Source organism: Heloderma suspectum, chromosome 7 (genome assembly GCF_057233095.1).
Source record: "Heloderma suspectum isolate Gila_16-S chromosome 7, 16-S_ref, whole genome shotgun sequence".
In the NCBI taxonomy this organism is placed as follows: Eukaryota; Metazoa; Chordata; class Lepidosauria; order Squamata; family Helodermatidae; genus Heloderma; species Heloderma suspectum.
In genome coordinates this window covers 105,640,961-106,728,677 of record NC_139464.1, presented here as the reverse complement: position 1 = coordinate 106,728,677, position 1,087,717 = coordinate 105,640,961, and the positions used below count along the sequence as shown (strand labels likewise).

The following is a 1,087,717-nucleotide window of genomic DNA, read 5'->3' as shown; positions in this document are numbered from 1 at the left end:
CGCTCAGCCTCGCTGTTTTTGTTCTGAGGGCTCATAGTTCCGCCACGAGGCTCATGGTTTTAATTTAAGCACAGTCATGTCTCAGGACAAGCGATAACGTATAATGTGGGTTATTTTATTCCACAGTTGCCGACCGTGAACGTTTCATACAAGAAAAAAAAATAGGCCGCTATATGATATTGCTCTTTTTCATTTTTTTCCCCCAGTTGTGCTTCTATAAATAGGAATGGGATCTGGAAGCAACTTCTTAAGAACTGTGACTATAGAGTTGTTTTAACGCTGGAGCCGCAGTTCTTAAGTTGCGTCACAAGTGCATGTTACCGTTATAATGGGCATGTGCTACAGATTTTGACCATGCAGTTTGTAAGTTGGAAACATCAGGTTCATTTCACCCTGGCTCTGCAGGCAGGCAGCTGAGGCCAATCACAATAAAATAAAAACATATTTACATATTATACTGTACAAGTAGATACACACTGTACTATTTTGTTGTTGTTTATTCGGTCAGTCACTTCCGACTTCGTGACTTCATGGACCAGCCCACGCCAGAGCTTCCTGTCGGCCGTCGCCACCCCCAGCTCCCCCAAGATCGAGCCCATCACCTCCAGAATATCATCCCTCCACCTTGCCCTTGGTCGGCCCCCCTTCCTTTTGCCTTCCACTTTCCCTAGCATCAGCATCTTCTCCAGGGTATCCTGTCTTCTCATTATGTGGCCAAAGTACTTCAGTTTTGCCTTTAATATCCTTCCCTCAAGTGAGCAGTCTGGCTTTATTTCCTGGAGGATGGACTGGTTTGATCTTCTTGCAGGCCAAGGCCCTCTCCGAATTTTCCTCCAGCACCACAGTTCAAAAGCATCGATCTTCCTTCGCTCAGCCTTCCTTATGGTCCAGCTCTCGCAGCCATAGGTTACTATGGGGAATACCATCGCTTTAACTATGCGGACCTTTGTTGTCAGTGTGATGTCTCTGCTTTTCACTATTTTATCAAGATTTGTCATTGCTGTGCTCCCAAGAAGTAAACGTCTTCTGATTTCCTGGCTACAGTCAGCATCTGCAGTAATCTTTGTGCCTAGAAAGATAAAGTCTGTCACTGCCTCCACATTTTCTCCCTCTATTTGCCAGTTATCAATCAAGCTGGTTGCCATAATCTTGGGTTTTTTGAGGTTTAACTGCAACCCAGCTTTTGCACTTTCTTCTTTCACCTTCGTCATGAGGTTCCTCAGCTCCTCCTCGCTTTCAGCCATCAAAGTGGCATCATCTGCATATCGGAGATTGTTAATGTTTCTTCCAGCGATTTTAACTCCAGCCTTGGCTTCATCAAGCCCAGCACGTCGCATGATGTGTTCTGCATACAGGTTGAATAGGTAGGGTGAGAGTATACAACCCTGCCGTACTCCTTTCCCAATCTTAAACCAGTCCGTTGTTCCGTGGTCTGTTCTTACCGTTGCTACTTGGTCATTATACAGATTCCTCAGGAGGCAGACAAGATGATTTGGTATCCCCATACCACCAAGCACTTACCACAATTTGTTATGATCCACACAGTCAAAGGCTTTAGAATAGTCAATAAAACAGAAATAGATGTTTTTCTGAAACTCCCTGGCTTTCTCCATTATCCAGTGGATATTGGCAATTTGGTCTCTAGTTCCTCTGCTTTTTCAAAACCCAGCTTGTACATCTGACAATTCTCGTTCCATGAATTGCTGGAGTCTATCTTGCAAGATCTTGAGCATTACCTTACTGGCATGTGAAATAAGTGCCACTGTTCGATAGTTTGAACATTCTTTGGTGCTTCCCTTTTTTGGTATGGGGATATAAGTTGATTTTTTCCCAATCTGTTGGCCATTCTTCTGTATTCCAAATTTGCTGGCATATGGCATGAATCACCTTGACAGCATCATCTTGCAAGATTTTAAACTATTTACTTTCTAAGAATTGCAGCATGAGGCCCAATGTTCTCAGACTGCAAACGTATACACGTTTACTTGGGAGGAAGGCTTGGTCAACATATTAAACACTCATCCAGTGATGACTTGCTTTTTATCAATCTATTACAGATACAATACTTCAGATAGCATTTTCATATCTCCGTGCATCACCTTCAGTGAATATTTTTCAGCTGAGTCACTTCATATTCTTCTGCCAGTCATCAAAGGTTACACTGAATGTGCATTCACACTTGTATGTGCACTTGTTCAGATGGTTGTGAGAATACAGCCTTGTTCAGGCATTCACCAGAACACGTGAGGGTTTAAAGTGGGTAGAGTGATGAGGCTTTGCGCATTGGCCCCGTCCCATACATCTCCAGGCGTGCCACCCCCGCCCCATCAGTTTCGACACTGCTGTGTGAATTCATCAAGGTCTGAAAGGGAGTTCTACTTGTGTTCACAGACCCTGCCTTATCAGGGTTTCCAATCGCGGGAAGAGTTCTACTCACCTTCAAGCAAGCTCCCTTTCAGACCTTGCCAATTCAACACAGCAAGGTCTGAACTGAGGGGGGCAGGGCCAGTGTACCTGGAGACATAAGGGGCAGGGGCAGCGTGCACAGCCCGACGCTCTACCCACTTCAAGCCCTTGCACGTTCAGGCAAAAATGCCTGAACAGGTCTGTTGACTACATTTGTTTATACCTGATTTGTGCCCAAGTTCTAGAATCCAGAGCACAGATCATGAGTACAGCTGTAGCTGGGTTGAATGAGCACAGATATAATTGTCTGAACTGAGGAACGCAGGTGTTCTTTATCTGTGTAGGCTAAACATGTGAGACGGGAGAGCATGCTAACCCCGACACCCTCCTCGTGCATTTCCATCTCCCTCTACATTTGGAGAGAATGTACCGTGTATACATAGATTGTTGAGCATAATGTGTGAATAACTCTATGAGTGTACCGATTGTGCATACATGTGTACGGATTGTATGTGCGTTGAATATAATGTGTGAACACTCCACAAGTGGACAGTAATCAAGTGGACAGAAATTGGGTGTTGCACATAAGAAAAGCCATGCTAAATCAGACTAGCGGCCCGTCTAGTCCAGTGTTCTGTTTCCCACAACGGCCAGCCAGGAGCTTATGGGCAACCCATAAGAAGGATATGAGTGCAAAAGTACCCTCCTGCACATTTCACCCAGCAACTGGTATGGAGCTGTATACTGCCTCTGATATTGGAGGTAATATATAGCCAACACGACTAGCAGCCATTGATACCTTTATCCTCCATTAACAGAGCAATCCTAACCCTTATCTCAGAGAGCTCCCAAGTTGAAACCTCTGAGATATCCACATCTCTGCCAAGCTCATGCCAGCAGGGCAGAAGTGAGAAAGGAAAAACACTGTAGTTCCTGTTTTCCCTCCCCAGCCGGGGGTTTTCTATCTTTTAACCAATTCCATTCCATTGAAACTAATGGAGTTCTAGGGCTGGCATAGATTATGAGCCAGTTGGGGGCATGACTGGGAGCCAGGAGAGGATCCTTCAGCTCCACAGCCTCTCATGGATCTCCCCTCAACACCCCAGGCATGCCACTCCCCCCTCCCCATCAGAGTAGTAAAGAGTGTGGATGTTTCACCGGGGGGGGGGGATCCAAAGTCGGACCTCCTCCTCAGGCCTCAGTGGGGAAGAATTGATATATCCTATGGCCCCAGGGATGCCATCTTTTAAAGCTCCTCAAGTTAGTGGCCATCATTACTTCTTGTGGCAGTGAATTCCATAGTTTAACCACGCACTGTGTGAAAAAGTACTTCCTTTTATAAACAGCACCTACCAGTTAAAACCTACTGGTTTTAAGGAAGGAAGCCTGTCAGAATAAGAATGTATTTGACTACCCCTGGAAGGGCAACAAAGATGGAGCTAACCTGGCCCCCCTTGGTAGGGAATTCCAGACCCTGGGACCAACTACTAGGAAAGCCCTATCTTGCATTCCTGCCACACATGCATCTGAAGGACAGAGAGAAGGGCTTTTCTCAAGGATGTTAGAACCAAGCAGACTCATACAGGAGAATGCAGCGTTACAAACAGCCAAGTCCCAAGACGTAAAGAGCTTTATCGTTCACAACCAGCACTTGAATTGTGCCTGAAACCAGACCAGCAGCCTGTGAAGCTGTTGTAAGGAGTCACATGCTTCTTATAACCAGCCACTGTCAATAGTCTGGCTGCAGCATTCTGAACCAGCTGAAGTAATGCTTGCTTAAAGCGAGCCTCTTCTAGCGCTGAACAAAGTGAGTGCAGTCTTTCTCAGATCAAAGAACAAAATCAAAAGCTACTGGCTGCTAGGTTCTTTAAAATCTAGTTATTAACTGTGTGTTTTTAAGCCCTTGCTGCCCCTGGTTTTTTGTATTATATTCTTGTTTTACTTGGGGTTTCGTGGGAATTTGTGAAGAGTATGACAACTTCAGGGTGGATTGATTGTGGTTCTGTTGGCCTCTGTGTTTAGAGATGGCTGTGAGGGGAGGTTGCAGGCTGTATATTTAGATCTTCAAGGAGTTCCAGAGGAGAATGTGGTACTCCATTACTTCGTTGGACAGAACACTATAAATGTCGCTATGTATGTGATATCCGTTTTGTTTGACAGAGAGAGAGTGCTCCCTGGGAAAGCATGGACTTTTATGTTCAGTGTGGAAAAATAGTAATATATAGCACTTACATAATGCCAAGAACTACCGGAAATACAAGCTGGATTTCGAAGAGGCAGAGGAACTAGAGATCAAATCGCCAACATTTGCTGGATCATGGAGAAAGCTAGAGAATTCCAGAAAAACGTCTATTTCTGCTTCATTGACTATGCTAAAGCCTTTGATTGTGTGGATCACAACAAACTCTGGCAAATTCTTAAAGAGATGGGAGTACCAGACCACCTTACCTGTCTCCTGAGAAATCTGTACGAGGGTCAAGAAGCAACTGTAAGAACCAGACATGGAACAACCAATTGGTTCAAAATTGGGGAAGGAGTACAACAAGGCTGCATATTATCACCCTGCTTATTTAACTTATATGCAGAGTACATCATGAGAAACGCCGGGTTGGATGAATCAGAGGTCGGAATTAAGATTGCCAGGAGAATTATCAACAACCTCAGATACGCAGATGATACCACCCTAATGGCAGAAAGCGAAGAGGATCTCAAGAGCCTCTTGTTGAGGGTGAAAGTGGAGAGTGCAAAAGCTGGTTTGAAACTCAACATTAAGAAAACTAAGATCATGGCATCAGGCCCCATCACTTCCTGGCATATAGAAGGGGAAGAAATGGAAGCAGTGACAGATTTTACTTTCTTGGGCTCCAAGATCACCGCAGACGGTGACTATAGCCATGAAATTAAAAGACGCTTGCTCCTTGGGAGGAAAGCTATGGCAAACCTAGACAGCATAGTAAGAAGCAGAGACATCACCTTGCCGACAAAGGTCCATCTAATCAAAGCTATGGTTTTCCCAGTAGTAATGTATGGCTGTGAGAGCTGGACTATAAGGAAGGCTGAGCGCCGAAGAATTGATGCTTTCGAACTGTGGTGCTGGAGAAGACTCTTACGAGTCCCTTGGACTGCAAGGAGGTCAAATCAGTCCATCCTAAAGGAAATCAACCCTGACTGCTCATTGGAAGGACAGATACTGAAGCTGAAGCTCAAATACTTTGGCCACCTAATGCGAAGAGAAAAGTCATTGGAAAAGACCCTGATGCTGGGAAAGATTGAAGGCAAAAGGAGAAGGGGACAGCAGAGGATGGGATGGCTAGATAGCATAATCGATGCAATTAATATGAACTTGAGCACACTCCGGGAGAGAGCGCAGGACAGGGAGGCCTGGCGTGCTATGGTCCATGGGGTCACGAAGAGTCGGACACGACTTAACAACTGAAGAACAATGATAGGAGTGTTGGACTAGGACCAGGAAAATGGAGGTTCAAATCCCCCCTCAGCCATGAAACCTACTGGGTCAGTTGCTCACTTTCTCAGCCAAACTCTGGAGCCTCCATCACAGTGCCCATGCACACCAATGTGCCTTCAGACACTTCTCTTTGCACCTGCCAATCTTCCTGCCCCTCTTGTGTGTTTTTTAATTAAGAAAATAATTTAACTGGGAAGCAGGCATGTTGCAAAGCAAAGTGTCAGCTCCAACACCATCTTTATTTCCAAAAATGCCTTGGAACCCCACATGGGCCCCAGGGAAATTCTTAGAAAATAAAAATTGTGAGTGGTTGTAGCCCAGCACTTCATTTTGAAGTGTGTCCAGCCACCCAGAAAAGAGAAAAAGGTAAGCTGGGGGTGGTAGGAAATGTCATAGGTGGAGCTAGACAGGTTGGCAGGGAATGAGAGGAAGTGTTTTGCCTTAGCTGTGTCTGTGTGTTTTGCCTTTTGCGTTTTGTTTTGGCCTGCATGTTTGATGTGGTGTGTGCAAGCTTATTTATTTTGGTGTAGTATGTGTGGCTGGGTTTGTTTTCTGTGGTGTGCATTTTGTTTCAAGGGGGAGGGGTTACCTAGAGTTATTTTGTGTAATGTGTGTGTGTGATTTGCCTGGGGGTTATGTATTTATGTGTTTATGGGGGGGTAGGTGTTTTGTCTGAGTGTGTGAGCTCAGACCACGCTTCTGACTTGTATTAAGGTTCTTGGGCAAGTTAATCTTTTAGCCTCACCAGTTTGCCTTCTGGGAAAAGGGTGTTTTGTGACTGGCCACACCCACCATGGCAGCCATTTTGTGAATGGGCAAGCCAGACACACACCCATGGTAGCCCATGACACTCGCTCAAAATTCTGAATGTGCCCACTGGCCAAAAAAAGCTGGGACCCCTGGTGACCTAAGTTAACATTAAAATTCACCAGCCACAACTGACCAAATGTTTCTATACAAATGTAATCAGAATATATTAAGCAACATGTTATATATGTGTTACTTTATGTTGCTTGTATTGTGCAACCTGATCCCAGAGTTTGGAACTCTCGAATGTGCAATATTTGGGGCATGTTCTGCCAAGCTTCATGGATCACTGCCTTGTTGTGGCGAAGGAGCTTGCGTAACTCAGTGAAGCCATACGATACCACCCTAATGGCAGAAAGCGAAGAGGATCTCAAGAGCCTCTTGTTGAGGGTGAAAGTGGAGAGTGCAAAAGCTGGTTTGAAACTCAACATTAAAAAAACGAAGATCATGGCATCTGGCCCCATCACTTCCTGGCATATAGAAGGGGAAGAAATGGAAGCAGTGACAGATTTTATTTTCTTGGGCTCCAAGATCACCGCAGACGGTGACTGTAGCCATGAAATTAAAAGACGCTTGCTCCTTGGGAGGAAAGCTATGGCAAACCTAGACAGCATAGTAAGAAGCAGAGACATCACCTTGCCGACAAAGGTCCGTATAATCAAAGCTATGGTTTTCCCAGTAGTAATGTATGGCTGTGAGAGCTGGACTATAAGGAAGGCTGAGCGCAGAAGAATTGATGCTTTCAAACTGTGGTGCTGGAGAAGACTCTTACGAGTCCCCTGGACTGCAAGGAGGTCAAATCAGTCAACCCTAAAGGAAATCAACCCTGAGTGCTCATTGGACGGACAGATACTGAAGCTGAAGCTCAAATACTTTGGCCACCTAATGCGAAGAGAAAAGTCACTGGAAAAGACCCTGATGCTGGGAAAGATTGAAGGCAAAAGGAGAAGGGGACGGCAGAGGATGGGATGGCGAGATAGCATCACCGATGCAATGAATATGGACTTGACCACACTCCGGGAGAGAGCGGAGGACAGGAAGGCCTGGCATGCTATGGTCCATGAGGTCACGAAGAGTCGAACACGACTTAACAACTGAACAACTGCCAAGCTACGGCTTGATCCAATCCATACTTGGATTGTAAGTAAGTTCCACTGAATTCCATGAGATGTTTTTCCAAGGAAATGCATATAAGATTGTAGATATAATCTCTTATCAAACAAAACTGTGAAAAACTTTAGTCACAAAATGTATTGGTCAATATTTAGTTGGAAAAGAAATAGCCATGAATCCCTGACAGATTTTATCATCTCCAACATTTTGCCTGTTGTCACATGTAACAATATTACACAACACTCGCACAAGTAAATGGGTCTCCAGATTTCTTTGTCTGAAAACACAATAGCTCAGCTGTGTCACTGTGCCTATTTGGGAAGTGGAAGGAAGTACAGCCTAACTTCCAAAGAAACTGAGTGACATTATGGTATTGATAGCAAATTGTTTAATGTAAACAGGAAATGGAACCAGGATGTAAACTGGACAGCTCCCCTGTCCAGAAATTTCAATTAAAAATAAATATGTTGACTAAAAGGTTGGAATAGACTTCTGCGTGGAAACAAAGAAAATATTGTAATACAGCCTTATTGTTCTTGAATGTAAGCTACCAAATAATTCAAAGAAATCGGACTGTTGTGTAAAACAAAGTGCACTTAGAGAAAAATTACAAAATTAAATGGTAGGATGCAGTACTATGCTGGGGTAATGCTGGCAGAGGGACTTCAGAATTCGGCAGAAGCTCTGCTAGGCCAGTAAAACACCAGAAGTGCCACCACCACGACAGATACACTGGCAAAACTCTCTCAAAATGCTGGTGGAATATGTTACCAGCAAAGCCATTCTGCCAACAGATAAAGGTTCCTGGCCCAGGTACAGATGTCACCTGCACATACTTGAAGTGCAGAAATAGAGACAACAGTGCATCCCTGTAAAGAACAGAACATAGAGATGGGGCTTGTGCCATTCAGTTGTTAGTGTAATCAAGAGGCAAAGTACCTACATCTCTATCTTGTGCTTAGCACATTGAGTGATGTACTGTATGTCCATGACCAAGAGCAAGTTAATTGGACAGATGGCAACTAGTATAAATAACAGCTGCTGGTTCATCATGGTTCATGGTTCATCACAGTGTTATACCACCAACTACTCTTAGAACATTCATATATAAATACCAGTGGAAATTAAAATATTGAATGGTCAGAAGTGTTCTTCTAAAGCAGCCCTCCCCAACTTGCTGCCCTCCAAATGTTTTGGACTACATCTCCCAGCATTCCTGACCATTGGCCATACTGGCTGGCTATTGACAGTTGAAGTTCAAACACCTGGAGGGCACCAGGCTGAAGAAAGCTATACTAAAACATCACTTTAAAATATGGCTGCTAAATAGAACGCAGGTCTTCAGTGAAACCTCTGCTCAGGAAGTGATTTCAGAGTAGTTACTATTATAAAGATGTATTCCTCAGATCAATTAAAAGGCCATGCTTCTGACTCAGTAACGTGCACATTTAGTGAGAAATATGTTCGGTGGGACTTGCTCCCAAGGGTGCTCCTAGCACTACCAATCAAAAGGCATTGTGTAGCTTTTCTGTCTTTTCCTCCTTAACAGATGTGAAGCGACGGGAAAATATGGGAGGGTTACAAGTGGCGGATGATGTAATGTCGACCCTGTCCCCCACCCCCACAAATGTCCATGAATGAGGCAGGGCAATGACAAGCTAAAATGCCTCATCTGAAAGCAGCCCAAGTAAGTGTGCTGAGGATTGTACCCTAAATGTCCCAGGTGTGGGTGCTTCTGCTTTTAGGGAAGTGTGCAGCATTCATCACACCAACAGTCACAAGGGGCATTTGTCAACACCATCCTCAGTTCTATCAAACGCAGAGAATGTTGACTCCTGTCATTTGACATGAATGGAGTTACTGATTGGGCAGGGCTACGCTGGGAAGTGTTGCAGGATTGGGACTAGGATGTCGCTTACTTTGCAGGAGTCAAGATCCTGTATAGCTTTGCAAGAGATATAATTAGAAGGCTTGGAGTCAATTATCTTCTGAAGACACAGGGAAAACAAATGGAGACCAGAACAGGTTGGAGATTATATGGAAAAATTGTTATGCTGAAACAGCTTGCCTCAAAGTCAGTGTTGACATATCCCATTGTGGTGTATCCCTGTGAAAATGGGGAGCACAAGCAGAATGTAAGGGATCTGGTTTTAATGGAGATGTGCATTAAAATATGGTTTATACAGCTCCTGATCAAGTGCTTGTTGTTGTTGTTGTTGTTATTTAACATTTGTATGCCAAGTTTCCTCCAAGGATCTCAAGGCAGCATATACAGCCCCCCCCCCCATTTTATCCTCACAGCATCCTTGTAAGGTAGGTGAGGCTGAATGACTGGTCCATGGGGATTTGAACCTGGATCTCCCCAGTCAGAGTCAAACAGTCTAACCACTACATTGTACTAAAAGGTAAAGGTGTCCCCAGCCAGTGTCCGACTCTAGGGGGTGGTGCTCATCTCCATTTCTAAGCCGAAGAGCCAGCGCTGTCCGTGGTCATGTGGCCAGCATGACTAAACACTGAGGTGCACGGAATGCTGTTACCTTTCCCGCCAAAGCGGTACCTATTTATCTACTTGCAATTTCTTGCTTTCAAACTGCGAGGTTGGCAGGAGCTGGGACTGAAGACGGGAGCTCACTCTGTCACGCGGCACTTGAGTCTCAAACTGCTGTCCTGCCAACCTTCCGGTCTGCAGTTCAGCGTCTTAACCACTAAGCCACCATGGCCCCACCATGGTTCCATGCTAAACTTTAACTTTGGAATTTCTAGATTCCTTGACCACATGGAGATACCAGCCCTATTCAGGCATTCAGATTACTTGTGCAAAGACAGGGAGATTGGGGATAACCACGCTAGCTCCACCCCACCCCACCGTCCTCACCTTCCATGAGTAGGAGGCAAATAGTTGTAGCAGAGAGTAGAGGCTCCCTGTGCGATTTAGAACCCTGGAAAATCAGGATACTAAATCGGGGGGGGGGAGTCTACACAAGTAGAAAAGACTCTTCCTCCTCCCCGCCCCCGCAGATGTGTACCTTTAACTCATGGAGGGGGGAAGAGCTAGTGTCCTCATCTTCACCCTCCCTCATTGCATGAATCATTTGAACTCCTGAGTAGGGTTGTTCTGTAACTGAAATGACCATATGGAGTACCCATTGTGGGGGGTTTTCCCAATTTTTTATTGTGAATTTTAACAAAACAAAACAAAAACATAACAAAACCAAAAAAAAAATAGAACAAAATAAAATACAACATGTTCCAATATCCCCAGTTTCAAATATTACAATATTCAAGAAAGAAAGAAAGAAAGAAAGAAAAAGGGGGAGGGAATAGGTTACACATAGACTTCAGTAAAAGCAGACATAATATCCACATATAAGTCCATCTGCAAGTTACGCCTATATACCACTCTTTCAAATGTTGCTAGTGTTGTTAAGTCTTCAGTCCATTGCGTTATATGCAGTGAGCTTTTATCCTTCCAGTATCATAGTATTGGTCTCTTAGCAACCAGAACAGCATGAAAAATCCATTTACGCTGACAGTGTGTTACATTCCAAGAAGCAGGTAAGTAATTTAAAAGAACATTTACATCAATCAGTAAATATTAAAGAGCTTTCCAATACAAAATTTATCCGTATAATAACTTCCTCCCAAAAGGAGGCAACCATTGGGCATTTCCAAAACATATGAATAAGAGAAGCACTGACTGCATTACACCTCCAACAATTAGCCAAATTAGACAAGCCTTTATTAAAAAGACCTTGTAGTGTCCAATAGACCCGAAACAAAAGTTTTTGCTGAATAAGGCATAACCAAAGATCCATTGAAATGTCTGATACAGACGCCAAGACAGCAGTCCATTGATTAAAGAAAATAGGGTATTCCAATTCCCTGTTCCATTCCTGCTGTATACCAGTTGTATCATATTTATTCATTGATAATCAATATTTGTAAATATGGATCGTGTGTCAATATATCGGATCAGCTTCAGTAAGTATTTCCAATAGTGAAGGAGACTCCGAAGCATTAAAAGCAGAGGGCAGAGGCAGTCCAGTGAAAGGGAGATTTCTTGCCTTTAAGAAGGTCTGTGAGAGGTCAGTCTTGCGTAGCTGGGCAGGAACTTTCTGTAAAAATTGGCAAGACGCAGGAAACGTTGTAAGTCCTTCTTTCTGGCTGGACCCTGCCAGGAGAGGACAACTTGGACCTTTGCAGGATCCATCTTGATGCCTTCCGGTAAAATAATGTAACCTAGGTAGTTCAGGGATGTCAAGTCAAAAGCACATTTCTCCAGCTTGACAAAGAGACAGTGTTTCCGGAGGTGTTGTAGGACAACCTCCACAGACGTTGATGTGAGTGGGGGTCCGAAGAAAATTTAAGTAAATCATCTAAATAAATGATAAGAAAAGTGTCCAAATAGTCTCGGAAGATGACGTTCATAAAACGCAAAAAAGTGGATGGAGCAGACGCTAGGCCAAATGGCATGACTACGTATTCATATGATCCGTACCTCGTTGTGAAACAGGTCTTCCACTCATCCCCCTCCCGGATGCGAATCAGATTATAGGCACCAAGCTGGTCCAATTTAGTGAAAGTCTTGGCTCCTCCCAGGTGCTTGAGCATCTCAGGGATTAGGGGGAGGGGGTACTTGTCAGGGATAGTAATGGCATTGAGGATTCGGTAGTCATGGACAGGACGGAGCTCCCCCAATTTCTTCTTCACAAACATCGTAGGAACACTGGCGGGTAGGGATATACGAAAGGCACTTACCTTTCGCGGATTATGCTGATGGTGTGGGGGGGGAGGTCCTCTGTCCCTCCCCCCGGAATCCTGGATGGGGGGGAGGCGCTCCGTTCCCCCCCCCAGAATCCTGGCCGGCTGGCTGTGCTCCACAGGGATTCTGCGGAGGTGCCAGCCGGCTCCGCCAGCAGCCGGACATCTGGCTGCTGGCTAGCAGGGACGCAAATGGCAGTGGCCATAGCCGCCAATGTTTGCATACCTGCAGTCAGCTGTAATAGGCTACGTAAATGTTTACGTAACCTATCACAGCTGACTTTAAAAAAACAACAACGCGCGTATGCAAATGGCGGCGGCCATGGCCGCCGCCATTTGCATTCCTTATTTTAGCACATCTTGACGTAGACGAAGTCATGCCAAAATAAGGAATGCAAATGGCGGCAGCCGTGGCCGACGCCATTTGCATATGTGCATTGTTGTTGTTTTTAAGTCAGCTGTGATAGGCTACATAAAGATTTAGGTAGCCTATCACGTTTTTTTTTTAAACTTAGCCGTGATAGGCTACGTAAATCTTTACGTAGCCTATCACGTTTTGGTTTTTTTTTTAACTGGAAATGGCGGCGGAGGCATTCGGCCTCCCCGAGATCCGTGGCGGAATTCTCTGACATCCCTACTGGCGGGGGACGTGGAGGGGCAAATGACAGGTTAGTGTCCAAAAACTCAATTAGAGCTCGGAGTTCTGGCTCTGACATACAGTACAGCCAGCCAGCCGGGATAGTAGCTCCTGAGATCAGGTTAATGCTGCAATCGTGGGTGGGGGGCAGATGGTCAGCTTCTTTCTTGTTGAAAACATCCTGGAAAGCCGCATAGTTTTCTGGTAGGATCGCTGGAGCAGAAGAAATGCTTGGGGAAGATGAGGAGGGAGAGGAAAGGGTTAAGGCCTGAGCTGGGGCCATCTTTGCTTCCAGGAAGCAATGCTGTTGGCAGTAGGGGGATCAGAACTGCACTTGATGAAGCCCCCAAGAGATCTGAGGATTGTGTTTAGAGAGCCAGAATATGCCCAGCACAATTGGGTATTGGGGCACCTTGGCCAGGTGAAATTGAATCTGCTCAATGTGCCCCTGGGTATGTAGGGAGACTGGTGTTGTAATCCGAGTGACTGCTCCGGACGAGAGAGGACAGACGTCGATAGTCTCCACTTTCAAGAGGGTAGGGGGGAGCAGATCAGGAATGTTGCATTGCTGAGCAAACATTTTGTCCGTGAAACTAGTAGTAGCCCCAGAGTCCATAACATCCTCCCCCCACTCTGACTGAGAAGAATGGAGGTGCACAGGCAGCAGCAGATGGGATGGGGGGGAACGTGTGGAAGGCGGACCCCGGTTGTGGATGGTGCCTCATCACTGGAGACCCCCATCAGACTTGGGGGGTTTCCTAGTCAGGCTTGGGAGGCAGGAGGGGGGAGGGGGGGACCGTCAGTCGGGAAGGGCAGAATCTGGCAAAGTGACCCTTCTTTCCACACCTGAAGCACCGCCACTCCAGTTCTTCCAGCAATAGCATGGATCGGGTCGCTCCCAGTTGCATCGGGGTCTCTTCCGCCCCTGCAGCAGGGCTATGAGGGGGAGGAGGCAGCAGCCGCGGGGGGATGGGAGGAGGGATATCCCAGCTAACAGAGCCCTTCTTGGCTTGACAACGACCTTTCAGCCGACTGTCAATCTGCAGGCACAATTGGACGAGCTCCGCCAGCATCGGTGGATGTGTCGCCCACGCTAGCTCATCTAAGGTCATTCAAGCCGTCCATAAAGTGGGCCACCAGAGCCACATCACTCCATTGTAAATCCTGCATGAGCAAGCAAAAAGTGGTCACATAGCTGGAAACTGAGTCCTTGCCCTGCTTGAGGCGGCAGATATCCCAAGTCACCGTCTCCGCACGAAGGGGGTCACTAAAAAAAAAACCCATAGCATGAAGCCTGGGTAGTCCGCCAGCAGGGGGTCATTAGCGAGGAGAAGCGCTGAAGCCCATTTAGCCACCATACCTGAAAGCAGGTTAATGATAAGCCCCACACGAATCTGGTCCATCTGGAAATCCTCCGGCCGGAGGCGCATATACAGTTCCGATTGGGTGCGGAAAATTTGAAATAGTCCCTTGTCACCAGCAAACTTCTCAGGCAGCACCACCAGGCATTTTCGACAGGGAGGGATTGGGGGTGGAGGGGGCTGAGTGGCCACTTCTACGGCTTATACCACACCTGTCAATTGATTGACCTGATCGCAAAGAGCCTGGTTCTCCTGCATCAATGTGTTCAAAGCCTGTTCCATGGCGCTGTCCCAAGTGCGGTCAGTGAAAAAAGAAAAAATGATGAAGAGAGGAGAGAAGAAGAAAAAAGAGGATGGTGGGCAAACTGTCACATTTCCCTTTGCCCCTGCTGTAAAACTTCAAAAGCCTAATCAAAACACAGACAACAGACTTCAATTCCAAGGCTTTTAATCCACTTAATTCAATGGGTCATTCAAACGCTAATTGTCAGTGACCCACAGTCTACAAAGGAAATACCTTCAGGGAGTTCAAACGAAAACTACGAAAGTTGTTCATCGTCTGAGGAAAAGGTGAGCTTGCTGTCCTAACTTAAGGGGTGGGGGTGGGGATCTGCCTCTATCTTGTGAGGACTCTAAGCACAGCTGTTCCTTCTGGGCCAATTGGGCAGATTGCCTAAGCTCTGCCCCTGCCACTTCTCTCTTGTCTCTGCATCTAGTGTCTAAGAATTCAGGTTCTGCCAGCCCCCATTCTCCCTGTTCACTATCTCTCATAGGGATGGGAGAAGAGGGGCCCTCTCCATCCAGCTGTGCCTTTGAAGCTTGAGGAGTAGGCCTATCCATCTCTGTCCAGGCCTGGGAAATTTCCTCCCCCACGTTTTGCGGTTCCTCTTCAGACTCTGAGCTACTCTGCCAATCGCTGCACTCAGGGGCAACCCTGACAATGCCAACAAATCTTTCAGTTGCAAGTACTGCCATGGAGTACCCATCGTAACATGGAGTCCACGTGGGCATATCTCTGTTCTGACTTTGGGTGCTTCCAGATGGAAGGCTCCTAGCGCTAACAGTCAGAAGGTATTGTGCAGCTATTCCATCTTTTCTTCCTTAACAGATTGTCCATGGTAAGAGAAACAATGGAAGGTGCAGTGGGAAAAGTCAGGACAGTTATGAGAGGAAGATGCCATTGTCTGGACCACACAAACCTTCCCTTCCCCCAGCCCATAAAATTCCATGAATGAGGCATGGCAATGGTGTGATAAAAGCCTCATGTGGAAGCACCCTTTGTTATAAGGTCTCACAAGGATCTGTACATTAGGGCACAATGCATCATTATGTGAATTACATGAAAAATCGCACTCATATTGCTATGTCATAACTGGGCTTCTGATATTTGACAAAGTTCATCAGAGTGACAGAAGCTGAATCAGACACTGTAAATTCACCAGGACTTTGTTTTTCATGTCAGCACTTGGCCACAGAACATATAAAAAAGCAATAAAGAAAAAGAGTTCCTCTGGGTGCATACAGAGTATACTTCCCTCACCACTGAATAGCCACAGCCAGTTCCAAACCTACAGGATTGTAGGCAGGACAGGGCAGATGAGGAGATTGTGGATTCCAGGAAAAAACAAGCCCTGGTACCTCTTGTTTTCTAAATTACTGCTTGCCAATTATAACCATTTTCAGTCAAGGTTTTCCTAATACATTTTACTTCCTCAGCTGAAGGACAAGACAGCATCCTCCCCCATCCCCATTCCATGTACCAAAGTGACTAGTCTGGCAGCCCCAATCTGGGGCTGCTGGACCAAAGATACAGCACTTCCTTTCTTCACCACTGGTGGCGGGGGGTCCTGCGAGGGTGAAAACTCTCCTGAATAATAATAGGATAATAGGAACAACCCTGTATGCTTCCAGACACTAGGGGGCCATAGAGATTGTCCTGTAGCTTGATCAGTTCCTATTTCCTGCTCCCTCCTCTTCCTCCTTCCTCCTTTCCCTCTTGCCTCTGCAACATTCCATGTTGTCTCCCGAGAAAGGAAGCAAGTAATCATATCTCATGCCTATGTTTACTTGCACTCACACACCTGGGGTTAGGGGGCTTGTCATTAAACAGTGTCAGATGTGAATAAAAGCACTAATAAAGTAAGTTGATTTAAACTTCTTTTAAACTGGCTCTAGCCTGCATTTATTGCCTCTAATACTAAATGCTGTGTTGCCACGCTTTCTCTGTATAAATCAGCTCTGCTGGAAGTCACACCAGACTTTCCAACACTGAAGATCAGAAGGGAGGGTTGACCTTTCAGAGGGGGTTAAAGTTCAGATGAGGGGTACTTAGTACACTTACAGTTACTCTAAGGAGTTTGACATGTTTTTCTTTCTTTTTTCAGCTTTCTTAAAGCCAATACGTTGCTTCAAGCAACTAGGCAATCCACCTGCCATTACACACTTTGAAAATGGAGCTAGAATAGCCCCAGGAATGATACTATGTGATAATGTAATGTAGTTTCCAGGGGCATTTCTGGGACAAAAGGATGCTTGCCCCCATGAACGCTCTCGAATTTCTGCTCTGTACACTCACAGATGCACACACCTACATTAGGAAGAAAGGTCCAATGAAGGTGCAGTAGGAACCTTTGGCTGGCCCTAGCTGGCCCTTACTTCAACACTGGCAATAGAACAGCATCCTCTGCTACACCTGAGGACAGCAAGCTAGTTTAGAGGATGGAGGGCAGCCTGCATGGCACACACAGCTCTGTCCTTCAGTACCTTGCTGCTGCCCCCCACTAGGGGTGTTGGAGAAATCTATAACAGAATCTAAGAGTTCTGATTTCGATTAATCCAACCTCAGGATTCCACAGCAAACCGGCTTTGCCCAAATCGCACAGATTCTGCGGACTTGTGGACTGTTTTTTTTTACTTTCCAGAATTTTATGCATATTTAGTTGTAGAAAAATACATAAAATTAAAATAAAAAACACTGGCCAAAAATGTGCATTTTCCCCATAGCCTAAAGCATGAAAGCGTGCATTTGGGGGAGGGGGATTTGCGCAAGCGTGAATTTGCACAAATTTGGGAAACTGGGAAAAATCCAACTCCGTCAATGAGCCAGCGACAGAACAAGAAGCACTTGACAATCTGCGAAACTCACAGAACAGATTTTACAATATCCATACATCCCTACTCCCCACACATCCCAGCATCTGCTGCCTGAGGCAGCTATCTCAGTCTGCTTGATGGTAGCACCGTTCCTGTCGCAGCCCATGAAAACATCCACAATTGTCTTTAAGCCCCAGGCAAGATACAAGAAACTGTAGGTCAACACAGGAACACAGGAAGCTGCCTTATACCATGTCAGAGCCTTAGTCCATCTAGCCCAGTATTGTTGACACCGACTGGCAGCAGCTCTCTGGGGTTTCAGGCAGGATATTTCCTGCCCTATCTAGAAATGTTTGGGAATTGAACTCGGGACCTTCTGCGGACAAAGCATGTGCTCCACCACTGAGCTACATCCCTCAGTAGATAACCAATGGTTTGACTTGGGATATGGCAGTCTCCGATATTCCTAAAGTCAGAAAGATATGGTGGAGTGACACTATGGAGGGCTTTAATGGTTACGCTTTATATTCGGATGACTCAAGAAATCATGACAAGCCCCATCGTGAAGGGAGGCTGATTCTAACCTACCAGTCCCTGTGAAATTGAATTCCAAGAAAATATCTAAGGGTGCGATCCTATCAGGATGCCCATCAGCCTCCGAACTTGGAGGCTGACGGGCATCCTATGCAGAGCAGGAGGAGTGTGGAAGCGATTTGCCTCCACACTCCTCCCACTCTGCATTTTTGCTAGATGGGCTTTTTTGCCCATCTAGCTGGGGCTCTGCAGAATGAGAGGGAAGGAGGCTGGGGAGACCGGAGGATTCTTCGTAAGCCAGCCGACCCAGTCGCCTCTCCTCCTCACCCACAGAACTGCCCCCTGTCCCTCCTCTCCAAGGTTGCTTTTGCAACCTCAGAGATGCAGGCAGCACGGTTCTCTCTGTGCCAGCTGCAAGGGGGAGGGGAGCTCAGACTCCTCGCTCCAAGGTCGGAGTGCTGTCTCCAACCTCAGATCCAGGAATCCCAAAAATCCTATGTCCCCCCAGATGCTGTCTAGGGGCGATAGGATTGCTCCGTAAGAGTACAGTCGTATACATGCTCCCAAGGAAGTCCCAGTGCCACTGAACTCAGTGCAAATTACTTCCCAGTGAAGATGCATAGGGCTGAGCTATAAACTACCCAAATTCTAGGAGCTTATCATGGGATAATCTTTTTAGCAGGACCCAACCATGAAGATAATCCACTATTCAAATTAAGCACTATATAAACTATTGAGTGCAATGTCTATCTCTGTCTTTTGGTACAAATAACAAGTCAACCTTGATAATGTGCATGTTGAAACAGATATACTACAAGCAACCAAAGGATATGATTACAAACACAGCATATAGCATCCCTGTACACAGTTAAGATCTATTTTGAGATTAATTGCATCATTTTCCCTTACAACTGTCCTTGAGACAATATTCCAGAATTTCAGTTGCAGACCAGTTCTTTGTGTTTATTTACAGTGTTTACTTACAGTGCAATCCTAAACATGTTTACTCAGAAGTAAGTGTAACTGAGTTAAATGGGGTGCACTCCCTGGTAAATCGGTTTAGGATTGCAGCCTTAATCCCAAAAAAGAGGGCATAGGATTTCAACCATCAAGGTTTAAAAATTAATATTGTTTTCCCTCATGGAAATTTGTTCACACTGTGTTTACCTACACACACACACACACACACCACCCAAGTAATATATGTTCCTTTTGCTAACAATTAGATGGTTCCTATTCTGCTTGTTGCAGCCTAACTGTGGAATACAAAGGTCATGTTTCCTTTGCAAACACAGGCTAGGAGGCTTGCTGAGTGAAAAACAGAAGGGGAGGGGGATTTGCAAGGGAAAAGCAGCTTGTGTGGGAAGGGTTATCCCCTACCAGTTGCCTCTTGCATGCTAATCACCTCCTCCCAATGAGAGTTTGCACCCCAAATGCAATGGCCAAGGTTCGCAAATAAAATTTCGCTGGATAACATGCAGTTCTCAAACATATTTTCTCCAGGCCAGCCTTTCCCAACTGGCTGCCCTCCAGATGTGTTAGACTACAACCCCCAGCTGGGAATGATGGGGTTGTAATCCAACACATCTGGAAGGCACCCAGTACATTGAGTTCTTTAGTTCTTCCTCTTAACATGCATTCTACATTTCTCCAATTAAGTCCATTTGCTCTTGTTCCTGATGTATCTTTAGACATTGAAAACAAGACAGCCCCAGATTTTATATATATATATATATATATATAATGTGCACTGTATCGAGAAGGGATTTCATTTGCAGGTGTTATACAGCAAGGGAGGAAATAAAGCAGATCTCAGTCCACCAGCCAATATCCAGTGGACCATCCGCTGTTGGACGGATGAGGGATGATCTGGTTGGGGGGCAGGGTTCAACAATCCTATTGTCATGGTCAGATAATTTCCTTGTGAAGTTTGGTTTGGTGGTAGCAGATCTGCCCTGCAGGGGTGGGGGACCAATTAAGATGGTCCACCCCTGGAGACTTATGGAATCCGATGGATTCCTGAATGCTCTGGGGGATCTTCCGGCTGATAGGGCTGGCAATTTGGTCGAGGCCTTGATCTCACTATGGAATGGTGAGATGGGAAGGACCATCGATACAATCACTCCCAAGTGCCCACTCCGGTGCTGTAGAGCCCATAATTCACCTTGGTTTACAGAATTAAACAGGCAATTAAACAGCTTTACAGGCAATTAAGCAGGCTGGACGATGGCTAGAGTGCAGGTGGCGCAGGTCTCAGAGCGAGTACAATCAAAGATTAGCAAAGACTCTTCGTTGTGCCTATTATGCAGCAGTGAGGATGGCCAAAAAAATGTCGCACAGCAGAATTGATCCGAGTGGTGAAGAGCCTGTTGGGATCTTGCTCGGGCTCAGAGAAATTGGGATTGGAACCCTCGGTGATCTGCTGTGATAAATTTGCTAGGCACTTGGAGGAGAAAGTCACTCATATTCGCTCAGAACTTGATGCCACAGTTATCGCAGGGTCTGGGGAGGTGTCCAGTGTTCCATCTGGTTGTGTTTCCTGGGATCAGTTCCAGCTGTTGCAGCCTGATGTGGACAAGACGCTTGAATCGGTCCATCCCACCACATGTAAGCGTGACCCTTGCCCATCTTGGCTAATACGATCTAGCAGGGGTGGACTGGCTGGGTGGGTCCAGGGGGTGGTAAATGCTTCACTCTGTCAGTGGGTGGTGCCCACCGCCTTGAAAGAGGCTGCAGTGCACCCTCTCCTGAAGAGGACCTCCCTGGACCCAGAGGTATGTGAGAACTATCGCCCCATTGCTAATACTCCCTTTAAGGGCAAGGTGCTTGAGCGTGTGGTGGCTGGGCAGCTGCAGATGTTCTTGGAGGAAACTGATTATCTCAACCTGTTTCAGGCCAGGGCATGGCACTGAAACGGCCTTGGTTGCTCTGACTGATGACCTACTCCAGGTGAAAGACAGGGGGAGTGCTGCCCTGTTGATCTTCCTGGATCTCTCAGCAGCTTTCGATACCATTGATCATGGTATCTTACTGGATCAGCTCTGCAGGATGGGAGTTGGGGGCACTGTGCTACAGTGGTTCCGCTCCTACATGCAGGGCCAATTCCAGAAAGTGGTATTGGGGGATTCCTGTTCTACCCCATGGCTATTAAGCTGTGGGATGCCACAGGGTTCTTTCTATTCTATCGCCCATGCTGTTCAACATCTATATAAAGCCACTGGGTGAGGTCTTTAGGAGTTTTGGGGTGGGGTGCCACCAGTACGCTGATGATACTCAGCTCTATTTCTCCTTGTCGTTGGAGTCAGCTGGGGTGGTGAAGGTGCCGGACCAGCGCCTGGAGGCTGTAATAGGCTGGATGAGGGCCAATAAACTGAAGTTAAATCCTGACAAGACGGAAGCTCTATGGCTTGGTGGTTCCCAAGTCCAGGAATTGGGTAAACAACCTGTCCTGGGTGGGGTTGCACTTCCCCAGAAGGAGTAGATGTGTAGCTTGGGAGAAATCCTAGATCTATCCCTGTCACTGGAGCCCCAGATGGACTCTGTGGCCCGGAGTACTTGTGGCCAGCTTTGGCTGATCCGCCAGCTATGGCCTTTCCTGGACAGGGATAACCTAGCCACAGTAGTACATGTGCTGGTAACTTCCTGATTAGACTACCGCAATGCACTTTACATGGGGCTGCCCTTGAAGATGGCTTGGAAGTTGCAGCTAGTGCAAAATGCAGCAGCTAGACTGCTGACCAGAACATCTTATAAAAATCATACAACACCAGTTTTAAAGGAATTGCACTGGCTGCCAATACGCTTCCAGTTGGAATTCAAGGTTTTGGTGATGACATTTAAAGCCCTAAGCGGCTTGGGACCTCAATATCTGAGGGAGTGCCTCTCCCTATATATGCCTGCTCGAGGACCGAGATCTGTTGGAGGGGGCCCTCCTTTGTGTCCCACCAGTGCGAGACATACACTATGGTGGGAAGTGGGAGAGGGCCTTCTCTACTGTGGCACCCTGGTTGTGGAATGCCCTCCCCTTGGAGGACCAATTGGCACTGGTTTCATTTCAGCACCAAGTAAAAACCTGTTTTTTTACAAAAGCCTTTGAGGGCTAAATGCATCCCCTAAAGTAGCACACTGTTTTAACTGGGGGGGTTTGTTTTAAATTTTAATTGGTATTAAGTTGTTTAAGAGTTTAATATGTTTTCAGCTATTTACATTTATTGTTTTACATGGTTTAAACTGAGTTTATCTGTACACTGCCCTGAGGTCTTAATGATATAGGGCAGGATACAAATGTTTTAAATAAATAAATCTTGTATCTGCGGGTTGTTGGGATTCTTGCAAAGAAATGGCAGACAAGGTGGACCTTTATCATGTTGCAAGGGACTTCTTATGATATGATGCCAGAGTGCTCACTTTGAATGACTTAAGATAGGTTCGTTATGCTTTGGCTGTTACGAGATTCTGAGCATGCCCTCTTGCTTAGTCAGTTGAAATCACGTCAGCCTCATCCACAACCACACACATTTGTTCCAGTGCATGGCATGCAGCTGCCAATTGCATGCATGATGTTCTCCTGCCTTCCTCCAACAATCTCAGTGGACTACTGAGTATCTGTCCTGCCATCTGCCCCACCAGCCCCAATGAGCACCACCTGCCACTGTGGAGTTTGCATCCATAATGGAGATTTCCTCTGTGACAGCAGTACCAAACTGGTGGATTAAGGCCCATCAGGCATTTGTGCTCCCTCGTGCATAAAAATGTTCCACATTTACCCAGCTAGCCCCTCAGGAAATGGGTGATTCCTCTTCCGGACACATTTGTTTTGTATATGCAGGACATATACAAAAGCATTCATATATTGTGATAAGTAATACAGAAGTTATTTTTAGTTATATGTTGCTTGTCCGTATGTTTTATGTAAATGGTTTTTAAACTTTGCATCTTGTATTTTAATGTTTTAACTTTTGTAAACCGCCCAGAGAGCTTCAGCTATGGGGCAGTATAGAAATAGAAAGAGAAAGAGAAATAATAATTATAATACAGCCCAGCAGGCCCTGTATTTTTATTATTTGTTTATTACTAAGACTTAGATGTCGGTTAATATAATAAAAACTCCAAGCAGTTCACATATACATTTGAAAAAATCACATCCAAATACACCAAATTAAAAACAATTTCAAGGGAAGTAATACAAATCCCATTTAATATAACCATTAAAAATAATATAGATGAGTCAGCTGCCCCTGTAGCTCAGATCTTTATTGTTTTCAAACTCCTGGAATTTTGCTGGAATCAGCAAAACAACTTTGCTGATGTGTAGCGTTGGGGGCTTTTCTACAGGAGGCTGTTAATGCGGTGTATCTACTTTTGGTTTCGTCACAGAATTGAGTTCTGAGGACGACACGAAGCATGTTTCCTTTCCACTACATAGCTTCTAGGTGGTATATACTGTGGTATAGCAGAATAGCACAATTACACCAGTGGAAAAGGGTTTTCTTTTGCTTTCACAAATAATACCGCATATTCCCTGATTGAAACAACCTCACCGAAAGTGTTCTTTAGACAGAGAAGTGAAACTGGAGGTCACAGTGTTGTCTAAAGAACCCATAAACAACCATGAGTAGGGAATGATGAATGCACAATAAATGTCTCATGAGGAAAAGCTCTGGGACTGAAAGCAGTGTCTAAAATATGACTGAAATCGGCAAACTTCCTCCATGGTAAGGACAGAAATACCTCAAGGGAGCCTCAAGAAAGACAATCATGTGTTGCTTATCAGTGAACTTTCAGGTCATGGAGTACCTCTATTTCTACCACAACTGTAGAACAGGATATGCCATCACTGTATAAATAAAGCAATTTTTCAACATCTCACTAGCTTACATTGCGCTTAACTGGCAAGGACAACACAAGCTAAAACTGTAGTCCACATCTTCCACCAAATAAATAATTGATCTACCATTGTTTGCGGTCCATTGCATGAGGAATTATATTTAATTAATGTATCTTTATCATTTATTTAATACATTTATATTCTACCTTTCTCCGAGTCTGGAACTCCAATTTGCAGGAATAAATTTGCATGATATACTGCCAGTTGCACGATCAGTAGGCAACTCTCCTCCCTCCACACACACACACACACACACACATACCGCCCTTTCTGACTTTTTCACATCTGCCATCCAGTTCAAGAACCAACATGGAAACTCCATCGGTCAATGCCATCTGGGCACTTGATATTCTCCAGAGAGGTTTTTGCCTATAGATCAATGAACGAATTATTCTCATTCATAAATGGAGCTTGTCATCCACGGCAGAAAATACAGATAGTATTTCATTTCGTACATAAGCATAGCACAATGTCAACAGAGAGAAGGCACAGTAGCATATTCATTTTCTTTAACTGTTTCAGTAGACCGTTGTAGAGATGACCCAGTTGAAAGGAAATTATTCATGCAAAAGGAGACAGAGAGAGATAGCCTGCAGTGCATTGGTACAAGTTATCTCTCTCAAGGGGGTTGGAAAGTATGCAGCATGCTGTTCAGGGTGTGTGTGTGTTTTGTACAATGTCATGTGGCCTAAGATGAGTTATGCCTTTTGCTACACTTGAAATCACACCACATGTCGCAAAATGTTGCTTCCTTAACTGGAAGGAAATACTGAAACATGCACAAGCAAATCCAGATTGACTTATGTCTATTTTCTTGTACAGATATTAATCAGTACCAGAATTAGGGGATTGGAGGAGAGGGTTAAGTAAACATCACCTAAAGGTTATCCTGTCACCTCTTTAAAGATGTACGATAATGTAACATGCTTTTAATACAGAAAATAACCTCTGTAAATGGTTATTAATTCCCAACTGGAAAGGTATTCAGTGCGTTGGATATAATGCAGGGGTGTTGAACCTACACTGCCTTGCCTTGGCCACATTCCTTGTCGCCAACCACTGATTGTTTGGTGGTTCCCTTCTTTTCACTTTTTCCCCCATTCTGAAAGGTTTAAACGCTTCTCCTAAGGCTTAGTTACTGACAGGAAGAGCTTTATGCTAAAACATGCTGGTATTTTGTATTTTTGCTGCGCCCCCTTTTGCCTTTGGCCCCTCCCACCCGTTGAAAGTGGGCCCTGAGAACTTCTCTGAAATTGAATTCAGCCCTGGGACTGACAGGGGTTCAGCAGCCCTGATATAATGGTTTGGACCACAAAGCGTTCTGTGAATAGATGGCACTCTTGCCCCTACAGGTGGGGCAGAGGGAAGTCTGCCTCATGAGCAAATTTTGGGGACAGCAACAGAGCACAAAAAGATGAGGGCGTCAGGAAACCACAGATCGGGAATTAAGATCTGAGCAAGGGGACTTGTGTTAGTCATCAGCCAAGTCTGGATCCAACCATATGTGTTTACATTACTTATTGATACTAGAAAATGAAGGGCTCATTTTGATGTCACACTTACACCCTAATCATGGTGTTTTGAGATTTCCCAAACATCCAACAGAAATACCCACTTTTCCATTCTCCTTCCTGGCATCCGTTTTTTCCCTTTATTCCTTCTGCTTGAACAGTGACTGGTGTGGGCCAGTGTTTCTGCTGTATGGTAAGAAAGCCCATTTGCTAGTATTGCCAGTCCTCATTCCTTTCCTCCTTCTCAGGCCTTTTCATAACTTTCTCCCCCAACTGACACCACAGTCCCAAAAAGTATACCTCACCTGCCTGGTGCTTAATCTAGCAAAGCATGTTTTCTGTAATCTGCCCTCTTGAACTAAAGATGCTGTGTTGTTTTTTAAGTACACAGGCTTATTTTCTTTTATAATGTCCTCATAGTATCTGAGGCACAAATTATTGCATAAAAGCATCATTTATTGTTAATTCTGTCTGGTTATATGCAACGTCAGCCTGAAAATAATCACACTCATCTACTATATGACCTGTCCTACATACTGACCTGCTAGTGACCTCAGCTATTGCTCTCAGGGACCAGCCTTTGAAGGTTGAGTAAGTAATGTCTCTGCTAGCCTTTTCTAAGCATCTCCTGAGTATAAACCATCAATCATGGCAAATTATGCTAGCCCTTGATTGCTTCCTAAGTTGCTGGATGTACATTTCTTCCCATTACGAGGCAATCTATCCTATTCTCTTCTGAATTAGCATTGAATAAGAAATAAGCTGGAGCCCCGTTCTTAAAGGTCAGAGTATCTGTAGAAACCTATTTGATATGTTTTTCATCAATCCGTTTCAGAATAAAAACACTACAGATCTATTTCTATAACAAAAGTGCACCTGATAATCGCATTGTAAGAGATCACCAGAAATGTAATTTGAGATCTGGAAACTGACCTAGCTTTATGGGTTGGTTGGGGCAGGCAAACGACAAACAGCACTTGGACATCAAAATGCAGAATTTTGCATTTGCAGACACTACTGATGTTTATGATCAATAAACATTTACGTATTTATAAACATATATGGTCTAATACAAAATACTGAGACCTGTGTAAAAAATAATCTCAGATTGATCTGAGCTTAACTACTTTGATTACTTTGTAACATTCTGCTGATTTAAAATATCTGGGTACCCAAATCATTTCTGAGTACAGCCTGATAAAACCAGATTATGCTTACTGAAGTCAGTCCCAGTAATTTCAAAAGGTTTTATTCTCAAGTGTAATAGGATAGCTGTTGTCGTTGTTATTCAAGTTATTGATGGGTGTTTGTTTCAATTTTACACAGATTAAGAATCCCCTGGTCCCCCCTCCCCCTCCCTCTGCTTTACATGCAAACATCGTCATTATTAGGTCCAATCTTAAAAGTTAATTAGAAACTACATAATACATACATGCAACAGTATTTATAGCACAATCCTGTGGATGTTTACTTGGATGTAAGTCTCACTGCATTCATTTGGACTTACTTCCAAGTAAACAGGTTTAGAGAGCTTGCTCATACTTGTCCCTTATTTAAATTTGATACCACTCTACCAACTACACTTTACATCATACACATATTTCTCTCTCTCTTCCTTCTATTGAATTTTGTTGAAATTCTGTGGCATTCCAAGTATTTTAAAAACTGCTTCCTCATAGCATTTATTGGCCTCCTCGCTCGCTAACTTTAACATGCGTCCTTCCTCAGCTCTTCTTTTTCTTCTACTGTGGTTTGAGCGTGGGTGTGGAATGCAAAAAGCTATCTTTAAGTCCTGATTACAGTGCTCAAAATGAGCACCACAGAATATAACTCACAGCAACTCTGACCATGTCCTTATGGCAGGGCAGAATTTTAAATATATCCCTAGCATCTGGTACAATATAAAAGCTCTAAACTAACAGTGTTACTTTAATGTTAGTGTTATTCTTGGTGCAAGACAAATCTAAACAGATGATCTGTCTAGATGCAGTAACATCCTGGGCCTTGTGTATGGTGATTTTGTTTTGTTTTGTTTTGTTTTGAAAATACATTTCAAAGAGAATCTATTTTACAAGGGCAGGAATAATACAAGCGTATCTCAGACTGTATTTATGTACTGACATGGCTGGCTGCAGATTTAGCTTCTATTCCCTGTAACAATCTTAGACTTTACTAATGGATGTTTTTTGTTTCTTTGTTTTGTCAGTCCTTTTCCCTTTCAAAAGAAAGTGTAGTCAAGGCTCTATGGCTGCAGCCATTTTCCTAGAATTTAGATTTTAACACTCCAGTTCTGTTTATGCTGGCTGTGGTGATGGGAATTGTAATCCAACATATGTGCTGTTGGAAAGTCTGGCGTGACTTACAGCAGAGTTGCTTTATACAGAGAAAATATGGCAACACATCATTTAGTACAGGAGGCGATAAATGCAGGCTAGGGCCAGTTTAGGAAAAGTTCAAATCAACTTACTTCATTAGTGCTTTTATACACACCATTAGAGAAGGCTATATGACCCTTTAAAGCTGGGTGTGCGAGTGTAAAAGACACGAGACAGCCGCATGGCACATGCAGCTTGTTGCAGAGGAAGAAAGAAGAGGAAGGAGAGGGAGCAGGAAGCAAGGAACTGATCAAACAAGGACATTCTGCATCGCCCCCTAGTGTATCGCCCCAAGCATGCGGAGTTGTTCCTACTGTCCAACATCTGCAGAGCACCAGGTTGCAGAGGTAAGTCCAATGAGCCTTACTTCTGAGTACACATGCATAAGATTGCGCTGTAAGTATCTCTAGCCTTGAACTGCCTGCTCCAATGGGCAGCATGTCTCCGAGATCTCAGGTGAGAATCATTCCCAGCCCTGCTACCTGAGATCTTTTTAACTGGAGATGCTAGGAATGGAACCTGTGGTTTTAATTTAGTTATTTGTGCATTTCTAAAGTTTTCATGTCTTGTTTCGCTTTAAAAAAACAATCCGCCTTAACATGTCCTGCATCCCAGGCATGGAGGAGACAAAATTGAAATCATCACGATCATAATCTAGGGTTACCAACCAGAAGAAGGCCCCAAACTTTTTGGGGTCAGGGGGCACATTTGGAGTTTTGAGAGTGTGTTAGGGGTGCTCTCACAAAATGGCTGCCATGGGGGGCTTGCCCATTCATACAATGGCTACCATTGTAGGCATGGCTAGTCACAAAACACTCATTTCTCAGAAGGCAAACTGCTGAGACTAGAAGAAAAGTAACCTGCCCAAGAACCTAAGCACAAGGCAGAGGTGGGGTCTGAGCTCCAAAATGCAAAACCATTCTTTTGAACCCAAATACAGATGGCACTGGAGGGCAGCATTCGCTTTGCAGCACTCCGGCCTCCCGATCACAAAAGAAATTACAATTTAAAAAATCTTAAGAAATAAAATAAAAATCGGAAGGGGCACACTGCTCCTACCCAACTGACAGCAGCCTGACACAGCATCAGGTAAGCTTTTAAGTGTGGAGAGATAAGAATTCTCACTTGCAAATGCCTGCAGGTCAAGGTACCTGCAGATTCAAGACTAAAGGGCACGTTTAAAAGAGAAGAAAAGCTGGCAACCCTGTCATGGTCAAACAATGAGAATGTATTTTTGTGTGTGCTGAATACGTTGTAGAAATCACAAATCTGGCAGTCTTACGTTCTAGTCATCCACGCTATTTCTCCATCTCTATTGAGAATTTTAACTTCAGATCAAAAAATCAGGGCTTCATTTGAAGCCTGGATTCAAGGGAAGGGTACATCAGGGCTGAATGTAATAAACTGTTTTCAGTGCAAGGTACTGGCAAATATGGATATGTTAAAATGTACTTCTAAAATGTCCCTCTGCGGGAGTTCAAGGTAGACTTGAGACCCAACTTCTGCCATTTTAGCATCACCTGGGCACTCTTTAAGACACAATGGCCTGGTTCAGATGCAATGACATGGTTTACTGGACTGAGCCTGTGAAACTGAGCCAGGAAACTGTGGCTCAGCAAACCACTTTATCTTTCCTTGTCATGAAGGGAGGAGGGAAAGGGAAAAGCAAGGCAGGAACGTGTGGGCACATGGCTCATGCTTGGTCTGTTAAACCGTAGTTTGTCAGTCCAAAATCATTACACCTGAACCCAGCCAATAGTTACAAGGTTGATATGCCCACCTTTTGATTACACTGTAAAAAAAGTTACCTTGCAGAATTTAATCTGAGAGATAGAATTGTGCTGACCCTGTGTTCCTGCAGTACTTTGCAGTGTTTTTCTTTATGCCACAATAAAGCATGATCAGTGGGCTCTAATTGTGGTTGTTTTGCATGCAGGCCAGTGCTTGCATTTTACTCTCAGATCTGTGGTGCCTTGACCGATGACATTTGCAGACTGTTGTATGGAGACAACTGAATTCAGCTGCATATTAAGAAGCCTTGCTGCTTTGTATCTAATTTGCCTCCTGAGTATGTGGTTGAAGAAGCTATGTCATTTCTCCTCCTGTATTTTGACCTGCCTTGTCTTGTGCAGCATGATCCTGAACATGCTGACTGAGAAGTTCATGGAGTTCACGGGGCTGCTCCTTTTGTAAGTTTAGGACTGCAGCTGTAACCTCTAGCGTGCTGTTTTCTTCATGAAGAAGACAGACTCCTGATTTTTAAAAAAGAAACATTTATTAAATGGTAAAGATAACATTTACCACGCTACATGAAGCTGGCTTCTGTCTGCATATTCCAGATAGCTCGTGAGTGACTCTAAGGTGTCTCAGACAGTTCTCCTTAACATAAACAACGTACATGCATGTCTTAAAAAGACAATGATCTATTCCCACATGTTTCCCTGGGACTTTGGGGGAATTATTGCAGATCTTCTGGCCCCTGGCTTTAAAACCTCAAATAATTTGCTCTGAGTTTCAGACAAATCAATATTCAGTGCTTAAAAAAGGGAAGTGGTAGGACTGAGGACCACACTAGATGTGACGTTATCTATGTCTTTAGCTCAACTGTAGCTGTATATATATATATATATACACACACACACACACATCCTGTATTAATATATTAATTACTAATTAATGGAGTGGGGGAGAGAACCAGATCAGGCTTATGATGTCCGGGAAGGGGCTTTAATTCTTTGTCCCTACCAAGTCCTAGTCCAAACGGCACAAATAGACTCTTTCCTTCTACTGCAAATAGCAGGCACAGAAGCCCCCAGTTTGGATTGGAGCCATGGTGGGGGAAGAAGGCTAAAGTTCTCATCCCCCTGTTAATCCCACTTCCTGATACCATGGTTTTGATCAGGTTGAGCCCCCTCTTTCATGCCTGCTTTTTTTGTTTTTAAACAGCTGTGCAAGTGCTAAAGATGCAGTTAATGTCACATCTAGTTTCGCTGTTAGGCTTTTCTAGAGGTCCTATTGCTAAACCTTGAAAGTGGCTCATCGGTAGCAGAATTTAATCCTGATGGTATGCGCACTATGCTGTGTAGCTCATTTCTCATTGATTTCAGTGTACTCTGGATCAAAAATGAAGCTATGCCGGGCTTGCAACAAATTTTATAAGTGAGGTACTAATAATAATGTGTAAGAAAAAAATGTCCTTTCGGGGGGGGTGGTGTTTGTATTAAGTTAAAACACACACACACAAATCAGTATTTATAAAGGACTTCCATTGTTATGGGTTGTTAAGAACATAGGAAGAGCCATGCTGGATCAGACCAAGGGTTCCTCTAGTCCATATTCTGTTCACACAGTAGCCAACCAGCTGCCTGTGGGAAACCCACAAGCAGGAAATGAGTGCATCCAAATTGGTAGCCATCACTATGGGCATTTCTACACCAGCCTAAAATCCTGCATTTAAAACGGAGCTTTCTGCTTCCGTTTTAAACGCAGGATCACAACTGGCTCCCTTTACACACGCTTCCTTCCCCCCTCCTTCTCCTCATATCTGAGTCTTCCATTATCTTTCATTGATCTCGCTCCCCTTCTTGCAGCTTTAACTCTTTTCACAGAGGGAACTCAAGTGGAACACAGCGGGGTAATTGGATAGCTCATTATCTGCGATCTATTTAAAAACGGAACAAAGGGCATTTAGGGCAGGGAGGGTCACGGAGTCATGTAAACAGCCCCCAACTTCCGTGAAGGAGCAATCTCAATCGCAGGATAAAAGTTCCATGTGAAGGAGCCCCCAATCTTGTGGACGTGAATTCCATAATTTAACTGTGCACAGTGTGAAGAAGTTCTTGCTTTTATCTGTCCTGAATCTCCCACCAATCAGCTCCATGGGTAACCCCAAGTTCTAGTATTGTGAAGACGGAGAAAAATGTCTCCCTATCCACTTTCTCCACACCATGCAGAATTTTGTATACCTCATGTCTCCCCTCGCTCACCCTTTTTCTAAGCTAAACAATCCCACGTGTTGTGACCTTACTTCGTAGGGGAGTTGCTCCAGCCCCCTGATCATTTTAGTTGCCCTCCTCTGCACTTTTTCCAATTCTGCAATATCCCTTTTTTATTCATACTTGGAGAGCTCTGTGCATAATAGGTTTTCTATTTACTCCATATTTTGATGAAGAAAGAACTCTTTACAGGGTTGTTGTAAGGATCACTAAGATAATGTATACAGAGTGCATTGGATTTTCAGAAAGCGCTATATAAATACCAAGTATTATTATTAATTAAACCTTATGAACTGTCTTCAAAGGCAAGGGGGAAGGAATGTGTTTTGTATATAGTGAACCTACCATTTTTTGTTCCACTGTTGTTATTTATTATTTATTTACTGTACTTCTAAACCACCAAATAACCGAAGCTCTCTGGGTGGTGTACAACACATCAAAAATATAACACGCAAACATTAACAAAACACACACAAAACAGCCCAGAGAAAAAACAAAATAAAACCAGCAGCAAAGAATAAAACTACTTCAGCACATAAAACCAAAATATGCCCTACCCCCACATCTGGCTTGCCTGGCCGTGGGTGGGGGGCGTTGTGGGCGGGTGGGATGAGAAGACGTCTCGGGATGCCCAATTGGCGCCACTTTGTAGGGGTAGGGCCAGTGAAGCCTCTTTATGCCCCGTACCCCTCACAGAGCAGTCTCACGCTCGCGCAGCTTTGGAGCAGTCAGTGTGTGCTCCACCGGTGAGAGAGCGGGAAGCGTCAGCACAAGACCAGAGGCGTGTTCGCCTCTTTATCAGGGCGTGGTGCGCCTTCTGCCTCGGGAGGAGAGGCTGAGGCGGTAGCGCCTCGCCCCTCATGCAGGGGCAGAGGAGGTGGCAGTGGGCACCCGAATGGGCCCGCTTCTTCGACAAGCTCCGGCCGGCACCAGACAGGAGCAGCTGAGGCGGCGGCAGGCGCCTGACCGGGCCCTCTTTCTCACGGCTCATGCTGCACATGCGGTTGACGTGGCGGCGAGCTCCAGCTGGTGCTAAGAGGGTGGCTACGGCAGCGGCCCAATCGCCCACGCTCCGTGGCCTCATCAGCGGTGGCGCTTCTCCCTTCAGCCAGGATTGGCTGGGGGTTCCTGAGGCAGCTGCATGCTGCAATTCTGCCAGCGGCTTTCTGTGCTGCTGGTGCGGCCGGAGGAAGTGCGGCTAGCACGTGCTCCCCAGCCTGTGGAGGAGTGCCGCCGCCAGCGAGGGACTTATCGGTGGCATGGCAGCTGCACGTCCCGTCTCTGGCTGGGAGCGGCCGGGGTTTCCACCACTGCTGTGGCAGTTTGCTGCGAACGGCAGTGGATTTTGGGTGCTGGCGGGCGGCCCTTCCCCCCACCTGGAGCAGCGTCAGCATTGGCGGCTGCTCCTTCGCCAGCCTGTCTTCTGGGGCCATTTGGCCCAAGGTTTGGCTGCATGGACCCTAGGGAGGTGCGGGAGGTCGAGGCTGCTGCCTGTCAAGGGCTCCTTGGAGGCCTCTCTCAGTCTAATCCAGTAGCCAAGTCCAGACACAAACAAAGGGATTCTTTTCAAAGCTTTATTCCTCTTTTACAACTTAACAACTCTACTGTTAGCAACTAGATATGAGCAGGAGAGTACCTATGCCCTACGTTGGAACAGTTGGTCCCCGTTTGAACGGGAATTACTGGCAGACCCCTGAACTTAAGGACTAGGGAGAGTCCCTCCCCTTTTCCCTTGGATCCTCTGGGCGCAGCTGTTGTTTGCGCGCCAACCGGGCACTACGTCTCCTTTCTGCGCCCTCCATTTGGCGCTGCTCTCTGCGTCGGCGTCACGCATCCATCAAGTCTGCTTCCCACGCTCTGTCACTCCCAGGACTGCTATCTAAGCTAGGAATGCTGGTGGGAAGAATCTCCGTCAGCTGTTGGCCCTGGGAAAGAGGAGCACGCTCCTCTCCCAGGAGCAACTCCTCTTCCTCAGAATCAGAACTACTCTGGGATTCTATGGGCTCAGTGTCCACCCTGACACTGCCTTACTGAAGCTAAGCAGGGTCAGGTGAGGCCAATTCCCCCCTCCCGGGTGGCCTCGCCCCTGTGACTCTTCCCAGGGGGTGGGGGTGGACTGTTTGCTCCTTGGGCTTGGGTCACCCTTTTCCTCCCAGGCATCCCATGGGAGGGCCCCCCCTTGCTTATGTCAGACCGGGAACTTGGAGAACCTCTTATGCCCCTGTTTTGGGGGTTCCAGTGGCAAGGCCTGTACTGAGACACCCCCCTCCTTTCCTTTGTTTATATTTCACTACCTTTGTGAGGGGTGGGTTGTCCTATGTAGACCAATTCCCCTTCTTGTATAGGATGCCCCACTGGAAGGGGCAAGCAGGGGAGGGGCAATGCTCCCTGCCTGCTTGACAATGGGCATGGGAGAAGGCCTGATTCTTCCTCTGAAGCTGAGGCCTAGCCGGTCTCACCTTAAATCGTGTTAGATTGAAGGTGGTGGAAAACACTAAGGGATGGTGCTTGCCCCCTTTGTCCATTTTGAATGCGGTGGGGGCTCTTTGCCCAAAACAAACTTCGAGACAGACCCGGAGTTGCTTATTTCTTTTGTTGCAGCATGCTTGGTAACAATCAAGGCTTTCTCCAGCACAGCTCCACCACAGGTTATGTGCCCGTTCCTTCTGCGACTCTGGAAGGATCAAGCCATCTGGTGTCATCTGCGTGTCCAGATGCCTTCAAGCATCCTCCACCTCAGCTCCTGTTCTGAGTTTGTGATCTACACCTCTCACAGGATCAAGCCATCCCATGTCATTTGGTATAGTATGTGGTAGTGACATCTGAACCAGCCCGCAGCCCTCTATGCCAATTACGGACTCAGGGCAGCTTTGTCAGAAGCGCCCTAGTGGCCTCATTCAGTAGACTCCAATAGCCAACTCAAGACACAGATGAAAGGTTTCTTTTCAAGGCTTTAATCCTTTTACAACGTAATTACTCTTTCAGATGCTAATTACCAGTGACTAAGCAAGAAAACAGCAGAGTGGCCTTTGCGCCGAGTAGGCAGTTGATCCCCTTTTGAAGGAGAGTCACTTGAAAACCCTGAACTTATGGGCTAGGGAGAGATCCTACCTCTTTCCCTTGGGTCCACGGGAGGCGGCCGTTGCTTGTGCGCCAAACGGGCGCTACGCCTCCTTTCTGCGCCCTCCATCGCTCGTCGCTGTCTGCGTTGAGCATCTAGCAAGCCTCCTTCCCGCACTTTCTCACTGCTAGGATCACTATCTATCTCAGGAATGCCGGCAGGAGGAATCTCTGCCAGCTGCTGTGCCTGTGAGGGATGAGCGAGCTCCTCTCCCACGGAATGCTGATCCTCCTCAGAATCAGAACTGCTCTGGGGTTCCATCGGCTCAGTTTCCACCCTGACAAGCTTGGCATTATTAAATCTTCTATAGTTTTATTCCGCTTAGTGCCAGGTTTAACTTTAGTGTTAGCGTTTGACGATTAACCCCCTCCCTGAACCTACCCTCCCCTGGTGTCTGCAGTGGCAAAACCATTACAGGCTATTTTATACCTTCGCTATAGTAAATCTGGATGTAGGTGCGATGGGTCTTGTGTTTGCATGACCAGTGCTTGCTTGTACACATTACATGGGGCCGGGGTATAGATGGGGTGTACGTGCCCTTGCCTACTTGTACAATCCCATTCAACCTTAAGGAAGGAGATCCTGTTTGTTATGGTTGTAAAGGCAGAATTCTACGCTGCCTACAGCCAGTTAGCTATGAAGGTTCGGTAGGTGGAGTGGGTAGATGTTCTTCTCCCCCATCCGGTGAGGGGGAAGTACTGTAACATGGCCTTATGTCATTACGGGGACGGGACGGCTGGCATGGTGCAGTAGCCTCAGCCAAATGGGCCCTCCATAGTTGGACCGGGCACTTCCCATGTCTTTGTCGTGGTTCCGTACCGGCGGATACAGCGTGCTTCATCATCTGCATCTTAGAAAGGTTTAGGTTTCATTCCAGGGCTAGTGTCTGGCCTACTTTTCTGAAGCAGACATTTATCTACAGTAGGTATATTTGGTTACACTTATATTTAAGGATACAGTATGCAGGTTGTTAAGCCAGTACGTGGCCTTGTTTGTTCTTATTCTGTCGGCACCTTCAGATCGATAGCGCCTACAGGATGCTGGGGGGGGGGTGATGCCGGTTGACCTATACAGAGGATCTTGTGATGTCACACTTTATTTCACTGGCATAGCTTTTGCCCTGTGCCAGCCTTTGGCGGAGGCGGTGTTGTATCACAAATGTTAGGCTCCCTCACCATTGAGTTACCCCACCCCCGCAAGCGGATTCCGACGGGGTTTTTAATTTTGCGATTCCAGTGTTTTCCTTGCAGGAACACGGGTTCATCTTCAAGGTAGAGCTGCAGATGTATTACGACGCTCTAGTGGGCCTGGGTTTTAGGGCCAACTTATAGGATAATTGGGTGCGTAGCGCCGTGCCCATCGGTTGCCCTCTGATCTTTCGGGATCCCGTTATTCTAACTTATACATGGCATCGCCTAGGTGGGCCAATTCAAGGTTCTGTGTCCATTCCTCAGTTCCTTGTGTGTGAAGGGCAGGCCTCTATTCATGTAATTAAAACACAGTCTACCCGCAATCTGATCATTTACATGACATCGCCTATGTGGGCCGATTCAAGGCTCTATGTCCATTCTTCAATTCCTTGTGTGTGAAGGGCAGGCCTCCATTCATGTCATTAAAACACAGTCCTCCCGCAGTCCGATCATTATGGGTAGTAGCATTGAGTTTGCACCACCTCCTGAGTAATACCTGTGTCTCTTGAGGCATATAAACGACAGGTTGAACACCAGAGCCAAGTTTGTCTAATACCGGATGCCGGCACTCACAGAGACCATGCTAAGAGGCTTTCGTCATGTATCGGGTATTAAATAGGGTAAGCCATGCTGCAGTCATGGCTCCCAGGACAAGGGCCTCCCATACCTGGGTTCATAGGGAGCCCTGGGATTTGCTGTCACATTCGGCCGCAGCAGCTGCAGTCTTGTTCCCAGTAAGTTTATAGTCATGGGCTTGTGTCCATTCCTAGAGTGAGATTGCACTGATCAGCATCTCTTTCTTGTCTTTACTGTTATTTTCCTTTGGATCTAGGGAATGGATGTGAACCTGTGCGTGCGCGTGCTCATGTCTGGGCTCAGCATGGTGGTACGGGCTGGTTGGCAGGCTCATAGGTCAGGGTGTGGATCCCGGAGCAGATTGTTCCAGTGTGCAAGTGTTAGTGGCTTGACAGGCGCAGCATGTAGAGAGCACCTCCTTCCCACGCCATTCCATTGTGGGCTGGTGCATATTCCCCCGCAGGTTCTGGCGCTGCACCTAGGAGGGAACAACCTGTTGCCAAGGGCATGGACCTTTCCCAGGTCATACGGCACAGTTGGCCAGCGATAATGAGCATCAGTCCTGCCTGCTTCCTTCAATTAATTGGAGGAATGCGTGGAATCCGAGGGCCAAAGAAAGGGCCCACCGGAAAGTGAACCAGGAGATGGCATCCAGCTATATCAGAATAGCGATGGGATCATCTCTTTGGAAATTATTGGGATGCAGGTGGAGCCTTATAGAAAGGACCTGCCCAATTCGGTAACAACAAAGTGTTGTTTCATCAGCTAAGGGGTCGGCAAGAAGTCCTTTAGCACACAAGGGGGGAGTGCGTCTAAGCAGTAGGCTTGTCACTCCCAGTGGCCGTTAGGATACAGGTTTCTGTGCATGACATGCCATCCAGTGTAGGGCCAAGACGTCGACTGCATCTGCGGACACCTGGCATCCCCCTTCCCCAGATATCCATTATCATGCTGGAGGTTGGCGACATTAATCTGCACGACTGTTGGCATTGAGTACTCTCAGGTTAGGAAATCTGTTTTAGGACACATTCTTTTGCATTGGGGCTGCTCTACAGCCGCGTCTTTAAGTTTTGGCACCGGATCAAGTGAAAGCGATGGCCAGGGGGCACTCCAAGGCCACTCCCTTTTTGCCACTTACTGTTCTCCTTTATCTCCTTTAGATCAATGGAATGGACATGAACCTGTGCATGTGTACATGGGGTCACAGCATGGTGTTCAGGGATGGCCAGCGGTCTTATGTCAAGCTGTGGTTCCCAGCTCAGACTGTCCCAGCGTGCCCGTGTGCAGGGGCTTGGCAGACGTGGTTTGCAGTTATAGTGCTTCTCCACTTCATTCCATCAACATGACATGTGGGTTCCCCCACAGGCTTGGCGCTGCATCGAAGGGGGTATGACCTGGCTGTGTGAAGGCAAGGACCTCATTCTGCAGGCCTTGGGCCGAGCCTGAGTTATCCCGCACCATGTGCTGAGGATAACTACAATTGCTCCTGTGTGTTCACAAGAAGGAAGTGCGGAATGTTCTGACCAGGCTATGGAAGGGCTCGTCAGATGGTGGAACGGGAAATAGCCTTTGGGCTATACGAACATGGCGATGGGATCATCACTCGTTAGGACATCAAATGGGCAGCGAGGGAGCGTTACAGACAGGACGGCGTGCTCCTGTCTGATGCTGGGAACAACATGTTTTTGTCGGATCTGCAAAGGGGCCTGCGGGAAGTTCTTCTGCACAGGTGGGGGAGTTGACAAGCAATAGGCTTGTCACTCCTGGTGGCGGCTAGGATGGGCAAAGGAGAACGAGATTAGGGATGGTGAGCATGCAGAGGCACCTTATGGTGACAGGTGATGCCTGAGGCCTCCTGAATGGGTTCTGCGGCTCAACGGGGGGAAAAGGGTTGCCTGGGAGACCGACTCACCTCATTCACCCAGGTGTTTGGCAGCACCGGAAGGAGGTGACAGGGGAAAGTCTACCTCCCCCATAAGGGGCAGTCTGGAGGGACGGTGAGGTGGATACGCCACCCCTCAGGCTGGGTGCATTTTCGCCCATAAAAGTGCCAGCTAGCTGTTGGCACAGTCAGGGCCCATCCTAGGTTATCCTTTGCAGATATTTCAATAAATGTGGCCCAATTTCAATCCAAGCCTTTGTTGTCTGTCTCTTCATTACCCCATCTCCGCTCACAAAAAGCCCGCCGCAAAGAATAAAACTATGTCAGCATATAAAACCAAAATAAAACCAGCAGCGAAGAATAAAACTACCTCAGCACATAAAACCAAAATAAAACCAGCAGTGAAGAATAAAACTACCTCAGCACATAAAACCAAAATAAAGCCAGCAGTAGCAGCAGAAAATACTAAAAGCACTAAAAACAGTTCTTAAAATGCCTGGGAGAATAACAAGGTCTTTGCCTGGTGCTGGAAAGACCATGAGCTCCTTCACACTGAGCTTTTATCCTGCAATTGAGATGGCTCCTTCACGGAAGTTTGCAGGCTCTTTACATGACGCCATGATCATTCAAGGCGTCTCCTGCACTAAATGCCCTTTGTTCCATTTTTAAATAGATCACAGATAATGAGCTATCGAAGTACCCCGTTGTGTTCCGCTTCAGTTTCGTCCGTGAAAAGAGTACAAGCGGCAAGAAGAGGAGCGAAATCAATGAAAGATAATGGAAGACTCAGATACGGGGGGAAGGGGAGGGGGAAAAGGAAGCCTGTGAAAAAGGGAGTTGTTGTGATCCTGAATTTAAAATGGAAGCAGAAAGCCCCGTTTTAAATGCAGGATGTTAGGCTGGTGTAGAGATGCCCCATAACATAGGCACCGGGTGAGCCCCTTTAGAGAGAGTGTTCCACAAACGGGGTGCCACCACTGAAAAGGCCCTCTCCTTAGTAGCCACCCACCTTACCTCATTTGTCGGGGACACCCTCTACTCAATTGTTTGAAGAGGAGAGCCTCCTCTACTGTGGAGGTTGTCCACGCAAGCCAGAACACTGGAAAATCAGCATTCTGGCTTGTGTAAAGAGCCAGAATGTATCTGGATATCTAGAAGGTACAGAATCCCTGAATAGGGCTACAGTCTTTTCCAAGTCAATGTGTGATAAGATCCTATGTCCTTGGGGAAATTCTTTTTGTTGCGCTCTGAATGATTCGTTGCCCAGTTAAAATGTTCATATTCATTCGATGGTAGCAAGAATTCTTCCGGTCATCAAGCACTTCAAATGCTAAGCAGTTTTGTACTTTCATGACCCTGGCCATCTATAGTTCAGCTCCATAGCCCAAGTACAAAATGTACATATAGTGATACGTATGTTTGTCAATGTGCTTTTTAAAACACATTGTTCATGGTGTTGTCATTAACATGTAAAGCCCTAAACAACTTGGGGCCAGGTTACCTAAGGGACCACCTCACCCTTTGGGCATCTCTTGTTGCTGTTCAGTCATTCAGTCATGTCCGACTCTTCGTGACCCCATGGACCATAGCACGCCAGGCCTTCCTGTCCTCTGCTCTCTCCCGGAGTGTGCTCAAGTTCCTATTCATTGCATCGGTGATACTATCTAGCCATCTCATCCTCTGCCGTCCCCTTCTCCTTTTGCCTTCAATCTTTCCCAGCATCAGGGTCCTTTCCAGTGAGTTTTCTCTTCACATTAGGTAGCCAAAATATTTGAGCTTCAGCTTCAGTATCTGCCCTTCCAATGAGCAGCCAGGGTTGATTTCCTTTAGGGTTGACTGATTTGACCTCCTTGCAGTCCAGGGGACTCGTAAGAGTCTTCTCCAGCACCACAGTTTGAAAGCATCAATTCTTCTGCGCTCAGCCTTCCTTATAGTCCAGCTCTCACAGCTATACGTTACTCCTGGGAAAACCATAGCTTTGATTAGATGGACCTTTGTCGGCAAGGTGATGTCTCTGCTTCTTACTATGCTGTCTAGGTTTGCCATAGCTTTCCTCCCAAGGAGCAAGCGTCTTTTAATTTCATGGCTACAGTCACCGTCTGCGGTGATCTTGGAGCCCAAGAAAATAAAATCTGTCACTGCTTCCATTTCTTTTGGGCATCTCTACACCATCCTAAAATCCTGCATTTAAAACGGGGCTTTCTGCTTCAGTTTTAAATGCAGGATCACAATGGACTCGCTTCCTTCCCCCCTCCTTCTCCCCATATCTGAGTCTTCCATTATCTTTCACTGATTTCCTCCTCTTCTTGCTACTTTTCGTCTTTTCACAGAGGGAACTCAAGCGGAAAACAGCGGGGTAATTTGATAGCTCATTATCTGCGTTCTATTTAAAAACAGAACAAAGGGCATTTAGTGTAGGAGGCTCCCAGCAGGGTCACGGCAGGGTCACGACGTCATGCAAAGAGCCCGCAAACTTCTGTGAAGGAGCCATCTCAATTGCAGGATAAAAGCTCAGTGTTAAGGAGCCCTTTATGTCCCTGCCCGATCTCCATGATCATCAGAGGGAGCTCTTGTCAGGGGCCACATCCTCCTGACATTTGTTCGCCTCAGAAGCACTTGTGGTACATAATTTAGCATTGCAGGACTCGCCCTTTAGAACACTTTATCAACTGACATTAGACAGGCCCCCACAGTTCTGCCATTCAGACATCTTCATAAAACTCATCTCTTTACACAGGCTTTCCCTGAAGTATGACCCAGCCAGCTATAGTTTGTATTACACAGCACAATAAAATGACGGATCGTGTGGTTTTATTGCTGATGAATTGTGTTGTTTTTATTGTTATATTTATGGTTGGTTTTATGCCATTGTATTTATAGTCATTTTTATGCTACTGTATTTGATATGTTGGTGGAAAGTGGTATATAAATTTGAATAAGAAAGAAAGAATAAATAAAATTGTGTACATATAAAGAGTTTCAACTGTGGTTGTACTGTGCTTGACAAGACCCTTATTGCTTTTTATGACAGCATGCCAGCCTACTGAACAAGGTAAGAGACAATTCTTAAGTCAGATGTTAAGTATTAAGTTATTATGTTAAGTGTTAAGTAATTTTACTGTTGTTGTTGTTCAGTCGTTCAGTCGTGTCCGACTCTTCGTGACCCCATGGACCATAGCACGCCAGGCCTTCCTGTCCTGCGCTCTCTCCCGGAGCGTGCTCAAGTTCATATTCATTGCATCAGTGATGCTATCTAGCCATCTCATCCTCTGCTGTCCCCTTCTCCTTTTGCCTTCAATCTTTCCCAGCATCAGGGTCTTTTCCAGAGAGTTTTCTCTTCGCATTAGGTGGCCAAAATATTTGAGCTTCAGCTTCAGTATCTGCCCTTCCAATGAGCAGTCAGGGTTGATTTCCTTTAGGATGGCCTGATTTGACCTCCTTGCAGTCCAGGGGACTCGTAAGAGTCTTCTCCAGCACCACAGTTTGAAAGCATCAATTCTTCGTCGCTCAGCCTTCCTTGTAGTGCTTAAGTATTTTGAGAGAGCAATCCTATGGCTCCTAGACAGTAAGTGAGGTTGGGGATCCCATTGCCCACGGGCGCTGCAACCCATCAGGCCTAAAAAGCCACAGTGGGCTGCAGTGATCATGTGAATCAGATCTCTGCCTACTGTTGACCACGCTGCCCTCTCCTCCGCCAGTCCCAATAAGCACCAGCTGCCACTAAATCTTTGAAAGACTGTTGCCGTTTTGTGAATATCGAAAGCATTCTCCTCAATTAATTGAAAATCAAGGTCAACATTTGCAAGCAAAGCCGAAGAAATAACCACTGAATTCTAAAAGTTCTAAAGCACACTAACCGTGCATAATGGGGCTGCTTCTGGAAAAGTAAATGCAAGTAAGTATTCCCTTAAGCAGATATTCAGTTGGTATATATTCCAAGAGCTTTGAACAATCCCAGTGGGAGCTAGACTGAGAAAAGAACAAAGGGACCTAAGAAATGCAATGAGAATTGAAAGAAAAATACCAAATCTATCTCTATAGGTTTTGACTCCTGTCTTCCTTATTTCAGTTAGAAACTAGTAGCAACTCTCTCATTAGTAATTTGGAATGGGGAAATGGCAGGGAGGGGAAGGACTGAGTTACCCCCCCCCCAACACACACACAAAGAAATAATTTTTTTCTCTCTTTTAGAGAGCAGTCCTATGGCCCCTAAGCCACATCTTGTGGTGTGGGGGAGATAGGATATTTCGGATTCCTGGATCCAATGTCAGAGACAGCGCTCCGACCTGGATTCCTGCATTGAGCAGGGGGTTGGACTTGATGGTCTTATAGGCCCCTTCCAACCCTACTGTTCTATGATTCTGTGACCCCAGAGCCAGCAATCCATGCTCTGCTCCCCCTTCCCCTCATTGCTGGCATGGAAAGAACTGCGCTGGCTGCATCTCCAAGGTTAAAGGGGTGTTCCTGTGGGTTGGGAGGGGACTGGAGATGCTGCTTTTGCCTCCTTCCCTCCCTTTCCGCAGCACCCCAGCTAGATGGGCAAAAAAGCCCATCTAGCTAAAATGCAGAGCAGGAGGAACAGGGAGGCGAAGATTGCCTCTGCCGCTCCTCCCGTTCTGCATTGGATGGCCGGAAGTCTCCAAGTTCGGAAGTGTACAGCCATTCCGATAGGATTGTGCCTTTAGAGGCACTATCAGGTGACCTTGTCATTTGGATCTCAGTAGTTACAACTCACTACTACAGGGGACAAATTTACACACTAAGGGCGCAATCCTATGCACGTTTTGACAGAGAAAAGGCCTACAACTCCCAGCGTGCCCCTGCCAGCATGGCTGGCTGCGGCAGGTTGGGAGTTGCAGGCCTTTTCTCTGTCTAAACATGCATAGGATTGCGCCCTAAGATATGTTTACAGTTTATTTCCACAGTCAAGATGTAGATGTTTTTCCATACTTCTAGATGAAGGACTCCTAGCATTAATGCTCAAAGGCAGTGTGCAGCTATTCCATCTTTTTTTCCTTAATGGATGCGTGTGTGTGTGCGTGTGAAGAAAAAAAAGTGTTAGGAAAACATGGGAGGGGTACAAGCAGAAGAAGACAACATCTAGGCCTCCCATGAAATTCCATGAATGAGGCAGAGCAATTGCACAATGAAAACCTTGTCTGGGAGCATCTCTACACCAGCCTAACATCCCACATTTAAAAAGGGGCTTTCTGCTTCCGTTTTAAATGCAGGATCACAGCAGACTCCCTTTATACGTGCTTCCTTCCTTCCGCCCCTCTCCTTTCCCTCCTTCTCCCCCTTATCTGAGTCTTCCATGTGTTTCATTGGTCTAGCTCCTCTTCTTGCAGCTTTTCCTTTTCCACAGAAGGAACTCAAGCAGAACAGAAGCGGGGTAATTTGATAGCTCTTTATCTCCGATCTTTGAAAAAATGGAATAAAGTTCATTTAGTGCAGGAGATGCCCTGGAGATGAAAGGTCATCTAAAGGGCCTGCAAATTTCCTTGAGTGACCAATCTCAATAGCAGGATAAAAGTCCCATGAGAAGAAGCCCTGGAAGCATCCTTTATCTCATCGGTGTCATCTGAAGCCTGATATCCTGCTGACATGAACAAGGGGCTGATCCTCATGAGGTTTTCCTGACATCGTAAACCCTGGATCACGGTGCCCTTCTCCTCATGCTGTTACTGCCCTTAAAAACACTAGTATTAGAGCACAATCCTATGCATGTTTAGACAGAAAAAAGGCCTGCAACTCCCAGCACTACCCAGCCAGCCATGTGCAAGTATCATGCTGGCTAGGGAATGCTGGGAATCGCAGGACTTTCATTTCAAGTTGAGGAACACCACACAGTAGATCAACTCTGTCTATTTCCTTCTTGGAATAGAGCCACTGACCACAGCTACTCAATGAAGTTCAATTCCACTTAAAAGGGGCATAGCCAGGTTTGCAGCAAGATATTTTTCAGCCAGAGCTATAGGACACTCTCCCGTTACATGCTCATAAGCTGGGAAGAGTTGCCCTTGACTCTTACTCCAACACTGGCAACAGGCTAGAAGCCTCCATATACCTGCGGTCATAATGTTATAGTAAGTACCCAGATATATTGGTAGCATGTTAGGCAGTTCACCATCACTTGGTCCATGTTGCAGCACAGTTCCTTCCTCAGCTGCTTGCTGTTCCTCTTCCTGCTTCTCCTGCTCAACAAATCACTGTCAATGACTGAGGTGCATCATAGTTACTTGTGCTATTGCATTGCATTATATTTGGAGGAGGTACATCGCATGTGACCTTGCACGCACTACCCAGTTCTCACACAATGGCAACAATATGGTCCCGTGTATGGCGCTCACTTGTGGTACAAAACCCTCAAATATTCCACGGTTTCAGCTAGTGTCTGCCCAATGAGTAGCAACTGCGTGAGTGAAATATAGCTGCATGCACTGTGATGACTCCAAAGCGAGAGGGGGTCCAGTGTAGAACCTATCAAGGAATGCCCAAGTGCATCAGCAGCTCCCCCATTGTTGAAAACCTTTTGGTCATTCGGCTGTCATTGTCACCCATTTCATACATAATCCCAGCTTCCAGCTTTGTCATAGGCTCATGAGGTTGCAGAACCTCACTGATCTGCCATTTTGATGTTCAGGGACCTGTCACAAGTCAGACCTGTATATGATGCATTCTCACAATATATCTTTGTATGCAGGATGAAAAGTGGTCATTCCATGTTGGCAAAGAATCAAACAACAAATGAAAGGTGGCCTCGCCTTATTTATGTGTTTGTTGTTGTTGTTCAGTCGTTCAGTCGTGTCCGACTCTTTGTGACCCCATGGACCATAGCACGCCAGGCCTTCCTGTCCTGCACTCTCTCCCGGAGCGTGCTCAAGTTCATATTCATTGCATCGGTGATGCTATCTAGCCATCTCATCCTCTGCCATCCCCTTCTCCTTTTGCCTTCAGTCTTTCCTAGCATCAGGGTCTTTTCCAGAGAGTTTTCTCTTCACATTAGGTGGCCAAAATATTTGAGCTTCAGCTTCAGTATCTGTCCTTCCAATGAGCACTCAGGGTTGATTTCCTTTAGGATGGACTGATTTGACCTCCTTGCAGTCCAGGGGACTCGTAAGAGTCTTCTCCAGCACCACAGTTCGAAAGCATCAGTTCTTCGGCGCTCAGCCTTCCTTATCGTCCAGCTCTCACAGCCATACATTACTACTGGGAAAACCATAGCTTTGATTAGACGGACTTTTGTCGGCAAGGTGATGTCTCTGCTTCTTACTATGCTGTCTAGGTTTGCCATAGCTTTCCTCCCAAGGAGCAAGCGTCTTTTAATTTCATGGCTACAGTCACCGTCTGTGGTGATCTTGGAGCCCAAGAAAGTAAAATCTGTCACTGCTTCCATTTCTTCCCCTTCTATATGCCAGGAAGTGATAGGGCCAGATGCCATGATCTTAGTTTTCTTAATGTTGAGTTTCAAACCAGCTTTTGCACTCTCCTCTTTCACCCTCAACAAGAGGCTCTTGAGAACCTCTTCACTTTCTGCCATTAGGGTGGTATCGTCTGCATATTGGAGGTTGTTGATAATTCTCCCAGCAATCTTAATTCCGACCTCTGATTCATCCAACCCGGCATTTCTCATGATGTACTCTGCATATAAGTTAAATAAGCAGGGTGACAATACGCAGCCTTGTCGTACTCCTTTCCCAATTTTGAACCACTCAGTTGTTCCATGTCTGGTTCTTACTGTTGCTTCTTGACCCTCGTACAGGTTTCTCAGGAGACAGGTAAGGTGGTCTGGTTATTTATGTGTACTTGTCTTAAATTATTTAAGAAATGTATGCTGTCTGGCAATTTCCACAACAAACTGCTCCATCCTAACTGTCCAAAATAAATCTTCTGTTGGCAAGAAGCTAGAGAGAGCCTTCCCTTGTGTGAATAGTGCCCTTCAAATGAGCTATCATAATTGCCAGGCTGCCAAGATAGTAATGAATTGCCTAAGAATAATTTTCTGGCAGTGGCTATTCTGCCTAGTTGGCAACCTGACTATGCTCAGACCAATTTCTCCTGCATAACTCTTCCACAATTTTTTTTTCTGCAAGCTAACCTTTTTTTGCGCTGTCTAGTATGTTCTTCTTACTATTTCTTTGTAAATCCTTGCATTGGTTCTGCCTGTTTTACTCACATGTTAAAGCCCACTGGGACTTCATAGCTTTGGTACAAAGCTCTGCAGCTGTGTTCTGTGCAGAATCTAGCACTGAGATTTCATTTGCTGGGAGTTTTCAGACTGTCTTCTATGATGGGGGTGGGCAGAAGATAGATCATAATCTACTAGTAGATTGCTGGTGATTTTGTGGTAGATCACCAAGAGTTTCTGACTCACAATTGTTTAACAACTGCAACAACAAAAAGGCCTTTTCCCCCTTCTAAATTAGGCTGCAGAAATGGAAGGAAGCTTTAGGGAGGCAGGGCGAACAGGGAGTGGATTTTTTGTGTGACCAGACTGTGAGTTCAGTTCTGGTACTGAAAACAAGTTCCTGGGCTGAGCAGGTGCTCAGAAGCACCCTGTTCCTTAATTTTATGGCTGCAATCCTATACAATTTACCTGGGATTAAGGCCCATTGAACTGAATGGGTCTTACTTCTGAGCAGACACGCATTAGGATTGCACTGTTAGTGGATGTTCGCCCCCTGGCCTCAAACTGCTGTTTTGCACCTGGCTCCAGTTGATGGACCTTGGGGCTCTAGCGCTGTTGTTTTTTTTAAGTAGATTATGCAGTCGTGATGTTTGCCCACCCCTTCTTGAAAAGATGTGGTTGACCTCCTGCAATGGAATCTGCTATCTGTCTTTGCTGTAACATGTCAAGCAATTCTAGAAGTTTACTGACAGTTTCTGTTCTCACCTCCATGTGCCAATTGGACTCCCACTACTCTGGAATATGTAGCTCTGGAATCTGAAAACATTGTTCTCACCACACTGAGAAAAGCTGCCCAGACAGCCTGTGGATGGAGAGTGGCCTATACATCTTAATAATCAGGTGAAAGACATCCCTGGCCGCTTTGCGAATAGTAAAGTCTCTTCAACACCGAAGTGAGGGGCATGCTTCTCATGGTGGCTAAATTCACGTTAGCAATTGCAGGACAGGATCCAGGAAAGTTAATTAGCCTTTGGTAATGGTATAGCACATAGGAGGGTGAAAGAACTCCCAGCATATGCCTTGACAGATAAAATCTTTTTTTTTATCACACTTGTGTGAACAGGAAGGAAACCCACATGGCTCAGGTTTACTGCAAAGACAAGGTATTTAAGGGCACAATCCTATGGGCTGGGCCTCGTGAGACAGAAGCCTCCAAACACGTAGGCTTCCTTGTATCCAATATACTGCTGGGCTGATGCCAGCAGGGCGGGAAGAGCAGCGGAGGCAATCTTCACCTTCCCGTCCTCCAAGTGTTGCGTTTTTCACTGTAAGGTCTTTTTTGCCCATCTAGCCCCAGCACTTCAGAAGGGGAGGGAAGGAGGCTGGAAAGGGCTTAGGGTGACTCATATCCTGGTTTCTCTGGTCTCCCCCCTCCTCCCCGCCTACCAGAATGCTCCCTTTTCCCTCTCTCCAAGGCCGATTTTCCAATCTCAGAGGCCAGCCGGTGGTTCTTTCCATGCCAGATGCAAGGGGGAAGAGGGCAGGGGGACTCCTGACTTCTCCTTTCCAGGTTGGAGCACTGCTTCTGACCTCAGACAGGAGAATCCCCACTGTCCTATGGCCTCTCAAATAATGTCTAGGGGCAATAGGATTGCTCATGAAAAGGTGTTAAAGGCTACAATCCTATGCTTACTTACCTGGTAGTAAGTCCCTTTGCACTCAGTAGGACTTACTTCTGAGCAGGCATGCACAGGATTGCCTGTAAAACTCCAACCTGGAACATGGCTCCTTTTCTGTATTGCAGTACTTCAACAGCCATCATCTTACCAGTTAACTGCATGCAATTTTAAAGGAGCACAGTTTAGATATCGGCTTTCTTATAGCAATGGTATATTCAGCCCTGATCCTTTATATTGAAATAACATTGCAACTATATCAATTTCTTCTGAAGATATACCTTTTCCATGAGAAAACCTTCAAAGACTAGATGAATAAAGACAGTGATTAATTTTAGACAATAGTAAGAATTTTATCTATATAAGGATTGCGAACGGGCACAGTATCCTCATAATATGAGAAAATGCCTGTCTGCTGCTCACAGCTAATTGTTTCAGTGCCTTTGGCTTCCTGCGAGTGATATTGTTTACCACTTCCTTTTAACATTTTAGCCAAATTAGGTTCAGCGATAACTCACAGAGACAGGTCTGCTGGCTTCTCAGTGTTTAAAATAGTATTTAAATTGGGGATCTTATCTGAAGATATACAATGTGATACTTCATGTTTTAGAGAGCAGCTCATTCATCATTCATGTTTTCTTTCCTTTAAAGTTTCTTGTTACCACTACAAATTATTCAGGACCAAATATAGGCATAATCCTGTTTCTTCCTCTTATTCAAGACCTACAAACCAGACAGTCATTTTAAACGACTAGTCATGATGAGTTAATATTCTGTCACGTGTATCTCTTTTAAATTTAGGAGGGCAGGAGGCTTGATAATAGATGAATGTTGTTAGGCTGCTTAAAATAATTTTTCCAGTTAATCTGATTCTGAATCACAAATAATTTCAGTTTTGTTGAACACATAGAGGTACATTATCCTATGCCAGATTATTAGTCCCTCTAGCACAGTATTTTCTCTTATAAATTCTCAGGCAGAGGTAAGCCTTTTATATCTACCTGAAGGTCCAGGGGATTGAACATTTTGTAGCAGAATCCACTTGTAGATAACGTATTTCTATATATTTGAGAAGAAAAAAACCCAGATCTATATATCATGCTAATCGAGTGCAAAGAGCCCCAAGACAACCCATTTTGTAGGGTTCACATGTAGCCAATGCCTTTTTACTGGCTGAATTGAAGAAACACTCACCACCATGCCATTCCCCGCAGATAGATTGAGTCGTTGGTTTGTTTTAGAGGAACCACTGCTGGGAATCCCAGTTTGCATAAAGTACAGTGATGCAAACAGGATTTAAAATGTCAAAATCCCAGTTACAGCATTGGAATCCTCAAGCTTCTGCTTTGTCCAAAACCTATGCACAAGCCATTAGTAGACTAAGGGAGCAATCCTATGGCCCCTAGGCATTGTCTGAGGAGCCATAGCATTAGCATACTGGGGATTTCCTCCCCCGAAGTCAGAGATCCGCCCCCGCCTCCCCTGCCCTCTCACAGCCAGTGTGGAAAGAACTGCGCTGGCTGGCCTCCAAGGTCAGAAAACTGACCTCAGAGAGGGGGAATGGGAACATTCCAGTGGGTAGGGAGGGGAGGAGACCAGAGAGGCCAGGATACGAACTACCCTGAGACTCTTCCAGCCTCCTCCCCTTCCCTTCTGAAACACCACTGCTAGATGGGCAAAAAAAGCCTATCTAGCAAAAAATGCAGGGCAGGAGGATGGGGGGGGGCAAAGATTGCCTCCGCTGCTCCTCCCACCAGGCATTGGATAATCGGAAGAATCTGAGTTCAGGGGCTTCTGATCATCAAGGACACAACCCATAGGACTGCAATCTACACAAAGCAGACACAAAGGGTGCTTCCAGATGCGGGTCTCCTAGCACTACCAATCACAAGGCATTGTGTAGCAATTCCACCATTTTTACTTAACTGTAAGAAAAAAAGACAGAAGCAGCCGTGGGTAAACACAGGAGGCATAAAGGAAGATGTCCCCGTCTGCCCCCCCCCTAAAATTCTGTGAATGAGGCACGATGACGGTGCTATGAAAGCCTCGTCAGGAAGCACCCGAAAACACATTAGGCAGTTTTCCTACTGTATACTTTTTATGCTATCAGATTGATCTTCAGCCCACTGGGATTGAAGGGAGAAGAAACTGCTGCTGCTGAAACAAGGACTAGTGAGCCACTGTTTCATTACTCTCCAAAGTGGAGTCTGTTCATCTTTCTGGAAAATCAGGAAGTTCTGCTGAGTGAGAACCTGAGATGAAAGACAGGCCTTTGCTCAGTTGCTTGGCAGAAATTTGCACATGCTCAGTAGGCTTCTATTAGCAACTTGAGTATCGGGGGGCGGGGGGAGAGGAAAGGTGGGATATAAATCAAATAAACAAAGAAAGAATCTCTACTCACTGCACTACCTAAAATTAATCTCCAGCTTTGTTAATATAAAGCCTAATATGATTCTCTTCTGCTCTCTCCCTCACAAGAGACCTGTGTGCTAGAGACAGGAATGAGCAACCACCAGATTTGATTTTATTCTTTTAATGGGGGAACAACCATTAGTGTTTGTACCAGAAACCCTCAGTGCAAACTAAAATCTGTTTAGCATTAATTAGATTAGCAGAGGCTAATGTAATTAAAAGAAGAATCCCATGGTCCCTGAGGAGTGTCACAGGTACCATAGGAATGCTTGGAAGAATTCTTCCGAGGTCAGAGACAGTGGTGTGACCTTGGAAGAGGGGGTGCCAGAGACCCACCCCCTCACAACCAGCATGGAAAGAACAGCAGCGGCTGCCCTCTGAGGTCGGAAAATCAACCTCAGGGAAGGGGAAAACAGAGGAGGCGTTCTGGTGGGCAGGGAGGGGAAGAGAAAATGGAGAAATCCCAGGTGCCTATAGAAAAAGGTTTATTTTAGTTCTTTTTATATATTGGTTTGTGAAATTCATACAATTTTATAGTAATTATTTATTTTAGAAGTGTTTGAGATGTGTTTATATGTCCTGGAGTAACATGAAATAACTAAGATGATGTCTCTATATAGGCTTTCTTCACACGGAGCTTTTATCCTGCAATTGAGACTGCTCCTTCACGGAAGCTTGTGGGCTCTTTACATGACACCATGACCTTCCAAGGCATCTCCTGCACTAAATGCCCTTTGTTCCATTTTTAAATAGATCGCAGAAAATGAGCTATCAAATTACCCCGTTGTGTTCCGCATGAGTTCTCTTTGTGAAAAGAGGAAAAGCGGCAAGAAGAGGAGTGAGATCAATGAAAAATAATGGAAGACTCAGATGTGGGGAGAAGGGGAAGGGGGAAAGAAAGCAGGTGAAAAAGGGAGTTGTGATCCTGCATTTAACAGAAGGAGAAAGCCCCGTTTAAAATGCAGGATTTTAGGCTGCTATAGAGATGCCCATATTTTTATTGTAGCCCCTGAAGAAGGAAATCATTATTTCCAAAACGCGTCAGGCCAATATAAAAAAAGAACTATAATAAACCTTTTTGTATAGGCTCCTGGGATTTCTCCATGTTATTTTCTCCATTGTTTTTTCCTGCATACATGCCTCCCCTCCTCTTTTTATCCAGGGAGGGGAAGAGACCAGAGATGCTAGTATATGAGTTATCCTGAGCTTCCTCCAACTTCCTTTCCTCCCCTTCTAACGAGTGCCCTTGTTAGACAGGCTGAAAAGCCTATCTAACAAAAATGAGGAAAGACAGAGGACAGGTAAAAGCTCTCCCACCACTCCTCCCACCCAGCTGGCTTCAGCCCAGCAGGCCATAGGAAACTTGGAAGCCTCCAAGTTCAGAGCCTTCCAAGCAGCGAGGGCACAATCCTATCGATTGTGCCCTAAGGCTGCAATCTTATACCTATTTACCGGGAAGAAAGTCCAGCTGAACTCAGTGGGACTTCCTTCTATGCAGACATGTCTTGAGTAGACTGTAAATCTGCACAACTCCTCTAGCACTTCAGCTCAAGGCTGCAATCCTTTTTTCTTCTTCTTGTGCTTTCCCCTCCCTCTCAGGATAAACCTATATTGAGACCTCCGTGGAGGTTCATAGGTTGGGAAATGTTGTATAGGCCAGACATCCCCAACCTGGCGCTCTCCATGTGGGTTGGACTACAATTCTCATCATCCCCATCCAACATGCTGGAAGGCAATGGGTTGGGGGAGGCTGATATAGGCAGAAACATCGTAAACAAAGCCCTTGCTGTGTTTGTTTGCCTGATTGATCCATAAGCTGTCTTCTAGTACATTATTTTGTGATGGAAATTACATCTAGCACTATGCAAACACACACAAATACACCCGGGAAACCCTTGCAAGGTATTCCATGCTGATAAGGCATTATCCACACATAGCAGACACCGTTACACGTAACAACCCCTGCCGCTGCCCAAAAAGGATGTGCATGCAAAGTGAATGAATAAAATTTTATTGTCACAACCATTGGTTACAACAACCACCACAGAGGAAAAATAAAGAATACAATAAAAATACGATAGGACAACACATAAAAAACAACTGTTCATAATGGGTAAAGCTTACTTATCTTACAGAGAGTAAAAAATGGCTATAAGTTTAGTTGCTATAAAGTCCACCACTATCAATAAAACCACATTGTTATGAGATGTAAACAAACAAACAAATAAAAGGGTTTCCAAATCAGACCATCATCGGTGTTGTTAGACGAAGGCACACCTGGGCATGTGCCCAGATCTTCTGAGTTGTGCCCTAGATCTTTAGAGTTGCCCCTATTGCCATCATCTGGTTTAATATGCTCTGGTTTTTTCTCTCTGAGCTCAGTAACATTGCAGTTAGTAGGAGACGCTAGGACTCACTCCCTTAACAGACTAATAGGGAGTGTAGCATGAGAATTACAGCCTTTTAAACGAGAGGACAGACTTCCACCCTTCCTTGCACAGTCTGCTCATTGGTTTTGTTTTTTCTCTCTCTGTACTTTTCTACTCTTATATGCCCACTGCTGGGAGCTTACTTGCAATGAAATTTTGAAGAAGGAGAGGAAAGGGCAGGAAAAGCTCCCTGTGAAATATTGGCATGTGATTTTACTCCCCCAGACTGGAATCTTTGGCTTCTGCAGAAGATCAGTAGCTTTGGCACAGCAAAGGATTCAATCACTCTCCACAAACTTATTTCTCCCCTTCCACTTTAATTTCTCCCATTTAGCTGCAGGCAGCAGATTATACTAAAAAGAGGGTTAGGACTATGTGATGTCATGATCCAGGAAGTGCTGAGACTTTAAACAGGTTTAACAGTTTTAAAAAAGCAACAAAAAACCCTCAGCTACCCCACTTCATAAAGTTAATTTACATATGTGCAACCCTCACTCCCTCCTAAATTTCTCTGATGTGCTATCCCCTCTGAAAAGAGCCACTTGGCTCCGGAAATTCTCTCTCTCCCCTCCATTTCCAATCACCACTCTTTTCTTCTTCTCTCCCCTATCCTGGTCAGTGTTGACAATACTGGGCTAAGTGGACCATGGGTCTAACTCAGTATAAGGAAGCTTCCTGGGTTCCTATGAATGGGAAGCTTAAAAAAAAAAAAAGGAGTTAAATTTGGTGTTGACGGGTGGGGGGTGGGATAAATACTGCTCACTTCTACAATCCTATGAATGTCTACTCAGAAGTAAGTCCCATTATGTTCAGTGTGTAAAAAGGATTCCAGCACAAGTTACTTTTGAGAAGAGGTTTGCAGCCTAATCTTCTGCATACTGTTACTCAGAAATAAGTCCTGAATTGTGAGCGTGGCAAAAGGAGAAGGGGACGGCAGAGGATGAGATGGCTAGATAGCATCACTAATGCAATGAATATGGACTTGAGCACACTCCAGGAGAGAGCGCAGGACAGGAAGACCTGGCGTGCTATGGTCCATGGGGTCACGAAGAGTCGGACACGACTGAACAATTGAACAACAACAAAATTGCAGGCTTAATAAACTTCCCACCCAATTCCAATTCCAATTCACTGAATTGACTATAATTTCAGCCCAATTCTATGCATGTTTTGTTATTTGTGTTTTTTCTTTTTGCATGGACTCTAGCTTCAAAGGTGAGGGGAAAGTACGTAGTATATGCTCAGAGTTTCTCCATAACTTAGTTCTAATTTTGAAAACAGACTCCTTGGCTGAATCCTGGGGGAGTCTTCACACAAAATTAAGTTATGGGGAGGTAGGAGGCAATGTGACCTTGCGCGTAACAAGGAGGTGGTAGAGGAGAGTTACACAAAACAAAAAGCATCTGTTTTTATGGAGAGTTGCTGGAGGACTGAAGAATGAGGAGGGATTGTTGTGTGGAGGGGAACAGAATGGGGAGGGGGAGGCTCTAAGTGCTCAGTGGTGAGAGAAAAGTATTCTGTGTATGTTCAGAGGCACTCTTAATTTCACTGCTAACATTGGTGACATGTAAATAAATTGTAGTAATTCCAAATGTGCTACATTAGGGATGTGTGTTGAATTTGGACAATGTCTGAAGCCCAAGCAGAATTGTGCGGACTTTATGCTTTGAAATAATATATTTTGGTTTAGTTTCTCTAAATGCTGCAGAAGGGAAGGACTGTGGTTAAGTGACTGACAGGTCCACTTTCTAATCCTAGGGCATATTTTACCATGGGTTCCAGTCTCGTGTGGTGCAGAGTGGTAGGCGGCAGTATTGCAACTGAAACTCTCCCCACGACCTGAGTTCGATCCCAGCGGAAGCTGGGTCCCAGGTAGCCAGTTCAGGTGGACTCAGCCTTCCATCCTTCTGAAGTGGATAAAATTAGTACCCAGCTTGCTGGGAGAAAGGTAGTCACGACTGGGAAAGGCAATGGCAAACCACCCTGCTATAGTCTGCCATGAAAATGCCAGCGCAAGCGGCGTCCCTCTAGGGGTCAGCAATGATTCAGTGCTTGTACAGGAGGAACCTTTCCTTTTTTCCAGTCACTGTGCTTTGGGGTGGAGGGCAAAGATGGGAACATGAGATGGCCATTCTTCCAATGCCACAACGTTTCACTATAAAACCCTTAAATTGGATTGCAAGCATCATTATTCCCAAGCTCCTGCTCCTATCCTTCGGAAACTTTGCAAGTGACTTGCCCGGGGACACTTGACCTGTGCCATTTTCATACTAATTAACTAAAATACCAGGGGCAGGGGAGGAGAAGCAAATCATAGAATCATAGAATAGTAGGGTTGGAAGGGGCCTACAAGGCCATCGAGTCCAACCCCCTGCTCAATGTAAGAATCCAAGTCAGAGCATCCCTGACAGATGGCTGTCCAGCCTCATCTTGAACGCCTCCAGTGTGGGAGAGCCCACCACCTCCCTAGGTCATTGGTTCCATTCTCGTATTGCTCTAACAGTCAGGACATTTTTCCTGATGTTCAGCCGGAATCTGGCTTCCTGTCACTTGAGCCCATTATTCCGTGTCCTGCACTCTGGGATGATCAAGAAGAGATCCTGGCCTTCCTCTCTGTGACAACCTTTCAAGTACTTGAAGAGCGGTCTCATATCTCCCCTCAGTCTTCTCTTCTCAAGGCTAAACATGCCCAGTTCTTTCAGTCTCTCTTCATATGGCTTTGTTTCCAGTCCCCTGATCATCTTTGTTGCCCTCCTCTGAACCCTCTCCAGTTTGTCTGTATCCTTCTTAAAGTGTGGTGCCCAGAACTGGACACAGTACTCCAGATGAGGCCTAACCAGTGCTGAGTAGAGGGGAATTAGTACTTCCCAGGATTTGGAAGCTATGCTTCTATTAATGCAGCCCAAAATGGCATTTTTGCAGCCACATCACATTGTTGGCTCATATTCAGCTTGTGATCGACAACAATTCCAAGATCCTTCTCACTTGTCGTGTTGTTGAGCCACGTATCCCCCATCTTGTAACTGTGCATTTGGTTTCTTTTTCCTAGGTGCAGAACTTGGCATTTATCCCTATTAAATGTCATTCTGTTGTTTTCTGCCCAGCACTCCAGTCTATCCAGATCACTTTGAATTTTGTTTCTGTCTTCGAAAGTATTAGCTATCCTGCCTAATTTTGTGTCATCTGCAAATCTGATCAGCATTCCCTGCACAACCTCCTCCAAGTCATTAATAAAAATGTTGAAGAGCACTGGGCCCAGGACTGAGCCCTGTGGTACCCCACTCGTTACCTCTCCCCAGCTTGAGAAGGTCCCATTGATAAGCACTCTTTGAGTCCAATTCTGTAGCCAACTGTGGATCCACCTGATCGTTATTTCGTCTAGCCCACTTTGAGCTAGTTTGCTGATCAGGATATCATGGGGCACTTTGTCGAAAGCTTTGCTGAAGTCACGGTATATGATGTCTACAGCATTCCCACAGTCCACAAGGGAGGTTACTTGATCAAAAAATGAGATCAGATTCGTCTGGCAGGACTTGTTTTTGACAAATCCATGTTGGCTTTGAGTAATCACTGCATTGTTTTCAAGGTGCTTCCAGATGGATTGCTTTATCATCTGCTCCAGAATTCTCCCAGGGATTCATGTCAGACTGACTGGTCTGTAGTTCCCAGGTTCCTCCTTTTTACTCTTTTTGAAGATAGGGACAACATTAGCCCTCCTCCAGTCATCTGGCACTTCCCCCATCCTCCATGATTTCTCAAAGAGAATAGACAGCGGTTCTGAGAGTTCTTCTGCCAGTTCCTTTATTACTCTAGGATGCAGTTCATCTGGCCCAGGAGATCTGAACTCATTCAAAGTAATGAGGTGTTCCTTGACCATATGCCTATCGATCTCAAGCTGCAATCCTGCCCCTTCAGCCTGTACTTCACCTTTGCCAGGGCGCTCATAGACCCTCTTTTGGGAGAAGACTGAGCCAAAGTAGGAATTGAGCACCTCTGCCTCTTCTTTGTCATCTGTTATCGTTTTGCCATCCTTATTTGATAGCCGAACAACCATTTCTTTCCTCTGCCTTTCACTATGCACGTAGCTGAAGAAAGCCTTTTTGTTGTTTTTAGCATCCCTCGCTACCCTCAGCTCGTTCTCAGCTTTAGCCTTCCTGACACCATCCCTGCAATTCTGTGCTACCTGCCTGTACTCTTCCTTTGTTACTTGGCCTTCTTTCCACTTCCTATATGTGTCCTTTTTTGTTTTCAGGTCATCCCTAAGTTTTTTGTGAAGCCACATTGGCTTCTTCTGTTATCTTCCACCTTTTCTTCTTGTTGGAATTGTTTGTAATTGTGCCTTGAGAATTTCCTTTTTTAAAAGCTCCCATCCATCTTGGACTCCTTTTCTTGTTAGACTCGCTTGCCATGGGACCTTACTGACCATTGTTCTGAGTTTATTAAAATCAGCTTTCCTAAAATCCAGGGTACGCATTTGACTACACTCGGCTTTTGCTTCCCTTAGAACCAAGAACTCAAGTACAACATGGTCACTTTCCCCCAGAGTTCCTGTAACTGCTACTTTATCCACTAAGTCATCTCTGTTGGTTAGGATCAAGTCAAGGATAGCCGATCCTCTAGTTCCTTCCTCTACTTTCTGTAGGAGGAAGTTATCCGCCACACAAGTCAGGAATTTCCTGGAGGGGCCATGTTTTGCAGAATTTGTCTCCCAACAAATATTGGGGAAATTGAAGTCCCCCATTATTACTACATCATGTTTCCTTGAAACATTGGCTATTTGCTTTTCAAAAGTTTCATCCTCGTCTTCTCCTTGATTGGGTGGCCGGTAGTAGACTCTGACTACCAGGTTCCTTTTATTCTTTGCTCCATTTATTTTATCCCAGATGCTCTCAATGGGGCTACCAAGCTCATCCTCCTGTATTTCTGTGCAGAGATATGTATTTTTCACATACAGTGCAACCCCACCTCCCTTTCCGTTCCTCCTGTTCTTTTTGAACAAGTTATATCCTTCAATTGCTGTATTCCAGCCATGAGAGTCATCCCACCAAGTCTCAGTTATACCTATCAAGTCATAATTTCCCTCCTGTATTAAGAGTTCAAGTTCGTTCTGTTTGTTTCCCATACTCTGGGCATTAGTATATAGACATTGAAGACCATGTGCTTCATAGTCTGGCTTTCTTCCTACATGTGTCTGAAGACTATTGTTGGGAGCTATCACAGCTGTTCTCTCCATTGCAGTGCATGTGCCTACGTCCATTGTTACCCCCAACATTACATCTCCCTTCCCCGTAGGATTCAGTTTAAAGCCCTCCTGATGAAGTTCTTCATGCTGTGGCCAAACACATTCTTCCCATCCTTTGTGAGGTGCAACCCGTCCCTTGCCAACAGCCCATCTTCCAGGAAGTATAGCGCGTGGGCCCAGAATCCAAATCTCTCTCGTCGGCACCACCTTCATAGCCCCTCATTCACCCAGAGTATTTTTCTTTCCCTTTCTATCCCTCTTCTAACTACTGGAAGGATGGATGAGAAAATCACTTCATGAAATTGGAGAACTCTGCTTCCACATGAACTGCTGCACCTATCCTTCTGAAACTTTGCTGGTTTCTTATGTAGGGACACATCTAGGCTGACTGTAATTTTCAGAATGATAGTCCACAAGGAACATAGGGAAATAAGTATGTCCTCTTTGGAGACCCTCAAAAAGGAAAGGCTGCTCTTGCAAAAAAAAAAAAAAACCCTGTAGCCATCATTCTGAAATTTGACAGGTGTGATCTCTTCAGATAGGGCAACTAATCCTGAAATTTTCATCCAATTCTGCCAATAAATAAGTTATCGACAGTTCCCTTTAAAAGAAAATCAAAATAGAAAGGCACATAGCACAAAACCCCCTGCACATATTTTCTGACATTGGGCAGGCATAATCCCCTCCTAACTATCATCCAATTCTGGAAAAACTGAGATTTTCCCTCATAAAGACAAACAAGTTAGTGTTTTTTTTCAATTTCCCATGATAGTCAACAGGAAGCACAAAGCCTCAGTTTTCCAAACTTGGCTCAGGTTTGGTACCATGTTGAAGTGGACCAATTCCAGACTGGTCCAAACAGAAGCAGGATGTTTTCTGAAGCCTTGAATTGCGGTCTGAGCTTAGTGGGGTGGTCAGTGCATGCCTATATTAGAGGTGTGTGTACACACTTATCACCCTATGTTCCTTGTGGACCTTTATTCTGAAAATTACAGGCAGCCTAGAGGTGTCTCTAAGAAAGAAACTGCAGCACACATAACATATTGTGTTATGTGCCTGTTAGAAGATTAAGGGTGCAATCTTATGCAGGGTTAGACAGAAAAAAGTTCTACAACTCCCAGCATCCCGAATGCTGGGAGTTGTAGGACTTTTTTCTGTCTACCCCTGCATAGGATTGCACCCTAAAACTATCTTTTAAGAACCTAGCAATGCCCTGTGACCATGCAAAGTGGTTCTTCACATCACAACACTGTCCTCAATCCGCCCTTAGTGCAATGCAGCTGCAAAAACAAGGGGGAAAACAGTGTTCGCTGTTATGCTGCATTCCCAGCATGTGCACAAAAGCACCCCTGGATCCATTTAATGTCAACTTAATGGGATTTAAGTGAAGCATGACTAACTTAAGTCCCATTCCTTCCAATGTGTGTACTCTAAGTACAACTTATGTTGGGTTGTACCCTAAGGGTGCAATCCTAAGCGCGTTTAGACAGAAAAAAGTCCTACAACTCCAAGCACGTGGTAACTTGTAGGACTTTTCTCTGTGTAAACATGCATAGGATTGCACCCTTTAAGTAAAATCCAACGCAAGTCCTACTTAGAGTAGACCCATTGAAAGGAATGGGACTTACGTATGCCTCGACTTAATGGGATTTAAGGAAAGCGTGACTAACTTATGTCCCATTCCTTCCAATGGGTCTACTCCACGTAGGATTTACGTTAGATTTTACCCTTAAATGTTAGCCACTCGTCAACACAATTCTGGGTCGCTCGGCGCATCGCGAGCACGCTGCCTCCCGAGCACCAGTCGACGCCACCGCTGTCTTGCCTGAATCCGAGCAAGGGCGCACCCAGCGCTGCCTCCGCCCCGCGAGGGCAATTCGAAACGCGGTGCGCGCGAGAGAGAACTGCCCGGGGCGTAAACGCAAAAATTGGGCAATATGAGGTTTTTCCCTCTGCCGAAGTGGATGCCTAAGCTTGGCCTAACGCCAGCCCCTCCGAGGGTGGTGTGGCGGGGCGCCCGGCCACTCCGGGCTGCGCAAAGATGAGTGGCGCTCGGCGTATCCAATAGACAGCAGCCTTCCCGCCTCGGGTGGGTGGTTCCGCCCGGGGGAGCCGAGGCGCCGGGGGCAAAAGTGAAAGCAGCTGCCCGGGCGCGCGGCGCTCGCGTCCCTGGGGAGCGGGCGCGGGGCGCGGCGCGGCGCGGCGCGGCCTCGAGGCGGCTTCCTCGCGGGGCTGCCGCCTCGCCCTGGCTCCTCTCCGGCAGTGGGCAGGGGCGGCGGCGGCGGCTGGAGCCGAAGGGGCGATGCTGCTCCAGCGGAGCGCCCGGTTTGAGCCGCAGAGGGATGTGGCGCCCTGGCTTTCGGAGCAGACTGCGGCAGCCGCGCTGGGGGACGTGAGCGCCGGTGAGGGCTTGTTTTCTGTGGAAGGAGAAGGACAGAAGGCCGAGTGGCGTCCGAGCCCCTGCGCGCGCCCTGCACGATAGGCTTCGCCAGCCAGCTTCGCGCTGCGCTTAGCAGAGCAAGCTTCCGAGGGGAAAGTGCGCGGGCGCGCGGGCGCGCGGCTCTCCCCTTTAGTGCCTCGGTGGTCGCCTGTGCTTGGGTCTCAGAGCGGAAGGGGAACTCCCGCTGACCAAGTGCCTCCACTCCGGTGCCCGAGCGTCGAGGGAAACCGTGAAGTAGACCGGCGAGTTAAGCATCTCTGCCGGGAGCAGGCCCTCCTCGGCTAACCGGTTGGAGCAGGCTAGCTGGGAGTATACAAGAAGGTATACAAGAGATATTGCTACCTGTGTAGCTATATGAGCTCTTGCCTGCCTTGACATATTTGCAATACTTGAGATCATTTGCAAGTATACAAGAGATATTGCTACCTGTGTAGCTATATGAGCTCTTGCCTGCCTTGATATATTTGCAATACTTGAGATAATTTGCAAGTATACAAGAGATATTGCTACCTGTGTAGCTATATGAGCTCTTGCCTGCCTTGATATATTTGCAATACTTGAGATCATTTGCAAGTATACAAGAGATATTGCTACCTGTGTAGCTATATGAGCTCTTGCCTGCCTTGATATATTTGCAATACTTGAGATAATTTGCAAGTATACAAGAGATATTGCTACCTGTGTAGCTATATGAGCTCTTGCCTGCCTTGATATATTTGCAATACTTGAGATAATTTGCAATGAGATTTCATTGAGATAATTTTGTTGTTCAGTCGTGTCCGACTCTTCGTGACCCCATGGACCATGGCACGCCAGGCCTTCCTGTCCTGCGCTCTCTCCCGGAGCGTGCTCAAGTCCACATTCATTGCATCGGTGATGCTATCTAGCCATCTCATCCTCTGCCGTCCCCTTCTCCTTTGGCCTTCAGTCTTTCCCAGCATCAGGGTCTGTTCCAGAGAGTTTTCTCTTCGCATTAGGTGGCCAAAATATGTGAGCTTCAGCTTCAGTATCTGTCCTTCCAATGAGCACTCAGAACTTATGAGCTTAGAACTTAGCCCTATCCTATGTTAGTCTAGCTTAAGACGCATTTATTTCAGTATGTCTACTCTGAGTAGAACTAACATTGGATGCAATGTACTGTGTCCAATAGTGCTTACTCCTAGGGAACTGTGCCGGATTGCAGCCCAAACTCCTTATTTGAGATGCAGCAATGCTGTAGGGTTTAAAAAAAAAAAACTTTGCCTCTTGAATCATGTGATGGTTGCGTGATATGTGAACTACTGCCAGAATATACAAATACCTGGAAATACCTGTCTGCTGCACAGTGCTTCTTTGGCTCTTCAGAAATTATATTCAGGTTGTGTAGTAGTTATGAAAGTGTTCACGGTTAACATGTTTTGCAAAAAAAAAACCACAACTGTGTGGCGTTCTATCTACTTTATTTTTACAACATATCACCAGTCAGAAGTAATATTTGGAAATGGAATTCTGTAAATGGTACTGACAAAACTCTTGATAGTTTTAATGCTGTCAGGTATCTTAATGCAAACATTTGGAAAGTTAAGAAAAAGTCTGTAAGGTAACTCCTATGTGTCTGAAAGGTATATGGTGATTTCGCTTTACTTTGCTCAGTCTAGGCAAAATTTGCTCAATCTAGGCAAAATAAAACACATGCTTAAGTTGTTCCCCTTGAAATCAGTGAGACTTAAAAGTACTTAACTTCTGACTGGATCCTGCCCAGAGTTACTATAGAGAGTTGCATAATCGGAATGACAAGTTCCTTGTGTATATTTGCATATCTGATTGGAATGCAATGTCAAACAAAACCTTGAAAGCTCTGAATGCTAAGGTGCATGTAAAGTATTTGGTTGTTGTTGTTTTTTGTTTAAACTTCCTTGAACAGTGACATTTCTTTAGTGTAATAGTAGTGATTCACACAGAAGGCTTAAGAATACTAGAAGTGAAACACGAGAGCAGGAAATCCCTATTCAGCGTCCTACTACCACTCTTGTTATGTGTGTCACAACTTGTCTTTTACTCCCATTTTTCTCCTGTCAAAATGGTAAAAGCATTTATAGCACATCAATTCCTTGTCTTTAAACACCAAAGGTGTAGCAAGCAAATGCTAATTAGGCTTAGAAAGCTCACAAGTTATGGCATTTTGCAAGTTACTCCATGTGGTAAGGTAAAACAATAAATTAGGGCTGTTGTTCAATTAAAGAAATCTTACGGGCACAGCGCTATGAATGTTTAGACAGAAAAACGTCCACAATTCCAGCATTCCCCAGCAACCATAGAATAAGATTGCATCCTAAATTGTCTAATCATATAAGTTTTAGGATGTTACAGTGCTAACCTATGCATGCCGGCTGAGAAGTAAGTCCTCCTGAGTTCAAAAGGACTTACTCCCAGGTAAGTGGATATAGGGTTGCATCCTTAGTCTAGCAAATAAATGTGCATGTGGATGAAAACAATAGTTCTGAAACAAGAAGCATACTTTGTTTTTTGATGATGAATACATGTGCTTCAGCAAACTTTGTCTTAGTCAAGCTTTGTGTGTTTGAGAAAAGGGTGCTTCTTTTAAAATGGTTGCCATCTGCAATTTTTATTCTTTTTTTAAAAACTGCTCCATTAACAGGGAGCACCTTTTTTGTTGGCTAACTCTTAATGATTCAGTGTTGCAGTCCTACAATAAATATAGCGGTTTTGGGTATAACATGAGTTATGGTGAGCAATGAGGAAAGGCCATTGTCATTGCAAACTGTCATCACTCTGAGAAGAATGGGCAAGGATAAGCCTCTTGCCATGCTGGGCTGTTGCTGACCTGTCCTGATCCAGAGAAAAATATTTCCGCTTGTTTTCAGGGTTGTTTTTTGAACCACTTGCTTTCTGTTGCGTGAGCAGTGGGTCTCACTACTGCAGCAGAACGAGTGAGAGTGTAACAGTGGCAGTATTGAGTGGTTTCCCCCTTGTAGAGTCCTCCTTGTAGATCTTGATGCACTTGATGTTCAACATGGTCAACTGAAACACTAGCTGACATTTAAGTGCAGCCTTCCCCAACTGACTATATTGGCTGGGCATAATGGGCGTTGTAATCGAACATATCTGGTGGCACCAGGTCAGAGAAGGCTATATTTGGGACAATTGGGGATAAAGAATCACTGCATCTCTTTCAAGTGCTGGAGGTATGGGAAGAGTTCCCTTTTCTGCATCTTGACATCCGCTTGCAGGAGCACAACACCTTTAGCATTCTCCCTTTGCCTCTTATGCCATTGTGACCAGCTTCTAGATAAGTATAAGCTGTCCTGCTTCAGATAAGTTCATGTGATTTAAGTGTTCCGTCTTACAGATAAAATTTAACCTTGTGTTTCACTGTCCCAGAAGTTAACAGTATTCATGTGATATTGTGGTTCATCATATTATAAGACTGGAATTCTAAACAATGTCCCCATTCATGCTGGGGGAAAACCTACCCCTAATAAAGCCACTGAACAATAATTAAAAACACCAGTTATTCTTATCACATTACTAGTTACTGACATACCTTTCTTTGCAGATTCTTTTCAAACATGTGCTTGCAATTCGCCTGAGGGCATTTATGCTGTATTAATGCTTATTTTTTTAGATACTTCGGGGAACAATTTGGAAACACTGCACACAATAAATGTTGAAAGAAATGGAAATGTTGTTTATACCTGGAAGGTAAGCCTGATCTTTCTTGAGAGAGCAGCTAGGTTCACATGGCTTCTTCTAGGGTTTCATAGTGGTTTGCAAACCACCCCAGCCACCCACCTCACTAGGTTTGGACATCACGACAACCTGTGTCCGGCAAGGGTAATTATGCTAATTAGGTAGCTCGTGACCAGCATGCACAGGGAGGGCAAATAAGACACTGTGGCTTATTTTCCCTCCATGATCATGCGAACTCACCCATTGGCTGCAGGATCCAGTATTTGCATTAATGAAATACAACTCCAGAAAATGAGTGTGCAGAACCCCATGTGTTATAACAAACAATAAGTGTGTCCCTCTCTTCACTGAATTTCATTTTTTAAGTTTGGACTGAAAATAGAAGGTCACATTAATTAAAAATTGGGGGGGTATAATTTTGTTTACAGTTTATGTATCTGAATAATTTTTACCCTGCTCTTCAGCCACAAAAAGTCCCTAGGGTGACTTACAGATCAATACAAAGCTAATTATCTACTTTACCTTAATGTACAAAGCTGACTTAATCTTCTTCTTGCAATCCTTTTTTGGACTTGTCACAGTCAATAAGGTCCTTCTCTTTAGCATATTTTGTGCTGCAGTCTTACCTGGGAATAAGCCCCATTGTACACAGTGGGACTTACTTCTGCGTAAACATGCATAGTATCGTGCTGCGAGTATTTGAGTGCATGGTTATTTCAGCTGGCCTATCTGCCCTTCACCATCAAAATGCATTAGTATTGAAAGCTTTTGTAGAGGTGGGTGATTTGTAAACCTGACTAAAATCTACTGCTCTTTCTTCTCACCACCGCTGTTGTCTGGTCCAGAATGAGATGCAGGTGAACAAGCAGCTCGCAGTGTGAAGAGGCGTAATAGGTTTGGGGGCTTTTGTCAGTGACTCCCTGCTGGGGTGTGGGCACTTGGCAGACCCAACCTTGCCTACCTTTGATGCCAGCTCTGGAACCACTGTCCCTGGATTAGATGAAAAGGAAAAATATAGCTGGCTGTTGCTGGGCCCAGCAAGCAACACCGTTGGCCAGCTGCCAGTATCCCAGAGCCCATCACTGACTCCTTGCCTGGATTTCCCTTTAAAACTATTACTCTACACAGTGATGCGCAGCTGCCATTTTAGCTTTCCACAATGGCCCTGAAGTAGTGGCAATCCAGAGCATTGGGGGAAAGTAAAATGGCAGCTGCCCAGCACGGTTTCACACACCCTTTTTCAGGTAAGCCTGCTGGGAGCCTACCAGCATTGGAGCAGGTCCACCAGAGGGCACTTCGTTGAGGGTCCCTCAAAACTGGGTCTAGGCCTGGTTGGTTCTCATCAACACAGTGATGCCACAGCACTCCAAGCTACTGAACGTTTTCTCCCAGTGGTTACAAGCAGGGGCAGAAAAGCATGGGAGATGAGAAAACTTTTAAGTATTTCGCAGATCAAGTCTTTTGGGTTACAGTAGCGGTCACATGGTTCTGCCCTCTGGCATTGACCTGGCAGAGGGGAGGAGAACCACTGAAAGCAGTTCCCCCAACTCTCTTGGGTGGCGATTGCTGCTAGGAGCCTTCCCCAATTTGCTGTCCTTCACATAATTTGGGCCACAACTGGTTGGGACCAAACCAGGGATGATGGGAGTTGTAGTCCAACCCACCTTGAGGGCTCCAGGTTGGGGAAGGCTAATCTATAGTGTCAAAAGCCACTAGATCAGATTGGCAACCAGGACCGCTAAGGCAGTTTCATTGCCGAACATGGACTGGCCTGGAACCGTCCCACCAGTGACTGCCTTGCATCTCCTTTGTCTCATGCTGTGGTGTTTCCCATCAACTGCTACCTGAGAGCCTTCTTAACTGGAGATACTGGCATTGAACCTGGGACCTAAATACATACATACAGAGATGTTCTCTACCACTCTGCTCTAGTTTCCCCCCCCCCTCAAATCACTGGCCATGTGCTCAATAAATTGAGGCATGGCCACTCCCTACAGTGAGTGCACTTAAATGTACATGTTCATTTTTTTTTTAGCTAGGGCTCAGATGTGCTGATAAGGGATTGGATGTGCCAGTTAGTTACATGGCGACTGTGCACAACCTATGCTAGTTCTCCAAATAGTCTGCATGACAGGATTGCCAGTTTCTTATTGGCTCTCCACCTGTGCCCTCAACAGCGTCTTGATATGCAGCAATTAAACATGTCTTTTTTTCTTGGCATGGAGAAAAAACCCATCTGCTTAATTTCTGTATGCCAGGTGGCAATAAGGGTATAGGAGCAGGGTCTGTGTGTGTTTGTGTGCAGCTGAAGCTTTTCCTGTTGCTTTATTTCCATAGGCGGGTTTGGATGTAACGTTAAGCCATGGTGCCTTAATAAGCTACTCACAGTAGCTTATTTTTGAAAAAGTCCACCATGCCCCGCCAACGAGAGGGCTAATGAGCTACTCACAGTAGCTTTATTAAGCTGCTGTGCGTAAACTGAGTCATCCCCCACCCCCTGTCATGTTGCAGCCTTCCTGCCTGAGCAGTGGCACTGTTTCATTCATTGCCAACATCGCAGCAGCCTGTTTTAACCTTCCACAATATCCCAATGAGAAGGGAGAGAAATGGGGTGAAGTACAGTAGCTTAATTCAGCACTTCCAGCATCACCCTAACGGGTAGGGGGTGGCTCTAAAGAGCTGGAATTTTGCAGGATCGGGACCAAACATCATACACAGCCTCCCCTAATTGGGAGGCACCTGATGCCCCCTCAAAACCCTGCAACCCTTTTTTTTTCACCGATTCTTTGTGTTTTCCCCAGTGTCAGTAGTGCGCTTTGGAGCGTTGTTTCACTAAAGCGCTATAGTGCTTTTTCGCTAAAGCGTATTTCTTCCCATAGACATTGCTGGCTTAAACAATTTAAAGTGTTCCCAATTGAGTATTTCCCCCCATTGACACTACTGAAATAGCCCATGTAAGTTGTTTCCATTACAGAGAGAACACTCATGAGGAGCAGAGCAGCAGTGAACTGAACTGATCTTGCAGCACAACTCTAGGCAACCAAAATAACCCACGGTGCCCTCCAGATGACACAGACCATGGCTTATCGGAGTGGGTTATTTTGGCCAAATAAGCCATCGTGGGTTAAACAATTCCTGACAGGTGACAAGATAACCCATGGTAGGTTAAATAAACCATCATGGGTTATTTAACGCATCGTGAGTTATGTTGTCCAAACCCAGTGCGTGATAGTAAAAACATCACCTGCTAAATTTCCCTGTGTCAAGCTGTTAAAGACACAGGAACAGTAAACTGCTGGCAATCCTAGAGGGTTATATTATTATGGATGGTGAGAGAGTTAATGTTTTAAAAACTTTATGTACTCATGGCTAATTAATTTCCCTTACAGGAGAATCAAGGACACACCTATATTGGGTTGTACGATCCCAATAGCCAAAAAAACCAGGTAAGCCTAATTCGCCATATATGTATTGAGAAGGGAGTAAAAAACAGTTTGGCCATCTCTAAAGTCATACTACTAGAAAAAAGACTTGTCAAGACTTTTTACAAGGTAAAGGCTGCATTCGGATGTCATTTTAAGCCTGTGCCCATCACATGATCGGGCAAATAAGCTACTATGGGTAGCTTATTTTCCCGCCCCTCCCTCCCCCTCAGTCCTTCATCCCGCATCCCAAGGGACCTGGCAGCAGACCCAACTTAGCTGCAGACAAGTCTTTGGGTCCCCTTTTAAAAAATTTCCCCAGGGTAATTTTGGGTAAATAAAAAAAAATCTGGAAACCAGTGCACGCGCGTGCGCGCGCGCGTGTAAAATCCACACACACCTCGCCAAGGACTGTGGGGGCAACACAGTCCTTGGCGGGGGGTTGGATTTCTGCCCACCCCTGATTTTCGCAAGGAGGACTTTGAAAATCTAATGCAAGTAATGGAGCAATGAGCCCCGTTGGGTTGCATTATATTTTCAAAGTTCCCCTTGCAAAAGCCGAGCTCCAGAATAATTAGCTCCATAATTAGTAGATAATAATGGTGGTATAGGTTGATATAGTATAGTAAATAAGCTATCTTCTCTATGTTACTATAGCACAAAAAATGCATGATTCTGAAGGCATGTACTACAAAGAAACTAGTTTAGAAGGGGTAGGGATAGTTTTCCTTACTTTAACCGATTGTATGGAGGTTAACGTGCCTGAACAGAAAGAACATAGAGGAAGAGAAATATATATAGAGAGAGTTAACAGCTGTCTTTTGCTTGTTTATAGAATGTCCTCAGTATTTTAAAGTGCTGAAATATACCTTACATCAGGGGTCCCCAGCATTTTTGGACCCGTGGGCGCATTTGGGAATTTGAGATACTGCTGTGGGCACCGCTACAAAATGCCTAATCAGTGAATTGCCATTTTGGTATCTACCTGTTGGGTCTATGGATCTTAGGCTGCGTCTTATTCAGCAAAAAAAAATTGCTTTGTATCTATTGGACACTGCGACGTCTCTTTAATAAGGGATTGTCTAATTCAGCTAATTGGTGGCAGTGCAATACAGCTAATGCTTCTTTTAAACATATGTTTTGGCAGTGTCAAGTACTTGCTTCTTTTTGCAGGGAGGTTATTACACAGAAAAATGCTGTACTGGAATAGGCTTTAATATTCACTGATGTACACACTCTTTTAAATTCTTTATCTGGTTCATGGAAATTAACAAATGGTCAGCGTAAATGGATTCTCTGCACTATTCTGATAGCTAAAAGACTGATATTACAACATTGGAAGGATAAACGCTCACCTCTTATAATGCAATGGATTGAGGGCCTTGCAATGTTTTCAGTATTAGAAAGGGTGGCATATAGACGCCACCTTCAAATGGATACATTTACATATTTGGTCCACTTTTATGTATTTATTTATTACGTTTATATCCTGCTTTTTTTCCTCCTTAAGGAACCCAAGGCACTGTACATAATCTTCCTCCTCCCCATTTTATCCTCACAACAACCCTGTGAGGTAGGTTGGGCTGAGAGTCTGCAACTGGCCCAAAGTCACCCAGTGAGCTTCCATGGCCGAGGGGGGACTACAACCCAGATCTCCTGACTCCCAGTCTAACACTCTAGCCACTACACCACACTGACTGTTTTGTTGAAGCCCGTATATAATTGCAAAACGTTGTATGCATTTCATACAAATCCATGTGTGTATTTTTTTTTAATGGGGGGAAAATTGGGTACCCATGGGCATCATGTTGGAGATCCCTGCCTTAGATAATATACATTTTAACCAAAGTTTCTGTTTTCATTAGCACTTATATACTTTTGAAAAAGATCTACACGTGATCAGCTGCTCAGTCAACAATGAAAAGACATTGTTGGGTAAGCTCCCATGGCCGCTTCCCCATTAAAGTTTTTTTGTATAATTATGAAGATTGATTGGATCTCGATAATTGCATCATTATTCCTACAACTGTATCATTATATTGCCTAAATGCTGCTATTTTGAATGCAGACATTGTGTTTTTAAAACACGAATTGACCACTTCCCTATAGTTCTTTGTATTCAAAGTACTCTCTTAAGTATTGTTCAGTCTCTCAGTTGTGTCCGACTCTTCGTGACCCCATGGACCATAGCACGCCAGGCCTTCCTGTCCTGCGCTCTCTCCCGGAGTGTGCTCAAGTTCCTATTCATTGCATCGGTGATACTATCTAGCCATCTCATCCTCTGCCGTCCCCGTCTCCTTTTGCCTTCAGTCTTTCCCAGCATCAGGGTCTTTTCCAGAGAGTTTTCTCTTCGCATTAGGTGGCCAAAATATTTCATCTTCAGCTTCAGTATCTGTCCGTCCAATGAGCACTCAGGGTTGATTTCCTTTAGGATGGACTGATTTGACCTCCTTGCAGTCCAGGGGACACGTAACAGTCTTCTCCAGCACCACAGTTCGAAAGCATCAATTCTTCGGCGCTCAGCCTTCCTTATAGTCCAGCTCTCACAGCCATACATTACTACTGGGAAAACCATAGCTTTGATTAGACGAACCTTTGTCGGCAAGGTGATGTCTCTGCTTCTTACTATGCTGTCTAGGTTTGCCATAGCATTCCTCCCAAGGAGCAAGCGTCTTTTAATTTCATGGCTACATTCACCGTCTGTGGTGATCTTGGAGCCCAAGAAAGTAAAATCTGTCACTGCTTCCATTTCTTCCCCTTCTATATGCCAGGAAGTGATGGGGCCAGATGCCATGATCGTAGTTTTTTTAATGTTGAGTTTCAAACCAGCTTTTGCACTCCTCTTTCACCCTCAACAAGAGGCTCTTTAGATCCCCTTCACTTTCTGCCATTAGCGTGGTATCATCTGCATATCGGAGGTTGTTGATAATTCTCCCGGCAATCTTAATTCCGACCTGTGGTTCATCCAACCCGGCGTTTCTCATGATGTACTCTTCATATAAGTTAAATAAGCAGGGTGACAATATGCAGCCTTGTCGTACTCCTTTCCCAATTTTCAACCACTCGGTTGTTCCATGTCTGGTTCTTACTGTTGCTTCTTGACCCTCATACAGGTTTCTCAGGAGACAGGTAAAGTGGTCTGGTACTTGCATCTCTTTAAGAATTTGCCAGAGTTTGTTGTGATCCACACAATCAAAGGCTTTAGCATAGTCAATGAAGCAGAAATAGACGTTTTTCTGGAATTCTCTTGCTTTCTCCATGATCCAGCGAAAGTTGGCGATTTGATCTCTAGTTCCTCTGCCTCTTCGAAACCCAGCTTGTACTTCCGGTAGTTCTCGGTTCGCATACTGCTGAAGCCTAGCTTGTAGGATTTTGAGCATCACCTTGCTGGCATGTGAAATGAGCGCAATTGTGCGGTAGTCTGAACACTCTTTGGCATTGCCCTTCTTTGGAATTGGAATGTAAACTGACCTTTTCCAGTCTTGTGGCCACTGTTGAGTGTTCCAGATTTGTTGGCATATTGAGTGCAGCACTTCAACAGCATCATCTTTTAGGATTTTAAATAGCTCGGCTGGAAGACTGTCATCTCCGCTAGCTTTGTTGTTACTAATGCTTCCTAAGGCCCACTTGACTTCACTCTCTAGGATGTCCGGCTCAAGTTCAGTGACCGCACTATCATGGCTATCAGGGACATTCAGATCTTTCCTGTATAGTTCTTCTGTGTATTCTTGCCACCTCTTCTTAATCTCATCTGCTTCTGTTAAGTCCCTGCCTTCTTTGTCCTTTATCATGCCCGTCTTTGCACAGAACGTTCCCTTGAGATCTCCAATTTTCTTGAAGAGATCTCTAGTCTTTCCCATTCTGTTGTTTTCCTTGATTTCTTGGCATTGTTCATTTAAGAAGGCCTTCTTGTCTCTCCTTGCTATTCTCTGGAACTCTGCATTCAGTTGGATATATCTTCCCCTTTCTCCCTTGCTTTTCGCTTCCCTTCTTTTGTGAGCTACTTGTAAAGCCTCCTCAGACAGCCACTTTGCTTTCTTGCACTTCTTTTTCTTTGGGATGGATTTCGTTGCTACCTCCTGAACAATGTTACGGACCTCTGTCCATAGTTCCTCAGGCACTCTTGTCTATCAGGTCTAATCCCTGAAATCTATTCCTCACCTCCACTGTATATTCATAAGGGATATGATTGAGGTCATACCTGAATGGTTTAGTGGTTTTCCCAACGTTCTTCAATTTCAGCCGAAATTTTGCAACAAGAAGCTCATGATCTGAGCCACAGTCAGCTCCAGGTCTTTGTTTTTACTGACTGTATAGAGCTTCTCCATCTTTGGCTGCAAAGGACATAATCAATCTGATTTTGATATTGACCATCTGGTGATGTCCATGTGTAGAGTCGTCTCTTGTGCTGTTGGAAAAGAGTGTTTGCTATGATCAGCGTGTTCTCTTGGCAAAACTCTATTAGCTTTTGTCCTGCTTCATTTTGTACACCAAGGCCATGCCTGCCTGTTATCCCGGTGATTTCTTGACTTCCTACTTTAGCATTCCAATCCCCTACGATGAAGAGGACATCTTGTTTTGGTGTTAGTTCTAGAAGGTGTTGTAGGTCTTCATAGAACCGATCAACCTCAGCTTCTTCGGCATCAGTGGTTGGGGCATAGACTTGAATGACTGTGATGTTGAATGGTTTGCCTTGGATTCGTACTGAGATCATTCTATCATTTTTGAGATTGTACCCCAGTACTGTTTTTCCCACCCTTTTGTTGACTATGAGTGCTACTCCATTTCTTCTAAGGGATTCTTGCCCACAGTAGTAGATATGATGGTCACCTGAATTAAATTCGCCCATGCTTGTCCATTTTAGTTCGCTGATTCCCAAGATGTCGATGTTCAATCTTGCCATCTCATGTTTGACCACCTCCAGCTTACCTTGATTCATTGATCTGACATTCCAGGTTCCTAAACAATATTGTTCTTTACAGCATCGGATTTTCTTTTCACCGCCAGACACATCCACAGCTGAGTGTCCTTTCGGCTTTGGCCCAGCCGCTTCACTCTTTCTGGCGCTACTTGGAAATACCCTCTGCTCTTCCCCAGTAGTATATTGGACACCTTCCGACCTGAGGGTCTCACCTTCCGGCGTCATACCTTTTAGCCTTGTGATACGTTCCATGGGGTTTTCTTGGCAAGAATACTGGAGTGGGTTGCCATTTCCTTCTCCAGTGGACCATATTTTGTCAGAACTCTCTGCCATGACCTGTCTGTCTTGGGTGGCCCTGCACGGCATAGCTTATGGCTTCACTGAGTTACGCAAGCCCCTTCGCCACAACAAGGCAGTGATCCATGAAGGGGCTCTTAAGTATTACTTCTGGATAATCTTCCCCCAACCAATATTGTGTTTTTAAAACACGAATTGACCACTTCCCTATAGTTCTTTCCAGATTCCGGCTGAACATCAGGAAAAACTTCCTGACTGTTAGAGCAATACGACAGTGGAACCAATTACCTAGGGATGTAGCGGGCTCTCCCACACTGGAGGTGTTCAAGACGAGGCTGGACAGCCATCTGTCAGGGATGCTCTGACTTGGATTCCTGCATTGAGCCGGGGATTGGACTCAATGGTCTTGTAGGCCCCTTCCAACCCTACTATTCTATGATTCTCTGAATACTTATAGGATTCAATATTTAACACTTACAATTTCAATATTCCTTTTTCTTAAATTAGCAGTCACTTTTCTTCAGCCAACAAAGGAAGAAAGACTAAATCTTCTATTTCAACCAGGTACTTACAACTTTAGCACACTTTTATATGGATGTAGGACATAATTTACTAACAACATACTAATGTTGACTTGATTCTGCTTTTTTCCCAGTGTCTAAATGTCTGACCTTGCTAATTGAAATTCATCCAGTTAATAATGAGAAAGTTTTAAAGGCCGTGGATAGCTGCATTAGAGTGCAAGTAAGTGATTCCATTGATCCTTTCATATAGAACAATAATTTGGTATGTAGTAATAGCTGCCAGGTTTTCTGTTGCCTGTGCTAAAGTGAAATGAAGCCTGGTTTCTATCTTAAATATAGTTTGTGACTTAAAATAATGCTATCATTACATCAATTATACTATACAGTACACCATTAGCCAGCTGTCTAGCTGCCACAGCAAAGATTTCGTTCATCTGTTGTCTCTGAACAATTTCCTTTTACAGTTTCTATATCCAGTTGCAGAAACAAATACTTTTCCAGAAAGCTGTCTCTTACTCATTTCAGAAGATAAATGTAAGCATTTTACAAACATTTCAATTGCATGTACATTTTGATTGCAAGTTGAGTGGATGATCTATAGTGTTTTCTGTTTAATTAAAAGTGTTATGACCTAAATATGATATGTAAGTGATCTGGGGGGATTTGTGTATGTTTCTTTGCTCTTCTTTTCTTTTTAAACTATCCCTTTTAGGAAGAGGGAGAGAAGAAAAAGTTTGAAATATCAGTCCTAATAGGTGACGTTTTAGTGGTGTGTTTATACACAGATATCTCTGCTTGTGGGAGTTCATTGTTCAATTTCCTGTTCTTCCAAGAACCTCCTGTGGTATTTGAAAGAGCATCGAGTTTTGTGGATGAAACATGGCAATAGTTCTGTGTGGTTCAGCCATTGTTCTATCCTAATTGCTGTTTGCATAAAATTACATTAGGAATTCCCCTCCCCCACACACCCCTAATCTTGCTTTTTGCAATCACTTCTGTGTAGAATCATAAATTGCTGTGTGTGGCGATAAGGTATGACAGCCATACACCACATGTACAAGCATACGTGATGATTTATATCAAATTAAATAGGTGTAGGATAGTTGCAAATTCCCATCAAGATGCAGAAATTGTGCAGATAGCAAGCTGTCCTGTTAAACTGCTTTTAAAACTCCAGGATTTGTGAAGTTATTGTGGAGCTCTTTGGGCACAGGCAAATCCTTCTACAGTAATATCTAGGGAACACCTCAAGAACCCCTAGTGTGTTGTTGAAGAATAAAATGGAAAATTCTCAGACCAGGGGATTTCTGTCTTGGCCTAATGTGTTTTGTTTCAAACTGTTTTTACCAAAACCTTTATTTTCATCACCTCTTTCCAAAATACCATGTTATATTGATGTGCTGAACATTTTGCAACAGCACAGAGACTTAGAATGTGGTGCTAAATATACTATCCAAGTTTCACAAAAACTCAAGAATACAGCAGCATCGTGCCACTTCAGGACATTCTTGCATGCAAATATCCTGGCACAAATGTATGGAACCGAAGGGCTGATTGGTTAGAAGCAGAACAAACTTTTAATTGACTAACAGCTTGTTTGTGTATTATATAAAAAAGTCACAAAATGACATTGTTTTTGAATTTAAGATGTTGAAAAATTTAACATCAGAGTTGTCAGAGAAGGACACAAAGTGGTAAGAAGCTTAAACTTTTAATTAAATGCTTTTGTTCAAGTGGAGTTGGTTGGGTTGTGAGTTCAAAGCATACTTCTGAAAATTTGTTTTCTTTCCATAGTGATCTTTTCTAAGCAGTTTTTGATAATATTCTAAAATGATAATTATGTGGACAATGTACTGCAGATTAGATCAGTAACTAGTGGCCCAAAACCAACCCATTGCAGAGTACAAGTTGGCAACCTGGGGATGGCCAAGCGGCATGCAGAGGGACTGGTGAAGAACTTTCTCCCAATCTTATTTTCGGGGATTAGTAGAGGTCCTGGTTATGCTGATTAACTAGATACAAGATCATCCAATTCAGGTGTCTTTTCTACATGCTGAAGATAGTGGGGAAAGAAGCATGTGAATTTGAGACTGCTGTTGATCTCACTGCATGTCTAGAGCTTCTGGAAGGGAGTATGGTCTGAACAGGTCTGGAACTTACTTGGTTTGACACACGCTACGGTCCATGTTTTCCTAATTAGTGCTCATTTCCTTCTCTTTTAGATGATTGAAAATTCAAGCCAGCTTTCAAGAGAGAGAATCGCTGATGATTTCATTTGGGTCCAGTGGGACATGTTGGAACAAAGACTATTCTACATTGTCCCAGAGGTTGAACATATGGAATATTTTGTTCCCTTGATAACATACATAACATAATTGACCTTAAACTAGTTGCAATATTTTTAATTATAAGAGACAGAGAAGTATGAGAGATAGATAGAAATAAATAAAGGTATTAAAAAGCCCATCAAAATTAGAGTTTTAATGCTATCTGTCCTTAATGCTCTGGTATTTAATCCTAGGTGAGCAGGAGAAAGATATGGCTACACACTGGTGAGGGAAAGGCATTCTGTATTACTGAGCTGCAAATTCTGGGCTCTGGTATTGGGAACTGATTCTGTAGTTGAGCCCTGTAGCAAATTAAATGTAGATGCTGCAAAATTCTACAGAAGCCTCCTTTCTAGGAAAAAAAAGAAACATACCATTACCAGAAATCTACCCAATGCTATCATCACTGCCGTAATTGCAGATTGATAAGATTAGGGTGCCCAGCCATCTGACTCTGGCATCTATCTTAAAATTATACGGAGCCACTGATCAAGACCATGTTTAAGAAGGTTATACAGGAGAGGGCCTGTTCACACAATTGAGCAGCCCACCATGGCTTATTTAAGCCATGGTGGGCTGCAGTGCAGGCAGATGGCCATTTAAATGTTCAAGCCTCAAGTGCAGCTTGTTTTGTCATCCAAACTTGGCAGGGGTGGTTTGTGTGAGGGTTAAACAGCCCTTGCATAACCCTAAAACAGGCCATGGATTATGCGAAGGTTGTTCAACTCCCTGAACAAGTTGCGGCTTGAATATTCAAAAGCTGTCTGGCATGCACCACAACCACATTGTACTCTTGCTCGGAATTTTCCTGCCATAAGAATAGGGATGTACGAAAGTTCCGCCACGGATCTTGGGGAGACCGAATGCCAGTGCATTCGGCCCCCCAAAATCAGTGGCAGAACGCCCCCCCCCCCCCCCGGGACGGGACTTAGGCGGATTGTCCTGGCAGCTGCGGCGGCCGGTCTTCCAACCGGCTGCCACCGCTGCCATTTCCAGGTAAAACAAAAACAAACAAAAAATGTGATCGGCTGTGTAAAAGATTTACGTAGCCTATCATGGCTAGATTTTAAAAAAACACCATGATAGGCTACGTAAATGTTTACGTAGCCTATCATGGCTGATTAAAAAACAAAACCACATGCGTATGCAAATGGTGGCGCCCATGGGCGCCGCCATTTGCGTTCCTAATTTTGGCACGTCTTAGTCTACGTAAACATTTACGTAGACTAAGGTGGTGAAAATAAGGGGAATGCAAATAGCGTAGCGTCTATGCTATTTGCATTCCCCTTATTTTTGCCATCTTAGTCTACGTAAATGTTTACGTAGACTAAGATGTGCCAAAATAAAGAACGCAAATGGCAGCGCCCATGGGTGCCGCCATTTTCATATGCGTGTTTTTTGTTTTTTTTAAATCAGCCGTGATAGGCTACGTAAACATTTACGTAGCCTATCACGGCTGACTGCAGGGACGCAAACGGCGGCGGCTATGGCCGCCACCATTTGCATCCCTGCTAGCCAGTGGCCGGAGGCTCCGCAGAATCCCTGCGGAGCAGAGCCGGCCGGCCAGCCAGGATTCTGGGGGGGAGGAATGGAGTGCCTCCCCCCCCGGCCAGGATTCAGGGGGGAGGGACGGAACGCCTCCCCCCCAGCATCAGCATAATCCGCAGAAAGGTAAGTCACTTTCATACATCCGTACATAAGAACATAAGAAGAGCTATGCTGGATCACACCAAGGGTCCATCTAGTCTAGCATTCTGTTTACACAGTGGCCAACCAGCTGTCAACAGGAAACTCAAAAGCAGGACACAAGTGCAACAGCGCCCTCCTGCCCATGTTTCCCAGCAACTGGTGTACATAGGCATACTGCTTCTGATACTGATTTTATTACTGATACTGACAGACCTTCAGCTATGGGGCAGTATAGTAATAAAGTAAATGAAATGAAATTGCTGATTGAATCACTAGTCCCAATTGAAAAAATTATGCAGGCACAAAACTTAAAGCCCTATTGAAATCTCTTGCAAAATACAGAAATGGCTAGAAGACCATAACGTAAACACCAGAAACGGTGAGCTATTCTGAGTTTTCAAGAGACTCTGACCTAAGATAGAGTTTACAATTGATCTAAGATGTCTGTGCCAAAAAACCAGTGGGAAGCAGCTTTGACACCCGCAAAAAGGTTTCCTCTTGTGAAATGGAGAACAATGTTTTATGGTAAGCAAAACTATAAGCATTTACAGACAAAAGGTAGATAGTCTGGAGGCGGAAGGAAGGATGTAACAAAGCTGTGTTGTGGTGAGTTTTTATGCTTGCTTTGTCTATTGCTTCAGGGGATATATGTTCAAAGAAGGGTCAACTCTTACAATGAAGAGCTTCTAAGGTCAGCACTGGACATTACAAGGAGAAACCCGGAGATCCCAACCCTGTCCCTCCCTTGTGATGCTGATTCAGGGGCTTAGGGGAGGTTTTTGCAGAGGAGAACTGGTGGCTGGGAGGGAGGTGTTTAATTCTTCCTCTTTATGCAAATGCCTCCAAGTAGGTTTTTATAAGTTTCTCTCACAGCTGGACTCTGCTTCCAGAAATGAGCTTGGCTGGAAAGAAAACTGGTGTTGGGGAGTACATTTGCAGGAGACAGTTATGAGCACAAGAGCAGTTAAACTCTCTCCCATCCAATGATCCTCTCCACTATCATGTTTCCATTATCTTAGCCAAGGTGGTATTGGGCTATCAATTTGCCAAGACCCCAAGGGTCTAAATGTATGCTGATTAATGCTTTTCTTTGTTGTAGGAATCAAGGGACATATTACACTGTATCCAGTTTTATCCTGATAAAAACTTCAAACTAATAGTAAGTTTTCCTGCCAAGCTAGTTCAAATATATTGTCAAAATATATAATTTTTGCAGATTTAGGGCTGACTTGTGCACAGAGCTCTTTGCATCTTTAGACCCTGGTTCACACATGCACATGCTGTTTGATTACTTTGGCACATAATGACTTGCAGTTGAATTTTTGACCTGGCTCCATTGAAAAGTGCTGCATTCAAAGAAGCAAGAGTACCTATGTATTAATTGGTTATAATATTGGGTTATCTGAAGCAAAATGGATCAAAGGATGATGTCAAGCAGCAAAACTATTAATACCATGGAAATGGAAATCAAAGGGTTAATTTCATTTAATCAATGGTTAAATAAGTCCTGGTTGACAATAGTTTTATTAAAGTTTACTTCATGTAAAATACAGAGATACTGTATTTTATGTCAAAATGTATTGATTATTGTGAACCAATATCATGGACAGAATCAGTTTAGGTAGTCATTACCTAGCTTTTTTCTAGCATATAGTTATATTGAAGAATGCAATAATAAAATTTGTGTTGTGTTTATGGTGATAAGGATGTAACTGCCGTTGTAATGCATCAGTTGCTTTACTGCTCTGCTGCACCAAATTCTAACCCATAATTACTGCTGCTAAGTAAATCCCTAGACCTTTTAGAATGCCTGTGATGGATAGGAGCATTCCTAGGCAGGTAAAAGAATTGACTAAGGAAGAGGAATTAGAGTAGGAGGAGAGAGAGAAGGAGGATATAGAAAGAGACCTTTCAGTTGTTTCATATTCTAATGATTTACTGTTCTTAACATTTCACAGAGATTATTGGTAAATAACATCTTTTCGTTTAATTCCACCCCACCTCCTCCCACCACCACCTATAACTAGCTACAAGTGTCTGAAGTAGTATTGTTACACCAGCCTCTCTGCTGGGGTTGGATAGTCACAGCTGTATTTTGCCTTGTTTTTCAACAGCTTGAAGCACCTTTGGATATCTCCTTGGATAACATAGGATTAAAGTGAGTTTTTGTGAGGTGGTTTTCTACCTGCTTTTGTCCAGAGGTGTTGAAAATTGTATAGAGGAACATGTCTGTTTCATATGCTGCTATATCTACATCTTAGCTCCAAATCAATTGCAAAACGTCCTTGCCAGATATAATTCCCAGCCAGCATGGGCAAGGCTGTGATTCAGCACATCTGAAGGGCAGCAGGTTGGGTAAAGCTGCTGTCTGTGTTGCGTAGAAAGCTGGACGTGACCTAAGATGTACTTTTTAGGGGGCTGAGAGTGTGGCAGCAATGTCTGTGACTCAGATAAAGTACTCTGGCCTTGGAGCATTACATGTTTTTCTCTAGCTTGCCCATGGTTATGGCAAATCCCTTTTAAATGTTTGTCTGGAATTCCTTTTCAGAGAAATTATTCTCGAAGTCTTTACTAAAATAGCTCTTGTTTCCATACTGCGGTCATGAGGGACGAAAGCTCAAGCCCCCCTTTATGTGTTAAATGGATGAAGAAAGCGTCATGCGATGACTGGGGGCTTGCCACAGGCCCTGACGTCTGTGTCAATGTGTGCCACATGGCCCTGGTCATTGCTTGGAGCCCCCTTCACACTTTTATATGATGTATAATTTATCTGTTGGAGGGGCCCTCCTCTGCGTCTCTTCAGTAAGAGACATACACTATGGTGGGATATGGGAGAGGGCTTTCTCTGATGTGGCACCCTGGTTGTGGAATGCCCTTCCTTAGAGGCCCGATTGGTGCAGACATTGGTTTCATTTCAGCGCCAAGTAAAAACATGGCTTTTCACCAAAGCCTTTGAGGGCTAAATGCATTCCCTAAAGTAGCACACTCTTTTAACTGTTTTATTGTTTTATATCTTAATTGGTACTAGCTTGTTTAATGGTTTAATATGTTTTATACTGTTTAAATTGATTTTATCTGTGTGGTGCCCTGAGATTTTAATGATATAGGGGGGGAAATACATACACATGGAAATCACTATCCCTGAGTTGCACTCTCTTTCTTGCCTTCCAGCTGCAAACCCAGTACTATGATTTTATAGGCCACAAGCTTGGCTTCTAGTTAAAGTTGTCCTGCATCTTTATTTTAGATGCAGGACACTCCATTTTATTTGCATTAGCCTGTTCACTAGGGCAGCTGTGGGGAATGTCTGGCGTGTGGGCCTAATCCAGCATGTAAGGCCACTGGAATGTGCCCTTCCTAAGCCATGCCCCTCCTTACCTTTGGTTTGAGTTGATACCTGAAGGAGCTGCTCCTTGAGGTGTCTACTCAGAGGACTCTGCTCACTCTCCCCAACTGGGAATGCGGGCGTGAGTGTGCATGTGTATATGGGGGGGTGCATGTCAGCAATGGGGATGGCCCTGCCCACTGCCAGCATGCAGCCTGCAACCTGCTTGTCTGGAGTCAATTTGGCCCTTGGGCTAAAAAAGCTTCCTCATCCCTGCACTAGTGGCTGTGAGTGTATTAAAGCCAAAATGGCTACCGGTTGAACAATGGCTAGAGCAGAAATGTCATGTAAAGTTCTGCTGGGTTCTATTCCAAATAAAGAGGTGGTAACCTTGAGCCTGGGAGACAGCAATTGAGGTCTCCACTGTGTTTTTCTCATTTTTCTGCCTGGGTTCCCACTGATGGAAAATTGAATGCTAGAGGGGACCAGGTGTATAAAAATGGTTCTCCTTAAGCACTAGTGGCATACTAGACAATACTCAGCATGCCTTTTATATTTCTTGCTCCTGTTACTTTCATGTCTCTCTCCTCCAGTGTTCCATTCTTAACATAGGTCTTTGCCAAGTAGATAGTGATGAAAGATTAATGTTGTGCTATGTCCTTATTGGTATTTATGAACTGGTTTTCCATTCCAACAACATGCAAAGTAGCCACTGAATGTCCCATTTTCCCAGATACAGCAATAATATAGTTCTGTTCGAATGTATTATCTGCTTCCAGTTCACCAAAGATGTATGAGTTGGGGAAGATGACTCCCATCGCTTAAAGGTTCAGTTCAGACATAACAGCAAACAGTGATTTGTCATTATAAGAGAGAACCACAGTGAGCGTTGGGCTCATGTACTTCTCTGTGCACAAGGGGAGGAGATAAATAACGTCTGCTTCTAATTTGCAACAAACCATAGGCTGCCATTTTGTCAGAATGTGGAAAAACCACATCAAACCAGGTCTCCAGACAAGGTTCAAACTATATTTTGGGGTGGTGAACATAGTTAACACAAGCCATAGTTTGCCACATTCAGACAAAATGGCAAACTGTTTTGCTGCAAATCAGAAGCAGAAGATAACAATTCCTTTGTGTGTCAAGGCAAGGAGGGCTCAGCCTCCTAATAACAAGCCATAGTTTGTTGCATCTGAATACTGCCGTTCTAATTTAGCCTGCACATTGGTTATTTACATGACTTGTAAGGTGTCACGGTTTGGGGTAAAGAAGTAACTAACTCCTGGTTTTTCTTCCTAGACCTGTGAATTTGGATTACAATTATTATCAAGACCAAGAGATTATACCTAAACCTTTGAATATACAGGTTTTTACCAGTGAGACAGGTAATACATACATGAGAAACTACCTTATAGACCCAGTCTACTGGAATCTTTTGAGTTTTACCTGCAGCTTCGCTCTTTCTGTCCTTGTGCCATCATGTAGTGAACGTAGTCTTTTTAGGTATTCCTAGTACTTGGGAACAAATACAGAGTACGACCTAATGCACCTTGTAAATAACATACATGTTTAAATTGATGCTCTTCTACACTGAAGTGGAGGGAAATGTTCCTTTCTCTGTCACTGCTTCCATAGATCTTTCTGAGAAGAGCAGCACATTAAATGCACGTGTGCCATCGTAACTCATGTGAGGCATGACATATGTTCAGTTATATGTATCTCAATTCAAAAGTACTTTAAGTAGCAGCTTGTGTATTTCAAAGTGATGTGCCTTCGAATTGAAACACAAAAGGGTGTTTAATCGCTGTTCTACCTTAACACAGACTCATATAGCAAACCTTTCTCAAAGCTGTGATCATCCTGTCTTTCTCTGTGGAATGGGTTGCTGTTTAATCCACTTCCACTACTAACAGCATATTTTGCCAGAACTCACAAAATATTATACTAATACTCTAAGCTTGAGGATGAAATTATTTGATGGTACAGTGCTTTCACTACTGCACTAAATAGTGCAGTATGGATTAGCTGTAATCCACATCAGTGAAGGTGGACAACCGAGTTAATTTGCTACTCTAGTTTTTGAGTTCTTTTTTGTCTACACAGTGTGCTGGTGCCTTTAAAAATTGATTCATATTTTATAAACATACAATTACTTGTTAGATAAAGTATGGCTGAAGTGGTGGGGGTGGGGAGGATGAAATGTGGGTCCTTTAAAACACTGAAGAATGTACGTTTTGGGGCTCCCAGTTCAGCCACACTTCCCCAGTGCATGCACATGGGTGTTCAAGCGTGCACATCTGACTTTAAATGTGCAGCACTGGTACGCCACCCTGAGATTTTAATGATATAGGGCAGGATAGAAATGTTTTAAATAAATAAATATCTGCAGCAAATCTGATGGTTGCAGAAAGCAGCTTCTCTAAATCTGGACAGGAGGTGAGGCCAAGGTAGTTCCTACAAGGTGCTTCATATGAGAGATGGCTGCAACAGATCTTGTGAGTACAGGAAGATCTAGCATGTGTTCTGTTTCTGAACTGATCTAAGTAGGGGGTGGCTGGGAAAAATGGAAATGTAATATCCTGTGCAGCTTCCCATGTAATAAAGCTATACAACTGCAATTGTATACCCAGTAAGTCTCATTGAACTTGATGGGCCTTACTTCTGAGTAGACGTGTAGAGCAGCCTTCCTCAATCTGGTGCCTTCCAGAAGTTGTTGGATGACAACTCATGATCCCTGACGATTGGCCATGCTGGCTGGGGGTTGATGGGAGTTAGAGTTCAAAAGATCTGGAGGGCACCATCTTGCGGAAGGCTGATGTAGAGGCTTGCACTGAAAGTGACTAATACTTTTTCCGTATTTAATGAAGCTGCTGCTTTTAGGGAGGACTGAGACAAGGGGGCAAATAGTTGTGTTTCTCTTAAGAAACTCTGTTACTGGAGTGAACAAAAACATATACAGCTGTGTGATTAAGAGAGGGAAGATTAGAAACTTCATGCTTTTGAGTAAAAGGGCACTCTTTTGCTTGGGATTTCTGTTAACAAAGCTTGGACTTTGCTAAATGTTATGAATCTGTAGTTCCGGTATCTAGAAAGACTGTAGCTGACAGTTAACTATCTATAGCTGATTAATACACTTCAGACAAAGGATACACCGAAATTTGTTTTAGGTTGGATTCAGTTTTGTTTTCGTTCTAACATTAATTAGTAAAGGCAAAACGTCTGAGTTCATTTTTCCATTTTAATTGAAAAATATAAATTCTCAATAGAGCATAGCAAAACAAATATATTGAGAAAAATAAATATATTTCTTGCTATTATAAGGAGAGCATTGCTAAGGATTTTAAAATCTTAATAGTTTTAAGTGTTTCTTAAGCATTACTTGTTATCAAAGATTTCTAGTCTTAATAAAAGGAGAGCTTTCATCTAAATACCAAGTTTCCTATCCAGCTCTCAACAGGCCTGGTGAACATCTCGCTAGATGGTAAAGGAGCTACCTCATTCCGAAATTAGAGCATACTTAATACAGTTTCTGTGCAGAGATTACCTCATAGCTAATACTGTCTAGCAGTCCCACAAATTAGGCTCATAGTCTTAACTCCCAAAATATTTCCATAACATTAAAACATACAACAAAGGTTTAAATATATACTTTTCAGGCCAGATATAATTAATTTTAATTCTATCTTTGAGAAAAAGTACTCCTTACACAAAACTTCCTAATTAAATCTTAAGTATATAAATTCTTCTAGACATCTGTATATCAAGCTTTTTGATTATCTCATACAGTTTTCTTTTGCTCATTGATTGATCAGTGAAAACTGTGCATACACATTTGACCTTGAATAATACAGTAACAAAGTTTTACATTCCAAATCTCTTCAGCCTTGATGTTCGCTGTTGAATCTTAAAACCCTTCATCCTTCAAGTAATCACTTGACCTTGAGTGATGGGCTTTAACTCAGCATTCTCTTTACATACCATGTATGTAAAGAGGTCATCTTACCAATTAGTTTTCATAAGTTCAGAATTCATTGTGCACCTGTTTATGTCTTCCCCCGAATGCAATCATTACTGCTCTACTTATTTACATCTCCAAATGGTTAATTATGTCTTAAGCCTTTTCAGTTGCTCATCATTTGGTATTTTACAGCAAGACATCTTATATTCCTTTGAGGGAGGCTAGTTTGCAATTCATCGGTAATCTTCTAGCAATTCAGCTATTTTAAAATGCACAACATTTAGCTTTATTCTACAGGAGACAAACTGTTTGCTGATGCCCTACCAGAAAAGTGGCTTCTCCAATCATTAGATAGTTTTCTACCTGTTGCAGGCCTTGATATCAACTATATTGATGTCAGCAGTAAGAAGTATACAAATGACAGTTGTCTCATATAAAAATAATTTCAATACTTACTAATTTAATTTATAAAGGCATCTCTGTCTCTACTGTTGTCCCTAATAAGGGCTCCCAAGGTGATTCACAATTAAAACTTAACCATTAGGCAAAAAATACAGTAAAATAGAGAGAAATGTGTTTGGCAGCTTGAGACTAATGTGGCTTTCATATTGTACAAACATACAATAAAACATGAAGAGCATTAAAAAGATAAGATATCTAACAAAAGAGCATAAACTTAAAATGTATGATATGTAGTGTGTTATCTCAGGTCTCAGGATTTTCCGAAATTAGGCCCAGATCGGCAGGTGAAACAGAGAGAGCAACAGAACACACAAACTCATACACAGATGCAAAAAGATCAATAATCTTGGATAGAAAAACAAAAAGAAGGGCTGTCCAAGAGCAGTTCTGGAATGTTTGCAAATGTGATCTACGCTAAGAGCGTGTGCTTTACAAAACCACTTTTAAAAAAGATCTGTCAAATCACAGCTTCCAAGACTGAAAGAATCTGGAGAAGTGAAAAAATGGAATAGGCTCTAGGCCCAAACTTTTGAGAGATGTGTGCACATGCATGGCATCACTCTGTTTTCTTTTAAATCTGCGAAGGAAAGTGGCTCATATTGTTAATAAAACCATTACAGAAAGGTAACTTGGCCCTACAGTTGTGTGTGTAGGGAAGGAAGTGGCCCTCTTCTCTCTACTTTAATCACTTAATTTATTGAATATTTAAGTGGAAATCCTATCGTTGCAAGTTCTTAACACTATTTTTTTTTCTCTTAGGAAGTTTATGCATTTGTTGTAGTTTGGCTCCTGTTAGTCCTGGCGAAGTGGCATACTCTGTGTCCTTTCTACATAAAGGTATAATTACAGTGCAGTCCTATGCATGTCTACTCAGAAGTAAATCTGATTGATTTCAGAGGGATGTACTCCCAGGTAAGGGTATATAGGATTGCAGCCTTAATGTGTCTTACAAACTTCGCTATATGTATTCTAGAGAGCACCATTCATTCTGCAGGTTATAGGAGTGTAACTTTTTTTCATCTTTCCCCCCTCAAACCTCTTTATCTGTCTTCACATTTGTTTTAGTTTTGTAATTGTGATTTTTCCCAACTGTAATTTTTCAAACCACATTGAAATATAATTTTGTAAGGGATCAAGTACATCAGGAAAGCGCTAAAGGGAAAAGCACGATTTCATAAAACTTGCAAGAAAAATTCCTGAATTCACTGGCTTCTGAAATCAAATTCAAACCTACTGGACTACTCATGAAAGGAACTATCGTGTGTGTATATATGACTTACGCAATGGAGAGAGCAAACCCTATGCGGACCAACGGTCGCCTCTGACCCCGGGGGCGACCGCCTATCCACTGCAGAGCAGAAGTGGTGAGGAGTGCATCTCCTCCACGCTCCCACCACCCTGCTTTTGCGGCTAGACAAACCTACTGGCCTACTCTGGCTGTGGGACCACAGGGCACGGGGAGGGGCGGCTGGACAACACATAGGAAGTGTCGTACCGGCACGTCTGACCTTCCCGCCCCCAGGAATGCCCTGTGTCCCCTGCTCTGTGCTGCTCTTCTAAGCATGGAGCATGGGGCCAATCTGTGCTGCCTATGAGGCGGTGTGGGAGATGGTGGAGGTCGGTTCTCAGGGAACCAGCCTTGGAGAGCGGGCTCCGACGTAGTTTCCCAGGAACCAACCAATCCTATGGCCGTCTAGCCACTGACTAGCAGCCATAGGATTGTGCCCTGAGTATTTCACATTGTCAACACGTACATGGAATGTTTTTAGTGTGACACCAATAGTACAGTTTGCGACAGTTAATTAGAATTTGTCCACTTGAGGGTTATTGGTGATGTACGTTTACCAAGATACAGGAATATAAGTACAAGTCATATGACAACACAAAGACCAGTGGATTTCTTATGGCATAAGCTTTCATTTATTATTTGGTTTATAAATACCACAATAAATGTACTGAACATTAAGGTTCCACAAGACACCTTCATTGGTTTTCTGCTGTTGTTTCAAATAACGTATATAGGTAATAATATATAAATATAATTTCTAGTAACATATATAAATGAATAATACATACAGAGTGAGATCATAATATAATATCCATAAATACTACAAGACCATAATTGCATATATAAGATCTAGCTGTGTAATAGAACCATTGGTTTAAATGCTAAAATTTACCTTTTCTGTTCTTGCTTAGTTGAATATCATCCAAGGCCTGCTATTGAATCCCTTCAGTAATAGTATGGAATAATAGAAGTACTATGTAGTTCTGTGTTGCTGCTTCTCTGCAGACTACGTTGCCTGTGCATTAAGACCAGATCATACATATGAACCAGATTCCTATTGTACTTGATTACATAAAAATCTTCATTTGAAGAACAAATCAAGGTTGTTCAGTGAATGATAATTAGCGACACATTGCAACTCAAAGTTGATCTGTGCTCTGTGAGGCAGGTGGCAGGGGAAAAGTTGCTTCTAGCGACTTAAAGCTGTAGTCCTATACACCCTTACCTGAGAGAGTCCCAATGAACTGAAAAGGCCTTACTTCTGAGTAGCATGCATAGATTTGGGCTAAAAAGCATTTCATCCACTCTTTCCTCAGAGTCAAATTTCTCTTCTATGTAAGAAGCTTCTGTTGTGATACAGGATAATATAATGTTCACACATGGAACATATTAGCGCATATATACTTGAGGCCCTTCTTTTTCTTAATGGCCAGTTAAAAACACTTTGTGGCCAAATAAAGTTGATTGTTCAAAAAAGTACCTATAATTTAATAGGAGGTGCAATGACATGCCACTCTGATAGTAAGGCAGTACATGATTTCTGAAATAGAATGAGTAGTCCACATACCAAGTTCATTGAATTATATCCTTCTCATTTTTTCATCAGCACTTGTACAATACTGGGAGTAGTAGAGATGAATGCAAAAGCAAATTTTACACTTAAGGTCAAAATCTAGCTTAGATGGAGTTTTCTGATTTCCAGTTTTTGTATTATATTCATTTCCAGAAAACGTTGTTTAAAACAGGCTTTGTGTTTGTAGAACATCAAAACACCTGTCTCTTACACTTCTCAGGTTATAGTAAAACATATACTATTATGTTGGAAAGTATGGATACCCTGGAAGTGAAGGATCTGTCTTTTTTGAATCTTGGTAAGTTGATAAACTGAAGCTTCTCTCTTTCTTCTGCTGCTTTCTTAGGTAAGAGACCATTAAGATCTGAGCCACTTGAGTGGTAGTTCTATTCTGAATAGCAGAAATGGACATATTTTCCTATTTATGTGTCACATGGATTTGTCATGTTTTTCAAGCTGCTGGATTACTAAATAAGGAAAATTCTCTAAGCTGGCCTCCATCCTATTTGGCGGAACAAGTAGCTTCAGTTGTCTGTAGTCATGAGACTGTTGCATGCTTCTTTGGAAAACTTGCATGGCCAAGCAGCTTATTTCCTGTGGCAATATTATTGTCTTGTGTTTTGTGCCACTGAGATATAGGGGTGGTTTTTTTCTTGCAAAGGGAACTGAATTGAGACTCATGAAGCTAGCACATAGAGGGGATGCAAGTATTCTGGTTTTAATGAGATTATTCATGCGTACTATATTTCTATAAATATTTCTATACACTACAAATAGCTCTGCTGTGAATAACCCAGGTTTATCAAATAAACTGGAATTCTAAGGATAAATAAGTGCTCAAAACTGACATGTCTTTTTAAATTTCCTTTTTAATTTATTGTTGATGAAACAAAACACCCACCAACAATAGACTATTATGTGGCTGTCTATTTACCTGGACACTTTCTGCATCTTCTCAACACTCGGTATCCTGACTTGATGTGCTATAACTTCTTTCTAGCAGGTACAGTGGGACTCCTAATAATCAGTTCTGCAGAAGTTGTTCTTAATAAAAATTAATTCAGTGTCATTCAGATGCATGTACAGAAATAAAACATGCACGAATAGTGCAAAATAAAAAGAACAATGAGCTTTAAAAAAAAAACAGCACCCCCCCCACCCCAACAACCAAAGCATTAAACCTCAAGACATCCAATCAGTGTATAATGTGAGTCCTTTCATAATTTCCTGCTCCAACTCTCCAGTCGTGGTAGTTCAGGCAAGTTGGCAAGGATGCTGCTATTTCCAATCATAACTTCCAAACAGTGCATGGACAAGAGAGGATTCCTAAGGGCACAATTCACTGACACACTTTGTGTGCAAGTGCCACTGAATTAAATGGGAACTGTGCAATAGCACTAGTTCATTTCAGGGGAGCTTGTGTAGGAGAACACTGTATATTGTGCCTTGCATTTCACCCATGCTGTACAAAGCTTTATAAATAGCAGCATTCTTGAGCAGGTCCCATTAATTTCAAAAAGGAGATCTACTGAGACTTTCCAGTAGATTACTCCATGCTTTACAGAGCAATCCTATACATACCTACTCAGAAGTAAGGCCTATTGAGTTCAGTGGGGCTTAGTCCCAGGTAAGTGTATACAGTGGTAGTCTCAGTATTTTCCCCATTCTAAAAGGGTGAAATGCCTCTCCTAAGGCGTATTTACTGGCAGGAAGCGCTTTAAGGTAAGAAAATGCTTATATTTTTGGCCCTGCCCCTTCTGCATTTGGCCCCACTCCCTTTGCCTTCACTTACCACTGGAATGGGGTCCCCCGAAAGTTTCTGTGAAATGGAATTTGATCCTTGGGTGAAAGTCTGCATCGCTTGTTTACGTCGTGATTGTTCATAATTGAAGTGGACGTGTATGGTTTTTAAAATATATAAATAGATTTTTAAACGAAATGCTAAACACAATAAACAAATTGAGTACAAAGTGCTTGAATTCTAATGAGTCATTATTTATAGTACATACTATATATGAGATTCGGGAGTGCTGGAACAAATCTCTCCAAAATGATGACTGTGACATTGGGCAAAGATTCTGTCCCTCTGTTTTACATGTATGAGAGATTTCTATAAATTGATCCTACTTTGATAATTCTCTAACAAGCTTGTTGTGATGGGTTAACTTCTCAGTTAGTGCCAAATCTTAGCAAAACTGCCTTGGTGTAAGCTGTGCAGGTTGTCCATTGTTCAGGAATCTCCATGTGGGTGACTGTTAGAAGAAATAATATTATTTCATTGCAGACAATTGGTCTTGGGTGTTCTTAAAAATGGAAAGGCGCACCATTGTTGGGTCTGGCTAGATTTATTGTTGTATGATGTCTGAAATAACTCCCAAAACTTTTATCCACAAACCATTCACAAAGCGGCAACTCCATCAATTCTGGAAGAGAATCGCTAGTGTGCTTCCAGACAAAGGGGTACTAGAGCAAACAGCCAAAAGACATGGTGCTGCTATCCCGACTTGTTTTCTTTAACAGATTTTGCATGGTAAGAAAAAAAGAAGCAGCAGTGGAAGATGTAATCTGCCTCCCCCCGGCCCTCAATTATGTGAATGAGGCAGGGCAGTGGCATGATAAAGGCCTTGTTTGGAAGAACATTTATTATAATGTGTCCAGCACAAGGGGATTTATATATTTCAATGCATAATGTATTGGATCACACATGAACTACTTCTCTCCAATCCTGTGCTATTCAGGTGGGGATGCAAAAATTAGCAGTTTGCATGCTAGCACCATCCTTTCCCCTATCAAGTCAATGGTCTTGGATCGCAGCACAGGAGAAATTTTTACTATTGCAATGAACAAGCAAGCCTTGTTGGAATTCCTCTGGAACAGCAAGTTGGATAGCGACAGGCTAGCTGCACTGCACTGTTTGCTTCTACATGTCGGAAGAACAATGGAGTTGGAAACCCAGGTGGGATAATGATCTCTTTAATTATGCAACATAAAAGTGGGTGTTGATTCATCTTGCAAGAGAAATATAAAAGCAGTGTTCCTTTTATTAAGCAAATAGTTGCTAGAGTAACATACCCCATTCTGCACATCAAGTATGCAGTAACCAGAATGCAATCACCTATTCCAGATGTATTTACCCCATCCCATACAATATTTAGTTCCAAGAGATTTAATTGACTTGTTTTGTTTGAGCCTAGAATAGATCAAAACAAAGTCACAATTCTGATTGGGATAGGTGCGAAATTGGGAAAACCAGAAAATATTCCAGGGATATACTCTGTACTACTTGAATAAAATCCAGTGGAAGTCTTACTTGGAGTAGACCCATTGAAATGCCCCATTCAGTTTAGTGGGTCTACTCTAAGGAGGACATGTTGGATTTCACCCGTTATGTATGTAATACATTCAAATACAGTAGAATTCCCTAGGGATGGTGGAGAATTCCACCATGGACCCCAGTGAAGCCGTATTCCAAAGAATCTGGCCTCTGGAGTCAGTGGTGGAATGGGGCACTCACCTCCACCTCCCTCTGGCATCCATCCAGGCTGGCTGCATTTACAGCTGCATTTAGGTTAACCTAACAGCTTTACGGCCACAAATGGCGTAGTGGACGCCATTTACGTCTGGAGTTAGCCCAGTGATACGGCATGGCAATGGTGGCTGGCCGTATTGCCAGTGATGCAGACCCAGCGGCCGGCTCCACAGGATTGCCACGGAGCAGAGCTGGATTGGATGGATTCTGGGGGGAGGGACGGATCGCCTCCCCCCAAAGGTAGATTCCCACCCAGACCAGCAGGTAGGGAATCCGCCCATCCCTAGAATTCACCTAGATGGGTTGAAGGAAAGACCAGAAAGCTGAAAATGATTCAAGGAGCCTTAATGAGCTCTAAAAGCTAGCTGCGTTGACCAGTAGGCAATTGGAATTATGGGAGGAAAAAACTGCTTTGTTTGCAGTGCCTAGACTTGGTCAGTAGTAGATTGCAATGGTAGATGGCCATGGTCGCTGGGAATTATGGGAGTCCAGCACATCTAGAGAGCACCTGGCTGGGGAAGGCTTGATCTGAGGAAGCAATGAACAGGGCTTTCAAGTCCTCCTGTAGGTTTGATACTGATATTTTTGCTGTAGATCTTCAGAGCTCAAGCTATATTGACCATTTTGTTTTCTGACTTTTAACAGATTATCCAGTGGATTTCTGAAAACATGTCAACTTGTTTTACATTTGACCCGATACAGGAATTTATCATTGGTAGGTATTTCTAGAACTATTTCAGATTGGAAGTAAAGCGGGCATAGTTATTTGGAGCATGTATGTATGGATTTGTTTGCCTCTCAATTCAGGGGCGTGTCTGTTCTTGTGTCACACATAATTAAATGAGAAGCCCATTGAGAGCGGAATTAAAATGGGTCTGTCTTCTTCCACTATATGTAAATAGCTGCTATTAATAAGTTAGAGGTGCTGTCTCGCTTTCTTAGGCCTGCTTCTCTGCCATTACGTGTTTTACACCAGGGATAGGCACTGTTTTTCCCGAAGGGTCGCAAGTTGTGCTGGGTGGCAGCTCTGGGGTTATGCGCGCGCACACACATATAAGTGCAGACACATGCACACATAGACATGTGCATGTACATGCAAGCATGGCAGCCCTGGAAAAGCAGTCTTTTCCCCACAACCCAGCAGGGCTGCAAGGGAGAGTGGATGGGGCTCCCTGCGGCTTGGCTAGCTGCAGTGAAGGACTGTATGCCGGCCATGGGTTGCCCACCCCGTCTTACACCAAGGCTGTAGTTTTACACCTAGTTTACTGAGAGTAAGCCCCACTGAATTCAGTGGGATTTTTTTTTAATAGACATATATAGGGCCATGCTGTTAGTTTTCCTAATACAAAGGCTGCAGTTATAGGGGGGAAGGGCTATCTTTCCCAACCTTGCAATCAAGCGGGATTGAAACCTTGTTCTGTCATGTTTGTACCTCAGAACTTGAGCAGTGGTCATATATAGCCAGTAGAACTCTAGTGTAGCCATTCCATCTCCCACTTGTTTCCTCTGAGGGACCCAAGGAAAATCATGTTGATCCTTAACATTGGATATATTCTTTGGTCTTTGGGTATTTTCTTCTTCCTGATCTTGCTGTTAAAGGAGGACCTTCCTCTCCCCCCTATAAATGAATAGAGTTCTGGAATCAATGACAGGAAACATACAGTATTCTACTTGATGTAGTCAAAAGCCTTTATTCAATATTCTCTCTCTGTCAATGTACTCAGCTGCTTTATATTGGAGAATGTGCCTGGAGGCCATCAACCTGGATAAACTTTTACCATACACGGCACTGCTTTACTGGAATGAGGTAAGAGACATTCAAAATTGAAAATGGTGTTTCTGTTCTGAAATAAGCCACTAAGAATGCAATCCTATGCATGTTTCAACAGAAAAATGACCTACAACTCCCAGCATTCCCCAGCCAGCAGTAGGAATTATAGGACTTTTTTCTGTCTAAACATGGACAGGATTGCACCCTAAGCTACATTTTCATTTATATTTGAAACACGAACCTACAAGCAGGCCCTTTAACGTAGCTGTATGACTATGGCCATGCCCACTGTATATTGCCCTGGTATCTATAAGGATGGAGGGTGGTTTTTAAATACTTGTAACAACATTTTAAAAAGTAGCCTCTTATGGCATGCGTACGTTGTAACCTGCTTTTGTGTGTAACCTCCTATCCCAAGGTGTTTTTTTTTAAAAAAACTGTAGTCTCCAGGAAAAAACAACTGTTCCATATTTCTTTTGTATATTAAGATCTTGGCCTTCATACTCCCATGTTTTTAGGATGTCCCTGGAATTATATGCAGAACACACATTATCTCGTTACCTGTGTTAAAGGTAAGTTTTCGTAAGAGACAGTTGCCACCAGGATGGTGAGTTGCTTGTTTATGACCTATTCTTTTCTTTATAAAGATGTATTTAATTAATTTATATTCTGCCTTTCTGCCAAAATCTGGTGCTCAAGGCAGCTAACAATAAAATTCAGATTAAAACCAAAATCTTAATTAAACCATAACATAAAAACTAAAAACACAATAGTCAAGGAAACCAACAGTATCTAATCAGTTTAAACTCCCTTCAGCATCAGACCAGCCTATATGCCAAAGCCCTACCTGAATAAAAACGTCTTCGGCTACTGGCAAAGTATTTAAAATGACTTCAGTATTTGCTGTGCCAACTGACAAGTTTAAAGAAAGAGGACTAACAGGTGGAGTACCTTTCATAGCTGTTAAAATGCTTTTTATTCACAGTGCTTATACTGTGTTCTAAAGGTGATTCTTCTGATTAACTAGAAGTCACTAGTTCTAGTCATTGCCACTAGAGTTCGCTGCTGTTCTACATACTTTATCAGAAGCAAGTTGTCAAATAGCATACATGCTGCAAAAGGTATTACCTCCAAGTTCTGAAACATGCATGAAATGACTTGAGCATTTAGATTTAGTAATGCTTCCAACATTTACAGTTACTCTCCACAACCTGTTAAACATGAATCCCAAAACTTCATGGGGGTTTTTTGGGGTGATTTCTAAGCAGAAACAGGCAGGAACTGTGGTTTGACTTGATGATTCTTCCAAACCCATGTGGATGTTTTATTCACCATAATGGTTTTATAGGTATTTTGTCAAAGGTAACCTTCCGTGGGGGCGCGGAGGGAGAAAATACATACTGATGTGAAAACTCTCAGTATATGTTTAATTACTAAGATGACAAGCAGGGTCAACTGTCTAATATTTCCACATACAGCAGAATTATTGCAGTTATCTTAAGAGATACTAGATATACTCTCAAGGTTCCCCCACCTGACCTCAGAAGTAAAATGGCCATTGCATATACTTCATTTATACTTAGTTAACACATGTCAATTTTGAGGCTACACTAGAAAATCAGATACCTTAATATCTGAGGGGTGCAAAATCCCCCCCCCCCATTTTTGGCCATTTAAAAACTCCTCGCTTGCTAATCTTAAATCCTGCTTTTCCCATAACCTTGTTTTACACATGTTTTGTCATAAGAGGAAAAAAACTTGCATAAGAGTATGTTAAAAAAACACACACCTTGCTTCTCTCTCTCTCTCTCTCTCTCTCTCTCTCTCTCTCTCATTCGAGGTACGAAATGGCAAAGGCTTCTGGGAAAAGCTAAGTTTGAGCCTGGAATGTGTGAAATATGCTGAGCCACACTTGCGTTTCAACAGCAAGGTGCTTAAGAGGGAATGGGATAAGCTGCTTTCAGATGAGGTAATTTGTAGAATTAATGTTCTTAAAAATGTTATTGAAAATGTTCTGAAATGTTTAATGCCCTTAAAACTGTGTAGATGCATTTGCAAATTGATTAAGTCATACAGAACTGTTAAAGTGAACCTGTTGCTGGAGATCCCAGAAATAATAATAACAATAAATAATAAGGTAGCAAAACATTGGCGCATCTGTCAGGAAAACTACAGGACCAATATTTCCCTTAGTGCTTTGTGCTGATATGCAAATGCTGTACAAAGGAATAACAGATTTGTCCCGCTCTTTCCTTGATTTTTAGCTGAAAGGGAAAGTTTGACAGCATTACTATGGGCACCAAATTACTACCATTTTGATTGATAGGCTGTGTGTGTGTAAAAAGGCTTGCCTTCTAGAATAAAAATGATAGACAGCTATACCTTGATAACTCCTAAATCTCATTGAGAAATTCCTTATTTGGGGATTAGGAATTCTGTTTCAATACTCCTTTTATCTTCATTCCAGATGTGGGATAATTCATGACAGACTTCAAGAGACTAACGCAGACTGTGCATTTTGTTTGTACATCTAGCTTTTCGTAGTCAGTGCAAGGGCCAGTTCAGCCATCATGGGAAACCACGGTTTTCTGCTATGTGAATGAACCAGCATAAGTCTCAGGCTCATGCACTCACCCTTCTCCTGTTGCACATTCCCAAGGAAATCAGAACATCTACTTCTAAATGAACCACAGTTTACCATCGCAAACTTGCCGAACTGTGGCTTTTTAAAACTTGTTTGTTAGAACAAGCCAGGATCAGGCCATGGTTTCAGATCCTAGCCTGTTCTGAAATGACAGTTTAAATGAGGGGAGCGGAGAGGCTCATCACAGAGCAGAAAACCATGATTCCCCCATTGCATCCAAACTGGGAAGAAGAGGAAAAGCCTTTTTCCTGCGGTACTTCCACTATTTTCTGGTTGTCTGCTAGAGCTCTTAGCCAGCATCTGAATAATGCAGACTTTCTGAGGTTTTTGTTTCTGGGCTCCTCCATGTGGAGTTTTTCAGTACAATTATTCTTCGGTCATGGAGTTTCCTGTGCGCTTCACATGACGTTGTCCTGCAGCTGGTGTTCTGCTTCTTCCCCCAGTTTCCTCACATCATTTCTTAATGGGGAAAATGCAGTATTTTCTCAGGTAGCGCCATCAAACCACCACCCTCTGCCTGTGTGCTTCTGCTGTGGCACGGTGAGCCGCTTTTGTGTGGGCATTTGTTGGGGCCGCAGTTATGACGATGCCTGTGACGACGACGAGGTGGGAGCGTGCCTGTGCCCTTTTGCATCTTTGCCATTCTGCTGTTGCTGTCTGTCCTCCGTTTCTCCTCCTTGCCAGCTCCCACCACCACCCCAGCAGCAATGAGATTGGGGGATTGATCTGCAAGTGCTGCCCAGAAAACTTCTAACCCTTTCTATTCAGTCCCCATGTACACAGAAACGAGAGAAATGTAACTGCTTGCTTTGAGGTGCAGAGGGCAGAGCAGACTTCCAGCATTGTGAAAGTACTGTGGAATACAGTGGCCAAGGCAGGGACTGGAGGCAGTGGAAGTGAAGAGGGAAGGCAAGGAAGTTGAAATGAAAAAGGTCATGCCGAGGGCAGGGAGGGGTTATCCCAGAGGGAGTGGACAGCGGGCATACAATGCCGCTGACATCTGATAACATCCCGCCAGGCTCCACCCACCAGTGTAAATGGCAGGTAGCGTCATTCAGTAAAGAAAAACCAGCTGTGTAAAGAGCCGATTCAAAATTCTGCAAAGAATCTGGAAGAAGGATGAGCGGTACATTGCGGGATAAAAGCCTCATGTGGAGAAGCCCTCTATCTTGACTCCAATTCTATGTTGACTGCAGTTCTTATTAGAAGTTGATAGAATAAATTTGACTGTATCTTATTCTCAATTAAAATAATTTACATTTTGTTTTAGAGAACTGAAGAGAGAACAACATATATGAAAAATATATTTGAAAATGCAAAAAGGTAGGTTAACTTCTAAGATAATCTTCCTTGTTTTGAGGAGGGAAAAAGGTGGGATATAAATGTAATGATAAATAAATATTCCAAGGTCATTAGGTTCAAAATTATGAAGACGCATAGCTTTAAGTATTACCATTGGGTTAATGTGGATAAATTCCTGGCAGTAATCAATTCCTGGCGGTAATCAGCAAACATGCTCAAAAAATCCAGCATGGTTGAACATTCCCATCAAAAATGAGATTATGGACATATTTGACCACAACCATTCCACCAATATTGACTATAGATGGGATGAATTGGCTGGAGCTTTGCAGGGGTACCACCAGCTGAGAACTTTATATTGTGTTTCCTTTACATTAGTGTTGATGCATAAAGATGTGAACAAGTCCAGATACACCACCAATCATCTTCTTCCGAAAGATCTTCCTGAAAGATCTCCCATGCAGGATGGGTTGTCTTCTAGGAATGGCATTTGGAGGAAGTTACAAATAGATATCAGAGCTTTAGTCTAGTAACAGCAGCAAGTCCAGGTAACCACAGCTTCTGTAAAGGTTTCAAAAGAACTGAGTGGGCACTTGGCTGCCTGCTTGATATGAGTCTGGCTAAGGAAGTTACATAGCTTCAGGCACTGATAAAAAGGCAGTGTGGTTGGTTTGGCTTTTTCAAGACATCTACATAGGGGAGAGGTTTTCTTTATCGAATAAAGAAACAATTATGAACCTTTACTACTATCCAGGAGCTTTGTGGATAATACACAGCTCATTTTTCTCAAGGGTTTATTGCATTCCAAAAAGTATACTACTGTAATGTTATCAATATAGGTTAAATCCAATTCTTTGAGAGAGTGTTCCTCAAATTTACAGCATTTGGAGAGGGAGATGTAATATTCAGCATTGACTTTAGTACTGCTAAAGACAGGACATTACTGTTCACTCATTCAGACATTAGGGATAGCGCTGACCTTAAGCAATATTGTAGCTCATATAGGCCTTATATAGGATTCATGGTGCATCGTTTATCCCAGTGTAAGAGATTACATGTTCTAAATGTGTAAAGAAAATCTTAACCATCACATGGGTATGATCCTTCTGTCCCATGAATTGGCAAAGGACCTCCAAGATGCCCATTTAAGTACAATTACATGATCTCACTATGTATTGAACTCTGTTACCTTGCACTTGCAGCACCCAGTAGAACATACTCACTCACGGAGACTAAATGTGCTTCTCCTTCAGAGTCAATTTTTATTTCAAGGGTGACTAACCTTTTTCATTATGTAGCGTTGTTCCCATGGGGCAGTACATCCCAAATTACAACAAAATTGTTGCTGAGGACAGCCAACCTGCTGTTCGAAGCAGCTGCAAAGTCGCCCCATAAGAACATAAGAACAGCCATGCTGGATGAGACGAAGGGTCCATCTAGTCCAGCATTCAGTTCTCACAGTGGCCAACCAGCCGTCCACCAGGAACCCACAAGCAGGACATGAGCGTAACAGTTCCCTCCCACCTGTGTTCCCCAGCGTGTTTCTACTCCACATATTTCAGACAAAGAAACCCAAAACCTCTTGGTCATCCATCTTTAAAGGTTTGCCCCACACCCCAAGATTAATCCAATGCTCATAATGAGAAGCGCCAAAAGATTGTTACTACGATAAGTGGAGAAGGGACTTTACATATCAAGGGAGAAACGATTTTACATCAGAGAAACTACAGAACATCAAAGAAGCACAACAGCCAATAGCAATTTTAAGAGCGCATCAGAGAAGTGAAAGAGTGCTTTAGGGTGAGTTTCTAAAAATAACCTTTAACCCTTTCACTGCAGGGCAGTGAGATTTATTTCTTTGTTGTTGTTCAGTCGTGTCCGACTCTTTGTGACCCCATGGACCATAGCACGCCAGGCCTTCCTGTCCTGCGCTGTCTCCCGGAGTGTGCTCAAGTTCATATTCATTGCATCGGTGATGCTATCTAGCCATCTCATCCTCTGTCGTCCCCTTCTCCTTTTGCCTTCAGTCTTTCCCAGCATCAGGGTCTTTTCCAGAGAGTTTTCTCTTCGCATTAGGTGGCCAAAATATTGGAGCTTCAGCTTCAGTATCTGTCCTTCCAATGAGCACTCAGGGTTGATTTCCTTTAGGATTGACTGATTGGACCTCCTTGCAGTCCAGGGGACTCGTAAGAGTCTTCTCCAGCACCACAGTTCGAAAGCATCGATTCTTCGGCACTCAGCCTTCCTTATAGTCCAGCTCTCACAGCCATACATTACTACTGGGAAAACCATAGCTTTGATTAGACGGACCTTTGTCGGCAAGGTGATGTCTCTGCTTCTTACTATGCTGTCTAGGTTTGCCATAGCTTTCCTCCCAAGGAGCAAGCGTCTTTTAATTTCATGGCTACAGTCACCGTCTGCGGTGATCTTGGAGCAGAAGAAAATAAAATCTGTCACTGCTTCCATTTCTTCCCCTTCTATATGCCAGGAAGTGATGGGGCCAGATGCCATGATCTTCATTTTTTTAATGTTGTGTTTCAAACCAGCTTTTGCACTCTCCTCTTTCACCCTCAACAAGAGGCTCTTGAGATCCTCTTCACTTTCTGCCATTAAGGTGGTATCGTCTGCATATCGGAGGTTGTTGATAATTCTCCCGGCAATCTTAATTCCGACCTGTGGTTCATCCAACCTGGCGTTTCTCATGATGTACTCTGCATATAAGTTAAATAAGCAGGGTGACAATATGCAGCCTTGTCGTACTCCTTTCCCAATTTTGAACCAATTGGTTGTTCCATGTCTGGTTCTTACTGTTGCTTCTTGACCCTCGTACAGGTTTCTCAGGAGACAGATAAGGTGGTCTGGTACTCCCATCACTTTAAGAATTTGCCACAGTTTGTTGTGATCCACACAATCAAAGGCTTTAGCATAGTCAATGAAGCAGAAATAGACGTTTTTCTGGAATTCTCTTGCTTTCTCCATGATCCAGCGAACGCTGGCGATTTGATCTCTAGTTCCTCTGCCTCTTCGAAACCCAGCTTGTACTTCCGGTAGTTCTCGGTTCGCATACTGCTGAAGCCTAGCTTGTAGGATTTTGAGCATCACCTTGCTGGCATGTGAAATGAGCACAATTGTGCGGTAGTCTGAACACTCTTTGGTGTTGCCCTTCTTTGGAATTGGAATGTAAACTGACCTTTTCCAGTCTTGTGGCCACTGTTGAGTGTTCCAGATTTGTTGGCATATTGAATGCAGCACTTTAACAGCATCATCTTTTAGGATTTTAAATAGCTCAGCTGGAAGACTGTCATCTCCGCTAGCTTTATTGTTAGTAATGCTTCCTAAGGCCCACTTGACTTCACTCTCTAGGATGTCTGGCTCAAGTTCAGTGACTGCACTATCATGGCTATCAGGGACATTCAGATCTTTCCTGTATAGTTCTTCTGTGTATTCTTGCCACCTCTTCTTAATCTCATCTGCTTCTGTTAGGTCCCTGCCTTCTTTGTTCTTTATCATGCCTGTCTTTGCACAAAACGTTCCCTTGAGATCTCCGATTTTCTTGAAGAGATCTCTAGTCTTTCCCATTCTGTTGTTTTCCTCAATTTCTTTGCATTGTTCATTTAAGAAGGCCTTCTTGTCTCTCCTTGCTATTCTCTGGAACTCTGCATTCAGTTGGATATATCTTCCCCTTTCTCCCTTGCTTTTTGCTTCCATTCTTTCTTCAGCTACTTGTAAAGCCTCATCAGACAGCCACTTTGCTTTCTTGCATTTCTTTTTCTTTGGGATGGATTTCGTTGCTACCTCCTGAACAATGTTACAGACCTCCGTCCATAGTTCCTCAGGGACTCTGTCTGTCAGGTCTAATCCCTGAAATCTATTCCTCACCTCCACTGTATATTCATCAGGGATATGATTGAGGTCATACCTGAATGGTTTAGTGGTTTTCCCTACGTTCTTCAATTTAAGCCGAAATTTTGCAACAAGAAGCTCATGATCTGAGCCACAGTCAGCTCCAGGTCTTGTTTTGACTGACTGTATAGAGCTTCTCCATCTTTGGCTGCAAAGGACATAATCAGTCTGATTTCAATATTGACCATCTGGTGATGTCCATGTGTAGAGTCGTCTCTTGTGCTGTTGGAAAAGAGTGTTTGCTATGATCAGCATGTTCTCTTGGCAAAACTCTATTAGCTTTTGTCCTGCTTCATTTTGTACACCAAGGCCATGCCTGCCTGTTATCCTGGTGATTTCTTGACTTCCTACCTTAGCATTCCAATCCCCTATGATGAAGAGGACATCATTTTTTGGTGTTAGTTCTAGAACATGTTGTAGGTCTTCATAGAACCGATCAACCTCAGCTTCTTCGGCATCAGTGGTTGGGGCATAGACCTGAATTACTGTGATGTTGAATGGTTTGCCTTGGATTCGTACTGAGATCATTCTATCATTTTTGAGATTGTACGCCAGTACTGCTTTTCCCACCCTTTTGTTGACTATGAGTGCTACTCCATTTCTTGTAAGGGATTCTTGCCCACAATAGTAGATATGATGGTCACCTGAATTAAATTCGCCCATGCCTGTCCATTTGAGTTTGCTGATTCCCAAGATGTCGATGTTCAATCTTGCCATCTCATGTTTGACCACCTCCAGCTTACCTTGATTCATTGATCTGACATTCCAGGTTCCTAAACAATATTGTTCTTTACAGCATCGGATTTTCTTTTCACCACCAGACACATCCACAGCTGAGTGTCCTTTCGGCTTTGGCCCAGCCGCTTCACTCTTTCTGGCGCTACTTGGAAATACCCTCTGCTCTTCCCCAGTAGTATATTGGACCCCTTCCGACCTGAGGGGCTCATCTTCCGGCGTCATCTCTTTTAGCCTTGTGATACGTTCCATGGGGTTTTCTTGGCAAGGATACTGGAGTGGGTTGCCATTTCCTTCTCCAGTGGACCACATTTTGTCAGAACTCTCTGCCATGACCTGTCCGTCTTGGGTGGCCCTGCACGGCATAGCTTATGGCTTCACTGAGTTACGCAAGCCCCTTCGCCACAACAAGGCAGTGATCCATGAAGGGGGATTTATTTCTTACTTCTGAGTAAACATACACCAAAGGTGAGAGTATGACAAAGGTTAAAAGCAGGCTACCTAAGGTGATTGCTGCAGTAGTGGGGACATGCAATATGACAGGTCACTGCTGTGCTCCTGGGGATTTTCTCAATGGGAATGATAAAAACTACTTCCATTGGGGAAACAAAAGGGAATGGGGCATCCCACCCCCTTCACCACTGCCAGGTCACAGAGTCACACCCAGGGTTTAATGCAGGGGGACATGGCGCACTGTGGGAAAACCACCAGGGAGCTGCTTTCAGTAAAACAAAAAAAAGTCGGAGTAAAAGGAGTTTCAGAAAATACGGCTTTTCAAGAGGGAAGTGGCTGGTTGGCAGTGGATATGTGAGACGTCATCTGTCGCAAAGGAGCTCAAACTACTCTAACTTCGCACTAAATCGCTTGGGAAGACAGCCCCAAAGCCTTCAGTTTCTATTGTTACCCACTGCAAAAATTAATGGGAGTGATGTAGGTTGCTGTTGAATTGTTTGGTTTTTCTACATCTTTAGCAATGCTCCTTTTGAACCGCTTCAAAAACATTCATCTTTTCTCCTAGGGTAATTTCCAGCATCAGTACAGGTAAGATGAGCATTCCCTAATGCTGAATGGGCCCAAGTTGTTGTTGTTGTTGTTGTTGTTGTTGTTGTTGTTGATCAGTCGTTCAGTCGTGTCCGACTCTTCGTGACCCCATGGACCATAGCACGCCAGGCCTTCCTGTCCTCCGCTCTCTCCCGGAGCGTGCTCAAGTTCATATGGGCCCAAGTAGTGGTATTCTAATTTCGTATTGAAATTCTTTCCCACTGGTGACTGTAGACTGACATTTCAGACAATGTGAACCATTCAGGATTCTGTGTGTGTGTGTGTGTGTGTGTGTGTGTGTGTAAGGCATTAAACTAAAATACAGGAATGTTGCTCTGGATTTCTTGTGAGAGGCACTTGGATAATAGAAAAGACTGCTGTGTAAGTTGTAGGCAGACATATTTGCTTTGCTTATGCTTCAAATGGCATTAGAGCAGGAGAAATAAAACAAAAAGATCCAACCTCCTCAGTGTTTCGCTAGTGTTCCTATCGGAGGCAGAGGCATATTACCATTGACAGGCTTTTACCTAATGGGTACTCAGATTCTCAAGGCATTTTATGATGGAACTTCCAGTTACGTGTGTTCAGGATTTAGGTATCAATAGTCACAGTGGAACTAATTGGTGTCACTTGGAAATACCAAAGTTGTCAGATTTAAAAATGTTCTGTGGGTTAATTCCAGTCAAACTCAGTGGACACAAAGTATGGGCTATACTGCTCATTTTGCTTAAGTAAGCAAAGTGGCTAGTAAGAAGAGTTTTGCTTCAGATATAACAACTGCAAGGAGGTCAAATCAGTCAATCCTAAAAGAAATCAACCCTGACGGCTCATTGGAAGGACAGATACTGAAGCTGAAGCTCAAATATTTTGGCCACCTAACACGAAGAGAAAACTCACTGGAAAAGACCCTGATGCTGGGAAAGACTGAAGGCAAAAGGAGAAGGGGACGGCAGAGGATGAGATGGCTAGATAGCATCACCGATGCAATGAATATGAACTTGAGCACGCTCCGGGAGAGAGCGGAGGACAGGAAGGCCTGGCGTGCTATGGTCCATGGGGACACGAAGAGTCGGACACGACTTAATGGCTGAACAACAACAAATCCTACAGCATCATCATTAGTTCTACTCTTCAAGGGCTTTGTACATGCTGTGAGTTAGAAATGTCAGGTTCAGAACAAAAGGCACTTTGTATCATTCCTTGAGTACTCTGGATCTGCTGACTCTAAAGGGTTTGTGGTGAGAAGGGTTTCCTGGGTACTGTAGGCTTGTTCACTTGTTAGGTTTGTTAAGGCTAAAACCTAACTTTGTTTCTTTGTTTCTCAGGCTGGGTGGGAAGGTAATGCTCAACTGAGCTTGTCATACGCAGCTGTCCGCAGTTTCATTGTTATTAGTTGAATTTGCTTTCAGAGAAACTTGACCCTTTATACCAGCCTTCCCATGGCCATTCTAGCTGGGAATGATGGGAATTGTAGTCCCACACCACTGGAGGACACCAGGTTGAGGAAGGCTGCTTTATGCATATCAGGTTTGCCTAGATATTGATGGTGGCTGATATGGTGCATGTTGTCTTCTGGTGAGGAAGAGAATGTGGCTCCTCTCTCAAAACATCAAGGAGCTACCAGTTTTGAGGAAGCAAATACCAACAAATGTAATACGTGTAAAAGGGGAATGAGCTACGTTCAGCACACAGCTGCCACAGGATATGGAGAAGTTGAACTGACATACGTACTATAGAAAGTACCAGTTCTTGGTTCGTTTTGAAAGGAAGGACATCAGGTCATGTGGTTCAATACATCTTTTTTGTGGGAATTTTTGCAAGGCTTTGCAATTTAATGTCTTATTTCTTGCTCACTCACCCACATGGCTCGGGGCAGTCAACGTTTGAAATCTGTATGAAATTTCTGATCCCTGCTATGGCGTCCCTGGTCATCAAAACACAGCCAAAGTGCTGAAGTGTTATACTATTCCTAGAAGATTCTCTTTAATTTTTGGGTTTTTTTGTTTAATTTTTGTGAACCGCCCAGAGAGCTTCGGCTATTGGGCAGTATAGAAATAAATAAATAAAATAAATAAATTCTCAGACTTGGGGATCCTGTTTCCAAAAGGTCTCTGGTATGTAGCACGGACTCTGAATAATATCCTCTCTCCCTCTTCTGTTTAATTTCAGAAGAAAGGCTAGTTCCTCTTTTCCAAGATGATGATTACCAGCAACAGTTGCTGACGGGACTGGTACGTGTTGGTAGTGCTACTTAACAGGTTTTATCAGATTATGGGCATTTCTACACCAGCCTAAAATCCTGCATTTAAAACGGGACTTTCTGCTTCCGTTTTAAATGCAGGATCACCACTGACTCCCTTTACATGCGCTTCCTTCCCCCCCCCAATCTCCCCATATCTGAGTCTTCTTTCATTGATCTCTCTTCTCTTCTTGCCGCTTTAACTCTTTTCATGGAGGAAATTGAAGCAGAACACAGCGGGATAATTGGATAGCTCATTATCTGTGATCTATTTAAAAACGGAACAAAGGGCATTTAGTGCAGGAGGGTCACGGCAGGGTCACGCCATCATGTGAACAGCCTGCAAACTTCCGTGAAGGAGCCATCTCAATCACAGGATAAAAGCTCCATGTGATGAAGCCCTATGTAAATGGCAATTACTGCAGATTAACTTCTTTGTGAAGCTCTGCTTCCTTCTATCAGCAAAACAGCTATGCAGAAATGATCATAGATTGCTAGGTAGAAAATGCCTAGACTTGCTCATCATAAGCTGTCAGATCATATCCTGAACGTCTGGACATAATCATGATATTGAACATTTGCCTGTGGATGGCTGAGAAAATACTGAATCCTCCCTCACTGGCAACATCCAACTAAGATCCTCAGTGTGGAGACTTCTAGTCGTTCTGGAACTGACATTGTCATTTACATAATTTACATAATCAGTGAGGAAAAGGGTAACATCCCCCACGTGTCTGCTTGCTGTACAGAAAATTTCTTGTTTCGCTTGTTGCCTACTGATAGAAATAAGTAGTAGTGAGAAACCATATGAATTTACATCTCTATGCTTGCAGGTCTAAGAACATACACTTATGGGGGTGGGGAAACTTTTTTTACACATAAACTGGAACACCTGAATGAGCATTCACAGAGTATAGTATTGTAGGCCGTGTGACCTCAAGTGCTAAACCTGAATTCACCACAGGATGTCCTTGTTTTAGCATGATCCTACTGGATTTATTTTTTGTTTGTGCCAGGTTTTTTAGGACTACTTCTGAAAATTGAATGGGAATGATCTCAGTAATTTTCTTGTTAGAATATCTGTGGCTGTATAGAGTAATATGTACATTGTTGCAACAAATAAAATGTAATTATATTGGCTGTTACTGGTGTTCCCACATTGAGCTGTGTAAAACTGCTGTTGCTCTCATTACAGTCCCAGCACAATATTAATCTGCTGAACAAATTATTGTCTCTTATGTTTATATTTTCTGATTTCCAGACCTAGGTTGCAAATCTTTTGGTCATTTATCTAGGGGCAAGACCAACTGAACACAGGAGGACTTAACTCTGAGCAAGCATACATAGGATTGCACTGTTGTTTATGTGTTTGGCAACAATTTGTAATGATAGCCAGCATGCTTAATATTATGCTCTTCTGATAAAGGCATAGACAGTAACTGGTGTTTTGTTTTGTTTTTACAACTAGTCTTAATTGTTTAGGGTCCCTCCTGCTATCATTAACATTAGAATTTTAGTTATTGGTTTATTTTTACAGATGGTTGTACAGTTGAAAGATCATCTCATGAGGCACTTACAGTATGTTGACAAAAAGAAGATTGACCAAATAGCTGTGGATTATGTTTCAAAATTGGTTGGTGTTTTTTTTTTTAAGTTAACTGTTGCTTATTATTTTAGGAAAGAGTTAGTAATTAGAGGTGGGTGTTTGGATTTACATGTAACCAAGCAATCTCTGTCACTGGTGTTTAAATAAAAAGCATTTCTGCTTTTCAAAGCAAAAGCATTTTGGGATTTGGGAAATTATCCAGTGCATTAAATCGGGGCCATATGTGAGGGCAGATCACGCACCTAATCCCTTTTTAAACATCTATTTTAGGACATGCTGAACAATTTTCATTGAATGTGAGCATTTTGTGGGAACAGGAAAGTACCTAGAATGGTAGGGTCATTATTCTGGGGATGGGGGAGCGAGTAATCTCTGTCTATATCAGTGATGGAAAACTTTTATGCCTAACTGAATTATAATTTGGGGATGGTTTGCAGGGGGTGAGTTGCATTCCAGCAGTGGGTCTGCTTGGGAGTCAAAAGTAAGTTCCATTGAATTCAGTGAGGCTTACTCCAAAGTAAGTGTACATGGAATTGCTTCCATGCAGAACAATTCTAACTATATTTACTCAGAATTATGTCTCACTAAGTTCAGTGGGCTTCACTCCCCGGTAAGTGTGTTTAGGATTACAGCCTTAGAATCTGCTTAATTATACCGATGACCTATTTGCTGAATTAGTGGGATTCTCATATTTGAGAATAAAGGTGCTTCCAGGCAAGGCTTTTACTGCGTAATCACGCTGCCTTGTTCGCTGAATCCTACAGGGGGGCTGCTTCGTCATCTTCTACTTGGCATCCCTCCCACATTTCCCTACCACTTCTTTCATCTTTTCTGTACTGCAAAGAATCCAGTACGGAGGGAAAGGTGGAATAACTGCACGATGCCCTGTGATTGGTAACACTAGAAAAGCTGAGGGCCTTCTATGTAACAATTCAAATATACCATTTTTTCCCCTTCATACTTCTAGCTGGATCTAATCTGCTGGATAATGGAGAATGTTTGGAAGAAATACAGTCTTGGTTCCTGGACCTTCTCTCTGTAAGTAGTTGTTTAAAAAACAACAACTAACAGATAGGGACAAGAACAGAAAAAGTGCTTTGTTTTGCCTTTGACAGTGGAGAGACGGTCATAATTTCTTGGCTTCACTCTTTGGTGTATTTCTTAATGTTGATCATGGTCTTATGGCTTTTTATTACCTGTGATACAGATAAAATAAATGTATTTCTTCATTCATTCAACACCCCCAGTAATACATATGTTCTCTATATGAAACACATTAAAATGTAATGCCAGACCTATGCTGCAATAGCAGCTTCAAAGTTTTGAGGGCTATCTATTCTAGTCATACATTCAGTTTAGGAAGTGTCAGGTGACTTCTTATTCATACACACAGCAGAATGGCCAAGGCCTGAAGGGCTGCACAACTGGTTCTGTGCACCAAGGGAAGCTCTGAGCTTGTGTTTATTGAACACCAGGCCCCTCCCCATTTCCCATGGCAGACCAGTTTTGAAACTGAGAGGACGTCTCAAAGAAGTTAATGATATGGCGTGGAGAGGCCTGCTGTTCAGCCAGTGTTAGTATTAGTATTATTGGTGTTTTAATGGCATTGTTTAATCTTTACTCTTTTCCACATAGTTGTGCCCAAATTGGCCCACAACACAAGAACAGGAATATATATCAAAGCATCAGTACCGTAAACAGTCGAGTAATAATTCATTTCAGTACAAGCGTAGACACTGGGGAGCTGGAATTGTTCCCCTGGATGTATTTGGCGGCAAATATGTTTGCTTCTGCCCAGCGTATGTAATGGCTCTTATTTTACCTTCTGCTCTGTAATTGGGGTGTCCAATGACATATTTTCTTCCAAGCCCTTATTTTCTGAATATACAGTAAGATCAACTTTAATGAGGCATCCAAATAATAGTGTGATTGTTTTCCCAAGGACCCATCTGTCTATACTACATCTAGGTTGGAAATGATATTTTTCCATAGCCCTTTCTACAGTGCTGCCTCCAATTAACTGAGATCCCAGCCAGAGGGATGCCATGACTTTGCTGGACTTAATAGTTTGGGTTTGCTGATAGAAATCATATGATTTAAGGAATCCCTGGGCAATCATTCTTCTAGTCAGTTTGTGCCTGATGTTTTGAGTCTTAAGTACTCAACCCATATATCTACCTTGGTGTAGACTTTCACTAAGTAGTCTACACCAAGGGCATTTTGTGATGCTGCCTAGCATGCTGTTGCCTGTTAAAATAAATGTAACAGTAGCGCTGACTATGCTATTTGCAGCAGCTTGGTGTAGAAAGTTAACTCTGTGCTCAGAACTGTCATTTCCTATGAGATCTTGGTTTTTTCCTTGTCCTTAATGAACTTGTGCACTGCTTAAACCAAAAGGAGCTGATGCAGCTTGGTTGGCTTTTTGGTCAAGCCCAATATTTGTAAAAAGACATTTTGTTCCCAAATTTGTGTAGTGTAACTGAGGTGATAAGCAAGGCTGTAGTAGATTAAAAGGAGGAGGGCCTTTTCTGCTCCAGCCCCCTGGCTGTGGAATGAGCTCCCTAAATACTAACACAACATTCAGAAATAATACATGGTACAGCTGCATGAGAATACAGGTGTGGAACTGCACATTTGAAGAAGAAAATTCTGCATGTGGAAAGATAGTATGTTGTGGTAGGAGAAGATGTTCTAGCCTAGCGTTCTCCTTTCTGTGCAGGGTTTCTCCTTAATATGTGGCTTCCTCAAGCATCTTCCTCCTGCGTTCTGAAGTTGTACAGTCCCAGAAGGGCTGTACCATGTGAGGTTTTTTTAAATTTTTCATTCAGCTTTTGGTCATCACATAGGAGAAAAAAGTGTGCCATTAATAACATCCACTGCATGTGCATGAGAAATGTGGGACTTTCTATCTTTCTGGAAGCAAGAACATTGGATAGGAAGGCAGGATGGAGTTGTGTACAGGCATCCACAGTTTTTTAAGCAAGGGGATCAACAGGGTAAGAACGCATCCCTCCCTTAATGTACCTAACCGTACAGGAAAGCTAACTGTATCTCACCCAAAGTGCCATGTCCTGTAGAGTTTGTGAGTCAGAGATTCTCTGATCTCTGTGTTCCTCTGAGTTGAACTGCTAGCACTATTACTAACAGCAACAGACAGGTATTGGAGAAAGACAGTCTTGATGCAGCACTAACAGTACAGTGGACTGATAGGTAGATATGCCAATACAAACACCTAGATCAGGGGTGGGCAACTTCAACTCCTCCAGATGTTTTGGCGTACAGCTCCCATGTTCCCTTACCATTGGCTATGTTGGCTAGGGCAGACAGGAGCTGTAGTTCAAAACATTTGGGGGTCCACAAGTAGATGATATATGTTGGAATCCCAAGATGACGATTTAGAATGCATATACTTAAACAGCCAAAGGGTTGATGACTAGCTAACCATGGTGATTAGCTTACATGCGCCTTCCTCCCCCCGCCCTTTGTACTTTCGCATGTTGCTTTTGACACAGAGATCCTGGTTTGTTTAAACCAGAGTTCTCCATTTTGTCTGAAACAGAAGATTTTGGTTTAATGTAGGTTTACTAACAAGGATAGCAAGTTAGGATCTGATCCTGGTTTTTGAGAAAAAGGGGAACTCTGGTTAAAACCCCCAGGTATCTGGGTCAAAGCCGTAGCATGAGGGGAGTGGCAAGGAAGGCATGTGCATGCTCATATCTGGCTGTATAAACTATGGCTTATGAAGCCAAACTATGAATACTGAAGGGGCTTTAAGGAAATATAGTGCTTTGCTTATTACTATGCTGGTCTTGTTTTTCACACAGCAGACAGCAAGTAAAATCGAATGAGAGCGTTGTTTTCCACATAATGTGTCAGATTCTACAGGCTGCAAATGGAATGTGCATGCCCTTGCCTCCCGGTAAGCCCCAGGACAGTAGAGCTGTATGTTTCATTTACTTAGTATGGTGTAGTAGTAAGAGTGTTGGACTGGGAGTTCAGGTTCCCACTCCACTAGAGAGATCACTGGATGACTTTGAGCCAGTTTTTATGTCTCAGCATAACCTATTTCTTAGGGCTGTTGTGAGAGTAAATTATATTAGGACAATGTACATGGTTCTTTTCACTAAGCTCCTTGGAGGAGGGTAAAATATGCATGTAATAAATCATAGTCTTTCTTATGGAGGCTAGTTTTATTCTAAGTAATAATTCACCAAAGCTAAATTAACTTTAGTTCAGTCCCAAAATGGATCTATATATAAAACAGAGGTGAGGAACCTATGTCTCTCCAAATGTGGTTGGATTGCAGCTCCCATCATCCCTGACCATTGGCCATGTTGGATGGGGCTGCTGGGAACTGGGGCCCAAGAACATCTGGAGGGCCATAGGTTTCTCACCCTGTAAAGATATATAGATATAAAGAAAACCTTTGCCATACCGCTCATTAAAGTGAAAACTATGTAGACTTTTGACCGTTTATTATCCTTTCTGAAAGTGAACCATATATCATTTCAATCCATGTTGAGATCTTAAATCTAAATACATTTTAAAGCTGTCCCTCATGAATGCCTGTTCTACATTCTTGAGCCCCTAGACTAGATATTCATCTTATTCTGAGCCAGTGGTGCGTGGCCCAAACAGAGGGGCCATCCATGTACAGAGTAATTGTCCTTCTGATGTTGACTGCACTGTTAGCAGCAGGCAGATTTCTAAGAAGAAACTTTGGAGAAATGACCTCACAGCAACATGTATCCCATGTTGCTGCATAACTTGCCGAAGTGGCAAAGGGTTTATAATCGGATCTTTTAGATTTGGCCTAGTTTTAATTCAGTTGAGAATGTTCTTGCCGGAAAACTTGGCTAATCATCTTGTTAGTTGTGAGACCATGGTGAGTGGCTGCATAACCATGTGCTGGGGAAACAGGCTCATTTTTGTCTGAACAGAAACATTAATTTCTGATCTCCTTCACTGCTGTTTTTGGTGATGGGTGATGACAGATGAACATGACAGTGCCTTCTGTGCAAGACAGGTTCTGGGAGGGTTTTTCGAGGAGAGTTTTTTTAAATGCAAAGAATTGTATTTCATCTTTATTAATGAGATGATAGAGAACTACATACTGCCTACCTCATAACTGACTTGAAAGGTTCATGGTTTGATACTCGCTTGAATGAAAGGGTAATACATGCAAGAGTATGAAGCTGGTTTCCAATCCTGGTTTTAAGTGGGAAGGTTGGCCAGCCTTAATCATGGTGGGCTTTCGTGCTGATATGACCTAAGTGCTACTACACTAGTCTCAACAGTTAAAAAATGTTAACATTCTCTGGGTCCAAATCTAGGTATACATTTTTGTAGGTAGATGCTGCCATGTTGTAGAGGAAAGAGGTCATTACTTAGGTTCACAAAGACATTTTTTGTGTAAGTGATTAGAGTAGGTTAATGTTATGTTCTGACAAGCTTCCTATAAATGCGTGTTGTAGTGCCAGAACCCTGAATTTCTAAACAACTTCCTATCAGGAACCCCAAAGCTCATAATGGTATTTAGGGCGTGGTCCTATAGAGATAGACGGGTGCCTACAACCTCCCCTGAAGTCGGAGGTGACAGCCTCTCCAGTGCAGCGGGGAAGCAGCACGGAGGAGAGGATTCGGGGAGTGGGCAGGGACGGGGCTGGAGACCACACAGGGAGCTGTCTAAAACAGCTTCCGTGGTCTCCTCCCATCCCTGCCCCCAGAAACGCCCCGTTTTCACCCTTCTGTGCGCCATGTTATGATCACGGAGGCAGCGGTGCTCAGTTCTCTCCATCCTGGCAAGGAGAGGGCGGGGAGCATGGTTTCCTGGCTACAGGCTTGTAGCGCTGGGAAACCAAAAGGTCCTATCTCGTCTGGATGCTATCTAGGGGACATAGGATTGCTCTGTCTGGGGATAATTTTATATATGTTATCTTTGCAGCTAATAATTTACTACTGTGATTAGTTTCTTTTAAGACGTTTGCATTTCTGTTCCCATCATCAGATTTCTTTCTTTCAATGCAGGATTTCATACTCTGCATATGGGGCTGGGAATGCGATGTCTCCCTTTGCACACACTCTTGCATTACATTGACCATGGAGTGCTACATTTAACAGAAAAGTGTGTCATAAAACTTTTGAAAGGTAAGGTGAATTTTGCATGCCAGATAGCTCATTATCTGGCAGAAACTCTGAATGGAATACTTTTCAAGTAGCAAGTGTAATTTTGATATATAGTATTCCTTAATTATCTAATTTAACTGAATTCACACGGACAAACAAGAGTTAGAAAGAAAGGAGAAACGTTTTATTAGGTTGGCCATATTTTATTTCTATAAACTGATATAATCTGGATTTAAAATAAATACATTTCCAATAATTTGATGTACATTTTGTGTACGTGTATTTTCTTACTGTGTTGAACCATTTGATTATACCATGCTGAACTAGTACTTGCACTTGCTATGTTGAAATGTCCTGGGAGAAAAGGGACCATTTCCAAGAGAGCTCTCAGCGCTCCAGCTTTACAGTAACCTGCCCACAGCATTCCCCTCTAAGCTCATTTTACGTTGTAAATCTCTTCTCTTGTACTTTTGCTTGTATAGTTTGTTCAGTTCAGTTCAGTTCCCGTTAGCCCATCCAGGGAGCAAGGCAGCCTCTTACTAATGAAGCAACTAATTTGACTGAACTAATCTTCTGATCAGTCTTGAAAGTGGAGGTTTCTAAAATAAAAAGCCTGGCAGAGAAACTGATGTTGCGGGTTAGGTTTTTCTATATTTTATTTAGCAACATTAATTTTCTTCTGAACTAACCCGTTAAAGTTTGTGTTTTGTGGCAATAAGGGATGTCATGATTCCTAGAAACTGAGAATCTTCCGGTTAAGAGTTTAATATGTTACTTTACTATACTGAAGTTAATAATACTTAAATATCTGCACTAGACCAGAATGGTGATTTATAGCAACCCCATGTTGAGTTCTCTTTTAATTAGTTGTTAAGAAAGCATGTGGCACTGTCCGCCCTGCCCCCCGCATCATTATGGCCTGCTGCTGGAGAAATGTGTGGCACATTTCTGTAATGAGACATTACAAGGAGAGGAGAAGGAACCCCGTGTGGGATTGATGTTTTCTGTGTCAACCAGTGATGACTACCATATTTAGTTTGGCCTTATTTTTAAACATCTGTTTCAGTATACTCAAGACTTTTTACTTAATTTACCATCTCCTTGTAGCTGAGCTGAAGAAAAATTTGGCTCCAACAACTTACTCTAAAAAGTTTAGTTATGTGGTAACTGCTGATAAACCACAACAGTAATGCACAAATGGGTATTGCACAATCTGCACTCTTGAGTTCTTGCTAATATTTACTGCTGGCCATTTGATGCCAACTACATTTGATGCCATTTTTGCTCCATCTTATTCAGATGAGGAATTAAAGTTATTGGCATACTTAAATATTTTTATATGTTTCAAGCTGCTTTGAAGGGCTTTTTTGGTAGAAAAGCAGACTATATTGTATAGTCCGTCATATGTATCACAAATAAGAAAATGCTACGAAATGCAAAAATATTCTTGTTTTAATGTTTCTGCTAATTGATTAGTAATGGCTGCTTAATTTTCATGAAGGAAGATGAGAAGGAAAAATCATCTCAAGATAAATTAACCCCATGTATTAATTGCTGGAATTCTGGATCATATCTGTAATTTTCACATTTTTCATTCCATAAGTCCCATTCCATGGCAAATATATTTATGTATGTTGTATGTGCTTAGCAAGAGAAGTACAATTTAATTTACGATTGCAACAGAACTTAGCTGATAAAATTAAGCTGTGCTGTGGAGATGGGGGTTCCCCACTGTAAACATTGTTGCTCACCGCTCCAGGTTTTTGAATCTCCTTGTAAAAGAGGGAGGGAAACCTTCTTGTACTGTGGAGGATTTCAGGACACTGAAAGTCTGAGGTTGATATACACTAGAGTGTGAGTTGGATCCAGATTTTATCATACCTAGAGTAGACCCAGTGAAATCAATAGGACTTAAGTTAGTCATGACTGATTATTCTATTGATTTTAATGGGTCTACTCAAAGCATGACTAAATCTGGATCGAACCCTGTGTGTGTGCGCGCACATTGCAAGCATGCACGTGCAAAAAGGTGGCTGCCTTTTTTTCTGGCAGGGCTGCTATGTCTTTTAGCAGCTGTATGAAAGACAGAAATTCAACAGGTACAGATTTACCCATTGCTACATCTACATGCTTGGGGAAGCTTCACGTATTGAATTTCTGCACAGCGAGCAGTTGTTAAAGGCAAAGGACCTCTACCACCAAAAAGGGGAAAAGCCCTAGGCATGGTTGAAAGGTGGAGTCATTGGAAGGGATTTCCACTAAAGCTTTAATCAGCATGCCCCTGCCAAATGCCCTTCTTACCTTGGCCACTGGTTACTAGCTGCCATTGTATGTATGCCATTAACTGAAATATATTGTTTTGTATTCTAGGATTTATTAAGTTTACTACTGCCCGCCTGTTGGTATTAAACATATTAGAAATCGCCTGGGCATAGAACCTGACATGTGTGGTACACCTGTACACAGGAAATAGGATATGCTAAAATATTGCAAAGTTAATGCTGATCGGGGTAAATTAAGCTGAGCAAGGATTCAAAGTAATGTTTGTGTAGTCAGCACCTTTTCTTTTTTCTTTTCTTGTATCTTTATTTTATTTTATTTTATTGTAGAACTGGACAACACTGAAAAGAATGAAAAGCTCAAACTGAGTATCCTCACTAGGCTGCCGGAGGTAACGTGATTTTGGTGGCCGTGTGTGTGTGTGTGTGTGTGCGCGTGCGTGCGCGTATCTGGGATCTGTTTGCAGTGAACTTGCGTTTTTTGATACCGTGGATAAGCTCCGCCGATATATTTTATTCTCTTAGGTTAGACCCACAAAAATCTTAGAAATGGGGTTTATAGGGGATAAAGACAAATCCATTGGGCATTTGAAACGCTCCCCTACAATGAAGCTGTAATTGGAATGTGATTCTGCCTGAGGATGTAGTGAGGGGTCTCTGTGCATTGCCCGCTTTTGTCCCAGTTAACATTAACAGCCTGATTCTAAGCATATTTACTTAGAAGCAAGTCCCAGTGAGTTCAGTGGGGCTTATTCCTGCATCAGTATGCATAGCGTTGTAGCCTAAAATTTAGTTTTTCTCTCTAAGGGAAGGAATCTTTGTCTTGAATTTTTATGTTCTCCCTACTTGATGAACCCAGTCTTAAGAAGGTGTTCTGGATAACTATAAAAATGGCTACCCGCAGTAGTGTGTTGAAAATTCACTTATCCTTACCATTGTTTCGGTTGATCCTTATTGATATAAGTGGTGAGAATGTAATTGCCAATCTGGACTCAAGGTTAACTTTGCACAGGGGGCATATTTTAAAGTGAGCAAGGGCTGAAAAGGCAGCAACCTTTGCTCTCCCTCCTGATTCAGCCTCACAGGGGCAGTGAAACATTGGCCAAGGGCTCTTCGTCCTCCTCCTTCCCCTTGTGAAAAGCGCTGGAGCATTTGGTATTTATTGTGTGCTTCAGTCTCTCACAAACAGGCAAAGTCCTGTCTGTGCCCTTTAAATCCCCACACCAATCCCTGTGTAGTAGTTTTATTCATCCTCTTTTGGCTGTGCCTTGGCTTGTAGACAGAATTAGCAGCTGAAGCGAACAAGCCTGCCTTACTTCTGAGGGGGGCAGGAGAAGGGGTTCAAGAGGCCTTTAGCTGTGCCACAGTTTCCACAGGAAAAAGCAAATGGGTATAATGAGGAGTAGGGGGAGCCCTTGGGATTTGTTGTTCTGCTGACAAGTCAGTCATGCAATCTGTGGTGACAGAATGAGCCCCCAGGCTGCCTATCTCTAATGGTGCTTCCAGATGGACAGTCAAAAGGCATTATGCAGCTATTCAGTCTTTCCCTTAATGGGGGGAGGGGGAGGTTAGAAAAAAAGGACAGGAAAAGCAGTAGAAAAATACAAGGGGGGTTACAAATGGAGGAGGGTGGTGTTGGATACCTGCCCACCCCAATAAAATTCCATGCTTGAAGCAGGATGATTGCACAATAAAAGCCTCCTTTGGAAGCACTGCTAGAGTCTAGGTTACATGCTTTAACATTTATATCCAGCCTTTCCATGTTCTGGTGCTCAAGGTAACATACATAAAATCATAAAAAATGAATTAATGGAAAGATATAAAAACCAAAACTAACAGAGTCCAAACAAAATCAGAGTTATGAGCGGTGATTTTAAAAATAAGTGTTTCTCAGTGTTTTGAGAGCCTGCCAGGGTGTTTATCTATACTATTTGAGAGAAGACAGCTTGGGCTGTTATGGTTCCTGAGCATTTAGCAAGATGTTTAGCTGCCTTTTAAAGCTGCCTAAGTTTTGTTCCTTACAGAGCTGAAGTTTCTCCCACAGACTGAATGAAGTGCTTCGTCTTTTCCTAACCACAAAGAAATGAAAAGGAAATGTAACTAAACTTGCATGTGGTTCCTCTTCCACTCTCAAAGACTAAACAGAGTATTACCATTAGGGAAGCTGTTGGCTCAGATTTTACATTGCTAATAGCTCAGATGGCCTTTTTGGATTTAATGCACAAAGTATTATTGGTTGTCTGATATTCATCGCATAGCTTATTGGAGTTGGTCATATTAACTGTGCTATGGAATGTCATTGATTCTGAGCAGTTCTCCATCCACGTTGAGTGCTATCAGCATATAACAGAAATATGGAAGTGAGATTGTCAGCTGCATACAAGTGCCACACTGTCAAAATCCAGTAGTTTAAGAAACCCTGAACAATATCTAATCAAACAGTGGGACGTCAGTGCCTGCATAGTTCTTTGCCAGCTTCTCAAAGGTAGTAGAATAAGTATATATAAATATGAAGCGCTGGAATTCAGCTTTCTTGGTGAAAACTGATGATGTTTGGAATGTCCACAGACATACACATAAGTATGGCTATAATGATAGAGCTAGCTATGACACAGTACTTGTGATAAACGCTTGTTGTCAGCCAATCTTTTTGTCCACATCACCCAAAATAGCATGAGGATGAGACTTCTGTAGGTAATAAGTAGATTTGTGTTCAGTACTTTCCAGTCACGTATTGCTGCATGTTTGTTACTTTGTACCCTGTGAGTCTAGGGCTGTGCAGTGTACACAAACATACTGTGTTGTGTTATGAAGAGAGACACATACAATACATAGCTGGTGACAGATCAAAGTTCCTGTCCCTTGTACTTAAGTTTTAACGTGGATTTATCTCCTGTAATATGTATCTTCTATCAAGGGCTGAATGAGGCATGCTTAAGAATTGCTCCATGGTGCTTCTGTTGAGTCAAGCACATCTTTCTCTCTCAGTTGTTGTTGTTCAGTCGTTCAGTCGTGTCCGACTCTTCATGACCCCATGGACCATAGCACGCCAGGCCTTCCTGTCCTGCGCTCTCTCCCGGAGCGTGCTCAAGTTCATATTCATTGCATCCGTGATGCTATCTAGCCATCTCATCCTCTGCCGTCCCCTTCTCCTTTTGCCTTCAGTCTTTCCCAGCATCAGGGTCTTTTCCAGGGAGTTTTCTCTTCGCATTAGGTGGCCAAAATATTGGAGCTTCAGCTTCATTATCTGTCCTTCCAATGAGCAGTCAGGGTTGATTTCCTTTAGGATTGACTGATTTGACCTCCTTGCAGTCCAGGGGACTCGTAAGAGTCTTCTCCAGCACCACAGTTCGAAAGCATCGATTCTTCGGCGCTCAGCCTTCCTTATAGTCCAGCTCTCACAGCCATACATTACTACTGGGAAAACCATAGCTTTGATTAGACGGACCTTTGTCGGCAAGGTGATGTCTCTGCTTCTTACTATGCTGTCTAGGTTTGCCATAGCATTCCTCCCAAGGAGCAAGCGTCTTTTAATTTCATGGCTACAGTCACCATCTGCGGTGATCTTGGAGCCCAAGAAAGTAAAATCTGTCACTGCTTCCATTTCTTCCCCTACTATATGCCAGGAAGTGATAGGGCCAGATGACATGATCTTAGTTTTTTTAACGTTGAGTTTCAAACCAGCTTTTGCACTCTCCTCTTTCACCCTCAACAAGAGGCTCTTGAGATCCTCTTCGCTTTCTGCCATTAGGGTGGTATCGTCTGCATATCGGAGGTTGTTGATAATTCTCCCGGCAATCTTAATTCCGACCTCTGATTCATCCAATCCGGCATTTCTCATGATGTACTCTGCATATAAGTTAAATAAGCAGGGCGACAATATGCAGCCTTGTCGTACTCCTTTCCCAATTTTGAACCAATCGGTTGTTCCATGTCTGGTTCTTACTGTTGCTTCTTGACCCTCGTACAGGTTTCTCAGGAGACAGGTAAGGTGGTCTGGTACTCCCATCACTTTAAGAATTTGCCACAGTTTGTTGTGATCCACACAATCAAAGGCTTTAGCATAGTCGATGAAGCAGAAATAGACGTTTTTCTGGAATTCTCTTGCTTTCTCCATGATGCAGCGAATGTTGGCGATTTGATCTCTAGTTCCTCTGCCTCTTCGAAACCCAGCTTGTACTTCCGGTAGTTCTCGGTTCGCATACTGCTGAAGCCTAGCTTGTAGGATTTTGAGCATCACCTTGCTGGCATGTGAAATGAGCGCAATTGTGCGGTAGTTTGAACACTCTTTGGCGTTGCCCTTCTTTGGAATTGGAATGTAAACTGACCTTTTCCAGTCTTGTGGCCACTGTTGAGTGTTCCAGATTTGTTGGCATATTGAATGCAGCACTTTAACAGCATCATCTTTTAGGATTTTAAATAGCTCGGCTGGAAGACTGTCATCTCCGCTAGCTTTATTGTTAGTAATGCTTCCTAAGGCCCACTTGACTTCACTCTCTAGGATGTCCGGCTCAAGTTCAGTGACCACACTATCATGGCTATCAGGGACATTCAGATCTTTCCTGTATAGTTCTTCTGTGTATTCTTGCCACCTCTTCTTAATCTCATCTGCTTCTGTTAGGTCCCTGCCTTCTTTATCATGCCCGTCTTTGCACAAAACGTTCCCTTGAGATCTCCAATTTTCTTGAAGAGATCTCTAGTCTTTCCCATTCTGTTGTTTTCCTCGATTTCTTGGCATTGTTCATTTAAGAAGGCCTTCTTGTCTCTCCTTGCTATTCTCTGGAACTCTGCATTCAGTTGGGTATATCTTCCCCTTTCTCCCTTGCTTTTCGCTTCCCTTCTTTCGTGAGCTACTTGTAAAGCCTCATCAGACAGCCACTTGGCTTTCTTGCATTTCTTTTTCTTTGGGACGGATTTCGTTGCTGCCTCCTGAACAATGTTACGGACCTCCGTCCATAGTTCCTCAGGCACTCTGTCTATCAGGTCTAATCCCTGAAATCTATTCCTCACCTCCACTGTATATTCATAAGGGATATGATTTAGGTCATACCTGAACGGTTTAGTGGTTTTCCCGACGTTCTTCAATTTAAGCCGAAATTTTGCAAGAAGTAGCTCATGATCTGAGCCACAGTCAGCTCCAGGTCTTGTTTTTACTGACTGTATGGAGCTTCTCCATCTTTGGCTGCAAAGGACATAATCAATCTGATTTCGATATTGACCATCTGGTGACGTCCATGTGTAGAGTCGCCTCTTGTGCTGTTGGAAAAGAGTGTTTGCTATGATCAGCATGTTCTCTTGGCAAAACTCTATTAGCTTTTGTCCTGCTTCATTTTGTACACCAAGGCCATGCCTGCCTGTTATCCCGGTGATTTCTTGACTTCCTACTTTAGCATTCCAATCCCCTATGATGAAGAGGACATCTTTTTTTGGTGTTAGTTCTAGAAGGTGTTGTAGGTCTTCATAGAACCTATCAACCTCAGCTTCTTCGGCCTCAGTGGTTGGGGCATAGACCTGAATTACTGTGATGTTGAATGGTTTGCCTTGGATTCGTACTGAGATCATTCTATCATTTTTAAGATTGTACCCCAGTACTGCTTTTCCCACCCTTTTGTTGACTATGAGTGCTACTCCATTTCTTCTAAGGGATTCTTGCCCACAATAGTAGATATGATGGTCACCTGAATTAAATTCGCCCATGCCTGTCCATTTGAGTTTGCTGATTCCCAAGATGTCGATGTTCAATCTTGCCATCTCATGTTTGACCACCTCCAGCTTACCTTGATTCATTGATCTGACATTCCAGGTTCCTAAACAATATTGTTCTTTACAGCATCGGATTTTCTTTTCACCACCAGACACATCCACAGCTGAGTGTCCTTTCGGGTTTGGCCCAGCCGCTTCACTCTTTCTGGCGCTACTTGGAAATACCCTCTGCTCTTCCCCAGTAGTATATTGGACCCCTTCCGACCTGAGGGGCTCATCTTCCGGCGTCATCTCTTTTAGCCTTGTGATACGTTCCATGGGGTTTTCTTGGCAAGAATACTGGAGTGGGTTGCCATTTCCTTCTCCAGTGGACCACATTTTGTCAGAACTCTCTGCCATGACCTGTCCGTCTTGGGTGGCCCTGCACGGCATAGTTTATGGCTTCACTGAGTTACGCAAGCCCCTTCGCCACAACAGGGCAGTGATCCATGAAGGGGTTCTCTCTCAGTACATTATTTCTAAATTGCTTGTGTAAATAATAGACGGATGAAAAGAGCAAATGGTCTTCATGACCCTGCTAAACTTGGTTGTGTACCTTGCATTCCTTGCTATAGGCTGCCATTTCTATTTCAAGAAACAAAGACTAGTTGAACTTTCTTACAGAAAGGGCTTCTTTATTTGGCTGTATTGAAAAACAAAGCTGGCTCTGTCTTACTACATCTTTTTAAGGAGTCAGCCGTATGGCATTTCTTCAATGGCCGCAGCATTGCGTCTTAGGCCATTTGAAGCCTTGGGGTCAGAACTCTTCAATTACATTTTAATTTAGGTTCGGAGGCAAAACCAATATTATTTTGCTCCTTCCACTGTATGTGGTTTATTAAGAAAATTCAGCTTTTGTCCCTTTTTGACACATGTATCTTGCACCAACCAGCAAAAGATTGTCCTGATTCTTTCATTGGTGGATTAGAAGGAGCAAGCCATGCAAAGGGTAACAAGGAAAGGATGCAAGCACGTGGCATTCAACAGCACGGACTTTTGTCTGTGGGGCGGATAAAGCCAGTGCGGTGTACTAGTGGAACGCTGGAAGCACCCTTCTGGGCTGCATCTGGCTTCTGGAGTCTAAAGAGTGCAGCCACTGTTCTGTGTTGGCTGCAGCAGACTCTTGAGTGAAGGGGCTGACCAAAAAGCAAGGTAACAAACAGGCAAATGTTCAAGCACACAGGTTTCAGTCTGTTTGGGGGATCAGGCTAAGGCAAAGGTGGTCAAGATAGCAGGCAAAGGTCAAAACACAAGCAGTCATATATGTTACACACTGTACAAGCAGAAGTCCAAGGGTTGGTAGCACAGAGCATCAATCACAAGGCAAGGTCCAGGAGACAAGGTGGAAGGCACTGGAAATGAAAGAGTAGTGTTTCCAGCCCTGGCTGGCAGACACTGAAGGCTTTTATCACCAGAGCCTGAGCCCCACCCAGAGCTCAGCTGCAGTACATTAGCTCTCTGGCCAGAGCCCTACTCATGAGGAGTCCTTTTCACAGGAGCTCTACTGGTTTGTTGCTTGAAGTGATGACTGTCCTGGGGTAGGGGGTTTTCAGCCTCTGCCTCCAAGGCAGAGTCTCCTCCCCATGACAGGGATGGACCTGCAGCCATCTCCTTGGAGGGCCCAGGCTCCTCCTGGTCTGGAGGCAGTGTCTGATTTGGGGCACTCTCAGTTTCTGGGAGTTCTAATGCTTCCTCTGAGCGTGACAGCTGCATTGTACAAGCAGGGTTTTTGCTATGGCAGGGGAAAGCATGCCATTTGTTAATAGAGCTCCCCTTCCATTATTGACAAAGGAAATCCCGTCTACACGCATCCTATATCTGAAAAGGTTGTTCATGCCGTTACATAATTTGTTAATGATTATTTGGGCAGATAAAATTAATCCCAGAAGGAACTGATCCAGTATCAAAGCTTCACTTGCTACACACACTTTGGACGTCTAACCTTTTCTTTTGTTTTACAGGCAACTGGTCACAAGGTCTGTCAGCTGTGGAATCATCCTGTAAGCTCTAACATTGTTGCAAGGAACTATGTGAAACGCTTGCTTGAGAAATTCAGGAATAAACGGGTAAGAGCTTGACTTCAATCACATCTTTAGAATAAATCCCAAACTCTTTCCAGGCTATACGGATACCTGCAAACCTTCCTTTACTTGAATGGCATTGGAGCGTCCAGGTTATGAGCACACAGTGAAAAGGACGAGGGGCTGTGGAGGAATTGAGGCATAGATGTTAAAGGGCTGTACTTAATTCACAATAGAATATTTTAAATTCAGTACTTTAGCCTAAATATATATTTTCCTTTACAGCACAATACGGTAGTAGTGGACAGACTGTCTACCCGAATTGAATTTCTTCCGCTCAACTATTTGGTCAATATGTTAGCAGAGGTAGAGTGTCAAGGTAACTATGCTCCTACACTTCTCTGCTTGGTTCCTTTTTGATTTAAAAATATATCTCATCTTGCTAGTATCTTGTCCTTTTAGGCCAGACTTCCCCAACCTGGTGCCCTTCAGATGTGTTGGACTGCACCTTCCGTCTTTCCCAGCCAGCATGGCACTAGGTCAGGGAAGGCTGACTTAGGGTTATAAAAAGATCTAACTGGAATAGAGGATTGTTATGGTTGAAGAGTCAAGGCTAACAGCAGTTTTTATCACTTCTGTTGTACTTATTAAATGTGTTACAAAATACATCAATGTATTTGATGTATTTGATCTGCACCCACATCACGCTGGGTACATACGGAAACTCCATTAGGTCTGCCACTGTGAGAAGTAACCACAACAGCCATGATGATGTGATGGGAGTTGCCATATGCTATCAGTGTGACCTGAACTATATTACAGGAAAGTGGTTTTTCAGTACCTATGATTTCCTCAGCTACCCAACTAGGCTAGCCTGTGACCTCTGTTGCAGCTTGACTGATGAATGCATCCCCCATCTTGTATTGTACTTGGAAAGGCACATGACATGTAAAGAAAAGTCAGGAAGCCAATGTGACTGTAATGGTTTTCTCAGTATTTCTCGTTTCTGGTCAGAGGTTTACTGCTAACTAGGAGAAGTTTGTGTGTTTTACAGTTATTGTCTATGAATAAAAGTGAAACAAACTGTTGCACTTCTGATAATATCAGGAGCAAACAATGCAATCTGGGATTAGCAACTTTGGTCACATGAGTATCCACCAGTAGCAAAATTAATCCTGTCATATAAATATTCTGCATGGTCTTTCCTAGGATGGGCAGCTTCTGTGGAACAAGAGATCGTGAATGCAAGGTCTGTTGAAGAGTTGGCACTGAAGCACACAACTATGCTCTTAGGTCTTTAAGTATTGCTTACTGAAAACAAAATGGTTACCTCAGCAGCATCCCAGCTTTGCAGTGTCTATTAACAAGTGGGCAATTAAGTGCTAGAGAAAAGAGAATTTTGGATTTTAGTAGACTGGTGTGAAACTGCAATTATGATCGTTTTCAGGAGAAATACTAACACCTCTGCTTATGGAGAGTTTGGTATGATGACTCTTTGTTGTTAATGGGATATATTTTTGATGTTGCTTTGCCCCCAAACCAGTCACATTTGGGTAGCTACACGGTATTATAAATTTGTCTGTTGTACTCATTCTAATTCAGATTCTTTCATGTTAAAAACTATAAATATGGAGTGAGGAAGAAAGGAATAACTTCTTGGTGGAGCAATAAGAAACTGGCAGCTGTTGTACACTGATGTATAGATGGGATACATTCATGAGCTTAAGCAGCATGAAAAATCCAGGATGGCAAATAAAAATAGCTCATTGTAAATAATGGTCGTAATTGTATAGCTTTGGAAATGGGCATTAATGTCCTTGCTCAGTGTAACTAGCTGAGGACTTAATAGAATATCATCTTCCTTGAGTGTATTTCGCTCCTGTGAGTAACTACTGCAAAAGATAAATTTTTACTCTGATATATTTATTTCAATATTCTACCTTGTTAACTTCCACTGGGCATGATCCAGTTTTAAGTTAAGCACTATTAAATTCCATTGATTTTGGTGGGAGAGGTATGCATTTGGCTTAATTTCTTCCATTGAAATCAATAGGATTAAGCATGTTTAATTTAGATTGAATTGTTTGTACTGATTCTAGATCTAGATTGAGTGTCAATGTGAAAAGAAGTTACTATTTAGAAAATAGCCATATGCCTGGCGTTCATTTCTCACCTGTTTATACAGCACTAGGCTCCCTGTTTTGTTTTTTAGCTGTGGTTTCTAACAACAATAGAATAACTGGGAAAAGTTTTTTCAGTTTCCTGAATGCTGGCATACCATTAAACTGATGTAATTTTACTTGTATAATAGATTTTTTGGTAACTACACGTGTTTTGATTGTAGTAAACAAAAATGAAGAAGAAGCCTTTAAGTTAGATGTTGCATACTTAGGTATCCTGTTCCAATAGGACTGTTCCTTCAGAGTTTTGTATAGTAAGTCCTTTTTAATCAAAGCATCACTACACTATGAAAGCAAACACAATTTAGGGGAAAAAAAATGCCAGGTTCATTTTTGTCTATCTAGGTGCAGGAACCTTCCCTTTGAATCTGTGTAGTAAGACTTCCCTCACCTCTGTAATATAGATATTAAAAGTTACCAGGTTTTTTCTGCAAGAAACAGATGTAATCACTAATTTAAATAAGTGTCACAACCTCATTTTACTACAGAGTTCCTTTTATTTGTGCAATGAACGAGAGTGTCAAACATTTGTATGTAACAAGAAGCTACAGATTTCTAATGTTAATACATTATTGTATAAAGTGTGGGAGATAAAACCATTATACTACTTGGATTATTGCACAGTCTCCTTACATTTCAAAACATTGCCTTAAATGTTTGGATTCTAAATGCATAAAAGGAAAGGTATGGTACTGATGACTATCTCAGTGTATTTACTACTTGTAATTACTTATGGACATTTTTTTTTGCTGACACTAAAACATTTGATAAAAATGTTTGATTTCCCCCCCCCCCCCCCATTCAGCCATTTAAGGAATGCAGTTCACCAAGCCATACTGAACAACGCCATTTGTTTCATGAGGGCTTGCATGAAACAGGGGAGTGCTTTGGGTGGCAACAGCATTGCTCGGTCTATAAAGCTTCAATCCAGCCCTATTAACATCTGGGGGAATACTGCCATTGGTGCTGAACACAAAGTAGGCTCTGAATGATCAGTATTCTTATTTAACAACCATAAGTCCAGCCTTTTAGATCTCTATTGGCTTTACAATTGGTTTCCTTATGTGCCTCATATTTGCACTAGGCTCGCCTGGCTTGAAAGGAGCCAGTGCTCCGTAAGGCCGTGGCAGAGGGAGAACGTTTTCCTCATCTGGGATGTAGGCATTGGGCCGCTGCTCAGCAGTGGTGTATATGCTAGTTGGCAAGGCATGTTGTTCGTCTTCTACAGCACGCTGTAAAAACAGAATTTGTAACTGATTAAATACAGGCTATTGCACAAAATACTTCTTGGAAGTGCTACATTTTCAACAGAACCAGGCAGGACATTAGTTTGCACATGCTGTCTGCAATAGCAGTCAAAACAGTTGATACCCTGAATTACTCTTTAAAAAAAGGACATGATGCAAGGGATCCATCAAGTTGTTTTGTGTTTTTTTTTGGGGGGGGGGGATTGCTGTTGGGTGTTTTTCTTCAAAGCAGTTGTGTGAAGCTGCTAGTTGAACTGAGGGAGGATATATTTAATCTTTTTTCCTGCACCCTTTCCTCATCCTAATTTGCCCCTTTCTCCAAAGCACTGCAAGGGTTAAGTAACTGGCTTGATCACATATCTCCTATGTCACATTTTGTGTGTCACATCGAGTCTCAGTAAGGAGGTTTAGTACCATGGCTCCGATGTTTGGTTTTTACTAATAATAACATGGCTATCAAAACTGATGAGTTAAGCGCCACAACCTCGATCCAGTGCCAAGACACTTTAGGTAAAAGTCTCAATCCACATTTTATTTCTCAGATCCTTTGAATTGCCAGCTTGGACAGCATTTTGGGATCCCTCTTCACTGCTCTGTGCCTTTGTTACCTCTCATTAAAAGGATAATGAGTTGTAGATGTTATCAATAACAATTACTTTTAAAAACAAAAGTGAGCTACAGCAAAAGCACACACTCTCTTATGGCGTCTGAGCATTATGTCAGAGCTGAGTCACGTGTGTGTTGAAGGTGGATGTCTGAATTGCTTCCACTGAGAAGTGTGTGTTCTAGAGGTGAAATGAATGCTGTGGTGTTTGGTCTCTGGCTGTTAGACACATTTATTTATGTAACATTATTTTAAGGCTGTTTTTAAGGGTAGAACCCTTTCATGCAAGTCATCACCTATGAACACTGAGATCAAAGAAATGTGTTTCAAGGATCTTGCGAGTTCCTGCAGCTGATTACATGTAAATGGGAAGTTAAATTATATTTTATTCTGTGCCCTGTTTAGTGTGTACTTAAAATGAATACATTCTTTCAGAATGTGAGGAAGGGAGACAGAGGTTTTGAGCTACCATGGATTTCAAGGAAGATGCAAGTATAGGAGTTCCTACAGCATCACAGATGTTGTTTCCCTGGGTCAGTGCTAGAAGGCAACCATCTCTGTGGTCTGAAGAGCTCTCTGCTACCGAGGACCTGAAGCGCTACTAGATAGTAATTTTAATTAATTTTATTTCTCTACATAAACCAAAGCTCTCTGGGTAGCTCACAAAATAAATACTTAACACAGTAAAACAAAATTTGAAAAACTCATAAATTTAAAGCAGTAAGAACAAAGATAAAATCCGGCAACAGTCAAAAGAGCTAAAAACACACTAACACAATCTTTAAAACTGAAGGGCTAAAAAGCCTGGGAAAATAAGGTCTTGACCTGGTGCTGAAAAGACCACAATGAAGGCCCAGGCGAGCCTCTCTGAGGAGGGCATTCTGCAACTGGGGTGCCACCACCGAAAAGGCCCTCTCAGTAGCCACTTCACCTCATTTGGCAAGGGCATCTAGAGAAGGGCCTCTAAGAATAAGGGTCCGGGAAGGTGTACATGGAAGGAGATGGTCTTTCTGGTAACCTCGCCCCAAGCTATTTAAGGCTTTGTAGGTTAATAACAGCACTCTCAGTTGGGTCCCTGTGAATAATCTCGCTGCCCTATTTGAACCAGCTGAAATTTATGGACTTGTTTTCAAAGGGAGCCCCACATAACGTATTGTAGTAATCTAAATGAGAGGTTACCAGAGCATGGATAACTGTAGCTAGGCTATCTCTGTCCAGATAAGGATGGTATTTCAGCGTAAGATGATATAAGGTACGCAAGGCCACCTGTGCCTCTAATAATAGTGCTGGATCTAAGAGCACCCCCAAACTAGGAACCTAATCCTTTAGGGGAAGTGCAACTCCCTCCAGAATGGGTTGAGTATCAGGCTGAATGAACAGGCAGAAGAACAACCCACTGACAGTACCTCCAGCTTACCTGGATTAAGTCTCAGTTTACTGGGCCTCATCTAGTCCTTTACCACACCCAGACACGGATTCAGAACATTCCCTGCTTTATTTGGGTTGGATGAAAAGGAGAGATAGAACTGAGTGTCACCTGCCTGTTGGTGACACCTCAGTCTATATCTCTGGATAACCTCTCGCAGCAGTTCCATGCATATGTTGAACAGAATGGGGCACGCCAAGGCATAAGTGCCAAGAGACAGAGCAATAATTCCCAAGCACCATCTTCTGGAATTGGCCATCTGAAATACGGCTGGAAGAGCCTTGGCCCCTACTTAGAGCTCCACGTCACCAAGTTACGAGTTAACAAACCTCTTCATAAACCCATACTGGACAAAACACAAATGTCAGCATCGGAATCCCAACAGAAACTCACTTTTGCTTTGTCTTCTGCAGCAGCCTTATATACTTCTTCATCACGGAGCACCTTTAACCACTCCATCTCTACTTCCTTAGGAGGTGGGAGACCTTTCTCTAGCCTGGAGGTGATGCACATTAAAAACTGTTCTTTGTCCCTCATTTCTTGTTGCAGTTTAATGGCAAGGGCTTGGTTCATAGATAACTCTGCAATAAGAGCCATCATCTTTTGTGTTGTACTTTTTATTTTCTCTTGTAGTCCATTCATCTGGAATGAAGAGCAATAGCAAAATGATACCCAGTTTCCCTAAACTCCTCCACTCTCCCAAATAAGCAAAACCCCCTCCCATTTCATTGCCACATGGTGTCTCCATAGTTGAGCACTGTACAACTAACTCCAGCTGGAGGACGACTGTTCCAAAGACTTTGCAAACTATGTTCTACATTGTATATTTTGTAAAGGTTTGTATATCTTTACTTATACATATAATCTCTTTAGAACTGGCAGTTCTTTCTATTTACTGTTCTAATAGGAATTATTTCCTACATTTAGCCTTGCTTTATACTATATAATGGAACGTAAAAATATCAGGGAAAAATAATCATGGGCCAAATATAGAAGTGCTTGTAGAAAGCTTATGTGACATATCCTCACCTTTTTTGCCAGTGTTAATGTATCCTGTCTGCTGTTGTCTGCCTTCCTGTTGATTTTTTCTGTCAGCCGCGAAACTTGCTCATAAATAAAGTCCTTCTCAAGCAATTTCTCTTCCTTTTGTGCCAGCTGTATTTCCAACTGTAGTGACAGCAAATTTATAAATGTACGCAATTAATAATGGGAAATAAAACTGCCAAAACCAATGTTCCATTATCTTTTTATTTTGTTTTTTACAACACAGACTTGCCATCCCAGATTTTCTGGGTCTGGATGGCAAACAACAGTGTTTCAGGATTAAATTAGCATACAATACAGGGATGAGTCTGATGTAATAGTTTCTTCTGAAAGAATGCATTGGGCATTATTCTCACAGAGGTGTATGTGTCACATCAGAATTTGAAAGCGTACAACAATTGAAAGATAAAACATTTCAAAGAGAGATGCCATGAAGAAGATGAAGTAAGTTTGTGCTCTTTGATATCAATCCATTTTCCAGGCAGTATCAGGATTACATACTGGGCTGCATCTAAAGGGTTTTCTCTGACAGGAGCTTTCCTCCAATGGAAGGACAGTTTCTGTTGGAGGAAGAAAACCTTTGGATATACCCACTGAAACTGTCATACTACAACTGATGTGTAATTTGATTCATTTATTAATATAAAAGCAAGCCAGTTCAATAAAATTGTGAAGTGGCTGACAGCCCTAATTCAAGACCACCTCCCATTTGTCTTTTATTCCTTTCTTGATTTCTGTGAACTCAAGCATGTCTAACTCTGTTGTATTGTGGCCATTATGTTTTTATAATGGCTAGATTTAGTCAGAAATTCTGCCACTTGTAAGGCTTTAGACTGGCAGAAAGAGGCAGGAAAAACCCACATCTTGCAGTTCAACTTTGGAAATAGAAGGCCCATGAGCAATGTTTGTAGGATGTAAGAAATAACAGTGATTAATCACAATCAAAGGAAGGACTATAGTGTTACAAAAGATATGGGGCTGTCACTGAAGACAGTATCCTTCTGTGAGTTCTTCCCTAGCCCCTCCATAATATGTAGTATAACTTATTCCATGGTCTGACATAGTGATCTTGTACATGTCTCCATCCCTGTTCAACATCACTGGCTAGTGGGGTGGTGCAATGCACAACGTCAGGACAAAGGATGAGCGTTACTACATAGAGGGCATAGGGAGAATACTGAGCTGCCTTGGGAAGACTGTGTGGCTAAGAAAGGGATAAAATAAAGACACAGGGATGCAGTTTTTGCATTGTTTTGTTCTGCCTATTTTTCAATCCAGTTAGTAGTGAAACATGGCTGTTTACCGTGATGGCCTCTTCAAGCCATGAATAATATTACCTCCTCTATCTTTTTGAACAGCTCTGGTTGAGAGGGGTCCTTTCCTGGCAGTGTTCTTGTTCTTTTTTCTCCATTAGGGTCTGTAAACAATTTCTCCAGGCTTTTAATTCTGTCCTTGCATTGTGAATACTATCAAACAAGAGTGACGAATATATCATATACAATCAGCTTGTTAAGTTAGTATGCATTTTCCCCTTTCATAATGGTAAAAATACCTCCCTTTTTAACATTTGAACCCACTAACTACCCAACCTGAACTCAGTTCTACTTTTTGGTAATTTTAAGAAATCTATGAGATTTCAGGGAAATAAACAATTCTGGCTTTGGAAAGTAAAGTGGTGGCTGAACACAGTTCTGTTGCACTTGCATTTCTGAAGAAATGTAAATCCTGTGACAACAGCAACAAAATAACTATTTTGACAAAATGTACAGTGGTATTTCCTAATCTGGACTGGACAAAACAGGTGATTCATTCTGTGGACTTCTTTTTTCTTGCGAAGTCACACCATCCTGTCCTTCTTGTTCTCAGAAGTCAAGTTGCTTCACAGGAAAAGGTTTTTAACAATCCCCACCAGAGAATGTTTAAACAAGAGCTTGATGGCAGAAAACTAAGGTAAAGTTGCTGTTCCTCCCAATTACACTGGTTTAAAATTTGGACAGATTGTGATGTGCTGGTTCTCAGCTTCCTGGAACAACACCACAGTATGTGCAGCAATATGAAAGAAACGGAAAAAATGCATAAACGGAAAACTGAAACAAACCACAAAAGGATGTAGCTAGCCACAGTGTCAGTGAGCGCTCATACACGTGCTCAGCACTATGAATATAACCCTTTACACAATCCATCATCAGCCGCTGCTGTGCAACTGTCATTGACACAAGTGGTAGAATACAGCAGAAAAGTAGCCACAGAACTACCTGCCCTTAGTAAGTTAGCAGGTGCAGAAGTCTCCCCCTCTCCAGTATGCATCTATACAGTAGTGACATGTAAACATGTGGCAGTCGCTAGCTCACGTTAAAGGGGCCCGTGGGTCCTTGTTTCCAACTAATTTACCAGCAGTCCTGGTCTATGTGTGGACAAGCTACTGAGTCTCTCTACATTTATGGTAGCACTGGTCTGTGGGCCCCACATCACACCCATGATACAACCTTCAAAACTTGGGACTTGTAAGAGGCCTTTAACCTTTGTGTTTCCTTCATTTTCTAATGAGTGAACTTTCACAGCAAAGCCCACATGCTATGCTGCGCACACTCCCTCTGTCCCTCAAATGTCTATAAAAGTGATATGAACGATCCTTAGCTTTAAGTACCCTTGCCACGTTTGATTGTGATGTTATTAAATGCTAGTCACAATCCTGTGCTGGACTGTGGTAAGTAGGCTTTAGCATGAAGACTCAAAAAGACTCTCTTCCCCTCCTCCTTCAAATGCGCTGTACTTCAGGAGGCCTGAAATCCATTCCAGAACAAACTGCAGCGCAGCACAAGAAACCACAATGTATCTGTGCGATGGCCTCATCAAAATAGCATCTAACCCTGAGGATGTTTTCCAGTCTCAGTGCCACCCTATTTTTGTGCTAATTTTTTTTAACATAAGAAGCACACGGATGCATGTGCGCTCAGAAGCTGCTCCCACGAGGTACTATAGCAGCCATATCGGGGGTCAGACTAAGTAGCCTCATGCAGTCTCATGCTTCATGTTCTTGCTGAGCTCTTTCTCCCTTGAATATATTGTTGTAAGCTGACGAGACACAGGAATTCCTTATCTTGTCAAAGGTCATACAATTGTATATCTTGTTCTCTGCTGTTCTCTTCTGTTCTCTCCTTATCATGGCTACCCTATAACCCAGTTCTTGTATTATAAACAATGGTGCTGGGAAAAGAAATGTTGAGGACTGCAACCCCACGCGGGAGGGGGAGGAGGAGCCGTTTCATATGTGTCACAATGTCTATAAAAACAATGTGCTGATGTATTTCGGGGCTTCTGGCTCTTTGGAAATGATTCCAGCCTTAAGCCCGCGCGTTAAATAAAGAATCTCTTTTTCCTTCACTCCGTGGTCTCTCTGACTCTGGGTTCTGCAACACTACAGTGAGGTTTACCACTTCCTAGACAGCGTGTTTGGGGTTGTGGCCTTACTCTAGCTCCCTCATTAGCAATTATAAATGTAACTAGAAATTGCAGCCTAACACTAGATAGTTTTGAATCAGCATGTGAAATCCAGCCTTTCACCCTCTTCTGCCTCTCCTTACGAACACCACAGAACCTCTCCTGGCTCTGAACTATGTGAGAGATTTGCCTCCATTCCCCTCCTGCCTTCTTGACTGCCCTGCCAATTTGGTCCTTAAGCTATCCCACCGCCCTAAGCTGCCTGCAGTATGTAGCTGCTCCTGTTCCTGTTCCCACTGCCCCAATTCTATGACGAAACCTTCCCCACAAGCAGTTCAGAAGTTTGCAAACATCCTTCAGTAACCTAGCTCATATGTACAAGTGTATTTGATGTGATTTGGTGAATACAACTCTCACCCTTTTCCATTTAGTAATGCGTCATAGTACCTATCTTTAAACTATATTTTTCATTCAGATTTCTAGGGATGGACGGAAGTCACTTACCTGATCCCGAAGCTTGCTTCGCGGTGGGGGGGAGGCGCTCCGTTTCTCCCCGCCGAAATTCTGGCCGGGGGGGGAGCGCCCCACCTCTCCGGCTGCGAAAGTTCTGCTCCTGCCAGGACGCAAATGGCCGCGGCTGTAGCCGCCGCCGTTTGCGTCCCTGGCCTGCAGTCAGCCGTGATAGGCTACGTAAATGTTTACGTAGCCTATCACGGCTGACTTTGGGGGGAAAAAAAAAGCGTGTACGCAAATGGCGGCGCCCATGGGCACCGCCATTTGCGTTCCTTATTTTGGCACGGGTAGTCTACGTAAATATTTACGTAGACTACCCGTGCCAAAATAAGGAACGCAAATTTTGCGTTTTGGCCATGGGCGCCGCCATTTTGCCCATGGGCGCCGCCATTTGCATACGCGCTCCCCCCCCCCAAAGTCAGCCGTGATAGGCTACGTAAACATTTACGTAGGCTATCACGGTGTTTTTTGAAAATCTAGCCGTGATAGGCTACGTAAATCTTTACGTAGCCTATCATGTTTGTTGTTGTTGTTGTTGTTTTTTACTTGGAAATGGCGGCGGTGGCAGCCGGTCGGAAGACCGGCCGCCGCCACCGCCGAACCGCCGCCGGGAGCCGCCGCCGCCAGGGACATTCGCCGAAGGTAAGTCCCATCCCGGGGGGGGTGGCGGACCGTTTCTCCACCAATTTTGGGGGGCCAAATGCGTTGGCATTCGGCCTCCCGGAGATTCATGGAGAAATTCTCTGACATCCCTACAGATTTCTGATTACCCAGATTGTTTATGCATTCCCTAGGGGCTCTGGCAAAACCCTCTGCTTTATATACAGTTTCCCAAAACTAGTAGAGGTAATACTCCAGAGCTGCAAGTCAGCAATGCAGAGTTGCTCTTCTACAGAAATACCAGCAGGCCTGATATGTCAAAAGTTAGAATTCTATATAGGAATGATCAGAAACTGCATGGAAAAAATTACTGTTTGCTAATAAGGTCAAAGGTAAATACGCTTTTTCAGAAAGAAAGGAAAGAATGTCCCTAGCATTAGGGAGCTCCGTAGCGTTTCTTGACATCTTGTGACAATAACTAAAATTTTAACCATGTCCAACACATGGATTATTCATAGCAGGTAGGACAGCCTCTCTAGAATAGATTTAATGTATTGTTTTAGTGAATCGAACTACTATTTTACAGCAATAGGATTGAAAGTGCAATTATACTTACATTAATCCCATATATGTTCTTTTTAATTAGTCCTACCTAATAACAGTTACTTTGTATCCCAAGTACAAGCAAAATCTCAGGCAAAATTAAAACTTGAACTCCAGATTCTGAACATGTTTCCACAGGAGATCTATGTATGGAAGCAGGGTTCCTCCTTTGGGTTCACTTGCTGGATTGAGAACCCAGGCTTTAAATCTTGGTTGGGATCCAAACAGCCATGTTCAATCCACTACATATACATCGGCTTTTCCCCCGACCCTCCTTCCCCTTCCCAATGGCAGCCCCCAATTGTCACTCACAAAGTATGAGCAGGCCCTTCAGAGCCATACTCCATGGTGCACAAAAGCTGCTAGTGGAAAAGAAAATTGGCAGCTACCCTGCGCCTGTGAAAAACCTCCATACACACCCACAGGTGTTTGATTCCTAGCTCAAAGATAAGCATCCATCCTGCACAGAAGAGTAATCTAATATGGCATCTGAATCATACTGGGCCATGGAACTGGAAACAGATTCCCCGCTGATTTGCAATGTAGGTGGGAATGTGCGTTCCCAGGCAAGGGCTCCCTTGTTCATTTCAGTATACTTGCCAGTTGCTTTCTCCAGCACTGAACATAACAAGCATGCTACAATATGACTGTGCATATTTGAACCCCCAGGGAAATGTTGATTATAGCAACAGGGTGGAAGTTCCATTAATTTAAATGGAATTTACTGTCATTATGCATCATTCTTCCTGTGTGGCAAGACTGCCCATGAGGTAGGGCACTTGGTACAATTCTGCACCTGGTTTTAATGGTAATTAGATTTGAAATCTGGATAGTTCTGCATTATTTACCAAATATAGGATGCAACTAACAACCTCACACTTCCAGAGTTATGGCTTTATTTTGTTTACATTTTAAAATAAAAAAATCTGATTTGGAACAGATAATGTTTTTAACTGCACCTACCTGAATCTGAAGGACCACTAAATCAGCATCTAGACTTCTTTTCATGGGCAATGTTCTCAGTGATAATTCAATCTGCCTTTTTTTCTCAGTTAGCTTCAACTTTAGAAAGCGGATCTTTTCATCCATCACATTAACCTCCATATCGCCATTTCGAGTCATCATCTCCTGAATATTTATTTTTTCATAAAAAATGCATACTTCTTCTTCACGCTCTATGAGCTGAACTCCACTACAATGAAACCCCACAGTAAAGACTTAAAAACAGGTTCTAATGGATTTAATTCATTTTGAACTACAATTCAAGGAACATATTTTACAACACATACTTTCTGTATCTATAATCATGGGGCTTTCTTCATTAGAATATGTCTTTGTCTTTCTTCTTAATGTTCTGTTGACATGGGAACAAACCCTAGGACCTGCTAGGACTACAGGCTTTGTTCAAAAACAATTTACTATGGTCTGGGTAACATGTGCACGATCAGACTGATTAAATCAATAAAATATTATTTTTAATCTGCACTCGTGATCGTAAGAGAAACCTAAAGTTATTACTCAAGAATAAAACCCACAGATTGATACAGGAATCTGAGGTTTGTGGTAACTCAGGCAACAAGTTAATCTTGATTGCACTACACTGAGGATACAAACATGCATATGGCATGGTGAGTAATAGTGCAGTCCTATGTATCTTTACTTGGAAGCAAGTCCCTCTGTGTTTTGTTTAGGGTTGTTGTTTCTTAACAGCTGTCTTTGTCCACCTGTGATGAGCACCATAATGGCTATATAAGTAGTTTTAGCAATATATTCATGGGACATTTTCAAATGTTAACCCCCCTGCAAGCAAAATATAGCAGCAATATAAGAAGGCACATTACATAGGGCTAGGGGACTGAGAGACGATTTCCGCCAACACAGAGGCTAACATTCCAATGAAATACTGCAGAATCGTCTCCGCACCTTCTGGATTACCCTGGCCCCTACCTCTCGTTTCGGCGCTGAACAGCTCTTTCGTACTTTTTACGCAACTGCACCATTTCCTCCTCAATACGAGTGAGCGTGTTGGTGAGTCTTTCAACGTCCATCAGCTGCTGCTCTCGCTTTTCTTTCATCTCTTGGAGTGTTTGATAAACCTTGCAGACATCACACTGGATGCTATCTTTGATGGCAATATTATTTGAAAGCTTCAGCTGGTATTTTTGCAATTTTCTGAATAAAATAAAAACACTGTTTAAATAATGTTACATTTCTGGGTGGCCTTAGACAAGACACTTTTAGCCCTCCCCAATTTCTTAAAATGATTGCTGAGGTAATGTATGTGAACTGCTCAAACACATAAAAGCATGACACTGATATTAAATATTTTGACTTTTACTAGTATTACTTCCCTGATACATTTAAAAATGCATCTTCCCTGTCAAAAGTCAACTGTAGACATCTGTGGAAACACTGGTCAGTTATAGTTCTATATCCCACAGGACAGGAAAACAAGGATGTAACAATTACAGTAATGTAGAAAACCATTCGCCATCCAATGTGTAGTGTAGGTGTGGGTGTGGCAGGAGCCTGATGAACAACTGCAGACATATTGGCACCTAAGGGTCAAAAAGAAGCATCTGCACCTGAGAGTTAGATGAGAATATTGCTCCCCAAGGATTATACAATGGATAACACCCCTCCTTCCGCCCTTAAATCTCTCCTCCTTTTGCATCAATCCACAACATTTTACACCCCCAAATTCACTCTAAACTCCACCACCCATATTGCCCTAGAAACCACTCATTTGCAACACCTCCCAATCCTTTAATTGAATCAGAAATCTCAACCTCCTTTCTCCCCTCCTCCCCGTCCATATTTAGACAGACCCACCCATCCACCCACAGTAGGGAGCGATACTGCACATGCTTTGCTCTTCTGTTAACACTCCCACCTCATTTCACATGGACTTGCATCTATCATATTTTGGGGCTTTCTTTAACCCTGTAAATGCTTGATCTCACTTAAACGCCTTAAATCAACTGTTTAATTTTTTATGCTTGAATTATGATCAACAATTCGTGTTGCTCTTTCAAAAACCTTGTTTCTGCCTCCTTTATTCCTCTGATACTAAGTTGCCTATTTGCATTAGTGTTTGGTGACTGAGGTGGAAATGGCCACATGCGTGTCAGCCAGTACATCTTAACAAATGCCAGGATTTAATGTAGAGTTTACCGTATGTACAATGTTTATTATAGAGCTTAGTATTATGTATCCAATATGTCTCAGCTTTCTGGACATCTAAGGGATTAATTTAAATTGATATATTGCAGATATCTACTCTAATCTGAGCCAACCATCCTCCCTTAAGATCTGTCCATTGAAGTAGACATATTCACCAACTGAGTCGCGTCGTAACATGTTTTTAGTTCCACCAGGCACCAGCCCCTTTTGCTCTGAAGTCCTAATATTTGCCATCCCCCTCTACTCCCTAAGTGAATTCATCAGAGCTTCTGCCACTTTTGATTCCCTTTGGAGTGCTATGTGCTGCTATTGCACAACTTTCTCTTCTGTTTCAGGCATCCCACAACAATTTAACGGTATCTCCTTGGTATGTGCACTCATGCATTCTTAACATCCAGCCTTGCAGCACATTTCAAAGGTGAAAGAATCTTCTTTAGTGAGGACCCTTCCCATACACTTGCCAGAGAAGCCAATGTGCTCTTGGCAACGTCCTTGGAACAATGTGAGAAAGATGGTCAAGCTGAATGGGGCATTGTCATAGAATCATAGAATCATAGAATAGTAGGGTTGGAAGGGGCCTACAAGGCCATCGAGTCCAACCCCCTGCTCAATGCAGGAATCCAAGTCAGAGCATCCCTGACAAATGGCTGTCCAGCCTCGTCTTGAAGGCCTCCAGTGTGGGAGAGCCCACCACCTCCCCAGGTAATTGGTTCCATTGCCGTATTGCTCTGACACTCAGGAAGTTTTTCCTGATGTTCAGTCGGAATCTGGCTTCCTGTAACTTGAGCCCATTATTCCGTGTCCTGCACTCTGGGATAATCAAGAAGAGATCCTGGCCTTCTTCTCTGTGACAACCTTTCAAGTACTTGAAGAGCGCTATCATATCTCCCCTCAGTCTTCTCTTCTCAAGGCTAAACATGCCCAGTTCTTTCAGTCTCTCTTCATAGGGCTTTGTTTCCAGTCCCCTGATCATCTTTGTTGCCCTCCTTTGAACCCTCTCCAGCTTGTCTGCATCCTTCTTAAAGTGTGGTGCCCAGAACTGGACACAGTACTCCAGATGAGGCCTAACCAGTGCTGAGTAGAGGGGAACTAGTACTTCCCGGGATTTGGAAGCGATGCTTCTATGAATGCAGCCCAAAATAGCATTTGCCTTTTTTGCAGCCACATCACATTGTTGGCTCATATTCAGCTTGTGATCGACGACAATTCCAAGATCCTTCTCGCTCGTAGTGTGGTTGAGCCACGTATCCCCCATCTTGTAACTGTGCATTTGGTTTCTTTTTCCTAGGTGCAGAACTTGGCATTTGTCCCTATTAAATGCCATTCTGTTGTTTTCTGCCCAGCACTCCAGTCTATCCAGATCACTTTGAATTTTGTTTCTGTCTTCCAAAGTATTAGCTATCCCTCCCAATTTTGTGTCATCTGCAAATTTGATCAGCATTCCCTGCACCTCCTCCTCCAAGTCATTAATAAAAATATTGAAGAGCACTGGGCCCAGGACTGAGCCCTGCGGTACCCCACTCGTTACCTCTCCCCAGCTTGAGAAGGTCCCATTGATAAGCACTCTTTGAGTCCGATTCTGTAGCCAACTGTGGATCCACATGATCGTTGTTTCATCTAGCCCACTTCGAGCTAGTTTGCTCATCAGGATATCATGGGGCACTTTGTCGAAAGCTTTGCTGAAGTCGAGGTATATGATGTCTACAGCATTCCCACGGTCTACAAGGGAGGTGACTTGATCAAAAAATGAGATCAGATTTGTCTGGCAGGACTTGTTTTTGACAAATCCATGTTGGCTTCGAGTAATCACTGCATTGTTGTCAAGGTGCTTCCAGATGGATTGCTTTATGATCTGCTCCAGAATTTTCCCAGGGATTGATGTCAGACTGACTGGTCTGTAGTTCCCAGGTTCCTCCTTTTTACCCTTTTTGAAGATAGGGACAACGTTAGCCCTCCTCCAGTCATCTGGCACTTCCCCGGTCCTCCATGATTTCTCAAAGAGAATAGACAGCGGTTCTGAGAGCTCTTCTGCCAGTTCCTTTATGACTCTAGGATGCAGTTCATCTGGCCCTGGAGATTTGAACTCATTCAAAGTAATGAGGTGTTCCTTGACCATATGCCTGTCGATCTCAAGCTGCAATCCTGCCCCTTCAGCCTGTACTTCGCCTTTGCCAGGGGGGTCATAGACCCTCTTTTGGGAGAAGACTGAGCCAAAGTAGGAATTGAGCACCTCTGCCTTTTCTTTGTCATCTGTTATCATTTTGCCATCCTTATTTAATAGCTGAACAACCATTTCTTTCCTCTGCCTTTTACTATGCACGTAGCTGAAGAAAGCCTTTTTGTTGTTTTTAGCATCCCTCGCTAACCTCACCTCGTTCTCCGCTTTAGCCTTCCTGACGCCATCCCTGCAATTCTGTGCTACCTGCCTGTACTCTTCCTTTGTTACTTGGCCTTCTTTCCACTTCCTATATGTGTCCTTTTTTGAAAAGGACACATTTTTTGTCATTTATTTATTGAATTTTAAAGGAACTCAGAGCAGCATATGTAGATCTCCCATTTTATCCTCACAACAATCCTGTGAAGTAAGTTAGGATGAAAGACAGTGAATGGACAAAGATCACTCAGTAAGCTTTGTGGCTGAGCAGGGAGTGATTTGAACCCAAGTCTCCCTGGACTAAGTCCAGTCTAACCACTACACCATGCTGAATGCACATTGGAACCTGTCTCCCATTCAAAGCAGTCCAGTCCAGATAGACTGCACCTTCACTCAGTCCAGATAGACTGCACCTTATATGTGCATCTGAATGTGTGTTTGATTCATGCCTGCAGCTCTTAATCTACAAGCGTAGATTGCATAAACCTGTTTATACATGCAGATTCTTTTAACTGCATCAGGTTCAATGTGTAGTAAGAATGCAGTGAAGCAGAAAATATACAAACAGAAGAGATACCATTTGTCATATAATAAGAAAATAAAAACCTAGTTGCTAAACATAGCCAGGAATAATTATGTGGAATTATTTATCTGGATGCTCACCTCTCCTTAATTACATGATTGTGCCTTAATATTTCCATCTCATTGTCTAGCATTTTGACTTTCTCTTTAATTTCATTTGTCTTCTGGCGGGCACAATGCACAAGGTTTACCAGTTTGTTTCTCTCATGTCGCACAATGTCATACATTTTAGCAAATTCTTTCATCCTGAAAATCAAAAAAATAGGGAAAGATGTTAATCATTTTAAAGTATCTGCTGTCCCTTGCTGTAGAAGAAGTTACTTCATCAAATCCATTGTCAGGGTTTTCTTACTGTCTCTGAATTTCTCTTTGCTTCTTCTTATGTTCCCTTATTTCAAAGTCTTTTGTTTTTATTTCTGCAATAATGTTATTCAGCCGTACCTACAGCAGAAATAGCAGTGAATATTTTGGTAATTGTAAGAGTTGTGAAAACATTTCTAAAAAACGAGTAGATAATGATTACGCATAACAATGTCACTCATGCAGTCACTTCCCCCCACTCACAGAGGGGTTCATCACACGGAACTTTTATCCTGCTATTGAGATGGCTCCCTCTCAGAAGTTTGCGGGCTCTTTAGATGATGCTGTTACCCTCCAGGGTGTCTCCCGCCATTTCCTCCAGCCTATCTCATGTTTTCCCCAAATGTAAAAAAAATGGTATTTTTTCCAGCCCACGGGACAGGAGCGCCATGACTTCCCTGTGGTCCAATAGCGGAAAAAACTGCTGTGTCTGCCTGCTGTGGGTGTTTGTTTTCAGTTGTTGGGGGGGAGGTCACACTGAGATTTGACAGGAGCAAGGGCAAGAATTGCCTGCCAATTGCTTCTCCTGCCTCTGCATTTTTCGATTGGAGGGAGAAGAGGGTAAAATGCCTCCCTGAAATGAGGGGAGACACATCTGATCCCCCACCGCACCAAGTTCAGAAGCAACGTCCTCTGTTGTTTCAAAGTACCACATTAAGTTCAAAGGGGCTCACTCCCAAGTAAGTGTGCTGAGGGTTGCAGACTTACAGGGTGATCTTATGTCTACTCAGAAGTAAGTCCCATTGCGTTCAATGCAGCTTACTCCCACATAAGTGCGCCAAGGGTTGCAGACTTACAGCACAATCTTAGTCTACTCAGAAGTAAGTCAGAGGTTTACTGGGGACTGCAAAAAAACTCTACAGCAGAAGTTAAGCTGCGAGAACAAGACTCCCCCCTCCCCCTGTCCTTTGCACACATGCCAGGGAGGGAGGAAGGCACTCCCTCAGTTCAAACCACATGGTTGCCGTGTAAAGAAGCCCTTCCTAATCCCGCAAAGAAACTGAAAGCAGGACGCTTCGGAAAGGATGTGGGGTTTTGCGGGGCGGGTGCGTGTGCTTAATGTAGAAACACCCTAAGACGTACGCACACTTACTCATTCCTCCACCACTGAAAAAAAGAAAAACAATGCTCTAGGAACAGGCTCTATGGTTCCTGCTGTAGAAGCCTCATTCCTAAACCATCCCTGGAGTATCCTAAGCAGGCAGGAACCTTGGAGCCCTGTTTCCTAGGTTGCTCTAGGAACGAGACTTCTATGGCAGGTATCATAGAGTTCATTCCTAGAGCAGTTTTCCTCTTTTTTATTTTTTCAGCAGAAGCAAATGCTGGGGGTTGGGCGGGGGGCTGCGCCAGACAGAGCTCGGGGGCCCGTCTGATATAGGAACTATGTGTCTTGCTCCAATTGCCAGATGGGGAAAACGAACCACAAGAATGGTTAGGTACCACAGTTCCCAATGCAGCCGCTCAAAATCGTTATCCCTATAGGCTGAATAAGTGAGAAAAAGATGAATACTTTTAATTTTTTTAATTACAAAATATATTTTGTCTCATTCATCTAACGCATTTTGCCCAATACTGGATAATTTCCCAAGGGAATTCACACTACAAGTTTCCAGCACAATAGCACTGTGGGAATGGTGCAACCAGGGAATGCCATGCCAAAGATCCCAGGAATCAAAGCAGAACTGTTCACTTGTCTGCACCATTAGAACATCACATTCAGTAGTCAAGGTAACAAGAAAGCAATGCAGTCAAATTAATTTTCTAGACGACAAGATGAGAAATAACGTAAGAAATAACTATTTGAAGAAAGTGGAGAAAGTCCATAACTATCACCAGTATTTCCCCTGGGAATTCACGAATCTCAGCTAGTTGTCAATTCTTGTTCTGTTTCAACTCCAGTCAAGGAACTAGTGACATAAAATCTTCAGCAACGATCTTTAAGGCCCATTTCTTAACTCTGAGTTTTATATGGCCCAGTTGTTAGCTCTCAACCTACTTCACTTACTTCACAGGGTTGTTGTGAGGCTAAAATGTGTGGGGTGGGGACATGTACACCATTTTGAGGTCATTGGAGGGCAGGCAGAATATAAATATAACAAACAAACATTGCACAGATTTCAAGCAATCCCTAGAGACTGTTTAGAGAATTATGGTTGTAAATTATCTGAACCAGTGCTAGACAATCTAGCACACAGGGCGAATTCATACATCATAACATCAAGTTAATGGTTATGCACTCTATTATACTATTTGTTCTTTGTATAGTTATGCCCAAGCAACAAATATCTGTCTAGATGTTATTTGCACTTAATATTTAATTAGCTTCATAGTTATTCCTGCTTTTTTAATTCCAGTATAGATAGCTGTCAGGAACAGTAATAAACATTAGAACAGTTTGATTTCCAAGGGCTCTGGCCACTCAAAGATTAAACTCCTTTAATAAACACCCATTCAAACTAACAACATTTTGGTACAAAAAGCAGTGAATGAAATAATAAACTTACCCAGCTTCCTAATTCTTGTGATTTCCCATGGAATGTGGGTGCAGGAGAGGAAGAAAAATAATTTCATCACATATAAGTATAGTTTGCCAGTGGTTTGGGTGTGAAACCGGCCTTTGTGCAATTTGTCCAATTATTAAAATATACAAGCCAGAAGCTATGGAGAAGGCAAAAGTATACAAGCTCCTGGCAAGTCCAGGTAAGTACTAATATCTAATGTACCAAACTAGCCATTTGTTGAATTCTTCTTACCTGGGCTTTTAAAGAATCCTTTGATTTTTGTTCCCTCTCATCAGCCTTGAGCTGAGTCATACGTATCAAGTTGACTACTTCATCTCTGTAATGTTCCTGAGCTTTGAAAAGCTGGTCTTCTTCAGCGATACACTGCTCAAGCATTCGCCCTTCAACATCTGTTGATGTTTTCTAGATTGAAAATATCAGGGGAGAAGATTAGGAAATTGATAAATTAACACAGGATATCCATAGAGCAGAGGAACAATATCTAATACAGAAGATAAATGGATGTATAACTAGTGTGAGCTCCAGAGGTGGGGGGGGGGGCTCAGTAAGATGCCCTTAGTGGGACACCCCCCCACCTCCTGTTCACCTCTGTCACTGCTGCCCATTCTCTCTAGGCACAACTGCCTAGAGGGAGAGCAGAAGGGAAAGGTAGGCTGATGTTCCATCTCTTTACTCTTGTCACCACTTGTCAGATAAGGCAGGTGAACAGGCAGTGGAGCAGGGAGATTGAGGGTAAGAGAGTAAGGAGCCTCTGAAGATTGACAGTGGACCCCCTTCAGGAGTGTGGGCCTTGGCGGGTGCCCAATGATGCCTACCTCTGATGCTGGCCATGCATAATCTACTAACCCCTCAATAAATTCTTATTACAAATAAATGACATATGAAGGGAGACCATCACATCTCTCTAGGAGTTAGTGCAGAAAAGGAATGCTAAGCAATGATGTGAGTAGAAATCCTGCCAATGCAGATAACCTCCTTTTCCTCTTATTTATAAGCACTACATTCATGCCAACTCTGGCTGGTATCCCTTGCTTCTCTAAAGGGAAGTAATTTCCTTAGAGAAGGTGAAGAAATTGTACTGGTCCTAGTTGTCAACAAAGGAAGCTGTCACTGGAGCAGTGAGAAGTACAGAAATGACATGTGCTACAATTCTCAGGCTCCATGTTCATTAATGGTGCAATGCTCCTATCATTTTCTATTTATATCTTTGCTTGTAAGCATTTAACCTGTCCTGAGGCTTGATGATAAGGCAAGCTGGAAAATTTAATAAATAAGTGAGTTCTGCACTTATCCAAACTCGATACTATAAAAGTTCTTCAACTTGCACCACTCTGCAGGCCGGAAGCAGAGTGAGTGTGGGACTAAAACTGTAGGACTAGTGAGTGCAGGTTGTTGACTGGGTGGAGCCTTCATGAAATTTACTTAAGAAAGAATAGTCATTCTTTTCAACACATCCTTCCTCTATAATTTATCCTAACCAGGTCCCCCTACCCCAAAATAAAATAAATAAGGGCCTTGGAAACATTCAGGTAGACCTGACCTCAGCATGTGGCTGAAAAAACAGGGTGCTACGTTGCCAGATCTACAACTGTGCAAAACAGAATGACTTGACAAGATCCCCTTGACTGATTGCAATTTTTGCATGATGTGACCTCAGCTCTCTTTGTGCTAAAACCTACTGTCACAATGCCCTGTAACCTGGCAAAGCAGTCATTTTGGCTTTTCCTGTAAATAGCTGAGGCAGCAACGCCCATGTGATGCAACCCATCCTGTCACGTCTTTCCCCGGGGCTTTCAAATCCACAAACATGAAAGCCCTTTGTAAATAACCTGTCTGGCAGAGCTGGGCAAAGCATCCCTTTTTTTGGGGGGGGGGGTGTTTCTACATTAAGTAACCTCCCCTCCCAATCCACATCCATTCCGGAGCTTCCTGCTTGTGGTTTCTTTGTGGGAACCTGCTTTTGGTTTCTTTGTGGGATTAGGAAGGGCTCGTTTACAGGGCAGACACATGGTATGAACTGAGGGAGTGCCTCCCTCCCTCTCTGGCATGTGTGCAAAGGACGGGGTGGGGTGGGGAGGGGGATTCTTGTTTCTGTAGCTTAATTTCTGCTGTGCTGTTTTCTTGCAGCCCTCAGGAAACCTCTGACTTACTTCTGAGTAGACATAAAATGTAAGATTGTGCTGTAAATCTGCAATCCGTGGCACACTTATGTGGGTGTAAGCCACATTGAACTCAATGGGACTTCCTTCTGAGCAGACATAAGATCGCCCTGTAAGTCTGCAACCCACTTGGAGTAAGCCCCATTGAACTTAATGGGGTGCTCTGAATCAATAGAGGACGTTGTTGTTAGTATAGCCCACCTTTTCCCCCAATACTGGGACTCAAGGCGGCTTTACAACATTAAAACTTATACAGTTAAAAGCTATAAATAGAAATATAAATACAAGTGTACAAAAGTTAAAATATAATTAAATCATCAATATTAAAATTGTAAAAATATCAAAACATTAAAAGACATTGTTTCTGAGCTTGGTGGGGTGGGGGATCAGATGTGTTTCCCCTTCATTGCAGGGAGGCATTTTACCCTCTTCTCCCTCCAACTGAGAAATGTGCTCAAGCATTTACATGGCAGACACCTGGGAATCGAGGAAAGTCCTTTCTCAGCAAGACTGGAGCTGAGGCAGGAGTTGCAATGAACAGGCGATTCTTGCCCCAGTGCCTGTCAAATCTGCTCCTACAAGCCCTGCTCCCATCCTCAGTGCCTCTATCATCCTGACCATGCATGCCCCCAGCAACTGAAAACCAATGCCCACAGCAGGCAGGCAGAGAGCGGTTTCTCCTGCTATTGGATAATTTCACGGGGCGGTCATGGTGCCCCTGTTCTGTGGGCTGCAAAAAATTCCACATTTATTGCGTTTGGGGAAAACATGGGACAGACTGGGGAAAATTGCGGGAGACACCCTGGAGGGTAACAGCATCATCTAAACAGCCCGCAAACTTCCGTGACAGAGCCCTCTCAATAGCAGGATAAAAGTTTCATGTGATGAACCCCTTTAATTAACACCTTGCTAACTTCATCTCTCAGCCCAGCAAGGTGAGAACCAGCATCTTCCTGCCTATATGACTTGATGCAAATTGACTAATTCAATGGTGGCTGTCCATCAAAGCCATCTCTAGCTAAACCTAATAAAATGGACTAGTGTTCTTTGTTTCTTGGGCACTGGGGTCTGCCGTCACTCTGAAACCCAGGCACCCCTTTTAGGTAAGAAGGTGCTCAGCATATGTTCCAGTGTCCTCTATGAGCAAATAAGTTACTTCCAAGAGTTCAGTGTAGTTAGCTAGATTCCTTTGATGGTTTCATTTTCTTTTAAGTGTACATTGCTTCCCTTCTTGCCTCTTTTAATATTCTCTTTAATAAACATGCTCTCTTAGTTTGGGACTGGAGGTTTGGAATGTGAATTTTCTGACCAAGAACCAAGGGAGAGGGTTTTCTCCCCTGACATTAACTTGCCACTTAGCAATACTAACAGAGTATTTGGATTCATGCCCATGTGGTAGGATGTAGAGTAAGGGCTCGCATGGACAGGTACTCAATCAAGGAAGATAATCAGTTCGTACCTCTAAATTCTCCCAGTCCAGAATTAGAGGAAAACAGGAACAGTGGTGGCACAACCCTTCAGGGCAAAGTGGAAACAATTTACCCTGGCAGGGGAGATAGTAGCACAGATGTGTGCCTGTTACACCTGCCCACCTATTTCAAGCAACATTATATTAAGAGATTTAAAAAACAGTACTGAATTTCCCAGGATTAGATTTTTTTTAAAGCAAGCTATTCTGTACCTAAATATCTAATGAGCACCTATAACGTATTAAATCAAAGTTTGGCAAACATCCTTTTTATGTTGCAGAATGAAAACTAGCTAGAAAAGCATTAAATGAAGAACAGTAATCACTGTCCAGATTGGGCCCAGGCTCCCTGGTTTGGTTTCTGACTCCGATTCAGATTCGGAGGCGGCGCTAGAAGCCCAGCAGAGATGGGGAGCGGGGGAGGAAATGTCCCATGACCTTCTCAGGGACTTCTCGAGCAGGACGGCCAGGCTCAGAGACCATCTTGCCCCCTCCCTGTGGGAACCCAGCCTCTGTCAGAAGGGGAGGAAGCACCGGAATTGACAGATGCTAGAGCCTGCCGCCACATTAAGTAGGCAGAGCTGAAAGGATGTGGGAGGTGTTCTGCCAGTTCGGCTGCCCATCAGAAGTTGGGTCGGGAGGAGTCTGAAGGACGGAGCCCATGGGGAAACCTGTCCACTTCTTAACAAAAGCCCTATTTAGCTAATTAGGCCCAGAGGACAGCTCCCAGCCTTTGTGGATGCTACAGGTGCTATTCATCAAATAAAAGAGTTTGTGGAATTCACTGCCAGTCTCTGTTGTGTCACTACTCAGCGAGAGGGCTTGGAATCCCTGACAATCACCTACCTCCTGGGCCAGATTTCTCTTACTAATTTCAACTTCTCTCTGAAGCTCCCTTCGCCTTTCTAATAGCGTCCCATCATCTTTAGGAACAGCATCTATCTGTAAAAGGGAAACCAGGGACAGTTAGCATATACAAAAAAAGGAAATTGCAATATTTTAATATAACTGGTATTTTAAAGTGTCTTCCTTAAATGTTAATTGAGTTAAAAATAAGATTTAGTAATTTAGGTACAATTCCAGCTGTTTAGATCAATGCTTCTCAGCTTGCTACATAGGATGTTAAAGGGCAAAGTTGGAAAAACAACCAGCACAGTTCAAGTAGGTACTGCAGCTGTGGCTTGAAACTATATAGTCTGAAGAAGTCATATGAAGTTCAGTGGGATTCTATGGGCCAATAATATTGATCCCGCCCTAGAGCCAAGAGCAGCCTGATCCACAATAGCCACAGTGCTGACACGCCATGTTCTATAATGATGTAATGCTGCTGTTGCAAGCACACCTAGGCATGTATATGTGCGTTGGCATAGCTTGCCCTGTGGTGGCTGAAATGCCAATGGGGCCTTTTTGTTTCTTCCTTTAACTGTTGCACTTGGAGAGGGGGATTTCAGGAGGAAAGCAGCTGGGAAGGATTAAACCTCCCTTCTCCACATGGGGTCACCCCAATCCAGGTCAGGCCCTGGTGTGCTTACTTTAAGGTAAAGAAAAAGAAAGGAAGCTGAATGCTACATCTTTAAGATAATGTGTAGTTTGACTGTGAGGGGGAGACAGGGTAAGAGAAAATATGGAGCTCTTTGTAAGTTTTTAGAAGCTATTTCAACAACAAACAGTGAAGCACCAGTTTCTCTCCATTCTTCAATGGGAACTGATGATGATGCAATTGGTTCTTTTGGTTCAACTGCAGCAAGATCATATAGTCTATGTGGCATTTACTCACAAAACAAACTTTAGTGCTGTTGCCCTGTCTTTTGTTGGACTGTAGCTAGGAAAGCATAGGCATAAAGGAAGAAGGCACAACTGTACAGTAAGCAGTTTCACAAAGAAATTCAGCATTTGCGACTCTGCTGACATGAAATAACGTGCTTCCATCAGTTTCAGTTTCCTGATTCTGTGAATGCTTATTTGTGCACTTCCCAGACTGTTTAATGCCATAGGGTCGTGCTGGGAAACCAAACGCCCACAGCAGAGGGCAGAAAGACACTGCCAGCTGAAGCCAGTTCATAGTAGGGATGTACGAAAGTCACTTACCTGGTCTCGCAGCTTGCTTCGTGGTGGGGGGGAGGCGCTTCGCTTCTCCCCCCGAAGTTCAGGCCGGGGGGGTGAGGCTTCCTGCCTCGCCCGGCCGAAATTCAGGCCGGGGGGGAGGCTTCCCGCCTCGCCCGGCCGAAATTCAGGCTGGGGAGAAGCGCCCCGTCTCCCTGGCCACGAACTTCAAAAGAAAAAAAAAAACGCCCCGTGATAGGCTACGTAACTATTTATGTAGCCTTTCACGGCTAGATCTGCAAAGTCAGCCGTGATAGGCTACGTCAATCGTCACGTAGCCTATCACGGGTGACTTAAAAAAAAAAAAAAGCGCGTACGCAAATGGCGGCCCCCATAAGGAGCCGCCATTCGCGTTCCTTATTTGGTCCCTGTAGTCTACGTAAAGATTTACGTAGACTACGGCGAAAATAAGGGCAACGTTATTTGCGTTGCCCTTATTTTCGCCGTAGTCTACGTAAATCTTTACGTAGACTACAGGGACCAAATAAGGAACACGAATGGCGGCTCCCTATGGGGGCCGCCATTTGCGTACGTGCTTTTTTTTTTTTAAAGTCACCCGTGATAGGCTACGTGACGATTGACGTAGCCTATCACGGCTGACTTTGCAGATCTAGCCGTGATAGGCTACGTAAATCGTTACGTAGCCTATCACAGGGGTGTTTTTTTTTTTTTTACTTTTCTTGTAATGGTGGCGGCGGCAGCCGGTCGAAAGACCAGCTGCCGCCCCCGCCCCTGACGAAGACCTGCCAAACCGCCGCCGGGACTCACCGCCGGGAGCGACATTCGTGAAAAGTGAGTCCCATCCCGGGGGGGTGGTGGAGAATTTCTCCCCGAACCTTCGGAGGACCGAATGCGTTGGCACTCGGACCCCCGAAGTTTCGGGGAGAAATTCTCCCCCATCCCTAGTTCATAAGGGTTTGAGAAAAGGATCCATATCTATCACACCCTAGCAACAAAGAGATAACACATGTAGCACATGTAGCCTTTACTGAACAGCGTCCGGGATAGTGGAGATCCTGAAAAACCCACGTGTCGGGTTGCCAACCAGCATGGCAAGTCATTGCACAACATCAACCAAAGGAGTTTATGCAAGCACAAAAAATGTCTTACAGTGTGAAGTAACCTGGTAATATTACACTACAATATTACAGGAGAAAATCCATATGAAAGGAACCCAACCATTGATATTAAAGTAAGGGGGGGAAACTCAAAAGTAAAGTGGGTCTTGGCTTGGAAGAAAAGGACTGCAACTGCATTTACATTATTACTGAAACACCATATTTTTAATTAAATAACTAAATTACTTTTTAAATTCATCTGTTAAGAGAAAAGCATTGACACAACTTATTATTTTCTGAGTCAATTTACTTTAATTCAGGCATGTTGAATCTCAGGCCTGCGGGCCAAATCAGGCCCTCCGGGGTACCCCAAATGGCCATGCCCCCTTTCCTTGGCTCGCCCCCTTTCCCCCAACTGCCGATCATGTTGTGGTTTCCTGGCTTTTGCCATTATTTTCTATGCTAAAATATTAAAATGCCTCTCCTAAGGCTTCATTATTGGCAGCTTTAAGCTAAAACACCCTGGCATTTTTGGAATTTTGGGTCCCCGCCCCTCTTGTCTTTGGCCTCGCCCACCACTGCAATGCAGCCGTTGAGAGCTTCTCCAAAACTGAATTGGACCCTTGGGCTGAAAGAGGTGCAACACGCCTGACTGAAGATAAACTTATGTGGTCTGTATTCACCCATAACTTTTCCATAGATGACATGGTAAAATATAATATTCCACTAAGTACATTGCTGCAGTGGGGACACAGTACTGTTTCAGGAGGACACAGATAGCAATACATATTTTTAATGTTTTCAAGTTAAACATTTTCATTCCTGAAATGCTGAGGCAGTGTTGAGAACAGGGACAGCAACGGATCTAGGTAATTTTAGACTCTGGAGTTAATGGTCTTATGGTCTCCCTTCCTTTCAACAGGCGGATGTATCACTTCAGTTGTTCAGCACACAACAGTGTTCTTCTCTCCCCCTCCAACCTCCATTCCATGCTTTGCATGGGAGGGGAGGGGCTGCGGGACCCTGGACATCACCTCTGAAGTGCAGCCCTAGCTATATCACCGAACAGGGGTAGCCTTGTTGCTTTAAAACAAAACAAAACAAAACAAAACACTGGCTCAAGTTATTGCTGGGTAAGCAATATTGAAGATGTGTACAACTTCCAACTATCACTATCATCATTTGTGCTGCTGAAGACTTGATTGAATAGGTTCCTGTGACACTCATAAACCTATACTCTTTTCTCCGAGGGGGTGTCTCCACCAGAGATTTACTCCAAGCTGGCTGCATTTTGAGGTTGTTACGGATACATGACATCATGGCCATCCAGCAGCCACCCTGGAGCTCATCAGGGAAAAGCCGGATTTCCTGAGACGACTTAAAGTCCGATTATTTTCCTTAAGTTGAGTTATCTGCAGTATAGTTGTTGTGTGTTCCAATCCCCCATTTACTTCAGGTATGCTAGCCCTGCCCAGGAGTGTGACCCTAGTCAAGGAGTGTTTCCTGTCTCCCATCCCTGTGATTCCCAGCACAAGCTAATTAGTGTCTATTCAGAAGTAACACCCATCGGGCTTGTCCTCCAAACGCGCACATCGGAAGTAATTAATTCTCCCCTCCATTACAGCGATCAAGCACAGCAATGGTTTATAAAGTTTGGGACTCGTTACGGGGCTTGTCTCCCAAATGTGCACACCAGAAGTAATTCATTCGCCCCCTCAGTTACAGTGATTCAGCGCACCAACAGGCTATAAAGGGGGCTGATTACAAGGCTTGTCTCCTAATTGCACACAAGGGGAAGTAACTAATTTCACACCTTCATTACAGAGAAAGGGGGGACAGCCTGGACAGGGGGAAGCCTCTCTAAATGGTTGAGCAGCCCCTGCCACTCAGATGACGTTCACTCCACCCCCCCCCCCCAGAAGTATGTCACGTGAAGCGACTTACAATAGGGCGATGCACACCCTCGTGGAGCCCTGCCTGGATCAAAACCAGCTCCTAGAAAAATGCGGGTAAGCCACTCCTTCCTTCTCCTTCCGTTGACATGGAGACACGGCCCTAGGCATTAATGGCAGCTATTCACTCACATGGGGAAAGGTTGGAAATGTCTTACAATACTGAGCACGTTGAGAACAGAGAGTATTAGCTGAGTGAAGAATCACATTTCACCCTAAGAACATATGACTGACTCGTGGGAAAATGCGGTAGTACTATATATAAGTACCACACTGAGGGATCCTGTACAGCAAAAGTATAAAGTGTGCAGCTATTGTGGTATAAACCAATTGTCTGAAAAGGCCTTTACTCTGATTTTTGCTTCCCTTTCTTACCTGCTTCCCTTGAGTTTCCTATCACACATACCTATATCACTTCCGCTTTTCTCAGTTAGTTTAAGTTTAATTCCTTGCCTGCACGTGGAGTTTTGCAGAGCTCTGGTGTGTATCATTTTTGGGGAATCTGCCCTGCCACACATCCAGTTACTAGCATCCAACTGCACTATAATCAAGGTTGGGTGTAGTGTTGGAACAGCGTGAAACTGAAAAGCAGCATCTACATAGTATTTATAATGCGATGCACTATTTCCTTTGAACAGGAACATGTTCTCTCACTAAATACAGAGCTCAGTAACCTCCAGTGCAAACACTGCCAGATTCTCAGCCACCTTGGTTTCAGTTATCCCTGCCATACCTTTCTGATCAAAATCTTTTTGCTTTCTTGTTTTCTTCCTGCTGCAGTTTTTTTATACCTAACTTGCATTTTTTGGAATACAAGCACTTTGTTGTCGGGGCTGTCTTTGTTCTGGGATTCTGTGTAGCCTGGCAAAAACCTGTCATGTATAATAATTATAGTTTTTTAGACACTAACACTTTAATAATATGGCAGAATAGGAAAAATATATGATCCTATCTGTGGAAATATTTTCAAATTAATTTTTAACTTACTACCCAGAAACAGTATTGCTAATGAACTTATTCATACAGACCTCTAATTGCATTCTCTGGTAATGCGTTCTAACTTGCTCCAAGCTCTCCTGAGCTATTTTTAATTGCATCTCCATCTTTTTAAAGTTTCTGAAGTCTCGGTCTCTCTCTCTTTGCATCCGACTCAAAGTATCGTGCAGTTTTTGCTTCGCCACAGCATAGTTGCGGTAACCCATTTCTAAAATACCCCTAGATAAGTGCAGAGAAGCATTTTGTAAAAAAGAAAAGAAAAGGACGCCTGGGCATGGGATAGGTATAAACAAAAATAATCACTTCATTTGTGTTGTCTTTAATGTTTTTTTACTGTATAGTATTTTAAACCCTTGTGAGCTGAGTTAAGTATATCTTGATATATTAGGGTGGGAGATAAATTATAGAAATAAATACAATAAAAATAATATAATCAGGGTGAAAAACATTGCTGGGCACCAATCAAAATATGAAAGTGGCAATGAAAGAACCATAGTCTTCAAGAACAGCTATTCAACTATTTCACAGAGGTATCTGTATTGTTCTGTTGTAACAAAAACAAAGAGAGTCCTGTGGAACTAGACTAACAGTACAATCCTATGCATGTTTCGATAGAAAAAGTCCTACAACTCCCAGCATTCTCCAGCCAGCCATGAAGAGCTCTTGAGCAGCTTCTGAAGAACTCCCAGGTTCCCCAGAACAGTTTGAAACCCATTACAGAAATACGCTAGAACAACTGCATTGGCTCCCTATTAGTTTCTGGACACAACTAAAAGTACTGGCTGTCACTTTTAAAGCCCTATATCTGGGATGATATCCATAGAACCTCCAGTCCATAGGCCAATTTAGCTCACCAGACCAGGCCATCCTGCCCAGAGGGCCTCAGGCAAGGCCTCTTGTCAAGGGGATGGGACAGTGGCTGAGTGCTGAGTTACTTGGTTCTCAGCTGGCACTCTGAGGAGCTGGCTGAATCCCAAGGTCAGGGCTCACTTTGCTCCTGGAAGCGCCAGCTGAGCACACTTTGCCTGCCCCACACAGGACTCAGTCAGCTCCTGGAAGCACCAGCCAAGTGTGCTCTACTTGTCCTTTGCCTGCCCTGCTGTCAGGTTCCTGACCAACCCAAGCAAGACCTCTTCAGGGGAGGATTTGGTTTCCTCAGCAATCCCACTTCCACAGAAGCCATGCAGCAACCTGAGGAGTCCTGTTGCAGGGAGGCCTTGCCTGAGGTCCCAAACAACTCCTTCGACTGCATTCCAAGTTCCTAACTCTCCACCCTCATACCACAGCTCTTCGAAGCACTGGCAGCAACAGACAAGGTGGGATGCTCAGAGTCGACATCAGAGCGCCTGCCTAGCCCCAGAAGACCTTTTAGCATGCATTTTATTGAGGAAAAGCTCTACCTGGGAGCAAGGGTCTACTCATGAGGAGGAAGACCCAGCTTTCGCTTATGAAGAAGCAGACTCAGCTGCAATGGTGAATCAAGGGCAGCAAGTATATAAGCCCTCAGTCTTCTCCCAGATGTTTGCTATGTTAATAAGCTCTCATTGAACTACTTTGATCCAGCTCACATGTGTGAAGTCAAGGCTCAGCCAGCTCCTGGAAGCACCAGTTGCATGCACTTTGCTCATTGTTCAACCTTCCTCGTTTGGAGAAGGTGAAGGACAAGTGAAGCCAGCTCCCTGACTGACATGCCATCTGGAACAGCTCCAGCTGGTACCTTAGCCAGGGACCCAATAACATCAGGGACTTCCCCTGATGTTGCAGGCAGGTTCCCACTGTCTAATGTAATCTGGCCCACAGGGCGGGTCCAGGGGAATAATCTGGCCCCTAGACCCAATATGGTTCTCCACCCCTGCCTTATATGGTTTTAGGAGCCACCTTTGCCCATGATCTTCATGGGCATTAAGAGCACCCCACAGAGGCCCTTCTGATTGTTCCAAACCAATGTTTATTTGTAACAAGGCGAGGGCCGTTTCTGTTGTCCCACCCAGAATTTGGAACTCCCTGCCTATGGAGGTCCATCTTGCCCCCTCACCATTGGTGATGCTGGCTAGGGCTGATGGGAATTGTAGGCCAAAACATCTGGAGGGCTGCAAGTTGCCCACCCCTGATCTAGACTGTATAATGCTCCTTCCCTGATGGAGGCCCATATGATGGAGGCCCATCTTGCTTCCCTGATGGAGGCCCATATGATGGAGGCCCATCTTGCTGCTTGTTTTACAAGAAGCAGATAACATATGGCTTCTTAAGAAAGATTGATTGTTTTTAAATGTTATATTGTAAGCCTCCTTGAGGGCTTTCTACTGGAAAAGCAGGATATAAATATTTTAATAGTCAATAAATACATTTGACCCATGTATGCAAAACTCACCTTTCTGCTATGGCACTGCCTTCATTCTCTTTGTTCATCTCATGCATCTTTGTAAAAGTGATGAATTCTCGTTCTTTACTCTCCAGCAAAGCCTTTTTTCCATCCACTTCCTTCATTACGTCTTCCTTCTCTTCCATTACCTCAGCATTTTTAGCCTCTACTTTTTTACCGGTCTCAACTACTTCCTGCACTTCTTCCTGCAGTGCCATTTTCTTTTTCTCTACATCGCTTGAACAATGGCAGATTTTGATATTAATAAAAATGGAGCTCTTTGATCACTTCCTGTGTACCTTCTGTACTCTAAAAAAGAACTCAATTGAAAATTAAGAAGTAGACCCATCTTCGCATATCCAAACCATCACAAAAAAGCCATGAAAGGCCCACAGTGCATTTCCCATCCCACAAGATTTTCTGTATGACTTGATGCCACAGCTAGGTAGCGACTCAACTGTGGGCTGATATATTAAAGAGTAAAGTGGGAAACATTCTATAACAAAGGTCTGAGCAGCATTACATTTTCCACCTCAGTGTCAATGAAAATCTATGATTTAATTTAAATGATGATTTGTTCACTAGGAGAATGACCACCAAGTACAGGGGATGGGATAGGGAAAGGTAAAACATGTTTTAAATACATAATAAATAAAAGGACCCAGCTCCTTCTCCCCCCTGCCCCCGGAACACAGACAAAGGTTAGTATGATCAATAAATACTTCCATATTCTACAAAGAAAGATAATTTGGGTAGAATATTACCCTCTAGCCTTACTACATGGACTTTAGGAAAAATCCCACAGCCACAGAAGTGCTTGGGGCTTCACCCCTGACTACAAAGGAATCAGAATTTCAGCTTGTAAAATCCACACTTTGGGACAGGTGCTGTAAAAATATTGCTGCAAGTTGGTTGGCTTGCTCACTAAGTGGTGAGGGTTGAGGTAAAATAATTTCTTTTTTAAGGACTGTGAATGTTCTCTGAATGGGAAAGTCAGGGCTGGAGCAGAGCTCGGTGTCTGGTAGACAAGCATGTGAGAAATAGCAGCTTTGCTGTGGGAAAAGACAGAGAGCGTTTATAGCTAGAGTTAGCCAAAACTGGGTGTGCAGCCTTGGGAGCTGTCCACATTGTCCTGCAGTGGATATTCTGCCTGCAGTATAAGTACCTGTTTGCCTTGGCAAATAAAGAAAATATTACAAAGATGCCTTAAGTCACTAGTACTTTTTCATCCAAAAGAAACAAAAGCAGGTAGTGCTGCCTTTGGAATCTCTCACCAGCTTGGGGAAATGGAGAGTGCATAGTAATACGATTAGTCTGAAATGTGTTGTATAGTGGGAAGAACTTTGGATCAGAGGAGAATGACCTTTGCTTCTTTATACAAATCACTGTGCTTTACTGAGAGTGCAGAACATCCAGTCATGGGGAAAGTTTCCTCCCCAGGTTTCCAATGTTCTCTGTTGGATTTGTCATTATAACAGAATGATGTAGCCTTTTTGGCATGGGTTTAAATGTGCTTTCTGCTACATTACAGCATCACTGTAGATATTAACATTGACGCTCATGATAAAAAGACCTGGATATAGTAGTTAACCACATATGTTTAGATGGCAGAATCTGGCTATATGGGGACCAGAGGACTTTTTGTCAGCCTCAAGAGCAAACGTCAACAGCATACTAGCCCTTATGGCTTTAAAGAAAACCTGGAAATCATAATGGTAGTAAGTGACAAAGATACATCAGAAGTAATTTTAATTATGTTCCTGAAAGAGCAGGATTTCCAAGTCCTTCTTGTAGCTGTTAAAAATACAATTTGAAGTTGTCCACCATCTGACTGATCAATTCAATGGTAGTATTGGATAAAGCAAGCCATCCCTTCACAAAAGCTAACAAATGCCTTTGCATGGTAACTGGAACCAGCTCCCAAGTACAGGTGCCTGTGGGGAACATCCACATAATGTGTTATGAGTATGATGGAGAGTAATGTGTCCACCTGCTTTGTTACCCCAGAAAGAGGAACTTCAGCCTATCTTATGATAAGTGTCTGAACTGGGCCTGTGTCTCCTGGCTTCCAAAACACTAACAGCTCACTTCTAAGACTTTCTCCACTAGAGAAACCAATGCTAAGGATGGGGAGAACCTACCACTGTGCAACCACACTGTCACAAACCACGAAGTTATCCTACACCAGCAGATAGACCAGTACAAAAATTGAGGATCAGCAAGTAAAAGCCAGCTGGCTTGAATTCAAGTACTGCATTCCAGCACATGACAGCTGGCTTAACTGGATTGTTATAATACTGGGCTGCTAAGAATATGCATCACATTTGGCAAACAAAGAGCATTAAAAAACGTACTGCATTCTGCGGTTTAATTTCTCCATGTCCTTTCCGAGCTGAATAGGAATGGCTTGGAGACGGACTAGCTCATCCTAGTGATAAAAATATGAAAGTTAGTCTATATGGATCTAAGTTTGATGAAATGCTACAGAATTAACATTCAAGTTGTGTCACCGTAATGACTGAAGGCAGAGGGAGACAAAGGTACTGTACGAGTGTACAGAAAACAGCTACTTTTCTTGTAATTCTTTCTGGCTTCTCTATACACACATACAAAAGTGAGCATCAAAACAGAATATGGGAAATAGCCCTTTAAACAGGAGCACATGAATTATGTATTTAGTCTTGTGTTACTTTTATTTCTTCTTGCTTTCGAAGTATTTCTTCAAGTTCTTTCTGATCCTTAGTAAGATGCTTTTGCCTTGATGATAGATCTTCTTTCAGTGCTCTTATTTCTTGTCTCCTATGTGTTGTTTCTTTGCGGAGCTCTTCACAGCTTTCTCTCAGGGCTTTAATTTTCTTCTCCGCTTCCTTAAAAAGAGGAAGTTCAATTACTTCATGCTTGTATTGACTGAAAAGTATTCCACTGACTAGATAAACATTCAAATATGATTATTTTGGCATGTATGTTACATGAATTATTTTATGGACTTGCATGTTATTTGACCTTCAATTCTACTGGATAGAGGAGAGGAATGAAACGGAAAGGAATTAAATGGATGGGATTGGTAGGCTAGAGGTAGGATGTAGGATGAGAAGCATATGGAGCAGAACTCTTGTGAGCCAGAATTTAGGAAATTTAATAATGAAGAAGCCTGTGGCTGCTGCTGTTGTAGCACTTTGGCACTATAGGTCTGGATCTCTACACAAATGACCACTTAAGTAGTTTACTGTCAATATCAAATGTGTTTACCATACCATCACATGTTTAACACTGGAAAAAAACAGATACAAATGAAGAGAAGCAATGCAAGCTACTATAGCGCTGTTTTACATGACACATTTTCCATCAAGATTTTCGGTGCAATCCTATGCATGTCTATTCAGACATAAGTCCCATTAAGGTCAATGGGGTTCACTCCCAGGTAAGCGTGTATATCGTGCATATCATTACAGCATTAATTGTCACTTGCAAAGTGCAGTGAAAGGCCGCAAACCCTGGTTTCAACATGCTGCAAGAATTATGTGTTTGCCTTTTATATCTGTGTCTTTATAGATATACATCTGTGAACATCTTACTTACAGAAGCTTTGGGGATTCTGCGATACTCCTTTTCAAGAAGATTCTTATCTTCTAGTAAACTAGAGAAAAATAATTAGTGTAGAAGAAAATTCAGCTCATGATGCCAATAAGGTGATTAAGTATCAAGTATTTGAAAGCATGCATCCTTTAAAGACATAAATATATAAGCCATCCTTCCACAAACATTCATACATCATTGGGAAGGGTATTTTGCTACTACATTGATGAAGAAGATCACAGCAAGAAAGCCAGTTCTGAACTGCCTTGTCACTCCTAATATTTTTCAGCATTAGGCTTGACTTTTGATATTTTAATAATTGTCTATAGCTTTGACATTTTAATAATTTAATAATCACTTGTGATACACCACCTGCACAAAAACTAAAACTAAAGCAGTCAACTCACAGAAAATATAACTCACAGTCTAACTCACTTCAGTAGTATCTTACCATGAACATCAGAAACGGAAGATTACTGACATCACCAACTAACAAAGGCAATCCATCCATTGGTGATTGTCAACATTCAGCAAAAGTATATATAAAAAAACAATGCCATCAATATATACAATTTCTGACAGCAATATACACATAATACATGAACAAGGACTATCAGTAACCAAACTGTATGTAAAGTAATTTAAGATAGCATTAGGGTAGGTTAAGCCAAATCCAGTTCCCTGAGTGATGCCATCTGGTTGCCCATTTGCCAATCGCAGCGGTGAAAGACCATTGTGAGTTAGCAACATTGGGACAGCAGGAGGTCACTTGGGCCCCATCTACATAAGCCTTTTACTCCGGGGCAGCTGCAAGTTGAGGTCCCTCTGGACAGATGACACAGTCGCCACTTCATACCATCTGTGGTTTTCTCCTGGAAACTGCGGATTTCCAAGGCGGTGTTTTGTTGTGATTTTGGGGTTTGCTGTGGGCTGTCTGTCCCTTCCCTGAACCGACTTCGCATTTTGTAGCGGGCATGTTGTAGGCATGCGTAGTGCTTGCATCACTCTGTGATGCCCCTTTATTCCCCGTCCCTTCGCAGCTGCAGTTACAGGGGCACAAAGAGGCCTTTTCAGTTATGTAATCACACTTTTGCACATTTTTGCAGCTTCGTATGTTTGCAAGGGTGGCTTTTGTACTCGGTGCTCAAGAGCCAGGGGTGGGGCTGGGGCTTTGGGGAGGACTATCTTCGCTCCTGCTACCATTTTGGAATGATGGGAAGGCATGTACCACTTGCGCTTGTGAGTGCGAACCGTCGCAAGAGTCTCGGGCTTGGGAACTGTGAAACAGGTGGCGTGGAAATGAAGGAACACAGAACAACCAACTTTTAACTGACAAGGGAGGGAAAGACACAACAGAACCCCTAAAATACAAAACAGCCAATGAAGTGTTGCACCCCCACACTCATGGGACTGCACAGCTGCCCATTTAAGTATAATGGCCAAAAAAAAGTCATGGCGAGTCTGTTAGGAGCGCAGTAAATTGTGAGTGTATTGCAGGACATGCTAGTTTGAAGCTGCATTGCTGCGTGGTTGTGATGGGGTGGGGGGTGAAAGCGGTGCCATGTAGATGGGGCCTTGGAAAGGGAAGGGTGGAAGCTGGAGCTTTACCACCCGCCCCCATTTCCTTGTCAAAGTGTCACTCCAGCAAAAAACAGACACTGAGCAAAGCTTAGGGAGATGGAAGGAATACACTCACACCAGGTCTTCATGTGCTCCCCCCATTGTTTCACAGCTGCTTTCAGTTGTGCTATGAACTAATAATAAAACAGCCAATGATGCAGCCTCACTTCATCTGGCTGAGTTGTCTCAGGTATCCACCCTTCAGCTACAGATTCCAAAACCTCTTGGCTCCCTCCAGGCAGCTGAAGTTTCAGAGGCTTCAGCAATTCCACCCACAGTCACAGGGTTCCCCGTTCATCAATCAACCGGATCAGTGTAAACTTGGAGTGTGTACCAACCACAATAGTTGATTTAGACCCTGATTTGGCAATTTGGAAAGCAGCCTGATTCAACTCAGAGGCCATCCACATCAACTCAGGTCCAAATCTGAATCTTGATTCAATAATCCAAATCTTCATGCCTCCCATTGACTACCACTGGAAATCACCAAATGGCTATGACCTTTTCCCTCTTTGTCAGAACTGGATGAAATTTGCAGGCAGATTAGATCCTTATAAGGTGATGTCTGCCAAATTCTAGACAAATAGATGAAGGGGAATTTGTGCCACACACACATACATGCCAACACCAAAATTGGAATAAATTTGCAGACATAGTTGTCCCTTCTGAGAAGTTCAAGCATGACAAGTTTCAGGTGAATAGGTGCAGTGAGCTTTGTGGAAGAGAAACTTTACAGTATGGGGGTTTCCAAAAGAGAAGGCACTTATCCCCATATGATTTTGTGGACAACTGTTATAAAAAATATATACTGCATAGGGGTTTTCCAAGAAACCTGCAACATTTCAGAAGAATAGGTGCAGGGGCTAGGGAGTTATAATAAATGAAAAAAAAAGACTTTTTTTTGTTTTCTGCTCAATTGCCACCAAAGTCACAGAAAGTGCAATACGACGGGGTGGAGGATGGATGAGAAGGATACAGTGGCAGAGGTAGAAGAACTTGAACATCTGGCATTTTCCAAGCAAGTACCCAGTACCACACCCTCCCAAGTACCACAGACTGCACCAAACCCTTTTTAATGTTCCTGCTTCTGGGACTTAGTGAAGAGCACTGAACACTGGATCAGTTCTGTGATGTATTTCTTCAACATTCCTTCTCTAAAGCACTGGGATTGGAGACTCTTAGCAAAACTGTTTACCGTGATAAGAAGGTAGAGTTGCCAATCATAAAACTGCACCTCCTAATCTCCCTCCCCCCGATCCCCAACCTGTTTTCCTTACAGAAGGTAATGGGGATACATGTATTAATTTTTGGAAACACACTGTCTATGTCCCTCTGAATCCTGAATCTTCAGGAGTGTTGAGATTTGGGCTGCGTTTCCATGACAATGGAAGGAGAAGCGAATGGAGGAGTACCGGATTTTTTAAAAGGAATCACCTTTGCTGCACTTTGGTCCATGAAGGGCTCCAAGAGCAGGTTCTCCACACCAGTAAAAAGTGCTTCACAGAAATACCTCCTGGTGGGGGTAGGGGTTGGAGTGAATATCTTCTTATGAGCAGGGGCTGCTCAACCAATAAGAGCAGCTTCCCCCCTCCCTTCCCTCTGAAAGTCCAGATGCACTTGCATTTCAGGAGCAAGCCTCAGTGAGCACAATGGGAGTTACTGCCGAATAGACACACATATGCTTGTGCTGGGAAATGCAGGGAGGGACGGGACACAAAGACGGAAAACCAGCCCGCATTTTAACCCACAGGATCTCTGTATAACGAAGGGTCAAAGTACTTCCTAAGGCAATAAATCAAGCAAAGGAGAATCGGAGCCTCGAGATCGCCCTTTACCACACTTAGGGAATTGGGCTTTAAACTGTGCCATGTCAACTGAGGGGCATCTGCGTAAGTTCTGATGTGGGCATTCATAGGGCAAGCCTCATTCAGCACAATGGGAGTTACTGCTGAGGAGACACTAATTGGTTTTGTGCAGGAACAGGAAATACACAGGAAACACCCCTTGACCAGGGTCACAGTAAAAGGCACACCCCTGGGCAGGGCTAGCATACCTGAGGTCAATGCAGGGGTTGGAGCACCCAGCAACTATACCAAGGACAACCCGACTTAAGGAAAAGAATCGGACTTTAAGCAGTCTCAGGAAATCCAGTTTTTCCCTGATAAGTCCAGGGTGGCTGCTGGATGGCCACGACATCATGTATCCCTAACGACCTCAACAGGCAGGCAGCTCAGAGTAAAACGCTGGTGGAAACACCCCCTTGGATTCAGTCTGCTTTGGAGGAGCTCCATTGCTATTTGGGCATCTCTTGAATCTTTCTGAATCTGCCCAAATTTGATTCAGGATTTGGCCAAATCCAAAACACACTCCTAGTGTAAACCTAGCAATTTCCTGCCTTCCTCATCATCAGTAAGTAGGTGCCAAGCTTCTGTGCACCTACAGAAGCACCTACTGGGCATCTGTGTGTCTGGGATGGCACACCATCTAGATTGTAATGAAGATAATGACTCAAACATTATCTACCTGTTCAACTTGTACTGTATTTCAAACTCTCTATCTTGAACTGCATTATATTCATTAATGTATCTCAGGTATTGCTGTCTTAGTTTGGACAACTCTGAAGTGGATCCCTCTGGAAACTGTTCTGCTTTTTCTAGTTCTTGCTGCTGCTGCTCTATTTCAACAGTGAAACGTTTGGCATCCTGTAACAGCTGAATCTCTGATTCCTGTAAACTGGAGTAAAACAAACCATGTTGGGAACCACATATAGATACACGAAACATACGCAAACAACCCCACACTCTCTAATGAGGAATTTATTGAAAAAATAGTATATTTATAGCACCATATATATAGTCTGCAACCTAAGCAAACAAGATAGGTTCCTGCCCTGATCGGCTTAGGATCAAAATATTGACAGAGCGGGAAGACAATAAATAGAAGGAAAGGGGAATTTACTCCCCTTCTCTTCAACTGGACAAAAAAGGGGAATCAAATGTCCAGATAAATGTTTGCTTTGTACTTTCTCCTGTGTGTACATTTGATGAGATTGTATTTCTATTTAATTAATCCATACATGGAAGAAGCAGGAGAGTGTTGTCTATCTTTCTGTCTTTTAGTACATAGGAATACTTGGCTTTGATGCTAATAAGAAGAAAAAAATAAATATTCTACAACATGGAACAATTAAGTAAATATACAGATGGCATTTCTGTGAAAATTTGACAGTCACAATTTAATAGCTGAGCACAGCCACCACACAAAGTATTTTTCCCCTTTCCCAGAAGCCTCAAGGCATAGAAATATTGAATTTTGAATGGTTCCAGAAACATGAAATAATACTCTCTTTTAAATTTCATACAAATCTAAGATGCATACTCTGTGTCCCATTAAAAACTATTAATCTACATCAATTTATTTTTCTACATTGTTCTCCTATCTTTTAATCAGAACAACTGTTCTCAACCTGTTTTAAAGATATCTTTTACTGACATCCATATATTTAGCACAAATATTTAACCAGTTTTTAAAGTAACCTCTGAAGTAAGTATTCACATTACATACACAAAGGCCTAACAGCCTACCTTACTAGAGTTTCATGTAGAATGGTATACTTTGCCTTCAGTTCAGCCATTCTGGTTCCAGGGATATTTCCAGCATAAAACAACTACAAAATGGCAAGATAGACTATTATGAGTTAGTTACATCTTTATGCTTTGTGATAATTTTGGCAGCTTTTTAGCAAATCTGGCAACCTTTCACTATACTGCAATACCCATATATATTACATGACACAATTTGTGAAATAAAGGTGATAAAGGTAAAATATCAAAGGAAGTTCTTCACACTTTCAAAATCGAGCAAATCCCATCTTTATATTAAATGGGAATCCGTAAAATCATGACTACATATATGTTGTTGTTGTTGTTGTTCAGTCGTTCAGTCGTGTCCGACTCTTCGTGACCCCATGGACCATAGCACACCAGGCCTTCCTGTCCTGCGCTTTCTCCCGGAGCGTGCTCAAGTTCATATTCATTGCATCCGTGATGCTATCTAGCCATCTCATCCTCTGCCGTCCCCTTCTCCTTTTGCCTTCAGTCTTTCCCAGCATCAGGGTCTTTTCCAGGGAGTTTTCTCTTCGCATTAGGTGGCCAAAATATTGGAGCTTCAGCTTCATTATCTGTCCTTCCAATGAGCAGTCAGGGTTGATTTCCTTTAGGATGGACTGATTTGACCTCCTTGCAGTCCAGGGGACTCGTAAGAGTCTTCTCCAGCACCACAGTTCGAAAGCATCAATTCTTCAGCGCTCAGCCTTCCTTATAGTCCAGCTCTCACAGCCAAAATGAAGCAGGACAAAAGCTAATAGAGTTTTGCCAAGAGAACATGCTGATCATAGCAAACACTCTTTTCCAACAGCACAAGAGGCGACTCTACACATGGACGTCACCAGATGGTCAATATCGAAATCAGATTGATTATGTCCTTTGCAGCCAAAGATGGAGAAGCTCTATACAGTCAGTAAAAACAAGACCTGGAGCTGACTGTGGCTCAGATCATGAGCTGCTTCTTGCAAAATTTCGGCTTAAATTGAAGAACGTCGGGAAAACCACTAAACCGTTCAGGTATGACCTAAATCATATCCCTGATGAATATACAGTGGAGGTGAGGAATAGATTTCAGGGATTAGACCTGATAGACAGAGTGCCTGAGGAACTATGGACGGAGGTCCGTAACATTGTTCAGGAGGCAGCAACGAAATCCGTCCCAAAGAAAAAGAAATGCAAGAAAGCCAAGTGGCTGTCTGATGAGGCTTTACAAGTAGCTCACGAAAGAAGGGAAGCGAAAAGCAAAGGAGAAAGGGGAAGATATACCCAACTGAATGCAGAGTTCCAGAGAATAGCAAGGAGAGACAAGAAGGCCTTCTTAAATGAACAATGCCAAGAAATCGAGGAAAACAACAGAATGGGAAAGACTAGAGATCTCTTCAAGAAAATCGGAGATATCAAGGGAACGTTTTGTGCAAAGACGGGCATGATAAAGGACAAAGAAGGCAGGGACCTAACAGAAGCAGATGAGATTAAGAAGAGGTGGCAAGAATACACAGAAGAACTATACAGGAAAGATCTGAATGTCCCTGATAGCCATGATAGTGCGGTCACTGAACTTGAGCCGGACATCCTAGAGAGTGAAGTCAAGTGGGCCTTAGGAAGCATTAGTAACAACAAAGCTAGCGGAGATGACAGTATTCCAGCCGAGCTATTTAAAATCCTAAAAGATGATGCTGTTAAAGTGCTGCATTCAATATGCCAACAAATCTGGAACACTCAACAGTGGCCACAAGACTGGAAAAGGTCAGTTTACATTCCAATTCCAAAGAAGGGCAACGCCAAAGAGTGTTCAAACTACCGCACAATTGCGCTCATTTCACATGCCAGCAAGGTGATGCTCAAAATCCTACAAGCTAGGCTTCAGCAGTATGCGAACCGAGAACTACCGGAAGTACAAGCTGGGTTTCGAAGAGGCAGAGGAACTAGAGATCAAATCGCCAACATTCGCTGCATCATGGAGAAAGCAAGAGAATTCCAGAAAAACATCTATTTCTGCTTCATTGACTACGCTAAAGCCTTTGATTGTGTGGATCACAACAAACTGTGGCAAATTCTTAAAGAGATGGGAGTACCAGACCACCTTACCTGTCTCCTGAGAAACCTGTACGAGGGTCAAGAAGCAACAGTAAGAACCAGAGATGGAACAACCGATTGGTTCAAAATTGGGAAAGGAGTACGACAAGGCTGCATATTGTCACCCTGCTTATTTAACTTATATGCAGAGTACATCATGAGAAATGCCGGGTTGGATGAATCACAGGTCGGAATTAAGATTGCCGGGAGAATTATCAACAACCTCCGATATGCAGACGATACCACCCTAATGGCAGAAAGCGAAGAGGATCTCAAGAGCCTCTTGTTGAGGGTGAAAGAGGGGAGTGCAAAAGCTGGTTTGAAACTCAACATTAAAAAAACGAAGATCATGTCATCTGGCCCTATCACTTCCTGGCATATAGAAGGGGAAGAAATGGAAGCAGTGACAGATTTTACTTTCTTGGGCTCCAAGATCACCGCAGACGGTGACTGTAGCCATGAAATTAAAAGACGCTTGCTCCTTGGGAGGAAAGCTATGGCCAACCTAGACAGCATAGTAAGAAGCAGAGACATCACCTTGCCGACAAAGGTCCGTCTAATCAAAGCTATGGTTTTCCCATATATAATCCTTACAAATAACAGGTAACATTTTAATCGTTGCTCAAAAGGGTACAGCTACTATTTTCAAATACAAATGTTCAATTCTGTGGCGGTTTCACTGCAGCTATAGAAACTTGTGAAAGAACTTGCTCTCACATTTGTGGAATTTCCTTTCACGTCATCTGTTAAGGAGTGCTATAAAACTCGCCAACAACATGTTCTACTTGCCATAAAACAGTATGGCTTACCAATCTTCATTTGCACCAGCAGGTCACTTGGAGGAAAAGAGTGTGAGTGTTAGGCTGGAATCCGAAACACACATATATGACAGTAACCCTGCCCCATTTGACACAATGGGATTTACTTATGAGTAAACATGCATTGCACATAGGCTAAAATATTGCTGTTGCAGTTTCAATTAGGGATTAGAATTAGGTACAAAGATCCTGCAAATGGTTCAGACAGATGGTTACTTATTACGGTCAACTACACGTGACAGGGGAAATCCATGACCACCTCTCTGAATTTCTTTTGGGAAGTCTTTAGCTGTGCGTTCATAGCCAAGGTCCAGGAGGAGGGGTGCTGATTCCCCAAGGCAAATCACCAGCTTGGAGTTGGTACTTGCCGCTAACAGGAAAACATACAGTAGCAATATGAATGCCTGTATGCACTGGGTAACTGGCGCAGGGAGAAATTATTATGCTCCCACTCCCATGCTAAAGCCCTGATCAGCCTCACCCCACAGCTGCTTTTACCAAAAGAAAAAGATGTTCAGAGATCCAGTCACAGATCTCCTGTGTCATTTGTAGTTTGGCCTCAGATCGTTGGTGAACAAATAGGGTGTTTCACACACATGGCAACCCTTGGATCTTACCATTGGAACAACTGCGAGATGACAGGATGTGAAAAGGAATGTCTAAAAATGGACCTGGTGTTTCCAGCGTAAATCTGCACAGCTACTGATTAAACAGTCCAGGGCTCGCTCCTGTGGTTGGGGGGGGGGGCTGGGCAGGTTGCCCTCAGTGCCACCCTCACAGCACCAACCAGCCTGCTGCCACGGGCCCCCTGAGGACTTAGCTGCAGCTGTCAGCCACTCCATCCCAAGCATGATTACCCAGTGGCAGCAGCAGTGGCCTATTACAGGACTGTTGCCAGGAAGCCCACCCCCTCACAGACTTTTTGGGAGGGGGTGGAGCAGGTGCTCGTTCTCCCCTGGCGGCGGCAGCGCTGTAAAGGGCCACCATCACTCTGAAGTAGGCCTGTGGAGGGGGAGGCTGGCAGCTGCAGGAGGGTGGGGCAAGGGAAGGTATCAGCCAGCGTGAGCCCTGACAAATGCCCCAGCATGCTGAGCGCTGGTACTGGGCCTGAAACAGTTCATCTAAAGTTGGCACCAGACCAATTTCCCATCACTCCGTTTTCATACCCTTTAAATATTTAATGAATGACAAATAGGGACACCCCCTTGCTCCTCCCCCCAACCAGCCCTTTCCTGCAAATGTCACTTCCTGGTGGCTTTTATTCAACAGTCAGCCAGATTTTCTCCCTGTCCCCCACCTTCTTCTTGCCCCCATGTAGGGGTGACCCTGCCATGCAGCAGGGAGAAGCAATCTACTTCAGGCAGCACCATGAGTTTAAGGGGGGCATAGATGGAGGCAGGAATCGGGGTCTGAATGGTGCAGCAAGACATAGCAGAGGGTTGGGATTAGCACCATTTGGGCTTCACTTCAGCCAGATAAATGTCTGGAGCCAGCATCGTCTCTATTTCCTCCAGTCTCAGCGAACTAGGAGAAGCAACGACAACTAACAGTAAACAATCTAATTTTCATTTAGCACTGAGGTTTTGGGGATGAAAATTCAGAGCGGGGAAGGACAGCATTTTAATTTAAAAATACATTTCATGCCAGTTTCTTTCCTTGCTTCAGTGTGAAATTATAATGATAAAATCAACAATCATAGGTTTTAAGTCATCATCATAGGTTAAAGAAAGTAAAGAATACAGAGGTTTATATAATGTTTTCATAGTTCTATTATGATGCCTAGTCCCAGGACTTCAGTATATACATTTACCTGGGAATGAGCTCCAGTGAGCACAATACGACGTCCTTCTGAGTTAAACAGGCACAAGATTACGCTGTCACTTAACTCAGTTATGTGTAGTGTGAAAGAAAGAAAGAAAGAAAGAAAGAAAGAAAGAAAGAAAGAAAGAAAGATGTACCTTCAAAATTGGGACAACTGGAATGTGGGATTTCTCTCAAAACAGGGATCTGAAAAATGTGACTATCTTGGCTGAATTAAGACAACTGGAGGATTAACATTTTTGGTTGGACCTAGACTCCGTTAGTTGCACTTAAGTTGGATCCAGACTTAATCATTCTTAGAGTAGACACACTGAATTCTAAGCATGACTAAGTCTGGATCCAACCCTTAAATCCCACTGATTTCAGTGGAAACTAAGCCTTGACTAACTTGTCCCAATGATTTCATTGGACCAAAATACAACTAACAGTCAGGATGCAACTCTTTGTGCTTACAACATTGTGCAACCAAAAGACACTGCAGATATGACTCCACAAAACAATCAAAATGAAAGAATCAATTTAATTTCGCATTAAGTTATGACATGTATGTACTTCAAAGCCTCTATTACACCAAATGCGCTAACCTATTTGTCGAGATAGCAATAATTTTATGTCAAAATTCCTTCCCAACAATGAAAATACAAGAACCATAAATTGGGCATAAGGATATGCTGAAGCTTCACCCATCACAAATGTCTTTCTTAAACTGTTAATGATTTCTAACATTATACTATTCTTAATAAATATTGCAGGGCTTAGCAAATGACTTTTAAAAACCACTGAGAAGATTTAGCAAACAAAACAAATATTGAACCAAGAAATAAAACAGAAATATTTTCAATAAAACAACAAGTATCTGAATCTTCCAGCTCATGGAGAAAAATTCACTTGCAGTCTCTTCTGTTCAGTTCAGGTCCAAATTTAATTTTAACATTTTCTTTTTATGACTGCATTGGCAATAAATCCAGGGATCTAAGAAGGAAATCTGCTTCCACCCTTCCTTAAGGAATTGTATCTAAGGAAACCTGAAGTAAGGAGATCCTTAACCAAAGACTACAGGAAGAACTGAGTAGACAACTCCCATTTCTAGAAAGTCATGACGAGGCCTATAACTTTTCTGCTGTCAAAAGATGAAGAAACAGTTTCCTCTTTGTGAACAACACATGCTATAATAAGATTCTAGGACAAATCACTATTCTGAGAAGAAACAGTTGATCTGAGGCAAGGCGATTTCTAAAACAAAAGTAACAAATTTTGGAGGAGGATACACAATGTTCTCCAAGAAAGCTGTTAACATGAAAATTTTGGTTTCCTTTTTCTAGGAATAGGCATGGAGGGTGGAGAGAAAGCTGTAGTTTAGAATTTTCACAAGGGAGAATTCTGATATTTCTGAAATATTGCTTCCTATGAAAAAGTGAACAGTCTCCACAATGATGAAAACACACTAGGAAGAAGTCATAAGAAGAGCCATACTGGATCAGACTAAAAGCCTATCTGGTCCAGCACTCTGTTTGCAGGGTAGCCAACCATATGCCTATGGGAAGCCCACAACAGGACATGAATGCAATCACACTCTCCCACCTGTGTTCTCCAGCAACTGGTATTCAGAGGCATCATGACTAGAGGAATCTCTACACCAGCATAAAATTCTGCATTTAAAACGGGGCTTTCTGCTTCCGTTTTAAATGCAGGATCACGACTCCCTTTTTCATGTGCTTCCTTTCCCCCCACCCCCTTTCCCCTCCTTCTCCCCATATCTGAGTCTTCCATTATCTTTCATTGATCTCACTCCTCTTCTTGCCACTTTTACTCTGGAACACAACAGGGTAATTTGATAACTCATTATCTGCGATCTATTTAAAAATGGAACAAAGGGCATTTTTTGCAGGAGACGCCGTAAATGATCACGGCATTATGTAAAGAGCCCGCAAACTTCCGTGAAGGAGCAATCTCAATCGCAGGATAAGAGCTCAGTGTTAAGGAGCCCTAGCAATGATATACATATATCACTGGTAGCCTGAACCACCATGAATTTGTACAATCTCCTTTTAAAGTCATCCAAGTTGGTAGCCATCACTACATCTTGTGCTAGCTTTTTTCTTTAATGAAAGCTGGGAAATAATAATAATAATAATAATAATAATAATAATAATAATAATAATAATAATATACAGGGCGATGAAACTGCCCCCCTTGTCCCTTCCTGCAGATATCCATGCATGAAACTATGGGTTGTTTTTGAAGTACCAATGCAGAGGGAGGGAAAAATAAAAATAACTCTCAGACCACCTCATCTATTGCGGTAAATAACAACCCCCATCCAAAATTTATTTCATTTCTTCACCCCAAAATCTCCTCCCGCCCGCTTTGTAGGGCACAGAGGTCCAGAGAAGGTCAGGGACAAATTAGAAAACTCAAAAGGGACAGATTCCGTCACAGAGTCACTATGGGTGGCTATACCAGGCTCCAACATAATTTAGTACTAAGAGTACACACTTGGTTCATGTGGAGTGCTGCCTATGGGCTCCTTCATTTTACTATTGCCTCACATGAATCATAGAATAGTAGGGTTGGAAGGGGCCTACAAGACCATCAAGTCCAACCCCCTGCTCAATGCAGGAATCCAAGTCAAAGCATCCTTGACAGATGGCTGTCCAGCTTCATCTTGAATGCCCCCAGTTTGGGAGAGCCCATTACCTCCCTAGGTCTTTGGTTCCATTGTCATATTGCTCTAACAGTCAGGAAGTTTCTCCTGATGTTCAGCTGGAATCTGGCTTCCTGTAACTTGAGACCATGATTCCATGTCCTGCACTCTGGGATAATCAAGAAGAGATCCTGGCCTTCCTCTCTGTGACAACCTTTCAACTACTTGAAGAGCGCTATCATATCTCCCCTCAGTCTTCTCTTCTCAAGGCGAAACATGGCCAGTTCTTTCAGCCTCTCTTCATAGGGCTTTGTTTCCAGTCCCCTGATCATCTTTGTTGCCCTCCTCTGAACCCTCTCCAGCTTGTCTGCATCCTTCTTAAAGTGCAATGCCCAGAACTGGACACAGTACTCCAGATGAGGCCTAACCAGTGCTGAGTAGAGGGCAACTAGTACTTCCTGGGATTTGGAAGCTATGCTTCTGTTAATGCAGCCCAAAAGAGCATTTGCCTTTTTTGCAGCCACATCACATTGTTGGCTCTTATTCAGCTTGTGATCTAGCACAATTCCAAGATCCTTCTTGCTTGTAGTGTTGTTGAGCCAAGTATCGCCCATCTGGTAACTGTGCATTTGGTTTCTTTATCCTAGGTGCAGAACTTGGCATTTATCCCTATTAAATGTCATTCTGTTGTTTTCTGCCCAGCGCTCCAGTCTATCTAGATCACTTTGAATTTTGTTTCTGTCTTCCAAAGTATTAGCTATCCCGCCCAATTTTGTATCATCTGCAAATCTGATCAGCATTCCCTGCACCTCCTCCTCCAAGTCATTAATAAAAATGCTGAAGAGCACTGGGCCCACGACTGAGCCCTGCGATACCCCACTCGTTACCTCTCCCCAGTTGGAGAAGATCCCATTGATAAGCACTCTTTGAGTCTGATTCTGTAGCCAACTGTGGATCCACCTGATCATTGTTTCATCCAGCCCACTTTGAGCTAGTTTGCTCATCAAGGTATCATGGGGCACTTTGTCGAAAGCTTTGCTGAAGTCAAGGTATATGATGTCCACAGCATTCCCACAGTCCACAAGGGAGGTTACCTGATCCAAAAATGAGATCAGATTCATCTGGCAGGATTTGTTATTGACAAATCCATGTTGGCTTCGAGTAATCACTGCATTGTTTTCAGAGTGCTTACAGATGGATTACTTTATCTTTTGCTCCAGAATTTTCCAAGGGATTGATGTCAGACTGACTGGTCTGTAGTTCCTAGGTTCCTCCTTTTTACTCTTTTTGAAGATAGGAATGACATTAGCCCTCCTCCTGTCATCTGGCACTCCACCCGTCCTCCATGATTTCTCAAAGAGAATAGACAGCGGTTCTGAGAGTTCTTCTGCCAGTTCCTTTATTACTCAAGGGTGCAGTTCATCTGGCCCTGGAGATCTGAACTCATTCAAAGTAATTAGGTCTTCCTTGACCATATGCCTATCGATCTCAAGCTGCAATCCTGCCCCTTCAGCCTGTACTTCGCCTTTGCCAGGGGGGTCATAGACCTTCTTTTGGGAGAAGACTGAGCCAAAGTAGGAACTGAGCACTTCTGCCTTTTCTTTGTCATCTGTTATCATTTTGCCATCCTTATTTAATAGCTCACCCACCATTTCTTTCCTCTGTCTTTTAGTATGCACGTAGCTGAAGAAAGCCTTTTTGTTGCTTTTAGCATCCCTCGCTAACCGCAGCTCGTTCTCAGCTTTAGCTCTCATTGGGGCTACCAAGCTCATCCTCCTGTATTTCTGTGCAGAGATATGTATTTTTCACATATAATGCAACCCCACCTCCCTTTCTGTTCCTCCTGTTCTTTTTGAACAAGTTATATCCTTCAGTTGCTGTATTCTAGTCATGAGAGTCATCCCACCAAGTCTCAGTTACACCTATCAAGTCATAATTTCCCTCCTGTATTAAGAGTTCAAATTCGTTCTGTTTGTTTCCCATACTCTGGGCATTAGTATATAGATATCAAAGACCATGTGCTTCATGGTCTGGCTTCCTTCCTACATGCTTGTGAAGACTATTATTGGGCACTTTTAGAGCTGTTCTCTCTGTTATGGTGCATGAGCCTTCGTCCACTGTTACCCCCAACTTTACGTCTCCCTTCCCCGTAGCATTCAGTTTAAAGCCACCTTGATAAAATTCTTCATGCGGTGGCCAAACACATTCTTCCCAGCCTTTGTGAGGTGCAACCCATCCCTTCCCAACTGTTCGTATAGCCCGTGGTCCCAGAATCCAAATCTCTCTTGTCGGCACCACCTTCGTAGCCAGTCATTCACCCGGACTATTTTTCTTTCCCTTTCTATCCCTCTTCTGATTACTGGAAGGATGGATGAAAAAACTACCTGGGCCCCAAAGTTCGTGATTTCTTTATAGCTCCACTTGGTGGTATCATTTGTTCCCACATGGATGAGAAGGGATACCTGTCAGTGGGCTTTATGAGTGCAGGCAACTCTTCATTCACGTCTCTAATCCATCCTCCTGGGAGACAGCATACCTGGCAAGTCCACGGGTCTTCGTGACATACTTGGGTTTCGATCCCATGCAGCAAGGAGTCTCCCACTACTGCTACTCTTCTCTTCTTCTTGTTGTAGGCCTGGGTTTCATCACCTCTGCTTGACTGACCTTCAGCCTCTTGCTCGCTCTCATGCAGATTCCCCTGTAACTCTTCCTCTGCAGGCTGCCCTCCAGTCTCATCCTTCTAGTTCTTCTGCTCCTGTCACCCTTTTCCAAGGAGTATCCTCTACTGGATTTTTCCTCACCTCAGCATTTCCCTCTTCTGCCTGAGCTTGCTGTTGCTCTTCTAGCTTCTGTTCTTCACTTTGCTGCTGTAATTCCACTGTTCTGTCCAAGAACTCTTCGTATTCTCTTATTCCCCGGAGGGTCGACAGTCGCCACTCCAGTCCTCTTACTTTTTCTTCCAGCAGTGTGATCAACTTGCACTTGTTGCAAGTGTAGGCCATGTTGATGAACTCGGAGTCATCCTAGAATACATCACTCACCTGTGGCTGCATGTGGCAGGAGACAGTGACAGTGTACAAGCTGTCATTCAGGGAATTATGTTTGCCATTACAAGTCTTCTCACTGAGGAACTTCTGATGAACTCTCACGAAACCCCAAGGTTGCACAAAACATACTTCGTAAACACTGGCTCAAGTCTATCCAATTACGCATTAACATCAAACATAGACATTTTCAGTTTTGATTTTCAAATGAAAAGCATAGCAAAGCAAGCTCAAATAGTTTTTTAAAAATCATATTATCTGGGTCTATACATCTCTAGATATTTTTTGCTTATGTGGACAAGTGCTGAAAATAAGGTTTAAATAATGTGTAAGTTTGGTAATTTCCCCAGAGCTACTTCTTCTATTAATATCATTGCAGCCTGCTGTGATGCAAGACACTCCCACCCTTTTCTGAGAACAGTGCAGGCAGTCTGCAGACTGCAATAACTCACGGCAGCAGCTAGCTGCCCTTTATAAAAGTTGCTGAAGCTTTGCATACTTCCTCTCTGGGCTAACTTATCAGAAAAGATGAAGCTCGTTTACATGATTTTGTTCAAGGCAGCTGTTCTGCTTTTTATAAATGAGTCTGTTATGACAGATGATGGCACAGAAAGTGTCGAAGAAAGAAAGCTGATTGATGCTTGTTCTATAAAGCTTAAAACCAGTGGGAAATGTGATGGAGAGGAATGCCCATATCAGATCAGCTTGCCTCCAATGACTATCCAGCTACCCAAGCAGTTTCGACTGATTGAGAAAACCCTCAAAGAAGTGCAGAACCTTAAGGAAGCTGTAAACAAGATGAAGACGTCCTGTCAAGACTGCAAGCTGCAGGCAGATGACAATCAAGAAAAAAACAACAATGAATTCCTGCGACCCAGTACAGACGGTCTAACAGACAATAGCAAAATACAAGATAACAGAGTAAAAGAATTGCAGACCAAGGTTTCCAGGATGTCGGCCAGTCTGAAGAATGCAAAGAATCAGATCCATTCTCTGCAGGGGCAGCTGGAGCAAATGAACCTCATAAACATGAACAACGTGGAAACCTATGTTGACCGCAAAGTAGCCAACCTGACATTTGCTCTGGACAGCTTGGATAATAAATGCTCTTCCCAATGTCCAGCCACACAACCAAATCCAGGTAGGTCAACCTTTACCAATTTACAAGTGCTGCATGTACAGAAAGCATTTGAAAAGTACTGAACTAAGTACATTGATTTAAACATATTACAAACAAGGTTTTTTGCCACTTATATAAAAGAAAAATACATTAGGAGTTAATTGATCCACATTATATTGGATCTAGGGAATCTGTGGGTACTGGGGAAATCAGTAGATAAGTAGGATTCAATGCACTGACAGTGAGTTGTTCACATAAAATCCAGTATCTTCATCTTCCCTTTGGCTAAAGAGACTTATTAGTTCAGTTGAGAGTGAAGCTGTTGAAATGGATGAGAAACTGACATCATTCAACTTTTAGTTATGGTATTTTCTTTTGATGGGAAAGGATTTGAATTCCCCCACCTCAACAACTTTCCAATCTTGGAGATATTTGACGCAGCAGTTAGATGGGGCAGATTCATGGAGGCACACAGGAATATAGGAAGCTGCCTTATACTGAGTCAGACCATGGGTCCATCTAGGCCAGTATTGTCAACACTGACTGGCAGCAGCTCTCCATGATTTCAGGCAGGATTTTTTCCTAGACCTACCTGGAGATTGGGGGCGGGGGGATTGAACCAAGGGGCATCTGCATGCAATGCATGTGCTCTACCACCGAGTTATGGCACCATTTATTACTGTCCTTGTTCTTTTGCTCAATAAAAGGAAGTTAAAGCCTGGGAGAAGCTGACTACTTTCTCTGAATGGAACCATCCTCCCTGATACGTAGCTGGTGCATCACCATCTGCATTGCAATGTTCATCTGCACCGCATTGGATTGGCTGGAAACATCCTTTGATGTACATGGAGACGTCTGTTCCCATCAGGGGCTACCAGTCATTATGCACAACTTTTTTGTCAGTGGCTAGAGCTAGATCAGGGCTAGTGTCTTTTAGGATTTGGCCCCGCCAAATATTTAATCTGTATTTTGTCACTGCTGTCTTTTGTCAAACCACATACTCTATAGCAGAATTATTAACTGCCTCAGTTGTATATTAGTGTGATTTAAAGCTCACAGCCACATAAACATAAACTTTAACAAAGAACTTTAACTAAGAAATTAGCAAAATCCTCCTTGAAATATTATTTTGAATTACCCTATAAAATGTTAATGACTGATCCTGTTATATACATTTCGGAATACAGAGTAAGACAGCTATGCATGTGTGAGTCTAAGCAGCAGTAATACATCCCAAATGGATGGCACATGACATAATAAGAGTGGATTCTTGGTAAGATTTCTTATATAAACAATGTAAAATTAAATATTACTTTGGCAATTATTTCCCTCAAGCCATGTTCTTTTAGGAGTTGCACTTAAAACTAAACTATTATGTTGCAATTAATTTTGCAAGTAATGACTTGCCAGGAAAAAAGTTATCAGTACTTTGGCTTTTATGTAACTATAAACTTTTCCAAGTATTTTTTTTCCAGAAATAGCTTTTCTTTAAATTTTAAATAGATCACAGTAAAACAGCAGCTCAAATACACTGGACGTTTCTGATTATTGTCATACAGGAAAATTGTCACCTAACTACAAATTAAGCAACAAAATTGCTCAAACAAAAATGTTTATTGTTAAAGCACACTGTAAAGGCTAGTAAACTTCAGAGTTTATTCTGAAGAAAACCTGGAATGAGAAAATGTTGGTATACCTCCTAATAGTGTTAGAAAGTTTAGGAATATCATTGTTATCTCAATGGGCCGTTTTGTACAACATGATTACTGCAAGAGCCAAGCCAGATGACATGTTAATTGTGTGACTGCACTTAATGAGTCTAGTTTTTACATTTTAAAAGCAGCTGTGGGAATAAGGAGCATGGAGGGAGTATATGAAGAGACATGCTGGATCAGAAAAAGGGTCCATCTAGTCCAGCATTCTGTTCACAGCGACCAACCAGCTGTCAACAGGAAACCCACAAGCAGGACACAAGTGCAACACCACCCTCCCGCCCATATTCCCCAGCAACTGGTGTACATAGACATCCTCTCTCTGATACTGGAGGTAGCATATATCCATCTGGACATTGATAGCCTTCTCCTCCAAGAATAACCTTTCCCCACGAAGCCATGGTCCCAATGGGAATTGGCCATTAAGCTGTTATTCACCTTGGGAGAGAAACTTCCATTGGTGTTAACAGAAGCTTCCCTCCTGGGGTAAACACCAACTTCTGGGGGAAGGGGGAGACCACTGGGACCATGATGCATATTTTTGTGTAAGGGTTTAAAAAAAACACCCTGCATGTCATAGTCCTGAACGCCAACCCCCAGCAGCTGCTATTTCACATTTTAAAACTAGGCATGGTAATTGCAGTCACACAATTAATGTCACATCTAGTTTGGTCCCAAGTTAAATATGTAGATATTTCCCAGCTGAACCAGGATGCTGTACCTGATTCCAAAGGAGCTGGTACCTATGGCAGTCCCCCGCCCCCGCCGCCCGAACCGTTTGTGTATCATGTGAACAACTCAATACAGGTTTTTTTTTCTGGAATAACCTGGTGTTCCCAAACATATCCTGGAGTAAACAGGTGAAATCACACAGAAAGTTCCCAAGTAGTAATGTCTATTGCACATTTTATTTCTTCAGTCATGAACATACCTTACAAAAAGCAATAAGATTTTTCACAACCGGGGCATTACTAGGCACTTAAAAGATTCGGGGCACAATCTCATTGGACACAAATCCACATAAAATTTGCATAAATTCATATATATCTATATATGTGAATTTGGAAATAATAAGGATTTATTTAAATTTCACAGGCAGCAAACCAGCCAATTCATTTCCCATCTAAATCAGCTCAAATAAAAGAAATTATTCAATTAATTTACACCCTGCACCCAGATAATCTTAAATCAGTAGTTCGTCTTCAATTACAATTAATTTGTAATCGCTGTGAACAGGTGTGAAAATTTCACCCCAAAAAAGTGGCTGGTAGATTTATCTAAGAGTGGCAAACAGGGCTGGCTGGGTTCATCTGCCAGTATTAGGCGGTGGAGTGAGAAGAGTGGCAAATTGTGCCGCTGTCCCCCTGCCCCCGCCAGGAGAGCCCGCCACTGCCTCCCTGCCGCCTCCAGCCAGAGCCCAGCCAGCTGCTCTCCCACTGTGGCATTTGCCACAGGAAGAGAGCGGCTGACAGGGCTCTCTAGAGAAACCTGCTGGGTGCGCCACCGCTTCTCCTTACCATGACCACAGCCACAGGGGCTTGTACTACGGAGCTCTCGCGAGCCGTTGGCCAAATTATTGCGAGAGTTTACCTGACCTCTTGTGCGAGCTCAGCAGCTGGTAAGGTGGGCAGGCAGATGGGTGGGCGGAATCACAATGTTCCTCAGTATATCAACCACAATCCCCACTGAGCCCTGTGCTATGACCCCTCCGATCACTTAGATCCATCCACACTAGGCAGACCTGGATCACCAATACATCACAAAGCACACATGTTAATAGTTCAAATTATCTGCATATTCACTGTGCCTAAAACCAAGACTGTTACCAGATAACTGTTAACTGTTACCAGATAAGCAAAGCTTCCCATTTCAACTCTCTGCTTATAATTCTAGTCTAATTGTCCCAGAAAAACAATTCAATAGTGTGTGTTTTACTGCAGCAGAGGTGCCACTAGGTTTGCAGAGGGCAGCGGCAGGACAGGGAGGCTGCTTTCCCACCACCCCTGCTAGGCTTCCTTTTATTTTTTACTGGGGGTGGAGGTGCACTAGCGCTCCTTCTTTTCTCCTCCTCCTCCTCTTGTTGTTCAGTCGTTCAGTCGTGTCTGACTCTTCGTGACCCCATGGACCACGGCACGCCAGGCCTTCCTGTCCTGCGCTCTCTCCCGGAGTGTGCTCAAGTCCATATTCATTGCATCCGTGATGCTATCTAGCCATCTCATCCTCTGCCGTCCCCTTCTCCTTTGGCCTTCAGTCTTTCCCAGCATCAGGGTCTTTTCCAGGGAGTTTTCTCTTCGCATTTTTAATGTGCAGCTGTGCAGCCCCATGAACATCCTCCTCTTGACCCACTAATAAAAGCAAGCACAGTGGCAGCCAGCTGGTCAAAGCTGCAGCCCCACAGCACATGAGTTTAAAGGAAAGTTTAAAATGGTGTGGCAAAGGTCTTTTTGTCCTTCTCTCACTGGTGATATCCCTCCCCCACTCAAAGGCAGCATCTGACTGATTCAGCCCACTGCTACACAAACGTTAAAAAGAAAACCCCCTTTACTTTAAAGTGGCACGCCAGCCAGCTGCTGCAGCCCTTTCTTTTACGAATGAGTTGAAAGAGGGAGGAGGAGGAGCTGCTGCTGCCTGTCAGAGGGTCATTTGGGGGCCCTCCCTTGACCTCAGGACCCAGACTTGTGCCCTTGGTATGGCCCTGGCGGCACCTCTGTACTGCAGTTCTGGAAAGCAACAACAGGACAAATGAATAACATTATGTCATAATTATTTCATCATCTATTACATGAATTAGTACTATATATTAGATATATTTGTATTTTGGGGACTACAATAACCAGGTCTATTGAGAGGATTTGTGTGCCTCCTTAAAACAAACTTGAGTCTGCCCCCTTCCACTGTGAAATACTGCACCATTGTCTGAAAACCAGTACTAATTCCTGATTAACTGAACTGCAGACACACACACACACACACACACACACACGACTGGGCCTGTGTAACAGCACATTTTTCATTTCACTGCCACCCCCGTGGGGCCCAAAGGATGTTGGTAATAACCAAAGATGAAGGTTTTTAATTTACCATGAGAATCAACATAACTGAAAGAGAGTTCATTCCCTCATTCTCTAAGAGATAAATGTAAATTTAATTATTTAATACTGCTATATTAATCATTTTTGTATAGAAAAAATCTAAGAGGGTGTCAATAGTAAAGCTTGTGAGCCTATTATTATTACTAGCTAAGGAGACAGAATGTGTTATAAGCTTCAGGAAACACCTGGAAGAAATTTTGGGGGGGTAAAAAATGAAGTGTCATGTTCCTGCTTAATATGCTGTCCGAATTCATTTCCATTCCCCAAACCCAGAGGTTGGGCAATACCATTTTTACAGGAAACTACTATTGTGCTCTTAAATGACATGCTTCAGAGTGTCGTAATGTCGACTGTACGTAATTGTATGTGACAACAAGGAAAAATATTGATGTTCAGTATCTCTACAAAACAATAGGGAACAATAGCCAACTTAAGGCCAAACTTCTTGAAATAAAATTGTCCTGTTCTCTGTAAGAGGCCAGCAATTAACGTTGAAGGCAGACATTGACACATGACAAGTGGAGACTTGACCCTAGGACAAACTGCCAACTGATTTATACCAATTATGATGCAAAAATCATACAAACAGTTCTCTTGCAGTTCTACACAGAGGAAGCCACCTCATGTAGGAATCCAATGTGAACATTTAGTGCAAAAATTTACAGCTCCCACATATCTCAATGGTTCTGAGAGATTTAATTAAAAGGAACCAGCAACAGAGGTTTCCTTGTTTGGAGTCCACGTATTGGTGGAACAACCAACCAACCCAAGTTCTGGGGAGGAGCAGAAGATACAACAGATCATTGCCAAGTTTCTGTCCCCAGTTGCCCAAAAAGAAAAACGAAAAAAAAAGGGGGGGGGAGAGGAGGAGACAATTTACCTCTGGTTGCAGAAGTTCTCAAAAGTAATCAGATCTCGCTCTCTGCAGCTATATTACACCAGCCTCAGCAGATAGCCCTAGAAACTGGGTGAGTATTTCCCACATTACTGATCTCCTTTATTGAAATGATTTGCAAAAACACAGAAAAATGGCAATGTAGGGTAATGTTCTAAAAAAACTGGAATGAAACAGTCTCCCAGCTGAGCAACTTGTTTAATTTATTCTACATACATACACGTAACCCAGATTTTTAAAACACATTAATATTTCTTAAAATCTATATTCCGAATTGCTTTCTTTTGTACTATACTAGATAAATTAAAATAGGTTGTAAATCATGATAACTGCTGTCTTTTCTCCCCTCTGTCCAGTTATGCAGATTCTGCAAGTGGACTGTGCCAATTATTTTGCAGCAGGCAAACGGCAGAACGGAATCTACAGAATTAGTCCTGATCCCCAAAAGAAAAGCTTTGATGTTTACTGTGACATGGAATCCATGGGAGGGGGCTGGACAGTGTTCCAGGTGCGCCAGGATGGCAGCACTAACTTCAACAGAACGTGGAATGAATATAAGAATGGTTTTGGAAACCTCAGTAGGGAGTTCTGGCTAGGGAATGACAAAATTCACCTTCTGACCAAAAGCAAGGATATGCAGTTGAGGATTGAGCTTGAGGATTTCAATGGAAACAGAGAATATGCAAAATATGATCAATTTTATGTGGCTAATGAATTTCTCAAATACCGCCTAAGTATCGGCAGCTACAGTGGCACAGCTGGGGATGCCTTGCGCTTCAACAAATACTACAACCATGATCAAAGATTCTTTACCACCCCAGATAAAGACAACGACAGGTATCATACAGGCAACTGTGGTGCGTACTATAGCTCTGGGTGGTGGTTTGATGCATGTTTAGCTGCCAACCTAAATGGCAAATATTACCACAAAAAATATAAAGGTGTCCGCAATGGGATTTTCTGGGGCACTTGGCCTGGAGCTTCCAGTGACACTATGAATGGTTATAGACAACCTTTTAAAAAGGTTAAAATGATGATGAAACCGAAAGGCTTTGTGCCATGAATGAGTAAAAAAAGAATACTTTCCCCAGTATTGCATTGTTCTGTAGTATGCGTGCAATTACAAAAAATACTCTGCTATATTTCATTTTTGAATACGCTTTTTTTTTTTTTTTTAGAAAAATCCTCTTCCCAAAGCTCACTGATGTATTTTTTTGTAGAATTCTGAATATGCAGGGAACAATTTACATTTTTTGCAGCAAATAATGTTTCAGCCTGATCCATAAACTACTGTCAGGTGAGAACTTGGGTTTAAGTTTATTTTGCCCCATTTACTTCACTATTACTGTCTCATTAACAGTATCTGTACCGTGCACAGGACAAAAGCAAGTTTGTACAGCTGCAGAGCAGACAATTTCAGTGTCCCTAACTTGTATTGCTCCTTCAGCAGATTCCAGAAATATCTGTCAACTTGCTTCAAAGCCAATCAGCTAAACTGCCTCATCTTCAAGTATTCCAAGACAAGTGGTTGGCCTTATCTGCCTATTACTGATTCCCCCCCCCCCCAGATGATGGTAATGATCATTCATTACTGCTGCCAGCTATCAGTTTTCTTTACCATGAATTGGGCCTGAACAAAAACACATTTTAACCTGAATCCTATTAAATGTTAAGAAAGCATTTCTAATGAACTTGCTACTGTTATATATGAAACTGATCATCATAATACTCAACTTCTTAAAAATATTAATGAGCATAGTTGGTTGAATCCAGACTAAGCAGAACATAAGTTCCCACGGAATGAATGGGAAAAGTTAGTCATTGCATTACTTAACTCATACTGATTTCAGTGGGAACCAATTACAACTAACTTAGTCCGGATCCAAGCCAGAATTTTCAGACCCCACTAAAGTATGCTGTCTGTATTCAATAGATGAAGAACTGAAATAAAAATACATGATGTCTTAAAGATTACAGACTGAACACCATAACGTAGTCACGATCTGCTGCACACCAGTCAGCAAGGGCAACGGCTATAAAAACTAGAAACGAAGTAGCAACACCAACTGCTGTGTCCACAACTTCTTGAGGAACTACAATGCCGCACACCTTTCACACGGTTGCACCCCGAAGATGGTGATCGGAATTGCTAGGGCTGGCCCATGGGGTGCAGGACTGGGGCACTGGGGTTCAAGAGGGCCTCCAAATCATCCCCTGAAGGCAGCACCAGCTGCCATGGCTCCTCCTCCTCCTTGCCTGGCCCACTGGCAAAAGGAAGTGCTGCAGCAGCTGGCTGGGCGAGGCTGCAGGTCCCACAGCATGCAATTTTTGAACAATTATTTCCCCCTTAGGTTTTGAGTCGGAGCAATCTGAACCAATTAGATGCTGCCTTTGGGGAGGACAAGGCACAGCCAATGAGGTAACAGGAGCAATGTAAAGACCACCTCTTTGCCACTCCTGTGCCCTCATTGGCCATGTCCCCCCAAAGTCAGCATCTGGTTAGTTCAGATTGCTGTTACTCAAAAGGTAAGGGGGGAAGAGTTCTTTTAAAATGGTATGCCAGAGTGCCTGCAGCTTTGTCCAGTTGGCTGCTGTGGTGCTTCCTTTTGCCAGCAGTGCTAGGAGGAGGAGCCACAACCACGTAAAAAAGAGAGAGAGACACACACGGAGGGCTGACTTGCAGGGTGGCAGAGGCAGGAAAGCAACCAGGCCCCCTCAAGGTTAGCGGAACCTCTGAATACACCCTCACATTAGCACTGCATGGAAGGCGACGTTCAACATACTGTATGGTGATGGAAGGAATGTCAATCTATCCAGACCGTACTTTCTTCCATACGCAGAACACAAACAGAACTGTTGGAAATGGTCCACACAGTCTTCTTATTGGATGGATCCACAGGCTAGTGGGTAGGCAGGCAGGAACTGATATCTACAAGCATCACTTGGCCTCTTTCAGTGAAGGGTTTCAATCCGCTGACAGTCCAAACAGGGTTATAACTGTAAAGGGCAGCGGCCACTGGCAAAACAGTGGAAAGAGGGGAAAGAGGTGGTGCCTTCTGCTGGAACAAATGTGGTACTCAACCTCAGGCTCTGCCAGCTCAAGGAGATCTAGGAGTGATCCTATCTGAGCCCAGAAGGCATAATGTTGGCATAGGATTACAGTGTTAGTCAAAGACCAGTCAACCATTAGAGCCAAGAAGACACCTAGCCCAACCAATTAAAGCAGGGGTGGGCAACTTGTGGTCTTCCAGTTATGTTGTGCTACAGCTCCCATGATCCCTCACCATTGTCTGTGCTGGCTCAGGCTGATGGGAGTTGTAATCCAAAACATCTGCAGGGCCACAAGTTACCCACCCCCGAATTAAAGTGTCAGCTATAAACTGTAGATCAAATTGAAAATATGGGTCTTTCACCATTTGAGATTTCTGCACTGTAGCTAAGCATTTCCTTCCACCTTTTCATAAGGATGGACATCAGGCAACGGTAAGAACAAGGTAAAAAATATGGACTGATTTTCATTTGGTTTCATGTAATATTTTTACCCAGGGTTTTTGTCTGTGGACACACAAAGCAGTTTACAAGATTAAAAACAATAAGATATTAAAACATAAGTGATCTGACAGGGAGCCCTGAAGTCATAAAACCAGAGTGGTTCGGACTACTGCCTCTTAAATCTAGATTGTAAGTTCTTAAACTTTAGTTAAGAGTCCTCCTTCTGCCACTGAGACACTTGCTGCTTCCCACCAACAGATTTCTGGTTTTCCTGGAATTTTTAGACTTATCCTGCTGCATTAAAAAAAAAATTAAAAACCATTAAAAAAGAGCCAGTGTAGTGTAGTGGTGAGAGTGACGGACTGGGAGCCGGGAGATCCGGGTTCTAGTCCCCACTTGGCCATGGAAGCTCACTGGGTGACTTTGGGCCAGTCACAGACTCTCAGCCCAACCCACCTCACAGGGTTGTTGTTGTGAGGATACAACGGCGAGGAGGAGGATAATGTAAGCCGCCTTGAGTTCCTTGCGAGAGGGAGAAAGGCTGGGTATAAATGCAATAAATAAATAAATAAACATAAAATGTAAAAAAACAAACAAATTTAGGTCATTTTGAACTAACAGGACTAGCTTCCTCCATGGGAATTTTCAAAGATGAAGGCCCATATATGTATAATTATATATATGCACTTTGATTTTCTTATTTTATTTTCTTAAGAGTTGCCATTAATAGAATGAACTTATAGGAAAGGTATATTTATAATGCCATATAACTGTGAACAGTGAAGAGAGAAACTATTACATAAAGAGAACATAAAATTAATATTTAAAGCACAACATGATCTGCAAATGTCCACATTTAGAATTTTCATTGCATATTGTTGCCAATGACCTAAACTATATTGATATATATGTATATACGTATTATTAAAGGGGCTTTACTAGATGACATTATGTTTTATTGTCCTATGTGACTATTTTTTCCCATGTTAAACGTTTTTTACTAGGGAAAGAAACAAATTCTAAACAAAACTTTGCTTCAAAATGTCTTCTGATGTCACACATGATCATACTGCTAGTGAATTTACTAGATGAGAAAATCTTTTTTATAATGAATAATTGAATGCAATAGCTTGCTATGATGTGCACTAAAATACTTCCTCCAAATCATCCTGAAGTCAGTGGGATAAGTAGAAACTGTAATTTGGAATGTCCCTTACTACTGCATTTGTACAATGTAAGTGCTTAAAGTTCTTAGTCTTATCCTCCATATGATGTATGTGTTCCATAATGTATGATGAATATGCCTGAAGGAAAACAGTGTACCCTCTTGTGTCTTGGAATTATTTTCTTCTTCTTTTTGATGGAAAACATTATTATTGTCTATAAAATAAACATTAAAAAACAACAGACTTAATGTTGGTTTAATTCTGTAATACTGACAAACCCTATGTGCAAATGTCAAGAGCCACCTTACAAAAGCCTCCCCATCAGCTCTTCTGAAAGACCAGCCACATCAGGCTCCTCCTGGCCCGGAACTGTGTCCATTCCAGTTCAAGACAGGAACAACCACTTAAGTGTAAGAACTGGTGCCTACGTTTGCTTCCCCCACCCCCCACTTCCCTCCCTATTACTTCTTCTTTTGTGCCATGTCTCTTAGATTGTAGGTCTGTGGTCAGGGACTGTCTGATTTTCATTGATTTATGTAAGTCGCTCTGGGAGCATTTTCAGCTTAAGAGTGGGGTCAAAGCACTTAGAATCAATAAATAAGTCAGGGGTGGGGAACATATGGCCCTCCAGACATTGTGACTCAAATTCCCATCAGCCCAGCCCAGTATGGCCAATGGTCAGGGATGATGGGAACTGTAGTAGAACAATATCTAGAGGGCCATAGGTTCTATACCCCTCCTATAAGTAATTGAAAAGACACCTTAAATTCTTACTTAACACAACATAATTCGTTTGTGAACTCCAGTTTCGTAGTCTCCTGTTCTAATTTCCCTCTGAAGTGATTTGTTTAAATATAGCAACCCTGGGCTCCTTCACATGGGGCTTTTATCCTGCTATGGAGATTGCTTACTCTCAGAAGTTTGAGGGTCCTGTACAAGACACAGCCCTCCTCCAGGGAACCTCCCGCTCTTTGTGAGCTCTATTGCATCATTTTCCATGATGACAAAAGTCTGGCATTTTGCCTCCTCCCATCATGGAGTCAATATAAATGAGGGTATAGTGTTTAAGTTGCTTTTATTGCAAATAAAACAATACTGCCACCTAGTGGCTTTGTAATGCAACACATAGAGATTTAGGGGGTGTTGTTTGGTTTTAAATGAATTTGGAACACTGGGTGACCAGTTTCTCATGGGTTTTTTGTTTGGTTTTAAATGAATTTAGAACACTTACTATATTAATTAATTGATTATATTTCTATACCGCACAATAGTTGAAGCTCTCCGGGCAGTTCACAACAATTAAAACTACAAAATACATCATAAAAATACATAATAAAAACCACAAAATATATCTATGTGAGGCTGCCCTTAAGGCTGCTCCAGAAGCTGGAGCTAGTGCAGAACAAAGCAGCTTGGCTGTTATCAGGAGCTGCCCCTTTTCAGCATGCAACTCTTTTGCAGAGGAAACTGCACTGGCTGCCTATTTGCTACCAGGTCAGGTTTAACGTTTTGGTACTAGTGTACAAAGCCCTAAACAACTTGGGACCAGGATACTTGAGAGAATGCCTTCTCCCTTACCAACCTGCCCAGTCACTGAGGTCATCAGAGGGCATGCTCCTGGTGTTCCACATGGACCTTTGGCCCAACTGGAATCCACCTGGAGAAGAGCCTTCAGTGTGGTGGCTCCCTTCCTATAGAACTTCCTGCCTCTGGAGGTCAGGGAGGCGGCAACACTGTATTGTTTTTGGCACCTCCTGAAAACAGCTCTTTTCCAGGAAGCCTTCCTTGGTTGGCCAGCCATGGTTTGATTGGCACTGTGGTTTTTTTTTTTTTTTAAACAATGTTAATATAATGTTTATTCTTTTTATCTTTGTATCATTTTATCTCTTGTCATTCACTGCTCCAGAATCTGTTCAGATGTGGAGCGGTATACAATACAATGTTGTAAGTAAGTAAGTAAGTAAATAAATAAATAACAAAAAATAAAGCCTAGCAGCAATGCAGAGATTGCATTAAAATATATTGACAGATTTAAAGAACAGAGCTAAAGGACTGAATTGCCTGGGAAAATAAAGTGGTCTTCACCTGGTGCCGGAAAGAGCACAACATCGGCACCAGGCGAGCCTCTCTGGGAAGCTCGTTTCACAACCAGGATGCCACAGCAGAAAAGGCCCTCTATATGAGTAAGGAACACTCACAGGCATTCTGCACAGAAAACGATGTGTTCTTCCATTTTTGTTATATTAATAAATACATCTGAAACGAAATATCTCATTTTCTAGCAAAAAAGGCTTCGGTTTTTGACACGGTAGAGATGGGCATTATTTATAATCTCCAGTACAAGATTGGATCATATATCTGCATTTTGCCCAGGCTGTCACTCCTGGCCTAAAGATAACCTTGGCTGTGAAACTACCAACTCTATTACTCTAGAAGTGGACATTATGGTTTGAAACAATTACTGATACTGGTGTTATTTGCTAAATGCTTATAAGATGGAAACATCATATATTCTTTCCACGAAGGATGAGTAAGCATAGCTTTTCAGCTACAAATATATATCTTTCTTTTTGAACTAAAAGCTGTTGGTTTACAGAATGTTTACAAAGAAAGTCACAGCAGGTCTTCCTGCAAATCCCCAAGTGGCTTCTCACAGTACAGAATATAAGCTTGCCAGTTCAAAGTGCTCATCCAAGCACACCCTATTCTCCTGGCATGAGCTGAGCAAACAAAATGAAATTTTTAAAAACTGCTATGAGGAAAAAATCGGAGCCTCTGTGGCACAGGGAGGGAACCAGTGCTTGACCTGCAGCAGGGCACCCAGTTAAAGTCTTGGTGCTTGACAGCTGTTCAGTTTTGGCAATGGTCCATAGCTCAGTGCTGGAGAGCACATGTTTTGTACGTAAGAGGTCCCAGGCAAAATCCCTGGTATCTCCAGTTAAAAGGCTCTCTAGTAACAAGGATGGAAGACCTCTCTACCTGAGACCTGTGAAAAGTCAGAGAAGATCAGCCTTCCCCAACCTGGTGCCCTATGGATGTTTTGAACTTCAACCCCCTGCATTCTTGACCATCGGCCATGCTGGCTGAGGCTGATGGGAGCTGAAGTCCAAAACATCTGGAGTGCGCCAGATTGGGGAAGACCAGAGTAGACAGTCAGCTGTCAGCCACTATGGGATAGATGGACCAATAATCTAACTCTACAGCCCTTTTGAGGCATTCATAATGGACACTGGGGGGCAAGAAACTCAGCAGCAGGCTCCACTCCATCCATATATGTTCAATAGAACATCCAAAGAAGTGACCCCACACATTTAGCAATACTCACAGCGGATTCTCTCCACATTGTTGGGAACCCTGCCTTTTCTGTATTTCTGAACACATGGAGAGAGCCCTCCACGAGTATAGTTGTATACACAGGGGCTGTCTTTAGATGTTCTAATAATTGCATGTAGGTAGGGGGAAGAGACTGCCACCCCCCACCCATCTCCCATGTGCGTTCATTATCCCCAGTAAGGGGGGATAATAAAGACAATTACTTTGGACACTTGAACAAGCCTCATACAAGGCAGCTTCACTTGGTCAAAGCTGTATTAGTTTGGGATGGACAATACATTTTCCATTAACACACATCTTATGTCAATAGGCACACTATCATCAAAGACATTGGCTCCTCTTATCATTTCATAATAGTTCTCCTTATGATGTGAGGAGAAATGCAAAGCATTTCCTTTCTATTAGAAAGCATACCTTCTTATATAGAAAACAACGATTTGCATTTTTCCACCACAGCACAAAGGAAGTTAAGATGAGATCAAATGATTTGCAGTAAAGCCACACCTAAAACATGTTTTGGATTAATGGCTACAAATCTTTTTCTTTATAAAAAAGATTGGGTGAGTCTAATAAACATTATAATAGCATGTTTGGATCTATACGATGTCTGGATCTATTAACAAAAAAAGCGACATGTAAAAATTGAGAAAGAGTAAGCTTAAAAACCAATCTAAAAATAGGTTGAGAATTCAAAAGGAAAAATTAGAGACTGTATATATCAAGGACTTAATACACAGAACAGGATTCACCGAAGTGGTTTGTTTCACCCCAAAAAAGGTAGGAGAAGTTGGATATAAGGGACAGGGATAGTTTGGAGGTTATCCCAGCTGTGGATTCTTCCTACTGCACTAAAAACCTAGCTGAACATGTATGGAAGAGATGAATAAAAAATGGGAGAGAGGTGAAGAACTGGGGATCCAGGCAGAGGCCCAGACGAAATGGTAGTGTTCTTGGGTGGGGCTCTGTAGAGTTCTTTGCAAAAGGCAATTTCAGAGTCTTTGCGATAGAGTGCTTTACATATAAACACAGTCAGTGCCATACGATGTTCAGAATATGGAGCGAATTCCACTGACATCACTAATGTTCTGCATTTAACTGGTTTTACATGCCTGCTAAATCTTGAAATTCTAAAGGAGGATTTATTAAGCTCCCCGCTCACCATGAAGACATGATAGAGGTGTACAAAATTATGCATGATGTGGAGAAAGTGGATAGGGAAACATATTTCTCCTTCTCTCATAATACTGCAACCCAGGACAACCAAAAGTCCCATGGCAATCGGCGAATGGCAACGGGGGCAGGACTGTGAAATCCAGAAGCCCCTAGTCATGGACTGGAACATGGGCGGTGGATACAGATTCAGTTGTCCTGACTCAAGGACCGAGGCAGTTGAGTAGTTCGGCAGCTGTATCCACGACTGAGCAGTCCTATTTAGGATCCACTCTGCTCACTCTGCATGCTCCGGGAGAGAGCGGAGGACAGGAAGGCCTGGCGTGCTATGGTCCATGGCGTCACGAAGAGTCGGACACGACTTAACGACTGAACAACAACTGCTCACCCCGTATGGGGAGGCTGCTAGAAAAGGTGCCCTAAACATAGTCTGCCTCGCCTCTTCCCTGACTGGATTACTGCGTCCAGTGGGGTCACCATTTAGCGGTCGCAAACAAATGAATTTTGGAACATGGAATATATGTACACTGCTGGACAATACAGATAGTGAACGCCCTGAACGTAGGACTGCCATCATTGCAAGGGAGCTGAGACATTTTAACAGTGACATAGCAGCACTCCAAGAAACCCGAAGAGCAGGAGAGGGACAACTGAGGGAAGAAAAAGGAGGCTATACCTTCTTCTGAAAAGGACTGCCTGAACAAGAACGATGAATACATGGAGTAGGCTTTGCTATTAAAAATGATCTTATGAAGCTCTTGTCAGACGTTCCTACTGGCATTAACGAACGACTCTCAACCCTTCGAATAAAACTCACCCAAAACCAGCAGGCAACTATTTTAAGTGCTTATGCACCAACATTAGATGCTGATGAAGACATCAAAGAAAAATTTTACTCCCAGCTGGATACCATCTTATCAGAGATACCTAAGGAGGACAAAATTATCCTCCTGGGTGATTTCAATGCAAGAGTTGGGCGTGATTTTGATTTGTGGCCGGGGACCATTGGGAAAGAAGGAGTTGGCAATAGCAACCAGAATGGAATTCTACTTCTGACTAAATGTGCAGAGCATAATCTTGTTATTACCAAAACACTCTTTCGCCAGAAAAATAAATTTCAAACATCATGGAAGCACCCTCGGTTGAAGCACTGGCATCTCCTAGATTATGTAATTGTCCATGCCAGAGATCGCTGCGATGCACTCCTCCCCAGAGCCATGACGAGTGCTGACGACTCCTGGACAGACCACTGATTAATTCGTTCCACGACGGCCATTAAGACTGTCCCTCAACGTAGGCTCCAAGGAAGAAAACTAAGACATAAAATCAACACCCAAGCCCTTCAAGATCCTATTAAGCGAGGCTGCTTTCAAACAACTCTTAAGGAACACCTACCTATGGAAACCCCTGAAAATGTCGAGGAACACTGGAATAAACTGAAGACCTCCATTATCGCAGCCTGTGAACAAATTATCAGCTACCAAACTAAGAAACATCAGGATTGGTTCGTTGAGAATGATAGGGGAGATTGAACATATTATTGATAAGAAAAGGAAAGCCTTCCAAATATGGCAAGAAGACATCAACTGTGCCTCTAAGAAAAAAATCCATGCCAGTGCAAAGGTTGAGGTCCAAAGAAGAACTAGAGAACTTAAGAACACCTGGTGGAAAAAGAAAGCTCAAGAAATCCAGCATTTTGCAGATGCCCATGATGCACGGGGCTTTTTTAATGCCACAAAGGCCATCTATGGACCAACAAATCATGGTACAAACCCCCTACGCTCAATAGATGGTGCCAAACTCCTAAAGGACAAAGAGTCTATTGCACTGCGTTGGAAAGAGCATTACCACAACCTCCTTTACCATAACTCTATTGTGGCTGATGAGGTCTTCTTGCAAATCCCACAAAAACAAACCAGAGATGAGCTTGCAGTATCCCCTAGTTTGGAGGAAGTCAGTAAAGCCATCAACCAAATGAAAAATAACAAAGCTAGAGGACCCGATGGGATCCCTGTTGAAGTCTTTAAAGAAGGTAGGCCTGAAGCTACACGACAGCTTCACAAGCTCATCGAAAAAATCTGGATGAGAGAGGAGATCCTAGCAGACTTCAGGGATGCCATAATTATCACTCTCTTCAAAAAGGGTGATAGAACAGATTGTGGAAACTATCGAGGCATCTCCCTTTTAGCTACGGCAGGCAAAATCCTGGCAAGGATCCTCACAAACCGCCCTTTACCTATCTCAGAAGACGTCCTCCCTGAATCCCAAAATGGCTTCCACCCCTCCAGGGGGACAGTGGATATGATCTTCACCGCATGACAGCTCCAAAAAAAATGCAGGGAGCAAAACCAACCTCTGTACATGGCGTTTATTGATCTGACTAAGGCCTTCGGCACTGTAAACCAAACTGCTCTCTGGACCATCCTTTTGAAAACTGGATGCCCTAATAAATTTGTGAACATCTTGCGGCTCCTCCATGACGGCAACAATCTTGGATAACAATGGCTCTCAAAGTGATCAATTTAAAGTGGGATCAGGCGTTAAACAGGGATGCATCATTGCTCCAACTTTATTCGCTATCTTCATTGCTATGATTCTACACCTTGTTGAAGGGAAACTTCCCACTGGTGTAGAAATCATATATCGAACAGATGGAAAACTTTTTAATCTCAGTAGGCTGAAAGCAAAAAGTAAAGTAATCACAACCTCTGTCACAGAACTTCAATATGCTGATGATAACATAATCCGCGCACATTCAGAGGAAGATCTCCAAACTATCCTAGACATCTTCGCAGAAGCATATGAAAAGCTCGGCCTCTTGCTTAACATCAAAAAAACCAAAGTGCTTTACTAGCAAGCACAAACCAACCCCTCTGTAGTGCCATCAATCCAGCTTAATGGTGTGATGCTGGAAAATGTCGATCGCTTTTCTTATCTTGGCAGCCATCTCTCCACAAAAGCCAACATAGATGCTGAAATTCAGCATCGCCTGAGCTCTGCGGGTGTAGCGTTCTCCCGAATGAAGACTAGAGTGTTCGAGGATCGGGACATTCGCGGGGAGACCAAAATGCTTGTTTACAAAGCCATTGTACCACTGACCTTACTGTATGCCTGTGAAACATGGACCATCTATAAACACCACCTCCAACTTCTCGAAAGATTTCATCAACGCTGTCTCCGGAAAATTCTGCAAATTTCTTGGGAAGACAGACAGACTAATGTCAGCCAATTGGAAGAAGCAAAGACCACCAGCGTTGAAACAATGATTCTCCAACATCAACTTCGCTGGACCTGCCATTGTTCGAATGCCTGATCATCGTCTTCCAAAGAAGCTACTTTATTCCCAACTTATGAATGGAAAACAGAATATTGGTGGACACCAAAAGAGATTTAATGTTCTCAAAGCTAATCTAAAAAAATGTAACATAAGCATTGAGAACTGGAAAGCTCTAATCCATGAGCATTCCAACTGGAGGTCAGCCTATATTAAAGGAACTATGGACTTTGAAGAAGCACAAGTACAGGGCAAAAGGGAGAAACGAGCTCAGTGGAAGGTACGTCAAACAAATCCTCATCGCGGTCGCCTTCCACCTGGAAACCTATCTCCTCACTGTGGGAGGCTGTGTGGATCCAGAATTGGCCTTCACAGCCACCTACAGACCCACTGCTAAGACTCTACCCCTGGAAGACAGTCTTACTCAGTCACGAGTGATCGCCATGATGATGATGATGACAACCCGGGGTCATCACATGAAGCTGATTGGTGGGAGATTCAGGACAGATAAAAGGAGTACTTCTTCACACAGCACATAGTTAAACTATGGAATTCACATCCACAAGATATAGTGATGGCCATCGATTTGGATGGCTTTAAAAGGGGATTGGACAAATTCATGCAGGATAAGGCTAACAATGGCTATTAGTCGGGATGGCTATATGCTACCTCCAGTATCAGAGGCAGTATGCCCATGTGCACCAGTTGATTGGGAACATAGGCGGTTTGGGAACATGGGTGGGAGGATGCTGTTGCACTCATGTCCTGCTTGTGGGCTTTCCGTGGGCAGTTGATTGGCCACTGTGTGAACAGAGTGCTGGACTAGATAGACCCTTGGTCTGATCCAGCATGGCTCTTATGTTCTTAATGCAAATTACTCTCTCCAAATGGCCTGGTTAATATCCAGAATATTTGAAATCAGTAGAGTTGAGTGTTTGATTTTGACATTTGGTTCACATTCCTAGCTCTCAGAATAACCTACCTTACCAGACTGTTGAAAGGATAAACAAGGTAAGAACACTAAGCCCACTAAGTGGCCTTATTCAAATTATTAACGATAGTTATATAAACAGATTTGCTAGTTACATAGAACTCTTTATATGAAATAACATATATCGCACTATAGTTACAGTGATTTTAAATGAACAAGTGTTTTAGATAGGTTTACTACGAGATTGGTATTCCTCCTTGACCTTCACGGTACCATCATTTAAACTGCAAAATTATTGGGGTTGCAAACCATATTCTGGAGCTGTTCCATAGGCCTTATCTGGGCTACTTTCAAGGAAGGGAACCCATGTGCTGCAACCTCAGGACATTTGGTTAGGATGTTATTTTGCTCATTCATTTTTACATTTATAATAAGGAGCTCAAGGCAGCATACATCCTTCGCACACTTTATCCTCACAACAACCCTGATTAGGCTGAGAGATGGTGACTAGCCCAAGATCACCTCATGAATCTTGGAGCCGAAAGAGGATTTGAACCTGAGTCTCCCCAATCCTAGTCCAATGCTCTAACCACTACACTACAATGGATGTAACACTGTATATTGTATTTATTATATTCTCTTATTATATCTCATAATTATATCATATATCATATTTTGTAGTCATTTGTAAACATTTGCTCATTACCATTTTATTTGTGTGATGGTATTTGCTGTATGTATCAAGTTCATGTAACTTCTGTAATTCCAGTAACAACTATAAAATGTTCATCTGGCAACAGTTTTGAAAACATTTACAGGCAGTGGCTTATGCACACACAATGGCACATTCTAAATCTTATATGCTTGAAAGGCTTCTGGAACAACATTAAAGCCCTATAACTACATTGGCATAAAAAAGGAAAGACAGATGTTGCCTTCACTTCCACCCACGAGGATCTGAACAGCGATGAAGCACCTTCTATCCTGTCAAACTGGTCACTTGGGAAATCAGCACAGTGGTGATAATGGATGCCAATATTGATTACAGGGCTGCTAGCAGGTATTCAGCATGTGGAATCCATGATAAAATGAAAGTATATCTGCCAATATGAATATGGACATAGTCTAGTACTAAATGGAAGGTAATCCATATGCAGATTACTGGTGCAGCCCAGTATCAGAAGCACCAACTGAAGACTTTATTTCTAACGCATGTTATAAGGATTGCTATCCTTGCTGGCTGGTCACTTGAAGCTTCTGTAAGAAAATGAGCTGTAACTCAAAATTTGTGTTAAAACGTTTTACATTATTTTTTACAGTAAAGTAATAATCAACATGAGATAAAGGCCCACCAAACATCCAGAAATTATAGTTTACTTGTCAGAGCTGCATGAGAGAACTCCACTCTAGTTAAAAGAATTTGCTTGTAAAGGAAAGAGGAAATTGATCCTATTGTCTTAGACTTTGAAGTAGACATACCAAACTTGCCTCCAATACAGAAGACATTTGAAGTCCTTAGATGAAAATGTGACAGTTGACATAAACATACCTGCCAATTTGGCCACCTTGACTTTGCTTTGGGGCTTATCTCTTAAAATGTGAATTTCTAAATTTGCCTTTATAATGGTAATAATAACTTTATTATTTTTCCTTTTCTAAAGGTTGTATCCAACGGTGTCATTCCACTAGTGCAAATGATGTTATGCTAGCAGAAACCAAGTTTTGAACTATGTGAAACGGGAGAACTCAACTACAGTTCTGTTTGCACAACCAGTTGAACAACCGTTTGCAAATCTTAGGCTTACAAAGTGGTCCATCAGGCCTTGTGCAACCACTTGCTCAACTGGAAAAGGCAGTGGAGATCCACTAGAATAGCAAATTCTTTCACTAACAGATTTAGGCCTATGTTTCTTTAGTGTCCAAGAAAAGCACTTCACAAGATAACTTATCTTCATGCAAGGAAGGTAACTCGCACCCTAAGTAACACAACTAATTGGCTGGATATAGTGCCTTGGCAATACCCATTTTGTTAGGGTAATCCAATAAACTGCTCCAAAACGAGCAATTTCTGGGGGAAATCGATCCAGACCGTTAAAAAAACAAAACAAAAATGAGATTTATTTTTATACAGCTTCTAGGATGTTAGCAAAAAGGAGAGCCTTCATACCAAGGAACAGCAAGACTGTAATAAAATTCACATCAGATTGATAAATATTTCCAGTGCCTAAAGGAGTAACAAAAAATTGTCATGCCATTTTCACAGTATTATTCTTTTAAGCCTGAGCAGCTGGGAAATTAACGTCACACTTGTTTTTCACATTGTGTATCTGAGCACCATTGTTAATTTTGTATTTAATATGCAAATTTATTCAGGGAACTCTAGATCAACCAGTGCAGTTACTTTTCCCAGGCATAATTAACATAAAATCATGGGGCAACACGATGAGTGGGTGGGGGCAGGGGGCAATAGTCATGGCTGCTCAATTTCCCGTTCTGATTTCTTGTACCCTGAGGCCACTCTGCAGGATTCCATCTGGCTTTGGGGGCCAACTTCCTCACTAATGACATTCGAAAAGTTGGTGAAGGTTCTCCTTCTTAGGAAGGTCTTCCCAGGGTAATATACTTATCTTAATTAGTCTGCTTTTTAATATTTTTATTGTGGTGTGTGGCACTTTTCAGCTGCTGTTCCTGTGTTATGGAGGGATGTTTTTAATGGTTAAATATTTGTTGTGAGCTCCCTAAAACTCGTCAGAGAATAGGTGAAGTATAAATGTTTTAAAATAAGAAAGAAAGAAAGCCTCCATATATATCTCTTTCGATTCAAAGGGGAAAGGATAGTTTATGAAGAAATTGAGGTTGTATTGGTTTTGTTGTTGTTGGGTTTTTTTTAGCCCCCACACAGTGGGGCTAGATTTAGGGGGGGATAGCAGCAGAGTGGGAAGATTTAAATCTCCCTTACCTGAGCATGGTTGTCCCAATTCAGATTGGGGCCCATGCACTTACTTGGAGGTAGAAAAGGAAGTAAAGCTTGGATGCACACTATGTGCTTAAGCTAGCACGTAATTTAACCCTACTGTCTTAGTAAGTCTTATTAAGCATCCTTCAAAAGAACTAACTTATTACTGTTTTTGTGCCATAAAGATGTTTTATAAGCTTGACTGAGGGCAGAAACAATTGATCCTTTGGTGGGAAATAAGTCTGTATCTTCATAGATCTCAACAAATAGCTCTCAGCAATATGGGTAAGGATTATGTATGTATGTATCCAATATTCCATGCTTTTAACAAGCAGTTGTCCCTTTGGACAATTAAAATAGGAAGAGAATATCTTACAGAAAATATACTGCACTGTCCTTATCTTAATCAATTCAAACATGTTGTGTTGTAGTTTAATCTTATACCCTGACCCCGCATAACTTATAATTCTATAAACCTTTGTTACTAATTCCTCCTCAAACAGATGTTTATCCCATGTCATTTGTACAGTCACATGCATAAAAAATGTGGGGGGAAATGGAACAGAACTACATATTTTGCATTAATGATTATACTGCTGACAGCTTTACAGCAGTTAGGAAAACAACATCTTGCAAAATTACCTTTGTCAAAATTCCAACATGTCTGTGCCACCAAAAACCCCCACCAAGCATTAAAATTAGCTTCTGCAAAGTAAATTAACCATGAAATCCTGTCCTCAAGTTGCATCCACTGAAGAGGACTGGGAATGCGTCTACGTCATCCTTGCCCAGGTGGAACCTGCACTAGCAGGGCTCCCCACAAGAGATAGGCTTTGTAGCATGGATACCATGTGTACAGCTCCCTCATGGTAAGACGTACACCATGCCGCCTCTTTCCTAGCAAATTACGCTCTCTAATTGAGCTACTGGGCAGGTAGTTATCTACCATGAACATGCTGTTATACAGTGTAATCTTCCTTGTCTGTGTGGCCCCATCCTTCCTCCTTGCAAAAGGTATGTCTCCTTCCCAATACAAACATGTTGGATGCAGCATTTCCATCACTGCCTGTGTGAAGAGATTGGTTCCACAACGTATCTCAAGCCCTTCTCCTGAGAAAGCAGTCACCTATAGGTTCTACATGAAGGCTGCCAAACCACTTAGCTATAGAGTGGCTGGTTACTGAAACTAAAATGGCAGTCTTTCCTTCTCTGGAGTTTCCCCTGGCCCAGGTTGCTGTTTGGAGGCTGATGCGGACTGTTTCTGGGGTGCCAGAGGATTCAAGCCCCTGTCGGAGGGGATCCCTGGACTGGGTGACTGCATGCATCCATTGCTGCACTCTGTGTCACTTAGCCTAAGAATGCAGTGTAGGTTTTGCTGGCAGCCTGTCTGTGAATTGTGTGTTGAGGGGATCTGGACTGGGCCAGTCACAGCATCTTTGTGTTCCCACCATCGCCGCATGTTGATTATCAGTGCACAACAGTGGGTGGTAGCAGAGTTACCAGGGCTGCTGTGGGAGTAGCTGATAGCATTGCTATGTCAGCACTTATTTCTACATCTGTTCTTGAGCTGCCACCCTCGCTGCCGTGAATGCATAAGAAAACAGGTATGTTATGCTGTTTGTTAACCCTGGTTTATGACCATACATATAGAGAGACTAAGGCTTTCTTCACATGGAGCTTCTATCCTGCGATTGAGATTGCCCCTTCACAGGAGTTTGTGGGCTCTTTACATGACGCTGTGAACCTCCAAGGCGTCTCCGGCACTGAATGCCCTTTGTTCCATTTTTAAATAAATAGGAGATAATGAGCTATCAAATTACCCCGTTGTGTTCCACTTGAGTTCCCTCTGTGAAAAGAGGAAAAGTGACAAGAAGAGGAGTGAGATCAATGAAAGATAAGGGAAGACTCAGATACAGGGAAAAGGGAAGTGGGGAAAGGAAGCGGGTGAAAAAGGGAGTCGGGATCCAGCATTTAACAGAAGGAGAAAGCCTCATTTTAAATGCAGGATGTTAGGCTGGTGTAGAGATGCCCCATAAGATCAGCGTGGCCAGGCTGTAAGCAATACTATTTAAACAATATTTAGGAAATTCTGTGCAACAGATCCTGCCAATACATGCCATGCTGAACCTTAGTGTTATTAACAAATCAAAATACCACTGAGTTACAGAGTTGCTTGTATCGCAGTGACTGCCAGAATAATAAGGGCTTAGCATGCTGACTCATGACCCAACCACAAAACAATATGTGCAGGAAAAGGGAGGACTCTGCACCTTCCCTGACAAGGGCCAGTGCCTCCTGCAAGAATTCCCATTTCACCCGTTTAGAGTTCTAACTATATATGGCGATGCGCTGAGCCATGGCCTGATTGCTAAATAACACAGTGAAAAACTTACACTGCAGCTAAACAATCTTTTACAAAGAACTCACAGAATAATGCTGCCAACCTGAAGTACATTGTCAGAAAATCTGACACAAAATTGGAAAGACAATCATTTTATAGCACAATAAACAAGCAGGGTTTGTTATTGTCTAGAAAGGCTCTAAGAAGTCACATTGACCTCAGTGGAAATAGCCATGATTTGGGAGTTTCAGGATGGCAAGCTACAAAAACGCAGCCTCCTTTCTCAAATCTGATCAATAAAAACCATGAGATTTAAACAGACCACTATTAACAGGACAATTTTACTCCAACCAAGTAATTAAATTCATGAAACAGACTCCTTATAAATTGTAAAAAGTGACATGGAAATGGTTAGCGTGACTGAGGTCATCTTGGAAACAATGACATTCTGAAAAGGACTAAGTGATCCTTATTCATTCCTTCTATCAGTTTTTAAAGTTCCTAGCAGTTCCCTAAATAATGCTTGATTGTGTTAGAAAAATAAGGCACTTTGTATTGGGGAAGATTAGCTATAAATGTATTCTTTTCTTGTTAAAAGTCAGAAAGAGTTGAACTGTGATTTTCAAACATGCAATGTATCCCAAATCAAAATGTTAAATACTAATATAAATTCTTGCCAATATATTATTAACTACTGGGACCACAGCATAAATGACTAATTCAACAGGATTCTAACTTAAATTGTCAACACGGTTAGAAACAGAAATACTCAGTTCTGGCTTACATTTTGATTTTATGTCCTTGCTTCAGATTATAGATTTTATATTCTGTTTTGAGTACCGCATTGGGCAGTACTCAATTAATTGGAAAGATAGATAATAAAAAGTAAGTAAATAAGATAATAGCTCTATCATGTTACCTGTTATGCATGCAGGTACGCATCAGCTCACTTAAGAACATAAGAAAAGCCATGCTGGATTAGACCAAGGTCTATCTAGTCCAGCATTCTGTTCACACAGTGGTCAACCAGCTGCTCATGAAAAATCCACAAGCAGGACATGAATGCAACAGCACACTTCCATTAATTGGCCAGAGCATGTAAATGATGCATACAGAGTTGAACATGCACAAAACTGATTACCTATGATAATTAGCTAGTGAAATTCGGGAAGGGATAAGAATTGCAGGCTATCTGACTGTTCAACATTATGCCCAACATATGAGGATGACATGGGTATGACCCTGATGCTCCATCAGGCTTTCATTCTGTAGTGTTTGCCCAATGTGTGAATAAAGGTAATGCATGGAAGGAAAAAGCTTGCACATGTTTTCAGGAATTCCTGGGATGTGGGAAAATACCACTCCAGGATTGCCTATCATAAGAACGTAAGAAGAGCTGTGCTGGCCTACCTAGTCCAGCATTCTGTTCCTACAGTGGCCAACCATATGCCTATGGGAAGCTCACAGGAAGGACATTAGCACAAGAGCATCCTCCTGCTTGTGTTCCTTAGCAACTAGTATTCAGAGCCATACTGACTCTGATATGGGAGGAAATACATAGCCATAATGACAAGTAGCCATTGATAGCCATATCCTCCATGAAAGGCCTTACCAAGCAGCAACACATAGGTCATCTTCATGCCCTTAGGTCACACTGAAATAAAGGGGATTGAAGGCGCAATCCTATGGGTTACGTCCTGGGTACACATAAGCCTCCAAACTTGGAGGCTTACGTGTATCCAATACAGAGCAGAGGCACCTTGCACCTCCCACAATGCATTTAAACTAGACAGGTGATTTCATCCATCTAGCAGAGACTTTGGGGAGGGAAGGGGGCTGGGGCAGCAATAGGAAAAGGTGTGAGCCAGCTGCCGATCTCCTTCTCTCCCTGCCTGCAGGAATGCCCCCTTTCCGCAATCTCCGTGCTCCATTTACCAAGTGCAGAAAGGTAGCCAGCGCAGTTCATGCTGTACTGGCCACGAGGGGGCGGGGGAGGGGAGCATGGTTTTCTGGCTCCAAGCCCAGAGCCCTGACTTCAAGCTTGGATCCAGGAAACGGAAGAATCCTATGTACGCCAGACGCTTCTTAAGTAGGTCTAAATCTGTGTATTAATAGTGGTCACAAGCTACTGCCATCCCTGGGGCTCTGTATAACATGCATAGGACTCATGATTGCCCTTCTCTTTGTTCTTCTGGGGATTAATTGGAGCCATATGCTTATTCAGTCAGCAGCAGCTGTGAAAAGGGTAAGGAGTGCCCTAACCATCCTGCAAGGCTGGCTCAGGGGCTGAAAGGGCCCTGAGCAACTGCCATCTATTGGGCCCCAATGATGGGTCCAGACGGACTTACCTTGGTGGTGCTACTGCTTCTTGGCAGTGGCCATTTCTCCTTGACAACGCCCTGGAAGCTGAGTTGACTTCCAGGGCAGTGTCGAGAAGTGAGATGGTGGCCGCTGGGTGCTGGTAGGAGTGTTGTGTGTTGTTTTTTCAAGAGAACCAAGGGCGGGCCTCAGTGGTTGACCTTGCCACAATGCTGCTGTCCCAGCAGCTGCTTGAGGCTGCCAGGTGTTGCCAACTTGGTAAAATCCGAAGCGGAGGTTAGTTATCTAGTGGTAGCTGATTGGGGCTGGCCTGCACTAATCTCTCTGCTCCCATCAGCTTTGTAGACAGCTGCCGCCAGTGCTGAAAGAAAAATTACAAGTTTTCCTATGATTTGACAGGCTTGCTGTAGAGAGTTTACAAAAGCTTAGTATTAGCTAGTTCCAGTAACAGAGGCAACAAGGTAGCAAGTTTTGTATGCAACACCAGCCACACATTTCAGCATAAGGGGCTTCATACCGTGGAAGTGTATGTGGCAGGTCACATCCCAGGCTCCTGTTAGAAAGTTTTTATTCTGCCTCATGTTGTGTGTTTTAAGGACCACAGGTGCTAAGATTATTGCACTGTAACATTTTTCCCCCACCCCCACAAATGAAACATTAACAGTTTACACACCGTGTCTATTTTATCGAAAGGGTTTACTACTAAATCAAGAGCATGCCCTTACATTGTGTACCTGACTTGGGACACAAACTTAATAGAAGTGTCTGAGAATGTTGGCATGACTGAAATTTCCCACTGTGTCTTAGGAACAAAGCCAATTATGAACACAGGCCTCCTGACTTTTATCCCAGCACTACGGTTTAGTTCTTAATACACAGGCTTTACTTCCTGTGACTGTACCTTACCAGTTTTGATGTAAACTGGCTTCTATGCGGTGGAAGCTGATGGGGTGTTTCGATAATAGTGTCTTGTAGGTGTTTGATTTGTATAACATTCTCAATTAGTTCAGTTTCAACTTTCTCTAGATAGTGCTCTGTATTTTTATTTTCTTCTTTGGCTATTATATGGTATGTTTGAACAGAAAAAGGATTTAAAAATTTTCTAAATAAAATAATTTAAAGAACATAATAATTTTGCTTCAGTGTTTCTGTCAGACCAAATTAAAGGCCCAGAAACAAAAGTGCTGTACAAATTCAGAAAAGAAATAGAAGGAAAGTATCCAAAAGGAAAGGAAAAGACTAGGTTTATTTTTTTTAATAGCACAATGCTTTTCAAGCTTGCCACTCTTTTTCAAGGGCATTTTTCCTGCCCCCTGGCTCTTTACATAAAGAACAAGTTATCTTCATTTTACAAATTAAAATCACTAAGCAAATGTTTTAATGAGACATTTAAAACACTAAATATCCGCCAGAGCAGTTTAGTAAAATAACCAGTTCTCCAACTTCAATACAATAGAAGAACTCCAGAGTTAAATAATCCTTGAGATTGTCATGTTTTGTGTATGTTACAGGCCAATTCTCAAAGAAATTTCTGCAATAACTTGAGGAAAGCAGCAGCCAATACATCGGCTAAGGAATAAAACTGGTTAGTACATCAGCAGTAGTATTCAGTCTATGGTATATCAGCTGAGCAAAACATTCATTTTACTTCATTTCACTTCCCCACTCCTAAAGTTACATCCACAGCTCCTCCTCTGGATGGACCAATATAGGTATCAATCATATCTGATCCGAAAAAGCTGACCACATTCTATGCCATTCTATTTTGGGGGTTTGGGCTCTTTGTAATGCAAAACCTTGAAAGTGAGGAATTCTGTTTAAAATGCTTGTGGGAATGAGATTATGGAAAAATAAATGGGAAAGTTCTGCTCACATCAACAGCAAAACACCAGTCATATAAGATAGCGTGCTTGGATAGCAGTGCAGAGTTTTACTTCAGTTTGTATGCTCTTGGACAAGGTAGCTTCCTGCGTCTTGTTCTAAGTTGCAGTTATGATAAATCAATGCCATTTTCACAATGGATACTTAAATTGTTTCATTTTTAATTTCCTATAACTGTAAATCAAGTGAAAACAACAACATTGATTAGAATATACAATTGTTCTTAGAGTGGCTTCCTATTTCCCATGAACAATATTCACAAGGTCATATTATCTCTAGATAGCATCACCGATGCGATGAATATGAACTTGAGCACACTCCAGGAGAGAGAGGAGGACAGGAAGGCCTGGCGTGCTATGGTCCATGGGGCCACGAAGAATCGGACACGACTTAACGACTGAACAACAACATGTTATCTCCCATTAACAGTATTTCCATTTCAGGTAAAACACATGCTTAGTTTTGAGAAAATGGGGATTGGACTACATGGTCTCTTACAGTTCTCTTTCCTTACCGGAACTGTTCCCAAACCTTGTGAATACAGTTTAAAATGTCAAAAAATGTTCTTGCACTTTATAATAATAGCCATCCGGCTGACCAAGAGGAAGCTAAGAGAACACTACCTCATCGAGGCACTGAAACGCAGGACACGAATGCATGTCAATGGAACCTTCATCTTGAATATTAACTGTTGGAGCTATGGCATAAATAGGATCCTCAGGATTCTCTGGTTCTGATTCTGGTTCAGATATTGCTTCAGGCTCTGACTCAGTGGAAATAGGACTCTCTTCTTCCTCAGAATCACTCATTTTCCTTTTTCAAGATTCTGCAAAACAGTAAACATTCACATATCACACTGTTAATTGATGCTTTATGCAAAATAAATTAGACATTGAAGGGCAAGAACAAAACAAATTAGGGCTGAATGGCTAGATGAGATTATATATACCCATAATGGGAAACACCAAGAGAAAGGAGAAGGGGGGAAGTAACAAGAGGCAGGAAGGGATTGTGGTTATATGTACTGAAAGGCTCTGCATGGCTGGAATTTTTTAATGAATGAAAAATTGAAATACCTTAATTGTGCACCAGCAAAACTAAAACAAAACATGGTTAACAGAAAAAACAGGGGATCATCCTACTAAATATCTGCTTTTGAATACTGAGCAAAAGCTGTGAGCAATATAAAAGGCCACCATAGTTAAGTCACAAATCCATCACAAAAGTACCTTACTTCCCTATCTACAACTTCCAGCAGTATCAGTACAGCTACATACTACCCCCTACAACTGGGGTCTCCAATCTGGTGGCCATGGGCAACAATGCACCCATATACACCTCTCTTGGTGCCAACCAGGCTGCCTGCCCCTCCTGGTTTTAATTTTATTTTTAAACGTTTAAAAAAATTAACAGGGAGGTTGCCATGCTGCAAGTAAAGTGCTGCTCTCAAACACCATCATTATTTGAGTGTAACAGAGCGCTTTTGTGTTTTGGAGCTCAGAACACAAAACAAGAACCAGAGCTCTGCTTTGTACTTAGATTCTTGGACAAATTACTTTTCTTTTAGTTACACCAGTTTGCCTTCTGAGAGATGAGTATTTTGTGACTGGGCATGACCACCATGAGAGCTATTTTTTGTGAGAGTGCCCACAACACTCAAAACTTCAAATGTGCCCATCAACCCAAAAAGGTTGGGGAGCCCTGCCTAGAAACAACATCACTTGCAGTTTCCAGCAGTGATCCTATCAACGCAGATCTTGGACAAGCATGACCTTCCAGTTGTCAGGGGTCAGGACAAAGTTACGTTCTGTGGAATGTACTACTTGTCCCATTCAGAACTTAGGATAGCTGACAGCAAAGGCTTCGGAATTTCTATGTTTCAGAGCTTGCTGGAATCTTCTAGGTTAGGCAATCACTGGGACTGGAGAATCCTAAACTGGTCTGAAATTAAATTTAAAAAGTTACATCTTTTCAAAGTATATTTAAATTGGACCAGAGCATAATTGCAACAGCATAAACTAGTTTATTTGCAGAGCACACCACAGCAATTTAAGATATCAAGGATATAATATAGCTACATCTGTGTGTTTTTCTTTTTAAGGGGTGCCATAGTTTGTGGGTCAGCAAAATCTTTGAAGGCTACAAGTGCAAGTTGGCCTCTAGTACTGTTTGGATTTTCATCAAGGACATTCTGCTTTGCAGAGAGATTTCAGCAGCTGCATTTGCTTAGGAATTTAAAAAGAAAAAAAAAAATCTAACCCTGCTGATGCCTCCTAGAGAAATCAAAACATTATGTAATCAACTGCAAGCAGCATAAAGTTTATGTAATACATAAACACGGACATACGGTAATGAAAAGATAATTTGAATCCACATAGTGTTTATTTCAATTGCACCTATCCTGAAGTTTTGACAGTTCCAAAGACCCATGGAAAAGCCTGTGGCCAAAATAAAGCCCCTCTCATCACAAATGCCATTCTACATACATACAAATCAAGTGCAAATTTTGGGTTGCCAACCAGGGGATTGGGGTATGGTCGGACTGGTATTAGGGCATGGCCCCGTCAACACAGAATCAGGCTCGCACTTGCTTGTCTCTCTTGCTTTGCAGCTCCTCCAGAGCTAATTAGACAAAAGGGGAGAACCACAAGCCACTGGTTGTGAAAAGGCGATAATTTATCAGACTTATCGTAAAATCATAAACGCCCTTGCGTGTGCCCTGTCCATGTGCTGCTAAGGCTTGGAGGTGCCAAGATAATGATGAGCCAGATCCAGGTTTGCTTAGAAGGAGACTTTACTGAGTATTTACAGCACAGAGGCATACCCAATGGTTGGATCAGACAGCTTCTCTGAACACAGAGCCAAGGGGTACAATGGGTCTTATACCATACATGTTAGCAGTGAGGCGGCATGACAGAAGCAAGCGTTAATTAGCATTCATCTGCAACTTTCCCAGCATAGACTAACAGTGCTTCTTCAGAAGGAAAACAATCAGTGCTTTCCCAGCACAGACACTGGTAGCTTAGCATAAACGCCTCACTTCTCAGGCGCATCCTAGGCCCTGATAAGATTCAGAGCTCGTTAGCATCGAATGCGCTGAGGTGGCAATATCAACCTTTGACTCATCTTACTAGCCAAGAGGCCCACTAGCAAGAGAATTGCAGCCCATGAACCAAAGCCGAGAGCATTATGGATCTCTAGGCTCCTCTAAAACTACTGGTCACTTGGTTACAGACTTGAGGCCATTACACCATGAGACACAGATTTATGGCTTTTGTATCCTGCAATACTCTCTGGTCAAACTGTTGGGTTTTAAAAAAATCTTTTCATAGTGCTTCCAGTCAACTCTAGAAGGGCTGAAACTGGTCCCTAGGATCACTGCAGCAATAGACATGTGGTCACTTCAAGCCACTAACGGACGAATCCTATGGCCCTAGACAGCATCTGGGGTGTCATAGGATGCTGCAGTTCTCCTCTGCACCCATAGACAGAGCTACAAGCACAGAGAAGATCCGATCATGGATCTTCACCACCCAAACTTCTTCCGGCTGACATAAGAACATAAGAAGAGCCATGCTGGATCAGACCAAGGTCCATCTAGACTAGCATTCTGTTCACGCAGTTGCCAACCTTCTATCAGTGGGAAACCCACAAGAAGGATATGAGTATAACAGCACCCTCCTGCTCATGTTCCCCAGCAACTGGTGTACATAAGCATACTGCCTCTGATCCTGGAGGTAGCATATAGCCATCAGGATTAGTAGCCATTGATAGCCTTCTCCTCCAGGAATTTGTCTTTCTTTTAAAGCCATCCAAACTGGTGCCCATCACTACGTCTTGTGGTAGCAAATTCCATAGTTTATGCACTGTGTGAAGTACTTAAATCTCTGTCGTGGCTCCTCTTTCTGAGGTTGCAAGAGTGACCTCAGAAGAGGACAGGGAGAGAGGGAAGGGGAGGAAGCCAGGATCCACAGGATCCTAAAACCTCTCTGTTCTCAGCTCGGCCCCCAGGAAGGTGAGCAAGCTAGATAGGGTCAAAGGCCTATTTAGCTAAAAATACTTTTGAAGGAGGAATGGGAGGCAAAAATGTTGGTAGGGCTTAGGGTAGAGGGAGGGCTCTGATGTCATAGCTCTTCATCTACAGAGTGGCAATCCCACTCTACGGTGTTTAAATTTCTATAAAGGCATTTGTTTTTCTGCAAAAACCATGGTTAAGTAAAATTAAAAGACTTACTGAAGAATGATGTAGTTATCTCATATGGAACTATGCTGGCCAAAATTCCCCCATTAGATTTCTTTATTCCAATATTTTAAAGTTAGTTTACATATGAGTAAGTTAAGATGCCTTTGAAGAATAACTTGGAATTTGAAACTTACCATACTCCGTACAAAGAATCAAAAAGGCCTTGTGGGTAAAATAGGTTATTCTTGAAATTGGAAACTACACCTAATAATGATCAAAAAAGACGGAAAGGGCCTACCCAGATATATCTTGGTAAAGCATTTGGAGACACCCTGGCAAACCTTAAGGAAAATCATTGTAACATGCAATATTAATTGTATTCGTATTTGGCTTCATATACGTTAGGTAAAATTTACAGCATTATGTAAAAAGAGATTATATGTGTATTTTTTGACCTGTACTAAATAGAAATGTTTAATGTCATTCAAGAAATTATGAGTTAAGGTTCCTATTATAATACTTTTAGGGCACAATCCTATCAAGATAGGTGGCCGCCTCTGAACTCGGAGACAACCGCCTATCCTAAGCAAGGCAGGAGAGGCACGGGCGGGATCGTTCCCTCCACACCTCTTCTGCCTTGCTATTTTTCTCTAGACAGACGTTTTCGGATGCCTAGCAGCGGGGAGGCCAACCAGGAGAGGAAGCTGCCGTATAACACATTGGATATGTCGTATGTCGCAGCTCTGTTCTCCTCGCCCCAGAATGCCCCTTTTCAGTCGCTCCATGTTCCTCTTCTGGGTGCGGAGGATGGGGCTTCTCCGTGCTGCCTCGGAGGCAGCACGGACGAGGGAGGAAGTCAGTTTTCCGGGAACCAACCTCGGAGCACAGGATCCGAGGTCGGTTCCCGGAAATGAGCATAGCCAATGGCCCTCTAGACAGTGTCTAGTGGGCCATAGGATTGCTCCCTTAGTCAACCTTCAGGTGCAAGGCATATCGATTTGGAAATGGAAATTGCAGCGAAAGTGCAAATTGCTATATAATGGACAAAAGGCTGATCCACCACAATCCACCCGATACTTCAGTTTTCTGGATCTGGTACATTTCACATATACCTAAAGTAGGGATGTACGGAAGTCACTTACCTTTTCGATGGGGTGATTCATGGTGGGAGGGAGGTGATTCGCGGTGGGAGGGAGGCGCTCCGCACCTCCCCCTGAAATCCTAACCCGGCTGGCTCCGCTCTGCAGCATTCGCAGGTGCCGTCTGGAGCCCGCAGACGCAAATGGTGGCGGCTACGGCAGCCGCCATTTGTGTTCCCGTTTTTTGGCCGTGATAGGCTACGTAAATATTTACGTAACCTATCACGGCAAAAACCAACAACCAGGGGAGCAAATGGCATAGCAGCCGCCATTTGCATTCCCTTTTTTTTGCCGTGATAGGCTACGTAAATATTTACATAGCCTATCACAGCCCTCCGCAGGGATGCAAATGGCTATGTAAATACTTACATAGCCTATCACAGAAAAAATAGGGAAGCGAATGGAGGCCGCCATTCGCAAAGCAGCGCAAACAGCACCATGTGAGTGTCCTGTTTCGCACGCCTTTTGCAGGGGGGCGCACGGGGGGCTTCATTCCGCCACAGATTTCAGGAGGCCGAATGCACTGGCATTCGGCCTCACCGAGATCCGTGGCGGAATTCTCTGACATCCCTAACTAAACTGACTAAACTAATTTGGACCACAAGAATGAAGTCAAAAGTTTATTCTAAAGCAGATTTTATTTACTGAAAACAATGAGCCTTGTGGCACCTTAGAGACTAACAAAGGCACAAACTGCTGTGGACTAGAGTTCCAATTTAGGTAACTTCATGTATCTAATGAAGTGGACTCTAGTTCATGAAAGCTTATACCTTCTTCTTCTTCTTCTTCTTCAAGAGTGTAAGGTACAACAAGACTCTTGTTGTTTTTGAACCAAGAGATCTACATGGCTACCTCTCTGGATTTTATTTAATCCTTACTAGAACAATACATTTGATGAAAATCCATGTTTTCTTTCCCTTGCTCTTTGATCTTATTGTAAAAATGCCAGAACAAGATTGACTACTTTCAGTTAAACAAACTTTCTTTTATCTTACACTCCAATCCTCCCCCGCCATTATGTAAAAGGAAGTCCCATTACACTTTAATGAATTTAAGATCAGAATGCTAGTTACAGCTGGAGAGGTTTAGTATTCTACTTGTGATCTGAAAAAGACTGTTTTTAAACTCAACAGGCACACCTGTTTACACATTTTAGGGCACGATCCTAACTAGATAGGCGGCCGCCTCCGACCTCGGAGGCAACCACCTATCCAAAGCAAGGCAGGAGAGGCACGGGGGGATTGTTCCCTCTGCGCCCCGCCCCTTTTCAGTCGCTCTGCACTCCTCTTGTGAGCACAGAGGATGGGTTCCCCGCACTGCCTCCAAGGCAGCGCAGATGAGAGGGGTTCCAAGGTCGGTTTCCAGAAATGAGCATATCCTATGGCCTGCTAGGCAGTGCCTGGAGGGCCATAGGATTGCTCTCTTAGTCTATAACTGAGATTTAGAAATCTTTTATCATATTTCACAGAATAGTTATATTAGCAAATACTACCAGCTGGTGAAGTTGTGTATAAAAGCATGTCACCACAAGTTTATGTTTTAGCCAAAGTTCTAAAAGATATCTGCACGATTTCTAACATGTGGCTGCTACTAATAGCAATAAAAACAATACATGTGATGATAAACCACAAGCCACAAAAATAATGGCTCTAAAGAAAGAAAATATCTGAAGGCCAGCAATAGAAATAGAAAACTGAGAAGAAAAATCCTTCCCCTCTTCAAGGCCCATTATGGGGAAAAATTAACACTTTGGAAAAAATAGAAAACAATTCTTATCCAATAATACTGTTGATGGAGTATTAAGAGTTATTATTGCAAAGTTTGCCTAAATATCCAAATTTACTACTAGTCCTCAATACTGTGTTCTGTTAATTACATTACAGGAATAATCATGTCCTATGTTTTTCTTCTATGTATTATTTCTCACCACAAATAATAGTCTTACTTTTATTTTCCATAATGTTGATGGTTTTTATTTTCAACTTTGTTTTAGTTTTTCTGATTTCCCAAATGGCTTAGCTATCTTATCGCTTACAATTCCATATCTCACTCTGGATATATTTGCAATTATTGTTTGAATAAAACTTAAATAATCTGTACTTTTTATTTCATACATATACCAAACTGTAGTATTTTATATGCCAATTGCTAACAAAAGACGTACCCACTACAAACTTGTAATAGTTATTCCGTCTCCCCTGGAAACTCTTGAACTGTAGCTGTGTAATGGGGGCAAGGGATCTGTAATAGTTAAGTCTCAGCCTTTTTTCCTAAGTACCCATCTCAGTTAATGTTTGTGTAACACAAGCCTATATGTGTTTATTGAGAAGTAAGACCTGCTGAATTCAATGGCAATATTCCCAACTAAGTGTGCATAGGAGTCTAAGGCTGCAACCGTTTGCAATCTCGGAATAAGCTGCAGCGTGACTCGCTTGCTGAGTACGCATGTGTAGGATTGGGCTCTTAAAGCAGTAAGTAAAGTTTAGGATCAATAACTATTGGGGAGGGCAAAATTTCAGGAAGTGGGGGGAAAAAAACCATGGAACAAGACTGGCTTTATTAGAATATAGTTGTCCTGATGCAACAATGGCAATTTGTATGTGAAAAAAAAGTTTTGCAAGGAGATTCTCCTTCTGAACATGACCCCTAAAGGAAGCTGCATGGAGGGAAAAGCCTTGCATTTAGTAACTGGATTCATGTTAAAATCATCCTCCGTTCAGTGCCAAATAGTGCATACAGCAGTGCTTTGGCAATGTTGTTCACTAAAGAGGACTCAAATTATCCCCTCCACACACAAAAACACAGAAAGAATATTTTACAGGGAGAACTGGAAATGGAAAGTGGTGGTGACTGTTTCCCGCCTCCCAGCTGCTGTTTCCTGCCTCCCAGCAGAGCAGAGCAGAGCAGAGCAAGCTGCTCCAGCTGGTCTAGGGACAATAGAAGCAAGCAAGCTCCCAGAGAGCGAGCGAAAAGGGAGAGCAAACAGGCGTTGGCCAGGGGAGGCCCCTAACATTTTTTAAAAAACATTTTTTTACTTTATTTTTCTTGTAACACACACTTTCATACCAGTAGGACTCTGTTTTTAACCTTCAGTGAGTAGAGAACCAGGCACAGGCTACTCTAGAACAATGCACTGAGCAGGAGGTTGGACTCAGTGGCCTTGTAGGCCCCTTCCAACCCTACTATTCTATGATTCTATAATCAGAAAGCCAGACACAAAAAGGGAAAAGAGGCTATGGAAGGACAAGACTCTCCAGTGGTGGTGACCTGCAAGGTGTGTGCCATGTTTGTTTTCTTGCCTGAGAACACCTCAGAACACTTACACCTGCAACAAGTGCAAGTTGATCACGCTGTTGGAAGAGAAAGTAAGAGGACTGGAGTGGTGACTGTCAACCCTCCAGGGAATAAGAGAACACCAAGAGTTCTTGGACAGAACGGTGGAACTACAGCAGCAAAGTGAAGACCAGAAGCTTGAAGAGCAACAGCAAGCTGAGGCAGAAGAGGGAAATGCTGAGGTGAGGAAAATGCAGTAGAGGATACTCCTTGGAAAAGGGTGACAGTTAGGAGCAGAAGAACTAGAAGCCACTCTGCACCAGTGGAAGCAGTGGAGCTATGGAACCGTTTCGAGGTGCTTGAGGATGAGACTGGAGGACAGCCTGCAGAGGAAGAGTTACAGGAGAACCTGCATGAGAGCGAGCAAGAGGCTGAAGGTCAGTCAAGCAGAGGTGATGAAACCCAGGCCTACAAGAGGAGTAGTAGTAGTGGGAGACTCTTTGCTGTGTGGGATCAAAACCCAATTATGTTGTGAAGACCCGTGGGCTCGCCAGGTATGTTGTCTCATGGGAGGACAGATTAGAGACGTGAATGAAGGGTTGCCTGCACTCATAAAGCCCACTGACAGGTATCCCTTTCTTCTCATCCATGGGGGAACAAACGATACCACCAAGCAGAGCTACAAAGAAATCACATCAGACTTTGAAGCTTTGGGAAGGAAACTCAAGAACTTTGGGGCCCAGATAGTTTTCTCATCCATCCTTCCAGTAGTCAGAAGAGGGATAGAAAGGGAAAGAAAAATAGTCCAGGTGAATGACTGGCTATGAAGGTGGTGCCGACGAGAGAGATTTGGATTCTGGGACCACGGGCTATACGGACTGTTGGGAAGGGATGGATTGCACCTCACAAAGGCTGGGAAGAATGTGTTTGGCCACAGAATGAAGAACTTTATCAGGAGGACTTTAAACTGAATCCTACAGGGGAGAGAGATGTAAAGTCGGGGGTAACAATGGACGAGGACTCATGCACCGCTACCAAGTAAACAGCTCTAATTGCACCCAATAATAGTCTTCACAAACATGTAGGAAGGAAGCCAGACTATGAAGCACATGGTCTTCGATGTCTATATACTAATGCCCAGAGTATGGGAAACAAACAGAATGAACTTGAACTCTTAATACAGGAGGGAAATTATGACTTGATAGGTGTAACTGAGACTTGGTGGGATGACTCTCATGACTGGAATACAGCAACTGAAGGATATAACTTGTTCAAAAAGAACAGGAGGAACAGAAAGGGGGTGGGGTTGCACTATATGTTAAAAATATACATCTCTGCAAAGAAATACAGGGGATGAGCTTGGTAGCCCCACTGAGAGCATCTGGGTTAAAATAAATGGAGCAAAGAATAAAAGGAACATGGTGATCGGAGTCTACTACCGGCTACCCAATCAAAGAGAAGATGAGGATGAAACTTTTGAAAAGCAAATTGCCAATGTTTCAAGGAAGCATGATGTAGTAGTAATGGGGGACTTCAATTTGCCCGATATTTGTTGGGAGACAAATTCTTCAAAACATGGCCCCTCCAAGAAATTCCTGACTTGTGCGGCAGATAACTTCCTCCTACAGAAAGTAGAGGAAGGAACTAGAGCATTGGCTATCCTTGACTTTATCCTAACCAACGGAGATGACTTTGTGGATAAAGTAGCACTTACAGGAACACTGGGGGAAAGCAACTATGTTACACTTGAGTTCTTGGCTCTAAAGGAAGCAAAAGCCGAGTGTAGCCAAACCTGTACCCTGGATTTTAGGAAAGCCAATTTTAATACACTCAGAACAATGATCAGTAAGGTCCCATGACAAGCGACTCTAACAAGAAAAGGAGTCCAAGATGGGTGGGAGTTTTAAAAAAGGCAATTCTCAAGGCACAATTACAAACAATTCCAACACGAAAAAAAGGTGGAAGACAACAGAAGAAGCCAATGTGGCTTCACAGAAAGCTTAGAGATGACCTGGAAAAAAAGAAAAGAAAAAAGGACACATATAGGAAGTGGAAGGAAGGACAAGCAACAAAGGAAGAGTACAGGCAGGTAGCCCAGAATTGCAGGGATGGCGTCAGGAAGGCTAAAGCTGAGAACAAGCTGAGGTTAGCAAGGGAGGCTAAAAGCAACAAAAAGGCTTTCTTCAGATACGTGCATAGTAGAAGACAGAGGAAAGAAATGGTGGTTCAACTGCTAAATAAGGATGGCAAAATGATAACAGATGACAAAGAAAAGGCAGAAGTGCTCAATTCCTATTTTGGCTCAGTCTTCTCCCAAAAGAGGGTCTATGACCCCCCTGGCAAAGGCGAAGTACAGGCTGAAGGGGCAGGATTGCAGCTCGAGATTGATAGGCATATGGTCAAGGAACACCTCATTACTTTGAATGAGTTCAAATCTCCAGGGCCAGATGAACTGCACCCTTGAGTAATAAAGGAACTGGCAGAAGAACTCTCAGAACCACTGTCTATTCTCTTTGAGAAATCATGGAGAAATCATGGGAAGTGCCAGATGACAGGAGGAGGGCTAATGTTGTCCCTATCTTCAAAAAGGGTAAAAAGGAGGAACCTGGGAACTACAGACCAGTCAGTCTGACATCAATCCCTGGGAAAATTCTGGAGCAGATGATAAAGCAATCAGTCTGTAAGCATCTTGAAAACAATGCAGTGATTACTCAAAGCCAACATGGATTTGTCAAGAACAAATCCTGCCAGACAAATCTGATCTCATTTTTGGATCAGGTAACCTCCCTTGTGGACTGTGGGAATGCTGTGGACATCATATACCTCGACTTCAGCAAAGCTTTCAACAAAGTGCCCCATGATAGCCTGATGAGCAAACTAGCTCAAAGTGGGCTAGATGAAACAGTGATCAGGTGGATCCAGAGTCTGGCTACAGAATGGGACTCAAAGAGTGCTTATCAATGGGACCTTCTCAAACTGGGGGTAAGGAGTGGGGTACCGCAGGGCTTAGTCCTGGGCCCACTGCTCTTCCACATTTTTATTAATGACTTGGAGGAGGAGGTGCAGGGAATGCTGATCAGATCTGCAGATGATACAAAATTATATCATCTGCAGGATAGCTAATACCTTAGAAGAGAAAAACAAAATTCAAAGTGATCTTGACAGCCTGGAGCGCTGGGCAGAAAACAACAGAATTACATTTAATAGGGATAAATGCCAAGTTCTGCACCTAGGAAAAAGAAACCAAATGCACAGTTACCAGATGGGGGATACGTGGCTCAACAACACTACAGGCAAGAAGGATCTTGGAATTGTTGTTGATCACAAGCTGAATATGAGCCAACAATGTGATGTGGCTGCAAAAAAGGCAAATGCTCTTTTGGGCTGCATTAACAGAAGCATAGCTTCCAAATCCCAGGAAGTACTAGTTCCCCTCTACTCAGCACTGGTTAGGCCTCATCTGGAGTACTGTGTTCAATTCTGGGCACCGCATTTTAGGAAGGATGCAGACAAGCTGGAGAGGGTTCAGAGGAGGGCAACAAAGATGATCAGGGGACTGGAAACAAAGCCCTATGAAGAGAGACTGAAAGAAATGGGCATGTTTAGCCTTGAGAAGAGAAGACTGAGGGGATATAGGATAGCGCTCTTCAAGTACTTGAAAGGTTGTCACGGAGAGGAAGGCCAGGATCTTTTCTCGATCATCCCAGAATGCAGGACACGGAATCATGGGCTCAAGTTACAGGAAGCCAGATTCCAGCTAAACATCAGGAAAAACTTCCTGACTGTTAGAGCAATATGACAATAGAACCAATGACCTAGGGAAGTAGTGGTTTCTCCCACCCTGGAGCCATTCAAGATGAGGCTGGACAGCCATCTGTCAGGGATGCTCTGACTTCGATTCCTGCACTGAGTCCATTGGACTCAATGGTCTTATAGGCCCCCTTCCAACCCTACTGTTCTATGACTCTATGAACTTCATGGAGCCCAAGTAAATTTTCAAGCTTTATGTTTAGAAACTCAACCATGGAAAAATGCAAGCGGAGGCTAGTGCTTTTCCACACTATTAATAGCAAGCACTCATGTCCTTTCATCATCTTCAGCACTGTAAATGCTCAAGTTGGGCATGGCCTCTTTTTTAAAAGCCCCATAAACCCTCTGTGACTGGACTTTTCAGACAAGGTTGTCAAAGAATGTAAAAACACCTCAGGATCCTCTAAATATTTAATGCACTATCACTCTTATACTGAAATCAAAAGAATGTTAGATTCCAAACACTGTGCCATAAATTAAATAAATACGTATTTTTTTTCTTTCCTTTTTTCTGAGGAACTTAAGCTTCAATTGGAAACATGCCTCCAAGTTACTTAGACATGAAAAGAAAGGGAAATCTGGAGCCTAAACCTTAACGTGCTGATAAGCAGCTGTTTATAGTAGTGATGCTTCCAATTTGAAAGCATGCTCAAAATAATTGTGCAAGAACCAGTAATGACTGAATGTGAGAGAATGTAAAAAGAACCCTCCTTGTGTGGAATAGAAGTGTTTTCTACCATCTAGTACAGCTTATAAGTGGGCATGGAGACAACATTTGCTTGGGCCCAATGTCAAATCTTCATAGATAAACCACCCATGAAGACAGACGTTCCATTTAGGGTGCAATCCTATGCAGATAGGTGGTCACCTCCGAACTCGGAGGCAACCGCGTATCCGATGCAGGGCAAGAGAATTATGGAGGGGATTGTTCCCGCTGCGCTCCTCCTGCCCCACATTTTCAGCTAGACAGAGGGGCCAAGCAGGGGAGGAGGCTGCCGGACGACACATTGGATGTGTCATACAGGCATTTCCGCTCTCCCCGCCCCAGCATGCCCCATTTTGGCTGCTCCACACTCCTCTTGCATGGAAGGAAAGGTTGGTTCTCTGGGAACCAACCTCGGAGCGCGGGCTCCAAGGTCAGTTCCTGGAAAATAAGATATCCTATGGCTGTCTAGCCACTGACTGGTGGCCATAGGATTGCTCCCTCCGAGGCTTATAGGGGTGCAACATTTCCCTCCTACTGGCCTATCTATGCCTGCAGTATTGGAAAATGCACAGCATATATGCCTGCTTGGTGTGCTGCGACACTGTGGAGAAAAAAGATAGGAAGAAGTTGGGAAGCTAAAGTGTGCTTACCCCCAAAATAGAAACTGGACACAATTACATCAATGTAACAATAGTCCGAACAAATATGGAGACATGCAGCACAATCCTATACGCAATTACTCATTACTAAGTCTCATTATGTGCAACAGGACTTACTCTCAGGTAAGTGTGTACGGGATTGAAGCCTTAAAGACAATGAAAAAACTCAACTATCAGTAGCAGAAGGCAAATGGAATAGCTAAGAGTAGCACTTTCTTTACAACCTGAGATAATTTTTTTTCCTACTCGGACAACACTTCATATAAGCAGTGAGTGCCAATGAAGGTTTGAGAGACAAATTATTAAGCTATTTATACAGAGGGACATAATTATTAAGCTATTTATACAGAGGGACATAATTATTAAGCTATTTATGCAAAGGCATAACAAATGCTGCTTTCTGTTAGCTCCTCCTAAACTGTCAGCTGTAAGTCCAATATAAAATGCATGCTACGTTTTGTAGTGTGCTTAACTGGAACTGGTACCAATTTATTGTTGTTGTTGTTGTTCAGTCGTTCAGTCGTGTCCGACTCTTCGTGACCCCATGGACCATAGCACGCCAGGCCTTCCTGTCCTGCGCTCTCTCCCGGAGCGTGCTCAAGTTCATATTCATTGCATCCGTGATGCTATCTAGCCATCTCATCCTCTGCCGTCCCCTTCTCCTTTTGCCTTCAGTCTTTCCCAGCATCAGGGTCTTTTCCAGGGAGTTTTCTCTTCGCATTAGGTGGCCAAAATATTGGAGCTTCAGCTTCATTATCTGTCCTTCCAATGAGCACTCAGGGTTGATTTCCTTTAGGATGGACTGATTTGACCTCCTTGCAGTCCAGGGGACTCGTAAGAGTCTTCTCCAGCACCACAGTTCGAAAGCATCAATTCTTCGGCGCTCAGCCTTCCTTATAGTCCAGCTCTCACAGCCATACATTACTACTGGGAAAACCATAGCTTTGATTAGACGGACCTTTGTCGGCAAGGTGATGTCTCTGCTTCTTACTATGCTGTCTAGGTTGGCCATAGCTTTCCTCCCAAGGAGCAAGCGTCTTTTAATTTCATGGCTACAGTCACCGTCTGCGGTGATCTTGGAGCCCAAGAAAGTAAAATCTGTCACTGCTTCCATTTCTTCCCCTTCTATATGCCAGGAAGTGATAGGGCCAGATGACATGATCTTCGTTTTTTTAATGTTGAGTTTCAAACCAGCTTTTGCACTCTCCTCTTTCACCCTCAACAAGAGGCTCTTGAGATCCTCTTCGCTTTCTGCCATTAGGGTGGTATCGTCTGCATATCGGAGGTTGTTGATAATTCTCCCAGCAATCTTAATTCCGACCTCTGATTCATCCAACCCGGCATTTCTCATGATGTACTCTGCATATAAGTTAAATAAGCAGGGTGACAATATGCAGCCTTGTCGTACTCCTTTCCCAATTTTGAACCAATCGGTTGTTCCATGTCTGGTTCTTACTGTTGCTTCTTGACCCTCGTACAGGTTTCTCAGGAGACGGGTAAGGTGGTCTGGTACTCCCATCACCAATTTATACCTTTATAATAAATGTCAATAGTTAACAGATGGGATAGTTTGTAAACTTCCAGTATAGTAACCTCACCATTTTATTTATTGATATTATTGACACTTAATGAAAACGCAATAAAAAGGAAGTTGTTTTTAAAAAAGGTATATACAAAACAGAAGGGTGAAGGTGCCTCTGGTGGCCATCATACTGTAGACTGAAATAGGTAATGCTGGAATTAAGCGGGAAGATGCCATGCGCTCTGTAGTGTGGAGCAGAGAATACTCCTGCCATTCCGGGGCTAACTAAGGAGATATATCCATCTTCTAGATAACACAGGCTTCTTCATGATTCTCCAGTTACAACACGATAGTCAGAGGCTGTCATCTCCTCAGAATGGAGAATATGTCTTTTCAGAACTGGTAAGGCAGAAGGCATCACATTTCTGAATCACATTCAGCATGTATGTTTGCAGAATCATGCATCAGACATTCCTGAACATGTATAGGCTACATGGGTGGCATTTCTCTAAATGTCTGTTTGTGTATATGAACCCTGTAACTAGGGAGGTGCAGTGAAATGGATGTGTAGTTACTGCCATCTGATGGCAGAAATCTACATTACAGCAAAGACTGCACATAAAATGATCTGAGGCCTGAAGCTGACAGTGAAATGTGAATGAGCAAAGAAATTCTTTCACATTATGAAACATCACTGTGTTACATCACATTATGCAACAAACTATTTAACATCATTAAATAGTACTGAAGGCTTTTTAAGAACTGCCCTCAAGTATTATTTTTGAGAGCTAAGAATCTAAAAGGCGTGTTTTTTTTTAAATACAAAGAAAATGAACGAAAGTTATAAAAGTTTTTTTAATCAATATTTCTATATTCTTATACAGGTTTTGGAACACATATGTTGTAACAATAGCTGATAGTATCTTAACACCGACCTAAAAGTGAATTTATTTAAACGCTCCTCTCGATTTAAACATAGTGTTTCCAAGAGAACATTCTCCTAGGTCCATTTCCAGGACTTGGCGGAAATCTCTTGCCCTAGATCTCTTTCTTGTTTTTGTTGATATAAGTTACATTGTGTTGGGTCCAGGATCTGCCTTCCATGAGTGGAAGGGCTCCATTCATGGAAGGTTCTTCGGCCCAGTTTTGGGGGATCCCTCCCCCTAACCACAGCTCACCCCATTCAGCAGGGTCTCCTGACTCTCTGTGTAGCATTTTCAGGGGCTAGAGGGGCCCCTGTGGGAAAGAGAAAGTGGGAAGTTCACTTCCACTGGCACAATTGATACAATTGATTAAAGGTGCAATCCTACGCATGTTTAGACAGAAAAAAGTCCTACAACTCCCAGCATTCCCCAGCCAGCATAGCTTAAACTGGCTTAAGAGTTTGTTGTACAATTGCCCTGAAATCAGGGCAAGGTTTACTCTGTTAGGTATGCCATTCCCTGAAGGTGGGGTCATATGTGGTACGGTGGTGTCTGAAGTCTGGATTGCCTCTTTTTTGTTTTAAACCAACTGTACTGGCTTCACTGGAATATAATGGGAAATGTGTGTGGATCAGATGCCATTCTAAGTATTAGGGCTGCCAGTTCACCATAATTACTTTTATTCCAGTGCATTATAATTTCATAGCAGAGCTGGTGTGATGCAGAGTTAAACTATGACTGGGGAGTTCGAGGTTTAAATCCCCACTTAGTCCACAGTAAAGAGAGATGAGAGGGGAAGTAGGGCCATTCCATCAGCTCTGATGAAAGACCAGCTCCTTCAGGCTCCTCCTCTCCCTGAGCCGTTAAACTTTTAAGCTTTTATATTGTATTTTATCATCTGTATTTTATTTTCTTGTATTTTATGGTTTTAATTGTTGTGAACCACCCAGAGAGCTTCGGCTACTGGGCGTTATAAAAAGGTAATAAATAAACAAACGGTTCCCAGCTTGTCTTTATAGGAATAACTTTCAGAATGGATGCCTGCGTTTGCTGTTTTCCTCCCCTTCCTTTTACCTTTCGTGCTGTGTCTTTTAGGTTGTAATCCTGCGGGCAGGGGCTGTCTTGTTTTCATTGACTGCATGTAAGCCACTCTGTGCTGAAGACTGGGATAAAAATGCTTTAAATAAAACAATCATTAGGCTCACTAGGTGCCTTAGAGCCAATCGCTTCCTCTCGGCCTAGCCTACCTCACAGAGCTACTGTGAAGAGAAAGAAGGAAACAGCCACGTACAAGTCCTTGAAGGAAAGGCCTGGTTAAAATAAAAACAGGCCTGATTAAAATAAAAAACAGGCCTGATAAAAAACAAAAACATTAAAATAAAAAATATTAAAATATAAAATAAAAAATATTAAACCTTGCAGGCGCCTCTCGCTTGCTTTACGCCCGTGGCGCCGCCGGGGCTGCGGCTCCCGCCAGCCCTAGCCGCCACAGCCCGTGGCGAAGGATGATGGGGGCTGCGGCCCGGCGGCGCGCGTTGCCCACCCCTGCCTTGCGGCCGCGCTGCGTGGCAGTGGGCAGGTAGCCCCATATTACGGGTCGGGAGCCTGAGGCGAAGGCAGCAGGCCTTGCTCGAAAGCGCCGAGGCCCGTCCGACCTGGAAGGAGCCTGCGCTCCCGGGCCCTTCCATGCCCGTCCCGACACCGCCCTCCGCCACCCCAGCGCCCCTTTTCACCGGCGCCCGGAGCTCCCCGCGCGGAACCCAGCTCGGCCTACGCTGGTGCCTGCCGCAGCCTGGCCGGGGCACCTTACCCGCGTCACTGCACGGCGGGCCGGCCGGCCTGCCCGCCTTCCTCCGGGCCGCCCGGTCGCGGCCTGCGTCGCGTCCCGCCAGCGTCTCCAGTTCCCACGGCGACCAGCTCTCCCCTTCGGAGCCCGCCCCCTTCCTCCGGGCCGCGCGGCCCACCCTCCTCTGTTCTGATTGGGCAGCACGCGGTCCCGTCCCGTCCCATCCCGTCCTATCCCATCCCGCGCAAGCGGGAAAACGCCCGCCTCCCCCAGCCGCTCAGTGGCCGGCTGCGGGATGCTGGGAGGGGTAGGACGTATTTCCGCCATACGGGCATAGGATTGCGCCCCAAGTCCTTGTGCCGCGCTCCGCTTCCTGGGGCTTGTAGTTCGAGCCGCGAGGCTCGTTCCGGCGTTTGTGCGGCAGGAAACCACGGTTCCCAGCAGCCGTCGCTCCTGGGCGACGGGCCTACCCGGGCGGTGCCGCTGGAACTGTCAATCAGTGCTTGCGCAGCTCGCTTCTGTGCTTATGAAGTTTCCCTTTCCTTTTTTGCAACTTGCAGGATGGGCGTGTAAAGGGCGGGGGGCTAACGCAGCGAGCCCCCCGAATCTGGGGGGCGGGGGAGGGCCCCGTGGGCACTTGCTAGCCTGCAGAGCAATCTCTTCCCTCACTCTCCCTTTCCTTCTGGGGTGGGGGTCGGAGTGGCCTGGCACAGTGCCCCCCCGGCCTCTGCCCATAGAGGACCCAGAAGCCGCCTCAGGGGCTGAGGCCAAGGCGGAGCAAGATGCGACTCCCTCTGTTGCTGCCAAGATGGTGGCACCAGGCAGCGAAGACTGTGGCAGGGAGCAGGCGAGGGTTGTTGAAGTGTGGGGACGTTGTGGGGCGAGAGTCTCGGGGTGGCGGCTGCCAGCAGGTCAGCTCGTTCGTGACTGGCCCTGGTCGCCAAAGCAGGGCTCCAGCAGAGCCCGGAGTAAGCAGGCTGAAGAGTAACAAACCTCTCAAAGAGTGGACCCTGATTGTCAGCCCCTTTGGTCTGCTGAAGGTGAGGCTCCCTTGCCACGTCACCGTGTGCCCCCTGGACGCACACAACCACCCCGAGGCCGACAAGGTATTCGTTACAGTGAGGGGGACGAGCGCCGACCCCCATCACAGTCCAGATCCGGATACTTTGCATGTGAAATATGATGAGGCGCTAAAGGAGATGACAGTCATCTCAGATGACATGGACAGTGCCGCCACTGTGGATGTGAGGACCCCCATAAAATTTGGTATGTTCAGGCGCTGGGCGAAAAGGTGTCGTATGTTGATGAGACGGTGCTGTGGTGTCTTGCTACGTTGTTCCTATGTGCTGCACCTTTTACAATTTAAAATTGATTTTAGACTTGGATATCAAGACGTCAGGGAATGGCTGTGTGAAGATTGAGAAAATTGAATGCGATCGCTGCAGCATAGAAACAGATAAGGGAACTAGTGTCCTGCGGTCAATAAAGGTACCAGTACAGAGACATTCTCCCGCAAACTGCCTTTCTTTGTCCTCTTTTAAGACCTACAGTTTCTTAACTCCAATATCATACATTGTCTTTATGAGTGTGAATGTATTCTTGCATATGTAGTAGCTTATTTCAAACCCAATATACTGATTACCATGGAATGGGCAGGCTTTAGGCTTGTGGGATCTACTTTGTTTTTTACTAGAATACCGAGATCCACCAAGCAGAGCCTGGTGCAAAACCAATATACTTTGCTTCCAGATAAAGCTTTTGTCACACAATTGGTCTGCCTCATTCATGGAATATTACCCTCCTTTGTTTTCCCACCACTTATTCTTTTTCTTTTCACAAAAGATCCATTTAGAGAGCAATTCTGCGGCAGCTAGACAGTGTCTAGAAGGCCATAGGATTTTTCGGTTCCCAGAAACCGCACTTCCCGCTCCCTCCTCCGCTCCCTCATAGGCAGTGCAGTTCTTCCCCATTTCCGTGCTCATAACCGCAGTGCGAAGCAGGCGAAAAGGGGGAGTTTCCGGGGGAAGGGGACAGCAGAAGCATCGTTACGACACTTCCTATGCCTCGTGCCATCTAGCCTCTCCCCCACCCCGCTCCAACAACCCCAGCTAGATAGCCAAAATCGGCTTTCTTGCTGCAAATACAGGACAGTTGGAGTGCAGAGGAGAGGATCCCCCGTGCTCAGCCTGCCCTGCATTGGATAGTCGGACGCCTCTGAGTTCGGAGGTGGCCGACTGTCCTGATAGGATTGCGCCCTAAGGAGGAAAAGATAGAATAGTTGCACAATGTATTTTGACTTGTTAGTACTAGGAGCCCTCCATCTCGAAGCACACTTAGAATTAAGGAATTCTGAGCCCAGGGTTTTTTTTGCATTGAATACCAGAACTGAACGTAGTTCACAGTCCTTCCACACAAAAAACCACTCCTGGTTACCTTAAGGTTTCTTCATTTCAGCATCTGGAGCAGGGAGAGTCATTTTGTTGCTATTGTTAAATAATTTGCAGCCAGAAATCCTTGCCAATCTACTGCAAATCATCCAAAGACCGAACAGTAGATCTTCTGCCCACTTCTCAATTTCACTGTGCGAGTTGATAAACCAGTTTGCCTTGCGTTGCTTAGAAATCCGTTCTGTGTACAGTAGTGCTTGAAAACATGTCTTTTGTCAGCAAAAGAGACAACACTTTTTGATGTGATTAGAGAATCATTATACTTTAAGAGTCTTAAGTGCTTGGATATGTACACAGAATATTTAAATGTGGATGTTCTTATCCTTCAAAATAAATCACAGAAACCCAATAATCCTAATTTCCTCCGGAGGTTCTGATTACTTGTAGAGTGGGGGTGGGTAGAAGGCAGTTCTTCAGATGTTTTGAATGTTAACTCCCATAAGCTCCTGCCAGTATGGCCAATAGTCAGGAATGCTAGGAGTTGACGCCCAAAACATCTGGAGATCTACCTCCTGCCCACTCCTGTTGTGGAGGGGTTTTGCATCTGTTAGCATTCATTCCAGTGAACAGAACCGCTTGACAAAATGAAGCATCTCTTAGCTAGAGCTTCATTTCTTGCAGGTCCAACACAAGGTCGCTATATTAGACTACAATCCTGTACACGCTTACTTGGAGGCAAGTCCCACTGACCTCGATAGAGCTTACTTCTGAGTAGACATGTACTAGGTTGCCCTGCTAGTTGGATGAATTTCCTATTTATTAATAGTGTTGAAGACATAGAAAGCTGCCTTACTATAGCAGGTCAGAGCACTGGTCATTCTAACAGAGTATTATCTACGTTAATTGGCAGCAGCTCTCCAGAGTTTCAGACCAAGTTTTTCCTGGCCTTAAATCTTCTAGAAGATCCGGCAGAAAAAGGCAGTGCTTCTACCACTTTTTTTTCTGGGTGGACTCGCGTGCCTTTAACAGCTGCATGTTGTTCAGTCATTCAGTCGTGTCCGACTCTTCGTGACCCCATGGACCATAGCACACCAGGCCTTCCTGTCCTGCGCTCTCTCCCGGAGCGTGCTCAAGTTCATATTCATTGCATCCGTGATGCTATCTAGCCATCTCATCCTCTGCCGTCCCCTTCTCCTTTTGCCTTCAGTCTTTCCCAGCATCAGGGTCTTTTCCAGGGAGTTTTCTCTTCGCATTAGGTGGCCAAAATATTGGAGCTTCAGCTTCATTATCTGTCCTTCCAAAGAGCAGTCAGGGTTGATTTCCTTTAGGATGGACTGATTTGACCTCCTTGCAGTCCAGGGGACTCGTAAGAGTCTTCTCCAGCACCACAGTTCGAAAGCATCAATTCTTCGGCGCTCAGCCTTCCTTATAGTCCAGCTCTCACAGCCATACATTACTACTGGGAAAACCATAGCTTTGATTAGACGGACCTTTGTCGGCAAGGTGATGTCTCTGCTTCTTACTATGCTGTCTGGGTTGGCCATAGCTTTCCTCCCAAGGAGCAAGCGTCTTTTAATTTCATGGCTACAGTCACCGTCTGCGGTGCTCTTGGAGCCCAAGAAAGTAAAATCTGTCACTGCTTCCATTTCTTCCCCTTCTATATGCCAGGAAGTGATAGGGCCAGATGACATGATCTTCGTTTTTTTAATGTTGAGTTTCAAACCAGCTTTTGCACTCTCCTCTTTCACCCTCAACAAGAGGCTCTTGAGATCCTCTTCGCTTTCTGCCATTAGGGTGGTATCGTCTGCATATCGGAGGTTGTTGATAATTCTCCCGGCAATCTTAATTCCGATCTCTGATTCATCCAACCCGGCATTTCTCATTATGTACTCTGCATATAAGTTAAATAAGCAGGGTGACAATATGCAGCCTTGTCGTACTCCTTTCCCAATTTTGAACCAATCGGTTGTTCCATCTCTGGTTCTTACTGTTGCTTCTTGACCCTCGTACAGGTTTCTCAGGAGACAGGTAAGGTGGCCTGGGACTCCCATCACTTTAAGAATTTGCCACAGTTTGTTGTGATCCACACAATCAAAGGCTTTAGCGTAGTCAATGAAGCAGAAATAGACGTTTTTCTGGAATTCTCTTGCTTTCTCCATGATGCAGCGAATGTTGGCGATTTGATCTCTAGTTCCTCTGCCTCTTCTAAACCCAGCTTGTACTTCCGGTAGTTCTCGGTTCGCATACTGCTGAAGCCTAGCTTGTAGGATTTTGAGCATCACCTTGCTGGCATGTGAAATGAGCGCAATTGTGCGGTAGTTTGAACACTCTTTGGCGTTGCCCTTCTTTGGAATTGGAATGTAAACTGACCTTTTCCAGTCTTGTGGCCACTGTTGAGTGTTCCAGATTTGTTGGCATATTGAATGCAGCACTTTAACAGCATCATCTTTTAGGATTTTAAATAGCTCGGCTGGAATACTGTCATCTCCGCTAGCTTTGTTGTTACTAATGCTTCCTAAGGCCCACTTGACTTCACTGTCGAGGATGTCCGGCTCAAGTTCAGTGACCGCACTATTATGGCTATCAGGGACATTCAGATCTTTCCTGTATAGTTCTTCTGTGTATTCTTGCCACCTCTTCTTAATCTCATCTGCTTCTGTTAGGTCCCTGCCTTCTTTGTCCTTTATCATGCCCGTCTTTGCACAAAACGTTCCCTTGAGATCTCCAATTTTCTTGAAGAGATCTCTAGTCTTTCCCATTCTGTTGTTTTCCTCGATTTCTTGGCATTATTCATTTAAGAAGGCCTTCTTCTCTCTCCTTGCTATTCTCTGGAACTCTGCATTCAGTTGGGTATATCTTCCCCTTTCTCCCTTGCTTTTCGCTTCCCTTCTTTCGTGAGCTACTTGTAAAGCCTCATCAGACAGCCACTTGGCTTTCTTGCATTTCTTTTTCTTTGGGACGGATTTCGTTGCTGCCTCCTGAACAATGTTACGGACCTCCGTCCATAGTTCCTCAGGCACTCTGTCTATCAGGTCTAATCCCTGAAATCTATTCCTCACCTCCACTGTATATTCATCAGGGATATGATTTAGGTCATACCTGAAAGGTTTAGTGGCTTTCCCTACGTTCTTCAATTTAAGCCGAAATTTTGCAAGAAGCAGCTCATGATCTGAGCCACAGTCAGCTCCAGGTCTTGTTTTTACTGACTGTATGGAGCTTCTCCATCTTTGGCTGCAAAGGACATAATCAATCTGATTTCGATATTGACCATCTGGTGACGTCCATGTGTAGAGTCGCCTCTTGTGCTGTTGGAAAAGAGTGTTTGCTATGATCAGCATGTTCTCTTGGCAAAACTCTATTAGCTTTTGTCCTGCTTCATTTTGTACACCAAGGCCATGCCTGCCTGTTATCCCGGTGATTTCTTGACTTCCTACTTTAGCATTCCAATCCCCTATGATGAAGAGGACATCTTTTTTTGGTGTTAGTTCTAGAAGGTGTTGTAGGTCTTCATAGAACCGATCAACCTCAGCTTCTTCGGCCTCAGTGGTTGGGGCATAGACTTGAATTACTGTGATGTTGAATGGTTTGCCTTGGATTCGTACTGAGATCATTCTATCATTTTTAAGATTGTACCCCAGTACTGCTTTTCCCACCCTTTTGTTGACTATGAGTGCTACTCCATTTCTTCTAAGGGATTCTTGCCCACAATAGTAGATATGATGGTCACCTGAATTAAATTCGCCCATGCCTGTCCATTTGAGTTCGCTGACTCCCAAGATGTTGATGTTCAATCTTGCCATCTCATGTTTGACCACCTCCAGCTTACCTTGATTCATTGATCTGGCATTCCAGGTTCCTAAACAATATTGTTCTTTACAGCATCGGATTTTCTTTTCACCGCCAGACACATCCACAGCTGAGTGTCCTTTCGGGTTTGGCCCAGCCGCTTCACTCTTTCTGGCGCTACTTGGAAATACCCTCTGCTCTTCCCCAGTAGCATATTGGGCACCTTCTGACCTGAGGGGCTCATCTTCCGGCGTCATCTCTTTTAGCCTTGTGATACGTTCCATGGGGTTTTCTTGGCAAGAATACTGGAGTGGGTTGCCATTTCCTTCTCCAGTGGACCACATTTTGTCAGAACTCTCTGCCATGACCTGTCCGTCTTGGGTGGCCCTGCACGGCATAGCTTATGGCTTCACTGAGTTACGCAAGCCCCTTCGCCACAACAAGGCAGTGATCCATGAAGGGGCTTGTGTAACAAGCTGCATAACAAGTAGAAATTCAGCAGTGGAACTCTTTTAGGTGTGAAAGTGCAGCAGGGAGAAATCTGTACCAGCTGGATTTCTGCCTGCCATACAGGTGTTAATTGCCATGTCATTTTTCCAGAATGGAGGTTGAGAGATGCACATGAAATTGAATTCAAAAGTTAGGATCCATTGTGACTGAGAAACAAATCTTTGAAAAATAAGAAAGTGAACACTTTTCAACATATATACTATTGTGTTTCAGAGTCAGAAAATTGACATTCAGTCTAAAGGAGGGAAAGTTATCTGCCTGGGAACTCTTCAGGGAAACACTGATATTCATGTGTCACAAGAAAGTGTAAGCAAGTGTTTTTTTTTCCCTCTGAAGTATGGGCTGCAATCATGTGGAAGCTATAAGATAAATTGAATTACCTTACAAAAATAGCACTGTAGTGTTTTATCTCATACATGAGAGTAGTTCTTTTGTTTCTGAGTGTTTGTGTTTGTTTTTAATTTTTCATGTGGCTAGGATCGTTAACCATTTTTCCTGACAGAAGCTCTGTGTCATTAATAGCTGCGTGGCAGGCACTTACCTTGCAATGCATGTAATTATGCTACAAAGAAGGATAGTTAACATTAATTCTCTTTAGCATACTACAGTAATTGTGATTCCAGCCACTGAATTTGACCCGAACATGCTTCTATTATTTGCCTCTAAAATTGGATGCATATACTGCATTACTGCATAACTCAACATATATTTTTTTAAAAAACCAAATTACTCTCAGCCTCATATGTGGTGAGTGGAGACTAAACATTGTAGCAGCAAATCAACTTTTTTAAACATCTTAAATTTGGATTTAATGTCCAACATTAGGTAAGTTACTTTAAAAATGCTGGGCCACAATTTTTAACAGCATGCATGGGCAAGGTAGCATACAGTGGATTTTAATATCTCATTATTCCAAGGTAGCAATATTGTAAATGCAGGAGCATAAAATGCTGTGTGTAATGCATTTCTTCTGTGGAAATGGGGATCACTGTTGGAGTGAACTTGAGTTAAGCAGTTTAAAGTTGAAGTACTGGGTATTTTCCAGAAGGTGTCATCTTTGGTTTGTTTCCTTTCTCTTTGGGTAGTGAGAAGGTGGAAAATTTCTTGTCTCAATCCATTGTGTGACCCTGACTTTAGCAGCACCAAGGGGTAATATCTCACAGGTGGACTGCTGAGTATTTTCCCATCCATTCAAGATCAGCAAGAAGAGAATAATATGACAAGTGTGCCTAGTTTATTGCTGGCAAGAATATTTTTTCCAGAGTGTTCCATGGGAATAATTTAAAGTGAAATGGAAAGAACATAGGTCTGCAACTCCATTTGATATGCCTCAGCAAGGCTGGGATTGACCAAAGAGACTAAGGGCGCAATCCTAAGTAGATAGGCGGCCGCCTCCAACCTCAGAGGCAACTGCCTTTCCAAAGCAAGGCAGGAAAGCACGGGGGGATCGTTCCCTCCGCACCTCTCCTGCCTTGCTCTTTTTCTCTAGACAGCCGTTTTTGGCTGTCTAGCGGCGGGGGGCCGACCAGGAGAGGAAGCTGCTGTACGACACATAGTATGTGTCGTACGCACAGCTCTGCTCTCCCTGCCCCGGAATGCCCCCAGCCCCACCCCTTTTCAGTCACTCTGCACTCCTCTTCCAAGCGTGGAGGACGGGGCTTCTCTGCACTACCTCCAAGGCAGCATGGACAAGAGGGGTGGTTGGTTTTCTGGGAACCGACCTTGGAGCGCGGGCTCCGATGTTGGTTCCTGGAAATGAGCATATCCTGTGACCCGCTAGACAGTGCCTACAGGCCATAGGACTGCTCTCTAAGGAGATGTACTTCTCCTTCATCTTACTGTGTCTGTTTGGCTAACACTGAGTATACACTGGAAGAAGAGTTCCCCATTGTGAAATACTGATTTTTAAAAAACAAATTTGAAAGGAAAATTGCATTTCAAGAGCTATAATCTTGTCTCCTATAACAGTGGTCTCCAAACTTTTTTGATCACACACCCCTAGCAGTAAAAAAACAATTTGAGCACGCACCCCATTATATGTATATTTATTTATAAATGATATACATGTACTACTGTACTAATATATTATGTACATTATAAAACATACACAAAAAATAGAAATTAAAAAAGTATGAGATAAAAATGAAATAAACAATATTTTTAAAATAATGTATTTTATTTATGAATGGTATAAAAAACCCTTTTTGCTCTCACTAAAAATATTATTAAATAATAACATTTTTATTGAGAGTAATGTGATGGAATATGCTTCATTATTTTTGAAAATCTTGGTTTAACACTTTGAGATACAGCGATTCAAAGATCTGGTTCTAAGTTCAGTTTATTTCGTTACTTGGTTTTAATGGCTGTCATAGCTGAAAAAGACATCTCACAAAGATACTTAGATCCAAATGGAAAAAGTGCATCGTTGGCTGCACTTATTACATCATGATACTCATTTTTCAATCCCATCCACCAATTACGCAAAGTTTTTTTTTGAAATTCAGCTAGTAAACTTCCATCTTCCCTGATGTCAGTTCTTGCAAACTAATCAGAAGGTGTTACATTTTTGCATTTTTAACAAATGAGTTCAAAACCTGCTGAAAGTCTTTGTTTGGAAGATTTTTAAGAAGGTGAGAAAATTCCACTTCCAAGTTTTTATAGGTGACACACATCGTTTTTGGCAACAAAATCACATACGGATGGAAACATTTCCAAACATCCATTTTCAAAATGCTCCTTCCGTAGTATGAATGTCTTTCGAAAAGCAGTTACTTTCTCACTCATTGTTAAAACGTCACCTTTACCTTGAAGGGACAGATTTAGGGTGTTTATTTTTTCAAAGATATCTGCTAGGTAGCATATTACTCACAGCTGCTTGTCATCACAGGAACGGTCAGCAAATTTGGAGCAAATTTGCTCTCCTTCGGCAGGATGGCAGCTGCTCTGGTGCCACGGCCGAGCAAGCAACTGCACCTTCCTGTGCCGTGCCTGGCAGAGACTGGCGCAGTTGCTGTCGGTGGCCATGGCAGAGGCAAGATGGGGCTGGAGCCAAGAGAGAAATGCCCTGGACCTTCCCTCTCAGCTCCTATCCCATCTTGCTGCCTCTGCCGCCGCCATCATTGACAATGGCAGCTTGTCAGCAGCTCGTGCACCCCAATGGATTGTCTTGTGCACCCCACTTTGGAGACCGCTGTCCCATAAGATGAGGAACTTCAGAGGAATAAATAAGCAGGGTTATTGTGGGAACTGGAAGAATCTTAGGAAAATATACAACACACAATAGAGAGGAACAAAAACAGCTTAAAAAAGAAAAGAAAGAAACCCCCCAAAGTGTGTTGTGTTGGGAACCAATTCACTCGTGCATTTTGAGAGAATCAAGGGAATATTTTTTCCAATGCTTCTTGAAAACAACTCTTTAGAAGACGTCTCTTCCAGCTTGCCTAATACGCAGCCCCAGTTCATGCTGGCTGACTAGTGTGGCTGAGAGACACTGAAGCCAAGTATCAACCAGTAGTAAGGACATCGCTGTGTGTGGAGAGAATGAGACATTCTACATGTTGGTCTGTGAACTTTTGGAAACTAAAAATTGCAGATTATCTGAAGATAATTGCAACTTGAGGCTGCGACCTTCAATGTACTTACTCCCTAGTAAGCCCCTTTGACTTACTCCGTGCAACTTCCTTCTGAGCAAACCTGCTTCGGTGCATGTTGCCTAAATCCATGTTAGCATGTGAAATAGTCCTAGCAGTGTTCGTAAGAGGGCAATCCAGGTAGCTTCAGGGCTACATCAATTTGCATCAGGTCTTGGGTCAAAATCCAGCCTTCCCCAACCTGATGCCCTCCAGATGTATTGGATGACTATTCCTACCTTCCCCAGCTGGTGGATGATGGGAATTGTCATCTGACACATCTGGGAAGCACCAGGTTGGGGAAGGCTAGTTTAGGGCACAATTCTACAAGTATTTAGACATAAAAAAAGTCCTACAATGCCCGGCATTCCCCAGCCAGCATGGGAGTTGTAGGACTTTTTCTGACTAAACATGCATAGGATTGCACCCTTAGACATTTAGAGCCAGTGTAACATCATTTTCCCTTACCCCATCAGGTGTCTTCAACATATGCTACTGAGCATGCTCAAGTGCAATGGAGCATGCTCAGTACTACAAAATGAAGCCTGGCTCCCCTTTTCTGCCCGCATTTCCTATGGGATTTCGTTATTCTTTTTAAAAGTTGGACAAGAGAAATCTAAATTCTGTAAAAGAGGATTGGATTATCTTCCGTGCGCTACTGAACACTCAAAATGGTTGAAATACAGAGAGGGAAATACTACAGTTGTGTTTATTAAGGGAAATCTGCAGTGCTGTTAAAGTCCTGCAAAACTGGCCAGAAAAGAGCATGCTCAGTCTCTCCCTTTGTAATCAGTGTCCTTACCCTGCCCATAGTACTATCAGAAAAAGTTATCATTATCCTAGAACTGCAACAGAGGTTAGGTGATGTCATGCATACATTTGAACTCGCCTGAGGAGAGGAGAAGGAGACTTTTAACCTCCCTGTTTCAAGAGTGTGCTGTTGCTGAGGCTATGCCTGCAGTTGGGGGTGTAGAGGAGGCTTAATTATTCTTTGATTTGGAACTTCATATATACTGTAGTTGGAGGGACCATTGCTGTAGTAGGGGTTGGTACATAAATATGCCTTTCCCCATCAGAATTGTTTCGGTATGCTGAACCTCAAACCACATACGGGAAAGGGAAGTAATGAACGCTGAAAGATGCAGAAATTTGATGGCTGGGCCATTGGGAAACAATACCCCATCAGAATTATTTAGGTGTGCTTAGCCTAATGAATGTTGAGTCCCCCCAAAGGAAATTTTATGGGCTGAATATCAGAAAAGGTTACCGCAGTATTGAAATATGATAGCACATAGTTAAACTATGGAACTCGCTACCACAGGATGTGGTGATGGCCACCAATTTGGATGGCTTTAAAAGGGGGTTGGACAAATTCACAGAGGAAAAGGCTATCAATGGCTACTAGTCTTGATGGCTATGTGCTACCTCCAATACCAGAGGCAGTGAGCCTATGGACACCAGTTGCTGGGGAACATGGGCGGGAGGATGCTGTTGCGCTCATACCCTGCCTGTGGGTCCCTGCTCGACAGCTGGTTGGCCACTATGTGAACAGAATGCTGGACTAGATGGACCCTTGGTCTGATCCAGCATGGCTCTTCTTATGTTCTTATGTACGCATTCATGGACCACCTGGAAAAAATGCCACTAAGTAATTCTGATGGGGTAAGGGAACATGATGTTATGCTTGTCTCTCTATCCCCAGTATCTGCTTCTGCCACCACCACTGGTAATGTGTTAGTGCTTAGTGGGTGTACTGTCATTGCTCTTTAAACAGCTGCATGTACACAATATACCTGTCCAAGATTTTGGCAGTATATAGCAACGAAAGACTAGATATCAGAGGCAGTGGGGCAGCAGATGGGGCAGCGGAGGTATGTGGGTAGCGTTATGCAGGAGTAGGTCTACATTGCTTCTGCTTTGGTGCCCAGGTATCGGAACACTGAACTTTTGATATGGAGCTGCTGCCGAACATTTGTCCCCATAACATTTAGGCATGCTTACCCATGTTGTTTTCCCCACTACCACTAATGGCAGCCAGTTGTACTGGAGTAGAAAATGTACAATGTGATGAGATCATGATACAGTTAAGAGTGCCTCAACATTACAGGAGGAGGGGAAAGAACTTAACACATGACAGGCTGCCATTTTGGGCAGCAGCCCCATACTGAGCACAAAGTAGAGTTTCGCCCTTTGTTCACAGACCTGATTTGTATGGTAGTAATTATCTTCAAATGTTCTCTTGAAGGAATAGAAAAAATTGCAGATACACAACATGGAACATTTAACATAAATATCATAATTAATCTTACAATGACTCTTGGGCCACATAATGTTCTGTGTTACACACACGTGTGTGTAAACCATACCTAACTTCATTGAAATCAGTGGAATTATTACTGTGGATTTACAGCTGTAGAATTAGGCATCAAACTCGGCATATTAGAATACTTACCTTCCAAGCACAATAACAGAGCAGCCAACTTTTTGGGAGTGAGAAGATCAGCCTGAGTTCTCAAAGAGCAATTTCTGTTAGCAATCAGCCTACATTTATATCTGCCATGTGGGCTTGTATGACAAGTTTGTTCCATCAGCTACAACCATCATTATGTAGTTAAGGCTCTGTCAGCGTTTCCAGTGTAAACCAAGATTGTCAGAGGCTTATAGCTCTGGATTATAGTTCCCCTGGTGGTGAAACTGGACACTTTAGACTTCAGTCACTAGAGCAGGTTTCTGACAGAGAGAGAGAGAGAGAGATTGGGATGAGCATATTAGAAGCTCCTGATTCATTCAGATATTGTTCAAAGTACTTTAGATTTAAATTTAACAAATAAAATAGGGTGAAACCAAGCAGCAGCAGCTGTTCACTGGGCTTGCCTCTCCCCACCAAGGCAGGACAGCTTAAAGTGCCATTAATGGTGGTGATGCAATCCCCACCCCTACAAATTCGCATAATCACATTGTACCTGCTGATGTGTGCACACCAGCTACGAACTGATGGAAATGCTAAACTGCCTTTTACACATAGGTCATTACATGGTTTTCAGTGCCAATGCCTGAATCAATTATTTGGTATCCATACTGAGAGTAATGGGGCCAAATTGATACCAGGCTCTTGCCTCACAGTGGTTGATGGAAAGAATGTTGTGTTCTGCAGAGAAGTGTGATGTGCTGAGGAGCATCTGGTAGAGGCGAATGTTTGTGGGGCAATTTGTTCATTGTTTGTTTCTGAGGAACGGGCAGCTGTCTGATTATACTCTGAATTCCTTCATTTCATAAGGCGATGATAAGTGCTGAAATGCCAGAGCAGATTTCAAGCTGAATTAATGTAACGCTGTGAATCAGTTAGGCATGCTGGATGGTACCCTTGCAGATGAAAAGGATTGAATTGGAAAATTAAAAGCATACCGCGCATCTTATTACAGCATAAATCAAACGGAGCCAAGTAGAACACAGTTAAATTTATAAAAGACATACGTATCTGTTACAGTCTTTGTGCTGAAATAGTTCTTGATTGTAGAAACTGGTCATTTGGTGAACATCTTTTAGCGTTTTATTATTCTGGCTCTTGTCCTGTCCGCCTGCTGTGTTCTTTGACAATCTCTTAATTTATCAGCCGATTCTGTCCACATCTGTTTTGAGCCACGATTTCAACCTATCAAGAGACTTATCAAAATGGTTTTATTCTGTTGGCCATCTTCTCCACGCAGCCTTCCACAGAGAATAAGCTTTAGAGAAACCCTTACGTCACAGTCCTGAAATCATATGGCCATGATTTCCATTTTGGGAAGATATCCTTGTTCCTCTGCTTTCCCAGGTTTATCACACTTCTACAACAATTTGGCATAACATACATCATGATGTCGGGCACACTAGCAGAACATAGCTATGGGCCAGAGCCAAAGCAAATCCACATCAAGTTCCAACTGCCTTGTAGAATGATGTTTTGCCAGGAGTTCCTAGGACTAGCCAAGACCAGAATGCCAGACAGTTTCTTGGATACAGTCCTTGTTCTCTAGGACAGGCAAACAAACTGGGAAGCAGGTCAGGAAGACAAGCCAGGTTCCAGGGTACAGGCATGGACAGAGAGCCAGGCAAACAGCCTGGAGACCGAAACTGACAGCCCCACTACAAGGGCTACTGGGATTTCTGAAGTAAATTGTGCCTGGATTTCTCAATAGGCTTGTTAATTGATCCCAGTGGCAACTGGTTGGCAAGCAGTGAGTGGAGCTGAGATAATAGAATAAACAGAGCTAGCAATGTCTCTCCCCACCCACCCCCTCAATCCTGATGCCTGGTCTTAACTACTATCAAAGTTCCAGTCAAATGCTCTGGGTGGCATTGAGTTTTTCACTTGTTGGTATCAACATCATAGCCACCGGCATATGATTATTGATAGAATCCGAAAAAGGAGATGCTGTTGTACCTGCTTAATATCTAGCTTTGACTTTTGTCTCTTCATTTTAATGTGCTGGCCATTCATTTTTAATGCACCACATAGCTTTGGATGCTTGGCAATACTCCTTCGTAGATGTTATCATTGTACACAACAACAAAACTGTTTGCTTGTCCTGATATCAAGGGACTTCCTCAACCCATTATCTTAATGTTAATTGATTATTATGAAACTCCACTGATCATCAATACACCTGATTTCTGGTGTTATATCTTCTGGTTGCCATGTGAGGAGAGGTGAACAAACCAAGTGGAATGGCGCCAATATAACAGTCAGTCTCTTAACCATAGCTAGGGGTGCAATCCTATGCATTTTTAGACAGAAAAAAAGTCATAGAATCATAGAACAGTAGGGTTGGAAGGGGCCTAGAAGACCATCGAGTCCAACCCCCTGCTCAGTGCAGGAATCCAAGGCAGAGCATCCCTGACAGATGGCTGTCCAGCCTCATCTTGAATGCCTCCAGTGTGGGAGAGCCCACTACCTCCCTAGGTAATTGGTTCCATTGTCCTATTGCTCTAACAGTCAGGGTGTTTTTCCTGATGTCCTATAACTCTTGAGTGTTCTCCAGCCAGCTATGCTGGCTGGGGAATGCTGGGAGTTGTAGAAGTTTTTTCTGTCCAAACAGGCATAGGATTGAGCCCTAAGAGATTCAAAGAGCTCACAGAGTCTTGCACTCTCTTTTTATCCAGCCCCTCATCTTGGGTGCGAATTCCTCCTCTTCCCCTTTAACTGTGGAAAGGGTTTCATTGGCACTGACATTTATTGTGTTATGGCTAACTCTGGGATTTACTTGTATATTTTATGTTTGTTGTTCACTGCTTTATGCACTTTTGTGATGGAAAGGTGACATCAAAAATGACTCTGAACAACCTACTTTTGCTTCTCTGTACTTCAGTTTTGCTGCTTGGATAATACTTCCAACATTTTATGGATAATATATTCTATATCATCTTTGGATGAGTGTGCATGGTTTTTTCCAGTTTGTTCTGAAGTATCTAGCTCATACCTGACATTCTATGTGTATAGCATATCTGAATGTTTAACCTATAACTGCATGATTAGAGAGAACGGATGCTTTTTTATTGCCTGGAAATAATAATAAAGTCACAATATTACTTTATTGAATTTTTCTTTTCTTTTTTTACAGAGTGTGAATATAGAAAAGCTACAAGGCTCATCCATTAACATTTCTACCAAACATGGTTTATTAAAAACCAAATATCTTTATGCAGAATCTTCATTTCTGTCTTCAGCAGCTGGTGACGTTCTCCTGGGGAATGTTCATGGTAAGATAGCAAAAGACTTTTTTGTCTGCAATTAGAGCTACATTTATTTAGCAAATGCCTTTTTAAGGGAAAATATTCTTTTGTGTGCCTAGTACTGTGCCTGCCTGTGTTTATAAAGCTGAATATAGTATAACCATCTTTTTAAAACCCTTGAGAAACTGCCCAAGTCAAGTGAGTGTTAAAATAACAGCATCATATTGATTAATAAAGCTGTCTTTTGTAAGGTCTCTGGTCTTTTCTTGATGCCCAGAAGTGGGCTAGAAGCGAGGTGCAGTTCAGCAGGGCGATTAAGGCTGCAATCCTCCACACTGGATTAAGCTCTACTGAAGATTATGGGTCTTATTTCTGAATAAGCATGCATAGGTCTGCACTGTAAGTAAATGGTAATACAGGTACAGAATTGAAGGTGCATGCAAGAGTCACATATACTCTTTGAGATTAGTCTGGTTAGGAATGGGAGAATCAGGTAGTCATCACAATTTCAACATAATATGAGGAGGATGGATCATGATGCACCTGCTGAAAGAAAAAGGTTGAGATGCAAAAAGAATCTAAATAGAAATCCAGGGCCCTAGCCAGAAAGACAGAATTCTGGGACTAGCAAAGCACCTATGGCTGCAGCTAGAAAGCTACCTGTCAAGGCCTGCAGTAACTTCAGGAGTTAGAGGTGAAGTATGAATGCAGGGCAATAAAAAAGAGTTTGGGCTAGAAAATTGCCTTACTGCACAGAAAATTCCTGGGTAGAATCGAGGCGTGTGTAAGAGTCTGGAGCCAATGGACTACCAGTTAGCATGGATAATCAGGGTGTTTCTGAATGCAATTGTCTTGCTTCACAAATGCTACTTTAGAGCAATATTGTCGGGACACCTATGTATTTATCATTTGGGCCTTTCTTACATGGGGTTCCCAGGTGGTCTCCCATCCAGCCACTGACCAGATGTGGTTCAGCTTCAGCAAGATCACCTGCCCTCAGACCACATCTTGGGAATTAGAAACCTCCAGTGTTGTGAATCTTCACTACAGTCCTATTGCTAACTAATTTTTCTACAGTGCAATAGAGTGGTTCCCCTCATGTTCCAATTAAAAAATCAGCAACAAAACCAACCCATAAGAGTTAGGCTGATACCCTAATTTAGCCAATTCAAGACATAATATAGGAATAAACCATCCTCAGACTATAAACTATTATACTTCCAGTCACTGTAATAAGGTTACTATTAGAGTGGTGGTGGGCTCTCTGTCACTGGAGGTATTCATTCAAAGACTGGACAGCCATCTGTCAGGGGTGCTTTAAACTGGATTCCTGCACTGAGAAGGGGGTTGGACGCGATGGCCTAAACAGCCCCTTCCAGCTCTACGGTTCTTTATTTCTTTGATATGAAGCAAATAAAATGTATCCTTCTTTGGCTGTAAAACAGACAAAAAACGCTGTATTGCTAAACAGTCCCATTAAAATATATAAGCTGGTATCACAAGAGGAGAGCCTTGTAGCATCGCTATGAATATAATTCAACATTGCATAGAAAACTCAATAGTGAGAAGAAAGTCCAGTGGCATAACAACCTTTTCTTTGTAAACAGGGCCTATTCTTATGTTACCGTAGTGATGTTTGAAGCTGCTCCAGAGTGGCCTTTCCAGTAATGGCAAACAGTAGAAAAATGTGGGCGAGAAAAAGGATATGATTCTTTCTCATGCCGATATTGCCTTGACCATGGGGCCAGGCAATGCTGGTGTGGGAAGGAGGTTGGAACACTGTCATGTATTTGAATTGGGTCTAAATCTTTGCAAAAATCAGTGGGATTAATGATTCTTGGCATGAATTGGCATTGTGCTGACTTGTGGCCACACTCATTTTTTTGGAAACGTTTCTCTGCTGTTTGGGCTGGCACGGTGGAGTCCACCCAATCCACTGCCAAGTTCACTGTCATTCTTGGCCAAACATCCTCTAATGTTTTGGTCCAATGGTTCCCCTCTAGTCTTGGGAGGATGACTAATGTGAGTATCCTGTATGTTGGTTATCTTGGTGGTTGGAATGTGGGTGTGCAATCCCTCTAGTAATAATTTGCCAGTCTCCTGGTGTGCAGACTTTCCATGTGCTTGAGGTATTCTGTCATGGTGATTCAGAGCAGAAGTTTGGACTGAATGTGAAAACTACCCATCTTGACAAACCCTCACAAGTTCAGTATTATGGCACCAGGATAATAAACTATCATTTTTTTAGCAAGTTAGGACCTCGCTTGAGAAAATCTTAATCCCAACCTCCCACCTCCCCAGTCCCTGTATTTAAAACAGTCCCTGTATTTTTCTTTTATACTGAACTGAATGCTGACTTAAACTCCTGGCTGTCATCCCACCCTTTAGCATAGAGCCAGACTGACTGGGCACACATAGGCTTGAATAAATAAATACAATTTTATTTTTTAAATTATGGGAGTATGAGTATTTTTAGCAGCTATGTAGATCACTGCGGCCAATTTGCAGTGTCTCATTCAGAGTTTCCAACTGATAGGTTCTTAATGTGGATGGCTTTATGTTTATATATATGTTTGACTGTTCATAAAAGCCTACTTTGGATGTTTTAAGCTAAGCATAAAGAGCATGTGGGAACTATTTTCATACTTCCCCCTGTAAAAACATGTTGTATTTTTCAATCAGGGTACAGCAGAAAGGTAAATAGTGTTGTATCCTGTTTAAACAAGATAACTTCAACATTACTTTATGCCTGTTTTAAGAATACTGTTAATGAAATATTATTGGAACTCTCTACAGTTTTTAACAAGCATTCTTTCTATAAAATGTTGGTTTAGAAATATCAGAAACGGAATATATCTCTGAGGCTGCAATCCTGGGTGTAATCTCCATTGATCTCAATGGAACTCACTTCTGAGCAGATATATGCAGGATTACGCTGCTAATTTATATTGCATGAGAAATTAAAATTATGCAGAAAGAGCAAGAAGAAAATAAGTGGGTCTTGTTATATCCATGTACATAGATAAAGCTATATAAATAATATACAGTTATTCCCTCCAGCTGGTAGGTTGGGGCCTACCATTGGGCTACCACAAAGCCTTCTAGGTGAATTGACAGAGATGTGTGTTTGTTTGTGCACTTGTGTATATACGTGTATATATATATATACGTGTGTGTGTATGTGTGTGTCCTTTTGTAACCTAAATTATTGGATTTTTATTTATTTTTGTAAAATCATGATTGGAAACTCTTTGGTATATGTAGTTTAAGAAGTTAGTCTTGAACCATCATGTTCATCTGGCTTGGAGTAGTTCAGAAAATCCAGTTTAAGTGGCTTGCACTTCCATCCTAAATACATCTGTGTGGAAAGATGCCCAGTGATGTCAGTGGAACTTTCTTCCATGGAATGTCCATTAAGATGACAAACTATGTCCTTCATGTAGTATATGGCCTGCACTACATTTGATGATTTTAGACTAATCCAAGCTAGTGGGTCAGCAGCCTGTACATCAAGGGTTGGAACCTTTGCTCTCCAGATGTTCTTGCACTCCAACTCCCATCAGCCCCAGTCAGCATGGACAATGGGCAGGGATGATGGGAATTGCAGTCAAACAAGATATGAAGGGCCAAGGTCGTCGTCCCCACCAGCTGTACATAGTTGAGTTAATTTAACAACAAAACAGTGTAGAAGATGACATAGTAGCATCATTTTATGCTGGTTTTTAACTGGTTGCTTAAACATTTCAAGACGGAAGTAGACTACAGCAGCTTGGCATCCATGTGTAAAGACAGCTGTTCCCTGCTTCAAATGTCCTGTGGAATAAAATAAATAAATAAATCTGTAGGACTTTCAAAAGCATTTATAGCACTACTTTCTTTAATACCTCCAGTTCTGTCCTCGTAGGGCTTTATCCAGTTCTGTGACAGATGTAATACCCATGCATAGGAGGGTCCCAGGGCTGCAGAACCACAGGTTCAGAGCCAAATCCAGCCCTGTGGGGTTCTGTAGATAGCCACACCCCCTTCCCCCAACCACTAATTGTCTGGTGGTTTTCCAACGTTCTGTTCAGTCTTGTGCAATTTTTTCCCCATTCTAGAAGGCTGAAATGCTGCTCCTAAGGTTTAGTTCCTGGCAGGAAGAGATTTGAGCTGAACTATGCTGTTATGTTTAATATCTTGGCTCCCTCTCTTTTTGCCTTTGGCTCTGCTTCTTTGTCTTTAGCCCCACCCGCCACTGGAATGCTGCCCCCAAGAGCTTCCCGGAAATGGAATTCAGCCCTTGGGTTGAAAGAGGTTCTGCACGCCTGCAAGACAGACGTAATTGAGCCCTGTCCCACCCACCCCCTCCCCTGTGTATTATGCACAGTGCATGTGTAAGAAGCTCTTGGTGGCAGCGGGGACGGGATGGGATGGGGACGAGGACGAGAAGCCTCTGTAAGCCTCTCACATCCCCATGTGGCCTTCCTCAAGGTATGCAAAATCACGGCCTAGCTACATGTTATGTTAATATTGCAGCCACATCAGTTTCTTTTTTTAAAAAACTAGCTGTCAGAAGGGGTGCCTTCCACCAGGTCTGAAGCATGCAGGCAGAGGGAGTTCAACCCTTCTTTCTGCAGCCACAAACCCGATCCTATACATAGCAATTGATCAAGTGGTATGGGGAGGGCTGGTATGGGCCCCCTGTTCAGTTGGTCTACCTTCTCACCACCATAGTCACCAGCTGTTATTGTTCCTCTTCTCTCTCATCATTGCTACCGCTCGCTTGCTTGACAGGCAGAGAGCCAGTGAGTGAGTAGGCATCTACTCCTCCTCTCCTCACCACTGGGCCAGAGGGAGAGGCAGGTGAACAAGCAAGTGCAATGGTGAAGGAGGAGCAACTCCAGGGGACTCTTGTCAGTGGATCCTGCTCAGGTGTGGGGGCCCTCGGCAGTTGCCCAACTGTGCCTACCTGTAATGCTGGCCCTGTAAGGGAAGTACACACAGACCCAGGGGTGTCGGGGGGCTCTGTTATATTCTGTGGTATTTTCCCATATGTGGGTGCTGTGCTTGCAATAGAACTGGACTGAGCCTTAAGTATTTTTGGCCGTCTTGATTGTTGCTAATTACTCCTGTGTTTTTGGCTTCCCAGTTTAAGGCTAAAGGCCAGATGGATTACTGAGCTTTTCTCTCAGAGCCATCCCATGCACTTAATCCGATTTTTGTCAATGATCCCGGAGGAGTCAGAAACGTAAAGGGAGAGATGTAGTATTCATATTCCAGGACCAACATGACCTCAATTTGTTCACAAAGCTTAGGCTTGTAGCTTAATAGCCATAGATAAACAAAAGTTAGATGGACATGCATAAAAATGGTTCCGACTACTGTTCATAAAGAACAGAAAGTAAGGAAAGATTAAATTGCTTCTGTCAATAATATATTACTACTGCCCAAACTCCGTATTTGCTGGATGTCAGCACTAGTGCAAAATAAACAATTTGGGTAGAATTAAGACTTCCCCTCCCCCAGAGTATCTAGATTTAAGGGTTGGCTAGCATTAAAATTACAGGCTTCATTAAGTAGTGGTACTGATGGAACAATTATATGACCACACAATTCTTGGGGAAGGTCATCTTTCAAAGCAGCATACTGTAATTTGATTTGGGGAAACTTTTTTGACCTTAAAATGTTTACCATTTCTTAAGGAAATTTTTAGAAAGTCATAAACTAAGTATGAAGTAGTGAATCTTATTTGAGAAGATCTTAAATGCATTTCCATAAAATGCAGGTTTTGACCCCCCCCACTCCACCCTCCTCAAAGGCAAAGAATAGAATATATGCTGTTCTAAAGCAAACAGTCTTGCTTGGGACTATCAGGGCAGAGCTGTAGGCACCAGTCTAAGATGAGCCAGGAATTTGTGCCAGAAAGTACGAGTTGAAGAGCATTCCAGGAACTGGAACATAGCAATAAGCAGAAGCCAGAACCAAGGAGCAGTCAGGAACAAAGAGTAAGTCAGAACTGGAGGCCAGACCAGGAGGCAGGATGGGCAAAGACAACCAAAAGATACCCAGTAGTGCCCCAGAAGTCAGAAAGACTTTGATGCTCAGGCAAGGCTTAATAGAGACAGGAAACTCTTCCTGTACAGGAGGGTCTAACGGCCATCCTGCTGTGGGTAGCACCAGTGGGTATTCACTGCCTAGGCAGATGCTGCAGCGTGTAGTCCTATGGCTCGGCACGGGTTGGCTGCACGCAGATTGAAGGCCTCTGTTCTCTGAAGCTCCTGACTGGGGCACAGTCTGGATGGAGGCTTGTATGGAGGATTAGGGCTAGAACTGAAGGTTGGAGGCCATCTCAAATGTTACAGCCTACTGAAAACAGTTATGTAAATTGACTCTCCGTTGTATCTGCTTGTTGGGCTCAGAACCCTGATTGTGTAGAGTGTCTCCACACCAGTGCCAACAGCTGCCAGTAATGAGTGATGCTGACATGGAGGCTCTCCATATGAACAGAGCCAAACGTGTCATGGCCCCAGCAGTTACCAAGGCATGGATTTGGAAGGAGATGTCCAAAAGTCCTGGGGAGGTCTAGTAGTACAGGTAACACAGGTGCCAGGAAACGACCCTGATACCAGTCCAGGATCTAATCACCCATCCACCTGAGATAGAACCCCCTAAGATAAAACCCTGAAGCATCTCCAAGGACCTCAACAGTCTCCATCCCACGCCTGCTCATGGTGAAGACTGGTCATCTTGAAACATCTGGCGTCCTAGGAAATAAGAGGTGGCAAGGATGTTAGTGTAGCTAGCTGAGCAGCAACAGAATGCAGAATTCCAGGCACGGGGACCATTCCATCTGACCCAGAGGAGGCAGGACAAGCCCAGGGAGCCCAATAGGCTTATTTGGGCTCCAGACTTTGTTGGAGTGTTCAGTTTAGAACTGGCCAGTGTCTTGAGATTCTAGCCTGGCCCTACCCGCTACACTGGCTGGCTGATGTGGCCATCCTTTTGACCTTCTAAGGCTGGATCAGCCTCCTTGGACTTCTCACTGAATGTGCACATCGACCACGTCTGGACAATCATATGTCAGCTTAATAATCCAAGATATGAACGAGCACTTTCCTCACAGCCCCTTTGCACGCAGCCCCTTCACAAGAGCTGGCAAGCAAAGCAGAAGCCCTGGATTAACTACTTTCTTTTGGCTTTTTTCTTGACTGGGAAAGTCTGTTTTTGTTTTGTCTGAACTGGGAAACTTCAGACTGTGGTTTAATATCCTGGCTTGGTCCAAAGCAGTTAACTATATGATGAAACAGGTAACTATAGTCTGTTGAAGACGGTCTGGTTTGTTTGCTGGCTCACGTGAAGGGACAAGCAAAGGGGCAATGTGCACAGGCAAATGGCTCATTCAGAACTTGGCATCTTAGTAAGCTGAGATATCATGCAAACTCTTCCAAAAGTCTGCAGTCCACAGATGTGGCCCCATGCATGCAGCGATGTTTTGCACCAATTAGCCCGTTAACGTTGAACTGCCGAGTTCCAGTTCCACCTCTGTTTCCTAGGACCCCAGCTGTTTCAAGCTGTTTCAAGATGACCGGCCCTCACCATGAGTGGGAGCCCATGGGACAAAAGGGAGCATCCAAGCATGGTTGATGTGTATATTCAGTGAGAATTCTGTCTCCTGTTTCCCAAGAACCCCTTTATGTCCCAGGGCAGCTGTCAGGCAACAGTTTGAATTGTTCAAGCGTAAACAAGGATTAGGTCAGCTCATTTCGACAGATCCATTAACTCAGCTCCTGGTAAGACAAGATTCTAGGCAGTTACAGATGAGCTCTTTGTTTGCGTTCCGAACAATGGCATTTTTCAACTGCTCTTGCTGTTGTGCAGTATAAAATTTTGCCAGGATGCTGAAAATCGATGATTCATAGCCATCTCACCAGATATTTGATACTTTGTATGATTTGCCCATTATTTGCATACATTGCTACTGCGTGGAGTTAATAGGCATAACTCCCTTTCTCTTTCTCTCCCTCCCCCTCCCCGTCCCCAAGCATGTGAATTGCTCAAGAGCACAGTTGAGAGACCTAGGGGGGATGGTATGCAGATCTGCTTCGGCATAGTTTCATTCCAGGCTGCTTGCCTTTGTTGCTGTCGAACCTGCTGTGGTGTTTGGAGCTCCATACTGCAGAGGGCCTTTGCACCTCGGAAGTATTGTGGGGAAGTCAAGAGTAAGGGTGCATGGGCTGCCTCTTTGTTCTTCCCACCACTAGTCAAGAGTGCCAGAGCCAAATCCAACCCAGGATCTGCCAAGCAAGTAGCAGAACTGCAATTACTCTTCAGGCAGGCCATTACACAACAGTCAGTTCCGTAGAATAAAATGAAAGGGACACAGACCAGAAAAAAATATTGCTGTAATTCCACATGCTCGATCTGGAAAATATATTCAGCAGAAGTTGGAAGATGTATTTTTGTGATGTGTTTGTCCACTGTTGTGACACATGCACTTAGGAACCATCAGTGAAGTGTGCTGTGCATCAAAAAAGGGAGGTTGTGATTATGATGGCTTTAATCACTCTCATTTTTCCTCATGTCAACTTGTTGTATTTTGACCAAACAAAAAATAATTTCGTGACTGGTCCTTTGCCATATAATGTATTTGGATTTGTTTTGCTTTGCTTTAATTTATAGCCATGAAGAGTTTTATACAGCTTGCTTTCCATGTTTGCGTTGGGGAGGAAATATTATTATTGGTTATTTTCATGTACACAACCTCTGTAAATATTAAGCGATATAGCCCATAGATGGCATTTCATTCTGGTTGTGTGTGGATCAGTGCGTTGCAAAGAAGAAATACTTAGCTGTGCAATCCTGTACATGTATACTCAGAAGTAAGTCCCATTCAGCTCAGTGGAGCAGACTCTCGGGTAAGGAGATACACGGTTGCAGCCTAAGTCCATTTATAGTTAGTTTCAAGACCACTTGGTACCTGCTAATTCGCCATGCTATTTTATTGGGCTGTATGAAAACATGGTAATACATTAAGGTGCAAACTCCCTTTACAATTTTCTTGCAGGTGATACAACCATTCAGACTAAAACAGGAAACATCACAGTTGGTAAGTTGTTTTGTCTTTGCTTTGTTTTAACCAGGACAACATAACTGTGTTTGTACTGTAGCTGACAAGTGGGAACAGCTTCATCAGCCATTGGGCAACCTTTAAACACGTAGATCTCAACAGTGGCCTTTGCTGTGAATTTAGTTCCAAATATGTCTGTTTCGCCACAACTCCAACATTGATTGGTTGTAGGCCTTAATAAACTGCAATATATCAGCATTGAAGTTAAGCTAGTTGCCCAGAGTGTGTATCTGTTCCTTACAGGCAAAAACCTTGCTGGTCCTACTACTCAAGTAACTCTGTGATTCAGGTATTTGTAGGTAGGTGGCAAATGTGTTCTTTGAAGGCCACATCAAGTTAATTTGAAATAAGGACAATGAAGTCTAGCAAATGCACACATGGTTTATGTGTAATATGTTTTGCTGATGTACAGTCAACTTTCATGAGTCTCATTAAAGTGTTTGTGTGTGTGTGTATAAATAAAATACACACACACTATGTAAAAATAGTTCGAGGTGAAACCCTCTCAAGGCAGCATTATATGTGTGTGTGTGTGTGTGTGTGTATGTTCATTTACATAAATAGAGCAAGAGGCAAAGGGCTCCTTCACACTGAGCTGTTATCCTGCGATTGAGATGGCTCCTTCACGGATGTTTGTGAGCTCTTTACATGACGCCATGAACATCCAAGGCATCTCCTGCACTAAATGCCCTTTGTTCTGTTTTTAAATAGATCGCAGATAATGAGCTATCAAATTATCCCATTGTGTTCTGCTTCAGTTTCTTCCGTGAAAAGAGTTAAAGTGGCAAGAAGAGGAGCGAGATCAATAAAAGATAATGGAAGACTCGGATATGGGGAGAAGGAGGGGGGAAGGAAGCTCGTGTAAAGGGAGTCAGTGGTGATCCTGCATTTAAAACAGAAGCAGAAATCCCGTTTGAAATGCAGGATGTTAGGCTGGTGTAGAGATGGGAGCCTGCCCCTCCTCCCCAAAGCACTGCCTCATCACTGGAGGGAAGGAGGGAGGGTGCATGGGTGACTGAGTGCTCAACCACTTCCCAGTCACCTGGTGCTTCCAGTAGCTGGTGGGGTCCTGAGATCACACAGAGGGAGGAGCAAAGCCAGCTCCCTAGCTGGGGACCCAGTGACCTCAGGAGGCAAGGTCCCACCCCTGATATCATGGGCAGGGCCTGAAGCCATCCAGCCAAAGGGAGGCATTGAAACCAATGGCACTAACAAGGAGAGCTGAATGTTTAGGTTTCATTGACTATGGCTCCCTTCACTCTTTCTCTGTTGTGCCCATTGATGGTTTGCTCTGAAAGTGTGTGAAGTGTTTTGGAAGATGTGTACTGAAAGTGTTTTGGATAGATGAACAGAGAGATAATTTTTAATGGGGAAATGAGAAGCAGCATGAAAAGTCAGGCAATTCTAGATGTGCTTTACCTCACAAAAAGAGATGCCTTTGAAGACTTAAGAATATAGATTTTTCTCAAAATATAGCAACCCTATAGACATATAAAGAATGTTATCAACAGCTGGTATCTGGATATAAAACGGGAATGAAATGTATATGTGATTGTTTAATAGGAAGACAAAGCATAGCAACTCAGATCCAAAACAAATGAAAAATGATCCTTGCGTAATATACATTCCAGACATCTGATGTGTAACAAGATACTCAGCAATAATTCTGTCCAGATTGTTTAGGCTCTTACAGGCAATAATTTCCATTCAACCCGGCTATCAAACTTAATTTATAATGCTGCTCTGTTCTTGACGGCATGTATTTCATTCATCATCAATTTCTACTAATTTTGTTTGGGGCATCTAGTGAATAGGAACCCTGATTTCACATTCAGAACCCTGTGCATACAATATGTATATTGCTTTTCAGAGATTTGCCCTAAAATTTGATCCACTATTCTGTAAGACCTGTTTAAATATAAGGTAATTCCACTAGGGATGTCAGAGAATTCCGTGACGGATCTCGGTGAGGCCAAATGCAAGGGCTTTCGGCCCCCCGAAATGCATCGCGGAACGAAGCCCCCGCCTCCCCCAACCCACGAAAGTCAGGCGGCACGAAGCCCCCACCCCATGAAAATAGTGCGGAATGGAGTACTTACCTGCTCCCGTTGGCACCGACTTGCGAATGGCGGCTGCCCTGCAGCTGCCATTCGCTTCCTCTTTCATGCCGTGATAGGCTACGTAAATACATACGTAGCCTATCACAACTAACTCAGGGACGCCTTTTGCGTCCCTGCAGAGGCCGTGATAGGCTACGTAAGAATTTACGTAGCCTATCACGGCAGGCTAAAAAACAAACGTACGCAAATGGCGGTGGCTATGGTCGCTGCCATTTGCGTTCCTTATTTTTGGCTGGAACACAAATAGCGTAGCGGGCGCTATTTGGAACACAAATAGCGTAGCGGGCGCTATTTGCGTTCCCCTTTATTTTGGCCGTAATAGTCTACGTAAATATTTACATAGACTAAGATGGCCAAAAATAAGGAACGCAAATGGCGGCGGCCGTAGCCGCCGCCATTTGTGTACGCGGTTTTTTGTTTTTTGTTTTTTTACCCAGAGCCCTCCACGGCCGGAATCCGGCTGTGGACAGCTCTGGCCTGGGCCTGGCCGGCTGCTCCACAGAGCTGCAGCGGAGCACAGCCAGCCGGTCGAGGATCCCGGGGGGGAGGAACACAGCGCCTCACCCCCACCGCGGATGTCCCTGGACGAAACCAGGTAAGTGTTTCGTACATCCCTAAATTTCACTAGTATCAAGTCAGACTTGGGAGACTAAAATTCTATCATCTCCATTACCTTCATTTAAAAAAAAAATTGCTTCTTTTGTATGTAATATCTGTTCTATACCTAACAGTAGGGGTGTATGAAATCCTCACCCTGTTCCAGTTCGGGCAACCGTGGGGTGGGGGGAGGCGATCCGTCACTCCCCCCGGAATCCTCCCTGGCCGACTCCGCTCCACGGTGAGTCCGCGGAGCCGCCGGCCGGGCCCGTCCGCAGCCGGACGTCTGTCTGCTGCCAGGCTGTGGATGCAAATGGCGTCTGGCGTAGCTGACACCATTTGCGTCCCTGCTCTTTTCAGTGATAGGCTACGTAAATATTTACATAGGCTATCACTGAAAAGAGCAGGGATGCAAATGGCGTCAGCTATGCCGGACGCCATTTGCGTCAGCAGTCTGGGGCAGTGGACAGATGGCAGTGGATGGATGGCAGTGGACAGGGCAGCAGGTAGGGTCCGTCTGGGGAGAATTTCGGGGGGGGAGTAGTCCGTTTCGCCACGGACTTCGGGGGGCCGTATTCTAAAGAATCCGGCCTCATTGGCGTCCATGGTGGATTTCTCCGCCATCCCTACCTAACAGTCATGCAATATGCATTGGCAAACACCCATATGATGCTGAAGGGAGTCTGGCAAAATCACTGCGATAGTATTATTGCCATGTCTGTCCACTGGGAGCTCTCAGCCATTGTTGCTGGGACAATTTGTCTCAACCACTGCAATCTTAGGGCTTCACCACACCAGGCTTTTTATTCCACAATTTACTGGGGCTTCTGCTTCCAGTTTCTATGCGGGATTAAAGATTGGCTCCTTACATGGGCTGACACAGGCTACAAGTTCTCTACAGCCTCGGGGCAGAGAGCAAAGGAGCAATCTGCGAATCCGTGGGTCTCCTGACAGATCCAAATCTCTCTCTCACTCCCTCTCATTCTTTCTCTCCCTCTGCAAAACGGCACGGGGCTTCATTTGTTTACATGAGGGGTCGCTGTCTTCTTCTTCCTCCCCTGCGTTCCCTTTGAGCCTCTCCTAGCCCAGCCAAGAAAACTCTCCTCCCAGCCCAGGTCAACAGGCAGACATGCTGGAGGAGGGGCAGGGGGCAAAAAAGGGGTAGTTGTGATTTTCCTGCTCTGGCCCAATGGCTTCTTCTTCCCAGGCTGTGGTTATAGTGGAACAGTTGAATTGCACACTGCCAGTAAAGTGGATTTACATTTAAACAGTGCATTATCTCTGATCTTTTGAAAAGAGGGATAAAGTTCAAAAACCCCTGGATGTGCCCAGGAGGTTGACGACGTCATGAAAAGGATCTGCAAACTTCTGTGAGTGACCCACCATGAGTGCACAGTAAAAGCCTTGTGTGAAGCAGCCCTTAGTGTCACAGTCAGAGCTTCAGCTTTGGATGAAATTGGGGTCTATCCAACCATCCATACTTTAAGGGGTAGAGCCACTGTGGAAGTTCATTCATGGCATTTTGGTCACAGTTGCAATCTTTTCCCAACAACCAGGCTTGGGCAATAATTAGGTTTGGAAAAATAGGTTCTTTGGGGGGCAGAAGTACAATTTGTTGGCTGTGTACAATGGCCACCCTGCTTCCTTCCCTGTAAACGATTTTTCCACCTCTTTCAAAATTGTGTGTAAAGGCAAACGGAGCAAAAGTTAAGAGAAAAAGAAGGCAGATATCCTGCCTGAAGCACGGGGGGAGGTAAAAGACAGAAGACCCAATCACTGATAAGTACATCTTTCAGAAGCATTGTTAAGGCAGGAGGAAGCCAAGTGGGAGAAAAAAAACCCACATCAAGGCACTTTTTAAGGAATATCTGTCATGCTGTTTGTCAGGATTCCCTTTTGCCCCTGCTGTAAACTTCAGAACCCAAATCAAAACACAGACAAGAGGCTTCAGTTCTCGGCTTTTACTCCACTACTTCAGTGGGTCATACAGATGCAAATGGTCAGTGACTCACAGTCTACAAAAGAAATGCCTTCAGGGAGTTCAAAGGAAAGCTACGAAAGTTGCCCACTGTTTGAAGAAAAGACTGTCCTAACTTAAGGGTGGGGGTGGGGGATCTCCCTCTCTCTCATGAGGCCTCTAAGAGCCGCTGTTCGCGCCGGGCCAATCGGGCAGACCGTCTAAGCTCTGCCCTGCCATTTCTCTCTTGGCTCTGCGTATGTGCCTGGCATCTAAGAATGCCAGGCTCTCCAAGCCCCACCTCTCCCGGTTCGCTATCTCTCACAGGGGTGTGTGAAGAGAGGCCCTCTCCCTCCAGCTGGGCCTTTGAAACCTGAGAAGTCTGTGACTCTACCTCTGGACAAGCCTGGGAAATCTCCTCCTCCACCTTCTGCAATTCCTCTTCAGAATCTGAGCCCTGTTCTCAGAGGCAACCCTGACACTGTTCATTGTTGTGGCTTTTGTTACTTTGTTCTTGCCTCTGCTTCCTGTACTTACTGAGATCCATACGGCTCATCACTCTATAAAATATTTATTGATTCAACGGCATAGCTGAGATCGCATGTCACATTTGTCCACATGAGCGTGTACCCAAGGAATGCCAAGCGTCCTCGCATGGATAGAGAGTACATTGTATGAACCAGCTCAGATGTTTGTGAGCTCCGGTGTTTGGAGACACATTACCTAACTCTAGATTACTTGTGAATTTCCATGGCATTACACAGCAAAGATACGTTGACTGAAACAACAAACAAACCAGATTAGAGAGAAAGTTGGTATGTGAACCTCTTGCGAGGTATTTGTTTAACACAGGAGCCAGCCTGGTGATCTGTATTCATCCTGTTGAGTAACTATGATGTGATCTTTTAGGGGAGGCAGAAATAGAACAGGGTTTGAGGTGACTGATTAGTAGTGCATCTGTCGTATTACGTGTACAGAAAGAAGAACAAACATTCAGGTTTGTACTGTTACGTTGACTCCTAGCAGAGAGATAATTTCTTCACATGAGTGCAGAGCATACCACCATGTTCCCTCTTCTTTGGATATGTCATTGTATATAGAGATTTAGAAACAGAAAGTATTGTAGGCATTTGCCAAGAGTGATGCTTTCTATCTGACAGTTCTGTAGGACTTTGCACTGGAGCAATAGCAGTTGATGCTTTGGCATTTTCTCCTCAACCAACTTTGTCTCTTACATTCCATTGCATTTACTTCAATTCCACTAGGAGTTTTGATAATGACTATCAGGAACCAGATTGGGCAGTCCAACTCTTGGAAAAGCTAAATAATGTTTTTTTTTTCTGGAAATATTCTGTTTGAAAGGCCAGACACAATTTCTAGCAACAGTTTTGTACAGAAAAGCTGGATTTTAAAGGCAATTATTGATTGTCAAGACTGTATATCCCCTCCGGAGAGGCCAAATGTTCAAAATGCTCACACCAAGTTTCCGTCTGTGCTGACTTCATTGCTGTGGTTTCTATTCTGTACTTGTATCTGTTTCCAAGATTTACTGAAATTTATATGGCTCACTGCGCTATAAAATATTTGCCAAGAGAAATGATGTGATCCAGGGGTGCACTCCTGCCAGATCTGTGTTTCTTTTTCACTTTCAGCAATTCCCCACCCCCATGAACCTAAACATGCTTTTAAAATATGCCGTGAATTCAAAAGACATGGGGCTTGTCCTCGCAGTGGCTAGTACACAAAGAATACTAAGGAAGTCCAAAGTGTGTGTCTGTGTGTTTCTCTGTGAGTGTGTGTGTGTGGGGGGGCATCTACATGGCACCACTTTCACCCTTCACTCTGTTGCAACTGCGAAGCATTGCAGCTTTGAATTAGCATCTGCTGCGATACACTCGCGATTTACTGCGGGATTCCCCAACAGACACCTCCATGCCCTCTTTTTTTGCCATTATATGTTAATGCGTAGCTGAGGAAGCCCATGAGCGTGGGGGTACAATATTTTAGTGGCTGTTTTGTATTTTAGGGGTTCTGTTGTGTCTGTCCCTTGTTAGGCAAAATGTGGGTGATCTGTACTCCTTAATTTCCATGCCAACATTTTGGCAATTCCCCAGCCTGAGGCTATCGTGATGATTCGCACTCACTCAAGGTGTGAGAGGTACATGCCTACCTATCACTCCAAAATGGTGGCCGGAGTGAATTTGGTCCTCCCCCAAGACACCCCCCCCCCCCGGCCATTGGGCACTGAGTCCAAAAGCAACCATTGCGAAGATCCAAAGCTGCAAAAATGTGCGAAAGTGTGATTAAATAAATGAAAACGCCTCTCTGTGCCTCTGTAACTGCGCAGCTGCGAAGGGATGGGGGGATAAAGGGGCATCACAGAATGACGCAAGCACTACGCACGCGTACAACACATCCACCACAAAATGTGAAGTTGGTTTGGGGAAGGGACAGACAGCTCGCAACCACAGGAAAACCCTCAGCAAACCAAAAACATCGCAGCAAAACACCTCCTTGGAAATCCGCATTTTCTGGGAGAAAACCATGGATGGCTGTGAAGTGGCAACTGCGTTGTATGTCCCAAAGGACCTCGACATACAGCCACCCCAGAGTAAAAGGCTTGTGTAGATGGGGCCTGTGTGTGTGTTCTTTATCTACGAGTTATATTTGGATCCTGCCTGTCACAAAGAAAATATTTAGCCGATAGGTACACACACCTATCATCTTGCTGGATCACATACTACAATGCAGAGGGTCTGACATGAAGGTGTTGATGTTAGAAGCCCAGGTTCAAATCCCTGGTCAGTTTGGAAGCTTGCTGGATGTCCTTGGCCAAGTCACTATCTCTTGGCCTAATGTACCTCACTACTGTAAGGCTAAAATGCCACTTTCTGAGCTTCTTGGTGGGAGGATCTGGAAGTAACTCTTGAGAGAGAGTTGAGGCTTTCTCCATAGTATTACCCATTAGCAGTTTCCAGCATGGCTCGCTTCCCCAAGATGCCAGACTTCTTTGTTATCCTCTCTCTTCCCCACGTGTTAAACAGTGGTTTAGCACAAGCGATCCATGCTGGGGAAAGGGGGTGGCAGGGCAGAGGGTTACTACAAGGGAAATCAGAGGAGAAAGCCCAGGGCAAACGTGAAGCCCTGTTGTAGCTCTGTATTTCTGAAAAGTAGGCGTTCTCAGAGTAGCAACAGCTTTTCCATTTCCTAGTATTTTATAACCTCACAATATGATTCAGCAATTCCCAGTGCTTACTCTGACCGCTGATGGGCCCAGTTGCCAGAATTATTATTTTTTCTCTCCATCTGAATCAGAACAACAGCTGCAACTGTTGTTAAGAAAGGGGAGGGGAAACGTCTCTCGCCAAAGGTTTGCTAGATTATGCTGAGAACCTCTGGTCATACCAAACTGATTTGCTACACTTGATCTTCTCTTAATTCAACAGCTTTCAGTTCTCTGCCACACCTGCTATGTCTCACCAGGGCAAATGGGAAAACAGGAGAAACAGGAATAATTATAATAGATTTTGTCATTGGGGAAGAAGTTCTCTTTCTTATTATTCTAAGACTATCCAACTCTCTCCAGCATTCTTTGTCAGTTGTTGTTGTTGTTCAGTCGTTAAGTCGTGTCCGACTCTTCGTGACCCCATGGACCATAGCACGCCAGGCCTTCCTGTCCTCCACTCTCTCCCGGAGTGTGCTCAAGTTCATATTAATTGCATCGGTGATGCTATCTAGCCATCTCATCCTCTGCCGTCCCCTTCTCCTTTTGCCTTCAATCTTTCCCAGCATCAGGGTCTTTTCCAGAGAGTTTTCTCTTCACATTAGGTGGCCAAAATATTTGAGCTTCAGCTTCACTATCTGTCCTTCCAATGAGCACTCAGGGTTGATTTCCTTTAGGATTGACTGATTGGACCTCCTTGCAGTCCAGGGGACTCGTAAGAGTCTTCTCCAGCACCACAGTTCGAAAGCATCAATTCTTCGGCGCTCAGCCTTCCTAATAGTCCAGCTCTCACAGCCATACGTTGCTACTGGGAAAACCATAGCTCTGATTATACGAACCTTTGTCGGCAAGGTGATGTCTCTGCTTCTTACTATGCTGTCTAGGTGTGCCATAGCTTTCCTCCCAAGGAGCAAGCGTCTTTTAATTTCATGGCTACAGTCACCGTCTGCGGTGATCTTGGAGCCCAAGAAAATACAATCTGTCACTGCTTCCATTCCTTCCCCTTCTATATGCCAGGAAGTGATGGGGCCAGATGCCATGATCTTCGTTTTTTTAATGTTGAGTTTCAAACCAGCTTTTGCACTCTCCACTTTCACCCTCAACAAGAGGCTCTTGAGATCCTCTTCGCTTTCTGCCATTAGGGTGGTATCGTCTGTGTATCTGAGGTTGTTGATAATTCTCCCAGCAATCTTAATTCTAACCTGTGATTCATCCAAGCCGGCGTTTCTCATGATGTACTCTGCATATAAGTTAAATAAGCAGGGCAACAGTATGCAGCCTTGTCGTACTCCTTTCCCAATTTTGAACCAATCGGTTGTTCCATGTCCGGTTCTTACTGTTGCTTCTTGACCCTCATACAGGTTTCTCAGGAGACAAGTAAGGTGGTCTGGTACTCCCATCTCTTTAAGAATTTGCCAGAGTTTGTTGTGATCCACACAATCAAAGGCTTTAGCGTAGTCAATGAAGCAGAAATAGATGTTTTTCTGGAATTCTCTTGCTTTCTCCATGATCCAGCGAAATCGCATGTTGGCGATTTGATCTCTAGTTCCTCTGCCTCTTCTAAATCCAGCTTGTACTTCCGGTAGTTCTCGGTTCACATACTGCTGAAGCCTAGCTTGTAGGATTTTGAGCATCACCTTGCTGGCATGTGAAATGAGCGCAATTGCACAGTAGTTTGAACACTCTTTGGCATTGCCCTTCTTTGGAATTGGAATGTAAACTGACCTTTTCCAGTCTTGTGGCCAGTGTTGAGTGTTCCAAATTTGTTGGCATATTGAGTGCAGCACTTTAACAGCATCATCTTTTAGGATTTTAAACAGCTCAGCTGGAATACTGTCATCTCCACTAGCTTTGTTGTTAGTAATGCTTCCTAAGGCCCACTTGACTTCACTCTCGAGGATGTCCGGCTCAAGTTCAGTGACCGCACTATCATGGCTATCAGGGACATTCAGATCTTTCCTGTACAGTTCTTCTGTGTATTCTTTCCACCTCTTCTTAATCTCATCTGCTCCTGTTAGGTCCCTGCCTTCTTTGTCCTTTATCATGCCCGCCTTTGCACAAAACGTTCCCTTGAGATCTCCGATTTTCTTGAAAAGATCTCTAGTCTTTCCCATTCTGTAGTTTTCCTCGATTTCTTGGCATCGTTCATTTAAGAAGGCCTTCTTGTCTCTCCTTGCTGTCCTCTGGAACTCTGCATTCAATTGGATATATCTTCCCCTTTCTCCCTTGCTTTTCGCTTCCCTTCTTTCCTCAGCTACTTGTAAAGCCTCATCAGACAGCCACTTTGCTTTCTTGCATTTCAGTAGCTTTTAGTTTATTTCCATATTGAACCAGCCAGTTTAAGTTTGCTTCTGAGTGTAAGCATGTCGGTTTCTCTCTCTCTCCCTCAGATATTCAAACCCAATTTGCCATTGATCATATATTGCTAAGCTTCTTGAACCACTTAAATTTAAGTCATTTTAAGACTGTTGTGGTATAATTTAGTTCAAAAACAGCTGCTGGAAGAGGACTGCAAATTATTTTGTCTTTTATCCTATGTATCCCAGCTTCCTTAGTTATAGGGCATAAAACTGAACCGAAATGGGCCTTCTAATCAGATGCCTTTAGCCCCAGAAATCCATTTTTCATAAACTGAAACAAAACTATCAAAACTCTTTCTTCCACTTTGTCTTCTGCACTAGCCCAAACTAAGTTTGTTGATATATTTCAAGAGCACCACATCATTTATCACAGCCTTACATTCAAGGAAGATTCCTCTCTTTACATGCCCCTTGGACTGTCAGTCTACAGACTCACTGTGTAAACTGTTGAATTCAAGCTTGTCTCATTTTATTCCCAATGGACACACTCCAACTAAGATTAGTTGCGGTAAGTTCCACTGAAAAGGATGGAATGGGAGATGTAGCTAACTGAAGTCCCATGGATTTCTCTAGAGCACATAATTGTGCCTATTGCATGGTGGTGCGGGCAGCAAAGACGGCTTATTTTGCTGCCTCCATTGCATCTTCAAGTAGCCATCCAGCAGAGCTCTTCCGGGTGGTCTGGGAGCTGTTAACATCCTCCTAGCAAATGTGGCCCTGGCCCCCTCAAGGACCTGCTGTGACATTTTTGCATCAAACTTTGAGGACAAAATCTCTTGTCTCTGCAGCAAACTTGATACTGTTGTTAACGCAGTTCCAGCTGAGGTGTCTGATGCCCAATTTTGTGTAATCAGTTTCAGTTGCTGTGGCTTGATGACGTGGACAAGGTACTTGCAGCAATGCGACTGACCACATGCCTTCTCGATCCATGCCCCTCCTGGCTAATAAAAGATAACCAACAGGGTATGACCGGGGGGGTCCAGGGTGTGGTGAATGCTTCCTTACAGGAAAGAGTGGTTCCTGCTGTCCTTAAGGAGGCAGTAGTGTGACCGTTTCTGCAGAAGTCCACTCTGGACCCAACAGTATTAGACAACTACCGCCTAGTTGCAAATACCCCTTTCTTAGGGAAGGTACTGGAGAGGGTTGTGGTGGAACAAGTGCAGAGACTCTTGAAGGATTGTGATTATCTAGACCCATTCCGATCCAGGTTTCAACCTGGTTATGGGACTGAATCAGCCTTGGTCTCTCTGATGGATGACTTCTATCAAAAGAGGGACAGGAAGAATGTTAATTCTGCTCGATCTTTCATTGGCTTTTGATTGACCATGGTATATTCCTGGATCAACTCCATGGGATGGGCACTGGAGGCACTGTGTTACAGTGGTTCCAGCCCTACCCACAGGACCGATTTCAAAGGTTAACATTGGGTGACCATTCCTCAGCCCATTGACAATTGAGTTATGGGGTTCCACAGGGTACCGTTTTGTCTCCAAGGTTGTTTAACATCTATATGAAGCTGCTGGGAGTGGTCATTAGAGGATTTGGAGCCAAGTGCCATCAGTACACTGATGACACACAGCTCTGTCTCCCTGTGACTTCTGAATCAGGAGAGGCTATGCAAGTCCTGGATCAGTGCCTAAACTCAGTAACGTACCAATAGACTGAAACTGAATCCTGGCAAGATGGAAGCCCTGTGAGTGAATGGTTCTCAAGCCCTGGAGATAAGCGCATTGCCTGTTCTGGATGGGGTTGCACTCCCTCTGAAAGATCAGGTCTGTAGTTTGGGGGTACTGCTAGTTCCATCACTGTTGCTGGAGGCCATTCGGAGTGCCTTTTATCAGCTTTGGCTGGTTCGCCAGCTTCGGTCTCTCATGGACAGGAATAGCTTGGCCACAGTGGTACAGGCATTAGTAACCTCAAGACTGGATTACTGCAATGTGCTCTATGTAGGCTGCCCTTAAGGCTGCTCTGGAAGCTGGAGCTAATGCAGAATACACCAGCTTGGATGTTGTCAGGCACTGACTCTTTTCATCTGAGGGAACTGCACTAGCTGCCTATTCGCTATTAAGACAGGTTTAAAGTTTTGGTACTAGTGAACAAAGACCTAAACAACTTGGGACCGGGATGCCTTCTCCCTTACCAACCTGCCCAGTCACTGAGGTCATCAGAGGGCATGGGTGGTTCCACATGGACCTATGGTCTGATTAGAGTCCACCTGGAGAAGAGCTTTCAGTGTGGTGGCCCCCTTTCTGTGGAACTCCCTGCCTCTGGAGGTCAGGCCGGCGCCAACACTGTTTTGTTTCCGGCACCTCCTGAAAACAGCTCTATTCCAGGAAGCCTTCCTTGACTGACCAGCTACAGTGTTTACTGGCACTCTGTTTAAAAACAATAATTTCAATATGGTGTATTATTCTTTTTATCCTCTTAATTCTTTTATCTTTTATTGTTCACTGCTCTGGAGTCTCTTTAGAGGAGCGGTATACAAATGTTGTAAATTAAAAAAAAATTCAGTGGGAATTGACTTAATTGTAATTGCAAAGATTTTGCTCTATTATGCCCAGTGTCCTCTATTAGTGCCTATAAACTCATTGTTATTGAAATATAGTGAATCAAGTCCAATATAGAGTATGCGCAGTTGCTGTGTCTGCAGTTGCACAGCCCTTTTAAAAATAAAATCCCACCAATCAACTGTTTTGTGGGAAAGAAAGAGGGCACTTCTCCCCTTGAACAGCTGGTCAACAGGATTTTAGATTAAAAAAAACAAAAGGTTCCACATAGATGGTCCCACATGTGTTAATCTGACAGTGAAAAAGGTTTTAAAAATTTGCTAACAAGAGACTGAAGAGGCTACGTCAAACTGCAGATGGCTAATTTAATCTGCAATGGTTGAATGGTCTGAATGAGGGTTTTGGGGAGACCTACTAAAAGACCCCCTAAAAGACCCCAGTTGTATATTCCAGACCTCTGACCCATTAATTAATTAATAATTAACTCCATCTGATATGGCAGCTGCGCCCCTACCTTCCTGACCATCTGCTCCCGTCGGTAGTACATGCCCTGGTCTCCTCTTGTCTAGACTACTGTAATACGCTCTGCATGGGGTTACCCTTGAAGATGGTTCAGAAGCTGCAGCTGGTGCAGAACATGGCGGCTCACCTGATTAAAGACAGCCGCCGGTGTGATCACATCAGTCCGGTGCTGAAGGAGTTGCACTGGTTACCAGTTGTTTTCCGGGCAAAATTCGAAGTGTTGGTTTTGACCTTTAAAACTCTATATGGTTCCAGCCCAGCCTATCTTAAGGAGCACCTCCAGCAACACCAGACAGGCCGCTCAACAAGATCAGCCTCGGATGGCCTTCTCTCTTTCCCATCAGCCAGGACAGCTAGACTGGTGGGGAGGAGGGAGAGGGCCTTCTCTGTAGTGGCCCCCACTCTGTGGAACTCCCTCTCTAGGGAACTCCGCCATGCCCCCTCTTTAATGAGCTTCTGCCATGCAAAAAGTGGTTTTTCAGGCAGGCATTTGAGTTGGGTTAGGGTATTTTTATAACATGATGTTTTAATGTAGCAGTTTATTGTTTAAAACTGTATTGCTGTCCATTGCCCAGAGTGGCCAGGTGACCGGCCAGATGGGTGATTAAGAAATTTAATAAATGAATGAGTAAATGAATAAATTTCTATGCTGCCCAATAGCTGAAGCTGTCTGGGCAGTTCACAACGATTAAAACCACAAAATGCATCATACAATACAATATAAAATGTAAAATCTTAAAACTACAATATAAAACTACAAACCACAGTAAAACCTAGCAGCAATGCAGAAATTTAAATACAGTAACAGATTTTTTAAAAAACAGAGCTAAAAGACTAAATGCTTGGAAAAATAAAACGGTCTTCACCTGGTGCCAGAAAGAGCACAAAGTAGGTGCCAGGCTAGTCTCTCTGGGAAGTTCATTCTGCAGTTCGGGTGCCACAGCAGAAACGGCCCTCTTCTTGGTATCCACCTGCCTCACTTCCTTTGGTAGGGGCTCCTGAAGAAAGACCATGGAAGATGATCTTAGGGTCTGGGCAGGTACATATGGAAGGAGATGATCCTTCAGATAGTCTGGCCCCAAGCCATTTAGGGCTTTGAATGTTAATACCAGCACTTTGAATTGGGCCCAGAAATGGACTGGCAGCCATTTCTAAAGTACTGCCACGTTGGCCAGTCCCAGTTAATAGTCTCACAACCCTATTTTGGACCAGCTGAAGTTCCCGGACCATTTTTGAAGGCAGCCCCACATATCATGCATTGCAGTATAGAAGCCTCTGAAATTGTGATTTTATGCTAAATAATGTTATGACGTTATAATACCTCTCTTTAAAGAACTGGCTTTGAAAAGACAAGGAAAAATGTAGCTGCCTTCTGCAAACGGCTTTTGCAGAGCAATCGCAAGGTCACTGTGAGCTGCATTTGCAGAGCTGCTGATAATGAGTGGAGGGACAGGAGAACTGATGCAGGTTCAGATACCAGTTAGGGGGGGAAACCTTTTCCTGACTAGCTTGTGTTGTGCACCTGCACTGATAAGGAACACTGCAGAAGATCCTCATTCGACGCCTGTTGGTTTGAGGAGCCAGAACAACAAGCACGAGCAATGATTGGGAAGAGGCGTAGATGACCAGAAATGGCCGTAGGTTGGAAGAAGACGTACTAGGGAAAAAGACATCAATCAAAATAACTGCCCAGATGGTAGGCCTTCAGCACCGTTTTGTAGAAATCTCAGATTAATCCATTAATAATTCAGATTAATTAATAATTCAGATTAATTCATTAATGCCAGAGATGTCATAAAATGGTCACAAAATGTGAAATTGTTGGGGGATATGCACCTCGGTTCTGACTGGTAAATGGGTGGTCTTACCACCCATGCACCTCATTTTTGATTGGAAGATAGTTGCCTCATCGCTTGCCCCTTGCCAGAACAAGAGCTCAATTTCAGTTCTTCACTTCGTATTCTCACTGCTTTTCCTCTGTTCTTCATGGGACCATCTACCCAAGGATGTAGATGGTCCCATGATTAGATTAGACTCTTAGACTTTAGCTTTAATGCATTAACTTGCAAATAATTTTAACCCTTTACTTTCTAAAGTTAGGTCATAGAGTATTTTCTGAACTTGGACTTTGTCTTATTTCTGAAGCTGGTGTTGTTTTCCTGCTTGGACCTGGCTTGGTTTCCCACTGGGATGTCTCGAGCCCAATTGGTATAGGCTCTGAAGCTAAACAGGACTAAATGAACCACATGTATAGCCCCTAGTTGGACTGAGTTGAAACATCCTTGACCTTTCATATTTGCTGGCCTTTCCCCAACCTGGTCCCCTCCAGATGTTTTGGACTTCAACTCCCATCAGTCCCAGGTAGCATGGCCAATGGCCAGGAATGCTGGGAGTAGTAGTCCAAAATATCTGGAGGGCACCAGGTTGGAGGAGGCTGATATGCACATTGGAACTTCTGTGCCTGCAAGTGATCTCTGCAACCAGCCTTTGCAAGAAAAAAAAAATCAAAAAGCACATTTTCCATCCCTCTTTCCTCCTGAGTTCTCTTTCAACACCTGTGGGAAGCTGCATATCCCCGATGCTGATTTTGTTAATTTTAAAAAAATTATCTTTTGGAAATTTTGTTATGGAAAGGTCCTATTAGAGATCTTTTCCTAAGAATTTGCAGAGTTCCACATAGAAATACCCTAATAATTTGAGTCCTTGGAGCATAGAGTAATTTACTGATTATTTATTACATCCTGAGGATATTTCAATGTATTGTCCAGCAACAGTCTCCTTCATTCAGGTCTGGCCCTATCACTGGGACCTCTGGGAGCAGTTGCTTGGGTGGTGGGTTGGTGAGCTTTGGGGAGATGGTGAAGGCTATTGCTGGGTGTGCCAGCCTGCCCACCCTGCACTCCCTAATCTAGCCTGCTGTCCCTCAAGTATGGTGAAGGACACTGTCCCATCACCGGTGTTAAAGTAAGATGCAACTGCCAGTCCAGTCAGCCCCTGTACTTATAAGACATTTTGTTCTTCATCTTAGACAACAAAATGTCTTCAGCCTGCCCTCTCTTCAACAGCCTGGTTTGTTTGTTCTAAGTCTTCTCCACATACATATATTCTATATCTCAACATTCTGTGACTTCTACAGATACTAACAAAAAGTAACTTTAATTCAACCAATGAATCAGCCTGGCCATGTGCCAATCTCCCTCTTTCTCTCATAGAAAGACATCTCAAAGTCCCCTTTGGGGTAGTAGGGAGGAAGCCAGGTTTGGAGCCGGCTTTATCACTGGTCGTTCACCATTTGTGAAAGCCAAAAGATGCCGTCAGTTTCCCAGATGACATGAGCTGGCGCGGCCGTGCTTTTTCTTTGTCATATTTTCCTTTCAAGTTGATGTGTTTTACCAAACACAGCATATAATAGCGTATTCCGACTCTTTCTGTGCGCACAAGTGAGTTTGTGTGTTGGGAGAGAATCTGTCACATAAGTGGCCTGAGAGCTCAGTTAAAAGGAAAACTATAAACTAGTTCTGTAAAATTGTTATTGCTGCTCCACAAACCCTGGAAACTCTGCCTGAATCCAGCAAAGTTTAGTTTCTATTTGTTAAGAAACACAGGCCCTACAAATAACGCTTTCTAGTCCAGTTTCTGAGTTTTCTGTCCAGAAGCAGCTTTCTTACATGTGTTTGAAAGCTTCAAAGCTACCTGTTGTAGAGTGTGTGTGCGTGCGCGTGTGCCTACCTGCTGGTCTGTCTATGTGTCTCTGTCTTTATTTCCACAGGACTGAGAAGATTAAAAAGAAATAAATTTAAATGCACAACGATGAGAAAATCATAGAACTGTCATAACTTTTCCTGTTCCTTCCCAATAAATCCTTTGGATAAAATGAATGCATATTAGAAAATTGCTGGCAATTCAGCTGCTGTCTGCAAGGATTTTTAGTGCATTTCCTGTTGTTTATCTGGGTTTAGCTTCATATGTATTTTGAGTCACTCTTCAGATTTCATAATGTGTGGGTTTTGATTTTTTAAGGAAAACAACCAGCATTTTTTGTTCCCCAGAGTTTGTGCAAATGAACTTTTTGAACAATCTCAGAAGGCAAGCTTTTCTTGTAGGTGTTTGTGTGGGAGCTTATTTATTCAAAGTCAGGATAGCATGCACATTCAATTCGAGAACAATATTTTGTCTGTTACTTCTGTGTCCTTTCAAAATGCCCTCCTTTTAGAATCATCCATATATCCTTTTGCTTTTGTCTGGTCCTTTGTCTGAAAACAAATATATTCATGATTATCACTGAACATGCTGAGAAGAACTAAGCTGTGTTACCTTCTCTGAACAAATGCAGATGTTTTCTCTATTTGTAGATGGTCAGTGAGTCTCAAACTGTCTAGTAAAGTTTAAATATAGAGAGAACATTGTGTCCCTCCCTCTGCTGTTTCAGGACAAAAAATCCATGACACTTCTTTCCACCCACCAAGAACAAACAATTCTGAAACAGAGTATGTTAAAGTGAATCCCACAAAATTTACCAATTAATTCATTGTTGTTGTTCAGTCGTTCAGTCGTGTCCGACTCTTCGTGACCCCATGGACCATAGCATGCCAGGCCTTCCTGTCCTGCGCTCTCTCCCAGAGTGTGCTCAAGTCCATATTCATTGCATGGTATCCAGCCATCTCATCCTCTGCCATTCCCTTCTCCTTTTGCCTTCAATCTTTCCCAGCATCATACAGGTTTCTCAGGAGACAGGTAAGGTGATCTGGTACTCCCATCTCTTTAAGAATTTGCCACAATTTGTTGTGATCCACACAATCAAAGGCTTTAGCGTAGTCAATGAAGCAGAAATAGATGTTTTTCTGGAATTCTCTTGCTTTCTCCATGATCCAGCGAATGTTGGCGATTTGATCTCTTGTTCCTCTGCCTCTTCAAAACCCAGCTTGTACTTCTGGTAGTTCTCGGTTCACATACTGCTGAAGCCTAGCTTGTAGAATTTTGAGCATAACCTTGCTGGCATGTGAAATGAGCACAATAATTAATTCATTAGATCTGCATAAATCTTTGTTCTTTTATTTTTCAGATTCCTCAGAAGGATTCCTAAAAGCTTCTACATGTCAAGGGGAGATAGATGTTTACATTATTAGTCAAGTGGGGAAAGTAGATCTGAAATCTCAGAAAGGTTAGTGAGTAAGTATGTTTTAATACTTATTTCAGGATTTCTATGCTGCTGCCTTTAAGAACAAAAGCCCTCCTAAGGCATCTGACAATCAGAATAATAAAAACAATTAAAATATAAAACAGCTTGTAAAATTTAAACGCAGATAGCAGCATAAACACACCCTAGTCCAGCCCAGCAGTCCGGATAAAATAAATTCACAGTTTAATGTGATTCAAAACAGAGAATAGCAGGGAACTTTTACAGTTTCAGCGTGTGACTTACTCAGAAGTAAATTCTTCTGAGTTCAGTTGGGCTTAGGGCCAAGCTATGCGTGATGTTAATTGTGTTGAAGCAATCACTGTGCGTAGTTTTTTTAAACGTCAGTAGCCGCTGCGATTTCCATAATCAGGACCATGGTGTAGTGGAGGGAAGTAACTCTTCCCTCATGCCACAGTTTCATTGGAAATCCCCCTCTATTGTTAACCTGGGATAAAAGCTCCCATTGGTTTCAGTTAGAGCTTTCCTGCTTTACCTGACATCAGCTTTGGGGTGGGGAGAAAATTTTCATCAGCAACCTTGTCAGTGGGAAAGGTTAACGTTCCTCCAACCACAGCACAGTCCTGATCCTGCTTGCCTCCCCCACCCCCAGGGCTATTTAAATTTTTTAAAACTGCACATTTATTCCTTACACACAATTAGCACTGCATCTAGTTTTCCCCTACTCTCCAGTAAGTGTGTTTAAGATTACAGCCTTAGATTTAAATATGGAAACCAATATTAAAGTTATACACTGGCTTCAGTTATATTCAATTAATTTTTACTTGATTATTTTCTAATGTTTTTGTGAAACCCAAGATCACTAAAAATGCATGGTATTTATTGAACACAGTGGTCTGCCTGGGCCCAGTAAACAGCTGATTAGAACACTACATATAAGTCTATATGTCTTGACATAGGCTGCAAGGGCAATATTTGTGAGGACCTGTTTTTCTTCCTGATAAATATGATGGTAGGTACCATGTTGTCTGCTATGTTCTTTAGACAGCTGTGGTTCCACACAAGAGTGGAGAAAATTTAACAGGTTCATCATCCGAGACTTTTACAAGACTTGCTGGCTAGACAAATCTGACTTGGCTGCCACAGGTTCTCCAAAACAAAACTGGGGAGACGAGTGAAGCCAAGACTCTGGGCCTTACTTACAAAGTAGCACAAACGCTGTTTTTCATGCAAGAATGCTATATATGCTTGAAATTTGAAAAGTGTACATGAGGTGGGGTTGGGGAATGAAAAAGAAATCAATAAATTGGCCAGGTGGCGGAGGAGGAGTTTTTGCATTGCTGTTTATATTGGCTGGGATTCTGAGTTTGCTCACACTGGTGAGAATGTCCCCTGAACGCAGTTCTACTCATGGGTACTCCTCCCATCAGAAGTGGGGAAGCAACTCCCAGTGATTCCCCCTTCCCCTTGTGCTCTAGAGGGTTTTAGGGACCTCCTGGAACAATGGCGGAGGGTCTGCAAGGGAAGGGGAAATCAGCAAGAATTGCTCCCAAACGTCTGCCAGAGGGATACTCCATTGGATCTTAGTGCCATCTGTGAAGAGAAGAAGCCCTTCCATTTGTGGAAGCCTAGTTATGACCCAAGGCTATATTTTTATTAATTAATAATATAATCTTTATTATTAATGATAATAGTAATAAATGATATCTGGAGCTGCTGTGGAGCACCGGAAGGGACAAAATTAGCTTGCAAACAAGCTAATTTTGACCCTTTGGGCTCTCTCTACAAGCTCTGGGTGCCGTTTTATTTGCAAAAAAAGATAAACAAAATTAAAACAAAATTGTCCCCCGCAAATTTGGGGGGTTGGCAGGGGCCACACTGAAGGGCTGTGGGGATTGCTCACCCCTAACTTAGACAGACAAAAGATTCAACTTTTGATCTTGTTTTCAGTGTTTTGTTTTGTTTTGTTTTGACAATTGTGCTGAGCAAGTAACTTGAAGCTACTAGGATTTCATCATCTATGGCAGAAATGAAGTTAGGCTTCCTCCCAAATTGTAGATTTCAGTTTGAGGCTTCCTGATAAAATAGGGATCGATAAACCCTTTTTCACAAGAGAGAGAGAGAGAGAGAGAGAGATTAGCACAGGGATCCTCATCCTAGCAACCTTTTGGTGAAGTGCTCATTGAAATATGCAGACTTTGTGTGGATGGAATAACATGCAGTCCAAAGCTCTTTCTCCTCAGTGTATGAAAAGCAGCAAGCAGCCCTCCTCGGTTCATATTCCCTCATCAGTTGCTTCTCTGAGGCCAAGTGGTTCAAGCTGGTCGCCCTTACCTTCTCTGTTTAACATGAATCTTCTCGTTTTCATGTATAACAGGGCCCATCACTGTCAAGGTACCCACCACACTTCAAGCTCATCTGCAGTTATCTGGAAGCAAGGTTGAGGTGAGCCCAGAGATCCAGTTGCAGGATATCCAGAATGCATCCGGAGAGGGCCACGAAACTGTGACTGGTGAGGCCCGTCTTCCACTGTCACCCTAAGAGAACTGCGTTTTTACTGATGAATCTAATTTCTATATAATTAATATGCTTATCAATATTTGGTCAAGCCTGTAGCTCTTTCCTGGAATAAATTTAAGCGTGTCCAGATTTCTCTTATCGTTCCTAGCCTTATCTGCAATTAACACCAGTTCCTACGTCATGCTTAAATGCGGGTGAGGCAGGAGGAGGGAATTAGGGGCTTGGGCGTGGAGGAGCAATCACGCAGTCTGCTTCTGGGTACCACTAGGATGGCCATTTTTGCATCACCGATAAAGAGGATACAGAGGACACTGATTTACGTAACATATGCATATGCATATGCTATTGTATATGTATAAATGCAAACTTAGAAATAACTACTATGATTTAAATAGGATAAACATAACACCTCTCTCCATAGTAGGGAAGGCTGTGACCAGGTGACCTGTGTACCTGCTCAGCCCACTCTCCAGATGCTGTTCATGGGCAGCTTCAAGGACCCTGCGCTGCCATCTTATGGTTCTTTTTCTTTAAATGGGAGTTGGACCTGCCAGCCCTTCAAATAGAGGATGCTTTCAAACAGAGGACTGTCCTCTTTAAAATAGGACACATGGGGTTGTAGCCAATGTTAGTCTTATGTAGAGTAGACCCATTGAAATGAATGAGATGTAAGTTAGTCACAACTAACTTAAGTTGCATTCACTTCCATGGGTCTACTCTACGTAGGACTAGCACTGGATACTACCCATGGCCACCCTATTAACCACGGAGAAGAGATCAAGTGACAGTGTATCTGTGCCAGCTCAGTGCAATGAAGGAGGATAGTCATCACAAAGCTTCCAAGTGCAGAATATGTGCAGTCATGCTTGAACTGCACAAAAGTTTAAGAGCTTTGAAAAAACATATTTCTTTGCTAAATAGAAAATTCCCATGCCACAGAGCTCTACCCATTTTAGCTATTTTAGGCTTTTGAACCAAGAGGTTATTTCACAAATAACAAGCTTTTTAGAAAATGACTAAAATTATACATCTCTTGAGAGTGATCAGTTTTCTCTGATGGGAAGAAGGACAGAAATTGATTATGAAGACCTATTTTAGACTTGTCTAATGTAATTTGCTCTGTTCTTTAATATCCTTTGGGGATGAAGCACTCCAGAAACAATAGAGGTACTAGCATGAATCCAAGATCTGCCTTGTTTGCTAGAGGGAAAAAACACATAAGAAACACCGAGAGTTGGGGTTTGGGTTGGTTTTTTATAAATCTTAGTTTTCCAAGGAATCAAACACAAGAAAGTAATACTATAAATAAATAGCGTAATACAATAAAATAATAGACGTATCTGAAAAACTTTCAGTGCAGCTTTTATGTCTAGCACCAAACATCCCTTTGGTACTCTACAGTGCTGGTGTACACTGTTTCCTTTTGTGAACAGTCATAGAAGCCCAGTAACCTGTTCCCTGGCAAACAGTGGGATAGAGTGATTTCTTACCATCGAGTCAAGAATCCTAGTTACTATCTTGCATTCTCATATCTATATACCACATCAAGTATACAACATACTTTTTTGTATATCATGGGATTGACATGGATTCTACGTACACATGCAATCTAATTTTATTGTTGCCTCATTTAGGGCGCAGTCCTATCGGGGTGCCCATCAGCCTCCGAACTCGGAGGCTGGCAGGCATCCTCTGCAGAACAGGAAAAGCATGGAGGTGATCTTTGCTTCTGCGCTCCTTTCGCCCTGCATTTTCAATAGATGGGCATTTTCCCCTGTCTGCCCGAGGCATCGGAGAGGGGGAGGGAAGGAGGCTGGTGATAGCTCGGATCCCTGCTTCCCCAATCCGCCCCCTCCCCACCCACTGGTATGCCCCCTTTCCCTCCTCTCTGAAGTCGCCTTTGTGACCTCAGAGAGGCAGCCAGCACAGGGGGGCTATAGGATAGTTCGGGTTCCTCCATGCCAGCTGCGAGGGGGAGGGGAGCGCAGGCTCCTGGGTCCGAGCGTTGACTCCAGCCTCAGATCCAGGAACCCAAACTATCCTATAGCCCCCTAGACCCTATGGCCAGGGCAGGTCTTAAGTATCTGTTACTCGACTCTGCTATTTCCTACCCTTTATCTTATGTTTTCTAACAAAGCAGTTTTGTTTCCATATTAACAAAAAGCTCCTGCAAGATTCAAACTCCAATTGCATATGAAGGGTCATGGGTTGAGTTCTTCACTGATTGTAGGTTAACGTTCTGTTGTTTAACTGACGAATAACCCATAGTGTCCAGGTTTGCACATCACATGAGAGCCTCTGATAGGGCCAGTCGGAGGTTGATTATGCAAAGCAGGCTCGTGCACAGCATGCAACCTGGCAAATTGTGATGTTAATTAACATTGGTTTAATTGATGGTAATTGACCCATGATTTGCTGCCATTACGTATGAGCCGATTCACTGTTGGTGTTTCTAATGTGTCCCATTACTCTGCATGTTGTGTGATGGTTAAAATACCTTGACCCTTTTATGTCACTGCGAAGGAATGTCCCTCTTAAGAATGAGGGAGCAACTTGGGCTTCTCTTGTTTTTCTAAGGCTGGTCCTGAAGTGCAGCTAAATATTCTGTTGCCTTCATATCAACAAAGAGAAACACATTGCAGAGAAAATTTCTGGAAAATTAAGTTAGCAAACGTAAAAATAAACCACCAGCAGCAGCAGAGAATCCCCTTTACAATTTAGCATAGAGCCTTCTCAGATGCAACTGCAAGAAACTAACCAGACATGCTGCATTCTTTCTCCTAGAAGCGCGAGGGCAAAGATACTGTATATCACAGACTCCATATATCAATATGGAGACAGGCTATGTAAATTACACACTTGGCAGCTACATTTGGACAAGCAGAAAGAGCAAGGAAGCAATTTACAATCGTTTTTATGCTGCCTTATAAATCTCAGTACTGTCGTAATTGCAAATTAAAAAATGGATTCTCCCATCTATGTTTAGCATCCTGTTCATACACGCTCCAGAGAAATGGGAAGTTTAGCCAAGGCAGTTTCAAGGATGTATGCATCTCCTGCCTTTTATTTCTGTAGCTGATGTTGTTTTTATTGCATATCATATTATGATTATTATTATATTTTGTATACTGCCGTGATGTTGTAAGGGCAGTATAAAAATATTTTCATTTCATGATTTGAGATAAGAAGTTATTGGCTTCACAAGCATTAAAGCACTTTTTAAACAGCCAGAAATGTTTTCCTAAGAGGAAGAAGGGAAACATTTTATTGACCTTTTTGAAGTAACACCAGTTGCCAGGCAGCTGTAAGTATGGATACACTTTTAAGACTGTTAGAGCTCACTAAACATCTAGTCCCCAAAACAAGAAAGTTGTGGCAAAACACTCCAGCAATGCATTGAGGGACTTCAGAGCAACAGGTGAAGCAAAGCAGTCACAGAATATGACAAAGTCAGCCATGGTCCTCTGCACTGATGTACTTCACCACACTTTAGCACAGACTTAAGAAGCAGGCAAACTTTCCACACATTAACTACTTGAATGAGTTGGCTGTCAGTATTCACCCATCATATGGTGTTTGTACCAGACCTACCATGAAGTCTGGTGTTATGGAAAACAAAAACGTCAACAAAGACAGTGAAACATGGCAACTGTATGGTCACAGCACGGATGGGTCAGATTTTGCTTCTGACATACCTAGATCAGGGCTGGGGAACCAGTTTGAGGTGGGGGTGGGGGTGCTGAATTGCCCCCCATCAGGCCCTTCACAAACCGGATGACATTGGTGAGTGTGACCACACCCTCTGACATCATTGGCCCAGCCATCTTGCCTTTCTCCGTGCTGAAAGAGGCACAGAGTTCCATGCCGCTCTCAGCACAGGGAAAGGGACTCAGCTGGTCCTGGGAGGAGCAGCCGCCCCTTTCAGCGCTGGTTGAGTCTCTGGCTTTGCCTGCCCTGCGCCTTCCCCCACTGGTGATAATGCAACATGCTAAGTAAGGAAAATCCCCTTGTTATCTCCAATCACAACTTCCTCTCCCGAACTATTCCCCAAGCCCGTAGTAGCCTCCAGGCCAGGAGTCGGGGCTTGGAGGTGAGGAGTGGGTAGGACAACTTCCATGGGCCTGATGGGGAACCAGCACAGGCTGGAACCACCTAGATTCTAGAACCACCTAGATTCTAGTGCCATCAAATGGCAGTGGCACTTACAAATGCATTGATATTACATACACATTCATTCATTTAAAACATTTCTATCCCACCCTATATCATTAAGATCTCAGGCAGCGTACAGATAAAATCAATGTAGATAGTAGAAAACAATAAATAATTTGAACAGCTAAAATATATTAAACCATTAAGCAAGCTAATACCAATTTAAAATCTAAAACAATAACACGGTTAGCGTGCAATTTTAGGGAATTTAATTAGCCCTCAAAGGCTTTGGTGAAAAGCCATGTTTTAACTTGGCACCGAAATGAAACCAATGTCTGCGCCAGTCGGGCGTCCAAAGGGATGGCATTCCACAACCAGGGTGCCACAGCAAAAAAGCCCTCTCCCGCGCCCCACACATCTTGTTACACAGAACTGCAGCCCGTGTTTTTCAGAGGTCTCCCTTATACTAGATTATGTTTACATCTACACGCTCAGGGCATGATCCACCATATCAAGAGCGCTGCACTGACACTCAGACGGATTGACATAGGGTTCAGTGGATATCAGTTGCTCCCACCCCACTCAGCACACACGCATTGTAGCATCCAGGAAAGTTTTGGGATGATGACGTCTGTGCAGACTCTCCTGTCTTCATCCAGCCCTTCTAACCTGCGTGCAAATTAATCGAACTCTGAGCTTTGACGCCAACAGCGAAAGTGTGATGTTATTAACGTTAGAAAAACAAAGGCTTTTGTGAGTGCTTTAGGAAGGCGTCAGTCTTCACCAGTGCCTATTGCCTTTTCTTCTGCTTGACTAAATTCTTGGAATGACTCCAGTCCTTCATGGCAATACAGCATCTAATCACTCAAGTGTGGGGAAAAACATCTATAGCTAAAACGTGATTCCTCAGAAGGCCTTTCTGGATAGCATTTTTCATTTACTAAACAGCCAGGTCTTAAGTACATGACATTAAACTGAATTTTAAACGGGAGAAAGCCTTTCAGGTGTAAAAATAAAATGAGCAGATGTGAGCTTGATAAGTGTTCTTATCAAAAGGAAGTGCATTATAAGCCTCAGTCATTTGCACCTTGCTCTGTTCAGTGGCAGAGCAAATCTTAAATCCATAGAGAAAAAGAACATTATTCAAATATAGTCATTACTGCTACACTGTCCCTAGCTTTACATTTTGTGGATTAAATAAATAGTGTTGGCCATTTTGCCTGTGAGTGGTATGCTGGCTTTACCTCTTCCGAGGTCAATCCACTATCTAATTATTAGATTCTAGTAGTATACATTCATAGGGTATGAGTAATTTCAACAGAAAATTCCTGGGGCAGGAAAACATGCCGAAATGAAATGCTTTCCCCGTACATAATTTTAGTTCAAGCAAACACGCTAATCAGTTTTATAGAGATAATATCTTTCCAGCTTAGCTGTATTCATTTTGAAAAGCCTTGCTGGAGTCCAGTTGCAGTAACCTCTTGAACGCAGTTCTGTTTTGCTTAGCCCTTGTGCTCCAATTCCAGATGCTGGAAATAAATGTTTGGAGCATGGCTTTGAGACTAAGATGAAAACATAAAAGCCCTTAGATTCTAGATAGAGTGACCTTCAGTTTTTATTTCAGGAAGCAGATGCTCATGTCTTGTCGTCTTCACCTAACTCTTCATTGCTAGAGTGGTTTCGAAAAAAAATGTGGGGCGGGGGATCGCTCAACATGTGAGGCCATAAAAATGAACAAAATGTTAATATTCAGAAAAAAGGAGTAAAAATAATATTGTAGTACAGCTATGTAAATCCCTGGAGTACTTGGACATCAAGTAGATATGGGAAACGTATGCTGAATGGAAACAGAAGTTATTTGAGGCATGAAACGGGTCTCTGAGGGAAAATTAAACATTAGGAGTGGAAAAGGAAATGTATAAGTGGATATGCTCCAGCTGGACTGCCCCCTTCCCTGGCCACAAGGCCGCATAACACCAACTGCCCTGTGGGATTGAATCCAGGAGAAAGAGGGAAGCAGGCAGAGCCTGTTCCTCATGCGCTGGTTTGGTTTGGTTTCAAGTGTGTGGCTTTTTTTTAATGCATCCATTGCATTTTGTAAATCTTGTGAGCCACTTTGAGAACTTTGGTCAAAAGCAGGATATAAATCTGCCAAACAAATAATGAGAACTGTAACAGAACTATATAAAATAACTGCAAGAATCAAAGAAAGGACATTGGCCTCGATGAATAGTCCCACTGACCCTTAATATGCAAAACCATGACCGCCCGTGTGTATCCTCTTTCATTCCTTCTCAGTGTAATTACTATATAAATAAGGGGCATCCACAATTTAAAAGAAATCCTGCAAGGCAGGCGCATGTGTAGAAGCCGGGTTCTGTCCCGCAGCTGATGTGGGCGCAGATGCCCATATGTGTGTACATCTCCATCCACCCTGATGCCCATATGGACTGTCTAGATCAGTCTTCCCCAACCTGGTGCCCTCCAGATGTGTTGGACTACAACTCCCACAATCCTTAGCTGGTTGGCTGAGAATTATGGGAGTTGTAGTCCAACACATCTGGAGGGCATCAGGCTGGGGAAGGCTGATCTCAGGGCAGTTTTTGACACCAAGGACTATTAGGGATGGGAGAATCAGCTATGTTCAAGCTCACCAAGACTGTCTGAACTCCGCGCTGAAGCTCAGATACCTTCTTCCCATTTTCAGTTGAAATCTGTTTTACTTTTCATTCAAACAGGAAAAGTGCACATTTCAGTATGCATTTTTAAAAGTGCACACCCTAATGCACACTTTCCCCCATAGACTGACGCATGAAAATGCACGTTTTTAAAGTGGGCATTTTTATAAAGTACACATTTTGTGCATGCAAGCTCAGGAACATGTGAGCTTTCTCCAAAAACTTCTCCCATTCATTTTCGGGGTTGCGAACAGGGCAAATCTGAGTTAAAAACAAATCAAAATGAAATTCTCATACATCCCTAGGAAAGATGCACATGCCCGTACGGAGCTGGTAACTGTCGTACACAACTGGGCCCAATCTACGTGGGTGATATAGTGCAAGAGCACATCAGGGTTATTCATGACACGTGACATTGTTGCCACTCCACAGCTACCCTGCAGCTTTCCCTTGAAAATGGCGCATTTTCAGAAAGTCCTTTTATTGTATCTTTTCCCCTTAAATGCAACTCCCATGCAGTTCTGCTGCAGTGTGCCCATTCCCCTGAATTAAATCCTGCATGCTGGGCATGCCTAGGGGTGTGTCTGTGACCAGGCTGTGACCTGGTCAAGGGGTGGGGCCATCCCTTTTTTTCCCCCATTCCTTTTTTTTCTGCCATTGTAGCACACTTTTTGGACACAGGCTTAGGGTTCTTTGCCCACTGGTTAGCACTAATGTGCAGTAGCGCTACTTCACAATAGCACTCTTTCACCACTGGCACTCCCCTCTCCTTCTCTTCTGTTTGTTTTAAATTTTGCACTATATCGCAGTTGCACTATTTCGCAGTTGCGCATTTGCACTCTTTCACTACTGGCCCTCCCCTTTCTTTCTCCTCTGTTATCGCAGTAGTGCTATTTTGTAATTGCACTATTTCACAATAGCGCTGTTTCTCACTATTCCACAGTGGTGTGCTTTAGATATAGGGCATGTGGTGCTTTCTCCTGCAGCTCCCTTCTCAGCTGTTTATTTTTACTGTGTGCTGCTTCACAATAGCACTATTTTGTAATAGTGCTGTTTCACTCTCTCACTACTGGTGAGAGAGCCTGTAGTGAAAGAGTGAAGCACTGGTGTGCTTTTGATACAGGGAACTTTTCTGCTGTTTATTTTTACTTTGCACTGTGCAGTGCGCAGCTTCCTATCAATGTAACTATTCTAGAAGTGGAGCGCGCTTGTGAAGAGAATTGGCAGATGCGAGGAGAGAGGTGTGGGGTAAACTACAGGGACATAATTAATCTCTTCCATTAAAATTTCCTGAGCAGGAGAACATGGACAGGGGCGGGGAACAAGCCTCTCCCATACACTGAGCAGCGTCTATGCAGTTAATGACGTTCAGTTCTATTGGCAGGATTCCGCCCACCCAATCCCAAAGTAAGGCAGTTTCAAGTGCAGTTTGACCTGTTAAAGTGGGGTTTTCAGTAGTGTGTATTCAACTTTTCTTGCTTCATGTTCTGCTGATGGACCAAAGTGATTTCATTAAAATCCAGAAAGTGCTTCTCATATTGTTTCCATCCTGGTTGATTATCATGATAAAGTCTTTGATTCAAGTGCTGTTTTCAAATTTACATGGATACCCGTTGTTGTTGTTGTGGTTATATCCCACCCTTCCTCACAAGGAGTCCAATATAGCCACTGTGGTTTTTGTCCTGTTTTTAATCCGCATTTCATCTTAGAGAATAAAGAAGCCCTTTCTTACTTGAAAGGATGAATGTTTAACTCATAAAAGTGTAACCATTCTCATTAACACTGTTTCATCAACAAATCATGGGTTAAAGTATAAGAGAGTGACCCATATATGTAAGATTCAGAGCTCGCTAGATGGTACATGACATGGAAGACCCATGTTCAAGTTTGCGTCACTGTAGGGGGTGGCTTTTTAATCTAATTAAAGAAGGGCTATATATCAGGAGTGGATGCAAAGTCACTTTCATGCAATTGTCCCAATCAAAATCTCCATGTGCCCAGAGCTCCCCATTCCATTTTATAAGAGGAGAAAACTCTGCACATGTAGGCGTTTCTTGTTACATATATTAAAGGATTCCCTCTTGCAGAAGAGAGTTGGATGTGTGTAGTGCTCCAGATATGTACTGATTTGTATTCACTGGCCAGGCATCATAGAAGTGTGAGCGGAGATCTATATTTGCAATACAGCTGTTTTCATTTGCCAAGCATCCATAAGCCAATGTTCTATTCCAAGCTGCTTTTAAATGCACCCCCCCCCCCACTCTGTGCGTGTGTGTGTGTGTGTGTAATGAGACTGGATCATGACCAAGTTGTTTAGTGTCAGGGTTGAGGCTTTCAGTTAGTTTACGAGCTGCTTGGCAAAAGCTCCATGATCTGGCAGTGTTGTGGGAGGTTGCACAGAAAGACATACATTCCCTGTCTTGCAGAGGTACCGTTAAGACATGGAGTAATATCTCAGCATGAATCACCTATGGGATAAAAGGTGTGGCGTAACTGTATACCTCTCAAACAAAGATATTTTACTTCAGCTCTGAGTGGAGCATTCTGCTGTTCCAAGAGTACATCTTACACATTGTAAATGCTAAGCAAGCTCCCCGGTTCTGTAACCGCAGTCAGTTATGTCTGATACAATCCTTTACTTGCTACTACGCAGGTATGAAAGTGTGATAAACTGTCCTTTTACCATTCTTTTAATTATCCTGATTATGAGAATTAATGATTATGATTATGAATTCCCTCACTTTTGAGTGACTACAGAACAGTTACTGGTTAGCTAAGGCTAGTAAGGCAGCTATGATATTTCAGTGGTTTGCTGAAGACCATGAATAAATTCTGCATTAAGGTTAGAATATTGGTTATCCTCCTCGTTTTGTGAGGCCAGTCTTCGCTGAATCACGTGGGGATGTTCCCTCACTTGGAACAAGTAAGGTTAAACTTTGCAAGAAGACCGTCCCCAATATTGTGCACACTTATTTATGAAACTGTCATATTCCTTTTTAACCCATACTCCTAAAGCTGTATACAATTAAACTCATAAAAACATTAAAATCTAAGCAAAAACAACTTGAAACTTGACTACAAAGAAATATACAACATCCATGTATTATGCAAGTTTAAGACATTGCAACCTTTAAGGCAAAGGCTGTTGAATTTTTTAGTTTCTACCCAGGGAATAGGGGTACATATACCCAGGGAATAGGGGTACACTATGTGGCGGTACATAGTATGGTGATGACTCGAAGGTCTTATAGGCCCCTTCCAATCTTACTTTTCTATGATTCTATGACAGTACTAAGACATTTACAAGCATTGGGGATTGATGGCTAAGGGCCAAACTAGACAGTACATGGAGCTGCATGAAACATTACTCCAGTAAACTTTTTGTTTAATTAAGAGCAACTTTGGGAGAGTGTGTGTGTGTGGGGGGGATGCTTAACCCTTTCCCTGCTGGCCTTCTTCCCACTTCATAACACCCCAGTCCCACAAGTTTCAAACGTGTTTTTGCCCTCATAAGCACACACTTAAAACCTCACAGGAGGAAAAAAAACTGCTTGGGTAATTTGGAGTGAAAATGGCTGGCTAAGGGCATCTATATACCAGCCTAAAATCCTGCATTTAAAGCGGGTCTTTCCGCTTCCATTTTAAATGGAGGATTACAACAACTCCCTTTTTCACCTGCGTCGTTTTCACACTCCCTTTCCTCCTCCTTTTCCCCTCATATCTGAGTCTTCCATTATCTTTTATTGATCTCACTCCTCTTCTGGCCACTTTTTGGGGGGACCCCAAAAATGGGGGCATTCCAAAATGAACCAGGAAGTCCCTTCTGCAGATAAGTGGTTACTCTACACTTACTCTCTCTGGTCAAATGTTGATCAGCTGTGACTTCACTAGTTGTCTAACCACAGTGAGAAGTGGTAGTGGGCTTATTTCTCACAAAATGGTGGTCCATTTTTCACGGAGGGAACTCAGATGGAACACAATTTATTTATTTATTATTTATTTATTTCATTTCTATACCGTCCAATAGCCAAAGCTCTCTGGGCAGTTCACAAAAATTAAAACCAAACACACAATAAAACAATTTAAAATATATAGAACATTAAACCACAATATAACAATACAACCACAATAAAATCTAGCAGCAGTGCAGGAGTTTAAAATACAGATTTAAAACAGCAAAGATAAAAATTTAGAAAGCTCAAATGCCTGGGAAAATAGAAAGGTCTTCACCTGGCGCCGAAAGGAATACAATGTAGGCGCCAGGCGAACCTCACTAGGGAGCTCATTCCAGAGCCGGGGTGCCACAGCAGAAAAAGCCCTCCTTTTCACTTCCTTTGGCAGGGGCTCACGGAGAAGGGCTGCTGATGATGATCTTAAGGTCCGGGCAGGCACATATGGGAGGAGGCAATCCTTCAGGTAACCTGGCCCCAAGCTGTTAAGGGCTTTGAATGTTAATACCAGCACTTTGAATCGGGCCCGGAAATGGACTGGCAGCCAGTGCAGCTGGAAAAGTACTGGCGTAATATGAGCTCGCAGGCCAGTCCCTGTTAACAATCTTGCTGCCCTATTTTGGACCAGCTGAAGTTTCCGGACCGTTTTCAAAGAAAGCCCCACGTATAACGCATTGCAGTAATCCAGACGAGAAGTTATCAGAGCATGGATAACTGTAGCTAGGCTATCTCTGTCCAGATAAGGGCGTAGTTGGTATACCAGCCTAAGCTGATAAAAAGTGCTCCGTGCCACTGAGTTCACCTGTGCCTCAAGTGACAGTTCTGGATCCAAGAGCACCCCAAACTACAAACCTGATCCTTTAGGGGGAGTGCAACCCCCTCCAGAACAGGTTGAATATCACCTAGCCGGGCAGACGAACCACCCACTAACAGTACCTCCGTCTTGTCTGGATTGAATTTCAGTTTATTGGCCCTCATCCAGTCCATTACCGTGCCCAGGCACTGATTCAGAACAGCCACTGCCTCACCTGGTTTTGATGAAAAAGAGAGGTAGAGCTGGGTGTCATCTGCATATTGATGGCACCTCAGCCCACACCTCCGGATAACCTCCCCCAGCGGTTTCATGTAGATGTTAAACAGCATGGGGGATAAAATAGAGCCCTGTGGAACCCCATGGCACAATTGCCATGGCACAGAGCAATAATCCCCCAGCACCACCTTCTGGAATCGGCCATCCAAGTAGGAGCGGAACCACTGTAATGCAGTGCCTCCAACTCCTAACCCAGACAACCTATCCAGAAGGATACCATGATCGATGGTATCGAAAGCCGCTGAGAGGTCCAGGAGAATCAACAGGGTCGCACTCCCCCTGTCCCTCTCCCGGCAGAGGTCATCCAACAGGGCGACCATGGCAGTTTCCATTCCAAAACCAGGCCTGAAGCCCGATTGAAATGGATCTAGATAATCCGCTTCATTCAACAGTGCCTGGAGCTGTCCTACAACCACCTGCTCAAGCACCTTGTCCAGGAAGGGGATGTTGGCCACTGGCCTATAATTGTTAACATCCTCTGGGTCCAGGTTAGGCTTTTTCAGGAGTGGTCTAATTACTGCCTCTTTTAAAGCAGCAGGCACCACTCCCTCTCTCAAGGAGGAATTTACAACCTCCTGGACCCAGCCAGACAACCCTTCGTTTGATTTAATAAGCCATGAAGGGCAAGGGTCAAGCACACAAGTGGTCAATCGGACTTGGCCAAGCATCTTGTCCGCATCCTCAGACCTCAGTAACTGAAACTCATCCAATAAAACTGGACCAGACGGTGCTCTGAATGCCTCTACCAATGGAACTGCATTAATGGTGGTGTCCAGTTCATGACGAATCTGAGCGACTTTATCCTCAAAGTGCCGCGCAAACCTGTCACAGCGTGCTACCGAGGGTTCCACCGTCTCTCTCCCTGGCCCAGAATGTAACAGGCCGCGAACCACTCGGAAAAGCTCCACTGGACGACACTGAGAAGATGCAATGCTGGTGGAAAAGAACTGCCTCTTTGCCACCCTCACCGCCACAGAGTAGGCTCGATAGCGGCTCTTACCTGTATTCGGTCAGACTCAGCACGGGTTTTCCTCCACCTGCGTTCTAGCCATCTTCCCTCTTGCTTCATTGCCCTCAGCTCAGGTGTATACCAAGGAGCTGGCCGGGCTCTGCTCAGAGGGAGAGGGCGCTTGGGCGCGGTCGTGTCAACTGCCCGAGTCATCTCTGCATTCCACAGAGCGACCTGGGCTTCGACAGGAGCACCAGCCATACCAGCAGGAAAATCCCCCAGAGCCCTCTGGAATCCATCGGAATCCATTAATCTCCGGGGGCGGACCATTTTAATAGGTCCCCACCCTTGCAGAGGGGAAAGGCCGCCAGGAGTCTAAACCTCAGCAGGAAGTGATCTGACCATGACAAAGGGACAGATGTTAATTCCTCCACAACAGGGTAATTTGATAGCTCATTATCTGCGAATCTATTTAAAAATGGAACAAAGGGCATGTAGTGCAGGAGACGCCCTGGAGGGTCACGGCGTCATGTAAAGAGCCCACAAACGTCCATGAAGGAGCCATCTTAATTGCAGGATAAAAGCTCCATGGGAAGAAAGCCAAGGATGTGGGTGAGCATCTCCCACATCGCTCTTCACCTCTTCCCAAAGCTACTTTTGATTTGATTTTAACTCAGCCCTTCTCTGGCCTTTCCCAAGAAGGTGGTTCAGCTGTTCCCTGCTATCAGCAATAGAGACTACTCGAATCCCAAACTGGGTATGGTGACCAATTGAATTTAGGATTTAGCTTTCTGCTCCTACAGAGTTTGCATTAGGGAAAGTCCATGTTTCTATAATCACTGAATGTCAACAGCTTCAGTTAAAAACGTAATATTTAGCCATATTATTCTTCCCAAAATCTATCCTGCTGGCACTGTACTGAAACACGTCACAGTACAAAGATAAGGGAAAAAATACCCAAAGCAGGAAATACCTTTTTAAAACGTACTCATTATGGCCAATAAACTCCCCTTTTCATGAAAATTTTCGTGTAGGAAAAAGGCCCAGTAGCAATGTGTGAGATTAACTGAACATTTTTGTTTTTCAGGCCACATGAATCAAAAAGATGAAAAAGGAAAATGTATTAAAGCAGAGACTCAGCACGGCACAGTTTACCTCAAAAGTCAAACCTGGTTCCAGTCTGTGCAGCTGAAAGCTCCATGATGAGGAATAGTTCTTACTTACATAAATCAAGGAACCAGAAAGACAGATTACTGTGAAATTATGTTGGTACTACTTTGGAGTGAATGAATGGGATCTTACCCAATGTCTATATGTACAACGCACTGATGCATGCTTTAGTGTTTCTGCTTACTCTTTCTATGGGTTGAAAATTACTGCATTCTCAGGAGTCATGGAAAAAACGGTTTGATTCCTAATTTTTCTCTTGGTAATTCTGAATGGCTAAACTTTCAACAAATCCTGTAGATTAAAAGCATATAGAACCAAAATATATGTAAGCAGTTTTCATATTTAACTTTTCAGCCAGTGCACATTTTTCAGAATATCCTGTGGTTGAATTACTTCGTTTAGCAGGAAATGTACCTGTATGTTTTCCTAACAGGGCAGTAGCATCTTGGTGGAGTCATTTACAATGGGACAACAGGGGAGAAGAAGTCTTAGCCTTGCTTTCTCCAGTACCAAGATCCTGATTTTCTCTGGCTGCTTTCAGAAGAAATTTAAAGAGATAGGAGATCTGAACCCAGATCTCATCTAGTTTTTTCATGTAATGAAGTATGTATAATGTATAACATTCATGTAATGTGACATGTATAACAATAACAACTGCTCCTAACTTTGAGATTGAAAACGGGAATCTTATGTTGTGCTGCTGTAGCATATAGCAGCACGACTGTCCCAAATTGACAGTACTAATCAAATTGAAGGAAAAGAATTACAAAGAAAACACGTACTTTTACTCAAACATGTTTTTATGAGAGCTATGGAATATTATTTACTGTGACTGCAAGCTATGGAACTGAAATGTAAAGTCTGTTCCTATGGTTCACTGTTCTTTTAAGCTGTCAGTGACTGAAAATTTCTTATATATTAAATATTCTAGTTTTTTGCGTTTGGGGCTTTGCCTTATTTGTTTTGTATCTAATTGTCAGTGTCCTGATTTTCAGTAAATAAGAGGTCCATTATTTTGAAGAGAATTAAGAACTCAAAGTTGCATTAGCCCTTCTTAGACTATGCTTCAGACTGCAGGGGGGTGATATTATTGTTTTAATTCCCTGTAAATACAAAGCTAGTATCCCGAGAAGCAGGCTAGTCTAGAATGTCTAGATCCTTTCTGCTGGATACAGGACCAGCATCAAAGGTAGGCAGGATTGGGCACCTGCCCATGGCCCACACCCACACAGAGGTTCACTGACAGGAACCACCTGAAATTGCTCCTCCTCTTCGGTACTGCAACCTGGTTGTTCACCTGCCTCTCACTCTGGCCCAGACAACGATGGTGCTGAGAAGGAGGAACAGTGGATGCCTCTGCCTTCTTGCTCGCTGGTTCTCTGCCTGTCAAGCAAACAATCATCATTGGAAGCAATGATGAGAAAGAGGATGAGGAGTGACAGCAGCTGGTGACAATGCTGATGAGAAGGTAGACCCTCTGAGGGAGTCCATTGAGGGTGCCTTGCCCCAGGGACCTCAAAAACCTGGAGCTGGCACTGGACAGATGTATTAGTTGTTTACCAGTGGTGGCTAGTGCTCGTTTGGGCTCGTGGAGCACAGGACCAAGCAGTTAACTATAGGTAGAACTAAGAGGTCTGCTCCAGAGCAGGAAGCCACTGCACAGGAAGGGCAAACTGCGGCCACTCGGTCGAGACCCTGGTGGGTGGCTGGAGTGCCGCAATCACTGGGGCATTAGATCGGGTGGCTCCGAAACGCCCTCTCCCCCTGAACAGGGCTCGGACTGCACCATGGTTCAATCCGTGGTTACGAGCTCTGAAACAGGAGGTGAGACGGCTAGAGCGCCGGTGGCGGAAGTCTCGCTCCAAAGACGATCAGACACGGGCTAGAGCTGTATCTTCAGCCTCTCACGTGGCGGTGAAGGCAGCAAAAAAGGAATATTATGCTGCCGCCATCGCGTCTGCAGAGTGCTGTCCCAGGAGGCTGTTCCAAGTGGTCCGGAGCCTGGTCGGTCCTGTGGCTCCGGAATCACTGGAGCATTCTAAGGCCTCCTGTGAGGCCTTGGCAAGGCACTTTGCAGATAAAATTGATCAGATTAGGTGTGTTACTCTGCACGCTGTGGATACAGTTAGTGAGCAAGAGGTGGCCTGTGGCAAACCGGTTTTGTGGGATCGGTTCCAGCTTCTTCCTCCTGATGAAGTGGACAAGGTGCTTTCATCTGTACGGCCGACCACCTGCTTACTTGATCCTTGCCCATCTTGGCTCATTATGGGCTGCAGAGAGAGACTGGGTGAGGGGATCAGGGCAGTGGTGAACGCCTCCCTTGAGGAGGGAGTGATGCCATCAGCCCTCAAGGAGGCAGTGATAAGACCACTCTTAAAGAAGCCCTCCTTGGATCCTCAAGTTCTGAACAACTTTCGCCCAGTCTCAAATCTGCCATTTTGGGGCAAGGTGATTGAGCGGGTGGTGGCGGTGCAGTTGAAGGCACACTTGGAAGAAACTGATTATCTAGACCCATTTCAGTCGGGCTTCAGACGTGGGCATGGGACAGAAACGTTCTTGGTCGCCTTGGTAGATGATATGAGGAGGGCTCTGGATAGGGGTGAATGCTCCTTCCTTGTTCTCCTCGACCTCTCAGCGGCTTTTGATACCGTTGACCACGGTATCCTCCTGGACCGCCTGGAGGGGTTGGGCATTGGAGACACCGTATTGCGGTGGTTCCGGTCCTTCCTCTCCGGCAGGTACCAGAGGGTAGAACTGGGAGAGGAGGTTTCGGACCCGTGGCCACTTGTGGGGTGCCACAGGGTTCCATCCTCTCCCCGATGCTATTTAACATCTATGTGAAACCGCTGGGGGCTATCATCAGGAGGTTTAGGGTGCAGTGTCATCAATATGCGGATGACACGCAGCTCTACCTCTCATTCAAATCTTCACCAAGGTTGGCCGTAGAATCCCTGTCCAAATGTCTGGAGACGGTGAGTGGCTGGATGGGGAGGAATAAGCTGAAGCTGAACCCTGACAAGACCAAGGTACATTTGATGGGAAACAAGAGGAGGTTGGGGGAAGTTGACCTGGTGTTGAATGGGGTATGGCTACCCTTGAAAGACCAGTTTTTTTTTGTTTTTTTTATTTATTTCATTTCATTTCTATACCGCCCAATAGCCGAAGCTCTCTGGGCGGTTCACAAAAATTAAAACCAAACAACACACAATAAAACAATTTAAAATATATAGAACATTAAAACCACAATATAACAATACAACCACAATAAAACCTAGCAGCAGTACAGGAGTTTAAAATACAGATTTAAAACAGCAAAGATAAAAATTTAGAAAGCTAAAATGCTAAAATGCCTGGGAAAATAAAAAGGTCTTCACCTGGCGCCGAAAGGAGTACAATGTAGGTGCCAGGCGAACCTCACTAGGGAGCTCATTCCAGAGCCGGGGTGCCACAACAGAAAAAGCCCTCCTCCTAGTAGCCACCCGCCTCACTTCCTTTGGCAGGGCCTCACGGAGAAGGGCCACTGATGATGATTTTAAGGTCCGGGCAGGCACATATGGGAGGAGGCGATCCTTCAGGTAACCTGGCCCCAAGCCGTTAAGGGCTTTAAATGTTAACACCAGCACTTTGAATCGGGCCCGGAAATGGACTGGCAGCCAGTGCAGCTAGAAAAGTACTGGCGTAATATGAGCTCGCAGGCCAGTCCCTGTTAACAATCTTGCTGCCCTATTTTGGACCAGCTGAAGTTTCCGGACCGTTTTCAAAGGCAGCCCCACGTATAACGCATTGCAGTAATCCAGACGAGAAGTTATCAGAGCATGGATAACTGTAGCTAGGCTATCTCTGTCCAGATAAGGGCGTAGTTGGTATACCAGCCTAAGCTGATAAAAAGTGCTCTGTGCCACTGAGTTCACCTGTGCCTCAAGTGACAGTTCTGGAGCACCCCCAAACTACAAACCTGATCCTTTAGGGGGAGTGCAACCCCCTCCAGAACAGGTTGAATATCACCTAGCCAGGCAGACGAACCACCCACTAACAGTACCTCCGTCTTGTCTGGATTGAGTTTCAGTTTATTGGCCCTCATCCAGTCCATTACCGTGCCCAGGCACTGATTCAGAACAGTCACTGCCTCACCTGGTTTTGATGAGAAAGAGAGGTAGAGCTGGGTGTCATCTGCATATTGATGGCACCTCAGCCCACACCTCCGGATAACCTCCCCCAGCGGTTTCATGTAGATGTTAAACAGCATGGGGGATAAAATAGAGCCCTGTGGAACCCCATGGCACAATTGCCATGGCACAGAGCAATAATCCCCCAGCACCACCTTCTGGAATCAGCCATCCAAGTAGGAGCGGAACCACTGTAATGCAGTGCCTCCAACTCCTAACCCAGACATCCTATCCAGAAGGATACCATGATCGATGGTATCGAAAGCCGCTGAGAGGTCCAGGAGAATCAACAGGGTCGCACTCCCCCTGTCCCTCTCCTGGCAGAGGTCATCCAACAGGGCGACCATGGCAGTTTCCATTCCAAAACCAGGCCTGAAGCCCGATTGAAATGGATCTAGATAATCCGCTTCATTCAACAGTGCCTGGAGCTGTCCTACAACCACCTGCTCAAGCACCTTGTCCAGGAAGGGGATGTTGGCCACTGGCCTATAATTGTTAACATCCTCTGGGTCCAGGTTTGGCTTTTTCAGGAGTGGTCTAATTACTGCCTCTTTTAAAGCAGCAGGCACCACTCCCTCTCTCAAGGAGGAATTTACAACCTCCTGGACCCAGCCAGACAACCCTTCGTTTGATTTAATAAGCCATGAAGGGCAAGGGTCAAGCACACAAGTGGTCGATCGGACTTGGCCAAGCATCTTGTCCGCATCATCAGACCTCAGTAACTGAAACTCATCCAATAAAACTGGACCAGACGGTGCTCTGAACGCCTCTACCAATGGAACTGCATTAATGGTGGTGTCCAGTTCATGACGAATCTGAGCGACTTTATCCTCAAAGTGCCGCGCAAACTCGTCACAGCATGCTACCGAGGGTTCTCCCTGGCCCAGAATGTAACAGGCCGCGAACCACTCGGAAAAGCTCCACTGGACGACACTGAGAAGATGCAATGCTGGTGGAAAAGAACTGCCTCTTTGCCACCCTCACCGCTACAGAGTAGGCTCGATAGCGGCTCTTACCTGTATTCGGTCAGACTCAGCACGGGTTTTCCTCCACCTGCGTTCTAGCCGTCTTCCCTCTTGCTTCATTGCCCTCAGCTCAGGTGTATACCAAGGAGCTGGCCGGGCTCTGCTCAGAGGGAGAGGGCGCTTGGGCACGATCGTGTCAACTGCCCGAGTCATCTCTGCATTCCACAGAGCGACCTGGGCTTCGACAGGAGCACCAGCCATACCAGCAGGAAAATCCCCCAGAGCCCTCTGGAATCCATTGGAATCCATTAATCTCCGGGGGCGGACCATTTTAATAGGTCCCCCACCCTTGCAGAGGGGAAAGGCCGCCAGGAGTCTAAACCTCAGCAGGAAGTGATCTGACCATGACAAAGGGACAGATGTTAATTCCTCCACTTTCAGATCACCATCCACCTGCCCAGTCGAGAAAACCAGATCAAGCGTGTGTCCTTTTTTATGCGTTGGGCTGATGACATGTTGGGACAGCCCCATGGTTGTCATGGCGGCCATGAAGTCCTGAGCCACCCCGGATACAGCGGCCTCGGCATGGAAGTTGAGATCCCCCAGGACCATCATCCTAGGGGTCCTCAACACCAAGTCCGAGACCACCTCCGTCAGCTCAGGCAGGGAGTCTGATGGGCAGCGGGGTGGGCGGTACACCAACAGAATCCCCAATCTGTCCCGGGTACCCAACAAAAGGTACAAACACTCAAGATCTGCACTCGAATGAGCAGGAAGCCTGGAGAGGGAGATTGAATTCCTATAGACCATGGCAACCCCCCCTCCCCGACCCTCAAGTCGGTGTTGGTGCTGCACCGAGTACCCAGGAGGGCACAGCTGGGAGAGAGTGACCCCTCCCAGTTCCCCCACCCAGGTCTCAGTAATACATGCCAGGTCAGCCCCCTCATCCACAATCAAGTCATGGATGAGGGAGATTTTATTTTGGGCCGACCTGGTATTCAGCAGCAGCACCACCAGACCCGAGGGCAGACTGGTAAGGCTGCCAGGAACCATCAGGTTGGGGGAAGAACCAGAAGAGGGGACAGCTGTAAGGTGTCTAGCCCCTCTTCTCCTCAGCTGGCCTGTTAATCCCCCAACACCATACCTCCCCCTGCCCATGACCACAGTTATGGTGGCACCTCTCTGACTCCCTGAGTTGCCCAATAGTCCTCCCAGGCACATATTAAAATGTTAAGATATAAATAGCACAACAGTTTAAAAGAATATAAAAGATAAAAGAGATAAAAGAGAACAGCAGCTAAGAAGGAACAGATAAAGTCCACGTTTGTCCGTTTCCCCTTGTCTTTAAAGCTGCTGCCCTCTGCTGCTGCTATTTGCTGCTGGTATTGTGGCTGCTGGTGTCTCTGGAGAGGCAGGTGGGTAGGTCTTCAGGTCCTACGCGACTCCAAGTGCGATGCCAAGTGCGCACTTAGCGTCGCACTTGGCGCGACGCCGAGGCGCTGCCTCTGGCAGCCCCGCCTTAAGTACCTGTGGGCGGGGGCAGAAGCAGGCTCAGGCTCAGGATCACCCGGTGCAGCTGCTGGCTGGTCCTCCTTCCCCAGGCTTCCCCAGTTCCGCAGCCTGGGGGTCATTTTAGACTCCCAGCTGTCCATGGAAGCTCAGGTGTCAGCAGTGAGCCAGACAGCGCTGTATCAACTCCATCTGATATGGCGGCTGCGCCCCTTCCTTCCCGACCATCTGCTCCCATTGGTAGTACATGCCCTGGTCTCCTCTCGTTTAGACTACTGTAATGCGCTCTACGTGGGGTTACCCTTGAAGATGATTCGGAAGCTGCAGCTGGTACAGAACGCGGCGGCTCGCCTGATTAAAGGCAGCCACCGGCGAGATCACATCACTCCAGTGCTGAAGGAGTTGCACTGGTTACCAGTTGCTTTCCGGGCCAAATTCAAGGTGTTGGTTTTGACCTTTAAAACCCTATATGGTTCCGGCCCAGCCTATCTTAAGGAGCACCTCCAGCAGCACCAGACAGGCCTCTTAACAAGATCAGCCTCGGATGGCCTTCTCTCTGTCCCATCAGCCAGGACAGCTAGACTGGTTTGGATGAGGGAGAGGGCCTTTTCTGTGGTGGCCCCCACTCTGTGGAATTCCCTCCCTAGGGAACTCCGTCATGCCCCCTCTTTAATGAGCTTCCATCGTGCATTAAAAACGTGGTTGTTCAGGCAGGCATTTGGGGTGGGTTAGGGTATTTTAGAAAATGTTTTTATTGTAGAATTTTATTGTTTTAAACTGTTTTATTGTATGTTGTACATCGTCCAGAGTAGCTGAGTGACCAGCCAGATGGGCGATCAATAAATTTAATAATAATAATAATAATAATAACTTCAAGATCATGAGTTCAATGCAAAGGCAGGGCATGGGAGGGTGGTATCTGATCCATACAGCAATACAGGAGCACTCCTTTGAGCCCACATTTGTCTGCTCCACAAGCACAGAAAAAGGCAAGGTGAGGCAAATAATGTCAACATGGAATCATAGAATCACAGAATAATAGGGTTGGAAGGGGCCTATAAGACCATCGAGTCAACCCCCTGGTCAATGCAGGAATCTAAGTCAAAGCATCTTAGATCATGAGTGCAAACTTCATGAGTGCAAAGCAGAAGAGGGTGGTAACACCTACACAACAACGCAATAAAGCACTACTTTGAACCACATTTTTCTGCTCCAGCAGCAATGCATTGCACAGAAAAAAGCAAAATGAGGCAAGTAACCTCAACATCATGAGTGCAAAACAAACTGAAAAATGAGGGGGGAGGGATGGAGGGTAAGAGAAACATTAGGAAGACTCATGAGGTGTTTGGGACTCTTACGACATCACACACACCCCACACTTGTTCCCACACCCTAAGGGCACCATTAAAAAATATAGAGGGGGAAAAAGAAATATGGGGGGGCAAGAAAAAAAAATGGCAAGGAGTTGGAAGCCCTTCCCCCCACACTCCATAATCACTTACATGCCCCCAAGCTCCCAGTTTAAAAACAGATTGAAAATTTAAATTTAAAAATAGCCACCCACTCACTACTGAAACTCACAAATGAAGCAAGCAACTTCTGTTCTAGCTGCATTTGATGTTGCTTCCTTCCTTACACACTCTAAAGGGCCCAGAGATTATACTAATTTAAAACACACACACACAAGTACAGTGATTGGCTGTGGACATCTGAAGGGCCACCCATTTCAGATGCAAATACATATACGGTTCCTGACTGGTTCTGAGGCAACCATTCTGGACTAAATATGGAATCCCGACAGAGCAGTCCCACTAGATGCTCTGCCTGCCTGTTGCTGCCTTAGAGACATTCCATTGGGAGTGAAGGAAGGAGGAGATGGAGAGCTGGCAGGCATGCTCACAAGCACTAGTCAACCAAGTGCCACTCCGCCACTGCCAGCACTAACGGAGGTCGGGACGAGAGGAGAGGATGTGATAGACCAGCCCTGCACCATTTGCTCTCCTTTGGGAAAAGGAGAGAGAACGGGCTTTGTTGGCAGCTCACTGCGCCCCTGCCCTCGGTAAGAAATGGCCTGTGTTGTCTACGTTCAGGGAATATTTTTCTTGATGTGGAGAGTACTTAAATACTCTCCATCCCTGGAGAGTGAAGTGATACCTTCTTCATGTGGTTTTGCTGGGCATGTAACTTTCACCTTAGAAGCGTAAACACATAATGCTGGAATGGATGGGCAAGCAATCAAGGTTAGCCTGCTCCATACATCAGGTCATCCACATACTATAGAGCACAATCTGCCACACTTCTAACAGGAGCATACAAGATGCTGCACCATAGCAAATATCAATTGTAGAGTAAATCGCTTCAAACAAATGAGCAATGTAAGCAAATAAGCCAGTTAGCCATACACATTACACTCGCCTTCCCCAGCCTGGTGCCCTCCAGACATTTTGGGCTACAGCTCCCATCAGTCACAGCCATCATAGCCAACGGTCAGGAAGGCTGGCAGGTGTAGTCCAAAACATTTGGAGGGCACCAAGTTGGGGAATGCTAAATTATACAGATAGCAAAAATCTTCCAGGTTTACTGGCCACTTTGATCTGGGGGATAACTCTCCTGGCTCTAAGGCTGCAATTCTATGCGCACTAGCTTTGGAGTAAGCTTTACTGAACACAGCTGGACTTACCTCTGGGTAAATATGGATAGGATTGCACTGTAAATATGTTAATTTTTGGCTCGCACACACACCAACCACCAAATACCAATTTTATTGTGTGAATAAGCTGATTCACACAAGCTTATTGTGTGAATCAAGCCAATTTTAACAAGACTCCCTATGCCTCGAGACTCTTCCCCTGCTGTACTGGCAAAGTGGAAGATCTGCCTCATTACTTATTCTATTGCCCTAGTTATTCCCAAATTAATTCTAAATATTCGCATTGTTTTCTTGAAAAAAAGTCCAGCTGGTCCGATTTAGACAGAATACACTTTTTGTTTACTTCCAAAAGAAAGACAGTCCTATTGGCATTGGCCAATTTTGCACTCACAGCCCAATCGCATAGAGCCAATTTTATGACCTTGTAGGAAATTAAAAATTAATATGATTTGTTTGATTTCTTTTATGTATGTTTTATCTTTATTATTTTGCTTGTTGTGACCTCTGGTTGAAACAATAAAAGCTTTGATTGATTGATTGCGTGAGCTGCCCTGAGAACATTTTGCTAAAGGGTGGCATATAAATAAATCTCCCCAAAAGGAAACTTTATAAAGGCATAAGTATATTCCATGCTCTTTCATTGCCCAGTTTTTCAGGTTATAAAAAAAGGAGGTCTTTTGATCTAAAGCAAATGTACACTTTCCAAATGTACACTAGTTTCTATTTTGAGTGGTATCAATCTTGTGTTTTGATAATTTGCTCTTTCAGCTTGTATAAAGTTGTGCCGCCAAAGGCAAGTTGTAATTTGACCAGTTTCATTTAATTAAGTAAGACTCAACCATGTAGATGCAGATCAATGCATTATTGATGCGGTCATACTTTTAAAATAGTAGCCTACCTTTCATTTGTTTACCCCGAATATCTGATGCGTTCAGGGGGTTATGAGTAACACAACAGGCTTTCACCCTAGGACTGTTGGTTTTGCTACAGCCATGTTAGACTAACATACTGTAGCTACTCCTCTGGAAATGAAGATACTGTCAGGGAAGTGGAAGCACTCTTTAATTCTCGTTGTGTGTGCCCTACACACTTCTCTTTCTGTTGCACTTCTATTCCTGGCAAATTGGCTTATCACTTCCATTACTGGCAAATTCAACTAGCACCTAGAAGATAGTGTCCATGATATAATTGAAAAGACAATGTCCTTCCCCTGCACCCACATAGCCGGATTAACCACAGGGATAAAGGGGCTTCAGTCCCCAGCCCATGATCTGAGGGGGGCCGCTAGCTAGCCCAGATTTGCAGCTTTCAAGTAAAAAAATAGAGCAAGTCTCTAGCCCTTGTAGAACCTGCGTTATGAGGCAAAACGTTCAGGCACATTCCAATTGTTTTGCGAGAAATGGACAACCATATTGTGAGAAATAAGCCTGCTACCACCTTTCACTGTGGTTAGCCAACTAGTGAAGTCAAGAGCTATGATCAATATTTGACCACAGAGAGTAAGTGTAAAGTAACCACTTATCTGCAGAAGGGACTTCCTGTTTCATTTTGGAATGCCCCCATTTTGGGGGGTCCCAGGAAGCTGTGTGTGAGTGCGCACAAGGAATCTGAAATGGTGCTCTTTTTGAGCCTTTTCCTGGCTTAGCTGTTTTCCTGGCTTAGCTGTTGGTGAAGGCAGAGGTGTGCCCCTGCCCAGTCAGCTACCCCTCTCTGGACCCCGCTCCCCTTCCCCTCCACCACAGCAGGAAAACAGCATCACACCAACTCCCCAGTAAGAAAGTGTAGTTTAGCATTTCAGCTCAAGTTTCTTTATTGAGTTATTTCTGTGGTGTACAGCAACCTGAAAGAAGGAAGGAAGTAGGGGAGAAGAGGGATTTAGGGTGCAATTTTATGCACACATATCTGATAGTAAGCTTTACTGAACACAATGGGGCTTTTTTTTCTAAGTAGACAAGGATTGTGCTGTAAGGCTGCAATCCTTTACCCAGATGTAAAACCCATTGAACACAATGGTACTTACTTCTGAGTAGATATTATAGGGCTGCACCAGTAATAAACACCAGAGGATAGCTGTGTTAGTCTGTTGCAGCAAGACAACAAAGAGACTTATGGCACCACACTGTTTACAATGCTCCCCTCTCCTTCATAATATACAAACCAGAAACTCCTTGGGATACTGCATGCATCCACTGAAGTCAACAAAAGCTTATGCCAGAATAAATTTTGAAGTCTCTAAGGGCCATAAGACTCTTTGCTGTTTTGGCTGTTAATAAAGTTTATTTGAGTCGATGTTTATGCAGAAGATGGTGGCGTATGGGCAGGGCATATGAGAAGCAAGAGGGTGTTCTTCAAATTTTTAATATGAGTTATAAGAGTTGGTGTCAGTCTTCAGGCTCCCTCCCCTGGGTATCTCTAAGGTGCATCTTGTCCCTAGTGCACATGCATATAAAAGAGTGTGCACAGCCAGTATGCAATGCACAGCTGGCCATTTTACATATGGGGAAGTTTATTATGAACATAGTTTAAGACAATTATGTTTTACTACTATAAAATTATTTGCTTCATTTTATTACATTTATGTTCCGCCTTTCCTTCCCGTTTTTATCCTCTCAACAATCCTGTGAAATGGGTTAGGCTGAGAGGAAGTGACTGGCCCAAGGTCATTGAGAAATGGGAGGCATTTGCTGGTCCTCATCAGGCAGCAAAATGTCAAGTGTCTGGCATTCCTGTTTGGCTGTTCTGTCTGAATGAGGCAGGGAGGTAGTCTGTGTCGCTTTTTGAGTGTGTGTGTGCGCGCGCGCGTGTGTGTGTGTGTGGCTTTCTTCATATGGAGCTTTTATCCTGCTACTGAGATGGCTCCATCACGGAAGTTTGTGGGCTCTTTACATGATACCATGAACCTCCAAGGCGTCTCCTGCAATAAATGCCCTTTGTTCCATTTTTAAATAGATCGCAGATAATGAGCTATCAAATTACTCCATTATGTTCCACTTGAGTTCCCTCTGTGAAAAGAGGAAAAGCCCTGAGAAGAAGAGTGAGATCAGTGAAACTTCTGGAAAACTCGGATAAGGGGGAGGAGGAGGGGGAAAGGGGAGGGGGGAAAGGAAGCACATGTAAAGGGAGTCAGTTGTGATCCTGCATTTAAAACGGAAGCAGAAAGCCCCGTTCTAAACGCAGGATTTTAGGCTGATGTAGAGATGCTGTATGAGAGTGAGAGAGGTTCCATGTTTATGTTTTCTATGCCTGTGTGTTGTATGCTGTAAAATGGGAAGCTTGTATCTGTATGTGAGTTCTCTTCCATGAAAGAGATACTAGTCTTTGCTTCCAGGAAAGCACGAAAGACTTTTCCTACTAAAATACATAGTACAAATGTTTTTTTTTATTATTGTATATTGTAGATTGTGTGTATGCACAAATGTCATGTGTGAGTTCAGGATTAGAAGTACACTAGGGGGCTCAATACAGACAGAGAGCCCCTGGGCTCATCATGGCCTTGATCCAACCTTGTGTACGCATGTAGTTTTAGAGTTGTTTGCAAAGTGGTTTAAATATTAAAAGATTGAAAAAGGGGAAGCACTTAGCCATGTTATTATAAGGACTCGATTGTTCTTTTTAAAATAGTGGAAGATATCTCTTCTCCTAAAGCAAGAACCTATCACTTTGAAGTTGCACAGCATAGTGTCGAAGTACATGATATAACAGCCATACTACAACTAAGCAGGTCTGGCTCTGGTCAGTGGATGGGAGGCTTGCCTGGGGACAGTACATATGTTTTCTGATGCTCCATTATGTAAGTAAAAATGAATTATTTTTCTTATAAAATCGTAGAATCATAGAATAGTAGGGTTGGAAGGGGCCTACAAGGCTATCGAGTCCAAGCGCCTGCTCAATGCAGGAATCCAAGTCAGAGCATCCCTGACAGATGGTTGTTCAGCCTCGTCTTGAACGCCTCCAGTGGGAGAGCCCACCACCTCCCTAGGGAATTGGTTCCATTGTCGCATTGCTCTAGAATGCGTGTTTAATTTTTGTATTGTAGATAACCTGGAACTGACTGGCATGCAAACGACTATTTCATTGAAAAGACACAATTTATCTATGTAGTGTGGATGTACAAGTGGTGTATTTAGAATCACAGTTTACCTTTGTAAGGCCTAATTTTTTGAAGATAGTGACATCTGGGAAATTCTAAGCATACCAGGGGGCAGAATGCTATGATAATATTTTCAAGGTAATAAAGACATCAACTTCATGTTTTTAAGCTTATATTGCAGGCAAAGATATATAGCATTGCAGTACAGACAAATAACGTTCATTACTGGGACACAAAAATACATTCTGATTTTGAAGAAGAATTGAACAAAGGCAAAATATTTACTACACCATACTTAGGAAAAAAGGTTACAATATTTCCCAGGAATATTCGTAGTTACTATCTAATTAAAAACATTCTCCTTTAAAAGAAAACTGAGCCACATTTTCTAATAAAAACAAATGATTTTTTCTCTTAGTTTTCATACTTCAGAATTTTTAAAATATTATTTGGCTTCTAGTTTTCTCCTGGAGGGTCTTCTGTGGAGGGCTTGCTGGGTTCCAAACTTTTTTCTGCTGGCAGGTCTACCGTGGAGGGGCTATGGGATTCCGAGTTTTTTTCTGCTGGGGGTGTCACTATGCTGTGTCGGGGTGTCGCTACACTGTGCCGAGGCTTTTTCTGCTTCTTCAGAGAGGATGACTCACCGTTGGTATCACGAAACCACAGAGGAGGTTCATCATCACTGTGTTCATATTTCTGGAGCTTTGATACGTGTTTTAAAATTGCTTGTCTGAAATAAAAATGTGTAAGATACTACTAAAGCCTTTGAAAGTCATCACGTGTACAAAATATAAGCAGTATCTCAAATATATATGAGAACCTAAATTTGTTGCTGTTTGTCACCTGTCTGAGCTCCTCACACAGTGACATTGCTACTATATCATGAAATATTCACAAACATTCTCACTGTTCATGGCAAATATGACAGGAGCAATCATTGTAAAAAGTGCTACACCCTCTGAGGGCCAGGCTAGACTTGGTATTAGCTATGTGAATGCAACTAAAATGCACGCTTTTGTTATACAAATAGCAGCTCCGGGGAAACCTGAGCAGCCTCAGGACTGTGAAGGGTGGGGAGGGGGAGCTTATCTCTCTCTCTCTCTCTGTGCTATGGTGTCAGCAAAAATAATTTTCCCTTCACGGTGCTGCTTGCATTACAAGAGAAGCTCCCAAAGCACGAATGGAGGGCCAATCTCGACAAGATTCGATTCGTGCAATTGGCTACTGTGAATGGCTTTTAAAAAGTAAATGGGTATGGGCGGCTGATCTGGATCCGGAGCCTGACAGGGGAGGGGGCTTTAAGCTTTTCCTCGATGTTGCGGTCCCAGATCCAGATCGGGATCCTTATCTCTCCTATTTGTACTGGAGGAAAAGACTGCATTGGCGTGAATAGGGGCTTTTCTATTCTATTTTGCACAGCCCTCTAATCGTATCTGTTATACTGTCCCCAATTCTCATACAAGAACTCCATAACTTAACAGTATGCCCTTTGGAATCACTTTCTTAAGTGCAATCTCCTGGGAATAGAATCCCTGTTCATTTTAATAGAATGACATATGAACATCGGAAGAGCCCTGCTGCATCGGACCAAGGGTCCATCTAGTCCAGCATTCTGTTCACACGGTAGCCAACCAGCTGTTGACCAGGGACCCACAAGCAGGGCATGAGAGCAACAGCACCCTCCCACCCATGTTCCTACTCCCCATATTTAAAGCAAACAAACCCAAAACCACTTGGTCATCCATCTTTAAAGTAAGTCTACTCTCACCTGCAAGATCTTACTGCCTCTGGGCAGTATCCTATGCTGCCATTGCGCTCGCACTATTTCTGTTGTGCCAGTAGGACCCAATGCTAGTGCATGTAGTAAAGCAATGTAGTGCATGTTGGAGAATGTAGTAAAGCAACCCCAGAATCAAGCAAAAACACTTGTCTCCAGAACAGGACAGGTCAACGAAGCTCCCTTCTGTGAGCTCCACTAACCTGCCTTGTTCCAGAAATGGGGGTTACAGCACATTTCTGCTTGCTTAAGGATTCACTAGCTTCCCATTGCACTAGAGGTGGGTTCCGCTGGAGCATGGGCGGCATTGCATACTGCCCTCTGTTTTTGTTCAATAAGATAGATCTGTGTCTTTGAAACCCTAGTGGTTAGATGCATGTGACAAGCTCTATAGAAACCAGGTTTCCTATTTGCTAAAGATAATATTACTAAGAAGCTGTGCCCAACTTCTACAACAATCTAGGATTTCAAAGGGGATGTGAAATTAGTATGACATGTTTGCTGTCATGAAAAGGCAATGTGAACAGTCTTTGTTCATTGTCACTACACATGTCAACAATTAACCAACTCTAGCTATAGACTGTATATGTGACAATTCTACATACATAAATCACATACTGACAAGACGCAGCCAAATGAAAAAGCAATTCAAATTTATATTGAAAGACAAAATTGGGCTTAAGTGGAGTGAGTGCATCTTACTGTGTTATTGAAATCAGTATGGACAAGTCAGAGAACAGATTCCGTTATCTGTTCCCATTTCTGCAGTACTTTGATTGCAATTCCAGCCTTTCTTGGACTTTCAGCAGCAATTTTTAGTTCATCATCAGTGCTCTCTGATATTACCAAACTGTCTCTAAATGCTTTCCTACCAGTCTTTTGTCATTTCTGAAACAGTAGTACTACATGATACATATGTGATCTGATATTCCTTTCAGAAATATTTCACATAATGGATAAATTTCCTTAGGGGTATATGTCCTGTATAGGGGTATAGGTCCCAATCAAGTTTGGAAATGGAAATAGAAAACTATAGTCTATGATTCAGGGGAAATTGTTTTTGTTTGTTTGTTTGTTTATGAGAAACACATTTCAGGCCATTTCTATCTGAGGACAGATTGCTTACCTGTAACTGGTTCTTCAAGTGGTCCTCTATGGTCACATATATGCATTCTGTGCCTACACAAGGCTCTGTTTAGGAACATTTCAGAGCCAAGCAGCTTTTGGTGGAAAGCCCGGCCCCATTCCAACTGTGCATGTTCAAGGGGTGTGCCTCCTGTTCAGTTCCTGGAGACAGCCACAGCCACCATAAAGAGAAACAGAGCAAGAAGTACACCAAGGCAGGCACCGAAAGTGGGGATGGTGGCTGGGTTCTGTGATTGCAAAGATAACCACTTGAAAAAATCAGAGTTAAAGGTAAGCAAGCAGTTACAGGTAACCTGAATAGTCTCTGCACACCACACATATGCATGATTAGCACGCTAACATGCCAAAAGTGGGTAGCTGCCATAAGCCATCGGGGGTGAGAATATCTGGCAAAATGTGGCATCTGATCTAGCTCTCAGTTCTAGTTTATGGGGATGAGCAAAGGCTGAAGTAACACAGCTCAGGTCAGGCAGCAGGACACCTCGAAAGGAAAGCAGCGGATCAGAGGACCGCTCTGGTAGACTGTCCCCAGATCATAAGCAGGACCAGCAGGCTGGCAATCTCATACCATAGCTTCACTATGGCAGCTACTCAGGCAGAGAGGTGTTTCAGGGGCACTTGAAGGCCCTTCCATAAGCCATTGTTGTTGTTGTTCAGTCGTTCAGTCGTGTCCGACTCTTCGTGACCCCATGGACCATAGCACGCCAGGCCTTCCTGTCCTGCGCTCTCTCCCGGAGCGCGCTCAAGTCCATATTCATTGCATCCGTGATGCTATCTAGCCATCTCATCCTCTGCCGTCCCCTTCTCCTTTTGCCTTCAGTCTTTCCCAGCATCAGGGTCTTTTCCAGAGAGTTATAACAAATGAAAAAGCTCTTGCAAGATGTACCTGTTCAATCTAGAGAGAATATGATAGCCCTGCAAACATAAAACAAATGGATACTTGCAGGGGCAAAGATGGAGTAGGGAAAAAAACTGGTAAGATTATACCGCCTTGAGAAGAATAGCAATATCTAGCTGGAGGACAACCTTATCCTTGTGGTGGGCAAGATACAGCAGCTCAGCCCTCAAGGTAGAGAGTTCACTTGAGTGGTGTGCAGATGTGATGGCTACCAAAAACACAACTTTAAGGGTCGGAATCCAAAGGGTACAAGTGGTGAGAGGCTTGCTGAATAAGACATCAGGCTACCTAGAACCACCAACAGACTTCATGCCAAAACTGGATATAGATTTAGGAATTCTTTCAAGAACCTTTTAGCCATATGGTGACAGAAAACAGAAGCACCGTTGTTAACAGTTCATATGTGCCAGGCACCTCAGCACATGTCACCACAGCAAAGAAGCTGGAAGGGAAGAACCTGGAGTTACTCGGCAGAGTGTTTGCTCTGCTTGCATTTGTTTAAAGTTTTCTTACGCTGCCCATAAATAGAAAAACACCCAGAGCTAATTATAGCAAGAGACCTGGGGTGGTGGGAGAACAAAAAGAGGAAGATCACACTAAACAGTAAAACAAACACCCAAGGAGCAAAAATACATTGTAGCATGAGGTTCAGAGGGCTAATTGTCCTAGAAAGGTTGCAGTCAGTTCACCACCTAGCCAATTTCCCCCTTATTTATTTAACTTGTGGTACCTTCACCACTTTTGTGCAGAGGGAGGCTGGCTATCTGATCATTTCTTGGAGTCCACCGTGAAGGTAAGAGTGTTCGGGTAGAGGGGAGGAATTCCAATGGAGTTGCTGTTTCTCAAGGGGCTATTCTAGGTAAGTTCCATGGATACTGGTCAAACCAGCAGTTACTGCAACATCCTGATCTTCTCCTCCTCCCTACTTTGAAGAGGAAGTAAGTTTAATGCAGATGGATAGAAGTTCCTTGAACTGCCCCTCCATCCCTGGCTGTTCTTTGTTGCAGTCACTGTCTGCTGCACCTGATGGGTTGATTCCAAGGCAGTGGCATAATGCCCAAAAGAGAGATTGGCTGCCCATGTGGTGGCTCAATGAAATGGAGCTGTTATTTTTCCTCTTAAGACGCGAGTGTAAGGGTTGGAATTTGCTGTTGGCACAGATTTGCTGGCAGCTCAACTACAACCATCAATAGGCATGTGGCTTGCAGAAACTGTAGCAAGGTAAACTTTAATGGAAGAGATGGATAATCCACCTGACTGCGATAAAAGTAAAAACTGCAATACGTTCTGCAACAGGCAAATAATTGGACCAAAATTGTGAGAGGTTGCATACAGAGCAAAACGTTTCCACTTGGCTGCATAGAACCATCAAATAGAAGGTTTCTGTGCAGTTTCTAAAAGATGTAGAATGTCTCAATAATGATGGAACTTTGGGTTGGATGTTTAAACAGGAATCTGCAATGGTCTTCCTGGACCATAGAAATATTATCAAGATGTTTGGATATTGGGGTCATGGACAATGATTTTTGCCATTAGTCCCTAACTGCCTGCAGAAGAGCTGGAAGTATCAGGACGGCCACCAATGTCAATTAATTAGAGTGCGCCAGCTGGAAGACCGGGGCTTGATAGGGTCCTAGGGCTGCTGGATCTCCAAGCCATGTGATTTACCATCTGTAGAACTTGCTTTGCATATTATTTATCTTCCATAAGGGCAGCAGTGTCTGGTCCCCAACAACTGCATCAGGGACAGTGTCACCAAGAAGACTGAAGTGGAAGCAAACTGGTAGCCCTCTGGATCTGGGAACTGATCCCCTCTAGTGGACTTAACCAATGCTACTGTGGAGATGTCACATTCCTTTTGTATCAAAGATAGCAGTAATGTAGATGAATATGAAATAGGCATACCTATCATGGTCTACACTGATGTGGTCTGGGGCCCAGGCTGCAACTGTTGCTGCTGGTGACTGTGGGGTCAGGAGTGAAGTAGTCAGTTGCAAGTGGGGACATTAAATAGGCAAAGTCAAACCAATGAAGCGGCGGTCATTATCAATACCAATGCAACATTTAGGATTGGTATGGGACTTGGTATCAAAGCCAGTTGAGGATGCCCATGTCAAACCATGGCAGCTGGGGAGGCCCATGTCAGACCCAGACTCGGATGACCCTTCAGAGGAAGAGCCTGACATTGCAGAGCCTTAAGACCATGTGGAGCGCCCTGATCCTAGTACTACCCCAGGCCCCTCCAGCATCCTTAGGAAGCTACACTAGTCTTTTCAAGCATAGTGGACCCTGAGGACCACATGTTGTCAGAGGAGGTGGCTGAGCAACTGCCCCACCTGAGAGAGTGCTGGCGTCAGAAGGTGCAGCATGCACCGGCCGCTCCTTGCAGATGAAGCACATGCCTCAAGACCCAAAACAACCAAGTTCCTTGAGAGTAAAGGTCAACCTGAGATCAGGGGTCTCCTCAGAAGTAGGGAGGCTCTGAAGCTCAGACTAACAGCTTGCAGCTGTACCTGAGTGTGGGCTGGGAGACCTGGCTATATAGGCCTTCAGTAGAGATCTACTAGCTACTGGAATAATGTATTTCTGTCAGCACCAGTGCCTTGAACCGTTGCTTCCCGGATTTTGCTTTGTGACTGATGCTCTGTGCCGCTGACCTTTGGACTCCTGCTAGACTCTACTCTTTGACTGTGTTTGCGTTGGATTGCTTACCTGTGTTTTGTCTTTGGTCATGCCTCAGACCCTTGTCTTGGAACTCTCCTTCTTGACTAACAATACTCTGCTCTTGACTTTTGCCTGTTTACTGACATCTTCTGCTTTGAAATGGATTCTTGCTGGACTGATACAACTGTGCTTGACTTTTTGCCTATTTGCTGACTTGCTATCAGATTTGCCCCATAGCTGGCCCTAGAGCTGAGCCTGACCCAGCCAAAGCCTGACAGTCCAATAGCTGAGGAGATAGTCATTACTCTCCAGGCAGTTCCCTATGGTCAATGGGATAGGTGTCAAAGTCGTTGCAGGCACACAAGGCAGAGCTGACATCATGCATGGTAATCCTGCTGCCGTGATGGTAAGCAAGAGCTGAAATAATGTGATGCATGATCCCAATCATGTCCAGGATAAGGATAATAGTAACACATGGATCATCACATGAAAAATAGCTGGAAGACCCCCTGTTCCCACTTTTGTGGTGATCTGTGGTCCCAAGAGAAAGAAGGAGAGTGAGCGTACCAATGGCAGAGTGGATCCTTCTAAGCAGATCAGAACACTTTACAACTGCTTCTATATTCCTAATATGTTAGAGCAAAAAAAAGGGATCGGTTGGCAAGTTGATCACTGAGAACATTTGGCTATTAAGAATGGTATTTTGATTACTCTTCTTATACAATGAACATATTTCTTCGGTCGGAATCCTATGGACTGCACCCTCACTGGTCAGAAACCCCTGAACTTGGAAGTTTCCAAGATTCCTATGCCCTGCTGGGCTAAAGCCAGCAAGGTGAAAGGAGTGGCAGAGGTGTTTTTTGCCTCCCTGTCTCCTGATCTCCTTTATTTTCAGCCCGTCTAGCAAGGGCGCTTTGGAGGGGGAGGGAAGGAGGTTGGAGGAAACTCAGAATAAATCCTGGACTCTCCAATCTCCTCCTGCCCCTGCCCTTCGGAATGCCCCCTTTTCCCCCTCTCCAAGGTCGATTTTCCGTCCTCAGAGAGGAAACTGGCATGGTTCTCTCTGTGCCAGCTGTGAGGGGGCAGATCTCTGACTCCCCCTTCTGAGACTGGAGCACTGGCTCCGATCTTGGAAGGAGTTTTCCAAGCCATCCTTGGGACCATAGGATTGCTCTCTTGGGTGAAAAAACAGGCTTATAGAGAATACCTTACCGGCTAATATTTGTGCAGTATAGCATCTTGAGAATTCTGAGTTGCAAACAACCTTTCCAGAGACACTTTAGTCCTTTGTCAGTGATATTTATACAGCCTGAGATGTCCAAGTAGTGAAGGTAAGTGCAGCCTGCAGCCACAAACTGAATACCTATGTCAGTTATCTGTAAATCAAGCAAAATACACATTTCAAAACAAAGGAATTACTAGAGACTGTCAAGAGAAGGAAGGTTTTAGACAATTTGTAAACTATTTAAAGTGATACTTAAAATGTGTAAATTGTGAAAGTAGAATAGCCTTTAAAGGAAAACGCGTTTACTTTAAACGCTGGATGCACTTCAGTGGGATGTGATTCTAAATCATGCTGTGCCAAATGTCTTCTCTGCTTTTAGTACAAAAGAAAAAATGTTAATAACTAACAGAGCATATCCAAGAGAGGTTAGGATGTAGCAGGGGTCTCCCTCCATCCATGGAGAGGAGCTCTGCCCTGGAGGCTCAATGTATACATGCATGAAGTTCCATGGGCATAAATCTGTTGCTAGTAGTAGGCCCTGAAATGGGGCATTCAGAGGGCAGGTGGGTTGGAGCCATCTTTGGATTTACTTGTTATTACATTCATATCCTGATTTTTTTTTCTTTCGAAAGGAACCTAAGACGGCTTACATGATCCGCTTCATTTCATTCTTATAACAACCCTGTGAGGTAGGTTAGGATGAGAGTCAGTGACTGGCCCAAAGTCATGCAGTAAATTTCATGGCCAAGAGGGGCCTAGAAACCAGATCTCCCAAGATCCAGTCCCCCACTCTAACCAGTACATCACACTGATTCATTTGATCAAAAGCCCCTCCAAACTGGGCCCCTCAGTTATGCCAGCTAATTCTCCCCCAATCTGGATTGAGTTAAAGATCTCCGCCCCCCTACACTGGGATCCTGATACAGATCTGGGCCCCTACACCAGCACTTTGTGGAAGGGAAACCTGCACTCAAGGGCAGAGCCACACAGTTGAGGTCATGTGTAGTTTGGCCCTTAGTAGGTGTGCTTAAGGACTTGTTGTTGTTGTTCAGTCGTTCAGTCGTGTCCGACTCCTCATGACCCCATGGACCATAGCACGCCAGGCCTTCCTGTCCTCCGCTCTCTCCCAGAGTGTGCTCAAATTCATATTCATTGCATCGGCGATGCTATCTAGCCATCTCATCCTCTGCCGTCCCCTTCTCCTTTTGCCTTCAATCTTTCCCAGCATCAGGGTCTGTTCCAGGGAGTTTTCACATTAGGTGGCCAAAATATTTGAGCTTCAACTTCAGTATCTGTCCTTCCAATGAGCAGTGCATGCCCCTAATCAATGGGATTTAAATGTGCTTGTTTGGCTGAATCATGCCAAGGTCATTAAAAACAAAAATATTTCAGTCATTTCAGATGGATAGGCTGGATGGAATCCTAGAAAAATGTAGTCCAGAATAAATTAATTCAGTGTTGCACCACCTCAAGGTCTTTGGTATGTAAAAGAAGCTCTAACAATGATTTTAATAGCAAGAGAATACTATACATTCAATAACAGAATTTCTAGCCCTATCTATCCTTTCATACATACCTTAGAACAACCAGCCATACTGAGAGAGGTAAGTCCACGGCAATTGAATGTCAAATGTTTTAATGAATGATTTGATAGCTGATGGCAGTGAGAGAAATCAATGTAGTCTAGTTTTCTCATATCAGCACAGAATCTCTGAAACACAAAGGCCCAAAGAAATCTCAAGGAGCTTAGATTTAATGTTCTGCAACATATTCATACTGAAAATCATCTGCTAAACTTCTCCAAACACTGAAGATCTGGAATATACCTTTTCTCTTTTTAAATAGATTGAAATAAGATTATGAGTGGAGTTATTCTTTAATAGCTGCAATCTAGAGGACACCGGTATCATTTGTGTACACTTCTATACCTTTTAGGGGGTGCCCCCAACAAAACCAGCACTATGTTATTGGACTTGGTTTATTGATGCATATTCCACATTTTAAAGTTACAACCCATCCCAAACCACCAAAGGACTTCCTAAAAAGGAAGGCCTTGCATTGATTTTGACAAACTTGCAGAATAGGACTGAGGTAAGATTACATTCCATTAGATTGGACCTCCCAAAGTTGCCTTCCCCTGCTTTACATATTTCAACGTTATTCCCATTTTACTGGTGGGGAACTGAAGGTAAGGGAAGTGCTCACGGACACTTACGACTAATTCAACCAACATAGGACACTCTCTCTATTGAGTTTGTGCCAAACACTCCAAGCCCATGGCTCTAATATGTAAACTGCCCTATCATGTCAGTTACCTCCATTGCATGGAGGCTCTCCATGACACTACCACCCAAGCAGATGCTGTAATGGATAGACCAACTCATACCAAACCACAGTTCCAAACTAGTTCTCCCAGGTCCAAGTCTATCTATTATCAAAATCCTTTCTATCCATTACACCAGGAGTGATAGAACGCAGGTCAGGATCTACTGGTAGATCTCTGGGTGATTTGCGGTAGATTGGCAAGTTTCTGGCTACTAATGGCTTAATAATAGTTACAACAAAAAGTCTTTGTTCACTCCTAAATTAGGCTGCTGAAAACAAGAAAGCAGCCTAATTTAGTGGGGAATAGGAGTAGAGTGGGAAATAGGAGTAGATTTGTGTGTGAGCTCCAGTTCTGGCACTGAAAACAAATTGCTGGGCTCAGCATATGCTTAGAGGCCCCTTGTTCCTCACCTCTGTACCCACCTTCATGAGCTACAGTTGGTGGGCCTCACGGTTCTAGTGGAAAAGAAAGTAGATCCTGCAAACCTAAAGCCTGCCCAGCTCTGCACTACACTACAGTAACATGAGACGACATTGTTGTATTTTACGTGTAATAATAGAAAAAAGATGCAGGGTCTGTTTATCATTACAACAATTAGTAGATCGCAATGTTCTTTCAGCAAAAATCTGTCTTTACCATTAAACATTCAAAATACATCAGATCAAGGACATCAGATGGAACTCATAAGCATGCACAACTACAGTGGGGGGCCATAAAAATACCCTGTTCCTCCCCTCTTTCTATATAGACATACACATATACTCAAACATTTTGACAAGAAAAGGTGTCTGTGGGTCAGAATTGTTGCTTTCCCATCAAACAGCACAAGCACATCATCTAATGCAGAAGAGTCCCCAAGCTTTTTGGACCCATAGGCACATTTGGGAATTTGAGAAACTACTATGGGCACCACCACAAAATGGCTCTCATGGAGGATGTGGCTAGTCATATAATGGGTGCCATGGGGGCTGGTTAGTCAGGAGGTGGGGGGGCAGAAATAGTGAGGCTACAGGCTGGGAGGGAGGGGGAAATAGAAAGAGTTGCTTCCTGGCCCACCCAATCTTCTTCCGTCCACACAGATGTTTCCCCTTTGCTTTCTCTCGCTCTCACTTGCTCTCCACTCCCAGTGTCTAGCCTTGCCATTTCTCTCCCCCAACCCCTTTCCTCACTATTTCTCTCCATTCCCCATCCCTAGCCTTCTTCTCTCCCTTCTTATCCTTGAGCCTTGCTCTTTTTCTCCAACTCATCCCTTTATCTTGCTGTTTCTCTCCCAGCCTCTAGCCTTGCTCTTCCTCTCCCCCTTTGCCTTGCTTTCTCTTCCTGCCTGCTAAAGAGCTGATCAGCAGTAGGTTCAGGACCAGGAAGGAGAAACTAGCATCTTAACATGTTTCAATTTTTTATTAAGATTTTTTTGGAAGGAGACAGGGAATTAAGAGCTGTGTGGGTGCCATTAGAGGTGCTTGCAGATGCCACGTTGGGGACCCCTGATCTAACGTATCCTGCTTGATATTACGCTTGCTATATGGGAGCTACTGCAAAATGGCTCCTTCACAAGCCATTTGGGTAATGTGAAGTGCTCTGGGCTGTGTATCTTAGCTAGGTATGTACAATATTAACTCATCACACTTTGGAAAATACACAATAGGCTTTATATATTTTATTTAGGATATAAAGATGGATTATGATTGTAAATGTGGCTCTTGTTAAATCCAGTGGTTTCTCTGTTCCAAATTGTTCATTAGAACCTTTGTATCTCAACATTAAATCTTGAAAACTGTGACTTTTTCTTAGTCACTCTTCTTGAGGTGTTTATGCAGCTTATGTATGCTTAGAAATATACATCTGTGTAGATCAAGCATAGGGATCCTCTGGTGGTGGTGCCCATCTGGCCAACCAGCTTCTTCCCTGCTCTCTCTCCCAGCAGGGAAAAGCTCTATCAAAGATAAGAGCTTTTACCTGCTGAGCACTGAAAAAGATTCCCTTTCTCAGTGCTTGACAGGGAAAAGCTCCTATCTCCAATCAGCTGCTGATTTGAGTGAAAACTTTCCCCTGCCTCACAGACAGGATTGGGCCTGAGGAGGAAACTGCTGCATGATTCATTCCTGTTTACTTCTGAGGCTTGCCCTGCTTACTTCTGAGTAGGCATGCAGAGGCATGCCTTACTTACTTCTGAGTAATCTTAGAATTGGTTTGGACAGGAAAGGGTGAATAGAGTCAGAAGAACTGCTTGAAACTTCCTTTATAGTCAGTGGCAAAGCACGTCAGGCACATTTTCTTAAGGAAGTTACAGGTAAATGACCCACAATGACTATGGAATAGTTAGAAACACATCTGGAAGATGAGGGCCATTTTTCACAAAGGAATAACTTTCTTTCTCCCTGGATGCGCCCAATCTCGTCTGATCTCGGAAGCTAAGCAGGGTCAGCCCTGGTCAGTACTTGGATGGGAGACTGCCTGGGAATCAGGCTTCCTGCATTGAGCAAGGGGTTGGACTTCGATGGTCTTGTAGGCCCTTTCCAACCCTATGATTCTATGATTCTATTAATCTAGATCCCTGTGTGAAAAGGAATAATGACAGCAGTTTTTGAGTAGGGCTAAAAAACAGGGGGCTAGCTTTGAGCTCTCAAAAGTGTCTTTTGAGTACTGCCTCTCTGGAGATGATGTGAGACAGCAGAATTTCCAGTTTGTAAGAGTTAAGCTGTGCCACCACCTATACCCAACCAAGAGATTTGTAAATAAATTCAAATATTGTAAAATGTCTTAAGGCTTCAGTGATCCCTTCTTCCAAAAGATTCTAAACCCAGGTAAGTACTGCACTCCTGTAACTTCTCACTGCTTGGTGGTGCACGTAAAAGTATTTAAGACATATGTATGTGCTCATAAACCTATGAAACAATTGATGAAAAAGTTTTAAACATCCCAAAAGATCAAGTCACATAGCTCTTCCTAACTTTGAAAAATGGTTGTGTTAATTAATCACACTACTACAAATTTGCATTTTTATAACTAGTTTTACTTGTATACTTTAATTAGATGTAATAATTTGGGGGGAGGGGAATAATAATGTAGCATTTGTGAACCAATTACTTCCAAGAAACATTAGCTGGTAACCTTAAAAGAGATAGAAAACAGCCTTAAAGTCAATTGTTTAGTGTTTATAGTTTAATATTGTATATTATTTGTCACTTTTGTTTAATAACAATAAAATCTGAAACTATTTCCTTACAAAAAGAAGAAGAAGAAGAAGAAAAAGAAGAAGAAGAAGAAGAAGAAGAAGAAGACCACCACCACCACCACCACCACCACCACCAACAACAAAAAGAAGACGACAACAACAGCTGGCTAAAGAGTTCTGCTGTATGTTTTTTGTTTTTTTTAAACCTCTTTGGTAGGCTGAATATTTTTAGGAAATACTCTAGACAAGAGTTTCAAGTTGATCAAATAATATAGGAGCTAATTCAGACTGGAAATTTAATGCCGAACGAATGACCGGATTTTCCATCGCTTCAAAAACAATTTTTAAGCATCCCTGAATTGGATTGAGACTGCAGCTCTGAGAAAGGAGGGTGTTAACCCTCTTCCCACGATTATTTCTGATGTAAATCAGCTCCTCGCCCCCCACAGTTGCTATTACCAGTTAGAGAAAACACCAGTATACATATGGATCCTGAATAAATCAACCCTCTCCACAGCTGCTTTTGAAATAAATTTAGACCGATGGGAGATCCTATAATGCATCTCCAATGTCTTATGTAGTCTAGACCCCTTAGAAAGGTAGGTTCCCATTTATAAGAGATTGATGAAAACGTCTAAGTTCAAATTGAATAGAATTGGATTTGACTGATATTTTTTCAGCAACCTTTTGTACAAACTACTATTCTTGGAGCCAACACTTCCCTTCTTGAGAAGGGACTGAAAAGGAGAAACAAATATATCAGCTCTTCGCTTAAATATTATACTGAATCATTGGTGTGTTATTGGTGTGTTCCCCATCAAATAATAAAATATCATATAGGACAAGTGGTCCTCAACATCTAGTGCAGGAAGAAGAGAATTAGGGAAGATTAAAACCAACAGCCTAACTATAATCTGTTGCATGGTGCTAGAAGACAAGAACCTCTATCTTACATAATCATTATTATTGCCTCTCCACCTTGCCTTTTGTTTGTTTTTAGCAGACTGCTAGCACTTGGGTCCAATTTGCACCTTACAGGAGGATATTCACATTTCATATAGGGAAGTGATTGAAGTCATTGTACAAAAGGGATATGTCTTTGATATTTTCATTCACTTTAGGGAATCAACGATGTGGAAGGGAAATTTAACATGATGCACTGAAATAAAATTTCAGCTCCATGCAGCTTCTCTAAATATTTTTCCGGATGTTACAGAAGTCCAGATGGCTGGCCATAAATTAGTGATGATATATTTCTTCTTACCCTGTTGCTATTTAAATTACATCATGCACAACATGGGGGTACCCTGGAAACTCCATACATAACTACTCTTCAAAGAATATGTTCTTCTGTCAAATGCTTGCTTTTACATCACCATATATACAAGGGAAGGAAGCAACATTTAACATCTAGCTCTGATGGGCTGTAGCCACTGAAATATTATATATGGCTGTAGAGAGATGGATGATGGAAGATTATCATGGAAAGATACTAATTCATATGATGGAATAGTTAATATTTCTCAGTTTGGAACTCTTCTGCGTCTTGGGCACAGTGCGATGATCACCGGATAGCCAGAAAGATTTTGGATGATTTTCAGAATATAGATTATAACATAACAGCAACCACATATTTTATTTCTAATGCAGTACTAATATTTTTCTAGATAAATCTCTACTTACTCAAGTCTTATGCATCTTATAACCTCTTCCCCCTTCACTGCTAATCTAATGTTTTTGTTAAATTTTCCATCTGTCCTGAAAAAGCTACTTTGTTCCTTACTTCGACGGCAGTTTCAGTGTCTCTCCAATTTTCTACTGACTTTCCCCAGTCAATCTGTCCTCAGTCCTGTCTCTTTTGTTTAGAATACTCCAGACTCAAATGGTAGAACATAAAACACTATTTCTGTCACAGAGCAAATAGCTCCATCCACTATCTGTTTTCTGTTCAAAAGGCTGTCTTCCATTATCTTAACAGAACCCCGTTGGGATTTCTATGCAGTTCCTGCCAAAAAAGTATCCTGTTTTAAAAAAAAGTTCCCCCAAAACAAAGGCAAAACTGCCACTGGCTGTGGCATAGACACATTTCCACTTCTTAAAATTTTCATTTTAAATCTATTCATCTTCCTGTAGTGAATTTCAGCTCTTCCTATATTCCAGACTTCAGTTACTGTAGCTTAGTTTTCCCCAAAATTGAATCCATAGACTTCAACAGTTTGAAGTTGGTGTAGTCTATCAGTTAACAGCATGAACTAAGAGACTGAGACCTCCAAATCAAATATCAGCTCATCTAAAAATTTACTGCAAGTAACAATGGAGAAATCAGACAATTTCCAGTCACTGTGTCAGTTTCACATGTATTCATAAGTCTGCTCTGTATAATTTATGCATCAATCTGCAGGGTTTTTTTTTTAATTCAAAAAAACTTGCATTTATTTTGGTATGAAATTTCCCCTACTATACAGATTTTGTCCATACTTTCCCCTAATATATACATTTTTGTATGCAACCTTCCCAAATATGCAGATTTTTATACACTATGGCTGAGCCGCTCCAGCAAAGGAGATCGTTCGTTACCTTGTCGTGGTGCTGGACAATGACGCCATGAGCTAAACCGTGAAGGGACACCCAAGACGGGAAGGTCATGGTAGAGAGGTCAGACTAAATATGATCCCTGGGGAAGGTAATGGCAACCCACCCCAGTATTCATGCCATGAAAACTAAATGGATCAGTACAACCAGAGATATGTTGGTATACCATCGGAAGATGGGACTCCCAGGTCGGAAGATGGTCAAAATGCTACTGGGGAGGAACAGAGAATAAGTTCAACTAGCCCCAGATGTGATGATGCAGCTAGCTCAAAGCCGAAAGGATGGCTAGTGGCCGACGGTGCTGGTGGTGAATGACGAATCCAATGTTCTAAAGATCAACATACCATAGGAACCTGGAATGTAAGATCTATGAGCCAGGGAAAATTGGATGTGGTTACTGGGGAGATGTCAAGATTAAATGTGGACATATTGGGTGTCAGTGAACTGAAATGGACTAGAATGGGCCACTTCACATCAGATGACCACCAGATCTACTACTGTGGACAAGAGGACCACAGAAGAAATGGAGTAGCCTTCATAACTAATAATAAAGTGGCTAAAGCGGTGCTTGGATACAATCCAAACAATGATAGAATGATCTCAATTCGAATTCAGGGTAAGCCATTTAACATCACAGTGATCCAAATATACGTCCCAACCACAGATGCTGAAGAAGCAGAAGTAGATCAGTCCTATGCGGATCTACAGCACCTACTGGACAATACACCAAAAAGAGATGTTATTTTCATTACAGGAGACTGGAATGCTAAGGTGGGTAGTCAAATGACACCTGGAATTACAGGCAAGCATGGTCTGGGAGAACAAAATGAAGCGGGACATAGGCTGATAGAATTTTGTCAAGACAACTCACTGTGTGTAACGAGCACTCTCTTCCAACAACCTAAAAGACAACTTTATACATGGACTTCACCAGATGGTCGACACCGAAATCAGATTGACTACATCCTTTGTAGCCAAAGGTGGCGGACATCTATACAGTCAGTAAAAACAAGACGTGGAGCTGACTGTAGTTCGGATCACAAACTTCTTATTGCACAATTTAGAATCAGACTAAAGAGAATAGGGAAGACCCACAGATCAGTTAGATATGAGCTCATGAATATTCCTAATGAATATGCAGTGGAGGTGAAGAATAGATTTAAGGGACTAGATTTAGTAGATAGGGTCCTGGAAGAACTATGGGCAGAAGTTCGCAACATTGTTCAGGAGGCGGCAACAAAAAACGTCCCAAAGAAAAAGAAAACCAAGAAGGCAAGATGGCTGTCTGCTGAGACACTGGAAATAGCCCAAGAAAGAAGGAAAGCAAAAGGCAACAGTGAAAGGGGGAGATATGCCCAATTAAATGCAAAATTCCAGAGGTTAGCCAGAAGAGATAAGGAATTATTTTTAAACAAGCAATGCGCAGAAGTGGAAGAAGGAAATAGAATAGGAAGGACACAAGAGACCTCTTCCAGAAAATTAGAAACATCGGAGGTAAATTCCAGGCAAAGATGGGCATGATCAAAAACAAAGATGGCAAGGACCTAACAGAAGCAGAAGAGATCAAGAAAAGGTGGCAAGAATATATGGAAGATCTGTATAGGAAGGATAATAATATCAGGGATAGATTTGACGGTGTGGTCAGTGAATTAGAGCCAGACATCCTGAAAAGTGAGGTTGAATGGGCCTTAAGAAGTATTGCTAATAACAAGGCAGCAGGAGATGACGGTATCCCAGCTGAACTGTTTAAAATCTTGCAAGATGATGCTGTCAAGGTGATGCATGCCATATGCCAGCAAATTTGGAAATCACAAGAATGGCCAACAGATTGGAAAAAATCAACTTATATCCCCATACCAAAAAAGGGAAACACTAAAAAATGTTCAAACTGTTGAACAGTGGCACTTATTTCACATGCCAGTAAGGTAATGCTCAAGATCTTGCAACGTAGACTCCAGCAATTCATGGAACGAGAACTGCCAGATGTACAAGCTGGGTTTAGAAAAGGCAGAGGAACTAGAGACCAAATTGCCAATATCCGCTGGATAATGGAGAAAGCCAGGGAGTTTCAGAAAAACATCTATTTCTGTTTTATTGACTATTCTAAAGCCTTTGACTGTGTGGATCACAACAAATTGTGGCAAGTTCTTGATGGTATGGGAATACCAAATCATCTTGTCTGCCTCCTGAGGAATCTGTATAATGACCAAGTAGCAACGGTAAGAACAGACCACGGAAAAACGGACTGGTTTAAGATTGGGAAAGGAGTACGGCAGGGTTGTATACTCTCACCCTACCTATTCAACCTGTATGCAGAACACATCATGCAACGTGCTGGGCTTGATGAATCCAAGGCTGGAGTTAAAATCGCTGGAAGAAACATTAACTATCTCAGATATGCAGATGATACCACTTTGATGGCTGAAAGCGAGGAGGAGCTGAGGAACCTTATGATGAAAGTGAAAGAAGAAAGTGCAAAAGCTGGGTTGCAGTTAAACCTCAAAAAAACCAAGATTATGGCAACCAGCTTGATTGGTAACTGGCAAATAGAGGGAGAAAATGTGGAGGCAGTGACAGACTTTGTCTTTCTAGGCACAAAGATTACTGCAGATGCTGACTGCAGCCAGGAAATCAGAAGATGTTTACTTCTTGGGAGGAGAGCAATGACAAATCTTGATAAAATAGTGAAGAGCAGAGACATCACAATGATAACAAAGGTCTGCATAGTTAAAGCGATGGTATTCCCCATAGTAACCTATGGCTGCGAGAGCTGGACCATAAGGAAGGCTGAGCGAAGAAAGATAGATGCTTTTGAACTGTGGTGCTGGAGGAAAATTCTGAGAGTGCCTTGGACTGCAAGAAGATCAAACCAGTCCATACTCCAGGAAATAAAGCCAGACTGCTCACTTGAAGGAAGGATATTAAAGGCAAAACTGAAGTACTTTGGTCACATAATGAGAAGACAGGATACCCTGGAGAAGATGCTGATGCTGGGCAAAGTGGAAGGCAAAAGGAAGAGGGGCTGACCAAGGGCAAGATGGACGGATGATATTCTGGAGGTGACGGACTCGACCTTGGAGAAGCTGGGGGTGGCGACGGCAGACAGGAAGCTCTGGCGTGGGCTGGTCCATGAAGTAACGAAGAGTCGGAAGTGACTGAACCAATAAACAACAACATGGCTGAGCCGAGAACTGCATCACAAAATTTGGAGAATGGGACAATTCAAAGGGTAACTGTGTTCTGATCTGTTCAGGAAGTGTGAGTTAGGTGAATTCACTTAAAATTCTTCTCCATCCCCAACTGGAAGGCTTCCATACAGGTAACACTTAACATATTTTTCTACTGCCCTATATATTCCCAGAAGAGTTTACAAAAATAATAAAACATTTAAATGTAAAAAAAAAAGATGCTAAAAGCCACACAAACAGCATAAAACAGTCAGTAGGATTAAAAGTACATCTAAAACACTTGTGAGAAAAAAGGGCTTTGCCTGGCCCCAAAAATACTATAAGATAGGCTCCAGGCAAATCTCTCTGGGGAAAGTGTATAATAAACCGTTTTTAAAAAGAAAACTACACATTAACTATTGCACTGTTAGGAAGCACAAGAATGACATAGAAATACTCATGCTTATGACATCTATAAAGTAGGATCTTATTTTACCTTAATTCCTGTATCAGAAATGTGCCTACATTCTGATATAATAATCTCCTTCATTCTCCATTGTTTGCCAAAGGTGTCCAAAGCCTATAAACGTTTTAGACAAATATTAGTTTACATTTATTGGCACACTAATACAAAATAACAGTTACTCTACAGAATGTATTTCTTGTTATTTTACTGTTACAGTACAAATGGGATTTCCCCTCATTTGAAGCTCTACTTACCTTTTTTAAAGCAAGTATTATTTTACCAAAACAAGCCACGTTTGTAGGCTCAGGAACATGCCATGGCCTTGTGGACTCCCTGATCCCCTCCTCTCTTATATGCAGATCCTCCCCTCCCTAGTTTGCATAACCACCATTTGCTATGAAGTCCCAACTGGGACTAAAATATCCTCTTAGCACAGCCAGTGGTGACCATTTGTCCAGCTCATAAGGCAACTCGATAGTGGAGATTATCTATTGGATATTTGCTGGGTGGACAAAGAGCAACCTCAGCATGACCCTTTATAGCATACAAATAAATGTGGATCAGCACAGAAAGCAGCCAGTGTAGTACAGTGATTAGAGTGTTTGGCTAGGAGCCTAGGTTCAAATCCCCACTCAACTATGAAGCTCACTGGGTGATGCTGGGGCAGTCACCATTGCTCAGCCTAGTTTATCCCACAGGTTCATCATGAGAACAACATGCGGGGGGGGGGGGAGAGAAGAAAACCACAGACATTGCCTTGAGCTCCTCCGAGGAAAGGTTGGATATAAATCTAATAATAACTCCTGTCCAGGCAAAAGGAAAGCCTATCAAAAATCTAGAGTGTCAAGATTCTTTTCTACCTCATCCTTATTGCCAGGAAAAACACAGGAAGAACTGGTTCAGATTAATTCTGAGATAACCTTGGAAAGGAAGGAAATATTGGAGCATACTACTACCTTGCCTCTATAAAAGCAAAGACAAGGTGATTCAGAGTGTAGTATCCATAGCTCAGCATCAGGGTCTATGACCCTGATGCTGGGAAAGACTGAAGGCAAAAGGAAAAGGGGACGGCAGAGGATGAGATAGCTAGATAGCATCACTGATGCAATGAATATGGACTTGAGCACACTCCGGGGGAGAGCGCAGGACAGGAAGGCCTGGCGTGCTATGGTCCATGGGGTCATGAAGAGTCGGACACGACTGAACGACTGAACAACAATCCATAGCTCACTCACTTGGTGAACATAGGTGACAGCAACCAAAAGGACTGTCAGATATGAGAGCATGTGAAGGTCACAAGTAACTAGAGGTTAAGACAAATGACCAGAACTAGTGACAAATTCCAGGAAGGAATCAGTACTTGGGCTGAAGGGTGGAAATTATTGAGACCTTTAAAAAAACTCCTATGCAAAGGAATGAAAACATCAAGGAGTCATCAACTTGGAGTAAGGGGGTGGGGGAGACAGACATGGCTGATATACATGAAGCAAAGTAGCAGCATGTCCCAGGGAATGCAGATGTAGTGCATAGTCCAGAATAGTTTTGACTGAAGTGGAATGAGGAACTATATTGTACTCCCTAGTCAAAGAGCAGAAACTCTTTCACTAAATGGCATAGGATTTCTGAGTGTGTGGTTTATGTGATTCCGAACTGCAGAGCATCCAACAATCCAAGAAAGCCAGATGACACAATTTCAAGTGGCTGTCATGGAGAAGGGTGAATTTGGGCGAAATCACAAGCAAAGAAATGACATACAAAGTTGAGAGAACTGGATCACAGATGTTTTTGTGACCATGAGCCCTAGCAAATATTGAACCTTATGGGTTGGTTGAACAGGAATGTGGCAAAAAGTAGCAATAAGGGATAAAATGATGTCACCTCTGTTGTAAGGGAGGGACGTATACATGTGTAGAGTCCAGCATGGTCACAGGAAGCTGCCTTTTATTGTGTCAGACCCTTGATCCACCTAGCTCAGTTTTGTTGACACTGACTAGCAGTGGTTCTCCAGGGTTTCAGGCAGGATTCTTTCCTAGCCCTACCTGGAGAAACTAGGGATTGAACCTAGGACCTTTTGCATGCAAAGCAGCTGCCCTACCACTGAGCTATCCATCCACCCCTGCTTATGAAGCAGGTCCTCTGGAGTGGGTGAAGATGCAATTTAGGATCCTTGATATAGAGTCTGAGGCAGGAAAGGAAGCACATTGTACTGTCAAAATCTCACCAAAGTCAAATTTGCAATTCAACGATCAGAAATCAGTCACTGATGTAGGTGGCAATTATAATGTGTAGGAAGTAGTGACTAAGCATTTTGCAGAAGTCCTTGATATAGTAAATATGAAAGGAAGTTTTCTTGTGGTCTATAGCTACAAACTATACACACGTTGAGAAAGGAAATCATATGGAAGGTTTGGGGCTTGATGAAATCATTGACTCTTCACAGGCCTAGAATGGAGCGGAGACCTCCATTTCACACTGCTACCACTTCACAATTCCCACATGTGACTCAATTGATTGGGGGCCAGGTAGATCCCCAAAAGCTTCAATCTCAAAGAAAAATATTTGGTTTTGCTCTTTGAAATGTTTGCAACTGTTTGGAGGACTGCCATGCAAACTTGATCAGCACCAAGACTGTCACTGAGGCTTACCAATTAGTCTCAAAGAGCAGGTCACTGATTTAGTTTCCTTAACCATTCCAGTGTGTCATTAGTCTTAGTACTAAAAGCCTTTGAGAGTCAAAAGGAGGATCTGCAATTCAGGATCTGGTACTGGGAAGAACGGTAGATCAAAGCCGTGCAAGTCCACATAAGACAATAAAGTCCCAAACTGACAATCTACGAGGTATCACACAATATTAATTTGCTGCTTCATTAATCTTGAAACTTCAGCCTGGAAGAGCTGGACAATGTACTTTTGATCATCCAGTAGGTGATTGACAAAGACTGTCACTTTCTTCCATAAGCAATGCCAGTAGTGAGGTATGGACGCAAGTTAGAGAGCAATGTAAAAGACGAAGTTGCATAAAATGTTTGAACATGAGATTTCGCTTTCTGTTTTCCCTGTCTGTGGGAGTACAGTGTTCTGTCCTTCCCTTCCTCCCAGAGGCATGATCCACTGTAAGAGAGTTGGAGTGAGGTGTTGGGGATGTCCTATGAAGCTTTAGTCACTTAGGCCAGTACTACTATTCCCTGGGGTGGGGGTGGGGGAATTATGTTCTTCCCATGATATCTGCCTTTTTTCTCTCTCAATTGCCTATGGAGCTTCCATGTTCTGAGATCAGCTAAAACTGTGGACTTCACAGCATTCCTATATGCTTTTGGCAGCTACCTAGAGACCTGTGTAGTTTGGCCTAGCCAGCAGCTTTATAGTTAATTAAATAGGCCTTTCACACAGATCAGTAATTCACTTTACCTTGGAGCTGTTCTGGCCAGCTGTATTAGTTCATCCTGAGATAAGACAGGTTTCGCTTCCCATGGGAAACTGACCCCCCCCCCCAGGTGGGCAGAGGCAGCCTGTCAGCTCCTGAATTAAACTGAGAGAACCCCATAAAATCAAGCAGGCTGGTTTGCGTCTCTGGTCTTACTCCAAGGGGGAATATACATGCTACCAGCTTGGAGAACTTTTGCCGGTCCTAGAGGAACGACTTCTAGTCCATCTTGGGGACTCAGATAGACATATCAGCTGTGACAGCTTCATTCGCTGATTAAGGGTGTGAAGTTTCTTTGCATATTTATTCTTATTCTGCATCTATTTTCCAACAACAAACTGTCATTGTTTTGCACAAGTAGCTTTGTTTCATCTTGGTAATATAAAATAATCTAATTTGACTGGGACCTGACAGAATCAGAGCCCCAGATCAATACATCAAGCAAGGCAAAGTTCAGGTTCTAGGTAGCACCTTAGAATCATAGCACAGAATCATAGAATAGTAGGGTTGGAAGGGGCCTACAAGGCCATCGAGTCCCACCCCCTGCTCAATGCAGGAATTCAAGTCAGGGCATCCCTGACAGGTCCAGCCTCATCTTGAATGCCTCCAGTGTGGGAGAGCCCACTACCTCCCTAGGTAATGGGTTCCATTGTCATATTGCTCTAACAGTCAGGAAGTTTTTCCTGATGTTCAGCTGGAATCTGACTTCCTATAACTTGAGCCCATGATTCCGTGTCCTGCACTCTGGGATGATCGAGAAAAGATCCTGGCCTTCCTCTCTGTGACAACCTTTCAGGTACTTGAAGAGTGCTCTCATATCTCCCCGCAGTCTTCTCTTCTCAAGGCTAAACATGTCCAGTTCTTTCAGTCTCTCTTCATAGGGCTTTGTTTCCAGTCCCCTGATCATCTTTGTTGCCCTCCTCTGAACCCTCTCCAGCTTGTCTGCATCCTTCTTCAAGTGTGGTGCCCAGAACTGGACACAGTACTCCAGATGAGGCCTAACCAGTGCTGAGTAGAGGGGAACTAGTACTTCCCGGGATTTGGAAGCTATGCTTCTATTAATGCAGCCCAAAAGAGCATTTGCCTTTTTTGCAGCCACATCACATTGTTGGCTCATATTCAGCTTGTGATCGACAGCAATTCCAAGATCCTTCTCGCTTGTCGTGTTGTTGAGCCACGTATCCCCCATCTTGTAACTGTGCATTTCGTTTCTTTTTCCTAGGTGCAGAACTTGGCATCTATCCCCATTAAATGTCATTCTGTTGTTTACTGCCCAGTGCTCCAGTCTATCAAGATCATTTTGAATTTTGTTTCTGTCTTCCAAAGTATTAGCTATCCCACCCAATTTTCTGTCATCTGCAAATTTGATCAGCATTCCTTGCACCTCCTCCTCCAAGTCATTAATAAAAATGTTGAAGAGCACTGGGCCCAGGACTGAGCCCTGTGGTACCCCACTCGTTACCTCTCCCCAGTTGGAGAAGGTCCCATTGATAAGCATTCTTTGAGTCCAATTCTGTAGCCAACTGTGGATCCACCGGATCGTTGTTTCATCTAGCCCACTTTGAGCTAGTTTGCTCATCAGGATATCATGGGGCACTTTGTCGAAAGCTTTGCTGAAGTCGAAGTATTATGTCTACAGCATTCCCACAGTCCACAAGGGAGGTGACTTGATCAAAAAATAAGATCAGATTCATCTGGCAGGACTTGTTTTTGACAAATTCATGTTGGCTTTGAGTAATCACTGCATTGTTTTCAAGGTGCTTCCAGATGGATTGCTTTATCATCTGCTACAGAATTTTCCCAGGGATTGATGTCAGACTGACTGGTCTGTAGTTCCCAGGTTCTTCCTTTTTACCCTTTTTGAAGATAGGGACCACATTAGCCCTCCTCCAGTCATCTGGCACTTCCCCCGTCCTCCATGATTTCTCAAAGAGAATAGACAGTGGTTCTGAGAGTTCTTCTGCCAGTTCCTTTATTACTATAGGATGCAGTTCATCTGGCCCTGGAGATTTGAACTCATTCAAAGTAATGAGGTGTTCCTTGACCAAATGCCTATCGATCTCAAGCTGCAATCCTGCCCCTTCAGCCTGTACTTCGCCTTTGCCAGGGGGGTCATAGACCCTCTTTTGGGAGAAGACTGAGCCAAAGTAGGAATTGAGCACCTCTGCCTTTTCTTTGTCATCCGTTATCGTTTTGCCATCCTTATTTAATAGCTGAACAGCCATTTCTTTCCTCTGCCTTTTACTATGCATGTAGCTGAAGAAAGCCTTTTTGTTGTTTTTAGCATCCTCACTAACCTCAGCTCGTTCTCAGCTTTAGCCTTCCTGACGCCATCCCTGCAATTCTGGGCTACCTGCCTGTACTCTTCCTTTGTTACTTGGCCTTCTTTCCACTTCCTATATGTGTCCTTTTTTGTTTTCAGGTCATCTCTAAGCTTTTTGTGAAGCCACATTGGCTTCTTCTGTTGTCTTCCACCTTTTCTCCTTGTTGGAATTGTTTGTAATTGTGGCTTTGGAATTTTCTTTTTTAAAAGCTCCCACCCATCTTGGACTCCTTTTCTCGTTAGTGTCGCTTGCCATGGAATACCTTGGATAGCAACATGTGAAGTTCAAAGCAGAGTTCATACAAGCAGGTTTAAATGTTGCTTCAGCACCCCGCAGTCCCAGACTGAACTTTAAATAGAACTGCAGCTCCATCAGGGTGGCTAGCTCCACCTTTCATGAGAGAAGCCTCTTCAGTGAGAGGGGCCCAGCAGGCTTTAATGGCCATTGACTCCAACCAGGTAGGGGAGAACATGGTTCAGCTAGGGTTTCTGCTCTGGGGTTCTGAGAGCCACACATTTGCTCAATTTGAATGTTACAGCAAACCATGGGAAAGGGGTGTGTGGAATCTGCACAAAACTGAGAGAAAAGGAGATGGAAGGGGAGTACGTGAGCTCATCCCATGTTTCTGAAACATGGTTTGGAGGACTGGTAATGCAATTCAGAACTGAGCCATGTATCTGACAACACACATAATTTTGTAGCTGAAAATGTGGCATTCATTACACAAAGTTGAGATAGGAGATTTATCACAGTAGCAATCTTCAGTTCCTTTGCCTACAGATTAGTCCCACTGCAGCTAAGGAGTTACTCCATGGAGGTTGGTAGCAAACATATATAATACAATCCAGGTCACATCCTGTAGTTGTTAAATGACTGAGTGGGAATTGTCATTTTGGCTCATATTCAACAGAGAGGAAAGCACTGCATTTCAGTTAGCCAAATTATGAATTCCAAGTATCATATAATACAGCCACTCACATCTGTAAACAAGTAAACATATTGCTTTAGTATGAATTCTCTAAATCCAGCCAAGCGGCAGGGTGGAGGGGAATACTGTGATGTCATTCAAGAAATCATTACTTGAAAGAAATAAAGTAGTATATATAGAGGAAGATGCAATATATGTACATATTCATGGCTAGTACAAAATCCATTGTATCATGAAAGAGAAATTCTAAAGGAAGGTCTTTTCACAGACTAAGCATCTTTCAAGTTTGAAGAAAAGGGGGGAGGGAAGAAACGAAAAAGCAGAAACAAAAGGAAAGTGGCTATTTTCATTATTAAATATACATATATGCATTTAAATAATTGATAAGGATCCAGTGGTGTTCATTTATCACCCACAAATCAACTTCTGTGGAAAACAGAATGATTCGGACTTGGCTAGATCTGTTGGGGCACAGGGCCAATCGACATGTCCAAAGGAGTTCTGGGACTTCCAGTTATGTCAGCATTTGGAAATAGAGAGTAGAAGAATTTGTCCGCTTTCCCATCCACACTCCAAGCAAAATTTCAGTAGAAAAGAAAATAAGGCTCAGGCCCAGCTGAGTGACACTGTTTCTATTTATACAATTCTATCACTATCCAATGCTTCAGCACCAAAATTTCTCGAATAAATCAAAATAATAGTGACAAACCAGTTTTGTGGAGATTCACACTGAAGAAGAACAAAAGATGATATAGGAAAAAAACATGACATTATGTTCTGAAATCCAGAAGCTAATACTATTGTTATGGCATTGGAAGCAACGGTGCAAATGCAGATTTTGACTATGTTGAAAGCAAGTTAACTAAAATGTAAAACCCCTATTCTCTGCTAAAAAGGACAATACCAATCTGGACTGGCCTACAGTAAATATGAGATAAATATATCTTCCAACATGTCACAAATGAATCTAGGTACGTGTTTGTAACTATTCTCCTGCCAACCCTGCATTGGTTTCTACCCTGACATTTATGGTGTTAATTTACTATGCAATAGCCTATTCTCTATTGATTTAAAATCAGTACTGTGTGTATTCCTTTGGTTAATGGTATATTAAAAAACATAATTGATAATATACTATTATAATTCAGTATCTGCAGTGTGTGAAATGACAGGCTGTGCATTGCATGGTGCACATGTATATCCAAGTGTACTAGAGGCAAAATACTAGTACCACACTCAGATATGTAACTTCTAGGAGTCCTAGAAGACAGGGAGCTGTGCCTTGAAGAATGACAACTATCATGACACAGACTAAGAATGTTTTAAGAAGGCTTCTTCAAGTAGTGAAAATAGGGACAGGGATTTACCATGGGCAGGTAACAAAAAAGGGGACTTCCCTTGGTAAATAGAGATAGCTGCAGCATATAGATATAGAAATAAATCTACAGTATTACCTTTTTGTAGCAAATAACATTTAAATAATTGTTTTACGCAGGGTGTTGGTAGCAAATGTCTTATCTACTGAAGTATTTTTCTTTATAACCAGAATTGTCTGAAGCTGCAGCAGAAACAGATTGCTTACCTGTAACTCACCTGTGCCTGTACAGAGCATCTTTGGGACATTCTAGAGCTCGAACCTAGACATTTTGGGCAGTAGAGTACACTGCCCCTCCACGTCTAGTCACTCTGCCTAAAGGGGAGACCCCATGCCTTTCCATTCTGTTCAAAGATTGCTGCAGCCAGAAAGATAATATTGGCTGGCAGCGGGATGCTTGTGAGGATCCTGAGACTAAGTGAGAATAAGCTGATTTCAAGCCTGGCTGGGTGTTCATCAGATGGAGCAGCCAATGAGTGAGGCACTCCAAGGAGCCCAGATGAGGGTGAAAGAGGAAGATGAAAATGAGGATGCAAATACTTTAAGCATAGCCAACAGGAAGTGCTACCATGGCCAATGACAGCAAAAGCTGCATATGATAAGAGAGCTTGTCCTTCATTACTCTCTCTGCACATGGACTCAGGTGGTCTGGCCCTAGGTAGGTGGCTTGTGGCCTTGTCCCATGCTGCTTTAATTATGCCAGTGGTAGATTAAAAGGTTTGATGTGTCTGCTGAAAGGAGGATGGCTGACTGAGCATCAGCCCAGTCAACAAATTCTTTCTACCGGTATCAGTCCCTACTTAAGTACTGGGGTGGGTGTGTTTTCAGAACCCTGCTTCACTGCCACTAGGCAAAGCTGGTCTGGGAGGGCTATTACAGTTTATAGTCTATTTATGTAATATATTTTGAAGTTATTATTTGCCCCTGTATTTTGAGAAAATTCATAGTATAGACTGAGTTCCTCAGTGCCATTGGATTTTGAAAGACCTCATAGTCTGTTTTTCTCTACCTTTAGAAGCCTCTTTCTGCCAGCAAATTTTAAGAGAATTTTCAACTGACTGATTAGATTTCCAGTCTGAATTGCTTTTACATTAGTACTCATTAGTAAAGGTCAGACATTGCTGCTTTTTTCATGAAAAAATTTGCCAAATTTCACTTTGATAAAGTTTGGCAGAATGCAAGAAGTGTAACTAGACTGTTACATTTCACTTGTTTGCCAAAAAAATGTGTTTCCACCATTTTGTGACTGAAATTTCTGTTTACATTTTAATTTTGTGTTACCATTGACTACTTTCAGACTTTGTTAGGCTTTCTTCACTTGTTTGTAGTTTTGGAAACAATACAGCTCATGGGGCCATTAAATGAGTGGTTTTGTGATTAGTGAAGGAGAAATTTGGCAGTGGTTTTAAAATATTTGTGACTAAGCCATGTATTCAGAAAATAGTACTGAATAAAATGGATGGCAGTTACTTTTTAAACATAAAGGATGATAGAAAAAATATTAACTTCTACATTAAAAATATATTTAATCTTTAGTAAATAACATTTTGTATGTTATTCAAATTATAAACATGGTTTATCATTCAAGCCAATAAATTATGCTTGAAAATCATTAGTATGTGGAATGTATTTTACAAAAGTGTATTTTTAGAAGATTATGCTCCATATGCCCTCAGGATAACAACTGATTTAAAGCATACTTGCCACTAGAAAGATCAAACATCTTTACATCAATTTTAATGAAAAATGTAGACCCAAGAATGTTAGTCTATCGTTTACATGACCTTTGCATGAAAGGAATAAAAATACACTATAGACAGAGTACCAGTTTCCATCTTCCACAAAGGAAAGAGAAGAATTTACATTTTAAAACTAAAACAGACTTGTTCTAGAAGCATAGTAGAAAGGAAAAATACATTTATTGTGACTGAAAAAAAATATTTGATTTTAGCACTGAAACTATTAAAGTGGTATAAACAAAAACAGTCACAGTTCATTAGACTGAAGGCAACTGGTGAAAAAATTGTTCTGGCATGGCTTTTCCTCTTATATATCTATTTAACTACACTTCTAATCTATAGCAATCTACCAAATATCTAGGACAAAGGCCTGCGAGCAGACAAAGACTCCACTTCTGGATGTACCACCAGATAAGCAGCAGCAGAAACTTAAAGGAAATTTTGAAGCAGTTTCTGATGTTACACAAAAACTGCAGGGTGGGGGAAATTACAGTATATGCTTGTGTATGTCTAAGAATGTATTTGTCCAGGCCCTGCACAGAAGGTAGTTGGGTAGATATTTTCCCTCCCCCGCCCCGCTCCCATTCCTTTTTCCTTGTGTGTTGTGTTTTTTTTAGATTGTAAGCCTGCAGGCAGGGACTGTCTTGTTTAACTGATTATATGTAAGCTGCTCTGGGAGTCATTTTAGCTGAGGTGGCAAAAAAATATTTCACATAAATAAATAATAAATATATATTTCATTTAGGAGTCTAAGCACAACACTACAAATTATGCTGCAGGATTACCGGTGTTATACTATTGTTTTCTGCAGCATGTATAAAGTGCGGAAATAAAACATACAAGTATATGCATATTTTTAAATAGGCATGTATCCGTGTCTGGGAAACCTGTTTTCATGTTTCTTAGTTGAATGTACCCAGGTGTTCAAACATGAGTGGACACCCTTTCTGTGTAATATCAGTGTTTTCTCAGAGTAATTATAACATGAAGCACTACCCTAACCCCTTCTGATTACATTGTTTTTAACTCTGAGAATGAATCTCTAAATCTGTATCTGAGGACCAAACTAGATGTGGTATTAATTGCATGAATACAATTAACGTGCATATTTTAAAATATATAAACAGCAGCTGCGGGGGGGGGGGGGCTGATAATCATTATGGGGCGGGAGGGGAGTTTAACCCAGTGAAGGCTTCCCTCCTGATTAAAGTAGCAGTTTTGAAAGGGGGGGTCATTGGGATGCCCCGTGCAGTCCTAATACAACTCAGGACCCCTTGGCTGCTGTTTACATTCTTTAAAACATGCAGATTGCTTGCATTCATGCAATTAGTTTGTGTCTAGTTATGCTGTTAATTGTACATCTGCACATATCATTGCCTGCTATTCTTCCAACAGTTTCTTGGATATAGCATTATTATTGATGTATTAAGCCTTCCAGCTGATACATAATATTTTAAAATTCCATGAATTAGTCCTAGTTCCATAATCTTTCATGGATCAAAAGAAATTACTATTATTATTGGGTGTGAATACTTCAGGCCAAAGTTTTATAGGTCAGCAATATAGCATGGATAAGAAATCTCTTCATGTATTTTAAAACTATTGTGTGTTAATTTCATTGAAGATCTCTAGCATTAAGATTATTCAAAAGGCTAAACAACTTTCCCCCGTTATCTCAATCTTTTATATATTTCAATAATATCCAATCCACAAATGTTTGTTTATTTAACCATTGCTATTTTCTTGCTGTGTTCTCTTTTTCTTTGAATATCTTTCTTGTTGTCATTTCCAATGTGCTTCAGTAACCAAAAAGCAAAGAGAATGTTAAAAAGAATTAGGAAAGCAAATAGAATACAGAAAATATAGCTGTGACCCATAGAGAAATCCACAAAGCAGTTGCATCTTGAAGGCTGTGAGCAGTTCTGATCACTCTATCTCAATAATTAAGAAAGCACATCTTGAAACAAATTCTCATGCCTTTGCTTTTTCACCTGGTCTGTGATGTCAAGTCCAGAAATATTAATATAGGCCAATGAAGATATCAGTATCAAAGTCTCAATCCCAGCATCAGTCACAGCTTGACAATAACGCAGATTCAGATAAATCAGATTTGGGCACCTAAATAAAAGCACAAGAAATCTAGTAATTTCTTTCCTAATTATTTCACATTTGTACAATCTTTGACTTAGATTTTACTTAGTACACTTCCAAAGTCACAAGGAATGAAACTAAACTGGAAGTATCAAACAATGACTGAACCAAAATTAAAATTCTGAAACAGAGCACCATTCATCTGCCCAAATTATCAGATAGCTTGTTTATCTAAGGTCACCCACAAATATAAAATATGTGGCTTATTGGACTATTCAGTGCAAGGTTGTATTTCAGTCTGACTCGCTATTCCTGCTCATCTGGGGTGTTGAATCTCTTTCAGCCTGAGGGCTAAATTGCATTTCAAAGCAGTGGGGGGGGGGTGCATTCCTGTGACAGGTGGGGCAAAAGGGGTGGGGCAAAAGGCAATATGGGCAGAACCAAAAAATACCAGCATATTTTAGCTTACTGCCAGTAAGCTTACTGCTTACTGCCCTAGGAGGAGTATTTCAACATTTTCGAATGGGGGAAAACCTTTATAAATCTTGGGAAACCAGCAAAAAATTAGTGGTCAGGGGAAAGAAAGACCACCTTCATGGATCACTGTCTTGTTGTGGCGAAGGGGCTTGTGTAACTCAGTGAAGCCATAAGCTATGCCGTGCAGGGCCACCCAAGACGGACAGGTCATGGTGGAGAGTTCTGACAAAATGTGGTCCACTGGAGAAGGAAATGGCAACCCACTCCAGTATTCTTGCCAAGAAAACCCCATGGAACGTATCACAAGGCTAAAAGATATGATGCCGGAAGATGAGCCCCTCAGGTCGGAAGGTGTCCAATATACTACTGGGGAAGAGCAGAGGGAATTTCCAAGTAGCGCCAGAAAGAGTGAAGCAGCTGGGCCAAAGCCGAAAGGACACTCAGCTGTGGATGTGTCTGGTGGTGAAAAGAAAGTCTGATGCTGTAAAGAACAATATTGTTTAGGAACTTGGAATGTAAGATCAATGAATCAAGGTAAGCTGGAGGTGAACTAAAATACACAGGCATGGGCAAATTTAATTCAGGTGACCATTATATCTACTACTGTGGGCAAGAATCCCTTAGAAGAAATGGAGTAGCACTCAACAAAAGGGTGGGAAAAGCAGTACTGGGGTACAATCTCAAAAACGATAGAATGATCTCAGTATGAATCCAAGGCAAACCATTCAACACCACAGTAATTCAAGTCTATGCCCCAACCACTGATGCCGAAGAAGCTGAGGTTGATCGGTTCTATGAAGACCTACAACACCTTCTAGAACTAACACCAAAAAAAGATGTCCTCTTCATCATAGGGGATTGGAATGCTAAAGTAGGAAGTCAAGAAATCACCGGGATAACAGGCAGGCATGGCCTTGGTATACAAAATGAAGCAGGACAAAGGCTAATAGAGTTTTGCCAAGAGAACACGCTGATCATAGCAAACACTCTTTTCCAACAGCACAAGAGGCGACTCTGCACATGGACATCACCAGATGGTCAATATCGAAATCAGATTGATTATGTCCTTTGCAGTCAAAGATGGAGAAGCTCTATATAGTCAGTCAAAACAAGACCTGGAGATGACTGTGGCTCAGATCATGAGCTTCTTGTTGCAAAATTTCGGCATAAATTGAAGAACGTAGGGAAAACCACTAAACCATTCAGGTATGACCTAAATCATATCCCTTATGAATATACAGTGGAGGTGAGGAATAGATTTCAGGGATTAGACCTGATAGACAGAGTGCCTGAGGAACTTTGGACGGAGGTCCATAACATTGTTCAGGAGGCAGCAACTCAGTCCATCCCAAAGAAAAAGAAATGCAAGAAAGCAAAGTGGCTGTCTGATGAGGCTTTACAAGTAGCTGAGGAAAGAAGGGAAGCAAAAACGAAGGGAGAAAGGGGAGGATATATCCAACTGAATGCAGAGTTCCAGAGAATAGCAAGGAGAGACAAGAAGGCCTTCTTAAATGAACAATGCCAAGAAATCGAGGAAAACAACAGAATGGGAAAGACTAGAGATCTTTTCAAGAAAATCGGAGCTATCAAGGGAACATTTTGTGCAAAGACGCGCATGATAAAGGACAAAGAAGGCAGGGACCTAACAGAAGCAGATGAGATTAAGAAGAGGTGGAAAGAATACACAGAAGAACTATACAGGAAAGATCTGAATGTTCCTGATAGCCATGATACTGCGGTCACTGAACATGAGCCGGACATCCTCGAGAGTGAAGTCAAGTGGGCCTTAGGAAGCATTACTAACAACTAAGCTAGCGCAGATGACAGTATTCCAGCTGAGCTATTTACAATCCTAAAAGATGATGCTGTTAAAGTGCTGCACTCAGTATGCCAACAACTTTGGAACACTCAACAGTGGCCACAAGACTGGAAAAGGTCAGTATAAAGGTCCCAATTCCAAAGAAGGGCAACGCCAAAGAGTGTTCAATCTATCGCACAATTGCACTCATTTCACATGCCAGCAAGGTGATGCTCAAAATCCTACAAGCTAGGCTTCAGCAGTATGCGAACCGAGAACTACCGGAAGTACAAGCTGGGTTTCGAAGAGGCAGAGGAACTAGAGATCAAATCGCCAACATTCGCTGGATCATGGAGAAAGCAAGAGAATTCCAGAAAAACGTCTATTTCTGCTTCATTGACTAGGCTAAAGCCTTTGATTGTGTGGATCACAAGAAACTGTGGCAAATTCTTAAAGAGATGGGAGTACCAGACCACCTTACCTGTCTCCTGAGAAACCCGTACAAGGGTCAAGAAGCAACAGTAAGAACCAGACATGGAACAACCGATTGGTTCAAAATTGGGGAAGGAGTACGACAAGGCTGCATATTGTCGCCCTGCTTATTTAACTTATATGCAGAGTACATCATGAGAAACGCCGGGTTGGATGAATCACAGGTCGGAATTAAGACTGCCGGGAGAATTATCAACAACCTCAGATAAGCAGACGACACCACCCTAATGGCAGAAAGTGAAGAGGATCTAAAGAGCCTCTTGTTGAGGGTGAAAGTGGAGAGTGCAAAAGCTGGTTTGAAACTCAGCATTAAAAAAACGAAGATCATGGCATCTGGCCCCATCACTTCCTGGCATATAGAAGGGGAAGAAATGGAAGCAGTGACAGTTTGTACTTTCTTGGGTTCCAAGATCACCACAGACAGTGACTGTAGCCATGAAATTAAAAGACGCTTGCTCCTTGGGAGGAAAGCTATGGCACACCTAGACAGCATAGTAAGAAGCGGAGACATCACCTTGCCGACAAAGGTTTGTATAATCAAAGCTATGGTTTTCCCAGTAGTAATGTATGACTGTGAGAGGTGGACTATAAGGAAGGCTTTTAATTTTTTTCCCTTTGCACTGAATAGTCCAATAAGTCACATATTTTAGATTTCAAGAATGACATTAGCAAACACCCCCATGCTATTTTGCGAACTGTTTTGAGATGTTTTCTCAGATTCAAAAGTAGTTTGCCATGTCTCTTGTTCAAGGGACAGAAGCTCAAAGACTAATTGAGTCTATGGAACTTGTGTGGTTCTTTGGATCCCAGCCCAAAATGATACCTCTGAACTTCTACATTTGTGTTAACTATTGGTGATGGTAAAGCCCGTCTGCTAATCTTATGAAAAATAAAAGATATCTATATTTAAATCCCCTTCATGGATCACTGCCTTGTTGTGGCGAAGGGGCTTGCATAACTCAGTGAAGCCATAAGCTATGTCGTGCAGGGCCACCCAAGACGGACAGGTCATGGCAGAGAGTTCTGACAAAATGTGGTCCACTGGAGAAGGAAATGGCAATCCACTCCAGTATTCTTGCCAAGAAAACCCCATGGAACGTATCACAAGGCTAAAAGAGATGACGCCGGAAGATGAGCCCCTCAGGTCGGAAGGTGTCCAATATGCTACTGGGGAAGAGCAGAGGGTATTTCCAAGTAGCGCCAGAAAGAGTGAAGCGGCTGGGCCAACCCCGAAAGGACACTCAGCTGTGGATGTGTCTGGTGGTGAAAAGAAAATCCGATGCTGTAAAGAACAATATTGTTTAGGAACCTGGAATATCAGATCAATCAATCAAGGTAAGCTGGAGGTGGTCAAACATGAGATGGCAAGATTGAACATCGACATCTTGGGAATCAGCGAACTAAAATGGACAGGCATGGGCGAATTTAATTCAGGTGACCATCATATCTACTATTGTGGGCAAAAATCCCTTAGAAGAAATGGAGTAGCACTCATAGTCAACAAAAGGGTGGGAAAAGCAGTACTGGGGTACAATCTTAAAAATGATAGAATGATCTCAGTACGAATCCAAGGCAAACCATTCAACATCACAGTAATTCAAGTCTATGCCCCAACCACTGAGGCCGAAGAAGCTGAGGTTGATCGGTTCTATGAAGACCTACACCTTCTAGAACTAACACCAAAAAAAGATGTCCTCTTCATCATAGGGGATTGGAATGCTAAAGTAGGAAGTCAAGAAATCACCGGGATAACAGGCAGGCATGGCCTTGGTGTACAAAATGAAGCAGGACAAAAGCTAATAGAGTTTTGCCAAGAGAACATGCTGATCATAGCAAACACTTTTTTCCAACAGCACAAGAGGCGACTCTACACATGGACATCACCAGATGGTCAATATCGAAATCAGATTGATTATGTCCTTTGCAGTTAAAAGATGGAGAAGCTCTATACAGTCAGTAAAAACAAGACCTGGAGCTGACTGTGGCTCAGATCATGAGCTGCTTCTTGCAAAATTTCGGCTTAAATTGAAGAACGTCGGGAAAACCACTAAACCGTTCAGGTATGACCTAAATCATATCCCTGATGAATATACAGTGGAGGTGAGGAATAGATTTCAGGGATTAGACCTGATAGACAGAGTGCCTGAGGAACTATGAACAGAGGTCCGTAACATTGTTCAGGAGGCAGCAACGAAATCCATCCCAAAGAAAAAGAAATGCAAGAAAGCCAAGTGGCTGTCTGATGAGGCTTTACAAGTAGCTCACGAAAGAAGGAAAGCGAAAAGCAAGGGAGAAAGGGGAAGATATACCCAACTGAACGCAGAGTTCCAGAGAATAGCAAGGAGAGACAAGAAGGCCTTCTTAAATGAACAATGCCAAGAAATCGAGGAAAACAACAGAATGGGAAAGACTAGAGATCTCTTCAAGAAAATTGGAGATCTCAAGGGAACGTTTTGTGCAAAGACGGGCATGATAAAGGACAAAGAAGGCAGGGACCTAACAGAAGCAGATGAGATTAAGAAGAGGTGGCAAGAATACACAGAAGAACTATACAGGAAAGATCTGAATGTCCCTGATAGCCATGAGAGTGCGGTCACTGAACTTGAGCCGGACATCCTAGAGAGTGAAGTCAAGTGGGCCTTAGGAAGCATTACTAACAACAAAGCTAGCGGAGATGACAGTATTCCAGCCGAGCTATTTAAAATCCTAAAAGATGATGCTGTTAAAGTGCTGCATTCAATATGCCAACAAATCTGGAACACTCAACAGTGGCCACAAGACTGGAAAAGGTCAGTTTACATTCCAATTCCAAAGAAGGGCAACGCCAAAGAGTGTTCAAACTACCGCACCATTGCGCTCATTTCACATGCCAGCAAGGTGATGCTCAAAATCCTACAAGCTAGGCTTCAGCAGTATGCGAACCGAGAACTACCGGAAGTACAAGCTGGGTTTCGAAGAGGCAGAGGAACTAGAGATCAAATCGCCAACATTCGCTGCATCATGGAGAAAGCAAGAGAATTCCAGAAAAACGTCTATTTCTGCTTCATTGACTACGCTAAAGCCTTTGATTGTGTGGATCACAACAAACTGTGGCAAATTCTTAAAGTGATGGGAGTACCAGACCACCTTACCTGTCTCCTGAGAAACCTGTACGAGGGTCAAGAAGCAACAGTAAGAACCAGACATGGAACAACCGATTGGTTCAAAATTGGGAAAGGAGTACGACAAGGCTGCATATTGTCACCCTGCTTATTTAACTTATATGCAGAGTACATCATGAGAAATGCCGGGTTGGATGAATCAGAGGTCGGAATTAAGATTGCTGGGAGAATTATCAACAACCTCCGATATGCAGACGATACCACCCTAATGGCAGAAAGCGTAGAGGATCTCAAGAGCCTCTTGTTGAGGGTGAAAGAGGAGAGTGCAAAAGCTGGTTTGAAACTCAACATTAAAAAAACGAAGATCATGGCATCTGGCCCCATCACTTCCTGGCATATAGAAGGGGAAGAAATGGAAGCAGTGACAGATTTTACTTTCTTGGGCTCCAAGATCACCGCAGATGGTGACTGTAGCCATGAAATTAAAAGACGCTTGCTCCTTGGGAGGAAAGCTATGGCCAACCTAGACAGCATAGTAAGAAGCAGAGACATCACCTTGCCGACAAAGGTCCGTCTAATCAAAGCTATGGTTTTCCCAGTAGTAATGTATGGCTGTGAGAGCTGGACTATAAGGAAGGCTGAGCGCCGAAGAATTGATGCTTTCGAACTGTGGTGCTGGAGAAGACTCTTACGAGTCCCCTGGACTGCAAGGAGGTCAAATCAGTCCATCCTAAAGGAAATCAACCCTGAGTGCTCATTGGAAGGACAGATAATGAAGCTGAAGCTCCAATATTTTGGCCACCTAATGCGAAGAGAAAACTCCCTGGAAAAGACCCTGATGCTGGGAAAGACTGAAGGCAAAAGGAGAAGGGGACGGCAGAGGATGAGATGACTAGATAGCATCACGGATGCAATGAATATGAACTTGAGCACGCTCCGGGAGAGAGCGCAGGACAGGAAGGCCTGGCGTGCTATGGTCCATGGGGTCACGAAGAGTCGGACACGACTGAACGACTGAACAACAACAACATATTTAAATATATATATATTCATATACATACACACATCTGAAAAACAGCAATAAACTATGCGTACTTATTATGTAGGAGAAATTACTTTTTAATTCTTTTATAATTAATTTTAGAATATCAGAAACTCCTTACACTGAATCCTACAAATCATTTTTAAGATGCCAAGCTGCAAAGAGTGGCTTGCTCATTCTAGCAAATAGGCAAAAGACAGAAAAAGTTAATTAATCATAGAATAGTTAAGACTAAGTTCCAGTGAAATGAACAGATATATGCACAGTTATAGTATTAAGGCTGTAATTCTATGGTCTTACTAGATTAAGCCCTACTAGGAAGGAAGTCCCATTGAAATTACTGTCTTCTAATTAAATATTCTTATGACTGAGCTACAAGTACCACTGATTTCAATGGGGCTTAATCACAGCTAATGTTTGCTGTACTATGCCCAAAGAGGTATCTATGTTTGATGAGGGGAACAGGACTGCAACTCCAAGATAAATTCTTTAAAAGTTCCTAACTGCTAAATATCACAAACAAGCAACATATTGCAGTATGGTACCTTTGAGCTATTTTGATGAGAGCGCTGTCAGTGATATAGGAACAATTGGCCAAGTTTAGTTCTCTTATTCTTGAGCCTGAAGAACCATCAACAAATGATTTTATTCCTCCATCACTGATTCTAAAACATGAATAGAAAATAATTACTCTTATATTGTTAATAATCCTAATAATACATTCTCATAATAACAAGTACATGAATGTCAGACCATCAACTGACCATGAAAACTAGCATAGTAGCATCTACTTTAGAAATGGATATTTAGATATAGACTGAACTATGTAGTAGTCTATATCTAAACATCCATTTCTCAAGTAGATACTACCATGCTAGTTTTCATAGGTCTTTTCATGAAGGTTTTCAGATCTACAAACTAAAACTGCATGTTTTCCACCTTGTAACTAGATTACAAAGAGCCTGATATAACCATGTTTGTTGAGAAGTAAGAACCTTTAATTTTAATGGGACTTACTTCTCAGGAATCGTGTTTAGGATTATAGCCAAAGGCAGTAGTATTAAATATTAAAAATAAATTGTAACATACCAAACCATTATTGAATGATAGTTTCAAACACTCAAATTCAATCTTGAAATCATTTACAGAACAGTATTCTCACTAACATCAATAGGACTACACATAAATAAGTGGTTCAACAGTTAGGCCTGCATTTACTCATTCAAAGGGCTTTACAGTGGGAAAACTGGGGTGGCCATGTCCACCTCTCCATCCCAATTAGCCCTTTGCAGTATACTCATGGATTACTTAAAAGCCTTAAAGGATTCTATTATGTGCTGAATGTTTAGTGTGTGAAGTGGAGACAGTTCTCAACATCAGAACACTGGGGAGGGCAGGGGGTTGTATTAGCTCAAACATGAGCCCATTCTTATACGCTGTGCAATAAATTATACAAATCAGCTCTTAGAAAAGTAATAAAGAGTTTAACAGAGATTTTACATATGTGCTAACAATGGGATAGTTCATACAAAAATGGCAGATCCCATGGGATCACTTCTGGGAATGCAAAGAACCAGTGCTCAGTCCATGACATGGTTGAGATTGCATGGAGAGGTGCTTCCATGCTGGTAGTGTATGTGCAGCTGCCTCAATTGTTCTAATTGTGGTGGCATGAAAAAAATGAGTTACCTATGAGATACACTAAGTACATGGATGTGCTGGGCCAGATCTACATGGCAACGAATATGAAGCACATTCATGTTTAATGTGGATATTCATGAAATCAGCTTTGGTCTATCAGGAGCACACAAAGCAAAAAATGTGGCATAAACACAACCTTAAAACCCATTTTACACAGGTCAAACTGCACTTTAATCTGCTTTAGTTTGCAGTTGGATGGGCGGCATCCCACTAGTAGAAGTGAACGTTATCAACCCCATAGATTCTGCTCAGCCAATGAGAGACGCCTGCTCCCTGCCTCTCTCCATGTTCCACTGCTCAGAAAAGTTTAATGGAAGAGATTAGTAACATCAGACAGTTTACCGTACACCTCTCCCCCTCACATCCACCAACTGTGAACCAGCAATATTGAAGCCCAGGGACAGACCAATGGGCGGGCAGAGAGGAGGCGCCTAGGTCCTGCACAAAGGAAAATGGGCTGGAATTGCCTCCTTCTGCTAGCAGCCTGGAGTCAGCAGTGGAGGCTACTGATGCCACTGCCTCCACTTCCCCAACTGGAACTAAGCCTCCTCCTCCCCACAAACATGCAGCACAATCACACACACAGGGGACTATTCTGAAGGGGAGACATGAATGAATCAGAGGCTGCTATTTGTTAATGGAATAACAAATAATTTGTAATTTGTAACAAATTACAAATTACTCTGAAGAGCAGACCCAGCATGATTCCGTGATTGGGTTAGGCATGTTCCCAGCCCTGTCCATGCTCCCTTGCTGTGCTGGCTGCCCTTTCTCCTCCCACCTCTGTGTATTCTTTAGTTGCAGGTGTGTTGAGGAACTGTGAAATAGTGGCTGGCCGCCCTTTCTCCTTCTGCTCTGTGTATTCTTTATTGTGCACTACATATAAACTGGCTACTCCACTATTGTGAATGAAGCAGGGCTACTGATACTATGAATGGGGAAAGGAGGCTATTTATTGTGAAAGCAGCCCTACTGCAGATGGGGAAAAGGAGGGCAGGGCGGGGGGAAGCATTCCCACCCTGTGACCACCTCACTGCCAGATCACAGCCACATCACAGAGGTATGCCCAGGATTTTATGCATGCCATACTGCAGGGGAAGTGCCTGGGAGCTGCTTTAAGTAAAAAAATATGGAGTAAAAGGACTTTCAGTAAATGTGGCTTTTCAAGAGGGATGCAGCTGGTTGGCTGCAGATTGGCCATGATGTCATGTGTCCCTAAAGACTTTTAAGCCACAGCAGTATCAGAGGAAACCTCCCATGTAGATGGGCCCCTGGCTGATACTAAAAAGTAACTCTATTGTGATCCTGGCCAGGCAAATTAACCCAAACTCTCTATAGGTTATGTTATGCGAAAATGTATCAATCCTCCTTTAACCATGTTAGTTGTAGACTCACAGGTATATATAAGAGATTGCATTGTCAATTGGCTGACAGGCTAGAAAATCCAACCTGAAACATAGGGTGATATCCAGTTAGGTCTTTCTGCTGATGGAACTGCTTCCTTCAGCAGAACAGGGAGGGTGTCAACTTGAGTGATGCAGGAGGCTGCAGGGGGGAGGAGAGGAGCAGCAAGTCTAAACATGTCAGCAGACTTCTACCACACGATGTTGGATTTCAGCCATAAAAATTAAACAGCTGCTTTGTATGTACATTGGCACCATCATGATAATTTTTATCGTCATTATGGCCCAAATACAGCAACACACTTCCTTAATCTCACAGAATGCTCATATTCCAAAAATTATAGAGAAAAGTTTTTTTGTTGGGGAGTTTAAATGCATTGTAAACCTGTTGAATATCACCTGTCAAAATGTATTCACTATGCAACAGCAAAATCCTAAGTTAGTCAAGCAGGGCAAGTACAACCTGCAATTATACATGCAAACTGAGATATATCATAGTCACTTTTTCAGAATGAAAGGGTGTATCAAACACAGATAAGTTCAAAAAAACATTAGTGTTGTGCATAAATGGTATGGCCTCCATTTCATGTCTCTTATGCCTCTGCCATGTTCCATCTCAATCTATCTTTTATCCACTTTGAAGAGTTGCTACACTGCACCTGCTGAAAGAAGATGTTGCTAGGACTATCGTGTTAATCCCCTTTTTTGCTCATTATGCTGGATAGGCTAGCAACTTGCAATGTTACAGAGTCTTTTTGCCTATAGCGTGTGCTTATTTTCAGGCACAACGGCTCATAGATTTGGGCTGGAAGAATATCTTTTTTGTTTTAGTGGCTACACGAAAGACTTTAATGCTTTAATATTTAATTTGGACATCTGAATATAACAATACCTCATGCAATCTGATAGATTTAGGACAATAATATCACCCAGTGGTGCAATTAGCTTGAGACCCACATCTGTTATCTTCTGACAGTCAGGCACACCAATACGTTTCATACTGGGCCAGAATTTGTTCATCAGTTTGAAACTTAGGTCAGTAATCCGATTACTTCCTGTTGAAACACAACATTAATGAGGTCACATTAGCAAAGAATTCAATACCTGTTTCAATGGCTAAACAATATCAGCTGGACACTTCTACTGAAATCAACACCATGCTAAAAACAATACATATGACTGATTTTGCAGGAAATACTACACCACCAAATACTACTACATAATGCGGCAGGAAATTATTCTTATACCACTAACCTTCTATCTTCATTTTAACAAGTTTACATTGAGCAAGTGCTTTTAAACCTGTGTCAGAAACATGTGGAGACTCGTTGAATTCAACAGACACAATCTGTTTGCACTTTTCAGCTAAGGCCTTTCAGAGAAAAGAAAAGAAATGATTAAATAAAATGTTTATTTGTTTTGAGTTTTGCAGAAAAACTAGACCTTAAAAATGCTGTATTTTCTATCCATCTCATCCATTTGAAAAGGCAACGATGACATCAAAGATCCACATGAACGAAAGGTAAAGGTAAAGGTGTCCCCAACCAGTCGTGTCCGACTCTAGGGTGCGGTGCTCATCCCTGTTTCTAAGCCGAAGAGCCTGCACTGTCCGAAGACGCTTCCGTGGTCATGTGGCCAGCATGACTGAACACCGAGGTGCACGGAACGCTGTTACCTTTCCCGCCGAGGTGGTACCTATTTATCTACTTGCAATTTCTTGCTTTCAAACTGCTAGGTTGGCAGGAGCTGGGACTGAAAACGGGAGCTCACTCCGTCACGCGGCACTCGGGTCTCGCTTGAACTGCTTTCCTGCCGACCTTCCGGTCTGCAGTTCAGCATCTTAACCACTAAGCCACCGCAGCCCTCCACATGAACTACTATATTGTTATTTTCCAGAGGGCAGCTGTATTAGTCTGTTGCAGTAAAAACAACAAAGAGTCTTTTGGTGCCTTTTATTAGTCATTAATTTATAATGTTTATATTGTTATTAGTAGCTAGTGTTAGGCTTTTGCAGCAAAAACAAATAAACACAAAAATCACTTTGAGAACCTCAGTAAATGTTTAACAAACGTGACACATATACTGGCTTTTTGTTTATGCAGTATTACTGAATGCTTAGTGATCTGGGACAAAATGCATAGGACTGGAATGTAAATCTGTAGTCTTTGTGAAGAATGCCAGTGAAAGTGAGACTTACTTCTATGTAAATATGTACAGTATTGGACTCTTAGCTGTGACTGACATTTGCAGGGTTATGCCCATCCAACATATTAGCATCATCTCACATCTGTTTGAAAATATGTTGAATGTCAAGTATCTTGCTATCCAAATTAATTCAGAAAACAAGTAAAGGAATAGTTTAATGCCTAGGAGACCCTGTGTGAACTGAAAGTATTGTTGCTCTACAGTCATTTACAGCAGGGTGAGCAGAAGGTAGATGTTTTGAACTTCAGATGTTTGGACTTCAAGATGTTTTGGACTTCAACTTCCAGCATCCCTGGCCATTGGCAATGCTGTCAAGGCCTTCTGAAAGTTGAAGTTCAAAGCATCTGGAGTTCTACCTTCTTGGCCACACCTGATTTACAGAATGTAGAAGATGAGGAGGAGGGGTCGGAGAGCCTTATCCTTTTACTTCATGCATAACACCCAAGAAAGAAGCAGCAGTGCAGCCTCCTCTCTCCTTAGGCACCCTGTGAAAAAAAACACAGTAATTTCTATAGAGAACTTCTTTTCATCTCCTCCTGCAGCCAGATGAAGCAGGAGTGGGGAAGTAAATTGATAAGAAACTATACCTTCTCTTGTGACATCCCCTGCCTGGAAAAGAAGGAAAAATGGTGCACCTTCTACTCTTTCAGTGGTAAAATTGGACCCTGTCCCACATGTACATCACAGAGCATTCTAGTGGTGGGAGGAAAACCCTGATTCTTTGCTGTTTCATTCCTTCCCAGATTGTGGGTGCATCTGTGGGACTGCCTCTGTTTAAAAATGATGACTAAAAGAAAACACTAACAAATTTTAGAAGGGAATAGTCATCACAAAGTAGAAGACCTAAGATACAAGGCTAATCTAGAAAATTATTTGTAATGTCTGATGCATTTATAGACCAGAAAAGAACATTTTGGGGAAAAGAGAAGCATAAAAGAAAATTCTTATTCCACCAGTGAAGAGTCTTTATGGCATGTAACACATATATCTAGATCTAGATCTATACATTTATATTTTGAAAACCAAAATAGAACTAATTTTCTTCTAGAATACTTCTAGCTAGCCTGATGAAGTTTTGCTGTACAATACCATAGTTCAATTTATGTGAAATCAGCAGAAGATATTTTCTGTGGAACAAATTTCTTACATACAAAAGCAGTCTTGTAAAGAAATCCACAAATGCTACTAGCCTGCAAAAAAATGTACTGGCGTGATAGGAGCTGACAAAACAGGGAGAGAGAGCTCTGTCCCTCTTGCAGCAGCCTGCTACATTTCTATGCTGAGTGTAGAGAAGGGACAGAGGGCTCTGTCTCTGCTCTGCCAGCCCACTCACTTGCCTGCATGGAATTCCTTCTCACCTATGGCTACCAAATTGTTGCTTGAATACAAGGCTGTACAATAGTTTAGGGTCAATTTCTTACTTGAATACATCTGTCCGTCAGAGTGGGCATTTCATTAATTGTCAAGTGTTGGATACCACTGCAGCTGTTAGCGATATTCCTGAAGCCTTCTACTGAGATCTGATTTTTAAAAACAAAACACTTTTGTAGAAAATTAAGCATAAACAATGCAGATTGCATACTGCGAATAGTTATTAACAGCTCCATTGTGAATTATAAAATACATTAATTTCATACTATTAAAATAAAATATGACTTTTAAGCTTTAAGTCAAATATACTACAAATAAATAATCTGAGACAAAAGAAGATTGACACTTCAGAAGCAGCATTTGGGTATCATCTCCCTTTCCCACTCTCTTTCTCTCAGTATATTTTAGAGACATGTATGGGTCGGAAATGTTTGCGAATCTAGAATCTGCCACTTTCAAGAAGACAGTTGCCTCACAGAATATATTCCTGAAAATGGCCAATTCTAGATTCACAAATATTTCCCACCTGTACATAAAAATAGGAGAGGTGTACCTGCTAGACATGTTTTCCATTAATATATTACTTTTGGACAATTAATCCTATGTACAGCGATGCCTTTACGAATGCATACTTTTTCTGGTTAAGAAGCCAAGAAAATAATAAAGCTTAAGGGTTAAATGAAACATACATTAAATAAATAGCTGCTGCAGAGAATATACTATTATGTTCTCCACTGAGAAATGGTTCAGATATAATACCAAACTATGGTTTAGCATAACATGAACAGACCTCAGGCTTGTACAGCCCCTTCTCTATTTCTCCTCATACCCTCTCTTTCTACCAATTTCATGGCAAATTGGGAGGCCATAGATTGCTATTACATCCAAACCAGGTAATCCATGGTTCATACAAATCATAGTTGCCTGAAATTGAAATCTGAATTGAAAATGAGAGTTTGACTGTTTGGGATATAAAGGCAAACCATGGTTTATGGTGAAACTGGACATCAGGGAGGGTGTGAAGGGAGGAGACTCACTTGTGAATGTTAGAACCAAGCCTAAGTTTCAATAGCTTCTGGACAAAGCATGACTGGAAATTATGACATGCTGGGACTCCCATTGTGTTGGCAGCACCAAGCTTGTTCGGTGTGCTCGCAAAATTTAATATGAGTACAGTGTTCTTGTTCATATAATTGAATAGTGCACTGCATGATAAGAGGGCTTAACAGATGTTGACGTACACAGCACAAGGAGCAAAATCCTATGCAAGTTTACTCAGAAGTAAATCCCACCATGTTCAGTGGGGCTTACTCCTTAGCAAATGTGTTTAAGACTGCAGCCTTAGTATCACTACTACTGGGAGGGAAACTGCAGTAAAGACTGGATAGGCCCAGTATAAACGTTTTTTAAAAAAATCTATAAACATTGAAATAAAACTATTTTAAACTTCTCAGTAAAAAATAAAGTTTCTGGTATAAGAGCAAGCTAAAACTGCAAATAGCAGCTCTAGTGCATTTCACTCAGTATATTCAAAAACAATTATAACAAAGCAGCCAATAAACTACTGTCCAGAATTTGTTTTAGAGAAAAAAAGAGAAAAGAATAAGTAGTAGTAATTTTGGAATGACAAATATAAGGCACAGAATGTAAAGTTATTTAAGACACGACACTGCCTCATTTTCAAATGAAATATAGCATATATATATATATATATATATAAACAAATATTTTACAGTAATCTTTGTCTGTAGCTCCTGTCTTCTAGTATTCTCGTTAATGAATGCAAAGCCATTCACAGAGTGACTCATTGAGTAAGCAGTGGTGTCCTGCTCCATTTTCCTCCATCATACGTAAGGATTTCTGTATTTCTTTCCCTTGACTATTTAACAGTCATTTTGCTCTGTTTGGCCATGGCTAATTTATTTTCCAGTGGGTACATGGCTGTATTTATATTCCTGTCAATTGGGGTAGGGGGGAGTCAATATTAATTTTTTATGCTGGAAAACAAATTGGTGAGCACTTACCACTTCTAATTTTTTTAATAAAATATAATTTAAAATATGTTCTTACAGGGTAATTATTCATTAACTTTTGGTTTTTAAATTGAAATTATGGCCCTCAGTGCAGCCTGAGGGATCATCCATCATCACAAAATGTATGGCTATAGTCTACCATGCTTGTACAAACATGTGTGAGCTTTTTATTATTTTAAAAATATTATTGGTATGTTACTGCGTCTGTACTTCCTGGAGGTCTAGGCTTCTACTTGTCTTGGATTAGGTCAAGCATCGGTACAGTACTAATGGAGAAATATGTTTTTAAGAGGCTAGAAAGCCTCTTAGTTCCTATAAAGAATCGGCAAATCAGTTTTTAAGCAGATATAAAATCATTACATTACAAAAAAATACTAATAACATTATAAATGATGTATACTATAGTTGTTCCATAAAACACCAGGCAGAGGCAGAGATTCACCTTTGAAGGTCTGTGTAAATACCTAAGAACGCTCCTTCTCTATCCGAAACAGTTTATAGTTAAACATGTAAGTACCACCATTTTGTTTTAGTTCATTACCTGTGTAAAATTTCTAATGTTTTTCATACTTATGCGCCATTTTAAACACTGAGGTTAAAAAAAAACTTTACATGTCTTAGATGGGGAATATTACACATCTGAAAAGGCTTACATTAATTTCCTGAGGGCACATGGCTGGCTGGGGCATGCTGAGAGTTGTAGGACATTTTCTGTCTAAACATAGGATTGTGCCCTTAGGTTTGATAGCACCACATACACATTAAAAAGCACACTTCCCAGTCATGGGTGGAGGTTGCTCTGCAGGTGCACAATAAGAAGTAGGCTCCTCCTAGTTATGCCACTTTTGCTTAACTTCAGCTTATTGGAAGAGGGCACATACTGATTTTCCTTTCCACTCAAGTAAGCACAGGGTTAGGCTTTGGAAAAGCAGATCAGAGTGAACTCTTCATTTGTCTCTTTGACCGCAGAGCAGTCTAGTAGAACTATGCATAAAGGACAGTGATGTAGGCCATTTAAGCCATATAAAACAGGATGCTGACCTTACTCTCTCAATACCTCAAACAGAACTATCTGCAAACTGAATTTTCACCACCAGCAATTTCTCTGTGATACGTAGCAAGTTAGTATCTAGCTTATTCTGAGCTTGCATAATGGAACAGCATGCAAGTGTTCGGGAAAGCATATAGCTCTGCTTTGAGAACCTTGGGATTCTGCTGTCACAAGGAATAGCAAAAGAATGCTAGCTGAAATGTAATTTCTCATTAAACTCAAGAGGTTCCTTAATACTGCCATTGGGATATCATCGATTTATGCAACATCTGTTATACATGGGAGTTTCTCAAAGTGGAAGTTCCTCATTTTCTGCCTAATGTTTATGATTTCTGAATTTGATTAATATCTTATGGAACTCACTTTTGCAAGGAAGGAAGTTTCCTGAGGGGTAACTGACTGTTAAGTGATACTGCTGTCACAGAATACTGTAGCAATTTGTTAAAAATGTATATCATATCAGAAGTGAGGTAACAAATTTTCCTAGACTACAGGGAACACTATTCTCTCTGGTTTCCACCATCCAGTTATTCAAGAACCATAAAACAAGCTGTAGTATACCTGCAGGTGTTCACCATATTAATCTCACTGACTGTCTCTTTTCTGTTTCGAATTGTCCTGCATTAAAAAAAAACACCTCCCATATCATCTTTACTTTTTATATTGAATTGACACTGCTTTCAAATTTCTTAATTACATGAATTTACAATTTATGGACTGCTAACAATAAGTTAATCTGCTTTCACAAATAACTTGCCTTAGGTAATGCATTCTCTCTTGGCTCTACTCTCTCTGGGCTGCCTGAGTGATGCAAAATTATTGGAATTTAAGAACCATTGCCAAATTAAGAATTTGTTAAATAGAGATGTACTCCAAACTACATTTTAACTATCTAACATGAGAGGTTTGACAGTTTGGTTATCTCCTACAATAGGATAGTTTGGGGAAAACCCTGACCTCTGTTAATTTCCTGCCTTGTTATTTAAAAGACACATTTGTCCTAATGTTTTACTGGTAACAACCATTCTTTAGTATTGTTTAAGAGTTAGCAATACAGTTATCATATGTTACATATTTCTGTAGCTGCTTTAAAGTAAACAAAATGAGCATAATTGACACTTCTGATTTTTGCTTTCTTTCAACAATAGTTCCCACTGCCATTTCCCAAACTACACTTGAAACTTCACTGTATCTTAACAGCAAGTAGTAGGGGGAAAACATAAGTCCAAAGCCCCACTAGATCTATAGAGCGAATTGGACAGGAATCTGGTTAGTTGGCCTAAGCCTGCTATTCTATCAATAGTTATGAACCTGTACATTTCATTTTGATGGGGCCCATGTGTATATCATTGTATGCATGACTGCAATTTTAAGTATTTCCAAGCTGTACTTTCTAATATATTTTCTTTTTGGACTGAATTAAAATTATCCTGTTAAACATTAAATGAACCACATGTTGGAATTACTGTCACATATAGTAGTTTTGAACAAAGCTTCATTTGTAGATAGGAATAGGCAGAACATATAACCTTACTCCTACTCACATAGGTTTTCTGATGTTTGGACTAGCACTGCTAGAGGAGTCAGTGGCATGGGTCCAAATCGGTTGGGGAAATAGGTGTACAGAGGCATCACTGGGGTATACTGAGCACCCAGAGCCTCCTTGCTAGTCAGGAAGTGCAGGGCAGGCAAAGTTGCTGGCTCAACAGTGCCAGCTGACTGTCTATGGGGCAATCCGGCTCTTTCTTTGAATAGCAACTATATTCTGGAACACAGAAGATAGTATTAAGTATTAAGGTTTTCTCTCCATGATCACATTATTAATTTGACCCCAGTTAAAACAGCAGCCTTATTTTTTCCTTTGCCAGAAAGACATAGAGATTACAGTGTACAAAATTTTAGAACGTTATCAACTGGAGTTTCCATTGAGCTATCTAGTCAATTCCCTGGAAATAGTGTATGATTGTGATTACTCCAGGCCTGGATGGCTTAGAGTTGACATTAAAATTTCCTTGTTGTTGTTGCTGTTCAGTTGTTAAGTCGTGTCCAACTCTTCGTGACCCCATGGAACATAGCACGCCAGGCCTTCCTGTCCTCCGCTCTCTCCCGAAGTGTAAAATTTCCTACATTGCCCCCAATGTAGCATTGCTCCAAGGCATTATGAGAAATGTAAAAGGTGGCTCAAAGCTGCTTAGCATGGACTGCAGTGCTGCTGTCTGCCATTGCTACCAAGGCCCCTCAGCATAGAAGGGGGGCACCAGAAGGTGCTTTGCCAAAGGCTCCCTCAAACCCAAATTATACCCTGGCTCATAAACCCTGGCTCATATAATCACTTATATAAAATATAACCCTGGCTTACATACTTTGTTGATTTGGCCCAACAAAGAGATTCTGGGTTTAATCCCTGGTTGGCTCAATAGTAAGAACAATTTCACTAATCTTTTAATAATGGTGTATAGGTTGTCACCAATATAACCTGATTGCCAGGTAATAATTGGATTGATTAACTTCACTGATTAACTAGTGATTAGATTAATTCGTGAAACTGAAGTTTCACAGACAAACTATCAAGTTGGCGGTTTTGTAGCTGGATAAACTGATTCTTAGGATTAGGGGGAGGGGTTCCCGCCAAAAAACTATGCAGCTTGGAAGTTTCCCGAACGAGTCTCCATGCAGGCGCAGAGCCCATATGTGTGATGCACAGAGACCACGAAGAAGAATGTGTATTCTCTTCTTCTCACCCCGGGTCCTGCTGCAGGCCAATGAAGTTTGTCAGACTATTAAACCATTCCTCACTCCTGAACTGAAATAGGTTCAGCTTTTAACTTAGAAGTTAAGAAAAGTAAAGGGAAATCAATGAATCTGCAAGTGAATCCAGCATGAGAAGAAATCTGGAATGTTGATCATAGGTTAAAACAAGTGGGGGCCACATTAAAAAAATGTTACAGTGTATCCTAGAATGCTCCTGTTCAAGGCTTCAATCAGTCTGGAAGAGGAACTTTATAACGCTATGTGCGATTCACAGGGGGGCAGGAAACTTTCAATAAGATGAAGAGAACACTTTTTTTTAGGGATGTCAGAGAATTCCGCCATGGATCTCGGGGAGGCCGAATGCCAGCGCATTCGGCCCCCCGAAATCGGTGGCAGAATGGTCTGCCCCCCCGCCCCCCCGGGATGGGACTTACCTTGGGCGGATCTTCCTGGTGGCGGCGGCTGCGGCAGCGGCGGCTGTGGCGGCCGGTCTTCCAACCGGCTACCGCCACCTCCATTTCCAGTTAAAAAACAAACAAACGTGATAGGCTACGTAAAGATTTACGTAGCCTATCTCGGCTAGATTTTTAAAAAACACCGTGATAGGCTACATAAATGTTTACGTAGCCTATCACAGCTGATTTAAAAGAAAAAAAAACACGCGTGTACGCAAATGGCGGTGCCCATGGGCGCCACCATTTGCTTTCCTTATTTTGGCATGTCTTAGTCTACGTAAACATTTACGTAGACTAAGACGGCGAAAATAAGGGGAACGCAAATAGTGTAGACGCTACACTATTTGCGTTCCCCTTATTTTCGCCGCCTTAGTCTATGTAAATGTTAACGTAGATTAAGATGTGCCAAAATAAGGAACGCAAATGGCGATGCCCATGGGCACCGCTATTTGTGTACGCGCATTTGTTTTCTTTTAAATCAGCCATGATAGGCTACGTAAACATTTACGCAGCCTATCACAGCTGACTGCAGGGACGCAAATTTGCGTCCCTGCTAGCCAGCGGCCGGATGTCCGGCCGCTGGCAGAGCCAGCTGGCAGCTCCGCAGAATCCCTGTGGAGCGGAGCCGGCCGGCCAGGATTCGGGGGGGGGAGGAACGGAGCGCCTCCCCCCCAGCGAGGATTCCGGGGGGAGGGACAGAACGCCTCCCCCCCAACCATTAGCATAATCCCCGAAAGGTGATTTTTGTACATCCCTACTTTTTTTTGGTCCACCTACCTGAAACCTTTCCCCATTGTGCTATATAGTTCTAAAGGGCTCAGATTTGGCAATGGCTACCAGCTGAAACTTGAACACTTTATTGCTATATAGTTGGGTGGGGTGGGGTGGGGTGGGGTGGGGTGAGGAGGTTCTGGAAAGTGGGAAAAGAAAAAGGAGATCTCCCTCCTGAAATCTCATATAGTGCAGGAAAGAGAGAATTTTAACCTCATGGTGGGTATCCTCTTAAGGCTAATTTCTACCTCCAGGATACTATAAGCTGTAAGGGCTTCAACCAAGCAAATTATCTTACCACTTTTCCTTTAAAAGAAAACCACAACTGACAGACACAACATTACATAGGAAGGCACTGAATATGAGTCTTTGTGAGACCAGACCATGTTGGGGTTTTTAACATTTTCTTTTGGTTTTAATTTTAAGCAGTGTCTGGCTTCGGTAATGTGCTGGATGACAGCCAATAAACTGAGGCTCAATCCAGAAAAGACTGAGGCTCTGCTTGTGGTTGCTTCCTCTGTCCGGATATGGTAAGTGCAACTCACTCTGGGTGGAGTCACACTTCCCCTGAAGCACTTGTACAGCTTGGGGGTACTCCTGGATCCATCATTGTCACTCAAGGCTCAGGTGGCTTCCATGGCACTGAGTGCCATCTACCAACTTGGGCTGGTAGCCAAGCTGTGACACTATCTGGAAAGGAATAGCCTGGCACCAGTGGTCTATGCTCTGGTAACTTATAGGTTTGATTTCTGCAATGTATTGTATGTTGGGCCACTTTTGAAGGTGGTACGGAAACTGCAGCCAGACTGTTGACTGGACTTAGGCGATGTGAACATATTAAGTCCAGCCTTATCTCTACTACACTGGTTGCCAATTTGTTTCCAGGCCAAATTCAAAGTGCTGCTTTTAACCTATACAGCCCTACACGGTTTGAGACCCCAATACCTCAAAGACCACCTCTCCCCGCATGAACCCTGAGGTCAGCTTCAGAAGCCCTTCCCTGTGTGCCCCCTCCAAGAAAAGCTTGGTGAGTGGCAGGTTGGGAATGGGCCTTTTCTCTGATAGCCCTGCATTTCCCCAAGGAAGATCGTTTGGCACTGACACTGTCATCTTTTCGGCACCAGGCAAAGACATACTTATTTCCCCAGGCATGTGGACATTAGTTATGGCCGAACGGTTGTGGGCTGCTTTTGTGGTGTTCATTCTAGGCTGTGGGGAGGAAGAAAGATTTTGTGTATTGTAGATGAACTCTTTACATATTATATTGTTTTTTATGTTTTCATGTTTATTTTTATTTGTATTATTGTGCTATGGTTTATATTGATTTGGGTTTTACCTATTATATTAATTATTGACTTCTGTATTGTGTGTGTAAATCACTTCAGAATAGTTTTTTGCAGTGGGAAGCAACGCATACATTTTCTAAATAAATAAATTACAAATGAATATACTTCCATATGCCTGAAGAGTCCCTCAAATAGACAGAACCACCTTATTTTTAGTTAGTCTCATTTAATTTCCAAGCTGATAGGCACTCAGTCACCTGAATACGCTATTGGAGAGAATGAATATATGAAACTCTGTAGGTTATGCTCTGACTTAGGTTGTCTTCTAGAATAACTCTTTTATATAAGTAAAGTAATTTGTGTTAAAGCAGAGGAGACTTGGATACACTGTAAATACTTGTCTACATGGTTTGGGTATTTTCTTCTTGGAGTCTAAAAAAATCCTCTCACACTCAGAGATTTCCAGAAATTAGGCCAAAAGGAGAAATATATGTGGAAGCCACTACTGAAGCAAAGGTAGCAATTTACCATGCTACAATCTAGCACTTTATAAAACAAAGAGAAGGCTATTAAAAACCACACTGCCCATTTGATTTCCTTTTTTGGAAAATCCTGTCCCCTTCAAAGAATGTTATTTGTTGTTTGTCAGTAGAGGACACTTGAGTATTATTAAGTTCTGCAAATCTGGAATTTAAAATTGTATACATGGAAGTAGCATAGCACATAACAAGCATGTCTCAAGTCCAGCCCCCAAAGTAATGCATGCTTTCATTATGCAATAAGAACTGGTTGTTTATAGTTAAGACACCCACTGGAAAAAAGCCAAAAGCCTATAGTGCTATTCCTCAGGAAAATTTAAGCAGCTGTGGTAATGTAATTTAAAACCTCTGAAAAGTTTGCTGCAGTGCTTGTACTACTTTAGCATACCATGAGTGCTGGGTGCCGCCACCAGTCCTCTAAAGGATTGCCTTCCCTACAGTATGAAAAAGAAAATTGAAATGCAAACCTGGAGGCAGCCTGAAATATCCAAATAGATGAGCTTGTGACATCCTCTTCCAGAGCCGAGGTACTGTAAACCTTTGTCTGTGAATTTTCTGCAATAAGCTAAACTTAAATACTGTAAGTTGGGGAAGCCCCTTTACCAGATAAAAAAGAAGGAAAAAATCAGTTACTATAAATGCATGTACAAATTTCTGATGCAATCTGATACTGTAACTAAAAGGCTTTCTAATAATATGGGTGGATACTGGAGTTTAACGGGAGCTTTATCTCTAACTGAATACAAAAGACTTTGTGCTTCACTTTTCCCTGCTGAATGAACATTATACTATTTAATAACTTCCCTGAAAACTGCAATCCTAGATATACTTACATGGGAGTAAGTCCCATTGCACTCAGTGGGGCTTACTTCTGAGTAGACATTTATAGGATTGCACTGTTGGGTATAATAAATATATATTTGAATAACATCTGATTTTAATTTTTTTTTTGCTTACTTGTAAGCCATTTATGCACTACACTGGAAATACATGAATTTTCAAGAATTTTAAATACGAAGTTGTAACATTAACTTCACACTGATAATACAAGTTGTACGAGTTCAAAACAAAAATTAGAACTCTATCAAAGGACATTAACCAAGCATTCAAAAATTAAACTAACTCTTAAACTGTGTCTGGTCATGTAACTGTTTCCATTAAGGCTTGAATGAGCAATGCTAAAAAAAGCAAAACTACAAAGCAGTAATGCTCACATATAAAAGTGTAAAGCTGGAATGCCTGTGCACAGTTACCTGGAAGTAAGCCTCATTGAGCCTGGTGAGACTTACTTCTGAGTAAACATGTAACAGGAATGCATTGCATGACATTGGTAAGAAAGACTTATTTATTTATATCCAATGACAAAGAAAGTGGTTTGAACAATTCTGAATATTCTGAAATTATACATCTGCTTGCATTTATTTTGGTAATGCAAATATAGGTATGATCATACTGAAGACTATTAATTTTATACAATTATATCATAGTTGAAATAAATAAGCAGTAAAACCCACATTACCAGAAATGAAAGCTTGCAGATTTTTTTTTTTTTTACAACGTATCATTAGGAGTAGAGACATCATGCTCTGCAGCAGATTTAGTTAAGGAAAACATTTTAAGGCGATTTCACTAGTCATCAAAAACAACTGAAGGATTGGGAACACCCACAATGATGAAAGCATGACATCATGGCCACAACTTGTAAGGTTTATGTTTGTATTCTCGATTAGAAAGAGAGAGAATAAACTGCACAAGTAAAATGGCTTAAATTTAAATAATGTGGAAAGTAATATACACAAAGCAAGCCTTTATTTTCAAATTCAGAAAAAATGGAAATAAAACACACAGATAAGCTTTTATGTGAGAAGTAAGGGCTACAACTTCCACAGGCTTCTACATTATCATGATCAAATTCAGTTTTAAGGCCACAACCTGTGGTTTATATCCATTGTACATAACACTAATATTATTTAACAGTGTAATTATTCAATAAATACCAAAGAAAGACGTCTTAATTGGAAAGATTTCCAATTAAAGGCTACAATATCAAGCACATATACTAGGATGTAAGTCCCACTGAACTCACTGCAGCTTATTTCTGAGTTAATATGCATAGGATTGGGCTGCATGCTCAGTTTTGAGTTGTCTCCATGGTAGGCTGGCTATGACAATGGCTGTGTTCACACATTACTTTAAGCAAGGGGTGTACAACCTTTTTGACCCTGAGGGCTGTATTGGGTGGTGCCTGGAGGCCAGAGTGGTGCACATGCATGTGTGCACATATATACACGGTTAACCCCTTACTTGTACCCGATCTCGATGGCAAGACTGGAGACAGGAAGGGTTTCTCTTGCTAGTGCTAGCAAGTTAACCCTTTCCTTATCTCTGATCAGCAGCAGATGCAGGGGGTTTGGTGGGCTGCCAGAAATGACTCAGCATTTCACATACAGCCCAAACTTTTTGCACCACAGCTTTAAGCCATGAATGATTGCTTAATAGACCAGAATGTGAATGAGCAGCATACTGATACCTGCAGTTTGTTCATTCCTGCGTTGCCCCCTCCCTTCATGTAAGCAGGTAAACAAACCTGGAAAAGGAAAGCTTTGTGTGATGTCTGAACCCGGAATTGTGGTTTATTTTTGCCCAGACAAGCCATGACTGTAAGCCAGGTTTAAGCTAGAATTTGTTGTTGGCTTATGATCCTTGGCTTTGGGGGGTATAATAAATTATAATCTTGGCTTTGGGTGGTACATCAAGCTTTCTCTTTCTTGATCTGTTTACCCATTCAAGCAAGGAAGGGGCTAAGCAAGAGCAAATGAGACGTGTGCACTAATATGCTGCTCATTCATATTCTGGTTTATTAAGCTACAATTCATGGCTTAAAGTAACATACGAACACAGTCAATGACAAATAACATCAAATGCTAACAGGTTTCATCACTCCTAGGACATAGGAAAGCAACATCTTCTTATAGTTCAGATGCTTTAGTTTGTATTAGTCAATATCTAGCATCCTATACGTGCTCCCATTTTTCTCTTGTATTTCCATTGTGTGGCCTGTAGTGGGGTTTCATTCATATTTTGTTCTGCTAAACTTAAGGTGTTTGTTTATATAAAAACATTATAAACAGACAAGTAATCACTATCCCAAAACCATGGCTGAACTAAAATGGGGTTTTCAAAATATTTTACACCAAATTTCTATTCTATTATTTGGTAGCCTTTTTGGCCATTTGTTTTCTTGAAGGGGTGCTGTAAAGGTTGCATGTGCCACCACACAACATATTTCAGGCACCCTGCACCCTGTGACAGTGCCCTGTTCTGAGCCTCTTCTTAGCCTTGACCAGCTGCAGATTCAGCACCATTTTTTATTTGAAATAAATCTTCCTAGACACCACCATGGAGCCAATCTGACTGAAAGCAAAAGAAAGTTCAGACTGAGGGTAATATCTATCAAAGAAATATAGCCCTTACTCTGAATGAGCTCTGTTTGCCCTCAGTTACATCATAACATAACCAAATCTGTTTGGCTGCATGAGCTATAACTGTTACTACAGTTGGCTATTTGTAAATCAAAAAATGGTTCAGAAGCTGTGGCTGATTGGAGTTGCCAATAGCAGCAAACTCGTGCAAAAATAAGTTTTATTTAGGAGGGGGGGATTTCACTTTTTTGCCTGAGCTGTTTTCCGCCTTTCTTTTGTTTTGTTTTTGAGGTTACAAGAAGACAATGTAATTGGGATGATCTAGTTTGGCAAGCAATAGAACTATTCCAAAGTTCAATAGTAAAACTACAAAAAGTGAAATGTTATGTTATGATGGACATAAATCATTTACACTGCTACAAACACATTAGTGCCAGGATTGTAAGATGAGACAGTAAAGAAGATATAGCTATTCAAATGGTATCTTGCTTTTGTGGAGGCAAAAGCTGGGGATAACAAGAGAAAAACATGGGCTACTTTGATGAGACCACAGTATGATCTTGTTGGCCACTAGAAAATGGGATAATGCTATGAAAGTATGCAGGCATTTAGAACTGATTGTGGCTTAGAGCAAGAATTATTTCCATAGAAAGCTACTGATTTAGCAAGCTAGCTGTATAACATTCTTCGTTTGGGTTGAGCAAAGTGTGAGCAGCTGAGGTGGATAATTATGAACAGCAGAGATTCTCAGGATTGGGGGCTAGAAGGAAAGCCCTGGGGACCCAGCTGTGTCTCTGGGCTACCAATTGACTATCCCTAGATCTTTGTAATGTGCTATATATGGAGATGTATTTGATGGTAGATTGGAATCCTACAGTCCAAGCCTGGGCCCCACATACCTCAGAAGGCATCTCTCATCATGATATCTCAGATCAGTCAAGAGTGCTCTCTTAAGCTTACTCACTAGGAGGCATTAGGATGTCGGGGCACATTTTGGTCACCATCTCTCACCTGTTGAATATCCTTCCAAGAACAAATCTGAGCATCTTCCAGAAGAAATACAGGACTTTTTTGTATTGGCTTTGGTTAATCAGGAATAGAATTAACATGTAGATAGTTATACTGAAACTTTGAATGTACAGGTTACTAATCAAATAAATATGTGCATCCTGCATGCACATAGGAACTGTAGAAGTATGGCAGATATATTTTATTGCTATCCCTAACCTTTAAAGCTGGAGTCCTAACTTTTCTTATCTAGAAGGAAATTCCATTGAAATCACTGGTGCTAACCTTTGAATAAACATGCTGATATTATTCTGAAAGCCATCAAGGCAAACATGCTCACAGCAAATTAAATCTTTGTCTCAAAGTTTGTCTTTGTACTTACTGTTAGATATCAGTGGCAAAACCTATTGTGAATCATGAGTTATGGTTGATCTGAACACACAAAAGCTGGGAAATCATTTTTCCAACCATAACACCAGCCCCCTTTCGAACCACAGTGCACCTTGGGCGAAGGGACCAGCACATGTGTGGCAAGTGATGAAGGGCAGGAGCCCACTGGGATGCACACATGACTGTTGACCCAAAGGACTATGGGTCCTATCAGTCAACAGCCTGAGTGCTCGGACCTGTGAGATACTATGCCTGCCAAGTCAGAGTTGCCCCCCTCATTTCATGTTGATTAAGCATCTCTGGGTGTCTGCTTCTGTAGCCTTCTCTGTTCCTGAAGATCAAGCTGCCTATAGTCCTGTAGCAGTGAAGGGGTTGCTGGCTAGCAGAAAGGAAGTTGGGATATAGAGAGTAAGCCAGCGACCAGCAGTACAACAGTTAACAATTTGGCCCCCATTGGGCTGCACCACCACTGCAGGGGTTAACAGCCCCTATAGCCTATACCTCTTGACCCTGTTTCTGTTTTTCAAAGCTGTCCCAATCTTGTGCCATGAGCAGAAGCTGCTAGCAGCATATAGTATTGGAGAGGCAGTATTCATTGTAGTAGCTAAGAGGCTTCAACAATCGGTTGGAACCTGAAAATGCATGCCCAGCTAATTACAAGCCACTACAAATGTATACTCAGCCACTGATAGCCCATTAACATGAACAATGAGCCAATAACATTTGTAGCTAATGACTGGAGTTGCCTAAAATTAACTCCTGCACTCATATAGGCAGGTAGAAATGGGGTGGAGCCTATGAGGGGGGGCTGTTTGCCCTCGCCATGCTGCTGCAGCCCAATGGGGGCCAAACTGTTACTTTTTGTTGTGTTGAGCACTGGCTTTCCTCTCTATCCAGTATGACATACCAACTTCTTCTCTGCCAACCAGCACTCAAGCTGTTATCCCCTTCACTGTTGACAGTGGCACACGGTAGGGGGTATGTGAAACAAATGGGAAGTGGGATATGGGGTGGAGGCTATGGGTGTCAAACTGTTAACCCCTGTACTGCTGGCTTTCCCTCAACTGTTTTTACTCAGGTATGAGGGGGCAACTCTGACTTGCCATGCATAATATCTCAGAGGTCCAAGCACTCCCAGAGCCCTGTGGCTCAACGGTCACATGTGCATCTCACTGGGCTCTGCCCTTTGCCACTGCCGCAAATGTGCTGGTCCCTTTTCCCAAGGCATGTTGCGGTTTGAAAGGGGGTGGTGTTATGGTTGGAAAAATAGTTTCCCAGCTTTTGTGTGTTCAGTTCAACCATAATTTGCAATTCACCATAGGTTTTGCCACTGATGTCACATGTTTTGTTAGGAAGGGTGTGGAGACTCTGGTATTTATCAACACTGGAGTTGTAAAAGAAGATTTCCCCACATTTAGAACATGGGAATACACCAGCCCACTCCCCCACACAATGGGTTTGCTCAGAAGAATACTGTAATCACAATAGATTTCCCCTCCAAGACATAGTTCATGCTGGGGATGGGTGCCTGGGTGTAAGGGCTCATACCTGTGGTGGGAATTTGGAGATGCGGGCTCCAAGCTGGGGGCACTGGTTTGGGGAGGAGCTCATGCCTGGGTCTACTGAGTGGAGGCTTGTCCTAGGGATGCTGTCTGGGGTGGGTGCTCATGCCTGGGGTGGCGGTCAGGGGTGGAAGGTCTCGGGGGACCTTGGTTGAGAGATCCAGGTGGGGGGAAGTTGGTGGGGTCACTGGAGGCACAGCCAAGGGCGTCACCAGAGGTGGAGCCAAGGGACCTATTTTGCTATACACAAGCCTTTTGCTACACAGTTCAACCCACCAACCCCCTCCTCCCAGACATTTCTCCAGAATAACAACACAAAGAAAGCAGTTTGTGGCAGAGCCCACTTATTGAAAGCAACACACGGGCAAATTAAGGCAGCAGGCAATTAAAGTCAACGACTGCAAGAGAGAGACAGTGAGTTTGGGTTACATAATCACAGCATATTAAGTTCACAGAACCAATTAAAAGCAGGCTTTTTTTTAAAGTGGTGTAACCCCCCCCCCAATTTATCCAGAGTATGTCATAACACAGAGAAAGGCATTTGTAGACAAACCTACTTCTCCATAATTTAAATGAACCAGGAAACCCATTTCAACACAGGAAAACTGAGATAGCAGGCAATTAATAACTACAAGTGAGAGAGTTTGGGTTACATAATCACAGGGTGTTTTTTTTAAGGTGTGGCCCAGCAAACATTAAACAGGAGGAATTTAGCCAGGAATATGTGTTAATATGCCCCACCAAAAGAAAAGAAAGGATTTTTAAAACTACATCTTCACAATGTGACTCAGATGCAATATATAGCAAAACAAAATGGATTCCAAGCCCTCATTTACAAACAGTTCAACCCACCAACCCCTCCCTTCCCCCACAAATGTATCCAGAGTAAAAGCACAGATAAAGCAATTTCTAGCAGAACTGGCTTCTCCAACACTGAAAGCGGGGGGGGGGGGTACCCATTTCTCACTCACATGCACATGCTTACATGGGAGTAAGTCCCATTGAATTCACTGAGGTACTTCTGAGTATACCTATGTAGGATTGTTGTATATATCCCATCATTTAAAAGCACTTGGCACACACAAGCAAATAATGCCAATGTGTATTCTATCATCATCATCATAAGTGTCACCTTAAGCTGCAGAACCATAAATTGAAAAGGATTTTATATTAAGGATAGAATCCAGCCACACCAAGCACTATATACAAACACACACACACGTAAGAATTTATCAGTTGGCAAATTCCCCCCCCACACACCCACACCCACCAAGCCCAAATACATTGTTACACAATGTGGCAGGACAGAGTGAAATGCATTCCCCTTATCCCTATTTATTCAGTCACAGCCCCATGGAAACAAAAAATGTGAATCAACCACCATTCTGCAGGGGCAGGGCACAGCACCTGTAATTCCCTCTCCCTGCCTTGAACCTTGATTGATTGATCTGGACCAAGCTGTTCTGCCATGAAGCTTCAGAGGCCTCTTTAAATCCCTCCCCCACCTCTGGCTGCCTGCCACAGTTCAGCACGAACATTGCGAAGCTTCTAGCCGACTTCCCTCAATACAAACAAATGGTTTTTATTGGGGGGGGGGGGATGCTCATATCTCACTAATCCTTGACCTATCTTGCTGGATTTTGAACTTGCTGCTAGTTTGCCCATTCTCTCCCAACTTGGCAAATGTGGCAGCTTTCCATCCAGATTTTGCATGACAGGTGGGTGGTCATGCCTTTTCACTCTTTTTTCTCGAATTTTCACACTCAATTTTTTTTTACCATAGCCTATGTACTACAAAAACTCCCCATGGACCTATATCTGAAAGGGCAAAGATAACTTCCATCCACTAGGCCCTATGTGGGCAGCTAATCCTTTTCTCCTATAACATCCCATAATAAGCTTTGTTATACACCAAACTTAGCTATCCGCTAGCAAATTACCATAGCTATCTACCTGAAAAGTAGGGGCAGATCGGACAATGGGAAGCTTAGCTATAGCCCAAAATTGACTTTTTGCCCCTGTGGGAAAAACATGCAAAATGGTGTTCCCAACTATAACTATGGGTGGCCCAGCCGGGCAATGCACAATATCATAAACTTCAGTTAGTTCAAAATATTGCTGCTGGGTTACTAAGTGGGACTGGCCAATATGATCATGTGATGCCAGTGCTCTGTCAGTTGGACTGGCTTCCAGTCCTTTTCCAAGCCCAATTCAAGGTGTTGATGTTGAGCTTTAAAGCCCTACATAGCTTGGGACCAGAGTATCTAAAGCAATGTCTCCTCTTACATGTACCTGTTTGGACCCTTACATCATCTTCGGAGGCCCTCCTCTGGTTGCGCCCACCAAAGGAAGCTAGATGGGTGGCTATAAGAGAGAGGGCCTTCTCCGTGGTGGCACCCACCTATGGAATAAACTCTCCAAAGAGGTTCACCTTGCGCCTACATTGTTACCTTTTCAGCACCAGCCAAAGACCTTTCATTTCTCCCAGGCATTTTAGAGACCTAGTTCTAGATTTTTATGGCTGTTTTATCAATTCCTGTGCTGTTTATTGTTTTGCATTATACTGTGTTTTTAAATAATAATAATAATAATAATAATAATAATAATAATAATAATAATAATATTTTCATTTCCATACCACCCAACAGCTAAGACTCCCTGGGAGGTTCACAATTGTATTCTTTTAAATATTTGTATTGTATTATATATTTCTACATGTTCTATGGCGTTTTAGTTTTTTAACTGTTTGTAATCACCCAGAGAACATTAGTTATTGGGCAGACTAGAAATGTAATAAATAAATAAAGTGCTCAAGTCAGCTAGCGCAATTATATTTTTATATAGTTGCACAGATGTCATGATTCCCCACTTCTCTTTTTTTGGAAAAAGAAATTAAACACATGCTCGGTGAAGTCTCAAAGACTTTGGCACATTGAGTACCTATTATTTCTTCTTCTTCTTCTTCTTCTTCATCATCATCAAATAGAATAGTAAAGCTGCAATCCTAAATACCAGGGGTGAGCAACATGTGTTTTGGCTGACAACTCCCATCATCCCTCACCATTGGCTAAGCTGGCTGGGGCTGGAGAAACATGTATAGGGTCACACTACACATGTGGGTGTTCCATAGACGAGAACTAGATCAGTTTGTGCTGTGCCTATTTTTCTCACATGAGTGGTGTGGAAAGGAGCCAGAAAGCAGCTTGGAAGATTAGAAGCTATTTCATAAGGGTTGCCTTGGCACTGTTTTGGAAATTTCTGTCAGGAACCTTTTAAAAGTTCAGGATGTCACACTGAGTTCTTCTTACTTCCTGTCCTTGGCTTCTATTTGATAAGACAACACAGTTGTGTTAGTATGCATGTTGGGGTGCATCTTGGGAGCTACTGGGAGAATGACAGAGAATTGGATTTAATTGTCTGTTAGCATTTACTGCAGTTTATCCTTAGGAGCCATGAAGGATTGTTTTTGGTTTGCAAAGGTTGGTGTTTGGCATACAGCCTTGCGGTAGCTGCCTGGCAGAGGATTCTATCTGCCCATCTCCTCGTCCATGATCCACTCTCCTCTTTCCCATCAACTGAGATCATTAGGAGAGGCCCTCTTGTGTGTCCCTGTCTCATCTGAGATGCAATGGGTGGAAAATGTGAGAGGGCTTTCTCAGTTGTGGCACCCACTTTTTGAAACTTACTGTCTCAGGAGATTTGTATGGCCCTATCTCTGGTGGTGTTTCACTACCTTCTGATTGCTTTTTTCCTTAGGAAATTCTTTTGGCCTGCATTTTGGTTAATTTTGCTGGTTAACCACTTAAGTTTTGTTGTTTGGTTGATAATATATCAGTCTACCTTTTCCTAGCATTTAATTTTTTGTTGTTGTGGTTGTATTTTTTAAACCTCTGCATTTGTTAGCTGCCTTGACTGGTTGAACTGGAAAGGTGGGTTTATTATTTATTTATTTATTTATTTACAATATTCATATACCGCTCCACATCAAAGATTTCAGAGCAGTGAACAGCAAGATAAAATAATAAAATCCCATAATTAAAACAATTAAAAGATTTTAAAGAATGGATGAAAAAAATAAACCATAGCTGGTCACTCAGGAAAAGCCAATTGGAATAACAGCGTCTTCAGGAGGCACCAAAAGCAACACAACGTTGGCGCCTGCCTGACCTACAAAGGCAGGGAATTCTACAGGAAGGGGGCCACTACGCTGAAGGCTCTCTTCCTGGTGGACTCCAACTGGGCCATAGGTCCATGTGGAACCACGAGGAGCAAGCCCTCCAATGACCTCAGTGACCAGGCAGGTTGGTAAAGACGAGGGTGCTCTCTCAGGTATCCTGGTCCCAAGTTTTTTAGGGCTTTGTACACTAGTACTAATACATTAAACCTGGCCCGGTAGCAAATAGGCAGCCAGTGAGGTTCCCTCAGCAAAGGAGTTAGATGCTGAAAAGGGGCAGCTCCCGACAACAGCCGAAGGGCAGCCCCACATAGAGCATGTTGCAGTAATCCAGTTTTGAGGTTACTAATGCCTGTACCACTGTGGCCAAGCTATCCCTGTCTAGGAGAGGCCATAGCTGGTGAACCAGCCGAAGCTGGTAAAAGGCACTCTAAGCGCAGCCGCCACAATGATCGATCTTGGAGTACCCCCAGACTACGAACCTGATCTTTCAGAGGGAGTGCAACTCCATCCAGAACAGGCAATGCGCCTATCTCCTGAACTCGGGAACCACTCACCCACAGGGCGTCCGTCTTGCCAGGATTCAGCTTCAGTTTTTTTGGCCCTCATCCGATTACTGAGTTTAGACACTGATCTAGGACTTGCACAGCCTCTCCTGATTCAGATGTCACAGGTAGATAGAGCTGTGTGTCATTGGCATACTGATGGCATTTAGTTCCAAATCCCCTAATGACCGCTCCCAGCAGCTTCATATAGATGTTAAACAACATTGGGGACAAGATGGTGCCCTGCGGCACCCCATAGCTCAATTGCCAAGGGGCCAAGGAATAGTCACCCAATGTTTGTCTCTGAAATTGGCCCCGTATGTAGAACTGGAACCACTGTAACACAGTGCCTCCAATACTCATCCCATGGAGTCAATCCAGGGGGATACCATGGTCGATGGTATCAAAGGCTGATGAGAGATCGAGCAGAATTAACAGGGTTGCACTCCCCCTGTCCCTGTCTCAATAATGGTCATCCATCAGGGCAACCAAGGCTGATTCAGTCCCATAACCAGATCGAAACCCAGACTGGAATGGGTCTAGATAATCAGTATCCTCCAAGAGTGCCTGCAGTTGCTCCACCACAACCCTCTCAAGTACCTTCCCTAGGAAAGGGGTATTTGCGACTGAGTGGTAGTTGTCTAATACTGTTTGGTCCAGAGTGGGCTTCTTCAGGAGTGGCTGCACTACTGCCTCCTTAAGGACAGCAGGGACCACCCCTTCCCTCAGGGAAGCATTTATCACTCCCTGGACCCACCCAGTCATACCTCCTCAGCTAGCTTTTATCAGCCAAGAGGGGCAGGGATCGAGAGGGCACGTGGTTGGTCACATTACTGCAAGCACCTTGTCCACATCACCAGGCCGCAGGAACTGGAACTGATCCCACAAAATCGGGCAGATGGTGGCATCAGATACCTTGACTAGAACTGTGACAACAAGAGTGTCAAGTTTGCTGCGGAGACGAGTGATTTTGTCTTCAAAGTGAGATGCAAAAAGGTCACAGTTGGTCCTCGACAGGGACAGGGCCCCATTTGCTGGGGAGAGTGTTAACAACTCCTGGACCACTGAGAAGAGTTCCGCTGGACAGCTTCTCGAGGACACAATGGAGGCAGCAAAATAAGCCTTCTTTGCTGCCCGCACCGCCAAAGCAATAGGCATGATTATGTGCTCTAGAACATGCTCAGTCATCTTCGCTTCGAGTCTTATGCAATTTGCGCTCTAGCTGATGTCCAGCCTGTTTCACTGATGGCAGCTCCCCAGTGCACCAAGGAGCGGAGCAGGCTCTACAGTGCTGGAGAGGGCACTCAGGTGCAATCAAGTTGATGGCCCTCCGCATCTCACCATTCCACAGTGAGACTAGGGCCTCAGCTGGATCACCAGCTCTCTCCACTGGAAAATCCCCAAGAGCATTCAGAAATCCATTGGATTCCATCAGTCTACTGGGGCAGACCATACGAATAGGTCCCCCACCCCTGTAGGAGGGAAGTAACACTGTGAGTTCAAATCTCACCAGGAAATGGTCTGATCATGACAATGGGGTTACATGGACCCCCCCCCCCCCAGCCTTCAGACCACCCAACTCACAATTTGGAGGAAAAACCAAATCAAGGGTATGCCCTACTTCATGTGTTGGACCAATGACAAACTGAGACAGCCCCTTGATTATAAATATTCCTAATAAATAAATAATCAATCCACAGCTTCTAAGAGAGCACTCCTATGGCCCCTAGACAGCGTCTGAGAGGCCATAGGACAGTTTGGATTCCCTAACCCGAGGTTGGAGACATTGGAGACAGTGCTCGGACCTCAGAGGGGGGAATCAGAGTTCTACCCCCTTCCCCCTCACAGCCAGCATGGAAAGCACAGCACCAGCTGGCCTCTGAGGGCGAAAAAACAACATCGGAGAGAGGGGAAAGGGGGCGTTTCACTGGGTGGAGAGGGGAGAAGATTGGAGGAGCCAGAATACAAGCTATCCTGAGGCCTCTCCAGCCTCCTTCCCTCGAAATGCCTTCACTAGACAGGCAAAAAAGCCCATCTAGCGAAAACTGCAGGGAAGGAGGACAGAGAGGCAAAGATCACCTCTGCCATTCCTCCTGCCCTGCACAGCATGATCATAAGCCTCCAGGTTCTGGGGTTTACAATCACTGAGGGTGAATTTACATTTCAGTAAATTACAATTCTCTCTCTTTCATTTTCCAACAGCTTTGAGTTGCCTCATCAGTCCCTTAACAAGCAGATGCATACTCAGACAACCATGATGTACTATTACATCTAACTTATTTTCTTTCTATCCAACGGCACAGCCTTCTTCCAGTCTCTTCTTTAAAAGTACAGAGGACTGAAAGTGTACTTTTAGCCTCCTTCTCTGTCTCAATCAGAATATACCTAGACTTGTTGCCTGGAGAGCCACTTTTGCTGCTTTCAGACAACCGCTTAGCAAAGACATGATAGCAGATTGGGGAGCACCCTTGACGGCACTGCAGGACCACAGTGCTCCTGAATATGGATATGCAGTGAGCACTGTTTGTGTGAAACAGGCATTCTGGAGTGTATGAGAGGTAGGATGGGAAATTTGTGTGTGTGTGTGATGAGTGGCGAGGGGCAATACTATTTCTCTGTGAGCAGAGAACAGCATAATCTACCCCATTATTAGAAAGACTGCAGCTGCCATTACTACAGTGGCAGAGACAGTCCTATTTCTTGTCTAGGCATCATGTTGGACTAGTTGACCCTTGCAGCTTTTCTACATGAGGCTGTTAATGACTATATCTACTTTTGGTTTTGTCACAGAATTGAGATCCAAGCTCTACACAAAGAGCTTTTTCTTTCCTGCTTTCCCACTACATAATCTCTAGGTGGTGCTGTGCTATAGTGGAATTGCGCAAATATACAAGTAGGAAAATACCTTTTGTTTCACCATCAGAAATAATGCCCTATTTTCCCTGCTCTAAAAAAAAATGGGGAAAGTGCTCTTTAAAAACCCAGAAGTGAAACTGGAGGATCACAATGTTGTCTAAGGAACACATAAACAACCATGAGTAAGGAATCATGAGTGCACAATAAATGCCTCACATATAAAAGTTCTTGGTTAGCTCTAGAAAGGTGTTTCTTAAATTATCTGTGCATATTCTAGGGCACCACACCTTTAAAATGTCCCAAGATAAACATAGTCACTCACAAAGTCTTTATAGTTAATATTTCACCCCAAATATATCCAGTCATTGTGAATGATAGAAAATACTTCTGATTAATTAGCTTGAGCATGATTAAGCAAAGGCTATCGTCTATATTCAGTTCTGTTCTATTTGTTCTCCTGTGCTGAGGTGTCAAACATAATCAGGTATGCTTTATAACTTTTTGTAAATAGTTGAAAACTAACAGTTTTGTACAGTCACAGAAGCTTTTAAATTTATACTTTTGTTTACAAAGCAAGAGAAGGTTAGGTGAAACTGGACAGTGGAAGAGCTGGAAAGCAGAGCTAGGGCAGGGCAAGGAAGAAGGTAAGTTGGGGATGAATTGTTGGACTCCACCACTCTTTGGGGGGCCCAAGCCACTACTATGTAATCAAGAATTCACTGGATGGTCTTGGAAAAGTTGTTCTCAACCTAAGTTCCCCATGGTAAAATGAGGCATCATAATTACTTACATACCAAATAGAGTTGTGGGGATAAATGAGATATGGAGAATAATGCACTCTGTAGAGAAGAAATTATTAATAGTTGTTTCCATATTAAAGTGATGATAGATAGATAGATAGATAGATAGATAGATAGATAGATAGACAGACAGCCAGCCAGCCAGCCAGCCAGCCAGCCAGCCAGCCAGCCAGCCAGCCAGCCGATGGTCTTTTCAACAATGAAATCCAGTAACATTCTCAAAGATGGATATACTGCAACTCTTTCTTATACAGTCATACTACATACTAAATTCAAATGAGTATTTTTTACCTTGATAGAAGTCTTAGTGTCCCATTTGTAATATCTGTATGAGATAAGTTTAAGTAAAGGAGAGCTGGACAACCTTCTGATACAAGTCTCATTAATTCATCCTGTTCAATATGGAAAATTAGTTTCATTTTAAAAAGTAGGATATGTGGCTATCAGAAGCATTTTTAATTGCATTCCACACTGGATAGTAATCTCGTAATGTTAAATATAATTATTGCCTGCCCAATTCATTACCTAGTACTATCTATTATAACCAATTTCTTGACAGAATACAACTAAAATTATTTCCATCTCCTTAAACTGTAGTTGTTACCCTGAAGCTAGGATAAAAAAAAAAAATCTGTAGTGTTGAAGAGAAATGAAGCAGTGCACAACAGTGGGCTACACATCTTTACGTAGGGTTTATAGTATTCAGTGAAGAGAAAGGCCTCGGTTACTTCCTTCCTGTTATTGGTGTTGCCAAAATTGACCTCAGCTGACCATCCATGAATCTGATCCAATACAAGTGTGAACCTGATCCAGCACAGTTCATCACACAGGCAGCCTTGTGTATTTTTTTTATCCTATGCAGTACCCTTTTGTACTTGTTGTCCTGCACCAGCAAGCTACTGGTTTCCTGCCCCCTCTGCTGTCAGGGCTGCTGTTCGGAAGAAGGAATGCAGGCAGTTTGACGTGAACAGGACCGTAGTATCACAACTTAAGAATCCTCCACTGCTTTGGATGTAACCTATTGTTAAATAATTTATAGCATACTAGTAAAAACAGCTTCTGCAAGTGTAGAGATGTTTCTGGCTACCAAATAGAAATTCCTCCTTTTGCAATTAGAAGAAAGGAAATTCTAAAGGCACAATTACAAACCATTCCAACAAGAAAAAAAGGTGGAAGACAACAGAAGAAGCCAATGTGTCTTCATAAAAAGATTAGAGATGACCTGAAAACAAAAAGGCACACATACAGGAAGTGGAAGGAAGGCCAAGCCTCAAAGGAAGAGTACAGGCAGGTAGCACAGGATTGCAGGGATGGCATCAGGAAGGCTAAAGCTGAGAACGAGCTGAGGTTAGCGAGGGAGGCTAAAAGCAACAAAAAGGCTTTCTTCAGATATGTGCATAGTAAAAGACAGAGGAAAGAAATGGTGTTTAACTATTCAATGAGGATGGCAAATTGATAACAGATGACAAAGAAAAGGCAGAAGTGCTCAATTCCAGAAGTGCTCAGTCTTCTCCCAAAAGAGGGTCTATGACCCCCCTGGCAAAGGCGAAGTACAGGCTGAAGGGGCAGGATTGCAGCTTGAGATCGATAGGCATATGGTCAAGGAACACCTAATTACTTTGAATGAGTTCAGATCTCCAGGGCCAGATGAAGTGCACCCAGGAGTAATAAAGGAACCGGCAGAAGAACTCTCAGAACCACTGTCTATTATCTTTGAGAAATCACGGAGGATGGGTGAAGTGCCAGATGACTGGAGGAGGGCTACCCTATCTTCAGAAAGGGTAAAAAGGAAGAACCTGGGAACTACAGACCAGTCAGTTTGACATCAATCCCTGGGAAAATTCTGGAGCAGATGATAAAGCAATCAGTCTGTAAGCACCTTGAAAACAATGCAGTGATTACTCGAAGCCAACATGGATTTGTCAAGGACAAATCCTGCCAGACAAATCTGATCTCATTTTTTGATCAGGTAACCTCCCTTGTGGACTGTGGGAATGCTGTGGACATAATATACCTCGACTTCAGCAAAGCTTTCGACAAAGTGCCCCATGATATCCTGATGAGCAAACTAGCTCAAAGTGGGCTAGATGAAACAATGATCAGGTGGATCCACAGAATCGGACTCCAAGAGTGCTTATCAATGGGATCTTCTCAAACTGGGGAGAGGTAACGAGTGGGGTACCGCAGGGCTCAGTCCTGGGCCCAGTGCTCTTCAACATTTTTATTAATGACTTGGAGGAGGAGGTGCAGGGAACGCTGATCAAATGTGCAGGTGACACAAAATTGGGCGGGATAGCTAATACCTTGGAAGACAGAAACAAAATTCAAAGTGATCTTGATAGACTGGAGCGCTAGGCAGAAAACAACAGAATGACATTTAACAGGGATAAATGCCAAGTTCTGCACCTAGGAAAAAGAAACCAAATGCACAGTTACAAGATGGGCAAGACTTGGCTCAACAACACTACAAGCGAGAAGGATCTTGGAATTGTTGTAGGTCACAAGCTGAATATGAGCCAACAATGTGATGTGGCTGCAAAAAGGCAAATGCTCTTTTGGGCTGCATTAATAGAAGTATAGCTTCCAAATCCCAGGAAGTACTAGTTCCCCTGTACTCAACACTGGTTAGGCCTCATCTGGAGTACTGTGTCCAGTTCTGGGCACCACACTTTAAGAAGGATGCAGACAAGCTGGACAGGGTTCAGAGGAGGGCAACAAGGATGATCAGGGGACTGGAAACAAAGCCCTATGAGGACAGACTGAAAGAACTGGGCATGTTTAGCCTTGAGAAGACTGAGGGGAGATAGGATAGCGCTCTTCAAGTACTTGAAAGGGTGTCACAGAGAGGAAGGCCAGGATCTCTTCTCGATCATCCCAGAGTGCCGGATACGGAATAATGGGCTCAAGTTACAGGAAACCAGATTCCAGCTGAACATCAGGAGAAACTTCCTGACTGTTAGAGCAATATGACAATGGAACCAATGACCTAGGGAGGTAGTGGGCTCTCCCACACTGGAGGCATTCAAGATGAGGCTGGACAGCCATCTGTCAGGGATGCTCTGACTTGGATTCCTGCATTGAACAGGGGATTGGACTCGGTGGTCTTATAGGCCCCTTCCAACCCTACCATTCTATGATTCTATGATTGTATAAGAAGGTGCTTTAAAAATGTGAAGGATTAACTGACACACCCCTTAATTCCATCGCATATATGGCTTAGTATGCTCTCTCCAATTATATGGTACAACTTATGGGATGAATAAGCTTTGGAGGGAATTGTTTTTGCCTTTTTTAAACTGGAAAAGCGATGTTTACCTTCTTTTAGGGCCAAACTAGACATGAGAGTAACAGTTCTCTGTTTAAATATGGATTTTCTCCATGGCATTTATAGAGGGGATGGAGGCCTTACAAAAGGCTGCATTGGTGAGGGTCACTGAAGCCTATAATTTATCTCCCTGCAGCTTATCTTCCCAAGTGCTTTTTCACCTAGCCAAGCACACTTCTAGTATGGAAATGTGATTGATGGGGAAAATGTCCTGAAAAGGAAACTGCAGGGGGGTTAGTATTGCAATCCTCACAAACGTTTGCTCTTAAAATCAGCCACACACTCCCTTTCTGGGCAATAAGGACAATTTTGTGTTTAAACACACAGAATTGCCACTGCCATGTCTAGTTTGGTTCTCAGTTATTTGGATATATCTAATAAAGTTTTCTTTTCTTCCACATACACAAATCTGATTGCCTTCCACTGTCATCATATTTGGCAGTAGTAGTTGTGGAAATGGCCAACAGAAAACACCCAAGACATATTGAAGGAACACAAATGGTTGACTTGGATTCCTGCATTGAGTAGGGGGTTGGGCTCGATGGCCTTGTTGGCCCCTTCCAACCCTACTATTCTATGATTCTATGTAATTTATTCCTCCTACTGGTGTTGTAGGCTTAGTCAGAGAAAACAGTGAGGTCAGGTCAGACTAGCATAAAACCAGAATGCTGTTTTGGGAATGTTTCTAGAAAACAGCCTATATATTTGATTTCACTTGAAACATGTTAATAGTTATTCTGTAGTTATTCTCTCACAGAATGCATACTCTTTGATTCATGTAAACATGAAAAAATGCTGATTTCACTATATAAAACTGATTATGGATTTGAAATTCAATATGTATTTCTTTCTGCTAGCAAAGACGGGTTGGTGAATTACTAACTGCTTCCAATAGTGGAGTGATTAAGGCCAATTTTAGTTAAAAGCATCAAATTTGTTATGGACATGCAGAAATAATGCCTAAACATTTCTTTAAATGAACCCAACCTCATGCCCACTCCTGTTTTGAAATAAATGATTAAAAAAATTAAGTTCTGCTTCTTTATAAACTAACATTCCCTTATAAATGAATATTGAGAGGTGATTGTAAAATCCCAACAGAATTAGATGACACATATAAAATAGATGTCCACAGACAAACATATGTCTGGGTATGTGTGTTTATGTATGTATGTGTTTATGATATAAAATAACTTTAAATCATAAAATATACATACCAGTGGTTAACTAAAAAGCAACATTTTAGAATAATGTAAGAATATCTGAAAAATCATGTTATATTTACACTGACCTAACAGTAACATGAATTGTCCTTAATCCCAAATAAACCTGCAAACTTCTTGGTAATGGATGCAAATTTATATTGCACCATGAGGCATAAACATAGTCATTTATCTAGTTTATGGATAAACTTCAACTGGAAACCTAGTTACTGGCATATGTTCAGTTTGTGAAGTATTTAATGTCATTACTATTATTCAAATTTACTTATTCCTGAAAAGTTTCCTTCACAGTGGCAAAGAGCAATGAGATTAAATCTAGCTTTGTAGCACTTGCATAGGACTCTGCATGCCTTCTTACAGATATAGTGCATCAGTTTTCCTTTGGCCAAGAGTTGTTCACTTTGATTGCCACTAAGATCCACCTTTCCTCTCACAACTCATGTGAAAGATGGGTAATTCTGGGTCTGTTTGAAGTACCTGTTCCTATACATGTCCTATCTGATAGACTGCATGCACTGCACACTGTTTGAGAGTTGCCTATGTTGATGGAATATTCTCCAGGAATCATGACCTTCTTGAAAACAGATGCCGCCTAATCTCATTGATTTTGCACAATCCACTGGTTCTGTCATACAGAAGTACTACAAATCTTCCAAACAGTATCATGTTAATATCAGGAAAGTGTGTTGGGGTCTTCTGCCAGTATCAGAAATGCATCTGTCACATTTGGAAATATGTTTCATGTGTCCCAACCTGGGTTTTTGCCTTTACCAGTAAAGAACAAGGTCACACACACACACGCCAATCACATCTGTGCCTGTGACCCTGATTATGATCTGGTGCCCACTGTTTTCTTTAATAGAGGGAATATGTTCCACCAGCAGATGGAACAGCTCCAAAACATTTCCTTGACACTAAGGAAGCTGTGCCAGTTACTTGGCACACATGATGCAGGAGAAACATCCTGTCTCAGACCTTTGCCTCTTTCCTCTGCTTGCTGCCTCTGGCTTATCTTTGATCTAGGCATCTCATACTACGGCCAGCCTGTCTGCAAGGTCGAAGTATTACAAGATAAAAACTGTGTTGAAGTACTGTAGGAATGTTTGGGAGGTTCCTGATGAAAGCATTTGAACAATTATGTCACCATCCAATGCCAGTGCCTTGACTTCCACAAGTAAGTCTGCTTTATTCCATGATCTCATTTCACCAAAATTGAACAATGATGGAGTCCATGGCAGTTTTTCATGCTTGAAAATATCCTTGAGATTGCTTTCCCATGATAGACATGTTACAAATTATCTGGGGAATAAATTACACTCATTCCTCAATTTGTGACGTGAGCCTTCTGCTTTGGAGGAGTTTTCTTTCTAGAGAACAATGTCAACTTGTTTTGCTGTATTGATTCTGTAATTGGGTTGGATCGCTCCACATATCTCTCTAACAAAGAGGTCCTATAGTTTCTGGCCTTTGACAGGTTCTCCTTTATTGCAACCCATTATGTCCTTGGTATCCGAACATATGAAGCCACCAATGTCATCCCTAAAAAGGATTTCCTATGTGATCCATGACAGTGACCAAAGCTGAAACTTCCTTGGATTCTTGGGCATCTGGTGCTTGTTCATTGTGCTTTTTGGTTGCTGAATTGTCTTAGGTACTTCAAGTGTCAGTGTCTGAATGATGAACATTTGACTGTCAGCTCCAGTGCACCTTCATCTCTTTTAAACTGGGCATAGACATGTTCGTGGGCCTGATCTAGAGCCACGGCAAAGAATGGACATTATATTTTGCACCACAGCTTATCCAGAGTACAACACGAATGTGCCTGTGGTAAACAATCATATACTGTGCATAGTTCACATGATGAAACCTAAACTTCCATGGAACTAGCTGCAACAGTAATTATGAAACGTGATCAAGTTTCCTTCCTGAAGTGATCCTACCAGCAGCAGTTTGTAAAATCCTAGTTCAAATAACCTTATGGTAGGGTTAGCCCTGAGCACGAGTGCAATTGTTCTCATAAGGTTTCATGGTGCTGCAATGAAGCTTGATAAGCCTTCCAAGATACAAAGTTAGCTTTGCTGAATGCTGATTTTCCAAGTAGCTGTGTCAGATGTTCTAACTACTCACAGCTTACATAGCTGCCATATTCTAGCTACAGCACTGAAGCTTGTTTCACTTAAGGTATATTGTTAGGGAGAACACAAACAATTAAGGCAGAAGAACCCATTTTTCGCTCACCTTCACCCCCAGGAGGTGAAGGTGAGCATTGTTTACTGGGTAAGCATTGTTTACTGGGATCAATATTTAAAATGTTCAGTATGGGTCAATGAATCACTTGTTCATACTTTTAACACAAAGTGCATGATGCCTTATCTCCACTATATGCAGATTTTATGTTATATGATCTGATACTGCATCATTCAGACAGCAGTAGTGGTAAGGTTGGAGCTGACAACCAAGTACTGCTACATAAGACAACTGATATAATTTTGACTGTATTTGCATGTAATGTTAAACTATGGTTTACTGCTACATGCATGAGCAGAAAGGAGCCCGTGCAAAGCCCTGTCCCCTCTCCTCCCACACAACCAGGAGGAGGAATAAACCAGGATTCTGTGTTGTTTTGGCCAATTTTGGTTTGCGCAGAAGCCAGGTATTATGATCTAAAATTACATGGCAATTAATGGTAATAACGTAATTACTAAAATGAGTAAAAGAATGAACACAGGTTATATTCTTGAGAAACTACATAAGAACACAAAGGCTTGGATACTAAGTTGCTCTTCTGTTCACAGAAGAGCATAGTGCGGGGGGGGGGGACATTTTCGCCAACACCCCCTCCCCTCTGCAGGTCTTCACATATCCCACAACATTCCCAAGGGTCTCCCAACCCCAAAGAACAGATTTTCAGAAGGTGCAGGGGAGTACGCAGAGAAGGTGGAAGCAGAAAAGCTCCATTCCATGAAAATGGATTCACAGAAGGGAAGTTAGTACCCATTGATCATTTTCTGACAACTTGATTGTTGTAACAATATTTATTGTGAACCTTTTGTACTTTGTTTTTATCACACGTTATTTTCTAACATTATTTTCAACCAAATATAATATATTCTATATCTGTGTGTAACTGAATTTCATTATCCCTAGTAGTCTCTGATGTAGCTGTTCAGAGACCACACACTATTGTCTAATTCTCCACTTGGCAGAGCACGTAGGAGGGTGGAGGCTTATCCTCTTTTCCTGCAATCTCTGTCAGTTGTGTTGCTGCTGTTGCAACAAACTAAATTAAATGTGAAACTCTCTCTCTCTCTCTCTCTTCATTCTGTGGATGCTGTACATGGTGGCTGACGGGATTCTGCAGCAGGGTGCCCGTCAGTCATGCTGCTGCTATCATAGCAGGTCAAGGGACTATGTTTATTGTAGCAATCCAGAAAGTAAAATAGTTTAGATTAGAAAATAAAACTTTTTCTTGTACTAGCTTATATAAAGAGCATCTTAATAGATAATGGGATAAATCTTTTGGAGTACCACAAAGACATAATCTTTGCTGCAGATCCATTTGATATAGATGCTTGTTAAAAGCACTGCTGGTGTAGACTGAAGCTAGGAATTTATAAAGACCCTCCTTGATTGCAAACTATGAAGTCAGATGGTTTCCAAATCTGAAGTATCTGTTTAAATAGTATTTTGCCTACTATGTTTTCTGTAGAAATAAAAAAATCAGAACTACAATTTACTACTTCTGAATGTTAATAAAGGTGGCTCACATTTGTAAAAGTAATACTTACATTTAACCCTTGACATTCAGAGACATTTAAGTCTTGCAAATTCTTACACTGACCTAAAATAAATTTAACAAGAAATCAATATGTTGAATAGCTTAGAAAAACATAATGTAATATTTAGCATTTTTTAGTAACATCAGTCCAAAATTGGTAATGCAAGGGGAAATCATGATATAAAGAACAGTTATTGAAAAGCCTTGAGAGGCTGGTTCAGCTAAACAGAGGAGATTTCATTATAAACAAGAAGATCTACCTTAGGCTGCAGTCCTTAAACACACATGTGGGAGCAAACCCCACTGAACATACTGGGACTTATGCTATTAGTTATGCTGTTAGATTGCCCTGTTAGTTATTTAAGGGCTAATTGCCGCGGGTTGGATCCAGACTTCTTCATGCTTAGAACAGACCCATCAAAAACAGTGGAACTTAAATTTAAGACCAACTCGTCTCAGTGATTTAAATAGGACTACTCTAAGCATGGATGTGTCTTCATCCAACCCATATCTATATCTATATCTATATCTATATCTATATCTCTCAAACAGAATCTGAAATTCTGTATCACATAATAAAACCTGTGCATAGGATGGCAGGTAAAATTTTAGTCCATTTCAGAAAATATAGTTTCTGCCTTTTAACAACCCTCATATTCGACGGCATGCAATTATTTCTCAGTTAACACCAATTCTCAGACTGCAAAACAGGCTTCCCTAGTGAGGCTTGGACATGCTGACAATATGATTGGTCTCCTCTGACAGTTCCCAGGCTTGATGGGGTCAAGAAGAAGAATATAAACCTATCAGTCAGTACATATGAGGCTTTGTCCCTCTATTTTTGTGTTGACTAGCAATTCTAAGCATGGAGACGGCAATTGCAAGCTTGGAGGGGGCGGGTAACTAAGATAAACACCACCACCCCACAATAAATTTCAGTGCATGGTATGGATCTATCTGGCTCAACGTCCTCTCTTTTTTCCTTGATCCCCTTGATTCTATGCTGAAAAGAAAATGAGGATTCCTTGGCAAATATCTTTTCTCAAAACTTTCTTTTTCATTTTAAATAATTTTTAAATTTTTGAACAATAACAAATACATCAATCCTTCCCTCAACCCCACACAAAAAATGAAAATTATTACAATATATCAAATATAGTCATACATATAAATTGTCAGTATACCTGTAGGTAATATAATTAAATTACTGTATCTCTTACTAAATGGTCCATTTCTATATGAAATCAGAATTTGCTAGATCAAAAATCCCTTTATCTTTTCCCAGATCCTATGATTAAGAGTGTACAGGATAGGATGAATAAACCTTTTATCCCAGAAAGTATTGTCATGGAATATGATATTGTATTGGAACTATAGGACAATGTGGTCAAGCAAATATTTAGAAACAGGTGGTTAGATCTGAGGAAGCTAAATTGTTTTATTAATTTAAAGAGGCTCCACAATTTATGGTAGGTTCAATTAATAGATGCTGACCAAATTCATTCACAGAGATCCCTGTGTCAGGTCACTGCAGGGACATTTACATGACATCAGAAAGGTGCTTATGTAAACCAAGCATTTTACATCTACCTTTAAGAGGGAAGCGTGCCATTATTACCTCAACCAAAATGTATTTTCAAGATGCAGTGTGCTGCATATATTATACTGGAAATGATTTTGATATACCATGAGTTTTAGTTTATTATATAATCTTCTACAGAAATAACTTTCTAACATTCTGCTTTTTTCCCCAACACAGAGATTCCACATACCCCAGCTGTGCCTCCTTGATTCAGAACTACGCTAGTTTAAGACTTCCAAACTCAGATTTCAAAGGAATACTCTGACTGTTCCAGCTGTCATACAAAATAATTGGGGCCAGCTGGATGTCAGGATGCAAGTGGTTACGATTATAATACTACTTTTCTTTTGTAAGGCAGCTGACTTTAGGAAGACAAGAAATGGAAGTTCAAGAAATAAAGCAAAAAATGGAAAGGCAAATGGCTTAAGAAAAGCATCCGGCACTGTTAAGCGCTATACACCCGGGCCCCCATGTGATGTATACACCTATCTTCATGACAAATACTTAGATTGCCAAGAAAGAAAACTGACATTTGTACTGTCTGATTGGCCTGAAGATTTAAAACACATGCTCCTAGCAAGAAACAAGATTCGTAAGCTGAAGAACAACGTGTTTTCGAAGTACAAAAAATTAAAAAGCCTAGATTTACAACAGAATGAAATATCAAAAATTGAGGAACAAGCATTTTTTGGTTTAAATAAACTAACTACACTTTTACTACAGCACAATCAGCTTAAGATTTTGTCTGAGGAGGTGTTTATTTATATGCCCCTTTTAAGTTACTTACGCCTGTATGATAATCCTTGGCACTGCAACTGTCAAATGGAAACTCTTATAACAATGCTGCAGCTTCCAAGAAACAGGAACTTGGGAAATTATGCTAAATGTGTACATCCGATAGAACTGAAAGGTCAAAAGCTCAAGCAGACTAAAGTTGAACAGATGTGCGACGAAAAAGAAAAATTGGACCCCCATGGTCTAGCAGTACCAAAAACTGAAGTCACCAGACCTGAATTTGATTCCTCTCTTTGCCACATTTATGTGTTTCCTGTACAAACACTGGACTGCAGAAGGAAAGGTTTGTAAAAGTCACTTATTTATTTTGACCTTTTAGGTGTGCATTAATGATCACATCACAAGGTTGTAATTATAGACTTTCCCCTAAGTAATGAAAGGGCAGCATATACATTGTGAAACGATTTAGTGGTGCTGCAGCATTTTACTATCCAACCATGGAGGAAGCAATCCTATGTGGATAGACTGCCTATCTAATGCACAATGGGAGGAGCGCAGAGGGGTTCTTCTCCTCTGTGCTCCAGCTGCCCTACATTTGCGGCTAGATGGCCAATTTTGGCTGTCTAGCTGTGGGACATCGGAGCATGGGGTGAGGAGGCTGAGCGACACATAGGAAGTGTCGTACCAGCACTCACGAACTCCCCACCCCCGGAATGCCCCTTTTTGCCCCACTCTGTGCTGCTCTTATGAGCACGGAGTGCAGGGATGATCCGTGCTTCCTGTAAGGCAGCGGGGGAGGGGGTGCAGAGCAGGTTCTCCAGGAACCAACCTTGGAGCATGGGTTCTGAGGTTGGTTCCCAGGAACCGACCAATCCTATGGCTATCTAGCCACTGTCTAATGGCCACAGGATTGCCCCCTAAGTATAGCAATCAATATGCTATGACATAAACTTATGTAATCCTGATGAAATGACAAAAGTGTCCACATTTGGCATGTGCACCAGACCTGAATAGCCTTAGAGTAAGATGACTTGCAGTCCTATGTTAAGGGTGAGATGGATAAATCATATCCCATGAATCCCCAAGAAAGTGGGGGCAGTTGATCCTATGGCTTATACTTAAAAACCAGCTCAACAGATTGATCTGAAGCTTGGCAGTCTTGGAAATGTATGTTTGAGGATGGTCCATGCTGATTTTGAATGGCTAATTTATAGGAGTTTAAAATTTGACAAGTGACTTCCAGCAGTTTGACAGGTATTGTGAGGTTTTTTTCCATAGACTTTTCTGGGGTTGGATTTTGTTGGCTGATTTCTCAATTTGTACTGTGTCTTTTGGGAATGCTTTTTTCTGTTAGGTTAAGGGGCTCATCTACTACATGCTTTGCCCTACTAGTAGTGTAATGTGTCTGTAGTTTTTATTAAACATCCAAATGTTTGGCCCATTTTAACCTATGGTTAGTGATGAGGTTTTGTTGCATATGCTCAGTAGGAACCTGTGTTGCCTAGCAACAGCTTCAGAATGAACTGGTAGGACGATAACAGGCCTGGCTTTATTTAGGAGCTCAGTTGGCATAGAGCAGCATTTCTCAATGGGAACATTTCTCAATGTCCAGGGACCAGCAATGGGGTCTCAACCCACTTTTAGGTGGATCTCAGTGCTGCAGCTCATCCAGAACCACCAGCAGGAGGGAGGGATGAAAGAAACTGGCTGTATAGGGGATAGGTTACAAGTTAAGTGTGCAAGAAGGGGAAAAGAAATGGCAGGAGATGAGCAAGAATATTTTGAGAAGTATGTGGGAGCAGGAGGAAAATAATATGAAATAAAAAGTTCTCTCCTTAGTGCCTCTGGATCAGCAAGTTTTGCCTGAAATGGAGAGGCCGAGTCGTGATATCTCCAGAGCCAGTGGCTGGGTTCACACAACACACTAACCCACACTGACAGGGTTTGGACGATCACACGGGTGAAAGAAGCCATCATGACCTCTTCACCTGCCCCTGCATGTGCTGTGTGCATGACCACAATTTGCATAATTACCTATGATGCAGCACAGGGTGCCCTGTCGTCTGAACCCAGTGCAGAGCATGGCAGGGGTGGCTTCTTACCCATGCCACAACCCATGGCTTTGTAGTAGGGGTTGTAGCATTGGTAAGAAGCCACCCCCATAGTGCCGGGTTCAGATGACATGGCAACCCATGTTGCATTGTGGGTAATTATGCAAATTGCAGTCTTGCAAGTGGCACATGTGTCGGCTGGGGAAGAAGCCACAATGGCTTCTTTCACCCTTGAGATCGTCCCTACACAGTCACTTAGTGGTTAAGTGTGGATTGTTGTTGAACCATGGGTTATTGTGTTGTTTGAACGCAACGCATTTTCTGCAGGGTGGGTTATTGTCTGAACACTGTGCTTTTCGCCAGAGTGGCTTGTTAACCCTGTAATGTGGCTTGTTAACCATCCTGGACAACCCAACAACTAACCATGGGTTCTCAAGGTGTCTTGTTCGAGAAAAATAAGCTATACTGCATGGTTAACAAGCCATCTTGTCGAAAATGCGCTGTATTCAGACGTGATAACCCACCCTGCGGAAAATGCACTGCATTCAGACAACACGATAAACCACAGTTCAACATATATTTATTTAACAGGTCAACATTCAGAACAAACAATAACTTATTATTATATAAAAATAATTCTAACACCACATCTCTGCTTTCAATAACTTCTCTCCCTTTCTTCTCATTCACATCCCGTCTCTGACTCAGCTCACTAACTTAACTAACTCTAGCCCCTAATTCCTCTCCCTGTTCCTTTTCTTAACTCATTCTCCCTGTTCCTGTTCCTTCTAACTTACTTTCTCCAACTGCCACTAATTCCACCCAGCAATCCATTCTGCTCTCAGCTGTCAATCATTCCTCCGCTCACTCTTCTATTCCAGTGAATTCTTACCCTTCTAAATGGAGTGTTTTTTTTTCTCTCTTTAATTATTCTTTCTTTATTTAAAATAATTAATCTTTCTTTCTTTCTTTATTTATTTATTGACAGATATATCCCTAATTTCTTAAAAGAAGACTTTTTATTAAGTAGCCAATGAGATGAACACTACTCAATATTACCACTGAGAGCTACTCTGCCCCAAACTTAAAAAGTACTTAAAAGTCTGTCGGTTTCTCTCTCTCTCTCTGCACTATGGGGAATATTAACCTACTGTGCAGGATGTTTGTTTTGGGACTGCAAACCAAAACCCTGTGTAGGAAGTGTAAACAAGGAGTGAGGAGGAAGGATTTGTGGCTATCCTGCAATGAGCAAGGGGTTGGACTAGATGACCTTCAAGGTACTGGTTGGCAGTGGGGTCCTTGTAACATGGAGTGGCAGTTTCAGTTGCATGGACTTCATGTGTCTATTGTGGTGAAGAGACAAATCTGGGATTTAGACCCACCGCTCTGCCACTGACAACCATCCAGCTCCAAAGCAGTGATGAAACTGGAACTATCCACAGCATAGGATACCTTACCATATTCATATTGCCTAAACAGAAAGTCTCTTACGGGTCTGGCCCTTAAGAGCTGCAATTTCCTGGCATTTTGGAGCTTGAGTGAACATGGAGAACCGGTAGTGTATTTTAGAGTTATTGTGAACTGCTTAAGAGACTGTGGGATATTAAGTAATATAAAAGTAGTATAAATAAAATAAGTAGTAGTTTTTTATTTCCAGTCCACAAACCATAAAAACAAACAATTTAATGTTGCTTGGACCAAAAACCCAAGCCAACATTAGAACATATACATTCTGTTAATACAACATTACAAAATTTAACAAGATTAGTATCAAAAAATATAAAAGAATCGAACTCAAAACAACTCAGCTTCACTTAATATCTGTGACCTTGTTCTAACAGCTGCAGCAAGGAACGTGACTGCGTTTTCAGTGACCACGGTGTTAGTATCTGCCACAAGCATAGAGATATAAAACTCGTCAGAACTTCCTGAATATAAACACAACAGAAGGGAAATAAAACAAGCTCTCATATCCCTATAGAAATTGCAATATAGAAGGATGTGGGGTAGTGTTTCTATTGCACTGCTACTAGAAGGGCAGACTCTGAAGTGCCAGGGTAAACCTTTAAATCAGCCTTCCATGACAGCAAAGACTTCAGCCATGATGGCAAAGACTTCAGCCTGACCATTGCTGGGTGGAATTAGTGGCAGTTGGAGAAAGTAAGTTAGAAGGAACAGGGAGAATGAGTTAAGGGAAGGAACAGGGAGAGGAATTAGGGGCTAGAGTTAGTTAAGTTAGTGTTTGGAAAGATTTAATGTTGCCAAGTACCTTGCAGGGTGCAAATCAGTCTTAGGCTGCAAAATTAATAATAAATAAATAAAAAGGTTAAACCGTAGAGTTTTTTGTAACTTGAATAACACATTTAGCATAAGACACATACAGTAGATGGTTTAATCACTGATGATTTAATCAAACAACAGTGCCATCCTATGGGCATCTCTACACCAGCCTAAAATCTTGCATTTAAAATGGGGCTTTCTACTTCCATTTTAAATGCAGAATCATAACAACTCCCTTCTTCACGTGCTTCCTTTTCCCCCACCCCCTTCCCCCTCCTTCTCCCCATATCTGAGTCTTCCATTATCTTTCATTGATCTCACTCCTCTTCTTGCCACTTTTACGCTTTTCATGGAGGAAACTGAAGCTATCAAATTACACAACGGGGTAATTTGATAGCTCATTATCTGCGATCTATTTAAAAATGGAACAAAGGGCATTTAGTGCAGGAGACGCCTTCAACGATCACGGCGTCATGTAAAGAGCCCGTAAATTTCTGTGAAGGAGCAATCTCAATCGCAGGATAAAAGCTCAGTGTGAAGGAGCCCTATAGGTGACGCTTCCATCTAACCCATCACCCATGGTAACAAGAAAATCTCATTTGGGGTAAGATACCGTTCAAAGTCCAAACAAGGTGGTCAGTTAGAGCTGGGGTGGGCAACATGCAGTCCAAGGGCCACATATGACCCTTTAGAGCAGCCCCCACTTTGCTGTGGCAGCAATGCAATCAGTAGTTTGCTGCCAAATTTCACGGTACAACACAACATAGGCTGAAAAGGGCCCAATTTAGTTTTTGAACAAGCTAAATTTGTCCATTTTCAGCCTCTGTCATGTCATGCTGCCAAAATTCAGCAGCAAACCATGGATTGCTTTGCTGCTGCCATGCCACTGAATTCCGGTGGCACAGCAGTAGCAGGGATGCATCCCCCCAGGTGAGCCCAGGGAGTGGAAATCAGCCCTCCCCCCTTCCCCAAGTTGCTCAGCTTAGAGCCAGGGCACATTTTCTTAACTGATACATCTTTATTCCCACTACACCCAATATCTCAGCCACAATAGTCCAAAGGATTCTAATGCTCTCTTCCTCAGACTTTATTGTACATTATCACGTCTTGTGCTTCCAACACTGCCTCAAAAGTTGTACCTAAGAAACACACCAATTATGTCTGAGTCTCCAGAAAAGGAAAGAAGGAAAAGAAATGATCCCCAGTCTTAAGGGGTAAAAACTCTTCCTAAAACCTACAGGTTAACAAGAAGGCAGCATATAGTACACCTCATAAGTATATCCAACTCCACTCACCGTTGAATTTTCAGGGGTCCACCTTCACCCACAATGCACCCTATTCAGCAGTGTCCCCTGAGCCTCTGTGTACCATTTTTGCAGGGGCTAGGCGGTCTACCTTGGGAATAGGAGGAGTGGGTAGAGAAATCTTCTTCTGCCAACTCAGTTGCATGCACCTAAATCTGGATCCAACCCTTTATTTATGTACTGTTTATCCAAATAAATGTACTCAAAATACAAAGTTCACTGGTTGATCTTGGAGGGCAATCGTAAAGAAGAATGTGCTCATCCAGAATTCAGATTCAGAGCATTTAAGTCTCGAATTTGGTTTGACAGATCCATCAGAGGCTACAATTGAAGCCTCTGAAGCCCAACCTAGATGTAATGGTGGCAGATATATATTTCTGTTCTCATGATCACCAATCCACAATAAAGTGTGTTCGTGTGTGTATTTATTTTAACCACAAAAGGAGCATGGAATACGTAGGAGGGAGCACTCAACTCTCCAGCGCTTTACTGCCCATCTGTCGCTCTGGTTATCTTTCTCTGTACCCATCTCCTCTTTAGGAGGTCGGAAGGGAGAAAAGGGCTTAGAGCTGCAGACTGTGGGGAGGTGAGCTGTGAGAGTGGAAGGGCTCAGTTCACTTCTTTTGCATGCTCCTTTTTGTTGTTAGAATAAGACCTTTCACCCACCCACACCTGCTTTTTATGTCAATGGGGCAGACACATTTGATTTGGACATTGCATTGTTCCTGAGTCTGCTGCTGAGGTAAGAAGGACTCGCACCTCTCCATCCTGATTAGTAATGTAGCATCCACTAACTGATTTTACCAGCTTAAAAAAATAAAACCATACAAGTGCAGTCTTGCATGTCCAAATGTGAAATATATGTGAAAGGGTAATATGAACCTAATACACAGTTTTAAAACTGCTTCGTTAGCTTGTTTTAAAATCCTAATAAATGTATCTATCACCTTTGCTCCATTGTTACTTTTTTCTATAGTAATGACCGTAAGTTTGTAAAAATGTAAGAGCTATACACCCAGTTCAAGATAATTTTATATGGCACAGCAGAAGCTAATGAATGGAAATGTTTGGTTGAATGCTGTCAGAATCTGTGCAGTGGAAATTAAGCCAAGAGAACTTTCATTTATTAGGTGCTTTGACACTAGGTATTTACTGAGGAAATGTCATACTTTGTTCACTAATGTTTAGAGGCATCTACATAGTATCATCAAGTAATTGTCTTCCTGTATTTTCTCCATGCTCTTCCTATTTTTCTTCAGATGGCAGAAAATTAGAATTTTTGTTGGAAAGAACAGAACAGTAGTGCAATCTCTACATACTCTTCTGTCATTTTTAAGAAGCAGTTTTGGTGTATGCAATGATGTATCAGGCACTTAAGCATATCATGAGGCATTTATGCATTTATTGTTGGCTTTTATTGTTTCTTTTATCACTATTTTATTGTGTTTATGTTTTTATCACTTTTAATATTTTAACTGTTTTTATGTATTTTATTGCTGTGAGCTGCCTTGGGAGGGCTTCTGTCCTGAAAAGCAGCCAAGAAAATTTTAAAATAAATAAATAAAAATAAATCACCATGGATCTACACTTTTCTATTGCCTTTTGTATGTTCATTTTTAATCAGTCATTTAATTTGTATTAAAATGACTTTTCACCTCTATTTTTTTTAAAAAAATTTAAGTATTTGCACAATAACGCTTAATTTGTTTGTTTAAAGCATTTTTATCCCAAGCCTCTGCCAAAAGGGCTCCCGGAGTGGCATACATACAATCTATACAAACAAGAAAACTTTTAAATGAAAAAGTATGTTAGCAGAAATTCAAAAATGTATTTGAAACACATACCGTCTTTGTAGTTGGCACCATTTTAGCGCTGTGTTTATTTCCTCTGATCTATTAATTCTTTTATATTTATATTACTTCTTCTATACTTTTAAGATGGTTTCCTTTAGAAACTCAGTTTGCTTTATCCTTTATTTGGATTGTGTATCGCCTTAATCCTTTATTTGGATTGTGTATCGCCTTAAAAGCTAAAAAGGCCCAACAATGCACATAAATATTCTTTGTGGGTGTATGGGTAGATGCTAAACTGCTACTGCTAGGTGGTGTAGGGACTGGGCCCAGCACCTCTGCAGACATGCCTCAAGAAGACATGAGAATTGATTCTGAGTCAGGCAGGGAGGTGGAGGTGGAAGGAGTTGTTGAGGCATCAAGGCTGCAGGAGCGGGCTCCCAGAGAGAATAACCGTGACAGAGATGGTGAAGCCCAGCTGCAGTCTAATCAGTTGGATGATAGCCAGGCTGGACTCACCTCTGAACCCACGGGAACGCAGGCTCCTAATGAGGAGGAGGAGGGGTGGGAATAAGAGACCAAGGGTTGAATGTCAGATGAGAAGAGCAGCACAGGGCCATGAGGCGCTCCAAGAGACTTGCAGTAAGGGAGATGACCCCATGGAAAGACCCACCTTGAGGACAGGACTTGGTAGGCCACTCAATCTGAGAAGGGGAGTCCACAGTAGCAACTCTCATTCATGGTACTTTAACCCAGGTAGTTACCTGAAGCATACTGTATTATGTGAAGCCTGCTGGGAAAGCTTGTTGTCATAAGGATACTGTCAGTAGCTTGAAGCAAGGCCTGTTTGTTTGTAGTTTGCATAATAAAAGTAATTGACTGGAAACATGGCTGGACTACAAAGGAAGCCAGGGGCCGGGCATGTGACAGATGGCAGTGGGGGAGTGTGGAGCGACTATCTTGTCTATAATATGTATATATATTTATATGTTTTTTTTTTCTTCCTCAAGAGTTAAAGAAAGTTCCTGGTAACATACCTCCAGATGTAGTTAAACTTGATCTTTCTAACAATAAAATCAAGCAGCTACGACCCAAGGAGTTTGAGGACATTAATGAACTGAAGGTATTAAACCTCAGTAGTAATGGAATAGTTCACATAGACCCAGGTAAGCAAACTTTATAATGATAAAGGACATAATATCTAAAGTTATCATTGTTTTTCATACCAGGCTTTGCAAAATGTGGCCCATTTACTCAAAATGTAGTTTTTAAAATATGATGAAATAGTCACAGATATAAATTGCATACCTGCCAACTTTATTGTTTTCCTATATGCCAGTTCTGATCTATGGGGAGCAGAAATAGGCACTGATTAATCAGATTGTTTTAATCTTCATTCTGGGTCTGGTACATAGGACCTACAATAGTGTTCAGAGCAATTTGATTTGCCACTGAATTTGATTTGCTACTGACTGCTTCCTGTAGGTTACTCTTATGCCAAATTCCATATGCCAAGATATGCCAAATTCCATATAGGAATATAATTCAAAGAATTATGTCAAAATCCTACTGGACACAGGCAAACCCTTGGATATACCTAAACTAGGCCTTAGGACCCAACTATTGTGTTTAGAATCAGGGTGGCAATATTATTTATTTCTTTAATATTACAATTATACTAACGAAAAAAATTCCAAACTGTACGAAATGATTCTTCTATAACTGGGGTGGGCAGAAAGTATATCTCCAGATGTTTTGGACTTCAACTCTCAGCATCCCTGACCATTGGTCATGCTAGCAGAGGCTTCTGAGAGTTGAAGTCCAAAACATCTGGAGATCTACCTTCTGCCCATCCCATTTTATACAACCTAAAGCTGTGAAAATGACTTTTGGAATTCCAATGTTATCAGGCTCACATTCCTTATCATAAGGTATTCAATCTAAAAACAAAGACATTTTATAATTTCTGTGCAATTCTGATATTCAATTGTCAAGTTTGGTTTTGCTTTCTCCGTCTTACTGTTCACCTTACTGTTCACCTCAGGCTCGATAAAGCCTTCATTTGCACATGCACAGATTTGCTAAACAGATGACATATGTTCATGTTGTTTTTCAAAATAATTCCATATTTTAGTGTCATGGTTAAGAAAAACTGAACATTCAGTTTTAAATAACTTCATCATACTTCTCTAATTTAAAACACACACACACACACCACATTTGAATTATCAGTATCTCAGTTTAATAAATGAAGGCATGAACTGTACTTTGGCTGTGCACAGAGCTGCTTCATGCCTTCCTTTGCCCAAGTCAAAAACAAACCAGGAAGTCATTAATTAACCATCATTTCCACTTTTGTCCAAACTGAGATGCTATGGGTAAACCCTCCAAACGAGCCAGGATATTAAACCAACTTCAAACCACAGTTTAATATCATTTGTTCTGAAGTTGGTAGTCATAGTTCCGCAGTTCGGTCAAAATGGGAAACCAACCATGTTTAATGAAGACTTCTTGGATTGTTTTCAGCTTGTGGAAAGGGAAAGGCTTGTTCATATTTAGCCTTCTTATGCCAAGACAGTCATTATCAGAACCAGAACACAAGGACCTCATTCGCACATAATGGCAATTCCCGGGTTATTTAACCCACAAATTGCAGGAACGAGCAGAGTGTGAAAGCTGTTCCTGCTTTGAATTAACTATCCAGGAACACCATGTTCCTTGGTTGTTTTGTGACATGTGAACCAGAAACTCTGGGTTGCTTATGGGTTAAACAACCCAAAGTAAACCCATGATTTCTTTTGGGTTAAATCTGGTTGTTTAGCCCATAAACAAACCAGAGTTTCTGAGTTTGCACATTTCTGGGTTCACATGGGGCATTCCTGGATTGTTAATTAAAGTGGAAATGGCTCACACATGGCTCACATGCTCTGCTCATCCCTGCAATTCATGGGTTAAACAACCCAGGAATTGCCATTATGTGTGAACCAGATCAAGGAATTTCATCTAATGTATAATAGTATAATAAGTTTCTCCAAGTAGAAGAGAAGGTACATAATGTATTCATCATTCCTATTTGTGTGTGTGTGTGTGTGTGAATAGCTGCTTTTGCAGGACTCATCAACCTGGAAGAACTAGATTTATCAAACAACTCCTTGCACAATTTTGAATATGGAGTATTGGAACACTTGTACTTTTTGAAAATACTATGGCTTAGACAAAATCCTTGGAGATGTGACTACAATATTCATTATCTTTTCTACTGGTTGAAGCACCACTACAGTGTTCACTATAATGGCTTAGAATGTAGAAAACCTGAGGAATACAAAGGCTGGCTTGTTGGAAAATATGTCAGAAGCTATTATGAAGAGTGTCCCAAAGACAAGCTCTCTGTTTTCCCAGAAACATTTGAACAGGACACAGAAGATGAAGAACGGGAAAGGCACAAAGAATACACAGTTCAAACAACAAAGAAACATGGAGTAATTGTCACTGTAATAAGTTAATTTGTTCACAGCTACATTCAAGCTTTTGATATTTTTGTAAGAAAACAGGGTAGTTTGTTGTTTTTTGTTGTTAATTGTGGTGCTTGTAAGGGACTATCTGCTAAAATATTTTTCAGTACTAATCACAACATGACATCCATTATGTCTCTCTTTATAAACTTACTATTTTTAATCTGTCTGAGGGTCGTTTTTTGCCATGTTTGGTAATCATGTGCACAACCTTAATTCAAAGGGATATGATTTACTGCAGCTAATTCACCTATCTGTAATAAACTGAACCTCTTTATAGAGTTAGGTTCAAGCCTCATAAAGATGACATTCTATATGTGTTTACTCAGTAATAAGTCTCAGTATGTTCAATGGGACTTACTCCCAGCTAAGTGTACATAGAATTGCAGATATCCAGGATAATCCTATGAATGTTTACTCTGAAGTAAGTCCTACTGTGTTCCATGAAGCTTATTCCCCAAGTAGTGTATGTAGGATTTATAGCCTAGTGAATAACACAGGGTTAACAAACTATTTCAGACTTTTCAAGCTAGGGTTAACATATGGTTTTTATCTGTTCATATGTTCCTTGAACTTTCTGTGCTGGAATTAGAGGATATTTGCATTTCCTACTTTTTAACCACAATATTCACTGGGATGTCACAGTCAAATCTAGTATTTTGTTCATCAATTTTCCAACAAAATCCACATGGACTGCCCATTCCGGTGTAAAGTTTTCCACCTTTTTGCTGATGGAGGCTTTGTGCCTTTAATAACTGTATGGCATCCAAAAATTCAACTGGTACAGCTTCCTCTGTTACTGAAACTCCATGCCAGAGAAAGCCTAACTGACTGATTTTCTGCCTGCCATGCAGCTGTTAGAGGCATGGACCCTTTGAATTTGCTACCATAGCTTCTATGTGGAGAAAAATATCATCAGTACTAGTTTTCAACAAGATTTTCCTTGAAATCCAGTATTATGAGGGAAACATTATTAATATGAATTGGTTTTACAATGTTATATAATTTGGTATTTAGTGGAACCTAACAACTGAATGCAACCATAGACATCCTACTATCTTTATACCTACTCCTCTTGGAGAAGTGAACCCTTATCACTCTTTAAGTCACCCTGATTGTATAAACAAAACCAAGCTAAACATGCTAAAGTGTAAACTGTACCAAATAATCTTGAGAATGGCTACTAAATATAATAATTTCCTCTATGTTTGTTCATCTGATAAATTCAATTTCTACTGTTAACTATTGTGAAGAGTAAATCTGTAAAATCTTTTAAAAGAAGACTGCAACTCTGCATCTTATGTGGAAGAAAAGTTTACATTAGTATACTAGTACATTTGGCCTATACGACAAAACTGGTTATTGACAAACCAATGACTCAAATTCAGTTTAAGGTAAAAGATCACAGTTTTCCCCCTGTTATTGAGGCATGCAAGTATAGTGTTAAGATTTACATTTTAGCTTTGGTTTGTACCCTAACTTATACAATGACTATATTTGGTTGTGTTGTTAATATTCATGTGCTCCCCCTCCCCTCCTCCGGCATTGCAAGGAGGAGACTGGAAGCTTCTGCTGCTTATTTTAGATTAACCACAGTTTAGTGCAGGGGTGCAGAATCTCCGGCCTATGGGCCTAATCCAACCTGCAGGGAACCCCAAACCAGTCTGTGGGGCCTCTTGGAGTTCCTCCAGGTGGCAGGGCTTAGGCTCCAAACACCGCCCCTTGGAGGACATACCCTATAGTTATCTCCAATACCCAGCTGGCATGTTCCAACAACAGAACCCCCAATGTTATCTCTGATCTGCCACTCTTCCCAGTACAGGTGAGTCCCACCACCCTGCTCCACATCCTCCACTGTTATCTTCAGTCTCAGAGCAGAGTTAACAACACGGGTTCCACTGTTCATAGCCAAGTCCAGCTAACCCTGCTGGACCGTATCCCTGCTGCTGTCTCCAATCTGAAATAGCAGCAGGGATGGGGGGAGCGGTGATAGAGTTCCCTTCTCCATGCTGGGAGGAGACATGGAACTCTGTGACTCCTTCCAGCATGGAGACAGGAAAAAAGGGGGCGACATCAGGAGCCGAGTTGTTGTTGTTGTTGTTCAGTCGTTCAGTCGTGTCCGACTCTTCGTGACCCCATGGAACATAACACGCCAGGCCTTCCTGTCCTGCGCTCTCTCCCGCAGCGTGCTCAAGTTCATATTCATCGCATCGGTGATGCTATCTAGCCATCTCATCCTCTGCCATCCCCTTCTCCTTTTGCCTTCAATCTTTCCCAGCATCAGGGTCTTTTCCAGAGAGTTTTCTCTTCGCATTAGGTAGCCAAAATATTTGAGCTTCAGCTTCACTATCTGTCCTTCCAATGAGCACTCAGGGTTGATTTCCTTTAGGATGGACTGATTGGACCTCCTTGCAGTCCAGGGGACTCGTAACAGTCTTCTCCAGCACCACAGTTCGAAAGCATCAATTCTTCGGCGCTCAGCCTTCCTTATAGTCCAGCTTTCACAGCCATACATTCATAGATTCATAGAATAGTAGGGTTGGAAGGGGCCTACAAGGCCATCGAGTCCAACCCCCTGCTCAATGCAGGAATCCAAGTCAGAGCATCCCTGACAAATGGCTGTCCAGCCTCGTCTTGATGGCCTCCAGTGTAGGAGAGCCCACCACCTCCCCAGGTAATTGGTTCCATTGTCGTATTGCTCTTACAGTCAGGAAGTTTTTCCTGATGTTCAGCCGGAAATTTTTTTTTTTTTTAGGGCGACGTAGAGACACCCCACCGCTCCTGCTTGGATGCTGAGTGGAGCAGCTGGTCTTCCCCAAAGTCAGCCTGCCTGTGCTGGGATGCCCTCCCTCCAGCCCTCTAGCAAGAGGGTGCCACCCTCCCTCGCCCTGCTGTTGATCTTCAGCTTTTTGTCTTGTCAAATAGAGTCAGGCAGGGCATTGAATTTATCATCGTCATCGTCATCATCGTCTTCATCATTACCACTATCACTATCAGTATTATTATCACTTTATTGAAGCCCGTTAGCAGGCTTGATTTGTTTGTTTCAGGCCCAGTTCCAGTCAGAACTCAGGCTCTTCCATCTCAATGTCCCCTCAGTGGGCCAGTTTTGTGTGCTTGTCTCTCTCCTCCAGGCCCAGTTCCAGTCTGAATGCGGGTCCTACATATTTCATGCCCTCAGCATAGATATATTTGTCCTCACTTGACTTGAGGTCCATCTCTTGGATGCATCTCTGCTTAGGCCATTACTACTGGGAAAACCATAGCTTTGACTAGACGGACCTTTGTCGGTAAGGTGATGTCTCTGCTTCTTACTATGCTGTCTAGGTTTGCCATAGCTTTCCTCCCAAGGAGCAAGCGTCTTTTAATGTCATGGCTACAGTCACCGTCTGCGGTGATCTTGGAGCCCAAGAAAGTAAAATCTGTCACAGCTTCCATTTCTTCCCCTTCTATATGCCAGGAAGTGATGGGGCCAAATGCCATGATCCTCATTTTTTTAATGTTGCGTTTCAAACCAGCTTTTGCACTCTCCTCTTTCACCCTCAACAAGAGGCTCTTGAGATCCTCTACGCTTTCTGCCATTAGGGTGGTATCGTCTGCATATCGGAGGTTGTTGATAATTCTCCCGGCAATCTTAATTCCGACCTTTGATTCATCCAACCCAGCGTTTCTCATGATGTACTCTGCATATAAGTTAAATAAGCAGGGCGACAATATGCAGCCTTGTCGTACTCCTTTCCCAATTTGGAACCACTCGGTTGTTCCATGTCTGGTTCTTACTGTTGCTTCTTGACCCTCGTACAGGTTTCTCAGGAGACAGGTAAGGTGGTCTGGTACTCCCATCACTTTAAGAATTTGCCACAGTTTGTTGTGATCCACACAATCAAAGGCTTTAGTGTAGTCAATGAAGCAGAAATAGACGTTTTTCTGGAATTCTCTTGCTTTCTCCATGATCCAACGAAAGTTGGCAATTTGATCTCTAGTTCCTCTGCCTCTTCGAAACCCAGCTTGTACTTCTGGTAGTTCTCGGTTCGCATACTGCTGAAGTCTAGCTTGTAGGATTTTGAGCACCACCTTGCTGGCATGTGAAATGAGCGCAATTGTGCGGTAGTTTGAACACTCTTTGGCGTTGCCCTTCTTTGGAATTGGAATGTAAACTGACCTTTTCCAGTCTTGCGGCCACTGTTGAGTGTTCCAAATTTGTTGGCATATTGAGTGCAGCACTTTAACAGCATCATCTTTTAGGATTTTAAATAGCTCAGCTGGAAGACTGTCATCTCCGCTAGCTTTGTTGTTACTAATGCTTCCTAAGGCCCACTTGACTTCACTTTCGAGGATGTCCGGCTCAAGTTCAGTGACCGCATTATCATGGCTATCAGGGACATACAGATCTTTCCTGTATAGTTCTTCTGTGTATTCTTTCCACCTCTTCTTAATCTCATCTGCTTCTGTTAAGTCCCTGCCTTCTTTGTCCTTTATCATGCCCGTCTTTAAACAAAACGTTCCCTTGAGATCTCCAATTTTCTTGAAGAGATCTCTAGTCTTTCCCATTCTGTTGTTTTCCTCGATTTCTTGGCATTGTTCATTTAAGAAGGCCTTCTTGTCTCTCCTTGCTATTCTCTGGAACTCTGCATTCAGTTGGATATATCTTCCCCTTTCTCCCTTGCTTTTCGCTTCCCTTCTTTCCTCAGCTACTTGTAAAGCCTCCTCAGACAGCCACTTGGCTTTCTTGCATTTCTTTTTCTTTGGGATGGATTGAGTTGCTGCCTCCTGAACAATGGTACAGACCTCCGTCCATAGTTCCTCAGGCAATCTGTCAATCAGGTCTAATCCCTGAAATCTATTCCTCACCTCCACTGTATATTCATCAGGGATATGATTGAGGTCATACCTGAATGGTTTAGTGGTTTTCCCTATGTTCTTCAAGTTAAGCTGAAATTTTGCAACAAGCAGCTCATGATCTGAGCCACAGTCAGCTCCAGGTCTTGTTTTGACTGACTGTATAGAGCTTCTCCATCTTTGGCTGCAAAGGACATAATCAATCTGATTTCGATATTGACCATCTGGTGGTGTCCATGTGTAGAGTCGCCTCTTGTGCTGTTGGAAAAGAGTGTTTGCTATGATCAGCGTGTTCTCTTAGCAAAACTCTATTAGCCTTTGTCCTGCTTCATTTTGTACACCAAGGCCATGCCTGCCTGTTATCCCGGTGATTTCTTGACTTCCTACTTTAGCATTCCAATCCCCTATGATGAAGAGGACATCTTTTTTTGGTGTTAGTTCTAGAAGGTGTTGTAGGTCTTCATAGAACCTATCAACCTCAGCTTCTTCGGCATCAGTGGTTGGGGCATAGACTTGAATTACTGTGATGTTGAATGGTTTGCCTTGCATTCGTACTGAGATCATTCTATCGTTTTTAAGATTGTACCCCAGTACTGCTTTTCCCACCCTTTTGTTGACTATGAGTGCTACTCCATTTCTTCTAAGGGATTCTTGCCCACAATAGTAGATATGATGGTCACCTGAATTAAATTCGCCCATGCCTGTCCATTTTAGTTCGCTGATTCCCAAGATGTCAATGTTCAGTCTTGCCATCTCATGTTTGACTACCTCCAGCTTACCTTGATTCATTGATCTTACATTCCAGGTTCCTAGACAATATTGTTCTTTACAGCATCGGATTTTCTTTTCACCACCAGACACATCCACAGCTGAGTGTCCTTTCGGCTTTGGCCCAGCCGCTTCACTCTTTCTGGCGCTACTTGGAAATACCCTCTGCTCTTCCTCAGTAGTATATTGGACACCTTCCGACCTGAGGGGCTCATCTTCCGGCGTCATCTCTTTTAGCCTTGTGATACGTTTCATGGGGTTTTCTTGGCAAGAATACTGGAGTGGGTTGCCATTTCCTTCTCCAGTGGACCACATTTTGTCAGAACTCTCTGCCATGACCTGTCCGTCTTGGGTGGCCCTGCACGGCATAGCTTATGGCTTCACTGAGTTACGCAAGCCCCTTCGCCACAACAAGGCAGTGATACATGAAGGGGATGAGGCCATGCCCCAATGTGATATCAGGGGCCATGCCCCCTGATGTCATTCAGCCTGAACTGGCCCTGGTGATTTATCCAGTGTATCGCACTGAGTACCACATATATGACTATCTGCCAGCTGGATAGAAGTCATGGGTATGTGCTTGGTGAAATGTGCTCCTGCCTTTCAGGGAACAAGTTCGCTCACTTGAAGTCAAGGTTGCTGACCTGGAGAAGCTGAGAGAGGCAGAGAGGTTGGTGGATGAGACCTTCAGGAACCTAACAGCTGTGTCTCAATCCTGGGGTGACAGCTCCTTTGCTGTCATGGAAAATGAGGGTCTTGAGGAAGGAGGGTATCATTCTTAGGAAGGGGGAAAAGATCTCTTAGAAGGGACCCATTCCTTGGAAAACAAAGAAATATCCTCTCACACCAAGGATGTGACTCTGGGTGGGCAGGGGGCCTGTGGTAGCAGGAGATTCAATCATTAGATGCATGAACAGGTAGGTTTGTGATGGGCATGTAGACTGCATGGTAAATTGCCTGCCTGGTGCGAATGCTGCAGATATCATGTGCCGTCTAGATAGCTTTGTAGTTAGTGCTGGGATTGAGTCAGTGTCCATGTTGTTACCAGTGACATACCAAAATGTTGTAAAGTCCTGGAAGCTAAATGTAGGTTGCTAGTTAGGAGGTTGAAATCCAGAAACACCAAGGTGGCTTCCTCTGAAATGTTACCTATTCCATGTGCAGGGCCAGCTAGATAGGCAAAGCTGAAGGGTCTCAATGCATGAATGACACAGTGGTTTAGAGAAGAGAGGTTCGGATTTGTAAGGCAGTGGGGAACATTTTAGGACAAGCCGGGCCTATACAAGCGAGATGGACTCCACTTCAACCAGAATGGAATCAGACTGCAACTGCATGACATAAAAAAGGTGGCAGAGGTTTTTAAACTGAACGCTGGAGGAAAGTTGACAGGAGCTGGGAAGCATCTGGTTCAGGCTGGATCGTTCTTAGGGGATGAAGATGAAAATGTTTCCGATGACCCATATGGGGACAGGGAGGAAATAGGCCATGAGCATAGGGTAAAACATGACACCCAGTCAAAGAGGCCTAAGGGTCATACCAGAAGATGCATACTCTAGAGACATCTGGGGAGAGACACCATGTATAGGTGTTTCTATGCTAATACAAGAAGCCTCTAAGCCAAAACGGGAGAGATGAAGTGCCCGGCTTTAAAGGAGAACTTAGATATAGTGGGCATAATGAAAACCTGGTGGAATGGAGAGAACCAGTGGGTTACAATAATTTCTGGATATAAACGCTATCGGAAGGACAGGGAAGGGCATCCTGGAAGAAGTGCTGCACTGTATGTCAAAGAAGGCATAGTGTCAAACAGACTAGCAAACCTAAAAGGGGCAGACTCCTGCACAGAAGCATTGTGGGTGACAATACTGGGATGTAAAAGTAATTTAGTACTTGGACCATGCTGTTGTCCTCCAGACCAGAACACTCAGGGTGATCCAGAGATAGGGAATGAAACCAAGGAGGCATCTAAAAGAGGAAGCGTTGTAATAATGGGTGACTTCAATTAGCCCTACACTGACTGGATAAATGTGTGTTCCAGTCATGACAAAGAAGTTACATTTCTCAATACGCTAAACAACTGTGCCCTAGTCATGGGACCAACCAGAGGGGAGGCAACCCTGGATTTAATCCTAAATGGTGCCACCCAGGACTGAACCAGTGACCACAGTATTACCAGAATTAATATATATATTTAAGTGGAAAATTGCCAAGGAAGTCCAACAAAGTCACATTTGACATCAAAAGAGGAAAGTTCTCTAAAATGAGGGAACTGGTAAAAAGGAAGTTGAAAGGGGAAGTCCAGAGGATTACAATCCCTTCAAAATGCTTGGAGGTTACTCAAAACAACAACAATACAAGCTCAGCTACAGTGTATACCACAGGTTAGGAAAGGTGGCACTAATAGATCACCAGTATGGTTAACGAACAGCGTCAAGGAAGCTATTAGAGAAAAGAAGGCTTCCTTCAGAAAATGCAAGTCTTGCCCAAATGAGGAGAACAAGAGGGAGCACAAACTTGCACAAAGAAGATGCAAGCAGACAATAAGTGATGCAAAAGTGCCTTTTGAGGAGTATATCATTAACAACATCAAGGCCGACAACAAAGAATTCTTTAAATATATCAGAAGCATGAAACCGGGTAGGGAGGCAGTTGGACTGTTGGATGACAATGGAGTTAAAGGAGTACTAAAAGAGTCTGTGGAGAAACTGGATGAATGTTTTTCATCTATCTTTACTGAAGAAGATGTAGGAGAGATACCTGTGCCTGAACTGATGTTTTCAGGAAGAGAGTCTGGGGAACTGAGGCAAATAGTGGTGACAAAAGATGAAGTTCTCAACCTTATTGACCAATTAAAAGTTAATAAATCACCAGGCCCAGATGGTATCCATCCTAGAATTCTTAAAGGACTCAGTGTGAAATTGCTGATCTTCAAAGAAAAATATGTAGCGTGAGTAGTGAAAGTGGGTACCTAGCATCAAACTCTAAACCACGCCCCTTTCCCAAAAAGTGACAGGTGCCCCGCCCCTTTAGGGAGACCAGATGTCCCGGCCTAGCCGGGAGTCCCACCTCCGGAAGTCCTGCCAGTGATATGACCGTCAGGGTCACCTGATGGGGGTCATGTGACCCCTCTACGAACTCGTCATGCCACTGTGGACCAGCGGGATGAGGCTTTAGAGCCCTAACAGGTACGGATGCGGAACTGTATCGTTAATCCCCACACTGAGATGTAGAAGACAGACACAGATAAGCAAAGGAGGCCACAGAATATCAGGATCCAACCACTATGTTCCCCTTTGTTAGAGAATTCTATGTTAGCCATACACTCTAGACACATTTAAAATGCTACTAGGGCTCCCCCAAAAAAGTATGCTCACCCCTGTAAAGTGACTTTGTATCATTAATTCCCATTTTCAGATGTAGAAGCCACCCCGCAGATCATCAGGGTTATATTATTCAAAGTGCAGCAGCCTTTTATTTTACCTTTGGGAAAAAGTAAGCATTTTATAAAAAGAAGAAAAGCAAAGGTTGCAGCATTTCAGCTCTGAAGCAAAAGGATCCTTTTACAACAACTCTGTAAGGAAGACAAAACTGTCAAGTCAACAGACCAAATAGCATTCTGTGTGTGTGTGTGTGTGTGTATGCGCGCGTGGGGGGTATATTGTATAGTTTCAAACCTCTAGTATATTGTTTTTTAAATAAGCTGTTCTGTTTTTTCCACAGACATTCCCCCCCCCAAATGTGTTCCTGACATTCTTGCAGTTCTGATAGAAGACATGTAGAGGTGTACAAAACCCCGCTTACCTGGCTCTGCTGGGAGTTTGCAGGTGGGGGGAGGCGATCTGTCCCCCCCCCCCCGGAATCCTGCCTGGCCGGCTCCGCTCCGCAGCCATTCTGAGGAACGGCCAGCTGGGCCAACCCTCAATGGGGCCTCCAGCCGCTGCCAGGCTGCTGCGGACACAACTAGCATCCTGCGTAGGGGACGCCATTTGCGTCCCTACTCCGGCCCATGATAGACTACGTATATATTTACGTAGCCTATCACAGCTAAAGCAGGGACGCAAATGGTGTCCCCTACGCCATTTGCGTTCCCGCTTTAGCTGTGATAGGCTACGTAAATATTTACGTAGCCTATCACGGGCTGGCGTAGGAATGCAAATGGTGGCCGCTACAACGGCCGCCATTTGCAGCTGCAGCAGCCCGGCAGTGGCCGGAGCCGCCGCCGTCGCTGCCACCGCCACTTCATCTGCCGCCAGAGCTGCCGCCGGAGCCACCACTGCCGCCGGAGCTGCAGCCAGGTAGGCTCTGTTTCACGGGGCTTTCGCAGAGTGGTGGGGCGGGTTGCTCCATTCCGCCACAGATTCCGGGTGGCCGAATTCACTGGAATTCGGCCTCCCTGGGATCCATGACGGAATTCTCTAACATCCCTAAAGACAAGTTGCTTTTTTCTCTTTTGAGGAGATCTTGTGTTTTGCTCAAAGGGTGAGAGAAATTCTTAGTTTTAAGGGTTATTAGCTGGAGGATTTGAGGAGGGTGGTGGTTGGGCCTTTGTAGAAACCTAAGTATTTACAGAAGCTTTGTTAAGTTTGTTTTGCCTTGATTCAACCTCCAGTCGTGCAGCCTTTTGACATGGCTATAGATTTTTAATCCTTCCCCCCAATCTCAGAATTTTCAACTATTGAGAGATCTGGGTAATTTTTTTTTTTTTTAATAATCCGCAGACCCCAGTTCCACTCTTGCTGCATAGCACAAGATAGAAATTCACGTTGGCCTGAGTAATTTTTAATCTACAGGCCATCAATTCAACACCAGCCTTGCAGTGTAAAACAGCATACACCCCTTTGGCCAGGCATACGTACTTCCACAGGGTTCTGTTTTAAAAGGTGTGATTTATAATCATTCTCTGGAAATGAGGCTTTTAAGTCATTGTACAGGCTTGTGGCTAAGAAGTTAGCATCTAAATGCTTTCAGTCTTACAATTTTTTTTCTGATGTATTCTTTTACTTTTGACCCCTCATCTGAAAGAGGAATTTAACTTTTCTTTTTACAGAGATGCTGTGAAACCTTTAAGCTTTAACACTGAGCCCCGATTATCTGTGGGATAGATTTTTAATAGTGTAACTTGCTTTTACACATGTAGCCCTCCTGATTTTAAATGTGTCATGTGCTTTGTCAGTTAACCCCCTCTGTCAAAACATTATAGTTATACTGGAGTTGCCTGCAATCAATTACTTTAAAAGACTTTATTATAATCCATAGGGCATTTTATCTATACCAGCCTCAATTTATTTGTGGCCGGTTGGGGAGAGGACAGCGGGCTAGGGGGTTCTTGGTTGTGGGCCATATATACAGCGGGAGCTTTTTGCAAAATCTCTACAGGAAGCAGTCTCCAATCTTCTTGGAAAATTACGTCCCCATTTAAAATTATGTACAATGTAGCTACACTATGCTTTGCTACTTCTTTATAGCTAATTCAGGACAGCAGTGCCTAAGTCTTATTTTGATCAGGATAACAACCTGACTCTGTGCACCACCTCTTTATTATAGTTTCTTTCTTTCTGATTAGCTCAGGACTTCCCAAACCCGCCCTCTGTTTGGCTAACATAAAATTCTCTAACAACAAAGGGGAACTTAGTGGTTGGATCCTGATATTCTGTGGACTCCTTTGCTTATCTGTGTCTGCTTATAGTCGGTTTTAAATATAGCTTATAGCTGGTTTTAAATATAAAAACAAGTGTTCTGCAGAAAGAAAGAAAAAAAGGTGGGGTGCTGCTAAGCGAGCCTAACACAAAACTCTCTAACAAAAGTGTGTGTGGGGGGGTAGGAGTTGGATCCTGACAGTTCTGGGGACTCCCTTGCTTGATCTGTGTCTTCTCTATCTCAAAAGTCACTTTACGGGGTGAGCATAGTTTGCGGGGGGGAACCTTAACAGCTTTCTAAATATGTCCAGGGTGATGGGGCAGATTGCAGGTAAGCTTGTAGTAAGTTTTAAACATAAAACCAAGTGTTCTGCAGAAAGAAAGAAAGAAAGAAAGAAAGAAAGAAAGAAAGAAAGGGTGGGGTGCTGCTAGGCAGCTTAATATACAATGCTTTTTTGACTGGGAAACCTCTTGTTCTGTCTTCATAAGGCTTGCCTCCCTAGAAGCTCTGTGAAAATTGCAACTATAACTTTTGTGGCAGTACATCTATATAGATATAAAGTTCCTTTCTTTCTTAAAGTTTTATTCAACTGCTTATTGTGGATGGTCTTCGTTGTTTTAACAGGCTGCTTACTGTCTCCACAAATTTTCCAGGAATTCTGTAAAAATGTCTACAGGTATGTTCTCTGCCACAGCTGCATCTTTTCTTCTTACATTCACAGGAGCTATAGGAGGCTCTCCCTTCCTAGTTCTTTTTAAAAGTACGTAGGCATTACTTGGCTTACAGCCTTTGTGGGGTTCAATATTCAAGGGTGCCTGGTGTCTCCATGTTCTCTATGCAGGAAACATGTCAGGACAAGCTAAATAGCTACATTGATAGAATCTGGCTGCACCTCTTCTGACTGGCTGATGGGATAGGATGTTTCTGGGCCTAAAATTGTTCCTATTGGCCTGTTGGGGGGGGAGATGTGACCATATATGGTTTCAGGGCCCCTGCACATCCCATGGGGCTAAAACCTCTTCCTCTTGGTTCATTGTGATGGGGCGAGTTCTTAGAGGGGTCACATGGCCCCTCTGGACCTATCTGGAGAGGGTTTGGAAATGGCCCTTTGGGGACTTCCGGTAAGGCAGTAACTTGCGGGGCTCCGCAGGTCGCTTCTTTCAAACAGCTGTGAAAAGGTTGAGAAACCTTTTTTCCCCCCAGGAAAATAAAAGGGAAGCCTGCAGTACCATCCGGTTGAAATCTTAGAAGAACAGCTGCCTTTGCAGAGGATGCACAGGGGCTCAAAACTAAGGTCAGTCACCCGAGAGAAACACCTACTGAAACGCTGTTTTGAAACTCTTAATTAATTAAGAGAATATAAGGAGGGCGTGCTCCAATCTTATATAATATTTGGAAATTTAAACTACCAGCAAGCACCACTTGCACAGCAAAAAGCGAAAGTATGGCAGTTGTATAAATCGAACCTGAATTAAAATCAAGGAGTTGCAGACTTTTACAAAGTGAATTTAGCTCAAGAGGACTTTTCAAAAGAAGAAAAAATTAAGAGTACTAAGACTGTTTGCATTGTTGAATAAGTATTACAGTCTAATTAACTTTCTGTTTCTTTAAATCAGTGTTTGAAGGTTTTAATGTTTGAATTTATATGGCTGAAAGCTATGTTTTGTCCAGTTGCTTTTTTCTTCTGCATGACGTTGAGAAAGTGACGAAGTCAAAATAAATAAATCTTTGGCAGAAAGCCTGGAATAGGCTGGAATAATATCAACTGACTAAAGAAGTATTGCCAATACCTGTTGGATGTTAAAAAATCAGCAGCTTATGAAAAATCTTTCTTCTTTTAATGTTCTTTTTTTATCTCTTTTTCTCCTTTTGATACTGAAAGAGATCTCTTTTGGCATTGGAGGATCAATAACTTGCTGGATATCAAGATAGATTAATTTATAAAGGAAGTAATAAAGAAGATAATTGAATGAGTGCTATGAATTTGGATAAACCAGCAAAGGATATCAGAACAACTCATAGTAGAGCGAATACCTGGGAGATGCCTACAGAACAATTAAGTAGAAATACGAAATCCAGGAAAGGTTCTCTAAAAGAGACTCCGATGGGAGCTACGAAATTATTGGTGAAAGCAACATCTATAAGCAAGGAAGAGGTACCTGAGCAGAAGCAAGATATACAAAAGATGGCCTTGGATGAACAAACACAGAATATTATAGATGCTCTAAGCAAAAAGATGGAGGCTTTTGAACAACGTATAGAAAAATGGATGGAAAAACAAGTATTGGAAGCAAAGGAGGAGATTAAAGACATGAAGGAAGAATTGAGACAAGAATTTAAGAAATTAGATGATGCATTAAATCAAAGAACAGCAGAATTTAAAATAATGACAAACAGAGTGGAAGTACTGAAAAATAATGCAGAAACTGTAACTACGGAGTTAGAACGTGAGCAGGATGCCTTAGCTTGGTTTGAGCTTAAAGACAAGAAACGCTTGTTACATTTTAGAAGGGTCACAGAAAGTTATGGCAGCGCAGAACCTGACCTCAAAACGGAATTGGTAAAGACTATAGCAGCCTTTTTGAGTAAAGAAATCATGGAAATGGAAATAGATCGAGCTCATAGGCTGAATTTGACATATGCAAAAACTAAAGGTCTACCCAGAGATATTATTGTCCATTTTGTAAAGAAAACTACAAGGGATTCCATTCTTCAGAAACACTATAAAACTAAATTGAAGATGATGGGCAAAGAGATTATCATCATGAAAGAAATTCCTGGAAGATTTCTGAGGAAAAGGAGAGATTATGCATTTTTAACAACAATCCTGAAACAGAAAATTATCTTGTTTAGATGGGAATTCCCAGAAGGTATGGTCTTCTCTTACAGAGAACAGAGATATAAATTGAACTCAGTTCAAAAAGCAAGAGAGTTCCTTCGAACTTATGGAAAAGACTGGACAGACCTACAACCTGATGTACAAGAAGAGGACAGCACTCAGGGTGCAACAGAAGGAAATTAAGGATGTACCTTAATCTTATATTTTAAGATATTAATCTATATCTTGTATAAAAATGGACTATAAATTTTTAACTTGGAACATTAATGGAGTGAATGCTCCTCAAAGGAGAAAGAAAATATTTTACTATTTACAAAAACTGAAACAAGATATAATATGCTTACAAGAAACTCATATTAAGAAAGAAGATACCAAATATTTAATTAATAAACAATTACGTGAAGAGTTTATAACTGCAAGCCGAAAAAGGAAAAATGGAGTAGTTTTATATATTAAGCCACATTTGGGACTGGAATTGGTATTGTCAGATGAACACAGTCGTTTTGTGGGAGTTAAAATTACACTGAATGGTGTATCAATGTTGATTTTAGGGGTTTATGCACCTAAGGACCACAAAGCGGAATTTTATGAGGATCTCTTATCCAAATTCGTGGATCTAGCTTTTGACAGTTGGTGCTTAATGGGAGATTGCAATGGGGTGATTGCACCTCAAATTGATAGAATATCGGAGAAAAAAATAAAGCGTAATCAAGGGAAATTACCTAAAAGTTTTTTTGAATTGATGGACAATTTGGCTTTAGTAGATGTATGGAGAGATAAAAATGGAAATTTAAAAGAATATACATATTTTTCAGAAAGACATAAATCTTTTTCAAGGATTGATATGATTTTGACAACTAAAGAGCGTGCTACAAATATTGGAAAAATACAAGTTCTACCAAAATCATTTTTGGAGCATAACCCTATATCTATGTCAAATGTGAAAAGAAGCACTACTTTTAGATGGAGATTGAATGAAATGATATTTCAAAATAAAAGTATTCTGGATGACACTAAAAAGAAATTGAGATAATTTTTTGAATTGAATCTGAACAAGGGAACAAATATCCGAACAGCATGGGATGCAAGTAAGGCCTATATGAGAGGTTATTTTATACAACAAAACACAGAACTGAAAAAGAGAAGAGAAGGGAAGGTACAAAATATTCTAAAACAGATAAAGGAGAAAGAAGTATTCCTAAGGAAAAAAACAGGAAAGGAAAGTGTCCTCCGACAGATCAAATTACTCCAGCAACAATTGTCGATGATAACAGTTCAGGATATGCAAAAAAAATTAAACTTTGTAAAACAAAGAAATTTTGAAATTGTTAATAAACCAGGAAGATGGTTGCCCTATAAACTCAGAAAGGAAAAAGAAAACAATTGTGAAGATAAGTGAAAGTGGATTAGAATTTACCGATAATGTGGTAATTCAGAAAGCCTTTTATCAATATTATTCAAATTTGTATAAAGGACAGGATATCTCCCCAGAATTAATGGATAAATATATTCATAAACAAAATTTACCAAAAATTACTAAGGAACAGAAACAAATGATGAATGGCCCAATAACAGTAAATGAAATGGTGGAAGCAATAAAAAAAATTAAACTGGGAAAACTCTGGGACCAGGTGGAATATCAAGATTATATTATAAGAAGTGTGAAGAAGAAATTTTACAACTGTTGAAAAATATGATGAATATTTTAGAAAAGGAGGAGATACCGGAAACATGGAAAACAGCGTATATAACATTAATACCTAGAAAAGGACAGGATTTAACCTCGACAAAAAACTACAGACCAATCTCATTATTAAACAATGACTATAAGATATTTGCAACAATTTTGGCAGAAAGGCTCAAGAAAATATTGCAGCAGTTTGTATATGAAGATCAAAGTGGTTTCTTACCAAGGAGACAGATGAGAGATAATGTAAGAACAGTCTTGAATGTGGTGGAATATTTGGAAAAACACCCAGAAAAACAAGCAGCTTTGATCTTTTTAGATGCAGAGAAAGCATCTGATAATCTCAACTGGAAATTTTTAATTAAGACTTTAGAAGAACTGGACTTCGGAGAAAACTTTATAAAATGGGTGAAATTGGCTTATACCAATCAAAAGGCTCAAATAATTATAAATGGGGATTTGACTAAATCTTGTGAGATACAAAGAGGAACAAGACAAGGTTGCCCATTGTCACCGCTACTGTTTATATTGGTTTTAGAATTATTGAACAGAGATGATCGAATTACAGGAATAAAGATTAAAGAGGAGAAATATAAGATGAGGGCTTTTGCAGAAGACTTGATGTTTATGTTGGAAGAACTTCAAAGGGAATTTAAATTTTAATGAAAAAATTAAAAGAATTTGGAGCAGTGGCAGGGTTCAGGGTTAATAAACAGAAAACAATTTTTTTTAACAAAGAATATGAATGTTCAAGAAAAAAAAGTTGATGGATAAGACTGACTTCCAAATTGAACAGAAAGTAAAATATCTGGGAGTCCTTTTGACAAATATTAATTGTATGCTTTTTCAAAATAACTATGTTAAAGTGTGGAATGAAATTAAACAAGACCTATTAAAATTGGAAAATTACAACTATCACTTTTGGGAAGAACTGCAATGATCAAAATGAATGTATTACCTAGAATGTTATTTTTGTTTCAAGTGATACCCATTATTACATCAGATTTACCTTTTAAGAAGTGGCAGAGAGATATAATGAAGTTTATATGGCAAGCAAAAAAACCAAGAGTTAAAATAAAAATTTTACAAGATCCAAAGGAAAGAGGTGGCTTGGGATTACCAGATTTTTCTGCCTGCTGCTTGATGTGGATGAAGGAATGGGTGATGTTGAAAAATAGAAGACTTTTAGAACTAGAAGGACATGAATTGAGATACGGGTGGCATGGTTATTTGTGGTATGATAAAACAAAAGTGAATGTAGACTTTAATAATCATTATATAGGAAGGGCTGTATTAAGAATTTGGAATAAATATAAATTAAGGTTCTATCAAAAAATACCATGTTGGATATCTTCACAAGAAGCAATGCATTAAAGATAATTTGATAGCATGCATAAAGTCTTTGTGCAAGTCTTAAACAGAATTTTTATAAGATGATGTATAGATGGTATATGTCACCATTTAAATAGTCTAAAATGTATAAAGGTGTTTCTGGAAAATGTTGGAAATGTGAAGATCAAGAGGGAACTTTTTATCATTTATGGTGGACTTGTAAAAAAGCTAAAACATTTTGGAAATGAATAGTCTTTAGCTCAAAGAATATTAAAGACTACTATAGAATTAAAGCCAGAAACTTTTTTATTGGGACTAACAGATACACATGTAAAAGAGAAGGGGGGAACCCTCTTTCTCTACATGACAACGGCTGCAAGGTTATTGTATGCACAAAAGTGGAAGAATGAAACAATAACAACCGTGAGCGAGTGGATCATGAAAATGATGGAGCTGGCAGAGATGGCAAAACTTACTATTATAATTAGAGAAGGATCAACAACTAAATTTATGTTAGATTGGAAACCTTTTATAGAATGTGTAAAAGAAATAGAGGAAAATGATATCTATGTATGTGGATTTTGAACTTTGAGATGGTTCTCTTTTTTTGTTGTTGTTAAAATTAGGAGAGAAATGAGATAATGTCTGTGAACTCGGTGTATGATATACAACTAAGATAAGAACTAGAGAATAATAATGAGCATTTGTTGTGTAAGGGGAGCCAAAGGTAGATATTTTACAATCTTAAGAGATATTTTAGTATATGTGTATTGTGTGTTTATGTTGTTGTTGTGTTTTGTCTTTTTTTAAAAAAATAAAAAATTATTATATATATATATTTTAAAAAGGAAATGGCCCTTTGGGCCCTTTCCGCCCCCATACCTGTTAGGGCTCTAAAACCTTGTCCTATTGGTCCATGGTGGCATAACGAGTTCATAGAAGGGTCACATGGCCCCCATCAGGTGATTCCGATGGTCATATGACCGGCAGGACTTCTGGAGGTGGGACTTCTGGCTAGGGCAGGGCATCCAGTCTCCCTAAGGGGGCAGGGCACCTGTCACTTTTTGAAAAGGGGGCTTTAGAGTTTGGTTTAGAGTTTGATACAAGGTACCCACTTTCACTACTAGCATGTCCCTGATATCAACCTTTGTACCAGAGGACTGGAGAATGGCCAATGTAATGCCAATTTTTTTAAAGGAATGTAGGAAATTACAGGCTGGTTAGCTTAACATCTGTTCTGGGTAAATTGGTTGAAAGCATTATTAAAGATAAAATGAGTAAGCATATAGAAGGACAAGCCCTGCTGAAAAAGAATCAACGTGGGTTCCACAAAGGTAAGTCATGTCTCAATAACCTTTTAAAATTCTTTGAGAATGTCAAAGACGGTGACTGACCAAGAAAGAGATCTTGGGGTTATGGTGGACAGCTTGATGAAAATGTTGACCCACTGTGCAGCTGCTGTGAAAAAAGGCAAATTTCATGTTAAGCATAATTAGGAATGGAACAGAAAATAAAACTGCCAAGATCATACTGCCCTTATACAAACCTATGGTGTGACCATACTAGGAATACTGTGTACAGTTCTGGTGAACATACCAACAAGAGGATATTGTAGATATCCTATAAAGTGCAGAAAAGAGCAACTAAAATAATCAAGGGGCTGGAGCAACTCCCCTTTGAGGAAAGGTTACTACACCTGGGACTGTTTAGCTTAGAGAAAAGGCAAGTGCGGGGAGACATGATAGAGGGCTACAAAGTTATCCATGGTATGGAATAAGTGGATAGGGAGACATTTTTCTCCCTCTCTCATGGTACTAGAACCCAGAGTTATCCCATGAAGCTGACTGGTGGGAGATTCAGGACAGATAAAAGGAAGTACTTTTTTCCACAGTGCATAGTTAAACTATGGAATTCACAAGATGTAGTGATGGCCACCAATTTGGATGGCTTTAAAAGGGACTAGACAAATTCATGGCGGAATGGCTACAAGTCTGATGGTGATATGCTGCCTCCAATATCAGAGGCAGTATGCCTATGTACACCAGTTGCTGGGGAACATTGGTGGAAGGGTGCTGCTGTATTCATGTCCTGTTTGAGGGTTTCCCCTGGGCAGTTGGTTGGCCACTGTGTGAACAGAATGTTGGACTAAATGGACCTTAATCTGATCCAGCATGACTCTTATTTTATGGTGGAGAGAAATCTGGCCCCCTCACCCAAAAACAGTTCTGCATCACTGGTTTAGCATGTTGTCTGAAACCTAAACTGTGGTTGATCTTAATTATGATTTGATGAGACAAGCCAACTTTATAAACTATGGTGTGAATTTGGTTTATTTCCACTAACCACAGTTAAGATTAAGCAGTTTGTCTGGGTTCCAATGCCATGGAAACCTGCGGTTAATTTAAAGGGAAGCAAAAGCTTCTGAATTCCTCCTTGTAGCCGCATTGGATGAAGACGTGTGTTTGAGCCCAAGGCTTCCTCCGGTTCATTCTTGTAATGTTAAACTATGGTTTACCCCAAAATAGGTTCAGCACCTTGGATAGGTCCTTTAGAGTTCTGACTAGTTCTGGCTGAAACCTAGAATAGATTCACAGCCCTACCAAAACCAGAGCCACCAGCCTCCAGTAGATTCCTCAGAACTGTATATTCATCCCACACTTCCCCAAATCTACAAGTTCACATGTTATGTGGCTTTAAAATCATATTCTAGAATCAAAATAGTCTATGTGCAAATAGGTCTTTCCACTCAGGATGTGCATGTGTATGTGATAATTTTCTTTCTGTCTGTAGCCCTGGGAATACTGCTTTGAATAATCCCCAGTTTTCCAGGAACAGCCCTATGAATACACTCAGCAGCAGCACCCAAACTTACAAATGCTTATGAACTGGGTGAAAACCTGACAATTCACTCTAAGCCATTTTGCAAAGTTGTGTACGGAGTGCTACTCCTGTTCCTTCCTTCTATTCCTCTAGTATTCTTTCCGACAGTGATCTCAAATTCTGTACAACTGGCTAGTGAGATGGTAAGACCTGTTTGGCCCACAGTAGCATATAGGTGCCTGGATAAAATGTTAAAAGTCTTGGACCTTATACAATATAATAAACAGATAAATAAAATTCCTCACAGACAAAGCCCATTATGAAAATCACTATTTTCTCCTAAACCCAAGTTATTGTTTATGTAGATATAATGAACTCATAAGAACACAGCTATCGCTGGAATGAAAAGCTTAAGAGGTAAAAAAGAGTTGGCTTAAAGCCCACTTGGGCCAACTGCTACAGGCAGAGAGACAGCAGCGTTTCACATACAAAGGCCCCATCTACATGGCTCCACTTTGACCCCATACCCCGTCGCCACTGCACAGCAATGTGGTTTTGAATCACCATGCCCTGATGATACACTGGAGATGTAGTGCGTGCTTCCCTAAGCATTGTGGATGGAAGAAGACGTTATGTACAGTGGCTGTTGAAGCCTTGGAGCAGCATCGCAACCAAGTGGGGAGTGGAAGGGGCAGTACTCTGCCTGGAAAGAGAGTGGCTTTGTGAGCGGCTTCGTGAGCACACACAAAGCCTGACATGGATGAGGTGGAGACTGTCCACCATGGTTGATCAGGCATGGGCAGCTGCCACAGCTGTTGCTATGACTGAGCAACTGAACACAGACTTGCGTCCGACACACCCCTGGACCCTTTCGTGCATAGAAGCTATGTGGGCCTCAGTGCTTGAGCTGGTAAATTGGGATGATATCCATTTCTGTGGAAGCTTCTGCACATCACAGAAAAGTTTGACATGATCACTGATGAAATTGGCCCAATAATCCAGCAGGAAAATATGATAATATGCTCAGCTATAAAAAAAAAAGCAGTTAGCACCGACCCTCTACCAACTGGCAATCAACCTTAAAATTAATTAAAAATTAAAAATTAGGCTTGGGGCCAGGTTACCTGAAGGATCGCCTCCTCCCATATGTGCCTGCCCGGACCTTAAGATCATCATCAGCGGCCCTTCTCCGTGAGCCCCTGCCAAAGGAAGTGAGGCGGGTGGCTACTAGGAGGAGGGCTTTTTCTGTTGTGGCACCCGGCTCTGGAATGAGCTCCCTAGTGAGGTTCGCCTGGCGCCTACATTGTACTCCTTTCGGCGCCAGGTGAAGACCTTTTTATTTTCCCAGGCATTTTAGCTTTCTAAATTTTTATCTTTGCTGTTTTAAATCTGTATTTTAAACTCCTGTACTGCTGCTAGGTTTTATTGTGGTTGTATTGTTATATTGTGGTTTTAATGTTCTATATATTTTAAATTGTTTTATTGTGTGTTGTTTGGTTTTAGTTTTTGTGAACCGCCCAGAGAGCTTCGGCTATTGGGCGGTATAGAAATGAAATAAATAAAATAAAATAAATAAAATAAACCTGGTCTACCTCCTACTCAGTAGCACCTTTGGAGCTATCAACAGCCTGTGAAATTTTCAGAGAGGTGGTACAAGTCCGGAATGAGAGATATCTGGCAAACGTCATAAAGGTGGGGGACGAGAAAATCCAAGGTTTCCATGAGCTTGGATTTCCTTATGTGCCCGAGGTGGGGGCTGGATTAATCCCACATAAGAGTCTTCACTCCTGAGGGAGGGGGACAGAGTTCTATAACTGAACGTGCTTCTGCAGCATGGTTTTGCAGGCAGTTGTAGATGCTGAGAAGAAGTTCATGATCGTGTATGCAGATGTTTCCAGAAGAAGTCATGACACAGCTATCTTTGGAATTTACCTGTTGCAGATAAGCTAGCCACAGGCACAATTTTCACCAGCGCCCCTGTAATGGTTAAGGGGATCCCTGTGCGCCCTCTCATCCTGGGTGATCAGGATTTGCACATCAACCTTGGCTCACGGCACTATACCACGCTGTGAGAACGCCTAAAGAAAAAAACCTTCAACTATTACCACAGCCGGGTGAGAGTACCAATGGAGAGACTGTCTGGGCAACTGATCTTATGGTGGTGCTCTCCTCTCTGTACACATCTCTGGATGTCGAGGAAGACCTAATAGCAGATGTTATTGTCACATGCTACATCCTTCACAACATCTGTGAATTGAGGGGTGACACGCTCCTGGAGGAGAACCCGTACCTTTCTGCTCCCAGGGCTGAGAACAATGCCATCCCCACTGATCCCCAGAGTCAGCAGCCCTCCCTCTGAATCCCAGCTCAGAAACAGAATTGCGCCATGAAGCACAACCAATACAAACAGCTATTGCTGACTTCATCTGGGACCATTATCCACATATTCTCCGTGGCTAACTACCACATGGTACCATGCATGGCCCCCTTCATGGATCACTGCCTTGTTGTGGCGAAGGGGCTTGCGTAACTCAGTGAAGCCATAAGCTATGCCGTGCAGGGCCACCCAAGACGGACAGGTCATGGCGGAGAGTTCTGACAAAATGTGGTCCACTGGAGAAGGAAAGGGCAACCCACTCCAGTATTCTTGCCAAGAAAACCCCATGGAACGTATCACAAGGCTAAAAGAGATGATGCCGGAAGATGAGCCCCTCAGGTCGGAATGTGACCAATATACTACTGGGGAAGACAAGAGGGTAATTCCAAGTAGTGCCAGAAAGAGTGAAGCGGCTGGGCCAAAGCCGAAAGGACACTCAGCTGTGGATGTGTCTGGTGGTGAAAAGAAAATCCGATGCTGTAAAGAACAATATTGTTTAGGAACCTGGAATGTCAGATCAATGAATCAAGATAAGCTGGAGGTGGTCAAACATGAGATGGCAAGACTGAACATCGACATCTTGGGAATCAGTGAACTAAAATGGACAGGCATGGGCGAATTTAATTCAGGTGACCATCATATCTACTATTGTGGGCAAGAATCCCTTAGAAGAAATGGAGTAGCACTCATAGTCAACAAAAGGGTGGGAAAAGCAGTACTGGGGTACAATCTCAAAAACGATAGAATGATCTCAGTACGAATCCAAGGCAAACCATTCAACATCACAGTAATTCAAGTCTATGCCCCAACCACTGAGGCCGAAGAAGCTGAGGTTGATCAGTTCTATGAAGACCTACAACACCTTCTAGAACTAACACCAAAAAAAGATGTCCTCTTCATCATAGGGGATTGGAATGCTAAAGTAGGAAGTCAAGAAATCACCGGGATAACAGGCAAGCATGGCCTTGGTATACGAAATGAAGCAGGACAAAAGCTAATAGAGTTTTGCCAAGAGAACATGCTGATCATAGCAAACACTCTTTTCCAACAGCACAAGAGGCGACTCTACACATGGACATCACCAGATGGTCAATATCGAAATCAGATTGATTTTGTCCTTTGCAGCCAAAGATGGAGAAGCTCTATACAGTCAGTCAAAACAAGACCTGGAGCTGACTGTGGCTCAGATCATGAGCTTCTTCTTGCAAAATTTCAGCTTAAATTGAAGAACGTAGGGAAAACCACTAAACCATTCAGGTATGACCTAAATCATATCCCTGATGAATATACAGTGGAGGTGAGGAATAGATTTCAGGGATTAGACCTGATAGACAGAGTGCCTGAGGAACTATAGACGGAGGTCCGTAACAATGTTCAGGAGGCAGCAACGAAATCCATCCCAAAGAAAAAGAAATGCAAGAAAGCCAGGTGGCTGTCTGATGAGGCTTTACAAGTAGCTGAGGAAAGAAGGGAAGCGAAAAGCAAGGGAGAAAGGGGAAGATATATCCAACTGAATGCAGAGTTCCAGAGAATAGCAAGAAGAGACAAGAAGGCCTTCTTAAATGAACAATGCCAAGAAATCGAGGAAAGCAATAGAATGGGAAAGACTAGAGATCTCTTCAAGAAAATCGGAGATCTCAAGGGAACGTTTTGTGCAAAGACGGGCATGATAAAGGACAAAGAAGGCAGGGACATAACAGAAGCAGATGAGATTAAGAAGAGGTGGAAAGAATACACAGAAGAACTATACAGGAAAGATCTGTATGTCCCTGATAGCCATGTTAGTGCGGTCACTGAACTTGAGCCGGACATCCTCGAAAGTGAAGTCAAGTGGGCCTTAGGAAGCATTAGTAACAACAAAGCTAGCGGAGAGGACAGTCTTCCAGCTGAGCTATTTAAAATCCTAAAAGATGATGCTGTTAAAGTGCTGCACTCAATATGCCAACAAATTTGGAACACTCAACAGTGGCCGCAAGACTGGAAAAGGTCAGTTTACATTCCAATTCCAAAGAAGGGCAATGCCAAAGAGTGTTCAAACTACCGCACAACTGCGCTCATTTCACATGCCAGCAAGGTTATGCTCAAAATCCTACAAGCTAGGCTTCAGCAGTATGCGAACTGAGAACTACCGGAAGTACAAGCTGGGTTTTGAAGAGGCAGAGGAACTAGAGATCAAATCGCCAACATTGGCTGGATAATGGAGAAAGCAAGAGAATTCCAGAAAAACGTCTATTTCTGCTTCACTGACTATGCTAAAGCCTTTGATGGTGTGGATCATAACAAACTGTGGCAAATTCTTAAAGTGATGGGAATACCAGACCACCTTACCTGTCTCCTGAGAAACCTGTACGAGGGTCAAGAAGCAACAGTAAGAACCAGGCATGGAACAACCGAGTGGTTCAAAATTGGGAAAGGAGTACGACAAGGCTGCATATTGTCACCCTGCTTATTTAACTTATATGCAGAGTACATCATGAGAAACTCCGGGTTGGATGAATCAAAGGTCAGAATTAAGATTGCTGGGAGAATTATCAACAACCTCCGATATGCAGACGATACCACCCTAATGGCAGAAAGCAAAGAGGATCTAAAGAGCCTCTTGTTGAGGATGAAAGAGGAGAGTGCAAAAGCTGGTTTGAAATTCAACATTAAAAAACCGAAGATCATGGCATCTGGCCCCATCACTTCCTGGCATATAGAAGGGGAAGAAATGGAAGCAGTGACAGATTTTCTTGGGCTCCAAGATCACTGCAGACGGTGACTGTAGCCATGAAATTAAAAGGCGCTTGCTCCTTGGGAGGAAAGCTCTGGCAAACCTAGACAGCATAGTAAGAAGCAGAGACATCACCTTGCCGACAAAGGTCCGTCTAATCAAAGCTATGGTTTTCCCACTAGTAATGTATGGCTGTGAGAGCTGGACTATAAGGAAGGCTGAGCGCCGAAGAATTGATGCTTTCGAACTGTGGTGCTGGAGAAGACTCTTACGAGTCCCTTGGACTGCAAGGAGGTCCAATCAGTCAATCCTAAAGGAAATCAACCATGAGTGCTCATTGGAAGGACAGATAGTGAAGCTGAAGCTCAAATATTTTGGCCACCTAATGCAAAGAGAAAACTCTCTGGAAAAGACCGTGATGCTGGGAAAGACTGAAGGCAAAAGGAGAAGGGGATGGCAGAGGATGAGATGGCTAGATAGCATCACCGATGCAATGAATATGAACTTGAGCACGCTCTGGGAGAGAGCGCAGGACAGGAAGGCCTGGTGTGCTATGGTCCATGGGGTCACGAAGAGTCGGACACGACTGAACGACTGAACAACAACAACAACCATGCATGGCCATTAGGCACTTCCCGCCCTGCCCCAAAAATGAAGCACTTGCCTGCCTCCTAGATATACCCTGCGCAACCTTTTAGTAAACTGTCTTTTGTAATCTACGTCAATTGTGCCTTTTTGTCTAATGTAAATGGGGGGAACCTGCAAGTGCTTTAGAACAGACAGGAGGGGCATAGGTTAAAGACAGCAGTGAGCGGGATAGGGAGTGATGACTACTCCAATGCCAGGTGAAGGGTGGCAGCAAACATTGCAGCGTCAATGCCTACTGCTAAACCCCACTTCACCACTCTCCCGGGGGTGGGGTGGGGGTTGGAAGATTAGGAAGTAACACAGTGGTGGGTGCTTTGGCATGCCAGAGGGGAGTGGATGGGAAGGGGGAGGAGGAGGTGCGGAGGGTAGCATTGCAGCAGGAGGAGGGTGCGCAGGTGAACAAAAGGTCAGAACACCGCTGCTAGCAGCAAGTCCGAGTGGTTGGGTGGAAGGGGAGGAGGAGAAGGGTAGCACCGCAGGAGGAGGAAGAGGGTGCACAGATGAACGAAAGTTCTGCACCTAGGAAAAAGAAACCAAATGCACAGTTACAAGAGGGGGGATACGTGGCTCAACAACACTACAAGCGAGAAGGGTCTTGGAATTGTTGTCGATCACAAGCTGAATATGAGCCAACAATGTGATGTGGCAAATGCTCTTTTGGGCTGCATTCATAGAAGCATAGCTTCCAAATCCCAGGAAGTACTAGTTCCCCTCTTGTCAGCACTGGTTGGGCCTCATCTGGAGTACTGTGTCCAGTTCTGGGCATTGCACTTTAAGAAGGATGCAGACAAGCTGGAGAGGGTTCAGAGGAGGGCAACAAAGATGATCAGGGGACTGGAAACAAAGCCCTATGAAGAGAGACTGAAAGAATGGGCATGTTTAGCCTTGAGAAGAGAAGACTGAGGGGAGATAGGATAGCACTCTTCAGGTACTTGAAAGGTTGTCACAGAGAGGAAGGCCAGGATCTCTTCTCGATCATCCCAGAATGCAGGACACGGAATAATGGGCTCTAGTTACAGGAAGCCAGATTCCGGCTGAACATCAGGAAAAACTTCCTGACTGTTAGAGCAATACGAGAAAGGAACCAATGACCTAGGGAGGTGATGGGCTCTCCCACGCTGGAGGCATTCAAGACGAGGCTGGACAGCCATCTGTCAAGGATGGTCTGATTTGGATTCCTGCATTGAGCAGGGGGTTGGACTCGATGGCCTTGTAGGCCCCTTCCAACCCTACTATTCTATGATTCTATGAAAGGCCAACGTGCTGCTGCTAGCAGCAAGGCAGAGTAGTGGGGTGGAAATGGAGGGGTGGGGAGGACAGTGAACACAGCAGGAGGAGGCTGTGCAGATTTAGGCTTTCATCGGGACAGTGTGACCATCCGAGGAGAAGTTAAATATTAATACACATCCAAACATGAGTGGGTTAGTGGTGAACAGGCTGCTGATGTACTGAAGCCATGCTGTAAAGGCTCCAGGGATACATGCTGGGAACAGGGGAGGGAAACAACCCATGACCAGCGAAAACAAGCTATGCTGCATTCAGTCAACTGGCAGAAGTATAGGGCTTAGCTATGGGGGGAAAAAACCCTACCCACTGTGGCTTAATTGGACCATGGACTGTCATGTCGTACAAACTGTTGCTGCTGCTGCTGCTGCTGCTGCTTTCATTGCATTAGTGCATAAATATCGAAAGCCCATTGTGAGATCTTAAAATGGTATTTTGAAAAGCAAAATTGCTCCTGCCAAGATATACTTGCAGTTTAACTAGCGGCAAATAAGGAATAATACAATTACTATCTAAATTATATAATAAAGGGTTAACCTTTATTTTAGCTGTGACTCTTACATCCGAAGGACAGGTTCACTCAACACCAGTCTTCAGTTTTAAATAACCATTATTAAAAAATCAGAGAGCTGACTTGAACAACAAAGAGCCAAGCTTCAATCAGTGTCATTTGGTATGATAAAGACTGCTACTATCACTTTACAGATCAAAATAAACCACTGAACAAGAAATACAATAGGTGCTGTCATGACCTTGCTTTCAGTTTATCATTGCCCTTTAAGAAATACCAGTTGCTATGCCTGGATAACCCCATTTCATTCATAAACGGTCAGAAAGCATTCTGCATTGTACAATCAAATAAAAAATACTACGTGAAAGAGATTACTGCTTTAATTTGAATTACTGATATGTGTATGAAGTTATATAATTTCATAGGCTTCTGCAAATAATCATTATATCTATGTGATATAAACTCATTGTATTCACACTATATTGTGTACATGCACTAGGGAGCAGAGCATGGGGGAAAGAAAGAAAGGATGACAATCACACACTGGACTGAGCTGGAACAGTCCACAAACAGTATTGCTTATAACTTCCATGAATTTGACATTATTAGACAGTAACACTTTGATGTTGCTGATAGTCAATTTGCTGGAAGTTTGGTTGTGATCACAGAAAAATTAGATAGTGGCCAGGTTGGGATGATCATGGGGGGGAAAGAAGCCACTGTGGCTTCTTCCCCCATCCTTGCATGTGCTACGCACATGGCTGCTATTTACATAATTTCCCGTGATGCCGCACAGCTTGCCATGTTGTCTGAACCCAGTGCCGTGCACAGCATGTAGTAGGGGTGGCAGGATGGGTAAGCACCTCTGCTGTGCACCATCCCAGGTTTGGACAACACAGCAACCCGCATGGCATCATGGATATTTATGCAAATGGCGGTCACGTGTGCAGCACATGAAGGGAAGAAGCCACGGTGGCTTCTTTTCCCCCCATGATTGTCCAAACTTGGCCAGTGTGACCTACTCAAGCTCTCTGCCATCACTAGACTGGATGCAGTTGGCTGCCAGAACCTGTGGTGAACTGGCCTGTAACCCCATATCTCCAATGCCCAAATTCATGGGATTTTGCTGAAAACCCACCTCTGCTTACTCTTGACTATGACCCCTGCCTGACACCCAATTCAGTTATGAGACAGAAACCCCAGGAATAAATCCCCATGAACAACCACTGTGTATCAGGAAGAGTAATTAATTGCAAAGAAGGCAAAACTGCCAAATTAGACAAGATCACCAGACAAGCATTCAGGAAAGTGAAACAAACAGTGAGGCTTAACCTGGATTATTTATACTTCGGATGCAGACCAGAGGGAAAAAGTCTCCACTATGCTCCAGCCTTGTTGTCCACTCTCCAGGCCAACCAGCGCTGAGCTAGCTGGCTAGAGCATCCTTGGTTGGCAGTATGACTGCTTCAAGCTGTATAGCCACCACCTGTACTGATTTCCAGCTACCTTTGTCCCCTGTCCTTACCCAGTTCCAATGATCCTCCTATAGGGCTGGGAACACGGCTTTTAAAAACTGTTTCACTTGAAGCTTCTAAGTATGTGACTTAATATGCTTATATTTCAAAAATATATGAACACATAAACAGCAAAAAAATAAGACAAGTATAAGAAAACAGAAATGCAAGAAAATAAAATTCTTACCAATATTTTTAAAAGTATGCCAGTGAAGAGTAGCACAACCACGAAGATTCAAATGCACCACACTAGTGCGCCACTTCAGCAAAATATTTCCTGCTATATTATCTTTCACTATGTCTTTCACTGCAGAAAAATTAATCTAAAAAAGAAAATATATTATTAGTAATGACAAAAATATTACTATGCATTCCATAAGTTAATGATTTGTTAAATCTAACTATCTTATCCTGAAACAAATGCTTCACTTCTGGCAGGTGAGTAGATCATGGGAATCAAATGAAAATATATTACGTACGATGGCAATACTAAAGCAAGGTAATTCCCTGACGCAAGAAACTGAAATTACGTGCTTTATATGCCTTCATTATCATTAGGTATCCAATTCATTATCATTAGGTATCCACTTGTTTTCTAACAGCAGTATTAAATTTGTAGGACAATGGGCTAATTTAAACAAAGAGAATCATCATTACTTTTGTTTGTTTGTTTTCAACTGGTATTAAAACTTGATTGCAAACATCTCTACTTACATTACTCCATACTGAAGTCATTTGTGTCATTGCCCTCCAAGCTCGGCTAACTTGAGCACATCTTCCCAAGTCAATTAAAGTTAAATAGTTGAAGATCTAGGTTCAAAACACAGATACATATTAATACGCACAGAATTAAGCAGTAAGATTTGTCCATAAGACATTCAACATCTTTGGATTTTAGATTTCTCTTGGTCAAAAAAGCACAGCCTTCCCACACAAACAATTATTTTGAACCCCGTTTTTGCAATGTAGTAGTAGACAGCTACACAAGCATGCTATAAAAATGTCCGCCTAAGACTAAGTAAAGAAACTAACTCAGCATTTATTTTGTTTTCCTTTCTGATTCTATATAATGAATGTGCTTTTAAATATAGCAAAGCTCCCCAACCCTGCAGATTGGCCAGAGTTTCACATGCTAATGTGATCTGTGTCCAGGTGATTCCACCAGTATATGAATTAAGAGAGAGAGAGAGAGAGAGAGAGAGATCCTACATTTTAGAAACCTGAGAGACAGAAGGCTCTGATCTCAGAGCTTTCCGAGTATCCTACGCTCTGCTGGGCATCTGTTGGCAGAGCAGGAGGACCAACACAGCTGATTTTTGTGTGTCCTCCTTTCAGGCAATTTCCCACTAGTTGGCCCTTTGAGTGTATCTAGTGGAGTTGCGCTGTTTGGGGTGGGGATGGGAGCTGGTGGAGCCATGGCCCCTCTCCTACCCACCCATTGGCACACTCCCTTCCTTTTCATTTCCATTGTTACCTGAGGTCAGAGCGCCGTCCTTGGGTGAGGAGCTGCTGTGGAGCTTTCCACAATAGCTGTGAGTCAGGGTAGAGGGCTGGAGAGGGAAAAATCCTCACTCAGATTCCCCCCCCCCCGCCCATGTCATAAGTATGTCTAGGCTTGGGGGAGGAGGGCAGGAGGAATCCACCATATCCTATGATCCCTGGATCCCCTCTCAGAGACCATAGGAATGCTCTGAGAATTAGGAAAACAACTTATTTTTAAAGAAATTTGTTTTTTGATCTTGATTTATTTCATAACACTATGTTAAACACATGTGATTCATTTTGTCTTCAAACCTTTAAATAAACTATTTAATATGCAGGGGTCAAGAAGGAAAGTGGCTGATTGAAATCTTTTAGCATATTTAGCAAAACCTCCAGGGATACTAATATATCTTGCAAGGAAAGTCAGAATCACAATCAACAGGAAGCTGTAGAATAGTTGAAAACATTTCAGTGTAAATTCTATCACAAACAGTTGCTAAAAACAAGCAAACTCTCTGCTGCCTGTTTCAGTGGTAACTATATATTTAGGAGCACTTGGTCAGCAAACTCACTTTGCTCAGCCTCTCACTTTGCAAGTCAAACTGGATTAGACAAAGGAAATGAAAAATATTTGTATATCAATAAAGAATGAAAGATTTTGCAAGCTTTGTCTCCCAAAGAGGAGTTTGGAGTAATGGCAGTCAGCTAGTCCCGGTATTATTTTTATGCATTAAAATACTTTTATTTGTGTGTTATTATTCATAAAAATAATATCCTGCCTTTCAGGATCCAAATCTTTCCAAGGCAGTTTACAAGTAACATAAACTAACATAAAGACATTAATAAAATCACAAAAAATCACACAAAAATTAAAATATAACATTTTATATGGATCCTTCCCACAGGGCAGTTGGTGGTAGAAGGCCCTGGAGCAGGCTCTATGGTGGTCTTCCCTCTCAGTCCCAGAATCCTTCCCACAGAGCAGATGTTTGTACATGTTTGTCCTTTCAGGGGAGGGAAAAGTCCAGCTGAAGCAGTCTCTGAGGTGGTCTTTGCCTGTCTCCCTCTCTCCCCAGGTCTAACAATAAAATGGGCCCGCAATATGCCTTACCAACATAAATTAAAACAATATATAATCCATAAAACTGTAAATTGAGCCAGATATTAAAATCACAGAATTATAAAAAAGGGGTGCAGGGGGAGAGAGTTTATGTACAAAGGCACAGAAAACAGCAGGATGCCAAAATGCCAGCCAGATTTTCCAGGATAGTCTTTCAATCCAGGCACCATGACTAAAAAGGCCCTGTCCAGGCCAACTGGGCCTCCGATGGCAACGGAATGTCAAGCAGTGCCAATGATGATGATGAACAGGCAGGCTCATGTGGAGAAGGTGGTCCTTAAAATAACCTAGTCCCAAACCAGTCATATTTTATATGTAACAGCCAGCATTTGAATTGTTCTTGAAAATGAATTGCGAACAACTACAGATTTTAATAATATTAGAGTTATATGCTCCAAAAAGCAGGACCCAGGCAAACCCCTGGCTGCTACTTTTGCACCAGCTGCAGTTTCCAAGAACTTTTCAAATACAGCCCCACACAGTATGTGTTGCAATAATCTGATTTGGATGTAGTCAAGACGTGTGACATTGGCCAGATCTGCCTTTTCCAGGAAAGGGCACGAATGGCACACAAACCAAAGCTCTGCGAAGGCACTCCTGGACACACTGTCCAGGGTAAAGCTGGGTCCATGAGTACCCTGAAACTTCAGACCAGACCCTTTAGGACAGGGATGCAAAAAGTGTGGCCTGTGGACCACATGCAGCCCCCCAAGATCCCTAGCCTCCACTGCTGGCAAAAAAATAATAATAAATGTGGTGCATGACCACCAGTTAAAACAACAACAACACAGCGACAGAGACAGCCCTTGTAACACTCCTTGAACAACTTTGGTCTGTCCCCTGCCTCCGCCAATAATCCCGTCCTCAGCACATTTCTGGGGGCAAATGTTTCCTTTATTACTTTTTTATCTGAAACCATAAAGCCTTTCAGGAGCGTCTCCCAGAGTGTTGCCTGGAAGACGATCTGGGGAAAAGCTGTTTCTGTCTACTGTTGCTGCTGTTAGTAAGTTCAGCAAAATGCTGCTTTCTCCAGAAACAGCTGACGCTTTAAAGTGGAGGAGAGGGAGGGAGAGAAGGTGTGTGGGGGGGTGTTCATTATAATAACGTCAGTTGAGTTGGGAGATGACATGTGATGGGATTAAGTAAAACAGATGGGATGTGGGGTGTCCATTATGCGATGGAATACATAAAGTGGGATAAAATGGGGAGTGTTATTGTAAAGAGGATGGGATGAGATAAAATGAATAAAATGGAATGACAGAAAATGAAATAAAAATATACGATACAAAATAGATGGGGTGGGATGCGGGGAGTGAACATTATAAAAGGGATGGGATGAGATAAAATGAATAAAACTGGATGACAGAAAATAACGGGATGTGATGGAGGTGTTTATTATGGAATAGAATACATTAAGTGGGTTAAACTGCAGGGTCTTAATTATAAAAAGGAAGAGTTGATAAAAAATAGGAAGAGATGGGAGGTGTTCATTATGAAAAAGATGGGATATAAAATAAATGAAAGAAAATAATTAGAATAGAGTAACATAAAATAAGAGTCCCTTTTTGGCTCTGGACACACTTAGTATAGTCAACAAAGGCTCAGATGTTCATTTGAGGTTATTCATTTGAATAAGGTATGGTTATTCAAAGTTCTTTAAATAGTCTGAGTTGACAAGCCATTTCAGATTCAGTATATAAAACAGCTGAGGACTACTGCCTTACTAGTTATGATTCAAACGTTTTATATCGCACCCTTCAGCCAACTGTTCTCAGGGTAGCTAACAAATAGACAAGTATAATTATACTATGTCCTTCTCTTACTTGCATTAACAGAAGGAAAAGTGTTTTTTCACATCACTAAAGCAGCAACAGTTTTACTATTTAATGCATTTGGAATAGGAAGAGATTATCTTTTTTCAGTTCATTTTCAGCTTTTTTAAACATCAGGTTTGGATCTGAATACAACTTCCATGTGAGACACACTTGTCTATTACGTGCATTATGTTCTAATCATCATGGGGCTCTGATATTATGTGGATGTATTCATCCGAGAATCCCTCAAAAAATTCCACTTTCATCTAGTCAGCCTTTTCCACCACAGTAAATCCAAACCCAAGCTGAAGAATATGCTTGCCAGCCAGACTGAGGATCCCTTCTACAAGCTTTCTTACAAATATTGCTGCTGCTCTTTCTGTTTTATAGCAACAACGGCAAGAGATGTTTTGCAGTAGATGAAGCCCAAAATATGTTCCTTTTGGCACTAGCTGCTCTTGCCTCTACTTCGAGGCCAGAGAAAAGTAGTCAATGCCAGAGGGAGCAAGGAAAAAAAAGAGTTGGGACAAGGATTTGAGTTTCTCCTGACAAAAAACTAGGGATGGGAGAACAAATACAATTTAAGCTAGTCAAGGCTCTCCATTTTCTATCTTGGTCCTCACCTCACCTCGTTTTCACTCCCAAATGTGTCTTCTTTTTTCAAATAGGAAAAGTACACATTTTCTAACACAAAAAATGCACACTTTTCCAAGCACACACCCCAAATGCACACTTCCCCCCATATGCTAAAGCATGAAAATGCAGTTGGGGGGGAATGCACATTTTCAGAAGTGCGCACTTGCACAAGAGCACACTTTCAAATGTGAACACAAGCTCGGGAAATTGCGAAAATTTCCCAAGAATTACACTCTTGTTCATGTTCACATTTGGCGTTGTGAATGCGACATGTTCGCATTACTTGCAAACAGGAACAAAATTCTTGTACATCCCTACAAAAAACAGCAATGCATAGCCAGTTAAAAAAAAGAAAGAAAGACTAACCTGGGCTATTGCTCTTTCTGGCAACTTTGTCAAATGGTCTTTGCCTGATCTGAAGTGTAATATTAACATGCTTTCTTCAATGTGATGTCTTAAGGAAAAGTGACGTTTCTCAGAATGACGTCTTTCATGCACTTCAGCATGAGGCCCTTCTACAAAAAGAAATTCTTCAGCCTCTCCTTCTATGTGCTGTAAAATATACATATAAAATACAACAAAGGTAGCATTTTCTTCATTCAAATGACAGTCTGTTTTGACCAGCAAATTTAATAAATTAAGGGCCAAACTACATCTGACATTAAACAAGTTTTTAAAATGCTAATTGGATCAGCAGGTGATAATTAATGCAATCAGAATAGGTGTGGAGAGGAGAATTTAACCCTTTCCCTCCTGCTATGCTTATGAAGAAAATCCCTCTTTTGAAGCTAGTATTTGGTTTAGAGGGAAATACCCCCATTGTTGCCAATGAGGGATTTCCCCCAAAGAAAATACTATTTTAAGAGCGCAATCCTATGGCTGCTAGACAGCAGCTAGATGGCCATAGGACAGGTGGGTTCCCTGAGAACTGACCTTCATCCCCTCCTGCACCGCCTCGTAGGCAGCGTGGAACGGCCCCACGCTCAGAAGAGGCAAAAACAGGGCATTCCTGGGGGCATGTCGGGGTGGGGAAGTTGGAAATGCCAGTACAACACATCCTGCGTGTCATTCGGCTGCCGCTTCTCGCACTCCAAGGCCCCACAGCTAGACAGCTGAAATTGACTATCTAGCCATAAATGCAAGGCAGCTGAAGCACAGAGGGGACCGATTCCCTCCGCACTTCTCCTGCCCTGCATTGGATAGGCGGTCACCTCTGAGTTCGGAGGTGGCTGCCTATCCCAATAGGATTGCACCCTCTGAAGAGGGACTTTCCTTGGGATTGCAGCATGCAAAATAAAGGGTTACATTCCCCTTCCAATGCCTGCTCTGATCTCATTATTAGCCAGCTCCTCCAATGCAATTGTTAAAAGAGCCAGTGTGGTGTAGTGGCGAGAGTGTTGGACTGGGAGCCGGGAGATCTGGGTTCTAGTTCCCACTCAGCCATGGAAGGAAGCTCCCTGGGTGACTTTGGGCCAGTCACAGACTCTCAGCCCAACCTATCTCACAGGGCTGTTGTTGTGATGATAAAATGGAGAGGAGGAGCATAATGTAAGCCACCTTGGGTTCCTTGCAAGAGGAAAAAAGTTGGGATATAAATGCAATAAAATAAATTAAATTAAATTAAAAACATGCACATTCAATGTAAATATGGATTTAACAACACGTGTAGTTTTGGCCCTTAGAGACTCTAAGCATATTGTGAGCCACCTTGAGTGCTTTAGTATAGCGTAAAGGCAAAGTATACATGTTTTTAATAACTTTGGGCTGCAGTTCTATGCACACTTATTTGGGAGTACCACTAAATTCTGTGTAACTTACTTCCAGGTAAATATCCATAGGATCTGGCTTTTATTCAGACTGAAGATCAGTAGAACTAAATTAAGCTGATATATTGCAATAAAACATAATTACTAAACAATATCAGGCAATACCATTTAAAAATGCACTTAAACTCACATATTACACATTGCAGCAGAATAGTAGAAAGGCTTCAGATGTGGGAAACACTAATACATCATGTTATTAATATTGCAACTGGTGTCACTACTCGATAAAGAAATGTTGCTTACTTGTAACTAACATTCTTCAAATAGTCATCTATGCAGTCACATATGAGATCTGTGCCTGTGCAGAGCAGCATATTCTACAGCTTAGAAGACTTTTATGGCCTCTGGCCTTGAACAGGGAAACCCCATGCCAATTCATGCCTCGAGAGCAGGGTGAAGGCTCTCTCCTTAGTTCCTTGAACACTATAGTAACTCAAGACAAGAGCTCCAGCTGGCATGATGCTAAAGCATGTTGGACAGCTAGGAACACCAACGTCTTGACGTGCTCAGATAGCCAATGGCGTAGGTGTCGTTATGTAGAGCCCACGTGGGCATGGGCCCCGGATCTTCTGAGCTGTGCTCTGCATCTTTAGAGCTGTTCCAAATGTCATCATCTGCCTTATGCCCAATTGTCACAAGCCTGCTTTTTACCTCTCAGTTCAGTAGCCTTGCAGTTACTAGGAGACCTTAGGACTCATTCCCTTAGCAGACCTATAGGGAGTGTAGCATGAATGCACCAGCCTTTTAAACTAGAGGGGAGACTGCCACCTTTCCTTCCACTGACTATTCATTGTTTTTTCTTTCTCCCCCTACTTTTCTGCTCTTATGTACTGACTGCTGGGAGCTTGCTTGCAATGAAATTTTGAAGAGGAAGAGGGAGAGAGAAGGGCAAGAAGAACTCCATGTGAAATAGTAGTCTTTCACATACCATATGATATTGCTCCCCCAAATTGGAACCTTCAGCTTCTGCAGAAGTTCAGTAGCTTCAGCATAGCAAAGGATTCAATCAGCCTCCACAAACTTCTTTCTCCCCATCCACTTTAGTTTTTCCTAAATAGCTGCAGGACCAGATTATACCAAAAGGATGGTTAGGACTATGTGATGTTATGATCCAGAAAGTGCTGGGACTTCTAAATAGGTTTTACACTTTTAAAAAAGCAAGAAAAAGCCCTCACCCACCTCACCTCATAAAGTTAATTTAAGTATGTGCAATCCTTACAAACCCTCTACAGCCTCCTAAATTCCTCTGAAGTGTTACCTCTCTGAAAGGAGCCTTTTGGCTTGGGGAATTCTGTCTCTCCCCCTCCATTTCCAATCATCATTCTTCTTATTTTTTCCCTTCCCTTCCCTTCCTTTCCTTTCCCTGTCCCAGTCTTTCTATCTCTTCTTTATTCCATCCAGAGCATATCTTGGGAATTTTTTTAAAGAGAATTCTCTTTAGTGAGCAAGAAACGTTCTGAACTGTATTTGACTTTATACAAACAGACAAGAAGGTTTGTTTTTTCTCATTCTCCTCCTCACCCAGGTCTTTGAGAAAAGTGGGTTCACATGGTTACAGAGCAACAAATCTGGGGCTGTTTTGTTTGCCAGTTGCCATTATCCAAGCAATAGGAAGGGTTGTAGCTCAGGGGCTGAGCACATGCTTGGCATGTAGAAGGTCCCAGGTTCAATCCCTGGTACCTCCAGGTAGAGATAGGAAATAATCTGCTTCAAACCCTGGAGAGCCCCTGCCTCTCAGCGCCGAAAATACTGCCTAGATGGACCAAAGGTCTGACTCAGTATAACGCAACTTCCAATGTTCCTATAAACAAAAAACTTTAATAAAAACAGGAGTTATTATTTTTGAAGTGGAGGGGATATAAATACTGCTCATTTATACAATATGCCTAATCAGATACAAGCCACATTATGTTTAATGGGGCTTACTCCCAGAGAAGTGTAAATAGGATTCCAGCACAAGTTACTTTTGCAGAGAGGTTTGCAGTCTGTTCTTCTGCATGTTTACTCAGAAATAAGTCCTGAGTTGTGAGCATGGTACTGCAGGCTTAATACACTGCCCACCTGATTCCAGTCCTATGAATTGACTACTTTTTCAGCCCAATCCTATGACTGTTTTGTCATTTGTGTGTGTGTGTGTTTTTCATTTTGCATGGACTCCAGCTTCAGTGGTGAGGAAAATGCACTTAGTATATGCTCACAGTTTCTTCGTAACTTGGCCCTAGTTTTGAAAACAGACGCCTTGGCTGAATCCTGGTGAAGTCTTTGCACAAATGAAATTATGGGGAGGAAAATACAATGAGAGTATGAAGGTTTGAGGCCTACAGAGGCAAAGGGAAAAGTGGTCAGGCTTAGAGGCCTGAGTTGTTTTTTTGTTGGGAGAGGGTATCCCTGAGAGTAGTTTCATTTCCCCAGTTAAGTTTCATTTCTTCAGGTATCAAACAGTATTTTTGGTTTTGAGGGAAAAGAGTATAAAAAGAGAGTCAGAAAGACCAGAGCAGTAAGAGCAGAGTCAGGAAGTGCTGAGCACAGAGAGCAGGAAGAAGCAGTCTGAAGAAGTGTAAGTGCAGCTAGGGTAGAGGTATTTGTGTTTTTTGCAACTTTTATTTTCTCTTAATGACTTTTGTATCACTCAGCTCTATTGTGTAAATACCTTTGGTTGTGATTTGCTTGCTCCAATGTACCAGTAAACTGCTGTGGTTAAACTCTGTGTCTAGAGTGTCAATCACCGCACGCCTATAGCCCAAACCCCACGTTATTGGAAAGGGAAAGGTAAAAGAAGGAAGGTGGGACTCTTAAGGAGGCAAGAGATCCTGATGGAGTGGCTCAGGGGGTTCAGGTCATAAGGGGAACCCTGACAAAGAGCTTGTGCATAAGAAGGAGGAGGTAGAGGAGAGTTGCACAGAACAAAACATCTGTATTTGTCAGGGACAGTAATGACATTGAGGTTCCTGTAGTCACGGACAGGATGGAGCTCCCTCAATTTCTTCTTCACGAACGTAGTGGGAGTGCTGGCAGGGGAGGTGGAGCAGCAAATGAAACCGCGCCACAGGTTAGTGTCCAAAACCTCCCTCAGACCTCGGAGTTCTGGCTCTGACATAGAGTACAGCCGGCCGGCCAGGATGGTAGTTCCAGGGATCAAGTTAATGGCGCAATCATGGCGGCAGTGGGGGAGAGGGGGGGGCAGTCGGTCAGCCTCTTGTTGAAAACATCCTGGAACACCGCATACTTTTTCTGGTAGGATCACTGGAGCAGAAGAACTGCTTGGGGAAGACGAGGAGGGAGAGGAAAGGGTTAAGGTCTGAGCTGGGGCTGTTTTCGCTCCCGGGAAGCAATGCTGTTGGCAGTACGGGGATGACGACTGCACTTGATGAAGCTCCCAAGAGATCTGAGGGTTATGTTTAGAGAGCCAGGATATGCCCAGCACGACTGGGTATTGGGGCACCTTGGCCAGGTGAAATTGAATCTGCTCAACTTGCCGCTGGGAAAGTAGGATGACTGGAGTTGTAATCCAAGTGACTGCTCCAGAAGAGAGAGGATGGCCATCAATAGTATCTACTTTCAAAGGGGTAGGGAGGAGCAGAGCAGAAATGTTGCATTGCTGAGCAAACGTTTTGTCCTAGCCCCAGAGTCCACCAGTGCCATGACCTCTCCCCCCGCCAACTGGGAAGAATGGAGGTGCACAGGAAGCAGCAGATGGGATGGGGGGGATGTGTGGAAGGTGAACCCCGGTTGCAGATGGTGCCTCCTCATGGGAGACCACCAACAGACTTAGAGGTTGCCTAGTCAGGCTTGGGGGGCAGGAGGTGGGGAGGGGGTGGGGCCGTCGGTCAAGAACACCAGAATCTGGCAAAATGGCCCTTCTTTCCACACCTGAAGCATCGCTGCTCGGCGCACCGCCACTCCAGTTTTTCCGGCGATAGCATGGATCGGGTTGCTCCCAGTTGCATCGGGGTCTCCTCCATCCTTGCAGCAGGGCTATGGGGGGGGGAGGGGGCAGTGGCCACGGGGGAATGGGAGGAGGGAAATCCCGGCAAACAGAGCTCTTCTTGGCTTGATGGCGCCCTTCCATCCAACTGTCAATCTGCAGACACGACTGGATGAGCTCTGCCAGCATCGGTGGATGTGGTGCCCATACTAGCTCATCTAAGATCTCGTCATTCAAACCGTCCAAAAAATTGGGCCACCAGAGCCGCATCATTCCATTGTAAATCCTGCATCAGCAAGTGAAAAGTGGTCACATAGCTGGAAACCTTGCCCTGCTTGAGGTGGCAGATATCCCAAGTCGCTGTCTCCAGACGAAGGGGGTCACCAAAAAATCCCTCCATCGCAATCATGAAGCCTGGGTAGTCTGCCAGCAGGGGGTCATTAGTGAGGAGAAGTGCTGAAGCCCATTTAGCTGCCATGCCTGAAAGCAGGTTAATAATAAACCCCACATGAATCTGGTCTGTCTGGAAATCTTCCAGCTGGAGGTGCATATACAGTTCCGATGGGGCACGGAAAATTTGAAACAGTCCCTTGTCTCTAGCAAATTTCTCAGGCAGCGCCACTGGGCATTTCCGATGAGGAGGGTTTGGGGGCGGGGGGGGGTTGAACAGCCACTTGTAAGGCTTGTACAGCACCCGTCAGTTGATTGACCTGATCACGAAGAGCCTGGTTCTCCTGCATCACTGTGTTCAAAGCCTGCTCTATGGCGCTGTCCCAGAGTGCAGTCAGCAAAAAAGAAACAATGGAGAAAGTAGGGGGGGGGGAAGAGGAATGGTGGGCAAGCTGTCAGGATTCCCCTTGCCACTGCTGAAAACTTCAAAAGCCAAATCAAAACAGAGACAAAAGGCTTCAATCCACGGCTTTTAATCCACTTACTTCAATGGGTCATACAGATGCAAATTGTCAGTGACTCACAGTCTACAAAGGAAATGTCTTCAGGGAGTTCAAAAGAAAGCTACAAAAGTTGCCCATGGTTTGAAGAAAAGGTGGACTACTAAGGGGTGGGGTGGGGATCTCCCTCTCTCTTGTGAGGCCTCTAAGCACAGCTGTTCATGCCAGGCCAATCGGGCAGGTTGCCTAAGCTCTGCCCCTGCCATCTCTCCCTTGGCTCTGCGTCTGCGCCTGGCATCTAAGAATTCAGGCTCTCCAAGCCCCACCTCTCTCTGTTCTCTGTCTCTCACAGGGGTGTGTGAAGAGAGGCTCTCTCTATCCAGCTGGGCCTTTGAAGCCTGAGGGGTCTGTGTCTCCATCTCTGGACAAGCCTGGGAAACTTCCTCCGCCACGTCTTGCAATTCTTTTTCAGAATCTGAGCTATTGTGTCACTCCCTGTGCTCAGAGGCAAACCTGACAATTAGTTTACAAAATGCTGCTCCGCAGGCACAGATCCCATAGGTGTGACTACAAAGAAACCACATATTTTTAAACCATCATAATAAAAATGTTTACTGGTAACAAATCCTAACTAAGTAAAAATGTTTCTTCTCGGTACCTTGCACTGCCTAATTAAGATCCACTGAAAAAAGGGAGTTTGCACAAGGAAGATACTTCATGGATAGAAGTCATGACACCTCCAAAATACGTAGTTCTGTTCATACTTGTAAGAAAAGGAATTATGTAGAACTTTGAAATTGTGACTAAACCATGATGGCAGCCAAGATGAAACTTCCTATGTTTCCATTCTGACACATTAGCACAAAACCAGAAAAGAAGGAAGCATTACTGTGGTGTTGTGTATTTTTTTTAGCAAAACAGGACACACAAAATGGTGGCAAAATGAGGTATCATGATGGCTAGGATTTTTCCTGTGTAAACTGCCCCATCCATGCTGATCCTGTCATTCCCCTCAGAGTTAGGAGTGCAGAACCTCAGGCCTGGGGGCCAAATCCAGTCCAACTACGGACCTAATCTGGCTGTCCAGGATTCCACAGATGGCCACACTCCCCCATCGGTCCCAGCCTCTTTCCCCCAGCCACCAATTGTTTTGTGGTTTCCCAGCTTTTCTGCTGTTTTTTCCCCATTTTATGAAATGCCTCTCCTAAGGCTTAGTTACTGGCAGTAAAAACATTAAACTAAAATATACTGGTATTTTTGGCCCTGCCCCTTTTGCATTCAGCCCTACCCACCACTAGAGTGCAGCCCCTGAGAGCTTCTCTGAAATGGAATTCAGCCCTCAGGCTGAAAGAGGTTAAACATCCCTGCCCTATCTTAATCCATCATAGGGACTATTGCACTCTTATGCGGCATGCTATGTGATTTCTATGGAATTGAATTACTCTGTACTTAGTTACATTATTTAATTATATATACTCAATTTATACTGTGCATGCATACTCAGATCAGCAGCAGCAGGGCCTAAGGACTGTGGATTTAAAGTTAAATTTACACCAATGCATGTATTGTAAGCACACAGAACTAATTAAATCATCCTAGATAACATACCTCCATATATCTTTTAGCCTTTCTGGTAAAACCAGTCTCTCTTTTCCAAGCCATTAAGATTATCTTCTGTAAAGTACAATCAAAGACTTTTCCTATTCTTTTCGCTGCCCCTGGAGCAACATCGTTTTTGAAAAGCAGGGGCTTTATTAATAAACAATCACTCCCATTTATTACAAGTTTGCTCAGTTGAAGAAGTTGGTTTAATACATAAACATGCTTGTTGCTGAATCAAAATGACCCTCAGGCCTAGATCACAGGATCAGACAACGGGCAGAATCCAACAGGGCGCTTACGCCTCCGCTGATTTTCTTGCACCCCGCCAATTCCTATCCAGAAGCAGTGGCCAACGCTTGTGGAATGAAGATTTAGCACTTCCTGGGCAACAGGAAATGAACAAAAATGCTCATTTCTGGAACAGGGCCAGTCAGAAGAGCTCACACGAGGTCCCTCGACCTGTCCTAATCAAGAACGAGAGTTTTCCTCTGGGAAGCACTACATCTCTGTTGCACAAACAGTGGGTCCTGCTTGCACAAAGGAATCAGCAGGGTGCAAGAGAATCAGTGGTGGTGCAAGTAGCCCATTGGATTCTGTCCATTCAATGCAATACACAACCGTGTGTTTAATTTGGCATGAGGGCTAATAAAATGAAACTCAATTCAGACAAGACCGAGATGCTGTTAGTGCATGGTACTTCTGACCAGATGGAGTGTATGCAGCCTGTTCTGGGTGGGTTGTACTCCCCCTGAAGAAGCAAATTCAAAGCTTGGGGGCTCTCCCGGATTTATCATTGCCACTTGAGGCTCAGGTAACCTCAGTGGCATGGAGTGCTTTCTACCAGCTTCAGCCAATGGCCCAGCTATGCCCCTATCTGGACAGGGATATCTGGTTTCAGTAATCTGTACTCTGGAAACCTCCAGGTTAGATTACTGCAATGCGCTCTACATAGGGCTGCCTTTGAAGGTGGTTCGGAAACTGCAACTTGTGCAAAATTTGACTAACAGGAAGGCCAGTGGGGATCAGAAAGTCTGAGCATGTAACACCAATTCTGGCCTGTTTGTACTGGCTGCCCGTATGTTTATTTCTGAGCCTAATTCAAGGTGCCGATTTTGACCTATAAAATCTTACACAGCTTGAGACTGAAAAACCTGCCGGGTGCCTCTCTTGGTATGAACCTACCCATATGAACTTGTTATGATCAACATCTGAGACCTCTTTTGAGGCCCTCCTTTCAGGTAGGTTTGGAGGATGGCAACAAGGGAAAGGGCTTTCTTTGTGATGGCCCCCCAATTGTGGATGCTCTTTCCAGTGAGGTCCACCTAGTGCCATCATTTGGCAGCACATGATGGATTTAATTTAGTTGTTTTACCGGTCTTGGCATTTTTTTAATCGTTTTTAGCTGTTTTAAATTGTTTTAACCCTTGCTGCTATAAGACACTTTGAGTCTTTTTTAGAGAAGGGTGTCTAATACATTTAATAAACAATAAATAATAGTAATAATTTTCTGTGTTGTAAACTTTTTTATTGTAAAAATTAATTTAAAAACACATGATCATTTCTAGTCAGAGCCCTAGAAGAAATGGTCAACCCCAGATTTCATCTTGTCAGATTTGTATATGTCTCACAGTAGTGGTAGCTAATCCAAAAGCAGGAAAAATCCTAGGTCGCAGGAAATGGAAACATAGGTATTATCATCTCCACTTTATACAGCTATCTTTAACAAATAATTGACAGCATAATCTTGCACATATCTATTCAGAAGTAAGTTCTATTGAGTTCAATAGGACTTTCTCCCAGGTACTGTGCATAGGATAGCAACCTAAACTACTTCAACTATCCAAATATATAAAGGCTAAATCCTACTCTTCGTTCTGAATAGGCAGCAGGATATGTATATAAACAGTTCTTTGAAAATTTCTGAGTGTAGTCAATAGAAATATCTGGATAACTATGTCTGAGGGAGGGGAGACAGGACAATCAAACTGTAAATTTAAGTATGTCATCTATATATTAGATAGAGAATATATAAACTGAATAAGGGTGCAATCCTATGCATGTTTAGACAGAAAAAAGTCCTCCACCTCTCAACATGACCCAGCCAGCATGCTGGGAGTGCGTGGCTGGCTGGGTCATGTTCGGAGTTGTAGGACTTTTTTCTGTCTAAACATGCATAGGATTGTGTCCTAAAATAAGGTTGAGGATTTGAACGATTATTTTGTTCCTGGGCTCATAAAAAGTCTTAACATTTAACTATTTATACAATTAATTATTAAGACTCCTATCTATAACTGAGCCATATTTGGTTGGAATAGATAACCATTAAACAAGTTATCCAACTGGATTTTATGTAGATGTTTAAAACAGACCTATTAAGCAATGGAGCATAGAAATAAATATGTCACATTGCTTGTAAGCCAGCCCGCTGCCCGCTTTTTTACAAGCATGTCATTTTTTCTACTGTAAGAACTACAATTTTTGTTTTTGTCTTTTTCCAGTAAACACTGCGGCCATATTCAGACATTATGTACTAAGTCTGAATTCTTGGAATTCTACATATTGTGAGCAAGCAAGTGTGCTGGTACGTGCTGTTTGATTTCTCCTGCTTGGCTTCTTCTGCCAACAGCTAAATGAGCCAGGGACTCTCCATCCCTGGTTTGTTTAGTGTGATATCTGAACCGGTTCTCTGGCTTGTTTCTTTCCTAATAAGCCACAGTCATAAGCCAGGGAGTAATTGAACAGTGTGCAATAGCACACTTACTTGTTACAATAAGCTAGAACTGGAAAGCCAGTGTGATGTAGTGGTTAGAGTGCTGGACTGGGACTCAGGAAATCCAGGTTCTAGACCCCACTCAGCCAGTGTGGTGTAGTGGCAAGAGTGTTGGACTAGGAGCTGGGAGATCCGGGTTCTAGTCCCCACTCGGCCATGGAAGCTCACTGGGGGACTTTGGGCCAGTCACACATTCTCAGCCCAACCCACCTCACAGGGTTGTTGTTGTGAGGATAAAATGGAGAGGAGGAGGATAATGTAAGCCGCCGTGGGTTCCTTGCAAGAGGAAAAAAGGCGGGGTATAAATGCAATAAATAAATAAATAAATAAAGCTCACTGGGTGATGTTGGGCCAGACACTGATCTCAGCCTAACCTACCTCACAGGGTTCTTGTGAGAATAAAAAATACTGGCTTACTGTGATGACCAAATCATGATGTCCAAGTGTGGCCAGTAACCTACTGGCTGCATACATGTGTAACAGTAAACCACAATTTAGGGTTACATACATCCCCCCTCCTATGCAATTGGCAGGCAGAATAAACCAGACTTAGTTCTGGTTTAGCAGATTCCTGGTTTGTTGTTACATGTGACCCAGGAATTTAGGTTTAAAATAAACTGTAGTTTAGAAAATCAGCTACAAAAAGAACCTTGGGTTCAGAGTTGGTATGTTTAGCCACTGACTAAAGTTTCTTTTAAACCAAAATTCCTGGTTTGCATGTAAAAACAAACTAGGATTCTCCTAAACTGAAATTACATTCTTGGAGAAGGAGAGATGATGGAAGAGTGCTGAAGCGGAGTGCTTTGTGCAGGCACATTCCTGCTCATGCATGTAAACTCAAATTACAGTTTACTGTTATATGCCAATTCACCCAATGTGACCAAGTTTTGAACAGCTCTTAGAAAGTTAAAAAACTAAGCACTTTGGTGAGGGTGAAATATTCTTTCTATTAAAAAAACGGACACTCTTATTTGATAAAAAGACTTACGATTCTGTTGTTCTTTGCGTAATTGAACCCAAGCGTTCCAGTTTTTTACTATTAATTTTAATAATTTGTGTTCATAGAAGTGTTTTGCAAAAGACAACTTTTTCTGTAGAATCTCTTCAGTAATTTTCTTAATAGAACAATAGTTTATCCATGCACTGCAATTATTAAGCAATGATAATGTATTAATGAAGGCTTTTACCTGAATGAAAGAAAATCCAACCCCCCCTGCAATTACATAGAAAACATATGCAGAATATATTCATCAAAATAAAAAAGGCTTAAAGCAGGAGTGGGCAACTTGTGGCCTTCCAGATGTTTTGGCCTATAATTCCCATCAGCCCTAGCTACCATAGCCAATGGTGGGGACTGATGGGAGTTGTAGGCCAAAACACCTGGCGAGAGACACAAATTGCCCATCCCTAGTTTAAAGTTATGCTTTTTTCAACAGAATGCCTATTGTTTTTTGTTTTTCCAAGATTGTACTTCTTTCTACCACTTTAACTGTTTGCTGTTTAATAAATATTACATTCTATCTTGCAGTGTTATAACTACCCAGGATAACTACACTATTTTAGTATGTGATTATGGACATACGGATTACTGTGGTCCCACAGGATAGTTTTTATTTCCCCTCCTGAAGCCATAGACACTGCTACAACTTTGGGATGTGGACTCCAAGATCTGGTCCCACTCCCCACCCCCTCACAGCCATTGCAGAAAGAACTGCATGCCTGCTTTCCAAGGTCACAAAAGTGGCCTTAGATGATCTCATAGAGGACAGAAAGGGTGTGCCAGAGGACAAAAAGGGTGTGTTCCAGTGGGAGGGGATATGCGAATCCTATGGCGCCCCAGCCGCACAACTGCTCCGGACAGGCTCAGAGGCGTGTCTAGAGGGAAATGTTAAAAAAGGAGGATGGAGACATAAACATCACCTCTTGTCATTCCTCTTGCCCTGCTGGCAGCAGTCCAGCAGGGCATAGGATACTTGGACGCCTCCGAGTGGAGGAGGAAGAGTTGGAGGACCAGGAACCACCTGCCATTAGCAATGCCCAGGATTTGCCATTAGACCAGGAGGAGCCCAGGCTCACAGCAGTGACTACTGTGAGGACATCACTTGTGGAAGTCAAGATCTCTGCCTTAGAAGTGGAGGCAGAGAAACTCCCAAGTCCTCGGGAAAGATGCTGCCTGAAAAGACAGGAACTCAGAAGGAGTGCTAGACTGAGCCAGAGGCCTCCTTGTGAGAAAACGTCTACTTACATGTAGGAAGTTTGCTCACAAGGAGGACTTTTCAGCTGCAGTCACTAACAGATCACAGCTGAGGCTTGGGTGTGGCTCTGACAGTCTCTGCATAGGTAAGGCTGAGATAATGACTTGCTCAAGGCAACCCAGTACAGTTCACATTTAAACCTACATTTTCCATACCCAACTCCACCTCCTGATCTGTGCCAGACATGGTTCACAGTTGGATCAAAAATGATAGCCATTTATGCCAGCTGAGGTCTGGGTGTGGGCCCCAATGCAAGTACAAAGACATTGGTCAAGGCCTTGAGATGACACTCTGTGGTTGCTATATCAGGCTCAGCACACAAGCTCATAAGCCTGAACCTTAATTCTATTACTACAGCATGGCATAAAATACAAAAAAATTGTCACATTTCAGATAAATGTGTTTATATACTAAAGGTAGCCATATACTTACTCAAAGCACATTCTTTTTAACTTGGTGCTATAAAAGTCCCATGCTTTATCGCACAACTCTGTTGTCATCTAAAATGTAATTGTACATATAAAACTACATCAAAATGGGGAAGATATCCATCGTTAATGACACATAAATAAAATCTTGTATGGTAGCATTTTTCATATAATACATTTTAAAATTTAATTGTAATTTTGTTGAGAGCTGTATTACCAGATCTTTTTTCTTGAGAATTATAACTAACTTCACTTCCATTATCAGTTATTATGGAGTTCTAATTGAATGGAATCAGTTAAACAATAAATACTGTAAAAGGAAATACACAAACTTGTTAACGCCATTCAGTGTTGAAGAAAGTAATTACAACTGGCTCAAGTAATAAGGAGGAATGCAGATAAGTGTGTTTTAGGAAGTGAAGTACAGTACTCACGATCCTATGCTTCAGTAGTAATGCAGCTGTAATAGCTGAGGCTTGAGCTTCTGTAGATAATGCTTGATCCTTTACATGACAAGAAACAAAAACCATCTGCGTCTATTCCCCTACCAGGCATACCTTTCCCTCCAGTCTCTTACTTCTACTTCAGACTTGTGCAATGACCCATACAGTGCTAATGGGTCCAAAAGGCCTCTATGGGGCATCAAAAGAGGATTAGAGGGATCTGGCTGCCCACATTATTGCTGCATACGACACTTTGTCACAGCACTGGGAACCAAACTGTTCCAACTGCTAGTACCCCCTGCCCTTTCTTCCACTATCTCATTTCCAGAATCTAAAACCTAAAGGGTGCTAGCTATTTGGAGGACTGACCGAAGGATTTAATATAATGGTGTGTGTGTTTTTAAGTATTTGAGTTCTGAGGAACACCAAGGTTAGGAAAGGGATAGAATGTTAGATGTTACCGAATTGGGTAAGAAGTATCAAAGTTTTATACAGTACTAAGGTAACTGGGATAAGGAAATGTGGGGAAAAGATGACTGGACCTAAATTAACTATATTTTATTTATACTTTTTAAAAACAACATTATTTTATCCTTTTCTTCACACCTTTATTGATATCATGCCATATTTTCTTACAGCAGAATGTTAAGCATGTTAACACAGAAGTAAATCCCTCTGAGTTCATGGGACTTACTCCCGAGTGACTGTGTTTAGGATTGCAGCCTTAGATTATTAAGTCTTTGGGAATAAGGGATACTCTCTTTCTCATAACTCTTTGGGACAAAGCAAGTTATGAATACAAATAAAATATAATTATTTGTACAATATATCTGAGGTCAGCAATTGTTCTTATTCTACTGCAAAGTTTGCAAATAAGCATTAATAATAATTACCAGCTGATCATCATCAAGTCCCAAAAGGGTGTGTAAATATGTTTCTGAAATCACTTTTAGCCTTAGGCTTAGGGCTGGATCAATACACATATTCCTGGGGGCGGAAATATGAATATTACTTTTTAAAATCCACATTATCACATTACAGCTTCTATTCTCTGAAAACACCAATAGCACCATTATTCAAATTATATTAACAAGCCATTACATCACAGAAAACATTCTGCTTTTGGAAAGTTCAACTTTACCACTGGTATTTTAAAATTTTGTATTTTTGCAATTCTGTTTCTTTAGAGATAATGACCCAGTTTGTATATAATGACAACCTATGTTTAGAAAACAAATAAACAACAAAACATTGGTTGTCATGAATAAGCTAGCATGCTAGTTCACAATGCTCAGCCCTGGGCCTGCTTTAGAAAATTTAGGGCACAATCCTATGCAGATAGGCGGCCGCCTCCAAATTCGGAGGCAACTGCCTATCCAATGCAGGGCAGAAGAAGCACGGAGGGGATCTTTCCCTCCACATTCCTCCTGCCCTGCAGGCCTCCCCGCCCCTCTCCTGTGTAATTGGCAGGCGGAAAAAGCCCTGTGCTCCATGCTCACAAGAGGAGCACTGAACAACCGAAACTGGGTGTTCTGGAGCGGGGAGGGCGGAAATGCCGGTACGACACATCCTATGTGTTGTACAGCAGCCTCCTCCCCTGCTCTGCCCTCCCCTGGTACTGGCACATTAGTAACTGGTCAGGAAATTCATCCAAATTTTATCATCTTTGTTTACTAGATTTTAACCAGTTGCTGATAATTCTACCCCATTATTAATTTAAAGAACTACTTTTTAGGAGCTTTATCAAACGTTTACTATGTCAACATGGTTTATAACAACTAAATATTTCACCATATTTCAGTATTTTACATCTGACGGCCATTTTTATAACCCACATAATGTCTCATACATACCATAAAATACTATATAGACCCTTTTCCATTATTTCTTTTATCTTTTCTTCTAAAAATCTGAGTGGATCATCGGGACGCATAATTAATAAACCACATAACAGGGCCTGCAAAGAAAAAACATATTTGCAATTCTGATAAATATAACAATATATTTATATAACATTTTGAAAACGTTGCTACCTGGAGGAAGAAATCATATGGCCGCTAGACAGCGGCTAGATAGCCATAGAATATACTGTTTTCTGGGAACTGACCTTGGAGCCCGCGATCCGAGGCTGGTTCCTGGAGAACTGACCTCCCCCCCTTCTGCGCTGCCTCAGAGGCAGCACAGAATAACCTGGTCCTCCACACTTGCAAGAGGAGCGCAGAGCAGCCAGAAAGGGGAGTGGTTGGGGGCGTTCCGGGGTGGGCGTAGCTGCGTGTATGACACATCCTATGTACAGCTGCCTCCTTCCCCACTCCGTCCTCCCCCAGCTAGACAGCCACAATTGGCTGTCTAGCTGAAAAAGCAGGGCAGGAGAAGCACGGAGGGAATGATACCCTCCGTACTTCTCCTGACCTGCTTTGGATAGGCGGTTGCTTCTGAGTTCGGAGGCAGCCGCCTGCCTTGATAGGATTGCGCCCTTATACATTCTTGTTAAAGCATTATATTTTGTTCTTTATCTTACTCCAGTTTTTAATGTCATAATTTTGTTTGTCAGTCAGTTTAGATAGCATTTTATATCTTGAATTTGATGACATTATTCCAAATAATTTCACTGCAGTTTTGGCAAAGAAATTTATTTTTCCCAATTTCCTTACATTACTTTTATTCTTGCTTTCTCCAGAACATCTCAAGTGATCAGCTTCTCTCACCAAAGCTGGCATACCAATTAAATTGTCCAGACTATGATAGAGACACATTTCCTCCAGTAGTTTCAACTCAACAGCTCCATGATCCTCAGACCCTTGCTTTGTTTATTTATAGAAACCAATCTGTAAATTTAGACATATCCTTTACATATATTCCTTTCTCATATGCTCAACATTTCAGTACCCAAAGGAGAGCATAGTTTATTCCCATTATTATTATTATTATCCCGCCTTTTCCCCAATACTGGGACTCAAGGTGGCTTTACAACCTTAAAAACTTGTACAGTTAAAACATATAAATAGAAATATACAAAAGTTAAAAATATAATTAAATCATCAATAATATTAAAATTGCATAAAATTTTAGGATTTAAAAAAGCCAACAGCAATATAAACAATAGTATCAATCCATCATATTCTCATAGGTCCAGACTATCTATCCACAAAGGCCTGCCGGAACAAAAACGTTTTTACCTGCCTGTGAAAGCATACCAAGGAGGGTGCCACTCTTGCCTCCCTGGGAAGGGAGTTCCAGAGCCTTGGGGCAGCCACCAAGAAGGCCCTCTCCTGCATTCCTATCAGGTGAGCCTGTGATGGTTTTGGGACCGCGAGAAGGGCCTCCCCTGAAGATCTCAGGGCACAAAGGCTCATAGGGGAGAATATGGTCTTTCAGATAACCTGGACCCGATCCGTATAGGGCTTGATAGGTCATGACCAGCACTTTGAATTGTGCTCGGAAACTGGGAGCCAGTGAAGCTGTTTTAACAAGGGATTTGTATGCTCCCTGGAGCCAGCCCCAGTCAACAATCTGGCAGCAGTTCTTTGAACTGGTTGAACTTTCTGAACACTTTTCAAAGGCAGCCCCACGTAGAGCACATTACAGTAATCCAAACAGAATATAACTAAGGCATGTGTCACTGTGGCCAAGTCAGACATCTCAAAGAACGGGCATAGCTGGCACACTAGCTTTAACTGCAAATGCACTGCTGGGCACTGCTGAAACTTGTGCATCCAGGCTCAGGGCTGAATCCAGAAGTACACCCAAGCTGTGAACCTGTGTTTTCAGGGGGAGTATAACCCCATCCAGCACAAGCTGACTCCCTGTTCTCTGATCTACCCTTCAAGTGACCAGGAGCACCTCTGTCTTGTCTGGATTAAGCTTCAATTTGTTTGCCCTCATCCATCACATTACTGCCAACAGACACTGGTTTAGCACCGCAACAGCTTCCTTGGAATTAGATGGAAAGGAAAAGTAGAGTTGGGTGTCATCAGCATGCCGGTGACACCGAACCCCCAAACTCTGGACAGCCTCTCCCAGTGGTTTCATGTATATGTTAAATAGCATGGGGGACAAAACAGAACCCTGAAGAACTCCACAGGCCAATGGCCAAGGAGTTGAACAGAAGTCCCACAGCACCACTTTCTGGGTCCGCCTCTCCAAGAAGGAATGGAGCCACTGTAAAACAGTGCCTCCAAGTCCCATGCCAGTGAGGCGGCCCAGAAGGATACCATGGTTGATGGTATCGAAAGCCGCTGAGAGGTCCGGCAGAACCATCAGGCACACACTCCCCCGTCTAGTTCCAAGCGCAGGTCAACCACCAAGGTGGCCAAAGCTGTTTCTGTCCCATAACCGGGACTGAAGCCATACTGAAATGGATCTTAATGCCATTTTAATCCTTTTTTTTTTTTCTTCTTCACTTAGTGCCACTATTAGCAAAGCAGTGCAAAAATCACATGAGGTAGTAAAAACATTGCCTTGGATCCAGAGAAATAAGTGTGGAAACAGGCTTGTGGAACATGACTTTCTCAACTTCTCCTTCCCTTGGCGCCCCCCCCCCGAATCTTCTGGTGGTCAGGGGACCCTCCTAATAGGGTGGGCCCTAATAGGGTGGGCCCCCTTAGCCTTTCACTTTAGTGTGAAAGGCTAAGGGGGATGTGTAGAGACCCTTCTCACAATCTCCACCAATGTTTAGGAATTGCACCTCCTGTTCCGCAACCTACTCCATTCAAGAGGGTCCACTGACCCTCAGAAGAAATGTTTCAGGAGTCTCAGAGGGCTGCTGAGTGGAGGAGAGAATGGAAACATCACATCCTGCCAGCTCTTTTCCACAAAGGTTTCTCTGGATCCAACTCATTTTTTTAAATTGACATTTCCATCAATATTATCCCTGTGTTTTCACCAGTAGATCATTTTGAACTGTAGTGTGCAAAAGGACTGGCTACAAGAGTAATTTTCAGAGGAGTAGTTGTGTTAGTTGTTGCAGCAAAAAAAAGGTGTCTTGTGGAATTTTAAAGATTAACAAATATATTGCATATGATAAGAGGACTCTAATCCATGAAAGCTTTTGCCATAATAACTTCGTTAAGTTCCACAAGACTTAACTGTTTTTGCTGCAATAGTAATGGGACTGTAAACACTAGGAAATTGATATTTTCTTGGACAGATGTCTGCTATCCAATTATACAAGAAGATTTAAAATATTTTACTTTAGGTTCTCTCCATTACTCCCTACAAATCAGCATCTCCCTCAAACTTCTTTTAATTCTAATACTTCATAGAGGGAACATTCTTCTTTTTCCTTTACTACAAAATTTGATACAATCTCAATATAGCTAGATAGCTTTTCCTACAATTTATTCTAATTTTCCCATCTCATTATTCCTTCTTGTCTATCTCATCACTAACCACAATATATCAAAACGTATTCTAAAACATATTACATACTTTGCTACCAAAGTTTATCAACTAGCAAATGTTCCCCAAATCCATTTTTTCAACAAAACTGTGCCAAATATTATAATCTTATTAATGTATTTGTCCCTACATCCATCTCAACGGGTGATAACCGACACTGTATGAGCATACTTCTACTCCTGTAACAGGACTTCTCCTTCCTCTCCTCCCCCTGTATACCCATGTCCCCCCCCCCAATGTACTCCAAGGGGTCTCCCAATCCTCCAAGATAGATTCAAGGAGCATGTGGTGGCTGCATGGGGAGGAGGAATCTGTTTCTCCAGCAGTGTCTTTTCTACTAGTGTATGGACACTGTTGGATACAATCCATAGTTTTCTTTTTTTTTGCTTATAAACGCTCTAGAAAAAGCAGGATCTTTTCATTTCTGAGCCACACCCTTTAGAGAAATTATTATATCTAAACAGTCCTAGCTATTTGAACATGTTATGTCAATTACATGCTCAAATGGCCAATATGTCAATTTCCTGATGTTTGCTGACTGACCAAATGACATACTGATTCAATTCATCATTTATCACTGCAACTACAAGATAAATAATCCCAGTTAAGTCAAACAGTAAAATCTAACCACAGGTAAGCAGTTGGTGCTTAGACACTATCTAGCTGCGAGTCCTGCAAGACCTAGTCCCTGCTTGACTCATTCCACCTGGCCTGGGAGGGTGGGGCCCTGACTGACTGACTCCATCCAGCCCTGTGGATACATGTTTGTTTTTTGTTTAACCTTAGTGTAATTATTATTGGATTGTTTAATACTACTGTATATTTATTAATGTGAGATGTTTTATGTGTATGATTATTTAAATCTTGTTATGATTTGTAACTGTTAATTATTTAGAAATGTTGATATATTTTATTGTGGATGTGCTAGATTGGTGCCTGGCTGTGACAATGGAGTGGATGAGAGCTAATAAACTGAAGCTCAATCCAGACAAGACTGAAATGCTGTGGGTGGATGGTTCTTCTGACAGGATGGAGGGTGCTCAACCTGTTCTGGATAGGGTTGCATTCCCCCTGAAGGAGCAGGTTTGTAGCTTGAGGATTCTCTTAGAACCATCCTTGTCTCTTGAGGCTCAGGTGGCCTCAGTGGCATGGAGTGCCTTCTACCAACTTTGGTTGGTGGCCCAGCTATGTCCCTATTTGGACAGGGATAAGCTGGCTTCAGTTGTTTATGCTCCCGTAACCTCCAAGTTAGATTACTGCAATGCATTCTGCGTGGGGATTCCTTCGATGATGGTTCAGAAACTGCAGAAACTGCAGCTTCTGCAAAATGTAGCAGCCAGATTGATAACAGGGACAAGATGGTCCGAACATATAACACCAATTCTTGCCTGCTTGCACTGGCTGCCTATATGTTTCCGAGCATGATTCAAGGTGCTGCTTTTGACTTATAAAGCCTTACAAGGCTTGAGTCCACAATACCTGATCGAGTGCCTCTCCCAGCAAGAAGCTCGTCATGTAAAGCCTTCCTCCAGGTTCCTCCTCCAAGGGAGGCTTGGAAGGTGGCAAAAAGGGAGAGGATTTCTGAAGTGAGGCTTCATCTTTTCAGCACCAGGTTAAGACTTTCCTCTACTCTCAGGCATTTGGCAGCATATAAGGTTTTAATTGGCTCCTGGATCTTTTTTATTGTTGATTGTTTAAAATTGTGTGTGTATGTGTCTATGTGTGTGTCTGTGTCTGTGTGCACTGTCTGTTTATATATTTGTATGTAAATGGTTTTTATACTATGTATAAAATTGTATTTTTAAGGTTTTAAACCTTTGTAAACTGCCCAAAGAGTTTTGACTATTGGGCAGTATAGAAATGTAATAAATGAAAAATTGTGAAATGTTTTTGATATTTCTATGAGCCGCTTTGAGCATGGTTTTACCATGGAAAAGCAGCATACAAATAAATGGATGATGAAACTGATTATTTAAAGTCATATTGATTTCAATGGAGAGAGAAGAATTTGCTTAATTCACCCATTGAAATCAACTGGCCTTAAATATGTTTCACTGTATATAGATTGTACCCTAAGTATGAGAAAAGTAGAGTGAATTACACAGTTATGCACATGTTTAAATCTTACTTTACAGAGACAAGGTGCTTGAAGATTGTCAACTACTCTCCCTGCTGGACTGGACCATAACTTACGCTTAAAACAAACACCCAGTCCTGTTTCTTCATCTGTTCTACAACAGCATTTTAACATTTTAAAAAGTAACTTTTCCAGCAAGAAAAGAATTAAGATATATGATTGTACAAATAAGAATGGAAACACTGGCTCAGTTTTAAAGTAATTCGGAAACACTGTTTAACGTTACATGAACGAGCCTTAGGCCCATGTACTTCGCCCTCTCCTCTCCTCCTCTGATATGACCACAAGGAGATTGGAGGTACATCTGCTTCTTGGTTTAAAACTAACCAGTTTCACATTATGTCTGAAAATGGCAAACTGTAGTCAGTTTAAACTATGACTTGTTGAAACAAGCCAGGATCAAACTTTGGTTTATGAAACTGGCTTGTTTCAACAAATCATAGTTTAAACAAACTGGAGATCCCAGTTCAGAAGTAATAAGACAGGAATTCAAGTGGGACAGAGGAAGATCAGTACAAAACCCAGTGAGAAGAGCATTAACTTGATGGGCATTTCAGATCTCATAAGATGAAGAGATCAGAAAAAGTACATCTGAACCAAAATTATGAGACACATCCTGAATCTATCAGACCAAGGCCTGTATCCAAAGAAGGTTGCAACCAGTTCTGCATATCCAAGGAAACTTTGGGCTTGAGTTTCTTGAATAGGAGTTCTGAATGCCACACACTAAACAGATTTGGAAACTGAGGTGACTTTCAAAAGTTTGTAACATAGCATGTACCCTGGTTGTGCCCAAGTCCTTTGTCAAGCCTAAAATAGTTATTTGAATCCTGCATGCTTCCAGCATTAAAAATTTTTTAAGCATACTTCAGGACTGACTTTAGCCACTTGCCTGGTTATTTGTGACAGGCAAAAGTTTAGGGGACCAGGGAAATTCCAGTAGCCATGGGGATAAAACTATGCAAATGAGTCAAAATGGCCTCCCCCAAATACACCCCATTGGGAGGACCGTTTCACCAAATATTCTCAGAGGGAGGATAAATTCTCCAACAGATTCTTGGGGGCAGGGCTCATCATTACCAGTAGCATGACTTCTCCCCGCCCGGTGTTATTTTTTTTGCTGCTGCTGCTGTTGCTGAAAACAACAGGCCAAGTGCATTGGCATCCTGGCTGCCATTTTGCATCCACCACAATGTCCTGAACCTAGTGTCCTTCCAGGGTGTTATGGAGGAAAAACGATGACCACCACACACAAAAACTGATGGGGCATATTCAGGGTATATTTCGCAAAATGTCCATCTTTTTCCGAGAATGTTTTGGCTCAGCATTACTGTGCATGCAACTGTCACAGCACTGCCTTCTTTACACAGGCTGTACAATAACTGTCATGAGCTACTAATTTCCAGAGCTGGACTGAGTGGAATATCCTCAGAGGAAGAGCCAAAAATGTCACACTCAGGTGGAGACCTCAGAACCCTACTCATAGAGGAGATCCCTACTGTATGTTATACTAAACACTAGGAACAGTTTACATACGCTGGGTGCATGGATTGAACATGAACAGTTCAACATAACAAGAACATAAGAGCCATGCTGGATCAGACCAAGGGTCCATGTAGTCCAGCATTCTGTTCACACAGTGGGCAACCAGCTATCAACCAGGAACCCACAAGCAGGGCATGAGTGCAACAGCACCCTCCCAGCCATGTTCTCCAGCAACTAGTGTACATAGGCTCACTGCCTCTGGTACAGGAGGTAGCACATAGCCATCAAGACCAGTAGCCATTGATAGCTTTTTCCTCCAGGAGTTTGTTCAGCCCTCTTTCAAAGCCATCCAAACTGGTTGCCATCACTACTTCCTGTGGTAGGGAATTCCATAGTTTAACTATCCGCTGTGTGAAGTACTTCCTTTTATCTGTCCTGAATCTCCCTCCAATCAGTTTCATGGGATGTCCCCGGGTTTTAGTATTTTGACAGAGGGAGAAAATGTCTTCCTATCCACATTCTCCACACCATGCATAATTTTGTACATCTCTATCATGTCTCCCCTTACCCTCCTTTTTTTCCAAGCTAAATAATCCCAGCTGTTGTAACCTTCTCTCATAGGGGTGATGCTCCAGCCCCTTGATCATTTCAGTTGCCCTTTTCTGCACTTTTCCACCAGTACAATATCTTTTTTTAGGTGTGGTGACCAGAACTGTATGATATACAGTATGGTATTGGCAGTTTTATTCACATTTTCTTTTCTAATTATGCCTAACATGGAGTTTGCCTTTTTTACAGCAGCTGCACACTGGGTTGACATCTTCATTGAGCTGTCCACCACAACCCCAAGATCTCTTTCCTGGTCAGTCACAGCTAGCTCAGATCCCATCAGGCTATATTTGAAGTTGGGATTTTTTGCACCAACATACATCACTTTACACTTGCTTACATTGAACTGCATTTGCCATTTAGATGCCTATTCTCCCAGTTTGGAGAGATCCTTTTGGAGCTCTTCACAACCCCTTTTTGTTTTATCCACCCTAAATAATTTGGTGTCATCCACAAGCTTGGCCACTTCACTGCTCACTCTTAATTCCAGATCATTTATGAACGGGTTGAAAACCATTGGTCCTAATACAGATCCCTGTGGGATCCCACTATTTACTTCCCTCCATTGGAAGAATTTACCATTTATTCCTACTCTCTGCTTTCTGTCCTTTAACCAGTTTCTGATCCATAAGAGGACTTCTCTTATTCCATGACTGCTACGTTTGGTCAGGAGTCATCGGTGAAGGACTTTTTTGTCAAAAGACTTTTGGAAGTCCAAGTAAACAATGTCTACCAGATCACCCCTGTCTACATGTTTATTGACACTCTCAAAGAACTCTAAAAGGTTAGTGAGACAGGACTTGCGGAAGCCGTGTTGATTCTTTTTCAGCAGGGCTTGTCCTTCTATATGCTTACTACTTTTATCTTTAATAATGCCTTCAACTAATTTACCTGGAACAGATGTTAAGCTAACTAGCCTGTAATTTCTCAGATCTCCCCTGGATCCCTTTTTGAAAATTGGTGTTACATTGGCCATCTTCCAGTCCTCTGGTATAGAGGCTGATCTTAGGGACATGTTGCATATTTTGGTTAGAAGATCAGCAATTTCATATTTGAGTTGTTTGAGAACTCTAGGTTGGATACCATCTGGGCCCAGTGATTTATTTGCTTTCACTTTATCAATAAGGTTGAGAACTTCTTCTTTTGTCACCACTATTTGCCTCAGTTCCTCAGACTCCCTTCCTGAAAACATCAATTCAGGCACTGGTATCTGTCCTATATCTTCTGCAGTGAAGACAGATGAAAAGAATTCATTCAGCTACTCCACAATCTCCTTCGGTATTCCTTTAACTCCATTGTCATCCAATGGTCCCAAATGCCTCCCTAGCTGGTTTTCTGCTTCTGATATATTTAAATAATTCATTATTGTCTTTATTGACAAGACAATTTTTTATTGACTTTATTGGGTCCCACTTTGGGGAAAAGCCAGGATATAATAATAATAATAATAATAATAATATTGTTGGCCTTGATGTTGTTAGCAATATGCTCTTCATAATGCTTTTTTGCATCTCTTATTGTCTGCTTGCATCACCTTTGTGCAAGCTTGTGCTCTGTTATGTTTTCCTGTCTTGGCAAGACTTCCATTCTCTTTTCCCTAATAGCTCCCTTACTACTGCTCGTTAACCATGCTGGCAAAACATTCTTAGAAAATGAAGATGGTAGGTGGCTGCAGGCTGATGCTTTCATATGCAACAGGCCCATTATGTGGACAGTTTCTCAAATTGCTAAATGTGTTCACGGGTCCAGAAAGGTTGCCTACCTCTGCCCTTGCACATGAGGCAGTATACTTAGTCCAAACAGACCTACCTAATAGATAGAAAAGGTGCAGATTGGGGAAATTCGCATTTGCCAAACATGGAGGGATGGTGGTTCTAGGGCAGGGGTGGACAACCTGTGGCCCTCCAGATGTTTTGGCCTACAGCTTCTATCAGCCCTAGCCAGTGTAACCAATGGTGAGGGAGGTCCTCTGTAACAGGAAGCAGTAATTTATAGCAGGGGCAAGTAGAAGACAGATAGGGCTTTACTTACTGGTAGTTCTCTGCGTGATTTGCAGTAGAAACAGTTTCTTAGTCCCAATTATTTAACAATGAAATAGAAACCAGAAACAGTTTCTTAGTCCCAATTATTTAACAATGGCAACATCAAAAACACTTTTCTTCTAAATAAGGTTGCTGAAATTAAAAAAGCTTATGAAGAAATCAGGAGTGGATCTTTGTGTGAAAGGACTGTAACCTCCTTCTGGTAATGAAGACAAATTCTTGGCCTGAGCCATGTGCTCAGAGGCACCTAGTTCCTCAATTTGAAAAGTATATCTGCCCCCCTGAGCCACTATTTTGCACCTGGCTCCAGCTGGTAGATCTTGCATGCATGAAGCTTGCCCACCACTGATTTCTGCTTTACTGTTGCTCCCAGTCCATTTTTATCTATCCAAATGGCGAGAGATGTAGGCTAGAGCTGGCAACTTGCTTTCAGTCAAGTGCTTGGAAGTTTGTGGCCATAACTGTGAAGGGATGTTAAACAGAAAGGCGAATTAATTGCAAGGTGCTTATGTACTCCACAGATAAGCCATCTTTCCAGCAGCCACACAAGTTTACACACAAGGCTCTAAATTTCCATTCTGGTTTGACCACAAGAGAACTGATTAATCCTATATCTACCATCCTTTGGAACTGAACATCTCTTTTACCAACATACGTATTTCCTATCTCTATATCCGATTCCAATCCCAGATTCTCAGCCATCTTTAAATTCTGTCTGTAACTGCCACCTACTGCCTATATATCTTACTGCACTCACTATTCTCTCCTTAGCTACCCTATTGAATCCATTCCTAAGAATATGCTAATGATAACAGTTATGTATCACGTAAGATGTTTTTCTTGAGTTTGTATTTTTCCACCCCACATATTTCCAAAGAAGATATTCTTTTTTCCTCAGTTGGCTGCTCAAACACCTGGCATAACTTCACACAGGCTTTTAAAGGGACAATGACCAGTCAGAATGTTGTTTATTCCTCTGGTGGATTAAAAAGATCCCCTGTTTCCAATTTAAAAGTAGAATTTATATTAACATCTTTCTAGGGTTCTTTCAGATGAGGTTTTTATAGCGCCATCACATACGAGCTATCTTTTACTCATGACCTAACCATTTAACCATAGTTAAGGGATTGGGATGTTGGCATGTGTATTAGCCCTTAGCTGTTCCTTATAAGGAAGCACCATTGAGATGCAACTCATTTATTGTCCAACATATACAACAACAACACTCTCCCCACATCTCTCCTTAAGATTTCAGTTTCTTCAGGGATTACTACCATGACTTGGAGATATAATGCCTTGATCACAGTGATGATATTGTGGAATGCTCATCATGCCCAAAGACAGGGCAGGCTGTGAGCCGAGGAGAAACATTGTGTAATTTTGAACAAAAGAGCAGTTGAGCAACTATTGAAGAAGAGGGGAGATTAAAAAATAGCAGAGGAAAGAGGCTTCATGAAAAGACATTAGATGAGTTTAATATAGAGCAGAATCATTTTTCTAAAACATAACAGTATCGAAGTCTCTATGCTTTAGGCAAAACATCGAGATGTGGAATATGTCTTGAGCTGCTTTTAAAATGTGCCCTCCTTTATCTGTAAAACCTTTGGTATTACGTTTTCATTTTTAGACAAATTTCAGATAATTTGTATACCATAAGACAAACTCTTTTGAAAGATATTAGTAAGTGTGGATATATAAAGTTTTTTTTCCCCCCCTTTGGATAATTCTAAAGGTTTTAGTTAGTAGTAGGGTAATCAATGTTTTGATAGGTATGTAGTTATATCTATACATTAATACAGAGCATGAATTTTTGTTCACTCCATTCTACCCCTAAATATTATCTGATCGAGTTTGGAACAGTCTCAAATTAAAGCTGCCGATGCCTAGATTTGCAGAGAAATAATCACACCCCTGAAAACAAATTGACAGCTTCTCAATTAATTGTTAAAGTTATAATAATTTGCATCACAGAGTTGAACGGGTACACAATACACGATTGCATGCATTCGCTATTGATGTCTACAACTGCAGAAAAATAATTCCATTTTTAAAAATTAGTTGAAATGTCACCAATTAAATGTTAAAATTTTTAATTTAGACACGGTCTCACTTCTCAGTGTATTGTGATGCAATTACCTTGCAATGCCAATCTGCATATGCTCCCCATCATTGCTATTGCAGGTTGTGCTACGAACGAACAGAAATATTCCCAAGAAAGGCTGGGGGTATGTACTCCACTGAGTACATAGCCTAGAACCTCCCAATTTAACTCTGACAATGTACTTACTGTATGGGTGGGGTGGGAGACCTTTTTCCTGTTGAGGTCCACTTTACCTCAGCCAAAACCTGTCCAGGGATTTCCTCCTACCACATTCCAGCAGTGGGTGGGGCCAGAGCCAAAAGTGGGTGGGGCCCAAGCAACAGAAGTGACTCTTAATTTTGTCCAGGGTCCAGCAGGGGGAAAAAGCCATTTGCATCCAGACAGTCTGCTTCCCCAATGTGCATGAGCTCCCCTTTGTAGTTGAAAAGAATCAATAATTGTAGTTGGAGTAAATAATATCGGTAGCCTGGAGTGGGGCCACTGAAGGGGCATGGCCTCAGAAGAGCCTGGAAGTCTGGACTGGGAGGCCTGGAGGTCTGCATTTGGCCCACAGACCAGAGGTTCTGCATTCCTAAGTCTACTGCATCCTATAGGAAGCATGCCAGGGGTGTTGAACCTCTTTCAGCCCGAGGGCCAAATTCCATTTTCAGAGAAGCTCTCAGGGACTGCATTCCAGTGGTGGACAGAGGTAAAGGCAAAGGGGAGGGCTCAAAAGACCAAAAATACCAGCCTACTGTTGCTGGAGGGAGCAATCCTATGCGGATAGATGGCTACCTCCGAACTTGGAGGTGACCGCCTATCCAATGCACAGCAGGAGGAGCACGGAGGAGATTGTCTCCTCCATGCTGCAGCCACCTTGTATTCATGGCTAGATGGCAAATTTTGGCTGACTAGTCGCGGGATGTTGGAGCGCTGGGTGGGCAGGCCAGACGACATATAGGAAGTGTTGTACTGGCAGTTACGAACTCCTGCCCCTGCCACCAGGAACACCCCCTTTTGCCCTGCTCTACGCTGCTCTCCAATCGCAGAGTGCAGAGACGATCCACGCCACCTACAAGGCGACGGGGGAGGGGAGGCAGTTCTCCAGGAACCGACCAACCCTATGGCCATTTAGCTGTCTAGCGGCCATAGGATTACGCCCTAAAGCTATTAACTGCCAGTCACTAAGCCTTAGGAGAAGTATTTCGACCTTTTAGAATGGAGAGAAAACTGAATAAAAGCCCGGGAACCACCAAACAATCAGTGGACAGGGGGAAAGGGTATGTGGCCATCTTTGGAACCCTGAAGGGCCAGATTGGGACCCCAAGTGGGCTGGATTTGGCCCCAGGGTGTGAGACGCTGCATCCATGATGTATGCAATCCCCAGTGCCTTGGGGATTGCCCCTGTCTAGGGAGAATGTATGGTGTATCTCCTTCAGATACAGAAAGATATATTTGATTACTATTATTACATGGTGTTGGTACCACCAGTTGCAAAGATATCTGAACATATAATGTGGTAGTATATGATACTTTTGAAGAAGCAGCTCAAGCACAAAATTTACTAACTGAAGATACAGAATGGCAAAGATGTTTAGAGATAAATAAATAATGGTAAAATTTAGACATTTAGTACTTGAATTAGTTATTTGAATTCTTTACATGCACTTCCATTATTTTTCACCGCATGATATATATTAACATGTGAAGCAATTTCTTTAGCAATCAATATCTCGAATTCTGCTCAGCGGATTTCCATTTTTTTTTTTAATTAAAGGATTTCCCACACAGATTCTGTGAAAAATACTAAAAATCACTTTTTGGGCTAATTTCATCAAAATGTTTTTAATGTAGAATTTTATTGTTTTAACTGTTTTATTGTTGTACATCGCCCAGAGTGGCTGGGTGACCAGCCAGATGGGCGATTAATAAATTTAATAAATAAATAAATGGAAGAATGTGTTTTTCTTTATGTATAACTCCAAAACTATGGGTCACAGTGATTTCCAAGTTTTTTTTATTTTGAAAAAGCTTTCCAAACTGAACAGCTTTCTTGCTTACTGTACCAGTCAATCTCTAACAGTTTTAAGTTGTGAAATGTCAAGATCAGGTAAAACAGCTGATTAACAAAGTTACTAAATCATAAGTTACACATAAATGGTTGAGAAATTTTTCGCAACAGGTACAGCTAGTGTATAGATATGCAGAGACACATGTAGATATATGTTTAAGTATACCGGCAGTGATATGTTGATTTCATTAGTCAATTTCAGATTTGTAAAGAAATTTTTGTTTGACCAATACTTCATTTCCAGACATTTCACGAATATAATACACTGTCTTTTCCTTCACAGCTTTTTGGGGGTTTATCTTTGTTTTCTAAGTACATGCCTTTACTCTTAATGGCTGTCATTCATTTCCATGGAGAATAGTAAAGTGCAGTGCTTGTGGTCGCCATCAGGTTAGGGGCAAAACATGCTCACCTGCTATGACTCTGGAGTGCCTCAGCAACCACCCACAGGACCAAAATGGTGTGTGTGTGTGTGTGTATGGAATCAAAGTCGCTGTCCCATCCAAAGTCATGGGGAAGGCATAATATGTTTCTGATGCTTCCTTCCTTCCCCCACATTCAAAAACAACAGCCAGGTTCAGGAATGAACCATTTCTCCACCAGAGGCCCACAAATGTTGTAGCAGAACTTGCTGGAGGATTATAGAATCATAGGTTAGTAGGGTTGGAAGAGGGCTATAAGACCTTCGAGTCCAAGCCCCTGCTCCATGCAGGAATCCAAGTCAGAGCATCCCTGACAGATGGCTGCCCAGCCTCATCTTGAATGCCTCCAGTGTGGGAGAGCCCACCACCTCCCTAGGTCATTGGTTCCATTGTCGTATTGCTCTAACAGCCAGGAGGTTTTTCCTGATGTTCAGCCGGCATCTGGCTTCCTGTAACTTGGGCCCATTATTCTGTGTCCTGCACTCTGGGATGATCGAGAAGAGATCCTGGCCTTCCTCTCTGTGACAACCTTTCAAGTACTTGAAAGGCGCCATCTCGGGCATCTCTGCACCATCCTAAAATCCTGCATTTAAAACGGGGCTTTCTGCTTCCGTTTTAAACCCAGGATCACGACGACTCCCTTTTTCACAGGCCTCCTCCCCCCTCTTCCCGCTCCTTCTCCCTGTCCCTGAGTCTTCCATTACTTTCCATTGATCCAGCTCTTCTTGCCGCTCTTATTCTTTTCACGAGGAAACTGAAGCGGAACACGACGGGGTAATTTGATAGCTCATTATTTAAAAATGGAACAAAGGGCATTAGGCGCAGGAGATGCCTTGAATGACCACGGCGTCATGCAAAGAGCCCACAAGCTTCCGTGAAGGAGCGCTCTCAGCCGCAGGATAAAAAGCTCGACGGGGAGGAGCCCCGTGTCTCCCCTCAGTCTTCTCTTCTCGAGGCTAAGCAGCCCCAGTTCTTTCACTGTGGGACTACAACTTCATTATGGGAGCTGCTGCCCCACTTCTCTGGAGGGCACCAGGTTGGGGAAGGCTACCCTCGAGGACCGAGATATACTGTGAAACAAATATTAATCATGAAAACCCGGCCCTGTATAGCGGGACAGGAGAGGATCATTCATCCCCACACCCCAACCAAAAAGGAAAAGGAGTTGCCCCCATTTCCCCTCCGACATCCCCGTGGGTCAGCGGCGCTCCCTGCAGCCGCAGCCAGCCGCCCAGCTTCGAGGGCCGCTCCTTTACCTCATAGACGTCCGGTATGGAGTGTTTCTTGAAGTAGACCCTAAGCGCGGGGTCCGCGTCTCGAAACGCGGCCATGGCCGAGGGGAGCGACCCAGCCGCGCGGGGCGGGGCGGGGCAGCGCGGGGGGCGGGCCGCGCTCGCGCCCTCACGCGCCGCCGCCGCCGCGCGCTCCTCCTCGCGGGGGCCGCTTCCTGGTCGCCTAGCAACCGGGCCGCGGCCTGGCTCCGGCCGGGCCCTTGCGCGGGCCGCGCGCTCCCCGCCGGCCCGCCGCGCCCCCCCCCCCCCGGGGCCGTTGCCTCTGGAGTGCAAGAACGCGAGTGCGGCGGCGGCGGCCGGCGAGCGGCGAGCGCGCGCACCAGTGGCGGCTGGTGGCTCCGGCGGACTTCGGTGGGGCTGGGGCTCCGTTCTGGGTTTCAGCCAGAGCTCCAAAGGGGCCGTCCGAGGCGCTGAGCCTATTTTGGCCCAGGGTTCAGCACCTTGAATAGGTCCTTCAGAGTTCTGGCTGGTTCTGACCGGAGCAGGGGTAGCTTCACAGCCCCACCGACATCCGAGCCACCCCCCCCCCCGCATCACGGTTCTACCAGTGGCCTTTCCCGACAGCGCCCCCAGCCCCAGCTGATGAACGGGGCAAGCAGCTCACAGCCGGGCCGCGCCACGTCTCGGAGGCCTGCCGCCTCGTTTCCCTGGCTGAGGTGCCGCCCGCCGGTGCTGCGAAGAGAAAACTCCCTGGAACAGACCCTGATGCTGGGAAGGACTGAAGGCAAAAGGAGAAGGGGACGGCAGAGGATGAGGTGGCTGGATAGCATCACCGATGCAATGAATATGGACTTGAGCACGCTCCGGGAGAGAGCGCAGGACAGGAAGGCCTGCCGTGCTGTGGTCCACGGGGTCACGAAGGGTCGGACACGACTGAACAACAACATGGCATTTATACTTCTACATTTTAAAACTGCGCTTAACAGAGGCCTCTTACTCTGCTAGATACATGCAAAAAGCCCACATATTCAGTCTAAACAGGAAGTTGCCCCTTCAGATTAAAGAATTGTTCCATATAGCACGCTATTTCAGTTCCATTCCTATTGTATCATGGATGCACATGGTAAGCTGTGTGAGCAGCATGCTATGCAATCCAGACATATTTTAACCATGCCAGTGCCAATTGTACTCAAAGAGGAACTGTACTGGTGCACTTGAAATCCACTGGACAGTTAGCATATGTCCAGATTTGGCAGAGCATAGCCCCAAAAAAGCGTAAGTGATATTAGGCTTTGTAGGATGATTAACCTGCAGCTAAATTAATAGCTTTAAAAATTATTGTGGCTGGGCAAAGTCCAAGAGAAATACTGGAGGAGTGAAAATCCACTCATAAAGTGTTTTGTTGTTTATTCGCTCAGTCGCTTCCGACTCTCTGTGACTTCACGGACCAGCCCACGCCAGAGCTTCCTGGCGGCCATCGCCACCCCCAGCTTCCCCAAGGTCAAGTCCGTCACCTCCCGAATATCATCCATCCATCTTGCCCTTGGTCAGCCCCTCTTCCTTTTGCCTTCCACTTTCCCCAGCATCAGCATCTTCTCCAGGGTATCCTGTCTTCTCATTATGTGAGAAGTTTTGCCTTTAATACCTTTGTACTAGGTTTCCTGTGGCGTCATAATGGGCTGGGAGCCATCCTGCCCACTGAACAGGGCTGGCAGCAGCAGCTGGCATCCTTGGGCACCTGTCAGGACCCCACTATCCTGGCAGGACCCATTGCTGATGCTTGCCGTCTCCCCCCACCCCCATCTTTTTTCTGGCCTGGCACTCTGAGTGGCTGGTCGTAGCTGCCCTTTTAATTTCTCACAATGCTCCTCATGTCCCTCTAAAGCATTGAGGGAAATTTAAAGGGTAAGTAGACCCAATTGCCCAGTGCTGCCACCGCAGCCAGGTGAGCCCTGCCCAAGGCCCACTAACAGAGTAGGAAGTTAATCTGGAAGCTCTTTGCCCACCCATAAACCTGGAGCTGGCTCTGCCACTGAGTTCCATGTCCTGCTTCTGACCCCTCTTCCCATGTCAACACACCCATGATCGTCTCCTCCAGGGCCCCAGATCAGGAGTGTGTGTGTGTGTGTGGGGGTAGCTACACTGTCTTGGATCCAGGATCTGCCTTTCGCAAGAGGCAGGGCTCCGCTCACAGAAGGTTCCTCCACCCCATTTTTGGGGATCCCCACCCCCATACACACCACAGCTCACCTCATTCAGCAAGATCTGCTGACTCTTGTGTAGCATTTTCACGGGACTGGTGGGACTGCTGTAGGATGTAGGGGGCTGAGAAGTCCACATCCACCAGTGCAGTTGCTCACCCAGATAAGTTGCTTATCTGGATCCAGCCCACTAAGTCCATGGCGTCAGTATCCTTGTCACTGGCCTGGGCTCAGGTTCTCCACAACTGTTCCCAAAGTGTTAAATGGCGTGGCACAGAAAACCCTTGAACTCTCTTCCTATCCTGGTTTGGAGACATTCTCAATGATTCAGTATGAATCCCACCCTCACCAAAGCCAAGCTGGCTGCCCCATCGCTGTGCAGTAAGCAACTCACATTTCTGAGCTGCCCCACAACAGCTGAATTCAGGGAAAAGACTCTCGGAAGCATAAAGACTCAGTACACACATGTGCAGAGCAGATAGAAATTATTGCAAAAGTTTTGCGATGGAAATCACATCCATCCCTTATTGTCAAAAGCTATTAAGTGAAACGAGAAGCAGAAGCAGCACAGCAGCCTGTTGCTTGTAGGGGCAGAAATTCTATGTCATAATCAGGAAGAAAGAAGCAAGTGGCAACACTGCAGAACTGCTTACTCCAAGACATTTTTGTTCTTCGAGAAATACGTGTCTCAAGGTTGCAATTGCAATTAGAGACAAATAATTACTAATTTCTTCATCTCCTAGTGATGCCTCAGGGTGCTTGCCAAACTTCTTTCCTCTTCTCCCATCTTACTCATGCGATGCCTATTTATGCACCCACTGATCTAATTGGGCAACGTTTATTATTGGCTGCCTGCCCATGAATTTTTGCACAACCCCAGGTCAGCGTGGAGTAGGCGAAAAAAGAAAAGCCTGTGGGCCCGTGGCCAATCTGGGCCCACAAAGGGGCGGAAATCCTACTCGGCCCCAAACAATCAGCAACCAGCCAGGCTCACACTGCTCTCTGAGGACAGTGGGCAGGTGCCAAGCACTGAAGAACTGGTGCGGGGATGAGGGATTCTCTGGCTCGGTCCCTCCGTCCTCCAAGCTGGCCGCATGAGGCTTCTGCAACCAGTCTGCCTTCTCACCCCTTCTCTTGCTGGATGGGTGCAGAGCTGCTCCCCTGCCCACACATATAGGAAGGGGGGGGGTGAGGGAGATGTGTAATTGCACTCAGTCCCCATTGTGAAGAGATGAGATCCCAATGCTAACGTTTAATAACCTGGCCTCATAGTTTTGGTGGGTGAATGGTGCAGGCCTCGAAAGGAGCTCTTGGTCCTGTTCCCTCGAGCCTCATGGCCTCGAGGGGCAGGTCTGAGGACGCTTCTAGTGATGCCTCAGGATCCTCACCAAACTTCTTTCTTCTTCCCTTGTTTTACCAGCATTGCATCTGCCACAGAGGGAGGAGGGTAGTCTCTGCTTTGTTTCCTTCCCCTTCCACCTAGGAATACACTCCCATGGGCCTTCTTGCAAATCCTTCCGGAGATGTTGCACCCCTTATCAGAGATATATACTCCATCATCCTGATTCAGGTGTGGCAAGGAGGGCTTGATGTCCAAGGGCAGGATGAGAAACCTGCCCCCAGCTACAAAGTACCTCAAGGACCTGTTCACCTTTCACTTGGCATCTGTTTCAGACCTCCACTTGCAGGGATCCAGGGTCTCATGAGCGCAAGCTCCTCTATGGCATGAATGCCAGTGGACCTGCCTGTTCTTTCATGCTAGCTCATTTCTCTCAGGTGATTCAGGATAATAGGGGAAGTGAGCTGATGTGTGTCCGTGCAAAAGGCCCAGGAGCAGTTAGCTCCCAAGCATACCGCACCCCCACACCCAGTCCAGCAAAGGCAATCTGCATTTCACTGCTGGAGCCACTGGGCCCCAAACGTGATACTGAGATTACAGAAAGATCCATGTGGGATCTCCCCTGTTGCTAGTACCTGTGTAAGAAACATGTAAGTGCAATATCCAAGTATCATTAATACTACAACCTTGGTAGCCAAGCCCATTCCTTTTCTCATCCTATGACCTGGAATCTCCAGGAATTCCCCAGCTCCACCCCTGGGTGCCAAGCAATTGCTATCACCATAGGTTGCAGATGGAGGAAGGGAGTTAGAGATGGAGTTCGATAAAGACAGAAAGGAAGAAAAGGAGAAACAGAGATAGAGTTAGTGATGCGTAGTGGCAGGGTGACCCACAGGAGAGCTTCTGACACAGAGCAGAGCTCTTGAGCAATCTCATGGGTGGGTGGGCAGGATTACTGAGATATCTGGACTTGGAAAGAAATCAGGAACCATAGCCCTAAGGGTATTTTAGGGAAGAGTCTTGCAGGTCTGCAAAAGGAATTTGTTGAGATCCGTGCTCATTTGCAGCATGAAAAGGAGGCAGCAGCAGACAGGCCAAAAATAAAGAGCAGCTGAAGGAGGTGGCATCTCAGCCAGCCAAGTGTTGTGCTAGGCATGGCACACCAAGAAAAATGAAGTGTGGTCTGCAACAAAGCTGCCAATGGTAAAATGAAACCTGAGAAGAGAGCAGTAAACACAAAGACAGAAACCAGCCCCCATTGTAACACGCAGGATATCTATATGGAAGCTGTGAAGTACTTTCTTCCTATGGGAGCCTCAAGATCCCACTTGGTTGTTTAGTCGCTTAATCACACTTAAGGAATTGGGCTTTAAAGTGTGCCATTTCAATTGAGGGGGGATCTCTGGAAGTTCTGATGTGGGCATTCAAAGGCAAGCCTCATTGACTGCAGTGGGAGTTACTTCTGAGGAGACACAAATGCTTTTGTTGTAGGAAAGAGATAAAAACCAGCCCCCATATTAAGGCACAGGATCTCTACATGGAAGCTGTGAAGGAGTTACATTGCCTAAGGCAATGGACTGGAGCCTCGACATGGCGCTTAATCACATTTAAGGAATTGGGCTTTGATATGTGCCATCTTACATATCAAAGGGGCTTCTCTCCTATTTGTGTGGTCATTGAGAGGGCAAGCCCCATTCAGCACAATGGGAGAAAACACCCTTTGACTGGGTCATGGGCTGTGTTCTAGTGCTTATTTTCAATGATGTTTTAAAAGTTGCTCCCTTGGCATCCTGCTCCAAAATGGTGATGAAACCTCTGGAAAACAGGGAGGAAAAGGGTTGGGTCACTGAGGTCAGAGCAAAACACCCACAAAGGCAGGGCTACACCCTGCCCATGGGCAGGACTATGATACCAAACCCAGTGCGGTTGTGGAAACAGGTCAGTAATGGAGCCAAAGTCAGCTGGAAAAATTGGACTATAACCAGTCCCAGAAGAAGCGTTTTTTTCATGTTAAAATGCGGGGTTGATGCTGAATGGCCACAACGTCATGGAAACGCAGAGACCTCACTACACAGCCAGGTTGGAGTAAATCGCTGGTGGAAACACAGGCCTGATGTGGGTGTTCTATACTACAGATTAGCATAACAGTATTTGCCTCTGTCCTGGGATCTGTAATTCTACGAGGAGGGTGGGAGTCTCTCAACAAGTAAAAGAAGCCTGAGGCATTCTGAGGAGGGTGGGAGTCTCTCAACAAGTAAAAGAAGCCTGAGGCATTCTCTTTTCTTTTTCTTTCCCTGAGGATCGTCAGGGATGCTGCAAGGGAGACACAAAAAAGGCAAGAAGCCTGGCTTGGCAGGGGTGGGTTGGGTTGGGTTGGGAAGGGGACTGGGCTGAGAATGCAACTTCCCCAATATGCATATATGTCACATTTATGCAGAAAACCTGCAATAAAAATATTAGTTTTGATCTCTTCTTACCTAGGAAATGTCTTGGCCTGCATAATAAAGGAATTCTTAAATGTAACATATTAACTTACCCACCTAAACCTGCCATCAAACTGCACGGATGAACATTTGAAGGAGAACTTTTCAAAAGCAAATTCCTTTCAGCCATGGCAGACTTTAGGCTTCTGGATCTATGTTGTTTTTCACAAGGACCCCAAGGTCCTCTACCCAGAGCAAAGTGCAAAACTGTAGCTCAAGGAGACAGACAGAGAATTGTGGAACAAGATGCCCCTGAGCATATGCTCAACCCAGGAATTTGTTTTCAGTACCAGAACTGGAGCTCACATCCAAATCTACTCCAGTTTTCCCTCAAGCATTTTTTATTTCAGAAGCCTAATTTTGGAAGAGAAAAAATGTTTTTCCCTTGTCACTATTTTTAAAGCATAAACTGCAAATCACCTGGAGATCTCTCAGTAGGTCCCCTTCTATCACCTGCCCGCCGGCTTTAACCTCTCTCAGGTCCAAACATTTCAGTTTCCTTCTAGTGGTTAGGATTCGGTGCTCTTGCCATTATTTCAATGGTCTTACCTTATATATGGGGGCCGCGGTGGCTTAGTGGTTAAGACGCTGAACTGCAGACTGGAAGGTCAGCAGGACAGCAGTTCGAGACCCAAGTGCCGCATGACGGAGTGAGCTCCCGTCTTCAGTCCTAGCTTCTGCCAACCTAGCAGTTTGAAAGCAAGAAATTGCAAGTAGATAAATAGGTACCGCCTCGGCGGGAAAGGTAACAGCGTTTCGTGCACCTCAGTGTTTAGTCATGCCGGCCACATGACCACGGAAGCGTCTTTGGACAGCGCTGGCTCTTCGGCTTAGAAACGGGGATGAGCACCGCACCCTAGAGTTGGACACGACTGGTTGGGGACACCTTTTACGTTATATGCAGAAAACCTCCAATAAAAAATCATTACTTTTGGTCTCTTACCTGGTAGATGGCTTTGCCTGCATGAAGGAACGTGGTCAAACGTGACACATTAACCTACCTACCTAACTTGACTACTTATGTAATTATTCATATATATATATATATATATATATAGAGAGAGAGAGAGAGAGAGAGAGAAATATAGATGCACACACACACACATATCTATATAACTATATACACACACACACACACATATATATATATATATATACACACACACACACACACAGCTAGATAGATAAGTAGATAGATGTAGATACATAGATATAAATATAGATATATATAAATTAAATATAAAGCAAGTAATATCTGCAAATACAATTTGTAGCTAAACTATAACTAACCGTGCAATTCTACACATGTCTACTCAGAAGTAAGTACAATTACGTTTATTAAATATTGGATTGCCGCCTAAAACATTTAATTTTGACCAATTAAGGGAGCAATCCTACTGGGATAGGCAGCTGCCTCCAAACTCGGAAGTGACTGCCTATCCAATGCAGGGCAGGAGAAGTGCAGAGGGGATTGTCCCTGCATTTGCAGCTAGACAGCCAGTTTCGTCTGTCTAGCCACAGGAAGGTGGAGCAGGAGAAGCAGCTGCCAGATGACATGTTGGATATGTCGTACCGGCATTTGCGCCTTCCCCGCCCCGGAACGCCCCGTGGAACGCCCCATTTTTGCCGCTCTGCACTCCTCTTCTGAGTGTAGAGTGCGCGGCCTTTCCAAGCTGCCTGTGAGGCAGTGCGGGAGGGGGAGAAGGTCGGTTCTCTGGGAACCAACCTTGGAGCGCAGGCTGTAATGTAGGTTCCCAGAAACCGCCATATCCTATGGCCGTCTAGCCGCTGACTAGCGATCATAGGATTGCTCCCTAAATAAATAAGAATATATATACATTTAAAGTCATATATATAGATATAGATATAAATATAGATATAGATACATAGATATAAATATAGATATATATAAATATCCAAATGAAATATAAAGGAATGTACATGTTTACTCAGAAGTAAATCCCATTGAGCTCAATGGGGCTTCCTCCCAGGTAAGTGGGTATAGGATTGCTGCCTAAGTTACACAATGAATATATATAAGGGGAGTGGGACAGAAATCCTATATGTAAATATAATGTATAGCTAAACAAACTCTACAGTTCTCTCTCAACACTGAGCTCATGGTAAAGTGACTTCCAGGTCCAAAAAGGAAAGACCAAAGTTTGGGCGAAATTTCCCTTTGTGGATCCTTTCCCCATTTTGACAAGAGTCTTGCAGCAACTTAAAAGACCAACAAATTTGTTCTGGCATCAGTAATCTTTATTTGTTCAATAAAGCCCCCAGCAGTAAATAATAAGGAATTTTGCCTGGCTTGCTGATAGAAGTTGCCTCACAAGCCAAAGCTACAGATGTTAAGAGGCTGGCATTGTTTGTATATGTGTGTGTGTATGTGCGGGGGGGGGGTGTGTGCCCTTACCCACAAGACCAGCAGAGAGAGTTGTTAGGAAGAGGCAACCTTCACACATAGGGGCATCCTCACATGGGGATCACATCTTAATCAAAGCTGGGCCATCACAACCAAAGCCAGGGACAGCTGACACTTAGGAATCCCAGTTAACCTAATCACTGTCTTAACATCTCATCTCTTAGCTCTTAAGAGCATGAACATGCCTGCTCTTGGTATCAGCTTCTGCTCTGAAATTCTTGCACCCAGAGAAAACTTTGTCTCATCTCCCTGCCCAAATGTATGGTGCCCCATGTGAGAGATCTATTCTGCAGACTTACAGTGGTGTACAGTATTTGCCTCTTTCCTAAGAACCATAATTCTAGGGCTCCCAGATGGGGTGGGGTGGTGGGCAAATCTCTACACAGATCAAATAAGCCTTCCCTGAGAAATGTCAAGGAAAACACAAAAAGGCCAAGTGAGCTGGGGTGGGTGGGCTGAGAATCCAAGTCCCCTAAACTGTTTTATTTATCACCTTTACAAAAAAAAAAAAGCGGGGGGAAGCTACAATAACACATAATTACATTTGGTCTCCTAGTTGGTAAATGGCTTTGCCTACATGAAGGAACACAGTCAAATATAAAATATTAAGCTACCTATCTGGCCTCTATAACTAAATTAATAAGGGTTCAATCCTATGAATGTTTAGTTAGAAGAAAGTCCTTCAGCTCCCAGCATCCCCCAGCGAGCATAACTTTTTTCTATCTAAACATGCATAGGATTGCACCCTAACACTCTTGAATAGCACAATCAATATATAAATGAAGCATAAAGCAAATCCTATCTGTAAATATAATGTTTAGCTAAACTAACTATGAATCTAAGAAGCTAACACATTTAAATATATAAACAGGTTAAGCACTTATGTAAATATTTCAAAAACAACCATCTCTGGGTTGGATGCAGATTCACACTGGATCAGCTGCTCTGACAGAAGTGGATTTCCACTCCCCCTCCTTTCCACAGCAGTCCTTTAGCCCCCTGAAAATACTACACAGAGACTCAGGAAACCCTGCTGAATGAGGTGATCTGTGATCTGGGGGTGGGGGATCCCCAAAAACTGGGCAGAGGGACTTTCCATGAGGAGATCTTGGATCCAACCCTGTGTCATCGATGGTGCTCCTCAACTGTACTATCGCTGCTAGTACAAAAAGACACAACTGAGGTGATGACATCATTTGGAACTCAGAGTATTGTTGAGTAAGCATCTCTGTGACCTCAGAGGTGTTATGCATTTCTTCATCTTAAAGGAATATCCCACTTTCCCACTGAAACAGTCTGCCTGCAAGGCAGCACACGAACCTGAATTCAAAATCACAGGATGAGACAGTAAATAATTTTGGCTGGCTTGAGGCTAGGCTGGTGGTTGCCTCCAAAAGGGTCAGCCAAGATAGGTATTTCGCTGCCTGAGCCAGAGCAGCAAAGGATCCCACCTGCCCCCACAAAAAGAAAGCTACACAAAGCCAGACAAGTTATTTTGGCACCTGAGGCAGAAAGCGCCGAGTGACCTCCAGAAAAAGAAAAATGCAGAAAGCATTTTTGTAAAAACAACAACAACAACAATAATAGACCTGAGGTGGCCGCCTCACTCAGTCTCCCAACAGCCCCATCCAGCATGGCCAATGGTCAGGAATGCTGGGAGTTGTAGTACAAAACATCTGGAGGGCACCAGGTTGGGGAAGGCTGCTCTATGTAATGATACAGCTGCCAGTCCAATACCACAGGAAGAGAACTTAGGGGTTTAGGTATTGGGAGGGAGAAGGTTTGCCCTCATCAACGAGACAGGAACTGAGTGGTAGCAGAAAGAGTCAGTGGTTGTTTGTGCTTCACAGGGGCAACTCTACAAGGGGACCCCAGCGTTAAGATCAATGGCCACAAGATCAAAGTGTCACAAAACGGGGGGGACGGGGGACTGATTCATTGTCCTCCAAGATAACCTAACAGCTGTGAAAACTTCCTGCGTGTCCCTTCTACAGAGCAATAATATCAGGCTGATCTATTTTACAGGGGGATTTTCCCTGAAAAAAGCATCAGGATCTACGAAGATCCGTGCCTCGGATGCACGTTTTTGTGCTGTGGCGGTGCCCGCGAGTACAAGGTCCGTGATTCTTATGGTTCAGTCCGTGGAGACAGATGTGCTGTGTGATTTAATTGCGGCTTGGGGGGGGGTGCCCCCTTTAAAACCCATATGAAATCAAGGGGATCCCTGCTTAGGATCCATGTCTTTGCGCCGTGGCAGCACCGACGAGTGCTGGATGGTGGGTTTGTGGGCGTCCCCTTTAAAAAGCACATCAGGGTCCGTCTTTTATTTTATGGATCGGACTTTTTACCCAGCCCCCTTTCCTCGTGCCTTCTTCCTTCTGCGCCTTGTCTTTTAGACTAAACCTGAGGAGGGCGAGGAGGGTTTTGTCTGCTATGGATCAGTCTTTCGTAAGCCACTGTGAGACCCGCTGCAGCTCAAGAGCAGGGTAGAAGTAACTTCCAGTAAATAAAAGTAATTAATAAATAAACAAATAAGGGTGCAATCCTATTTTTCTCCGCTTAGACCGGGAAAAGGCCTACAGCTCCCAGCGTTCCCCAGCCAGCAACGCCTTTTCTCTGTCTGAACACGCGTAGGACTGCGCCCTAGAGGGTTTGCACGTGTCTCCTGGATTGTGTGAGCCTCTCTGCGTTCCCCGCCCAAGGCTGAAGAGGGCAGGGGCGGAAATATACGGAGTCTGTTTTTAGAGCTGTTCTGGGACGCGAGGGGCGTGAAAGGAGAGATCTCGGCAGCGCACGCGGCTCCCGCCGCCGGCTGGTCTCCCTGCAACAGCTGCCCGGGTTCAGGGCGCCGAGAGCAGCGAAGGCCTCTTCCGCCCGCCATGAGCGGCTCCAGGGGGGCTGCGGCGACGGCGGGCCTGGCGGGCCTGGCGGTCGGGGCGGCCGCCTGCTATTGCATTTGCCGGGCGACCGCCGGAAGAAGAAGACGCCGAGGAGCAGCCGGGACGGAGGGGGAAGCCCTGCAGGAGGAGCGTGACGCGGGGCCTGGCCCCGGCGGGGGACGCGGGCTGGCCGCGCCGGAGGGAAGCTCATTGCGGCGCGTGTCGGGCATTCCCGCGTTTTCTAGCGCCGTCCGGAAAGGTGCCAGCGGCCTTCAGCAAGGTGAGGCGTCGGTCGGTCAAAGGGACACCAGGAGCCTTGTTTTGCCTTAAAAGGTACTTTTCCAGGCAGTACACAAGCCTCTGGACCCGAGTCGAAACGTATCCCCACCCGCTGAGAAGAAGGCTGCTGCTCAGAGCGCCAGCCGTGCCCTCCCCCAGGGTACTAGATTGACTGATGGATTTATCATTAAATGTATTAATCGCCCATCTGGCTGGTCACCCAGCCACTCTGGGCGATGTACAGTGTAGAGTAAAACAGTTTAAAACAATACAAGTCTACAGTAGAAACATTTTCTAAAATACCCTAACCCACCCCAAATGCCTGCCTGAACAACCACGTTTGTAATGCACGGCGGAAGCTCATTAAAGAGGGGGCATGAGCACGCTCCGGGAGAGAGCGCAGGACAGGAAGGCCTGGCGTGCTATGGTCCATGGGGTCACGAAGAGTCGGACACGACTGAACGACAGAACAACAACAACAATGGCGGAGTTCCCTAGGGAGGGAGTTCCACGGAGTGGGGGCCACCACAGAAAAGGCCCTCTCCCTCGTCCCCACCAGTCTAGCTGTCCTGGCTGATGGGACAGAGAGAAGGCCATCCGAGGCTGAACTTGTTAAGCGGCCTGTCTGGTGCTGCTGGAGGCGCTCCTTAAGATAGATGCTGTTAAGGGATACTGTTACTGTTAGATGGGGTTCCTCCCCAAGGAATTGGAAGGGTCCCTACCCCAGTATTTATAAACTGCTGCCTTATTTGAGGGTGGCCCCATTTGGCTTCTAAACTGATAGGCACGCTGCCCTGAGTTCACAAGTAGTGTATAACAGTGTTGCAATGTAGCCTCACCTAACAGGAGTGCTCTTGTTCAGGCAGGGCCGGTTCGGCATAGTGAGGCGGCCACCTCATGTAAAGGTGGGGGCGGCAATGAGGCATTGGAGGACAGAGCCGTATGTGCATCATGCGCCCTTTGACCCCTATGCTAGCCTTCTGCCCTCAGTTGTGGTAGACCCAGCCAGGGTTGAAATAACATTCAACTGCGAAACATTTTGGCCTAGCCCTGTGTTCAGGGTTACAGCCACCCAGCTGTGTTTTCATCTGGGATATTATAAGCCGCTAGGGACTCAAAGAAGCCATTCCACATCACCTCCCCTGTTTTCGGCCCCCCCTCCCCCAACTGACACTCAACATTCAAGGCTAGTGAGCATGCTGTCTTCATGGGGCTGTTTTGGTTGATTTATTATTTTTTTTTGCCTCCATATGTTTTTTGAAATATTTGTGAGCATGTATGCGTGTGCGCATCTCCAACTCCCAGGTTCCTTAATGCATGCTGTTACCGCCCTCTTGTTTCTCAGTGGCCCCATTTAGTCTTCAGTCCTGTTGGCATTCACCACCTGAGACTGCTGTTGGAGGGAGTGACTTAATTGTGAAAAGAGTCTACTTGCCATTAGCTAGGCCATTTTATAGACACACTTCGTTTATCAGTATATTTGCTTTTGTGATTTCCAATGATTTCCATAGTTATATTCCATAATTGTAGGAATAGTCACAACTCCCCAGTGCCAGGTCTAAGTAATTTTATCAACTAATAAATTCTGGAGTAATAACTGCCATAATTATAGTAATAATGATAACAACTACTACCACTACTACTATTTCTAAGATTCCTTAGATGCCTTTCTGGGGGGAAAAAAGACTCATGGTGACTTATAACAAAATCCAAACATACAAAATTTAAAACAGCGAAAACAACTACCCACTAAAATACAACTACCCTCTAAAACAACTAAAACGTCAGTGACAACCATAAACAATTTAACTGATGCATTAAACAGCCCACGATATGCCATCAAATGCCAGGAAATAGAACCACAGTTCTGTTCAAGCATTATTTATATGAATATTGTTTATATAATTTTATCTGTAGGGCCTGCCCTGTTGCTAATGGACAGTTTGGCATGCAGTCTACTATTGAAAATAGCAGAAGGGGGTGATATGGTATGTACTTCACCCCATGTTATGTTACTGATTAGCACTCCATTTTGGATTGTTTGTTGTGCAACAGATTATACCTAATTAAAGAGAGACAAGCTTCCCCGTGTCCGACCACATGGTGTTCATGCCCCTCTTTCTAACAATTGTTTTGCCCTGCCTCTTTCATTAGAGGCTTTTTCCTTAAAACAAAAACCTACTTTTGTTCAAACACCCACTAACCATACATTGCTAATGTATTAGAGATGTTGTTTTGTACCATGCACAACTCCAGGTAAGTCACAACCCTATTTTAAATTCCTCCCTTTTCACACAGTTTTAAAGGTGGCCTGCACAAAACTGAACATATGAAATATTATTAAAATAGAAAGAAACCGAAGCCTACAATCCTGGGAGGAGAAAGCACACATTGTATAGGAAATGCATGACATGAAATGAAATTTAAAACATGCAACAGGGAAGACTGGTTCAGAATACCTGTCCTTAGGTGCAGAGAGGATAACATTAATCACTTAATTCTGCTTCATAAAAATCTAGTAACGTAGGACTTTTTATGATAGCCATTTTACATATGGAGCATTGGGGCAGAATTAGTAATTTGCCCATTGCCCCCAAGTGTATCTGTGACAACTAATATTTTATTTAATGTGTTTTTAGTTCAAGCATTTTTACCACTCTTCAGCTAAAAAGGCTCCAAAAGCAAATTGCAAAGATATATAATGAAACAGCCCCTGCTCTCCTGCTTACAAGACACAGCACAAAAGGAAAAGGGATTGGGTGGGAGGAGGGAAAAAGCAAACCCTGGCTCTAGTTATTAGTTACAAAGTTCTTATAACAACCTGCTAAAATGGAAACAGGTCAAAGAGGAGGAAGAGCCAAATGTTGCTGGTCTCTCAGCAGAGCTGATGGAGGGTCCTCACTTCCCATCTCTCCCTCTACTGCAGCCTGATGCAGTCAGGTGACAGCTGATGGAGAGAGCAAAGAAATGGAGCTGGCTTCTCATCAGAGCTGATGGAGCAGCCCTGCTTTCCTTCTCTTAACCCAGTCTTCCATGTCCAACTTTCTGTCATTAGGCTATAACTGTTCAGGAAATGACTGCATAAAGTGTCAACAAGGAGTTTAAAGCCCAAACATGGTTTTGAAATGTCAAATGTTAAAACACGTTACAAAGCTTTGAAAACAACCATTTAATTAGCTATTTATTAAATTTATAGCGTATGTTGATTTTATTTTATTTATTTATTTATTAGTTATAGCCATCTTTCCACTAAAAATAGTGCTCAAGATGGCTTATGAGGCATGTTATAGCTTATATTGATTATACATTCACATCTAAACACATATTAACCACTGTATACTAATGCAGCTTTCCAATTAAAGAGTGTAGAGACAGTTGCTAATGTTCTCCATCCTGCCCCCTCCACTGCCATTCTTTCCCAATTAAATTACCGCTATAAAAAAAAAATGTTAACTTTGGGTGGTGTGTATTTCTAAAATTAGCAGGCATGGATCTTCCAAAATCACCCCATGGTCTGGAGATGCATCACATACAGAATCTTATTAATTTACTTGAGTCTACCGAGGATCCTTCAATTCAGGAACAAGTCTTGGTTACACTGAGCAACAGTGCTGCATTCTCTGTAAATCAAGTAAGTATGGCTCTTTATTAGTGTTAAGCAATGCATAAAGAAAATAAAACTATAAAAGACAAAAAAGATAATGTAATAACCATATAAAGAGTAAAACAATGCAATTTATATTTTGAGAACAGGAACACTTGATCAAAAGGTGGGGTATAAATCTTCAAGATAAAATAAAATCTTACTGTAACCTACTACAAACAGTGTTAGAAAAGTGTTACTTTGACTTCTGTTATGTAATCATAATTCTAAACCAAGTATTCTATGCCAGGAATAATATGCACACAGCTTCTGTAGCTACAGTGATATAGTCCTAAGGAGATTGTATCTGGCAGTGTGTTGAAGACTCCAAGGCTTGTGGTCTTGGGGAACATCAATATACATGCCAAGGCCACCTTGTCTTGGCGGCTTGATATTTCATGGCTGCTCTGACAACCATGGGCCTCTCTGAAAATCTACCCCAAGACATGTGGCAGGATATACATTGGCCTTGCTTTTCTGTTCTGCTTTAGGGAACAATAATACATATATGGAGAAGCTAGGAATAGCTCCATTGTCATGGGTGGATCATTATCTCGTCAAAACCGAACTATTGGACACTCTTAGCCCTTGTAGGAGTGGTGGAACAATTTTAACCATCCACTCCTGGGGGCTGATGGATTTGGATGGTTTCCTAAGGTCTCTTAGACAGTTTCATATAGCTTTAGCCAGTAGTTCTGCCAGGGCCTCGGTCTCTGCTTGGAACGGGGAGATGACCTGGGCCATCAATATGTTGTTCCGAAGCATCCTTGCTGCAGTTCTAGAGCCATATTGGCACCATGATATCCTGAGGGCTATGAAATGGTTGGGTTATCAACTAGAATGCAGGTGCCCAAAATCTTGCAATGAACACGGTCAGGCACAGGTGAGGAACCACCTTAGTGCTTACTCTGTGGCAGCGATGGTGAAGAAAACCTTATTTCTCCGCTACCATTGCATCTGCACAATGTTGGCCAGCCGAGCTGTTTCAGGTGGTGAAAAGCCCGCTCTCCATAGAATTTGGAGATGAGATGGAATTCTTGAAGGCGCTCTGTGACCAATTTGTGTTACATTTTGCAGACAAAATCACTTACATCCATTCCAGTTTAGATGCCATCATTTTGACAGAGTCAGAGATATATGTGGATAGGGTTCCATCTAGTCATGATATTTTGGATAGCTTTCTGCTTGTGCAGCTGGATAATGTGCACAAGTTACTTGGTAGCTTAAAACCCAACACCTCCTCTTTGTATTGGTGATCTTCCTGGATATGAAAATCTGCCAGGACTGGGCTTACCATCTGGATCTCAGAGATAGTTAATGCCTCTCTGAGAGAGCATGTGCTTCCCCCTGCACTTAAGGAGGCAGTGGTTAAACCCTTGTTTAAAAACTTGTTTAATTTTCTTGATTCTGCATAATTATTATCCAGTATCTAATATGCCATTCTTAAGCTACTGGATAAGGCGGTGGCTTCCAACTCCAGGTGGTCTTGGATGATACTGCTTATTGGATCTGTTCCAGCCTGGTTTCCAGCCTGCTTTTGAGACAAAAACAGCCCTGGTTGTCCTTGTAGATGACTTGTGCCAAGGAATAGACAGAGGGAAGAACAACACTGTTAGTTTAGCTGGACCTTGCAGGGTCCTTTGATACCATTGACCATGGTATCATTCTGGGATATCTAGCTAAGGTAGGACTGGAGGGGCACTGTGTTACAGTGGCTCTGGTCCTTTCTGGACAGCTGGTGCTGGGGGACTCCTGTTCCACCCCCTTCTGGAGAAAGCAGACCTTGTTACAGTGATCCATGCTCTGGTTACATCCAGAGTACACTACTGTAACATGGTCCACATGGGGCTGCCTTTAACATGGTTCAGAAGCTTCAGCTGGTTTTGCTTGCAGGGGCTAGGTGACCAGAACAAATAACACTGATTCTGTACACTTTGCCTTGGTTGCCAGTGCATTTCTGGGTTCAGTTTTAAAGTGGTGGTGGCCACCTTTAAAGCCCTAAACAGCTTTGGACCAGATTATTTGAAGGACCACCTGCAGCTGTATGAACTTGCCTGGGCCATGAGATTGGCCACACAGGCCCACATGGAATGCCTACCATGGGATGCACACTTGGCTCCCTCCCTGTTTTTAAATAAGCTTTAAGGACTTGGCTGTTCCAATCTCTTTTTAAATGCATGTATGCCCGCTTTTATTTTAGAAATGGGAGTTTGTTTTGGTGTTGTTTTAAATGTTTCAGGCTGCTGTGTTTTATACTTTATCATTTCAAATTTTTCTTTGTAAACCACCTAGAGAAGACTCTGCATCAAAAGGTGGTCTAAAATATTTTAAATAAACATTCCGCATCTAAACACTAGATCTTGTAGAGTGCTTGAGATTCTTTCTCACTGGGCCTTGGTTAAAGAAATGCAGAAGTGGTCATTCGTAATTGGCAAAGGAATCATGCACAGCATTAATTAGGATCCAAACAGCCCTGTGCATGAGCAGAAAGCACTTCCACAGGCACATGTGGGGTGTCACAGATTCCCTCTCTTCCCAGCTGCATTCCCCTGAGCCATTCCAGAGGGTGCCATGGCCCTGAGGAGTGGTTTGGGGGATTTGGGAAAGAGGGCTAGAAAAGCGTTTGTGTGCACATCCCTTTGGAAATAATCTATACTGTTGGCCTTGTTTGGACATAATGGCAGTGTCTGGCAGCAAATTGTGGGTTAATTAACCCATGAATTGTGGGGACATGTGCTGAGCCACAAGTGAGCTGCTATCTGTTTCTAATAACAACCCTTGAATGCCACATTTGAGGGTTGTATCTCTGACATCCAAACAGGGGCACTTGGGGTTGTGGTGGGTTAAACAACCCCATTAACCCATGGCTTGTTCTTGGGTTAATGGTGCAGTGCATGTCCCTACAATTAATGGGTTAATTCACCTACAATTTGCCACTGGACGCTGCCATACGTCCAAACAGGGTCTGTGTGTCTTACATTTTCAGTGTCTTGTCAGCTTTGGAAAGTTTATTCTTGCCCCCAGATTTAGTCATGCTTAGAGTAGATTCACTGAAATCATTGGGAAAAGTAAGTCATGACTAATTTAAGTCCCATTTATTTCAGTGGAACTACTCTAGGTATGGCTAAATCTGGATCCAGTCTTATGAATAGTTATTTTCACATATCAGAAAGAAGTAAAATTCAATTGTTTAAATATATTCTTTGTTGATTCAGGCAGAATTTACATTCCAGTTAAGAGGAATTTGCTTGACTCTAGGAATTAAGATAATTAAATACGGCATATTTTTCTCTGTTTAACTTGTAGGATATCATTCGAAATTTAGGTGGCCTCTTTGTTGTTGGAAAAATGCTTTCAGTTCCTGTCACTAATGTTAAACAAAAAGCACTGAATGCTCTTAATAACTTGAGTATGAATATTAAAAATCAAGAAGAGTTAAAGGTAAGTTTAAAATAACTGTGTAACAAAAAAAATGTAAATAAAATTGAAGTGGGTAAAGCACCTTTAGTGCAATCCCAGTTATATTCAAATCAATCAGTTTTCCTATTGACTTCAATGTGATGCTAACTTTGTCCTTAATGTAAGATACTGATGAAGTAAATTTATTTATTTATTTATTACATTTATATCCCGCGCTTTTTCCTCCTTAAAAATTATTATTACTATTATTTATTACATTAAAATATTTGATATACTGCCCTTCAGTTTAAAACTGCCGGTACAGACCTCACAGTGATAATATCAAAATAACAACTAAAAGTGGCATAGCATAAAAAGAATTTAAAACCCCATCAGTAACAGCAAAATATCAGCAGATTAAAACCAGCTAGATGACAGGCTGGAGGGCCAGGGTAAATCAAAAGGTCTCTGCCTTGCACCGGGGGGATATCCAGTTTGCTGCCAGATGAATTGCCCTGGCACCACAAAGAGCCATAATCTCTGGTCACCGCTCACCTAACGTTTGAAGGTGAGGGGGCCTCTGACAAGTGCCTCTGATGATGAATGAAGAAGGACTGTGAGTGGAAAACTGGGATGATCTGCTAATTTTGGCTCAAATCCACACTAAAACACATTGAGTTCTGATACTGTTCATATGATGGTGTTGAAGTACATATGTTGGCATGTTGATTTAGCATTGGTGTTCAGATCGCAATAAAGCAGTTTTGCACTTTAACTGGCTCTGAAATAGGCATTATGGGACTTAAAGCTGTACAGTCAGTGTTGTTGTTCTTCTATTAAGGATACCTCTTAAACTTCTGCTGAGAAGAAAAGATCTGACCATACATTTAGAATACACTAACTGAAGATACCTAACCTTGAGAAATGATTTTTCCAGATATAAAATAGTAGCATACGCTGTATCTCATATTAAAAATCAATCTAATATATCTAATTTAGTTGCACTACTTTAGCTTATTTGTTCTTAATTTTGTTGTTGAATATAAAGATTTGAACAATTCGACTATCATGCAGACCTGTGCACAAGCCATTTGCCACTTTGAGAATCTCATATATTTGGCTAGAGTAACTGGAAGCCATGTCATGAAACCCCTCAATTCATATACTACCAAGACTTCTTTAAATCCACAAGGTTGTCTGAACTGAAAAGATTCACTACATCCTTGCCAATTCTCAGCTTCCCAAGGTACACTCTGGTGCTGATCACTTACCTGCCTACATCTGTTTTGCACCTAGCTGTGGGCAGCCTGCCCCATTGGATGTTAGCCCCTTAGCTGTCACTCACAGCCCACCTGATTAGATAACATAAAACACTGAATATTTTGTCCATGAGTTATCACTTCCCAATCATGCTAAGAAGTTCCATCGAAGTGACCTTGACTCACCTATGTAAACATATTTGTTACATTAGACTGCTCAGTATAGACTTAGACCAGTAACCTGTTTTGTTTTCTTTGATAACGCAAACTTACTGACTTTATCTTATTTAGCTTTTCTTCTTTAATAAACTTGATTTATTTTGAAACCTGGGCTGGACTGGATTCGTATATCTCATAAGGGGACAAATTAGTCTGCTTGAGTTACATTACCATCTTTAAGTTAATGGGAGATAAGGAGAGGTGACAGGCTGATGCTGACCAGCAGGTGACTGGAAGCTTGGCTGGCAAGACCCCCTGTCCCCAAGTACCTAAGCCGTACATCGTGGAAAGCGCGGTCAACCCCAACATAGGCTGAATAAGAGGGCGTGATGGCAATTATAAGGTGGAACACATACTGCCTTACAAGCCAGTAGAAGACATGTCTGCCTTACAGAGTTGCTGTTGGGATGGTGGTCTCCTTGCCTTCACAGTAACATCTTATTTATTGCTGGAAATTGTGTTAGATGTTTTTGTTTTCTCTCCCTAAGGTATATATTATCAAAGTCTGTGAAGAAACTGATTCATCTCCATTGAACTCTGAACTGCAGTTAGCTGGGCTTCGATTTTTGACCAATATGTCTGTTACCAATGACTATCATTACATGATGACTAGCTCCATATCACGCTTTCCTCATTTGCTTTTGGAAGGAAATGAAAGAACACAGGTATGATATCTTACTGTTCTATCATAAATTAGGAGACGGGAACTCTTTAGTATTCTGCTGCTCTTGCTTGACAAAATCCTTTAAGTTTAGCTTATCTGTGTATCTGTCTAAATTACTTTGCAAATAAATATTGCAAACGAGATAAATATTAACAGCGTGGGAAACGTTTTCTTGCTAATTTTTTTTTCTTGCCATAGAGTACATTTTAAAAAGTGGGAAGGAATATGCCCATTTGACTTTTCTGAACTCCAGAGCCACAAGCCAACTCAAAAGAAAATCTTAATCAACCCTAATTAGACAAGTGGTTTGAACCACAGCATTAAAGCAATTGCATGTCAGTCATTCAAAGAAAAAGATGTTGGATTAAGTCTACCCCATCTAATATTCTTTTTCCAGTTCAGAGTAGTAATGCACCAGTACCACAAGATGGCACTTCATGACTCAGCTTTTAGAGAACAATTTTACCGTGTGTGTGAAATAACAGAGAGGAGTTCGTTTTGACTGGTGTAAAACAGTGAATAGATTACACTAGCTCTTTAAGTTATAGACCCCACTTCTCCCCCATTAAGCATTAGAAGGAAGCACAATTCCCCAAGAACTCAAGGCTGAACTATACTTCTGAGAAATGGCTATGAAGCTGCAGGGCTCAGTCCTGGGCCCAGTGCTCTTCAACATTTTTATTAATGACTTGGAGGAGGAGGTGCAGGGAATGCTGATCATATTTGCAGATGACACAGAATTGGGGGGGATAGCTAATACTTTGGAAGACAGAAACAAAATTCAAAGTGATCTGGATAGACTGGAGCGCTGGGCAGAAAACAACAGAATGACATTTAAGAGGGATAAATGCCAAGTTCTGCACCTAGGAAAAAGAAACCAAATGCACAGTTACAAGATGGGGGATACGTGGCTCAACCACACTACAAGCGAGAAGGATCTTGGAATTATTATTATTATTATTTATTATTTATTTCATTTCTATACCGCCCAATAGCCGAAGCTCTCTGGGCGGTTCACAAAAATTAAAACCAAACAACACACAATAAAACAATTTAAAATATATAGAACATTAAAACCACAATGTAACAATACAACCACAATAAAACCTAGCAGCAGTACAGGAGTTTAAAATACAGATTGAAAACAGCAAAGATAAAAATTTAGAAAGCTAAAATGCCTGGGAAAATAAAAAGGTCTTCACCTGGCGCCGAAAGGAGTACAATGTAGGCGCCAGGCGAACCTCACTAGGGAGCTCATTCCAGAGCCGGGGTGCCACAACAGAAAAAGCCCTCCTCCTAGTAGCCACCCGCCTCACTTCCTTTGGCAGGGGCTCACGGAGAAGGGCCGCTGATGATGATCTTAAGGTCCGGGCAGGCACATATGGGAGGAGGCGATCCTTCAGGTAACCTGGCCCCAAGCCGTTAAGGGCTTTGAATGTTAACACCAGCACTTTGAATCGGGCCTGGAAATGGACTGGCAGCCAGTGCAGCTGGAAAAGTACTGGCGTAATATGAGCTCGCAGGCCAGTCCCTGTTAACAATCTTGCTGCCCTATTTTGGACCAGCTGAAGTTTCCAGACCGTTTTCAAAGGCAGCCCCACGTATAACGCATTGCAGTAATCCAGACGAGAAGTTATCAGAGCATGGATAACTGTAGCTAGGCTATCTCTGTCCAGATAAGGGCGTAGTTGGTATACCAGCCTAAGCTGATAAAAAGTGCTCCGTGCCACTGAGTTCACCTGTGCCTCAAGTGACAGTTCTGGATCCAAGAGCACCCCCAAACTACGAACCTGATCCTTTAGGGGGAGTGCAACCCCCTCCAGAACAGGTTGAATATCACCTAGCCGGGCAGACGAACCACCCACTAACAGTACCTCCGTCTTGTCTGGATTGAGTTTCAGTTTATTAGCCCTCATCCAGTCCATTACCGTGACCAGGCACTGGTTCAGAACAGTCACTGCCTCACCTGGTTTTGATGAGAAAGAGAGGTAGAGCTGGGTGTCATCCGCATATTGATGGCACCTCAGCCCACACCTCCGGATAACCTCCCCCAGCGGTTTCATGTAGATGTTAAACAGCATGGGGGATAAAATAGAGTCCTGTGGAACCCCATGGCACAATTGCCATGGCACAGAGCAATAATCCCCCAGCACCACCTTCTGGAATCGGCCATCCAAGTAGGAGCAGAACCACTGTAGTGCAGTGCCTCCAACTCCCAACCCAGACAACCTATCCAGAAGGATACCATGGTCGATGGTATCGAAAGTCGCTGAGAGGTCCAGGAGAATCAACAGGGTCGCACTCCCCCTGTCCCTCTCCTGGCAGAGGTCATCCCACAGGGCGACCAAGGCAGTTTCCGTTCCAAAACCAGGCCTGAAGCCCGATTGAAATGGATCTAGATAATCCGTTTCATTCAAGAGTGCCTGGAGCTGTCCTACAACCACCCGCTCAAGCACCTTGCCCAGGAAGGGGATGTTGGCCACTGGCCTATAATTGTTAACATCCTCTGGGTCCAGGTTAGGCTTTTTCAGGAGTGGTCTAATTACTGCCTCTTTTAAAGCAGCAGGCACCACTCCCTCTCTCAAGGAGGAATTTACAACCTCCTGGACCCAGCCGGACAACCCCTCCTTGTTTGATTTAATAAGCCATGAAGGGCAAGGGTCAAGCACACAAGTGGTCGATCGGACTTGGCCAAGCACCTTGTCCACATCCTCAGGCCTCATTAACTGAAACTCATCCAATAAAACTGGACCAGACGGTGCTCTGAACGCCTCTACCAATTGTTGTCGATCACAAGCTGAATATGAGCCAACAATGTGATGTGGCTGCAAAAAAGGCAAATGCTCTTTTGGACTGCATTAATAGAAGCATAACTTCCAAATCCCCGGAAGTACTAGTTCCCCTCTGGTTAGGCACTGGTTAGGCCTCATCTGGAGTACTGTGTCCAGTTCTGGGCACTACACTTTAAGAAGGATACAGACAAACTGGAGAGGGTTCAGAGGAGGGCAACAAAGATGATCAGGGGACTGGAAACAAAGCCCTATGAAGAGAGACTGAAAGAACTGGGCATGTTTAGCCTGGAGGAGAGAAGACTGAGGGGAGATATGATAGCACTCTTCAAGTACTTGAAAGGTTGTCACAGAGAAGAAGGCCAGGATCTCTTCTTGATCATCCCAGAGCGCAGGACACGGAATAATGGGCTCAAGTTACAGGAAGCCAGATTCCGGCTGAACATCAGGAAAAACTTCCTGACTGTAAGAGCAATATGAAAATGGAACCAATTACCTGGGGAGGTGGTGGGCTCTCCCACACTGGAGGCGTTCAAGACGAGGCTGGACAGCCATCTGTCAGGGATGCTCTGACTTGGATTCCTGCATTGAGCAGGGGGTTGGACTCGATGGCCTTGTAGGCCCCTTCCAACCCTACTATTCTATGATTCTATGAATCTTATGTTAAGAATGGGTGGAAAGAGGGCAGGGTCTCAGAAGACAAGGGATATTGCCACTCCTGCTGCATTGCAGCTCAGATTAACTTGTGTTGCTGCTGAGTGCAGAAGCATGCTGATAACCCATCCTGTGCATGTTTACGCAGAAATAAGTCCCACTGAGTTCATATTTCAATGGGACTTAACTTGTAGTAAGGGGAAATCCCATTACCAGAAATGGGGCTTAGATAGTTTCCCTATTTTTTCTTGTTGTAATTTTATTAGGTTGGATCCAGACTTGCTGTTCCAAGAATGGAAGGGCTCCTTTTCATTTGCAGAAGTGAGTCTAATCCAGTGGAGGCTCACCATTTCTGCAAGTGGAAAGCGGGATGAAGCGATTTTCACTGATTTATCCTTCAGCTCCCAGGACATTCTGAACTCCACCTGCAGGAGTTTACAGTCTGTGGAACTCTGGATCTAGCCCATTGTTGGGATATACATTTATCAAATATGTATTTTATGTTCTTAACTTGAAGTTTGTAAGCCACCCTTATACATTTTATTGAAAATCAGGATTTAAATGTTTTATTTCTTTTTTTATTTAATTCCATAAACGAGTAAAATAAACCTTTTCCTTTATTATAGGTCCAGGTTCTAAAATTGCTTGTGAATTTATCAGCAAACCCAGCTATGGCAGAACATCTTCTTAATGCTCAGGTAAAGCTACTTTTTTCTGTATGCCTTCGAAGATTCTTGTTTGAATTCTTGATTCTTGTTTTAACTTTGAATTAAAAAATTAAGCTAAAGATGAAAGATTAGAGGTAAGAAATATTCCAAAATAGTAAATAAAAATACCAAGAAAGAGTATTAACGTTTAACAATTTTTTTCTGGCATAAGCTTTCATGGACTATAGCCCACAGAAACTTATACCAGAATAAATTTGTTAGGTTTTAAGGTGCTACAAGACTTTTTGTTGTTTTTGCTACAATAGACAAACACAGCTATCCCTCTGGATGTTCCAGGAGATAGTGGTGTAACATTTCCGAAAATTTTGAGCTCATGAAATAAAACAGTTTTTTTCCGTTTTTTCCTGGAAAAATCAGAAATTTTGGAAAATAAAAAATAATCAATACTTATTTTTTAGTGCTTTTGACAGATCTAAAGTCTTAAAGCAATAGACAGCCTTCCCGAGCCGGATGGCCTCGAGATATTTTGAACTTGAGCTCCCATCAGCACCAGGCAGCATGGCCCATGTTCAGGAATGCTGGGCACTGTAGTCCAAAACACCCAGAGGGCACCAGGATGGGGAGGGCTGCTTTGGAAACATAAAGCAGCCTTTCTGTTCCTAAAGTTATTTTATGTATGACTTAGTTTGCTCCTAAAATTATTATATTTTAAAATGTTTAAAAATAAGCTCAGTAAATTTAAAATTGTCCGAATAGATTAGAAATACATTAAATGGCTGCTACAGCATCAGAAACACAGCACTCTATAGAACAAAAACCAAGCTGTCAAGAATGCACAATGGTGACGCTATTCACATGTTGGGAAACTGAGCAAAAATGTCTATCAGTAAAATATACTTTAGATCAATAATTTGAATAAGGAATGAAAGAACTAACTATTCTGGGAATCTTACAGGGAGGATTAAAAAATATTTTTCCCCATGGCTTATTTCCAAACATCTTACATCCTTAGTCTTTCTATAAAAGTGTTCTTATTACATAGTTTTTAGAAATCATGTTGTGCTGGGTAACAATATATTGTTATTGGTGTAAAGGCTGGGTAACAATATATAAATACTTTGCCTTAAATTCTAAAAATATTTCATAATCCAAAGCTATTCAATTTTCCCAGTTGGTATGACATATTCTTGCTATACAGCCATTAATAGTTAGTCCTATGCATGACTACTCAGATGTAGATTCTGTTGAGGCTAATAGGACTTACTCCCAGATAGTTTCACATAGGATTCCAGCCTAAGATTCTTAAGCAGGGATAGGGGCCATGGTGCCTATTGGCACCAGTGTGCCCCTGGACACCTTTCTTGACAAGGTATCCTACTCCTCTGTGGGGGGGTTTAAATAAACACATTTTCTTACTGGCAGCTGGGATTACTATGAAATAGGTTTCTGTTGCTGCTGAAAACTATGGGTTCAAATGAGTTTTTTAGTGTGTTGAAGCTCAGACACCACCTCTGCTTTGTGTTCAGACTTTTTGCACAGGTTACTTGTCCTTTGCCACACCTCCCATAGTAGCCATTTTGTAGTGGTGCCCAGGACAGTTTCTTGAATTATCAAGTGTTCCCATGGCCCAAAATGGTTGGCTACCCCTGCCCTTCATGCCTTTAAAACTGTACTTTGCTATAAGCTATTCAGTGTGGATTTTTGAACATTTTAAATGACCAGTCATTTATTGTGTATTTTAATCCTCTAGGCACCTTTCCTATTATCTTTGTTTGATAGCTGCATAAACAAAGATGTTTTGCTCAGAGTACTGATGTTTGCTACAAACTTGACAAAGCATATGAAAAAGGACAAGAGTGCTACTGTCCGCGATCAACACAGTGAAGATTCAATTTTTTCTGTTCTTGTGGGGAATTCTACACTGTTTGCTCAAAAACTGGCATCTTTATTGTACCATCAAGACCCAGAAGTCAAAGAACAGGTTGCAGAACTAATAATGCAGCAGTGCTGAAATCCAAGATTGGGTTTAACTGTACAATCTACAGACTCCTCAGTCCTGTATGATGTGAAAGACTTAAGACTGCCACAAGCAGATATTTATGAATGCGGGAGCTTTTCTATATACATGGACCTCCTGCACATACAATGATTTTCCCATTCACTGTAACGGTCAGGACAGCTGTAGCAAAACTGCATTCCCTTTTGCATGTATGAAAGTGTCTGCAGCCCCAAAGGAGACCAGCATGTAAAAGAATGGCATATGCACACTGGAATAATTAAGCTGTAGATGAGGGGTGGGGAATGTGTAGCCATCCAGATGTTGTTGGACTCGCACTCCCATCAGCCCCACCCAGCTGGGCCAAAAATCGGGGATGAAAATGTTAGAATCCAACAACATCTGGAGGGCCTCAGGTTGCCCACTCCTGCTTTATATTGTTACCGTTCTGCAATGTTACTGACCACAATTTAACTTTTAGAAAGTGCAGTGCTAGTTTTTCTGTGGAATTGCTTCAGCATAACTACCTCAGAAACCCACCTGTTCTCATTTAAAGATTTCTAAAATATAGACCTTGGTATATAATTCTTAGTGTTGAAAGAATCTGATCCTGGAATATTTTACCTATTCCAGGTAAAGGAATAGGTTTTACCTATTCCAGGTACAGACTTGCACAGGTGTGGGCTTCTACACTGAACTTAATAGAACAGGAAGCTCCATATAGATGTGATGATAAAGTGGACGGGGGACAGCTTGTCCACTGCAAGCTTTTGGGGTGCAACACTGACTTTATTACTGTACTACCATCAGCATCTCATGTGCTGTGATGTGTTAACATAGCTGTTTCCTATGCCTACATCAAGAACTTGCATACAACAAGTATTAAGGTTGGATTATAGGAAATAATCAGATTGAGCACTTAACAAATATTTATCTATTGCCTAACTTAAGCCCTCTGGAAAGAACAATTACAGCCCCACAAAACTTAAATGTACAGCAACGATTGCCCAGTGAGTCAGATTCTATGGTTAGGTTTATTGGTTAGAAAACTTGCATCTAAATTACATCAGATGTCATACTTTACAAAAATAGGTATTTCTCACTCTACCTTGTAGATGAATGCGGGAACAACCTCCACTGAAAATAAGCTGCTATAAAGCTCCAGCGCTCCCAAGCCATCACTTGATGTTGCCACTATGTGAGAGTTCCCCTTAATTTGTAGCTCGGACTCATATAACTAAAGGAAAAGTGGAGTGGAGCAGTACTTTGAGATTACAAATAAATGAGTGTGGTATTTAGAATGAAATATAGTGGAGCTGCTGCACTGCTACTAAAAAAAAAGAGAAAGGAGTGCCTGGTAGGGACATTGCTATACTGATGAAACAAAACTGCAAATAGTTACATACTGGAGTATCACTGTTTGCATAGACAAATGCTACATGCCACAGGCAAGCATTTGATGAGAAAGGAGCAAATTTTTATTCCTGCAATTAAAAGTGAAATGGACTCTCAGAACAAGCAGTCATAATTCGCTCAGTCATCCTAACATACATAGCTGTTCTTAAAAGTATTGTACAATAAAATGACAAAGTGATGGAATACGTTTGAGCAAGAACTCTTTATTTTGTAAATTAGTGTAGCAGTTTGACACAGGTACATTTGACCATTTTTTACAAATTCATGATCACATCATGCTCTCAGTTCTATAAGCAGTTTGTAGATTTTTTTTTTTTGCATAATTCTGGTTAAACAAGTTGTTTTAGACCTCACAGTTGGCAGGGGAAGGAGAAAAGAAACAAAATAACCTGAATAAAGATTTTGGAGAACAGCAAACTGATGGTTTTAGTTTCACAAAGTACTTGCCAATCAAATTTTCAAACAACTGAAGTATTCAGGCCTATGATAAAGAGCAATTTCACAGTGACAATACAATGCAAGTCTACAGAGATTCTGGCCAGCAGTAAGATGGGCTATTTTTATTAGTTAGAACTCTTTAAGAAGGCACATTTCATTAGATCATTTCAAAACTTGGCTCTTATATTTGCAAATTAAAAAGTACAAGCATTCAGTAAAATCAGTATTTTGTTTAAAATGTGCTTTAGCAACACTTGTGTTGGAAGACTCCATCTCAAAAACGCTATCATTTCAACAGCTATAAAGGCACAGGGCACGCCCTCTGGGTGAATATTCTGCTCAAGGAAGATAATGGGCCAAGGACTAACTCACACTAAGGCTGCAATGTTCAAAACGTATTGACTTCAGGGCGACTATTGTGTCGATTGTAAAACTCAAAATCACTTCCATCAGTGTAGCATCATTGCCTTTAATTGAACTATTTAAGATTGCATGGCTCTTAGATAACAGACTAATATAAAAACCAGCCAAGCCATGGTAACCTGTGTTTGGCAACTTCAGTATGCAAACCTAAGTATACTAGCACATAAGGTCTACTAATGTAGGCTACATGTCTGAGTAAATATGCATAGGATTGGACTGTGTGTCTGCTTTACAGGTTGGCAGATCCTAAATGAAATCTGTGATCCTAATCACAGCTACCAAAATATATCAATTTCAGTGCAACTTACTTCCAAGGAAATGCTTGAATTCACGTTGTTGTTGTTCAGTCGTTAAGTCGTGTCCGACTCTTCGTGACCCCATGGACCATAGCATGCCAGGCCTTCCTGTCCTCTGTTCTTTCCCGGAGTGTGCTCAAATTCATATTCATTGCATCGGTGATGCTATCTAGCCATCTCATCCTCTGCCATCCCCTTCTCCTTTTGCCTTCAATCTTTCCCAGCATCAGGGTCTTTTCCAGGGAGTTTTCTCTTCACATTAGGTGGCCAAAATATTTGAGTTTCAGCTTCAGTATCTGTCCTTCCAATGAGCACTCAGGGTTGATTTCCTTTAGGATTGACTGATTGGACCTCCTTGCAGTCCAGGGGACTCGTAAGAGTCTTCTCCAGCACCACAGTTCGAAAGCATCAATTCTTCGGCGCTCAGCCTTCCTTATAGTCCAGCTCTCACAGCCATATGTTGCTACTGGGAAAACCATAGCTTTGATTATACGAATCTTTGTCGGCAAGGTGATGTCTCTGCTTCTTACTATGCTGTCTAGGTTTGCCATAGCTTTTCTCCCAAGGAGCAAGCGTCTTTTAATTTCATGGCTACAGTCACCGACTGCGGTGATCTTGGAGCCCAAGAAAATCTGTCACTGCTTCCATTTCTTCCCCTTCTATATGCCAGGAAGTGATGGGGCCAGATGCCATGATCTTCGTTTTTTTAATGTTGAGTTTCAAACCAGCTTTTGCACTCTCCACTTTCACCCTCAACAAGAGGCTCTTGAGATCCTCTTCGCTTTCTGCCATTAGGGTGGTATCATCTGTGTATCTGAGGTTGTTGATAATTCTCCCGGCAATCTTAATTCCGACCTGTGATTCATCCAACCCGGCGTTTCTTATGATGTACTCTGCATATAAATTAAATAAGCAGGGCGACAATACACAGCCTTGTCCCAATTTTGAACCAATCGGTTGTTCCATGTCTGGTTCTTACTGCTTCTTCTTGTCCCTCATACAGGTTTCTCAGGAGACAGGTAAGGTGGTGTGGTACTCCCATCTCTTTAAGAATTTGCCACAGTTGGTTGTGATCCACACAATCAAAGGCTTTAGCATAGTCAATGAAGCAGAAATAGATGTTTTTCTGGAATTCTCTTGCTTTCTCCATGATGCAGCGAATGTTGGCGATTTGATCTCTAGTTCCTCTGCCTCTTCGAAACCCAGCTTGTACTTTCGGTAGTTCTCAGTTCACATGCTGCTGAAGCCTTACTTGTAGGATTTTGAGCATAACCTTGCTGGCATGTGAAATGAGCGCAATTGTGCGGTAGTCTGAACACTCTTTGGCGTTGCCCTTCTTTGGAATTGGAATGTAAACTGACCTTTTCCAGTCTTGTGGCCACTGTTGAGTGTTCCAAATTTGTTGGCATATTGAGTGCAGCACTTTAACAGCATCATCTTTTAGGATTTTAAATAGCTCAGCTGGAATACTGTCATCTGCGCTAGCTTTGTTGTTAAGTGATGCTTCCTGAGGCCCACTTGATTTCACTCTCTAGGATGTCCAGCTCAAGTTCAGTGACCGCACTATCATGGTTATCAGGGACATACAAGGCTGCTATCCAGTACCCAGCTATGAACACACAGGTACCATAATGTTCAGTAGAAATGAAATGTGCTGTTTTGTATTCTAATGCCACTGCATTCATGGATATCATCCTCTATACTCCTGCTGATCAGATGATTGCTGGGAGAGGGTGAAGGAATACCTCAGCAGTGCCCCCTCACATCAAGCACAGCAATGTATGCAGTGGGCTAATGTGCATGTGGGTCCCTGTACTGAAGCTCACACCCATCTATACATGCAACCCAGTCTGCTGTTGTGGGAGATTTCACACATTTGCTACAGCAAACTTGGGGGCCAAATGCATGCAGAAAAGAGATCACTTTTCCTGGCAGGAAGCTGCAGTATCCACACCTACGTGCACAGAATCCACATATGCATGTGGGGCTTTTATCTTGTTTTTCAGTATTATTCCCCCAGCATTGAACTAGAAAGCCACGTTTTAAACTGAGGGAAGAGGGGCTTAAAAATACTTAGCAGTTCAATGCTGGGAACAGCTGTGCCAAAAACCACTGAGCACACATGCCTTGTTGGGTCTTCTGGATAGTAGCTTAAGTAGTTAATTCCCAGCAGCTGACCTGTACTGGTAATGCTATAACAAATTCACATTTTAAAAAGAAAATCATTACTTCACAGGCAATGTAATTAACTGCTTATTTACAGGGCATTTATAGCTTGATTAATGCCATCCAGAGTTGTTATTTCATTCATTTGTTAAAAACTTGCCATTTTATAAGGCTGGTATGCAAGGGTTTAGGGGTTGTTAGATCATTAAACAAACACACCTGAAATCTTTAAAATCCTGTTTAAAATTATACAAAAATGTATCAATCTTAACTGCTTTCAGATGTGGTTCGTAAACTGGATTTTTCTTCAAATCCATCATCATTTATATTTATGTCTCGTGATTCTCCATGATTTAAGACAAAGAAATCTTCTGTTTTCAGTCCATATCTATCAAGTGCTTCTTTCAGTTTAGCTGGAGGATCCAAGTAGTACTGTGGAGAAATCAAGCCATATCAGTCATAAGTCATATTTTAAGCTATTGAGAAAGATTTACATTTAATACTAACTGAATATTTTGCTCTTCCAAATTAAAGGAGAATTTCTGGCTACAGTGAAATTAGTCAAGATCTTTTTTTGCTGTGGAAATACATCTACAAAGTTGTGCAAGCTCTAAATGGAGCTACCCCTTCAAGCATACCTTGTGCTTCTGTGATAGTTTGCAGGAAGTACTGTGGACCTAATCCTCTATTGCAGGATCTGAGAACAACAACTGAAGGCACAGCACGAGCAGCTGAGCCTACAATCCATCTATAATCTCTACAAGATCACCTAGGTCAGAAATAGACAAGGTCTGGCTCTCCAGGTTTCAGAACAACTTTCTCCCTAGAGCAAATTTCCTGGAGAGAGTGTGTGGGAGTGGCAAGCCAAGGGAAAAGGCTTAGCAGCCCAGCCAGTGTCCAGAAAAGGGCAGCACCAAGAAGCCAAAAGAACGAAGAAAGATAAGTCTCAGACTGGTACTTGAAAGTATTAGTTATGTGAACACTGCTCATTGCCTTTCAACCAACAGTCTTCTGCAGGGGCAAAGGGTCTTTCATTTCTCTAATCTTGGGACACCCAGGAGTATACCACTTGTGGAAGCAGCTTTTATATATACAAATCTGCTCAGCTCGTGGCTGTGAAAAATCACATGTAACATTCAGTACTCACACAGTGTTTTATCCACAACTCCTTCAGTCAAGGAAGTTTATTGTAAACTGCTGCCACTTTCTGTATTTTCCCATAATTTAACAGCCAATCCTAACAAATATTAGAAAGCTGTGTGCCCATAGCTCAGTGAAAGATCTGGTTCACATGATCACCTAGATTAAACAAGGCACCATGGCTTGGTTAATCCTGGCATGTGCATAGCACGGTTTGCCTAATTATTTGCCCAGGTGCAGCTTGTCATGTCATCCAAAACCAGGCAGCAAGGGTTGTTGGAGGGGGGAAAGAACCCTCAAATAACCATGGCCTGTTGATGAGTTATCTGTGGGTTTCCCCCTCCAACACGCCATGCTGCCCAGGTTCAGACAACATGAGAAGCTGCACCTAGGCAGGTAATTAGGCAAATCGCACCCTGCACATGCCAAGATTAAAGAAGCCACAGTGCTTTGTTGAACCCTTGGTGCAAACCAGCCATAGAGAACACACTCTGCAAACATAAACTCCAGGTTATGCCTCCTATGTTGTCAGTAGCCTGCTGATGTCCAAAGGCCTTTCCAGATCATCTTCACTGGCTTGGCCATCTCCATGTCATACGATCATTTACCAGTACAAGCTGACCGGTACAAAAAATGGGCAGGGAATTCAAACATTCTCCTCCTTGGAGATCTTCAGCTTTTGGCATGCCCCAAGCCATACAAGTTTCCCTCCCTTCCTAAACATGCCCAACAGAGGCTGGATTCCAGAACGTCTAAACCCTTTCCTACTACCTTAAAGGTAGAAATTTCTCTGCAGGACTTTTTCCTGCAGCCCAATGGGATTTTCATGAAATCAGCAGCCCACACAGGTGATTCATCAGGGGACCACCTGGAATGAAATGAAGCCTACACTTCCCCTCATTAACCATTTTTGGACAATGAAGTCATAACTACCTTGCAGTCATGAGTCCCAGCAACAGAGCAGAAAGAAAAAGCCTAAACTGTGAGGTTGAAAATGTCAGTAATCTTTTGTTCCCTGTGAGTTATTTGCTTTACCCTCCATAGATGTAAACATCATGGTAGACTGTTAGAGTTGTTGCATTTTAATATGCAGTCCTGGAGAGATTGCAGTAAAGTGGGAAGCAGTCCTTTTACATTTTCTTCTTTTTGCACAGCAGCAGCGAAGGTGGGCAGGGTGGCTCGAGAGGGAGGGGCTTGTCAGGAGGAGTTGGGAGGGAAAGGAGCTGTTCAGAAGGAGAAGGGAAGGCTACTTCTGGAAAACCACCAGCAAATTGCTTAGCATGGGGAATGTTTTCATTTTCTAGCTGCTTGGTGAGTGGCTGGGGCAACGCATAGAAACATACAAGGAATAAACCAGGATTCTGAGTTTAGACATAACGACAAACTCCAGTTAAATCAAGCCATGATTTGAAGCTAACTACAAAGCATTGTTTCACACTGTGGTTTGCTGCCATAAAACAAACTATGGTTTGTTGCCCCAAGTGGGTTCAGATGGTCAAGCAAGCCACAATTAGGCTAAACAAACCATAGCTTAGCATTACATATGAACGTGGTAGCAGGAGACTGTGATCTTAGATAACCACATATTAGCAAGGGTAAATATTATCCTCAGCAATCTAATAAGTCATTACTACATATTGTGCTTTCTTTGAATTTACCAAAACTGCAATTGTCAAGCACCAGTCCAAAAGACTAGTTTCAGTGCAGGCAAGTATACATATTTACATATACATTAAAATGATTGTAAATGAGTGGCTCCTGCTTATGAATGGGTAAAATAGTGTCCATATCAGGCTTACTGTCTTTAGTATAATGATGGACCAAAAACAAGTACGCTCACAGAAATCAGAGAGGCACCTCAGTCATAAATACTGCTGCCAGCCTTTCTGCCTGCAGCACTGGCATAACACGTGAAGTAAAAATGATGCCGACAGAATTATTGGAGCACCGCACTTGAGATCTGCTGCACCATCATTTAAGATTAGGTCACTGGGCTTGGGTAAAGTCAGTTATGCCAGCCTGAGTGGTTTATGGACTTTAGCCACTGCTTAATCCTCTTTGACAAACTGTTCTATGCACAAACACTTCAGCAGTGGCCAGGAGTGCTTTTTACCCCAGCTTAGGCTGGTACGTCAACTGAGAGCCTATTTGGAGATGTCAAAACTTACCTCAGTTCCCCATGTACTAGTCCAGCCTTTCCCAATCTGGTGTCCCCCAGATGTTTTGGACCAACTCTCAGCTAGCATGGCCAATGGTCAGGGATGATAGGAGTTGTAGCCCAAAATGTCTGGTGGGCACTAGCTTGGGGAAGGCTGCACTAGTGACATTCTGGATGGGCTACACCAGTTACTATGGTATGCACTCTGTGAGGGGGCTGCCTGGGTACTGGTAGGTGTTGGGAGGCTGGAACATGCAAATCTTACGTTGTGCCAGTTACAATGGTTGCCAGTGCATTTCTGGGCACCATGTGAAGTGTTGGCACTGAAAGCCCTAAAAGGTTTGAGACCGGATTACTTGAGGGACCACCTTCACCTATATCAGCCTGTCTGCACATTGAGATACTTGCTCAAGGCCTAGATTCTGTGCCTGCCTGTTAAAGGAATTAGTATTAATTAATTAAATTAAGGCAGGCACAAGAGAAAGGCCTTTTCAGCTGTGACCCTCACATTTGTGGAAGTCTGTTCCAACTGGGATTTGACAGGCTCCATCATTACAGGCCTCTAAATGGGCATTAAAATCTGTATAGTGGTATTTTATGGCTTTAATTGTTGTGAACTGCCTAGAGAGCTTCAGCTATTGGTATAGAAATGTAATGAATAAATAAATTTATTTGCGGCTGCATTTTCACAATTTGAACCATTTTATTTGGACTGCTATAATTGTGGTGTTGCTATATTTTCTGGTCTCTTGGTTATTGGGCTGAGTGCTGCTTTAGTGTTATTGCTGGCTGCCACCATTTAATTTTATTGTGACTGAGTGTTACTAGCTTTAATTATGTTTTTAATATTGCTGCCAGCAAATGGACCCAGCTTCCCACAGGTTGGAATAGCCCTTAGTTTGATACAGCAAAGCCTTCATGCAAATTTACACAGGTGCACCCATACAACCCCGATGGAGGGTCTGTCCACTCCACTCCCCTGAGGGTGGCTGCCTCACAGCAGCAGGTGAGGGCAAGCATTTAACTCTGTCCCTCAGTCTAGTAATCTCCTGTGGCTTCTAACTGTATCGACTGCAAAGCTATGTGCTGGTTAGGGAAGTCTGCCCCTAGTGATGGAAGATGCTACTGCAAGCACATTTAAAACTAATTAAAATTAATGAATGGGTTCTAAAAACCAAATTGCCCTGAAGTGCGCACCCCTAGGTTTCTCTTAGTATGCATGCCAAGTTTCAGGGGTCTAGTTTTCAGTCTTGGCACTAACAGACAGACACATATCCTCTTTTATTGTTATATATGGTTTAATTTACATATTATAAGCCCCCTTGTAAGAAAAAAAAATCTAAAAGGTGGGATATAACTATATTAAATAAATAAATCAGCATTCTGAATCTCTGTACTGAAAGTAGTGTGCAAAGAAGGTGTGAGAGGGTTTGTGGGCTTCAGAGTCCTTCTTCAATGTCTACTGTAAAGTGCAGGGATTTCACAAGCATGGTTGATTTATGCTTCCAAATCCGCACTTTTAAAACTGGGCCCAAACAGAAGTGCTGAACTGCCCTATAAATATAATTAGCACAATGGCTATCATTATGGCAGGCAGGAAGTGTGCATGTGTTTAGAAAGAGATTGTTCATTAGAATGATAGTGGAGGGCAGATTTTGCCATTCTTGCAACACCACTTTACTATTCCCCATAGGAGTGACTGCAGCCATTCACTTACATGGGAGGAATTAAAGAGAAGCACTTGGCTAAACCTGTTCCTTGCCCTGGTGACCTCAGCCATCAAGAATCAACTCCATTCCTATAGGCATAGCCCCCTGCCCTTTATCTGCAAAACCCCATCCTGAGTTGTTGGGTTGTTTCTGGGTCATGCTAGATTGTGACAGAAAGCTGTGGACTAGTAAATATGCATGATGAGAGTTTTGAGACAGAATGCTCTCTTTTCTTGTTTAGGAAACCGTCTTCAAACTAAAGAAGCTGCCTAGTGAAATTTTAAGCCAAAGTAAAACTACTTAGAAAAACACAAAGTAGTTTTGATGAGATGCAACTAACTGTATAAGGATTCCACTAAAGAGTACAAGGCTATGTACACTCTGGTTTCTTCAGTTACATATAAAATCGACAGCCTCTCTCACAATACTCAAACCTCAAACCAGTTTCTAGTCAGCATTTCAAATGGCTTGAAAACTGTAGCCATAGTTTAGTTACAGCTCCTAGACTAGTAATTCACAAAATATATGTTCGGCCTGACTAGTGTACCATAAGAAATAAATCTGAGTCCAAAATACATACCTGCAAAGGAGACAGCCCATTATTCTGCCCTTGCTTCCTTCTGATTGGCCCCCACTAAGGACAGGTAATTCTCTCTCCATAAGGTGTGATTAAGTGAACTAATCACATCCAGTTCAGAAGAATTACCAGTCCTCAGGAAAGGCTACCTATTCCATCTCTGTTTGAGTTAATGTTCTGGGCTGGCTTCCTTCCAGTCAAGAGGCACAGAACAGGGACTCATGCTGAAACACAGGCGATGGACTCCTCTATGGCTGAGTAATTTGTACACATGTTAAAAGAAAACTGTTTGCGGTGACAGAAGTGAAGGATGCCTCGTATTTTAATTCAGATAAAATCCTGTTATCAAAAGATGGGGACACACTGTTCTGGACTCTACCATTTTGAACGGAACATCCATAGTTGCACTAGTAATTAGTTCATACCTACCTCATTTGCTAAAGCAAAGGTCCCCCAGTGAATTGCAACAGACTTCTTTGTTTGTACATCAATGTGAATTCTTACTGCTTCTTCAGGGTCCACATGCTGGTATTTCATAAACCACCTACCAAAACAGAGATAAACATTTTTCCTTTCCTATTACACTGAAGCTAGCAGAAGTACACTAGCACACTTATTTCCCTGTATTGCCCTTTTTGCTGCTTCTTTTCTCTTTTTTTCTTTTCTCTTACTTGTCCATTTTGTTCCCTTTTTTCATGTTGCCAAGAACAGTTTCTCTATTCTGAGCTGCCTCTCAAGTCAAAATTTCTCCATAAATTCCCTGTCTTCTCATAAATTACTTTGATTTTTGCTATATATCTGCTGCCAGCCAACCTCCACCAGACCCTTGTCCATCAAGACCTAGCCTCTCCTCTCGCCTTTGTCTTTAGATTGTGAGCTCTCATTGTAAGGGCCCTGTCGCTCCCTATTGTTGGTACATCCAGCACATTATTGGTGGTATGTAAACAGTGGTAATTTTATACCTTGGGTCATAGGCTCCAGCTTACATACCTTGGTTCATATGCTCCAATGGGAATAGCTGCAAGATCAAAAGGTCCAAATCGCTTTCCTATCTCCTCAAATGCAACACAATAGCCAGTATCTCCTGCAAAAAAAAACCTATTCCAGGGTCCTAAGACGGACCAGCTTCCCCAGAGAACTTTGTTGTCATCTGTTGCAGTCCTCTTGGACCAGTGTTGAGCAGGTGTAAATACAAATGTAACTGCATCATGACCAGGAACACAGTTTTCTCCCCACCAGTCCAGTTCAATTACATTCTCACAGCCACATTTCTGCATCCAGTCCAAGAGACCCAGGGGCACAAACCATCTCAGGTCACTACCAAAGCGACTATTTAAATCCATTACAGTGTGGAAATCCAGATGGTCATAATGAGTGTGGCTGATCAACACTGCATCTATTTTCGGGAGCTGATCTACTGTACACGGAGGTCCTCGGAAACGCTTAGGACCCCCGAACTGTACTGGAGAAGCCCGCTGGCTGAAGATAGGGTCAGTAAGAAATGTAAGTTCATCCATTTCCACCATTACTGATGCATGCCCAAGCCATGTTACTCGTATACCAGCTCCGGTTTTTCCAACTTGTTCGGGGTTTTGGACAAAATAAGGTTTTAACACCGGAAGCTCTCTGTCAAGTTCCTGGCAAAAGAAGAACAAGGGCAAAATCAGAAAGTATATCCCTCTTACAAGCAAAAAGTATTGTCTGTCTCTTGGAGCCTTCAGCCAGAAATGCTGTTCAACCAGTCTGCACCAACAAGGTGTAATTTTAAAGTCCATGGATTAAATACACTCAAACACTGTTTAATGTAGACCGAAGTTGTTCATGTATCTCACTGAAGATCTCCCCACTGCACCTAAGCCATCAGCTGCCTGATGGCTTCTAAGGCCCTTAATGTCATCAGGACAACCAGGTCAATGGCATCCAGAAAGACACTTAGGGCCTGCGTCCCTAGGTCACCGGGGGTGGGAGGGCCTGTAAACCTAAGGCCATACAGCTGGTTGACTTGCAAGAATAAGAGGTTCCCTGTGACATCAGAACAAATTAATGAATAAAGGCAGGGTAAGCAGAGGGGAACGATGAAGAAACAAAAGTGAGGAGGAAGGCATGGAACTTTGGCTTGAGAAAGTGCTTGGCGACTCATAAATTTAATAAACAAACAGCTATCAGGACAAAAGCACAGCCCATCTCCTGATCAGCTCCTAACAGTTGAAATACAGGCACTTCTGTATGCTTAAGATTGTGGGCCAGCAGAGACTCCAGTATTAAATGAGCAGCCCAATTCTATGTATGTTTACTCAGAAGTAAGTCCCACTGATTTCAGTAGGCCTTACTCCCCAGCATGTGCCAAGAATTACAGCATAAAACTCGTTAAGGAAATATTTTCCAGCTTCCATGGTTGCTAGCAGAGCTGAAAATGTGTAGACAGTATCTGCTTCAGAGTGGCCTTCAGAGAGCATACAGCACTTAGAGCTGGATCTTCTGTAGCCCAAGACAGACTTTTTCAACTGGAGCCTTATTCAGCATAACTGTTGTCTCAGAAGATCTGTAGCAACTTATGGCAAAAATGAGTAATAGGGGCAGGATTATTTATTTACGGAGATTTTTAACCTTTCCCATTCAAGGTATCAAGGTGCATTTCCTCAGCAAAAATACTAAACACCATGCTAATATGTCCCCTTCCCCATATCAGCTTAATTTTGAGCAGTGAAAGTCATCCCAATTTTTAAAATAGTTCCTTTTGGGCTGCCATAGTGGTAGGTAGCTTCAGGGAACTTTTGCTCTATGTTACAGAAAAAATGGATTGACTGATTTTTCTATCCTTGACAACTGCATGCAGTCCAGAATATTACTATTTTCCAAGACCAAGCTGACAAACTTCAGGCGTATTGCCAGGTATATCCTATTTTGGAACATAAACAGCAACTTGTGGCTGGTGCCCGGTTGCGCTACAAAACGACACAGCATCTTCTTGTCAATCAACTAAAGCTTAAGGAAGAATCAGAACAAGGAAGAGATAGCTTGGATAAGGAAAAACAAGGAAAAAATCTATGCTGATGGCATGGTGACCTCATTAATGGCTGCCCTGGATCAGGACAAGACCCAAATATAAGCATAGAGGAAAGGATAGGAGAGAAGGAGAAGACAGAAAAGCAACTGAAGGAGATACAAGAAGAAAGGGATGCATTGCAGAAAGTTGTGATTCTGGAAATAGGGCAAAACTCCCATGACTGCACTCACTGCAAAAATATTATGAAAGGGTTAAGAATTAAATTGAAAGATGTTAAATTCGAACTGGACACTTTATGTGGTATAGAGGTTTTGAAAAGAGATGACAGGGATGATTAAAAACGAGCCATATGAAGGTACTTCAGGTAGTTAAATTTGGAGGCATGGTGGATATGGAAAATATGGGCACAGAAGAGGTGAAGAAACAGGTGTTGAGTGTGTGTGCTAAAGGGGATTTAAAGCCAAGAAGGGTGGGTGCCACTAGGAGAGAAATGCGCAGGATCCTGGAACTCTTAGTCTTGGTAGGTGTCATGTTCCCTTGGCCCCCATCTTCCTCATGCACACACACAAGAAGAGAGGCTTCAGTCTCACCTCTTTAATTCACTATCAACAGGTTCATTACAGATGCAAATCCCCGAAGACTCTCAGGCTACAAAGGAATAACAGCAGGGAATCCAAATGGGGACTATGATATTGCTGGCAGTTTGAACAGGGACTTGCTGGCTAGAATAACTTAAAGAGGGAAACCCCTCCTATCCAGTGATGCTCTATGTCGACCCTCACGCATTGTCAACCGGGTCAACCATCGGAGCTCCACCTCTAACTTTTCCCGCTTCGCTCTGCACCACAGTCTAGCATCCCTCAGGTCACGCCCCGTGCTCTCCTCCTCCTCCTGGATTCTCACGGGGGGGGGGGGAGGGCTTCAGGCCCAGCCATCTGGGTGCTAGCATCCTGAGAAGCACGCCTAACCATATCTGAACTGGCTGGGGAAGATCCCTCCCCTGGTTCTTGCTGCTCCCCTTCTGAATCTGAACTGCTAACTATCTCCATACGCTCAGAATCAATCCTGACAGGAGGTCCCATTAAGGAAATACAGGGGGCTGTTCTCCCAACTGAGGTAGACGATTGTATTTTGGGTTTTAGAGCAATGGATCGTTACCATCAGTCTACGAATGTGTCATTTCCCCAGCAACAGAAGTGATTGCTAGGGAAAATGATCGCCAGGAGAGGTCTCATTCTGTCTGTAGCTTCTCAATTCTTTTCTTAGAGACAAGCAAGCAGAAATGGATGATTCTAGGTTCTCAAGGAAGACTATACTAAGCAGTTACTGAAGTGGGGGAAAAACAGAGAAGAACCAAAATTTATCGGGGAAAAAACAACAAAGATTTCAGCAAATGAAAAAACAAGCTGCAGCTAACAATATTATTTGTTGTGTGTTTCATATGAATGTTGTCAGAGGGCTGTGTTGTGTGTCTGTATGTATTATGTGTAAATTGCCATACAATTATTTTGTTTTGGGCAGTCTTTCCTGAATTAGAAGACCACCTCTACATTCAAAAGAACGTTTTATTTTTAGCTCATTTTCAGTATGAAATTCATTTTTCAGAATACATTCATTATTACTGGTTATATATGCTGCATAATACAAAGGAATCCACTGGAATTCTTGTATGCATATATTATTTGTTGAACCAATCAGTCATATGAAACTACTGATGATAAATTTGGGAGGATCCTAATTGATAAACACATAGAGCCAGTACCAATGCCTCAAACATGACTCACCAGTATTTTGTGTGTACTTAATAAACAGTTGGAATGACATTTCTGCTCTCTGAATAGGAGCACAGTGAACAATGTTTTGCCATTTCAATGCAACAAACTTTAGGACCTTAAAGGTTGCACCAGCAATGTTTATGTGGCAATTTCTATCTTGTATTTTATTACTGTCCTTTCTTCTTCTTCTTTTTGTATTAAGGCACACACCAAGAAGCCATCAACATATTTAAAGATAATAACATGAGGTATTAAAAGTAGAACATCTGACCAAGTGAACAATGAGGGTTCAATGGGACATCCTATCGCACATACCGTTATCAGAATAACTTATATATCTTTGTGCAATACCACTAAGAAAGCACCCATGGTGATGTGGTGTCCCACCATGCAGGGAACAGCAAACCGTTCATTAATGAAGGAGGCCAACTGGATAACACTAGGCACCCTAAAGGTTTTCATAGAATAGAATAGTAGGGATGGCCTACAAGGCCATCGTTTTAAACCATATGTGATCTTAACGCCAGTAATCAAGTTCATACTCTTGAGAACCAGGGTGCGCAAAATTGGTATACTCTGAGGTCAACAAGGATACATTGGTAGTTAAGTAAGAAAATCCACCCCAGCAGTACATGCAGCATATGAAACTACAGGTAACATTAAATATGTAGAGTGCAGCTGATCCTCACTTTTTTTACCTCAGTGTAAGCGCACAGGGCCCCAATCTGGATGACGACCACCATATGTGGCTACTGAAGGTTTAACCTTTCCCACCTGGACACTCCCCCCCCCCCCCGCATGGGGGCTAAAAAAAGAAAAATCCTCCACTGGCACCAATAGAGGGTTTTAAAAATATATAAATAAATGTAACCCCCATGCAGGGGTGTGAATTGGAGGGGTGACTGGAAGCGGGGGGAGGAATTTAAAACTTGACCTACTCATGTACAGTGCCACAACAGTAGAAGTAAGTTTATTTGAAAAGTATATCAATAAGAGTATTGTTTTGCCTTTTCCTCCATAAGATCCCAGTTTGGTTATTATGAGATCAGTCACAACATCCTCTCACAGAGAAGCTTATTCAAACCACTAATCATGTTAGCTGATTCACATACACACACTTCACCAACTTTTTATATATTTTCTTCTTCACTTTCCAATCCAGACCTAATGTGAATTAATTTCCACAAACATAAATTCCACCTCAGTGCTTTAAAAAAATACAGCTGCAGAAATTAACTGAAAAGTCTTGGATGAAATTAAAATGCAAGAATCATTCAGGCAACCACTATTTTCAACAGAAAGATAGGAAAGGTTGCATTTATTATCTTTTAAATTTAGGCTGCTTTATCCCCACAGATGGCTACTGTGGAAGAGTAATATGTCCATTTTCCAATTTCAGATTAAAAACCTCAGAGCAGAATGAAACAAAATTATGAAATATGAATAATGAAACAAATGTGAACCTTAGGTATTCACCAGGGCCAAATTGCATATCCTGTTTAATATGATTTGCTCTCCAAACTGTCTTCATTTTGTTAAAATGCGGAACAGATTTAATAATTCAGGAAGGCACACCAAACCTTTCCTAAGAAGAAAAAAATATTTTATTTCAATAGCACAATAAACCTAAGGGATTCAGAAGCATATTCAAGCTCTTAAAAACATATACACAGACATTCTGCACTCTGATTATGACAACTTTTTCTCCATAACTTCGTTTCATGGAATGTTCAAAGAGCTCTTCCCTCTAGATGCTGAACCTCAAGCAAGAAGTATACCCTTTCCCAAGTAATCAGGCAGCATTAATTAAATCAGAAAGTCTTGAAAGCAATGTACAAGTCCACATTAAAGTATGTTCCACTATAAATTCTTTAAACAGAAACCCAGGCAATTAAACTTATTCTATTTTAGTATTGGCACACTGGAAGAAATATGCCAGCGTAACTGGACTCAAAACACCTAGAGTGCAAAGGCCATGACAGATGTTTCAAAGGTGGCACCAATAACAAATTGGCCATGGATACAGCTGCCTATGGGAACAGTGTGAGCTATTAAATCTATCTAGGCTAACAATCCTTGATGTGAAAAATCAGTTTTAATTTAGGAGAAACACGGCTGCCTTCAGCAGGATTAATGAATTGGCTTAAGATTTTGGAACTTACTACTTTATTACATTTCTATACCACCCAATAGCTGAAGCTCTCTAATCCGACGTCACTTAGTGGAGCAATGCAGCTGTTGGCAAAATGCTCAGAATGTATCCTTAAACTGTCAAAGGCTCCAGAAAAATCAAACATTTAATTTAAATATGCTGTGTTTTTTTTCTGGTCATGCTGGGCTCCCAGTATGGGGCCACCCTCTTCTCTTAAGATAGCATGACAAGGATCCTGGAGGAAGAAGCCAATGGATCCCTGTGCACAAAGATCCATGTTCCATTCTTCACAGGGCTCTTCATGTCTTTTATCCCTCCTCACCTGTCAGTAGGGCAGTACATCTCATGTTCACTTCCATGTGAGAATTTTAGGGGAGCACAGTCAAGAAAAATGTTACGGCGGGGGAAATTATGGCCCTCTTTTTTTGCCATTACCATGTATGGGGTGGGGGCTTCTCCCTCCACCCCACAAAAAATCTCAAATATGCCCCTGGGCACAGCCCTCTTGTTTTATCCAAAAGCAGCCAACAGAAGGAACACACTTTTATGGAGAAAGTGAATGCAGCCCATCATATTGATAGGTACTTCTCTAATTCATAAAAATCTGAAATTGGTATAACAGGTCAGCTATGCATACTGGTAGTTGCACAGTATGCTGGTGATCACAACACCAACCCAAGCACATACCAATGTAAGTAGCCAATTTTATGCAATGGGAGTAAGGCTTTAACACCACAAAATAAAAGGAAAACCACTTCAGAACAAACCATCCTAACACTCAGCTGAGATAGTCCAGATGCTTACACTCAAATGTTCTTCTCATCCAAACACCCATATGCAAAGGCACCCCATATCAACCAAAATGAACTACAGGTGGGCATGAAATCAGCTTCCAAAAGGAAGACACCAGTTTCAAGATTTATAGACAATAAGCGGACCCTTTAAAAACACACAATGAAGGGGACAATAATCCCCCTTAAGCATGAATATGTCCTCCAAAACCTATTTCCGACTGCAATGATCAACAGCAGAATTAGACCCTGGCCATCTTCTGAAGGGGCAATATGGAATGTAGTGGCCTACATGCAGCATGCTAAAGCAGACACGGCTGTTGGAATGTTCCAGCTTGCAAGCCGCAACGCTTAAACAAATACCCAGTGTACTAGACCACAGTTAATCCCCTTAAAATTCACACAAATGGTCAAATATAGGAAACCATTCTTAGCATCATAGGAATCTACATCATTCCTGTCTAGTGTGAGTTACCACAAGACCCAATACTGATAGCGAAAGAGTTGGCTTGGGACTGCAGAGCTGATGGGAGGCACATTCTGGCCTCTGCCACCAGCTAGGGGAGGAGATCAAGGACCACTGGGAGTTTCCACCCCTGCCTCCCAGGAAGGCAACGAGAAGATCAGCCTAGCCCCATCCACTGACCAGAGAAGGAGCAGCGGCAGGGACTTTGCTTCCCCTCTGCTCTCACTAGAAAGATCACTCTGCTCAAGATGTCAGTGGCCCTGGGACTGCAGAACTGAACGGAAGCAAGTTCTGGCCCCATTTCTTGGCCAGGGGCTTAAGGACTGTTAGGGTGTGTCTGTGCATATGAATTCTGTATTGTTGCCTGCTGTTTGTAAGCCACCTTGAGAATCATTTGATTGAAAGGTGGAGTACATATCTTCCATAGAAATAAACAGAATCAAAAGTTAGATTCATGTTTCTATCCTGCTTTCAGGATTTTCTTTGTATTCATGAAGAGTGGAATTTTAAGAGAGAGGATTCACTTTATCCTACCTAAGACCGCAGGCTGCATAAAAATGCCTTCAGGCTGATGGAACACAAGCCCCAATCTTATTAATGCAGAGAAGAATTTATGTCATATGCCAAGTAGAATGGTAAATGTGATGCTTGTGTTAAAAAGGCAACACATGATGAATGGGGTAGAGGGAGAGGGGGGTTCGGTTCCTCAACTCATTCCAGGTATCATACCAGGTATGATATAGATACCTCAAGCTCTGTTATGGGTTGTTTCTGTGGATAGCATTTTAATTCCTACTTTCCTCAACCAACTCTGTAGTCTCTTCCAATTCAGATGTATATGTTTCCTCATGTGCACCCTTGTGGCAAGAATGACAGTCGGAAAGCATTTTGTAGGCCATCTAGCCGAAACCTAGAGCTAGAATATCTCTAACAGATAGCTCTCCAACTTCTGCTTGAAGACCTCCAACAAGGGAGAGTCCATCCACCCCTAGGGAATTAGTTCCATCATCAAACGGCTTTCACCACTAATAGGTTTCTCTTAGTGTTCAGCTGAGATCTACCCTCCTGTAACTAAAACTCATTAGATCAAGTCCTGCCCTCTGGCACAGCAGAGAACAAGCTTTTGCCCTCAGCTTTGTAACTTCAGATATTTGAAGAGTGCTACCACATCCCCTCTCAAATCTTTCCTTCTCTAGGTTAAACATATACAGTTTCTTCAACTTTTCCTCACAGAACTTGTTTTCTATACTGCTTGCCATTTTCACTGTTTTCCTCTGAACCTATTCCAATTTGTCTACATTCTTCTTAAAATGTGGTACACAGAACTGGACACAGTACATAAGATTACATGCTAGTTGTTTCTTTAAGAGGTCTAGCCTGCCCTATGCTGAAGAATCCAGACAGATAGGGAGGATTATGGGAGTTGTAGTCCAACCCATCTGGAGGTCACCAGATTGGGGAAGGCTGGTCTAAACTGTACCTTAAGAGAGATTCAGGAATTGCCTTAATTCTGAATTACACACACACACACTTTGGGCATTTCCAGGCAACCACCAAGGATGCTCTCACTCCGAAGAGGTCCTGGGCTAATCTGGATCCTTAAATCTGTTTGCAACATAAACAGTGGTGTAATTTACTGGGAGGGTACACGGTGCATCAGGACCCTACTGCAGATGCCCAAGTATTGCTTACAACTCTGTTCTCAGGACCAATTCGCTCAAGTTACTTTGTATTTGGGTATAAATAACACCATATTTATTTATTTATCAAATATATGCACATTCAAATTTATCAGATATATGCACTTTGCATCAATTATAGAATACACATATTTCAAATACATACACGTATTTAAAATTTCATTTTAAAACACACAAAGGTGGAGGACGAACCCTTTCTTACCTGCTGCTTCCATGCATGTTTAAAAGAAAAAAATGTCTGGAGAGCTGCTGCCAATCAGTATTGGCAATATTGGGTTAGATCAGCCGATGGTCTGACTCGGGATAAAGCGGTGTCCTACGCACTTAGGTCAGGTAGTCTGTTTAACCTCTTTAATGTTTATAGCTGTACATTTTATCTGTACTAAAGTATACCTATGGCCCAGGGCTAATCTGAGGGCCAACTGTATTCACAAATGCATTTGTAGATCCACAAGATCTTCTGCAAGCAGCAAGCCTTGGGGTCTCACAAATTTAAAAAATCAACTGCTCTTGAAAACAGCATTTAGAACAGTTTCACACATTATATTACACTAAGTCTACATTCAACTGCAGCAAATCTTTGTCTCATCTTTGTGACTGTTCCTGTGATGATACAGGACTTGTCACATTCACCCTTACTATTTTTAAGTGTGTGTTTCAGCCATCTTTACACCTAAAAAAATGTGATGTGTGAAGGGTCCTTGGGATGCTTCTAGCATGACCAGATGTATTCAATAGTTGTATTCAATATTTACCTGCTTTGAAGATGGGACCTTGCTGTTGTCCTTTTCCATAAAAGTCCACTTTAAAAAATTTGGCACAGATGGTGATTTCCATGTTGGCCACGGGTTGACAAACCTCCCATCTTTACCTCTCTTGGATTTTGTTACATCCTCCTCCAACCTATAATCTAGTCTGAAGCTTTTTCTGGATGTTCTGGAGGAATCGCTACCTCGGGAACCTTGACTTGAATTTTGCCGTCTTCTTACTTCTTTTGTGGGATTCTGATTGCAAGCAGGCAAAGGATGCTCGTCATCAATATCTTTTGGTGAAGAACTAGAAGAGGATAAAGAAAAGTTAATTTTCTTTTAACTGAAATATACCAAAAAAAGCAAAGCTATGGGTGCTTCAAGATGGAGGGCTCTTGACAGTAGCAATCAGGAGGCACTGTGCAGCGGTTCTGTCTGTTTCTTCTTAAGGTATTTTCTGCTTTGAAGGAAAAGACAGGAAAAGCTGTAAGAAAACACAGGTGGGTCATGGGTAAAAGATGGCATCATCTAGACTCCCTGTAAACTTCCATGAACGAGGCAGGGTGATGGCACCATAAAAGCCTCGTCTGGAAGCATCCCTGGTCTCCAACATAAACCAGTGCGGTCCTCCTCCATTTCTCGGTACAAAAAGGCTTCAAGTGAATGTGTTAGCAAGCAGATGGGAGGATATATTTAGACAGAATCTTGCTCTTTGCAATGTTTACCATCAACCTCTTGGATTGTTGCATGCCAGGAGGGGTTAATCTGATCTCAGGAAGAATACCAATCTACCAGTCCTTAAATTCACGATCTGTGCAATTTGATTTTGCAAGTTCATCCTTGCTCCAATAGCCAGAAAATATCTTCATATCTGGCAATCCTGTGCGGTTTTAACTGCAACAATAAGTGGGGACCGATAGTGGTGGGAAGTGGGGGAAGAGATCATGGATGAGAAGGAGGAAATAGTTTCAAAAGAGCTATGGTCTCTGAAGCCAGTCCTCCCACCAGCGTGGTTCTTTAAACTAGTACTCTCCCTCGCACTTTAGGAAGGGGAAAGGTTCATAAGCTACAATGCTATCCGGCATCTATAAGAAGCATCTTGATAATATTTATCAAGAATAATATTTAGGATTTGGAAAGAACCTCAGACCCACCCTTATGCCCATCCACTGTCATATAATTTACACTTGCTTTTTACATTTCAGAGTTTAGATTTAAAAACCCAAACTTAAACATCCTAGATTAGTAGACTTTGTACATGTGGGGATTAGTAAGCAAGTGTTTTCCTGCTGCACTCTGTGAACTTCTGTCAGAAACATTTGATTAAAATGAACTCTTTGGGCCCCTATTAATATCACAAGAAACGCTGGCTTGATTGCTAATCCAGTTACTAAGACCTGAAAGGGTGCACCAGGTCCCAAAAGCTCTGTATAGTTGCAACAATTAATGATCAGTATATATAGAAAAGAAACAGCTGCATATTTTACACTGAGGGATACACGACAACAAAGGCGTTGAACTCAAATGGGTTGGGGGGCCAAAGACTCCATCCAGCAGACTGCCAGAGGGCCCATTCATAATTTTTCCAATGCAAATAAATAAATAAAATGGTTTTGATGGGAAACCACTCATAGGATCAGTGGCTCATTTCTAAATACCGATATTGGGAAAAACCCGGATGGCTGAAGAAAGGAGAACAGAGTGGGCTGAGAAAAATGGATTTGGAAGAAATACAGGTGGAGTGGACAGTGACTCAAGAAAATAGGGTTGAAAGGGAGGGTACAGACCTGAAGAAAGGTAGGGTTAAAAAGAAAGCGGGAAAACCTCACACACTGCCTAGGTAGGAGAGCCAATGTGATGTGCTCTTGGTAGACTGAGAGCAGGAAGATGCAAAGACTGTGGGAGCAAAGGAATCAAGGGTGGCCAAACAGGTAGTGAAATGTCTGAATTTCAGCCAAACGTACTAGCTAAATTTTGGCTACAGGCCTTTGTGGTATTGCCTAGCACTTTATATATTTATTTATTTAAAATATTTTTTGGCTGCCTTTCAGGGCCAAGCTCTCCCAAGGCAGCTAACAACAATAAAATACATAAAAACAGTTAAAATATTAAAAGTGATAAAAACATAAAAATAAAAACAACAAAAGCCAACAATAAAACCAGCAACAATTTTAACTGCAGTACCAGCAACAATAGCAGTCATATCAAGAGAAGGACAAAGTAAAATAATATGTTTTCAAGGCCTTCTTCAAAGTCTGCAATGATGGAGCATGGCAGACCTCCAATGGCAGCTTGTTCCAAAGGTGTGGGGCCACTGCAAAGAAGGCCCTCTCACGTGTAGTCACGCACCTGACTTCTCTCACGGGTGGGCAAATCAGAAGGGCCTCTCTTTCTGATCTTAAAGTGCGGGCAGGCTGATATGGGTGAAGGCGGTCCTTCAAGTAACTTGGTTCCAAACCGTTTAAGGACACTTTCAGTCTTAATATACAAGCTACATATCAAACCTATGCTTTCAAGGTTCCATCACTGCCAAGAATCACTCCTACATATAGTGATCACACTGTTTTGGAGATGGAGACCAGGCACTCCAGGTGAAGACAAACAAAACTTTAACTGGAATATCTAGAAAAGCCTTTCAGTACTGGGCAAGTTTGAACACAATCATGTCCCAGATAATTAGCAATTGAGTCCACTACAACAGGTGGAGCCCAGATCTATTAATCAATGGATGTTTGGGCTTTGACATCAATGTAAGTAAAGTGTATTTCTTTAATTGCTTTAAGAAACTCTGCACCGTCACTTTGAGCACCATTGTCATAATTCCCCTGGGGGTTACTCATCAGAGAACAATCTAGAGCCCTCAGAACCAGACGTTCCCAGGGAAGAGGTTGCTTCAGAGGTCCCCAGGGCTGCCCAAAGCAGTCCTGGGCACTTGGGGTGGGGGGTGGGGATGAGTTCAGATCCACTTCCTCAAAAGACAGAGAGCTCAGCTTCTAAGGTGGGGATGCTGAGGTGCCACCTAGCCCGCGAACACCAGCACCTAACGATATAGGCTAGGATAGAAGCCAGGCGAAGGAGAGTATGCTTGCAGAAGATGACACCTCAGGAATAGAGGCCACCTCATGAGCAAGGCCTTCCTCGTGAATAAGAATTCTGCCAGAATGCCTGTAATGACCTGTAGCTGAGCCTTGGGTGGGGCTCTAGGAGCTCAGGCTTATATGCCTCTGTCTTAAGCAGAGAGCAGTGCTGGAACAGTGGCTTTGTACCAGCTCTGGGCCTTGCTTGCATTCTCCTTGGTTCTGTAGTCCTTACTCCTCTGGACCGCCTTGTGTTGGACACTGGACTGCTTTATGACGCCGAGTTTGGATTTGCTCTTGCCTGGATATTAGCTCTCTGCTTGAATCCTACTGGTTTAGACCTTGGACTGCTTGTTGATTGCCCTTATCTGGATTCTAGCACTATGCCTCGGACTGCCTTGTAAACCTGCTCTTGGAATTTGCCCTGACTTGGCCTCACCTGAAGCAGGGCAACCATCTAAAGATTAGGAGGCGGTTAACAAACAGAAAAGCTTCTCTTCACACAATACTTACCAGCTTGCATGAGCAATTGGAACTGTCATCATTCATTATCATTTTGCCATTAGATCTAGAGCTATGTTGCAAAATTATTGCTGAGATTTTACGTAGGAATAGAAGAAGCTGAGCACTACTGTTATAAATGAGAAACGCACAGACTTTATCATTTTGGCTTTATATAATGATGCTTCCCCCCGCCTCATCCTCACATTCCCTGCTGCTCTATGGGCAGCCTTTTGCTGGGAAGTGAAATTGTGATGTCATGAGCAGGTGGCAACTAGAGTGAGAGGTGTACAGCGACATGTGACTCTCATGTCCACTTTTATTCTACAGCTTTGCACAGACATTTAAGGGTTCAAATCAATACCCTGCCCCAAACAAATATATATACTTCTCTCAACTGTTACTAATATGGTAATGGAGCACGCACCTGTTAACTGCTCAGTTTAAACTAAACAATGCTAACTGACTCTTCCAATAGCTCTGAGCTGGGAAGATCCCAGATATACTCGCCTGAGGGTTGAAGGAGCATCCAGCTGCACTCATCTAAGCGCACGTTCCCTCCCTCCCCAAGACCCAGGTCCAGATACCTAGACTGGTGTTACTGAGTGGTTAGGCCACATAGTGAGAGAAACTCTTGGATCTTGGTCAGTAACCCACACTACACACCTCCAGTCCAAAGTAGAAAAAAAAGTTTATTAAAAGAGAAACATCCAGAGACATTAAAGGGAAGCAAAAGATACTTAAGGAAAACAAAATAAAACTGCACCACAAATCTATCTAGCCTGTGCTTTATTCAAAGTAGCAAGCTATTCCCACATAGAGAATACTGGAGAATACAACACTCTCCTCCTCTCCCCTGACAGGAAGAGGTACCGAGATTCGGAGAGACCGCACATAAAAATGATGAAGGACTCCAACAAAAAAAAGGACAAGAACTCTATACTCCTTTTATCAGGTTTAGCCTCATTAGGCGTCATCCCCCCCCATGACTTGCTAATCAAGTACACAAAAAAGCTCATTTTCTCCTTGCTAGGAGGCAGGTGATAATTAAAGGAGAGATACTTTGCCCACTTCTGGCAAGTCTTATCTCAAAATGAGGCTTCTGGTTTGTATGATTAGAACACGAGAAGGACATGCGGCGGGGGGAGGACATGGAGACAAGCTGCCTGACCAAGAAAGCTTGTAACAGGGAGAGGAAACTAGACATGGAAGAGTAGCTTCACGCCATAACTACCACCAACATTTGCACATCTAAAATGTGGAACATTATTTTAAGCGTTCTTATTGCTATAATGGCATCTTCCAGCTATTTACTCTGTTTGGCTCCTAACAATTGTGCATTCTTTTAAGCATTCCTCTATGTGCAACCAATACACTACAATTCATGCCATTCATTTTTGCCCCCACCCCCACCCTGGCAGGCTGCACACCCCCGGGTGCCAAAAATGGGCGGGGGGACAAAACAAAAAAAGATACTCAGAGCTGCAACAGAGCATGAAAAGGGTCATATTAGCTTGTTTTCAAGTTAGTTTTGACCCTCTGGGGGCTGCATAGCAGCTATGAAACTCCCAAAGGATCAACATTAGCTTGCAAACAAGCTAATTTTGAGTCTTTGTGCTCTGTAGCAGTTCTGGACAACATTTCGTTTGCAATTATTTATTTATTTTAGTTGCGGGGGGGCCCCCCCTGAATTTCAGAGGTGGCAGGAGCTGCACTAGGTGTCTGCATGTGGCCCATCCCCTGTTTTAGATGCTTAGACACCTATGTCAGTCTCAGACACAGATGGCTGCCTCAGAACCCCATAGTTGCTATTTAGCAAATAAAGCTTTTAAAAATAGGTTTTAAAACCCCAGAATAGGAAAGAAACAGCTTGCCAATATGCCTATAGAGAAGCATGGAAGGAACATATGTGTGAGAAAGTCGGACTTCGTGTGCATCTCCTATTTTCATCCAAGAAAATAGACCTGTTTATACTTTTGCCTAGTGCCCCACATAACCCAGATCTGCCACTGCAGCAGTTTGAACTGGAAATGCTGGAACTCATGGAGAAGAACCTGCTTTTATGACTCCTTAAAGGACGATGGGAATGGAACATGCAATTTAAGGAACTCTGTGACCACTTCAACTACCTACCTGTGCATCACTTTTGCATATGTAGCAGATACACACACAGGAGTATATACCACCATTTAAGAGACTTGTCTATTTCACCACATGGTGACAACAGCATACAAGAATAGGAAAAGCTATGAAAAAGAGGGGGCTATGTTCACAGTCTTACAATTTCTAAATGTTTATGCACATTCAACAACTCAAGGCGCAATCCTATGCATATTTAGACAGAGAAAAGGCCTACAACTCCCAGCATGCCCCAGCCAACCTATGCTGGCTGGAGCATGCTGGGAGTTGTAGGCCTTTTCTCTGTCTAAACATGCATAGGATTGCACCCTTAAGGTCTATGCATCTCAGTGTTCTATATATTCTGTAAATATAATGGTATTTGATCTCTCTACGTATACACTGACACTGGTCAGTGTTAAAGGTTTTCAAAGGGTTAAACAGACCATGTATTTAGGAACGGAAATCCAGACCACAAAAGGCAAAATGTACAGCTCAACTGTATTGAATACAAGTATAATAATACATTGGCCTACAAGGCTACACTATCATGCATTTGCCCTCAAGGCTATCATACAATACAACTATTCACTAAATCCCAGTCACAACATGGCTGCCTTCAACGTAATTTTACACCTTCAGCCAAGGTATAGCTAGTCTCTGATCTTTGAGTGAAAGCAAAATATGAACCTTTCCAGTCAACTCAGGACAAGGTTTTGATGATAAAACAGGCAAACCTGTCCTGTAGCCTTGTTGACCAGGGAATCTTTCTTCAAAACCCAAAGGCCTTAGTTCAACACAACTGGAGTTAATGATGTTCAATACTATTTTCTTGCTTGCTTGACTCTATTTTCATGCCCCTTTCTCCTCACTGTGCAAGACCTTGTCCCCCTCCCAAAGCTAAAATAGATGCATTTGTACAACTTTTTGAATATGTGCTATATTTGTGTCCTGCTTCAAGCAAGGCCAAGGCGGGGTAAATTCCAACAGCAGGTTTACAAGGCAGTCCAAAGTCTAGGCCAGCTGGGTGCAGTTAAACCGCAAGAATCCAGGAAAAGGCAATCAACAAGCAGGGCTATAAGAGATCAAGGTCTAAACCACCAGGGTTCAATCAGAGAGCTAATATCCAGGCAAGAGCAAGTCCAAACACAGAGTCATAAGGCAGTACAATATACAACACAAGAGGGTCCAGAGGAGAAAGGGCTAGACAATCAGGGAGAATGCAAGCAAGGCCCAGAGCTGGTGCAAAAACACTGTTCCACAACTTTCCTTGTTTAACACTGAGGCTTATAAGCCTGAGTCACAGAGCCAACGCCAGGCTCAGCTGCAGGTCATTATAGGCATTCCAGCAGAACTGTTACTCATGAGAAGGGCCTTGTTTATGCAGAGGCCTTTACTCCTGAGGAGTAATTTTCTGCAATCAGATACTCCTTCATCTGGGTGCTGTCCCAGCCTGTATCTTTAGGCGCTGGTGTGCTCAGGGGCTAAGTCATGCCTCAGCATCTGTCTCTGCCTCATAAGCTGAGCAACCCACCTCTTGAGGAAGCTGATCTCAGTCCCTCTCTCTCAAGGGCCCAGGACTGTTTTAGGCAACCCTGGCATCCTCTGAGGCAGCCTGTTCCCTCGGGACATCTACCTCCAAGGGCTCCAGCTCTTTCTCTAACAATTTGTTACACGGAATCAGCAATACGTGCATAAACGTCAGCATGTGGGTAAAAGTGGAACTCTACCTAAAACATGGGACAAAGGCTATAACACTAAGGCATGACACTGCTGGGCCTCCCAGTACCAATTAGGGGTGCTGAAGAAATTCAAGATGGACTAATCCGCTGCGGAGTGACCCCCTCAGGCTGTGCGGAGTCCATGGCCTTCTGGATCTTTTTTTTTTTAAACTTTCCTGAAATTTATGCATATTTATTTGTAGGAAAATACACAAGTCTCTGTTGAGACTGGGAAATATACATGGGGAAAAGTTGAATGGAACGGGGAACAATATGCTCAGTGTTATGTACCAAGGTAAATTATGTTAATTGTTGTGAACCCTCTTACAGAATTATTTGCGTATTTTTCTGCATAACGAAAACAATTTGAATCAGTTTGCGAGCGGATGACAGAGAAAAAGGCACCTGACAATCCGCAAAACACAGACGGAGCACGTCTTAAACAATCCATACATCCCTACTACCAATGTCTCCCCATTACTCCCCTATACATCATTCCCCTGCTCTCATGCAGCACACTTTCTCTTCTTCCTTTTACTTCTTCTGTCAACTCCGCAGGGGTCTGGTAAAATGGGGGACTATTTTGATTATAGTTACACAGATTGTATTTATTGATGGGATTACCTGTACTGGTGGAAGAACTACATGGCTACAGGGCTTCTTTGGTATTAGTAAAGGAATTCTGAAGATGGTTAGGCCAGTTGAAAGCTAGAGATTGGGGGGAAAGGAGTTAGAATTCTCTATGTGTGCTGGTTTATTTTACTTGGCTTTGTAAGAACGTGAATTGCTGTTATTGCTGCTTAATAAGAAAATACATTTTCATTTATCCAGTGTGGCTTAGTGGAGGTCAATACCCATGTGAACTGGAACTGGCAGTTTCAGGACTGGCCCAAGACATTTTGCTGCCTTAGGTGAAGGACAAGATGGCACCCACTCCCATTCCATTCACAAATGCTGACTGGACTGGTGGTTGAATCTTTATTCAACACTGGCAATGGGTCAGCATCTTTCACTACACCCGAAGGCAGCAGGCTAGCTTTGGGGACACAAGGCAGACCACATAGCTCATAGCAGTCTCCTCTACCACCCTTCTGCCACCTCCCAGCATCTGCCTCCTGAGGCAACTAGCTCACTCTGCCTAATGGTAGGGTTGGCCCTGGGCAGTTGATATAACAGCAACATAGGTTGTCCTGGTATTCTTGAAGGTACAGGGTAACGGAAGGAGAATTCCTCAAGTGGTGGCAGTGGGCTGATAATACCAGCGTTAGACCTCTCACTTCTACAGAGCGAGGTGTCACAAGCTTTTCATAGTTCAAAGCTAGTTCCATCTTGTCACTGTCTGATCAAGGCTAAGTGCAGCTTGTAGCCTGTGATATGTTACCCATTTCTTTATTTTTGTCCAATGCCGCATAAGCATAATATTCCACACGAACTCAGAGAAATAGCTGCACTTATGTCAGGCCAGAGTTCTTAACCAGCCCATCAAGGCCTTCCCTGAAACCAAGTTAAATGAATTCCCATTCCCTCTACATGAGAGATAATTTGTTGTTGTTGTGTTGATAACCTGACAATAACCATTTTTTGGCAGTTCACCTGTCTGGAGAGGTTCCTACACCAATTAAAACAACAACTAAACCTTGACAATCTTTTAAAGAATCCGGCTGTTTGTAAGCCAACCCATTCACCTAGATGCTTGGGCCCACTCCAGAAGCAGCGAAATACTTTGCATCTCTCATTAAAATAAGTACTGCCACCTGATGATTTGTGAGACGACTACACCCAGCCGCAACAATCCTGCTTCTTCTTACACCAATGATAAATATAACTGATAAGGTACATAATAAGGATATGAAATAAATGGAAATACTTTGGGCTGCTATAAAATTTAGTAACACAGTACAACTTCCTTTTCACTGAGACACTTGAGCAAAGGACAGTGGTATAATATTATACCACTGTTCATCACACACGCATTACACCATCAAATCCATACTGAGATCTTATTGATATAGGGCAGAATACAAAAGTTTTAAATAAATAAACTTAGAGGAAATGTATTACTGAGTGAATGACAGTGGAGCAAAGTATCCTTTGGTTGCATGTTATTTGTTACCTCTTTAGAAGGTTCCTTTCTCCTTTACAATGTAAAAAATAGTAGGGTGTGTTGGGGCAATAATACAAGGAGCATTGTGGGATCATGCCAGTCGGCGAAGGGCAGGTTTGCATCCTGTCTTGCTCTTGCTTCCCCAATAGGCCCAAAATGAAAAAGCTCTGCCAGGAAGTGTGGCTGAAAAGCCAGGACTCAGCAACTTCTGCTCCTTTTTTAATGCATAAACAAGTCACCTTGAAACTCAGGCTAGCAGGAGCAGCTTTGGAAGCAAAAGATGTATTGCTTATTTTTGTTTTGAACGAATGCAAAGAGGTATAAAACAGACTCTGGAAAGGAAATATATGCGGCAACTTTAACTACTTAATGTCTGATATTTAGGTATAATGCACTCTCCTTTCCATCTTCTTCATTCACTGCACTCTCGTCTTCATCCGCTTCAGTTATTGCTTTTCAACAGTGAAATTGCTTTAGGCACCCATTAGAAAATATTTTGATATTTTGAAGCCAGCAAATTATGAATGGTGCTAAAAAAAACCTGAATGCCTAAGGCATTCAGAATGAAAGATTGCCTGTACATTTCATGTGAGACTATGCAATTCTGTAGATCAAGGCACCTTTTAACTCCACTGCAGTCAACTCTTTTGGAATGGACTACTACTACTTTCTGTATCGTGTATGAAGCTCATGTATGAAGCACCAGCAGTACTGTGCAGATAATGCCAGGAAATTAATTATATGGTAAGGAACTCACAATGTAAGTAGAGCAGAAAGAGAATAAAGGTAGGATGACCAATTTGGAGAAAGGAGTGGCAGAGAGATGCTCTGGAGGATGGGGGGCATTCAGTGATATCAGTGAAGATAAGGATTTGGTTGCCCAGGGAAGCCCCAACAGAAAAGCATTTACTAGACTACCGTGAACTTTGTAGAAATCCATACAACCCCATTCAAAAGAAAACTGGATCCAAATTAAAGAATCACAAGTTGTCAAGCAGCCCCTATTGTGAAACACTAGTTGATTTCTGGAAATGGCTGCTACTATTAATGAAGGGCTGGAAAGGGTTAAGGCTCCCCAAATCCTGTTCTTCCAAGTATAATGTATGGAAATTCCAGTGGATGATTCAGCAAGAATCAACCGTTCTTTCATGCAGCAATATGTATAATATTAAACAACCAGACAGATAGTAAATGGACAGTCCCCGCAAACCTAAAGGCTTTTTCTAGTGCCTAGCTCAATCTAGCACCTGGAACATTCCTGTCCTTTGGAGCAACTTGTATGCCAAAACATCTGGGGGGCCACAATGCCCATCATCCCTCACCACTGTCTATGATGACTAGGGCTGATGGGAGTTGTAGGCCAGAACAACTGGAGGGCCACAAGTTGCCCATCCCTGCTAGTCAATGAAAACACTCCAATCCAGGTGTCATCTTCCACCAGCAGGGTTCTTCTTATGTTCTTATTCCTTTAGGTAGACACAAGTTTTCAAAGGACATGTACTGACAGTTCAAAGGAACTCCAAAGTTTTCTAGTCCAATCACAAACAGCAAAGGAAGATCTTCTCTATCCAAACAGTAATTCCCAATAGATTCATCCAACAAACAACAGCCTATGATCATCTAAATTATAGCTCTCCACAACTAGGAGCAAACAAGATTAATCATGCCAAGTGAGCTTGTTTGGTAAAAATTAGTTTAAAAACAAAATACAGATAACCGAATAAACAGGCTGTTGAGCACACTGCAAAGTGAAGTGAAGAACCTCTAGTCTGAGTGGAAAATAGAAGACATAATGGCTAGCAGAAGATTGTATTTAGAAATGTAATAAATATATATACTGCCCAATAGCTCAAGCTCTCTGGGTAGTCCACAAAGTAAAAAGCAAAATGTAAAAGTAAAACCTGTCCAAGAGAAAAATGCTCATAGCACTTGCCGGCCAATCCATCTGTCCTGTATTGCACAAAATTAAAAAGAGGCTAGTAGTTCCCTTGATGGTTCTAGGGAGGCTTTTACAGTATTTCACTCCTCTGAGAGGCAGAACTATTCTTCTGGTCACCCACTTCAATTTGAAAGGTCACATACAGTTGTTCTGGAGAACAATTAGAATCTAAAAGCAATCCTAACGCTGCAATCTTGTCCCAATCAAAAGGATTCCTTGACCTTGCTTGCTTGTAGAAGTACTGAATAGCTCTTTACTCTCTCTCCCTCGAAATTGTGTGTGTGTGTGTGTGTACAGAAATATGAAACACCAGTATTGAGGGAACCTACACAAACCTTATGCCAACAGTAACAGACATATAAATCGCCTTCCCCAACCTGGTGTGCAACAGAAGCTGGCTGGGGATGACTGTAGTCCAACACATCTGGAGGGCACCAAGTTGGGGAAGGGTGATAGAAACAGTCAAGGCTCAAGGCTGAAGTCCCATTGGGATTACATAAATGGACTTAATCCCTTGTCAACTGAGCACCCAGCTAATTTAAGCTACAATACAGTGGCATGAGGAATAGCAGATTGGCCCAAGGATTTGAGATGGATGGAGGACAAAGAGCAGAAAGGGGAGAGGGAGGGGCAGGGATAGGCCGGTGAAAAACACAACATGAAGGAGACAGTCAGGGATATCACGTGTGGTGGGGAGATCCATTACATTTCAGAAAAAAAGAGTATAGTTTTATTACGTTTGAGACACACTGCCTTAATGAAAACTGTCCATGAGGGAGGTACAATGTCTCATTTCTGGGATAAAACAAAGTAAACAGATATACAAAATAGCAAACAATACTAGAGTAAACACACCATGTCAACTACTTTTTTAATCAATTCTCAAAACCCTTACCCTTTTGCATTTTGTCTCCTAGACTGAACAACAACAACAACAAAACAAAGAACGCAAAAAAATCAGACTCACATTTAACAACTAGTTTGCCTTTTGACATCAGTGTTTACTAATAACCTTAAAGACAGTTTGCTACCAAGCTGCAGGTGTGTCAGAGATGACAAATTAAAAACTAGGGCTAATTGCCAGACTCTGCAAACATTTTTATTTTAAACTGAGTTTATTAAAATAAAGACATCTCTGGCTTATTTGGGGGTTAAATCTGCAGAAGAACCATGCCGGCTACAAATACTGTCTACAGGACTTTGTTTTTATGTGTAACATGTTAAATAAGACATCAGTGCTGCAAGGCATACCAATTTGGGAGGAGAGGATTATATAACATGCTTTTTGAAGACTGCTGCAGCACATTTCCATGTCAATGAAGGAGAAGGCTAGAACTATAGCAACTGAATTGATCTGCCTGGCTTTCATTCTCCAGTCCAATCTTATTCACAAGCTAAAAATGAGACAGAACTCCCCAGGGAATGAAGAGGGTAAAGGGAGAAAGGACCTGACACGATGCATGCTAATATCTCAATTGAACAACATCTATTTTCTTTGCAGCTCACCTAAGATTCCCTCCAAAGGGGCTGTTCATTCATTAAAAAAAAAAAAACCTATAAAATGAACAATGATATTTCAAACTGGACCGCAAAATATTACAACTACAGCAAACCCCAATGTGGCCCTGAAAACCAAGACCTGATGAGGTAAATCTCAAATTAATTAAGTAACCCTTGTGTAGCAAAGAGAAAGACTTTAGCAACTCTGTTCCAGTTCTGAAATCCATTACTGATTTGCAGTAAAAAGAGCTTGCTACTACCTCACTTTCACAGAAAGCCACAGCACTCTCTTAATTCATCCTCACTAAATACAAACAGAAACCCATCAACATACAGCTTATAAGTGACAACGGCTAACCACCATGAACATTTTTCCAGAACACAAAGATCCTTATACCTGATTCTAAAATGCAAGAACCATCTGCAAACTGTGTTTTAATTTCCAAACTGTCAAGAGAGCAAGGCACACTGATTTACCATGTACCCAACAGCATACAATTTAAATTGACAGCAAGTGAGAAGCCCACACTTAAATATTGGCCATTTAATTGTATTCCATAGATTCATGCCGTAGATCAGCAATGGTTTGTACTATGGCAGATGTCTGGAAAGTGGTGGCGGCAACAATGAGGAGATGCATGTAAATCATTGGCAGCAGCTCCATTCACAATGCTGCTAAGGCAAGGATATTAATCAATGCAGTAGTCAATTTGCACAAATGATGCATAAATCAATTTTGCATATCTAGCATCAAATTTCCATGCAAAGGGGTTTTTCATTTTTGAGACTGTAATTCAAATGCAACACACCTGCAGACATTTTCACACATATGTTTCAAATATATTTTTAGTGCAAAAGAACATACATACATACTGTTTCACTCCCACAGCTGACTCCACATTAATCCACATGTGGCACAAATAGTGTGCAAAAGGCTTGAATGTACTTTTCAGTGTAGAAACAGGCCACATTGGAGAACTTATTTTAAAATTAAATTTGGCTCTCTTCCACGTTCTTATTATTATTTCACATGATCAACAATCACAAGTGGCACATCAGAAGGCAAGTGTGCAGCTTGGAGCCAATGCATATTTTCTCAGGAATGACTCTCACTGACTCTAAGGGGGGCGTTAGTAAATCCTGCCTAGGACTGCAGCCCAGTGCCTTGCCTGCTTACTCAGAGGTACGTCCCACAGAGACTAAAAAGGCTTACTTCTGCACACAAGCCCAGAGCCAACAGCACAATCCTATACAGATCTACTCGCGTGTAAGCCCCATTGCGTTCAACTGGGCTTGCTTGCTCCCTGGTCACTGCGTACAGGATTGCAACCTAAGGCTTCAATCCAATGCACACTTTAGGGAGGAAAGTATCACCGTGTTCAGCGAGACTTACTTCTCAGTAACCATGCACAGGGTCGGGTTGTTCGTTTCACTTTGTGAAAACGTCAGTTTAGCCTTATGAGATCTACAGAGCCAATAATCGACTTCTTCCATTCACGTCTTATAGAGGGCAGCTGAGTAACAAACAAGGGGAATAAGCACAGCAGGAAGAGAGGAAGCAGGTACGCCGACACAATTTTTATACCACCTCAATGTAACTGGAAGTAAAACCCGCGCCTTGAAGATACGCAGCGGTGCGCATCCTACCCTCCCAGTTTAAAGTGCGTGCGCGCGCGCGCGCGTTTACAGCGCAATCCTATGCATATCTGCTCAGAAGGAAGTCCCACTTAGTTCAGTGGGGCTTACTCACAAGTAAGTGCGCCTAGGATCGCAGCCCTAAGCGCTCATTCTCCAGCCGCACCATTTTGAGCTGGCGCTGGCCATGTCCTGCAGAGGAGCGCCTGGCTTCTCACCTCTCCAGGCACAGGCGCTGCGCTGCCTCTTCCTCCTCCTCGTCCATGGCTGGGCTGTTGCTCCTCTCTCTCCCCGGCTCTGGCCACCGCCGCTCTCTCCGAGCGCCGCCGCTGAACTGCAGCTGCGGCTCCTTCGGAGCGGCCCACCTGCAAGCTGCTGCGGGCCCCAGCCAGCGCTCGAGGGGACGGCGCCACGGAACTCTGCGCCTCACCATGGGACGCCGGCCTCCCGGTCCTGCTGGGCGCATCCGCCGGGAGCGCAATTCCGCTCCCTCCCTCCCCGCTTCCTATTTCCCAGAACGCAGAGCTCACTGCCGCCCTCTCTCTTGCTGAGAAGAAATGGCTGGCCGGGTTTCCCCTCAACATAGGAAGACTCCTTGGACTGAGTGAGACCATTAGGCCACCCAGCCCAGTATTGTCGACACTGACTGGCAGCGGCTCCCGAGGGTTTCAAGCAGGAACCTTCCCCGCCACCCCTACCTGGACACCCCATCCACCAAGGTCGCAAAAGCTACTGGCAGTCTTGGTGAAGACCCATGGGACGACTCCTATTGCTGAAAATAGCTGGGGCAAGTATGCCCTCCAGCACGGGATGAGACATTTAGGGCGCGATCCAATGCATGTTTGGACAGAAATAAGCCCTACAACTCCCATGATTCCCCAGACCGTTGGTCGTGCCGGCTGGTGCTGATGGGGGTTGAAGTCCAAAACATCAGGTTGAGGCACCAGGTCGAGGAAGGCTGGTGCAAAATCATCTTGCGCATGTTATACGGAGTCATATTTATTTCAAAATAAGCAGAAGTGAAGGAGAGTTGCCAGCTTTTTATTTTAGTTTTAGTAGGGCTCCTGTCCTATGCTTTTCACTTTTAAAACGTAATAGCTACGTGAGAGGCAAGAACTTGTGGTCCAATGCACACATAGGTGGATGTAATTTGATCACGCAGTTGTGTTGGAAAGTTCTCATCACTGAGCAGCCTCTGGGTGCGGTGAGTGAATGAAATACATTTTGGTGTGAAATTACCACATTGATACTGCTTCCGGGTGGCAATTCATATGTGTGAGACTTGGCAGCTGAATAACATGGCATTCCACCCGTGTGAATTGTTGCTAGGAAGTGCCATATCATATTCACTCAAGTTACTACTACTATATATGTAAATGTTTCTAGGTCTGCTACATGTGGAGTATATGAGCATCAGGATGTATGAACAGGGCCCAACCATCATTTCTCTGAGCCCAGTACAAACAAGTTTGTTACAGGTGTGGGGGGCCCTGTACGATCCTTTGCTCATTTTGAAAAATTAGAGGATTGGTATGTTTTAGTTCTGTAGGTCCCTTTGTTTAAGCACCTTATCTTTCCAGCTGCCTGGTTTGTATTTATAGTCAGACATGGCAGAATGATATGGATGTATGTTAATTATACATGAGAGATAAATCCCCTTTATATGCTGTTATTTTGCTCCATGGATCTAGTATCAGTTCTTCTATGCCAGGGGTGCAGAACCTCTTTCAGCCTGACAGCCAAATTCCATTTTAGAAAAGCTGTTGGGTGCTGCCTTCCAGTGGCAGGCAGAGCCAAAGGGGAAAAGGGCAGGGCCAAAATACCAATATGTTTGAGCTTAAAGCTTTTACTGGCAGTAAAAGTCTTAGGAAAGACATTTCAACCTTTAGAACAGGGGAAAAAAACCTGCACAAAAGCCATGAAACCACCAAATGATTGGTGGGTGGGGGAAAGGGGGGCCAGGGCCAGGTTGGGACCCCAGGCCTGAGGTTTTGCACCCCTGTTCTATACATTATGAAGCCTCGCTCATTTCCTTGCATATGTACTGAGGTCTGTAAAACTGGTCAGCAGCACTGGCTTCCACTGGCACAGGGATTAATGCCCCTAATTATTATGGAGCACGTTCCTCTTACTGGCAGTCAGCTGCCACATTGTGCTGGGTCCTCCTGGCTTCCCATAGGAAATATCAGCTGGAACTCTCACAAGATCTGAATACCTGAGATAGATACAAGAAAATAATTTTTTATAAACATCTTGAAGCATGATCTACAATTTAGCCTCAGTTTTTTTCCAGCCCAGGCTCCCCTTGACAACCAAGACCCCTTAAAGTGTGCATGGCTGTGTCCCTCCCCACCCCCACCATACCTGTCTAAACATGCATGCCACAGAAGTTTTACTTTTCAAATGTTTGTGACGGTGTGCTAATCTGAGCTGAACACTGATCTGGTGGTGGTGATGCACAACTATCTTGCTGTATGCTGAAACAGTGTAGAAACTCCATGGTCACGGCTTTCCCAACCACTACCATGTGCTGCAATTGCTCAGAATCATCTAACACAGATTACTTACTCATACCTTTAACCACCTGCCATGTACAACATCCCTTATCACAGAACCTTGTTGTTTCATAGAAGAGAAATTTCAGCTCGATAGGGTCCTTTGGGCTGTATCCAAGGGTAGACCTACTTTAGAGTAGACCCATTGAAATGAATGGGGCTTGTTAGATTAACATTGGAGGCAGCCCTATGGCACTGTTCACACAACACGCTAACCCACACTCAGTGGTTGAGTGTGGGTTGTTTTGAACCATGGGTTGTTGAACTGTGGGTTAGCATGTTGTCTGAACACAGCCAGGGTGACTTGTTAACCATGCAGTGTGGCTTGCTAACCACCCTGAACAACCCAACAACAAACCACGAGTTCTTAAGGTGGCTTGTTCGAGAAAATAAGCCACACTGCATGGTTAACAAGGCACCCTGGCTATGTTCAGACAACATGCTAACCCATGGTTCAACGATCAACCCATGGTTCAAAACAACCCATACTCAATCACTGGGTGTGGGTTAGAATGTATGAATAGCCCCTCTGTATTTGAAATATCAACTTGGGACTCAAGTTCCACCTTCAGTGCCAATTACTGGGAAATGGAATATGCTGTCTTCTAGGTTTTGTTACTGCATAACTACAAAGGACTATATGACACCCATTAATTGCATGAATTAAACATAATCAACATGTTCAGTACACAATCCCAGCTGTCTAGGATTTGGGGATGACTTGATATAACCTCAATTAAGTCTCTGCTATAGATGAATATATAATCTTTAACATTTGAAGGCTAGAAAAAAAGTAGTAGAACTCTCCATTGTAATACACAGGTTTTATAATTTCCCAAGGGTCTTTTTTAATTGAAATGTTTAGAGGGGCAAAAAACAAGACAAATTAGAGCAATAGGTATAACAAGAAATAAGGAGAAGGAAAGATTAAGCACCAAATATATTCATTCGACTATTAAAGTTACAAGGTTTTTAAAATTATGCAGTATTAATAATACGCCATCAGGAAGCTTTCATGAAGGTAATAATGAGAACATATCTGTTTTGCTTACATGTATGTATTATTAATCCATTCTCTATTTTAGGAAGAATCAGAATGGAATATTTATTTGCATTTATACTAACTGCACTAATTTAATGCAGAATATATGGAAACAGGGTATGTCTACGTGCTATTTTTGTTGTTTCTTTAACACTGCAGGGTTGTTGTTTTTTTTACAGGATACAGCTAAATTAAAAACAATGCAGGTATATACAGTTAGATTACTAGTGTCTCCGGGAGAGAGTGGAGGACAGGAAGGCCTGGCATGCTATGGTCCATGGGGTCACGAAGAGTCGGACATGACTTAACGACTTAACGACTGAACAACAAAAAACATTATAATGGCGTATTTGTTTAGGAAATTAGACCAAAGTTGTACATTTGGTGAAACAATATGGTGAATCAAAGGCATTCTCACTGGCTTTCTTTTTTCTTTTGTAACATGATACCGAGAGTCTATTTAAACTGAAAGTCAGGATGATCTTTGTTCTAATCCTGTCTGAGCTACTGATGTGCTGTACGACCTTGGGCAATTTACTGAATTCCTTGGGCATAACTCATCGTTGGTGCCACTCAGTTGATTACAGCAGAGTTAGTCCAGGAATGAATTTGTCCTCTTTTGCCTTAGTCAGTACAGGTGGGCATTAAATAAAAGGCCACGAACTCAAAAGAAACTGACAAACTATGGCTTTTGGATTAATTACATTTCAAGTAATTAGGCTCACTAGCCCCTACGTTGCGCTCTTTTCGGCACCAGGTGAACTTATTATTTTCCCAGGCATTTTAATCTTTCAGTTTCTGTTGTTTTAAATCTGTTGCTGTATTTTAAACCTTTGTACTGCTGCTAGGTTGCTAGGTCAGTACAGAGCAGGTGCAGCATGCACCTGTGCTTCAACAGAGAGTATCCCTGTCTCTGCCGCAATATGGGGGCTGGTGTAGCTTGTGGGGCAGCTAGAAGGGATCTCGCAAAGGAGTTCTGCACCACCTCTAGGATATAAACATTTGTCTATCCCCAGAACTCCGCACCATACAGCAATTGGGGCAATATCTTCCTCAGAAATATCTCAGTTGCTGGTGTAACCAGGCTTCCCCCTTGAGATTTAAAGAAACGCATCAGAGAATATATGGAATGGGAGGTCTTCCACTTAGCAGCCCCCAAGTGGCATTTCCATGAAAGAAGAGCATTAAACTCGAGTCCTAGATATTTAAAACTGTGCTGTTGGTCAATGGGTTTATTATCCGGTTTCCATGTATGTATGTTTTTCTTCCCCTTCATGGATCACTGCCTTGTTGTGGCGAAGGGGCTGGCGTAACTCAGTGAAGCCATAAGCTATGCCGTGCAGGGCCACCCAAGACGGACAGGTCATGGCAGAGAGTTCTGACAAAATGTGGTCCACTGGAGAAGGAAATGGCAATGCGCTCCAGTATTCTTGCCAAGAAAACTCCGTGGAACGTATCACAAGGCTAAAAGATATGACGCCGGAAGATGAGCCCCTCAGGTCGGAAGGTGTCCAATATACTACTGGGGAAGAGCAGGGGGAATTTCCAAGTAGCGCCAGAAAGAGTGAAGCGGCTGGGCCAAAGCCGAAAGGACACTCAGCTGTGGATGTGTTTGGTGGTGAAAAGAAAATCCGATGCTGTAAAGAACAATATTGTTTAGGAACCTGGAATGTCAGATCAATGAATCAAGGTAAGCTGGAGGTGGTCAAACATGAGATGGCAAGATTGAACATCGACATCTTGGGAATCAGTGAACTAAAATGGACAGGCATGGGCGAATTTAATTCAGGTGACCATCATATCTACTACTGTGGGCAAGAATCCCTTAGAAGAAATGGAGTAGCACTCATAGTCAACAAAAGGGTGGGAAAAGCAGTACTGGGGTACAATCTTAAAAATGATAGAATGATCTCAGTACGAATCCAAGGCAAACCATTCAACATCACAGTAATTCAAGTCTATGCCCCAACCACTGAGGCCGAAGAAGCTGAGGTTGATCGGTTCTATGAAGACCTACAACACCTTCTAGAACTAACACCAAAAAAAGATGTCCTCTTCATCATAGGGGATTGGAATGCTAAAGTAGGAAGTCAAGAAATCACTGGGATAACAGGCAGGCATGGCCTTGGTGTACAAAATGAAGCAGGACAAAAGCTAATAGAGTTTTGCCAAGAGAACACGCTGATCATAGCAAACACTCTTTTCCAACAGCACAAGAGGCGACTCTACACATGGACATCACCAGATGGTCAATATCGAAATCAGATTGTTTATGTCCTTTGCAGCCAAAGATGGAGAAGCTCTATACAGTCAGTCAAAACAAGACCTGGAGCTGACTGTGGCTCAGATCATGAGCTTCTTGTTGCAAAATTTCGGCTTAAATTGAAGAACGTAGGGAAAACCACTAAACCGTTCAGGTATGACCTAAATCATATCCCTTATGAATATACAGTGGAGGTGAGGAATAGATTTCAGGGATTAGACCTGATAGACAGAGTGCCTGAGGAACTATGGACGGAGGTCCGTAACATTGTTCAGGAGGCAGCAACAAAATCCATCCCAAAGAAAAAGAAATGCAAGAAAGCCAAGTGGCTGTCTGATGAGGTTTTACAAGTGGCTGAGGAAAGAAGGGAAGCGAAAAGCAAGGGAGAAAGGGGAGGATATATCCAACTGAATGCAGAGTTCCAGAGAATAGCAAGGAGAGACAAGAAGGCCTTCTTAAATGAACAATGCAAAGAAATCGAGGAAAACAACAGAATGGGAAAAACTAGAGATCTCTTCAAGAAAATCGGAGATCTCAAGGGAACGTTTTGTGCAAAGACGGGCATGATAAAGGACAAAGAAGGTAGGGACCTAACAGATGCAGATGAGATTAAGAAGAGGTAGAACGAATACACAGAAGAACTATACAGGAAAGATCTGTATGTCCCTGATAGCCATGTTAGTGCGGTCACTGAACTTGAGCCGGACATCCTTGAGAGTGAAGTCAAGTGGGCCTTAGGAAGCATTACTAACAACAAAGCTAGCGGAGATGACAGTCTTCCAGCTGAGCTATTTAAAATCCTAAAAGATGATGCTGTTAAAGTGCTGCATTCAATATGCCAACAAATTTGGAACACTCAACAATGGCCGCAAGACTGGAAAAGGTCAGTTTACATTCCAATTCCAAAGAAGGGCAACGCCAAAGAGTGTTCAAACTACCGCACAATTGCGCTCATTTCACATGCCAGCAAGGTTATGCTCAAAATCCTACAAGCTAGGCTTCAGCAGCATGTGAACCGAGAACTACCGGAAGTACAAGCTGGGTTTCAAAGGGGCAGAGGAACTAGAGATCAAATCGCCAACATTCGCTGCATCATGGAGAAAGCAAGAGAATTCCAGAAAAACGTCTATTTCTGCTTCATTGACTATGCTAAAGCCTTTGATTGTGTGGATCACAACCAACTGTGGCAAATTCTTAAAGTGATGGGAGTACCAGACCACCTTACCTGTCTCCTGAGAAACCTGTACGAGGGTCAAGAAGCAACAGTAAGAACCAGACATGGAACAACCGAGTGGTTCCAAATTGGGAAAGGAGTACGACAAGGCTGCATATTGTCACCCTGCTTATTTAACTTATATGCAGAGTACATCATGAGAAATGCCGGGTTGGATGAATCAGAGGTCGGAATTAAGATTGCTGGGAGAATTATCAATAACCTCCGATATGCAGACGATACCACCCTAATGGCAGAAAGTGAAGAGGATCTCAAGAGCCTCTTGTTGAGGGTGAAAGAGGAGAGTGCAAAAGCTGGTTTGAAACTCAACATTAAAAAAACGAAGATCATGGCATCTGGCCCTATCACTTCCTGGCATATAGAAGGGGAAGAAATGGAAGCAGTGACAGATTTTACTTTCTTGGGCTCCAAGATCACCGCAGATACAGACGGTGACTGTAGCCATGACATTAAAAGACGCTTGCTCCTTGGGAGGAAAGCTATGGCAAACCTAGACAGCATAGTAAGAAGCAGAGACATCGCCTTGCCGACAAAGGTCCGTCTAATCAAAGCTATGGTTTTCCCAGTAGTAATGTATGGCTGTGAGAGCTGGACGATAAGGAAGGCTGAGCGCCGAAGAACTGATGCTTTCGAACTGTGGTGCTGGAGAAGACTCTTACGAGTCCCCTGGACTGCAAGGAGGTCCAATCAGTCAATCCTAAAGGAAATCAACCCTGAGTGCTCATTGGAAGGACAGATACTGAAGCTGAAGCTCCAATATTTTGGCCACCTAATGCGAAGAGAAAACTCTCTGGAAAAGACCCTGATGAAAGACACTGAAAGACTGAAGGCAAAAGGAGAAGGGGACGGCAGAGGATGAGATGGCTAGATAGCATCACCGATGCAATGAATATGAACTTGAGCACGCTCCGGGAGAGAGCGCAGGACAGGAAGGCCTGGCGTGCTATGGTCCATGGGGTCACGAAGAGTCGGACACGACTGAACGACTGAACAACAGCAATGTTTTTCTTATTTCCAAAATGGCCACTTTTTCAATTATTAGATGTTCATTTGTACAGAACTTGTTCAGTTCAGTCAATAGTCTCCACATTCCAATTAGTGTAGTTGAAAAAATGACAATGTCATCAGCATACAGAAGGATTGAGAGTTTTACATCCAGAATTATGGCAGGAAAGAATTCCAAGCCGCTCAGTTCTTGAACGATATCATTTATATAAAAATTGAACAGGAAGGGAGCTAAAAGGCAGCCGTGATGTACACCTCTTTTGGTCAAAATGTTTTCTGAAAGCAGGCCGTTTGCCCCAAGTCTGACCCTGAGAGAGGTATTAGAGTGGAGCATTTTAATTAAATAGAGCGACCTTCTGTCAATATTTGTGGCAGATAACTTTTCCCATAGGCGACTTCTGTCGATAAGATCAAAAGCTCAGCTGAAGTCCACAAACGCGGTGAATAGTTCTTTTCCACCATGTTGAGAGTATTTTTGAATAAGATGGTGAAGAACAAAACATTGGTCTATTGTGGACTTTCCCTTTCTAAACCCTGCCTGTTGTTCAGCAAAGACTGAGTTTTCAGGAGCCCAAGACTCTAGTCTGCATAGTAGATATTTGGTGTATAATTGGAGATGATACTTAGCAGACTAACTGGTCTAAAGTTCTTTAGATCGGACTTAGGGCCTTTCTTATGAATTGGGACTACGATACTCACCCTACAGCCCTGAGCAGCTGTCCCATGAGAATTTATAAAAGTGAATATGGTGGCAAGGACTGGACACCACCAATCAGAATTTGCTCTGAGCAAATCTCTGGGGAGCATATCCTCACGGGCGCTTTTTTTGTATTTAATAACACTTTCCACCAATTTACTTGGAACAGACATTAAGCTAAGTGGCCTGTAATTTCCTGGATCCCCCTGGAACCCCTTTTTAAAAATTGGCATTATATTGGCCAAGAGCACTGTGGTAATTGTTTCCAAATGGTTCAGCGATGCTTACGTCTCACACTAGGTACTGCGCGACACCAGTTAGAATTAAGGCCAGGGTTCCCTTCCTTCTGGTTGGTTCCATTACCAACTGTTCTAGGGCACAGTTGTTTAGGGTATCCATTTTTTTTTAACCACATTGTAGTGACTGGAAGATGCATTTATCTATGTGAAGGTAAATGAAGTCACCCCTTACTACAACACTTTCTCCTTTGGATGCCTCCCTGATTTTGTTCTCCATCTCAACACCAGTTGCTGGGGAACATGGGTGAGAGGGTGCTGTTGCACTTGTGTCCTGCTTGTGGGTTCCTGGTCGACAGCTGGTTGGCCACCGTGTGAACAGAATGCTGGACTAGATAGACCCTTGGTCTGATCCAGCATGGCTCTTCTGATGTTCTTAAGATCGCCCAGAGCATTTTGGTCAGGGGAATGATGGCATGTCCCTAGTACTAAATTACTTTTGGGGCCTGGTACTGTCACTCACAATGATGCTGTGATGGAGTCTGCCTCTTTTAAGGTTTCTCATTTGTTTGATACAATGCCCTCTTTGGCATACAGAGCAACATTACCCCCAGTATGGCTTTCCCTGCCCTTTCTATAGAGTTTGTATCCAGCAATGACCATATCCCACTGGTTCTCTCCATTCTACTATGTTTCCTTTATGCCCACTCTATATTTTCTTTAAAAACCAAGCACTCCAGCTCTCCAATCTTGGCTCAGTGGCTTGTAGCATTAGCATAGGAATACATGGTGTTCCTCTCAGGATGTCTCTGGCATGTGCATTTTCCTCTTTAGTCCTTTTGCCTGTTTGACTGGCTATCACATTTTATTGTATGCCTGTGGCCTATTTTTCCACCCTATCCCTATTTGGGTAATTGGAAACATTTTCACCTTCATCCCCTAGTGATGATTCATCCTGAAGCAGAAGCTTCCCAGCTCCTGTGGGCTTTACCCCAAGGTTAAGATTAAAAGCTGCTCTATCACCTTTTTAATGTTGTGCCAGCACTGTGGTTTCATTGTGGTTCCAATAGAACTTGTTCCTTTTGTACAGGCCTGGCATGTCCCAAAACATACCTCAGTAAATCAGAACTTCTCCCCCATACACCACCATCTCATCCATACATTGAGACCCCTCAGCTTCACCTGTCTAGCTGACCCTGCACATGAAAGAGGTAGCATTTCAGAAAAAGCAGTCTTTGAGGTCCTGGCTTTCAATCTCCTACCAGTAACCTAAATATAGCTTTCAAGACTGCACAATGACATTTCCTCATTTCGCTATCTAGCAGGCTATCTAGACAACTCATGATATCCACCTTTGCACCACACAGACAATTCACCATGCAGAGTACATGTCTGTCACAAACCCTGCTGTCTATGCCTCTAATGATCGCACCCCCCTTACCACAAGATCCCAGGCATATCCTCAGTGCAAGAAGATTTCTGTTCATCCCCAAAGAATGAGTCGCTTATAAGAGATCGTTTTCATTTTCCTTGGAGTGATACCAGAAAGACTGGGTTGCCACTGGCCCAGGTATGTGGCCCTTGTCAGTACAGAGATATGTTAGGGTTTTAAAGCTCCTTTCCAGACTGGGTTTAGTCGATGTAACTAAGCTGCCTCTGATCCTGGAGGCCATATACAGCCATCATGACTAGTAGCCATTGACAGCTGTATCCTCCATTAATTTGTCTAATTCCCCCTTACAGTTGTTTAAGGTGGTGACCATCATTAAGAAGCCAGGATGATAGACAGTTTGATGTTGGCTAGAAAGGGGAATAATAGACCTGTCACCTTGCATACAGAGTATGCCCTCCTTAGCAATTTCTGTAATAAGGCCTCCTATCTTCTGGGGAGAAATGGCTGTTTAGGGGCCTGGTGATAGCTAATTACCTCTTTGGAGTACCCCAGACTAGAGGATACATGTGTGGCCAGAGCCCACAGGACTCTGCTTAAGCTCTTTTTCAGGTGAGCAGTTTTCCAGCACAATCCAATCAATGTTTACTCAAAAGTAGTTCCTACAGTGTTGAGTGGGTCTTATTCTTAGTTAAGTGTACATTGGACAGGACTGCAGCCTTCATTATACTTACAATTTACAGGACACAAGACATGTAAGGAAGAGGAAATGGGAAGGATAGGAAATAAGGGCCAAAACAGACCTTTTAGGGAGCAATCCTATAGCTGCTAGTCAGCAGCTAGATGGCCATAGGATATGTGGTTTTACGGGAACCGACCTTGAAGCCCACGCTCCGAGGTCGGTTCCTGGAGAACCGACCTTCCCCCCCTTCCACGCTGCCTCTCGGGAAGTGCAAAACGGCCCCGTGTTTCCCACTCGAAAGAGGAGCATGGAGTGGCCAAAACGGGGTGTGCTGGGGGGCATTCTGGGGCGAGGAAGGTGGAAATGCTGGTATGACACATCCTATGTGTTGTCCAGCAGCCTCCCCCACTCCACCTTCCCACGGCTAGACCGCCCAAATCGGCGGTCTAGCCTCAAATGCAGGGCAGGAGAAGCATGGAGGGAACAATCCCCTTGTGCATCTCCTGCCCTGCATTGGATAGGTGGTCGCCTCTGAGGTCAGGGGCGGCCTTCTATCCCCATAGGATTGTGCCTTAAATGTGCGTCTAGCAGCTGTGTCTGTTTTTACTCTAGAATAGGCACAGTGGGGACTGATGCAGATCAGAACCCTCTAGTGTGGGGGGTAGGGGGTCTTGTAAGATTAGACTGGGCACCCTGCATCTACTCAAGAGTAAAAATGAAAAGAAGACATATCTACTAGACATACATCTATTAGGGACACCTGTTTTGTCCCTAATAAGCTCAATAAAAAGTGATAAATAGCAAATGAAAATCAGTCTGGGAAAGCTGGACAAAAGGAATTAGCCTTAAGAAGTTGTTTGAAAACAAGGAAGCAGCAGAATTAATATTAGGAGGAACAGTGTTAAGTACTGTATGATGAGCCAAAGGTATGACCCGCCCCCACTCCCTCCAACACACATACCTTCCAGGATGTGTACGGGAGATTTGCTCTCCCCAGCACTGCCGCCACCTATGGGGAGACTGCTCTTTCACTGGGCAATCCCCGCTATGGGGTTTCTTATTTACAGCAAATGTTTATATTTCTAAGGAACTCTCTGCCACTAAAAGTCAGAGTTCCACAGGCTGACCCTTTTCTGCAGCCACCAATTCTGTCAGAATACTTTAAAACTTCCTAGTAGCTGGTGTAAGAGGCTTACGCATGAGACGGACACCAACACTAGAGACTAGATGAACTATGAAACAAGTAATTTATTACAGGGATGTTTTGTACATAAGGGATCACTAATATTTTCTTTGGGATTTTCAAAAGACTGCTTAGTGACAATTCTTAGGGACTCAAGAGATACTGTTGCTGTTACAAGCCTCTAATGACTTCTTTTACCTCAGGCCAAGTTCCCCAAACCTACATCGCAGCCAAATACACCCATAACCAGGGCCCCATCTACATGGGGCTTTTATTCCGGTTCTACTCCACCCCCAAGTCGATAGTGTCAGATGACGCATGCTGCTCTCCGTAGCTAGCCTGGCATTTCTTGCCCTAAATCAGTTTTTTTTCCCCAAACTCATTTTGGGTTGGATTTTCCTATCACAGCCGCTTCAGTGCTGTTTGGGAGTTCACGTGACTGGCTTTGGCGCAGGCTGGTGGAAGCAGCACTGATTGGTGGAAGGGAAAGTAGTGTGAGGCGTGGGGAGAGCGGAGGGGTAAACATGTCTACTCAGAAGTAACTCATTGCCTTCAGCTCCACTTTGCTGAGTGCAGGCGCAGCCATGCTGCTTTGAAACTGCGCTGTTGTGAACATGGGTGCTTATCAATGGGATCTTCTCAAACTGGGGAGAGGTAACGAGCGGGGAGATAGGATAGCGCTCTTCAAGTACTTGAAAGGCTGCCACAGAGAGGAAGGCCAGGATCTCTTCTCGATCATCCCAGAGTGCAGGACACGGAATCATGGGCTCAAGTTACAGGAAGCCAGATGCCGGCTGAACATCAAGAAAAACATCCTGACTGTTGGAGCAATACGACAATGGAACCAGTGACCTCAGGAGGTGGCAGGCTCTCCCATGCTGGAGGCATCCAAGATGAGGCTGGGCAGCCATCTGTCAGGGATGCTTTGACTTGGATTCCTGCATTGAGCAGGGAGTTGGACTCAGTGGTCTTGTAGGCCCCTTCCAACCCTACTATTCTGTAATTCTATGGGCTCAGTCTATGCCTCTCACTTTAAATAGTCATTGAGCTTGGGAGTGTGCGTGTGGGGGAGCAAGCCTCCACTCATTGGCGGCCCGCACCTATGCTATTGCTGACGTTCATTTCTACTTGCGGCGGGACTTCCCCACCCCAACTAATGTGGCTTCAGTTCCCATATACACCGCAAAAGTGGAGGAATACAGCACTGTGTGTATTGTGGAAAGAGCTAATTTGATTCTGTGAAAGTGCGGATTTTGCCTAATTTGCTTCGCAAAGCGTTTCCATTTAGATTGGGTCTCGGTCCAGTTTTTGGGTACAGTCTTCCTCTGACACCAAAACTCGTCCTGTTGTAAGCTGCTTGGAAAGTTTATCTGGGTTTTTAATGCCTGCTTATATAACCTTAGGGCAGCCTCCTGGCATAACACAGCCACCTGCTCCCTACACCTGATTTTCACCAGTCACGTACGGTTATCTCAGAGAAGGAACAGCTTAATAACCAGGCCTAGTCCTTCTAAAACACCACAGACCAACCAGCAGACCAAACAACCAACTCAACTGTCAGCTCTCTACCCCTTAACTGTCATTTTCCAACCATTCTTTTGCACCTAGCTAGAATTCCCAGCCAATAAGAATCAAATTTAGCTGATCCAGGTAAAGACCTAGTAATATTCAAAGGGATTCTCTCTCACTCCTCCTTCAGAACATCACTAAGCAACTACTACAGGCCTTTGACAATAACAAAACATGGCCTCAGGCCTACTCAGATACAAGATAACCTCATGGAGATCTCACGAAGTAAAGATAACATAACAGTTATTTATAGGGCATTTCTTCACATTGTCTCATTTTATTGTTCTAGAAGTTCATTTTGGGCCAAAACAGACATTATTTTCCTTTTTACTCTAGGTATAAGGGCCCTGATCCAGGTTGGACTTCTAGCTTAAGGGGTAGGGGGGCTTTAACCTTTCCCCCTGCCACTATAGACTCAGTCCAATCCACATTGGATTTATACTGCATGTGTGTTGGGGAAGGGTTAAAGCCCGCCTACCCCTCATGCTAGGGCCCAGTTCTGAATCAGGAGCCCTGCTCTTATTCTAGAGTAAAAATAATTGTCTGTTTGGGCCATAATTGTGATTCCAGGTGGAGGGCACCTAGCACAAGCAGTCAGAAGGCATTGTGCAGCTATTCTGTCTTCTTCTCCTTAACGGATTTTCTGTGTTAAAGAAAAAGATGGAAGAAGCAGTAAGAAAACTCAGGAGAGTCATGAGTAGAGGATATCATCGTCTGGACCCTCTATAAAATTCCATGAATGAGGCAGGGCAATGGCATCATAAAAGTCCCATCTAGAAGCACTCTAAGACATTCCATTCTGAGCTGGCTCCTATTAAGCAGAGTTAAACTTGCGGGAATATTTGAACCTTATTTGGATTTTCTAAGGTTCATCAGGACACTTGCTTTGTTTTACTTTGTTCTTTTATTTTTATTTTTTAATGCTGTAATCTGAGTTGAAGGCTTTGTACCAGGACAGGACAATTCAGTAGATAAAGACTAATTTATCAATGAATATACTTCTCTCTGTAGATGACTTTTACATTGATCACATGTCTGGATCTCTAAGAACGAGGGGGAAAAAGCAGAAATGCTAGAGTACTGCATAGAGGAGCACCATAAAGAAGAGAAATGGTGGCAGTTACAATGAAAGATGAGAGTATGGATGAGGAATTTGATGTGAGAGGCAGCTGAGGCATACAGGGGGGAAATTATAGGAGGGTAGAAATAGGTTGCAGTGACATATATCAGGGGAAAGAGAGCACAGTTGCAAGGCGGGAGGCAGATAATACCTTTTGAGAGCTGGAAATTGTTTGAGAGAGGAGGTGTCACTTCCCATGGTGTACATATATATTTATTTTGTCCCATTGTTACCTCTACCCAAATAGATTTGGCAAGTATCTGAAGCAATACAAAAAGCAGCAAAACCTGCATCCCTTATGAAGTGGGATGAATGTAGTGATCCCATAAGTAGTGATCCCTTTTTCAAACCACCTTCAACTCTCTTACAAAAATTATGTGTGTCTAACCTAAACCATTTGGGGGGGGGGGGGGATGACACATATGGTCATCTGAACCCTGTTGTGAATTTCTTTTATTCACATTGCCATTCGTCCTCAGGTGGAGATGATGTTGGAGAGGAACCAAGAACTCAGACACAGGCGATCCTGTAGGTGACCTTATAAGCAAGTTTAATTTCTGCTGCAGCAGGACTTCTCAGAGAATGGATCTCTATCTCAAAAAGAGAAGTGCCTCTGTATCGCAGCACAGAAGCTTTTATAGTCTATGTAAAAACAAGCATAGCACATGTTAACATCACATATTAATTAGCTCTGGTGCACATGACCTTTTCTTTCTATGCACACGACCCCTTCACCTTTGCAGGCCTTACTCCTCTGTCTTAGAAAGGTGGTGCTAGTGGTTTGGTCTTCTAACCACACTCAGCTGTCATGAACTCCTTTACTTATAACAACCCCAATGGTTATGCTGCCTGGGAATGATGGGAATTGCAGTCCAACACATCTGAGGGGCACCAGGCGGGGGAAGCCTGCCATAAATATATGTATCTTGCAATAAAGTAGCAACAACTGCATCTTGAGAAAAAAGTTGAAAATCCTGCTATAGTTCTTGTCAGTTGCAATAACTCTTCACATGTGTGTAGTGACTCACAGGCCTTTAGGATGGCCCACCTCTAGTCCTGCATTCTGGACATCATGCTCTTCCGCCCACATATGGCAATAGTGCCTGATGAAATCTCACGTTGCTAGCACGTTGCCAAATGTGACGGTGTCATAACAGTGCCTTCAACCAATCTGACACTTGTTTAAAAACACAGAGCTGTAGACTTGCCTGCAAAGATGGTTAACTTATGAGTATGACATGTTTGCAATCCTACAAGGTTATTGTATGGCTACAAAAATGTATGCACGGCATTTTATCAACTGTAAACAAGTGCTTGATATGTGGTTATTTTTGACACCAGTGTATGTGCCAGGGCAAACCCCTGAGATTGGTGCTTCCATAAATCACCACAGTGACTGGCAATGTGGGAAAGTGAGTTTTCAGCAGCTACTGTTACTTTGGTAACATATCAAGTAGACATAGACCCCCTCCCTTTACATCCTTTCTAACTTCCTCTGCCCTCTTCCTGAATCATCCCTGCCTCAACACCCACTTCTTAATTTCCTTTGGAGACTTTCTTCCCCGTCGCAACTATTCCAGTCCTGACCTTTTCACAAGTCTTACAGTGCAATCATATATTTGTCTACTCAGAAGTAAATCCCTTTGGGGTTAATGTGTTTTACTTCCAGGAAAGTGTGTATAGGATTGCAGCCTTACAGCACAAGCCTATAAGTATCTACTCAGAAATAAGTCCCACTTAGTTCAATGAGGCTTGCTCCCAGGTAACTAGGTAAATAATTGCACCTTTAATCATTTAATATAGTGGTCTGGACAGGGAATGTCAGATTTCTTTGGTCTGTACAGCACCTAGCGGAGAACTAAATAAACTGAAAGGAATAGTTGTAGATAATTAAGATCGTTTGAACAAGATGCAGATGTTCCATAGGGTTTTATTGCTACGTTTTCCCCAGAGAACATGAGATAAAAGGGTGTTTTTTCAAGTTACAAATGTGGACAGAGATTAGGATGTCCATTAGGCAGTTTCTGGAAATGTGCAACAAGATGGTCATCAGATACACACCTACTAATGAAATTTTGCCAGGAAGTTACAGAGCAAAGTAAAGAACACGATAAGCATCCAGTCATGGACTCTGCAGCATCCTGGCTAAATTAACCTATAGACAACATGAGCTGCTGTGATGGCCAGAATAGTTGCATGGTATGTGAAAGTACCCCACAAAGCAGACAAGGGCATACCTTTTCTGGATGCTTTAAAATTATTCGTCTGAGCTCATGATGCAGTTTGGTAAAAAGAGGGTGGAGAGAAGGTGGTGTATTAACATTCCCTAAAAGAACGTCTTAATAATGTTCTTCAAAAGAAGCATGCTCTTAATGAACAGATCTGACATTACAGCCTGAGACAGCAATCTTTGCTCCCTCTTCCTTAAAAAAAAAAATCCTTACAACTCTCAAGAACAAAGAATCGATGTCAGTGGCCTGGAGGTTTTATGTAGTTACTTTCTATTAGTCAGCCATGGGAAAGAAAAACTGTGTGCTGTTTAATTGCTTGGGAAACAAGGCTTGGCTGGGAAACAATAAAATGAAATGCACTAGATGATAATGAGCAGCTGCTCAATACATGATGTAACTGCACCAAACAATTTCCATAAAATTTAAGATTATACAATCTCTCACCCATTACATTTACATAAAATTCCTTGGAAAAGAATCCTAAACTCTTTATGCAATTGTTTAGATTATTTGAGTGCTACTTTACTTCAAAGTCCATTTTGAACAACTATTCAGAATATGTATTAATAATCAGAATATACATAGCTCAGTTATTTGTCACAGTTATCGCTGATGCATTGTGCAGACATGGCATTTTTGTACTACTTACAGTGGGGTCTATTCCATGTAGAAGTCGGCTGCAGTTAGCCCCAGAAGAATATTGCTTGGCTTTGCAAATTAAATCTTGACACTGCCTAACAGCAGGCTTGTGGCTTCCTTAAAGTTAAATGAAGGAGCTAAATCAAGGTACAGCAACTGACAGAGTAATGCATACAGAAACTCTTAAGATGACAAACCCTTAATTTGCTTCAGATTCAGATATATTTAAAATAAAACTATTCCAGGATTGTTTTATTTATTTATTTAAAACATTTTCATTCCATCTTACCTCAGAAGATCTCACGGTGGCTAACACTCGAAATAACACCATCAATTAACAATTTAGGGCACAATCCTATGTATGATTAGACAGGAAAATGTCCTACAACTCCCAGCATTCCTGAGCAAGCATGCCTGGCTGGGGAATACTGAGAGTTGCAGGACCTTTTCCTGTCTAACATGCATAGGATTGTGCCGTTTACCTCAGGCCCAGGGGCCAAATCTAGCCTTCCTGGGGTCCTAGAAGGCCACGCCCCTTCCCCAGGCCACACCCTCTTGCACGTACCACTGATCATTTGGTAGTTTCCTGACTTTGTGTAGTTTTTCCCCCTTTCTAAAAGGTTGAAATGCCTCTCCTAAGGTTGAGTTATTTGCAGGAAGAGCTTCAAGCTAAAATATGCTGGCATTTTTTGCCCTGCCTCTTTTGCCTTCAGCCTCACCCACCACTGGAATGTGGCCCCCAAGAGTTTCTCTGAAATAGAATTTGGCCCTTGGGCTGAAAGCGGTTCTGCATCCCTGATTTAAACCATCCTAAAGCATTAAAACAGCAGCAAGAATTAACAGAAAACAGCAGGAAAAAAATAACAGAACACAGCAGAAATAAAAAATTATATAAAAACCAGAGACTGGTAAAACCAAGCACAATCCAAATGCATTCCTTAAAAAGAAAGTTTTCATCATCTTTGAAAAGGCCATTAATGAGAAGGGGTAAGATGGGTCTCTTTTGCAAAGGTATACCAAAGCCTAGGTGCAGCCACTGAAAAGGCCCTGTGCCTGATGAAGGGCTCCTTCCTCAACCTTGTCAAATCTATTAGTGACAAGCAATTTATAAGCAGATTTATAAGTTAGAGATGAGTAATTTATAAGATACTGGAATGAACTGCATGTGTAAACATAACAGGTTATTGTTTAAAAATAACTTCAAATTATGAACATTTTTCATATTGTTGCCCTTTTGGCCCCATTGTTTTTCATCCCCCTCCGCCCCCCCCATCTGTGCAAATACCTCTTTCTTAGGGAAGGTGCTGGAGAGGTTCGTGGTGGAATAACCGCAGCCACTCTTGGAGGATACTGATTAACTGGACCCATTCCAATCTGGGTTTCGTCCTGGTTATGGGACTAAATCAGCCTTGGTCACCCGGATGGATGACCTTTATCAAGAGAGGGACTGGGGAGTGCAACTGCAACCTTGTTAATTCTGTTCAATCTCTCATCAGCTTTTGATACCATCAACCATGGTATCCTCCTGGATCGACTCTGTGAGATGGGCGTTGGAGGCGCTGTGTTACGATGGTTCTGGTCCTACCTGCGGGGCTGATTTCAGAGAATAACATTGGGTGACCATTCCTTGGCCCCTTGGCAATTGAGCTTTGGGCTTCTGCAGGGTACCATCTTGCCTCCAGTGTTGTTTAACATCTATATGAAGCTGCTGGGAGCAGTCATTAGGGGATTTGGAGCCAAGTGCCATCGCTACGCTGATAACACAGCTCTATCTCCCTGTGACATCTGAATCAGGAGAGGCTGTGCAAGTCCTGGATCAGTGCCTAAACTCAGTAATGGGATAGATGAGGGCTAATAAACTGAAACTGAATCCTGGCAAAACGGAAGCCCTGTGGATGAGTTGTTCCTGAGTCTGAGAGGTAGGTTAATTGCCTGTTCTGGATGGAGTTGCATTCCCTCTGAAAGATCAGGTCTGTAGTTTGGATCCTAGATTCATCCCTGGGAGGGAAACTTCATGACAGTGGAATGAGAAGCACGTTGGAGTATTACCTGGATTTTCATGGAATCGGCTTTGGTCTGTCAGGGACACACGAAGCAAGATAAGCCAAGTGTAGTATACCTTTAAAATCTGGTTTTCAGTGCTTGAAAGGTGCATATTTCTGGGTGGGATGGGGGGAGTAGAGCTGAACGTCATCAACCTGGCAGAGGCTGCTCAACCGATGAGAGAGGCTTGTTTCCCACCCCTGTCCAGGCTCCCTGCTGTTACTACATTATGAATGGAGAGCGACTAATTTTCCCCGTGTGTGCAGGTTTCCCTGAAGAAACCAAAATCCCCAGTTCTCCAGTGCAGCATCTGAAGGCTCCTGAGAGCTCCCTGTCACCCCAATTTTGCTGCATCCCAGCAGGGCCACCCAAGATGGACAGGTCATGGCAGAGAGTTCTGACAAAATGTGGTCCACTGGAGAAGGAAATGGCAACCCACTCCAGTATCCTTGCCAAGAAAACCCCATGGAACGTATCACAAGGCTAAAAGATATGACGCCGGAAGATGAGCCCCTCAGGTCGGAAGGTGACCAATATACTACTGGGGAAGAGCAGAGGGTATTTCCAAGTAGCGCCAGAAAGAGTGAAGCAGCTGGGCCAAAGCCGAAAGGACACTCAGCTGAGGATGTGTCTGGTGGTGAAAAGAAAATCCGATGCTGTAAAGAACAATATCGTTTCGGAACCTGGAATGTAAGATCAATGAATCAAGGTAAGCTGGAGGTGGTCAAACATGAGATGGCAAGATTGAACATCGACATCTTGGGAATCAGCGAACTAAAATGGACAGGCATGGGCGAATTTAATTCAGGTGACCATCATATCTACTACTGTGGGCAAGAATCCCTTAGAAGAAATGGAGTAGCACTCATAGTCAACAAAAGGGTGGGAAAAGCAGTACTGGGGTACAATCTCAAAAACGATAGAATGATCTCAGTATGAATCCAAGGCAAACCATTCAACATCACAGTAATTCAAGTCTATGCCCCAACCACTGATGCCGAAGAAGCTGAGATTGATCGGTTCTATGAAGACCTACAACACCTTCTAGAACTAACACCAAAAAAAGATGTCCTCTTCATCATAGGGGACTGGAATGCTAAAGTAGGAAGTCAAGAAATCACTGGAATAACAGGCAGGCATGGCCTTGGTGCACAAAATGAAGCAGGACAAAAGCTAATAGAGTTTTGCCAAGAGAACACGCTGATCATAGCAAACACTCTTTTCCAACAGCACAAGAGGCAACTCTACACATGGACATCACCAGATGGTCAATATCGAAATCAGATTGATTATGTCCTTTGCAGTCAAAAGATGGAGAAGCTCTATACAGTCAGTCAAAACAAGACCTGGAGCTGACTGTGGCTCAGATCATGAGCTTCTTGTTGCAAAATTTCAGCTTAAATTGAAGAACGTAGGGAAAACCTCTAAACCATTCAGGTATGACCTAAATCATATCCCTTATGAATATATAGTGGAGGTGAGGAATAGATTTCAGGGATTAGACCTGATAGACAGAGTGCTTGAGGAACTATGGATGGAGGTCTGTAACATTGTTCAGGAGGCAGCAACTCAATCCATCCCAAAGAAAAAGAAATGCAAGAAAGCCAAGTGGCTGTCTGATGAGGCTTTACAAGTAGCTGAAGAAAGAAGGGAAGCAAAAAGCAAGGGAGAAAGGGGAAGATATATCCAACTGAATGCAGAGTTCCAGAGAATAGCAAGGAGAGACAAGAAGGCCTTCTTAAATGAACAATGCCAAGAAATCGAGGAAAACTACAGAATGGGAAAGACTAGAGATCTCTTCAAGAAAATCGGAGATCTCAAGGGAACGTTTTGTGCAAAGACGGGCATGATAAAGGACAAAGAAGGCAGGGACCTAACAGAAGCAGATGAGATTAAGAAGAGGTGGCAAGAATACACAGAAGAACTATACAGGAAAGATCTGAATGTCCCTGATAGCCATGATAGTGCGGTCACTGAACTTGAGCCGGACATCCTCGAGAGTGAAGTCAAGTGGGCCTTAGGAAGCATTAGTAACAACAGAGCTAGCGGAGATGACAGTCTTCCAGCTGAGCTATTTAAAATCCTAAAAGATGATGCTGGTAAAGTGCTGCATTCAGTATGCCAACAAATTTGGAACACTCAACAATGGCCGCAAGACTGGAAAAGGTCAGTTTACGTTCCAATTCCAAAGAAGGGCAACGCCAAAGAGTGTTCAAACTACCGCACAATTGCGCTCATTTCACATGCCAGCAAGGTGATGCTCAAAATCCTACAAGCTAGGCTTCAGCAGTATGCGAACCGAGAACTACCGGAAGTACAACCTGCGTTTTGAAGAGGCAGAGGAACTAGAGATCAAATCGCCAACGTTCGCTGGATCATGGAGAAAGCAAGAGAATTCCAGAAAAACGTCTATTTCTGCTTCATTGACTACGCTAAAGCCTTTGATTGTGTGGATCACAACAAACTGTGGCAAATTCTTAAAGAGATGGGAGTACCAGACCACCTTACCTGTCTCCTGAGAAACCTGTACGAGGGTCAAGAAGCAACAGTAAGAACCAGACATGGAACAACCGAGTGGTTCCAAATTGGGAAAGGAGTACGACAAGGCTGCATATTGTCACCCTGCTTATTTAACTTATATGCAGAGTACTTCATGAGAAACGCCGGGTTGGATGAATCACAGGTCGAAATTAAGATTGCCGGGAGAATTATCAACAACCTCCGATATGCAGACGATACCACCCTAATGGCAGAAAGCGAAGAGGATCTCAAGAGCCTCTTGTTGAGGGTGAAAGAGGAGAGTGCAAAAGCTGGTTTGAAACTCAACATTAAAAAAACGAAGATCATGGCATCTGGCCCCATCACTTCCTGGCATATAGAAGGGGAAGAAATGGAAGCTGTGACAGATTTTATTTTCTTGGGCTCCAAGATCACCGCAGACGGTGACTGTAGCCATGAAATTAAAAGACGCTTGCTCCTTGGGAGGAAAGCTCTGGCCAACCTAGACAGCATAGTAAGAAGCAGAGACATCACCTTGCCGACAAAGGTTCGTATAATCAAAGCTATGGTTTTCCCAGTAGTAATGTATGGCTGTGAGAACTGGACTATAAGGAAGGCTGAGCGCCGAAGAATCGATGCTTTCGAACTGTGGTGCTGGAGAAGACTCTTACGAGTCCCCTGGAGTGCAAGGAGGTCAAATCAGTCAATCCTAAAGGAAATCAACCCTGAGTGCTCATTGGAAGGACAGATACTGAAGCTGAAATATTTTGGCCACCTAATGCGAAGAGAAAACTCTGGAAAAGACCCTGATGCTGGGAAAGACTGAAGGCAAAAGGAGAAGGGGACGGCAGAGGATGAGATGGCTAGATAGCATCACCGATGCAATGAATATGACCTTGAGCACACTCCAGGAGAGAGCGCAGGACAGGAAGGCCTGGCGTGCTATGGTCCATGTGGTCACGAAGAGTCGGACACGACTGAACGACTGAACAACAACAAGCAATCTGCTGCAGAGTTATTGCTCCCACCCCATTTTCCCCCATGTGTGCACTTTTGCCTATTGCATCCAACCCCCCCCCCCGCCTTCTCCTTCCCCCTGCTCACAATGAGAAGCTCCCTAAACTTGATAAAGGGATAGGGGTAAAGCATAGGGATAAAGTGGAGAAGGGACTTTACATAACAACAGAGAAACTACAGAACATCAAAGCAGCACAACATCTCAGGGATTTAAGAGAGCAAAGGAGTAAAGCACCTAAAGAGTGCTTTAGGGTGCGTTACTAAAGTTAGCCTTTAACCCTTTCACTGAAGGGGAGTGAGATTTCTTATTTCTAAGTAAACATGCCCAGAAAGGGTGGGGGGAGGAGATGTTAAAGATTAAAAGCAGGCTAGCCAAGGTGAATGAGCGTCTGCTGTAATGTGAAGGGTCACTGCTGCGCTCCTGGGGATGTTCTCAATGGGAAAAATTACTTCTGTTGGGGAAACAAGAAGGAATGGGGCGCCCTACCCCCTTCACCACATCATTGCCATGTCGCAGAGGCACACCCAGGATTTAATGCAGGGGAACATGGCACACTGTGGGAAAACCGCCAGGGAGCCGCTTTCAGTAAAAAAAAAGTCGGAGTAAAGGGGGTTTCGGACAATGTGGCTTTTCAAGAGGGAAGCAGCTGGTTGGCAGCAGATGGGTGATGACATCATGTGTTGCGAAGGAACTCAAACTGCTCTAACTTTGCACTAAATTGCTCATGAAGACAGCCCTGGCGGAGCTGGAGGCCCAAGCGGCCATGGAAGCTCAGAGTGCCTTTTACCAGTTTCAGCTGGTTCACCAACTATTTTATTTATTTATTAAATTTATTAATCGCCCATCTGGCTGGTCACCCAACCACTCTGGGTGATGTACAAAGCATATAATAACACAGTTTAAAACAATAAAATTCTACAATAAAGACATTTTCTAAAATACTCTAACTCACCCCAAATGCCTGCCTGTGGCCTCTCCTGGACAGGGATAGCTTGGCCACAGTGGTACAGGCGCTAGTAACCTCAAAACTGGATTACTGCAATGTGCTCTATGTGAGGCTGTGTCATGTTTCCCCTGGGCCCCCTCTTTCCTTATGCACTCACACACAAATAGAGAGGCTTCAGTCTCACGCCTTTAATTCATTATTAACAGGTTCATTACAGATGCAATGAAGACTCTCAGGCTACAAAGGAATGCCTCCAGGGGATGAAGTGAGGCTTGCTGGCTAGACTACTTAGGGAAGGATGTCCCGTCCTTCCAGTGATGCTTCCCTACGTCGCCTCTCATGCATCGCTAACTGGGTTGACTGACTGAGCTCCGCCCCTGACGTTTCCCTCTTAGCTTTGCGCCACTGTCTAGCATCTCTTAGGTCACAGCCCCCACTCTCCTCCTCCTCCCGCCTTCTCACAGAGGGGGGCAAGGGGGTGGGCTTCAGGCCCGGACATCTGGGAGTTAGTAACCTGAGAAGCATGCCTACCCATATCTGAACTGGCTTGGGAAAATGCATCCCCTGGTTCTGGCTGTTCCTCTTCTGAATCTGAGCTGCTATCTCCCTGTGCTCAGAATCAGTCCTGACAGGCTGCCCTTAAAGTTGCTCCGGAAGCAAGAGCTAGTGCTGAATGCAGCAGCTTAGCTGTTCTCGGGAGCTGCCCTTTTTCAGCATGCAACTCCTTTGCTGAGGGAACTGCACTAGCTGCCTATTCACTACTGGGCCAGGTTTAAGGTTTTGGTATAAGTGTACAAAGCCTTAAAACACCTTACAGCTGTCCCCTCTTCTGGTTCTTCCCCCAATCTGATGGTTCCTGGCAGCCTTATCAGTCTGCCCTCAGGTCTGGTGCTGCTGGTGCTGAATGCCAGGTCGGTCCAAAATTAAATTTCCAATCCATGATTTGATTGTGGATGAGGGGGCTGATCTGGTATGTATTATTGAGACCTGTGTGGGGGAACTGGTAGGGGTCACTCTCTCCCAGCTGTGCAGCACCAACACCGACTTGAGGGTCGGGGGGGGGGTTGCTGTGGTCTATAGGAATTCAATCTCCCTCTCTAGGCTTCCTGCTCATTTGAGTGCAGATCTTGAGTGCTTGTACCTTGTGTTGGGTACTCGGGGCAGATTAGGGATTCTGTTGGTGTACCGCCCACCCTGCTGCCCATCAGACTCCCTGCCTGAGCTGACGGAGGTGGTCTCGGACTTGGTGTTAAGGACCCCTAGGATGATGGTCCTGGGGGATCTCAACTTCCATGCCGAGGCCGCTATATCCAGGGTGGCTCAGGACTTCATGGCCACCATGACAACCATGGGGCTGTCCCAACATGTCATTGGCCCAACGCATATAAAAGGACACACCCTTGATCTGGTTTTCTCGACTGGGCAGGAGGATGGTGATCTGAAAGTGGAGGAATTAACATCTGTCTTGTTGTCATGGTCAGATCACTTCCTGTTGAGGTTTAGACTCTTGGCAGCCTTCTCCCTCTGCAAGGGTGGGGGACCTATTAAAATGGTCCGCCCCCAGAGGCTAATGGATTCCGATGGATTCCAGAGGGCTCTGGGGGATTTTCCTGCTGGTATGGCTGGTGCTCCTGTCGAAGCCCAGGTCGCTCTGTGGAATGCAGAGATGACTTGGGTGGTTGACATGATCACACCCAAGCACCCTCTGAGCAGAGCCCAGCCAGCTCCTTGGTATACACCTGAGCTGAGGGCAATGAAGCAAGAGGGAAGACAGCTAGAATGCAGGTGGAGGAAAACTCGCACTGAGTCTGACCAAACACAGGTAAGAGCTCACTATCGAGCCTACTCTGTGGCGGTGAGGGTGGCAAAGAGACGGTTCTTTTCCACCAGAATTGCATCTTCTCAGGGTTGTCCAGCGGAGATTTTCCAAGTGGTTCGTGGCCTGTTACATTCTGGGCCAGGGAGAGAGATGGTGGAACCCTCGGTGGCATGCTGTGATGAGTTTGCAAGGCACTTTGAAGATAAAGTCGCTCAGATTCGTCATGAATTGGACACCACCATTAATGCAGTTCCATTGGTAGAGGCGTTCAGAGCACAGTCTGGTCCAGTTTTATTGGATGAGTTTCAGTTATTGAGGCCCAAGGATGCAGACAAGGTGCTTGGCCAAGTCCGATCGACTACTTGTGTGCTTGACCCTTGCCCTTCATGGCTTATTAAATCAAGCAAGGCAGGGATGTCCGGCTGGGTCCAGGAGGTTGTAAATTCCTCCTTGAGAGAGGGAATGGTGCCGGCCGCTTTAAAAGAGGCGGAAATCAGACCACTCCTGAAAAAGCCTAACTTGGAACCGGAGGATGTTAACAATTATAGGCCAGTGGCCAACATCCCCTTCCTGGGCAAAGTGCTTGAGCGGGTGGTTGCAGGATAGCTCCAGGCACTCTTGAATGAAACGGATTATCTAGATCAGTGGTCCCCAACCTTTTTGGCACCAGGGCCTGGTCTCGTGGAAGACAATTTTTCCACGGACCGGGGGGGATGGTTTCGCTGGCAGACTTTCGGCCGCTGGGATGCAAATGGCGTCCGCATAGTGGACGCCATTTGCGTCCAAGCGGCCGGAAGTCCGCCAGCGGCCAGAGCTGGCCGGCAGCTCCGTGGACTTGCCGTGGAGTGGAGCCGGCCATGGCCGGCGAGGATTCTGGGTGGGGAGGGACGGATTGCCTCCCCCCCCCCGCGGACCCAAGGTAAGGGGGGTTCCCACACCCCTACTGCGGCCCAGTTCCTAACAGGCCACGGCCCGGTACCGGTCCACAGCCCGGGGGTTGGGGACCCCTGATCTAGATCCATTTCAGTCAGGCTTCAGGCCTGGTTTTGGAACAAAAACTGCCTTGGTCGCCCTGTGGGATGACCTCTGCCGGGAGAGGGACAGGGGGAATGAGACCCTGTTGATTCTTCTGGACCTCTCAGCAGCCTTTTATACCATCGACCATGGTATCCTTCTGTATAGGTTGTCTGGGTTGGGAGTTGGAGGCACTGGGAGATGGAGGCACTGCACTGCAGTGGTTCTGCTCCTACTTGGATGGTCGATTCCAGAAGGTGGTGCTGGGGGATTATTGCTCTGTGCCATGGAAATTGTTTCTATTTTATCCCCCATGCTGTTTAACATCTACGTGAAACCGCTGGGGAAGGTTATCCGGAGGTGTGGCCTGATGTGCCATCAATATGCGGATGACAGACAGCTCTACCTCTATTTCTCATCAAACCCAGGTGAGGCAGTGGCTGTTCTGAATCAGTGTCTGGGCATGGTAATGGACTGGATGAGGGCCAATAAACTGAAACTCAGTCCAGTTAGTGGGTGGTTCGTCTGCCTGGCTAGGTAATATTCAACCTGTTCTGGAGGGGGTTGCACTCCCCCTAAAGGATCACATTCATAGTTTGGGGGGTGCTGTTAGATCCAGAACTGTCATTTGAGGCACAGGTGAACTCAGTGGCACGGAGCATGTTTTATCAGCTTAGGCTGGTATACCAACTACACCCTTATCTGGACAGAGATAGCCTAGCTACAGTTATCCATGCTCTGATAACTTCTCGTCTGGATTACTGCAATGCGTTATATGTGGGGCTGCCTTTGAAAACGGTCTGGAAACTTCAGCTGGTCCAAAATAGGCCAGCAAGCTCATATTACACCAGTACTTTTTCAGTTGCACTGGCTGCCAGTCCATTTCCAGGCCTGATTCACAGTGCTGGTATTAACGTTTAAAGCCCTTAACAGCTTGAGGCCAGGTTATCTGAAGGATTGCCTCCTCCCATATGTGCCTGCCCGGACCTTAAGATCATCCTCAGCGTCCCTTCTCCATGAGCCCCTGCCAAAGGATGTGAGGCGGGTGGCTACTAGGAGGAGGGCTTTTTCTGCTGTGGCACCCTGACTGTGGAATGAGCTCCCTAGTGAGGTTCGCCTGGCACCTACATTGTATTCCTTTCAGTGCCAGGTAAAGACTTTTTTATTTTCCCAGGCATTTTAGCTTTCTAGACTTTTAGCTTTGCTGTTTTAAATCTATATTTTAAATTCCTGCACTGCTGCTAGGTTTTATTGTGGTTGTATTGTTATATTGTGGTTTTAATGTTCTATATATTTTATATTGTTTTATTGTGTGCCGTTTGGTTTTAATTTTTGTGAACCACCCAGAGAGCTTTGGCTATTGGGCGGTATAGAAATGAAACAAATAAAAATAAAATAAATAAACAACTTGGGACCAGGATACCTGAGAGAGCGCCTTCTTCTTTACCAACCTGCTCGGTCACTGACGACATCAGAGGGCATGCTCCTGGTGGTTCCACGTGGACCTATGGCCCGATTGGAATCCACCAGGAGAAGAGCCTTCAGTGTGGTGGCCCCCTTACTTTGGAACTCCCTACCCCTGGAGGTCAGGCAGGCACCAACACTGTGTTGCTTCCGGCACCTCCTGAAAACAGTTCTATTCCAGGAAGCATTCTTTAACTGACTTGCCATGTTTTTAATTGGCATTCTTTTTAAAATAAGAATATTTTTAATATGATGTTTTAATCTTTTAAATATTTTACCTTAGACCTGATAGACAGAGTGCCTGAGGAACTATGGACGGAGGTCTGTAACATTGTTCAGGAGGCAGCAACTCAATCCACCCCAAAGAAAAAGAAATGCAAGAAAGCAAAGTGGCTATCTGATGAGGCTTTATAAGTAGCTGAGGAAAGAAGGGAAGCAAAAAGCAAGGGAGAAAGGGGAAGATATATCCAACTGAATGCAGAGTTCCAGAGAATAGCAAGGAGAGACAAGAAGGCCTTCTTAAATGAACAATGCAAAGAAATTGAGGAAAACAATAGAATGGGAAAGACTAGAGATCTTTTCAAGAAAATCGGAGATCTCAAGGGAACGTTTTGTGCAAAGACGGGCATGATAAAGGACAAAGAAGGCAGGGACCTAACAGAAGCAGATGAGATTAAGAAGGGGTGGAAAGAATACACAGAAGAACTATCCAGGAAAGATCTGAATGTCCCTGATAGCCATGATAGTGCGGTCACTGAACTTGAGCCAGACATCCTCGAGAGTGAAGTCAAGTGGGCCTTAGGAAGCATTACTAACAACAAAGCTAGTGCAGATGACAGTATTCCAGCTGAGCTATTTAAGATCCTAAAAGATGATGCTGTGCTGCATTCAATAAGCCAACAAATTTGGAACACTCAACAGTGGCCACAAGACTGGAAAAGGTCAGTTTACATCCCAATCCCAAAGAGTGTTCAAACTACCGCACAATTGCGCTCATTTCACATGCCAGCAAGGTGATGCTCAAAATCCTACAAGCTAGGCTTCAGCAGTATGCGAACCGAGAACTACCGGAAGTACAACCTGCGTTTCGAAGAGGCAGAGGAACTAGAGATCAAATCGCCAACATTCGCTGCATCATGGAGAAAGCAAGAGAATTCCAGAAAAACGTCTATTTCTGCTTCATTGACTACGCTAAAGCCTTTGATTGTGTGGATCACAACAAACTGTGGCGAATTCTTAAAGAGATGGGAGTACCAGACCACCTTACCTGTCTCCTGAGAAACCTGTACGAGGGTCAAGAAGCAACAGTAAGAACCAGACATGGAACAACCGATTGATTCAAAATTGGGAAAAGAGTATGACAAGGCTGCATATTGTCACCCTTATTTAACTTATATGCAGAGTACATCATGAGAAATGCCGGGTTGGATGAATCAGAGGTTGGAATTAAGATTGCCGGGAGAATTATCAACAACCTCCGATATGCAGACGATACCACCCTAATGGCAGAAAGTGAAGAGGATCTCAAGAGCCTCTTGTTGAGGGTGAAAGTGGAGAGTGCAAAAGCTGGTTTGAAACTCAACATTAAAAAAACAAATCTGGCCCCATCACTTCCTGGCATATAGAAGGGGAAGAAATGGAAGCAGTGACAGATTTTATTTTCTTGGGCTCCAAGATCACCGCAGACGGTGACTGTAGCCATGACATTAAAAGACACTTGCTCCTTGGGAGGAAAGCTATGGCAAACCTAGACAGCATAGTAAGAAGCAGAGACATCACCTTGCCGACAAAGATCCATATAATCAAAGCTATGGTTTTCCCAGTAGTAATGTATGGCTGTGAGAGCTGGACTATAAGGAAGGCTGAGCGCCGAAGAATCGATGCTTTCGAACTGTGGTGCTGGAGAAGACTCTTACGAGTCCCCTGGACTGCAAGGAGGTCAAATCAGTCAATCCTAAAGGAAATCAACTCTGAGTGCTCATTGGAAGGACAGATACCAAAGCTGAAGCTGAAATATTTTGGCCACCTAATGCGAAAAGTCACTGAAAGAGACCCTGATGCTGGGAAAGACTGAAGGTAAAAGGAGAAAGGGATGGCAGAGGATGAGATGGCTAGATAGCATCATCGATGCAATGGATATGAACTTGAGCACCCTCCGGGAGAGAGCGCAGGACAGGAAGGCCTGGCGTGCTATGGTCCATGGGGTCATGAAGAGTCGGACACGACTTAACGACTGAAGAACATCAATGACCTGATTATATGTCATGATAATCAGAAGGACAGTGCACCAATTGTATTCCATCAAAACAATGATGTGGCGGTCTAACATCTAGGCGATGCCAGTTACTATTTAGGCATACAAATTGATGGGAGAAGTTGAGGATCTGAGCCATTGCCCATTTAATTGTTCTATCATCAAGGCCCTACACACCAGACATCTGACCCTTCTTTTGAGAGGAAAAGGTTATTGATCAACTTCTCTGAAGCTGTTAAAAAAACTAAATCCAGAAAAAGCCAAATTATTAACAATGTGGAAGCCTTCATATGCACTCCATATTTGTAAACAAAAATTATCTAGGACCTTGTTGCTGATAATTAATAATTAGCAATAATAATGTATTGTTCAGTCGTGTCCGACTCCTCATGACCCCATGGACCATAGCACGCCAGGCCTTCCTGTCCTGCGCTCTCTCCCGGAGCGTGCTCAAGTCCATATTCATTGCATCCGTGATGCTATCTAGCCATCTCATCCTCTGCCGTCCCCTTCTCCTTTGGCCTTCAATCTTTCCCAGCATCAGGGTCTTTTCCAGTGACTTTTCTCTTCGCATTAGGTGGCCAAAATATTGGAGCTTCAGCTTCAGTATCTGCCCTTCCAATGAGCAGCCAGGGTTGATTTCCTTCAGGCTGGACTGATTTGACCTCCTTGCAGCCCAGGGGACTCGTTTTGATTAGCAATTTTAGGTGCCTTTTGTATAAATATCATCCAAAGGCTAAACAAGTTTGGTGAACAGTGACAGTGACACTGACAGTGCTTGTTTGGCCGTGTTTTTTAAATCAATTATTTGTTGTAACAATTTTACGCCATTTCGCTTTGTTATGACCTGTAATAGTGGGAATTCCCTGCTGAGGGAATGCTGTTGCACGGAGGAGCGTTCTGTCTGCAGTGCTACGGCCGAGCGCTCCGGGCTTACCCCCTCATCCGCCGTTTGTGGGAACCGGGCAGAGCGAAGCTGGTCTCCCTCAAACGCAGGCCCGAGTTCGGCGTGTTCAGAAGCGCAGCCTTTGAACCGTTAGAATTATCCTCTCAATTTTAGTCCCTGAGGGCTGCGGGGACAAGGGTTATAAGAGCACGAGAACGTGGCGCAACTTTAAGCAAGCCTCGCGTTTACGATCAAATCCGGCAACCGCGACGAGGTACCGGGTTTGCGGCTAGCGACTTAAGGCTCGGCGGTTCTGCCGCCTCATCGCGAGGCGGCCGCGTTGCGACGAACTTCCCAAAGGGGCCTTGGAAGGGACACTTAACAGGGGCCCGCCGCAGCAGAAGGGCAATTCCGTGTGCCGTCTCCTCATTCTAGGGTATTTAAAACAAGGGAAGACGGGGCGGGGGGAGCGAAGAGAGTTAAAACGAGGAATCAGCAGACGACGCGACCGGTTTATTCAGCACGCGTCGGCAAGGACCTCCCCTACTCCCGCCTCTCCCCGCACGACTCGCTCTTCCGGACGTGCCCCCGGGTCGCCCGGCTCCTCTGCGTCTGCGGCAAAATGGCGGCGGCCGCCACAGCCAGCTGCCTCGCGGGCCGGCGGCTCCTTCGGGCCTGGCCAGGCCACCTCATGGCGCGGGGCTCGGCCTCAGGAAAGCGGGTGAGTGACAGATTTATCACGCCCCTGGCAACGACCGGCGGGCCCCGCGCGCCAGCCTCGGCCTCTCTAACCGCCGTCGGCGCTATTAACGTTCGGGGACGACGCTTCCTCCCGCGCCGGGCCTCGTCGCACTGCATCTCGGGACACGTAGTCTTCTGGCAGTAACCGTGGCGTGATGGGCTTGGCTTCTCGCCCGTTTTCTTCCTGATGGCGCGACGGGGGTGGGGTGGTGGGGAAATCATTAGCGCACTGCATGCTGGGAATTGTAGTTCACGCTGCTGGTTCAGAATTTGCGCCAGAGCTCAGGAATCCATCGTGGCGTCTGTGTCTAACTCTGGGCTGAGCCCTGGAACACGAAATACGAACGAGCAGGTGGAAAGTGCATTTAGAGCTTCGGCTTTGGGCGGTATAGAAATAAATAAATAAATAAATAAATAAATTTGATCTCACCACCGAATACAAACAGAGTCTCCTTGCACCAGAGGATAGGGGAAGTTTTCCAGAGCATAATGTGCAGTTTCCAATTAGGTTTCAGATCTAGCGTCTCTCTTTTTTTTTTTTTGGTCTTCTGGAAATGAATCACTGTTGAAGACGGCAGTACTTGGGAGACACGTTTGCTCTTTAACACGACATTGTCAGGAGGGATATCCCAACATGAATGGCTGCTGGCCATCGCCCAGCTCCCCCTAGTAATTATTTTTGTGTTGTTCTTTTGCTAGTTCCTATCTAGCACCGGTCTGGTAACAAGGTAACTAGGTCAAAAGTCCAGCACAAAGGACTGGGACAGCTTTGCCTGGGGCTCCTGGTTCAGTAAACATACAGTAGTGGGAGATGGAACTGGAATTTTCAGTCAGGACTTTTCACTGAAACTGATATGAAATATTAATATTGAAAAGCTTGTCTCAGAGGTGGGAAGCTTGTGCCCCCCCTTTTTTTGGCCTACAACTCCCATCAGCCCTGGCCAGTATAGCTAATGTTGAGAGACAATGGTAACTGTAGGCCAAAGCATCTGGAGGGCCAACCTTTAGCCCATATCGACGCATTACTCTCTGCTTTGAGTCACCACATGGCCCTCCATTATGCGTGATTATGAACCTGGCTCAGTTAAGCCGCCTTGTGCATTAAAAGCATGCATGAGGGGGCTGCACGGGCTAGCCCTGCCCCCTGCCACTAATATGCTTGCGGGCCACACTCCCTGCTGGTTGTGTGTTGGGTCACCTGAGAAGGGGCCTTGTGCATGTACCGATGTCTATGCACAGAGCTCATCCCTGTGAGGGCAGGATCCCCCATTGTGTGGTGAGGCTCTATTTGTGGACCAGTGATGTGGGTTTTCCAGAAAATTTTGAATTAGAACAATTTCTGATGCAAATTAAGCTAATTTACATAGGGTCATTTGCATCACAGAACTTTCAGTTTGCACCCGAAAAGTTTCTGATGCTCTAGAGCAGTCTTTCCCAGCAGCCTTCAGGTCTTCTGGGCCACAACTCTTAGAATTCCTGACTGTTGGCTATGCTTGTTGAGGCTGATGTGGGTTAAAGCTGAACAATCTGGAGGGCACCAGGTTGGGGAAGGCTGCCTTAGACAGTGATCGAAATTAGCATGTTTATTTTACTTGTATTTAGTAAGCAACAAAGCTAAAACAATTACATCACAAGTATTTGACCTGAAATATTTGAGGGGGGAAATTAGTGCAAACTAGGCCCAGATGTGTTAGACTACAAGTCCTGGCATCCCCCACAGTCAGCATGGCTGGCTGGGAATGCTAGGAGTTGTAGTCCAACACATCTGGAGGGCACCAGATTATGGGAGGCTGCACGAATTAATTTTCATAACCCAAAGAAATGTGCATGATATGCTGACAACCCACTCATCTATTTCAACAGAGTTCAATTCTTTACCACAGAGATTGTTGGGGCACCTTTAGTTTCGCTGTCACTACTTAATAGTTCCATTTCACACTGAGACACACACACAAATATATATTTCAATGACACATATGTATTATTTCACATACTTGCTAAGGAGAATCACTTGAAAAACATTAATTACAACTTTGAAACTGCCAGTCTTGCCTAATATTGTATTTGCAATTGACATTCATTCGTTGTTACTAATGAACTTACGAAAAGGGAAATTTTCCGTGGAAAAGTAAAACACTGGAAAAAATTCCACATCACTGGGGTGGAGCTTGGTAAGCCAGTAGGGGCCCTTCTTACAATAGCCAAATGTGTGGCTGGTGGAGGAGGCGGTTCACACAACCCAGTGGCACCTTCATGAGTGCTTTTAACATGTCACAGGGGTTGCCTGAACCCTTCTAAAGTGAGGGATCAACACCGGTTTGCTCCCCAACACCCCTGTATGTAGAAATCACTATTGGCTAAATAAAACAGTAATGTGAGCAACATCTTGGGAACGTACTGTCTTCTGCTCTCATACAATAACTGCAGCTCTCTCGCTATTTTATAATGTATGTTACTTGTTTATAAGTACAGGTGGGCATTTGTATCATACTGCTCACAAGACGCTTTTTCCAACAGTCTTTACATCTCGGGAGAAGCAGATTCAGAGCTACCAAGTTAGCACCCCAAATTGTGCTAAATGTTCCTGAAACAAAGGTGTCTTCTCTGGAAAATGGCCTGAGAGTAGCTTCTGAAGACTCTGGACTTTCAACATGCACAGTAAGGGACAGTTGTGAGTGAAATACTTCCCCGCCCCCTCCAAATCTTTGAACTGTCAGAATATCGTTATGCTCGTTTTGAACAGAACAATATTTAAACTGTGATCTTCAGCACACTTACATGAAAGTAAATTTCACTGGAATCAATTAGACTTCCAAGTAAATATGATTTGGTTCAGGATACTGCAGTAACGAGAATGTGATTCTCTTATATAGGATGCATTAATGTAAATGTGTCTAGTAGAAGAGGCATATAGTAAAAGTGTTGAGGTTAAGGTCTGAACCTATGGATTATTGTATCAGCATAGCAACTATTGCCACCTATGCTAGTATACTGATATTGGAAGTTGGAGAATAGCAACTATTGTCACCTATGCTAGTATACTGATATTGGAAGTTAATCCAAGGGGTTGTATCCAGTGTTAATCTTACTTAAGTCCCATTCATTTCAATGTGTCTACTCTAAGTAGGACTAACGCTGGATACAACACAAGGTATCACACTGGGACAATCTTAGCATGATCCTGCAATGGGGTTTTGTGGTGAAAAGTAGTTGTGATGGGTGCACTCATGGGCTGGTTTGCCTTGTGTTATCCTGAAGCCATTTTAGCCCCCGTGCCTGATAGGGGTTTTAGTCAGTGATAATAGGATCTTTTGTGTGTGTGTGTGTGTGTGTGTGTGGTTGCTGTCTGTTTCTGGTAGAATTGTAAGAACCTATTGTTATACACAATAAAATTAATGGTCTGACTGTCTGACAAACAGGATTCAAGATCAATCTGATTCATTTCGACTTTGCACAGAACGCTAGTGTAGCTTGCCGAATGTCAGCTCTGTGTACCTTTTTGGATGTGTGTTGTTTGGCATTGGGAGACTGCAAATGGTTACTAGTTTTTATAAGATATAAGCTGCTCTCAAGCAATGTACGTAGTACACATCGAGATGTACCAAGAACTAGTAGTAACCTTATAATTCTGTATCTCTCAGAAAAATAAAAGCTAAGATTTTGGATGTCTTTGGATATTTCTATTTTCTTTTTAATTCCACTTTGATACTCTTCCAGCTTTCTTTCATTGTCCCCTTTGCTCTCCCATCTTTACTGACTGTTGAGTAATACTTCTTCATCTCTTTGTACACTTATGGGGTATGGACCTTTATATGGAAAAGTCAGCATCCTGCGTGAGTAATACTAAGAGAAGGTGTTTGGTTGATTGATCAGAATCACGTAGCAATAACTGGAGTATTTTGAAGTATGTTAAAAAGGGAGCTGTAATTTGTGAGATTAAGAGCACTGGAAGGTTAGACTTCTACAACTGTTGCTCCATTTTCTAGCCCTTAGATGTGAAACTTGTCATATTAATATTTTACCCTTTGGAGCAAAGTGAACACTCTGCCTCCCCAGCATGTTGCAAGCTATATTTTATTAGATGGTAATACTAATAATTTGTTTTGAATGAGGTGGGACTCTGGATTGACGCTGGAAGCAGATATGAAAATGAGAAAAACAATGGAACAGCTCACTTCCTGGAGCATATGGCTTTTAAGGCAAGTCCTCAAAGTAGTTTTCTCATATTGCTTTTAAAATTAAATATTAATTTGTGTTCATCTTTAATTCAGTAGTAAAAACCTTGTGCCTAGCTTCAGATTGACAAACTAAAAGCAATGTCAAAGCAAGTAAGCGATTTAGATTTTGTTTCAATTATGACAGCTGGTTTACATGTGATGAAATAACCTTGTCCAAAGTATTTAATGCTTAATAATTTTGAAAATGACTGCAAGGTTAAGGGAAGGATAGGTACTTTGCCGCTTATTGGTCTCATAAAGCTGATGGTCCTTTTTATTACTTCTCTGAAGGATCCCTCCCATATGCATAGTCTATTGTGGCCAGTGAAATCTGCTGGCTGTGCTATCATCACATCTCTAGAGCGATCTGCCTCACACATTCCTGGCTGCTTCATCATTGCACAGGGTGCTCCATCCTTGTGAGGTGTGCAGCACCATCATTACACACCAGACTTGTTGAAGGCGCTTTTCTTTGTGTGGCACAGTGACATCACACAACACTTAATCACAAGAAGTGTATGGAAATCTGGCAGCTTTAAGAGTGGACACAGTGTCTGTTTTTTTACCAGAAACTGTGTGTGTGTCATAGGGGATTGGGTGGTCTACATTCTGAAAAGTTGTCTGGCCTTTGTATAAAATACGTATCTGGAGACTTTCAATCCTAGTCATTTTTAGTTCTTGTTTATTTAATTACGGTCACAGACCAGCCCCTAGTCATTTTTTTTTTTAACTCAGCAAGTACTTCTGTTTGGCCCAACAGAAGTAGTTGGTAATATTAATTCCTGTCTATATCTTGGTCCAGCTGTGGTATTAATTCCTATCTATAAAAACCTGGTGCCCTCCAAATGGTTTGTACTATACCTCCCATCAGACCTAGCCAGCATGGTTCATGGTTAGGAGTTATGTGAGTTGTAGCGCAAAACATCTGGAGGAACCAATTTACTAATCCTTGATCTGTAGACTTGGACAATTTCAAAATGGCTGATTCTGTTTGTTGGGCTGTGGGTCCTAGAAGCTGGTTTACCTTAACCCAGTTGAAGTTGACAGACCAGATGTCTTGAGGCACACGTTGACTGTTTTGAGTCATTTATAACAACAAAGCTAGCGGAGATGACAGTATTCCAGCTGAGCTATTTAAAATCCTAAAAGATGATGCTCTTAAAGTGCTGCACTCAATATGCCAACAAATTTGGAATACTCAACAGTGGCCACAAGACTGGAAAAGGTCAGTTTACGTTCCAATTCCAAAGAAGGGCAACGCCAAAGAGTGTTCAAACTACCGCACAATTGCGCTCATTTCACATGCCAGCAAGGTGATGCTCAAAATCCTACAAGCTAGGCTTCAGCAGCATGTGAACCGAGAACTCCCGGAAGTACAAGCTGGGTTTCGAAGAGGCAGAGGAACTAGAGATCAAATCACCAACATTCGCTGGATCATGGAGAAAGCAAGAGAATTTCTGCTTCATTGACTATGCTAAAGCTTTTGATTGTGTGGATCACAACCAACTGTGGCAAATTCTTAAAGAGATAGGAGTACCAGACCACCTGACCTGTCTCCTGAGAAACCTGTACGAGAGTCAAGAAGCAACATTAAGAACTGGACATGGAACAACCGATTGGTTCAAAACTGGGAAAGGAGTACGACAAGGCTATATATTCTTGCCCTGCTTATTTAACTTATATGCAGAGTACATCATGAGAAATGCCGGGTTGGATGAATCAGAGGTTGGAATTAAGATTGCCGGGAGAATTATCAACAACCTCAGATACGCAGATGATACCACCCTAATGGCAGAAAGCGAAGAGGATCTAAAGAGCCTCTTATTGAGGGTGAAAGTGGAGAGTGCAAAAGCTGGTTTGAAACTCAACATTAAAAAAACTAAGATCATGGCATCTGGCCCCATCACTTCCTGGCATATAGAAGGGGAAGAAATGGAAGCAGTGACAGATTTTACTTCCTTGGGCTCCAAGATTACCGCAGACGGTGACCGTAGCCATGAAATTAAAAGATGCTTGCTTCTTGGGAGGAAAGCTATGGCACATATAGACAGCATAGTAAGAAGCAGAGACATCACCTTGCTGACAAAGGTTCGTATAATCAGAGCTATGTTTTTCCCAGTAGCAACATATGGCTGTGAGAGCTGGACTATAAGGAAAGCTGAGCGCCGAAGAATCGATGCTTTCGAACTGTGGTGCTGGAGAAGACTCTTACGAGTCCCCTGGACTGCAAGGAGGTCAAATCAGTCTATCCTAAAGGAAATCAACCCTGACCGCTCATTGGAAGGACAGATAATGAAGCTGAAGCTCCAATATTTTGGCCACCTAATGCGAAGAGAAAACTCCCTGGAACAGACCCTGATGCTGGGAAAGATTGACGGCAAAAGGAGAAAGGGACGGCAGAGGATGAGATGGCTAGATAGCATCACCGATGCAATTAATATGAACTTGAGTACACTCCGGGAGAGAGCGGAGGACAGGACGGCCTGGCATGCTATGGTCCATGTGGTCACGAAGAGTTGGACACGACTTAACGACTGAACAACAACAACAACAATAGTACCTTAATCAAATGTTGTGGCCCTGGGATAGCCTATTTAGGTCAACTCAGACTTCCATTTTATTTAAGAGGCATCCTTGAGAAAATGTACACACATTTATTATAGAGGCAAACTGGTTATTTGTTCTTAATTGTTTGTTCTTGTGAATCAATTAGACTTGTAGTCTGCTCTATCCTGAATACTCAGGGCAGAATCCTACCTACCCACCAAAATTCAGTTGACATAACAACATCATGCACAGCTTCCAGAAAATGCTCAGGCTTTGACCTTTGGGCAAAGATGACTCCATAGCTAAGAGGCAGCCATTTTGGACATCAGAAAAGTGACTTCTAAACCTATTTGCTTAAGGGTCATGCACACTGGATTTGGGCTGCTTTCTGATGTCCTGTAAAACCCCATAGTAACCTAGGTCCAGGTGACTTGAATTTCCTCTTAATATTGTAATTTGTTGAGAAGATGCATCTGTGGCTGTCCTCAGTATATATTGTGCTGGGATAGTGAATTAGGTGGCTGCAGTATTTCCTTTAGATATCTAAAAGCATCGTTTGAGCAGATCCAACTTATTAGCCCCTCACCATGTATACTGCCCTGTTCTAATGCGTATGGCTGACAAAGTGGAAATCCACCAGACTTTCAAGGCAAAACTTTCTGGGCCAAGACCAGTTTGGAGGCATTGATGTAGGATAACTGCATTGTGTTTTTCTAGTAGGGCAATACGATACGTAATTTCACAAAGTTATATTTTCCTTTTGCACTGAAGTCCAGAGTTGAAATAATTATATTTATTTAAATCACAGGGAACAAAAAAGAGGTCCCAGTTGGACCTAGAACTAGAAATTGAAAACATGGGAGCTCACCTTAATGCTTATACATCAAGAGAACAAACTGTGTATTATGCAAAGGCTTTCTCAAAAGACTTGCCAGGAGGTAAGTATGAGTTATGGGAAACTTCTAACTTTTTTTTTTTTTTAAGAATTGAGTTTGAAAATGGGCTTTTAACCTTCAGCAGCAGCACATTTTAAATATGAGGGCCTGTGTGCTGAGTTTGCTTAGCCTCTCTTACTTGAAGCTGAAGCCTAACATACCTGATTATTATGCTGACTATGTGACTTTTGCCTGACTGTGCCTTATCTCTCATTCCCCTTAGCAGCTGCATGCTCCCCCTTCTCTGGCATTGCTGTGAAGAGATCAGAAACTTCTGCTTCTGTTTTTGATTATCTATAGTTATATTGTCTGAACCCTAAACTGTGGTTAATCTTAACTACACTTCGTGAAAAAAAGCTAGCTTCATAAACTATGGTTTGAAGTTGGCTTATTTCCACCAACTCTTCTTAAGGTTAACCACAGTTTGCTGCAGTTATTAAAAAATGGATGCGAAAGCTTCCAAACTCTTTGTGACTGTACCAGGAAAGACAGGGCAAACCTGGGGGAGGTTGGGCTCATTCTTGTAATGCCAAATTGTAGTTTAGTGGTAAGTTCTTTGTGAAAATACTTTAACTTTTCATTCCTCACATTCTCAGGATCTTAAAAGCATGTTGTTTTACTACCTTTTCAATAAATGTTCATGAGCATGCTCATGTAATCTGAAACTGTCTGGTATGATCTTGATGTATTACTGGTCATGCAGGCTGGGCATGATGGGAGTTGTAGTCCAACACATCTGGAGGGCACCATGTTGGGAAAGTCTGTCTTAGAGCTTAACTCTATGCATATTTATTTTGAAATAAGTTCTGATTTCAATGGCCTTACTCCCAAATATATATTACAATAATATGATTGCATATATGAGCGCAGCCTTAAAAGTTTCCTTTATTTGTGAATTGGTACTTGGTATCTTCTACTTGGTGGGCTTAGTTTCTTATCAAATGGATAGAGACTGTGTACGCTGACCTTAAATCTTGGACTTAGCTCTAGTCTTTCATGTTGAACAAATAAGCCTCGATCCAGTCCTGGCTTAGCAGGCCAGCTGCAGTTTTATAATCTTGCCAGGTTTTCATATTTACTACACTGGCAATGATGCATTTGATCATACTTGATGCTTTTATCACATCTTCCCCCACGATGGTGCCCTCCAGATGTTTTGGATCATCATCCCTGACCATTAGCTTCGCTGGCTGAAGCTGATAGGAATTGCTGATTTATCAAACAGACCCTGCTTCTGGTCCAACACCCAGATCCTATGGCAAAAATAGACTTGAATGTTGGAGACTTTAAATAAGTTGGTTCCCTGAGCACAAAATTATGTAATACGTCGATGTATTTTTCCTGGATGTTCTAAATTGTCACCTAGTCTGTTTTTTTTTGTATAGACCTGAAGTTGTGGAACTGCAGCGCAATCCTATCTAGATAGGTGGCCACCTCTGAACTCGGAGGCGACCACCTATCCAAAGTAGGGCAGGAGAAGCACGGAGGGGATCGTTCCCTCCATGCTTCTCCTGCCCTACTTTTTCTGCTAGACAGCTGATTGCGGCTGTGTAGCCGCAGGAGCATGGAGCGGGGAAGGAGGCTGCTGTACGACACCTTGGATGTGTCCTACAGGCAGCTACAATCGCCCCGCCCTGGAACGCCCCCAGCCATGCCCCTTTCTGGCCGCTCCGCACTCCTCTTGTGAGCACGGACGAGGCTGTTGCACACTGCCTCCGAGGCAGCGCGGAACTGGGGGCAGGTTGGTTTTCCGGGAACCGACCTCGGAGCGTGGGCTTCCCAGAAAACAGCATATCCTACGGCTGTCTAGCCGCTGTCTAGCAGCCATAGGATTGCTCCCTAACATACTTTTAATATAGGGGTCTTGTTGATAAATCGTATATAGTCCCCTGCAAGCATTCCCCTAGGTTACCTTTTAATAATCATTCAAAGAAAGGTAGCGATCTTATTCTGAAACAAGACTTTAATCCTCAGCATACTTTGGGGGAAGCAGGTTCCAGAAACACCCGTGAAACTTACTTTAGATTAAACAGGTTTAGAAAGTGTGAAAGAACATGCTTGCCACTTTTTCTTATATATGTATATAGAATGCGTGGTACATATTTAAGTTTTGCTCATCATTAAAACTACAGGGTAAAATCCAACGTAAGTCCTACTTAGAGTAGACCCATTGAATTTAAGTTAGTCATGACTAACTTAAGTCCTATTCATTTCAATGGGTTTACTCTAAGTAGGACTTAGTTGGATTTTGCCCACAGTTATAAAGCTTATTTAATAGAATATAGTGAAGAAAGTTCATGTTTTCTATATTGTAGAAGTTTAGACAAGCTATATTTCTTATTTTTCCTCCAGCCGTGGAGATTCTTGCTGACATCATTCAGAATAGCACATTGGGGGAGGCAGAGATTGAGCGGGAGCGAGGAGTGATCCTTCGAGAAATGCAGGAAGTTGAGACCAATTTACAGGAAGTTGTCTTTGATTACCTACATGCCACAGCTTATCAAAACACATCACTGGGACGGACCATTTTGGGACCCACAGATAACATAAAGTACGTCCCACTTTTGCTACTCCTGTTCCTTAAATGAAATGTAGTTCCAAAAGCCCTAGCACTGTGCTAGTTGTGTACAGTAACACGTATCTAGTGAGACTTTAAAAAATTGGTTACATGAACATGCAACGTTGTGGAGGGGCCCTTGCCATAAAAATTATGTGTGGGACTGTGCATGTGATGTATTATTTTAACAAATGGCATGGCTAACAACAGCAAAGCCATTCCCTTCCCCCAAATTACACATTACATGCAGATAGGGTGTTTATGCTATTGTTGCCAAAATGAAAGGAAAATTAGCAACCATGAACATCGGGAGCAATTTTGCTGCATCTTTATTGATTCATTTATTTAGGTTGTTTATATTCCACCTTTCGAGTGAATGACCCTCAAGGCAGCTGACAAAACTGTAACACACACAACACACATCTATAAATGGATGTAACACAAACCCCAGAGCCACACTACCTGGCAGCCCTTAGTTTCCTGGCCAATGGATGGGGCCAAGGTGAGCTTCCCTTCACCTCTGCACTCCCATGGCAACCGGCAGGTAGAGCTGAGTGTTCTTTCTGGCAGGGAAGGCGGGGAGCAAGTTTCCCGCGCTGCTCCCTCGCCAGATGATGGATGGGGCTAGGCTTGTCTCCCCTTGCCATTTTTTTCCTGGGAGTCAGAGCGCAACCTCCCAGTGGCGCTTGGTCCCCTGGCCAAGGATAGAGTGGGCTTCCCTTAAGCTCTGCAGTCCTGGGGCACCTGGAAGGTGGAGCAGAGCTTACTGGCACAGAGAGGGTAAGCAGTACCATGTGGCTGCAGCTTCTTGGAGTGCATGGTAATATACTACTGTTCAGGTGAAGGCAAGTTAGCTCACTCTGTTGTACTTGCTGAGGTGTATCGCCCCTTCCTTCTGTGCATCGTTTTTTGCACTCTTTCCCCCCGTTTTGCTCATCTGTTTACAGGTCTATTAACCGCAGTGATTTGGTGGAGTATATTACAACACATTATAAAGGACCCAGGATGGTACTTGCTGCTGCTGGAGGTTTGTGTGATAGATACAATGTCTGTGGCATATGTCATGTTTACTTTGAGATAACAGAAACATACAGTAGGCTTCTTCCCCACTCCCATCCTGGTTGGTGCCATGTAGGCCTTTTCAAAAATGCCTGAAGATGAAGCAGTGTGTTTATTGGCCATAAGCAGGAGATGAGAATGTAACCCAGGGGTTAGAAAAGAGGGTTGGGGTCCAGATTTTGGCATGTGCAACTGGGCTGGTGGAGGTGGACTTCCCTGCCCTCTCCTCCCCATGGCAGGCCCACAATCCCCCCATGAAAATGCCACACAGAGTGCTGAATGGGGTGAGCTGTGGTGCGGGGGGGAGGAAGGATCCTCGAAAATTGGGCAGAGGCATCTTCCATGAGCAGGGCCCTTCTGTCAATGGAAGGCAGATCCTGGATCTAATCCGAGGGATTTGCAAATCAGTAGCTGAGCTTTTTCTTTTGTTCACTGTAGTAAGTTATAGGAAGAAAAGTATAGGCCTAGAAAAAATGTTGGTGTTACCAGTAGTAGTGTGTTGGTTGATTCAGATTCTTTACATCTCATTTCTAAACCTGGAATGATAAAATAATCAAGGGGGTGGGGTCACTGGTTACATTATAAGAATTTGGGGTTCTAAACGGAAATATTGAACTGCTTCATTGTATGATTTGTTTATGTATTTAGGAGTCGCTCATGATGAGCTTCTTGAACTAGCAAAGTATCATTTTGGTAACTTGCCATCTATTGTGAAAGGAGGAGCACCAGCCTTGCCCCCTTGCCGGTTTACAGGCAGTGAAGTAAGTTGAGGCCTTTTCTTTTCAGACAAACTATGGGAGCAGCAGCCTGAAAAACGACTGGTAACACAGTGGCAATACAAGATATCTGGTTTGCTGAGCTTCTGGTCTGACTGCAAAAACTGCTGAGAAGCTTAATAAAGGAGTAGAGGTTGTCAGCATTTTTCAAAGCAACATCCGTAATGCAGAGCAATATTGTGTTATAGCACTCACTGGATTTCTAACCTCTGTTTTATGCACTGCTTTGATTTTTTTTTCAGTGCTCATTTAACCGCTATATTAAGTTTCTGTGATTATCTTTTGTTAAACTTTATTATAGAGCTGAAGTGGAAATAAAACTTTACTGTTGATTTAATTTGTTCTGACAGGTGTTTGTTTGACTTTTTAAATTCATTTTGGCTGTTGTATTAATAGTATTTTAGCATTTTCTGACGGCCTTTCTTTGTGCTACTTGATCAGATTCGAGTGCGAGATGATAAGATGCCTTTGGCGCATATTGCAATTGCTGTTGAAGCAGCTGGCTGGTGTCATCCAGACACTATTCCCCTTATGGTGGCAAATACCCTGATAGGCAACTGGGATCGTTCTTTCGGCGGTGGTGTGGTGAGTTGGCTTCAAGGCTGCTTTTTTGCTTCAGATAACAGATTATCACTGTGCTGGGAAACCATCAAATGATTGGTGGTTGGGGGAAGGGGCTGTGGCCATCTGGGGCACCCAGGAGTGTGGGGCCTGGAGTATGACCCCAGGAAGGCTGGAGGTTACCAAACCCTACCATAAGAACTAGATTTGATGTGGGAGATAGGATCTTTTTCCTCAAGTAAAAGCAGGGGTGACAGGGGGAGAGGGGAATTGAACTTTTCCCACCTGCCCTGGAAAGGCCTGGTTCCCACCTATTGAGAAACCACCGTCGGTGATAAATTTGTTGCAACGGTGGTGGCCATTTTGAATATTCGGGGAATGGCAGGAGCACGTCATGGCTTGTTACACGTGAACCTGTTGAGGGTGGGTTGTTGGGGTGGTTGATAAGCCACTCGGAACCCATGGGCTGTTTTAGAGTTGTGGGTGGCTTGTTAACCACCCCAACAACCCACCCTTGCTAGGTTCACATGTAACAAGCTATGGTGCGTCTCCGCCATGCCCCGAATATTCAAAATGGCTACTGCCACCACAAAGAGAAGTCCCATGAAATTCATCCATGGTGGCTTCTTGTTAAGTACAAATCAGGTCAATAAGACAGTTCCCTAAAAGCAATATACCTGTTGATATGGCTTTTCTGAAAATACCAAGTAATATTATCCTTAGAAGAAATGGGAAAGTCAAACTAAGATTTTCCCCCAAGAGCTATTATTTCTCTTTAGATTAATCTGTTGGTCCCTGTTTCTGTAATTTCATTTAAACCATGGGTGGGCACCTGACAATTCTCTACCATCCCTGACCATTGGCCAAACTGGGTGAGGCTGAGAATGAGAGCTTGACAACATCTGGAGGGCTACAGGTTGCCTACACCTGTCTTAAAACTCTGTGGATCAGTTTATCACTTAGGGATGGGTCGATTATGGGGCAAAAAGGGAATGTCTATGCAAAAAAAAAGTAATTGCCTAAAGTGGCACTGGTTTCCAAGCTTAGTGATATTGAAAGGATGTATTCTACAACCCAAAATATATTCCCTTTTTAATTTTAACAGAATCTGTCCAGCAAACTTGCTCAAGTTGCATGTCACGGCAACCTTTGTCACAGTTTCCAATCCTTCAACACCTGTTACACAGATACTGGACTATGGGGTGTCTATATGGTTTGTGAGGGAACCACCATAGAGGACATGATGCACTTTGTTCAGAGAGAATGGTAAGGAAATAAGCATTTCTGAAAGTAACTGATTTGAGGTGGAAGCAGCAAGGTCCCCAAAGAGTGGCATTATATGCATACATGACATCAATCACGTGTGGCAATCATCCAACTAATATTGATAGTAAACTTCATACAGCACAAATTAAAACTTAATCCTAAATAAAACAACACTCCAGTTGTAGCCAAGAAGGGCAGCTTGGCTTGCACTCCTTCTAGTAAGTACTATGCTTAAGTTGGAACAGGAAGTTAAGGGCGCAGTCTTATGGCCACTGGACAACAGATAGACAGCCATAGGATTTTTCAGTTTTCAAGAACCTGCCTCAGAGCCAGTGCTCCAAGGTCAGTTCCCAGAAAACCTCATAGGCAGCATGGTTTATCCCTGGCTCCACGCTTGGAAGAGCAGCATGGAGCAGGGGAAAAGGGGGAGTTCCTGGAGGCAGGGATGGCAGAAGCACTGATACGCTTCCTAGGTGCTGTTCAGCCCCCCCCCCCCCCAAGCTCTGGCTAAGTAGCCAAAATCGGCTGTCTAGCCACAAATGCAGGGCAACTGGAGCACGGAGAAGATCCTCTCCACGCTCTGCCCACCCTGCAAGATTGTGCCCTGAGGCTATCAATGGCTACTGGTCACAATGGCTATATGCTACCTCTGGTAGCAGAGGCAGTATTCCTCTGTATACCAGTTGTTCAGCGAATGTGACTAGGATGGTGCTTTTGCACTCATGTCCTACTTGTGGGTTTCTCCACAGGCAGGTAGTTGGCAATGTGTGAAAGAATGCTGGACTAGATGAACCTTTGGTCTGATCCAGCATGGCTCTTCTTATGTTCTCCTACAAGATCATACAAGTGTCCTTGTGCTTTGCTTTTACAAAGTAGCAAGCTTGCAGTGGCACAGAAGTGCTCATGGCTGCAGTTAGTGTTTGGTTTGGAGCCTGGTGGAAGGTTACCGGTTATGGCCTTGAGCCAGCATCTGAACCTGCCCACTTCTCTGAGTTGTTCTGCCTTTGCAGGGGCTTACAGGAACAGGCTATTGAAAGCTATCCTGTTTCTGAATTATTTACATTGTGCAAATGTTTGTTCTAGGTAGACCCTGTGAAGTATTAAAAAAAGGGATAATGTCTCATGAGCAAAAGTAGCAGCTGAATTATTCAAGTACTCCATCTCTCATTGTTTCAGGATACGACTGTGCACCAGCATTACTGAAAGCGAGGTAGCTCGTGCTAAGAATCTTCTAAAAACCAACATGTTGCTACAACTGGATGGTATGATCTGTGATTGTGTTTTTCTTTTACATCCAGTTTGATTGATTTGCATACAAGCTAAGAATTTCTAATCTTAGGATCCACTCCCATTTGTGAAGACATTGGACGACAAATGTTGTGTTACAATCGTCGAATCCCAATTCCTGAACTTGAAACAAGAATTGAAGTAAGTGTCATGGTGGTTCAGTTTTGTTTTTTAAAAACATTTCTATAACAGCTACAAATTGTGGCTTTGTGCATGCTGCAATTCAGTTTCCTGAGGATCTTGGCTTTCAGAGGAGTTCCTATTATGTTTTAAAGTGTGTGGGTAATTTCTGCTGACGTTTTAAGTAAAACTGCCAGAAAGACGGTGTACTTCATATTTCAGGCAATTGATGCTCAAACTATCAGAGATGTCTGCACAAAATATATCTATGATAAGTGCCCTGCGATTGCTGCTGTAGGTAAGGATTTCATTAGTAGCTAGCTTTCTTTTTACAAAAGTAATCTCTACTTTGAAGTAATTATTTTTGTTTCTGAAATTACAGGGCCAGTTGAACAACTCCCTGATTACAACAGACTCCGAAGCGGCATGTACTGGCTTCGTGTTTGACCTTTATATAAAGCTTTCCTAAAGGTTTAATGGATGCTTTGGGGAGATTTGTGATAGCATTCTAAACTTTTAACACTAGCAAATTGATTTTTCGCCCTTGACTAAAGCCTAGTTTTGATGTTCCACAACAAACCAAGGATGCTGCCTGTGTGGAAGATAAGCCTTTAAAGATGTACAAGACAAAGTTCACTGTGGCATTTCGTTTTCAGTTGCCATAGCTGATAGTCCTGATGCTTTTTCAAATTAGATTGAAGTCCACAACTTACTACAGCCACAAATAACTATACAACCAACTATAAAGAATAAAAGTCATGTTCTGTATTTGTATTTTTATTATAAAACAAAACACTTATCGATTGTCATTCAGAATCTCATTTCTTAATTTTAGCAGCATTCACTACTTGCTCTTGGGCAGCCTTCTTTGCTTTAACCATTTCAACAAGTTCCTGGAGGGAGAAAGAGAGAGATTCATATTATTTTTATCTAGCAGAACTTCCTAGGCAGGTCCTGATTATTGCAAGTACGGAGCAACTAGAAAGAGTACTCAAGTCCTATCAAGGTCAGACCAAGTTTCAAGCAATCACTATCCATAAATACTCATAATTAGTAGGCTCTCACTTCAGAGTGAGAGGGGCATGCCCAAACATGTATTGCACTTTGCCTCAATGCCAGGTAATTTTGTGATTAACCTTCTCTCTTCCCTGCCCCCAACTGCTAAAGCTTGTGTTACGAATGGATAGAGCAGATCAGATTCCATTTTACCAGATCAGATTCCAAACTGGGGTTTGTGGGAGGGAATACATATTAAAACTCTAAAAATGGTCGGTGTCAAATTATGCACCTACAGTGGGGCGGCTGTAATCCCATACAAGCAGTGAGGTGCTATACTTTATTTTAAAAGATTTATAAGCCACTGCTTAGGGAAACCCCTACCAAAATGAAGTAGTTGACCTAGATTGCTAACCAGTCCCCGAGTTTACCTTATGGAGGGACAGTTTGACTTTCAGCATACATGTATAACGGTTGACTTTTCAGCAGTCCTGCCATCGGTGGTGGTGGTGGTGGGGACACTTGCTATGGACCAGGCATTAGTTAAAACTAGAAAAAGGCAAGGTTAATGATGACTTGCCTTATAATCTTGGGCAATAAGCTGGTTTGCCAATTAGTATGCTCAGCAAGGTACTGTCTACTTTGTTGAAGATTTCTCTTGTAAAGAACAATGTTTCTATGGCATTGAAGAGTTACCAAAGTACTGGTGTGGAAAGGAGCAAACAACCTTATGTCCTAAGCTAGTAATGCTTTGAGACTCATTCAACATATTGCGCAAACAAAACAAAAGCAGCATTTTCCTACCTTATATCGCTTCATGCAGTCTTTTTTAGATCTGCCTGGAACAGATGCTGCTATTTTCTCCCACCTTTCAGGAGTATTTACTGGATATGTCTTCAGAGCTTGTTCTAAAAGTTTTTGCTCTTCTGTTGTCCAAGGAGATGAATCTGTAAATGGGGCTATTGAAACAATATAGATACACAAATGAGCAAAGTGTGTTTAAAATCAAGATGATCCTAGTGAAAGATAGCTCTGCAATGGTCCTACTGGGGAATTGTCTAGCACCCCTCCTCTCCCTGATGCCTTTACTCCAAGCTCTAGAGCACCTTTTCCCAACCTGATCCCCCCCCCAGGTGTTTTGGAATACAATGCCCATGCTGGCCGGGGCTGATGGGAGTCGAAGCCCAAAACATCTATGGAAAGGCTGCTCTAGAACCCTTTTGCATGTCAACAATTAGAAGTTAGTAGTTCAGAAAAACTGATAAGTTTTCTTCCAGCAAGTGTTCTGATACACTTCCACATTCACAAGGTCTAGTGCTTTTGAAAGAGCATTTATACTGGAGATGACAGCCTCCAAAACCTGGTTCAGTTAGCTGTGGATTCCCACACAAGTAGCGAGAGAGACATTTAAGTACATAGGCCTAGCATTATTTTCGGCTACACTGATCTTACAGGGCCAAGGCAGTGGCATACAGTGGAAATATTTCTAAAAGCATCCTTCGGCAGACTTGGAGGCATGGTACTTAACCAAATGTGATGCAGAGTTAGAATGTTACATACAATATTGATTAATTCTTTCCCATTTACCTTCAAAACGTTCTGATGGTGTAGCACTGTCTGCCTGTGGCACAACTCCATGTTCTTTTTTAAATTTATCAAAAGCTTTCTTATTTATGTCATCCTTTTGATGAGGGTCTAGGGAAGATAAGAAACTGGTTAGCGAACTGTTACTAATATTTTATCTTTTAAGTAATTATCCTCAAACGAACATTTTACAGTAAATTGGCTGATGTTTCAAATCACGCTTCAAAGGCCAATTGTAATAGACCTAGAAATTCAACCTGTGATAAAAATGATAATCTGGCAATACTCAATACACTAAATTTTCACCTTTAAACTGAAAATGCAGTACATTTCCCCATCAATTAATGTGACCCCTTCTTTCCTTAGTGAACAGAGACAACTATCTGTAATAGCTGGGGAATTATTTCTTCCCAAAAGGTCATGATGTTACATCATTTTAAAGTGACATCGAGTCTTTCCTCATGAGGAGCATCAACACTATTAAATGTACTTCCCCAGTGACAGAAAGCTGGAATTTGGCACACATAGCTCAAGATGCCCCCATTACAGATAAGGCTGTAAAATCATGTCAGACTTTGAAGCTTTGGGAAGGAAACTCAGGAACTTTGGGGCCCAGATAGTTTTCTCATCCATACTTCCAGTAGTTAGAAGAGGGACAGAAAGGGAACAAAAATACTCTGGGTGAATGACTGGCTATGAAGGTGGTGCTGACGAGAAAGATTTGGATTCTGGGACCACGGGCTATACTTCCTGGAAGATGGGCTGTTGGCAAGGGACGGGTTGCACCTCACAAAGGATGGGAAGAATGTGTTTGGCCACAGCATGAAGAACTTCATCAGGAGGGCTTTAAACTGAATCCTATGGGGAAGGGAGATGTAAAGTTGGGGGTAACAATGGACATAGGCTCATGCACTGCAACAGAGAGAACAGTTCTAATAGCGCCCAATAATAGTCTTCAGACACATGTAACCAGAACGCCCAGACTATGAAGCATATGGTGTTCGATGTCTATATATTAATGCCCAGAGTATGGGAAACAAACAGAACGAACTTGAACTCTTAATACAGGAGGGAAATTATGACTTGATAGGTATAACTGAGACTTGGTGGGATGACTCATGACTGGAATACAGCAATCGAAGGATATAACTTGTTCAAAAAGAACAGGAGGAACAGAAAGGGAGGCGGGGTTGCACTGTATGCGAAAAATACTTATCTCTGCACAGAAATACAGGAGGAGCTTGGTAGCCCCATCGAGAGCACCTGGATCAAAATAAATGGAGCAAAGAAGAAAAGGAACCTGGTGGTCGGAGTCTACTACCGGCCACCCAATCAAGGAGAAGACGAGGATGAAACTTTTGAAAAGCAAATAGCCAATGTTTCAAGGAAGCATGATGTAGTAGTAATGGGGGACTTCAATTTCCCCGATATTTGATGGGAGACAAGTTCTGCAAAACATGGCCCCTCCAGGAAATTCCTGACTTGTGTGGCAGATAGCTTCCTCCTACAGAAAGTAGAGGAAGGAACTAGATGATCGGCCATCCTTGACTTGATCCTAACCAACAGAGATGACTTAGTGGATAAAATAGCAGTTACAGGAACTCTGGGGGAAAGCGACCATGTTGTACTTGAGTTCTTGGTTCTAAGGGAAGCAAAAGCCGAGTGTAGTCAAATGCATACCCTGGATTTTAGAAAGCCGATTTTAATAAACTCAGAGCAATGATCAGTGAGGTCCCATGGCAACTGACACTAACGAGAAAAGGAGTTCAAGATGGGTGGGAGCTTTTAAAAAAAGAAAATTCTCAAGGCACAATTACAAACAATTCCAACAAGAAGAAAAGGTGGAAGACAACAGAAGAAGCCAATGTGGCTTCACAAAAGCTTAGAGATGACCTGAAAACAAAAAAAGACACATATAGGAAGTGGAAAGAAGGCCAAGTAACAAAGGAAGAGTACAGGCAGGTAGCCCAGAATTGCAGGGATGGCATCAGGAAGGCTACAGCTGAGAACGAGCTGATGTTAGCAAGGGATGCTAAAAACAGGCTTTCTTCAGCTACGTGTATAGTAAAAGGCAAAGGAAATAAATGGTTGTTCAGCTATTAAATAAGGATGGCAAAACGATAACAGATGACAAAGAAAAGGCAGAGGTGCTCAATTCCTACTTTGGCTCAGTCTTCTCCCAAAAGAGGGTCTATGACCCCCCTGGCAAAGGCGAAGTACAGGCTGAAGGGGCAGGATTGCAGCTTGTGATCGATAGGCATATGGTCAAGGAACACCTAATGAGTTCAGATCTCCAGGGCCAGATGAACTGCATCCTAGAGTAATGAAGGAACTGGCAGAAGAACTCTCAGAACTGTCTATTCTCTTTGAGAAATCATGGAGGACGGGTGAAGTGCCAGATGACTGGAGGAGGGCTAATGTTGTCCCTATCTTCAAAAAGGGTAAAAAGGAGAAACCTGGGAACTGCAGACCAGTCAGTCTGACATCAATCCCTGGGAAGATTCTGGAAGCAGATGATAAGGCAATCCATCTGTAAGCACTTTGAAAACAATGCAGTGATTACTCAAAGCCAACATGGATTTGTCAAGAACAAGTCCTGCCAGACGAATCTGATCTCATTTTTTGATCAAGTAACCTCCCTGGTGGACCGTGGGAATGCTGTAGACATCATATACCTCGACTTCAGCAAAGCTTTCGACAAAGTGCCCCATGATACCCTGATGAGCAAACTAGCTCAAAGCGGGCTAGATGAAACAACGATCCAGTGGATCCACAGTTGGCTACAGAACTGGACTCAAAGAGTGCTTATCAATGGGACCTTCTCCAACTGGGGAGAGGTAACGAGTGGGGTACCACAGGGCTCAGTCCTGGGCCCAGTGCTCTTCAACATTTTTATTAATGACCTGGAGGAGGAGGTGCAGGGAATGCTGATCAAATTTGCAGATGACACAAAATTGGGCGGGATAGCTAATACTTTGGAAGACAGAAATAAAATTCAAAGTGATCTGGATAGACTGGAGCACTGGGCAGAAAACAGAATGACATTTAATAGGGATAAATGCCAAGTTCTGCACCTAGGAAAAAGAAACCAAATGTACAGTTACAAGATGGGGGATACGTGGCTCAACACTACAAGTGAGAAGGATCTTGGAATTGTTGTAGATCACAAGCTGAGTATGAGCTAACAATGTGATGTGGCTGCAAGAAAGGCAAATGCTCCTTTGGGCTGCATTAATAGAAGCATAGCTTCCAAATCCTGGGAAGTACTAGTTCCCCTCTACTCATCCCTGGTTAGGCCTCATCTGGAGTACTGTGTCCAGTTCTGGGCACCACGCTTTAAGGATGCAGACAAGCTGGAGAGGGTTCATAGGAGGGCAACAAAGATGATCAGGGGACTGGAAACAAAGCCCTATGAAGAGAGACTGAAAGAACTGGATATGTTTAGCCTTGAGAAGACTGAGGGGAGATAGGATAGCGTTCTTCAAGTCCTTGAAAGGTTGTCACAGAGAGGAAGGCCAGCATCTCTTCTCGATCATCCCGGAGTGCAGGACACGGAATCATGGGCTCAAGTTACAGGAAACCAGATTCCGGCTGAACATCAGGAAAAACATCCTGACTGTTAGAGCAATGCGACAATGGAACCAATTACCTAGGGAGGTAGTGGGCTGTCCCACACTGGAGGCATTCAAGACGAGGCTGGACAGCCATCTGTCAGGGATGCTCTGACTTGGATTCCTGCATTGAGCAGGGGGTTGGACTCGATGGTCTTGTAGGCCCCTTCCAACCCTACTATTCTATGATTCTATCTTTCATTCAAGCCTTAGGATATAAGGTATTTGTCATAATAGCAGCCAGCGGTCCAGCCAAGATAGAGGACTGGATGGGTATGGCGGTTTACCCTTCACATACTTGACTCTGCATCATATTGAGGGAGGAGAGTGGAAATGGGTAATAGCAGCCAGGAATGTAGTTATGCTTGCAGAACGTCAGCTGATTTTACTAGTAAGTAAAATGGAAGCATGCAGACCATCTTACAAAGATAAAGATACCAAGTTTCTGGAGGCTCTTTGCTTTGTTGATAACATCTTTTGCTGTTCGCTTTATTCCTGAAGTAGAGTGCAAATTCATGTAATTGGCAATAACTTCCCACCTATTTATAAGCACAAGGAAAACAAAGAAGCTTTATAAATATCCTTCCAAGAATGTACCAATTCTTGCAATTAATTGACTGGCTAGTTTAAAAAAGCACAAACACCAATAAATGCATTATTTGACAAGGAACTGTATTTTTTATCCAAGAGCAAAATTACTTGTTGGATGCAACAGAATGGTTTTTGGATTACCCGTGTGCATCTTTCAAAATAATAAATTATCAGCCATGCCTTATATTTTACAAATCAAGTACAATGTAAGTACTTGGAAGGAACTTTTAGAGAGATTGCTAGAGGAAGAACCTTCCCTTGAACATAGATTGGCCTTCAGCTCATTCCCCCACCCCACCCCAATTACAATCTAGCTGAAATTATGCAGTCAGAAATACAGATTATTTATAAAGAGAAAATGTGAAAACAGTCAGTATTCAGCTGGAAAGACTTTATGAACTAGGCAGAAAACTGTTTCTGCAGGTTGGAGATACCCTTAAAAGCAAATATTCACAAATCAATTTAACTGATAAGCAGATAAGAATCAATCTCCTGGCTGCTCTTTCTTTAACACAAGACTGCCTATATACACTGCTCAATATCTATACCTTGAATTAGTCCCAGCAGGAAAGAGGTTTACAGCTTTAATTAGTAACTGTAAGTCATCTTCAGACCAATTCTTATTTCCACCAACACCTCCACTAGATGATTTCTCAGAACTCTTTGTTGCTTGTCGCATACGAGCATCTACTTCTTCTCTCTCTCTCTTTATCTGTTCATTTACTTCATCTATCTATATGAATATAAAAACACGATTACTGCAAACACAAAAGTCTTTCCCCAAGAATTAAATAATTGCCACAAGTTCCCTGGTTCATTTTGTTCCCATTGTCACTGTGGGAGAAGAAGTCCATTGGTTTCCAACACAAAACAAAGTAAAAAAAAAAAGATAGCAACCGCCGCAAAAGTAATCAAATAACTTTATAATCCTAGAACATAGATTTCTCACAGAAATGATTAAGCAAGATTTCCCTAAATTTGTGCAAAAGAACTGCACGTAATGGGAAGTTTTAGATGTATAACTGAGGGAGAAATCCCTAGCCCAATAATGAAAAAGGGAATTTGCGTCACCAGGATTTCCCCACATATGCGCAACACTAACCATATTCATGGTATAACCACAATGACAGAATTGTCAGTTTTAAGCTGAAGTTTTTAATTTGGTTTGGTAGCGTAACAGAACACGCAATGCCTTAGTCTTCACCCACCCATCCTGCTCTCCAACAGTAATTACTTTGCTGAGATATATGAATCCTGCATAAAATTCGATCACTGTTCAAGTCCACGTTCTTTGACATACAGGTTCACATACATACCTTTACCATCCTTTAAAACATTTAGATATAATGTCCTGAGGTTTCAAATTATCCCGTGCTGCCACTAAGAAAAAGAGGCAGTATCCCCATTTTCTTCTTGTTTATCCCTTAAGCATGTAGAACTGTTGTGTTCAAAGATTTATTTGCAAACCTCTAGACAGCATACTACTCTTACATATAGATTCTCATGTAAACATCTGCAAATTCTCTTGAGAGATGTAATTCTGCCCAGCAAGTTGTTTTCAGTACAACATAATGCATGTTTTCAGCAGGTTCACACCAATATTTTCAGTGTTGATTCAGTTACAAAAGTTTAATATAATTACCTGTTTTTCTACAGCAGCCTTTCCTTCTTCCCTTGTTGTAGATGTAAGTGCTTCATTCAAGCACTGCAGACTAAAAATAAATTATTGAACGATATTTCAGATCTAGTAGAAAGGTGAAGGTCAAAAATCATAACTTGTAGGTCAGGAATACATACCTTGTCAACTCCAGACGATCGCAAAGCTTTTCTACTTCTTCCATCATCTTAACACACTCTGCCTCATTGTCAGAAAAGTAATTCCAGTTCTGAAAGTAGAGCACCACATGCTTTATCTTCAGGTTACAGAAAAACTGTATACAGTCAACGAAGTGTTTGATTTGGGCATTACAGCCATAAATTATAATTCTTCATTTAAGTAGACAGCTTTCATGGATAACGTTGTCATCAAAAGCGTAACTTCTCCTTTGAAAACACAGAACTTCTTTAGATTATGCTGTGTTGGAAAGTGTTGCTTTTGGAATTCAAATGTCTAGTTTTTTAAAAGTGTTGTTAATATGTATCTTTACCTCCCTGAGTAAAAGTAATGAAAATACTAATTACACCTATCTTCACATATGTTTTGAAAAGCATATTGGAGGCCTTTAATTTCAACGATGCCACCTCTTATTTTGAAAGAGAGTGAGCGTGTGTGTATGCCTCTGTTCCAAGTCTCGGTTTTTCCTCCTCCAGCAAGCACAACTGGATTGTTGGGGGGACCCTGGGTTGTTAAGTGCAGTGGGAGTGGCCAGGGGTCAGCACTCACTTGTTCATAATAACCTACAGTTTGTTTAAACTGTGGGTTGTTGCGATATATGAATCAGGGCAATGTGAATTTGCCTTAAGTTGCAGGACAACTTCATCTCTGAAAGTTATTCCCCTCCCTAAGAATTGTATTTATGCAATTCTTTTATGCACATGTTAAGGCTGCTTACAGAAGAAACATCAAATCATAAAAGACCAACAGAATAAAACATATAATTACAATTTCAAACCTCAGACAATAAAACCGGATGTGCACTAAACAAACATTTTGCAGTGGTTCTTAGATAAGATTTTTTAAAACTGCTACAGATTTCAAAAGTTACTCGCAGGACTTGCACAAGTGGACTTTGACAGAAAATGCCCTGTTAAAGGAAACCTGTGCTGTACATTGTGGACTGAAGACCCCTTCTTGAAATCTGAGAGAATGGGTGAGCTCATACTGGGAGATGTGCTCCCCAAGGCATACTAAATCGCCTAGAAGAGTCCATCTGTTGTGGCTAGATGCATGTGAAAATTAAGCTGGGAGCCTCCACTACCTTTTAAAACGTGAACGGAAAATACAGAATCATATATAAAATATTCAGAGATGTGATTACGGAGTGAAGTGATACAAAGTTTGAATGGAATGTAAGCAATCTTGACTATCGGTCTCAATAGTATTTCAGTTAGAAGAGAAGTTCTTTCTTTCAATAGCTGAAATTCCTGTATACAAAGTCTTTTTATTAGCAACCCAAGTCAGTGGCCCTGTTCAGCTATAATGACAGTGTTCAGTGGCAAACTATGGGGATGCGAGAGCCACTTCCAGTTTCTAGCGAGAACCTACGATTGCGGCATTCGTGGGTTGTTTCCACGATGTCCAAAACTGGGTATTTGGGGTTGTTCATGGGTTAAACAAGACCAAGTTTAACCCAAGAACAAACCATAGGTTACCTTGGGGTTGTTTAATTAACCCACAAATTGCTGCCAAATGCCACCATTACATCCAAACAGGGCCATTCTCTCGCTCTGTGTTAGATATACATACATAGATACCCCCTTCCTCTCTGAATAAACTGAAGCCTGAATCCAAATTCACTTACAGTAGCCACAATAAAGGTTTATTTGATTCTGTTCAAAGCACGCTACCTAAATGGAATACATGTCAAGTTCTAGTACTCTTCATATAATTAATGCAGTTTAGAATCCTAATATTTTCAGCACCCTTTCTTTAACCCGTGTGTGTGTGCGTGCGCGTGCGCAACATACACACACACACACAAAATAAAATTAGGATAACCTTCATAGCTTGCTTCAGTTCACCATATTTTTTAATAATGAAAGCAAAATTGGAGGTGAGGTTATATAGTATTTTAAGCAAGGACTGTAAAATATTAATAAGGTATTAAGGTTCCTATCCTAAGATTAGGAGTAATAATGAGTGCTATTATGGACCAATATTGAACCCTTATAAAATCTGGATTTAACTACAGCACTTAGTCATATACCTTGCAGGTTGTTCGCAGTTTTTGCCTTTCCTTCTTAATTGCTTTTTTCTGTATATCCTTCTCTTTTTTCACCAGCAGTGCTTGTTGTTTAATTTCTTCCTCTTCTTTCTCCTTGGCTAATCGTGCTGCTTCTAATTCTGCTTGCCTTTGCTGAGACAGAAGAAAACTCTGGAATCACTCAAGTCTGATACCATATCTATGTCAAGTTAAAAGCAGTTTGCGGTGCTTTCGCCACTCAAACAGGAGCAATGATACAAATACCAGTTTTTAAAATAATAGGCTAGGAAACTAACGAAGGATGTATATTTGTCATGATTTCAAGGCCACACACCTAAACCACTTTTAATAGTCTTTAACAATTCCTGTGCTACAGATATTTCAGATTTTCACAGGCTCTAGCAATCATCTGTATTCTCTAAAATCTTTCAGCATGACAGGACTGGAGCAAGTGGGTATGTCACAAATAGTTATGGTAATGAAACAGGTTTAAAATGGAGTTCTTTACACTTAGCAACTTCCTTTTGCTTACGTTCTTGGGCCAAACACATGTAATGTATGTGATCAGGTGGAATGTGAAATCTTCCAGGAAAACACAATGTATTGCTTGGGTTAAGTTCAAATACCTTATTGTGCACAACTGAAACAATTAAAATTGTTACAGAGTCTGCCACAAAACAGCAATACTCAGGGTAATATAATGTTCCATGGGTTTGATGCAGACCCGTTGAAATAAATGGGTCTCAAGGTGATCATGACTAACTTAAATCCCATTGATTTCAATGTGTCTACTCCAAGTGTGGATCTAACCCATTGTGTAGTCTGTGAAACTGGCAGAAAGGCCAAAGCATTTTGCATGCATTTAAAACGTTCTGAATTTCCAGCACTACGTATATCATTTGAAACTTACTCTCTCTCTCTCCTCCTGTTCTTTTCGTTTTGCTTCTACCTTCGCTTTCTTTTCTGCTTCTTTCTTTGCTTTTTCTTCTTCCTTGAATTTCTTTATTCTGGGATCACAGCTGTATGCAGTATCTAAGAAAAGAAAGATAATATGTCTATGCAGGGGACATATAAAAGCTGAAATTTATTGAGCCAGTCTCCTTGAAAAAGCTGAGCTGACACTTACCAACTAGTGTCCTTATTCTGTTCATCTCCTCCTTTTTCCTTAATGCTCTAGCTGCTCTGTTCTGCTTTTCAATCCATCTCCTCTCATCTCGACTGCAGAGAGAGATGAAAGACTTCAGGTAGAAAGTCAGGCTATACTAAGTACAAAATCAGTTCTAGAAGTGTTGTAAACTCAACAGAACATTTACAAAACAGGCCACAATCTGGAAATGCTCCATCAAATTCATTAAGTTTTCAATCAAACAGCTTTCCAAACAATGATTTTTTTATTTAGCTTTTTACAAAAACCAGAACTAGTAGTAAATATTTATTCTTATAGGATAAACTCTTTGCAATTTAACAAGGTATCTTTTGGTCAAGCCAGTTACTGTCTTACACACAAACTATGCTCATATACCCTGACACACACTTACCATTTGCCATTCAGTTACATGCGTTGCGGGAATAAAAGCTCTGAAGTTTGTGCACACATACAATCCTGACTGTCCTCGTAACCCACCCTCCTTTATGTTCTTCCTAAAATCAGAAAGCCTTCCAAATCTGCTTCTTTCTTGCATTCACAGTCTCTCCCAGCCAGGGTGGACGGGAAAGAGAGAAAGTACTTAGTAATTTTTTTCCTAGCACAATACTGAGTAACTAGAGAAGAATGGAACTTTCCTTTGGACTGCTTCTCTTTGAGCACAGCCAGGCCTGCCATAATTACTTGGGGAAACTATACAAAGCCTATACACAAGATCCTTTTTTTCTGGATTAATCCAGAATCACCACTCATGTTTCAATACCCATTATCATTAACATTAGTGCTACCATTTCAAGCATTCATATACAATGAAAGAATCGGGGGGATGGGACTTATCAATGTCATTCTTTAATCACCCTAACTGAGAGGATAAAACACTAGTTCATATAGGCAAAAAAATCCATATTAATGTGTCTTGACTAGTCACTCTGGGCTATATATTGTCACACTATTAATATTTGACAGCACAATCCTATGAATGTTGACTCAGAAGTAAGTTCCACTGAGCTCAAACAGGCTTACTAGGTAAAGCTGCAATCCTATGCACACTTATCTAGGAGTAAGTTCCACTAAACTCAATAGGATTGAGTTTCAGGTAAACATGTATAGGATTGCACTGTAAATTATCTAAATTTCTGAATCATATCTGTAATACGATATGACACGTGAACTGAATTTTTGGTATATTAATCACACCCTTAAAAGGACCCTTTTACTTACATACCATTCTGCTTTTTCTTTTTCTTCTTCATCTAAATAAGAAAACTCCCGCCAAGAATCAAAATTATACCTATCAAGAGAAAGGCAACACAATGATTAATGTTGATGATTAATAAAATGTTGGGAAAGTGCTACTGCAAATTCCTCAGTATATTTTAACATTATTTTTAATCGCTTGCATTTGTAATGTGACAGCTCGGCAGAGATTATATTGTTAGCTGTCTTATGTATTTCTGCTGCATGAACTTTACCAAGGTTGAGGAAACCTACATGTAATTTAGAATACTAGTGAATGTCACTTTCATGCTGGTCATTATTTTATGGTACAGGGCTGATGCTTATAATATGGGAACAGGGTACATGCTGCTCCCCTATGGAGCCATCCCATTTCACTCCATTGATGTATGAGTAAAGGGAAAGAACCATGCCTATGTCTGAAGCCAATGTGTGGAGGTGCAGATCAGTGTACTCCTTCTCACATGAATCCCCTTCCCTACAATCTGGCTATTGCATTCCTATGTAACCACAGCCTAGATCTACGGGAAAGCAATAACTACGTTAAAATTAGGCACATCTGTTTGCTAGTAAAAAATAACAGTATGTTTCCCATAAGTCACAAGCTGTCATCTGAAGATCTTACACTACAACTGTTTCAGACTATTAATAACAATCTATTTTGGGGGGAAGTGAGAGAATGGTCTCAAACTGCATGAATAATTGTCCAAAATTGAATAACAGGGTCACAGTGTCGATGCCCAGCCACATCATTTATTCTTCAGCTGAAGACTTCAACGACCTTACAAATTTTCATATTTAGACTTCTGCAAATCTAACTGTTGTGATTTTACCAGACGTTTTCCCATACAATTTTTGCATACCTCATACTGTACTTTCAAGACAGAGAGGGTTAGTCCACTTACCAGAACGAATAAAATGCATCCACTTCTTCAAAGGATGAGTTCATATCCCCAAGCTTAGGTATATTTTTCTTATTTGACCATCTGTACCAATTAAGAGATATATGCACATTATTCATTAATATGAAAAGTTTAACCTGGAGAATGCAGATCTGCATGCTTAATCCCCTGAACTTTATCTACTTCAATGGGATTTCAAGTTGAAAAGAAATGAATTCTGAGCATGAGGTAGAACAACAGCGCCATGTGTTCCAAGTTGACTACGTCTCGGTGCTGGTGTTTTGAGCTGACCCATGATGCTGTGAAAATATAACCAAGTGCCACACAGCTAAAAATTGCTACAACTGCTAGATGCAATGCAACACTGATCTACAAAAGTCCAGACCAGGAGAAGGCAATGTGGTGCTTTCCAGATGTTTTGGACAACAACTCTAACAATCCCTGACCATTGACCATTCTAGCTGGGGCTTCTGGGAATTGCAGTCCAAAACATATGGAGGATACCAGGTTGCCTATCCCTGCTCTAGACTGACACATGTCTGGCCCAAGGACAGACACTATTTTGGTATAGCTTCTCCCTTGCCCTGACAAAAGTAGAGAAAACTATCCATGCACCATGCTGGAGGCTAGGCCTTGCAAGGTCATGTACACAGGCAAATGCCTTAGCACTTAAGCTGTAGTAATTATTAACAATGGTTTCAGAACGAACAATCGGCGCAGAAGGATGGACCTTCTCCAGCTGTCTAACAAAATGCTCTGATGGTATCACCAGGGTACACTACTAGGAAACTAAAGGAACCAGACAAAGTTTTAGTACCTGTAAACCAATTTTAATTATATCAACCTACATAGTATGTAGACACAACTCTCCAGCAGCAAGGTCTCAAATAACTGGCTTAGCTGCTTTTCACCACCCTTAAGGTGATACTTTCAGTAGCCCGTAACATAGCTTACCTGGCATTTCTCTCAAAAACTGGTGAAAAAACTTCAAAGAAGTTTTCCTTTGCTTCACTTTTAGAAGGAACAGTGTTATCAAAAATAGGATCTATGCTATTAAATGCTCGTCTCTTCACAGGATCTGACAGAATTTCATAGGCTGAAAAACGAAAATTACATGGCCACAAGTTACTAGATGGAAGAGACTAGCACTGCAAATATTTATGTTAAGTAATCAATTCATGGGATGAAAATGAATTTTTCATTACTTACTTAAAACAGAAATAAAGTTCTGTTTTAAGTAGGAGGTAAATAACACTTCTGACCTTTTAATAGTATTGTTAAGACAGAAATTATAAAGTTAAATTAATTTTAATACATTATGATGAGGAACAGGTGCACAGCCATATCAGAAATATTAGTTTTGTGAAGCTAACATACACCTAGTTCACCGAACAATTTGGAAAGGGACAGATATAACCCTAATACAATAGCCCTACAAGTATTACCAAACCTCTGGGCCAAGAAAGAATCCCGGTGACTGTATTTGCCAGTAAGTGGAAGACTGCTGGATCAATAACAGAAGCTACAGATGAAGTGTTTCTATGACATGCTTAAAATCTACCATTGGGGCTTCTAAGTAGGAGATTCAGCACTATTCTAAAAAAACCATTACGTCAACCAGAGGATAAGCACTCTCTCTTGATGCTTCAAAGGCTTCCCAGTTCTTGCAATGCAGCAGATTTCTTGAAATCAATGCAACACTTCAGGCTCAATAGGGATATGAGGGGGTAATTAGATAAGCGACTACCAACCTGGGCTAGCATGTCAGCTACTTTAGATCAGCTGGTAGGTATCCACATATACGAAAGATCTAAAATTATCATAACGGAGGGAGCAATCCTATGGGGATAGACGGCCGCTTCTGAACTCGGAGGTGACTGCCTATCCAATGCACAGAGGGGATCACCTCCTCTGTGCTCCAGTCACCCTGCTGTCTAGCCACAGGACATCGGAGCATGGGGTGGGGGGCCGGACAACACATAGGAGGTGTTGTGCCAGTGCTTCTGCACTCCCTGCTCCACACCCGGGACACCCCCTTTTGCCCTGCTCCACACCGCTCTTACAAGTGCAGAGTGGAGGGACGATCTGCGCCACCCACGAGGCAGCAGGGGAGAGGGCAGGGAAGCGGTTCTACAGGAAGTGACCTCAGAGCGCGGGCTTTGAGGTCAGTTCCCGGAAACCAACTAATCCTATGGCCGTCTAGCAGCCATGGGATCGTGCCCGTAATGCATCTATTATTTCATGCAATGTAGCTCTTGAGTCAGCACATACAAGCTCTCTCATCTGCATATGAATGCCTCAGGAACATGGTATGCACTATGAAAGATCAGACTGGAAATTTGTTTCAATGTTGTTTCATGATTGATTTATTATATATCAACACTAATTATTATTATTGACACTATGCCATCAATATACATGGTGCCTTACAAGCTCTCCTTTTGTTAGAAGCTCTGTTCATCTAACAGTCTACATAAGCAAATAACTCCAATCTACTGAATAAATGCATGCATATTTCTATACAAAACACATTCAGTAAGAGCTAGTTCTTACCTTTTGTTATACACGTGAAGTAGTCATTGTCACCTTCACCTATCTGTTCTCCTGCTGCTTTTCGCTTGTCTGGATGGTGTTTCAAAACCATGGCTTTATCTAGCAATTGAAAAAAAGTCAAGTTCAGATGCAACAGACTTCTGTGATTTCATCTTCATTTATGTATTATCTCACTACATCTTTTAAACAGCAAAAAGCAAACAAATAAATAGCACACTGCATTTCGATAGACACTCCAGAAAATTTTCTCTATCCTTTGTATAGCTAACTCCAAGGGAATTCAGAAAGATATGTAAAATGGTTTCTCCTAACCTGTGTATATTTCATGTATTCTCCTACAGTAAGGCAGAGTATTTACTTCACACATATTTTAAGGTATCAACGCTAATGATACTCTATATCTAATTAATGGAAAAATGTAACTCTGCATATGCAAAATATTGGGGGATTAAGGGTGGAATCCTAACCATGCCTACAAGGAAGTATGCTCCAACAAATTATGCATGTAGAACCTACATCTAAGTAAATATATTTGGGGTTGAGGTGTAAATGAACCTAAATATCGTAATACCTCATACTCAACATATAATAATCATCCTTAATTTCAAATGTTCTACATTAAACTGGGATAATTTTAAAACATATCTGACTGTTTTTCTCTAATGTTGTGACGTAGCAGCTCTAATTCCCCATTGCTTGGATTCTAAAGTGTTTTTTTCCTAAGCATAGGAGCTTTACGCCAACAGTCAAATCCTGTGGCACAGCTTAACAATTGTGCCACTGCAGTCTCAAGAGAGGGTGGATGAATTGCCCCTGTCATGGCAGTTTTAGAACCCTTACACCAGACCCTGTGAGCTGCTGCCATAAACTGATGGGCAACTCAGATTTTGGGGGAAATGTTCCAATAAGTCAAATGTTCTTCCTTTTTGGAATCAATGCTTTTCAGAACAGTACAGAACTGTTAACATAACCTAAAGCATTTCCAATTATTAAACTGAACAGTAATATATTAATTTTATTTAATTATTAAATTTATTAATCACCCATCTGGCCGGTCACCCAGCCACTCTGGGCGATGTACAACAATAAAAAGTTTATACAGTAAAATTCAACATTAAAAACATCACATTTCTAAAATTACCCTAGCCCACCCCAAATGCCTGCCTGAACAACCATGTTTTTAATGCATGGTGGAAGCTCATTAAAGAGGGGGCATGGCGGAGTTCCTTAGGGAGGAACTTAGGGAATTCCAAAGAGTGGGGGCCACCACAGAGAAGGACTTCTCCCTCATCCTCACCAGCCTAGCTGTCCTGGCTGATGGGACAGAGAGAAAGCCATCCGAGGCTGATCTGGTTGAGCAGCCTATCTGGTGTTGCTGGAGGTGCTCCTTGAGATAGGCTGGGATATACCAAGAATTAACAAAAAGTACTTACGAGCTGCTTTGATTTGTTTCTGAGATGCCTTGTATCTTATACGTCCCAGTCCAAGAACTGAGTAGTGATCCTGATTCTGAGAGAAATACAAATATTAATAGCAATCTCTAGTGAGTAGCAACTGCCTGAGGCAAGCAGCTAAGTGGCAAAATAAGTGATTCTTCTCCCGCACCCCTCTGGCCTCTCTCAACTCCAGCTGCCTGTTTTTTGCCACCAGTGTGCTTACTGCCTTCCCTAGAGATGTGAAGGCTGGGAAAAAACCTGGAAAAACTCAGAAAAGAATGAGTCTCCTCTCCACCCTGCTGAGGACCATTTTTGTTTTCCAAAAATTGAACAGCTTTGGATTATGAAATATTTTCTTTTATAATTTAAGACAAAGTATTTATATATTGTTACCCAGCCTTTGCACCCTGCAAACTATATAACACTTGAAAAAAAAATACTAGAAATCTAAAACGTTTGGAAATAATGAAGCCATGGGGAAAAATTGTTTTTTAAATCCTCTCTGTAAGATTCCCAGCACAGTTATTGCTTTCATTCCTTATTAAAATGATTGGTCCAAAGTATATTTTACTGCTAGACATTTACGTTCAGTTTCCCAACATGTGAGTACAGTCACCACGGTGCATTCTCGACAGTTTGGGTTTTGTTATATAGAGCCCTGTGTTTCGGATGCTGTAGCAGTCATTTAATGTAGTTCTAATCTATTCAGGCAATAATTATCGATTTACTGAGTTCACTTTTAAAGGTTTTTAAAAATTATAATTTTATGAGGAAACTAAGTTATACATAGACAAACTTAAAGCAGCCTTTCTGTTCTTAAACTTCCTAAAGCAGCCTTCCCCAACCTGGTGCCCTCTGGATGTTTTGGACTACCATGCCCAGCATTCCTGACCATTGGCCACGCTGCCTGAGGCTGATGGGAGCTGAAGTTGAAAATAACTGGAGAGCATCAGGTTGGGGAAGGCTGTCTTAAAGTAACAAAGTGACTTTAGATCTGCAAAGAGTGCTAAAAAGTAAGTACTGCTTATTTTTCCATTTCCCCCCAAATTTCAGGTTTTCCCCAAAACACCAAAACAAAAACCCATTTTTTCCCATGGCCTCAAAATTTCTAGATTTTGAGTAATACTCATCTTTTCAGAGCCCTAAGTACATGTGTGTGTGCGCATGCGCGAACACACGGCAGGGGGTGAGAAACACACATGCAACTCATATAGTGCTGTGCTCTGCTTCTCTAACCAGAGTAGGAGGGTTAGGGCAGCCTTTTGTGTACAACTCCCACCATCCCTGACCATTGACTATGGTGGCTGGGTCTGATGAGGTTTGTAGTCCAAAACATGTGGAAAAGCTCAGGTGGGGAGCATTGTGTTAGGGGAAAGGGAAGTGAGCACAGGAAAAAAAAAAAGAGTTCCACAAAAGCAAGTTCAGCACATGGCAGAAGGAATGCCTGCTACTGGAATTTTAGAGGACAGGAACCAGCCATATTCCAATTGTTAGTTTATATGCGATTTATCCTTTATATTTTTCTAACAATTCTCAAGCTTCTACAATCTTTCATTTTCTCCACCAATCCCACTAACACTGAGCTGAATAGAATTATTCAGTTAGTATTAGTCACTGGAAAAATTGTCACTTTACAGCCCAATATCAATTGGTGGAGAGGACACAAAATAGTGTTTGGTAACTAAGTTCCTCAAGAAAGGGAAACTTACAATGCAATTCCATGCATGTCTACTCAGAAATAAGTTCCACTGAGCTCAACAAGGTTTACTCCCAGCTGAGTGGGTATAGGACTGCAATTTCCCTAAAGAAAAAAGGCTATTTCTGGGTGAAAGTCAGCTGGGGAGATCAATCCTATGCATAGGATTGTTCAGTTTCCTGTCAGAGCAAGGAAACTGCACTCCCCACCCGCTCATAGCCGGCACAGAGAGAACTGCGCTGGCTACCTCCCTGCACTTAGAAAATGGAGCACAGAGACAGAGAAAAGGGGCATTCCTAGGGGTGGGGAGGAGAACAGGGCAATGGCCGTACAACATTTCCTATGGCTACCCCAGCATCCTTCCCTCTATCTCCAAGGCGCCACCACTAGATGGGCAAAATTGCCCTTCTAGCAGAAATGGAGGGCAGCTGGAGTGCAGAGCCTCCACTCTCCTCCCAGCCTGCACTGGATACTCGGCAGCCACCAAGTTCAGAGGCCGCAGACTATATGGATGGGACTGCACCCTAAATGTATCAACTGGATGGTGACCTCCGTATCATTATATAAACTGAATTTATTAGCCCAAAACATTTTTGAATTTGCACATCTCAGGAGACAATGCTTTTGAAAACAGTCTTTAAGAACAAGCCACATAAGGAATAATAGATGAATCAATTCTCAAGATAGCACAATCTAGAAGAGTAATGTTTCAAAGCACTGTTCATAGGAAACCATCAGTATACTGTGAAGAAATACAATCCCAACATTAGATAATTTACCTTCCAGTCCTTTGGGTCAAGTGTTTTTAACATAGGAAATTCTTCCAGCTGTAATTCTTCATCGCCTGACTCTTCAGAGAGCTCTTTCTCATCCTCCAGCTCCTGGAAAGAGGCAGAAACATGTATGTTCCGCCTCCTAATAAATGCTTCAAACCATCTTCCCACAGGCTCAACTTGGCAAAGCACAGAAGCTGTGAATAAAAGCATAAGAGCAGCTTAGGGAGTACCCTAACCAACTTTTTGAATTCACCCTATCTCAACAGCAGAGTGTGAATGATCTTATATGCACTAATTTATTTAGCCAGAAGTATATGTGCTACAAATATATGAAGAAGCAAATCCTAGTTTGGCATCATTACCATACCATATGCATTAACCTATACAAACTTATTTTGTCCAATTCAATCCAGTCTATAAAATAACTTAGTCACAGTTATGTATGGCAATGATTCCCAGATTGTTGTTACATATAAGTATCTGCCCATTATAAATATACATGGTTTTAATTGGACTGTGGTGAATCAGCAAGTGGAAGAATACTGAGTCACAATGCATGCCCCAGAAATTCTGTAAATTTGAATGGTGTGGATTACAGGCAATGCAATTAGTAAAACAGAAACAATAATAATGGTCAAGGACTATCATTCTGGCAATTAAGCCCAAGACAAAAAATCAATATGAACATGGCCGAAACTGCTTGAAACTGAATACCCTAGACCCTCAGCTCATTTGAACAATTTGTCTGAGCAAGTAGGAGGCCCGTAGGATTACAGCCTGAAACAAAAGCCATTTCCCGTGGCAGACAGAAGATCCAAGACAGAAGATCTCCCAGAGCATAAGTGACCAAAGTACAGCACCCGTTACCATCACTGGCACTAAATAAGTTGTAGTGCATCACTTGTAATACAGTTAGCCAACTAAAGTGCTTGTTACCCTGCAAGCATCTGCCTTTTTTCAAATTCTGATAACAATTCTAAAGATGAGTACATATGACAAATTTAAACAGCAGCAGAATTTTGTAAAAACAAGAGCATTTAATTGGAGCAAATGTAAAAACCTAGCTTACTGTAGCTGTGTATTCATACAAGGGCAAAGAGCATTAGAAGAGAATCTAAGAACACAATACATTCTTCAGCAGTGGGAGTGGGGGAGTTCTCTTTAGGGTCGCCTCATATTTAACAACACGACTGAACAACAACAACTGGTAGTTATCGGCAACAAGGAATTCAATGCAGATGACTTAGCAAGTGGGCTGGCAAAGGAAGGACGGCTTCCTTCCTCTCCCACTCTGCTTGGTTTCTGTGCTGGCTGAAGGAGGGGAAGCCTTTTCTTCTGCCACCAGCCTAGTTGGTAGAAGACATATTCTTAGGAGCTTAAGGGCACAATCCTATGCATGTTTAGACCAAAGAAAGCTCTACAACTCCCAGCATGCCCCATGCTGGCTGGGGCATGCTGTGCACTGTAGGACTTTTTTTGGTCTAAACATGCATAGGATTGCGCCCTAAGAAGCTCATGTCCTGCTTGCTGTGGAGGAGACTTCTCCATGGCCAATAAGAGAATGCAGGACCCCAGCCCCTTAGCTAGTAGGCTACTGACTTTTTAAAGCTTATTTACTTTCCTGCTTTAGAGGCCATACACCTGCTCCGTCGCCACAAACATAACAGCTCAAGCTCATAAGGATTTTGTTATGCCACCATAACTGTTCCTGTGAAAGCCGTAAGAGCAGGGAAGATGCCTCTCCTAGAGAGACGATTTATTCTCTTATTGCATGAAGAGTATAAACATTTCGTTCAGGCCACGGAGCTGCTGCCTTCGCATAAATAGCCTTTGTAACACAAAGGCAGATGAGAGCTTTTATCCCCTGCCCCAGCATCTCAGTAATAAAGTAAGAGACAAACAGCGAAGCCAACCCCCACTTCTAGGCTTCAAGCACCATCTAAAGTTGCCCCCTTAGTGCCATCTCTCACAACCTCATCAACAGCTGTAAGGCAGGCAAAAACGACACCGGAGTAGCTTCTCTCGGAAGGAAGCCGCCATAAAAGCTGTGCCTAATGGATTTCTCCTTGGCATATACCAGCCTTCCCCAGCCCGGTGCTCTCCAGATGGGCTGGACTCCCGTCCCCCACTGGCTGGGGAAGACTGGCATATTCAACGCAACTGGAAAACTAGAAAGCAGCCCTAGGGGCATCATAACCACAGCAGAAATGGCTCCTGGGGGAAAGGGGGGGGCGTCCAGAAAAACACCACCCCGCCCCCCATCTCCTGAGCATGGCCTGGAAGACAGTGGCCCCCCACCCGGGCGGGGCGGGGCCTCTGCCGCCCAGCCTGGGCGCCGCGCGCGCGCCTCTGAGGGGAAACGAGGGAGAGGGGCGAGGGAGGCGCCCCCGCTCGAGAAGCGGAGGCGGGCGGAGAAGGCGTCGCGTACCTGCGGACAAGGCTCTGGCGACCGCGGTGACTTGTCCCTCAGGCGCCCCCCGCAGCATCGTGGCGGCGGCCGGGGCGCCCCGCTCGCTCGGGGGACCGGACGGCTCCGGCTTCCCCCTCTCGGGCCTGGCCGCTGGTTGCCAGGTGCCGGCGCATGGACGGGCCCGGCAACTGCTTCCGGGGCGCGGGCGCCGTCGCTCCCCGCGTTGCCTTCCGCCTCGCCTCCGCCGCGGAGAAAAAGGTCCCGCCTGGGCGCCATCCCCGCGCCAGCTGAGGGGCCGGCCGGCCGCGCGCGAGCGCGGAGGGCGGCTGCGGCTGCGCCTGTCGCGGGGGAGCCGCGCCTCCGCGCGCGGCCGCCCTCTGGGCTTCCCTGGAGCCTCGGGCCGCGCGCGGCGCTGCGTCGGCCGAGGCCCCTGCCGTTCTCTGGAGGCCGGCCGGGGCAGGGCGCGCGGCCTTTTTAACGACGCGCTCGCCGTTTTACGCACCGCGAGTTGCAACGTCGCGCGTGGCTGATGTCTTACGTCACCTTCGTTTTTGGCGCGTCAGGTGCGCCGTTGCGGGGGCTTTCGGGGCGAGGCTGCGGGCCCGGAGCACGCGCGCGAGTGAGCGTCCTCAGGGCACCCGCTGTGTGCCGCCCGGCAAAGCTCGGGTCTGAGTAAAAGTCAAAGGCAGCCGCGCTGAGCCGAAGGAAAACTCCACACTGTGTTAGGGTGATAACTGAGGCCGGCCGAAAGACCGCAACCCTCTGAAGACAGAGAAATGGCTGGCCGTTAAAACCCGGAACCCGGCTACTGCTTGGGAACAGCAAACAGTGAAGAGCCCGGGTTCTTTCTCCTCCCGCCCCGAGGACAACAATTCTCACACAATTCCCACAATATTTTCTGCTGGCATTCGGGCTCCGCGGAACGGATCTGTGTGCACACTCCATTGGGTGGGCAAGGTCATCTCGTTGCACCACCGCTAACCGGAAGTTCTTTCGAAGGGTACACCTCCTTAAAAGTCCGTATGGGAGAATGGAGGCTTTCCATTAGAAAACGGACGTGGCGGCTTCGTCATTTCCCCCCCTTCCGCCGGGTGAGGCCATAGAGTTGGCCCGAGCCCCGTTTCTTCCCCCATGAGCCTTTTCCGGAGGTTTGCCCCCTTCCCTATTACGTCATTTCCGCTCAGTCGCGGAAGGAAGCGCTCCTGAGGTGCTGCGTAACGCGCCCGCTCGGTTCCGCGCATGCGTAGGACCGGGGGCCAGGCCGGGATCTGTAGTCGGAGCTGCTTGAGGCGGCGGCGCGATGCCGGACTACCTGGGCGCCGACCAGCGCAAAACCAAAGAGGAGGAGAAGGAGGATAAGCCCATCCGCGGTGAGGCCGCCGAGGCGCCCTTAAATGACCCCGGGAGTTACCGGAGAGGGCATCCCGGCGCCCGTTCGCAGGTTGCCGGTCCTGGGAAGGCGCTGCCCCTTCGCGGCCTTCCCCTGGCTGCCGCTTCGGCGCCCTGCTGGGCTGGTGCGACTCGCCTCGTGCGTGTCGCCTCAGGGGCAAGTCCCTCGTCCTGGCCGCAAGGGCCCAATCCTGTGCAGGTTTAGACAGAGGAAAGGCCTACAACTCCCAGCATTCCCCAGCCAGCATGGGGAATGCTGGGAGCTGTAGGCCTTTTCTCTGTCTAAACGCGCACAGGATTGGGCCCGGAGGGAGCAATCCTATGGCCACTAGACAGCAGCTAGACGCCCGCCAGGATACGATGTTTTCCGGGAACCGACCTCGGAGCCCATGCGCCGAGGCCAGAGCCGACCTCCCGCCGCTTCCACGCTGCCTCGGAGGCGAGGTGGAGCAGCCCTGTTCTCCGTGCTCACGAGAAGAGCGCGGAGCGGCCGGAAAGGGGCGTGGCTGGGGGCGTTCCGGGGCGGGGAGAGCGTAGCTGCATGTATGGCACATCCAATGGGCTGCACAGCAGCCTCCTTCCTCGCTCTGCGGCTAGACGGCTGCAGTCGGCTGTCTAGCCAAAAAAGCAGGGCAGGAGAAGCACGGAGGGAATGTTAGTTAGGACTGTGCCCAAAGTCGCTGAATTGGACCCGTGATGAAACTTCTGTTGCCTTGTACCCCGATTTGTTCTGCCCATAGGCCAACCTATAAACTGAACGAAGCAGCAGCAGTATATAGAACAGCGCTTCAGAATGTACAAAGCACTTCCCATGGGCGTATCCTGTAATCTAGGGGTGGGCAGCTTGTAGCCTTCCAGATGTTTTGGCCTATGACTCCCATCATCCCTTGCAATTGGCTGTATAGGATGATGGGTGTTGCAGTCCCAGTAATGTCTGGACGGTTACGAGTCGCCCACCTCTATATAGATTCCTTACAGCTGCATTCCCCAACCTCCGCATGTGTTGGACTGCAACTCCCAGTTGCATTTGGCTGTATAGGATGATGGGTGTTGCAGTCCCAGTAATGTCTGGACGGTTACGAGTCACCCACCTCTATATAGATTCCTTACAGCTGCATTCCCCAACCTCTGCATGTGTTGGACTGCAACTCCCATCCCCAGCGAGCATGTCCAACGCATCTGGAAAACACGAGGTTGAGATAGGCTGCCTTATAACTACTCTGAGCGAAGTAGTTCACTATTATTTCACTATTTTGATCCTGATATTGCTGAGGGGAGCCTGAGGCTGAGAACAGCTTACCTATTGCCCCTGAGTGAGTTTATGGCAGAAGCAAGATTTGAAAAGAGAACTTCTCCTAACCGCTATGCTATGGCAGCAAAGAAGTGGGATATGGCAAGGACAGATAGTATGGGGGTGTTGTGTTTTTCGTTCTTAAAATGTATACCCCATTTCCCTGCCATAGCTCCCAATAAATTAAAAATGCAAAGCTATAATTTCAATATATTTATCAGACCACGGGCAGAATCCAACGGGGCGCTTTACACCCCCGCTGATTCTCTTACGCCCCACCAGTTCTGTTGTGCCAGCAGCCCCCCACCTCTTGCACAACGGTGATCTAGTGCTTCTGGGGGCAACCCAAAACAAGCAGAAACACTTGTTTTTTGAAGGAGGTTGGTCAGTGGAGCTTGCATAAGAAATGCGAAATTTGTCTTGTGTAAGTGTGCATCCCACTTGCGCAACAGAATTGGTGGGACAGCTGCTTGCTGAAGGGAATCGGCAGGACAGAAAGAAATCAGCGGGGGCGTAAATGCCGTGTTGGATTCTGCCCCATATGAAAAAATAAAATATCAGAACAATGGAATACAATAAAACGCATTTTCCAGGTTGTCAGTGAAGCCCATAAAATAGAGTCAGTGTCACCTGCGTAAAAACGAACTATCAGTTTCCCCTAGCACAGCAAAGTCTTCCTAAACAGAAGATGCCTTAGGCCTAATTTTCACTGATGTGTATAAACCTATGTCTGGGTTTGTATCACTTAAGACTGTGTGTGCTCACATGATTGAATGCTCTCCTGTAAAAATTAGTGCTGGGCTAATTTGTAGCCCAGACCTTTTCATTTCCGGAAGTGGTAGGTGGTAAAAACAGGCCCTGAAGTTTGGAATAAGTTTTGAGGGTAGGCCAAATTCAATTATTTTGGGGCACGTGGTGGCTTACGAATAAATACAAGGTGGCTGAGGGTTTCTTCTTTTTGTTTTGTTTTTTACTACTTGAAGCAGCTATGGAGCTGCTTGAGCTATTTATTTACCATCTTCAACACAGTCGTTTTGGTAGTGTTGCAACTGTTTTTGAATTACGTTGTCGTATAGGTGATTTTGTTCTTGCTAAACTGCCTCAAGTGGCAGGCGATGCTGGCTATAAATGTTTACAATTAAATAAAAATATTTGGCAGTAAGCTCTGTTGAATAATGAAAGTTTCACTTTATCTGTACTGTAATCATGCAGTTTGGTTGAGAAGTGCATTCAAAATACTGGATTATCAGAGTTCTGCGTCTCCAAAGTATTGACTTGTCCATGACCTGTTTAATTTCAGAGGTGGAATGACATGAGATTCCTCCAGATTATTCTTTGTCTGCACAACTGAAATTATAGAAGTGAGAAAACAGGTTTTTTAAAATGACATTTGGAATTTGTACTAGAAAGCACAATTTAAAAAAAGTATCTTGTTCATGTACTTTTATGGGTGTTTTTGATGTGCCTATAGCCTGCTCTGTTTGCTCAGAGGTCCACATAGTTCAAGTTTAGGGTTGCAACCTCAGTGTGCTAATGGTGCCTGATGATGATTCACAGCTAGTATAATGACCTATGAAATCTGGAGCTTGTAATTATCTGTTGGAAGTAGTGCAAAATATAGTTGCTTTACTCTTTAAGATGATTTCTGTTATGCCTCTTTCAGCTTTGGATGAAGGTGACATTGCCTTGTTGAAAACATATGTAAGTACTTCATGCAGTTACAGTTCTATGGCAAAATTTGAGAACTGCTCACATTGAAATGTTTGGGAAGCATCTGTATTAACCAAATTGATTTCGCCAAGGGGGATACTTAATTAAGACTGCAGTCCTAAGTACATTTAGGGTTATATAAGCTTAAAACTACAGTATAAAGTACGACCAGAATAAAACCTAGCAGCAATATGGAGATTTAAAATACAATAACAAATTTAAAACAACAATGCAAAAAGACTAGAATGCTAAAATGCCAGAATTCCTGGGAAAATAAAAAGGTCTTCACCTGGTGCCAGAAAGAGTACAAGGTACCATCTTCTGTGATTTCTTCAGCCTTATAATATTTTTCTAATCCAGGGCCAGAGCACATACTCAAGGCAGATCAAGCAAGTAGAAGATGACATCCAGCAATTACTTAAGAAAATCAATGAACTCACAGGTATGTATTTCTCGTGTCTATGGGCAGCATATGTCTTTTTCATGTTAGTCTTGACTTTTCAGTTTGTCATGTCTTTTAAGGAATATAGCTCAGAGTTCTTAACCTGTTCTTATACTTTATTATAGCCCACTCCCAAGAAAAGCTCAAAAGAAGAGGGAGAATTGAAGAACAATAAAAAAGTAACTGAAAGCAGGAAAGACTTCTTGAACAAAGAGAAAAGGAGAGAGATGAGGGTGGAGATAGTGTCGGATAGGGTGAGGGGCTTAAATGTAGCTGTTGGGATGTTGAAACTGACATGGAAAAAAGATAGCAAGTGTATACTTCAAAGACTGGTGTGGCATAATTGTGAAGAACATGAACTAGGAGTTGGAGGTCCCCAATTTAAATCTGCTTAACTTTCACCTTGCTGGATAACGTTAATGAAGTCACCAAGTCTCGGCTTCAGGGATGCCGTAAGGATTGCTAGAGCTGGTTTTAATAAATGTTATTAAAAGAGGACTGTCTTGCTTCTGCATGTTTTCACCTGAAGTGCCCCACCCCAGTAAGGTTCGCAGACCTGTTGAAAATTATTTAGCATTGACACAAGTAGCAGAATGGCTTTTCCTTTTTGCTGTGTGTAAGTTGTACATGTTGCAGCTTTGCGCTGAATATGTAATACAGCATTGCGCTAAGTGGCACAGTGGCTCCTTTTTTCTCTCCTTGTAGGCATTAAAGAATCAGACACTGGCTTGGCGCCACCTGCCCTCTGGGATCTGGCTGCAGATAAACAAACTCTTCAAAGCGAGCAGCCGCTGCAAGTGGCAAGGCATGTATACATTCCAGGTGGTCAGTCATAGGAGCAAAGCACTATCGGAAGGACACGCGTTCCCTCCTTCACCTGTATTGAGCGGTCCTTGTTAAAAAGTGAAGTTGTCTCAGGGTCCCTTCCAGTGTAACGTATCGGGCAAGTTTGGCGATCACAGAGAGGGAAGCAACTATTGGGGCTCTCCCTCTGCTTGTGCGACCGCCATGTACATTATTCCCCACGCTGCACCACTGGTTGGTGTGTCATCTGAACCTGGCCTGGCGTGCACCAGGGCGGGGGCGGGGCCACACCCACCCTGCAACCTCTGCTGCACATCACGGGTTGTAGGGTGGGCACGATTTCCCCACTGCCTTGCTGGGTTCGGATGACATGCCAACCCTGCGCCGCTACATGGGGAATAACACAAACGGTGGTCGACGGCAGAGGTGGGGGGAGCAGCCACAATGGTTGCTTCCCTCGCTGTGGCTGTCCGAGCCCTGCCATAGTGTTATATTACAGTATGAATATCAAAGCTTTGATTTTCTCATGGATCCATTTCCTAAGAACCACTTTTGTGCCTCTTAGTTTTATGTGAGTTTCACTTCAGCACAGTTGCATCCACTGGAAACTGACTTGTATTTAACCAGTCTGGTGACACGGCCCTTAACAATCAGGTGTTTGAGATCCCTGAAGTCGGGGTGGGGGGTGGGAAGTAAAATTGAAAGCAGTTTTTAGTTGGATGTTTAAGGTGTCCTCATGTTTCTGGTATTTTAGGTTTTATGAAGAAATAAAGACAAATACAGTATAAGGGATAGTTTTGAGTTATGCTTATTTACACAGGAATAGTAGAAATGGTGTATTGCTGTGTAAATTCTGAAAGCAGGACTGTAGATGACACTTTGCTGAGTGTTAATGTGTTAACGTCTTCATCTGCTCACAGACTGCTTGTTTAACTGCTTTCTCTTCTGTTAAGGTGCACAAAGATAATCAATGCAGATTCTGAGGACCCCAAGTACATTATCAATGTTAAGCAATTTGCCAAATTTGTGGTGGATCTTAGTGATCAAGTGGCCCCTACTGACATTGAGGAAGGGATGAGAGTTGGGTGAGTTTATGTCAACATTTACTGTCTGTGTATATACATGTATTTATTCATTTATTTGTTTCAGTGAACATTTGTATACTGCCTTTCCGTCCTAAACAGATCACCCAAGGTGGTTTACAACAATTATTACAATTACACATTGGAGAGCATTAAGACAAGCCAAAGTAGAACAAATAAAAGAATGTACAAATGGAATAAAAATACCTTGACTGCCCATCTAAAAGACACCAGAGAAGGGGTCAATCTAACTTCCCTTGGGAGTTCCCAGAGTTGGGGTGCTGCCACCAAAAAGGCATTGTCCTGTGTCCTGCCCAACCTTATATCTCTTGGCAGTGGAACACTGAGCAAGGCCTCTGAAGATTATCACAATTGATGGGCAAGTTTATGCAAGAGGAGGCATTCCTTCAAATACCTAGACCAGGCTGTTTTGGGGGTTTTAGGTAATAACCAGCACCTTGAACTCGCCCTGGAAATGAATTGGAAGCCGGTTTCTCAGGACATTATATATAATTGTTGCATAGCAAAGCTCATTGAGTAGCTTACAACAACAAAAATAATATAATAAATCATAATAATGTCACATCCATTACAATATTCTGCATATAGGTACAATTAGTTCATAGTTTGTTTTTTTTAAGGCACAACTGGAATTTTTTATGTAGAGTATCACTTAATATGACTTTTCAACCAATTTCTGCAGCGTTGACAGAAACAAGTATCAGATCCATATTCCCCTGCCTCCAAAGATTGATCCAACTGTTACTATGATGCAGGTGAGGATCTCTATTATTTTTTCTTTGCATTTTTAACCTTTCTAACCTGACTCCTCGCTGCCACTTCTTCCATAAAGTTTGTAAAAATTGCAATTGCAAATAACATAGGTCTGCACACATCTATTTTTTAACACAGGTGGAGGAAAAACCTGATGTCACTTACAGTGATGTTGGAGGTTGCAAAGAACAGATTGAGAAGCTAAGAGAGGTGGTGGAGACACCCTTGCTGCATGTAAGTATTGTTCACGTAGTGAACTTGATGTGGTTATTGTCTTCCTCTCAAGGACTGTCAAGGCTTTGGTAGTCCAACAACATCTGGAGGGCCACAAGTTGCCCACCCCTGCTTTGGACCAACTTTCTTGTTACTTTAGTTCGTTGCCAAGTCCTGCCCCACCCTCTGAGTTCCCTCTCAGTTTGTGCTCCACTTCTTCAAAAATGGAACAGTTTCCTGATTATTTATAGCACTAGTGTTGTAATGCTGCAGCAATCTTGGGCTCCTTCCTGCAGGGCCTTTGCTGGATGTTGGACTCAGTGCTGGGTTGGGGACAGATACTACATATGCAGAATTGGTAGCCCTTTCACAACTTCCGAATCTTTTTTTTCCATATCACCACAGCCCGAACGATTTGTCAATCTTGGGATTGAGCCCCCCAAAGGAGTGCTTCTCTTTGGCCCACCTGGGACAGGCAAAACCCTCTGTGCTCGTGCTGTTGCCAATAGGACTGATGCCTGCTTCATCCGAGTGATTGGATCTGAGTTGGTGCAGAAATATGTGGGAGAGGTAATGAAAGAGGGAGCATGTTGCAAGCTCCATGTGTACTGGGGGTGGGTGGAAGATCAAGAGTTTTCACAAGCCTTAGGTTATAAAAGCGATCTGAAAAACCTAATGTCTTCATGTTGTTTTTATGTGCAGATTATAATATACAAATGGTATGTCTGTAATGTTGCTGTTCTGCATTATGATTGGACCTGTTTACATATTTGCTCAGGTGACCTTAGGCCTGTGGCAGTTCTGGCTATATAGATTCAGAAAACTATCCACTATGTAGGGTGTGCATGAGAAGTTGTATGATGTGTAGTAGGCTCTTAGCATGTGTTGGTAGCAGCCAGACACTGTTGTGTCATAGGTGGAAAGGATTGAATGATTTCACATAACTGCATGTGTTTGAGTTCAGGCTAATCTCTTGGCTCTACTCGTCATTTGGGAAGCTTTAAGATTTGCTTTTAAAATCTAACTCAAATGGCACTTGGCTCATATAAACAGAAATTATCATCTCTTTGTCTCTCTTAATAGGGTGCTCGAATGGTTCGGGAACTCTTTGAAATGGCCAGAACAAAAAAAGCTTGCCTTATCTTCTTTGATGAAATCGATGCTATTGGAGGTTGGTATCAGCATGCATATACTTGTTCTTATTCCATATTTGGTGTAACACTGAATGTGAACCCTCTGTTTTATTCATAATAAAATAAAATCATGCCAACTTTCCAGTCATCTTTTACTTTGGGTACATTATCATCTTGTTTTGATTTGCTCTGAGTTTGCTTCCAAACTCAACATCAATCCTTTTGCGTTGAGTGATTATTATTTAAAATGTGAGATTAAAAGTTTTCCTAGATCTCAATAAACTTCTGAATGTAGAACACAATTCTAACATACAGAACTACTTTTTGTACAGTCCAGGATGGGCTGTATCATTTCAAGAGTACATGAGGAGAAAGTTCACTTGAAAGTACCTCAACATTGGGCTCTCTCCCCCCATGTAAACTTGGGGAGGACTAGGCAAAAGGGGTGGGAAGCAACTTGATCCTTGACAGTTGTGCTCTACCACCCTAGATTGGCCTCTGTAGGGAACTGTCAGGGGAAAAGGAAAATATTTAAAATATGTAATATATTTATATATTATAAATATAAAATAAGGCACATCCTTCTTGTCAGATACTTTCTTTAGAGTTTAACATTTTTATTTAGATTGATATCTATATATTACTTTGGTAAGGACAGAAACTTGAATTACATCTTGCAGGTGGCTTCTCCTTTCAGAGGAATGGTTAACAAGGATGTCTTCTGAGTTTCTGCCACTGTCTCTTTCTAGGAGCTCGCTTTGATGATGGGGCTGGAGGAGATAATGAAGTCCAGCGCACTATGCTGGAATTGATAAACCAGCTTGATGGCTTTGATCCAAGAGGCAATATTAAAGTGCTGATGGCAACTAACAGACCAGATACTTTGGATCCAGCACTGATGAGGCCTGGAAGATTGGATAGGAAGATTGAATTTAGCCTACCAGATCTGGAGGTGAGGATAGCTTTATTTTCATACTAAGCAAAGTCAATAACAGTGCATTTATTTGAACTTGAGTGACTAGCTGAGGCTGAACAATGTGTTGATTAGAACTTGAGTGACTAACTGAGGCTAAAAAGGACCTTTCATATTAGCTCTCAGAGCTATGTACTTTTTTAATGAGCATCCAGGAAAATGGATTGGATCAAATAGATGTTCTACACCAGGAGTGGGCAAACATTCCCTCAGAGGTAATATTTGGGGGGGGGGGAGGCGCAGATCCACCCCACACTATTTTCTCTTAAGGCCTAGAATTCAGTTCATCAGCCACCCAGTCTGATAAAGTGGGCTGCAGCCAACAAATGGCTATACTGTGATAAATGTGCTTGTCTTGAAGATACCACAGGATTCCATTTGAGCTCTGTTGTCCCAAGGGCTATTTTATGTAACAAATGCAACAAATAAATAAATTTATGGGCTATGTCAGCAGATGGCAGTAGGACAGTATATAGTCTTAAGGGCAATTTGCGAGGGGAGGAGTGACTTGGCCAAGGCAACCTTTGTGGGCCTTTCTTGTCACTATCCACTTGTCCAGAGACCTGCCAAGCAGCAGCTGATGAAGAAGAATTGCTTGCTCGCCTGCCCTGTCGCTCTGGGTGGGGTGGCAGGAGCCTGCCTGTTGCAAGTGAGCAAGTACTAGTGGCAGCCAGGAGCGGTAGCTGTGGAGCTTTCCAAGATGCTGGGCCCTGGCTGAGGATACAGCCCTCTGATGCTGGCCCTCCTTTAGGGCATTGATGTTGGCTGAGCAATTCAGTGGACTCCGAATCCCATCTCTATACATTCTTCTGCTTAGCTTGACCCTTTCTTTTTTTTTAGGGACGAACTCATATATTCAAGATTCATGCTCGTTCAATGAGTGTTGAAAGAGACATACGATTCGAGTTGCTGGCTCGGCTGTGTCCTAACAGCACAGGTAAATTAAATATGGTAGCTCTTGCCTGCCCGCTCTCCTCATTTCGTGGTTACCATTTCTTCAAATTGTTTTAAAATCCATTGTTTTTCCTTACAAGGTGCTGAAATTCGGAGTGTCTGTACAGAGGCAGGTATGTTTGCCATCCGAGCGAGGAGAAAAATTGCCACTGAAAAAGACTTCTTGGAAGCTGTGAACAAAGTCATCAAGTCCTATGCCAAATTCAGTGCTACACCTCGATACATGACTTACAACTGATCCTGGGCATCTCAAAGAAGCTTCTTCGTTATACTAATAACCTTATATAGAGTAATGTGTGGTGTACCATAGTTGGGCAAGTGTAGGAATAAATGGAAAATTCCAAGTTACATGGTAGTAGTTACTGAAAGTTTACATGTTCAGCTTTATTGTAATAATGTAATAAGTGAGCGTGTGCTCTCTTTTTTTAAATGTATACATGCATATTGCCCTTCAGTTACACTCCCAAAAGTAATGCAGGCCTTTCAATCTTGTCGGGGGCACCTCCTCTGTCTCACAAACTTAGTGGGAAATACATCTGAGAGTAACATAGAGGAGCCCCAATGTATAGATCCTCATGACAATTTCTCAAGGAACACCTAATTACTTTGAATGAGTTCAGGTCTCCAGGGCCAGATGAACTGCACCCAGGAGTAATAAAGGAACTGGCAGAAGAACTCTCAGAACCGCTGTCTATTCTCTTTGAGAAATCATGGAGGATGGGGGAAGTGCCAGATGACTGGAGGAGGCTAATGTTGTCCCTATCTTTAAAAAGGGTAAAAACAAGGAACCTGGGAACTACAGACCAGTCAGTCTGACATCAATCCCAGGGAAAATTCTAGAGCAGATGATAAAGCAATCCATCGGGAAGCACCTTGAAAACAATGCAGTGATTACTCCTGCCAGACAAATCTGATCTCATTTTTTGATCAAGTAACCTCCCTGGTGGACCATGGGAATGCTGTAGACATCATATACCTCGACTTCAGCAAAGCTTTTGACAAAGTCCCCCATGATATCCTGATGAGCAAACTAGCTCAAAGTGAGCTAGATGAAACAATGATCCGGTGGATCCACAGTTGGCTACAGAATTGGACTGAAAGAGTGCTTATCAATGGGACCTTCTCCAACTGGGGAGAGGTAATGAGCGGGGTACCGCAGGGCTCAGTCCTGGGCCCAGTGCTCTTCAACATTTTTATTAATGACTTGGAGGAGGTGCAGGGAATGCTGATCAAATTTGCAGATGACACAAAATTGGGCAGGATAGCTAATACTTTGGAAGACAAACAAAATTCAAAGTGATCTGGATAGACTGGAGCTCTGGGCAGAAAACAACAGAATGACATTTAATAGGGATAAATGCCAAGTTCTGCACCTAGGAAAAAGAAACCAAATGTACAGTTACAAGATGGGGGATACGTGGCTCAACCACACTACAAGCGAGAAGGATCTTGGAATTGTCGATCACAAGCTGAATATGAGCCAACAATGTGATGTGGCTGCAAAAAAGGCAAATGCTCTTTTGGACTGCATTAATAGTAACATAGCTTCCAAATCCCGGGAAGTACTAGTTCCCCTCTCCTCAGCACTGGTTAGGCCTCATCTGGAGTACTGTGTCCAGTTCTGGGCACCACACTTTAAGAAGGATGCAGACAAACTGGAGAGGGTTGAGAGGAAGGCAACAAAAATGATCAGGGGACTGGAAACAAAGCCCTATGAAGAGAGGCTGAAAGAACTGGGCATGTTTAGCCTTGAGAAGAGAAGACTGAGGGGAGATATGATAGCGCTCTTCAAGTACTTGAAAGGTTGTCACAGAGAAGAAGGCCAGGATCTCTTCTTGATCCTCCCAGAGTGCAGGACACGGGAATAATGGTCTCAAGTTACAGGAAGCCAGATTCCAGCTGAATATCAGGAAAAAATTCCTGACTGTTAGAGCAATGCGACAATGGAACCAATGACCTAGGGAGGTGGTGGGCTCTCCCACCCTGGAGGCATTCAAGGTGAGGCTGGACAGCCACCTGTCAGGGATGCTCTGACTTGGATTCCTGCATTGAGCGGGGGGTTGGACTCGATGGCCTTGTGGGACCCTTCTGGCCCTACTATTCTGTGATTCCTCCATCAGACCCAGGGCTGTGTTGATCACCTGGCAAGTGGTGGAGCAGCGAAGGTAGATTGAAATAGTCCTCTGACACCAGCTGTCAGTATTGGAGTTCACAGCTTTGGCCTCACGGCATAGCGAGATCTTTTTTTTCCCTTTATGGTGCAGGCCTGCATCAGAAGTCCACATACCCATTGGTACAGGTGTTTAAGGGCATTATAAGCAGTTGAAGGTGTAATTCTGTGGGCTCAAATGGGGAATAAAAATGAGGGAGGAGGAAAAGGCACAGTGAGAGCTTAAAGCTTTGTACTGTCAGCATGTTGTGCTTGATGAAAGGTGGGGTAAATGTAGGATGTATATAAGAAGTGAGTGCAAATGAGAAAGGAGCAGATTGGGGGTTACAGAGAGTCTGCTACCTTGCTTTTGTATGTGGTTGCTGCTGTTTGGGCTGTATTCCTGGGTTACACTGTCCTTTATGTACCCTTGTGAAAAGGAGTCTTAATTATACGCCTGGGTTACCATGCCTGTATGCTTAATTAGAATTTAGATCAGGGGTGGGCAACTTGTAGGGCAAAATACCTGGAGGGCCACAACTCCCATCAACCCTAGCCAGCATAGCCAACATGAGGCATGCTGGGGGTTGTGGGCCATAGAATTTGGAGGTCCATAGGTGGCTCATCCCTGCTTTAGGTTTTTTTCTCTATTATTCTTCAGAAGGCATACGATCAGCCCATATTTCCTTCAGTGAAATCGTTTTCATGCCTTGACTTTGTGCTATCTGAAGACACTTGGCTCCTTTGTTCTGCAAATACTGACCACAGCTGGTCAAATAGCCAGCACATATTTTTCAGTTCAATTTTATTGCACTGACAACCAGTCATTTGCAAAACAATGAACCAGGCCATACAGCTAAAACATATTTAATTAAAATACTGCCACTGGTTTCCTCCAGAAATTTGACAACCCTTAAAATTTAATATTTAAAACCTATGACAAAACCATTTTGGCTTGTCTTACCTTGAACTAAGCAAAATTTGGCGGCTTGAATTCAAAGCCTCTTGTCTCACTTTCAGAGCAGAATTAATATATTTTGCCATTCTAAAATAAACATAATAGTCTGATCCATTTAATATAAGCACCTTATCCCTTGATGTTTCCAACCTCTTTTTCTTTAGGAGTGGAAAAATATATTTGAATCTCAAGTTTCAAATATATTTAGCACACTCTAGCAGAAAGTGAATTTGATCTTCTGTTGTCTTGCAACTGAATGGACATAGCTGACATGGCCTGGGTACATTATGAAATCTTCCCTTTACCTCCTCCAAGGGAATCCTATTCAGTCGGCATTTTGTCATAAGAACCCATAATGAATAGGGGCTTGGGTGTGCCAGATATTGTGCCGCCTGGTTGAATGTAGCTGGCGACCCACCATATAATTCATTTGACCTGCAATTGGCCACCTTGGCTGTGTCCATTTGCCACGATGTATCTGCTGTCCTCTGCTTTATGAGCGATTTGGCCACATCATGACCCTTGGATGAAAGGAACTCATGAGAAACCAGTCTGGGTCACATACTCTCTCATTGTACCTGACCGTGACCCGGCCACATGGGTCATCTCTTCAAAAGCAGACTGACACAATGGCGAGGTTAGCTGGGAAATCAATCTGAGCCAGAGACGAGCTGCTGCCTTCATTACAGGCCCGAGATGGGCAAGACCCCTGTTTCAGTTCTTAGTACGGCCCTTGGGGTGCTTCTTGCTACATTTAGAGCTCTTGTTAAAAACCCAGGTTGAACTCATTCCAGCTCAGCCAGGTTTGAATTTGCCCACAGTGCAGCCCCATAAAGCATTTGTGGCAATAGTTTACAACGATGACGTTCCAAAAGTGGGGAAATGAAGTGCCCTCCCCTCCCAGCTGAAAACCTTAGGATTGCCCTGCTTGTAATCTTAGCTTTCTCTGCCACCCCTTTTATATGTTTATCCCATTTGCCAGTTTTTTAAAAAATGATTCCCAGATATTTATATTTAGTTACTGACTCTAGGTTATGGCCATCCAGCGACCAGCGATCGATCTTGCTAGATCTACCAAATTCCATAATCTTTGTTTTCTTATAGTTGTCAACATTTCTTGCTGGCAAAACTTGGGAAGAGCCACCAGCAATCGTCTCATCCCTATCGAGGTGCAAGACAGGATGACAGCATCATCTGCATATAATAATACAGACACCGGATGGTGCCCCAGAGATGGTGGGAAGAACTGTGGACCAGACAGGGCATTTACCATGTCTTTCAGATATACGTTAAATAACGTTGGGGCCAGCAGGCATCCCTGTCTTACTCCCCTATTCACAGGGATAACTTTGGCTAATGTTCCGCTGGTGTCCAGTCTGACTCGCATGATGGAATTTGTACATAGTCCCTGGATTCTCGCTCCCAACCGGGGGTCAGTCTGAAGATCTGAGTTTCTGCCATAGTCGCCCTCTTGAGAATGAATTGAATGTGGCTTTCAGATCCACAAATGTTGCAAATAGCACTTTCTATGGTGGTGAAGTATATTTCTTCTCAGATGGTGTAGGAGCAAACAATGATCTATAATAGCGCATGCCTTCCAAAAGCCTGCTTGTTCCTCAGCCAGGATTCCAGACTCTTCTAACCAGGGCTCTGTAATTTCTGTAAAAGGTATATATGTTTCTCAGCCTTTTGGCTACGATCAAGTGTAATGCATATTTATCAAGGAGCAGCAGTTTTCAAGTGGCAAAATTGGTGTTACCTTGTGAGATTTGCTGAGCTGATATTTCATCATAAGAGCATCTGAGGATCATCCAACCATCAAAGGATGTTTAACCCCCTGTTTTATATAGTATCAGCTATGTACATGCTGCTTTACAAAGAAAAGGTTTGACAGGTCTGTTCCTAAAAAGTGTACAGTCTTAAAAACAAATGGGGAGATAAAGAGAGGGAGGGATAAATGGGGAAAGAATGTGCAATTTTGATCACATGGTCTCTAGCTTAGTTCCAATAAGGTGTTGGACCTAGGCAGACCAGTACACCTTCCACCATTTTTATATGTGTAGTTGGCAGTGAAATGGAGAAAATGCCTCCAATCTAGCTTGCTGTGAGGTGGTAAATGCCAGCAGGTGTAGTTGATTTCTTGTGTATTGATGAGGAATAACCACACAAAAATATTGACAAGTAAAGGTGGTGTAAAACACAATTGTGTCTACCCATTGCATAGGCACGTACATTAGAATCTCCAGGAGTTTGAGCCATAAAGATTAGTAGATGTGTGTTGACTTGGAACAGTGTGGTAGCAGTAGGTATTAAGCAAACACGTTAACTTCAAGCTGAGACACAGACTTTACCATCAGTAGAATTCAAGTTCTAACTAGTCTGAATAGCTTTTTATTTTGGATTTTTGCACTTTTGAAAGTACTTGAAAGAAATGTTTAGTTATAAAAAGCAACAAAGGTTGCACTGTAAGCAGGTAGTAGGCAAAATAGACACAAAAAGTACAGTCAAAATGCATGTTACAAAATGTATCAAAAGACCACCTGGCACATCCTCACAATGCATTCTGGGTAGCTCCAAAAATTCATGTCTGGTGCAGACATTTAGTCCTCTCAAAAGTAAAATGAGAAGATGGGAAAAATTACATCCGTTTTGCACTTCTCTGCAACAGAGCAAAACAGCATCAGTACAAATGCAAAACAAACTGAATGATGAGCCCAGTTCCTCTTCTTAAAAACTGGTAGATGATAGCATTTAGCACTTTGAAACTACTGATCTTTTTAGCTTGGCCCTAAAGGAAAAGTTATTTAATGGTCAAGGGCCAAACCACCTAAGCTGTAGACGGAGTTCACTTTCACAGACAGAGATACAAGTGAGCCTCTTATAGATGGGTTCAGAAGTTAAAGGGGCTTTTAGTGTGCACACAGAATGTCCTCCTAGCTAAATAGAACACCAGGGCTAGAAAATCCTGTTGGCATTCCTGGATAGATTTGCCATTACAAAACTGGCCCAGCATTGGTCTTCTGTAGTCTGTGGCAAGACCAGTCTACAGCAGCACAGAACGGGAGAAGAAAAGGACACATTTGAAAATATACTGGGCATTTAAGTCCTACTGATTTCAGTGAGAGAAATGCAAACACATGCTTAGCTCTCCCCTTGAAAGCACTGGGACTTAAAAGTACATCACTTTAGCAGGATCACTAAGATTACTTCAGAGTAATCACCATGGAGCAGGATGGGATTTACTGCCAGGAAACAAGCATAGGATTGCATGGGCCATCCAACTGTGTTTTAGCTAACAATGAAAGTTGCCTTTGGAACAATGTGCTCTAAGGCAACACAAAAGCAACTGCTGGTTTGACACGTTTGCGTGACACATTACTAATAATTACACTCAGAAGGTAGCTTCACTCTGCACTGAAGGGAAATGGTGGGTGAAGTAGTAGCAGTTCTTTAAAATGTTTAGGTGACCTTGGAAAAATTAACCTTTCACAGCATATGAAATACAATAAATAAAATCCCGTATTTTGGGAGATGTCTTTCCTCACATTTATAGTTCACAGAGGCTACTTACAGCCAGTTGCATTTTAAAATGTGCACTTTAGTGATGTGTGTTTCTCTTGTCTGGCTACTGTATTGTTCCTTTTCCTCACTCTCAGCTAGCTGTAAGTCCACTGTAGTAGGCACAGTAATTTGTTGTATGTGCAAATGGTCTATTACAACTGTTTAGTAAAAAAGCTAGTTCTTGAGTTAAAGGGGCCATAACACAGTTCAAAAGGAACATGTACAAAATGGTACTCTCATGCTCATTGTACCGCTTAACTGAAAACCTTGGACTTCTGTACTGGGAATTTCTAACTTAAACCTAGTTCTTATATGATTTTAAAAGCCACTACATTCAATCTAGTGCCATCAACTTTGAAATTTAGTCTGAAATCCTGGAAGATATTTGTACAGTGCAATCAGACACATGTTTTCCAACTATTTGCTGTTCTCAAACAGTGAGATATTTGGACATATTCTCTGGGGAGAGCAGGAATCAGTCTGACATACATACACATGCGCGCACACTAATCTGTACTCTTTGCAGTAATGCATTGTCCTAAAAAATGTAACATACTGAACTATCATCTGTTGCACATTTCTGAACAAGAAGAAAACTCCAAAATGTTCTAGAACACTTGCAGGAAAATACATGCTTCTTCAGTTTTGTACAAACACTTGTGCACCGCTTCAGGCTGTACCTGAATTCAGTTAAAAAACACAAGTTTTGAAACTATTAAGGCTTCAAATTCCTCAGACAGTCTTTTGGCACAAAGCAACTGCCCTGCTACTACGTCACATACCCGTAAGACGGGCTAGTCTTGGGCTCTTGTATAATCCGTGCAAATTAAATAAGAGGAGCCCCTGGATGTCAATCGATGTATCTCCAAAACATTTTATGATGTAGGAGTACAAATGACAGCATCTAAAGGCGTCTGTGAGGCAGAGAGGCCTTTCAGTTGGCTGGTGAGTACAGCATCATGAATACTGGGAAACAGCAAGTCTTTTAGAGTAGGTTTGTCAAAGAAGTGCAGTCTAGCAAGGCTGTCCACAACAGAACCTGGGTGAAAAAGAAAAGAAGAGCTTTGTACGTGTATATAGCCGACAACATAGAACTTTTTACTTCATTGCCCTTGTCCACGAGGGATTATATATATGCACAAGCACTCAAGCACTTGTTTCCATAGCGGAAGAGAAACCATTCATTGAAATGGGTGTTATGTGCACAATTCTTAGTGCAATGTAGAAGCTGGGCTGCATGCACATAGTTCCAGTGTGAAAAAAATGGTAGTAGCAGTTATTGGTGTTTGAGAGTGGGAAAGGGAAGCTGTATTAAACCCTTTCTCCTTCCTAAACAGCTAATCGCTATTACTGCCATTAATTTTACTAGGGCTCTGTGCACCGGAGGCCAAGCTATTGCACATGTGTGGCTAAGCCAGGGCACATCTGAGTGCCCTTAAGTAGCGGTGCAGTAATCCAATATAACCTGCTTTTGATAGTTCTTTTTACCATTCTATATCTACAGAATCCAAAAGCCAAAAGTCCCAGTGGACCTGCAGATTGTTCAATAAATTGTAACAGGCGATGTAGAGGAAAAATCTTTCATTGGGCGATATAAAAATGCAGTAAATAAATAACATGACTAAATGCCAAGCTAGATTAAAGCTAGACACAATTTAAGGATCCACTATCTAACTCCTCAGGTGTGGCTTCAGCAGGTCATTCCCAACAGTCTGAAGTTGCTAGGATTTATGAGCAGATCTACCTTAGCTCTGTCTGCTGCTCTTGTATCTAGGCGACTTTGTTGGTGCTGTGATCATCTGCAGTGCAGGGAGGGAGGGGCATATTGTGTACTAGACGGAACTAAGTGGGCAGCCAAGGGGGCACAGCTCAGTGACACAGCACCCTTGTGCAGAGAGAAGGCCTCAAGTTCAATCCCAACGCTCGGCGTCTCTGTTAAGAATAACCAGGTCATAGGGAAAGAACTGTGGCTCAGAGAACTGCTGCCAGTCAGATTAGATACTACTAGCCTAGACATCAGGGGGAAAACAGCTCATATTGTGGATGGGCAACTGGTGGCCTTCCAGATGTTTTGGCCTACAACTCCCATCAACCCTAGCCAGCATAGCCAATGGTGCAGGATGACTGGGAGTTGCCAGCCACAATATCGGGAGGGCCACAAGTTGCCCACCCCCATTTTAAATATTTGCTCTCAGGCACATTCTAAGTTTGGTGTGACTAGTCACAACATTTCTACTGCACCAGAGTCTGTGTCCATCTAGCTGACTCTGTCTCTCCGACTTGCGCTCTCTCTCTCTCTCTCTCTCTCTCTCTCTCTCTCACACACACACACACACACACACACACACTATTTAGAGTCTAGAAAGACCACTGCACCAACAAAACGATGACTTTAGCGAGATTAGTTCATACTTCCCCCGCACCGCAAGCCCTCAAACTTACCATTGCAGCCAGTTATATATACTGCAATGCCAATTTCTTCATATTCTTTTATGATCTACAACAGTGCAGAAATGAACTTGCAGTTAATATTCTTGTATCTAACAAATCTCATTCTCACAATACAAAATACATACAAATGTTGCTAGAAGCCATGCTATTCTTTAAAGCTCAGCCATTATACTGTAAATACTTGTGCTTTCATAAGGGAAGAAGTTAGGGGAAAATACAGCGCTTAAATGCCTAAACCTGGTGCCTTCCAGATGTTTTTGTCTACAACTCCCATCAGCCCCAGCCAACACAGCCAGTGGTTAGGGATCACAGGACCGGTAGTTCAAAATGTCTGGAGGGCACTAAAGGCATATGGCCAGGGGCCACTCTCCTGTGCAAGGCTGACAGAAATGAATGGGAGCTCTTCAAGCCACCTTCCACTGTCTTCTGCTCTTCGACTTTGTACCTAGCCACATGGAGCTTTGCTTTGTACAAGTGCTTTGAATGGCATCATGTGCTTTGAAAAGACAGTGCCATCAGGGCGTGGGGTGCAGCAATGGGGACAGGAACCACATACCGATTTTAGGGCTTTTACTCCAACAGAATCCACAAAGTTCACAGGTGAAAAGTCCAAAATGACTGAGTGAATAGTGGTCACTGGCGCCACAAAACGTTCAAGTTCTTCAGGACAGGAGTTCTGCACAGTAGCATCTGCTGCTGAGAATTTTCCATTGAGCGGTAGTTCATCGTTCATCACTTCGTGTTTTACACTGTTCTCCATGTCATTAGTCTTTGATGGAGGATGAACAAATGCATGATTTAAGTACAGGGTGTCTTTAAAAAAGATTTCTACATATATTACCAGCACAGGATGTCAACTTGACTTTACAAAAATGCTAGTTCTATATGCACATTTGTTCTCTACATAAATAAATGCAGATAGGTTGATTCTATGTAAATACCTATATGAAGAGTTTTCATATTGATATTTCCATGTGTGTGCGTGTGCGTATATATGTGTGTAATAAAGAATAACTATCAGTATTAATGTATGGTTCAGGTATGGGGAATGCATGGAAATCAAGATGTTTTGGTCTACAACTCCCATCATCCTTCACCACTGGTTATGTTGGCTAGGGCCTATGGGAGTTGTAGACCAAAACATCTAGAGGACCGCTTGTTCCCCACCCCAGGCATAATCCTATACATGTCTACTCAGAAGTATGTCCGATTGACTTTAACGAGGCTTACACCCAAGTCAGTGGGTATAGGATTGCAGCCTACACCCCACAAGTCCTTTTGCTGCTATTTTTGGCCAAGTCACTGATGATTTTGAAGAGGAAGAATCATACTCTCAGTATCCACATAGTCAAACAGTCTTGTGAGTGGGGTGTAGAAAAAATGCTTGTTATCTCAACTGAAAAAAATTAGGATGTTAAAAACCTGCAGTCTTTCTGCATGGAGCCATTTTTACAAGATCATGACATTTCCACCTCAAAAAACAGTTGTGTGAATCAGTCCCTGGGCTATCGTTACACCAGAATAAACTTTTATAAAGCTCATTTCAAAAATCTGAATCTACAGCAGAGGATTCCACTCTCACGGTTTGTTGTTTCATGCCTCTTGAACATGGACGGTGCCTTTTGGGAAGAGCAGTAGGACATGCGAGCTGTTGCTGCGGCAGTTCTGTATTGCCCCACCAGGGGGAAGAGTGCTTAAAGGATCAAACCGACAGCTACTACCTCTGATACACATCTCAGTGCCTATTCATATAATGCATCTCCAGCACATTCCCAAAATCACAACAGGTTGGATCCAGTTGTATCATACTTCGAGCAGACCCAATGAAATCAGTGGGACTTGGGTTAGTCATGAAATTAGCACTTGAGAAGGGGGAATGTATTCCCAAGAATGCTTCTTAATTTCTTAACTGCAGCTAAGGAGGAGTCAGTGTGCCCCATCCCATACATGTAACACGTACCATTTTCAAGACTGCTTTCTTCTTGTGTTCATGCAGGTGCTTTAGTTCCTTGGCATGCCTTTTTTGTGCTTTTTTCCTTGCTGCCAATATTGCACAGGGATCAACACCAGTCTACCGTAGAAAGGAAAACAAACTCAGATAAGCTCCATTTTGTAAAGGAGTACCTAAGCTGCAGGCTTTGGCCTGTGAAACCGAACATAATAATTTTGTTTATCTTCAAGGTGCTGCAGGATGCTTTGCTCATCTTCTAAAAGGTCACCTCTCAGTAGTTATTAAATAAGTAAAATTAATTCAGCTGCTAAATTGGAGAATTAATTTATACTCCAAAGCATAATTTTAATGCAACTGTGATTCAGGGCAAACAAAAGGAGTTTTGGAGATATTAGAAGGCAGGGCTTTGGCTTGATTTTTTTAAAAAGCAGTGCCTATCACATCTAAACAAAACATGGAAGCTTCAGGAATGTTGGATAACTCAACATCTAATGTTAACCCCCCCCCCCATTAAAACGTAGTACTCAGACCTCTGTATACTTCAGTGACAAGCAAGATAACTTTTAAGCGCGCCAAATTAGATTCTATGTAAGCATGGGATGGGGAACAAAACTATACACAAACACATACTTGAGATTTCAAGTGATTCAAGAATTAATCCATCAACTATTCTTAACTCAAACCGGCTGGGGCAGAAGGCTTTGCTAACAATGCTAAATATAGCACAGGGAACTTAGAGCTGAAACATATGATAAGCAGACGCACGGGATGTATCTGGTGCTGGGTTGCACCACTTCAGACTGCAGAAGACGCTCCCATGTCTTAAAAAACACACCACACCTCCCTGCAAGTAGTAAACTAGCATGTTGAGGAGACTGGATGCCTAGAACTCTATCTGTGTATGGCAGGGACTTGTTTTTAGATGGGGGAATGGTCAAACATATAGTTGCCTCCCCTTGTAGTCTGAAGTGATATAATCCGGCACAGGTACATTGTACGAGTTCATTATTTGTGCAGTTTGGCTATTAGCTATAAAGTGTTTTAGATATTTTTTTTGAACAGGATAAAGGGTAGAAAGGAAATGGTGATCCTCACCTTTTTCTTCAGTGCACTGATATATAAATCGCTATTGGCAAAATAGAGTGATGCATTTGCCTGGAATATTTTGATTCCAGGACATTCTTTCACCTAAGGAATGAAGAGATTTTTTTTTAAAAAAATTAAGCACTCCTTACTCAACCTGGTGATATTGCTATTAAATACACATTTGCCAGAACTTGTCTAAGCACCTAGTGTCCATCCCATAAGTATGAGGGGTGCCATCACCCTGGAAATTATTGTGCATGTGCCACTCTGCACAAAGGCCCGAGATTAAAGTTTCTGTGGCTCCAGCTTCCTTAAAATAGATAAGAAGGTGGGGGAAAGGCTGAAGGACCACATGGCTACATTCAAAAGCAGGACGCTGTGGTGATGTGAGCAGTGTTTAAAATGTGAACAACTGCCCTCTTCACATTTTGCTCCCACAGCTCCCTACGCCACCGCTACCTGCAATGCTTCCCAAAGAGGACCCGTATAAACGCTGCTTTGACGAGCTGCTCGCTCTCTCTCATCCTGCAGTAAATCTCGCTTCCCTTTGGCACCACAAGCCACCCATCAAACTAAGATGTACCACTTTGGGATCACTGTCCTGGTTGACAGTTGACAACCTTTCCGTCTCACCTTGTCCCAAGGAAGGCTCTCAACCTTAGAAGTCTGCCCAAGAGCGACGTTAGGGCAGGCCACAGGCTTATACATGCATTTGTGATGTGGCGAGAGCTCTCACACAGGGCCTAGACTACCTCCGCTTCATGGCAGGAGACATTCTCCTAAGCACACACCCCCCCTCATAAACATGAAGCCACTTCGGGAGCCTTTTCTGGCTGAAGCGCAGGATAACACTGCTATAAATGAATGAATGAATGAATGAATGAATGAATGCACAAAAACCTTTCCATGTCTGAAAGAAGGCACGGATTGTACCACCTCACAAACGGGCATCAGTCTGTTCTGACCTGCAGTCTTTAGATACACAGCCTAACACTACTAAGAAGTGTTAGGCTTGGCCTAAATCGCTCCAAGTTGCAGGTGGTGCTTGCCAGTTTTGAATGCTTCCCCCATGTGAAAAAAGATCTCCCAGCAACTAAAAACTAGCACTTCAGCAAAAAAGTTTCTTACCCAGCTGCAATGGGTTTCTACTTGCAGGGAATGCTGGACAACAGTAGAAAAATCTTTGGTGGGGAGAGGACTTCACCCCACTTCCAGCCATTTTTCAGTGGGGGGGGGAGGGTTCCCTCCCTATGTAAGCTAATGGAGAGCCATTGGCTTGTATAGGCAGCAAAAAAGCCCCCCTGCCAAAAGTCAGCTGGGAAGGGCCCCACCAAGGACCCTGTTGCCCCAAGGTTCCTGGGTAGGGGGTCGACTTCAAGGGAGCGAACGACCCATGCCGAAAACTCATCCCCCACCAAGGAGCCTGTCGCCTGATGCGAGGTGCACTTTGCCCCCTGCATTTCTCTGCAAGGAGGACTCCCCCCCGCCCCCGTACAATTGAATGGAGAAATCACTCCATTCACTTGCAGACAGGGAAAACAGCTCAGGGGGCACCTCAGCCGGGCCTTGCAGGCACAGGGGCACCCATTAGCACCATGATCGGGACCCTCACGTTATGGGATCCAGCTTCTCCTGATAACCAAGGCTTTGTTACTGCTCCTTTCTATCTTAATCAAGGAAAACACTTTCTTTGCTTCTTAAAGGGTACTAAATCTCTGTATACTCCCGTACCTCTTCATACTCTTCAACATCATAGTAAATGTCTGTGTCAGGAATCTGGCCAAGGATCCTGTACTGTGGACTGCAGAGAAATAGTCATAGTATTAATAGGGTACAAAAACAATCTCTGTTAGAGGCACCCGCCTGGGGCTCTTACGTCTTTGCTTGGTCCCAAAGCCTGGTGCCCATTATCCAAAAATAGTGGCATCCCCTCGTGGGTGGAAAACTTAAGGGGCCTCCGGTGGGAGAGTGAAACAAAAATAAGAGGAGGAGAGGCTACAGCAGGGCTGGGCAACTTTGGCTACAATTCCCGTGATCCCTCACCACTGGCTAGGGTTGATGGGAGTTCTACAACAAGACATCTGGAGGGTCACAAGTTGCCTGCCCCGGGCTACAGGAAATAATCAGGCCACAGGGCTATGAAAGCCAAAACAGCCTGGAGGCTGTTGGAGCTGAAGAGAGAAGGGAACAGGACTTGGATGGCAAAGTGGAATGGAAGGAGAATAGGGGAATGGCACTTAGGAAGAGCTGGGGAACCCCTGTGTGCCCCAGATCCTGTCACACTCCTAGGAAACACATTTAGGGTACAATCTTATGCATGTTTATACCGAAAAACATCCTACAACTCCCATGCTGGCTGGGGAATGCTGGGAGTTGTAAGACATTTTTCGGTCTAAACATAATAGGGTTTTTTAAGATTGTGCCCTTAAAAAACAAAACAAAAAAAGAACATCTAAGATTTACACCATCATCAGCCATGATCATTCCAGTGTTTACATATATGAATCAAAACAGGTTTTGCAGCTTGGGTCAGTGTTCATCAAGAAGCAGAGAGCAAGTGGTGCTGTCACTAACTTAGCTTGCACAAAAGTCATCAACTAAGTGAAAATCTACAGCAGGGGAAAAACAGGTTCAGCTCCCAAAGAAAAATGTACGTATTGAATTCTGCATAAAGCTGTGCAAGGCTACAGATTTTAGAATTAACAGCAGCTCACTCAGACAGACAGCTCGGGTCGCAGTTTCAAAGGTATTAGTTCGGGCACATTTTGAAGGCTGAAATCAACATGCATATATACACATTCCTACCCTTCAAACCTGCTATTGCTAGAGGGTCCGAATTGGGTAAGGACTCCAGTTGCAACTGATGACACCTAAGACCATTTTGCTGCCTTCCCCCTCCTTTTTCAAATCCCATACAAGAAGCTTGCTCTTGTCTGTACTTCCTGTGTATGACTAATCTTGCTATTTCTTGGCTGTTTGTGGCATAAAATTCTTTTGGGGAATGAAGCCCCAAATAACCAGTAGGTCTCTTTTGCTGCAATTACGTTGCTGCAGTACCTGATCAAAGGCCAAAACAATGATTTCTGCTTAATCAGAGAGGCATTAGCAAAAATTCCAGTAGTTTGTAATGTCCGTGACCAATGCTAAATATTAAATCAGGCATAAAGTAAGTTGGAAAATTAACTACTGTATAATTGTATGTGTGTTTAATGATCTAAAGAAATTTGATATAAAGAATGCTGCTGAACTGTTTATTGCTCCTACCTTTATGTTTAATTTAGCCTTTAATGTTCTATTTTAAATTTAGATGCCCTTTCAAAGTCTTGCACCACTGTACAAATGTCTGCTACTTCCAGGGGTTCTTCTTTGTGACATGCCTCCAATTACACAGGCAGGGACTGATTTGGCTGGGAGGGGTGGAAGCCGCCACTGTTCATCAAACCAAGGGCAAGCAGAGGGAGTGCACTAGGCAGCCATCCGGGTGAACTGCTCCCGGATGGCTGTCTAGTGCAATTTTTTTTTACAGAGGATGAGCTGGCTTAGCAAACTGCACTGCAGGAACAAAACAGTACAGCGGATGAGCTGGCTTGGCAAACTGCGCTGTTTCCACTAGAGAAAGAGTTTGCCCCCTTTTACATCCACCACCAAGAGCCTTCAGTTGAGAGCATAAAGGTTTAAAAGTTAGCCTCACCTCTGGGTTCTGTACACAATGGTAATCATTGCAAAAGCGATAGAAGTGAGCAAACCGTAGTCTAACCCCAGAAAAACAGAGGCCAGAAAAGCTACAATCCAGATAGCCTGAACAAACAAACAAACAAACAAACAAACAAGTAATCAGAAATATACTGTTTCTCCTTTTTAAGAGACCCCCCCCCCCAAAAAAAAAAGTCTGGTTAGGGTGAGATAAATACAAATGCTCAGGCTGTCTGTGTGGAAATAATACCCTATTTTGAAGCCCTGTTCATGTGATAGAATACATACCTATTTTTTCTTATAAATAATAGGTCATGTAATGAGGAAAACTTCCCATATGTGTGTTTCTTTCTCTTTGCATCTCCCTACTTATGCAAATATCATGAAACAGAGAAGGGCTAACTCCACACATGTTGAGGATAAATGGAAATATGGTTCCAGGCAGTTCTCAGCTACAACTTCTCAATGCAGATCAGAGTGAGAGCAGCCGTGGTTTTCGAAGAGTCATGCTCTGACTTTTGCTCCTGCAAAGGCAAGGGCTATGAATCTCCCACTTCTCCATGGGGAACTGGTACCATTGCAGGAGTAAAAAAGACAAATACAAAAAGGCTTCTCCCCCGCCACCCACCAACCCCACCACAATTCTTAAACTTGCAAAATCCTTCTCCTATGTGCCTAGCAGCAAATGCAAGGTTTCTTGGTAGCACCTAAAAATGTCCTGAAAAACTTGTGCGTTTTAAAAAACACCACCACTGCCCAGGGATGTTACACCCATAAGGAAGGCTGAGAGTTCTCTCCCTCCCTCCCTCCCTCCCTCTGTCCCCCCCCCCCCCCATAAATGACTGTGGCTTCTTCCAGGTCTCAGGAATATCTTGTATGAGTTCAGAAAAGCCAACTACAGCCATTGCCAGCCTGGGTTTGGAGGAAAGGAAGTGGCTTTGGCAGGGGGCGGGGGTCGACCACAGAAGAAAAGCCCCCCTTTGCCACTTCTCTCCTGCAAATCACACTCGCATAAACACCTAAGAAGAGCCATTCTGGATCAGACCAAAGATCCATCTAGTCCAGCATTCTGTTCACACGGTGGCCAACCAGCTGTCAACCAGGGACCCACAAGCAGGGCATGAGCATAACAGCACCCTCCCACCCATGTTCCCCAGCAACTGGTGTGCATAGGTCTACAGTCTCTGATACTGGAGGTAGCATACAGCTATCAGGACTAACAACCACTGACAGCCTTGTCCTCCATGAATGTGTTTAATCTCCTATTAAAGCCACCCAAATTGGTGGTCATTACCACATCTTGTGGTAGTGAATCCCATGTGCTGTGTGAAGAAGTGCTTCCTTTTACCTGACCTGAATCTCCTACCAATCAGCTTCATCAGATGACCCTGGGTGCTGGTATTATGAGAGAGGGAGAAAAATGTCTTCCTATTCACTTTCTTCACACCATGCATAATTTTGTACACCTCTATCATGTCTCCCCTTACTTGCCTTTTTTCTAAGCTAAACAGTTCCTGACTTTGAAACCTTTCATCAAACGGGAGATGCTCCAGCCGCTTGATCATTTTAGTTGCCCTTTTCTGCACCTTTTCCAGCTCTACAATATCTTTTTTTAGGTGTGGTGACCAGAACTGTACACAGTATTCCAAGTGTTGTCACACCACAGATTTGTATAAGGGCAGTATGATATTGGCAGTTTTATTTTCCATTCCTTTCCTAACAATGCCTAACATGGAGTTTGCCTTTTTCACAGCAAAAGGGCTGACATTTCCACTGAGCTGTCCATCGCAACCCCAATATCATCTTCTTCGTCACTGCTAGCCCATCAGCTTATATGTGAAGTTGGTATTTTTTGCCCAAACACTTCACAGAGGAAAGTGGTTCCCAGGGTTTCAAAACAGGAGGTGGAGGCTTTAGCAGTGTATCTAATCCAACATGGGCAAGGCTACAGCTTAATCTGGTACTAGCAATCTTAATCTGGTACCCTTCAAAACATTCACTCTGGTCCATACAGTCTCACACTGCTCCTACGTGGGCAACAGGCTATGCATGGGAGGCAGCCTTGGAGGACTAGACAGGGCACACAACTGTTTGCTTCCTCATCTTTTCATTTCCAAATAAGCAAGGACTTCCTTTACCCCAGGGGTGGACAACTTATGGCCCTCCGGATGTTTTGGCCTACAGTTCCCATCAGCCTTAGCCAGCATAGCCAATGGTGAGGGATGATAGGAGTTGTGGTCCTCCAGATGTTTCAGCTTACAAGTTGCTCACCCCTGCCTTACACACGGGACCTTACATTGCCTAATCAGTCTGCAGTATATTTTTGCCCTGTTCTTCACAAGCTCTTTACATTACTCATTTAGGGCCTGGAGCTTCCCTCTGCTTGCATTGTTTGACTCCCATAGTGCAACTTTTTCTGTGAAGTACAGGAGTGCAGGTGGAATGCTGGACTACTGTGTAAAATTCGTAGTTGCTGAAAGAAACATTAAACATGCCCTTTGATCTGTATTAAGCCACTCACCAGTTCAATCTTGCTGGTCCTCCAGAAGTGAGGGATATCTCCAAATTGTCTGAACATGCCTTTCAGGTTGACCATTACAATTGCTGCAAGCACAGCCTAGGAACATATTTTGGGAACAGTTTGATTTTCTTAATTATTTTAAAACTGTGTTGTTAAAAAAAACTTTCCAAGATATATAACTAGTAGGATTTATCCAGAAGATATATTCTTATGCATACATTCTTTAAAAAATCAAACTGTGAAAATGTGAACATTCTGGCAATCAAATGTCCCCTTTTGATCTTTTGCTTATGTGGACACACATTTCATCAGAAGCCAGTGAGATCTCTTGATGATAATAAGCAGCAGATTTTTTTTTGAGTGCCTATAGCTGGCAGTCTTTCTAGATGACCCATTTAAAAAGAAATGTTTGCATTCTAAGGGTGTGAGTCAGCGTAAATTAGGCACGCTAAGTCCAACTGATTTCACTGGAGAGAGTTAGCATTCTTAATTCTCCCTTATTGGAATCAACGGAAAAAACTGGGATTCCCACAACAGTATTTTCATGTTTTCTATCAGGGGTGGGCAACTGTGGGAGATCTGGGGGCCGTTTTGAACCCCCAGCAAAATTGCTTAATTTGTCCATTTTAGTGCTCTGTAGCTGCTATGGAGTGTCATTTTGTTTGCTGAAAAAGACTGGTGGATTTGCATTGCGGACTGCATCTGGGGATGGTGGGGCCCACTGTGACCTGTGGGCCGCAGGTTGCTCGCCCCTGCTTTATATGCATGGATCACTCCCTCCTCAGCTTGTGATCCTGAAATGAGGAGTAATATGTTGTCTCGTTACATTTTAGCTTCTGAAAAGAGAGATTCACACTGTTTTATTAAGATAATGGATTAATGACTTTGGCCTGCACCACTTTCGGTCCTGGATTTCTCCATATTTTAAACTTTTATGGCCAGCATTGGTCCAGGGAAGTTACGTGAACCTCATTGTTTATATATATATATATATATATATATATATATATTTGTATCTAATGTTAGTCCTATGTAGAGTAGACCTAACATTGGATGCAACCTAATTTCTAAGTTCTAAGCCAAACCTCTTATGCGGTTGCCCCTACTGCTCTTCCTCTCCCCTTTTGCCTCTTGCAGAAGCTTCAATTTTGTATCTTGTCACCCCCGCCTCATTCTTTATTTCCATTTAGGTCTATAGGGCTATTGCCTGGCCTATCCACAGTAAATTCATCTCATCTTTTATTTGGAGCTTCACACCACACACTTTCCCATCAAGGTGAACAGGTGTCTTGCTTTAGAAAAATGCTTTGGGGCAGGGGGTTGGCTAAATTAATATCTCAAGAGCCTAGTAACCGGTAGGCCCAAGATAAAAGTGTCAGCATCTTTGCATGTGCTCAGTGGATCAAGCCAAGACTTCTCACTTCCACTTGGCATAAGCCTAGAACTTTACAACAAGCCTCCCACTAATCATTGGCTCGTCCTGTCCCAATATTCTGGAATCCACAAGTGCGCAAGGGAAAATGTCCGCTGCTAGGAATTTTGCATAATTTCCCCCTCAGTTTTACTGCACTGCCTTGACATTTGCAGAGTTTTCCCTCCCTTTTTACTGCTCTGCCTTGAAATCTGTGTATTTTTAGCGATCTGCCTCACTTGTCTGCCTTGACATTTGCGTATGTTTTACCCACTCAGTTCCTGCTCGTCCTTGAAATTTGTGTATGTTTAGCCATCCTGCTCACTGCTCAGTAAGCCTCATGTACATCTGACAGCTAGCAACAGAGACCAGTGGAGGGAAGCGACAAGCACTGAGGGGGCGGGAGGAGCTGAAAGTGGCTGGCAGCTGAGGGAGAGAAGGAACTTTACAGGCAGGTGTTATTACTTCAGTAAAACATGAAGCAGCTTTTTTTAAAAGGGGGTTGCTAGCAAAGGAAGCACTTAACTGGAGGATGAAATTGACAAGGACATTGACAAGAAGGGGATATTGATATGTTTAGCACTTGCACAAGACTCCCAAATTATTATTTTTTTAAATTGCGAAACATACTCGTGTTCATATGGACTTAGAAAATTATTTCCTTTTTGCAATCTGATGCAGGGGAAGCACCAAAGTGGAGGATGAAATTGACCAGGGCATTGACAAGAGGGAGATATGGCTATGCTGGCTTGTGGTCTTGGGCACTTACGCAAGACCCCTAATTTTTTTTCTTAAGTTTGCGAATGCCTTGCTGCATTCACAAAGGCTCAGAAACTTTGGCGATCTGATGTGGGAGCGGGGAGGGAGTTTCCCTTGTGAGCCAGAAACCCCAGTGGACCAATTGCAGAAAGGGTGCTCACGTAGGGAATGAGGAAATGAGGATTTCTGCTGCAAAGGCCCATGGCATATACGCTGGCACCAGCCTGATAGGGACTGAGGGAGGAACAAGCCATGGCAAGTCGCCAGATGGGTGATTATCTGTTGGAAATAACAAGCCACCCACCCTACCCTGGCTTATTCTCAGGGTGGCTTAGTGTGATGTGCAAATTTGCTCTAAGGCTGCAATCCTATACACATTTACCTGGGAGTAAGTCCGATTGAACTCAGTGGGGCTTATGTCTGGGTAGGCACTTCTCGGATTATGTTGTAAAGCAGCGGCAAGTAAGGAGAGGTAGTGTAAGCTTCCCAGAAACAAAAGAGACCTACATAGAAATCCAGACCAGAAAGCCTTCACTCCAGTTGTGGATATCCAGAAAGGGCTTTAGAAAAAGCTGATGCAATCTACCGAGAGCCAGCAGATACAAAGAGAACAAGCCTAATATCCAGTGATGACGAAAGCCATTAAATTAGCCTGCCATGCAATCCAATCCAATCCGTAGCTTGACAATGCAGTACAGAACATTAAATCAACATTACAGATTGTGCAACGGTTTAACAAAAGGAGTCTTTATTTCTGCTTAAGCATTGATTTAGACCTGAATGAAAACATATAAATAAAGATCCCTTACCTGGGGCAGTGGTTCAAAGAGGTAACCAATGGCAACAATGACCAAGAAAACCATGATTGAGGACAGAGTGCCGGCAACCTGAACAAAAGGCACACAAGGCAAAACGTCTGATGAATGCTGCTGAGGATTAAACCGATTTTTAAATGCACGTCTGCCAGTAATCCTGACAATTTTGAGGGCTCATTCCACATGTCCTTCTCATTTGTTTTCCTATATACTTTTTAGGAAATTAAAGGAAAAAGTATCCAAACTAAAGTTATATAGGCCATGTGGTCTATGTACAGGAGCCAGAAACCGAGTAGTGAAGTCTTGGATAGAACGCTGGACTACGGAGATCTGGATCCAGATTTGTGGTCAGCTGGGGAAATCACTCTTAAATACACAAAGGGCACACTCCTAGGCATGTTTAGGCAGAAAAAGGTCCTACAATTCCCATTGTAGCTGGGGAATGTTGGGAACTGTAGGACTTTTTTCTGTCTAAACATGCCTAGGATTGTGCTCTAAGCTACTCAACAGGCTGTGGATAAAATGAAATAGCCCTGAATGGGTAAAATGGACACACCACACTGATCTTGTTGGATCAAGGAAAAGGTAAAACTCAGCCTACGTACCTGAGTCTTTCCCCCAGTACCCTCCTGAACGAGACTCCGAGACATTGAGCAAGTGACAGCAAAGGTCTGGAAAAAGGATCCTGTGGAATTACATATGCCTAATGCAATGAGTTCCTGTGACAACAGAAAAGAGGAGAATAAAAGCATATTGAATGTTGTCAAGGAGTTCCAAAGATAGTACTTATAAGGATGGTGGTTAACTCCAAAATAAGGAACTGCTTTACAACTAATTGGTGGAAAAAACTGACATAAAAAATATTCAGGCACTGAATTTTACAGGATGCAAGGCAACATTCTGAGTTGTGGCTAAAGTCCATAAACACAAAAGCCACATTCCAAAGTCTTTATAAAGCAGAAAAGGCCTACAGCCACATTGTGGAATTTAAGGACATAAGGACATTGTGGACATAAGGGTCCTATGTTGCTATTAGATTGACTTGATTAGATGTTGGGTGTAGTGTCAGAAAATCTATCTAGTGAAAGCATCCCCTCTTATCAACTCACAGGACTCCTTGGGATGAGACATAAGTCCAGCATAGGTGTAATATTGCCAATCCAACCATGGCTGTCAGATCAGAAATGTTACATCTGCATTGGGCCATACAGAATGTAGGTGGGCCATTTTTCAGACAAATGCATCTTCAGCAACTAAAGCTGTTGGGAAGATTCCTCACTGATTTCAACGGGCTTTTGATCCGATAGTGAGAGATGCATATTGACTTGGTTAGCATGTAATGTCAACTCATAGCTTAAAATACCCATGAATTGGAGGAGCTTATTTAATCCGTGGGTTGTCAGGGCCGAGAGCAAGTGCACTGCCTCCTGTGTGCTTGCCGCTTACGCTTTGCATCCACTTTGCTAAACAATCCAGGAACACCCTGTACCTTTGGTGTCACTTATGACATCCAAACCTTGCACTCTGGGTTGTTGAGTGATAAATAACCCAGAGTCTGAACCTATGTTGGGTTAAAGCTCTGGGTTGTTTAACCCTTAACAACCCAGAGTGCTGGGTTCAGACACCATGACTAACAATCCAGAAATGGAGCGTTCCTGGGTTGTTTAGCAAAGTGGATGCAAAGCAGAAGAGGTGAGCCATGCACTTGCTCTTGGCCCCAACAACCCACGGGTTGTCATTATGTGAGAACTGGGCCACTGAGTCACAGTTGAGTTACCTGATTTCCATCAACTGTATAACCGTGCTTAAGAGCAAAGATTTTGGCCATTGAGATTGTCATGGAAAATCCAACAAGCGCTATTGCGACTGCATCCACAAATACTGCTGAGATGAGGCTGACATCGGGTATTTGTGGAGGACGTAAGCTGCAAGGGATTCAAAAGAGAAAAGACGATAAATGAACTGGCCATATTAAACTACATAGCCATAAGGAAATAACATTTGATTCCTTGTCCTTACCCTTTGGGGATACTACCAACAACATCCACTCCGTAAGTCTCTGACAGATTCATTCCAGCGGAAGCTCCAGTACCAATCACCACCTTAAAAAACAAGCACACACAAAACAAGAGGTAACTTGGCTAAAATAAGAAAACCTCAGAAACTAACTTGAGAGGGAGTTCTGTTTGCATCTCTGTCTGCACAGCGAAGGACATTTCAACTAAGTTTAAGACATAACTTACCACAATGATCTCCATAGGGATCGGAACAGGCAGTTTCTTCTTAAAGCGGTCATTAATTTCCTTACCACTTAGCAACAAAACCATACAAATTAGTCCAACAACTAAAGCTGCCACGTTGGTCTTTGTGATGTTTGAGAACACAGCAATTAAACTCTGCAAGACAACGAAGTGTGGAAAAGTATTCATAACTGACACAGTCAAGGGAGAAGCAGAAGCAAATGATGACGTGGAATGTGTTCTTGGATTCAGAAACAGCATCCTGAGAATCTCAGTTTTTATTTAAAAAACAGTATTCTGAGTATCTCAGTTTTTATTTAAAAAACAACACATTTTAGCCCTTATGGGTATAAAGGTAAGCTTGAAAGAAAGCGGACAAGCTTGGTGAAATCTTCGAAGCTAGGGGTGGAGAAGCAGGATCTTTACTTGTGTGTGTGTATGGGGGGGCTCACAGCATCTCTGGAGCTGAAGCTGCAGAGTGCTAAAAGGGTCAAATTTAGTAGTGCTAATGGGGCCATTTTTTAATAAAACCCCAATTTTGGAGCACCCCAGAGTGTGGCCTGTTAAGGGGGGGGGTGTCTGGGAGCAAAAATAGCCTCTGGACCCCCTGTAATTGCCCACCCCTGACATAGTCTGCACCCCAGGCAACAACAGAGCCGGTGTGGTGTACTGGCTAGAGTGTTGGACTGGGAGCTGGGAGACCTGGGTTCTAGTCCCCACTCAGCTATGAAGCTCACTGGGTGACTTTGGGCCAGTCACAGACTCTCAGCCCAACCCACCTCACAGCATTGTTGTTGTGAGGATAAAATGGAGAGGGGGAGGGTTATGTACTCCGCCTTGGGTTCCTTACGAGAGGAAAAAAGGCAGGATATAAATGTAATAAATAATAATAACAAGACGGATCTCCACTGAGAGAAAAGGGAGACTACTGGAACAAGGAGACACAAGGAGGATTCTAAAAATCAGACCTTCCCTCCCTGTCCCCTACTTAAAATGTAATTGGGATAGATGCAGGTTTATACAAAACTTTCTGTCACTGTCATCTGTGGTTTGATCTCCAAGGTGACATGAACAGATGTTTGTAGAGATGGATGAAACCCTTCAGAAATTTAACTAGTCAATTTTGTTTTATTTTATTTTATTTTCCCTAAAAAGCTGATTGGGGCAGAACCAAGTCAGTCAATGTCACATGTGCTTTGGTCTGACAGAACCACCAGCCAGGTCCTGGGCAGCAACAGGGGTGATCAGCTGAAGACCAATCTACACTTCTGGTATCAAACATGGAGCTAGGAACTTCAGCTGTTGTTTCCCACTGCAAAGCTAGTGGGGTAATATTTGCCATGGAAAAGGGCCAGATAAGTAATGGGCTAAGCAGTGTCTGCCGCTTCTCCCCTGCAATCCCCCCCCCCGCTACTTTCCTCTACGTGACCCTGTAAATAAGCACTTGGGAATCATGGCTGGAGGGAAAACAGCTGGAGGGATTTCAGATAACAGGTTCAGCACACATCCTTCCTACCATGGGCCTGCAGTTGAAGCAGCCGCCCTTCCCCACCACTGTTTTGCGATGCAGATGTGATAGTTGGGTTTCTTAGGTCTATATATGCCATCAAATGTGTACAGTGGCCTTGAGACATTAATATCGCTGCCTATAATATATGCCTGGAGTCCCCACAGACACAGCTCTTGTCCCCTGCCAGGCCCTCTGTCCCTCCTGATTTTTATTTTATGAACAGTGAGCCTAGGCACTTTCTAAGCCCAGTTGGCTATAAACAGCAAAGAATGGTCCCATCATATGTCACTTCATTATATAATTACTTACATAAAGAAAGGAGAGGGGTCCACTAAATCTTTTAGTCTTAATCCCAAACAGATATTTTAACTGGGAGGTAAAGACGTGTACGGCTGCAGCAGTGGTGAATCCCCGTACCAGGGGCTCAGTAAGATAAATGGCTACAAATCCAAATCGAAGGAGTCCTAAACACAACTAAGATAAAGAAAAAAGAGTCACATTCTAGGAATCACCACTGCCTTCTAGTTTAAGTCAAAGAGCCACGGACGTGAGAAACTACTGCCTTATTACCCCTCATCTTCAACACAGCGGATCAAGCACAACTTAATCTCCAATAAAACCACTTTGTTCCCCTTTCCTTAATATGCAGGCCTCCTCCTTCCTCTCCTAGCCCAGAGAGCTGAAGCATGCCAATACTACCAGGTCTCATGTTTGTGAGTTGTATCCAATGCTGTCTGTCCACCAGTGTAACTGAAACCACTGGCAGAGCAGATTTTCCCTCCTCAGCCCCCAAATCTGCTCGGGAGGGTTGGGAGACCCTCTGCAGATTTGGGGGGGGGGGCTGCATGTGGGAGGAAGCAAAGGGAAGTCCCGTTGTGCGAGAGGGAGTCTGCTCACACAATGTTGGACAGAGCCCCATGTGATCTGCATGCTGTGGGGAGGGAATAGGGTATGGCTAGGGAAGTGGGAAACATAAATAGCAAAGGTGTCAGGAAAGCAGGCAGAGGTTTCCTACCATAAGGCAAGTGACGTGCTAATGGGACACTTGTAATCAAGGTGGCCTGAAAGGGGCCACAGTGGTCAGGAGCTGGGGATTAGGCTATGCCTATTCTTTGTCCCTCCCATGACTAACAGAAGCAGCCTAAGTTATGCAAAATAAGCAATTAGGCAATTCTGCTTAATTTGCCCAATTTATACCCAGGATTCAACTACTCATGTCATAAAATATTGTGCTTCTTTGGCAGAGAACTCTATTTTTAAGAAGAAAAAAGTACAGACAGCCATGTTTATGATGTGACTTGGCCACTACCAGTTGAGGACAGCATCCTGTAGCCCCCACCCACCCACAGACTGAAGCTATTTTCTCCAACATTTTGGTAGAAAGGATACATCCCATGCCATTTTAGGTCAGGGAAGATTAGAGTGTGCCATTTCAGGTCGCATGGATGTACTGAGTGGGGCTTACTGAGCTGGAACTCTTTACAGGTATGTGTTTGGCAGCAACATTCAGATGTGCTCCTAGATCAAGCTTCTGTAAACATCTTACCTGCATGATCCCCGAAAGCAAGGTAACTGCAACAGCTACTTTCACCCTCATGTCATCTCTAGCCTTAAAGTTCTCAAGATCTGTGCTATTGGTAGAGTTGGTGTCCATAATGGCGAACTTTTCATCAGGAGCTTCTCTGACAGCAACTCCGCCAATCATCAAGCTGATTACAGCAAACGTTCCTGCAAGAGTGTGGATTTAGGGGAATAAATGCTTATCATCACTCTCATCAAGAAATTCTAGAGAAGCCTACATATTCTTGCCAGCAGGGTTGGGGTGCATGTGCAAAGTGGAGTGGGGAGGGGGCAGACTCACCTTTTTGGAGTGCTGTGTAGTTCATTTCCCCAAGGACGGATTTTTCATGCCAGCTCCAGGCTTGGGGGTGGGAGAAACCCTGAGGCCTCTTCAGCGAATGAAGGGGCTTTGGGTCCAACAGATTCAAGGCCGCCTCCATCCCACCCACAAATGCCATGTTTCTGGCCCTGCCACCAGAGCCACAGTTATGCCTGTGGAGCTTTCCCAGACGTAACTGGGGCGTCCAGGGCAGATGTACCCCCACCCTGGCAGTGGCACTCCTTTTCAAGTGCTCAAAGCACCTCCACCCCATCCAACCCCCTCCTACTCAGACAGCAGTCCAAGGGATTTAGCATTGCTCTACCCATCACCTTCCTAATTACATATATATTTATTTGAATGTTCAAAGTGCTGCACATATAGCACAGGCTTTTGTGTTATTGGGAACCTTGTGATATTTGCTGGTTTTGTTGGTAAATGGTTGATTATACTCTCTATTGTTTAAATTGTTGATAATATTTGCTCTGATTATTTGTTTGTATACTTTATATACTTTTGTCAGCATTGTAAAAATAAAAAATGGAAAAAAAACAAAACAAAGTGCTTCACATATCTCAATAATCTACAAAACAGCTATTAGGTAGGGCAATGTTATTATCTACATATTGCAGAAAAGGGGCTGGTAGAGAGGGTTTTGTCTAAGGCAACTAGTGAATTGATTGCTGAGGCAGGATTTGAAGTAGGGGCTTACTGGTTTATAACCCAGTCTCTTAACCACTATACTACCCTGGCTTCTATAGAAACGCTGCTGGATTACAGGTAATTAAAAGGGATTGTATTGTAATTTTAAGCAATTAACAGTGGCATTAAAATGTGCTGGCCAAGGTGATATAGTTAAGTTTGCGTCAAAGAAGTCAAGATTTAATTTTAGGGCAGCCATTTCTGTATGTGGGTTATGGGAGTGGGTTATGTGTTTCCCACGCAGCTGAGACTCATGCATGACAGATTTGGACTTCAACGTTTAGAAAAGGCTTCCTGTAAAATGATGGAATGTTGGACAGTACTCATCCTGGGGCCCACCCCATTACACTTCTAAGATAAAAGGGCATGTTATTTACCAGATGTTTAAATAAAACAATGTTTATGTGTTAAAAGGTTACCTATTGATATGTGTCTGGACGTTCCAAAAAAAGTGTACAGAAAGACTGGATAAAAGGAAGAATACAGTCCAAATACTGGGGGCACTGCTGCCAGCAATGCATAAGCTAACCCTGGGAGAAAAAGGAAAGAGAGACAGAAAACGTTAATGAGAACAATTCAAGATTCTGAACAAATTATATTGAAATTATTTCCTCCCACCCCACTTGCTTCTGAATTAGCAGAAGTGGGGGGAAACCAGTCCACAGGAGGGTTGATTTGGCCCAGAGGCCTCCAGCTGTTCAGGTAGGAACTACTCCTGCAAGTCCTCTCACAACCAGTCCAAATTTCATACGGACTTCGGGACTTTTGGAGAGCAGGAGTAAATAATGGCAAGAAGAAAAAGTGTAGAAAAATCTATACATCTGTCAAGGGTCAGTTGCTCAAGGATTTACTCAGTTAAATCATGTATGTTGTTTGCCTATGAGAACTAAAGTAAGACAGACATTGATGATGGGAAAGATTGTTGAGTAAAATGCTGTGTGTTATCAAGTCTTTCCACATTAAGATTCACCATGAATCCTAGAAAGGATGGAGATTAAACTAACTCGGCACAATGTCTACGTTTCCTACCAGTGAAACAAATGGAAGGGTTGGAATGTTCTAGAGTGAGTGCAGCAACTCATCATCGGGTCACTAGAAATGCCAAAATAGTTGGATTTGTGACAGAAACACTCCCACTCTGTGGTCCTTCAATTCATAGGCCAAGTGCTTGTTGATGTGGTAATCCCACCTGCATCTGAGTTATACTACTTTACAACTGCAGGTGGGGGGTCTCATGACTGAATGCTCCTCAGTCCCCCAAAATGAAAACAAAATCCACGAAGACAGAGAACTGATTTGTTTGGGACAAATGTTTTAACCTAGCCTTCTCCCTGACATGCCAGTTCTCTATGCGTAGGAATTTTATTTTTTGGTATCAAGGAGTATTCAGTCAAGTGAGCCTCAACCTGCAGTCTGGTGGTCACACTCAGGTACAAGTTTACCACCTCAGTGAGAACTAGGCCATAGCCTGAATATTCTTTTTATTTGTAATAGTTACTGAAGAAGACATATTTTGCTATGTTTGCATGCTGCCCTTCCTCCAAGGAGCTCAGAAGTGCATGTAACTTGCTCAAAGCAACCGTGTAAGTTTTGTATCCAAGCGGGGATTTGAGCCTGGATTTTCCATGGCCAAGCTCACCGCTCTAGCCATTAAGCACACAGGCTCTCATACAGGTTGCTCTCAAGGCTGACTGGGAAACCATTTGTTTTGTGATGGCCCCATGTGCAAATGCAGCCTATATTAAAAAGTTGTCTGAGGGAAAATTTAGCCTTCTGTTGGAAGTGGAAAACTTTGACACATGACACAATTTTCATATGGGGCACTTCCAACAAGAGAGTCACCACATGAAAATTGAGGGGGTACAGTCCCATGAGAGGAATGTATGAACTCCACTTAGGGCGCAGTTCTATGGTCACTAGACAGCAGCTAGACAACCATAGGATCGGTCGATTCCTGGAGAACTGCCTCCCTGCCCCTTCTCCCACTGACTCGTAGCAGGGCAGATCGTCTCCGGGCTCCAGGATTGTAACAGCAGCGCAAAGAGGGGCAAAAGGGGGCGTTCCCGGGGGCGGGGAGTGCGGAACTGCCGGTACAACACCTCCTGTGTGTCATCTGGCCTCCCCACCCCACGCTCCAACTTCCCGCAGCTAGACAGCCAAAATCAGCCCTCTAGCCGCGAATGCAGAGCAGCTGAAGCGTGAAGGAGAGAATCCCCTCCGCGCTCCTCCCACCATGCATTGGATAGGCGGTCACCTTCCAGTTTGGAGATGGCCGCCTATCTGCATAGGTTTGCTCCCTAATGGACATTTGATCACCTAAGGTCTGGTATACAGTATTAAGCTTTCTACATGTATCCACATAAGCTACATGGCATTGTCATGAAAAGCCAAAGTCAGGCATGGCTGTTCTGAAGCTTCCAAAAACGAAGAGGAAAAGTTAAATTTCACTAACCTTGAGGAAGCTGCATGACCCCAGTGCTTATTCCTGAGATAATGTCTCCCAGCAAATATTCCTTCACTGGATAGCAGGGGAGCCATGTAAAAATTGGGAAAAAACTACAGAGAACAGATTTTGTTTTCTTGGAAGAACAACTGAAAATACAAAAGGAAAAAAGCAAAATCAGCTGAATGAAACTAGCAAGATGTAAATTCTTCGTGTGTATGCACAATACGATTTTCATAGAAAATATATTAGTTTACCAGTGGTACTAGGTTTAGCCTTTGACTAAGTTAGGGCGCAATCCTATGCACGTTTAGACAGAAAAAAGTCCTACAACTCCCAGCATACTCCAGCCAGCTGGAGGGCTTTTTCTATCTAAACATGCATAGGATTGCGCTCTTAATCATGGGATTTACAATGCTGTCCTAAATCCAACAGTATTCAATGTGGCTTGCTTCCAGGTAAGCGAGTATAGGATTGGAGCCATAGTAATTCCTTTCTTACAACTTGCCTGAGTAGGTTACAGTTATCAGCTGCTTCTGCCACTTCTCTAATCTACCATTATCTTGGAAGGATTATTTGGGAGTGGGGAAAGAAAAGCAGGACTGGGATGTTCTGAATGGGAAAAACCAGAGGAAGCATATGGCAAAGGATTTCACTGGGGGTTCCCTTCCCTCCCTACCCATCCCAAAGTTTAGCAGTGCAGCTGTGAAAGGGAAAAGAGGCTTAGGAAGGGATAGGATTAGGGGCAGCTACAGTGGGAAGAGAGAAATCCTTAAATGAGGGACTCTCTGCATTAAAACCTGGGAATTGTAGTTCAGTGAGTTTGCTAAGAATTCTCTAATTTCCCTCATGGAACAACTGTTCGCAGGGTTCCCTGGAGAGATGAAATGACTATTAAGCCTGAGCTGCCCGCAAAGTCCTTTATAATATAGAACATAGAAACTAAAATTAGACTGTGATTATTCTGGGTAAGAGCAGGGATCCTTCCATTACAGTTTTCTTTTTACATAATCTGTCTTTGGTAGGATTTACATTTAAATGATAATTCTCACTGATCCAAAGTCCCCTTTTACTCTGTCAGGACAAGAATCCTTCAAAGGTTGATTTATGGTGCTGGGGAAAGGGTCAGTGTCAACGAGATCATAGCCTAGAAAGAAAATGAAAAATTAACAAGACAAGTTTGCAAGTGTGTATGTATATGTATGTGTACAATAAACACACACACACGTTTGAAAGAACAAGGGAAACAATTCTTCACCCTGTCACTGTAGGAAGGACAAGCAGCAATGGGTTTAAACTTGAGGGAGGTAAATTTAAGGAAAATTTGGGAAATTTAGGAAAAACACCTTAATGATAACAGTAGGTATATTAGATTATAGGACAAAGGATTAACTAGGGAGAACTAGTTCAGTCACTTTCAACACTAAGATTCTCTTAATGTAATACTTCACAGTACAATAATCACATAGCTTGAACTTTTTGTAACTAAATGATTTCAGACTATTATTATAATCACGTATTTACATAGTTCCATCTATGCACATGGCACTTTACAAAGAATGAGAGGTCAGGTCCCTATACCCTAAATAACTTACAGTACAGTGATAGTTTGGGGAAGCAGAGAAGGTCCACACTACACATTCTGAAGAATCAAATGGCACAGCCTGCATGGGAATGTAGGAAAGGGACTGAGTCCTTGCATGCTCCCCTTAATTAAGAATTTAAAAAAAACCCTATTTGGCAATGGAAAGCTAGCAGATTAGAAGTAGATTAGGCCCTTCCTTCTGTCATGCAGGGAGGCTATGGGAGTTTTAAAAAAATGTGTGTGTGTGTGTGTGTGTGTAGGTAGGTAGGATCCAGATTTAGTCAAACTTATAGACTGAAATCAATGGAATTTAAATTAGTCATGATTAATCCAACTCTCATAGATTTCAGTAGGTCTACTCTAAGTTTGACTAAATCTGGATCCAACCTATAGATGAGACCATCATGCAATCTTCCCTTTGCGTTCTAAAATGCTAAGTCCCAGCAGGGATGTACCACATTATTGTTTATGAATGTATGGATTGGCTCTTACATTCCCATTGAAAAGTGGTGCAAAACTATTGCATTTTTGTTTGCTTTTGAGAGACTCAGTGACAGATTCAAGAGCTGGGATCCTGAGTTCTTGTGAGCAGAACTCTGTTCACAGGATGCTCCCACTGGCAGAAGAGGGGGAGTTGATTTTCCCCAGTTCCTCCTCCTGCGGTCCCATTTTCCCCAAAATCGGCTCCAGAGGGTTGGGGGACTCTCCAGAACAGTATGGGAGGTGGTGCTGGGGGTTGCAGGGCATATCAACAGAAGTTGCCTCCCACACACACTCCAGGTAGCAGAAACCTCCACTGGATCAGAGTCCCTTCCGTGTACAGAAGGGCAATGCAGGATCCAAGGCAATTAATGTATTGAATGAGGTCCACCATGCATAAAATAGCTAAAATGCCCTACCGACAAGAATGTGCTATCTTCTGACCAAGAGGCAGAGACATCTTTTCCTTCTTGTGCAGCTGCTCTTGAAGGGTCCCTTGGTTATACACTCGCCTCTCGACACAATACATGTGGTCTGACCCATGGTATATTTCATGTTCTCCAGCATGTTCCATAGTACATTTCAGTGAAAGGGAGTAGAAGAAGAGCTGCTCCTTGAAATTGCTATCAAAACAGGCACATGCAAAAAGGACAATTTTTGAATAAAAAATAACTAGGAATGTTTCTTCATAAAACAGGAAGAAAGAGGCAAAGAAACTATCCCACCACTGGGGCTATGTAAGACACATTTTTATTTTCACCAAAATTAAAATACACTTACCCAGAAATATTGCGGACACCAGTATAATATGTTCTTATTAAATTCAAATTTTAGTTGCAGGACAGATGACTAAAATATACACAGCACTAGTTTCTGTGACCAAAAACAACAACAACTATTCACCAATAAGACACAACACCTTCCATGGGTTGAATGGGCTAACTCATGGAATGACCCTCAAGTAACTTATCTTCATGATCCAGCACTCAAAAGCAGTAGAAAGTGCACCACTGATAACGCCACTTAGCAATTCTAAAAAAAACCCACCCCTCTTAAAGTGAAGGTTTCACCGAAACCTCAGAGCTTACAGATATACGCTCTGTTTTAAATAATGTTCCAAATCATAAACCTGTGTTAAATGTCACAAATTCTCAATGTTTTGTAAATGAAATTAACTTTAGTCTTCCTTTTGGAAAGAACTATGGGTTTAAAAATAAAAAGTAAACCCATTAAGGGTGCAATCCTATGGCCGCTAAACAGCGGCTAGACGGCCATAGGATTTTTCGGTTTTCAGGAACTACCTCCCCTCTCCCCCACCTCGCCTCACCGCATTTCCAGGGGCGGGGCGGGGATGGTGCATCATCTGGCTGCCTCCTCCCCCGCTCCAAACTGCTCTGGCTAGACAGCTGTAATCAGCAATCTAGCCGGTAATGCAGGGTGGCCGGAGCACAGAGAAGATCCCGTCCACGCTCCGCCCACTCTGCATTGGATAGGTGGTCACCTCCAAGTTTGGAGGCAGCTGCCTATCCCAATAGGATTGCTCCCTCTGAATGTTAAAATATTGGGGGCAGGGAGCAGGACTCCTGCAAGAAAAAGCACTAATCTTGTAGTGCAGTAATAGCTCACAGAAGAATAACATAATTAACAGAACAAGCAAACAAGTCAGATAGTTGAGAAGGCACAACCAAATTATCATGTGAGGGCTTACCAGATACCTCCCGGTTGGTCCTTCTAGTTGGTATAGTTCATTACTCATGGTGCAGAGAGGAACAAACAACATTTCAACTATTCCTCTTAACAAAACAGCATATAATTATTACTATTATTAACGAAAAATATGTATGTTTAAATTGATTCATTAATGCCCTTTGTCCAGATGATCCTACATGGACTGACTAAAACTAATTATTTTTCTCCTTCTCCTGGAAGCCTAAACCAAGAGAATATATGCTAGAAGAATTTCTGCCACAGGATTGTATTCAACCTTTATATCAATTACCTGATCAGGTACTTACCGTATCAGACTCAGATGCACTGTTACCCTTACTGTCTTGTAAACAGTCACACAAGTAAACAGTCACACAACATTTCAATTGATGAAGTCAAACTAGTGCCCTCCAGGTTTATTCCTCCAGTCTTGCAACCTTGTGTTGCTACAGCATCCTCCAGAAATTAAAACAAATAAAAATACTTGCAACCACCACTATGGTGGAAGAGCATCAAAAAATTAAGAAAGATTCTAAAACAACTAGCCCTATGATTTTTGCAAGCTTGGTGAATCAGAATGCTCACATTTTTACTTCAAAAAGTGCCTCGTTTTGGCACCTAAAGCTTGTAACAGGTGTGGATTTTTTTAATTACTTTTTAATTTGAATCATGTCTATGTATATAATAACGGCATTTCAAAATATGCTGCCATTGTTGTTATTATTTTTAATACAAAGATCCAGCCTTGTCCTTACATGTCCACACCTTTACTCCTCTGATAGGTAGTGTGTTGTTTTCCAGTAAGAAAACAGAGGTTTCAAAATAGCTCTATTCTGCTCTCAGATCTGGGGTGGGTGGGGGGTAAGCTATGGACTACTGGACCTGAATCACTGAATAAAGCATATTAGGATTCACAATTATTTGCCTGAATAAATAAAAAGTCTGAAATGCACGATGTGATAATAAAGAAATGTACTAGAGGTTACAAGGTAATTTTCAAGAAAAATACATTTGTCAGAAAGTCACTGTGTAAATGGCAAAAAGAACCTAACGCCCGCACACAGGTAAATGCAGATAAAAATATCATATGTTAAAGAAGGATGTTTGATTTTGAAGGAAGAGACCACTGCATCCTTCTACAGAAAAACAAACAGATCTGTCCACTACTTCTGTGACAAATAATAAAGGTACAGTGAATTAGATCTATTAGATTTAAAACAACCTATTCAGAAACATTGGTCCAGTATTTTAAAACCACTAAATTTGACTATCTTGCAATGTTCAATTCTCATGACAGAGACTACTATATCCTTACAAAAAGTAAAAAGAAGCAAATACCACATTTTGTGTTATGAATATATGAAACTTGATATTTCATACACTCAGTTGTGTGTTAATAAGCATGGCTGTTAAGAACGTATTTCAATGAAGCAATGCAATCTTCCTCTTCATGCAGTTTGTGAAGAATCTTAAGATACTTTAACTTAAAAGAATAATTTAAGTGACTAGCTCGCTACTGTAACAACCAGCAAAACAGTAATCTGTTGTAATTGTGTTTTACATACCCTCTCTTAAATAAATTAATATAAGCATGATCTACCTGTCATGTAACCACTCAGGTCAAAATACTTTGAACTATGCAAGATCATAGCTCAGCAACATAGAAATAACTTGACTTATTGTTAAAGGATTTAGGCTACTGTGGTCAGCAGCTTATCTCATGCGTGTCACCACTTCCTTGCAACTGACCCTAGCGTTCTAAAGTTTGTTACTGAACTGATAAGACACTAGAGAAAGACTCAAGGCAATGTGAACTATTGACGGAAAAGCCACAAACACGGCCTAAGAAGAGAGTAAAACGATTAAAAACGTTGAACTTTTTAGTTTTAACACAAGTTCTATAGTTATTTAAGTTATTGCTGGCAATAATAAAGGGAAGACCAAAAAAACCCAAAACATTCTTATCTACAAAGAGTAAAGAAGAATGTCTATAGACTACTTGGCATAGAACTCTCAATGTGTTCTCAAAACTATGGCAGCTTTGTTTTGAATTTTAAGAAAAATGTTTTCCAGTATTTTGTTACAGCATCTGCAAGGCTATGATTAAATTTCTTGAATCAACCTACAAACACAGCACCAGTGATTCCCCCAGAAGGATACCTGCACCAATGTTTGCTGGAATATGACGGCACTGAACGATCTGTTCTTGGGCCTTCAAGCTTTAATCTCAGAAACTGGAGTGATCTCCTCGTAGCTGATTTTGCTGACTTGGTGGAAGGTGAAGAATAGCCAACAGCCTCTTAGAGATCCTGAGCCTGTTTCAACAGATAGTTCTGGGGAGAAGGTGTCTAATCCTCAGCTAGTGGACAATGAGAAGGTCCTTGATGACTTCATTAACTTGTTGAAGTTTTAAAGACTCTCTCCAGGTCTGGATGGAAGGACAGTGTTTCTACCATTCAAAAAACAACAACAACAACAGGAAAACTCCAGATGCCTTATCTATAAGTCTTCTGGAAGAATTTGTGCTACCATTTTAGAATTTCTAATCTCTATGGATCTTAAAGGAAAATCTGCCTTAAAAAGAATTTTTTTCCTTCAGTGTTCAAAAAATGGATCAGCAATGAAATTTTGCTACGCTGCCATCTAGCGATGTTTCTTAAAGGTACACTATATTAATCTTATAAAATAGTGCTATTTTAATGCTTTTTAATATCAATACCGTAAATCTTATCAAGGGGGGATGTCAAAGAGTATAAATGTAACGTGCATTGTTGATAAGAATTCATTGTATTTCATAGATGTGCTATTCATCTATGAATAGATGAATGCATCTATGATGTGCTATTCATAATAGCACATCCTGGTTCCCGCCTCCTAGCTGAGCAGAGCAGAGCAGAGGAAGCTGCTCCAGCTGGTCTAGGGCCTATACAAGCAAGCAAGCTCCCAGAGAGCGAGCGATCAGAGTGAGCGGGAAGGGAGAGCAAACAGGCGTTGGCCAGGGGAGTTTGCCAGAGGAGGTCAAGGGGGAGGACCCTAACATTTTTAAAAACATTTTTTAAACATTTATTTTTCTTGTAACACATACTTCTATACCAGTGGGACTCTGTTTTTAACCTCCAGTGAGTAGAGGACCAGGCACAGGCTACTCTAGAACAATCAGAAAGCCAGACACAAAAAGGGAAAAGAGGCTATGGACGGACAAGACTCTCCAGTGGTGATGACCTGCACGGTGTGTGCAATGTTTGTTTTCTTGCCTGAGAACAACATGGCCTACACCTGCAACAAGTGCAAGTTGATCACGCTGCTGGAGGAAAAAGAAGACTGGAGTGGCGACTGTCGACCCTCCAGGAAATAAGACAACACGAAGAGTTCTTGGACAGAACGGTGGAACTACAGCAGCAAAGTGAGGAACAGAAGCTTGAACAGCAACAGCAAGCTCAGGCAGAAGAGGGAAATGCTGAGGTGAGGAAATATGCAGTAGAGGATACTCCTTGGAAAAGGGTGACAGTTAAGAGCAGAAGAACTAGAAGCCACTCGGTACCAGTGGAAGCAGTGGAGCTATGGAACCGTTTCCAGGTACTTGAGGATGAGACTGGAGGGCAGCCTGCAGAGGAAGAATTACAGGGGAACCTGCATGAGAGTGAGCAAGAGGCTGAAGGTCAGTCAAGCAGAGGTGATGAAACCAAGGCCTACAACCACAGGAAGAGAAGAGTAGTAGTAGTGGGAGATTCCTTGCTGCCTGAGATCGAAACCCAAGTATGTTGTGAAGACCCGTGGGCTCACCAAGTATGCTGCCTCCTGGGAGGATGGATTAGAGACATGACAGAAGGGTTGCCCGCACTCATAAAGCCCACTGACAGGTATCCCTTTCTTCTCATCCATGTGGGAACAAATGATACCGCCAAGCAGAGCTACAAAGAAATCACGTCAGACTTTGAAGCTTTGGGAAGGAAACTCAAGAACTTTGGGGCCCAGAGAGTTTTCTCACCCATCCTTCCAGTAGTTAGAAGAGGAATAGAAAGGGAACGAAAAATACTCCAGGTGAATGACGGGCAATGAAGGTGGTGCTGACGAGAGAGATTTGGATTCTAGGACCATAGGCTAAACTTCCCGGAAGATGGACTGGGACGGGTTGCACCTCACAAAGGATGGGAAGAATGTGTTTGGCCACAGCATGAAGAACTTTATCAGAAAGACTTTAAACTGGATCCTACGGGGAAGGGAGATGTAAAGTTGGGGGTAACAGTGGATGAAGGCTCATGCACCGCAACGGAGAGAACAGCTCTAATAGCGCCAAAGGCGAAGTACAGGCTGAAGGAGCAGGATTGCAGCTTGAGATTGATAGGCATATGGTCAAGGAACACCTAATTACTTTGAATGAGTTCGAATCTCCAGGGCCAGATGAACTGCATCCTAGAGTAATAAAGGAACTGTCAGAAGAACTCTCAGAACCACTGTCTATTCTCTTTGAGAAATCATGGAGGACGGGTGAAGTGCCAGATGACTGGAAGAGGGCTAATGTTGTCCCTGTCTTCAAAAAAGGTAAAAAGGAGGAACCTGGGAACTACAGACCAGTCAGTCTGACATCAATCACCGGGAAAATTCTGGAGCAGATGATAAAGCAATCAATCGGTAAGCACCTTGAAAATAATGCAGTGATTACTCGAAGCCTACATGGATTTGTCAAGAACAAGTCCTGCCAGATGAATCTGATCTCATTTTTTGATCAGGTGACCACCCTTGTGGACTGTGGGAATGCTGTGAACATTATATACCTTGACTTCAGCACATATACATTTATGATATCCTGATGAGCAAACCAGCTCAAAGTGGGCTAGCTGAAACAACGATCCGGTGGATCCACAGTTGGCTGCAGAATTGGACTCAAGAGTGCTTATCAATGGGATCTTCTCCAACTGGGGAGAGGTAACGAGCAGGGTACCGCAGGGCTCAGTGCTGGGCCCAGTGCTCTTCAACATTTTTATTAATGACTTGGAGGAGGAGGTGCAGGGAATGCTGATCAAATTTGCAGATGACACCAAATGGAGCAGGATAGCTAATACCTTGGAAGACAGAAACAAAATTCAAAGTGATATTGATAGATTGGAGCGCTGGGCAGAAAACAACAGAATGACATTTAATAGGGATAAATGCCAAGTTCTGCACCTAGGAAAAAGAAACCAAATGCACACTTACAAGATGTAAGTAATACATACATGTGTATATACATACACATACATGGCTCAACCACACTACAAGCGAGAAGGATCTTGGAATTGTTGTAGGTCACAAGCTGAATATGAGTCAACAATGTGATGTGGCTGCAAAAAAGGCAAATGCTATTTTGGGCTGCATTCATAGAAGCATAGCTTCCAAATCCCAGGAAGTACTAGTTCCCCTCTACTCAGCACTGGTTAGGCCTCATCTGGAGTACTGTGTCCAGTTCTGGGCACCGCACTTTGAGAAGGATGCAGACAAGCTGGAGAGGGTTCAGAGGAGGGCAGCAAAGATGATCAGGGGACTGGAAACAAAGCCCAATGAAGACAGACTGAAGGAACTGGGTATGTTTAGCCTTGAGAAGAGAAGACTGAGGAGGATAGGATAGCACTCTTCAAGTCCTTGAAAGGTTGTCAAAGAGAGGAAGGCCAGGATCTAAGGCAGATTCCAGCTGAACATCAGGAAAAACTTCTTACGGCTTATAAAAAACAAGAGTTTATTCTGATTGCCCAGAGAGATCCTGGGAGAACAAGAAGCCTACCGAACATGATTACCTAAGCTCTGCCAACTATGCTTGCCACATAAGTAATTATAAGATCTTAATGATGCCTGCTTTGTTGGTTAAGAGGAATAGAACTTTGTTTTTATTAAGAAATATGCTAGCCACAATGTCTATTACGCTTCTAATCATCTTAATTTCATTATATATAGTCATGTGTCATGCTTGTTTTATCATTTCAAAGATGTGTTATTCTCTAATACTCTTTGAGCAATAAATAGATATTTTGTAGTACCACTTTGCATCATTTGGTGCGAAGGGCGTTTCTGAGAGCACAACCCATATCAATTAACTCTTGAAGCCCAGAACACTCAGCTGAGGTTCATACATCCGTTGACGAGGGGGGTCTGTCCATATAGCCTCTGTTTTCTCTCTGGGTCAGGTGAGTCACAGACGCACTTGTTCAAAGAAGAGAACAAAGCTAGTCAGATGGAGTGGGAATGGGTCTCCCATCTCAAGAGAACCTGGAAAGGGAGGCAGGAAGGTGAAAATGTCATCACACCGCTGCTCAAGGTGTCCAACAAGACCCCCCACGGTGACCACTGTGTCAAACCACCAGCTGTGTGGGAGGGAACTTGGAAAGGGAGAGAGGCAGGCAAAGATGCCATTGCATGCCTGTTCCTGGACTGTCCCCTCCCTTCCTCCAGAGCCTATGTAAGACCAGGAGGGAGGTCGAAAGCACCACCATACACTTGCTCAAGGTGCAGCAGGATTGCCCCTCACGCTTACCGCCCAGGTAAGGCCAACTGCTCTGTGTGAGAGAGAAACAGGAACAGGAGCCAAAGAGATTCTCACACAACCTGTTGCTAATTCAGCTGGACTGCCCCCCACTGAGTCCATGTAAGACCAACTGTCCCCGTTGTGAGAGAAAACCAAGAGGCAGCAGCAGAAGCAAGCAGGCAAAGTTACCATCAGCCGACTGCCCCTTGTTCAGCTCAAAGTTGCTCCCCCCTACTACTCTTGTCTGCCATGTTCAAAGGAACTACACCGGCCCTCCATATGTCTTGGACTACAACTCCCATCGCCCCCAGTGAACAGTCAGCAATCTACCTGTGGGCAAGCCTTTTCCCCTTCCGGACCTCCAGCAAAGGTCCTTGCTTAAGATGATGGAAAAGTGTGGGTCCTCCCTTATACTGAGTCAGACCATGGGTCCATCTAGCCCAGTATTGTCAAGGCTGACTGGTACTGGCTCTCCAGGGTTTCAGGCAGGAGTTTTTCCTGCCCTACCTGGAGATGCTGAAGATTGAACCTGGGCCCTTTTGCACACAGAGCAAGTGCTCTGCCACTGTGTCATGGCCCTTCCTTCTCTGGCCCTCATCTGGGTCATTCAGTGTTGGTATCCTAAACAAGCTGCCCCCAAACCAGTTGGTATCCTTTCAAGTGGCCTGGGCTAACAGGCAATGCTGCTAACAGCTCCAAATCGTAGCTATTATTTTATTATTTATTTAATGGAGCTATGTACTGCTGAAAATTTTTTAAAATATTAAAAAATATCTCTAAGTGGTTCACAAAATATGTTATAAATTACATTATAATATAATTAAAATACATTAAATTGCTAAAACATTTATATAAACCAAGAATGAAAACATTAAAAACCAACACAACACCATAATAACAAACAGACTGGGCACCACATTCACTGAGGGAAGGCCTGGGTAAAGAAATAGGTCTTTAAATGGAGCCTAAATCATGACACAGTTAATGCCACCCAAATACCAGGAGGGAGATCATTCCATCAATTGGGTGATGAGAAGGCCTGCTTTCTGGTTGCTGCAGGATGGCACTCATGGGACAACCAGCAAGGCCTCTTCCGATAATCTTAATGCCCACACAAGTCTATATTGGGGAAGGCGATCTGCCTGGTAACCTGGCCCCAGGTTGGTCAGGCTTTATATGCCAACACCAAGACCTTGCACTTGGCTCAGTAGCTAATAGGTAGCCAATGCAGTTCCTTTAACACCAGTGTAATATGTGCAGGCCAGGCACTCCACTCAGCATCCTGGCTGCTGCATTCTGCACCACACCAAGCACAAGGTAGTCCCACCTAAAGCGCATTACAGTAAACTAAACATGAGGTTAGCAATGCATGGACTACAATGGCCAGGGTACCCTATTGAGCTATACATACTGGACTAGGCAGCATCCCGATGACAACCTTGCCCTGTCCTCCCTCAGATTTTGGCCAATCAGGACAGCTGGTTGCCTCCCAAATGGCCTTGGCCTCCTGCTCAGCTCTAACACGGGGAGAGTGGATTATGCCTTAAAAAAAACAAACCCTGCAATTGCAGGGGGCATTTCTGTGGAACCTGAACTCTGTTAACCTCAGAGCAAGGGGACTTCCATGCTGCCAATCACCATGAGAAAAGTCTAACGAATGAGATTTAAGGGTAGTTCTTATAGGAAAGCCAGGTGATGGGTGGTGTGGGAGACATCACCCAGAGAGTTTCAGCTGTTGTGCAGTATAGAAGAGTAAAAAATAAATCAAATTAATTAAATTCTGTCACACAAGCCCCAAACTGTTCAGATGACTTTTGGAGGGGCACACTAATCACATGACATGGGCAAAATGGAAGGACAGTAGATTTGACTATATGAAAATAGAAGCAAACACTCATGTTTGGCAGCTGTCTTCCTTTACGTTGAAAACAGAGAGGAGCTTTTTAAAACAGAGGGCTCTCAGGAATTTCCATGCAGGCCTACTGAGCAGCTGCAGTAGTATACAATAGTATAGCTGCCCTGAATCATAGGCAAGGTTGTGTAATGGACAAATTTCAGTCCCTCTGTAATTCCATGAGGGAAAATATAAGTGATGAAAGCTGTTCTTGAGCAATCTTATGTTCTTAATCTCAATGCATAATAGAAAAGAACAAACTGACAGTAATAAAAGCTATAGCAATATTCCTTATCTGTCAGATAAGAGCAACTGGGTGTACCCAAGAGCCAGAATGCAAGAGACTTAAGAAATGTTGGCTCTTAAATCTGACTGATAAAGTCAAGATTTGAAAGGACTTTATTGCCATCATCAACCTGAAAGTGTTAGAAAAACACACTTGGTGATACAGTCTCTGGGCAAGCCCACTCTAGCTCCCAAAACAAAGGACAAAAATTTGATAATGGCTGTGGCTATTATTTCTTTGTTAGACTGACAGCCCAGAATAATTGGTTGATTTTTCATCCATGTGAGCTACTGGCTACGTGGTAGTCTCCTGACTGCTGGGGAAATTGTGTTTTTGAACAAGATACCCGTCAGGGCTTGGAGAAGATGACAGGTTTACTACTGAGTATACATTTCACAGGGAGCTGCAACGAAGCCTGGCTCTTTAATGGGTCTACCTCGTTCCCAAATGCACATTCATACCTCACACGCAGAGATGATGTCAAAGATAGGCATGGCTGGGCACCTGCCGGAGGCCACACCCCAGCAGGGGCCCACTGACAAGAGCTTCCTGGAGTTGCTCCTCTTCTTCACCATTTCAACCCATTTGTTCACCTGCCTTTCACTCTGGCCCAGACAATGGTGGTGGTGAGGAGCAGGAGCAGGAGCAGGAGATGCCACGGCCTGGTTGCTCGCTGACTCCCTGCCTGCCAAGCAAGCAAGCGGTAGCAATGATGAGAAAGAAGATGCGGAGCAGCTAGCGACCATGGCAGTGAGAAGGCAGACCCCCCCCCCCCGAGGGAGGGGGCCCATTGAGGTGTTGCCCAAGGGAAATCAAAAACCTGGAGCTGGTACTGATCGTATATTTAGGGGTACAATTACAGAAGGCTACATATATACCTAAAAATAAATGCATGAAGTGGCCTGAGATACACAAATTAAATGCAGAATACAGATGCACAAAGGATCATTTGCCTTCTAATCTGCAAAAGGAGAAAAAGTTTACACTGCACATGCAATACTATTTTCTTTACACAAGTAAAGTAAAGCCAAGCTAAGCTTAGGGATGTTACCCAGCAACATTTTGAAATATGAAGCCATTAGGTTTTGCAATTCTAGAATAGCATTTTCAGACCAGAATGACCGTCTTCACAATCTTACTCTGGACTATGAAGAGTGGCTGGCTATAGTCATTTTGTGTTTAGTTTAGGCCAAACTTCTGTGGGTCTACAATGCCACAGGCAATTTCTAAGCAGTGCAGAAACCATTCCTGCAGATTCTTGCCCTAAAGCCACTTCCTTTTCACTTTAATTCACTGAAGTCACCTGCTCTGATGATTGCCCTATTCCTGTCAGCACAGAAGATTTGCAGCTGGGCCACATCATGACACAGCCTCTCCCACTGAGGGCATGTTTACACAGCCAGGAATATTCATGTTGATTAATCAGGAGATTTGGCCCAAGTTTACAATCCTTATTTTCCCAGGCAGGAAATACCAGGTATTTTAAAATATAACCTTTGAAGTGTAACTACTATGGGTCCCTCGTGGAACGCTTTCAGGTCAGTGTGCTTATTGTAAATTCTGAATTCCACCCAAGATGATGACCAGGGCTGTGATTTGGAGGCATTCACAGGAAATTTTCCAGTTTTTCTTTCAGCAGCTTTATACACACACACACACACGCACGCACTCAGAACAACTGCTTTTTAATCTCCTCCACATTTACAATGTAGTTTGGAGACTGCCAGGGCATAAGGAGATTTGAAAAGGAAACTGTAAGCAGGGATGAGAATAATATGCACTCCTCACTAGGGATGTTGGAGAAATCCACAACATATTCAAATGAGTTTGGATTCTACAGCGGACTGGCTTTTCTGAGTCTTCTGAGAGTTTTTACTTTGGTGGTGGTTGTGTGGATTTGCACTAATGAGCATTAGCAAAAGTGGAACAAAATTCTTTTACATCCCTAAAAGAAAAATCAGATTCTGTCAATGAGCAGCAAACATAATGAAAGAAGCCTGAAAATTCGCAAAACACAGATGGAACAGATCTAACAAAATCTGTACATCCCAACTCATAAGGAACAAGTTCTTTTGTAGGCACTCTTAGGGCAAATCCTTGAACTGTGATTTGTTGTTAAACTCTGAAAAAATGAAAAGACAATATAGTTTGAGGGTTGACTGAGAGTTGCTGAAAGGAAAGACAAACTCCATGCATCTACAGTACAGGCTGTGCCCCTATGTATACAGTCATTTCCCCAAACTGAAACAGATGAAAGGCTTTATTAAAGGAGGGCAGAGGGGACTATGACTGGTCCTCTGAGCTCCTTGGAAAAATAGTGGAATACATTGGAAATAAATAAATTATACTAATAAACAAATATCCAGAAGCTCTAAACATTGGCCCAGTTTGTAGTAGGGAGTGAAGACAGGAGGGCTGCTTTCTATTGGAAAATAAGTGTTATCTCGAGAAATGTGCGCCCAAGAGGAGACACCCAATATGACCAAGAGACACACCAATGAAGTTATTTATCCCCGATAATACTGATGTTGGACTACATAGAGAGGATTGCGGTAACAGCATAAAAGTGAATCTGGAGAACTAGATATTTTAAAAAACAAGTATTTTATTAAAAGAGAATGAATTTTCATAGGTAATTACTTGGTTCATCAGATGCTAGAGTGAAACTCGGGCTGCAAGTCAGGAAAATCAGTTAATGAGATGGTTATACTCCATCTTCCCCAGTCTTGAAAGGGACAGTGATACAATGAACTATACATTAGCAAATAAAGGGTAGAAAATCCAAAGTGCTTCTCTTAGCTTTTATAATTGAGAAGAAACCTTAGACCCTCTTCAGATCCTGCTTGACTGAGTTTTAGAATAAACTCAGATCCATCATGAGAAATTTGAGATAACCGATGTCCAAGATCAACATGTAGTCTGTCAATGACCTGCCATTTCATGCTTAATTTCATGTCCAAATTCAACGTATGTTCACTTCCAAAGTTCTATTTTCACTAAATGTTTTTGTCCCCAGGAGTCCAGTATGCTATCAGCTTTGTATGTTTGTTCTAGGCAAGGAACAGTTTTAAAAGGTCAGTTATGCCCATTTATGTATCACATGATCCCTACATGCCGAGATGATTAAATGCTACAATAATCCGCCAATCACAGCAAAGCACTAAGCCTTTCCACAGTTTATTTAGCTAAATCATGGCCCCAGTTCTCAGCATAAACGGCTTGTATGCTCCCCTCTGAGAGAAGAGTGAAAGATTTAATTTCTATCCATTTTTCTGTCATTTCAGGAACACCCAAGGTTGTTTGAGGGTGTTCTTCATGCTGATGCTGGCTCGAAGGCTAACCTGAACAACCTATTTAGCTTGGCAGGTTCATAAAGCAAATGGCGCTTGCAGTCAAATTGACATCGTAGTGTCAATACTTGGTATGTTCACTGAAAGGATCATGTGGAGGTTATCTAGGCACTTGCCAATAACAAGTTGGGGAAGAAAATGCATACCCCTTAGATCAGTATTTCCTATGCCAGGTCACAGGAGGAACACTGGAGGAACATTTCCTTCTTTGGAGGAACATTTCATTCTACACTCAGAAAGCTACATATATATTTTCTTTATCAGCTCCAAGAACAATTGATAGGCACACTGGCAACTGAAGAATAACAGAGTTAATATTGTCCCAGAGTATCCAACCATCCCCTTTCCTAATTGGCCAGGACACAGGATGGTACTGTTTTTTCAGGCCAAGGTTGATGCTTTTGGAATTCCATTGCACCGGTCCAGGTGTATCCATGCTCCTTCCCCCTTGGGATTATGTCACCGTCCAAATATTGTTGTACAGAGGGTCTCTGCTGTGCTTTGTACTAAATTTGATAGTCTTGTTAGCTGCTAACGGTCAACACAATGACAATCATTCTCTATAAAAGCAGCCATGTAATGACTAACGCCCCATATAATGATCTTACTATCAACAGAACCCTTTACACGAAACTACATTCTTTGCCCACTGAATTATCTGTATCTGCAATATCTATGGAAATGTTTAGTTGTTTTATGTGTAAGATGGTTGATAGCAATATTATAACACCTGAATGGCCAATTCTGTGATAAATCAAGTTTTTTTTGCCAGGATATGCTTTTGGAGGCATGTGGATGCTCATCAACAGTGTTTTTTGCTGGAATCTGTGGGTGCTGTAAGCAAATGCTAATAAATTGGCTATTAGCTGCAGAGAACTGTCCAGCAGTTTTCCTGCTATTAGCACATGCTTTAATACCTTATAACCAAGGCTACTCATTTTTGTGCACTCAAAACATATTTGCCTGACCAAATCTAGTCACTGTTAAACTTGGTATTATGTGTATAGGCTTTGACCTTGGACAGAAGCCACAGTAAAAACACAGAATGTTAAGAAATATCTTGCAGATTTCTCAGTTCACCACAGAGAGCTGCATATTTTTGCAAGAGAGCAATCCTATGGCCCCTAGACAGCATCTGGAGGGCCATAGGATAGTTCGGATTCCTGGACCCAAGATTGGAGACAATGCTCCGACTTCAGATCCAGGAGTTGGAGCTCCCCGTTCCCTCCCCCTCACAGCCAGTGAGGAGAGAACTGCACCAGCTGCTTCTACAAGCTCACAAATGTGAGCTCAGAGAGGAGGGAAAGGGGGCAGTTCTATGAGCAGGGAGGGGAGGAGACCAGGGTGGCCAGTTTATGAACAATCCTAGCCTCCTTCTCTCCTACTCCCTGATGGCTGTTTAACTAAAAACGCCCGTCTAGCTAAAATGCAGAGTGGTGGGAGTCCGGAGGCAATGATCACCTCCACATTCCTCCTGCTATGCATAGGATGCCCATCATCCTTCAAGTTTGGAGGCTGAGGGGCACTCAGATAGGACTGTACCCTAAATGTTTTAAAATACTTCATCATACTACAACAATCAAAGGAGCACAATACTAATTTTCTTTGCCTTCCCCACCATTCTTTTAAAGAAAGGTTTTATGAACATTACATAAAAGTTTCCAACAAAAAAAAAATTAAACAAAGAAGAAAAATAGCAGCAGCAACATTCCTGGGGAAAGAAAGTACGGAAAGGTAACTAGAAGAAATCAGGAAGCAATCAGATAGGCTGGAGCTGATCATGGGATCTGAATACACAAGCAACGCTTAAAAAACTGATGGCTTCAGGAGTGGGGCCTTCCCACCCCATCAAAGGTTGCTTTTCTTCACAGAAGTCAATGGAACTGAATACTCTGGCCAGCCAGTCCTCATCTGTATACCAATACCAATTATAAAAATAATATCTCTGATAAAGATGATTAAGCAAAAAGTGAAGCAACAGGAGGAAGGATTAGAAGAGGAAGTGAACAAGGCAGTAACCAAAATGAAATAGATCAAACAGAAGGGAAAATGGTGTGGCTGAAAGAACTGCAGCAGTGGAAGGGATCAGGCAAGGATCCCAAATGGTGGGTTAAGACCTGTTATAAATGACTTATAAAGGATTCTTGGTGGGTACTAGTGCAGAATAATACAAGAAAGGGGCTTCTTACAACTGGTGGGCAAGAGGTGTGTCTAGATCGAGATCGGAGACAAATTTACTCTTGTTGGGTCCCTTTCAAAAACTAGTTTGGTAGCTACTGATCTAAATGACAGGAAGGAACCCTGAGCTTATCTCCAGAACTTCTTTTCAAAGTTAGGGCTCATCCCTTGTGAAACAGAGAATACCTCTGGGGATAAGCAGAGTATTTCTCACTCCCCCAACCAATTGAAACCACCCTTACACATTAGAAGGGCAAAGGCTTCCAGATCAGAGGAAATGACATTGAAATGCCTCCTTCCAGCCTAGCTTGCCCTTCAGATTTTGCCATGGAAGTACTGAACCCATTGTAATATATGACTAAAGCAGGAGCAGTGTGCCGTCAGGGTAGGTAGGGCTTTGGGGGCAGAAGTCCAGGGCCCCACCGAGAAAAATGGGCTGGAGGGCACAAATTCATCAGGGCTGGCTTACTACATTCTAAAGTAAGTAAAGTAACACCCATCGCCATCTAAAAAGGGCCACTTCGTAAGACCAGTAATTCCAGGGTCTAGAACTCTCTCCCTCTCTCTCAGTCAGGGTTAGCGCTTAACTGGCCCTTTCTCTGTGCCTTTTAACAGCAGCTTGACGCACAGAAATTAAGCCAGTGAGGCTTCCCTCATTTTACCCCTATGCGGGGTGGGGTGGGGGGGTCAGCCCGCTTGATTCCTCATTTTACCCCTATGCGGGGTGGGGTGGGGGGGTCAGCCCGCTTGATTCCTCATTTTACCCCTATGCGGGGGGGTGGGGGGGTCAGCCCGCTTGATTCCTCATTTTACCCCTATGCGGGGGGGTGGGGGGGTCAGCCCGCTTGATTCCTCATTTTACCCCTATGCGGGGTGGGGTGGGGGGGTCAGCCTGCCTGATTCCTCATTTTACCCCTATGCGGGGTGGGGTGGGGGGGTCAGCCCGCCTGATTCCACATTTTACCCCTATGCGGGGTGGGGTGGGGGGGTCAGCCCGCTTGATTCCTCATTTTACCCCTATGCGGGGGGGTGGGGGGGTCAGCCCGCTTGATTCCTCATTTTACCCCTATGCGGGGGGGGGTGGGGGGGTCAGCCCGCCTGATTCCTCATTTTACCCCTATGCGGGGGGGTGGGGGGGTCAGCCCGCCTGATTCCTCATTTTACCCCTATGCGGGGGGGTGGGGGGGTCAGCCCGCCTGATTCCTCATTTTACCCCTATGCGGGGGGGGGTGGGGGGGTCAGCCCGCCTGATTCCTCATTTTACCCCTATGCGGGGTGGGGTGGGGGGGTCAGCCCGCCTGATTCCTCATTTTACCCCTATGCGGGGGGGGGTGGGGGGGTCAGCCTGCCTGATTCCTCATTTTACCCCTACGCGGGGGGGTGGGGGGGTCAGCCCGCCTGATTCCTCATTTTACCCCTATGCGGGGGTGGGTGGGGGGGTCAGCCCGCCTGATTCCTCATTTTACCCCTATGCGGGGTGGGGTGGGGGGGTCAGCCCGCCTGATTCCTCATTTTACCCCTATGCGGGGGGGGGTGGGGGGGTCAGCCCGCCTGATTCCTCATTTTACCCCTATGCGGGGTGGGGTGGGGGGGTCAGCCTGCCTGATTCCTCATTTTACCCCTACGCGGGGGGGTGGGGGGGTCAGCCTGCCTGATTCCTCATTTTACCCCTATGCGGGGGGGGGTGGGGGGGTCAGCCTGCCTGATTCCTCATTTTACCCCTATGCGGGGGGGGGTGGGGGGGTCAGCCTGCCTGATTCCTCATTTTACCCCTATGCGGGGGGGGTGGGGGGGGTCAGCCTGCCTGATTCCTCATTTTACCCCTATGCGGGGGGGGGGTGGGGGGGTCAGCCTGCCTGATTCCTCATTTTACCCCTATGCGGGGGGGGGTGGGGGGGTCAGCCCGCCTGATTCCTCATTTTACCCCTATGCGGGGGGGGGTGGGGGGGTCAGCCTGCCTGATTCCTCATTTTACCCCTATGCGGGGGGGGGGGTGGGGGGGTCAGCCTGCCTGATTCCTCATTTTACCCCTATGCGGGGGTGGGGTGGGGGGGTCAGCCTGCCTGATTCCTCATTTTACCCCTATGCGGGGGTGGGGTGGGGGGGTCAGCCCGCCTGATTCCTCATTTTACCCCTATGCGGGGTGGGGGTGGGGGGGTCAGCCTGCCTGATTCCTCATTTTACCCCTATGCGGGGTGGGGGTGGGGGGGTCAGCCTGCCTGATTCCTCATTTTACCCCTATGCGGGGTGGGGGTGGGGGGGTCAGCCTGCCTGATTCCTCATTTTACCCCTATGCGGGGTGGGGGGTGGGGGGGTCAGCCCGCCTGATTCCTCATTTTACCCCTATGCGGGGGGGTGGGGGGGTCAGCCCGCCTGATTCCTCATTTTACCCCTATGCGGGGGGGGTGGGGGGGTCAGCCCGCCTGATTCCTCATTTTACCCCTATGCGGGGGGGTGGGGGGGTCAGCCCGCCTGATTCCTCATTTTACCCCTATGCGGGGGGGTGGGGGGGTCAGCCCGCCTGATTCCTCATTTTACCCCTATGCGGGGGGGGTGGGGGGGTCAGCCCGCCTGATTCCTCATTTTACCCCTATGCGGGGGGGGTGGGGGGGGTCAGCCCGCCTGATTCTTCATTTTACCCCTATGCGGGGGGGGTGGGGGGGGTCAGCCCGCCTGATTCCTCATTTTACCCCTATGCGGGGGGGGTGGGGGGGGTCAGCCCGCCTGATTCCTCATTTTACCCCTATGCGGGGGGGGTGGGGGGGTCAGCCCGCCTGATTCCTCATTTTACCCCTATGCGGGGGGGGTGGGGGGGGGTCAGCCCGCCTGATTCCTCATTTTACCCCTATGCGGGGGGGGGGGGTCAGCCCGCCTGATTCCTCATTTTACCCCTATGCGGGGGTGGGTGGGGGGGGTCAGCCCGCCTGATTCCTCATTTTACCCCTATGCGGGGGGGTGGGGGGGTCAGCCCGCCTGATTCCTCATTTTACCCCTATGCGGGGGGGGTGGGGGGGTCAGCCCGCCTGATTCCTCATTTTACCCCTATGCGGGGGGGGTGGGGGGGGTCAGCCCGCCTGATTCCTCATTTTACCCCTATGCGGGGGGGGTGGGGGGGTCAGCCCGCCTGATTCCTCATTTTACCCCTATGCGGGGGGGGTGGGGGGGGTCAGCCCGCCTGATTCCTCATTTTACCCCTATGCGGGGGGGGTGGGGGGGGGTCAGCCCGCCTGATTCCTCATTTTACCCCTATGCGGGGGTGGGTGGGGGGGGGTCAGCCCGCCTGATTCCTCATTTTACCCCTATGCGGGGGTGGGTGGGGGGGGTCAGCCCGCCTGATTCCTCATTTTACCCCTATGCGGGGGGGGTGGGGGGGGTCAGCCCGCCTGATTCCTCATTTTACCCCTATGCGGGGGGGGTGGGGGGGGTCAGCCCGCCTGATTCCTCATTTTACCCCTATGCGGGGGGGGTGGGGGGGGTCAGCCCGCCTGATTCCTCATTTTACCCCTATGCGGGGGGGGTGGGGGGGGGTCAGCCCGCCTGATTCCTCATTTTACCCCTATGCGGGGGGGGTGGGGGGGGTCAGCCCGCCTGATTCCTCATTTTACCCCTATGCGGGGGGGGTGGGGGGGGTCAGCCCGCCTGATTCCTCATTTTACCCCTATGCGGGGGGGGTGGGGGGGTCAGCCTGCCTGATTCCTCATTTTACCCCTACGCGGGGGGGTGGGGGGGGGTCAGCCCGCCTGATTCCTCATTTTACCCCTATGCGGGGGGGGTGGGGGGGTCAGCCCGCCTGATTCCTCATTTTACCCCTATGCGGGGGGGGTGGGGGGGGGTCAGCCCGCCTGATTCCTCATTTTACCCCTATGCGGGGGGGGTGGGGGGGGTCAGCCCGCCTGATTCCTCATTTTACCCCTATGCGGGGGGGGTGGGGGGGTCAGCCCGCCTGATTCCTCATTTTACCCCTATGCGGGGGGGGTGGGGGGGTCAGCCCGCCTGATTCCTCATTTTACCCCTATGCGGGGGGGTGGGGGGGTCAGCCCGCCTGATTCCTCATTTTACCCCTATGCGGGGGGGTGGGGGGGGGTCAGCCCGCCTGATTCCTCATTTTACCCCTATGCGGGGGGGTGGGGGGGGTCAGCCCGCCTGATTCCTCATTTTACCCCTATGCGGGGGGGGTGGGGGGGGTCAGCCCGCCTGATTCCTCATTTTACCCCTATGCGGGGGGGGTGGGGGGGGTCAGCCCGCCTGATTCCTCATTTTACCCCTATGCGGGGGGGGTGGGGGGGGGTCAGCCCGCCTGATTCCTCATTTTACCCCTATGCGGGGTGGGGTGGGGGGGGTCAGCCCGCCTGATTCCTCATTTTACCCCTATGCGGGGTGGGGTGGGGGGGGTCAGCCCGCCTGATTCCTCATTTTACCCCTATGCGGGGGGGGTGGGGGGGGTCAGCCCGCCTGATTCCTCATTTTACCCCTATGCGGGGGGGGGTGGGGGGGGTCAGCCCGCCTGATTCCTCATTTTACCCCTATGCGGGGGGGGGTGGGGGGGGTCAGCCCGCCTGATTCCTCATTTTACCCCTATGCGGGGGGGGTAGGGGGGGGTCAGCCCGTCTGATTCCTCATTTTACCCCTATGCGGGGTGGGGGTGGGGGGGGTCAGCCCGCCTGATTCCTCATTTTACCCCTATGCGGGGTGGGGGTGGGGGGGGTCAGCCCGCCTGATTCCTCATTTTACCCCTATGCGGGGTGGGGGGTGGGGGGGTCAGCCCGCCTGATTCCTCATTTTACCCCTATGTGGGGGGGGTGGGGGGGTCAGCCCGCCTGATTCCTCATTTTACCCCTATGCGGGGGGGGTGGGGGGGTCAGCCCGCCTGATTCCTCATTTTACCCCTATGCGGGGGGGGTGGGGGGGTCAGCCCGCCTGATTCCTCATTTTACCCCTATGCGGGGTGGGGGTGGGGGGGGTCAGCCCGCCTGATTCCTCATTTTACCCCTATGCGGGGGGGGGGTGGGGGGGTCAGCCCGCCTGATTCCTCATTTTACCCCTATGCGGGGGGGGTGGGGGGGTCAGCCCGCCTGATTCCTCATTTTACCCCTATGCGGGGGGGGTGGGGGGGTCAGCCCGCCTGATTCCTCATTTTACCCCTATGCGGGGGGGGTGGGGGGGTCAGCCCGCCTGATTCCTCATTTTACCCCTATGCGGGGGGGGTGGGGGGGTCAGCCCGCCTGATTCCTCATTTTACCCCTATGCGGGGGGTGGGGGGGGGTCAGCCCGCCTGATTCCTCATTTTACCCCTATGCGGGGGGTGGGGGGGGGTCAGCCCGCCTGATTCCTCATTTTACCCCTATGCGGGGGGGGGTGGGGGGGGTCAGCCCGCCTGATTCCTCATTTTACCCCTATGCGGGGGGGGTGGGGGGGGGTCAGCCCGCCTGATTCCTCATTTTACCCCTATGCGGGGGGGGTAGGGGGGGGTCAGCCCGCCTGATTCCTCATTTTACCCCTATGCGGGGTGGGGGTGGGGGGGGTCAGCCCGCCTGATTCCTCATTTTACCCCTATGCGGGGGGGTGGGGGGGTCAGCCCGCCTGATTCCTCATTTTACCCCTATGCGGGGGGGGGTGGGGGGGTCAGCCCGCCTGATTCCTCATTTTACCCCTATGCGGGGGGGTGGGGGGGTCAGCCCGCCTGATTCCTCATTTTACCCCTATGCGGGGGGGGTGGGGGGGGGTCAGCCCACCTGATTCCTCATTTTACCCCTATGCGGGGGGGGGTGGGGGGGTCAGCCCGCCTGATTCCTCATTTTACCCCTATGCGGGGGGGGTGGGGGGGTCAGCCCGCCTGATTCCTCATTTTACCCCTATGCGGGGGGGGGTGGGGGGGGTCAGCCCGCCTGATTCCTCATTTTACCCCTATGCGGGGTGGGGGTGGGGGGGGTCAGCCCGCCTGATTCCTCATTTTACCCCTATGCGGGGTGGGGGGTGGGGGGGTCAGCCCGCCTGATTCCTCATTTTACCCCTATGCGGGGGGGGTGGGGGGGTCAGCCCGCCTGATTCCTCATTTTACCCCTATGCGGGGGGGGTGGGGGGGGGTCAGCCCGCCTGATTCCTCATTTTACCCCTATGCGGGGTGGGGGTGGGGGGGGTCAGCCCGCCTGATTCCTCATTTTACCCCTATGCGGGGGGGTGGGGGGGTCAGCCCGCCTGATTCCTCATTTTACCCCTATGCGGGGGGGGGTGGGGGGGTCAGCCCGCCTGATTCCTCATTTTACCCCTATGCGGGGGGGTGGGGGGGTCAGCCCGCCTGATTCCTCATTTTACCCCTATGCGGGGGGGGTGGGGGGGGGTCAGCCCGCCTGATTCCTCATTTTACCCCTATGTGGGGGGGGGTGGGGGGGTCAGCCCGCCTGATTCCTCATTTTACCCCTATGCGGGGGGGGGTGGGGGGGTCAGCCCGCCTGATTCCTCATTTTACCCCTATGCGGGGGGGTGGGGGGGTCAGCCCGCCTGATTCCTCATTTTACCCCTATGCGGGGGGGGGGGTCAGCCCGCCTGATTCCACATTTTACCCTTATGCGGGGGGGTCAGCCCGCCTGATTCCACATTTTACCCCTATGCGGGGGGGTGGGGGGGTCAGCCCGCCTGATTCCTCTCCGCCGAGCCGCCGTCAAGGGCTCGGGGGGACCCGTGTGAAGGTGGCGCCCCCCATGCGTTCATCTCCTCGCTCTGCGGGGAAGGCGGCTGCCTGGCCGGCTGCCCCCAGCCGCCTCTCGGCCGGGGCGAAGGCGCCCCGTGCAAACTCCCCGCCAAGAGAGCATTTCGAGGGAGGGAGGGAGAGGAGGCCGACCCCACCCGCCGCCTTCTCCCATTGGCTGGGCTCCGGCTCCGGCTCCGGCTCGCACGCGAAAGGGGACGGAGGGCCGCGCGCCGCTCACCTTTCTCCGCCTCCGCGTTGCGACCAAGCCCGGCAGCTGGAGCCGCGGCAAGACCAGGGGCTCGGCTCGGTGACACGGTACCCCGAGGCAACTCTCCGCCCACAGCGGCGGGGCCCCTCCTCCCGGAACCCGGCGGCCCAAAAGTGGGCATTGCAAAGCGGGCGGCGGCGTCGGGTCCCCTGCGGTGCGAGCCGCGTTGCGGGCGCTGCCGGGGCGGGTAGTTCCTCCTTCGATTCGGGGCCATGACTCGGGAAGCGCGCAGCACTACAAGCCCCAGCATGCATGCGGCGAGGCTCCGGTCTCTTGCGCATTGCATCCGAAAAACAGAGGTTGCGAAGAACGCGAGCCGGAGGTTTGGCTGGTTGGCGGAATCCGTGGCTGCCGGCTGCCCTCCTTGCTCCGGCTTCTCGGGCCAGGCCTGAGCTAAGAAGCAGGCCGTTCTCCCGGGCTGCGGGGGCCTTAAACCTTTTAGGCTGCAACCCGCTTGCTTGAGAGGGAGCTCCACTGAACTCAGTGGGACTTCCGCCCGAGTAGACATTTTATTTATTGATTGATTGATTGCATTTATATCCCGCCTTTTTTCCTCTTGCAAGGAGCCCAAGGCGGCTTACATTATCCTCCTCCTCTCCATTTTATCCTCACAACAACAACCCTGTGAGGTGGGTTGGGCTGAGAGTCTGTGACTGGCCCAAAGTCACCCAGTGAGCTTCCATGGCTGAGTGGGGACTAGAACCCGGATCTCCTGGCTCCCAGTCTGTCACTCTCACCACTACACTACACTGGAGTGCTCTGTAACTGTCATTCCCGCCAGTGGAGGCCACAGCTGCGCACTTCAGTTCATGTTTACTCAAGAGTAAGCCCCATTATAACCTATGGGGCTCATACGCCTATGTAAGCGTGTACAATTTCATAGAAACTCGTAGGACTGGGGACAAAATGGGATGGTAAATGTTATGGTTTGATTTTGTTTCATTCTGTTTTTTTTTAAAGGAGGGGAGGGAAGCCAAATATGGTAATACTAATAAAAAGCCAAAGCCGCCGCCCTGGGACTGGAGAGCAGGAGGGAAGCACACTCTGCCTTTTGCCATCAGCTGGAGGACCTAGGGAGGTCGCACCCCTGCGTCCCAGGAATGACATCAAGCCACGGTGGAGATCAACCTGGCTTGTCCGTCAGCCAGAGAAGGAGCAGTTAACAGGGAGCTCCCTTCCCTCCCAGGAAGGACACTCTGCTCCAACTGACAATTGCCCTGGAGCTGCAGAAGTAAGGGCTGCCCCCAGCCATTGGCTTAAGGTACAAGAGCCTCATTCATGCAAGAACACTAGCAAGGGAAGCTCAGCCTGGCCCAAAAAGCATTTAAGGGTGCAATCCTATGCATGTTTAGACAGAAAAAAGGCCTACAACTCCAGGCCCTTTTTCTGTCTAAACATGCATAAGATTGCGCCCTAAATGCCTGCTTATAGCTCCCCACCTTGTTCAGGCCTTGAAAAACTGACCGCCCTCGTTTTCCTTTCCCTCTACTCCCCTTCCCTTGTGTGTCTTGTCATTTTAGTTTGAAAGCCCCTGAAGGCAGGGCCCTGCTATCTGTCCCTTTCAGTGATGTGAGTTGCTTTGGGAGACAATACTTCTCTGAAAAATGGAATAATGCAATAAATAAATAGAATTAATGGGACTTGCATGCAAATAAATGTGTTTAAGATCTAGGGTGCTAGATATAACTAGGAGGTTGGCTGAGTTTATTGCTCATCCTCGTCTTTTGCAGGTTTCCTGTGTAATGACATTATAATGAGGAAAATACGAGTGACCACAAAATATTTTAAATGGAATTATGCACACGCTTTTGCCAATTCAAGCAGAGTATGCTTACTGCCCAAGCAAGAGAATGCAATACTGAAATGTTAAGAGCTGTGCTCATCTTCTAAGAACTGGCAGGAATGCAGAGCTTTCTTACAAATTAGCAAGTTCAAGTGGATGAAAGTCGAACACATGAGGCTCACCAGAAGCTGTCCCCTGTGACAACTGCCATGTATTTTGGGCTCCCTGGTGTCTTTATTACTAGCAGCCTTCCCCAATCTGGTGCCCTCCAGATGCTGGGAGTCATAATCCAACACATCTGAAAGATGCATGGTTGGGGAAGGCTGATTACTAGAATCCCCAAATGCAAACCTCTCCAGAAATCTAAAATTGTGTTGCAAAGAAAAGGACTGGAAAACTATTACTGTATATAATAGTAATTATATACTATTACTAGTAATATAAATATAAGCGTATTTTAGCTCAAAGCTCTTGCTGACAGTAGTTAAGCCTTGGGAGAGGCATTTCAGCGATTTAGAATGGAGAACAACCTACACAAAAGCTGGAAAACCACCAAGTGATGGGTGTTTGGGAGAAAGGGGATGGGGCCAGAAGGGGCGGGGCCATCTAGGAACCCCTGCAGGGCTAGATTTGACCTGCAGGGCTGGATTTGCCCCCCAGGCCTGCGGTTCTGCACCCCTGACCTACAGGGCCAAGTCATGTAAGATGGGTAGTATTAATCATTGTCTGGCTCCTTAGTTGCGCGAGACCATTGAAAATCTAGCCACACTTCAAATGCCTATCTTCAGTTGGGGGGGGGGGGAATACATACACCATCATGTGCACAGCTTGACTTCAGCACTTGTACTTAAAGCCAAATAAACAGTTTGCCAGTGTAACACTTCTACTGGCCCTCCCCCTGCTAGACTAAAGGGACCATTCAGACAAAACATAATTTCCCCTTCCCCCAGCCTACTACTACAAGAGCAGGAGTAGGGACTGGACTTGTGCACATCCTCACTATATGTAGAATACAAATTCCTGGAGTGGGATAACTCTTGGGTGCAGTGTTTATGATCTGCGTATGTAAACAGTCACTACCAGTCTCGCTATGCTTACTTTGGGAACAGCTAGGTAGGCAAGTAACTTCTGAACAGGCCCTGATATCTTTATGTGGGGCAAAATGTCACGTATGAGGCAGCCCTCAGTTGTATTCAGTCACAATATGTAGCTAATAATAACGAGAACACTCCATTTGTGAAACATGAGCAGACCAGTTCTTTTTGCAATGCATTCTTATGTTAGGCATACGGGAGCAAAAATCAGTTTGACTCAGAGATAGACATAATCATTGGCTCTTGTGCCACTTGATCTCCAGTGTTTCTTCGGTATGAAACCTGTAGGTTGTAAAGATATGTATAACTCTTAATCACTTCCTCGCCCCAATAAGCTGTGAAAAAAAGGCCACATAAATAATTCATAGACATTTTTATTGAAGCATGGAATTTTAGCTCAGTTCACTGAAGGGTGAAACTTTTTTAAAATTCATGATAATAGACAGTTTAGGGCTGTAGGGTCATTATTATGTTGCTGGTGTAGGTACAACGTCGGAAGATACAACCATGACCCGCAATAGAAACAAACCACAAATAAACACGAATAAACGTTCACTGTTTTACAAATCACTTCATTACTACAGAGACCAAATGGCAGTTACTGTGAGTAAATAATCCACAGAGAATTGTTTTATTCTTGGACAAGGAAACAGGAGCTTTTCTTTAGAAGGAGAGAAGGTTTATCCACAGCTGCTTGGTAGAAAAGGTTTAAATGTCGAGCATTTTTCTTGTGCACAAAACAACAATAACCAACAGGCACATCAAAGAGTAAGAATGAGGGACGTTAATGTCTTGTTCAACCATTTCTGCGGTTTCCTTTTGAGTAGGCATTTGTTTACTTTATGGATAGCATCAAAGTAAATAGCCCCCAAATCCGCAGCAGATTGTTATATACAGTGCCAACGATAACTTAATCATATAAAATATGATACAGAGCCAAAATACAGTGCATTTAAATACCTATGTGACAAAGAATGTTAAATATTGTACTTAACATTGTCATTCCTGACCAAAAATACGAAAAGTCTTTTGTGCTTAAATGTAATATATGCTTGTTTTTCCTGTTAATAACAGAGCCAGTTGCTTACTTCCAATACTGCCACTGTAACTGGTATTACGACAGATCACAACTTTTCACAGACACATCAACATTAAAAACATTTACTTATGAGAAAATAAGTCACTTCTCATTAGATCACAGTGCGAAAAAAGTGGTGTAACGCTCTATCTTGATGGAGGCTTTCAAAATATTCATCAAGAAAAAAGTCCTGATAAACCAGACTGCAGGGCTAGATTGAAAAGAATGGAAAGCGACACATCACAGATTGGGAAGGGAAAGAAAAGAAATGTCTTGTTCTTCATGGGTATCGCCTAAGTGACCTTCGTCTTCTGTTGTAGAAATGCCTGAGCCCATGTTGTCGTGAAAAATTCATCATGTAATTTTGTTTGCGAGTGCTGTTCAATGGAAAGAGGATGGAAGAGAAGAACTTAAAGTCCTTTCGTATATATGTTGGAAAGATCTTCCCAAGCGCAAAGACTGTAGCTTGCATTCTTCTACCAATACACATATGGCTTTAAATTACCATTTCCATTCTTATAAAATTATGTAAAACTCTTTATTAATTGAAATTAGTATTTCTCATTGCTGTTGTCACTCATGATGTAGAACCACGCAGAGCCACCTGGCATGCCTCACATTCTATTGGCATCTATAGAATTTAAGCATTTTACTATGTGCTCAAGTACGTCCCATTGATTTCAGTGAGATGGGCATGCAGACTTTTGGATTGTGCCCACTGTGTACAATGCAGACAACCAACCCTTGATGTGTTTTCATTGTCATTCAGTTCAGGAACAGAGCAAGGACTTTACATAAATTCAACATTGTCACCTGTTTAGGTGAGATCTTGGATCTCTAATGGTGGTAGGTAAACATATACACAGGGGTTGAAATACACTGGCGGTCCTAAAGTGAGAATTAGATATTGGGAAGACAAAACACCCCGATTACTGGAATACTAAATACATCATGGATACAGAACATATCCAAACAGAAAATGATTGACATTTTGTTGTGCTAAACTAATAATCTTTCTTTGACTTCTGAAAAAACAATGGAGTTGTTCAGTTCTGCAGACTTTTGCAATGACTGACTTTTGCAGTTACTCTGTTTCCAGACAATCCTACCTTCCAGTTCAGAGTGGTTTGATGTCAGAGCCTCTAATATATCCGAAAGCCCTGCTGGGCTCCTGCCAGCAGGACAGAAGTGTGGGAGGAGCAGTGTTTGCCTGCCTTCTCCCATTGTTGCTTTAAAAAAAATCTATTTCCCTTCCATTGTAATCAATGGGAAGGAGATTCTTATGTCAGCTCCAAGGCTGGTGTAAATTATCCCTCATGCTGAGGGTGTGATCAGGAGTGCTTTGGAGTCCAATCCTCCTTTCCCTACTCTCCAGTGTCAGAGCTCTGACATCAGAGGGATGAGCAATGCAGATGTTTCCATGGTGGCAAGGAGGGGGGATCCAAGGTCAGATCTCTTCCTCCAAGGTTGGAGCTCTGACTCCTAAAAGCAGAGTTGGTGTAGGCCAAAGACTGAAATGCTTCTACACCAGTGGTATGTTTCTATATTTGTTCATTTTTGTTTACTAATTTTATTGCATAGTGACAGTCCTGGCAGACAGATATAAAATCGCCAGTGGGCATTGCTGACAGGTGGTGGCATTATATATGCACAAGTCAGTTCCCTGATCCGGTCATGCACCCTCTTGTCCTCTAGATGGTAGACAAACACTGCCACATTACTTTCTCCCAAATGTGTGGCTGACAATTCAGTTCTGTAAATGAATGGGCCTGAAGTCCATGACATCATTGACATGTGGGCAAAACCTACCCCTGACAGCGCAGTCACTCGTGCATAGTTAGATTTCACCCCATCCCTAATTATGTTCCTGAATACAGCCTCTGTGTTTCCAGGCAAAGCTTTTATCGAGCCATCACCCTGCCTCATTTGTAGAATTTTACGGGAGGTCCAGATGTTGTCTTCCATTCGTAACACTCCCATTTATTCCCACCACTTATTCCCATCTTTTTTCTTACTGCAGAAAATCTGTTAAGGAAAAGAAGATGGAATTGCTGCACAATGCCCTCTGATGGGTAGCACTAGGAACCCTCTGTCTGGAAGCCCCCTGTTACTTTATGCTGTAGATGGGAATGGCAGACAATGACTATAGGCAGTAATGGTGGCCATTAATAACTAGCAGAAAATATAGTATTGCTCTCAGAATACTGTTAGGATGAGAGTTAAACCTACTCTTGCCCTATTGTAGAATAATTCTTCCTCCAGTGAAGGAATCACGTGAGGTGTGTTCAAATATAGACTATTATATTAATAGTCTATATTTGAACACTAATTCAAATGTAATGACTAATGTCCCCAGGGGGTCCTTTTGACCCATATGCCTTCCCTTCTATATATCAATTTTAGTCACTTCATTAGCGGATGTTAGTGCTGTTTGTAGAAGTAAAAATAAACACATTTCTGCCAGCCACATATCAGCAATTCATACTGTTCCTAGTGGATGGAGTGTGTAAAAAAGGTGATCAAGGATATTGCCAGCAGCAATTCCTTTACCATAATGGTACTTTATCTAATGGTACTTATCTACCACAATCACAGGATTTGCTACTGGCCATATCAAGGATGTCCTAGCTCACATATTACAGTGGTCTAGTTCAGCATATGCCTGAGGATAGGTGTGATTGCTCATGTAGACGAAATACAATTTGACCTGGCCTTCCTCCAGACACTTTTCAAATGTTAAACAGCCGATATGTAAGAACAAATAAATATTAATATCTCAAAGCAAGATAAATGAGCTTAATATCGTATGAATTTATGCATTAAAACAGTGGCACATAGGATGGGATGTCTGGGGCCTGATGCTAGCCCAGTATTCCCAGTAGTAACCTTGTGCCAAAGCTTGGATCAGAGTCCATAGACAGAGTTGCTGCAAAAGAGGTTGTTGTCTTCTGGTAGCACTCTAACAACCTGCACTAGCCCTATCTATAGTAGGGAAGACTTCTTGATAAGGTGCTCTGCCATCCTTGGCAGAGACTGGATGCTGGTTTAGTTATGCAGGAAACCCCACAATTTTCACCACAGAATTGGGCTGTAAGCATCTGCTATGCAAGGAAAACATCACTGTTTCAGAATCCCTTCAGAACACCACTGAACCGAAAATGATCCTATTTCCAAATAATGAGGCAGAAAATTTAGAATGTAACTATTTGTGCCAAATAATAAAAGCCAAACGAAACTGCCTATTGCCCAGTTTGTCAAAATGCCCTCTTTTTGAAAATAATGGTCTTTTGGCCTACTTCTCACTGGGGTGGTAAACCTGGTTTCTGGGCTATACCACTTCAGATCTGAAGTGGGGACTCACATGACTGAATGCTCTTCAAAACAGAACATTTGCTTCCTATAGAAAACTAGATGTCAAAGAGAAGGGTTCTAGGCTGGTCTTTCTCCTAACATATTAACATATGTGTAGAGACAGTTAATGTATGGAGAAGCATTCAATCGTATGAGCCCCCATCTGCACCACGGATAAACCCCAGACAGATAAAGTGATACAGCCCAGGCAAGAGTTATTGTTTAGGCTATTGATGCTTTATGTATTTCCTGCTCCTACCAAGCAGAAAGACACATGCCTCAATGGAGTGATGGTTAATGACTGAAATTTGGAAGGGCTTCTTCCTGCCTCCTTAGAAATAGAGAAAGCCAGTCCACACTTAGGTACCTTTGTACATGCGGATTGTTTTCACCAACGGAAGTAGTTAGGGACCCCAATGCATGTAGGAGCTCTGTGTGTACATCAGAGAACACATTTATTACAATTACATCCTGTTCTTCCTTTGGAAGGCTCAGCAGGGTTATGTGCAACTCCTCAGCACTTACCAGGCTGAGATGTCCTAAAGTTTAACCATAAAGCAGCATCATGTAGCCTCCGATCATTCACTGGGCCATATGTATATTAAATATTTACAGACTGCTTTTCTACCCAAAGTATACTGAAAGCAGTAAAAATGGAACTCTGGAAAGGGTGCTAATTTGCAGCTAGCCTTGGAATAAACTCAAGGACCCTGACTATACAAAATGCATGGCTTATATTTGGACATATCATTTTCATCTAGAAAGGCCTTATAATAAGAATAGTGTCAGATCATCATGATATAGAAGAGCAACATTTTTATTCCAATAGCAATTATTTTAGTAATAACATTGAGAACTGCACATAACTGGTGGTTTTCAGTGGTTCAGCCTCCGAATTAGAACCGTCTGTTTTTATCAAATGGGAAAATGTGGTGTTATGTTCTTTCAGGCATGGAAACATGATTTCATTTGAGTGAAATCCACAGTCAGTAGGTTGCTATATTTTCAAATAATTGTTTTATAGCAACACCTTCTTCAGAGTAATCTTTGAAATGAAAATAGGTATAATTCCACAAATTGCTTTAGCAGGTAAGATCCCCTGCCTGATTTGAGGTGCTGATAATAGAAAGAGAGGGCACATTGTGCTTTCCAGTTCAAGGCAGGAATCTCCGAGTCTGGACCAGAGTCCACTGCGTAATCAACTGGGTGACTGCAGTTCTGCCATCTGGCCAGATCCTGCTATAATTACAGCCTGGTCCAACTTGTTGGCAAATCAGTGAATATATGCAAATCAGCAGTTACTCCCATTAGTAGAGGTGGCAACCCTAGTTCCACCTGAGAGACCGGTGGACTCTGAGCACGTGCTCATTCTGTCTTATTGGACAGGTACCTGCATAAATGAGTGTGTCTGAGGGATGGGAGTGTGAGATTGGATGGTCCCTTTAGACCCCTTCATCCATTATCCACATGAAGGGGTTCCATGTGATGTCCAGGGAGCAGGGCTGGACTGCTGGTCCAATTCCCAGGTAGACCACTAGCCCTGCTCCCTTAATGTCCATGCATTGGCATGGACACGTGGAGAAGGAAACGTCTATGCCTGGGCAGCTGCTCGTGCTTGGGCTTCCACACAAATGGGACTCTTAATCATGTGGAAGCTGATGCACAAGCAGCTGGCAACTCATGGATGTCCCAGGGGCAGGGCAAGGGCTGTGCATGACACTGGGGCCAGCCAGCACAGCCCCACTCCCCTGTCTTTGCACAGAGCCTCCTTCATGTGGATAATGTATGAAGGGCCCTAGTGTGTTTTGAACATTCCACCACAAGCTATGCTCCCTGGGCAATGGAAAGTGAGCTTCCAACTCTTTCATCTGAATTCACTTCTTATTGCCTTTAAGCAATAAAATAGATTACAGCAGCCCAGTTTAACTCTGACTCCCTTCGGTGCCCCTATTGGTAGATTAGAAATATGAATCTGTACATTTGCCTTTTGAAAATTTGTGAAAATTTAAATAAGGGAAGTATTCAACTACACTCTTGAGCATATACTGCAAAATTCCAATTAAAATTCCGATGAACAAAATTCCAATTAACAAGGGCATTGAACAACCCAGAATGCTAGGATTGTGCCTTTCAGGGGACATAGCAGTTTACACTCCCATGTCTGAAGGTACAACTGAAGCGGATAAGTTTCAGTTTCAAATCACAATTATCAGCATTGGCTAAGTGAATGAACTGGTAACTGAAAAAGTATAATGGCTACACTGCTATTGCGGTAGTGAAATTACTTACCTTACTCTAGTGTAAAACCAATGACAGCAAATAATGAAATACAACACAAATTAGAAAATGTATTTCAGTGCATGCAGCACTGTCATTAGTCATAAAAGCTTGATGAGGTTTAGAGGCAATATAGGATTTTTCATCTCTTTTAAAAATAAAAATTGAACAAATTACTGATTTTAAAATGTTTGTTTGTTTCATTATTCAAATAATTCAACAAGCATAAATCGTTTTAGAAATACAACCTAGATCACACTAAAAGTTGGCATAAATTATGGGAAAATTAGCATAATGAGCTTTTCTACACGAGACATTTATTGTGGACTTGGCATTCCCTATTCACAGTTGTTTACGGGTTCTTTAGATGATGTCATGACCCTCCAGTTTTTAAAGAGCACTTTCTGTGGATTTTTTTTTAGAGAAAGGAAAATGCAGTATTATTTCTGAAAGCGAAACAAAATGCTTTTTCCACTTGTGTATTTGTGCTATTCCACTAGAGGTTATATGGTGGAAAAGCAGGAAAGGAATGCTCTTTGTGTAGTGCTCGGATCTCAATTCTGTGATGAAACCGAAAGTAGATAACAGCAGATTAACAACCTCGTGTAGAGAAGCCCAGCCTTGCAATATTTTAACAATTTCTCTCCTATGCTAGAGTAGGTATCTTTCCTGTAATATAAAAACAGCTCTGTACTAAGAGATCAAGCAAAGGAAGATGGTTGTCTAAATGAATGAATGTTGTTACTGCTAAAAGATAGTTTAATATTAATTCTATTTCAAGAAAGAAAAAGCACAACATTTCTTTGCAACAAAATCTTTAAAACTCATCTGTGCTACAATATGACATCATTTAAATCATGAAAAGCATGATGGTGGTGGTTGTGGAAAGATTAACAACATGCCTAAAGCCCAAATCCATAATGTTATTGGTTCCAGTGTTTGGTTTTATGATAAGACTGATATTGTAAAAACAATTTTGAGACCAAACCTCATCCTTCTATCACTAATTTCATTTGACCAGAGACCACTATTTCTTAAAACACCCATAGGGGCTACTCTCTTCACAAAGTGTACATGGTTCTTCAAGGAGTACATGCAGAAAAGAGTGTGTGGTTCCACTGCAGCAGGCTGTGAGCTTCCGTTAGGGAAGTACAGACATGCACTGGGAATACAAAGTGGGCTCTAGACTATTCATAGAGAGTAAATACAGGAATGCAAAGAGAGAAAATAATTTCCTGGAAAAAGAGGAAAGAGGTGTTTATCCTAAAAGAACCCCCAACACATGTCCCAGTGAGTGATTAACCTAAAAAGTCTTTCCAACCAAAGATTCTGCAATCAAAAATACAACTAAAGAAAAAGCGATTGAATAAACTTTCTGGTAGCTGTACATGCTTTTATTCTGATAATTAATTCAACCATTAGCTGTCAAGTGTACTTTAGCTAAATATGGAATTATAGCAAACATAGCTAAATATGGAATTAATTATACTGTGTTCAGACAGATTTCCTAGACCTTTATTGCATGAGCTGGAGGGTATTATTGATGGAACCATATTTTTGCCTTCCTTTGCATGTTACTTTTTTTGCAGTCAATATTGGGAGTCAAAGAGTTTTTCCAGTTATAACTAACAGGGCTAAAATTCTAATTCTTTGTAATTAATTCTTTACATACATATATATATATTTATAATCATAACAGAAAAGTATATTGCTTATGAGCGTAGTAATAACCTTTGTTCTAGGCAATAATGCTGGCATATTGGTCAGGAAAAGTTTTTTTTTAACCTTTCCAGATTGGACGTTAGTTGTTCTCAAGGGCAGAGATCATTGTGTCAATTCAGGGCCCAAGCAGGAGCAGGCAGAACACTTTGCTGGGGCCAGGAAGGGCAACGGTCTAGTCCATGCCAGTGGTGGAGCTAGGTTATTTTAGACCTTGGACTAAAGTATCTTTTGGGGGGCCCCGTTAGATAGCCAAGTGTATTAAATCGTGCAGTACGCAATTAACATTTCTCCCTGCTCCATTCCATGACTTACAACTGCTTCTACATTCCTGATATGTTAGAGCTAAAATAAAGCCCCTGTTTGCCAACCCTGAATAAAGACAGATCTCATGGTAAGAAATATCCCTTCCCTGCTTTAATATGAAAGCTCTTTTCCCATCCCCACCCTCCTTTCCTTCCATTACTTTTTAAAGAAGTACATCTTGAAGGGGAGAGTTGGGATTTACCAAAACTACCTGTGCCCTAGCCTCATTTGGAATAGAAGAACTTCATCAAAATGTAGTATTTTATTTATGTAATTGAGCATTCTTTATCCCTTAATGTACATCAGATTCAACAGGCAAGTCAAGAATAAGGTCCATCTTTCTACTTGAAACTTAAATCTTTGATGTTATGGAGGCAGAGCCCAGCAAGGTGTGTAAAATAAAGTGGTGTGGGGGGGGAGCCAAACATGAACGAATACTTAGCATTGGATAAAGGCTGCAGTTTGTGGTAGGCAAGGGTGCCATGCAAGCAGGTGCCTTTCAGCGCATAAGAGGCTTAAGTGGAGATGAAGTCATCTGAGTTGCTATTGTCATCTTCACTCGTTTAAATTAGGGCTGTCGGTGGTAGACTAAAGTGAGGGGCTTTGAAAGTAAATTAACTGTCTTTAAAATAGGTCAACAGTGGTGTAATTTAAATATTAGTGCATGAAGATGCAATAGACATTTTGGGGCTATTTAGTGATGGTAAGAGATTTTCTCAGCTAACCCACAAAGTGAGTTAAACCATCTATTTAAACCCAATGGCTTGGATCCTGATTTGTGTGAGCAGAAGGATGGACATGCAGCAACAGTACTTTCCTGCCCCTCTTCCCCAGTGCAGCCCCCAGCGTTCCCCCACAAAGCTGCTCCTGAGGGTCAGGGAACCCTCCAGAAGGGCATGGGATGCAATTGGCGAAAACCAGGCAGAGGCACTTTGTGCAAGCCGGAGCTCATGCAAGGTACCTCCACCCAGTTTTTAACCAATTCCCATTGCATTTGCAATCCCCTCTGCCTCATCCCATGCCATTCTGGGGCTGGGGGGAAGAGAGAATGGGGCAGGAGGTCTATATCTATACTCCAACCCAGTTAAAGTTAGTTGTGAGTACATCCTGTTGCTTTTAATGGGTCTGAACTGTGATTAACTTGAAACTTAATCACAACTAATTTTAGCTGAATCAGGGCTAGCACCCAACCCACAGGTAAAGTGCTGTTAAAAAATTATAATTACTGAGAAAAATACCTTACCCATGAATACTTCTAATTAATATTTCCAGCCCTAATTTAAATGTGAATCAAGAAACAAATAGATTAACAGCTAAATTGAATTTTTGAAAAAGTAATCTAAGCTTCAGTTTCTATCAGGCTGACTCTTCAAAAGTTTTCAATAAAATGACATTTGAACCTATCTATTGGGAAGGCACACCTCTCTCAGCCAACCAGTGTAGCGATGAATCCCAGCCCGTCATGACAATAGAATTTCAGGAACTAAATTGTCAGAGAAAAAGTAGATCATCTTTATGTGATGTAATAAGCATAAACTGGTTATTCTGAGACTGAGACCATTTTAGCTGGGAGAAGAATCAAAAGGGCAAAGTTACTTTTACTTGGTAAAATTGTGGCAAGGGAATGAATATAGTGCTCTCTGTCCATAGAACCCTGCTATAATGAACCCTGTTTCTGAACAGTATCCTGCTTACTAAAAAGAGAGAGGAAACAAGTCATTAGCTGTTAATGCCGAAGCCCAACTCAATATTACTCTGCATAAGAGCAACACGATCTTGCTACTTTGTATCATACTGCAAGAATGCAAGTCAGCTTTACATGCCAGCTTAATTGTTGAACGCACACATCCTTTTATACTGCCACTGCATACGGCACTGATGCACAAGTACACTAGCATTCAAAAGCAATTTAAATGGATCTTTCCCCCATTCCTTCTCCCTTGCACCTGACCTCAAAACAAAACATCTCCCCACCCCCTTTTAAATAGAAGCAGCTCCTTACTAAATTGAACCTTTGTGCCATGCTGGGGGATAACCAGTACTTCCCAAGATTGGGGTGATATGAGATGATGCTGATACTCACTGAACAACTTCTACGTGGTCCAGAGCCCACTGATCATGGCCTGTGCCATTGTGGCGGGGCTGCCACCAGCGAAGTAACACTCCCTTCACTCGTGCCTCCCTAAAGTGACAGACAGAGGAGTCATTTCAGAAAGGAGAAAAGAAATGTACAGCGTGCACTACGGGTTGTCTTTGAGGCATTTCTTGTAGTTCTCAGAGATATACTGGCATCATAAAAATGCAGCCTGGATTTCATTAAATGTCTAGGTCTTGTGGTCTTATCTTTTTCATCTGTACATCACACTTTATTCCAGAAGATGCAGACCAGCAAGTTTAAAATGTATCTGGCAATACACAAATGATAAATACTAAATAAAAGCCAGATGCATTGTCTGAACTGTCATGAGCTGCAAGACCATTTTAAGATTTATCAAGGGATAACAGTTTTTTATAACATTTTTTGGATTTATGATACTAGAACTGGGTATACCAAGGCCAGGTAGCCCAACCCTATAGTATAAATAGACTTTTAGCTGCTATGGTACAAAACAGTTGTTTGGGACACTGGAGTTACTTAGCAACTGCTGTGATTCCTAATCATGCAAGTGGGGATGAGGGGATATTTGCAGAAGATCAGTGGTAGTTTACAAAAGTGTTAAACCTTTTCCTCGCCAGTCATTTTTTTCTCTGCAACCCCTCCCTGTAGCTATTCCCCCCGTCCCCTTGACTGGAAAATAGCCTTAGGACAGTAAAAATGGATGTGAGAGATTGCAGAAGAAAACTAGCTGGTCAAAGAAGCATTAAGTACCCCTTTCCCCATTCATGTCTTCTTCGCAAATGTCCCCAGACCAATTTGGCAAGCGATTTGGAATCCTGAATTTGCTGCTGAATGATGGCTCCTAGTCTAAGGTTTATTTATTTGCCTTAGTACTAGTAACTAAGATCAACATTATAAACTTTAAACATTATAAGCTTTTAAACTTTTTATATTGTATTTTAATGCTTTAACTTCTGTAAACCGCCCAGAGAGCTTTGGCTATGGGGCAGTATAGAAATGTAATAAAATAAATAAATTATAGTATTTTCTGCAAGTTTTTCTAGTGTCATCTGTGGAAATGCTATGAGTGACTACAGACCTATATTAACTCAGAAAATAATAGCTTGTGTCAAAGCTTTTATTTCATAGATCAATTAAAAAATAATTTATTTTGTTTAATTAAAAATGGTTTAATATCAATGGTTGGGTTCCTTTCGTATGGATTTCCTGCTGTAATATTGTAGTGTAATACCTGGTACTTACAGTGGTACATTGTACGACACTCTTTGGGCTTGAATAAAGTCCTTTGGTTGATGCTGTGCAATGACTTGCCATGTAATTCCGTGATTTACACTGTACTGAAGCAACACTGCTTTGTCCACGGTGTTAGGATCACTCAAATTGGTGTTGCAACTGTCAGTTTGTGAAAGGCTTCCAATTTGCAAAACAAACATTATTTTGCTGGAAAACACATACACACGAGAAAAAGTGATATAAAAGAGAAGAAATACATTAATCCACGATCTTAATACACTCGGTGCAAAATTATTTCCCAAACAGTGATCATTATAAAAAACACACACAACATTTTACATCCTTCCCAATAATTCTTTCTTAATTATTTCATAAACCTCTAGGCACGTGTGTAGTCTGATGTAGTCTGTTACTAGAGAGCACCAGCTCACTTCCATTAGTCCTCCACACTCCCCTTTCTGTTTCTCAGGGGATTTCTACACCAGCCTAAAATCCTATATTTAAAACGGGGCTTTCCACTTCCGTTTTAAATGCAGGATCACAACTGATTCCCTTTACATGCACTTCCTTCTCTGTAGATGGCCATTCCCATAGAGTTATGTTTCCATGAAGAGGATTACACACACTCCAGGTTCAGTGCTACTTGCTCCTAGGTTCCTGCCCCTTTCCCTCCCCTTGAACATTACTGGTGGATGGAGACTGACACACGGACAGCCTCCCCACCCATCTCCCCAGGCCCCGCCTCCCTCTTCCATGCTTTTGGCCAGTCCCTGCCGCTCAGCTCCTCTGCTGCTGCTCCGCTCTGCCACCCCCCTCGCTGCTGCTCTGCTGTTCTGTCGCTCTGTTTTGAACAGGCAGGCTGAAAATGGAGAGAAACCAAAATGGCACAGGAGCGGGAAGGCTGAACGCCCATCAGACCTTCGTCACCACCTTGACATTATGACCACGCCCCCAACAACCACACTCAGCACTTCATTCACGCTAGGGGAGAAATACATGGGGAGGACATGGCGTACCATTTGCGCATATTTAGAAAAATACCCCATTCTTTCCGTTTGAGGAAAACACAGGATAGGTGGGAGGAGATAGTGGAATAATGACTGGACAATGACAATGTCATGTAATGGACCTGCACAATTCAGTGAGAGAGCAACCATGAATGTCTAATAAATTTGAGGTGTAGAGATCCCCTCAGTCTCTCTCTTGTCTGTGATGGCTAGTTAGCAAGGGCTGTCTATCCAGGACAAGGTGTGTTTGCAAGGCCAATCACCACTTTCTATTGACATGGAAAAGAGAGCATCCTAAACTGCTGTGCCTAAGGTTATGAAACTCTTGGACATGCAAAACTTACAGTCCCTTGCATCCTAATGCAATCACGACAGCACCTTGCCACTTATTACTTAATATTTGAGAGCCATGAGTGTTGGCTTGACCTTCCAAGTAGCACCGAAACCCACCCACCTGGCATCAAGTACTCTCTGTACAGAATATGTTCAGAGAGTCACCCTCCCCTTTTGTTAGTCTGGAAACACTCCCCCTGCCCCTTCAGTGAGCTGACCTTATAGGTCTATTCAGAGTTGTGCCCCCTATGCATTTAGTCTATGCTATGACTGAAGAACAGGACCATGCCTGCTGACCCCATCTGCAGTGTTTGCACATTCAGTGGTACATCTGAAAAGGAGTATCTCTGCTCGCACTGCTGTATGAGGTTAGGTGCTCTGTATGACTGGGGTATAGCACCTATGCTGTATGTATGCAAGTGCCCCTTTTCAGACATCTTGCTGAATGAATGCATGGATGTTGGATCTGGGGTCAGTGGGGCACAGCAACATTGAGGGCAGGGCCAGTGGGTATGGGCCAATTCTTCCCTCCACACATAGACCAAATGCGTGGAGTGAACAACTGAATAGGACCCATGTTGCAAAACAATCCCTGACATTTTACTTCCTAAGATTACTCCCACTCATCCCTACCACTAATTTCCATTTGCATTCAATAATGCACTAATTTTTTCACACTATTTTTAAAGACAGCATTTCAGATTCTTGATAACATGAATTACCTTGCTCGGGTCAAATCCAGGGGCTTAGTTATAGCTTGCCTTATCTGACATCCATTGAAATACAGGGAATCTCCATGTGCATATGGTGCCAGCTGTCCACACCCATTCCCTATAACTCCACCTTGAATGGTTTCCCAGTTCATTTCAGTCACTCTTGCTGATTCAAAATTATCTTTAATATAACTTGAAAGGTCGTGGCTGAAAACAGAACAGTCATCACCTAAAAAGAATAAATACAAATTATAGCATTGACAAGCATCGAGGTACTGTAATGAAGAATTTATGTTCATGTTTTAAGAACAGATGTGCTTCAAATGAAGTCCTTGAACCTGGGTGGAAGCAATGTGTCAGCTCGGGATGCTCTATATGAAATATTACATCAACAGTGCCCTAAGCTCTTCATCTCCTGCCACTTTCGAACTTTGAAAGCTACTTTTAAGATCTCCATTATATGATCTAATATGGTACACGCTGTTTATTTTCAAATACCATATAGTAAAGGACAAAAGAGATTTCCCCATCCTATCTCTCTCTAGTTTTACTGCATTATAGAAAAGAATTTTTTTAAGGTGGTAAATCAAACATCTTACTATTCTGCAGATATGCTTTAGAATGCTTGCCATATTGAATCATAATTGTTTTGAGATTTTATTTTATTAAGTGATTTCGTCTTTGTCAGCTAGATCTAACAATTTCAAAAAGTATGGTCCTTTCAATCACAGCAAAAATGCATTTGGTATTCCACTGGTTATATTAACTCCTATTGGGAATATGGATAAAATCTTACCAACGGTGCTCATATACTATCCTTAATACGTAATCATACCATAAACACAGCCAAGAGATTTAAAGAAAATTCTAGAGGTTCTCTGAATGTGAAATAGTTATTACCACATCTGAGGAACCAGAAATTAACTAATCTGACAGTATTTATGCAAGCAGTAACAAAACAAAACACCACGTGTGTTGTTTTCTTATTACCAGTGGCGTTTGGGATATAAGATAGTTAAGAGCCAAATCTTTCAGCCCTTACTGAGGGACTCATCACTGTAGTTAACTAATCAGATGGTATTTCACATATAGATACTTTGGTACTTCATCAGATTGTCACTGGATGGCTACACACTTGCAGAACTGAATCTTTCCAGTTCAAAATTGAAAACAAAAATGCTTCCATAAATATATACTGCAAGTCCATTTACACTGTGGGTATACTGTGATTTCCGCAAGCAAGAACATCCATTTCTATGTTAGATGAAGTTGGAGGATCCAAGTGTAGCTCCACGTGAAGCACAATTACTGACAGGTAAAATGTGCTCTCTATATTCATAATTAAGAATTACCTATATTTCCAGACATCAGTTGAACATTCTCACACTGAGTTTGCCTAGGAGTCTCAGCAGCCCTTCAATGATTGACTTACTCTTCGATTGCACACCCTTTGTGTCGATTTAATACTGAATTAGTTTACATGGTCCAAGTTTACATGGGCTAGGTTTAAATTTTTAAAAAATGGAACGTGAGACCTTGGTATCCTTCATCGCAAATGCAAATGGCTCCAGTAGTGCAATATCCGTGGCCGCTGCAGAGTTTTGGGCAGGCTTCTCCAATGTAAACGTGATCTATAGCCCAGCTTTGTTTTTCTGGTTCTTCTCCTTTTTGAATCCACCGGAACTGAGTTGCACTACAAATACAATTGTCCCCCAACCCACAATGTCAGTTTGCTATATAATAGTAACACATTATATTGGCATACATTACAGTCATATTAGGCAGTGGGTAATAAAAGTGGAAGGTTTATGCAGCTTTGTGCAGCATTCCACTACCTTCTGTGCATTACAGTTCTAACATTTTCTAACCTCTATTTCAAGGGATTGTAGAATACACAGGGCATTAAAACCATAAATTTTATTTCCCCCCAATATATCATAAGTAATGAAGCATCATGTTGTCTGAAGCCCTCAGCAGGGTAGATACAGGGTAGGCACTATTTATTTTTACTAAGGGGAACTATTTCCAAATTAATAATTATTCTAATTTGTCTCTTCTTGTGAACCACCAACCAGTGCCAGCTAAACGATGAAATGTTATAGCAATGCAGTGAAATGACCTTTCAGTAACCTACCTGGATGAGACATGATCAGGCAGCTGGATAGTTATTCTCTTCCAAGTGGAGCTATTGACGGAATTATAGATAGTAGCTTCATGGAATTGAAATGGGGAGCAGCCAACGCTATTAGAAGAGGATGGGAGACATTGCGTCTGGACGAGCTGCCATGAATCTGACCTGAAGGAAGTAAAGGAAATAATATTGTTAGGGCAAGTGAACACAATAATAAAAAAGCCAAGTACCTACTAAAGCTCATGGAAATGTGTGTATTTTAAAAATTATCTTAAACAATATTTTCGAAGTTACAAACAGACAAACAGTGAAGTTCTGTGTTCTTTGATCAATCGTGGATTTTCTTTTCCTAGCCCAGAACATAGGAGCATTGTCTAGAAGTACTGGAATAAATCTGGTAAAAACGGGCCCTCTGAACAGGAGATTTTGCCTGCGAATTCTACGAGTGAGTTCCACATGCATGTTCATGGCTCACTCAATAACTGCAATGTCAAGTGATAATGTGCATGTGTGAAATGGCCATCATAACAGACAGAGCTCTCATATCATTTCACATCCTCCCACAAACTATAATACTTCTCAAAGAAGGCAGGGAGAGAGTGGAGGACAGGAAGGCCTGGCGTGCTATGGGTCCATGGGGCCACGAAGAGTCGGACACGACTTAACGACTGAACAACAAGACATTCAGCGAAGGTAATTAAGTGATAAGTCATCAAGCTATATACATGAATCAGCCTTTCCTCCTTGCTTGACTAGTGAATTTGATCTGATATTGATTTAGTCTTCTATAATTACACTGTAATAATGGCTTATATCAGCTAAATGTTGAATTGACAATAGATGGTAATGTTCTACAGAAGCTAGTACAAAATGAGACTTGCCCTTCCAGGCATAAAAAATTATTTGCTGTATTAGGATATCATGCTAGTTTAGCAGGCAGCCCAGTGCCCCCCAGATGTTTTGAACTACAAGTCTCATTAGCCCCAGCCAGCATGGCCAATGGTAAAGGATTAATGGGAGTTGTAGCCCACAACCTCTGAAGGGCACCAGATTGCCTATCTATAGTTTAATGTAGCCTTCTGAACATGGCACCATGCAGGTGCATTGAACTACAGCTCCCATCATCCCAAGTCAGCACAGCAACTGGCTACACTGTTTGGGGATGATGGGAGCAGTAGCCAAACACATCTAGAGGATCCCACATTGGGCAAGGCTGGTTTAATGAGATGTGAATAAACCTAGCCTCCTACACGGCTCACATAGGCTCCCCCTGCCCAGTCCTCCTCGGCTAAGGAGGAAGAGGAGTTTGAAAGTTCTGCTTTCACTTAATGGTTGTTTGTCATTTTGCTTGGGCCAACAAACTGTGGTTAACATTAACTGTGGTTAGTCTCAGGCAAGCCAATGTCAAACTATGGTTTCTGAAGCCAGCTTGTTTAAACTGACCATACCAAGGATTTACCAGATTCTTGGAACTGGACAACACTGCAAGCTTGGTTAAACAAAAGTAGAAGGACAAGCTTTCAAACTCCTCCTCCCAGCCACAGGAGAGGAGAGGGGCGGAGTGTGTGTTTCCAGGAGGATGCCAGGTTAATTCACATCTTACTAAACCATAGTTTAACGTGATGTCCAAACACAGGCATTATCATATTGCCCTGCTAAGCCGTATCACCAGTATTATTAGAGAATCAAACAACTACAGAAAAATAATACGCCATATGAAGATAGGCAGGAATCAGCCTAGTCCTGCAGATTTTCTGATCACATAGGCCCCTTTTCTCAGTTTTACTGAATCATCTAAGAATACTAATCAGATTTCAAATAGATATGCAATTATTTATTTGTATTAGGCCAGCTTTAGCTACTCATTCATTCATTTTATTTATTCATTCTTATGTTTATATTTGGACTGCTCTGTGGGTGAAGGATTTTACTCTTTGGGTATATTAATCTATTTGTAAGTTTTATGACCCCTTCATGGATCACTGCCTTGTTGTGGCGAAGGGGCTTGCGTAAGTCAGTGAAGCCATAAGCTATGCTGTGCAGGGCCACCCAAGACGGATAGGTCATGGCGGAGAGTTCTGACAAAATGTGGTCCATTGGAGAAGGAAATGGCAACCCACTCCAGTATTCTTGCCAAGAAAACCCCACGGAACGTATCACAAGGATAAAAGAGATGACGCCAGAAGATGAGCCCCTCAGGTCGGAAGGTGTCCAATATACTACTGGGGAAGAGCAGAGGGTATTTCCAAGTAGTGCCAGAAAGAGTGAAGCCGCTGGGCCAAAGCCGAAAGGACACTCAGCTGTGCATGTGTCTGGTGGTGCAAAGAAAATCCGATGCTGTAAAGAACAATATTGTTTAGGAACCTGGAATGTAAGATCAATGAATCAAGGTAAGCTGGAGGTGGTCAAACATGAGATGGCAAGACTGAACATCGACATCTTGGGAATCAGCGAACTAAAATGGACAAGCATGGCAAATTTAATTCAGGTGACCATCATATCTACTACTGTGGGCAAGAATCCCTTAGAAGAAATGGAGTAGCACTCATAGTCAACAAAAGGGTGGGAAAGGCAGTACTGGGGTACAATCTCAAAAATGATAGATTGATCTCAGTACGAATCCAAGGCAAACCATTCAACATCACAGTAATTCAAGTCTATGCCCCAACCACTGATGCCGAAGAAGCTGAGGTTGATCGGTTCTATGAAGACCTACAACACCTTCTAGAACTAACACCAAAAAAAGATGTCCTCTTCATCATAGGGGATTGGAATGCTAAAGTAGGAAGTCAAGAAATCACTGGGATAACAGGCAAGCATGGCCTTGGTGTACAAAATGAAGCAGGACAAAGGCTAATAGAGTTTTGCCAAGAGAACACGCTGATCATAGCAAACACTCTTTTCCAACAGCACAAGAGGCGACTCTACACATGGACATCACCAGATGGTCAATATCGAAATCAGATTGATTATGTCCTTTGCAGCCAAAGATGGAGAAGCTCTATACAGTCAGTCAAAACAAGACCTGGAGCTGACTGTGGCTCAGATCATGAGCTTCTTGTTGCAAAATTTCAGCTGAAATTGAAGAACCTAGGGAAAACCACTAAACCGTTCAGGTATGACCTAAATCATATCCCCTATGAATATAAAGTGGAGGTGAGGAATAGATTTAAGGGATTAGACCTGATAGACAGAGTCCCTGAGGAACTATAGACGGAGGTCCGTAACATTGTTCAGGAAGCAGCAACTCAATCCATCCCAAAGAAAAAGAAATGCAAGAAAGCCAAGTGGCTGTCTGATGAGGCTTTACAAGTAGCTGAGGAAAGAAGGGAAGCGAAAAGCAAGGGAGAAAGGGGAAGATATATCCAACTGAATGCAGAGTTCCAGGGAATAGCAAGGAGAGACAAGAAGACCTTTTTAAATGAACAATGCAAAGAAATCGAGGAAAACAACAGAATGGGAAAGACTAGAGATCTCAAGGGAACGTTCTGTGCAAAGACGGGCATGATAAAGGACAAAGAAGGCAGGGACCTAACAGAAGCAGATGAGATTAAGAAGAGGTGGAAAGAATACACAGAAGAACTATACAGGAAAGATCTGAATGTCCCTGATAGCCATGATAGTGCAGTCACTGAACTTGAGCCGGACATCCTCGAGAGTGAAGTCAAGTGGGGCTTAGGAAGCATTACTAACAACAAAGCTAGCGCAGACGACAGTATTCCAGCTGAGCTATTTACAATCCTAAAAGATGATATTGTTAAAAGTGCTGCACTCAATATGCCAACAAATTTGGAACACTCAACAGTGGCCACAAGACTGGAAAAGGTCAGTTTACATTCCAATCCCAAAGAAGGGCAATGCCAAAGAGTGTTCAAATTACCATACAATTGCGCTCATTTCACATGCCAGCAAGGTTATGCTCAAAATCCTACAAGCTAGGCTTCAGCAGTATGCGAACCGAGAACTCCCGGAAGTACAAGCTGGGTTTTGAAGAGGCAGAGGAACTAGAGATCAAATCGCTAACATCTGCTGGATAATGGAGAAAGCAAGAGAATTCCAGAAAAGCGTCTATTTCTGCTTCATTGACTATGCTAAAGCCTTTGATTGTGTGGATCACAACCAACTCTGGCAAATTCTGAAAGAGATGGGGGTACCAGACCATCTTACCTGTCTCCTGAGAAACCTGTACGAGGGTCAAGAAGCAACAGTAAGAACCAGACATGGAACAACCGAGTGGTTCCAAATTGGGAAAGGAGTACGACAAGGCTGCATATTGTCACCCTGCTTATTTAACTTATATGCAGAGTGCATAATGAGAAATGCCTGGATGGATGAATCACAGGTTGGAATTAAGATTGCCAGGAGAATTATCAACAACCTCAGATACGCAGATGATACCACCCTAATGGCAGAAAGCAAAGGGGATCTAAAGAGCCTCTTGTTGAGGGTGGAAGTGGAGAGTGCAAAAGCTGGTTTGAAACTCAACATTAAAAAAACTAAGATCATGGCATCTGGCCCCATCACTTCCTGGCATATGGAAGGGGAAGAAATGGAAGCAGTGACAGATTTTATTTTCTTGGGCTCCAAGATCACTGCAGACGGTGACTGTAGCCATGAAATTAAAAGACGCTTGCTCCTTGGGAGGAAAGCTATGGCAAACCTAGACAGCATAGTAAGAAGCAGAGACATCACCTTGCCGACAAAGGTCCGCATAATCAAAGCTATGGTTTTCCCAGTAGTAACGTATGGCTGTGAGAGCTGGACTATAAGGAAGGCTGAGCGCCGAAGAATTGATGCTTTCAAACTGTGGTGCTGGAGAAGACTCTTACGAGTCCCCTGGACTGCAAGGAGGTCAAATCAGTCAATCCTAAAGGAAATCAACCCTGCCTGCTCATTGGAAGGACAGATACTGAAGCTGAAGCTCAAATATTTTGGCCACCTAATTGCGAAGAGAAAACTCTCTGGAAAAGACCCTGATGCTGGGAAAGACTGAAGGCAAAAGGAGAAGGGGACGGCAGAGGATGGGATGGCTAGATAGCATCACTGATGCAATGAATATGAACTTGAGCATGCTCCGGGAGAGAGCGCAGGACAGGAAGGCCTGGCGTGCTATGGTCCATGGGGTCACGAAGAGTCGGACACGACTGAATGACCGAACAACAAAGTTTTATGAGTACTGAGGGAGGGAGGTGTGTGTGTGTGTGTGTGTGTGTATATATATAGTAAGTACATAAAATAAAAAATTAAGAACCATTAAAATTTACTTCTCCCATTGTGACCATACGTTTTGTGATTTACCTAGTATCCTTGGTGTATTCCAGCATTACAGAATGGAGATCTCCACAAGATGTTGCTTCACAGCCAACCACAATCTGAAACAATTAAAATGTGTTACAATTTTCTTCCACCAGCTTTGACATGATTTCTCTCTGACTCTCCCTTGACTGGAATAATCTTTTCTCAGTGCCCATTCTGACAGATCACTGCATGTGTAAACCCAAGATTTCCAACCAAATAGACAGTCTAAACATTTCTTCAGTTTATCGACACCCTAGCAATGGCAGTACTGCGATAATGACATCCCACTTGTGAGAACAGAAATGGCTTCCTTCAGGGGAAGCATTGCCATTCAGGTTAACAGAACCCAATAAGTCATTCCTTTCCTCTAGTTATTCCCAAAGACTGGACAGTACTCTTTGAATTGAAATAACACTTATGTATTGATGTTACTACAATGCTATTATTAGGTGCACTAATGTGACCCGTACATTCCAATAAGCCATATACAATAAATAGTTGATGGTAATATGAACTCAGTCTCCCACTTGGACCTGTCAGAATTTCATGGCAAATCTGATTCAGTCAACATTTTACTTTGAATGAAGAGAAGCTTCTTCTTACTTTAAACTGTATCATATATCCTGGCTGTATAATGAGTTCCCGAGAGGACAGGATATTGTGTGTCTGATCCTTTTTCTTATTTGGCCAGTAGAGATGAAATGATGGGTTGCCACAGAATCCTGCAGTCCTGACTGCATTTGGATAGAAACTCCAGTTTTCTTCATGGGAAATGCCTTCTGTTGATATCAATTAGACAAAAGTTAATGGGAAGTCTCATAATGTACAGGCACACACCGAACTGAGAAAGCATTTTGGGGATATTCATGATATAATGATAAAATATTCCAAAAAGCAGATTGACAGGCAGATAAAGCTGGACATCCTAGCCACAGTCTATCCAAAGTTGTGGTCAAACTCTTTGTAAATTAGCACACCTCCTCCACCAGATCTCTGAGAAGGGGTGTGTAATTGTGAGATCTCTCACCTCATGCTGGACATTCAGAACATCAGAAGTAGTGACAGAGAGACTTATATTGCTTCTGACCTTCCCAGAAGTCTTAGGAAAAGAAAGAGTGGTGGCACACTCACCTTATGGGCCCCTCTGTGTATTTCTAGGCTCCATCATTTGCCTAACCTTGCTGACTTTTGGGATCAGCCATGATCTCATTGGACAGTACAAACTGTGTTAAAACTATTCCATTTCATGATTTTTTGGTTCCCAGAAACCTCACTCCCTGTCTTCTCCCAGGCAGCATGGTTCATCCCCATCTCTGCGCTCGTAAGAGCAGCATGGAGTGGGTGAAAAGGGGGTGTTTCCGGGGGCGGGGAGGGGAGGAGACTGCGGAAGCATTGTTACGTTGCTTCCTATGTGCTGTCCAGGCTCCCCCCACTCCAACACGAAATTGGCTGTCTAGCTGCAAATGCAGGGCAGCTGGAGTGCTGAGGAGGGGATATCCTCTGTGCTTCACCCACCTTGCATTGGATAGTCGGCTGCCTCCAAGTTCAGAGGCGGTCAACTATCCCCACAGGCTTGCGCCCTTATAATTGTTCTATAATAACATTAATTTTAAAAAGTGTTTAACATATATGAGCAAAACACCCTGAAAAATTGGAGCAATTTCTTTAAAAAGCTCCCCATACATTGTTTAAATAAAAATGCAGATACGACCTTGACATTCCATCAGTCAACATAACATCAAGTTTTAAAAAATGGTTATCCACTTGACCCTTACCATCATCAAATGTATCTACCAGTTGACTTGGATTGATTTCTGCTCCTCCGATCAGTACATTATCCAATGCCCACTGAGCACGATCAAAGCCCGAAAGCACAATTCCATTGTTAATCACAAATGGCTGCCACCACCGCAGACGGGTTGTATTGGTCAGAGCATCTTCTGGGAGCAGTATGTAATCGTGTCTGATCGAGATGTATTTCTGATAATCCATCTCATGGAGCAATGTCCAAGATATTCCTACATTACAAGGATTCAAGGTAAAGCAAGAAACTAATCAACTACTCAATTAGAGTCCATGTTGAATTGGGTCTAGAAGACCTGCATTCAAATAGCAGCTCCACCATGGTTCAGTGAGTGGCTCTGAGTCAGTCATAATGATATATGCCCTTCTATAAAATTAGAATCATCATCATCATCTAGTTCCCAAGAGTTATTCTAAAAGAAAGTAAGGTATGGGCTGTACAGCACTTGCCTACTAATACCTTGATTCTAAAGATTTGCATTAAGTGGGTTGCATAGAACTGTTGGAGTAATAATCATGTATGCCTGCATCCCACTATGACTCGTAACATCATAATACCAAAACAGTGGAAATGCTTCATTTTAACCATTTATTAATGCTGACAGTCTTTGGAATGCTTTAAAAACAATGAAAAATAAAGAACTCCTCAAACAATGAGTAGAAAAATAAACATAACATTTTTTATTTCCCCCCAAAATAACACTTCTATAACAATGAAGAATTCTTACTTATTTGAATAACCCTTAAGAATAAGCAGTTCTAGTGTCTTTAATAAGAAATGTCAGTACAAGTAAGAACATTTCATCCCATTCCTTCTGGAATGCAGGAAAACATTGTTCAAGGACAGGAGTAATGAAGGTATGAAAATATATTTCTTAAAATGGTACAACTTTATGCAAACGGCATGAAAGACATCCAAAATATCTGGATAAACGTAAGGGTTTCAATCAACTGGCCTGTTTACACTGGCTTATACTTTCATATAGCAAATATTTAAGCTGTCATGTGATTTTTTTAATGTGTGTTACCAGCACACTGTGGAGGCTGGTGTCTCTGATGTCAGTGGGACAGTGAATCTGCCCCGGGTTTCAGTCAGAACCAGTCAAAACTCTGAAGGAGCTATCCAAGGTGCAAAGCTCCTTTGCAGCTATCTAAAGCTATTCAAGGTGGTTAGTTCCTTTTGAGTTCTTACTGGAACGCAGGGAGGATTCACTGCCCCCCTGACACAACCTGCACTGCTAGCACAAACAGTGGGAGGATGGGTGGGGGGAATACCAACTGAGTGCACTGGGGTAGGGAGGGGCTCACTGTTACAACCAGTGACTTTAGAGGACTAGAACTTTCAAGGAGCTACATTTTGAGAGCAAGAATTCAGCCCCTACAGGCAAAGCTCTTCCTCAGCATATTTTTCTAAGGTTAAGGAGCTTAAATATAAGCAGAAATATTTATTAGATATAATTAAAATAGACACTTGCCTCCATCTGTTGAGTAATCTAGCAGAACTCCTTCCTTCCGACACGTTGGTCTGTGACATGTTGTCATGTTATTTTCACTCCCAATTCTTCCCCAATATTGTAAAAATCTGAAGGAAAACATATTGGTGGGGTAATCATAAAATCAAATGGAACCAAAAAATAGTAAATATTTTCCCACACAAGTGTTACTAAAGGAAGCACTATTGACTCTTAACAAGTAAGAACTCTTAGGTCAGTTGCACGGCATGAGTAAGATACATACAGAATTGAAACTAAGCTGTACTGAGTCCTTATTGATCCCTGAAATTTTGCTGGTTATATGAGGCCTGTATTAGAAGCTCTTTGCCTGGAAAGGAAATCATAAGGATTCCCAGGTCCCAAATACTTTGGAATAGGACTAGTGAACACTTGTCCCTTCCCAGCAGGGCCAGCCAAAATATTTTGCTGCCTGAGGCTGACTAGCAAATCCTGCCCCCATCCCAACATTCCTCACAGGATGACCTTTGGCCAGTCACAACCTTTCAGCCTAAACTATCTTGCAGTTTTGTTCTGAGGATAAAAATGGGGTTGGGAGGAATCCTGTATGCTATCTTTATCTCCTGAAGGAAAGGCAGAATAGAAACATAATAAAATAAAACCATAAAAATAGATCTACTTAAAAAATGTAATTGTCTTACAATATGTTATAAAAAGTTCAAAATAAGCCCATGTAAAATAGTTACTTGTACATTGCATGGTGCCTTACACATCTAGAGCTGGAGATTTGACTTACAGAGACCCTGGGGAGGGAGCTAAATCTTGAAGACTGAGAGAAACACCTAGAACGCATACTAACAATTCAAAATTTGAGCATGCTGTCCTCTTGCTTCTCATTTCCCCCAGTCCTACCCATATGCCTCCATATTCTGCATGATCATCAAGTCAAAGAAACTTCACTATTAAATCTCTTTCCTGTTCCTTCCTTCTTTCCTTCCACTGTACAGGACAAAAATACATTAATGGATAAATCCCAAACACACTTACCTACTGGGGACCTGATATGTTGCCACTCCTTATTCCTGCTGCAATGGGTGTGAGGGAATCCTTGGTGGCTGGCTGGCAAAGACCTCTGCCACCGCGAATAGCTTAGACAGCTAAGAGTCCTTGCTAACAAAGGGCGAGTGAGCACAGGTTGCACAGATAAGCAGTGGCATATGCAGTTCCCTTGCTTATGCTTTGCCTGGCTCCTCCACATGATGTGCCTCCACCTCCTGCCATGGTGCAGCTACAGCAATCGTGGCCAGGCACTCTGCACCGCGCTCCATGGCAGATGCCCACTTGGCTCTTCCTCTTTGTCTGTGTGTGTGTGTGTGTGGGGGGGCCTGCTCGCTCCTCCTCCTGCCCCTGTAACAGGGTGGCAGCAGTGATGAACAGGTGCTCTACACAATGTGTCATGGCCAGCTGTCTGTCCCTCTCTTTGAAGTGGGGCAGGTGGGGATGCGCAATGGGGCTATCCCTTGCTCCACTGCTCTTGCAAACTGCTGCTTGATCAAGGTGGCTCACTTTCACTCCTAGTGGGGGTAGCACTGCTTGTCAAATGGGTCCACAGTCACTAGACCAAGAATGGAGAACCTCCAGCCTGCAGGGGTTCCCTATCCAGCACAACAGCTTCTTCCCCAGGCCCTCTCCTGGGTTGCGGATAAGCGTTTTTCCATGCTGACCACTGAAAAAGGCTGCCTTTCTCAGGGCTTTGCAGGGGAAAGCTCTTGTCTCCAATCAGCTTTTCCTGGCAGGCGAGAGTGGGTGGGGACTGGGAGGAAGCTGCTGAGTGATTCAGTCCTGCATACTTCTGAGGCTTGTCCTGCTGCCCTTTGGTAAGGGGGTCAACTATTAGCTTTCTCTCCTTTCTTTCCCCCTATGAAGGGGGAAAGAAGCCGGATTTTAGTTGTATGTGCAGTCAACTCTCAACTATTTTAATTAAGATTAGGCCTAACAATCATGGCTGAGGCTAGAGCCCCAGCCAAAAACTGATGGGAGCTAAGGGAGGCTTCAGCTATTAAGGCTGCAACATCTAGCCAATTTGTTAAGGTGCTAATAAAGACATTTGTGACCCAGAAGGACCAAAGTGAGTAGGTCCTTTGCCCTACAGTAACACTGAGGTGAAATTCTGTGCAAGGGCATTTCCTTATAAGACTTACATAGCACACATTCTTCCTTCTTTCACATGACATCTTTGGGAATCCCATTGTTCATTAGTTGCTGGTTCGATTATGCCCTTTGTTGGTAATTGTCAACTAAGACCAGTTTCTGAGAGCTACTTCCAACATAACTTCTTGCACTCTTAGAAAGACTTCTTAAGCAATCATATGAGTGCCTTTAATGTCAAAATGTAAGGCATGGATTAGTAATCCATACAGGTTTTCTAGCATGGATGCCTCCAGAAACAAAACTGAACAGAAACTAGAAACCTGTTCAATAATCCATCCTAGAAATTTACTATACAGTCTGCCATTATGCGTCTATTGGGACCTGCTAATGTAATTATTAAAAAAAAAGTCTCTCAGAAAACACAAAACACTGGATTAGAAGCAGCCCAGATTTTCTGAAATTGATAGCTGCTTCCCTAAACTATCTTTGATATGGTGTTAGGAGACACACTCTTGCCCATTTTAGGGCCCTATACATAGGCTTAAAGCTGGCTGCTTTAAGTGAGTGCCACGTTTCTATATGAAGTACCTTCAAATGGGATTTAGTTTAGAATATCTTCATCACTAAAGCTATTTCTGAGTAGATTTTGGGCTTCAACATAAGACTTAAGAGCATTTTGTGGTTATGAAATGTGCTGGAACTACTATTCAGGTTTCTCAAATACCAATCTCATTTACAGCAGTTCTGTCTTGTCCCCCCGACCAGTCTTTTTGTCCTTTCCATCTGGGAAACCAGATGAGCACTAACTGCCCATGTGTCTACCTGTACAATAGCAATTGTATTGAGCCTTTCAAAGCATTCCTCATCTACCCTGCTTCTGCTTACATATTGTATTTTCTAGGCTGAACTTCTGCATCTAGTTAATAAACTCAAAACTATTGATTTCAACCAAAAATGCATGCAGGATTGAAGCTACTGAGTAGCAACAGCTCACAATATGCATTATGTCTTCTACAGCTATGAAATTGTGGATGAAAATGATTTAACAACTCTTTTCACACCGGTCAGTGAACTGATTTGGTCAGCTGGGAGCATAAGTACTGCCTTCTTTCTTCACTTGACTCTGAATAGGTGGCTCAAGGGTAAAAAATTAATATAGCGTTGTCTGTTCCCACACCGATCTAGATTGCTGCTCTGTCATTATTTAAAGGTAGTCTTTATTAAAATGTATTAGCTATGTTCAGCTCTATCGAATAACCTGACGTACTTTGCACCCCGCAAATCCAAGTCTTGAGTGACAGCCTGTCTCACAGTAGCGCCTCCAAAATACAGAGCGGTGTCTTCTGCTAGAATCCCACATTCCATGCAAGCAGTGCCTCCTTCCAGAAACATCCATAAATCTGGTCTAATTTCTTCATTGTCAAAGCGCTCCTTCAGGAAAGTCTGTTAAAAGGATTGTAACATTGGAGAATCTGGTCACTAACTCAGATTTCCCGCCCCCTGCCCCCTTTTTAAACAAGTAGCTTAGGAAAATATGAGTGTGGGGTGTTTTTTCCTATAGTGTGTCAAGGGTTATTTTATATGTGAGGTAGATTTTATTGGAATACTAGAATCACATTTGTTTAATTAGAGATACAAACAAAGATAAACAGAAAGATTTACTGTTATATTTTTAAATCATTTTTGGTACGTGTGTGACTAGCTTAATTCTAGTATAGGTGTGAACCTAGTTTTTAAAACACTTCCAAAACATACTTTTCTGTTATACATATTTTTCAGTACTGTCTGCACCAAATATATATCTAGATTACCTTCAAAGTTTGAGTCAAGTAGCAGTTTGGACCAGAGAAACCCGGATCACAGATGCACTGCTCTTTCAGACAGTCTCCATGGCCTTTACAGTTGTCTACACAACCAGGTCCAAGATAGAAGTTGTCAATGGCCCACTGCATATCAGAATACTTCTGATAGAACCTAAACCGTACTGGGCTAAGTTAACACATAAAGAGAAACAGAGAAGATAAGCAAAATTCATTACACAAATAATATGCACAGATAGGTTTATGGCTATAGGACATGTCAGTCAACAGAAGATTAGGGGTTGGATCCAGGACCTGCCTTTTGTGATCTCATGGAAGGTGCCTCACCCTATTTTTGGGGATCTCCCCTTCCCACAACATAACAGCTTTCCTCATTCAGCAGGGTCCCCAACTCTCTGTGTAGCATTTTCAGGGGGTTGGAAAGGCTGCCACAGGGAGGAAGGGGCAGAAAAGTCTGCTTCCACCAGCTCAGTTGTACACACCTAAATCTGGATCCAACCCACAATAATTTAAACATATTTCCTTATAAATATTTACAATGTGTTCAATTTACAAGAAAAAGGATTTTGACTAAACATTAGGAAGGACTTTCTGACCATCAGAGGTGTTAGACAGTAGAACAGACTGCTTCAGAAGGTGAAGCAGCGTGGTCATCTATCAGGGATGCTGTAGTAGTGGATTTTGTGTATTGGCAAGGAGTTGGACTGCATGACCTTTGAGGTCCCTTCCAACTTTATCATCCTTTACATTTATTTTATTTGTGAAATGTACGTACCATCTGCACACCCATTGTACCTTAAGGTCAATCATATAAAAACAGTAAAACAGTTAAAAACATCCTGAAATACCAGAGGTAAACATAACAACACAAACTCAACACAAACTGTTGCCAGTGAACATGAAATTTTACATAATTTTCATTTAACATTATAGAAACCTTATTCTACTGATCATCTTATCTACTGGAGCCACAACGGTAGCTCCAATAACACATTTTTAATCATGTTAATATTATATCTTATTTTTATATATAGGAAATGCAAATTACCTGGTTATGTAAATGATACATGACTGATTAATATTAATCCCAAAATAAGGTTCCCAGTCAGGGTCCCAATTACTGGCGTCGTTCCATTAATTGGCTTTCTTCCACTAATAATTGCACAACACAACTAGTGCAAGCAACACCTGGCCTAATGAAGGCTCAGTGACCTAGGAAACACCTTGTGGAAAGCTTGTGGAACATTTTGTACAACGCTTTGTGAAACAACTTCCGGAACAGCTTGTGCAATGCCTTGTGCAACTGGTTGCACAATAGCTTGCTCTAGCGGAATCAAAGTATTGGGTCGGACACTTGCGCAAGGACGAGAAAGGGCTTTCTTCAAGCAGTAGAAGCTTTGCACTAGCAGAATGACATGATTGGATACAACCCTATGGGACTAATTTAGCCACATTTTACCATAAGATAAGAAAGTCAAAGTACAGATCTTTTGAGATCATGCCTGTAGTTCAAGCATGCTCCAGACAGGATTTTGTGCATGTTTGAAATAGATACACTGACACCCACAATCCATATATAAATTGTATTGTTCCCTGTGATGACTTCTCCTACTCCAAATGGATTAGCAGTATCAGCATGCATATCACAGCACTATGGTGGTACAGAGGCAATGAAACTCCGCAATCTCTCTTCTCCAGGGTACTTCCTTGTTGTAATGCTACTGGGTTTCAGCAATCTCTCTTCTCCAGGGTACTTCCTTGTTGTAATGCTACTCTCACTGGGGGAAAAGCTTTGTCTAGAAGACCCACAGTGTCACACTGAACCTGAAGGAATATCAGTACCTTAGATGTCATTTCATACTTACTTTCCTACTAGGCTTTCAGGTAGAGGGTAAGTTACCCTTTTCCATCCTTTTGTTGGAAAGAAGACAGATGGTTGTGAAACACCCCCAGAACATTTGGGTTCAGCAGGTAAGCACTGAGGTATCAGATAGCTCCAACTCACTCCAAAGTCAGTAGAATACTGCACATGGACCTGGTTCTGGACAATTTTCTCTGAGGTTTTACATCCAATGGAAATCTAATACGTGTAAAAGGGAGATACACTTTTTTTTGTTTTGAAGATTTTTTCCCCCAGCAAAAACAATAATGTTTAGGTTTTGATGTAAATTTATAAGACAGCATTATCTATAGGTCTAAAAGGGGAAAAATTGAGGCACACAGAGGCTTGTGCCAGGATTTTATTGCATGTCAATAGAGAGTCAAAAAGAGAAACCTTGATCTTCTGACTTAAAAGACTGGAAAGTTATCAGGATGCCCTTCATGCTAGCTTCATTAATTACAGAACCATCTCACATAGCCCTTGTTAAGATACAGTGCTCTTCATGTTTCCAAGCCCAAGAGCGATACATCTACAAGTGAGCTTTTCCAGTTCAGCAGGGAAGCTCTAGAAGATCAGTATCTTTGGGGGAGACAGCAGCATTTGAGCTTTGTATATAATTTACAAATATAGGGACTGAAGGCCAAATGATACGTTAAACTATTCATTCTCTCTTTTAAAAAAAAGTGTGCTTAAACTGACTACTTTTATTTTAAAGATAAAAAAGTTGCAGGGCCCCAATCTGGGACGTCTTCCAATCTGGACTGTGGCCCCATGTAAGTGTGAATCACCCAGAGAGCTTTGGCTATTAGGCAGTATAGAAATGTAATAAATATATAAAAGTAAATAGATAAGTAGACTTTCTATTTTAACTGTGGGTGGGTGGTGAGTGGGATGAGAGTTAGGGAGATCCTCTTCTGTATGCAGCCAGTAGCTTACTCATTCTGATCACTGCCAGACCATGCTATAGCCCCAACCCCTGTGCAGGGAGCCCATCTGTTGTGACATGATGGGTGGCTTTTGGCAGTGCAGCTATGTTGGCTGGGGCATGTGCGGAGTTGCAGGAGTTCTTTCTATCTAAACATACATAGGATTGCACCGTTAGCCCTTCAGATCAGTACATTTCACACATTCAGCTGTTCTTCGAAAGCTCCTGATCAGTTGTGCGGTTTAAAGACTGTTAATATAAGCATCTCAAGGCGGAGTTTACCTTGAATTGCATAATCCAGTTCTCTGTAGGAGTTAGATCATGGGTGACTGCATAAACTTCCCTGCCATCATGGCTACCACACATCATGACGCCATCAGGGGAGTCACAGAATCTTTCAATTGAACAGTCATCATGGAACAGCCAATGCTCATTCACTTAAGAAAATATTAAGAAAATAATATTCAATATTTTAAAACTACAATATTTGATAATTAAGATTACAAAAGGTGTTAATTAGTAAAAATGACTCAATTATTAAACAATTAATGGATTATAATAGAAGAAATACATTCCACAGCAATAATCCTTTAATATTTTTTAAAAGTTTAGTGAATAAAATCAATATTTTTCCTATGCCTGGTTCTAGAGGTAACAACCTTTTGGGGAGGGGGGAAGCTTTCTTATGCCTTTGAAGAAAATGCAAAGCTTCATGGAGGTGAAGCGTTTCCTATCACTTTGTCTCCATGTTGGGAAAAGCTTTGCCTGCCTAACTTCTTCTCGTCAGCTGATAAAGGCACAGGAACCCTGCCAGAAAATAACATCTGTATTGATCCTAATCCATATGAACTCTTACCTGTTGTCCTGTCTTCCATAAATATATCAAAAGCAATCCTGCCCGTGGGCCCTGCATCTGCGGGCGTGCGTTCGTGTGGCGGGAGTGGTGCACTGCTGAAAGTATCCAACATTACTGTCCTCTGATCTGCTGACCCTGATATCAACACATTGTCAATAGCCCAGTCACTCTGATCCAGACCATCATGCTTGGGCTGCCACCAGCGGAAACGGGTTCCCACTTCTTTGGCATCGGGAGGAAGAAGAATGTTCACAAAGCTAAAAAAGTAGCAATTAGAGACCATAATGAAACCATATGCTTTCACTGCTTTACTGAAAACTTTTTTAAAAAAATGAAATGTATTTGGAATGAGCAGTTCAATGGTTCCCTAAACGACATGGGATCATGTTCTTTGATCTGCTCCATTCCCTTTGTGCCAGGGCACACTGAGAATTGCCCAGAGACAGGAAATATTGTGTACATTGTGTGTACATCGCTGTGATGATGATTAATTATAAGGACAATGTTCCTTGTATGATAAATGATACATACAGCGGACATGTTTTATTTACCAGATTACAACAACAAATATTTTAATCCTTTAATGAGTTGGACATAGGGCCAGATTGAATTTTTTCAGCACCCCATTCAAGCTCTATGCAAAACTGGAATTCACATTCCACATTCAAATTCTTATGCAAAGTGCTTTCTTATGTAATTGTAGTTATTATAATGATTATTCACATTGACATGATAATGGGCCTTTATCTGTTATACTAAATCCTTTGCTTTGCTGTCATAAAGGGTAGATGTTTCAAACAATCAGATTACCATGTGACAGTTCAACTGGCATGAAAAGCAGATATGTAGTGCAATGCTATGCATATTGACTCCCTAATGAGAGTGTTTAGGATTGCAGCCTAAACTGGACAGAACCTCTATGGGGTATAAGGATCTTCCTACCACTGCTGTATCAGGATGCTCATAGTTCCTCTTCACTATAATGCCTGTACAAAAGCCACTGAGGTTCACGCACATCTCATTAAGAGTCATAAACACTCAACTGTTATTTCATTCAAAGTATGTGGAGTTACAGCTTTTCAATAACGAATGTTATTGTTAAAGAATCAAGCCTTATGGAGATCCCAAAATGGGTGGGATGGGCAGTTGCCAGATACATTCTCTGTTTAAATTTGATTCTGACCATTTTATGGGCAACATACTATGAAGTCTTTCACATGCTTAACTTCATGATGTCAGTGTCCTCCTAACTGCCATCCAACCTACTGGAATGAAGAACTCAGAGCTCTGCAGAGTGGGACTTGAAACACAAAACTATGTATAATCAAGACAGATTATGTATGAGCAACAAGAATATATTTATTACCCAGGCTTGCTGAACTGGTCATAAAATATTTCCATTAAGAGGGCCCAGGTAATCCCACCATTCACAGAGTACTCTAGGAGAACTCCTTGGTTACGACTGTTGGGAGTTATCAGACATCCATACATGAAATAGAACTGGATGAATTCTGCATTAGTTAGGTTTAGATCCACTGTAACCAGCAAACGGCTGCAACCCTTGAAAAGAAAAGAAAAACATACTATGACCATTAAAGGAAAATAACTACCTCAGTGGTATGAACAGCACATACAAGAACAAAATACCAACCCCACTAAAATGAAGAGCCATCCCAGAAGCCACAGCTCCACAGACGGTGCTCAGTCTCCCACCATTTACTGTTAACCAGTTCTGATTGGAAGGTGCACGATTGAAATTGTCTTTAAGTTGGGTGGGAAGAGGTATCTCTGGCTCTTCACAGTACAGTCCGCCCCAGTTTTCATCACACCTGTAATTGATGGCAAACAGAGAACTCAGCTGGAATGATATTCTGTATGCAACAATTTCATCAGCATGTCTTTGTTCTATCTACAAAATAAGGAGTTCTTTTGTCTCATTTATAAACATGTTTGGAGAATTCCCATGGTTCTTACATTAATTCTGTGAGGTCTGTATTGAATGACCTTAATTCTGTTTAATCATACATTACAGAAACTGTTCAATATTTGAAAGACTCTTGGCTTAACGTTAAAAGAATGTCCTTTCAGACAGATACAACTAATGAAAGCAGTATATCACATCTAAAGAACTTGTTTTAAGGAAGTCAGGAGTTCCTAATGGAGGCCCAAACTTACTGCTTCCTCTTCTCAGTAATAATACTTCAAAAATCCCTATGTGCTATTATTTGCTCAACTCCTCCAAAGTTCATATCTTCCCTCAAACTTATTTGGCTTCCCCATTTTCCCTCTCCTGTTGCTCTTGGGATCCCTCGTCTCCCCAGTCTTCCTTTACCCTCTTCGCCTTTCCTGAACAACACACACACATTCACAAAGGTAGCACAGTAGAAGGAATGTTCCTTGTATCACCATGTGCAACAAAATGGCTGTCCGTTACAAAATATTGCCATAGGCAGTTGTTTGGGGTAGTCCTGACTCTCCTCCCTTTTTTAAAGAAAAAGGTTGCATTCAGAAAGAAAACAAATCCTCCTATTTGAAACCACAAACTAGAATTAGAATGTGAATCTATAGCACTGTCTAGAGTGGGTAGAGTATGACCCAAGGTTTTAGTCGGCTTCTCATGCTCTCCACATGAAGTACTAACATTTCATAGTTACTCTGAATGTAGGGGACAGACTATTTTCTTGGCTTGAAATCTGTTGCTATTTGCTCAGGTCCCATGTCTATCATCTCCATCTCGGCAGCACAAAGTACATCCAGATTCATCTCCTAATCTCCCAGGTGTCTTCTTCTACCCTTATCAGGTGTCACTGGCTCTGTTCCATTTCACCTGGTTTCCCCCTCTAACATATGAGACATGTGGTCCTGTCTGACATACCAACCTTGCATGTAATTGTTTGAATTCTGCTTAACCTTCCAACTTAAGTTCTGGCCTTTTGCAGCTGCTTTAATGAGTTCAGGATTCTCTCATCTGTTGCTCAGCTATTAATTTATTAGTGCTTTTAGTGTGTGTTTTTTGTTTTTGCTTCTGAATTGTTTATCGAGCAAAGGGCTGGATGTGCCTGATCTCGAATGATCTCAGAAGCTAAGCAAGATCAGCCCTGGTTAGTACTTGGATGGGAGAACAATCAGGGTTCCTGCACTGAGCAGGGGGTTGGACTCGATGGTCTTGTAGGCCCCTTCCAACCCTATGATTCTATGATCACTCCACAGCTTCCAGGCTCCTCCTGATGTGTCTCAGGGCCTGGCAACCTTAGCACTGCCTTTCCCATGAGAATTCAATACTTACATGCAATTTCCCTGAGTGCACTTCCCATGGCCAGTGCACATATCTATACAGCCATCACCTATGTAGACATTGTCTATGGCCCATGTTTGCTGCTTATCAAACGGAGCTGGTTGGTGCCAACGGAAACGCGTTGCCTGGGACCTGTGGGGAATATGATGAAATATGAAACAAATGCTTTCAGGGATAAAAGCATGAGAGTTAGCTGGTTCCAAAACCAACCAATTAAATGCATGGTTTTGTGTGTTGTTGTTGTTGTTTTAAATTCAACAGTAGATGGCAGCATTAAACTCCAAGCTAGATTTGTACTTCAAGTGAAAAGGCATCAATTACACAGATTGCCTGCTATTTTAAAATTTTATGTAGTGCATTTATATTTTGCACCTTCAACATCTAAGAAGTTGCTAAAGTGCCAGAAGAGCCTTTGGTTAGATTAAGTATATCTTAGAGATAAAGAAAAAGGGGTTGGTTCTACCCTGTTGATTGGATATGTTTAATAGTTAAGATGAATTTGATAATAGCTATATTTAAAAATGCAGGGCCCTAGGAGGTTCTCTTAGAGAAATCACATTAAAATGAATGGGTATTGCACAGGAACACATACTATTCGTGCATAGTTCTCATTCATTTGAAATGGGGTTTGCACAGGAGAACTTCCCAGTGGTAAAAGGTAAAAGTGTCCCCAACCAGTCGTGTCCGACTCTAGGGTGTGGTGCTCATCTCCATTTCTAAGCCGAAGAGCCAGCGCTGTCCGAAGACGCTTCCATGGTCATGTGGCCGGCATGACTGAACACTGAGGTGCACGGAACGCTGTTACCTTTCCTGCCGAAGCAGTACCTATTTATCTACTTGCAATTTCTTGCTTTCAAACTGCTAGGTTGGCAGAAGATGGGACTGAAGACGGGAACTCACTCCGTCACGCAGCACTCGGATCTTAACTGCTGTCCTGCCGACCTTCTGGTCCGCAGTTCAGCATCTTAACTACTAGGACCGTACCATAAATTTTACCTGGGGAATGCCCAACATGCTGATGATGTGTTTCCTCAAGCTGAAACTGCAACAAGCACTCAGGGAGAAGCTGATGTTTAATTATCACATTTTATGTGTATTGATCAAGGTCTCTTGAAGACCTTGGGGACTGCCATACGGTACTTTCTCTGCAGATTCAGACTTCTGTTCCAAATGAACAACAACTGAATAAAACCTAACCTGGATACATCACATTTCTCAGGTCTCTCATTTTTATGGTGGGGGAACTGGTCTTAACTGCCACCAGCGAAATCAGCTGATAGAATTCAGAGCTTGTCTTGGACAAGCTCACAATAATGAGATGTGTATTGATATTGTATAGGATGCATGCCTCCATTTTCATCTAATTTGTTTCCAGTTTAAAATATAAAAATAATGGGCTAGATTAAAAGGTTCCCTTCATGTGATGGAAGGAGCACTTCCACTGGAGGAAGACTCTGTCCGTCAGAGAAAGCGCCTTCCATTTATGGAAGAGAACCTTTGGATCCAACCCAGTAATTCCACCCAGTTCTAGTATAACATTTATTTAAAACATTTACTCCTTGAGAGCTTCTGACAAAAATAAAATAACAGTAAAACCAATTAAGAACAAATATATAATCTGTATTTGTTTCTCTGCATAACATAGCCAACATGAAAAAACAGGCACTCTGCTTCACATTTATAATATACTACAAAATTGGTTACGTCAGATATTTTAAGGATACGCCGAATGCAATTTACCTGGTATAAGGAGGAAGTGGCAAAACAATCCTTGTCCATTTGTTGAACGTATCTGATACCAGAATCCTCTGGAGATGGTATTTGCTGCATTCTACGTTAGTGGGAAGGCAGTCTCTCATTACTGGGTGCCACGTGACACCAAGATCAACTGAATACTCTAGCTCAATAGCTAAAAATATTAAAATACATTAAATTACTACAAAAATTATATGATCAGACCCATCGATAATAGTCCAACATTAGAATGTTACAAGTGTAGACCTGTGAAAAAATGTCATGATTTGTGTAGGAATACTCATTCAAATGGTCTATGTTTAGTGGCCTATGGGAACCACATTGCTTTCAAAGTAATACATCCAAGCGTGTATGCCATTGAAGGCAATGCAGCCTAAGACAGCATTTGTAGTTGGACACATATACCTCAGTGTATGGTCTGTCTGCACTGTATTTCTTTCAAAAGAATAGGCATTTGGATACATAATTGGATGCACAGCTGAGTGTGCATTCTACTGAAAGCAACCTTGAGTGCCAGTTTTTATAAATTTTAAGTAAAAAAAAAAGGCGATGTAGTGCAGAGTAGCCACCTGCACTGGGATATGCATGCACCAAAGACCGAGTCAGGACAGGTGCAACCCTATGCATGTTTAGACAGAAAAAAGCCTACAACTCCCAGCATGGCTGGCTGGGGAATACTGGGAGTTCTAGGACTTTTTTCTGTCTAAACATGCATAAGATAGTGCCCTAAAGCTAATAAAAAAGATAATGGCATGATGAGAGATACATAATTATTGAGAACTAGTATAGCATTATGGCTAACAGTGTACACTGCTATCTGGCACACATCCTTGGTTCAGATCTTCCCTTGGCCACAAACTCTCAAAGTGGGCTTCATCTCAGCTTCAGCCCTCCTCTGAATCTGCCATATGAGGTTCATCAAACTGGTCTACCATATATGGCTATTGAGAAGATTACTGAGATAATGTTTGTGTAACAGTTTGAACAAATGCAACCCCGCCCCCAGAGGTACGATGAGTGAAAAAGAGAGGAAACAACCGTATCTCTTTACAAATTGTGTGCTTATAAATTTCACTTGAAGGATGTAATCATAATCATACTAGGGGATGGATCACACATCTATGAATATCCCTTGATTTCTCACATGTTGATCCCTTAACACCTGATGATTAGAAGCTGATTGTGTGAACTGTCTCCTTTGAAAAACACTGTTAGAGTGTAACTGTACCACAGAACATTCTACATTAGATCTGTGATGGCAATTCAAACACACAAGCCATCCATTGCTGTTGCAATCACAAAGCGATGAACACAGATGTGCAAATTAGCCTCTAGTAACTGCTAGTCAGCCGGATCCAATTTTTCAGTTCCTAATTTACCTAATCTTTAATTAAACACTTAGCTTGCATTCCTATACAGATTTACTTAAGAGTAAGCCTCATTAAATTCAATATGACTTACTTCTTAGACATGCATATGTTTAAATTTTTGATTGCTAAACATACTGCTACAAAGAATGGGGTTTAAAAAAATAGTTTAATGTCTGAAGCCCTAAAAGATACTATACAGTTTAAATCATTTTCACATGGTGATATTTTATAAGTAGGTATTCATTATTTTTATATTATTAACTCATTATTATCAATGTGATACCCTCTCATATCTAGATGATGACCATTCTGATCAATAAAGCTCCGAGTTAAAATAATGATTGGTTAAGGATGCAAACAGAACTAAAAGAGAAAAAAACGGGTAAGATAACTAACAGATCAATTACAACACCCTGAACATGGCCAGAGTTGTAATGAACTGCAACTCTAAAACGAAGTGTAATGATTATGTTTTGGGCTGGTAGTTAATTTCCAGGCTTAAATAGGTTCGTTACTTATAAGCAAATTGGCTAATCTACTTTAGGGATTTTCCTTAAGCCTCATTTCCATTTTTATGCAGCACTCTGAAGTAATTGCCTGCAGTTAGTTGACATACATGATCAAGTCTTCCTCTGTTTCGTTTAAATCAGCTGTATGCCAATGTAACTTACCTCTAATTTATACAGGTGCATGCAAAATCTAAGGTAGGAGTTTGATCTCTGCAAATGCAACTGTTTAAAAAATGATACGCTATAAAATGAAAAATGAAGTGTAACCAATGTCAGAACAAGAGGTCTACGCTAGAAATGTCAAGCTGCTTTGTCCTAGATATGTACTATTCAGAATAAAGAATGTCACCCCATTCCAGAAAGTGCTGATGCATCCATACAGATCACACCTCGATAAGAGCTTCCTAATTCATTCAGTGGGAGGGCCAGATGTATACCATTAAAATGAATGGGGAATCTCTCGTACATCGGTGTGTGACCCAAGCTCTGGAGTGGGTTAGAAATAATAGGAATTATATGTCTCTATTAGGCCTTGGGTAGGCTCATTCAACATACCTGAAACTGAGAAACCATGCATACCTATGCACAGTCTGTGCTGACTCCCCTACTTGTCTTCATATAAACATGTAAAATCTTAGGACTATGCAATGTTCATGAAAGAGATCTTGTGTCTTCTTTCTCAAGGGTGGCTTCAGTGATCTTTCCCTTAACCGTATTCTGCTTCAGCTGTGTTTATGTACCAGGATACTCCCCAAGCAGAGTCTCCATCAACACCTGGTATCTATAAATCAGCCTCAGTGTATTTATATGCATATAAAATTCTTGTGTGTTTCATCTTTGATACATGCAAACCATAGATGGGGGAATATGAAGAATGGAAAGACAGAAACAACAAATTCCTTTTTGGATTCTGAACCTTTCATTAAATAGTGCAGATGAATTAAAAAACAAGCAATGACAACAGAGAAGAATGCCAAGTATGTGATGGATACAGAATCCTTTACCATAGCAGGAGTCAGTGACAGAGCAAGAAGCAGCAAAATCTAGTTGAAGGAACGAATCCTCATTGACAGCAATATCGGTAGTTACAACATAGCGGGTGCTTGCTTTCTCAATAAAAACCAGAGCATCCCCAGTAGAGCCACAAACAGGCATCTTTGTTCCACCAGGGTGGAGAAGCCATTTCTTGCTATCCAGCATACTGAAATCATCTTCCAGGATTGTGTTACCAGAGATGTTTCCACCAATAAGGATCTGGAACACAAACATTAAGAGCTTGCTTACTTAACTTGTAGGAAAGTTGAACTGGATGCTGAAATAACCATTTTGTTTGTTTGTTTTTACAAACATTGCCAAGTCATTGCTGATTCACACAAGAGACCAATTAACACAAGGGACTTTTACTGGAACTTATATTTGGTACATGCTGATTAGTTTTTGTTTGCCCAAACTGAAAGCACATATGATGAAGCCATCAGGTAACCACTGCACAATATAAAGATCCTGATTTGCCCCTTCAGTCAAGTGAGTGGTTAAATGCTTTTGATGTGGCATCATGCAGATAGTAGAACACTCAGATAACTGAGCAATTGTGACTAATAGTGTAGAAAATATATCTAAGTCATGTACCAGTCATATTCAGGACTGAATAAGCATTCCAGTGAAGCTTTATTCAGGCTTCAAGAAGAATACTGACTAGTTAGAGTATTAACGATTATGAAAATCTTCAAATACAAATCATGTAAGGAAAGACTGAAGGTAGCAGCAGGATATAAAGTCACTATTCTATGTATAAAATGCTTCAATATTTTATATTAATCTTAGCAAAAATCAAAATAAAGTACTACATAAATGGCATCACCCTCTGAAAAATTGGATAAAATTTTACAATTAAAAGGAAGATTATTAATATATGTTGAAGGTGTACTAATCCAAGCTCAGATGATTTTAATATGTGGTAAGGGGTGTTTAAAAATTAAGAATTATTGATCGAAGGTATCAGAAGTTATTAAATATGCCTGCCTCTAAATTGTACCTAGATGTCTTTGCAATATATTTGCTTGGATACATGAAAGATGTGGTAGATGAAAGTTGTCATGAATTGATTACCAGTATAATTGTATCTCTGTGGCTTGAACTGGCTTAAAAGTGTAAATCATTGAACCACACACTTAATTGAGGATTAATTAAAAGGAGCTGGAATACATTATTTACGTAATAATAATTGCTTGGATCCTAATGCAAGGGAAAGAAGTTCACAAAATGACGACTTCCCATTCCCTCCTGCCACCCTCTGCAGCTTCCTGTGCCCCTGTGTGGGATGGGGGTGATTCTGCCCTCCTCCAGAAGCCCCCTGCATTCCATTCCATATTATTTAGAAGGGCCTCCACCCTCCAGAGATACTTTTGTGGGGACACAGGCAGCTGCATGGGAAGGCAGGGAACTTTCCTTCTGTGAGCTTCCCTCCATTCAATTATCATTTATTTTGAGAATCAGAAAAATTCTGATTCTCAAAATCAGAAAAATTCTGATTCTCAAAATCAGAATAATTCTGATTCTCAAAATCAGAGAATCCCTTGTAACATTTTAGAGGATGCTAGGGAACATCTCCTGGGTTGCCCAGGGAAGTTGCTTGCAGCAGCCAAACACATGGTTTTATCAGAAATTTGCCATCTAAAATTGCTTATCATTAACATTTATCTTTCTGTGTATCTCATTTCAAACACCTAAATAAAAAAGTTGTTTTTAAAGAGAGGTTGTCATACAAAGAGAGAAAAAAGTAATTGTCTATGTCACTGTAATACAAAGATGAAGTGGTGGTTTTAAACTGCAGGAGCACAAACTTAACATGAATATTAATAATATCTCAATTATATAAGCAGATAGAGCTATGGAACAAACTGCCCAGGGAATCACAATCACGAGGTAATAGGCAAGATAGTATTTCAGGATTTTCTGACTTTTGATAAGGAGAAGCAATAAATGACTCCTAAATTCATTCCAAGTTTTTATTTTCATGAGCTTGCAGTCTGAAATGGACAGCTCAGAACCCCATGTATGGAAGTCGGGAAATTGCAGTGCAATATAGATCTTCTAAACCTGCATAAAAGGCAATCGTTTGTACAAATGGCCTCTTGATCTTCTGAATACACAATTATGACTTGTGACTATACAACTATACTCCTAAAATTACTTGAATCTTCGGAATACTCAAGAATTACAACTATTACATGTACTTATTGTTGGAATAAGCAACAGCCATTAGTTAAAACCCACTGTATGGAGGGGAAAATAACTGGCTGAAAAGCTACTAAAAGGCATGTAGGGAGTTGGGGACTTGGGGTGCTGTTTTTTTGTTTCACTTTTGCCTACTTACTTTGCCTGATTTTGTTGTAAGATGCCTGTTAGTATTAAGTAAAGGTCCTGTTTAAAGCTTGCAGTTGTCTTCTGTCTCAAGTGTGGTCAGAGAAAATGTACTCTGCAGTGCTTATAAAGGACTCAGAGCTGTACTCCTGCAGTTACTCTGAGCTGTACAAATGCTTCCAGGATTAAATTAACAGTAGGCACTTAATTGTTGCTATTAGATTTAATGAAAATTTAGCTTGCTGACTTTCACCCCACTGTCAACTTAAAATCAATTATTTATCTTTTTAAAAATTCAAATTAATGTTATTGACTCTGACAATAACTAATATGCAATGAGTAACTTTAAATTTCTGAACAACACTCTTTTCCCTTTAAGCAAAGAAAATTATGTTTTGTGTTCCTGGCATTTGTTTCTATCATAAATTTGGTATCCAAATATGTTGGAGAATCTTAACCAGAGGCAGATGGCTCAGAATTAAACATCACAACATATAAAATATAATGCTTCCAAGTCCTACACAATAGGCTTAGAGACTTACCCCTCATTTCCATTGCATTTATGGAGATTTTTGGAGATTTATAATTTAGATAGTGACCCCAGTAAAAGATCCATGAACAAATACTTCTTGCTGGATGGAAAGCAAAAGGCTGTAGGCTTAAGATCTCAGGTTCAATCTTTGGCATCTCCTATGAAACAGGGCTAGGAAAGGGTTCTGCCTGAAGCCTTGGAGAACTGCTGTCAGTCAGAGCTGCCAATATTGGGCTTGGTGGATCCATGCTCGGACTCGGTTTAAGGCAGCTGCATATGTCATATTCAGTTTATTGACATAATAGTGACTATGAATCTGGCTAGCTATTGCTGAAATCAGAATGCTAGTCTAAGGGTGCAATCCTATGCATGTTTAGACAGAAAAAAGCCCTACAACTCCCAGCATCTCTCCAGCCAGCCCTACTGGTTGTGGCATGCTGGGAGTTGTAGTACTTTTTTCTGCCTAAACATGCATAGGATTGCACCCTAAACGGACTTTTAGTTTGATCTATCAAGGCTACCTATTCTGTAAAGATGTCACCCGCTCCCTTCAGTCCCAGACAGCATGGCCAATGATCAGAAATCAGTTATCAGGGCACTGTAGTCCAAAATTTCTGGAGAGCAACGGGTTGGGGAAGGCTGACATACTTTATCCCGCTTTTCATCCTGAAAGGGCTCCCAGAGTGGCTACCAATGTAAAACATCAGTGATTTTGATCTTCCACCACTAACTCATGCCAATTTTTAAAAAGTGCATTTAAACCAAATTGAAATTTGTTTGTTGATGCCACAGTTAAGAGAGAGGCAGAATTTATGGCCAGCAAAGCCAAAAATAGTTAGGCATGAATCAGACACAAAGATGGAATGATGATGGATAAATATGTGGCTAGGTCAAGTTTGGTAAGTTGGAATAGTACTTTACAAAAGATGGCAAAGTCTAACAACCAGAGTTAGTGAAAAGTAAGTCAGTCACTGTTGATACCAGAATTCTAGGAATGCTTTTATCACAATACGCTCCAGAGGAATATTGAGTTCAGGTGGCAAAGCTATTGTGGGCTGATCTGTACATTCAGATTAAGAAACTAGAATCAGGAGGCTGAATATTCTCATATATCAAAAACAAAGAGATAAAGCCTGTTTTCTATGGACAGGGTTTTTTTTTTTGATGTGAAGGAACATTCAGTTATGTGATCCTCCACCCGTAATGTATGTACTGCAGTCCCAGGAGTGCTATACTTTCAATATGTAGGCCATTATACTCTCCAGGCCCAGGGCAACTTGTAGTTGGAGCAGAGTGTTCTTTCTGGCAGGGGGTGTGGGGGGAAGGCAAATTCCCTACAGCTGTTCCTCTCTGGTTGATGGCTGAGGCCAGGCTGGTCCTCCCTTACCATGATGTTCTTCATAGGAAACATGGTGCAACCTCCCAGTGGCTCTTGGTGTCCTAGCTGGTGGCAGTGTGTGCTTCCCTTCAGCCCTGCAGTCCCAGGGCAACTTCATCTGTTGAGATTCAACTTGCCCCTAATAATGATGTATTTTGAACATGTTTTCCTGAGAGGTGGAACTGCATGTTATGAGAACCAGGAGACTGCCATCAAAAATGGCATCCCTGAATCAAATTCTTCCTTCCCCTTTTCATTACATGTAGTGAAGTGTCATATCCTGACATCATCATGATGTGCACTTCCCCATTTCCACCAGTCAATAATATGGCACTACAGCAAGAAAATGTACAAGATAATGACATCACGACATGGAGTAAGTTTTACACATATTACCAAGGGTAAGGAGGAGAATATGGAAAGCAGCAGCGCTCCATTTTCAGCAGCAGTTCTGTGTTTCTCATAATGTGCTGTTCCACCCTGCAAGTAAATATGTAAACTGGGGAAGTATTCCACTAAGGGGACTTAGGATGCAAAACAGAAAGGACTACATACCTGATCAATTACCCATGGGCTATAAAAATGTCCATTCTCAGACGGCTGCCACCAACGCAGACGAGTAGAGGGAGAACGCGCTTTTAAGGGAATTTCTAGGGCAATGTACCGTCCTATGTTGCTTGAATTACTGAAGAGAAATTCCTGAAGCAGGTTCCATGTGAGGCCCCCATTAAGAGAATACTGTAGCAGTACAGGTTGGCTTCTGGGATCTGGTACTGCTTTACCACATCCTAGTCTCATGAAGAATTGCACAAACCTAAAACATTAGTAAAGTTATAACAAAAGTAAAATATTCAAGACCCTTCAAGAATGTTTTATTCTTACTGCCATAAAGGAATAACCTCATGAGAGAGAATTGGGTTCTGCTCTGAGTATGGAAAGCAAATATTCTGTAGTTGCATGGCTCCTTTTTAAGTCTTTTTAGAACAGTACACTGCTACAATGATTATTTGTTTCGTCTATTCACTGAAGCAGTATCACAGAGCTGAACAAAGCTGTTTCTTTATCCTTCAGGCATTAGCATGGAACCAATAAATACATGGATTTAATTATATAATGCAGATCTCAGTACATTTGATTCTGTGCTGAAATTAGCCCAGATTATAAAAGAGAAAAGTACAAAAATTCAGCCTTACGCTATAATCATTTATATATATATATATATATATATATATATATATATGAATGAAAATTACAGTCTCTCAAGCTTTCCAGAATTCCTGATCTGCAAAAAAACAGCCTTTTAGAACACAAAAAGTGATAATTTTTGTGTTCAATATTACCAAAACAGGATTTGTATAATTACTCTGCATTGAAGCCAGAAAGCTACTGTATTCATTCATTAAATACACAGGCTGATAGATTTTCCTAAAGAGAAACAATCAACAGATAAACAATAGAAATATCTTTCAGTTTGATAACAGCATAATACAGACATGTAACCTTAGAATTACAGTGCTTATTCCCATATTCTTTTCACTTGATTTAAACTTCAGTTGGTGTGTACACTATAAGGCCACAGGATTGCATGCTCTCTCCTGTAGATGCTCCCCTCCCTGGAGGGAATTCCACCTTTCACCTTAAACCTAACACTGACATTAGCTGCAGTTAACAATAACTTCTTACCCACAGTTTGCTAACCAGCTTCAACCCTTGGTTACAAATCCTTGTCAAACAGGACTGTTGGTTATCATAATTCACAGCTAACATCAGTGTAAGTGTATCCTTTAACTGTAATTAAGGTGCTGTGGGAGGTAAGAAAGTGAAGGGAGGGAATAGACAATCCCACAGCTCACCCATGACCTCTTAGCCATAGTTCAGTCCTATTATGTGTACCCTGGCCTTTTGACCCTTCTTATCCTAAAATCTCCATGTGTACTATAAATAAGAGTTCTCTTCTCTCAGGATCATTAGCTCAGGCTTTGACTTAAATAATGCTGAATTTGTTCTATTGCCCCTATGTTCTCATACATATTTGATGCTATTTCCCACCCCCCACCCCGAAAAGAGAGGGGGAAATCTTGAGAGGGAATTGTGAAGTAGTCATAAATATGTCTGAAGTCAGAAAGCCCCCAATTTTCAATGCTCTCCCATATTAAAAAGTTGCCTATAAGTAGGAAACACACACATCAGGGAGAAATGTTCTATTCCAGCCTCTCACTGTTCTGCTAGTTTTCTATTTGCAAGGAGTTGTAAAAAAAAAAAAAATACACATGGGTGACGTTTCAAAAACATGAATGTTAGTCGGAACTGGTACAGTCCATTTACCACCTCAGAAACTTACTTCTTCATACTGTTGCATAGGTAAACTGTCTTATTTGTCTATACAGTCGCCTCATGCTGTATTTCCCATGTAGTCTTCAGTGCTGAACCAGTACACACTTGTTGTTCTGGTGTAAAGGTACAATTGCTTCTACCCAAGCACCTCATGACGTTAAGTGTGTGTGTGCGCGTGTGTGTGTGTGCACGTGTGTGCATACGTACACACACACATACATACAGGATAACACTGTAATAGGCTTCCAAAGGGAGCTGCAGATGGAGGTAAATGCCCAGAAACCCCCAGACATTAGTCAATGAATTCAAGTGCTCAAGAATATTGTTAGTTCTTATTGCCATCATGCATATGCTGTTCCTCACAGCATGGATCATATCGAGCATCTTGTTCCAAGGAAACCTATTATTAATGCAATAAAACAACACTGGGGAGCTATATGTAGTGGCCCTATCAGCTGGAATAGACTAGATTTACAGCTGGCAAACCTAAGAAATATGTCCTGAGATTTACACAGTACCTTGGAGAAGAAAAAGACAAGTGACCATGTCTGTTTTATGCATGGCTTAACTTCTTTCCATTTTCACTGTTGACAAAGTAACAAATGTTTTCAAATAAATATTTATTAGTCTAAAAAGCAATCTCTACAGATAGCGTTTCAGAGAGAGCCTAAGCTACGCTCCTGCATTAAGTGTCATGTGCATAGCACCACTAGAAATAATCATGTAGGAGTGGATGTGGTGTTCTTGTTTTTAATTGAGCCTATATCCTGCTTTATCCAGAAGGCTAATGTTGTTTTCCTGTGCTATCAATCGCAATATAAAATACAGTAATTGTAAAACAAAACAAAACCATGTACTTGGTTTATCTCAGCCATTAAATGAGTGCTCATACAGAAATCTCTCACACAGTGCTGAAATACGCTTAGCTTTAGGGAAGGCCCATAGCTCAATAGTAGAGCACACACCTTGCATTCAGAAGGTCCCAGGTTCAATCTCTGGCATGTCAGGTAGCAAGGCTGGGAAAGACTTTTGCCTGAGAGCTGCTGCCAGTCAGAGTAAACAGTACTGGGCCAGATGGATCAATGGTATGAGAGCAGGGCTGGCCCTCCCATGAGGTAGGGTGAAGTCCTCACTTCAGGCAGCAGAGCAGGAAGAGTGGCAAATTTTGCTGCTCCCCCACCTTCATCTCTGCCAGGAGGGCCAGCCATCTCCGCTGGGTGCTCCAGAGAGCCCCACCATTTGCCACAGTGGGAGAAGGGGACCAGCAGGGCTCTCTGGAGCAGCAGCCCATCCTGTGTTTCACTCTTAGCAAAACAAAGGATGCGTGGCTGCTCTCAGCCACTTTTCCTCTGTCTCACAATGAGAATCCTCTTAGTGCGAGCTAGAAGGTAGGTGGGTTCTCTGTAGAGCCTCATTGGCCAGAGAAAGCAGCCAGCACAGCTCTTCAGACAGCTGGCCAAGCCTAATACCTGGCCCTGATGGGGTCCTTCCACAGAGCCAGGCATTGAGGGAGGGGGTGTCCCAGGAGGTCACCTATACAGTACAGGCATTCTCCTGGGACACCCCCTTCCACAATGCCTGGCTCTGTGGAGGGTCCCCCTTAGAGCCAGGCATTTGGGTCTCATCAGCTCTCAGAAGACCTGTGATGGAAGCTTTTTATGGCCAACACAGCTCTTCAGAGAGCAGCAGCAGCAGCAATGGAAGGGTAAGGGGGGGGATGCGGTGGGGTGGAGAGGCACATGTATGCTCTCCTGTCTTGGATGGCAGGCGAGCTTGTGCCAGCCCTGTATGACAGGATAAGGCAGCAACATTTGTTCATCTAGCAACCCTCATCATAATTAAGAGGAGCCGCTCAACAAAATGCTTCTTGAGTTAGTCTGCATTCAAACCTGGTATCTGGTTAAGAGGGCCTTCTTGCTTGGTGCTAGAGGTTGTGACAAAACATAGGGAAGAATGCGGCCCCTCTCTGTCAGAGGTACACAGACTGAGCCCAAACTGTTCAGGGGGACTTTTAGGCCAGGGATTGTTCCCACTTTGGCTTGTTCCCAGACGACCATAGGAAGCCAGTGCAGACTTTGGAATACAAGTATAATATGTTCCCCAACGATCCTCCCCCTTAATCAAGTGATCTCCTGTGTTCTGAACTAGTTGTGGCCTCTGAACATTCTTCAAAGGCAGCCCTATCCTGAGCACATCACTGTGGTCTGGTCAAAGTGATGTGAACACTAGTTACTGGATCCTGATCTGAGAGCGAAAAGGTTGCTGTTTTTCCATTAGATGAACTAGGGGAAGGATACCTTATTGCAGTTACAACCTGATGATCCAAGCAGAGTAAAAGCCAAAGGTTCAGAAGCATCACAACAGAGCAGATGACTGTGACCGGGGCATCTGAAACCTATCAATGAGAAATGTCCTACTTCCAAACTATATAATGTTCCAGTCATTATTAGTTTAGGATGGTTGCAAATGACCATCTTGCCAGACATCCTACTGCACATTTTCCACATATCTGCACCTGACATGTGGTGAAATCCTCTTCTTGACAGAGTGATACCAACAAGCAAGCTACCAGAGGGCAAAAGACCCACTTTATGGGATTCTGGATATTTATATTTGTGCTATCTGTCCTGTTGGGATTCAGTTTCATTTGGATCACCTCCACCCATTCCCTAACAAGGTATAGGATTTGTAGAAAAATAGATTTCATACTATATGGATATAAAGGAAGGGTAACAAACAGTGAAGTCTGTACTATGTGAGAAAAACTGAATGGAAGATGTTGTTCGATGGATATAAAAATTAATGGTCTTAAACTTAATGAGCTAGTCCCAATTATTTGTATAGTACCATAAAATAATAGTTCCTTAGAAGTTCTGGATATTTTAGTTATCCTTGCTGCTGTGTCAATCTAGGTTCCAAGATATTGTATCAGAATTCCACAGTGGGATACCACAATGAGTTGCCCAAACATAATCAGCAAGATAAGTGAGTAGGGATTACGTACAAAGGGCAAGTGTTATGGAACGTGACATCTGTATCAAGAGATAGCATTAAATGTGGCATTCAAAACAATGCTGGTATTCCATTGAGTCCTTTAAGTTACATGTTTGAGAATCACCAGCAGAGGTGAAAAATTCAACCAGATTTACATTTGCAAAAAGGAATAACTATTCTCTTGGCCTTGGATACATAATATGCTGGACTAGAAAGACTGTTTCCTTTCAACACCATCCTATGGGTTCTTTTCCCAGTTGTGTCAGAGACTGTTGTGTGTGCGCCACTTCTATGTGTGCCCCTCATTGACTGGGAGTCTGTGGGCATTCCTCTTCCCCTTTTGGTGTCATTGTAATGTGTATGTTTAGTCAGTAGGTATTGATATAGCACTGTTTGGTACTATACTGGTTTATGTTGAATTTTTTTTATTGACTGTATCGTACCCTGAGATCTACTGATATAGAGTGGGTTAGAAATATCTGAATAAAATAAATACATAATAAACTGACACCTAATTACAGATCACAGCAAATATTTCCATTTCAGTGAGATTAGACTGCACTTCATTTAAACTAAACAAATAAGCAAGTACTGAGCAAAATCATAACTGATCAAGCATGTGAAAGAACCAAAGTGTGACAATCATTTTCAACTCTGTGGGCCAATATAAATGTCAAAGATCCATACAGAATACGGTAATGTAAACAAATACATCAGGGCCTTTGATTGTGAACCTTCACAGTTAAGGGAACTTGTCACTATCATTCAGGATTTTTTTTTTTTTTAAAGCACTTTAGTTGTGTTGTTACAATAGATAAATGGATGCAAATTTAATAATTTGATTGGCTAAAAGTCAGACAGTTAATTGCCTCAGGGCACAATCTTATGCACGTTTAGACAGAAAAAATTCCTACAACTCCCAGCATTCTCCAGCCAGCATGGGACTTTTTACTGTCTGACCGTTCATAGGATTGCGCCCTAAAAGATATTTCATTGGTTGACAGATTTAACAGTAATTATTTCGCAATCCAATCACAATCTTGCTGGAAATTTCCTCTGTTTTGCCAAAACACAGAGCATGACATGCCAGTCTGGGGATGGTTTTAGCCATGTGAAAAAACTCTGTAATAGAATGTGAACAATAACGTTAATTTGGGAGCTAGCCATTGTATAGAAGAGGCACAAAAATAATCTATTAGCATATACTACATTCTTCATTCATAAATACTTGGATTTCTGTTTGTTCTCACAAACAACATTAATTTATCTGAATCCATGAGAAAACCATGGCATATTGGGACACGGCCCACCATTTAAGAGAAGGTATCTGACACTTGAGTACCACAAGAGGTTAACACACCATGATTTAATCAAACGTGATCTCATAAAAGGATTCTTGTATGCTTTGTCATTAAATATTATTGTTAATCTTAGAACTGCCTTTAAAATGTAATTACTGCAGAATTATTGATATTTGTGTATTCCAAGCTCTAACAAAGCATTCCTCATGCTCTGAAGTAGATAACTTGGAAATGCAACATAAATGTTCAGGTGATATTATGTTTTTGCAGTGGTTCATCTTACATGCATGGCTTGTTGTGTCCCTGGAAAAAAAATGTGATACATATAAATTAAGCCCCATTGCAGAGGATAAGGATGTGCAGTAAAAGACATCATTTTAAACCTTTATGCTAATAACACAAGTCCAAAAGAGATGAAGAGCATATTAAAATGCAATTTCCACAGAGTGCTTAATCAGTTTTGCATTGCAAGATTCTCACTAGGGGTCAATGCACAAGTCTGAAGGAAAATGGAAAGGGTTTTAAAAAAACAAAAAAGGTCAAATGATGGAAGGATAAGAGATTAAGAGCCATCCAGTGATTTGTAAACAAGAATTTAATTTCAAATTATTTTTTTAAGCTTAATATTTTAGACATACCCTTTCATCAAATAATTCCTAAGCAGGCCCCAAATGACAAAACATAATTTTTTAACTTAAAATGGCCACTTTTAGATAGCTGAGCTCCAATTAACTGGTGACAGCTTGATTAGAATCTGTCAGTGAATGACTGTAAACAAAAGTCTGTAATTCAAGGCATGCTTCAGATATTACGGAATTCAGAATGATGAATGCAAAGTTATCCTGGCAATAAACACTGCAGCTCCAACAATGATTCATGATGGTGCAGCCTGTTTATAGAGCAGTTAGTAGGCAACAGATTTCAATGTGATGAGATTAATATGTTATTTATCCTAGGTGAGATGCTGGCATCCTAATCTCGCAGGCCACATTTTGGTGCATCTATCAAAGGTTGGCACAACTGGCAATGATTGAGGTTACTATCTAAATCATATGAAGGGCAGACATTCAGGGTCCTGAGGCAAAAAATACAAATGGTGTTCCACCATGAATCAGCCCATCTCGGCAAAAATATAATAAATAAAAATATATCATTTGTAGTCTTTTCATTGTGCTCCAATATACCGGGAGGAGCTGTGGCTCAGTGGCAGAGCTCATGCTTTGCATGCAGAATGTCCCAGGTTTGATCCCTGGCATCTCCAGGTAGGGCTGGGAAAGAATTCTCCCTGGAACCCTGAAGAGCCGCTGCCAGTCAGTGTCAACAATACTGGGCTAGATGGACCCAGGGTCTGACTCAATATAAGGCAGCTTCCTATGTTCTTATGTTTCTTGGAGTGGGCTGCCTCTCCCTGCCTAATGGTGGGGCTGACCCTGACAATGATCCAAATCACCCAGTCAGCCAGATCACCTGGTGGGTGAATACTACTCAGTCTGAAACGAACTCCAGTCCTTGAAGCCTATGCTGAGGGAATACAGTGACAGCCCCTGGTGCATGCTAAAACTCTGTATAGATCAGCTTTCAGAAGTCCACCACAACCAGTCATAATTGGCTGGCTGCGGTAACATACTAAAATCCAGTGCACACAGAACTTGGGGTGTGTTGACAGCAGTTATATGACCCTCTCAAAGCACACTGTTGGGTGTAGAATTCAGAATGGACTGAATTTCGGTTTTTGAGGGGATTTGACTCAGTCCAAAATGTGTTCCAGATCTTAAGCCATAGAAAATAGGTCCATGCCATAAGAGAAGTACACCATACCACTTTTTTCTAAAGTCAGATATTCTACTGTGGAAATTTGTAAACATTTAAAAAATGTTACCTTGCTTGGGACAAATCCAGGTCTCGTGTCATCAGCATGCGTAAGCCTTCTTCATTAAAGAAGAGGTTATTTCCTCCAGACAAGATCCCACATTTCCTGGATGGCTTTCCGCCACTCACTAACAAAAATCTATCAGATTCTAGTTGACCTGAGCGCAAGGAACACCGTTATTTAGGATTTACCCTGAGGCATTTCTGCTAGAACAGTTAAGTGAGATAAATAAAGCATTAGGCATAAAGTAAACAAATATTTGTACAAACATTTTCCATCCCTAACACTGTCCTTGGAAACCAGCAGAAAAGCAAAATGAAACACAATCATAGCTTACGTTTTTCAGCCTTCAAGGAAGACTGTAGTTACCTCTCCAATTTGTTAAATTTAGCCTCTGAATTCACAACATAAACAAAGATCCTTGCAATAGGTTAATATCTCAAAATATATTTCAGATTTGGATTCCTTCTTCCATTTGGGCTGAATTAGGATGGCAATTTCAGGTCCTTTATGACCACATGCAGCTCTCTGTAAGCTCTCACCTCCTATTTCAGAGGCCTGAAGGTCACTTCTGATGTTTACAGTCTTTATTCACGAAAGTTCATTTTCGACTCATTCTATGATAAACACTATAATGTTGGATAGTCTCATACTATTGCTTGCTGTCAACCAAGGAAAGGATATATCAAGACACTTTCAGATTTTTAGTATACTGCATCTTGTAAGTTGACATGAGTAGGAACCTTTACTGCAGACTTCCTCAACCTGGTTCCCTCCAGTTGTTTTGAACTGCAGATCCCATCATCTCAGACTATTGGTCATGCTGGCTGAGACTGATGGAAGATGTAGCCCCAAACATCTGGAGGCCACCAGCTTGGGGAAGGCTGCCTTACTGTATTATTTTTTATTATTTTATTTAAAACATTTGTATCCCACCCTTATCATTAAGATCTCAGGGTGGCATACAGATAAAATCAATTTAAACAGTGTAAAACAATAAATAATTTAAATATCTAAAATATATTAAATCATTAAGCTATCATTAATACCAATTTAAAATCTAAAATAATAAAACAGTTAAAATAGTGTGTGAACTCAGGGAATCCAATTAGCCCTCAGAGACTTTGGTAAAAAGCCATGTTTTAACTTGATGCTAAAATGAAACCAGTGTCTGCACCAATTGGGCCTCCAAGGGTAGTGCATTCCACAACCGAGGCACCACAACAGAAAAAGCCCTCTCCCACATCCCACCGCAGTGTATGTCTCGCACTGGTGGGATGCAGAGGAGGGGTCCACCAACAAATCTCAATCCTCGGGCATGCATATACAGGGAGAGGTGCGCCCTCAAATATCGATTATGAGTTATCTAATGACTTATCCACTGTTGTCATTCTGCTAGCACAAAGCTTCCACCACTTGTGGAAACCCCATTGCACATGTGTCAAATCCAAGAGTTGGATTCAGCTTGCACAAGCCAGAGGGACGGACAAATCTTTCAACTTTGGTTTCTCATTTTTCCAAGCCTTAGTTCGTTCCATCCCATTTCTGCATCAGTGTGAACATGTCTTCTAATATATGCAACTGCATATGCATTTTTGCCTATTGTATGCATTTTCTGCAAGCAATTTCCCCTTACATAATGCTTTTTTGCATGTTTTTCCTCCACTAATATATGCATTCTAATATGTTTGACAGTCTATTTTGATGGGATGTTTGTGCCCATTTTGATGGAAGACTTGAAATGAAAAGCAGCAGTTGGGGCTGAGCTGGTTCTGGTTCTGGCTGGTTCCACTGCTGAAAAGGGGCTTTCAGGAGCAGCTTGTGGTTGGGATTGCTAGGGTCTGCCCTGTATAATCTGAAAGGCATGCTAATTAAGATCTCTGGCCTCCCTTTTAGAGCACACATTTTCACTTGAAGGACATATTCCCAAGCTACCCTCTTAAGGAATGAAAACATATAATTATGTTCTCCTCTGCAAGCAACCTTCCATCCTTCCGAGGTCGGTAAAATGAGCACCCAGCTTGCTGGGGGAAAGGTAGTCACGACTGGGGAACGCAATGGCAAACCACCCCGCTATAGTCTGCCATGAAAATGCCAGCGCAAGCGGCGTCCCTCTAGGGGTGAGTAATGACCCAGTGCTTGCACAGGAGGAACCTTTCCTTCCTGCAAGGAGAGAGAAAATTCCATTCCCCACCAGCCAATAAAGGCTGTTGGAAAGTTCTTCTAAGTACATCTGAATTTGTCTTGCTTTGTGTGATGCTCCTGGGAAGAAGAGTATCTCAGCTGCTATTCTCTCTCTCTAATTCCTGACAACTGTCAGGTGGAGAATCCATCCGTTTGTGTGCTCAGGAGAAAGCAGCAGCAGCAGCCAGAGAGGATGAAAGGGAACTGAACTGGTGCAGGCTAGGCATGCTGAGATGGAAGAATCAAATTAGACTAAAATGCAGAGTGTCTCACAGAAGTAAAAAGACTAACGTGTTAAGAAAGTAATGAGAATTTGGCTTTAATAAACCTGTTTTTCTTAATGGTCTGAAAGCAGAAAATATTACACAAAAGCCTAAACACAATAACAACTAACACAGGCAGGCAGGCAGGATACCTTCAAAGTCATCCTTGAGAAAGTCAGGATTCTTGGTGCTTATTCTGCAGGTTGGTCCAGAATAGCCAGGATCACAGATGCATTTTGTCCCATTGACACAGCTACCATGACCATTACACATCTCCTCACACTGTGGCCCAATATATACATTGTCAATGGCCCAGGTCACAGGCTGAGACCCAGCAGGATAAAATCCCTGGTACCATCTGAATCTCACTAACCTGAAAGAAAGTTAACACCTTCATATTAGCTGCTATTTGATTGTATTATTGTATTGTGAAGTGCCCAGAGGATAGATTTGATGTGTGTGTTGATAGTGAAAATATAACTAACACTATATCCCTTCAAACTGAAATAGCATGAGAAATTCAGACCAGAAAATTATTCAAAGAACAACAAAAACCATGAATCCCTCCCACACTCAAAAAGATAAGTATAAAATACGTTCATGCTTTTGTGGCACAGTGTATTGGCAGGCAATGCAAGGCCTGGGAGCTGTATTCAACCTGCCATATCTATTTCCTACCCACCCCACTCTGTGCTACCTCTCTGTAGCAACTTGCTTGAGGATAAGTCATTTGGAGACTTGTGAGCATTCAATATGGCTCCCAGGTTTTATGTTGCCTACCCCTGCAGTAGGGAACATACAAGGTGGTGTGCAGAAAGGCAATGGAGGACACAAGGAATTACTGCTCTGGCCCACACAACATCAGCTTTTACAGCTGAGCTGGACTTAGCTTAAGAGTATTTTTTATACATGCATGTTTGTATTGCTAAAAGGTTCAGTGGGAAATATGATTCCATTTGTTTTTACTGCAGGAGGTTTCTGGCTCAACAGGGCCTCTGCTGTAGGGTGAAGGAGTAGGAAAGTAAACTAGCCTACAGCCACACTGAAAGGCAAGCAAAGAAGAAACAGAGAAATGAAAAATGAATGAATCTAGGGTATGCATGTATGATTTGCTATATTATGTGTCACAGACTGGTATGGATTTGAGTCCCTTCTCCAGAAAGACTGCTTAAGGGTTGGATAAAAGTTTTTGAAAATTTGGGTTGGAACAGCAGGGATGCATAGTTATAGGCTTTCCAGACATTCAGGGGTTAACAGTAATCAAAGATGCATGCTTATATTTAAAAATTGAACATTTTGTTTAATTATTCAAGAACAGTTTTCAAACTTTGTCCCAGTTCCTCACATAGTAGCAAATACAGCAGGCCATATGATCCTAAGTATGAGGTCACTTACCCAGTGGGAATGCTTTTTCTTGCAGCAGTTTCAAAGCTACTTATCACGGTATGTTTTAAAGATACAGGATGCCTCCTATGAGTTTCTCCAGTTGTCTGAAAACATCCTAATGCCCTGTCTGAGTGAAAGATGAACCATGGCTCTGAAACAAGCCTGTGGCTTTTAAAAGCATTTAGTTCTGTATTCACGGCCATTCAGACATGACATCTCCATAGCATTTCAGACATGGGAGTTAGTCAGAGTTGCTATCATACATTTTAAGAACATAATGTAATAAACAGATGTGACATGTAAACATGGATATTAATTGGGGATAGGCTGGCGAAAACATTTTTGAGCTTATTTATCGATGTTATATTTAACCAAATGGGACCTGCAACAAAACATTGTAGCGTGAAGTGTTTCCGTTAATTCTTACAGTCAATCAGCCATGCCCTGTTCCAGGATACTCCCCCTCCCACCTAGTTTTCCATTTCTTCTCCCCAAGTCAGTAAGCATTCTATGGCCACTGAGCATGCTTAGACTTCACTGGGCTGTTTGGGAGGGGGCAGGGTTCTAAAGATTTTTGGTACCTCTGCAAACCTTGGGTTTCCACTGAGCCTGATACCCTCCTCTTCTGCATAGATGGTTCCATTTTGGCTATCTCAACAATGGCACTCAGAGTCTGAACTTTGGAAATAGAGGGGCTGGTTTATATGCCACTTCCCATCAAAAAAGGCAGATTACAACATCAATAAAACCATGTTATAAAAAAGGAGAAAATACAAACTAAAAAATGGATGGCAGCACACACATAAAATTCAGTGAGTTCAAGAACCGTAAGAAGCCCGCTGGAAAAATAAAAACAGAATGGGTCTGACACATCTCTCTTGAGTGTATCGTAACGCCAGTGCCACGCTGAAAGTCTTCTGTTCTTGGCTGAGACAACCTTACCACTAACAAAAGTGGCTCTCCAGTAGATTTTAATTCAGGGGAAGGTTCAAATGGGAGACGGTGCTTCCTGAGATATCCTGGGTGTAGGCCATTTAGGACTTTACAGGTTAAAAAGAATCATTGTTATATGTACCCGGCAACCTATGCCAGCTAAAAATCTGACTGCCACATTTTAGAGCAATTGAAGTTTCCAAACTGTTTTCAAGGGCAGCCCCATTACCAGAGTTTACCAGATTATATACAACAGTAGCCAGCTCCTTAGCCTCCAGTTTGCCTATGTCCTCCCAATCCAAACCACATTAGTTGAACTAACTTGATTCCAAGTAATGTGATTAGGATTGCATTGTTTTTATGCGATCCCAAGCATGTTTCCTTAAAGTACATTCCACTGAAATTAGTGGAACTTACTCTTAGCAATTGTCTTTATGATCAGGTGGAGTCAGTGAGTGTCCTTTTACTATGAGCCAGTAGTACAGAAAAATACATATGAAGATAAAAGCTAGGTGAGTGTCAAGGCAATTACCCGCAGAGGTGTAGCTTTCCAAAGTGAATGACCTCTCTTCTCCAGCCCTGGGTTGTTCCGGCATAGTATGTGCTGCTTGGATGATGTTCAGTAGAACATAGAGAACTGAGGTAGCTGCTGCTGCTATAACATAATGGAAGAAGCAGGTGCCAGGTTGCTCCCAAATCCCGTGAGAATTCAAGTTTCACTGGGTCAGCTGATAAACTATCAGTGGTGCATCCAATATTAATCTGAAACAGAAGAAAAAGCCCCAAAAGATTGCACGGCCCAAATTTATGGGTGTTTCGACACTAGCCTACTTTATAAAAGGGCGGATCTTTTTGGAGAAGGATCAGAAGGAATTTTGTCTGCCGGAGATGCAATCTCTCCAAGATGTCTGATGTGCTGGGAACAGATAATAGAGCCTTGAAATAGCATGACACATTCTTTTACTATGTAGTGGAAAGGGGAAATTGTGTTGGATCCTTTGCCTATTTGTTATTGTAACATCAGGGTGAAGGGGGCAAGAAGAAGTGAGAGAGACTGAAAGAACTGGGCATGTTTAGCCTTGAGAAGAGAAGACTGAGGGGAGATATGATAGCGCTCTTCAAGTACTTGAAAGGTTGTCACAGAGAAGAAGGCCAGGATCTCTTCTTGATCATCCCAGAGTGCAGGACACGGAATCATGGGCTCAAGTTCCAGGAAGCCAGATTCTGGCTGAACATCAGGAAAAACTTCCCGACTGTTAGAGCAATACGACAACGGAACCAATGACCTAGGGAGGTGGTGGGCTCTCCCACACTGGAGGCGTTCAAGACGAGGCTGGACAGACATCTGTCAGGGATGCGCTGACTTGGATTCCTGCATCGAGCAGGGGGTTGGACTCGATGGCCTTGTAGGCCCCTTCCAACCCTGCTATTCTATGATTCTAAGCAGAGCACACACAAGAAGAAGTGTATTGATATCAAAAATCAGCCAGAGGGTTCACTGTGCTATTAATTCTTTTGTCTCTTCCTCCTCCTCTATATCCATTTACACTGTACCCCCAACTCTCCTGGCTGGCATACACATTCATACTGGCAGAATGGGTAGCACTCTACAATGTGTGCCATTGTCAACACCCATGCAGAACAGAGAATTCCAGGAGCTACACTAGCTAAATGGGGGAGGCAGGTACACTATGTAAGTTCCCTTTCCAGTTGTGTCTCTATACTTCTGGAAGATCAGGGTGCTTTTGTGCGCGTGCGAGTGAGAGACAGAGAGAGACAGACAGACAGACGGCGGAGTGCAGCACAGAGCTGCGATCCTCATCCTTCTCCTCCAACCTCAAGAAATGTGTCTCTATGGGTTTCCAATGGCACCTTCACTGGGGAACTTATTCAAGACCGCATCAAATTCTCCTCCACAACAATAGATTAGCACCACTTGCATACCCTCAAAAGTGAAAATGCGTCTGGAGTTATTACATAGTAGAGGCCGACTGTACTTAAGCAGCATGAGCAACGTAATGGGAAGAAACTGTATAGTTGAGCTGCTTTATCAAATTGATTATATATCTCAACATCCTTTATCCCATCTAGTCCAGCATTTTGTACACACATTGGCCAACCAGCTGTCGACTAGGAACCCACAAGCAGAACATGAGTGCAACAGCACCCTCCCACCCATGTTCCCCAGCAACTGGCATACATAGTCTCACTGCCACTGGTACTGGAGATAGCACATGGCCATCAAGATTAGTAGCCATTGCTAGCCTTTTCCTCCAGGAATTTGTCTAACCCCCTTTTAAAGCCATCCAAATTGGTGGCCATCACTACATCCTGTGGTGGCGAATTCCATAGTTTAACTATCTGCTGTGTGAAGTAATAATATATCACTTAAAGTTTTACAAAGGCAACCTTAAAGGTATTTCTGCTTATTTATATTGGAAAGTGTCCGCTTTGTTCCTATTTTATTCCTGGGCTCCTTATTTATTTATTAAATTACTTAATTGCCCATCTGGCCAGTCACCAGGCCACCCTGGGCAATGTACAACGGTACAATTTAAAACCGTAAAATTGTACACTAAAACATTATTTAAAAATACCCTAACCCACCCCAAATGCCTGCCTGAATAACCAAGTCTTCAATGCACGACGGAAGCTCATTAAAGAGGGGGCATGGCAGAGTTGCCTAGGGAGGGTGTTCCACGGAGTGGGGGCCACCACAGAGAAGGCTCTCTCTCATCCTCACCAGCCTACCTGTCCTGGCTGATGGGACAGAGAGAAGGCCATCCAAGGCTGATCTTGTTGAGCGGCCTGTCTGGTGTTGCTGGAGGCGCTCCTTGAGATAGGCTGGGCCAGAACTGAATAGGGTTTTAAAGGTCAAAACCCACACCTTGAATTTGGCCTGGAAAACAACTGGTAACCAGTGCAACTCCTTCAGCACTGGAGTGATGTGATCACGCCAGCAGCTGCCTTTAATCAGGCAAGCCGCCGCGTTCTGCACCAGCTGCAGCTTCTGAACCGTCTTCAAGGGTAACCCCATGTTTTCCCCCCTTAAGAGGAAAAGTGAGGTATAAATGTGATAGAGTACTGAATTGAATAGAAAAACAAAGTATTTCTTACTGTAAATGTTAAAAACACTGTATTAATTACCATAATGCATGGTACTTACTTATAACTAGGTCAAGTACCTACTGATCTGAATCTAGAAAACATGGTACAACAGATCTAGTTCTCAGAACCCAGAACTGTGGGCTGGCAACTGTTACTGCATTATGCATAAAAACGTCTTGTTTATCAGCATCTTCCAAAACCTCAGCTAAAAACATTTAATCTACAGACAAAACAAAACGCCTTTGCCAGATGCCAATATGTGCATGTAGGTCTTATGGGGTAAACACACTACATACTCGTTTGTGTCTTAATGTGACCTCAAAGGCATTTACTTGTTGAACACGCTTTTAATCTATATTTTAAAACAGAAAACAGTCTGCATTCTATATATTATTAATTAGTTGTCATGACAAATTGAAACATGCATGAATACACAGTCAAAGCAGATTTTCTAGGAATACACAAGGCATACGTTCAGCAGCTTCTTATAATTGCAGAGGAATGTGCTATGACTACAAATCTTTTGCATGTATCAGCTAGCATACATACAAATGTTTATAACATGCTTCATCTGCAATTTTATATTTAGATTCTTTAAACATATGGGAGTAGTACTGAGGGTGGAACTACACAATATGCTCAACATGGAGATGCTGCTGCTGCTTCTCTCTATATATAATGTGTAGGAATGCTTACTTATAGCACGACATTATCACATTGTACAAATAGCAGCCAACAATGTGGAATGGAAAACTGGAAATGCACAACTGGTATTTTACAGGTAAGGTAGAACTAGATGTCTTTCCCCTCGCGTCTTTTCTTGATGGCAATTGTATTTTTGTATGGCGGAGTTATATGTGATGTCTTTTTTGTACTTTTATACTATTTTTCAATGTTTTGTATGTTTATATGTAAAAAAAAGAGAGGAAGTAATGTACAATGGGATGACAACACACATACACATATTCCTATACATTGGGAGGTAAAAGGTAAAGGTGTCCCCAACCAACTAGGGTGCGGTGCTCATCCCCGTTTCTAAGCCGAAGAGCCAGCGCTGTCCGAAGACGCTTCCGTGGTCATATGGCCGGCATGACTGAACACCGAGGTGCACGGAACGCTGTCACCTTTCCCGCCGAGGCGGTACCTATTTATCTACTTGCAAGTTCTTGCTTTCGAACTGCTAGGTTGGCAGAAGCTGGGACTGAAGACGGGAGCTCACTCTGTCACGCAGCACTCGGATCTTAACTGCTGTCCTGCCGACCTTCCAGTCTGCAGTTCAGCGTCTTAACCACTAAGCCACCGCGGCCCCTTACATTGGGAGGGGGGAAAGATAAATATAGGAATTCCATTTTTGTCTACATACTTTTGACAGTCATAACTTCCACTCTGTGATAGCTACATTTCCATATTGTAAGAACGTAATAGTCTTCCTATTTCTTTATGGATTGGACTAGAAATTAACACAGAATTACTCATATTAACAGGATTTCCCCCTATCCTTTAAAAATACTGCATAGGCAGAAAAATGCCAGAGCAAGCCTAAGAAAGACAAATGCTTGATAAGCAAGAGGCGGCGAATACAGTGATAAGTACCTCAAATTGGATTACGGTGTTCTCATTGACATTCAAATCCCTTGTTGTAATTGAATGTTCTCCAACTTCATTTGAAACAAATACCATAGCAGAATCTTCCTCCCTAATAGAGAAACAAAAGTGATATTTCAAAATTAATTATCAAAATCTATTAATAAATGACCTTTTCGGGAATAGCTCTGAGATATATAGATATGAGAGAGATACGTACGGTGCTCCTTTAGAAGAATATGGACAATAAAGTCCAATGTTGCCACCAGGGTAGAAAAACCAATTGTCTTCCTTTGGACCAAAGTCAAAGGTATCGAGAAGGATAACAGGATTCTTAAGGTTGTTTCCATCGATAATGAAATCATCTAAAATCCAAATTTCTTCTTTCTTACCTGGGAATAAATCACATTTTAGAATTGAATTAATTGTTAGAAAGGAGAGCAATAGGAACAACGATCCGGTGGATCCACAGTTGGCTACAGAATCGGACTCAAAGAGTGCTTATCAATGGGATCTTCTCAAACTGGGGAGAGGTAACGAGCAGGGTACCGCAGGCCTCAGTCCTGGGCCCAGTGCTCTTCAACATTTTTATTAATGACTTGGAGGAGGAGGTGCAGGGAATGCCGATCAGATTTGCAGATGACACAAAATTGGGGGGGATAGCTAATACTTTGGAAGACAGAAACAAAATTCAAAGTGATCTTGACAGACTGGAGCTCTGGGCAGAAAATAATTGAATGAAATGTAATAGGGATAAATGCCAAGTTCTGCACCTAGGAAAAAGAAGCCAAATGCACAGTTACAAGATAGGGGATATGTGGCTCAACAACACAACAAGCGAGAAAGATCTTGGAATTGTTGTCGATCACAAGCTGAATATGAGCCAACAGTGTGATGTGGCTGCAAAAAAGGCAAATGCTCTTTTGGGCTGCATTAATAGAAGCATAGCTTCCAAATCCCAGGAAGTACTAGTTCCCCTCTACTCAGCACTGGTTAGGCCTCATCTGGAGTACTGTGTCCAGTTCTGGGCACCACACTTTAAGAAGGATGCAGACAAGCTGGAGAGGGTTCAGAGGAGGGCAACAAGGATGATCAGAGGACTGGAAACAAAGCCCCATGAAGACAGACTGGAAGAACTGGGCATGTTTAGCCTTGAGAAGAGAAGACTGAAGGGAGATATGATAGCACTCTTCAAGTACTTGAAAGGTTGTCATAGAGAGGAAGGCCAGGATCTTTTCTCGATCATCCCAGAGTGCAGGACACAGGAATAATGGGCTCAAGTTACAGGAAGCCAGATTCCGGTTGAACTTCAGGAAAAACTTCCTGACTGTTAGAGCAATACAACAATGGAACCAATGACCTAGGGAGGTGGTGGGCTCTCCCACACTGGAGGCATTCAAGATGGGGCTGGACAGACATCTGTCAGGGATGCTTTGACTTGGATTCCTGTACTGAGCAGGGGGTTGGACTCGATGATCCTGTAGGCCCCTTCCAACCCTACTATTCTATGTTTCTATGAAACATGATACATCAGGAAAGCATGAATTAGTTATTATGGGCGATCAGTGAACAGTATCCTACGCGGCCCCTGCCCTAGCAGAACAGATCCCTAGTGCGACAGGAACTAGCGGTTCCTAAAACAACCATAAACGAGTGGAAATGCTCATTTCCGGAATGGGACAGTCAGCAGAGCTCTCAAAAGGGAGCTCTGCTGACTTGTCCCATTCTGGAAATGTGTGTTGCAGCTAATTTCCAGTTGTTTCAGGAAATGGCAGTTCCTGTTGCACTAGAGGTCCCTTCTGCTTGAACAACGGAACTAGAGGAAACACAGCAGCAGCATAGTATACTGCCCAGTACTTCCCAAAAATATATTAAGAAGTGACTATGCTCCATATATACTTCCTTATGTTGCCTATGTGAATTCCAACAAATAAACGTGATACATATGAGTAATGACAGCAGACTTGAGATATCTTTACCTTGTGCCTGTTTGCTGGGTACTTTATCTCAAGACACCCCATCAAAACTTGCCTGCTTCTTGGATTGTCTTTCAGATATTGTATCCATCCATCTATCTATCTATCTGGAAGATGTGTATGTTTGTTTAATTTATTTGCTATAGGGATTTTAACTCTGCTGAAAGTGGCTTACAAAATAAAATAAAAACAATCAATAAAACAATACTCTTTTTACTTTTATAACATGCACCAGGATTTGGGAAATATGTTAAGAAACACAGCCAGAAACTACATCATTGAACAGTTAAAAAATTACAGACGTTTATGATTCATCTATACCATTGTTATAAGGCTGCCAGAGCCTGAGCCGTGTAGCGTTGCTTCGTGCCGTATATGGCAGTGGGATATTAATGAAGAGAACATCTGTTGTTTGAGTGAAGTAAAACTCATCTATCAGGTGCCAAGTGATGCCCCCATTGATGGAATACTGAAGCAGAATAGAATGAGACCTTTCTGGGGTACCTAGAACAAACAAAAAGGAACAAAACAAAATGGCAAAATAAAAGTCATGGTGAAAATGAGATATTAGGCAGCTTACCATGGTTGCAGAGAGCTATAAATAAGGTTTCAAATTAAAACACAATACATGTAGATTTTGAATGAAACAATTATTTGCCCAAAATGACATAGGGACTTAAAAACACTACAAAACCCAAGGCAAACATAAGACTACACTATCTGAAACCTCCCCACCCACCATTTGAGCTTCTGTGGTGTCACAGAAATGCTGGGCTACAGAACAGCCAAGGCTTTTCCTTTGGTTTTTGGAATGACCCTCCAATGATTATTGGTTAAGGTTCTATGATCTCATGGAACGTTCAATGGTGTTTCATTGGTGTTTGGAAGCAGGGTGGGGTGTGGATGGACAAACCTAGGACTATAGGAACCTATCTTGCCATTTTAATTTTTTTTAAAGCACCAGAGCTTTCCTATAATTTACTGATGTAATTAAAAATATTAAGCATAAGTCAAGCTTCTAGACTGTGGATATCCTTCAGTTCTTAATTTACAACTCAGATGACTTTTAACACACTGAAAAAAGGCAGCATTTCACAACTCTGTTTGGGAGAGTCTTGTGCCTGAGTACAGATCAACTCCAACTGTTTACTGTTGTAAAGTTATGACATAACAAAAATAATCTGGGCATCTCATCCAGGGATTTTTTGATGGAGGGTCACAGATCAAGAGAAGAACAGTGAAAGAGGCACTACTGGAAGAATGTTACTTCCAGTGTCTTGCCTGGGGATTACTAGAACACGGAGATGTAGTCATTATTTCTTCAGCCATCTTGTAGCAATATATGCTAGCAGAAAAGACAGGAAGGCCTTTCTGACTGTTGCTGGGTTCAGTGTCTCCTTGGTTCTGCCTCAGAATTGACAACAGTCTGCAGACTAGCCATTTTTATGCAAATTAGCATGGATTTTATTAATTTATTATAGCTACAATGGGTAAACAGAACTGCTGAAGCAAAGAAAAATAAATATTTACCTTACCTTTAGTTAAAAATTTGAATGAAAACTGGATATACATTGTATTACTACAATCTAAATCTCTTGAAACAAGTATTCTCAGCCCCTCCTGTAAATAGATAATAAGAGTTACTTTTTTCCATAGGTCAAATCAAGTTTTTTTGTAATTCAGTCTTACTAAATAGTTCCATGTAGGTATTGTAAAGGCATAGATAAAAACCAATCTAATACAATAATGTATTTATGGAATGCAATGGAAATATTTGTCTTTGCAATATGTTAATACAGATCAGGTCTGCACAACTTGTCACCTAACAAGCTGAATGCAATCCACCAGTCATGAATTGTGGCCTACCAGATACTTAACTGCCCTGTGTTTTTATAGTGCTATATAGGCACTATCTAGCACTATAAAAGAATAAAAATGTTTGAGTTGCTGATGAGCTGCATTTGGCTGCTGGGATACAACTTGTGCAGGCCTTATCTAGAGCAATAAAACCTTGCTTTATGATCTGCGTCCTTCTAACTGAAAACAATTCACGTTGATACCGATGGTTCAGTTTTGTAAAGGTTTTCCTATATAAATTTTAAAAATTTATATAGTTCCAGCCATATACCTGCCAATATGTGGACTTGAAATAAAAAGCCCTGCCCCAAAGGCACCCACAATCTAGATTCTACGTCAGCCTTCCCAACCTGGTGCTCTCCAGATGGTTTGGAGCATCCCTCAGTCAGCCACACATCTAGAAGGCACCAGGTTGGAGAACGCTGTTCTCCATAATACAAGGGAATGAATGCACAAAGGAATGGAAAAACAGACATACAATTACTGGTTCTGGAGAGGGGAAGGCAACAGGTGAACATTATGAGGGGATATAATGAGAAATGAAAGATGACAGCTAATGAAATCAATCTTATGAAGGATATCAAAACGGAGGACAAAAGGTATATATTTAGTGAGAAATAGGAGAGGAAAGGAACAATGAATATGTTTAACTGAGGTAATAAAGTCCATACAACAGGAAGGTACTAACTCTGTTTTCACTTGGGGATTGTTTGAAAATGTTTTAATTTGCCTTTGGGAGAGGCTGAACAGGATTAAAAAAAATGGCTAACCTCCACCTAAAATGTTCCGGCAGCAAAGTCCTATAAAGAGAACGGGGGACCAATGCGGGTATGGAGAAGGCAAGTGAAAAATAAACTGCAAGAGTTTGAAAATAATCAGAAAACAGCAATGAAATGAAGTGGGGGGGGAGCAATTTATACTTAAATAACATGTAAATTTCTCACCCCTTTAAAGATGAGGGTAGTTCCTGATTTGATGGTGTCGCCATTCAGGTTCCCTCTCTCAGCTCCATATACTTCAGGCCAAAGGTCAGGATGCAGGTTACCATTGAAGTCGTCTTTCAGAACAGAAGGGAGGGGAGCAGCAGGAACACAGTAAAGGCCTCCAAAACCTCTGTCACACCTGACAACAAATTATGGGCAGTGGTTGGGAGCATTATCCATTGACTAATGAGCCTGGCTGTGTTTGGACCTAACAATAAGCCAGAATTGCTGAGAGTTCTGGCTTACCCTTCATGAACAGCATGCTCATGCAGATGGCCCAGTCACCTCATTTTGGCTCCTCCACCCCTGGGAGCGACTACTACATAACAAGAACTAACAAGAAAGCAAAAGCTTTCCATTATGTTTGAACCCAGACTCCTGGTTTGCTGCTTCCCTAATGAACTGGCGTCTGAAGCCATGGTTTGAAGTTGGTTTCTCATTCCTGGTTTGTTAGGGAACCAACAAGCCAGGTTTGGACATAACAGGAACCATTGGTTTCCTCGTTAGTTTTTGGTTACGTTAGCTGCTCCTGTTGGTGGGAGAAGCCAAGTAGAGATGATTGGGCAGTGTGCATGAGCATACCTCTCATGAACAATAAGTCAGATTTCTCAGCAATTCTGGCTTATCATTACATCCTAATGCAGCCAGTATCTACATTCCAAACCAATATGTATGGCATGAAACATGTGTTTCCTTACACACAGCGGCCAGCATCACAGATTCCATGACCTGAGCACATCCAAGGACATCCAGTGGCCAGGATAACATTATCAATAGCCCATGTATCCCCACCAGGAGCATAGTCAGGTTGAATCCATCGGAAGCGTGTTCTGGGAGACCTAGGAAACACCAGAAAGAGAATAACTCAGCCCAGACTAATTGTTACGAATACTTTTCATGCTTTTTTAAAATTAAAAACATAAACCAGTAGTTATCTACCCTAGATTCTGTTTGTATGTGCTCCCAGTTTTTACATACATTTTGAAAAAGTCCACCATCTGAGGCACTGTCTAATGTCTGGACCCTTCTGCAAGAGGATTGCCTGAAAGTGGATTAATGCAATCACATTTTATGCAGCAATCGCTATTAGTCTATGGAAGCCAGGTACAATTTCCAATAAGTGCTACCTATTTCCACAGTAGTTTTTCCAACACAGTTACAATTGTACATACGTATGTATGATAGAGAGAGAATTGACATGTAGTAAGCTTATCATAGAATAACCATCATGTGAACTGCCTGCCTCAATTCATTCTAGATTAATAGCTATTGATAATGCTATTTTCCACAGTCCACAGGCAGGAGTGAACTTGCATCTCATCGTGTGCATTTTTTTTTTTCAGAGCTTGACTTTCAGAGGCTGCCCCTAGAGTAGCTTTCTTCAGCCTGGTACCCTCCAGTTATGTTGGACTACAACTCCCACCATCCCCAACCAGCATGGCCATTGGTTGCAGAAGGCTGCCCTAGAGAGCTCCCATACTTCCTTTAAATTCCCATTCAAAGTTCAAAATCTGTTGGAGATTTGGGATGCTGTGCTTTAAAAAAAAAAAAAAAGTGGAGCGAGTGCAGGGAAATTCATGATATGGTAACAGCATTTATGGCCAGAGGAGGGGGTCATGGTACTCAGCAGCAAAACCGCATTTGTCATCACATCTAGTTCCACCCTTACAGTCATGAGAGAATGAGGAGGATAAGCTTTGAGGAGGATAACTGATGTGACAATTTAATTCAGCTAAAACACAGATACTTAAATCTGGAGATAGAGAAAAATGCCTTTACTCTAGGGTGGCCCTGTTTGTAAGCATACCAGTGCATTTAAGTAAGACATTTTGTTTAATGTATCCTTATAAATTGTTCATTCACGGTTTGTCATGGTTAGGCCACAAATTCAGTTAGATGCCGTATTCCCTTTCACAGCCAAAACACTATGAAAAAAGCCTGAATTAGAGAATACTCCTCACACTGTTGCAGGAGGAAGGTAGAGTGTAATCCGCTTCCAGTTCTGGAATCTTTCTGAAGTGTAAACTGAACTCTCAGTATAGTGTTGACAGCCTATCCTGGGAGGAACGCACTCCTCAGTCACCAAATGCCAGTCTCTCCCATTGTTTAGGGAATACTGGAACTGAATGCCATGGGAATCACTGAATGGCTTGCTGCAGCCCATGTTCAGCTCAAACTGCATGAAGGTGGAGTCAGACACATGGAAGTCCCAGGTCTCAGCATAACGAGGCTTTCCTAAAAAAGAGCAGGGGGGGGGAAATAATTACATGTCTTCCTATGACCTGTAATCCAATGCTTCAAATTGTTTCCTCAAGGCACTATATTACAATTTTAAAATATTTTTAAAGCTTTAGTATGTTTGTACTTTAATAAAATGCAAGCCTTGCCTATATTTTCACTGAATATGAGAGCTGTATCCATAGACAGGCAATCAATGTCTACTTGACCCCCTTGGATCCTGTACCAGCTAGCTTGTAAATCCACAGATCCATCAAATTTATCCTGAAAGCCAGTTTGAGAGCTGTCATTCATCCCAACAAGGACATCATCCAAAGCCCACTGTGCTGAATGCTTTCCTATAAAAAAAAAACACACAGAAATATTTAGACATTATTCCTCATACTTTCCACCTGTAATCAGTTTAGCTAAGTTATGGTACTTAACAAATCTACATCCTTAGCCTCAAGAAAAATATCTATCTATTTTTAAATTTGAGACAGATCTACACTGGGCACCTTCCTGTTATGGGGGCATCACTGTACTGCTATATTTTACTCACACAATTGTTACTTGTAGGACACATTGCAGGAAATAATGCGCTGCATGTGATTTTTTTTACTCAACTATGTACAATACTCAGAGCCATTTGGTATTAATTGCACAAGAAATAGGTGGAGTAAACTTGGTCATGCGTGAGGGTTCCCCTCCCTAATGTTGCATGATACAGTGCCACATCTACCTGCAGAGGGCTGTACTTTCATGGAGGTTTTTATGTATGCGCAGCAGTAAGTACAGGCTACAAAAAATAGATGAGGCAAAGGGAAAATGTTCACCACCAACACCACACAAAATGGAGTACATCGTGCTTCCTCTGCACAGAACGCCTCAAGGGTCACTTCCCTCACTCTGCCCACTGTTAACCACTCCAACCTGGAGAAGATACAATACTGCGAAGGCAGAACACACTTCAATATATACCAGAAGGAACCCACAAGAAGATAAACAAACATGATATAATCAGTCTCAAGAAATCCAGAATATAATGGTAGAAATAGCTTAAGAATATCAGGTTGAAGAGTATGTCATGTGTTGCGCAAGTGTCCTACTCGAGAACAAGTCTTGGATGTTTGCAAGTACGCACAGGAAGCGAGGCAACAGAGCAGTCAAGTTAGCAAGCAGATGGTCAAGCACACAAGTTTCACTCTCAGGAAGTTTAAGCTAAGGTGGGAGTGGTCAAAATCCAGGCAGAGATCAGAACACAGGCAGACAACAAGGATCAGGCAGCAGCAGCAGCAGAAGTCAAGATGACAAGCAAAAGGTCAAACACAGTAAATCAGCCAGGTACGTTACATAGTCCAGAAACAGTGTCACTGAGCAGCCCCAAACGTCAGGAAACAGAGCATCAGATACAGGACACAATTCAGAAGACCAGGTGCACCACACAGGCTGCAAAGACCAAGTTGTTCCAACGCTAGCTGGGTTTCCAGTGCAGGCTTTTAAGCCCAAAGCCAGCCAGGCCCCACCCAGAGCTCAGCTGTAGCAATCAGAGCTCCCTTCCCAGAGCCTACTCCTGAGAAGTCTCTTTCTCCTGAGGAGACCACTTCTGCAGGTGAGCACTCCTTCGCACAGGGGGCCCTGATAGCCTGTCTCTTGAGGTGACGATGCTCCTGGGGATCAGGGGTGGCTCAGCCTCTGCCTCTGCCTCAGAGGCAGAGTCCCTCTCTCCTGACAAGGATGGCCCTTCAGCCACTTCCCCTGAGGGCTCAGGCTCCTGTGATCTGGTGGCAGTCCCTGGTCTGGGATACCCTGGGCTTCTGGGGCCTCTAGCTTCTCCTCTGAAGAGGACTCCTCCAGTAATGCATGATATCAAGTCTGGCATTACAATGATGATATAAACCACTCATGTTGATCCCCCCTTGGTCCGTCTGGATTCAGAAGGCTGGGTATGCAAAATGGGGACGGATGTCCAGGATAAGAGAAGACCTATAGGAATTACAGAGACACTTGTGATGCTGCACCGTTTCTCAGTGTCTATTTCTCCCAAACGGTGGGCATTTCCTGGCTGGGGCAGCTGCATCCTGTTGAGTTTCTGGAAGGATGCATGTATTTTTTTAAAGCTCTTAGAGGTATTTCATCTACTGGAGCTGCCCCACTCTTCCAGATGAATGACAAGGTCATTTTTCTTTAAGCAGCTTCCTTCCAGTCTGATCTAGCATGGGGGTAACTGGTGTCTTGTGCTTTGCACCTGTTGCAAATGCTGATTGGGTAATCACCCTGCTTCTCCTTTGGCCAGGGAGAATAAAAGGGACAGTACAGTTTCTAGCAATGGGATGCTGGGAATTTAGGCTGTCTCTGAAAAAATTCCAGTCACCACAGGTTAGTAAGTTCAGTATTTTGTTTTGTGCTTACTTTGTTTCCCTTATCATCTTGTATCATTTCTTTGTACTAAATTTGTTCTTTAATTTGGAGTTTGGGAAGTGATTTCTGACCAAATCCACCCCATCCCTTCCCAAGGGGCAAAATAACTCCAAAAATTGTCACACTTGCCCTTTCTGAAAAATTGTATAGACTCAAACTGATCCCTTAGCCCCGCTATAAGTCCCTCCCTAAATCCAACAGTATACCCTAAATCTAATAGCATACACTCTAACTACAGGCCAGCTGGGGAGTGTTTTTTCAGGGTGCAGAAAATCATGCCTCTCAAACGGTGGTGTGATTCAGTAAGGTAGTCTCATAAGCATATATGGGGCTTCTCCATCAGCTGCAGAAAGGGAAAGCTTTTGAGCGCATGGTTTGCTCCTGCCATAACCTGGGAATGGGAATCTAGTGCAAATGTGTGGATCTGGACTATAGCCTAGTGGCACAATTCACTGTACAATTAAGCATACTGAAATCAATCAATGTGGAATGAAATCAATGGAATTCAAGCACATACGTGCCCTAACAGACCAAGGGTATGTCTTGTCCACGTTTGGGGAATAGGCATGTTAATGTTCCTTTACCAAAAGTATAACCTCCTTTTTCATTACTAGGGCTTAAAAGTTACATACTAAACTGTAATTTTAAGGGTACATCCTAGTTTTACATACCATGTTGAGGTTGCCACCATCGGAACGCTGTGGCTGATGTTTTGGCTTCACGAGGCAGTTCTACTGATACAATCTGTGGCTCTAAGAAAGACATGAAGTCCAGTTCTCGTAGAAGATACCAGCTTATTCCATTGTCATTTGAATATTGAACTACAAGTCCTGCAAGTTAAAATGAAATAAACAGATTCACAAAACCTGGGATCAGGAACCAGTCTTTACTGGTGGACACGGAAGACCCCATTTAGGCAACTCTCCTATAAGTTTAATGTGAACTTGGGGCCTATATTAAATAAACAGATTTGTAAAACAAACTCTCCCCTCTCTTAAAATAAAAATTCTTAGGGCTTGTACAGATGACTTTTTGAGAAATGATGGCACACTTGTAACTGTTTTGTTGCATGGATAACGTCCCTATCACATATCTTTCTAGGAGCTTATGATCTCCATCATTACTGGAGGTTTCTGGTGAGATAGATCTTGCCCCTCATACTGACATGTACTGACATGACTATTTACCTTTTGAATGTAGTGTAGTTGTGCAATTGTGACAGGCACTCACTGCACAATGCCTGTGACACCACCGAAGACAAGAAACTTCTTCACAATGTGCACACAACTGTTGCAATTTTTAAAAGATGCCTAAGTTTTTTAAGAAAAGATTTTAATACTGCAAAGGATAAGTGCTTCTCAAGCTCAGTTGGACCTTTTTATTGCTCTGTAGCAATCTGCCACTGAATTTTGGTGAAAACTGATTTTTTTTGCCAGCACCCTGTGGAGTGCATGGCACCTTGCAGAATGTGACCCATCAGGGTGTGTGTGAAAATGGCTCTTTGGCCCCCCTCCCCGCAAGCTGCCCACCTATGCTGTACTGTATAAGCACTCATGTATTCCCTAAAGAATGCGGGGGGGGGGGGAATGTAGAGAACATGAGTAATTTCTCACCACTTCAAAATAGCCTCTCCCTCTCCTGCAGGAATGCTATTTAAAAATGTTTTCTTCTCTATGGAAGTAGTTTTTGGTTTTTTAGGGCTGTACTTCTGCTCTCCACACCTCAGCATGTGACCACATCTGATTTTTAAAAACTGTTTAAAGGTGTGAACGGGATTTTTCCAAGTAGCAAGGCAGCAAGATTTCTCCTCTCACCCCAACAGCGTTCCTACATTATTATTACGGTATTGCTGCAGGAAGCTGCTGCTGTTGCTCATAAAAACAAATATCCATTATTTTGTTGTTGTTTATAAGTCGCTTCCGACTCTTCGTGACTTCATGGACCAGCCCACGCCAGAGCTTCCTGTCTGCCGTCGCCACCCCCAGCTCCCCCAAGGTCGAGTCCGTCACCTCCAGAATATCATCCATCCATCTTGCCCTTGGTCGGCCCCTCTTCCTTTGGCCTTCCACTTTCCCTAGCATCAGCATCTTCTCCAGGGTATCCTGTCTTCTCATTATGTGGCCTAAGTACTTCAGTTTTGCCTTTCATATCATTCCCTCAAGTGAGAAGTCCGGCTTTATTTCCTGGAGTATGGTCTGGTTTGATCTTCTTGCAGGCCAAGGCACTCTCCGATGCTTTTGAACTGTGGTGCTGGAGGAAAATTCTATCTTCCTTCGCTCAGCCTTCCTTATGGTCCAGCTCTCGCAGCCATAGGTTACTATGGGGAATACCATTGCTTTAACTATGCAGACCTTTGTTGTCAGTGTGATGTCTCTGCTCTTCACTATTTTATCAAGATTTGTCATTGCTCTCCTCCCAAGAAGTAAACGTCTTCTGATTTCCTGGCTGCAGTCAGCGTCTGCAGTAATCTTTGTGCCTGGAAATACAAAGTCTGTCACTGCCTCCACATTTTCTCCCTCTATTTGCCAGTTATCAATCAAGCTGATTGCCATAATCTTGGTTTTTTTTAGGTTTAACTGCAACCCAGCTTTTGCACTTTCTTCTTTCGCCTTCATCATGAGGTTCCTCAGCTCCTCCTTGCTTTCAGCCATCAAAGTGGTGTCATCTGCATATCTGAGATTGTTAATGTTTCTTCCAGCGATTTTAACTCCAGCCTTGGCTTCATCAAGCCCAGCACGTCGCATGATATGTTCTGCGTACAGGTTGAATAGGTAGGGTGAGAGTATACAACCCTGTCATACTCCTTTCCCAATCTTAAACCAGTCCGTTTTTCCGTGGTCTGTTCTTACCATTGCTTGTTGTTGTTCAGTCGTTCAGTCGTGTCCGACTCTTCGTGACCCCATGGACCATAGCACGCCAGGCCTTCCTGTCCTGCGCTCTCTCCCGGAGCGTGCTCAAGTTCATATTCATTGCATCCGTGATGCTATCTAGCCATCTCATCCTCTGCCGTCCCCTTCTCCTTTTGCCTTCAGTCTTTCCCAGCATCAGGGTCTTTTCCAGAGAGGCAGACAAGATGACTTGGTATCCCCATACCACCAAGAACTTGCCACAATTTGTTATGATCCACACAGTCAAAGGCTTTAGAATAGTCAATAAAACGGAAATAGATGTTTTTCTGAAACTCCCTGGCTTTCTCCATTAACCAGCGGATATTGGCAATTTGGTCTCTAGTTCCTCTGCCTTTTCTAAACCCAGCTTGTACATCTGGCAATTCTCGTTCCATGAATTGCTGGAGTCTCCCTTGCAAGATCTTGAGCATTACCTTACTGGCATGTGAAATAAGTGCCACTGTTCGATAGTTTGAACATTCTTTGGTGCTTCCCTTTTTTGGTATGGGGATATAAGTTGATTTTTTCCAATCTGCTGGCCATCCTTGTGTATTCCAGATTTGCTGGCATATGGCATGCATCACCTTGACAGCGTCATCTTGCAAGATTTCAAACATTATTAATTTTCATCTTAAACCCATCAGCACAGATGGATACCTATGATTCACTAGTCCAGAATCTGTATTTCATGAATCTGTGAGTGATCTTGTTGAAGGATTTAGGGAGATTTACATTTAAAGTGGCAGCATTACGTTAAGACAGAGCTATTGGTGAGCTGCAAATCACGTGTGGAGCCAGGTGTTTTGTGTATAGAGGTTTCCAAGTGGTGGGAGAAGATGTGGTTGGTTTCTGCATTTGTCTATAGAGCAGTGGTCCCATGGTACTGGCAGTATTTGTACCCTACTATGCACATTTTGCGTTCATGCACAATTAGTCTGTCAGTGTATGGCCATATACATCAAACCCATACAAAGACACAGAGGAGTACAGTTATGGTAACTTGGTTTGAGCACTGATAACCAGGCAGTATCAACCAAGCAGCAGCCAAGAATCAATGTCTGAATAACTTTTCTAGTAATACAGTACTTTTCCTGCCACGACAACAGAGAAATTGTGGTTTTTTAAATGCTCTAATTTTATATCCATATGATGCTGAAATGTTTGACCTATTTCTCTCTAGAGACTGGAGCGCTTTACCATGAAAATTTAATGTTATGTTGGTACAATATTAATATGATATATTTAGTGGTTCTCAAAGTATAAAATTGTATGATATCAACAGGTTCTTATAGTTGATGGATATTACAGGGCACTGCTCTGTTATTTCTAATGGAGCTAAGAGCTCATCGAAATATTACTTTTGCTACAAGGATAGGATTCCTGTGAATTTCCAACTTTTCAGCCATATTGTGAAGCAGAGTGAAATTCCTCTCAATGGCAACAGCTGGCAAGAAAATTGACAATATGATGGCCTTGATTCATGTGGTCAAACCCATCATATAGGGAATTTCCTTGCAAATGGCTTCCATTGAGGAGGAAATTAACTGCACAACAACTCTTACTTACATAGTGAATTTTGCTTCATAATAAGGCTGGCAATGGGAAATTTGTCATGGGGATATCAGTTCTCTGTGGTGTAAGTAACATTTAAGTGAGCTCAAAGTCATGAGGCAATGCTATGTCCTTCAATTTCTCATACTGTATTTTTTTTCAGTAACAGAAAAAGCCCACATCAAGAAAAAGAAATGAAAAGAAGCCAACTGAAACAAAAAATATAAAAATAAAAGATTAACTCTAATATAAATAATATTTTCCTGAACTTCAGTTTTTACAAGGTGAATTAAAAGTAACTGCATTAAAAAGAAGACAGTAGACCAGCACAACTAGGAAATAAATGCCCCCCCCCCTCATCCTTTCACTTATATGGGAGAATTTACCATTCGTTTGTATGGGAGAAAGTAAAGGGCTACACTTAGTAAAACAATGGGGAAGGGGCTAAAACTACTCCCTGCCCCAGTGACCCTTGCCTTTGAATCAATCTTGCTCTTCCTTTCATCATAGCCCCCCATTCTGTCTAATGTTTTTAGAGCTTTTCTACATGAGGTGTTTATTGTGCACTCATCATTCCCTACTCAGTTATTTACAGGTTCTTTAGACGACATAGAATCATATAGAATAGTAGGGTTGGAAGGGGCCTACAAGGCCATCGAGTCAAGACCCTCCAGGTTTGCCTCCATTTTAAACAGCACTTTCAGCAAGTTTTTTTTAGAGTAGGGAAAATGTGGTGTTATTTTTGAAAGCAAAATAAAACAGCATTTCCACTTATGTAATTGCTCTATTCCACTATACCACCTAAAGGTTATGTAGCAGAAAAGCAGGAAAGAAAATGTTCTTCACAGAGAGCTCTGATCTCAATTCTGCAATGAAACCGGAAGGCGATACAGTGGATTAAGAGCCTCAAGTAGAAAAGCTTTTTGTCATGTGCGAGTGAGACAGCATGTTGGGAAACAACTTTTGTAGGAGCAAGGTGGAACACTCAGGTGTTCCATCACTGCATGAGTGGGGAGTGAGGCCATGCTGATTATCACAGCCCCTGACGTTGTGCACGCTGGCTTACACCACCCCTCAATGTATGCATGTATAATGCAACTGTCTGCAGTGAGGATGCCTTTGTGAATAAAGCTGTATTCATGAAGGCATCCAAGCAATCACAAATGGTTACAGATTGAGTGGATGCCTGTGCATACAGCTGTATGCACAAAGTCTTCCTTACTGCACATGTTTGTGCTTTATGCACATACATCAGGGCATCTAGTGAGCTGGCATGCAAGACATCTGTGGCAGGGGTAGTTGGTGTGACCCTGGCTCCCCGCTCACACATTACATGGAATGAGTGAGCCATCTGACTGGTTTCAATAAAAACCAGTTCCAAACATTCTGTCTCACTCTAGCACAAGTCTTCCCCAACCTGGTGTCTCCAGGTGTGCTGGACTACAACTCCCATAATCCCCAGCCAGGATGGCCAATAGAGGGCACCAGTTTGGAGAAGACTGCTCTAGCATAACTGAGAAACAGAGGACAATATGGAGTAGATCCCCACGTTTTATTAAATTTTGGCCCTTGACTTTCGCCCTTATAACTGAATGGCTGCCCTCCAGCTCTAACACTTGGTGGCCCAGTCCCATTGACAGGGAACCCATCCAGGTGTGCAATGTGCATCTCGGTTCACATTGCAAGAAATAGGTCCCCCTCCACACAAACGGGCATTTTGCCATGGTAAAATAAGAAGCAATAAAATGACAGGGTTTAATAATTTTTTTAAATTAAAAAAGTCCTTTGTGTCCTTCATAAAAAGGAAGATACAGTATCAAGATACAGTTGTTGTTCCTGTCTAAACTCGCATAGGATTTCACCCTAAATGATGTTAAATAGCTCAACTGAATGAAAGTGAGTTTACCTTCGTTCCGGGTTCTGGGTTTGTTGCACCCTGTACCAATTGTTTTGCTTCCAATCTGTACATAAAACTGAACTAGTCTGTTGATAAAAATGTTAAAAAGTGATCTTAGGAAAGAAAACAACATAGACAAAATCCAGGAGATGATATTATTAAACACTGTTTCTCTAGCACGTGTGCTCTGTTTTATATAGACCTCTGTTCAGCTATTCCTATTATTACTAGATACAACATGCAAACATTTGTGATGGTCTTCTGAATTAAGCCCATACTTGTCCATTGGATTTTGTCATGTGTTGTCCATGCTTTTCCACTGTGCATTCTGCCTGATGCAAAAGATGATCATGTACCAAGAAAACCTATATTTCACAGGCTCCCTTTATTTTTAAAGTACTGTTTCATACAGTTTTACATTTCCCTGTCAGATTTACACAACTTTACATAACTAATTTTGGGTTGATGTTTCATATGAATTTAAAATATTGTACTAGGTTACTTTAACGTTTTTGTTCTGTCAAATTTATATTGTTACTTTAAATTGTTCTGTAATAATAAAAATGGAACTTAATATAAATGTAGTTATAACATTTTAGATTATTATGATCCATGAAGGTGTCTGAGGGATGAAACACTTTCCTATGAGGTTTCATCAAATTCTATACTTTTGGTTGAATGGTAATCCCCATGGAGATTAGCCTTAGACTGGAAAGACTTATTCATTTGTCTTTTAGAAACAACAGTGCATAGTATGTCTGCGTATTCCCCTGAGGGAATTAAATGGTGGCTAGTCACAGATTTGGATTTATATCCTTTTTTTTAAGACTTCAAAAACTTCAGAACAGAGAGATACAAAGACAGAAAATACTTTTTGAGGAGACTAGCCTGTTTGTGATGATTTGGGCCTTCCAATATAGGAGACACAATCTGTGGTCATTAGCAGCAGGATTTACAGTGCAAATGAAAGTTCAGGCAGTTGCAGTCAACAAACCAGACGTCATCAGTGGGGGGGGGGATCCCTTTTGCAATGTTTATCGAGGTTCTGCAGCTGCCAGGAAGGCCCCATACATGACTGATCAGATAGTGAACAAAATCATATGGGGTGAGCATCAAGAGTGGAAAAAAATTATATCTGGGTAGCCTACTGGGAGCCCACAAGATGTAAATACTATGAGCAAAATACGGGTCCATGCAAGGAAGATGCTGATTTGACTGAGGGCAAGCCTGAAGGGAGTGTCAGAATTAGTGTTGTGCCAGCCATATCATGGCAGTATGGGTGGAATGGACTCCACAACTTGCTTGGCCGCTACAGCAGTGATTGCCCCACAGATTCCACTAATGCTGGAAAGGAGTTCTGTGCATTTCTACCTCTAACAGTTATATAGAAGAGTGAACATCGGCAGCTGTAGCTTGTCATGAAGAGGTTTGAAAACCCTATGGCTCACTATCGGGGAAACTGTAGTTTGCTTTTTGCAGCTCCTGCACAGAACGTATTCAGGGCTTTAAAGTGGAAAATGGCCACAAAAGGATGATGCTACGGAGGTGACAGAAAGGTAACGGACAACAGTTCAAGTAGTGCTTGATTTGTGCCAAAAATAATTGCAATATAGATCATGTTTCAATAGGACTAAATTGTGGAGGTAGCATTATTACTAAAGAGAGCTTTGGTTTCCTACAACTTCAGACTTTTCTGTGTGCCATCATCAAGAGAGCTTTAGGTGACATTTGTGCACTAAAGTAAACAAGGACACATGACAAGGTGTTCTTGGTGTGGTCCTATAACTGGCCATACTGCGGCTTGCCAAATGTATATAATTACATACAATGCAAGACCTCCCTGTTAGAGCAGGCTTCTGTCACTTCTTCTTCCTGCACATTCTCAGGCTTCTCAAAATGCACTCCAGCAGCCCCTGAAGAACAGATCAAATGTAGGACGGGCACTGTTTCAAAAGGGAGCATGTCAACCATAGAAGGCTTCGCAGGCCCGATTACAGAGCTCTGTGGGCTGGATTAGGCCCACATGCCAGACATTTTGCACCTCTGGGTTGAGCAAATTTGGGGTTATTTCACCATATATTTCAACATTTTAAGGAAGCAACTTGGTTTTTAAGGTATGGCAGAATATCAATACATTAAGTGCAATGATCACACCAGAAAATTACTTTTCCTATTTTGTAGATAGATATAGTCTTCTATCTTTAATCTGAATATTAAGAAGTTCCTTCATTTGAGCTGCAATCCTATACCCACTTACCTGGGAGCAAGCTCCACTCTGTGAGTTACTTCTGAGTAGACATGTGTAGCATTCTACTGTGAATCTGCATGAAGTTCAGAACGTGTCCATGGTACTGGAAATATTATACTATGCTAATGTATTACAAAAGCTCTGTTGTCTGAATTTAAGGAACTTCAAACTCCCCAAATTATTGCAACTTTATAGATAAAGCACTTCATCCAAACTTTTGCCTATTTAAGAAGTATCTGGAGCTTTTCCATCACCCTCTAAAAAGAATGGCAAAATGAGATTGTACTGCATGCACTTTTTAAAAGCAGAATAAATTGACCTGATGCTTGTAGTATCCAGAGAGACTGTTCTTGCTTCCCTTTTGCCAGGTCCATTGAAGTAAAGAGATTTTCCATCACTGAGTATTCCACAGCCATTCCCAACTTGACCTCCAGTTATCTTGTACCAGAGAGGGCTCAGCTTCCTCTCAAACCTGTCGAACATCTCACTGTGATTAGGTACATTAGACACACAGGTCCCATGTGAGGCTTCAGAAGGGGAAGAAGAAAATATATATGGGAGATGCTTTGTTGAAACAGTGCTGGGTAGCAAAGGTCAGTAAACTCGCAGGCAGCATTATATGATGCACACATATTAGCTACTTCTGAGAAAGCTCAGGGCTGAGCACATTAAACTAATATTTTGCTTTTTAAAAAAAGGTAAACACATAATTCTCCTGCTACATATGTTTCTACCTCTAAAATGGAAGATATTAATCTGACAGTTAAAATCAGTGATGTTAATGGGAACTGCAAGCAGGAAAAAGAAAAATGTCACTGTTTAAGAAGCCTTCATCCTTTAAGGGCACAGTCCTATGCATGTTTAGACAGAAAAGCCAGTGTGGTGTAGTTGGACTGGGAGTTGGGAGATCCGGGTTCTGGTCCCCACTCAGCCAGGGAAACTCACTGGGTGATTTGGGGCCAGTCATAGACTCTCAGCCCAACCTACCTCACAGGGTGGTTGTTGTTGTTGTTGTGAGTATAATATGGAGAGGAGGATTATGTATGCCGCCATGGGTTCCTTAAGGAGGAAAAAAAGGCAGGATATAAATGAAATAAATAAATTAAAAGTGTTCTACAAATGCCATCACTTCCCAGCCAGGAACGCTGGGAGTTGTAGGATGATTATCTGTCTAAACATGCATAGAATTGGGCCTAAAGTTGGGTTTTTGTTGTTGAGGATTCAGAAGAGTTAGCTCAGAATTTTTTGGTACTGTTCTCCTCAGGGAAAAAAAAGAAAAGGAACAATATTGCAAGCTACATGCAAACAGAAATTTTCACAAAAGCTTGTAAGAACATACCTGCTTCAAATTTAGCAAACCTCTGCGCATATAGCTCTAGCTGGAAGAAAAAACATGTATGCAAATGGTGGTCCTGGGCATGCAGTTCTTAACCTGATCCAGCTTTGGAGACTACATGTGCAAAGCTCTATTGGAAAAACGGTGAAAGCGATGATCAAATGTTTAGCAGGAGGCTGGATTTCTCTCCCTCTCCCTGCTGAACTACATGTCAATGTGATTGCCGATTGCTTGCCTGTCTATCTAGTTGCTGTGCATTTGGACAACTGGTTCAGGGTCACAACGTCCAGACAGTTATCAAATATGGTAACTTTTACCTCTCCCAAAATATACACATAATCAAATGAATGAAAAATTATATATTAATATCTGTATAAAGCCTAATGTCGTACCTGTATAGCCCAAGTCACAAAAACAGACTCCAGAGATACAGTCTCCATGACCATTGCAATAGTTGGAACATGGCTCCGAGATATAGACCCCATCCAAGCCAAAAGGGGGCACACTCTTTTGTGAACTGCTCTCTTGGATCCAGCGGAATCTGGTCTTACTGTATGGATAGAAATATTGAAAGCAGAAAACTGTTGCTGATTGCTTTAAAAATCTGCTGTATTTCTTGCACTCTCAGATGAGACACCAAATTGCTAGGACAAACCTTGTAATAACAAGATTAAATATCATTTAGTCTTCAAACAGATGTGCAGGCTCTCTTTGATGCATGTGCCACCGCTACTACTATTGAACATTTACTGTGCGGTGATGGTCTGCCAGTCTTTCCACATAAATGTACATCGTATTGGTTTGTGTTTATACAGTTAATGAGGATAATCAATATTAAACACAAAAAAATCTTATTGCTGTAAAGTTTGCAGTAACCTGGGAGAGTCCTGTGGAGTTGAAATTTGCCCCTGAAGTTGCCCATCCCTGCTGTACATAATTAAAATGATGGAGAATGATCATCTATATTATTATTTTATTGCATTTATATACCACCTTTCTATAACCAACCAAGGCAGCTGACAAGAATAATAAACAGATAAGACTATTGATCACTTACCTGTAAAAGGGATTTCTTTGTGCATATAAAACAGTACATCAGTTGGGTCTTATGCTCCACCTAGTGGTCAAAGGCAAAACTGCTGCTCCAATTAAGTCTTTTAAGGTGCAATCCTATGCATGTTTAGACAGAAAAAATTCCTACAACTCCCAGCACCCCCCACCCAACATGGCTTGCTGGGGAATGCTGGGAGTTGTACGACTTCTTTCTGTCTAAACATGCATAGGATTTCACCCTTAACTGTCTTTCTCACCTTTGAAGCTCAGTTTCCAATGACAAGCTTAAGAAGTACTAGGATCAGTGAGAACAGCGAAACACAAAAGAAAAAAGGACATCTCATACTCTCTGCAGACAGGGCTTGGAAAGAAACCAAGTGCGACAAAAAAAGAAAATCCCCACCAGCAGAAACAGCCATAAAAGAATCTGGATCTGGGGTGGGGCCCTGATGTACTGTTTTATATGCACAAAGCAATCCCTTTTACGGGTAAGTGACCAACAGTCTTATGCATGTAAACAGTACATCAGGTGGGACATACCAAAGCTTGACCCATGTAGGGTGGGATTCAACAAAGTAGTAGCTGCTTAATGACGGGAAGGACGTGTTGCAAGACATGCCTTCCAAAGGCCGCCTCAGCAGAGGCATATAAGTCAAACCTGTGATGTTTAACAAAGGTGCTAGAATTTGCCCATGGAGATGCCCTACAAATCAATGCAGCAGAGCATTGAGGAAAAAGCTGCCGATGTTGCGGCTGCTCTTGTAGAATGGGCAAAAATTTTGGTAGATGGAGACAACTTCAGGCAGGAATCGGCTAGGAATATACACGCCTTTAGCCTCCTACTCAGAGTAGCATTAGAAACCTTCTGTCCCAAGGGAGCAGGATGGAATGACACCAACAGGGAATCTGACTGCAAAAAAAGCTTGGTTCTGTAGATATAGGCCTTCAGGGCCCTCCTGACAAGGGAATGCCATTTCTTTTCTGAGGGATATGCAGGGGAAGGACAAAAAGTGAGAAGAATTAGCTCTTGTTGACAATGAAAAGGAGACAGAACTTTAGGATGGAAAAAGGGGTTAGTACGGAGTGCCACTCTATCTTTATGGAATACACATAGGTGTTTATCCACAGAGAGGACATTAAGTTCGCAGATCCTTCTGGCTGATGTTATGGCCATCAAGAATAAAATGTTGAAAGAGAGCAGTCAGAAAGATAATGATTTCAGGGGCTCAAAGGGTGGCTTCTGAAGTGCTGAAAGTACTTTATGGAGATCCCAGGAAGGGAAACAATGCTGAACTGGAGGTGACTTTGAAAAAGCTGTTTAAGAAAAGGATGAGAGCCCATGGGCCTATCTGGGTTTTTTAACAAAAGAGTAGATGGAAGACTGATGCTTAAGCATATTAGGCTTGAGACCCATAGCCAAACCGTCCTGCAGAAATGCTAAAAGGTCTGAGATTCTGGCTTTTTGAGCCCCAAATCCTTTTCCTAGGACATTAAGTGGAGAAAATCTTCCATGTACTCTGGTGAATTCTGTGGGTAGATGGTCTTCTAGAGGCCAATGTAATCTTGAATACTGTGTGGGAGAGGCCTCCTTTGCCAAAACGTTTCTGTTCAATTTCCAGACATGTAACTGAAGCCACGCAGGGTTTGGGTGAAGGAGATGGCCTTGAGATAACAAGTAGTCCCACAGAAGAAGGGGCCAAGGCGGAGCTGCTGCCAGATTGATCAGGTCGGAAAACCAGTGTCTCCATGGCCAAAAAAGGGAGCCACTAGAATGAGTCTCGCCTTTTCTTCCTTCACCTCCACTGAACCCTGGAGAGAAGGGGGAGTGGCTGAAAAGCATACAGAAGTCCAGTTGGTCATAGAGAAGCCATGGCCTCTGTCATCTCCACTGCTGGAGATGCATAATGGGAGAAGATCCTACTGACCTGGTGATTGGCTTCTGATGCCACCTGGACTCCCCTGAAGCAGGAGACTATCTCTTCGAAGACTTCTGGGTGAAGATCCATTCTCCTTGGTTTAGCTGTTTCCTGCTTGGCCAGTTGGCCTATTCTCTCCCCTGATTAGGCATTCTGCAGAGAAGGATTCTAGGTGATGTTCTGCCCAAAGAAAGAGGGAGTCCACCTCCGCCTAGAGGTCTGAAGACTTGGGTCCTCCCTGATGGATGATGTGTGCCTTTGGTTGTGATATTGTCTGCCTGAACGAAGACCGATCTGAGAGGAAGTACTTGTGTGAAGTGTTGAACCACTAGCCTGGCCTCCTGGAGTTCTAGTAAGTTGATAGGAAGCTGTGACTCCCCTGAGGACCAGGTTCCTTGAACCATCTTCCCCTTCCACAGAGCTCCCCAACCAGAAAGGCTGGCATCTGATGTAGTCACTGTTTTGGGGGGATCCTGGAGGGGGGGCCCTCTCTCTCCAGAACAGGATGGAGGAGCCACCAGCAGAATGAAGCTCAAACAGTCCTGGACAGATGAATGTTCAAGTGACATGAAGCTATGTTGTTTTGGAAAGGAACCAGGGCCCATTGTAAGGGACAAGAATGAAGTCTTGCCCAAGGAGTTACCTGGAATGTTGACACCATGAGGCCCAAAACCTTAGTTAGAAGCATAAGGTCAGCTGACTTCTTGAAGCAAATTTGACTGCAGCTTGAATTTTGGAGAACGTCTCTGGAGAGACAGCTATGATCCCTACTTGTGTGTCTATTAAGGCCCCCAGATGGAGTATTCTGTGAGAGGGAAGCAGATGACTCTTTTGATTGTTGACCAGAAAACTGAAGTCCTTAAGACATGCCAGGGTGACTTGCAGGTCGTCCAATGACTGAGGTCAAGAGGCTGAATGGATGAGAAGATCATTAAGGTAAGGGTATACTGAGACCCCTTGCATGTGAAGATGTGCCACCAAAAGTAACCATGATCTTTGTAAATACCTTGGGACCCAAAGCTAGGCCAAAAGGCATGGCTCTGTATGGAAAATGGGACCCCTCGAAGGCAAAATGGAGCTAGCGTTGATGGTTGAGGAAGATAGGTACATGGAGACAGGCTTCTCCGAGGTCCACTGAAGTTATGAAGTCTCCTAGTCAGACAGCTTCTTTGATGGACAGAAGAGGCTCCATACGGAACCAGAGGTAACAGATGAAGTGGTTGAGAAACTTGAGATTCAAGACAGCTCTGTCAGATCCATCTTCCTTTGAGACTGCAAAGAAGTGAGAATACTCCCTTCTCTTCTAGAGGCAATAGTTCCACTGCCGTGATATCTAATAGAAGTTGGATGGCCAATTTCACCATCTTCCTTTTGGCTGGATTAGCTGGGGCTGGTCATGGGAAACAAACGTGGGGAGGTGGAGATGTCAGCTCAAGATGCAGACCCGAGCAAAGAGTCTCCAGGACCTAATGATCCGAGGTGATAGCCAGCCACTTGTTGGTGTACCCAGCAAGACGACCGCCCACCAACAAAAGGTTGTTGTCGGAATTGGTGCCTGTATCCCCTTGACATAGTGGATGAGCCATATCTAGTGGAGAAGTTCTTTTGGCCTTTGATGCTTCTTTGGGAATGGGCCCAGGCGGGACAGGTGGCCCAAACATTTCTCCCTTGCCCAGAGGTTTTGGAAAAGTGAAATAGCTGGTTGGTTTGGTAAGGGTGAAAAGTTCTCCTAAATGAATGCCTTTCTTCCTTCTTTCTTGCCATGGACACAGCCTTTTTCTTACCTTTTGATCCTACTAGGATGTCCTCTAAAGCTTCATCCCCAAAGAGCCTGCTCCCAATGAAAGGCTCTGATGCTAGGCTGGACTTCGAAGGAGGAGCAGCTTCCCAATGGCAAAGCCAAAGGAGTCTCCTGACAAACACATCAGCTGCTAAGGAGCTATCAGTGAACCGAGCTGCATCCGAAGAGGTGCCCACAATAAAAGCTCCCGCTCTAGAGGCCTTGAGAAGGGTCTTACGTAATCTGTCTGGATCATGAAGTACGCCATCCAACACATCTTCCAACCACAGGAGGGACGGTCCGTCAAAAATCAACGCTGAAGCTGCCACCAAGGCAGGGATGCTGCTTCATGGGCCTTCTTCAAACCAGTATCCAGCTCGCGCTCAACCATTTCCTTGAGCTGCACATCCGTATCTCTCGGGTGAAGAGCACGATTCACCAGAGCTGCCACAGGCATATCGATAAGCAGGACTTTAATCTGATCCATAATAGGCTACTCTAAAACATAATGTTTGTTAGCAATAGCGATGGATTTCTTGTGCTGCAAAGGAGAATCCAACTCACCTCTAATCACTTTTGGGATAACAGCAGGCAGCTTTACTATTTTGGTCTTGGGCTGAGGATCAGGACAGACAGCTGCCATCCTAGAAGTAGAGGTTGAGGAGCTTCCTCTAAAGGAATCAAATCTAAGGCTGCCATAGATTTACATAGCAGGAGAAGATAATGGGAGTCCTGGAATAGGTGATAGGAATCAGGCTTCTCAAGGTCAGACGCTCCACTCCTCTTCATCCAGGACAATTAAGTCCACATCATTCTCATCTGGGTTAGGAGAGTCCAGATTTGGGTTGGACATTTTCTTTTAACTTTCCCCTAGGCACATCATGAGGATCTGGAGATATAGTATAGGCACTCTGTCTTGAGCTGGAGCTGAAAGAACCTGTAGATGCTGCTGTGACATTAAGAGAGAGCTATATTGCTGCACAGCATTTCTAGATGTAGCAGACATAGAAAAGGTTAAAGGCTGAGAATGAACCAAGGCATCCTTAGCCAGGTTAGCCAATAAAGCCTCCTCAAACGCTGTAGCAGAGAAGGTGGAATTTCCAGAGAAACTGAATCCCCCCAGATTTCTGCCTAATTGTAGGGGATTGACAGGGTTTTGGTGGGAAAAAGCAGTGGGCCTGAAGGATGATGCCCCTGTTCCCACAGGGTGGTCTGTGAACCCTTGGAACTCCTCTGCGGAAGATTACATTGAAAACAGACTGCTCAAATTCCCAGCCAAGTCTGTCTCTCCATCATCAGAGAGATCTTCATCTGCCATTAGGCTCCTTCTGGCCAACTGCCTGGGAGATCATAGAAAAGTATAGAATAGTAGGGTTGGAAGGGGCCTACAAGGCCACTGTAGATGACAAGCAAGATGACGTAGCAAAAGCTGGGCTCCTGTGTAAGGCTAGGCTCCCCCCTCCTTGTCCTCCCTTTCCTTTTCCTCCTCCTCTTCTTCCTCCCAGACTCCCAACATCCATACCAACCAGGGCTATGTCATTGCAGGCACTCAATCTTGCTCTGAGCCCTGCTGAGGAAAACTGAGCTTCAAAGGCAGGAAAGCCAGTTAAAAGACTTAATTGGAGCAGCGATTTTGCCTTTGACCACTAGGTGGCGCATAAGATCCACCTGATGTACTGTTCACATGCACAAGAGAAAGGACGATAATAAAATATTAAAAACAACCTGAAAAAGCATAGCAATATAAAAAGCCACATTAAAAAGATACATTGACCCCCTTCCTAAATGCAGAGAGAGTGGGGACCAGCTGTAACTCCAAATGGGTTTGGGAGCAACCCAGGAGAAAGCCTTTTTCTGCATGCCCAACCAGTGGGCCTTTGTAAGTGAGGGTGTCTTCAAAAGGGCCTCTCCTGTTGATCTTAGTAACCAAGCAAGTTCATACGGAGATATTGGCAATCAGTGCAGATCTTTCTGTAGTGGAGTGAAGTAATCCTGTACCGTTCACCCGTTAGCAGCCTAGCTGTTGCATTTTGGACTTACTGAAGCTTCTGGATGCTCTTCACTACTAACAAGCCCAAGTTGAAAAATGAGCATAGAAAAACAGGCATCCGAGCTACCTGAAACTGGGATGTTTCTTTAGTCTGGTTCATACAATCTTCTCAATAGGCACAGTGTGATGATGCCTGCCTGCCCCCCGCCACTGGCCATGATGGCTCTGCCTCCAGGCAAATTTTGCATAGGATTGTGTTACACATACAATCTAACACCAGCTGGGACAAGTGGCATAACAGGTATCCTACAAAACAGGGATTGACCATACTGTTTAGTTCTGTGCCTGTTGATTTGATGTATGTTGGTCCTACAAACATCATATGGAGGTGCAGCAGGGCCAAAGGCAGAGCAGCAGGTGCAATCCTGCTCTCAGTTTTGCACAAATCTTCCCTGCAGAGCAGTTCATCTGAACTGGGCATTTATGTCCTAAAATCAGAGGAACCCAGAGAATAGTCAATGGCATCAGATGTAGTACAATCCCTGAAGCTAAACAGATGGAGCTGGCCAGTACCTGGTTGGGAGAACAAATTGGAAAATCCATGAATATTGCTCTGAGCAGCTTGGAGGCAGGACATAAGCATTATTTTAAAAATAATCCTATAATGCCCTGGAACTTGGATGTAAATTCCATTAATGGAACTTACTTCCAAGTGAATATGTTTAGGATCAGGGTGTAAATATGTCAAAGATATATGCAACAGTTACAGTGTTGACATACTGGAAGACACCCAACAGTATCCTATCTGTAATTGCGACCAATAAATGTAATTATGTTGATCAACATCCTTTTGGGGTTGAGGGATGTTTCAATTTTGCTGCTTATTTCTCATTATATTACAGAACATAATGTTAAATAAACTGTCGCTATTGACTTGGTACTGTTTGCAGTGGGCAAAACAAACTCGTTCATGTCAGATTTGTGTGACTTGGCACCAGAATTTGTTGGTTAATTAAGGAGAAAATACTTAAACTACAGTACACACTGATCATTTGATTCATTATCACCATGAAGACGCCAGCTCCCCCTGCTACACAGCATGCCATGCACTGTAAATATTTGTTAAGGGAGTAACAGAAGGAGCCAGTCTGAAAACATGTACACAAGATGACAAAATATTTTGGCCAGGCTGCTAAAGAAAGTAGAGAGGTGTCAAAAAGAAAAAAACCCGCTCATAATATGAGCATGTACATGCGTGTGTGTGTCTGTACCCTGGGATAAACTCCTAGCTACTCCACACCCTTTCTCTTTGGTAGTAGATAAGGCATTGTCTCCAGGAATAGTCCCTGAAGCTACTTTGGAAGAGGATTTTAGTCTCTGAGGAATCCCTTCTTGTCTGTCAAAGAACTGTAATACGATTTCCTTTTAACTTATCTCTAGAGAATAAAGGTAAGGGTTAATTCCATATGGGCATCTAGAACAGACACCATAGCTTGGATGCTTCAGCTTATTTTAATTAATTTATAAGCCGCCTCTTAGGGTCAACCCTCCCATAGTGGCATACAACAAAACTTAAAACGGCAAAACATAATAAAACAATTTATGGCTCCTTCTGCCTCTTGTGCCAATTTCAGTGTTAAGCGTGGTTGCTGGCACAATGGTATCAGCTATGCTGGCATGCTGCTGCATGTATCCAATATTTGGGATATCAAGCTGTAAGAATGAGGAAAACCACTTGTATGCTTGGACTCTTTTTTTGTAGCTGTCCCATTGATGTAAGTGAATACAACAACTGTACATGAGGCAGGAGTTCAAATTCAGTAGACATGGAGGCTACATTTATTTATTTTTAATCACATTGGATGATCTACTCTGGGGAGAGGCTCTGAGCAGAGTGGGGACTTGTTATTATGAGACCGTCTGTTTCTCTTTGCAAACAGGAGGAGGGTTTGACTGTTCTGTACTAGAGCCTGCATGCTCTGCAGAGAGAAGTCTTCCTAACACTCTCAGCCGCTGCCAATGACACAGCACATTACACAATAGCTCAAATGCCCCTCTGTTTCTTCTCCACCCAGGAGCAACTGTTTATGGAATTAATCCTATTGTGATGTCTTATTTTATTCATAGGACTTATTGCTCTCTTGCCGGCCTTTCTGACCCAATTAGTGAGCCTGAAAGAAAAAGAGAATACCAAGGAAGATAATATTGTTTGTCACGGGGTTGTTTTTTTAAGTGCAGCTTGAAGTTACAAATCTGTAAACTAATTTTTAGAATAAAATACTGTGCTTTGTTCTGCTGTAATGTTATAAAGGGTTTCTTCAACAATAGTTCATAGTCTGAAGACTAAGGAAGTTCCAAGATGTTTGAAGCTTAAAATATGAAAAATAAAAATAAAACCAGCATGTACAATAAATGCATCACAACAGTACCTGGCTGCAAGAGATCTTGGAATGACGATAGTAGTTCTTGTCCACTCTTCAAAGTCTCCCGTGTAATACATGGTTGGCTCAGTCAGTTCTCGGGAGCTTCCTTCACATCCTTTGACCCCAGGAGATGCTGGGTAACAGCCCTCCTTCACTAATGACCAAAAGAGGCCAGCGTCATGCGAATACTGAAGAAGCACTGGAGCAGAACTACTGAACTGATCAGTGCAACCAATGTTCAGCTGCAAATTAAATTAAATCAAATCAAAAATTGTGAAAAAATAGAAAAAAGTGTAAATGTCAGATATAGTGATTTGTATTTTGTTTTACTGCTCATGTTTAGGGAGGACAGATCATTCTATTTCTAGTCAGTTTTCCATGTCTCATTTCCACATGATTCTGTAATTTAAAAAAACACTACATAAAATGTGCATTTAAATGCAATTTTTTTTAAAAAAAACACTCACTTTTGTACACAGTTTAACCCAAAATATGGATTTTTGCATGCATTTTATCCTAAAACACATTTTTGTACATATTTTATCCTAAGATATTCATTTTCAAATGGTTTTTGAAGTAAGAGCGGTATCACAAAACGCAGAGAAGTGTGAAAACTGAAGGATAACTGCATTTCAATCTATATTAGTCCAGGAAATGTGAATCAGATTCGTTCACTTGAAAATGTAGACCTAACAAAATACCAGTTACCAGCCCTTTGAATCAGGCCTGGAAATGGACTAGCAGCCAGTGCAGCTGGAAAAGTACTGGTGCAATGTGATCTCGCTGGCCAGTCCCTGTTAACAATCTTGCTGCCCTATTTTGAAATAGCTGAAGTTTCTGATCCATTTTCAAAGGCAGCCCAGCGTATAATGTATTGCAGTAATCCAAATGAGAGGTTATCAGAGCATGGATAACTCTAGGCTATCTCTGTCCAGATAAGGGCATAGTTACTCATGTCTAAACTTTACATTGATATGTCTGCATTTCTACCCCTTTGGCAGCTTTCCACCTGGTGGTGGTGGCGTTTCACCACCAACTGGTGGTGGTGGCGTTTCAGGATGGAGTGGGATCCTTGTAATCTATTTCATTACTGTTACTTGGTGATCCAGTTCGCACGATCAAAATAGCCCACTGCAGTTATTTAAGCCATGATGGGCTGTGGCGCGTGCCTGGTGGGATGTGAATATTCAACACCTGGCCAAGGCTGTCATGTCATGTGAACCCGAGTGGTGGTGGTTGTGTGAGGATTACACAACTCTCACATAACCCATGGTCTGGGTTTGCACAACATGACAAGCTGTGGCCAGCCACTGGTTATTCAAAACGGCCATGCGCACATGCTGGCATGCACCGCAGCCCACCATGGCTTATTTAATAAATAAGTGGGCTGATTGATCGTGCAAGCTAGCCCACTGTTTTGTGCTTTCCCCCTCCATGACAGGAGTTAATGTGACTTACAGACTATAAAAATATAAAAGCAATGCCTAATCATTAAAACATATTAAATTAAAAGCAGCAGCAAACACACACTCAAAAAAGTGGGCTAATTTTTTTAAAAAATAAATAAGGCAGTATCCAATGTTAGGCTAACTTAAGTCCCATTCGTTTCAATGGGTCTACTTTAAGTAGGACCAACTTTGGATCCAACCCAATTTGGGCAATTTGATTTAACTGGTTATTAACTTCACAGAAATTCTATGCTAATGTGTGAGTAATCTGGAGAACCCAAACGAATGTGAGCGAAGCTTTCTTTTGCTATGAGGAATACTGTTACCTGCTGCAAGTTCTTCAGCCTTCTTGGGCTCCCTGGGCCCCATTCTCCCTGATGTGCTAACAGTGTGACTGGCTGATAGCACTTCAGCTCAGCAGGTGCTGAGCTTAGCCAGACCTCTGTTGCAGCTGTTCTTATGGCCCCAGAGGTGATGACGTGGGGCCCAGAGCTGGGATGGGTGCCCCAATGTGGGGAAGTAGCGTGCCCAGTACTGCAGCCTCTGGCTGTGCCTCAGGAGGTAGTGAGCCCCCCATTTATGTTAAGGGCCACCACTCATTGGGGAAGAGATCCAGAGTCTTGGTGGGTCCTGACAGATCCATGAAATGTGTGTATGTCCCATAGGGATCTAGAATGCTGATAATGTTTGACAGCATACTATCTTCCAAAAGGACCTACTAAAAACCCTCTAGAAACCTCTGAAATGTCTGGGGATGCTTTGTGTAGTTTGAAAGGGCCAGCAGGTCCTGACACTGAGTGGATGAGCATGGAACCCATATTTCAGGGTGCTGCAGCATGCAGTCCCCTTTCCTCTTCTGATTTCTATTTTATTGCGTTCAGCTGGGCTGACATCATGCACTCTGTTCCTGGCTTCTGGGCATGAGGGGTTCACCACACCAAGCTTTTTATCCCACAACTTACTGGGGCTTTTGTTTCTGGATCCTTTGCGGGACTAAGATCGGCTCCTTTACACAGGCAGACATGTGCTCTGAATCGGAGAATTCCTTTCTTGGCAAGTTCTATATGTTTCATTTTACAGCCACTAGACAGTGCTGTGGTTACAGTGGAACTGCACAATTGCACACTGCTGATATATCAGATTAATGTTCTTTATTGGGTTATCTCCAATCTTTTAAAAAGTGGGATAAAAGTCAGAAAGCATGGGAGATGCCCTTGAGGTTGATTATGTCGTGTAAAGGACCCATAAACTTCTGTGAGTGAGCAGTCACAAGTGTGCAATAAAGGCCTCGTGTAGAAATGCTCTGAGTCTTCCCTTCCCTTTATAATTACCTGTGTTGTACAGCTGGACATCCAGTACTGAATCATATAAAAAGCCTTTCACCTTATTTATTTGAGCCTTTCTTCCACAGGCTTCCCCCAGGCTTTTCTTGGCAAGAGATTCAGAGTCAAGTCCAGTCTTCCCCATTCTTCCCACTCTGCCCCAAAGAAACTCCTAACATGCTAGCTCATATGCTCTCTTCCCTCCTCTTTCCCAAATGCTCACAGTTTGTTTCAAGTGTACATATTTAGAATTCAAACACGCTTATTTGAGTATGGTGAAAAATGATCCCCCCCATATTTTAAGAACTTTTGTTATATGCATGTTAGTTTTTAGATTTTTTTAGTTCCTTGGATACACTCTACAGCACACATGTACCCCGTCATTATATAATGTACAGCACTTTCATCGTTGGTTTTCTAAACTCTCTCCATAACCACTGCTCTGTATCAAGAAAATAAGATACAACTACCAAAAGCACTTGCCTTAGTACTGACTGTGCACCCCCTTCCCCCCACCACTTGCATGCTGTGGCAGCTATAGGCTCAGCTCACAACTCTAAACAAAATTGTTAACCTACGTTTTCCACTTCTGCATGTTGCTGTTCTCCCTTGGACTGGGCACTTTGCAGGTGGGATGGGGGTGGGGGCAGGGGCTTTCAGTACAGGAGAGACACTTGAGGCTAGAATACCCTCTTTGCCACAGGGCCTCTGTCTTGTTCAGTCTGAAAAGATCTGAATTGTCTTTTATGTCAATGTGGTATTAGTATTATTGTGACATCTGCAGTGCTACACCACTTCACAAAAGCAAATTATACAGGCAGATAAGCCCCAAGTGATAGTATTTTAAAGACAGCATTAGGAAAAATCTACAATAAACATTAATGCATGTAACACACGCCACTTCTCAGTTTGTATAGCATTTCAACATTGTTATGTCAAAACAGAATGAGATTATTTTACAAATCCCTATACTCCTTGCCAACTTCCCTATTTATAGAAGTGTGGGAATTATATTTGAAAAGCTGCCTGTAAACATACAATGCCTTTAATAATTCTGTTTGTAAATTATTCAGTGCGTGTATCCACCAATTATGTAAGGACCATGTTTTTTTGTGGCTAGCTCATTAAAATTCTATTGCAGTCAATCCCTGGAATTCACAACGGGATTTCATTATAAACTCAATAAAATTTTGATTAGGATTCAGAAGCAGCAGCTCAGCAAAGTGAATAAACTTTCTTTTGAATCTAAGGGTTAGTTCTTCCATTACAGGAGTAGTGTGGTAACCATTCCCCCATGATTGCATCACTTGCGCCTCCAGAAACACTTGATTCTTGGAGATGATGCAAGAGGGATAGTCAATAGGGTCAGTTCCTACACTGCCTCCTAATTTCTCTTCAAATGTCACTCTGATCATATCTTGAACTAGTCCATAATTTCTTAGGCTAAGATTTGACTGCCTCTTTGGCCCTGAAGCTCCTGCCTGCATATTTGGGTATCTTATATTTGGGATATAAGAGGCTAAGCAAAGTACTCAATATAAAGGCCCAAGGCTATAACTGAATGCCAAGAAAAGGCAAAGTTTCATTTTGGGGTACCCTTAGTTAGATGTTATGGAATCACAACATTAATAGAATCCGAGTTCTTGGGTGAATAAGGTTAGGGAAATCAGCTTCCTCTTAATTTAAGCTATAATAAAGCATACCTTGAATTGAAGAACATATCCTGGTTTCAATGTTAAATCCCGTGTCACCGCAAAGCGATCACCGTCTGATTTCCCAAATATCATTGCTGATGGGGTGGCGGAACAGAAAGTTTCATTTTTGGGCATCCCTTCATTAGCTAACATCAGCCACACACTGAGCTGGTTCATAGGGTAATCAAATGCTGGTTTCTCATAAAAGTTCTGTTGGAAACAGAAAACGAAACAGAAATAATACTCCATTATGACTAACATAGGAAGATTACAGCCCAGTTCACAAATTAGTTTAGCTAAAGTACTTGGATTTAAACAGATTTATACTGTGATCCTAAGCATCTTTGTTTGGAGATAAATTCTACTGAAATCAATTAGACTTAGGGCTAGTTCACACCTAAATTTACATGTAATTTTCTCTTCATTTGATTATACAGTTGATGACTGGCAGCTGATCTGTGAACTGACTCTAGAAAGGAGTGCACTTGAGTTGAACTGAATATACTTTTTCTGAGATAGTCCATTCATCACTTGATCTTTAGTAGTGCATATGCATCTATGAACCAGTCCTCACTTGTAAGGGGTTTTGCACATGAACAAAGTGTGAAAGATAAGCACACTCACACCATAATTTACTGCAGGGGAGCAGTATTTTTCCCTTAATTAACCACAAATCACCATCATCATCAAATGTCACAATGTGGATGATGAGGTGTGTGTTTCTCATCACCATTAATGTCACAAGCAACATCTAATAAAAGCTTACTGCAGGTAAGGAACTACATCCCACACAACATTTCCAAAAGCAAAGGAGGAAGGGGGGATTGCAGCCTCCCAGTGACAAAGTGCTGCTATTTCAGTGATGGCAAAAGGTGATATACTTTTAACAGAAGGAAAAGATTGAAGAAGACACTTGGATCCTACAAAACAAATGCACTGGGTGTGGGTGTGGGTGGGCAGACAGAAATCATCTGAAAAGGCCTTAAGTAAATATACATGTACAATATCAGGTTTCAAGAACATTTGCTCTGACCCAAATCTTATGAAGCCTTATGTGGAAATATATCCCACTGAAATCAATAGGACTTAAAATTAAAATGACCAAAGATTCATTCAAAGTGTGATTTTAAAAAACCCACCACACTACATATGTTAATCAGCTCACCATTTCAATTATGTATGTTATTTTATTTTATTTATTTATTATCACCCAACAAAGTTTTGTGTCTGGCAGCTGTTAAGGTAATCATCACTGTCGGTACTTTTTTGCATTTCAAATCCCTCTGACAACACAGTATACATCTCTCCTCACCCCCACTAGATCTATCAATTTGAGGTTAACACTTCATGCATCTATCTGATGAAGTGGGCAGTGTCCACAAAAGCTTATGCCAGAATAAATTTGTTAATCTTTAAGGTGCCACAAGATTTTTTGTTGTTTTTGCTGCAACAGACTAACACAACTGTCCCTCTGTAAATTGTAGTCATAGTTGCATCTAGGATGCGCACATGATCAAACCCCTTCTGTAACAGAAGAATGAGTAGAAGAATGATTGATTGCAGGGGAATGTGATGGAATGGTGGATGGAATCAGAGTGAGTGATTGATGTGGAAAGTCAGTTAGAAGTGGGAGTTGAGGGGGGCAGTTAGAAGAATTAGAGGGATTAGAAATTAGAAGGGAGACAGGACTAGTAAAAAAGCTGGAAGTTAAGACAGGTGTTAAAGAGGAGAGTCAGGTGCATTACATTAGGATCAGGTAGAACAACTATTTATTTATTTTAGCAAATTATTATTTGTTATAGATGTTATATTCCATAAATAAAAATATTTACTGATTTAAATTCATGAATGTATTCTGGACTGGGGATTCTAGGATAAGCTATCTCACCTCACATTCTAGCTTAAATTCACATAGCCATGTATATAAGTGTAAAATCCTCCTGCTCTCCATGGAGCACAACAGGGGGTGGCAGCAGTTTATTCTGAGACAGGTTAAGAGAAGTCTAGACACAGTAGATAGGCTGGGAGACTTACCCAGTGACCTTTAGGGACCAGGGCCTTGTAGAGGTTCTAGTCCCTGGAATGTCACACCTTCATGTTTGCAGAACTTTCTGTATTTCTACCTGTATTGTTGAATATTTGGGGAAAGGGCTGTGGCAGAGCACAAGCTTTGCGTGCAGAAGGTCCCAGGATCAATCACTAGCATCTCCAGGTACGGCTGGGAAAGACCCCTGTCTCAAAGTTTCCCTGGAGAGCCACTGCCCATCAGTGCAGACAAGCCTGAGCTAGATGGACCAAATGTCTGACTCAGTATAAGGCACCTTCCTGTGTTCCTGCGATCTGTGGAAAAGCCATGGGGTATCTGAACTATCTGTACTTTTCCAAATAACATCTGTTTTTGAAATTCCCAAAGAGTAGCTGTGACGTACGTTACAGCAGAGAACCAGTGCATCCCTATTGGCATGTGACATGCACAAATCCATGCACAATGTTGCCAGTTACTTGCACAACGATTTTCATTTTCAGTGCTAATTGTCTATAATTGGTTATTATTATTCAAATTCCTTATCAGTTTCAGCTTTACAATGAAGATGTTTCTGCAGACATGCTGCAGAACTGAGTAAAAGCTTGTCACTTTCATCATCCACTGCAGCCGTTGTGTACATTCTCCTAACTTGTGCAAGATGTCCCACATACAACCATATTGATATTGTCCTCTGACCAGCATATGCAAAGGTTTGCCTGTCTAGCCACATTTTTTTCCTGTTGGAAATTAAATTGAATAGAATCAGAAGAAGAGTCTGGGTTCCTTTCCTGTACCAGTGGAACGACAACATCCACACTGGAAACTGAACTTGATGGATTACCATGTTATCCCCCACTTGCAATCACGCTAAAAGAGCTTCCATTTCAACAAGGAATGTGTTTGTGCACTCATGTATTACCTGAGGTAAAGTGGGGTTAACAACAGGGATGATCTGCTTCAGCTTTTCTGACAGGATGATGATATCATCAATAGCCCACTGGTCATATCCTTCCCCTGAAAACACTGGCTGCCACCAGCGGAATCTAGTACAGGGAGTCTTTGCAGCAGCAGGAAGCTCAAGATAGACAAATCTAGAGACAAAGATTTCCAACATGTTTAAAGGGACAAACCGCATGCTGTGAATCACACACACAATGCTAGGAATGCTGGGTTGTATCCAATGTTAATCCTAGTTAGAGTAGACCCATTGAAATGAATGGGACATAAGTGTGTGTTTGTGTGTGTGTAATTTCACAATACATATTTAATGGCATGTTTCTCTGACAGAAATAATTGTTGCTCGCTGCTGAAAAAAAGTTATGTTTCTTGAGGTATAATGGTTAGGGTGAAAGCTGAACAGATGGCTCATTTGAGGTATCTGACTGTCTAGTCATTGCTTAAAGTACCTTTAATTCAAGGCTACTACAATCCTATGCATGCCAATCTGGGAGTAAGCCCCGTTTAACCCAGTGGTACCTACTTCTAAGTAAACATACATCTGATTGCACTGTTCAGGCATTTGAAGCAGAGATCCATGCTATTTCTTAAGTTTATCTTGTGTAGTTCCAGAGAGTTCATGGGTGATGATGGGAGCATGGCTAGTAATGCTATTTTTATGCTGGCACTATAGACATTAATACATTAAAAACATCCCGTCATGGTCTGAATTGGTACCTGGACTTGCTGAAGTCAGAGAAGTACATTTCTGCCAGTAGATGCCAGTTAATACCTCCATTGTTGCTATATTGTAATAGCACACCTTCTTCTCTGCTGTCTGGCTTGTTGCAGGAAGGACTCTCCCCACCTATCTGAATGTAGAACTGGACAAAGTCTACCCATGTGGTGTCCAAATCCAAGCTCACCAATTGCCTCTTTCCAGCCTGTGATATACATGGAACAAGGGCGAAAACATATAAAACAAATTTACTGAGATAGCTAACATCTGTAGTGAAAAAAATGAATAGAGTTACTCTTTCTTTATTTTAAATGTATGAGACATTAAATACGGTTGAACTTTAACAGGAAAATAAAAATTCTTTACGCAGTACAGCACAAACAAGGAGATCACAGCCACAGCAACATCAGTAATATTGTGATATCTCCTCCTCTACCCATCAGTGTGGCTTCATGGATGAAAAGGCACCTTTGAGTCCCAGATTCTTAAAGAACTATGCTTTTAAAAATTTAAATGGCACCCTCAAGCTGAGGATGCCAGCATATGCTCTAGTTGCCAAAGGCAAATGAACCAATCAGATATTATTGGTGAGGATTACCATTTTGTATGAAACATGGGAGCAGACCATAACTCAGTGGTACAGCACATGCTTTGCTGGAAAAGGTCCCAAGTTCAATCCCTGGCAATTAGTTAAAATAATCAGGTAGTAGCTAACGTGAAAGTCCTCTACACAAGATCTTTGCCTGCCAGAGCAGACAATACTGAGCTAGAAGGGACACACGATCCACTTGCTATGTTCCACGGCAGCTAGCTAGATTGTTCTATTATGGTTCAAAAACATAGTTCATGTGCAATCTTGTTTGGTGGACAATGGTATGACCTTGTCCCTGAACGTCTGACAAAAGTTTTTGCAACACACGGATGAGGACAGCTCTGTCAGCGTGGACGCTGAGCCCATAGAATCCCAGAGTAGTTCTGATTCTGAGGTGGAGCAGCCGCTCCTGGGAGAGGAGCGCGCTCATCCTTCCCAGGGCCAACAGCTGGCAGAGATTCCTCCCACCAGCATTCCTGACATAGATAGCGGTCCTGGGAGTGAGAGAGCGTGGGAAGAGGACTTGCTGAATGCGCAACGCTGACGCAGGGAGCGGCGCCAAATGGAGGGCGCGGAAAGGAGGTGTAGTGCCCGGTTGGCACGCAAACAACGGTTGCGCCCAGAGGATCCAAGGGAAAAGGGGAGGGACTCTCCCTAGCCCTTAAGTTCAGGGTCTGCCAGTGATTCTCCTTCAAATGAGGACCAACTGTTCCAACTGAGGGCATAGGTATTCTGCTGCTCATAGCTAGTCGCTGATAGTAGAGTTAAGTTGTAAAAAAGGAATAAAGCTTTGAAAATAATCCCTTTGTCTGTGTCTGGACTTGGCTACTGGATTAGACTGAAAGAGGCCGCCAAGGAGCTCTTGACAAGCTCTGAACAGAGATTTCTCTGTGAGAAAGGCAAAATAATGAGGACAATTGTGAGGATAGCCAGAGTGTACAGTTTTGCTGAGCATATTAGCAACATTTTACACGCTTTGGAAGACAGAACCAGTAGTCAAGACTATGGGTCTTGAAATATGCTATTAGTGCTGCAGCTGTAGTATTTTATATTACTGATCAACAGTGTCAAAGTGGAGTCTGCTGATTCTGCACATTGCTTACAAAAGCACAGGAGAAAATTAGTAATAATAATAATAATAATAGTAATAATAATAATAATAGTAATAATAATAATAGTAATAATAATAGTAATAATAATAGTAATAATAATAATAATAATAATAGTAATAATAATAATAGTAATAATAATAATAATAATAATAACAGACACCATTGTGTTTGGAACTTGCCACTTTGCACCCAGAGTACCAGTTGGGACTGCATGCCTGCATTGCAGGTTGGGATGAAGGCTGGAGGAACAACTGGATCTTCATTTTTACCAAGATTCAACTCACAAACTAAGCGTGGTTAGCTAAAGTGTCCTCGATTCCAAGGTGGCAGTGCGGTGTTCTGTCCACAATTTTCAGTTTATGTTTTTATAAACTGCTTTGCATATAATGCTTAGTTACACCCGAAGAGCCATTCTATAATAAGCAGTGACTCCCACTGGACAGTATAGAAAGGAAGTATAAAATATCCAATGTTGTGCTGGCAGAAGGGAGTTCCAGGGAGCTGATTTCCCCACAGCTTCCTTTCCCTAGCAGCCCCTACAGCCTCCTGAAAAAGCTACACTGGGTGTAGGGAGGAAAAGGGTAATCCCAAAAAATCAGGTGGAGGCAGCTTTCACAATCAAGAGCTCTGCCTCCACCTGAAAAAGGTGCCTCTGCCAGATTTTGGAAGATCCCCACTTTCCCCTCAGCCCCCCATGCCCCACCTTCCCCATTCAGCTGGGTCTACCTCTGTGTACCATCTCTGAAGGATCCCTGGAGCTGCAAGCAGGAGGGGACAGGGAACTTAGCCTCCTGGAAATTGTTCTGCCAGCACCATTTTGGACGATGCCTGAAGTGTATAATCATTCTTTGTGAGTTTAGCTAGGAACAAGAAACTCCATATAGATAACCTAACTGTAAAATAACTTTTTATAATTAATTCAGGCACGAAGAAAAGTTATTCTAGTAAGCATTTTGCTATATTCACAAACAAATGATTTGTCTCAATCACAGCCCTGTTCACTTCATATATTCTTGCATGGTGAGTGTTGGAACTATACCCACTGGCCAACAAGCTGTACGCATGTAGGGTCTGTAAGAATTTCTTGTGAATGAATGCACAGAAGCTGGAATAGTGCCAATGGGCACAAGCCTAATGCCTGCTCAATGTATTCATAATTCTATATCGACATGTGACACAAACAGCACTCATATCAATTACTCTGGTGGTTTAGCTAAGAGAAAAACCTTAAGAACAGAGTATGGGCAGACTATGGAGACATTTTTAAATTCCTTACAGAGCATAGGCTCTGTCTTTCCATCCATTACAAAACTATAGTTCTTTCTCCCAGATACAGATACAGAATAGGATCTTCTCACTATAAACAGATACAACTAGGAGTAAACAGTCAGGGATATTTCTCCTAGCTTGATTAAAAATGGTCATTTAACACTAAAAATCCTTGGCTCTGAATACAAGGGCTGTTTCACAACACATTTGCCATTTTGATTATGCCTGTCCCATGACTGCTTTCACAAGTTATATTCTGAAACATCTAAGGCCTCTTGATAGACATCTGATAAGATCTATGTGGGCATGAGTGAGAAGAGTTTATCATTTGGATTTAAACTACCAGATGCACTTTATAAAGAGACTGCTGAAAACCATTTTAAGTTCTTTTAGCTGATAGAAAAATCAGCATTCAAAACTCTCTACACCATTTTCATCCATACCTTGCTATGATCTCATATACTTTCCTAACTCTAAATATACCCATTTAAACATTATGTATCCAACTCCATGTACTATGGTGCAAAACTTGTATAGCTTCCACTCTGTGATGCAGTCCAACTTCCAAACTACCCCAAACACTGCAAAATATGGGCAAACAAGTAGGAAGGCAATATATTCAGAAGAGAGTGGCCTGGTTCTCATGAGCGTGGTGGGGAAATTTCCCCCGCTGTGCATGCTGGGGGATAGGCATAATTACCCTCACCAGTGCAGCTTGCCATGATGTGCAAAGCTGGAGAGGGTAGACTGCTGCCATGATTAACAAGCCCCCAAAACCCATGGGATGTTTTAGGGTTCTGGAGTGGCTTGCTAACCTTGGCAACAAGCCACCCTCACCAGGTGTGCATTGCACAAGCCATGCCGGTGAGAGTAATTATGCAAATCCCCGTGGCACAGGACTAGCATGCATGGTGGGGGAAATAAGGCATTGTGGCTTATTACCCCTGCCGTGACTGTGTGAACCGGGTCAGCGAGGGATGCTTCACTTTGCATGTTCTTCCCTCGGTCTCCAAGGATAGGGTTTCTTCAGAAGCCTATACTCAGAATTCAAAGTTCTTATTCAGACATGGTTTCAATTCACATGGTTTCACCAAGATGGGACTGCAAGTCGCAACTCCAAGGCCCCATGGTCTGGAGTGGGGGGGTCAAATGACCACCTGATGGCAGCAGTGGTGTGGCGGCAGCGGTATGGTGGTGGTGCTCTGTCTCCTCCAACCCTGCTGCTGGCAAAAGGAAGCACAGTGGCAGCCAGGCAGTCCCATGGTGTGCTGTTTAAAATTAACTTCTTTTTCTTTCTTAAAGTTTGAGGAGCAGTGATCTGAACCAATCAGGCACTGCCTTTGGGGGGGGACACACACACAGCCAGTGAGGGCACAGGAGCAATGTAAAAATTGCTGCTTCATTGCTTCTGCACCCTCCCAAAGGCAGCATCTGATTGTTCAGATCACTTCTACTCAGAAGGAAGGAAGGAAGGAAAGAAAGAATTAAAAATGCCGTGCCACACTGCTGCACTGTCACCGCACTTCCTTTTGCCAACAGCAGGCTAGAGGAGGAAGAGTAGCAGCAGCCACTCCTGCCACCACCACTCTCCAGGTCAGAGAATGAAGGGCTGGCTGGCAGGGCAGTGACTGGGCTGGCAGGGCACCGACCACCAAGGAAAGCACCTTGCCTGGGCCCCCTCAGAACTGGCGGTACCTCTGTCAATTCATACAATACATGCATCATTCATATGGCTGAACCCTCTCCTCCATCCAACTCTCTTTCCCATCACACAGCTGACTTAACATATGATCCAGGGTCTCCACATGAACATTTGATCATGCAGATGTCCCATTTGAGCCATTTTTCTCCTACCCCTCCACCTTTTTAAGTGGAGACGTAAACACAATTTGGCCTTTGATGGATGCGAGTCACATATAAGAAAGCGTGAGCTTCCAGTAGTTGGGCTCCATGTGTGAGCTGTCTGCATTCCCTGGGATAACACAGATGACTCGATCCCACACGTAAAGAGCAAAGATACAATTCTACGTAGGATTGCTGTCTCTGTCACACTTGTAACATGAAATCCACTTCTCTAGTGGGATGATTCACTACATAATTAAAGTTAATTAAAAAAAATCCTCCGTTATAGAAATCACAAAGGCAATGGAGCCGAGGGCTAATTAAAAGAGCAACACTCTGTATCTATGCCTGCAGCCAATTAAACCAGGACATAAAACACAAATAAGTCGGGTCAGAAGTGTAAAACTGAATTTGATCCTGAAATGAGACACTGATAGTGGTAGTAAACACTGGAATTAAAACATAAATTTCTTATATCAACAACATTTAAAATAAAAACATTTTCAAGGAAACATACAAATAGCAGCCTTTGATTAAAAATATTGCACTTGTCACTCTGGGGCCTACTGACACTGAATGCAGAAGGTTTAAACAAATTTGAGGGAATAAGCCCCATTGAGTTCAATGGGACTTATATCTGAGTAGACATTTATTTATTTTTATTTTGTTCATATGTTTAATCTGCCCAGTAACCATTCAGATTGCACTGTAAAACATCTGTCAGTTACAACATCTCTTGTTGGTTAAAAAATGCAGAATGACTTTAGCAACAGGAAATAAAGCAAGGCAATATTAGATTTTCATACCTAAGGGAAAAAATGGAAACACGGAGAGAGATAATCTGGTATTACAGCATGTTTATTCCAGCTTTGCAGATTGCTTAAACACGTAGATGATCCACAGATCAGGTACAAATGCAGTGTTGGCTCCCTACAAACCAGGATTTAAAACCAGGGTTTGAAAATGGTCTGCAACCTGGTTTGTATAAACCATTGTTATTCTCAGTGCCACTAAACCAAGGTTAAGGCAAACAAGAGAAGGGAGAAGTTAATACACATCTAAGAAGGGATGGGTTGGAGGGGCACATGTTTTCAAGGTTGGTTTCAAATCTGCAAACCATCATGTGCAGGGAGTCAGGTTTATATCTGCTCCAAACTGCAATGTAATACCATAGAATCATAGAATAGTAGGGTTGGAAGGAGCCTACAAGGCCATTGAGTCCAACCCCCTGCTCAATGCAGGAATCCAAGTCAGAGCATCCCTGACAGATGGCTGCCCAGCCTTGTCTTGAACGCCTCCAGTGTGGGAGAGCCCACCACCTCCCTAAGTCATTGGTTCCATTGTCGTATTGCTCTAACAGTCAGGACATTTTTCCTGATGTTCAGCTGGAATCTGGCTTCCTGTAACTTGAGCCCATGATTCCGTGTCCTGCACTCTGGGATGATCGAGAAGAGATCCTGGCCTTCCTCTCTGTGACAACCTTTCAAGTATTTGAAGAGTGCTATCATATCTCCCCTCAGTCTTCTCTTCTCAAGGCTAAACATGCCCAGTTCTTTCAGTCTCTCTTCATAGGGCTTTGTTTCCAGTCCCCTGATCATCTTGGTTGCCCTCCTCTCAACCCTCTCCAGTTTGTCTACATCCTTCTTCAAGTGTGGTGCCCAGAACTGGACACAGTACTTCAGATGAGGCCTAACCAGTGCTGAGTAGACGGGAACTAGGACTTCCTGGGATTGGAAGCTATGCTACTATTAATGCAGCCCAAAAGAGCATTTGCCTTTTTTGCAGCCACATCACATTGTTGGCTCATATTCAGCTTGTGATCGACAACAATTCCAAGATCCTTCTCGCTTGTTGTGTTGTTGAGCCACATATCCCCCATCTTGTACTGTGAATTTGGTTTCTTTTTCCTAGGTGCAGAACTTGGCATTTATCCCTATTAAATGTCATTCTGTTGTTTTCTGCCCAGCGCTCCAGTCTATCCAGGTCACTTTGAATTTTGTTTCTGTCTTCCAAGGTATTAGCAATCCCGCCCAATTTTGTGTCATCTGCAAATTTGATCAGCATTCCCTGCACCTCCTCCTCCAAGTCATTCATAAAAATGTTGAAGTGCACTGGGCCCAGGACTGAGCCCTGTGGTACCCCACTCATTACCTCTCCCCAGTTTGAGAAGGTCCCATTGATAAGCACTCTTTGAGTCCAGTTCTGTAGCCAACTGTGGATCCACCAGATTGTTGTTTCATCTAGCCCACTTTGAGCTAGTTTGCTCATCAGGATATCATGGGGCACTCTGTCAAAAGCTTTGATGAAGTCGAGATATATGATATCCATAGCATTCCCACAGTCCACAAGGGAGGTTACTTGATCAAAAAATGAGACCAGATTCATCTGGCAGGACTTGTTTTTGACAAATCCATGTTGGCTTCGAGTAATCACTGCATTGTTTTCAAGGTGCTTACAGATGGATTGCTTTATCATCTGCTCTAGAATTTTCCCGGTGATTGATGTCAGACTGACTGGTCTGTAGTTCCCAGGTTCCTCCTTTTTACCCTTTTTGAAGATAGGGACAACATTAGCCCTCCTCCAGTCATCTGGCACTTCCCCCATCCTCCATGATTTCTCAAAGAGAATAGACAGTGGTTCTGAGAGTTCTTCTGCCAGTTCCTTTATTACTCTAGGATGCAGTTCATCTGGCCCCGGAGATTTGAACTCATTCAAAGTAATTACGTGTTCCTTGACCATATACCTATCGATCTCAAGCTGAAATCCTGCCCCTTCAGCTTGTACTTCGCCTTTGCCAGGGGGGTCATAGACCCTCTTTTGGGAGAAGACTGAGCCAAAGTAGGAATTGAGCACCTCTGCCTTTTCTTTGTCATCTGTTATCGTTTTGCCATCCTTATTTAATAGCTGAACCACCATTTCTTTCCTCTGCCTTTTACTATGCACGTAGCTGAAGAAAGCCTTTTTGTTGTTTTTAGCATCCTCGTTAACCTCAGCTCGTTTTCAGCTTTAGCCTTCCTGACGCCATCCCTGCAATTCTGGGCTACCTGCCTGTACTCTTCCTTTGTTACTTGGCCTTCTTTCCACTTCCTATATGTGTCCTTTTTTGTTTTCAGGTAATCCCTAAGTTTTTGTGAAGCCACATTTGCTTCTTCTGTTGTCTTCCACCTTTTCTTCTTGTTGGAATTGTTTGTAATGGTGCCTTGAGAATTTCCTTTTGTAAAAGCTCCCACCCATCTTGGACTCCTTTTCCCGCTAGCGTCGCTTGCCATGGGACCTTACTGATCATTGTTCTGAGTTTATTAAAATCAGCTTTCCTAAAAATCCAGGGTATGCGTTTGACTACACTCGGCTTTTGCTTCCCTTAGAACCAAGAACTCAAGTACAACATGGTAGCATTCCCCCAGAGTTCCTGTAACTGCTACTTTATCCACTAAGTCATCTCCGTTGGTTAGGATCAAGTCAAGGATAGTCGATCCTCTAGTTCCTTCCTCTACTTTCTGTAGGAGGAAGTTATCCACCACACAAGTCAGGAATTTCCTGGAGGGGCCATGTTTTGCAGAACTTGTCTCCCAATAAATATCGGGGAAACTGAAGTCCCCCATTACTACTACATCATGCTTCCTTGAAACATTGGCTATTTGCTTTTCAAAAGTTTCATCTTCGTCTTCTCCTTGATTGGGTGGCTGGTAGTAGACTCCGACCACCAGGTTCCTTTTATTCTTTGCTCCATTTATTTTAACCCAGGTGCTCTCGATGGGCCTACCAAGCTCATCCTCCTGTAATTCTGTGCAGAGATATGTATTTTTCACATACAATGCAACCTCACCGCCCTTTCTGTTCCTCCTGTTCTTTTTGAACAAGTTATATCCTTCAATTGCTGTATTCCAGTCATGCAAGTCATCCCACCAAGTCTCAGTTATAGCTAACAAGTCATAATTTCCCTCCTGTATTAAGCGTTCAAGTTCGTTCTGTTTGTTTCCCATACTCTGGGCATTAGTATATAGATATAGTATAGATATATGGTATATTAGTATATAGTATTATGTACCAAAAACAGCTAAAGAAGTCCATAGATCATAAGTAGCTCAACTGACTTTCTCCTTTTACAAATGGTTTTTCCTCTGATCCAAGTTAATCTACCATTAACACAGTATAGATCAGGAATGGGAAGAAGGCGAGCAATGGTTCATGACTGGATTACTGGCCAATATTTGGTAGAGCACCTAGTGCTGGTATTCTTGCAAATAATACTGGAGTAGGTGAACCTTGATTTGATCTAGTAAGGCACTTCTCATGTTTTTAGGCAATAGTATATACTCAGAATCAATGTTGTTGTTGTTGTTTATTCATTCAGTCACTTCTGACTCTTCGTGACTTCATGGACCAGCCCACACCAGCGCTTCCTGTCAGCCGTCGCCACCCCCAGCTCCCCCAAGGTCGAGTCCGTCACCTCCAGAATATCATCCATCCATCTTGCCCTTGGTCGGCCCCTCTTCCTTTGGCCTTCCACTTTCCCCAGCATCAGCATCTTCTCCAGGGTATCCTGTCTTCTTATTATGTGGCCAAAGTACTTCAGTTTTGCCTTTAATATCATTCCCTCAAGTGAGCAGTCTGGCTTTATTTCCTGGAGTATGGACTGGTTTGATCTTCTTGCAGTCCAAGGCACTCAAAATTTTCCTCCAACACCACAGTTCAAAAGCATCTATCTTCCTTCGCTCAGCCTTCCTTATGGTCCAGCTCCTGCAGCCATAGGTTACTATGGGGAATACCATTGCTTTAACTATGCAGACCTTTGTTGTCAGTGTGATGTCTCTGCTCTTAACTATTTTATCAAGATTTGTCATTGCTCTCCTCCCAAGAAGTAAACGTCTTCTGATTTCCTGGCTGCAGTCAGCGTCTGCAGTAATCTTTGCGCCTAGAAAGACAAAGTCTGTCACCGCCTCCACGTTTTCTCCCTCTGTTTGCCAGTTATTAATCAAGCTGGTTGCCATAATCTTGGTTTTTTTGAGGTTTAACTGCAACCCAGCTTTTGCACTTTCTTCTTTCACCTTCATCATAAGGTTCCTCAGCTCCTCCTCACTTTCAGCCATCAAAGTGGTATCATCCGCATACTGGAGATTGTTAATGTTTCTTCCAGCGATTTTAACTCCAGCCTTGGATTCATCAAGCCCAGCACGTCGCATGATGTGTTCTGCGTACAGATTGAATAGGTAGAGTGAGAGTATACAACCCTGCCGTACTCCTGTCCCAATCTTAAACCAGTCCATTGTTCCATGGTCTGTTCTTACCATTGCTACTTGGTCATTATACAGATTCCTCAGGAGGCAGACAAGATGATTTGGTATCCCCATACCACCAAGAACTTGCCACAATTTGTTATGATCCACACAGTCAAAGGCTTTAGAATAGTCAATAAAACGGAAATAGATGTTTTTCTGAAACTCCCTGGCTTTCTCCATTATCCAGCGGATATTGGCAATTTGGTCTCTAGTTCCTCTGCCTTTTCTAAACCCAGCTTGTACATCTGGCAATTCTCATTCCATGAATTGCTGGAGTCTACCTTGCAAGATCTTGAGCATTACCTTACTGGCATGTGAAATAAGTGCCGCTGTTCGATAGTTTGAACATTCTTTAACGTTCCCCTTTTTTGGTATGGGGATATAGGTTGATTTTTACCAATCTGGGGGCTATTCTTGTGTTTTCCAAATTTGCTGGCATATGGCATGCATCACCTTGACAGCATCATCTCGCAAGATTTTAAACAGTTCAGCTGGGATACCGTCGTCTCCTGCTGCCTTGTTATTAGCAATGCTTCTTAAGGCCCATTCAACCTCACTCTTCAGGATGTCTGGCTCCAACTCACTGACCACACTGTCAAATCTATCCCCGATATTATTATCCTTCCTATACAGATCTTCCGTATATTCTTGCCACCTTTTCTTGATCTCTTCTGCTTCTGTTAGGTCCTTGCCATCTTTGTTTTTGATCATACCCATTTTTGCCTGGAATTTACCTCCGATGTTTCTAATTTTCTGGAAGAGGTCTTTTGTCCTTCCTATTCTATTATCTTCTTCCACTTCCGTGCATTGCTTGTTTAAAAATAATTCCTTATCTCTGCTGGCTAACCTCTGGAATTTTGCATTTAATTGGGCATATCTCCCCCTATCACTGTTGCCTTTTGCTTTCCTTCTTTCTTGGGCTACTTCCAGCGTCTCAGCAGACAGCCATCTTGCCTTCTTGTTTTTCTTTTTCTTTGGGACGTTTTTTGTTGCCGCCTCCTGAACAATGTTGCAAACTTCTGTCCATAGTTCTTCTGGGGCCCTATCTACTAAATCTAGTCCCTTAAATCTATTCTTCACCTCCACTGCATATTCATTAGGAATATTTGTGAGCTCATATCTAACTGATCTGTGGGTCTTCCCTATTCTCTTTAGTCTGATTCTAAATTGTGCAATAAGAAGTTTGTGATCTGAACTACAGTCAGCTCCAGGTCTTGTTTTTACCGACTGCATAGATGTCCGCCACCTTTGGCTACAAAGGATGTAGTCAATCTGATTTCGGTGTCGACCATCTGGTGAAGTCCATGTATAAAGTCGTCTCTTAGGTTGTTGGAAGGGAGTGTTTCTTATGCACAGTGAGTTGTCTTGGCAAAATGCTATCAGCCTATGTCCTGCTTCATTTTATTCTCCCAGACCATGCTTGCCTGTAATTCCAGGTGTCATTTGACTACCCACCTTAGCATTCCAGTCTCCTGAAATGAAAATAACATCTCTTTTTGGCATATTATCCAGTAGGTGCTGCAGATCCTCATAGAACTGATCTACTTCTGCTTCTTCAGCATCTGTTGTTGGGGTGTATATCTGGATCACTGTGATGTTAAATGGCTTATCCTGAATTTGAATTGAGATCATTCTATTGTTTTTTTGATTGTATCCAAGCACTGCTTTATTATGCTTTAATAATATAATAATATATTTTTAATAATATAATGCTTTATTATTAATTATGAAGGCTACTCCATTTCTTCTGTGGTCCTCTTGTCCTCAGTAGTAGATCTGGTGGTCATCTGATGTGAAGTGGCCCATTCCATTCCATTTCAGTTCACTGACACCCAAAATGTCTATATTTAATCTTGACATCTCCCCAATAACCACATCCAATTTGCCCTGGCTCATAGATCTTACATTCCAGGTTCCTATGGTGTGTTGATCTTTAGAGCATCGGATTCGGCGTTCACCACCAGCACTGTCAGCCGCTAGCCGTCCTTTCGGCTTTGAGCTAGCTGCATCATCACATCTGGGGCTAGTTGAACTTATCCTCTGTTCCTCCCCAGTAGCATTTTGACCATCTTTCAACCTGGGAGTCCCATCTTCCGATGGTATACTGACATATCTCTGGTTGTACTGATCCATTTAGTTTTCATGGCAAGAATACTGGGGTGGGTTGCCGTTACCTTCCCCAGGGATCATATTTAGTCTGACCTCTCTACCATGACCTCTCCGTCTTGGGTGTCCCTTCATGATTTAGCTCATGGCGTCATTGAGGTGCTCAAGCTCCAGCACCACAACAAGGTAACGATCTCCTTTGCTGGAGCAGAATCAATGAGCATAGATTAATTAACAAAGATATTTATTCCTTAATTGTTCATTGATCCTGGGTATGCATTCCTGCTTTTTAAAGTTAGAACACATTGGTGGACCACAATGGTTGTAGTTTAAAATATAGACCATGCAAGATCGCTGTCGATAATCTAAACTCAGTTTTAATTGTATATCATACCGTTAACTTCCTTCTTAGTTACATGATTCAGTTTAATTATCACATATACCTGGTTGAAATAGAGAGAGGATCCAGATGAGATGATCCCACAGCCTTGCTCTGGTTTTACAATCCCTCCACCAATCACTTCCTGCCATTCTGTCTCCAAACTGTTTGGATTCTCAAAATCAGACATTATTGTTGAAGGCAGATTATTTTCAGGATGACATTCAGTGCCTCGATATCCTGAATCACACCTGCAGAAAAGCACAAACACATTGGGTACTCATGTACACATCTGTATACGAGCAACTTTGGCCCATGGATATGAGACTAACATAAGATCATAAGAAGAGCCCTGCCGGATCAGACCAAGGTCCATCTAGTCCAGCATTCTGTTCACACAGTGGCCAACCAGAAACCCACGAGCAGGACATGAGTGCAACAGCACCCTTCCACCCAAGTTCCTCAGCAACTAGTATATATAGGCACACTGCCTCCGATATTGAAGGTAGCATATAGCCATCAGGCCTTATCCTCCATGAATTTGTCTGATCCCCTTTTAAAGCCATTCAAATTTCTGGCCATCACTACATCCTGTGGGAGTGAATTCCATAGTTTAACTATGCACTGTGTGAAGCAGTACTTCCTTTGTCTGTCCTGCATCTCCCACCAATCAGCTTCGTGGGATGACCCTAGGTTCTAGTATTATGAGAGAGGCGGAAAAATGTCTCCTTTTTCATGTTCTCCACACCATGCATAATTTTGTACACCTCTATCATGTTTCCCCTTATGCCTTTTTTCTAAGCTAAACAATCCCAGATGGTGTAACCTTTCTTCATAGGGGAGTTGCTCCAGCCCCTTGATCTTTTAGTTGCCCTTTTCTGCACTTTGTCAAACTCGACAATATCCTCTTTTAGGTGCGGTGACCAGAACCGTATACAGTATTCTAAGTGTGATCACACCATCAGTTTGTATAAGGGGAGAATGATATTGGCAGTGTTATTTTCAGTTGCTTTCCTAATTATGCCTAACATGGAATTTGCCTTTTTCACAGCTGCTGCACACTGGGTCGACATTTTCTCAGTGCATGAAAGGAGCAGAATCATGGTTTGTGTCATTACCCATATTGTACGCCTGACCCAAATCTGTAGTGTGTATTACTCAAGCCACCTCCTCTAGAATAGTTTCATCAGGAATGATGGGTAAACAACCTGAAGCTCTCTTATATTTGAGCAATGTACCTTTGCCCATACTGTCCCAAATGTAGCATCAGAAAGCCATGTTGTGATGAATCGCAGTTCTACCATGGGCATGCTATAACACTACACTTTATTTAGTTATTCTGATATGTGCTGATCTCTTTATACCAGGTGTCCTTAGGCATATCCTAACAATGGGCTATTATTCTTAGTGTAAGACAACACCTGGCATTGGTTCCTTAATTTTCTCATTAACCTTGCTTCCCCTGTTTTTATCAGTACGGGATACACTGCATGCCTTTGTAATGGGATACAATCATAAGAACAAGTATGACTAAGCAGAGAAGACTAATCTAGGGACTTGTGGAACAAATAACTGCAAAGCCTGTTGCCTTTTGGAACAAATAACTGCAAATTACTGGAACATGAACAACAACCCATCCACTATAACAGCAAACACGCAGTACCTGCAAACACCATGGTCACACCAGCCATGACCACTGCACATGCTTGGGCACTGTTGCCCAATGTAGATGTTGTCTAAAGCCCATTCATCTTGTATGGTGTAGTAGCATTGACTCCAACGGAAACGTGTAGCACTAGACCTTAAATGCAATTAAATATTGTGTTGTCATTAATATAGCATTTTGTATATGAGCCTGCAAAATAAAGCAGAACTGTTCAAAAGAGAAATATTTAAGCTGGTATTCAGCTTAAAACATTTCATGTACTGGACACACAATACAGGTATTCACCATTAGGAGAGAGAAATTGATTTTCTGAATTTAAACCATTTGATGTAGAGGGTGAAAAAATTAGCAACACATGTTTATGTAACTGAGAAGTGTTGTAAGGACACTCTATGTCCTTTATGTTTTCTTGAACCAAGATTCATTTTTCAAAATTATATTTATACAGGTAAAGCAATGTCTTCCATTCAATAACAATTTTGAGGTTTGTAAGTAGCAACTAATGAAGTTTGATGAGTTTTGGAACGGAAGAAATGTACTTTAAAAACTACACTGTGGTATATGGTCTGTGAAGCGTTAAAAGCAGATTGGCTGTAACCACCACTCCTGCCCACAGTCAGTCCTGTGTTTGTGAGCCTTACTGCCACTAGTCTTTGTTACCTCTTTAATACAGCTTTTTAACTGTTCTCCAGAAATCTGCTGTGGTGCCTGATCAACAGGGAGGTCTGCAATCATGTGAATAGTTGGACAAGGGATTCATAGAAGAATATTACATTCACCAATATAACTACCAATGTGTTTTCACACTTTTCCTGTATATTTTCCTAAACATCTTTACAGTCCTGTACCAATGAAGATTTAGATGGACGCTAGTCTTCTGAGCAATTAAAGATTATTTCAATCACAGATCACCACTAGTTCAGGAAACTAAGATTTTAACAGAGCCCACAAGAAAAAATTATAATCTCGAAACTGTAACGTCCAAGGCATTTACTGTGGAGAATTCCTGCTAAAGGCATAATAATTTTATATACTCTCAAGGAGCCCTGTAATGGGTTCACAAGATCACATCCATTTCAGAGATTAATATTAAAAGCATGGGAAGATCCACTCTTTTATCAGTCTTTAGTCACTCTGATTATGTAGACAAAAAGGCAATTTAAGAGGTTAAGGATAATCAATCCATGTTAATAAGCTACACATCCTGATAAATACTACTGATGCAATATCAGTGGAAGAATTAAAGTACCCATTCCCAATAATGTTGTTTATAGCTTTGGCTTAAAATCAATACAAATGGTTCCAATTTACCTTTATTGCCCCCAACATTTTAAAAGTGAAACTGAATTAAAATGAACTTTTCACCCTGAACAGCAATTAGTTGGTCCATCCTCAAGTGCTGTTCTGCAAGGTAAAATGTTTGATGTGTCCTTACAAATGCAGAGTTAATGTGTATGGCCACTTCTCTAGATTTAATGTTCTCTGAACACCAAATGCATTCACAGGTTAGATCATAATGGTTATGAATGACTCATTGCAGTTGATCACATCCCTAACTCATATGTTAAGGAGTCCCTAACTACGCATAGTCACAACAGCCCATAAATGTCCAGAGTGAGCCTTTACCGTTTATCTTGTCAATGATTTGAAGATAAAGGGTCATTGATTCCTGTCCTAGAAGTCCTTTATTATCTTAGAATGGTGTTTTCAGAAGATACTGTGGTACACCAAAACAGAGACACAGCTCACTAAACAAATTGCATGTACATCGTTGTGGTCAGAATAGGCTAACTGCAAGCTGTATCGTCTCAGATCCAATGAGAAACATTAAAATGTTTTCTTACTAGTCAAATGCTGTAGTACGTTTCTTTCTTTTTGAACTACAAGAGAAGAGCTTTACACTGTTTTAATTATTCTAAGTTGTTGATCTGGACATTGCTTCATTTTTTAAAGTAATAGTGATGGAAATAATACCATTAAAAATAATAACTGGAGATGCGTCAGATAATTCAAAGGCACAAAATGTACTGTAATCAATGAAAACAGAAGTTATACTCTTAAATTTTTGCTTTATTTGTACAATCAGGGCCAGAAGTATTGGAACAAGGATACCTGTTTTGGCAGTTGGCCTCTGTACACCACCACATTGAAGTTGAAAGGAAACACACCCAGATGGGAGTGAAGTCAGGACTTTCAGCTGTAATTCAAGGGGTGTGACAAAAGTGGGGCAGTAACCATTCAGGAAGGACAGCCAGTGGCATACACACGCCCTCGTCATTGGTGGCTCATAAGTAATGGAACAAACCAACATCATTTCAAACTTAAGGATCGCCTTTAATACCTGGATGAAAATCGTTTGCAGGCAATGACTGCCTGAAGTCTGGAACCCATGGACATGACCAAATGCTGAGTTTCCTCCCTCGAGATGCTTTGCCAGGCCTTTACTGCAGCTGCCTTCAGCTGCTGCTTGTTTGTGGGTCTTTCTGCCTTCAGTCTTGTCTTCAGTAAATGAAAAGCATGCTCTATTGGGTCGAGATCCAGTGACTGACTTGGCCATTGAAGAACATCCCACTTCTTTGCCTGGAGAAACTCTTGGGTAGCTTTTGCTGTATGTTTTGGGTCATTATCCATCTGAAATATGAAGTGGCGTCCTATCAGTTTGGCAGCATTCGGCTGAATCTGAGCAGAAAGTATAGCCCTATACACTTCAGAATTCATCCTGCTGCTTTTATCAGCAGCTCCATTGGCAGCCATATATGCCCATGCCATAACACTGCCTCCACCATGTTTGACAGATGATGTGGTATGCTTTGGATCATGAGCTGATCCTTTCCTTCTCCATACTTTTCTCCTCCCATCATTCTGGTACAAGTTTATCTTGGTTTCATCAGTCCAAAGAATCTTATTTCAGAACTGGGTAGGCCTTTTTAGGTGTTTGCTGGCAAAGGCTAATCTGGCCTGTCTGTTCTTGAGCATTACCAGTGGTTTGCACCTGGTTGTGAAGCCTCTGTATTTACATTCATAAAGCCGTCTCTTGACTGTAGATGTTGACAATGACATGCCTACCTCCTCAAGAGCATTCTTGACCTGGCTAGATGTTGTGAAAGGGTTCCTCTTCACCATGAGCAGAATTCTGCAGTCATCCACTTTAGTTGTCTTCCGTGGTCTTACAGGCCTTTTGCTGTTGCTGAGCAGTTAATTCCTTCTTTTTCAGGATGTTCCAAACTGCTGTATTGGCTACTCCCACTGTTTTTGCTATCTCTCTGATGGATTTATTTTGTTTCCTCAGCCTAATGATGGCCTCCTTCACTCGCATGGACACCTCTTTGGAGCTCATGCTGGGAGTTCCAGTGAACAGCTACCAAATGCAAATGTAACACTCAGAACCTCCTCCAGGCCTTTTATCTGCTTGATTGGTCATGGGGCACCCAGGAAACAGGCCACACCTGGCCATGCAGCTGCTTGTCAGCCATTTGTTCCATTACTTATGAGCCACCAACAATGGGGGCGTGTGTATGCCACTGGCTGTACTTCCTGAATGGTTACTGCCCCACTTTTGTCAGACCCCTTGAATTACAGCTGAAAGTCCTGACTTCGCTCCCATCTGGGTGTGTTTCCTTTCAACTTCAATGTGGTGGTGTACGAAGGCCAACTGCCAAAACAGTTATCTTTGTTCCAATATTTCTGGCCCTGACTGTATGTTAGGACAATCTTTACAAGTGTGACAACTATGGATAAATTCCAGGAACATGTTTTCAGTAGCAACAAGTCATACGGTGTAGGGCAGCCTTGCCCAACCTAATGCCTCCAGATGTTTTGGGTTACAACTTCTAGGATTCTCATCCATCCGCCATACTGGCTGGGGCTGATGGGAGGGCATCTAGAGGGCTGTTAGGTAAGCCTGTGTAGGGTATCGGTGGAAAATCTGTGGCACAGATGTGGTGGTGGTGGCAGTCCTGGACTGAATCATGAGGGCCTATAGACCTGGCTATGGCACTGAACCAGCCTGTACACTTGTTTGGTCCTTTGACATTCCCTGTTTCAGTAGATCAGAGGGAAAGCTACATAAAAGCAGGGCACCTGCATATGTGCCACAGAGTGGATTTTATTTCGGACACCTTCTAACTAGGTTGGTCAACATTAGCTGTAGAGTAAAGAGGCTCTTCAGTAGTTCAGCACTGGAAATCCAGCAGGAAACTTTAGTCAAGGAATGTACGGGAGCGCTCCAATCCAGAAAAAAATAATCTCCAAGGTCTGATAAAATGCAGCTTATAAAATACAGAGAAAGGTATATACCAGTCAGCCCATCATCTTGTCATCTAAATATGAAATACATGTCATCACATGGTGCTAGTGAGAAAGATTATTTATGCAATTCTGACCCCAAAATTATGTGAAGGGAAGACTGCTTTGATAACCCCCTGCATTTATCTGGGATAGTTTTTGAAGAATTGTTGGCGAAACATACATGAATGAGTATTCTGACACTTCCATGTGGCAGTAAAAAATTAGAGAAGGTTTTCCTCTGAACTGGGCCTTGCTTTATAGAAACTGATTAGGGAGTCACCTGCAAATAAAGGCTTCCTATTTTTATATTCGAACCATTGGTTTCTCAGTTGTTACTATAACCATTGCACTTTCTATAATGCAGGTGTGATGCTGCTGTGTCTGTATCAAGTGAAGTGAGTCAGTTCAACACAGACTCCAGGGAGATACATCGAAAATTCTCATGAAAAATTACCAAATGGTCTGAGTAATAAAATAAGTCACACAGTTAGATTGTGACATAGATGAAAATACATTTTGACAAATACAGGAAGGAATTAGTTCCCACTCCTTAAAAGTAACAAAAATAATATTCTCCCTTCTCCAAAGTTTAACTCTCCCTCATATTTTGAAAGCTGCACTGTACCTCCAGATGACAACAGCATATGAAGATTCCTGTATCTAGCACAGTAATTAACAATTTTTAAACGGACTGGCCACATTGATTAAGAAACTAAAAATGAAAGGGTGAGTGCCAGTTGCATTCTTACTGATCAAGTTTGGTTGCCTGGACAATCACCATTTGGCTAATTCATAGAACAAGACCGTATGGCAATATCCAAGTTTTGTTCAAACATGAATGAGAATGCTCAATTGGTCACATTTGCTAATTTACTATTTTATGTTTTGCATGGCAAAAAAATACTTTTCCTGCCCAGGATAATCTTGTTTTGGCTCCCTCACTTAATTTCATGTTGAGTCAAGTTGATGTCAAATTTAAGCATTCATTATATCTTTACAGCCACAAAGTTTTAAAGGAAATTATCCCAATTTTCAAATATAACAAATAGCATCCATTTCAAGCAAACAAACTCTGTTTTCTTGATGAGCTTTCTGAATATGGATTTAACTTAATATAATGCTAGTTCTTTTCAAACTATAAGGAGAGCCTGAGGACCCAGGGCCAATGAAATTATATTTGCTACCTTCTGAGTTACTGTTAATTACATTTACCCAATTATCCTGCAACTCAGTCATTAGGTGTTGATTTGTTTATGAAGGCAGCCACTGGCAGCTGTTTGTATCTCATTAAACCCATTCTTATGTAAATGCCTTCCATAAAAGTGAAATTAATTTTCATCAGTGTTAGAAACGTATAATTCATGTACAATACAGTCCAGAGAGCAGGTGCGTCCAGCTGATATTTCCGAAGCAAGTTACCCATGCCACATATTTTCCAACACAGCAAATCTTGAGTAACACAAGGGCTCTTTAAAACCTTGTGTGCTCAGATACATCACGTTTACAGGTGCATATGTTGCTAAAAACAACAGGGCATTCAAGACAGCTTATGCCAAGGAAAGACACTGCCTGTTTAAACAGCATTTTGACTCACAGACAAGCACACAAATTATTTGAAGATAAGTTCTCCCTGCACTCAAATAAATGCAGCATCTCCCTGGTTTAATTGTTTACTTCTCCCTGCAGTGAAGGGAACATAGGAAGAATGTGGGATGGAGTGTATGTATTTGAGCCCTACTCCCAATCTCTGGATAAAACTGTGATATCAAATCAGATCCTTAGAGGTTTCAAACCAGCTGTTTACTTCCTAAAAATACACGACAATTTTTAATCTAGAGCACATATTATACTATAATGGCATCACTTGAAGAAAATATTAATTGATGAGGCATGTAACAGGAAAGAGGTGCATCCAAGATATTGGATCCAAGTACAGAGAAATGCCCAAAGACAGGAAAATGAAACTAGGTTATCTATCTTGGCCTGCATTCCAACTGCTGAGATGCGCTGAATTTGAAGATAAACAAAGAGTAATGCTAATTGATTCTTTTTTTCTCTATAGAAGGAAGCCACAAAGATTAAATATTTAACAGTGTATTATTTCAATAGTTTATATTGCTGAAAATAATATAGCTAAACAAAAATATGCATCAGCAAAAGTACTGTGATTACAAGATAGAAGAACAAAGTAGGAGGACTAACTGGTCATTTCTTTGTTTTGGAAATGAAAAACTTCCTTAAAATCTCTGCAGAAAAAATGAAACAGGTATCAAATATTTACAGAACCTAATGATTGATAAAAGTACTTGCACTATTTTTGTCATGCAAACCTAGTAAAAGCCCTTATAATTATGACTAATTCGGGACATGATCCACCCAAAGTTATGCTCTATCAAATCCCACTGATGTCGATTAAAGAGCTAAATGTGCACAAAATACCTCCAGTTGATGCCAAGGAGACTTAGAAGTACTTATGTTCAACTGGATTGTGTTTTGTGGGCCTCCTTGTCAAAAAGGAGAAGTTAGGCACTGATCCTGCAGTGACGTTGGACCCACATATCTCTGCAGCGTTCACTAGAGGATCTGGACTGTGTTAACTGATATTTTTCCAGCGCGAATGTTTCATATCTCTTACTTCCCTGAGTAGCAGGAAGTTACAGCACAGCTTTACAGGATCAAGATTTTGGGGGCGGGGGGAGTGGATGAGAATTGTAGACTTATGGTGTCTTTTGAAATAAACAATTTATTTTAAAATATACAGGTTGAAGAAGTATGCAGGGACATATCGATAGGGGTTAGTCATAAAGAAACATCAGAACCCCTAGAATCCAAACTCCAAAAACTAAGAACTGCTTTCTCTTTCTCTGCCCAAATCTGAACAGTCTGTATTCCAGGTTTCTTGATCCACACTCAGACTGGACTAACCAGTTTCAGAGCCTCTTCCAGTAATGAATTAGCATTTACTGCTAATGGCAAAATCAAAACTTCAAGAAACAGGATAGCATGGCTCATAACACTACTAAATGTAATTGGGTCATAAAGGTAATCCTGACACTCCCTATATTAGCTTGAAGAGATGGCAGGATCTGTTTTTTTAGGATAATATATTTAAAAAGCTAAGCAGTTGTTACCATGTTTTCTGAGGTAAAACGACTGTGATTCTCCTCCACTTTGTATATTCACTGGAATGATAGATACTTGCTGGTGTAAACTCCTGACAGCTAGGCATACTTGGAAGACACTCCTTAAGGGAAAAAACACAGCATACAGAGTATCAGGATTAATGTGAAGACAATGAAATGAATTTGGCTGTTATTGATGGATTGACTGATTAATTAATTAACATTTATAGCTCCTGGTATATTCTATACTATGGCTATACTTCAGCCACTAGGTTTTTGGGTCAGAACAACCAAAGCCTCTCATGAATGGAACTATAATAAAGTTGGCATGATCTGCTAGTGATGTGGTAAAGTTGCTTTGGAGGCTGGACTCTCTCCATGGGTCACCAGTGCATGAGCTGCAGGCAGATAGTGCATGCAATCCAGAAAAACTAAAGTGCACCTAAAATTCTGCTGAAATCAAGATAGGACTTAAATGAATGCTTGTCCAACAGTTTCCTATGTAGGCTTGCTACTTTTCCCTAGGCTGCAGCCCTTAAGATATGGTTGTATAAGGAACAGCATGTTATCATAATGTTATCATTATGTCTGAAAATAACAAGTCGTGATTAGTTTAATGTGATTATATACAATGTTAGTTCTACTTAGAATAGACTCACTTAAATTAATGGGCCTTAAGTTGGACTAACATTGGATACAACCCATGGTTTTTTAGCAAGCCAGAATAAGGGGGGGGGGGAAGCTTGATACTGGCTTGTTTCAATAAACCATAGTTTATTGCTTGCCTTCTCAGAAATAATAATAAACTACAGTTAGTGCTTGATAGGGAGCATATGCTTCCAATGTCCTCCTTGCTGCCATGCTGGAGGAGGGCACAAGAGAGGCAGATGCGTGAGCCTATGGTTTAGCAGTACGTCTGAACCAGGCCTATGATTGGCTAGGATTTTGGCCCAAACCATTTCTAGTGTTATCCTTTTAGCAAGGCCATGTTCCTTCGTTCATTTGTATTTCTGAAATAAAAACACTGAATGAACATCAACTATGTAGTTCTATCATTTCACTAACTGTATCATTAAAGCAAAATGTAGTTTAGTGTGTTTAATAATCATAGCATAATTTCACGAACAGATTTCTTCTTTGATTAGACTTACCTCTTGAACCAGATGCCAAGTAAGGCCATGGTTAGTGGAGTATTCCAATTTCACCTGGTTGTCCATGTGAGGAGTGTACTGCTGCCCACAGCCCATCACCAAGTTGAACTGTATCATATAGGATGCTCCAATTTGCATAGACTGTGTTTCCACATAGCGCATACTAGAAGCTAGTTTAGACTCTCCTGTGAAACTGAAAGGAAGAGGGTTGAAAATAAGGATTCACTTCTTAAATAGTTCAGAAACAGAAACTATGCATGACCATGGCACCTTTAGTTACAACTGCTGTTAGATTTTCTCACAGTATGAAAATCCACATGCATGAAGAAGTGAAGAACTGCAGTTTAGGCAACCACAAAACACAACCAATATTATAGATCAAGAAAACAATTAGTTGGATTTTGTATGCTGTTGGGTCAATGTGAATTGAGACAAGGAAGAAAATTGCAACAAAGAAGAAGAGTGGTAGAAAAATACTTTTAACACTGAAAGATGAAAAAGCTCCTTGAATACTTTATTTGTGGGAGAAAGGAGAAAAAACTGAGAGGAGGGGACCTCAACAGATGCTACGAAACATTTTATTGACATGAGCCTGAAATGTTTGGGAGTAAAATCTGTTGTGCTTTACAATGAACGAATTACTTAAGCAGAGTTTCCTAGCCCCTGTTGAGGTTCCAGCCATCCGGGTCCTTCCCCCGCCCCCCGTTTTTTGTATTGCCTTCCATTTTTTCTTCTTAAATGTTTTTCATAGCATTCCCTAGCATACAGGCATCAAAGCTTCATTCTTTCTCTTACTATTACTCGAGTAATTAATAATTATTCATTTATTTTCTGCAGAATCAATCCTATGAAACCATGCTTTCTGACACTTCTGTAATAAACAGACTAATCTTACTCCAGTAACTTTGCAGAGTTTTCTATAGAAACTTCTGCCTATAATGGTATCTTATGCAAAGCAAACAGGGATGTGTTGTCTGGATCGGCTTCACCTGTTTCTCAAAACCACACAAATCCCTCTTACTGTATGCTTTTCATGATGTGCTGAGAATGATGGATAAAATGGATAAAACCATTCCCAGAGCCCTAAAGATGCCCTGTTAGGGACTGTGAGTGGGCAATCTTTGCTTCCCAGCCCTTCCTTATCATCTCCCCATCCTGAATGAACAGTTTCTAAGGCACACCCTTGACATGCTAGGCCCTGCCCTAGCCGGAGTGCAGCAGGACTGATCACAGGGAGTTAGGCCTACTCCAAGCACTGGATCCAATGGACAAGATGATCCCCTGCGGTTGTGCTAGGAATTCTGCACCTGGGTCTGCATCAGGGGCAGCAACCTTTTTGGCCCTGAGGGACACAGGCAGTGCCAGGTTAAGGGCTGCACAGGTGCACACATCTGCACATCTGCACACACAAATACATTCTTACCCCCCACCCTCAACATTCTTAACCCCCACAGACACACACGCCCATCTCAGCATGCAGTGATGGGAGGGTTTAAATCTCCCCTCCTATCTGCTGAGATCAGGGGATGGGATTACTGAGGTGATCCAGATTGCTGGGAGGGGGACAAAGTTAAAGCCTCCCCTCCCCCAGTGATCCTGAGCCAGAGCCATGTCCCTGTTTCCTCACTGCTATTAGCAGTTAAGAAAACTGCGATCTCTGCATCAGGACTGCTGGGGGGGGGGGCAGGTTAAATTCTCTCCCTCCCTGCAGTGATCCTAGTTGCTGTTTCATGTGTAGACTCTACGTTATGTTGCCACTAAACAGTAAAGCATCAGCTCAGGCTCGTTCAACTAGGTTTATCCCATACTTTTCATGTTTTAGCCTACTTGTCAGGGTCTCCAGAGGAAGAACTTCATCTCAGGGTGTAGAACCAGAACTTAGGAGACACTCTTTTACACAAGGCCCATTCCCCCACCCCCTTGTGCAGGACAGAGTGCCTGACATTTAAAGCTTAGATTACTCCCTTCTCCCAGAGTATTTCTCTAGTCTCAATGTCTCTGACCTTCTAACTGGCCTCCACTACATGATTATTGCTCTTTCGCATGTGCTTCGAAAGTCTATTAATTATGAGGTTCCCTTCTCTGGGACTCTGAGACTAGAAAAAACCCATTTAGCACCTTCTGAGATACTGAGACTAGAAAAACACAGAGGGAAAAGGGAGTGGGTGGTCCTGGGGGAAATTATATGTCCCTGTACTTCTGGCACCTCATCCTGGAAGTTCATTTCCCCTCTAGAGGCCCTGAGAAAGAGTCTAAACCCCTAAAAGTTTGGGGCAAACCCAGAGGCCAGGCAAACCTAGCCAGCTGAAGTGTCTCATAAAAGAATGGAAAGTTGGACTTATTGTGAAGTGGTGTTCTGGACAGCAAGGGATGGAGCAGGCAGGAAAGGGTTATTTCTCACTTCTGTGGAAGTCAAGGCCAATGAAACAGACTTCTCGCCACCTAAAGGGGAGGAACCCCTCTCAGTTGTCAGGCTTGCTTCAGCTTAGGAAAAAAACTTGTCCAACTTTAACTGAGAAAATTAATGAACAACTTTGAAGAAGAGGGAAAAAATCACAGGACTGTGCAGCGGAGTCCCTAACTAACTATGGAGCACTGCACAAACATGAATACATCCCTTGTAGCCAACACCGTATGCCTAACAAACGTGGGTGGGGCTGCCTGCTCCATCCCTTGCTCACCAACACCACTTTCTAAGTCCAGCTGTCTGTTCTTGGTCAATGAGGGAGTGGAGCAGACAGGAAAGGGATGTCTCAAAGCTGAATCCTTTCATGGTCAACTGCATATACTACAGTACTTGCTGCAGGACCTATGTGTCAGGAACGCCTTGGCGGCCTCTCTCAGTAGATTCCAATAGCCAACTCAAGACACAGACAAAAGGGAATTCTTTTCAAAGCTTTAATCCCATTACAGCTTACTCTTTCAGATGCTAATCATCAGCAGCTAAAGCAAGGAACAGCAGCGTGGACTAAGCTTCAGGCAGGCGGGCAGTTGATCCCCGTTTGAAGGAGAGTCACTTGAAGACCCAGAACTTATGGGCTAGGGAGAGATCCTCCCTCTTTCCCTTGGGTCCATGGGAGGTGGCCGTTGCTACGCCTCCTTTCCATGCCCTCCATCGCTCATCGCTCTTTGCGTCTGCGTCGAGCATCTAAGAAGCCCCCCTCCTGCACTCCCTCACTACCTGGGTCACTAACTATCTCAGGAATGCCGGCAGAAGGAATCTCTGCCAGGTGCTGAGCCTGTGAGGGATGAGCTGGCGCCATCCCACAGATGGCTGTTCCTCCTCAGAATCAGAACTGCTCTGGGGCTCTCTGGGCTCAGTTTCCACCCTGACACTATGCCCAAATGATGCTTCGGCCGAAGCATATTTACCCATTTTATAGTGGCGTATGAACGTGGAGGGAGAAGCCCACATGGCTGCCTGGCAAATATCTTCCAGTGGCTGAAGTGAGGGAGGAAAAACCCGCAGGGAAGATAAGGGAGGGACTCTCACTTAACCCCATGAAGGACAATCAAACACACTAATTAAAAATTAACCCTACCACCTTATCTAAGAACTGATGGAGGGAATAGAAAAGATAGAAGTCACGGCTCCGAGTCTAACTCCGGAGCAAACAATCAACCCTGAATTTCCGAGGAAGGCAGAGCCAAGACTGAGCGGGGGATAGCAAGAAATCTGATTGATTGGCCCTGCCTTCCATGGAGGTGGAAGATAACCCTTTCCTGCCTGCTCCACTCTCTTGCTGACTGAGGATCACCTGACTCTAGACTCTGCCCCTAGTTCACCAGCACCCCAGAGCTTCAAGACTCTGCCGCAGAGTCGCAAGGTTAGGAGTGCTGGCAACCAAACTTCAGATCAGATGGTTGTTGTGTTTTTTAGACAGTCTTCACCTAAGTGTATTTAACACATGTATATCCTTTTACATAAAGGGCAAGGCCACAGGGAAAATCAGTAGCAAGGCTGGGGTTAGCACTAAAAGGATCTTCCCTCTAGTATTTAGCTCAGATCACTCAACCAGACTGTCTTTTGCTGGATAGCTTTGTGCCATAAATGTCAGCATGTACCTTAGAGCTTGAGAAGATAATGTTGAAAACCAACATTAATTTTTTTAAGTATCGAATTGGCTGGGGGTTGTTATCCATCAGAAGCTTAAGAACGCATCCTTCTGTTTAGTCTTTGACCTTTCTTTTCTGTCATGCAGCTTCATTTCCTAATGGAATATTCTTTATGTCCTGCTATATAAAACACTCCAGTCCTTATAGATCAGCATCCACAGCTAGCACGGAGCTGACTACTCTTGTTTAACTGAGTGTCTGGTATCTGTTATTTTTCATAAGTGTTTTGGACCAGGGAAAGGAGGGACAAGAGCTCCACTGGGTTGTTGTTGTTTTTTGCCTATCTTGCCAGTGCACAGAGATATACCTGTGCCAGGAAGGAGGTCAGGCCTCTGAGCATTTCTTGGGTAAGCTGAAACATAGTTCCTTTTTTTCAGTCACTCCCTTACCAAATAGATTATAGCCCCAGAAAACCAAGTAACACAACATGTAGCTAAGAACATAGCTAGTGAATGGTAAAAGTGTAAGAGGTATATTACTCCTGAACATATCTACCCTTCCTTTGTACATGTAGGCAAGCTCAGAGTTTTCCTTTTTCTGTACAAAGAATCATATTAAATTATATCCAGTGTACATAGAACAAATGTAGCATTTTATTGTTGTATAGAGTTTGCATCATCAACGAAGTATGTGAAGCTGCAAAATCTAATGTTTTTATTTATGTTGATTCCAGGTAACAAAACACAGCAAACAATTATACAACAAAAAAGGAAAAATATGAAAACAATTAATGAGAGCAGAAGCAACTAAAATGTGCAGTAAAAGGGCTAAAATAGGTCAGGCTGATTAATAATCTGGATTTCTGTAATATATGTTGGCCAATCTGTCTACTAGCATCAACTGACTGTACAGTTTCATGCCCAGATTATTAAACAGTGTCTTTAACCTCAGCATGAAGCCCAGCTTCATGCACTATATCCTAAGCTATTATATTCACTGCATTGACTACATATCTGGGAGAAATAATAACTCTGATGTCTTCTAATTGTTGGAATGGTTTTTCAGGGGGGAAACTGAGAAGAAAGCATAATCTATTTGTCTCAGAGGCCATTGTTAAAATATTTTTTTAAGAAGGTATCTTGTGCAGGGAGCACAATGCGTATGAAATGCCAAGACATGCTGCTTCTTTTTAGCTCTACTTCTGCAGAGGCTCTTTTTATGCCCACAGATTGCCTGTAACCATAACTCAGTAGCATTACAGACATTAACTCTTCTCTTTTCACCACTTTTCCCTCCGGTAATTCTCCAGCGTACCTGCTTACTGCTGATTTTTACTGCTGGAATCCCAATGCTGTCTTTCTTTGTGTGAAGAAACATATGCTTGGAATCAATTTGAACACTGTCAGAAGGTAGCCTAATATATTGGCTGAATCATCAAGGAAGAGCAATCAAATGCTCTCCAGAAACAATGAATCAAGAGGAGGTTTGTTGTAAACATTCTTCTGGGAACGGATTTCTAGTTGTACATTTAATTAAATGACGTCTATGCTCAGAAATAGTCATCTTCCATGGGTATTCCCAAAGTAATCAGTCCATCTGCAAGCACTGTACGCTAATTGGTACTCATGGGAATGATAGCATAGTAAATGCCAGCCAATAATTGTTGTTGGTAAGGTGTTGTGGGACTTTCACAATTACTGCACATTCAAATCCATTGCTTTCAGTAACAATGGAAACCTATGTGGATACACGTTGCGTTGGACAAACCTATCATGTTGACATAACAGGCAAAATCCAAATTCTCAGAATGAACCCAATCCTTCTCCCTGTAAGCACAGTTTTCCTGTCCTGTCTGACATACTCAGATTAATCTCTGTGGAATTCAATGCATATATGGAACTTCACACAAGCAATGGCTATTCATTCTAGTTATCAGGTAATGTTCTCCATGAAGCTCAGTATATCAACTAGAACTACTGGAAAAGTACTTGAAAGTGTTTTTCGGTATTCAGCACATTCACAATTAAAGTAAGAGGGAAATCTGAATAAAGATTCTAGTGTAAATCATTAGTAGTAGCCATGATTACTACCATTTTGAACTTTTTAGGAAAGGCAAAGTAAAAATAATTTGAATAAATAATAATAAATATGTGGAGTTTCAGATATGCCTGCTCACTCTTTTCTACAGTTGGCATGTAGTATTTGTAATATCTGAAAAGGAATTTGCATGGGAAAGTTGCACAGGTGGTAGACCCTTTCAATACACAGCTTTTCTATACAAAAGCTCTTTGCATAGAGCTTGGATCTCAATTCTGCCATGAAACTGAAAGTAGATAGAGTAGATTAACAGCTTTGGGTAGAAAAGCTCAGAGTCACATATAAACATGCAGAAAATATTGTTTCAAAGCTGGTGGATTGTACCCCACAGAACCAACAGACTCTGCTTTCTAAATAAAACCTCCAAGTTTTATTTGAACAAAGGCCCCTCTATAGAGCTCTCTCGGGCTGTGGCCTCAGGCCAGAAGCTGTGGGTGTGGCCCTCACTACTTCTTGGCTCTTCGCAGGAAACACACCCCACCCAGGCCGAATCCAGCAATTCATATTGCTACAGATACTATGTAGGTAGGTAGCTGATGGCATGTATAATATCTAAGGTCACACTGAATCAAAAATTGTGAGCTTTTCTACATGAGGCTGTTAATCTGCTGTATCTGCTTTCAATTTCCTCACATAATTGAGAACTGAGCTCAACACAAAGAGCTTCTCCTTTCCTGCTTTTCCACTACATAACCTCTAGGTGGTACTGTGCTATAGCATAATAACGCAATTACACCATTAGGAAAAAACGTGAGGGGTTTCGCTTTTACAAATCCATTTTCCCCGCTCCAAACATACCACCCCCGGAAAGTAGCCTTAAAAAACAGAAGTGACACTGGAGAGTCACAATGTTGTCTAAAGAACCTGTAAACAACCACGAGTAAGGAATAACAAGCACACAATGCCTTGTGTAGAAAAGCTCTCAGACCAATTTGACTGATATCAACAACAATCATAGCAAGGATACCAAATGTAATTTACTGTACCATAGCAAAATCTGCACCAAGTACAGTCCAATCACATCTTTTTATATTTAAACTTGTTTTATAATAAAATTACAGATACAATAATGTTTGTATTCATCAATACTATCCCCCTGTCCCCTTGCACATGTGGTTATACGGATCCTTAGCCATTATTCCAAAAGATGCTCACACACTTCCTTACACAAAGGGGGGAGGGGCGAAAGCAAAAGAAAGAGTGGGGGAAGATAGGAAAGGGTAAATTTTCTTCACATTCTTGAAAACACTCATTAATAAATAAGGCTGATCAATCCATTCCAATTGTAAGTTTTTGTCATGCCTCCCTTGGACTCCTCCAAGGATGAAGGGGAATAGCAGGCCCCAGACCCAGGGGAAGGGGCAAGCATGGAAGGAGCCTGAGCCCCTTCACCTCCTGTGGATGTTCCATGCCCAGCTGCAGCGCCCCCCCCCCCCGAGGATTTGGAGGGCAAAATGCCACCAACCCCCACAGAGCGAAGGCGGCTGCACATAAGAGAACAATGTAGGCGAACCTCTGTCCGTTTAAGACAGAAAGGCTCTCAGAGGCAGCAGGAGGATTGACTGGATGCAGCTGCTTCCAGATGCAGCCGTTAAAGCAGGAAGCAGGCAGGAGCAAGGCTGCTGGAGAATAACATAGTATCTCATGCCGAATCTCAGCCTCAACCCTGGACCTGACCCACTGCCTTGCTCATGTTCTCTTGTGTGTTTTGGACTTCGGACTGGAAAACGGATTCTCTTTGCCACATTGCCTTGGATTCGACTGCCCTGGTAAAGTTCCCTGCTTCAGCCACCTTTTCCCTCTTGCAGCCTTGGACAGGTTTGTGACCCTGTTATCAGCTAGTGATTTATCGCTGCCAGCTGCGGCCAGCTGGCAGAAGCCGACAGTTTGTTCTCCAACCCGTTAAAAAGCAAAAATACTAGAGTGAGAGCAAGGGCTGGAATCTAGCTTCCATGGAACGTTTGCAGCAGGAAAACGCATTCCTTCGCTCTCAAATTGAGGTGCTAATAGCAGCGGTGCAAACTCTGCAAGCTCAGGTGGGAGCAGCCACCCCGGCCCTGCCCCCTGTGAAGGCAAAATGCCCTGTGGCAGTCCCAGAAAAGTTTTCAGGCACCTCGGACCAGCTACCTGCCTTTCTGGCACAAACCTAACTCTTCATGGACCTGAAACCAGAGGCCTTCCCAGATGATAAGACATGGGTGGGGTTCCTGATCAGCCTCCTCACAGGAGCTGTGGCAAGGTGGGCCATGCCGCTCTTGCTGTAGAACAGCCCTCTATTAGTGAACCTGGCTGAATTTCGCAGGGAGCTGAAGGTCATGTTCAAGGACCCAGTAAAAGCTTCCACTGCTAGCCGCCAAATAAGGCAGTTGAGACAAGGCTGCCTCACGGACTACGTAACTGAATTTCGCCTGCTACAGCAAGACCTGGCCTGGAATGAGGCAGCCTTCATGGACCAATTTCAGGAGGGGCTCGCAGAGACACTGCTGGATGAATTAGCTGAGTGGAATGCCCTGCTACGCTGCAAGCCCTGATCCACTTGTGCCTCCGGATTGAGGGGAGGTTGGAAAGCAGATGTGCCTCAGCTCGGTGCCAGTCAGCCCCCAGAGATGCCACCCCCAGGGGGACAGAACACAAGACCCCTCTGAGAGAACCTGCCCCACCGGAAGAACTGATGCTGTTGGGCAGGGCTCAGCCACGCTTGTCCACTAAGGAGAAGCAGAGGTGTCAGCAGCAAGGCTTGTGCTTATATTGTGGGGGCCCAGGCCATTTTGCAGCCCATTGCTCGGCCAAACTGCCCCACACCACAACCCCGGAAAACAGCCATACCCCGGCCACAATAGGCCTTTAGTCTGGGGTGATTCTGTCTTCCAGAGGGCCTACCAATCCAGCTCCTCACCCTCCATGCATCTGACTGTGCTGGTCTCTCTGAAGGTCCCTGGACAGGGGACCCTGCAGGCCAAAGCCATGGTGGACTTGGGTTCCACCAGTAGTTTTATGGACCTAGCCTTCGCAGACTTGCACCAAATTCCTCGCCAACCCACGCCCCAGCCTGTATTGGTGGAGACTATTGATGCTAGCCTCTGGGCCCATGGTCCAGAAAACTGTAATGTTAGAGATGGCTCTGGTGGGACATCAGGAGGGCATTCAGTTCTACCTCATGGTGGCCCCTCACTTCACACTGGTGCTCAGTCTGGATTGGCTCCAACGACATGACCCCTGCATCCAGTGGTCGACAGGTCAAGTATCTCTCTCCTCACCTCATTGCCAAACCACTTGTTGGATCCAGAAGGACCAGGTGTCAGGAATGATTCTAAGCGTGTGGGGATAGTTAGCAGCTCAGACTCAGAATGGGAACAGCCAGAACTGGAGTTTCCTCAAAAGTGAGCTCAAATATGGATAGACAGAATGTTCTCAGGAACTTGGCACACAGATGGCTTGACCTGAAGGCCCCCCCCCCCTTTCAGAACTCAGGTCTCGGAGGAGGAGAGTGTGGCGTGTGACCTGAAGGATGCTAGAGTCCGGTGCAGAGTGAAGTGGGAAAAGTTAGAGGCGGAGCTCAGATGTTCCAGCCAGTTGGCTATGCATGATAGCCTATGTAGGAGGGCACAACTGTAAGGGAGGGGCATCCCCCCCTAAGTTATTCTGGCCGGCAAGTTCTTGTTTCAAACTGCCAGCAACATCTCTAATTCCCACTTGGCTCCTCTATTGATATTCGTAATTGTGTGTTTACAGTAGCTGTTTTCCTTTGTCACCTGAGGGTCTCTGAAGATTTGCATTTGTAAAGAGCCTGTTTGTTAACTAATAAAGTAGTGAGCCTGAAGTCTGGTATCTTAGAGTGTGTTGATTGCGAAGGGAGAGAACCAAAAGACTTGACAGCAGGTGTTAACCATTTGGGAAGAAAACCTTGAACTCAGGAAGTTGCCCATGAAGTATTGGGAGTTTTGTGACATGTTCAGGAAGTGAGAGGCGGATCAGCTCCCACCTCACCGGCCCTATGACTGCCCAATCGAGTTGATACCAGGGGCCAAGATTCCACTGGGGAGAATTTATTCCTTATCCAAGCCCAAACTAGCTGTCCTGAGGGAGTTCATTGGCAAGAACCTGCGCCAAGGGTTCATCCACCCCTCCACATCACCTGCTGCTGCCCCCTGTTGTTTGTCAAGAAAAAATGTGGGGAATTGAGACTGTGTAACGATTACTGGGCCCTCAACCAGATCACCATCCAGAACTGCTACCCTTTGCCATTGATCCCTAAACTACTGGAGCGGTTATGAGAGGCCAAGATTTTTACTAAGCTGGATCTGCATGGAGCCTATAATCTAGTATGCATCTGGGAGGGGGACGAATGGAAGACAGCTTTCTGCACCAGATATGGCCATTTTGAATATACTGTGATGCTGTTTGGGCTATGCAACGCCCTCACTGTCTTCCAGAACTTTATGAATGACATCTTCCAGGATTTCCTAGACCGCTTTCTACCTGGATGACATTCTGATCTACTTGCGCCACCCCTAGGAACATGAGACCCATGTGCGGTCAGTGTTACAGTGGCTAAGACAACACCACTTATTCGCCAAGCTGGAGAAGTGTGAGTTCGACCTAGTGACCATCAACTTCCTGGGCCACTGTATCTCCCCCTCTGGAATTCAGATGGACCCAGCAAAAGTAGAGACCATCTTGCATTTGCAGGCACCCCACTGTGTGAAAGATGTACAACACCTCCTCAGCTTTGCTAACTACTACTAGCAGTTCGTTTCCCACTTCTCTGAGTTAACTGCATCCCTTTTGGACTTGCTTTGAGCCAAGGAGAAGTTTCAATGGACAGAGATCGCTCAGTGGGCATTTCAACGCCTCAAGGCGGCATTCATCAACAGCTAGACCACGCTAAGCCTTTTGTCATAGAAACTGATGCCTCTGACAACGCCATGGCGGCAGTCCTGTTCCAGCCAGCGGTGAAGAGGCAGACCCTGCTCCCCTTTGCCTTCCATTCGAGAAAGATCAACCTGTCCTAACAGAACTACACTATCTGGGAAAAGGAGCTGCTGGCCATCAAGGTGGCGTTTGAGCTGTGGCACCACCTGCTGGAAGGGGCCCAACATCCAGTGCAAGTACAGACAGAACATAGAAACCTAGAATACTTGCAAAGTTCCCAGAGACTTAACCAACACCAAATCCAGTAGTCTCTTGTCTTCTCCTGGTTCAGCTTCACGGTCACAGTCACATACCTCCCAGGACTCCAGAACAAACAGGCAGATGCACCTTCCCGCAAGCCTGAATACTGAGCCAAGACAACTGGTCCTCCTCTGTGGCTCATCCTTCACCCACAAAACTCTGCGACCACCCAACAACTCCCACTGGAAGCTGGACGCACGGCACGTTGGTCCTTTCCTGATCACCCAGCAGATCAATCCAGTAGCCTTCCAGCTGCAGCTCCCCGCATCCCTTCACCTTCACCCCGTGTTCCACTGGTCACTGCTCATTCTGGCCCTCCCACCTCATCCCTTGAGTGCTTCACAGTTACCTCCACCCCCAGTGCAGGTGGATGGGGAGGAGTTTGAAGTTGCACAGATTTTAGATTCTCACTGCCATTGCGGCTGGCTCTAGTACCTGACTGACTGAAAGGGGTATGGTCTGGAAGAAAGTTCCTGGGAAGACACAGCCCAAGTACATGCCCCCCAGTTGGTTCGCCAGTTCCACCAGCAATACCCAGCCAAGACAAGGCTGGGGGGCGGGGGCGGAGGAAGAATGAGCCTGGGGAGGGAGATAGTGTCATGTCTCCCTCAGACTCCTCTGAGGATGAAGGGGAATGGCAGGCTCCAGACCCAGAGGAAGGGACCAGCACAGAAGGAGCCTGAGCCCCCTCACTTCCTGTGGATGTTCCATGCCTGGCTGCAGCCACCTCAGAGGATTTGGAGGGTGAAATGTCATCGACCCCCACAGATCGAAGGCGGCTGCATGTAAGAGAACAGCGCAGGTGACCCTCTGTCTGTTTAAGACAGAAAGGCTCTCAGAGGCAGGAGGGCTGATGCAGCTGCTTCCAGACGCGGCAGTTAACAGCAGGAAGCAGGCAGGAGCAAGGCTGCTAGAGAACAACGTTGTATCTCATGCCGGATCTCAGCCTCAGCCCTGGACCTGACCCACTGCCTTGCTCGTGTTACTGTGTGTTTTGGACTTTGGACTGGAAAATGGATTTCTCTTCGCCATATCGCTTTGGATTTGACTGCCTGGGTAAAGTTCCCTGCTTCAGCTGCCTTTTCCCTCTCGCAGGCTTGGACAGGTTTATGACCCTGTTATCAGCCAGCCACCAGCTGCAGTCAACTGGCAAGAGCCAACAGATTTAGGCATTTCAGATTCATACTTGGGCACATATGAGTAGTGTCAACCCAAAGGTTAGGCAAAATGCTCTTGAAAAGAAAGTATGATGTAGGGCAGCACCAACACAATTTTACTATTGTAACCATCAGACTGATAAGATGAACAACAGGAGTAATGCAGGCTGTTGACTGCAAGTATTGGATCTAATACAGATCTGATTCTCTCTTTTTATTCTTCTTTTTCTTTTTGTAAAGTATTTGTTTACCTACAATGTGCCAGGTTCTTTAAGATAAATAAGTGCATTTCCAACTTAATTAAACTATTTGGGAATAACCCCATCATGAGTGTAAAAACAGAAGTCATGATTTAATACACCTACCACAACATGAAGGACCACAGTCCTTACTTCATTTGTGTTATTCAGCCACTTTAGATTTAGAAGGTGACCTGGGCTGTTTAGTATATTGCCAAATACTGAAATATCACATAGAAATATTAATTCAACAAGTTTCGTTATTGTTTGAGTTAATTTACAACTATCAAACAGCTGAAAGGAAAAGAAATGCATCAGCAAGAAAAATATATAAACCCTATTATAAATGCTGGGTCTTAAATCTTAGAGCAGAAATAAATTCTGGTTTACAAATTCATGTCTACAAGGGGAGATCTACCATATAATTAGAAGCATCCCTCCCACACACACTTCCCTGAAATAGTGCTTTAAGATGTCATGGTGTAAAATGATTTATAGCATATTGACTACACTTCTTCTAATGAAAAAGCAATTGTCAGAATATTCCCAAGAGAACACTCTCTGTGCCATAGCAATCCATGCTCATGGAAAGTCATGAGTTAGAAAATGAGAAGCAAATGGACTCACAGCTGGGAGAAGCCAACAATAATTAATTTAACTACCAGCCATTTGCACAGACCTGATATATAAGGTTTTTTTTTAATTCCCCTGAGAGATGCAAGGTCAGTGAAGGGAATAGTTCACAACTCACAAAGCACCAAAGAATACTTATACAGCCTAATAACTTAAGTGTTGACAATGTTTTTCTGTCCAGTTCAATATAGGAAGAAATCAACAATAAGAGAAGTCTACCGAGTAATTAGCACTGTGGTTTCTGGTTTGGATTCATAGGTATAAAGAAGAAGAAGAAAAACACAGAAGAAGAAAGAACGTTTACCTTTCTATCCAAACTAAAAAAATCCTCAAAAACAAGAAACATAACCTACATATGCTATGCCAATCTAGCAAGACCAGAGGGGAAACAATGGCATTCAAAGCCTTTCATTCCAGCTCTTTGATTAAAACTATGCAAACAGTTTGAGCCCGACCATGTTGTTTCATTTTAATGAGCAGTGAGTACTTCCATTGTCCTTATAAAAGTGGTTAATGCAGTTTCAACAGCCCCATTATCACTGCAGAGCACATTCTATATTTTTCTCACAGCAAAGTCAACTCCTTGTAGTTTGAGAGATGATCAGGAAGTTGAATCAAATTGTTCAAAATGTACTTGTTAATAAAAGTCCCGGAGAGCTGGTTCTCAGTGCCCTTTGGGCAACTATACTATTATTTACCATTTTTTCTACAATCACTATGACTGTAGTTTCTCAAAGCAAATTATTCTATACAGAGTAAATCCAAAGTAAAGTAAAATCTTGATCAGACATAGATGAACATAGTGCTTTGATGAAAGCAGAAAAATTAAACTGTTGTAATCAAGCTTGAAGCCTTAAATGTTTGAATCGAGCCACCTATCAACTTTATTTGGGTAGATGCTGACAAGTCGACTCGACGGTCTTATAGGCCCCTTCCAACTCTACTATTCTATGACTATTCTATGAATTAATGAAAAATAATTTACGCCATACCGATCCGAATACGTTAGTAATACTAGTACATAAACCTAATGCTAATGTAATATTCATATGCGAATGCATTATGAAATAAAACCTTCAAAGGCAATTGAAACATAGCTAATTATAATTGAATCATTCCATTCAAGCTCCATTGTTTTTATATTTCATTGTTTTATTTCATTATAGTATAGCCCATGTATGTTTTCTCACAAATACTATTCAATGGGCCTTGCTCACAGCCCCCCAAACCTATTCTTATTCTTGTCATGAAACACACAAGTAATCTAGTGAGAATGTTTATGTGTTGAAAAATGAATAAGAACATTTTAATATCAAAATAAACAAATAAAGGTAATATTTTTCTCTAGCAGTGCAAATGGTTTTGTTTTATCATTTTACAATGTACAGTAATGAATTGATGAATGGTCAAGTGTTACGAATAGGATCCAACCACTGTTCTGCCATGGCAAATTTATTGATTTGCAATGTGTATAGGTTGCCTTTTAGGGGACACTCTCCTAAGGTGGTAAACAAAATTAAAACACAATAAAACAATAAGAATAAAATATCAACAATTCAACAATTGCAACCAGCTATCACCATGTACACAAAGGCACCCAGTAAACTAGCTCAGTTATAGACCAAGATGATATTGCAGTGTGTAGCATGGTACGGCATTGTGGGCCACCTCAGGATGGCAAACAGTTGCAGCAGAGTGGGTTGGTGTTACTGTAAGCACAACAGCCACTGTCAACAGAGGTAGCATATCAGCATCATGCAAAATACAGAACGTAAAGTGGAAGAAGCGGAACTAAGGCAAATCAAGACACAAGTCACTAAACAACATTTTGGACACAAAATCTTACATATCTGATACACAGCAATGACATTTTGTGATGAGATACCAACAGAAAGACAGACATCTTTATCTATGTCTTCTCCCTATTCCACACTATGGCTATATTGGCAAAAATATTTTGGGCACTACTGCAGCAACAAAATAGGTCTGTGGGTTTTCCAGACTTTTTATATCTGAAGATTGCTGGGAACCTATTGTGCAACCTATTCAGCTAGAGCACTTTCAAAACCTTTCCACTTTAATGGGAGATAATTAAATAGGCATTTAACTTTTGTTGGATCATATCCTTTGATCGGAATTACTGTCACTTAGGTCCTTCTAAATACAAGAGGCCCAGTATGTTCACAGAGAATTCTTTATTAAATGTGTTTTAAATGTGTCATATTATGTACCATCACCCTGCTTTAATTTGCATGAATTAATTATTGTAACTGAAGGAAATCAGAGCAGCTAATTATTCTTTAATTTACATCTGTGATCAGTTCAGGATAAACTTCCAACATGTTGCAGGCAAAGGAACTATGTGAACACAGTCACATCATCAAGCATAAATCACGTTGCACCGCAATGTAAAATTTACCCCTCATTATATATAGGTCAGTGAACACATTGTCGTTCATGTTGTGGGCCCAGGGGAAAATTCTAATGAACAACAACTAGGAAGAGAGTCATTCCAGAAATCAATTAGCCCTTTCCAGCACTCATTAGGATACACAGAGACACAAGCATGCTATTGTGCTCCTCACTTTAAAGATTTGTAGCCCTACTCTAAGCATATTACCTGAGTTCTACTGAGTTGGAGTTTATCCCCAAGTAACTATGCATTAGATTGAAACTTTGGAAATGCAAGAGAAAATATTCATCACGCAAGACAAAAAATACTTACCAAAGTGTCCAGTCATGGCCACAGTATGGTTGAACATTTCCCAAGTAGAATCCAAGAGACTGAGTAACTTCCACTAGATTAGTGAAGTCTAGACTAATGCTATTGAAAAGTACAGAAGTCATGATGATTTCATCAATAGCCCACACGTCATCTCCTTGGGAAGAATGATATGGTTGCCACCATCGGAACTGGATGCCAAATTGCCTTGCATCTTCTGGTAGTTCCACTGAAATTATTCTTAAACAAACAAATGAACATTTATTACATTCCTATACTGCCCAATAGCAGAAGCTCTCTGAAACGACCATGGTAGAGAATGCTATTAAATTATTCCACCCATTGTTTCTTGTTGCCCCTTATGTCAGGAACTCCTTTCCGGAACAGCTACATGACATCCCTCTCTATTTTTCTTCAGATCCCTCCTAAAAACAAGCCTCCTTTCACTTCAAAACCTCACCTCAAAACCTGCCCATGTTTTGATTTCTTATGAGGCAGCTTCCTATGTCCATAGGTATCTATGAGGTCTTTGGCTTCACTCTCTAATCCAGGGATGTCAGACTGGGTTGGGACCAGGGGACAGTTTGGGATGGATAGTGCCAGGTGGGGGGGCTCATCTGTGACATCAGGGGCATGATGTCCAGCTGATGCCTCAGTCCGGGAGCCTGCTTTGCTCTGCCCTGACTTTCCAGCTTCGCTGCTTCATTGCCTCCTCTTCATGGGGATGGGGTCCCAAGGAGGGGCCTCACTTGAGTTTCCATGGGCTAAAATGGCCTGTGGGCCAGAAGTTCCCCATCTCTGCTCCAATCCTGTCCCCCAGTTGTAACCAAGTCTTGCAGACAGAGACCTACTTTTTTCAGGGTATGTTGTTTGCTCTATAGGTATGCATGAACAAATAAATAAAAATACTTATTGTTGTAGTTATTATTATACACAGTGAAGAGAACTAGAATCTACTCTTGTAGTTAATCACAAGCAAAAGGTAGCTGGCACAAGTTGAAGAACTATCTGGAGAACAGGGAATTATTGTAGTAAGATATGGCCAACAGCCCTGGATACAGGGATTTACTGGATTATTCAGGAGAACCTATTTCAACAGGCACAACTAGTACCTGGGTGTCTAAATCATCCCCGTTATCCATGGGGTCAAGGCTATACATTATATTCTGAGCAATATTTGTTGAAGACAAATGGCAAAGCTTGTCAGAGCAAGGCTTGTTTTGGGGATCAAATGTGCATGCAAGTGGAGGTAACAGTGTCAACCTTCCTCTGTGTGCGAGAAAATATTATTTCACTGCAAGACTCTCCTGTCCACATTATGCTGCCTTTTTCCAGCAACCTTTTCTAAACCCAATTATCTCAAGGAGCACCTGCTTTCATATCATACTGTCTATGCATTAATATCTTCAGAAGAGGCCCTTCTCTGAATACCATCAGTGGGAAAAATAAATTATGCATTTACAAAAGAGAGGATCTTCTTTGTGATGGAGCCCCAACTTTGGAATGGGCTTCCAGGGGAGATAGGAAAGGCACAACCCTTATTTTCTTTTTGGTGACGAATTAAAACATTTGTTTGCCCAAGAGTCTTAAATCTTAAAACGTAAAATTTTAAGTTTAATCTGAATTGTTTTTACATTGATTGATTGCTGGCTGAATAGTTTTCATGCCTCTTATTGCTATAATTTCATTGTTCTTTTATTTTGTGTTTATAATGTTATGTACAGTACCCTGGTATTCATTGTGGATGAAGGAATGGTTTGGAAAATATTAAAATAAATACAAATGTAAAAAACAAACTTTAGAATAGTGCTAAAGTCTAAGCAGGCGAATACTACTACAAAGGATTTCTATAGCTGTTTCGAGTGTTCAAAGCATGTCATATACACATATAATTCTTAGTAATACTTAAAATTATTATAAGGCAGGTCATTATTATTATCCACATGCTGTAATTATGAGGAAAAATGTACTGTCTGTAGCTGCTTTGGAGCACTCAACATTTAGCTTACTTGCAAGTTAAATGTGACCTTTTTGGTGCTCTGTAGCAGCTATGGGCACCATTTTTATTTTTATTTTGTTTTTTGTTTTACACTTTAATTTTCCCCCCAAGTTGCCCCAAATTCAATGTGGTAGCAGAGATTGCATGGTGGGGGTGGGGGATATGCATCCCATAGGTCACATGTTGCCCACCAATGCACTACATTCTACCTGCTCTCAGCTCAATCTCTGGGTGAATGTTAAAATGCAGCCTTGATCTTTGCTCTTATTGTGGTATGTAGGAAACCAGCACGAAAGGGAGGCAGCATTCTTTGGGTGCAGCAAGGAGATGCTACTGATCATCGTGATGATTGTGCAGTTGGCCCTCATAGGGCTGCTAGCATTTAGGGTTGAGGCAGCTCTGAACACTATCATCTTACATCTGGCCAAGTATAGGCAAAACCCCTTTCCATGTCCAAAAGAGATCTTCCCGCTACCGTGTTTCCCCCTCAGGGCCAAACTACACAAAGTTCCATGTCACTTTCCTCTACAGTTTTTAAAAACCAAAAACGAAAGCAGCCTTGGCATGCTGGCAATCAGAGCAGAGGAAGATCAGGCGAGGAGAGGCTGCTTAACCCTTTCCCTCATATCATTCTCATCTCAAAATGACCCCAACCTACATTCTCACCCATAGAGGGCAGGGGAGGAAAGATATGAGGTCTCCTCCCACAGACAGGAAAGCAGATTGGAGGGTGAGATTTCGAATGGACAAGGACAGGGAAAAGGGCTAAGTAGTCCCTCCCTTGCTGCTCTTCTTACTCTCAGTTGCTGCTTCCAAGGTCAATTTCCATTAAAAACAAACAAACAAACAAACAACTATCTGGGGGCGGGACTTGGAACTCCATCTCACGTCTCGGAGAGGCTATTTCAAAGCTTTTGTGTCATCTTGCACAGCTTTGTGGCGCACATATTTTACCTCTTGATTAAACAATTTATTTATACATGTGTTTTCACTGTAGCCCAGAATTAACTGTACGCCCGACCTCACTATTTCTGGAAGAAAAATCCCTAGGAAATACTCATTTCTAAACATAAAAATTAATCCTGCCAGGCAAAGAGGCTGATGGCAGCATTGTATTGCCTGCACATTTCTTTTGCAAGCCAGCACCATGAGCCCACCATAGTCTTCAAGGCCACTTGATTTCTCATGGCAGCTGTGACAACAAAACCTGTACTTGACAAACTGTGAAGACAATTAAGAATAATATCGAATTTCCAGGAGCAATTACAGTACACAGCCACAGGGAGCATACATTAATTGCCATGGCAATGACATCTTTGCAAATGTTCCATAAATCAATAACAGATGCCCACATGCAACACGCAAGGTGAGATGTGAGGCAGGACAGCATAAGGAATATTTGTCTCCATCAAAGTACAATTAAATATTGGCAAAGGTGCTTTCAGTATAAACCTACTGAGCTTGTGTGTGTGTGTGTGTGTTTTCTTTTTTCTTCAAAGAAAATCTGTAAATAAGCTGGCATGCCAAGTGACTGAAAAAATCAATTCATACATTTAACTTCACACTCCTTCTTTCCCCCTTGCTTGGGCTTTATGATTACCCAAGGTGTGTGCTATTGCTCTTTGATTCTTCCTCCATGTGCAAAAGTGCTTTGCATCATGGCAGAAAACAGCATGTTTAAAACCGCTTGCTAAGCTGTATTTGTGAACCTTAATATATGCATGCAAAGCATCTTGTGATATCACATTTATTTTTGCAGAACGAATGTGCAAACTGATTAGCAAGAAGTCAAATGGTGCAACTGAACAGGTGACTTTGGAAGTACTGGGGAAAATAATCAAGACAACAGAAAGTGATTTTAAGGAATGAGAATGGTCTTGCCTCTAAAATTTTGTGATTCCACTTGTACCATGAAAAAGCCCCCATTCTAAGAATACAGATCTAAACATGACAGTAAAATTACTTTTCAGCAAGTGTCTATGCCAAAATCCATTCTATCCAGGCACAGGGAATAAAGAAGATTTGTACAAGTAGTCTTTTCCAAATAGTAAGGGACTGTGGGAGCAATTTCACAACACTTTGGACGGAGAGAGTTTACCTTCATACACATCAATACAGTCATGGAGAAAATGAAAATGCTATGAGGGCTTTGCATGAGGTATTCGTTAGCAGTAACAAGTTATCTTGTTTGTCACTTTTTCTTGCAATAGTCATGTGTATTTTAAATTCTGTCTGAATTCTGTTCCACATATACCTTTTCCATGGGTATCCATCGGCAGCCCTGAGTAAAACTCACTCCCTATAATGCTTAGTCAGATGTACCTGCATCATTTCCCCAAGTTGCCTTATACCCACTCCACGTCATTGGCTGATGTTGGTGGGGCAAGAACACAGGTATGTCTGACTAAGGCTGCAATCCTATACCTGCTTACCTGGGAATAAGCACCACTGAACTCAATGGGACTTACTTCTGAGTAGGCCTGTACAGGATTGCACTCTACATTTTCTAGGGAGAGGAACTAGAATGCAGGACCAGGCTGCTTGGGTCATATCCAGTGTCACCTTTTAGTTCTGTCCTAAAATTACCTGCACAGGGGGCACTACATCGAAAGTGCTTTGCGGGCTAGGGGAGAGCTACAGTGATTCCTCATTAGTGTCTTTTGGGAGACAGAGAATAAAGGAGGGTAATTCTGACATGACTTTTCTGCTTACCACTGTTACTACATGCCATTACTTACAAGAACACGGGCGCAACTGAGACCTTTGCTCTAAAAAGAAAAGAATGTCGCCATGAAGAACCTCGACGGCAGGCCTTCTCTGTAGCGAAACCCACCCTCTGCAAAACCCTCCCCTGTGCAGTTTGGGAGGCAGAAAATGTAACAACTTTTAAACACCTCCTGAAAACACACCTTTTCACATAGGCTTTCCATGGGCTGTAACTGCTGCTGGGTTTTACCTTGGCGCTACCTGGCATTTTTAAACTTTTAACAGTTTTATATTATGTTTTTCAAGTTGTGTTTTATGGTTTTAATTGTGAACTGCCCAGACAGCCTCGGCTATTGGGCAGTATAAAAAAATGCAATAAATAAAATAAAAATAAACGTGTTCTTTCAATATACTCATGTATATCAATGTTCAACAGCTACTTTTGTTTTACAAAGGTGAAAATGCTGCTGTCAAATGATAGCAGAATAAACACACCAGCAAAGCCGGAAGAGCTTGATTCAGTCTACGTGTGGACACAGCACCTTTGCATGGAAGATTCCTATATAGTATTCCCACCACAAAGAACTTGCATGACGCAAATATAGAGGACTAGATGAGGATTGGCAGAGATCCTCACATGGATCTTACAGCTCTGCAATGTTCACTTGCACAGCACCTGCAAGATGCACCCATGTGCTTGTGCACGTAGGAAGGGGGGGGGAACAGGGCTCTTATTGTCCCATGTGCAGTGGTGTAGTGGTAAATTTTGAAGTGCAGGCACCCATCATAACCTGTGCTGATCCATATCAATAACTGAGTTCTAGAAATTTTCACCTCCATCAGGAACAGGTCTTTTGTAAAGCTAATGGGTCTTAACTGCCCATACAAGACCAAGCCACCCCCAAATACTTTACATTACAGCAAGGAACAATCTACTGTTGCTGGGAAACTTCATTTCCCTCCAGCTACTGTGAGGATCACAGCTAAACTCTGAGGGAACAGGGAATTCTGAAGAGAGTGTCAGATGATGTCCAAGAGGTCCGAAGCCTGGTCGGTCCAATTGCTCTGGAAATGCTGGAGCATTCTAAGGCCTCCTTTGAGGCCTTGGCAAGGCACTTTGCGGATAAAATTGATCAGATCAGGAGTGTTATTCCGTGTGTCGTGGATACAGTTAGTGAGCAAGAGGCAGCCTGTGGCAAACCAGTTTTGTGGGATTGGTTCCAGCTTCTTCCTTCTGATGAAGTGGACAAGGTGCTTTCATCTGTAAAGCCGACCACCTGCTTACTTGATCCTTGGCCATCTTGAAGCATTATGAGCCGCAGAGAGAGACTGGGTGAGGGGATCAGAGTGGTGGTGAACACCTCCCTTGAGGAGGAAGTGATACCATCAGCCCTCAAGGAGGCAGTGATAAGACTGCTCTTAAAGAAGCCCTCCTTGGATCCCCAAGTTTTGAACAACTTTTGCCCAGTCTTGAATCTGCCATTTTAGGCAAGATAATTGAGAGGGTGGTAGCAATGCAGTTGAAGGCACACTTGGAAGAAGCCGATTATCTAGATCCATTTCAATCAGGCTTCAGGCCTGGGCATGGGACAGAAACGGCCTTGGTTGACTTTGTGGATGATATGAGGAGGACTTTGGATAGGTGAGAATGCTCCTTCCTTGTCCTTCTTGACCTCTCAGCAGCTTTTGATACCATTGACCTCTCTGACTGGAGAGATTGGGCACTGGAGACATCGTATTGCGGTGGTTCCGGTCCTTCCTCTCCAGCAGGTACCAGAGGGTAGCACTGGGAGAGGAGGTTTCGGACCTGTGGCCACTCGTGTGTGGGATGCCACAAAGTTCCATCCACTCCCCGATGCTATTTAACATTTATGTGAAGCTGCTGGGGGGTTATCATCAGGAGGTTTGGGGTGCAGTGTCATCAATATGCTGATGACATGCAGCTTGACCTCTCGTTCAAATCTTCACCAAGGTTGGCCGTAGAATCCCTGTTCAAATGTCTGGAGACAGTGAGTGGCTGGATGGGGAGGAATAAGCTGAAACTGAACCCTGACAAGACGGAGGTACTTTTGGTGGGAGACAAGAGGAGGTTGGGGGATGTTGACCTGGTGTTGAATGGGGTATGGCTACCCTTGAAAGACCAGGTCTGCAGCCTGGGGATCATTTTAGACTCCCAGCTGTCCATGGAGGCTCAGGTGTCAGCTGTGAGCTGGACAGCACTGTACCAACTCCATCTCAGATGGAGGCTGCGCCCCTACCTTCCCAACCATCTGCTCCCATTGGTAGTACATGCCCTGGTCTCCTCTCGTCTAGACTACTGTAATGCACTCTACGTGGGGTTACCCTTGAAGACAATTCGGAAGCTGCAGCTGGTGCAGAATGCGGCAGGTTGCCTAATTAAAGGCAGCTGCTGGTGTGATCACATCACTCCGGTGCTGAAGGAGTTGCACTGGCTACCAGCTGTTTTCCAGGCAAAATTCAAGGTGTTGGTTTTGACCTTTAAAACCCTACACGGTTCCGGCCCAGCCTATCTCAAGGAGTGCCTCCAGCAACACCAGACAGGCTGCTCAACAAGATCAGCCTCGGATGGCCAGGACAGCTAGGCTGGTGAGGATGAGGGAGACGGCCTTCTCTGTGGTGGTCCCCACTCTGTGGAACTCCCTCCCTAGGGAACTCCGCCATGCCCCCTCTTTAATGAGCTTCCACCATGCACTGAAATCTTGGTTGTTCAGGCAGGCATTTAGGGTGGGTTAGGGTATTTTTAGAGGATGTTTTAATGTGTAGTTTTACTGCTTTAAATTGTACCGTTGTACATTGCCCAGAGTGGCCGGGTGACCAGCCAGATGGGCAATTAATAAATTTAATAAATAAAGTCAGGGTCCCTTGCTAATACAGAAGTGCTGGTGCTGCATTCCTTCGACCCCTGGCTCCACTACACCACTAGCCATGCGGGAATCCTACATGCTGTTCTTGTGCTTGTACTGGATCAGTCACCTTAATGTGTAATTTCTTTTTATGTCCAAATATTAATTGAATTTCTGGATATAATGCAACTGTCACACTTTTATATCAATCCATGTTTCCTTGAAATGTTGATCTTTTTAGGCATACTGTCATATCAAGGTGGAAAGGTTGCTTCATGTTCTTAATCACTATTACTATCAGTATTTACTTCAAGAATACTTATCTCCCCCGTTCCCATTTTTACATTCAAGGGGACTCGTATTCCACTGGAAAACCTCATGCTATTGCCAGCATTATGGTTTGTTGAGTTGTGCCTTACTTCCACCAGAACAATGCAGAATAAATTGATTATATCAAAAAGCAGAGAATTCTACCATATCAGTGTAAATGATCACATTTATCAGAACTGGCACTCTCTGATTTATAATGAAAAGTAATATTACAATACATTAAAATGTTAGGGGAAGTGTATTTTTACAAGTGTAAAAACGTCAATGCATAGTCACATAAACTACACTTTGTATTGGCCCCAGGAGCGTAGCCAAGTCATTTATACTGTTAGAGGGGCCTAGAGATCCATAATGCTTGCTTAAGTTCATTAGTGGTTGCAATTCCCTTGCTAGTAAGCCTCTGAGCATGTGCAGATGATTCAAAGGGCTGATAACAGCCTTCTCAGTGCATTCCTTGCTAATGAGGAGGAAGCCTTATCAGGCTGTGCCTGAGAAGCGAAGCTGTGTGTTTATGCTGAGCTGCAGGTGGTTGCGCTTGAGAACCAAATACTTCTGGCCTGTGCTGGGAATGGACGCTAGTGGCACGTGCTGCTGTTATGCTGCCTTGTTGCTCACATGTAGAGTATAAGACCCATTGTACCCAGTGGGTCGGGGTTCAGAGACGCTGTCTGATCCAACCACTGGGTACGCCTGTGTGCTGAAAGTTACCCAATAAAGTCTCCCTGTAAGCAAACCTTTGAGTATGATTTATCACTACCTTGACACCTCAAAATTAAGAGTTCAGAGCCCACGACTGGGGCAATACATGCTTGCAGTTTTACTCAAAGTAATAGGAATATTTTTGAAGATGTATTAGTATTACATCTCCGAAAGGAGATTATCAAGGAAACACTCTTCGAACGTAAAAAAGGAAAAATAAATCAATAAAAAAGATCACATAAAAGAACCTTCACCAAAAATAATTGGTATCAGATTTACTTCTCTTGACAAGTCTGTATATAAGAATGGTAAATATGGATTACATTTAAACAACTAACAGAATCCAGTGTTGAAGTCTTATGAAAGACAAGGGCAGTTGCATATTACTCTTGACTCAACAAATAACCTCAATGACCATTATCTAAAGAGGTTAGGGGCGAACTCTTCCAACAGAGCCCACAGTTTCTCTGGATTTTACCCAGCAGCAATTCTGACTACTAAAGAGGCAGCCCTCTTTTAAAACTGAATAGTGACTTGTCTGGGTTTTTTTTTTTTAGCAGAGAGAAGTTCCTGCTGTGAAAATGTCAAAGAAAGTTCTGCCTTTATACGCACTCCCCTACCCCCTCATATTTGTGTATGTCACTTCTCTGGATTGCAGCCACCATGAGTTTACCAAGTTCAATCAGACTAATGAACTTAAATTGAAATGAATGCTTAAGTGTTTTGCCCATTAAGACACAAACATTAAGTAAAATGATAGGTTCTTAGTTCCCTAAGCAATAACTACTCAAACGGTATGCAGGCGCCTTACAGTTTTCAAAGGTACAAAGGCAATGCTTAGAAATCATCATAGGCTCACGCGTACGGTATAGTGCAGTAGTGAAGGCGAACATGTGGGAAGGCACATGTTCAAATTCCGACTCAGCCATGAAGCTCACTGGTGGCCTTGGGCCAGTCTGGTCACTCTGTCTAACTCTAACCTACCTCACAGAGTTGTTGTGTGGATAAATGTAGGGAAGAACCATGTGCACCTGAGCTCTTCGGAGGAAAGACAGGATAGAAAGTAAGTAAGTACATCAGTAAGAAAATGCTGCAATATATACAGTCATGTGGTGAAATGCATAAGGCACCGGAACTGATCCAGTATAAATGCCCTGCTCCTGATATGAAATTATTCCAAATTGTTCTGCACTGCCAGCTGTGGTTTTTATTCTTTCATACAACATACATAATAAGAAGAACACATCTAAGATTAATGCCTACTTTTAAGGAGAAAATGAAATTCCCATAGAAATACATACATTAAACAGGAGAAGAAGCATAATGATTAGATGGGGTAAAGGAAGGGCATAGGCTGGGGAGAGGACAATATATTGTATGCATTGCTAAGTGACGCACAATTGGACTTTGTCCTATGTAGGAAAACTCTTAGTTCCTACATTCTGAAAAATAATTGGTTTCTGATATAGAGATTTTACAATACAGGGCCCTTTCACAAGATCATTTTACGAAAAGACAGGTTGAGAGAACTTCTACAGAGTATATTTGTCAGCATATATACATACGATCAGTGTATAATGGGCACTATCTAATGATGTCATTCTGCTAACACAAATTATGTTGCGCTAGCAGAGGGATAGGCCACCTTTTTGGGTCCATGGGCCACCCAGAAATGCTGTTGGGGTGGGTGGGTGCACCTTCTTCTTCCTCCCCCCCATTCCCTCCTCCTCTCCTCTCCCCACCCCATGACAAGGCAGCAATGTCAGGTGCAAGGCGAGGTGGTGAAGGGGAGGAAAGGCAGCACATGCAAGGCAGCAAGAGCAGGAGTGGGGAGGAAGGAAGGAAGGAAAGACCATGGTGGCTTCAGCGGGAGGGAGGGAGGAAGGAAAGGCTGCAGTGTCAGCAGCAAGCAGGCGGTGACACCAGCAGTGAGGCAAAGCAGTGGGGGGAAGGAAGGACAGACTGTGCACTGCCAATGGGGGGGGGATGAAGGGTCTGTGGGTAGGGGCGGCAGGAGGAAGGAAAGGCGGTGGCAGGAAGGAAGGGTCTGGGGTCCAGTGGGTCTGGCAGGAGCACTTGAGGGTCTTGGAGAGTGCCAGTGCATCTGCGGGTGCCGCATTGCCAATCCCTTCACTAGTGTATGGAACCTCAAGTGCAATGTCAACAGCATTAGCGTGCATGGCAGGTTTTCTGGGGAATCCTGTTGCACAAGCTAATGCTATTGCCATTGTGATAAAGGTCCCTTATGGTAGTGCAGTGTAATTTACATTAGTGAATGACATCATTCGATATTGTACAATGTGATTATGTAGCACATTATATACTATTGCTGCAGTTGCCTCCAAAACATGCTGTCTTTGATTCCAATATATATTTTATCTAGATATATTTGAGGACCACTGAAATACCTAGATAATCTAAAATTCAAAAGATGGGAGACAGATTTACTAACTATGAAGGAAATCTGCAGGAGAGACGTATTAGTACATTTTCGTCCTGACTAACGACCCCATAAAGAACTGGAAATGAAACTGAGACTGACTAAAGCTTCTAAAATACAAGTGCTTCAGCTTAAATGGGCTGTGGATGGGACAACCAACACTTCATAATGGGGGCACGCCTGTATTATTCTCTACTAAAATAATCCATATACCTTGGTTCATGGTAGTTGAGATAGGAATAATGTTCCAGCAGTTTCCACGTAATCCCATTGTCATATGAATAGTGCAGTAAGACTCCTTCTCCAGGCTGGTCCGGTGCTTTGCAAGTACTCAAGACGGATTTGCTTCCAAGACGCAGAGTGAACTGGAGGAATCTAGTTAACAAGGGTATGAATAATTGTAAATTACAATTTATACAGCACTCTCTCCCTATAACTGTTGTTTTTTTATCTTAAAAATCTAGACAAGCTTAGGTAAACAATATTATGGGACCTCTGTGTAGCTGAAAATGTTTATTCAGCCAAGCAATGCAATGTGGCATATATTGTTTTAAAATGCCAATCATTATTGCATTCAATTATTTATTAGGAACCGGAGGGGTGGAGGAGATACTGAATAGATCTAATCAGCTGCCACAAGCTGTCAAAATAAATACAACCTCATAAATAATTAATTAGCACTTGGCTCTGACACTCACTTTTGATATTAATGTCATATGTTTGAAAACTCAGACAAACAATACTTACCCCAAATGCATTAAATACTTAGCATTGCAGATACAGCAAAGGAATTTTTTAAAAAATGAAATACATTACAATTAACCAAATTTAAATAAAATTGTATTAAGAAACTATTAACATATTAGATATTTTCCTCTATCAAACAGAGGCTGCAAGCTTTAACACATAATGCAAGGGGTTTACTCAAATGTAAGTGTGTTCAGGATGTAGTCTTTGATGTGTCTCCATTCATTCCTATTTACCTGGACTGTGAGCTGTCAAGGAAAGAAGTGATAAGCTGGCGCCTTCCCTCTTTGTTAAAAACCAAGGCTTTTCCACTTGCTAGAACTCCACAACCGAAACTGACTTCAGCACCACGGATAGAGTAAAAATTGTGATATGAAGAGAGCCTAGAATTGCCAAAACTCTCTGAGATAAACATGGGGAAGGTCTGGGAGGCCATTTCACACGCAGGTCCTGAAAAGCCAGGATCACATCTGTAATAAAAATGAAACAGAAACAACTTATGGGCAGCTAAATATTATAAAGATCCGGAGAAGATCAAGTTATGGATACATTTAGAAGTCTTCAGATATAACAACCATAATACCATATAAATTTTAAAATACCAATGAAATGTCTCTCTTCAGCTTTAACTCTCTCCAAATATTTTTTAAAAGTACATCCAAATATGCTATAACTAATTATGGAAATGCTATCCCATGATACCAGACTCACATACTTGGAAGTAAGACCCATTTATTTCAATGGAATTTACTATACAGCAGTCTGACATCTGCCTTGCCCAGACTATGTTAGAGCAGTGCAGGAACTCTCAAACTTCAAAGAAACCTGGTAACCTACTATATCTGTAAATAGATCAGTCAAAGGAAACCAGGTCAGAATACAGGCAGAGTGTCAGGGAAAGAGAAAACAGACATGAAAGCAGGAATCCACCATTATTCCCTATCTATCCACTCCTGTGTACACATATCAAAGTATAATGGGTCAGACTGCCCAGCCTCAACTAGAAAGAACAGGATTTTACTGTTAAGTAAATTCCCTTTTCTCTCCCTAGTGGTAACAGGGCAGCCTTCCCTCTGATTTGTACATGAAAAATTTCTTTCTCTCTTTTTTTAATGGAAAAAAGATCCCTTTATGCTATCGATCAATAACATCTTAAAAATATGTTTCAAATTACAACTGTCAGAAGTGAAAAGAAGTTTACATAAGTTAGTTCTGCAGAGCCATGAAATATCAAGGAATCTGTAACTGTTAAAAGTTAACAGGACTCGGGGCAGTGTCTAATACTGTCACAACACTAGTACTAATGTCGTTTGGCTATCGTAAACCAACACTAGCACAACATTATTGGCACTTGCTAGACAAGAGAAAAGGCAGTGATTTGTTGCTGAAATTCAGCAGAAAATCACCACTTTTGCCCTTTGCCTAGTAAGTGCTAATGATGTTGGTTTATGCCAGTGTAATGACAACACCGGATACTTCTCTTGGAAATCACATGTGGTAAGTTCTACAGGCAATCTATACTGACTGCATTTTTGTATGCAAAATACAAACATATTACATCTTACTGCAGAATACAATTAAATAAATTAGATACATACAGATTTAAAGATATATAGAATGTATATAATACCTCCTTATAAATAAGGGGAGATCAAGGTTGCTTGCTGAATGCTGCTGCTCTATCTGCACATTCACTACCCAGCATAAAGGGAGAGAGGTGTTTCCTTCCCTCATTTGAAACAGGCAGCCAGGCCCATTGCCAGTTGGGAGAAGAAATAGCCAGAGTGGCTTATAATTAGAGCCTAAGAGAATCCCCTTCCCTACCCCATTTAAGGCTGTTGTGTTAACTCTGAATGCCTGAATAACTTAACTAGGTGACTTAACATGAGTTGATGACTGAATAACTTAAGTGCCCTGGAGCTTGCTGCTGTCTGCCACGGAGATAGGTCAGGTCTAAGAAAGACAGGAGTTTCTCAGCTGTCACTTTTACAAGATATCAGGAGGAGGCACAGTCCCAAAGCACAGACTGCCCTGCAACCTAGGGAGAGAATATACCTAGAAAGCATAAATACCTTGGCCAATGATTTATCATCAGACTTACTTGCAACCATTCCTAGTGCATTGTCCTCGCCCTGAGCAGAACTTGAGGCAAGAAGGCCCAATGTAAACTGCAGAGAATAGACATTGGTTATACCAAAGTTTAAATTCAGAGCCAAAAGAAAAACAAACGAGACACAGGTACACAGACTTCATAACATCAAGCAAGATTGAAATATTTACCTTTAATCCCAGCAATATGACTACATCAGAGAATAAAGGATAGCTTAATAGTGAAAATATATTTAGGGATGAGATTATCAACCATTACCCTGACTGAATTAAAATTCAGTCTTGCAAAATTATTTATTTTATTCAGAATACAGTTACAATTAAGGTTACACTGTGAATCATTTTTTGGACAACAGCTTTTTGGGCAAAAAACTGATATGGATAAGCACTATTTCAAAAATAATAACAATGCCCATGCAGTATGGAATTCCATATCCATGAGTTCAATAAAATCCAAGATAAATTCACGAAAATCAGCAATGGATATGAATAATCCCAGAAGTTAGTAATACAAAATATAAAATGTTTAACATTACAAAGCATGATTATTCATATGCCATAACAACCCTCTTCAGCATCTAGTGGGAGCCCCAGTGCCCTTATGGAATCTCATGGGGAAAAGCCATTCCCATTTACCAGCATGGCTATATTTGGGGCATGCATTCTGCCATGCTCACACCCAATCTGGGGTTAGCTCCTGTTTTTGGTACACTGCCTGTTTGCATTAGCACTCATACTTATGTATGTCTTTCTGGTAGACGATTCATGTAGATGTGTGCTGATTGTTTAACATAAATATTTATGTTATCACAAAGAAAAAAAAGCTGATATTGTTGTATTTAGAATTTTCATACACGCTATCTTGCCTTTACACACTTTCATAGATACTCTCTTAACAATAGTGCATGGTTTAAACTGTGTTTGATGTTCATTTTCTTTCATATTTGGCATGTCACCACCTGCAATCCAAAGCTTTAGTATTGCCTTGAAAACTTTGAGTTAACGTTTAATCCCTGATTAATGCGAGAAAGAAAAAAAGGGGAAAGCATAACAACAAAAACAGCAGGAATTCATTATCATACTTTTCCATATCTCTGTATCAATAGTTGCTTCCCCCACCCCCTCAACCCAGAAGACTGACAGCACAATCCTATCCATGTCTACTTAGATATATACCCCCTTGAGTTAAATGGGGCTTATTCCCAGGTAAGCGTGTATGGGTTTGCAGCCTTAATTCATTTCAGAGTTTTCTGTAAAAAAACTGAGTTGAGCGGTGCAGCTTTTGGATTACAGCTTGTTTAAAATAAGAAATGTAGCTTGATGCAAGCGTTCTTTTAAAAGCACACACTCACAACTGAGCATAGAAGATTTCAGTCTAAACACCTGAATTTATAATGAAATACAGTAAACAGTGCTCATATTTCACAGCAGGGTTATTAATTAACTTTCACATTCCGTCATGGATCCTTCTTTTCATGATTTGCAGCTTTATAATTCCATGAATAAACTAGGGATGTATAGTATGTCATTCACAAAAAAAAACACCCTAGTATACTGTAAAATATCTTTGTTTTGATTGTGTCTTCCTCACTTTAAGAGCTCTTATATGACTCAGCCTATATTCCTACTAAACTGGGATTTGGGGATTGGGTGCAAGCTGGAGGACCCCACACTTCTGCCTTCTTGCAAATAAATCCTCTCCAGCCTCAGCAGGATTATAATGAAACCAGATACATTCCTAACTAACTTTGAAAACTCAGTTTAAGCAGGAGTATAAAAGTGAGTTTCAGAGCATGCCCGGTTGATTTTAATCAGATTGGTGATGGTTAGATGCTATGTTTAAATACAGGTAATTTGCGTGCAAGAAAAGTGGGTTAGTGGGAGAGGATTCCTAAACCCTGGTTTCCTCGTTAATCTGAACCTGGCCCTAGAAGTCATTCCTGTAACATCACAAGTATTAGGCCATGCGTGTCATTAAAAAGAAAGAAAGAAAGAAAAGGAACATAGCTATTGCTTCTGTAAATCAGGGCTATGTCATCAGAACAGAAAGTGGTTTCACCAGATACCAGGATTATTAATTATCTTTCCATTTAATGTCATATATATTGCCTGCTTTAGTGCAACACGTTATATATCATAAGATTCTGCCACCCACTTAGATTGGGAAATTGTTATTTAGCTTCTCTTAAACAACAAAGCATCTTGGGAAAAAAGTGTGCTTAAGAAACTGGAATTACAGGCAGGTTTATCATACTGGGAAATATAAGGACATTTACTGAGAAGAGATCACAGATAGTAAGCACTACTGGAACACAATTACAATGGTAATGAATGCTACTAACTGTTGTCAATTGCCCACATGTTTCCAAGGATGGGGCCTGTTTGTCTCCATCGGATCCTGGTATCTCTGGTTAATGCTGCATTTGGAAGGGGAATAGTTATTCGGTTCCACCTGAAACAAACATATGAGCCCTCATGCTTTTAAAGTTACACGTTGTTTTAAACCTTTAAAGGTGCTGAGCTTATATCAATTTATATCAATGGTAGATGCTTCATTTACACACAGAGACAAAACATATGACACCATTTAAGGATCACACTGGCTTAACTTTGTGAGAATATGGATTGGATATAGCACTATAAGTCGAAATGTGTGGAACTGCATTTACACATATTCCTCCCCTATTATCCTTGTCTCACCATTTCTGCACTGTCCCCACTGCCAATCTAAATTTAGCTTGTAAGCTCTCTAAAAGACCTGACTCTCCTGGATGTTCTAAATCCTTCATATTGTGGCTATACAATAGGACCTTCAGATACAAGCCATTCTGGAAAGAACATATAGGGCAGGATCCAGGCTACCCATGCCCCAAGTTCTGCCCGCGGGACTCTCCCACCGGAGGAAGGTGGGAGGCGATTTTTACCTATTTCCTCTTCTCTATGCAGCCCCCCGTCAGCTGTTCCAGAGGGTCAATACCAAGTGGCATTGGGGACTGCAAGGGGAATTGACAAAAATTGTCTCACTCTTTCCTCCAGCAGGAGCCTCTGCTTGGTCCCTTCTGCAAAGAGAAGGAACTCTTCTCTTTGCAGAAGGCTGCACCTGGCCCATAATGTTCAGAGGAAGAAGAGGATTTATCACAAATACATATTACACTGGGATTCACCCATACAGGGGGAAGCCTCAGTGCTAGAGAGCTTCAGCTATTGGGCAGTATAGAAATGTAATAAATTGTTCATAAAAGGCTTATTTTATACTACCAATGTACCTTTTTTACTGCTTAATGAGGACTAATATATAGCCCTTTACATTTGAATATGTAGATCTGGTTAACCATAATCAAAAATTATAGAGTTGATATATTCTTAACATTGTATGAAGAATTTATAAAAAGTTCTATCAAATCATTTTTCATGCCTCTGGTGCCTGAAAACAGAAGGGTGTCCTTTATACAATGAAAACAACCTGAGGTGAATAACATTTCTTAACATAACGTAACATCTTCAACTGCCTTTCTTTGTAACAGAGAAGAGGTTACATGGGGGCATTATCCTCACAGCTTTTCAGAATCATGAGCATTTGACATTCTTGTGTCAAAGCTATTTTTGGGAGAAAATTCCCTTACCCACTGTAGTTTTCAGAGGCATAGACTGTGCTGTGAGGAAGGTGGGATCCAGCACATATTTCTGGCAAACATTCTGAGTGAAGTAAGGACCAGGAACGACCATGGTTGGTAGAGAATTCCAGACTGATGCTGATGACACAAAGAAACAGAGAAATAAAATAGAGTTATTCATTCCCCCCACCTGAGACTAAACATGATAAATTGGCATTTGTAGCAGGAACCAGAAAAAGCTTTATAATCATGGCTTATTAAATAATTGATGCCCCAGATGCTGAAGTATGAAATGCTTGAGAGTGCTGAACATTCAAGATAAAGCAGACATGAAACACAGAGCACTAAAAGACAAGATGGCAACCCATGTCAGAAAGTGTTTAGCTGATGGGTGTGAGGGCAGTGTCTGCCGGTCTTACTCACCCAGCCGGCTGTTGTTTCTACATTGGAATTAAAGAGGACTGATGCAGTACTGATGTGTCAAATAAGGGTCAGACTAAAGGGAAACTAAGAGGAAGGATCTCTTGCTCCTCCTGCTAATAGGTTTCTCAAAACATTTTGTGGATGGGTCAGTAGATTGAGTTGAAGACTGAGTTAGGTTATTTATATTTCATAAGTTCAGAACTGGTTGGTATAAAAGGCCAAGTTCTGTATGACATGTTACATTCCACAGAAGTACAGAAATATAGTAGGCCTACAAGAGTAGCTGTCTTCTCGACCAAGATATAGTGAACAAACTCAATCTCCTCCCAAATAGCCAAGAGGTTCAAAGGCATAGTCTTCTAGGGAAAAAAAAGTCTGTGGAAATTAGTCCTAGAGCAGATTACTCTGACTTTGAGATGGAATTACTTCCCATGATTCTCTTCTGGAAAGAGTTTTGGGAGTGGGTATGGGATGCACAGGGTGCACATGTATGAGATTCTAGCTAAGAGCCAATTCACACAACGGCCCAGTTTGGATGACCTGTCACCCAAACATTCCATTCTTATACTCTCCCTTTCCTCCTCTCTTCTCAGCAAATAGCAATAAGCCAAGCAGTAATCAATTAACCATAGTTTCCCCAACTATGGTTACCAGGTTTGGAACAAGCCAGGCTCTTCAAATAGTTTCAAACCATGGATTCCTTCAAACCATGGTTTAAGATACTGGCATGTTCCAAACTAGATAACCAAATTTTCCTGGTTTGGATGTAATGGGAAACTAGGGTTAACTGAAGACTTCCAGAGTTAACTGCAATGCACCAAGAAGGTAGGAGGGAAGGGACCGTGTGTGGGGGCACAAGGCTCACTTGTAAGCCAAGATATTATTGTCTGAATGAAGACTTTATTGTTATTAACATCACCATGGTAGCATATGTCTGTGCTACATTTATACTGGCATTCTCTGAAGGAAACATAAAATGTGAAAGTGAGATGCACATCTCCAAACACTCATGGCCATGCTGTAATTAATCGTGGCTTCCTGGTGCATGTCTACTGCATTTCTCAAGATGTAAATCTTCCCTTGACACTTCAAATATTCCCTACAGTGTAAACATGGCTAATATATCCACCCCATTTACAGGTGTGAATCAGCTCTTCATATAGAGCAAATGTAGCCCTTTGTGTTTGGTCTGTCTCTCTACCACCATCAGAGGATACCTTGCCAAGGATAATTAGTGTAGCACTTTGCTCCTTAGGACACTAATAATAAGTGCTTTTCCTAAGTGCATTATATACAGCATCTCAATAATCCTTGCAGTGGACTAGTAAGGCAGGCCAGCATTATTATTCCCAGTGACTTCATGGCTGTGGTGGAATTTGAACCAGGGACTTTCCAGTTTGTAACTTATTATCTTAGCAACTAAGGTTCACGGGTCTTTATCCACAGATAGGAATCTGGTGAAAAATCTCTCATGCTCCATCTTTAAAACGCTGTATATTTATGAGACAGGAGGAAGACCATTTGTCATCAGTCCACTAGTAATCTCATACCAAATTTTCTTTAAAACCCTCTCCACCCATGAGGGAATGTCAGCATGAAAAGTAACATCCTAGGCTCTGCATAGCAATGTGCAGTCGATACATCTCCAATACAACAGAGTATTCTGTGTTATTGCTTCTTTCAACACTGTAGTTCTCCCTTAGATGGGGAAGAATTGTATTGCTCATTCCAAAGGGCTTTCATCCCCTGCATAAGGCATAGTTAGGACTGATAGCAGTTTTTAGGAGCTATGAAATAGACTGTGGTTATGATGGAGAAACTTTGCATATGTACAGACTAGTGAGCCAGGTAAATAAGCATCTCCTGCATGAGATAAGCCTGAGCATTACCGCAGTAGCACAAAACAATGGAAACATAGAGAGGGGTCAAATATGTGATCGTCTTGACTCCCTTTGAACTGGCACTCTTCTTTTAGGTGTGTTTTTCAACATGAGCATTCTCACCCCTGAAGCGGTTGAATTATTTTACTGCCACTCATTATTAAAAATTAAAACACTTTCAGTACATACATTTGGATGAGGCATAAGTCTTCTTACATTTTGTGAGTTTTCAAGCGATTTGGGAAGTATTAACAGGGATTTACCCTTTGGAAAAATGGGCACGTATAATAATTTAAGCAGTGCAGTTTAATTCTAATAGCCCCATTTTAAGTTCTGCAAATGAAGCATTAAAACAAATTAATAATTCATCAGCCTTGCACCAAATAGTCAGAACATGGCTTATTCAATTCAGAATAATTTATTTGGAATATGACTTGAAGAATGTCTTTCTGCACAGTCATTGTATGTGTGATATTTTAAATTTATATTAAAACAGTTTATGAGGCTTCACTGATTTCATTTCAGAGGAAATTATATGGATACCTTGGAGGACCATATTCACTTCATATATTCTATGTGAATCTTCTACATTCCCAGTTATGATGTGAAAGCACTATTATAAATAATGCTTCTGTGGACAAGGAGATGTGCACTGCCAAATTATTTTTGAAATGTAGATGTGGTTCGTGGAAAGTTAGCAGCTCTCTAACACTCCCCCCCCCCCCTTCTTGTATCTGAAGCACTATGTGAGTTGAAAGAAGAAAATATTTCAAAAAAGATCAAAGTCTGTACTGGAAAATCCCACTATGAAGCAGAAAATTGTGCTTATACATGTATCTTAAAAGAGAATGTCCTTTTAAAAGTACTGTTCTAAGGGCCAAAACAGATATTACTTTAAATGTGTGTCTACCAGCAACATCCTTTTCTCATTTTTACTATAGAGTAAGTGCATGCCCCCTGAACCAGATCAGGACCCTAGCATGGTGGATAGGGGGGCCTTTAAGATCTGGACTGGAGCCTCTGCACCTACTCTAGAGTAAAACTGGGGGAAAAAACCTGAAGGCATAGCTGCTATGCCTTCAGTAATATCTGTTTTGGTCCTAACTGCAGGTCTATAATTGAACACTCTACTAAAATACAAACAATTAAGGTCTCTGCCCTCTGCTTTACTGCATAGCAGCAGTAGGACACCTGCATGTGTATATGTAGAACATATACATAAGCAAATAAATACAGGGCTAACTCTAGTGCATGGAAAAATGGGGTAGGTGCCAGGGGACCCATGGAGAAGGCCTGCAGAAGTTGGTTTAAACTAGGCATGGGAAACTTCCAGCCAGTGGGGGTTCTTGAACTGCATCACCGGCTTCTTCCCCAGGCCCTGTTCCCTCCCCCCAGGCTGGGACAAGCTCTAATCTCCAATCACAACCTGCTCAAAGATAGGAACTTTTCCCTGCCAAGGTTCCCTTTCTCAATGCAGCAAAGAAAGGCAGCAAATTTCCCATGGAGGGAGATCACGTGGTCCTTCCATAGGCAGTTCCTTGCCTTACTGTGCTGCACCATACAGCATGGGACTGCAGCAATCACTGCATGGGGAAATACAGCCTCCTTTCCCTCCATGGGCAGTTTGCTGCCTTTCCATTCCTTCCATGGGCAGTTCGCTGGCTTTCCATATGGTGGGTGTGTGCATGTATGAGAATGGGATGGATGGAGTCTGTGTCTGAGTGTGCGCACGCAAGTGAAAGAGCGAGCGAATGTGGTGAATGGTGTGTGTGAGAGAGGGGGTATATATGTGTGTGTGGGCATATGTGTGTGTGAACACATGTGTGAACATTTGTATAAATATGTGTGAGCATGCATGGATGGCAGCAGTTGAAGTGGCCCCAGTTTGGTCTGCAGCTCTGCACACTGCTGGCACAGAAGTCTATACACAGAGTTAGAATTTCTAACTGTATCAAGTGGACTGCATTTTACTCAGAAAATCTAATTAGCCTTTCACGTATAACTACAGCTAGACTTTTTATTCTGTCCGAAGGGGATTTCTGTGAAGGTCACTCACACTCGCCAACAGCAGCAGGCCACTGAAAGGCATTCCTATTTAATTCAGTAGTTATATTTCGACTGGCTTCCCAGTATTACAATTGTGGCAGTAGCAAGCAATAAATTCTGCAAAATCTTCTCACAAGATGCAAGTTTGTTTAACACTGCCTCCTTCCCTTCTGTTTCAGAAAATAAAGAAAACAAATCACTGTTGTATAAAAGCTAGAATTATAAAGAAACTAAACAACTATATAAGAACGCTGTAATTTCGAGTTGCACTACCTGTTGCCTGGTTGATGGGTTCCACAACCCAGGTTAATAGAAAACTGGATCATATGTGTTACAGTGGAAGGGAGCACTGGCAGAACATGGAAATAATCCACTGCCCAGACATTTCTGTTATGCCCTTGATGATTCTTCTGCTTGAGGCAGAATTTAGTAGCTGGAGTCTGAAGCTCTGGACTGATGGCAACCGAAACCAAAGATGGAACCTTCAACAGAAATCAAATTAATTACATTTCTATATTGTATTTTATGGATTTTTTTGTTAACTGCCTTGAGGCTGTTGTGAAAGGCATGATGTATAATATAGCATTCCTAATGGCGGAAAAGCAAAGAAGCAGATTGTCTATCACTTACAAAGTCTGGCAAGCTTCTAAAGTCTGGCAATGTTACCAGACTTTTCAGCCTGGCAGAGCTCTGTTATTTGGACTCCTACTCCTCCAAACAAATGAGGCGCGCAATTAGGTATTCCAGCTCCATGCTGGATCCTGCACCCTCTTGGGGGCACAATGGGCTTTGGTTCCAGTGGATCTATATCAGCCTCTGCCCACCCCTAGAATGCCCCATTTTGAGGCCTACCACCAGCAGGAGCACCACCAGTAGTAGATTTACACTAGCTGAGATTTCCATATGCATAACTGGAGCCTCTGGGGTGGATGTGCCCCCCAACCTCCAATGGTGGAGCTTCTCTCTGCTGGCAGAAGTGCACCTCACACAGAACATACGTTGGCTTAGATGTATGTACACAACAAACGTAAACCAGTTTCAGAGTCATTCCCTCTCCCCAAAGAATGGTGGGAAGTTTGAAACTGTAGTTTTGTAAAGGTGGGCTAGGATCTCTAACGAATCATTCTTAGGTGTCTCATCAGACCACAATTCCAAGATTGTTTTTAATGGTAGGGAAACCGTGACAGTTAAAGCTGGTATAAAGCTGATATAATTGTGTAGTAAAGGTATAACTGTAGGATTAGAATAATTTTTCAACACTGAGGGTCACAACAGAAATGTATTTTGAACTCAAGGCAATCTGACACAACATAATCACAGGTACTAATCTGCACAGCATTGTAACAGCTCTCTAAGAAAAGTCACTATTCTTTGCCTCAAATTTGTTTTAGAAATTTGGTGGCAACTATATTAATAGTAGAATGTGCAGAAATATTTTTGCAAGCACCACAAAGTCCATGGAGCAGGACTTTCCTGCCTTCCCTTTCCCTCTGCAGCCCTTGAAAAAAAAATTTCTGGATTGGGGGGCCTATTGGGAATGGTGTGGGATACAGTGCTGGAGGCTGCAGATGGAGAGGGGAGTGGGCAGATATCTTGCTCCCTTCCCCACTTATGTGAATGGAGGAGCAACTAAGGATCTAGACTAGGAGTGCAGAAATTCTTTCAGCCTGAGAACCAAACTCCATTTTGGAGAATATCTCAGGGGCTGAATTCTAGTGAGGGGTGGGGCCAAAGGCAAAAGGGGTTGGGGTCACCCCCCCAAAAAAAAGCCAGTATATTTTAGCTCAAAGCTTTTACTGCCAGTAACTAAGCCTTAGGGGAGGCATTTCCATCTTTTAGAATGGGAAAAATTGCACAAAAGCCAGGAAACCACCCAACAATTGGTGGCTGGGGGGAAGGGAAAGAAAGAGTGGTCTGGGAAATCCAAGAGGACTGGATTTGGCCGCCAGGTTCTGCACCCCTGATCTAGACCTTTGTCACTTCTGCTGTGCTATCTTCAGGTTTTGTTTTGAACACTTACCCTATAAGAAGCATAGGTCATTGTATCCAGATTTAGGTGATCCTTTCTTCCTTCAATCTTTGCATACAATATAACATCATTTTCATGGGCTTGTCCAGCATCACAGCTTCCACCTGTAACAATGTACGTATTTGGTGGAAATGACTATTTAACATTCATTTGTATTTTAAAATGCAGTTATTTTAATTCCTAACAATTATGAAAATGGCTGTCACCAGATAGTCTTAAGTTGATGTGTGCCAATATTAGAAACAAATGTTGATGCTATTGAAATAATTAATCAGGCTTAATATTTTAGTTCTAACTGCAAACACAGCAATAGAAAGCACAATACAAAATTTGGTTTAAATAAATAAACAAACAAACAAACACATACACAGAGTGACAAGCTTCTTATCTGCATCCTAGTGCCAAGTGTTTTGACCTCTTCTTTGTAACCATAAAGAATATAAAGCTATGGGTTGTAAAAAGCTAGCAATGACCTATACCTGAATAAATTGACCATGGTTACAGCCACTATTTGTTGTTGTTGTTCAGTCGTTCAGTCGTGTCCGACTCTTCGTGACCCCATGGACCATAGCATGCCAGGCCTTCCTGTCCTGCGCTCTCTCCCGGAGCGTGCTCAAGTTCATATTCATTGCATCAGTGATGCACTATTTAAGAATTTCTTATCGGTAGGGATGTGAAATCTTTCCAATTATTTCCACAAATATTTCCACCTTAGCATCAAGACACTTATCCACAGAAGAGAATCTCTGATATTCACAAAAGCAGTATTTTTTTTTACAGTATTTGGATTGATTTGTTGCATCCCCATGGCATCCATTACTTCCCATTCAGACGAACAAGCGTGGCTATTGTGCACTAATCCACAGTTCTAAAGGTACGTTATTTAGACTTTAGCTTCTTAAAAGTAATGAAAACTACTACATGAGGACATGTAGGAATGGAGAGGTAATGGATTAGAACTGACCTACACCAGGCTTTCCCACTGTGGTGCCCTCCAGATATTTTGGACTACTACTCCCAGCATTCCTGATCATTGGCAATGCTGGCTGGGGCTGATGAGAGTTCTTCCAAAACATCTGAAGGGCACAAGATTAGGGAAGGCTGATCTACACATTTAGAGTAATCACCGTATCAATAGCAGTAGCCTTGTTAGAGCTCTATCACTTCAGACTGCAGGTGGCAGACTGCATGCATGAATGTTCCCCTACCTTAAAAAGTCTTCCTCTATGTAGAAAAGTAGCATATAATCCAGAACATTTCATCCTGATATGCTAGTTTCCTACATACAGAGAGATTTTTCACATAGGGGTACACTGAAACGTTCAGTCTCCTATCTGCAGAACGAAATCGTACAATCCCATATGCTTATTCTGTATGTAGCTCAGCTCACACACTTTTAACTCAAATTAAAATAAAATTCCATTCTCTCTTTTTAAAACTATCTTCCCCTCATCTGAATATTCAACCAAGTAATTTTCACACCATCAATGTTTTCAGTGTGATCACACAAGTTTACAGCCATTCTTGCTGAGCCAACAGCTTTGCCTAAGAGTTCAGAAGGTTGACAAAAGTGCCTTTCCTGTTTTTCATGCAGGTGTGGCTGTCCTGGAAATACAGCAGTCGTCCCTTCCTGTGCTTTCTTGTTACTTTATGCAGCATAGAGGAGCTGTGACTATTCAGAGTTGTGATCAGAGGACTTCCACTTCAGTAAGAAAGGCGGGTGGTGGTGGTTATTGACATAAAAGACTGCTTCACTGGGAAAGCAAATTCATTCTCTGTTTCCTTTACTGTCTTTCCATTTCACATTAATTAACACAGTGTTGAAAGAATAAGCTCCACATACAGTTTACCTGATCTGTGGAGCCTGCAAAATAACATTCCTGGAAAAAGTGTTGCAAAGAAAAGCTGCATGATTTTACCAGAGTCATTTTAATTTTCTTCTTGTTTGTGTAAACGTTGGTTCCTACTGCTGGAAATATTATGAAATTCCAGTGGTCATAGCTCACTTATTTAGGGAAGCAGATAGATGGTTCTGCTTTTGTATCTATCCTCCCCTTGCTATGCCATCTTCTATCTTCACAAAGAAGTTACTCAAGGTAAAATTCATCCATCTGTGGAAGGCTCATACAAGACTTCCAAAAGCATTTCATCATGAAGTACCATGGAATACCTTTGTGGCTGTTTAGGTGGCTATTAATCCTCAGAAATTCATTATTGTGATAGCTTATTGCAGGGTCTAGCTAGAAAATAGAAACAAAAACAGGAAAGTGCCAGTGGCAGGGAGAAAAAGGGAACAAACCCCCGAAGTGCACAGAAGCCCAACACATTTTGAATATAGATCCTTCTTAGGGGGCTCTATTAGACACAACCAACATAGTTTTTGGCTTCTAACTCCTTTGCACATTTTTCAACCAAGTCAGAGGCTAAAGAATCAAATTGGTTATGCCTAAAGGTGCCCTCTAGGAAGGATCTATATTAAAAAAAAATGTTGGGCTTAATAAGTATACTTCGGCACATCTTGAGGTTTCCTCCCCATTCTTTCCATGGGACCACAGTAAGAAGACACACACAAAGAAGAACTTTACTTACTTGCTTATTACATTTTATATCTCACCCTTCCTCCAAGGAGCTCAAGGCAACATACATTGTTCTTCCTCCATCCATTTTATCCTAACAGCCATCTTGTGAGGTACATTAGGCTGAAAGATGGCGACTGGCCAAGGTCACCCTATGAGGTTCTTGGCTGAGAGGGGATTTGAACCTGCATCTCCTTGGTCCTAGTCTGACACTTCAACTACTACACCATGCTGATGTCTCAAAACTCAGAATTTTTGTGTCATCTGTTCCTCACTGACACCATATGTTTGGTTGGTGGAATACATGTCAACACTCCACTAACTCTCTTGCAATGCCTAGGTTGTGGAATGCCTACCCCAAAAGAGACATTTCCCTCCTTTCCTGATGCTCTTCCACTCAAAGCTGAAGACCATTTTTTCCTCCAGCCTGTTGGATATTTAGTTTGTTTTTCTTCCTGATTCCTTGCTGCTCATATTCCTCCTACCCCACTGAAAGTGCAGCACCTGAAGCAGCTGAAGAGGATGGAACTAGATATTATGATAAATACAGGACTCCCATTAAAGACAGCAGTCCCATGTCCAGTTTGTAGTAAAATTTACTCCGATTCTGAAGTCATCCTATGGTGCATATTTCCTCCCCTGCTAGCCAGTGATATAAGGTGGGGTGGTAAAAGGGAAGTTTTATTACATAGTATGGAAACGATGAACTCTAGACAGGGGTACTACTTCCAGTGGCAGCGCTATGTTTATTGTGATTCTTGTTCGATCCAAAGTACAGAGAAGCAGGATCAGTGGTTCCTGGTGAAGGCATGGGTACTATCTGGCAGTGAGAAAGCATGAGGAGAAGGATGGCTGGGCTAGTGGAGGTCAGGTGCCTCACATACTATTAAAAAGGACTGGCATTCAAATAGAATTTAGCCTTGAGAAGAGAAGACTGAGGTGAGATATGATAGCGCTTTTCAAGTCCTTGAAAGGTTGTCACAGAGAGGAAGGCCAGGATCTCTTCTCGATCATCCCAGAGTGCAGGACACGGAATCATGGGCTCAAGTTACAGGAAGCTAGATTCCGGCTGAACATCAGGAAAAACTTCCTGTTAGAGCAATACGACAATGGAACCAATTACCTAGGGAGGTGGTGGGCTCTCCCACACTGGAGGCGTTCAAGATGAGGCTGGACAGCCATCTGTTGGGGATGCTCTGACTTGGATTCCTGCATTGAGCAGGGGGTTGGACTCGATGGCCTTGTAGACCCCTTCCAACCCTACTGTTCTATGATTCTAGAAGTACTGATCATAACGTAACCATCTTCTCTGATCATATGTGCATATGGCAAAACATGTTAGTGGCACGTACTCACCCATACTGAAATAAAATCTCAGATTTCCATAACCCGTAGTATCCATATATGGAGTGCATAATTTTCTCTCTCCATCTCTGAGGAACACAGCTGATGAACCTGATTCCAGGGTTCCACATTCGGTACCAATGACAGCTCCAGATATATCCCACCTAAAGTCATGATCCAAAATGGAAGAGACAGAGCCATTTCGCACATTGTGTAGAAGCATTCCTGGATTTGCCACTGAGTACACACTAAACAGGTGCAAATTGTACCTGTTTAGTAAACAGGTACTAAATGTACCTATGTTTGGTATATTCACACTTTTACATTTTTAGACATACACATCTAAAGCACCTAAAAGAGTGTTTGGAAAGTTCCACTGGTTCAGAAAATAGCTGTGAGAATGCTGACTGGAGCTAGTTATTTGGACCATGGGATTCAGCTTTTGTATCAGCTTCACTGGCTTCTAGGTCATTTGTGGACTCAATTCAAAATGCTGATGATTACCTTCAAACCCTTAAAAAGCATAAGACCAGGATACTTACATTACTACCTCCTTTCACATGAGCCTGTCCTCAGCAACTCTGGGGAGGCCCTGCTGTTTGCCCTACCACCATCTGAAGTCTGGTTGGAAGGAATGCATGACAGGACCTTATCTGCTGCCATGCCTGCATTGTGGAAGGCCCAGCCCTAAGGGAAACATTTCCCTTCCTTTCTGATGACCTTTCACTCAAAGCTGAAGACCATTTTTTTTCAAGTATGCTGGATATTTAGTTTGTTTTTGTGCCTGATTCCCTACTGCGATTTGTTTTCATATAATCTGCTGTCTCTTGTTATGTTTAATATTTTAAATTTGTTTTATTTGAGGTAGAAAGGCAGAATATAAATGGTTTTTAATAAATAAAACAAATAATTCTTAAATGCATAGGTAACATCAGTAATGTGTGAGGTAGCCTGTAGAGTCCTGCCAGCAGCAAACTGACATGAATTATGTTCATCAAGGCATATTACAAGTATTTTTCCCTTAAATATTTCTTTTCAAAACTCATTCAATACGTTTGCTACTAATAGTGTCCAAAGCAAAAGATAAATATGACAAAATTAGAAACATATTCATCATCACTCAAACTAGCTGCATGGTTACAGGATTTATAAGGAACGTAGAAATGGTTTTGCATTGTGTGTTCCCCTGACCATGCTCTGCCTTGGCAGTGTCCTCAATGATGGATGAAAGGGTGGGGAAGAAGTGAAGGAGTAGTCATAGTAACTGCGGTAGGGAACAGGACTGAGGAAAGGGCTGCAGCTTTCCATTCCTCCCCAGTCCCCTCTTGTCAATTTTGATGACTGTTTAGCTAATATAACATAAAAGCATGAATGAGATTGGGAGAGCATAGCATTATATATACATTACTATATTCTTGACTACACAACTATGGTTAGTTTATATATAAATAAATGCATTTTAGTTTCATCAAAGATCTAAATGGGAAGTATTTGAAGGTAATTTCTGGTATGGTTAGAATTACAATAATTATATTTTAAGGGTAGACTTTTTGGGTCCAAGACAATAGTAGAACAGAGCTGAGCCTGAGCTGACTTTTAAAAGGAAATTTCACAATGGTCCATTGTCATTTTCTGTGCTCAATTTTTTTAGTCCAACTAAAACACTCTATTTGCTAACCCACAAAATGGCAGTGGTCAAGAGTGACCTATATTATGCCTTTTCCCATAGATATAATCCCCTTACAGGAGATGTTCAAAATAAAAAAATTAAAAGCTTAGTAAGATTCTTATAATTAAGGAAAAAGTCATCCAATTCCCTTAAAATAAAGCAGGAGTGGACTACATGGTGTCAATCATTAAGAATATGACCTATGTTAAAATTGAGTACAGAAATCATTAACCTTCTAATCATTCACTTTTCTTTCTTTGGTGATGATAAAGATAAAAATAATGATAGCTAAAAGTACAGATTTGTTGTAATCATACCCATAGTCACTTCGCAGTAAGTTCAAATTAAATCAGTGGGGCTTGCCAGTGCCAGCTCCTGGTTTTGGAAGACCCTTGGGCAAAACACCTCACTGGGCCAGTCCCTCTCCCTCAGTGAGCCTACCTGCTCATCAGCATTGTCTTCAGCTGATGCTGCCCTCTTTCTCATTATTGCTACTACCTGCTTGCCTGCCAGCTAGAGAGGCAACGAGCAAGCAGGCAGTGGCATCTACTGCTTCGCCTTCACATGACCACCATTATCTGGGCCAAAGCAAAAGGCAGGTGCACAAGCAGGCTGCAGGGGCTCTTGCCCGTGGGCCCCCTGCTAGGGTGTGGGCCCTCAGCAGATACCCAACTATGCCAACCCTGGACACTGACACCAGGACTTGCTTTTGATGAGACATGGATTGGATCAGGCTGCACATTGTAAAACATCCTTCCTACTGAAGTAAATTCTAGATCTGGCAGGAAGCTATGCATGTGTTGTCCAGAATATGCATCCCGATCTTCAAGATAGCCTTTCAGAGTAGTTAGTGAATTCCTTCAAATATAAAGTCCTGCATATCTTTAGAAGCAAGAAGAGGGCCAGCCCTGCCATGCAGCATGGTGAAGCAATTTGCTTCAGGCAGCACTGGGTGGGGGTGGGGGTGGGGGCAGGGGCAGAAGCTGAAAGCAGAAGCTGGTGTCTGAGTAGCTCAGCAACACTTTTAAAAACCGCTGATCTTGGCGGGGATGGAGGCACCATGTGGGGTTCATTTCAGACAGAAAAGTGTCTTGGACAAGCACTGAGCAAGGTGCATCAGAAAAAGTCAGTGCCTGCATGTAAATGTTTATATGTGCTGGATCACAGCCAATATGTAAACGTTTGTATGTGCTGGATCATGGCCCGTATATAAATCTCATTTATTGGAGTTATTGTAGTTCCACTGCAGAAACATTTTGAACCTTAAATGCTGTTAGTATTCTGCTGCTAGGATCAGTCCATTTATTGTACATAGCACCAAAAATGTACATTTTGGTAGAAGCTTTATTAAGGATTTTTAATGTTTAGACTCCAAGGGTTATCTAATCACATGAATGTATTTTATGAGAACGTAAGTTATCAGTGCAAGTTATCAGTGCAGATATTTCCTTATGTGGGACATGCTAATCAGATACTACTTATATAAATTAATTTTCTTCACAAGGATTGCAGATACAGTTTGAATACGGCGCAAACTAGTTTTTCAAGGTAGGATTAAATATGTTTACATGCTTGCAGTTGTGGATTCCTCCAAAGGAAAGGTGCCCTGGAGGTGCTGAAAGGGGTCTACATAAATCTGGATTGTTACTGTATTGGGATATCTCCCAGGAAACCAATTTAGCCTAATGATAATGAGTGGCAGTGGCTGCTGGTTAATTGGAACAGCAGTCACAAAAGATTACTTATTAGAGATGTATTCTGCAATGTAAAAGCGGTTAATTGGTACTGGCTTGTATCTGGATTTTCAATAACTGGTTAATTTCAGTTACTTCATTCTGCCTAAAGCTTGAGAACATTGAGCTGTAGGGCAAGTTTAAAAGTTCACAAGATAAACCAGCACACATTTCCTAAGTGGTGCTTGGCATCTCAGATAGTCACAAAGCAAACAACACATAATGCATACTCTCCAATATATTACGGAGAGAAAAAAGGAACACTCTTGTATACTTACAAGATCCCTTTTCTCACACCAAGGGTAACTACTTGAGCACACTGTGCTCACTCCCATTACACACTGATGAAGGCTTTTCTCTGTTGGCTGCATTTTGCATTAATTTACTCTGCAATTGCCTGTCCCACACTGGCTTCTAAAGCAGGTATATTAGTAAGCAGGTTGTTAACATTGTGTTTAATCACACAATGGAGCTAGCTGCCCTCGTTATAAAACAGATGCAACTCAAAAATGTCCTGTGACATTTACTACATGTATAAGAAATAGGCAGTTGTGAGTGTGGAGGGGAGCACAGCACTTATATTTTCTGTACACTTACATACATGCACACTAAAGTGGATGCATCTGCTCCACTCAGAGATCTAGAGAGCCAAGGGAAGGGGATGAAACCTACAGAACTCTAGTGCACATGTGCATTATAAAATGACAAATCCAACAATTCCTAAATCAACCAAATAGGGACAGCATTTTACCAGGGACAGGTACCAAAAAATAAGGACTGTTCCTGGTAGGAAGCCTTGAAACATACTCATAATTGACCTGCCACTAATCACATGAACCAGATGAAACCTGAGTTCAGAAGAAAGCACATCAATTTATCTTGTGTATAAGGCCCTGGGAAATCAACAATGAATACAACTTCTCTCTTTGTTAGGAAAAAAATAGAGGTTTACAGAATACAGCCAAGTTTTTGTTTTGTTTATTCATACATTTGTTTTGGTTTAGATTTATAATTAAATCTAGACATAGTTATTTGGAACTAGATGTGCAGTGCCCTTATTTGGAAATGAGAAAAGATATGGAGAGTTTACAACTGGACTTTTAGCAAGATTGGAAGTTTATTTTGGTAAGTCACACAAAAATGGCCAAAGGTAGGCAAATATTTTTCTATATCAGGAACATTGATTTGTCAAGTTTCTTCACACACAAAAATGGAAAAATGTTCATGAAGGCTGCAATCCTATGTACACTATCTTGGGAATAAGCTCCACTGAACAGAGTAAGACCTACTCTGGAGTATATACATGCATAACATTGTGCTGTAAGGTGATCCATATTTTTTGCAAAATGATTTTGCAATTTAGAATGTACAGAAAAACCTCATGATAGTATGGGTGAACAATATACACAGCTGTCAAAGTTCCCCTCTTAATTTAAATAAGGTGGAGAAACAGATAAACATCACCAAATGTCAGTTGGCATGTAACTGGCAGATTTGGCAGTTATTGTGCCTGTTTCAACTTTCTTACAGCTTTTCTAAATCTTAACTGTCCTGCTGATTGTTCCAAGATGGGACCTGTAGTCACTAAGTAAGGAAGGCAAAAGCAATTGAGTGAGATAAACAAAACCTAGGAGATAAAGAGGAAGACAAGGCACAATTAACAACGGTGACGCTCTCTCTCTCTCTCTCTCTCTCTCTCTCTCTCTCCTTCCTTCCTTCCTTCCTTCCATCCTTCCTTCCTTGTTGCACAATAAAACTTGAAGATATATGGGACGCATATGTTGAAGTCACAGAAACTTTTCATTTCACATCCATCTCAGACATTCCTTTTGTCTTGATTAATCAATTCTCCCTTCATATGTTCGCTCACCAGCATTTTGGTGGTTTCCCAGTTCTGGAAGGCTTGGAGTTCTAAGGGAGCTGTAGCTGCAGCAGAGATTGATCTCAGCGAAGCAAGCTATGTGGTTCCTAATAATGCCATTAAGGCAACCTACATGAGATAAATCTTTATATTTTACCAGTGTGGGATCAACCACAGGAGAAGCTGCAACTGCACTAGCAAAAGAGGGTCTCTCTCTCTCTGTGATTTCCAAGTAGAAAACACACAGGCATACAGGCTTTGTTAGTAGGCAAAAGGCACAATTTTATATATATTGCACACTATTCAAAATGATTTTTCAAACCCTGGAGATTCTCTTTGGGAGTACAAAAAAGAATATCTGAAATCTTCAACGGCCTGCTCCATTCCTTGTCCATTCATGGTCCTGATCCTACACTGTCTCTGGATTTTCAGGTGGCAGTGGTGGCGAGGAGTGCATTTGTACAGCTACATCTAGTACTCCCATTCCTAAGTCAGTCTGAACTGGTAACACTTATCCATGCCTTGGTTTCATCACAATTAGACTACTGCAATGCACTCTACATGGGGCTACTGTTGAAGAGTGTCTAGAAGCTTCAATTGGTCCAAAGCACAGCAGGCTGCTAACTGGTGCACAGTATCAGGATTACATCATTTCAATACTGAAAGATCTGCACTGGCTGCCAATTGTTTTCCAGGATCAATTTAAGATGTTGATTTTAAACTTTAAAGCCCTAAATGGCTTAGAGCCTATCTGAGGGACCACCTGTTTCAGTATAAGCCTACTTGTTTACTAAGATAAGCAGGAGAGGCCCTTTGGAAGACACCCTCGCTTACAGAGGCCCACTTGTCATGCACATGGGAAAGGCTTTTCCTTTTGGCAGATTCTCATGCCCTCCCCCCAAGAGCTCACAATCTGATACAGACTTGAATTGGAATGAGCTTTGAGAGGGAATTTGGAAAACTTCAGTGATCTCGCATTTCGCTGATTTGAACATCCGTACTCCTCTCACTAAGCCACCATTTTGTACCTCACTTGACCCCTAGCAACAATTTTTCACTTGGCTCTTCTTGGTGCACTTTGGGATTCTAGAAATAAAACAATGTAGATCCCGCAAGCCCAAAGTTTGTCCACTCCTGTCCTAGAATAACAGAAAAATTGCAACTGACCAAGAAATGGGGAACTGTCTTAGAAATTATATACAAAGGAAATGCAGCTTATCCCTAACTGGCAAGAAAATAGCAGTAGGGGAACAGAGGCAGGGAGAATTAGATAAATAAGATATTGACTATAAAAGGTGACAAATGAAAGAGCAATATGATATAGACAGTGCTGAGCACAGGAATACGTGAGCAGATATTCTACAGGCAGCAGCACAAGTTATGGTCAGAGTCTGAGGAAGCAGGAAAAACAACAGATTCAAAGAGAGGATCAGCAACTACAGTTATTGCATGATTCACTCTAAAATGTAGGCCAAGGCACAGGAGAATCACACAATCTGAGGATTCTTGTGTGGTCAACAAAGTAGAAGGAAAACACCCTGGGGTTAAATTGAAAGTTCTTTTGACAATTTTTTTGGCTCAAGCCAAGGCCTTTGTTTCCCAGCTTAGTTCCTCCTGGCCATCTAGCCTTTAGGATATACACCCAAGGTATGTAGAGTGTTTCCTTATCACAAGAGCCTCGTGTGGCGCAGAGTGGTAGGCAGCAGTAATGCAACCGAAACTCTCTCCACAACCTGAGTTCGATCCCAGCGGAAGCTGGTTTTCAGGTAGCCGGCTCAGGTCGACTCAGCCCTCCATCCTTCTGAGGTCGGTAAAATGAGTACCCAGCTTGCTGGGGGAAAGGTAGTTAGGACTGTGGAAGGCAATGGCAAACCACCCCACTATACAGTCTGCCAGGAAAACACCGAGGAAAAACAGCGTCCCTCTAGGGGTCAGTAATGACTCGGTGCTTGCACAAGAGGAAACTTTCCTTTCCTTTCCTTCCTTATCACAATATATCAAAAGAATCTGAAACTTGCAGAATTAAATTCCCCAGTCAACCAGCTGTTTTCAAACAAGCACCCAACGTTACACCCTCCCAGGTCCCATAGACTCCACCAAAACTCTTTTAATGTTCCTGCTCCTGGGAGAGACAACTAGCAAAGATCAGTGAACACTGAAATATTCCCACAATACACTGGGATTTCAGAGCCCTTGTAAAACCATTCACTGTGATTAGAAGCTAGAGCTGTCAGTCGCAAGACTACACCCCTCTGCTCTTTCTCCACCTGGTGTTTTCCTTATATGAAGAGATTCTGGGTCTCTGTGTCCTTCCAAATCTGAATAACGAACAAAGCTTTGGTCGGGCTCAGATGTGGATTTGGTCCACTTCAGAGGAGCTCTGCTTCAATTTGGTCATCTCCTGAATCTTTGCAAATCAGTCTCATTTAGTTCAGGATTCAGCCAAATCTAAAGCACATCCCTACTTGTTTCTTCTTGTGGCTGGGTAAACAGGACACCAAAACCTGCAATTTCCAGAGTTTACATATGATCCTTTCATTCCTAACCACTGAAATTATATTTTATATTTTAATTTATGAATCATCTCCAAAGGAAAATCCAGTCCACTGAATGAAGTGAGCATGGGAGTTTGGAGAGGTGCTAGAGCACTCCGCTAGATATGGATACCCTAAGACAGCACTGACTGGGTTCACACGCACACAGGTGGTTAATAAACCATAGTGGCTTATTAATCACCCTGGTGTCTGGTGTGTGCTGGGCGCTTGCTGCCTAATTTCTCTACTTACCCTCACTGGGCGCAGCTTGTCGTTACATGTAAACCCAGCAAGGGTGAGTGGCTGGGGTGGTTAACAAACCAGCAAGCAACCCTACAACAGAAGATGCCACCCCAATCACCCATCCTTGACAGGTTTGCATGTAACGACAAGCTGTGCCCGGCGAAGGTAATTAGGAAAATTAGGTGGCATGCACATGGCATGTGTGCGGGTGGTTAGTAAACCACCATGACTTATTAACCAACCCTATGTCATGTAAATAGGTCACTGAGTCTTTGCAGCTGTCCTGAGGGAATGAAGATTCACATGGAAGTTTTTCTCTGGATGTAGAATCTTCAGGGTTGAACTACAAGTTACTTTAAAGATCTAGCTGGTAACTACATCATCTTTTTTGCACAAAGGTAAGTGCTGGGGACCCAATCTGGATCATGTCTAGCATCTGAGGTAAGTTTTTTTTAATACTTTGCTCCCTGCTGTGGTCCCAGTCAGGATTGGGATCCCAGTGCATTTCCAAAATTTGCATTTAGAATGAAAGTAAGCAAGCAAGCAAGCAAGAAAATTATTCATTACTTTCAATGGATCCTTTTTTTGGCAATGCAAATTGCAGGCACAGGGGACTGATCTAGATTGCGACTGCAGCAGGGTGCAAAAGATTAAAGCCACCCTATCTCCTATGCTAAGGTCCCAATCCAGATCAGGTTCCCCAACCTTACTTTTGTATAAGGAATAAAAGATGTAGCTGTTAGCTATCTTTTTAAAGTTACATTTAGTTTGCCCTACAGACTGGTTCTTGTAGCTAGCTCTTTCATCCTCTGCACATCGCTGAATATAGATTGTCTTCATCTCCTAGCTTACTACCCCCTGGCCATCTAGCCTTTAATTAATCATTCAGGATATATACAGGATATACAATATATGTAGAGTGTTTCCTTATCACAATAAATCATAAGATTCTGAAATCTGCAGAATTAAATTCCACAGACATTAGATTATGGTATAAAATAGGCAATCTGAGCAATGTAGTTGACTTTGTTATGCAAAAGCCGCAGTACTCAACTATATGATCACATCCAGTTCTTAGCCAACAGGATCACTGCCTCATAATAAATGGTAAACATGAGAAACACCAGAGAAAGGAAGGATAGAAAAACACTGAATAGCTACCCATTCTCTGAACATCGTCCATCCTGCGCATTGACTGAGGCAGGGATCCTGTGAAAAAGACAGTATGCGATCACAGAATTAAAGTATTAATTATAACATGTGTGAACAAGGGGTGGACGATGATCACTGTTAGTAATGAATACTGATAACAATATGGTGTGGTAGGCACCTTACACTGTATATAGATAATCCCTGCCCAGAAAGGAACTGGGAGATGGCACAAATGGAGGAGAAACCAGGACTAGCCCACGAATAGTAGGAGATTGTAGGGCAGCATCAGGTGACTGATAGAGGTAAAGGTTAAGGGATGATCAGGAATGCATCTCCCTAGACATGGGTGCTTAATGTAGCTTACTTTGAACAGTTAAGTGGGAATTCATGGTACCACTAAAAATTCCACTTGGTTTTCGAAATATTCAAAACTGACTAAAATACAGCTAAAGGCATGATGACGATGAATCTGAAATCTGGAGACAGCTGCATGCTGGTAGCTGTACTTATCTTACCCTAAACCTATGCACTTCAATTGTCATGGCTATATTACTTATTTTCTACATGAAATCATTTCAGAGATCTCAATCATTTAAGCCAACACTTATTTGACTTTAAACCAGCCTACATCCTGATCCTGTTTCTTTGAATTAGGATCTACTTGCTTCAGTGGCACTTTCTTCCACATTTTTATTTATTTATTTATTAAATTTATTAATTGCCCACCTGGCTGGTCACCCAGCCACTCTGGGCGAGGTACAATAATAGAAACAGTGTAAAACAATAAAATTCTACATTAAAAACATCATATTTCTAAAAATACCCTAACCCACCCCAAATGCCTGCCTGAACAACCACATTTTTAACGCGTGGTGGAAGCTCATTAAAGAGAGGGCATGATATGTTTAGGATATGGGATGCCAATCCCATAAACATTACTGAGAATAAGCTGTGGAAAAGCGTACGTACACCACTTTCAGAGGTTTATGGATTACTGCATGGCTTGTACCCTTTAGGAACTTCATTCTGGGGGTTTTCACAGGAGGTTCCTTCAAGATTTAACATCCCAGTACAAACTGGTGGTACGAGTTTTGCTCATGACAGCAATTATAAAAAGTTACTAATATATCACTTTGGACCCACTGACTCTTCTCGATGAGTTCATCCCTAAGACAGTGGCCAAGTTCACACATCATTTTAAGCTATTTAAGCTACTGTGAATAGCTTATTTTCCCCGCCCTCAACCCTCCTCCCTCTCTTCCTGCTCTGCTGGATGGTATCCCAGCTTCCCTTGCGTTGCAGTTGTCATGGAAAAGTGAGCAGTGTCAGCCTTATCACGGAGAGCTGTAAATGTGATACTTCACAGTAGGGGGATCGTGTGATCAGGGGAGGCTGTGTTGTACTGACCAACATTGTTTTTTCATGGAGAAGTGGCCAGAAAAGGGGGTGGGCATAACTTCTTGGCAATTTAGTGGAATGAAATTGCACAGATGGGGATGCCTCCTGGGGAGCCTCCAAAAGCTGTTGGGGGTAACTGTGTAATTTTGCTTCCTCAGGGAAAAATGTGCAGAAAAGGAAAAAGGGGATGGGAGTTATAACTCCCTGGCAGCTTTCTGGAATGAGGCAAAAATGCACAGGTGGGGACCCCTCATGAGGGGCCTCCAAATGCTGTAGTGGGTAACAGTGCAGTTTTGCTTTTTCATAGAAAAGTTAGCATGTTTTTCTCCTATTACCCCATCTCCCCCCATTCCACAGTTGCCTCTGTTCTGCTTTATTTTTTATTTTTCCTTTGCACTGTTGTGCATTTCCGAATCTGGCATTTTCAGAGTTGTGAACAGGGATATTTTCCTCTACATTTTCTTTTTCTTTTACATGCGCAAATGTGTATTAGTGCATTTTCACAGTAGCGATCAGAGAACTCTGTGATTGTGTTACTTTGCAGCGATCAGGGAAGGCTGGCCAGAAAAGGAAAAAGAGGGTGGAAGGTCTAGATCCTTGACAGTTTTCTGGAATGGGGTGAAATTGCACAGGTGGGGTCCCCTCATGGGGAGCCTTCAGATGCTGTAGTAGATAACAGAGCAGTTTTGCTTCTTCATGGAAAAGTGACCAGAGAAGGAAAAAGGAGGCGGGAGCTATAACTCTGACAATTTGCTGGAATGGGGCAAAGTTGCACAGGTGGGGTGCCCTCATGGGGAGTCTTCAGATGCTGTAGTGGATAATTGCAGAACTGTGCTTCTTTGTGGAAAAGTGAGCAGTTCTTTCCCTTCTCCCCTATTTTCCCCTATTTCCCAAGTTGTGCAGTTGCCAAGTAGCAATCAGGGAAATCTGTCATTGTGTAACTTCATTGTAGTGGGGTAGCATGATAGTGCAAGGCTGTCATCGTACTTGGGGAAAGCTGTCATTTTGAAACTCTAGCGCAGTATCAGGGAAGTCTGTGCCTGTTTGGCTGCAGTTGTCCCTGGGCTGTTTGTCAAATCTCGGGAAAAGGGCTCTGCAGGTTGGAGCAGAGCGGCTGCAGCAGTTTTGCTGCTCTTGCCAGCCGACTCTGTAGGCAATTGGAATAAGCCACTGTGAGCACCAGGCCACACAATAACCCACAGTGGGTTAAATAACCCTTACTGCAGACCGTGGCTTACCAGAGTGGCTTATTTTGGTGAGAAACGCCATCGTGATACAGGAGAACCACATGCAGATGACACAATAAATCATCATGGCTTATTCAGAAAAATAAACCACTGTGGCTTATCATGATGTGTGAACCCACTCAGTGTTTTATCAATAGACATGTGTTGCTAAAAGTAAGCAAAAGAGCTTAGCTGAAGCTTCTTAACCATTCCCCTTCCCAAGAGTAATGCCATAAACGTCCATATACCTTCAAATCGTAGTGAAAACTCACCCTTTGGGCTGGCTCTCAAACTCTTCAGCCCATTGCTCCTGGGCATCTTCAGTAGAAAGATCTACGTCGCGTGTTGTGGCAAAATTTAACTCACTGCCTTCAGTTCCATGGAAATAAATTGTGTTCCCATCTGACTGACAGCTATGCTGCAGATAAAAGGAACACACAAGAGGTATCTATTAAGTAGGTTTTGTAACAGCAGCTTTTTACAATGTTGAGAAAGCCATTAAGGGAGCAATCCTGTGGCCACTAGACACTGTTTAGAGGGCGAGGGGATATTCTCTTTTCCAGGAACTGACCTCAGAGCCCGTGCTCTGAGGTCGGTTCCCAGAAAACTGACCTGCCCCCACATCCGCGCTGCCTTGGAGTCAGTGCGGAGAAGCCCTGTCCTCCATGCTCAGAAGAGAAGCGTGGAGCGACTGAAAAGGGGCGAGGCTGGGGGCGTTCCGGGGCAGGGAGAGCAGAGCTGCGTGTATGACACATCCTATGTGTCTTACACGCAGCCTCCTCTCTTGGTCAGCCCCCCATGGCTAGACAGCCAAAAACTGGCTGTCTAGTGGAAAATAGCAGGGCAGGGGAAGTGCGGAGGGAACGATCCCCCCGTGCCTCTCCTGCCTTGCTTAGGATAGGTGGTCACCCCCGAGTTCGGAGGCGGCCACCTATCTTGATAGGATTGCACCCTAAATTATTTAGCAACTGGATGATTACAGAAGCTAAAGCAAAAAGCGAAATAGAGCAAGCATTTAATTCTTATTTATTTGATTTATGTCCCCCTTTCTACCAAAAAATGGCACTCAAGGCAGCTTACAAAACAATGTAAAATAGATTAAAACAATAAAACACGTTAAAATACAATAAAAACATAACAATTACAGAATAAGAATAGCACCCCACCCCTTGTAAGACCCACTTACAAGCCAAAGGCCTTCTTGAATAACACGATCTTTGCCTGTGGGTGGAAGGAGAGCAAAGAGGGAGCAAACCTAGCCTCCTTTGGGAGACAGTTCCGCAGCCTGGGAGCAGACATCAAAAAGGCCCTCCCTTGCATCGCCACCAAACATGCCTCTGATGGTGGCAGTCCCGAAAGAAGGGCAGTCTCCAGAAGATCTTAAGGGCCAGGAAGGCTCATATAGGAGAAGGTAGTCTTCCAGGTAGCCTGGTTCCAAGCTGTTTGGGCTTTACAGTAATCCAAGGTTATGACCTATAAAGCCCAAACAGCTTGGAACCAGGCTACCTGGAAGGCTACCTGGAAGGTCATAACCTTGGATTACTGTAAAGTGGGATTCCCTCTGAAGAGTGTTCGGAAACTTCCGCTCCTTCAGAGAGCTGTTGCCAGACTGTTGACTGGGGCTGGCTACAGGGAGTATACAAGTCCCCTGCTAAAACAGCTTCACTAGCTCCCAGTCTGTTTCTGGGCACAATTCAAAGTGCTGGTCATGACCTATTAAGCCCTATACGGCTCGGGTCCAGGTTACCTGAAAGACCATATTCTCCCCTATGAGTCTGCTCGTGTCCTGAGATCTTCAGGGGAGGCCCTTCTCATGGTCCTGCCACCATCACAGGCTCACCTGGTGGGAACGCGGGAGAGGGCCTTCTCAGTGGCTGCCCCAAGGCTCTGGAACATCCTTCCCAGGGAGGCTAGAGTGGCACCCTCCTTGGTATGTTTCTGCAGGCAGGCAAAAACTTTTTTGTTCCAGCAGGCCTTTGGGGATAGATAGTCTGGATCTGTGAGAATATGATGGATTGGTACTATTGCTTATATTGTTGTTGTCTTTTTAAATTCTGATATTTTATACAAATTTAATATTATTGATGATTTAATTATATTTTTAACTTTTTAATATTTCTGTTTATATGTTTTAACTGTACAAGTGTTTAATGTTGTAAAGCCCCCTTGAATTTCAGCATTGGGGAAAAGGCAGGATAACAACCACCACCACCAGCACTTTGAGTTCTGCCTCCAAAAAGTCCAGTAGCCAGTGAAGCTGCTGTAACAAGGGAATCGCGTGCTCCCTGTAACTGGCTACAGTCAACAGTCCGGCCACAGCATTCTGGACCACCTGAAGTTTCTGAACTGTTTTCAAAGACAGCCCCACATGCAGCACAGTACAGTAGTCCAAAAGGGATGTTACTAAGGCATGTGTGATCATGGCCAGATCAGATGTCTCTAGGAATGGGCACAGTTGGAGTACCAGCCTCAGCTGTGCAAATGCACTGCTGGCCACCGCTGGGTCCAAGAGTACACCCAAACTGCAAGCCTGAGTCTTCGGGGGAGTGTAATCCCATCCAGCTCAGGTTGAATCCCTACTGTCAGGAGCTCCTTGGCGGCCTCTTTCAGTGTAATCCAGTAGCCAAGTCCAGACACAGACAAATGGATTCTTTTCAAAGCTTTATTCCTTTTACAACTTAACAACTCTACTATCAGCGACTAGCTATGAGAAGCAGAGTACCTATGCCTTCTGTTGGAACAGTTGGTCCCCGTTTGAAGGAGAATCACTGGCAGACCCTGAACTTATGGGCTAGGGAGAGTCCCTCCCCTTTTCCCTTGGATCCTCTGGGCGCAACTGTTGCTTGTGTGCCAACTGGGCACTACGCCTCCTTTCCACGCCCTCCATTTGGCGCTGCTCCCTGCGTTGGCGTCGCGTGTCCAGCAAGCCCTCTTCCCACGCTCTCTCACTCCCGGGACTGCTATCTATGTCAGGAATGCCGGCAGGAGGAATCTCTGCCAGCTGTTGGCCCTGGGAGGGATGAGCATGCTCCTCTCCCATGAGCGGCTGCTCCACCTCAGAATCAGAACTACTCTGGGATTCTATGGGCTCAGTGTCCACCCTGACACCTATTCCCTGATCTGCCTTTTGACTGACAAGGAGCACCTCTGCCTTGTTTGGATTAAGCTTCCGTTTGTTTGCCCTCATCCAGTCTATTACTGACACCAGGCACTGATTTAGAACTAGAACAGCACCCTTGGATTTAGATGGAAAGGAGAGATATAGTTGGGTGTCATCAGCATAGTGGTGGCATCAAACCACAAGACTCCAAGCAATCTCTCCCAGCAGTTTCTCTCATATATATATCACAACAACATGGGGGTAAGATGGAACCCTGAAGGACACCACAGGCCAATGGCCATGGAACAGGAATCCCCAAGCACCACCTTCTGAGATTGCCTATCCAAGAAGTACTGGAGCCACCATATAATAGTGCCTCCTAATCCCATCTCATACAGACGCCCCAGAAGTATACCATTGCCGATGGTATCAAAAGCCACCAAAAGGTCCAGCAGAACTAACAGGGACACATTCCCCCTGTCCAGTTTCCAGCATAGATCCTCTACTAAGGTGACCAAAGAAGTCTCTGTCCTATAATCAGGCCTGAAGCCAGACTGAAATGGATCTAGATAATCCATCACATCCAGAAATCCCTGGAGCTGTGAAGCCACCACACGCTCTAGCACCTTGCCCAAGAATGGAATATTGGAGACCAGCCAGAAATTATGCAACACAGTGGGGTTCAGGGAAGGTTTTTTTAAACAAAGGTCTCACCACTGCCTCATTTAGGTAAGATGGAATCACGCATTGCTGTAAAGATGCGTGATTACACACTCAGCCACCACCCCCCGCTGCTTTTATAACCGAGGAAAGAGAGGGGTCCAGGACTCAAGTGGTATGCCTCACTTCTCCAAGGATCCTGACCACATCCTCAGGCTGTACAATTTGAAAAGTATTAATTGTAATTAGACAAGCAGGAATCAGTTACATCCATCGGACCTGTATCAACTACAGCATCCAAACCGGCACGGATATGATAAATTTTATCTGCAACATATCACGCAAATAGATCACAGTGGGCTATCGAGTGGTCCACCTCTTCTTCTTGTGGGCCAGAACGTAACAGAGACTGTTGAATAGTAGGGCAGGTGGTACACCAACAAAATTTCTGTTCTGTTCCAAACACCCACCTTCAGATACTCACACTCAAAACTCATAGAATCATAGAATAGTAGGGTTGGAAGGGGCCTACAGGGCCATCAAGTCCAACCCCCTGCTCAATGCAGGAATCCCTGACAAATGGCTGTCCAGCCTCGTCTTCAATGCCTCCAGTGTGGGAGAGCCCACCACCTCCTTAGGTCATTGGTTCCATTGTCGTATTGCTCTAACAGTCAGGACGTTTTTCCTGATGTTTAGCCGGAATCTGGCTTCCGGTAACTTGAGCCCATGATTCCGTGTCCTGCACTCTGGGATGATCGAGAAGAGATCCTGGCCTTCCTCTTTGTGACAGCCTTTCAAGTACTTGAAGAGCGCTATCCTATCTCCCCTCAGTCTTCTGTTCTCAAGACTAAACATGCCCAGTTCTTTCAATCTCTCTTCATAGGGCTTTGTTTCCAGTCCCCTGATCATCTTTGTTGCCCTCCTCTGAACCCCCTCCAGTTTGTCTGCATCCTTCTTCAAGTGTGGTGCCCAGAACTGGACACAGTACTTCAGGTGAGGCCTAACCAGTGCTGAGTAGAGGGGAACTAGTACTTTCCAGGATTTGGAAGCTATGCTTCTATTAATGCAACCCAAAAGAGGCTTTGCCTTTTTTGCAGCCACATCACATTGTTGGCTCATATTCAGCTTGTGATCAACAACAATTCCAAAATCCTTCTCGCTTGTAGTGTGGTTGAGCCACATATTCCCCATCTTGTCACTGTGCATTTGGTTTCTTTTTCCTAGGTGCAGAACTTGGCATTTATCCCTATTAAATGTCATTCTGTTGTTTTCTGCCCAGCGTTCCAGTCTATCAAGATCACTTTGAATTTTGTTTCTGTCTTCCAGGGTATTAGCTATCCCGCTCAATTTGGTGTCATCTGCAAATTTGATCGGCATTCCCTGCACCTCCTCCTCCAAGTCATTCATAAAAATGTTGAAGAGCACTGGGCCCAGGACTGAGCCCTGCGGTACCCCACCCGTTACCTCTCCCCAGTTGGAGAAGGTCCCACTGATAAGCACTCTTTGAGTCCGATTCTGTAGCCAACTGTGGATCCACCGGATCGTTGTTTCATCTAGCCCACTTCGAGCTAGTTTGCTCATCAGGATATCATGGGGCATTTTGTCGAAAGCTTTGCTGAAGTTGAGGTATATTATGTCTACAGCATTCCCATGGTCCACAAGGGAGGTCACCTGATCCAAAAATGAGATCAGATTTGTCTGGCAGGATTTGTTCTTGACAAATCCATGTTGGCTTCAAGTAATCACTGCATTGTTTTCAAGGTGCTTACAGATGGATTGCTTTCTCATCTGCTCCAGAATTTTCCTGGGGATTGATGTCAGACTGACTGGTCTGTAGTTCCCAGGTTCCTCCTTTTTACCTTTTTTGAAGATAGGGACAACATTAGCCCTCCTCCAGTCATCTGGCACTTCACCCGTCCTCCATGATTTCTCAAAGAGAATAGACAGTGGTTCTGAGAGTTCTTCTGCCAGTTCCTTTATTACTCTAGGATGCAGTTCATCTGGCCCTGGAGATTTGAACTCATTCAAACTAATTAGGTGTTCCTTGACCATATGCCTATCGATCTCAAGCTGCAATCCTGCCCCTTCAGCCTGTACTTCGCCTTTGCCAGGGGGGTCATAGACCCTCTTCTGGGAGAAGACTGAGCCAAAGTAGGAATTGAGCACCTCTGCCTTTTCTTTGTCATCTGTTATCATTTTGCCATCCTCATTTAATAGCTGAACACCACTTCTTTCCTCTGTCTTTTACTACACAGCTGAAGAAAGCCTTTTTGTTGCTTTTAGAATCCCTCGCTAACCTCAGCTCATTTTCAGCTTTAGCCTTCCTGACGCCATCCCTGCAATTTTGTGCTACCTGCCTGTACTCTTCCTTTGTTGCTTGGCCTTCTTTCCACTTCCTATATGTGTCCTTTTTTGTTTTCAGGTCATCCCTAAGCTTTTTGTGAAGCCACATTGGCTTCTTCTGTTGTCTTCCACCTTTTCTTCTTGTTGGAATTGTTTGTGATTGTGCCTTGAGAATTTCCTTTTTTAAAAGCTCCCACCCATCTTGGACTCCTTTTCTCGCTAGCATCGCTTGCCATGGGACCTTACTGATCATTGTTCTGAGTTTATGAAAATCAGCTTTCCTAAAATCCAGGGTATGCGTTTGACTACACTCGGCTTTTGCTTCCCTTAGAACCAAGAACTCAAGTACAACATGGTCGCTTTCCCCCAGAGTTCCTGTAATTGCCACTTTATCCATTAAGTCATCTCTGTTGGTTAGGATCAAGTCAAGGATAGCCAATGCTCTAGTTCCTTCCTCTACTTTCTGTAGGAGGAAGTTATCCACCACACAAGTCAGGAATTTCCTGGAGGGGCCATGTTTTGCAGAATTTGTCTCCCAACAAATATCGGGGAAACTGAAGTCCCCCATTACTACTACATCATGCTTCCTTGAAACACTGACTATTTGCTTTTCAAAAGTTTCATCCTCGTCCTCTCCTTGATTGGGTGGCTGGTAGTAGACTCCGACCACCAGGTTCCTTTTATTCTTTGCTCCATTTATTTTGATCCAGACGCTCTCAATGGGGCTACCAAACTCATCCTCCTGTATTTCTGTGCAGAGATATGTATTTTTCACATAGTGCAACCCCACCTCCCTTTCTGTTCCTCATGTTCTTTTTGAACAAGTTATATCCTTCACCTGAGGTATTCCATTCATGGGAGTCATCCAGCCAAGTCTCAGTTATAGATATCAAGTCATAATTTCCCTCCTGTATTAAGAGTTCAAGTTCATTCTGTTTGTTTCCCATACTCTAGGCATTAGTATATAGACATCGAAGACCATGTGCTTCATAGTCTGGCTTTCTTCCTACATGTATCTGAAGACTATTATTGGGTGCTATTAGAGCTGTTCTCTCTGTTGCAGTGCATGAGCCTTCGTCCATTGTTACCCCCAACTTTACATCTCCCTTCCCCATAGGATTCAGTTTAAAGCCCTCCTGATGAAGTTCTTCATGCTGTGGCCAAACACATTCTTCCCATCCTTTGTGAGGTGCAACCTGTCCCTTCCCAACAGCCCATCTTCCAGGAAGTATAGGCCCTGGTCCCAGAATCCAAATCTCTCACATCAGCACCACCTTTGGAGCCAGTCATTCACCCGGAGTATTTTTCTTTCCCTTTCTATCCCTCTTCTAACTACTGGAAGGATGAATAAGAAAACTATCTGGGCCCCAAACTTCCTGAGTTTCCTTCCCAAAGCTTCAAAGTCTGACATGATTTCTTTGTAGCTCTGCTTGGTGGTATCATTTGTTCCCACATGGATGAGAAGGAAGAGATACCTGTCAGTGGGCTTTATGAGTGCAGGCAACCTTTCAGTCACGTCTCTAATCTGTCCTCCCGGGAGACAACATACCTGGTGAGTCCACAGGTCTTCGCGACATACTTGGAGTTCGATCCCACGCAGCAAGGAATCTCCCACTACTACTACTCTTCTTCTTGTTGTAAACCTGGGTTTCATTGCCTCTGCTTGACTGACCTTCAGCCTCTTGCTCACTCTCATGCAGGTTCCCCTGTGATTCTTCCTCTGCAGGCTGTCCTCCAGTCTCATCCTCAAGTACCTGGAATCGGTTCCACAGCTCTACTGGTGCAGAGTGGCATCTAGTTCTTCTTCTCCTAACTGTCACCCTTTTCCAAGGAGTATCCTCTACTCCATTTTTCTTCACCTCAGCATTTCCCACTGCCTCATCTTGCTGTTGCTCTTCAAGCTTCTGGTCTTCACTTTGCTGCTGTAGATCCCCCATTCTGTCCAAGAACTCTTCGTGTTCTCTTATTCCCCAGTGGGTCGACAGTCGCTGCTCCAGTCCTCTTACTTTTTCTTCCAGCAGCGTGATCAACTTGTTGCACTTGTTGCAGGTGTAGCCCATGTTGTTCTCAGGCAAGAAAGCAAACATGGCACACACCATGCAGGTCACCACCACTGGAGAGTCTTGTCTTTCCATAGCCTCTATTACCTCGGAATTCAGATTGAGGGTGAGATTGTGCAGTATGGGGGTATATATGCACCACACGACTACAGTCTTGCTATTATGCTGCAGTAGCCCAACTGAGATGCACATGGAGGCTGCACAACAGAACGCAAGATAATTTTTTTACCATACATTTAATATGGAAGAGCAAAACTGGAAGACTTTGGAATCGGGGACCTGAACAGGGGGATCAAATTACAATAGACCACTGTGTTTCTACCCCCCAGGTCTTGCCTGCTGCAACACAGAGAACCCAGGTGGGCAAAGCTGAGAGAGGTTTACTCCCCCACTCTCATCCAACCAGGTCTCTGTGATACAGGCCAGGTCAGCACACTCATCCAGGATCAAGTCCTGGATGGCTGTTGTTTTCCCATTCACCAACCTGGCATTCAGCAGCGGTACCATCAACACAAGGAGACTGTCAGGGTGGACACTGAGCCCACAGAATCCCAGAGTAGTTCTGATTCTGAGGAAGAGCAGTCGCTCCTGGGAGAGGAGCGCGCTCCTCTTTCCCAGGGCCAACAGCTGACGGAGATTCCTCCCACCAGCATTCCTAGCTTAGATAGCAGTCCTGGGAGTGACAGAGCGCGGGAAGCAGACTTGATGGACGCGTGACGCCGACGCAGAGAGCGGCGCCAAATGGAGGGCGCAGAAAGGAGGCATAGTGCCCGGTTGGCGCGCAAACAATGGCTGCGCCCAGAGGATCCAAGGGAAAAGGGGAGGGACTCTCCCTAGTCCTTAAGTTCAGGGGTCTGCCAGTAATTCCCTTTCAAACGGGGACCAACTGTTCCAACTTAGGGCATAGGTACTGTGCTGCTCAGACCTAGGTGCAATCGGTATAGTTGTTAAGTTGTAAAAGAAGAATAAAGCTTTGAAAGGAATCCATTTGTCTGTGTCTGGACTTGGCTACTGGATTAGACTGAGAGAGGCCTCCAAGGAGCCCTTGACAGCGACTGACACCAGGGCGATTCAGGCTCTCTGGTATGGGAGACAACTTGGGATCAACCAGCACCCTGTTGCCTTCTCCACCCCCATAATGACCCAGCTGCCTCCCACTACCGTATCTCCCCCTTCCTCTGCTTTTTCAATGGCCACTTCCTGTACCCCTCCACCTCTGTGCCTTTTGAGAACACATCTCCCCTGACAATAGGCAGTAGTTATAGGTCTAATAGCACTATACCCAAGAAGGCAAATATACAATAGATAGAATTCTTCTATATCTATCTTGAATAATTCATAATTATTCAAGTACTATCAGTTTTCAGTCACCTTTAGGGATGCTCCCAACATTACTCTAGATCTTTAATAAAAGTTTTTAACATTTTAAAGATATCTATGACTGTTGAAGCAAATGGCTCTGTAGTATAGTAAATATTATGTTTAAACACATGTTAAATGAACTTCAGATTGCAGATCTTTATGCTCTTCCATATTAAATGTATGGTAAAAAATTATCTTGCATGCTGTTGTGCAGCCTCCATGTGCATCTCAGTTGGGCTACTGCAGCATTATAGCAAGACTGTAGTCGTATGGTGCATATATACCCCCAACACTGCACAATCTCACCCTCAATCTGAATTTTGGGCTGCCCAAATATGCATTCTTCCACCACAGTAGTCTAATCAGACACCACTGATTAATCCTGCCTCATTTGGGACACAGTAGGAACAAGCTCACATGAAGTCCCAGTTTTTCTAGAAAAGCATGCAATAATTTACAATGTTAGATAGGAAACCCACTTGAAACATGCAAATACTGATCAACATCATAGACAGAAAACAATAGTAGAAGACTCTCTGGGAAACAGCCTAGGAATCAGTTTGCTTTGCATCTCAGAAACATCTTACCAAACAGGATAATCCCATGTCTCTTGGTGTGGCTGTTTAACAACTGTTTTATCAGCAGTGATCTGAGTTTTGTAAATTGTATCTGCAATAGGCCAAAGGAATATAATGCAAGCAGAACAAAGTGTTACAAAGCAGATGTTATTATAGCATCAGATGCCATACAGTCATTTTAACTGTAAAAATAAAGGAGGCTTTCCTCCCACAACCTGGGTGACTTTTGCAAACATTTCATGTTGTTTACTGTGTAGAATTTAGAAAAGCAGCAAAAGGCCTAGCGGCTCTTACACAGAAAAGAAAGCAGTATCCCTGTGCATCCAGAAGTGGCATGCTGATCCTGATTGTGGTAATGCCCCTAGTCCCTACTGAGTTGGAAGCCAGTAAAGTAGTAAAGGATTTAATTAAAACAATAATAAATCAGTGGGACTAAGTTCCAAATAAATGTATAGCATTCTACTGGAGTAAACAGCTAAATTCCCATTGACATCTGTGGGGTTGGTTCATGTACAAACCATAGATTCTTACTACTAGTATTACTACTTGAAAAGCTGCAGTTGTGATTGGGTGAGAAAAGCCAATCCACGCTAATTAGTATCACCAAGTGATACTCATTCCATTTATGGCTTTTGAATCCAGCAAAGGATCACTGGAAGCTGCAGCTGCTGCTGCCATTGGCTGAACAGTTGTGTAAACCAGGTCAGTGATGGCATCAGAATTACAGTCTGAACAGACATGGCATGCTTTCAGCTGGAGTGGAGGAATGGGCAAACAGAGGCAAAATTACTTGTTCAAGTCCACACGGTCATCCAAAGTAGACTTTGGAACACACTACTGATCTTACAGTTTGTCCATCTCGCAGGGCCACTTTGCCTCGGGTTATATTCTTACATATGCAGTAGAGTAGAAAAGTAGCTTTGCAACAGTGCCAAGGGGACACATTAAATTTTCATCACAATAAAGGAGGGTAGTGAAACTGGTGGAATGTACAGTAACCCCTTTTCAGGCTGAAAGATTCATTATGGACAAATAAAAGTGCATTACATCTAAGGTTTGAAATCTCAGCCTCCTTTCCCTGTTTTTTAAGTTCATAGCTGTAAGTCAGTAAGTATTTTTTTCTTATTTCCCTCGGCCATATAGTCTCTCAATACTTGACAAGCTGAACACAGTGTAACTAAGTGATGCAGTTTTTCCAGTCAGAGATGCATCAACAGGAAACATCCGTGCTAAATTCCTCAGTCTAATAGATTTTGAGCTTCAGTTGTGGGTCACATCTTCCTGAGTTTGCTCCCTAGTTAGCAACTCCACCTCTGGGCTTTCAAAACATTTGCTTTCTCCTCTACCAACATTTAATTAGGCCTTTAAAAAAAAATCAAAGATGAACACTGATGCACCTCTCCCCAATAACTCTCAGTGGTCTAATGGTCATGTTGATTCTTTCAGACAGCTGTAACTTCACAATTTATTTTTTGGCGACTCTGGTTACACTGGAATGAGTATATCAGGCATTTGGGCAATGCCAGCTTGCAAAGGGCTGGTGGCAGATGGAACTAAATCTGCCCAGTGAGCTTGCACCTTTACATGAGTGGAGAGTCATCAATTTCCCCCATTAAGGAGTTGTCACTCAGCCCACCCAGCTGGAAAAGAGAGTGGGGTTTTTTAACAGTCAGGCTAGCTGGTTGCATTAAATACGAATGCAAAGTGCACTTTAAAATGGAAGCTAAACTATCGTTTGTAGGCAAACTGAAACTGCACTGTTCCGACAGCAGCCAATTTTTTAATGACTGTAATATTTTAAGTGATTATTTTTGCCACTTCAGATAGCTCCTTAGGGAGAAGAGGTTTTTTTTTTTTTAATTAAAACCTAGGCAATGCAAACAGATTAGATATGAGAAGGAGAGGAAAGAAAAATTAGGATGGAGAAAATTAATTAAAATGGCATTGTCTGCAGAGTCATAAATTGGATATTGTGTCTTGCTGGGAATGAGTTATGCTAGTGCTTGGGATGTTTAGACTTTAACACTGTAATTTTATACCCACTTACCTAGAAGTAAGCCCTACAGAACTTGATGGGACTTATTTCTGAATAGACATGCATAGGATTGCACTGTCTGTCTGATAGCAGATTGATGGAAGGATCCAGTGTTGATAAATTGGAATTTATGCACAATAACATACTTAATAATAATTGTCATAATTCAGAAGTAAGTGGTTACAGGGATCTGAGTATGAGATGACTCAGGATGATGCTCTTTCTATAATTAGGAACAGCCAGGTAAGATTAGAAACTACTCTGCATGTAGTAAATCAAGTTTTTAATTATTTTCTCAATATTATATTTATACATAATTTAACTCTGGATATAAAGCTGAAATGTTGGCTCCAAAAACAAATGGCTACTAATTGTGCATTCCCCATTCAAACACACAACTGCCACATGAAGGCCACTTGAAGCCATAGCTCAATTGGGCCCACTGGGGAAGAGCCATAGTTCAGTGGCAAAGCACACGTTTTGCATGCAGACGGTCCCAAGTTCAAGCCCTGGCATCTCTACGCAGGGCTGGAAAAAACTCTTGCCTGAAACCCCACAGAGCCACTGCCAGTAAGTGTTAATAAATACTGGGCTAGATGGACCAGTGGCCTCATTCGGGAGAAGGCAGCTTCCTACGTTCCTATGAGGCTATGTCTGTGTGACACCTGCTCCATGTGGATGCTGTGGCATGTAAAGTGGGAACATTTTCTATTATGGATTTAGTATCGTAGGTTGCCACTGCAATTCAAGCATTAGAAACCTTTTGCCATTTGAGCATTGTTTACAGAAATGTTTTGATACTTTTTTTATCCATGTCAATTGTTATTGTGGCATCAGAGCTAGTGATTTCCCTGATAATGACTGTGAGCCAGAATCTCACGGCTCTCAAATTTACCAAAAACAGAGCTGAAGGGGGAACTTCTCTAGGAGGAAAACTCCAATGTGGGGCTGGGGTGTGTGGGAAGCACTTGCAAGGGAGAGTCAATAGGTGGGAACAAGGGGTGCTTAAAACTTAATCCTTTGCATCCTTGCTAATTTCCCCCTACTAATGACTTCCAAGGCTGTCCCCTGCTCCCACGCCACGCTTATTTCTGGGTTTGGTTCCTAGCTAGGGAAAAAACCTTAAAATCAACCCAGGAGACCATTTACAGGTAAGAATAGGTGTGAAGGTTGAAGAGGATTTAGCACATACTTCTGTTTGTGCATTCTCCTCTGCAAACGACCCTCCCCTATATTACAAGGAAAACATGTGCAGTTTGTAGTTCCACATTCATTTGGGCTTTAGCCCATTCATTCATTCATTCATTCATTCATTCAAAGAACCAGTATGAGCATGAAGTATGAAGGCAGCACGGGGCTATATGCACCAGCCCTGCCCTCAACATCCACACATGTGCCAGCTCTGCCTCTGTGCTCCATTTCCACCTCTGACCTAAGCTGAATGCAATTAGGATTCCCCTTCAAACATTCCCACTCAATGTGGGAAGGTTGGTGGCAAAGCTGGTGAGCACATGGATGTTGGGGCAGGGCTGGCACACACGCCCCTATGCTGTCTCCACACTTTATGCCCATACACACGAACGGGACTAATGTCAGACCAACTTCCTGCTGTCGCTGGGAACTCTCTCACGTCCTGAAGCATCTGAGTCTCACCCTTCTACCTGCTCCTTTCTGCTGCACCCTGCTGCTAGTTTCTCCAGTCTTTACTCAGCACTTCACAGGTACTCATACCAGCAAGAAGTGGACAATTAACATCATTTGACCCTGGCAAGTGAAGAATGATCACCTGATTGCAAATTCAAAAATAAGACCCACTTTCACAAAGGGCTAACAAAACGTAGCATTCTATCTTTGGAGTGGGAACCAATGTCACATGACCTTCGGAACATGCAACTATACAGAGCATAAGATCTTGAAATGTGGCATATAAAAGGGAACACAACGTTTTCTGTGCAAGCCGTGCCTAGAACTGCAGACCTAGTGTCATCATGAGAATGCATATTTGCAAATAAGCTGTAATGGTTCTATTTATTTTAGAAAATTCTGAACATTTGTTTAAATAAGCTCTCAAATAAGCTTGGTTTCCCCCAACACGTCTCCTTTCCTAGCAACAACGCTCCCCAAGCATACTGAACACAGCAGCTGTTCTTCATTCCCCGGCCCTTCCCAAGGCCGACTGGATCCAGCTGCCTTGGCGCATACCTGTAATAAACAGCCAGTTTATCTATATTATGCCACAGAATTTTCTCAGTTCTGGTTTAAAGGGTGTGAGCAGTATCAAGGGGAATGAAGCCTCAGCTATACCAAAATGAAATATATATATGAAATTCTGTTAAATGAAATCAGCCAAGTTCCATACTGAACCAGGTGTAATGTGGACAAATGTCAGATGGGAATTAGATTGACAAACTCATTTAATTTATCCTCTAAAACCATATGCAGGCTTAGAGAGATGAAAGGTTAGTAAACTAATCCACTATCCTATCTGGCATATGCATGCTTTTTATTCTGTTGGGTTTGAAAGAGAATTTTGACAAGCATTTTATGAGATTTTTAGTACATATCTAATCTCTAATTCACCCACTTTTGCTATAAGCCTTAGTCAGAGTTGCATGCAACTGCTAAACAAGAGCAATTCAACTAAACAAAGCTAAGCTCTACTTGTTATACATTTATGGAGAAGGAAATGGCAACCCACTCCAGGATTCTTGCCAAGAAAACCCCATGGAACGTATCACAAGGCTAAAAGAGATGACGCTGGAAGATGAGCCCCTCAGGTCGGAAGGTGTCCAATATACTACTGGGGAAGAGCAGAGGGAATTTCCAAGTAGCGCCACAAAGAGTGAAGTGGCTGGGCCAAAGCCAAAAGGACACTCAGCTGTGGATGTGTCTGGTGCTGAAAAGAAAATCCGATGCTGTAAAGAACAATATTGTTTAGGAATCTGGAACGTAAGATCAATGAATCAAGGTAAGCTGGAGGTGGTCAAACATGAGATGGCAAGACTGAACATCGACATCTTGGGAATCAGTGAACTAAAATGGACAAGCATGGGCGAATTTAATTCAGGTGACCATTATATCTACTACTGTGGGCAAGAATCCCTCAGAAGAAATGGAGTAGCACTCATAGTCAACGAAAGGGTGGGAAAAGCAGTACTGGGGTACAATCTCAAAAACAATGGAATGATCTCAGTACGAATCCAAGGCAAACCATTCAACATCACAGTAATTCAAGTCTATGCCCCAACCACTGAGGCCGAAGAAGCTGAGGTTGATCGGTTCTATGAAGACCTACAACACCTTCTAGAACAGCAAAAAAAGATGTCCTCTTCATCATAGGGGATTGGAATGCTAAAGTAGGAAGTCAAGGTATCACCGGGATAACAGGCAAGCATGGCCTTGGTGTACAAAATGAAGCCAAAGATGGAGAAGCTCTATACAGTCAGTAAAAACAAGACCTGGAGCTGACTGTGGCTCAGATCATAAGCTGCTTCTTGCAAAATTTTGGCTTAAATTGAAGAACGTAGGGAAAACCACTAAACCATTCAGGTATGACCTAAATCATATCCCTTCTGAATATACAGTGGAGGTGAGGAATAGATTTCAGGTATTAGACCTGATAGACAGAGTGCCTGAGGAACTATGGTTAGAGGTCCGTAACATTGTTCAGGAGGCAGCAACTCAATCCATCCCAAAGAAAAAGAAATGCAAAAAAGCAAAGTGGCTGTCTGAGGAGGCTTTACAAGTAGCTGAGGAAAGAAGGGAAGCAAAAAGCAAAGGAGAAAGGAGAAGATATACCCAACTGAATGCAGAGTTCCAGAGAATGGCAAGGAGAGACAAGAAGGCCTTCTTAAATGAACAATGCAAAGAAATCGAAGAAAACAATAGAATGGGAAAGACTAGAGATCTTTTCAAGAAAACTGCAGATCTCAAGGGAACATTTTGTGCAAAGACAGGCATGATAAAGGACAAAGAAGGCAGGGACCTAACAGAAGCAGATGAGATTAAGAAGAGGTGGAAAGAATACACAGAAGAACTATACAGGAAAGATCTGAATGTCCCTGATAGCCATGATAGTGCGGTCACTGAACTTGAGCCAGACTTCCTCGAGAGTGAAGTCAAGTGGGCCTTAGGAAGCATTACTAACAACAAACCTAGCACAGATGACAGTATTCCAGCTGAGCTATTTGAGATCCTAAAAGATGATGCTGTTAAAATGCTGCATTCAATATGCCGACAAATTTGGAACACTCAACAGTGGCCACAAGACTGGAAAAGGTCAGTTTACATTCCAATTCCAAAGAAGGGCAATGCCAACGAGTGTTCAAACTACCGCACAATTGCGCTCATTTCACATGCCAGCAAGGTTATGCTCAAAATCCTACAAGCTAGGCTTCAGCAGCATGTGAACTGAGAACTACTGGAAGTACAAGCTGGAAGAGGCAGAGGAACTAGAGATCAAATCGCCAACATTCGCTGCATCATGGAGGAAGCAAGAGAATTCCAGAAATACATCTATTTCGGCTTCATTGACTACGCTAAAGCCTTTGATTGTGTGGATCACAACAAACTGTGACAAATTCTTAAAGAGATGGGAGTACCAGACCACCTTACCTGTCTCCTGAGAAAACTGTACGAGGGTCAAGAAGCAACAGTAAGAACCAGACATGGAACAACTGATTGCTTCAAAATTGGGAAAGGAATACGACAAGGCTGTATATTGTCGCCCTGCTTATTTAATTTATATGCAGAGTACATCATGAGAAACGCCAGGTTGGATGAATCACAGGTTGGAATTAAGATTGCCGGGAGAATTATCAACAACCTCAGATACGCAGACGATACCACCCTAATGGCAGAAAGCGAAGAGGATCTAAAGAGCCTCTTGTTGAAAGTGGAGAGCGCAAAAGCTGGTTGGAAACTCAGCATTAAAAAAAACTAAAATCATGGCATCTGGCCCCATCACTTCCTGGCATATAGAAGGGGAAGAAATGGAAGCAGTGACAGATTTTACTTTCTTGGGCTCCAAGATCACCGCAGACGGTGACTGTAGCCATGAAATTAAAAGATGCTTGCTCCTTGGGAGGAAAGCTATGGCAAAGCTAGACAGCATAGTAAGAGGCAGAGACATCACCTTGCCGACAAAGGTTCGTATAATCAAAGCTATGGTTTTCCCAGTAGCAACGTATGGCTGGGAGAGCTGGACTAAAGGAAGGTTGAGCGCCGAAGAATTGATGCTTTCGAACTGTGGTGCTGGAGAAGACTCTTACGAGTCCCCTGGACTGCAAGGAGGTCAAATCAGTCAATCCTAAAGGAAATCAACCCTGACTACTCATTGGAAGGACAGATACTGAAGCTGAAGCTCAAATATTTTGGCCACCTAATGCGAAGAGAAAACTCCCTGGAAAAGACCCTAATGCTGGGAAAGATTGAAGGCAAAAGGAGAAGGGGACGGCAGAGGATGGGATGGCTAGATAGCATCACCGATGCAATGAATATGGACTTGAGCACACTCCGGGAGAGAGCGGAGGACAGGAAGGCCTGGTGTGCTATGCTCCATGGGGTCACGAAGAGTCGGGCACGACTGAACGACTGAACAACAACAACAACAAAGGTTTAGGTCTCTGTATGATTGCATATGCCTCAGCAGAGATGAAAAAATGAAGGCACTGTAAAATAAAAGATATTATGAGGGGGTTTAGTAAAAGAAATTATACAGACAAGGCTGGAAAAATCAGATTTCAAAATTTCATGTGCTAATTATTTTGATTGATTTACACAGCTTTAAGTGCTTGTTACAACAACATGCTATGCATAGCTTGTAAAGTACAGTGTAAAAGGGCTGTATATTGCTGCAGTACTATTCAGGGACCACAAGATGAGGAATTTTATAGGAAAAAAAGATAAAACCTGCCACAGTAAACTGTAGGTCACATCTGTTTTATCCAAACTTGCCAAAAACATTACCAATATGATTAAGGAATCTTGGTAAGACTTTGGGATTTTATGTGTGCGAATACACAACCAAGTATACTTCTCGACATGAAATGCTATCTCTTTGCTCTTCCCCATATGTAACGAAGACAGTGAAATCAGTAGGTGTTCTATTCATACTCAGACAAAATGCTTGGCTTCTGCTACAAGCTTACTGTATTTGGTCAACACTGTCTACATGCATTCCACATCAAAACACTCTCAACCACTACAAAGAAGCGCACCTTAGTTTGAGGGGAGGGAATGTACATAACAACACTCTGCTTGAGGCTGCTTTTCTTAAGTCTGTCTTGTTTTTTTTGTCTCGGTTTATATCAAGGTTGCAATCCTAGAATAGCAAAGCCTTTTTGAAGAAGAAGTTGTATGTTTGTTTATTTGGCATATGATCCAACTAACGTTAAGCACTTCTAGGTTCCACTGATTTCAATGACACCCCCCCCCCAGTATGTGTATGCTTAACTCTCTGAATCCAATCGTAAGAACACAAGAAGCAGCCTATCTAGTCCCAGTCCAGCATTCTATTCCCACAATGGCCGATCAGTTGCCTATGGAAAGTCCACAAGCAGGACATAAGTGCAACAGCACCCTCCCAATCATATTCCCCAGGAACTGGCTTTGAGAGGGATACATTCCCCCAATATTGGAGGTAATATATAGCAATCAACAGGACCCAAAAAGTAGTTCTAACATTGGCTGGATCTCATCCTATATTTTGAACACTATTTGGGCATGGAGTATGGTGACTCAGGTTATGACCAATTTAAATATTCAGTTATTTAATGTTATCATAATGTCCACTGACACCCCAAATCTGATGCTTTGAGCTGATGGAGGGTGATACCACAGGAATTCTGATTCTGATTCTTCTGAACCAAATGAGATGTCCCTTGTTCTCCTACTGCAAATGTTGCTCCTATGCTATATCTTTACCTCCTTGTCATAAAGCCAATCTCTGCATGACATGTAGTACACAGGTGGCTTTTGACAGTGTCTGGAAATGCTTTGTACCAATTAGTACAAAGAGACTAACTGTACACTATGTGTTCAATGGGATTATTTGTTCCTATTATAAGAGACTGAGTATTAAAATATATACTAACCAGGTGGTGGTAAGATGAGCGCTTGAATAGTTAACCGGGATCTGTTAACTGGGATCTGTAACCTGGGGATCCCCACCACACAAAAAGTGGGCAGGTGGGGGGGCAGATGAGAAGGGAGAGCGGGTCGAACAAAGGCATTAGGACCCAATGGATGTCAGGCAGAACTCCGAAGTTGGAGATCATGTCCAGCAACTTATTGAGACAGAGATGGTGAGGCAAACTGGAAGCAGATAGGGTACGGTATATCTGGGCTTTTTTTTAACTGAAGCACTTTCAGGGTGGCCAGCAGACCAGAAAAGAATTGCCTACCCAGTCTTTTCTTTTTTTCCCCTTTTTTATTTTTGGGGCATTGACAGAAAGATCTTTCCCCTGTCTTGCCCAATGCTGGATTCTTGAAAGGATGCTGGACCGGAAGCCTTGATCTGATCCATAAAAGTACTTCTTACGTTTCTTAAGCAAGAGGGCACTGGAATCACCGAGGACAGTTTAGTTATGCCTCCCCTTCATGGATCACTGCCTTATTGTGGGGAAGGGGCTTGCGTAACTCAGTGAAACCATAAGCTATGCCGTGCAGGGCCACCCAAGACAGACAGGTCATGGCAGAGAGATCTGACAAAATGTGGTCCACTGGAGAAGGAAATGGCAACCAACTCCAGGATTCTTGCCAAGAAAACCCCATGGAACGTATCACAAGGCTAAAAGAGATGACGCTGGAAGATGAGCCCCTCAGGTCGGAAGGTGTCCAATATACTACTGGGGAAGAGAAGAGGGAATTTCCAAGTAGCGCCACAAAGAGTGAAGCGGCTGGGCCAAAGCCGAAAGGACACTCAGCTGTGGATGTGTCTGGTGGTGAAAAGAAAATCCAATGCTGTAAAGAACAATATTGTTTAGGAACCTGGAATGTCAGATCAATGAATCAAGGTAAGCTGGAGGTGGTCAAACATGGGATGGCAAGATTGAACATCGACATCTTGGGAATCAGCGAACTCAAATGGACAGGCATGGGCGAATTTAATTCAGGTGACCATCATATCTACTATTGTGGGCAAGAATCCCTTAGAAGAAATGGAGTAGCACTCATAGTCAACAAAAGGGTGGGAAAAGCAGTACTGGGGTACAATCTTAAAAACGATAGAATGATCTCAGTACGAATCCAAGGCAAACCATTCAACATCACAGTAATTCAAGTCTATGCCCCAACCACTGAGGCTGAAGAAGCTGAGGTTGATCGGTTCTATGAAGACCTACAACACCTTCTAGAACTAACACCAAAAAAAGATGTCCTCTTCATCATAGGGGATTGGAATGCTAAAGTAGGAAGTCAAGAAATCACCGGGATAACAGGCAAGCATGGCCTTGGTGTACAAAATGAAGCAGGACAAAAGCTAATAGAGTTTTGCCAAGAGAACACGCTGATCATAGCAAACACTCTTTTCCAACAGCACAAAAGACGACTCTATACATGGACATCACCAGATGGTCAATATCGAAATCAGATTGATTATGTCCTTTGCAGCCAAAGATGGAGAAGCTCCATACAGTCAGTAAAAACAAGACCTGGAGCTGACTGTGGCTCAGATCATGAGTTTCTTGTTGCAAAATTTCGGCTTAAATTGAAGAACGTAGGGAAAACCACTAAACCATTCAGGTATGACCTAAATCATATCCCTTCTGAATATACAGTGGAGGTGAGGAATAGATTTCAGGTATTAGACCTGATAGACAGAGTGCCTGAGGAACTATGGACGGAGGTCCGTAACATTGTTCAGGAGGCAGCAACTCAATCCATCCCAAAGAAAAAGAAATGCAAGAAAGCCAAGTGGCTGTCTGATGAGGCTTTACAAGTAGCTGAGGAAAGAAGGGAAGCGAAAAGCAAGGGAGAAAGGGGAAGATATATCCAACTGAATGCAGAGTTCCAGAGAATAGCAAGGAGAGACAAGAAGGCCTTCTTAAATGAACAATGCAAAGAAATCGAGGAAAACAACAGAATGGGAAAGACTAGAGATCTCTTCAAGAAAATCGGAGATCTCAAGGGAACGTTTTGTGCAAAGACGGGCATGATAAAGGACAAAGAAGGCAGGGACCTAACAGAAGCAGATGAGATTAAGAAGAGGTGGCAAGAATACACAGAACTATACAGGAAAGATCTGAATGTCCCTGATAGCCATGATAGTGCAGTCACAGAACTTGAGCCGGACATCCTAGAGAGTGAAGTCAAGTGGGCCTTAGGAAGCATTACTAACAACAAAGCTAGCGGAGATGACAGTATTCCAGCCGAGCTATTTAAAATCCTAAAAGATGATGCTGTTAAAGTGCTGCATTCAATATGCCAACAAATTTGGAACACTCAACAATGGCTGCAAGACTGGAAAAGGTCAGTTTACATTCCAATTCCAAAGAAGGGCAATGCCAAAGAGTGTTCAAACTACCGCACAATTGTGCTCATTTCACATGCCAGCAAGGTGATGCTCAAAATCCTACAATCTAGGCTTCAGCAGTATGTGAACCGAGAACTACTAGAAGTACAAGCTGGGTTTCGAAGAGGCAGAGGAACTAGAGATCAAATCGCCAACATTCGCTGCATCATGGAGAAAGCAAGAGAATTCCAGAAAAACGTCTATTTCTGCTTCATTGACTACGCTAAAGCCTTTGATTGTGTGGATCACAACAAACTGTGGCAAATTCTTAAAGAGATGGGAGTACCAGACCACCTTACCTGTCTCCTGAGAAAACTGTACGAGGGACAAGAAGCAACAGTAAGAACCAGACATGGAACAACCGAGTGGTTCAAAATTGGGAAAGGAGTACGACAAGGCTGCATATTGTCACCCTGCTTATTTAACTTATATGCAGAGTACATCATGAGAAATGCCGGGTTGAATGAATCACAGGTCGGAATTAAGTTTGCTGAGAGAATTATCAACAACCTCTGATATGCAGACGATACCACCCTAATGGCAGAAAGCGAAGAGGATCTAAAGAGCCTCTTGTTGAGGGTGAAAGAGGAGAGTGCAAAAGCTGGTTTGAAACTCAACATTAAAAAAACGAAGATCATGGCATCTGGCCCCATCACTTCCTGGCATATAGAAGGGGAAGAAATGGAAGCAGTGACAGATTTTACTTTCTTGGGCTCCAAGATCACCGCAGACGGTGACTGTAGCCATGAAATTAAAAGACGCTTGCTCCTTGGGAGGAAAGCTATGGTAAACCTAGACAGCATAGTAAGAAGCAGAGACATCACCTTGCTGACAAAGGTCCATCTAATCAAAGCTATGGTTTTCCCAATAGTAATGTATGGCTGTGAGAGCTGGACTATAAGGAAGGTTGAGCGCCGAAGAATCGATGCTTTCGAACTGTGGTGCTGGAGAAGACTCTTACGAGTCCCCTGGACTGCAAGGAGGTCAAATGAGTCAGTCCTATCAACCCTGAGTGCTCATTGGAAGGACAGATACTGAAGCTGAAGCTCAAATATTTTGGCCACCTAATGTGAAGAGAAAACTCTCTGGAAAGGCCCTGATGCTGGGAAAGACTGAAGGCAAAAGGAGAAGGGGACGGCAGAGGATGAGATGGCTAGATAGCATCACTGATGCAATGAATATGAACTTGAGCACACTCCGGGAGAGAGCGCAGGACAGGAAGGCCTGGCGTTCTATGGTCCATGGGGTCACGAAGAGTCGGACATGACTGAACGACCGAACAACAACTACCTGCTAATAGGTACTTGTTTTATAAATTTAAAAAATAATCAAAGGATCATGAGGATGCTACTAAAAAAAGTAAGAGGAAGCTGTACAAGACTGAAGCCAGACTGTCCATATCAGGTTAATAACCCACTTTTGTACTGAGCTGCCTACATGGACTTGCCCCCCAGCTGCTAGGTTCCACTTCTGGACTTGTCCCAAATGGCTGGGCTCTGTACCTGGGTTCTACCCCAGGACCTGCTTTGGACTCCACTCCAAGAACATCACCCAGAATTCCCAGCCAGGTACATTTTTTTTATTTAAAGAGTTTGCAATCCTAGGTACTAATTTGATTCTAGCCAGGGGAACACTTAAGGCTATGCTGAGATATGAACCTTGTAGTGGCAAAGTGGCCACCCTACTAAATGTATCTGTCTAAGAAGACTCCAGAATAAGCTATTTACAAGAGTGTTTCCCCACATAGGGAAAATTCGGTTCCATTATATTCAGTAGTAATTTAGAATAACTTATTAAAATATGTAAAATGACATATTTATTGTAGCTATAAGGTAACTGAGGGCAGGGATGTCCATCCTTTTTGGACTGGTGGACACATTTGGAATTTTGAGAGCGTGTCATGGGTGCTCTCACAAAATGGCTGCCATGGGGGGTTGTCCATTCATAAACTAGCTACATGGTGGCCATGTTTGGTCACAAAACACTCATTTTCCACAAGGCAAACTGCTGAGGCTAAAAGCAAAGTAACTTGTCCAAGAACTTACATACAAGGCACAGGTGGGGTCTAAGCTCCGAAACACAAAGCCACCCTTTTGCATAGAAAATAAAGAAGGTGCTGGAGGGTAGCACTTCGCTTTGCATCATGCCAGCCTCCCAGTTAAAAAATAACAATTAAAATCTTAATAAATAAAATAAAAATTAGGAAGGGCAGGGAGTCTGGTGGGTGCCAAGAGAGGTGTCCATGGCATATGGGTGTCTACGGACACCCCGTTGGGGCCCCCAGACTGAGAGTACCCTAGAACATGAGTTAGTAACAAAATCGCTCCTCTTTGCTCCAACATGAACTCCGCAGATAATGGGGTCCGTGCTGGATATGTCCACATTGCCTTCTTGTCATGTTCATATGGATACCTTTCAGTTGGTGCAATCTGAAGATGTCAGCAGGATTCTTGGAGGAGTGAGGCCTGTTGTGTGCCCACTCAACCCATGCACTTCTTGGCCTGTAAAATCTGACAGGGTGGAGCTTGACCGTTGGATGGTGGAGATTATGGATACCTCCCTTAGGAAGGATGTTATACAACATGTATTAAAGGAGATGTCAGGAATGAATATGAGCGTGTGGCGATGTCTAGCAGCTCAGATTCAGAAGGGGAACAGCCAGAAGAGGGGGAGGCTCCCTCCCTAGTGAGCTCAGATATGGCAAGGCCTTCTTCCCAAGACCTTGACTCACAGGTGGCTCAGCCTGAATGCCCTCCTCCATGAGAACCCAGGTCTCGGGGGGGGGGGAGTTAGGGGCGTGACTTGAGGGATGCTTGGGTCCATCGCAGACTGAAGTGGGAAAAATTAGAGGCGGAGCTCAGATACTCCACCAGGTTGGCTACGTGTGCAAGCCTATGTAGGAGGGAGTCACCATAAGGGAGGGGCATCCCTGTGAATCTAGTCTGGCCAAGACGTTCTTGTTCAGACTGCTGGCAACTGCTCTAACTTCCACATCAGCCCCTCTAATGATATTTGTAATTGTGTGGATTGGCTGTTTTCATTGCAGTCTGAGAGTTTCCTAGAATTTGCATTTGTAAGGAAGCTAGTCATTAATTAATAAAGTAGTGAGCCTGAAGCCTGGTACCCTGGAGTGTGTTGATTGCAAAGGGGGAGGACGAAGGAGACTCTACAGAAGAAGGCTTCATTAGATCCTGCAGAGCTGAATAATGGTCAGTCTCAAAATATCACATTTGGGAAAGGTGCTTGAGCATGTGGTGATAGCGCAGTTCTCGGTTTTCCTGGAGGAAGCTGATTATCTGGATCAAGGTTTCTGACCAGGTTGGTGGGCTGAAAGTGCTCTGGCCACCCCAGTGGATGACCTGTGTTGGGCGACAGACAGGAACCTGTGACTGTATTTATTCTTCTGGGTCTTTCAGTGTTTTTTCTGGGGTGCCTCACTGTATACTTCTGGGGTGCCACATCAGATAGGGACTGGTGGGCATTGAACTTAAGTGACTCTTGTCACTCTTGGAGTATTGGTCATATGAGGTGGTGCTGGAGACAACTGCTCCACCCCTGGTCAGGAATCTGAAGGGTAAAGCAGGGATTTATCTTGCCTGCCATGCTGGAGGAGACTGGCTGGAAATTTGGTTTGCTTTGTCATCAGTATGATGAACACTTTTTCATTAGAGCCTAGCAAGGCAGTAGAAATGATAAACTGGTGCCTGGAATTGCAATGGACTGTACAGGACTGAACACATCGGAATTCTATTCAGGTAAGATGGAAGTACTGCCAGTTGCGGTGGGGGGAGCTGTTCTGAAAGTGCATGCAAAGCCTCTCCTAGTTGTGGTTGTATGCCCCTTGAAAGATCAGGTTTGCAGCTTGGGAGTGTTTCTGGACTTGGTGCTGTTTCTGGACGCCCAGGTAGTGGCAGTAGTCAGGAGCACTTTATACCAGTATACGCTGGTATGCCAGCTGCACCCTTATCTGGAATAAGTGGACATGGCCATGGTTATTCATACTATAGTAACATCCCAACGGGACTGCTGTAATAGACTCTATATGGGGCTGCCTTTGAAAAGTACTTGGAAATGGCAATTGGTCCAAACTGCAGTAGAATTCACACAGCACATACGTCCAATATTATTCCAACTTCATTAGTCATCAGTTTGTTCATGGCCCCAATTCAAGATGCTATAGTTAAGCTTTAAATAATGGTTTGGAGCCACGATACGCAAAGGACTACCTTGTCTCATGTGTACCTACTCAAGTGCTTCAGTCAACATGGTTCGGGATCAAAATACCTGATGGAGTGCCTCTCCTGGCATGAACCGACCCATACACTACATTCAGCATCTAAGGCCTTCTTCAAGGTACCTACTCCAAGGGAGGCTTGAAGGATGGCAACAAGGGAGAGGTCCTTCTCAGTGGTGGCCCCTCAATTATGGAATGATCTCCCCAATGAGGCTCGCCTGGTGCCAATATTGTTATTTTCGGTACCAGGTTAAAACTGCCCTCTTCTCGTAGGCATTTGGCAGCATATAATGAGTTTTTAATCCGATATTGGATTTTCTTTGGCTGATAGATTAAAATTTGTTTTTAGATATATGTTGTCTCTCTGAGTGTTGTGTATATGTTTTTATGTAAATGGTTTTTGTACTTGGTATAATGTATTTTAATGGTTTTTAATTTTTGTGAACTGCCCAGAGAACTTCAACTATGGGGCGGGATAGAAATATAAGAAATGAAATGAAATGTCTGAAGCCCTGCTCCATGTTCCTCCTCCTTGGGGAGGAGGTGGGTGAGCACAAGAAACAACCTATTTGTGACTGTGCGGTTCTGGTACACACACATACATACAGCACCTCTGGCCTGGCCCTGCCTAGTCCAGTCAAAAAGCAGTGAAACCCTGTCTGTTTAAAAAAGTGTTTGGTTGCTAATGCTGTCTGCAGTCAGACACTGCTGGGTATTGTTTTTACCGTGATGCTGTTATTTGCTGCATTTTCATGTTTTAATGTGTTTTTGTATACTGTTTATCGTATACTGTTTTATAGCTGTTTTAATTCACTTTGTAAGCTGCCTTGGTGGTAGTTAGGACTGAATGCGTAGATGATTAAATGTAGTTAGTAAGTAAGCAAACAAGCAAGCAAGGAAATAAGGAAATAAATATCACAAAATTATTGTGAATCTGACGAAAAATTACTGGTTACGAAATGAAAACCATAGTTAATAGCCTTATTCTATTTAGGGAGTGGAAGAGTATAGTTGCAAAGCACAAAGGAGTAAGACCTGTATTGGTGTTTTGTTGTATCGGTGTCCTATTTTGATAGGGAGATATGCTTGGTCAGTTTTGTGCTGCATAACATTTGACATGATAACTCCTATACATAAAATGTCAACCTTTTTGGCAATCGTGATAGGAAAAAAAATCTGACAAAGTGAAATAATTAGAGGGACACATACCTCTTCCCTCTCTTGTATTTCATCCCAGAGAATAGGTGTTATTCAGTAGGCTCAGCAGATAATTAAATACTGTATGGAGTAAAATGTTTGCAAATTAGAAACCAAAATTAAGCAAACCTTAATGGTGGCTCCAGGGAAAAACAGCCAGTTCCCAGTGTCCACAGGATCAAGATCATCTTCTAAAACAATTTGTCTATGAGCTGCATTTATGATCAGAATATTGTCCAATGCCCAGCAGGCTTCATACACATCACCAGCATGGACATATTCCTGCTTCCATTGAAACTGAATGTTCTCTCCTTTGACTTTTTCAGGAAGGTAAAGAATGTGGATGACAGTGCTGACATTGGAAGGAGCTCTGTTGGATATAGAGATACAAAATAAATATTACAATTACTGTTGTTGTTACAGTTATAATAAAAACTTCTAAATTCATGGAGGATAAGGCTACTAGTCCTGATTGCTATATGCTACCTCCAGTATCAGACGCACTATGCCTATGTACACCAGTTGGGAACATCGGCAGGAAGATGCTGTTGCACTCATGTCCTGCTTGGGGGTTTCCCATGGGAAGCTGGTTGGCCACTGTGTGAACAGAATGCTGGACTAGATGGACCCTTGATCTGATCCAGCTTGGCCCTTCTTATGTTCTTAATTAATCATCAAACGCTTCAATGAACTCAGTCACAGTTCAGTAGTATTAAAGTGCATTTCCCCAAATTATGCCACATTTTGACATTATACTTCTAAAAGCGGGTAATTTAATAACTAGGCTACTGCTTTAAAGCATAAAGATTGATATGGAGCACAATTCTGCAAGAAACAATCCTGTGTAAGCCTCATGGAAATTAATTGGGTGTCATGGTCCCAGCCTTGAGCTCAGAGTCTGAGAAAGATAGGCGGAGCCAGTTCAGTTTTTTCCTGCTACTCTCCTAAAAAAAGATCATAGAATCATAGAATCATAGAATAGTAGGGTTGGAAGGGGCCTACAAGGCCATCGAGTCCAACCCCCTGCTCAATGCAGGAATCCAAGTCAGAGCATCCCCGATAAATGGCTGTCCAGCCTCGTCTTGAAGGCCTCCAGTGTGGGAGAGCCCACCACCTCCCTAGGTCATTGGTTCCATTGTCGTATTGCTCTGACACTCAGGAAGTTTTTCCTGATGTTCAGCCGGAATCTGGCTTCCTGTAACTTGAGCCCAGTATACAACTTGAGTCCTGCACTCTGGGATGATCAAGAAGAGATCCTGGCCTTCTTCTCTGTGACAACCTTTCAAGTACTTGAAGAGTGCTATCATATCTCCCCTCAGTCTTCTCTTCTCAAGGCTAAACATGCCCAGTTCTTTCAGTCTCTCTTCATAGGGCTTTGTTTCCAGTCCCCTGATCATCTTTGTTGCCCTCCTCTGAACCCTCTCCAGTTTGTCTGCATCCTTCTTCAAGTGTGGTGCCCAGAACTGGACACAGTACTCCAGATGAGGCCTAACCAGTGCTGAGTAGAGGGGAACTAGTACTTCCTGGGATTTGGAAGCTATGCTTCTATGAATGTAGCCCAAAATAGCATTTGCCTTTTTTGCAGCCACATCACATTGTTGGCTCATATTCAGCTTGTGATCGACAACAATTCCAAGATCCTTCTCGCTCGTAGTGTGGTTGAGCCACGTATCCCCCATCTTGTAACTGTGCATTTGGTTTCTTTTTCCTAGGTGCAGAACTTGGCATTTGTCCCTATTAAATGCCATTCTGTTGTTTTCTGCCCAGCGCTCCAGTCTATCCAGATCACTTTGAATTTTGTTTCTGTCTTCCAAAGTATTAGCTATCCCTCCCAATTTTGTGTCATCTGCAAATTTGATCAGCATTCCCTGCACCTCCTCCTCCAAGTCATTCATAAAAATGTTGAAGAGCACTGGGGCCAGGACTGAGCCCTGCGGTACCCCACTCGTTACCTCTCCCCAGCTTGAGAAGGTCCCATTGATAAGCACTCTTTGAGTCCGATTCTGTAGCCAACTGTGGATCCACCGGATCGTTGTTTCATCTAGCCCACTTCGAGCTAGTTTGCTCATCAGGATATCATGGGGCACTTTGTCGAAAGCTTTGCTGAAGTCGAGGTATATGATGTCTACAGCATTCCCACGGTCTACAAGGGAGGTTACTTGATCAAAAAATGAGATCAGATTTGTCTGGCAGGACTTGTTTTTGACAAATCCATGTTGGCTTCGAGTAATCACGGCATTGTTGTCAAGGTGCTCCCAGATGGATTGCTTTATGATCTGCTCCAGAATTTTCCCAGGGATTGATGTCAGACTGACTGGTCTGTAGTTCCCAGTTTCCTCCTTTTTACCCTTTTTGAAGATAGGGACAACGTTAGCCCTCCTCCAGTCATCTGGCACTTCCCCCGTCCTCCATGATTTCTCAAAGAGAATAGACAGCGGTTCTGAGAGTTCTTCTGCCAGTTCCTTTATTACTCTAGGATGCAGTTCATCTGGCCCTGGAGATTTGAACTCATTCAAAGTAATGAGGTGTTCCTTGACCATATGCCTGTCGATCTCAAGCTGCAATCCTGCCCCTTCAGCCTGTACTTCGCCTTGGCCATGGGGGTCATAGACCCTCTTTTGGGAGAAGACTGAGCCAAAGTAGGAATTGAGCACCTCTGCCTTTTCTTTGTCATCTGTTATCATTTTTCCATCCTTATTTAATAGCTGAACCACCATTTATTTCCTCTGCCTTTTACTATGCACGTAGCTGAAGAAAGCCTTTTTGTTGTTTTTAACATCCCTTGCTAACCTCAGCTCATTCTCAGCTTTAGCCTTCCTGACGCCATCCCTGCAATTCTGTGCTATCTGCCTGTACTCTTCCTTTGTTACTTGGCCTTCTTTCCACTTCCTATATGTGTCCTTTTTTGTTTTCAGGTCATCCCTAAGCTTTTTGTGAAGCCACATTGGCTTCTTCTGTTGTCTTCCACCTTTTCTTCTTGTTGGAATTGTTTGTGATTGTGCCTTGAGAATTTCCTTTTTTAAAAGCTCCCACCCATCTTGGACTCCTTTTCTCACTAGCATCGCTTGCCATGGGACCTTACTGATCATTGTTCTGAGTTTATGAAAATCAGCTTTCCTAAAATCCAGGGTACGCATTTGACTACACTCGGCTTTTGCTTCCCTTAGAACCAAGAACTCAAGTACAACATGGTCGCTTTCCCCCAGAGTTCCTGTAACTGCTACTTTATCCACTAAGTCATCTCTGTTGGTTAGGATCAAGTCAAGGATAGCCGATCCTCTAGTTCCTTCCTCTACTTTCTGTAGGAGGAAGTTATCCGCCACACAAGTCAGGAATTTCCTGGAGGGGCCATGTTTTGCAGAATTTGTCTCCCAACAAATATCGGGGAAATTGAAGTCCCCCATTACTACTACATCATGCTTCCTTAAAACATTGGCTATTTGCTTTTCAAAAGTTTCATCCTTGTCTTCTCCTTGATTGGGTGGCCGGTAGTAGACTCCGACCACCAGGTTCCTTTTATTCTTTGCTGCATTTATTTCAACCCAGATGCTCTCGATGGGGCTACCAAGCTCATCCTCCTGTATTTCTGTGCAGAGATATGTATTTTTCACATACAGTGCAACCCCACCTCCCTTTCTTTTCCTCCTGTTCTTTCTGAACAAGTTATATCCTTCAATTGCTGTATTCCTGTCATGAGAGTCATCCCACCAAGTCTCAGTTATACCTATCAGGTCATAATTTCCCTCTTGTATTAAGAGTTCAAGTTCGTTCTGTTTGTTTCCCATACTCTGGGCATTAGTATATAGACATCGAAGACCATGTGCTTCATAGTCTGGCTTTCTTCCTACATGTGTCTGAAGAGTATTATTGGGCACTATCAGAGCTGTTCTCTCCATTGCAGTGCATGCGCCTATGTCCATTGTTACCCCCAACATTACATCTCCCTTCCCCGTAGAATTCAGTTTAAAGCCCTCCTGATGAAGTTCTTCATGCTGTGGCCAAACACATTCTTCCCAGCCTTTGTGAGGTGTAACCCATCCCTAGCCAACAGCCCATCTTCCAGGAAGTATAGCCCGTGGTCCCAGAATCCAAATCTCTCTCGTCGGCACCACCTTCATAGCCAGTCATTCACCTGGAGTATTTTTTGTTCCCTTTCTATCCCTCTTCTAACTACTGGAAGGATGGATGAGAAAACTATCTGGGCCCCAAAGTTCTTGAGTTTCCTTCCCAAAGCTTCAAAGTCTGACGTGATCTCTTCGTAGCTCTGCTTGGCGGTATCATTTGTTCCCACATGGATGAGAAGAAAGGGATACCTGTCAGTGGGCTTTATGAGTGCAGGCAACCTTTCAGTCACGTCTCTAATCTGTCCTCCCGGGAGACAACATACCTGGCGAGTCCATGGGTCTTCGCGACATACTTGGGTCTCGATCCCACGCAGCAAGGAGTCTCCCACTACTACCACTCTTCTCTTCTTCTTCTTGTAGGCCTGGGTTTCATCGCCTCTGTTTGACTGACCTTTAGCCTCTTGCTCACTCTCATGCAGGTTCCCCTGTGATTCTTCCTCTGCAGGCTGTCCTCCAGTCTCATCTGCAAGTACCTGGAATCGGTTCCACAGCTCCACTGCTTCCACTGGTGCAGAGTGGCGTCTAGTTCTTCTTCTCCTAACTGTCACCGTTTTCCAAGAAGTATCCTCTATTCCATTTTTCTTCACCTTAGCATTTCCCACTGCCTCATCTTGCTGTTGCTCTTCAAGCTTCTGGTCTGCCCTTTGCTGCTGTAGTTCCCCCATTCTGTCCAAGAACTCTTCATATTCTCTTATTCCCCGGAGGGTCGACAGTCGCCGTTCCAGTCCACTTACTTTTTCCTCCAGCAGCGTGATCAACTTGCACTTGTTGCAGGTGTAAGCCATGTTGTTCTCAGGCAAGAAAACAAACACTGCACAGATAAATACTTCAACAGAATATAATATTTGCTTCACAGGACTATGCAATTAAATGATACCATGTGTTATAGTGAAAGAAAACCTTTTAGAATCCCTCATGTTGCGGTAGCAAAAACTATTTTCTTTAGAAAATATTGTGTGACTTTCAAAACTGTTGGTGCTGTAGGACAGGCCATCCAATGAATCATAAACAATTTCTTTTACTGAGTGTCTTCTGATTTGAAGCTAGTTGCCATGCTGAAAATTACTGCTCCTGCAGAGATTAAAGGTGTTGCTAAAACACAAACCACCAGTACTTTTGGAATGTAATAACACAGCCATGAAAAGACAATGGGAAACCCATACATCTCTCCCTTTTGATCAAGTGGATGGATTGGTAAACATGGCAGTGGTGCCTTTAGAGGATGCACCTAATTTCTGTTTTTATCATTCAATGTCTTTGGACTCCCAAATGGAATTGATTCAAATTGAGGGAAAACCACTGGTGAAATATGCAACACAATGAATCTTCAATATATAAAAAGTCTTAACCATAGGAATCTGATGGAAGTAATGATCAGAGAGAATAAAGCCTCGTGATATCCCTGTGCACTAGGGAAGTGTTCTTTGTATATTGCCTTGCATAAAGGTATGTTTTTTAAACTACTAGGTGGTTCAGAGAATGACTTCAGAGTCAAGCATATGAGCCCTATTAACAGGAACGACAGCAGCCTGCCCGAACCCCCATCCCAGTCCTCAGATACAGTTCCAGAAGTGCCTATCAACACTCCATTCACAGGTAAGGACTGAACCAAGGGATCATTATTGCAAAACCAGCTACATCACTTTGCAGAGCTCAGGACTAACTGGCAAGCCTTTATGTGAACTATGTACACATAAAGGTACAAGCGCTCCAGTTTGCAAATTGAGCTCTCTGCCTACAAAGGTTTATCTGTTCATTTCAGTGGAGTGACCAGCTCTCTACATCTGAAGGATGACATTTTACATCTCTACATCTCTACACCTGCCAGACGAATCTGATCTCATTTTTGATCAAGTAACCTCCCTTGTGGACCATGGGAATGCTGTGGACATCATATACCTCGACTTCAGCAAAGCTTTCAACAAAGTGCCCCATGATATTCTGATGAGCAAACTAGTGGGCTAGATGAAACAATGATCTGGTGGATCCACAGTTGGCTACAGAATCGGACTCAAAGAGTGCTTATCAATGGGACCTTCTCCAACTGGGGAGAGGTAACGAGTGGGGTACTGCAGGGCTCAGTCCTGGGCCCAGTGCTCTTCAACATTTTTATGAATGACTTGGAGGAGGAGGTGCAGGGAAGGCTGATCAAATCTGCAGATGACACCAAATTGGGTGGGATAGCTAATTCGAAGACAGAAACAAAATTCAAAGTGATCTGGATAGACTGGAGCGCTGGGCAGAAAACAACAGAATGACATTGAATAGGGATAAATGCCAAGTTCTGCACCTAGGAAAAAGAAACCAAATGCACAGTTACAAGATGGGCAAGACTTGGCTCAACAACACTACAAGCGAGAAGGATCTTGGAATTGTTGTTGATCACAAGCTGAATATGAGCCAACAATGTGATGTGGCTGCAAAAAAGGCAAAGCCTCTTTTGGGCTGCATTAATAGAAGCATAGCTTCCAAATCCCGGGAAGCACTAGTTCCCCTCTACTCAGCACTGGTTAGGCCTCATCTGGAGTACTGTGTCCAGTTCTGGGCACCACATTTTAAGAAGGATGCAGACAAGCTGGAGAGGGTTCAGAGGAGGGCAACAAAGATGATCAGGGGACTGGAAACAAAGCCCTATGAAGAGAGACTGAAAGAACTGGGCATGTTTAGCCTTGAGAAGAGAAGACTGAGGGGAGATATGATAGCACTCTTCAAGTACTTGAAAGGTTGTCACAGAGAGGAAGGCCAGGATCTCTTCTTGATCATCCCAGAGTGCAGGACTCAAGTTGTATACTGGGCTCAAGTTACAGGAAGCCAGATTCCGGCTGAACATCAGGAAAAACTTCCTGACTGTTAGAGCAATACGACAATGGAACCAATGACCTAGGGAGGTGGTGGGCTCTCCCACACTGGAGGCATTCAAGACGAGGCTGGACAGCCATCTGTCGGGGATGCTCTGACTTGGATTCCTGCATTGAGCAGGGGGCTGGACTCGATGGCCTTGTAGGCCCCTTCCAACCCTACTACTATTCTGTGATTCTATAAGGATCTGTACATATGATGTTGCCCTTTCCATTGACTGAGGCGAATGGATGAGCCAATAGGTTCTAGTTCACGGTCCCTATGCAATGAATTACTAGTACAATCAGAACGTTTCACAGAAAAATAGAAATATTAACTAAAGTTGTCTCCCTCCCAAAATCTAGGATGCATTCACTTATACTCAGAAGCACTATTCTTTGATTCCCTAACCTGTACTTTAAACCACTATGTAGGCATTTCCCTAAAACACATCTTGAACAAATGCTATTATAAAATAAGCAAAACTGAATAACTGAAAGAAAGAAAAAATGTCCAGCATTTTAAAACAATGGAATAAAATGAGAAAGGTTAAACAATTTTTTTTAAAACAAACCTAATCTTCTCCAGTTGAATCCAATCTGCAGAATTATTCTTGGAGTAGGACACAATGATGTTGGGATCTGAGTAACTAAAGCGACATGAACCCGACCCTGTAAAGAGCAATAACATTAAAAGTGTTATAACACAGCCAAAGTAATAAATTATCCTCCAGAGACATTCACTTCTGACTGAGTCCTTGCCACCATTATCAATTTTCCATATTTTAAAATTCTTTGATTGATGAAATTTGCTGTGATCTGTTGCTGCATAACGGCAGGATAATAATGCAAGCTCTCTCAGTCAGAAATAATGTGGAAATGATAAATCACAGCAGTGCAGCATAATCTGCTGTAGATTTCCCAAGGGAAGCCATAATAAATTACTAAAGACCCCCTATTCAAAAAGCACACTCAAGTAATGTTAAAGCAAAAATGAAGGGCCATGTGCCACACTTGCCAAGGTAAATATTTAAAGGCTCCCAGACATAAAGAGATTTCTTACGTATAAATGCCCTTATTGCAGAACCACTGGGCTTAAGTGCATTTATCTCTATATTGGATGTGGAACCTCCTACCTCTAAAAGTTAAAGTTCCCTTGGGAGCTATAAATATGAAGTAAAATCTGAAGAATTTGTTCAAAATCTAAGTGGAAGCCATTGTTAATATGTCACCACTCTTTTCTTGTGTGGGAGTGGTTACTAGGGTGGGCCTGCCCAACTTGTGAATCTACTCACCAAAGCGAGGACAGTTTACTAGCAGCAGCCATGAAATGCGGCTGGCCAGGTGTTTGACCCATTCTGAGTCATAGCTAATGGGTGGTGTTTGGCTTGGTGGATCACAAATTGTGCAGGCCTGCACATGGGGAAAGGGCTGTGATTAGGAAAAATGAGAAAGTAGGCTCTCCTCCCCACCTCTACAGCAAAATTCCCTGGCTCTCTTCATCTTCTCCATTACAATAATTAAGTCATCACTGCTGGATTTGGGCAGGCACAGTTTCAAAATAGAACTAACAACACCAAGCTACAGGGAAACAAATTTATTAGAAACATGCCATATTCTCCATTTTATCTTCAAGAAGTCATGAATAAGAAATAATTCTTGTTATACACTGATGCTTCACAATTTAGTTCTTCTGTTCAGAAAGTGAAGGTGGAATAGCTCTTTTTTGGAAACTGCTCCTAACACTATGATCTCCACCTCAAGGTGACTGTTAGCTTCAGCAATTCTGGCTATAAAATTGTCAAAACTGCAGTGGCATAGGCAAAGGGTGTTCTGTTTGTGACACGTCAGCAACATAATATGTACAGTTCAAAAAGGTGTCTACTTGGAAGATCATGATTAGGCTTACAAATGTTCAGCTATGTGGTTGTGAAATGGTGGTGTATGTAGAGAATAAAACATTCCCAACTAAATTACTTCATTTATCTACAGACCTAAAAATACACGTCAGGAGAGAAACCAGAATCTGTGATAACACCTTTTTGTTTCTTCTCTGTACTTTAACCACCTTTTAAAAAAAATTAAATTATGTTAAAAATAAACTTTCAAACTCTTACAAACATGTACAATATGTTCCAACATCCTTGTGTGAATATAGAGGCAACAGGGCTACCATTAATTAATGTTGCACCAACAAGGGTACGTTGCATTCCCAATTAAGTTCTTGAAAATAAATTGACTAGCAACTGCCCCTAGTTTATTTTTACTGACTTTTTACCATATTAAAAACAAATGAGGTAAGAAAAACATTTATATCCCATTTTTACCCATCTGCTGGAACAATCACTTTTACTGAATGACATCTGTTGCCATTTTCTAAATTTCTATTGCTCAGGAATTCCATGCTCTGAACCATAATAATTTATCATATTTCAGCAGCATTCAGTTTTAAACTGATTGATTTTAAATAGTATAAAGATAGCTGTTCTAAGGAAAAGATCAAAATAACAACATGAAGTTGGCTTTCTAAGTAGAAGGAACCACCTCTGTTCTGCTGCTCCTGAATATTATTCAAGGACAGCATCATGTAGGAATCAGGATAACCATTTGAGAGGGTTCTGATTAATACCTGTAAACGCTGGCAATTGTGTCATCAGTGAGTGTGTTCACTCATCAGTTTAAGCCAAAAAGTTTTGCTTACTAAACCACAATGTGAACAAGCAGTGTACTTGTGCATGTAGCCTATTCACTCCTGCTTTGTTCCTCCCTTTGCTCTTCCTTGCTCAGTTAAAACAGCACAACTTGGATGCACTATTAAATACCGTCAGAAAACAGCTAGGAAACACAAATGTCAGAAAAGAACATTCATTCTGATTACAATGATTACTCAGGCAAGCACGGAATTAAAAGATGGCCACTTAGGGAGACTCCACCAAAGAGGCTGCACATGTAGTTTATCTTAACATAGCTGAACTGTATGAATTTTATACTTCCAGGTGCTTGAATGCCTTTGAGACGACAGGCAGAGGCACTTAATTAGAGTCTCATTGGTAGGTGCCTGAGGGAATAGCCTTTGACTATGCCATGTTTATGGAAAGCAGATATACTCCCAGCAGTCCACAGTGTCAAATGGAGGCTTGTGTTTTACTCAGATAAGCAGGTTGTAATCTGTGAAGAGAGCAATTTTATGTTCGTTACCGTGAGCTGTGATGCCCTGAACCTCTAGAGAATCCCTTGAGAGCCACTGCAAGTGATTCAATGGACTGCACAAACAAAAGAGCTGGCTTTGTTCTGCTCTTCAAGGGAAACACATCTTGGAACAGGAATTGAACAGATATGAGAACGTATCTGTAAAATTGCACAAGTTGTAGAACCAGAACCAGAAAAAAAAAAAATCCCCACCCAAACTAATATATCTGCATGTACGGACAGGTGACTGATTCTTAGTTTTTGGATAGTCCAGTAACTACTTTAAATTTATATTATGGCTTATGTTACTGCCACCACTTGATTGGTATTAATTAATTAGCTTTCAGTGAATTAAAGCTACAATTTCCTATTCTTATTTATTTGGTTACTTAACGAATAAAGTTGGGTATGTGCAGAGCAGAATATCTGTCAGGTTAAGGCAATGATCTCAGCTCTGTCTCTCAAACTGATGGGACCTTTAACACTTGGATAGTAAGTCCCATTCTAGGTATTTCTGTGCTGGAGCACCAAATCTTCATAAGTATTATTAGTTTTATAGAGACCTTAAAAGATTGCTTAATGCTCCCCTAGCAGAACGTTAACAATTAATTCCATCTTTCTTTTACACACTGACATCAATCCCTAAAATGCTGCCTTTTGAATAGCACTTTGTGTCCATCTGAGATACTGATGCCAATGGAACTTCGAATGAATAATTCCATTATCTATGCATTTCACATATATTAGGGCACAATCCTATGCATGTTAAGAAGGAAAAAAGTCCTACAACTCCCAGCATGCCCTTGCTAGCATGGGATGCGAAGGAGCTAAATGAGAATAATGTGATCATTTTTATATTATAATTGTGATTCTCCCTCTTTGTGGCATTTTACACAGTGCTTTTCTAATCCTTTGTGGCATTTTACACAGTGCTTTTCTAAAAGAACAGTGTGAAAACCAAAAAAACCTCCCAAACCCCTTATAAATCATTCCGAAGGAAAACTATATTTTTTTTCTAAATATCTACTGATCAAATAACTGGAATAATTTTACTTAAACAAAAAATTCTATTCCAATACAATATTCCAGTGAAGATTATTTTTATAATCTCTTTATAAACCAGTATTTATTATCCAAGAAAAACTAATCCCATAATGGCACATGCTTCTGCTTCCAAAGGAAGCAAAATGGAATTTGCCAAACCGAAGACTCAGTGTGCTAAACTGGAAGGCTGATTTGTTGTGGCTTATTTTCATTGCTTTACTATTTATCCTAAATCTCCAAAAATGCATAAAACAGAACATTTTGAGAAAACTAAGATGGCAGCTGCAACTGTTGCCACTTATTTCGTTATCGTATGGCACATTCACATCGCGTTACAATAAAAACATGGAGCGTAATAAATATGAAATATAAAATATAAAATATAGACAGGAAGATCACAAACGTATATCTAGGTCACAGATATAGTTTTTCTTCAGTTGTCACAGCCAGGAAATCAGCAAAGTCTCCATTGCAGGCTCGGTTTTGACACTCTTTCACTATGTGTTGGATAGTTTGTTTTTCATCCCCACAATCATAATTTGATGATGTTATTTCGCCCCATTTATAAAGGGCATCTGCACATCTTCCATGACCCGTGCGAATTCAGTTCAAGGTTGTCCATATCGCATGGGGCTGGTCAAATCCAGGTGGTTTTTCCAAGATGCAGGGCAAGTGTCATCATTGTGGAGGACAGTTTCCTAGCCAACGTAGTTTCCATGTGTTGTGGATATTAAAATCATCTTCTAGAAGATCTTTAGTGGTAGAACTGTCGCCACTGGAGGCCTGGAATGGAGGCCCAGCAGGCATCATAGTTTGCAGTGGGCCCTGGAGGGCTGGCAATGTCAGGCCAACTCAGGAGGTAATGCACTGGAGCCTGACTGCAAGAAGTCCCAGCTTGAGACCCTTGGTTACTTTTATTCCCATAGCATGCATCAGTTCCAAAGTCTGAGCGATGTGTCAATATGGAAAGTCACTGGGCTACTCCCCTGCCTGCCTCCTGCACCTGCCCATATACCAACTCCTCATCTTGTCCTGCGTCATCTTCCTTTGTTATACTCATCCTCTTACTTGACTGCCTGTGACCTGGGCCTGTAACATTTGGCCTGCTTAAGGGACTCAGCAATGGCTTACCTCTTCTGCCACACTGGTCAGTGCCCCACCATCCCCTAACCCTGGAAAGACCTAGAAAATGATCTACTGTCAATAAGTGTCATGCCAGGTAAGTACTGTTGCCTTCCAGGTGCTTGGTAAAATGCCAAACTGACACTGACTAAAGACCAAATTTATTCCTTGGCCTCCAGATGCTACGTTGCTTTTCAGTGCAGCATCCGCGTCCCACATTGTTGCTCTGAGATACCACACAAGCAGCTACTGCTGCTTAATGACAGTAGAATCTCCACACTATCAAGAGACTACTTTCTCTTATGGAATTCCATTTGACTGAGTTTCTTTGTATAGGAATCACAGGAAAAAGCTCAATCTTAGGGCAGAAATATTTGTTCAAGAAGGGAACACATCTCCTTTCTGAGTCCCTCATATAAGAGGATTAAGAGACAAGCCAACTCTGAAGTTTGGAATATCAAAATTCACCCATAGGCTTTTTATAATGAAGGAATGATTTGTCTAAACTTATTATGATGAGAACATATTAAAAAAACCCAGGCACTTAGCTTTTTAAAAATAAAATTCTAATAGTCTCATACCCGATAGAAACAATGGAAAGAAAACAATGTATATCTAAAGATCTGTGCAGCTCTTAAACAGATAACATACATGTTTTGTTTCAGCAAATGCCTCAAGCATCTGGATATGCTGAGCAAAAACAGTCTCCATAATATCCCCAGCCACCTTCCCATCAGCCTTAGTTGCTCATGAAAAATAACAGAAACCATTTAGGTCAAATATTCATTGGACTGATTCAGACATAACACTAAACCATAGTTTGCCTTGGTAAGCCAACCTGATATTTGTAAATCCCTAATCAATATTAAGCTGTTTTCTCTGGTCTAGCTTGTTTGTACAAAACATGCTTGAACAATATAGTTCATGTTTTCCCCCCGTTTGTCTTTTGCATGTGAAAATCAGTCTGCTGTCTAAGTTGCAATCATATATACACTTGCCAGGAGATTAAACCCAATTGAAGTCAATGGGTCATATCCGAGTAAACATGTATAGGACTGGACTATTATCCCATGTAAGGTGTTCTAGCATTTACCCAGTAAGTAGTGTTTCCAGATACCAATAATTTATCTCAAATAGCTTGTGAAGATGGTCTAATTTTTGTAGCCAAAGCTCCCGTATTACATTTAGTTGCAAAAATCCTTGTATTTTTTAATGGGGGAGTATACATTCTTTAAAACAACAACACTAGAATAGTTCCGCAGTGAAAACTTGTGATATTTTGGGTGACTACAAATAGACCATTTACCAAGTGATAATTTAGCATTGTGGACTACATGCAGTCACTTGGAGAACTATTATCTGTAGCCTCTGTTTATCTTTTGCTTTCCTTTTCATGCATCTGCACTGAATCAGAAATCTCAGTAACATTTCCCTCATCACCTGAGTGTGCACTACAGAGACAACCAACTCTCAGGATTGCCAGGTTTCAACTTGGAGAACCTAACTTTACTTTTAATGTTAAGAAAGCAGTAAGAGACTGTCACTGAGCCTATGGCCTATTGTCTCTCTCCCTCATCCTTCTTCTTACCCTTTACTTTTCTGCTCTGGGGTATTTGCTACAGCAGCTTTCCCCAGACTGGCACCAGATGGGTTGGACTACAACTCCTACCCCCAGTTTTGACCCAGAATTCAGACCAATTTGGAGGCTCCCTACTTTGATGCAGGTACCAACCCCGAGCTGAGGGCTGGAAGTCCAAAGATTCATGTCTCCCATTGACTATCATGGGAAATTTAAAAATCACAATAACTTTCTCTCTCTCTTTGGATGCCATTTGCAGGCATAGTAGCCCCTTAGGAGGGGATTACACATGCCAAATATCAAAAAAAAGAGATTTATGTCTTCTTATGCTATATGCCTTTATATTTTGATTTTTTTTTTAAAGGGAATTGCTGATAACTTTGCAGGGATAGTTGCCCATTCTGAGGGCCTGCCACGTTTCAGATGAACAGACACAAGGGGTTTTGTGCAAGAACAACCTTGATATTTTGAGGTTATGCAGAAGAGGATGGATTTATGCCCCTATGTTTCTTGTAGACCAGTGTTCTGAAAATTACAGGCAGCCTAAATGTATCCCTACGTAAGAAAACAGCAACATTTCAAGGGATAGGTAAAGTGCTTCATGTGGATGGGAAGTTCTCAAATTGGGGGGGGGGCAGAGGGGAAAGTGATTGGGAGCCCCTTCTCTCACCCCATTTTTTTGGCAATTTGTATGAAAATGGTACACATCATAGAGATTTCTCCAGGTAAGCCATCTGCAAAGTTTCAGAAGGATAGTTCCAGGGGCTAGTGAGTTATGACGACTGAAAACCAGTTTAAGGCTTTTTTCATAGTGAAGCCTGGTGGCACTGGAAGAATGGCCATCTCCCAGTCCCAATCCTTGCCCTTCCCCAAAGCACAGTGATTGGAGTCCGTGGTAAAATGTACCCTAGGATTAGAAAGTGGACCTCTCAGTCACTCAACCTCCCTCACCCTCCCTTTCCCCACTCTCCCTGCTCATCAGCGTTTTTGAGAAATGAAACCAAATGACACTATTTGGAGAGGAGACAGAATGTCTGCATCTCTGAAACATGAATTGGTAATGAAGCTTTGTTCTGGCCCTGCTTCAGTTCTGGTAGCTTCAGAGGGAAGCCCAGTTTGCCTAAGGAAGCACCAGCAATGGTCTGAAGGGGCTTGTATTCTGTTCAGGCTTCATCCAAATCCAATGCACATCCCATATACATGTCAATATGTTTTTACATCTGACAGGAATGTGAGTGTCACCACATCTCTACAGATGTATATGTTTGGGAAGGAATAGTAGCAGGTGGCAAGGTACTGGCTGCTCCTACAGCTGATTCCCCCAAATTTCTAAATCACACATCTTGAAACTTCTTTTTTAAATTCCAAGCAATGTACATCTCTACAAAACACAGCTCATACAGAAAACACATTCGCATTTGCCAGTTCTCAGACATTAAAATGCCACTTTACATTTAAACTAAGAGCTCATGCCCAGCTTCTGTCTCTGTTAGAGCACTTTCCCTCTTCCCTGCTGTCTACATGTACATCAGTTCAGTCATTAATCCATCATTATTGTGAGTCACCTTCCACAGATGGGCTATGAATGATCATGTTCGGGGGACGTCCAGGGACATCACTAAGGAGAGAACACTGGCTTTGTGAGTGAGATGTAGAGACTATTTTGGCTAATGAACCATGCTAATATCTCATGGCAGCTGAGCTTTAAAACTCTCGTGTGATCCTCCTCAGCCCTAAACAGTGCAATTAAAAACTCTGCTTGAAAAGATCCCTAAGGTGCTGCCTTTAAATATCTTAATTAGGAGTAATCCCATTGCACATTATAGTAACTCAGAGCACTTCATCTTGCTGAAATGTACTAACGTACAAGGAGGAAAATGTAAAAATAGTTGGAAATAATCTGACACTGGGGCAGATAGGAAGAAAAGCAGGAAAGCATTTGAATTAAGAAGCACCAGCAACAATTTATAATAATTCTTAGTGAACACAGACATCAGACATCCTAGTTTGAATCTGCATTTATACATAGTGAAAGCTATCTCCGTGAATGATAAAAAATGGTTTCATGGGTCAGTAAGTTGACAAGTAAATAAACCGGCAGGAAAAACTGTTTATCTCCTCTATTAAATAACTATCAGCAGCTCCATATTTTGGATGCTTGTCTTTAGTAGAGCCCAGCAGTGATTGAACATGTGGTACCACTTGAAACTGCATTTAATGAAATTGTCTCAGGGAAATTATCCTTTCATATACATCATCTAAGAAGCTTTTGGATTTAGCATGAAATCTGGGCCATTTTTGCTTAAATCCTTAGCCATTATCCATTCCTCTTAACTCAAAATTACTCCATTCAAGCCTGGTATTTTGGCAGTGGAAAAGAGCTAGCTGAAAGACATGCATTCAGCTGTTGCCCAGGGTATTCAATGCACAGTCAGTAACTACCATAACGTACAGAGTATTAGGATCTTGAAAAATGCTTTAAAACAAGCAGAAAGAAAGTGTTAACAGCTGAAAGACATGATGATCAGCAGCCTTACTTGAAGTACCTGCTGCTGGACGGTATGGCTTTAGACTGCAGGTGGGAATCTGAATAATTGAATGCTCTCCCACATTAAAAAAAAAAAACCAACCCACTACCAGCAGCACATTCCAAAGGGAAAAGGTTCTAACTGACTTAACCCTAAACAGCTTCACATCTTCATTCCTTGATCAGCTGCCTTTTCCTCAATCCTCCCTCCCTGCAGTTGGTATTACAACAATGCTTATTCCTCAAGCCTTCAAACTTTCTTTCTTTGAGGGTATTTCTTTCCCTCACCCTCAACAGCCCTACATATGAGAGATTGGTACATATCTCCTGCAAGTATTCACTGCAGGGCTGATGTAGTGTAGGGATGGGCAACTTGGTGCCTCCAGACATAACTCCCATCAGCCCCAGCTAGCATAGCCTATTATGGGAGCTGTAGTCCAAAACATCTGGAGGACACTGCAATGCCTACCCATGGTGTAGTGGCTACAGTGTCAGACTAGAATTGGGGAGACCTGGGTTCAAAATCTCCACTCACCCATAAGCTCAATGGGTGACCTTACGCCAGTCACTATCTCTCAGCCTAACCAACCTCAAAGGGTTTTTGTGAAGATAAAATGGGGAGAGGAGGGAACCATGTATGCTGCCTTGAGCTCCTTGGAGAAAATCCAGGATATAAATGTAGTAATAAATAAATACATCATGTTTTGATTCTTTGCTTGACTTATTGCATTCATTTTGGCTCTAACTGTATGTACACTTACTTGGGAATAATCCTCATGGAACTCAGTGAAACCTACCTATGAGTAAACACTGATAAGATCCCACTGTTGGTTCCCTCTATTTCTTGGACCATTTGCCAGAAATCTGACTTCTTAAATTAGGCACAACTGATTGCAGTGCTGCATATGTTGGTGGAAAGCATTTCCCACATTCTTACTGGGCACATGTACAAGCCTATTTTCTGTTACATAATACACCCTATGGTTGGTGCATCCTGGAATACACATTTGGCTGGAAAGTAGACCTTCCTTCTTTTCCCAAAGTACATGGCAGTATTAACTTTGCAACAAAAAGCTGACAGTGTTAAAGCATCGCAATGTGCAGGATTTGCAGAGGTGGAAAGCTAAGCATTGTGGTTGAGAGAGCCGGGGTGGGGGTGGGGGTGGGGGTGGGGGCAGCTTCAGAGCTCACCACTGGCCTCTTAGCTGAGTTATTAATTTCAATACTATTATTTATCCAAGTGGTATAAAAAAAAGTCTGATACATAAGTCAAAGTAAAATACAAATGTGTAACATATTTCTGGAACCTTCCGGCATCTAGATTTAATTCAAAGTAGGGGGAAAACCCACCCCGGTGTCAATCTAATTGATAGTTTTCATTTCCAGCAAAGATCTCCACAGTTTAATCACAACCCTACTGAGGTATATCCTTCTAGACAAATTACTTGTTAAAAATGAGAATTTAATTTGAAAATACATTTCTAGAAAACCACAGAGGAAGTAGTCAACATTGCTTCTTTAGACTTACTGAGTTATCTGTACAGTAAAATATTTTCCTTCCACACACATTTAATTGAATCATGTTTGCAAAAATTAATATTTTTCTATGCCTGTCAAAGACTACAGTCACCACTTCCCTTTTTTTGCCTAACATACCATACAAATATACAATAATTCATAGCAGGTTTTAACTAGCTGTTTACTAGTTATTTATTTATTTATTTATTTATTTGAGTACAAAAAGATTCCAGCTTGATTTCCATAGCTGTACGCTGGCACAACAGGATTAGAATTTGTAGTATAGAAAACAAAATAGATGTGATTGAAGTAATTCTATATTAGTTAAGGCCCTGTGGAAAAAGATAATTGGTTGTATCCAAGGTTACTCCTACTTAGAGTAGACCCATTGAAATGAATAGGGCTTAGGTTACACTAACATTGGATTCAACCCACTACGCTCAATTGAAAGGTATGAAACAATAGTGACTACATAAAACAGAGGTGGCAACTTTGTGGACCTCCAGACGTTTTGGCCTACAACTCCCATCAGCCCAAGCCAGCACAGCCAATCATGAGGGATCATGGGATGTAGGACAAAACATCTGGAGGGCCACAAGTTGCCCACCCCTGCTTTAAAAGAAACAAATAACGCAGAAATTCCTTTTCTTATCTCTTCTAGAAACATCTCTATTTCCAGCATATGTGAACTGATTACAGTATGGCAATTTTTGGTTAACTTTCCATGATATGCATTTAAAAAAATCTGTATAAACTTGAGTTGTATTTTTGATAACTATTTTTTAAAACCCTGAAGTCACCATACATCAACTTACCAATTGAAAACTGGAGTACAGAAGCTGTGGTTGTGTTAAGGCCATTAGTGGTCTACAGAAGAAGAAAAAGAAGAAACGTTGCACTAAACCAGCAAACACATTGGTTTATTGTATTTTTCTTATGAATACAAATGGGAATATTTGGACCATCTTAGCCAAGGGTATCATTGGCAAAATGAAAAATGTAGAATGTTTCTCTTCACCTTTTTTAAAATTATTGCTAATTTACCATTCAGAAGCTACATATTCTTTGCCTTTTTCTTAATAGTAGAAATGTCTTCAGTGGCTAAGTGCTATGGTAAATATGGTGCTTGCCGTTATACAACCAAAAACTGTCTCCCTACGGCAAGCCACTGCTGCCCCGACCTGAATACTCACCACATGACTTGACTGCACCAATTTGTACTTTGCCCTGTGTTCCAGTAGCCATCAGGAACTTTAAATGGAGAAGGGGAAACTATCATAGTAAAAAGGGCAAGGCATATTAGGAGTACTTCCGAACTTTATGGCTGTGATGGGATCACTAGCCATATGGAAGTATTTCTATGATCATATTTTCTGAATGTAAAGTATTACAGTTCAAAAGCAAAAGAATATACTGCAAAATTATCAGGGCTGCAGCCTTTAATCGAGTCATTGGTTACATCAGCCTCCCCAAGCCTGGTGCCTTCCATATGTGTTGGACTACAACTCCCAACATCCCCAGCCAAAATGGCCACCAACACACCTGGAGGGAAACCAGGTTAGGGAAGGCTGGGTGAGATTAACTGATTAAAAACCTTTTTAATGAACTAAAGAGGCATACTTGATTACAACACATTTATGTATAATAAAAGTACTTATAAAAACTTCAGATTGGCAGGCAGCATAGAAGAAGACATTCCCCCTTCACTTGTGTAATTAACCTGTCAAACCCACTATCATCTCAGAAAATGTTATAGCAACCCAAACATATAAAAAATAACAAAACTGTACAATTTAAAGGGAAATATTGAAATGAGAATTTAATTATTTAATGTATTTGCCCCTTGTCACTTGACCAACACATTAACAATTCCAAACAGTAAAATGATAATTGATGCCAGTTTTTATAAGCTGTTATTTATTAATATAAATATAATTTAGAATAGCCTTCCCCAACCTGGTGCCCTCCAGATGTGTTGGGACTACAACTCCCAGCCACCATGGCCAATGGGCACCAGGTTGGGGAAGGCTGATTTAGAGCAACTAGTTATTTTAACTAATATTCCTTGACTGTTCCTGTGCAAGCTCTGTGTTGAAAAAGATATCCTTCAGTTTATCAGTATCTGAAACAGATATATCTGCTAACATGGATATAATATTATTCATCTAGAATTATGTGCGGTTGTGGCAGAAAGAATTAACAGTTGGCACATTCGGACAACTAAATCTTCAGCTGTTTTATTCCTACTTTTAATTATGCATAGTTAATGGAGCTAACAACATTAATGAAAAACGTTTCGCATCTAGTATCTCAAGGTCTTGCTATCCACACCCTGACAGCAGCAGACAGGGTGACACAGACGCTTTCCCTTTTAAAGCATTATATTCTGCCACTGGACAGCTCATTCTGTGATGATGCCAGCAGTGCCCTTGCTGTGCAGCCAGAACTTTAGATGATTAATTCTACGTTGCAAGCTTGTCTGGGCTTGAATGCAGAAGCAAAACAAGAAATATACTATGAATGCTTAAGGCAGTAAAATCTTTTGGAAGAATACCTTGGAATGGAAAAAAGAACGATTTGGGGAGAAGTACAAATAAGTAACAGGGCTAATGAAAGGAGCCAGACCCCCCCACACACTATAAAGTTAAAGGTGACACATAAAGCGAACTGACAGGCTCTAAATTTAAAGAGCAAAATCTCACAAATCAGTCAAATTAGCAAACAGCCACTTACCAATTCTCTTGGCCCGTATGGCTCACAGAAAGTGACAGCACTGCCATGCATAATTACACCACACTGGTCTCCAACCTCACAATTACTACATTCAAACCTACAGGAAAACAGAACACAGTTGAGGAGGAAACACTGAATAACAAATGAAACAAAGAGACTTGAACATTCTGACTTTTAGAAGGAAGGGATTGTTTAAGAACATGGTTAATGAACAAATTACCATCCAAATCAGAATTTTTATTTGACTTGCCTTTGACATTCCTTTAAGAAAGCAAACCAAAATCTTGCACCACTCCCCACCCCTGCTACCCCCCCCCACACACACACACCAAAACACACTGATAATACAGATTCAAAAGATTTAAAACACACAAATAGGGCTTTTTCAACTATGTTCATGTTTACTTTCAAATGTAACAAATATATACAGCCCAATTGACTACAATACCTAACAGCTGAAACAATCAGGAGAACTTTAGAAATGTTATATTTCAACTACTGGGAAATGTATCTGTACATTGAAAAATACTTGATACTCAATCCTGGCATCATCATATATTGACAGCAAAAGGACAGCAAAACTGTCCCATTATCAGCCTGGCTTCTTCCCTTACAGCCGTATTCCAAAAATAGCCTAATCTTTTGACCATTTAAAGAATTCTAATAATACTGTTTTCATTCAAAGAATATTTCTTCTAATTCTGCTACAAATACTCTGCTACTTCTTGTGCACTAAACATGTGCTGGGCACTGTGCTGAACACACATATGTAGGGATAGGAGATTTTTTGGGTCTGTATTTCTAAGTGGACTGGCCTACTTTACACTTTACTGATGAATATGCTGATCAGAACACAATTATCCTTCGAACTGAACACTTCATTGTATTTTCCGTCACAGCTCTCAGTTAAAACATTATGTACAGAATTGGCTATATTAGGAAAAGTTGCATATAAAAATGCATGTTAGAAGAAACTGTGTACAAAATGTGTGTGTGTGTGGGGGGGAGAAATTATGTACAAAAATAAATGCGAATGCTTGTGAAGTTTCAAAAAAACATCAGAAACTGATACAGAAATTGGATGGAGCAGACTTGTGATGGAATACATGCAAAACATGGACCAGAAATATATGGATTTGTCTATCTCTCCATATATGGCATGGACCTGTTCAGAAAGCCTTACCATCTAGGGCGGCTACTTCATATTTACAGAGCTGGACTATAAGGAAGGCTGAGCGCCGAAGAATTGATGCTTTCGAACTGTGGTGCTGGAGAAGACTCTTACGAGTCCCCTGGACTGCAAGGAGGTCAAATCAGTCAATCCTAAAGGAAATCAACCCTGACTGCTCATTGGAAGGACAGATAATGAAGCTGAAGCTCCAATATTTTGGCCACCTAATGCGAAGAGAAAACTCCCTGGAAAAGACCCTGATGCTGGGAAAGACTGAAGGCAAAAGGAGAAGGGGACGGCAGAGGATGAGATGGCTAGATAGCATCACCGATGCAATGAATATGAACTTGAGCACGCTCCGGGAGAGAGCGCAGGACAGGAAGGCCTGGCGTGCTATGGTCCATGGGGTCACGAAGAGTCGGACACGACTGAACGACTGAACAACAACAACAATGAAACAGTATGCATTTGCAGCATATCCCATAATGTGTGAGAAGAATATACATATTTATTTCACCTTGTGTAAATCATGTGTGCATATTGCTGTGGTTGACTCTGGCTTCTGCTACATGGTCACCATGAAATAAATGTAGTATATCTGCTTTACCTATTATTGCATATACCTTGGCTACATCTGCCAGCTTCTCCCTTCCCAAAGTTGTTCACTTCTGTTCATACTGATTTGTATCTTGATTATTAAAGTCCACAATTAAAATGATCAAAGTGAACATAATTATAGATTTACCCAGATATATGTATTCCTTGTTTACAGAAGTAATAAGTACGTGTGCATTTTGTATCTGAACCAAGTATTATTGCAAATCTTATTGGGTATTCCTTTCCTCTTTGGTTACTGAAATTTGCTTAAGGTTGAATAGAAAATTTAGCTTCACAGTAATACATTCAACAATGTGTGTAGGGCTGATGTTATAAGGCCTCTGTCACACTGATTGCCTTAGATGTTTAAGAGGTATTTTTATTTATTTGCAGATGGCTCCCCAAAGACCTGCGTGACTGAACCCGTATATACTCCGCTCCAACCCACATTTGTTCACTCTTGGTTAGACAGTAGATCCACCAGGGGACTGGATAAATTGAAAGGATTAACTTGACAAAAACAATCCAAAGCTGGAACAAATGATGGTGCATCTAACTGATTGTCTTTAAAAAAAAAATGAAGCGGTTCTGCTAACTTATTGTTATACATTTTTACTGAACTGAGAATTCAAAGTGGGTAACATTTTGGGTTTCCTAAAGAGGACCTAGAAACCACATCTAGCACTAGGCATGCATAAAAATGAAACAAGCTCCTGCTGAAATAATTGTACAACAGTTGCTAGGCATCTAGACCTCTGCAAAAAGACTGGATCAATTCATTAAAAGGCATGATGCCACTGCAACAGATGGACTCAATACAAGGGTAGACTGCCAAAAGACTACCCATGAACATGAGGTTGTAGATGTGTTGTTATTAAAATGACTGCCTGTTAGGGAAATATGGTTTCCTTAACCCCAATGTTACGTTGAATATTGTCTCATGTGGGAATTTTAAAAAAATGCTAGTTGTTATGTCAGCACAATGGTTAGCACTGTCCATTTCACAATCCCTATCGATTGAAGAGTGCTGATAAGCATAATGGCAGATACTTGATTTCTGAGGTGCTTTTCCTTGAAATGATGAATTATTGATGGAACATACTGTTCTGCATCTCTTTAGGTGTGTTCACTTCTGTGGGAAAGATGAAAATCTTCATGCATGCAATGGGGAAATCACTGTGATTGCAAAGAACATTTCCCTCCAAAGAAGAGAACAAGAAGCCTTTGCATGGGTAGGACATTGGATTGTGCCCAGAGCCACTTTATAACCCAGTACTCTGTCATTATGAGTTAACAGTTTGAATAGGCCTTCCAACCTTTGCCCAACAAACTGAATATAGCCCACCAGCCATATAATGAGGACCACCTATAGCTCTATAAAGCTTGTGTTACTGCTCCTTATCTGGGGATGAAAAATGGGGGTTGTAAAGTTTGAAGCCACATTTCCCCAAATATCAGCCTTCAAATAAATCCTGAATAGAAGAAAGACAGCTTTGGAGAAGGTATTCAATCAAAAAAAACAGTGGAAGGGAGAGGGTTAAGCACTCTCCTGTGCCATTTCTCCACTGAAAATCACCCCTGAAATCACTGAATTGTTTTTCTCTAATAGAAGTGACCATCAGGGGTTTGTTGCACATTATGGTCAGACCAGTTTAAAAGTGTCATTGTGGAAGGGCAAGCACTCCTTTCAAAATGTCCTGCTGGCCAGCAATTCATGTACTAGACACATATAAGACACCCAAATGATTCCAGTCAATACCTGTGTATAATCTAAATAGCTTAATCATTACATAAATATAAACTACAATAGAAAAAAACAAAAAAGGAAGAAAGGAAAGATATGTTTGTTTTTAAATCAATCAAAACTTCTAAAATAAGGAAAAAGTGACTGGTGTGTCTGTAAAGCAATTGTTGCAAATGCTTATGAACAGTGACCATCTTTCTAAAAACCTGTTAGTTTGAGTTCCTGAATAGCTTCTTGAAAGATAAGTTAATTTTATTAACAATGCAATGCAGCATCCCATTTAAAAAATACCCACATTGGAATTGAGGGAATTTGTGATGTTTTCCAGTGAGTTCCAATGCAGATCTGAGCTGCAGCAAGCACATAAAATATTAATTCCATATGCTAGTTTACTGGTTCCACCACACCTTTAAAATATCTCAAGAGAATCTTTGGCATCAAGAGGAATATTGTAACCTGACATTTCCTGAATTTTAGCTAGACTTTTTGAGCATACAGACATGACCAAAACCTGAGCATAAAATTTGCATGATTTGATTTGCATTTGTCACATTTATTGTCTGTGACGGGATATATTTCATACAGTCTGTGTGGAATAGATAAATTATCTTCTAAAAAAATCTATTTCAAATTGGCTCTTAATAATCTAGAACAGGGGTGGAGTACCTGTAGCCTTCCAGATGTTTTGGCCCACAACTCCCATCAGCCCTAGTCAGCATAGGAAAGATGGTCATTGTAGGACGAAACACCTGGAGGACCAGAAGTTGTAGTTTCAATTTCTATTTGAAAGAAAAGCTTTCCATATTCTAGAATCATGTATTTACACAAGGAAGACCCTGTAATTAATAATTCAAAATTGGATCTTAGAGATACAGTACTGTGCAAAAGTCTTAGGCCACCACCAGCTTTGTTGTTTTAGCAAAGTTTTAATGACCATCCATAATTATTTTTCGGTCTCTGTGTTAAGATACAAACAGAAAATACAGGAAATATGTACAGGCAAAAGTCAGTATTTAGTGTGACCTCCCTTGGCTCTAAGCACATCTTGAACTCTTTGGGGGAGACTATCCTGAAGTTTTTTGAAGTAATCTTCTGGTATATTATACGAGGCTTCTTTCAGCACTTCCCAGAGTTCTTCTTTATATGTAGGTTGTCTTTTATTTATTTCTCTGTCCAGGTGATCCTATACTGCCTCTATAATATTCAGGTCTGGACTCTGGAGGCCAGTCCATGACTGTCAGTGTTTTATCAGCTGTTTTCCTCGCTAAATATGATTTCACTGCATTAGCAGTGTGCTTGGGATCGTTATCAGGCTGAAAAATGAAACCACTCTGAATCAGGCGCTGTCAGAAGGAATGGCATGATGAATTAAAACCTGTCTGTACTTTTCAACATTCATGATCCCATCAATATGGACAAGATTGCCAACACCACTGGCAGAAATGCAGCCCCAAACCAGGACAGACCCTCCACCATGTTTCACTGAAGGTCGCAAGCACTCATTCGTCCATCTCTCTCCAACTCTTCTTCTCACATACTGTCGACGACTGGACCCCAAAATGTCAAACTTAGATTCATCACTCCATAATACTCTTTTCCACTATCCTCATTCCAATCTTTGTGAGCTTTAGCATATCTTAGCCTTTTCACTTTGCTCCCCTTCTGCAAAAGTGGTTTCTTGGCTGCTACCCTTCCACGAAGACCATTCCTGGCCAGGTGCCTGCTATTACTCTAGTGTAAGGGGAGATCACACTAAATACTTGCCACTTTAGCCTATGGAAGCTGTTTTTTCTTTTCTTTTTTTCTATTGTTGAATACTGCATACAAATTTCCTGTATTTTCTGGTGTATTCTAATGAAGAGACTGAGAAATAATTATATATGGTCATTATACCATTACTAAAACAACAAATCTAATGGTGGCCTAAGACTTTTGTACAGTACTGTATATACTTGAGCAACAACTGATTTATAATGTATTTGGAAAAACTGAAACAGTCACTGCCTATAACAATCAATCCTATTCAGTATTTCAGCCTTTGAAAATGGTCTGGAAACTTCAGCTAGTCCAAAATAGGGCAGCAAGATTGTTAACAGGGACTGGCCAACGAGCTCATATTATGCCAGTCCATTTCCAGCTGCACTGGCTGCCAGTCCATTTCTGAGCCCGATTCAAAGTGCTGGTGTTAACATTCAAAGCCCTAAATGGCTTGGAGTCAGGTTATTTGAAGGATCACCTCCTCCCATATCCCCTTCATGGATCACTGCCTTGTTGTGGCGAAGGGGCTTGCGTAACTCAGTGAAGCCATAAGCTATGCCGTGCAGGGCCACCCAAGACGGACAGGTCATGGCGGAGAGTTCTGACAAAATGTGGTCCACTGGAGAAGGAAATGGCAACCCGCTCCAGGATTCTTGCCAAGAAAACCCCATGGAATGTATCACAAGGATAAAAGATATGACACCGGAAGATGAGCCCCTCAGGTCGGAAGGTGTCCAATATACTACGGGGAAGAGCAGAGGGTATTTCCAAGTAGCGCCAGAAAGAGTGAAGCGGCTGGGCCAAAGCCGAAAGGACACTCAGCTGTGGATGTGTCTGGCGGTGAAAAGAAAATCCGATGCTGTAAAGGACAATATTGTTTAGGAACCTGGAATGTAAGATCAATGAATCAAGGTAAGCTGGAGGTGGTCAAACATGAGATGGCAAGATTGAACATCGACATCATGAGAATCAGAGAACTAAAATGGACAAGCATGGGCGAATTTAATTCACGTGACCATCATATCTACTATTGTGGGCAAGAATCCCTTAGAAGAAATGGAGTAGCACTCATAGTCAACAAAAGGGTGGGAAAAGCAGTACTGGGGTACAATCTCAAAAATGACAGAATGATCTCAGTACGAATCCAAGGCAAACCATTCAACGTCACAGTAATTCAAGTCTATGCCCCAACCACTGAGGCTGAAGAAGCTGAGGTTGATCGGTTCTATGAAGACCTACAACACCTTCTAGAACTAACACCAAAAAAAGATGTCCACTTCATCATAGGGGATTGGAATGCTAAAGTAGGAAGTCAAGAAATCACCAGGATAACAGGCAAGCATGGCCTTGGTGTACAAAATGAAGCAGGACAAAGGCTAATAGAGTTTTGCCAAGAGAACACAATGATCATAGCAAATACTCTTTTCCAACATCACAAGAGGCAACTCTACACATGGACATCACCACATGGTCAATAATCATATAATCAGATTGATTATGTCCTTTGCAGCCAAAGATGGAGAAGCTCTATACAGTCAGTAAAAAACAAGACCTGGAGCTGTCTGTGGCTCAGATCATGAGCTGCTTCTTGCAAAATTTTGGCTGAAATTGAAGAACGTAGGGAAAACCACTAAACCATTCAGGTATGACCTAAATCATATCCCTTATGAATATACAGTGGAGGTGACGAATAGATTTCAGGGATTAGACTTGATAGACAGAGTGCCTGAGGAACTATGGATAGAGGTCCGTAACATTGTTCAGGAGGCAGCAACTCAATCCATCCCAAAGAAAAAGAAATGCAAGAAAGCCAAGTGGCTGTCTGATGAGGCTTTACAAGTAGCTGAGGAAAGAAGGGAAGCGAAAAGCAAGGGAGAAAGGGGAAGATATATCCAACTGAATGCAGAGTTCCAGGGAATAGCAAGGAGAGACAAGAAGACCTTCTTAAATGAACAGTACAAATAAATCGAGGAAAACAACAGAATGGGAAAGACTAGAGATCTTTTCAAGAAAATCGGAGATATCAAGGGAATGTTTTGTGCAAAGACGGGCATGATAAAGGACAAAAAAGGCAGGGACCTAACAGAAGCAGATGAGATTAAGAAGGGGTGGCAAGAATACACAGAAGAACTATACAGGAAAGATCTGAATGTCCCTGATAGCCATGATAGTGCGGTCACTGAACTTGAGCCGGACATCCTCGAGAGTGAAGTCAAGTGGGCTTTAGGAAGCATTACTAACAACAAAGCTAGCAGAGATGACAGTATTCCAGCTGAGCTATTTAAAATCCTAGAAGATGACGATGCTGTTAAAGTGCTGCACTCAATATGCCAACAAATTTGGAACACTCAACAGTGGCCACAAAACTGGAAAAGGTCAGTTTACATTTCAGTTCCAAAGAAGGGCAACGCCAAAGAGTGTTCAAACTACCGCACAATTGCTCACATTTCACATGCTCGCAAGGTGATGCTCAAAATCCTACAAGCTAGGCTTCAGCAGCATATGAACCAAGAACTACTAGAAGTACAAGCGGGGTTTCGAAGAGGCAGAGGAACTAGAGATCAAATCGCCAACATTCGCTGCATCATGGAGAAAGCAAGAGAATTCCAGAAAAACGTCTATTTCTGCTTCATTGACTATGCTAAAGCCTTTGATTGTGTGGATCACAACAAACTGAGACAAATTCTTAAAGAGATGGGAGTACAAGACCACCTTACCTGTCTCCTGAGAAAACTGTATGAGGGACAAGAAGCAACAGTAAGAACCAGACATGGAACAACCGATTGCTTCAAAATTGGGAAAGGAGTAGGACAAGGCTGTATATTGTCGCCCTGCTTATATAATTTATATGCAGAATACATCATGAGAAACGCTGGGTTGGATGAATCACAGCTCGGAATTAAGATTGCCAGGAGAATTATCAACAACCTCAGATATGCAGACGATACCACTCTAATAGCAGAAAGCAAAGAGCATCTAAAAAGCCTCTTGTTGAGGGTGAAAGTGGAGAGTGCAAAAGCTGGTTTGAAACTCAGCATTAAAAAAACGAAGATCATGGCATCTGGCCCCATCACTTCCTGGCATATAGAAGGGGAAGAAATGGAAGCAGTGACAGATTTTATTTTCTTCGGCTCCAAGATCACCGCAGACGGTGACTATAGCCATGAAATTAAAAGACGCTTGCTCCTTGGGAGGAAAGCTATGGCACACCTAGATAGCATAGTAAGAAGCAGGGACATCACCTTTCCGACAAAGGTTCGTATAATCAAAGCTATGGTTTTCCCAGTAGTAATGTATGACTGTGAGAGCTGGACTATAAGGAAGGCTGAGTGCCGAAGAATCAATGCTTTCGAACTGTGGTGCTGGAGAAGACTCTTACGAGTCCCCTGGACTGCAAGGAGGTCAAATCAGTCAATCCTAAAGGAAATCAACCCTGACTGCTCATTGGAAGGACACATACTGAAGCTCAAATATTTTGGCCACCTAACGCAAAAAGAAAACTCCCTGGAAATGACCCTGATGCTGGGAAAGATTGAAGGCAAAAGGAGAAGGGGACGGCAGAGGATGAGATGGCTAGATAGCATCACCGATGCAATGAAGATGAACTTGAGCACACTCCAGGAGAGAGCGGAGGACAGGAAGGCCTGGCGTGCTATGGTCCATGGGGTCACGAAGAGTCAGACACGACTTAACAACTGAACAACTCCTCCTCCCATATGTGCCTGCCTGGACCTTGATCATGTTTAGCGGCCTTCTCCGTGAGCCCCTGCCAAAGGAAGTGAGGCGGGTGGCTACCAGGAGGAGGGCCTTTTCTGCTGTGGCACCCCCGGCTGTGGAATGAGCTCCCTAGTGAGGTTCGCCTGGCACCTACCTTGTATTCCTTCTGGCACCAGGCGAAGACCTTTTTATTTTCCAGGCATTTTAGCTTTCTAGTTTTTTAGCTCTGCTGTTTTAAATTTGTATTTTAAATCTCTGCATTACTGCTTGGTTTTATTCTGGTTTTGCTCTGGTTGTATTGTTATATTGTGGCTTTAATGCTTTTATATTTTATATTGTTTTACTGTGTGCTTCTTGGTTTTAATTTTTGTGAACCGCCCAGAGGGCTTCGGCTATTGGGCGGTATAGAAATGACATGAATGGAATGAATGAATGAATGAATGAATGAATGAATAAATAAATAACTGAAATCACACCATTATTTACCACCTTTGTTTTGAAGAAAAAATGGTCCTTTTTGGTGCTGCACACTGAATTTCAGCACCAAATTCCTCATTGCACTAGTTCTGTTGTGCAAACTTTGGTTTACACTAGTGCAACATCATTAGAACTAGTGCTGGGACAACACTGGATACTACTCTAGATGGAAGCCTTCGATCTCAGAGATTTCTGAGTATCCTTTACCCTGCCAGGCTGCTGCCAGCAGGGTGGGAGGAGCAACAGAGGCGATTTTCAGCTCTCGGTTCTCCTTTTAAACTTTTTCTCTCTGGATGGGCCTTTGACCCCACCTAGAGGAGGTGCTCTGGCAGGGCTATAGATCTCACGGGATTTTTTGTATCTGGGCTTCTCCCCGCCCCTCCCCATTCAACAGCACACCCCCATTTTGACCTCATTGAGGTCCTCTGAGGCAGCTTTTGCAACCTCAGAAAGCAGGCACTGCTGCGAGGGAGGAATCGGATGATATAGCCCCCCTCCCAAAGTTGTAACAGTGTCTATGGCTTCAGGAGGGGGAATCCAAGAAATCCTTTGTTCCGTTCAACACTCTCCAGGGATGATAGGATTGCTCCGTAAGTATATTTAATGCTTTTAGTACGTCTGCCATAGATTTAACTAATTATTAATTATGCAATCATCATTATTTATTTGAACATTTGTAGATATAGCATTTTCACTAATTAACTGCATGTGCTGTTGGCACTGTCAGCTCCAGCTCCTTTTCCCTCTCCCTCTTCTTTGTGCTTTCTGAACTAGAGTGCTGGGGTTAAATGGGGACACTTGAGCTCAGCAGCAAGAGGGCGACCCTTCTCTTTATACTGCATACAGTGATGATTGTCTCCCTTCCCACTTGCCTAACCCAAAAGGGAATAACAGGGCAAAGGGAGAGGTACTGACAACTGCAAGGGCCAGGTTCAGCCTGGAGATCACCACTTGACAAGCCCCACCATCAGGGCATTTCATATTTATTCTTGCTAATCCAATAGAAGAAGCTCTACTTTCTGTTGTTCGTTCAGTTGCCAACTACAGTCTGGTCTCCATTTTCAGCTTGACTGCCACCATCAGTTTAATTTTCTTTCTCTTAACTCTTCCTTTTCCCAAAGCTGAACTTAAAATGCAAGATCCTGCTATTAGTTTATGAATATGTACCTAGGAAGCATCCTCTGTAAATGTAGCACACAGGCATATGCACTGGTTATAGGTTAATCTGGGTGACCTTATTAGGCCTTTTCTCTTGCTTTAATTTCTCAAACTCTATACATATAAAGTGGTTTTGCTGGTTGGCTACTTCTCTATAATCTGGTTTAGGAAATACTGTGAAGAGCTCTTGGTAGCTGGAACATCTCTTTTTATCATCTTTTATCTCCTTTAGGATTATTTTCTTTATAAAATGATGAACAGCTTTGAGTAAATCCTGATTCCAAGCCTTCATGTTGCCTTTGAAATGTCTTACTTCAAAAATTAAATGGCTCAGATTTGGTGCCTCAAAAAAAGAAGAAAGGTATGACAGCAACATATTAGTAGTGTCAATGGGGCATTTAATAAGAAAGAAACTTTCCAACTACAAGGTTCATGTCCTCTTGACACCATTTTCAGTTTATACAGCAAATGTGTCTGTACACAAGTCTCTTAATTGCCTTTACTGCTTACTTCAAATCTTCTGCATTTCAAATAAGAAAATGGCTTCAATTAACTTTCTCTAGATGTTTGATGTTACTACTGACATATCCTAGATTTGTTTAGATACTCTTCCTCCCTAGAATCATAAGGCAGCTGCATGGGAAACCCAAAATGAAGCAGCATAGTACCACCCAGAATAGGATTTCTTTTTAGCCTTCTAAATATCTGAAAGCGCCTACTCTCCAAAAGCAAAAACTAAACCAATATGAATTTGAAACATGAGTCCCAGTCTTTATAAGATTCAGCAAATGGGTTCAGTAGTCTACACTCTGGTAACTTCCAAATTATATTACTACAATGCGCTCTACATGGGGTTGCCTTCGAAGACTGTTCAGAAGCTACACCTTGTGCAAAATGCAGCAGCCAAATTGATAGCGGGGTCAGAAGGTCTGAGCATATAACACTGATTCTAGCCTGATTGCATCAGCAGCTTGTATGTTTCCAAGCCCAATTCAAAGTGCTGGTCTTGACCTATAAAGCCTTACATGGCTCAGGACCATAATACCTGATGGAGCACCTATCCTAATATGAACCTACCTGACAGTATAGAAACATAATAATTAATGAAATGAAATGAATGAAGCAAAGTTTGTGGGATATAAAATCAAGAGAGGCTTTTTTCTATATGCCTGCACAGTGGGTGGGTGTGGGGGCGGGATTTCAGGAAGCAAACAGCTGGAGAGGGAGAAGGGTTCACCCTCTCCTCCTGGTGCACTGTGGTCCCAGTCTAAATTTGAGCTGTGCACACTTACTCTAGAGTAAAAACAAGGAGAGGGATCAGCTAAAAACTACATAACTAATGTAATGTGTAATTTGACTCTCACACCTTCATGTCTTACACCAAAAAGGGTCTTCAGTTGTTGTTTTTATATTGGGCACCTATACGTTACTATCTATGTCAAGATTTCTTTTCTTTTTTACTTGTATGAAAGATAGATTACTCTCGCCTCTCTCTGTCTCTCTTGCTCACACACACGTTTCTTGGTAATGATGACCTAAATATATTATATACTTTAAAAAGAGAGAAGAGCTCTGTAGAGCAAAAACATCTCAGTTTCTTCTTTCATGTTTCAACTGTAGATTCCTTCCTGCACCAAACTTGAGAGAAATATTAAAGTTCAATGTAAAGCTCTATGTAAAATGTTCAAATGAGAAGACAAGGGAGAAAAACATATAGGGTGCCCCAGTAAAGGGGAAAAATTAAGTCAGCTTTCCAGCCAGGAAAATATATGGGCCAGACCTTGTCATAAATGGAGATAGAATAATAGCGATTACTGTTTGGCAGATAAAAAGGCTGAATTTGAATATTTATGGAAGAAGCCTTATGTTTGTCAAGAGTTATACTGAGCAAAACAAATGCATCTACTAAAATACTGTCTTCAGGAAACAAATCTGCTCTGCAAACAGGATTCAGGGTAGTACGTGTAGAAATCCATCATTAAAATTCCTACCTAAATTTCCACTCCTGTTCTGTCCTCTATAGCTTTAACAAGAGAATCCATCTATACACTCAGTTTGATACAGAATATATGTTTATATTTATTTAAGATGCTTAACTATATGTAACTTCAGTCAGTTTTTGTCCCAATGAAGCATATAAAATTGTATTAAATATTTATTTTAGTAAGTTGCATAATAGAATTTATGCCCCTATGCAATGGAAAATAGTCACACACAAATTGTATAGAGTATGCAATCCCCTTACTGAGTGCAATTAGTGTCATTTTATAGAACCACAAACGCTGGCAAATCAGCCAGCAACACCTTTTCTGGTATATCATCATTACCCAATCATTTATCTTAGAAAGCTTAATACCAAAACACCACAGGAATGCAATGTACAATAAAAAAACAACACCATAGAGAATTGCTCAAGTTTTGAATGTTGTCAGAACACCCATTAAAGCATGCGGTGACTTGTCTCTCCAACTTTGCGCCATAAAATGGTCTTGTGAATGGGATGTTACATGACCCAGTGTGTGGCCACTGTAAAAAAGGCAAACTCTATGTTAGGCAAAGTTAGGAAGGGAATTGAGAATAAAACTGCCAATAAAATACTGCCCATATACAAATCTATGGTGCGACCACACTTAGAATACTGAACGTAGTTCTGGTCACCGCACCTAAAAAAAGATATTGTAGAGCTGGAAAAAGTGCAGAGGAGAGCAACTTAAATGATCAAGGGACTATAGCAACAGTTGGGATTGTTTAGCTTGGAAAAAGACTAAGGGGAGACATGATAGAGGTGTACAAAATTATGCATGGTGTGGAAAATGTGGATAGGAAGACATTTTTCTCCTTCTCTCATAATACTAGAACCCGGTGTCATCCCACGAGGCTGATTGGTAGAAGGTTCAGGACAGATAAAAGGAAGTACTTCTTCACACTGCACATAGTTAAACTATGGAATTCACTACTACAAGATGTAGTGATAGCCACCGATTTGGATGGCTTTAAAAGCAGGTTAGACAAATTCCTGGAGGAGAAAGCTATCAATGGCTACTAGCCCTGATGGCTACATGCTACTTCCAGTATCAGAGGCAGTATGTCTATGTGCACCAGTTTCTGGGGAACGTGGGCAGGAGGGTACTGATGCACTCGTGTTCTGCTTGTGGGTTCCCAGTCAACAGCTGGTTGGCCACTGTGTGAACAGCATGCTCAACTAGATGGAACCTTGGTCTGATCCAGCATGGCTCTTCTTATGTTCGTATGAGCCTTATTCAGGCATTATTAAAACAATATATTTCAATGCACTATCCAGGTTCTGGCTTGTGTGGAAACCTCCACGTGTACAGATGCATGCGCAAAGGCCATCCTCCCTGCAAATGTTTGCTCAGATGCCTCAGGAAGAGGAAATGTGACATGCATGATGCCAGGAGGCAGAACTGTTGAGCTACTCAGAGCTACTCTGTCTCACTCATTTGTTGAAGTAAGTCGTTTTAAGAACGCCTGAATGGGATTATGGTAAAATTGCTATTTAACAATCAAAGAGAAATATTTCCTAGGCATTTTGCAGTTGAGAATGTTGGATTATTATTTCTAGGTCTATACACTGTCATCACAGTCTGGACTCAGACTGGCTGACAGACACACTGATTTTGTTATGACGCTCTTCAACTGAGTAAGGGTCAGAGACCTGACAGAATGAAGATAATGGAAGTAAAGCCAACTGAACATGTGAAATTCTAGTCTCTGCTCTTAGAGCCCATTTATACCTATCCCAACTGGCCTATTCCAGCATTGCTTCAAAGCCAGTCTGGGTGAGTTTAAATGTTTCTTCTCATGTAGTTCCTCTGTCAGGGTGCCCTTTGACAGCAGACTAGTGTGACAGCAGTCACAGAGAGTGCAGCAACCTGAATCTCACCAGTAAGGGTACATATAAATGGAGTTAGACTCATGATAACCCCTGATGTGCACTCATCTGTCACTTCTGAATATCTCTTTCCTCATGGAGAAGGGAGAAAAACTTGCAGAGAGGCACACAGTTCAAAAAAGCTCACTGCAAGGGCCACCTTGCATTCTCTCAATGTGAGAACCCCAGAGAGACCTAGAGCAGGGCTGCTGATCCTCTTCCAGCCTGAGGGATGAATTCCATTTTAGAGAAGCTGGGGGGGGGGGAGTTGTGGGTGGAGCTAGAGGAAAATGGGACAGGGCCAAAATACCAGCATCTTTTAGCATAAAGCTCTTACAGCCAGTAACTAAGCCTAAGGAGAGGTATTTCAACCTTTTAGAATGGGGGAAAACTGCACAAAAGCTGGGAAAACATCCAGTGATTAGAGGTCAAAGGAAAGGAGTGGGGGAAGGGGAAGGGGACATGGCCATCTGGGGAACTCCAGAGGGCTAGATTGGCACCCCAGGAGTTCTGGATTGGCACCCCAAGACTGAGGTTCTGTACCCCTGACATAGAGGGTCTTCTTGCAACAATTGTTTCACTGCATTCATGACTTTTAGAAAGTCTCCCTAAATGTTGCTAATCCTTCTGTGATATAAAAGCAACCAGATGGAAGGAGCCCTTGAAAGAATTACAGGCTGTAGGAAGCCGACAGCCGTAGGATATGAAGAATAGGTCTGATGGTATAAGAGATACCATTGTCTGAACATCAGGTTGAATATCAACATGACTTATGACAATACAGGCAATTTACACTGTGACAACAGTAAAGGAAGCTTACATGGAATGAATACTAAACTATGAAGATGAATGCATGTGATGGTACAGATGCATACACTCCAGTGAAATCAACAGGAATTGTCTGCTTGTAACTGTGTAGGATTGCAACTTTATAGTCTAGTCCACCAATTTTGATACTGGAGGGTAGTTTAGGGCCACTACTGCATAGTCAGGTAGGCTGAGGAAAAAGACCTTACTTAGGAGGTATGCAGCCTGTGTATGCTGCTTCCTTAGTCCTAATTATGGTATTTGGAGGTGTGAAGAAATGCCCTGTATATACTGTTGACTTTGTCTGGCCCCTGTGAGGTAATAATGTATCTGAGTAAGCCTGAGTAGGCCTGTTACTGTCAAAGGCCTGTGTAATAGTTGCTTAGTGATGTTCTGAAGTGAGAGAGAGAGAGACAATCGCTTTGAATATTGTCAGATGGGGTCGGGATCAGGTAAATTCAGTCCTGATTGGCTGGGGATTCCAACTAGGTGGGAAAGAGTGGTTGGGAAACGTCAGTTAAGGAGTTGACAGCTGAGTTACTTGGTTGGTAGACATGGATGGAGAAGGTCTGCTGGTTGGTGTGTGGTGTTTTAGAAGGAGTAGGAGAACGCTGAGGGGAAAGTGAATAGTAGCTATGGCCTGGATGTTAAGCTATTCCTTCTCTTTGGGATAACCATGCGCAGATGGTGAAGATCAAGTGTAAGGAGCAGGTGGCTATGTTATCACAGAATGATAGAACAGTAGGGTTGGAAGGGGCCTATAAGACCATCGAGTCCAACTCCTTATGCCAGGAGGTTGCCCTAAGATCTTGCCAGAAGAAGGTTATTTGTTGTTCAGTCGTTCAGTCGTGTCCGACTCTTCGTGACTCCATGGACCATAGCACGCCAGGCCTTCCTGTCCTGCGCTCTCTCCCGGAGCGTGCTCAAGTTCATATTCATTGCATCAGTGATGCTGTCTAGCCATCTCATCCTCTGCCGTCCCCTTCTCCTTTTGCCTTCAGTCTTTCCCAGCATCAGGGTCTTTTCCAGAGAGTCTTCTCTTCGCATTAGGTGGCCGAAATATTTGAGCGTCAGCTTCAGTATCTGTCCTTCGAAGAAGGTTATACAGACAGCAAAATGCAGATAAACTGTCCAAGCAGCCAGAAATAAAACAGGAAGACTTTGGTGTCAGAGGAATACTGTACCCAAGCTGGACCTGGTTCTGAGTGTATTTGGCTGGGGTAGAGGTTTAGGGAATTTGGCCTGAGGTAAAAGATGTCATTAATAGGCTTCTAGCAGCCACATTGTCTCTTGAGACCTTCCCCAACTAAGTGTAAAAATGAAACAAAACTTACCACATTGCAGGATTCAGTCCTTGCATTTGATAAGAATCAAAGTCATCTCGTAATATAATGCTGTCACTGTGCATCTCAGCTGAAAATGAAACGAACAGAAATCCTAGCATAATTGACAATCCAATGAGTGCACACGTCTTTCTCGCTGTCATCCTTATGCTAAAATGATGTGTTTGAAGGACAGTCTCTTTAACACATGGGTGGGCAACTTGTGGTCCTCCAGAGGTCTTAGCCTACAACTCCCATCAGCCCTAGCCAGCATAGCCAATGGACAAAAGACCCGAACAGCCACAAATTGCCCACCCCTACTTTAACGCCTCACATTTGTTTTCATTTCTTAAAGTTGTACTATTTCCCTTTATTGCATGCCTTTCAGCCCTTCCTGCACAGTGGCAGAGCACACTGTGCACACTTTTGCAAGCAAAAGCTCCTGGGTTCAATACCAGGCATCAGGTAGGACTGGAAAGCTTGCTGCTTGAAATCATGGAGAGCCACTGCCAGCTGTCTACAATACTGAGCTGGATGGACCAACAGTCTGTCTCAGTATAAGACAGCTTTGGGTTATATCCATTGTTAGTCTTATTTAGAGTAAACTCCTTGAAATGGATGGGACTTAAGTTAGACTAACACTGGAAACAACTTCCTGTATGTTATTTTCGATTTTTGGAAAGCTAACAGGATTTTTGTTATATATAGACTATCCCATGAAATATGCATAACTTCTAAAACATCAGGCTGTATAGCTTATAAAACATCAGGATCAGTAGTGAGCTGTTTTCATCTTCATGTTCTCTTCTCCACTCTCCCCCATGAAAACTTTCTGTCATGGACTCTGTGACCACCCTTTAGTTTCTCCAGTTTTGAACTACTGGTTAAAGAACTTATCAGATGTCCTAATACATGTTTTACATTTCTAATATATATGGACTCTCCATGCAACTTTAAATCTACTGTGGTCAATGGAATTACTTCTCATTTGCATAAGTATATGTAAGATCAGAGTCAGGACCTAAGATGACTAGTTTTCTTTAAGACTGTAACAGGACTGTGCTTAGTGGTGCTTATTTTTCTTGCTATGGCCCTCTGAGCTTCAAGGTTTCAGTCATAATGCAAATGAAGTTCACGTCTGTCCAAATCAACTCACTGCTTTCAGTCCATAACTTCAGACTTATCTTTGCTTGTTTGGCAGATTATTACAATTAGCCAAAGTGTGGCTCACTTCACATATTACTTTTTGATGTGACGCAGTTACCATGCACAGGATGATCTTGCCACATCGAGGTAAGATGGTGGTTGTTCGAACCACATGAGAAGGGCTATTCACCACGTAAGAACTAACTGTAGACTGCAATAATATTTTTTTTTGCTGTAGCAAATTCCAGTTTGCATCACGGACCTGAGTCTCCCCCAAAAGTTATATGGATTTAGATAACTTTTCATTTAAAAGATACATATCTTTGGGACTCTTGTTAATCATCTTCTGATTTTTATAAAACACTCAGCCTATACTTTCAAGTTCACATCTGCAACCATGAGGACTATAAATCTACTTTTAAAAAATGAAGTAAAAAAATCTAACAGAACATTATGGATCCTGCCCAAGTGAGAAGTCACATGCAACTATCTCTGCCCAAAGCATAAAAAAAGCGTTTCAGGTTAATGGTTTGAGTTAGACTGTTTTGTTAGTGTTCACAAAACCACTTTGGATATCTTTTTCATGAAAGCAAACACAACAATACTTTTGTATCTTACACACAAGGAGAGGGGACTGTGATTGTGTCTGTTGAGGGGGTGAAGCCAGCTGACCTCCCGCTACGGATAGAATACAGATGTCTGCATAGGGCTAATGTCATAAACAAAAGAGCTCAAACATATTTATCAGAGACAGAGAGACACCTGTTAGGTTCATCTGTCATCTATTTTACTAAGCATCTAGGAGATGCAAAACGAGCTGGAAAAGATTCAGTTATGACTTTCAGTCCAATCTGGGATTAATCTAGAAATACAGTAACATCCCCCTTGCTGTTTTCTCAGAGCTTGTTTTATGCACCTGAGGACAAGAGATTTGAGATGTTATGTATTCAGGATGCAACAATTTAAAGCCCAATATGCAAATGCGGAGACAGAACTAAGTATTATATTCAGTTTTCAAATAATAACATAAAATGATAACTGGAAAACCAATAGTAACTACTGACATACCTAAAAGGGGATGCAAAGGAGCTTCTGTTGGAGCTGAAAAACAGAAGAAAAACTTATTATATTTAAATGATATGATAAACGTTGGGTCAATATTTGAATTATTATTCATGTGTATCCTGCTTTTCTCACATGTTAAGCAAACATTGTATCACCATTTTATTTATTTTTAAATGTATTTTTATTTATTACATTCATATTCTGCCTTTTTTCCTCTTGCGAGGAACTCGAGGCAGCTTATATGGTCCTCCTCTCCACTTTATCCTCACAAGAACTCTGTGAGGTAGGTTAGGCTGAGAGTCAGTGACTGGCCTAAAGTCACCCAGCAAGCTTCATGGCCAACTGGGGACTAGAACCCGGACCTACCAACACTCTAACCACTACACTACACTAGCTCTTTTTGTTTGTTTTTCATAGTGGTATTTGGCTACAGCTACATTTTGGCATTAAGGATGAAAATACTGATGGAAACAAGAAAAGCTTTAAAAAAATGCACATATAAAAACGAGATAGAATCTCAAAAGGAGGAGGTTTGTCCCTTTTCTTGCCTAACTTCAGCTGACCTGGTAGCTGCAGTCACATCCTCTGGCCACAATGGCGGCACCTGGAGTGTAACAGAGATCAGTTTGGGGAGTTACCACCATGGTACAACCAGTAAGGCTGCTGGAGTCTCCAGTGTGCGATTCCTGGGACTTTTTAGAATTGGAACCTAACATAGTATCTTTGTAAAAGGTCTAAGCAGGGCTTTTTCTTCTTTCTTCATTTTCCTGTGGTATTTGCATAATGTTTCATTTGTAAATATTCATAAGTGAGCACTTCAGAAATATTTTATTTGCTGAGAATACTTTTAAATACATTGGTCAGTATCCAGCAGGGCCTTTGTGGGAGTGGTCCCTCTCATCAATTCCATTGCACAAGTGGGACCCATTGCTTCTGCAACAAAGATGTAATGCTTCCTACAGGAAGCCCTGAAATGAATGGAAATGCTTGTTTCTGGATTGGGACGGTTTGGTAGAGTTCTCTTATGTGAGCTCTGCTGATCTGCTCAGTTCTAGAAACAAATGTTTCTGTCCATTTCCTGTTGCTCCTGGAAGTGCTAAGTCACCTTTGCACAAGTGGCGAGTTTCACTTGGGGAACAGAATTGGTGGGGAGTGCAGTGTCCTGTTAGATTCTGCCCAATGTTTCCTAGTTAGTAATTCATTCTCCTTCAGGATTTTTAAGCAGGGGACTTCATGTTGAAGAATTCTTCTGCTATCAGTAGTAGTGGAAATGAGGTGGGCTACATTTGCTCCATATTTCTAGGATGGTTTAAATTTTTATGTGGGGTCTATGAACCACTTCATGTCTTTCTAGGAAAAGCTGTTTGGCCATTATATGTCTCCACAGGAAGTCCTGTAATTGTCAGGGTGGAAACTGAGCCGATAGAGCCCCAGAGCAGTTCTGATTCTGAGGAGGAACAGCAATCCGTGGGAGAGGAGCCAGCTCATCCCTCACAGGCACAGCAGCTGGAGAGATTTCTCCCCCCGGCATTCCTGAGATAGTGATCCTAGCAGTGAGAACGTGCGGGAACGAGGCTTGCTAGATGCTCGACGCAGAAGCAGAGAGCGACGAGCAATGGAGGGTGTGGAAAGGAGGCGTAGCACCCGTTTGGCGCGCAAGCAACAGCTGCCTCCCATGGACCCAAGGGAAAGAGGGAGGATCTCTCCCTAGCCCATAAGTTCTGGGTCTTCAAGTGACTCTCTTTCAAACGGGGATCAACTGCCTATTCGAAGCTTAGGCCACTCTGCTGTTCCTTGCTTTAGTCGCTGGTGATTAGCATCTGAAAGAGTCATTAAGCTGTAAAAGGATTAAAGCTTTGAAAAGAATCCTTTCGTCTGTGTCTGGAGTTGGCTACTGGAGTCTACTGAAAGAGGCCGCCAGGGCGCTCCTGACAGTAACATGTGGAGGGGAAACATGACCGAAAACACAACGTAAACAAATGGCCTGGGTCAATTAAGATTTATATATTCACAGAAATACATCTCTCCTCCAGGTGTTCCAGAGATCACTGTGGAGATATTTGGGAGATGAACAGGGGCATGTATTTCCTGTGACATATGAAGTAGCCATTATCAGTCCCTGCTATAAAGTTTGTTCAATTGAATTAGAACAGCCTTATTGATTTATTATTGATTGATTTACTTAGATCATAGCATGATGCCACTGGTTCACACATGCATGCTCGCTGCTTGATGACTGCAACATCAAGTGATAATTAGTTTATTTTTTATTTATATATTCATTACATTTTGTTTGTTTTGTTACATTTATATCCTGCCATTCCTCCAAGGAGCTCAAGGCAACATCCATGATCTTCTTCCTCTCCATTTTATCCTCTCAATAACCCTGTGAAGTAGGTTAGACGGAGAGTCAGTGACTGGCCCAAAGTCACCCAGTGAACAGCATGGCCGAGTGGGGACTAGAACTGGGTCTCCTGAGACCCAGTCCAACAGTCTAGCCACTACGCCTTTTTACCTTTTTTTACCCACCTTTTTACCCACCTTTCCTCCAAGGAGTTCCAGCAAATACATGGTTCTCCATGTACCCATTTTTCACATAATAGCCCTATGAGGTAGGTTAGACTGAGAAATAGTGACTGGGCCCAAGTGACCTAATGAGCTTCATGGCTGAGAGGGAATTTCAAACTGGCTCTTCAATAACAGCACTGAAAGTATTTTCATATTAGCCCCCACCACTTCATGCAATAGTTTGCAGTGGAGTCCGTTCATACACTCAGCTGCATTTATGAACCAGCCCAAGTACTTTTATTTAGACCACCCAGTAAAAAAGATGTAAGGTTAGGTAAAGGTGATTCTTCATCTGACAGCATTCTACACAGAAATGTACTGATTACCCAGGACTCCTTTTTGTTCTGTTGGCAATATCTTTTCAGACATTTTTATTAGGATTCATAAGAACAAGTAATGTATTTTAGAAGCAGTGGAAAAATAATTCATACATGACTTACAGTCACATTTTGGTTTTGAAATAAATTATTTGTAAGTTTAAGCTAGTATGAAATTCCTAACAAAAGGAAGTTCTTAACTTCTTACTCATAAAAATTGAATGTTAAAGGCACTTCATTCCCCACATTTCTAGAGTGTTTGAAAAAACGTAGCGATTCTTTGCCTCAAGTATCTTTCAGCTAATTTTAAATTCTAATCCTTCATCTGAGAAATTATAGGACTATGGAGTTACCATTAAACGAGTGATGAGCATACTTTCATATCCCCTGGAATAATTTCTTTATTACAATTTATATTTTATTGCACCAGGATGTAGTTTTGACCTTCACATATTATAATTAAGGTCCAAAAAAGTCATACACGCATCATATAAAATTGAGCATAGCACTTCAAAGTATTTTCACATTGAGAATTTTAGCAGTCCAAAAAGGATTATGTGCACAATTCAGGCAAAGTTACAGACTTTTATAGCCCGTTGATTTCAATGTGAGACAGCTGAGCAGGTGTTTAACTACTGCTTTGAAATAAATGGGATTTATTAAATAAATGGGAATACCCTTCACTTTGGCTGGATTATGCTCTATGTTTTTATTTTAGAAATATAGACTGGCCTATGTACCAGGGGTGGGTGAAATGAAATGAGGGCTGGAGCTGAGTGGATTCCCAGTAAGCAAGCAGGAAAGTATTTATTTTGCTGCTTGCTTACATGGAAGGGGTCCCACTCCACCCCTTTTTTTTAGTTCTCTTGGTTTATCTCCCTGATCTTCAGGCAAATTTGTGATGTCAGGCTGGATGACCTCATCAGGATGCAAGATGACTAACACAAAAGATGGTCCTGGTAAGGTTCTTCAGGCAGATGCAACCAGCAGAAATCTGTCGAGACCTTCTATGGTGAGGGCACTTTCTGGACCAGGTGAAGACCTTATTTTCCCATGCATTTTAGTTTTTCTATTGCTGTTGTTTAAGATCTGTTACTATATTTTAAATCTTTGCATTGCTGCTAGCCCCATTTCCAACTCCCATCACTAGTTTTCCCCTTCTTTCTCCCCTCAGCAACTTTTTGAAGCTCTGCACACTGCCTCTTTCTCCTGCAGTAGCCAATTGGGATGGATATAAATTTTCTGCAGCCTCACTGAACCTTTGCCTTCATGTGGCTCCCTTCCCTGGAGTCCAGGCTGCATCTTCAGCTCTTAAGCCTGAACGGTGGATTGAGCAGTCTCAAGGGCAAAGATTAAAATTTTATTTCATTGGAATTCTCATATGAAGTGTTATATCATCCTCCAGATACAAAGGATGCTATCCTAAGCATGTGTACCCTGAAAGTAAGTTTTGCTGAAATCAATGGCCCTTGCTTCAGAATAAATATATACAGACAGCTTAAAGTAGTATTGGAGAATGATGGAAATGACAATTGAAATTCTGGAACAATTGATATTTATTTTAAATATTCTGAGTTGCAAGTATTTGTGTATTTACACTCACAGAACTGTACTTTTTTACATTTAAAACGTATCTAGAAGAGAATAATAGAACAGATGGAAAAGGAGATGCTGGCAGCTTACTCCTGTACTGGGGTGTGACAACAATCAGGGCAGCTACTCTGGTGGTATAAATTCATAACTCAGGTTCCAAATGCTTTTGCTAGGCCCTGCCACAAAGGAGTTAACAAGTGACTTGGGATGGTTGCCTGCAGGGGCACTCTCTTTCTTGCCCATGAAAAGAAACACTCCCCATGCACATGGAGTATTTCCCATATCCCACAGAGCATGCAGAACATTTTCTTTCATAGATAAGAACTGGAAGCCCCTATGTATGTATGGGGCTCTGCAACACCCAAATGTGTATCTTTACGATTTGGGTCAGTGATTACCTTTCTTCATAATCGCTTCCTTTTTCCAGTTTAAGAAAGACAAAATGCCCACCAAGGGAGTCATGGTTGGTTTGTTCAGTTTGTCAAACCTAAACCTAAATAGCATACATCAGAACTTATTAAAGAGGAGCTGATGTAATTATTCTCAGCAATTCTTCTCTCTGTTCAAGTTTCCATGCATATGTTTTTGGTATATTTAGTGAAATATTAAACCACCACACAATTATAAGTGGTGCGTGCATTAAAACCTTGGGTGCACTTGATACTTTTTGGATCACTGATGTGAACTAACCAGGACTTGATTCAATCAAGGTTTTGAAACCCGCTTGAATCCTGTTTGTAAATACACAATTATTATCACTTTGTGTGGTACACTTTCTATTGCTCTTTTATGACTTTTGAAAAAGAAATCTCCTCAGTGTTCTTAACTCTTAACAAAACTTTATTTTATTTAACAATTTTATTTATTTTACAAGATTTATATATGGCTCTACACCCAAATATCAGAGCTGTTAACAATAAAAAAGGGAGATGATGATAATAATAAATTTAAACCTTTAAAATAAGATCATACCAATAAAACTATGGCTGGTTAGTCGGGGAAGGCTTGTTTTGAGGAAATCCCAGAAGAAAGGAAGAGATCTTCAAGATTTTTCAGTGTTTTAAAGACCTCCAAGGTTGCTGCATTATGCTTTAGTTGTACACGTTCATATAAGGAAAAAGTCTGAATTGGACTTGTTGCTTAGGAGGCATTGTGGTTCAATAGGATATTTTTGAGAACGAACCTCTAAAATTACATAACATGGAGACCTGACATACATGATATAAAGAGAACAAAATTTATTTATGTATTTGTTTATATACTGCACTTTTAGATCATCCAATAACTGGAGTTCTATGGTAAATTAAAAACACAAAATACAGATAATAAAAATGATAAAAACAGCACATAATAAAACCAAGTGTGAAGCCCTGTTAAGATCTTAAAATGCCCAGGAGAATAAAAATGTCCTCACCTGGCACCAAAAAGACAACAACATAGGTACCAAGTTAGCCTCTCTGGACAGGGCATTCTACAGATGGGGCCACACCACTGAAAAGGAATTCTCTCTTATAGCCACTGGCCTCACCTCATTTGATGGGGGCACCTGGAGGAGGGCCTCAGATGATGACCTTAGTATCTGGGTAGGTAGATTCCGGTGGAAACTAGCCATTTAGGGATTTAGAGGTTAAAACCAGCACTCTGAAGTGGTCCCAGCAGCAGACTAGTAGCCAGCGCAGATGTTGAAGGATTGGTATAATATGACTGTATTGGCCAGTCCCAGCTAATAGTCTATTGGCCCCCACCCAGTCTTTTACCTGGCTTACCTTACTGCTTCAGAACATCAATGGTCTCACTAGTATTAGATGAAAAGGAGAGCTACATCTTGGTCTCATCCACATATTGGTGATACCTCAGCCTACATCCCCAGATAATCTCTCTCAATGATTTCATGTAGAGGTTGAAAAGCTTGGGGGATAAAGCAGAGCCCTGTAGAACAGCATAGCACAACTGCCATGCGGCAGAGCAATAATCCCCCAGCACCGCCTTTTGGAATCAGCAATCCAAGTAGGAGCAGAACCACTGCGATACAGTGTTCTCACATCCCAACTCAGATAGCCTATCTATAATTACAAATGGCTATGGAAGACTAATATTTTAGACGAAAATAACTCTTACCTCCCTGTTCACACAACTGTTGGGCTAAGGCATCCTTGAATATAACTTGGCCTTTGTGAGTAGCTGTTGCCCTGGGAATATAAAGAGGCAATGTATAAATAAACAGGGTACAAAATGCAAGTACAACATAGTCAAATTAAAGGACAGGAAATAATTTTTCTTTCATTTTCTTTTGGGGGACAGGGAAGACAGTCTATATAGAGTGGATTCAAATACCTATGTGAATTGTGTTGGCTACCAATTTGCTCAGTACCTAACAACTGCAATCATCTGGAGAGGTAGTAGTCTGACTCTAGCATTCATCCTCATGGTAAGACTTTACAGCATTTCTACCACCTGCTGGAAATATGGTTTTGCAAAGGCACAGCAAGATAAGCATCACTGCATGGCCAGATGCTACAGATGACCAGCTCCCTGTACATCTTTCAGTAACCAAAAAGCAAGATAATCTACTAGCTAGCCAAAATGTAGGATGGACTTTTTCTAAAAATGAAAGAAATATAGCATTCAGCTAGTATTAAACTTCAAAACCTGACAGACAATCTGAACTTGGGCACGTGGTCACATTAATATAAAATAGGTGGTAATGCAGCTTGGAGTTGGAGTGCTTGCTTCTAAAGGAGAAAATAGATATAGTGGGCATAAAAGAAACTTGGTGGAATTCAGAGAACCAGTGGGATGCACCTATCTCTGGATACAAACTTTATAGAAAGGATAGAGAAGGGCATACTGGAGAAGGACACAGAATCAAACAAACTATAAATTTCAAAAGGGGAAGACTCCTGCACAGAATCACTCTGGGTGGCAATACCAGGTCTGAAAAGTAACATAGAACTGGGAACATACTATTGCCCCCCCTCCCTAAAATGCTCAAGGTGATCTTGAAATGGAAAATGAGATTAGGGAGGACTCCAAAGGAGGAAGTGTTGTAGTAATGGGTGGCTTCAATTAACCTCACACAAAGGGTAAATGTGTGTTTAGTTCTCAATGAAGACATAAAATCTCTAGATACCTGAAATGACTCTGTTCTACAACAGATGGTCGGCAACCCTGGACTTAATCCTAAGTGGTGTCCATAGCTTGGTGCCAGACATATGTGTGGTGGAACTGACTGGAAATCATGACAAAAGTGCTATCAAATACAATTAATATATAAGTGGAAAATTACCAAGGAGGTCCAACATTTGGCTCCAAAAGAGGAAACTTCTAAAAACTGAGTGGACTGGTAAAAAGAAAGTTGAAAGGGAATGTCAAGGGGGTCAGATATTTGCAGAGTGCTTGGGAGTTATTAAAAACACAATAACAGAACCTGATCTAGAATCTATATGAGTTGGAGTGAGTTTGGGGTGGGGCCTGTCATCACAAGCCTGTTGGCTGTGGCATCTCCCACTGGCTGCTATGACCATCAGCTGACCAGCCACTCCTCTTCTTACAGGTATTTCACAGTGGGGGCTGCCAGAGACAGCGACGCTAAGTGCGGACTTGGAGACGCACTTGGAGACACATGGAGCAGCACATACAGACCCACCTGTCGCCTCTCCAGAGATACCAGCAACCAGTTACTAGCAGCAACTGGCAGCAGCAGAGGGCAGCAGCTTTAAAGACCAGGAAGAAAGGGACAAATGCAGATCTTATCTAGCCCTTCTTAGCTGTTGCTCTCTCTCTTATATTATTTTATATTTTAACATTTTAATATGTGCCTGGGAAGTCCACTGAGAAACTCAGGGGGTCAGGGAGGTGCCACCATAACTGTGGTCATGGGTAGGGGAAGGTATGGCATTGGGGGATTAACAGGCCAGCTGAGGAGAAGAGGGGCTAGACACCTTATGGCTATCCCCTCTTCTGGTTCTTCCCCCAACCTGATGGTGTCTGGCATCAGTTTGCCCTCGGGTCTGGTGCTGCTGGTGCTGAATGCCAGGTCCGTCCAAAATTAAATCTCCAATCCATGATTTGATTGTGGATGAGGGGGCTGACCTGGTATGTATTACTGAGACCTGGGTGGGGGAACTGGGAGGGGTCACTCTCTCCCAGCTGTGCCCTCCTGGGTACTCAATGCAGCACCAACACTGACTTGAGGTTCAGGGAGGGAGGGGTTGCCGTGGTCTATAGGAATTCAATCCCTCTCTCTAGGCTTCCTGCTCATTCAAGTGCAGGTCTTGAGTGTTTGTAACTTGTATTGGGTACCCGGGACAGATTAAGGATTCTGCTGGTGTACCGCCCACCCCACTGCCCGTCAGACTCCCTGCCTGAGCTGACGGAGGTGGTCTTGGACTTGGTGTTGAGGACCCCTAGGATGATAATCCTGGGGGATATCAACTTCCATGCTGAGGCTGCTGTATCCGGAGCAGCTCAGGACTTCATGGCTGCCATGACAACCATGGGGCTGGCCCAACATGTGATCGTCCCAACACACATAAAAGGACACACGCTTGATCTGGTTTTCTCAACTGGACAGGAGGATGGTGATCTGAAAGTGGAGGAATTAACATCTGTCCCTTTGTCATAGTCAGATTGAGGTTTAGACTCTTGGCAGCCTTCGCCCTCTGCAAGGGCGGGGGACCTATTAAAATGGTCCTCCCCTAGAGGCTAATGGATTCTGATGGATTCCAGAGGGCTCTGGGGGGTTTTCCTGCTGGTATGGCTGGTGCTCCTGTCGAAGCCCAGGTCACCCTGTGGAATGCAGAGATGACTCGGGCGGTTGACACAATCGTACCTGTCAGGGTGGAAACTGAGCCCATAGAGCCCCAAAGCAGTTCTGGTTCTGAGGAAGAGTAACAACCCATGGGAGAGGAGCCCGCTCGTCTTTCAGAGGCGCAGCTGCAGGGAGAGATTCCTCCTGCCTGCATTCCTGACAGAGATAGTGACCCTGGCAGTGAAAGAGCAGGGGATGGGGTGTTGGTGGACACTCGGCACGGACGCAGGGAGAGGCGCCAAATGGAGGGCGTGAGAAGAGGCACTGTGCCTGCTTGGCGCTATGACAACGGTCGCATTCCGGGGACCCACGGGTAAGAGGGAGGACCTCTCCATAGCCCATTAGTTTAGAGTTTTCCCACTCTACTCCTTCAAACGGGGACCAACTGCCTTACCTGGAGCTTAGGCTACTCTGCTAGCTACCCCAGTGCAGTTCCTTGCTTAGTCGCTGGAAATTAGCATCTGAAAGAGTTATTAAGTTGTAAAGGAATAAAGCCTTGGAAAGTATCCCTTTCGTCTGTGTCTTGAGTTGGCTATTGGAGGGGACTTTAAGAGGCAGCCAGGGTGCTCCTGACAGCGCCCAAGCGCCTTCTCCCTCTGAGCAGAGCCTGGCCAGCTCCTTGGTATACACCTGAGCTGAAGGCAATGAAACAAGAGGGGAGATGGCTAGAATGCAGGTGGAGGAAAACTCGTGCTGAGTCTCATTACGAGCCTACTCTGTGGCAGTGAGGGTGGCAAAGAGACAGTTCTTTTCCACCAGCATTGCATCTTCTCAGTGTCATCCAGCGGAGCTTTTCTGAGTGGTTTGTGGCCTGTTACATTCTGGGCTGGGGAGAGAGACGGTGGAACCCTCAGTTGCGTGCTGTGACGAGTTTGCCTGGCACTTTGATGATAAAGTCGCTCAGATTCATCATGAATTGGACATCACAATTAATGCTGTTCCATTGGTAGAGGCATTCAGAGCACTGTCTGGTCCAGTTTTATTGGCTGAGTTTCAGTTATTGAGGATGCGGACAAGGTGCTTGGCCAAGTCCGATCGACCACTTGTGTGCTTGACCCTTGCCCTTCACGGCTTATTAAATCAAACAAGGAGGGGATGTCTGGTTGGATCCAGGAGGTTGTAAATTCCTCCTTGAGAAATGAAATGGTGCTGGCCTCTTTAAAAGAGGCGGTAATCAGACCACTCCGGAAAAAGCCTAACTTGGACCCAGAGGATGTTAACAATTATAGGCCAGTGGCCAACATCCCCTTCCTGGGCAAGGTCCTTGAGCGGGTGGTTGCAGGACAGCTCCAGCCACCCTTGAATGAAATGGATTGTCTAGATCCATTTCAATCAGGCTTCAGGCCTGGTTTTGGAACGGAAACTGCCTTGGTCGCCCTGTGGGATGACCTCTCCCAGGAGAGGGACAGGGGGAGTGCGACCCTTTTGATTCTCCTGTTGAATCTTCCTCTCAGTGGCTTTCAATACCATCGACCATAGCATCCTTCTGGATAGGTTGTCTGGGTTGGGAGCTGTAGGCGCTGCACTGCAGTGGTTCTGCTCCTACTTGGATGGCTGATTCCAGAAGGTGGTGCTGGGGGATATTGCTCTGTGCCATGGCAATTATGCCATGGGGTTCCACAGGGCTCTATTTTATCCCCCATGCTGTTTAACATTTACATGAAACCGCTGGGGGAGGTTATCCAGAGGTATGGGCTGAGGTGCCATCAATATGCAGATGACACTCAGCTCTACCTCTCTTTCTTATCAAACCCAGGAGAGGCACTTTTTATCAGCTTAGGCTGGTATACCAACTACGCCTTTATTTGGACAGAGATAGCCTAGCTACAGTTATCCATGCTCTGATAACTTCTCATCTGGATTACTGCAATGTGTTATACATGGGGCTGCCTTTGAAAACAGTCCGGAAACTTCAGCTGGTCCAAAACAGGGCAGCAAGATTGTTAACAGGGACTGGCCAACGAGCTCATATTACGCCAGAACTTTTCCAGCTGCACTGGCTGCCAGTCCATTTCCAAGCCTGATTCAGAGTGCTGGTATTAACATTCAAAGCCCTTAACAGCTTGGGGCCAGGTTATCTGAAGGATCGCCTCCTCCCATACGTGCCTGCCCAGACCTTAAGATCATCTTCAGTGGCCCTTCTCCATGAGCCCCTGCCAAAGGAAGTGAGGTGGGTGGCTACTTGAAGGAGGCCTTTTCTGCTGTGGCACCCCAGCTGTGGAATGAGCTCCCTAGTGAGGTTAGCCTGGCACCTACATTGTATTCCTTCCGGCACCAGGTGGAGACCTTTTTATTTTCCCAGGCATTTTAGCTTTCTAGACTTTTAGCTTTTCTGTTTTAACTCTGTATTTTAAATCTCTGCTAGGTTTTATTCTGGTTGTATTGTTAAATTGTGGTTTTAATGTTTTTATATTTTAATGTTTTTATATTTTAATGTTTTATATTGTTTTACTGTGTGCTTTTTGATTTTAATTTTTGTGAACTGCCCAGAGAGCTTCAGCTATCGGGTGGTATAGAAATGAAATAAATAAATGACCAGAGTCAAAGGAACTATTAGAGGCAAGAAAACTTCCTTCAGAAAATGGAAATCTTGCCCAAATGAGGAGAACAAAAAGAACAGTCACTTTGGCTCACACACAAAATGCAAGCAAAAATAAAAGTTGCAATCGTCCTATCATCATCATCAGAGCATATTACTAAAAATATTGACCAATTTCTTTTTTTAAAAAACCTACATAATAAGCAAGAAATCAACTATTGGATAACAAGGGAGTGCTAAAGGAAGATAAAAGAAATTGCAGAGAGGCTGAAAGAAGTATTTGCATCTGTCTTCACTATGGAAGATGTAGGGCAGATACCCATGCCTGAACTGAATTTTTCAGGAAGAGAGTCTCAAGAACGTAGGCAAATAGTAGTGACAGGAAATGAAGGTCTAGGCCTTATCAACAAATAAAAAACTAAAAAATCACCAGTTCCACATGGTATCCATTCTAGAGATCTTAAAGAACTCAAATGCAAGATTGCTGATCTTCTAACAAAAACATGTGTCTCTAAGATTGGCCTCCATACCTGAGGATTGGAAAGTGGTCAATGTAACACTAACTTTTAAAAACAGATCCAGTGGAGATTCAGGCAATTACAGGCCAGTTAACTTTACATCTGTTCTTGGTAAATTGGTAGAAGTGTTATTAAAGATAGAATTATCAAGCATATAGAAGCCAAGTCTTGCTGAAGAAGAATCAACATGGCTTCTGTCCTGTCTCACTAATCTTTTAGAGTTCTTTGAGATTGCTAACAAGTGGGTGGATAGAGGTGATCCAGCAGACACTGTATTTTATGTATTTTTTTGTTTATTTAAAGCATTTTTTGGCTGCCTTTCAAGGCAGAAGCCCTCCCAAGGCAGCTTACAGCAATAAAAATACATACAACAGTTAAAATATCAAAAGCGATAAAAACATAAAAACAATAAAAGCCAACAATAAAACCAGCAACAACGATAATGGCAGTAACAGAAACAATAGCAGTCATTTCAAGAGAAGGCCACGGTAAAATAATATTTTTTTTCATTGCCTTCTTAACAGCCTGCAATAATGGAGCATGGCAGACCTCTGATGGCAACTTGTTCCAAAGGTGTGGGGCCACTGCAGAAAAGGACCTCTCACGTGTGGTCACCCACCTGACTGCTCTCACGGGTGGGCAAATGAGAAGGGCCTCTCTTTCTCATCTTAAAGTGTGGGCAGTCCTGGGTGAAGGCGGTCCTTCAAATAACTTGGTCCTAAACCGTTTAAGGCTTTAAAGGTAAAAACCAGCACCCTGAATTGGGCTTGGAAACACACCAGTAACCAGTGCAGATGGCGCAGTATAGGCATTATGTGATCAAATCACCTCGCCCCCACCAGTACTCAAGCAGCCACAATCTGCATGATATTACGTTTCTGAACTGTCTTCAAAGGCAGCCTCATATATAGTGCATTACAGTAGTCCAACATAGACGTCACTACTGCATGGATAACTGAGGCAAGGTCCATCCTCTCCAGATAGGGCTGCAGCTGGTATACCAGCCTAAGCTTGTAAAAAGCACTCCTGGACGCCACAGCCACCAGGGCTTCCCCAGTTAGCTCAGAGTCCAGGAGGGCTCCAAGACTGTGTACTTGGTCTTTTAGGGGGAGTACAACCCCATCTAAGACCAGTTGTAAACCTCCATCCGAAGTAGCTGGTTTCCCAAGCCACAGTACCTCCATCTTGTCTGGATTAAGTTTCAGTTTGTTCACCCTCATACATCCCAAAGCAGACTCCAGACATTGGTTCAAGAGCTCCACAGCCTCCCTGGATGTGCAGATGGAAACGAGAGGTACAGCTGAGTATCATCTGCATACTGATGACATTTCAGCCCAGGCCTCCTGATGACTTCCCCCAGTGGTTTCATGTAGATGTTAAAAAGCACGAGGACAAGATAGAACCTTGCAGCACCCCACAGGCTAATGGCCATGGGGTGGAACAGAAGTCCCCCAGCACCAACCTCTGAGACTGCTCCTCCAGAAAGGACCAGAACCACTTTAAAACCGTGCCTCCTATGCCCAATCCAGAAGGATACCATGGTCGATGGTACTGAAAGCCACTGAGAGGTCCAGAAGAACCAACAGGGCAGTACTCCCCCCATCCATTCTCTGGTGTAAGTCATCAACCAGGGTGGCCAAGCCTGTTTCCATCCCATAACCAAGCCCAAAACCTGATTGGAATGAATCTAAGTAATCAGTTTCATCCCAAACTGCTTAGAGTTCTGAGGCCACCACACACTCCAGCACCTTGCCCAGTGGCAAATCTGACACAGGGTAGTAGTTATCCAAAACCATAGGATCTAAATTTGGTCTCTTCAGCAAGGGCTTCACTACAGCTTCTTTCAAAGCTGCGGGGACCTCACCATCCCTCAAGGACACATTTACCACCTCCAAGGTCCAGATATCCAGCCCAGCTCTGGCAGATTTCACCAGCCACGATGGGCGAGGATCTAAAAGGCAAGTAGTAGGCCTCAGCCCTCCAAGAACTTTGTCCACGTCCTCAGGTTGCACAAACCAAAAGGTATCCATAACATGACTAGTTGGTGCACTAGCCCCATCCATATCAGACTCTGTCAAAACAAGGGCATCCAAGTCAGCATGATTGTATACTTGGACTTCCAAAAAAGCTTTTGACCAAAGGCTTCTGAACAAATTTAGCAGCCATGGGATAACAGGATGGGTCCTCTTATGGATCACTAGGGCTGTGCACTGCTTTGGCCTGAGGCCCAAATCCCGAGTCAAAGTGGGCTGCTTCAGGCCACTTTGTGCACCCTCCGAGGTGAAGTGGAGAGGGCACAAAGCGGCCTGGAGCAGGTTGGGGGCTCGATGCGCTTCGGCCCTCAGCCCAGCCCCCCCCCAGTGCCTCCAGGTCCTTACCTGAGCTGCCTTCTCCTTGCGACTGCCTCTGCTGCCGCCTCCCCCCCTGCCTCTGCTACCACGTCACTGCCTCCACGCCTCCTCCTGAGGCCTGGATGCGTGGCGACTCTTCTTCCAGGGAATTGCCATTTTTAAAATGACAACCACCAGGAAGTTCCAGGAAATTGCCATTTTAAAAATGGCGACTCCCTGGAAGAAGAGTCGCCATGCGTCCAGGCCTCAGGAGGTGGCGGAGGTGGCGGAGACAGCAGCAGTGGGTGGCGGCGAAGGCGGAGCAATGGAGAAGGCGGTGGCGGCCCAGATAAGGAGCTGGGGGTGTGTGGGGGGCAACCTGCTTTGGGGTCAAGGTGGGTTCCCCCCCCCAAATCTGCCCGAGGCGGATTAGGCCCACCTCGGAAGCCACAAAGCAGGTTCCGAGGTGGATTGGGGGATCCCTGCACAGCCCTACGGATTAGTAATTGGTTAAATAACGAAGCAGAGCGCAGGAATAAATGGATAGTTCTCACAATGGAGGGATGTAAACAGTGGAGTCCCCCAAAGTTCTGTACTGGTACTGGTGCTCTTGAAGTTGTTCATAAATTCTTCTGAGTAGACACTAATTGGTTTGTGCTAGGAAACACAGGGACAGGAAACACCCTTGACCAGGGTCACAGTGAAAGGCACACCCCTGGGCAGGGCTAGCATACCCGAGGTAAATGCAGGGGTTGGAGCACACAAAAACTATACTACGGAGAACCCAACTTAAGGGAAAGAATCGGACCTTAAGCAGTCTCAAGAAATCCAGTTTTTCCCTGGTGAGCTCTGGGGTGGCTGCTGGATGGCCAGGATGTCATGTATCCCTAATGACCTCAAAACAGCCAGCTCGCTCATGGAAACACCCCCAGGAGCGGGCTCTTGGGATCATGATGGATAACTCAATGGAAATGTCAATCCAGTGTGTGGCTGCTGTTGGACATAGGAAGCTGCCTTATACTGAGTCAGACCATTAGTCCATTTAGCCCAGCATTGTCAACACTGTCTGGCAGCAGTGGCTCTCAAGGGTTTCATTCAGGCAGAAATTTTCCCACCCCTACCTGGAGATGCTGGGTGTCAAACCTGGGACCTTCGGCATGTCAAGCAGGTGCTCTATCACTGAGCCACAGTCCCTCCCCAAAGGCAAACTCCATGTTAGGGATCATTAGGAAAGGCATCAAAAGTAGAACTGCCAATATCATAATGTACTTATATAAATCTGTGGTGCACCACTTAGAATACTGTGTACAGTTCCAGTCGCTGTACCTCTAAGAGGATACCGTAGAGACAGAAAAGGTGAGGAAAAGGGCAACCAAAATGATCAGGGGACCGGAGCAACTCCACTTTGAGGAAAGTTACAACATTTGTGGCTTTTTACTGTGGGAAGTGCAGAATTGTGGTTTGTGTGGTTAATATGCTACAATTTTACACAACTATGTTGTGCACATGAGTCACATTATCATGTCATTTGAAATTTACTTTCTATGTCCACTCTTTGCATTTTAATTCTACAGAGGTAGCACCTTGGAACCCTCATAATAAAACTTAGATTCTGATTGGGCCTGCAGCAGGGAGAGAAGGAAGGGAAACATAGAATGGGAAATGCAATTAGAAATGGATTGAAAACAGGCAGTAGTTTTCTTGCGTACAGCTGTGGGCAAGGACTCATTGATGTTGCTGATAGCCTGACTATTAACACTGGGAATGCCACCCACTAGGTGGCGTGGGGAGGAAAAATAACAGATAGTGTGAGTCGCTTATGCTGCCCCCCACACCATCCTATGGTAGAGAGGGGTATTCCTGTGCAAACTGAGAGTGTCTCTCAGGACTCTCTGCATGTTGTAGAGGACCTGGTTAGCACAGGGAGAATCAGGGTAGGCACCTCTTAAATTGTGCCATCCCAAAGAGTCGCCTAATGTGCCTGTTTGGTCAATCCAGCCAGGTACAAGGGCCCATGGCCTGGGAAATTAGAAATATTAGTTGAAGAAAAAGGAATATTGGTTTTCAAAATTAGCTGAAAGGAAATCTTCTAAGAGAATATGAATGTAAATGAGCACAACTAGTTTTTCATTTCTTTGAAATGCAACAGATGCAAAATACACCTCCAGATGCCACAATAGTGCCATAATTGACAGTTTAATCATTAGTGGCCTAATACTCCTTTGATTTGCATAAGTAATTTCCAGTGACACAAAAAGGAGTTATGCATTCATGCATATAGGAAAATAGCTTCATTCAAAATTAGTAGACAGAATGAAAATATGAAGGTGTCAGGATTGATTCTGAGCGCAGGGAGATAGTTAGCAACTCAGATTCAGAAGAGGAACAGCCAGAACCGGGGGATACGTTTTCCCAAGCCAGTTCAGATACTGGTAGGCGTGCTTCTCGGTTTACTAACTCCCAGACGGCCGGGCCCAAAGCCCCCCCGCCCCCCTCTGTGAGAAGCCAGGAGGAGGAGGAGAGTGGGGGCTGTGACCTAAGAGATGCTAGACTACAGCGCACAGCTAAGAGGAAAAAGTCAGGGGCAGAGCTCAGACAGTCGATCCGGTTAGCGATGCGTGAGAGGTGACATAGGGAAGCATCACTGGAAGGGCAGGACATCCCTCCCTAAGTTAGTCTAGCCAGCAAGCCTCACTTCAAACTGCAGGCAACATCGGTGTTCCCATTTGAATCCCCTGGAGGCATTCCTTTGTAGCCTGAGAGTCTTCGGGGATTTGAATCTCTAATGAATCTGTTGATAATGAATTAAAAGTGTGAGACTGAAGCCTATCTGTTTGTTTGTGTGAGTGCATAAGGAAAGAGGGGGACCAAGGGAAACGTGACAGAAGGTTTATTTGGTTATAAAATGTTTTAGGAGCAACCATGTGGGAAACAGAGGTTTGGTTGTACTCAATGTAATTTAGGCTGCAATCCTATCGGGATAGGTGGCCACCTCCAAACTCGGAGGCGACTGCCTATCCAATGCAGGGCAGGAGCAGTGCAGAGGGGATCGTCCCCTCCATGCTTCAGCTGCCCTGCATTCACAGCTAGGCAGCCAATTTCGGCAGTCTAGCTGCAGGAAGTCGGAGCAGGGGTGGGGGCAGATGCCAGACGACACATAGGAAGCATCGGAACGGCACTTCCCTGCCCTGCCCTGTTTTTGCCGCTCCGTGCTCCTCTTACAAGCGCGGAGCACAGGGTCGATACACACTGACTGTGAGGCAGCGCGGGAGAGGGTAGAGGTCAGTTTTCAGGTAACCAACCTCAGATCATGGGCTCCAAGGTCGGTTCCCAGGAACCAACCTGTCCTATGGCTGTCTAGCTGCTAACTAGCGGCCACAGGATTACACCCTTAGTTAAGGTGTCTAGTTTGTTTTAATAGGAATAGGGTTGGACACCAAAGGGCAAAAAATGACCTCCTTTTAATGATTCCTAGTTAGGAAATATTGACAGACTTGAGAAAAACTGAAACATAACACAGGGAAACAAGAACCGCCACAGACTGATTGAAAAGACTTCCATTGAATCCTATACATACATCCCAGTAAGCTATGGGTTTGATATTTGTGTCCTCAAGTAATTTGCAACTTCAAATAACGCTATACAGCACAGCATAATAAATGCAGTTTTCCACCAAAAAAGCAATAGAAGAAGAAGTCTGTGACCAATTGCTCAGTTTATCTACACTGGCAGAAATATTGCATAGTTGCTGAGGTGTACCTTATCTGACTCCTAAAACACAGATTTCATTTACAACACATCATGTTCCTTCATGTCATTATTAGGAGGCTTAGCCACAGCATCCAGTCATTAAAAAGAAACATTAGCCAAATGTATTTGATCACTAGAATTCAACACACTTTTAAAAATGCAAATAGATATATTCTAAGAATAACCCTTCACCATAAATATTCTTTGTTGCTATTTTAAAATGCCTCCTTTCCCTTTTGATGAAAGCAAGGCACAACATTTTTTCACATTTTATAGTGTGCTGAAGGCAGCTCAACATCCCACTGTAACATTAGTGCACACTATTTCACTTCTGGTGGCATTAACTATGGGAAGTACAAATGAAATTAAAGACGTGTGTTAGTCATGTGAAAACAGAAAATATTACCCTATCACTTAAAACCTATGGGTCAAATTCAACTAAAATTAGCTGTGACTAAAACTGCAATCCTATATACTCTTACCTCAGAGTAAGCACTATTGAAAAAATGAGACTTACCTATGAGCAGACATGCATAGGATTGCACTCTAAATCCCATTAGAAGCAATGGGACCTAGGGTGAAAACTCGTGTAACATTTTGCATGAATGGGACTGAAATGGAAGTGCTCTCACTGAGTTCAGTCCAAATGTACTTATTCCTCTCCAGGGTCAAGCTGTGTAAAAAATTGTTTTAAGTTCTGCAATGTTTGTAGCAGAAGGCAACTGTGCCCGGTGTTGGTTGGCTCCACACAATGACACCCAGAAACCTTCCCATCCCCCATCCCTAGTACAGTTTTACACTTTTGGAAAAAGAAGTTTCCTTTTTTATTAAGAAGGTATGAATGACTAGATAAATGCATGAATATCCATACAATGCTTTCACGTTTTATAAAAAAAAGTGAATAGCCTGCATGAAATATAAGGGAGGCACTACGGATGTACAGATTTTGTTATACCCATTCCATCTGTGTTTTGCTGATTGTTGGGTGTCTTTCATTCCATTGTCCATTCATTGGCAGAACTGGATTTTTTTTTTTACCAGAATTTTATTCTACTTGCATTAGTTAGTGCAAATCAGTACTAATGTATTTAGTGCTAATGTGAATGAGCACTAATCCTGCCCCCCAACTGAAAAACCAACCCCTAAGTCTGCGGAATCTGCGTGACTTGGAAAAAGCTGATCCGCTACAGAATGCGCTGGTTGAAATCCAAACTCATTCGAATCTGTTGTGGATTTCTCTGACATCCCTAGGAGGCACCAGACTGATGTCTGAGCTTGCATTTGATTCACTATTATGTATGTCTGTCATTTCAGTTGCAAAGCTGGGCTCATTCCAGGGGGAGTGTAGTGCAAACTCTCCTTTTATATTACATCTGTCTTCACACTTACTTTAGTCTTGACTCACATGTACCACTGGTTTCAGAGGGGCTTATTTTTGCTTTACTGGGGCTCAAATCCTAAGTATACACTAAGATTTTACATCCATAAAGCTCCAGCAGCATCTGCTGAGTATAGCTCACAGTTGGCTTTCTGTTGCCCACCATTTTCAGTTTATGTTTAACTGGGGAGATCTATTATTAGAATGATGTGTTTAGAAGAGTCCTCCCATGGTGGTAAATGAGTACATACGTTAGGTGGATTCTCTAAATGAAAGAACATATGCTTGACAAGTCCCAGCAGTAATGACAGGACTAGCACATTGTGAATTCCAGTCAAAAGACAACATGCCAGGAAATTCCAAAGCCAGCAGTTATCAGAAGTCTGGCATAAAGAGGAACATCTTCCATATTTATTTTACTTCCATTGAATCAAAGGATGACTTTAAGTGCTTCTGTGAAAAGAACATTATTGGACTGAAGATGTCTTTTTTTACATCTTCATTTAGTTCTTCATGACTTCAGAACTTCAGACAAAATCTTGAATGTATGACTAAGAATTATTTATTCCTGAAGGAGAAAGGAAGTTGTTCATATTTTACACAAGCTGTGTAGATTCACTAGGCAATCTCTTGATAGTTAATGTGCTCTCACCCTTACCTGGCCTCCTTGCTCAAGCTAGATGTTATCTCTCTAGAAAAAATCCTTGGAAGAAAAGGAGCAATAATAGATGCTGTCTCCTTGGAATAACTAGTGGCATTTCTATTTGTAATCAACTTTTCTTTCTATATAGTTGAGAATAAATTGCTTTTCCATGCTGCTTAAGAGGTCTGCGTAATTCAAAACTTTGCAAACCCCTAAACTAATACAGGTTCCTTCAATATCACTTTACCTATCTGATATCTCAAACTAATGTCTGCTACTGTTGCCAACTTTTGAACTGACCGCTGTGGCTGCAGATCAAACAGTAGTTTGATCTGCAGCAGTCAGCAGGTGAAAATGTTTATCTTCATGGTGTGAAAAGCTTCATTTGCTAATTTCTGAAAACCAAGCTGCTGTTAGGCACAGGAGTAAGACAGGCTATTTTTTCCCTGGATAGTTGGCAACACTGCTTAACTAATTTGTCATATGATGGCCTGAAGCTGTTAGGAATGGTGGGGTTAAAATACAGAAAACAAATACATATTGTGGTATGAAATGGTATGGTTAAAGTTGTTAACTATTTACTGCTTATTTTAGTATTTCAGTGACAAATATGGGTAATAAGTAAGACTGCTCCTGCTTTCACCTGGAGTGCTGAAGACATTCCAGTTTCTCCTGGGCTTAGCATTAAAGCCCTGGTCTGCAACTATTTTTATAAGAACATAAAAAGAGTCTTGCTAGATCAGACCATCACTGAGAGTTCATCGAGCCCCATGGGCAGCTTTATGCCTCTGGGAAGTGGGCATAAAGATACCAGGCCTCCCCAGCTCCAGATTTTTGAGGACCCTTGGACAAGGCACCTTCAGTGGGCCCTCCCTTGGTGAGTCTACCTTCTCACTACCAGCTGCTCTTGCTCTTCATCCTCTTTTTCATCATTGCTACCACTTGCTTGCTTGACAGGCAGAGCACCAGGGAGCAAGTAGGCAGTGGTATCTACTGTTCCTCCTTCTCCAGGGAGCAAGTAGGCAGTGGTATCTACTGTTCCTCCTTCTCCAGGGAGCAAGTAGGCAGTGGTATCTACTGTTCCTCCTTCTCCAGGGAGCAAGTAGGCAGTGGTATCTACTGTTCCTCCTTCTCACCACTGTCTGGGCTGGAGCAAGAGGGAGGTGAACAAGCAAGTTTGCAATGCTGAAGAGGAGGAACACCTCCAGGGAGCTCTTTTCAGTGGGACCTCAGCAGACCCTTGACCATGCCTACCCTTGATGTTGGCCCTGCTCCCCAACACCTGATATTTAAAGGCCAGAATCTTCAAAACCAGGAGGTCCCATTTAGCTATCATGGCTACTAACCACTGACAGACCTACCCTAATTCTCCTTTCTTTCCCATACCTCTTTCCTTTCTTTTCTTAGACTGTAAGAATCCACACAAGATTTATTATTTTTAACTGAATTACTGTACAGCACCTAATGTTCGTTGGGCTTAACAACAGCAAGAAAATGTTGTCTAATCCTCCTTTAAGCCATCCTAAGCCAGTGTAAATCTCCCCACCCGTTTGCAGTGAATTCCCTGTCAATATAAATGGCAAGACAGGGCACCTCTTACTATTACCTATAGCTCACAGTTGTAGGTGTTATAACATATCCTAAGGGAACTGGAACCTTTTATTGAGAATGATCCAGATCTCAGAGTAACCACAGGAGGCAGACCACTGCTGACATACAGAAACCTCTTAACTGGAAACTACTACTTATTAGTGACATGTATATCTTGCATAATTTACAAGGCATAAGATCTTGTAACGCACCTAAAAGTCAACCATGTCCTCTAATCAACATAGGTAATATCATGTATTGACCATATGGTACCATCCATCACATTCCATGGCACGTATATCGACATGTCTCCAATGTAGCGTACTGAATTTAATGTGCCAAATGTCCATCAGACATTTACATTGGAGAAATAGGCCTGTATTTAAGCAAAGACTGAATGATTACAAATCAAACAAAAACAGAAAGAACCCTAGGTAACCAGTGAGTGTGGCAATCCTCAGAGTTACTGTTCTTAGGAAGGTCAAATTGTGATGATGCATGGAATGCAAGAGCGCTGAACAGGAGTTGATACAGAAATTTGATTTCATCAGTTTGGGGCAACAGAGACTATGTTTTTTTTCTTTGCACACTATAAGGCCTCTATATAAGTTATATTATTAATGTTCCTTTAAAAACTTTAGAATGTTTGCTCTTGGTCAGCTTTCAACTGACTTTTCAGCCTTGCTCATTCCAACTCCAACCCAGTCTAATGAAGTCTACAAAAACCTACAAAAACATATGCCATTTTACAGTAAAAAAAACTTCTAAAACGTTAATTTCAAGGTGCCTGTGAACACATTTCTTTCTCTTTATACATTAACTATGCACATTGTGAAAACAAGACAAGATAGGCATCTTGGGTTGGAAAAATATTAACTAGTACCTTGTCTAGTTAATATGAATATACTTCTTGCATTTTTATTCTGCTCTTCCTCCAAGGAGCTCATGGCAGCATATTTCCCCATCTACTACCTATCCACACAATACCTGATGAGGTAGGTTGAAAAATAAAGACAGGCTCAAAGTCAACATGAGATCTATGGCTGAGTAGGGATTTGGACCAAAATCTCCCCTCCAACACTCTACCCTCTAATTTAAACAGCACAATAATAGTCTAGACAAGCTAATAATTAATGTAATTTTGCATTTAACCACGATATTGGGGCAAATTTGCAAGATATTCCTAGCAAGATATATATCTGTTACATCAAGAGAGATGGAGAATTAAGAAAGATAAAAGGGAGGGCTGTTTTCATGGATATGCATTTCTAAAGAAACAAGGTTTACGAAAATCAAAGATCTCTATTTGGAGACAAGTCAGAATCCTGATGTCTATGCTCTGCTACTTATAGGTAGTAAAGTACAGGATCTCTGGCAGTCAGTGCCCGTTGGTGCTGCAAAGGAACCTCTCATCCCTTTGCCAGAACACTGGGAGCTGGCCCTGTGCCATGGCAGCATGTTGATTACTGAATAGAAGGCAGTGCATAATCAGGCCAAGGGTTTCATTTACAGTGGTGTCAGCTAACCTGTTGTCACTCCTCCCTGATCCACGGGAGGAAGTGTAGAGGCAGAAAAAGCATTTGCTGCAGCACAGAGTACTTTGCTTGATCGTTGGCTAGTGCTATAGCAGTCTCTAAAGATTTGTTGCAATGAGTATGACTCAGAGTAGCCCCAAGGCTGCTCTAAACTATGCCAATGGCTCTTTTGTCTCCTAGGTGTGCCGGGATCAAGTGAGTAAGCAGGTGGCCCAAAATCAACTGTCTCCTCTATTTTCCTCAGCTACACCAAATGCAGAACTAAGGGTGACTGTCTTAATTATTTTATCCAAGGGTCTTCACTTCAACAAAAGTATTGACAATACTTGGCACATATATGGAATTAAAAAGAAACAGCTAAAGATCACTACAAGCAATCTTGTGAATATACCTGACTTACTTATGTGAACCCAACCAGAAAGGAAATGACTCAAGATCTTGCCTAAAATGACTAACATGAATATGAGTTCCCAAAAGCAGCATGTTGAAGGGATATACAAATGTTGGTTTAGTCTTGAAGAACAAAGAAGTATCGCAACCCAACCATCTGGAGTGGGATCTAAAGATTAATACCATAACTAAGGATACATGTTTGTCAGAGTAGTAATGGATTTTCCAATTTATATAAAATTATCCATGGCTTTACACAGCTGAGAATATGGAAAGTTGCCCAGGTATGTGTGGGAGCTAAAAAAGCAGGAATGCTTATAGTGTGATTAATGCTGCAACCCTATACATATTTACCTGGGAGTAAGTTCCAGTTAATTCAGTGGGGTTTACTTCTGAGTAGACATGCATACGATTGCACTGTAAATGATATTTTTCTGAATAGCAGATATCGTGTATTCTGTGATATTTCACTTGCATTGGAATGAAAAGACAGAGAGCTGATATAGCTGGCAAAACATTTGGCCAGTGGACTGGCAGTGGATGAGGAAGGAAACATTTTCTGGCTTAGGAGCAGTCGTCTTCCTCTACATGTCTTCTGGATTTTTTTTTAAAAAACGATAATATGAAGATGTTTCTGCTTGCTAGTTAGGCAATATTTATTTATTTATTTATTAAATTTATTAATCGCCCATCTGACTGGTCACCCAGCCACTCTGGGTGATGTACAACCCACCATAAAACAATTTAAAACAATAAAATTTTACCATAAACATTTTTTTTAAAATACCCTAACCCACCCCAAATGCCTGCCTGAACAACCACGTTTTTAATGCACGACGGAAGCTCATTAAAGAGGGGGCATGATGGAGTTCCCTAGGGGGGGAGTTCCACAGAGTGGGGGCCACCACAGAAAAGGCCCTCTCCCTTGTCCCCACCAGTCTAGCTGTCCTGGCTGATGGGACAGAGAGAAGGCCATCCGAGGATGATCTTGTTAAGCGGCCTGTCTGGTGTTGCTGGAGGCGCTCCTTAAGATAGGCTGGGCCGGAACCATATAGGGTTTTAAAGGTCAAAACCAACACCTTGAATTTGGCCCAGAAAACAACTGGTAACCAGTGCAACTCCTTCAGCACTGGAGTGATGTGATCTCGCCGGCGGCTGCCTTTAATCAGGCGAGCTGCCGCGTTCTGTACCAGCTGCAGCTTCCGAACCGTCTTCAAGGGTAACCCCACATAGAGCGCATTACAGTAGTCTAAACGAGAGGAGACCAGGGCATGTACTACCGATGGGAGCAGATGGTCGGGAAGGAAGGGGCACAGCCGCCGTATCAGATGGAGTTGATACAGCGCTGTCCGGCTCACAGCTGACACCTGAGCCTCCATGGACAGCTGGGAATCCAAAATGACCCCCAGGCTGCGGACCTGGTCTTTCAAGGGTAGCCGTACCCCATTCAACACCAGGTCAACATCCCCCAGACTCCTCTTGTCTCCCACCAAAAGTACCTCGGTCTTGTCAGGGTTCAGCTTCAGCTTATTCCTCCTCATCCAGCCACTCACCGTCTCCAGACATTTGGACAGGGATTCTACGGCCAACCTCGGTGAAGATTTGAATGAGAGGTAGAGCTGCGTGTCATCCGCATATTGATGACACTGCACCCCAAACCTCCTGCTGATAGCCCCCAGTGGCTTCACATAGATGTTAAATAGCATCGGGGAGAGGATGGAACCCTGTGGCACCCCACAAGTAAGTGGCCATGGGTCCGAAACCTCCTCTCCCAGTGCTACCCTCTGGTACCTGCCGGAGAGGAAGGACCGGAACCACCGCAATACAGTGTCTCCAATGCCCAACCCCTCCAGGCGGTCCAGGAGGATACCGTGGTCAACGGTATCAAAAGCCGCTGAGAGGTCGAGGAGAACAAGGAAGGAGCATTCACCCCTATCCAGAGCCCTCCTCATATCATCCACCAAGGCGACCAAGGCCATTTCTGTCCCATGCCCAGGCCTGAAGCCCGACTGAAATGGGTCTAGATAATCAGTTTCTTCCAAGTGTGCCTTCAACTGCACCGCCACCACCCGCTCAATCACCTTGCCCAAAAATGGCAGATTTGAGACTGGGCGAAAGTTGTTCAGAACTTGAGGATCCAAGGAGGGCTTCTTTAAGAGTGGTCTTATCACTGCCTCCTTGAGGGCTGATGGCATCACTCCCTCCTCAAGGGAGGCGTTCACCACCGCCTTGATCCCCTCACCCATAGGGTTGAATAGATGTTACACAAGTGTATTCTACCTTTGTGGGATTATTAAACATCTGAATGATTCTCTCCTATAACTCTTCATAAACTTACCATGAAAAACCAACTGTCCTAACTACTTCCATCTGAAGCAGCAGAGAGAAAATCAAAATGGCATCACCCGTGTGGGAATTTGGCTAGGATATTGGACTTATAATATAACCTTACTCATTGTTTGGCCCAAAGATTAAAAGGGTTTGTGGATGAGATTACTAAATTACTAAAGTAATTTTTAGTGCTGACAACTTCAAGAGAGTTTATGGCACTATTTTTAAAACAATGTCTGCGTGGGATAAATGTACAGATTTTGCTTCCGTGTACCGTTTAGATTTAGGGCTTAGTAAAGGCATGCTTCAACTCTGTTTGAAATGGGAAACTCAAGATTTCTAAGAAACTACATATATCAAGGGCTCAAGGTTAAGAAAAATAATAAGGTTGGGGTTAAACCATCCAGTATAAGTGACATATTTTAAAATCACTATTGGTCTTCATGAGATGACCTCCCATTCAGCTAAGGCAGGGAGATCATCCAATTTAGCATGAAAAGTCTGAAAGTGAAAGAAACAAGCTCTTACTGACTTCAGTGTGTCACCTCTGGCTGACCAGAAAAACTCAGATCAGTCACAGCTGATAGAAATGAGTACAGTGATGCACTGGGTAGCATCAGTGGTGCAGTCAGGGAAGATGTACACTCAACAGAATGACCCAGATGGCCTCCAAATGCAACAGGGCTGGCTTACCAGATTTGAAGTAAAACACAGCACCATCTAAAGAAGGGGTACCCCATGATACTATTTCCAGTGCCTAAAATTGCCTAACTGCTCCCCACTTGTGAATCAGATTGAGAAAGGTGACAAGTAGCATCAGGTAAAAGGAGAAATGAAACAGGATGAGTTTTTGTACATTAGAGTTCTGCCCATCCTCATATGTGAGTAGAAAGCAAGAATTCAATCCATGCAGAAAGCTCAGAGGAATGTGTCAGAGAGAGTTAAGTGCAAGAAATGCAAAGGGGCACAAACAACAAAACAAGGCAGATTCAGGTAGACAGAGGGTACGTCTATATGGCACTGCTTTGACCCCCCACCCCGTTGCAACTGCGCAGCATTTCAGCTTCGAGTCAGCATGCCCTTCAATACATTCACGATGTACTGCGCGCTTCCCTTACAGACTCGCCATACCGGAGGGGGGGATTTTATTGAAATGCACAGCTGTGCAGTCCTGTGAGTGTGGGGGTGTGACAGTTCAGTGGCTGTTTTGTATTTGATGGGCTCTGCTGTGTCTTCCCATCCCTTTTAAGGTAAAAAGTGAGTGTTTTGTGCTCCTTCATTTCCACACCATCAGTTTGTCGGTTTCCCAGCCCGAGACTCTCACGATGGTCTGCACTCACAAGCATGAATGCTACATGCCTAGCCATCACTCCAAAATGGTGGCTGGAGCGATGTTGGTGCCCACCCCCCACCCCGGCCCTTGGGTACTCAGTCTACAACCATTGCAAAACTTATAACAAAGCTGCAAAACTGTGTGACAGTGTGATTAAATAGATGAAAACACCCCTCTGTGCCTCTGTAACTGCGCAGCTGCGAAGGGATGGCAGAGTAAAGGGGAGTCATGGAGTGATGCAGACACTACGCACACCTACAACATGCCTGCTGTAAGATGCAAAGTCAGTTTGGGGAAGGCTGGCAACTGTGGGGGAACCCGCAGAAAACCCAAAAAATCGTAGTAAAACGACTCCTTGGAACTCCACCTTTTTTGGGCTGCAAAGTCACAACTATGTCATCTATCACAAGGGACCTTGACTTGCACCCGCCCTGGAGTAAAAGCTCGGTGTAGATGGGGCTAGAATAAGTTGCAAGTGAACCTCAGTGCAGTTCACTTATAACAAGTTATTGTTATGTGGTCCTTTTGCAAGGGCTGCAGTTATTAAATCAGGGTAACCAGGTGAGTCTCAGCTTAGCCTTATTCCATATGCAGAAGGTAGTAAAAGGAAAAGAGTTCTATCATTGTGGACAGGATTGTGCATAGTGTTGTCATTTATTCAGCCTGTCCTTGCCACATCCTTTCCAACCATATGTAACTTAGCTGTGCTATCATGAACGCAATACCATAGTTCACAATATTGTAACAGGCAAATGGCCTGGCCTCTTGCATCCAATCCTTCCTGCTTTTCACCTAAAAACAGACCATAATATTTAAAGGAAAGTGGTATATTTATTTTGCTCCAAAATCCAGTTCTAGAAACATCAGCTAATCAAGTGGAGCTTAGCAAAAAATTTTGAAAATCTGAAAGCGTATGTTGAGCAAAACAACAAAGAAACCTAAAACAACTGGCACAAGTCATCCTTTATGTACAATACTAATAAAATATATTTGTTCTGGAAAGCTACTGCTACCAATAGGACACACATCTCAAATTGCTGGGCTGCAATCCTATAACCACCTACCTGGGCTCGGTGACTTGCTTCTGAGTAGACATATATAGGATTGTGCTGTAATTTTACTATTGTAAAATTTGTATTTTCAGTTAGTATTAGGGATAGGCAGGGGTGCTGAGGGATCAACACTGTGTTACTAATCTTATTTCTAAGAATGATCTCATTAATATATAGGTAGATTTGAAAGACTCTTTAATAAAATAAAAATACACATTTTCCTTTCTGCATGCAGTTTATGATAAACTCTCGAATTCTAGTGTTTGCAGTACTTGGTGTTATCTTTGATCTGAATAAAGGAAAATCCTCCCCACTCCCCTATTTTTTCTGCACTACCAAGAAAGGGTAACCACAGGGGCATCTGCCAAGTCAGTCAATTCATATAAATAATAGAACAAGCCTCTATTGTTTCTCTACTGTTACAGGACCAACAATTAGGTCCTTCCCAGCAGAGGAATCATATATATATATATATATATATATATATATATATATTTTCTAGAATCTACTGTTTTTTTATTTGGGTTACCTATGGAATACCGACTGCATATATGACTAGCAACAATATGAATTCTTGATCTTATATACTGAATATTTAAAACCTGACTTCTTCATCTGATATTTTTATTGAACAGCTTTAATAAAACAAATGGAGGCTCTAAGAAGCTGCCAGTGTGATGCTATGCATGTTTACTTGGAAGTAAGTCCTACTATTTTCAACAGAGCTCATTCCCTTGTCAGTGAGTTTAGGCTTTAACTATTTAGTATTATATATCTATTCCCAAGGATTATACATTCAGCTAATATTGGGCAGAGCAATGGGGAGGTTAGATGGGGTGGAGACACCTATCGACTGGATAGTGTTAAATACAACACCTGGTCAATACAGACTTGAATATATGCTTGTCTTTCTGAGAGCAATGAACCTCATTAGCAGATATTTTGTATATTGAACAGTTTCCTGGCCTAGTGGATAAGAATGTGAGCTGTTGCAAGACGGCAACATTCTGCTGCCATTTTTTGTGTCCCCCCATTGGTGTCCTGGCTCAAAAGATTCTATTTTGCCCGGGAAAGTGAGCTTTAGGAGACCCAGCTAACCAGGCCAAATCAAGCTTTAAAGTTTCCTGCTCAAATCCTCTATTGAGATGAACAAGGGAGTAGCCTCACCTGCTATTCAGATAACATGGGACCTCCTGAGATGGCAAACCCTCCTCTGGTTCTAATCAACTCAAAGCATCACTATGCCACCCTATTGATTGGTGATGGGGAACCATGATATTGCATGTGGCTATTTCAAGAAGTGCTGTACACTACACTAATTCCTGATGCCTTGCTTTAGTCAAGCAACTATCTCTTTTGAGTCCACCTGGAAATTGTTCTTTCAGGACCACCCTGCTGGTCAATACAGCCTTATGGCACCTAAGACTATAATTGCCCTGGAACTCCCTTGCTTGCCCTCCATAAAGTTTGGTTTCCTCACAAGCCTTCCTAAGCCTCTACTTCCCCTGCTGCAAAGTTTAAGTCTTATCTTCCAGCAGAACAGAACCAAGACTGCAGTGGGAAATAGTTCCCCTAGCACACCTTTGAGCTAAATCCCACCCCAGCCCTGCACGCACACAAGTCATTTGTGTTTCCAAAGGGCTGAGAGCCAAATTACACATTATGCTAATCATGTAGCATATAGCTGAGTCTTTTCTTATTTTTTACCCTTGTATACCACATGAGGCCTCAATTCAAATCAGGACTATGATGTTCCAGGAGGCAAGGATTAAACATCCCCTCCCCATGGGAGGAGGGGGTTTAAAAAAAGAAAAAAGGTCTCCCTTAGAGTCAAGGGAGGTTTTCTTCTCTGTTAACCCCCTATGGCAGAGGGATGTGGAGGTAAAACTGGTGGGGAGAAGATTTAACCCTTCCCTCCTGGAGTGCCATGGTCTCAATCCAAATCAGGGCCACATATTCTTACACAAGAGTAAAAAGTAAGAAAAGCCTTAGCTACACACTTTGCAATTAGCATAACATGTAGTTTGGTTCTTATTCCCTGAATATGGAGAAACAGCCTGCAGATGTGTTTAGTTTAGCGTTGTGTGTCCTAAGCAAACAGAGTTAACACAGTGTAAAGCAAGAAATTCCAGGTTCAAATTCAAACAGAGTATTTTACATGATAAAAATTCCATGACTATCCAGCCAGACTTAAACTCTTAAGGGCAATGGGATTTAACCAACCCAACCATGTGCAGGATTAATGAGCAAGCCCAATAGCTTCTCAGTGTTAACTGAAAAACTATCCAGCAGAAATGAAAACTGTATCACAGCTTGCCCACAAGCCAGCCCTAAGCATTCTTAAAACCCTAACTCTGCAAAAGACGTATATCATGCAATTTCTTTCTGCTCTTGTGTTGATGCTGCATGGTGAATGAGCTCCATCAAATTGTTAAAATCAGTAAAAGGAAATGGATTGAAGCAACTTCTGACAAGTATGGTGGAAGGATTTTTTTCCCCTAAGTGAATGGCTGTGTTGGCAAAATGAAGAGCTACCCCTAATCACCAAAAGATTAAGTATTTCCCTGACAAGTTCCAATGTAACAACTATATGTATATGCTAGAGCTCTGGAAATGAGGAACAGAAAAAATACACACTATAGGAGGGAAAAATACACAGTTGCCTACTCTTGCTCTATAGGCTGCTTTTCTATTTACCTGTTGTCAAGGAAAAGGGAAGGAGGATCCCCACCACTGGGACCAGCCCCAACCTCCCTGCAAGGGAGGACCACCTAGGACCCAATCCTGGGATCCCCTTCCCAAAAACAGGACTGGCCAAACCCAGCCTTTCCATCTCCCAAAATTCCCAGTAGTCACCCCCATAAGCCAAGAGGCACTGAAATTAGTACTGAGGTTATGTAGAGAGACCTACACCAACTAAAAGTTGGATAAAGGTTTATTAAGATCAACATAAAAGGGTAGAGGGAAAGGGAAGAATGGAAGTAGCAAGTTACACGGAGGGTACAAAGCTAAATCACTTAATTATAAACAGAGAGCTTCATGAATGCACACCCAAGCCAAAATAATAAATCTACCTAGCCTATCCTTACATACTGAAGCATGGATCTCCCTGGATAGCAACCAGCCATCTGCAGGTCTAGGTCCACCAGGATGAAGGGAGACCCCATACCTCCACCTCAGCCCACTATTAAAGCCCAGCCCTGGCAACCCAGGGCAGATTTTCCTTCAGCCAATCACTGGCTCAGCCCCTGGGTGGGCCGCCCTGGCCTCCGAGAGGCTGGAACTCCCCACCACCTCCAGCTGTTGGCACTTTCTAGTTAGCAGGGGCTGCGTCTGGCCTTGAGCAAAGGGCTGAGGAGCCTCTAGATTACGAACAATTCCATGTGGTTACCCCCAATGTGACAGCCTGAACCGATCTTATGGCAGAAAGCAGGCTGTTTTCCTTGACACCTGTTTACCTCCTCATCTGGTTCACCTTAGTTATTTTCCATTGAACAAAATAGCAATCTTTTTAAATTCAATTCCCCATGAACATCTCACAGCCAGTTGTCATGTAAACACAAATGCTCTCTCTCCAAGACCCAATAAGTACCCAATGTTCTGCTGACTCTTCCAAGCTTTCAGCATACTCTAGAGCGACTAAGAAGAATCCAGAATGTGGTTCTACAGATGAACGAGGGGGAGCTATAGAGATAGGAGCAGGATTGAGTCTTAATAGCTAGAGTCACCGGGGCTGTGGGCAAATTTAGACTTTCCCATTGGTGTCCTTAAGCACATCTCTATAACTTTTTCTATATAAATTAATAGTTCCCATTCACTGTCCATCCCCGACACTGGATAACTTGCTTCTCACTGTGAAGAACCTGCAGGGGTACAATGTGTTTCTATGTGCAGCTCTCACACCTGTCATAACGGTAGGCATTTTACCGGTTGGAAATTAATATAAACACAAATTGGAAGGTGTTAAATGTGCATTGTATGTTTAACCTAAAGTACAGAACAAGCCATGAGTAAAGGTTGTGATAAGGTGTTTAAAGCATCTTTTCAAAAAAACTGTTGTTTTAAATCTATGCATTGTTTTCATCTCTTGTACTACACTGCTTTGAGTTTATGAACCTGTGGGTTTCATAAGACCCATGGGGATTCTGCATCTGGTCTGGCAGCTTTTTGCCCCAGCCTCAACCCCTCTGCCATGGAGAGAAAAGCTCTTACCTCTAATAAGTTCTTTTCCCTGCTTAGCACCTTCTCAGTGCTTAGCAGAGAAAAACACTTATTTCCAAACAGCTGCTGATCAGCAATACGAGTTTCCATTGCAGGGCTGGTGGTGGCGGTGAGCTACTGAGTAATTCAGTCCTGCTTACTTCTGATCCTGCAGAGCCTTGCCCTGCTTACTTGTGAGTAGACATGTTATTTGAAAGTACTGCTGAGTGATTCAGCCCTATTTTCTTTTGAACCTTATCCTTCAGAGGCTTGTACTGCTGAGTAAACATGCAGAGGCTTGTCCTGCTTAATTCTGAGTAAACATGCATAGGCTTGATATTTGGGATGCTGCATGAACGTGCTGCTGAGTTATTCAGTCCTGCTTACTTCTGAGTAGACATGCTACTCAAGGAAGGTTTGGATTTTTCTGCACCTCCCACTTTTACTTGTTGCCCAACCTACTTCAGCTTTGGCCCCACCTACCACTGCAATATGACCCCCAAGAGCTTCTCCACAATGGCCCTCAGGCTGAAAAAGGTTCTTCACCCCATCTAAGTGTTTTAAACACATAAGAATAATGAGGATTATTGTCTCAATGAATCATACAAGTTCTGCCACTTTACAATCGCAAGATTCTAGTTTTGTTTCATGTTGAATAAGTCCACCTGTAGAAATAAGCAGACGTTCATCAGCTGGCTTTCTCAGCAGTGAAAGAAAATTAGCAGACCTGATTGCTAATTGGTCCCACTGAGTTCATTTGGGATAAGAATGTTAGGCCTTTTGCTAAAACTCAGCATCACAATAGTAGAATATTTAATAGACAACTCAGATTTTGTGGAGTTTCTAGGCTGTACCTTTGGCTGTAAGCAGTATACCTACAATGCAATCCAACTGCTTCCTGGCTGAAGGGGGGGGGGGAGTACAGGAGCTCTATTTGGTTCCCTATAGTTTTTTTTCTTCTGGAGCAAAGTGCCAAAAATGTACACATTCCACAAGAATTTTTTTTTACATATTGTGTACTTTGAATACCAGAGTGAATATATATGCATCATTGTGTGTAGAGGCAGCTACTTCTTAGCATTTCTCCTTTCACTCATTCCCCAGGGCTAAAAACTTTTCTTGGGGATGTTTCCCATCTGGCATTTCTCCCTCAAGTAAGTATTGCTGAAGAGATGTAGGGCTGAACAGGTACCTAAGGGAGTTCTTTGAAGTAGTTAGTCTAGGTAGTAGTTATTCTCCCAATGTACTAGTTATTTCCAATAATTACTAGAACCATTCACAGTGATACTTACTGAACACTGACTAAGAATTAATGTGGGATCTTCATACTGAATGAGCTAAAAAAACAGACTACTGCTGGGGATCGGTGCATGGGTTATAGAAGTCTAGGTTGTCATGATGTGTAAACATGGCTGCACTAACAACCCATGAACAACCCAGAAAGAGAACCCATGGCTTGTTGTTGGGTTGTCATTACATGTGAACCCAGAATTGTAGGTTGTTCAGAGGTTGTTTCACCAGGTTACAGAGATGGCAGCAAGAGTGGTAAAAAGAAAACCCACAGTTGCTCTGCATTCCAGTGCTGCAAAGGCACTTAGGATACAGGGAGGAAACAAGCAAAGGGAAACAACCCAGGAATTGAGAGAACAAACTACAGGTTGTTTGACTGTCTGCCAGCCAGCCCTTCGTAGGACAACAAACTATAGGGTTTATTAACCCTATAGGGTAGGATTAAATAAACCACGGGTTAGTGTTATGTAGTGTTTCTTTTTTTAAAGTTGTTTTTTTCTAAATGCTCTCTCAAATCCTGAAAGTCATAATGACCCCAAAATGAAATGTGTTCACCAGTTCATGGTCTCCTATTGGTGGGAGGCACCAAATAAACTTGTGAAAAGACCTGGAGGGAAATCTTATGGCCAATTTTAATTGAAGTTTGCAAACAATAGACAACAGAACTACATTATGAGGACCAAGAGAAACCTCTACATGCCATCTAAGCAACTGAAGTGCAGGATGGCATGCTCCTTAGGACAGACACTACATGCAATCCAGCATTATTTAAAAGTAAAAGCTACCTTTGTTACAATCAGAAGGAATCTGAAGATAGTGCAAAGAAGTGTTCTCTAACATATAGTTGTTGCTAATATTTTTGACTATCATTAGCGTGCAACCCGATGTATGTTTAGACAGAAAAAAGTCTGACAACTCCCAGCATTCCCCAGCTAGCCATGCTGGCTGGGGAATGCTGGGAGTTGTAGGACTTCTTTCTGTCTAAATATGCATAGGATTGCACCCTTAGTATATTTAAATGCACAAAAGAACAGAAGAGTCTTGTTGGATCAGACTACTCGTCTATGTAGTCAAACATCCTGTTTCCAGTGGTAGTCATCCAGATATTTCTGGGAAGTCCTCAAGCAGGTGTGGAGGCAACAGCTCTTCCTCAGTTTGTCTTCCAGAAACTTGTATTTAAAGGCACAGTGCTAGATGTCAAGACTTGATTCGTCCAGTTGGTATTTGTTGCTGGCTTTTTTCACCACAGAAGCCAATCTAGCTATTCTATCTAGCAACACTTTGCAAAATCTACAAAACACCTACATTTGTAAGAGTGGAAGAATGATAATTTCTAATGTACTACACTTCTTGGGCCATTTCATACGGGCCACTTCATACATTATGCTAGTAGCAAAGGAACTGCTTCTCCAAGGTCCAGTCTCACAGTGCTTTGGTAACATCTGTAAAGAGGAACCGGGTGGTTCAGCTGAACAACGTTGTTACTTTCCATGTCAGTGGTGATCCTCAGGGGCTGAATCACTGTCGTAGGAAGGAAGCATTTCTCTACAGGCGTTACCAGAACATAATGGGAGACCACAGGAAAGCAACTCCCATGCTGCTCCAGTAATGTGTGGATGGGGCCTGCAACTGGAGCCTTAGCTACTTGTTACATGCAAATTCATGTCAGAGAGGTGAAACTACTTTAAAAAAATAAAAAAAAAACTGCTTTCAGAAGGATTGATTTGGAATGCAGAAATAGGAGGGGAATTGGTACTTAACTATTTCCCCACTCACTGCTTCTCCACTTTGAATGACACATACGCACAAGCTACTTTCCCCTCTCAAGATTCCAAATGTGTTGTTTTGGAAAACTTGTATTTAGAACCCTATGGGGGAAAGAAGCTTATGGTGAGGGTGACCTGGAATGGAGAAGAGGCAGATAGGGAAAGGATCACACACACGTGCACACTTAAACACACACACTACTGCTCTGAACTGACTACTCCTGGAGCATGGTATTTTTTGTAAAGAAAATGCTGTACACATTTGTATGTAACATGTGGTTTGCCTGTAAGTAATAGGAGAAAGTATTGTGATTTGAAGAGAGATGCTCTGGATTCTTTCCTTCACTTGTCTATTGAATAGACACATTGACAGAAGTTAGCAGAGGTAAGGGATCCTGCTTATTTTTTGTCTTTGTTTATAACCCAAGATGTTTCACCATTTTACATTAGAAGCTGCGGCCCTGACATAAACACATTTTTAAGTTGGGGGGGGCGCATTTATAGTAACACCAAGAGAAAAAAATAGTTCCTAAGGTGATTTTAAAAACTAAACAACGTAAGTGCTCGAAATGGGGTGGGTGGGTCGAGGAAGCAGGGTGGTCTTGTTTCATATTAGGCCAGATGCAGTTGTGCTCATGAAATGCAGTGAGATGATTTTAAGTCCACCTGAAAATAAATTTGATGGCATCCCACCCCAAACACTGCACAAAATAAAAGATGAACAGAAATGCCCAGTTTGTTACAATACCGACACTAAGAAGTGATGTAAAAAACATCAATTCCAAATCCCTTTTGCTGAAAATGGCGGAAATGGAAGTCAAGGCTGTTAACACCAGCCAGTTGGCTGCAGGATATCTCTCTTTTCCAGCTTCCATTCAAGATTCTTCCTAAAAGATGACCTGCTGTATGGAAATAGCCCTTCTCCCTCTGCTGGATTTCACAGATGTCACTGAAAGCACAGGGAGTTGCTATTCAAGATGAGAGGCATGGGCAGTTATTGTTCAAACCAGTATAAGTCTCTTAAAAAAAAGAATTTAGTTCATTTAATGCCTGAAATTATCAAGATTGCTCTTCATTTTCCATGGGTAGTTCTTGAATCCCATTAGCACAACAGAAACACATCAAATTACAGAGAAAAATGTGGCTTTCAAACAACAGGAAGCATTCTCCTGCAGATGGCACTGACTGCTGATTTTCATTAAATCTCCGAAAAATAGTCAGCACTAGCATTTCCTCCAAGCATACTCTTTTTTAAAAAAAACAACAACCCAACAACCCAGAAGCTACTCTTGCTCAGATAAAAATAAACATTTAAGTCATTCATCAAAACATACACCAAACAACACTAATGTTTAATTTGAAATAAGTGGCTTTTTATATGACAAGAACACTGTTAGGATGGAACTACACATTATCCGAAAAATGGGGATGCTCTCAAATACGGCAGCTCCATGTGGAGTTCTTCCCCTCCTCCTCCATAATGTGCAGTTCAACTTATTTAACATCCTGATATCATTAATCTGAATATGGTACACAACACATAATTGGTGGGGATGCTCAACGTATAGCTAACACTTTCGGTGTCTGCCCCGTATTCTGGTAAAATGTAGTTTCATCCTTATACAACGGTGGCAAGTGATATCTTACAGACTCCGTTTATGACATCCATGTCTAAAAACACTTAATTTTTATGGTGGTGCTTTGTTCCCTTATTTTGCCATGCATATTCAGCTTATTTTTCTTCTACATAGGACCACTCATTCAGATGCATGTCTGCATCTGGAGTACTGTTGTTGCAGGTGCAGATAACATGTCAGCAAGTTATCTGAATCCAGTAATTTCTGATGCCTAGTGTGTACATATGCCTGGATGGCTGGTCCAAATGTAATAAAGAAGAAAAATAAGCTCAATCTGTATAGTCAAATGTACATGCAAAGCCATCCTAAACTTTGGTGCATACCTGGCAAGGATAAGCTGGTATATCAGTGTTAAAAAGTTCTCAAGCTATGTCAGAGTTCAACCTCCCTATGGCTGCAATGCAATCCTAAAGACACTTGGCGGAGAGGAAGTCCCATTTAACTCAATGGAGCTTACTTCTGGGTAGATGTGCTTAGGATCATGATGCACATTATCAAATGTTTAGAACTTTCTCAGGTTTGAATAAGGTGAGCAACAAAATGTAATTAATATCTTTGAAATGTTTTTCTCTGCTGAAATAAGAAACTCTAATGTTTCCTGAATGCAAATCTAACTCTCACAAATAAGTGATGTGATAACATTGAGTGGACTTTTTAGGAGATGTACGTAATCCCCTCACCCCTTTTCTGGCTTTTAGTTTTTTCCTCTGTTCTGATTGTTGTTGTAGTTGTTGTATCTATTCTTGCTTTCCTTATTGTCTTTCTCCCTTTTCCATGTTATCACATGTACATATTTCATAAGAATTCTGGACACATGCAAAACACAACCTATTCTTTCTCTGCCCAGACTAGCATCTATTGACAGAGGCTACAAGAAACAAGTACGGACCCCGGAGCACTGCTGTAATGCACTCCTTATGACAGACACATATAACGTCAGGAAGCAAGCCACTGTACTCTGCACAAACTATAGCCCCTTGTCTAGATGGTTTTCAAGGGCATCCCAACACAGATCATATTACATTTGTCAAGTCTCAAGAGCATATTACATTTGTCAAGCATAAACATCAGTGACAGTTGCAGGGACAAGATCACCCCTCTTGCTTGTTTTGGTTGCCAGAAGCCAGCAGCATGCTGCCTCTTCCCAGCAGGCAACGGAGCCCCCATCCTGTCACACACACACACCCCCACTGCCTAGGACAAGTGGGAGGAATGGTATAAGACAAATCCTTTCCCATTCCCCTGGAAAGGGGTGGGTGAAGGGAAGTTGCCCCTTGCAGCATTCTGGTCTTTCTGAAAGGCAACCCTGCTACCATTGCAAAGCAAGAAGGCATCTGTGCTGCATTGCACCAAGGCAGGCAGTGGCAGGGAATGGATCTATCGTGGCAAAAGCATTACACTATTTATTATAGTATATGCCATCTTTAAGAACATAAGAAGCTGCCTTATACTAGCTCAGGATAATTGCCCATTTAGTCCAGTTGATTTTCTACTCTGACTAGCAGTGGTTCTCTAGGGTAGGGGTAAGCAACCTTTTTGGGCCCATAGGCACATTTGGCAATTTGAGAAACTGTCCTGGACACCAACACAAAATGGGCACACTGCAGAATAAAAGCATCAGCTTGCAGCCACCTGCCATCTTCATTCCCTAATGTGGCCCAGAGCCATTCATGAGATAAGAAGATAGGAACAGCTAAAGGCCTTCACTTTGTTTTAAAGTGATCCTAGCTGCCAGTAAAAAGAAGAAGTGGGAGAGATGGGGCACCTTGGGGGGTGCCAAGAAAGCTGTCTGAGGGCACACTGATGCCTGTAGCACCACGTTGCCTATGCCACTCTAGGATCTCAGGCAGAGCTCTTTCCCATCACCTGCTACCTGAGATCCCTTTAACTGGACATCCCACAGATTAAAACTGATACCTTCTGCATGCAAAGCATTCACTCTGCCATTGAGTCTGCCTCCCCTTTCTTCCACCATCAAGCTTGAGGTAGAACACAGAGGGTCTACAAGCATTCCCCTGCACAAGGTTTGATTGTCTAGTGAGAAGCGCAAAGAAGCTCCTTCCCCATTTCCTTGTATAATCTCGACAGTTAGGCTTCAGAGGCTTGACCATATAAGGTTAGAACTGTTGCTATTAGCTTGACCAGAGTGATTCCATCTTTGTTCGTTATATATAAATTTCGCTAAGGCTGATGGGATTGTTATGCTGTTTATGCACTTTTAGCTGTCACAGTAGCAAGAAATGTTCCAAAAAATGAACTGTTTGAGCGAGAACATGTAACCACAACCCCCTCCCCACTCGAGTGTGCATCAGATAACCTTAAGTTTATGGCCAAGTTGAGAAAAGTCTGCCTAACAGTTTAGCTAAGTGCTAAAGTAACAGTTTCATTTACTGCACAGTGCATCAACTATAGTCTGTGCAGCAGTGTAGAAAATTACTGACGCATGCGTGCTTTTGCCTATGTAACTCCAGCTAGCTATAAAAGACCAGCCTGAGGTTTCCTCGGAGCTGGAGTATATTTTTTTGTACTCAGCCTTGCTGCAGCAATAAAGCGCATTGGACCTTTACCCGGTGTCTATGGCTTCATTGGACCAGCACTAGCCTGGGGGGGCCATTCTGCCCTCTTACCACACAAGTAAACCACTCCTAACTGCCTACCAAGAGAAGGCCCAGCAGTCAGGAAATGGCAGCCAAAGAGGATATTCCAGTACTGCTCTTTGCACACAGCAAGGGCATCTGAACTGCTTTCTCCTAGCAGCCAGGACAGGTGAGACTGGTGACCAGGAGAGGGTTTTGTTTAAGGCCAGACGAAAACATTTGGCCCAGTTTCTTTCACAACCTTAGCCCTGAAAATGAGGCGATGGCATAACACATTTGGGGTGGGGGGAGAGAACATTCAGTAGGAATGAGTACTGTTTATTCATAATTAGACAAGGTGATCAAGGGTTTTACTGGGGTTTTTTTTTCTGTTTAATTTTTTAAAAGCTGCTGTACAGTTCAAACACTGAGGCTGAATGCCCCGGGAATGATGGTATGTTAACTGCTTGGAGTGGGAGCTTGGCACTTTTAAATGGTTAAAAAAATCCTTTAAAAACATTCAGCCACTTCACCTAATTGTATGTACCTACCTCACTTGAAAGTCATACAACTTTCACTGCTGCACAAGTGTCCCCCCCTCCGCACATACACAGGAAATGAATGGTCACACCCTGACCTACCTTTACTGCATAATACACCCCCCCACACACACACACACACACACACACTGCTGCTTTTCTGGGTGGCATTTAGTGATGGACATGTGTTCCTATTTATCACATAGTAAAATACTCTCTGAAGCGCTTTTAATTGCACCAGCCTCTATATGCAAAGGGATGCTTGTTATAACAACTGACATTACGCTAGTAATACATAGGTCTTTAGATCCATCTGATCTTTGGAATTCAGTTGTATATTGCTATTTTTAAACATGTGATTTTATGTACTGCATAAACTGTATATATACTGTATACACTTGCTTTAAGCACTGTCTGATCCATATTAAATGTACACATATGAACCTTGGATTTATGGTAACCAAGAATAACTGATTCAATAAAAAGCAAATGGCATTGCTTTGAAAGACAACAATGTATTATTCTACATTAATTTTTGGAATGTGCATAAATAGATGCAGAGCCTGTGTGTAGTCAGAAGGAATACTGTAAAACATATCTCTGACATTTCTTAACGTTACACTCATTTAAAGTGAAGATTAAATTAAGCATCATCATGAATAAAACATCATTGCTGATCTATGTTCAGTCGCCTTTATAGCAGAAACTATCGTTGCAGATCAGTTTCAGTGTGAATCCATTCATGACACTGATGACACTTCTAACATAGAAAATGTGAACTATAAAGGAATTAATATCCTGGTCTTTAAACCATTTCTCCAGAATAGTTAGACTACAAACAAGTCATTATTTCCCTCTAAGCTAACTAAAATGCTTAAATGAAATATGCATCAGGTTTCACCTAGCTGTCATTTTGAGGGCTGGTGTGGAAATACATATGATATGTGCTGATACAAGTCAGCCACCAGAACTACTATTTTGAAATCTCACCATTCCCCTCAACAAAGGAAAAATGTAGCACAAAGATGTTTTGTTTTTTTAAAAAATCTCTGTAAAGCTTAGAAATATGGATCCAAAGCCTAAACCAGCCTGATTTGGGGCTTCTTCAAAACTGAATGAGCAGCCATATTTTACAGAGAATTATTGGGCCCCCTCTTCCTCAACTACTTGTCTGGAGGCTTGTTTTTCACACTAGCTCTGGTAGAGAGAAATGTTCACAGGAAGGCTGCAATGCAGCAGGTAATAATCATTTCAGGCTGTCCATACCTCCCTGTGGAGCCCAAAGTAAGGGAGGGTGAGCTGGAGAGTAAGGCAAAGGATGGTTAGTAGCTATGAGATATGAGAGCAGGGGATCAGGAATATTTGCTTCCCTTGTACCAATAATTTATCTCAAGGGAACAAAACTTCTCATTTACAATGAATGTCATGACCCTGAGCAGCAGCCAGGACACTGTGTGAAGATCCCCAACTGGAGCAGCACAGCCTTGACTCTGACAAGGAGAAGTTGGCCTGATCCATCAGTCCACAGAATTGGAGGCAGATGTCACGACCCCCATCCACATCAGCAGTCTGGCTTCCAACCTGGAGGAGGTGATCTCATCCATTAGTCCAGAGGCACTGGAGGACAACGCAGGCCCCAGCATCATGGCCAGGCCTGAGACACAGCCCCAGGGCCTCTTGAGCTTGAAGTCCCTAATCAAGATGTCTGGAGTCCATACCGATGGAGTCTGCACTCCCCAAGAAACTGCCTCCCCCATGCCAGGGATCCACATCTCCATATCAACCCAGCAACACAAGCAACATGCCAGGAGGAACCTGTTAGCATGGGAAACGAATGGTAGGCTCCAACCCAGAGGCCTACCTCTTTAGGAGCTGTCCATAATGCTGCAACCACTGCTTGCCTCGCCCCATTGTGTCCAGGGACAAGATAAGACACACTGGCACAGAGGAAGAGGAACACACTGGATCAAGAAGATCAGAAGTAGAAGCTGTGGAAGGGCCGAGGCCAGACCCAGGCCCCAACAACAAACTGAATCTGCCAGCCAGGAGTCCCTTGAGCCAAAGATCCTTGAACTGGGATCCCTCAAGACAGTATCTCCTGGTCAGATTCCTCTGAGGAACTGTCCTACTTTGCACCTGGGGCCTCATACTCCCCAGTGCCTGCTTGCCAGTCAGGCAACGAACAAGGCAGGAGCTGACCAAGACATGAGAATGCTATGTTCCAGGCCAGAGAACTACCCCTTTAAGGCTTTTTACTCTTCAGTAAAGTGGTGGAGCCTGGGAAAGGCTGTATGACCCAAGAAGGATAAAAGGAATCAGTTTAGCTCCTGAATCCAGACCCTGTCAGACCAAGTTGACAAGCTCTGCTGGGAGCTATTCAAGTTTTGTAACTCCAGCCTAGCTCTCCCTGACCCACCCACCCTCAGGCATCATTCAAGCCCTGTGGGTCAGGGCTTGAATGATGGGCTTGCTTGTGGACAGGATAGGATAATGAACAGGGTTACCCACCATATGAAAACATATGCCACACCGGAAGTGGAACATGTTGCACATTCAAACTCTTATAAAGCTAATTTGTCCAATAACTGACAGCTATCAAGCAACCATTCATTTGTGTTTAGTAACAGCTGATCAGCATACAGATTTCTAGCAAACTCTCAGAAAGACGAAATGTAACTGAGATAATAACCAGAGCTTTTTTTAGAAGTCCAGCTCTAGGATGTGTTTTTTGGTATATTATCCTGAAATAGGCACAGCTAGGGTTGTTTTTGGTTGTTTTTTGGGGGGAGGGGGTTCCGTTCTAAGGATCTTGGTGTGATATAAGTATGCAGTTCTACATGTGGTATTACACCACTAATTTACAGCCTGAGAGAACTCATAGCTCAGTGGTACAGAACATGCTTTAGATTCAGAAGATCCCAGGTTCACTCTCTTGTTATAGCAGGGGTGGCAACCTTTTTTCCATCAAGGGCCACATTCTGATCATGGGTAATCTGTCATGAGCTGCGGGTCAGTGTGGGAGGTGACCAAAGCAAGGGGTGGGCAGGGCCAGATCCAAAAGTGAGTGATTGCCCCTTTTCTCTCTCTGCCACCCTCTTTTCTTTCTCTCCCTCTTCTTTCCCACCCAGTGGGCTGCCAGGGAAGGGATAGATCACTCTTGCTAGAGATATTAATTGATCAAATAGAGAGGGCTTTTGAAATTAAAGTGAGAGTCACATAAAATTAGGCCGAGGTTGCTCACTACCAAGTTAAAGGATCTAAGTCAGTGGTGGGGAACCTTTTCTGTCCCAAGGGCCACATCAGCAGCCCAGAAGCATGTCAGGGATGAAATGCCTGCACTGGGCCAGGACACAACCCCAAATAGGAATAGCTGCTCCCACTCTCTCCCTCTCGCATGCACACGCACCCACCACACACACAGACACACACACACACACACACACCATTCATACACATATAAACACACACTCACACTCATATTCACCCACACATGAACAGGTGCATGTTCATGTGTGGGTGAATATGACTTTTTCCAGCTTTGACTGGAAACCTGCTCACCAGCTATGACCATTTCTGACAAAGTTGGACTTTGCCACAGTCATTCATGCTCTAGTTTCCTCCAGATTAGACTACTGTAATGCCCCTGACATAGGGCTACCCTTAAAAGGTGTCTAGAAACTGCAGTTGGTGCAAAATATGGCAGCTAGATTGCTTGTGGGAATTAGGAATTTTGACAATGTTAACCCTACTTTAACCGAGATACACTGGCTGCCAGTTTGTTTCCAGGCTCAATTTAAGGTACTGTTGTTAAACTTTAAAGCCCTAAATGGCTTGGGACCTAGGTACCTTAAGGACCACTTTCTTCCCTATGTCCTTCCCAGCATGCTCTGGTTGTCATCTGACACTCTACTCCAGATCCCCCAGCCTCATGAACCTAGGCATGCAGTCAAAAGAACTAGAGTAGCCTTCCACAACCTGGTGTCCACTAGATATTTTCGGGATTCCTGACTATTGGCATTGCTAGCTGGGGCTGATGGGAGTTGAAGCCCAAAACAACTAGAGGCCACAAGATTGGAGAAGGCTGGTCTAGAGCCTTTTTGGTGGTTGTGCCCACTTTGTGGCACACTCTGCTTCCCACAGAGATTAATCAGAGCCCCGACACTATACTCATTTAGGTAGTATGTAAAAACTTGACTCTTTAAGAAGGTGTTTGGTTAAACATTTTGATAGCCGTTGTAAGTTTTTAGCCCTGATGGTTAACTGCTGTTTTTGCAAACCTATTGTTGTTGTTTGTTTGGGTCTTGTCTTAAGCTTGTTTTAAATATTCCTGATTTTGTCTGTTCACCACCTTGAGTTCCCTTTTAGGGAAATAGGTGGGATATAAGCTTTTAAAACGAATGAATGAATGAATGAGACCTTGGAGTGCCACTGCCAGCCAGCATAGACAATATCAGAAATGTCATAAATTTATCTTCATGTTATATATAGCCAATATAATTTGGAACTGAATCTGTATCAAAATACGTTAACACGTGAGTGCAGAAAGTGAGCCACATTTTCCAGCTGATGTCAATCAGTTCTGGTTTACACTACTGGTCAGTAGGGTGCTGTAGGAAAATAGGCTACCCAGTTCACAAAATCTGCCATCCTCATTCCTCAATGCAACAGGAGGAATTACATTTCAAAAACAAACAAAACAGAACTCATAGCTGTTGCAGTATCCATAGGTATGCAAAATATATGGTTCAACCATCTCTGTACCTTAACTGTACAACACAACATGCTGAAACAGAGAACTATAAATAAAGAAGCTTGCACTTCTACTGTTTCTCCATTTACCTGCAACATTTTTAGTGGATAAAAAAGGCATTAACTGAAGATAGCTATTGTTGGTGTGATGCTGTTTTTTGTGATAATGCTGCTGTTTTTCCATATGGTCTTTCACTCTCAATCCATGACTTCAAACTTTCCAGCATGCAGTCAATTTTCAGCTGGTGAATATTCTGTTTTACACTACGCAATTGTGGTTAAAATTGCTTTCAGCCTTTGGCAAGAGCTCTCTTAGTGAGAGTTAATCTGCAGGAATGCAGAAGCATAAAAGGTATTATTACACTGCTATTTGTTATGCTAATTTAGTTAAGCATTTGTTAGAATGTCATTACAAACTTATTTTTCAGAAAGCTCATAAATCAGCCATGAAATATATTCTGAAACCAAACTCTTCACAAGAAGAACAAATCGTAGCAGTATGTTACACCAAATTAAAACAAACATCCAGGTCCCAACATAGCCAAATTTAGGATTTATAGGCAAGGTAACTTAAAATTTAGCCCTCATAGAAGGTTCCATTCACAACTCTTTCATTTTCTGAATAATGCTTCCACGGTTGTACTGCATGCATTTTCAGCAACAGCTCTACGTTCCACCCACAGTGGTACAAACCGACATCATTCCAAAAAAAACAAAACAAAACACACAAGTCCATTCCATCCATTGTACCATGTTAGCTCTCAGCTTGGAAACCAAGTGCCGATTAACACAGCCAAATGGATATGCCAAGACGGGGATGAAGATGGCTACATGCTGAAGCATTAGAAAAGTTGCTTCCAAGCACACACAATTTGAAAAGTCTCCAAGCACACAAATCTTGAAAAGCATGAGTAAATCTGGATTGAATTTCTATGTGATGCAATTACAAAATAACTTTGGCATGTAGCCAACTGCAGTATCCGTACCTCAAAACACCCATTTGGTTATGTCAATCAACTGCAAGTTACAGGACGTATCCTAAAATGCCTAAAGGTGAAGCAGGCCGCTTCAGGCAGGGGAATTTATGGGGATAGATGAAGGCAGGGATTGACGTGTGAATGATGTGATCAGACTTTTTAAAGTGTTGGTCCTAGCATTGTGGGGTGGGATGTGTGCTCCACTTCAGACAGCAAAAGGTCTTGGGTAGCACTGACAAGCAGAGATCTTTTGTTAACAGTAACAGCCTGTTCACGTATTACTTTCTTTAGATTTATGTCATAAGAACATAAGAGCAGCCATGAGGGATCAGACAAAGGATCCATTTAGTCCAGCATTCTGTTCACACAGTGGCCAACCAGCTGTCCATGGGAAACCCACAAGCAGGACATGACTGCACTAGCACCTTCCCGCCCATGCCCCCCAGCAACTGGTGAACATATGCATACTGCCTCTGATACTGGAGGTAGCATATAGCCATCAGGACTAATAGCCATTGATAGCCTTCTCCTCCAGGAATTTGTCCAGTCCCCTTTAATGCCATCCAAATTGGTGGCCATCACAATCAAGTGAATTCCATAGTTTAACTGTGCGCTGTGTGAAGAAGTATTTCCTTTTATCTGTCCTGAATCTCCCACCAATAAGCTTCACTGGATGATCCTGGGTTCTACTATTATGAGAGAGGGAGAAAAATGTCTTCCTATCCACTTTCTATACACCATGCATGCTTTTGTACATCTACATCATGTCTCCCCTTACCTGCCTTTTTTCTAAGCTAAACAATCTGAGATGTTGTAACCTTTCCTCATAGGAGGGGTGCTCCAGCCCCTTGATCATTTTAGTCGCCCTTTTCTGCACATTTTCCAGCTCTACAATATCTTTTTTTTAGGTGCGGTGACCAGAACCGTACACAGTATTCTAAGCTTGGTCGCACCACAGCTTTGTATAAGGGGAGTATGATGTTGGCAGTTTTATTTTCAATTGCTTTCCTAATTATGCCGAACATGGAATATGCCTTTTTCACAGCATCCAAAGCCTTTTGGATGTTCAAATAAACAATGTCTACCAGATCACCCCTATTCATACATTTAGTGAGACGGGACTTACCATTGCGGAAACCAATTTTCATCAGGGCTTCTCCTTCTATATGCTTACTAATTTTATCTTTAATAACACTTTCAATTTAGCCAGAACAGACGTTAAGGTAACCAGCCTATAATTTCCTGGATCCCCCCTGCATGCCTTTTTAAAAACTGGTGGTACGTTGGCCATTCTCCAATCTTCTGGTGTAGAGGCTGCTCTTAGGGACATGTTATATATTTTTGTTAGAAGATCAGCAATTTCATATTTGAATTTTTTAAGAACTCTAGGATGGATACCATCTGGGCTCAGTGATTTATTAACTTTCAATTTGTCAATAAGGTTGAGAACTTCATCTTTTGTCACCACTATTTGCCTCAGTTCCTCAGACTCCCTTCCTGAAAACATCAGTTCAGGCACAGGAATCTGCCCTATATCTTCTGTAGTAAAGACTGATGAAAAGAATTCATTCAGCTTTTCTGTGATCTTGTCGTCCTTCAGTACTCCTTTAACTCCATTGTCATCCAATGGTCCAACTGCCTCCCTAGGTGGATTCCTGCTTCTGATATATTTAAAGAATTCTTTATTGTTGGCCTTGATGTTGTTAGCAATATGCTCCTCAGAATGCTTTTTTGCATTGTTTATGGCCTGCTAGCATCTCCTTTGTGCAAGCTTGTGCTGCCTTTTGTTCTCCTCATTTGGGCAAGATTTCCATTTTCTGAAGGAAGCCTTCTGTTCTACGGCACAGTCATTTAGGGCATAAAAAAACCTTAACCTCTTTGTCGTGACGTGAACATGCTTTCATTAAATGAAGTCACCCATTATTACAACACTTCCTCCTTCGGAGGCCTCCCTTGTTTTCTATCGCAAGAATACCCTGAACATTCTGCTCTGTGGGCAGATAGCATGTTCCTAGTACTGAATTAGTTCTGGAGCCCAGTATTGTTACCCACAGCACATCTGCGGAGGAGTCTGCTCCTTTTAGGTCTTCTAGTCTGCCTGACAGTATGCCCTCTTTGACGTACAAAGCAACACCTCCTCCAGTACTCCTTTCCCTGTCCTTCCTATAGAGTTTATATCCAGGGATGACCATATCCCACTGGTTCTCTCTATTCCACCAGGTTTCCACAATTCCCACTAAATCTAGGTTCCTCTTTAAAACCAGGCACCCCAACGCTCCCATTTTGGCTCAGAGACTTCTAGCATTAGCTTAGAAACACCTATACATGGTGTCCCTCCCCAGATGTCTCTGGTATGTGCATCTTCTGCTATGGCCCTTAGGCCTCTTTGACTGCCTATCATGTTTCATCACATGCTCATGGACTATTTCCTTCCCATCTCCATTTGTGTAATTGGAAACATTTTCATATTCTTCCTCTAGGGATGATTCAACCTAAACCGGATGCTTCCCAGCTCCTGTTGGCTTTCCCCCAGGATTCAGTTTAAAAGCTGCTCTGCCACCCTTTTTATGTTTAGCAGCAGCATCGGGTTCCATTTTGGTTTAAGAGGAGTCCATCCCCCTTGTACAGGCCTGGCTTATCCCAAAATGTTCCCCAGCGCCAAACAAATCTGAACCCTGCCTCCCTACAACATTTCATCCATGTGGTGAGACTCCTCAGTTCCACCTGTCTAGCTGGCCCTACACATGGAACATATGGCATTTCAGAGAATGCCACCTTGGCAGCCTTGGATTTCAACCTCCTACCAAGAAACCTAAATTTAGCTTCCAGGACCTCACAATACATTTCCACACATTATTAGTACCAACATGGACCACAACAACTGACTCCACCCCAGCACTATCTACAAAGCTATCTAGATGGCACGTGATACCTGCAACCTTTGCACCAGGCAGGCAATTTACCATGTGGTCTACACGCCTATCACAAACACTGGTGTCTATGTGTCTAATTATCAAATCATCCACTACCACAAGCCCCCGCTCCCCGGAGGCACATCCTTGGCGTGAGCGGTTATTTATTTGTCTTCCGAAGAATGGGTCCCTTCTAAGGGATCATTTCCCTACTCCTCAGAATGACACCCTCCTTCCCCAAGACCTCTATTGTCCGTGACAGCAGAGGAGCTGTTACCCAGGTATTAGGACAATGCTATTAGGTCCCTGAAGGTCTCATTCACCAACTTCTCTGCCTTTCTTAGCTTGTCCAGGTCAGCAACCTTGGCTTCAAGGAAATTACATTGTTCCCTGAGACCGAGGAGCTCATTACACTGAGCACACACCCACAACTTCTATCCAGCTGGCAGATAGTCATACATGTGGCACTCAGTACAGTAACTGGATAGCACCCGCACCCTTGCCGGCTTTCTACTTCCATAACTGTTTTTTTTTAATTGCTAAAGTTGTATGGGTGCTTTATGTCTTAAAACATTTAAGTATATACTTAAATGTAATTTGTGAATTATTAGATAATCAGGTCCTTATTTTATTTTATTTTTAATTAAAATGTTTTACACCACCCTTCTTCAAAATTGATTTCAGAGTGATTTACAAGGTGTTTGGAAACATGACCCCTTCATGGATCACTGCCTTGTTGTGGCGAAGGGGGTTGCGTAACTCAGTGAAGCCATAAGCTATGCCGTGCAGGGCCACCCAAGACGGACAGGTCATGGCAGAGAGTTCTGACAAAATGTGGTCCACTGGAGAAGGAAATGGCAACCCACTCCAGTATTCTTGCCAAGAAAACCCCATGGAACGTATCACAAGGCTAAAAGATATGACGCCGGAAGATGAGCCCCTCAGGTCGGAAGGTGTCCAATATGCTACTGGGGAAGAGCAGAGGGTATTTCCAAGTAGCGCCAGAAAGAGTGAAGCGGCTGGGCCAAACCCGAAAGGACACTCAGCTGTGGATGTGTCTGGCGGTGAAAAGAAAATCCGATGCTGTAAAGAACAATACTGTTTAGGAACCTGGAATGTCAGATCAATGAATCAAGGTAAGCTGGAGGTGGTCAAACATGAGATGGCAAGATTGAACATCGACATCTTGGGAATCAGCGAACTAAAATGGACAGGCATGGGCGAATTTAATTCAGGTGACCATCATATCTACTATTGTGGCCAAGAATCCCTTAGAAGAAATGGAGTAGCACTCATAGTCAACAAAAGGGTGGGAAAAGCAGTGCTGGGGTACAATCTTAAAAACGATAGAATGATCTCAGTACGAATCCAAGGCAAACCATTCAACATCACAGTAATTCAAGTCTATGCCCCAACCACTGAGGCCGAAGAAGCTGAGGTTGATCGGTTCTATGAAGACCTACAACACCTTCTAGAACTAACACCAAAAAAAGATGTCCTCTTCATCATAGGGGATTGGAATGCTAAAGTAGGAAGTCAAGAAATCACCGGGATAACAGGCAGGCATGGCCTTGGTGTACAAAATGAAGCAGGACAAAAGCTAATAGAGTTTTGCCAAGAGAACATGCTGATCATAGCAAACACTCTTTTCCAACAGCACAAGAGGCGACTCTACACATGGACGTCACCAGATGGTCAATATCGAAATCAGATTGATTATGTCCTTTGCAGCCAAAGATGGAGAAGCTCCATACGGTCAGTAAAAACAAGACCTGGAGCTGACTGTGGCTCAGATCATGAGCTGCTTCTTGCAAAATTTCGGCTGAAATTGAAGAACGTCGGGAAAACCACTAAACCGTTCAGGTATGACCTAAATCATATCCCTGATGAATATACAGTGGAGGTGAGGAATAGATTTCAGGGATTAGACCTGATAGACAGAGTGCCTGAGGAACTATGGACGGAGGTCCGTAACATTGTTCAGGAGGCAGCAACGAAATCCGTCCCAAAGAAAAAGAAATGCAAGAAAGCCAAGTGGCTGTCTGATGAGGCTTTACAAGTAGCTCACGAAAGAAGGGAAGCGAAAAGCAAGGGAGAAAGGGGAAGATATACCCAACTGAATGCAGAGTTCCAGAGAATAGCAAGGAGAGACAAGAAGGCCTTCTTAAATGAACAATGCAAAGAAATCGAGGAAAACAACAGAATGGGAAAGACTAGAGATCTCTTCAAGAAAATTGGAGATCTCAAGGGAATGTTTTGTGCAAAGACGGGCATGATAAAGGACAAAGAAGGCAGGGACCTAACAGAAGCAGATGAGATTAAGAAGAGGTGGCAAGAATACACAGAAGAACTATACAGGAAAGATCTGAATGTCCCTGATAGCCATGATAGTGTGGTCACTGAACTTGAGCCGGACATCCTCGAGAGTGAAGTCAAGTGGGCCTTAGGAAGCATTAGTAACAACAAAGCTAGTGGAGATGACAGTATTCCAGCCGAGCTATTTAAAATCCTAAAAGATGATGCTGTTAAAGTGCTGCATTCAATATGCCAACAAATCTGGAACACTCAACAGTGGCCACAAGACTGGAAAAGGTCAGTTTACATTCCAATTCCAAAGAAGGGCAACGCCAAAGAGTGTTCAAACTACCGCACAATTGCGCTCATTTCACATGCCAGCAAGGTGATGCTCAAAATCCTACAAGCTAGGCTTCAGCAGTATGCGAACCGAGAACTACTGGAAGTACAAGCTGGGTTTCGAAGAGGCAGAGGAACTAGAGATCAAATCGCCAACATTCGCTGCATCATGGAGAAAGCAAGAGAATTCCAGAAAAACGTCTATTTCTGCTTCATTGACTACGCTAAAGCCTTTGATTGTGTGGATCACAACAAACTGTGGCAAATTCTTAAAGTGATGGGAGTACCAGACCACCTTACCTGTCTCCTGAGAAACCTATATGAGGGTCAAGAAGCAACAGTAAGAACCAGAGATGGAACAACCGACTGGTTCAAAATTGGGAAAGGAGTACGACAAGGCTGCATATTGTCACCCTGCTTATTTAACTTATATGCAGAGTACATCATGAGAAATGCCGGGTTGGATGAATCAGAGGTCGGAATTAAGATTGCCGGGAGAATTATCAACAACCTTCGATATGCAGACGATACCACCCTAATGGCAGAAAGCGAAGAGGATCTCAAGAGCCTCTTGTTGAGGGTGAAAGAGGAGAGTGCAAAAGCTGGTTTGAAACTCAACATTAAAAAAACGAAGATCATGTCATCTGGCCCTATCACTTCCTGGCATATAGAAGGGGAAGAAATGGAAGCAGTGACAGATTTTACTTTCTTGGGCTCCAAGATCACTGCAGATGGTGACTGTAGCCATGAAATTAAAAGATGCTTGCTCCTTGGGAGGAAAGCTATGGCAAACCTAGACAGCATAGTAAGAAGCAGAGACATCACCTTGCCGACAAAGGTCCGTCTAATCAAAGCTATGGTTTTCCCAGTAGTAATGTATGGCTGTGAGAGCTGGACTATAAGGAAGGCTGAGCGCCGAAGAATTGATGCTTTCGAGCTGTGGTGCTGGAGAAGACTCTTACGAGTCCCCTGGACTGCAAGGAGGTCAAATCAGTCCATCCTAAAGGAAATCAACCCTGAGTGCTCATTGGAAGGACAGATAATGAAGCTGAAGCTCCAATATTTTGGCCACCTAATGCGAAGAGAAAACTCCCTGGAAAAGACCCTGATGCTGGGAAAGACTGAAGGCAAAAGGAGAAGGGGACGGCAGAGGATGAGATGGCTAGATAGCATCACGGATGCAATGAATATGAACTTGAGCACGCTCCGGGAAAGAGCGCAGGACAGGAAGGCCTGGCGTGCTATGGTCCATGGGGTCACGAAGAGTCGGACACGACTGAACGACTGAACAACAACAACAACATACTTACACCGTCGTCTGAAGCCCAGTTTTGCTGCCACATGATGGCTGCATTTAGACATAATGCTAAATCATAGTTTCCCATGAGGAGATCAGAAATGTTTGCTTCTGTTTTTCACTTGCCACAGTCTGTTATGTGCAAACCCCAGCTGTGGTTAGTCTTAGGGAAACAAGCCAACTTCAAACTGTAGTTTCTGATACTAGCTCGTTTCTCTAAAACCATAGTTAAGACTAACCACAGTTCTGGGTTTGCATGTAACAACAAAATGTGTTAGATTTCAACTAATTGTGTTAGTTGAAAACACAAGTTTCCGATGCATGGAATTGCCCTAAGAGCTGAGAGTCATAGACTCTCAAGAAGAGAGAGAGTGTACTAATCTACAGCCATCTGAACACTGCCTTTGTAACAAGATTGCTTAAATGCATTTTAATGAATTAAGATAACAAAGGAAGACTATTTACAAGTATTTAATTGTTACTGCTATTTAAAGCACAATGGAAATCTCAGCTAAAAATATCTGTGACCTTTTGAGCATTGCCAGCCTCAGGAGGCTATAGACACTAATTCTAAGAGAAAGGCCAGTCTGCTATGGTCAGCAGAAAGAAAAAGCCAGTGCCTGGGATGGCAAAGATTCCCTGGCAGCAGTAGAGAAAAGCATAATTCATTTCTTCACCACAGTGAAACAGGGCACAGAACATTGCAATGTTTCCAGAACCTACGCAGTTACTCTCATCTTATAGCCAGAAGGTAACATGTATATTTGTGTTTCAGGATCTGCTTATATATAGGCATACTACTGAAAGAGGGGGAAAGAAAACAAGTCCTATTCCATATACATTTGGCATGATCTGAGGAGTCATTTTGCCACCAGGCCCAGCACATGGAAGAATGCCTTACTCTCTCCCACTGGTTAAGATGCAGGCAGGGAATCATATAGAAAGAGAATATCTGGGGAGAATAGCAAGGGAAGATTTCCTCCAAGTGCTGTAATAATTTAGGATCCTTAGATACAAACTACAGAATGAAGATTGGCATAAAACAAAACTTCAGTCTGTAGAACCAGTCTGAAATTTGTAAAGCAGTCTCAAGCCTTCCTTGTGACTTTAGCGCATGTCCACAGTTGCCAATCAGTATATTGCTTCATTTCAGGAAGTTAAATCAATTGGTGCTTCAAGCGGGGCTCGATCTGTTATGGTGCTACAAGGAATATCAGTGGAGTCCTGCAACAATATGTTACAGTGCAGAATATGTCTGTTCAGGGTTCCAGCACTCCATTCCATTTCCCCGCTTTTTGGTTTTCCTTCTCCCCCGCCACAAAAGTCATTTGGTATCCTATGCCCACTTAACACACTCACTCCTCATTGGACCATTTTAGGGTGCTTTTTTCTCCATTTGGGCCCTTCTCTCAGTCCCACCACTGCCACTGGCACTGGCACGTTTGGTGGGAACCCAGGAGAAGGCCTTCTCGGTGGCTGCCCCAAAGCTGTGGAACGCCCTTCCCAGGGAGGCTACGATGGCTCCCTCCTTGATGCGTTTCCGGAGGCAGACTAAAACATTCTTGTTCCAGCAGGTCTTTGGGACATAGTTGGAACCTGGGGGTAAGCTGACAAAATGCTGTTTTAATGTTTTAATATAATTTTAATTGTATTGTTGTTTAATTTATATTTTAACTTTTGTATATTTTCATATGTTTTAATTGTATATGTTTTAATTTTTGTAAGACGCCTTGTGTCCCAGCACTGGGGAAAAGGCAGAGTATAAATATAACAACAACAATAATAATATTGAGGGAGGTGGACACCCTTGTGCTTAATCCCAGCTACATTAACATCTTTGATTTCTCTATTGCTCTCTATGGGGATCTCTCACCTCCATCCCTTGAGACATTTTAAAATAGCTTCTCAGTATCAATCAACAAATCACTTATTCATACAATGAGATACTTCTGTCTACACTTTTTATATCTGTCTTTTCCTCTGCCCTCCATCTCTAGCTACTCCATTCCATTCCACTCCCACCTTGTTTCCTCCCTGCTCCCCTTGCCTCCGCCAAGACTCCGTTCCATTACCTCTCCCATCTCGCTGTCAGGATTTCCCCCTCTCTCACTCTGTCAGCATTCCATATCTATGATTCTATGATCTGAGTTATCTTGGGGGGGGGGGAGGTTGGTTCCCCCCTCTTAGGTTTTTTTCTTAAGATTTTTTGTACCCCTGAAAACCTCAGGGTTACCCTGAGTCTGATTATACCTCCCTCTTATGCATGAGTGGTGTGGTTTTGGCTACATTCACATGAGCATGGGAAGAGCTGGATCAGAAATAGAAGGAATGCTGATGCTGAGGGAGGTGCACAGCACCTTAGGGCGCAATCCTATCCAGATAAGCGGCTGCCTCCAAACTCGGAGGCGACCGCCTATCCAAAGCAGGGCAGGAGAAGCATGGATGGGATCGTTCTCTCCGCGCTTCTCCCGCCCTGCATTTTTGGCTAGCTGTCTAGCTGCGGGATTGCGGCTGTCTAGCTGAGGGAGGACGGAGCGGGGAAGGAGGCTGCTGTACAACAGGATGTGTCATACAGGCATTTCCACCCTCCCCGCCCTGGAACGCCCCCCAGCCACACCCCTTTTTGGCTGGTTCGCACTCCTCTTGTGAGCACAGAGGACGGGGCTGTTGGGGGGAGGTCGATTCTCCAGGCACCAAGGTCGGTTCCCAGATTACACGATATCCTATGGCTGTCTAGCCGCTGTCTAGCAGTCATAGGATTGTTTCCTCCATCATTTTGAAATATAAGCAGCAAATGAAAAGCAATGTATTCTAACAGGCTTTCAATGTTGTTTCAATGTCGTTTATTATGGTGTTTTACTATTATTTGATTATTGTTCCTGGTTCTTAGAGGATCATTTTTTTCTTGTTTTTTAGGTTTCAAAACCTATGGATTCTGGCCAATGTCTTCTCTCTGCCAGTCTTTGAATTTTTTAAAGCATGCTATCCTTTTCATGGGCTACTAAATTATTTGTACTTCTTTTCATTCACAGCTGCTGACAACCTTTCTTATTTTTTAAATTAACAAGGACAGTTTAAAACAAACACTATCCATTAAATAATACTAAATCAATGCCATTTTACACAGAACATCTTGGAAGCAAACCTGACATCACATTAATAGTAAATGAATGCATTATGATCAATTCATTATAATTACAGTGAATAGCAAATAAATGTTGAATAATGAGAAGCTTTACATGTTACAAAGAACAGGACTTGACAAGAAAACCACTTAGACATGTTCTCCTTAACTCCACTACACTGATAGCTATTAATGCATTCATTAAACATTTAAATGGAAAGCATAATGCCATTAAAAGGTATTATCAAAGTCTTGTAATAAGTCCTTTTGGAGAGTGTTCAGATTAAATGATCACTGCTGTAAGAACCTTTCCAGGACAGCTTTCTGTGGAAAAATAATATATATCTAGTGGTGTCTTAGATGCATAGAACTTATCCCCATGGTGGTTTAGTTTTGTGTTGTATAACACAAAAGCAGCGATATGTAGGATACAGAAGATATCTTTACCTAGTAGGGTTTTAGCAGACTCTGCAGAAAGAAGTCCTCAATACCCTACACTAATGTCATTCAAATTCTGAACTTGGAATAGTTTATCCAGATTAAAAAGTAAAGGTAAAGGTGTCCCCAACCAGTCGTGTCCGACTCCAGGGTGCGGTGCTCATCCCCGTTTCTAAGCCGAACAGCCAGCGCTGTCCAAAGACGCTTCCGTGGTCATGTGGCCGGCATGACTGAACACCGAGGTGCACGGAACGCTGTTACCTTTCCTGCCGAAGTGGTACCTATTTATCTACTTGCAATTTCTTGCTTTCGAACTGCTAGGTTGGCAGGAGCTGGGACTGAAGACGGGAGCTCACTCCGTCACGCAGCACTCAGGTCTCGAACTGCTGACCTGCCGACCTTCCGGTCTGCAATTCAGCATCTTAACCACTAAGCCACCGCGGCCCTAGTTATTAGGGAACTTTAAATATAGCAGCTTTGGGTAGTTCAAAATTCATGTTTTCAATGAATTGATAAGAACTTTCTTAGGATGGAAGATGCAGAAGATTGGGAAAGAAGGGTTAGGTATTGAAGTCCTGGTTCAGCAATTTGTAGTGTGTACAAGGATTCTTATCCAAGCAGCTTCTCTGCTTGGATGTATCTATTCATTTCAATACAGCTAGACATACCTGTCTCTTTGTATATGAAAAGCTGCTTCCTCTTTTGAAATTAATGGACAGTTTGAATACACAGGAGTCCGATATAAACAGAATAAATTGGTATGTCAGAGTAGTGATGCAATAGGGGTCCTGGTGACACTGAGCTTTTCTACACAAGGTATTTATTGTGTGCACTTGTGATTCCTTCCTCACAGTTGTGTATGGGTTCTTTAGGTGATGGCACGATCCTCCAGTTTTGCTACTGTTTTTTAAAAGCACTTTCCCATTTTGTTTTTAGAGTGGGGAAAATGGGATATTATTTGTGAAAGTGAAAGAAATGCTATTTTCCTGCTTGTGTGATTGCTATATTCCATGATAGCACAGCACCACTAGAGCTTATGTAATGGAAAGGCAGGAAAGGAAAAGCTCTCTGTGTTGAGATCTTGGATCTCTATTCTGCAATGGAACTGAAAGTAGAAATAGTAATTAACAGCCTCATGTATTAAAGCTCATTATTTCCCAGTTTTTGATCATGTGTTTCACAGCCTTTTCTTCAAGCATCAGGGATTGAGGTTTATTTGTATTATATTAAATCATTCAGTGTTACCTGTATCAAATTAAGACTGACTTTTCTAGGGTGCTAAATTCTGTGCCAAATGCCAGCATCCATGCTTATACGGTCATGTGAAAGCACACATGACTCTTATTTCAGAAAGCAGATTTCTATCCATGAGACGTTTTTAAACATCCTCTTGTGTGTTTTATTCAGCCACAGTGGATTAACTATGCACTGTTCCTTTAAGAACAACTGTGCCTCCAGCCTTACCCTTCCCTCTTGTCCCTTGGCCTAGGAGAACCCTGCTGCAAGCCTCTATTAAAAGCCCTGCCATGACACTGTATATAACCTTGTTAATAAACTAAGAGAGCAATCCTATAGCCCGCTAGACACTGTCCGGGAACCGACCGGAGAACTGACCTCCCCCCTGTCTGTGCTGCCTCGGAGGCAGCATGGAGAAGCCCTGTCCTCTGCACCCCTGAAAAGGGGCAGGGCTGGGGGTGGTCCGGGGCGGGGAGAGCGCAGCTGCACGTACGACACATCCTATGTGTCATATGACAGCTTTCTTTCCCGGCCTGCCCCCCTGCCACTAGACAGTCGAAAATGGCTGTCTAGCGAAAAGAGCAAGGCAGGAGAGGCACGGAGGGAACGATCCCCCGGTGCATCTCCTGCTTGCTTTGGATAGGCGGTCACCTCCAAGGTCGGAGGCGGACGCCTATCTGCTTAGGATTGTGCCCTAAGTTACCAAGACTTCTATGGAGGCTGAATTCGATTGCTGAGATTAGACAGACAACACAACCTGACTTGTACAACTTCCAAACCAAGCTAAACACAGCACAGCCTCCCATGACCTGTTACATGAATATGCCTCCAGGTTGGGTTTTGTTTGACTGTCATATTCATACCCCTTCATGGATCACAGCCTTGTTGTGGCGAAGGGGCTTGCGTAACTCAGTGAAGCCATAAGCTATGCCGTGCAGGGCCACCCAAGACGGACAGGTCATGGCAGAGAGTTCTGATAAAATGTGGTCCACTGGAGAAGGAAATGGCAACCCACTCCAGTATTCTTGCCAAGAAAACCCATGGAACGTATCACAAGGCTAAAAGATATGACGCCGGAAGATGAGCCCCTCAGGTCGGAAGGTGTCCAATATGCTACTGGGGAAGAGCAGAGGGTATTTCCAAGTAGCGACAGAAAGAGTGAAGCGGCTGGGCCAAACCCGAAAGGACACTCAGCTGTGGATGTGTCTGGCGGTGAAAAGAAAATCCGATGCTGTAAAGAACAATATTGTTTAAGAACCTGGAATGTCAGATCAATGAATCAAGGTAAGCTGGAGGTGGTCAAACATGAGATGGCAAGATTGAACATCGACATGTTGGGAATCAGCGAACTAAAATGGACAGGCATGGGCGAATTTAATTCAGGTGACCATCATGTCTACTATTGTGGGCAAGAATCCCTTAGAAGAAATGGAGTAGCACTCATAGTCAACAAAAGGGTGGGAAAAGCAGTACTGGAGTACAATCTTAAAAATGATAGAATGATCTCAGTACGAATCCAAGGCAAACCATTCAACATCACAGTAATTCAAGTTCAGTGGCCCCAACCACTGAGGCCGAAGAAGCTGAGGTTGATCGGTTCTATGAAGACCTACAACACCTTCTAGAACTAACACCAAAAAAAGATGTCCTCTTCATCATAGGGGATTGGAATGCTAAAGTAGGAAGTCAAGAAATCACCGGGATAACAGGCAGGCATGGCCTTGGTGTACAAAATGAAGCAGGACAAAAGCTAATAGAGTTTTGCCAAGAGAACATGCTGATCATAGCAAACACTCTTTTCCAACAGCACAAGAGGCGACTCTACACATGGACGTCACCAGATGGTCAATATCGAAATCAGATTGATTATGTCCTTTGCAGCCAAAGATGGAGAAGCTCCATACGGTCAGTAAAAACAAGACCTGGAGCTGACTGTGGCTCAGATCATGAGCTGCTTCTTGCAAAATTTCGGCTGAAATTGAAGAACGTCGGGAAAACCACTAAACCTTTCAGGTATGACCTAAATCATATCCCTGATGAATATACAGTGGAGGTGAGGAATAGATTTCAGGGATTAGACCTGATAGACAGAGTGCCTGAGGAACTATGGACGGAGGTCTGCAACATTGTTCAAGAGGCAGCAACGAAATCCGTCCCAAAGAAAAAGAAATGCAAGAAAGCCAAGTGGCTGTCTGATGAGGCTTTACAAGTAGCTCACGAAAGAAGGGAAGCGAAAAGCAAAGGAGAAAGGGGAAGATATACCCAACTGAATGCAGAGTTCCAGAGAATAGCAAGGAGAGACAAGAAGGCCTTCTTAAATGAACAATGCAAAGAAATCGAGGAAAACAACAGAATGGGAAAGACTAGAGATCTCTTCAAGAAAATTGGAGATCTCAAGGGAACGTTTTGTGCAAAGATGGGCATGATAAAGGACAAAGAAGGCAGGGACCTAACAGAAGCAGATGAGATTAAGAAGAGGTGGCAAGAATACACAGAAGAACTATACAGGAAAGATCTGAATGTCCCTGATAGCCATGATAATGCGGTCACTGAACTTGAGCCAGACATCCTCGAAAGTGAAGTCAAGTGGGCCTTAGGAAGCATTAGTAACAACAAAGCTAGTGGAGATGACAGTATTCCAGCCAAGCTATTTAAAATCCTAAAAGATGATGCTGTTAAAGTGCTGCATTCAATATGCCAACAAATCTGGAACACTCAACAGTGGCCACAAGACTGGAAAAGGTCAGTTTACATTCCAATTCCAAAGAAGGGCAACGCCAAAGAGTGTTCAAACTACCGTACAATTGCGCTCATTTCACATGCCAGCAAGGTGATGCTCAAAATCCTACAAGCTAGGCTTCAGCAGTATGCGAACCGAGAACTACCGGAAGTACAAGCTGGGTTTCGAAGAGGCAGAGGAACTAGAGATCAAATCACCAACATTCGCTGCATCATGGAGAAAGCAAGAGAATTCCAGAAAAACGTCTATTTCTGCTTCATTGACTACGCTAAAGCCTTTGATTGTGTGGATCACAACAAACTGTGGCAAATTCTTAAAGTGATGGGAGTACCAGACCACCTTACCTGTCTGCTGAGAAACCTGTACGAGGATCAAGAAGCAACAGTAAGAACCAGACATGGAACAACCGATTGGTTCAAAATTGGGAAAGGAGTACGACAAGGCTGCATATTGTCACCCTGCTTATTTAACTTATATGCAGAGTACATCATGAGAAATGCCGGGTTGGATGAATCAGAGGTCGGAATTAAGATTGCCGGGAGAATTATCAACAACCTCCGATATGCAGACGATACCACCCTAATGGCAGAAAGTGAAGAGGATCTCAAGAGCCTCTTGTTGAGGGTGAAAGAGGAGAGTGCAAAAGCTGGTTTGAAACTCAACATTAAAAAAACGAAGATCATGTCATCTGGCCCTATCACTTCCTGGCATATAGAAGGGGAAGAAATGGAAGCAGTGACAGATTTTACTTTCTTGGGCTCCAAGATCACCGCAGACAGTGACTGTAGCCATGAAATTAAAAGACGCTTGCTCCTTGGGAGGAAAGCTATGGCAAACCTAGACAGCATAGTAAGAAGCAGAGACATCACCTTGCCCAAAAAGGTCCGTCTAATCAAAGCTATGGTTTTCCCAGTCGTAATGTATGGCTGTGAGAGCTGGACTATAAGGAAGGCTGAGTGCCGAAGAATTGATGCTTTCGAACTGTGGTGCTGGAGAAGACTCTTACGAGTCCCCTGGACTGCAAGGAGGTCAAATCAGTCCATCCTAAAGGAAATCAACCCTGAGTGCTCATTGGAAGGACAGATAATGAAGCTGAAGCTCCAATATTTTGGCCACCTAATGCGAAGAGAAAACTCCCTGGAAAAGACCCTGATGCTGGGAAAGACTGAAGGCAAAAGGAGAAGGGGACGGCAGAGGATGAGATGGCTAGATAGCATCACGGATGCAATGAATATGAACTTGAGCACGCTCCGGGAGAGAGCGCAGGACAGGAAGGCCTGGCGTGCTATGGTCCATGGGGTCACGAAGAGTCGGACACGACTGAACGACTGAACAACAACAACATATTCATTTGATCTTAATAAATCAAAGTCTGTTAAAAACAGGTGCAAGGCTGTTCCTTTCCTTTTTTCTTTTTTTTAAGTAAAGAAATCACACTGCCAGCATGGAGATTTTATAGAACTCTTCCCTCAGTTTTGCAAGTTCAGTCTCTTCCCTGAGATTGAACTTGCAAGTTTTAATGTGCATGATAGCACCTCTCATCTAGCAGTAAGCTATTCTCTCGGGATCACTTGCAGAAAAACAAGACATTGAGTCCATAATTAAAGTAATCTCTCTCCATGCAGATTCTTCAGTTGGCTGTGTTATCACATGCTACAAATGGCATCTTGAGGCTCATAAAATGTGCAGCAAATGGCTTTGGCAAATAGCAACAGTAATTTTTCATCTAATTTTGATCCACAGACATATAACTACTGTATTGTCAGGTTTGGTGGGAAGCCAAAGTAACTATTGTGGTTGCTGGACAAAGTCTGTCAATAACCAAAATGGAAGAGCACTCCAGATTTTATTCTTGGTCAGAAAAAAACTTTACTAAACATCCCTCTCAGGGGTGCACTCTCGCCAGTATTGCACATAGCTTCAGGAGAGAATGGGACTGACAAGTCCTCCAGGCTTGCTCTGAGAACAAATCAAAATATCCTTCCTTCTCAGTACCACTTTTCTTCTGCCTCTTCTAAGCAGCTCCCCAAGCTCCCATAATTTCTTGTTCCACTCTGCACCACCACCACCACCACCACCACTTCATGAGTAGGATTTGCCTTGCAGTAAGCCTTTGCTCATGAGCAGGCCTTCATTCCTATCCAAGCTACAGGCACTGCTCCTGGCTGGGGGAGTGCATCAGACTCTAGTGCTTGTAGCCTCATGCTTCTCCTTTCCTGAATCATCTGACAGATGACACAGCCAGCCACGTTTCACCCATGCTGGCCACCCACCTCCTTTCCCTAGTATAGGCCCTGGTGCCCCATGGCCTGGATGCAGTGGGAATATCCCCAACCCTTGCATGCATACTCACGCTGCAATTAGCAAATAAGAATATCATTCCTTGAATATAAGACATAATGCCTCCATTTCCTCTTAATTTGTTACCATTAATTACCGTTCAGCTTACACTGCTAACAGCTTCAGCTTTTGCAATAGCCTGCCAGCCATCTATGTGGTATTACATCAAGATGTTTACTGTATTTTATCTTCTGTATGTTTTGGAGCTTTGGGGACATTGATTTTTGGAATGTTTAAGAAAGGTTGTGTTAAGTAATTTGTTTAGAACATTCCATAATCCTTCCCATAAACATTAATGCTGATAAGGTTTGGGGGAAATTTAGAAGCACATTTTTGTTTTCAGATTAAGGCTTTGGATTGGATGTAGCCAAAATATGACCTCAAATTAGTAAATTATTGAAATAAAGAGGAAAAAAGATGGTGATATGTTATTCATTCTAAGAAGATGCAAAATCGTATCATTTAATACAGACCTATTTATTTTCCACAAGATGTGGGGAAAAATTCGTAACTAAATATATAACAGTTTGTTTGAATTTTTCTGAATGAGGAGTGACATTTAGAAATACCTAATTATGTGCTAAATTAATAGGATTAAAAACATTGTTTTGAAACAATCAAGTTTGGTGAGCTAGAAATGCAATTTTTAAAAGGTATTAGAAGCTGAATAACTTGAGGGTGGGTGCCTTCTTGCTTGGGGCACCATTTGATCTAGGCTGGGCCTGGCACTTCAGGGGATTGGGCTGTAGCCATTTTTTAAAAACTCATCCAGGAAATTCTCAGCGCATATTAACAGCATAATTCCCTCAAATTCTCTTGTACAAATGTGCATTATCTAGTTGAGTGATGTTTTCATTTAGCTCTTATTTTTGCTCTAAGGTAACAAGTGATGCACTGCCATTGTTACACTGATATACCACTGCATGGGTGTCTGAAAAGTAGCAAATTTCAGAGCCAGCCAAATGAAGATATTTTGCTATTTAGCCCATCTTCTGAATTCATTGAGCTACACTGATTACGTACTAGATTCTGCCAGGCTCTGCTCTGACTCACTAGGCTCTGCTCTGGTTCTGCCCCAACTCAGTAAGTTTTGCCATGGGTTCTAGGGATGTCAGAGAATTCCGCCACGGATCTCGGTGAGGCCGAATGCATTGGCATTCCCCCGAAATCTGTGGCGGAACAGCTTGCCTCCCCCCCGCCAGCCCGCAGATCCCCCCCGGGACGAGACTTACCTGCGGCGGATGTTCCAGGCGGCAGCGGCTCCAGCAGCGGCGGCTTCGGCGGCTGGTCTTCCGACCGGCAGCCGCCGCCATTTGCAGTCTGGAGGTTTGGGGGGGGGGTGTTTTTTTTACAGAGACGTGATAGGCTACGTAAAGACTTACGTAGCCTATCACATCCCGGTTTAAAACAAACAAAAAAAATGCGTACGCAAATGGCGGCAGCTACGGCCGCCGCCATTTGCTTTCCTTATTTTTCGCCGTCTTAGTGTACGTAAATATTTACATAGACTGTTACGGCGAAAATAGTGGACGCTATTTACGTTCTCCTTTATTTTCACCGTAATAGTCTACGTAAATATTTACGTACACTAAGATGGCGAAAAATAAGGAACGCAAATGGCGCCGCCGCCATTTGCATACGCGGGTGTTTTTTTTTTACCCAGAGCCCTCCACGGCCGGAAATCCGGCTGCGGACGGCCCTGGGCTGGGCCTGGCCGGCTGCTCCGCAGAGCTGCCGCGGAGCACAGCCAGCCGTCGAGGATTCCAAGGGGGAGTACCGGATCACCTCCCCCCCTTCGAGGATTCCAGGGGGAGGGCCGGAACGCCTCCCCCCCATGAACAGAATCTGCAGAAAGGTAAGTGACTATCGTACAGCCCTAGTGGGTTCCTGACAGGTTTTCCATACCTGCTCCCTGGCCCCACACAGTGTCCTGATCTAGAGCAAGTCTTGGCTGTTTGCAAACAAGTACAGGGAGCGAGGCAATAGAGTAGTCGAGTTGGCAAACAAATGGTCAAGTACACACATTTCAGTCCAAGGCGTTTTAAGCTAAGATGGGAGTGGTCAACAATCCAGGCAGAGGTCAGGACACCAGAAATCAGGCAGGCAGCAAGGAGCAGGCAGCAGCGGGAGTAGTCAAGGTAACAGGCAAGAGGTCAAACACAGTAAAGGAGTCAGGTATGTTACGCAGTCCAGAAGCAAGGTCACTGAGCAGTCCAAGAGGTCAGGAACCCGAGCATCAGACACAGAGCACGATACAGAAGGCAAGGCAAATGGCAGAGGCCATAAGGACCAAGTCATTCCACCACTGGCTGGGTTTCCAGTGCAGGCTTTTAAGCTCCAAGCCAGCCAGACCCCACCCAGAGTCAGCTGTAGCAATCAGGGCTCCCTTCCCAGAACCTACTCCTGAGGAGACCTCTTCTGCAGATGAGCACTCCTTCATACAGGAGCCCTGCTAGCCTGCTTCTTGAGATGACGACACTCCCGGGGATCAGGGTCCCTCTGTCCTGACTTGGATGGTCTGGCAGCCGCTTCCCCGACGGTTCAGGCTCCTGTGGGGCTGGTGGCAGTTCCTGGGCTGGGGTATCCTGGGCTTCTTGGACCTCCAACTCCTCCTCTGAGGAAGACTCCTCCAGTTGGGGCATGACACACAGCAGGGAGTAATATTTTTGAAATGAAAAAGTGTCACCTCTACACTAAGAAGCTGCACATCCAGAGACGTATGGTCCACATCCTTTGTACTCCAGGTTGTGTGTTTTTTTAAAATGAATAGATTCTCCATTGAATGACACCAAGATTTATGTTTTTGGTGAACTCAAATCATGCTCTAATGACCTTAGGTTATATTTCTGGAAGAACAAAAATCTGTGTCAAGGCTGACACTCTAATAATAAACTAATGGTGGCATATACAAAGCAATGGGCACATCTCTCTAGGGGAAAGAAGAGATAAAACAAATTCTGATATAAAAATATTCAGATGAACAATTGTGAGAAAGAACACAGTTTCTTAAAAAGGAATGTATTATTAGTTACTGCTAGTAGGAGGGGATCTAATTCCATTCTCTTTTCAAGAAAAATGTGACTGCATCTTGCACAGAAACACTCTCAACAACTTCCAACTACCCACGGCCACGGGGCACTAATATATCCAACCTCATGCTACTGTACTTGACAAATGTTGTAAAACTATAGCTGTACAAAGGAAAGACACTTCACTGTGATTATTTTTATTCTTGCATCATGATTCAGTGAAAGAAAGCGATGTTATCCTTTATGATGATTGGAGGCATGCAGTGGCCATAGAAACAGGCTCGTGTTTTGAGTCCAAATGACTTTTTGGTAGGGGTTGCAAACATTGAAATAAAATATTTTAAAAGTTGCACACAGAATGACTCTTTCTGGCTGCAGTCAATGTCTGATTGTTGTCCGGAATGTTTGGCCCTACATTTCTGGAGAAGGGTCAGTGCCATGCAGTACAGAGTATTAAGTGGCTTTTTTTCCCCTGCAGCAGCCACTTAAATCAGCTAGCCAATTCACCACTGTTCTGGATGAACTTAGAAATATGCAATTTTCTCTGTACTTATGATTTTTAAAGGCTGCAAAAATTCTTAAGATGTTAGCTCTCCTGTTTCTGTATAGCCCTTGTTTATTGCTATAAATATGATTTTGGCATTGGAAGTTTAAATCTATTATAGCGTTGCGAGCCCCTTCATGGATCACTGCCTTGTTGTGGCGAAGGGGCTTGCGTAACTCAGTGAAGCCATAAGCTATGCAGGGCCACCCAAGATGGACAGGTCATGGCAGAGAGTTCTGATAAAATGTGGTCCACTGGAGAAGGAAATGGCAACCCGCTCCAGGATTCTTGCCAAGAAAACCCCATGGAACGTATCACAAGGCTAAAAGATATGACGCCGGAAGATGAGCCCCTCAGTTCGGAAGATGTCCAGTATACTACTGGGGAAGAGCAGAGGGAATTTCCAAGTGGCGCCACAAAGAGTGAAGCGGCTGGGCCAAAGCCGAAAGGACACTCAGCTGTGGATGTGTCTGGTGGTGAAAAGGAAGCCCAATGCTGTAAAGAACAATATTGTTTCGGAACCTGCAATGTAAGATCAATGAATCAAAGAAAGCTGGAGGTGGTCAAACATGAGATGGCAAGATTGAACATTGACATCTTGGGAATCAGCGAAATAAAATGGACAAGCATGGGCGAATTTAATTCAGGTGACCATCATATTTACTACTGTGGGCAAGAATCCCTTAGAAGAAATGGAGTAGCACTCATAGTCAACAAAAGGGTGGGAAAAGCAGTACTGGGGTACAATCTCAAAAACGATAGAATGATCTCAGTACGAATCCAAGGCAAACCATTCAACATCACAGTAATACAAGTCTATGTCCCAACCACTGAGGCCGAAGAAGCTGTGGTTGATCGGTTCTATGAAGACCTACAACACCTTCTAGAACTAACACCAAAAAAAGATGTCCTCTTCATCATAGGGGATTGGAATGCTAAAGTAGGAAGTCAAGAAATCACCGGGATAACAGGCAAGCATGGCCCTGGTGTACAAAATGAAGCAGGACAAAGGCTAATAGAGTTTTGCCAAGAGAACACGCTGATCATAGCAAACACTTTTCCAACAGCACAAGAGGCGACTCTAAACATGGACATCACCACATGGTCAATATCGAAATCAGATTGATTATGTTCTTTGCAGCCAAAGATGGAGAAGCTCTATACAGTCAGTCAAAACAAGACCTGCAGCTGACTGTGGCTCAGATCATGAGCTGCTTCTTGCAAAATTTCGGCTGAAATTGAAGAACGTAGGGAAAACCACTAAACCATTCAGGTATGACCTAAATCATATCCCTGATGAATATACAGTGGAGGTGAGGAATAGATTTCAGGGATTAGACCTGATAGACAGAGTGCCTGAGGAACTATGGACGGAGGTCTGTAACATTGTTCAGGAGGCAGCAACTCAATCCATCCCAAAGAAAAAGAAGTCCAAGAAGGCAAAGTGGCTGTCTGGTGAGGCTTTACAAGTAGCTGAGGAAAGAAGGGAAGCGAAAAGCAAGGGAGAAACGGGAAGATATATCCAACTGAATGCAGAGTTCCAGAGAATAGCAAGGAGAGACAAGAAGGCCTTCTTAAATGAACCATGCAAAGAAATCAAGGAAAACAACAGAATGGGAAAGACTAGAGATCTCTTCAAGAAAATCAGAGATATCAAGGGAATGTTTTGTGCAAAGACGGGCATGATAAAGGACAAAAAAGGCAGGGACCTAACAGAAGCAGATGAGATTAAGAAGAGGTGGCAAGAATACACAGAAGAACTATACAGGAAAGATCTGAATGTCCCTGATAGCCATGATAGTGCAGTCACTGAACTTGAGCCGGACATCCTCGAGAGTGAAGTCAAGTGGGCCTTAGGAAGCATTAGTAACAACAAAGCTAGCAGAGATGACAGTATTCCAGCTGAGCTATTTAGAATCCTAAAAGATGATGCTGTTAAAGTGCTGCACTCAATATGCCAACAAATTTGGAACACTCAACAGTGGCCACAAGACTGGAAAAGGTCAGTTTACATTCCAATTCCAAAGAAGAGCAACGCCAAAGAGTGTTCAAACTACCGTACAATTGCGCTCATTTCACATGCCAGCAAGGTGATGCTCAAAATCCTACAAGCTAGGCTTCAGCAGTATGCGAACCGAGAACTACTGGAAGTGCAAGCTTGGTTTTGAAGAGGCAGAGGAACTAGAGATCAAATCGCCAACATTCGCTGGATCATGGAGGAAGCAAAAGAATTCCAGAAAAACATCTATTTCTGCTTCATTGACTACGCTAAAGCCTTTGATTGTGTGGATCACAACAAACTCTGGCAAATTCCGAAAGAGACGGGGGTACCAGATCACCTTACCTGTCTCCTGAGAAACCTGTACAAGGGTCAAGAAGCAACAGTAAGAACCAGACATGGAACAACCGAGTGGTTCAAAATTGGGAAAGGAGTAAGACAAGGCTGTATATTGTCGCCCTGCTTATTTAACTTATATGCAGAGTACATCATGAGAAACGCCGGGTTGGATGAATCACAGGTTGGAATTAAGATTGCCGGGAGAATTATCAACAACCTCAGATACACAGATGATACCACCCTAATGGCAGAAAGCGAAGAGGATCTCAAGAGCCTCTTGTTGAGGGTGAAAGTGGAGAGCGTAAAAGCTGGTTTGAAACTCAACATTAAAAAAACGAAGATCATGGCATCTGGCCCCATCACTTCCTGGAATATGGAAGGGGAAGAAATGGAAGCAGTGACAGATTTTACTTTCTTGGGCTCCAAGATCACTGCAGACGGTGACTGTAGCCATGACATTAAAAGATGCTTGCTCCTTGGGAGGAAAACTATAGCAAACCTAGACAGCATAGTAAGAAGCAGAAGACATCACCTTGCCCACAAAGGTCCGTCTAATCAAAGCTATGGTTTTCCCAGTAGTAACGTATGGCTGTGAGAGCTGAACTATAAGGAAGGCTGAGTGCCGAAGAATTGATGCTTTCGAACTGTGGTGCTGGAGAAGACTCTTACGAGTCCCCTGGACTGCAAGGAGGTCAAATCAGTCAATCCTAAAGGAAATCAACCCTGACTGCTCATTGGAAGGACAGATACTGAAGCTGAGCTCAAATATTTTGGCCACCTAATGCAAAGAGAAAACTCTCTGGAAAAGACCCTGATGCTGGGAAACACTGAAAGCAAAAGGAGAAGGGGACGGCAGAGGATGAGATGGCTAGATATCATCACTGATGCAATGAATATGAACTTGAGCACGCTCCGGGAGAGAGCGCAGGACAGGAAGGCCTGGCGTGCTATGGTCCATGGGGTCACGAAGAGTCGGACACGACTGAACGACTGAACAACAAGAACAAGCGTTGCGACCTCAGGTGAGCGACACTTGAGAGGCACAGAGAGACTCAATGACCTGGTTCACATGTAGTAACATTCTATGGGTTGTTTAACCCATGGGTTGTCAGGGCTGTGCATGAGAAAGTGTACTGTTTCCCACCTTTTCGCTCCCTTCTGCTTTGCATCCGGTTTAGCCAACAACCCAGGAACGCCCCATTTCTGGGTTGTTTGCTAAGATGTCTGAACCTAGCACTCTGGGTTGTTGAGAGAGAAATAACCCAGAGTTTAACCCATTGTTTGTTGTTGGGTTAAAACTCTAGGCTGTTTCTCCCTTAACTACCCAGAATGGCAGGTTCAGACATTCCTGGGTTGTTTGCTAAACTGGATATAAAATGAAAGCAGAGAGCAGGTGGGAGGCCACATGCACACCAACGAGCAAGTATGCAAACTGGGTCAATAAAACCTTTTCAACAACTTCTAGTGCAAATGAGCCCAAAGAAGGCCAAATGTTTCAATATCTTTACTTAAGTCTGCAACTCCCTTTTCCATATTCTACAGGAAGAAGATGGATATCAAATTCATATTGCATGTTGCACAAAGATGAGGAATAAGAATCTAGGTTTTCGGAAATTTCCCCACAGTGTTGAACATTACCAAGAGATTAACAGCAGCTCAGATGCAGGTTTCTAAGACAAAGATAAATCAGGAAAATGATCCGTGGGTGGAGGTTTTATTTGTGTCCACATTGTCACGGATAGATCACTGTCTGGTCAGGGCTGGTATCACAGCTACTACCCACCTCCACAGGAGTGGAGGACCAATTAAGATGGTCCGCCCCAGGAGGAGGATGGATCCATTGCAATTCCAAAATGCCTTGGGAGGTTTCTTGGTTGATGCCACTGCTGATCCTGTCAAGTCCCTGGTCTCTGTGTGGAATGAAGATCTGACTGGGGTTATTCACATGGTCATTCCTAGATGTCCTCTCCTACCCACTTCCAAACCAGCTCCATGTTTTACAGAAGAACTAAGGGAGCTGAAGCGGAAAGGACAATGATCAGATGGCAGAAAACTTGACTTGAATCTGACAAGACACATCACAGGGATCATTTGAAAACCTATGAGGTGGCAATACATGTAGCAAAGAGAGCTTTCTACTCTACATGTGTCACGTCCACAAACTCGCGCCCAGCTGAGCTGTTCAGGGTGATTAGGGACCTGAGTCAGCCCCTTCCCCTCCCCGAATCCAATCTTAGAGCCTTCGGTAGCTTGCTGTGACACCTTTAATGAGTTTTTCGCAGATAAAATCCTTTGGATATGAGCCGACTTGGACGCTGTCGTGGGGACAGAAATCAACAGTGGGGTGTTCTGCAACTCTGCTTGCAAGATCGAACTAGATCATTTTCAACTTGTGACACCTGATGATGTGGACAAGCTGCTTGGTTTGGTCAAAAAGACAACTTGCCCTCTCAATCTTTGCCCATCCTGGCTTGTAGTCCAGGGAGGGGAGATGGTAAAGCAATTCTTGTTGAATATTATTAATGCCTCCCTAAGGGAAGGTAATTTTCCATCGTGTCTGAAACAATTGTTAGACCGCTTCTGAAGAAGCTTTCCCTTGGCCCCCTAGACTTCAACAATTACAGGCCAGTAAGTAATTTACCAGTTTGGGGCAAGATAATCAAGAAGGCGGTGTCCATTCCACTCCAAGCAGCCTTGGATGAAACTGATTACCTGGCCCCATTTCAAACCGGCTTCAGAGCAGGATACAGAGTTGAGACTGCCATGGTCACCTTGGTATATGATCTTTGCCTGAGAATCGATAGTGAGAATGCATCCTTGTTGATTCTTTTGGATCTCTCAGTGATATCTGATACCATCAACCATGGTATCCTTTTGGATCACCTGAGGGAATTGGGGGTTGGGGGCACTGCCCTGCAGTGGTTCCACTCCTTTTTCTCAGGACGGTTCTAGACAGTGTCGCTTGGGGATAGTTGTTCCTTGAAAAAGGAATTAATATGTGGAGTCCCTCAGGGCTCCATTCTATCCCCGATTCTGTTCAATATTGACATGAAACCACTGGGAGAGATCATCAGGAAGTTTGGGGCTGAGTGTTATCAGTATGCTGATGACACCCAAATCTATTTCTCCTTAACATCTTTATCCAAGGAAGGTATGGCTCCTCTGAATGACTGTTTGAAGTCGGTAATGGGCTTGATGAGGGGGAACAACCTGAAGTTGAATCCAGGCAAGACAGAGGTGCTCATCGTGAAGGGCCCTAATTCAGGTATTGAGGTATGTCAACAAGTTCTGGATGGGGTTGCACTCCCCCTGAAGGAGCAAGTTCGTAGCTTGGGAGTGCTTCTTGACCCAACCCTGCTCCTGGCATCCTGGCAATGGTGAGAAATGCCTGTTATCAACTTCGGCTGATACGCCAGCTATGCCCATCCCTGGAACATGCGGACCTGGTAATGGTGGTGCACACACTGGTAACCTCTAGGCTTGATTTCTCTAATGAGCTGTACTTAGGACTGCTGGTATATTTAGTTTGGAAACCTCAACTGGTACAAAATATGGTGGCCAGGTTAGTCTCTGGGACATCCTGTAGAGACCATATTACACTGGTTTTAAAATCTTTAAACTGGCTGCCACTTTGTTTCCAAGCAAAATATAAAGTGCTGGTTCTTACCTTTAAAGCCTTACATGGTCTAGGTCCAAGGTACCCTAGGGAGCGCCTTCTCCCCTATGTTCCAGTCCACCACCTAAGGTCCTCTGAGGGCTATGTGCTGCAGCTGCCTAATGTGAGCTTGGCAGCCACACGCAAGATCTTTTCTTTTGCCACCCCTCAGTTGTGGAATGACCTGCTGGTTGAAATGCACCTGCTGACCTCTTTGAAGGTCTTTAAGCAGGCCTTCCCTTTTTAGAACTCTTGTTCCTTTTGCTGACTTTTGTACACTGTTTTTAAGTTGTTTTATTGTTGGATTTTTTAAAAAAAAAATTTAGTTCAAAGTTGTTTTTAGTTATATGTTGTTTATATATACTGTCCATATGCTTTTATGTAAATAGTTTTTAAACTTTGTATATTGTATTGTAATGTTTTAACTTTTGTAAACTGCCTGGAGAGCATTGGCTAAAGGGCAGCATACAAATGTAACTAATAATAATAATAATAAATCAACTGATACTGCGAAGTAACTATTGGTATTCTGAATACAAATTCTAAGATGTGCTCTGCCACCATCCCTAGAGATGGCTTGTTGCTTTGCTATGGTTCTTAGAGTGTGAGAGTCTGGGACATCTAGGCTACAAGTATCCAAGCACAAGACCATTTGCCACAGGATACACCCACTAAGAAGGTATGTATGTGCATATGAGAACAGTAATGTTTGTTCTCTGTCTTTCAGTAGAATTAAAGAAGCATACAGTGGGTTCTGCCCACACAGATGCTACCTTACTTAGAATCCTCTAAAAGATAATATCACACAGGGCTTCACTCTGGAATGAGCAAAGGGCTGGATGTGCCTGATCTTGTCTGATCTCGAAAGCTAAGCAGGGTCAACCCTGGTTCGTACTTGGATGGGAGACTGCCTGGGAATCAGGCTTCCTGCACTGAGCAGGGGGTTGCACTCAGTGGTCTTGTAGGCCCCTTCCAACCCTATGATTCTATGATCTATCAAAGCCTTTCTATGTCAAACCTGTGAAGTAATAACACAGAGCATCTCTGAATGTATACACGATGCCTTTCTTTCACTATTGGCTAAATACGATCATTTTTAAACAACTGGAAACATCTGGGAAAGACTTCCAAATGGAAGGTGTGGCTTCCATGCAAATCTGAGCTCCAACATCTCTTGTATGTGAGATATTAAGCACAGTGTATCAGCCTTTAAATAGTTCTCCAGTACAATATTCACCTTGCTATTTTTAACAAACCAAAGAAACATTCTAGCTCAGTGGTTTACCAGAAAAATGTGGTTTGTTCAGACAGTATGTCCCTTTCCCACCACAATTTAAAGGATCTGAACAGACCATGTCATCTTGCTGGATGCTTCTATAAATGTTTTAAGCCTCTCCATTCATATTACAGATGGTTTGAACAGATACATCTGTTAGTTTAGTTGTCATCCACCAGAAACAATCCTAGACACAGACACGCAAATTACATATCTGGAGGGTGTGTTTGAGATTTACTATGAACTGAAATGCTCTAAAACAAATCGTCAACACAGAGTTTCTGTTGGGAAGCTATAGTGACATGATCAAAGTGGAAAAGAGCACTTTATTCCCTCCCTGTCTAAGATCTGAGTAGGCTGTGTCATGGCCCTGGGGTGGTCTGACTCCCCATCTTCAGGGGTTAGGACATCCTGGCCCACTTCAGATGAGGTACCAAAGTGGGAGAGGGAATAGTAGGACATTTCTGTTACACTGCAAGTGCCAGAGAAGCCCATCGTGTCAGCACCTTTCTAGCCTAAGGGGTTCTTGATGCTCTCCTCTGACTCCCAGGACACCAACTTAGAAGTCCCAGTGGAACCACGGTTTCCCCTGTGCCACTGGAGTCAACAACTGTTAAACTTCTGAACTATATAACTGCAGTATATCCGTCTCAGGACTGACTCCACCTACCCAGGCTGGCCACTGGCTCCTTGGGGGCAGGAAGGAGTATAAAGGGCTTTCTTTTTCAGCTGAGCCTTGCTTGAGCAATAATGTCTATTTGGGCCCTGGCATGTCTTGTATTTCTAGTTTTGCTCTTTGGTCTTGGCTCCAGGCTTGCCTTCTCATCCTGATTGCTCTTCAGTACTGACTCCCCCGACTTACTCCAGACTGCTGCCCATGGCCCAGCCCGAAGGCGTCTGTCACAGAAGGCAGAGCCAGCCACCCAGATGGAGTTGCAGCTCTATCTAGGGCTCAACCTGGGGTTTTCCTGATGCTGAAGCAATGTTTGAGCCTCCAGCTTAAGCTCCCCATGGAGCTGTCCAGGACACGATCTTCATCCTGAAGCCCTATCTGGACTGGCCCTGCTTTGCCTTGCTTCCTTGAACATACCATGCACGCATTACCAAAAACTGGATTTTCCCTCACCTTGCCTTGCTTGATGCTTCACTGAACCCAGGATTTTGCCCTGCTTGCCTCAGTTGATTCTGTATTGCTGGACATGGAACTTTGGCCATGAACGCCCACCCCATGGGGACCAAAACCTCACACTACTATCACAGTTGCTTGCAACAGAATAGACTGTGGCTGTTTAAGCTAATAAACAGTTTGATCCATAGTATCTTTATGCCCAGTGTTTCATCTGAGATGTGTTAGATATGTCTGTGGAGACTGGGTATCAAACCCACTTTTGGGGTTTGATACAATCAAGCTGTATATTAGCCTAAATTTGCTGCTTCCAGTGTGCAATCAAATAGATACATCAAACAGTGGGCATAAATAATGAATTTGACTTCCCTAACCAGGGTTAGGGAACTAACCCTAACATCAAAGACAATAATTTGTTCTTATGGAACTCTCCCTCCATCTAGTAGTGCTTACCCGTATCCTGATGTTATTATGTGTTTCCCTGGCCCCTTCTCCACATCGTTAATGCTCCTGGTAAGAGGTTGAGAAATAGGGAATGTCTTGATGCAAGAGCACAAAATGCTACAAGGTGGTATGGGTGGGGAGGGTGGTACTAAATACATGATTGCAGTTTTAGGTGGCAGCTGCACACTTCAGTAATTCATTTTGTGCATTTCTGGGCGTTCCTATTTTTAGTTCATTTATAGGAGCCAAACAGCCATAAAGTGGGATGGTCTTTATCCGGTCAATGTAAAATAAATGCTCAGCCTTCAAAGACTATCAAGGAATTTAGGATTAATAGAATGGTCAAAAAAGCACAGCACACCCATGACCTGCAAACATTTCTCAAGATGAAAAGCACTTTATTTAATGGTCCTTGGCTCAAATTAACTATCAAAAAGTATGGTTCTCAGCTAGTGAAGCATGTGACCACATTTAGAGAGACCTTAATCGAAAAATAAATGCCACCCATTCAAGTTCTTTGCATTTTTAATCATTTGCACGTATGCTTTCTAATAGTTTTTTAACAACATCCAGGCCGTGTGATAAAATCCAGGGTAGGACTTTGGTATTTGAAAGCTGTTATCTACTTGTAGCTCTCAAGGGCAGTTTGGTAGCTTCTGTTCAGTTCTCAAAGAATAAACACCAGCTTTACAAAATATCAGGAACTAATTAGCAAATCTGTGATCAGTGTCAGTGAAATGGTCAGAAATGAACTGACATAGTGAGCTGTTTCTTCATTCCTAAAGCTAAGCTGAATCATACTAATCCCGGTATCAAGCAGTTTGGCTTATTTTTCAGTCTCATTGATAAATGAGTCTCTGACTTTCCCAAATGCCAGTACACTCTAAAGTAAAAATTTTTTTTACACATGATGCCAACCATAACTGTTTCCTCCATTTGTTGTTCAGTCGTGTCCGACTCTTCGTGACCCCATGGACCATAGCACGCCAGGCCTTCCTGTCCTCCGCTCTCTCCCGGAGCGTGCTGAAGTTCATGTTTCTTACATGGCTGTTTCTAATTCATGTTACACACATATAACAAAGCCATGATGGCAGCTTCTACTAGGACAAAGCAGCTTTAGGAAGGCATGATGGGGAGCAAAGAAGTGGGCTGGGGAATGGTTTGGATGGAGCGTTTGCTGCTGAAAAGCAGTGAGTCAGGGCAAGGCTAAGCGCCCCTCACTGCTGCTCCAGTCTAAACTGTCGCCTTCTGAAGTTGCTTTTCCCTAACGGAAGTGGCCATCAAAGCTGTGCACAATGTCATTTCTACCCTTACTGGGCATGCTAAGTAGTGAGAAGAGAAATACAAAAGCAAAGGCAAAACAGGCTTCCCCTTCCTTCTCTTGCACATGCTTCAAAGTACTTTTGAAGCTTGCTGTAAACTTTTTATATAGCCCAATCCAACCAGGAATCAAACCTGCACAGAGGCAGTGCATTGTGTGCACGCAATCCTCCAACTCAATCCAACAGCCAAGGCTGTCATATGGCCATATTCCCTTTTTTCCCAACAGCCAAAATTTCACTAACCAGCTGTTTGGGGAGGAGAAGCAGGGGACCAGATTCAGTGCCCCTCCCCTGACAAACAATGAATCATTATTTTAAAAGAGAGTTCAGCTGCTCCGTGTGCACTCTGTTGGATTAGAGCTGTAAGCAACAGCTTCAAATTTGGCAGCCTGATCTTTATGCATATTTACTCCCAAGTAAATCCTACCATGTTCAAGGGAACTTATTGCCAAGGAAGTGGCTTGCAGCCACGTAGAGCAATCTGAAGCACGTTTCTGAAATAAACCTGAGTTCAGTGGGGTTTACTCCCAAATTCCCTAGTATGCATAGAATTGCAGCCTTAATTGCATATCACTTGCATACAGCTAAACTTGCTCCAAACAGAACAACTGAAAATTCCTTATATCAATGACAGTGTTTTTCCAGAGTAGCGTACATCTGCCAGTTTGACTTGAGTTTCTATCTACCCAATCTCCTTAACATTATGGGAACTTTAGTGTGCCAACAGTGGCTAACATGGAAGTAATACTCTGAGCCAAAGAGGAACATTTTTTTCCAGTAATGTTCAGTATTTGGTTGTTGTGAGAAAAACAATATATGCAATTTTACTGTAAGTGCAGTCTGGCTACACAGATGTCTGTGGCTAGTATGCCTTAAGAACAGAATGTTTATTATATTGCCTAATCAATGCAGTCACTAGGAGGTGTCTCCACCAGCAATTTACTCTGAGCTGGCTGTGTGTTGCGGTCATTAGGGATACATGATGTCGTGGCCATCCAGCAGCCACCCTGGAGCTTATCAGAGAAAAACTGGATTTCCTGAGACAGCTTAAAGTCCAATTCTTTTCCTTAAGTCAGGTTCTCCGCAGTATAGCTGTTGTGTGCCCCAGCCTCCACATTTAGCTCTGGTATGCTAGCCCTGCCCAGGGGTGTGCCTTTCACCATGACCCCGGTCAAGGAGTGTTTCTTGTCCCCTGTGTTTCCCAGCACAAACCTACTAGTGTCTACTCAGAAGTCTCCCATCATGATCAATGAGGCTTATCCCCTGAATGCGCACATCAGAATTTACAGAGATCCCCCTCAATGGAACTAGCAGATTTTAAAGCAGTAATTCCCTAAAGGCTGTAAAGCGCTTTACTGAAGCCGTGATTCCCCAGTGTTTGGTTTATTGCCTTTGGAAGTAACTAATTCACACCTTCATTACAGAGATCCTGCGCACCATTGGGTTAAAATGGGAGCTGGTTTCCATGTCCCCATGTTTCCTGTCCCTTCGCAGCACAAACCAATTAGTTTGTGAAGTTACTACTCAGAAGTAACTCCCATTGTGCTCAATGAGGCTTGATCCTGAAATGCACTCCCAGAGTTATTGAGATTCCTATGAATTGAAGTAACACATTTAGAAGCCTTAATGTCAAAGTTGTGAAGCTACAAAGGTTTGATTGATCGCAGCAGAGCAGGGAGCACACTGTGTCCTTACGATTGTTGTTTTAAGAAAGTAACTAATGCCAGGCGAGAAAAAAACAGATTGTTCCCAGCTTCAGCAGCTTCAAAGCAGAGAGAACACTGAGCTCCTGCACTGACTGTTGTTTTAAGAAAGTAAGTACTGGGGGGGGGGAGTGATTTTTGACACAGGAGGAAGATTTTATTGAAGGAGAAAGGGGGGAGCCTCTCTGATTGGTTGAGCAGCCCCTGCCAGTCACATGATGTTCATTCCAAGCCCCCATCCTACCTGGATGTATGTCATGTGAAGTGACTTAGAATGGAGCAATGCACTCGCTTGTAGAGCCCCACCCAAACCAAAACTAGCTCCTTTAAAAATGTGGTTAAGCCACTCCTTCCTTCTCCTTCCATTGCCGTGGAGACATGGTCCAGGTTTATTTTTATTTATTTTTTAAAACAAGCCAGCAGCCATTAATGCACCACCTGGATATATGTTCCTAAAGAACATACCTGCTTCTTTTCCTTCTGTAAGAATATATGTTTATATCTGTTTATGGTATGGAAAAGACAAAGTCCATGCCAGTTACAACAGCTACAAATGATTTCAAGCTACATTTTGGCCAGAATAACGGTTGCCACTAGCAAAAGAGCAAAAGAGACCTCACAACAATCCCTCAACTGTTGCAATTCGTGGCCACATAATTATACTACAATCAGTCTTTTATCCAATTTATGAATGAGGAAAGCAGACTGGAAATACTTCCACTTTCAGCTGTATTATATGAGTGATCATTAATTTTGAAATCACTTTAGAAATTGGGCCTACATTAATGAAGACAACCTTGTCTATAGAGCATATATTGAAGTAAATACAGCCTGCTTACTCTAGCAGAGCTGTAGCACACTTGAGGTGTCATTTAGTATATAGAGTTCAATCATTTAGTATTTGTAATGTAAAAGAACCAAGCAAGTATCCATATCTAACAAAAAACCAGTGAAGAGTAGATTACACTGGTATGTCCTCCCTCCACCATCACATAAACTGGGTTGCCCTAAAGATAAGAGTTACTATGTATGTAGATTTGATGACCCTAGGAAAGATTGTGTTTTATGCCAAAACTTGAAATCTGGAGAGCATCAAAATAAAGTTGTCAGCTGATAAAATATGTAGGAAGAGGCATAGATAAAACAGAAAGAAAATAGGGAAGTAATATATGGGGAGCCAAATTTTGTTGATTTGCAAGAGGAGAGGTGGAAATATGTTATGTTAGTTTAATATAGTGCTTAAGAGAATGAGCTCAGCCACAAACCCAGGCAATCCACTATCATTTTGTAATATTATTCTGTAATATTAGGGGAACAATGTTGGCTTACCTTACACAGAGTTGCTGCAAGGCTAAATACAGTCAGGGCCAGAAATATTGGAACAAGGATAACTGTTTTGGCAGTTGGCCTCTGTACACCACCACATTGAAGTTGAAAGGAAACACACCCACATGGCAGCGAAGTCAGGACTTTCAGCTGTAATTCAAGGGGTTTGACAAAAGTGGGGCACTAACCATTCAGGAAGGACAGCCAGTGGCACACACACACACCCATTGTTAGTGGCTCATAAGTAATGGAACGAATGACTGACAAGCAGCTGCATGGCCAGGTGGGGCCTGTTTCCTGGGTACCCCATGACCAATCAAGCAGATAAAAGGCCTGGAGGTGGTTCTGAGTGTTACATTTGCATTTGGTAGCTGTTCACTGGAACTCCCAACATGAGGTCCAAAAAGGTGTCTATGCGAGTGAAGGAGGCCATCACTAGGCTGAGGAAACAACATAAACCCATCAGAGAGATAGCAAAAGCATTGGAAGTGGCCAATACAACAGTTTGGAAAATCCTGAAAAAGAAGGAATTAACTGGCAAGCTCAGCAACAGCAAAAGGCCTGGAAGACCACGGAAGACAACCAAAGTGGATGACCGCAGAATTCTGCTCATAGTGAAGAGGAACCCTTTCACAACATCTAGCCAGGTCAAGAACGCTCTTGAGGAGGTAGGCATGTCATTGTCAACATCTACAGTCAAGAGATGGCTTTATAAATGTAAATACAGAGGCTTCACAACCAGGTGCAAACCACTGGTAATGCTCAAGAACAGACAGGCCAGATTAGCCTTTGCCAGCAAACACCTAAAAAGGCCTGCCCAGTTCTGGAATAAGATTCTTTGGACTGATGAAACCAAGATAAACTTGTACCAGAATGATGGGAGGAGAAAAGTATGGAGAAGGAAAGGATCAGCTCATGATCCAAAGCATACCACATCATCTGTCAAACATGGTGGAGGCAGTGTTATAGCATGGGCATGTATGGCTGCCAATGGAGCTGCTGATAAAAGCAGCAGGATGAATTCTGAAGTGTATAGGGCTATACTTTCTGCTCAGATTCAGCCAAATGCTGCCAAACTGATAGGATGCCGCTTCATATTGCAGATGGACAATGACCCAAAACATACAGCAAAAGCTACCCAAGAGTTTCTGAAGGCAAAGAAGTGGGATATTCTTCAATGGCCAAGTCTGTCACCAGATCTCAACCCAATAGAGCATGCTTTTCACTTACTGAAGACAAGACTGAAGGCAGAAAAACCCACAAACAAGCAGCAGCTGAAGGCAGCTGCAGTAAAGGCCTGGCAAAGCATCTTGAGGGAGAAAACTCAGCATTTGGTCATGTCCGTGGGTTCCAGACTTCAGGCAGTCATTGCCTGCAAAGGATTTTCATCCAGGTATTAAAGGCGATCCTTAAGTTTGAAATGATGTTGGTTTGTTCCATTACTTATGAGCCACCAACGATGGGTGTGTGTGTATGCCACTGGCTGTCCTTCCTGAACGGTTAGTGCCCCACTTTTGTCAAACCCCTTGAATTACAGCTGAAAGTCCTGACTTCGCTCCCATCTGGGTGTGTTTCCTTTCAACTTCAATGTGGTGGTGTACAGAGGCCAACTGCCAAAACAGGTATCCTTGTTCCAATATTTCTGGCCCTGACCGTAAATGTATTATGTCAGTGTGGATTTAGCAATAATGCCTATTACTCATAAACCTTTTTATAGGGAAGTTTAGGATCATCCTGGAGAATCCCAGTGATGAGGCTACTATAGCAGGGAGCTGCAGTAGTAACTCCATTATGGCATTGCATTCTTTTAAACAATTTGCGGATCCCTTGCATGATCTAGAATCAACATCAAGCATTCCATCATCATCCCCTAAATCACATTGCCAGGGTAATCTTTTGCCAATTAGTAAAAGGCTGTTGACAAAAGCCTTCCTAGAATAAGTGTTCAAGAGTGTTTTAAACTAGCATAGATGCCAGGGACATAATACAGTACCAATACAGGGATCCTTATCAGCAAGAAAACAAAGTGAAAGTCTCATGGTGCTGGCTTACAGTCATTGAGGACTGGGCTAAAAATAACACCTGTCAATTTAATCATTTATATCAACAGTAAACTTATGATAATCATGACTGAGGGTGTGTGTGTGTGTTTTAATGTAGATTTCCCAGTTTTCAAAAGCAGGATGAAATTATAAAATGTATTCAACCATTCAGGACCAAGTTGAATATTCAGTTTCATCCAGCACCAAGGGCTGGTTAAGAAGTTTATACACTAGTTTAATCAGAGCACCACCGTGGACACAGCCACTGGAAGAACCATCTTACTTAAGTATACATCTGTCAGTTCCTGGCAACAAATCATGTTTCATTCACTTTTTTCAGCCACCACACTCAAACAAATTGCCACTTGGCAGTAATCTCTGTATCCATCAATGCACCAGATCAGGCATCACTTCTTTCTTGTGGTTTTGAAATGAATTATTTACAAGTGTTTGAACTATATCTAAGCCTGTACTAAAATGTCATAGGCATCCGGTGTATGTCAAGGAAGTAAAGTCCCCAAATGTAACAAAATAATACTAACTGGAAAAGTTAATTAAGTAATCCAGAATACTCTAAGGGTCTGCTTTCATCTGACAACTGTTGTGGCCTTTTATCATAGACAAAACATGGGCAGATAACCTGCCTCCTGAAATGCAAGACTGGTAGAGGGGAAACTGGGTGGCCTTCTGGCCCAATCTAAAAATACATTGGGGGAAAATTTAAAAGGAATTTGCATCTTTCCATGCTCCTCACTGCTCATTTCTAAGCAAGCCTCATACTATGAAAAACAGTGAATTAAAGCATAGGGTCTGGAGACAAACTACATAGGATCATCTTGCGGGGGGGGGGGGATTTAGTTGGCAAAACTGTGTGAGGGAAAGGGTTAAACTCCCTCCATCAATGAAATTCAGAGCGTCTGATAGCTACTTTACATTAAAACCAAAAGCATAATGTATAGTTTGGCCTTATGAGGTGCCAAATGCTCCTGTCTGCTCACTGCAAATCTGGATGGACAGCATTATCTTGCAGTGGAGGCTTGGACAAGATGCCCTTTTGGTCTTTTGAAGCTATGTGATTTCCTGTTGAAAAAGTCCTCAAAGATTTAACCCATAATTCATGTACGTTGAGATTTATGAATGTAGATGACCTTCTGCAATAAAATTCGCTTTGAATTGTCAGTAACACTATAAAACACTTACATAAAATTCACACAGCCTGTTCCTGCAGGTGGGGCAATCCAAACAAAACTGAGATTTGTGGTTGGCAGATGGCTTACGTGTGATGCAACCACGCTGCACATGAACTGATTTCCAAACTGGTGATCAGACATTATCCCTACAAGGAAAACAGAAAGTAAAGATGAAACACATATTCATTTAGACACAAAGGTTCATTATATTTTTTCAGAAGCATGAAGTAATCAATTTATAACAAACTCAATTATGTGGCAGTGATAAATGCAACTTTCTATTGTTTTAAAGTCTTTTGGACTTGAACACTAATCCTAAAGGAACTTTACCTTTCGACTTGAACTTCATCACCCATATGTAATATTTACAACCCCTTTTTCAGCATAGCACCTGAGTAAATACCTGGTTTGGGATTGCTTCCAATAAATATTGACCTCCAGTTCAAAAAGCTGTCACATTACCCTAATTAAATACAGGAAGGACAAAATTCCCAGGCAAAAATTACTCATAATGTTTCAGCTGTATGAGCATTTGCTGCAATTAGTTTTTCAAAATAAAAACATAATATAGAAACCTCTGTCACTAGATGTACATGCATAGCATGTGCACTGACATTCCAGCAATTTCAGCTGACTTTTTGGTTATCAAGGCAGCGATGGTCATTTGGGGGAAAGAAACCATGTTTAAAAAACAAAACAAAACTATATCATGGGCTGACAATACATATATTTTCTCCATGTAAGAAGTCCCAACCTTGTTCAGGGACAAGCTTGCACGGAGAAATACAGTGTATGATCACAGATGGTCAGCAGAAATTCCCATGATGATAACAGCAGTTTATTTAATTCCCATTATACCAGAGATCACTGCTGTAACATATCTGATTCATTGTCAGATTCAGCATGGCTGGCCATAGATGCCTTCACCATTCACAGTAGGCTAGTTGATACTACACAGATTCCAGGCAAGGAAGGAGATCATGTGGGCTTGTTCATACATGTACATGCATTCCTTCATTTCTCATCACTGTTTTACTCACACCTCAAAGCATGCAGTGTCTCTGCTGAAAATGCTTTGTTGTTTGAGACGATGTGAAAAGATCTGAAAGTCCTATCTGCGATAGTCCATCCATACATGCAGTCACTTGACATTATAATCATCAAATGAGAAACCTGAAGCCCTTGACGACTTACAGCTTAACAGATGAACTCCCTTGATTGAAATGGATTTTTAAAAAAATCATAAATGATCCACCAGTTGTTGCTGCTGAATCAACTGAGAAACATAAATGTATGTGCATAAATGGTAAAGTGATCTGTAGTAAAAGAATGGTCCCATCCTTGCTGTTACTGAGTTGAGATTAACAACGTATGGAAGAAAAGAGGTAGTCATTCATCTTGGTGACAGTGATTTAGTCCCAAGATCCCGTGAACATAACCAGCATGGTCTACCAATGGTCTTCAAAGCAACTTACATACTGAACTAAAACAACACAATTCAAGGGGCTACCTGCAGTCTCCCCAGCAGCCTTAGGTGGAATGGCTGGCTAAGCAGGGAGACCAGACCCTTCTGGCTCCTCTGGATTTATACGATCATAGAATTGGTTAGGAAGGACCAGAATGCCATCGTTCAGTCCACAAATGCTACGCAGGGCATCTAGCTAGTAGCCTTGCATGGTTCAATCGATACAATGTATTCTGGACTATTTATTACATTTTCAGACCACCCAATAACTGAAGTTCTCTGGATGGTGTACGGATTAAAATTATGACCTGTGATGCAAGTCTCAAGCAGAGACTTGCCGTGCAGAAAGGGGCTTCCCTTCCCTCAAGATGTAGCAAAAGGGGCTTCTCTTCCCTCAAGATGTAGCAAAAGGGGCTTCCCTTCCCTCAGATGTACCACACATTCCACCTTGGGTGAAAGAACCCTAGCCTGACATCTGGAATACAGCCTCTAAGAGTGATAATTAGGTTTTTCAACAGGGAAGAGGAACTGCCGTAGTAGAAAAGACGGCTGCATCAGTGTTTGGTTTATTCATCTTGTAGTCTCACTAGAGTTATGCCACTGGCTTGGAATTTAATCATTTGAAGAAGTCATCGTCATTATTTTCTGATCATGACAGTGAAAAAAACATTTTTAATTGGATTTTTTGGGATACATTATGTGTAAGGGGGAAAAGCATTTATTTAGTATAAGTCAAACAAAGAAATACTGAGCTGAAAATAATACACTTGGGGAAATAATTAAAACTATCACTACATTAGAAGTTAACAACATAATCTTGTGCATGTTTACTCTGAAGTAAGTCCAACTGTGCTCAGTTGGACTTACTGCCAAGTATGTGTTTAGGATTGTAGCCTAACCTGGTGTAAAATATTCCTTTAAAACAGAAGTGGGAGAGGATAATATTTTCATATTGCCATATATCCCCATCATTCATATTGCTGTGTTGTTGTGTTGTGAAGAAAAACAGCATTCCCTTTCTCACCAGGAAGACTTCTCCCTAACTATTGGCCTTGGGTGTGAAAATGAACAAGCACACATGGTAAGCAGACTGTGCTACAGGGAACAGGGGGAGGCATACACAGAAAATAAGTAATTATACTGCAGTTCTCAAAAAACCCTAGTGGGTGATAGATATGCCACGGGCAGAACTTACTTTTTTAAAAATAATGTGCTTATCTTTTACTTAAAAGTGTCCAGAACTTTCACATAATTTGAGTCAGGACCAGCAACTGTGACAAAAAACATAATTGTGCAAATCCTTACCAAAGTTTTTTTTTAATTAAAAAAACTAGATTTTCCACATGCATCTGGGTCATCAGGGAGTATATCCAAGGTCTGCAGCAACTGAGCATCACTAAATCATACGGTACTTAAATGTGAGGAGGAACCTCTCTGAACTCCCTTTCCCTTGAGTTTTACTGCGTGTGCTCATTGTGCTGAAGTAATTTATATGCCACACTACCCAGCTATGTCTGTCTCCACTATATATTACTTTGCTGTGAAACTATTAGGGATACTAGCTATATATCATGCCTGACCCAAACCCACAAAAAGAAAGGAAATGAAAAGCTTAGCCATAAAACAATTTATAACATACTCTGTTCTCTGGCATTCACTGAAATAAAACATCTATATAATGTAGGCGAAGTCAAGGCTACCATAGCATCAGTGGCAGTCTGGTCCAAACCCTGCCAAAGGGCCACATATGGGGCCGGTGGAAATCTGTAACCACATCTCATTTAAGTATTAAACCTGTTTAATAATGATAATGATAACATATTTTAGAAATCATTACAAAAACCCTGTAAGATATGCCAGCATTATTAGCTCCATGTTGCAGATGGGGGCTGAGGATAAGAGGCCACAAAGAGAGTTCAAGGTAGAAGCAAGATTTGAACTGGGAACTTCTTTATACACAATTCAGCTGCTTAGCCACCACACTATACTATCTCTCTAGGGTGGCCCGATTCAGATGTAACAATCAGACCAAGGGTGGATGTTGTGCACATGCACTCCCTCCCTTCTCTCTCATGCCATAATACAATATTTCCAGAGCTTGTTAAACTGAAGGTTTCCCATTACAGGCAAACTGGGAAACTGACTACAATCCTGATTTGTAAACAGGATCAAACTGCAGTTTGCAATCCTGGTTTGGTAGTCAGAGTTCAAACCACAGTTTCCCAGCTTAGATATGATGGGAAAGTGTGGGTTAAAAAATCCAGAGGTCTTGTATTAAGGTACAGGACAGAAGGGAGGAGGGACAGGGAGGAAAAAGCCCATGAGCAAAATGTCCCACAGGGAAGCAGAGAGAATGCAGAAATGCTTTTGATTCTCTAGAAAAAAAAACAAGCCACATTCTGTTCATTTGAATGGTAACTATTTGGGTGCTTCAGTGACCACCTGCTCTTTTGTAATCCCATCAACTACATAGAACAACACCACCTCAAGAGGTTCACAAGTCATCCCTGTGTATTTAAATTGGACAATACAAGTATAACATGTGCTGAGATACATTAATAATTTTTTCACCACAGAACAAATTAGTGTATTAGGAAGCATCAGTGTTTCAGTGCTATGGTTGTGTGGAATACTTTTTTATCTGTTTAAAGATGGGGATAATGCATGGAATGGTTCTGTAACTAACTCTCATATGATAATCCCATTAAAGTCAGTGGAACTACTCAATTAACAACCACCCATTGGCATTTAGAATGAAGGTCTAAGTGAACTACACTCATATCTAACATACAGCTGCTGATTGATTTTTTTCTGGGTGATGACATTCTGTTTCACGAGAAAAAACATCCATCTAGTTTGATAGAATGGAAGAGACTTCTAAAACACTTGCTGACTTTTGCAATCAATTAGGGGTCAGCAAGCCTTGATAAATTATTAAATGTCGCAAAAGGAGAGAGCATGCTGACAATTCAGGCCCGTTTTGTTCCTACTCAGTGGATTATGTCACCTTTAGCTTACTTCAGGCATTGAAATTATTTTATAGTTGTTCTTTTATTATTAAAAGAAAACAATCTCACACCATAACAAGGGGGCAGAAAAAACATTGCACTAAAATAAAAGAGACCTTTTAAATGAGGCAAATATTGTATCTAGGCCCTAGGCTTCTATCACTTTTTTTACTCATTAATTGTAGAATATATTTTAGACTTGGATTTAAGGAGAATCCCACAATCTTTTAGCAATTAGATTCATATACTGTAATACCTGATCAGGCAGCAAATCCGATCAATGTTTCCAATAGCATTTTCATACCCATTAGGCCTTTAAAAAATGAATACACTAATTATAACAATTTTTCTCATACCCACACAAACAACTGTATATATAAGTATAGATATACTTACAATACATCCTAGTTTTACCTCTTCTAGCGGTAAAAATTGTAAGTTCTTGGCTTGCATGAGCAAGAAGGAGCCTTGGACTCACACATTCCCCTGTGTGCTGGGAAGGAGGACTTCACCAGAGTTCAGTTTCACTTTCTGTGAAAGCTGGTTTATAGATCGTGGTTTAAAACAAATTATGCTGAGTTAAACGATCCAGCTTCATAACACATGGCATGTTTAACTAACCAGGCTGTTTTAAACCACATGGTTCGTTTAGTAGCTGAGTGGAAGTGAGAGTGTGAGAGCCTGAGGATCATGGCAGCTCCTTCCTCCTCATGCACACAGTGGTAAAATATAGTGTATTATATTTGACCCAGGTCAATATTTTCAAGAAGCCCAAATTGGCCAGTCTCTCTTATGCCCTACTTGAATGAGATAGGAAGTCTGTGTTTGTTTCTTGTGGTGTGTGAGTGAATTAGGGTTTTTCTACACAAGGCTGTTAATCCGCTATACCTACTTTCAGTTTTGTCACAGAATTGAAATCTTAAAACTATGTGAAAAGTGTTTCTTCTGCTGCTACATAACCTCTAGGTGGCACTGTGGTGCAGTGGAATAGTACAAATACACAACTGGAAAATGTGTTTTCTTTCGCTTTCACAATTAATACTGCATTTTCCCTGCTTTAAAAAAAACTAGATGAAACTGCTCTTTGAAAACAGAAGCAAAACCTTGAGGGTCACGACATTGTCTAAAAAACCCACAAACAACCATGAGTAAGGAATTATAAGCACATAATAAATGCCTCATGTAGAAAACCTCAGAGAAGGTGGTTTCTTCTGTCTGTGTACCTTCTTCTATAAAAGGGGACTAGTAATAATAACAGGGTGCTTAATTTTGTATTTGAGTTCTTTGCCAGGAATTCCTTATTTGTCCTTGGGACTTCCTCCCCCACCAGTAAAATAGGTAACAGTGCCCTAGAACGTCTTCCACAGTTCTTCATTCCTTGACCATATACTGCATATGCATGGCTTGATAATTTGTAGCTTGGCTCAATTTCTAGAGCTTTCTAATCTGCCTGAACATCATTCATTCCTGCTTTGTAGTTCTGCCACAGTTCAGTTATAACATGGATTGTGTGCACTATGAACTGTGGGGGCCTGACGTGGATGGATGTGATTACTTCAAGGCAAGCTTGGATCAACACGAAAATGCTGGGCATCACCCTAGGGCCCCACTCAGTACTATAATTGTTTGTTTCAAGAGTTGGTAGCCTCAATTTGGCAGCACGCTGTCAACCAGCTAGTGTCCTACTTGGGCCTATAATCCCAGCATTTCAGTTGAATCATGTATTAGTTGTTCCCAGGCCTTCAGAGGTGTTACGAGGGGAGGGGAGAGATTGGTACCAGTATGGCTGAGAGCTGCTGTTGCTGAGTGTGTCACATTCCAAAGGCTGGAGGAATATACCAGATCATAACGAAAGCATATCCAGTAACTAAAGAACATTAATAATATTTTGACAAAGTGTCTTGACACTCATCAACTGCCCTTTCACAATAAGTAAAGCACTACCCAGATGTCAAGTGGAATGTGTGTAGAGGGAATTCCCTCTTATCTCCCCTCCAATTTCCTTCCCCCCTTAACTGACTCCTCAACTTTTCGTATATCGTGGAAACTCACAGGTCCTTGTCAGACCATGCTGCAGGAGTTCAAAATGTCTTTTAATTTACAAACTATGCACACATAAGGCATCCACCTCATACATAGACACCACAACTGTATTTTTGTGTGGCACTGTTTTGCCTCCATTTGTTAGGCACTTGACCACCCAAGCTCACCACAGTTGGAATTATACTCATAGAAGAGCTTGCTGCAGCGACTTCCATAAAAGTAGTAATACTCTTCCCTACCAGTCTTCATGTATTCATATTGAAGGTTTGCATAGACTGGCCTGGTTGGATGCAACATTAAACCATGGTTTAGTACATGCACAAGCCTTGGGCTCATGCACTACCCTTCTCCTCTCCTCCTCTGAAATAGTCAGAGGATATCAGAAGTTTTCACTTCCATTTTCAATTAACCTTAGTTAACCATTATGTCCGAACCCTACGCTATAGTTAATCTTAACTATGGTTTATTAAAAGTTATAGTTAATCTTAACTATGGTTTATTAAGCCAACAGCATAAATCAGTTTGGAATTGGCTTGTTTTAGTAAACGATTTTAAGGTTAACCTCAATTTGTTCAGGTTCAGACGTTACGCTAAACTGTGTTCAGTTAAAAATCAAAGTGAAAGCTTCTAATCTCCACCTACGGCCATGCTAGATGAGAAGAGGGGAGAGGGAAGCTGATGAGCCCAAAGCTTGTTCCCATAATTCTGAACAATTATGGGCAACTTTGGGGATGGAAGGGACCATTTCTACCCCATGGACCTCTCCTGTGGGCCACACTCCTGCCACTGCTGTGCCACCAAATTTGGCAGCAGGAAAAGAACTGGCAATTCACTGCCAATGTTCAGCAACAACTTTCAGCACTATGGAAAACTAGAATGGCCAAATGTAGCTTGAAAACCAGCTAAATTTAGCCATTCTAGCCTTCTGTAGTTTGCCACCAAAAATCAGCAGTGAAGTACCTGTTGTTGTTTTTTGCTGTCATCACAAATTTCAGTGCTGTGGCCATGGTAGTCACATGAGGGGCACATACAGCTCACATATTGCCCACTCCTATCTTAAATCATAGTTTAGCATTACTTCTGAATGCAGCCATTGTATACACTTACGACTGTATGCATGTAGTGCTGTTTCCATGCAGCTGGGTAGGATCTATGCTGATTTTGAAAATGAACATGTGTAGGTCAAGATCTGGACAGGGACTGCTACCGATATCCTGATCCTCTCCCACCCACCCCTGCATGTTAATTTAAATGCCCACATGAACAGTTTTTTGTGTATGCAAGCCAAGAAACATCATGTCTAAACAGGCTTTGCATTTAATATTATGTTCAATTTGATGCATGTTAAAAAAATGCTGCTATACAGTAGTCAGAGTACCCTTTAATCAAAAGATACAGTTGCGCCTGGCCTACAGTATATGGATTTAATACTTTCCCTTACTTAATCTTTTTAAATGACCTGAATTGGATGGGTAGTTAATTAACATCTTTGGAGCAAGCCTTTTGTCAGAATCCACCAGAAGTGTATCTTCATCTCTGGGATTTATGAGTTCAAGCTGACATGAGTTACGCATATGTAAATGAGAGCCTACTGGGAGGAGAATATAGCCTTCCATTTGCATAATTCGCCAAGACACTGAATGAGATTCTTTGTCAATTTATTAAGCATGTGTACTTGTAAAGAAAAAGAAAGAAAAGGAGGGGGTCAGAAATGGATGCCAGTGCCTGAAGCACCTAGACTTTTAAAGATGTTCACTGTCAGTCGATGCCTAGAGAAAACAATGGTAGTTAAAACATCCAAAGGCAAGGAAGTTTAGTAAACCAGGATAATCAGGAAATACATATAAACATGATAATATTAGGTGAAAATTTCATAAAAGGAAAAATGAAATCATTTTTCAGGTAATTCACTTGTGCCCAAGGCCTAGTCAGATGTATCTATTCACTCTGCATGCCTATACCACCTAGTAGTAAATGCCACCCTTTTTTACATTCCTCTGTCTAAAAAATTAACTGGAATACAGCAACAGTTTCCTATAAATGGACAAGAGAAGCTGTAGACAGTAATGAAGCCAGTGTACTTCATTTCAGAAAAGAGTTGTTTAAACACTCTCTTAATCTGCTTTTTTGTTTACAATTTCTGTAAGCCATCATCAAATCTAAATATTGACTTCCATAAGGCCTCTTTGTAAGGATGTGGCCAAAGTGAGCTTTGAACATTGGTTATGTTTTAGTCACGTTTGAATATTTATATATTTGCATATTATGGTTTTTAATTTTTGTACACTGCCTGGACAGGTAGAATAAAAACATTTTCAAATAAACAAATGGCTCATAGTCTTAGCCACTCTGCAATACCAGCTCTGCTTTTGTTTTAGATTTACAGTCCAAAATACTGCTCTAGCTACTGCCTAAACACTTCCATTTCTTCCCATGAGTTAATTGCCTTAACTCATCAATTTCTTCCCATTTCTCTTCACTAATGTTAAATTAGTTCATTGGTAAATTAGTTCATAGGCCTGTGGAAAGTGAATCTTCATTTAGCATTGCCTGAGTTAGTGCAGAAAGGCTCTCTCATTCTGCTACACAAATAGTGCAATTTGGTGGTTCCTTCATGCTGAGTTGTGGTGAACAAATAATTCCTTTGGAATTGAAATGAATAGGGACTGCTTTACGCACCTGTGCTACAGTTTAGTAGCACATGCAACGTCAAAAATACTTTTGAAATTGTAACTAGGGCAGAGGAATTTAATATATTATAGCATAACACAAAAAGAATAATATAAGATCATGGTGCCGTTTTGTTTCCTTTACACAGGAGATAGGAAACCTTTCTGGAGTAAATTTCTTATCAAAGATGGCAGCACTGGTGCCCTTCAGTACCTTTGTAAACTAACGAACAACTTATTATCTGTATGTTTACAGGTTGAGATTGAGAACTGATTCATATGTACAGAAATAACATGTTTCTTGAATTAAAAGAGAGCCACCTCCAAGTTTCCAAAAGCTTCCCTGCTTGTTCACCTTGAGGCAGTTCTCCCTTACCACAAACAACCAGCCAAGAGGCTATGACAAATCTGTTGAATGGTATAAACACTGTTAAGTGATTGAGGTTCTACACTGAAGAATATACAAACTGTTTTATAATAGTAAGCTATGTATATTATCTTGGGCTTCCACCTAACTGGGATAGCGATGTGTGCAATTCACCCCTCCATTGTGACCTCTCCAAAACCATTTGGGATTTTTGAGCATTCCTGGTGAAAGCCCAAATGGGTGAAACATGCTTCTCTTCCTTCCCCACACACACGCATGCTGGTACTTTTTCTAAGTGGGGAAAAACTGACTTCCCTTAGGGGAGGGGGATGGTGTAATAGGTGGTGGGAGGACTCACTGCTGCCCAAAAGAAGCCTTGCAGAGTCTCCTATTCACTACCTGTCACTCCCCCCCCTTTCTAGAGATATAGGGCTCCCCCCATCCCCACACTTTGGTTTGGAGAAAGCAAGGGACTGGCAAGGAGGGCTTGGAATCAGCAGGTTTTAAATCCCATTTTGAGGTGCACCCGGCTCCAAAGAGTCTGGGCTTGACTTAAAATGGAGTCAGACATTTTGGAGCAATGGGAAGTTCACATTTCAAAGTCTAGTACCATAAACTCTGAATAAGCTTGCATCCATGTGAATAGTGTATAATAATGAAAGATAGAATTACATTGCTAACTGCTGCAGAAATGTTATTTGGCACTTAGTGAGCTAGATCTGAATTCTTTGTTACAGTGAAGACATTATATATATATATATATAGAGAGAGAGAGAGAGAGAGAGAGAGAGAGAGAGAGAGACATTAGTGTTGGAGGAATCTTTCCTTTAACTGAAGAAAGGTCGAGATAAAAATATATAATTGCTCAACTAAGAAACTTTGACTGTCTTCTTGGGACACTTAGATCCACAATAAGTAAACATTTTGCTATAGATTCTAAAACTCTGGGCAGCATGGAAACAAAAAAAAATTAAGCCACACTATGTTAAGACTGCAGATATGAGTGTTTCAAATATCTAATGATTAAAAAATTGAAATACATAACTAGAATCAAGTGTTTTCAATTCTAGCAGCATCTTGAGTGGTGGTGTCTTGCTCGCAGACTACCAGCTTCCACAGATCCGCACCACTGAATAGGCGAGGGAGTTCTGATGCCCTTAGGGGGAGGATATCACAAGGTGGCAGAGGAAGAAAAGGGACTGTTACTTCAGCACTACACAGCTGCGTGACTGTGTTGAGTGGGCGGCAGCACCTAGCATAGGTGTGGGTGGTGGCTTCAGTATCCTGTGCTTGGTGCTCTTACCCACATAGCAGCCGCATGTCTGCACAGAGGTGAAGTAGCAGCCTGCATGCCTTGCACTGTTGCCTTGTTACACTCCCTGGTAAGGGCATCGTATCTCCCTCCTCCATTCAGCAGCACTCAGTGGCAGAAGCCGGTAGTCCATCAGCAAACTGCTACATAAGCTGCTACTGTTAAAAGCGAACAAAACAAAACAAAACAACAACATTTGAGATACTAAGTTTATTCTTTAACGTTTTTGTTGAATACCCCTTTAGGATGGTTAAGCTGACCTTAATAAGGACACAGTGCTGAATCTTAACAGAGTTGTGCTGAGTTATCACTTTTATTACAGCTAAAGACAGAATAATGTTAATGGCTCACTGAAGCAATACTAGAGTTTATTCCAAATGTAGCTAATTTCAGAATGTAAAAAAATAAGTAAAAATTAAGGAACGTACAAGCAGGGGGCAAAAAGTAATGGATAAAAAGACTGAGCTTCTTAACTGTCAATCTGCCTTTAATGAGAAAAAGTGCTCTCAAGAGACATGAAGAATTACAGCCAAATTCCTCCCTCCAAGTAATATTTGTGCTACCCCATTGATTTCCAGAAGGAACACAGGTAAGTAAGGGGAGCATGGCGAGGCTGATATGGCTTCTTAATTGTTTTTCTTGTAAGGCTGATTAGCAGATCAGAAAGCTTAGCCATTTTTTTAACCTTCATTAATCTCAGTCCCCTAGCAGTATGCTAATGGGACTTCTCTCTCCCTGGTATTCCTATTCCCCCGCGTAATCACTTTATCAACTCCAGATGCTAGAAGTCGTAAGACAGTTCTCACAAAAATAACAGGATTGCCCTTAAAATTATGCAAAGAGTGCTTGAGCCTTTAAGGGCATGCGGCAATTCTGCTTTTAGGGTTTTCTCCATTAATGATGGGCACAGCATAAACCCAGACTTTAAAAACAAACATGGAAGAAGCTATGATTTCAGTAGAGAAAATACCAAGTAACAAGAAACCAAACAAAGCATAATAACATTTGGAAAGTATATAGAGCTGAACTGACACTACTCATAATTTTTCATGAACGTTTGACAGTGCCAACCCGCCCCCCCCATCCTGCTTTTCAATTATTTTTAATCACTCCTTGCAAAAATGTTTAGTTTCTTGTTTAAATTATCTTAACTTCCCCACAGTGATTTCATCATACAGCCAAATCTGATTGGCTACATAGTGCTACATAATCATCACATTCGCAATGCAATTTCTGATTGGCTGGAATAACCTATATGACTAATCCAGAAAGGAGAAATAAGTAACAGCCAGAGAAACTGGTTCCACCCTTAAAGATGGCCTAAATATAATGTCAAATAAAATAAAATAAATAAAACAAATCAGGAAAGCAAGTGCATGCTTGATGGATGAATAGATGAATGTGGGGGTGATGTCTGATTCTGAAATTGATTTGTGGTGATCTCTAGCTAGGCCAGCTTTACTCAACCTGATACTCTCTGGATGTGTTGGACGGCAACTCTCATTGCCATGCTGGCTGGGAATTATGGGAGTTGCTGTCCAACACATCTGGAGGGTGTCAGATTGGGGAAGGCTGAACTAGGGTATTCATTGGGGAAATTAACTGAACTTAGAGGATCTTGAGGGTAAGGTTTCTGGAGAAGGAAAAAAATGAATTGAGGAGATCTCTAGGTATAAAATGAATGTGGGCAGGGAAATCTCATATGGTGTGTGAGAGAGAAAGAATGAATGAAGTCTGTATGTGGCTTGTCTTGCCCACTTGTGGCTTTGACCCTGCACAACACTGACATGCCACCCCTGGAAAGTTATTCATGCGGGAATGCTGCCCTTGGGCTAAAAAAAGTTCCCCACTCTGTCTTAAAAATATGTCTTTGTGGAAGTCATAAAACTGAAAAGATATGTCAGTGGTTCATTGGCTACTTAGAAATAAATTATATAGTAAAAACAAAACAGAGGATAAAACACATGTTTTCAATAACCTGGAAAGTGTAAATGTTTGATCTGAATAAAAGTAACCTGTTGTCTAATTCATTCACAAACAAGTTGAATTATTAATTAAGCCCTAAGAAGCTCTTTTCATTTGTATAGGACCATAACTTTACAAGGATTCATTCTACTAATCCAGACTTGTAAATAGCAACACACCTGATCACTTGTGACAAATAAGGATCACCTTCAGGCAATCAAGCACAGAGGTTTTTGTAAACTTCCTTACCGAAGAATAATAATAATTCCTTATGGATTATTCTTTTTCTTATTTCTTATGGGAGGGAGTGGTCCTAGCCTTCTTAAATGAGGCAATCATGCGACCACTTCTGAGAAAAAAAATATATTTGGACCCGGAAGATCTGAATAATTTTAACCAGTGGCTAACATCCCCTTCATGGGCAAAGTTCTCGAGTGGGTGGTGGCTGATCATATCCAGTCACTCTTGGATGAAACAGATTTTCCAGATCCATTTCAATTGGGGTTCAGGCCTGGTTTTGGCACAGAAACTGCCTTGGTTGCTCCGTGGGTGATTTTCACTGGGAGAGAGACAGGGAGAGTATGACTCTGTTGATTGTCTTGAACCTCTCAGCAACTTTTGATACCATAGACTATGGTATCCTTCTGGAAAGGTTGTCTGAGAAGGGTGTGGGTAATATGGCTTTGTGGTGGTTCTCCTCATACTTGGATGGCCATTTTGAGAAGGTGGTGTTGGGAGACTTCTGCTCAATCTTATGGCACTTAAGTTTTGGGGCCCACAAGGTTCCCTCTTGTCCCCCATGCTATTTACATGAAACCGCTGAGTGAGGTCATTTGGAGATTTAGAATGAAGTATCATCAGTATGCTGATAATACACATCTCTCTCTCTCTCTCTCTCTCTCTCTCTCTCTTTCATCAGATCCAGGTGAGGCATTGGAAGTGCTTAATCACTGCTTGGCTGCAGTAATGGACTGGATGAGGGCTAATAAACTGAAGCTCAAGATGGAGGTACTGCTGGTGGGTGGTTCATCTGTCCATGTGGGTGGTGTTCAACCTGCTCTGGAAGGGGTTGCGCTCTTCCTAAAGGTTCAAGTTTATAACTTGAAGGTGTTTGTAGATCCAACCTTGTCACTAGAGGAACAAGTATCTTCTGCAGCACAGATCACCTTTTACCAGCTTAGAGTAGTACAACAGCTATGATCCTAACTGGACAGAGACAGCCTGGCTTCAGTCATCCATGCCCTGGTAACCTCCCACTTAGATTACTGCAATGCATTGTATGTGGGGCTGCCCTTGAAGATTGTCTGTAAACTCAGTTAGTATAAAATATGGTAGCTAGGGTATTATGGGTATTATGACCATATTATGCCAGTATTGTACCATCTTCACTGGCTCCCAGTTCATTGCTGGGTCCAATTCAAGGTGTTGGTGTGAACCTACAAAGTCTTTCACAGCTTTGGGCCACAGTATCTGAAGGACTGCCTCTTTCTATATGTTCCTACCCATGCTCTGAAATAGTCATCAGAGGCCCTGCTCTGAGTGCTTCTGCATGCTGAGATTTGATGGTGGCTACTTGTGAGTGGGACTTTTTTGTGGTGGACCACAAATTTTGGAATGCCCTTCCTAAAGAGGTCCACCTGGTATCAACTTTGTTGACTTTGTGGCACAAGGCAATGACCTTTTTATCCTCACTGGTCTTTTAAACTGCTGCTTGTTTTATTTTTAATGATGTGTTTAAAGCCATGTTTTGGTTGCTTTGATATTTATCTCTCTTATAAAAACTACTTTATTTGTTTATTTATTTATTTCATTTCTATACAGCCCACTCTTTGGGTGGTTCACGATAATTAAAAATACAACATAAAGTACAATAGGAAAATGTAAAAGTTTAAAACTACAATATAAAATAAAAGTAAAAACCAAAATAAAACCTAGCAGCAATACAAAGATTTCTTTTAAATTATTGTTGCTGTTTTACATTCTTTTCATGCATTTTATCACTGGTTTTATTGTATTTGCTTTTATTATGTATGTCATGCTGAGAGCTTCAGCTATAGGGTGACTCATAAATTGAATAAACATCAGCAGCAGAGACCTGGAGGAGACTTGTTTTTTCTTTCTTTCAGATGCTTGATGTGCCACAAACAGGCAACATATGTCTGACTGGTAACTGCAATGGATATTTTTGCAAGGATATTTTTGCAAACTATCATGCAGTCATTGGACAACTGTTGAGCTAACTCTTCACACCTGATCAAAGAGAAAAGCTTATTTCTTTGGACTGATTGCATTAAGAAACTTTGAAGAGTCTAACCTACACGAATTATACGCGTAGGGTTTAGCGATGGAGGAATCCCATCTGATATTTACTTGCAGCTCAGCTCTTCACTACTAATTAAGCTGTATGTTTTTAAATCCAATAACCACAAGCACCTTACAGGGCTGCAAAGTCTTACCTCATAGATTTAAACCACAGAGATCTTTCAGTAACTAAATTTAGATCATTTACCATAATTTCACCACATCTAGTTTTGGAGACTCCCTAAATCAACTGATGTCTTGACTGTTCTTTGATGTATGTGCTGACCCTTCAGCACTGTAACTGCAGCTATCTGAATAAGGTTCTGAAACACACAGGTGTTCGCCATATTGTAATATCTGTCCTATCCTTCCATATCATACAACCTTTCATTGTCATTCACCTTTTCCTATTTAACTCAAATCTATTATTTTACAGCATAGCATGGAAATATATATAGTAAGAAGCAGGCCTAAGATATGCAAATAGCTGATCACTAGCAGAATATTGATGATTGCTCCAGTCCTCTGGCGTAACACCACTGCATGCATTATATATGAATACTTACTTTGCATATGCATTTCATACAGAATGGAATATAATTCCTTGCAGTACAGTGTAAGGAGAGCTCTTCACAAACTAACTGAACACAACTTAGCTTTAAAAAGGAGGGTGACAAATTTTGGCTGGGTTTGTTTCTAGCAGCCAGTGAAGCACCCTGCTCCATAGAGTCAAAGTATGTCCCAGTGACCACTGACTACATTGTACAAAGAGAGGAGTGGCAGGAGATGGTGGTGATGTGTATTCGTAACAACTTCTCCAACTTATGGGACCTAACTATCACACCCTGCACTATGAATGTTGAGAACTGAGAACAGAAAAGAGCAGAGAGCAGAATATTAAAAGGCACTGAGCCATATTAAAAGTATTAAACTGTTTTGTAATCCTAATAGTCAGGTCCATAGCTTGCAATCCAGCATTACCATGCCTTTATGGAAATTTAGATTAGGAAATACACACATACACATACACACACCATCTTCTACAAAACTATTAAACCTGTTAAAATGACAAATAATTTACTGGCCAACCATGGTGCATTTGGATTAGTTGAGACCTCCGACAGAATATAAAGTGAACAAATTTGTAGCTGTAAAAGCCTGATTGTGAACACTTCTTCACAGTAATTCCAATTATGATTTAGGTGGATCCTGTCTTTACATAAAAATAGTCACATGCACCATTCATGTAGCACAGTGTAGTGATGGAGTGCCTTCATTAATAGGAACATACGACAGTCAGGCACATTTATATTTTCCTGCTTGCCTATTCTCACTCCCCCACCAGCCTCAAACAGTTAGACTTCAAGAAAGATTACTCCATTACATTGCCTTTCAGAAAAGCTTGGAACTCATTATTTGCTCTCGGAGCATAAAAAATGCATTGTCTGCCTATACTACATTTTGTGGATAATTATAATTTATATCCCATTTACAATTTACTTCTTTGCTGACATTTGCCTTCTTAGATGACACTTCTTTACTAACAAGAAAAACCCTGAGAATAATCGAAGCCCAGAATCATCTTTAAACCATACATTTCACAAGTGAAATTGACATGCATAGATCACCTTATTGAAATGCAACATTTTTCAGTGCTAAGGTTTTTGTATTTAGTATTTACAACTAACCCTTGTAAAGCAAGTAAGATGTATCTTCGTGTACTTTTCCTAGTGTTACAAAATGCCAGTGGGGGCGGGGGAAACTCAATTTTAAAAAAATCTGTGGTACTGCTGACCTTTTTACTGTTACTGCCTTTCTACAAATTTTGTTTTAGTAATACATCTTACAACAATATTTATATGTGTACATCTTGTTTTTAGTTGCTTTGAGCTTTTTAACTGTATATTTTAACATCTTTCTTGCATCTGTTACACTGACATTTTAATTTATTTGTAGTAATTTTGGTTACTGCCGAGTTCTGCTGTTAGGGATTTTTGCTAATTGGGATACATGAACGGTGATGACTTGCTATTTAATGTTGTTACTATAGTGGCACTGTTTGTTCTAGTACAATGCATTGTTTGGAACACTATTATACTGATTATTGAAATAGTTTGTTATACTCCTGTGAGTATAATGATTGCAGGAAAAGGATATATAAATACATTTGATTTCTGCTGTGGCTGAATTTCATAGCACTATTCTTTACTGTGTTTGTCTATTTTTACATTTTTGCCTTGCAATTTTCAGCCCACAAACAATAGTTTACAGATTGGGTTGCAGCTGGTATACAGCTAATAGCAGCTAGTAAAAGGCACCGCTGGCCACTGTTGCTGCAAGTTCTTCTCCACACAGCAATGAATCCAAGACTTGCATTATCTGGTCTAGCAGAAGGTGTACAACACCACCAGAACTAAATTCCTCTATACAGTTCAACAGATGTCCTAACCACAAACCCTCCATCTTATCTGGATTTAGTTTCAGCTTGTTCACCCTCAGTCATTCAAAACTGCATTCACACGCCTGTTCAAGAGTCCCACAGCCTCCCTGGGATTTGTAGGTGTAAACGAGAGGAAGAGCCACATGCTATCCACATATTAGTGAGAATGTAGCTCAAAGCTCTAGATTTTTTTCAGCAAATTCATATAGATATTTAAGAGCATGGGAAATAAGGCTCAAACTACATGATCTGTTAAATACACAGTGTGCAGCTGACTCTCACTTGGCATTTTTTTTACTCACAAGTAAGCACATTATCCCCCAATCTGGTCCAGGAACACTGTGTACAGGCAGGGAAGGTTTTAAACTCCCCCTTAATTATGTGTTTTCCAAAATTCATCCCCATGCACACACGGCGGCTAAAAATAATAAGAAAAAAGCCTCCCAACAGAACTCACCGAGCACTACTGTCTGGGAATGTCCATCTAAGAAGGACCAGAGCTATCATAACATTATGACTGGTTTCACATGATGCAACAGCCTACTGTGGGTTAATTTACCCACAGGAGCTGTCATATCATTGCTGTGGCTTGTCGTGTCATGCAAACCCAGGTGGCCAACCCTCAAATAACCCATCGTTTCTTTTAGGGTTATTTGAGTCGCGTCTGACCCTCAAACACCCCTTCATGGATCACTGCCTTGTTGTGGCAAAGGGGCTTGCATAACTCAGTGAAGCCATAAGCTATGCCGTGCAGGGCCACCCAAGACAGACAGGTCATGGTGGAGAGTTCTGACAAAATGTGGTCCGCTGGAGAAGGAAATGGCAACCCACTCCAGTATTCTTGCCAAGAAAACCCCATGGAACGTATCACAAGGCTAAAGGACTTGAGCACACTCCGGGAGAGAGCGCAGGACAGGAAGGCCTGGCGTGCTATGGTCCATGGGGTCACGAAGAGTCGGACAGGACTGAACGACTGAACAACAACAAACCCTCAAACAACCACTGCCACCTGAGTTTGCACAACACATCACAGCAAGCTAGGCACCACCAGGGGCCATACAAAAATTGCACCTGCAGGCACCCAGCATGATATAACAGCCCCCGCAGGTAAATTAACCCATGTTGCACTGTCATGTCATGCAAACCAGGTCTATGCTTGCTAAGCCTTGCTGAGGGCCAAACACAATATTCTCTCTAGCTTGCATTGTTGAGCTACACATGCTAGATCTCTTTATCTCTGAATAAGCATGCATAGCCCCAATTTGGATCAAGAATGTGGCACTCTGGGAGGGGAGGATTAAACTTTTCCACCTCACCCAGGATTTTTTTTTTTTTTTGCAAAATTCCACACACACCAATGGGGGTGGGGTAATTCAAAAGGGGGAGGAAGCTTCATTGGCTCCAATAAATTCTGAAGCCTAGATCTGAAATTTGTATTCAAATTAAATTAGTAGCCATACTTCAGAGAACAGAGTTGGATTGCCTTTGATGCTCATGTAAGAAAGGGTCAGCTAAACCAGCTTTCCTATCATAAAGTTCTCAAAGTAATGTAAATTCTGGTGGTTTAAAGCTGACTATTTTGGTAAGAGGCTGTTAACATCGTCGCCCTTCACAAGCCCAGTCTTCCTATAGAAATGAATTGCAGCTATTGCTTACTAGCTGGTAGAATGACATTAGTAACACATCAGCTTGCAGAACTGATGTTGTTGTTGTTGTTGTTGTTATTATTCTACATTTATATCCCACCTTTCCTCCAAGGAGTTCAAGGGAGTATACATACCATTACTACTAAAGTTATGGCCACAGGAAAATCCCAGCCTAGTTCAATACAGAAGAAAGAGGGAAGTTTCTTGTTTAAAGATAAAGTAATGACTTTAACTGAATTTATTTGATATTCATTAGAAAAGCAAGGCGTGCTTTTTTGAAATGTGAATAGTATAGGAGGCTCCAAATGAAAGTTTGTTCTGTTTTTCAACCCAGCTTTCTGGATATGTTTGCTAAAGGATTAGTTCCTCTAGCTCAAGGCCAAAGGGCCTGTTTTCATCTAATGCAGACTTCATTATGACTCATATTCTTTATCCAGCAGCTAATGTTGTCAGTTGTCTTGATAGCAAGTCAAGAAATATCAAAGTGACTATGATTTCATGTGACTTCAGTACGTCTGTAATGTCACAAAGCATTTGTGTTTGTTATTTATCTGAAGACACACATATAGGTAAAGAGCAGGATCATATCAGAAGAGCAGAACTTTGATTTCAGAACAATATGCTATATTCAATTCCAATATCCCTTTTGCTGTAAAATAGGTAACTTCACATGTTGCAAACACTGTATTTCCATATTGTGTGTGTATGCTAAAAGAGTGAATACATATTCATAGAGAAGTTTTACGAATAATCAGTAACACTAAGTAATAAGACATGTGCAGAAACACCCTTTCTACTGTTATATATGAAAAAGAAAATTTATAAATTGCTATATGCCACATCTAAACCATGTAATAGGTAATTCCAAGCAGTTACCAAGGTTTGGAGTTGAAATACCTAATTAAACTGCTTAATATATCAGTACTATGTACTAATGTATCTGTACAATTGCGCTCATTTCACATGCCAGCAAGATGATGCTCAAAATCCTACAAGCTAGGCTTCAGCAGTATGTGAACCGAGAACTACCTGAAGTACAAGCTGGGTTTCGAAGAGGCAGAGGAACTAGAGATCAAATCGCCAACATTCGCTGGATCATGGAGAAAGCAAGAGAATTCCAGAAAACGTCTATTTCTGCTTCAATGACTACGCTAAAGCCTTTGATTGTGTGGATCACAACAAACTGTGGCAAATTCTGAAAGAGATGGGGGTACCAGGCCACCTTACATGTCTCCTGAGAAACCTGTACAAGGGTCAAGAAGCAACAGTAAAAACCGGACATGGAACAACCGATTGGCTCAAAATTGGGAAAGGAGTATGACAAGGCTGCATATTGTCGCCCTGCTTATTTAACTTATATACAGAGTACATCATGAGAAACGCTGGGTTAGATGAATCACAGGTCGGAATTAAGATTGCTGGGACAATTATCAACAACCTCAGATACGCAGATGATACCACCCTAATGGCAGAAAGCAAAGAGGATCTAAAGAGCCTCTTGTTGAGGGTGAAAGAGGAGAGTGCAAAAGCTGGTTTGAAACTCAACATTAAAAAAACTAAGATCATGGCATCTGGCCCCATCACTTCCTGGAATATGGAAGGGGAAGAAATGGAAGCAGTAACAGATTTTACTTTCTTGGGCTCCAAGATCACCGCAGACGGTGACTGTAGCCATGAAATTAAAAGACGCTTGCTCCTTGGGAGGAAAGCTATGGCAAACCTAGACAGCATAGTAAGAAGCAGAGACATCACCTTGCCGACAAAGATCCGCATAATCAAAGCTAGGGTTTTCCCAGTAGTAACGTATGGCTGTGAGAGCTGGACTATAAGGAAGGCTGAGTGCTGAAGAATTGATGCCTTCGAACTGTGGTGCTGGGGAAGACTCTTACGAGTCCCCTGGACTGCAAGGAGGTCAAATCAGTCAATCCTAAAGGAAATCAACCCTGACTGCTCATTGGAAGGACAGATACTGAAGCTGAGCTCAAATATTTTGGCTACCTAATGCAAAGAGAAAACTCTCTGGAAAAGACCCTGATGCTGGGAAAGACTGAAGACAAAAGGAGAAGGGGACTGCAGAGGATGAGATGGATAGATAGCATCACTGATGCAATGAGTATGGACTTAAGCATGCTCCGGGAGAGAGCGCAGGACAGGAAGGCCTGGTTTGCTATGGTCCATGGGGTCACGAAGAGTCGGACACGACTGAACGACTGAACAACAACAACAACATGTACTAATGTACATCAGTATTGGCAAGGGGAAATATATAAAAGCATATTGTTGTTGTTCAGTTGTTAAGTCATGTCCGACTCTTCGTGACCCCAGAACCATAGCACGCCAATAAAAGCATATACACACAGCCAAATTTGATTGGATTTCCCACTGTTTCCATTATAGCACAGTAATCATTCCATTACTAGCAGCAAGCTAGGGTCCATGATAATTTAAATGCTGAATATGGGGGTGAGGATTGGAAACCACATGAAGTGTGTCCTCCAAGGCCAATCCCCACCCCACCCTGCACAATCCTTTAAATTGTGAACGTGCAGATCCCCCTCACGCAGATGAAGGGAACCTATGATAGGACTCGCCTTCGTGGATCACTGCCTTGTTGTGGCGAAGGGGCTTGTGTAACTCAGTGAAGCCATAAGCTATGCCGTGTAGGGCCACCCAAGATGGACAGGTCATGGCGGAGAGTTCTGACAAAAGGTGGTCCACTGGAGAAGGAAATGGCAACCCACTCCAGGATTCTTGCCAAGAAAACCCCGTGGAACATATCACAAGGCTAAAAGATATGACGCTGGAGGATGAGCCCCTCAGGTCGGAAGGTGTCCAATATACTACTGGGGAAGAGCAGAGGGAATTTCCAAGTAGCGCCAGAAAGAGTGAAGCAGCTGGGCCAAAGCCAAAAGGACACTCAGCTGTGGATGTGTCTGGTGGTGAAAAGAAAATCTGATGCTGTAAAGAACAATATTGTTTAGGAACCTGGAATGTCAGATCAATGAATCAAGGTAAGCTGGAGGTGGTCAAACATGAGATGGCAAGATTGAACATTGACATCTTGGGATTCAGCGAACTAAAATGGACAGGCATGGGCAAATTTAATTCAGATAACCATTATATCTACTACTGTGGTCAAGAATTCCTTAGAAGAAATGGAGTAGCACTTATAGTCATTAAAAGGGTGGGAAAAGCAGTACTGGGGTACAATCTCAAAAACAACAGAATGATCTCAGTACAACCACACGTTTCCAACAGCACAAGAGGCGACTCTACACATGGACATCACCAGATGGTCAATATTGAAATCAGATTGATTATGTACTTTGCAGCCAAAGATGGAGAAGCTCTATACAGTCAGTAAAAACAAGACCTGGAGCTGACTGTGGCTCAGATCATGAGCTGCTTCTTGCAAAATTTCGGCTGAAATTGAAGAACGTAGGGAAAACCACTAAACCATTCAGGTATTACCTAAATCATATCCCTTATGAATATACAGTGGAGGTGACGAATAGATTTCAGGGATTAGACCTGATAGACAGAGTGCCTGAGGAACTATGGACGGAGGTCCGAAACATTGTTCAGGAGGCAGCAACGAAATCCATCCCAAAGAAAAATAAATGCAAGAAAGCCAAGTGGCTGTCTGATGAGGCTTTACAAGTAGCTGAGGAAAGAAGGGAAGCGAAAAGCAAGGGAGAAAGGGGAAGATATATCCAACTGAATGCAGAGTTCCAGAGAATAGCAAGGAGAGACAAGAAGGCCTCCTTAAATGAACAATGCAAAGAAATCAAGGAAAAGAACAGAATAGGAAAGATTAGAGATCTCTTCAAGGAAATCGGAGATCTCAAGGGAATGTTTTGTACAAAGACGGGCATGATAAAGGACAAAGAAGGCAGGGACCTAACAGAAGCAGATGAGATTAAGAAGAGGTGGAAAGAATACACAGAAGAACTATACAGGAAAGATCTGAATGTCCCCGACAGCCATGATAGTGTGGTCACTGAGCTTGAGCCGGACATCCTCGAGAGTGAAGTCAAGTGGGCCTTAGGAAGCATTACTAACAACAAAGCTAGCAGAGATGACAGTATTCCAGCTGAGCTATTTAAAATCCTAAAAGATGATGCTGTTAAAGTGCTGCACTCAATATGCCAACAAATTTGGAACACTCAACAGTGGCCACAAGACTGGAAAAGGTCAGTTTACATTCCAATTCCAAAGAAGGGCAACGCCAAAGAGTGTTCAGACTACCGTACAATTGCACTCATTTCACATGCCAGCAAGGTTATGCTCAAAATCCTACAAGCTAGGTTTCAGCAGTATGTGAACTGAGAACTACCAGAAGTACAAGCGGGGTTTCGAAGAGGCAGAGGAACTAGAGATCAAATCGCCAACATTCGCTGGATCATGGAGAAAGCAAGAGAATTCCAGAAAAACGTCTATTTCTGCTTCATTGACTACGCTAAAGCCTTTGTGTGGATCACAACAAACTCTGGCAAATTCTTAAAGAGATGGGAGTACCAGACCACCTTACCTGTCTCCTGAGAAACCTGTATGAGGGTCAAGAAGCAACAGTATGAACCAGACATGGAACAACCAATTGGTTCAAAATAGGGAAAGGAGTACGACAAAGCTGCATATTGTCGCCCTGCTTATTTAACTTATATGCAGAGTACATCATGAGAAACGCCGGGTTGGATGAATCACAGGTCGGAATTAAGACTGCCAGGAGAATTATCAACAACCTCAGATACTAAAGAGCCTCTTGTTGAGGGTGAAAGAAACATTAAAAAAAACTAAGATCATGGCATCTGGCCCCATCACTTCCTGGCATATAGAAGGGGAAGAAATGGAAGCAGTGACAGATTTTATTTTCTTGGGCTCCAAGATCACTGCAGACGGTGACTGTAGCCATGACATTAAAAGATGCTTGCTCCTTGGGAGGAAAGCTATGGCACACCTAGACAGCATAGTAAGACGCAGAGACATCACCTTGCCGACAAAGGTCTGTATAATCAAACCTATGGTTTTCCAATAGTAATGTATGGCTGTGACAGCAGGACTATAAGGAAGGCTGAGCACCGAAGAATTTATGCTTTCGAATTGTGGTGCTGGAGAAGACTCTTATGAGTCCCCTGGACTGCAAGGAGGTCAAATCAGTCAATCCTAAAGGAAATCAACCCTGACTGCTCACTGGAAGGACAGATACTGAAGCTGAAGCTCCAATATTTTGGCCACCTAATGCGAAGAGAAAACTCTCTGGAAAAGACCCTGTTGCTGGGAAAGACTGAAGGCAAAAGGAGAAGGGGACGGCAGAGAATGAGATGGCTAGATAGCATCACCGATGCAATGAATACGGACTTGAGCACACTCCGGGAGAGAGCGCAGGACAGGAAGGCCTGGTGTGCTATGGTCCATGGGGTCACGAAGAGTCGGACACGACTTAATGACTGAACAACAACAATGATAGGACTGGACTTGGAGGACATGCACCACAGGTCATGTGTCTTCCAAGTTCAATCTGCCCACAATACTTTCAGTGGTGATGGGGGGGGGGCCCTCTTCACTTGGTTGACTTGCATCTCAGTGGCAGGCCACTTGCTTCCCTTCAGTCTGCCTAGCCCTGATGGTTTTGCCAATTGCAGAGAATCATAACTATCATTTGGTATTTCTGACAAGGTTTTAGGGAGCCTTTACTACCCTGTCATTCCCTGCACTTGGGTTCCCTCCCTATCTGCATGAAGAACACCCAGTTTGATGATGATGATGATGATGATGATAATGGGCAGCATCCCAAGTGTGTCATTTCACTTGCAGAAATGATGTTGAGCTAGCGGAAATTAGGTTCCAAGCTATGTGCAAGAGGAGAATCCAACTAAAGTTGTGCTTGTGCTTTACACTTGCACAACTGGTTGTACAACTGGTTATGCATCATGCTTGTGCAACTGTACTGCGTAACTGATTGTGCAACCGTACTGCACAACCGCTTGCACAATGGAAAGATATGGCAGAGCTTCACTAGCAATATTTGGGCAGGATCCAATGGTAGCCTTGTGTGGGCAGCCAGGTCCACCAGTCTTGGTGTGTATGCAGCCAGCCCTGCTGGCTCTGGCACGCACATGGCCCCTACCACTGGTGGTCCTGATGTAGCGTTTCTGGGGCAGGTCCCAAAATGAGCAGAAACACTCATTTCTCGAAGGGACAGGTCACACCCCTTCCAGAAACAAGCTATTTCTGCTCATTTCGGAGCTTGCCCTCAGAAGCGCTACATCATAGCCATCAGTGGCAGGGGCCACATGCACCCCAGGGCAGCGGACGTAGTTGGCCACACAATGGCACCACTGGATCCTGCTCTTTGAGTTTGAGGAATGACACCATTTGATACTGCCCTAGGTATTTACTTTCATTTACTGTGTGTGTATGTATGTTCTATGTAGGACAGATATTAATATGTTCTATAAAGAAGCCTATTAAAAAATTAAAAGGTTGTACTAAATATTAGCAAGGATGCTGGGACTATATTAAATAAAGTTAAATAACATCACTTAATTGTGGAACAATTTATCTAACAACTCCTTTGCTATTCTTCTTCCCTAACATATTTGTACTTGTCATGACATTAAACTTGAATGTCTCCACTTACAATATTTACTGCAAGTGGAATATAAAGAAGACATTACAGTTTCCATTAATGAATATTTTCTAGGTTTGAAAAGTTTATTATTAACTAATATTATGGTTAAAAATATAGATTAATAGTGCTACCACTGCTGAGCATGATACATACAGCAGGATGCAATGAAGAACTTGGAATATCAAGGTCACATTTTTCCTGCAAGTATATTAAACAAGACTTGACAGTACCATAAACTTTTATCTTTGCAGGTCTCACTGACATCAGGGTTCTTTCTGATTCAGGAATGTTGATTACAGTGGAGGAATTTACAAAGTAAAACTGAAATGTAAACTTCGTTGACCAATGTCAATTTGGCCTCCATTCACAAATTAATTAACTTTTAAAAGAATCTCCCAGATATGATGCTATACAGATATTTTATCTCCCTGTTAATTAGTAATTATGCACTGGCAAGAAAAACAGGATTTCTTTCCAATTATTCCAGAACTCAGTGATTATTTAAACTTGGCTAATTAGCAGTGGAAGGCTGTACATCTTCTGGGCAAATTGTGTTTGATAATCCCTATTAAAATATACATGGCGGTTGTTGACTTGTAACAAAAAAGTGGCAGTTCAAAGGGTATTAGATACAGCACAAGGCAAATGGGGGCCTATTAAAATTTCCCCAACTGTTCTAATGAGAATGCCGAGGGTCATTTTTCCTAGTTTACCATCTGCTTGGTTTCTGGCATGAGTCTCTGGTGTAAAAGGAGGGTCCTGGAGCCCATTTGGTTTGTCACAAAGTAAACCAGGGACATGAAGCCATTTCAATAGCTTACAGAGGAACATATCAAAATGTTATATTATGTAGCCTGAAACTTTTTCTAAATGCAGTAGTTTGTCACTGTAGTTCTTGTACTTCATGAGAACAAAATGCATAGGTGTCAACACAAATTCAACTACAGAAATCTACTTTCCTCCCCTCCACTTCTGTAAGCGTGCAATAACAGTGAGAGGCATGTTCCTTTCTTTATCTAAAACTGATTTCCCATTCAAACCAGCCTGTCAGGAAAGGCTTGGTGTTCCACGGTAGCCTACAATAGATCTTGCGCTCCCCAAATGCCAAGACATTTGCTGCCTAACCAGAAGCAAGTCTCTGGAACATTTTTGTGAGACGTCCTTGAAACAGCCACCACAACACACACCAACTCCTCCCACTGCTTTTGAAACTCCACCTCTGAGTTTGGCTCTGACAACTGCTTAGAGTGCCTCCTGGTGTGTGCCTGCTGTTTTTTTAATTGCCTGTGTTGCTTTCCCTTTAAACATCTCTTGTGCTTACAATGACTTTACAGCCCAAGACAGTTTTAAGAGCAGTTTAGAGCCTGTGGTGGTAAGGCATGGATAAGGTTCTATAACATGAAGGGAAAGTCCAAATACAGAGAAAATATTAGTATCAGTATATATGAATTGAGAGAATTGAGAGAATTGGAGAAGTTGGGGATTACTCTTCCTAGTCCAGCTGCAGTTTAATCGTGATGGTTAGAAAGCTACTTTTTGTTGAAAGACATGTGAAAAATCTATTTAATAAGTTAACCAAACCCTTTTTTCTAGACTTGAAAGGCTCTAAGCACTCCATTCGTTCCAGGTAATATAAAATGAAATTCTCTAAAAGGCATACAAATTGCTGTTTGATAAATAAAATGCTTCAGTTCCTCATAGGACCACACTGATAGTGACTCCTCTACTTTGACTACCAGAATAAAAAGAAATAATAAAAGTTGCCTAACTCAAGTGTTTGTTTGAACTATCTGTTTAAGCTTAAGAACAATCACATAATACCACAAGCAAAAAAACTGGATGTCTTTACTCAGAGCTAAAGTAGGCATGACACCATTCATGCATTTAGCAACTGGATGAGTAGCTTTTTAGAGCACAACCCTATGCATGTTTAGACAGAAAAAAGTCATACAATTCCAAGCACTCGGGGATGCTGGGAGTTGTAGGCCTTTTTTTCTTTCCAAACATGCATAGGATTGCATTCTTGAAAGTAAACAGCATATCTAGCCCTCCTGATCCTGATTGGGAATCTGCCATAGAGGGTTTTTTTAAACCCCGTGTCTCTCCACTGTGGTCCTGGATCCAGACTGGAGTTGGGTGAGAACATGGCTGCTATTTCTATTGGTGGTAAAGCTCCCATTCACACCAATGGAAGCTTTTATTCCAATGCAAATAGTGTATGTGGGGTGGGTGGGGGAGAGGCAATCCAGATTGGGGCCATAGCGGGGGGTGGATGGCGAGAGTTAAAGCCCTCCTATCCTCATGCCAGGGTCTTGGTCCAGATCAGACTGCCCACACCTGCTACTTACTTTTAAAAAGCAATACATGCAATCAATAAATGTGTTAATGCTGTCTCATATAGAGTTGGAAAGAACTTTGGAGGCCACCTAGTCCAAGCCCCTGCTTGATACAGCAAAGGACAGATGTCCATCCAGCCTCTCTGCTTAAATACTCTTCCACTGTCAAAACAGTTCATAGTATTAGGATGTTTCTCTTAATATTTAGCTGAAATCTGCTTCCCTGAAATTTCTACCCATCGGTTATTTTCCTGCTCTCTGGAGCTACAGAGAACAAGTCTGCTCCACCTTCTGTATGACAGCCCTTCAGATATTTGAAGACAATCTCATCTAGGTTGGCCCTCAGCTTACACAAGAGGTTCTTCAAACTGCATGGTTAAGCTGTACTTCATAAGACAAATCATAGAAGGAAACCCTTTTTTCCTGTAGTGCATGAATGGATATTCATAATTAAACATAAGACTTCCCTGGGAAGTCATGTTTTGAGATTCATCCTGACAAGCAAAATTAGACATTTCAAGGTATGCATCACTGACTTCCAACTCTCCTTTAGATATTCACTGCCTTTAAGGGCCTGATTTCCTCCTGGTCAGCACAGCATGCATTTGTTATCTTGCTGTTTGGAGCAACTTTCATAGAATCATAGAATAGTAGGATTGGAAGGGGCCTACAAGACCATCGAGTCCAGCCCCCTGCTCAATGCAGGAATCCAAGTCAGAGCATCCCCAACAGATGGCTGTCCAGCCTCATCTTGAATGCCTCCAGTGTGGGAGAGCCCACTACCTCCCTAGGTCATTGGTTCCAGTGTCGTATTGCTCTAACAGTCAGGTCGTTTTTCTTGATGTTCAGCCAGAATCTGGCTTCCTGTAATTTGAGCCCATTATTCCATGTCCTGCATTCTGGGATGATCGAGAAGAGATCCTGGCCTTCCACTCTGTGACAGCCTTTCAAGTACTTGAAGAGTGCTATCATATCTCCCCTCAGTCTTCTCTTCTCAAGGCTAAACATGCCCAGTTCTTTCAGTCTCTCTTCATAGGGCTTTGTTTCCAGTCCCTTCATCATCCTTGTTGCCCTCCTCTGAACCCTCTCCAGCTTGTCTGCATCCTTCTTAAAGTGCGGTGCCCAGAACTGGACACAGTACTCCAGATGAGGCCTAATCAGTGCTGAGTAGAGGGGAACTAGTACTTCCTGGGATTTGGAAGCTCTGCTTCTATGAATGCAGCCCAAAAGAGCATTTGCCTTTTTTGCAGCCACATCTCATTGTTGGCTCATATTCAGCTTGTGATCTACCACAATTCCAAGATCCTTCTCATTTGTAGTGTTGTTGAGCCATGTATCCCCCGTCTTGTAACTGTGCATTTGGTTTCTTTTTCCTAGGTGCAGAACTTGGCATTTATTCCTATTAAATTGCATTCTGTTGTTTTCTGCCCAGAGCTCCAGTCTGTCAAGATTACTTTGAATTTTGTTTCTGTGTTCCAAAGTATTAGCTATCCCCCCCAATTTTGTGTCATCTGCAAATTTGATCAGCCTTCCCTGCACCTCCTCCTCCAAGTCATTAATAAAAATGTTGAAGAGCACTGGGCCCAGGACTGAGCCCTGCGGTACCTCTCCCCAGTTTGAGAAGATCCCATTGAGAAGCACTCTTTGAGTCCGATTCTGTGGATCCACCTGATCATTGTTTCATCTAGCCCACTTTGAGCTAGTTTGCTCATCAGGATATCATGGGGCACTTTGTCGAAAGCTTTGCTGAAGTCAAGGTATGTTATGCATTCCCACAGTCCACAAGGGAGGTCACCTGATCCAAAAATGAGATCAGATTCGTCTGGCAGGATTTGTTCTTGACAAATCCATGTTGGCTTCGAGTAATCACAGCATTGTTTTCAAGGTGCTTACAGATGGATTCCTTTATCATCTGCTCCAGAATTTTCCCAGGGATTGATGTCAGACTGACTGGTCTGTAGTTCCCAGGTTCCTCCTTTTTACCCTTTTTGAAGACAGGGACAACATCAGCCTTCCTCCAGTCTTCTGGCACTTCACCCAACCTCCATGATTGCTCAAAGGTAATAGACAGTGGTTCTGAGAGTTCTTCTGCCAGTTCCTTTATTACTCTAGGGTGCAGTTCATCTGGCCCTGGAGATTTGAACTCATTCAAAGTAAGCAGGTCTTCCTTGACCATATATGCCTATCGATCTCAAGTTGCAATCCTGCTCCATCAGCCTGTACTTCGCCTTTGCCAGGGGGGTCACAGACCCTCTTTTGGGAGAAGACTGAGCCAAAGTAGGAATTGAGCACTTCTGCCTTTTCTTTATTAACAGGTTGTAGGATACAAACTTAAAGGAGCACCATTCAGAAGAGACTGCAAATTGTTTTTTTAATGTGGATTTGTACTGGAATAAAGCTTGCACAGGGGAAGATGCCATAGCCCAAGTTCCAGGGCAATAGATTAATCCACCTTGTCTACATTCCATTTACAGATTGACAACTCTTGCTTTCACATGGCAAGGGGCAAGCTGCTGGTGGAAACCATCATAGTAGGGATGAGTTGTATCCAATGTTAGTCTAACTTAAGTACCATTAATTTCAATGGGTCTACTCTAAGCAGGGCTAACATTGCATACAAGCAAATGCTTGAGCAATTCGTAACTCCAATATGGAATCACTGACATTTTAACCAAAAAATCTATAACTCCAGCCTCTTAATTGAATGACTGGAAGGTAGCCAACGTAAGATCAATTCTTAAAAGGGGTCCAGGGAAGGCAGGAAGCTAGCCCTGTCATCTACCTCAAATAAACTGGTGGACACATAATTAAAACTAGAATAATTAAATATGGGAAAGAACAGACTTTGATAAGGAAAAATCAGCATTGCTTTCCATTCACCAACCTTTTAGAAATGTTTGAGCATCCGAAAAATATGGAGACAGAGGTATTCTAGCAGAAATTATGAACTTGGACTTCAAAAACCCTTTTGACAAAATCCCTCACCAAGACTCCTTAGAGGTCATGGGAAACGAAGGTAGGTCCTCTTATGGATCAAAAACTGGTAAGAATAAGAAGCAGAGGGCAAGAATAGACCAGCCTTCCCCGACCTGGTGCCCGCTTCAGTGGCAAATTTACAAAACGTCTAATGTCTGCTTCAGCATGGATCCAAAAAAATCAAATATCCAAAACAGTACCACTCAAGACATATGTATATAGAGTGAATGTTGTGAAATATTCCTCTACTCAGACCAGCGAGGTCTGAATGAAGGTTTTAAATTCAGATACTGAAGCCGCAAGCATCACTCAGATTACCATCCACTTCCAGGAAAATTATCTCCACTGTTAGTCCTCCTGCCCTTTTCTGTTTATTAAATGACTTTTACCTGTACACTTTGTTGTGCATTTTTGCTATGCTTTATAAATTATTTTATTGTTATCATACTAACATTTGTGTGTATAATTTTCAGTTCTTCCCTGGTGTCTTATTTCTCTGCAGTAGCACAATGAATCAAACCTTGAGGTTTCAATTGAACTCCACTTACTTGCAAGTAAATTCTATTGAAATCGATGGGATGCTTTCAAGTAAATGCGAAAGAAGATTGTGGTATTATGAGCCTCAGTGCTTTCATTAAGCGTGATAGATTCTTATGCATTACACATAAGATAATTTAAGCAGATGAGAAATGCAACAGGCACAAAACAAGAAGTAAGCATTTGCCAACCTAATTTAGCATACTCATATTTATTTTTGTTTAATGTTTGCTAAATTGCAAAGCCTTGGGGACCAAGAGGCATTAATTTAATTGTGCGGAATGCTGAGCATTACTGGTAGTACATGAAAATCGAAATAATCTTTAGTGCCAGCTTTTCTCCTGGGGGCAATAACAGCCTTTGGGGAGGGTTAAAGTCCGCCTAGCACACTGTTGTCCTGGTCCTGATTGGGCCCTCTCATGGCTGCTATTTTTAAAGAAAAATACAGACAAATGCTTTTAAAATATCATTTGGACCCTGAATTAGAACAACGTTGACAGACCAATATAACTTAATATACAAGTAATGGTTTCTCTCGGTGTTATAACATTACTACAAGCATATTTGTGGTAAAAGTGTGCTCTGAAAATCCAGAAATCACATATTCTAGGGCTTGATCTAGAAAACACAATTATGTAAAACAGTGGCCATGTTTACATATCATACTAAATCACAGTCTAATGTAACAAGCAAGAAGGGACTGCAGTGAACCTTGAGCTTGTACTCTCTCTCCCTCCTCCTCCCAGGCAGCCAGGAAGAGGCTTTTAGAAACTGTTACTTTCAGTTTAGGTTAACTGTTCTTCTTATGTTGTCTAGCATGACAAATTGACTGGGGCTGCACATCACTGAGGGGATGCATGCTGTGCACGAGGCACTTCCAGTTTTCATAAACATAAAGTTTTCATTGTTAATGTGATGTGTGAACCCGGACACTCTGGGTTGTTTGTGGGTTAAACAACGCAGAGTTAACCTATGATTAGTCATTCGGTTAATTCTAGGTTGTTTAACCCACAAACAATCCAAAGTGTCCCGGTTTGGACATCACACTAACAACCTACAAACAAGGCCTTCATAGGTTGATTATGAAAAATGCAGGTTGCTTACCTGTAACTGTAGTTCTTCAAGTGGTCATCTGTGCATTCACACATATGGACTCTGCACCTGTGCTGAGTCTCATTCAGGGAAGCTTCCATAGCTGAGGAATGTTCTGGCGGGAACTCTTCCCCCACCGTCCACTGCACAGGTCCTAGCGGTTTCCGGCCCATTCCCTCAGTTCCTTGAGACCACCTAATCTGGCCTTGGACCCAAGCGAAGCAATCATGCCTCAATACCAACATCGGATGTGACATTGACACTAAAGCGAGGACAATGGAAGGGTTGTGTGAATGCACAGATGACCACTCCAAGAACTACAGTTACAGGTAAGCAACCTGCATTTCTTCTTCATGGTCTCTGTAACACATATGGGCAGTTAACAAGCTCACTTACCGGAGTGGGCTAGGTGTCTTAAGCCAAGACTAATGATAGCATGGCTTGCCCAAAAGCACTGTCCGAACGTGCTTGAACATCAAGTTTGTAGAGCTTCACATACATCGATGGTTTTGACCATGTCGCTGCCCTGCACAAGTCCGACAGCGATAAGCCTCTAGTGAAAGCTGTAGACGCGGCCACTGCTCGAGTGGAATGCGCTCCGAGGTGATGAGGGCATTCCAATCCTGACAAATCACAGAGCAAGCCAATGGTTTGCACAATCCAGGAGGCCAGTCTTTGGGAGGAGACAGGAGAGCCCCTCTTGGGACCACCATAGCAAATGAAAAGGCGTTGTGTGGTATGGAATGATGCCATCCTGGATTTGTAGAAAGCCAGTGCCCTCCTGACATCTAGAGCACGCAATTTTCTTTCCAGGTCAGAAGAAGGGTCTGGAAAGAAGGTCGGTAGTGATATAGCGTGGTTGATGTGAAAGTCAGAGACCACTTTTGGCAGAAAGTCAATATCCGTCCTAAGGTCAACCTTGTCCTTATGAAAAACCATGTAGGGGTGCTCCACCCTCAAGGCACAGAGTTCACTGACTCATCTAGAAGATGTGATGGCGACCAGAAAGGCAACTTTCCATGAAAGTAGGCGAAGGTCTGTTATGGCTAAAGGTTTGAATGGCTTCAAGAGGAGAGCATGTAAGATGACTGAAAGACTCCATCAAGGAACCAAAGTCTGAACTGGGAGGGCCAAGTTCTTTAGACCTCGCAGGAACTAGTGGGTAGTAGGGTGAGTAAAGAGGGAAAAACCTTGAACTGGCCCTCTAAAACAAGAAAGAGCCACTAGATAAACTCATATAGATGAAAGCTTTAATCCTTTCTGAAACAAACTATGTAGAAAAAGAGAATATTCTCCAAAGAAGCTTGAAGAGGATCGAAAGCATGAAGATTGGCGAAAGACTGAAAAGACGGCTAGTTTGCAGCATAGGAATGACAGGTAGCTGGCTTCCTTGCCACGTCGAGGATTGCCTGAACTCCGGGTTGCACCCGAGGAGGAGAGATCACTGTTGGATCCTCCAAGCCATGAGCTGCAGTGTGTTGAGATCCGAGTGATGGATCCTGCCTCAGTCCTGAGATAGCAGGTCTGGATCCTGTGGAAGGTGGAGGAACTGTCTCCTTGACAGTAATGTTGGAAAGCATGGTTGTCTCGGCCATCAAGGAGCAATGAGAATGCAGTTCACCCCATTGAGCGCTATCTTCTGCAGCACCTTGGAGAGTACTGGAAATGGCAGGAACAGGTAGAAAAGTTCTCCCTGCCGCTGAATCTGGAATGCATCGCCCAGAGATGATCGGCTGACCCCAGCTCTTGTACAGAAGTGGGTGCATATGGCATTCACCAGCATGGCGAGCAAGTCCATTGTTGGAGTGCCCCGATGCTGGAAGAGGAGATCCAGAACACAAGTCGACATCTGCCACTCGTGAGGAGGCTGGTACCTTTGGTTCAGAGTGTCTGCTAAGACATTGTCCTTTATGGCAATATGAAGAGCACTCAAGAGAATGCCCTGCTGAATTGTCCATTGAAAGATGTCCAACGTGAGGTTGACAAGTCATGAAGACTGTTTCCTGATATGCCAGAAGACTGATGTATTGTCTGTCAGGACTTGCACATATCTGCCTTGAAGGTATGGCTCAAAACCATGCATTGCTTTCCAAGTTGCAAGATTTATGTGGTATGTCTTTTCTATTGTAGACCATAAGCCCTGAGTGCGCAACAGACCACAATGAGCTCTCCATCTGAAAAGTAAGGCATCCGTTGTCGGGATTCGTGTAGGAGGCGACTGGACAAAAGGCATGCCCCAATCCAGGTTGCATGGCTGCATCCACCAAAGGAGGGATGTTAGTACCCTGATCGGGATCACAAGGCAGCAGCACCGAGTGTCCAAGCTGGAATTGAAGTTTCGGAGCAACCACTTTTGTAGTGGTGGCATCTGAAGTCTTGCCCACCTGACCGAGACCATAGTGGCCATGTGGCCCAAAAGAACTTGGACAGTGCAGGCGGTGACCAAACAACGGGTAAAGACAGTCTCCACGAGAGCAATTAATTGCTTTTGCCAGTTTTGAGGGAGGTAAGCATGTACAACTGTCAAATCCAATAGTGCTCCTATAAACTGGAGACATTCAGTCAGTTCCAAAGTTGATGTTTCTCTGTTGACATAGCGGCCCAATGCTCCCAGAAGGTTTATAACAATCCTGATGGCACGACAAAAATCCCTCCTCAAATCCAAGGCCAGGAGCCAATCGTCAAGATAAGGATACATTTCGATGCCTTGCAGCCTGAGGTATGTGCACATGACCACCATGCACTTGGTAAAGATTCTCGGGGCGGTCACCGGGCCGAATGGCAGGACCTGAAACTGGTACATGTCGGTACCAGTGACGAAGTGCAGGTATCGATGGTGGGCATCTGCAATGGAGGTACATGTCCTTCAGGTCCACGGTGGCAAACCAGACATTCTTTTGAAAAAGAGGGAGGATCGTGGCCAAAGTGATCATTCTGAGCCTTCTGGGCATGATTAACTTGTTCAATTTCCTTAAAACCATGATGGGACGAAGGCCTCCATCCTGCTTCGGTACGGTGTAGTACTGAGGGGAAAAAATGTTGTCCAGCTGGAATGGAAGGACTTTTTGAATAGTTCCCTTTGGGAACAAGGTGAACATATCCAGAAGGAGGGCCTGCAATGGTGGTGTGACACAAACAGCCCATGGGGGGGAAGCATGTGAAACTCTATCATATAACCCTGAGCAATTATGTCCAACACCCAGGTGTCTGATGTTATTATCTTCCAGGTTGGTAGGAAGTGTGTGTCAGGGTGGACACTGAGCCCATAGATTCCCAGAGTAGTTCTGCTGCTGAGGAAGAGCAGTCACTCCTTCGGGAGAGGAGCGCGCTCCTTTTTCCCAGGACCAACAGCTGATGGAGATTCCTCCCACCCACATTCCTAGTTTAGAAAGCAGTCCAGGGAGTGACTCAGCACAGATAGCAGACTGGGTGGCGTGGCGCAGACGCAGAGAGCGGCGCCAAAGGGTTCATGCTCAAAGAACGGTTGCGCCCAGAGGATCCAAGGGAAAAGGGGTGGGATTCTCCCTAGTCCTTATATTCAGGGGTCTGCCAGTAATTGCCTTTTCAAACGGGGACCAAACTGTCAAGGGCTCCTTGGAGGGCTCTCTCAGTCTAATCCAGTAGCCAAGTCCAGACACAGACAAAGGGATTCTTTTCAAAGCTTTATTCTTCTTTTACAACTTAATAACTCTACAGGTAGCAACTAGATCTGAGCAGCAGCATCTCTATGCCCTAAGTTGGAACAGTTGGTCCCCGTTTGAAAGGCAATTACTGGCCTTTATTTCAAAAATAACTGGTATCAGGCCATGATGATCTGGTAATTGGCCACTTGGAGCCTGAAAGCAGCTGTTGAGTACATTCTCCAACCCAGGAGGTCCAATCGTTTCCCTTCTTTATCAACAGGTGACACATGAGATTTCTGCAACTGACCTTGCGCTGATTCCATAATGGAATTAGGGTGTGGATGTAAATACAGGAACGCCACGTCTTTCTCCTGCATCCTATAAAGGGATTCAAGGCACTTGGATTTTGGAGCCATGGAGGAGGGGGCCTTCCAGGACTGCTGGACAGTCTGTAGAAGGGTTGGGAGGAAAGGCACTGCTACTGGTTTCAACGACTCACTGTGGACAGCATCAAAAATGGGATCCTGTATATGCTTCTCCAGCTGTTGTACATTGATACCCAAGGAATGCGCCATTCTGCTGACCTGCTCAGTGAAATTAAACCTATCCACAGAGGGGGACACCCCATCATGGGAGCCTACTACATCATCTGGAGATAGATTGGATGGTGGGACAGGTGAGTAAGATGAGGAATTGGAGTTGTGGTGCAAAGTTGTTCATGGTACACAGTCTGTTGATGGAATTGGTTGTGGAACCGAGGTTGGGCTACCTCAGAGATTTAGATGACTCCACTTGGCCCTGCAGCAGTGAAGAGGAAACAGGTAGCACAGGTAGAGGCACCAGGAACTCATCCCTCTCAGAGGAAGAGGCTGATAACGAGGGGAGCACAGGGCAGCATGCCTGGAGCACTCTGAAAAATACTCTTGATCCCGAGCAGCACGTCATTCGTCAAAATGGTAAGACCCTTGCAGAGGGTAAGACCATTCTGAGCATCTGTCCCAATCACCTTGGGGAGATCTCAATCTGTCCCTGTAGTGAGGGCTGAAATGATGATCCCGATAAGGAGAACAATACGACTCTGAATGGAACCAATGCTCTCGATCCCGAGGAGGGGATGGGAGATGACAATGTGGGGATTCCTGCCTTATTGGTGAGTGACAGTCTCCTGATGGAGAAAGCTCTCGATCCCGTAGCAGAGGGGAAAATTCCAGGATTTCACCCTCGGAAATTTTTGATATCGGTTTGGTGACTGGAGCGGCAGTAGCTGGTGATAACACACGAACTGGTGAGTCCAACAACAGAGGAGGTGCTGGGATCATCATTTTCAAAGTGGTGTCACCTACCCTCTTTTTCTTATACTTTTTCAGGCCATTTGATCCCGACTTTGGAATCTTTGCCTTTTTTGTTATTTTTCTCGCAACCGAGAGTGCTGATGAGCACCCCGGAGTTGGAGGATCAGTCTGTTCGACTGAGGTAGCCGGATGAGGAGACTTCAGCTTGGAGGACGACATAGTCACCTCAAGTTTGCCACTTGCAGAGGACACAGAAGCATTTTTTGTGTCTGTAGCCAACAATGCTCTCCTCCACAGCTCTGCCTTAAGTCTGTCCGTTCTGTTCTTTCATGCCTGTTTAGCAAATGATTGGCACAGGGGGCAGGAATCAGGGAGGTGACCTTCACCCAGCAAAAAAGGCAGAGGGAGTGAGGGTCGGTGAGGAGCAACTTACTCCCACACTTGACACACTTACGGATTTGCGGCCTTTGCAGCCATAAGACGGCACTGCAGCCACGGTTGAGAGATGAATGAAGGACAAAGACGACGAAAAAATTGGGCGGGGGGGGGACAATGAGGGAAGACAAAGAAACAGGATGAACGACAAGAAATATAACACAGAAGAAAAAAATCTCAGTAATTCTCTTTCAAACAGAGAGGAAGCTCCAAAAGGACTATCTACTATGGCGGTCGAAAGAGAACTAAGGGAACAGGTGGGAACCCGCTGGGACATGCACAGTGGATGGTGGGGGAAGAATTCCTGTCAAAATGTTCCTCAGCTATGGAAGCTTTCCCAAATGAGATTCAGTGCAGGCATGGAGCCCAGATGCGTGATGCACTGAGACCACAAAGAAGAACTGGAATTGGTGCACATCCCGGCAAATCGTGGCTTAATTAAACCACTGTCTTGTTGTGGTGAAGGGGCTTGCGTAACTCAGTGAAGCCATAAGCTACGCCATGCAGGGCCACCCAAGACGGACAAGTCATGGTGGAGAGTTCTGACAAAATGTGGTCCACTGGAGAAGAAAATGGCAACCCACTCCAGTATTCTTGCCAAGAAAACCCCATGGAACATATCACAAGGATAAAAGATATGATGCCGGAAGATGAGCCCCTCAGAAGGTGTCCAGTATACTACTGGGGAAGAGCAGAGGGAATTTCCAAGTAGCGCCACAAAGAGTGAAGCCGCTGGGCCAAAGCCGAAAGGACACTCAGCTGTGGATGTGTCTGGTGGTGAAAAGAAAATCCGATGCTGTAAAGAACAATACTGTTTAGGAACCTGGAATGTCAGATCAATGAATCAAGGTAAGCTGGAGGTGGTCAAACATGAGATGGCAAGACTGAACATTGACATCTTGGGAATCAGCAAAATAAAACGGACAAGCATGGGCGAATTTAATTCAGGTGACCATATATCTACTACTGTGGGCAAGAATCCCTTAGAAGAAATGGAGTAGCGCTCATAGTCAATAAAAGGGTGGGAAAAGCAGTACTGGGGTACAATCTCAAAAACGACAGAATGATCTCAGTACAAATCCAAGGCAAACCATTCAACATCACAGTAATTCAAGTCTATGCCCCAACCACTGAGGCCGAAGAAGCTGAGGTTGATCGGTTCTATGAAGACCTACAACACCTTCTAGAACTAACACCCAAAAAAGATGTCCTCTTCATCATAGGGGATTGGAATGCTAAAGTAGGAAGTCAAGAAATCACCGGGATAACAGGCAAGCATGGCCTTGGTGTACAAAATGAAGCAGGACAAAGGCTAATAGAGTTTTGCCAAGAGAACACGCTGATCATAGCAAACACTCTTTTCCAACAGCACAAGAGGCAACTCTACACACGGACATCACCAGATGGTCAATATCGAAATCAGACTGATTATGTAGAAGCTCCATACAGTCGGTAAAAACAAGACCTGGAGCTGACTGTGGCTCAGATCATGAGCTGCTTCTTGCAAAATTTCGGCTGAAATTGAAGAACGTAGGGAAAACCACTAAACCATTCAGGTATGATCTAAATCATATCCCTTATGAATATACAGTGGAGGTGACGAATAGATTTCAGGGATTAGACCTGATAGACAGAGTGCCTGAGGAACTATGGACGGAGGTCCGTAACATTGTTCAGGAGGCAGCAACTCAATCATTCCCAAAGAAAAAGAAATGCAAGAAAGCCAAGTGGCTGTCTGATGAGGCTTTACAAGTAGCTGAGGAAAGCAGGGAAGAGAAAAGCAAGGGAGAAAGGGGAAGATATACCCAACTGAATGCAGAGTTCCAGAGAATAGCAAGGAGAGACAAGAAGGCCTTCTTAAATGAACAATGCAAAGAAATCGAGGAAAACAATAGAATGGGAAAGACTAGAGATCTTTTCAAGAAAATCGGAGATCTCAAGGGAACATTTTGTCCAAAGACAGGCATGATAAAGGACAAAAAAGGCAGGGACCTCACAGAAGCAGATGAGATTAAGAAGAGGTGGGAAGAATACACAGAAGAACTATACAGGAAAGATCTTAATGTCCCTGATAACCATGATAGTGCGGTCACTGAACTTGAGCGGACATCCTAGAGAGTGAAATCAAGTGGGCCTTAGGAACCATTACAGGAAAAGTGAAAGGTAGAACAAGAGCCCCTTCCATCCCTCTTAGGCCACAACCAAAACAGCCATCCCTAATTCTTTCATCCCATCCACATGTGGGAAATTGGGGGAGACGTTTTAGTGCCCAGCTTTGGGAGTCATGATTCAATTCCCAAAATAGTCTGGCAAATCACTTCCTCCTGAGGGAGTGAACAATAGCCCATCGAGAATTTGTTATATGCAGCTGCACACTGCAGTGTAATGTACAGTTTGCCCCTGAGTTTCACAGGATTTAAAGCAGGGGTGGAAAACCTGTGGCCCTCCAGATGCTGTTGGACCATAGCTCCCATTGTGCCTGGCCATTGGCCATGCTGGCTGGGGCTTGTGGCAGCTGGAATTGAGGTACAGCTACAGGTACCCCATTCCTGATTTTGAGAATCGTGTCCTTCTTTGTAAAGCATTTGAAATCTATCATTTGTTCTCTATATAAATCATCCATATTTTAAATTTAAAACTAGTTTATTTAAAGAGTGTTTTCACTAACCTTGAGAAAGTAGTTAACACTGTTTGGTAAAATTATAACATTTTAAATTCTAGGTGGCTGAAGAGTTTCAGATCAGTTTTAGCATACATATAAAGCTATTTTTAGTGGAAATATGAGATATAAATAAAATAAATAAATAAAATAATGTTTAACTTACCAAATCCAAAAGCACTGGACCCGCCAATACTCTGTGAAGCCTGAATACTGGTAGATGTGTAGAGTCCCGTGACCAATAAGCCATCAAAAAAGGTGCTCGTTGAAATAGTCACTGAAATGAAATAATTTTTTTTTAATGTGTAAAAGAGTCTCAGTTCCAAGGGAAATATTTCACAACCCTTCTTTATACCCAAGTCAGTTAAGTCTTTATTTGCCACCTGGGGTTGCTGTAAAAAGGCCTATCGCTATGCTGGTGGGCCCTGTGATAGGGAGTAACTTTTAAACATCTGTTCTGTGTGACCCAATCTAAATATATGGAACACTCATTTGTCAGTTTTGCATAATCCTGAAGACAGCAGACACCGGTAAGTGAATGTCCGATGTGTTCAGAGCTGCATTTACAATGTTACTTCCCATCATCTGGATTACCTGCAGAGGGAAGGCAACACAGGCAGTAAATAAACCGATCCTTAAATATCCTCATAACCAACACTCATGCCTTCTAATGAGAGTTTTTTAAAGATATCCAACTTTTTCTTTGGCATTATACACTCACTTTCTAGAGAATGAAGCTGGCCAAAACACAAGATTGAAATGAAGGCCTGACATAAACAAGTAACCAAATAAAAGCAGAGACAAATACTTTTGTCAGCTTCTATGCCACAAAAATCCATAAGTGCAATTGGAGTAGCAGGCCAAATTTTACATACAGTAGGTTAAGGTGACAGTAGATCCAACAAGCAGCTCTAGTAACAGGATTCACAAATTGTGCCATATGTTGGGCAGGTTTGGGCAGTTATGTGCAAACTTGACTACTGTGTGTACACTGATATATCCTATAACTATGTGGAACACATGCACATTTATACACACATTTTAAAAGCACCCATGTGCATGTACAAACATTTGGAAAACCTGACTGGGCCATGGTGTGATCCAAGACATGTGTACTCAGGTGGATGTGTCATCCACAGCGCTATAGACAATCCTAGTGTACATGCAGCAACCACATTTTCCACATAACATGAATAGCTTCCCTAAGTGTCACAAAATCAAATGGAAATGTTTTGAACAGGGTTGCGACCACAATTAACTTAAAGATGATAGACGGGTCTATGCATGTCTGAACACACATCCTGCAAACCGTGAATAAGAAATTGCTAGGATAAACATGCTCAGATGTATACAGAATTCTCGAGATGTTACAAAAGCAGGCATATCAGTCAGAGGTTTCCCCCATCAGCATAGCTTTGCTGGAAACATTCCAAAGTCTTGTTTTAAATACAAGTTTTACAAATTTAAGTCATCCTCATTTCTCTTTTTATAACTCCACTTCTTTCACAGTGTATTTTCCCACAAACTTACAATCCTGGGAAAGACAGCCATCCATGTTTATGATTGTTTAAATTATTAGTCATCTTTAATGAATCAGAAATAATTGTTACTCTAAGGGCGCAATCCTATGGCCACTAGTCAGCACCTACACAGCTATAGGATAGGTCGGTTTCCGGGAACCGACCTCGGAGCCCGCGCTCTGAGATCAGTTCCCAGAGAACTGACCCCTACCCCCTCCCACGCTGCCTCATAGGCAGCGCGGATCGGCCCCATGGTCTGTGCTTATAAGAGCAGCACAGAGCATCAAAAATGGGGTGTTCCCGGGGGCGGGGCAGGGAGGTTGGAAGTGCCGGTATGCCACATCATATGTGTCGTCCAGCTGCCGCTTCCTGCACTCTGAGGTCCCATGGCTAGACAGACAAAATCAGCTGTCTCGGGCAGGGGGAGCGAGGAGGAGATCTGCTCCTCACCACTCCTCCCACCCTGCACTGGATAGGCGGTTGCCCCAGGCTCGGAGACGACCGTCAATCCATGTAGGATTGCTCCCTTAATGATCTATCTACCATGAAGTGGACGCACATTGAGCATTGCAGCCGCAGGATTTGAAAGCAGCAGTGAAAGGTCACCCGTCTGAACCTGTTACTGAAAGACGTTATTTGCAAAGAAGGCTAGAACCTTGTTTTGATGTAAACAAAACTCACTCAGTTTGGAAATGTAAAAGGTTATATTTTTGTTAAAACAAACGGCTCTCAGCATACTGCCAAGGCTGATGGCACAGTTAACTCCACATGAAGAAAGGCTCATAATGCTATGTCTTAGGCATATTTTGCACAACAATTTTAATGCACATTAGTGTATTAAACAGTTAAGTCTTACACATTCATGTCAGATAAAATGAACAGACTGACATAATCCACTGAACAGGTTTTTAAGCATTCTCTGGCACACAGGCACCTGCTATTATTTTTCTGACACATATTAACTGAGAAGAAGCAGAAATCTTTGAATTACTTAAACCATATGGCACTCAGAGTTTTTGAAGTGCTTATTTCTTGAACATTCAGTTTAACATGTATGCTTGGTACTTTTATCAGATATTACCAGTTCAAACAAACAGAAAATACTAAACATAATCTGCTTAAATGGCCTCAACTGAGAAAGGCCGGCATTATTCACTAGCGTGCTGCCTCATTACGTAAAAGCATTATAGGCTGTTTAAAAGTTGGTGGACCCCACAGACTCAAACAGGCTCTGTTTCCAAACAAACTTAAGTTTTATTTAAACAAAGCCTTTTCCACAGAGCACTTTCAGGTTGTGCTTTCTCTCTCCTCAAGCAAGAAGCGGAGTGTGTTGCCTTCAACTACTTTCTGGCTCCTCCCAGGAAGCACACCTCATCCAGGCCAAATCTAGCAGTTCCTTCATATTGTTACATAGGGCGGTAGCACTATCCTTTGTGCATGCAACAGTGGCCTTGAACTGCTAATACTAAAAATCACTTAGCCTCCCCACAAACCATACTCAGAAGCCATGTTACAGTGCAATCCTATGCATGTCTACCTGAAATAGACGCACATAGGATAGTGCTGAGTTCAGTGAGGTTTACTCCCAGGTAAGTGTATGTTTGTGACTGCAGCCTTAGCCTTTTTCCAGACCCAACTCAGTTCAAACAACTAGCACCCCAAACCTCAGTGTGAATAGCGTTTGCCAAAATAACATGAATAGAGAGGCCCTATTTGCAGGGTACAATCAGTGATGAAGGGGGAAAGGAAATGCCCATTAATCCTCCCCTGCAAGTGTACAACCGCTGCATTCCTGTTAGCTTGGCAAACACAGGGTTGGAATCAACCATTTGCCAATAAAACATCTAGTTCTAGCCTACACATTAGAGAGAATAAAGTCACAGAATCTGAGCTGTCCCATCTCAAACTGAAGGTAGGGTATTACATTTTTGAATGCTCTTACATGTCAAAATATGATCCTCCATGCTTTTAAAAAACTAGCACACTGGGGAGAAAGGTCTGACATAATCCTCTCCCTGCTGTATTCATCACCGCATCCAAGGAGCTTTCTTCTTTTCTTTTAACCCAGGGAAAAGCTTCTAAACATGGCTCCCTCCCCACCTGCACTCTGAAGTGGTACTGTCCAGATGTCTACTATCACTTCATTCTGTGTAACTCTAGAGCAGTTTTAATTAAGTATGCTTAGGAGTGTGGCCTTAAGTAATTTGTAAATTAGCCAAATAAAGAGAAAAAGGTGCAGAAGAAAACTTCTCTTTATTAGCTTCATTGAGTATCTGTCCTGAACAAGGAGAGAAACCTTAGAACCATAACTACTATCACCTGTTTCATCCTCATCCTGCACCTTAGTTCAAATGCATTGTTGCTGTCAAGAGGAGGAAATATACAGTCATCACACAGCAGCAAATTGAATTTTAAAGGGTGAAAACAACATGGAATTTCAGGTGCAAACTAGTAGTAGCAGTAGTAATATTCACTTCCTATAGAATCATAGAATAGTAGGGTTGGAAGGGGCCTATAAGACCATCAATTCCAACCCCCTGTTCAGTGCAGGAATCTAAATCAAAGCATCCCTGACAAGTGGCTGTCCAGCTTCATCTTGAATGCCTACAGTGTGGGAGAGCCCACCACTTTCTTTTACTACTTTCCCAAAAGTAGTAATATTCACTTCCCAAAAGTAGTAGTAATATTCACTTCCTAAAAGTAGTGATATTCACTGCCCAAAGACCTTCCAAATGCTGAGAGTTATGCAGATCTAAGTCACCCTTTTGAGTCTTCTTAAAGGCTAGAAAGTTCCAAACACATGCTAACATAATAAAAGCATTTTGATGACTAGAAAAACAGTAGGGGGAAGGCACTAAGAGAGTAAAGGGTTTTTCCATTTTTCTGTGGCCATGTTGTTTCACAGTTGGATAGATTTTTATCCTTTATTGAATTAGCTATAATGCAAAATCCTGCTGTGAACAGGTGACCAATCTAGCTCCGGGAAAAGTAGGATGTATAGTTTTTAGCAAGAGTAGTTGGTTTTGGACCAAACATGTAAGAGTACATGATCATGCAAAATGGGATTGGTAATGGGTCAATTTTTATCCTTGAAAATAATGTGACTTCTTCATTAAGCCTGTGTTAAAGCAGAATAGCAATAGTACATTTCCCCCTCCAAAATTGCATTTTCAGCTGTTACTGTAAATATGCATACATTTATAGACACATCAGAAGTAAGTGGATGAATATTCAAGATTTTCCCAGCCGTCGGTTCTATCACAGTTCTAATTTTATCTCAATTTCATCAGGGGAAAACATCGATTACATGCTGCATTCCACATGAAAATATAGGAACCATTAATGAAGCTAAAGATAAGAAAGAGATGTAAGCTGGTACAAACACCCAGGCAATAACAAGGAGCGAAGGGCTGGATGTGCCTGATCTCATCTAATCTCAGAAGTTAAGCAGGGTCAGCCCTGGTTAGTACTTGGATGGGAGACTGCCTGGGAATCAGGCTTCCTGCACTGAGCAGGGGGTTGGACTCGATGGTCTTGCAGGCCCCTTCCAACCCTATGATTCTATGAAGTTGTTCAAAGTCTGAGTTGTGATGCTGACTGATTAACTGTTTTTTAGAGTTGAAACACACAAACAGAACTATTAGGCACTGCAACTTTTTCTGGGCTATCCCACTTCCTGTGGGATTGCATATTTCTATGCTTCCCTGTATTTATTATTAGTAGTCGTATTAGTATTTTATGTTTTACACAGGCACAGAGAGTATCTCATGAAAAGATTTTCTGCCTAGCCTTGCTTCATCTTTGTAAAATTAGAAATGGTATTATTGATGGGTAGAACCCAGAGAAGACCTATTCCAAAGGGGAAGGTAGTGACTACGCAAGGGTGATGAGCCATGGAGTTACATTTAACCAAGGTATGGGGGTGGGGGAATGCAATCCTTTGAATCGGTGAGGACCACGATGCAGGCAGATGCACAGCAGTTGGATGCTTTCTGCATGCTGCCGCTCAGCTGATTGCTGGCAGGCTGCCAAAAACTGCTGGCAGGCTGCCCAGAAGGGAAGCAGCAGGAGCTAGCAGCAGGGGTTCCTGATCTGATTCCTTTGCCTAAAGCCCAGGGAGACCAATGTGAGAAAGTCACTGGGCTAGCAATCACACAGGAAATTGGCTCCAGCCTGATACAGCAAGCTTTTAGCATAGCTGGGGAAACTACTTGGGATATCAAACAGCAAATCCAGGAGGTGTAGCCACCTGCAGTATTAGTGTCCCAGGAACTGGGTCAGGATGAGATAAAAGAGTGACAGAGTACTAGTCTTCACAAACAAGTAGGAAGAAAGCCAGACTATAAAGCACATGGTCTTCAATGTCTATATACTAATGCCCAGATTATGGGAAACATACAGAACCAACTTGAACTCTTAATACAGGAGGGAAATTATGACTTGATAGGTGGAACTGAGACTTGGTAGGATGACTCTCATGACTGGAATACAGCAATTGAAGCATATAACTTGTTCAAAAAGAACAGGAGGAACAGAAAGGGAGGTGGGGTTGCGCTATATGTTAAAAATACATATCTCTGCACAGAATTACAGGAGGATGAGCTTGGTAGGCCCATCGAGAGCACCTGGGTTAAAATAAATGGAGCAAAGAATAAAAGGAACCTGGTGGTCGGAGTCTACTACCAGCCACCCAATCAAGGAGAAGACGAAGATGAAACTTTTGAAAAGCAAATAGCCAATGTTTCAAGGAAGCATGATGTAGTAGTAATGGGGGACTTCAATTTCCCCGATGTTTGTTGGGAGACAAATTCTGCAAAACATGGCCCCTCCAAGAAATTCCTGACTTGATAACTTTCTCCTACAGGAAGTAGAGGAAGGAACTAGAGGATCGGCTATCCTTGACTTGATCCTAACCAATAGAGATGACTTAGTGGATAAAGTAGGAGTTACAGGAACTCTGGGGGAAAGCGACCATGTTGTACTTGAGTTCTTGGTTCTAAGGGAAGCAAAAGCTGAGTGTAGTCAAATGCGCACCCTGGATTTTAGGAAAGCCGATATTAATAAACTCAGAACAATGATAAGTAAGGATCCTTGGCAAGAGACTTTAACGAGAAAAGGAGTCCAAGATGGGTGGAAGTTTTTAAAAAAGGAAATTCTCAAGGCACAATTACAAACAATTCCAACACACAAAAAAGGTGGAAGACAACAGAAGAAGCCAATGTGGCTTCACAAAAAGCTTAGAGATTACCTGAAAACAAAAAAGCACACATATAGGGAGTAGATGGAAGGCAAAGCTACAAAGGAAGAGTACAGGCAGGTAGCACAGAATTGCAGGGATGGTGTCAGGAAGGCTAAAGCTGAGAATGAGCTGAGGTTAGCCAGGGATGCTAAAAGCAACAAAAAGGCTTTCTTCAGATACGTGCATAGTACAAGACAGAGGAAAGAAATGGTGGTTCAACTATTCAGTGAGGATGGCAAAACGATAACAGATGACAAAGAAAAGGCAGAAGTGCTCAATTCCTACTTTGGCTCAGTCTTCTCCCAAAAGAGGGTCTATGACCCCCCCCCCCGGCAAACGCGAAGTACAGGCTGAAGGGGCAGGATTGTAGCTCGAGAATGATAGGCATATGGCCAAGGAACACCTAATTACTTTGAATTAGTTCAAAGCTCCAGGGCCAGATGAACTGCATCCTAGAGTAATAAAGGAACTGGCAGTCTCAGAATCACTGTCTATTATCTTTGAGAAATCACAGAGGGTGGGTGAAGTGCCAGATGACTGGAGGAGGGCTAATGCTATCCCCATCTTCAAAAAGGGTAAAAAGGAGGAACCTGGGAACTACAGACCAGTCAGTCTGACATCAATCCCTGGAAAATTCTGGAGCAGATTTTAAAGCAATCCATCTGTAAGCACCTTGAAAACAATGCAGTGATTACTCAAAGCCAATATGGATTTGTTCTTGACCAGACGAATCTGAACTCATTTTTTGGTCAGATGACCTCCCTTGTGGACTGGGGGAATGCTGTGGACATAATATACCTAGACTTCAGCAAAGCTTTCCACAAAGTGCCCCATGATATCCTGATGAGCAAACTAGCTCAAAGTGGGCTAGATGAAACAACAATCCGGTGGATCCACAGTTGGCTACAGAATTGGACTCAAAGAGTGCTTATCAATGGGATCTTCTCAAACTGGGGAGAGGTAACGAGCGGGGTACCTCAAGGCTCAGTCCTGGGCCCAGCACTCTTCAACATTTTTATTAATGACTTGGAGGAGGAGGTGCAGGGAAGGCTGATCAAATTTGCAGATGACACAAAATTTGGGTGGGATAGCTAATACCTTGGAAGACAGAAAAAAAATTCAAAGTGATCTTGATAGACTGGAGTGCTGGGCAGAAAACAACAGAATGACATTTAATAGGGATAAATGCCAAGTTCTGCACCTAGGAAAAAGAAACCAAATGCACAGTTACAAGATGGGGGATACGTGGCTCAACAACGCTACAAGCGAGAAGGATCTTGGAATTGTGGTAGATCACAAGCTGAATATGAGCCAACAATGTGATGTGGCTGCAAAAAAGGCAAATGCTCTTTTGGGCTGCATTCATAGAAGCATAGCTTCCAAATCCCAGGAAGTACTAGTTCCCCTCTACTCAGCACTGGTGAGGCCTCATCTGGAGTACTGTGTCCAGTTCTGGGCACTGCACTTTAAGAAGGATGCAGACAAGTTGGAGAAGGTTCAGAGGAGGGCAACAAAGATGATCAGGGGACTGGAAACAAAGCCCTATGAAGACAGACTGGAAGAACTGGACATGTTTTTACCCTTGAGAAGAGAAGACTGAGGGGAGATAGGATAGCGCTCTTCAAGTACTTGAAAGGTTGTCACAGAGAGGAAGGCCTAGATCTCTTCTCGATCATCCCAGAGTGGAGGACACGGAATAATGGGCTCAAGTTACAGGAAGCCAGATTCCGGCTGAACATCAGGAAAAACGTCCTGACTGTTAGAGCAATACGACAATGGAACCAATGACCTAGGGAGGTGGTGGGCTCTCCCACACTGGAGGCATTCAAGACGAGGCTGGACAGCCATCTGTTGGGGATGCTCTGACTTGGATTCCCGCATTCAGCAGGAGGTTGGACTCGATGGCCTTGTAGGCCCCTTCCAACCCTACTGTTCTATGATTCTGCTACTATTCACTATTACCATCTTTCCCTTATAGTTTCCTATCATAGGTGGGCTGGCACAGCCATTTTACTACCACAGTTTTGACCAAGAAACCTTCTTGCTTCAACTTTATTGATCTCTTCATATATATAAGATATGCCATTTGAATTGCAGCCCCTAATTTATGAATGGCGCCTTTCTAAATGGATATTCAAGGTGACCTAGCAACTATAAAAAATCTGATAAAGATAGAGATAAATGGGCAAACAATAAAAACATTAAAAATGCTTAATAAACATAACACAGCAGTAGAGGATGCTTAGAACAGCAGGAAAAACAAGCTTAAGAACAACTAGCCCATGTTTATTCATCAAAATTCAAAATAAGTTAAAATTTGAGCAGCTGAAAGTGTCTTCTGACATAAAAATCCCTGAACATGCTGGCAGAAAGAAAGCAGGTTAGGGGACAGATGAACATTCCCAAGGAGGGAATTCAATAAAACATGTGCCAGCTGTTGAAATATAAACCTGCTCCATGTCCCAGAGACCATGTTTCAATAAATGTCAGGACGTGGAGCAAGGCCACATCCTCAGAATGTAAAGTGCAGGGTTTTATTTTGTTTCAAGGCGTCATTCATCCTGACTGCAAAGCCCCCACAGCTTAAATTTATTTTCCCTCTCTTCGGGATGTATTTATTGCATTTATATCCCACCTTTCCTCCAAGGAGATTTAGCTGGTGTAAATAGTTCTCCCTCACCATTTTATCCTCACAACAACCTTGTGCCCTGTCAGTAAGGTCACTCGGTGAGCTTCATGGTGCTTCCAGACAAAGCTTTTATGGCACCATCAACCTGCCTCATTCACGGAATGTCGTGGGGAGTCCAGATGACATCTTCTGCTCGTAGCCCTCCCCATTTTCCCCATTGCTTCTGTCTTTCTTCTTATTACAGACAAGCCATTAAGATGGAATAACTGCACACTGTCTTCTGATTGCTCGTGCTAGGACCCCACTGTCTGGAAGCAGTGGGGGCCTAGCATTTGAATGTGGGTCCCCCCAATCCCAGTCTGCACCTGCCACTCTAACCATTACATCACATTGGCTTGCACTGGTTTAGGTATTAAGTAATAATAACTGCAGGTGCGTGGGATTATTTGCAAGCCACAGCTGGTTTCTCTGTCTAGAAGAGGATGCCCTGTTCTGCCAGGAGCAAAAGATGGAAGGGTGGGGAGGATACAGGGAGATGGGGGTAAATAAATGTCCCAGCCACTACTATCAAACAAGTGAATATTTGTCAGGGTACATAACATTTGAAAGCTATGTGGAAGCATTCATATTGAAGGGCTGAAGCTTGTCTACAAGGTAAACTGTGATAGTTCCATTGATATTAAGAATTAAGTTTGAGAGAATTCCTGAAAGTCACAGTCAACACCCCTAATCTAATCACCTTATAATAAAAAGGCAAGACATTTATTTTGTACATTTTGGTCCTCTCTGCTTTCCCTTATGTATTAATAGAAATTAGGAATGATACAAAAATTTCCTCAAGCAAGTTTGGAAAAGAAGAGGCAACCTGACATCAACTCCTGCCTGCTAGACTAGGCAGGCGACCGCCTCAGTGCATGAGTTATGTAGTTTTCCTCAGTTCCCATAGAGAAATGAACTCAATCCTTACTTTGACCCATAGGTTTGCTGCAGATGATAAGAAATCAGTTCACACAGAAAAAGACAATTGCATCATTTAGGGCACAATCCTGTGCATGTTTAGACAGAGAAAAGGCCTACATCTCCCAGCATTCCCCAGCCAGCATAGGATTGTGCCCTTAAAAATATTTTTAGGCACTGTCAGATATAAACACCAGGATCTTGCCTGGGTGAGACAGGACTTGTGAGCCTCACCTACCACAAAAAGTCTGTAAGGCACAATCCTATGCAGGTTTATACAGAAAAAAAGTCCTACAACTCCCAGCATTCCCCAGCCAGTGGCTGGGGAATGCTGGGAGTTGTAGGACTTTTTTCTGTCTGAACCCGCATAAGATTGCACCCTAAGAAATTGTTAAAGCCCAGTCCTAAACATGCTTGCCTGGGAGTAAGTCCCACAATTTCAAAGAGAGGGTGCTTAATTTTTCAGACTGTAAGATATATTGGCTAGGTGAAATGATACAGTTTTGTTGTAATCTATTTCCCTGCTAGAAGGGGTTGAGTGTTTATTGTGTGGTATACACAAGGGTCATGTTTGAATAAGAATAACTCTGGTCACTGGCAATCCACAGCAAATTTAGATTCTTGTTGCCATTGTATGAAGCCAAAACCTAAACTACCTTATGTAAAAAAATGGGGGGGGGAGACTTTAAACCTTCAATTTCAGATATGTTACTAGATTTAGCTCTTCCAACTGTTCTTGCTCCATCCCACTAGGAGAAAAACAGAGGCATACTATGATTAAACCCTCTCCTGTGTTTGCCATTTTTGTTTTCACTGGATGGGAGAGAAGATTGTTATTCATACTTCCCTTAGAAATGCAGCTAGAATGCATATGTGAAATTGCTGCATAATGACTGGCTCTTCCTCTTCTGCCTCCTCCTCCACCACCACCACCACCACCACCAAAAAGCACAATATTTCTATATATCATGCAGAATTGTACCTCAAGTATATATTGGTATGCATTTTAAATAAAAGTGTAGTACTCACAAAATTGAAGAATTTGGTGGTGAGAAATATTTCTAGATGTTGACTGATTTTGAGTGGCAGTTCAAACCACTATTTGAGTTGTGGTTCAAACCAGTTTTATGTGCTTTTTGTAGCCAAAACAAGGCTACTGAGAAACAAGAGAGAGGTATCAGTAAGCTTATGGAAATCCCAAGGTTTACAGAAGTACAAAAAAATTGAGGACCCTGCCCCCAAGGGAACAAAAACACAACCCTGCACAAAAGCCCATTGAGGACTAAATATGTTCAGTGGCCACAGAATGCTAAGTGTCTGTTGGGAAGGGGAGGATGGAAAACTGGGGAGAGAGGGAATGGAATGAAGAGTCCTGGAAAAGGTCATGGTTGGCTGGCTGGAATCTTAAACAAAAGCACACTATGCTGCAACATTTTGTTGCAAGTCCTACTTGTCCCTTCTATTGACAATGTTCATGAGTGAGTGCAAATCCTTATGTAACACCCACGCTCAGGACAGAGGTATAGCAGATTCTGGGGGACACCAAGATTTGAAGAAGTAAAAAAAAGAATATTTCGAAAGTAAAACATAAGGAGTCAAAACAAAGAATAACCCAAAGAATAACCCAAACTGTTTTTGTGAACCGCCCAGAAAGCTTTGGCTATGGGGTGGTATAGAAATATAATAAATGAAATGAATGAAACAACCCAATGAAGACTGAGAATTTAAATATGCTTGTCAGGGGTGTTTCTGAGTGCAGGGAGTGGGATAGCAGTTCAGATTCTGAGGGAGAACCATCAGACATGGGGGAGGTGTTTTCCCAGGCTAGTCCAGATATGAGTAGGCCTACTTCTCAGGTTACAAACGTACAGATGGCTGAGCTTGAGGGTCCCTCCTCATTGAGGGTCCCCATGAGAGGCAGTGAACAAGAGGTTGACCTAATAGATGCCAGGCAGAGATGCAGAGCAAAAAGAGAGAAGGCAGGGGCGGAATTTAGACAGTCTACCCAATTAGCCTTGCATGAGAAGCTGTGCTTAGAGGCCTCATGAGAAGAGAGGGACCTCCCCCTCTTAAATTAGGCTAGTGAAACCGCCTCCCTCTTCAAATGGTGGGCAACTCTCGTAAATTACATTTGGATCCCCTGAAGGCATTCCTGGTAGACTGAGAGTTTCTCTGAGAATTTGCATCTGTATGATCCTGTGAAGTAATGGATTAAAAGCTGTAGACTGAAGCCTCTCGTCTGTGTATGTTTGGGCATTGAAGTGAAGTGGGGGCTAAGGGAATCGTGACAATGCTCTCATTAACATTCAATTGACAACATTCAATCTTAAAAGAATATTTTAGAAGTGTGAAACAAAAACAATGCAAAGCTGTTTATGAACAGCATTCCACAGAACTAGAAGATGGATTGTCAGTACATTAATGAAATTTCCTAAGGGCGCAATCTTATGCATGTTTAGACAAGAAAAAGTCCTATAACTCCCAGCATTTCCTAGCCAGCATGGCTAGTTGGGGAATGCTGGGAGCTGTAGGATTTTTTTCTGTTTAAACATGCTTATGACTGTACCCTAAATTAATTTTTTATTGCCATATCATGACATACATCAGCAAATAATAATAGCCATATAAGTGAAGTTGTTGGATGGTCTATCTTAGTTACTCAAAGTACATAAAATATTAGTAACTTTAAAACATCTATTCCTGTTACAGTCTTTCAGGATGTGAGACTCCATTTTCAACTTCCACTTTTATACCACAGTTGCAGTTAATTATGACTCTTGAAGTTATTCTAACGAATATGCTGAGATGAGATTTTAAAACTAAAAAATATTAAACTTCTTATTACAATTAACTTTTCATGAATGTAACCCAGGAACAGTAGCACAAATTTACTGACTTTGGTATTTTAAATCTAGTTCTATTGTTCATGCTTTTCAGGTTTATCTGCAGTTGGTTGCTTGATACCCATACATGAAAATTTCATACTGTTGGCACTGCTCTAAATAAATTATTAAAGGGATATGAATATGAGTGTTGTGTTTAGATTTTCAGCTTCGTTTTGTAAATCCCTTTTATTCTCTTGCCCTCATAAGATAAGCCATCAGTGTAAACTTCACCAACAATGGCATTTTAAATACACACATCTACTAAGGACACAATAATCTTTGTCTCCTGGGAATTTATTATGAATGCTTGCAAGACATACTTGTCTTGTGTTTAGATTAGAAAAGCATGCCAGCTAAGCATAGGCTTCTAAGCATATTGACCCCAGTTTAGAAAGACATAAATCCTCTTAATCAAAGCAACATCTACAAATTAAAATATTGATGCACGGTATCTAAAAAGACACAGTTTCAACTCATATAGAAGACTGCCATTATTTTTTCATATGCAAATCAAAAGATACTTTCCTCACTCTATATTTTAAGAAATATATAATAAAGGAATACTTTTATTCCCATAAGAGCCCATTATATTACAAGTGAATGACACGTTGACCACTGAGGGGTGTACATAAAGAATATATGAAGAATATACCGGAATAATGATTGCTAATTATTGTGTGATATAATTTATATTCTGTAATCTGGTGGAAGCCAAGCTATAGCTTTAGCAGTTTCAGACATTACATATATGCACTTCCTGTGTAATATGTGAAGCTAACACTGAAATGTGTTGCACTGCCAACATCTGGGATTTGCACATATTTTTCATATTACACAAGAAATACAACATTTGGAAGTATAAGTAAATTGTGCCATTCTGTCAGCATATGTGGGGAACATCTAAACTCATCCTTTACCAACCCTCGAAGAGGCATTGGGGGGCAGGAGAACACAGTGGATGCAATTGGGAGGAGGGTGGAGGAATTCCCCTTCTATGAGATTCTTAGACCTCGAACAGCATACTACCCAATTTTGGGTGCCACATTATTGCTGCACCTAGACATTGCAGTTCCATGTTCTTCAGCTTTGTTAGGGAAAGCACCAGAGCAGATGTATCCTAAGTACAGAAATATATATGGAATTCTCTCCTGAGAGAGGTATATATCATCCCATTTGTGTTGGCCTTTAAATGGACTCTGAAGATGTTTTTGTTTCAGTCTGCTTTCTGTTGGAAAGTGGTGTGCTAGGTTTTGTAACTGCTGCTGTATTTAGACTGGGGGTGGCATGGTTATAATGTATTTAAATTGTTTTATTATGCTGTTTTGAGTTTGTGAGTTATCTTGGGAGGGCTGGGCTGTGAACAAGCCAAAAACTATTAAATAAATAAATAAGCAGAGGAGTTCATGCATCCTCGCTCTCTGGACACGTCACTGTAATTGTGCTTTGTATTTTTGTTGACATTACACCTTGGCTCAAAAATCCATTTGTTCTGGAAGCAGCAGCAGAACCACAGGCATGGAAAGTTGCCAGCAACAAGAACACCCTCAATAGTTGCAGAGGAGCAGGAGTAATTGCATATTTGCTTCCTCCATTAATTCAATTAAAGGGAGTTGCTCCAACAGAACTATGGAAACATGCAAATACCTACCTGACTGCCAAGACACCACCCAGCTATCTAACCCATGAGGGTACCTTTAGATTGGCCAATCCAGAGCCAACCAGACAGATGACCAGATTTAGATGCCACCTGGCTGACCCTTGTGATAACTTCTGTTTTGCATACAGGTAGATAAGTATTTTCTACTCTACAGCTCTTGTGGTGTACAGCCAGCTAGCTTTAACCCACTCAAGTAACAAGGAACCTCTCTGAAGTTTCCTTTCATTCCACAGAGTCAAACTATTGTTCTCTTTGTTCTGCCGTACCCTGACTGCATCCTCAAAGCCACCAAATCCTTTGTACTCTTTGTTCTGAAACTCAGAACAGCTGTTGAGTTTGGGCATCAGTTGTTATTTCTTTTTGCCTAGACATCTCCCATGCTTGTGGGTTTCAGCGCAGCTCTAAGATTAACCCGGAGTGCACTTGGTCTCCAAGATTGTTCTTCATGATACTTTCCTAGTATAATCCCCTGCTCCACATTGTTGCCTATCCCACATTTCTAAGGCCAGAGTCTCCATTTTCTTGTCTCATTTGCTTAAAGAGATTCATTTGCCTTGTATATCCAGAGAGAAAGGTTTACCTTGTTACCCTGTGGAGTTCAAAGCCAGGTACCACACATACCACAGCACAACTTGTGAGCACTCTTCTTCCAGTTTTCATGCCCTGCAGGGGATTGCAACTTATGTATAAGTCATTGGGTTTTAGTACAATGGTAGTGGTCAAGCAGGGAACCTAAAGCACTGGGAAGCTGCTACCAAAGGTCTCGAGCCATTTTAGCTACCTTCTTAAACCTTTTAAAGAATCCTTCCTTGTCTTCTTTCCCCCAAGTCCCCTTGCCTCTCTCCATGTTTGTTATTTTCTCTGATGTTATCAAGTCTAGAGAGAAGCCTCATTTTATATTCTGTTTTTCAATCAAACTGTGGTGGCTCCAGGGTTCCTAATAATGGCTAAGCCTGTGTTTGTTTTCCCCATCATTGTCCATCCAAAGGATATTTATAGATAACATGGTATAATAAGGGAGCAATCCTATGTGGATTGATGGTGGCCTCCAAGCCTGGGGGTGGGAGAAGTGGTGAGGAGCGGATCTCTTCCTTGCTCCCCCTGCCCTGCTTTCATGGCTAGACAGCCAATTTTGGCTGTCTAGCTGCAGGACCTCAGGGCGCAGGAAGTGGTGTCCGGACGACACATAGGATGTGTTGTACCAGCATTTCTGACCTCCCCGCCCTGTCCCCGGGAAGACCCCGTTTTTGCTGCTCTGCACTGCTCTTATGAGCATGGGGCCGATCCGCACTGCCTATGAGGTGGCACAGGAGGGGGTGGGGGTCAGTTCTCCTGGGAACTGACCTATTCTATGGCTGTCTAGCTGCTGACTAGCAGCCATAGGATTGCACCCTCAGTCTTTTTTCTTTTGTGATGTGTTATTGTGTATTAAGGATAAAATCTGTAAAATCTTTAATTTTGGTCTTGAACGGTGGTTGGAGCTCATTTTCCCCACTTTAGAAGTAGCTATTTCTCACTTTGTAAGACACAGTGCAAAAAATCTGCTGTATGCATGCCACACTTCAAGGCTCTTTAGTCCTTTGTTTTTCGTTACACATGTTAGCATACATGTGAATGAGGATGTGCAACAACAACAGATAAATACTGAAGTGAGTATGAACAAAGATGTGGGAGAGGTTGAAAGAAGGAGACAAACCTAAAGGAAAATAGATAATGTAAACTCTTATCATTCCAATTTGTCAAACTGTCTGGTTGTGCAAACTCCAATGTGTGGACATAGCAGTCTTGCTTGTAATGGTTTCTGCACTCAGTTCAATGGAAGAACCTGATTGACATGTGCATTCCATTTACACATGGATCTGCTGCCTGCATCAAAAAATTAAGTGGACATCGTGCTCATGCAGAACCACCATAAGTACATTACAGTACATATGAGATATGGGATCAAGACAACATTTGTGTGGCATAAAAGTGGATGAGAACAGGTGGCTCACCATTAGCATCTCTCAAAGCTTATGAGGATATGGGAAGTGGATACAATAGCTCTGTCAAAGGGCATGAGACTTACCACATTTCCCTGAGGCAAAATGTGTATACCAGTGATAAACAAAATCATTTTACAAAAGGGACACCATGCCAGCTGCTTGGTCTGGCCACAAAGCAATTTGTAACAAAATAATACAAGGACCACCCATGGTTTCCAATTTAGTTAAATGAGAATCATCATGGCATTCTATGTAACAGTGTACTGTACAGTTCTAGAAGCTTGTACTGTACTCATTTAAAAGCCCAGTGGGGCAAATGGGGATTTCAATAGGAAACAAAATACAGATACAGTCATGAGGAAATGTGCTACTGTTATAAAAATGCTTAACACAATGGCTGCCAACTGGATTCTGGGAAATAAGCATGCAATCTTTTCTCCTGGGAAACTCATCTATTATGTTTTTCTTCAGGCTGATAATTGAAAAATAGAAGCTTCCTGAGTTTCTGGGTAGCTTGAAAACCAAGGGTCCAACACAGTATTATGTTTTGTGGTTGTTTTTTTAAAAAATGTCTATTACTGAATTACCTCAGTGCTCTCAGTCCTGACAGGTGGCAAGTCTTGAACTCAACTCTCTCAGGCAAGATATTTGATGGCCCTGTTACATGGAGTCCCTTAAATGGAGATGCCAGGGACTAAACCTGTGGCCTTATACAACCAAAACATGAGCTACAGAACCTTAGGGACACAACTGCAATAATTTATTTAAAATGGATAAATTCCTAAAAATAAAATTCTTCTTAACTATACAACAAGTTCTTCCTTTATTGAGAAATTCATTGCTGTAAGATTCTAGTGCTGAGGTTGTCACAGCAAATCAGAAAATAAATCCATGGAAGACTGAAAAAGTGGTTGGCAGGCTCCATGTCCTGAAAGGATTGGTTTCACCCGTCATTGACAGGTTCAACCTCCCCTTGTTACACAGGCTGTAGCACTGGAGTGATTCTGGATTCAATTAAATGCATGAAGGAACCCTCAGGTAGCAGGAGTCACTAGGAATACTCTTCACCACCCCTTTCTGGGAGAAGGCTATTATGATTCCATATCATAATATGGGATATTATATTATTCCATAACACAACCTAGCAATAATCAATTATGCATTCATAACAGTGAGGCTGCATGATTCTGCTCTGCTTTTTGTGGACTGATTCCAGTTTTGGCAGCTTCAGCTGGTGGAGAATGCAGCCCCACCTTCCAACAAGGTGGGTCATTGTGAGCATACTTAATATCTGCATTGTGTGTACCAGACACAAATGAAGGTGCCGCTAAAGTTTTTAACCTACAAAGAACTGAAAGGCTTTGACACCACCAACCTAGCTATAACTTCTTCTCCAATTCATTGTTATAATATGTTAAAGCAGCCAAGGGCAAGGTCAGACGAAAGACATTGGAGGCTAGGAGCAAGCTATAGCTTGTGGATCACCACCAACTCACTAAGAATATATCCCTTTCTCCCCAACCAGCAGTTATAATATGCTCATTACCTCACACCTGCCTCTGCTTCCGCTACTCCCTGAAATTCAGCCAGGATTCAAACCCCAGGCAGGCAATTCTAATTTTGAACAGAAAAGGACCAAACTATGTGGTAGAAGGGGAAGAAAGAGAGAGGCACTAAGAGACCACTGAACAGTGGAGCGTGGAGGCTCCGATGTCAGTGCAGTGGTGAATCCACTGTAGCTTTCAGTCAGAACTCTAACGGAGCTATCCAACTGTGTAGCACCTTGGATAGAATTCTGACTGAAATCCAGAGCAGATTCACCACCTCAGTGACATCGGCGCCACCAGCCTCCACTGCCACTGAACAAGATATTTTTTGCCAGATATTAAATGTATTGAACTTCCCACAGATACTGAACTTCCCACAAAACACCAGCTATGCTTTTTTCATCCCCTGACTACAGCCTACGTAAAGATCCTTGCCTGCAAGATGTATGCTCATCACTTAGGGACATAGGAAGCTGCCTTATACTGAATTAGACCATTGGTCATCACTGACTGTAAGCAGCTCTCCAGGGCTTCAGGTGGGAATATTTCCAGCATTACCTGGGGATGCTGGGGACTGAACTTGGGACCTTCTGCACACAAAGCAGGTGCTGAACGACTGAGCCATGGCCCCTCCTTTCATCCCCATTAATCTTTCACCAGGCAACAAAATTGTCATGCTCATGGCAGCAGTAAAAACAGACCAGGCAACGAGCCAGTATGCACTGTGCACCAGGAATGCAGCTCAGGGCAGTGAACACAAACACAGGTGCTGTGGCATGGAGCCATCATGAGATTGTGGCAGGTGGAGCTCAAGGGCCAGTATGCATGGAATAGGGAGGAGGATCAGCAGCACGGGCTATCTAAATCGAAAAGATGCAATTGCTTCTTGGCACTTTCCCTGTCTGACTCTACCTACCATGAACAGCGAGAAAGGATATAAGCAGCAGGAGCAAGTATTTAAGCAAGAAAGCTTGCGCCAGCTAGAGAACTGTGCGGCAAGAGAAGGTAATGAGCAAGGAGGCCTGGACCAGTGAAGAGATGTCCAACAGGGCCTATGTTCCCAGGATTCAGTACAAGAGCTGTCCCTAGGAAACTGTTGCAACTATCAAGCAGAGACTGAGTTTTGTAGTGGACTTGGCTGGCATGCCTCTTCCTGGAGTTCAGCAGGGCCCTGAACTGGAGTACACACCAGTGCTTGCTTCCCCTGCATGAGTAGGGCTGAAAGAGGGGAGGCCTCAGTCTGCCAAACAGGTGCAGCACAGTAGCAAGACTTGAGCTTGGCAGCAGTGGGGGCACCAGATGGCATGATCTCCTTCAATACTGCAGCCTTCTCAGTTGGGGAGGCAGCTTCAGGGAGTGTTGACTCTGCATGCAGCAGGGTTGGGGAGCACAGTAAGGTCCCACTCTTCCTTTTCAGAAGTCTAATCGGGTTCAGGATCTGGGCACAGGTGCCCTGCCAATTACTCTACAATTCTCTGCCCCACTATACACAGCTTGCCTTACACAGGGTTGGATCCACATTTAAATCGAATCAACTGTGCTAACGGAAGTGGACTTTCCTGCCCGCGCCTTCCTGTGGCAGCCACTCCAGTCCCCTCAAAATGCTACATAGAGTCAGAAGACCCTGCTGAATGCAGTGAGTTCTGGGGGAGAGCGATCCCCAAAAATCCAGTGCAGGGACCTTCCAGAAGCAGAGCTCTTTCTCTTGAGAAAGGCAGATCCTGGATCCACCCCACAGTGTCTCATCTCTCTGACTCTGTCTTGGACAGTATTCCTTGATATCCAGTTCACGTTCTCTCCCAAATGTCACACTTGGTTCAAAGCCATCTAGATGCTAGAAGGGAAGTTCAATGGAGTGTTGTTGTTGCTGTCTGCATGTTAGATACATGCTTCATTCCTTTTTGTGTGACTGCTCTGTTGGCTTGCTGTAAACGGAATTGTATTTTTGTTTCTGAGCAGGTTTATGCAATGAAACACTGACATGGGCTCTATTTTACTGATATCTACATAATACCTCTGGTATGCTGGTAAGTGCCCTAGCATAGGGTGAGTGCAGAAGGTTATTTATCAAGTGATGAACTTACCATGGTCTACACATAACCACTTGGTAAGCCAGGTATCCATATCATCCTGCCAATTGGACAGAAAAATCTTACCATCCCTCTGCTACCCTGAACTTCTGATCAGTCCAAAGAACTGATGAGTTCTTCACTGCTTGGTAGAGCAATACAGATTACCAGTTTATGAAGTGATTACATGACATACCATGATAACGTTATACCACTTGACCAGTGCTCATCTGTATTTACCAACTGTGCACATGCAGGAAGCCTAACTTCCTTATCATCATATGGATCTTAAAGATCCCTAATTTTGAATTTTTTCCCCTGTTTGTTATGACTGCATTGTGAGCTATTCAGCGGGTATCCTCTTTTTAAATATATTTCACGTGGAGTTATATTGCAATCAGGACATATTGATTCATATTTAAGACAAGATCAGTAAACATAAACCGCAAACCTTGTTGAACCCAATCTGGGACAAATGACCATGTGAATTGGCCCTCAGTCTCTTTCATGCCTGGATGCAAAGACAACTGCAGGAATCTATAGTGGAACTGGCTTGTGGAAAAAGAAAGCTGTGATGGCTTGGGTGGAATGCTGATACCGTAGTTCATTGTTTTATGCATACAGTCTGGCTGACAGGATGCTCTTCCAAATCCCAAAGGACACAATTAGTATGAAGAAATACGTTGCATGACAGAAGGTGACATCCAACATGTATTACAAGGTGTTAGTAAGCTCCTCAAAAAACAAAAGTTATTTGCAAGACAAAAGTTTTACTACTTTCTCTTTGGTGGGGATATTTTATATATTAAAAATTACTGTTCAAATTTCCTTTATGCATTGGTTGCAATCATGCAAATTATTCTTGATGAAATCCAAAAGCTAAGCACGTGCCATATAAAATCAGAAACAATTTCTGGTTAACAGAAATACATACTTGTCTATGAAGTCTATTTTGAAATGTATAGGCATTACTAGAGGAAGGACAGTTAACATGTTGTCATTATAATGGGTTCCTTGCAAGAGGAAAAAAGGTGGGAGATAAATGCAATAAATAAATAAACAAACAAATATAATATCAAATAGCCCAGCTTTTAAAATAGCAGTGAAGGTCTTGAAAATGTCATAGGAGAATGCCAAAGGATTTGAAGCAATTCCTCTCTGACTCTGTCTTGTACAGTATTCCTTGGGAAAAACAGAAACCCAAGTTCAATCACTTCAGTCTGACATCTCTATTCTGTATACAGAGTCTCTGTCATCATGGAGAGATATTAAGAAGAGATTTTTTACCATTCTTGTTTTGGGACAAAGCTTCTAGAACATGTTGCTTCAGCTTCTAGCTTGGTGTGAAACAGAAGTGCCGTGGCTTTAAGAAAGGCATCCCAGCCAGCAAAGGTAGAATGGCTGCTGGCAATGTGCGACTGGGTCCCATATGGATATCCAGCCCCAATATCAAGCCCAAAAGCAGTACCACAGTACTAGGAGCTCTAGATAATGAAATGGACAGCCATCTATTTCAAACACGTTTATATTGTCATTTGTCTGTAGACAGCGAAAAAAATGGGGTAGAAAAATAAATTCTAAGATGCCTAGCTCTAGATTTCTGATCAGCATATATTTGCCTGCCATCTAAGAGAATCTTCCTTGCATTTCTTTCTGTCTTCAGTAAAGTTTCCCCAAATGGATGCAATGCATGACTTTGTTCTAAGAAAGGTAATCTGGAGGAAAACAAAGCAGGTCAAGCATCTAATTTGGATGTGAAAATTATGACATGGATGAATTGCATAAATTACGATAAACAAAGCTGATAAACAAATTAATGTGTAACTTGTTGCAATACATGAGCAATACTAGCACTGACAGCATCACAAAACATTGCATCAGACACTTATGCCAGATACACACAACATGCATACACCGATATCCTGAGATCTGCATGCTGCACTAGAAGTCAGAGCAAGTCCTGGAGGGGAAGTTCCAAAGAGGAGACACAATGCTTGAATTTCTCATCCTGAATCAGTAGATTCAGAAATCCTGTTTGTATAGTGATAAGGTTATCACATTAAAGTTTTCCTCCCCACTGATAAGGGTTTCTAGTATAAAGAGATTCACTGGTGCGTTCTTTTTTTATGCCTTGCGTTAACACATGAAGCTGCCGTGAGACAGGAATTCACCCTGAATGCTTTTATGTATAACCTCTCTTAGCCTTGCTTAAATGTTGGGAAGATTAGCAGGTAGAACTTCTCAGGCCAATTTGTCTTCTCTCTTATAAACAAAATTCTGCGTTACAGCAAGTGTTTGTCTGAATTATATAGTTGTTAATCTTGTTCAGAAGAGAACTTGAGGAAAATAAATTGTAAACCCCTGCTGATCAGGTTGCTTTAGACTAGAATGCAAAGAGGTCCCCAACCGTTTAGACAACTTGAAGGGCCAGCCAAGTGGGATTTCTTTACTCTTTTTCTTTGAGTAGCACAACCCCATGAAATATCACAAAAACCTTTTAAATTCCTTTGGTTTCAAAAATGGTTTGTCATGTGCCATGGTGGACGGCTGGCTTGAAATCAGGTCATCCATGTGGCCCACAGGTTACCCATATGTGTTTTAAAGTCTTTTTTCCTTCTCTAGACTCTAAAACACATATGGGTAACTTGTGGGCCTCATGCAGCCCTCAGAGGTCTCCTGTACAGCCTGCCATAGGTGCTCATTGCTGCTACTGCTGCCACCCAAACATTTTCTTCCCCTCACCCTGCTCTGCTGCTGCCGCAATCGCACTGTGGATGCAGGTGTATGGGGATGTACCTCCACACGTGCCTTCTTCATCAGCACAATTGTACTCTTGATAGCCCACCAAACATCTGTGTGGCATGCTGTTGAGAGGGTGATTTAAAATGACTTTGCATGGAGGAGAGATTTAAGCCTCCCCATCTCTGCACAGTGAGACGGGGAAACTGTGTGTGCATTTGTGCACATGACCATGAGCGTTTGCCTGGGCATCTCTCCATGCATACTGCCCTGACCTACCAGTCATCTAAAAATGCAGTCCTGGGGGACAAAAAAGTTGCCCACTCCTGCTATGAATGGATTACTAGGAAATACCATCTTTGAAGACTGTGCTGAGAGGTCCATATCTCCTTTGCCCTCAACTCCAAAACTGATGTCGCTCCAAACCTTCCTTGAAAGCTGCATTAAAATGATTGCTCCCATGTATCATGTGATCCTGCAGCTAGGTTGTACATCAGTACAGAGGCAATGCGCAACTGACTCAGAAGTCTGCCTATGTAGAAATAGCGAGAGGAGATATCTTTAGAGAGGCATCAGAAGTGTTCTGAAGATGGCAGCTGTCCTTGGCTTGGCATGAGTCCCAGGGGAAACAGATTATACTCACTGTCTGTTCTGGTCACACTAAGCAAGGCAGGACCTCAGACAGCACACTGCATGATGTACTAGCTGGAGTATTCTCTCATAAGAAGCTGTTGTCCCAACAAAGGACTGCAGTCAACTGAGACCTTAAGGAGGTTGGCAGAGCCTAGTCTTTCAGTGGCTCCACCACTGCTGAATGATGACTGTAATTCTTACAGGGCAAGTATCTATTTCTGCAGTCTCATGTTTCTGCGAGGCTGAGGGAGAAAAGAAGCTGCAGGGGAGTCAGCCTCAGAGTCAGATGATGGGTTAGCCTTGTCATCTGGCTGGGAAGTGATAGAAGGGGCTCATGAGGACTTGCTCTGAAGTGGGGTGACCAGGGATCCATCTGAATCAGGGTCCTCCTCAGGGTACCGTGGAGCTTCAGAACAAGAGGGCATGACATCAAGAATGCTCAAAGCAGTTAGGATGTGATGAACATTGCCTATATTTCAGGCACATTTTTACATCCTCTTATTTAATGGGCAAATATTAAATCAGGGATTAGGAACATATGCCCTTCAGTTGTTGCTGGACTGCAACTCCCACCATCCCTCACCATTGGCTATGCTGCTTAGGGCTCATAGGCACTGCAGTCCAAGAATATATCTGAGCGGCCAAATGGTCCCACCCCTGTATTAAAGTTATAAGCATTTCCCCCCAACATTATCCTGAAAGTAATCAAAGTATCAATTTTTCTTACAAATTATATAGGGCAGCATCCAACACTGCCCGCACACTAGCAGGTCTCACCACTAGCACAACTGAAAGCCAGCAGTTCCTGCAACAATTGGAAACAAACACACACTAATTTCTGAATGGGGCAGATCAACAGAGCTTACAGAAGCTTGTGGTTCTGCTGACCTGCCCTTTTCTGGAAACAAGTGTTTCTGCTCCTTTCTGGGATTACTGTCAGAAATGCTAGTTCCTAGTGCGCAAGCAGTGGTTCCCACTACAAGAAGAAGAACAACAAAAAATGGCAGGAGCACAGTGGCACTATTGGATATTGTCCATATACATGAATATTCAAATCAATTTATTCAAACCAATTTTTTTAATTATCTGTTTTATGCATGATACATTGTTACGAGGTTGCTGACAATTTACTAGACAGAAATGTAAGAAAAATCACATGATCCTATGTTTACTCAAAAATATGTTTACTCAAAAGTAAGCCTCTGAAGTCAACCTAATGAGGTAGGGGAGCAAAGAAAAAGGGAGCATGTATCATCACACTGATAATTCTTAGAGAAAGGAAACCAGCAGTAATTAAGCAGATTTTTTTTTTTACATGGATCCCAATCTTTCCAAAAGCAATGGATATATTCTCAGATGATCCTTCTGTGAAAATACCCATTATTAGGATTGGAGGAGTGAGGATAGGAAGAAGAAGCTACTTCCCTACTCATTCACAAAGACCAGCTGCAGCAGGCCTCAGCTTTTACAGCATAAACCACTCAGCCAGCTGTCTGTCTGTCTCCATCTCCCCATACATGATCCCGCCCAGCTCAGCATCTCCCTCCATAGTTCAGCTTTACTCCCAAGGCACAGCAAACAAGGCTCCTGCACGTGGTTGCTGGGTTCTAGAGAACAGGCTGCACCCCTCTTTTATCAATCAGCATTGACTAGAACAGCAGTTTGTTTTGCCTGATCATCCTTGGGGGAGTCACCCCCTCAACCAACCAAGCTTAGGAGAAGCTCTTAGCACCATCTGCCCTCCTTCCAGGATCCCTGCCTTTTTACAAGGATTTTGTGTAAAATCATTATCGTGGTTTTACACAAACCATGACAATGCACTTGATTCATCTTTGTCAAAGGAGTACATAGTTTATTAGAAAAATGAATAATCCACATAATTCTGAGCTGAATTGGGGCATCTATTCTACAGGTGCTTGAATGGCAAACTACAAGTCAATAACCTCCCATGAATGATTTCAAGTTCATTAATAACAAATTGAAAGAGGCAGAACAGAGAACAGGAACCTCTAGTAACCACAACCTTTCTATTCGTGACTATAGTACGATCATATAAGATTATAAATTACTTGCTCAGAATAGTTGAAAATGGATCTTAGAGTAATAAGAGATAATGCACTCCACTACTAAACATGGGACAGTCAGCAAATCTCAGCCTAACTGACCTCACAGGATTCTTGTGAGGATAAAAAAGAAGAGAGGCATGTACACCACACTGAGTTCCTTGGAGGAATATAAATGAAAGAAAAGGTTGTATTCAACATTAGTCTTACTTAAGAGTAGACCCACTGAAACAAATGCAATTTAGGTTAGCCATAACTAACTTCAGTCCTATTTATTTCAATGGGTCTACTCTAAGTAAGACTAACATTGGATACAACCCAAGCAAATAAACATTTGCTTGGAAATAAATACTCATTATTTCAGCTGAACGTACTTACAAGCTGAGATTCTCAAAATGCTTTGATAATCAAATCATATAGTAAAAGTATATCATAATTCCAAGGTAAGTAATTTACAGTGCAGTTGTATGTCTGCTCAGAAGCAAGTTCCCAGGTAAGTGTGTATAGGATTTAGGGATGTACGAAAGTCACTTACCTTTTCGCAGCTTGGCTTCGTGGTGGGGGGAGGCGCTTCGCTTTTCCCCCCGAAGTTCAGGCGAGGGGGGGAGGCTTCCCGCCTCGCCCGGCCGAAATTCAGGCCAGCGAGAAGCGCCCCGTCTCCCCGGCTGCGAAACAAAAAGTAAAAAAAAAAAAAAAAGGACCCCGTGATAGGCTACGTGACGATTTACGTAGCCTATCACGGCTAGATTTCCAAAGTCCACCGTGATAGGCTACGTAAATCATCACATAGCCTATCATGGGTGCCTTTGGAAAAAAAACAATGCGTACACAAATGGCGGCGGCCCATGGGCGCCGCCATTTGCGTTCCTTTCTTTGGCATGTCTAGTCTATGTAAAGATTTACGTAGACTACGGCGAAAATTAGGGCAACGCAAATAGCGTGCCCTTATTTTCACCGTAGTCTACGTAAATCTTTACGTAGACTAGACGTGCCAAAATAAGGAACGCAAATGGCGGCGCCCATGGGCCGCCGCCATTTGCGTACGCACTTTTTTTTTTTCCCAAAGTCACCCGTGATAGGCTATGTGACGATTTACGTAGCCTATCACGGCTGACTTTGGAAATCTAGCCGTGATAGGCTATGTAAATCGTCACGTAGCCTATCTCAGGTGTGTTTTTTTTTTTACTGTAGTTTTTTTTTTTTTTTTGCAATGGTGGCGGTGGCAGCTGGTCGGGAGACTGGCCGCCGCCCCTGCCCGCGACGAAACGCCGCCGAACCACCGCTGGGACCCGCCTCCCAGAGGGACATTCGCTGAAGGTAAGTCCTGTCCCGGGGGTGGGGGTGGGGGGCCGGCGGAGAATTTCCCAACCAACTTCGGGGGGCCGAATGCGTCGGCGCTCGGCCTCCCGAAGATTTGGGGAGAAATTCTCCACCATCCCTAATAGGATTGCACCCTTAATAAGTGAATGAAATATATGTATCTCTAAACCTGGTTGGCTAAATGTAAGTTCGACTACAACTACATTCATATGTGTGTGATAGTTATGCACAGCAATGGTGCAGCTACAATAAAGGCTGTGTCAAAATATTGTTCACTCACAGTATCAACAGAACTTTAGAAAGTACAGTAAGTGGTATTTTAAGGAATAGCTTTAATACTTAATTCCATGCTACGTTTCATGACTCAATGAACAATAAAGAGGAGGGTTCAAAAGAAGAATTAACCCATAGTCAAAGGCATGATACATTAAATAGGATGTGGATTTTTTTAAAAAAAGATCTGGACGTTCTATAGCACACCATTCAGCTTATATCCTATTCAATCATGTAAAATATTGTTATTAAAATTTCACAAATTGCTAAAAAATATACTGAATTAATCAGATCCTGCACATTTAAAAACTAAATATTTCATGACAATATGTACTCAGTACAGGAGAGTTATTAAACTTCAGCAAGTTATAAAATTATTCTGAGCTTTTATCATGGATAGCTTTTGAACTGTAGTTATTGGATTGGGGCTGCATTATATTTTGGGAACAGACATGACTTTGTGTAACAGTACAGCCACAGTTCTCAGCACTTTCACCACGGATGAGACAGTGACCCTTAGTAATAACGAAAATATTTATTTAGTAAAAATTACAATATGTTCCCATCTCTGACATGCCTGCTGAGTAAGGACAGAATGACTTCTAAATATGGATGTCTGTTTCCCTTTCTATAACTTTCATATATTTCAAGCACAAAGTCATTCTCTATCCTGTTTCTACATCAGTCTGTGAATTTTTTAAAAGTCTGCATAAAGATGTGTACACATATTCATGTGCATTTTCGAATGCATGAAAATTTGTACACATTTTTGTACACAATTTTCCCAAAGATGCATTTTTGCAAGCATATATGCCTTTTTTTAAGGTTTTTCCCCTGATGCACACATTTTTGTGTGCCATTTCTCTTAATGTATGCAGAAAAGGAAGAAGGATAATTGCACTGTGGTGTTAGGAACATAGGAAGCTGCCTATACGGAGTCTGGCCATTGGCCCATCTAGCCCAATACTGTTGACACTGTCTGGCAGAGGCTCTCCAGGATTTCAGGAGGGAAGTTTTCCAACTCTAGATCTTCTGCGTGCAAAGCAAGTGCTTTACCATTGAGCTATGGCTCAATGCAAATTAGATAAGCATATATGAAAATGCATACCGAACAAATTTCTCTCCCATTCCTACTCCTAAATCCCTTTGCGCTTCCCTAACATAACAAATCTACATTGGCAGAGTGACATTCTTGGTAGCAGGACACTGCAAGAAGCAAAAAAGCAAGCAAAGTTTCGGTACAATATGGAGGAGCAGAACTCAAGAGGAATCTCCCAGCACTCATTCCACTCATCTTCCACCAAGTGTAATGCCAAAAAAAAGAGAAAAGGTTAAGTTGAAACACTCCAAATTAAGTCACTGGAGAGACCAGATGAATGACCCTTCACCTTTCTCTTTTCCTAAAGCCATAGCAGAAAAAAATGACCCAACCAACTGTGCACACAATCACGACATGTCCTAGTCCTGGTGTACTAGGAATGAGCAGTGAGCCTGTGCATGCCGCTCATTTGCTCACACTTTGGTCCTCCCTTCATGCAGGCAGGTGAAACTAACCAGGGAACATTAGCATGACACATTAGTCTCAAACAAGCCAGGCTCATAAACCAGCAACAAGCTGTTGTTGGCTTGTTTGAGAGCAGCAAAGCAGGAGCCTGGGTTCGGATGTCGCAACAAGCTCATGCTTCCTAGTTAAACTTACCCATTCATGTAAAGGGACGAGCAAAGCAGGAGCAAACAGACAGCATGCACCAGCACACTGCTCATTCACAATAAACCAAGATAAATCGGCCAACCTAGTTGATCGTTTTGTACAAACACAACCCGTATCCTTTTGAGCAGAAATACAGCCCCTCTTTTTAGGGGCTATATGCATGCAGTCATATGCTTTTGCGCATATATCCCTAGCTAGATTGGGGAATTGTGCACACAAATGAAAGTTGCATATTTATGTCCTAAACCTTATTCAGGACACCCTCAACCTAATCCAGGCCATCCCATGAGTAGCCTGGTAAACAGAGCTCAAATCCTCCTGAACGGCTAACCTGCTAATAAAACAACTCTGTGGTAGGTGCAGATGCTTTGTATGCAGAAGGTCCAAAGTTCAATCTGCAGCATCTTCAAAAAGGGCAAGTAGAAGGTGATGGGAAGGACCTCTCTTTTCCTGAGATCCTGGGGAGCCACTGTGAGTCAGAGTAGTTGATACTGGATTAGGTGAATGAATAATCCGACCTTGTGTAAAGCAGCTTCCTATGTTTCTTCCAGCATTACTGGGCTAGCATATGAAAGTAACAGAGGGGAGCAACAACTATGGCACTCCTATAAACATATGAACTAGGCCCAATTTTCTTCTGGAGACCTGGACATATTTCAGAGTAAAGACCTTTTTAATTTGCATTGGCTTTTGGTGCCAGGATTAAGCTGCTGCTGGTGTAATATTTGATAATACACATATGGATATGTGTGTGTACACACACACACACACACACACAGTCCATGGAGCTTTTGTGACTGGGCAAGTAAATATGTTTTTGTTCTACTTAACTTTTAAAGCACTATTCTCTTTAGCTTAGACCTAACAGAGCAGAATAGGGAACTCTACATGTGCAACTGCAATAGAAAGTCTTGAGGTCTTTCCCCTGACTGCACCCCAGCAAGTCAAGCTTTAAAGGGATTTGAGGAGGAGCCTCAAACACAGAAGCAGAAGCTGAGTTTGGGAAGATACCACCCCCCTTGAAAACTCCATTGTATATAGTATACTCAAGCTCTTGTTTGTATGTAAGGTTCTTTCTGAAATCCAGCCATTATGTCTGAAACAGACAAGTTTCAGGCATGAGTTAAGTCTCAAGCGAAAATGTAATATTTTCAACACATAGAATAATCTGTAACTGAAAACATCAAGTGAATGTAAGTTCTTAGCCATGACTATTGTCTTAAATGCGTCTTTCTGTAATTTTCAGGGTTATGGAAATAATGCCAGTGGAACAATTGTAGAGTATATTGGAAAGGCAGGTGCTGCTCTTGATTGTTATGCAAAAACAGAAAACTCCTTACATTTTCTATAGCAACTGCAGCTGTCTTCTTCTTTCTTTCTTTCTTTTTTTAAAATGTATAACAATTATCTTTCTGATTAGCAAGTGAAACACCAGCAGTTAACTGGTTTACTAGTTTAGCTTCTTTAAGAGATTATATCTCATCTCTTCAAAATAAGGCAATTTGGCATATTTTAATGATATTGGTAGAAAACAAATCTGCATTTCTGGCATGACTAGATCTGTCACAATATAGTCTTATTTAAGTCAGAGTTCTATGTGAAATGTATTTTTTTTCATGGTACTTGTAAATTTCACTTTTTCTGTTTACTCAAGCAATTTGGCACTTCAGTAAAATAGTAGGGTTTTTTTCATTATATACATTTACATGGAAGGGAGCAGGGAAGTAAGCCTTACATCTAAGTTAATATATTTACAGGACTCTTTAGTAACACTGGCTTTGTTATTCCATTCACACAGTGTGAATTCATACGTCAAAAACACAGAATGCAATAAATTTCTTGCCACCTAGTGCAAACTTATCAAAATAAACTCAATATTACAATTCTGAATACAAATATTTGCATTATATTCTATATACACTTACCTGGGAATAAGTCCCACTGAACAAAATGGGGCTTACTACTGAGTAGATGTGTATGGGACTGCAGTGTTAATACACTTGTTTTCAATCAGCCTCAAAACATAGGTTCCAAAGGTGCTGTTGCATGAGTGGAACACATTTCCATTCATGCAAAACACATGCCCAATTTCAGCTAATTCTCCCTTTCACTACAACACCTCATGCTCCATTCCATTCTGTTCCAGAGAGTCCATTGACCCACAACAGCAGCTTTTCAGGAATGCAGGAGGCTACAGTGGGGAGAAGGGAAGAGGAAACTCCCATTGTGTGAGTAAAGGTTTGCTTGTGCATCTGAGGATTATTATGAATTTTATTCTTTCTTTAGCTTAAAAAAGAAACTCTGCCTTAAGCTTTTGCATATTGTCTTGCAAGAGCCATGCACTCTCCATCGTATTTTGTGTCTAACGCAATTCCAGCCTATCTTCATTTCCTGTTTTGCTTGCTTCAAATGAGAGCAAATGTAAGTGCTTTAAAATATTATTATATATTTTCCTTTCTGTTAGTGGTGAGCAATATTTTCTTGGCATCATCTTCTTTTTTAAATGGGAAACTCTGTTGTCCATTAGGTATGCACTCATACTGAAGTTCATCTGTCATTATCATCACATTCCAATGCATGAATGTATTCTTCTGCAGTCCATTCCAGAGCATAAGAAATTGAGCCTGGAAGAAGACATAATGTCAGACATGGGCTACCACTGAAAACAGCAGCTTAGCATCTCTTTCTCCCCTCTTACTAGCAATGTCTTGTAATACAAAATGTGTGACACTGAATAATTGAATTAAAAGTCTCTTGAGCCCCACATGTGGCAGCCAACAACGTGGAGTGAGGAAACATGGAATGTGATGATGTCATGTCACCTGTTTTGTACCACTTGATGTTATGGGGAAGAGAGGAAGAGCTGTGGGATTTCTGGTGGCAGGCACAAGCTGCAACATAGATTGATCAATATAAATAGAAAAGCACCTAGAAAAGAATCGAGATTAAACACTGGGTTATATGTATCACAGAGTGAGGCATATGAGCAACCTGGGGGCTCATAGTGTGGCCTGAGCACAAGTGTATTCGGTGATCCTATAAGATTCTCCACAGATCAGATAGTATGACAGCAGTACTAGCAGCTATGTTCACAAAGTAGGAAAATTGCTTGCCTGCTCAAATCTGACACCTGGCTTGCCATAGCTACAATTTTGCACAATTTGTGCCAATCTCATCTAAGCCTTGGGCTACCCAAGGTCCAGGTTCATAAATTGTGAGCTGCCTTTTTCTCACCTGCCTGAACTCACACCCAGAAAATCTATAAACCAATTTGACTGGGCGAGTTCACTTGCTACAGCACATTTCTTCTTCAACAAATTCAGGCAGCCTTCCCCAACCTGGTACCCTCCAGAGTTTTGGACTTTAATTTCCATCAGTCCCAGTCAGCCTTGCCAATTGTCAGGAATGCTGGGAACTGTAGCTGAAACATCCCCCAGCTCAGGGCACCAGGTTGGGGAAGGCTGCTAAGTGAAGGAAAACAACATTAGAATAGAATTCTTCCTCTCCCCAGCTGTCTGCTATCTTTCATACAAATGAGTAGCTGCAGCAATCTGTGCACTCAGAGGGAGTAATCCAATGGCTACTAGACGCTGTCTAGAGGGCCATAGGATTGTTCGGTTTCTGGGAACCGAGGTCAGAGCCAGGGGGAAAGGGGGGGGTCTTGGGGGCAGGGAGGGGAGGACAGTGTGGAAGCTGCTTCCTATTGGGTCTCCAGGCCCCTCCCCTCCCTGAGATCACCTGCCCAGGCAAAAATGCAGGGCAGCTGGAGCACGGAGTAGAGGATCCTTCTGTGCTCCAGCCGCCCTGCATAGGAATGTTGGCAGCCTCCAGTTTCGGAGGAAGATGACTGTCCACATAGGATTGCGCCCTCACCCTCTGAGTAAGGTAGGTTAGTCTATCTGGAACATACTTTCAATCACTGCCTGGGGTTTAGTTTAGCAAATAGTTCCACTAGTGTTACCCTGCCCCTGTTTGCGTTCTGTAAATGGTTTGCCTAGCTTCTACTACAAGTTCTTGAGAAACTGATGGTCAACTTTCTGATTCTTTTCTGAAGAATGATCCAGATTCAGTCTAGCATTCTTTTAGTCTTCTTCTATCAGTAGCTTTGTGATTTCAGGCAGCAACCAGCAAGAAGCTCTCCATCATCCCTAAACCTTCCAAACACGCTCCCCCTTTGCTCTGTATGAGGCTATGAGGACGTAATTCAAGTCTTCCTCAGACAGATCTTTCTAACAATCTGAATCACATCCTAAATGAAGTTTTATAAAACAAAAGCTACGAACTATTTCAGGCAGATACTGTCCATGCCCAACTCCTATGGTTCTTTTGTTTTCCTTCCCGTTGTGCAAATAAAGCCCTGCTGAGCAGTGCTGGCACAAGCTCTCTCCACTGCCTGAAGTGGGCGAGCATGCCTGCGCTGCCAAGCACCCCCTCCCACTCCCCTTGCTGATGTCTCCCCGCCCTGCCCCACTGCCGGCCCCCACTCCAGCCCTTGCCATGTCTAACTGCCCTTTGGACAGCCAGGTCAGCTGGAGAGTGCAGCCAATGGGGCTCTACAGTAAGCCTGCCTGCCCTCTGGCTCATGCTGAGAGGATTCTCAGCATGAGTTGGAGGGTGGGTGGCTGAGAACCCCTCGGAGGAATCTCCTCAGAGTAAATCAGAGGTGGGTGGCTGCTCTTGAGAGTCCCACCAGCCACTGCTGCACTGCAATACTTGCTACAGTGAGAGAGGCAGACTGGAGGGGCTCTCCAGTGGTGGTAAGCCTCCCTGCAATTTGCAGCTCCTCCCAGTCTACCAACTGAGGTGGGGGATTCACCCTGCCTTATCGGAGGGCCAGCCCTGCTCCTGAGGTTAGATTGCATGCAACAACAGTGCTTCTTCTAACCACAGATAGCTACTACTCGAAAGCTTACATTTGAGACAAGTTGCAACACACCTGTATCGATCAGCTTATTTTGCTTGTTTACAAAAACCTCAGGGATAGTCTACCAAATAAGTTAAGAGACCAGGCCTACGGTTCTGGAGCCATAGGACTGATCTCCTCTGAGATCTTAGATGAAGTTCTGGCCTCAGAGGGTTTTTCCCCCCCTGATTTCAGAGTCCCACTCCTGGCCCACTCCTGGCCCCTCCCAGCTATTGCAGAGGTTTCTGCTTTGGCTCCCTCTACGAGATTGGAACTTCGACCTCTGGAGGGGGAGAAAGGGGCATGCTGGTGGGTGTGGAGGGAGCAGGGCTAAATTAATTCTCTGCAATTGCTTAAAGAAAGAAAGAAAGAAAGAAAGAAAGAAAGAAAGAAAGAAAGAAAGAGCAAGCCAGCCCGCCCGCCCGTCCGCCCAATGGAGGGGTGGGGAAGCCAACAAACAGCTCTTTCGTTACTTCTGCCCTGCTGGCAAGAGCCCAGAAGAACTTTGGAAATGTCCAAGGCTCTGACAGCAGAGCTCAGACCAGCAGAGGCTTAGCAAGGGTAGGATTGCTTTTTAAGGTTAGTAAGGACTGGAGATGCCAAATCAGTTAACACATAAATGAAAGCAACCAGATCCTATAGCGCCACCTCTGATTTATTGTGGCATGAGCTTTTGTAGACCCCAGTGCTTCTTTTGTCAGTCACATTGCATAAGTCACAGCACAATCTTGTAAATGTCTACTCAGAAGCAAGTCTCACTGAATTCAGAGGGATGTACTCCCAAGTAAGCAGGCAAAGGATTTCATCCTAAATGCTGGACTCAAGACCACCCAAAAGTACTGTCTCTGCACAAACCTCGTTGGCTACAAGTAAAGCATCTGATATTTCCATAGTCTGAGTTCAAGAGACAAAAGCTAAATTTAAATCCAACCCGAGGAAGATTGCCCAATGACTAGTCAAGCAATTGACCTTTTCCCACACCAAAGCAAAGAAGACTGCTACAACAGAAAAGGCCATCAAAATAATAAAAAGAGGCTCAAACCATGCAAGGACAAATACAAAATGTGGAAGAACTATTTTTTAAAATACGTCTTTGTAATGAATTTACACACAGAGAATTATGAAGGATATAAAAATCCTGAAACATTTGAGATATTCTGCACTTGAAGGTGCACTTACGCACTTATTCAAAAAAAGTTTTAAATGTTGCTTTCTACCCTCCATCTTTTGATTTACCAAGCTGTCTAATATTCTGCAAAGTCTTTTTAAAAAATTTCTTAATGCTTTGGTAGGTGCCTCTTATGATATATAAGAAAACAGCCATACCATGATAGTTGCAGTATACTGCTACCTGTTGCAGTTATCCCCTTCATGAATCATTGCCTTGTTGTGGCAAAGGGGCTTGCGTAACTCAGTGAAGCCATAAGCTATGCCGTGCAGGGCCACCCAAGACAGACAGGTCATGGCGGAGAGTTCTGACAAACTGTGGTCCACTGGAGAAGGAAATGGCAACCCACTCCAGTATTCTTGCCAAGAAAATCCCATGGAACGTATCACAAGGCTATATGATGCCAGAAGATGAGCCCCTCAGGTCGGAAGGTGTCCAATATACTACTGGGGAAGAGCAGAGGGAATTTCCAAGTAGCGCCACAAAGAGTGAAGCCAAAGCCGAAAGGACACTCAGCTGTGGATGTGTCTGGTGGTGAAAAGAAAGTCCAATGCTGTAAAGAACAATATTGTTCCGGAACCTGGAATGTAAGATCAATGAATCAAGGTAAGCTGGAGGTGGTCAAACATGAGATGGCAAGATTGAACATTGACATCTTGGGAATCAGCGAACTAAAATGGACAGGCATGGGCGAATTTAATTCAGGTGACCATTATATCTACTACTGTGGGAAAGAATCCCTTAGAAGAAATGGAGCAGCACTTATAGTCAATAAAAGGGTGGGAAAAGCAGTACTGGGGTACAATCTCAAAAACGACGGAATGATCTCAGTACGAATCCAAGGCAAACCATTCAACATCACAGTAATTCAAGTCTATGCCCCAACCACTGAGGCCGAAGAAGCTGAGGTTGATCAGTTCTATGAAGACCTACAACACCTTCTAGAACTAACAGCATAAAAATATGTCCTCTTCATCATAGGGGATTGGAATGCTAAAGTAGGAAGTCAAGAAATCACCAGGATAACAGGCAAGCATGGCCTTGGTGTACAAAAGGACAAAGGCTAATAGAGTTTTGCCAAGAGAACACGCTGATCATAGTAAACACTCTTTTCCAACAGCACAAGAGGCAACTCTACACATGGACATCACCAGATGGTCAATATCGAAATCAGATTGATTATGTACTTTGCAGCCAAAGATGGAGAAGCTCTATACAGTCAGTCAAAACAAGACCTGGAGCTGACTGTGGCTCAGATCATGAGCTGCTTCTTGCAAAATTTCGGCTGAAATTGAAGAACGTAGGGAAAACCACTAAACCATTCAGGTATGACCTAAATCATATCCCTTCTGAATATACAGTGGAGGTGAGGAATAGATTTCAGGGATTCGACCTGATAGACAGAGTGCCTGAGGAACTATGGACGGAGGTCCGTAACATTGTTCAGGAGGCAGCAACTCAATCCATCCCAAAGAAAAAGAAATCCAGGAAGGCAAAGTGGCTGTCTGATGAGGCTTTACAAGTAGCTGAGGAAAGAAGGGAAGCGAAAAGCAAGGGAGAAAGGGGAAGATATATCCAACTGAATGCAGAGTTCCAGAGAATAGCAAGGAGAGACAAGAAGTCCTTCTTAAATGAACCATGCAAAGAAATCGAGGAAAACAATAGAATGGGAAAGACTAGAGATCTCTTCAAGAAAATTGGAGATATCAAGTGAACGTTTTGTGCAAAGATAGGCATGATAAAGGACAAAGAAGGCAGGGACCTAACAGAAGCAGATGAGATTAAGAAGAGGTGGCAAGAATACACAGAAGAACTATACAGGAAAGATCTTAATGTCCCTGATAGCCATGACAGTGTGTCACTGAACTTGAGCTGGACATCCTCGAGAGTGAAGTCAAGTGGGCCTTAGGAAGCATTACTAACAACAAAGCTAGCGGAGATGACAGTATTCCCGCTGAGCTATTTAAAATCCTAAAAGATGATGCTGTTAAAGTGTGCACTCAATATGCCAACAAATTTGGAACACTCAGCAGTGGCCACAAGACTGGAAAAGGTCAGTTTACATCCCAATTCCAAAGAAGGGCTACGCCAAAGAGTGTTCAAACTACCGCACAATTGTGCTCATTTCACATGCCAGCAAGGTTATGCTCAAAATCGTACAAGCTAGGCTTCAGCAGTATGTGAACCGAGAACTAGTGGAAGTACAAGCGGGGTTCCGAAGAGGCAGAGGAACTAGAGATCAAATCACCAACATTCGCTGGATCATGGAGAAAGCAAGAAAATTCCAGAAAACGTTTATTTCTGCTTCATTGACTACGCTAAAGCCTTTGATTGGGTGGATCACAGCCATGAAATTAAAAGACACTTGCTTCTTGGGAGGAAAGCTATGGCACACCTAGACAGCATAGTAAGAAGCAGAGACATCACCTTGCCAACAAAGGTCCGCATAATCAAAGCTATGGTTTTCCCAGTAGCAACGTATGGCTGTGAGAGCTGGACTATAAGGAAGGCTGAGTGCCGAAGAATCGATGCTTTCGAACTGTGGTGCTGGAGAAGACTCTTACGAGTCCCCTGGACTGCACGGAGGTCAAATCAGTCAATCCTAAAGGAAATCAACCCTGAGTGCTCATTGGAAGGACAGATACTGAAGCTGAAGCTCAAATATTTTGGCCACCTAATGCGAAGAGAAAACTCCCTGGAAAAGACCCTGATGCTGGGAAAGATTGAAGGCAAAAGGAGAAGGGGACGGCAGAGGATGAGATGGCTGTATAGCATCACTGATGCAATGAATATGAACTTGAGCACACTCCGGGAGAGAGCGGAGGACAGGAAGGCCTGGCGTGCTATGGTCCATGGGGTCACGAAGAGTCGGACACGACTTAGCGACTGAACAACAACAACATTGCAGTTATGCTCAATCAAAATTTCCCCTTTTTCATGTTGCTCAATAACATGGTAAACATTTATAAAATAGTTAAGAGCAGAGACATCACACTGACAACAAAGGTCCGCATAGTTCAAGCAATGGTATTCCCCGTAGTAACGTATGGCTGCAAGAGCTGGACCATAAGGAAGGCTGAGCAAAGGAAGATAGATGCTTTTGAACTGTGGAGCTGAAGGAAATTTCTGAGTGCCTTGGCCTGCAAGAAGATCAAACCAGACCATACTCCAGGAAATAAAGCCAGACTGCTCACTTGAGGGAATGATATGAAAGGCAAAACTGAAGTACTTAGGCCACATAAGGAAAAGACAGGATACCCTGGAGAAGATGCTGATGCTAGGGAAAGTGGAAGGCCAAAGGAAGAGGGGCCATCCAAGGGCAAGATGGATGGATGATATTCTGGAGGTGACGGACTCGACCTTGGGAGAGCTGGGGGTGGCAACGGCTGACAGGAAGCTCTGGCGTGGGCTGGTCCATGAAGTCACGAAGAGTTGGAAGCGACTGACCGAATAAACAACAACAACATGGAGGTTTGTTAATATCATATAACTTAACTAACATTAACAAATTCACAGAAACAATAGATTACACTGCAAAATGACTTCTACTTTTCTTGGAGCTTCAACAGTCAAATTAGGTAGTTTGAACAGATGTTACATTAACCATGGAAATGCCACAGACAATAAGCCTCTCTTTTTCCCCGTTTTAATGGTAGACTTATTTGCTATGGAGATCTCCGCCACCATGTAAAAATAGTCTCCATGCCTCCTCGAATGCCACCATGGCTATAAAGTGGTGGCTTGAAGAGCCATAATGTTATCACAGCAGTATGTAATTCTACACATTATGACTGAGGATCATTTGCCATAGGGATGCCATTCTCAGCAGCATCCTCATGGCAAGTCTAACATGTGATATGGCCCTAAATCTGTGTGGAAACTGAGAAATAAATCTGTGAGGAAATTAAGAAAACCTTGCTGAGGACATGGAAGGGGTATCTGTGGGAAGGACTGAACATTTATCATGAATTAAGGATGCTAATGGAGACAACTCTATTTCATAACCTCTGTGTCAGGGTGAAAACTGAGCCAATAGAGCCCCAGAGCAGTTCTGATTTTGAGGAGGAACAGCAATCTGTGGGAGAGGAGCTCGCTCATCTCTCACAAGCACAGCAGCAGCAGAGATTCCTCCTGCCAGCATTCCTGCGATAGATAGTGACCCTGGCAGTGAGAGAGCGCTGGAGGGGGGCTTGCTGGACGCTAGGCGCAGATGCAGGGAGCGACAACAGATCGAGGGCGCAGAAAGGAGGCGTAGCACTCGTTTGGCGCGCAAACAACGGTCGCGTCCCAAGGACCCAAGGGAAAGAGGGAGGATCTCTCCCTAGTCCATAAGTTCAGGGTCTTCCTGTGGTTCTCCTTCAAACAGGGACCAACTGCCTTACCTGGAGCTTAGGATACTCTGCTATCTTTCCCCAGTGCTGTTCCTTGCTTTGTCACTAGTGATTAGTATCTGAAAGAGTCATAAAGTAATAAAGGAATAAAGTCTCGGAAATAATTCCTTGTCGTCTGTGTCCTGAGTTGGCTATTGGTGGGGACTGCAAGAGGCAGCTAGGGCGCTCCTGACAGCCTGTTAGTAGACAAAGGTATACAAACAATGGTAAGTCACTGGCTGCACAACTTAGATAACATATTCTATGAGGTGGTTGTTCAAAACCATATAAAACTGCAAAAATGCCTGAACACACATGATGAATATATCAAGAAATTGCAGGCATATATAATATGCTTTATATATCTGTATATAAAATTTTTATATACTTTCATGTCCCTACTTTGTATCATATAAATGGATCACCAACTAATACTAGAGTTTGTCAAATCCCTTGTGGCTGCCTGAACTGTGCCTCTTTTTAAATCTTTCTTCAGCTCATCTTGCCCTCATTATTCCAATTTCTTTCTTTAAGGCATCATCAAGCACTAGCACTCAGTTCCATTGTTTGTGAAGTGCTTGCCTTCAAAGACAAACAGGACGATGGTTTGTTGAGAAACCAAGTTCTTTGTTAAGAGCACTAGCCTGCATGCCACCCACAAAGAAGAACTTTAGTGCCATTTATTTGAGAAAAACCTTCGGAGGAAAAATAAAATGTTAACGAAAATGAAAAGGAACACAACTGAAACATCTAAGCAGCCGGATCTGATTGCATAGATGGAACTAAGGATGGGAAGTATAACTAGATGATCATGCTACATTCAATGATGATTCATGATGTGTTGGAAAGACCCAACTCTCAATTACTTTCAGGCAAGACTGTACTAGACAAATTGCATGTATCCAATAGTAGGAACAAGTCAACTTTCTGAAGCCATCACACAAAGAGCTTGTTCACACGTAATGTCAAACCATGATTTGGCATTATGGGAGCAAGCCTTGTGCTCAAAATTACCTTGTCCTTCTGCTTCAATTAGTTACTTCCACTTTTGCATAAACTATAGTTTGCTATTACATATGAACTGGCGAATGATGGCAGTTGTTCTAGAAACCAGCATTGCGAACCATTTTCAAACCATGATTTGCAGTCCTGGTTTGGAAAGAATTCCCAAATCAAAGTTTGCCAGTCTGGTGTAGCGGTTCGGCATTATATTTGAACCAAATCAAAGTGATGTAAGGCAGTGGTTTTCAAACTTTTTATTACAGGAAACCTTTCTCACATCAGCCTGTTTGCTGAAGAAACATGGCGTTTTGACTATAAAGCATTGGTACATTTCAGAGGAGTCTGGAACATATTCTAGTAGTGCATACACTCATTTATTGCCATTCTAACTGAGGAGCCCCTGAAAAGCTTCTGGGGAATCCTGAGGTTGCTCAGAACACACTTTGAAAACAACTGTTCTAGGGCATAAATTAATAAACTGTGTGGCAGTATTCAGAAACTATTCAAGAATGCTTTTTTTAAGATTCCAGAACACCTGTCAGCCACTTGTTTGGTTATCTGTGGTAAGTAAAAATAATATCCAGGCAGACACCATTTGTACTCTGAAATGCAGTCAGTTCTATTTTTCTTCCAGGCCCTTATGAGTCTCAAATAACTAAGAAGAGCCATGCTGGATGAGACCAAAGGTCCATCTAGTATAGTTATGTGTGTATACAGACTAGAAAAACTGTTCATGGGTTCTGAGGACTTTCCTGCATGTCTGATTTAATCAACTAAAGTAAATGGAGAAACAGCTTACAATAACTGTGGAAGGTTCAAAGAAACTAAAGCGACTTTGCTACAACAGCTCATTCGAAACTGAAAAAACAAGAAAATGAAGAATATACAGCAGACGTGGGCAGCTTTGGGGGGGTCTGGGGGCCATGTTTGAACCCCTGTCCCTCTGCAGGCCACACTGCTGTCACTGCTGAATTCAGACTGACAACTCCCTGCTGGTTTGCCAGCGAAATCTGGCATTTGTTTTCAAGCTACATTTGTCCAGTTTACCAGTCCATAGTGTTTTACTGCTGAATTTTGGTGGCAAAATGCTGCTTTTTTTGCCACCACTGTCACAAATTTCAGTGGTGTGGCATTGGTGGCAGAAGCCACACTGGGGGCCAGCTGGGGCTGCATGTGGCGCCGGGGTTGCTCACCAATAGTACACAGGATTTGAGAGAATAATAAAAGCAGCCTTCTATCTAGTCAGCTAGGTAAGCTAGTATGAAGTATGAGATACTTTAGAAAAGTTACCTTAACAAGAGGAAAAACACCTATCAGGAAACTATGAGTATAACAAAAAGGGAGGTTGTTGTAGCTGAAGATATCCCAAGGCCAATATTTTCTGACTAAAAAAATATACATGGTGAACCTTCTGGTGAGCCAGTCAGTGTGTTCCCTTCCTCTCTAATTTCTTGCTACAGTCAGGGCCAGAAATATTGGAACAAGGATAACTGTTTTGGCAGTTGGCCTCTGTACACCACCACATTGAAGGTGAAAGGAAACACACCCAGATGGGAGCGAAGTCAGGACTTTCAGCTTTAATTCAAGGGGTGTGACAAAAGTGGGGCACTAACATTCAGGAAGGACAGCCAGTGGCATACACACACACACCCATCATTGGTGGCTCAAAAGTAATGGAACAAGCCAACATCATTTCAGACTTAAGGATCGCTTTTAATACCTGGATGAAAATTGCAGTAAATGACTGCCTGAAGTCTGGAACCCATGGACATGACCAAATGCTGAGTTTCCTCCCTCGAGATGCTTTGCCAGGCCTTTACTGCAGCTGCCTTCAGCTGCTGCTTGTCTGTGGCTCTTTCTGCCTTCAGTCTTGTCTTCACTAAGAGAAAAGCATGCTCTTTTGGGTTGAGATCAGGTGACTGACTTGGCCATTGAAGAACATCCCACTTCTTTGCCTGGAGAAACTCTTGGGTAGCTTTTGCTGTATGTTTTGGGTTATTATCCATCTGCAATATGAAGCGGTACCCTATCAGTTTGGCAGCATTCAGCTGAATCTGAACAGAAAGTATAGCCCTATACACTTCAGAATTCATCCTGCTGCTTTTATCAGCAGTCAGGTCATCAATAAACACCAGTGACCTGGTTCCATTGGCAGCCATACATGCCCATGCCATAACACTGCCTCCACCATGTTTGACAGATGATGTGGTATGCTTTGGATCATGAGCTGATCCTTTCCTTCTCCATACTTTTCTCCTCCCATCATTCTGGTACAAGTTAATCTTGGTTTCATCAGTCCAAAGAATCTTATTCCAGAACTGGGCAGGCTTTTTTAGGTGTTTGCTGGCAAAGGCTAATCTGGCCTTTCTGTTCTTGAGTGTTACCAGTAGTTTGCACCTTGTTGTAAAGCCTCTGTATTTACATGCATAAAGCCGTGTCCTGACTGTAGATTTTGACAATGACATGCCTACCTCCGCAAGAGCATTCTTGACCTGGCTAGATGTTGTGAAAGGGTTCCTCTTCACCATGAGCAGAATTCTGCAGTCATCCACTTTAGTGTCTTCCGTGGTCTTACAGGCCTTCTGCTGTTGCTGAGCTTGCCAGTTAATTCCTTCTTTTTCAGGATGTTCCAAACTGTTGTATTGGCCACTCCCACTGTTTTTGCTATCTCTCTGATGGGTTTATGTTGTTTCCTCAGCCTAAGGATGGCCTCCTTCACTCGCATGGACACCCCTTTGGACCTGATGTTGGGAGTTCCAGTGAACAGGTACCAAATGCAAATGCAACACTCAGAACCACCTCCAGGCCTTTTATCTGCTTGATTGGTCATGGGGTACCCAGGAAACAGGCCACACCTGGCCATGCAGCTGCTTGTCAGCCATTCGTTCCATTACTTATGAGCCACCAACAATGGGTGTGTGTGTATGCCACTGGCTGTCCTTCCTGAATGTTAGTGCCCCACTTTTGTCAAACTCCTTGAATTACAGCTGAAAGTCCTGACTTCGCTCCCATCTGGGTGTGTTTCCTTTCACCTTCAATGTGGTGGTGTACAGAGGCCAACTGCCAAAACAGTTATCCTTGTTTCAATATTTCTGGCCCTGACTGTATCTTCCTATTATGCCTCCCTCTGTGATTATTTACTCCCTGGTTTCCCTTCATTTTTTACCTGGAATGTGCTACACCACATATTTTAATATATAAAGCTGACCTTCCAATATGCGTGTATACTGCAAAACCAGCTTAAAACTTGGCCAATCTACACTTCATGTAAATGCATTATGGCATCTAATGTGACTGTTTTTTAAAAAACAAAAATTGCTGCTAGAGAGGAGGAGCAAAATTAGGTAAAGAACTGTGGTGAATAAGTAGGAGGAGTTTAACCCTTTCCTCTCTGCTCCTATCCCAACATAAACCCCCGAAAGCTACTATTTGCAAATGTAAAAAAGCTTCCATTGCTGCTGGTCCTAGGAGGAGGATTATTGGTGAAAGGGGTGCCAAGAAGGCATAAAAGGACTCGGTCTAAGGGACGGGGGGGGGGGGTGTGCTATTGGGAAGAAGGGGGAAGAGGCATGGAGGCTCTTGACTAGGAAAATGAATGGGAATAAGGTTTAGAGGCAGTAGGTCGGATGGAAGGAGGGCATAACAGACCGGGGACTCAGGCTTGATTTAAATGTGTTGTTGGGGAATGGTAAAACATGTATCAGAGCAGCCCTTACCCCCTGCACCTGGCATTCACCATTGGTAAGCACACCAATGTGGATCCAGTTGGTTAGTTCAAATCTTCAAAACTCATCTTTCATGGATGAAATTTATTTTATAGTCAGAAAGGAGAGGGGAGAGCAAAGATGTGCATAAATTCAAACATTTTTCACCCACAAAGTAGTCATCCTCTTTGCCAAAGTATCAAAATGTGTTTTTTCAAGTAATTAAGAAGCAAGCGCTCACCTCACACCTCACTTCATGGAAGAGAATTAAAATGGTCTGATTGCCTACAAAACATTAGGACTAGATAAAATTTCATTTTCAACATTGCAGCATTAAAAGGGTGAGTTTTAACACTGCATTATCAAAAAGATTTGTCTCTGAATAAGTTTGTACCTTTGGAATGTACAGCTCCATCTTCCTTAACTATTTCATTTGGAGAAACAGAGTGATCATTGGCCCAATTGTAGGCATTCCTCTTGTTTAGCATTTTAGTGGGTCTCACTACACTGTCTTCCTTCGCCTCAGTACTCCGATTACCATTGTCTTAATGAGCAACAGCATTTATGGCGGTCTTCTAATTAGAAATGAGAAAGAAATCTAAGATGAGTTCACACCTGCTTTTATTAGGGGTGTGCATAAAGTTTTGGGGTTTTATTTTCAGGATTGCATTTTTTTATTTTTTTGGTACGCAAGAGCATTGTTCATCTTATGTTTCCTTTGTTGAAGTCACCATTCTTTTGTGTTTCCTTTGTTGGCTAATTTTTCATGCTAGTATTACCATTTATCTTCAGGGTCCTAACCCCCCCTTAAAAAACCAAAAATTTTGTACATTTTTTGTTGCTGATGGGGTGGCACTGGAACAGAACTTTTGTGGTGCTTCTGGAGGCCACCACTTCTGGGGCCCAGCTCTGCCTAACTTTCGAGAGCAGATTTTCAGGGGACACAGAGGGCTGAGGAGGAGGGGGGAATTGGCAGCCAGGACCAGCTGCCAATGTCTACTCTGCTCCTTCTTACATGAACATACTAGTAATTTCTATTAAAAGGATTTCAGGAAACAGGGCAAAGGGACACACATGCCTGAGACATATGAGATGAGACCCACCACCAAGCCATGGTGGGCTAGATGGGCTAGATATTCCACTGGTTTAGCTCAAGACATATCTTCCTTTCTTTTTAATGATGAAATCAAGTTGCAATTGACTTTTGTGACTTCGGTATGTCAAATTCATCTTGTGTCAAGATTGCAACTAGCAAATATTAAAATGGCATGTCAATTCAGAATGTGGCAAGTTACAATCCTGACATTTATCAGCACATTCAACAATCCATTTTAATACACTCAAATCCATCTGAAAACTCCATTTAGGTTGGCAGCTGTGAAAAGAATAGCCATGTGAAAGCCCCAGTCTCCAATATAAGTCATTTCCTTTCTGATTTAAAAAAAATATCTAGACAGCTTTCCGCATGTGCTGTAAAAGAATGCTAAATTCAAGTTGTTTTTAGTAAGACTGTGCACTGCTTCGGCCTGAGGACCAAACCCCAAGTCGAAGCGGGCTGCTTCGGGTCACTTTGAGCCCCTTTCAAGGAGAAGTGGAAGGGGCACGAAGCAACCCGGAGCAGGTCGGGGGACTTCTGAAGCGCTCGGTGCACTTTGGAGCTTCGGCACCCCCAGCCCAGGCACGCCGGCGCCTCTAGGTCCTTACCTGAGCCACCCACCTCCTCCGCCATCATCGCCACCACCGCCTCCACTGCTACCATTGCTGCTGCCGCCTTCTCCTCCACCGCCACTGCCATCTCTGCCGCCGCCATCATTGCTGCCACCAGCTCTTGAGGCCTGGACGTGCACCGGCTCTTATTGCAGGGAGTCTCCATTTTTGAAATGGGAACTTCCAGGAGGTGGCCATTTTGAAAATGGCGACTCCCTGCAATAAGAGTCAGCGTGCGTCCAGGCCTCAGGAGCTGGCAGCCGTGATGACGGCAGCGGCAGCAAAGGCAGAGAAGGTGGCAGCAAGGAGAAGGCAGCGGCGAAGGCAGTGAAGGCAGTGGCAGAGAAGGTGGTGGTGAGAAGGCACCAGTGGAGGTGGCAGCGGTGGCGACAAAGGAGGAGGTGGCAACGAAGGAGGAGGTGGCGGCAAGGTAAGGAGCTGCGGGGTTGCGCGGGGGCATCAAGGGGGACCTAAATCTTTGGGTTTGGGGCTGACTTGGGTTGGGAGCTCCCCGAATCAGCCCGAGATTAATTGGGGCCGCCTCCAAAGCCACAAGGCGGCTTCCAGGTCAGATTGGGGGGTCCCTGCACAGCCCTAGTTTTTAGTGAGTCAGGTCAGAATTTTATTTAAATGTCACCTAACATGAAGTAAAAAGTAATAGATATTCATAAAACAAAACAAAAATGTTCCCTCTGAGGAAATGGCAGGTTTTTAACTGTGGCACACATGATCAGGAAAAATTGCACTGGTTTCTGGGCCCGGTTCAAAGTCGTAAATGTCTCCGGACCAATCAGTCTAAAGGAACATCCTCTCCCATATATTCCTGCCCAGCTCTTAAACTTCAGAGGCCCTTCTCTAGGTCCAGTCACCCCTGGGGCTGACCCACCCATGAAGCAGGGTGAGACACCTACATCAGGTGGCAGAGCGGGAGGAGCAGCAAATTTTGCCACTCTGCACAAACTATCGCAAGATTTTGTGAGAACCCTGCGGCCACTTCTTCCAGCTCCACAGCTCTCCATACACCTGATGCAGTGGCAAAGTTATGGGGAGCGCAGGACAGGGAAGGGGATGGGAGGGTTGCAAGGACATGATGTGCTGGTAGTTGCCTCCAGCAGCAAGAGACCTTGCACTAGGCCTGCATCATCCACAGTAGTATGACAGGTGGCTATCAGGGAAAGATCCTTCCCTGAAGTGGCCCCCCCATCTGTAGAATGCTCTACCCAGGGAGAGCCACCTGGACTCATCATTATATACATTAGGCGCTAGGCTAAGTCCTGGCAGGCATTCTGGCAGGCATTTAATCTTTAATTTGCTATCTTTATTCTCAGTTTTACTGCTGGCTCTTTAATATTTTAATGTTTTTAATATCTTGATTTTTTTAACATTTTAATTGGGTGCATTATTGTGTTGGTTGTTATTTTACTGTTGTTTTCCACTTTTATGAATGTAAAACCACTTCAAGGGCGTTTGTCAGATGGGCAGTATATAAATCCAATAAAATTAAATTCAACTACATTAAAAATTGGTAAAGGAGATAAAAGAATGTCATCCAGTTTAGCATAGAAACCAACATTCACTCATTTATTTATTTATTTATTTATTTATTTATGCTTTTAAATAGTAGTATATACAGGCAATGCTCCCAATGCCTATTAAGGATCCCTCAAGTGCTGTCATTTCCTTTTCTCTTTCCTCTTTCTCCTATTAATATTTTTCCTTCACCTGTACATTCCCAAACCCTTCTGAGCGCATCTAAGGTCTGGCCTACATATGCAGTAGAATAAGAGGGTAGAATGGATTGCATTGCTTCATTCTAAAATTGGGGGATCCCATTTTTTAAAACTCCTGTGCATTAAAAGTTCTGCAAAAGTGCAAACAGAAAACTAGCACAGCAGGCTAACAGCTAATGTAATGTAATATACGTAACTCTACTCACATAAATGGTGCAGAATACATCACAAAATTCCTCTGAATTAATACAAACCCATATGATCCTGCACATAATTTAGGATCATCAAAGGCCATGTTAAATGACCCACCACCTATAGACATCAAGTTGGGGGGTGTTCTCAGCAACTATTAGTGCAATCCTATGTATGTTTATTCAGAAGAAGAAAGTCTTATTAAGTCCAATGGGGTTTACTTCCCAGTGTGTATGGGATTGCAGCCTTAAAGTCTACTCTCTTACTACAATTAGAACCAAAGTTAACACCACTAAACATAGTAGAGATCTTATGTAAAAACTACACTCAGGTATACTATTGCTGATGTGGATTTTTGCATGTCTCTCAAATTCCTTAATTGCATGCTCCATGGAAATGGTTTCCCAGTAGTAATGTATGGCTGTGAGAGCTGGACTATAAGGAAGGCTGAGCGCCAAAGAATTGATGCTTTCGAACTGTGGTGCTGGAGAAGACTCTTACGAGTCCCCTGGACTGCAAGGAGGTCAAATCAGTCAATCCTAAAGGAAATCAACCCTGACTGCTCATTGGAAAGACACATACTGAAGCTGAAGCTCAAATATTTTGGCCACCTACTGTGAAGAGAAAACTCCCTGGAAAAGACCCTGATGCTGGGAAAGATTGAAGGCAAAAGGAGAAGGGGATGGCAGAGGATGAGATGGCTAGATAGCAACAGCGATGCAATGCATATGAACTTGATTACACTCTGGGAGAGAGCGGAGGACAGGAAGGCCTGGCGTGCTATGGTCCATGGGGTCACGAAGAGTTGGACATGACTTAATGACTGAACAACAACAAAAGCTGAAATAAATCATATAGGGTTCAAGTGAATCAAATATAAGCACTTTTATGTCCTACTGATTTCAGTGGTAGAGTTAAAGCATGCACTTGGCTCTACCATTGAAATCAGTAAGACCTGGTTAGTTGACAATGCTTCAATTTTGATAACTAGCCCATCATCTAAATAAGTTCTTGGAAGGACTGTTTAATTAAAGCAATATCACAAAATAATGTTATGCCACTGTTGCAGGCAGATTTGCTACCACAAATCTTTAAGATAAGCATGCTACTCCTCTTAAATCCAAGTACTCTGGTTTAATAGTAATATTTACTAGCCTAAAATATGTTGTTTTTTAAATTTATTTTATGGTTTTAACGTTTGTCTTGTAACCTGCCCAGACAGCGTTGGCTAATAGGCAGTTGTTGTTGTTTATTCGGTCAGTCGCTTCCGACTCTTCGTGACTTCATGGACCAGCCCACGCCAGAGTTTCCTGTCGGCCGTCGCCACCCCCAGGTCGGGTCCGTCACCTCCAGAATATCATCCATCCATCTTGTCCTTCATCGGCCCCTCTTCCTTTTGCCTTCCACTTTCCCCAGCATCAGCATCTTCTCCAGGGTATCCTTTCTTCTCATTATGTGGCCAAAGTACTTCAGTTTTGCCTTTAATATCATTCCCTCAAGTGAGCAGTCTGGCTTTATTTCCTGGGGTATGGACTGGTTTGATCTTCTTGCAGGCCAAGGCACTCTCAGAATTTTCCTCCAGCACCACAGCTCAAAAGCATCTATCTTCCTTCGCTCAGCCTTCCTTATGGTCCAGCACTCGCAGCCATAGGTTAATACGGGGAATGCCATTGCTTTAACTATGCGGACCTTTGTTGTCAGTGTGATGTCTCTGCTCTTAACTATTTTATCAAAATTTGTCACTGCTGTCCTCCCAATAAGTAAACGTCTTCTGATTTCCTGGCTGCAAGTCAGCGTCTGCAGTAATCTTTGCGCCTAGAAAGACAAAGTCTGTCACTGCCTCCACATTTTCTCCCTCTATTTGCCAGTTCTCAATCAAGCTGGTTGCCATCATCTTGGGTTTTTTGAGGTTTAACTGCAACCCAGCTTTTGCACTTTCTTCTTTCACCTTCATCATAAGGTTCCTCAGCTCCTCCTCGCTTTCAGCCATCAAAGTGGTATCATCTGCATATCTGAGATTGTTAATGTTTCCTCCAGCGATTTTAACTCCAGCCTTGGCTTCATCAAGCCCAGCACGTCGCATGATGTGTTCTGCGTACAGGTTGAATAGGTAGGGTGAGAGTATACAGCCCTGTCATACTCCTTTCCCAATCTTAAACCAGTCCGTTGTTCCATGGTCTGTTCTTACCGTTGCTACTTGGTCGTTATACAGATTCCTCAGGAGGCAGACAAGATGATTTGGTATCCCCATCCCACCAAGAACTTGCCACAATTTGTTATGATCCACACAGTCAAAGGCTTTAGAATAGTCAATAAAACAGAAATAGATGTTTTTCTGAAACTCCCTGGCTTTCTCCATTATCCAGCGGATATTGGCAATTTGGTCTCTAGTTCCTCTGCCTTTTCTAAACCCAGCTTGTACATCTGGCAATTCTCATTCCATGAATTGTTGGAGTCTACCTTGCAAGATCTTGAGCATTACTTTACTGGTATGTGAAATAACTGCCACTGTTTGATAGTTTGAACATTCTTTGGTGCTTCCCTTTTTTGATATGTGGATATAGGTTGATTTTTTCCAATCTGTTGGTCATTCTTGTGTTTTCCAAATTTGCTGGCATATGGCATGCATCACCTTGACAGCATCATCTTGCAAGATTTTAAACAGTTCAGCTGGGATACTGTCATCTCCTGCTGCCTTATTAGCAATGCTTCTTAAGGCCCATTCAACCTCACTCTTCAGGATAATAGGCAGTATAGAAACATAATAAATAGAAATAAAAAAATACATGAAATAAAAGCCAGGCAAAATTACAAGTGTCTTTTTTTACAGCTACCATATTATTTTGTATCCAGCATAATTTAAATATTTCATTGCATAGTTGGCAAGAATAGATTATTATGGATGCATAAGTGGAAGAAGATAGATTGCAAATTCCATGGTGCAGCAACAAGTAGGCTATATTGCACCAAATATGCTCCTTCAAAATCTGGCATAAGTGGAGAAAAATGGGATCAAAAAACAACAGCAACATCCAATACACACTGAACATTTTCCTTAAATAAGATGAACAAGCAGGAAATGTTTACAGAATGATAGGAAGCATGTAAAAAAAAAGTGTGCGTGGGTGGTGGGGGGAATGGCGGGACTGCAGTCTTTATTAGGTGCTATTGAAATTCTCATAACAACTTTGAGATCACGAAACAGTGTTGCATGTGACACTACTGGATTTGAGACATTGTTCTCTTTCCTGGTTACATAACGAACAGAGTGCAATGACACATCTGTCTTGGGCCTAAAGCCAGACAAAATAAAAGAGGTGAAAGCTAGGAGCATCTTTCATTTAGAATTGTATGTGTTATCAGATGTTAATCAACAATCGCCCTACGTGAATAATAGAATGTTTCAGTCACAGTGCTTTTAAAATATGGAAAACATGAAGTTACTAAATGAAGAAAATGATACTGAAATCTTATAACCTATTATCCTTCTTCCAGTGTATTAATAACCTATTCCAACAGGTAACAAAACAAACATCTGTGCATTGTGTTGAAAATGTGAACTTTGTAGTACATACATCTGTACCAGCATCCATACTATTTTCAAAATTGGTAGTTATACTGGTATACATGCTTCTTTCTAAATGGAGATTAGCTTTGTGTAAAATAAATAGTATGTGTGAAACAGACCTAAATCAAAGAAGCTGGCCTTTGACAGATTTGCCATCATTCAGGAAAATATGAAATCTGGAGCAGAAAAATTACTCTCAGTAAAGACAAATAAAGGTTAAATTCTCATGTATCAGAAGCCCTATTCAGACATCCTATATTTAAGTAATAAGAGGAAAAGCAAGGATGAGCACATTAGCGCCACTCCATTGTCATTCTTGTCATCCTCCTTGTGTTGAGGGTGAACTCCAAGAGCTGGGAACCTCTCATATCTGTGAAATCTCCCTGTGCAAAACAGTGATTTTCCAGGGTTCTACATCACACAGGGAACCCACTATGGATACAAAAGGCTCCCTGCTGCAAAACATCACCCTCCGAAGGAGGACAAAGAGAATGGTGATGGAGCAGAGCTAGTATGCTCATCCTTGCTGTCCTTCACAGATTAACTAAAAGTCAAATATAGAATGCCTGGATAAGGCCAAATTGACAACCATCATGGAAAAGCATGCTGTTTTTAAATGATATAATCTCAAAGTCTTGGGGGTCAAAAGGATACCACTTTCAGAGTTAAAGCACTAGTTTCATGTAAAATTAAGATCTACCTAAAACCATATCTTAAGGTCCAAATTTCTACATAGTGAAAGTATAATTTAAGTTAGATGTGATGAGCAAGGGCTGGCATACATTTTATTGAAGGTGAACCAGTTGTGGATCTTTAGGATTTTGAGCAAATGACTTTGTTTAATTCAATTCAATTAATTAATTGAATAATTTGCTTTGCGGGTGACCCCATTGCTCAGAATTGCAACACCTATTTGGCCATAGCTTTGTTTTTCCTTAGCTTGCCAAGAAGACAGACCGCACACTCTAGAACTTGATCACCTTGTGGACATATTTTATCCAAGTGAGGTTATTAAAGTATAGTGCTGGCCTTCTCTCACCCTGGCACAGCACTAGGTATGACTTCAAATGGACCAGAACCAGGCTACATTCCATTTTAACCCTGGTACCTAGCCCAAGGAATAGTTTTTCTAAGACCAAATTTCTGATAAGCAGCAAAACCAGGGTAATCCAAACTGATGTGAAATTTTCAGAACTGCTTTTTATTCAGGGGGTCTTTGCAGATTCACCATCTACTCTGTTTTAGACTATACTAATTCTGTGTCACATTAGACCAGAATAACTCAACTTTCATGACGTTTTTAGGCAAGCATACAAAATAACTTGGCACATAGCTTGAATATCATTAAGCACCGTCAATTAATTTACTGAAAGGGGACTAGATTGACATCATAAGACATTTAGGGCAGTATCCAGCACATCAGGAAGCTAGCACTTCCTAGAAACAAGCCAAAATACTCATTTCTGGAATGGGACACATCAGCAGAACTCCCTTCTGCAAGTTCTGCTGACCTGTTCCATTCTGGAAACAAGTATTGCAGCTTATTTCCAGTTGTTTCAGGATGTGGCAACTTCCTGTTGCATTGGTGATGGGTACACATGCAGCGTTGAATACTGCCCTTAGAAATCAAAAGAAAATGCACTATATCTAAAGCACTTAATGTAAATCAACATACTGCACATATAATTCCTCTGGGAAATATCAAACTAATCAAACTTATATGTGAATAGTCCTGCATGTGGCAAAGCATCATCACACAGTAACTTATATACATTGTGGATGAGTTATGTGCTGGTTTTTCAACCACACAAAGAGGATCAGGTGAAAAAGTGAACTGGCCCTACATCTTGTGACAGTGTGAAATGGCCCCACATTTTTTTTTTATTTAAAAAATTAGGCCACCTTTAAGGGTTGAACTAGGGATGTCAGAGAAACCTACGATGGATTTAAATAAGTTTGGATTTTTATAAATCGAACTTGTGGATTTTTCTGCAGACCGGCTTTGTCCAAGCCACACGGATTCCACAGACCATTGTGGTTTTTTAAAAAAACCTTTAGAGGGGATTTGCACAAATTTGCACATGTGCTGATTCACACTTACCCTAATGTGCATTACCATTAATTCACACTTGCGCGAATCTTGGAACAAAGTTCTCGTACATCCCTAAAAAAACCCTGACTCTATCAGTGAGTGGACAACAAAAGAAAACATGCCTGACAATCTGTCAAACACAGATGGAATGAGTTTAACAAAATCCATACATCCCTAGGTGGAACAATCTAATCACTAATAACTATTGTAGGAGTGTAGATCTGTATTGCAGAACAGGTAATTCCCATCACTAATAAAACCAATTTGCTTCTGATTAAAGTAATTTATTCACAGACTGCTCTTGAGACTGCAAAGCTAAAAGCAACTCACTTTTTATGCAAAAGCTTATGTGATTTGATTATATATAATGCAAAACTGGAATTTTAGAGTATATACTATACAAATTATACTCTTTTCTTCATCTTCTTTTGCAATCAGAGGGCACTGATCAGAAATCAAGCATCCAGATTTCAAATGGTAATATGCTACGCACTTACTTTCACAAAAAATTGGTACATTATTTTAGGTCTAATTCTTTCTCAGTGTGTGATGACATTACATCAAGCATAACGATGAAAACATAACAGAGTTAACACTCGTGCTGCCCTGTCCTGTACATGCGTACTCAGAAGTAGAACTCAACAGGTTCTCATGTTCAATGGGCCTTACTCAGAACTGTTATTATTTATATGCCCCACCTTTTCTCCAAAGAGATGACTTACCCCATGTCTGGCTTGCCTGGCTGCGGGGGTGGGGGAGTGTAGTAGGCAGTGGTGGGGAGAAGAGATGTGGGAGGCCACCATTGGCAGGCTCCAGTGGTGCCACTAGGGGTGGGAGGGCCCCGAGAGGTGCTTTTATCTCTCTGGGCCCCTCCTCAACACCTCTTCGAAGTGGGGCTCCCTCCCTCCCTGTATGCAGTGTGGGAACTGCTGGTTGCTCTTTTGGGGACCAAGTTGGAATTTTTGGCTGATTGGCTGGGGCTGTGTGTCTTTTTGCCTACTCCATACTGTAAGTGGGGATGGCATGTCCACTAAGTGATTTTGGCCTTATTGGGTGGTTAGGTTATGTGGTCACATTTCAGGTAGGCTATTAGGGACAGGCAATGCAGATGAGAACAGGGTGAGCATTCAGAGGCACTGTTTTGGTGAGCATTCAGAGGCACTGTTTTGGTGACAGCTAATGCCTAAGGCCTCCCACTCTGGGTTTGGCGGCCCAGCAGGGGGATAAGGGTTACCTGTGAGGCCAACTCACCTCACCCACCTGGGCCCAGGAGGGGGTGAAAGAGAAAGGCCTACATTCCCCAAAAGGGGTAGTCCTGGGGGTGGTGATCTCTCTGACGCCACTCAGCAGGCTTTGAATGTTTCACCTGGTACAGTGCCTAGCTTGATGCTGGCACAGATCAGTTGCCCATCCAGGTCTTCCTCTTTGCAGATTGATCAATAAATGTGGCCCAGTTTGATACCAATCACTTGTGTCTTGCTTCTTTATTTCTACCTTTGAGCCCACAACTCAAAGGAATATACATTTTCACTTCCCCTCTTTCAGCTTCACAACAACCCTGTGAGACAGATTACGCTGAAAGAGAGAGACTAGCCCAAGATCACCCAATGAGCTTCATGGCTGAGTAAGGTCTCCCTAGTCCAGAACTCTAACTACATTGGCATAAATAGGTCTATATAACTTTGCAGCTCACCAGGGCTAGCTTCACCATCAGGCAAAGTGAGGCAGCTGCCTCAGGCAGTAGATTCTGGGGGACAGGGAGAAGTGCTGAAATGTTGAAGGATAAAGATTTATGGGCCATTTGACCTGCCCTGTGCGCTCTTTGCTAACTTGTTGTGGTATCCTACTGCCTGTGTTGAAGTTAGATTCCGCTGCCAATGTCCTTGGCTTCGGTACCTGGAATGGAGGTGGGGTACCACCTGTCCATCACCCCAGGCAGCCAAAGGTCTTGGGCTGGTGCCACTCTGCTCTAATGCATTTAACAGCCCAACTCTAACAATGTTGACTGGGAAGTAAGTCCCGTATAATTTACGCCCAAGTTTAGGATTGATGCCTAAAACTGCAATCCTGCGCTCATATACTTAGGAGAAGGTCCCATGAAAAACAGCGAGACTGACTTCCAAGTAAAGACTGTGAGGATAAGGCTGTGTGAACTCTGGGTTTTTCAAAATTGTCAGGGCTTTTTTTGTCTTGTCTTTAGTTCTACTGATGTAAAAACATAGTCAAATTATTAGTACAGTCTTTGCGTGGGTAGGAAGTCTTGATTCAGGATTCCAATCAAATCAATAGGAAAGTTTCTATTACTTTCAATAGACTTTAAGTCAAGTCTTGGGCTCAATGCCAGGCCAGCTAAAAACCAAACCCAGTAGTTCTCATTTGGGAATGAATGCATGACGCATACTGAGTCAGTACAATAAAAACAATATAAGCAATTATAATTATAGAATTGTTATATCCCAAATAGTGACTCCTAATGTCTAGGAGTAGTAAGTTCATACCAAGTAATCAGTCTTGAACCAACTCCTCAGAGTCTCAAGGAAAGGTCTCTCTCAGCTCTGCTACCCAAGACCTCTCACTTGTAGCACTCTAGATTAAATCTGGAGCGTGAGCTCTACAGGTGAACTACATTCCCTTCCCAAATGAGCCTGTATTCAGAGCCTTCTTAAATTAACAGATAATTATAATTTCTCACTGTGAATAAGTTCTGCTCACTCAGATTCCTTTGTTACTGTTGGACAGGTGCTTCCAGACAGAGGGCTGCTAGTGCTACCAATCAGAAGGCATTGTACAGATATTCTGTCTTTTTTGCCTTAACAGATCTTCTATGATAGGAGAAGAGATGGAAGAAGCAGGGGAAAACATGGGCGGGTTATGACTGGAAGATGACAATGTCTGGACCTCCCCATAAAATTCCATGAATGAGCCAGGGCAATGGCGTGAGAAAAGCCTTGTCTGGGAGCATCCCCTATCCCTAAAATATAGAAGTGTCATAGCAGACAACCTGGAAGTAACAATAATAATTCATACCTCATAAGCTGGCCTGCTGTGTGTTGACAGTCATGGAGACGCAACAGAGCATGCAATTCAACCTCTTCCAGAAGAGGCTCAAGCTTTTAGCTCTCAGATCACTCCACACAAGATCTATGGGAATTTCCTTGGCATTATCATATATAATGCTAAGAAGACTATTTGAACCCATCACTTGTTCTTTGTGCCACATCTAAATGGTCTTAACGTGCAAGAGAATTCAGAAGACAAATCAGATATGAATAAACATCTTCAGTGTCTGAGTTTTAAGTTAGGGATCTGTTTAAAACAAAGCTCATTTGAGTCTCAAGTATGAAAACTATATGGAGTTGTTTCATCCTTCTTAACAGAAAGTCCATTTGCCCCAAGTTTATTACTTGGGTATATAGCAACATTCATTCCTGGCTGGTATTTAGACAATAAGATGTCACTCAGGAGGTGTGTTTTACCTTTTAAAAAACATTATCTGATCAACAGGATTAAAAACATTACTTCCAAATTTACAACAAAAATTAATAGTAAATTACTAGTATTCCTACACAGTCTATTCCTATGTAGTCATAATTTTAAAGGCAAAGTTATAAAAGGAAAATTCAGTGTTTACAGTAGTCAGTTGGGCAAAAAATGCCACTGATGACAGCACCAGTAGCTAACTCCTGACATTCTTGTTATTAAAACTAAACCTTTATAAAATGATTTGATCTCTCATAAATCTCTTCATGTAAACAAGAGAAATCAAACATAAATAGTTACATGCTATACAGTTCTATTAAGCATGCCTCATTTGTGTTTTAGAGAGATTGACTCAAGGTATTTTGTTTTGGGATAGCATCACCGATTCAATGAATATGAACCTGAGCACACTCCAGGAGAGAGCGGAGGACAGGAAGGCCTGGCATGCTATGGTCCATGGGGTCACGAAGAGTCGGACACGAATTAACAACTGAACAACAACAACAACAACAACTTTGTTCTGGATATGTAGAATATCACATATGAGTGCTAAGAGAAAGTGGTAGTCCTGCCTGCTATAGTCTGTAGTGGTCATGGATAGGCTCTACATTTTAAAAAACCTCTTTTTATGGAAAATGTGAAGAAATAACTAGTCAATACATTTATTTAAAACTATTTCTAGGCTGCCTTAAAGGGTAAACCCCTCTTATTTGGTGGTTTAAATAGCTATCTTATGAGCAATAACAACAAAATATTGTACTTACATGATCACACTCTTTGATATCAAGACAGTTGCCACCAGCCAATAACTCATCTCCAAATTCACACTTTATGCTTGCTCATGTGAAAATGGCCAGGACAGCTTATGTAAGTATTACCACAAAAAAGTTAACAGCTGAACCAATGGTATCTTAACCTCCCTTCCTCTGTCTCTTTCCCAGCATATAGGTATTTCTACCACCTTCTTCATCCTCTCTGATTTACACTGCAAAATGTAAGCCTATGTAGGAAGTGAGACGCAGTGAACTCATTTGGATACATTTTCAAACAAATATTGACAGTATTAGGCCGTCTCTGTGTTTTATTAAATGCATGACATGCACTGAGAATGTAGTAGGTATATACATACAGAGTTGGGGTGCATTGGAGGTAACAGCTAAACTAGCATAATCAAATGAACACTAAAGGTAACAGGAAAGCAAAATAATAATAATAATAATAATAATAATAATAATTCCACATAACTGGTGATAAACTTTCATACTATATATCAGCTAAATGTTTTTGGAATCTCAAAGGATTAATATTGACAGTGGCAGTATACACAGAGGGGCAGATGGCTTGGCCATTGTCATGAACAGGCAACATCCAAGAGGGAGAGAGAGCTCATGTACATACTGGCAGGTGATGGCAGTGGAGACAGGATGGGATATGCAGTTATCATCATGATTCACCTGCACACCACAGCAGCTCAGAATGCCTGGCTCACTTCCTGTTGCCATCCACCACCCCAATGGCAGCTACAAGCTCTCTCCTCTGAGCTGCTGCTCAGCGGTCCAGGGCCAGCCCCACCATTAGGCAGAGTGAAGCAATTGTTTCAGACAGCAAATGCCCCTTCCTCATGCACCACTACTGAATACTGAACAACATTTGTAATGCCAAATGGGAAATAAATTACAGCTAAAAGTAAAAGCAAAATAGAAGGTATATAATAGTGTTCCATAGGAATAGGAAACAAATGAAAAGAGGAATGAAAGAATGGCAAGGCAACAAAAAGCAGCTTTCCCTGTCTCAGAAAAGGAAAGGAAACCCTCTTGGCATTAGAAATTCACTTCAGCCTAACAACTAGAGCTCTTCCATTTAGGCATGAAGGGAAAAATTAAGGACAATGCAGGATGTTCCAATCAAACTTGATTGGTTCACTGAACCCAGCTTTGCGCATCTGACCTAACAGTCTCACTTTCAGCATTTATCCTCAGAATGATCCCCTTCCTTGAGGTCATACTGAGTGACAAAGCTCAATCACTTCTGGGGTCAAGCTTGTGTCACAATGATATTGGCTGATCATTCTTATGGAAGTTAATGGGTGACCTCCAAATGGCACCACTCAACTCTTTCAGTATGCATTTAGCAAGCAAAGGGACTACTATCTATTTGGGGTGTGGGGGTGTGGCTGTATACTCCAAAGGCTACTGAGGAGAGCAGAAAGTATCTCTTCCAAATCCTGAGATTTGCTTTTCCAAATCTTGAGTATTTGTTCTTGCATGGTTCTCCAGAAGCAGAATGTCCTTTGAAGAGTAGCTATACGGTATCAACAAGGCCAGCTCATTTTCGCACACCAGTGCAGTACAGGTTTTAACACACAGTTTGAGACAAAAGATAACATTCACTCTAGGCTAGTAGTATTCATACTACTGACGGAATGGAACCAAAATAGAAAGGAGCCCCCAAGGATTCATTTGTCTACATAATTTACATCATAAATGACATACGAATTCTACTAGTAATCACTTATTTTCCTTTTATGTCACAGTTAGAACAAACAGCAAAGCTTCAAAATACCTGCAGGCAATACTAAACAGCTTTTATTTGAGCAGGTCCCCAACAACTAAATGTTCTTGAAGACCTCATTAAATCAATAATTCTGTGTTAAATCTCTGTCACAGAAAACTAGCCAGCAGCACCTGTCTACATTTTCTTTTTGTTAAGTAGCATGTTTATCTTATCCTGTCTTGAAAGCTCAAGTTAGATCACAACATACAATTCCCACCCCCTCCCTCACACAATCAGATGAACAGATGATCCCAAGTGTCTTTGGTCAGAATTAAATCTCACTGAGTTCAATGAAATTTATTTCCATGTAAGCAAGGGTAGGACTTTGTTATAAATTGCAGCAACCTTTGTGGAACTTATGTCTGAGTAAATGTGCTTAGGCTCATGCTCCACAGATCCCAAATCAAATAACCCAAAATTTTCATTCTCAAATCTTCAAGCTGCCTTACACACCTAGAGGGATACCACCCCACCCCAGCGAACAACCCACATGCCACATGCTACGATTACTTTCATGAGGAATTCTTCACTAATGGTTTATTTACAAGATTTTATATTCCATCCTTCTTCCAAACAATCCTCAGGTCCCTGTACATGGATTTCCCCGTTTTATCCTCTCAATAGTCCCCTGAGTTTAGGCTTACAGATAATGGGTGGCCCAAGGTCATCCAAGTGAACTGAACAAAGATTTCAACTTAGGTCTCTCAGGCTGAAACTGAACACTCCAGCAAGCCACTGTAGTACATTACACTGCCTCCGAATGGAAGAGTATTTATATATTTAAAATTTTGTTTTCCAAAACTGTGGCACTTGTTTTAACAAATACACCAAAGAGGCAATATCTCAAGCTTTACACAGCATCAATGAGCATGGGAATAATGTGCTAAGCATGCATGCAAATGTAAGATCCTCTCTTCTCATTCCACAGTATCAACTTTTCTCAGCCCCTCTGGTCTAGAACACACACACTGGAGATGCTTTGCCCCCAGTGTTGTAGGCAAAAGTATTATTTATTGAGTACAGTTATTGAGAAGGTTAAGATTTAAGATCTGATTAAGAGACGAAACCAACAGTGTCTCAACCCCATTTAAAGAAGGGCAACTCACAAAAAGCTCTGAGGATAAAGTAGGAAGCATATTACAGAAAAATAAAGGGAACAAATACGATGTCGGGGTGGGGGGTGTGGGGGGGAGAGATTGGCTCTGTCTTGAGGCTAATGGGATGGGAGGGAGGACCGTTTAGAACAAGAGAAGAAACGAATTCGCTGGCGAGAAAGAATGGAGGACACCTCTAATTTCATCATAGAAATGGAATATGCCCATTTCAGTCTCACCAGGCAGTAGGGCAGGTAAAGCGGAGTATAAATGTTTTCATATAATTAAAAAAAAAAACCAACTTTCCCTCTTTCACCACACGCAGGCACGCAGGCACGCACGCTTCCCCAGGCTCAAAGGGAGCTCTAACAAAAGCTGCAGCCCCGCTTAACTGTTGTCGTTGACCCCGATGGGAGTGAAGGAGCCCAGCGACCGGCTCGCTGGCGCGCCTCTGTGCTCGGCTGCACAGCCCCCCACGATGACACCAACCCCTCCATAAGCGCCCTTTCGCCCCGCTTCTCTGCAGACCACACGGGCAACAACAGCCGAGTTGGCCACACAGATGCTTTATAAATAAACCAGCCACCCTCGCGGACCTTACCGTGATATTCTTGTCCCGGCACATAGGAGGCTGGGTTTCCAGCAACGTGGAGAGAGATGAGCACCTCTCCCTGTTCCCCGTCCCCTTCCAACTCCCCGTGGTGAGTGCAGAGGAAAAAGAAGGGCGAGAACCGGGGGTAGTGGCCCACGGCCCCCTTGGCCACCTGGGACGCCGAGAGCACCATCCCCAGGAGCAGCGCCAACGAGGGGCAAGTCCGTCCTCGGGGGAACCTCCGGGGCGGCGGCGGCGGCGGCGGCGGGGTCCGCTTCAGCTCCATGCTCCAGTCGCCGCCAGCGCCTCACGGTCATTCAGAGGGGGGCGCGGAATGGGGCAGGAGAGACGCAGAGGCAGGCGCGCACGGGAGAAGGGCAGCGAAGTTTGAGGGGAATTCCGGCAGCCCGAGAAGTTTGGCGCCTCGAGCGGAGCCGCTGCCCCCCGAGCCGCGCCCCCGCCCAGCCCCGCGGAGCGCGTGACGGGAGCTCTCCTCAGCGGCGGCGGCGGCGGCGGCGGCGTCCTCCCGCGCGCTCTCCGCACCCTCTCAAGAGCCCCGCGCCCGCGGCTTTCCCCGGAATGGGAGCGGCAGGCAGCGGGCGGCCCCTCTTTCCCGCCCGGCGCGCCCTCCGCCCTCTCGAGGGCAAGTTGCGCCTGGAGCGGGGCAAAGCGAGGAGAGCGCGCGCCCGGCTTGCCCGCCCGCGGTTGCTCGTCGTCTGGCCGCCACTCTCGGGAGGGAGCCCGACGGAGGAGCAGACACGGAGGCGTTGGGCCGGCGGGAGAGGGAGGAAAGATGAGGTAGAAAAACGCTGAGGCTGGAAGTAATTTATTCCCCTTGGGGGCTCGGTAGGAGGGGAGGGGGCGAGCCCGCCCCGCGTTCTGTGTTTTGCCTGGTTGTGGCTGCCAATGAAGAAGAGACGGGCAGGGCGCGCGCAGCGAGACCCAAGCAGCGCCGGCTGGCCGTTGCTTTGTCTGGATTGGCTGTGCGCGCTCTGCTCGCCTGCGTCCCCTCGCCCTTCTCGCTCCCGCTCTAATAGCTCCTCTCATGAGCTGTTCGCAGGCAGGGGGCCAAGTGGACGACGGGACTCCTTAGGCCGGGCTCGCTCTTACTTCGCGCATCAGTCCCACAGCAACTTCAGCTGCACCTGCGGGAGGATAAAACGTCGTTCTTCATGTTGTTGTTGTTGTTGTTAAATTTTACCGTCGTTATTAAATTGAACCATTCAACCTTCGTATGGCGAAACCAAAAATACAGCAAATATTCCTCAGAGCTGATGAGTTGCTCAGGGGATTTTACTCGTTTTAACACTACAGACCGCTTCGGCTCTTCCCTTTTAAAAATGTTATGATCCCCACCCTCACCCCACAAAAAGAGAAAGGTTGGCATCTCGGTAATACTACATCGCATTGGTGCCGCTCGCATATCTCAAAGGTGGAGGCTCAGAGTACCACAACTTATTGCATGTTGTTGTTGTTGTTGTTGTTACATCCAAAAAGTTGGGTAGCGAGCTAATAATATTGATTAAAAAATGGCGACCCCGGGACAAATGTTAATTAAAATAGGCAGCATCTTGTTCGCAGTTTCAATGCTGTAGTGTGTTTGTGTGCGCATTTTGCTTTTTATCGCCTCAGCCCTGACCTGTGTTATTGAGAAAGAAGAGCGAGCCATATCCTTGGGAAAAGAATAAATATAATGGGTGACTGAAGAAGGGGGAAATGAAAAGCCAAACACAGAGCTTGAGCTAGAGGAATAATTCATAACAAAAGCAGTCCGTTTTGAACATTTAAGGCCACAATCCTATGCCTGTTCAGACAGAAGACAGTCCTACAACTCCCAGCATTCCTGTCTATCATGGCTGGCTGGGGAATGCTGGGAGTCGCAGGACTTCTTTCTGTCTGAACAGGCGTAAGAGTGTGCTCTAAGATGCACTGGCGGGAGGACTCCAGCATCAGGAGGCAGAAGACAGCACTCCAGGCCTTAGTGTAGCTTTGTTGGTCCCCAACCAGCATCCAGGCATAACTAGCGTGAGTATTCAGAACATGATGTAATTGGAAAGGATTGCATATCTGCCAGCATTTTCTGAAGTACAAAAATGACAGAGTTCAGGGATGCCCCCTTTGGATTACTTTCATTGCCAAAGGGAAATACTCCCTTCCCACCCCGCTCCTCCTCCCCATCTCAAAGAAGGAAGAACAAGGTGATCACATCTCTGTGGATGGCCTACATCTTTCCCTCTCCTCACAAAGGCAGGCTGCCTCTCTGGCCCGGCTCCCATGCATCTGATGTGCATTCTACACACCAGGCCCAAGGGAGGTCATCGCCATCTGTTTTACCTGGATACGCTGCCAAATCTGTACCAAACCAAAGCTCACCTGCTACAACTTTGCTGAGAACGTTTCTCAGTTTTTCCCAGCTGTGTTGATTGAGGTGGTATTTAAAACAAAAAAACCACTATTTTTGTCAAGACTGGATGAGAATATGAAAATGCACAGTCCAACATAGGCATTTCTCACACAGTGAAGGTAAATGTGGCATCCTGCAGTGAAGTTACAGTTCCTATGTCCTTTCCAACAGGCTAATGCCTTGGAAATGGAACCTTCTGAAAACCACTGATGAAAATCAAGCTGGCTCTGTTTTCACCATTAAAAAAAAAAGACTTAAAGTTGATTCCATGAATCTCAGTGCTCATAAACACGACAGGATAATAATACCACTCTTTACTGCCAGGCAGTGCAGGCAAATGGCCTTTTGTATATAGCTTTGCCAGCACAACCCATTTGGAGCACATTCCCTCAGCATTCTCACATTTTCCCCCTTGGGCTGATATTCCAAGGAGTGGACCAAATTACGCAAGGTAACAAACATTATCTCCTCAACATTCCAACACTAAAGCTAATATGTAAAACTAGTCATACATTTTGGGGGTTAGGTCTCTCTAAACATATCTAATGCATTATACACTTAAATGAATATGGAACTGATGGAGGAGGGGATTTCTGGGAACCACCTGCTACCACAATAAGAGAAATGGACTCAGCTGCTTGCTTCTACTAGGATTTGGGCAATCTAGCCAATGGTATTTTTTTTAACAGACAACCCTACAAATAAGCCAGAGGAGAAGCTATCAGATGGATTCTGCTGAAGTCAATGGGAGTATTTCCAAAAATTTCTCTGGGGCTCTTCAGTTTTACCTTAATTTTTCTCTTAATCTAGATGCGAATCTATCCCCAGTGAGTCCACCCCACACCATCTTTCTCCCGTACCCCCCCCGTCAACTCTTTATCTTTTATCTTCTATCGTTCTATTCATCTTATCTAATTTGTTAGCAAAGGGAAATCTCTTCCCAGGACTCCACAAGAATTTGCAAATTCTGCCAATCTGATCCTTGATGAAAAAGAAGCCAAATCTGGTCCAACAATGGAATATATATTTAGGAGATTATACCAAGCCTAACACATTCAGGAAAGTATATGCAGGCCGCTTAGGTTTGGGCTAACTCCCTCAACATATACTATTTTTACTAGGCTTGTTTCCAATTTACCTCACATCCCAACTGAACCTGTTAGACTACTAAGCTGGTTTCTAGAAAAACATTGCGGTATACTGTGCTTTACTCATTCCTTTTCTTTCCTCAGTGTATATGTCAGATCTTGAGCTGTATACAGCTCTGTAGCATGCAGTTTCTTTTGATTTCTATTTTGTTTGTTTTTTTACTGTTTGTGAAAAATAGTGCTACTGCCTTTGGAGCTTTGTTTGGTCAGTATATGATTTTCCATACTGCAGGAGGGGAAGGAGAGTCATTCTGTGGCCATGGCTGTCAGGGCATTCTGAACACTCACGCTT

General features: G+C 42.9%; 13 protein-coding genes and 1 pseudogene across 35 annotated transcripts; 8 read left to right on the top strand and 6 right to left on the bottom strand.

Annotated features, from left to right (window-relative positions):
• Positions 1-60,716: 60,716 nt before the first annotated feature.
• Positions 60,717-126,330, top strand: GSAP (gamma-secretase activating protein). Of its 5 annotated transcripts, none has more exons than XM_084811501.1 (31): positions 60,717-61,004; positions 64,668-64,744; positions 68,122-68,178; positions 70,020-70,089; positions 73,880-73,936; positions 74,028-74,116; positions 74,361-74,430; positions 75,544-75,590; positions 76,119-76,223; positions 79,012-79,071; positions 80,027-80,070; positions 82,537-82,622; positions 86,417-86,494; positions 88,739-88,816; positions 89,429-89,521; positions 91,257-91,474; positions 92,693-92,762; positions 93,772-93,854; positions 94,337-94,390; positions 95,659-95,787; positions 97,733-97,785; positions 103,421-103,443; positions 105,613-105,674; positions 107,220-107,315; positions 108,256-108,326; positions 111,116-111,207; positions 113,316-113,435; positions 116,024-116,085; positions 123,397-123,501; positions 123,742-123,835; positions 124,666-126,330. In XM_084811501.1, the coding sequence occupies exons 1-31, from the start codon at positions 60,905-60,907 to the stop codon at positions 124,755-124,757; spliced, it is 2,535 nt and encodes an 844-aa protein (XP_084667627.1). In that variant the 5' UTR covers positions 60,717-60,904; the 3' UTR covers positions 124,758-126,330. The 5 variants fall into 5 exon arrangements, with proteins under 5 accessions (XP_084667627.1, XP_084667631.1, XP_084667629.1 ...); XM_084811505.1 differs by having other exon boundaries at positions 60,717-61,363; positions 111,113-111,207; positions 124,666-126,327; XM_084811504.1 differs by having other exon boundaries at positions 60,725-61,004; positions 111,113-111,207.
• On the bottom strand, positions 126,076-223,256 carry CCDC146 (coiled-coil domain containing 146). Of its 4 annotated transcripts, XM_084811498.1 has the most exons (21): positions 223,145-223,256; positions 205,743-205,945; positions 203,268-203,599; positions 194,517-194,614; positions 165,014-165,096; positions 163,953-164,162; positions 159,813-159,870; positions 158,924-159,100; positions 158,588-158,661; positions 156,243-156,470; positions 153,904-154,090; positions 148,609-148,704; positions 144,367-144,537; positions 141,606-141,694; positions 141,335-141,499; positions 137,062-137,286; positions 136,078-136,306; positions 131,295-131,423; positions 129,943-130,080; positions 129,307-129,555; positions 126,076-126,868 (listed from the first exon to the last, which is right to left on the bottom strand). In XM_084811498.1, the coding sequence occupies exons 4-21, from the start codon at positions 194,544-194,546 to the stop codon at positions 126,665-126,667; spliced, it is 2,742 nt and encodes a 913-aa protein (XP_084667624.1). In that variant the 5' UTR covers positions 194,547-194,614; positions 203,268-203,599; positions 205,743-205,945; positions 223,145-223,256; the 3' UTR covers positions 126,076-126,664. The 4 variants fall into 4 exon arrangements, with proteins under 4 accessions (XP_084667624.1, XP_084667625.1, XP_084667623.1 ...); XM_084811499.1 differs by lacking the exon at positions 194,517-194,614; XM_084811497.1 differs by lacking the exons at positions 194,517-194,614; positions 203,268-203,599.
• FGL2 (fibrinogen like 2) lies at positions 175,940-187,132 on the top strand. Its single transcript, XM_084811506.1, has 2 exons — positions 175,940-176,578; positions 182,613-187,132. The coding sequence occupies exons 1-2, from the start codon at positions 175,966-175,968 to the stop codon at positions 183,317-183,319; spliced, it is 1,320 nt and encodes a 439-aa protein (XP_084667632.1). The 5' UTR covers positions 175,940-175,965; the 3' UTR covers positions 183,320-187,132.
• Positions 223,257-223,654: 398 nt separating the features above from the next.
• On the top strand, positions 223,655-284,155 carry FAM185A (family with sequence similarity 185 member A). 3 transcript variants are annotated; one of them, XM_084811507.1, is made up of 8 exons: positions 223,655-224,386; positions 224,499-224,608; positions 230,017-230,109; positions 239,036-239,174; positions 248,191-248,232; positions 266,602-266,700; positions 269,054-269,188; positions 283,103-284,155. In XM_084811507.1, the coding sequence occupies exons 1-8, from the start codon at positions 223,903-223,905 to the stop codon at positions 283,216-283,218; spliced, it is 1,218 nt and encodes a 405-aa protein (XP_084667633.1). In that variant the 5' UTR covers positions 223,655-223,902; the 3' UTR covers positions 283,219-284,155. The 3 variants fall into 3 exon arrangements, with proteins under 3 accessions (XP_084667633.1, XP_084667635.1, XP_084667634.1); XM_084811509.1 differs by having other exon boundaries at positions 269,054-269,121; positions 283,103-284,128; XM_084811508.1 differs by lacking the exon at positions 230,017-230,109 and having other exon boundaries at positions 283,103-284,152.
• A 12,576-nt stretch (positions 284,156-296,731) lies between these two features.
• Positions 296,732-452,461, bottom strand: FBXL13 (F-box and leucine rich repeat protein 13). The gene is made up of 21 exons (XM_084811493.1): positions 452,358-452,461; positions 436,709-436,812; positions 435,749-435,842; positions 434,417-434,484; positions 432,718-432,872; positions 428,966-429,075; positions 421,083-421,268; positions 416,379-416,474; positions 415,852-415,987; positions 373,452-373,504; positions 365,407-365,507; positions 350,826-350,955; positions 341,523-341,621; positions 339,151-339,268; positions 338,789-338,951; positions 335,338-335,457; positions 327,783-327,909; positions 316,032-316,115; positions 305,852-305,986; positions 304,263-304,426; positions 296,732-297,295 (listed from the first exon to the last, which is right to left on the bottom strand). Exons 1-21 carry the CDS (start codon positions 452,430-452,432, stop codon positions 297,022-297,024), a joined length of 2,592 nt encoding a protein of 863 aa, XP_084667619.1. The 5' UTR covers positions 452,433-452,461; the 3' UTR covers positions 296,732-297,021.
• On the top strand, positions 350,685-387,554 carry LRRC17 (leucine rich repeat containing 17). 2 transcript variants are annotated; one of them, XM_084811495.1, is made up of 5 exons: positions 350,685-350,885; positions 370,687-370,837; positions 375,201-376,101; positions 384,194-384,349; positions 386,283-387,554. In XM_084811495.1, exons 3-5 carry the CDS (start codon positions 375,336-375,338, stop codon positions 386,684-386,686), a joined length of 1,326 nt encoding a protein of 441 aa, XP_084667621.1. In that variant the 5' UTR covers positions 350,685-350,885; positions 370,687-370,837; positions 375,201-375,335; the 3' UTR covers positions 386,687-387,554. The 2 variants fall into 2 exon arrangements, with proteins under 2 accessions (XP_084667621.1, XP_084667620.1); XM_084811494.1 differs by lacking the exon at positions 370,687-370,837 and having other exon boundaries at positions 350,730-350,885.
• On the top strand, positions 400,326-409,077 carry LOC146340158 (uncharacterized; annotated as a pseudogene).
• Positions 452,462-463,399: 10,938 nt separating the features above from the next.
• Positions 463,400-480,552, top strand: ARMC10 (armadillo repeat containing 10). 2 transcript variants are annotated; one of them, XM_084811490.1, is made up of 6 exons: positions 463,400-463,940; positions 467,422-467,570; positions 470,889-471,023; positions 472,948-473,124; positions 477,193-477,264; positions 478,985-480,552. In XM_084811490.1, the coding sequence occupies exons 1-6, from the start codon at positions 463,661-463,663 to the stop codon at positions 479,243-479,245; spliced, it is 1,074 nt and encodes a 357-aa protein (XP_084667616.1). In that variant the 5' UTR covers positions 463,400-463,660; the 3' UTR covers positions 479,246-480,552. The 2 variants fall into 2 exon arrangements, with proteins under 2 accessions (XP_084667616.1, XP_084667617.1); XM_084811491.1 differs by having other exon boundaries at positions 463,410-463,940; positions 467,425-467,570.
• A 277-nt stretch (positions 480,553-480,829) lies between these two features.
• NAPEPLD (N-acyl phosphatidylethanolamine phospholipase D) lies at positions 480,830-515,297 on the bottom strand. Of its 3 annotated transcripts, XM_084811487.1 has the most exons (6): positions 515,007-515,211; positions 514,547-514,667; positions 500,200-500,500; positions 490,544-491,190; positions 489,983-490,097; positions 480,830-484,401 (listed from the first exon to the last, which is right to left on the bottom strand). In XM_084811487.1, exons 2-6 carry the CDS (start codon positions 514,645-514,647, stop codon positions 484,237-484,239), a joined length of 1,329 nt encoding a protein of 442 aa, XP_084667613.1. In that variant the 5' UTR covers positions 514,648-514,667; positions 515,007-515,211; the 3' UTR covers positions 480,830-484,236. The 3 variants fall into 3 exon arrangements, with proteins under 3 accessions (XP_084667613.1, XP_084667612.1, XP_084667615.1); XM_084811486.1 differs by lacking the exon at positions 514,547-514,667 and having other exon boundaries at positions 515,007-515,297; XM_084811489.1 differs by lacking the exons at positions 514,547-514,667; positions 515,007-515,211 and adding an exon at positions 514,027-514,210.
• Positions 515,298-547,179: 31,882 nt separating this feature from the next.
• Positions 547,180-563,411, top strand: PMPCB (peptidase, mitochondrial processing subunit beta). Of its 2 annotated transcripts, none has more exons than XM_084811483.1 (13): positions 547,180-547,298; positions 549,836-549,976; positions 551,431-551,517; positions 554,891-555,020; positions 557,370-557,568; positions 558,522-558,601; positions 559,282-559,394; positions 559,851-559,994; positions 561,076-561,236; positions 562,413-562,498; positions 562,576-562,664; positions 562,866-562,941; positions 563,026-563,411. In XM_084811483.1, exons 1-13 carry the CDS (start codon positions 547,200-547,202, stop codon positions 563,088-563,090), a joined length of 1,470 nt encoding a protein of 489 aa, XP_084667609.1. In that variant the 5' UTR covers positions 547,180-547,199; the 3' UTR covers positions 563,091-563,411. The 2 variants fall into 2 exon arrangements, with proteins under 2 accessions (XP_084667609.1, XP_084667608.1); XM_084811482.1 differs by lacking the exon at positions 547,180-547,298 and adding an exon at positions 547,491-547,670.
• Positions 563,380-586,453, bottom strand: DNAJC2 (DnaJ heat shock protein family (Hsp40) member C2). 4 transcript variants are annotated; one of them, XM_084811480.1, is made up of 17 exons: positions 585,944-586,453; positions 583,035-583,225; positions 580,557-580,632; positions 579,124-579,222; positions 577,525-577,666; positions 576,574-576,654; positions 575,658-575,723; positions 574,415-574,506; positions 574,199-574,320; positions 573,292-573,441; positions 571,223-571,311; positions 571,068-571,137; positions 569,974-570,158; positions 569,273-569,373; positions 565,227-565,334; positions 564,444-564,598; positions 563,380-563,536 (listed from the first exon to the last, which is right to left on the bottom strand). In XM_084811480.1, the coding sequence occupies exons 2-17, from the start codon at positions 583,065-583,067 to the stop codon at positions 563,462-563,464; spliced, it is 1,644 nt and encodes a 547-aa protein (XP_084667606.1). In that variant the 5' UTR covers positions 583,068-583,225; positions 585,944-586,453; the 3' UTR covers positions 563,380-563,461. The 4 variants fall into 4 exon arrangements, 3 of the variants coding, with proteins under 3 accessions (XP_084667606.1, XP_084667604.1, XP_084667607.1); XM_084811478.1 differs by lacking the exon at positions 585,944-586,453 and adding an exon at positions 585,460-585,612; XR_014784531.1 differs by lacking the exon at positions 585,944-586,453 and adding an exon at positions 585,460-585,612 and having other exon boundaries at positions 563,397-563,536; positions 569,259-569,373.
• A 222-nt stretch (positions 586,454-586,675) lies between these two features.
• Positions 586,676-602,776, top strand: PSMC2 (proteasome 26S subunit, ATPase 2). Of its 2 annotated transcripts, XM_084811484.1 has the most exons (13): positions 586,676-586,811; positions 589,785-589,822; positions 590,192-590,273; positions 590,979-591,078; positions 592,031-592,162; positions 592,863-592,935; positions 593,072-593,167; positions 593,552-593,716; positions 594,230-594,317; positions 595,029-595,231; positions 596,093-596,189; positions 596,287-596,319; positions 600,418-602,776. In XM_084811484.1, the coding sequence occupies exons 1-13, from the start codon at positions 586,742-586,744 to the stop codon at positions 600,753-600,755; spliced, it is 1,515 nt and encodes a 504-aa protein (XP_084667610.1). In that variant the 5' UTR covers positions 586,676-586,741; the 3' UTR covers positions 600,756-602,776. The 2 variants fall into 2 exon arrangements, with proteins under 2 accessions (XP_084667610.1, XP_084667611.1); XM_084811485.1 differs by lacking the exon at positions 600,418-602,776 and having other exon boundaries at positions 596,287-596,554.
• SLC26A5 (solute carrier family 26 member 5) lies at positions 601,672-651,725 on the bottom strand. Of its 5 annotated transcripts, none has more exons than XM_084811473.1 (19): positions 651,238-651,725; positions 628,820-629,023; positions 626,345-626,484; positions 624,312-624,422; positions 622,858-623,039; positions 621,621-621,785; positions 619,805-619,957; positions 619,581-619,663; positions 619,339-619,486; positions 618,167-618,280; positions 617,556-617,633; positions 614,577-614,672; positions 612,054-612,160; positions 610,094-610,163; positions 608,372-608,464; positions 607,286-607,396; positions 605,882-606,094; positions 605,317-605,371; positions 601,672-603,913 (listed from the first exon to the last, which is right to left on the bottom strand). In XM_084811473.1, exons 1-19 carry the CDS (start codon positions 651,546-651,548, stop codon positions 603,750-603,752), a joined length of 2,598 nt encoding a protein of 865 aa, XP_084667599.1. In that variant the 5' UTR covers positions 651,549-651,725; the 3' UTR covers positions 601,672-603,749. The 5 variants fall into 5 exon arrangements, with proteins under 5 accessions (XP_084667599.1, XP_084667602.1, XP_084667603.1 ...); XM_084811476.1 differs by lacking the exon at positions 651,238-651,725 and adding an exon at positions 632,268-632,447; XM_084811477.1 differs by lacking the exon at positions 651,238-651,725 and adding an exon at positions 630,416-630,433.
• Positions 651,726-654,503: 2,778 nt separating this feature from the next.
• RELN (reelin) lies at positions 654,504-1,084,159 on the bottom strand. The gene is made up of 64 exons (XM_084811492.1): positions 1,083,883-1,084,159; positions 1,022,658-1,022,768; positions 981,705-981,840; positions 905,164-905,234; positions 898,571-898,603; positions 896,369-896,447; positions 879,714-879,810; positions 877,796-877,847; positions 866,577-866,673; positions 859,170-859,410; positions 832,233-832,378; positions 820,157-820,308; positions 816,216-816,328; positions 814,469-814,677; positions 809,856-809,984; positions 808,575-808,684; positions 806,225-806,291; positions 804,360-804,593; positions 803,590-803,751; positions 792,342-792,578; positions 776,263-776,455; positions 775,121-775,233; positions 767,700-767,837; positions 766,101-766,287; positions 753,457-753,662; positions 752,702-752,873; positions 749,766-749,966; positions 745,299-745,534; positions 736,523-736,680; positions 735,114-735,321; positions 732,556-732,632; positions 726,882-727,040; positions 723,960-724,148; positions 723,534-723,807; positions 722,271-722,411; positions 721,534-721,711; positions 720,268-720,352; positions 719,054-719,236; positions 716,977-717,148; positions 716,766-716,868; positions 712,597-712,826; positions 709,898-710,118; positions 707,308-707,455; positions 699,355-699,613; positions 694,531-694,780; positions 691,633-691,801; positions 689,884-690,024; positions 688,249-688,426; positions 687,964-688,157; positions 686,598-686,854; positions 686,024-686,178; positions 684,800-685,014; positions 682,926-683,103; positions 682,382-682,557; positions 678,988-679,094; positions 677,485-677,727; positions 676,313-676,488; positions 675,710-675,783; positions 670,415-670,576; positions 669,816-669,973; positions 668,290-668,509; positions 666,237-666,434; positions 664,959-665,057; positions 654,504-655,599 (listed from the first exon to the last, which is right to left on the bottom strand). The coding sequence occupies exons 1-64, from the start codon at positions 1,084,157-1,084,159 to the stop codon at positions 655,503-655,505; spliced, it is 10,431 nt and encodes a 3,476-aa protein (XP_084667618.1). The 3' UTR covers positions 654,504-655,502.
• Between the last annotated feature and the right edge of the window lie 3,558 nt (positions 1,084,160-1,087,717).

Bases quoted from the DNA above. Each gene is read 5' to 3' on its own strand.
- FGL2 (XM_084811506.1), top strand. From the start codon at position 175,966: ATGAAGCTCGTTTACATGATTTTGTTCAAGGCAGCTGTTCTGCTTTTT. The intron at 176,579-182,612 runs GTAGGTCAACCT...CCCTCTGTCCAG, and splicing joins AGCCACACAACCAAATCCAG to TTATGCAGATTCTGCAAGTG.
- FAM185A (XM_084811507.1), top strand. From the start codon at position 223,903: ATGCGACTCCCTCTGTTGCTGCCAAGATGGTGGCACCAGGCAGCGAAG. The intron at 224,609-230,016 runs GTACCAGTACAG...ATTGTGTTTCAG, and splicing joins GTGTCCTGCGGTCAATAAAG to AGTCAGAAAATTGACATTCA. The intron at 230,110-239,035 runs GTAAGCAAGTGT...CTTTTTTTACAG, and splicing joins TTCATGTGTCACAAGAAAGT to AGTGTGAATATAGAAAAGCT.
- DNAJC2 (XM_084811478.1), bottom strand. From the start codon at position 585,517: ATGCTGCGGGGGGCGCCTGAGGGACAAGTCACCGCGGTCGCCAGAGCC. The intron at 574,507-575,657 runs GTATGTAAGTAA...CTCTCTCTGCAG, and splicing joins GAAAAAGAAAAAGCAGAATG to TCGAGATGAGAGGAGATGGA. The intron at 571,138-571,222 runs GTATGTATTCCT...ATTTATTTTTAG, and splicing joins GATCGTCTGGAGTTGACAAG to TCTGCAGTGCTTGAATGAAG.
- GSAP (XM_084811504.1), top strand. From the start codon at position 60,905: ATGCTGCTCCAGCGGAGCGCCCGGTTTGAGCCGCAGAGGGATGTGGCG. The intron at 105,675-107,219 runs GTACGTGTTGGT...TTATTTTTACAG, and splicing joins AACAGTTGCTGACGGGACTG to ATGGTTGTACAGTTGAAAGA. The intron at 123,502-123,741 runs GTAAGAGCTTGA...TTTCCTTTACAG, and splicing joins AGAAATTCAGGAATAAACGG to CACAATACGGTAGTAGTGGA.
- CCDC146 (XM_084811497.1), bottom strand. From the start codon at position 205,928: ATGAGTGATTCTGAGGAAGAAGAGAGTCCTATTTCCACTGAGTCAGAG. The intron at 137,287-141,334 runs GTGAGCATCCAG...TATTTTATTCAG, and splicing joins AATCATGTAATTAAGGAGAG to AAAATTGCAAAAATACCAGC. The intron at 136,307-137,061 runs GTAGGGGCCAGG...GTTTCATTGTAG, and splicing joins GTTCAGCGCCGAAACGAGAG to TGGAGTTCAGCTCATAGAGC.
- PSMC2 (XM_084811484.1), top strand. From the start codon at position 586,742: ATGCCGGACTACCTGGGCGCCGACCAGCGCAAAACCAAAGAGGAGGAG. The intron at 589,823-590,191 runs GTAAGTACTTCA...TTTCTAATCCAG, and splicing joins TTGCCTTGTTGAAAACATAT to GGCCAGAGCACATACTCAAG. The intron at 592,163-592,862 runs GTGAGTTTATGT...CAATTTCTGCAG, and splicing joins GAGGAAGGGATGAGAGTTGG to CGTTGACAGAAACAAGTATC.
- RELN (XM_084811492.1), bottom strand. From the start codon at position 1,084,159: ATGGAGCTGAAGCGGACCCCGCCGCCGCCGCCGCCGCCGCCCCGGAGG. The intron at 736,681-745,298 runs GTACTGTTGTGA...CTATCCATACAG, and splicing joins CCAAGATCTCTTGCAGCCAG to TAAGACCAGATTCCGCTGGA. The intron at 707,456-709,897 runs GTATCCTGCCTG...CCTTGCGCTCAG, and splicing joins TCTCAAGGATGACTTTGAAG to GTCAACTAGAATCTGATAGA.
- ARMC10 (XM_084811490.1), top strand. From the start codon at position 463,661: ATGAGCGGCTCCAGGGGGGCTGCGGCGACGGCGGGCCTGGCGGGCCTG. The intron at 467,571-470,888 runs GTAAGTATGGCT...TTTAACTTGTAG, and splicing joins CTGCATTCTCTGTAAATCAA to GATATCATTCGAAATTTAGG. The intron at 471,024-472,947 runs GTAAGTTTAAAA...TCTCTCCCTAAG, and splicing joins AAAATCAAGAAGAGTTAAAG to GTATATATTATCAAAGTCTG.
- NAPEPLD (XM_084811486.1), bottom strand. From the start codon at position 515,254: ATGCGCCCAGCAGGACCGGGAGGCCGGCGTCCCATGGTGAGGCGCAGA. The intron at 491,191-500,199 runs GTAAATATTGAA...TTCTTTTGCCAG, and splicing joins AGGTCCCATCTTCAAAGCAG to GAACTTGACAGAGAGCTTCC. The intron at 484,402-489,982 runs GTAGGTATGAAC...ATTTCTCCACAG, and splicing joins CCTTTGCTTTAGCAAATGAG to TACTACTTGGATCCTCCAGC.
- SLC26A5 (XM_084811473.1), bottom strand. From the start codon at position 651,548: ATGCGCAAGAGACCGGAGCCTCGCCGCATGCATGCTGGGGCTTGTAGT. The intron at 629,024-651,237 runs GTGAGCGGCGCG...CTGTTTTGATAG, and splicing joins CAACGCGGAGGCGGAGAAAG to CAATTTCAAGGAGCAGCTCT. The intron at 606,095-607,285 runs GTACGTGTTACA...CCTCCATCAAAG, and splicing joins AGAAAGCAGTCTTGAAAATG to ACTAATGACATGGAGAACAG.
- FBXL13 (XM_084811493.1), bottom strand. From the start codon at position 452,432: ATGGCCGCGTTTCGAGACGCGGACCCCGCGCTTAGGGTCTACTTCAAG. The intron at 429,076-432,717 runs GTAAGTCTTTTT...ATGTTGCTCCAG, and splicing joins ACGCAAAGAACAACAGAATC to GGGCAGCGAAAAGAATAGGA. The intron at 373,505-415,851 runs GTAAGAATTTTA...AATTTATTTTAG, and splicing joins GCATACTTTTAAAAATATTG to GTCAGTGTAAGAATTTGCAA.
- PMPCB (XM_084811482.1), top strand. From the start codon at position 547,506: ATGGCGCGACGGGGGTGGGGTGGTGGGGAAATCATTAGCGCACTGCAT. The intron at 562,499-562,575 runs GTATGATCTGTG...TTCTAATCTTAG, and splicing joins CATGTTGCTACAACTGGATG to GATCCACTCCCATTTGTGAA. The intron at 562,665-562,865 runs GTAAGTGTCATG...TTCATATTTCAG, and splicing joins AACTTGAAACAAGAATTGAA to GCAATTGATGCTCAAACTAT.
- LRRC17 (XM_084811495.1), top strand. From the start codon at position 375,336: ATGCAAGTGGTTACGATTATAATACTACTTTTCTTTTGTAAGGCAGCT. The intron at 376,102-384,193 runs GTTTGTAAAAGT...TTCTTCCTCAAG, and splicing joins ACTGGACTGCAGAAGGAAAG to AGTTAAAGAAAGTTCCTGGT. The intron at 384,350-386,282 runs GTAAGCAAACTT...GTGTGTGAATAG, and splicing joins AATAGTTCACATAGACCCAG to CTGCTTTTGCAGGACTCATC.